Here is a 1,153,433-nt window from a genome sequence, read left to right on the forward strand (position 1 = left end):
GATCAAACGTGAAAAAAACACACGGTTTTATGGACCTATAATTTTGAGAGGTTACAAGAGGACTAAAATAGGAATAGGAATCAAAATCTTATTGCTCTCAGAAAGGGCCTTACTGAGAAAATACCTGGAATATTGTGTACTGTTTTATTTCCATAAAAGGATATCCTTGCCATATGAGTGCATCAAAGATTCGTCAGAATGGTTCTTGGGGTGCAGTATGATTGAATAAACACCCTGTAAGCTGCTGTTTAGATTGGTGAGCAACAAATCAGAGTACAGTACAGGCTTAAGCTACTCATTGAGGTTGGGAAAGCTGTTATGAGAGATCCAGCAACATACTAAATTCCTAGAAGTGCTCTATCACATAGATGTGGGGATAATGTTTCCCCTAGCTAAGGAATCTAAAAATAGGGGTCACTTTCTCGGATAACGAGATAGGTTATTGAGGATAACCGAGACAAAATTTCTTCATTCTGATGGTGATGAATCTATGCAAACCTCTATCTTAGAGAGCTGTGAAGGATTCAGTTAATAGATTTCGCAAGATTAAGATAATTGAAGGACATGGGGATAGTGCGGGGAATTAAATCTCATCTTCTGCAATAAGCCACAATGCATTGGTCTGAGGTAGAACGGCAGCCTTTGAATGGCGCAGACCGGACCCGGCACCGGGACGAACTGCCCCTCTACGCTTCTATCGGAGGCATCCGTTTCGATTTTCATTCACCTGTCGCCGCCGCCGCCGCCGCCGCTCCGGGGTGTCGGCCCGGCTCGCGCGCGCGCCCCTCACCCGCGTGTCGGGAGACCCCGGCACCCGGAGCCTACCCTCCCCCCCCCCCTCACGAACGTCTCCCCATACACGTGTCCGTTCAGTTGGGCTCGCGCGCTGTCAGCGGCAGCACTTCCGGGTGAAGCGCTTCACCGATCTGTGGCACTGCTGACTGGAAAGTGGCAGCGAGAGCGGCGAGCGGTAAGTCGGCGGTCGCCGATGTCCTTGATCGGCTGCAGATCGCCGTTTCCCGTCGTGAGGCGACGGAGTGGCTTTCTCCGGGGGGGGGGGGTTGAGCGGAGTGGTGGGGGGGGGGGGGGTCCCGCCAGTTGAGCAGGACCGAGGCAGTAGCCGCCGCCCCTCAGGACCCTCAGCCCCTTCAGTCACTTGGTGATCGGGGAATCCTGTCCCAGGCATTGGCAGTTCGGGATTCCGATGGCCACTGGTAGTGTTCAGCGCTGAATAAATCACATGAACGGCCTCACTGTTGCAAGGATTCCTTGATTTGATTTGGCTTGTTCGCTTGCAGCTCCTGCAATAAATGTTGGCAATGTATGATTCTACAATACAATTATGCGCGATATAGCGAATCGGCTCAGTTGGCCAGTTTTCTTTCTCCACGCCGGTCAGTTTTGATTGATCGACACTCTAGGCAATTTAGCTGTGTATTGTGGATTACTAGGAATCGCGTTCACGTTGCTTACGTGTCGCGGAAAATTTTTGCTGACTGCCTATTTTAATCCTTTGGAGCTCCGTTCAACTATTATAGTGATGCACAGGCTTCAGTATTTCTGATGGAATGGTTTCCTGAGTTGCACCAAAGCAGCTTGCATCTGAGATGAAAATGAAGCTCTGGAATTGATCTATCAATGAGGGCATGTTACATAAAAATAAAATCAACTCAGTAAGCTGGCTTTGCAATAATTGGTTTAATTTTTGTTGATTTCAGTTCCAGCACGCATCTCTGGTTGGTATAGACATTTACATTCTAAATGATGTTTTCTGTTGGTAACTAAATGTAAAAGATTATTTTTGATCCCTGTAGTTTCATATGCTGTAGTGTAAACTGCTGACTGTTCATATTTGTTTCATTTACAGCCCATATCATTAAATATTAACTATCAACTCGTTATCTTAGGTTAAAGCTTGCAGTGTTTCACAAATATTTCCATATTTAATTGTCCGTTCACAATGTAAAAATCTTTTACTAGGAAACATGCTATAGGCAAAATAACAAGGCTGATAAATCTCCAAAGGCTGTTAACTCTCCAAGACCTGACTGATGGCTCACACCTTTGGGACAAATGGCTGCAATGATAGTGGATGCAGCAGTTATAATCTGTCAGAATTCTTTATGCAGTATTCAGTAGAGATGTTAGAAGATTAGAAAAATTATAAATGTAACTTCACTGTCAAGAAAATCAGGGCAGACGCTGACAATGCCTGAAGTGATATTGGGAAAGACAGAAAGGTGATGTTGAGGTCAAGGTTAGATTACCTTTGAATGGATTGAAAGGTGGAATAAGCACATTTGGTCAGTTTGGCATACTCCTGCTTGTGTCCTTGGACTATTTTTGATTAATTCAAAATTATTTTGTAAGTTGGAAAGAAATGTTTGTCGGTGTAAAGTGAAAATTTAATGTTTAAAGTCTGAATGAGGTAGATTTGCGTTAAGAGAAATTATCTAGTATATATCTAGTTCTAGTATAACATTTTTTCCAGAGGTTGGGCCGCGTATCTCTTCCATCCATACATAAGAGTTTTTTCATAAACAATGCAAGTTCCTGTCTATTCCTCCTTCCCCACTGATCTCCCTCTTGGCACATATCCAAGGGAAAGCAGAACAAGTGCTACACTTGCCCCTACGCCTCCTCCCTCACTGTCTTTCAGGGCCCTAAACAGTCCTTCCAGGTGAGGCAACACATCACTTGTGAGGCTTTTGGGGTCATAAACTGTACTGCGTCCGGTGCTCCCAGTGTAGCTTCTTGTATTTCAGTGAGACCTGACGTAGATTGGAAGACCACTTCCCCAAGCACCTACGCTCTGTCCGCCAGAAATAGCAGTATCTCCCGGTGGCCACCCATTTTAATTCTGCCCATTCCAATATGTCTATCCCTGGTCTCCTCCACTGTCATGAAAAGGCCGCATTTGAGTTGGTGGAACAACACCTTGTATTCCATGTGGGTAGCCTACAACCTGATGGCATGAACATCGATTTCTCAAACTTCCAGTAGTGCCCCCACCCCCTTCTCCTTCGCTATTTTCCATCCCCTTTTCCCTCTCTCACCTTATCTCCTTGCCTACCCATGCGTAATGCTGCCTTGCCTGCTGAGTTCCTCCAGCATTTTTTCAAGGAATTTGCCTGGAAAATGGATGAAGGCAAGGCAGTGGCTGTTGTCAGTATGGACTTTAGTAAGGCATTTGACAAGGTGCTGCATGGGAGGCTGGTTAAGAAGGTTCAGTCTCTCAGCATTCAGGATGAGGTAGTAAATTGGTTTAGACATCGGCTTTGTGGGAGAAGCCAGAGAGTGGTAGTAGAGTGTTGCTTCTCTGACTGGAGGCCTGTGACTAGTGGTGTGCCGCAAGGATTGATGTTGGATCCTTTTTTGTTTGACATCTATATCAATGATTTAGATGATAATGTGGTAAACTGGAACAGCAAATTTGCCAATGACACCAAGATTGGGGATGTAGCGGACAGTCATAAAGGCTATAATGGCTTGCAGAGAGATCTGGATCACCTGGAAAAATGGGCTGAAAAATGACAGAATTTAATGCAGACAAATGCGAGGTTTTACACGTTGGTAGGACCAACCAGGGTAGGTCTTACACTGAATGGTAGGACACTGAGGAGTGTGGTAGAACAATGGGATCTGGGAATACAGGTGCATAATTCATTGAAAGATGGGATGTTATATTGATGTTGGTGAGGCCTAATTTGCAGAATTATGTGTAGTTTTGGTCACCTACCTATAGGAAAGATATAAACAAGGTTGAAAGAGTGCAGAGAAAATTTACAAGGATGTTGCCAGGTTTGGAGGATCTGGTTATAGGGGAAGATTGACTAGGTAGGACTTTGCTCCAAGGTGGTCAATTTGGTGCATGACTTGAGCCATAATTCCTGGAGCTAGTTAATCTTTTCACCATTCTTGAAGCTTTTGCATTCCATCTGTAGCACAGCTCCTAGGGTTGGACACTCTAGGAACTGCACTATTGGAAGAATGTGGATGGACAAGAATCAGTGGATGTAGTGTATTTGAACTTTCAGAAAGCTTTCAGTAAGGTTCCAGATAGTTTTAAAAACTGTGTAAACTTAAAGCGCATGGAATTGGGGGAACATACTACTGTGGTTAGCATGTTGGTTAGCAGTCAGGAAACAGTGTAACGGGAAATGAAATCTATTCTAAGTGACAGAAAATGACTCATTGGCTACTGTAGGGTTTCATACTTGGACCTCTGTTACTTAAATCATGTATTAATCTTCAAGGTAAGTGAAATAAATGTAATAGTGTGGATATCTGTGGATGACAAAGCTGGGATGGATTTTGTGCTAAGAAGTTCCAGTTTAAACAGGTCAAGTGAGTGGTGAAATACTGGGAAGATAATTTGTTATGTGCATAATTGTGAAGACATCCACTTTGGCAAAAAAAAACAGGAGGGAAGATTATATGCATGGCTAAGGACTAGGAATGAGGGAGTTGCAATGAAACATGGATGTTCTCGTAACCCAGGTGGTTAGCAAATGTCCATTGGCCTTCATAGTGAGAGATTTGCATTCAGGAGGAGGTTGCCTTAATACAGTCATATATTGGTTTTTGGTGAGTATTGTGTGTAGATTTGGCATCCTTACCCGAGAAAGGATGTTCCTACTATGGAAAGAATGAAGCAAAAGTTCACTGGGCTGACTTCTGGGGTGTCAGAACTAATACAGTATATGAAATGAGATTGAAATTGCTTAGTTTCTGTTTACTAGAGTTTAGTAAAATGAAAGATTACCTTGTTGAAACACACAAATTCCTGATGGAGTGAACAAACTTGGTGCAGGAAGAATGTTCACAATCAGGAGTAAGTCCAGAATGGAGGGCAAAAGTAAACGAAATAGGATAAGCTGTTTAGGATAGGAATGATCAAGATGGCACTGGTGAAGTATGGTGATGAATTGTGGGCTACTTACAAAACTTCTAAATCTACCTCGCACTGCACTCTGTGGCCTGTAATTTCCCTTTAAGCAACAAACTTTTGAACCATCATAACGAACTAGAGATTTGACAATCTTCAGGTGAATTTGTCAGATTTAATGCTCAAGCATACAGATGGAGTACCTTTAAGTGAACCAAAGCTACGTTGTCATGGCCAGAAGAGAGGGAGGAGGGGAGGACTCCAAGTGAGGTCGAAATACTAAGGAATGAAAAAGTTGCTGGAGAATAAGACTGAGAACTTACGGTCAAGATTGTTTTATCGGAGGAAAATGAGAGATTGCTCTCTATTTCACTGAGACATGCCTCACTCTGGACATGCTGGATATGTCTGAAAGACCCAAAGGCTTCTCAACAGGATGGACTGGACTGCTGACTAAGAGTAAGAAGAAGGAGGGGGTCTGTGATTCATGATAAGCTCTTCATGGTGCTTGGACATAGTGATTTTGTTGCACTCTTGTTTCACCAATCTTGAACATATGATGATCAAGTGCCAACTGTTGTACTTAACAAAAGAGTTCTCTATGATCCTGACCACAGTTTACATACTGCCAAAAGCCAATGTTAATCAGGCACTGAAGATATTGAATGCTGCCATTACCAAACAAGAAACATCCCACCCCAACACATTTCAAATCATAGTTGGGAATTCAGTCAGGTTTGTTTGATGAAATCTTTGTCCAATTATCATCAGCATATAATCAGCAGCACACATTCAACCACTGCTATACTATGATTAAGAATGCCTACCATTCCATGGCTAGACTGCATTTTGGGAAATCTAATCTTTTGGCTATCCTCCTCTTGCCTGCATGCAGGCAGAGGCTGATGAGCAAGGATCCAGAGATGAGGATGACAAAGAGGTAGTTGCTACAGGATTGCTTCAACTTGGCAGACTGGGCTGTATTCGAGAACTAATCAGGATCTGAATGAACACACCACAGTTGTCACAGACTTTATAAAAACAATCATAGACAAGTGTGTCCCCATCCAGAAGCCCTGGATGAACTTTGAGATCCACAGTCTGCTGAAAGCCGATCTGAAAGCAGGTCTGGTGACCATTTCACATACAAAGTAGCAATTCCGGACTAAACTTGAATCACTGAAGGATACTCGGCTGCTGTAGCGGGGTTTTAATGCTATTATCTCTGACAAAGTGAAACCAAGTAACAGGTGACAACAAGGCTTCACTCACAGATGAACTCGATGCCTTCTTTGCTCATTTTGACCATCAAAACATGGAGGAATTTTCGCAAACTCACATCCCCTTATAACCCTGTGATTTCATTCTCTGAGGCCGATACGAAAGCACCCTTCAGGAATGTGAACCCATGGAAAGCATCGGGCCCAAGGGTACCTGGCCGTGTATTAAAGACCTGTACTGATCAATTGGCTGGAGTGTTCACCGATATCCTTAACCTCTCACTTTGGCACGCTGAGGTCCCACCTGCTTCAATCAGTCTTCAATTATACTCATGCCTAAGAGGATCATAGTAGCCTGTCTCAATGACTATCATCCAGTAGCAATTACTCCACTGTGATGAAGTGCTTTGAGAGGCTGGTGATGAAACATATCAACTCTTGCCTGAAAAGCAACTTGCATCTACTCTGATTTGCCTTCCATCACAACAGGTCCACAGCAGATGCCATTTCATTGGCTCTTCGCTCAACCCTGAAACTTCTGGATAGCAAAGGTACATACACCAGGATGCTCTTTATCAACTACAACTTGGCATTCAATACTATCATCCCCTCAAAACAAATCAATAAGCTTCTAGACCATGGCCTCGATGAGTCTTTGTGCAATTGGATCCTCAATTTTGTCACTTACAGACGGAGGTCAGTTTGGATTTGCAACAGCATCTCTTCCACAATCTCCATCAATACAGGTGCAACACAAGGCTTTGTGCTTAGCCCCCCCCCCGCTCTAGTCACTTTTCACTAATGATTGTGTGGCTAAGCACAGCTCCAATGCCATATTCAAGTTTGCTGATGACACCACTGTGGTGACAGCAAAAGTGTTAATGAATCAACATATTGGGGGGGGAGGGGGAGGATTGAAAATCTGATGGAGTGTGCTGCAACAACAGCCTTACTCAATGTCAACTAAGGCCAAGGAACTGATTGACTCCATGAGCCAGTCATCATCGGAGGATCAGAGGTGGAGGGAGTTAGAATCTTAAAATTCCTTGGTGTTGTCATTTCAGAGCATCTATCCTGGGCCCAGCACGTAAATGCCATTACAAACAAAGCACAGCAATGTCTCTACTTCCTTAGAAGTTTGCTAAGATTCAGCATGACATCTAAAATTTTGACATATGTCTATAGATGTGTGATGGAGAGTGTATTGACTGGTTGCATCATGGCCTAGTATGGAAACACCAATGCCCTTGAGCGGAAAATCCTACAAACAGTAATGGAAACAGCCCACTCCATCACAAATAAATCCCTCCACAGGTTTGAGTGCTGTCGCAGGGAAGCAGCAGCTTTCATCAAGGACCACCACTGCCCAGGCCAAACTCTTTGTGCTGCTGCCATTAGGAAGAATGTACAGGATTCCCAGGACTCACCACCAGGTTCAGGAACAGCCATCAAGCTCTTGAACTATAGGGATAACTTCACTATAGGGAAACTATTCCCACTGAACTGGACTCGTCTTCAATGACTCTTCATCTCATGTTCTCTATTTATTGCTTATTTATTTGTTGTTATTATTGTATTTGCACAGGTTGTTGTCTTTTGCACTTTGGTTGTTTGTTCATCCTGTTAGGTGTAGTCTTGCATTGATTTACTGTGAATGCCGGCAAGAAAATGAATCTCAGGGTTGTATACGGTGACATATATGTACTTTGATAATCAATTTACTTTGAACTTTTGGAGAATTTCCTCACCCAAAAATGGTAAACTCTGTATCACAGAAGGCTGAGTCCAAATCATTAAGTATATTTATAATTTCAAAGTATAAATTTGGATATGTTACCTTTCACTGCCTTGAGATTCAATTTCTTGCAGGCATTTACAAGAACTAAATACAATAAAATTTATGGGAAACTACATATAAACAGACAAAGACCCTTCTTTTGCACATGGGTTGTTTGACAAACTTTGCAAGTACAAACAGAAATATTGAGAACATGAGCTGTAAAGAAGCCTTGTAAGTGAGACTGTGGGTTGTGGAATCATTTCTCACTGGTGATGTTGCAGTTACCCATTCCTGTTCAGAAACTGATTGTTGTAGGATAATAACTTTTCCTAAACCTGGTGATGTGGGACTCAAGGCTTCTTTATCTCCTGTCCAATGAAAGTAGAAAAAAGTGAGCATGGGCTGGATGGTAGGAGTTTTTGATAATGGATGCTGCTTTTTTGTGGCCCCATATAAATGTATACTCAGTGGTGGAGATGGTTTTGCTTGTGATGGACTGGGCTGTATCTACCACTTTTCTGTAATCTTTTCCATTCCTAAGCATTGGTGTTTCCATACCAGGCTGTGATGCAACCAATTGGGATACTCTCCACTGCACATCTATGGAAGCTTGTCAAAGTTTTGGTGACATGCCGAATCTACACAAAGTTCTAAGAAAGTAGAGGCACTGTTGAGTCTTCTTTGTGATGATACTTGCCTGCTGGTCCCAAGACATGTTATGTTGACAACAAGGAATTTAAAGCTACTGACTCTCCCCACCTCTGTTCCTCTAATGAGTACTGGCTCACTATTGCTGGCTTCTTTCTCCTGTGGTTGATAATGAGCTCTTTGGTTTTGCTGATGTTGAGTGAGAGGATCTTCTTGTAGCATTCAGCCTGAATTTTAGTCTCCCTCCTGTAAGCCGATTAAATATACTGATTAGATTTAGATATGACTGGCTGTCCATTGTATTTGACAATGACAGTTAGATTTGCTCAGTTCTTCAGACGATGTGAACTATATGAAGAAAACTTTGTGGGAGAGTGTTTAAAGTGGAAGCCGTTAACACAGGGGTGGTTCCACTCTCAACCTCAGAAGTCTGGGTCCAGTGGTATAAGTAGTTATCACAACTGGAGTCTTCCTTGGTTGCAGTAGATGACCATGACTACTGCTATGCCTTGTCATGCCCTTCGCTATCCACGAAGCATTGTAGAATCACCTTCCTGGCTGTTGGATCTTACTGTTGATCTCATCTGCCCAGTCAACCAGATCTGACTACACATGCTTGGACAGGCATGTCCATATCTCAGCGCGGTAAGAGGCCCAAAAGTTACCCTCTCCTGGTTTAGGCTGCCTGTTGAAGCAGTGTACTGCAATGTGGCTGCTGTCCCTTGCAAATAGCTAGATGGGAACCGAGTGTTCAGAGGAGACCAAAGGTGAGTGAGCTGGCCCAAAATGGACATGACCAACCCCTTCACCAGAGGTGCTCCCCTCCCTGAACACCGCAGAATAAGAAATAATTCTGACTAAAGAGATTAAGAGATATTGAATAAAAGCAGGAATGAGATAATCATCTGTAATTGTATTAATGGTGGAATAGGCTTGAAGGTTCAAGTGGCCTACTAATCCCAAATCAGATTAATTAGCACTAATTTAGGTGAGGTGAAATTTGCTGTTTTGCAGCTGCAGTACAGTGTAAAGATAAAAATTACTACAAATTACAAAATAAATGAAGTGAGAAAGAAGGAATAATGTTCATAGGTTTATAACCTGTTCTGAAACCTAAAATATTCAGTTTGTTTTCTGTAATCTGTCCTTTGCAATGCACGGAGTTGATTAAACTAACCTGCAGGTTTGGTATTGTATTCCCTTCGTAAGATCTCTGAAGTCAGTGCTTTCTTCCCTTATCCACAGAGGCTATTTGTCAAAACCCCAGTGAATACCCATAAAAGAAGTTAGGGACTTAAAGTTTTGTATGTGTTCAGACTTCATGTGGAGCTGTCAGTATTTTTTTAAATTGAGGTGTATACTGTGGTTATGATAAAATCAGAATTTTCCTAATGTCTGCCTAGATTTTAAACTCCAACATTGGGATATTTAAAAGATAATCACTTCACATTGGTTTGAATATTGATTTGTTAATCTGAAGCCACAAATTGATGCTGGGGAAAAAAATAAAACTGTTTACTTTGATTTAATTTTACACTACCATAAACCAAACATTGGTATATAGAACTCATGGCACTCCAACAGACCAATCTGCCCAAATAGTATAAAGCAATACTTGCACACGATATGACTACTTATACCAAACAAAGTGTGCATACAATGTAGAAGTAGACCATTGACTCTTTCAGTTTGCTGTGCTGTTCAGCAACATTGTGGTTGATTACCTCCAACTTCATTTCTTGCAGTATCCATGGACCCATTGTTTCCCTAAATATCCAGAAATATTATAATATCTGTTCTGGATAAATTTGACTGTATCTCCAGTGTTCAGGGTAGAGAATTTCAAAGATACGTTGCTCTCTGAATTAAGACTTTTTTTTCTCCTAAACAATATTTATTCTGAAACTACAACCCCTGGAAGATTTTTAAGTTTTAGTGAATTCAATGTCATGATGATGAGGAGTTCCATCCATCTCTTTCAATTATCTCTTATCCTACTAATGAAATGTGTTAGTGCTATCTGGTTCAATCATTCATTTCATGCATCAGCAAGTTACATTTGCTTCCTGCTCTCATAGCAAACTGTCAGCCAGATTGCAGCCTTTCAATTCACAATCATGAGCATAATTTTATCTTCCAATATCCATTAAATATTCACTGTATCTTTAAACTTAATCTTTTCCAATCAAGTTTCCACATATAATACTACACTGAAAATATCCTGATCAAACCTAAAAATGAGGTACATTACACTATCGTTTGACAAGTTTGACTACACATTCCACCACTGCTCCTCTTTTATTATTTGGATATATTGAGCTCAATTATGCATTTCCAATTTGCATATCTATATGGCCAAAGAATCCAAGGCATCAACTTCTTTCTCAAATCTAAATCTTCCAAATCAATGTACTGTATGAATATCTTCTGTTTGTGCTATTGTGTTTTAGTGATATCATCTGAAAGCAAGTTATGAATTTCCACAAATGTGCTTATGTCATCCAGCTTTGCCTGACTGATACCTCCATTGTCTCTGTTATCAGCCAGCTTGTCCGATATATAGTCCTGACTGGGGTGCACTTTCTTACTGCTAAGCAAATCCCACTTTTTAGCCATTAATTCCATCCCATTTCATTGACACTGCCAAGACTTAACTTCACCATTTGCATTCTATCTCACCATAAGCTGAGCAGCAGCTAACCCCATATTTCCTTTATCATAACAAAGCGTACTTTGACTTGTCTTAATCTTATTCTGCTGAAGTACTCATTCATATTAACAGTACTACTTCGGCTGCTGCTGTCCTGTATAATATTCCTCCTCCTGATCTTCCTAAAATTATTAGTTCACTTCATCCCAACAGATTCTATATATTGTGCATCATCACACCCCATTAGTTGCCAAGGGGCTGGTATCTGAAAGTTACCCATTTGAGTATGATCTTGTCAATTATGCAATGTTGTACGTAATGGAAGTTTCAGGATAAATTTTGTAGGTATGATCTGATTCATTTTTTAAAAAAAGATAAATCCAATATGTCTACTCTCAATTATCAATAAAGTCTACAAACTGCCCACAGTTGTTTGCTTGGGCTACTTGACAGCATTTCTTAAACCTAAAGCCTCAACTACCTAGAGGGAAAAGGAAGCAGTAGCATACAAGTGCTGTGACTGGCAAGGTCCACACGAAGTCATGCTCAACAATTTAAAAAATATTCTGCTAGTCCTTCATGGTCATTGGGTTTAAATCTTGAAACTCACTATCAAACATGACTGTAGGAGTATCTCTCCTAGAAGGACTGTAGGAGTGTCTTTCCCAGTTGGACTGTAGTAGTTCAAGAAGGTGGCTCACCACCACTTTTTCAAGGGTACCTAAATATGGTCACTAAATGTTGGCCATGCCAATGAGGTTTTGCATGAATTAGATTTAATAGCAATGATGATCAGCATGCCATTAATGAGAATTTTAGAGAGGTAATGTCTGGAGGGAATAGACAAAAAGATTTTGGTGCTAATGTTGCAGATGAGGATGCAGCATTTTTGTACCATTTCATCCCAAAATGCATTGAAATAGAAAATTCACATGAAATCTTCCTTCATATTTTATTCAAAGGCCTTGCGACATGTGTAAGTAATTTATTGGCTGTTGTGCTAACATTATATGTTACCTTTTCCAGCATTTTGTTCAGTGCCAGTTTATCTTGCACCAGCATGTTTTTTGTTTGGCTAGATCCCAAAAAAATGAATATGTTAAGTTAGCTCAATATGAGATAAATGAGTCATGTTTAGTAGAATTGAACTTTTGGAGAGAACAAAGCAATCTCTTTGAAATTCCACTGAATATCCAACAAATCTTTCTTTAACTTCAACTTCCCACTCCCCAGAATTTTGTTCAAGGTGATGAGTTCACTCATCAAATATATCCATCTCCTTCTGGAACGTTAACACTGAAACCTTAAACAGAAGAGATTCTGCAGATGTTGGAAATCCAGAGTAATACATACAAAATGCTGGACGAGCTCAGCTAGTTAGGCAGTTAGGCAGAAAGGAATAAACAGTCAATATTTTGGGTCAAGCTCCTTTAAGAGACTGGAAAAGATTGAAGAAGAGGCCTGAATAACTTGGCAGGGAGGAGGAGTGCAAGCAAGTAGGTGATGGGAGAAGCCAGGAGGGTGGGGAGGATTAATGAAGTGAGAAGCTGATAGATGGAAAAGATAAAGGGGTAAGGATGAAGGTATTTGCTAGGAGAGGTGTGTGGACCATGGGAGTAAGAGGAGGAGAAAGGCACTAGGGGAAGGTGACAGGCAGGTGAGGAGAAGAGGCTAGAAGGGAACCAGAGTGAAAAATGGAAGAAGAAGGGGGAAGGGAGAGGAGAAAAAAGAACTGGAAGTTAGAGAAATCGATATTCAGGTTGGAGGCTTGTCAAACAGAATATGAGGTGTTGCTCTTCCAATCGAGAGTGGCCTCATTGTACCAGTAGAAGAGGCCATGGACCGACATGTTGAAATAAGAATGGGGACTGCAGTTAAAATGATTGGCCACTGGAAAATACTGTTTGGTGCAGATGGAGTGAAGGTGTTTGACAAAATGTGCTCGTCTGAAACCTTAGTTCCCTATGAATGTTTCTCCATCTATTTGCCAGCATGTTGAACATCACTGATATAAGCAATATTGACTTACCTGTTTTGTGTGGCATTTGTGTTCCAATTCATCCTAAATACAACTTTTATTCAAAAAGCTAGCTATAAGGTGTCAGCAAAATTTTCAACTGCTCTGAAACCTTATTATCTCTCCTTTTCAGCACTTGGTTTCACACTTAATTATCTTCCATCTGGTTGATTTTCATGGTCTTCTTTTGGAAAACCCATCTCATCATTCATTATTGCAGTTTTACCAGCTTTAACACCAGATTATGCCTAGCTTGGAGGAAGGCTATGGAACACCTTTCTGAATATAGAAGACCTCTTTAAAGCAAGTTTTTATGGTTTTAGGCAAGGACAACCTTTCTTTCATTTTTGTCATAGCACTTACAGTATATTTGGATTTCTGTGAAGCAGTATCAAGAAAATTTTCTATTTATGCCTGCTGCATCATTTTATAAATGTATTTAGAACACTTGTGTTGCAGAGTACTAAAAGCTATGATGTAGAATTTCCATGATAGTTACTTGGTTTTGTTTTTGCCCTCATTCTGTAATTCCACTATGGAATTTTTTAAATCTTGTTATTCTTTCAACAGAGGAACTGTTCAGATTTGTGTTTTTCATTATTTCTATTAGCAATAGAAAAGCTTCTGTTGGCAGACCTTAACATAAATTGTGAAGAAGCATGAAACCCAGAGTTATGATGATGGAAGTGAGCAGAAATCAGGGAGGAAAGTAAAATGGCAAAGTTAATTATACTATTCCACATGTAGTTATTTACGGTTTCTAAGTAATGAGCGTCAATGTAAATCTTGTTAGTTTATTTAGCATTCAGATGCTTAATGATGGAGGTTTATGTGAGTATTTTTGCTTTGAGTGACCTTTGATCCAGATGGCAGCAGATGCAACAATAAACTAGGATTTAGTATTCATGGCATTCTGCCCAGAATTTCAAAGATGATCTGCAATTTATAGCTTAGCTGTGTGTCTTCAATAAGTCATGAAGCTGCAAAGTATTTTTAATTTTGTGCAAATGTAGTAAGTGACTCTGAATCCTGACTGCCAATCTAACAAAAAACTATGTTGTTCTTAGCTAAATGTTGACATATTGGTATATAGAGCTTTGTATGATGAAGATATTTGCCCTAAGATAACCTTTAGCTTTTTAATATATCAAACTATATCAATATAAAAAAAATCTCTGGAAAGACTTCACTTCTGATAATTATGGCATTCATCTTCAAAGGGTTCAAAGTAAATTTATTATCAGTATGTCACCATATACAACCATAGGATTCTATTTCTTGTAAGCATCCACAATAATTCCAAGAAACACAGCAGAATTAATGAAAGACTGCACCCAACCTGACCAACAAGCAACCAATGTGCAGAATATTCCAGTTAATTTGGCCATCGGTTAATCAGGGCAGCTGCTTATTTGGATTAACTCTTGAACAAAAATTAAATCAAGAAAAGAGCTAGGATTCCCTTTGTTTATTTGGGACAATTATGAACGCATTGAATTGGGACAGGAAACTGCTGCCAAACATTTTCTAACTATCAGCAGTCATGTACACATCATGTGGCCGTTAGATTCTACACCAGTGGTTGCCAATCCGTCGATCGTGATCAATTAGTCAATCTTTGAGACTTACCCAGTAGATCCCAAAAAAAAAGAAAAATAAATACACAAATACTGTTAAGAGATTGTTTCCGGGTTGCGGGATTTTAGTTCCGTTTTTTCTGCCCAGTGCGTATGTGTGTAGCTACCTTGCCACGCGCTGGTCCCCAACCACCGGGCCGCAAGGAAACAATACGAGTCAGCTGCACCTTCCCTCATTCCCTGTCACGCCCGCTGTTGAACTTGAATGCACACGAGGTCATTACCCAAGCGCATCAGGGATCACTGTTTGGCCTCGGGTAACCGGCTGCTTTGTGCGGCCAGCGAGAAGTGCCATTGCTACCGGCCTGGAGCGTGGACAGATGGGCGCTGCCTCTAAACCTGTTTAGCACACCAAATGTTCATGGGGAACCCAGTGCTAAAATATTCACAGACGACCTAATTCGGGCTCAGGGTTTTGTAAGTAGCAGAGCAGCTACCTCGCTGCTATCTACTGAAACAAACTTTTGTCAGCCGATAGATCCTACAAAAGGGGCAGACGCGCCCTGTTGTACTCCTCACTCAGTCGGTCGGTCACTCTCTCCGGACTGCAACCACCGCAGCCGCGATACGGGAACAGACGCACCTGGCCAAGGCGGCGGGCAGGTGGGCGGGACGCTGGAGCTCAGACCCGGGGGCTGTCTAATGAGGCAATGAATCTCTCAAAACTGCTTCGGCACCTTGAGTCCAAGCACCCTGCACTTAAAGACAAACCCCACTGAGTTTTTTCCAGCGGAAAAAATGTGAGCAGCATGGGGTGGTAAAGTAAATTGCAGAATAGACTAGACATAAGGAACCTGCTTCGAGTATCGCTAAATTCTGGTCGTGACTAACACCCCCCCCCCCCCACCCCTGTCAGCTGGTCCGCAAGAATGTTGTCAATATTAAACCAATCCACGGTGCTAAAAAAGGATGGTGACCCCTGGTGTTCATACATTATTTCTACTTCTAGGTTGCGGGGTCTTTCTTCCGGTCTTTTCTGCCCCAGTGCGCATGCATGTAACTAATTGATTTGGAATCAATCTTGCCTTTCACTAAGGCCGAGGTAGGGGATCTTGGGCTTCAAAAGGTTGGTGACCACTATTCTACACCATGCTTAGAGTAAACACGAGGAAATCTACAGTTGCTGGAAATTCAAACAACAGCCCACAAAATGGTGGTGGAACACAGCAGACCAGGCAGAATCTATATGGAGAACCGCTGTCGATCTTTCGGGCCGAGACCCTTCGTCAGGACTTAGAGTAAACAGTTTTTAAATAGTGTCAGTTGTGCGTGTTTGTGTTCAAAAAGCAGTGATTTTAGTCACTGATAGTTGATGAGAAATTATCAATAAGACAATTTGGGACTGTTTTGCTCACTGCAGTTTCAAGCATTCTGACTTGGAAGCTCAGCTCTCACCTGTGGCTCCAAGCAGCTGTTCGCATCGGTCAATGGCCACACCCCAGTACACTGCTTCAACAAGCAGGCTAAATCAGGTGAGGATAGCCAGTAGGTCTCAAATCCGATTGAGGTAGGGGCAGGCCTGTCCTAGCATGCGAAGTCAGCTCTGGCAGACTGGGTGAGTGAGATCCAATGGCCAGCAGGCGATTCTGTAATAGTATGTGGAGAGCCAAGGACATGACGAGGCACAGAAGTCATTGTCATCAACTGCAAACAGGGAGAACACTATTATGACGTCTACTTGACCCACTGGACCCAAACTTCTGATGTCGACAGACTGCCCCAGTGCAACAGCTTATCCACTTTTAAAACTCTCCTATGCAGGTTTCCTGTCATCATCAGATATGACGGATAGCCACCAGTAGTATTGGTAATATTCTAATTTGTTTTGTATTTAATTTAAATACTTAATTTGTTACTCAATTAAACAGTAGCTTGTATTTTTATACTATTTTAACTATTTCCATGAAACTTCGGCTATTTGGGACAGAGATATATGATAAAGTATATCAGATATACTTTCCAAGGTGGTGCTGGAAAGATGGCAATGTTTTGCCTGGAGCTCACAAAGCTATTAGATACATTTCTTCAGAACTGCAATTGAATTGACTTTATTACTTACATCCTTCATATACATGAGGAGTAAAAATCTTTGTTACATCTCCATCTAAATGTGCAATTTATAGTAATTTATAATAAATAGTATGTACAACAGGACAGTCAATATAACATAGAAATACAATTGTATCAGCATGAATTAAACAGTCTGATGGCCTGGTGGAAGAAGCTGATCCGGAGCCTGTTCGTCTTTTATGCTGAAGTACAGTTCCCAGATGTTAACAACTGGAAAAGTTTGTGGTTGGGGTGACTTGGGTCCCCAGTGATCCTTCGGGCTATTTTTACACACCTGTCTTTGTAAATGTCCTGAATAGTAGGAAGTTCACATCTCCAGATGTGCTGGGCTGTCCACAACACTCTCTGCAGAGTCCTGTGATTGAGAGAAGTACAGTTCCCATACCAGGCTATGATGCAGCCAGTCAGTATACTCTCAAAGGTGCCCCTGAAGAAAGTTCTTTGGATTTGGTGGTCCATACCAAACTTCTTCAATCGTCTGAGGTGAAAGAGCTGCTGTTATGCTACAAACCTCAGCCTGTAAATTCACTTAGAGAAATGTCTACAACTTATGGACTCATTTTTGAGGACTCTTGATCTCATGTTCTCGATATTTATTGCTTATTTATTGTTATTATTTCCTTCAATTTGCACAACTGATTGAATTTTGCTCACTAGTTGAATGCCCTAATTAGTGCAGTCTTTCATTTATTCTATTATGGATTTATTGAGTATGACCGCAAGAAAATTAATTTCAGGGTTGTATATGGTGACCATATACAGTATGTATTTTGTTAATAAATTTGGTTTGAACTTTGAACATTGAGCAGCGCTGGAGGTCAGGACTGAACCTGGGTCACCAGACCTGTGAGGCAGAAGTTTAGCTGGTTGTGCCCCAGTGCTGCCCTTCCTAATGAGATTATTGGGATTTTGGGAAATCTGATGTTGCTATAGGTAATGTGATATTATCTTTAAATCTAAAATGTGTTCATATATTATAATTTGGTTTACATTACAATTATTTTATTATAAACATTTTTAGAATCTAATCTCTTATGAAACTTAACTTTTTATGGGGATATTCTTAAGGTAATGCATGTATTTTAAAATAATCTGGTGGCTACTGAAAAAGAGAATTATCACTGATTAAATTTGTGTAGGTTTATTGAAGATAGTAACATATTTAATACATTAGACTCTGACTAAGCAGCTAGAAAGAATAAATCAAAGAATTGACATCCACAGTAACATAGCTCCAAATCTGGTTCAACGTTTATTGTGCATCGGATGTGTTGCTGTATCACTTCTCACGAAAGATAATCTTTTTGAAAGAAAATGGGAATAACCTCATATTTCATGGTAATCAAAATCTACAGGCTTAAGCCAGAATCAAAACATTGATTGACTTTTTTATTTGTTAATCGAACAAATATTTCAGTTTTACTGATCGGTGTTTGTGAATCGCTTTAAAATAATCTGCTATGTGAAAATAGTCTTGCATTCTGCTTTGCTTCTTTCTATTCTGTTTAAAGAATAGATTTTATGCACTCGTGATATTAGTAAATAAGACAAATTCTTTTATACAATACTTTGAAAGGGTGTTCAGCCACCAATCCTTTGTTCACAAAAATAAGCATTATAACCAGGGATTTTGATCAATTTAACTGAAAATTTTTACTTGTGATTCTCATACCCCCTTTTTTCACAGAGGAGCACAAAAAATTAGGGAAAATTGTAAAGCATGAAAAACTAAAAATTCAAAAACTGAAATGTCAGCTATTCAGAATTATTCATCCCCCTTTGCTAAGTAGCATAGTTGAAGCACCTCTCACAGCTATTACAACCAGAAGTCTTTTTGGATAAATCTCTATTAGCTTTGCACAACATGATGGAACAAGATTTGCCCTTTCCTCCTTGCAAAATTGCTCAAGCTGTGCCAGGTTAGTTGGGGAGCAGTGGTGGACAGCAGTCTTGATGTATTTCCATGTAATGTGTTCTATCAGGTTAAGGTCAGGACACTGATTGGGCCACTCAAGGACATCAATTTTCTTCATTTGTGAGAGATGGTTCAACTAAGCACTGAGCAAAAGAAAATTAATACTTCTGAACTGCTAACATTATAGTTTTTGAATTTTTAGTTTTTTTTTGTTTTACAATTTACCCTTTTTTGTGCTCCTTTTTGAAAAAAGCACATTAAGTGGCAAATAAAAATTCTCAGTTAAATTGATCAATACCCTGTTTCTAATACTCCATTATGTGAACTACGGGTTGGAGATTGAATACTTTTTCAAGGCATTGTAAATCCTTCTGAAATACTGAAACTGTTTTCAGGCAAGACGATAAAAGAAAAGTATAGTTATAGTCATGAGGTTAGTTAATGATTGTCATTGTCACCCTCAAGTTGCTTGTTATTCCAGAAGAACTGATTATATTAAAATAAAATTGCAAAATAACAGTTTTGTATATTATATTTTAAATATTTCTGAAGTGCACTTTACTGTCTTTTTATTTGGCCTGTTGTATCTTTAGTTCTGCATATAAGGATTGACATTTTCTCTGCCTGTCTTTTATTCTAGAACTTGAGCAAGCAAAGTAGATTGACCCTAAACTTGTGCTAGGGCACTGCTTCTGAAAATGCGCACCATTTACTTGTTTGACATAATGTAAAAGATACCATGATATTACTATGAAGAAGTACGCAAGGTTCTGACATTTTTTTCCCTCAACCGATGCCACTAAAAGCATATTGATATTTGGTTAATGCAAAAAAACTACAGACAATGGAAATAAAAACAAAAAACAGGTCAGGCAGCATATGTAGAAGTGAAAGGACCAAGTGGTTCAAAAACAAGGAAATGTTGCAATGAAACAGAAAAGGAAGTGATTGATATGTTCCTTCAGATTACACATTCTGACTTTATTGTAGCTGATTGCATGAAAACATTTTTGTGAGGCACTTGGGTTTCTTTCAACTTATTTCCAGCGGTTAGTTATTGGAAGCATAAAAATGCTTGTTTTTGGTCAGCTGTGCAAAGTATAACCAGGTTGAGATGTACAGTGGGATCCAGTTAATTGGACTATTGATTAATCAGGGCAGCTACTTAATTGAGTCAGAAGACTGTTGCCAAACAGTTTCTAACTAGCATCAGTCGCGTGTATTTGTGTGGCTGTTGACAGTACACTATGCTTAGAGTGAACAGTTTTTAAAATAGCATCAGTTGCATGTGCTTGTGTTCAAAAAGCAGTGGTTCTTGTCACTGTTAGTTAGCACGAAATAAACAGTAGGAGGATTCAGGCCTGTTTTGCTCACTGTGGTTTCAAGCATGTAGGCTTGGAGATGCCAGAAACAGCCAGGAGTAAAAGTGAAACAATTCCACATCTTCAACAGTTTAGGAACTATAAAGAATTTGAAGGTATCAACAATCATCTTGAATGCTACAATAAAAATGAAGACTTGGAGGATGCAATCATCGAAACCATTGTATGAAGGCAGTCCGTTACCTGCACTACATGTTTGTGCTGATTGTGTTTGTTTACAATCAATCAAAAGAACACGGTAGCGTACTCTGGATGAGATCCTCTGATGGCTATTAGGAACAGTTTCATAGTACTGTAGTAAAATTGGTAATGATATTATTTCATTTAAATACATAATTTTTTACTCAGTTAAGCTAGTTAATTAATTACTCGGTAAACTACCTAATCAACTCATTGGTTTGTCTTTTTTATAGCTTTTCAACTTTCCATGAAACATTGTTTAATTGGGGCAGCTGCTTAATTGTGTCCCAATTAGCCCAAACCCACTGTATATTAATATGAGGTTTTTTTGGAAAGAAAAACTAAATTCTTTTTTTTTAGAAAAATTTCTCTTTCCTTTTTTTATTTCTGACATGAAAAGTATACATTTTTATATTTTTGATCCTTGTCAGGTCAGTAAATTTTTGTTGCTCATGTTGTCCACATGGTTCTACGTGGAGTTCAATGTTCTAGATCGCTTACATACTTTGATTCCAAATCCTGCACAGAAATTATGAAAAGATTTGCAGTTAGTCACATTGCACTGCATCTTATTGTTTGCAGTTGTCAAAAAACAAGCTGTATGGTATTTGCTAATTAAAAGGGGAACAAGAATACTTTAGTACGTTTCTTCTTCAAAAGTAAAAAGAAAACATTGTTGATGCTCAAGAGGCTCTGATCATCTCAGTGCTTGTTTACACATTGACTTTAAAATTAGAAACAAATAGGGAAGGTGTATATGTTAAATTTTCAGCAAGTGGAATATGGATGTTCCTTAGATTTTCCCTCGAAGTAATCTACAAATATCTTCGAAACAAAACATCTTTTGAACTTGTTTCACAAGAAATCATCTTTTTTTGTATTTTTTTCTATCTATACTTTGGGTAAATTCCATTATAATTGTCTAGCTGCTTTTCTTCCTTCAATGGGAACAGCAGTAGTGCTTATATCCCTGGGCTACACACAACAGATGCTGGTCTATCCATGTCGTGGTTTTTTCGTTTCTCACAAACGACCAGGAGACGCAGAAGGTTCTTCAAGAAGTTTTAAGCTTTAATTTGCAAACTAAAGCTGAGACAATCACTGAGCTAGTCACTGATTGCCTGCCGATCATTTAACATAGCATTTTTATAGCAATCTTCTTAGTTGCATTAACATGTCCAATCACTCTATAGCTGCATATCATCTATACATTAATTAATCAATCGCTCTTGACTAGCTCTCGATTTGCCACCATTATTTCTTTCCAGTTCACATCTTGGGCCTCATTCCTGGCCACGGTTGTTTCTCAGTCAGCCTCCCTTAGCCTCCCTCAACATTCCATTGCCTGTTCGTATCATCCTGTCTGCCACCGTTATCTCTTCATAAGCCATTCTATTGTATAATATGTGGAGTACATTTCAGCTAAGCACATTTCTGCTAATGATACACAGGTGTTCTTAAATGCTAAGTGTATTTCTGCTAATAATACACAGATACTCTTAAATGCCATAGTATATACCTAAGAATACAATGTATCTAGTAAAGGAATAAATGCATAGTAAATACTCAGTAGTCGTGGTTATATAGTGAATGCTGCTAATGCATAATATATTTTCCAATATCCACTGAGTTCTTTTAACAGGTGTATGGAAAACATGTAGACCTGGAAAGCAAGGACATGTTGACTAGTGATGAGCTACAGGGATTGGTGCTGGATCCATTGTTGTTTCACGTCTTTGTCAATTATCTTGATGATATTATGGTAAAATTATTTAGCAGTTTGCAGATGACACCAAGCTTGGAAGTGGAGAAAAGTTTGGATAAGTGCATGGATGGGAGAGGTAGGGAGGGCTGTAGTCCAGGTGCCGGTCAATGGGACTACTCAGATTTATAGTTTGCCACTAACTACATGTGCTGAAGGGCCTCCTTCTGTGTTGCAGTACTCAATGACTATGATGGACACAAGAATAACAGTGGGTGACAATTTTTTTTCGAAATTGTTGCTTCCTCAGGATTTTTTTTTGTCTATGATAGCTTGAAGCTGAACACATATAATTTCAGACTACTTGTATCCCATAGGAACTTGGACAAATTAACTTCTATTGAATATGATGCACTTAATTGCATAACGGTGCGGATGCTTTGCAATAGTTCAAATAAGTTAAAAATATTTTGTTGATTTTCTTTTGTACTCGGTGCTGAGGCTTCACACTTAAGAGTATGACAATAATCAGCCAGCACAGATGGATTGCAATTGCCTTAATACAGTTTCTCCATGACCACAATGTCCTAGTGAAACCTTTCACCATACTCTTCACTGACAGCCCCAAGATTTGTAAGGAAGAAGTCTAAAAGGAAATGCAGAAATTGAGTCTATAGTGACATGTTGCTCTTCATGGTTTTGTGTGCTTAAAGCAGGTTGTCAACAAATTGCATAGTTTGGTGCTCTAATTGCCAAAAAATTTTCAACAACATCCTTGAATGTTTTCTATGAGATTTTTCTCTGGTCTTATAAGTTCTTTGAATTGCCTGTCATTGATGACCTGTTTGATTAGTGGCCCAACAAATTGACTTGAATTATGAATTAAAATAACAAATATAAACGATTTATTTTTAATGATGCGTGATAGGGAAATTTCATGGTGATAATTTTTTCTCCAGTCCTGCTGAAGGGTCTCGGCCTGAAATGTTGACTGTACTTTTTTTTCATATTTGCTGCCTGGCCTACTGAGTTCCTTTAGAATTTTGTGTGTGTTGCAGAAAGCAAAGTCTTTGTTGTCCAGTGTAATAAGCAGTATGTAGTTTCTGTCCAAAATGTTCAAAGATTAATTCTTACTTTTGAACCTCACTGAGGAACAATGTTTTTTGTATATGAACTTCCATGAAAAAGTTTCATAAGAATATCCTCTGTGAGCTCTGTCCCGTTTTCCAACCACGTACATGAAACAGGGCAAGGACTGTATTGCCAGTGATCATGTCCATGAGGTTTTGCATGTTGGATTCCTAGGCTGGAGCTCTTTTGCTATCCGTGTTGCATAAGGGAGAATACTCACTTGACAGAGTTTACCCTATGCTGCAGGGCTATTAGATTTGTGCACATTGTTTTTCAGGTGCCAACTCTTAAGATAACTCTAATAGTCTCTCAGCAGCCAGTTGGTGTGTGATTGTCAACTGCAAATTGTGCATTCTAGTGCCTAATGCCTTAGCACCAATTGTTGAGTCCTTATTCAATCGATCTGAAGTTGTCTTGCAGTTGGTTTGATATAACAATAATAATGTAGTTCTCATGCAGTAAAATACATTGCACGCTTTACAAGAGATGGCTGTTTTAATTGACGTACTCACTTTGTGTGTGCAACATGTGTATAGATGGCCAAGCATCAAGTATGTGCCTTTGTCTCTCTCGAAAGGAAATTTCACAATTATTGACTTATTACTGCAATCTACAAATTTAACTGAGCTGTATTTCTTCCAGGTGTGGTGCAGTTCATGTTAAATATTTCTTCTCGAATTCACTAAGACCAGTTCATCGTCACCATTTCCTTTCAAGATCAGCCAGTTCAGGGTATGGAATTCTCAACTTACAACTTAGGAACTCCGGATTTCCTGTTCTTAATTCTGTTTGGGGATACTTTCCTTTTTTGAAGATTAAGAAACAAAATCAGTTATAGAGGGAGATCAAAACAAATTTTCTCATCAACTTCTACCCACATGAAAATGTGCATAATATCTCAAAAAATATTTTGTGTGTTTCAGTTGCTTTGTAACTCAATGCAGTGCTCCACAGCGCAATTCTGTTGCTGACTCTTTTGGACACATAATCTGAAAAGTGCATTAAAATATTTCTGGAGAAATATATATAGTTCAAAGTACAAAATTGAAAAGGGCACTGTTATCAAAGTAAGCAAAAGTAAATATGATTGAAATGCTATGGCCAGTAGTATGCCACATGAATCTGTGCTGGAACTCATTCTGTTATAGACAGGTATGTGTAGGAAGTATGATCAATAACAAATAAACTCTTCTCAGACATCCAATCGGGTATAGGTATCGATTATAACCAACGTTTTGTTGACAGACTCCACCATCTTCATCAGGGATGATGCCCGGGCATGTCTACTCTGGTGGTAGTCCATCCATCCTGATTGGTTAGACCTCATCCAATCAATTTTTCACTCTCCCACCTTGTTTACAATCGAATTCCAGCTCTTACTTGAAATGAGACTTTCATCTTTGTTAAAATTATTTTCCTCTAGTTTAATTTCAAGGCAATCCCAAAAACCATCAAAGTCACAATCCTATGCGCATTGCGAATGTAATGTTCAGCTACTGCTGACTTCTACGGTAACCCAAACAAATATAGCTCCTGAGCTCCGTGGTGTGGATTTCTACCGCATGTCCATCTAGCCAATATATACTGCTCTGCATTCACGGAGAATCCTGTAAACACCAGCTGACCTCAGTCCCAGGTCATTTTTGATCTGCATAAGCTGTGATTTGAGCTTCAGTTCATTAATAATATTCTGATAAGGAGTTGACCCAAAAGGCTTCCACATGAACTTGGATCATGTAAGAACTAAAGTAACATGGCTTAGTAAGATAAATTACAAGGATAACAGCGTTAAAGCTGACTATTTTGGGAGAGGGCACAAGGATGCAACCTGGGACAATAAAGCGAAGAACAACATTTACAATATGTTAGCAAAGCCCAGTTTTAAAAAATGTACAGTCTTTTATCATAATTTCAGAACAAACTAAAAGGAAGTGGGATTTTGTATATGAATGAACATGGGGGCTGTAGTGTTATGGGGGAGTTCATAGTAAGGAAAGGAATACTTAAGTGCATGTAAAAGAGGGGAAGATGAGGAAGAATACAAAGATTAGGAAAGGATTCAAAAGCTTCAGATGCCAAAGACAAACAAATAAAATACTGATTTATTCTACGTATATACATATATTATGGAAGGAAAATCAATATTTGAATATGCTCAAATTTGGATGTTCATGATAAAAATTCCAGGCAGCAAACACTTAAAATAACCTGTTTTTTCAGTATTTATCAGGATAGGGATTAAGAGAGCACATTTGAAGAGAAACTTACAAATTGTATAACCATATTTAAAGGAATAAATATTAAATAAATTAATTAATAAATAAATTGGATAAATTCTATACTGTCTGCATCGCAAGGAATAAAACCATGATGGCCCCATCTCAGGTGTAAGTGACTGAGTTTATTTCGATAGAGAGGAACTATTGTGAGGGAGAGGGACAGCTGTACGTTAATTTAATTTAATTGTTTTTGAGTCTTCTAGTGTTCTAATTATTCTAATTTTTCAGTTATCTAATTTTTAATTTCAAATGTTTGAATATCAGCGACCTAGGTAAAATAAAAATATTTGATAATTTTGACAGATGTTAAACCTTAGAACATTCTGAACCAGCTGTCAATGCACTTCTCACACAGGAAATTCGTGATCATGGATTAGCTGGACTAAAGTGGTTTTCACCTAGTTGTATAATTGCAAGATTAAATTCTAATGTGATGAGCATTATTTCTAAAAGAAACTGCCATTTCATATATTCGTAGTTGAATTGAAATATGGTTGGTTTGAAGAAAAAAAATTATCCAGCTAGTAACTTTGTTGCTTCCTTTGTAAAGGTTGTAAGATGACTGAAAAACTGTCATTGAATATCAATATTAAAGAGCCACGATGGGACCAGAGTACTTTTATTGGGAGAGCAAAGCACTTCTTCACAGTTACTGACCCCAGGAACATTCTTCTATCAAATACCCATTTGGAGAAAGCTAGAAAGATAATACATGATTATAGGTATTGTACAGCGGAGTTTTGGTATGGCATTCTGCTTTTTCTCATTATTCCTACAATCTCACCTTGTGTATTTAAAAATTAAACAATGTTGGAGCAGTTTGTTATAAGCCGAATGCTTTTTAATAGAACATTTAATGTAGCTGGTATTCTCAATATCATGGAAACAAACATATTAGGGAGCAAGCTATCTCTGAACACAGCAAATTTTATGAAATAAGTACAATTAATATTAATGAACATTTGGGTAATACTGAGAACACGAGTTGTAGGGTCCTTGAAATTGAGTCCATAGGTTGTAACATCCAACATATTTTGTAGGCTTTTCTATTCTTGGGCATTGGTCCGTGATGCAACCAGTCAGGATACTTCTACTATGCATCTATAGAAGTTTTTCAAAATTTTACAGTAGATGACATGCCAAATCTACACTAAATCCTAAGAAAATAAAGGTACTGCTATGCCTTCTTTATAATGCTGGTATCAGAGAAGATCCTTTGATATGATAACACCAAGGAAATTAAAGTTATTGATGCCCTCCAATCCCCTAATGAGGACACATGATTATTCTTCCTCCTGTAGTCAATCACCAGTTCTTCAGATTTTTTGGCATTGAGTGTAAGTATTTTGTTCTGGCACCTTTCAACAAGATTTTCAATCACCCTCCTATATGCTGATTCATCACCACCATTGATTTTGGCCAATAACAATGGTGTCATCAGAAAATGTAACTGGGGCATTGGAGCTGTACTTGGCCTCACTGCCATAAGTATAAAGTGAATAGAGTTGGGGGCTAAGCATACAGCCTTGTGGTACACCTCTGCTGATGGTGATTGTGGGGGAGATGTTGCCAATCCAAACCTGGCTGGGGTCTGCAAGTAGGGAAATAGAGAATCCAATTGCATAAGGATGTACATTGAGGTGCTACATTTTGGTAGGACTAATCAAAATATGACATACATGGTAAATGGTAGGGCATTGAGGAATGCAGTAGAACAGAGTGATGTAGGAATAATGGTGCATAGTTCCCTGAAGGTGGAAACTCCTGTGGATAGGGTGGTGAAGAAAGCTTTTGGTATGTTGGCCTTTATAAATCAGAGTATTGAGTATAGGAGTTGGGATGTAATGTTAAAATGGTACAAGGCATTGGTAAGGCCAAATTTGGAGTATTGTGTACAGTTCTGGTCACCAAATTATAGGAAAGATGTCAACAAAATAGAGAAAGTATAGGAAGATTTACTAGAATGTTACCTGGGTTTCAGCACCTAAGTTACAGGGTAAGATTGAACAAGTTAGGTCTTTATTCTTTGGAGAGTAGAAGGTTGAGGGGGAACTTGATAGAGATATTTAAAATTATGAGGGGGATAGATAAAGTTGACGTGGATAGGCTTTTTCCATTGAGAGTAGGGGAGATTCAAACAAGAGGACATGAGTTGAGACGGGGCAAAAGTTTAAGGGTAACATGAGGGGGAATTTCTTTACTCAGAGAGTGGTAGCTGTGTGGAATGAGCTTCCAGTAGAAGTGGTAGAGGCAGGTTCGGTATTGTCATTTAAAGCAAAATTGGATAGGTATATGGACAGGAAAGGAATGGAGGGTTATGGGCTGAGTGCGGGTCAGTGGGATTAGGTGAGAGTAAGCGTTCGGCACGAACTAGAAGGGCCGAGATGGTCTGTTTCCGTGCTGTAATTGTTATATGGTTATAAGGAGGTATTGAGGCCAAGATTTTGGAGCTTAATAATTAGTTTAGAGGGTGTGATAATGTTAAATGCTGAGCTGGAGTCAATGAAGTGCAATAGTTTGAAAAAAGACTACATGCTATTTTCAGGGTACTAGAAAATGTCAATAGTTAATTTTTTTTAAATTCTTCTAATCTCTAGTCACTACTCTTTAAAAAAAAATTAGAACCATGGAAACAGAAAAGAGTTATCTGCTTCATTTGGCATCTAAATCTTGTTCAGCTATATTCTTCTAATTTTTTTTGAGAGTTTACTTTGGATGATTTTAAGCAGATTTTATTCATTAAATATATTGTGTTAGACAAGGTATCTTAACTCCTGGGCTTACAGAAGATGACCTTTGGAAAGCAAAGTATATCTACGATTCTGCATTTCATCCAGATACGGGAGAAAAGATGATTCTTATCGGTAGAATGTCAGCTCAAGTACCAATGAACATGACAATTACCGGATGCATGATGACTTTCTATCAGTGAGTAAAAGACTTCACATTTAAGAACTTACATGTTTTTCACAACTGCTGAAAGCCATTTACTGCCATCAGCTTGCACGTGGGAAAGATGTATTTCCCTGTCCTCTTGCTATTTAATCCTCTTTTCTGGGAAGACGTGATAACATGACAGACTCAGGAATCAGTTTTTTTTTCACAATTACAAGAAAATCTGCAGATACTGGAAGTCCAAGCAGCACACACAAAATGCTGGAGGAACTCAGCAGGCCAGGCAGCATCTATGGAAAAGAGTATAGTCAACATTTCAGGCTGAGACCCTTCATCAGGACTGGAGAAAAAAAAGATGAGTCAGAGTATGAAACTGGGGGAAGGGGAGGAAGACCATAAGGTGATAGGTGAAATAGGGGGAGGGGGGTTGTGGGGGAGGAGTGAAGCAAAGAGCTGGGTAGCTGATTGGTGAAAGAGATGCAGGGCTGGAGAAGGGGGAATCTGATAGTAGAGGACGGAAGTCCATGGAAGAACGAAAAGGAGGCAGTGCACCAAAGGGAGGTAATAGGGCAGTAAGGACATAAGGTGAGAGAGTGAAAGGGAATGGGAAATGCTGAAGGTGTGGGTGTTATTATCAGAAGTTTGATAAATTGCCATTCATGCCATCAGGTTGGAGGCCACCCAGATGAAATGCAAGATAATGCTCCTCCTCCAGCCTGAGTGTGGCCTCATCACCACAGTAGAAGAGGCCATGGACTAACGTCTCGGAATGGGAAGTGGAATTTAAATAAGTGACCACTGGAGATCCCACTTTTTCTGGTGGACGGAGCATAGATGCCCTCATCCTTTTTTCCCAGTCCTAACAAAGGGTCTCTGCCCGAAAAGTCAACTTCTCTTTTCCATAGATGCTGCCTGGCCTGCTGAGTTCATCCAGCATTTTGTGTGTGTTGCCTAAAACATGCCAATTTGGAGAAATATTAACTGCGGCAGAAAAACAAGTCCATAACCAACTGATTAAACAAACAAGTTAATGCTTCTGTAGTAATGTACTTTTGGACTGTTTACATTTGAGTTTTTAAAAAGAAACGGGCATTAAAATTTCTTGGAAATTTTAAATACTGTATTTTTTTTCTAAAATGTCATGGAGAGTGGCATCTTTGGGTATTTTTTTTATATAGTTATGAAATTCCCATAACATTTTTCATATTAGTCTGCTGAAAATAGTTTGTGGCTTATATTGTATAGTATCTTACCAAAAAAGGTAATTTTGCTCTGAAGGTTCTCCTCTTTTTTATACTGTTTGAATACTTTTCTGCTTTGTGTTGGCTTTTTCATTCTCCCTGCTCTGTTTCTGTTGAGTGGAGGTCAGACAGGATTGCTGAGCTGAGTGACGGTAGCAAGTATCATTAAGGATTTGACTATCAAAAACTTGAGATGCTGTAAATGCTCACCAGGTGAGTATCGCTAACACTGGGGCAGCATGGTAGCATAGCAGTCAGCATAAAGCTATTACAGCACCAGAGGCCTGGGTTCATTTCCCACCGCTGCCTGTAAGGAGTTCACACGTTCACCCCATGACTGCACTTGTTTCCTCCGCCTGCTGCAGTTTCATCCCACATTCCAAAGACATACAAGTTAGTAAGTTAATTGGACTCATGGGTGTAATTGGGTGGTGCAGGCTCATTCGGCTGAAAGGGCCTGTTACTGGCTGTAACTCTAATTAAATAAATAACATATGTAAAGATCTGGTTGCATTTGTTGGAAGAGAAGATATTTTATGTCAAATACCATTTTAGTGAACCTGTTCTGACTTGGTGTCATCCATTTCACATCTATGAAACTGACATTCCTTTTATCACTTGTCAACCTTGCCTTAAATATTTCAGGTAATATGGTCCAGCTGAATAGGATAAAGGCAGGGTGACATCTTTGGTGAGGTTAAAGAGAACACCTGAAACCATAGTTGTATGCTGTTAGACAGGGCAGTAAAGGACACTACCAGATAAGGAATTGGTTGGTGTTCCTTGAAGAATCACAGTGTAACTTAGTGTTCATATTTAGGAATATGAGGGAGGAATTATGTAAGATCTAAATTACAGCTTGTGTGGCAAGTAAAGGCCAGCATTGGCTGGTTAACTTTACAGTCTTTTGCTGCATTTTTCTTTCAGTGAATTTCAGTTTCTATGTTGCAGTAAGCACTGAAAGGTGACTTGACTAATGCTCACAATTTACTGTGTAAAATGAATTCATAGGTGTGACAGATAGTATGACCTCCAGGTGCCATGGATATCGCATGAAGAGGAAACATCTTACCGTATGGATAGAATAATATTATTAAAAACATAATATTATTCCTGTCTTGGCAGAATATTTTACACTTATATATGTGGAAATATCCTAAGACAAGTTATATCGCAAGCTTCAGATACCTGAGCAGAATTTCAGGATGTGTTACTGATTAATGATTGAACAGGTAAAGAGACTGAAACAGGATTATGAATGTCACCATGTAGGGATTCTGTGATAATGGTTAATTCAAAAATATGGTAAATGGACTGAAGACAAGGGTCAGAGAAGAATGCAAGTTAGCTGGGTTTTTATAGACTAAAGCGAAACAAAACCGAGGATGAACATGCATGAGAACTTTAAGCTCAACACACTGGGAGAAGTGGGATATGCGGAAACCGGTGAAGATAGTCACCAGGACCAGATTATTCATAAGAAAGCAAGTAGCTTGAATGACAAGGGAGGTGAAGTGTAAGTGGAACTGAGATAAGATCATGAATGAGGCATTATAATTTGTGTAATTTTTCCTTTTACATTCTAAATTAGTGACATGCACAGATGTCCTTTGTCCATGTTGTCCTTTTAATATTTTCATCTGACCTGATAAATAAAACACTTAATGTCTGCATATACAGTGCCCTGTAAAAGTATTCAGCCCCCAGTCCTTTGCTCACATAAATGAATATTACAACCAAGGATTGTGATCAATTTAATTAAGAATTTTTATTTGTGAATCATATCCTTTTTTCCACAGTGGAGCACAGAAAAACAGTGAAAATTGTAAAGCACTAAAAACCAAAAATTCAAAAACTTAGATGTCATTAGTTCAAAAGTATTCATCTCCCTTTGGTCAGTATTTAGTTGAACATCCTCTCACAGCTATTATGGCCAGTAGTCGTTTTTAGGTAAGTCTCTATTAGGTCTGCACAACGTGATGGAGTATGATTTGCCTATTCCTCCTGGCAAAATTGCCAGATTAGTTGGGGAGCAGTGGTGGGCAGCAATCTTGAGGTCTTGCCAGGGATGTTCAATTGGGTTAAGGTCAGGATTCTGACTGGGCACCATATGGCTGCTCTGGTAGTGTGCTTTGGGTATTTGACCTGCCAAAAGATGAAGTTCCTCCCCAGTTTAATCTTTCTGGCAGAGGCTAGCAGATTTTTATCCAGGATGTTTCAGTATTTAACAGCATTCATTTCCCATCAATCCTGGCCTAATTTCCAGTCTCTGCTGCTGAAAAGCATCCCCATAGCGTGATGCTCCCTCCACTATACTTTACAGTATGGAAGGTGTTACCTGGCTGATGTACTGAGGCCAAAAAGTTTCACTTTAGGTAAAGGAAGACCTTCTTCCACACAGTATCTTTCAAGTGACACTTTCCAAAGTCTTTATATGCAAGGATATGCTTTTTTGCCAGGACTTCTTCCTTGCCACTCTTCCATAAATATCCTTAGAGATTGTGGAGTCATAAGCTTATTCTCCAGTTGCTGCAACCTCAGAGTGACTGTGGTGTCACAGTGGCCTCTCTTTCAAATGCCATTCTTCAGCAACTAAGTTTAGAAGGGCAGTCTGACCTAGGTAGTCTGGCTGTGGTTTTATATTTTTTCCACTTTTTCACAATGGACTACACTGAGCTCTGAGGTATGTTCAGTGCCTTTGAGATGGTCTTGTTCTCTTATCCAGATTTGTGCTTCTCTAATATCATTTCCCTGACTTGTCTTGAATATTCTTTTGTCTTCATATTGGTTTGGTCTGTTGAAAATTCACCATACTGTTGGATCTTAAAGAGAGAGGGGGATATTATTCATTGGGGGATAAAATTAGGGTTTTCTCCAATTTTCTACATCAAATTGGGTGAGTTAGTAAGGTAATACATATATTGCACCTAAGGAAAGTTAGCATTGTAATTACAAAGCGGATGAATATACTTTCAGCCCCACAATTTTGGTTTTCAATTTTTAGTAAACTGTTGTCAGGTTTTGGAATTTTTCTACTGATTTAACATGATGTACAATGTTTTGTAGAATAGCTCAAAAAAATCCTACTTCAATATAGAAAATGAGGCAGTAAAATGTGAAAGGGCTAGCCGATGGTGTAGTGGCACCAGTGTAGACTTTGAAGTGAATAATCTAGAGTTTGAATCTAATTGGGCAGCAGCAGTGCCTGCATGGAAGAAAGGCCTGCAATCTATTTTCGTATCTTACCATGAAAACCCTGTGGACAACTGCGCTATCCTTCGGGTCACCATGAGTCATAGATGACTCGATGGCATTCAACAATTACAAAATGTGAAGATAGCTGTGGGGGGCTGAATACTTTTTCAAGGCACTGTAATCAGAGAATTCTTTTCGATTTGGTAATTAGTTTATCTTGTTTTTGAAAATAGTATGACAGTATTACGTTAAAATATGTTTTGGGCTTTAACACGCACAAATAGGATGTTATAGAATAAGTAAGTAGTACTATCAAAGCATGTAGATTTAAAGATCCTCAAATTTGTTAAACCCTTGGATTTTATAAAATACTTCGTAAACTTGTGATTTAAAAAATGTAATAATTCGTATATACTTGTTACCCTATCAACTATGAAATATGTCTGCTAAACTAATTTACATCACAGAGTGCTGGAAACAGTCAAACATTTGTGGAGAGAGGAAAGTAGGATTAATATGTCAGGTTTATGACAAATCTTCAGAATCCAAGGAAAGAAAAGCCATCACGGGAGCTATACTATCTACATGGGACAGGTAGGAAATGGAATTGGGACCAGGAGAAGCAATTGAGGATAAATAGGCAACCATTTTAAAAGCATGAAGAGGATATCAGAAGGAAGAGACTGGTACACAAAATATTACTGTTGACTATGATCAGATGGATTGTTAAGAAAAAGAGTACTTTTTTTTCGCTTGACTTGCCACAATGAGAGGAAAGCTTATAGATTTTGATAGTGATGTTTTCAAGTTTTAAATTGAAGGTTGGACTCTTAACTGGAGGGTTTCGGGTTCTCATTTTAAAAAAGGGGCATTTGCTTTGAAGGGAGATAGTAATGTCATTGACTTTATACTTGTAATACAATCTTTCCAATTCTCTATAATATTGGGCTGTTAGTGTAAAATAAGAACATTATAAATGTTTTGCAAGATTCCTTTTTTAAGAAGTAATAAAATGACCAAAATCTTTTAGTTGGTCAAACATAGGCTTCTTGAAATACTGAAATATTTCAAAACAAGTAGACTGTACCAAATTACTACAAACAAATTACAGACATGCTAAAATAGACTCCAGACCTTATATAAGTATATAGAATATGAGGAGTGGCTGGTTGGTACATAAAGTACCCTACAGATCTGGGAAGCTTTATGTACAATTTGCTGTCTCCATCAGTATATTTTCAGCTTTGCTGATTTTTGTTGTATCTAAACTAGAGTTGCACTATCTGATAGTCTCCTGTTTTCTATATATGTTCCCATCTTTCACTCCAACTCCTTTTTTGAAGTTCTGATTATAAAACTCATTTTCTCAGAGTATTCTATTGTGATTTTTTCAGGCTTGAAGACATCCTGTCTCTGATTTAAGTCTTCTTCATTCCTGCTGCCTCCCAGAACCAAAGCCTTTGGCTATTCACATTGTATATCAAGCTTGCATCAATACTTAAACTTATTATAAATAGCTTAGAAAATATTGTAATCCTGCTAAAATTGGTATCGAAAGATCTGCACTTGATAAGCTTCTAAACTGTGGCAGTTACATTTACTGAATACAGTAATAAAAAGTTTTCACCTAATTTGACTTCAGGACTACTCCAGCAGTGGTATTCTGGCAGTGGATTAATCAATCCTTTAATGCTATAGTGAACTATACGAACAGAAGTGGAGATGCGCCAATAACTATAAAGTAAGTGATAACTGCACTCAGATTTTCTTCAGTTTCAGTATTTACCAATATCCCAAGTTATTGCTTTGACTGATTAAAATTTTAAAAAAAGAAAAATGAGGTTCATACATATTTATAGGTAATTTCTTAAGTAAAAACATATTAATTTATTACTGATGTTACAAACTGTATTTTGTCACAGCTAATGCTGCTTAAGTTTTATTATTTTCAAAATCTTTAAATTTGGTTGTTATTTTAATTTTTCTTTCAATTACAGCCAGCTTGGTGCAGCCTATGTTTCTGCTACAACAGGTGCAGTAGCAACAGCTCTTGGCCTTAATTCACTAACTAAGGTATCACGAACTTGAATTCATGCATGTTTTATTCATTATTGAATAGCGAAATGGTAGTGAACACTTTTTGTTGATTTTTTTTTGTGAAGATACGATAAAGTGCTACCCGAGGGGGTGGTGCTGGGCAGAGAATCCCTCAAAACTCCCGTTTTCTTTTACCATCCATACTCTCACTTTTCTATGTTGCCCGCCACTCTCTATGTCCTTCTCATCTCTCCAGCTCAGCAAATGACTGGACATTTAATAATCTGGGCATTATTACCATCATCCTTAAGGGGAGTTGAAATAAATGAATAAAAGTTTTTACACTAATATTCAAAATTATAATACATTTTAAAGGGATAAATCACCCACTCAGAATATAAAAGCACTGGCTGCTGATAATATCTAATACGATCCTAGGTTCACTTGGTGGTCTTCTCTTCTTAAGCAGATCCTCTGGATTGAGGATGACTTGCTTCTGATCCAGTTCTGTGCATTCTGAAGTGGCTGATAAGGCCATTGTGGGTGCTACGGACTGTGCCACAGGTGGGGTAGGAGGTCTTGATGGTGCCGGAGGTTGATAGGTAGTTTGGGGTGTTACGCATTGTTTTGTTGTTCACATTCAGCTTCTGTATGTGGTCAGTGACTGAACCTCAAGTCCTTCATGAATTCATATTTTTTGAATTTGAGCAGTGATGGACCAGGGATTTCCAGATGTCAGTGGGACTGTTTCATTTTTCCAAGGAGCCTATGAGAACATAATTGAAACATTGACTCACTCTACCCACATCATGTGCTGTGATAAAGTTCGGAATACTATGTCTATTTTGGGAGTCTGTCATTAGGTACACAATCAATGATCATTGGACTGACTTTACATAATCAAGTTCTGGAATTATTTTCCTGTAAAGGTGACTGTGGCACTGATTCCCTTAAAGGTTTTCGAGACTAAAGATAACGTCATTGCAGGGCTACAGATTTTCTCTCAGGTGGGGTTGGAAGCACTTGCACATTGGGTTTTTAGCAGGTAATGTGCTCTTTCCTCCATTTATAATGGATTTTTGCTCCTATCACAGGAATTTGAAGCCCTATTATCCTTATACACCACCATTCTCCAATATCTCCAATAATTAAATTGTCCATCTTAACCCTCCAGAAAGTGTGGAACACTTTCTGTATCTTAAAAGCTGTTTCTCAGAAAAGGCAAACAGAGATGAAATTCATTATCATCTCCAATGTGCCAACAGAACCTAGGGCAACTGAGGAAAAAGATGTATGAAGATCAAGATTTCAAGCAGAGTGCAAATTTCATAGTCTGCAAAACAGCAGCGATCCCTATGTTTCTGTGCCTTGGAGTCCTTGCGCGAATAGCACAAATGCACACTAGAGATGTATCAATGATATTTCTGCAAAATCTTCTGAATCCACTGGCACAAGATCGGTGTCATCTCCCAAGCTAAAGTCCCAACTATTGATCCCAAATAAACATACAGTCATTTTTATGCAGTGTCATATGGATTAGATATCTGATACAGACACACAATTCCAAGATTGAAGATGTTCTCAAAGTCTCCTTGGAAACATGCAATATTCCCTTGGACTTTTGGGAATCATTAATTCATCACATTCAAAGTGGAGAAGGTGAGAATCAGCATCACATTGAAAATTTCAAATGCGAAGATCAGGAGCACACAGAAGTTCAGTATATAAAGGAATGCAGCATTTCCCAAATTATCTACCTACCTGTTGCACGAGTACTAAATTCTGTGAGTCACAGTGAATCCAACAGTCACCTCAAAACACACAGAATTCAAGTGTTGTTAATAAAGGACTACCTAAGTGTTCTAACAATAAATTAGAAGAATTTTGTGAGAACAGTGTTGATGGTGTTCCTCTAGTGCTCTGAGATCCCTGCTTTCTAGAAACTGAAGGAATGGTAAGGTCCACTGTAGATGGAGCTTTGTGCCAGGTTTGTGGTCTTGATCTGTGCTGGTACACTGAAGACAATGGTGAATTAGTTTATAACTGTCTGCCTTTGTCAGAGGTGACTCCACAGGTATGGGAAGTGGTCCAGGTTTTCCAATATCGTGTCATTAACTTGATGACTGAAGTTGGGGTGATCTTGAGTCTGAACTGGAAATTATGTTAATTCAACAATTTCCCCTTCGCCTTGCAGAATAGTTTTGCTTTAGTGGGAAGCTCGTATGATGTATGATGGACAATGTGCTCATTGTAAAGATGTAAGTTTCTCCTTGATAGATAGCACAGGCATGGGAAAATTAACTGATTTAAAGTTCTGAAATCTTGTTGCAAAGGTTTGTAAATGGTCCTGTGCAGCTTATATGCAGGTCCTTATACAGCTATTAGAGAAAGCTGCTTTGTATTTCCCAATTTGCAATGACTTGAGTGCAAAAGACAGTGTTAAAACATTGAAACAATCTTCAGACTGAAGTGCTAAATGGGTCTATTTCAGCCTCCACCTGGCACAGAATTCAGACTTTATGGGGTGATTGAAATAGACTAAAGATTTTGAAAAACAGCTGAAAATATCCATTTGTAATGAAGACATACACTACAGTTCGTTTACCACTAGAAATGCAACCAAAATGTTGGAAGGTGTCCAACAATTGAAAAATAACTTGGATGTGTTCTATCCACAAAAGAAATACAAATGTTATATATCCAATTCATTCTCTCGCTTCCATCCCCATCAGCTAATTTCAAGAAGTAAAGAGGCTTTCTTTGATATTAGTAAACATTCACTTGTGGTACCTAGGAGCCTCAGACAGTGAAGTGAAGTTATTAGAACTGGCAGAGCTACGTCATCTTTGATGGGTGTTGTAGAAAGCTCAAGGAGCAATTGGTAGTTATGATAGATACCTCATTTTATTCACAGGTTGTCATCACCTGAGGGTGATGTCCAGTGCTAAATGAACCAGCTGCTTCATCGTTGATCTTCCCTTCATGTCAGAAATAGGGCTGTTCACTAATGATTGCATTCACACATTCACAACATTAAACTGTTCCTACCTGCATGCTACAAAATCTAGACACTGGCGAGAATTGTAAATGACATATAAATGCCAGCCACCGTATCAATTACAAAGGAATCTAGCTGCTCCCATTATTTTCAAAGGCATTGCTGTCACCGAATTTTGTCATGAAAATCTTGCTTGTCACTGAGTGGAAAACTTAACTAGTCACATAAATGTTATGGTTATGGTTAAAGGATGGTTGTGGGATGATTACCAACTCCCAAAAGCCTTTTCAGGCGAAATTCAAAAGCATTGTGGAACTATCTCCACTTCTAAAGAAGGGCACTCCAATATCATTCCGACTTTGAATTAATCTAATAAAAACAGTCCACTGTATTGGTTCCTAATTTGTCTACTCTAAATATTAAAAACAACAGTTGCTTTCACTTGCTCCCCCACCAGAATTCAGTGGCTGCAATAGTGCACTTCTTTACATCTCACAAATCCATGACATTTGCTACCTTGATAGAAAGAACCAAAAAGTGCAATGGATTCTACCTTTGTCAAATTAACTTCCAAGATGCACACTAGCCTGATTTGTGGAATATTAAGATTGCAGTCTATCAGATTTTGAAAATTCAGAAACTGTGCACCACTGCTTTATGGGTGGTCAATAAATATTGGCCTTTACTCTGGAAAGATTATGCTTGTCATGTTATATTTGCATTCTAACTACCTGAGCATCAATGCAAAAAACAATATTAGTGTCAGATCTATTCTGTTCCTTTAGTTCTTAGAATTGTTTAACTCTTAATGTGAGCATTTCAGATCTGGGTTAATTAGAACTAATGACATAATAGAAGGTTGTTGTGGCTTTGCAGTTTCAGATATTTAATTACTAAAATCTGACGATAGTTTGCATGATAGAATATTTAGTGCTACTGCACAGCAAGGCTTAATGTAGTTCAGCCTTTCATCACTACCGTAAGAAAATAAAGATTTTCAGGGCTTCGATTTCTTTAGTAATTAATCTTTTAATGAGTGGTTTAAAAAAACTGAGGAAAATTATTCAGAAGTTGAAGATTTAGTTATTTAGTAACAATTATTTATATGGGGTACTTTCGTAACATTTACTTAGATGTAATTATTAAAGATTTGGAATTAAACCTCTATAGATTTTCTTGTGAAAGAAATAATTAAAATCCTTTTATTCTATGCAGCGTGTGACACCTCTAATAGGACGCTTTGTTCCATTTGCTGCAGTAGCTGCTGCCAACTGTATAAACATTCCTTTGATGAGACAGAGGTAAGGTTTTCTGTAGTTGTAAGCACAGATTTAAAAGTGAAATGATCCCGGTGGTGGCACCGCATAATGCATCATTATAGTTGTTGGATCTGGTGATGTTATGATCCTGAGGTTCTTTGGAAGTCAAGAATTAGACATAATTCTGGTGGTTACAGCCATTTTATTAGGTGTTATAAAAACAAACAAAGACAGGTAACAATAAGTTGTGTTCATTTCACAATTTAAAAATTAGCTCAGACTAAATGGATGAAGGACATACCATTGATAAGAGGTAACCCATGAAATAATCATGTCCAGTGGCATGACACAAGCTGCAGAGAAGCTTCTAGAAAAATATCAAATCAACTATATTACCGTAAATTCCAGTGTATAAGCCGAGAATTTGACCCTAAATTTTGGTCCTAAAATTAGGGGGTTGGCTTATACAGAGGGTGCCAACTTTGGAAAAATGAATACACAGAAGACAGGTCATATTTATTGGCTCTTTTTGAGTCAAATTCGTTCCACTGTCAACTCATGAATTCTTGGAATGATTTGTTTAAAATCACATCTAGTGGCTGGAGCATGAACATCAAACCACTGGGGATGACTGCAAAGTCCGTATTTTCAACTTTCAGTGCTGCTTTTGGCTCACCTGACAAGTGCGCTTTGAACATGTCCCAGACAAGTAGCGACTTTTCTTTCCTGAAACCTTCAGGACGTCGACGCCACACCTCTTTAACCCACTTCAAGCAACCCGCTTCGTCCATCCAGCAGTGTTCTTCAATGTAAACAACAACACCCTGCAGGAATTTTCTGAGCAATCTTTGTTTTTTGTCTCAACACAAGATCATGTCTATTCATAAATTGAGTGCACCATCTTCACATAGCTTTGAAATTTTCGCTGACCTCACAGTGTTTCTCGTCCCATTTCAACACTTGAACTCAAATCATTTCTCTGGTAACAATGTATCCAGACGATCATTGGTGATTCACTTTTTCTTCCAGTTCTGGCCACTGGTATGTTTTCCTGTGATTTGCACATTTTGTCTTTGACATTTCCCTCAGCGTGCCCTCTGCCTTTCTCCACTCTCTCACTTTTTTCTCGTTTACACTAAACTTCTTAGCAGCTGCAGAATTATTCGTTCCTTTAGCAAAATCAACAACCTTCAGCTTGAAGCCAGCATCATTATGCATTCGTTTTAATCTTTTGAACATGGTGGTCGCAAACTCAATACTGAGTACACGTACTGATCCTGCTACCCCGTGTTATGTTTTAATGAGATTACGATGGTTTCACGGCAGTTACATTTCAGAGGATTCTTTTCCTTTGGAAACCTAATCCAAAATTTATCTCCCTGATTTATTTATTAAGAATTGGCTTATAATGCTGTACAACGTGTAGGCCTAATTTTTTAGCAGGTATTGGTTCACAGAATTTCCAGGTTCCAGATCCAGCAAAGCTGAGTACCGGCATGTGAGATCTTGTGATCTTTTCTGGTTAAATCAAAAACCTCTACAAAAGGGGTCGGCTTATACAAAGGTAACATGAGAAGTCACTTTTTTAGCCTTTAAAATGGGGGGTTTTCTTATACTCCAGGTCGGCTTATACACTGGAGTTTACGGTATTACTGAAACTTCACTGAATAATTCCATATAAATAGTTAATTATATAGAAGTTTAAACAAGCATAGAGAAAGCTAACCTTAAAGAAGAATAACAATTTAGACTCTAATCCAACATGGTATTCAGTCCCAGCTTTGTTGCAGTGGTAGACATTTAACACAGGTGTTGCATTTCAATGAGATGTGGAGATATTCCTCTAGCCAATGGATGGTGAATTTATGGAATCTATTACCACAGGCAGCTGTGGAGACCAGGTTGTTGGGTGTATTTAAGTCAGAGCTTGATAGGTTCTTGATTGGACATGGCATAAAAGGGTACAGGGAGAAGGCTGGGGAGTGGGACTGAGGAGGGGCAAGAAGGATCACCCATGATTGAATCGTGGAGCAGACTCGATGGGCTAAATGGCCAAATTCTGCTCCTATGTCTTAACGGTCTTATGGTCTAAGTTATCATGGACAGTTCCTCGACTTTTATAAGGAAATAGCAGAATAATGGGAGCTGAACAATTAACTCACCTTTTCATAATTTCGTGAATAGAGAAACAATGAAAAATAAAAGTTGAAGAAAATGACAGACATCTTTGATACTGTAAAAGAATGCAAATGTTACCAAAGATTAGCTTTTGTAAATAATAATCTATCATAGGCCTGTTCACTGGGAAGGAGGGATATCCATGGAGGATCTTTTGTAATTAATGTTTGCCCTTTTAAGCCTCCCAATGTTGGCCGTGCAAAGGAAGGGCAAAGTTTCAAACCTGTATTTTCCCTTTGTAAAATAAATACTTGCATCCTGTTTATTGCGTAGCTTTATTTACCTTACAACTGGGAGAAAATATATTTTTCAGATGAATGTGATTTAAGGTACTGAAAGCAAAATCCATATTGGTTGATTTACCAAAATTCATCTTGGCCACATACAGATTATGGGGTTTATTTTAAGCAATGATCTAAGTATAGTGTTGAGCAGTAAATTTTTGAAATCTAAATCATTAAAATTAAATATTTTTGAAAAGTTATGGAAGTTTATATAGGTTTTATTGCTGAAAATTAAGCTATTTACAGTAAATAAAGATACGGGTAATACATTGCCTTGATAAAGTATTCAGCCCCCACCCCCCAACCCTTTGTTCACATAAATGACTATTACAACCAGGAATATTGATCAATTTAACTGAGAATTTTTATTTGTGAATCCCATGCTCCATTTTTCACAGTAGAGCCAAAAAAACAGGGAAAGTTGTAAAGCATGAAAAGCTAAAAGTTCAAAAACACAAATATCAGCAGTTCAAAGGTATTCACCCCCTTTGTTCCATTCTTAGTTGAGTCACATCTCACAACTATTACAGCCATTAGTGTTTTTGGATATTTCTCTAATAGGTTTGCATTATGGGGTGGAGCATAATTGCTTAAGCTGTGCCAGGTTAGTTGGGGAGTGGCAGTGTTCAGCAATCTTGAGGTCTTGCCAGAGGTGTTCAATTGGGTTAAAGTCAAGGACATCAATTTTCTTCATGTGAAGCCACTCTATATTTGCTCTAACACTTTAGTCTCATCTGGTTACAAGACCTTTTTCCATATCTTTGCAGTATCTTCTAAGTGATGCTTTGCAAAGTCTTTACGGGCAAGGATATATGCATGTGTTGTTTTTTTAGCCAGGGCTTCTTCCTTGCCACACTTCCATAAATACTCTTTTTGTCAAAGCCTTAGAGATGGTGAAGCCAGGAACTTTATCTCCAGTTGCAGCCACTGATTTCTGTAGCTCATTCAGAGTGACTTCTGGCATCGCAGTAGCCTCTCTTACAAGGGCCATTGTTCTCTAAGTTTAGAGGGACAGCTTGACCAAGGCAGTGTGACTATGGTTTCATATTTTTTACACTTTTTCATGACGGACTACACTGGGCTCTGTGCCTTTAAGATGGTTTCATACCCTTCCCCAGATTTATGCTTCGCTATTATCATTCCCCTTGTCTTGAATACTTTTTTGTCTTAATTTTACTTTGGTCTGTTGAAAATCTACCATACTGTTGGACCTTACAGGGAGAGGGTATATTTATTCTTATGAATTCATTGAAAACAAATTGGGTGAGTTGGTAAGGTGATAGAAAGTATTGTACCTGAGGAAAGTTAGTGTAGTAATTAAAAAGGGGATTTATTTTTTAGTAAGTTGTTGACAGGCTTTGGAATTTTTCTTTTGATTTCACATGATGCTCAATATTCTTTTATATTAGCTCAAAAATTCTACTTCAATGTAACTTAAGTTTAGAAAATGAGAGTAAAATGTGAAAATAGTTGGGTGCTAAATACCTTTTCCAAGGCACTGTAGCTTGAGAGCAGAGAAAAAGCACTTGAGTAAGCTTTCTTTATATTTGCATTATAGGTTCTTTAAAGATAAATGATAAACTTGCTACTATGGTTCAAAACAAAACAAAACTCTCTTTTTGAAATAAATGCTGTTTTAAAGTTTGAAATACAAAGTCCAAACATTCTGTATTGCCGTAATCTGTTTTTATTCCATAGAGAATTAAAACATGGAATACCAATAACAGATGAGAATGGCAACCGACTGGGAGAATCAACAAAAGCTGCTCAACAAGCTATCGTACAAGTAATCATCTCTAGGATTCTTATGGCTGCTCCTGGCATGGGTCAGTGGTACTAAAAGCAAATAATTTTAACAATCTGACTTACTGAGTTCTGGTCTACACATTTTTGTTTTTTTTTATTATTATTAGTTATTTGCACACTGTGTTGTGGCCAAGAGGATACGTATTTATATTTAGTGTTATGGTTTGTTATTTGAAACATGCCTCACTTGCATTGTGAATAGACGTCATGGTAACTTAACCCACTGGTAAACGTGGATTAAGTGATGATTTGGAAGTTAGTGGTATAATTCTTTTCCAATAGTAGCAACATTTTAAGTTAATTTTTCAGTCTTGTTTGTTTTTTCTGGATTTCATATTTTCAAATGTTGCTCACCATTATATTTAGTTGTCATTGATAGATTTAATATTTCCTAACGGCTTAACAGTACTATAATGAGCTGCAACTCAAGAGGTCAAGCTTTGTGTGTCTTTCAAACTCCAGTATATTCTGTTGTTATAGCTTAGTGGTTCTGTTTGATAAACCAGTTTTAAAAATCTAATCTTGCATAAGAGTAAAATCTCTCAGTAGGGTCTATCCTCCATTATAACAACAAAGAATAACTTTTAAAATGGCAAAACTTAATAAGGTACATCATGGAAGCATTATCAAACAAAGTTAACATCATGTACTTCTGGGTGATTTCCCAGAGATGCCTATAAATAAAAAATAAATAATGGTTTATCAGCAATCAAAATAAAACATATAAACTAACAAAGTGATTGGTCAAGCGTTAGCAGAAACCATTGAGTCAATCATATCTGAGCCTCCAGCTGAACAAGGAATTAGGAAGGAAAGTTAATGAAATTCTAAATCTAAGCTTTTGAGAATTTATAAAGAAAATGCAGTGCTAGTTATCTATCTTCCCATTGTATGCCTTGTGTTTCTTTCCAGATCTTAACCCTTTTCTGGAAAGTTTATTTTCCAATTGTACCACTGGATTTGCATAAAAATGAAGGACACAATTTAAGCATGAATTAGTTTCTGTTAAAGTAAAAGTACAATTACTGATTCAAAGTAAATATTATTATGCAAGTACATGCTGTTTATATCACGATATACTACTCTGACGTTCATTTTCTTTTGGACATTTGCAACAAATACAAAGAAACACGTTAGAGTCAATGAAAACCTACACGCAAAGATGATCAAACAACCCATCAGCAAAATACAACAAATTGTGCAAATACAAAAGAGGAAAAACAAAATAATTAAGATAATTGAGAACATGAGATGTACAGTCTTTGAAAGTGAGTCCATAGATTGTGGAATCAGTTCCATGTTGGGATGCATGAAACTAACCCACTCTTGTTCAGGAGCCTGATAGTTGAGGGGTAATAGCTGCTCATGAAATTGGTGGTGTAGGACCTAAGCCTCCTATACTTCCTTCTTGATAGCAGCAGCGAAAAGGTATCATGGCCTGACTGGTGAGAGTTGTTAATAATAAATGCAGTTTTCCTGTGATAGCTCTCTTTGTAGATGTATTTAATGGTGGGGAGTGCTTTACTTGTGATGGACTGGGCCGTAACCCCTAATTTTTATAGGCTTTTTCATTCAAATGCATTGATGTTCCATACCAAGCCATGATGCATGCAGTCAGATACTGTCCACTGTGCATCTATAAAATTTTGTCAAAAGTTTTAGATGTCATGCCAAATCTTCACAATCTTCTAAGGAAGTAGAGGCACTGCTATGCTTTTTAAAATAATGGCACTTGGGAGCTGTGACCAATTTAGTACATTTAGTGTAGCGATTAGCACAACGCTATTACAACTCAGGACATCGTGAAGTTCAATTCCGGTGCCATTCCATAAGGAGTCTCTGCATGTCCATCCTGTGAAATGTGTGAGTTTTCCCAAGTGCTCCAGTTTCCTCCCACAGTCCAAAGATATACTGAGAATGTTAATTATTTACTTCCTGTTATACCCCTATTGTCTAGAGCAGCAATGAAGGTCCTCCATCTCTAGCGGTGTTTCTTCATCATGTCAGAGGCATCCTCGTGATTTTCACTGCTGTAAATCATGCAAGTCCCAGGTGGAGACTCAAGAATACCATTGCACTCAGATGTAGAAGGTTTCTTCATGGCTGTTTCTGTAACAGCTTATTTTACCAGTCAGGATTGTTAGCCCTGAGCTGAACCCCCAAATTTGGAGGACCGGTGGACCACTCTTAGTCTGTCCTCTACCATTGGCATGGTGATCATATCAAAAGCCAAACAATAGGGCCCTGATTCCAGCCAACATTACTCTCCTGGTCATTGAGGCACGCAAGCTTCCAAACCACAACAAGGTTGTGGTCCTCGTGGAGGGGGTAGGTTAATTAGTCATTGTAAATTGCCCTGTGGTTAGATCAGGTTTGTTGGGATTGCTGAGGCAGCATGGCTTGAAAGGCCTACTTTGTACTGTATTGCTAAATAAAAATAATTAAAATAAAAGTTTGTAAATGTTCTGGATGACATCCTGAATCTTCACAGACTTATAAGAAATTAGAAGCACTATCATGCTTTCTTTGTAAAGTGCTGGACTCAGAACAGATCCTTTGAAATTATAATACCAAGGAATTTAAAGTTACTGACCCTCTCCACCTCTGATCTCCTGATGAGTACTGGCTCATGGTCTGTAGTCAATACTCAGCTCTTTAGTTTTGCTGACGTTGAGTGAGAGGTTGATTCATCTTGATTCAGAATGTTGCCTCACGTGTACAGATTTACAAAGATAATTGGGAGAATGAAGAAACAAGTGGCCTAAATCTATACAGTTTTTAGATTTGCATTTGCTCATTGTTAGTGGTAATTTATCTACCCTTGGCAGTCTGCATATACAGTATCAACAAAATACCTATCCTAACATAGTTTTGTGAGGTATTGTGATTCTGCCCATCCTAATGGTCGGATTATGTGGGTTTAAATGCTTCCAGCTGGAAAACAAATGATATCCTGACCATACTATTACATTTCGTAAATACTTAACAGTTGCAAAATTCTACAAAATCTAATTATTTTATATTTAGCATGCCAAACAACTTGCTGCAAATGCCTCATACCATTTATATGCGACTATTTTGTTAATCTTAAATCCAAAATAAGATTGAATCATATTGTTGCTAAAACTTAATGTTTGTTCTGTCTTAAACTGTGAACAATGTAGTGTATGGACTTTTCTTAATTATTTTTAGCTATCCCTCCATTTATAATGAATACATTGGAAAGGAAAGCCTTTTTAAAGGTATGTTTCTTTGAAATTGTCTTTACTATTGCTTAACACTTTACAATGTTTATTGATATTCAGTTTGCTACTACTTTGAAAAAACAATCATTATGCAATACACGACTAGCTTTTTATTCTTGAGATGCATGAAGTGAATTGAAATCTTTAAAAAAGGTTTCATGTTATCCATCGTGTGTACAATGTAGATGAAACAATTTTGAAAATAAATTTAAAATTATTAGAACCTGGTCTATGAGCCTAGTTAAACCTAGAGTGTGTGAATACCCAAATTCCAAATGAAAATGAGAAAGAAAGGATGTTTTACTAGCATGATGATATGCAATACAGTGGATTAAATTAATGTAATTGTAATTCTTGTTTTGCTTGACTCTAACTTGGTGGTCTTCCATCTGAAGGGAGAGATAAAAGTCCACATTTTATTGATACAGAAGATCAGGCTAAAAATATACGCTGAAGGAAAATCAAATCTGTGCACGTTGACATAGTTATACAGTCAGCTGGCAATGCACCATCTTAGACCATAAGATATAGGAGCAGAAGTAGGCCATTTGGCCCATTGAGTCTGTTCCGCCATTCAATCATGGGCTGATACAATTCTTCCAGTCATCCTAACTCCCCTGCCTTCTCTCCATACCCATTGATGCCCCGGCTAATCAATAACCTGTCTATCTCTGTCTTAAATGCACCCAATGACTTGGCCTCCACAACTGCCCATGCCAACAAATTCCACAGATTTACTACCCTCTGACTAAAGTAATTTCTCCACATTTCAGTTCTAAATGGACGTCCTTCAATGCTGAAACTGTGCCCTCTTGTCCTTTAATCTCCTACCATGGGAAATAACTTTGCCATATCTAATCTGATCAGGTCTTTTAACATTCAGAATGTTTCTCTGAGATTCCCCCCTCATTCTCCTGAACTCAAGGGAATACAGCCCAAGAGCTGCCAGGCGTTCCTCATACGGTAACCCTTTCATTCCTGAAATCATTCTTGTGAATCTTCTCTGAACCCTCTCCAATGTCAGTATATCCTTTCTAAAATAAGGAACCCAAAACTGCATGCAAGACTCCGTGTGGTCTCACAACTGCCTTATAGAGCCTCAACATCACATTCCTGCTCTTATATTCTGTACCTCTAGAAATAAATGCCAACGTTGCATTTGCCTTCTTCACCACTGACTCAACCTGGAGGTTAGCCTTTAGTGTATCTTGTACAAGGATTCCCAAGTCCCTTTGCATCTCTGCATTTTGAATTCTCTCCCTATCTAAATAATAGTCTGCTTGTTTATTTCTTCCACCAAAGTGCATGACCATACACTTTCCAACATTGTATTTAATTTGCCACTTCTTTGTCCATTCCCCTAAACTATCTAAGTCTCTCTGCAGGCTTCCTGTTTCCTGAACACTACCCACTCCTCCACCTATCTTTGTATCATGGGCAAATTTAGCCACGAGTCCATTAATAGCATAGTCCAAATCATTGACATACATCATAAAAACCAGCAGTCCCAACACTGTTCCGTGTGGAACTCCACTGGTAACCGGCAGCCAGCCAGAATAGGATCCTTTTATTCCCACTCTCTGTTTTCTTCTGACCAGCCAATGCTCCACCCATGCTAGTAACTTCCCTGTAATTCCATGGGATCTTATCATACTAAGCAGCCTCATATGTGGCACCTTGTCAAAGGCCTTCTGAAAATCCAAGTACACCACGTCTACTGCATCTCCTTTGTCTACCCTACTTGTAGTTTCCTCAAAGAATTACAGTAGGTTTGTCAGGTTTTCTTTTCAGGATCTATGCTGGCCATGTGCCTCCAGGTACTCCATGATCTTATCCCTATCAATCGATTCCAACAACTTCACAACCACTGATGTCAGGCTGACAGGTCTATAGTTTCCTTTCTGCTGCCTCCCACTCTTCTTAAATAGCAGAGTAACATTTGCAATTTTCTAGTCATCCAGTACAATGTCAAAATCTTATCGATTCATGAAAGATCATCATTAATCCCTCCTCAATCTCTCCAGCTACTTGCTTCAGCACCCAGGGGTGCATACCAACAGGCCCAGGAGATTTGTCCACCTTCAGACCATTAAGCTTCTTGAGCACCTTCTCAGTTGTAATTTCCACTGCACTAGCTTCACTTCACTGACACTCTTGAATGTCCGGTATACTGCAGATGTCTTCCACTCTGAGAATTGATGCAATATATGCATTCAGTTCCTCTGCCATCTCTGCATCTCTCATTACAATATCTCCAGCGTCATTTTCTGTTGGTCCTATATCTACACTTGACTCTCTTTTACCCTTTATGTACTTGAAAAAGCTTTTAGTATCTTCTTAGATATTGGTCACCAACTTCCTTTCATAATTTATCTTTTCCTTCCTAATGACCTTCTTAGTTTTGTTCTGCAAGTTTTTAAAAGCTTCCCAGTCCTCTGTCTTCCCACTAGCTCTGGCTTTCTTGCATGCCCTCTTTTGTTTTTACTTTGGCTCTAACTTCACTTGTCAGCCACGGTAGTGTCCTTCTTCCCTTTAGAAAATTTCTTCTTATTTGGAATATATCTGTCTTGCACTTCCCTCATTTTTCACAGTAACTCCGGCCATTGCTGCTCTGCTGTCGCTCCTGCAAATGTCCCTTTCCAGTCAACCTCGGCCAGTTCCCCTCTCATGCCATTGCAATTTCCTTTGTTCCACTGAAATAGCGATGCATTGGATTTTATTTTTTCCCTCTCAGATTTCAGTGTAAACTTGATAATTTTGTGATCACTGTTCCCTAAGTGTTCCTTAACCTTAAGCTTTCTTATCACCTTCAGATCATTGCACAACACCCAATCCAGCACAGCCAATCCCCTGGTGGGCTCAACAACAAGCTGTTCTAAAAAGCCATCCCTTAGACATTCCACAAATACTCTTTTTCTAGAGGTCCAGTACTGACCTGGCTTTCCCAATCCACTTTCATGTTAAAATCCCCAACGATTATCATGACATTGCCTTTTTGACACACCTTTTCTATCTCCTGCTGTAATTTGTAATCCACATCCCAGCTGCTGTTTGGAGGCCTGTATACAACTGCCATTAGGGTTCTTTTACCCTTGCTATTTCTTACCTCAACCCATAGAAACTCTACACCTTCCACTATGTCATCTCTTTTCAATGATTTAATATTATTTCTTATACACAGAGCCACACCACCCCCTCTACCTACTAACCTATCTTTCAGAAACACTGTTTATCCTTGGATGCTTAGCTCCCAATGGCAGCCATCCTTTAGCCAAGTTTCAGAGATGGCCACAACGTCATATTTGCCAATCTGTAGCTGAATTTCAACATTGTCCATTCTATTTCTTAAGCTGTGTGCATTCAAATATAACATTTTCAGTCCAGTATTTGTTGCTTTCTGTTTTAACTGCACCATGCCTCTATTGCCCTGTAACTCATGCCTCTGGCTGTGATTAAGCCTCATCTTCTGCCTGTTCTTTCTATAATCTCTGTTGCACACGATCTTTGATTTATTGGCAACACGAGTGAATCTGCAGATGCTGGAAATAAATAAAAACACAAAATGCTGGCAGAACTCAGCAGGCCAGACAGCATCTATGGGAGGAAGGGGTGACGACGTTTTGGGCTGAAACCCTTCATCAGAAGGTTTCCTGATGAAGGGTTTCGGCCCGAAACGTTGTCACTACCTCCTCCCATAGATGCTGTCTGGCCTGCTGAGTTCTGCCAGCATTTTGTGTTTTTATTTCTTTGATTTATTTCTGTTTTTCCCTTCCTGAACCCTATCACTCCAGTTCCCATCTCCCTGCCAAATTAGTTTAAAACTCTCCCTAACAGATCTATTATACCTGCTAGGATATTGGACCCCTTTGGGTTGTACCTCCCCCAGAAGAGGCCTCAATGATCCAGGGATCTGAAATCCTGCCCCCCACATCAGTCTCTCAATCACGCATTAATATGGCTGATCATGCTATTCTTGCGCTCATTAGCATATGGCACAGGCAACAATCCTGAGATTGCTATCCTGGAGGTCCTGCTTTTCAGCTTCCTACCTAACTCCCTGAATTTTCTCTTGAGGACCTCCTCCCTTTTTCTCCCTGTGTCTGCACCCGATCCGAGACATCCCAAACCCTGGCACCTGGGAGGCAGCACACCATGTGGGTATCTCTGTCAGGCTGATGGAACCTCCTGTCTGTTCCCCCTCGCTATGGAATCCCCTATGATTACCGCATTCCTCATCTTCCTCTTTCACTTCTGCACCACGGAACCAGGCTTAGTGCCAGAGACCCAATCAGGTCATTCCCCTGAACTGCATCCAAAAAGAGATCATTACTGAAGGGGGTGGCCACAGGGTGCTCTCTACTATCTGAGCTCTTCCCTTCGCTTCCCTGACCGTTAGCTTTCGCTGAAGCCTGAATGAGTCAAAGCCTCTTGCCACTGGCCTACTCCTGACAATGGCCACTCCTTTTATCCCTTCTGTACTTTTATTTAGTTTGTCGAGTTCAGTTGCTGCTGCTGATAGGCCCCGCACAATGGCCTAACACCCGCGAAGCTCTCGTTTTCTTTGGAGAAAGCATATCAAGAAGCAAAATAATCACTCCGTAATGCAGAGAGCATGTTTCATGGTAATTGAGAAATGTGGCTACATCTCAATGACACAAAACTAGCTTGTTAGAAAATGGATGATTTTTCAATTTAAAAATATAATTATTTGAAGCAATTAATTTTTCTGTTGTTTTTACCTTCTAAAATTATTTTCTAGCCATTAGAATATTTATTGTCAAAGCCCAAATGATTATGCTTCACTTAGCCTGTATATGAGAAAGCCAAGGAAAGCACGATTCTTTTGATTTTCCATTTTTTAAATTTTGTAAAAATCTTTTCCAAGTATTGAAGTGCACAAGAAACAGATTTTATTAGTCTGCCCATTTGTGTAAATATTTACGCACATACTGAGAATGAAATCAGGACCTATAATCATACGAAAGAAACAGCAGTTTGCTCGGTGTAGAGGAAGAAAAAGATAGATTAAGCATTTCAGAAAACCTTTCCCTTTGGCTGCAGTGGTATATTTACAATATTGTTTTAACTGACCAGTTAATTCAAAGGTTATCTTAAAAGTAATAATTTTATGCTTTCTGATTCTACAGTATGTCAACAATCCAAAAGTTAGCAACCTTGTTCTTCTATTATTGTTAATTAAATGGATTTGCAGACCGAATATTTATAAAATTTTTGTTTCTTTCATTTTTGTAGCGATTCCCCTGGATGAGTGCACCAATTCAAGTGGGTTTGGTAGGAATCTGGTGAGTAGAAGAATCTTAAAATCTCCCTCTTTTATATACCTAACCATGTTAGTTCTAAATTGAAGGTAGATAAAGACCAACCTTTCCAATTAGTAGTTTTTAATAGAACATTTCCATTTTACATGGCTCATCAACAATCTAAATGAAAATAAATTTTGAACAATAAGTTTTGTATTAAGTTCAAGTAAATTTCATTATTGAAGTACCTGTATGTCACCATATACAACCCAGAGATTTATTTTCCTGCAGGCATACTAAACAAATCTATAGAATAGTCAATTTCTATAGAATATAGCAATTTTGAAGTGAGTCTTCCAATTTGCTCCATTGCCCAGTCTTGCTGGGATTTCTCGGCGTAATGCTTTTGAATCACTTCCTGGATTCTATGTCTAGAATCCTGTTAGTTTTAAGGAGAATTATAGGATAACAATTTTGCTTTAGTTTGTTGTTGTTGTTAATATTTTTAAAATAACCTAAAATTCATTTCATATTTTAATAGTTCTTGTGTTTCTAGATCAAAGATGAAAAGACTATTGAGAGCAATAACAAATTTTACAACCAACAACACCCCATCCATCAGCTTTCCCAACAGTCATATTCCTGTTAGGAGGGTATGATGGCAGGTGTTGTGATGGAAATGAGAAAGGTTCTTTGGGTCTCAAGGCAAGAGCTCTGGACACACAGTTTTAATGATAAGGAGTTTATTTACAAGGGGAGAAAAGGCTTGGGAACAACACAAGCGGCTACAGTATTCGTACAAACGTGCTTAAAATAGAGGAGCGTGGGAAGAGTTGGGTCTGCAGTACAATACACAGGAAAATGGTGTGGGGACGGAGTACAGGTACACATACAAGCAGGGGAAAAGTAACTACAATACTTGCCCCCCCCCCCCTTGGCTATGGGCAAGCACGGCTCTTTGCTAAGGGGACAACAATAAATGCTCCCACAACCCTGTTCAATGCATACCTTACCCGGAGTGAAGCAGGGTGGTCCCTCGAGGATGGCAAAAGAGAGCGAGCCAAGCACATGCTAAGGAGGTGCTCTGTGAACTGTACGGGGCTATTAGCAAACTGCAGAATACACATCCTGATGGTCTGTTTATTGTTGCCGGTGATCTTAACCACGTGAACCTTAAGTCATTGCTCCCCAAATTCCATCAGTATGTGGACTTTGCAACGAGGAGGGAGAACGTGTTGGACCTGGTTTACACAAACATCCCCAATGCATACCGGGCAGAGCCTCGCCCCCACCTCAGATACTCAGACCACATCTCTGTTATGCTAAACCCAGCATACAGACTGCTTGGCAGGCGCTCCAGACCAGTTCAGAAGCAGGTGAAAACCTGGCCAGCAGGAGCCATCTCTGCTCTTCAAGACTGCTTTGAGCACACAGACTGGCACATATTCACGGAGGCTGCAACCAATGGCAACTGTACCAACTTAGAGGAGTACACAGCATCAGTGACCAGCTACATCAGCAAGTGCATTGATGATGTTACTCTGTCCAAGACCATCACTATACGCGCTAACCAGAAGCCATGGATGACCGCAGAGGTGTGTGCGCTGCTGAGGTCCCATGACTCCGCCTTCAGAGCAGGCGACAAGGCAGCACTAACAACAACAAGGGCCAAACCATCCCCAGCCATCAGAGGGGCAAAGCGTGCACATGCCCAGCTAATCCACAGCCACTTCCAGGACAGCGGCGACACGCAGCACATGTGGAAGGGCATCCAGGACATCACCAATTACAGGACAACATCACCTGACTGTGCAGGTGATGCCTCCCTCTCAAATGCGCTGAATAACCTCTATGCCCGGTTTGAGGCAGAAAATGACGTGGCAGCGAGGAAGTCCACCCCTCTTACAAATGACCAGGTGCTGTATCTCACCATGGCCGACGTGAGAAGAACCCTGTGCAGGTCAACCTACGGAAGGCTGCTGGACCAGACAACATCCCTGGTAGAGTGCTCAGAGGATGTGCAGACCAGCTAGCAGATGTTCTCACTGACATCTTCAACATCTCCCTGAGCAGTGCCACCGTTCCAACGTGCTTCAAGGCTGCCACCATCGTCCCCATGCCAAAGGAGTCTTCAGTGTCCTGCCTAAATGACTACCGTCCCATTACACTTACATCCATCATCATGAAGTGTTTCGAGAGGCTCGACATGAGGCACACCAAGGCCCTGCTGCCACCCCTCACTGGACCCCCTGCAGTTTGCGTACCGTCCCAACCGTTCAACAGGTAACGCCACTGCCACCACCCTCCACCAGGCCCTAACCCACCTGGACAAAAAGACACATACATTCAGATGCTGTTCATAGACTTCAGTTCAGCATTCAACATAATCATCCCTCAGAAACTGATTGGAAAGCTGAGCTTATTGGGCCTGAACACCTCTCTCTGCAACTGGATCCTAGACTTCCTAACTGGGAGACCTCAGTCAGTCCGGATCAGGAGCAGCATCTCCAACACCATCACACTGAACATGGGGGCTCCCCAGGGCTGCATGTTCAGTCCACTGCTGTTCACTCTGCTGACCCATGACTGTGCAGCAACACTCAGCTCGAACCATATCAACAAGTTCACCGATGAAACGACCGTGGTGGGTCTCATCAGCAGGAATGACAAGTCAGCTTACAGAGAGGAGGTGCAGCGGTTAACAGACTGGTGCAGAGCCAACATCCTGTCTCTTAATGTGAACAAAACAAAAGAGATGATTGTTGACTTCAGGAAGGCACAGAGCGACCACTCCCCGCTGAACATCAATGGCTCCTCGGTAGAGATCGTAAAAGCACCAAATTTCTTGGGTATTCACCTGATGGAGAATCTCACCTGGTCCCTCAACACCAGCTCCATAGCAAAGAAAGCCCAGCAGTGTCTCTACTTTCTGCGAAGGCTGAGGAAAGTCCATCTCCCACCCCCCATCCTCATCACATTCTACAGGGGTTGTATTGAGAGCATCCTGAGCAGCTGCATCACTGCCTGGTTCGGAAATTGCACCATCTTGGATCGCAAGACCCTGCAGCGGATAGTGAGGTCAGCTGAGAAGATCATCAGGGTCTCTCTTCCCACCATCATGGACATCTACACTACACGCTGCATAGGCAAAGGAAACAGCATTATGAAGGACCCCATGCACCCCTCATACAATCGCTTCTCCCTCCTGCCGTCTGGGAAAAGGCTCCAAAGCATTCGGGCTCTCACAGTCAAACTATGTAACAGATTCTTCCCCCAAGCTATCAGACTCCTCAATACCCGAAGCCTGGACTGACACCTTGCCCTATTGTCCTGTTTATTATTTATTGTAATGCCTGCACTGTTTTTGTGCACTTTATGTTGTCCTGTGCAGGTCTGTAGTCTAGTTTAGCTTTCTCTGTGTTGTTTTTTTTACGTAGTTCAGTCTAGTTTTTGTACTGTGTCATGTAACACCATGGTCCTGAAAAATGTTGTCTCATTTTTACTGTGTACTGTACCAGCAGTTATGGTCGAAATGACAATAAAAGTGACTTGACTTGACATGTAGCACCCTTTATAGGTCAGGGGCCAACGGCTTGGTGCTAGACAGGTTTATCCAATTAAGATGGCCGATGGTTAAGTATGCATTGATTAGCTGGGTGGGGGGGGCATGAAATTTTGACTGGCAGGTGGTGTGACCTCCGACCAGGTGAGGGCAGTGCTGTCAGGGGACAGGCACAGCTCTCTGGTTACAGCAGGGTTTTCTTAGTGCATCTCCTGAAGTCCATCTGCCTCTAGACCAGGGTTCTCAAACTTTTTTTAAGCCATGGACCCTAACCATTAACCAAGCAGTCCATGGACCCCAGGTTGAGAACCCCTGCTCTAGACCATACTACTGGACTCTAGAATGCAGTGGGTCATGAAGTTATGCCCTGCAACAGGGGTTTGATTCTTGCGCTGTCTGTAAGATATAAGTTCTCCCCTTGACTCCCTGGGTCTCCTCCAGGTGCTCTAATATCCTCTCCCGTTCCAAAGACATACAAGTTAGAGATATTGAGTTATGAGCATGCTGTGTTGTGCCAGAAGCATGGTGACACTTGCAGGTTGCCCCCAGTACAATCCTCTGATGCAAAATGGTGCATTTCATTTTGTTTCAATGTTACGATGTACATAAGACCATAAGATATAGGCGCCGAATTAGGTCATTTGGCCCGTTGAGTGTGTTCTGCCATTTCACCATAGCTGATACAATTTTTCCCTTTGCTCCAACCTCCTGCCTTCTCCCCATCTCTCTTCATGCCCTGTCCAATCAAGAATCTATCAACCTCTGCCTTAAATATACATAAAGAGTTGGCCTCCACAGCTGCCTGTGGTAATGAATTCCGCAGATCCACCACCCTCTGTCCAGAGAAATTCCTCCTCATCTCCATTCTAAAAGGATGCCCCTCTATTCTGAGGCTGTGTCCTCTGGTTTTAGACTCTCTCACCATAGGAAACATCCTCTCCACATCCACTCTATCAAGGCTTTTCACCATTCAATACATTTCAAAAAGGTCACCTTTTTTTTTCTGAGTTTCAATGAATACAGGCCCAGAGCCATCAAACATACTGTGCAGAGGGACTTGTGAGTACTTGTGCATGAATCGCAAAAGGTTGGTTTACAGGTGCAGCAGGTGATCAAGAAGGCAAATGGAATGTTGGCCTTCATTGCTAGAGGGATTAAATTTAGGAGCAGGGAGGATAAGAAACAACTGTACAGGGTACTGGTGAGACTACATCTAGAGTACTGCTTACAGCTCTGGTCCCCTTACTTGAGGAAGGATATACTGGCTTTGGAGTTGTTGCAGAGGAGGTTCGCCAGGCTGATCCAAAGCTGAGGGGGTTAGACTATGAGGAGAGGTTGAGGTGCTTGAGACTGTACTCACTGGAATTCAGAAGAATGAGAGAAGATCTTATAGAAACATATAGAATTATGAAAAGGATAGATAAGATAGAGGCAGGATAGTTGTTTTCACTGATAGGTGAGACTATAACTTAGGGGACGTAGCCAGAAGATGCGAGGGTGTAAATTTAGGACAGATGAGAAACTGCTTTTCCCAAAGAATCTTGAAGCTGTGGAATTCTCTGCCTAGTGAAGCAGTGGATGCTACATCAGTAAATATATTTAAGACAAGCTTGGATCGATTTTTGCATAGTAGTGGAATTAAGGGTTGCGGGGGAGGCAAGTAGGTGGAGATGAATCCATGGTCCAATCAGCCATGATCTTATTGAATGGCCAAGCAGACTCGATGGGTCAGCTGGCCTACTCCTGCTCCTATTTCTTATGTTCTTGTTTTAAATCTCTGAACAACCATCACCAACATATCACCTGTGGAGCTAGAGGAGCCAACACACTTGACTACTGTTATACCACCATCAAAAACGTTTACTGTGCCATCCCACACCTATACTTCAGAAAGTCCAATCAACTGGCTGTACTTCTACTCCCAGTGTATAGGCAGAGATTAAAGATTGCAGCATCAGTGGTGAAGACCATGAAGGTACGATCAAGGGAGGCAGAGGAACGCTTACAGGACTGCTTTGAGTCAGTGGACTGGACGATATTCAGAGATTCGTCTTTGAGTCAGAATGAATACGCTACAGTTGTCATTGACTTTATCAAGACCTGTGGCATGAGTGTGTGCCTTCGAGAACATACCGGTCATACTCAAACCAAAAGCCGTAGATGAACTAGGAGATTTGCAATCTGCTGAGGGCTAGATATATGGTATTCAGGATATATATGATCCAGAACTATACAAAAAGTGCAGGTACAACGTATGGAAGGCTATTTTAAGGACAATAAGGATTTCATTTGAGGTTAGAGATGAAATCGGATGCACATCAGCTGTGGCAGACTTTGCAGGCCATTTCTTCCTACAAGTCGATACTTACATCATGAATGGCTGTGGTGCTTCACTCCCAGACTCAACTTTTATTCTAGCTTTGAAAGGGAGAGTAAAACTACACCTGTGCGAATCACTGCAGCACTTGATATAACCCTGTGATCTCGTGTCTTGAAGGCCGACATCCGAATATCATTCAAGAGGATGAATCGTCACAAGGCGTCAGGCCCTGATAGTTTCCTGTTAATGCTCTGAAAATCTGTGCCAACCAACTGGCAAGAATGTTCAGGTCATCTTCAATCTCTCAATGCTGCAATTGGAGTTTCCCACCTACTTAAGAAGCACAAAAATTGTACTTGCCCAAGAAGAGCAGGGTGAGCTGTTTCAACAACAATCACCCAATGACACTCCCATCTACTGTGATGAAATGCTTTGGAGGTTGCTTATGGTGAGGACCTAGACCTGCTACAATTTGCCTATCACCACATTAGGTCTACAGCAGAAACAATCTCACTGGCTCTCCTATCAGCCTTGGATCACTTGGAGAGTAATACCTGTGTCATGCTGCTGTTTGTTGACTCCAGTTCAACACAATCATAATCTCCATTCTAATCAACAAGTTCCAAAACCTGCACCTCTGTACCTCCCTCTGCAAATGGATCATTAACTTCCTCACGGAGGGACCACTGTCTGTACGAATCAAAAATAACATCTTCTCCTGACTGACATTTAACACTGGTGCACCCCGAGGATGCTCCATTGCTCCAGTCACACTACACCCATGACTGTGGTGCTAGGCACAGCTCAAACGCCATCTGTAAATTTGCCAACAACACAACGATTGTTGGTAGAACTTTAGATGGTCATGTGGAGGTGTACAAGAGTGAGATAGATCAGATGGTTGAGTGGTGTCGCAGCACTAACCTTGCACTCAATGTCATGTAAAGGGAACATGCACCAGTCCTCATCATGGAATCAGAAGTGGAAAGGGTGAGCAGTTTCAAGTTCCTGGATGTCAACATCTCTGAGGATCGGCCCAGCGTATTGATGCAATTACAAAGAAGGCACTATAGCAGCTAAATTCCATTAGGAGTTTGAGGAGAATTGGTATGTCACGAGACATTCACAAATTTTTACTGAAGTACTGTGGAGAGCATTCTAATGGGTTGCATCACTATGGCATGGAGGGGCCACTGCACAGGATCAGAAAAGTCTTCAGCTCCATCATGGGCAGTAAACTTACCAGCTTCCAGGACACTTTCAAAAGGCAGTCCTTCATAAATGTGGCATCAGTCATGAAGGACCCATATCACCCAGTACATGCCCTTTTCTCATTGATACCATCAAGGACGAGTTACAGAGCCTGAAGGCACAGACTCAATGTTTCAAGAACAGCTTCTTCCCCTCCATCATCAGATCTCTGAATGGACAGTGAACCCATGAACAGTACCTCAGTATTTTTTTCTTCTCTTTTGTACTAATTTTATTTACTTTATTATATATATTTACTGTAATTTTTAGTTTTTATTGTTATGTACTGCTGCCACAAGACAACAAATTTCATAACATATGCCAGTGATACTAAACTCTATTGTGGTCCTTGAGGTAAATTGAGAGATCAAGGCTTGATCTTCAGTGTATGAGGTCCTTTCAAGAGTTTTATAATAATGGTGGTATGTGTTCTCAAGCTTTTATATCTACCCAATGGAAACTGAATAATCTTACTATTTCTCTAAATAACTTGAGGACACACATTCTATAAAGTGTACTTTTATGTCCTGCAGATGGACAAGCTCACAATTTCAGTGATTGCTTAACCATTTTCAACTTGAATGGGATGGGAAAAGAGAATTATATAATTGTCTTTGACATCCCTAGCAAAGACAAGCTTGGAAGTTTTTCTCCCTCTTAGCCAGTATCCAATCACTGAACTGTATATTAGATTAAACGAACTTTCACTGGATGTTTTTATTTGCTAAATACATTGAGTTGCTTAACCTATATAAGTGCTATTTCATGACTCTTAGCAGGCACCTAGTTTCTTGACTGTGATGTTGGACATAATGTTATTGTACAGATTTCCCCAACAGCTCCACTCCACCAGCATGTTTATGTTCTTTATAATTATTTTTCCCTTCCATCAATCCCACTTACTGACGATCTGAATGATATCCTTCATTAATAGTATTTTTATGCTGCTCTTTCTGGCAGTGCTGTCTCCTTTTGTATTTGATTTCTGTCTTCAAAATATCAAAGACTCTGCAATATTTCTTCTTTAGGATTGGTTAGCTCAATCTCCTTGACTGTATTTTGTGCTACTAACATGTCCATCGTTATGTAAGTGCTTCCAGTAAATTGCCTATACTATTACCATTTTACAATTTTCCCTCATAATTTGGTCTTTTTTCATTAATGCATAATAACAAATAAAGAGTCATTACTTTGACATTGTACCTTGCCTAGTATTGCCCAGATCATTGAACAAGTTGGCAAGGCTTTTTTCGATGCTGTAGCTATACTGTTCAATATCCTTGACTTGTTAAGTTTATTGATTTCACCTTGTCTAAAACTTTTCCTGCATCTACCAATGCAGCAATTGCTACTTACAAATTCCCACCCTTTCATCATGTTACTAGACCCACCTTTTTAATTTGAAACCCTATACGTATTGATTACCTCCTGATTTAAACAGAGCTCTTCCTAATGGAGTACTTCCCCCATTAACTAGTACTTATGCTGGTAGTCCAAAAATCAAAGCCTTATTTCCAATACCCCACCCTTTGAGCAATGCATTTGACAGTCTCCTCAATTTCAAAGTGCAAGTACAAAGTAAATTTATTATCAAAGTACATGCATATATGTCATCATGTACACCCAAAATTTGTTTTCCTGCGGGCATACTCAGTAAATCCAAGAAACAATAGACAGAAAACAATAGACCACAGAAAAATAGGACAGACAAACAATCAATGTGCAAGAGACAAAAAACTATGCAAATACAGAAGAAAATAAATAACTGAATAGATAAGTAAGCAATAATTATCGAGAACATGAGATGAAGAGCCCTTGAAGTTGAGTCCATATGTTACGGAAACAGCTCAGTGATGAGGTGAGTGAAGTTATCTGCTCTGGTTTAGGAGCCCAAAGGTTGGGGGTAATAACTGTTCCTGAACCTGGTGGTGTGGGACCTGAGGCTCCTGTACCACCTTCCTGATGGCAGCAGTGAGAAGAGAGCATGGCCTGGGTGGTGGGGGGTTCTTGATGATGGATGCTGCTTTCCTGCGACAGCGCTGTGTGTAGAGGTGCTCAGTAGTGGAGAGGGCTTCACCCGTGATGGTTTGGCCCTCTGCTAGTTTCTACAAAGCTCCAGTGATTATCTTTTAGATTGTTCCTTCATCTGCTCCATTGCTGTCGTATCCTCTCTTACGTTGCCATTTGATGAACTTCCCAGCTGGACCAGTGTCCCATAAAATGGCAAAACAATTCTGAATTTAGCATTAAAGTAGTAGTGATAAGTATGCCTGTGTAAAATCTTGCCCTGATAGTTAGAACATTTTCTGAAAAATTTAAACAATATGTTCAAAAATACAATTGTAATCAAAAAACTTAACCAATTTTCTTAAATAGAATTAGTGTTAAGCTAATTGTGCATGAAATATATGTAGAAAATTTTTAGGTTTTTTTATCCACTTTAATTTTTGTTTATCTTTCTTATTACAGCTTAGTATTTGCTACACCTCTTTGTTGTGCATTGTTCCCACAGAAAAGGTAAGAAACCAGTTCATGTGTATCATGCTTGGTAAGATTTTGCATCTTAAGAATTTTTATAGATACTTTATATGAATGTAAGGAGTTAAAATTTAAATCATACAGCTTTTTAACCCATCATGTTCATGTTGATAATAGTGTTCAGTTACACTAACCCTACAATTTACTCTCCCTATATTCCCATCAACACTACACTGGTAGAACTTCAATAATCCAGCATGCTCAGGACTTTGGTGCCAGACTAGTAGATTTTCTATGTTATTAAATGTGATTTGATTAATTCCTCAACATATTTTTGAACATCATTATAACAAATTTCACAATGGAACCAATAAGTTTAAAGGAAGCATGGAAATGTAACATTGGTAATTGGACAGAGAATGCAGGAATTCAGGTCCCAGTAAATTAGATGCCAAACCATCAGAATTTGTAAACAGCTGGATAGGGAATTATTGAAGTTTTACTGCACTCACCTATACATTGGGTGCAATTTACATTGGCCAATTAATTTACCAATCTGCAAGTCTCAGTAATGTACAGCAGAAGCAATAAAAATCGTGGTCAGATTGCTGGAGCAGTGAGGCAGAGATGCTCTACCAGCTGCATGACTGGGTCACTTTCTCCTTGGGTTCTGCTCCATTTTGTTTTAACTTCTGGCTTTCTGGTGAAGGTATCAAAAGTTTTGGTGGAGCTCTGTTTTGCTTTTCAGAATTATTAATACCTAACAAGCTGATTAAAATATACCAGAGAAGTTATGATCAATGGACTGATAAAATGGTGTGCAGTATTTGGGGCTAGGAAAATGTCATTTAAGCATAGGGGAGTTATGACCATAGCAACTTGTATTTAGTAAACATAGCATGCACACTGGAGTTCCAGATATGTAGAATTGCACTGGCTGTAAATGGCAGTTCCAAAGGGATCCACCAGCATTTAGCTGCTGCCAGGTAGGTGATTTCTAGACTTGCACTTATTAAGTCAGGGAAAAGCTGACAAGTACGTGTATTGTTCATCTGGAATCAAACCACAGAGCCCATTTGTGCTGCGATTTCCTGGCACCATACTCGGAAATCCTTCTCCACAACCTAGACCAGGCAGAGCTAACATAGGATATAAATCACTATTCATTTTAATGGGAATTCCAGATCTGGAGGTTGAAGAAATAATTAAAACGTATGTCTTTTGATCTGTTATTACTGACTTATATGTCGCTGATTATCATGCATTTAAAAATTATTACAACAAAGTGATAGGATGGAGAAGTTCCATTCCCAGCCTTGTCAAAGGTAGCAGTTGATTCTCAGAACAGGGCCTCGGCTATAAGCTGATTGAGCACTTGCCACCCAGTGGCAGGGTATCAGCTCATACGACTCTCCATATCCAAACCTGGCAAGTACAGTAGGCAGGGTCTTTGAGTAGCAAATCCAAACAATGAGGTGTGTCCAGATTGGTTAGGCCCATTATTGTAGTAATGTCATTAGATTAGTGGTCCAGAGATCCACTATGGAAACAGAGAAAATGAATTCAATATATCAAGCCATTAGTAGGCTGGTACCAGAGCAATTAAAACCTGACACAGGTACAGTCTACACATAACTTTTGACATGTATTTTACAGCTAATTCTCATTTAATTTTATTAAATTGGCTCGTTTGTCTTTTGTACTTTCTCTACTTTCTTTAATTCTGAATGACTGTTCCCCCATTTTCTTTTCGAACCCTAATGTTTACCATGTCAGGGGATGAAATAGTGCATTCTCCGTATATCATTTCAATGCAAAGAAATGCTCCCTACATTCATTATAAACTGACTGGTTTTATGATCCTACATTACAAATTAGCTACACTTCAAAAACAATTTAATAACTAATAACTGATCATGAGGAATCTGTCTCTGTCTCTGGAGACAAACTGGTGACCAATATGCTTGAGAAACCTACTGAATCCCATGGCTATCTTGACTGTACCTCTTCTCATCCTATCTCCTATGTAAAAAAAAATCGTATTCCCTTTCAAAAGCAAACATGAGGAAAGCTGCAGATGCTGGAAATTCAAGCAACACACACAAAATGCTGGTGGAACACAGCAGGCCAGACAGCATCTTATAAGGAAAAGCACTGTCGACATTTCGGGCCGAGAATTTGGTGTTCCACCAGCATTTTGTGTGTGTTGCTTGTATCCCCTTTTCTCAGTTCCTTTGTCTCTGCTGTATCTGCTCCCAGGATGAGGCTTTCCTTTCCAGGACATGTCCTCTTTCTTCAAAAAGTGGGGTTTCGGGTTTCCCTCCCTCCCACCTTTGTTGCTGCTGTCACCTGCATCTCCTCCATTTTCTACACATCTGTGCTCACCCCATATTCCTCCCACCTTTACATAGAGTTCCTCTTGTCCTTATAAACTATCCCATGAGCCTCCAGATCCAACACATCATATTGAACAACTTTCTCCTTGTCCAAAGGGACCCTACCATTAAACACATCTATTCATCCCTCCCCACCAATCTCCTTCCCAACACTTATCCCTGTAAGTAGCCAAAGTTCTGCACCTGCCCATTCACCTCCTCCCTCAGCTCCATTCAAAATTCCAAACAGTCCTTCCAGGTGAGGCAAAACGTCACCTGTGAATCTGCTGGTGTCATCTACTATATCTGGTGCTCCCAAAGTGGCTTCTGTTTTGGTGAGACCCATCATAAATGGGGGAGGACTGCTTTGTAGAGCACCTCTGCTCCATCCACCAAAAGCAGAACATCCCGGTGGCCCAGCATTTTAATTCCTATTCTCATTTTCATTCTGACATGTTGGTCCATGGCCTCTTCTTGTGCCATAATGAAGCCACCCTCAAGGAGAAGGAGCAACACCTTAGATTCCATCTGGGTAGCCTCCAACCAGATGGCATGAATATTGATTCCTCACCTGCCTGTCACCTCCTTCCCTTTCTCCTATACTTCACTCCCCTCTCCTAGCAGATTCTTTCATCTCCAGTCCTTTGTTTCCTACCCACCTCGCTTCACCTATCACCTTCTAGCTATCCTCGTGTTCCTCCCCCCCACCTTTTTATTATGCCATTTTCCTCTTTTTCAGTCCTGAAAAAGAGTCTCAGCCTGAAACGTCAGCTGTTAATTCACTTCCATTGATGCTGCCTAACTTGCTGAATTCCACCAGCATTTTGTCTATGTTGCATCAGGTTTAATATCACTGACATATGTCGTGAAATTTGTTGTTTTCTGGTAGTAATACATTGCAATACATAATAAAAGAACAAAAACTTACAATAAGTATATATAAAAAATAAATAGTGCAAAAAGAGGGAAAAAAGAAAAAAAATACTGACGGAGTATTCATAGATTCATTGTCATTCAAAAATCTGATATCGGCAGGGAAAGAGCTATTCCAGAAATGTTGAGTGTGTGTGTTCAGGCTCCTCCTCCATGGAAGCAATGAGTCAAAAAAACAGCAGCCTGGCATAGTTATTACTATAATCCAGGTGATCCAGAGCCAAGTTTATATCCAATGAGATTGCTTCCGCTATAGGTGAAAGGCAAATTACAGCAGGTCCAGATCTTTGCTTAGGCAGCAGTTAATTCTAGCCATGACCAACCTCTCAAAGCACATCAGCACAGCAGATGTGAATCCCACTGGGTGATCGTCGTTGAGGTCATTCACCCTGCTCTTCTTGGGCACTGGTATAATTGTTGTGTTTTTGAAGGAGGTGGGAAATACCAGCTGCAACGGTGAGAGATTGAAGATGTATTTGAAGACTTCTGCAAGTTGGTTGGCACAGGTTATCAGAGCCCTACCAGGTACACCATCAGGGCCTCATGCCTTGTGAGTGTTCACCCTCTTGAAAGATGTTCTGACATCAGCCTCCAAGACAGAGATCACAGTCACCAGGTGCATCAGGGATTCACACAGGTGTAGTTTTGTGTTCCATTGGGGTCAGTGTTGGGACCACTTCTTTTCATGTTAAATTTTAATGATTTGGATGACAGAATTGGTGACTCTGTGATCAAATTTGCAGACAATACAAAGATAGGTGGAGGGTCAGGTGATGTTGAGGAAGCAGGGAGTCTGCATAATGACTTAGACATATTAGAAGAAATTTCAAAGAAGTCTATGGTCTTGTACTTTGGTAAAAGGAATAAAGGCCTACACTTTTCTAAATGGGAAGAAAATTCAAATATTGGAGGTACAAAGGGAGTAGGGACTCATGCAGAATTCTCTAAAGGTTAACTTGCAGACTGAATCAGTAGTAAGGAAGGCAAATGCAATGTTAGCATTCATTTCAAGAGGACTATCAAAACAAGAATGTGATGCTGAGGCTTTGTCAGGCATTGGTCAGATTGCACTGGGGTTATTGTGGGCCCCTTATCTAAGAAAAGATATGCTGGCATTGGAGAGGGTCCAGAGAAGGTTTATAAGATTGATTCTGGGAATCAAAGGCTTAACAAATGAGCATTTGATGTCTCTGGGCCTGTACTTACTGGAGTTTGGAAGAATGAGAGGGGATCTCATTGAAACCGTTTGAATATTGAAAGGCGTATATAGAGTAGGTGTGGAGAGAAATTTCCTATCGTGGGAAAGTCTAGGACCTGAAGACACAGCCTCAGAATAGAGAAACGTTCATTTAAAAAGGCATGAGAAATTTCTTTGGCCAGGGGATGGTGAATCTGTGGAATTCATTTCCACAGACAACTGTGGAGGCCAAGTCATTGGGTATATTTAGGGTGGAAGGTGATAGGTTCTTGAATATTTAGTTATCAAGATTTACAGGGAGAAGGCAGGAGAGTGGGTTCAAGGGAAAATAATATATCAGCCATGATGGGCCAATTGGCCTAATTATACTTCTTTGTCTTATGGTCTTATTGGTATTCAAAGTTTACATAAAAGACATTGAGCTCATCTGGGAATGAAGCTTAAAAATGCAATATATTTCTACATAAACTGAATCCTTTTTTTTCTGAGGTCTATCCTTGAGGGCACAATCATTCTTTATACATTCTGTAGATTTTCTTTATTATTTTATGTCCCTCAATCATATTACCCTTAAACATTTTTCTAATTAAGATTCATCTGCATCATGTAATTCTGTTCCTTTATCCTTTGTCATACTTGGCAATTTTTTACAGTGGACCACCTCTGAGTTAACTGTTACTTTTAATCAAGAGGTAAAGGGACTCACTATTAATCTGATACTTTAACCTTCTTTTGATCTCTGCCTTTGTCAATTACCCGGAATTATTCAGATAAAGCTGTCAATTCATCCAGAGAATTGGCTTGCCTAGGGCATGATCTGAGATTTTAACCAGACCAAAATGTACTTTAATACAGATTACAATCTCAACTTCATTTAATTTAATTTGTTTTGGTGTCACTTATTTGTCAAATATATTTAATGCTTCACTTAATTTACTTTAGCCATGGTTGCCTTAACTTGCATGTCATGGCTCTATAACGCCAGCCAGTAGCGTTGTTGCATCCACACTGGACTTCGGGGTGAATGGTCCTGGGGGTTTGAATCTGGCTGGCTCCTTGCACAGTTTACATCTGTGCTGGGTTGACCATCAAGCTAGCAACTTGGCCTTGTAAAAAGCAGACAAATGCTAAAGAGACAGCAAGGTTGCCACCAGATGTGCCACATGGCGCGGAGAGAAACAACCACGAGGCTCTGTAAAAGTACTTCTTAAAAGAAAATTCTCCTTTATTTCCAGTTTTAAAATTCTGGATGTTGTTTTCCATATTTGAACGTACTGACCATGATTTCACAATATCAGTATTTCAGATGTATTATAAAACTAAATATTCACAAATAATCTACTCCAAAGTTCAGATTCTGGCAAAACAGTTTGTACGCTTTAGGTCAGGATTGAGAGCCTATATTTGACTACATAGTAAAGGAGATCAAAAGATAACTCCTCCAGAGGCTGTAATCATATATGATATAAAGATGGTTGTGTGAACAGACTCAGCGGAGACGCTCATGGAGTGAGTACTGTTTTGGATTCGCTCGATAACCTTTACTTTTTTTAACCTTTGATCACCCTTATTCAGCTTATTTTTACCTATACCGAAAGTTTCTTTATTCATTTTTTTTTTGGATTTACTGCCAAGTGTTTGTTGTGAACTTTTGAAGATATGCAAACAGAAATGTCTCTCAGGTCTAAGGGACGGGTTCCTGGACGTAATCCGAACGGTAACGGAAAAAAGCAGGCTCCGACACAACAAACTCAATTAACTTTTGAATTGTTTATGGAGGTTTTGGATAAAAAATTTGCTGAACTACAACAATTTTTTAAAGAAGATATAAAGGCTTTTCAAGAGTACATGGTTAAGACGGATTTAGTAATTAAACAGCAACAAGCTCTTATTGCGTCTCTGCAAGAAGATGCTCGGAAGCGAGATTTGACTATTGGAAAACTGCATCAGGATTTAATTTCGACCATTAAGCTGATGGAAGCCCTTAAAGCCAAGAGTGACGATTTTGAGAATCGGTCCAGAAGACAGAACCTACGTATACTTGGTCTTCCAGACGGCATAGAAAAAGATGACCCTTCGAAATATTTTGCTCAACTTTTAAAAGAAGCGTTTCTGACGATTTTCCCGAATAACCCTCCTTTATTGGATCGGGCACATAGAATTCGGCATCGATCACCAAGTGCTACAGACAAACCTTCGGTGGTAATTGTCCGGTTCCATTATGTACATGACAAAGAACAACTTATAAGAGCTTCTCGTCGAGCAGGAATGATTAAATTCAAAGATTTTTGCTTCCACCTGATCGAAGATTTTAGTCCAGACCTTTTAAAAAGAAGGCTTCTTTTTAAACCATTGATGGCTGAATGTTATGAGAAAAATCTGAAACCTGCGCTTCTATGCCCTGCGAAGCTTCGAATATCTCCGTCGAATGCTCCACGACAGGTTTTCATTTCAACTTCAGAAGCGAGAAAATATTTGGAGGAGAACTTCCCTACTGCTACAGACACCAGTCTCTAATAAATGAACGATTCTGATCGTGTAAGATGGTTCTCGATCTCTTAAACCAGAATTAAAATTTGGTTATTGGTGTAGGTTCATCCTACACTTTATACTTAAGTTAAAGTGTGTTTGCATCATATTAATTGTTTTGCCTTATACACTTTAATCATTTAACTACATATTTGTCTATTAACTTTGTTCCTTCGAAGGTATATTTTTAATTCTTTGAAGGTGAATTTTTCCTTGATTAAGATGGTGGTTTTTTGGAAAAGATTTTTGGTTTTGCTTAAGATGGCGTTATGTTTATATTTTTCGCGTTTCTTTCGTACAATGCATCGCTTATCTTAGCTTAAATATTTTTTGTTTTGTCTGGGCCAGAGCCCAATTTATAAGTTTTTTTTTAGTGATTATATTTTTATTCTTTTTACAACTAACTATACTTAGAAATATGGTTTTTATTAGAGCGATTTTAATTTTTAAAGTTGGGGTGATTCTTTTATATATATCCTTTTTATATGGAGTGTTCTTCAGCTGACATGGGGGTAGGATTAGTCTTACTTTTTCTCTTTTTAAGTCATATTTTGGCTTTTTCTCTTTTTCTCGGGGGGTGGGGGGATGGTCTGTTTTCTAATTCTATTTTTTTTTGTACCAGTTTGTGTTAGTTTTTTTATTTGGGCGGTTTTTGAACTTCAAATATGTCTGTGTTGTCATCACTTCCGGGTCTTCTCACTACTTTTGTTCCTCTTCCGGGTGCATGAGTTTATAAGTTGGTTAACCCTTTTTATACCAAAGGGTTGATTATAGAATTATGGCTCAGACCATTAATTTTGTGTCTTGGAATACTAATGGTTTAAATCATCCAATTAAACGAAAGAAGATTTTCAAAGTATTCCAAAGACTTAATGCTCATATCATTTTTGTACAAGAAACTCATGTGAGGAAGGAGGACAAATTTCGTTTTTTTATATTTTGGCGGGGTCAACAGTATCACGCAAATTCGAATGCTAAAGTAAAAGGAGTTTCAATTTTTATTGACTCCTCTATTTCATTTGTTCAACATGATATTTTTTCGGATCAGAATGGCAGATTTTTGTTAATTACGGGTTTACTTTGTAATAAAAAGGTTGCTTTGGTTAATGTTTATGCTCCAAATGTGGATTGTCCTGACTTTTTTAAGTCTTTATTTACTTCTTTACCCAATCTAAACAAATATAAGTTAATAATGGGTGGTGACTTTAATTGTTGTTTAAATCCTCTGATGGATAAATATTTATCTATTCAGACTTTACCTAATAAGTCGGCCACTTGTATTAACTCTTTTTTGACTGACAATGGAGTTTTTGATATTTGGAGATTCCGGCATCTTAATGACAAAGAGTTTTCTTTTTTCTCACATGTTTATCACTCTTATTCAAGAATTGATTATTTTTTTGTAGACTCTTGTTTTATTCCATTGGTAATCGGTTGTAAATATGATATTATAGCTATCTCTGATCATGCTCCGTTATTACTTTCTATGAAATTTACGGATACAGTTTCTAATGCTAGACAATGGCGATTTGACTCTACCTTGTTGCAAGACTCTGAGTTTATAAAATTTATGGAGGAGCAGATCGACTTTTTCTTCTCAACTAATTCTACAGATGATATTTCCTGCGGAACACTTTGGGACACTTTTAAAGCTTATATACATGGACAGATTATTTCTTATTCTGTTGGTTTGAGGAAATGTATCAAGATGGAAACTCTTTTATTGGTTGATAAAATTAAAGAGATTGATAAGAAATATTCGATTGCTCCTAGTAAGGAGCTTTACAAACAAAGGGTTGAACTTCAAATGGAACATAGTTTATTACTTACATCCTCGATTGAAAATCAATTAATGAAAACTAAATCTGATTTTTATATACATAGTGATAAATCTGGTAAACTGTTAGCTAGTCAATTGAAGAATGCTTTGGTTAAACGTCAAATCACTAAGATTGGTCAGCAGAATGGGAATCTGACAGTTAATCATGATGAGATAAATAAGGCATTTCAAGATTTCTATACCTCCCTGTATCAATCTGAATTTCCTCAAGATTATAATACCATGTCTGATTTTCTTAGAAAATTAAATTTTCCAAGGTTATCATCTGATGATCTTTTGATATTGGATACTCCTATTACGGATGTAGAAATTAAAGGGGCTATTTTCTCAATGAATTCTGGGAAAGCACCGGGTCCAGATGGTTATACAGTTGAATTTTTAAAATTTTTTTCCGCTACTCTTTCCCCTTGGTTAGGTAAGGTTTTTGAGGAAGCCATTAGATTAGGGAATTTGCCACAATCTTTTTATAGAACTTCCATTTCTTTAATATTGAAGAAAGATAAAGACCCTACTGACTGTGCTTCTTATAGACCTATATCTTTGTTGAATGTAGACTCCAAGATTTTTTCCAAGTTACTGGCATCTAGATTGGAGAAGGTATTACCCAAAATTATTTCAGATGATCAAACTGGCTTTATTAAAAATCGTTATTCTTTTTTTAACATTAGGAGATTGTTGAATATTGTTTATACTCCCTCACATGATACTTCAGAATGCGTGATTTCATTAGATGCGGAGAAAGCATTTGACAGAGTTGAATGGCCTTACTTATTTAATGTGTTGGAGAAGTTTAATTTTAGTCCGATATTTATATCATGGATTAAATTGATTTATCATACTCCAGTAGCCTCAGTGTTTACCAATAATCAAAGATCTCCCTTTTTTCGCCTGTTTCGGGGCACTAGACAGGGATGTCCTCTTAGTCCATTACTATTTAACATTGCCTTAGAACCTTTGGCAATTGCCATCAGACAATCACAGGATATTTTGGGTATTAATCGTGGGACAGATATTCATAAGTTATTTTTGTATGCAGATGATTTATTACTATTCATTTCTAACCCGGAGAAATCCATTCCAGCAGTTTTATCATTATTGGCTCAATTTAGTGAGTTTTCTGGGTATAGGTTAAATCTTAATAAAAGTGAATTGTTTCCATTGAATAAACGGGTCCCAATTTATGGAAATTTACCTTTTAAATTAGTTAATGACTTTTTTACTTATTTAGGGATCAAAATCACAAAAAACCATAAAGATTTATTTAGATTTAATTTTTTACCCTTAATTGATCAGATTAAAGGTTTGTTTACTAGGTGGTCACCTCTGTCTTTATCCCTAATAGGTAGGATTAATGCTATTAAGATGGTTATTTTACCTAAGTTTTTATATATTTTTCAAGCGATACCAATTTTTTATCCCGAAATCTTTTTTTACTAATGTTGACTCTAAAATTTCTTCATATATATGGCAGAATAAAAATCCCAGGTTAGGTAAAACATATTTACAGAAGACAAAAAAGGAAGGCGGGTTAGCATTACCTAATTTCAGATTTTACTATTGGGCAGTTAATATTAGATATTTGTTATGTTGGTTGAAAGATGGGGGTGGATCTTTTGGCCCTTGTTGGGTGAGTCTAGAAACTAAATCGGTATCAGCTTATGCTCTGGGGTCTATTTTAGGGACCTCTCCCTTTTGCTCTTTCTAAATTGCCGAAACAAATTGACAGCCCGATAGTTAAACATACTTTGCGTATATGGTTTCAATTTCGGAGATTTTTTGGGTTGACTCAATTCGTTTTAAATAGTCCTATTGTATCTAATTTTTTTTTCACCCTTCCATTATAGATCAAGCTTATTCGGCTTGGAAAACTAAGGGATTACTAAGATTTTCTGATTTATTTTTAGATAATTGTTTCATGTCTTTTGAGCAATTATCCAACAAATATAACTTGCCGAGATTTCATTTTTTTAGATATTTACAGACTAGACATTTTTTAAGTTCTGTACTCTCTACGTTTCCAAATTTTGTGCCTTCAGATACTTTGGAGAGTTTATTTGAATTAGACCCTTTTCAAAAAGGGCTTATTTCAAAACTTTATAATATAATTATGAAGATACGTTCAGAGCCTCTTTATAAGACTAAAAAGGATTGGGAAAGAGAGCTTAGTTTTAGTATTTCTAGTGAGAATTGGGATAGAATTCTTCAATTAGTTAATACATCAACGTTATGTGCCAAACATTCACTAATACAATTTAAGGTCGTACATAGGGCCCATATGTCCAAGGATAAATTAGCTCGTTTTTACTCTCATATAAGTCCTATTTGTGATAGATGTCATTCTGAAATTGCTTCTTTAACTCATATGTTTTGGTCGTGTTCATTTTTGGAGAAATATTGGAAAGTTATTTTTGATATTATTTCTGCGGTTTTGAATATCGATTTACAACCTCATCCTATTACCGCAATTTTTGGTTTACCAATGTTAGACTCACTGCATTTATCTTCTTCAGCTCATCGAATGATTGCATTTCTAACTCTGATGGCTAGAAGATCTATATTGTTGAATTGGAAAGAAATTGATCCTCCCACTGTATTTAATTGGTTCTCTCAAACTATGTTATGTTTAAATTTAGAAAAAATTAGAAGTGGTACTTTTGAGACTTCTATTAAATTTGAAAAGTTATGGAGACCATTTATTCAACATTTTCATATGATGTAATATGACCCTGTGCCAAGTTCATTTGATTTCCCAGCTTTTAGCTTATGTATTTTGAGAGGACCGGAAGTGACGGCATTGATGAATACTTATTTTTGTGAGATATTATAAACAGCCCCCCTTTTTTTTTCCTTCTCTTTTTTTTGTTTCTTTTTTTATTACTTATTAGTTATAGTTATTAGATTAGCTAGTTTTGCATTATAATTTTTTTTTGTTTTCTTTATGGTTTTCTTTATATTATACATTATGAAATATTTAGATTTACTATGTCCATACATATATCTTATGGCTTAGGTCTTGGTAAACTCATATATATTGTAACTATTATGTATGTTTTTTTTTCATATGTAATGGAATGTGTATGTTGTTAATTTCTTTATCAATATATCATTTGTATTCTGTCCATATTATTAATACTAATAAAAAGATTTAGAAAAAAAAAGATGGTTGTGGCAATTAAAACCATCATGGCTCCAATACATCACTGCAGAAGTTCCTGAGGATTGGGTATATATAAGGCAGAGGTTGATAGGTCCTTGATTATTCAGATACGAAAGTTTACAGGGAGAAGGCAGGAGAATGGGGTTGAGGGGGATAGTAAGTCAGCCATGGTGGGCTGAATAGCCTAATTCTGCTCCTGTGTCTTAGGGACTTACATCTGCAATTACATATCTAACAACATTTTTTTTCACCGGTGGCCTGATCAAACAGTGAACTATTTATTGCTTCTAACATTGAGCTCTATATACAAATCTTTTGATAATAAAACAGATCAAGTCAGCTATCTTCAATTCTGGACAAATGTCAGGACTGAAATGCAAGGTAATAAGCATCTTGAACAGGGGAAAGCCCAGCCTTGTCTCCCACTGTAATAACCTTAAATATCAACATGGGTGAGTCTGTGAGTTCCCTAATACCTGTAAGTAGCTCATATATTTATATGCCATCTGTGCAGAAAGGAATGCATTCTCAATAGTTAGAATATAACAGCATCAACACGGTAGTGAAGACAATGAAAATGTATTCTGAAGAGAGCAAATGTCGAAAAATCATGGCCAAAGTTCTGGAGAAATCAGAAAATAATAATTCTATAATTAAATCTTTAGTCATGGGAGCCAGCATTAAACGACAATATAATGGGTCAACAGAGCTTCATGTAAAATAGGATGCAAGCAGCAAAGTTTTGGATATCTTCAAGTAAATGGAGACTAGAACTTGAGAAACAGGCCAGAAGTACATTGAAATAATTGGTTCTAGAAGTAACAAAGGTACGGATAAGGGTTTCAGTACAACAGCTGAAGTAAGTGTGAAACAGGGCAGGCAGTAAATCTAGAAAAGGCATTGGTTTTGTGATTGCAAGCTCATTCCAAGATCAAATTCAACACAAAGGCTGCAAACTACCTTTACAGCTTCTGTTACCATGGAGAGGCATGGTCAGCTGCTACAAATGTAAGTTTGTGATGAAGGCCAAAGAAAATGAATTTGATTTTGTCAGTGTTTGGGTAAAGAAATTTCTGCTCACTCAGTGCTGGATTTTGGAAAACAGTCTGAAAGTTGGCGATAACAATTTAAGTGGTAGTTGTAGTAGTCATGAAGTCGTATGGGTATCACAAAAGTGGAAACCACCACCCTGTTTTTAAATGAGATTGCTGAAGGCTGGTAAATACAGACAGAGGAAAGAACCAGCAATGGGTTCTTTTCACAACTGACACAGTAGCATGGGAGTGAAGGGTATTCAGTACTTGAGGTGATTTGGGTACTATGGCTGGATAGATACGAAAGAATTGGATATGTTGTTCCAATTAGCTGAATGATGGAGGAAAGGGTGTAACACAGGATGATGCTGAATGAAAATTTATATACCTGGCTGTTCATTGACATTTAGACATTCTATGGAAATTATAAACTGTAACTGTCTAAGGATGTCTTTAATTTCTTGCAGCTCTATGTCTGTGAGTCGTCTTGAACATGATATTCAAGAAAAAGTTAAAGAGGCCAGCCCTGGACTGGAATGTGTTTACTTCAACAAAGGATTGTAAAAGCACAAAATGATGAAAGAAAAACAGCAAGCAATCCAGTTTGTAGTGAGTTCAATGTGACAGAACTTAAAACTATGTTTTTGTCTTAACCCATTTGTACTTTTACATAGTTTTTTTCCAGAAACCTTATTTAATAATCTAAAAATACTAATCTAAACTAATAATGGTTGATAGTAGTTTCAGATAAAACTATTTCAAAAAGGCAACAGTTTGTGCTGCCTACATTTATGTTGTCTGTTTCTAAAATAACTTATACCAGTGTAAGCCCCTCAATCAACTGACACAACACAAAACATTACTACATTGCCCATTTACTACAACAATGTTCATCCTGTTAGTGTTTGTACTGTGTTTGTGGTTATACCAAGTGTTAACATTTACTAATTAGATTAGAACAGAAAATAGATCTTGTAACTATGTCAAAATGTTATGCAAATATAATTGTATTAGAAATTAGCATAAACATTTCACTTCAAATTTATGTTTCAGGGCTGTATGTGAAAAGATCAGAAGGTAATTTTCCAAAAGCTAAATTGTGTACTGTCTGAGCTTCTGCCACTTGAATAAATTTTAAACTCCAGATTGAGTATAAAGGACTAAATACTTGAAATAATATGGAACTTGATATCTCTGTTCGAAAGATGATCATGGCTTTAATGATAATTTCATTGGCACGTGCAATAAGCCTGCAATGTTGCAGTACAAGCACATTCTTTAAAATACTTTACGTTCCTAAATATTTAATGCCTTCAGGATTTTTAAGATTACGTCGTGATTATAGTACAATTTTAATACAAAAAGTATATTGTCTTTGCAATCTTTCAATCAATGAAAGTATTATTTAGATGAAACTGGAAAATAAAATGAAGAAAAGAAAAGATAATACAGTGTTTGTGTGAAATTATTTGTCAAAACACACAAGTCAAATACTAATAGTGTTGTCACCTATTTTACACAGAGATGTTGTCAATGAAGAAAACTTAGATATAAAAATGAAATGACTGCAGTTGTCCATGTCAAAACGTGTTTTGGCCTGATAATGCTAATGAAGTAGAAGTGATTGTTGCTTTACATTATCCTCCTTGATTGTGCTTCAGCTATTCATTTGTTCATGCACTAAAACACAGCAGTTTTTCTTTTGGAACAACCCTTTTTCATGAATGCCACTGATTTAACTATTATCTTTCTATAGAATCTTTTATGATCTCTAAATGAAGATGGTAATGAACTGTGCAGAGCAACTGATTTTTCACTGGCTGGTGTGAAGCCAAGTACAATAGGGGTGAAATTCATTCAGTAATGGGAATTGCAGCTTCTTATTAAAAACACAATAATCTGTACTACCTCAAATATTGCAGCTTCTATCTTGTCCCACAAAGTCATCCATATTCATCATATTTATTTTGGTTTCCAGTTCCCAAAGCCACAAATATGAGTCATTTTTGTGTTTTAATCATCTTATAGTCTTCCTCCATCTGACCTCTACATTACAGTCTCTTCACCTTCAGTTTCTGAATTCATCATTCAGATAGTTTGTGCATTCATCCATGTCCCTATTCCCAAATAATGTGCAACAATTTTTTCTTGTCACAAATGGCTCCAGGTCTAATTTTAACTATTGGAACATGTTCCTTTTTTTATATACATTTACATTTCATGCTAAGACTTATTAACATGTAAATATGGTTTAAAATGATTTGTAATTTTGCTACTCAAATGCTTGAGCAACTACATATCAGCTCAAACTATATTTGCATCTGGGGCATTATTAGCTATCCCATAATAGTTAAAAGCATACTGTAGATTTAAAAAGTAAAGAATAGGATGAGGGTTGTTGGGCAAAGGATTAGATATGAAATCAATCTACAATTCAAATTCTGTCCACAACTGAGTCTGTACAGCCATTGATCAAATTTGGAATAGATATGTGCCTACAGCACAACTGTCCTACTGCTCCAAAAAGATTCCAACCAAGTTAAATGGCTGATAATAGAAACTTAATATCTCAGTTTGGGGAAGAGAAGTAATAGTATCTTGTGTAGTAGCAACATGCTTAATACCAACATTGGTTGCCTGGCCAAAAAAATCTCTGTTCATCTTGATAAGCCATAAAGATGTAAATTATTTAAGTTTGCTTATAAAACTTGGCCATATTTGCTGCCAATTTTATCCTGCGCTTGTAAGGTGTAATCTATACTTGATGAGCAACAATTTATTTAAAAACAATCCGAAAAGACCAAGAGGAAGAAAAGATCACATCCAATTTATGTACAAAGGCCTTTTGGAATTTGAAATCTATTGACTTTTATTTACAAGCTTGTATAATGCCACTTATACTTTCATTTCAAAATGTGGTGGTTTCCCTAATGTGACCTAGGCTCATTCTTTATTACAATCTTTCCACTTACAATGGCATTGATTTCTTCTTGTAGTTATCCTGTAACCACTTCCATTAGACGTGTATCTTTTTTGTTGATGTACATACATGTACTTAGCAATGGCGACACTCTGTAGATGTCATCTATTCATGTACAAAATATGCAATATTCTTAAATTCATAGATACTGATATCAACTTAGCTATTGTAATGTTGAATCAGGTTCACGGGTCTGGCAAGTGAGACAGGAGATGCACTGACTTTGATCAGATATATTAATCATTTATTTACCAATAGTAGAAACTTGACCAAATATTCATGTTCTCCAATTTACAGACATTACAAAGATGTCTACACAAAAAAACATACATTCGACAAACATACTTAGCTAAAAGTGTGCACAGAGCATACTTTCCCAATGGTCTCGCCTTAAACAAAGGAAAAAAAGAGAAAATCCCTTCTATGTGCAATTTTATACACCCAGGATATTTGAAACTGGACACCTGGCATCTATCCAATGGAAAAAGCAAATGCAACTACCCAATCACAACGGAAGCAGCTTTTGATTGTCAGAATAAGGCACACCCCATGGGACAATCCACCCCTCAAAAGTTGTAAACATGTTGATCCAACCCTTAGACTAATATGACTCTCACAAACTCACAGCTAAGCTATACAGTCGGCCCTCCTTATCCGCGAGTTCCGTATGCACAAATTCAACCAACCGCAAATCGAGAAAACCCAGAAGTGCTCTTCCAGCACTTGTTGCTCGAGCATGTACAGACTTCTTTTTCTTGTCATATTTCCCTAAACAATGCAGTATAACAACTATTCTACATAGCATTTACATTGTATTAGGTATTATAAGTAATCTAGAGATGATTTAAAGTATATGGGAGGATGTGCGTGGGTTATCGTGGATCGGGATCGAAAAAAATTAGAGGTTCTCTTACTAAGTAAGTTGGAACAGGTACATCCAGTATTAATTAGTGTCAGTCAAATGTTTGTCTTAGTATGTACTATATATTTTACCTTTCTATGCATATAAAATGCTTAAGAACGTATGTTTCAGTGCCAGGCTTGGGAACAGAAGTTCCTGAGTTCGATCCAGTGACAGACCACTCCAGAGTGCGCTCTCCATCCGTGCCGGGTTGATGTCAAGGATCAAAAACCCCAAACCACAAAACCCAATAATTAAACCACTGCATTGCTCAGTAATAATTGTAGCTTTCTTCGGGGCAGGACCTTTCTCACTTTATCCTTTAAAATTGTTCCAATCGTTGACGGATGTAGCCTAACACTTTTCCAATGACCGAAGGTGTTTCACCTCTTTCCAATCACTTTATTATTTCCACTTCATTTTCAATCGTTATGGTGATTATTTTCGTGTACAGAAGCACTACAGATTCAGAGCTCCACTGCCAGGTCCTAATGTCCACCACACTGAGACAGGTTGAATAAGGGACTTGAGCATCCGCATTTTTTGATATCCACGAGGGGTCCGGGAACCAATCTCTTGCGGATAAGGAGGGCCAACTGTACATAAACCCAAGAGTAAAATACCCAGTACTGTAAACCCAATAGTTACCTCCCAGTATACTATAGTAGTCCACCAGTCTCCCTATGCCGCAAAAGAGAGTGTAATAGCCAATGAGCTGGTCTCCCATTTAACTTTATATCCTGACTCTGAGATTGAATCAACCTGGTGAGTGAAGTTCACCAACCCATCAGGAATGTAGGTGCAGCATTCTTTACCAACAACAGTACAAGTGCCACCTTCCCTTGTGAGCAGGTAATCCAAGGCATCAGTTCTTGGGATAGTCTGGCCACACCATACTGAGAAAAGCTATCATTTAAAACATCCTTCCTCTGCAATAGCCCTCTTACCAACCAGTGCGGGCAAGGTGCTCATCCAGGGCACTGGGGTGGCATACATTTAGCACCACATATCAACTACACGACAGTTCGTAGGCCTTGGAACTGCATATCTAGTAAGTGCCATTCAGCTTGCAACAAGTGCCCAGCTTCAGAACACCGACATAGACACAGTGGTCCCATGAATACTGCTCCTGCTCAAACTTACCATCCACCTCTCACCTTGTACCACCTACACCAACACTCTGTCAGGTGGGGAAATCATTTTAAGAGTCAGGACAAACTTTTTTATTAAACAAAATATACTTTATTCAAAAATAAAATTATATACAATAACCATTCAAAGACTTTCAATTCTTTACAGTTGGTACCATTACTGTCTTTACATTTTCAAAGTTCAAAAGTTTTGCCACCCTTGTGGCACTTTGTTCTTTCATATTTACATTCAGGGGGTATACCCCCAACCCCACTACCCCTCAACTCCCACGGGAGAAGAACCCTAGACTGTGGTCCTTCCCCACCGGGCCCTTGCGGTGGCTGCACCGAGTTTGAGTGCGTCCCTCAGCACGTACTGCTGCAGCCGAGAATGTGCCAGTCGGCAGCATTCCCCCACGGACATCTCCGTGTGCTGGTAGACCATCAAGTTTCGGGCTGGCCAAAGAGCGTCTTTGACCGAGTTGAGGATCTGCCAGCAGCACCGGATGTTGGTCTTGGTGTGCATCCCCGGGAACAGCCCATAGATCAGAGAGTCCTCTGTTACGGAGCTGCTGGGGATGAAACTCGACACCGCCCCTTCCATCCTCCTCCACACCTTCTCCGCGAACCCACAGTGTGCAAAGAAGTGGGTCACCGACTCGTCCTCACTGCAGTCCTCCCATGGGCAGAGGTGATGTGGGGACGACGTTCCAGGCGTATGGGAGGGCCCCTCTCACCGCCAGCCAGGCGAGGTCTTGGTGCCTGTTGGTGAGGTCTGGTGATGAGGCATTTTGCCAAATGAACTGAGCTGTCTGCTCAGGGAACCACCCCACTGTGTCCATCACCTCCTTCTCCTGCAGTGCCTGCAGGACCATATCAGCCCTTAAAGTACTCACTCCACCAGGGCTATTAAGGCTCAAGTCCTTTAAGACTGTTACCATGCTCTGGGTTGAGGTTGGCTGGAATAGACTACCCCTTCCCAGCTCCCCCAAAACAATGCCAAAACCTAAGAGGCCAGAATTTCCCCCAACAGTCTTTCTTTGTCGTCAAAGGGATTGATATCAGTGGCATCCTTTCTGTGACATAGTAAGGAGTATTCATACAAATTCAGCAATCGGACTCGTTTGTCTTGTGTGCAAATTCAAATGCTGCCCACAGGAATGTATAACAGGAAATTAACATCCACCACTGTCATTCTGTAATGCAGGGAGATACAAATGCACTCGCTCCTGATTAGTCACTGGATACTTAGAATTGCCCCCCAAATGCTCAATTCCCTCTGAAATGTGGGCATCTTATATCCAGAATAAAGTTGGTCAAATTTCATATGGCCACTAAGAAAAATTAGTCATCCCTAAAACTAATTACAAAAACCATGGGGAAACAAGTAACAAAGTAACAGACTATGACACAACGAGCACGTAACAGATTAGAACACAACACACAGATCACAAAGCGCGGGCTGTATTCCTCCTCTTTAAAACTTCCTATGGAACTGCAACAGTCAGTTAATTTCTGTTAACTGATGAGGAAAAAGCAACTGAGTGGGAGCCAACACGTTCACAGAATCTCTCAAAGGCAACGTCGTCAGAAACACTATAGGCAAACTGACACGTGTGGCCACCCCTCACAATTTTCCGTATTCAAATCATTCACACTCTATTTACAGGCAAGAGAGGTGCAGATGGAATGACCCCTCCCTACAACAATGACACTGCTGGCATATGTTAGCCGATATCCTTTGCAGGGAACCCTGAATGGAATGTGAGGAAACTGGCAGAGGGCAAAAGAAACCCTTACCAGCAGAGGACTTGAAGAATGACCATTCCCCTCAACAGCCTCCCTTTTTTGCTCCTCCTGGCAGTATTTCCACATTGCATAGAGGATGGGGATACGAACCACATTTACTTGCTCCCCTGGAACCCCAGCTTTCAACAATGCTAAAAACATCTTTAAAAGACACGAGGGATCCCTCACTCCCTGTCTGCTTATCTAACGTTTGTACTTGGTTACACACAGTCTATTCTACATACTCTAAACCTTGTAATAATTGAATCGCTGTACTTATAGGATGACCAACAGCTGGTGCCATTAAAGACAGCACTGCCCCTTTTATTGGGAAAACTGCCCCTGTAACCACTTGTCCCACCATTCCAGAAGTTAATTCAACATTCTCTGGTGGGCTACCTCTATTGAGGTATATTTCATGTGTTACGTACTTGTGACACATGACAGTGGTACCCTTGTCACGTGACTGGGGTTGAAGCTATACTGGACTTGAGGTAATGGTCTTGTGATGGTGGAGTGACATCATTTTCCCGCCAGTAGAGATCATGCGACAGGTTTTTTTTCAGGTTATAAAAGGAAGACCCCACCCTGTGAGGAGGGGCAGTTCGTGGCTGGATTTGCCAAGTTGACTTCATGCCACTGCGTGATTTAAGTGATGACGCAGTTTAGTTGAAGGATGAAGTTTTTATCTAATGCCTAAAGTTTAAAAGGTCATTGCCAGCAGGTTCTTTACGATTCTGCTAGTTCGAGAAATCAGTGGAGAGTGAAGATCGAAGTTCGGGAGTTAAAGATCGAGGAGAATCACTTTCTACGGTGAAACGGGTTTCGACCTTTGTTTAATCCTTATTTGGAAGGATTTCGTTGACTATTCTCTTGTTAATCCCTGGGATTACCAGAAAGGATTGAGGATAGTGAGGAAGGAAAGGTCAGTGCCTTTAAGCCGTTTCGTTTTGTAAATTCTTCATGGGAAGTTCGACACCGGGGATCGAAGCCAAGCGACGTGAAAGAGAATTTAAATCGTCTTATAAAGACTCTCCTTTTAAATGGACTGTGAGCATATTGAACTTTTGGCAATACCACTTTAAAGAACTGTTTTTGCAATATCGCTTTAAGAACTGTTTGAGCTGCCGCACCGCAGTTGATTTCCGGTTACGTTAGTGTTTGTTTACTTTTGGGGGGTTTGTTTTCTGTGTTTAATAAACCTGTTGTTTGTTATATAAAACCCTTGCCGAACTCATATATTTATTGTTGCCTGAATACGTAACACATGTGGAGAGCATTCTGACAGGATGTGTCACAGCTGGTTTGGAGGGGCTACTGCACATGACCGAAAGAAGCTGCAGAAGGTTGTAAATCTAGTCAGCTCCATCTTGGGCACTAGCCTACAAAGTACCCAGGACATCTTTAGGGAGCGGTGTCTCAGAAAGGCAGCATCCATTATTAAGGACCTCCAACTCCCAGAGCATGCCCTTTTCTCACTCTTGCCATCAGGTAGGAGATACAGGAACCTGAAGGCACACACTCAGCGATTCAGAAACAGCTTCTTCCCCTCTGCCATCCGATTTCTAAATGGCCTTTGAAGCTTTGGACACTACCTCATTTTTTTAATATACAGTATTTCTGTTTTTGCACATTTTAATAATCTATTCAGTATGTGTAATTTACTTGTTTATTTATTATTATGTTTTATTTTTTTTTCTGTCTCTGCTAGATTATGTATTGCATTGAACTGCTGCTGTTAAGTTGACAAATTTCACGTCACATGCCGCTGATGATAAACCTGATTCTGATTCTGATTTTAAGAGCCCACTGGCGTAGAACTTTAGAACCCTTCTCTACTGTGCTTCATTCCATTTGGGGTCTAAAATTCCATTCAGCGAGAGTGGGATGCCTCAGTTTAACTGCTGTCATACCCAAATTCATAGTGATGCATTGTGCTCAGGGGAAGCAAGGCATTATTGATCATGTATTGGGACAATAAGCTCCCTAAGGCACCCATCTCTCTAATAAATAAGCTCACTGTAGTACCCCCCCCCCATCCCATAACCATGTGGCCAAGGGCTCCCCAGCCTTTTGTCTGTACCTACTCCTAAACTCGCTAATTCCTTAGAGGAGAATTCTCTAAGATCTGTTGTGTCCCATTACAGCATCCCCCACACATTCCTGAACATCTTCCCCTCTCTCCTGCCCGAGAAGAAGAAACTAGCCTGATGCCCCCCACCCCCCATGGCGGGTGTGGGAACTAGTAATTACTGGCCTGGCCCATACTGTTTTGGATACACAAGGGAGAGAAAGCAATCATTTTGAAGATTAAACCGAGGAGTCCACTCTACTCTCTCTCCCTCATTTCAATCATCCAACCAGATTGATCCCGCACCCCAATGGGATCATTGCCCTGTCTCAACATGACTCAAACCTTAACGGGATTAGGTTCCCAATTAGACTTTCAAGCTGCCTTTAAATTCTGTACTTTCATTAGCCGACAGGCTATCTATATATTCGTATCTTCAAGCTTCGTGGCCCTGCTCTGAGCTACCAATCGTGATTCGCTTAGAATCACCATCGTTTAATACTGATGTCTTACAATTGCTGCAAAAAGCCAGAAAGCAAAGCATCCCCTAGCTATCTTTTCTTTTGGGAAACCCCAGTGATTTAAGTATAGAAGCAATGTAATGTCCCATTTCAACTCCAGTGAAATCTAACTGGCCAGACCAATCTACTGGCATTCCATAACCCATCAGTAATTTAGTGAAACTTCCAAAGCCTGCGCTATTATCTCTCCAACCTGGGGTTCTGCATCTCTCATACTGAGGGTCCTCGCTTTTAAATAACCTCTCAAAGAAATTCATTTCTCCTCAAGCAGCCACACTACAGCTCGCAGCACCAAACGTAATGTTGAATCAGGTTCGCGGGTCTGGGAAGTGAGACAGGAAATGCAATGACTTTGAATAGATATATTAATCATTTATTTACAAACAATAAAAATTCAACCAAACATTCATGTTCCCCAGCTTACAGATACTACAAAACTAACTATTAAACAAACATATGTACCTTCAACAAACATACTTAGTTAAAAGTGCGCGCAGAGAGCATACTTTTCCAATGGTCTGGATTAAACAAAGGAAGATGAGAGAAAGTCCCTTCCACTTGCAATTGTCTATACCCATGATACTGGACACCAGGCATCTATCCAATGGGAAAAGCAGCTGCAGCTGCTAAACTAACCAATCACAACGGAAGCAACTTTTGACAATCAGAATAAGGCACACCCCCACAGGACAGCTATCTTAACACAACCTGAACCAGGTTCACTTCATTAGATTTTAAGTGAGAATATGAAACAATGATGTTAAAGTATTATTTATATTTATTTATATACTATGTGTGTTCAGGATTATAATTCTGGTAACCATTAAGATACTCTGCATCCAACTTTTCTGATTAGAAGAAGCATAATTAGTTCTATATTTCAACCTGTTATGAAGAACTGATGCAAAATTGAAACATAGCTAATTATTCACTATTGCGGTCAGATTTTTCGGATCAATAATATATATTAGACTCAGGTTTAGTATCACTGGCATATGTTGTGAAACTTGCTGTTTTGTGGTAACAGTACATTGCAATACATAATAAAAAGCTAAATTACAACAAAACATATATAAAAATGTAAATTAAATAAGTAGTGCAAAGAGAGAGGAAAAGATACTGAGGTAGTGTTCATGGGTTCACTGTCCATCCAGAACTCTGATGGTGAAGGGCAAGAAGCTGTTCCTGAAACTTTTGAGTGTGTGTCTTCAGGCTCCTGTAGCAGCTCCTTGATGGTAGCATTGAAAAGAGGGCAATCTCCTGGGTAATGGGGTCCTTAATGATGGCTGCTGCCTTTTGAGGCATTGACTTTTGAAGCTGTCCTGGATGCTGGAGAGGCTAGTGCCCATGATGGTGCCGGCTGAGTTTACGAATTTCTGAAGCTTTTTGCGGTCCTGTGCAGTGACCCCTCCTTTCTACGTGGTGATACAATCAGTTACAATGCTCTCATGCTCTCCATGGTACAGCTGTAGAAATCTGTGAATGCCTTTGGTGACATACCAATTCTCCTTAAACTCCTGATGAAATATGGCTGATGTCATGCTTTGTAATTACATCAGTAGGTTGGGCCCAGGGTAGACCCTCAGAAACACTGGTACTCAGGAATTTGAAATTGCTCACCCTTTCCACTTCTGACCCCTCAATGAGGACTGGTGTGTGGTCTAACTGACTTTGAGTGCAAGTTTGTTGCTGCAAAACCACTCAACCAGCTGATCTGTCTTGCTCCTGTACACATCCTCATCACCATCTGAAATTTTGCTAACAATAGTTGTGTCAGCGGCAAATTTATAGATGATGTTTGAGCTGTACCTGGCTGTTGAGAGAGCAGTGAACTAAGCATGCATCCTTGAGGTATGCCAGTATTGACTGTCAGCAAGGAGGAAGTATTATTTCCGATCTGCACAGACTGCGGTTTCCCAGTGAGGAAGTTGCAGAGGGAGGTACAGAGGCCCAGGTTTTGGAGCTTGTTGATTAGAACTGAGGATATGATTGTAATGAACACTAAATTGTAGTCAATAAACCACAGCCTGACATAGTTATTGTTAATGTCCAGGTGATCCAAGGCCAAGTGAGATTACATCTGCTGTAGACTTATTGTGGTGATAGGGAAACTGCAACAGGTTCATGTCCTTGCTTAGGCAGGAGTTGATTCCAGCTGTGACCAATGTCTCAAATTGCTTTATCAAAGTAAAAGTGAGTGCCACTGGCAATAGTTATTGAGGCAGCTGACACTGATCTCCTTGGAGACTCATAATGATTGTCACCCCTTTGAAACATTTGGGAACCTCTAGCTGCAGCAATGAGAAATTGAAGATGTCCCTGAGCACTCTGGTCAATTGGTTGGCACAGGTTTTTAGAGCCCCACTAGGTACACCGTCAGCCTGATGCCTTGTGAAGATTCACCTTCTTGAAAGATGTGATAAACCTGACATCCACGAGAGATCACAGTGACCAGATGCTGCAGGAATTCACACAGATGTAGCTTTATTCGCTCTTTCAAAGCATGCATTAAAGTTGTTGAGCTTATCTGGACATGAAGCATAATATCATGCAAACCCTGCCAGAGCTGATGTGCATCTGGTTCCTGTATCAATCATGAATTGAATAAGCTTTTTTCTTTGTATACCGGCCATGATAAAAGGTTTTCTCCAACAGCCCAGCTCCACAGAAAATTACTACTTGGATTTAGAAGTCAGAAATGCACCAATTCGGTAGGCAGGGTGAAATACGCGTTATACTAATGAACAGCAAAAGACTGGTGCTTTTCCCAGGAAATACAATTTTTTATTGTACTGTTTCAGTTGATGTTTGGGTCTTTATTTGCATCACGATTGCTCAGACAGAATCGCAGTTTACTTAGTGGCACACTGCACATACTGACTGGTATTAACAAGCAGCATCTTGGTATCCTTGCACAAGCATTGCTCAGATTTATGCATAATAAATTGAACAAGTTGTAGAGGAATATGCCCTGTTTGTGAAATCAATGAAATTGTAAGATGTCACAGTAGACATCACTACTCAATTGGCCTAATTGAAGAAAGGTGAATACTTTTAGGATCACATACTTATTGTAGTTTTGAAGATAATTTACTTTTAATTAATGTTGCCTGTAAAACTTTTTTATAGTTTATGTTCAATTTGTTTTTCTTTTGAATGCTGCTTATACGATGTTGTAATGTCTGTGGTGCTGTTGCAAGTTCATTGTTCCTATGCATACATATAGTGCTTTGAAAAAGTATTCACCCCCCAACCCTTTGCTCACATAAATACTACAACCAGGAATTTTGATCAATTTAACGGAGAATTTTTATTTATGAATCATTTGCTCTGTTTTTTCACAGTGGAGCCCCCAAAAATAGGGAAAGTTATAAAGCATGAAAAACTAAACATTCAAAAACTGAAATTTAAGCAGTTCAATAGTATTCATCTCCCTTTCCTCAGTACATTAACATAAATTATAGGCAAGTTTTACAGGCAACATTAATTAAAAGCAAATAATCTTCAGACTACAATAAGCATGTCCTTCTAAAAGTATTCATTTTTCTTCAGTTTGGCCAACTGAACGGTGATGTTTACTGTGGCATCATATAATTTCATAGATTTCACAAACAGGGAGTGTCCTCCTTTGATTTGTTCAATCTATTGTGCATAAAACCTGAACAATGCTCATTCAGGGATACCGAGTATTTAGCTGAGCCAATAGTCATTTTGGAGAAGTCTATATTAACTTTGCACAATGTCATTGAGCAAGATTTGCCTATTCCCCCCTTGTAAAATTGCTCAAGCTGTGCCATGTTATTTGAGGAACGGTGGTGGACAGCAATCTTGAGATCTTGCCAGAGATGATCAATCGGGTTAAGTTGAGGACTCTGACTGGGCTGCTTAAGGACATCAACTTATCTTCATTTGAAGCCACTCTATGGTTGCTCTGGCAGTGTGCTTTGGGTCATTTTGTCCTGCTGAAAGTCGAACTTGCTCCACACTTTAAACTTTCTGGCAAATAGCATGAATCTACCTCCACCACTTTACAGTAGGGATGGTGTTACCTGGCAGATGCACAGTATTAAATTTATACCACATGTACTGCTTAGTATTAAGGCCAAAATTTTCCACTTTAATCTCATCTGACCACAAGACCTCCTTCCACATCTTTACAGTATCTCCTAAGTGACACTTTACGAAGTTTTTATGGGCAAGGATATGCTTTTTTATCAGCAGTGGCATAAATCTATTACAATGCTTCAGTTAGGTAACACCATTCCTACTGTAAAGTGTGGTGGAGTTATCATCATGCTGTGGGGATGTTTTTCATCAGAAGGGACTGGAAATCTGATCAGTATTGAAGGAAAGATGATTGCTGCTAAATACAGAGAGATCCTGGAGAAAAACCTGTTAGCCTCTGCCAGGAAGCTTTAACTGGGGAGGAAATTCATCCTTCAGCAAGATAATGACCAATAGTACACTTGTTGGAGCAACTATGGAGTGGCTTCAAATGAAGAAAATTGATGTCCTTGAGTGGGCCAGTTAGAGTCCTGACCTTAACCTGATAGAACATCTCTGGTAAGTCCTCAGGATTGCTGTCCCTGCTGCTCCCAAACTAACCTGGCACAGGCTGTCCTGGCACAAGGAGGAATGGGTGAATCATTTTCCATCATATTGTGCAAAGTTAATAGAAACTTATCCAAAAATACTACTGGCTGTAATAGCTGTAAAAGGTGATTCAACTAAGTACTGAGCAAAGGGAAATGAATACTTTTGAAATGCTGACATATCATTTTTTGAATTTTTAGTTCTTCATGCTTTATAATTTTCTGGGGGTTTTTTTGTTGAGCTCTACTGTGAAAAAAGGAGCATGTGATTCATAAATAAATTGATCAAAATCCCTGGTTGTTATACTAATTTATGTGAACAAAGGGTTGGGAGCTGAATATTTTTTCAAGGCACTGTATACTTGTGTAGATGACAGACTTGAGTTGACTTAATCATGAACTATCTTTCACTATCTGAATGTGATTTCAAACACAGATATAGCCTAGCTTTATAACGTTTCACTCCCTTGCTTCTCAAAACACTATCTACTTGTGCATTATACAACAAATCTGCTTGTATTGCCCTTTGAAGAAGAATTCCAAAGGCTTGTGACTCTATGAGAGGAAAAAAAACCTCACCTCACCCCCATCTTAATTGGTAATTCAAGTTTCTCCTATGATCCATCTCCATCTATCCTGTCAATACCTCCTCAGGATCTTGAATATTTCAATGAAGTTACTTCACCGTTGCCACCACAAAGCAATATATCAAGTAAATCTGTGATAATAAATATGATTCTGATCCTTCTAAATTCCTTTCAGATAATAAGCTGAAATTAATGCTTTGAAGTAAGAAATTGTCCACAATGAAAATTCCCACTACTAGATTTTCCCAGTCCCAAATCTTCACTGTAACAATTATCAATCAGAAATGAATGAACAGCAAATATCTCCTTCCAACCTAATGCTCATTCTAGTTAGCCCCTCTTCACCCTCCTCTATCTATTACTTCAGGGCAGTGCACAACACTAAACATTTTAAGCCACTTTTTATAATGCTGCTTACATTGTAAATGAATACTGCTATTTATGCACATTTTATTCCATATTGATACTTTAACCTCTAAGTTTATTTTTATTAATTCCTCTTTCTTTTTAATTGTTGAATATTGTTGCTGTTTGTTGCATTTTGCGCCAAAAACCTCATCAAATCCGGTAAGGGTTAAATAGGTGGTTTGCTGGGTGGAAGGGCCTTTGCCACACTGAATTTCTAAATAAAATAAATAAATAATAGATTCCCCATACACGTAAACATATATGGTGAATAAAGTTGATCCTTGATCCTAAGAGATAGCTCAGCCTGAAATATTTGAACTTAATTTCAAAATTTTTGCTATTTCTGAAGCATGCACCAGGTGGAGCACTGTGTAGATATAATGGAATAGAGATGGAGAGCAAATTGTGTTTTTAAAAAAGAAGAAAGGCAATAATAGTAAATTACTGTAAAGTCAAAATTTATATTGGGAGTCCTTGTGAACTGCAACTAAATTGCTAACTGCATTGGGTATTGCAAAAATTTTCTTACTGAGATAGATCATTGATAGATTTAATTTTCGAGCAGCACATTCCATTAATCCCACCTACATTGCTATGAAAATATTGAGTTGAATCTGAATTGGAATCTTGTGGGATGTAATTTACCACTTGCTTGTTGTTATGCACCGTGAATCACTGGATCTACAAGCAGTATATCTTTCACCAATACAATATTTTTAATACAATAGGATTTAAGAAAGCAAATGGAACAATCGAGAAACTATTGTCAATTGGATTGGGTGCATTGGAGTCAAAAATGGTGCCGTTTAAAGTTGGAAGGAGATTGGATTGGATGAAGGCAAAACAAGAGACACATCATTCATCAAATTCCCGCCAGAAGCAAAGTGATCACACAGGTAAAGTTGTTGAACTGGACCAAAGAGTTTGATTTTATTAATGATTATAAAACCATTAATAATAGCAGCAATATGTATTTATATGGCATCCTTAACATATAAGAGTGTGATCAAACAAAGTTTGACCATGAATTCCATGGTGTTATTAAGACTGATAATCGAAGTTTAGCTAATTAGCTTTGATCCTGACTTCTGGTGTTGTCACTGTGGAATCTGTGCACTCATCCTGTGAAAATCTGGATTTTCAAGAGATACTCTGGTGCACTCCCATACCACAAAGATGCTAGTTGGTAGGTTAATTGGTTACTGTGAGTTCCTGTTAGTGGATATTGGGTAATATCAAGGTGGAGTTGACGAACATGTGAGAAAGAATAGATTACAAGGAAATGTGGGAGAATGGGATTAATGTGAGAGCCATAATTGACTCTGTGGGCTGAATAGTTTCATGGCAAGAAAGAGAGAATCCTTGATTAAGTCCAGAACAGATGAAAGTCCATTACCCAAAAACTCACCAGGTTGTACATGTACACTGATGACTCCTTGGTCAATTCCACAACATCTCAAGTTGCTTTCCATTGTTACAATGTTCTCCAGCTAAATACAATTAAATGCTGGGGTTTAATTCATTTTTGTTCAGGGGAAAGTTATCCTAGATAATGATAAAAGGTATATTATTGAGCAGATCACCGGTTTACTTCTTGGTTTGTGCTGACATTGATTATGTTAATAGTAGGATGTAATTTCCAACCCCTGTTTAAATTCAGTTATGATAAATGGATCGGCATTCTTATTTCTGATCACGTATAGTTGGGCATACATGAACACTGGGCTCTCACCGTTAGTGATTAGTGATTCTCATTGAATCCTGAATATTGAAAGGCCTAGACAGAATGGACATGGAGAGCATGTTTCCAATAGTGGCAGTGTCTAGAACCATTGGGGACAGTCTCAGACTAGAAGGACATTTGGAACCACAGAACATTACAGCACAGAAACAGGCCTTTTGACCCTTCTTGGCTGTACCGAACCATTTTTCTGCCTAGTCCCACTGACCTGCACCCGGACCATATCCCTCCATACACCTCTCATCCATGTACCTGTCCAAGTTTTTCATAAATGTTAAATGTGAACCCGCATCTACCACTTCATCTAGCAGCTCATTCCACATTCCCACCACTCTCTGTGTGAAGAAGCACCCCCCCCCCCATGTTCCCTTTAAACCTCTCCCTTCACCCTTAACCCATGTCCTCTGGTTTTTTTCTCCCCTAGCCTCAGTGGAAAAAGCCTGCTTGCATTCACTCTATCTATACCCATCGTAATTTTATATACCTCTATCAAATCACCCCTCATTCTTCTATGCTCCAGGGAATAAAGTCCTAACCTATTCAACCTCTCTCTGTAACTCAGTTTCCCAAGTCCCAACAACATCCTTGTAAACCTTCTCTGCACTCTTTCAACCTTATTATTATTCTTCCTGTAACTTGGTGACCAAAACTGCACACAATACTCCAAATTTGGCCTCACCAATGCCTTATTCAACCTCACCATAACATTACAACTCTTATACTCAATACTTTGATTTATAAAGGCCAAAGTACCAAAAGCTCTCTTCACAACCCTCTCTACCTGTGATGCCACTTTTAGGGAATTTTGTATCTGTATCCCCAGATCCCTCTGTTCTACTGCACTCCTCAGTGTCCTACCATTTACCTTGCATGTTCTACCTTGGTTTGTCCTTCCAAAGTGCAATACCTCACACCTGTCTGTATTAAAGTCCATCTGCTATTTTTCAGCCCATTTTTTCAGCTGGTCCAAATCCCCATGTAAGCTTTGAAAACCTTCCTCACTGTCCACTACACCTCCAATCTTTGTATCATCAGCAAATTTGCTGATCCAATTTACCACATTATCATCCAGATCATTAATATAGATAACAAATAACAATGGACCCAGCACTGATCCCTGAGGCACACCACTAGTCACAGGCCTCCACTCAGAGAAGCAATCCTCCACTACCACTCTCTGGCTTCTCCCATTGAGCCAATGTCTAATGCAATTTACTACCTCACCACGTATACCTAGCGACTGAATCTTCCTAACTAACCTCCCATGCAGGACCTTGTCAAAGGCCTTACTGAAGTCCATGTAGACAACATCTACTGCCTTCCCTTCATCCACTTTCCTGGTAACCTCCTCAAAAAACTCTAATAGGTTTGTTAAACATGATTTACCACGCACAAATCCACATTGACTCTCTCTAGTAAGTCCCTGTCTATCCAAATACTTATAGATCCTATCTCTTAGGACTCCTTCCAATAATATACCTACCACTGATGACAAATTTATTGGTCTATAATTTCCCGGATTGCTTTTAGAGCCTTTTTTAAACAACAGAACAACATGAGCTATATTCCAATCCTCCGGCACCTCACCCATAGATACCGACATTTTAAATATCTTTGCTAGGGCCCCTGCAATTTCAACACTAGTCTCCTTCCAGGTCCGAGGGAATACCCTGTCAGATCCTGGGGATTTATCTAATCTGATTTGCCTCAAGAAAGCAAGCCCCTCCTTCTCTTCAATCTGTATAGGTTCCATGACCTCACTACTTGTTTGCCTTATTTCCATTGACTCCATGCCAGTTTCCTCAGTAAATACAGATGCAAAAAACCCATTTAAGATCTCCCCCATTTCTTTTGGTTCCATACATACCTGACCACTCTGATCTTCAATAGGACCAATTTTATCCCTTCCTATCCTTTTGCTCTTAATATACCTGTAGAAGCTCTTTGAATTATCATTCACCTTGACTGCCAAAGCAACCTCATGTCTTATCTTAGCTCTCCTGATTTCTTTCTTAAGTATTCTTTTGCACTTTTTATACTCCTCAAGCACCTTATTTGCTCTCTGTTTCTCTCTTCTTCTTTATCAGACTTCCAATATCCCTTGAAAACCAAGGTTCCTTATTCTTATTCACTTTGTAACTAGTAACGCTGTCACTGAATCAGTCTACACCCCGAGTAACGCTGTCACTGAATCAGTCTACACCCCGAGTAACCCTGTCACTGAATCAGTCTACACCCCGAGTAACCCTGTCACTGAATCAGAACACAGCCCTAGTAACAGTGTCACTGAATCAGAACACTCCCCTAGTAACCGTGTCACTGAATCAGAACACAGCCCTAGTAACCGTGTCACAGATTCAGAACACACAAACAGTGCACTCTCAAAATTTCTGCTTTGGAGGCTTCCCACTAACCAATCACATCCTTGCCAGAGAACAACCTGTCCCAATCCACGCTTTTTAGATCCTTTCACATTTCTTCAAATTTGGCCTTTTTCCAGTTTAGAACCTCAACCCAAGTACCAGATCTATCTTTATCCATGATCAAGTTGAAACTAATGGCGTTATGATCACTGGAACCAAAGTGTTCCCCTACACATACTTCCGTCACCTGTCCTAATTCGTTTCCTAATAGGAGATCTAATATTGCATCCTCACTAGTTGGTACCTCTATATATTGATTTAGAAAACTTTCCTGAACGTTTTTAACAAACTCTAACCCATCTAGACCTTTAACAGTATGGGAGTCCCAATCAATGTGTGGAAAATTAAAATCCCCTACTATCACAACTTTATGTTTCCTGCAGTTGTCTGTTATCTCTCTGCAGATTTGCTCCTCCAATTCTCACTGACTGTTGGGTGGTCTATAATATAACCCATTAATGTGGTCATACCTTGCCTGTTTCTCAGCTCCACTCATATGGCCTCGTCGACAAGCCCTCTAATCTGTCCTGCCTAAGCACTGCTGTAACATTTTCCCTAACTAGCAATGCCACACCCCCCCCCCCCCCCCACCATTCCTCTGCCTCTATCAAGTCTGAAACATCGGAACCCTGGAACATTAAGCTGCCATTCCTGCCCCTCCTGTAGCCAAGTTTCACTAATGGCTATAATGTCGTAATTCCATGTGTCAATCCACGCCCTCAGCTCGTCAGCCTTCCCCACAATACTCCTTGCATTGAAATAGACATACCTCAGAAGATTATTACCACCACACACAACCCTTTTATTTGTGACTCTCATGAACTTTTAACAATTTATTTTCACTCCCGCTCCACTATCTGCTCTGGCACACTGGTTCCCATCCCCCTGCAAATCTAGTTTAAACCCTCCCCAATAGCACTAACAAACCTCCCTGCAAGGATATTGGTCCCCCTGTAGTTCAGGTGTAACCAGTCTCTCTTGTACAGCTCCCACCTACCCCAGAAGAGGTCCCAATGATACTGAAATCTGAAACCCTGCCCCCTACACCAGTTCCTCAGCCACATGTTCATCCTCCAGAGCATCCTATTCTTACCCTCACTGGCACGTGACATAGGTGGCAATCCTGAGATCACCACCCTCGAGGTCCTGCTCTTTAACTTCCTACCAAGCTCCCTATACTCACTCTTCAGGACCCCCTCACTCTTTCTTCCTACGTCAGTGGTACCGATGTGTTCCATGACATCTGGCTGTTCACCCTCCCACTTCAGAATGCTCTGCACGCGATCAGAGACATCCCCGACCCTGGCACACGGGAGGCAACAAACCATCCGGGAGTCTCTGTCATGACCACAGAACAAAAATTTCTTAATTTTTTAAGCCAGAAGGTGGTAAACCTTTGGTATCATTAGAATTTATTGCCACAAGTCATTGGTTATATTTAAAGCAGAGGTTGAAAGGTTCTTGAATCAATTATCTTTAAAACATTTGAACAGTACTTACAATGGCAGCATTTTTTAAAACTTATGTGAATGGAACCAGGATCACTAAGAAACATTAGCTACTGAGTGGTGAGAATGTGGAACTCTTTCCTGTAGAGTAATAGAAGCAAATATGGAGTGAGATATATTGAAATGCAAATCACTGTGATATATACCATCCATGTACTTCTCACATATTGTCCGTATAGAATTATGTAAGCAAGCAAGAATACTTAATCAAACAATATATTTAAAATATTACTGAAATATTATATACACTGCTCTCCTCCTTTCTGAGAAATAAACTCCAACTCAGTAACTCAATATACAATATACTCCATCGCAATTCAAATATATATATAGTATACTACAAAGTACAAAGTAAATTTTATTATGGAAGTACACATACGTCACTGTATACAACCCTGAAAATCTGAAAATTCATTTCACAAACAATAGAACGTCCGCAGATGCTGGGAATCCAAGCAACACACACAAAATGCTGGAGGAACTCAGCAGGCCAGGCAACATCTATGGAACAAAAGTACAATCTCCGTCGGATCTCACTGATATACAAGAGGCCACACCTAGAGCACCGTCAGTGGTGGAGGCCAAGTCCACGGGTGTGCTTAAGGTGGAAGTTGATAGTTTCCTGATCGGTCAGGGCATCAAAGGATATACGGCAAGAAGGCAAGTGTATGGGGTTGAGTGGGATCCCGGATCATCATGAGTGGAGCACACTCGATGGGCTGAATAGCCTAATTCTGCTCCTCTGTCTGATGGTCTAATTACAAAGAAGATGTGATAGCAGCTATACAGTACTTTATTCGGAGGTTGAGGAGATTTGATGTCACTACTCTAGCAAATTTCTACAGATGTACTGTGTAGAGCATTTTAACTAGTTGCATCACCGTCTGGTTGGAGGGGCCCCTGCACAAGATGGGAAAAAGCTCAGCCAGCTCTGTCAGAGGCACTCCCCAGCACTGAGGACGGTTTCAAAAGGTGATGCCTCAAAAAGGCAGCATCCATCATGAAGGACCCTCATCACCCAGAACATGCCCTCTTCTCATTGCTAACATCCAGGAGGATTTATAGGAGTGTAAAGACACACATTCAGGAACTGCTTCTTTGCCTCCACAATTAGATTGTAATTTATAGTATTTATGTATTGCACTGCACTACTGTGACAAAACTACTAGTTTTACGAGGATACGCCAGTGATACTAGAACTGATTCCGAATGGCTTGATTGTGGTTGTAATGATGAAGCGGGATTAGTAATTACCGTTAAAATGTTTGGAAAGTACAACAAATTATCCTAATGTGTCAACCTGAAATATTAGCGTTGTTTCCCTGCCCTATTGAATATGTCCAGAACCTATATAAGATTTCCAGCAACTGCGGGTTTTTAACCAATTACCCTAAATTGAGGTATTAACTTTATGTACCCAAGAGTAAATATTGGGTATTATACAATTACACCTTAAGTTCTATTATTTTAAGTGGAATTTTTTTGTCGTTTCCCAGGAAGTTGAAATGAATAATCTACAGTAACTTGTTTTTTTCCTCGAAACCCTAACCCTTCTAAAATAGTTATGATTTATTGCATTCGATGTAAAATCAAATCATCAAACGTGTTCGTTCCTTCGTAGCATGCATATTGTACACTACTGTGAGAAACCAGTGCACCGACCATCTGGAATTTTGCATTGTGATATATCCCGTGTAAAAGGCTTGGGGTCCCTTTGTCCCGGTGTCCGGGGGAATTCGCCCCGCAACTCTCCCGCAGGCGGACTGCCGCCCCTCACGTGCCTCGCCCGCTGGAATGTTCACGGGGTGGGTGGGTCGTCCGGCAGTCTCACCGCGCCGTTCTGTTGGCTGACGAGTCCAGTGCATTGTGACGTGTAGTGCCAGACGACTCTCCCCCCGCCGTGCTGCACGATTCACGGATCCGCGCGTTCGGGACGGACACGAGCCGGAGGAGGCAGCGAGGCCGACAGAGGGAGGGAGCCGCCGCCGCCGCACTGCTGGTGAATGACGGGGGCGGGGGGAGCCAGGCCCGGCCCGGCGGCGCTCAGCGCCCGCCTGTCAGCCCTCAGGCCTTTGATCGGGGAGGGGGAGGGGGAGGGGTGAGGAGCGGCGCAGCGGACAGCCGGTGGTTCGATGCGCCCTGCTGGGGGGGGAGGCGTCGGGAGGTAAGGGTCTCGGTTGGCGGCCGGCCGACTGGTGGAGGTGTGGTTGTCCTCCCCCCCCCACCGTGTCCCGGGCCGTGTCGGGATTAAAACTGCCTGGGATTTGCGTGGCGGTGGGCTGGGGTCGCCGGGCTGGGCGCTAGGGGTCAGTGTGTGGCGTCGCATCCTGTCCGCACGTCTTTCTCAGTCGGTCCCCGCCACATGGGGGTGGGGATGAGGGGGGAGTGGGAGAGGAGGGCGGTGGAATACGCGGCCTTCCAGGCAGCGTTCCCCTCCCCGATAAATAAAAAGTTTGTCAGCCGCCGGCGCCCCTCTCCAGTCTATTGTGTAACCGCACCCCGCCAAGGATAACGTGCGTCCTTTTAATGATCCTGTTTAAAAAGCCGACACGAAAATAATCGTTACAGTAATCTGGGTTCTGTGGTTCTATTGAAGACATCAAGGAGGAGATCGTCCCCACTTGCTACTGCGGTTTTAGATACTGAATTTCAACCATTGATTCTACTTTTCTCCCCACCCGCCCCCAATTGGTTAAACTAAAATTCTTGATGTCACTTGTTTGAGATTGTTTCATTTAATTCTTCAGATTGGGTTGGTCCTTCACTGTTTTTCTACCATTTGCTGTAAGTGTGAAATCAGTAGCATAATTGCATAGAGTTGATGAATGATTTGTCCTCCCATGCCTATAACAGGTGATTGATCTTTGATTTGTGGGGGAAAAATTAATTTTCTGTTTACAAGCAGGAAAATCTCTTGGAGATGCAGAATAAGAAAACATCACATCGTTTATTCAATTGAATGTAGCCAGTATATTTTTTCTGGAGTATCCAAATTTGACATATATCAGTCCTGATGAAGGGTCTCGGCCCGAAACGTCGACAGTGCTTCTCCCTATAGATGCTGCCTTGGTGTTCCACCAGCATTTTGTGTGCTTTGTTTGAATTTCCAGTATCTGCAGATTTCCTCATGTTTGACATATATCAAATCCTTTTTAAAAAAAAGTACAAAATGGATCAGCAACAGTCCACATGCTGTCCCATTTCCTCAACAATTTTCAGTTCCCTGGCCTTGACTGTCTGATTTTCACCATGAATGTCCAGTGCCCGCACACTTTTATCCCCCATCAAGAAGGCTTTAAAGCTTCCCACTTCTTTCTCAACAATGCTTCTGTTTCATTGGCTACATAGAACAGTCCATGTTTCAAGCTTTCCCTTATAATGCTCCCCATCTCTTCCTGTGCTACATTGACACTGGTGCTGCTTTGTGCTCCCATGCTGAGCTCGTCAATTTCAACTCATTATTTATTACATTCTGCTTGTTTTTGATTGTCAATCCCTAACCTATTAACAACTGATTCCAAATATTTGACTTGCTTTGAAAGCATTTGACGTAGAGGCAGAATTGGGCCATACAGCACATTGAGACTACGCCATCCTGTTATAGTTGATTTATTATTCTCCTCAACCCTATTCTCTTACCTTCTCCCTGTAACCTTTGATACCTTTATAAATCAGGAACCCATCAACTTCTGCTTTAAATATATCTAATGACTTGGCTTCCACAGCTGTCTGTGGCATTGAATTCCATAAATTCACCTCCCTCTGTCTAAAGAAATTCCTCCTGATCTTTTCTAAAGTGATGTTCTTGGATGCTGAGGCTGTACTGTGTAGTCTTTTGACTCCCCCCACCATAGGAAACATCCTTTCCACATCCATTCTTTTATGATATGGACCAATACCATTAAGCAAGGGATCTGTGCATCCCAGGTTTGGCACCTCTCTAGGCCTTTCAATATTTGATATTTTTCACTAAGATCCCCCCTTCATTCTTCTAAACACCAGCGAGTACAAGCTAGAACCATTAACTACTCCTCAAGAATTAATCCTTCATTCCTGAGATCTTTCTTGTGAACTTCTCTGAGAAATGGGGCCCAAAACTGCTCACTGTGTTTCAAAAATGGACAAACCAAAGCCTTACAAAGTCACAGGAATACAAAATCCTTTTGCTATGAGAGCAAAAACTGTCCAAAGTTGGAAATCTGAAATAAATCAAAACTGCTGGAAATACTCAGCAGGGCAAGCAGCATTTATGGAGAAGGCTATTCCAGGTCGATCATCTTCCATCACTTGAGTATCAACTGCTCAATTATACTGCCTTCCTGGTATTTAGTTCTGTTAACTTTGACAGATAACCTCGACAGCTATTTCGTGCTGGGAACTTGAGACAAATTTCTTTTGGGCTATTATTTTATTACAAGGAAAAAACTTAGTATTTTCCAATATTCTGTTTGCTATTGTAAAGATCTGCTCCATAAAAGCAGGCAAGATTATATTCAGGGATCATGTGATCACTTTCAATTCTGGCTCTCCAATCAAAGTTTAATAAGTCAATGGGGCCTGAGCATCTGCATTACTATTTTATCAATTTTGGTGTGTGCACTTGGAAATTCGCTATATAAAACCAGAGCCTTCTCTATCAGAATGCCCCCCATTTCATTTGATACCGCTTACTCTATTTTGGGCATTAAGCGAAAGGGTTCAATATTTTAGCCCAGTGGAAAATATGGCTTTGTACATTTTGCAGTTTTAAAATTTGTAACTATTTAGGAATGTAGTTAGAAGGTTCAAATAATTATAAATTTTACTACAAAAGGTACAAGACTAACTAAACTCCTTGTATATGCTTTTGTATTCTTTCTTTCTAGGGAGAAGACTTAATTCTGTGTAGTTTCACGTTTCTGCCAAAATACACGTGGTATTAGAGTGTGCTGGAGTTCTGGTAAGTGAGGCTCTACTGGCAATAAGTTTTAATGTGGTGGCACTGACTTTAGCAGATCATTAATAATGGCCTGTAATTATTTTTACTATTTTAATTATGCCACATTTGAATTGAATGCAATTGATTTGAAACTGGACCCAATCACCCCTTGCTTTACACATGTAAATAACATTTTAAATGTCTTTGTATATTCTGAAGCACTTGTGCTCATTTCCTACTGAAGTACTACCAAATGGAAAATTGGATAGAGCATGTCTTGTCATGGTTCATCTTAACTTAGATGTCATTTTCCTGTGTTATTTTGTAAGAGATGAAGTCAACAATGTTCCGATTAATTACTTGCCATTGAAAACTTGTGATTTATCATCTTCGTTTTTTTTTTCAAATAAGAATAATTTTCTGCTGAAAGTTATGAATCATGTGATTTAATGAATTGCTGCTGGGCCATCATTTTTATATTTCATAAATTTCATGCCAGTCATTTAATGTATTAAAAGTCTCACTGCTACTGTGCTGCTGATCACAGATGGAAGTAGCTGTGAACTAATAACTTAGATCCTGCTCAATGTCTCCTCTCGGTACCCTTTACTTTTTCCCTCATCTGTAGGATAGCCAATCTTAAGTAGTAATGACTTGTTTCTAGTTAGTTAACTCAGAAATGAATAGGCAGCTCGAAATTATATGCATATTAGATATTACTTTAAATTTTGGCGATTTCAAAAAATGATCATCTTAGCTATTCAGTGAATGTCAGCCACCACACGCAAAAGAACAGGGCTGTTCTAGATGTGGTATAAAGCTAAAATACAGACACGCTGTGTATGTCTCCAGTAGTTTACAGACATTTGGTCTGATTGACTTCAGGGCAGAGCAATATTTTCAGTACCTGAAGTTGACCTCCGTGCAATAAACAGGCACAGATGTTGGGGACATACTGACATACACTGGAGCTAGCCATTAATAATGGCATGTATCTTGAGAGGAATAGGAGTATGGTATAAATCCTGAATGTTTTTCCTTTTGAGTTATTTAGCTTTCTGCTTTGTGTATGTTGCATTTCCACACTTTCTTGGTGTGCTTTCAGTTAAGGAAATGGTGGAGACACTAGATGTTGAATAATTTAATTGGTTTATTCCTCATGCAGTATGTAATGATTTGTTTACATAAACCCTTAGAAATTCATTTGGTTCAGATCCCACCTGTTAAATTGTTATTTGTTAAATTGTGTGATCAAAATTTGAGCTAATGATGATAATGTACAGTTTTCACCTTGTTTGTATTAAACATATGAAATATGGAGGAAATGTAATGGGCTCTAATTGCATGAGTAAACTTCTAATATTGCTAACAGATCCCTGATAAATGGTGCATTAGAATAAATTATATAATTCAATGTAATACCAATTTTAATCATACTTTAAAGGTGATGCTTTTTTAATCTAAACTATAATTAAGTGTGAAAGATGCTTATTCTAATAGCTGCACTATTCAGTACTCCATTTACTAGCAGTTTAAAATAAACTCCAAACTTTAAATGATTATCGGGGTGATATTGTGATGTTAGTGAGACCTGTTGTTGTATTGAATTTTTGCAAACTTATGCTGCTGTTAGCTTGTTTTTTTTAGCTCTGCCTTTGTAAAAGTGTCTTCATTTCTCCTCTACACAGTTAATCAGTTTTTATCTTTTTCTTTTGATGTTTTTGAGCATTTTTGGTCATGGAGTATTTTGCCTTACGTTGGGTATCTTCTCAAATGCTAAATGTACTCATTCCAGAGATTCTGTTCTTTCATGTTAGCCCTACCTTGTAGTTCTAGCATGTAGACAAATATTCTCTTTCGTATGTATACTCCTTTGCACCACTTTCTTAGTCTAAGCCCACCATCATTCTGATTTGATCAAAATAAATACTGACTGTTAAAAATTTTACATTTTAGTCATATTTGGTAGCAGAATGCAGCCAAGCTAAGTGGGCAGTTTATGCCTATGCATGACAAAGTGTTAAATATCTTTGTTCAGTTTGAAAATTCACTTTGTAGGATAGCATGTGCTGTGGAAAGAACAAAGTACAACAAGAACCAGTTAGTGTCACTTGCTTTAAAAGAAACTCTGGTAATACAGTCACTCTCACACTCATGGGGAGCAAAATAACAGTGCAGCCGAATCCAACCCATAAAACAACCTAAATGATTTACTGGTTTTGATTGTTGTGAGAGGGGAAAAATCTTGTCCACATTGGCCTGACAGGCTGGTTGTTTTCTCTGTCTGAGGAAAGCGAGGCTTGGTTTAAGCTGTGTGTTGAAAATACACTATCTCTGATATTACGGCTCTTTTATCAGTACAACATTGAAGCATCAATCTAAGTTACCTGTTTTGGTTTTGGAAAAGGGTTTGAACTCCACCTAATTTTGCCACCTTAAAAGATTAAACCTTCCTTGTAATCATTATTTTATTATCAAAATACTAATATTATTTTTTGAGAACAATAAAAGGATTAGTCCACATTATTCTTGCCTGCAGTTAGTTACCATTTTGCATAATTCTATTATGTTTTATGCCTAAAGTTTCATTTATGTTTCTTATCTAGTAGTGAATCCCATGAGTGTAGTTTTCAGTATATTTCATATACTTCATTGCAGTTCAGTTCTCAACTTGTCTTTCTGCTGTGTTGTTTGACTTTGTTCTGGCGTCCTTCAATTGGTAAGGAGGTTACTTTTGCAATCAGACTAGAATACTGAAGTATAAGACCAACTTTAATTGTGGAATAATAATGTAATGCATAAATATGAGAGTTTTTGCAGATAATGGAAATCCAGGGAAATGTTGGAGGAAATCAGCAGGTCAGGCAGCATCTGTGGAAATGAATAAACAGTTGACAGCGTAATGCTCCTTTCATGAAATAGCATTTCACTAATCTTGCAGTTAGCCAATTCATTAATTGGCAGTTCACTAAATGCATTAACGAAGTTATAAAATGGCCAGTGTAAAATTCTGATGAGGGAGCAACTTTTTCAAGTTTATTATAATCTGACTACATGTATACAACAGATCAAAGGGTAGAGGCCGGACTAAGAGTGGTCCACCGGTCCTCCAGGTTTGGGGGTTCAGTTCGGGGCTAACGGCCCTGACTGATCCAAAAAAAAATCTTAATGGAAATAGCAACAAAGAATCCTATATCTGCAAACAGAGATAGAGGACTATCATTGCTGCCCTAAATGCCAGTGGCGTTGCAGGCATTGATTGTCATTTGTACAACCAAACGAAACATTGTTCCTCCAGATTCACGGTGCACCCACATACATATATCACACACAGCACATAAATGTTACTATAAATAAATTAATAAAATATAATTCAAAATGCATGTGAAGTGTGCAGTACGGGTAAACACTAAACAACTCACTGTCCTAGTAACAAGACCTCAGTGAGGAAGAAGCTGTTAATCAGTCTGACAGTCCAAGTCCTGATGCTTCTGTACTTCCTTTCTGATAGTAATGGGTGAAAAAGATTGTGAGTTGGGTGGTAGGGGTCCTCTCTAATGCTTCTGGCCCTTCATATACAATGCTTCTGGTAAATGTCATAAATGGTGGGGGGGGGGGGGAGGGAGGAGAGTAGATCCCGACGATCTTAGTGATTATTTTGGTTTCTAATTTTTTTTACTTTCATCTTTGTGGTCCTGCAGTTCAGTGACTTGCAGCTTCCATATCACACAATGATGCAGCCAGACAAGACATTCTCACTCCTTTGGCAAGATGTTAGAATGAGGGCAGGGAACCTTGCACTGCCATCATCTTCCCTATCTTTCTTTGTTTTCTATTTTCTTGATGGCCACAGTATTCTGAAAGCAAGTACGTTTAATTATGGCATTGAATTCTGCCTCACTCTTCACCTGATCCCTACTGCTGTACTTATTAATTGTCCTTTTTCTTTAATTACTTTATTTTCATTAATAGCAAGTACTTGTATATTGGATTTGTTAAATACTTAATTTCTTAGGTATTCAAACCAAAATAATCGCCACATGGTAAAATTGATGACGTGCACTCTTTTAAAGTTTTTTTTTCCTTTTGCTTAATAAATCTTTTTGAACTCTTGCATAAATGGATTTTCAAAGTTACAATTCTAGTTTTTTCCTGAGGCAGTCCAGTTTTGAGTGACTTTTCCAGCTCTTGAGTACAATTGTGAGAGTAAGTGAAAGGTTTCAGCCAATTTGAATTGGTTTACACATTCCTATCTGTGTTTCTTCTATATATGGGTTCTTCTCCATTTAACACCACCTCTTTCCAGTAATAACATTAGCTGTTTTCCAAGAACTTCTCAGATTCCATTTAAAGTTTGTGTACAGTGTCACCAAAACATAATTTTCACAGCACAGAGATGACAACTTATTGAGCATTGCTTTAATGTAAGCAACAAGATTGTGTTACAGATGAAAATTTTAAATGTGAGTTATGATATGCTGTCTAAAATATGTAATCCACGATACTGTGCGGTTAAGCGTTTTAGTGTATAGGCTGGGTGTGATAAGTTGCAGCTGCCATTTAAAGATCTTGCTTTTAACAAAGATTTGTCGTCTTTATTTGCAGAGGAATGTTATTTATATACATAAATAAAAATTTAAATTATTAATCTGCTAATGGTAAATGGTGATCTGTTGTGTCATATAATTTCTGTCACTTTATAACTCTGATTGTATATAGCACTCCCAAATTCACCTAAGTATTTGAGATATTCTTCCTCTTTCAACCTTCAAGCCAAAAACTGCCCAAAACTTAATGTTTGTAAATGTGATGCTGTCAGATCGGCTATCCTCGCTGTTTCCTGTCCATTTTTGCCCATGCCCTTCCCTTAGCTCATTCATTCAAATGTGCATCTTTCTTAGGTTTACATTCTCCCATTTTCTTTGTGCCTTCTCATGTCAGCTTTTTCTCCCTTGATCTTGTTTGTTCCTAACTTTTTCCTGTACTTTATGCTTGCAAATACTTTTTCAAGCAGCTTCACCACATTGCCTCTTTTTTTAAATCTCCCCATATGTTCCTGCTGCTTCTCTGAATTGTGTCTAAATAGTTTTACAAATGACACAGTTCTTTGCTACAATAATCCTCTGTAGTCTGTCTGAATCCCTGGAAGTTGCTGGCCACATCATTCTTTCTCAGTGAGTTTTGTCTATAATATAACTGTCGGATTACCCTTTTGTTCCCCTTTTGTCTCATTTATTGCCTCAAGATCCCGACAAGCTATTTCTTGCTCTTTCATCTACAATTCTTCATTTTCACATTTTGGATGTATTTGGAGACTGGAGGAAAAGTGAAGGGAAGTCAGCATTAATGTATATGATCAAGTCACTGAACTCCACTTTTCCTCTGCTAAATATATTTTTAAACTGCTAAACTGCTGTAATATTGTTTTATTTTTCTGTTTAACACTGAAACTATTGTCTGTAGCCCTTGACACCTACTCCAATATCTCTTCCAAGTAATTGTCTCAGGTGAACGAAACTGTTACACACATGTCATTTGTTTAATCTCTGCTGAATTCCAAACTTCCACAGACCAAACTTTTAGTAAAGTTGAAAGTGTAGACAAATAGCTTATAAGCAACAGAACAAGGAAAGATGTGATTACATATTCAAAAATAACTCAGCAATCAAATGCAGACATACAATGATTAATAAATGGAGTTGATACTGTTAGAGAAATGGCAGCAGTGGGGGTGGTAGATCATATGCAAGACCCAGCACATTTGTGACTGTTTCAAGCAGTTTGTTTATTTGAGGGGAGCATGAATACCTAACAAAGCAGAATAGGCTTGGGTGTTGGTGAAAGACAAAGACAAGTCAGTGTAATATTACACACATAACTTGGTGTAGTTGCAAAATTCAGTATTACTTTGAATTCCTCATGCATCAAAGTCAACTGGTCTGTTTTTAATGGACCAAGAGTTGGTTGCTACTGTGTTTCTTATTTTATCCTTGCGTTTATATGCAACATTTAGTGAAAATTCTTACATCCATATAAAAATGATACTAATAAGAAAAGACCAGCAACTCCTTTGTTATTGTCTGAAGAAATGATTCTGGTGTGACTAAGGTTCTAATCCAGGCATGGGCAAACTACAGCCCGCGGGCCATATGCGGCCCGTTAAGCTTTTTAATCCGGCCCGCAGAACTTGATGAAATTATATTAATAAACCTTGTTAACGTTTTTTCCCCGCATTTCTGGCGTCTTCCCAATAGATGACGCACTCTATATACATTGGCCTTTATTGAGGTGCAGCGTATTACTCCACATTTGCGCTTTACTTTGTGACCTTGTGGCGACCCATTTCCTGGCACATCTGAACCGGCTCACAATTAGCCAGCGTTCCGGCTAAGGGAGATAGCCTGCGGGGATTTGCGAGCACAGAGCTCCGCATATTGGCACGCTCTCACTGTTCTGTCATTGTGCGGGTCGTTGTTGAGTTTTGGCACAGGGGACAATTGAATAAGAAGGAGCAGGACAAGTAGACCTGCATCTCCTACCGTTTTTGAAATAAAGACAGTCAGGAGGAGAGTGATGATGATAATATCTTGAAGGATAACAGAATTTTCAGTGCTTTAAAATAATAACTGTTACTATTAAAAAAAGCTGTATTTTATTCATTTAATTTTCAGTGTTTTAAAAGACATTTCAATAAATAGCTAAATACCATGGAACTTCAAAGACAGATATTTTGTTGTAATGCATTTGTTCATTTTCAATTGAAATCAAAGCACATGTTTTCTACATATCCCATGATATTTTATTTTCTCATGAGGTGTATCACCAAAACACTCCGTCCATCTGCTCCTGGTCCGGCCCCCCTGTCAAATTTTAGAACCCTTTGTGGCCCTCAAATCAACAAGTTTGCCCACCCCTGTTCTAAACACTAGCTTAGAACATCAGTTAACATATCTTTTTGATTCATTTGATTTAAAAATGTACTTAATTGTTATACCCTTGTTTGTCTCTCCATTTTAAACTATTTCTGAATATTTCTGTCAATATAAAGCAGAAAAAATGTGAAATTAAACAATCAGTTTATTTATGTGAAGTAATGGAAAATAATGTACACACATGCTACAATTTTCAGACTCAAAATACATTAGGAATGCAACTTAAAATCTGTGTTAGGGGAGTAGGGAAGACTGTTGAAACTGAGATCCACTATAAAAAGAAATTTTGTAAAAGTAGTTTAAACAAGCTAGTTTTTTTTAAAGAAATAATGGCCTTAAATTTGTGTTAAACAATACTAGCAGGTGAAGACTTTATGCATCTGAAGTTCCTCTCCTATTTTAATACCTGTTTAAACTCTTCTACCATTTAGTCAAAGCTCTCAGTGCACAACTCACCTTTAAATTGGATGAGGATTTCTTTCAATCAAATTATTCCAGAATTTGTATAATTGCTTAGCTTTGTGTATACGGGTCAGAACCTGAGCTGGCCCTTCATTCCACCATGTTTGGGCTAACCATGATGCCAATCAAAACTAATCCCATCTGCCTGCACGTGGTGCTTATCTCTCTGTTCCTTGACTGTTCATGTGTACGTCTAAATGTCTCTTGATCATTACTATTGTCTCTGCTTCTGTGTCTCACCTGGCAATATCTTCCAAGCACCTACCTCTTTGTGCTTTTTTAAAAAAAAAGCTTCCCTGCAAGTAATTAACTTTCCCCTCATCTTAAACCTATGCTCTTTCATATATGATATTTCTGCACTTGTAAAAAGACTCTGGGTATCTATCCTACCTATGCCTCTCAATCTCCTATGCCTACCTATGTCCTGACGAAGGGTCTCGGCTGGAAACATCGACAGTGCTTCTCCTTATAGTTGCTGCCTGGCCTACTGTGTTCCACCAGCATTTTGTGTGTGGTGTTGTTTGAATTCCCAGCATATGCAGATTTCCTCGTGTATGCCTCTCAATGTTTATATGCTGCTACTAGATCAACCCCTCAGCCACTGAAGAAGAAACAATCTAAATTTAAACGGCTGCTCCTTCTAGTAATACTTTCTGATCCAGGCCATATCCAGTTCTGCACCCTTTAAAACCACCACATGCTCCCTGCAGTGTGGCAACTAGAACTGTACACAATGCTCCAAATGTGGCCTAATCAAAGTTTTATGCAGCTGCAGCATGAATTCCCAACTTTTATACCTAGTATCTCAAATGAAATCAAATATGCCATAGCCTTCTTTACTACCCTACCCACTCTTGCTATGAACTGGAGTTCCAAAGCTGCATTGTAAATCAATGCTGCTCCAAAGGATCCTGCCATGTACTTGATATTTTCCTCTTGCATTTGACTTTCCCGGTAAGGCATCAGCAATGCTTGTTTTGTAAATGTATTTTCAAAGCATGTGGAAATGCTGGGTTATGGACTGTATTTTTTGTTGGACTGCAGATCATGGGTTCTTTGGGGGCTTTGCTGTTGCTTACTTGAGTGGTGGGCACTGATGCTTCCTGCTAGAATAAGTGGGTAGAGGGAGAGGAGACGGGTTGATGCTTGTGCATGGGAAGGGGTGGGGGGCTTTGAAATTCTAATGTTTTTCTGTCATCCATTCTTTGGAGGTTTTCTTTTTTTGTGGATGCTTGCAAAGAGTAAGAATTTCAGGTGTATATGATATACCATTGAAGTGTACATCAGCATATCCAACACAAGAGATTCATTTTCTTGTAGGCATACTCAAATCTATAGCTTAATAACTATAACAGAATTGATGAAAATACACGCCAATTTGGGTGTTCAACTAGAATGCAAAAGGCAACAAACTGTAAGTACTAAAAGAAAGAAAGAATAATAATAGGAAAGCAATAAATATTGAGAAAATGAGATGAAGACTCTTTGAAAGTGAGTCCATAATTTGTGGGGAACCTTTCGATGATGGAGCAAGTAAAGTTGAGTGGTTATCCCCTTTGGTTGAAGAGCATGATGGTAATATCTTAAGTTCAAACTGCCATTTTTTCCAATCAAGTTTCCATTCTATGTCTCTGCTGTACCCTTAGACAGCATTCCTCACTGCCCACAACTCTTACTTATTTTGGTTTGATCTGCAAGTTTACTAATTAGATCACTGACATTTTCACCAAACCATTAACAAAAAATTTCTGACAACAGAGGAACCAGCACTGATCAGCATAGAATGCGACTGGAGACAGAGCTGCAATCAGAAAAAGAACCGTCTAGCACTGTCCCTTTACTATAACAAAAAGCTCAGCAAAGAAATTGAAGAAAATATGCTTGAATTCAAAAAGATTGTGGGATTTTTTGAGACTTCATTGCTAACTTTTAGGAGTATTTCAGATTGTTACTTAATCGAGTGAGGCTAACTTCCAGTTTGAGACTCCTAAAACAGTCAAGAATTAATAACTGTTCTCAAGAAAATAAGGCATTCTACAAAGGTTTATCCATTCTTAATCATGAATGGAATGCAATTAAGAATTTATTAAAATATGGAGTACATGTTTAAGAAATTGTTCGAAATGAATATTGAGCTTGCAAGTTTTAATACTGTTAACTAATTAGGCCCCAAGGTATTGTTCGCCACAACTATTTTCATGTGGATTTTATTTGCAAGTGTGACAATCACAGTCCATATTCTGGCGACAAATGAGCTTTTTCTATAGGCATCCATATACCAATTTTGTCTGTAATGTCATTTAGTATGGTAACAATGTTATGCCATTTATTTAAAAATTCAAGGAAGAACTATTACTAATATTGGAATTGGTTTATTATTGTCATATGTGCTAAAGTACAGTGAAAAGCTTGTCTTGTATACAGATCAGATCATTACAGTACATTCAGATCAAGCAAGGTAAAATAATAGAAACACAGAAACCCTACAGCACAGTACAGGCCCTTCGGCCCATAAAGCTGAGCCAAACATGTCCTCTCCTTAGAAATTACCAAGGGTTACCCATAGCCCTCTTTTTCTGAGCTCCATGTACCCTATTAAAAAAACCCTATCGTATCCACCTCCACCACTGTTGCCGGTAGCCCATTCCATGCACTGGCCACTCTCTGTGTTTTTTTAAAACTTACCCCTGACCTCTCCTCTATACCTTCTTCCAAGCACCTTAAAACTGTGCCCTCTGGTACTAGCCATTTCAGCCCTGGGAAAACACCTCTGGCTATCCACGTGATCAATGCCTCTCATCTTATACATCTATCAAGTCACCTCTCATCCTCCATCGCTGTAAGGAAAAAAGGCTGAGTTCATTCAACCTATCCCCTTAAGGTGTGCTCCCCAATCCAGGCAACATCCTTGTAAATCTCCTCTGCACCCTTTCCACATCCTTCCTGTAGTGAGGCGACCAGAACTGAGCACAGAAGTGGGGTCTGACCAGGGTCCTCTGTACCTGCAACATTACCTCTTGGCTCCTAAACACAATCCCACTAAACACAGAGTCAACCTGTGCAGCACCTTTGAGTGCCCTATGGACTCGGACCCCAAGATCCCTCTGATCCTCCACACTGCCAAGAGTCTTATCATTAATACTATATTCTGCCAACATATTTGACCTACCAAAATGAACCACCTCACACTTATCTGGGTTGAACTCCATCTGCCACTTCTCAGCCCAGTTTTGCATCCTATCTGATGTCCCACTGTAACCTCTGACAGCCCTCCACACTATCCACAACGCCCCCAACCTTTGTGTCATCAGCAAACTTACTAACCCATCCATCCACTTCCTCATCCAGATCATTTATAAAAATCACAAACAGTAGGGATCCCAGAACAGATCCCTGAGGCACACTACTGGTGACCGACCTCCATGCAGAATATGACCTGTCTACAACCACTCTGCGTTGTGGGCAAGCCAGTCCTGGATCCACAAAGCAATGTCCCCTTGGTTCCCATGCCTCCTTACTTTCTTAATAAGCCTTGCATGGGGTACCTTGTCAAATGCCTTGCTGACATCCATATACACTACATCTATTGCTATTCCTTCATCAATGTGTTTAGTCACATTCTCAAAAAACTCAGTCATGCTCATAAGGCATGAACTGCCTTTGACAAAGCCATGCTGACTACTCCTAATCGTATTATGCCTCTCCAAATGTTCGGAAATTCTGTGTCTCAGGATCTTCTCCATCAACTTAACAACCACTGAAGTAAGACTCAGTGGTCTATAATTTCCTGGGCTATCTCTTCCCCTTCTTGAATAAGGGAACAACATCCGCAACCCCTCCAATCCTTGGGAACCTCTCCCATCCCGAGTGATGATGCAAAGATTATAGCCAGAGGCTCAGCAATCTCCTCCCTCGCCTCCCAGAGTAGCCTGGGGTACATCTCATCCAGTCCTGTTGACTTATTCAACTTGATGCTTTTGGAAAGCTCCAGCACACCCTCTTTCTTAGTATCTGCATGCTGAAGCTTTTCAGTCCACTGTAAGTCATCAAGATCCTTTTCCGTATTGAATACTGAAGCAAAGTGTTCATTAAGTACCTCTGCTATCTCCTCCGGTTCCATACACACATTTCCACTGTCACACTTGATCGGTCCTATTCCCTCAAGTCTTATCCTCCTGCTCTTCACATACTTCTTGGGGTTTTCCTTAATCCTGTCTGCCAGGGCCTTCTCATGGCCGCTTCTGGCTCTCCTAATTTCTTTCTTAAGCTCCTTCCTGCTAGCCTTATAATCTTCTAGATCTCTAACATTACCTAGTTTTTTGAACCTTTTGTAAGCTTTTCTCTTTACTAGATTTACAACAGGCTTTGTACACCATGGTTCCTGTATCCTACCATCTTTTCCCTGTCTCATTGGAACGTACCTATGCAGAACTCCACACAAATATCCCCTGAACATTTGCCACATTTCTTCCTTAAATTTCCCTGAGAACATCTGTTCCCAATTTATGCTTCCAAGTTCCTGCCTGATAGCCTCATATTTCCCCTTACTCCAATTAAACACTTTCCTAACTTGTCTGTTTCTATCCCTCTTCAATGCTATGGTAAAGGAGATAGAATTGTGATCACTATCTCCAAAATGCTCTCCCACTGAGATCTGAACCTAACCAGGTTCATTTCCCAATACCAGATCAAGTACAGCCTCTCCTTTCATAGGCTTATCTACATATTGTGTCAAGAAACCTCTCTGAACACACCTAACAATCTAAACCCCTTGCTCTAGGGACATGCCAGTCGATATTTGGAAAGATCTCCCATCATGACAACTTTGTTACTCCTTTCCAGAATCTGTCTCCCTATCTGTTCCTCGATGTCTCTATTACTATTGGGTGGTCTGTTATTAAAAAAAAACTCCCAGTAGAGTTATCAACCCCTTCCTGTTTCTAACTTCCACCCACAGAGATGCCCTCCATGATTTCCTACTTTTCTGCAACTATGACACTATCTCTGATCAGCAGTGCCACGCCCCCACCTTATTTGCCTCCCTCCCTGTCCTTTCTGAAACATCTAAAGCCTGGCACTTGAAGTAACCATTCCTGCTCCTGAGCCATTCATGTAATGGCCACAACATCATAGCTCCAAGTACTGATCCACGCTCTAAGCTCATCCACTTTATTCATAATACTCCTTACATTAAAATAGACACATGTCAAATCATTGGTCTGAGTGTGTCCCTTCTCTATCAGCTGCCTATCCTCCCTCTCGCATAGTCATCAAGCTTTCTCTATTTGTGAGCCAACCACCTCTTCCTCCATCTCTTCAGTTTGGTTCCCACCCCCCAGCAATCCTAGTTTACACTCTCCCCAATAGCCTTGGCAAACCTTCCCACCAGGACATTGGTCCCCCGGTATTCAAGTGCAACCTGTCCTTTTTGTACAGATCATTCCTGCCCCAAAAGAGGTCCCAATGATCTAGAAATCTGAATCCCTGCCCCCTGCTCCAATCCCTCATATAATGTAGAATTTATCCTCCAATAACGTAGAATAAAGCATAACAGCTGCAGAGAAAGTGCAGTCCATGGGAAACTAGTTTTCCCATTCCATCAAAACAAACTTGTATATACATTGAATTTTTCAGTTTAATAATTTTATGGGAGCTTGTTCGTATATAGGGGTTTCTTTAAGTCGGTCATTCATAACTCAAGTGCAGCCTGTGTATATCACAAGGGAAATTTAGTAAGCCATGCATTCAGATTTTATAATAGTATGTGTTGCCTTTGCACATAATGCAAACACCCGTCTTTATTCTGAACATGCCCTGAAATGAAATTTGCATTGATCAGCTGCCATTTCATGGGCAATATTCATTATCATTTGATTAAGTGCCAAATTTTTCTGTCTATTTCCTACTTGCATACAGTGCTCAGTTCCAAGTCCTGAGCTAGCATTAAGAATATTAAATGATTAGTACTGTACTTTAAGTTCTCTGCTTTCCCATGTAGATAGCACTGAGAAGACACCACCTCACTCTATATTCTAAATAAAGTAGCCACTTTAAAGGTATTTCTTGTTTTTGTTCATGTGAATTTAATGTAGAAAGTGTCCAAAAAGAGTAACTTGAAGATGGACAACATTGAGCCGGAAGGTTTTGGGGGGAATCAGTTAGAAATGAAGTTAGGTAGCTAGTGACTATTGTCAGTAGCAGAACAACGTTTGGTGGGAATACACAAAATTGGAAGACTGATCGTTACAGGACAAGATGTAAGACTCTTGGAATTTGCAGAAGTAATCATGGCAGTATTTAAGATACCTAATGAGCAATTTGAATTAAAAACAGGAGAGAAAATAATGCTTTGAGGAAAGAGTTCTAAGACCAAGTATAATATTAGTGAGGACGTTGAATGGAAGTATCAAATGTCTGGATGAAGTCTTCAAAATTTTACAAGTAAAATTGTAATTCTGTTGTTGCATCTTGTGATATAGTTGTACTTTGTGTTTTATTAGTGTGGATGCTTAAGTGATAATTGAGTAGCCTAGAGTTAAGTAGGAATATCTACAAGCAAGAAATGGATTTTTTTTTTAAGGTTGGGGAGGGGAGGGAGCAAAACAGGTGAGACTGGGGCTTGGGAATAGTGGTTGGAATACTGGAGCATGGTCTGGAGCTGCAAAAAAGAACAAGAAATTGGTGCATGGATGGTCTCAGCCTTTGAAATTCATCTGAACTGATCATTTAAGAAGTCACAATGGAGAAGGTGGGAAATGAAATTGAACAAATTTAATTGTGACAAAAGCAATTGAAGATTATCTTAACCCTCTGGATCCTCCTGAAGTGGTGCAGACTAGGGAAATTAATAGGTGGGCTAAAGTATTGCTTTGAAAGGGGATTGATGGAAAAAATGTAGTTGGGGCAGGATGAGGGAGAAGTTTCAGATATTAGATTGGCAGAGATGGCACCAATCAAGTTAGATATTTGGAACTACAAATGGCTCAACCTGCTTCTAGATGTAAGCAGATTCAAGGAATCAAACTGAATGGCAGAATAACAAATAGAACAAGTGTGTGGATTTGTAAACCAGAGAATTAGCTAAAGCAATAAGAGCCAACAAAAGTATCATGCATTGAATTACACACATTGTGAATATGTTGTGAAACTTACTACTTCACTACATTATTTTTCCCCTCAAAATGAACTGGTGTTTAATTTTCAGCTCACAGTCCATATTATATGAGCAGGAATGGGGTGCTGTGTCTCAATATATGTTCACCAGCTATAGACTGGTGAAGCCTCGTGATTCATTTGTCGGTTACCATAAGCTGGAAGAACACCATTGACTTGTGACAAATACAGAGATGTATAATTTTGAGTTTGACATAAGCACAGAAGTTATTTTTACCTAGACTGAGGTTGCTCATTTGATATTTAATCACTGTATGTCTATGCTAACTGCAGTTTGATTTTTTTGAAAAGCCTCTAGTAGATCATATTAAGTTGAAACAGTTTCAAATTTAACCATAATAAATGGATTTTTTTATTAGTAATAATAACTACTTGGGCAATGTAATAAAAAATTCAGTGCCTTCTCAGTGTATTGTTAACTTTATTTTTAGTTCCAGATCAAATTAATCCATTTTCTTCTAACAGTTGTCATAACTCATTGAGTTGTTTTTAAAGTAATGTTTGATATATTGATAACAAAAATAGGTAATGTATTGACTGATTCACTCTCAGTGAAATGAATAGCATGATTGTATTTCTTTTGAATTAGTTTCTTTTAACTTTTCATATACCAAAACTATAACTTACAAAGATGCACATTTAATCTATTAATTCCTCAGTTGAATTAACCAAGTTAAATTATGTAGACCAGTTGTTAAAAGTAGTGTTGTTGTCCTTGATATTTTAATTGACTCAATGGTTCAGTTACATGTAAAAAGATGAGAAAATAAGACTACTGTACTCTTGAAAAATGTACACAAAAGTCCAGAAGTCCAGTATTTTATATAATATAACAAATGGCTTTCTTTGCTATCCCAGTGAATTGATGCAGAGTTTTTATTTCATGTAAAGGTTATGTGGCATTTAGTAAGAGATGCAATATGAAGAGCTGTTTGAGAATGGTATTTTTTTGCTTTCATTTAACTTCAAACATATTTACATTCTTCAAAAAAGCTCCATTCCACCTCTTTCATTTCCTAAATATTAGCTTAAGAAATGGAAGTGTAAGCTTGCCTACTTTGGAGAAGTGCTACAGTATACACTTGCAGATTTATATTTTAAATTCATATCATTAGCATCTTATTGCTCCACTTGTTAGATCTCCTGTTTTTACTAAGACTTCATTCTTTGTCATAGGCTGCTTGAGATTTGAGTGATTTCTGTGTTTTCCACTGTTTTGCAACACAGTACACTGCTTGCTAGAGAATTAATGGCTGAACCTCTACACTTCACATATTTATATCAAACATTTTAATGACTGTAGCTTCACATCATCAGAGCTTGTATTAGATTGAACTCAGCAAATCAGATCTACAATAACTAATTCTGAAGCAAACCAGGTACTGAACTGTGCAGAAAGGACAGCTCTGATGAATCCATTGTCTGCTTCTAGAAACCAAATGTATTCAGAGCAAAACATTCCTAATCAAAAATGTACACCCAAATACCCCAGATGATATACCAGTGGAGCAATTAATGCTGTGTCCCTCTTGGTTCCAGGGACTTGAATTCAGTCCTGACTTTTGAGTGCGTTTTGTCTGGAACAGCTGTTTTTCAGATGATCGTATTGGTTTCTCTGGGTGCTCCAATTTCCTGGAACACACAAAGATTAATTAGCTGTTTTAAATTGCCTCTAGTGTAGGCAAACCCAAAGTGATTGGAGGTGGGGAGGGGGCATGGTTAAGGGGCATGAGAATGAAAAGTTGCAGAATGACATGAAATTGCTCTGCTGGAAGCTTTTGCAGACAGTGGGCTGAATGATAGCTTCATTAAAGATATAAGAAAAGACCAAATTAATGGATATATTCATTCCCTCCCATTTGCAAATTCTAGATAAATATTTTTAAGACCTTGGACCTTTTCAGCTCCTAGATCTGAGGTTATTGTAGTAATGAGGATTTTCATTATCTTTCTTAATAAAATTTTGAGATTGTATCTGTTTGAAATGTCCCCATCCTCTTCTATGTTTGGGCCTTGCCCTTCTGTTTTAAGTGACTCAAACTTGATCTTTTGCTGAATCTGATCTGTTATGAATATCATAAAACAATTAAAGGAAATAGTTAATTTATTCAGTAATATGTCCACATATGTCAGGTTTACCACATTGACTTCTAGTGAGATTATGAAAATAAAATTGTTACTGCAGGGGGCTGGAAACAAAAACACTGGGTTTCTGAGTAGAAGGATATAGGGGAAAGTAGAGCTTGGATCAAGTAAAGTTGAAGTGAAGAGCAGGCAAGTCAAGTCGTGATAGCGTAGCAGTTAACACGACACTGTTTTAGCTCAATGCGTTCTGGAGTTTGGAGTTGAACTCTGGCACCAGCGCCATCTGTAGGGAGCTTGTATGTTCTCCCTGTAGCTGCGTTAGTTTCCTCTGGGTGCTCTGGATTCCTTCCACAGTCCAAAGACACACCAGTTCGTTTAATTGGCCATTGTAAATTATTGTGTGATTAGGCTAGTGGGTGGGTTGCTAGGTGATGCAACTCGAGGGTTAGAGGGTCCTGTCTTGCACAGTATCTCTAAATAAAATAAATAAAGTTTAATGAACAAGGTGGGACTGATTGAAGTATGATCATTTCAATGGGAGTATTACAGATAAGGCACTTAGAAGCTTTTGTTCATTCATGCAACTACAGTGTTGTAAACATTACAAATACTTTATTGAGGAAAAGGGCATAAGTAGCTTTACGTTCCAGGATTCGGGTGTTTCAGATATTGGGGGGGGGGGGGGGGGAGGAGATGGGTGAATTGCAGTATTGATCAGGGAGAATGTCTCAGCAGCAATTGGAGAGGGCATCCTGCAGTGCTCATTTAGTGAGGCAGTATGTTGACCTCAGGAATAAAAAAAAGATGCCATCATCATGATGGAATTATACTATTGATTCTTAATGGCCAGCAGGAGACAGAAGGAGTTGTCAGCAGATTATGGAAGGACAGAATAGTTGTAGTTGGTGCCTTCAATTTCCACAACATTGAATAGGACTCTTTACGACACAGGTTTTGAATTGGGCATAGTTTGTTGGGTGCATTGGGAGGATTTCTTGACAAAAGAACCACGTACAACATTTAGGAATCTGAAATCAGACGAAGCCTGTGAGGGAAAAGAAAGAAAGAAAGAACCAGGAGAGAGATTGAAAATATGACTGAATGGTGCCATAGCAACCTCTTATTCAATGTCTGTAAAAACCAAGGAGCAGATTATTGACTTCAGGAAGAGGTAATCAGACGTCCATGAGCCTTTCCTCATCAGTGGTGGAGAGGGTCAACAACTACAGACTCCTTATCAGTTCAGCACATAAGTACAATGAAAAAGAAAGCATGGCAGTGCCTCTACTTTCCTGGGAGTTTGTGAAGATTTAGCATGACATTTAAAATTTTGATGAACTTCTATAGATGTGTGGTGGAGAGTATATTGATTGGTTGCATCACAGCCTGGTCTGGAAACACCAATACCTTTGACTGGAAAATCCTACAAAAAGTAGTGCATGTCAAGTAAAGCTCTTCCCCCACTATTGAATACATCTACACAGTGTTGTTGCAGGGAAGCATCGGGGTCCTCCACCACCCAGGTCATGCTCTTTTCTCACTGAAGCCATCAGGAAGAAGGTACAGGAGCCTCAGGACTCACCGCCACCAGGTTCAGGAACAGTCATCAACCATCAGGCCCTTAAGCTGAAAGGGATAATTTCACTGAACTTCCCTTGCCCCATCGCTGAAATGTTCCCACTACCTATGGACTCACTTTCAAGGACTCTTCATTTCATGTTCTCAATATTTATTGCTTATTTACTTATTACTATTTCTTTTTGTATTTGTACAGTTTGTTGCCTTTTGCACAATGATTGAACTCCCAGTTGGTGTGGTCTTTCATTGATTCTATTATGGTTATAATTATGTAGTGGATTTGAGTACACCCACAAGAAAATGAATCTCAGGATAGTATATAGTAATATACATGTTGTGGCGACCCACTTTCTGCGCAGGCGAACTGGCTCACAAATAGCCAGCACGCGGGGGGAATCTTTGGTAATGCACCTCTGACGCCATTTCCGCCCGGAGAGGGCAGGCACTAAGGATTAAAATGCCAGTGCTGCAAAGTTTGAATAAACTAGTCTCCAAACGACTTACCGACAGACTGCGTGTCGTTATTTCAGCGCTGTGTGTAGCACATCACTACATTGGTGACCCTGACAGTCCAAACGGGATTTGGACCAAAGATGACCGACTCTTCATCTGTTCACGCAGTTTCACTAAAACTGCCGACTTTCTGGATGCTGTGACCACGTGTGTGGTTTAGCCAAGCAGAAGCCCAGTTCCAGATTCGGCAGATATCTTCTGATTCCACGTGTTACTATCATGTGTTGAGCGCCCTTGACCAGGAGACGGCCGCCCAGGTTGCGGATTTCATACAGTCGCCCCCGGAAGAAGGCAAATATGAAGCATTCAAAGCACTGCTCATTGGGATCTTTGGCCTGTCATGGCGTGAGCGGGGTGCCCGCCTGCTTCAACTGGACGGTTTGGTAGACAGACTGCCGTCAACATTGATGAACGAGATGCTGTCCCTAGCTGACGGACACAAGCCCTGCCTCATGTTCGAGCAAGCGTTCCTAGAGCGACTGCCCGAGGACATACATCTGCTGCTGGCCGACGCAGATTTCAGCGACCCCCGGAAGGTGGCGGCCCGGGCAGACGTGCTGTGGAAAGCCAAGAGGGAGAGTGTGGCATCCGTCAGTCAGATTACCAGGCCGCACGCCCAACAGCGGACCAGACCAGGCCCAACAGGGGGGCGCACGCAACACAGAGGCAGGAGTGAGGAGGCCAGTGAACAGTGGTGTTTCTACTACCAGCGGTGGGGCACAAAAGCCAGCTGTTGTCACCCGCCCTGCAAGGGCCAGGGCCAGCTGCTGCTAAGATGACTATGGCAGCTGGCCACCAGGACAGCCTCTTGTACGTCTAGGACAAACAGTCGGGACGCCACTTCTTGGTCAACACCGGAGCGGAGATCAGCATCTTGCCCCCGACGGGGTATGACACCCGCAACAGAAGGCTAGGACCCACCCTGAGGGCTGCAGACGGCAGCACAATACGGACCTACGGCACCCGCACAATGCAGCTGCAGTTTGGCGCCAGCCGGTTCATGTGGGACTTCACACTGGCTGCGGTGGCCCAACCACTCCTGAGGGCAGACTTCTTGCGAGCTCACAGCCTGCTGGTCGACTTGCAAAGGAAAAGACTGGTACATGCCGAGACTTTCCAGACGTTCTCCCTGGGTGAAGCCAAGTTGCCGGCCCCAAACCTGGACTCCATCACGTTGTTGGACAACGAATTCACCAGAATCCTGGTGGACTTTCCATTAATTCTGGCATAGCAGTTCACGGCAGCCGTGCCCAGACACGGGGTACAGCACCACATTCCGACCCAAGGACCCACCCCTCCATGCCCACACATGAAGGCTCCCCCCGGAAAAGATCTGCCTTGCGAAGGAGAAGTTCAAGAGGATGGAGGAATTGGGGATCATACGGAGGTCCGACAGCCCATGGGCCTCTCCGCTGCACATGGTGCCCAAAGCAGCCGGGGGTTGGAGACCATGTGACGACTACCGCAGACTGAACGAGGCTACCACTCCAGACCGCTACCCTGTGCCGCACATACTGGACTTTGCAGCAAACCTGCATGGGGCAAGAATCTTTTCCAAAGTAGACCTCGTCCGGGGATACCATCAAATCCCGGTGCACCCTGAAGACATCCCCAAAACAGCACTCATCTCCCCGTTCTGCCTGTTCGAGTTCCTCCAAATGCCTTCAGCCTGAAGAATGCCGCACAGACGTTCCAGCAGCTAATGGACGCGGTGAGACATGACCTGGACTTTGCGTTCATCTATTTGGACGATGTCCTTATAGGCAGTAGTTGTCGTCAGGAGCATCTGTCCCACCTCCGCCAGCTCTACTCCTGCCTGAGTGATTTCGGCCTCACGATCAACCCGGCCAAATGCCAGTTCGGTCTCGATACCATCAACTTCCTGGGCCACAGGATTACCAAAGACAGGTCAACACCTTTGCCCGCCAAGGTAGACGCGATCCGCTACTTTGCCCAGCCCAACACGGACAAAGGCCTGCAGGAGTTCATTGGTATGGTGAACTTCTACCACCGTTTCCTCCCCTCAGCAGCCCGTATCATGCGCCCTTTGTACACCTTGATGTTGGGTAAAGGCAAGGACATTACTTGGGACGAGGAGGCCGCAGCCACTTTCGTTAAAGCCAAGGAAGCCTTGGCAGATGCCGCGATGCTGGTGCATCCCAGACGGACATTCCGACCACCCTCACGGTGGATGCATCCGACACAGCAGTCGGTGGGGTGCTGGAGCAGCTCATCGAGAGGCGCTGGCGTTCTTCAGCAAGCACCTACAACCACCCGAACTCAAGTACAGTCCTTTCAACCGGGAACTGTTGGCATTGTATCTGGCAATCCGGCATTTCAGGTACTTCTTAGAAGGCAGGCCATTCACTGCATTCACGGACCACAAACTGTTGACCTTCGCTTTCAGGAAGGTGTCTGATCCCTGGTCGGCTCGCCAGCAGAGACATCTGTCCTACATCTCCGAGTACAAGACGGACATCCAGCATGTCTCGGGAAAGGTCAACGTCGTGGCAGACGCACTCTCCAGACCAGCTGTCCAGGCCCTGTCCCTGGGGGTGGACTTTGCAGAACTGGTGAAGGCGCAGCAGGCAGACGACGAGATGCCCAGCTACAGGACCACAGTCTTGGGTTTGCAGCTGCAGAACTTTCTCGTAGGCCCAGGTGAGAGGACCTTCCTGTGCGACGTGGCTACCGGCCAACCTCGCCCCATTGTCCCAGCAGCCTGGAGGTGGCGAGTTTTCGACTCCATACATGGTTTGGCGCATCCATCTATCAGGACAACCGTCTGGCTGGTCTCCAGCAAGTTTGCGTGGCATGGACTTCGCAAGCAGGTCAGTGAATGGGCCAGAGCGTGCGCGCAGTGCCAAACAGCCAAGGTGCAGCAGCACACGAAAGCCCCGCCGCAGCAGTTCGAACCCACCCCCCGGAGGTTCGACCACATTCATGTGGATATCATGGGCCCCCTGCCAGTGTCCCGAGGGGTGCGGTACCTCCTAACTATGGTAGACCAGTTCACGAGGTGGCCAGAGACGGTTCCACTCACCGACACATCTGCCAATTCCTGCACCCGAGCACTGATTGCAACCTGGGTAGCAATTTTCCGGGTACTGGCCCACATTATCTCCGACAGAGGTGCCCAGTTCACCTCCAGCCAGTGGGCGGCTGTGACCAGCCTGTTGGTAATGCAGCTACACCACACAACTGCCTACCACCCACAGTCGAACGGACTGGTGGAACGCTTCCACCGTCACTTGAAGTCGGCTCTCATGGCCCGCCTGAGAGGACCTAACTGGGTGGACGAGCTTCCCTGGGTCCTGCTTGGAATTCACACAGCGCCCAAAGAGGATCTGCACGCCTCGTTGGCCGAGCTAGTGTACGGCGCACCCCTGGCCATCCCAGGAGAGTTCATACCAGCCCCAAGGGTGGAAGAGGAAGAACCTGTAGCAGTCCTGGACAGGCGATGCGAAAGACTTGGCACCCTGGCCCCCATATCGACTTCACAGCATGGACGGACCCTGACCCATGTACCCAAAGACCTGCAGAACTGTAAGTTTGTGTTTGTACGAAGGGGCGAACACCAGGCACCGCTAGGGTACGAGGGGCCATTCAAGGTGATCAACAACAACAGGTCCATGTACTTTCTGGACATTGGGGGGAGGGAGGAGGTTTTCACAGTGGACTGACTCAAACCATCCCATGTGGACTTGGCGCAGCCGGTCGAGGTTCAGGCACCGCAGCGCAGAGGCAGACCTCCCAAACAGAGGCCATCCAGACTGTGGACATTGGGGGGTGTATTGGTGGTTCTGGGGGGGGGGGGGGGTTATGTGGCAACCCACTTTCTGCGCAGGCGAACCGGCTCACAAATAGCCAGCACGCGGGGGGAGACTTTGGTAATGCACCTCTAACATCATTTCTGCCCGGAGAGGGCGGGCGCTAGGGATTAAAATGCCAGCGCCACGAAGTTTGAATAAACTAGTCTCGAAACGACTTACTGACTGCGTGTTGTTATTTCAGCACTGTGCATAGCACATCGCTACAAATTTACTTTGAATTTTAAAAGAACTTACCAGAGAGTCGGGAAAGATCAGGAGGGGCCAATGAAGTGTCCTTACCAAGTAGGATGCAAAGACTTTTAGTATATATTTTATAAGCAAGAATGTAATTCAAGAGAGACAGAAATGCTGAAGGACAAAGGAAGGAATTTATGTTTGGAGTCAGGGGAATTGGGTGAGTTATTAAATGAGTACTTCGCATCTGTAATTACTGGGAGAAGGGCATGAATATAGTGAGATTGTTGGGGAAAGATTGTTCATATTTTAGGCCATATTGATGTCAAGAAGGAGATTGTTTTGGAGCACATTAAAAACATCAGGTTAGATAAGTCTCAAAGGCCTAATTAGATTCATCCCAGGTTATTGAGAGATGAGATTTACTTGGGCCCTAAGGCATAACTTTTTATCATATTTAGTCAGAGGACTGGAGAACAGCCAAAGATGTTCCTCTTTAAGTCAAGCAATGGAAACAAAGCAGAAAATTATAGGCCGGTGAGCCTCTATCAGTGTTGGAAAAATTATTTTAAAAGTAAATAGATAGAATCTATTTTCATCTAGAAAAGCATGGCTTTCTACATTTTTTTTAAGGAAGTGACAAAGATGATTGAGGGTAGGACAAATCTGTAAGTCAGTTTAGAATTTTAAAGAAATAGATCTGGTAGTTCCATTATTGTAGCAGAGTATCCATGTATGTGGTAAATACTATGGTTTATGTAAACACATTTCATATTAGTATATGACAACCAGTATTGCCAGTCAGTTGAAGCATCGGTATAGATAAATTGGGTTAATTTCCTGGTTAGCGGTTTTTTTGTGGCATTTTCTGAAATAAGACACCCGTATCCTAATTTTTTTTGGAAAAGGGGTATTGATGAAATTCCGGGTAATTTAAACTTCAAACCTGTGAGAATGATCTGACATAGAAGAACTATAAAATGGAGTTAAAAATATCCAAAAACACGACATAATTAGAACTGACGTTGTGAAGGAAAGTGGGCTTATTTATTGGACTTGGCTGTGTTAGACCTGAGCAGTTAATACTTTTTGTAAATAGAAATTCATTAAGCAAGAAAGTTGCATTCCTGATTGAGATATTTGCTTTTTAAATTTCTTTACAGAATTTTATTCCTTGCTATCAAATATAGCCAATTATACATATTGTGCTGTCTTTACGACAGTTATTTAGTTTATAATATTTTCGCTTAGTAATTCATTCAATAGTATTTTCTAGTTAGAATTAGAAGTGTTTAAAGTGTATTCATTGCATGTAAAATATATCGGCATGCGATGACGTCACATCCGGTTTCGCCGCGTCTTGTGGGAAAACACCGGTTTGAAATTAGCGCGAGGGTGGGGGCTTTCCACGAGGCTCACCTGAGCACAAGCAGTTTTGCAGGCATGAGAAATCACAGTGAGAGCAACGCTGTAAGTTAATAGATAATCGATATATTGAACTAAGATGTTAATGCTGATCCTGTTAGAGGTAACGACGGTAGATAATGTTTATGCTTTCGTTAGTTAAAGAGTCGCGGATAGTTTGCATGGAAGTGTATTTAAAGTAGTCAATGGAGCAGGTAAACTCTCCCTGTATACTGCACCTTAGTGTAATGTAGTTATAGTCACCTTTGCAAGTATTTACACTTGAAATGTGATATTAAGGAAGGAACAAATACTGTATCAATCTTGTATTGTTTTATCAACAGTTTTCACCATATGTTAATGTGAAGAGTGAACAGTAAATGGTTAATCTTACTGCGATCTGGTTCTTATTAACTGTGGTTTATCCGGACGTTAAATTCGGCGTTTCGTTACACCCGAAGGAGAACGTTACACATATTGATCTTAGTCTATCCTTAGTGGTGATACCTTTGTACATCTGGTGAAATTTTAACGTATTTTAAAATACAATGCTTTTTTATATAAATCAATACTGTATTTGCCAAAAAAAATTTTGCTTCCAGCAAAAGCAGAATTCTTGAATGCGCCTGCATTCAAATTTTGTGTTTGTTCTTGTTCTGTATATTAGGGCTAGAGATCTTCAATTGTCCTGATTTGTAAATGCTAAGGAGTAAATTCACATACAGTATGTCATGCTCTCAGTGAGGAGACACGTTTAAATTAGGGTAAATCAAAGAAAGAGCTCCAGCATATAATAGCATCAAATCATCAAACTTCAATCGTTACACTGGTGAATTTATCTGTAATTTATGCTGACTATGACTACTTTTATCCTCAAGAATTATGCTGCAGCAACTATTTCATGTCGAGTCGATATAAAAACAAAATTTCTTTTTTACATTGGTATTGAAAATTAATTGTAATTTTATCAATTTTTGTAAATAGAATTCCATTAACCAAGAAGGTTGCATTCTTGATTGAGATATTTTTGCCCAGTTTTGTGTTGTTCTAGAGATGTAAAATCCTTTTTTATTGGATGTTCATCTATTCCTGTTTTCATCCACTTGTAACTCATTTCCTTCATACTTGGAATTTCTTTCGTTCATTATGTGTTGTGTCATATGATGTGAGTGTTCATGGTCTTTCCATGACCATGATTGTTCTTGGCAATTTTTTTTTATAGAAGTGGTTTGCCATTGCCATCTTCTGGGCAGTGTTTTTACAAAATTGGTGACCCCGGCCATTATTAATACTCTTAGGAGATTGTTTGGCGTCAGTGGCCACATAACCAGGATATGATATAAACCCACTGCTCATATGATCATCCACCTCCTGCTCCTGTAGTTTCATGTGACACAGATGGGGGGCGGGGGTTAAGCAGGTTCTACACATTGCTGGCTAGCGGAGGGAAGGAGCGCCTTACACTTCCTTTGGTAGAGAAGTATCTCCATTTCACTATCTCCTTTGCAGTATTCCATTCTTAAAAACTTCATTGATAAAATGTGTGATGTCAGATTGAAAGACCCATATTAAGACAGCAGTAAGACACTTTCAAGGTAAAATAAGCTGCGGATGCTGGAATCTAAAACAAACACAGAAAGCTGGAAGAACTCATTGGTCATTCAGCATCTGAGAAGGCATAAAGTGTATCAATATTTTAAATTGAGACTCTGCATAGAAACATAGAAAATAGGTGCAGAAGTAGGACATTCGGCCCTTCGAGCCTGCACTGCCATTCAGTATGATCATGGCTGACCATCCAACTCAGAACCCTGTACCTGCTTTCTCTCCATACCCCCGATCCCTTTAGCCACAAGGGCCATATCTAACTCCCTCTTAAATATAGCCAATGAACTGGCCTCAACTGTTTCCTGTGGCAGAGAATTCCACAGATTCACCACTGTGTGTGAAGAAGTTTCTCCTCATCTCGGTCCTAAAAGGCTTCCCCTTTATCCTTAAACTGTGACCCCTCATTCTGGACTTCCCCAACATTGGAAACAATCTTCCTGCATCTAGCCTGTCCAATCCCTTTAGAATTTTATACGTTTCAATAAGATTCCCCCCTCAATCTTCTAAATTCCAGCAAGTATAAGCCCAGTCGATCCAGTCTTTCTTCATATGAAAGTCCTGCCATCCCAAGAATCAATCTGGTGAACATTCTTTGTACTCCCTCTATGGTAAGAATGTCTTTCCTCAGATTAGAGGACCAAAACTGCACACAGTACTCCAAATCTGGTCTCACCAAGGCCTTGTGCAACTGCAGTAGAACCTCGCTGCTCTTAAACTCGAATCCTCTTGCTATGAATGCCAACATACCATTCGCCTGTTTCACTGCCTGCTGTACCTGCATGCCCACTTTCAATGACGGGTGTACAATGGCACCCAGGTCTCGTTGCACCTCCCCTTTTCTTAATCAGCCATGATTTGGATAATAATCTGTTTTCCTGTTCTGGCCACCAAAGTGAATAACCTCATATTTATCCACATTAAATTGCATCTGCCATGAACTTGCCTACTCATCTAACCTATGCAAGTCACCCTACATCCTCTTAGCATCCTCCTCACAGCTAACACTGCTGCCCAGCTTCGTGTCATCAGCAAACTTGGAGATGATGCATTTAATTCCCTCGTCTAAATCATTAATATATATTTCATCATGTCTGAGAAGGAACAGGAATGATTGCTAGGATTTAGCTGTGACCAGCAGTTGGATTAAAGGCTGGTAGGTGATTTGCGTGGGGGGGTTGGCGGAGGAGGATGTGATGGTTAGATAGAAGCAGGTGCGGTTGAGAGGATAGGACGACTGAACAATAGGGGAAGGAAACTAGCTAGATATGAGTGTTAGTCACTGCAAGTGTACGTGCACACATACAGATACCCACCCCTGCCCATTAACTCCTCCCCATATTCATCCCTTCACTCTCACTATCTAGTTCCATGTGCCCATCTCAACAACTTATGCCTTTTGCCTCCTTGGGTGTTAGTTGACCTGAGTTTATCTGTTTTGTTTTTGTTCTGTGTCTTTGTTCTAAAGTAGCTTATTTACTAATTTCAATATTCATTGATGTAAAAATAACTTTCGGTTATAATTTTCAGGAACGATATATTTCTAAGATATTCATTTTAATCAGATATTTTTAAGAGATTTCATGCCATTCATGTTGCCTATAATGATGTGTTTAACTTAGCAGAAAACTCTAGGACTGAGTTAATTATATTTCACCAGAAAGTTTTAGTTATGAACTTTGACACTTATCTCCTGCTGCAGATTCAAAAGGTAATGCACAAAATCCTATCTAGAAAAAACAAAACCTACATCAGCTAAGGACAAGATAGACGGGTAAGTAGCCTGGTAGGCATAAGAAAGAGTGAGAATTAGGGCTATACCTTAATCAGGTGGAGTAACATGTAAAGGTGGTGAAAAACAACATTTGAGGCCAAGGTTTTCATTGGAAGCCTTGATGGGTTTTAGGATCATCAGCTGCATCAGGTTTTAATGAATGAGCCTAAAGTGGTACTGGAGGTGAAGTTGGGGGAGGAGCAATTAAAGCCTAAGTAGGGACTTAACCTGACACAAGTCTGAGACTTCTGTTGCAAAAGATGGCTGTTCCAAGGATAGCTTATTCTAAGGTTTTATGAAAATGTTTCACCCTATCATATGTATCAGTAGCTCAGAAATTGTGTTACGATGTAAGAAGGACTCATGCCCATTTGAACTTCTGATGAAGTGATGCAATATGTCCTTGAAATAGTCTTTATTGCATATCTGAAAAAATATCAATTCTCAGGCTACGTCCACACTAGACCAGATAAATCCGTAACCGAAGCTTTTTCTCTTTGTTTTGACCCTCCGTCCACACTGAAACGGCGTTTTCCTCCCCTGAATGTGGAGTTTTTCAGAAACGCTCTCCAGTGTGAATAAATCTGAAAACGCCTAATATCCGGCATAGTGTGTACGGGGTAACTGGCTATTTTTAAAACCGCTGTCATGATGTGCCACAACAAATGTTGGCGGCAGCGTGGCATTTCATTGTTATCTTGAGGGCAACCTCCAACACTACAACAATATCTGACAATAGATGTGTAACAACCTAATGTAACATTGTATGGAAATACAAGATAACAGTGATGCAGACATGTTTTATGCTTTTAACAAGGTGCTTTATTAATGTATTCCTTGTGCAAACATTCAATAGATGCAATTGTCACTTTTGCCCAGTAACTCGTTTTATTGAACGTTAAATACAGCAGAATAATACAGAAAGACATGGCAAAAGTAAAGGCAAACAAATGAGGTAACAGCAAGTTTCACTTTTGCCCAGTAACAAGCCTTATTGCATTTAGTTGTAGCTGTCGTCCCTTTCATCAGTGAAGACACTATGGCTGTAGGAAATGTTTCTGGACAAATGTGCACCAAGTCTTCCGTTTCCTCTTCACTTGTTTTCTGTGTGTCCTGCGCATGCCCAGTAGGAGGAGATTCGCCCAAATATCCGTTTCAATGTGGACAGAGGTATTTTTAAAAACGCCTACTGTGGGCACCTGTTGGTTTTTAAGCAAAACCCGAGTTTTCAAAATTATCCGGTCTAGTGTGGACGTAGCCTCAGTTTTGCAATACTGAAGAAGTGCTTAGCTTAGCAATGAGTTAAGGTTTATCTATCTAGGAATGTTCAATTAATACATTTCAGTTTCTTCACGCAACAAAACTGAACAATTGTTTTCATTTTACTGGACTAGGAAGAATCTGACTGTGATTGCAGAGCAGGGAATAGTTTGGAGTAAGGGATTGTGGTTCAGTGATTTTTGCTGTTTCATTCTCTCCACCACAGGTGTTCAAGCAAGCCTCACTCCCTGCTGCTGTGCCATCTTCATCTTTAGCACATACTCAATAGCCTGTCCACCTGTTTTAGCTTAGTTGAGTCAAGTGCATTTGCTGCAAGTTCTTTAACCTTCCTCAAAGTAGGCACAAATATGGTTCCCTGTGAGATTTTCATTTTATGGCCGTGAGGTTCCAAAATATTAAAAATAGTCCATGGGAAATTTAGCCAATCATTAAGATTTGGCATGTATATAGTGCTAAGAGACATGTTTTTAGTAAGTTAATTTGTGAAGTTTGTAAAAGCTGGTTTACTGTAAAATTGAAGTAAATTATAGACATAATGGATCTGAACTCTATCAGAATCATAATTGCTGTGACTACAACTTGTTATATGGGCACTTTGTGTTTAAAAATGTACCGTATCTCGTCATTCCTTCAAGCCAATATTCAGTAAAATTCTGCAAAAATTACTTAATATTTGCTCATTTCTTCCAATTTTTTAAAAGTGTTACTCTCTAAATCACATGCCACCAGGTTTGTAGTTTAGTCATCATTTTCAACACACTTTACATCATCATTTTTTGTTTATTTTAAGCACACACAAACAAGTGGAAAGCTATTTTTTATTGCATCACACCATCTTCAGTGTGAGAAAGTGCTTTAAATTATTCCTTTAATATATTGATCTTTACCAAGGCATGTCAGATAATTGTTGTTTCTGCATTCATCCTTTCCTGGCCAGGTTACAAACATTTTTCATGTTGCTACATTACTTGGTATATATGTGAATCTTAACATGACTTGCATAGCTAAATCCAGAGAGCTGGCATTATGCTTTTCCTTTTAGAAGGCCCGGCCAATATTTTCCTTTCAATACGTATAGAATTTAATGGCTGACATAACGTGTGTATATATTTCATTTTCATCTTCTAAAATAGTTCATCAAGCCAATTTATTTAAGGGGCAATTAGTCACAAGCAAAAATTGTTCATCCCTAAAAACAAAGTGAACTTAAAGTGATTGAATCTGAAATGTGTTTGGTCCTTGTCTGCATTTGTCTTTTCAAAACAGGAAAACTAGTCAATGGTCTTTTTTTGTGTGTAGTGGCTGAATTGTGACCATTAGTAAACATTTTCATCTTGTGATCATTTCACAGCTATACCAGGTCACAATCTTACCTGGAATTCATGGATACATTTTGGTTCTGATTATCAGCATGAAAACAAGCTGATTTATTTCAATTTAGTGACACAGTGATGCAGATAGCAGAGCTGCCGCCTCACAACACTACTGACCTGAGCTCAATTCTATGGAGACGAATGGACACTCAGTGTTCCATAGATGTTGACTGACTGGCTAAGTGCCTCCAGCTTTTTATGCATTGCTCCAAATTCCAAAATTTGTTAAATTATTTGTTTAATATTGACAATATTCTTGCAGACCGGCATATGGGGTGGGGGGGGGGGGGGCGGGAGGTTGGTTTGATGGAAATCTTGGGAAAATAAATTTAGATAAATGCAACTCAGTATTTCATGGTTAGCACATACAGTGAAGGCCAAAGGACCTATTTCTGTGCTGTATGACTCTAGTTTTTGGATCTAATTACAGTACTTGCACATTCTAACCAGTGATAAGCAGAATATGATTAAACTGGCGTTAAGTAGAATCAGACAGATAAATGGTTTTTGTTTTCCACTTGATCAGTATCTATTAAGCCATACAAAAAGGTGTTCTAACTTTTGGAAATGAAACTTAACATCTGTTATATCTTTATTTTTAGGTTAGAAATAAAGCAATTCCACAACTTGCTGAGAAAATTTCTGCTTGATCACAAGGAAGAACGACACAGGGAAAATCTGAGGTGCTTTTTTCTGCAAGTCAAGGTGTAGATCATACACCAGAATAGAACAACAAATCAAGTTTCACAAGAAACAGTCTTTTTATTTTTCCAGTGCAATTAATCTTGGTTATTTTTCAAGGAAAAAATGATGCATGGTATCCTGGGTTTTGAGAAAACAAAATCAATGCAAGATAGTTCTCTTCAACCACCTGCTCGTTCAAGTTCTGTTTCTTCTGACTCCAGTGAAGCTGAAAACTACTTGTATGAAAATCCTGAGGAAATTAAAACTTCCAAAGTTCCACAAAGCCAATGCAAGAGATGGGTGACAGATAGAAAACAAACACATAAGGAAAGTCATGTTAGATCAAACCTGTGCTCTGTTGATAAACCCTCATTAAGAAAGAATGCAAGTAAAGTCACTGGGTTGAACAAACAACGACATAATAAAAGATGGAAAAAGTCTTCAAAAGTTGGAGGTAGAAAAAATACAGATTTGAACATAGCACCTGAGCCAAAGTTTAAGGATCATGGCCAGGAGTTCAAAGAAGAACCACAGTGGTATACAGAGCCACTGTCAGACAATGTAACCTGTAATAATTTAAGAAGTAAATTAGAAACTGCTTACAAGAGTAGTTCATTTGATGCTGAGCTATTAGAAAAGTTGCCAGCATCCATTCGGGATCTGTGTATTGATGACGGTTGTCCTCAAGATCATCTCTGGACAGGTGCATTTGTTGATGGTCACTTTGTCGATATACCAACTTTACTTGATAAAACAGAGCTCAGTGAGATTTTAGATTGTTCTAAATCAAACTCTGATTCTTTAGTTAATCTTGAAAAGTCAGTGGATCTCTTCTGTGAAGAAGATGCTAATCAATCCGTGGTGGATTCTTGTGGCTTTGATTTCAAACAAGAAAATGAAATCCTTAACATTGGAAGGAAAAATGAAGATCAAATGCAGTCTCAAGGGGAACATAATGTAATATTAGATGGATTACCTTTGAATATCTGGGAGGATGGCTCAACAGTGGGTGGACTAGAAAGGAGTTCTCCATTGGCAATATCCAGTACAAACCAGCTTGGTTCTGATCATGTAAAATTGTGGTTATCGTCCACTACCAGTTCATCTTTAATTAATAAGACAGGAATTGAACCATTTTGCAAAGACACTATTCTTTTGTCAGACAAGGACGATGGTTGGCCTGATCGCTCAGATGCCAGTGAAACAGAACCATATTTTTCAGTTATAACAGATCAGAATGATGCTTTATTTTCTTGTGAAAGTAATCAGCGAAGTGAGAATCCTTCATCACTAGAGTCTCAAACTTCAGTGTTAAATGCCACCAAAGATAAGGATTCAATTCAAAAGGAATCTACTTTTTCAAATATATTCAAAGAAGACTGTGGCTCTTGGTCAGTTTTGTGTAAATCTAATAATAAAATGTCCCCTTTCACTTTAAGAAATATTGATTCAGTAACATTTCCCATTGAGTTAAATGTAAACATGACAACTGGCATCCCAACTGCTTGTTCAGAGGATGACCTACTTAGTTTGCTACCTGGCAGTGAGTATCTACAGTTAGATGACAGCTTTTTAATTGAACTTCCAGTCATGACTTCAAAAGAAAAAATGGACGTCACAAAATATAATAATCAAGCAGACAAGATTGAAACAGGAAAGTGGAATCCAATTTTTGGAATTTGTCATGAGAGCCTTTCTGAAAAGAAGGACAATTTAAATGCCAGAATAATTGAAGAGATATGGAAAGCTACACCAGAGGAAGATAAAGCAGCACTTTCCCAAGATGAGATAAATACTGACAAATGCCATATTTGCACCTTAGGAAAAGAGACACCTATGAAACATGTGAATATTACAAAATTTAAATGCCCTCTCCAAACATCAGAAAGTAATTTTTGGGAGGATGAACTAGGAAACACCCAAATTTTGGATTCTACAAAAGTTGACATCACGATGCACTGTTGTGAGTGGAAAACTAGTTCTGATCAAACTGATACTTTAGTTACAGAGAACATTCAACATTTAACGAGTAACACAAAACAAAGTGAATTTTCATCTTCTGAAAATGCCTTTCTGAAACCTACAATAACTCCTAGTACTTTGCAGCCCAGTAGCTTTACTGCAGATTTAAAGTCCGTGATAAATTGTGATTTTCAACAAAATGGTAATGAAGAATCTATAGAACAAAACATAATTAATGACATTTCTATAGTCTTACCTGAAGACCTGTGGGGAAATTTAAATGATTATCTAAATGACTTCACAGAGCCAAGTGAGAATTCCTTCCTCCCCTTTGAGCTCAGTTGTACTGTTCCACAAATGCTTAGTCTGACCAGTACATTAGAAATTGACAATGGGAAGATGAACCAACAACCCAGCACTATATCCCAAGTCAGTTCAGATTTAATAATACCCAACAGTGAAAAATTACAAAGTCCAGTACATCAAGACCATATCAGCATAGCTACACAGACCCTTTATCCCACCTCAGAACAATTATTTACGAAAGAAGTGGTTCTTACACGATTGCAGGACAATCCTGTTCAAAACTCAGAATGCAATGTTTCCCAACATCAGTGTGGTTCTGAAGTAATGTCTCATTCTATTTCTGTGTTAAGTAAACAGAAATCTAAATGTAGCAGAATTTCTAAACAAGACATGCAGAGTCATCAAATGGAGTGTGAAGTGAAATTCAGTAAAGAGGCTGATGAAGATAAAAGCAGTTTAATACCAGTGGATACTGATGGAGATAAACTGAAAAATTTCCAGGGAAGGTTACAGGAAAGGCATCCAGAACATGGTGATTCTAAGATGCCTCAGCAAATAGCAAATCTTAATGTTTGTGCTTCCAACTCAACAATGAAAGTAGAAGATGATCTGCAGCATTTAGAAAATAACAAAGATGAGCATGAAATGTGTCAGGAAAGTTCTTTTTTGAGCAGTCATTTAGAGGTATGTAAATTTAGTTTTTCAAAAAATTATTCATTACCTATTTGATGCTTACAATATTATTTTGATCTTAAGTTGTCTGAATCTAAATTCATTTCTTGTTATTAATTAAAATTATCGATAATATACTGTTTCCATAATGTTTGAGTAAGTACAGAAAAATTGAAAGACCATAATAAAATTCTTCATTTTAAGTTCAGCTGTGCAAAGTAAGGTAGATGAGTACCAGGAAATGCATTGCAATGCTTGAAATGTCATGTGGACACCATATACAAGCAAGATAGACGATATGTGAAGCATTCTCTCATTTTGATTCTGTTTTCGTTAAATACAATGCATTTTTTTAAGAAGTTGACACTAAGATAAATTGTAAATGTAGGTTGGCAGTTTGTAAGGTTTAGAGGCAGCTCAAAATATTCCATCTGGGTTGCCTCCAACCTGATGGCATGAACATCAATTCCTCAAACTTCCAGTATTTGCCCCCCCCTCACCATTCCTGTGTCTCCTCCCCCCCCCCCCCCCACACACACACATTATCTCCTTACCTACACATTACCTCCCTCTGGTTCTCCTCCCCCTTCCTTTTCTTCCATGGTCTTGTGTCCTCTCCTATCAGATTCCCCCTTCTCCAGTCCTTTATCTCATTCGCCAATCAACTTCCCAGCTCCTCATTTCACTGCTCCCTCTCACCCAGTTTCACCTATCACCTACCACCTTGTACTTCTTCCTCCCCTTACCCCGCTTTCTTAATCTGACTTCTCTTTCTTTCCAGTCCTGATGAAAGGTCTCGGCCCAAAACATCAACTGTTTGCTCTTTTCCATAGATGCTGCCTGGCCTGCTGAGTTCCTCCAACATTTTGTGTGTGTGTGTGTGTTCCGTTTTTCAGAATTTGATTACAACCTGACTAATAGAGAGTTGACGCACCAGTGTATTAGCAGCTTCCATGTGCTGCTATACCATACAATCACGTGTTCAATTTCCAAATACCACTATCCAGCGTCATTTACCACTTGTATTTGTTGAAGCATCTGCTATTAGTGTCTGTAGAACTGTTAGCAGAGTTCAAGGATCTTGATTTTCTTTGACTCCCAATTACATTGACAGGCAGTATAGTTCTGAATTATGTGAGCAAGATGTAGTTCAGATGCATTCGGTTGAATAAAGTCTTAACTGTGCTGTAAGTATGTATGCTTATAAATGTATTGTGTATTAATTAGATTTTCCAAATTAAGTTGTACAAAAAAATGTTCATCTAGGTTTCTTCACCTGAATCAGAAAAACACAAGGAATATCTCAGAGAAAACTGTTGCCCACTTCTTGAAGACCACCTTTCTACAAAAAATACAGGTTAGTGGTAACTTGGCAGGTTAGTCTATTCATTTTTGAATATAACACATTTGATGATTAAATGCACAAGATTTCTGGTACATCAATAATTACCAACTCATTATAACTGATTATAATTGAAATTAAATTGAAACTTGGGAATGCAAAAAAAAATGCCAGGTGAAGAATGTTGATAGACTACAGATAAACAGATCAGAGAAAGTCTAGATTTTCAACAGCTAGTGTTTAATGTAAAATTATACAAATTATAGACCCACAATAGAAAATAACTGGCACCATTTTAAAAAGCCTGCAAGAACCAGAGATTTTGTAGTATATGACTTTAACATTGAACATTATAGCATAGTTACAGGCCCTTTTGGTCCACAATGTTGTGTAATCTTTTAATCTAAGATCATTCTAACCCTTTCCTCTCACATAGCCTTCCAATTTTCTATCATCCATCTTAAATATCCCTAATGTATCTGATTCTATCAGCACTACTGGCAGTGTGTTCCACACACCCACCACTCTGTATTTTAAAAAAAAATTACTTGCCTTTGACATGCCCCCTATAATTTCCTTAAAATCATACCCTTCGCACATTAGCTGGGAAAAATGTGTCTGGCGTTCCACTCGATCTGTGCCTCTTAGCACCTTGTACACCTCTGTGAAGTCAACTTTCATCCTCCTTTGCTCTAAAGAGCAAAGCCCTAGCTCACTTACATGACATGCTCACCATTTGAATTGCCTCTGCACCCACTCTAAAGCTTCTTTGTGAAAGGTTAAGTTGCAAAACTTTATTTCTAAAGATCATATATCACTTAGGGCCCCATCTACAAAGCAGTTACTAAACTTTTACAAAACATGCTGTAAATGAAATATTACCCATATTTGTGATTTAAGGCCTTAGTTAAAAGATGCTACTGATTTAGTAGAGCAGTATCAAGGTTAAATGATTTCAGTTAGGTGTAGAGTGTGGTAGTAATTTTCTTAGAAAAGTTCTTGGAGCAGAGGTTGATTCGGTGAATATGTTTGAGATATGATGTGATGAGAGCTTCCTGTGGCAGGACATTGACAGTAACTAGGAGTAGTAAGGTTTTTTAAAAAGTATTTGACTACCTACAGAGATAATGATCTGAATTTTTTTTTGTTTGTTCACTGACACAGCCAAGACTGGCCAGTGGCTGCTTCCTGTACTGTATGAATCTGTGAGAATAAGCTGTTTCATGCAGAATATCAGCACTGTTTTTATTTTAATTTTTACAAACCAATTATAGTTGATCATTGTCAGTTAAACCCATCAGGAACATAGAACAGTATAGTAGAAACACTTCAGCCCATGATGTTATGCTATCCTTTTAACTTACTCTAGGGTTAATCTATGCCAAAGATATCACCAATCATAACGCTTTCCTCCACATAGCCCTCCATTTCATCCATGTGCCTATCTAAGGGTCTCTTAAATCTCCCTAATATATCTGTCCAAACCATCACACCCCAGCAATGTGCTACATGCACTACCAGTCTGTGTAAAATAAAAACTATTTCTGATATCCACCCCCCCCAATAATTTATTTCAGTCACCTTAAAATTATGTCCTCTTGTATTAGCCCTATTGTTCAGAATCAGCTTTTGTATTGTTGACCTATGTCACGTAAATTGTTGTTTTGCAGCAACAGTGCAATGCTTAAAAAAGAATTGCAGTGTGGCGACCCACTTTCTGCGCAGGCGAACCGGCTCACAAGTAGCCAGTGCGCGGGGAGAGACTTTGGTAATGCACCTCTGATGTCATTTCCGCCCGTAGAGGGCGGGCGCTAGGGATTAAATGCCAGTGCCGTGAAGTTTGAATAAACTAGTCTCGAAACGACTTACCGACTGCGTGTCGTTATTTCAGTGCTGTGTGTAGCACATCGCTACAACAGGTTACAATAAGAAATATACACACAATGGTCATTTTATTAGGTACCTTATGTACCTAATAAAATGGCCACCATTGTTGTCACACATGGTTATTTGAAATTCTGTCAGCTTCCTGTCAGCTTGAACCAGTCTGGCCATTCTCCTCTGACGACTGTCATTAACAAGGTCTTGTCACCCGCATAACTGCTGCTCACTGGATTTTCTTTTTTTTTTTGTTTTTTATACTATTCTCTGTAAACTCAAGACTTGTGCATGAAAATCCCTGAACATCCACAGTTTCTGAGATATTCATGCCTGGCACAAACAATTATTCCACAGTCAAAGTGACTTGTATCACATTTTTTCCCATTCTGATGTTTTCTGTGAACAATAACTGACCGTAACTGACTCTCGACCACGTATGCATGATTTTGTGCATTGACATGCTGCCACATGATAGACTAGGCATTTGCATTAATGAACTGGTGTACCTAATACAGTAGCCACTGAGTGCATTTTTAAAAAAAATTAAATGAGTGTGGAAGAGAGCAAAAATAGTGAGGTAGTGTTCATGAGTTGGTTCATTGTCCATTCACAAATTTGATGGCAGAGGGGAAGAAACTGTCCTAAATCATTTAGTGTGTGTCCTTAGGTACATGTTCATCCTCTCTGATGGCAGTAATAAAAGAGTATGTCCTGTGTGATGGGGTCCTCAATGATGGATACCATCTTTTGAAGATATTTTCTATGCTGGAGAGGCTAGTGCCTATGAAGTAACTGGTTGAGTTTAAAACCCTCTGCGGCTTTTTCCAATCCTGTCCAGTGGCCGCTCCATACCAGATGGTGATGCAACTAGTTAGAATGTTCTCTACAGTAAATCTAGAAATTTGTTTAAAAATCTTTGGTGACATACCAAATCTCCTCAAATTTCTAATGAAGTATAGCTGCTGCTCCACCTTTTTGTATTAATATGATAGAAGAATTTGTTAACTTGACTGGGTAAATGGGATTAGCTTAGTTGGGAATCTTAATCACTCTAGACCATTTGGGCAGAAGGATGTGTTTCTGTGCAGTACGACTACATAGTTCACAAAAATCCATTCATAGGGACATTTTAAATAAGATACTTAAGCCCAAGAAATCTAACCATACTATCAAGATTCAGAGTATCCATTGACATAACATGGTACCATTCAATGCTACTGGCTCATAGGAAGCTAACAACACAACAACTCTGTCATCTTACTGTGCCTCTTTGCCCTTTGAAAGTGTTAGCTAAAGTTTCCCACACTCATGTTTCTCCTCCATAAGTCTACAAATTCCTCCCTGACCAGTCACGTTTTGAAAGTTCTTGTTGGGATCAGATTCTATCACCTTTTTAGTCCATTCCAGAACTTAACAATCCTCTGTTTAAAATTAAAACTGCCTGTGCTTTGTCAATTATTATAAATCTGTGATCACTTGTACAGGAAAAAAATATTCATTCTAAGAAAACCTCATAATTTTGAAAACCTCCATCTAATCTTTCTTTAAGAATCTCTGCTCTGAGAATAGCATCAGTCTCTCATTCCTCCTGTATCCTCGCCTAGACCATGACAACCTTTCTGAGGCATAACTGATTTCTTCAGCAAATTACTAATCAGACATTTGTTAAAATTTATCACAACTTTGTTTTTGTATTTAGTGCCCAAAGTATCCCAAATTCTTAGCTTCCTTACTAAATTGTTCTGCCATTATTAAAACTATAAACATGATTGCTTTTGTGTCTAACCAATCTTAATTGAGTTCTGCAAGGAGATTACCAGGAAAGTTGATGAAGGAAGGTCAATGGATGTAGTCTACACAGATTTTAGCAAGACCTTTGACAACGTCCCACGTAGGATGTTGGTCAAGAAGGTTCATTAAATTGAAATTCAAGATGACATAGTAAATTGGATTCAAAATTGGATTTGTGGGAGAAGCCAGAGAGTGATGGTAGATGGTTGCATCTCTTGACTTCAGGCCTGTCTCTAGTGGTGTACCGCAGGGATCAGCACTGGGTCTGTTGTTGTCATCTAGTGTATCAACATTCTGGATGATAATATGGTAAACTAGATCAGCAAATTTGTAGATGATGTCAAGATTGGAGGCATAGTGGAAAATGAGGAAGTCTATCAAAGTTTGCAGTGGGATCTGGGCCACCTGGAAAAATAGGCAGAGAAAAGGAAGATGAAATTCAATGCAGACAAATGTGAGGTGTTGGCACTTTGGTGGGGGGGGGGGGGGGACAGGTACGTCTTACATGGTGAATGGTAGGACACTAAGGAGTGCAGCAGAACAGGGATCTGGAAATACAGATCCATAAAACCTTGAAAGTGGGTCACAGGTAGATAGGATTGTAAAGAGAGCTTTTGGGACTTTGGCCCTCATAAATAAAAGTATTGAGTGCAGGAGTTGAGATACTATGTTGAAGTTGTATAAGACATTGGTGAAGTTACTTTGGAGTTTTTGATGCAGTTCTAGTCCCTTAACTACAGAAGAGATATCAGTAAGATTGAAAGAGTACAGAGAAAATTTAGAAGATTGTTGCCAGGACTTGAGTTAAAGGGAAAGGTTTGCAAAGGTTATGAATTTATTTCACTGGAGCATAGAAGAATGATTGGAGATTTGAGAGATAGATAAAATAATAAGGGGTATTGATCAGTTAAATCCAAGCAAGCTTTTCCACTGAAGTTGGGTGAGAGAAGAACTAGAGGTAATCAGTAAGAGTGAAAGGTTAAATGTTTAAGGGAAACATGACGGGGGACTTCACGACTCAGAGTGGTGAGAGTAAAATGAGCTACCAGTGGAACTGGTGGATCCAGGTTAAGAGAAGTTTGGATAAGAACATGGTTGGGAGGGCTATAGTCCAGATGCAGGTCCATGGGACATGGCAGAATATTAATTTGGCACAGACTAGATGGGCCGGATCTGTTTCTGTGCTGTAATGTTCTATGACTCTGCTTCCTTTATATCAGTTTCCTTTACCACACTGAACAAATTAGCTTGCTTTACCTTCCCCCAAGTAGCTCATATTTATGTGCATTAATTCCAGATGCTTGCTCAGTTCGCCATTTTGTGTCATCCTGAAGTCTGCCCCTATCCTGTTCACTATTTACTACATTGCTAATACTGCTTCATTCACAGGCAAACGGTAATATTATTTATCTGAAGTACATAAATAATAAGAGCAGTGGTCATAATGTAAATCTGTAGGGACCTGCTACACAATAGTCAAGTTTCAATTTCCAAATAAATTTATTCTGATGTACATTTCTTGGAATTTACTGGTGCTGAAAAAATATTATCCCAGCATCAGAATTTCCACTCAGTATTAATGCCAGATTCAATGCAAATCATATACAGGTTGCTCCTAACTTTTCCAAGAAAATGAACTGCTCTAGTAACGGGACTACCCTTCTTGAGATACTCAGCTCAGGTTTCAGTTGGATGGAGTGGCAGTAGTGAAAGGTAATAGATGTATAGAGTTCTCTAGCCCAGAAACATCCCCTTCACCCTAACGTCCTTGTTGACCAAGTGGTCCATCTATGCTCGTCCCACCTTGCCTGCATTTGGTCCATTTAATCTAAACCTTTCTTGTCAAAATGTCTGAAACATTATAATTGGATCTGTCTCTACCATCTCCTGCAGCAACGGTCAATAAAAACACTACTCTCTGAAAAATTTGCCCTTGAGATTTCCTTTAAGTACTTCCCTTCTCATCTTAAATCTATGCCTTTTAGTTTTTAGGCTTCCCCCGCCCTGGAAAGAAGACTTCCTTTCTACCCACCTTTGCCCATTTTAATTTTATAAACCTCTATAAGGTCACCCCTTAGCCTCCTTCGCTCCAGGGAAACTGTCCAAGCCTATCCTGTTTTCTTATAACTCAAGCCCCCCCCCCCCCCCCGAGACCATATTCTTGTGAATCTTATTATAGCACCCTCTCAAGTTTAATCACATCTTTTCTATAGTGCGGTGACCAAAATTACACGCACTACTCAAAGTGTATATGATATTCTGATTACTGTACTTCATGCTTCAGCTGCTGAATGCAAGCATACCATACACCTTCAGCATCTGCAGATGCTGGAAATCAAAGTAAAACACAGAAAATGTTGGAGGAGCTCTATTCCTGATGAAGGGTCTTGGCCCAAAACATAAAATTAGTCTCTTCCATTGATGCTGTCTGCTGATTTCCTCTAGCATTTTGAGTGTAATACTGTACATCTTTTTTGCTACTCTGTCCACTTGACAGGAAACTATTGACTAGTATGTACCCCAATTTATCATTGTTCAATAACATTCGCCAGAGCTCTGCCATTCACTTCATATCTTGGTCTAGTTTCTCTCCCAAAAATACATTCCTTGTCCAAGTTAAATTCCATCTGCCATTCCTTTGCTCACCTCTCCAGTTTATCTACACCTTGTAACCTAGACAGATTTCATCACTGTCCTTCATAAGCTAATTTTGTAAACATTAAATCATTGCCACCTGTATTCTCTTCCAAGTTATTAATGTATACAGGCAGTCCCTGGGTTATGTACGAGTTCCGTTCCCGAGTCCTTCTTTAAGTCGGATTTGTACGTAAGTTGGAACAACTTACATCCGGTATTATTTAGCGTCAGTTAGTCAAATGTTCGTCTTGGTATACAGTATATATTTTACCTTTCTATGCATATAAAACGCTTAAGAAACATATGTATTCCGATAATTAAACCACTGCGTTGCTTAGTAATAATTGTAGCTTTCATCAGGGCAGGGCCTTTCAGATACTCCATTATTCTCACTTTATCCGTTATCCTTTAAAATTGTTCCGATCGTTGACTGACTATAGCCTAACGATTTTCCAATGACCAATGGTGTTTCACCTCTTTCCAAACACTTTATTATTTCCACTTTATTTTCAATCGCAATTGCTTCCTGTCAGTGGAACAGAAACATTGCAGGCAGCGGGTCCCCAGCTCCACTGGCTCCGGAAGTCCGCTGGGTCCTAAGGACCACCGCACTGAGACAGGCTAAATGGGACAAGTGGGGGCTGTGCTGGGTTTGGATATTTGAACCTCCACAATATTCCACGTGGGAATTTAAACTGGAGGTGACCTGTTTTTACAAGGTCGAGTTGCGAGCTCGACATCAACCCGGCACAGATGGTACAGGAGTCACTGAGTCACTGGATTGACATCAACCCAGCACGGGTGCGGTCTCTCCCTGGACCGAACTTGGGAACCTACGTTCTCCAGATCTCACTGCGCCACCAGCCGACCGGAACGGTGGTGGTGGGGGGGTGGGGGGGCGGTCAGGTTGAATCTTACTAAGAAACTTTTAAGCCAAATACAAAGTTAACCACTCAACACAGTGGCGACGGCAATGACTTAAAATGGCGGACGGTGTTCTCCTTCCTTGGTTCGTAAGTACGAGTTGTCCGTAAGTCGGGTGTTTGTAACTCAGGGTCTACCTGTATAACAAAAAATAACGGTCTCAGCACTGACCACTGTGCTGCACTATTGGTTACAGGTTTCCTATCTGAAAAGCTACCCTCCATAGCCAGCTTCTGACTCCTACCATGAATCCATTTACTGTCTTGCCCTGGATCCCATTTATTTGTAAAATTCTGACATTGAGTGCAAGCTTGTTGCTACGACACCACTCAACTAGTACATCTCACTCCTGTCGGGTCTTCCGTCTCAATCTGAAATTCATCATCAGCATGGTTTTATCATCAACAAATTCATAGGTGGCATTTGAGCTATGCCTTGTCACACAGTTCATCCACTGCTTTATCAGGACATGGCCTTGGCCCAAATTTCCCCACTGTGGAAAGCTGGCACATTGCTTTAACACCAGAGGCAGGAACGTCCTCCCACTCTCCGTCCATGTCCTGCACTTCGTGACAATGCATTGACATCAGTGTTCTGACTCTGTGGCTGAAACCATAAGCAGACAGCACCAACACAATGATCCGTGGCATCCAACTTTGCCATTATCATTATATACAGTAGGTCAGTTCATTGTTGTATCTTCTCTCACCCAACTGAAACATTTTGCTCCACTCAGGCTGACAGAGCATCCTTGATTTGTGAAACAGTATATTGCTGTGGGACCATATTCCTGTTAAGTGTTTGATGATAAACACACATTTGTACATTCCCATCATTCTTCTTCACCACCACTATCTTTTCATCACCATCTTGACTCCGTGATATTTCCAACTTCCTTCTGTTTCAACAGATGCTGCTGAACATCTTCAACCTCCACTGGTGCTAACCATCTAGACTTCTCTTTGAAAGGAGTATCCTCCATCACTCTAATAGTGTTCACCAGAAAAATAATATATCCTACACCAGTATAAAAATTACAAAGAAATATATTTACCAAATTTAAAGTTACAGGGGGAAAAAAAGAAAAATGAAAGGGCCCATTCCCGCTAATCCTGTTCAAAGGCACATAAATGTTGGAGCCTATTTCTGGAGTAGTCGGGTGTATTGTTTTACTTGTGTGCTGCCCCATGGTCTGTGTGAAGGCACCTGCCACAGTCCAAATTTCCCTTAAAGACCATCTCGAACAAACTGGCTCTCTGAGGAGTATTGGCCTTCCCTCCTTGGACCTATTCATCTGCACAAAGTAATTCTTACAACAGGGACTCTCCTTTGAACGGCATTCTGCAGCATCTTGTGCCCTGCTCTGCAGCTCCCACCGCAAAAAAAAACACACCTGAAGCCAGACTGCTGTCCTTCAGAAAACTGTGCCTTCCCAGCACTCCCCCCGATGTTCCACCGGGCAGAGTTATAGCACATACCAAGACTGACACCACATTCCTAAGTTGTACAGCATGGCTTTCTTATCTTTAGCTGAAGTAGAAGTACCTCGCAGCAAAGCAATAGAAATCTTACCCAGGACAGTACAAAAGAATGTTTTACTAACTCAGTAGGCCAGTGCTGGAGGTGATAGGAAAAAGCTCTCTTGTGGGGAGAAGGAGTACATCATATAAAGATGCCAGTTGCATTGCTAGTTTTAACTACAGATACATATGTATTCATTGAAAGGGGTACCAGAGCCTTAGTTTAAATATCTTCACACCTGGTGAGTTATTTCTGAAGTATAGTCATATTTGCAGTATAAACAAACACTCAGTGGCCACTTTATTTCGTACCTGCTGTGCCTAATAAAGTGGCTCCTGAGTGTGTGTAGTCTTCTGCTGCTGTAACCCATTCATTTTGAGGTTCAACTTGTGTGTTTAGAGATGCTCATCTGCACACCAGTATTGTAAAGTGTGTTGCCTTCCTGTCAGCTTGAACCCGTCTGGCCATTCTCCTCTGACTTCTCATTAATAACTTTTCACTGGATCTCTTTTTGTTTTATGCACCTTTCTCTGTAAACTCTAGAGACTGCTTGTGTGAAAATTCTAGGAGAACAGTGGGTTTTGAGATACTCAAATCATGCTGTCTGGCACCAACAATCATTCCACAGTCAAAATCAAATTTCTTCCCCCAATCTGATGTTTGGCCTGAACAATAACTGAACCTCTTGCCTATGTCAGCATGCTTTTAAGCATTGAGTTGCTGCCACATGATTGGCTGGTTGGATCTTTGCATTAACAAGCAGGTATACCTAATAAAAATGACCACTGAGTGTACACAGCGGGTGATTTTTAATGCATCATCTTCCACAAAAAGCAAATGAGATGAGTAACCATTTGTATTGTCTACGTATGAAATACTGGCCAGGTTCTTGGGAAACAACTATCTTCAGCTACTGTAGAAAAATTTATTTCACATCTTGCATTATGAGGTCAGATAAATGAATGACTAAAATTGCACCTTCCAATTCAGAATGTACTGTTATCAACTAAGTCATTGTTTTTCAGTCCATGGTTAACCCTAGTAGCATTTGAAGTCATTGCAGATCAATTGATTCTACATAAGACATGTCTGACTCAGATTTAGGCTTATTTATTGAATTGTGTAATCTCAGCTGAGAAATGCATGAGTTGCTGCTACTAACCATATAACAATTACAGCACGGAAACAAGCAATCTCAGCCTTTCTAGTCCGTGCCAAACACTTACTCTCACTTAGTCCCACCGACCTGCACTCAGCCCATAACCCTCCATTCCTTTCATGTCCGTATACCTATCCAATTTTACTTTAAATGATAATATTGAACCTGCCTCTACCACTTCTACTAGAAGCTCATTCCACACAGCTACCACTCTCTGAGTAAAGAAGTTCCCCCTCGTGTTACCCCTAAACTTTTGCCTCCTAACTCTCACTCATGTCCTCTTGTTTGAATCTCCCCTACTCTCAATGGAAAAAGTCTATCCACGTCAACTCTATCGATCCCTCTTGTAATTTTAATTACCTCTATCAAGTCCCTCCTCAACCTTCTACGCTCCAAAGAATAAAGACCTAACTTGTTCAACCTTTCTCTGTAATTTAGGTGCTGAAACCCAGGTAACATTCTAGTAAACCTTCTCTGTACTCTATTTTATTGACATCTTTCCTATAATTCAGTGACCAGATCTGTACACAATACTCCAAATTTGGCCTCACCAATGCCTTGTACAATTTTTACATTACATCCCAACTTCTATACTCAATGCTCTGATTTATAAAGGCTGGCATACCATAAGCATTCTTGACCACCCTATCCACATGAGATTCCACCTTCAGGGAATTATGCACCATTATTCCTAGATCACTCTGTTCTACTGCATTCTTCAATGCCCTACCATTTACCATGTATGTCCTATTTTGATTAGTCCTACCAAAATGTAGCACCTCACACTTTTCAGCATTAAACTCCATCTGCCATCTTTCAGCCCACTCTTCTAACTGGCCTAAATCTCTCTGCAAGCTTTGAAAACCTACTTCATTATCCACAGCGCCACCTATCTTAGTATCATCTACATACTTATTAATCCAATTTACCACCCCATTATCCAGATCATTAATGTATATGACAAACAACATTGGACCCAGTACAGATCCCTGAGGCACACCACTAGTCACCAACCTCCAACCTGACATATAGCTATCCACTACTCTCTGGCATCTCCCATCCAGCCACTGTTGAATCCATTTTACTACTTCAATATTAATACCTAACGATTGAACCTTCCTAACTAACCTTCTGTGTGGAACCTTGTCAAAGGCCTTACTGAAGTCCATGTAGACAACATCCACTGCTTTACCCTTGCAAAATTTCCTAGTAACCTCTTTAAAAAAAATTCAGTAAGATTTGTCAAACATGACCTTCCATGCATAAATCCATGTTGACTGTTTCTAATCAGACCCTGTATATCCAGATAATCATATATACCATCTCTAAGAATACTTTCCATTAATTTACCCACCACTCTTGTCAAACTTACAGGCCTATAATTGCTAGGTTTATTCTTAGAACCCTTTTTAAACAATGGAACCACATGAGCAATATGCCAATCCTCCAGCACCATCCCTGTTTCTAATGACATTTGGAATATATCTGTCAGGAACCAGAGATTTATCTACTTTTATATTCCTTAAAAGTGCCAGTACTTCCTCTTCAATTATCATAGTTTCCATAACTTCCCTACTTGTTTCCCTTACACAATTCAATATCCTTCTCCTTAGTGAATATCGAAGAAAAGAAATTGTTCAAAATCTTCCCCTATCTCTTTTGGCTCCACACATAGCTGTCCACTCTGATTCTCTAAGGGACCAATTTTATCCCTCACTATCCTTTTGCTATTAATATAACTGTAGAAACCCATTGGATTTATTTTCTTCTTACTTGCCAAAGCAACCTTCTATCTTTTAGCTTTTCTAATTTCTTTAGGATTCTTTTTACATTCTTTATATTCCTTGAGCATATCATTTATTCCATGCTGCCTATATTTATTGTAGATATCTCTCTTTTTCCGAACCAAGTTTCCAATATCCCTTTGGCTCTCTCAAACTTTTAACTTTTCCTTTCAACCTAACAGGAACATAAAGATTCTGTACCCTCAAAATTTCACCTTTAAATGACCTCCATTTCTCTATTACATCCTTTCCATAAAACAAGTTGTCCCAATCCACTCCTTCTAAATCCTTTCGCATCTCCTCAAAGTTAGCCTTTCTCCAATCAAAAATCTCAACCCTGGGTCCAGACCTATCGCTCTTCATAATTATATTGAAACTAATGACATTGTGGTCAGTGGACCCAAATTGAAGGAAAAAGCTGCAAGGCTGCTAGCTTCAGACCCCTTTAAGGAAAAATGTCCTGCTGTATTTCGGAGTTAAATAGAGTGCTTCAGTTCTCAATTTATTGGTATTCAGTGTGTAGTTCACACAAGAAACTTTTATTTTTGCTGCATAAGTCTTGGGTAGATAATGACCTTTGCAACTTTAGCAAAGATTAATATCTGCAAGAAGGAGAAAGTTTACCAGAGGAGAAAGAAGTACATTACGCTCACTGATGTTTTCTTTCAATTCAGATTGCTGCAGAAATTCCAGTATTACTGCAGCTTCAATCGACGTTGAGTCCTCGCTACATGAAGAACACAAAGAAATGGTAAGACCAAAGATTTTTGAAAGCTTTCTGCTTTCAGTGATTCTATGCTTAAGAAATAAACCTCACCGTGGGCCATCATTTGTTGAAGCAGTAGAATTATTAAGATATAGCATTCAATGACAAACACCCCTCAAAAATGTAATTTCTTGCATAATCCTCTAAAGAGAGATGAACAGATGCATGTGCAATGTGTAAATTGCACAGTTTTTAAACAGAAGTAGTCCTCTCAGTGGCATAGTTTCTTAGAAATTGTCGTAGTCCTCTTTGGCTTTAATTTTCGTATGTCTAGAATTTGTAATACCAATACTCCACATTGAATATCTAGAATGTATTCAATGCCTGCTTCTCATTTGAGAGGAAACTGAAATTCTGTCATTGCATTTGTTCTGTGGAGTACAAAGAAATAGCCTCTCACTTGTTTGCTGAGCATTAACTTCAGCTAAGAATTGTAACATGTTTAATGTGCGTGGATTTGCTCAAAACCTGAAGTGCTGTTTAGTGAAACAAGCCCATTGCTTCAACTTAGTTGGGCACAGACTTAATGGACTGAATGCTACATTGCACAAGTATATGATCCAAGGCTTGCCTTCTAAAACTGATACTTTGGCACATTTTAAAACATTAATTGAGAAATTGTACATATCTCCTTTTGGAAGTACAATTGAAACATTTACAGTTTTGTATTTTCTTCCAGCTTACAAGATGTAATGAAACAGATGTTAACCCAGAGGATCCAAAAACAGATCAGAAGTTCTTCAGAAGTGTGAAAGACTGTAAAACATAGGGCTACATTAGAAGAACTCTGGATAGTTATATTATAATTTGGTTTATCTTTTTCCCCAGCAGAAAGAACAGCTTCCATTAAAGGGGCTGCCTATTGAGGTCAAAGAAACACCTTGTATTGTTCAGGGTTTCTGTGGTTTCGTACTGAATCTGTAAATGATGCAGTTCTAAATAGTGTGATATCTATCACTGAATGGGAAAAAAATAGGACAGTTCACTTTGCTGCATGCAGTACTTGTGATTGTTTGGTCCGTCCAGAGTGGTTTTTTCTATTCAAAAAGCTTTCTCACAACTAAAGTAAAATACATACTACAACTTAAAAATTCGATGTCAACTTAAGGAGATGAGGTTCTGGCAAAATATGATTTTATTTATTAGTGCCAGCAAAGGACTTAAAAGTTTAAATTGCTGGTACAGTTAGTTGCGTATATTTATGAGAAGTAAATTGGGCTTCTTGGTAAGGATATTTGTAATAAATTTGCAGTCCAAGAATTACATTAATTATCAGATATATTTTAACTTAACAGTTGCACCACAAGATGCTTTAAATATACTTAAAAGAAACATGCAGAATGCCTCTCAATTCTCAGTGCATTACAGGTGTTTTCATTTATACAAGACATCCTGTAGTTATTCTAGCTTGTTGAAATTGTGATTTATAAATATTTCACACTTGCGCAAAAACCTACATGCTGCAGCATCATGTATTTTGTTCATTTTATACTTCTAAAAGTACTAAAGAGTGAATTAATAAAAAGCTATTTTAATCCTTTAGTCATTTGCTGGTTCTAAAATGTAAATCTTAAAAGATTTACTTTGTATTAGTATTTTTAGATGTGTTCTGTCATTTTGTCATTTTCATCTAGGTTATATTTGAGTAATATATTTTTATACTGTGTTCAGTAGCTGAGTGGTACATGGATAAATATACTTGATAATGTAGTGACACATACAGTATGTTAACTTTTATTGTAGCTGTGCTTAATTAAGCCATGAACCTAAACTAAATTGAACTTGGAAACTTCACATTATCCTACCTTTGTAATCCATTGGCATTAAATGTATGAGAAGAATTGGCAATTGCGTAAGTGCAGTACTTGATACCCATGCCTATTAGACATTATTTGGCAAAGTTGCCACATTGTGAGTTTCCAATAAAGTTTGTAGCAAAATGTTAAACTGCTTAAATTATTTGGCATGTGTTATACAATATCTTCCTACTTAGGTTAAATATTCAGGTTATAATTTTGCTAACCTGATAGTATGTGATTGAAACAAGTGCCCATACTTGTATTCCTTAATATCCTTTAATGGTGCTTATTTGTCTTCCATCAGGGAAGAAAATATAGGCTTATAGCTTCATGCCTAAGGACCCTTATCATCCACATATAAGCTAGTAATTCTGTATGGTTCAAATTGTAAAAAGTTTCTTTTTTCATTGAACCATATTCAGTGACAATTTCTTAGTGCCTTTTTATTTTTTTAAATTTTTCGTAAATACTTTATACAAATAAATGCATGTTATTGCTGTTGTGGGAAACTATGTGGGTGTGGGGGAGGGACTTGGCTTCCCCTGACTCATGCTGGTGATTCACATTTTATATATTTCATCAAGTCCTGACAAACTTCTGTCACTTCATTCATTCAGAGCTTCAGCTGTCTTGATGATGTCATTGGACTTTTTAACATAGAGGACTTTGCAGCTGAATCCATTGGTGGCCTAACTGGCACACACATGCACTTTCCAGTCTCAGTGGCAAGATGACCTATTTTCCCTCTTCTCACCTTCTAGGTCTGCTGAGGTGCAGAGTCCAATTGGAGCACTTGTACTGCCACCTCACAGAGGTCAGGGTCAGATAGTTCAGCACAACGCCAAGTTTGAACAGAGAGCCTGTCTGGTTAGGGTAAATTTCTATTTAATATTATCACTTTTAATGTAATATTGCCAGCTGTTATTTATTTACACAACGGGGCTGTGCTAAGATTAAGTGGTAGTGAAGTTTTCAAATACTTTTAATGATTAAAAAGTAGTTAACAATGTACTTTATAAAATTATGTGGTGGAAGTTGATTTGCATTTCTATTTATATTAGGTTTCATCACTGACCAATTTTATGATTACATTGATTAAAGACATCAGGATGCAGATTTTCTTTAAAAATCTGAGTGAAATCTTAAGACCTTGGAAGGAAAATCAAGAAATCTGCATTTACTAATTCTGCTTAAGTGTGATATTGGCAGAACTGTAACTAAAGGTTGTAGATAGATGCTGGTAAATAATGGCAGAATGTTTTTGAACGCAGAGCTGATCCTAGCTCAGGAAAGCAGTGTAAGTATATAGAAACAATTCTACAGAAAGCAAGTTACTTATACAGAAAATTCCTTAACTTCTAGCTGCTTTTCAATGCTCTGACTAAAGAACTATTTGCCAAGTTATTTTCTGAATTTTTAGTTTTGTAATTTAGTGCCACAGAAGATTGTCCATTAAATGCATCATCCATTAAAGTGATGGTTATACACATACAAATGCCTGTGTTTGATTTTATATCTTCTTAGGATGTGCTGATTGTATTCTGTGGAATTTTTATTAAATGCATTTTTACTTGGATTTCATTGTCAAACATTTTGCATAACAAAATAAAATCAGTGTTAACTAATGTTTGGTAAGCCTTGTTTTTAATAGCAACCAGTTTCATTACAGTTGATGTTCGTAAGTATTTATAACATAATAATTATTAGCTCAATCCTGGTCCTTCCACTTTCTGCTGGCAATTCTAAAACAACCAAAATCTGGGTGCATAATTTATAATTACTTTATTCAGGGTTGAAATTGATAAAAGATTTTTTTCATTTGAGTAAAGCTAATCATCCAGCACCCTAGTGCCTGCAGGAATCAACAATTAATACCCCAGCACTTGTTTTTTGTTAAATATCACAATGGTATATTTTTTTCAGTGAACCCTGTGAGTTTCAGCTTGTATGTTCCAATTACCAAAACAGGCTGAAAGGTACAAGCACATCCTGTATACTTTCTAAATAGACCAATCATGTCATGTGACAGCACACTCACAGCTTGCTTTTCTCCCTTTCAAGTAACATTTTGATTACAATTCTAATTGTTTTTGGAGAGATGTTCACAGAAGTTTCCAGCATTTACTAAATCTGACTTTTAAACCTATTTGGCTCCTTTTTTTAATTTTGGGATACATCACTAAAAAATTTTGTTGGACAGGTTGAAGCATTCAGTCACTAAAAATAAAAGCAGCCAGATATTCATATGAGTTGATTCAAATTCATCAATGTTGAACTTATTCTTTAGGAGTTAGTGGAAGAGCACCCCTACTGTTACCTTCCTGCGTGCACATAAAACTATTTCATACCATCAGAACCTCTGATATGCCCTACCCATCCAGAATCTGATGTTCATGGTTTAAGCATAATCCTCATACCTTTTGATGCAATGATGAACCCCAGTTGGCTGATACATTAAAGTGCTGAGTTCCTACATTAGGATAAGCCAATTTTATGTGTGACCCTCAGGTTCGGCCAGCTGTGTTAATCTAGGTGGAGACAGCCTCCAGCCTGACCAAACTTGAGAAATCTTGTTTGGGTGGATGCTGCGAGTTGTGTTCCCTGGTTACAAATCAGTACCATGAAATAACAAACAGTACACAATATGCAATTAAACGATGGAGCTTTATAATTCTTAATTTGACTATATGGTTAGTAAAGAAAAAGGACCCATTTTTATGAAAGTCTAATGCGCACGTTGGAGCTCACTGTTTTCCTGTCTGTTTGTTCTCCATTGATTTCCCCTGGTTGTTGACAACTCCCAACTCCATTCCAAGTTCGCTCAGTGCTGCAGTCACAGCCTCCCCATTCTGCCATCCTCTTCCAAACAAAAGCCCACAAAATCCCTCCTCTTGGGCACATAAGAAGGAAAAGCACCTCCCGTCATTGGCCCGCACACATTTCAAAGCCATGAGTAATCAGTTCAAAGATCAGTCTAAAATACTAAGATATGGTAACTGCAAGTAGATTCTAAAGAAGTCAATAGTTTGTTTGAGTAGATAAGTTCTAGTGCATTACTCCAAGTGCCCTGCAAAAATTTGAACCTAAAGCTAAATGATAGAAAATTCAAGATTCAGAGTGTGTTTATTTTCAAAGAATGTATAAATTATACACCCTTGAGATTTGTTTGCTTAACAGGCAGTTGCAAAGCAAGGAACTCAAAAGAATGCAATTTTTAGAAAATTAAAAAATATTTTTTTTTAAAAAATAAGACCAACCTCCAGTGCCCACAGAGAAAGAGAAAAAACCATCTAAACAAGCCATGCAAACAACAGCAGCAATCAACAACAACATTCCAAACCAACATGAGTCCATAGATCCAAATCCCCGGAGCAGATCAAAGTGGTATCTAGTTCATCATATTAGCAGGGCAAGTTGCTACAAAGTTTGGGTAACTGATTATTTCTCCTGTTTTACCATTACTTTAAATGATTCTATGGAGGGCTTATTTTACGTGTTTGCAAAGCATGTTGGAGAGAAAGATTTTTAGATTTCCAGCCATAAATTTTAATTTGCTTTTTAGTTCCAGGAACAGTATCAAGTTTGTTTAAAACTACACTGCTGTTGGCATTATGATTTAAACCAAATCATAACATAACTAATTTCAGAAATCATATCAAAGAATACAAGTTTTATATGCTCCTCTCGCAACTTCAAATTTTTTAACTTCTCAAATTACTGGAAAAATTGGTTTGGTTTTAAAAGTAGCATCAATAGCCAGTTGTAGAAAACTCACATTAACTATTCCTACAGGGAAAAAGAAACAGCTTTAGAATATGAAGTCAAATATTCCAATCATGTCAAAAATGGCATCCAGTTAATCAGAGACTAATAGAAAATGGCAAGGATCATTCTTCTAATAAAATGTTAAAATAAATAAGAGCTCAAAGAGAAAGTATACTGATAAATACAAGATCTCATGAGTGAAAAGCTAACTTTGAAAGGTAGCCTCCTACCTGCTGGCATGAACATCCAACTCACAGACCTCTGTTGATACCCCTGCACCCCCTTACCCCATCCCTATCTATAATTTTAGCCTGGTTCTCTTTCTCTCGCTTTTTCCCCCTGGCCCATTTCCTCTCAGCCTATCACTTTCCAGCTCTCTACTTCATCCCTCCCCCCATTTCTTATCCCCCCTCGACCATCCCATGTTACATCACTCCTGATGAAGGGTTTCGGCCCGAAACGTCACTACCTCCTCCCATAGATGCTGTCTGGCTTGCTGAGTTCTGCCAGCATTTTGTGTTTTAATTTATTTCCAGCATCTACAGATTCATTTGTGTTGCCTTCGAAAGGTATTGATGTTTTGTAATCCTTTTGCCCTGGGGATTATAGGAAATGATTACCTTTTATTTAAACCTTTAGCCAGTTTCAGGAAGTGTGACTTGAAAATATTAAAACTTGTAATTGGATTAATTATGTCCACATACAATAAAAACAAAAAAAAGTGCTAGAAATGTTCTGTGGGTTTGGCAGCATCTGCAGAGGAAAAAAACAGAAATGATGTTTCAGGTCAGACTTTTCATCAGGAATGGAAAAAGTTAAACAAGTTTACAGATCAGAGAAGGTAGCTGGCAGAGTGGGTGGGGAACACAAGTATTCCACAATAGTATTCTACATTCTATTGCTGTAGGAGCAAAAAGACTAGGTTGTTGGCCCAAAGTGTAACGTTTCATGGAAATCCACCTCTTCACATCCATGTAGTTTTTACTTGTTAAGAGATACTTTGTACAGACTGTTCAAATTACATCCATTTATAGTTTATAAATGTAACAACACTGTACAGAAAGCATGAACTGATGCAAATCTCTTTAAACACAACTCCTCCAGCTACATTGCAATACACTGTAGAGACAAGCTAAAATCAAATTCAACATTGCTCTATTTTGTATGGTGGAACTTTAATGTTGAGAAACAGCAAATGCACTTTAGGAAACTTATACCTTCCTTTAAATTGTCTTACTTCTGAAAATCTGGATACTTGTGACATTTATTTTATTTAGCGATACAGTGTGGAACAGGACTGTGGTCTAACAAGCTGCGCTGCCCAGCAATTCACTGATTTAACACTAGTCTATTCCCAGGACAATTTACATTGACCGATTAACCTACTAATCAGTACATCTTTGGACTGCGGGATGAAACTGGAATACCAGGAGGAAAACCAAGTGGTTCACAGGAAGAGCATACAAACTCCTTACAGACAGTGCTGGAACTGAACTCTGAACTCCAGAACAGCCTGAGCTGTAATGGCATTGCACTCGGCACTACACTGCCTTTGTAATTGATCAAACTTTTAAAATGTTGTTTATTATGCAGGTGTAAGGAATATATTCTGTGTCACTTAATGATATTTGAAAAGATTGCCTGGCTTATTCCAACTCTTGCATTAAATATTTCATGTTTTGGAACCTTTAAATGAATATAGAGCAACACTAAATACAAATATACTTAAAGTTATTAAGCATGTGAAGAAAATGGAAGAATATGAACATTGTGTAGGCAGAAGAGATTAATTTAGTTAATTACCCCTCAGTCTTGTTGACATTGAGTGAGAAGTTGTTGTGGCACCACTCAGCCAGATTTTCAAACTCCCTCCTACATGCTGATTCATCGCCACCTTTAATTTGGTCGATGACGGTGTTATTAGCAAACTTAAATATGGCATTGGAGCTGTTTTTAGCCACACATTAGTCAGTCATTGACAGTGTGTTATCAGTCTCACAGCTATCTGTGTAACTTACAGATATAAATCTTTTTTTTACTGAATTTTTAAATGCATGTTAGCAGCTCACTTTACAAAATCTGTCCCTTTATCCCCATAGCTAAGTTATTGACAGCAGAGTGAACAGAACTGATTCCAGAATGCACCTCTAGAGAAGCACTGCCTACTTTCATCTGAAAGCCATCTTTTACACTATTACTACTTTCCATCATATTTATTATCAAAACAACAGAGGAGGCAGCCATTCATCCCATCTGGTCCATGTCAGTTCCCAGCAGAGTAATCTTCATAACCCTTATAAACCCACAGGTTATTCTACTAAAATTTTTTTTTGCCATTGATTTATACTGCGGACAAATATTACAGGAACTATTTAATCTAGGTGAAAGCTAAAGCACTGGAGGAATCATGTGAACTAATCGTGCAACAGTGCCTGTACCTCCTCAGGAATCTGCGGAGTTTTGACATGTCATCAAAAACCTTGGCAAATCTCTCTAGATGTGTGCTAGCAGGTGTGCTGACTGGCTGTATTACAGCCTGGTATGGGAACAGCAATGCTCTTAAGTGGAAAATCCTACAAAATGTTGTGGATTCAGCCCAGTACATCATGAGTAAAACCCTTCCAACCATTGAGCACATCTACATGAAATGTTGCTGTAGAAAAGCAGCATCCATCATCAAAGCATCACCCAGGCCATGCTCTTCTCTCACTGCTGCCATCAGGGAGAAGGAATAGGTGCCCCAGCATTCACACCACCAGGTTCAAGAACAGTTATTACCCCTCAGCCATCAGGCTCTTGAACAAAAGGGGATAACTTCACTCATTTAAGAACTCTTGCCTGTTATTTCTTGCTCATTATTTATTGCTATTTATTTATTATTTGCATTTGCACAGTTTGTTTACAGTTTACAGTTACTGTTCTATAGATTTGTTAAGTGAATGCAGAAAAAGCATTTCAGGGTTGTATATGGTGAATGTTATGTACTCTAATAATAAATTTTACTTCGAACTTTGAACTTTGAATTAGCAAAAAGAAATTGCAAAGTCCACATGCACAACAGCCAAAGTCAGGATTGAATGTGCATCCCTAGTGCTCTGATAAAACAGCATCACTGTCACCACTCATAGAAATTCTCAATCCTTTTCTCATTGGCTACCTGTGGCTACCTGTGTTTCATGTGTAACCTTCAAAGGAAGATGGGCAAAGAAAACTGATCTCAATGGAAAACAAAATCCCTAAGCATAGATCCCTTGGAAATGTATTCTAAAACACTAATTCTAATGAAATTAGAACTAGAGGAGGACTGCAGTAGTGATAAGGGATTCCATACTTAGAGGAGTAGACACAAGATGGTATGTTGCCTCCCAAGAGCCAGGGTCAGTCAACCTTGGATCAGGTTCACAACATTCTAAGGGGGGATGGTAAGCAGCCAGAAACTCTTGGTACATACTGGCAGCAAGGTAGGAAAAGTGAGGAGGCTCTGAAGATAGAATTTAGGAGTTAGCTAGAAAGCTGAGATTGCTGCCTCTCCCACACACTTGAGGGTAGGAATAGGATCATTTGGCAGATGAATATATCACTATGGAACCCGTACAGGAGCAGGGCTTCAGATTTCTGGTCTTTTGGGATCTCTTCTAGAGAAGGTAGGACCTGTACAAACGAGATTGGTTTTACCTGAACCTGAGGGGGACCAATATCCCTGCAGACAGGTTTGCTAGAGCTGTTGAGGAGGGTTTAAAATAATTTGGCAGAGGGGTGGGAACCTGAATGACAGGGATATGGATAGGGTTGTTGGTTTACAAGCACAGGCAGAGTACATTGAGATTGTTAGGAAGGGCAGGCAGACAATAGGGCAAAACTGCACAGAGGGATGAGTTGCACTGTAAAAGGGGGGGGCAAAATTGATAAGAGTGTTGGATACAGAACTGAAGGTTTTATATTTGAACACATGCAGTATACAGAATAAAGTAGATAATCTTGTAGCACAATTAGAGGTTGGCAGGTATGATGTGCTAGGCATCACTGAGTCATGGCTAAAAGAAGATTATAGTTTGGAGCTTAACATCTAAGGATACATATTGTATTGAAGGGACGGACAGATAGACGGTGGTGTGGCTCTGTTGGTAAAAAATGAAATCAAATAGTTAAAGAGAGGTGACATAAAATTGGAAGCTGCAGAAACCTTGTGAGTAGAGTTAAGAAATTGCAAGGGTAAAAAGGCCCTGATGGGAGTTGTATACAGGCCTCCAAACAGTAGCCAGGATGTGGGCTACAAATTATAACAGGAGATAGAAATGGCTTGTAGAAAGAACAATGTTATGATAATCATGGGGAATTTCAATATACAGTTAGCTTGGGAAAATCAGGTTAGTGCTGGATTCCAAGAGAGAGAATTTGTAGAATGACCACAACATGGCTTATTGGAGGGGATCAGCTATTCTGGATTGGGCGTTGGGTAATAAACTGGATTTGATTAGGGAGCTTAAGGCAAAGAAACCCTTTGGAGGCAGTGAGCTTATGATACAATTCACCCTGCAATATGTGAGAGAAAATTCTAACATACAGTTGTATGATTGCTTAATATGGTTCCTTAAGCTTGTTACAGCCGGGAGCAGTAATGGGGGATAAACTTCCACTACCTATTAAAATGCTCCCAATGATATGCAATTCAAATAGCATCTGGCAGGGTTTGGCTTATGCATAGTGGTTAGTCCAATGTCCAAAAAGCTCAATTTTGGTTTCATCGGATCATAGAACCTTCTTCCAGTTGACTTCAGAGACTCCCACATGCCTTCTGGCAAACTCTAGCCAAGATTTCATATGAGCTTTTTCAACAGTGGCTTTCTCTATGCCATTCTCCCATAAAACTCTGTCTGGTGAAGCATCCAGACAGCAGTTGTTGTATGTGCAATCTCTCCCATCTCAGCCACTGTAGCTTGTAATTCCTCCAGAGTTGTCATAGGTCTCTTATTGGCCTCCCTCACTAGTCCTCTTCTTGCAGTCACTCAATTTTTGGGGATGGTCTGCTGTAGGCAGGTTTACAACTGTGCAATATTCTTTCCATTTCTTGATGACTGACTTAACTGTACTCAGAGGGATATTCAGTGACTTGGAAATTTACTTGTATTCATCTCCTAACTTGTGCTTTTCAATAACTTTTTTGCAGCTTTGCTTGAAAGTGTTCTTTTGTCTTCATTGTGTAGCTTTTACCAGGATACTTACTCACCAGATACTGGTGTATTTTTACTGCAATCATATGAAATACCTAGGACTCTCCACTTGGAGATGTGGAGGTGATCTCCATTTAAATAATTTTGTGACTTCTAAAACCAATTGGCTACTCCAGTGATGATTTGTTGTGTTAAAGTAAAGGGGGTGAATACTTAATGGAATCAATTAATTTTTGTTTTATATTTGTAATTAATTTAGATCACTTTGTAGAGATCAGTTTTGAGTTTGACGCAAAAGAGTCTTTTTCTGATGATCAGTGTCAAAAAAAAACCAAATTAAATCCACTGTGATTCAATGTTTCAAAACCTCCAAGGGGGATGAATACTTTTTATAGGCACTGTATATAAAAGAGGTTAATAAGAGAACTCAAAGCCAACATAAAAGCTAAAGTAAGGGCAAATAATAGAGCAGAAGTTAATGGGAAAGTAGAGGATGGGGAAGCTTCTAAAAACCAGCAGAAGGCAATTAAAAAGTAATAAAGGTAAAAATAGAATAAAGTAAGCTATCCAACAATATTGAAGATGATACTAAAAGTTTCTTCAGATATATAAAGTGTAAAAGAAAGGCAAAAGTAGAAAAGGCAAAAGTTGGACCACTGGAAAACAATACTGGAGAGGTAGAAATGGTGGAAAAACTGAATAAGTATTTTGCATCAGTCTTCACAGTGGAAGTCATTAGCAGCATGGTGGAAGTTCCAGGTGTCAGGGGTCATAACTAGAGAGAAGACTCTGGGGGAAACTGAAAGATAGTGTTGAGGAAGCGTGGAGGCTGCAGAAGGCCTTAGACAGATTAGGAGAATGGACAAAGACATGTCAGATGGAATACTGTGTTGGGAAGTGTATGGCCTTGCACTTTCATATCAGAAATGACAGGGTTGAATATTTTCTAAATGAAGACAAAACATCTTAAAAAACTGAGATGCAAAGGGACTTGAGAGTCCTTTTACTGCATTCCTTAAAGGTTAATTTGCATGTTGAGTTCGTGATGAGGAAGGCAAGTGCAATGATAGCATTTCAAGAGGACTAGAATATAAAAACAAGGATGTTGAGACTTTATAAAGCACTATTGAAGCCTCACTTGGAGGATTGTGAGCAGTTTTGGGCCCTTTATCTCAAAAAGGGATGTGCTGAAATTGGAGAGGGTTCGAAGGAAGTTCTTGCAGATGATTCCAGGATTGAATGGCTTGTCCTATCAAGATGGTTTGATCGTCCTGGGCCTCTATTCACTGGAATTCAGGTGTGACCTAATTGAAGCTTTTCAAATGCTGAAAGACCTTGATAGAGCAAAAGTGGAAAGCATGTTTCCTGTGGTGAGAGAGTCTAACACCAGAGAACAGAACCTCAGAACAAAGGGGCGTCCATTTAGAACAGAAATGAGGAGAAATTTCTTTTGCCAGAGAGTATTAATTCTGTGGAAGTCTTTGCCACAGCTGCAGAGTCCCAGTCTTTATGTATAGTTAAAGCTGAGGATGATTGGTCAGGGCATGATGGGAAAAGGGGGAGTAGGCAGGAGACTGGGGCTCAGAGGAAAATTGGATCAGCCATGATGAAATGGCAGAGCAGAATTAATGGACCAAATGGCTTAATTCTGCTCCTATGTCTTATGGCCTTATGTAAGAAAGGGTGTGTTAACACTGGTAATGGTTCAGCACAAGGTCATGAGAATGATTCCAAGAATGAAAGGCCTATTGTATGAGTAGCTATTGAGAGCTCTGGGCCTTTACTCGCTAGAACTTAGAAGGATGAGGGAGAATCTCATTGAAACATCAAACGTTGAAAGGTCTTGATAGAGTGGATGGGGAAAGGATGTTTCCTGTGGTGGGGTAAAGTAGGACCAGAGAGCACAGCTTCAGAATAGAGGGATGCCCATTTAGGATGGAGATGCCGAGAAAAGCTGTGGAATTCATTGGCACGGGCAGCTGTGGAGGCCAGGTCATTGGGTGTTTTTAAGCTTTTAAAGTTGCTCAGTTCAATGTTGTGTATGCTTAGCAGACAACTGAACAGCTGAAAAGAATCTTGAAGGACACTCATTTTTTTATATTTTTTACAATGCTACGTTTGCACTTTATAGATCAAACACCACACGCTCACAGAGTTTAGTTCTCATCTACACTCTGGTTGATCTTCCATTGACCCTGTCATAGTTACTATTCATACCCGCAGAAAAATGAACCTAAGGGTTATATATAGTGACATATACCTAATAAAGTGGCCACTGAGTGCTGTAGGCTCTCAGCTTCAAGGTTTGGCATTTCATGTATTCAGAGATGCTCTACTGTACACCACTGTTGTAACGCACAGTTATGTATGTTACTGTCTTCTTCCGGTCAGCTTAAATAAGTCTGGCCATTGTCCTCTCTCATTAACAAGGCATTTTCTCTGACAGTACTTCCATTCTCTAGATTTTTTTTTGCTTTTTGTACCTTCCTCTTTAAACTCTGGAGAGAGTTGTGTGTGAAAATCCCAGCAGTTCAGCAGTTTCTGAGATACTCAAATCATCCCATCTGGCACCAACAATCATTCAGATCTTAACACACATACGTGTGCAAAACGTGTTTAGTTATTGTTAATAGTGTTGGGAATTTCACTGGATTTGCATCCAGCGGAATTGTTAAGATAAAGAAAAAATCGTACAAGTACAAGGGAATGTGCCTTTTTACACACTACCAAAAAAAGTTAAGTTACTAACTCTTTCAGGTCTTACATAATTTATGTGAATGGTTATTGTCCCTTCTATGGTGTGTTATACATTGAGGAACAAATTATTACAGAACAATATGGGTCTGAAGATCACCAAAACTGAAAGCACAGGTGGATTTTAGTTTATTCTTCAATTGGTTTCGGCATTCCTGCATTGTCTGTATACTTTGACCATGGCTTTTGCCTTTATTATCCCATGAGGCAGTACATTCTACACATCTATCATCTATTGAATGAATGTTTTTTCAGCACATCCCTATCTTTGAATTTTTCTGTATATTCACTTAAATCTTAAGGCCTCAATTACTGACCTCTCTGCTAAGGGAAATTGGCTCATTTGGTTTATCTTGTCCTGTAATTTTTGTTGGCCTCAGTTAACTTCCCTCAGGTTGTGAAGAGAAAGCTATCCCAGTCAAGTAAGTCCATCCTCAGAATTGTCGATCTCCAGCCACAGCAGCAGCCTCATAAATCTCCTCTACACCATCACCGACAGCAGGAACCAGATAGATGCATTGATGGAGCATAGCAGAATTTTAAAGCGGGGGCATTCCAGATATTTTGGCCAACAGTTATTGTGCGTTAGTCTCATTGTTGTTATCACCCTTCTCCACATCAGAGGATAGGCTGGGGTGCAGGTCCAGGCAGGTGCTAGCCAAGTGGTACCTGCTCTGCACTGAACACTTACGTCTACAGTGGGTCGGAAAATTTCCTCATCCTTGGTTGGCAACATCAGCGCACTGAAACCACACCAGGTAAAAACGTTCTCTTTAATTCATTCCGATTTTGGTGCTCATTGTCTTCTTTTTGTCCCTTCATTTCCAGCAATCCCAATAAAATGACTGACTGTAGAACACGGACTATGTTTTATTTGATTTGATTTAGTCCAGTTAAATGCATTAATTGTTCGTGTGCATGTGCATTTATATGTTTTAACCTTTAAGTAATAATTTATATATTTTTAAAGTTTCAATGTATTAATTACACAAATATATTACGGTAACAACTTTGAACCCAGAAATAGTACCTCACAGGTTGCCTAAGCCAGCCTACATATTCAGTTCTCCACTTGTTCTCAGGAAACCTTCGCTGGAATCTCTCATCTTAAGTCCTTCTTCAATAACGTACAGATGAACCACTCAAGCCAGAAACAGAAACCATCCTATGCTGAGAGAAAAACAGTGGCATTTGGAGCTGTTGAGGCCAAGCCTGGCTAACTCAACATTTCAGAATCAGGTTTAATATCAACAGCATATGACATGAAATTTGTTGTAATGCAGCAGTGGTACATTGCAATACATAATAATTAAAATTGTGAATTACATTAAATATATGTATGTGCACGTGCGTTGGTTGTCCGTCGTTACCGATGATGATGGAGCCTGTGTAGGAGGAGCTTTATAGAGGAAAAAGCCATTGCACTAGGGCAATTACACTTTTTCGACCTCAAAAGTCTTGGTCCAATAGGATGAAAAATCATCAGAACTAGAGACATCCAGGCTACAGTGAATAGCCATGATGTCTTCAGTGCTTTGTCATGCCCTTCGCTCTCCACAAAGTGTTGCATCTCCACCTTCTTGGCTGTTGAATATTGCAATTGATCTTATCCACCCAGTTTGCTTTGCATGCTAGAGTAGGCATATCCCTATCCCTCTGGGGTTGGAGGCTCCCAGCTACCCTCACCTCGTTTAGCCCACCTGTCGAAGCGGTGTACCAGGATCAGGCCTCTGTTGCATGTAAATAGTTATTCCAAGGCACAGGTGAGAGCAAGGTGGCAGGTAGGGACTAAAGGTGGACCTGGGCAGAGCCCGACAAGCCTGACATCAGAGGTGCTACCCCTCCCTGGACACCACATACAATATATATGTAGAAATGTGTTAATGTCTTTTGTGACAAACTGGATCTCAAGCAGCTAAATATAGCCATTGTTGTGCCTTCTTTGTAACTCTGTGTGTGTGTGTGTGTGTGTGTGTGTGTGTGCGTGCGCGCGCGTCCGTCCTTATCTTACCCATTCTGAAGCTCAGGCACTTCACCTGACTCTGCTCTTTCATATATTTAATAAAATAACAGACAAGTGGTAGTTTGCAAAAGAAATCAAGCTAATGTACAGCTAAACCAGATGTAAGATGTTTAACTCATCAGTCCAAACTGCACTCAGGATCATTTCTCTGATGTGCAAAAACTATAGTGGGATTCAATAAATTATTAGACATAAAAAAGACTTGCACAAATTTCATCTCGGAATTGCTCTGCTGCTAAACTCTACTTAACAAACAAACTCTTGTAGAAGTTATATAAAACAATTGCTTAAGTGATTACGTGCAGACTAAGACAAAACTTAATCTCCCAGAAATATGGTCATTACAATAAAACAGACACAGCTGGCGATACAATCTAAGCCACTTAACATGAAGAGATTCATCTACATATTCCCTGCTGGGTTAAAGGTTGTGGACAAGATTCTGGAATGCATATTTTAGAAATATTTTTAAGTTATAGTCATACACTCCTGGTAATATTCTTAGAAGGACTTTGTCATGCTGATCAAACTGTAATAATGTGCTTACAGAGTTCAACTGGAGTGAGTAAGTGTGATTCCCCGCTACTAATGTTCTTTCTTTGAAATTCACTTCCTTGACCTTACTGCAGAATGCTGATATTGGGGAGCAACAGGGAGTATGACCTGTAGTTATCAAGTTTGCCTGTTTATGTTAGCTTGCCCTGGTGTCTGGTATTGCTTCCTGCAGCAACACCTACCTTCTCTTTAATTCACCCCATTCTTGGTGCTCATTGCCTTCTTTTTGTTCTTTCATTTTACCAAAAAAAAAGGACCCAATGGTCCACACTGCAAAGAGCATGGTCTAGAATTTTATTCACTAATGCAATGAAAAATAATCTGTGGCTGAAAATGGGTTTATCCCATAGCAGACGACATTTGCATCCATTTCCAGTCATCAAGAGATTCCACCAGACTTTCCAATGGCAATTTTAACAGCACTAGAAACAGGTTTCAGTGGGAAATTCGCCCCACTAACGTCAGCATGATTTACAACCATGCAATTCTTGTTTACTCATAGCACAATCAACTTTTACTGAAGACATTGATATGAAAACTCAGTTCTTTAAATAAGCAATACTCTAAACATTCTGTTAGCCAGGCTGCTTCATATACTCTGCCTTGCTGCTTAAAAATAAACACAGCCTCTGTTGGGCCTTGAATTAGGTTCTTGGTCTCAAACGTTTACTGAAATAGGTGTCTGTCTACACTTCAATGTCCTCACATTAGGTAGTGTGGGAGTGGAAGATCGTTTTGGGGGATACAAACAAGGAATCGCAGGTTGATATGACAGGTTGATAAGACTTTCTTCTTATCCATCCAGCTCAAACTGAGATATAGACTCAGATGAGCAATGCATTCACATGCCATACTTCACCAGGAGCATCTTCAGCATGACCTGCTGGAAGACAGGCTTGCAAAAACCAGGCTGCTCTAACAAGCCAGGATCATTGTCGCTTTGTTTTCTAGTCTCTAGATCATTATAGGCCACTGCTGCTGCTCGCTCTGACTTCTCACTGATTGCTGCACAAGGCTGGACTTAGAAAGCCCCTCAAGCTCTCAAGCCAAAGATACAAGGATAGAAGAGTTAAGCTTCTTTTCCTTTAACTTCAAGGGTGAGGCATGTAGGAGTCTGGGTACTGCTGGCAAGTCAGGTTTCCTCCATAGGACTGTCGCCTTAATCAGCCTTTCTTCTGCATTGGACATTCAGGACCTCCCCCCTCCCACTGCAGGTATGGGATCCTGTCAGTAAATCTTTAAGGCTGCCGCAATCTTTAATTAATTTTAAACTTCTATCATGGGGACCAAGTGTGAGCAAAAGCTACATCATAATCACTGACCTGTCTGAAAAAGACATCACCACAGACAGGTATTGGCCATCACAGATCCAGTGCTACACGTTGACAACTACATTGGTGCTGTTTCATGCACCCATGCTGAACTCGTCAATTTCATCAACTTTGCCACCAACTTCAACCCTGCCCTTAAATTCACTTGATCCACTTCTGACACTTCTCTCTCCTTTCTCAATCTCTGTCTCCATTTCTGGAGACAAACTGTCTACAGATACCTTTTATAAGCATATTAATTCCCACAGCTATCTTGACTGTACCTCTTCCCATCCTCCTTCACAATGCTATTCCTTTTTCTCAGTTCCATTGTCTCCACCACATTGTTCCCAGGATGAGGCTTTCCTTTCTGGGACACCAGAGATGTCCTCCTCCATCAAAGAATGAGGTTTCCCTTCCTCCACTATTGATGCTGTCCTGGCCCACCTTTCCTCCATTTCCCAGACATCTATGCTCACACCATCTTCCTGTCACCTTAACAGGGACAGAGATCCTCTTGTCCGCATCTACCCCCATGAGCTTCCACATCCAACTCATCAATCACTCCAACTCCTGTCATCTTCAACAGGGTACTACCACCAAACATGTTTATCTGCCCCACCCAAGTCTCTGCTTTCTGTAGGGATTATTCCTTCTATGATTCCCTTGTCTATTCATCACTCCCCACTGATCTCCTTCATGGCACATAACCCTGCAAGTGACAGAAATACTACATCTGACATTCACCTCCCCTTTACCTCCATTCAGGGCCCCAACAATCTTTCCAGGTGAAGCAACACTTCACCTACAGATCAGTTATGGTTGTCTGTTGTATCTGGTGCTCCAGATGCAGCCGCCTCTACGTTGGTGAGACCCAATGTAAATTGGGGGACCACTTTGTTGAGCATCTCTGCTCCATCTGCCAAAAGAGGAATTTCCCAGTGGCCAAACATTTTAATTCCAGTTCCCATTCCCATTCTGACATATCAATCCATGGCCCCCTCTTTTGCCACAATGTGGCCACTCCTCATGTTCCATCTAGGCTCCATCCAACTTGATGGCATGAACATCAATTTCTTCTTCTGGTTATTTTCTTTCCTTCTCCTTTCCTCTTCTTCTATTCCCCACTCTGGCCTTGTAACTCTTCTCCTCACCTACCTAGCATTTCCTCCTTCTTCCCTTTCACTTAATGTCCATGCTGCTCTCCTATCAGATTCCTTCTTATCCAGCCCTTTACCTTTTCCAACCTCTGGCTTCACCTTTCACCTTCTAGCTAGTCCTCCTTCCCCTCCCCTACCTTTTTATTCTGGTCCTGAAGAAGGGTCTTGGCCTGAAATGTCAACTGTTTATTCATTTCCATAGAAGCTGCCTGACCTGGTGAGTTCCTCCAGCATTTTGTGTGCGTTGCTCAGGATAGAGCGACTGTTATCTTTAATGCTGAAAGGACCAAAAAAATTCTCCCAATAGACATTGGCGTTCCTTAGAAACTGAGGAATCCAACAAATAAATATCAGGTAATCAAAGCTGAGGTTACGATAGGGATGCTGGAAAGCTGAGGATGTGATATTTAACCAGGTTTAAATGTCTAGACTGCTTGTGTGAATGCCAACTAAAAAGACATAACTAGCTTTAGCTGTGGTATTCCCACCAGTAAAACACCTGCTGATACAGCCTGTAATTTCAAGTTAAGAAATGGTTCAATTGAGAGGCTGGATAGTCCTTACAGTACCATATAGGAGCATAGAGGCATTCCTATACAGAGGGTCTGAGATTTTTTCCCCCCATTATCTTTCGAAGCTTAAAATAGGCAGAAATAGTGTTGAGAAAAGTTGGAACATTTGTTAACAACCAGACTATGAAAGCGCTATTTAATTGTAAACGAGCAGGAAATCCAGTTGTTCATCGCATGCCAGAATTGTCTATAAAATTAGCAGCTTGGCCTTTGCAAAGACCTCTGAGAAATCAATTCAATGGCTGAAAAACTAGGCAGAAAAAATTACTAAAGGACCTAAGAGAAAATAAAGAACTGCAGGAAAATGAAAGGAGATTAGTGCAAGTCCATTAAATAGGAGGAGAAAATTGAAAACCTAGCAGGGAAAAGTATATTTGTGAAACATCATGCAGAATGGTTAATGAAGGAAATGAGCCTTATAAATAGAAGCATCTAATTATGGACCTTTACACAATGATTCAAGATTCAAGTTTATTTATCAAGTGTACATCGAATATATAGTAAAACACATTGTTGTTCACCTAAGGATATGTTGGGGCAGCCTGCTGGTTTTGCTACATATTCCAGTGTCAACATTGTAATTGTCCCTGCCTTTACCACCTTTTCTGGCAACTTGTTACATTTACCCACCATCTCGGTGTGTAAACTAGCCCTTCAAATCTTTCCACTCACATCTTAAACCTATGTCCTTTAGCATTACCATAAGAAAAATAGTACCACTATTTACCCTGTGGTCCTCGTGATCTTCCATTCATCAATAACAGCCCAACCTATCCAGTCAACACACACAAATTGCTGGAAGAACTCAGCAGGCCAGGCAGCATCTGTGGAAAAGATGTTTGGGGCTGAGACACCTTGGCAAGACTTATCCAGTTTCTCCTAGGACTGGAGTCCTCCAATCCAGAGAGGATCCTTCCTGTAGTATGACAACCAGATCTGCACACAATTCTCCATGTGCTGGCAGCCCAAATTTTTGTACAGCTACAATGCTCCATGTAGTCTAACCAACCATTCTCAATGAAAACATTATATTCATTTTAAGGCTGTAGGTAGCACGGGCAAAAATCAGCATCGTGGCTGACCAAAACTGAGATACAAGCTGTAAATGGAAAATATAAAAATCTTTATATACACAGCAGCACAGCAGACCCAAGAGAATGTCACTCTCCTGACACAATCAAATGATTGATCAAACCACATTGTTCTATTATGTTGAATATTTATTTACTTAGATAGATACAGCACGAAATAAGCCCTTCCAGTCTTTGAGCCGCAACATCGAGCAAACCCTGATTTAAGCATAGCCAACAGATAGGACAACTTCCATAGATAAATTAAGCTACTAACTGGACTGTGAGAGGACCTGAGGAAACCCACACATTCTACAGGGAAGACCGTATAAACTCCTCACTGATGGAGGGGCCAGGGGCCCTGGCAGAAATATTTAAAATGTCAATATCCACGGGTCAGGTGCCAGAGAATTGGAGGATAGCTCATGTAGTTCTGTTGTTTAAAAAAGGCTCAAAAAGTAAGCCAGGAAATTATAGACCAGTAAGTTTGACATTGGTAGGAGGTAAATTATTGGAAGGATTACTAAGAGATAGGATCTACAAGTATTTGGATAGTCAGGGACTTATTAGAAAAAGCATGGCTTTGTGCGTGATAGGTCATGTTTAACCAATCTATTAGAGTTTTTCGAGGAAATTACCAGGAAAGTGGATGAAGGGAAGGCAGTGGATGTTGTATACATGGACTTCAGTAAGGCCTTTGACAAGGTCCCACATGGGAGGTTAGTTAGGAAGATTCAGTTACTAGGTATACATGGAGAGGTAGTAAATTGGATTAGACATTGGCTCAATGGGAGAAGTCAGAGAGTGGTAGTGGAGGATTGCTACTCTGAGTGGAGGCCTGTGACAAGTGATGTGCCACAGGGATCAGTGCTGGATCCATTGTTATTTGTCATCTATATCAATGATCTAGATGATAATGTGGCAAATTGGATCAGCAAATTTGCTGATGATTCAAAGATTGGAGATGTAGTGGACAGTGAGGAAGGTTTTCAAAGCTTGCAGAGGGATTTGGACCAGCTGGAGGAATGGGCTGACAAATGGCAGATGGAGTTTAATGCAGACAAGTGTGAGGTACTGCACTTCGGAAAGTCAAACCAAGGTAGAACATACAAGGTAAATGGTAGGACACTGAGGAGTGCAGTAGAACAGGGGGATCTGGGAGTACAGATACATAATTCCCTAAAAGTGGCATCACAGGTTGTAATGAGAGCTTTTGGTACATTGGCCTTTATAAATCAAAGTATTGAGTATAAGAGTTGGAATGTAATGGTGAGGTTGTATAAGACATTGGTGAGACCGAATTTGGAGTATTGTGTGCAGTCACCTAATTACAGGAAGGATATTAATAAGGTTGAAAGAGTGCAGAGAAGGTTTACAAGGATGTTGCCAGGACTTGAGAAACTGAGTTACAGAGAAAGGTTGAATAGGTTAGGACTTTATTCCCAGGAGCGTAGGAGAATGAGGGGTGATTTGATAGTGTATAAAATTATGATGGGTATAGATAGAATGAATGCAAGCAGTCTTTTTCTTCTGAGGCTAGGGGAGAAAAAAAGCGGAGGTCATGGGTTAAGGGTGAAGGGGAAAAGTTTAAAGGGAACATTGGGGGGGGGCTTCTTCACGCCGAGAGTGGTGGGAATGTGGAACGAGCTGCCAAATGAAGTGGTGAATGTGGGCTCACTTTTGACATTTAAGGAAATCTTGGACAAGTATGTGGATGAGAGGGGTTTGGAGGGATATGGCCCAGGTACAGGTCAGTGGGACTAGGCAGAAAAATGGTTCAGCACAGACAAAGAGGGCCAAAATGCCTGGTTCTGTGCTGTAATGTTCTATGGTTGTATGATGTTCGAATTGAACTCTGAACTCCGACCGCGCATCTCGCCGCAGCAGTGATTCTGTTCACCTTACTGGAGAATGGTTGCAGTGTGGTTGCACGAGGGACTTCAGCAGCAAGGCTAGAGTGCAGAGGTCAGGGCAGTTCTCTTTTTAAGCAAAGCAAACTGAGTGGAAAGTTGGCCGAGGTGTACACAGAGAAGGTGATTTACCCTATTAGTAAATGGTTTGAGAATAGGAGACAATTTCAAAATGATGGCAATATGAACAGCAGAAGTTGGTAGGAGCGGGGAAATGGGGGCAAAATCTTTCCAAGTATGAATAGGTCATGATCTGAAATCACTTCTAGCAGTGGGGGTCAGCACCGACCAGGGCTTTCAAAAGAGATCAGCATTAATGAGGGCAAGAGTAACTGGCACAAAGGAGAGCACAATAGGAATGGTACTGCTGATGACCTTTTGTAATGTAAGTTTTGGAATGATCAGTGATCACACTGAAAAATAATATTTTGAGTGAATATTGATACAATGAGGGTTTTCCTACTGTTTGGTGTATCTGGAACTTGGGTCAGACTTTTGTGATAAATATTCACCATTTCTTACTGAAATATTGGAGTAAATTCTTCTCTCAGAAAGTTGTGAAAGCTGGGAACTCGTTATTGCAGAGAATTGTGGATTCTGAGTCATTAGACCAGAAGAGCATAAAGCATTGGAGCAAAATTAGGTCATCAAGTCTGCTCGGCCATTTGATCACAGCTAATCCATTTCCCCTTCAGCCCCATTATCTCCATAACATTTCACGCCCTGACTTATCAAGAATCTATCAACTTCTGCCTTAAATACACTCAATGACCTGGCCTCCACAGCTGCCTATGGCATAAATTCCACAGATTTACCACTCTCTGGCTAAAGCAATTCCTCATCTCAATTCCATATGGACATTACTCTATTCTGAGGTTGTGCCCTCTGGTCCTGGACTCCCTCAGTACAGGAAATATTTTCTCCGTCTCCAACATTCTTTCAACATTCAATAGGTTTAAATGCGATCCTCCCTCAATCTTCCTAGCAAGTACAGTCCAAAAGCCATCAAACACTTCTCAGAAGGCAAGTCTTTCAATCCCAAAATTATTCGTGTGAGCCTCCTTTGAACCCTCTCCAATGTCAGCACATCCTTTCTTAGATAAGGGGCCCAAAACTGCTCACTACACTCCAAGTGCAGCCTCACCAGTGCCTTATAAAGCCTCAACATTACATCCTTGCTTTTATATTCTAGTCCTCTCGGAATGAATGCTAACATGCATTTGTCTTTCTCGCCACTGACTCAACCTGCAACTTGACCTTTCAGGAATCTTGCATGAGGACTCCCAAGTATCTTTACACCTCAGATTTTTGAATTTTCTCCCTGTTTAGAAAATTCAGGTATGTTCATGGCCATGCTTACGCACCTGGTCAATGAATATCAGAGGCACTGTAATAAATGTAATCCCTACTTTTCTTTTAGTACCTGCATGGTGCTGCAAGATTTTTAAAGTACATTGAACAAATGAAAAGCTGATTAGGTATTTATTCCTATCTTTATTGCTGAAATATATGCAGATGGATAGGTGAATGGCAGCTGGGCAAATAATCTAAGTGACCCAAACCTAGGGTAACAACTCCCATGTCTAATTTCAAGTTACACCCAGAAATCGAAAGTAACTAGATATTGAAGGCACAAGCTCTTTTGCTTGTGCCACAATAAAGCCATTTTGTCATGAAGCATTTGCTGAATTCGATTAAAAGATATGGTTATTGAAACAGAAAAGTAATCAGGAGAACCCCCAATGTAATTCTATTCTTGTTGAGCTGAAACAATAAATCATATACAAATGAATACTATTTTTTTCTTCTTCATTTCTAAAGGCTTGGCAAGTGACATTATTGACATTCATTTTAATATGTTTAAACATTGGTGAGTTTTTCCCTAGTTAAGATAATTTTGATGGACCATAAGTATTTCTGTACTAAAGAGGGTACAAAAGCTATAAACTAGGTGTCCATTTCTAATCTGCTGTCCTTCCAGGGAATCAACATTGGCATTCTCATCCACAAATCTAGCTCAGTATTAAAAATAGTCAAAATGCCTTTTGCAACATGGAAGGTAAACCGACTAATGGGAAATCATTAACACGAGGAAATCTGCAGACGCTGGAAATTCAAGCAACACTCACAAAATGCTGGTGGAACACAGCAGGCCAAGGAGCATCTATAGGGAGAAGCACTGTCGATGTTTCGGGCCGAGACCCTTCTTCAGATCAGTTATGAGCAGGTGCCAGAACCCCAGTGGGTGGCTTTACTCTTGCTTCTGGTTGTTCTCCAGCTCTCGCAAAGGTGATGGGTCAATTGCAGGCTTGAGTACGCTTGCTGTTACTGATTAGGAAGATTGCTTCTGTGAAGGGACTTCAATACCCAGTCATGTCTCCAGCAGCATCGGTCCCTTCCAAGAGCTTTTGGGCAGCAGCTCAGGATGTGCTCCAAGGTTCCTCTTCCAGAACACAACAGAGAGTCTGGGGCATCAACCTTCCCCTGACTATGGATGGGTTGGGCAAAATGTCATACACTGCCTGGACAAGGAACTTAATTTGGGATGGCTCTGTTTGCCAGAGATCGGACGACGGTCTTCTCCCACCTGATCCAGGCTCCCTGCAGCTTGACGCCCACTGCTTCGGTGGATCTCACTTCATCCACGGCACCAGGAACAACACTGGATATTCTGTCTGGGTAGCCTCCAACCTGATGGCATGAACATTGATTTCTCTAACCTCCGTTAATGCCCCTCCTCCCCTTCTTACCCCATTCCTTATTTATCCATCTATCTATTTATTTATTTATTTATTTATTTTCTCTTCCCCTCTCTCTCTCTCCCCCCCCCCTTTTTTCTCTCTCTGCCCCTCTCACAATCACTCCTTGCCTGTTCTCCATCTCCCTCTGGTGCTCCCCCCCTCCCCCTTTCTTTCTCCCTAGGCTTCCCGTCCCATGATCCTTTCCCTTCTCCAGCTCTGTATCCCTTTCGCCAATCACCTTTCCAGCTCTTAGCTTCACCCCACCCCCTCCGGTCTTCTCCTATCATTTTGCATTTCCCCCTTCCCTCTCCAAACCTCTTACTATCTCTTCTTTCAGTTATTAGGGGTCTGGGCCCGAAACGTCGACTGTACTTCTTCCTATAGATGCTGCCTGGCCTGCTGTGTTCCACCAGCATTTTGTGTGTGTTGCTTGAATTTTCAGCATCTGCAGATTTCCTTGTATATGCGGCTGCTCTCACTTCCTCCTGGATGAGTTTATGCTTCTTCCTCCCCATCCCTGTGTCATACCTGAGGACTGGGTAACTTCCCCGGCTAGCTCTTCCACAGGTCACCACTCCCACTAGGACATTGCTGGACAGCCGAGATTCAGTCTATTGCATGGCTTCTTATGCTCTATGCTTTCTCCTGTTCTTCGCAATGACCCCTGCCAGGGCCACCTACCTGCACAGCACTCTTTCAATAGCTGCTACACTTCATTCTGCATTGCTATTGTTTTACCTCACTCGAGCTCAATGCAATGTGTAATGGTTAGACATGAAAAACTTGTATGCAAGACAAGTTTTTCCACTGTATCTTAATACACAATAATAATAATCCAAGTACCTTAAAAATGTTGTTAATATATCTGCCTCAACCATTTATTCTGGCAACTCATTCCATATACTGACCATCCTCCGGTTTAAAAATTTGCTTCTCAGGTCCCTATTAAACCTCTCCCCTCTCATTCTTGATACCTCAACCCTGAGGAAAGACTGTATACTTTCACCCTATCTCTGCCCTCAATTTTATACTGTTATGAATGTACCACAGCTCTGAGGGGCCGAAGGGTGCAGGGTAGCCCCCTCCTTTGTGAGAATCGCAAGATCACTATTGATTTGGGTCCGGAGACCCAGGAAATGATAGAGAGACGTGCGGAATGTCTTGACCCCATCCCCCAGCGATATAAAGCTACGGGAAATGGCCATTGTCTCTTGAAGACGAACTTGTGTATTACAATATTGTGCTACGTGGAAGCCCTCAGGCAAAGTGGGCTGGTTGAGGAAGGGATTGCCTCACCCCCAACCTGATTGACATCTGAGACCCTGTGAGTCAGGATAAAAGAGGGTCTGTGGGAACAGCCCCTTCAGACGTACCAGAAGAAACGCTAGCAATCCCATAATAGCAGAAGCCGATGGGAGGAGGTCACGTGCGTTCGGTTCCATTTGCCCCGGAACCGGTGGCTTTTACCACGGAAGAACGGCTTTTAGCTAACAAAGGGGAAACCAACTCCCAACAACCCTTGACATCATAAAAGGACTGGGGCAAGTTTTAACCCGTCTTTCTCTCAAACCAAAACGCTGCAGCTTGAACGAACTAACAGTGACTTTTATATTTCCATTGGACAATACATTATCCCCTAGACAACAATAGGGCTATTTCTTATTGATTATTATTATACCCACGCTTTTAGATTTAGTATTGATGACGTATATTATCTGTATGGTTGCATTGATCTTATTTTTGTGTATCTTTATCAATAAATACTGTTAAAAATAGTACCATCAGACTTCAACGGACCTCTCTATCTTTGCTGGTAAGTGACCCAGTTACGGGGTTCGTAACAATACACCTCTATTAGTTCACCTGTCATCCCGTATGATCCATTGAAAGAGGTCATATAACCTGCTCAACCTTTCTCTATAACACAGGTCTGAGTTCCAGCAACCTTGCTGTAAGTCTCCTCTGTACTCTTTCCAGCAGAATGGAATCCTACAAGGCGGCCAAAACTGAACTTAATTTTCCTTGAAAATGTCTTGCACAATTGCAACACAAGATCTCAAATTCGATGCTCAGTGCCCTGATTGAAGAAGGCCAGTGTGCTAAAAATCTTCACCACCCTGGCTTCCTGCCACACTTTCTTCAACGATCCATGTCCAGAATCCCTCTGCCCTATAACATTCTCCGGGACACTATTGTTCCCTATCCAAGTTCTACCACGACTTGCCTTCCCAAAATGCACTTACCCAGAAGTCCGTTTGCCATTCCTCAGCCCACTTGCCCTGTTGATCAAGATACCTCTGTAAATCCAGATTAACATCATCACTGTAAACAACACCTGCTATTTTAGTGTCATATGTAAACATACCAAAATGTCATGGTATACGCTGGAAAAAATTGAATCCAACTCTGGAAGAAAGACAGACCCCCATGTACAGGCGGCAAACAGAGTTTGAGAATATTAGAGGCACGATCAAGCGACACTGCAAGGAGATACATTCTCAAAACTAGGACCCCGCAAAATTGGTTGAACAGTGGCTTGGATATTGGTCAGCTGGAGTCAAGGATGCCATTTATTCCAAAGGCCACAATGCAAGTTCACTTTCTGTGCTTCACTGGTCTATGCTCAAGGCTTTTTCCAAGGTCGACTAGGTTCACTAGGTCTCCCATGGGTTATCATCTTCCCAAGTTTATTCAATATTTCCAAGATTTATTCTATTTTCCTATGTTTTTGAGGATTGTTCTATGTTCCTGAGGTTTTTTTCTATATTTTTGAGGTTTATTCAATGTCTTGAGTTTACCAGTTTGTAATTTATCTTTTTTATTGGTTCATCAAACATTTCCATAAGATGTATTTCAGACATTGTACATATATATCATATAATCATATATATCACAAATCTCCACATAGTATTTATCTGATGTATAGACTTATAGAAAAGAGTGGAAAGAAAAAACAAGCAAAAGGAAATAATTATGTACAAGTAGGGAGTGATCTTTCTTTGCAACATATTCATTGATTTGTGAGAATAAAATCAGGCCTATGAGGCACTATGTAGTTAAACCAACTTTCCCAGTATGAATTAAATTGTTCCAATTTATGATTAACAGATGTTGTTATCTTCTCCATTTTGTAAACGTCCACTGTAATTTCCATCCATGTATTTAAAGTTGGGCTCTCCTGTGATAACCATTTCCTAGTAAGAGTCTTTTTACCAGCCACCAACAGAATATTCATTAAATATTTATCTCTTTTCAATCATTCTTGAGGTATATATCCAAAATATATGGTCTCACTCTCTAAGGGTACTTCACATTTAAAGATGTCCTGTAGGGCATTGTGTATCCCCTTCCAATAGTCTTTGATAACAGGGCAGTCCCAAAAAATATGATAATGATTTGCATTTTGATTTTCACAATTTCCCCAGCAAACAGGGAGGTTACTATCATAATTGGATTTCTGAGAGGGTGTAATAAAATATCTTATTAAGTTTTTCGTCCAAACTCCCTCCATTTCTGTGAACTGGTACACTTCCATTGATACCTCCATATTATTGTCCATTCTTCCTCAGATATAATTATCCCTCCTTCCTTCTCCCATTTTGTTTTAAAGTATGAAGTCGAATCTGTTTTAAGATTTGACAACCCCTTATATATGCTTGAAATGATTCTACTACCGTTATCTGAATTATATGCTTTTCTAAATAGCTCTATCAAGCATGTACTTGCCTTGGTTACATTTTTAAGCGTCTTATTAACATATTGTCGCATCTGTAAATACCAATAAAAATCTGGCTTTTCTAATAAGTGTTTCTCTTTAAGCATTTCAAAACTGAACAGTGTTCCTTCTGTCATTATGTTGCAAAGAACTGTTATTACTTCAGCTGTCCAGTCCTTAAATCCAGCATCCAATTTTCTTTGGTGTAAAATCCAGGTCATATGCACACCATTTAAGAATTGCAATATCTTCCTCCAAATTATATTCTTTTATCGTAGTTTTCCATATTTTAAGAGTCAATTTCACCCATGGGTTATCAATAGTATTTATGTACCTTTGCAGGTTGTTATCAGCCAAAATTGCTTGTATGGGAATGGGAAGTACCCACTCCTCAATGTTTCTCCATTGAACATCATATGATGGGTTGCACTAACATATCACAGCTCTCAACTGTGCTGCAAAATAATAATCTCTAAGAGAAGTTAGGCCCTATCCCCCCTTTTCCTTTGCTAATTGCAAAGTTTTGAGATGAACTCTAGGCCTTTTACCCTGCCAAATATACCTTGATAGCATCTTGTTCCATTCATTGAATTGATTTTGATTAATCTCTATTGGTAGGGTCTGAAAGAGATATAACAGTCTGGGCAGTATATTCATTTTACTAGACTCAATCCTTGAACTGAGACTGAAAAAGGGAATCAGGTTCCATCCTGCCACATCTTCCTTAATTTTTTTATATAAAGGCTGATAATTACATTCTGATAATTTTTCCAAATCTTTTGGCATAATGATGCCCAAATATTTGAAAGACTCTGTGTGCCATGCCTAGGGATATCTACTTTCAATTTTTCTTGGTGGGCTATAGTAATATGAAAGTAATTGGGTTTTATCTATGTTGATCTTGTATCCTAATAATTGACCATATTGTTCAAAGGATTGCATCAATTTAGGTAAAGAGTATGTTGGTTGCCCTAGACAGATCAAAATGTCATCCGCATAACAAGCCAATTTATGCTCTGTCCCTTTAATAGTAATTCCCCTGATATCTTCATTTTGTCTGATGGATTGAGCTAATGGTTCCAGATCTAGTGCGAAGAGTAGTGGTGACCATGCACAACCCTGTCTCGTGCCCCTTTCTAGGGTAAGACTATTTGATAAATATCCATTGATTTTAATGCCAGCAGTAGGGTTGTCATATAGTGTCTGTATAGTTTTAATAATTGTGTTTTAGAAACCAAATCTATGTAAAACTCTGTAAAGAAAATTCCAATTAACTGAATCAAATGCCTTTACAGCGTCCACACTTATCACTATGCTTCGATTTTATTTTTTTGTATATGATCCATAATCTGAAGTGTCCTTCGTATATTGTCTTGTGTTTGGTGTTGTCGTATAAAACCTGTCTAATCGTTACCTATCAGAATGGGTAGAAACTCCTCTAATCGTTTGGCCATGATGGAGGTAAATAATCTATAATCTGCATTAAGAACAGATATTGGTCCAAATAACCTGCATTCCATTTTATCCTTCCCTTCTTTTGGTATAGCTGAGATTATTGATTCCTTCCAACTGGATGGCATTTATGCCTTTTTTAGAGCCCAGTTCAGTGTGGGGAGTAAAACAGGAATTAACTCATTTTTAAATTCTTTGTACCACTCTGCCTTATACCAATCTGATCCTGGTGACTTGCTTAATTTAAGCCGACAAAATGCAGCTTTTAATTCAACTTCAGTTATGTCAGCAGTCATTGTTCTATTTTGTTCTTCGTTTAAAGTGGGTAACTCTAGAGAATTCAAGAAGGTGTCAGTTTGGGTTATGCTTCCCCCTGGAACTTTGGAATATAGAGTTTTGTAAAACACTTCAAAAGCTTCTTGAATTTCACTTAGCTTATTTTTTATCATTTTCATTCTTGGATCCCTAATTCTATGAATTGTATTTTCTGCTATTTTTTTTCAGTTTCCACGCCAGTATTTTCATAGACTTTGATCCATTTTCATAATGTCTCTGTTTCAGAAACATTAATTTTTTCCTGATTCCTTGCATAGCCAAACTATTAATTTCATTCCTAATTTTTTTTAATTGCCCCTAATGTATCCTGTGCCAAATTCAATTTGTGTTTTTTCTCTAGTTCCTTCAGCCTATTTTGTAATTCCTCTAATGTTTTATTCCTTATTTTTTTTCTTACGTGAACATATCGCTATAATTTTCCCTCTTAGGACAGCCTTCAGAGTACCCCATAATATGGGAGGTGAAACCTCTCCATTATCATTAAATTCTAAGCAGAGACCAATTTCTTTTTAATTTGTTCCTTAAAGTACGGATCATTGAGTAGACTTGAATTTAGTTTCCAAACAGTATTCTTTGGTTGTAGGTCAAAAACAACAGATAAATATATAGCAAACATGAGGAAATCTGCAGATGTTTTAAATTCAAACAACAACACACACAAAATGCTGGTGAAACACAGCAGGCCAGGCAGCATCTATAAGGAGAAGCACTGTCGATGTTTCAGGCCGAGACCCTTCGTCAGATAAATATATAGGTGCATGGTCACTTACATCTATTGTCCCAATTCCACAGGTGTTTATTTTGTCTTTTCCAAATGTTATGAAATAGTCTATTCTTGTATATACAGAATGAGGAACAGAATAATGAGTGTAATCCCTTCTGTCAGGGAAAAGGTCCCTCCATATATCGATTAAACAAACATCCTCAAAAAGTGTATTAACTTTCTTATGTAAGGATTTTGTTTCATAGGTTTTTCTATTGGAAGAGTCTAAGTTTGGTTGTAATTGTAAAATTAAGTCTCCCCCACATATCAGGAGACCTTCTGTTTCTGCTATCATAATATCAGTAATTTTCCGAAAGAAACTAATATCACTTCTCAGGGGTGCGTATATATTCAATAGAGTAACTGAATTTCCATCTATATTCCCCCTTACCAGAATATATCTGCCCTCTTTATCTCCCATTTTGAATACTTTTTCAAAATTTAGCTTACTTGAGATAAGAATAGCAACTCCTCTCCTATGTCCTGATTTATATGAGGAGAAAAACAAATTAGTGAAGCCCATTCTCTTTAGTTTTCTATGCTCATTATCACTTAAATGAGTTCCCTGTAAATATACTACATGGGCTTGTTCTTTTTTCATTTTGGATAAAATTCTATAATGTTTCATTAGATTTAATAGCCCATTGGCGTTAAAAGAAATGAATTTTACTTTGTCACTAGCCATCTGTATTTATCTGTCAATGTATCATTGAAATTAGCAGAATAAAACTTAATTGATCTACTCCCTGAACAAATAAGAACCAAGAAACGCAAATAGTAATAAAAATGGCAACGAATGTGTGATTCCAAGGCTAAGGTCTCTGGTAGAAGACCCTGTGTTGAGCTAGAGGAAATGTCTAGCTGTGGGGGATAACCCCTCCTACTTGTGAGTTGAGGGCCCCCATTGCAGTATTCATAAAAGTCAGTGAACAAATCCATTACACAGAAGATTTCCGTGTACTCCTCCTCTATATATACATACACACACACACAAACACACATATATATATATTCTAAATTTGGTGGGGAAAAAGGAGTAAGTGAGTGAATAAAGAATAACAACTAAGTAATATAAATTCCACATTATAAGAAGTATTTCTCGAGATAGGTATATCACCGTCTACTTTTGCTTCCGTGTAGCTTCTCAACATTTTTAAAGTTAGCCAAACGTTATGGCTCTTCTGAAGGGGGTGAGGACTGTCTTTGAAAAACACTTCCTGATATACTTCTCTCGGCCTCCTCCCGTCTCCTGCCTTCTCAATTCTTGCACTATTTCCCAAGCGGAGCGGGATAATTCCTCTGCCAGGCTTTCCCTCGGTTTGATCACGCTGACGGGCAACCCTCTGGCCTTCATGTCTGTAGTCACCTCTTCCACTGTCTGATACAGTTGGATCCCATCTTGATAAAACACTCAAAGTTTAGCAGGGTACGGAGTTTGAAAACTAATCCTTTCTTGCTTTAGTATTCGCTTTACCTCAGAGTATTCTTTACGTTTCTGCAGGACTGTGGGGGGGGGGGGGGGGGGGGAGGTAATCTTGGACGAAATATATTAATTTATCGTCTTACCCAAGGCCCTTCGTAGAATCTCCGCCTTCGCACTGTATCAAAGGAATTTAATTATTATTGAGCGTGGCTTATCTGCTCTATCTCGGGTAGGCTTTGGGATGAGCGCACGACGTGCTCTCTCAGTTTCCAGCTCCATAGTTGAGGGAAGCTCCAGCGTGTCCTGCAGCAACTTTCTGACAAACTCCATCATAGACAAGCCCTCCGCTCCTTTGGGAATGTTGTAGATTCTGATATTTTTCCACCATGATCTTCCCTCCAGGTCAAGCAGTTTACCTTCTTGTTGATTTAATATTTTTATCGTCTTACTCAGTATCCGTTCCATGTTTTGCACGCAATCTTCCACCTTCTAAATTCGAGTCTCTGCCACCGCTATTTTTTGATTGATGTTGGTGAGCTCTGACTTAATATCATGTAGATGCTGTTTTATATCTTTTTGGAACTCCCTTATCACTGTCAAAATTTTGATCCCATTCGCCGCTTCACCTGAGCAAGGCCCAGTGTCCGCCTCGCTAACACACGGTCGGGTAGGAGAGCCACTCGCTGCACTCCTCTCAGCCACAGGCTCCGCAGTATCACTTTTTTTATTTCCATTCCTTTTCCCCATTCTTGCCCGTCTTATCAGTTGAAGTGCTTTCAAAAAATACTATATTTGATGGGTTAACGGGGCTAAATATGCATTTTTCTGGAGGAGCTAGTGACTTAAGCTGCCATTCTCGACGATGACATCACCAGAACCTGGCTACCAGCCCTGTGTTGAGATCTGCAGGTCCGCCTTGAGTTTACCAGCCCTGTCTCAAGTTCCCCGGGGTAGAGACTACTCCAATGAGCTCTCTAGGCCTGGGTGGGGAGCTGGAGAGCCAGAGCCTTGGGCTTCACAGTTTCTGCTGTAATGAGCTCTCAAGTTCTGGGCATGGAGCCAGAGACTGTTGGGCTCCAAAGTTTGTTTGACTTTCCCAAGCTTTGTTCAATGTTCACAAGTTTTATTTGACGTTCCTGTGTTTTATTTAATGTTCAAGAGTTTAATTCTATGTTCCTGAGTTTTATTCTATCTACTATGTTTCCTAGGTTTATTCAACACCTTGAATTTACCAGACCTATCTTAAGATGACTATGTCTGTCTCCAGTTGACCAGCCCTGTCTCGAGATCACCAGTAGTTCCTGGATCTGGTGCCCAGATCTCCCTGGGCTGTCAGGTGTCAGCCTTAGGCAGGGAGCTAATGTATAAACTCTCTGGGCCTGGGCAGGAAGCCAGAGAACCTTGGGCTCAGAGGTGTCTAAAGCATCTTAACTGGTTAATTGTTGTTTAACCTATATCATTGTTTACCCTTGTTAGGTTTATTTTGATAGGCTCAGGGATTCTGGTCACATGTACTGTTTTAATGTACATTCCTTTGCACTTCTAGTGGGGTCCTAGTTTTGAGAATGTTTCATCTCACAGTGTTGATGTTCTGCTGGATTTTGTACAATAAAATTTGATAAGACTTATCAAAATATTCTCTCAACCATTTTTCTCTGCTCCATCATACTTCACAGCCTTTTCGCTGGACGTACGTCAGTCCATCACATTGCCATGCCTATCTTAGACCTTCCTGCAAGTTGCAGTGGCTTCAGGCCACTCATAGCATTTGGGGAGGGGAGGAAGACACGGTAACAGAGTTGCAACAAGTATTGATGCCGCCTCAGCTCCAGCAACCCCGGTTTGAGCTTGACCACCTCTATTGTCAGTGGAGTTTGCACATTCTCCCTGTAGGCCAGAGCCCTGATGCTCCGAGGCCCTCCCACATCGCAAGGACACACGGGTGCTGCAAATCACCCCTAGTGCATGTGCACAGAGGGAGAATCAGAGTAGAGTTGAATTGCACATGAAGATTAGGTGATTGGAAAATAAGTGGGGGTATGGAATTAATCTGAGAGATGGTATAGACCCTGTGGTACTAACAGTCTATGCTGTGGAAAATTATGAGACCATATCAGGGCATTGAATAGTGTGTGATAGAGGCTGCAGACTCCACTCCTTTCTGCTTCCTTCCTCCTCCGCATAGCTGGCTCAGAGAGCAGCTCTTTAAGGTCTGACAGCTCAGTACAGGCAGGACTTTCATAATTATCCTCTGCCACTCCCATCATGAATAGGTTAGAAGATAATGATTCATTAACAGTGAAACAACATCAGTACAAACAGAAGAAATTCTGCAAATGCTGGCAGTCCAAAGCGACACACACAAAATGCTGCAGGAACTCAGCAGTCCGGCAGCTTCTATGGAAAGCAGCAAGCAGTTGACGTTTTGAGTTGAAACCCTTCTTCAGTATAATTTCACTCACCTTTGAAAGGAATTTTGCAAATAGACAATGAAAAGCAATTGAAACATTATCTGGCACTGGCATTCAAATTCAAAGACTTATCAGTGTACATAAACAGGTCCAACACAGCATCTCACATATTGTTGTAGATCAATACAGTGTAACAACTAATATTTATGGTGCAAAAATCTTTAATGATCTAGTTCCTGCTATTGGATATAAAGAATTTTCTACCCGAACAGATTTAAATTCACTTACACCTTAAGTTAAAAAATCAGATGCAATTAAGTAGCACTCTCTGCAGGGTAAAAGCATGAAAAGGGGAGAAGTATTTGCACTTTACCTACAACAACCTTCATGAGCTTAGGACATCACAAAACATTTTATAACCACTGAAGCAGTTGGGAGTTTTCTTTCATTTGACCACTTTTCACAATGTAAGGATCTGCTTTGTGATGAGTATTGAGAAATAAATATAAACCAGTACAAGAAGAAGAGGTCCTTTGTTCTTCAAAATTGAGTCACAAATTTTTTTATCTGAAAGACAACATCTTCAGTGGCTTTGCACACCTTCGGTGTTGACTGGAGATGTGGTCATTGCACTGAATTGGTGCTTAAACTTCAAAACATGACAAGGCCATGGACTCTGCCATCTTAGGCCCAACTAACATTTAAACTGTGAAAAATGATTACTACCTTAGTTGCAAACTATGCTTCTACCACATTCCACTAATACTTGCTGTAACTTTATACAGCGATACTACAGATAGATTAAATCTTAGTTTAGAGGTGTGCCCCTAGGACTCTAGAATGCCAAACAATACAATTATTATTTTAGTTAAAACATATACACAATTCAGTGAGCCACAAAACTAAGTATTTTTCAGGTCTTATGAAAAGATGATTTGTACATTTCAAGATGGTCTAAGAAAAATGCCTGATGGTGAAGAAATTTGATTGCACAGAGGCAGTCAAGCCAGTTGTTCATTACCATTGCTTATGCAGTCGCTTTTCGTTTGTCTTCTCCTGCTTAAAACAAAAGCATTGGGCCCTGGCTTTCCCATTTGTGAAGCACTAAATCCAATCCAAGACACAACTTTAGGAAAATTTTTTAATACAAATCACAATTTAAGTTCATTCATATATTAGCAATTATTAACAGGGTTTAATTCTGTATTTGTTACCATTAGATTTGAGAAATTGAGTATGTTGCATTCAAAGATCAAATTCAGTTTCAAGTACAATAAGAAATTCAGTTTTAAATTGTCTGTGCCCTTGCTCACAGTTCAGTTTTGATTTTATGTACCAAATCTTTCTGATCAATCATATCCAGATGTTGGTTCCACCGATTGTATGCTAACAAGGCTATGTTTTTGGCACCAATGGCACTCATTTCCATGGCACTTGCTGCCCACTCGATACCATTCAAATAGTACAGGTTGTCATGAAGAATTATGGGAGGGATCCCTTTACCAGAGTTGTATTCAGGATATGCCAGCCAATCAGTGACCTGCACAGAGTAGTACGAGCGGAAGATAGTCTTCAGTTGTTCTTTAGTAAGTGGCTTGGCAGAGAAGACTTTCCACACCGCTGCTTCCTGTGGTTGTTTTCTTCGGTAATTAGCAGTGATATTCACTGGGCAAATACTCCCTGTGCTAAGTACAAATAGTTTTGGACTTTCTACTGTTAGAATTACTGCATAAGGGAACAGTTTGGGGTCTGGGAATCCAAAATATGAGGAATTAAGATAACCATGAACTATAGAAACAATTAGATGCTTATATTGACCTGGAAATGGTGTGATAGGTGGTGTAAACGCATTGAATGTGATGCTTGTAGTTTCATGATGTAAAGGAGTTGCAATGACTACAATATCATAGAAGTCATAACCACCTTCATTTTCATTTTCATATTTCACTTGGTAAAGAGCTTTATTACCTATAAAAAGAAAATATTACAATTACTTACAGAAATAGATTGAAAATTGCTTAAAATATCATGAATTAGTCCTATAAAAGAACAAATCTGTCTTCACTCTTCAGGCATGAAATGGACTACTGGTTCAGTTCAACAATACAAAGACTGTAGAATCCAACTCAGCAACTTTGCTTGCTGTTTCCACTATCCAATTATCAGGCGCTTCATAACGGCAAATTAAAAAGCAGATCAACAATGGTGGGAGTAGGACAGTGTTAGAATGGGGTTGAGGCTTTGGTGAGGAGAGGACAAGGCTGTAGGTAGATTTCAGGTAACTTTTGTACTTATTGCACAGTTATAGCAGTGGAAGTGCCAGGTAGGGTAGTAGAATGCTCCTCTTGTGTGATGTGGGAAGGGAGGGAGACTGTCAGCATTCCTGACAACTACACCTGAAAGAAGTGCATCCAGCTGCAGCTTTTAGCAGACCATGTTAAGGAACTGGAGCTGGAGCTGGTGAACTCAGGATAATTTGAGAGGCCGTGGGGTTGAGTGAAAGGCGATGCAGGGAGGTTGTTACACCTAAGCTGCAGGACAGAGGTAAATGGGTGACCAAAAGGGGAAAAGGGATAGGTAGTGAGTGTAAATCCTTGAGGACTGGCAGGTGGCTAATGTTCCACTATTCGAGAAAGGAAACAGGGTTGATCCTGGAAACTACAGACTGGCAAGTCTCACATCAGTGGTAGGGAAATTGCTGGAGAGAATTCTTAGGGTAGGGTTTACAAGCATTTGAAAATCCATAGCCTAGTTAGAGAGAGCCAGCATGGCTTTGTGTAGGACAAATTCTGTCTTAGTAACTTGATAAGCTTTGATAACGGTGGAGCTGTTGATGTTGTCTACATGGATTTCAGTAAAGCTTTTGACAAGGTAACTTAATCCAGTAGATTAAGATACACAGGATCCATGGTGAATTGGTCATTTGGATTCAGAACTGGCTTGCCTGTAGAAGGCAGAGGGTCATAGTTGAAGGGTCCTATTCTAGCTGGATGTATGTGCTATATATTGTGCAGCATGAGGGATTAGTTTAGATGACTGTTTGATTACTAATTCATTCAGTTCGGCACAACATTGTGGCCCAAAGGACCTGTCACAGCTGTACAGTTCTATGTTCTATGTTACATGTGTTCTGTTGGAAAGTATCTTTAGTGGATTTGTCCATTACTTCAAATTTTAACTTGATTTTACAACTGTCAAAATCTACCCAACAGTAGCAGTTGTATCTTAGTAACTTGATTGAGATTTTTGATGAGGTGATGAGGGTGATTTATGAAGGTAGAATTGTGGATGGTGTCTATAGTAGCATAGAATGTGTGCTCAGGAAGTTAACTCTTCATAAGGCATTGAAAGGATTATTGGAGAATGGATAGAAAGTCTGAAAAAACTAAACAGGATTGGGAGATTTTTTTTTAAAAAAGAATATCAATATGTACTCTTGTCCATCCCAAGGATCAATGAGGGAACTATTGCCCTCTCTGTCTCTGTCTGGCTGAACGTCAGGAGGGGGGAAAGGAGAGAAAAAAAATGGGCTGAAAAGTGGCAGGCAGAATTTAATGCAAACAAGAGCGAAATGTTGCACTTTGGTAGGTCCAACCAGGGTAGGTCTTACTGAGCGAATGGTGGGACACAGTGCATTAGAACAAAGGGATCTGGGAATACTGGTCCATAATTCATTGAAAGTTGGGGCATGGGTAGATAGGGTTGTAAAGAAAGCTTTTGGCATATTGGCTTTCATAAATGAAAGTACCGAGTACAGGAGATGGGATGTTACATTGAAGTTGTAAAGAATGCTGGTAAGGTCTAATTTGGAGTATTATTTCAGCTTTGGTCACCTACCTACAGGAAGAATGTAAATAAGGTTGAAAGAGTACAGAGAAAATCTACAAGGCTGTTGCTGGGACTGGAGGACCTGAGTTATAAGGAAAGATTGAAATAGCTTAGGTCTCAATTCCTTGTAACATAGGAAGATTGAGGGAAGATTTGTTAGATGTATACAAAATTATGAGGGGAATAGATAGGGTAAATGCTTGTAGGCTTTTTCCCACTGAGGTTGGGTGGGACTACAACTGGAGGTTATGGGTTAAGGGTGAAAGGTGAAAAGTTTAAGGGGAACATTAGGAGAAACTTCTTCACACAAAGGGTCACGAGGGCATTGAATGAGCTGCCAGGGTATGTGGTGCGTGCGAGCTTGATGTCAATGTTTAAGATCAGTTTGGAAGGTAGGGTATGGAGATGCAAGTCGATGGGACAAGGCAGTTTAAATGGTTTGGCACGGACTAGATGGGCAGAAGGCCTGTTTCAGTGCTGTAGTTTTCTGACTCCATGGCCATCAAAATTGGGCTTTCTTCAATTTAGAATCTCAATTCAAGGACCAGACTTTTCCTTTTTTATAATTATCTTGAAACTAATGGCATCATGATCACTGGATGCAAAAAGTTCCCCTACACAAACTTCGGTCACCTGCCTGTCTCATTCCCTAATAGGAAATCTAGTTTTGCACTCTCTAGTTGGAACACTGATGTTCTGATTAAGGAAACTTCCTTGAACAGATTTGACAAAACTCTATCCCATCCAACTCTTCTACAGTATGGGAGCCCCAGTCAAAACATGGAAAGTTAAAATCACCTTATGTTAAACATAGCCTTATGTTTCTTGCAAAAGTCTGCGATCTCGCTAAAATTTGCTCGTCCAAATCCTGCTGATATTGTGTGTCCTATAATATAATCTGATTAACAGGGTAGGGTTTAATCTACCCTGTTATTTTGTTTGATAAAGCTTCCCAATCCGCTAACTTCACTCTGATTTTTGCTCTATTATATGCGCTCTCTTTGGCTTTTATGTTGGCTTTGATTCTCTTGTTAGCTACAATTGTATCATCTTGCCTTTAGGGTACTTTCTACCCCGGAAGAGAGCCCAATACTTCAAAAATCTGAAGTCCTCTCTCTTGTATCAACTCCTTAGCCACATATTAAACTGTATGATCTTCCTATTTCTGGCCTCACTAGCATGTGGTACAGGTAGCAATCCTGAGATCACAACCCTAGGGGTCCTGTCCTTCAACTTTGCACCTAACTTCCTGAACTCGTTCTGCAGGACCTCGTCACCCATTCTACCCATGTCATTGGTAACTATTTGACCACAATCTCTGGCTGCTCACCCTCCCAATTAATACTGCTGTAGACTCAATCTGAAATGCCCTTGACCCTGGCACTTGGATGGCAACAAACCATACAGGAATCTCGTTCTTGTCCAAAGTACTTTCTTTCCGTTTCCCTAACCAATGAATCCCCTCTCACTATAGCTCGCCTCTTCTTACCCCCTTCCCTTTGAACCACAGTGTCAGAGACCTGCTCACTGCGGCTGATCCCTGGTACGTCTTGTAAGGTATCCAAAGCAGTATACAGTCGACCCTCCGTATCTGCAGGGATTTGGTTCCAGGACCCCCTGTGGATAGCAAATTTCGTGGATGCTCGAGTCACTTATATAAAATGGCATTGTATTTGCATATAACCTACACACATCCTCCCGTATACTTTAAATCACCTCTAGATTATACCTAATATAATATAAATACTATGTAAATACTTGTTATACTGTATTGTTTAGGGAATAATGACAAGAAAAAAAAAGTCTGTACACACTCAAACAATGAGTGCTGAAGAGTAAACTTCATTTTATTTTTCTGATCCCAATCCGCGGTTGGTTGAATCCGTGGATGCAGAACCAGCGGATACAGAGGGCCAACTGTACTTATTATTGAGGGGAACGGCTATAGGGGTACTCTGCACTAGCAGCCTATTCCCTTTACGTCTCTTAACAGTCACCCAGGTACCTGCCTCCTGCAACTTAGGGGTGGCTACCTCCTGTAGCTCCCATCTATCACCTCCTCATTCTCCCATATAATCCAAAGGTCATCAAACTGCATTTCCAATACCTTAACATAGTCTCTAAAGCTGCAGGTTGGCCCACTTCACACAGATGTAGTTATCAGGGAGACTGATGTTCTTCCAAACTTCCCACATCTCACACAAGGAACATACCACTGACTCTGGACCCATTCTCAGCACACTACCCATGCACTAACAGAGAAGAGATTTAGTAGAAAGGAAGGGAGCCATGGCAGTGTAGTAGTTAGCACGATTCTATTACAGCTTGGAATGGCGGAGTTCAGAGTTCAATTCGGACTATAGTGAGTTTGTATGTCCTCCCCGTGACTACATGGGTCTCCTCCACATGCTCCAGTTTCCCCCCAGTTCAAGGACGTATTGGTTGGTCAGTTACAGACAGACATACTTTATTGATCCCGAGGGAAAATGGGTTTCATTACAGTTGCACCAACCAAGAATAGAGTAGAAATATAGCAAATAAAAACCAGAAATAAATAATAAGTAAATTATGCCAAGTAGAAATAAGTCCAGGACCAGCCTATTGGCTCAGGGTATCTGACACTCCGAGGGAGGAGTTGTAAAGTTTGATGGCCATAGGCAGGAATGAATTCCTATGACGCTCAGTGTTGCATCTCGGTGGAATGAGTTTGGTCATTGTAAATTACCCCATAATTAGGCTAGGGATAAATCGAGGGTTGCTGAGCAGTGTGTCTTGAAGAGTTGGAAGAGCCTATTCCACACTGTATCTTATAAACTCCCTTAGAGCCTCCATCTGTGCTTGCTGAAGCCTGTTGAGCCAAAGCCATAACAATGCCCACTCACACAATGACACACTGCTTACACCTCCTTTCTTTTCATTGCCTCAAACAATAGGTCACTCCCAATGAGACATGCAGTTTACAAAAGGCTCCTGTCCTGCAAGATGTCACTCACTTGCTACTTCAAAACAATCAAAATTACTCCCAATAATCTTAATTGGTATCAGTAGAAAACTAAACTATGTTGGAATTAATTCACTTCTATTACAGCTGCATATCTGCAAAACTGACAAATTACTTGATTAGCTAGTAATGACTACCTGTTTTTCAGTGACTGCACAATTTCCGTAAAATATTAATAATTTTACATTGATTTTGCCCATCTGATCAATTTACAAGATGTTACTAAGTACTCTAAGCATTTGCTTATGGTGCTTTGAACATATCCCAGCTTGATGACTAAAGACATATACATAAAATAAAAACCTAGCCTTAGCATGAACAGGCCTCAAACCTACTTTGCCATTTAATACAATCATTACTTATATTCTACCTTGACATCATTTTCCTGCCCAAATCTCATACCCCTCAATTCTTTTAGTATCTAAATGTCTGTTGATCTCTGGATCGAATGCACTCTGCATTAGATCCTCAATAGTACTCCAAGGAGAATTTCAAAGATTCTCTAGATGCATTTCCATCTTGAAAACCCAGTTTCTTACTTTGAGACTGTGCCCCCAGCTTCCAAACAACCAGAAAGGGAATTTATCACCCTGCTCTACTATGTAAAGTTACATAAAACTTTTGTGCATTTCCATGACATGTCCTCTCATTCTTCTAAATGAAGACAGGCTATCCGTGTCTTCTCATATGATAAATATGCCCTGTAGGAATCAATCTGGTGGAACTTTGAGGCGCTTTCTCTACTACATACTCCAGACTTTATTCTGTAGTCTCACCATGGCCCTCTATTGCACAGAGATGGGTTGACTCTTTAAGAAAGTCCAACATACCTTTTTCTTTCCGTATGCTCATATTTGTCGTTATTGATTCTAGAAAAAAGCTGCCAACACCACCAACATCTTTCAAAGTCTCATCATTGAAAATAAACCTTTTACATTTTTCTACCAGTAGATGGCTTCAAATTTTCAAATTATTTTCAATTTCTTCACGTTTTTTAACTAGTCCATATCCCCCTGCTGTACCTCTGTATTCCCCTTGCACTTCATAGTACGACCTGTTTTTGCCACATCAAACTCATCCTCTCATCTAAATCACTGATGGAGCTTAAAAACAGTACTAACTCCATTCCAATAGTAACAACCATCCATATATTTGGACTGTTTTTTGTCTGTTAATCAATTCTCACTATTGTATTAGCCCAAACACACTGTACTAATTTTATTATTGCACTGAAGACCACGGAATGTGGATGCAAAAGTTAACATGTTGATAAAGGAGGAATATGGCATGAAGTCAGGGAGTAATGATGCCACTTTATAAACTTCTGGTTAGGCCAATCTGGAGGATTACATTTAAATCTGGTTGCTTCATTATACAAAGGATGTAGGGGCTTTGGAGAAAGTGGTGAAGCTTTATCTGGTTTATGCCTAGATTACAAGGCATTTACTATGAGGAGAGGCTGAACAAAGCAGAGTTGTTTTCTTTGGTGCGGTGGAGGCAGCGAGGAGCCCTGACAGATGTTTATAAGATCATGAAAGACTCAGATAGAGTAGACAGTAGGCATCTTTGCCCAGAATCAAACTGCTCATCACTAGTGGACACAATTAAGGTTAGATGGGAAATTCAAAGGTGAAGTTTGGGGAAAGATCTGCTTTTAAACACAGAGATTGGTAACTGGAATACAGAGTTGGCAGTAGGAGTGAGTGCAAGAGAGGTGCCTAAGACGCTCTTAGATAGGCACAAGAGCCTGCAAAGAACAGAGGAAGGGAGAAGGGACTAGGTTAGATAGCCACTTAATTACTAGTTCAATTAATCCAGCACAACACCTTGGCCCAAGGGGCTTGTTCCTGTGCTATGTTCTATATCTCTACAAGATGACAACTAAGGCTGTAGATGCAGGTCTTCAAAGTACTATTTTATAGACTTGTGGGGAAATAAAACTAGAAAGAGACAAAAAGAACTTTAAACAGTCATGAACTAAAACGAAGTTTTGATTTCACTTCCATTGTCTCGACAAGATACTCAGGAAAAATAATCACTCTTCTTTAAACATTTACTTAACTAATCAATTCTGCTCATAAAATGCTGCATGCAGAAAAAATTCTTATGCATTACTTGAAATGCCTTTCTTTCCTCTACACTTGATTATCTGCCTTCAGGGAAACCAATCTACTGTTTTAAGGGTGTGTGGAAAATGAGATACAGCCCACATCTTAGAGTCATTAATAACACTTTAACTTTAGTTAGTAAAATGCAACCTAGAGATTTTCTACTGTTGCTTGTATCCTGGAGCTGACAGAATTTCAAAAATAATTGGGATGGCTGTTAAGAGTCACAAGATCAAAGCATCTTGTACTCCAAATATTATCTACAAGAAATGTTTCCACAGAGAAGCAAGGGGTGTGTGTGTTTAAAATGCAAGACCAATAGCTGGTATTTATGCAGCTCCTTCTGCATAATAATCCACTTCCGGAGCTCTTTTCTAAATGCTTGATCAAAGAGCAAAGTAGTGTCATAAGTAAAAGACAGAGCAGGAAGTTGTGAGGATGAGGGCAGAATTCCAGTGTTTAGCCAATAAGACAGTGAAATTCACACGAGGAAAAATCTCTTATCAGGAAGGTTGCAGACAGAGATTATACAAAATTTTAATTGCTCAACTGGGGGCCAAAGTTTTAAATAATATAGATAGGTAGAGGGACTATCAGTTATAGGATAACAACTGTTAGTAAAAGAACTCTTTCAAAAACAGTTTCAAAAAAGCTTCTAAAAAGCTTTGATATAAAGTCATGAGTGTTTCTGTGACGGACGTTTTTCAAAGGTTCAGAAACTGACACCTAAAATCTGGAAGTGCACCATCATGGAATAAGCATCCAATCTATTTGATAAAATTTTGTCATTTGTACCAGTAGATATTCCTTGCCAGGGTGTATTAACAGACTAGAGTGGCTTTAATTTCTTATCCTCAGAAGAGCAGAACAGATTGATCACCTAGGGGCATTGTTATATTATGTAACTCCACAGGTTTACTCAACGCACTAACACCTAAATGCCAACTGTTCCAAAGCTTCCTCCTTCCTGCATCTCATTTGGTACAGTTGACAGATGGGCAGTCTCAATAACTTGCAGAGTAATTTTTGTTTTGTAAAGGTCAGCAAAAATTTACCAAAATTATCCTTGTACCGGAAAGAGCAGATGCATTGAAAACAGTCTGGTACAAGACTTGGCAGGTGAAAATACTCTTGCTATTATTTTGACACACACTTGGCTCTCTCTGGTGAACCAGGAGTTTGATCCAAGATGCTTCAAGTAGGATCTTGTTTCCACAAAATCCTACCATTCAGCAGTAATCTGGATAAATAAGATTGTTCTGAATGGACCTATACTGGAATACAGCTTTAAAATTTATGAGCATGGAAATTAATTTACATCAACTTATCACACTGGAAAATATTCCTGGGCAGGAAAGAGCAATGCAGCATAACCCATAACCCTGGGTCTCCACTTATAAAAGCCTAAAAGCTTCATATACATATCAGGCCATCTATGCAGCAACTACATTATTACAAAGATTTTTAAATTAATTGATTTAATATAAATAATCCTAACAAAGTTATCTTTGCAATAACTTCACATCTACATGAACACTTCGTCATTGCCTCCATTTATATAACTGTTTGGAAGTAGAAAAAAATGATATTTTTCAACCGATAATGTGGTTAATGTACTGATGCAAACTCCAGTCTGGGCTGTAGATATTAACCCCTCCATTTTGATTTAAAGTCTTTCGAATAATGTGTGTATTTGGGGAACTTTGATATTATCTCATTCTTCCTCAGACCCACATAAGTGCAGAAGAACATTTGAAAGCTGGAACAAGAATGGGCCCCTTGAGCCCCAAAGTCTGTCCCCTGTCCCACCACTGAACGAGATGGTAGACCAGTCCCACCATTGTTGGCACATGACCAAGTGGTTAAGACTTTGGACTAGTGATCTGACAGTCGTTAGTTCGAGCCTCAGCCAAGGCAGCGTGTGTGTTCTTGAGCAAGGCACTTCACCACACACTGCTCCTGCACGTTTATAGCCCAGTGGCAGCGGTTGGTGCAGTATGGACAAGACAAGACTGAACGTAATGGTAGATCTGTCCCACCGCTGAACGAGATGGTAGACCGGTCCCACCTCTGAACGACGTGGTAGATCAATCCCAGAGCTCCTCTCTCCATGCACCAGTGGCTTGCAGCTATCAGTTTCACAACCTTTCAAACAAGTTATCTACTTTCGCTTTGAGTACCCTCAATGTTCCAGCCAGATCAATAGCCCTGGATAGAGTAATCCAGAGATTAATCATCCTGCTCTTTCTTTCAATCATGGCTGATTTATTTTCCCTCTCAACCTCACTCTCCTGCTGTGGTGAACTATGTGCCTGTCTGGACACGTCCCCTGCTGACTGCTCCTGTGGCTCCTCCCACAGGCCCCTGTATAAAGGCGATCTGAGGCCTGACGCTCGGCCTCAGTCTCCAGGACATAGTATGATAGACACTCACTCCTGGTTCCTTCTTCCAGTCAATAAAAGCCGATATCTCGCCTTACGTCTCAGTGTGAGTTATTGATGGTGCATTACCTGCCTTCTCCCTGCAGCCATTGATGCCCTCACAAATCAAGAACCTATCAACACCCACTTTAGATATACCCAATCACATAGCCACCACAGCTACCTGTGGCAAGATCTTCCAGTTTCACCACTATTGGGCTCTAAATCTCCCATAATTAGAAACATCATCTCCATGTCCAACTTATCTTGGCCTTTCAGTGTTTGGTAGGTTTTAATGAGATCTCCCTCATTCTTCTAAACTCAGTTGTGTATAGTCCCAGAGCCATTAAATGCTCCTCATAAGTTAACATTCCACTCCTGAGATCATCAAATTTCCTCTGGACCCTGTCCAATGCCAGCATATCCTTGCTCAGATATAGACCCCAAAATTGTTCACAATACTCCAAATAATGCCAGTATCTGACAATATCTGCCTTACACCCTAATCCTCTGAAAATGAAAGCTAGCATTGCATTTGCTTTCCTTACCACTGACTAAACCTGCAGTAAAACTTTTGGACTTCCCGGTCCCTTTGAACCTCCAACTTCAGATTTGTACCTCATTTAGAAAATAGTCTAAGCCTTTACTCCTTCTGCCAAAGTGCACTGTATTCCATTTGCCACCTTTTTTTGCCCATTCTCCTAATCTGTCCATGTCCTTCTACAGAATTCCTGCTGCCTGCCACTCTACCTATCTTTCTATCATCCACAAATGTGGCCACAAAGCCATTAATTCTGTCATCAAATTTATTAACTAAAACGTGAAAAACAGTGGGTGCAACACCAACCCTTGTGGAACACCACTGGTTACGTGCAGCCAACCAGAAAAGGCCCCATTTTTTTTTCCTACTCGGCCTTCTACCAGTCAACCAATCTTCTGTTCATGCTAGTATCTTTCATGTAATATCACAGCCTTTTATCTTGTTTAGCAGCCTCACGTGTGGTTCCTTGTCAAAGCCTTGTGAAAATCCAAGATCCACAGACTCTCCTTTGTCCATTTTGCCTGTCATTTCCTCAAATAATTCCAACAGATTTGTCAAGCAATATTTCCCCTTAAGGCAACCATGCTCTTAAACCACAGACTTCTGCCTATTTTATCCTGTGCCTCCAAGTACTCCAAAGCCTCGTCCATAATAATGGATTCTAACACCTTACCAACCACTGAAGTCAGGCTAACTGACCTATAACTTACTGTCTTTTGCGTCCCTCCCTGCTTAAGGAGTGGAGTGACATTTACAATTTTCCCATCCTCCAGAACCATTCCAGAATTTAGTGACTCTTAAAAAGATCATGACTAAGGCCTCTACAATCTCTTCAGCTCTCTCTTTCAGAACCCTGGGGTGTAGCCCATCTGGTCCAGGTGTCACATCTATCTTTAGACCTTTCAATTTCTAAAGCAACTTGCACTCACTTCTGCCCCCTAACACAAATTTCTGACATATTGCTGTTGTCTTTCACAGTGAAGACTAACGCAAAGTATTTATTCAGTTTATCTACCATTTCTTTGTTCCCCATTACTATCGCTCTACCATCATTTTCCAGTGATCTGATGTGTACTCTTGCCTCCCTTTTACTCTTTATATATCTGGCAAAAAATGTTTGGTATCCCCCTTCACATTATTGGCTAGCTTACTTTCATATTTCATTTTTTCCCTCCTTATCCCTTTCTTAGTTGCCTTTGGTTGGTTTTTAAGTTTCCCAATCCTCTAACTTCAACTAATGATTGCTATAATATATGCCCCCTCTTTTGCTTTTATGCCGTCTTTGACTTCTCTTGTAAGCAGTAGTTGCCTCATCGTCCCTTTAGAATACTGCTTCATCTTTGAGATGAACCAATCTTGCATGTTCTGAATTACTCCCAGAAATTCCAGCCATTGCTGCTCTACTGTCACCCTTGCTAATCTCCTTCCAATCAACCAGCTCCTCTCTCATGCTTCTGTAGTTTCCTTTTCTCCAATGTAACACTGATACATACAATATTCCCTTTTTTCTCTTAAATTGCATGGTGAATTCTGTTATATTATGATTATTGCTGCTTAAGAGTTCCTTTACAGCTCCCTAATCAAATCTGGTACATTACACAACAGCCAATCCAGAATTGCCTTTTCCCCTAGTGGACTCAACCACAAGCTGCTCCAAAAAGCGATTTGGAACAAATTATCAACAATTCAATTTGTCAGCCTAGGCTTAGGAGTTTCACATTCATTCCCACTAAAGGAAGCAGGACATTTGTAGCAGATGCTAGGCAGCTTGGACAAAGCTTTGTAGGCATCATCATCACATAACTGTGTTAGAAATACAGAGAAAAACCAAAGCAAACTATCTTAAATTCTACTCCAATTGGCTCTTTGCTAATATTAGACAGGTTACTGGATAATTTTTTCACACAATCGCTAAGCAAACTGAATTTCTGCAAAGCATTAATGGACTTTCTTTGTTACCTGATTGCTGCAGAGAGATGGAAGTTACCGTGGTGTGGAGGACACGAGCTTTTGCCGAATCGAGCATCTGTGAGCAAACCAGTTTGTTCCCTCCTTCCACAGCCCAGAGGCCAGACTGTACGCCTGCCAACGCTACTGCTCCTGCACACAGAGTCAAAAAGTAATTTGTGAGGATATTTCACTGTCTGCTCCTTAGAAATGACAAAATAGTTGCTCCAGATGCTTAATAGAAGGCTCTTATGACATAAAAACTGAAAGTTTTTCTGCTAAAGCAAAATGCCAACTTTACAAGAATTTCAGTTTCCAAAATACCTGCAGAGTAACCCACTATCTGATGGATGGCAATGTTACTTTGTTTAGCCTACCCTGAAGAAGGTGACTCAAGCTAATCAACTAATACCCAAGGGTCTGCTATTCGGCTTCATATGGAGATGGAGTCAATCAAACCTTCAAACTCAGACAAGGAACATAATTGTCCTCTTCCAGCTACACACACTAGCCTCAAAGTAGCAAATGTATATTTGGTAAATGTGCCTAATACAAAAAAGATTAGCATGAAGATAGATTGACAAGAGGACATATCTGCTTATTTTACATGCAGCCTGCTTATGAAAGTGGGTCAAGGTAAAGCAAATGGAATACAAGGTGAGACCATGTGAAATGATCTATTCTAGCAGGAGAAATGAACAGATAGCACATAATCTGAATGATGAGAGTTTGCAGAACTCTGAGATTAGTGGGATTTGGATGGCATACTGCATAAGGACTACTGCACGTATTGTAAATAATTGGGAAAACTAACAGAGCTGGTCATTGCAGGAGGAATTGAATATCAAACAGGAAGCATATGCTTCAATTATATTGGACATAGATGAGACCACACCTGGAATATTTGTGCAGCACTGGTCTTTAAGTAAGTGCGTTAATGTATTTGAAGCTGTTCCGAGGTTTATCTAGAATGGGTTTGTATCTCCTAGAGTTTACAAGAATGAGAAGGCAATTGATTGAGACAATGGATTGACGGATCTTCATAGGACAAGTGTGGAGAGGATTTTTCTGCTTGGGGGAGAATCTAGAAATAAAGTTCATTGATTAAGAATAAACGTCCACCAAGTTAATTCAGAGTGTCAAAAGTCTCTGGAATTCCTGTCCTCAAATGTGGTAGAAGTAGAGTCTTTCGATATTTTTAAGGGAGGCGAAGATAGATTCTTGATGAATAGGAAATGAAAAGTTACTGCAGGTAAACAGGAATGCAGAATTACAGCTACAATCAGATCATCAGTGGTATTATTAAATGGCAGAGAAGGCTTACTCATGTTCCTAATTTGTATGTTAAGGAGTGTTCGTTTGCTTGCTTTATCTCTCTCAGACACTTAACTCTAAAGGTTAAGTTCAAACAATTTTACTCACATTTACCTCCCCAAGCAAAAAGGATTGAAAATTTGACACTTACTTGGTAACAAATTGCAAAACTATGCAGTGCTATTAATGAATTAAATACAATAATGTTTCTTCAAAGTAAGATAATTTGAACCCAAAACTCCGCTTGGTAAAGTGACTTGCTCCAGACAATGCTATGTGAACATACAAACCAGTTTTATTTCCTCTGGTGCCATTGGAGAATACTATGGGACAAGGTGACAAATTAAACCAGAAAAGGTTGAAACAAATTGTGGGATATTCTGGATTAAAAACAAAACACTTAGAAAATATCACGGCAGCCTGCCAATAAAATTCAGAAAACTAACTGTAACGGATGAGATGGAAAGAAAAATAGAGGACTATGTGAGATGGAAGGGCTAGATTGACCTTGGAGTAGGTTAAAAGGTCGATACAACACCATGGTCGAAGGGCATATGGTCTGTTGCTCTGTGTTCTATGTAATAACATTGGCTGGTGAATTGCTTTGTCACTAACGTCATGTGATCAGCCGGATATTCTTTCCTGAAAATAAAGTGGAGTCCACATCTTACGCAGCATAAAGAATCTTTTCTGGGTATATTTAATTTTCTATTAAACACAAGCTTAAACGTTTACACAGCTTCAGAGAATTGCACTTTCCATATATTTAGAGATTCATGGGTTAACTTCTTATTAATAGAGACTTAAATGAAAGGATTATATCAAGGTCTCATGGCAAAGTCAGGGTTGAAAATTGTATTCCATTGCTTAAGTCAGCTGCTTTAACCAGTGGAGATTAGCTCTGAAGAACAAGGCAGAACATATCAAATATATAGCACTGCTGAAATTTAGTAATTTCCTGTCCACAAAAGTAATAATGATAAATGCACAAACATGTCTGTAGAAAGGACATTTTAGAATCTAGAAATTTAAGTGTTAGTAGAAAGCACATTAAGTTCAAAGTGCTTTGAAGCTTTGGAGATCCGTCTGCATCCAGATGGATTTTGGGGCGGGTCTTCTATCAGAATTTTTAAGTGTGAGGGAGCTTGTATTATAGCATATTTTGGATTCGGGGAGCCTGACGGTTGTAGGATGGGATGATGACAAGTTTCTATAGTACAACTTGTAATTATATAGTCCTTTAAATGTCATGTGCTGTATATCAAATTTGAAACGGGGTTGGTGCTGGAGGATTGGTGTATTGCTCATGTGGTTCCATTCCAAAATATTAAACGTCAAATTTGTAAGGAGATAGCAGATATTTGTAGTAATACAATTTTCCACACATAGACTGGGAAGCCCATTCTGTAAAAGGGCTGGATGGTTTGGAGTTTGTAAAATGTGTGCAGGATAGTTTTTTGCAGCAATACGTAGAGGTACCAACTAGAGAAGGGGCAGTGTTAGGGAATGAGATAGGTCAGGTGACAGAGGTATGTGTTTAAAAAGTGATTAAAATTCCATTGTTTAAAAAAGGTTCTAAGAGTAAACCTAGCAATTATAGGCTTGTAAGTTTGACGTCAGTGGTGGGTAAATTAATGGAAAGTATTCTTAGAGATGGTATATATAATTATCTGGATATACAGGGTCTGATTAGGAACAGTCATCATGGATTTGTGCGTGGAAGGTCATGTTTGACAAATCTTATTGAATTTTTTGAAGAGGATACTAGGAAAGTTGATGAGGGTAAAGCAGTGGATGTTGTCTATATGGACTTCAGTAAGGCCTTTGACAACGTTCCACACGGAAGGTTAGTTAGGAAGGTTCAATCGTTAGGTATTAATATTGAAGTAGTAAAATGGATTCAACAGTGGCTGGATGGGAGATGTCAGAGAATAGTGGTGGATAACAATTTGTCAAGTTGGAGGCCGGTGACTAGTGGTGTGCCTCAGGGATTGGTACTGGGTCCAATGTTGTTTGTCAGATACATTAATGATCTGGATACTGGGGTGGTAAATTGGATTAGTAAGTATGCAGTGATACTAAGATAGGTGGTGTTGTGGATAATGAAGTAGGTTTTCAAAGCTTGCAGAGAGATTTAGGCCAGTTAGAAGAGTGGGCTGAAAGATGGCAGATGGAGTTTAATGCTGATAAGTGTGAGGTGCTACATTTTGGTAGGACTAATCAAAATAGGACATACATGGTAAATGGTAGGGCATTGAGGAATGCAGTAGAACAGAGTGATCTAGGAATAATGGTGCATAGTTCCCTGAAGGTGGAATCTCATGTGGATAGGTTGGTGAAAAATGCTTATGGTATTCTGGCCTTTATAAATTAGAGCATTGAGTATAGAAGTTGGGATGTAATGTTAAAGTTGTACAAGGCATTGGTGAGGCCAAATTTGGAGTATTGTGTACAGTTCTGGTCACCGAATTACAGGAAAGGTGTCAACAAAATAGAGAGAGTACAGAGAAGATTTACTAGAATGTTACCCGGGTTTCAGCACCTAAGTTACAGAGAAAGGTTGAACAAGTTAGGTCTTTATTCTTTGGAGCGTAGAAGGTTGAGGGGGAAATTGACAGAAGTATTTAAAATTATGAGGGTGATAGATAGAGTTGACGTGGATAGGCTTTTTCCATTGTGAGTAGGGGCGATTCAAACAAGAGGGGGCAGAAGTTTAGGGGTAACACTTGGGGGAACTTCTTTACTCAGAGAGTGGTAGCTGTATGGAACGAGCTTCCAGTTGTAGAGGCAGGTTCGATACTGTCATTTAAGGTAAAATTGGACAGGTAAATGTACAGGAAAGGAATGGAGGGTTATGGGCTGAGTGCAAGTCAGTGGGACTAGGTGAGTGGAAACATTCAGCACAGACTAGAAGGGCTGAGATTGCCTCTTTCCATGCTGTATTTGTTACATGGTTATATGTTACATGATTATATTTTGCTTCACAGCTGCACAAGTGAAGCAGAAGTTGCAACAAAAGCCAAAAAGGACAGCTGGTCAAACACTTAGTCAAAAAAGCAAGAGGTTTAGAGTAAAAGGAAAAGAAGGAAATTTTCAGGTTTGATACCTGGAGAGCAACAAGCATGGTCACCAAAGGTAAAATGAAGAGTGTTGTTAAAGATGTCAGGTCTGAAAAAAAGCAAAGTTCTGGAGAGAAGAGAAGCTGCAATATTCCCCTCAATGGAGGGTTGTGTGGGCCTCTCTCTCTCTCTCCCCGTCTTGTTTTACGGCGGTTGGCACCCAGCTTAATGGTGCATTACCGCCACCTTCTGCTCCAGAGTATGCGATGAACTCACATTCTAAATCAAATCACCCAATCGCACACACACACATACCCTAACCTACACTTTATCCTCCCCATCCTAGTACCCTATTTCTGTTTATCCATCATATCCTATAAAAAACCCCTGTACCCCTTAAGAAAGCTAAAAACACCCTGACCTGTGCTCTCTCACCCATGCCCAGCAACCCTTTTAATGTGAATTCCTGCACCCCCAATTCCCTTAGATTAATTCTCATCATCTCTCTCTGTATCCCATACTTCCTGCAACTCAGAACTACATGCTCTACTGACTCCTCTTCCTGACATTCCTCACACAATCCTGTCTGGTGTTTCCCTATCAATTTCAATGTTTGGTTTAGTGCACAGTGCCCCAGTCTTAACCTAGTCCACACAATTTCCTCTCTTCTGTATCTACTTCCTACCCTAGTACCTGCAACACTTTTTTGTATTTGATATAAATGCCTCGCTTTCCCCTCCCCATCCCATCTTTCTTGCCACATTTGGTTAATTTTTTCCCAGATTACACACTTAACCTCTGCTTTACTGATACTAATGTGCAATTCTATATTTTCTTTCTTTATTGCCCTCGTTGCCAACTCATCCACCCTTTCATTGCCCTTCACCCCTACATGAGCTGGAACCCATAGAAATTTAACCTGACCTCCCTGATTTACAACTCTTGTGACTGACTGAAGGACTTCATGAAGTACATCTTGCCGGCTGTTTGAGTGAGAAGACCTTAAACTTGCTCGAACTGAAGATGAATCTGAGCATATCAACGCTTTGACTAGTTAAGTTTTCTCCACCCAACGCAACGAAACCAACACTGCCATCATCTCCACTGTGTACATCTCTAACTTATCAGATGTTCTTCTGCTGCTTGCAATTGCTTTTGCTGGTATAGCCACCCCAAACCCTGTCACTCCTGTCTCAGGTTCCTTAGCACCATCTGTATAGACCTGAGCATAATCACTATACTTTTCCATCACATGACAGTTAAATGCACTTACCAAATCAGTTTTACACTTTCCTTTCCTTTTTACCTCTAACAAATGCCAGTCTACGTCAGGCCATACCAGCTTCCATGGAGCTACAACCGGATAAACTACTGAAGGACTTATCCTTAGATCAAACACTCCACATGATCTAGAAATATCATTCTCTACCCGACTAAAGTTTTCCCTCTGAAACCTCCCATTTTCCCAGGACTCCTGCAACACTCCTTTAGCAGGGTGAGAATCATTGTGTCCCTGCAAATTAACCCAGTAGTTTGCCATCAATTGCATCCTTCTTAATTCCAAAGGCATTATTCCCATTTCTGCCTGTAGGGCTGATACTGGTGATGTTTTAAAAGCCCCACTGCACACTCTCAAAACCTGAGCCTGAATCACATCCAGTTTCCTTATTAGAGACCTGGCTGCTGATCCATATGCTACACTTCCATAGTCCAACACAGATCTTACTAAAGCCACATACATTCTCTTTAATGCTGAACACCTTGCTCCCCATTCCCTACCAGTCAAACATCTCATCACATTTATTACTTTTTTACATTTCTCCTCAACTTTCCTGATATGGTCTGCCCATGTTAATCGTGAATCAAATATAACTCCCAGAAATTTAAATGATCCAGCCCTTCCTAATTCCATCCCATACATCCTTAACTTCTTCCTTACCTCAATTCTCTTCCTAGTGAAAAATACAGTTTGAGTTTTTTTCCACTGAAAATCTACATCCCCAATCATAACCTCACTCTACCACTTCATCAATTGCTCCTTGTAGTTTCCTGATTATATGCTCCGTGGTCCTGCCTCTTTTCCACAAGGCCCCATCATCCGCAAACAGTGACCTACCTATATCCACTGGTACCTTTCTGAAGACATCATTGATCATAATGATGAAAAGTAACGGGCTAATCACACTACCCTGAATTGTGCCAGTTCCCACTATGTACTGTTTTGATCATTCTGATCCAATCCGAACTTGAATTTTTCTAACAAACAAAAAATCTTTAATCCAATTAAAAACTCTCCCCCAACCCCCATCTTATGCAGTTTAATTAATAATCCTTCCTTCCACATCATACCATAGGCTTTTTCAATGTCAAAAAACACTGCAACTACTGATTCTTTATTTGCCTGGGCCTTTCTTATTTCAGTCTCTAACCTTATCACTGAGTCCATGGAATTCCTTCCCTTCCTCAAACCACTCTGATAACTTGCCAGCATTCCTCTCTTCTCAAGATCATACGATAACCTTTCTGTTATCATCCTTTCCATTACCTTACATATATTTGATGTTAGTGCTATTGGCCTGTAACTAGTGGGTTTTGACAGATCCTTGCCAGGTTTCCTTATTGGAATTATTACTGCTTCTTTCCATGCACTTGGTAATCTTCCCTCTTCCCACACTCTGTTATAAAAATGCAGTAATTTCAAGAGCACTCCTTCTCCTAGATTTTTTTAGCATCACATAGCATATTAGATCTTTCCCTGGGGAGGTTGGTCTCAATCTCTTTATTGCTCTCACCATTTCTGCCGCAAAAAATGGATCATCAATTATATTATCTGTTTCTTTCCTCCTGTTTATCACACCTTGGTATCGACTCATTGTTCTTTCCCTTCTCCTCCCTTCTTCAGACAAATTTTCTGAACTATGTATCTTTACAAATGACTTGGCCATGATCTCAGCCTTATCCCTGCTGGAGACTGCTGTTTCTTCCTCAGATATCATTACTGGATATTCCCAATCCCTTCTATCTCTCCCCATCCTCTTAATCATTCCCCATACCTCTCCGACAGGCGTTGTTCTTCCTATTTTGTTGCAAAAACTCCTCCAACTTGCCCTTTTAGCTTGACGTATAGTTCTTCTCACCGCTGCCTGTGCCTTCTTATATTGAATCAAATGCTGCATATTATGGGTTATTTTAACTAGCCTGAATGCTCTATTTCTGTTTTTTTAATCTGACAACATTCCTCTGCCCACCATGGCACTATTTTTCAATTCATCCTATTTTTACTCCTGGGTATAGATTCTTCTGCTGCCATAATAATTGCTGAAGTCACCTGACTGTTTAATTCATCTATATCTCCAGAAATGTCAATCTTTGTCAATGCTTCTTCATTTAACTTCTGGAACTTACCCCAATCTGTTTTTCCAAACACCCACTTTGGGACTCCCCTACCTGGTCTTATTTCAACTCTTTCACCCACTGAACATAAAACTGGGTAGTGATCACTGCCTACTGTTGAAGCAGTCCAAACTCCCCAGTTACTGATGCCAGCCAAGATATTAGACACTAACGTAATATCTAATACCGACTCAGTTCCTGTTGTTATGTTTATCCTTGTTCCTCTACCATCATTCATACAAACCAAATCCCTTTCTTCCATCAAATCTTCAATTATTGTTCCATTTGAATCTGTACTCGGATCCCCCCATATTGTGCTGTGAGCATTGAAATCTGCACACCACACTACTTTATGTCTATTTTGTCCTTGTATCCTTAGTAGGCTGTCCAAATCCAACCTTTTACATGGTTTGTAGTAGTTAATTATAATCACTCCCTCCCCTCTCTCCCATATTTCCACCACGATGTATTCCTGATCGTCTCCTTTTTCCATTACTCTATACGGTATACCTTGCTTGATTAACATAGCACAACCTCCTCCTCCCCCTAGATTTCTATCTTTCTTTATCATTGTATACCCATGTACCACAAAGTCTAAAGCTGGTTTCAACCAAGTTTCCTGAATATACACTACATCCGGTTTTACAACCATTTCCTTAATAAAGTCCTTAAATTCCTGGCCATTGGCCAGTAAACTCCTTGCATTCCATTGCAAAAGAATCACTATAATGAGTACTAACCAACCTAAGACACTTCCTGGCTTGACTGATTAGTGAGGTTCTCCCTCACTTCTTCCCATGTCAGTCCTACTAACCCTAAATGGTTTACTGCTGCTTTGACCACCAGCTGAATTTTGTCACTTTTTGACTTTACCTCTGCCGTAATATTAATGATTCCTGCAATGAATGTTACTAGAGCTTTTTTTCCCACATAAATCCTGTCATTTACTCTTCACTGCATCTCTTGCATCCCTATTGCTCTCTGGTCATTAGGAGCATTATTCTGTTCTCTTGACATTCTTACAGCTTCTGCATATGATCTTTCTTTCCACTCTTACTTCTTGAATTTTATTCTCCCGTCTCATAACCTTACACCCACTATACGCCACATTATGAGCTCCTCCACAATTACAGCATTTTGGTTGTACTCCTGTTCCGCACTTTCCATATTCATGATCACCCCCACATCTAGCACATCTCCTCTGCCTTTTACAGTTTTTAGCTATGTGTCCAAACCTTTGACAATTATAGCACTTCAATGGCTTTGGCACATACACCCTTACTGGGTAACTCATGAAACCCAGGAACACTTTCCTTGGCATTCTTTCTTCTTCAAATTCAATCAATACTATTTCACTTTCCTTTTTCATTCCCTCCTTTGTTGTTTGCAGTCTTAGAACATTAATTACTTTCTCCCCTTTGATATTCCTCTTCAACTCCTCCATGTTGATACTCATTGGTACACCCGTGATCACTCCTTTACAACCACCATTTCATGCTCCCACCCTCTCTGTATATTCCACCTTGCATTTTCCTATCTCTTTTAGCTTAAGTGCTTTCACAAGTTGTTCCTCATTCCCACATCTTACCAATAGATTGCCATCATTAAGGACTTTTGCAAATACTATTTCCCCTATCTTATTTGCCAGAGTTGTTGTTAGCACAAACGGGTTAATTTTCTTCATGTGTCCTTACGCCTTCTCACTAAACCTAATTATGACAACACCTCCTCTCTGAACTTGTTCAGCTTCCTCACTTTCAGAACTCTCTCCACTGTCATTTCTTATTCTTTTATTCCCTTTGTCTCGGTTTTCATTCATCCATCCCCTCACTATCTCCTTATTCCCTTTATTTCTCCCTTCACAATAATCCATTTCTCCCCAGCTGCCTACCTCTGATCCCAAATCCCTATCCCATTCCTTCTCCACTCTCTTTCCCTCAGCCCCTCCTCTCGCCTTGTTTGCCATTACCAGACCCAGGCAACCCCCTCCCAGCAATTCCCGCTCCTTCCCCACTCTCTTTCCCTCAACAAGTTCCAAACCACATTCACACATGCACCACCCTCGTAGATGTTCTCCCATCCACACATCTCCGCCGAAACAGCCATAGTTCCTCATCGTTGTGTGGGCCTGTGGTTCTACTGATTTAATAAATGGGCTGCATTTAGTACAGGCTTGAGAGCAGGCCTTGTTTGAATCTGCTCTAATTAGTTGCATGCAAAACCTCCACATTAAGTACCCAGATCCAAAGCTATTCATTACAATGATATTCAGGTGACTATTGAACTGACTTCAATTAATGGAGCAAACGAACTGGAGCTGTTGTCGCCATATGCTCCAAATTATTTTAGTTTTTACAATATTCACTGTGGCCACCCCGCCCTCTGATTGAAACATAAAATCTGCAGTTCAACTACAGGAAAAAGATACAAATCATTATTAAATTGAACCTAAAGTGAATCTCATTAGATAGTTTGGTTTGCCCAGGTTCATCCACACATTAAAAAGATGCATAACAAAAAGTAGTTGCATCTCAGTCTGGTATAGCAACTGATCTTTACTGGACAGATGGAATCTGCAGCGTGGAATCTCCAGTCCAGTTCTCCCTTCCATCAGCTGTTTCTTTGTGGTGTGTTGCAACAGGAATCCTGGCTTATGACATCATCAAGGGTGCCTTTTTTTTAAAGTTTATTTAGAAGCTGTGGAATTGGACTGCAGGGAGTAACTTCCAGAGTTAGCCTTTCAATATATTGAAGTCACTTCTATAAAACATCAACACCCTGCTAAGTCTCATGCTAATTCTAATTATCACAGGAAATGTTAATTATCACCAAGATACAAGCAATCAGTGTTAGGAACTCTGTTCAGTTTGCTCAGCCAGGTTTGAAGTTAGCACTTCTTAAAATGCAGCCTTGTTTTTCTTCACTGTGGTCCATTGGAAAGGTTTAGCAAACTTTAGCAAGTAACACTATAGTTTACAACATTGGATATCCAGCCTGGAATACTGAATCCAGGTTGGAATTGCAGAATTACAAGAGAAATTCAAAATTAAAAGTAGGAACAGACAGCCGCACAATTCTTCAAGCCTCTTCCACTATTCATGAAGATTATGGGTTGAACCTGCTCCATAAACAATATTATTAATAATAGTCATAAAAGCAGGACTTCAGTGATCTGTAACATAAACAGGCTGGTCTTGATTGCTTGCTTTCTTTGAGCTCCTTTTCTTCTCCTGTTGGTAACAGATGTAGGATTGCATTGATTCTAGAGCTGGGAAAATACTTGGCCTTGAAGTTCCTCTGTACCTTGGAAGGCCACTTTGTGCAAGGCCACTCCAGCAGACAGATCTTCTCAAAGCCCAAGGTGTTATAGAGTAATACTGCATGGAAATGGACACTCAGCCCATCTGGTTCATGCTGACTGAGGTTCCCATGGAAGCTAGTCTCATTTCCCTGCATTCGGCCCATGCCTCTCAAAAACTTCCTATGCACGTAGCTGCTGAAGTAACTTATTCATGTTGTTATTGTACCTTCCTCAACTACCTACTCTGGTACCTCATTCCATATTCTGCGCGCTCTCTGCGTGAAAAAGTTGCTCTTTAGGTCCTAGTAAATTCTCTAACCTCTCAACTTAGAACTACACTCTCGAGTACTTTATTCCTCAATTTAGGGAAAAAGAATGTGTGAAACTTGGCAGTTACTATGCAGAAATAATAAGGTTGATTAATAATCCAATAAAGAAACACCCAGCTGTCAACTTCTATGGTTTAGCTGCTAAGTATATTTCTGTGAAGAAGGAAACTTAAAGAGGAACTTGATTCCAGGAATAACATTTCTGTGTAGCACAGAACAAGATCATTTGCTGATACAGAATACAGCAAAGCAATAAACTTTACTGGTTCTTGCCTTATACTGTAGATGTACCCACTATAAGTCAGGAAAGCTGTGCAGTGGGTTATGTCCAAAGTCCAATCCGTTGCTGGGTTAAAATTTTGCAGATTCTCAAAATGAGAGCAAAAGAATTATTAAAAAAAAGTGCATATAGGTATTGGCACCCATTAAATTCTTAAGATCAAAACCTGTAATATACTGAACTCAGATCTTGGCCCAACTGTGAACCCAGGTATAATCTGATTAATTATACACTTAATCCAACAAGAGTTTAACCACATTACCATCACCAAATCCCCTATTAACATTCAAGCAAATCACAGCGGACCAGTTCTCTAATTACAAGAGCAGATCAGATGCTAGGTACTTTGCATCAAAGATTCATCTCTTCACTTGCTGCTATTGATACTACGTAGGCCAGGAGTGTGCTGGAATACTGCTCATATTTCAAATGCTGCTCAGCCTACACTTATGAAGCTCAACACCATCAAGGATAGAGAAGCCTGGCTAATTGGCTCCATCTTCATTCCCTCCACCACCTGCGCGCCCTGGCCGTAGAGCATACGGCAGTCCAGCATTGCCACTGGCTGCAGTTGACCCAGATCCCTGCTGGATTCTAATCCATCAGCTTCTCAGACAATGCATTACAAATCTGATCATTCACTGTAAAAGAGATATTCCTCGTGTTGCTTGTTTTTTCCCTCTCCGATATCTACCTGCTAGCTACTCATCCTCCCATGAATCAGAATCAGAATCTCTTTTCTATTAACTGTTCAATAAAGCAGAAATTTGTAAATACACTTTCTTTATAATTTTTTGCAGTGTGCAATCTGTTATTTCTGGCTGACTGACAATTCTGAATGGGTATCACTTACACAGCGTTCGCTCAAATTGAGATTTCTTTAATCAGAATATCACGATGTACCTGTTTGGTTGAACCCCAAATCATACCGACCCTAGACGTATATTCTTTATGAAAGGTGGCATTCTCACCTCTGCGTCCTGTGGCTGCTAACAGAGTTGGCAAATGAGCCAAGTTTATATGGAAGGTGATGGGTGGTGCCAGGTAAGTGGGAAAGGTCAAGGGTTGGAGAAGAAAGAATCTGACAGGAGGGGAGAGTGGACAGTAGGGGGAAAGGAAGGAGGAAGAGACCCAGGGGGAAGTAATAGGTCAGAGTGGGGAATGGAGGAGGGGAGGGGAATTTTCCAGAATGGGGAAAAACTGAATTATTGGCTGTGGAATTTGGATGGCAAAAAGGAAGGTGAGATTTTGTTTAAAACTTTGTTGCCCTAGTAAGGTACATGGGAGCTTAATCATTCATTTGTGAATACAAATCACCCTTTAAGCTTAATTGAAAGCCCACAGTAAATCACATCTGTCTTTGAAAGGACAGCAGAGGTAAACCATTAAACCATTTCTTCTGCTCTTCCTGCCAATTGACAGATATATATTGCTAGCCAAAGGCTAGCTAGACAGAAGATCACCCGAGACAGGCCCTCTCAGTTCTATATTTGTTTTTGTGCAGGTGGCAGTACAAAAAGTTTGGACAGTTTCCCTTTCAGACCCTGTGAAGGGACAGGCGTGATAGGAGTTCAGAAACAGAAATTGAGCAGTGTTGCTCTGCTAGGCAAAAAGAAATTAATCAGAGAAGAAACTGCTCTTTAAACGATTCTGCTGAAAGAATAAAAAGTAAAAAAAATCAGTTCAAAGGACATCGCAACCAATTGCTTAACAGTGTTTTTTAAGCCCTCATTACTTTCCCTACAGAAATGTGGGCCTTCAAAGGGACATGTGCACTGCACAAACACCATTGTTACAACCGGAAAACAGGGACAAAGGTAAGAGACGAGAAAAACCAGCTTCACTGATAGAGGACTTGAGGCTTTTATTAGAGGAGATCACCATAGGAGCACACTTCTCTGTCCAAGTTAATAACTATACAATCCTAAAGAAAGATTGGAGATTTCTGCCGGGAGAGGAAAAGTCTATACTTTAGGAAAGACTGCAATAATCACGTGCCCTAGTGTATGCTTCCGTGAGGTAGCAGAAAAATAGATGAAGTGTTCTCCTGTTCTGACTGCAGCTTGGGTCCATTCATCTGCACACAGACTGCAGCAGTCTGTGGGATGTGCAGTGACCTTGTGTTGAAGCAGTTGAGAATGGGGAAGATGCTAAATGACAAGTGCTGGTCTATACTTAAGGTCACAGATCTTGGAAGGTGTGGTCAGAGAAGTTTAAGATGACCACGGTTCAGGTGGACCCTTTACGGATAAGGCAAGCCCTTCTCTGCTTCCTGCCGCGTACATCCCACGATATCGGAGGCCCTGCCTATCTCCATGCCATTCAGCAAAAGAGAGATGGGTGACGGCAATGATCATTGTTTGTATTTTTTTCTGAAATATTGTTAAATATACAAAGGAAGTTCAACTGTAAAGGAAAGCAGCAAGACTGCAGAGTACCATGGAGCAGCCTGACAAATGTTTTCTTGAGCATTGATGCTTTAAAGAGCTTTGTTTCAGGACAAACAGCATCAGCGAAAGCTAGTGGGCTTGTAAACAAACAAAAATTGATGACATCCGGACCTGTCAGTTTGGGGGGAAAAGACAAAAGGCACGCTCAAAGAGTCTAAAATCTACCATGGACATCATTATGGTAAAGTTAATACTTAAACATCAAAAATCAAACTTCTCAATGGAACCAACAAGCCTGGAAATGGGCAGAATTCTGCTCAACTCCTCGTCAAACCATTTTCAGCCACACAACATACTGTATTTGTTCAATGCTGTGAGAACAAATGCCTAGACGTATGTGTTATAAAACACAAAAGGTACAAGACTTATTTCAAAGTTCAAAATACAAAGTAAATTTATTATTATCATGATGTACTGTACTAACCTGCAATTCATTTTTTGTGCGCATTCATTGTATAACAAAAGAAATACAATGGAATCAATGAAAAACTACAAAGACTGACAACCAATATGCAAAAGAAGATAAACTATGCAAATGAAATGAAACACAAATAAATAATAAAGAATATTGAGAACATGAGTTGTAGAGCCTTTGAAAGTGAGTCCAACCTGTGGAATCAGTTCAGTATTGCGGTGAGTGAAGTTTTCCATCCTAGTTTGGGAACCTGATGGTCGTAGGGTAGTAACTGTTCCTGAACCTGGTGTTGTGGGACCTAAGGCTAGTATACCTCCTTCCCAATGTCAACAGCAAGAAGAAAGCATGGCCTGGATGGTGGATGTCCTTGATGATAGACACTGATTTCTTGTGCAGCACAAATTGTAGATGTGCTCAATGTTTGGGTGGACTTTTCCTGTGATGAACTGGGCTGTGTCCACTACTTTCTGTCTATTTTTCCATTCTTGGGCATTGGTGTTCCCATACCAGGCCATGATGCAACCAGTCAGAATACTTTCCTCTGTACATCTATGGAAGTTTGTCAAATTTTACCCAAAATAAATCTCTAATTTATTAATAAGCATCAGTGGTGCAGTCTGTAGAGCTTCTAGAATCTACCCCTGAGTATTGTAAACAGCCAACTCTGCTCTTGCTGGATGGCTGCAGATAGGAGGCATATATGCGCCAAAATGGGCGGCAGGGTAACGCAATCAGAAGAAATTCAGGTTTATTCCAGAGTCCAGTGCTGTCTACATGGGGCTGCTTGTCCTCCACATGCTCCAGTTTCTCCCCACATCCTAAAGGCAGGTGGGTAACTCAGTTGGTGAAGATGGATTATAGAACCTCCAGGACTTTGATGTGAATATGGGGAGAATACAAATGGAATTCATGTTTAATTTGCGCAAATACTAGGTGGCTGATCATCAGCTTAAGTTCAGTGGGCCACGTCACCCATTTTTTGTGTTGCATCTCTCTCTTATTCTTAAAAGTCTAACTATTAATAGAACGCAGGTCTCCATTATTAAGAAATCTTAATTACAATAGATATTGGTTTACCATGTACCCAGATTAAGACTACTAAATGAGTAATGTTTAAATTTCTGCTGCACTGTTTCAGCTATCTACAATAGGAATAATTTTGTTAGTATAATGTTTACACTTGGGACTATAATATTCAGTTGCAATATTTTCCTGCACCTTTATTAAATGAACAATATTCTAAATACTATAAATTATCCTAACACCAGTATTGAATGTATTGTACAGTTTTTAATACCTGTTAAACAATGGTGTGTTGATTAATCAGATACAAAGGGATACATACCAACAAATGCCGGAATGGATGCCGATTGGCCATAGTTGACTCTGGTAACCGCAGTGACTATTTCATCAATGAAGCGCTGTGTGATTCCCAGCTCCTGCAGGGTCTCTGTCACAGAGCGCTGTGTCAGATTAATGTAACGTTCTCCACCCAGTGATTGTAACATCTCCTCCACTGTACTGAACGCATAGCCATGAGCCTGATACTTGTAAATCCTGTGCCAACAATTATATCATGGAATTAAACGACTTCTTTTTCATCCAGTAACTTCAGACTTAACTGATTGTCACCTTACTTTTAACAGATCTTATTCTTTTTAAGACATTATTAAAGGTTGTTCAGAAACAGGAAGTCTAGAATTACTCAGCAGGTCAGGCCTCATCTGTGTGAAAAGAATTTCCCTTGAACAATTGTAGATTTTTTTTTTGTCCAGCAAGTTTGCCCCAGAAAGAACCTATCCTGCATTACTACATGATTGCAACTGCAAAGTCAACTACCAACGGCACAGAAAGAAAACTCAACAGACAAGTGACAATTTTGAAACGGAAGGTGTTACTGATTGTAGTGGCAATTGTATTTCTGACAAAGGGTCACAAACCCAGAACATGGGCTGTTTGATGCAGGCAGATGCTGCCCAATTTCCTGGACCTTTTGTTATTCAAGAGACAAGCATATGACTGCAGATGCAGTAACTTGGAACCAATAAAAAGAATCAAACTGCTGGAGAAACTCAGCAAGTCATGCAACATTGGTGGAAGCAAATGGATGGTTGATGTTTCAGGTCAAGGCCCTGCATCAGGTCCTGTACCTTTTGCAGATGCTATCTGCCCCATCACGTTCCTCCAGCCGTTTGTTTTTCCTTTTGTTATTCCATCTGCTCTGTTCTATCACAGGCCCATGTTTTGTTCTTCTGCCCTCTGCCATTTTACAAATTCCATACTTGCTCAAAATCTAACGTCCCAGTTCAGAATTGAAACATTAACTTTCTCTTGCCACATTTGCTGCCTGTCTTATTTTTCCAGCAACTAAATCCCTGCCATATTTATTTATTTATTTAGATACAACATAGAACAGGTTCTACCAGTCTTTTGAGCCACACCACCCAGCAGTCCCCCAATTTTACCCCAGCCTAACCACAGGCAATTTACAATGACCAATTAACCTATCAACTGGTATATCTTTGGACTTGTAGGAGGAAACTCACACAGTCACAGTGAGAACATACAAACTCCTTACAGGTTGCTAGTACTGTAAAGTGTTATGCTAACCACTATGCCAGCCCATTTCACTGCTATCTGTTACATAGTCTATACCCTCATAGGCTATGTGGTCATACATTACACCTGCCTTAACACAATAAAAAGTACTTTGGTATATCCAAGCATCATGGAAAACAAAATATTGATGCAAGTTTTCTCTTCCAGTGAATTTGTAAGAACAGGTGGGGTGAAAATTGCTCCAAAGTGGAGATGTGTGCATTTTATGAACTGTACTCCAAAGCCACAGTTGGTAACACAGTAATCACACAATGTCCATACCTCATAAACTTTTCCAATATTTCTTCTACCCACATCTGCAAGCGTAGCAAACCAAAGCCATACCGCCACCACAACTTAAACAGGTCCTGGAGATACCAGTCAGTTTCTTCAAACACAAAGTGCTCCCCATTGAAGATTGCCACTTTCTCAGGAACACTTTTTCTGTGCTTTAGTCCTTTGATGGAGAGAGAAAGAAAAAGATTAACAAACAACAAACTATGTTGAAAGATGTCAGTTAGGTCAAAACTGATAACTCATGTGAGGCTCTCTTGACCTAGCACTCAAGAACATTCAATGACAAAAATGACATGTAAGCAGCAAGCAAGCAAAGATCCCATGTCCAACACCTGCTTGTGCGTTCTGTGCTGGGATGATAGTAGAGGGCTTGGCATTATGGAATTATGGATTGGAATTGGGGAGGAAGTTACATTGACCTGGCTCTGTAATTATTGAAGGGCTCTAGGTTTTACTCAACAGTTAAAGTTCCCAGCATAGGGCGTGGAGAAGGGCCAAAAACTGATAGAAGAAAAGGCAGGTTTTAAATCGAACAATTGTTGCCGATAAGCTTATTTTGGTTAGAGTTTTTAAAAAAAAAAAATCACAGAGTACTGCCTTTATCATCAAAATGTATCAGTAAGGAAACATGTATACCTCACAGAATATCGAATGAAACTTATTTTTCAGTGGTTAATTCAATGTGGTGGGTGGTTTAACAATTTTAAAGATGGTTATACGTGGAACAGCTCAAACAAAACTACAGTAATCATCATTTTATAAAATAAGTCACAGTTGCAATCCAGCTTACTCATTAAAGCCTCCAATACCACTGTAGAGAAAGTGTCGAGAAAAAATGCGCTTCAATCAAAATTTAATTGTTTCTTTGCGTGGTGTTTGCCAATTTAAAGAAACACTACTTTCCAAATGCAAATTGCTAATCTGGCACGCTGTTCTTTAAAAAATTTATTAACAGTATTTCAGTAACAGTACTTTTATGCCATTGCAAACTTTTATTGATGCTTTTGAAAGTGATAGGTAGAAAAGGTGAGTGTTATTTAGCTACATCATACATCAGCAATAAACCACATGTCTGATTTTGACACATATTAGAATAAGGCATAAGGCCAACAATTAGTCCATTCGGCCCTTTGAGTCTGCTCCACCATTTGATTTTGGCTGATTTATTTTTCTTCTTATCCCCATTCTCCTGCCGTCTCCTCCGCTTTAAATATACCCAATTACTTAGCCTCGACAGCCGTCTGGGACAATGAAATTGCTATCGGTCTGATGCCATTTCACATAAGCTTATTTTTTGCTTAAAAGCTCATTAGTGATCCAACTGGTTTTGTTTTACAAAATTATGGCAGTTTTCTAGGCACCATTATGTACATTTACTTTTTAGTTAAATTGGTGAGTTTAGCTTCCCCATCAGCCTCAATGCATCATCAGACCACGCTTGTTTGTTAACAAGCCAAATGGCATATCTACCAAAGACAAACCTACCAATGCAGTATCTTCCCCATTCTAGGTCACTTTCCAAGACATCTGGCATGCTGTGCCTGCCTAAGTTTCCTCTTACAAAGCCAGAGATTCCTAGCAGAATGATGCAGAACTTCAGCTTGACTGAATCAGTGTGATAATAATCCTTCTGCAGCTAACTACTGAGCTGAAGGGGCCCTGCACCAGTGAGCTATACGAAAGAATCTGGCCACCTCAGCTCAGCCAAGTCAAGCCCAGCAGAAACTAACTTTGCACTGGGTATCAAAAGAAAATACAAATACTCTCTCTCAGGTTGGATCACATCAAACCAGGTGTCTATTAATCCTTGGACGATCAGTATCAGAACTACCAGGCATGATAGGATTGGATGTCTGCAGGCAGACAGGAGAAGGCAAGGAGCACAGGAAGAAGTTCTTGTTTATTGAAGGAAGTTTTCAATATAGAGATTGACTAAGCATCCCAAGCCAGTTGGATCAGACATTAGAGAAATTACAAGTTCTTAGTCTTAAAATGCTTTTGCTCTCAAGTAATGTCCGGGTGATGGAGGCAGATGCTCCAGAGCTTGGATAGCTTGCATGTTCAGACATAGGATTCTGGTAGTGAGGGCTAGCCAACAATAAAGAATGGAGGTCTCATCTTACATGAGAGCAAGTCATCATTTTAACAGGGTAAGCAACGTCCCTTTAGTGCAGGAGCTGGCCAATCTGCTCTGAGTCAAGGTGCATGCACTGTGTGGTCCATTCCACTTTGATGTTTCCATTAGTAGGAGAGTCTTTGATCTGAGGGCACTGTCTCAGAATAAAGGAATGTCCCCTTCGGAACTGAAATGAGGAGAAAATTCTTCAGCCAGAAGGTGGTGAATCTGTGGCATTTGTTACTATGAACAGCTATAGAGGCCAAGCCAACTCAATATACAAGCAGTGATTGATAAATTTGTTGCCTAAGGTAGAAGGAGTCAATTTTAGAAAACCTAGCATATTTATTTTCCAACATAGTCTAGTCCCCAGCATTGTGTGTGTTGCTTGAATTTCCAGCATCTGCAGATTTCTTCGTGTTTTCCCCTCCTTACACACTTAGTGCAGCAGTCGTGGAGCATAAAGATCTTGGACCTCCAGAAAGTGTCCACAGATGGGTGATTGATAGGTTCGTGGCCTAAGGTAGAAGGAGATGAGTTATACAGCTCTCATTACATGCACATGCAGGTCAGCTTCTTGAGTGATTATGCAGAAGGTTTGAAGTTAATAACTCATCTCTTTCTTAGGCCACAAACTTATCAATCACCCCGATGAGTTATTAACTACAAACTTTCTGCATAATCACTCAGAGAGTTGAACTGCACGTGCATGTAATGAGAGCTGTATAACTCATCTCCTTCTACCTTAGGCCACAAAGTTCAAGACCCATATGCTCCATGACCGCTAGACTAAGTGTGTAAATGTAGGAGGGGACTATGTTGAAAAATAAATGTGCTAGGTTTTCTAAAATTGAATCCTTCTACCTTAGGCCATGAACTTATCAATCACCCCTTGTTTTTAAAGCAAAGATTGATGGGTTTTTGATTGGTCTGGGGAGAAGGATGAAGTTGATGGGAAAATATCAGCTGAAATTGAATGAGTCGAATGGCCTAATTCTGCATCCATGTCTCATGGTCTCAGATGTCTCTAAAAACACACCTGGTGGCCTAAGTTAGTAAACATGTCATAATCACAAAGGCCTGCAGTTCCATTTCCCCAAGACTGTTATACTTGATTATTCTGGTAAAATTCTATCTCATGATGTATTACGTCCAATACTTCAATAAGTCATTTTGTAACAGCTTGATTTGTGGTAATACTTAATGCACTAAAATCGTTCACCGTGAACCAAACAAAACCTGGAGCAAAAGGAAACAAGTGGTAGAAACTAATTCCAATACCTACTCAATTCACAATGACTTGTCAAAACATCACTTCCAATACTTTTGCCTATCTCCTCAACTAACAATTGGCTTTCATCGTAGCAGACAGTATCTGTTCCATCTTACGCAGACCTGCCCTCACCCGTTCCCTCCCACAGTAAAACAGGCTTCTAGTATCAATGGTTCATTCTCCACTCTACTTACAGTAATGCCAACACCAAATACATCATCCCAAATTTTTACAGCATTACAAAAAGGAAATGGCCCTGCAGATGATCCATTGTTCCCTAAAGCATCCATGACACAGCACCTTTCAAAGTGCTTGACAATATTTGGATCCACAACTTCAGATTATATTACGACAACCTAGTAAAAAGAATTAGCTGATAGCAGGAGCTGATAATGGCAGTTTCTAGTTCCTATAGATACATGCAGCCTTGTACTAATAATAAGTTATATTTTCAGGTCAATGTTGTCACCCTCCTCATTGCACCCACATTGTTTTACATGAGATCATGCTTTTCAAACTTGCTGACTGCTTTGTCACCAAATTTCTGAGGAATCAGGTTACTAATGAGATCTACAAATCAGCTTAGCCGGCAATGACTATTCCCTGCACACCAAATCTGTTAATTCATCTTGAACAATTATATCAAGGACATTGTTTGAGTGAAACCCAAACAATGTTTCGAAATCTTTAAGCCAAAAGGCTCAACAGACTTCAGCGTTACGGTGCCTTTCAAAAGGTAGTAACTGAGTATTGAAAGAAATTATGTAAGTTTTTTTTGAGGTGACAGCTAGACATTAAGTAACAGCATCCGGGTGCTCAAACCCATCCTTGACTGAAGGACTTAACTTTTACTGTAACTAAAATTACCACTTGTTCAAATTTACATCGACACCTAGGTAGGCTCTAATTGGGATCTGGCACAGACAAATCGGAATTAATTACTGTTATATGTATCAAAACACAGTTCAAAGGTTTACTTCCATGCTGTACATATTGTTACGATTCATTAAGATCAGAGGACACAATCTCGGAATAGAGGAGCGTTCCTTTACAGAGATGAGCAGGAAGAGGAATTTCTTTAGCCACAGAGTGATGAATCTGTGGAATTCTTTACCACAGGCAGCTGTGGAGGCCAGGTCTTTCTGTATATTCAAGGCAGAGGTTGATAGATCCTTGACTGGTCAGGTGATGAAGGGATATGGGGCGAAGACAGGAGATTGGGGCTGAGAGGAAAGTTGGATAAGCCGTGATGAAATGGTAGAGCACCACCAGACTTGATGGGCCAAATGGCCTAATTCTACTCCTGTATCTTATGGTCTTATTAAAGTAGGACAAGATAAGACAGTATCAACACAGAATATAGAGTACAAGCTACAGAGAAAGTTTAGTGCAGGTAAACAATAAGGTGCAAGATCATAACGAGGTAGGTTGTAAGGTCAAGAGCCTAACATCCTACTAAAGAACTATTCAATGTTCTTGTAACAGAGGGATAGAGCTGTCCTGCAGCATGGTGGTATATGCTTTCAGGCTTTGGTATCTTCTACCTAATGGAAGAGGGGAGAAGAGAGAGTGGGTGGGGTCATTGATAATGCTGGTTGCTTTACAGAGGAATGAAAAATATAAACAAAGTCCATGGAGGGAAGGGAGGCTGGTCTCCATGACATACTGAGCTGTGTTCACAACTCTCTGCAGTTCTTGTGGTCATATGCATATCAAGCCATACGCATCCAGATAGGATTCTCTCTATGGTCTGTCGATAAAAATTGTTAAGCATTGGTAGGGACATGCCAAATTTATTTAGCCTACCGAGGAATCAGAGATTTTTTGGCCATGATGTCAATGTGGCTGGACCAGGATTGGCTATTGGTGATGTTCACTCCTGAAAACTTGAAATTCTTAACCCACTCGACCTCAAACCATGATTATATCGACTGGCAGGACAGGTAAGAAAGTCAGGTGGCCTACTCCAGCTCCAATTATTCTGTTCTTGTCAAACAATCACCATCTACCAGAGGAATAAATACTGGAGATGCAAAATTCTTTCAACATCACACAGCACTGAAGCACCAGGTATAGACCTGTCACAATCAAACATGTTCAGATCATGAATGCAGAGGAATTTGAATGCATTTTACTGAGTGAGGATGAAGTAAAGGGATGTTACATTGAAACTAGATTTGGGACAGTTGTTCTATTTAAGGAATCTGAAACATTAGCTGATTCCATCTGCATTCATCCTCCACAAACATTTCCTCTGTGTGTGTGTATTTTTACTTCAAAACTGGTGAACCAGTTGTATCTTGCTTCTGTACTACACATAATAGAGTTGTTTCATAGGATTAAAACTTTTTCTTGGACAATTTTGTTAAAGATATCATACAGCAAGCAGCTCAGGATTCAACTCTACTTCACTGAAATCAATGGAACCTAATTTCAGGAACAGGATGCAAAGTACAATTGCCATGCCATTTTATATTTTGTCAGCCAATCAGGGAATAATTTCCACCTCAAAATACATGCTTTTACACAGCAGCAAGCTCTGGGTAAATAACAATATGGTCCTCATTACAAAAAGCACATATCTCAATTCTGAAATCCAACCGATTTTAACATAAGAGTTTCCTTGAGATTGTATCCTTATATATAAAAAATAAGTATGATCAGAGGTGCTTGGATTAATAATGAGCTATAATCTATAATGCTACAAATAAAACAGACAGAACTGTAATGGGCTGTCTAAATTTAGTGAGATTTTGAAATACTGTACACAATGAGATGTGTAGATTGAGTGAAGATTCAATCCCGTGAAAAATATATTCTTATATAGACAAATATGGAGTTAATTAATTTGATTTTAAAAATTAATACAACAGTATCATCCATCCGGTGAAAAGTGGTCCCAAGAATCTGGTGTTTCTCTGCACTGAATTACTTAAATGCCAATGACAATTGCAAGAAGTTATAAAGGCTGACAGAATGAGTGCATTTATATCTGGAAGACTGCAATAGGAGAAAACAAGGCATATTATACATATTCAAACACTGGAGAGGCCATAAGGGAGTCATCATACATCAGAAAGGTATGCTGGTCGAGGGCTGCAGCTGAGATCCAGATTAATAATAATTGATCTCAAGGTGGTTAAATTTTGACAGAAGATTATGGAAGATCATATTTCTGTAACTTATAATGTTGTGGTGGGGGGGGGGGGGAACTTGATCATCCAACTATAACATAAAGTGCGTGGACAGAGTCAAGATTTCAAGCAGTGAGAGAATGCGAGAGTACCACAGATAAAAGACCACAACAAAGCAAGGTCCAAGCGTGGTTATTATTTATGTGATAAGAGTTGTGCAAACACTACTCTCTAAGCTGTAAAATGACACAGAACATACAGATAAAGGTTGTCTGGGAACCGCCATCCTGTGAAATCAACTTGAAATCTAACAAAGGTTAATTTATACTAAAGCTAGGGTCAGAGTCTCTTTGTTCAACATTTCAGTTGATAGAGGTAACAAGAGTCAACAAGAGAGACTATTTCTGTTATTCAGACAATCCAGGAAAAAGTCCAAAAATTACAACCAGACTCTACAGGAGTGAAATTATCACATTTCTGCAAATAAGGCAATTTGCATACTCTTCTGCAAAAGGCAATACATGCTAAATGACTTCCTAATTTGTTACAAAGGGTGGAGAGGGTTAGGCCTCAGAACAGCAGAAGCTCATGAATTGGCTGGAAGTCTTGCGGGGCTAAGTGGTTCTCTGAATATGTGCACTGAGTGGCCACATTATTAGGTACACCTGCTTCTTATTGCGAATATCTAGTCAGCCAATCATGTGACAGCAACTCAAGACATAAAAGCATATCATCAAGAGGTCCAGTTGTTGTTCAGACTAAACATCAGAATGGAGAAGAAACGTGAGCTAAGTGACTGGCTGTGGTGCCAGATGGGGTGGTTTGAATATCTCAGATCGCCACGATTTTCACACACAACAGTCTAGAACAGGGGTTCACAACCTGGAGTCTGCAGAGCTCTTGCTTAATCTTTTTGATCCATGGCATTAAAAAAAAAAGGCTGAGAATCCCTGCTCTAGAGTTTACAGAAAATGGCGTGAAAAACAGAAAATATCCTGTTGGCAGTAGATCTGCGAAGGAAAATGACTTGCTAAGTAGAGAGGTCAGAGAATGTTCAGGCTGGTTCAAGCTAACAGGAAGATGACAGTAACTCAAATAACTATGTATTACAGCGGCGGAGTGCAGAAGAGCATCTCTGAACACACAACACATCAACCTTTGTAAAGTGGATGGGCTCCAGTAGCAGAAGACCATGAACTAACACTTAGTGGCCACTTTATTAGGTACAAGAGGTTCATAATAAATGAGTGTATACGCCTTTGCAGCAACCATCTCTCGCTACCTCCCAATTTTGTAACACACATTAGGGTTCTACTTGACATTCTTTCACAGCAGTGGCATAATATGTGAATATGCAATCGCATCTTCAGTATTAAAATGCAAAGACAAAAGGGCAAACAGCAGGCAAGTTCAAATTGGCAGAAACAACTGGACAGAAAAGGAAGTAAAAAGAAACAATGACCGGTTTTTCCTTGGGTCAGAGAGATTAGCTGTGACATGGATTAGCAAACGCGTTGCACAAGAATGGTCGTCTGGTAAACTATACTAATACATTTCGTGTAATACCTCCACTTGTAAACAACATCTTTAGTATTTACTATTGCAAAAGTCAAAGATTCCATTCCTGTGCTAACACCACTTGTTTTCGAGATGGTGTCAAAAAAGCTGAGGTAGTCCAATTCTCACGAGTAGGAACACATCAAAGAAAATGTGTGCTGTGTATATTGTAAAACAGCAACTTGTCTGTATTGTAACATCTAGTTAATGGAGCTAGTTAAGTCCTTGCCCTTTTGCCAACTAAGCTTGTGTCAACATCTAGTATAGTGCATTTAATATTTCAGCAATATTTGATTACTATTGTAAATATATTGTTTGATTATGCATTCTTTGTTTATATAATTATGCATTATATCTAAGAAGTATGTGAATGGCTTGTGCCATTACATCAGCATTTCAATTATGAGTGCCTCATTTAAAAAAAACAAAGCTATGTAGACAAATACCCTGGCTCCTGGTGTTTTTTTTCAATTAGTTTCTGAAGTCACAAAATATAAAGTGATAATGAGGAAGTTTTAAAATGAACCCAAGATGACGACCCAGCTGTTGAAGTGCAGCACATTTTTCTTAGGAAGGGGGGAGAGATGTTCAAGTTGAAGAAAAAGGTAGAAAACAGACAAAGTTAACAAGCAACAAGTATAGCCTCTGGTTCATAAACAACAGATACTGGGTGACAATAATAATAAATAAAAAGCAGAAATGGTTGGCTATATTGAATAGATAGATGCATTTGATTGCACAAGGGATAACTGGATGATGGATGCTGAATGAATTGAGTGGCATTTTGAAGCAAATGAAATAGCCGATGAAAAGCTAATGCCAGTGTTTCTCAGCGCACTAGGTGAAAAAGAATAGTTTGCTTAAAAGTCTAACTGCTCCAGCCAAACCATTCAAAATGAGTTTTGTTTATATCATGAATGTAATACAGGAACATTTGGAACCAAAACCATTGATGGTTGCAAAACACTTTAGGTTTCATAAGCGGAGGCGGTTTCCATTTCAGCTTACATGGTTGAATTGAAGAGATTGTCTGAGCATTGTCAAAGGGCTTTATCACTATAATACACTTATTTTTGAAGTAGTATCGACACTAGCACTCTGGCAGAAAATTATGGACCAGGTGCTGCAAAGCTGCCCAAGAACTCAGTGTTACCTGGATGAGCTTAATTATGCACAAAGAGATCATTTAGTTTGTGGAATGTTACAAGAAAGCATTCACAAATGGCAACGCAGCACACTCCACAAGCAATAACTCACTAGCTACGTTGTTCCTGGGTTGTGCCTTGTCTTCATGCTTGGATCTCCTCAAATCCAATCTGTGAAGAAGTATGCAGCACAAACGGCTGAGACAAATGGAGGGCTCTTCAAAGAAGGAGGTTTGATGTTTCTCTGCTGAATAAGCAGTCCTGGTGAGGAACTACAGAGATAATCAAAACGGGTACTTGGAAAAATTAAGGACAGAACTGGACCACACTCCGACACAGTGGAGATTGCATCTGATGTCATCTGGAGATGACACATTGATCAGTTGAGAAGTGCTAAGCCAATTGTTAGAGAAGAAAAGTATCTACAGCTGTTAGAACCACTTCCTGCAGTCCCAGACTCAATTACAACCACTATGAGACCCCTTTTTTTATACATAAAAAGCACTATATATGTAAATATATTGTTTGATTAAGCATTCATTGTTTTTGATAATAATCCAGTATGAGTAATATGCAAGAACTACATGAATAGCATACGTTGTTATGCCATGATGTGGTATGCAAGTGCCTCACTTTAAAAAAAAGAGGAAAGTGAACTAGACAAATATTCTGGCTCCTTTTTCTTTCGACTAGTTTCTGGAGTCACAAATGATAACACTGAGCTTGATGCTTACTCAGAAAAACTTATTATTCAGAATTCTAGATTTAAGCTATCCTCAGTGTTTTGTAGAAAATATATAAGAAAGACGATACACTGAAAACTTTGAAAGAAGAAAGAAAGTACGTAGTTGTTCTGCCTCTGAAGGTGCTGTTCATTTTGTACAAACATCATTTCCTGTTCTTAAGCTGTCCTTCACATCATTTCCTGCACAGGTTAATTGGATTTTGACTTGGAGCAAACATGGTAAAAATACATCCATCTCCATCCACTCTTTAGTTGCCCTTGAAAAAGCAACATCTGTGAGTCTTAAATTTTCTTAATGTTGGTAAACAGTAAGTAGATGTTCTTTGAACCAAGTATGTTTATTGTTCATTGCTATTAAGGTAACATTGAATCACAAGTTCACTCTAGGCACGGCATAGCTATATAGACTGTTGCACATGTCTATTATCTTGTTTAATGCTGATCGTGGTGATCAACAATATTAATATATTCAGGTGCATGATGATTCTGTATTGAATCTAATACATGCTTTATTTAACTTTCTGCACTTTCACAAAGTTTTCTCATTAAAAGCCCTGAAAGAGCTTTCAGCTCAGGTGAATTTTGAGAAGGTGTTTCAACTTCCTGCCTAGCTTTGTACACAATACACTCCAAGGGCAGTAGAGTGAAAAGATCATTTGTCATCATAGGCATCGCTGAAGATTGGAGACACACCTGAATGCTGTACACTACAATGACAGCTTCTGACCCCAGCAACATCGACCACTGAGTCCTAAAGTTCAAGTTAGAATGTGGTACACTGATTGCACTGAAGCAAAACCTCGTTTAGTGTAGCTACAGCACGGTCCCGCGCCAGAGCTGAAGCCGCAAGAATGACAGCAGAGTATGCTATGCGTGAAGCTGAAATGGTACTTGAAAAAGCTGATGTAAACATGGAGAAAACTCGTGCAGAGGCTACACTGAGTGCGCTCAAGGAGGAGTGCGAAGTTGATGCTACCTTGGTAGAGGTAAAGGTATATGAAGCAACAGCTGACTTGGACAGTGGTGGTTGGCTCTCTAGGAAATTAACCGAAGAACCAACCATAGATACAAGTTCTCTTATATGACATAGTTGCTCAACAGAGGATGAAATCAAAGCAGCAAAGATACAAACCAGCTTCCTGTTATGCCTCACACCAAATTTTTCCCCAGTCCTTCCCCTGAACTTGCACCCTCTGCTTCGGACTTAAACCCAAAGAAAGATGAACCCTCATTTAAAGTACAAATTGAAAAGTATCCAAAGTCACCCAACATGAAAACACGTTGGTATTCAGCACACCAGGGCTGAACAGTGCACCAAGTGCATCAAGCTCTCACCTTCCAACAGAAGCTACCACAGAACCAGCACAGCCCTCACTCGCTGCACCAGGCTGTGGTGATAAACCACCACTGGACAATAGCTTAAGTGGGCTGAGTCTAGTCAGAGAAGCCCTGAAGTAGAGTCAGTCTAAATGTAGACAAAACTGGCATCTGGAAGTGGTGGAGAATCTGGCGAGGGTAGCACAGAGTACTGGGGAACATGGATGGACACACAGTGCAGTAAGCACCAGAAGTCTTCAGGAAACTGAGCGAAGAACCTATTGACACTTCAGAATAATGAGACCCAGACACAGCTGTAAATTTAGGGTTGGTACCTTGGGTGACTGATTCCAGTACACCCACAGCAGGGTGACAGCTGAACATAATCAGATCTAGCTACTTCCCTCTACATTCAGAATCAGATTTAACAACATGGCATATGTTGTGAAATTTGTAGATGTACTTTGAAGGAAGTATTATGTTTATCATTCATCGCTATTAATTGTACCACAAGTTCACTCTAGCCCATGGCATATGGATTATAATGTTGCACGTCTGTATTAATTTGTTTAACACTGATCTACATCTGCAGCATGCTGCCGCCCACACTGGACCCCTACAATTCGCCTACCGACACAACCGATTGACAGCTCTACACACCGTCCTTACACATCTGGAGAAGAAGCATGCTTATGTGAGACTGCTGTTCTTGGACTACGGTTCAGCATTCAACACCATAATTCCCTCCAGGCTCTACAAGAAGCTCAGAGACCTTGGCCTTCACCCTGCCTTGTGTAGCTGGATCCTGGACTTCCTGTCAGATCACCCGAAGGTGGTAAGAGTGGGCTCCCTCACCTATGACCCTCTGACCCTCAACACAGGTGCCCCTCAGGGCTGTGTCCTAAGTCCCCTCCTTTACTCTCTGTATACCCATGACTGTGTCACCACCCACAGCTCTAATCTGCTAATTAAATTTGCTGACGACACTACACTGATTGGCCTAATCTCAAATAATAATGAGGCAGCCTACAGAGAAGAAGTCATCTCTCTGACACAGTGGTGTCAAGAAAACAACCTCTCCCTCAATGTCACAAAAACAAAGGGGCTGGTTGTGGACTACAGGAGGAATGGAGACAGGCTAACTCCTACAGACAGCAACGGATCTGGGGTTGAGAGGGTGAAGAGCTTTAAGTCCCTCTGAGGAACATCACCGAGGATCTTCCATGGTTTGTACACACTGGCTGTGTTGTGAAAATGGCACAACAGCGCTTCTTTCACCTCAATACCATTGAAGAAGTTTGGTATGGCACCCCAAATTCTAAGAAATTTCTATAGGGGCACAATTGAGAACATTGAGTGGCTGCATCACTGCCTGGTATGAGAACTGTACTTCCCTCAACAGCAGGACTCTGCAGAGGAGCCCAGCGCATCTGCAGATGTGAGTTTCCCACTATTCAGGATACTTACAAAAACAGCTGTGTAAAAAGGGCCTAGATGATCATTGGAGACTGGAGTCACCCCAACCACTAACTGTTCTAGCTGCTACCATCTGGAAAACTGTACTGCAGCATAAAAGCCAGGACCAACAGGCTCCGGGCAGCTTCTTCCACCAGGCCATTAGACTGCTTAATTCATGCTGACACAACTGTATTTCTATGTTACACTGACTATCCTGTTGTAGATGATATTATAAATTACTATAATTGCACATTTAGATGGAAACGTAACATGAAGATTTTTACTCATGTATATGAAGAATGTAAATAATAAAGTAAAATTCAATTCATGAGAATAATCAATAATATTAGTATATTGATGCACGTGATGACTCTGTATTCAAGTCGTCACTTTTATTGTCATTTCGACCATAACTGCTGGTACAGTACACAGTAAAAATGAGACAACATTTTTCAAGACCATGGTGTTACATGACAGCACAAAAACTAGACTGAACTATGTTAAAAAAAACAGAGAAAGCTAAACTAGACTACAGACCTACACAGGACTACATAAAGTGCACAAAAAACAGTGCAGGCATTACAATAAATAATAAACGGGACAATAGGGCAAGGTGTCAGTCCAGGCTTCGGGTATTGAGGAGTCTGATAGCTTGGGGGAAGGAACTGTTACATAGTCTGGTTGTGAGAGCCCGAATGCTTCGGAGCCTTTTCCCAGACGGCAGGAGGGAGAAGAGATTGTATGAGGGATGCATGGGGTCCTTCATAATGCTGTTTCCTTTGCAGATGCAGCGTGTAGTGTAAATGTCCGTGATGGTGGGAAGAGAGATCGCAATGATCTTCTCAGCTGACCTCACTATCCGCTGCAAGGTCTTGCGATCCGAGATGGTGCAATTTCCAAACTAGGCAGTGATGCAGCTGCTCAAGATGCTCGCAATACAACCCCTGTAGAATGTGATGAGGATGGGGGGTGGGAGATGGACTTTCCTCAGCCTTCACAGAAAGTAGATACGCTGCTGGGCTTTCCTTGCTATGGAGCTGGTGTTGAGGGACCAGGTGAGATTCTCCATCAGGTGAACACCAAGAAATCTGTTGCTCTTTATGATCTCTACCGAGGAGCCGTCGATGTTCAGCAGGGAGCGGTCGCTCCGTGCCCTCCTGAAGTCAACAACCATCTCTTTTGTTTTGTTCACATTCAGAGACAAGTTGTTGACTCTGCACCTGTCCGTTAGCCGCTGCACCTCCTCTCTGTAAGCTGACTCGTTGTTCTTGCTGATGAGACCCACCACGGTCGTGTCATCGGTGAACTTGATGATATGGTTTGAGCTGTGTGTTGCAGCACAGTCGTGGGTCAGCAGAGTGAACAGCAGTGGATGGAGCACACAGCCCTGGGGAGCCCCCGTGCTCAGTGTGATGGTGTTGGAGATGCTGCTCCCGATCCAGACTGACTGAGGTCTCCCAGTCAGGAAGTCTAGGATCCAGTTGCAGAGGGAGGTGTTCAGGCCCAGTAGGCTCAACTTTCCAATCAGTTTCTGAGGGATGATTGTGCTGAATGCTGAACTGAAGCATTCACGTAATGAAATACATATTGAATCCAATATGTGTTTTAACTTTATGCAGTTTCACAACGTTTTCTCATTAAAAACTCCAAAGAAAGCTTACAGCTGGGGTGATTTTTTTAAGGCGGTGTTTAATTCCCTGCCTAGCTTTATACACAACACACTACAAGGAAAGTAAAATAATCTTACCTAACTGTTTAACAAATTCTTGCATATGGAGATTGAGTGGGTGAAGGACAGAGCCACCAATTTCATAATGTTGACCATTTACAGTAATGGTAGCCAGCCGACCTCCAATAGCACCTTTTTCATAGACATCAATTCCAACATCGTGACCAAACTTCTGCCTAAGGAAATAAGCAGATGAAGATCCTCCAACTCCTGCTCCTATTATAGCTGTGGAAGACAGGAAAAGACATTCGTAATTCTGGTATACATATTTTGGCTACATTGATGCTACTATAACAATACTCACATATAAAGAAAGTTTCAAAATAACTTATTAAATGTAACAAAAGATTAAACTGACGAAGGGTCTCAGCCCGAAATGTCGACAGTGCTTCTCCTATAGATGCTGCCTGGCCTGCTGTGTTCTACCAGCATTTTGTGTGTGTTGTTGGTTGAAAAGATTAAACTGATAGTTAGCAAATGCCAGGATAAAGATTCCCACTTTGATAACAAAGTGTCTGGAAGTATCTAGTTTAATTGTGCTCTGGAAATAAAAGGAAATACATTCCTGAAATGTGATCAATACCACTTACTTCAAAATTATATCTCTGAAGTCCACTTACTAAATTACTTTTCAATCTATAAAGTCGACTTCAGCAAGAATTCAAGGAAAGCTTTTAATTAAAAAGTGATCATACTACTACAGTGAAATACAAAGGTTTTGAAATAATTCCTCACTTTATTACTGTTAATTACCTTTCCTCCCACTTCAAGTGCTGATTAGTTGCTAGTTGTGGTCCTGTTACCAGGCAGAATTCAGTACTTTGCTCAGTTTCCCTTGACAATATTAATCTTGACAATATACTTACCCACAATCATCCTCATTCCAGTACCCATAGCCTTGTCCATGTCTGTGACTACTAGATGACCAGAGTTAAGAATTCTCATAGACCTCTCAAATGCTGACCAGTCTGAGGCCAACCAAACAACCAACTTTTGACAACCAAGGTTTCATCATCAACATAATCTCAGGTAGTCATGAAAATTAGGCACCCCAATACTTTCCTTCTCTCTTCTACTGGAAGTAGAAACTTGGGTGTTAGAAGGTTGTCTGAGGGCCTAGTTCTGGTATTGTCATCTCATTGACTTTAAACAGAGAGTATCGAATGAGTTTCACAACCCAACTTGATGCTGATCTCACCCATTATGTGTATACAACATGCGCCTTCTACAGAAAGAGGCTTGCCATCAGCAAGAAATTATATTTTCACTGACTCTACCTTTCTATACACATGTTTACTATACACCGTCAGGATAGAACTATAGAGCCTCTCAAAAGCAGAAGTGGAGGAGTATGACTCATGATCAATTCTTCTTGGTACACAAATATATCAGTGCTGTCCCAATTCTGCTCACTAGACCTGGAATATCTAGCAGTTAAATGCTGTCCCTTTTATCTACCATGGGAGTTCTCCAGGGTCACTTCAGTAGCCGTATACATTCCACCTCAGGCCAATGTCAATCAGGCTTTAAATGATCTGAGCAATGGGATTAATGTACACGATACAATGCATCCTAACGCTTTAACCAGACCGGTTTGAAAAAAAATCACTAAGCAATTGCCATCAACAGATCACTTGAGAGGATCAATTACCATCAACAGAGGAAACAAAACACCAGACCATTGCTACACCACCATCAAGAATGCCTACGATGCTGTTCCACGCCCTCACTTCGGGAAGTCTGATCACCTCGCTGTACTTCTACTCTCAAGTATAGGAAGAGACTGAAGACCACAGCATCAGTAGTGAGGACCAAGAAGGTATGGATGAGGTAAGCACAGGAGCACCTACAGGACTGCTTTGAATCGGTGGACTGGACTGCATTCAGGGATTCATATTCGAACCTGGATGAGTATGCTGCAGTTGTTACTGACTTCATTAAAACCTGCGTGGTTGAGTGTGTGCCTACAAAGACTTATTGCATATTCCCAAACCAAAAGCCATAGATGAACCAGGAGGTATGTCGTCTGTTGAAGGCTAGATCTGTGACATTCAAGTCTGGCGACCCAGGCCTGTACCAGAGGCCTGTGGAGGGCTATTTCAAGGGCGAAGAAACAACTTCAAACGAGGTTGGAGGCAACATCAGATGCATGACAACTCTGCAGGGTTTGCCAGACATTACTTCCTACAAAGTGAAACCAAACATCATGAACTGCAGTGATACTTCACTACCAAATGAAGTCAACGCCTTCAATGGCTGCTTTGAAAGGGAAAATATAACTACAGCTGTGAAGATGTTTGGCTGTCTTTAGAGAGAGTAAACCCTCGCAAGGTGGAAGGTCCTGATGGAGTACATGGTAAGGCTCTGAAAACCTGTGCCAACCAACTGGCGGGAATATTCAACTACCAAATTTGAACACATTTCTAGTCCTACTAAGGACTTTAGTACCACAAATCAGAGCTGGCTTTTGATTCCAACACAGTAATGGATCAAAGAAAGAACCCATTTGACTGATCTAGCTAATGAAGATCAGAATCAAAACCCAAATTCCATTTGCAGCTTAGTTTGAGTGCGCATCCAGGTAAAGATTTTTTTAAGTGTTATGAAGGCTATGACTTTCAAACCAACACCATTTCATCTCACCTCCAAAAAAAACTTAGATCAACATAAATTTATGAAAGAACAAAAGTAAAAAATCTGAGCTCAATAGAAATCAATCAGCAACTATACAATTCCAACACTATCTCAATCACACCACACCCATTTAATCATGTGATTCTTTTGGTCTCCATGAGTATTCCCTTCAGTCTTTCTTTTCTGAAGTATCATGACTTATGTGTAGGAGTTTCTACACAACTTCAATTATTGCTTAATATAGAAAGTATGATGCTTCATAATAATTTATAAAGCTGAGTCAGAACAAATTTGGAGAATTGTAAGCAGTTTTGGGCTCCTAATCTAAGAAAAGATGTGCCGGCATTGGAGAACATGCAGAGGCAGAGGAGGGTCATGAGAATTTTCCCAGGAATGAAAAGGTTAACATATGAGAAGTGGTTGATGGCACTGGGCTGGAGTTTATACTGAATGCTGAAAGGTTTAGAGTGGATGTGGAACAGGTACTTCCAGTAGCACGATAGTGTAGGAACAGAGGGCGCATCCTCAGAATACAATGACTTCCCTTTAGAACAGAGGTGAGGGGGAATTTCTTTAGCCACAGTGTGCAGAATCTGTCAAATTCATTGCCACAGATGGCTGTGGAGGCCAAATCATTGGGTATATTTAAAACTGTGGTTGATATGTTCTTGATTAGTAAAGGTACCAAAGGTTGTGGAGTATAGGGTGGAGAGTGAAAATAAATCTGTCATGTTCAAATGTAGAGCAGACTCAATGGGCCGAAAGGCCTAATTCAGCTCCTATATCTTGGGGTCTTATGATGCTTGTTGATGATACAATTAGCTGACTAAAATAGGAAGCAAAGAAATTCCAGAGGCATCACAGAATCAGAGTTGTTATCCCTATCTTATATGATGGGAAATGTGTTGCTTTGCAGCATCAGTACAGTGCAAGCAGTGATAGGCAAATTACAGTGACTCCAGGTACGTGTACAGGCAGGGGTTAACTCTAGCCATTATCACTCTCTTGAAGCACTTTATCACAGTAGATGTAAGTGCTACCAGTCACCCTGCTCATCTTGGTTACCAGTATAACTGCTGTCCTCCTGAAGCAAGTGGAGACCTGAGACTGCAGCAGCGAATGGCTGATTGATGTCTTTGTGTATTTCACCGCTCGATCAGCACAGGTTTTCAGAACCTGGCCAGGTACACCTTCGGGGTCTGACGCCTTGCCTGGGCTCATCCTCTCAAATAATGTTCTGACAATTGCCTCCAAGACGGATGCCGAGGGGATTTGCACAAGGGTAGCGTTACTCTTAGTGGTGAACTATGTGCCTGTCTGGACATGCCCCCTGCTGACTGCTCCTGTGGCTCCTCCCACAGGCCCCTGTATAAAGGAGACCTGCGGCCTGAAGATCGGCCTCAGTCTCCAGGACCTTGTATGATAGACACTCACTCCTGGTTCCTTCTTCCAGTCAATAAAAGCCGATATCTCACCTTACGTCTCAGTGTGAGTTATTGATGGTGCATCACTCTTCCTTTCAAACGTGCATGAAAGGCATGGAGCTAATCAGGGAGGGAAAGCACCACCGCAGTTATGCTGTTACTTTCATCTGCCTGCCACAGTTGTCGCGCCCAGATTGTGTCTCTAATTTTTGCTCTCACGTTGGCCCACCGTAGGTCGTTACTTGGACTATAAGTACCATCGGATTCCCGGGGTCATTAATTCAAATTGTACTAACGAAACAGCTTCAAAGCAATACTCATTTTCAACCACAAGCGCCAAATTTTCCAACCCATATAACCCCAAAACGGTAATGTATCGGTACCCAGTTCCTAGTGCACCGTTTTTGCAAATTGGTAAGAAGCAGGTCTCATTTTAATAGAATATAAACAGAGGACATATTTATCAAAATATTATTGTTAGCGCTACAGAATGTAAATATGACATGGATTTTCAACATTGCGAATGAAATGATATTCCATGCACTGGTTTCTACAATAAATAAAATCATGTTACGGGCACTCATCTTACCTATTTTTTTCGGAACCACTTCATCCTGATGACATAAGATGATTCCAGAGATGAGTAAGATTACAATTAGCCAAGTACTAATCGCCATGTTGTACGGAGCCAAGGTCCAATAGCACAATACAAGGCGGCTCAAAAGAAAGAGATGAATGAAAGATAATGTTGGAATTGTTTAGTTCCCAGAAGAAAGAAGGAAGCCTCTAAAACTGAAAGGCAGAGTCTGGGGAAGTTCATATCAATGATGCGTGAGCAGCCGGTTCAGAGAGATTTTCGCAAAACCCGGAGTGACATCTGACGTCCATTTTATAGCTGAGGGCACCTTGCCCTTTGTTCGCGTTTTTAAAGGAGGAAATAATGAAAAGGAAAAAAAAAATTAATTCGCAATTTTTTGTAATATCTTTATATTTCAACTGTGTTCTCAAGCGCTCAGTTCAGTTTCTGAAGAGATCTCAAAGCCTGCTTCCGCAGAACCCGCAACATTGACAAAGACGCAGGCGTCGCTTCACTGCTGCAAAGCTGAGGACTTCCGCCTTGCTACGTGAAATGGTCCAAGCCCAGAAAGCTTATAAATTCTCCAATCGTTAGGCGAGAAACAAACAGCAAGTGTTAATGGATTACAATCTTCAAAAGCGACTGTTCACATGTTTATATTCTTAAAGATGGCATCGACTAATGGAGACACAGATGCTGCCTAACCCGCTGTGTTCCTCTTTCTGTGTTTTGTTCGAGACACGCGTTATTCTTCGCACGGCCATCTCTTCAATCCTTTCGCTGCACAATAAAACGCTGTAATAAAGCTACTTGTGTCGTGGTTACTTGAAATGACCAGGAGACGCAGACAATTCTTCGAGAAGTTTAAACCTTTATTTGCAAACAAAGGCTGAGGCAATCAATGATCTTGTCACCGAAAGCCCGCCGAGCTCCGGTGTACAGCATTCTTTGTAGTAATTTCTTATCTCAGTTACATTTCGGTTTCATCAGCATACCCAATCAATTTATAATTGCATATCATCTATATATTAACTAATCAATCGCTCTTGCCTAGCTCTCGGTGCGTCACCATTATTTTTCACCCGTTCGCATTGGGACCTTATCCGTGGCCAAGATTATGTTTTCCAGACAACCTCCCTCACAGTACATTCCTGCTCGCAGCATCCTGTCCGCCACCGTTATCTCGTACTAAACAAAGGCTGTGTGTAATACGTGGGATACATCTCAGCTAATAGTGCTGCTAAACAAACAGGTGTTGTGTAAGCGCCATAATATGCAGCTAAGAGAGTACAAAGTATCTAGTGAAAACAACACATAACAAAATGTGTCTAGTAAAATAATACATATTAATATTCAGTACCTAGAAGTGATTACATAGTATAGTAAATAGCTAATACATAGTGATTATATTTCAGGTATATATAGTGGTTATGTCAGATATATTTCTCAATATTTGCAAGAGCTTAATCGCAAGTGATTTAAAAAAAGAAAAAACGAAGATTCACTTTGTTCTGTCCTTGCAATTTCCGGTAAACACTGAACCATGTGCATGCTGTAGGTCTCACCGCTTTTCAGGTAGTATTATATCTTGTATGAAATTAACTTGTGTTTCCTACCTGCATATTAGAGAGATGGATGACAATTCACCTCTTGTAAAATTTACCAGTTCAAATTCAGTTTTCCCCCGGGGATGGGGTTTTTAAATGATTTATTGCAGTTGAAGGCCCGGGACAGCTCTGGGGTTTAATTTTTCAGTGGTTTAAAAAAAAATCACAACCCTTTGGCAAACGCATCTTTAGTTATTGAGAAAATTTGATTTTGTCTTTGGAAAAATACGAACTATTTAATTGGTTGAGATTTTAATTATAGTTCCCCAGCCGATCAGGTCTTCTCAGAAGTACTAAATAAATATTCATTTATATTTTCTAACCATTGATTTAGTTTGAGGGAATATCTAACAATAATATCCAAGGCACTTCACAGGATCAATAACAATATAAAATGATCCTATGAGATATGAAGAGACATTAGGACATCAATAAATTTATAAGGAATATCAGACTAAAGCACATTATAAATATTGGACAATGTCAGATCATAGAAGGATTAAGAATAAGAATGGGAATTTTAAAACCTAGGTGTTGCTTACCTGGGAGTTAGCACAGACTGGTGGACAAGTGGGAACTGGATACAAGTCAGGAAATATTCAGATAACTTCAAGTTTACAGAGATCGTGGAAATAATGGAATCAACCAGGAGCCATTTAAATCACCAAAAATGGAAGCAATGAAAGCACAGAAGATGAACAGATGTGCAGAATTGAGTGGAGAGGCTCAACGTCAGAGATCAAAGGTCAAAAAGTTAAAAAAAATCAAATATAAGACAAACCTTGTAAATGTCAAAATTATACATTTTTTATGAAAGATGATGGAATCAATGGTGAGGGAAATGAGTTATAGATGGAAGTACCACTGATACTTAAATAGAGGAAAATTTTGTTCACCTAATCCAGAATTTAGACTTGATGGGATGGATGAGAAGGTAGGTGATGTGGCAAATCAGGGCTTGAAGTACTTTCAACTGAATTGCCAAGGAAAATCATATGGATGATAAATACAGTACAAGAAAATCAATGGTAGATCACTAGGGAGCATCTGAGGTGTTATGGGCACAGGCATGACCTTGAGAAGTGAAACTGAAACTGTGCTTTGACTTTCCAGCCACAGTGTGACTATCCATGGAACCAGTGTGAGCAGAGGGCATCCCTTCCTCTACATACACAGGGCCTACCTTGTGCTATAGCATCATTACTTTGAAGACCCCGATACCATCCCAAATGCTCTTTCTCCATTTGAGCAACTCTTCAAGAAGGCTTAAAACATGTCATTGAATGTGTTGGTCTGTCCACATAGTAATCAGTTTCCATTTTAGATTTTGAAATAGAATATTTGTTGCAGTAGGTGGGATTGGGTGAATGACATAGCTTGCCAGCGCCCTTAAGTCATGGTCTGGTCCATGTTCCGGTTCACGGTCCAGTCTCTGGACTCCAGACTCCGGGTCTTCTGCTGTCCCTTGTTTCATTTGGGCTTAATCATAGGCACCTGATTCTTGTCTTGGAGCCGGGAATATAAGTGGCCCTGGGTTTGTGTATAGGTGCTGGTTTGTCTTGTCAGTATCCTGTCCTTGCCTCTGTGGGGTAAGTCAGGATGTTTTTGCTGTTACCCTGAGGTTGGACTGTTCCCTCCCCTCCCCTCCCCTTCTTTCTGCAATGCTTGCCTGCAAACCATGCCTGAAGCCTTGCCTGTATTGCTGTCAAGTTCAGCTGCTGGGGTGAGACTGGAGCCTTGCCATGCCAACAGAAGGAGCTATCTATCATTGAGCTTGGAACTGTCTCCTTGTGTCCATGTGTTTAGTGTCTATGTATGAGTCCTGGCCCTATGCCCTGTCCCCAAGGAGGGGTCCTGGCTCTGTGTTCAATGTTCCTGTGCTTGAGTCCAAGGCTCAGTAGGCAAGCCATTTGCCACTACTCAAATGGACTGTTGTTGTTTTGTTGTCTTGTATCCAGCTCAGTAGGTAGGCTATTTGCTACTACTCAAATGGACTGTTGTTTGTTGTTCTGTGTCCAAGTCCAGTCTGTGTCCAAGGCTCTGAGGAGGTTCCAGTCTGTGTTCAAGTCCAAGTTGTAGCCCAGGCCCTGAGTTCTGGTCTTGTCCAGGACCAGTGTCTGTGTCCAGCTATGCCTCTCCCTGCTTCTGCTTTGCTCTCCCTTGACCAAGACCTAGTCTGAGCTTCATGTCCTTGTCCAGCCCTGGAGTCCTGTGTCCTGCCCCCACATCCAGTCCTTGCCTGGATCTGGAGTCTGAGCCTAAGACAAGACCCAGGTTCGAGGTCCCTGTCCAGTCTCTGGCTTGGAGTCCTTGTTCAGGTACCTAGTTCCTTATCTAGGTCCCTCTTTCCTAGCCTAGTCCTAGCCCAGGTCCTGTATCCTAGTCTTGTCCAGTGTTATTTCTCCCCCACTTCACTTGCTTTCTGACACACCAGGTCCCACTTTCCCTAATAATTCAGTGTCTCTGTCTTGCATTTGGGTCTGTTCCCATTGCCCACCTTGTGACACCTTAGTGGATGAAGGGGGTAATACAGGTCAATAATTTTAACAATTAAAGTATTTTGAGTGGAGTTGTTACTTTTTTTTTGTATTAGTCGTTGCCAACTACACGTTTGGTTTGAACTTAAGAATTGATGTGCAAGTTTCACCAATTCGGTCATTAACTGGAAAGAATTTTCATTGACAACTTATGACAGGAGTATGAACAAGAGGAAGTATAATATCAAGATCTTATTATCTGCATATTTCAGACAACTGCTTTTCCAATTTTGCTCAAAATCTTTGTTACTATCATGGCAAATCAGAAGTGTTTCTAAATTATAAAATGATTTTTATTTTTTGCAAATTGTTCCTATTCAGCTGTGGAATACAAATGCAAAAGGTCGACATGCAGAGGTTTCATCAATTTTATTTTCTTATGCTTTTTGAAGTTTGATACATTAATGTAGCAGCTGAAAGACAGGAAATACAGTATTTACTAGTAATAAAGTACAAACGTTTGTACATTTTAGTATTTTCCCAGTATTCCAATACTTTTGCACATTTTTTTTATAAAAACAAAAAAGTACCAGTAAATAAAACACCAGGCGGGGCAGATACTCAGCAAGTCAGGAAAGAAAACAGTAAATGCTTTGGGTCAATGGCCTTTCATCAGAATTGGAAAAGTGGGAGAAGTCACAGAATGGAGAGAAAAAAGTGTCAGTAATAGGGTGAAGAACAGGTTTGTCTATTTGATGCAATGCTTTTGATGATGATTTGTTAATAACTGAGTGAAAGAAAGTGAGAAAGAACACAAATGGAATTGTATGATTCAGAACACGAGTTACTGTAAGTTTGAAACGAGAGAATGTTGGAAACACCCAAAGGTTCAGCAGCATAGAAGTTCCGTTCCTCTCTACTAAAGGATTTAAGCAGTTTCTTTTGTCCTATTCACCCTCAATAGTTTCTCTTTACCATCTGTTCTTTATTAAGGTCTCTTTGCTTAACATCTCATAAACATCACTGCCCTCAACTCATTCCATGTAGATTCCAACTAAAATTCACCTTTCTCCACTTGGATCCACCCAGCATCACAAGTATGTTCAAACTATCCAGAGTTTCTACAAAACTACTGAAGCCTGGGATCATGGAAGGATTTGAAATCATAGTCATATAAAACTAGAGCACACAGACAGGCCCTTCAGCCTATCTAGACTATGCTGAACCATTTAAGCTGCCTGGTCTCATTGATCTGCATCTGGACCATAGCCTTCCAAATCCCTCCCATCTTTATACTTATCCAAACTTCTCTTCCAACGTTAAAATCGAAATTGCATCCACTACTTGTGTTGGCAGCTCATTCCCCACTCTCACCACCCTCTGAGTGAGGAGGTTCCTCCTCGTGTTCCCCTTAAACATTTCACTTTAAACCATGACCTTCAATTGTAGTCTCACCCAACGGTGGAAAAAGCCTGCTTACATTTACCCTATCTATACCCTTCATATTTGTATATACCCCTATCAAATCTCCCCTCAATCCTCTACGTTGTAAAGAATGAAGCCCTAACCTATTCAATTTTATAACTTTGGTCTTCCAGTCCCAGTGACATCCTTGTAACTTTTCTCTATACTCTTTTAACCTTTTTTACATCTTTCTTGTAGGTAGGTGACCAAATCTATACACAAGACTCCAAACTGGGCCTCACCAGTGTCTTATACAACTTCAACATAACATCCCATCTCCTGTACTCAATACTTTGATCTATGAAGGCCAATGTACCAAAAGTTTTCTTTACAAAACTATCTACCAGTGGAATTTTCAATGAATTATAGACCTGATTCCCAGAACCCTTTGTTGTAACACACTCCTCAGTGCTTTACTGCTCTCTATATGAGACTTACCCTGGCTTGTCCTCCCAAAGTGCAACATCTCACATTTGTGTGCATTAAATTCAATCTGCAAATTTTCAGCCCATTTTTCCAGCTGGTTCAGATCCCACTGCAAACTTTGATAGTCTTCCTTGCTGTACACTGTGCCCCCAATCCTGGTGTCATCCACAAATTTGCTGAACCAATTACATGCCTGATCATCCAGATCATTGATATTGATGACAAATAACAATGGACCCTGCACTGATCTCTGCGGCATTCCACTAGTCAGAAGCCGGCAGTCAGAGAGGCAACTGTCTACTACCACTCTCGGGCTTCATTCACAAAGCCAGTGTCTAATTCAGTTTACTACCTTATTTTGAATGCCAAGTGACTGGATCTTCCTAGCCAAACTTCCTGCGGGACCTTGTCAAACACCTTGCAGACAACATCAATTTTCCTGTTAACTTCTTCAAAAAACTCTAAGATTGGTTGGACATGACCTACCATGCACAAAGATGTGTTGACTATTCAGAATCAGTCCTGGTCTATCTAAGTATTCAAGATCTAGTCCCTTAGAATATCTTCCAATAACTTTCTGACTATTGATGTCAGGCTCACTGACATATCAATTCCTGATTTATTCTTAGAGCTTTTCTATTACAGCGAAACAACATTGGCTGTCCTCCAATCCTCTGGTAACTCACCTGTCACTAAGGATGATTTAAATATCCCCACTTGCACCCCTGCAGTTTCCCCACTTGCTACCACAGGATCTGAGGGAACACCTTGTGAAGCCCTGGGTTTGTCTCAAGACAGCAAACACCTCCTCCCCTGTAATCTATACAGGGTCCATGACCTCACTGCTGCTTTGCCTCACTTCTATAGTCTCTGTGTTCATCTCCTGAGTAAATGGAGGAGGCCTGTCAAGAGTACAAAAAATGTAAGGTGTCATTTAAAAAGGAAATTACAAATAAAGAGATATTGCAATATATCACCAGCAGACAGGATTGACTCACTGTGTAAAGAAATGCTTCTTGATATTAGTCTGAAATCTCCTTTTAACTAGTCTCCACCTAAGGCCCCAAGTTTGCATTGACGGATTAATTTTGAAGTAGCAGCTTGCATTAATTATACTCTTAACGATTTTGAACGCTTATATCACGTCTCCTCTCATTCTATGTTTACTTAGGTGGAAATGACTTAATTCTTTCATTCTTTCTTCATAGCTTTTTTTGATCCCTGCAGACCTGAAATGAGTCTAGTCATGCTCCTTTGGACTCTCTCCAGTCCCTTCACATCACTCTAAACATATGGAGACCAAAATTGTACACTGCACTCAAGGTGTGGCCTCACAAGCACATTATACAGTCTAAGGAGAACATCTCTAAGCTTGAACTCCACTCAGCTTATTAGATGCCCCAACTTTCTATTAGTCTTCCTAATCACCTCCATGCATTGTCCAGATGTTGATAGTGAAGAACCTACCAGTACACCCAAATCCTTCTCATACAATGCACTTTCTAACTTAAGACTCCCCTATTGTATATTTATGTCTAATATTTCTACTTCCTATATGTAATATTTTACATTTACTTACATTAATTTCACCTGCCATTTATCTGTTCACATCTGGATTTTGTTTAGAACTATTGACACTGCAGCCTGAATGCTATCAGTTTGTGTCATTGGCAAACTTTAGTTTATTTGTTATGTGCTTATCCAAATTATTAATGTAAATTAAAAACAGCTGCAGCCTCAAAACTGATTCCTACGGAACCCCATTTTTAACATCTTCAAGGGATGAAAATAATCCTATATACCATAATGTGTTGTTTTCTGTTTTTTGAGTCAATTCTTCACCCTACCTGAATCCCTACATCCTGTAATTTGATAATTAACCTCTTGTGGGGTACCTTGTCAAGTCTTTTGAAAGTCCAAATAAATGATGTCATTTGATCTCATAAATTGTTATCATAAATTTCAGTTGCCTCTTCATAGAACTCCAGCACATTAGTAAAACATGATTTCCCTTTCTGAACCCATGCTGGCTTTCGACTAACATGCCTGTACGTATCAGCTGTTTTTCCAGCTCAATCTTTATTTATATTTCCGTTATTTTACCTATGATACATGTTAAGCTTACTGGTCTGTAGTAACCAGGTCAGTGACCCTTATGTACCAGGCCAATGTTAGCTCATTTTCAGTCCTTACAAATTTCACCAGTCTTTACTGACTTTTGGAAAATACATGTTAGGGGATATGTATATATAATCACAGACCTCTTTAAGTACCCTTGGATATATGTTGTCTGGCCCTGGAGATTTATTAACTTTCAGCCTTTTCAGCTGAAGTAGGACCTCACTTTCTAAGATCTCTACTTCACTTAAAACAAGCTTATTTTTCTCAATACTTAACAGCCTGTTGCTAACATCTTTGCAGGTGAATATTATAAGAAACTATGAGCTAAGAGTATCCGCTATATCCTTCTCTGCATAATTTATCGCCCCACTATTACTCCTAATACACTTAACTTCCTCCTTTATTTTTCTTTTTATTAATTTTATTGAAAAACTCTCTCAGGGCCAATCTTAGCATTACCAGCAATCTCCTTTCCAATCTGCCTTTTGGTAATTCTGGGGCTGATGCTCTCGGACAGTGCGCACTGTTTATCCTGCGCTTCCTTCCCACCATCACCTACCTGTCTCTTTCTTTCTGGTCCGGAATCTCAACCCATGGCTCTCTTAGGGTGCAAGCTGTCTCCGTAAAGGACATCTCGAGCACATCTGCCAATTCTCTGCAACATTGCAGGTCAGCTACCTCCTCGTTAAGTTCAGCAACCTTGTTCCCGAGGTGTTGAATTAGCTGACGTTTCTTGCGTAGGAACTCTCCAGGGGAGCAAATTTCTGTGAATCCAAACATAATGCAAGACTGACATTGCAAAGGCTGCATTATTAAACTTTTAGGAGGGAGGAGCTATTTAAGATTATGTGATAGTAATTATTTAAATTCTTAATAGTAAACTACTATTCTTACTTTGCTCCCAGTGTACCATATAGCACCTAATGCCTAATGTGTGCTTGGAATTTCTAGATTTGCATCCCCTGATCGATTCGCATTCACCGCTGGTAAACTATACCTTGTTAGGCCTACAACAACTTCACCACTATTCTAATTATCAGCTTGCTTTTTCACCAAAAACACACTAAGCGTCTCTATTACCAGGTGAAAGAAACTGGCCTGGTTAGTCTGGGGAAAAAATTCCTTTGCGGCCCCTGTAAGGTGATCAAACACAAGTTACGTAAGGCAGCCGTGTGCAAATTTCAAAAACAGCAGAAGCATGCTGTAGGCCAAACCAACCAAACCTTTCTCACTCTCACATGCTCACATAATGTGTCAATCACGGACTTTTCTGTGGACTTAAGGATAGGTAGATGCCCAGGACATCTCTCTGGATTTATCCCTCTTTTAGAGAAAGACAGCAAGGGAAAGCTTGGTAACTATAGACATATGAGCCTAATATCAATGGTAAGAAAGGTACTGGGAACATTTTCTGACAGTGCAATTAAAAGACCACTTGGAAATACAGGGTCTAACTGGATACAACCAACATAACTTTGTCAAAGGCACATTTTGTCTGATCAGTCTGACTTTTTTGAGAGAATAACAAGGTGTACTGTTGAGGGCTGTGGGGTATGGGGTCCTCGCAAGGCCTCAAATAGGAGACTGGTGCAAAATGTTAAGCGCAGGAGATCCTGATCAAGCTGGAAATATTGGATCCAAAATTGGCTTGGGAGGATGATAGAGGGTTGTTCATCCGTTTGGATAGCGACGACCAGTGGTGATACAAAAAGACTGGTGCTAGGAGCCTGGCTGTTTGGAACATATGTGAATGATTTGTATATGGATATGAGGCATAGTTAGTAAGTTCAGAGATGACACAAAGATTTTCCCCACCAAAATGAGAATACATATATGTGTATGTGTGTATGTATGTGTGTATATATATATATATATATATATATATATGTGTGTGTGTGTGTATATATGTATGCATATATATATATATTTGTGTGTGCATATATTTATGTATAAATAGGAGTACACAGGGAAATCTTTTCTGTGTAATGGATTTGTTCACTGACTTTTTTTTATTAGTTTTTCAAAACATTTTACAAATTAAAAACCCCAAATCCCAATGAGGAACATTAAAACAGTGCAAAATTAAGCATACAATAACAATATGTTACAAAAGAAGAGAAGTTAGCAAAAAAAAAGCACCTAAATTAAAGACAAGTAGGCTTAGTGTCCTCCCCAAGCCCCACAACACAAGAAAAAACAACAGCAACTCTAGACCAACAACAACACAATATAGAGAGTATAAGTCAGGACAGCCAAACTCCCAGACAGTGAATACACTCAGCAACAGAGGATAATAATGCCTTCTACCAGAAAAAAAGGAGCTGAAAGCAAGGGACCGAAGAAAAAAAAAAACCCTAGTCAAGAGGAAGGTTATGAAAGTACTCGATAAAAGGACCCCAGACCTTATGGAACTTTAGATCTGAATTGAGAACTGAATAATGAATTTTTTCAAGGTCTAAACAGGCCATGATGTCGTTAAGCCATTGAGCATGAGTGGGCGGGGCAACATCTCTCCATCTGAGGAGGATCAAGCGTCTAGCCAGGAGAGAGGCAAAGGATAATATTCGGCATTTGGTCGGACCCAGACATAAATCTGTCTCGCCCCAAAAACCGAACAGAGCAATTAAGGGGTTTGGTTCTAGGTGCTGATTCAGAATACACGATAACGTAGTGAAGACATCTTTCCAGAATTTCTCCAAGCTTGGACAGAACCAGTTCACTGACTTTTATGAATACTGCAATGGGGGCCCTCAACTCACAAGAGGAGGGGTTATCCCCCACAGCTAGAGATTTCCACTAGCTCAACGCAGGGTCATCTTCTAGAGACCTCAGCCTTGGAATCACACGTTCGTTGCCATTTTTATTACTATTTGCGTTTCTTGGTTCTTATTTGTTCAGGGAGTAGATTGATTAAGTTTTATTCTAATTTCAATGATACATTGACAGATAAATACAGATGGCTAAGGACAAGGTAAAATTCATTTCTTTTAATCAAATGTAAGAGAAATTTATCCAAAATGAAAAAAAGAACAAGCCCATGTAGTATATTTACAGGAAACTCATTTAAGTGATAAAGCATAAAAAACTAAAGAGAATGGGCTTCACTAATCTGTTTTTCTCCTCATATAAATCAGGACATAGGAGAGGAGTTGCTATTCTTATCTCAAGTAAGCTAAATTTTGAAAAAGTATTCGAAATGGGAGATAAAGAAGGCAGATATATTCTGGTAAGGGGGAATATAGATGGAAATTCAGTTACTCTATTGAATATATATGCACCCCCGGGAAGTGATATTGGTTTCTTTCAGAAAATTACTGATATTATGGTAATGAAAACAGAAGGTCTCCTAATACATGGGGGAGACTTAAATTTACAATTACAACCAAACTTGGACTCTTCCAATAGAAAAACCTATGAAACAAAATCTTTACATAAGAAAGTTAATACACTTTTTGAGGATGTTGGTTTAATTGATATATGGAGGGACCTTTTCCCTGACAGAAGGGATTACACTATTATTCTGCTCCACATTCCATACATACAAGAATAGAATAATACATAACATTTGGAAAAGACAAAGACAAAATAAACACTTGTGGAATTGGGACAATAGATGTATGTGACCATGCACCTATATATTTATCTGATGAACCGGTCTTGGCCTGAAACATCGACAGTGCTTCTCCTTGTAGATGCTGCCTGGCCTGCTGTGTTCCACCAGCATTTTGTGTGTGTTGTTGTTTGAATTGAAAGCATCTGCAGATTTCCTCGTGTTTGCTATATATTTATCTGTTGATTTTGACCTACAACTAAAGAATACTATTTGGAAACTAAATTCAAGTCTACTCAATGATCCATAATTTAAGGAACAAATTAAAAAACAAATTGGTCTCTGCTTAGAATTTAATGATAATGGAGAGGTTTTACCTCCCATTTTATGGGATACTCTGAAGGCTGTCCTAAGAGGGAAAATTATAGCGATATGTTCATATAAGAAAAAAGATAAGGAATAAAACGTTAGAGGAATTACAAAATAGGCTGAAGGAGCTAGAGAAAAAACACAAATTGAATTTGGCACAGGATACACTGGGGCAATTAAAAAAATTAGGAATGAAATTAATAGTTTGGCTACGCAAGAAATCAGGAAAAATTTAATTTTTCTGAAACAGACATTATGAAAGTGGATCAAAATCTATGAAAATACTGGCATGGAAACTGAACAAAAAGATAGCAGAAAATACTATTCATAGAATTAGGGACCCAAGAACGAAAATAATAAAAAATAAGCTAAGTGAAATTCAAGAAGCTTTTGAAGTGTTTTACAAAATGCTATATTCCAAAGTTCCAGGGGGAAGCATAACCCAAACTGAAAGCTTCTTGAATTCTCTAAAGTTACCCACTTTAATCGAAGAACAAAATAGAATGATGACTGCTGACATAACTGAAGTTGAATTTAAAGCTGCAATTAGTAGGCTTAAATTAAGCAAGTCACCAGGATCAGATGGGTATATGGCAGAGTGGTACAAAGAATTTAAAAATGAGTTAATTCCTGTTTTACTCCCCACACTGAACTGGGCTCTAAAAAAGGTACAAATGCCACCCAGCTGGAAGGAAGCAATAATCTCAGCTATACCGAAAGAAGGGAAGGATAAAATGGAATGCGGGTCATTTAGACCAATATTCGTTCTTAATATAGATTTTAGGTTATTTACCTCCATGGCCAAACGATTAGAGGAGTTTCCACCCATACTGATACATAATGATCAGGCAGGGTTTATACGACAACACCAGACTCAAGACAATATATGAAAGACACTTCACATTATGGATCATATACAAAAAAATAAAATCGAAGCAATAGTGATAAGCGTGGAAGCTGAAAAAGCATTTGATTCGGTTAATTAGAATTTTCTTTCCAGAATTTTACATAGATTCGGTTTCCATGACACAATTATTAAAACTATACAGACACTATATGACAATCCTACTGCTAGGATTAAAATCAATGGATATTTATAAAATAGTCTTACCCTAGAAAGGGGCACGAGACAGGGTTGTGCATGGTCACCACTACTCTTCGCACTAGATCTGGAACCATTGGCTCAATACATCAGACAAAATGAAGATATCGGGGAATTACTATTAAAGGGACAGTGCATAAATTGGCTTGTTATGCGGATGACATTTTGATCTGTCTACTAGGGCAACCAACATACTCTTTACCTAAATTGATGCAATCCTTTGAACAATATGGTCAATTATCAGGATACAAGATCAACATAGATAAAACCCAATTACTTTCATATTACTATAGCCCACCATGAGAAATTGAAAGTCGATGCCCTTGGGCATGGCACACAGAGTTTTTCAAATATTTGGGCATCATTATGCCAAAAGATTTGGCAAAATTATCAGAATGTAATTATCAGCCTTTATATAAAAAAAATTAAGGAAGATGTGGCAAGATGTAGCCTGATTCCTTTTTTCAGTCTCAGTTCAAGGATTGAGTCTAGTAAAATGAATATACTGCCCAGACTGTTATATCTCTTTCAGACCCTACCAATAGAGATTAATCAAAATCAATTCAATGAATGGAACAAGATGTTATCAAGGTATACTTGGCAGGGTAAAAGGCCTCGAGTTCATCTCAAAACTTTGCAATTAGCAAAGGAAAAGGGGGGATGGGGCCTACCTTCTCTTAGAGATTATTATTTTGCAGCACAGTTGAGAGCTGCGATATGTTGGTGCAACCCATCATATGACACTCAATGGAAAAACATTGAGGAGTGGGTACTTCCCATCCCCATACAAGCAATTTTGGCTGATAACAACCTGCAAAGGTACATAAATACTATTGATAACCCATGGGTGAAATTGACCCTTAAAATATGGAAAACTACTATAAAGGAATATAATCTAGAGGGAGATATTGCAATTCTTAAATGGTGTGCATATGACTCAGATTTTACACCAAATAAATTGGATGCTAGATTTAAGGACTGGACAGCTAAAGGAATAACAGTTCTTTGCAACATAATGAAAGAAGGAACACTGTTCAGTTTTGAAATACTTATAGAGTAACACTTATTAGAAAAACAAGATTTTTATTGGTATTTACAGATGCAACAATATGTTAATAAGATGCTTAAAAATGTAACCAAGGCAAATACGTGCTCGATAGAGCTCTTTAGAAAAGCATATAATTCAGATAATGGTAGTAGAATCATTTCAAGCATGTATAAGGGGTTGTTAAATCTTATAACAGATTCGACTTCATATATTAAAACAAAATGGGAGAAGGAAGGAGGGATAATTATATCTGAGGAAGAATGGACAACAATATGGAGATATCAATGGAAGTGTACCAATTCACAGAAATGGAAGGAGTTTGGATGGAAAAACTTGATGATATTTTATTATACCCTCTCAGAAATCCCATTATGATAGTGACCTCCCTGTTTGCTGGAGAAATTGTGGAAATCAAAATGCAAATCATTATCATATTTTTTGGGACTGCCCTATTATCAAAAACTATTGGAGGGGGCTACACAATGCCCTACAAGACATCTTTAAATGTGAAATACCCTTGGAGAGTAAGACCATATATTTTGTATTTATATCTCAAAATGGTTGAAAAGAGATAAATATTTAATGACTATTCTGTTGGTGGTTGGTGACTAGGAAATGGTTATCACAGGAGAGCCCAACTTGGATGGAAATTACAATGGACATTTACAAAATGGAGACAATAACAGCATCTGTTAATCATAAGCTGGAACAACTTGATACATACTGGGAAAAATGGTTTAACTACATAATGCCTCATAGGCCTGATTTTATTCTCACAAATCAATGAATGTTTTAAAAAAAAGATCACTCCCTACTTGTACATAGTTCTTTCCTTTTGCTTGTTTTTTTTTCTTTCCACTCTTTTCTATAAGTGTATACCCTAGATAAATACTTTGTGGACATTCTGTGATATATATGTACAATGTCTGAAATACATCTTATGGAAATGTTTGTTTGATGAACTTCAATTAAAAAAAAATTACAAAAAAAAAAAGAAAATTTCGCTGAGTGGTATCGTAACAACAGCCTCTAACCCTCTGTCAGCAAGAACAAGGAACTGATTGTAGACTTCAGGAGAGGGAAACCAGAGGTCCATGAACCAGTCCTCATCAGAGGTGGAGAGAGTTAGCAATTTTAAATTCCTGGGTGTTACTATTTCAGACGATCTGTCCTGGACCCAGTGCGTAAATGCAATTGTATAGAAAGCACGGCAGTGCCTCTACTTCCTTCAGAGTCTGCAGAGATTTGGTATGAGATCTAAAATTTTGACAAATTTCTATAGATGTGTAGTGGAGAGAGTACTGACTGGCTGCACCACAGCCTTATATGGGAACACCAATGCCTTTGAGTGGAAAATCCTACAAAAGGTATTGGCTTCGGCCCAGTACCTCTTGGGTAAAGCCCTCCCAAACCTTGAGCACATCGAGATGAAACACTGTCGTAGGAAAGCAGCATCTATCATCAGAGATCCCCACCACACAAGCCATTTTCTTTTCTTTCTGCTGCCATCAAGTAGAAGGTACAAGAGCCTCAGAACTCGCACCACAAGGTTCAATAACAGTTACTGCCCCTCAACCATCAGGCTCTTGAACAAAAAGGGATATAACTGCTCTTGCCCATCCATTGAGATGTTCCCATGTCCTCAATGATCTCATTTTAAGAACTCTATACCTCATGTTCTCATTATTTATTGCTATTTGTATTTGCATTTGCAGTTTGTTTTCTGTGCTCTGATAGATCTTTCACTGATCCTGCTCTATAGATGAGCTGTGTGTGGCCACAGGACAATGAATCTCAGGGTTGTATGGGGTAACATATGTAGTCTGATATTAAAATTTACTTTGAACTTTGTATACACATGTATGGCCTGGGACCTCCCCCTTGACCTTACCGCCATCCGTGACTGTAACAGGAGTTAAGAGCCAGATGGCTAAACTCCATATGGCATCACATTCAGGACTTCAAGAATTCTCGAGCCTCACCACCACAACAAGGTGACAATCCTCTGAGATTTTGGGAATAATGGAGCGATAATTTGGGAATAAACTGAGAGGTAAGGTGCTAAGGACCATTAAGGAACAGAGATCCAAAGATTCTTGAGGACGGTAGTGCATGTAGATAATATATGAAGGCACATAGGGAGGTTATGTTCAAATTTTATTAAACATTAGACAGACCTCAGCTGGAGTACTTAATGCAGTTCTCTTCATTATAGTACAGGAAATATGCTGGAGAGGATGCAGAGATTCATCAAGATATTGCCTGGGATCACACACAAAATGCTGGAAGAACTCAGCAAGTCAGGGAGCATCAATGGAAATGAATAAACAGTCGACCTTTAAGGCCGAGACCCTTCTTCAGGATTGGAAAGGAAGGAGGAAGTTGCCAGAATAAAAAGGTGAGGGGAGGAGGAGGAGAATAGCTCGAAGGTGATCGGAGAAGCCAGGTGGGTAGGAAAGATAAAGGACAAGCAAGGAAAGAATCGGATTGGAGAAGAATTTGGACCATCAGCAAAAGGGAAGGAGGAAGGGAGTCTGGGGAAGTGATAGGCAGGTGAGAAGAGGTCAGAGTGGGGAATGGAAGAGGGGAGGAGGAGGAAATAGATATTTATGTCATCAGGTTGGAGGCCACTCAGGTGTTGCTCCCCCTCCTCATCTTGGCACAAGAGGGGGCCATGGACTGACATGTAGGAATAGGAACGGGAATTGGAGTTAAAATGTTTTCAAACCAAGTAGTTCCGCTTTTCATGGATGGGGTGGAGGTGCCGGATGAAACAGTCCCTAATTTATGACAGGTCTCACCAATGCAGAGAAGGCCACATCAGGAGCACTGGACACAATAAACCCCAGCAGTTTTGCAGGTGAAACGTTGTCTGATCTGGGAGGCTGCTTGGCGCTTTGAATGGAGGTGAATGGCCAAGTGTAGCACCTTGGCCTCTTGAAGGATAAGTGCCAGGAGGGAGATTAGTGGGGAGGGTCAAATCGACAAGGAGATTGTGGAGGGAACGATCCCTGCGGAAAGCTAAAGATACCTTTGGTGGTAGGATTCCTTTGGAGATGGCAGAATTTGTGGAGGATGATGTGTTGGATGCGGGGTGGTAGGCAAGGACAGAGAGGTTTAAGACGAGGTGGCAGGAAGATTGAATGAGGAAGATTCAGGAAATGGAGGAGATATGGGTGAGGGCAGTGTCAAATGTAGAGGAGGGAAACACCATTCCTTTAAGGAGGACTGATGACTTGGAATGGAAAGCTCTGTGGGAAGAGGTATAGTCACAATTCCCAAGATGGTGGCACGACGCAGTTCGCAGCGGCCACTCCGGAGCAGGTATCTGTTATTTGTTAAGCGAGGTGCCGTGTGCAATCCTAATCTGATGAAAAACGGACGTGGGAGCACGGAGAAACAACTGGAAATCTGTGAGGTCTGGGCCTCTGCTGAGAAGACCAGGCCTCCAGTCCTTGGGGTCGCAGTGGCGGGGGCATTGTAGTGCGCTTGGCAGAGAATGGTGCTTGGAGAAGCTGTGCCAGAGGGGGTGGTCGGAGGCTCAGAGGTTCGCTGGACTCGGAGTCCGCTGCGGTCGGGGCGCTTTCACTGTGTGCTGCGTCTGCGAGGCTGAGTCCGGCGGTGCTGTGTAAGTCCATAGCAGGGGTATTCCCTTCTGTCGCCTGCGTGGGATGACGAGTCTATCGGGACCCTGAGGATTTGAGGAAACTGTGTGGTTTCTTTTGAACTTATAGTCTTTTAACATCTTTGGACTATTTTTACTGTGTCCATAGTCTTTTTTTTAATCAATTATGCTATTGTTTGCACTGTTGTAACTATATGTTGTATCTATGTGGTTTTGTGCAGGTCTTGTAGCTTTAGTTTTTGGTTTGTTGGGTGCTAGAGTTGGTCTCCTGACTTGGTGTGTCTGGGTAGTCTTGTTTTGTCTGGTTTGGAGCTCCTTTCCAGGGAACGCGCTAAGATGGTAGCACAATATTAATACGCAGCAGCCTCTCCGGACTCTGGTTTGGGGATTGCCAAGCGTTATGTGGATTTTCTGGTGTAGTCTGTTTTGTCATGTGTGTAACAGCCTGGGTCGCCTCAGGCTCGCTCAGCTCGTTCTCGTCTAGAGGGAGCAGCCTTCGGCCCCGCCAAACTGGGTAATCAGCTGGTGTGGATGCTGTGTAATGTCCCCGCCTCGCCCAAAAACAGACAGTACACCATAAACGATTAAATGAGTACAATTTATAAAGGTTACTATAACTAAGTGAATAATAACAATACAGTATATATGAAGAGAAAAAATAAAGAAAAGGCGCCAAACTTATCAAAGTCCAAACCACTTCGTGCACAACTGTTGGAGCTCAATTACTGAAGTCTTCTGGCCACCATTCGATCCCCTCCAAATTCCTCGACTCGCAGCTCAGGACCCTCCGCACAACCAAGCACATCTAGCTTCATCCCCCCTCCTCGGAGTACCTCCTGGCCTCGGACCCCCGCTTGGCCTCCGTTCCTCGCCCAGCTTACAGCATTGCGTCCTCTCTCTCAACCCCCTCGCGCTGATCTGCCCAAAAGCCCGTCAACAAAAGCTTACAGACTCAGAAGAAAGAACATTAATCCCCATTTGGTTTTCAAAGGAATACAATTCTCGTTATCAGTAAATTTTAACCCAAACAAGCTTCCAGCACTCTCTCGCAACAAGGAAGCATTCCTGCTAGTTAACAAAACAAAGAAGCCCTTTTAATTACATACACAGTAACAAAGAAAAAAGAAGAAACCCCCTTTACTTGTGCTTTTGTGATATCATTCTGGAGGAACGTTATCTCATTTTTTAACTGCATTGCATTTGTGGTTTCTAAATGACAATAAACTGAAACTGAACTGAACTGATTTGGTAGGTTTATAAAAGATGTTGGTCAACAGTTTGTGGGTTGACAGAGTGATTGAGAAACGGGAGGGAGATGTCAGAAATGGACCAAGTAAACTTAAGGGAAGGATGGAAGTCAAGAGGCAAAGTTGATGACATCGATTAGCTCAGCATAGGCACATGAAGCAGCACCAATGCAGTTGCAGAAGAAGAGTTGTTGACCATTACCGAGGAAGGCTGGGAACATGGACTGTTATACGTAGGCAATGTAAGTGCCTGCAATGGAGCATTTCACATGGAAGACTGGGCCGGCAGAGGTTATGAGAGGACATGACCATGTTACAATATAAAATTAATAGGTGCTTAGATAGTGTTGCGTGCAGGAAACTTCTTTCAACACACACAAAATGCTGGTGGGACGCAGCAGGCCAGGCAGCATCTATAAGGAGAAGAACTGTCGACATTTCGGGCCCAGACCCTTCGTCAAGACTAACTGAAAGGAAAGATAGTAAGAGCTTTGAAAGTAGGAGGGGAGGGAAAAATGTGAAATAATAGAAGACTGGAGGGGGTGGGGTGAAGCTAAGAGCCAGAAAGGTGATTGGCAAAAGGGATACAGAGGTAGAGAAGGTAAGGATCATGGGACGCGAGGACTAGGGTGAAAGAAAGGGGGAGGGGAGCACCAGAGGGAGATGGAGAACAGGCAGAGTGATGGGCAGAGAGAGAAAGAAAAAAAAACTAAATATATCAGGGATGGGGTAAGAAGGGGAGGAGGGGCATTAACGGAAGTTAGAGAAGTCGATGTTCATGCCATCAGGGTGGAGGCTACCCAGCCGGTATATAAGGTGTTGTTCCTTCAACCAGATTGTGGCTTCATCTTGACAGTAGAGGAGGCCATGGATAGACATATCAGAATGGGAATGGGACGTGGAATTAAAATGTGCGGCCACTGGGAGATCCTGCTTTCTCTGGCGAACAGAGCGTAGGTGTTCAGCAAAATGGTCTCCCAGTCTCCCTTCATGAATAGAACTGGAGGATACAGATTTAAGTAGAGGTTAAGGTTTATTGGGGGGGGGGGGGTTAATGTCTCTTCACTCACAGGGTGGTAAGTACTTGGAATGCTCTGCTCGTCAGAGTGGTGGAAACAGAGTTGCTGACAGCATTGAAGAGTGTTCAGACAAGCACTTAAAATCACCCAGGCACAGAAAGTTATGGGCCAAGTAGTTTGGACCATACTTTTCTGTGCCTGCATGATGGAATTAATATGGATAGAAGCCCACAATGTGGGTGTGGTGGGACAAATGCTGACTCTTTCTGTTTTGTATGTATAACCATAAATCGAAAAATGGTAGGGCTTTTGCATATTCGTTCCAGTAATATCAGAGCAAGCAGGTTTCAATTCATAAAATTTGTACACAAACAACCCATAAATCCACAAATTGGAATCATGCAGATATTTGGTCATTTCATCCACCCGAATATTTCTTCTCAACTCACAGCTGGCTCACCATACTTGTCAGGGGGTAAAGCATCTTTGTTTTTACCAGCACGTTTGTAATGCATCTTAAGTAACGTACAACTCCCACATCCAGAAATACTTGCTGTAAAGGTGAGGCGGTGGAACTCAGTGTTGTAATGGTTAATACACTTGCTTTATATCACCAGGGATCTTTATTGGGGTTTGATTCCTGACGCTGTGGGGAAGGAACTTGTATGGTCTTCCCTTGACCACGTGGGTTTCCTCTAGGTTCTCCAGGTTCCTCCCACATTCCAAAGAAAGAGGGTTAGGGTTTTTAAGATATGGGCATGTTATGTTGGTGCTGAAAATGTGACATTTGTGGGCTGTCCCCTGCAAGATTCGATTTGATGCAAATAACATTTCACTATATATTTTGATGTACATGTGACAAATAAAGCTCATCCTTGAAGTTACTAAGCATCCTGTATGACAGGTTTAGAAGTAGGTTTTGCTTTGATTTGTTGAGCAAGAGGATTCATCCGCATGATCCACTGTAGCTCCTAAATGCATCAGGGTTCGAAATTAAAGTTTCCTTCCAAACTTTCAATAGTTTCTGGTAGAGATATCCATTATGAGAACATTTGGAAGGCACTTGCAGCATTCTTAAAGAAAATGCACCAGAAACCAGTCCTGATGGAAGGGTCTCGGCCCAAAATGTTGACTGTTTTTTTCCACGGATGCTGCCCGACCTGCTGAGTTCCCCCAGCGTGTTGCAACAAAAACTTGGAAGTTTTTCAGTGTAAATAAAAACTTCAGAAAAAGGAGTATTTCAAATTAAAAGGAAATGCCCTTTAGAATTCAGGACAAAAGTGTATCGTTAATTGAAAAGTTTAGTTATATCTCAAATACTTTGCCCTGCAGAATAGATTTACCCTAAATAGTTGGGGAGAAACAAAGATTATTCATCACTATAAAGAAAATAAAACTCTGGAGTAAAACTTATGTTCCAAGCATTAATTCACCACCCAAGCCTAGTCAAATATGTTGTTTAGATTAAACCATTGTTTTAAATTAAGAATAGGAGCAGAATTAGGCCACTCATCCCATCAAGTCTGCATGGCCATTCAATAACAGCTGAGTTCAATTCCCATAGCTGTCTGTAAGGAGCTTGCATGTTCTCCCTGTGAATGTGTGGGTTTCTTCACACTTTCCAGAGATGTATAGGTTAGTAGTTAGTCATATGAGAGCGACGCATGCTCGTTAGGCCAGAAGAGCCTGTTACCAAGCTGTATCTCTAAATAAATAAAATACAAGTAGCCAAAGGTAAATTCACATGTCAACAAAATAGAGAGTACAGAGATTTACTAGAATTTACCTGGGTTTCAGCACCTAAGTTACAGAGAAAGATTAGACAAGTTAGGTCTTTATTCTTTGGAGCATAGAAGGTTGAGGGGGGACTTGATAGTTATTTAAAATTCTGATAGTTGATGTGGATAGGCGTCTTCCATTGAGAGTAGGGGAGATTCAAATAAGAGGACATGAGATGAGAGTTAGGGGGGAAAAGTTTCGGGGTAACACGAGGGGAGCTTCTTTACTCATAAAGTGGTAGTTGTGTGGAACGAGCTTCCAGTACAAGTGGTAGAGGCAGGTTTGATATTGTTATTTAAAGTAAAACTGGATAGGTATATGGACAGGAAAGGAATGGAGGGTTATGGGCTGAATGCAGGTCATTGGGACTAAGTGAGAGTAAGCATTCGGCATGGACTACCGAGATGGCCTGTTTCCGTGCTGTAATTGTTATATGGTTATATGCTTTCTTCCTTTTCATACTTGAAAGATATACCCAATGATGGCACAACTTTTAAAATCCAGAAAGCAAGACAAAGTAAGTTCACTTAAGGTTTTTCCAAAACTCTTTTTTTAATTACAAAAAAATGTTTACTGGTCAACAATGTTTGTTTAAGTTTTAAGCTGTTTTCAATTTGCATAAGATAAAACCCACATATTGGCTCAATATAAACTTCTGGCACACAATAAGTTTCAGTCCACATAACAGTGACAAAATAATCCAAATATTATATAAATATATTACAATTTCCATTGGCATACCTACGCTACTCGATTACAAAAAATAAAATCTTGCATGTCATGGTATGTTAAATATATTTACAGTTTAACATTACTGTAATAAATAAATAACATACTATTCTGTCCACAAATCAGGCAGAAAAGAAGGTAACTTTACAAATAAGAGCAATGTAGGCCCACGCAAAAGTGAATGTCAAAATTCAAGTGAAATTCTCAAGAACTACCCAAGCCCACACTTCCAAAATAAGTGATGGGATGTGATACAAAGGGCTGGTTTAACCAACCTTTGAACAAACTTACACAAATAGCACAGGAAGTGGACTACATTTAACAGCAGTCTTATTAAACTCTCCAAAGAAAAATAAGCAAAATCTTGTGGCTCTCTCCTTCATAGATATTTAGATTCTACATATTTCCTCTGGTAGTTCCCTCCAGTGGCATTTTAATACTAAATTGCAATTCCACAAGAACTTCATAAATTTAACGTGTAATCCATGTTAAAAATTTGCCCTGTACCCTTTCTACTTTTACTTCATACATTTCCTTGATCTCACTGGGATGCAGTTCAACATATTCCTTCTTTTACAGTACTCAATTATCCACTAATGCTTCAATGCAACCAAATGGAATTGTTAGTTTTCCCCACAACGGCATCATCAGTTTTGTTACTAGGCACTAATAAGTGAGGAAAGAATTAAGAACAACATAGGCAAATTTTACCAACTGCACAATGACTTCAACTAAGTTAACGCAATCCACAAATCTGCAGGGCTTGACTGCTAACTTATCTCTCCAGGAAGCATCCTTCTCCATCCCCATCAACCACTTACCACATCAGAATAGACACAGTTGACAGATTTTTGGCAATGACAGGGAGAGAGCTTCCATTTCAGGAAGGCCTTTATATTTAAGTGTATTTGGAAATCATTTTGATTTGACTTCCTTTCATGCATGAAACTGAACTAGCCACTTTCATGTAAAGCACTTACTATCCTGTAAATTGTCTGCTGCTCTCCTTGCAACAAAGTCAAAACTTAACCATTTTAAAGCTTAAATTACTATATAGCTATCCATAATAAGTACAGGATGTCAAAAAAACAACGCTTTTCATAAATTACGATTCTTACAATCAGACGACATTGTGACCATCGTGCATTTGTCAAGATCTACTTTTCCCTTTTCTTAAATGTGGTTGAGTCTCAATAGCCAGTCCAACCTGTGCAGTCCTCAGGATTCTGCCATGAAGCTTATAACCTTCTTGCACGATCTTTACCACGGTACCGGGTAAAGCTTCCACAGATGGAACACGCGTAACAATGTCATGTTCTGCTGAGTTGTACTTGCAGCCAAGGGAGCTCATTTTCTCCATCCCGTGCTTGGCAAATATTTTGCATAGTTTCTCATTTATCAAGCATATTCCTTCATAGAGGTTCTTAACTGTTGGATTAGAACTTTCAAGCTCCATCTCAGTTACATTCTGTGTGGTCTTTTCTAGTAAATCAGCAACTGCCAGGATATCTTTGCAAAAACTATGGATACCTAGTGAGGCAAAAGTAAGCTTTTGTTAAAACATATTTGAACTGTCAAGTCTTCTAATTTGGCACTTGCTTCTTCTTAAGAGCTGAGAGCTAAATCGACTCAAGCTAAGGTTTCTTAAAGGTCTTTGGAGCCTGTCACAGTAGCTTGAAAAGACCAATTTCCAACACATTCAAAAGCTTATTACTAACTTTAATAAAAATGTGCTCTGGGCATAAGACAACCTCATTCATCTTCCTCCCAAATGTACGGGTTTATGGTGAGGACTGGGAAATGTAATTGTTTTATTGGTCTTATTTATCCCTTACTCAAATTCCTAATCATTTTCATTTTGCTGCATACATCAAGGGCACTTACAAGAGAATCCAGAAATCAAGATTAAAGCTCAACCACAGACTGTACTGGCATGGCTGGCAGAAAGCAGATAAGAGTTAAGCTAATCCCTGAGATATATGGTTGAATCTGATGCTGCTTTTATTAAAGCAGCTATCAACAGCATGGTAAATCATGCTCAACATTATCAAACTAGGCTCCAATGTAATTAAACAAATTTAATTCCCCCAGTTGCAATAGTAGGCTTTACACAAGTCCTATGAACACTAGTCCCAAAAAATTAAACTGTAGCCGAAGAGTTCTTCTGCTTGAAATGTTATACTATCCATTGCAGTATCTTCCAAATTTTGCTTTCAGCTCATTTTTTGTACAAGGTTACAAATACGTAATGAAAATTTTCCATTAGAGGTACATGCTTCTCTAGCCATTACTTTCATGAAATCCTCTTGTACAACTTCCCTAATTTACACTGGAAATTCGTCTTACCATACATCCTGGCATCTTCTACGCATTTTCGAACTCTTCTATTAGTGTCTTCAGCATGGGTTAAAACCCTTCTGTAGTTATCCTATAAAATCAAACACGAGATAAAGCAAACACTTAAAATATAATCTTTGGAGAAAAAAACCTGATACGGCAAATTTGGTGCAATTAAAATTACTTTACCCAGGGGGGATTGTATCAAGCCCATTATGTCCTACAGCTTACAAAACTAATAACTGAACATATTGTAAAATACTTTCAATAATATGCCAATTTTTCACAAAACTTTTGTATTGAAAATCTATGCAGTTCAATAATTTTTCCAAATATTCAATATGCAGCTGATGAAATCTGCAATTAAAGTTATAAGGCAGATAACATGCTTAACTTCATAGGTTGTAGTGTTAGGATGCTACATTGATACTTTACAAAACACAAATTAGACTGCACTTGGGAGTATTGTGTATAGTTCCAGTTGTTACATAACAGGAAAGATTGTCGTGGAGAGAGTGCAGGAGATTCACCAGTACATTGCCTGGACTGGAGGACTAATTCTAGGAAGATACTGCATATGCTGGGGTTGTTCTCCCTAGAATGAAGGAGGCCAAAGGGTGACCTGATAGAAGCATGTAAGGTTATGAAACATAGCTAGTCAAATTTAGAAAATATAAAAACTATACCCTACTGTTTTTGACACTCTTACCACTGGAAAAATATTCCAATGAATGTTGAGGTGGGAAATTTAAATAGTATCTTGGGGGTTGGGCTTTTGACAACTACAGAGTAGTTGATATCTGGAACACAGAGGAGGTAGCAGAGATAGATACAATTACAGTGTATGCAGCAGTTAGACAGAGATAAGGCATAGAAGGGCACTATCCTAATGTTGACAAATGGGATTAGTGTAATTGAGCAAAATGGTCAGCAAGGAGATGGTGTGCTGATGAGCCTGTTTCTGTGCCAGAGATCTCCATGATCCTGAAACAAAGGCTTTACCCTTGGCTTTTATAGCATGAAAGGAAACCAGCACGAACACATCAGCAATTTCTTCAGATGTTAGTCCTACTGCATCCATCAAAGCAGAGTTGATTAATGCTGACAACCTAACAGTGATATCAAATGGCCACTTGGAACACATGCTGAGGTAAATTAAAGCCAATAATTATGTTTGTGTTACCACTTCACATGTTTATGCTGCAATGTAACTTACTTAAAGGAACTTAAGTCATTCATTGCCAACTGCTAACTTAAAAAATTGCAACCAATTCCCAGTTTGCCACCATTTATCCGCATGAAGTTGGCTTGTTTTGTTTAAAATCAAGAGCTTGTTCTCAACAAACTCCTGACAACACACCTTCAACTTCAAGAATCAGAGGCCCTGCAATTCGGTTTCACAACAAATCGCTCATCCACCTTGATGCTGCAATTCACCTGCAGAGAGCATTCGGATGGTCCGGTGCAGAATCCAAACTTCTCATGTTCCACACAGGCCTGAAATTTGGCTTCAGGAATACAATTCAATTATTAGAATGCAAGGTTACAGTCCAGCACACTTTAAATATCACTTTCAAGTAACATTTGCTCACACCAGTGTTAAAACTTTTCTCTATTTGGGAGCTATTTGCAAACTGACTACATATAAAAAAATAATTAAAATGAAAAACTAATTTGGTCAATGCCTTTGAACATGCCTCAAATTACATGTGATAATTTGATGTCAACATGGTAAATTAAAATTTACACTGAAAAAACAAGCTTGGCTCTAATGGCCATCCTTAATAGTAATTGCAGTTCTTGGGGCATTTCCTACTGGCCAGTTACTTATGATCATTGAATTGTTAAACTTCCAGAATTTCAGAATTATTCAGAATTTTATAAGCCAATGACAAAAGAGAATGAAGATGATTCCATAAGCCTGCAATAAAATCAGAAATGCTGAAAGGTACTCAGCTCAGGTAAGATTCTGCAAAGAGAGAAGCAGTCTTAGGTTAATAACCCTTTTTCAGAAGTGAAAAAAAGACTTGGTTAATATTTTCCAGTTCTGTTGAAAGGCAACTGACTCTCTTCCTCCTTGCACAGAAGCCTCCTGACCTGCCAAGTATTTTCAGCAGCTCTTAGGAATTTTTTTTTTAAATTTCAGATTTCCTACATTTGCAGTACAAATATAATTTTAAGTACAAATATGTAGGTGACTGATCACCCAAAAGCAGTTAGATATTTAATGGAGTTTAGATCTTATGACAAATATAGGTCCTTACAAGTTGCTAGCAAAGTTGCAAAGGAAAACATTAGTAGCATCAAAAATGCATGTAGTATATTTGTCTAGTTTTCCAATACTTCATTGTTCAGCCATGCATCCCACCATGTTGAACAGCATATACACTATTCCCAAAATGTAATCCTATTCTTCTTGGATCTGTTTCAAGGAAAAAAAACTGCTACAAATAACAGGCTCTTGGATTATCTGCAGTGATGAAGGCTTTGTGGCTGTGGACGCACTTTCGTGAACTTCAATGATGAATGTTATTTGCTTACTTTTTTTTTCAGGTGTTTTTTTTTGCACCTTGTGTGTTTGACAGCCTTCGTTTTTTGAAATAGGTTCTACCAGGTTCTTTGTTTAGTGGCTGCCTGTGCGGAGATGAATCTCAAGGTTGTATATAGTACACATACTTTGATAATAAATGTACTTTGAACTTTGCTCTGCAAAGCTTTCCAAGCACATTCCAAAAATTGTTTGAGCAGTGCATCAACTCTAGTAACCAAGCAGATGTTATGAACTCCTGTACCATTCAATTTTGTAGCCTCTCACAATAACTACCGGACAACTGCAAAATGATCTGGAGTGGAATTAGATAACTTTAGAAATTAAGCCATAAAAATGGGGTAGATTGCAGCTTCTTTTCAGAACACCTAAGATTGTTTTTAATGTTTATTCCCGATTAAAGCTATACTTTTTTATAGCTTCCCAGTTCTTAATAATTCATCAGTCAAAGACAGAGACTAGTTCTGTGAGAAAAACGGCTATGTTAATGGCAATCAAATAAATCAAGATAATGCATGGAGAGTAGGACCTTAATACAACTTGTCACACTCAGACAAGCAAAAAATAAGTCTATTGGATTTGACTGGATGCACCTAGTTGTCAACGCCAAAGTTCCAGAGATTTCAATGGGATTCCCTCCAATCAGAAAGTAGCAAAGGACAGTGAGAGCGAACAGAACTAAAAACCAGTTAGCCTGATATCAAAACTGGGGGAAAAGCTGGAATCTATTGTTATGGGAAAGGAAAAAGAGCACTCAGAATGGGCAAAGTCCACAATGATTTATGGAACAGATATCATACTTGCAGATTTCCTGAGGTTTGAACATGAAAAATAGTGACAACCTTGCTAGGCTGGTGTACTTGGATTTTCAGGAAAAATGTTTACTCAAAATCAGAGCACGTGGAATCCTAGTGGTTAGCACGATGCTATTATAGCTCGGAGTGTTCCAGAGTTCAGAATTCAAATTCCAGTGTCGGCCGTTCTACAATGAATCTCTGTACGGCTTTACCTGTGGAATTTCCGAAAATGTACTGTGTAGAGTCATTACTCATTGTAAATAGTCCTGTGATTATGTTAGGGCTTGGGGTTGCAGGGAAGTGTGGATTGAAAGGCCAGAAGAGCCTACTCCACTTTAAATATAAATATTGGCAGGAAAGGAGAATTGGTGAATGTAAATAAAAGTTAGGAATTTGCTGGGATGGGAGGCTTTCACCACTGGGATACCAGGGATCCTTGCTGATCATGGTCTATAAACCCAATGCTTTTAATTCATTACCTCTGATCCCTTCAACTATATCATGAAACTGGGAGGCAGTGTGCATTATTAGATGGTATGGAGAGACTTCATTTTTATGAATATATATATATTTTTTTTTCATTTTTATTCCTTTCATTTTTTGCCAGAAGATACCATCTGACAGTGCTTAAACGTGATGTTAATTGAGAACACATTCTAATGTTGGCATTCGTGAATCTTGTCCGAAATGGGTACAAACAGTGAAAGCTTACTTAAACACGCTGTCCTCCCATATCAGACACAAGAAACTTTAATCTATTCCATACATACACACACATACCGTTTGTATATACATACATACTGCGCACACACACACACACAAATATTGAGCTATGAGTATTATGAAAGGAAAGTTAGCACCCAAAACTTACATGTGTGATTCAACTTTTAACAGTTCCTAAGCAAATAGCTGCTCCCATTTAAAAAGTTCCTATCAAGTCCTTCAATACCACCAGGTGAGCAACTTCTAAGCAGTAGTAAAAAGTGTGCACGCATGGGTGACAAACATGGTAGCAAATAGAGTCTTGGCTGCAGATTCTATTTTTGTCGCATTCACTGCCAAAAGGAGACTTGCCTGCAGGGTTCGATATTCTCGATCCAACTCATTCATTTTAAGTTGCAGCACTTGCATTTTTTGAGTGGCACAGGGACAAGAATTCATCTTATCTTGCACCGTATTTTCAGTAGGGCTCTTAGTAGGCTTTGTGGTTTTCAATGAACCTTGGTTTTCTTCAGTTTTGTGTTGGGTGGGAGTAGCACAGAGGGTCAAAAAACTCCTAGAATGTAAACATAATACATGACTTAAAAATAATTTCCATTTATATCACACGGCTTTGTATCATGCCAACTTATTCACATGTATTTTTGTATTCCAGCAATTCTAGTAGTTACAATCCTATCAACAATGATCCTATTAAAATGACAGGGTAAAATTCAGGGGCCTACTCCTTTTATATTGCATATTCATAAAGGGTAGGTTATTTTGTAAAAAGACTAGCAAAAATAACCAAGGTTCATCCTTGCCCTCATGTAGTTGGGAGAGAGACACATTATTGTTGAAACCATATTCATTGCTTCAAAGTAGAAACCAGGATATTCATTTTAAATGAATCTTGCTGAAAACAGCCTGAATTCCAAATTCTTCAAAAACACCAGAGTATCATTTACCTACTTCAGTATCATACATGCCTGATAACACTATGTGGGCAAAGTCTAAAGAAAGTCTAGAATTCAACAGTCCTCACAGGAAGCCTCAAAAGCGTAAGGTAATTACAAATATGTCAGGGTATTCTCTCCGACACACTGTGTACTAAAACCCAAGTTTGATAACTCCAGGCCTACTCCAGCTTTGGATCTGAGGACTGAATTTTGGTTCAGAACGCTGTTGTTTAATTTAATTGTTTGCATGATTATTATTATTTTTAATTTTCCTTGTGCATTGAGGGTTGGTCTTTTATTTTTATTCTCTTTTTCATTAATTCTGTTCCTTCGGGTGCCTTGCTTTGTGGCTACCTGTGAGCAAACAATTCTCAAGGTTGTATGTATAGTTTATATATTATTTGCTAATAAATGGATCTTGAAATCTAGAAAAGTCAGTAATCATTACCCAGTTGCAAATCTTAACCCTGATGTGCATAAAACATGTCTGCTTTGGTGAAATTCTACACCCAATTCCTTCAAGGGATTTTTAAAACTGCTAAGATTTCAGCTGTGAACAGAGCAATCATGGGACACCTGCCATTCTATGAATCAGAGACAATAATCTTATTCCCCATATGCTTGACATCAGATAAATGTACTTAACATCAATATCACAGTGGTGATCATAGCTCATTTCATAGACAGCTAAGCATGAAATTTTTTTTATCAGATTGAACAGCCACAGTCCATTCGGGATAGCAGGGGCACCTCAAAGTCTTCTCCCAACTGCCAGTGTTGATAGCTTCTTGTTCGCATTTTCCTACCTTAGACATGAAGAGTGGTTCAACCTCCGTTCAGTTTTGAGAACAATTAGAATGCTTACAGTTCCAAACAAACCCACATCTAGCAGTGCTACGGGAGTTGTTTCGTTTACTATTTTCGAGGGAGGCATTAATTATGGGAAAGGAGAGTTATTTTACACCAGGCGAAGCCAGTTTAATGGTGATAAACTGGAAATCAGTAAAAAAAAAGCTCTACTGATTAGAAGTTACGACCCTCTATATTTTTCCAAACACGGCCGCAGATCTATTGGAAAATCAGCAAACGTCAAGCTGCCTACGCGAAAAACTTCCGTCTAAAGCGCAACTTGTTTAATTTATGAACCGCCTCCCAGTCAGTTTATTCACTAGACTACTTCTCTAAGAATACTTTATTTATAATCCGCACGAAATTACAGCTAAATTAAACTATGATCCAGTGAAATCAGACATCGATTACGCATTGAAATCCTGGTATGGATTTCAGGAGACTGGATTTCTACTGCATTTACACTTACTTTCTTTGCTCCTTTAAAGCAAACCCAAGCGCCTACGTGAGGAGCAGCACGATGCAAAACCATGCAACTTGTGAAATGTCGAACCGGGAGGAGTCAGGCGTCGAGTCGCCACGACTCCGAGGTTAGCCAGGGTGTGAATGGCCGACGGCCAAACCTTCGACCGCATGCACCATCAACGCCATCAGCGTTCGCACACCGGACAGCCGACGGGGGATCGGGAGGGGAGGACGGTCGGGAGATAGGGAGGGGAGGACGGTCGGGAGATCGGGAGGGGAGGACGGTCGGGAGATCGGGAGGGGAGGACGATCGGGAGGGGAGGACGGTCGGGAGATCGGGAGGGGGGAACTGTCGGGAGATCGGGAGGGGGGGAACTGTCGGGAGATCGGGGGGGGGGAACTGTCGGGAGATCGGGAGGGGGGGAACTGTCGGGAGATCGGAGGGGGAACTGTCGGGAGATCGGGAGGGGGGGAACTGTCGGGAGATCGGGGGGGGGAACTGTCGGGAGATCGGGGGGGAACTGTCGGGAGATCGGGGAGTGGGGAACTGTCGGGAGATCGGGGGGGAACTGTCGGGAGATCGGGGGGGAACTGTCGGGAGATCGGGGGGGGGAACTGTCAGGAGATCGGGGGGGGGAACTGTCGGGAGATCGGGAGGGGGGGAACTGTCGGGAGATCGGGAGGGGGGGAACTGTCGGGAGATCGGGGGTTGTGATGTTGGGAGGAGGCGGCAGTTCTTCTCATACCCCGTCACTCACCTCCCACTCGCCCGCTGACTCAAGTTCGCCACTGTACAGCCCATCCGCAGCGCCCTCAAGTACATGGTGACCATTTCGTATCGGAGCTCGGCCGACTCTCCCCGGGTTTAAGAGGCCGCCCCGCCCCCGCGCGGGTGCCGTTGTGACGTCACTGGGAGGGCGGGCCGTCACGTGACATCGCCCTGGTGATTGACGTGTCGGGCGGCAAGAGTGAAGCGGGTCGGAGTGTGCAAATACATCTGCTCGAGGAGAGCAATCCATGTTTTGGCTCGTTTATCCCTCCCCTCTGCCATTCAGTTTCGGAACGGTCCGGTGAACCTTCCATCAGTACCTCGTTACTTTTTCATACACTACACCATTTATTTTATACTTTATAGCAATTTTGGGCACTGGGCAACTACTGCAAAACAACAAATTTCACTTCACAAAACCACTGATAATAAATCTCATTCTGTTTCTGACATTTGCTCAGGCGCGTCGTCTTTTTCTTGTCTGATCGTCAAGGCTTGCTTTAGCCCTGTGTCATTTGATGAATCCACGCCTCTGATTTACGTATTCCCTTTTTGCTTCATTAACTCTCTCTTTGACCTTACATAAATTATGTTAAACACTTAATTATTTCCATTTCAACCTGAATTTTTAAGACTCCACTCAGTCCCATGACCATGCAGCTCCCTGTTCAGAGTTCAGGAGTCCTTCCAGGGGTGCAAATACTGTCTGGTTGAGATGACAATTCCTGCTTTGCATGATACTGTCTGTTTTCTTTTTTTTTTGCCACGTGATACTACCTCTGCTTTTTCTATTTAGTTCACAAACGTGACTCTAGCTGATTGTTGTCTTTATCTCCTGCTGAATACACAGAGATTTGGGAGTCCTTTCCTTTGGCTTGTGCTATTTCAGAAATTATAGCACAGGAAAAGGCTTTTCAAATCAGGACTTTGTGCCAAGGGAAGCCCTGATGAAGGGTCTTGGCCCAAAACATTGACTGTGCTTCTTCCTATAGATGCTGCCTGGCCTGCTGTGTTCCACCAGCATTTTGTGTGTGTCACCTACAATAGACCAATATCTCGTACAATTTCAACATAACATTCTATCTCCTATATGCAACACTTTGATTTATGAAGGCCAATGTGTCAAAATCTTTATGACCCTATCTACTGGTGATGCTACTTTCAAGGAGTTATGGATCTGTATTCCCGGATCCCTCTGTTCTACTGCACTCCCTAATATCCTACTACTCATTGTGTAAGTCCTTCGCTAGTTGGTTCATGCACTGTCATGATCCAGACTGTGAAATCCACATTCTGGTTCACGGTCCATGTTCCTTATTCCATGTTTTCCGTGTTTCCCCAGTTTCTGTTGAGGCAGCTGATTCTCATTTGGGCTGGCCTCAAGGAGGGGTCATGTCCTCCCTCGAGCCAGACTCAGTGTTCTGGGTTCCTGTACTCCTTCGACCCAGGCTCGGTGTTCTGGGTTCCTGTCCTCCCTCGACCCAGGCTCAGTGTTCTGGGTTCCTGAACTCCCTCGACCCAGGCTCGGTGTTCTGAGTTCCTGTCCTCCCTCGACCCAGACTCGGTGTTCTGGGTTCCTGTCCTCCCTCGACCCAGGCTCGGTGTTCTGGGTTCCTGTCCTCCCTCGACCCAGGCTCGGTGTTCTGAGTTCCTGTCCTCCCTCGACCCAGACTCGGTGTTCTGGGTTCCTGTCCTCCCTCGACCCAGGCTCAGCGTTCTGGGTTACTGTCCCCCATCGACCCAGGCTCAGTGTTCTGGGTTCCTGTCCCCCATCGACCCAGACTCGGTGTTCTGGGTTCCTGTCCTCCCTCGACCCAGGCTCGGTGTTCTGGGTTCCTGTCCTCCCTCGACCCAGGCTCAGCGTTCTGAGTTCCTGTCCTCCCTCGACCCAGGCTCGGTGTTCTGAGTTCCTGTCCTCCCTCGACCCAGGCTCAGCGTTCTGGGTTCCTGTCCTCCCTCGACCCAGGCTCAGTGTTCTGGGTTCCTGTCCTCCCTCGACCCAGGCTCGGTGTTCTGGGTTCCTGTCCTCCCTCGACCCAGGCTCGGTGTTCTGGGTTCCTGTCCTCCCTCGACCCAGGCTCGGTGTTCTGGGTTCCTGTCCTCCCTCGACCCAGGCTCGGTGTTCTGGGTTCCTGTCCTCCCTCGACCCAGGCTCGGTGTTCTGGGTTCCTGTCCTCCCTCGACCCAGGCTCGGTGTTCTGGGTTCCTGTCCTCCCTCGACCCAGGCTCAGTGTTCTGGGTTCCTGTCCTCCCTCGACCCAGGCTCAGTGTTCTGGGTTCCTATCCTCCCTCGTCCAAGTTAAGGCTTCGGGGTCTCGTCCAGTCCTAGTCACGTCCAAGGTCCTTGTCCTGTCCAAGCCACAGCTTTGTGTTCTCGTCTTGTCATGTGCCTCGCCCAGCCCAGGAGTTCCTTGCCCAGCCTGGTGCTGGGGTTCCCTTGTCCTGTGCTGTGATTCCCTTGTTCTGTCCATGTGTCTCACGTCCAGACCTGTTGCCTCTCCTTGCCCTGTAGCCACGTCTCGCCCAGCCTGGTGCTGGGGTTCCCTCGTCCTGTGCTGGGGTTCCCTTGTTCTGTCCATGAGTCTCACATCCAGACCTGTAACCTCGTCATGTCCTCACCTAGTTCTGGGGTCCGAGCCCGAGTCAAGACCCAGGTTCTGGGTCCTTGTCCAGTCTCGGGCTCGGAATCCAAGCCCAGGCTCCCAGTTCCCAGTTCCATATCCTGATTCCGCTATCCTCCTCAAGTCCTAGCCCGGGCCCGGAATCCTTGTCTCATCCAGGGCCTGTGTTACTTTCTGCGACCTTTCTTCCCCACTTTGCTTGCTTCCTGCTCACGCCTGGTCCTGTTCCTGGTAGTTCAGTGTCTGCTCCCAATGCCCACCGTATGACACCCACAGTTCAACACCTCACACGTGTCTGCACTAAATTCTATCTGACATTTTTCCAGCTGGCCCACATCCTGCTGCATGGTTAACTGCCTATTCAGTTAACCACGTTATCATCCAGATTGTTTATATAGATGACAAACAGCAAAGGACCCAGCACCAAGTCACAGGCTTTCAGTCAGAGAAGCAACCATCTACTGTACTACCACTCTCTGGCTTCTCGCACAGAGCCAATGTCTAATCCAATATACCAGATCATCCTGAAGGGCAAGCAACTGAATCTTCTCGACCAACCTCCCAAGCAGGTGCTTTTCAAATGCCAACACCTTGCTAAACTCAATGTAGACAACATCCATTGCCTTGCCTTCATCCACTTTCCTGATAACTACCTCGAAAAACTCTATAACATTGGTTAGATGACCTACCATGCACGAAGCCATGCTGAATCAGTCCCTGTCTATCCAAATGCTTACATATTGGGTCCCTTGGAATACCTTCCAATGACTTTCTCATAACTGATGTCACATTCACTGGTCTATAATCTTCTGGTTTACGTTTAGGGACTTCCGCTGAACAACATTGGCTATCTTCCAGTCCTCTGGTACCTTTCCTGTTGCTTAAGGATGTTTTAAGTAGTTTTGCAAGGGCCCCATAAATTTCTGCACTTCTCGGGTCCAAGGCAACACCTTGATTTGCCTCAGGGTATCAAACACCTCCTCCTCAGTAATCTGTTTCGGGTCCTTGAAGTTGGTGCTATTTTGCATCACTTCTGTAGACTTTGTGTCTGTCTCCTGATTAAATACAAATGCGAAAAAAAAATATTAAGATCTCTCCCATAGATTTTGGTTCCACACATGGATTACCATTCTGGTGTTCCAGAGGATCGATTTTGTCCCTTGCAATCCTTTTGCTCTTAACATATCTGTGGAATCCCGTAGAATTCTCATTCACCTTGTCTGCTAGGGCAACTTCATGCCTTCTTTTAGCCCTCCTGATCTCTTTCTTAAGTGTTCTCTTGCATTTCTTATCTCCATAAGCACCTCATTTACTCCTACCTTCCTGTACCTTTTATGCACCTCCTTTTTTTGTCTGAACCAGGGCTTCAATATCTTGAAAGCCAAGGTTCCCTACACTTGTTATCTTTAATTTTTATTCTGACAGGCACATACAAGCTTACAAGTGTAACATTTCCCCTCTCTTGTCACGCGAAGGCCTCCCACTTGCCAAGTACTCCTTTGCCAGAAAAAGGCCTGAACCAATCCTCATTTGCCAGATCATTTCTAATACCATCAAAATTGGCCTTTCTCCCATTTAGAATGTCAACCTGGAGATCAGACCTATCTTTCTGCATGTTTACTTTGAAACTAATGACATTGTGGTCACTGGATGCACAGTGTTCCCCTGCACATACTTCTGTCACCTGCCTTGTCTCATTCCCTAAGGCAGATCACATATCGCACACTATCTCGTTGGGACTTAAGGAAACTTTCCTGGACACATTTGACAAACTCTGCCCCATATGTTCTTTTTACAGAATGGGAGTTCCAGTCAATATATAGTAAATTAAAATCACCCACTATAACAATATGTTTCTTAAAACAGTCTGTGATTGCTCTACAAATTTGTTCCTTTAAATCCCTTGGACTGTTGAGTGATCTGTAATATAGCCCGTTAATGTGGTCTTATTTCTCAGTTCCACCATTAACACCTCACCAGATGAGTTTTCCAGTGTGTCATGACAGAGCATGGGTGTGATACTTCCCGACTTGTCATGCCACCCCTCTTCCTTTCATCCCTCCCACTGTCACATCCAAAACACCAGAACCCCAGAATACTGAGCTGCCATTTCTGCTCCTCCTGCTACTAAGACACAATATCATTATTCCAGATATTGATCCATGCCCTGAGCTCATTCGTCTTACCGATGATACTTCTTGCATTAAAATATATGAAGCTCAGGACGCTAGTAGCAACACCCTCATCCTTTTGATTCCTGACTTTATCTGAGGTCTTACCAACATCTGTCTTCATAACTTCTCCACTATTTGTTCTGGCAATTGAATGTAATAGTCCTCATCGGGCCTAAAGAAAAGTTTTATAAACCTGCAACATAACTTCCTGACGGTCACAAAACTGCTCAGGGTTTTTTTTATCCCTCATAAGTGACTGAGTTGGCAGTGGAAGACTTAACTTCATAAATAGCTTGATTAAGTAACTTTACTTAACTCTCAACTAAAAGAATAAAGAAATTAGTAACTCAAGTAAATTTAACTCTACTACAGAGCTAATTCAGCCTCTAAATACAGCAGCAAATCTAATCCAATTCAACTAACAAGCAAAACTCAGACTTCTTTAGCAAACACGAGGAAATCTGCAGATGCTGGAAATTCAAACAACAACAGACACAAAATGCTGGTGGAACACAGCAGGCCAGGCAGCATCTATAGGGAGAAGCACTGACGAAGGGTCTTGGCCCGAAACGTCGACTTCTTTATTTGATTCCCCATTAATAAATGAGCCTCAAGGTTGCATTGTAATATTTATCAACAATTAACAATTCTATAGTCTTAACCACTCAGTCATTAGTCACCGGGGATCCCATCACTGATGCGTCAAGACATATCACATGGAGAAGCTCCAAAAATCCCATGAACCACCATGAAACAATCTTGATTTTAATCTCTTGTGGCGACCCACTTTCTGTGCAGGCGAACCAGCTCGCAAATAGCCAGCGTGCAGGGAGGGACTTTGGTAATGCACCTCTGATGTAATTTCCACCCAGAAAGGGCGGGCGCGAGGGATTAAATGCCAGCACCGCAAAGTTTGAATAAACTAGTCTCAAAACGACTTACCAACTGAGTGTCGTTATTTCAGCGCTGTGTGTAGCACATCGCTACGCTCTCCCTTTTCCAGTGTAGAATACTCTCCTGCTTCAAAACATCTGTTGTTTCGTTACCTAAAAAGACCAAGGTAACATGTCTGAATGACTGGTATCTTGTCACACTCACCTCAATAATAAGCAAATGCTTTGAGGTGCTGGTCAATGACTACATCTGCAGCATGATACCATCCACACTGGACCCCCTACAATTCGCCTACGGACACAACTGATTGACAGATGACACAATAGCCTCTGCTCTATACACCGTCCTTACACATCTGGAGAAGAATGATGCTTATGTGAGACTGCTGTTCTTGGACTACAGTTCAGCATTCAACACCATAATTCCCTCCAGGCTCAACAGGAAGCTCAGAGACCTCGGTCTTCACCCTGCCTTGTGCAGCTGGATCCTGGACTTCCCGTCAGATCACCCGCAGGTGGTAAGAGAGGGCTCCCTCACCTCTGCCCCTCTGCCCCTCAACACAGGTGCCCCTCAGGGCTGTATACTAAGCCCCCCCTTTACTCTCTGTATACCCATGACAGAGTCGCCACCCACAGCTTCGATCTGCTAATTAAATTTGCTGACAACACTACACTGATTGGCCTAATCTCAAATAATAATGAGGCAGCCTACAGAGAAGAAATCATCACCCTGACACAGTGGTGTCAAGAAAACAACCTCTCCCTAAACGACGCAAAAACAAAGGAGGAATGGAGACAGGCTAACCCCTATTGACATCAATGGATCTGGGATTGAGAGAGTGAACAGCTTTAAGTTTGTCGGCATGAACATTGTTGAGGATCTCACGTGGTCTGTACATACCGGCTGTGTGGTGAGAAAGTACAACAGCTCCCCTTTCACCTCAGATGGTTGAATAAGTTTGGTATGGGCCCCCAAATGCTAAGAACTTTTTACAGGGGCACAACTGAGAGCATCCTTACTGGCTGCATCACTGCCTGGTATGGGAACTGTACTTCCCTCAATCGCAGGACTCCACAGAGTGTAGTGCGGACAGCCCAGTGCATCTGTAGATGTGAACTTCCCACTATTCAGTACATTTACAAAGACAGGTGTGTAAAAAGGGCCTGAAGGATCACTGGGGAACCAAGTCACCCCAACCACAAACTGTTCCAGCTGCTACCATCCAAGAAACGGTACCACAACATATAAGCCAAAACCAGCAAGCTCCAGAACAGCTTCTTCCACCAGGCCATCAGACTGCTTAACTCATGCTGACACAACTGTATTTCTATGTTATCTCGACTACCCTGTTGTACATAATATTTATTATAAATTGTACATTGCACATTCAGGCAGAGACATAATGTAAATATTTTAACTCCTCATGTATATGAAGGATGTAAGTAATAAAGTCAATTCAATTCAATAATATTATACTGTTCGGGGTCTCCCTTGTCTCCCTTATAAGAGACTTACAACTCCATATAAGACAAGACTTCTGATAAGCAATTTACTGGAAACTACCATGATTTCCATAAATAGCTCCAGACAGGCCTACCTGCATAACCAGGGTCTAAAAGAAAATGAGTCAGCTGTCTGTCAACATATTTGTCTATTTTATTGCTGTTGCAACAGGGAAATCACTAATCCTGTTTCATTTTACCACACAGATTTTTGATAATAAATTCCTGAACCAATAAAAGCAAATTTTAACCAGAAACCAGACCATAAGAAATAGGAGCAGAATTAGGCCATTTGGTCCATCAAGTCTGCTCTGCTATATGATCATGGCTGATTTATTTTCTCTCTCAAACGCATTCTCTTGCCTTCTCCCTGTAAGTTTTGACACCCTTACAAATCAAGAACCTTTAGTCCTTCCACTAAAGTTACCAATTTTTAGTTATAAAAACAGTCGAGGTAAAAAACACATAGATACTAGGATCAGGAGTAGGCCATTAGGTCATTTGTGTTTTCTCCCATTCAATATGAACCATAGAACATTACAGCACAGAAAAGCCCTCCCTGCCTGTGCCGAACCATTTTTCTGCCTAGTCCCACTGACCTGCACCTGGCCCATATCCCTCCAAACCCCTCTCATCCATATATCTGTCCAAGTTTTTCTTAAATATTAAAAGTGAGCCCGCATTTACCACTTCACTTGGCAGCTCATTCCATACTTCCACCACTCTCTGTGTGAAGAAGCGCCCCCTAATGTTCCCTTTAAATGTTTACCCCTTCACCCTTAACCCATGTCCTCTGGTTTTTTTCTCTCCCAGCCTCAGTGGAAAAAGCCTGTTTCCATTCATTCTATTTATCCCCATCATAACTTTATATACCTCTATCAAGTCTCCCATCATTCTACTACGCTCCAGAGAATAAAGTCCTAACCTACTCAACCTTTCTCGGTAACTCAGTTTTTCAGGTCCCGGCAACATCCTGGTAAACCTTCTCTGCACTTTTTCAACCTTATTAATATCCTTCCTGTAATTCAGTGACCAAAACTGCACACAATACTCCAAGCTTGGCCTCACCAATGCCTTATACAACCTCACCATAACATTCCAACTCTTATACTCAATACTTTGATTTATAAATGCCAATGTACCAAAAGCTCTCTTTACTACCCTATCTACCAGTGACGCCACATTTAGGGAATTTTGTATCTGTATTCCTAGATCCCTCTGTTCTACTGCACTCCTCAGTGCCCTACCATTTACCTTGTATGTTCTACCTTGGTGTTTCCTTCCAAAGTGCAATACCTCACACTTGTCTGCATTAAACTCCATCTGCCATTTTTCAGCCCATTTTTCTGACTGACTATTCAAATTTCATTCCATTATCTCTACATTCTCCCCATGGGCCCTCATCTCTTTAGGTATTGGAATTGTATCTAATCTCTATTAGAATATATTTAATTATTTTACCTCAAGTGCTAGAGAACTCCAAAAGTTCAGCACTCATCTCAGTTCTAAGTAATCAAGGATCCCTGCCACTGCATCAATCTCTCTTCTCCCTTCTCCCGCCAGGCAAGAGATATAAAAGTCCGAGAGCACAACTCACCAGACTCACGAACAGCTTCTATTCCACTGTTAAACTAACTATTAAACGGACCACATTTATTAATAGATGAACTCTTGATCTCTCTATCTACCTTGTTGTGGCCCTTGTACTCTATCTGTTTACTTGTATTGGAACACTATATTCTGATTTCTGTTTTCTTTTTAACACCTCAACATAATCATCTATGGCATGATCTGTCTCCATGGCAGGTAAAACAAAAGCCTTGCATCATATTTTAGCATACGTGACAATAATAAAGCAATATCAAATGGACTACTTCATGTCATTGGGTTGTGATTCCAGATTCTAGACTTCTCCTGTATTAGGAACATTTGCTGCTACCTGACCTGGCGACTTCCTTCAGTATTTTGTGTCTGTTGCTCCATATTTCCAGTATCTGCTGTCTGTCTCGTGTTTCCAGTTTGTCATACATGACAAACCTGTCTGAGGCAACTTACGGAAATCATGTGGTAGTATGTCCATGCTGATACTGACCAACCCTTATTACCTTTTTCCAGATGATCAGCAACCACATTTTCTATTGTAATATTTTTCTCAAATCAATACCAGGCTTTAAGTTATAACAGAAGTTGAGGTAAAGAAGCATAGAAATTACAATCTGTATTTCTCTCTTTACTCTCTCCCTTCTTTTTTTACATAATAGTGACACACCAGTCCATAGGAAATGATCCAGAATCTAAAGAATATTGGAGAATGTGTACACCCTAGGCGATGGCCAGCTGCACTCACCACTCTCATCCATGCCGAATCCCCCAGGAGATCGCAAAAAAACCAGATCACTTAGTCGGCTCAAAAATATATCCTTAAAAGGGAAATTACAGGCGGCACAGGATCACAGTACAGAAGAAGCATATTTCAAAGAAGAATAGTAGTTTTGTGAGCTGTCTGCCGGATATCGCCATTGGTTGCCATTAGTCCATTAGTATTTATGTATTTATGTGTATTTTATTCTTTATCGGTACTTTTCTAACTTTACTTTTATATCATTCTATATTCTTTATAATTGCTGAATGTTGTTGCACGTCACAGTAACACACCACAGCAAGTTCCTAAAACATGTAAGTATATATGGCAAATAAAATTGATCCCTGATCCTTAGGAAAGTGAAAGTACTTCCTGGTGCCTTCAACGTGATTGCATCTACCTGGTGGGCCCAGGACAGGTCACCTGATACGTTAATGCCCAGGACTTTAAAGCTGCTGTCTCTCTCCAATGTTAATCCTCCACTGTAGGCTAGTGCATGGTTGCCCTCCTTCCCCATCCTGAAGTCAACAATGAGGTCTTTAGTTTTGCTCATGCTGAGCAAGAGGTTGCTGTTGCAGAACCACTCAGGTGTTCTATCAAATCCTGTTAAAGTGACTCATCTAACAACAGTGGTGTTATCAGTGAATTTGAATATGGCATTGGAGATGTGTTTAGCCATACAGAGATTAGAACAGGATGTAATAATCTCTATTGCAGCCAGTGACCTTTTCTGCACCAGTGCTGATGATCAGTGAGGAGGAGATGTTGTTACCAAACTTCACTGGCTGATATCAACCGATGAGGAAGTCAAGTATTCAGTGCAGGGAGGAGTTCAGAAGACCAGGTCTTGAAGCTTGATGATGAGTTTGGATAGAATGGTTGTGTTGAATGCTGAGCGGGAGCCGTTGAAATTATGTTCCAGTTGTACAGAGTGAATAGCAAGAGAAATTGTCAGGGTGGTAGGCAAAATGATATGGGCCATTTCTGAGGCAGGAATTGATTTGTGCCATGGACAACCTCTCAATGGTTGATGTAAGTGCCATCAGACGTTAGTCATTAAGGCAGATCTCCACATTCTTCTTGAGCACCGGTGCACTAGATGCCTTTATGATGCAGGAGGGAACTTCACACTGTGGAAGTGAATGGTTGAATATATCCATAACCATTCTAGTTGAATGGTCTGCACAGATCTTCAGTATTCAGCCAGGTATGCTATCTGGACCAGACACCATTCATGGATTCTCCCTCTTAAGGATACTCAGGCACTAGTCTCAGAGACTGAGGTTACAGCATTATCCAGAGATGTAGGGGCTCATATTCACGAGGAGATGTGCAGATGCTGGAAATTCAAGCAACACACACAAAATGCTGGTGGAACGCCTCCTTCATCCCTCCCCCTCCTGTCTTCTCCTATCATTTTGGATTTCCCCTTTCCCCACCTACTTTCAAATCTCTTCCTATCTTTTCTTTCAGTCAGTCCTGACAAAGGGACTTGGCCCAAAACGCCGACTGTACTTCTTCTTATAGATGCTGCCTGGCCTGCTGCGTTCCACCAGCATTTTGAGTGTGGGGTTCATATTGGTGTGTCATGATTTTCCATATTAAAGCATGCATAAAATGCATTGAGCTCAGCTGGGAGAGATTGGTCATTGCCACTTATGCTACCCGGTCTTGGCTTGTTGGAAGTTACATTGTACAAGTCCTGCCACAGCTGTCAAGTGTCCATCTGTGATTCCAGTTTAGTCAGAAGTTGCCCATTTGCTCATAATGGCCTTTTGGACTTCTTGTGACTTTGGTACATCTGAACATGATGGTTATTAGCAAGTAAACCCCAACCCCAAGGGTTTCTAAGCTAGTGAGAAATCATTTGCTTTGGATAATATAGAATGAAATGAGAAGAAATTCTCTGTGAGAGAAGTGTTTTTTTTTCCATTTGCTACTGCTGTTTTACAATTTTTGTGAAAAGCATACTTGATCTTCACTGTACTCATTTGTATTATTTTCATTGGATCTACTAAGAATTGTGTTCAAATTTCATCCATCTGTCCACTGTAATTTTCATGGAATATCTGAGCAAATACCAGGAAATTGCCTTAAATGGTATTTATATCATGATTCCAAGTTTCCATTGTTCAGAAGTTATCAGAGATAATCGAGAGAAGACTTTATTATGTTTCTAAGAATTATGCTAAACATGTCCATTCACCTCCTCCCTTGCCTCCATTCAGGGCTCCAAACAGTCCTTCTAGGTGAGTCAACACTTCACCTATGAATCTGTTGGGATCACCTACTGTATCCAGTGCTCCCAATGCGGCCTCTTCTGCAATGGTGAGACCCAACATAGATTGGGGTACTAATTTGTCAAGCATCTTCGCTTCATCTACAGCAAGCAGGATTTCCAGATGGCCAACCATTTTAATTCTAATCTCCATTCCCATTCCGACACTACTGCTATGATGATGCCATTCTTGGTGGAGGAGCAACATCTCATATTCTATCTGTGTAGCCTCCAACCTGATGGCATGAACATTGATTTCTCTAACTACGGTAATTATTCCCCTCCCCCTCCCCTCTTCTTCCAAATCCCCTCTCTGTCTCCCCTCTTACTCTTCTCCTCACCTGCTTATCATCTTCCCCGGTGTCCCTCCTCCTTTTCTTCCTCCCCATGATTCACTTCTCTCCTATCAGATGACTTCTTCTTTGGCCTTCACCTATTGCCATTTAGCTCGTACTCTTTGCCCTACCCCCACTTTATTATTCTGGCTTCTTCTCTAATCTTGCTGTAGGATCTTGGTCTGAAACATCTTTATTTAATTAATTTTCATAGATACTGCCTGACCCGATTACTTCCTCCAGAATTTTGTATGTGTGTCCCTATCGGCAGTGTGGTGAACTACATATACCTGTCTGGACACGCCCCCCCGCTGACTGCTCCTGTGGCTCCTCCCACAGACCCCGGTATAAAGGCGATTGGAGGCACTGCTCCCCCCTCAGTCTCCAGGATGTTGTGTGATGGTCTCTTGCTGCTGATAGTGCTCTCTCTCTTCCAGCTAATAAAAGCCTATCTCGCCTCACGTCTCCGAGAGTTATTGATGGTGCATCAAGCAGCATACAAAGGGGTGTACTTATTCGCAAGTTAAAAGATTATCAGGAAACTTGCACTTGCTGGCTACTCCTTTTACTTTTCCTCAGTCACCCATCTATCTGAAGCCGGTACCTTGGGTGTAACCATATCAGTAAAAGTCTCATCTGTGATGTTCTAGGCCTCCCAGGATGGTCGTTAGTACATCCAAATCCACCTCTATTTCGTTGTCAGGAGTGGTTTCTGATTGCACTTCCCGCACACATGCAGTCATCAGGGAGAGTGTGAGTCTCCCTGACTTACCATGTTTTGGGTGAGGAATATTCCACTGAATTGTGCTGTTTCAAAGTGCTTCACCATTATGGGACCATGAGATCATCTGTCTGTTTAACTGTGGTAGACTTTTCTATCTGGTACACTGTGGCCTACTTTCTGCACAACTTTCAGGCATGGCCCTGACTGCCATCCTGTCTACTCAGAACCAAGTACTAAGGCTGAATAGCAAACGAAAACCTTATGTCCCTTCACTGCCTCAACTTCCTAATCTCAAACAGTTTCTGATCTATAAAGGTGTGTCACTTAACTTTATATTGACCTTCCTACCACTCCATTCTGCTCTGCCACCATTATCACATCACTATCTGTTGCAAACAATGAATATATTTGCCTTTTATTTGCATCTGTTATTCAAAATCAGCCTGTACTGGACTGCCGTGATCTATTTTCCTCTCTAAGGACTTACTCTGCTGGTTCACCACTTGAGCTAGTTATCTGTGCAGGGTAATTAAGGAAAGAAATCGAGAAGAATAATAAAATACACACAAATATTTTGTTTCCTAGAGGTGACAGATATAGAAAATCTCAACACCAATAATTGATATAGTTTCTTTGTTACAGTAAAATATCCTAAGGTACTTCATGTAATTGATGGATGGGGTGACAGATTAATGAAGATTCAGCAGCAAATGACCAGAGGCAGGGGTTAAGAGATCACTGTTACACTAATGGAAATAGGTGGTCTATTGATGGCATGGCTATATGACTGTAATATCACATTGTGTCAAATTTGACAGCAAAGTTAAACATTTTGTTCAGCCTCAGACAGATGCGAGAAGTAATTGACGTCTAATAACTTGTGAAGAGGCTGAAGGAAATTTCCATGGTCTTTTCAATATTTTGTTTAAGGAAATTTCTGTTTCCTTAAAAATATTATAAGAAAAATCTTCTTCTAAGGCAGTCGCTCTGAATAAAGGGTACAGTTCAGCATTCAACATCACAGTTCCATCCAGGCTCAACAAGAAGCTCAGAGACCTTGGCCTTCACCCTGGCTTGTGCCGCTGGATCCTGGACTTTCTGTCAGATCACTGGCAGGTGATGAGTGTGGGCTCCCTCACCTCTGCCCCTCTGACCCTCAACACTGGTGCCCTTCAAGGCTGTGTACTTAGCCCCCTCCTTAACTCCCATGACTGCGTCGCCTCCCACAGCTTTAATCTGCTAATTAAATTTGCCGACAACACTACATTGATTGGCCAAACCTCAAACAATAACAAAGTGGCCTACAGGGAAGATGTCATCTCTCTGAAACAGTGGTGTCAAGAAAACGACCTGTCCCTCAATATCACAAAGACAAAGGAGCTGGTTGTGGACTACAGGAGGAACGGAGACGGTCTAACTCCCATAGACGTCGACGGATCTGGGGGTGAAGAGCTTTAAGCTCCTTGGCATCCACATCACTGAGGATCTCACGTGGTCTGTACTTACTGGCTGAGTGGTGAAAAAAGCACAACAGCGCCTCTTTCACCTCAGATGGTTGAGTAAGTTTAGTATGGGCCCCCAGATCCTAAGAACTTTCTACAGGGGCACAATTGAGAGCACCCTAACTGGCTGCATCGCTGGCTGGTATGGGAACTGTACCTCACATAATCACAAAACTCTGCGGAGAGTGGTGCAGACAGCCCAGTGCATCTGTAGTTGTGAACTTACCGCAATTTAGGACATTTACAAAGACAGGTATGTAAAAAGGGCCCGTAGGATCATTGGAGACCGGAGTCACCCCAACCATTATCTATTGCAGCTGCTACCATCTGGGAAACAGTACTGCAACATAAAAGCCAGGACCAACAGGCTCCGGGACAGCTTATTCCACCAGGCCATCAGACAGATTAACACATGCTGATTTGAGTGTATTCTATGTTAGTGACTGTTCTATTTATTATAAATTACTATGATTGCACATTGCACATTTAGACGGAGACGTAACATAAATATTTTTACTCCTCATGTATGTGAAGGATGTAAGAAATAAAGTCAATTCAATTCAATAACCTGCTTCTCCTTCAGTTTTATGGAGTTTAGATCTTTAATGAGGCCTATGTGAAAATCACAAACTCTTCCAGAAGTGGATCAAGAGGTTCCTGATTGTCAGAAACACACTGAGTCTCAGCAATTTGCAGAACGGTAAACTTTATTTTTCGAGTCTGCAGAGTCGGACCCAACCAGCTCCTGCTAGATTGAGTGCCGAATTACACTTTGCACAGTTTTTTATACCCTACTTGTTTACGACTTTGTGAGTTGCAGACATTCTTCCTTAATCTCATTACAAAATTACAAAATTACAAATGTGATTACCCTTTGGCCCACTTATCAGCCTCAGCGCATTAACACCGTTATTGTTCAACCGTTAAGCATGTCTTCCCGTTACCCGTATCGCTTCTTTAATCAGCAAGCTATTGTTTCATCCTCATTTTGCAAATTGGTTTATACGTTGCCCTGCAAGTTGCTTTGCAGGCTCTTTCTGTGTCAGCACATTCTAAATGGACTCCTTAAGTACCGTCTTTAATTTAATCATTTCTCTCACTGATATTGTGTCTGCTTTGGGAGTCTGGTATCAGGCATGCAAACCAAATAGCCCAGAGCAGCTGACTTTGGTTAACTGGGGAAAAGATCTGTGAATATCAAGTCATTTGCCATGAGCACAAGTACGATGAGTCGGTATGAAGACTTCACTGCGACCGGCTACAGAGAGTAGTAGACTCAGCCAGTTCCACAACCCCTCGCCGTCAATAACATCTATCATATGCAATGTCTCAAGAAGGTGACATCCTTCAGCAGCGAATCCCATCATCTTGGCTATGCTCCTCTTCTTGGTACTATCATTAGGCAGGAAATCAGGAGCCTGAAGAGCCACTCCTCAAAGTTTAACAGCAGCTTTTTCTATATTGCATCAGGTCCTTGAACTGACTTAAAAAACCCTAACGTTACCCTGGACTATATTTCTTTCTCTCTCTCTCCACTTGCATTATTGTCAATAGTTTTATTTTGTCGTATAATTTATTACGCATTTATTTTTTCATTTCCTTATTGAGATACAGTGTGGATGTGGAATAGGCCCTTCCGGCCCTTTGGGCTGCAAGACCCAGAAACCCCTGACTTAACCCTATCCTAATCACGGAAGGCAGATGGGGCTCATCAGCCATAGTTGGCAGCTCATCTAGCTCATTATGAAGCTCTAATCTCAAAACTCTGCTGTCTTGTGGCTCTCCCACTCATGGGGAAGGCTTTGGGATTAAGCCCTGAGGGAAAAATCCAGAGCTGGAGCCCCTACATTAAGTTTAACCCTGACTGGCAACTTCTGCGACACTGCTGGCACCAACCTGTATCAATCAGTCCCTGCCATTGCTTTGGGTTCATCAAATGCATGGAGAGGGGGAGCTTGCTACAGGGGCAACAGCTTACTCTCCTTACTGTACTGAATGATAGAAACACTGAAGCCCTGAAGCCCCCCCTCCCCTTCCCTTTGCACGAGCAGCAGCAAAAGCATTGACCCCCCCCAACATGTGCCTGAAGAAGCAGTAACTGCCCCACCTGTCCCACCATGCAAGCAAGAGCAGAAGTCCCTCAGAGAAACCTTGATCCAGAGACCATTAAATCTACAGTCCACAAACCAGCACTGTGAGGGCAAGAGAGGTCGCTCCTGCAACTTCGAGAGTGGAGACCAGGAACTTGCAGTTCCAATGTTCTAATCTTCTACATTGCTTCTCCAAGCTCCCCTCCATCCACCGCCCCCCCCCCCCGTCTCGAGGACCGACAGACTCTCACTCTCCATCAGAAGAGAGCGAGGGATCGATCAAGTGGAGGGGCCTTCCTCTGACAGCAGCTGGCCATTCACAAACACATCACCTGTTGTCTCTGTGTTCCGGTCTCAGTGATTAAGTCTGCCATGATGCTTCAGTCAGCGAAATCAGTGAGGAACCAGGACATCCATAGGGCCATTCCCTGACTTCTGATCTCCCAGTCCCAATGGCACGCGTCTTCCAAGCCATTCCTGGAGATAGCGAAGAACTGGGCCACACAATTGGATCAAAAACCCACTGCCTGTGAAGAACCATAGGTTGAACTGAAAATTATGGCCTCCAACAGAACCACAAGCACCCTTGAAAGACATAAGAAAAGAAAAATAAGCTGTTTCGTGGAAGAACTGGAAGGAATTGCCTTGGTCTACAAAATCCACTGGTGCTATATTTCCTTTTATTTAGGGACTACCAGATACTACCAAAACTGTCCCCACAAAGTCCTCCAGATTCACTGGAAGGAGAAGTAAGGCAATGTTAGTGTTCGTTCATGATCAGAAACTACAATAAACCTGATCCACGGAGGAGGCACAATTGGCACTGATCTTAAATTTGCGAAGACATCACAAGGAGGAGCAGGTAGAAAAAATGAAGAGGGCCACGGTTATGTACCTTGGGGGACTGCAACTGTAGTTATACAGGAGTGGGAACAGAAACTAGTCTTGTTTGACTCTTTGACACTGTGAGAGAAGGGAATCAGAAAAAAGATATTTTTATTTGGCTGGGCAATGAATGAAACGATGGAAGTGGATAAGCCTGGTTAACTCCACAGATTAATCAAAGGGCAATGAATTCACAAATCTTAGTGCACAATGTTAAAGTTATGAAAAGATTTACAGAACAAAATAGGCAGGAAAAGAACTGGAGGTACTGTATTTGTATTTTAGACTTTCAGTTTCTGAAGTTGAAGCTCATCTTCCGGGACAAAACTCATTTTAAGATCATGGATGTATAAGCATGTTGATAGCTTAAACCATAATACTTCTATGAACTTTCCCTCTAGGCTTAAATTCATTAGAATGATTTGTAAAATAAATAATGCTGACAAAATACAATTTGGAAAGAGATTTCCTAAGGTGACTTTGACTCCTGAATGCCTGTGATAACTCTGGATCCTTGTCACATTTGAAGTTGATCTGACATTTCAAAACTGGATCTGTGTGAGCTGACTTCACAGGCATTGTGGACATGTCAGGAATTTGCTTCAGTAAGTAGGAATTTCCATTGTCATTAGTACATTCCACTCTAACAATGCCTGGTTTTATTTGCAGAGCCATTATAGACAAACATTTGTCCATTTACTTCCTTTCAATCAAAATCTTTAACCCTAAGGCACAAACCTGGGGATGTTATGGGTGCTCTATTAACAACAGTTTAAGATCTTATAGTGTGGTAACATGATTTCACTTCCCCCTAATAAAATTACTTATCTCTGCATTCATCGTGATAAATCCATTGGAAGTTTTAAAGGCAAACTGAAGGAAATTAATCTTTGGTCTCCAGCACCAACATAAAAGACATGCATAGGCAACATTGAATAGTGGGAACTCACATTTAGAGAAAAAGAAAGAAAAGATTGCTAATTTCACAGACTGCACCCAATTTGAGCAAACACTCACTTTTGAAGATAGGATGAAACCATCTGAGGTGAAAGGGGAGCTGTTGTACTTTCTCACCACACAGACGGAATGTACAGACCACGTAAGATCCTCAGCGATGTTTATGCCAACAAACTTAAAACTGTTCACTCTCTCAATCCCAGATCCATTGATGTCAATAGGGGTTAGCCTGTCTCCATTCCTCCTTTGTTTTTGCGACGCTTAGGGAGAGGTTGTTTTCTTGACACCACTGTGTCAGGGTGATGATTTCTTCTCTGTAGGTTGCCTCATTATTATTTGAGATTAGGCCAATCAGTGTAGTGTTGTCAGCAAATTTAATTAGCAGATCGGAGCGGTGGGTGGCAACTCAGTCATGGGCATACAGAGAGTAAAGGAAGGGGCTTAGTACACAAACATGAGGGGCACCTGTGTTGAGGGTCGGGGGGGGCAGAGGTGAGGGAGCCCACTCTTAACACCTGCTGGTGATCTGACAAGTCCAGGATCCAGCTGCACAAGACAGGGTGAAGGCTGAAGTCTCTGAGCTTCTTGTCGAGCCTGGAGGGAATTATGGTGTTGAATGCTGAACTGCAGTCCAAGAACAGCATTCCCACGTAAGCATCCCTCTTTTCCAGATGTGTAAGGATAGTGTATAGAGCAGAGGCTATTGTGTCATCTGTTGATTGGTTGTGTCAGTAGGCGAATTGTAGAGGGTCCAGTGTGGGTGGTATCATGCTGCAGATGTAGTCCTTGACCAGCACTTCAAAGCATTTGCTTGTTATTGAGGTGAGTGTGACAAGATACCAGTCATTCAGACATGTTACCTTGGTCTTTTTAGGTATTGAAACAACAGATGTTTTGAAGCAGGAGAGTATTCTACACTGGAAAAGGGAGAGTGTAGCGACGTGCTACACACAGCGCTGAAATAACAACACGCAGTCAGTAAGTAGTTTCGAGACTAGTTTATTCAAACTTTGCGGCACTGGCATTTAATCCCTAGCGCCCGCCCTCCCCGGGTGGAAATGACGTCAGAGGTGCATTACCGAAGTCTTCCCCCGCAAGCTGGCTATTTGTGAGCCAGTTCGCCTGCGCAGAAAGTGGGTCGCCACATAACCCCCCCCCCACAGAACTGGCGATACAACCCCCAATGTCCACAGTCTGGATCAGCCTCTGGGAGGTCTGCCTCTGCGCTGTGGTGCCTGAACCTCGACCGGCTGCGCCAAGTCCACATGGGCTGGTTTGAGTCGGTCCACTGGGTGAAAACCTCCTCTCTCCCCCAATGTCCAGAACATACATGATCACATTGAATGGCCCCTCGTACGGCCACTGTAGTGGTGCCCGGTGTCTGCCCCTTCGTACAAACACAAACTTACAGTTCTGCAGGTCTTTGGGTACATGGGTCGGGGTCCGTCTGTGCTGTGAAGTTAGTATGGGGGCCAGGTTGCCGAGCCTTTCGCGTAGTCTGTCCAGGACTGCAGCGGGTTCTTACCCTTGCCCCCTTGGGGCTGGTATGAACTCTCCTAGGTCGGTCAGTGGTGCGCCGTACACCAACTTGGCCGACGAGGCGTGCAGATCCTCTTTGGGCGCTGTGCGAATTCCAAGCAGGACCCAGGGAAGCTCGTCCACCCAGTTAGGTCCTCTCAGGTGGGCCATGAGAGCCGACTTCAAGTGACGGTGGAAGCGTTCCACTAGTCCGTTCGACTGTGGGTGGTAGGCAGTAGTGTGGTGTAGCTGTGTTCCCAACAGGCTGGAGGTGAACTGGACGCCTCTGTCGGAGGTAATGTGGGCCGGTACCCCGAAGCGTGCTACCCAGGTTGCGATCAGTGCTCGGGCGCAGGAATCGGCAGATGTGTCGGTGAGCGGGACCGCCTCTGGCCACCTTGTGAACCGGTCTACCATAGTTAAGAGGTACCGCGCTCCTCAGGACATTGGTAGGGGGCCCACGATATCCACGTGAATGTGGTGGAACCTCCGGTGGGTGGGTTCGAACTGCTGCGGCGGGGCTTTAGTGTGCCGCTGCACCTTGGCTGTTCGGCACTGCGCGCATGTTCTGGCACATTCACTGGCCTGCTTGCGAAGTCCGTGCCAAGCAAACTTGCTGGAGACCAGCTGGACAGATGTCCTAATAGATGGGTGTGCCAAACCGTGTATGGAGTCGAAAACTCGCTGCCTCCAGGCTGCCGAGACGATGGAGCGAGGTTGGTCAGCAGCCACGTCGCACAGGAGGGTCCTCTCACCTGGGCCTACGAGAAAGTCCTGCAGCTGCAAACTCGAGACTGCAGTCCTGTATAACCATATAACCATATAACAATCACAGCACAGAAACAGGCCATCTCGGCCCTCCTAGTCCGTGCCGAACTCTTAATCTCACCTAGTCCCACCTACTCGCACTCAGCCCATAACCCTCCACTCCTTTCCTGTCCATATACCTATCCAATTTTACCTTAAATGACACAACTGAACTGGCCTCTACTACTTCTACAGGAAGCTCATTCCACACAGCTATCACTCTCTGAGTAAAGAAATACCCCCTCGTGTTTCCCTTAAACTTCTGCCCCCTAACTCTCAAATCATGTCCTCTCGTTTGAATCTCCCCTGCTCTCAATGGAAACAGCCTATTCACGTCAACTCTATCTATCCCTCTCAAAATTTTAAATACCTCGATCAAATCCCCCTCAACCTTCTACGCTCCAATGAATAGAGACCTAACTTGTTCAACCTTTCTCTGTAACTTAAGTGCTGAAACCCAGGTAACATCCTAGTAAATCGTCTCTGCACCCTCTCTAATTTATTGATATCTTTCCTATAATTCGGTGACCAAATTAGCTGGGCATCTCATCATCTGCCTGCTGCGCCTCCGCCAGTGCTGCATAGTCCACCCCCAGGGACAGGGCCTGGACAGCTGGTCTGGAGAGTGTGTCTGCCACGACGTTGTCCTTTCCCGAGACATGCTGGATGTTCGTCGTGTACTCGGAGATGTAGGACAGATGTCACTGCTGGCGAGCCGATCAGGGATCGGACACCTTTGTGAACACGAAGGTCAACGGTTTGTGGTCCGTGAATGCAGTGAATGGCCTGCCTTCTAAGAAGTACCTGAAATGCCGGATTGCCAGATACAGTGCCAACAGCTCCCGGTTGAAAGCACTGTGCTTGAGTTCAGGTGGTAGTAGGTGCTTGCTGAAGAACGCTAGGGGTTGCCAGCGCCCCACGATGAGCTGCTCCAGCACCCCACCGACTGCTGTGTCGGATGAGTCCACCATGAGGGCGGTCAGAATGTCCGTTCTGGGGTGCACCAGCATCGTAGCATCTGCTGAGGCTTCCTTGGCTTTAACAAAAGCGGCCGCGGCCTCCTCATCCCAAGTAATGTCCTTGCCTTTACCCGACATCAGGGTGTACAAATGGCGCATGATACGGGCTGCTGCAGGGAGGATATGATGGTAGAAGTTCACCACACCAATGAACTCCTGCAAGCCTTTGACCGTGTTGGGCCGGGCAAAGTGGCGGATCGCGTCTACCTTGGCGGGCAGAGGTGTTGCCCCGTCTTTGGTAATCCTGTGGCCCAGGAAGTCAATGGTATAGAGACCAAACTGGCATTTAGCCGGGTTGATCGTGACGCCGAAGTCACTCAGGCGGGAGTAGAGCTAGCGGAGGTGGGACAGATGCTCCTGATGACAACTGCTGGCTACAAGGATGTCGTCCAAATAGATGAACGCAAATTTCAGGTCGCGTCCCACTGCATCCATTAGCCGCTGGAACGTCTGTGTGGCATTCTTCAGGCCAAACGGCATTCGGAGGAACTCGAACAGGCCGAATGGGGTGATGAGTGCTGTTTTGGGGATGTCTTCAGGGTGCACCGGGATTTGATGGTATCCCTGGACGAGGTCTACTTTGGAAAAGATTCTTGCCCCGTGCAGGTTTGCTGCAAAGTCCTGTATGTGCGGCACGGGGTAGTGGTCTGGAGTGGTAGCCTCGTTCAGTCTGCGGTAGTTGCCACATGGTCTCCAACCCCGGCTGCTTTGGGCACCGTGTGCAAGGGGGAGGCCCATGGGCTGTCGGACCGCCATACGATCCCCAATTTCTCCATCCTCTTGAACTCCTCCTTCGCCAGGCGGAGCTTTTCCCAGGGGAGCCTTCATGTGTGGGCGTGGAGGGGTGGTCCCTTGGTTGGGATGTGGTGCTGAACCCCGTGTCTGGGCATGGCTGCCGTGAACTGCGGTGCCAGAATCGATGGAAAGTCTGCCAGGATTCTGGTGAATTCGTTGTCTGACAGTGGGATGGAGTCCAGGTGTGGGGCCGGTAACTTGGCTTCACCAAGGGAGAATGTCTGGAAAGTCTCGGCATGTACCAGTCTTTTCCCTTGCAAGTCGACCAGCAGGTTGTGAGCTTGCAAGAGGTCCGCCCCCAGGAGTGGTTGGGCCACCGCGGCCAGTGTGAAGTCCCAAGTGAACTGGCTGGTGCCGAACTACAGCTGCACTGTGCGGGTGCCGTAGGTCCGTATCGTGCTGCCGTTTGCGGCCCTCAGGGTGGGTGCTGGCTTCCTGTTGAGGGTGTCATACCCCATCGGGGGCAAGGTGCTGATCTCCGCTCCGGTGTTGAACAAGAAGCAGTGTCCCGACTGTTTGTCCCAGACGTACAAAAGACTGTTCTGGTGGCCATCCGCCATAGTCATTAGCGGCAGCTGGCCCTGGCCCTTGCAGGGCGGGCGACAACGGCGGGCTTCTGTACCCCACCGCTGGTGGTAGAAACACCACTGTTCACTGGCCTCCTCACTCCTGCCTCTGTGTTGTGTGCGCCCCCTTGCCGGGCCTGGTCTGGTCTGCTGTTGGGCACATGGCCTGGTAATCTGACTGATGGATGCCACACTCTCCCTCTTGGCTTTCCACAGCACATCTGCCCGGGCCGCCACCTTCCGGGGGTCGCTGAAATCTGCGTTGGCCTGCAGCAGTTGTATGTCCTCGGGCAGTCGCTCTAGGAACGCTTGCTCGAACATGAGGCAGGGCTTGTGTCCGTCAGCCAGGACCAGCATCTCGTTCATCAATGCTGACGGCAGCCTGTCTCCCAAACCGTCCAGGTGAAGCAGGTGGGCACCCCGCTCACGCTGTGAGAAGCCAAAGGTCCCAATGAGCAGTGCTTTGAATGCTTTATATTTGCCTTCTTCCGGGGGCGATTGTATGAAATCCGCAACCTGGGTGGCCGTCTCCTGGTCAAGGGCACTCACCACGTGGTAGTAACGCGTGGAATCAGAAGATATCAGCCCAATCTGGAACTAGGCTTCTGCTTGGCTAAACCACACGCGTGGTCGCAGCATCCAGAAAGCTGGCAGTTTTAGCGAAACTGTGTGAACAGATGAAGAGTCGGTCATCTTTGGTCCAAATCCCGTTTGGACCGTCGGGGTCACCAATGTAGCGATGTACTACATACAGAGCTAGAGACAACATGCAGTCGGAAAGTCATTTCAAGACTAGTTTATTCAAACGTCGCGGCGCTGGCATTTAATCCCTAGTGCCCGCCCTCTCCGGGCGGAAATGACATCAGAGGTGCATTACCAAAGTCTCTCCCCGTGCGCTGGCTATTTGTCAGCCGGTTCGCCTGCGCAGAAAGTGGGTCGCCACAATCCTATGTTTGCTGAAATCTCTGATAAGACAACAGGAAGGACAAACTATCTACCAACAGCTTTTATAGGCCTACTGATTCCCACAGCTATCTTATCTAGATTTCTTTCCGCCCTGTCTCCAGTAAAAATGCTATTCCCTTTTCTTAGTTCCTTTGTCTCTGCCACATCTGTTCCCAGGATTAGAGTTTCCTTTCCAGGACGTCAGAGATGTCTTCTTCAAAGAATGGGACTTCCCATCCTCCACCATTGATGCTGCCCTCACCCGCATCTCCTCCATTTCCTGACAAATAAATAACTAAACGAGAAAACCACAAAAATATGAAAATTTCACATACAATTCACTTCTAACCTACACAATCCACCTTTGTCAATATTTACAACAGCAAAGTGGCAGGCCAGCAGCTGAGTCGTAGTGTATAACAATTCCTCCTTTAGAATGAAAATTTCTCTCCAGTTTTCTACTACACCGGTAGACTTTGTCTACTCTCATACATCAATTGGCAGTTCATAAGGGGAAGTTGAGGAAGGTAACTCAGGAGGGAGAGGCTGACATCACAGCCCAATTTGAGTGAGTCCATTCAATGCTTGGAAAATGCATCATGCCCCTTGTCATCCTACTGTCCTCCCCTCTGTGCAATACAGCACTCACCAATTATCAGCCCACTATCCTCCCCTCTCCACAATACACCATTCACCAATTATCGGTGTACTGCCCCCCCCCAACACCTCCGTGCATTACAACAATCACCAATTATGAGCCTATTGATCTCCCCTTCGTGCAATACAGCACTCACCAATTATCAGCCAACTATCCTCCCCTCTCCACAATACAACATTTACCAATTACCAGCATACTGTCCCCCCCACCTCAATGCAATACAGCAATCACAAATTATGAGCCTACGGTTCTCCCCTCTGTGCAATACAACATTCGCCAGTTATCAGCCTATCATTCTCCCCTCTGTGCAATACGGCACTCACCAATGATCAATGGCCTCCCCTATCTCACGTCAAAGGCTGAGAATGGACTCAAGCAAATAAACACGGTCCTTCTGCACACCGCCATACTGGGCTGAGAGACCTCTAATGAGATTGCTAACGGAGCAGCTCAGTCCCTGCCCATCACTGCCAGCGTTAGCATTGCCCATTGTGTGAACTTCAAAAAACGATTTTTTAGAAGTCACAGCCTCTTGCAGATTTTCTGGAACCCCGACGGAGAAGCTCTGGCCTAATGCATCCAGTGCTCACAGTGCAGCCTCCTCTGTACTGGTGAAACCTGACATAAAGTGGGGGACTTCTGCTCCATCTGCTAAAAGCTGAATTTCTTGGTGACCAACCAATTTAGTTCTGATTCCCGTTCCTGTTCCGACATGTCAGTTCATGGCTTCCCCTTGCTATGATGTGGCCACTCTCAGGGTGGAGGAGCAACATCTCATATTCTGTCTAATTCGTCTCCAACCTGATGGCACGAACATTGATTTCTCCTTCTGGTATTTTTTTTTCTTTTTTTCTTTTCCCCGCCACTCCCTTGTCTTCTAGTCCCCACTGTGGCCTCTTACCTCTTCTCCTCACCTGCCCATCACCTCCCCCTGGTGTCCCCTTCAGTTTTCTCCAATCAGATTAGTTTTTTTTCCAGCCGTTTACCTTTCCCACCCACCTGGCTTCACCTGTCATCTTATAGCTTGACCTCCTATGTTTCCCCCCCCCCACTTTTTTATTCTGGGGTATTCCTCCTTTTTTTCCAGTCTGGATGAAGGGTCTCAGCCTGAAATGTTGACTGTTTGATCACGTCCATAGATGCTGCCTGATCTGCTGAGGTCCTTAACCACTTTATATGTGTTGCTCTGGATTTCCAGCATCTGCAGAATCTCTTGTGTTCATGACTTCACTTGATTGTTGCCCACAATGGTTTTTCCACTTCTTTTAGTTACATATAATTTGTTACAGAACAAAACCTGGTTTCACAATAAAAAGGAAAACATAACTTCATTGATTCCTCTTGGAACGCTGCCTTGCAGAGCAGTGAGGGTAAAATCTGCTTGAAAACAAAGACTAGGTGAGACATTCTGATACATCCGTATAAGGTAGACAAAGAACTCCGAATGAATTTTCATCAAAGTGATAAGGGGAAGGGAAAGCAGTAAAGAAATTCAACATCAATTCAATTGGAATTTTTGTATGGAATTCAGTAAGACGACACTTCTCTTTGGTGGAGAGGACAGCCCAGAACGGAGGAAGTTAAATTACTCAGTTTAGACTGGGCCATAGTGACTTAAACGTCAGATTGTTTAGAGTTGGTAAACATAACGTCAGCTGAATGTAGACAGTGCCACCTTCCAGAGACAGTCTCACATATGTCATTGGAATGTAGGGCAAGTGAGTGGGAGGGAAAGCAGATCCTGGAAAACAATATTGTTACTTTTGATAGTTTGGTGGGGTATGGGCAAGAAACTTGTAAGGACCATAGCAAGCATTTAAATTCATGAAATTTGTTGGATTGTTTAATACAACTTAAGTTAATAGTTGGGTGTTTATATAATTAATTGTTTCATCATTGTTATAAACATTTAATAACATTTTTTCTCAGTGCATGCTGGTAAAACCTGAGGAGTGCGCATAGCCAAGCATGTTCATTTCTCAATTGCTAGCAACTTTCAGACTATCCAGATGGTTATTAAGGACCATCCTATCTGTAATAACAGATCGTCTGTAATGTAATTTGTGGAATTCTGACTCTAAAACTGGATCACCTGTGTATTTATAGTAAAGTATGATTTCTTTTATGAGCCTGTATTTTACAGCTAGATGTTGCTGAATGATGTTTTCCACTTGAGTTTATCTGTGTAGGTAATCAGATAAAGTTAAACTGCTACAGGATCCCGTTGATTGTTAGATTGTTTCTGGTTTCTCTTGCCATTTTCTACATTTGCCATCTTGAATTTGTCGGTCCTTTAATATTTAGTTTTGATATTTTATTTTGTGCTAATCACTTGGCCCTGTGTTGCCACAAGAAACCCCTCTGCTTCTGGGAAGTTGTCTCCAACTCTGAGCCAGGCATTCGATGCTTACTTGTCAATATCTGGTCTGCTCATATTGTGGGGATGTCTTCCATGTAGGGTCATGCTCTTCCATTGGTTAACTTTCTCTTCGATAGTGATTGAGAGAAATGATTAAATTAAAGACGGTACTTAAGGAGTCCATTTAGAATGTGCTGACACAGAAAGAACGTGCAAAGCAACTTGCAGGGCAACGTATAAACCAATTTACAAAATCAGGATGAAACAATAGCTTGCTGATTAAAGAAGCGATACGGGTAACGGGAAGACATGCTTAACGGTTGAACAATAACGGTGTTAATGCGCTGAGGCTGATAAGTGGGCCAAAGGGTAATCACATTTGTAATTTTGTAATGAGATTAAGGAAGAATGTCTGCACCTCACATGGGTGCAACTCACAAAGTCGTAAACAAGTAGGGTATAAAAAACTGTGCAAAGTGTAATTCGGCACTCAATCTAGCAGGAGCTGGTTGGGTCCGACTCTGCAGACTCGAAAAATAAAGTTTACCGTTCTGCAAATTGCTGAGACTCAGTGTGTTTCTGACAATGTGGGGGCTCGTCCGGGATCCACACTCCGGCCACGGTGGACACAAGGAAGGACATCGGAGACGGTGCACCCCGCCGAGTTTGGCGGTCCCTGACTCCTTGCTCGTCGCTCCGGCGCGGCTTGAGCGAGTGATATCCGGACAGCGCAGAGCGGTAAACGGGGAGAAGGGGACAGTACCTGGTACTGGAAGTCCCCAGGACGCACCGGGTAAGTGCCTACTATTATAGTAGAAGGGTGCGGGAATAAGTAAGGACGGAGAAGACCGGGATCGCTACCCAGGGGTCCTCCTGATAAAAGTCCTTGGGACGCACCGGGTAAAGTGCCTACTGTTGCAGTAGAAGGCTGCGGGATTAAGTAAGAGCGGAATAAGATGGGAGGGGGTGGCTCTAAAAAGAAAGAGGAAACGGAAAGACCGGGACCATACCCGGGGGTTCCTCCTGATAGCCCCCTCGGTAGAATGTTTGAGAATTGGGGATGTGGAAGACTAAAAGGGAAACAAAAGAAAAAAATGATACAGTACTGTTTAATTTGGTCGAAACAGCCGATAGAAAAACCTGCGGTCTGGTGGCCGCGGCTTGGGTCTGAGGAGGATTGGGTACGACAAGCCTTAAACATTTACGTTAACTCAAAACCAAATGTAAAACCGGAAGAAATTGCTTATGCTTTTTGTTGGGCTCCCTGGCCAGGAGTAACAACAAAGAGTTTTAAATTGGGCATTAAAGGGGAGCGGAAGTGGGACCCACTCGATCATTTACCCCCTCCCTATGTCCAGCCTTCTGCGCCCCTTGCGGGAGCATTGGGAGGACGTGAAGAAAGTGAAAAAACAGAAGAAATAGACCCGGAGAGGGAAGAGAGGGATGTTAGGGAAAAAGCAAAGGCAAGGATCGAAACAAGGAGTGTGACAGGAGCAGATAAGAAAAAGAAGGACGAATCAAAAAGGGAAGAGGTATCGATGTATCCCCTTCGAGAGTGAGAGAAATGATTAAATTAAAGACGGTACTTAAGGATTCCATTTAGAATGTGCTGACACAGAAAGAACGTGCAAAGCAACTTGTAGGGCAACATATAAACCAATTTGCAAAATCAGGATGAAACAATAGCTTGCTGATTAAAGAAGCGATACGGGTAACGGGAAGACATGCTTAATGGTTGAACAATAACGGTGTTAATGCGCTGAGGCTGATAAGTGGGCCAAAGGGTAATCACATTTGTAATTTTGTAATGAGATTAAGGAAGAATGTCTGCACCTCACATGGGTGCAACTCACAAAGTCGTAAACAAGTAGGGTATAAAAAACTGTGCAAAGTGTAATTCGGCACTCAATCTAGCAGGAGCTGGTTGGGTCCGACTCTGCAGACTCGAAAAATAAAGTTTACCGTTCTGCAAATTGCTGAGACTCAGTGTGTTTCTGACAGAGAGGTTCCAATGGGAGGAGAACGGGGAGGAACAGGATTTGTAAACGTCCCTCTGACAAGTACCGAAGTACGAGGATTTAAGAAAGATATGAAAACTTTATTAGAAGATCCAATGGGACTGGCAGAACAGTTGGATCAATTCTTAGGACCTAATGTTTACACTTGGGAAGAAATGCATGCGATTATGGGAACGCTATTTTCTGCACAAGAGAGGCAAATGATACGACAAGCTGCAATATCAATTTGGGGAAGGGAACAGCCGAATGAGTTCAGTGTGATAGATCTAAAAGATGCCTTTTGGAGTTGCCCGTTGGAGGAAGGTAGCCGAGATATGTTCGCATTTGAATGGGAAAATCCCTTCACTGGGCGGAAGAAGCAACTCCGGTGGACCATCTTGCCCCAAGGGCTCACGGAGTCCCCAAACCTATTCGAACAGGTACTGGAGCAAGTATTGGCTGGATTCCATTGTACCAAAAAGAACCAACCATTACAGTATGTCGATGACCTACTACTATCGGGACCAGCAGAGGAGGTAGTGCGAGACGATACTATAAGACTCCTGAATTACCTAGGAGAAAAAGGATTGCGGGTGTCCAAGAAGAAACTGCAATTTGTCGAGAAGGAAATAACATATCTCGGACACAGAGTCAGTAAAGGGCACCGCCAAATAACCCCAGAAAGAATAGCGGGAATAACTAAAATACCGCTTCCCAGGACAAAGAAGGAAATAAGACAATTTCTGGGCTTAGTGGGCTATTGCCGGATTTGGATAGAGAATTATACCTCCCTGGTGAAGTTTATGTACGACAAATTGGCAAAGGAAGACCGGGGAATAATCAGCTGGACCGAAGAAGAAGAACAGAAGTTCAGGAAAATAAAAGGGCAACTAATTCGGGCCCCGGTATTAACACTGCCAGCACTGGAAAAGCCCTTTCAGCTGTATGCAACAAACAATGAAGGAACTGCGTTAGGAGTACTAACCCAAGAAAAAGGAGGAAAGCGGCAACCTGTGGCCTTTTTATCAAAAATGTTAGACCCGGTATCCCGGGGATGGCCGACGTGCATACAAGCCGTAGCGGCAGCAGCCGTACTAGTAGAAGAAGCACGGAAATTAACCTTTGGGGGAAGAATGACGGTGTATACCCCGCACTCCGTTAGCACCCTCTTAGCCCAAAAAGCTCAGCGGTGGTTGACGGACTCTCGCATACTGAAATACGAAACCATTCTGATGGTCGGGGATGATTTAAGCTTTGAAAAGAACAATAGTTGTAACCCGGCACAGTTCTTATACGGGGAATCAACAGGGGAGGAAACCGAGCATAACTGCGTGGAGCTAACAGACCTTCAGACAAAAAGTAGGGAAGATCTACAAGAAGTTCCCCTAATTGAAGGCGAGGAACTATATATTGACGGCTCCTCCAGATGCATCAATGGGGTACGACACAGTGGATATGCTATTATAAACGGGAGGACTAGGGAGACGGTGGAGTCCGGCCGGCTCCCGGGTAATTGGTCAGCCCAGTCTTGTGAACTATATGCCTTGCAGAGGGGACTGCAACTGTTAAGAAACAAAATAGGCACTATATACACCAATTCTAAGTATGCCTATGGAGTGGTACACACCTTCGGAAAGATTTGGAAAGAACGGGGGTTGATAACAGCCAGGGGAAGGGAATTAGCTCACGAACAAATGATAAGCATGACTCTGGAAGCCCTAACATTACCTCAAGAAATTGCAGTGGTTCACGTTCCAGGACATCAACGAGGAACAGCCCCGGAAGCAATAGGAAACCGACTCGCAGATGAAGAAGCCAAACGGGCAGCAATGGAAAAAACGGTCCGACTTCTAACCCTGATACCAATAAGGGAAGGGCTTAACAAACTACCAGTCTTCACCCAAGTAGAAATAGACGCTATGAGCCAGCTGGGAACCCGATAAACATCAGAAGGCGAGTGGAAGACCCCCGACGGACGGCAAGTACTGAATAAGGAAGTAACTCATCATATACTGCAACAACTACACCAACAAAGCCATTGGGGAGTGCAAGCTATGTGCGACACTATCCTAAGGGACTATGTTTGTAAAGGGATATTCACACTAGCTCAACAGGAGGTGTGGGGCTGTTACACCTGCCAAAAGGTAAACAAGAAAATGATGCGTGCCACCCATAAGGGGGGACAAACACTAGCCGTCCGACCGTTCCATCAGATCCAAATAGACTTTACGGAACTACCACAAGTTCAGAGATGGAAGTACCTGTTAGTAATTGTGGATCACTTCACTCGGTGGGTGGAAGCATTCCCAACCACTAAAGCGGACGCCCCTACAGTGGCACGGATCCTATTAGAAAATATAGTCCCGAGATATGGAATAATGGGGTCTATTGATTCAGATAGGGGAACACACTTTGCCTCAAAAACACACCAGCTAATCTGTGACGCCTTAGGAATCCAGTGGAAGCTGCATACCCCCTGGCACCCTCAGAGCTCAGGAAGAGTTGAGAGGATGAACAGTACCTTGAAGACGCAATTGACAAAACTAATGATGGAAACCAAACTACCCTGGACCAAGTGTCTACCCCTGGCCCTACTAAGAATCCGCACGGCTCCTCGAAAAGATATAGGAGTATCCCCTTATGAAATGTTGTTTGGCCTTCCATATTGGAACAAGGTGGAGGGCTATCCTTCCCTGCAAGGGGGAGATGTCTTTGTAAGGGACTATTTACAGGCACTGTCTCGTTCTTTTGCAGAATTGCGCAGGAAGGGGTTACTCGCACAAACCCCACCTCTGGACTTCGCACTCCACCGAACTCAGCCCGGTGACTGGGTCCTGATTAAGACTTGGAAGCCAGAGAAGTTACAGCCGCAGTGGGAAGGCCCATTCCAGGTGCTACTGACCACCGAAGCCGCAGTAAGGACAAAAGAAAAAGGGTGGACCCACGCCACGAGAATCAAGGGACCCGTAAAGCCCGAAGAAGGTGCAGAATGGACTTGCGTCCAGGGAGAAGACCCGATGGTGCTAAAGCTCAAAAGACGGACAGAATGAACTTTGGGACTGTAATGTATATACTGCTATTGTTGAGAAGCGCTGAAGGGGGATGTGATAAGTGCAGGACGACGGTAAGGGTGGGCATGACGGTTTTTCCAGGGTCCTTTGTATCACACTCGCATGTAAACAAGAAATGTTATGACTACAACAAAAAGGAGGAATATGTGGAAAGTTTAATCTAACCAACTGCTGCTTAAAGATAGATGACAACGGAAAGGTGGTTCAAAAAATATCAGATAAAATAAGGAAACTGGCCCACGTGCCGGTACAGACCTGGAAGCCGCTGGGGTATTGGGACTGGCTGGACGGATGGTTGAAAGGAGGCTGGTGGCGAACCGCTTTAGGGGTTATAGGAGGGGGATTGATGGTCCTCCTTCTGCTACCATGTCTGATCCCCTGCTTGCGGGAGCTAGTAGCTCGGGTGGCAAGACAAGTCATGCAACCAGGGGCCCCAGCTGATCCTGTTCAGGTACTCCTACAAAGGGAAATAGAGCTAGAGGAAGAAGCCTATGTAAACCCGTGGCAAAAGCCCAACTGATAGCACATTCTAAAAAGAAAAAGGGTGGATTGAGAGAAATGATTAAATTAAAGACGGTACTTAAGGAGTCCATTTAGAATGTGCTGACACAGAAAGAACGTGCAAAGCAACTTGCAGGGCAACGTATAAACCAATTTGCAAAATCAGGATGAAACAATAGCTTGCTGATTAAAGAAGCGATACAGGTAACGGGAAGACATGCTTAACGGTTGAACAATAACTGTGTTAATGCGCTGAGGCTGATAAGTGGGCCAAAGGGTAATCACATTTGTAATTTTGTAATGAGATTAAGGAAGAATGTCTGCACCTCACATGGGTGCAACTCACAAAGTCGTAAACAAGTAGGGTATAAAAAACTGTGCAAAGTGTAATTCGGCACTCAATCTAGCAGGAGCTGGTTGGGTCCGACTCTGCAGACTCGAAAAATAAAGTTTACCATTCTGCAAATTGCTGAGACTCAGTGTGTTTCTGACAGTGATAATGCCTTTCTGGGTCTTGCTGTTATTTAAATTTAGTGGTGTACATTTCTTATCAGAATTGCATATGCTCACATGGAGTGCTGAATCGTGTTTTCATTGATGAAAGTATATCCTGAGAAGCTTTACCTGACAGTTGGGTAGATTTTTAAATATGTTATTCCACTTCCCCCTTTCTGCCCTAGTTAAGTACGTTCAAGTGTACATAATGTTTTCTGAAAACTACCACTTCAGTTCTTATTTTTCTTCATAAATTTTCCAGATTGGTTTCAGACCAAGATATCATACCAAAAGGATATGTTAATATAGATATAGCAAAAATATTTATTGCCTTTGTTATATTTTTTCTGTCAAGCTCTGGCAGATTTTCTTAAACTTTGAAGTAAATTCTATCAAAAGTGTTTCCTTTATTGCATGATGATCTATTTTCCTTGCTTGTTGATACCCCAGAAGCTGAAATGTTTCATGGTCATCCATCGGTTGTATTGTATCCTGCTGTTCTGTTTTGTATTCTGCTAGCTCTATTGCACCTTTCTTTGTGTTTAATGTTCTGTATTTATCCAATCCAAAGTTCATGTTTATATCTTTTGAAAATAGTTCTACAATTTGAATTAATTGCTTTAGCTTTACTGATGAAGGAGCAGATAATTTCAAATCATCCATGTATAAAAGGTATGTTAAAGTATAATTCATTTCTTTGGTTCTGATTGATACCCAATTTTCATCCAAGTCTGTAAATTAGAGAGCAGGATTAAAGCTAGACAGAACCATAGTGGACCTACAGAGTTGCCTTGGAAAATGCCTGGGTTTATGACAATGTTTCATTAGAAGTTGCAGGAATTTCACAAGTATTGAATGTAGTTTATATATATTAAGAACTTCTTTTAACCATGAGTGTGGGACAGAGCCAAATGTCTTATGATAGTCAATATAGCAACATGAAAGATTTCCGCTTTTCTGCCTAGCTTGATTTAGAATTACAGAATCTATTATCAGTTGTTCTTTACATTCTTTCATATCCTTACGGCATCCTTACTTCTCTTCTGTAAATATATTGTTATCTCCGTGAGTGGTGATTAGTTGTGAGATAAATACTGTACAATTTTATATATTGTTTGTAAACAAGTAAAAGGTCGATATTTTGATGGATCTTTTGTGATTTCCCCTTCAGGTAAAAGATACAGTTCACATTCTGTTTTTAAAAAATCAGGCACTTTTTCAGGACATTTTAAGAAAACTTTTGAAATGCATTATAAGGAAAATAAATTTTTATACCAACAATTATGAATAGTATCACTACCAGTACTTTTTCCAGTTGTGAGTATTTCTTGTAACCTCTTTCAGTATATGCATTGTAACTTCAGGAATTTGCATTTCGTGTGTGTGTGCGTGTGTGCGTGCGTGCGTGCGTGTGTGTGTGTGTGTGTGTGTTCTTTTTCCTCCCTAGTCCAGCTTGGATAATAAAATAACTGTTCCCTGGTGAGCAGATGGATGTTAAAGAGCTGTGAAGGAACTGTGTGAGGAAAGTTACGTAGCGTTCCTCCTATTCATCTTTCATACAATATAGAAGAATGCAAGCTATAGTTGGAGAAGTAGTGGGAAGAGTAAAGAAGATGTATTGGGAAATGTGATAGCATTGTGAAAAAAGATCCAGATAGGTATCTTTCAGGGTATGATACAGAGAATGGGGGAAGTTAGAAAATTTGAGGCGTTACTGCTTTTGTGTGCTGGGAGAAGGTTGCAGTTGCTAACTATGAAAAAGCAGACTTATTTGCACAAGCAATGTCTGTGTATATAATTTGACCAACTTTAGTAAAAAAGAGAGGACTTAAAGAGAAACCGTTTTGGCAAACAATCCTCGGATTGTCAAGAAAATAGTATGTTCCAGTTCCTGCTTGGATGTTGAATTTCCATTGTCTGAACTTAAAAGGGCTGTTGATGGTGCTAGTCAGACATCACCTGGAGAACGTGATATTTGTTATATTATGTTTACATGGTTATCATATATGAAACTTGTGTTGGTTTTGAAATTCTTTAGTACAATATGAATTGAAAGACAACTTCCTGCTTCCTGGTTGTTATCCCTATATCAAAATCTGATAAGGATCAATCAGGTCCTTCCAGTTATAGACCTATTTCGCTAACTACATGTATATGTAAGATAATGGAACACATAGTTATAGCAAAGCTTTCTTATTTTGTAGAACATAGTGGAAAATTAACTGTATACCAATCATGATTTCATAAAGGAGAATGACCATGGATTAAGTGTTAAATTTGGAATCTAATATTTGTAAGGTCCAAGTTAATAAAGAATCAGTGGTAACAGTTTACTTTGATTAGAGAAAGCTAATGGAATATTAAGGACACAAGGATTGCTGCTTAAACTGGAAAAGATTGGGAATATGTGACAGAATGTTAAATTGGATTATGAGATAGAGAATGGGACACCATGGGGGACTGTGTAGCCTACTTCTTTTTAATATCATGATTAATGGTATTTTCTTAAATGTCAGCTCAGAAATTTCCGTATCATTATATGCAAATTTGGTGTAGTGTGGAGGAGGGGCAGGAATATTAATTATATAGTTAGGAAAATGTAGGCAGCTATTAATGAATTAGAGGAATGGGAACATTCATGGGGGTTTAAATTTTCTATCGCAAAGAGTCAAGTTTATTTGTTTTTTTCTAAAATGAACATTACACCCACAATTGATCTCAAGTTATGTGTTAAATCTCTTAAACAAGAGTCGGTGTTAAACTTTCTAGGTATGTGGATGGGCACAAAAGTAACCTGGAAAGTGCATGTGAATAAAATTCTACAAAAGTGAAAAAAAACCTGTTATGTGTTCAGGTGCTTAGGTAGCAATGATTGGGGTGCAAGTAGGAGATCATTTAGACAAATGTATAATGCTTTAATCAGAACTGTCTCTGATTATGGATGTGATGCTTGTGGCTCAGCTTCACCAGTGGTCTCAAATCCCCTAAATAAAGTTCAAGCTCAAGCATTGAGATTATGTTCTGGTGCTGTTAAATCATCCCCAGTTTCAGGCTTACTTGTAGAAATGGGTGAAATACCTTTACCTTGATGCAGGCTACAGTTATCACTGGTTTATTGGGTTAACAAAAAGTTGGTCATCCAATATTGGTAACATTAGTAGAGTGTTGGGAGCACCGTATTTGTAAGGTCATCAGTTTTGAGTGGATGGGTAATGAATGGGCACAAAATCTTGGGTTGTTTAATATCCCTGTGTACCCCTTTCTGTCACTTCTCCATGCCTTTTCCCTGTGGTTGACTTTGATCTTCAGGAAAAGATCATGATGAGGAGTGATTGTTTATCAGCGGCCCAGGAGGTTCAGCGATATATGCAAGGCAAATATAATGGATTCTGTCTATCTGCACAGATGGTACAAAAGATCCAGTGACTGGTTGTACAGGTGGTTCTGTTTATGTTGCAAAGTTTCAGGTGACTATTGAGAAAAGATTATCAGACAAAGTATCAGTATTCACATCTGAGATGGTTGCTATCATTTTAGCCTTGGATTGGGTCAAAGAAGTTCATCGTTATTATGTTCTTTTGTGCTCTGATTCACTATTGATCTCGACATCGATAAAAAAAACAGGGACTTTAAACTGTAGGCCAGATATTCTTCTCAAAATTGGACAACATCTGATGAGGCTGCAGGCTCTACACCTGTCTGTACATTTCATATGGGTTCCTATGAAAGCCATTATTAAAAAGTCCATTCAATCTCTCTGACAACAATGTTGGGATAAGAAAAAGAAAGAATGGCATTCATATAAAATTCCAAGGATGGTGGGAACCGAACTGGCACAAGAGAAGAAGCTATACTTACACATTTATGTACTGGACATACTAAGTAGAATAATTCCCTGGCAGCATCGATGGAAAAGAGTAAATAATCGATGTTTTGGACTGAGACCCTTCACCAGGGCTAGAAAAAAAAGATGAGAAGTTAGAGCAAGAAGTTGGGGGAAGGGAGAACAAGGTGGTAGGTGATAGGTGAAACTGGGAGAGGGGGAGGGGTGGGGTAAAGAGCTGGGAAGATGATAGGTGAAAGAGATAAACAGCTAGAGAAGGAGGAATCTGACAAGAGAGGGTAAAAGACTATGGAAGAAAGGGAGGGGAAAGGATGGTGAGGTAAGAAGATAAGGTGAGAGAGGGAAACAGGAATGGGGGGAATTGATGAAGGGGGCAATTACTAGAAGTCAAGAAATTGATGTTCCTGCAATCAGGTTGGAGGGTGCCCAGATGGAATATAAGGTATTGCTCCTCCAACCTGAGTGTGGCTTTATCACAGCAGTAGAGGAGGCCGTGGACTGACATGTTGGAATGGGAATAGAATTGAAGTGTGTAGCCACTGGGAGATCCTGCTTTTTCCAACAGATGGAGTGTAGGTACTTGGCGAAGCAGTCTCCCAATCTATGTCAGGTCTCACTGATATACATGAAGTCACACTGGGAGGACTGGATGACCCCAGTAGACTCACAAGTGAAGTGTGGCCTCACCTGGAAGGATTGTTTGGGGCCCTGAGTGATTGTGAGAGAGGAGGTGTAGGGGCAGTTATGGCACCTGTCAACCTTGCAAGGATAAGTACCAGGAGGAAGATCAGTGGGGAGGGATGAATGGACAAAGAGTTAACCCCTTAGGAAAGTGGAAATTGGAAAGTGAGAGGGAGGGAAATATATGTTTAGTGGTGGGATCCCGTTGGAGATGGTGGAAGTTATGGAGACATGTGCTGGATGTGGAGGCAAGTGGTGTGGTAGGTGAGGACAAGAGAATCCCTATCCCTTGTGGTGTGGTGGGAGGATGGGGTGAGCCCAGCAACCTTGCGTGAAATGGAAGAGATGTGGGTGAGGGTGTTGATGGTGGAGGAAGGAAAGCCCCTTTTTTGAAGAAGAAGGATGATGTCTCATTATTTCTGGAATGAAAAGCCTCATCATTCTTCAAAGAAAGGGACTTTCTTTCCTCTACCATCATTGTGAACTGTATTCTTCTGAGTCCCACTTCATCCTCCAAAGTCAAAGTACGTATATGTCACCATATATTACTTTGAGATTGACTTTCTTGCTGGCATTTATAGGAAAATAAAGAAATGCGGTAGAATAGAACCATAGAACATTACAGCACAAAATCAGGCCCCTCTTGGCTGTGCCAAACCATTTTTCTGCCTAGTCCCACTGACCCGCATCTGGACCATATCCCTCCATACACCTCTCATCTATGTACTTGTCCAAGATTTTCTTAAATGTTAAAAGCGAGCCCACATTTACCGCTTCATCTGGCAGCTCATTCCACACTCCCACCACTCTCTGTGTGAAGAAGCCCCCCCTAAAGTTCCCTTTAAATTTTTCCCCCTTCACCCTTAACCCATGACCTCTGGTTTTTTTTCCTCCCCTAGCCTCAGTGGAAAAAGCCTGCTTGCATTCACTCTATCTACACCCATCATAATTTTATATACCTCTATCAAATCTCCCCTCATTCTTCTACGCTCCAGGGAATAAAGTCCTAACCTATTCAACCTTTCTCTGTAACTCAGTTTTTCAAGTCCTGGCAACATCCTTGTAAACCTTCTCTACACTCCTTCAATTTTATTAATATCCTTCCTGTAATTCGGTGACCAAAACTGCACACAGTACTCCAAATTCGGCTTCACCAATGCCTTTTACAACCTCACCATAACATTCCAACTCTTATACTCAATACTTTGATTTATAAAGGCCAATGTACCAAAAGCTCTCTTTACGACCCTATCTACCTGTGACGCCACATTTAGGGAATTTTGTATCTGTATTCCCAGATCCCTCTGTTCTACTGCACTCCTCAGTGTGTATGTATGTTCTAACTTTTTTTTTCCTTCCGAAGTGCAATACCTCACACTTGTCTGTATTAAACTCCATCTGCCATTTGTCAGCCTATTTTTCCAGCTGGTCCAAATCCCTCTGCAAGCTTTGAAAACCTTCCTCACTGTCCACTACACCTCCAATCTTTGTATCATCAGCAGATTTGCTGATCCAAATTTTTGAAATGTTTGAAAACTATGCATAAATAATGACTGACAAAAAATATATATGCAAAAGAAGACAGTCTTTGCACAAAAATTACAAAGAACATGAATTGTGGAGTTCCTGAAAGTGACTCTATAGTTGTGGAGTTAGTTCAGTGTTGAGGTGAGTGAAGTTCTTCACTTTCGTTCACGAGCTTGATGGCTGTGGGGTAATAACTGTCCTGAGCGAGATCCAAGTCTCCGGCACCTCTGGCCTGATGGTAGTGGCCAGTCGAGAGCAGAGGATGGTGGGTGTCCTTTGACAAATGCTGCTTTCTTGCAGCAGTGCTCCTTGTAAATGTACTTAATATTGGGAAAGGATTTATATGTGATGGATGAGGCTGTACCCATCACTTCCATTCCTGGGCATTGGTGTTTCATTACTAGGCCTTGATGTAACCAGTTAGGATACTCTCCACTGTGCTTCCAGAGAAGTTTGTCAAAGTTCTAGATAACATGCCAAATGTATGCAAACATCTTAGAATCTGAACCAGAATCAGGTTTGATATGATAGTCATGAATTTTGTTAACTTTGTGGCAGCAGTACAATGAAATACATGATAAATATAGGGGAGAAAAAATGAATTACAGAGGTGGTTGCAGGAGGACCAGGAATAGTTATAGGATTGCCTTGAGTGGGTGGACTGGGCCATGCTCAAGAACTCAGCTGAGGACCTGAATGACAACACCAGGGTCGTTTCAGACTTTATTAAAACAGCTGTAGATGTGTGTTTTCCAACAAAATCATTCCCCAATCAGAAACCCTGGATAAAGAATTAAATCTGGAATCTGCTGAGAGCCAGATCAGGGGCATTCAAGTCTGGAGATCAAGAATGCTACAAGAGGTGCAGGTATGATCTCTGGAAAGCCATCTCTCGGGCGAAGTGGAGATTCCAGACTACTTTGGAATCAATGAGGGATGTTCGACAGCTGTGGTAGAGTTTGAATGCCGTAAGCTCCTACAAAGTAAAAGGGACAACAGAGCTTGCTTCCAATTGAGCCTCACTCAATGCCTTCTATGCTCACTTTGACCACCTAGAAGAGGGTGGATCCATTGCGCACCCCAATGTCTCCTGATAATCCTTTGGTCTCAGTATCTGAAGATGACATGTTGGCTGCATTCAAGAGAGTGAATCCAAGGGAAGCATCCAGTCCAGACGGAGTACCTGGCTGCGTACTGAAGACCTGTGCTGGTGTATTCACGGATATCTTCAACCTCTCGCTCAGGCAGGGTTTGGTACTCACTTGCTTCAAGTAGGCTTCCATTGGTGCTCAAGAAGAACGTGGTAACCTGTCTCAATGACTATCGCCCAGTGTCACATCCACAACGATGAAGTGCTTTGAGAGGCTGGTGTTGAAGCACATCAGATCCTGTCTGAGTGGTGACTTGGACCCACTCCAGTTTGCCTACTGAAGCAACAGGTCTACAGCCGACGTTATCTCGTTGGCTGTTCACATCAACCCTGGACCACCTGGACAGTAAAGACAGTAAAGGTGTACACACCAGGATGGTCTTTATCGATTACAGCTCAGCTGTTAACACCATCATCCCCTCAAAACTATTCAGCTAATTCCAAGTCCAGGGCCTCAGTACCCCCTTGTACAAAGGGATCCTGGATTCCCTTACTTGTGGGCCCCAGTCAGTCCAGATTGGCAAAAACATCTCCCCCACAATCTCCATCAGCACAAGAGGATTGCAGAATGTGTACTTAGCCTCCAGCTCTACTCGCTTTACACCTATAACTGTGTGGCTAAATACAGCTCCAGCACCATATACAAGTTTGTTGATCACTGTTAAGGACTGTATCATAGGTGGTGATGACCCAGCAGACGGGAGGGAGATTGAAAATTTGGCTGAGTGGTGTAGTAACAACCTCTCACTCAATGACAATGAGACCAGAAAACTGATTGTAGGTATCAGGAACAGGAAACTAGAGGTCCATGAACCAGTAATCATCGAAGGATCTGAGGTGGAGAGGGTGTTAAATTCCTGGGTGTTACTATTTCAAAGGGCCTCTCCTGGACCCATCATATAAATAGAGTTGTGAAGTAAAAAACAACAGCACTTGGTAGCGATATGGCATGCCATCAAAATCCTTGGCAAACTTCTGTAGATGTGTGATGGAAAGTGTGCTGCATTATGGCCTGATATGAGAACACCTTTGAGTGGAAAATACTACGAAAGTTAGTGGATTTGGCCAAGTATATCACAGGTAAAACCCTCCCAAGCACTGAGCACATCTACAAGAAATGATGCTGTAGGAAAGCAGCATCCATCATCAAAGATCCTCACCACCCAGGCCATGCTCTTTTCTCGCTGCTGCCATCAGGTAGAAGGTACAGGTGTCTCTGAACTCGCATCACCGGGTTCAAAAATAGTTGTTACCTCTCAATTATCAGGCGCTTGAACAAACTGGAAGAAACTACACTCTTTTATCTTGTTATTTGACACTTGTTATTTATCTATACTGTATTTGCATTTACACAGTTTGTTGTCCATTGATCCTGTTTACAGTTATGGTTCTATAGATTTGCTAAAAAGAATCTCGGGTTGTACATAGTGGCATGCATGTACTCTGGTAATACATTTTACTTCGAACTTTGAACAATCTGAAGCAAAAACTGTGTCCTCAAATCTACTCTTTGGTTTTGCTAATGTGATAAGGTTGAAATCTGTTCAATTTAGTTATAATTGTTTAAGTAATTTTTTTAAAAAAATGTTAGAATAATGCATTTAATGTGAATGTCATTCCACGTTGAGAAAAAAGGGATTTTACTTATAAAACATGCAAATGAGTTCCATTGAAACTTCTGAGAATCTGTGGGCAAGGTACTCTCTTATAGTATTGAGCACTAAACCTGTCGTTGACTTGGATTCAATCTCCAGCTCATGCCTGGGAAGGGGCAGAGCACACTTGTCATGCATTGCATTGGTAAGGTCAGCTAATGTAGTTTGACGCTTGTCAAGTATGGTGATGATGTCATTAGTCTGGGACAAAACAACATGTGATGTGAGGGAGCACGGAAATGAGAATGAAAAATAAAGATGTACTCAGAGCATAAAATGTTGTCATGATATATGCATTATCTAATTAAGATTAAGATAGGCTGCAAGCACTGTACACAACGTTGTACTCATTCACCATAAAATGACGGATGCATGAGCATTACAGCTTTTATGTTTCATTTGTCTCCCCTTTTCAGGGGTACCACAGAATTTTGGAAGCACTGCTAGGATGGGTGTACAAGTGGACCATCTCCTTACCAGATTGAGTTAATCCGAGCCAAACCCAGTATTTTCATAATCGCCTGGAGCAGCAGCAGAGTGATTGAGGTAGGTGAGGCTGAAGGCTGAGGGAGCAGTGGGGGCCCTTGAGGCACAGTGAGTGCCAGAGACTGCAGAATCCAGTTAGCAGCAGGTAATCTTACAGTCACCACAATAACTGGCACCACTGCCAGGGGGAGAAGAAAATGGATGTACTTAGGAACCTCCAAGAAGAAATTAGTGATAAAGCGTGTGAATTACCTAAAGACAAGCTGGTAGAACTCAGTAGCTTCGTTCAGCTCCCAGGAAAGGACATAGCTAAGAAAACACGGCTATCACTCGTATCCCTGATAAGTGACCATCTGGGAAGAGAGGAGCTGGGAAGCCCGGAGGACAGTGGCATGCCTGAATGTCTGCAGGTTAGAGACAAATTAAATGAGTTAGTGGTTGCTGCAGCTTCTGTGGCAGATGAAACAGAGGAAGACAACAAGGAAATTACAGTAACCCACAGTTCAAAAGGTTAGCTCCTAACACTGTTATATCCGCAGCCCCCTCCTTTATGAGAATCGCAAGAGCACTAGTTGAGGCGGGGAACCAGTAAAGATGGACGTGGGTGAATTTATAGAAAACCCGACTCTGGAGGCGCTGGAGGTGGCCTCCAAATCGGACTTGATAAAATTGGCGAAGGAGTTAAACCTCGCAGGGGTGAGGTTGTCCATGAAAAAGCGGGAGGTGCGAAGGGCAATAACTCAGTATTATATTGGGAAGAATGTGTTTACAGCTGAGGTATTGGAAAATACCCCTGAAAAGGTACCAGCTAGTAGGGCAGCTCAGTTAGAGTTGGAGAAATTAAGGTGGGAACATGAAATTAAGTTAAAACAGCTGGAAATAGAGAAGGAAAGGGCCAAGAAATTAAATCCAAATTTATCGGATCAGTGTTTCCGATGTAACCAGGAAACTGGTACTTTTTTACATTCGACATGGTCTTGCTCTAAAATTCAACCTTTTTGGACAAATTTAAGACTTTTACTGGAACAAATTACAGGAACACAATTTCCTCATAATCCAATATTACTTTTACTAGGTGATATTGAAGGGATAAAACTGAAACTCAAACTAAATAAGTATCAGAAAGAATTTATAAAAATTGCACTGGCAGTAGCCAAAAAAGCTATTGCAGTTACTTGGAAATCAGATACACATTTAAGTATAGACTCTTGGAAGAAAGAAATCTATGGCTGTATTCCATTAGAAAAAATTACTTATAATTTAAGAGATAAATATGAAACATTTCTGAAAATTTGGAGCCCTTATTTACAAAAGATAGGATTAAATATATAGATGCTCTGAAGATGAAACAATTGGTTATTAGGGGAAATAAATAAATATACATATTAAAGTTATTACGAATTCCATGGAGCATGTGGAGATCTTCCAACAACCAGGCATTCTTTCTTTCTTTCTTTCTTTTTTTCTATAGGGCAGTCAAGGGGAAGGGGTTAAGGGGAGGGGGTAAGGGTTATATATATTGTTTTTTCATACTTCACTTTGTAACCGCTTAAAAATGCAATAAAAAAAGTTAAAAAAAAGAAATTTTAAACCAGTCAGATCGCTTACAGAGCGAGGCGGGAGATAGTGGGGGGGGGGCACTCTATTGTTATGCCAGGATGGGGTGTGAAGAGGCCGAATGCAAAATGCTACTTGAACAGAAGAGTTCAAATTAAAAACAATTAGCCAGAAGGGTCCTGACGAAAGGGCTAGCCACCTGGGTAAAATTAAGGAATTGGGTGGAAATGGTCTACGTTTGGGATAAGGTGTTGATAAAATAACCCCTATGAAAGAGGTGGGCGGGAGTTACAGGATTGCGCCAAAGCCTGTGAATAATAAAGACAGCCCCCTTGCAAACCTGCCGGTTAAGTAAAATGACCGAAACGATTAGTATCTGAAACGATTAGTATTCGCATAAACTTTTGTAGATGCACATAAGCGAAGATCACAACTCCTTAGTTTTGTTCCTGAAAAAAAATAGGTGGTTATTAAGTTGAAGTCTGATGCTACGAGACTTTAGTAAGGTACAAGGTGTTACAATATTAAAGGAAATGCCACTGTAATCGTTAACTGTTTGGATGTTGAATTAAATGTATACCTGTATTGCTCTGTAGTGAAAAGAAAAGCTTGTTAGATTCTAAAATCCTGTAAGACTCTGTACGACTCCATTTTTAACCGCTGGTAAAAAAACGACTTTAAGAGGGGAGGTGTTATCCCGCAGCCCCCTCCTTTGTGAGAATCGCAAGAGCTCTAGTTGAGGGGGGGGTCAGTAGACCCAGGAAATGGGGAGAGAGTCGTGCTGGATGCCTCGTTCCCCAGTGATGCAAAATAACGCGACATTGACCATTGTCTCCTGGAGACCACGTTTGTGGATTAGGGCCTATGCTACGTGCAAGCCCTCGGGCAAAGTGGGCTGGTTGACAGAGAGATTGCATCATCCCAACCTGATTGACATCTGAGACCCTGTGAGGAAGTATAAAAGAGGGTCTGGGGGGAACAACCCCTTCAGACGCACCAGAAGAAACGCTAACGATCCTGTAGTAGCGGGAAGCCATTGGAAGGAAGCCACGTGTGTTCGGTTCCCCTTTTGCTTGGGAGCCGGTGGCCGGTACCACAGAACCGATGTTCTTGAACTAACAATGGGGAACCAACTTTCCCGATTCAACGGATTTGCTTCATAAAAGACCCGGGCAAGTTTCTTTTCTCACAAATCTCTCTCTCTCCAACAAGTGAAAACCCAGCGGTCCCCAAAGGCTGAAGCCTGCAGGAACTGAGTGACTTTTATATTTCCATCGGACAATATATTATCCCCTAGACAAATGATCGAGCTGTTTCTTATTGATGGTTATTATTAGACCCGTGCTGTTAGATTGAGTAGTGACGACGTATATCATCTGAATGTTTGTATTAATCTTATTTTTGTGCCTCTTTATAAATAAAGACTTTAAAAAATAGTACCAACAGACTTCAACGGACCTCTCTAACTTTGCTGGTAAGTGATCCAGTTACGGGATTTCGTAACAGTTGGGGTTCTCGTCTCGGGATTTGACACCAAATTGGAGGGCCAGTGAATCGGGCTTGTAAGTCCAAACTTGGATCTTGTTACGCGGGTAGCCAGACGGGAAACCAGCAAAGATGGACGTGGGTGAATTTATAGAAAACCTGACTCTGGAGGCGCTGGAGGTGGCCTCCAAATCGGACTTGATAAAATTGGCGAAGGAGTTAAACCTCGCAGGGGTGAGGTGGTCCATGAAAAAGCGGGAGGTGCGAAGGGCAATAACTCTGTATTATATTGGGAAGAATGTGTTTACAGCTGAGGTATTGGAAAATACCCCTGAAAAGGTACCAGCTAGTAGGGCGGCTCAGTTAGAGTTGGAGAAATTAAGGTGGGAACATGAAATTAAGTTAAAACAGCTGGAAATAGAGAAGGAAAGGGCCGAGAGAGAGTGGGCCGGGAAAGAAAGAGAGCATGAACTTCAGCTAAAAGAGCCGGAAGCAGCTGAGAAGGAGAAGGAAAGAGCTGAGAAGGAGAAGGAAAGGGCCGAGAAAGAGGAGAGGGCCAAGAAGGAGAAGAGGGCCGAGAAGGAGAAGGAGGCAGAGAGACAGAGGAAACATGACTTGGAGATGGAGAAGTTAAGGCAAGAGCCACGAAGTCAGGGGTCGGACCGAGAGGAGCAGTTTGATGTCAGTCGGGCGTTGAGGTTAGTACCCCCGTTCGAGGAGATGGATGTTGATAGTTATTTCTTGCTTTTTGAAAAGGTGGCAGTGAATCAGAAGTGGCCCAGAGAGCAGTGGGTGGCGTTGTTACAAAGTGTGTTAAGAGGGAAGGCCCAGCGGGCATATGCGACGTTGTCCACGGAGGGGGAAGGGGAAGAGAAATATGACCAAGTAAAGGCGGCCATTCTCCGGGGTTACGAGCGAGTAGCTGAAGCATATAGACAAAAGTTCAGAAATTTACGAAAAGGGTGGAATCAGATGTACACCGAGAAGGGTGTACTCTTGGACCGTTGGTGCACCGCAGAAAAAGTGGACAAGGATTATGGGCGTCTCAGGGAGTTACTTTTGATTGAGGAATTTAAAGGTTGTGTTTCGGAGGACATCCGGATGTATTTGAATGAGAAGCCGAATAAGTCCATTTCAGAATTTGCTAGGTTCGCGGATGAATATGCCCTAACCCACAAGACAAAGTTTTCCTCAAATAAAAGTTCCCAGAGAGACCGTGGGAACGATCGAGAAAGTCCGACGAGTGAGGCAGAGGTCCCGTCGGGAGCTAGCGGTAAGGTTGAGGGGGAAAGGCAAGACGGCCAGAGGTTTCCGGGCTTGACCTGTTTTAATTGTGGAAAGGGAGGGCATATTGCACCTCGATGCTTTGCTCCGAGGAAAGAGATAGGAAAAGGGAAAGCCGCAGTCCCTATTGGGTGTGCCGTGGTAATCAGTAAATCAATGAGAGAGCCCCGGGTAGACAGAGTACGAGAAGGGTCTGAGACTTGTCTGACACACGGAACTGTGTCTTTGAGGAAGGGGGAACCACCAATTCCCGTACGAATCTGGAGAGACACGGGGGCTGAGCTGTCGTTGATCAGCAGTCAGGTACTAGAATTTGGTTGAAAAAACGGGTATGGTAGCGGTAGAGGGAATCAGGAAGAGAATAGAAATGGTGCCTTTACATGAGGTCATAATGGATTGTGAGCTGGTGTCTGGACCCGTTGAAATAGGGGTGTCATCAGAGTTCCCGAGAACTGACGCGGACGTCCTTCTCGGTAACAACTTAGCAGGTGGTAAGGTTTGGGCAGCCACGATGCCGACCTGCCGACCGGTGAGTGCTGGTGGCCCCGCCCCTAGAGTCTCAGATCTATCCCGCATGCGCGGTCACTCGCAGCCTGTCGAGAAAGGCAGCTGAGAACGAGAGCAGTTTAAATCTGGCCGGTTTTGATTTGGCCGAGATGTTTCTACCGACCCTGTACCACGAGGGTTTAGAGGGTGGTAAAACGAAGAGTAGAAAAGTGAAAGAGGGTAAGGGAGGCGGAGGTAGATCTTCCCTTAGCGAGGAGAAAGGTCCTAGAGGCAGAAAATAACAATGAGGAACCGATAGAGCGGTTAAGAGGTCCAGAGTTGGACATGGATGATCTGTCTGGTTTGGCAGAACTGTTTGAAGAAGTTGAAACTTCTAAAGGTGTTCCCAATAATGAAATGAGGGCAGCCCTAGATGAAAAGGGTGCCCTTACCTCGAAGAAGTCTGTTGGGTTGGCAGATGAGGTTGTTTCAGCCCGCGGGGTTGAGTTTACTCAAGAAGGGAGTCACCCAGAGAGTACCTGGGAGAAACGGGAGAACTTAGAATTTGAAAAGGGTACGGGCATTGAAAGCCTGGAAGAGGCCAATGTCCCGTTTGAGTGTGTCCAAGATAGGGATGCACGTGGTACTGAACCTAGTAACTGAGCTCAGAAGAAGTCTGAGGTACTTGATTCGGTGGAACAAGGCCGTCCTTCTGGGTCAGGTAGACTTGGTTCAGTGGAAAAAGGGTTAACCTTGGTAACCATGGGAAGTGAGAGTTCCCAGGTGTTTGTGCTCGAAGGTGTGTTCAAAGTTAATGCAGAATTTAAGAATGGGGAGATGAGAATTATTATTGAAGGAAACGGAAAGTCTAGTTCCCAAGTCGAATGAAGAAATTTTAAACCTGGCAGATCGCTTACAGAGTGAGGCGGGAGATAGCGGGGGGGGGGGGGGGGGCACTCTATTGTTATGCCAGGATGGGGTGTGAAGAGGCCGAATTCAAAATGCTACTTGAACAGAAGAGTTCGAATTAAAAACAATTAGCCAGAAGGGTCCTGACGAAAGGGCTAGCCACCTGGGTAAGATTAAGGAATTGGGTTGGAAATGGTCTACGTTTGGGATAAGGTGTTGATAAAATAACCCCTATGAAAGAGGTGGGCGGGAGTTTACCACGCCAAATTACTCAACCGGGGAACTCACTGGAAAAGAGGCAACGGTTAATGGGGATGCCATTTTAAACAGCAAAGCAGGTTGTATGGGATTGCGCCAAAGCCTGTGAATAATAAAGACAGCCCCCTTGCAAACCTGTCGGTTAAGTAAAATGACCGAAACGATTAGTATCCGAAACGATTAGTATTCGCGTAAACTTTTGTAGATGCACATAAGCGAAGATCACAACTCCTTAGTTTTGTTCCTGAAAAAGAATAGGTGGTTATTAAGTTGAAGTCTGATGCTACGAGACTTTAGTAAGGTACAAGGTGTTACAATATTAAAGGAAATGCCACTGTAATCGTTAACCATTTGGATGTTGAATTAAATGTATACCTGTATTGCTCTGTAGTGAAAAGAAAAGCTTGTTAGATTCTAAAATCCTGTAAGACTCTGTACGACTCCATTTTTAACCGCTGGTAAAAAACGCCTTTAAGAGGGGAGGTGTTATCCCGCAGCCCCCTCCTTTGTGAGAATCGCAAGAGCTCTAGTTGAGGGGGGGTCAGTAGACCCAGGAAATGGGAGAGAGAGACGTGCCGGATGCCTCGTTCCCCGGTGATGCAAAATAACGCGACATTGACCATTGTCTCCTGGAGACCACGTTTGTGGATTGGGGACTATGCTACGTGCAAGCCCTCGGGCAAAGTGGGCTGGTTGAGAGAGAGATTGCATCATCCCAACCTGATTGACATCTGAGACCCCGTGAGGAAGTATAAAAGAGGGTCTGGGGGAACAACCCCTTCAGACGCACCAGAAGAAACGCTTACGATCCCGTAGTAGCGGAAAGCCATTGGAAGGAAGCCACGTGTGTTCGGTTCCCCCTTTGCTTGGGAGCCGGTGGCCGGTACCACAGAACCGATGTTCTTGAACTAACAACGGGGAACCAACTTCCCCAATTCAACGGATTTGCTTCATAAAAGACCCGGGCAAGTTTCTTTTCTCACAAATCTCTCTCTCTCCAACAAGTGAAAACCCAGCGGTCCCCAAAGGCTGAAGCCTGCCGGAATTGAGTGACTTTTATATTTTCATCGGACAATATATTATCCCCTAGACAAACGATGGAGCTGTTTCTTGTTGATGGTTGTTATTAGACCCGCGCTGTTAGATTGAGTAGTGACGACGTATATAATCTGAATGTTTGTATTAATCTTATTTTTGTGCCTCTTTATAAATAAAGACTTTAAAAAATAGTAGCATATAGTAGCATCAGACTACAATGGACCTCTCTATCTTTGCTGGTAAGTGATCCAGTTACGGGATTTCATAACAACACTATAATCTCTAGTGATCCACAGCATGGCACAAAGACTTTAACATAGCTGGTCAGGTTGGTGGGCCCGGTCAGAAAGACAAGTTGTCATTTTCCAGTTTTGTTTGCCAGATAGAAAGCGTCTAAATAGAGGCTGTCCAGAGGAGGAGATAATTGTTGCAGTGATAATTGTTGCGACTATGCCTGGGCACCAATTGTGCAGTTATCTTGAGGGTAAAGCAGACCTGAACTTACCGTCCCTTAGACAGATCCTTCGCTACATTACCCGGAAAAGGAGCAACCGAACTGTGAGCTGCTGACAGCAGAAGCCCAGTGCAGTACAGAGATACCACAACGTTTCTTATTACGTGTTCTGAACCTGAAGCAGAAAGTACTGTTTGCCTGGCAGGAAGAGGAGCCTGGTCTGAAATATGATGCAGGCTTAGTGCAGAGCATGTTTTTACATACTCTACTCACCAGTTTACAAAGTAATTGGATTCAAAAGACCCTCAGCCATACTTTTTAGATCCCAAAACCTCAAATGAGAAACTATCAGAGAAGCTGAATGTTGCAGGTGCAAATGCAGGGAGAAAATAAACAGAAGGCAGCTGGGTTGGCCCACACTCCCACTCTAACTCTGCTCAGTTAGAGGGACAGATGGAAAGGACTCATACACACCTAATGTCACAGTTGAAAACACTTATTGCACAGGTCTAGGAGCAATTTCAACAGCCCTTACATGTGCGTCAACAATGCTTTTCAGTTTCAAGTAAAAAACAGGAGGTGGGAGCAGCTCCTTCTCAGCCACAGAGTTACCACAACCACCAGAGTGGGGAAGGAAGGATCCTGCGCAGTCTATGGGGCAAAACGTTGTGAGGTCTGGACTCCAGGGAGGGCCAAGCATCGAACAAAAGCAGTGGTGGAAAAATCAAAAGCCAGCTAATTGAACCGACTCTGCCTCAGTCATACCCAGCCCCACAACAACAAAATACTCCCCCATGTCAGCAGTAGCAACAGTATCATATGCATTGACGTCTGAAGCTCAGCAGCCACACCAAGCAGTTGCACAGAATGATGCACTTTTACCACGGCAGCACGGAGTTGTACAACAGTATCCTGTCCCAGTATGTCTGTATCCTGGCCTGCGTCGGCGGCTTCATTCACCTCAAATTGGAAAGTGTTTCTACTGTCAGCAGAGAGTGAGTGTGAGAAACTTTGCACCCACTGTTACAACTATGGTAGCAGCAAACACTACTTAGTGGGATGTAAAGCACGAGGAATCAGACAGCCATCCACCAGTGTTTTAATTGCACGGTGCCAAGTCAATCAACATTCACTGGTGGGCAGACAGTGCCTTGTAGAATGCGACTTACAGGGACGTCGATCTGAAGCAGCTTCACAGATGTGCACCAGAGAACTCGGTACTTGCCTCGTTGAGAGATGTTTTGGAGGCAGTGGAGGCATCTGAGGCGTTACAGCTGGGAGCAGCTAATGGCGCAAGCATACCATATGTAATCGCTTTCAAATTAGCTTTGCCTGATGCAAAAGGATCGATCATACCGGTTCTGGTTCTGAAAGGCAGACCCCGACCCCATTCCATCACTGGACTCAACGTGATTGAACAGATTGTAAAGGAGAGTGATGAAAGAAGACTGAAAGAGAAGGCAGGGGAAACTTAGTATGAAACAGTAAGAGTTGTGCTCCCTAGCCTTAAGAGAAGCAGAATCAAGGCATTTATCAAATTGATTAGCATTGAGAATCCCTGTGAGTATCCAGTAAAGACAACAAAGGAGAGAGTTAACGTACCAGAACTTACAATAACACAAGTTCAATGCTATGTATAGTCTCCATTTGTGAGTGAAGACAAGATAATGCTCTTTGAACCAGAAGTTAACCCACAATCAGAAGGCCTTGAACAGTGTGAAACACTTGCAACATTCCAGAGGGCTGCTTGTCCATACATTGTTATTGATGTGCACGGTGGAACAGACCACACCGTTCTGCTTGATGAGAAGATAGCGCATGGGACATTGCAATCAGTTAAGTCTGTGTTCCCTGTCACTGTGGAAGAAAGTGCCATATTCGACCTAGCTGCTCAACAAGATAAAGAGGTTAACGGTGAACTTGACTCTGATTTATGGGATTCCCCCAGTCGATGTGAGCCACATAAATACATAACAGCAGCAGATCGTGAAGCAGATACTATGAGAAGAATGGCACTCCTTTTCAAAATCAGACGATAACATTGGATGTGTCGAAGGTTTCCAGCTGAGCATCTCTCTCAAAGATGAGCCAGTTGCCCACTCTTATATTTCAGTTCCAAACCCCATCTACAATGAAATGAAGGATTACTTGCATGACCCAATTGCCCATGGGTGGATTGAGAAATCTAATTTACCTTCTGCCTCACCATTCATTTGAATCAGAAAGAACCTTCTGATTTATGTGGGAAGAGGTATACTCGAGGCAGTTCTCTCCCCTTTCTCAATCTTTCGATCTCCATCTCTGGAGCCAGACTGTCCACCGACATCTTCTATAAACCCACGGACTCTCATAATTACCTCGACTATACCCCTTCCCACCCTGCCACATGCAAAAATGCTATTCCCTATTCCCAGTTCCTCTGTCTCCGCTGCATCTGCTCCCAGGATGAGGCTTTCCATTCCAGGATATCTCAGAAGTCCTCTTTATTTAAGAGTCATGGTTTCCCCTCTGCCGTCACCAATGATGCCCTCACCCGCATCTCCTCCATTTCCCACACTTCGGCCCTCACCCCATCCTCCTGTCACAACAGGGACTGTGTTCCCCTTGTCCTCTTCTACCACCCCACCAGCCTTCGGATCCAGCACATTATCCTCCACACTTTCAACAGGACCCCACTACTAAGCACATCTTTCCCTCTCTACCCCTCTCTGCTTTTCGCAGGGATCATTCCCTCCGCGACTGCCTGGTCCACACGTCCCTCCCCACAGATCTCCCACCTGGCACCTGTCCCTCCAAGCGTAAGTGCTACACCTGTCCCTACACCTCCTCTCTTACCACCATTCAGGGCCCCAAACACTCCTTCCAGGTGAGGCAATACTTCACTTGTGAGTCTGTTGGGGTCATCTATGCATCCAGTGCTCCTGGTGCGGCCTCCTCTACATCGGTGAGACCCGACGCAAGTTAGGGACCGCTTCATCAAGCACCTCCACTCCGTCTGCCACAACAGACAGGATCTCCCGGTTGCCACCCACTTCAACACTCCTTCATATTCCCATTTGGATATGTCCATACGTGGCCTCCTCTACTGCCATGATGAGGCCAAACTCAGGTTGGAGGAGCAACTCCTCATATACCGTCTGGGTAGTCTCCAGCCCCTTGGTATGAACATTAAATTCTCCAACTTCCAGTAATTCCCTCCCTATCCCAGTTTCACTCTGCCTCCTCCTCCAGCTGCCTGTCACCTCCCTCATGGTTCCACCTCCTTCTACTACCCATAGAAGGGTCTCGGCCCGAAACATTGACAGCTCATTTCCACGGATGCTGCCTGACCCGCTGAGTTCCTCCAGCGTCTGGTGCGTTTTGCTTTGACCCCAGCATCTGCAGAGTGTTTATGGTCTTCTATGTGTCTTTAAGACCCCCTTCACAAAGTTATTGTTTCCTATCAATCACCTTTATAAGATGGGTGACTGCGGCCATTATCAATACTCTTCAGAAATTGTTTGTCTGGTTTTAGTGGTCACATAACCAGGACTTTTCATATTCACCAGCTGCTCGTAGGACCATCCACCACCTGCTCCCATGGCTTCATGTGACCCCCATGGAGGGGGGTGGAATTGAGGGAGAGACTAAGCAGGTGATACACCTTGCCCAAGGGTGACCTGCGGGCTAGTGGACAGAAGGAGCACCTTACACCTCCTTTGGTAGGGACATCACTGTACCCGGCCGCTCACATCTTCCTATCAGTGGCTCATAAAACTCAGTGGAGCTCAGAGTTTCCACCATCTGCAGAATCAGACTTCCTCTCCGCTGCAAAGTCTCTTTGACGTTTGCCTACCCTGAAGACGTTTAAGTCTTATCTCTGACGGGTGTTCAGTGAATCGCTCTCTCTCTCACTGGTCCTCCTCTGTATTCCCCCTTGTACTCTGACTCTGCCATCTTGTGCTCACCCAGACGCTCTGCCACAGTCACATGCCAGACTCCTTGGGGAATATCCATCTAGTGGAACGTGTCCCACTCTTAATAACTTCTCCTTCGGCTCCTTCCACTTCCTTCAGACAAAAGGTGTGGTCGCGGGCACTCGCACGGGTCCCAGCTATGCCTGCCTTTTTGTCGACTATGTGGGACAGTCTATGTTCCAAGCCTTCACTGGTGGCAGTCCCCACTTTTCCAACGCTACATTGACGACTACATTGCTGTTGCTTCCTGCACCCATGCGGAGCTTGTCGACCTCATCAACTTTGCCTCCAACTCCCACCCTGCCCTCAAATTTACCTGGTCCATTTCTGGCATCTCCCTCCCTTTTATCAATCTCATTTTCTCTATCTCTGGAGACAGTTTATCTACTGATGTCTATTATAAATAAACCAACTCATTCTCATAGATACCTGACTATACCTTTTCCCACCCTGTTACTTGTAAAAGCGCCAGCCCCTTCTCTCAATTGCTCTGTCTTCATTGCATCTGTTCTCAAGATGAGGCTTTTCATTCTAGAATGAAGGATAGGTCTTCCTTTTTTAAAAAAAGGAACATCCCTTCGTCCCTGCCCTCAACAGTATCTCCTCCATTTCACACACATCCGCTCTTACCCCATCCTCCCATCACTCTACCAGGGATAGGGTTCCTCTTGTCCTTACCTACCATCCCAACAGCCTCCGTATCACCTCATAATTCTCTGGAATGTCCACTATCTCCAACGTGATCCCACCACAAAGCACATCTTTCTCTCCCACCACTTTCTGCTTTCCACAGGGATCACCTCCTTTGCGACTCCCTTGTCAATTTGTGCCTCTGCGCTGATCACCCTGCTGGCACTTATCCTTGCAAGCAGAACAAGTGCTACACCTGCCCATACACCTCCTCACTCACTACCATTAAGGATCCCAAACAGTCCTTCCATGTAGGGTGACACTTCACCTGTGAGTCTGTTGGGCTCATATATTGTGTCTGGGGCTCCTGGTGTGGCCTCCTGTACATCGGTGAGACCCGACGTAGATTGGGAGACCACTTCACCGAGCACCAATGTCAGAAGAAGGATCTCCCAGTGACTCCCAGTTAATTCCACGTCCCACTCCCATTCTGATATGTCAATCCATGGCCCCCTCTACTGTCAAGATGAGGCCACCCTCAGGCTGGAGGAACAACACCTTATATTTCACAAACATAAAATACACTGCAGATGCTGGGGTCAAAGCAACGCGTACAACACGAAGGGTCTCGGCCCGAAACATTGACTGCTCGTTTCCACGGATGCTGCCCGACCTGCTGAGTTCCTCCAGCGTGTTGTGCGTGTTGCTTCAACACCTTATATTTCACCTGGGGAGCTTCCAACCTGATAGCATGAACATTGACTTTTCAGACTCCTGGTAATGCTTGCCCCCTTGACCATTCCCCATTCTCTTTTCCTTCTCTCACCCCATCTCCTTGCCTGCTTATCACCTCCCTCTGGTGCTGCTCCCCCCACTTCTTTTTACCATGGCCTTCTGCCCTCTCCAATAAGACTCCCAGACTCCCTCTTCTTCAGCCCTGTATCTTTCACCAATTAACTTCCCAGCTCTTTACTTCACCCCCTCCCGGTTTCACCCCTCTCTTTGTGTTTCTACTCCTCATCTTTTTTCTCCCCAGTCCTGCCGAATGGTCTCGGCCCGAAATGTCGACTGTACATTTTGCCATAGATGCTTCCGGGCCTACTGAATTCCTCCAGAATCCAGAATTTTGAGTGTGTTCCTTGAACTTCCAGCGCCTGCAGATTTTCTCCTGTTTCTGATCTGCAGAATCTCTTCTGTTTATGACCAGCTGCGTTCGTCCCGCATTTTGTTACCGTGGAGAAATATTTTCTCGCAGAGCAGTTGCTTTGTAAGTAACTTTTATCTCTATTCTATGACAGCCTGCCTTTCCAAAGATTTGGCCTCTGTGGTCATTATTAATTAATCGGCGCGGTTAGTACTTCTCCTTCACAGCTGTGCTTTGTGGTCAATTTAAAACAAACAGAACGCTTTTAATGATAATGCTGATCGAAGTGAGATAAGTGTACAAGGGTGTGTAAAGAGGCGATAACGACGGAGGAACAGAAACTGATTATTGGATTACCAACCATTTGCGTTTCGACTCTCGCCTTGCGCAGAATTGATCAGCCACTGGGAGAAGAGAAGGAATTTCACACATCGAGGAGTTAATTTGAAGGCATGTTTGTCAGCTAATCAGAGACAATAGCATTGATTACATGCCTCGATCAAGTAGGTTATATTTTATTCAAAGGGGAAACGATGATCGTTTTAATTATAGAGAACACACACAAAACACAGAAGGAACTCAGCAGGTCAGGCAGCATCTATTGAAAAGAATAGAGTCGACGTTTCGGCTGAGATCCTTCATCAGGCCGTTTTAATTATGATCTAAATTAATTGTCATGGCTAGAACACATTCTTTTGTGTATTAACATGACCTCAAATTACAAGGAAACAAATCTGTAATGAATGATGTAAAATTCAAAGCCATTGAAAACCAAAACAGAAAACACTGGAAAACACCACCCAAACTTTTTATATTCTTAGTCTCTTTCTTACTCACATGTGCCCCGTGCCCCCCCCCGCCCCCCTCCTGAATATTATTCGTAGACACTTAATTTTTTTTCACTGACTTTCTGCTTGCAGCTATGGGGTGCTAAATGAAATGAAATCTTTTCAGTTCTTCCAGTCAAAATCTAGTGAGAGGCTTGTAACCTCTTGCTTGATTGGTGCTGGAGACCATCAAGTCTCCATGATGAACTGACAGAGAAGATGTGATGGGCCAAATGGCCCAATTTGCTTCTAAATCTTGTGGTTTAAGTGACACCAGGGTGAACTCTTGATCAGCCATCTTGGTGTGAGAAGAGCAATCTAAACCGGAATGTGGAGAAGACAAAGGAAATCATTGTGAACGTCAGGAAGGTGCAGACGAACCCCTCCCCCCCTGCAAATACATAGAATCATAGCACAATACAGGCTCTTCAGCCCACAAAGCTGTGTCGAACATGTCTCTATCTTAGAACTACCTAGGCTTACCCATAGCTCTCTATTTTTCTAAGCTCCATGTATCCATCCAGGAGTCTCTTAAAAGACCCTATTGTTTCCATCTCCACCACCATCACCAGCAGCCCATTCAACACACTCACCACTCTCTGTGTGAAAAACTTACCCCTGACATCTCCTCTGTACCTACTTCCGAGCACCTTAAAACTGTGCCTTGTGCTAGCCATTTCAGCCCTGGGAAAAGCCTCTGATGATCCACACCATCTATGCCTCTCATTACCTTCTACACCTATATCAGGTCACCCCTCATCCTTCGTTGCTCCAAGGAGAAAAGGCCGAGTCTCATAAGGCATGCTCCCCAATCCAGGCAACATCCTTGTAAATCTCCTCTGCACCCTTTCTATACTTTCCACATACTTCCTGTAGTGAGGTGACCAGGACTGAGCACAGTACTCCAAGTGGGGTCCGACCAGGGTCCTAATAGCTGCAACATTACCTCTCGGTTCTTAAACTCATAGCTCCTCCATAGAGAGAGTTAAGTGCACCAAGTTCCTGGGAGTTCACATCACAGATTACCTCACTTGGTCACTTAATATCATCTCTTTGAACAAGAAGATTGAGTCAAGCAAGGCCCCCACCATCTTAACTGTGTGACACTCGCAAGCTGTCCCCAGCAAGTCCCTGCTGATTTGACTTGACACAAACAAAGCAATTCACTGTATGTTTTGATGTACACATCTCTAAGAACTAGAAACTGTTCTTCAACATGGAGGTCTGCTGGAATATCTCATACCCATATTTCCATTGATTCAAAGCACCAAGTGAAACACGGAGAACTGAATGTAAGCAGTTTTGATACAAGCTGTAATATTAACATCCTGCCTGAATAATTTACAGACTGTAAAAGCAAGTAAGTAATCATAGCCATAGAGGTTGACAGCAAGGAAATGGGCCCCTTGACCCACAGAGTCCTTCATGATGATTGATTAACCACCTAGGTTTGTAGCAAATTACACAAAGTAACTGATCTCCCAATGCCAGTTTTTTTCTCCACGCAAGAATAAAAGCAGAAATTCCTAGAAATACTCTGAGTTAGTTAGTGTCTATAGAGAGCGAAACTGAGTTAAGGGTTTTTCAATTACAGCATGGAAACAGGCCATCTCTGCCCTTCTAGTCCGTGCCGAACACTTACTCTCACCTAGTCCCACCAACCTGCACTCAGCCCATAACCCTCCATTCCTTTCCTGTCCATATACATGGAACATAGAACCTATCCAATTTTTTTTAAATGGCTATATCGAACCTGCCTCTACCACTTCTACCAGAAGCTCATTCCACACAGCTACCACTCTCTGAGTAAAGAAGTTCCCCTTCATGTTACCCCTAAACTTTTGCCCCTTAACTCTCAACTCATGTCCTCTTGTTTGAATCTTCCCTACTCTCAATGGAAAAAGCTTATCCATGTCAACTCTATCTATCCCACTCATAATTTTAAATACCTCTATCAAGTCCCCCCTCAACCTTCTACGCTCCAAAGAGTAAAGACTTGTTCAACGCTTCTCTGTAACTTAGGTGTTGAAACCCAGGTAACATTCTAGTAAATCTTCTCTGTACTCTCTCTCTATTTTGTTGACATCTTTCCTATAATTCGGTGACCAGAACTGTACACAATACTCCAAATTTGGCCTCACCAATGCCTTGTACAATTTTAACATTACATCCCAAATCTTTTACTCAATGCTCTGAATTATAAAGGCCAGCATACAAAAAGCTTTCTTCACCATCCTATCCACATGAGATTCCACCTTCAGGGAACTATGCACCATTATTCCTAGATCACTCTGTTCTACTGCATTCCTCAATGCCCTACCATTTACCATGTATGTCCTATTTTGATTATTCCTACCAAAATGTAGCACCTCACACTTATCAGCATTAAACTCCATCTGCCATCTTTCAGCCCACTCTTCTAACTGGCCTAAATCTCTCTGCAAGCTTTGAAAACCTACTTCATTATCCACAATGCCACCTATCTTAGTATCATCTGCATACTTACTAATCCAATTTACAACCCCATCATCCAGATCATTAATGTATTTGACAAACAACATTGGACCCAGTACAGATCCCTGAGGCACACCACTAGTCACCGGCCTCCAACCTGACAAACAGTTATCCACCACTATTCTCTGGCATCTCCCATCTAGCCACTGTTGAATCCATTTTACTACTTCAATATTGATACCTAACGATTGAACCTTCCTAACTAATGTAAAGGGGGTTTCTTCTTTTTTCTTTGTTACCGTGTATGTAATCAAAATGGCTTCTTTGTCTTGTTAAAAGCAGGAATACTTCTTTGTTGCAAGAGAGTGCTGGAAGCTTGTTTGGGTTAAAATTTACTGATAATGAGAATTGTATTCCTTTGTGAACCAATTGGGATTAATGTTGTTCTTTCTTCTGAGACTGTAAGCTATTGTTGGCGGGCTTTTGGGGAGATCGGCGCGAGGGGGTGAGAGAGAGAGGACGCGATGCTGTAAACTGGGCGAGGAATGGACGGGGGGGGGGGGGGTCCGAGGCCAGGAGGTACTCCGAGGAGAGGAGATGAAGCTAGATGTGCTTGGTTGACCACTTCGGATGGTCCTGAGTTGCGAGTCGAGGAGTTCGGAGGGGATTGAATGGTGGCCAGAAGACTTCAGTAATTGAGCTCCACCGGTTGTGCATGAAGTGGTTTGGACTTTGATAAGTTTGGCACCTTTTCTTTATTTTTTTCTTCATATATACTGTATCGTTATTAATCACTTAGTTATAGTAACCTTTATAAATTGTACTCATTTAATCGCATGTGGTGTACTGTCTGTTTTTGGGCGAGGCGGGGACATCACACAGCATCCACACCAGCTGATTACCCAGTTTGGCGGGGCCGAAGGCTGCTCCCCCTAGATGAGAACGAGCTGAGCGAGCCTGAATTGACCCAGGGGGTTACACTAACCTTCCATGTGGAACCTTGTCAAAGGCTTTATATAGTCAACATCCACTGCTTTACCCTCATCAACTTTCCTAGTAACCTCTTCAAAAAATTCAATAAGATTTGTCAAACATGACCTTCCACGCACAAATCCATGTTGACTGTTTCTAATCAGACCCTGTCTATCCAGATAATTATATATACCATCTCTAAGAATACTTTCCATTAATTTACCCACCACTGACGTCAAACTTACAGGCCGATAGTTGCTAGGTTTACTCATAGAACCCTTTTTAAACAATGGAACCTCATGAGCAATACACCAATCCTCCGGCACCATCCCTGTTTCTAATGACATTTGAAATATTTCTGTCAGAGCCCCTGCTATTTCTACACTAACATCCCTCAAGGTCCTAGGGAATATCCTGTCAGGACCTGGAGACTTATCCGCTTTTATATTCTTTAAAAGCGCCAGTACTTCCTCTTCTTTAATCATCATAGTTTCCATAACTACTTTACTTGTTTCCCTTACCTTACATATTTTAATATCCTTCTCCTTAGTGAATACCAAAGAAAAGAAATTGTCAAAATCTCCCCCCATCTCTTTTGGCTCCACACATAGCTGTCCACTCTGATTATCTAAGGGACCAGTTTTAGCCCTCACTTTCCTTTTGCTATTAATATAACTGTGGAAACCCTTTGGATTTATCTTCACCTTACTTGCCAAAGCAAACTCATATCTTCTTTTAGCTTTTCTACTTTCTTTCTTAAGATTCTTTTTACATTCTTTATATTCCTCGAGCACCTCATTTACTCCATGCTGCCTATATTTATTGTAGATCTCTCTCTTTTTCCATACCAAGTTTCCAATATCCCTTGAAAACCATGGCTCTCTCAAACTTTTAACCTTTCAATCTAACAAGAACATAAAGATTCTGTACCCTCAAAATTTCACCTTTAAATGACCTCCATTTCTCTATTACATCCTTCCCATAAAACAAATTGCCCCAATCCACTCTTTCTAAATCCTTTCACATCTCCTCAAAGTTAGCCTTTCTCCAATCAAAAATCTCAACCCTGGGTCCAGACCTATCCTTCTCCATAATTATATTGAAACTAATGGATCACTGGACTGGAAGTACTCCCCAACACATACCTCCGTCACCTGACCTATCTCATTCCCTAACAGGAGATCCAACACTGTCCCTTCTCTAGTTGGTACCTCTATGTATTGCCGCAAAAAACTATCCGGCACCCATTTTACAAACTCCAAACCATCCATCCCTTTTACAGTATGGGCTTCCCAGTCTATGTGTGGAAAATTAAAATCTCCCACAATCACAACCTTGTGCTTACTACAAGTATCTGCTATCTCTTTACAGATTTGCTCCTCTAATTCTCCTTCCCCATTAGGTGGTCTATAATATACCCCTATAAGTGTTACTACACCTTTCCCATTCCTCAGTTCCACCCAAATAGTCTCCCTAGATGAGACCTCTAATCTATCCTGCCAAAGCACCACTGTAATGTTTTCTCTGACAAGCAATGCAACTCCTCCCCCTCTTGACCCTCCGATTTTATCACACCTGAAGCAACGAAATCCAGGAATATTTAGTTGCCAATCACACCCCTCCTGCAACCATGTTTCACTAATACCTACAACATCATATTTCTAGGTATCAGTCTATGCTCTAAGCTCACCCACCTTTCTTAAAATGCTCCTAGCATTAAAATAAATGCATTTAAGAAATTCTCCACCTCCCACTCTCTGTTTATCCCTAATGGTGCAAACAACTTTACTACCTTCTTTTTATTCCTTCTCCCCCCTACATCGCTGGTCTGAGTGCTCACCTTCTCTATCACCTGCCTCTCCTCCCTCACACACTGTCTACAAGCTTTCTCTATTTGTGAACAAACCTCCTCTCTACTAGTCTCTTCAATTTGATTCCCACTCCCCAATTGTTCTAGTTTAAAGTCTCTTCAGTAGCCTTCTCCACGCAGGATATTGGTCCCCCTAGGATTGAAGTGCAACACGTCCTTTTTTTACAGGTTATACCTGCCCCAAAAGAGGTCCCAATGATTCAGAAACTTGAATCCCTGCCCCCTGCTCCAATCCCTCCACCTCATTCCATTCCTACGCTCATTGTCGTGTGGCGTGTAGTAATCCCGAGATTACTATCTTTGCGGCCCTTCTTCTCAACATCCCTATATTCTCCTTTCAGGACCTCTTCCCTTTTCCTTCCAATGTCATTGGTACTGTTATATACCATGACCTCTGGCTCCTCACCCTCCCACTGCAGGACACGATCAGAAACATCCCGGATCCTGGCACGAGGGAGGCAAACTACCATCCGGGTCTCCTGACTGCATCCACAGAATCGCCTATATGACCCCCTAACTATCGAGTCCCCTGTGACTACTGCCTTCCTGTTCCTTTCCCTACACTTCTGAGCTACAGGGCCAGACTCTGTGCCGGAGGCACGGCCACTGTTGCTTCCCCCAGGTAGGATGTGTCCCCCCCCCCCCCCAACTGTACTCAAACAGGAGTATTTATTGTCAAGGGGTACAGCCACTGGGGTACTCTCTAGTAACTGACTCTTCCCCTTCCCTCACCTAACATGACCCACTTGTCTGCCTTCCATGGCCCTGGTGTGACCACCTGCCTGTAACTCCTCTCTATCAACTCCACACTCCCCCTGACTAGATGAAGGTCATTGAGCCGCAGCTCCAGCTCCCTAACATGGTCCCTTAGGAGCTGCAGCTCGGCGCACCTGGCGCAGATATGGACGTCTGGGAGGCTAGGAGACTCAAGGACCTCCCACATCCGATACCGAGAACAACAAGCTGCCCTCACACTCATAATTTCCCCTTTCCACAAATAACAGGAAAAACTGAAACCTAAACATACCTTGCCTCGCCCGCTTCCGCCTAAGCCCATTGAGCCAAAGCCCTTAAGCCTTCACTCTGCTCCCGGCTCACTCCGCTGCCCGCTGTATAAGGCTGTGTTCCTTTTAAATATTCCGCACTTCACTGCCCGACGATTTAAAAAATTTTCTTTATTCATAAAAAAAAGAATAGACAATACAATCAGGGTAAAGTTGTACATTCATTGTATCAAAACAAAAGATGTTTTATGAAGCACCAGCATCACTTGTGTTTTCTCTTTGTACTGTACATCTATGAAGTGTTTGAGGGAGTGTAACATAGGATCCAGAACATCAATGTTTAGGGTTGGCAGGGCCCCGGACGGTGGTTCTGATATTCTGCACTGAGCTTCAGTGTGTCTGTCTGCATGTACCCCAACAGCCTGGCGCATGCCAGTTGCTGGCATTCACTGGTGGACTTCTGATCACGCTGGAAGACCAATGGGTTTCAGGCGGCCCAAAGTGCATCTTTCACCAACTTGATCTCTCAGCAGTACTTGTTGTCTCCATATCAGTATCAGGTTTATTATCACATATGTCTGAAATTTGTTATTTGTAGCCGTAGTACAGTACAATACATAAAAATATTATAGTTAACAATAAATGAGTAATGCAAGAGAGGAATAGCAAAGTAGTGTTTGTGGACCATTCGCAAATCTGATGGCAGAGTGGAAGAAGCTGTTCCAAAAATGTTGAGTGTCTTTTTCAGGGTCATGTACCCCCTCCTTGATGGTAGTAATGAGAAGAGGGCATGTCCTGGTTGTTAAGGCTCCTTAATGATGGATGTCACTTTCTTGAGGAACTGCCTTTTGAAGACAACCTTGATGATGGAGCTGGCTAAGTCTAAAACACTCTGCAGTCTCTTTCAATCCTGGACACTGGTGCCTCCATACCAAGCATATCGCAGCCAGGCAGAACGCTCTCTAGAAACTTCATAGAAATTTGCTAGAGTAATTGGTGACATACCAAATCTCCTCAAACTGTGAATAAAGTATAACCTCCAGTGTGCTTTTTTCAACGTGTTGGGTCGAGGATATATGTCCCTGGAAATAGCCTGTAGAGCAGAGTCTATTAGGGACTGCTGCTGGGATATATCTTGACAAAGGCAGTTATATAAACACAAAGTACACTGCAGATGCCGTGGTCAAAGCAACATGCACAACACGCTGGAGGAACTCAGCAGGTCAGGCAGCATCCGTGGAAACGAACAGTCAATGTTTCGGGCCGAGACCCTTCCTGGGACTGAAGAAGGAGGGGGCAGGAGCCCTATAAAAAAGGTGGGGGGAGGGGGAATGTGCCAGGTGAAAAACCAGAGGAAAGATCAAGGGGTGGGGGAGGGGAAACAGGGAGGGGATAGGCAGGAAAGGTGAAGAAGGAATGTAAGGGGAAAGCACTGTGTAGTAGAAGAAGGCAGAAAAGAGAGGTGATAGGCAGCTGGAAAAGGAGGCAGAGTGACACTGAGATGGGGGGAGGGAGAGGAAGCAAATTACTGGAAGTTGGAGGATTCAATGTTCATGCCAAGCGGCTGGACACTACCCAGACGGTATATGAGGTGTTGCTTTTCCAACCTGAGTTTGGCCTCATCATGGCAGTAGAGGAGGCCATGTATGGACATATCCGAATGGGAATGTGAAGCAGAGTCGAAGTGGGTGGCAACTGGCAGATCCTGTCTGTTGTGTGGTGGACGGAGTGGAGGTGCTCGACGAAGCGGTCTCCCAATCTGCGTCGGGTCTCACCGATGTAGAGGAGGCCACACCAGGAGCACTGGATGCATAGATGACCCCAACAGACTCACAAGTGAAGTGTTGCCTCACCTGGAAGGGCTGTTTGGGGCCCTGAATGGTGGTAAGAGAGCAGGTGTAGGGACAGGTGTAGCACTTATGCTTGCAAGCGTAAGTGCCAAGTGGGAGATCTGTGGGGGGGCAGTTATATGCTTTTCCAGATGGAATTGGCAAAGTCCACAGAGAGGTGGATGATTGTTTCAGCGACTGCAAGGGGAGTGTGCATATTCCAGCCCTGCAGGGAGAATCACTCTTACTGCCAATGAGGCATTCTGAAAATGATTTTGATAACCTGCTCAGGAAGCCATTTAATAGGATGCATCTTGCTGTTCCCTAGTATGCTGACAAGTCCAAAAGCAAGGGCTCAGAAATATTTTTCTGAAGTAACTCTTTTGTGAAGCACGGGCAGTGCGGCAAAGTTCCACAGAGTGGGAAATCATCTGACAAGAAATCCAGGCCTTTCCTGCTTAACAGCAGGAGTATAGAAATTCATACACGTGGTGACATTTAGTGTTCTATGCATGCACAGGTGACCATCTGCATGAGGGCAATGTTGGAGGAACGGGGTTAGGCCACACTTGGAGCACTGTGTCCAGTTCTGGTCGTCTCACTATAGGAAGGATGTGGAAGCATTGGAAAGGGTACAGAGGAGATTTACCAGGATGCTGCCTGGTTTACAGAGTATGGATTATGATCAGAGATTAAGGGAGCTAGGGCTTTACTCTCTGGAGAGAAGGAGGATAAGAGGAGACATGATAGAGGTATACAAGATATTAAGAGGAATAGATAGAGTGGACAGCCGGCACCTCTTCCCCAGGGCACCACTGCTCAATACAAGAGGACATGGCTTTAAGGTAAGGGTGGGAAGTTCAAAGGGGATATTAGAGGAAGGTTGTTTTACTCAGAGAGTGGTTGGTGCGTGGAATGCACTGCCTGAGTCAGTGGTGGAGGCAGATGCACTAGTGAAATTTAAGAGACTACTAGACAGGTATATGGAGGAATTTAAGGTGGGGGGGTTATATGGAAGGCAGGAATTAAGGGTCAACACAACATTGTGGGCTGAAGGGCCTGTACTGTGCTGTACTGTTCTATGTTCTATATGGGCCATACCTGTGCCACAAACAGCAACATTGAGTACCTAGAACCCGATGACCAGGTTCTTGCCACCCCCATCCAAAGGAAGCCTCACTTCCACATTCTCAGCTTTTGTTGGATCTTGCTGACTGATCCCAGCCAATTGTTGCCACTCATTCCAGTTCCCCTGAACCAGATTCCCAGCCCCTTCGGGTAGTCAGACTCGAGGGTGAAGGAAAGGGAGTATTGCTTGGGAAGAGTTGCCAAAGGACACGGCCTCATTCTTTCTGGAGTTGACTCTGGCTGCCGAGGCCATCTTCAGCTGTTTGCGGGGTGAATCAATGAGTATACTGATTATGCATCTGAGCAGAAGACAGTGATGTACACCTGAACCACGTATAGCAACAGAGAGCTAGTGAGAGAAGGGTCATTAGACCACTCACTAATCCTAGACTGGGGGATTAAGAGAATCTCTTTATAGCAATTGTGGCTCCCTTCACTCATCATCTTAAACTTATAACTTTGTCCTGGACTTTCTTAACTTTTAATTTTTTGTGCATTAATTTTCCCTGTCATTGTTCTGCCGATTTCCAATTCGTAGAGTTTCCTTATAATCGCTAAGTGTCCGGTGCTACTACCTTGCCTGTTTTCAATTGTCAGCTCGTTAAATTTAATTGCATTTTCCTCACCAGCACTTATCCCTGCATGCGGCCAAAGTGCTACACCTGCCCATTCACACCCTCCCTCACCTCCATTCAGGGCCCAAAATAGTCCTTCCAGGTGAGGCAACACTTCACCTGCGAAATCTGCTGGGGTGCTCTGTTGTGTCCAGTGTTCCCGATATGGCCTCCTCTACATTGGTGAGACTCGTAGGCTGGGGACAACTTTGTTGAGCACCTCTGCTCAATCTACCGAAATTGGAACTTCCTGGTGGCCAATCATTTTAATTCCCATTCCCATTCCAATATGTCAGTCCATAGCCTCCTCTTGTGCCATGATGAGAGACCTGCAGGGTGGAGGAACCATACCTTATATTCTGTCTGGGTTGCATCCAATGTGATGGTATGAATATTACTTTCTCCTTCCGTTAACTTCTTCCCCACTGCCCTTCCCTTCTGCTCCTATTCCACACTCTGGCCACTTACCTCTTCTCACCTGCCTATTACCTCCCACTGGTACCCCTCCTTCTTCCCTTTCTCCTATGGTGCATTCTCCTCTCCCATTAGATTCCTTCCCCTCCAACCCTTTATCTTTTCTACCCACTGATTACCTTCTAGCTAGCCTTCTTCCCCGCCTCCACCTTCTTATTCTGGCGGCTGCCCCTTCCTTTCCAGTTCTGAAGAAGGGTCTTGGCCTGAAACATTGATGGTTTCTTGCCATAGATGCTGCCTGATCTGCTGAGTTCCTCCTCCAGCATTTTGTGTGTGTTGCTTTGGATTTTCAGCATCTGCAGAATTTCTTGTTTTCATTAATTAGTAAACGTTGCTGTTGGACTTTACCTTACTACATCTTCATTTATAGCTTGCAAATGAATTTAGTTTTCTCCAGTTTTTTTAAACACTGCCAAATGTGGATGACTGATTTCAGACAGAATTGATAGCATCCAGGCTCCCCCTGGTGGCTGTTCTGCAGAATTCCTGAGGGATGTCATGCACAGGCTGCAACTGTACAAGGACAACTGCACATTCCCTGAGGATTCAAAAACTAGCTGGAAAATCCCTTCAAGCATTGCTGGTATGTTAGCAGTCAATTCCATAGGTTGAATGTCTTTCAGGATATAACACCAACTCCTTTGAAGTTTCCTTTCATGCAGCAGTCCTACATAAAAGTTTGTCCAAGTCATACATTGTTTGGTTTAAATTAGCGAAGAGCACGGAGTTGCGCTGCATGCTTCATGCTGACAACTAGACAAATCTCCAAAGCAAGAACGCCTTTGCTCTTGTCAGCCAACATCAATATTAACTTTTTAATCTAGTGGTTCAATTTGAACCCAAGTACAGGAACAAAAAACAATAACATTTTGCAGATGCACAAAGTAAATGATCCACACCCTATCTAAGCAAGAACATTTATCCTTTTCCTTTATTCAACATCCAGCAGCGCAATTCTGCTGAGAGGCAGTATTCTTGAAGATTCAGTCCTTTGAAAATGTGTCCACTGTATACGTTCCAACACACTTTATCCCACAAAGCATATAGGTTCCATCCTTTCACTGGCAAGTGTGAGCTTTCTAAATTATGTAAGTCAATACTTGTTGTCTAAGTGGCTGTCATGATGACAACTTAATTCACCCTGCTGATAGTTAACTCAAGGTGGGTGACCAAGCTGCAATTGTCTGATAAGATAGATAGAGTGAAGGAGAAGAGGAAGAGAATAGTGGGAGAATACTTCTTCATTATTAAGGGCATCAAAAGATACAAGGAGAAGGCAGGAGAATGAGGTTGAGAGGGATAATAAATCAGCCATGATGGAATGATGGAGCAGATTTAATGGGCCAAAATGGCCTAATTCTATTCCTATGCTCTTATGGTCTTATGATTTTGCAGAGATTCTGTTTGTGTTTACCCTGAGATACCTGCTACAGGTAGTCCACTTCTCCGATACATTAGAAGAGGGTGGGAATCATTATGGTCAAATAGTCTTTGAGCTTTGTGCTGGGTTTGAAGTCTTGATCTATGAACAGTTTCCTGAGTTACTCAAAGATTTGTACTGAAGATGATGGTATATTTCACGGTCTTCATTCTGAGGTTGCTCCTCTGGGAATGAGCAGAGAATAGTGGCTTTTAGGAGAGGGAAAGGGAAAAGCCAGTGCAGAGCACCCCTGTGGCGGTTCATTAATAAGTATAACACTTTGGATATTGTGGGGAAGGGGAGGGGGCTACCAGGCTACAGCGACCAGGTCTCTGGCACTGAGTATGGCTCTGTGGCCCGGAAGGGAAGGGGGTGTGAGGAGAGAAGAGGAATGCAGTAGTAACTGGGGATTCCATAATTAGAGGAGCAGAAAGTAGATTTGGTGGACGTGAAAGAGAGACCTGGATGGTATGTTGCTTCCCAAGTGCCTGGGTCAGTGATGTTTTGGATCATGTCCACAGCATTCTAAAGGGGGAGGGTGAACAACTGCAAGTCATGGTGTAAATTGGCAACAATGACATAGGAAAAGGGAGGAGGTTCTGAAGGGAGAATATAGGGAATTAGTCAGAAAGCTGAATGCCAGGAACTGCAGGATAATAATCTCTGGATTGCTGTCTGTGCCACACACCAGTGATGGTAAGAATAGGATGATTTGGCAGATGATTGCGTTGCTGAGGAATTTGTACAGGGGGCAGATTTCTGGATCAGTGGGATCTCTTCAGGGGAAGGTATGACCTTAGAGAAAGGACTGGTTACACCTGAGCTAGAGTGGGACCAATATGCTGAAGGACAGGTTTGCTAGAGCTGTTGCTATCATGGTCCGGTCTGTGAAATCTGCATTTATAGTTCACGGTCCGGCCTATTCCAGGTTTTCTGGTTTTCCCCAGTTTCTGTTGAGGCAGCTGATCCTTGTTTGGGTTGGCCTCATAAATAGCTTCAGGATTCAGCCTCTGGCTGCTGGATTGTTTCTGTCCAAACCCTTTGTCTGTATCCCTTCCCTTCACCTTCCAGAGCCTTGCCTCACCTCGCCTGGCCTGGCCTGGCCTGAAGCCTTGCCTTCACTGCTGTCACGTTCAACCACCGGAGCTAGATAAGGAACTGTCTTTTGTTGTTTTGAACTGTCTCTGTGTCCGTGCCTTTGCTAGGTAGGTCCGGCTGACTGCTGCTACCTTGTATTGGGAACCGACTCGTCGTATTCTGCATTCTGTGTAATGAGTCCCGGCCCTACATCCTGTTTCCAAGGAGGGGTCCTGGCTCTGTGTTCCATGTTCCTGTCTCTTCCTTGACCGAGTCAAAGCTTTGGGGTCTCGTCCAGTCTTAGCCACGTCCAAGAACCTTGTCCTGTCCAAGCCACGGCTTTGTGTTCTTGTCTTGTTCATGTGCCTCGTCCAGCCGAGGAGTACCTTGCCCAGCCCGATGCTGGGGTTCCCTTGTCATGTCCAGGAGTCTCATGTCCAGTCCTGTTTCCTCTCCTCGTCCTGTAGCCACGTTTTGTCCTCGCCTGGTTCTGAAGGCCGAGCCTGAGTCAAGACCCAGGTTCTGGGTCCTTGTCCAGTCTCTGGCTCGGAGTCCAAGCCCAGGCTCCTAGTTCCCAGTTCCATGTCCTGGTTCCCTATCCTAGTCAGGTCCTAGCCCAGGCCCGGTATCGTTGTCTCGTCCAGAGCCTGTGTTATGTCCTGTGTCCTTTCTTCCCCACTTTCCTTGCTTCCTTCTCATGCCTAGTCCTGTTCCTGGTAGTTCAGTGTCTGTGTCTTACATTTGCGTCCGCTCCCAATGCCCCCCTTATGACAGTTGTAGAGGTTTAAAACTAATTTGGCAGGGGGGGATGGGAACTGGAGTGATGGGTCAGTGAAGTACAGGTAGATGCAGAATGAAGTGAGACTGTGAGGATGGACAGGCAGATGACAGAGAACAATTCAGTAAGTGGGTGACTCCAAGCATGCCCAGTAACTCATGTATGAGCCAACTCTCAAAAATTCCTTGGGAGGCCTGAATGATCAAAGCACTTCTCCCATAACACTTTGGCAGCTATGGATGCTTTCTGATCCTTTGTGGGGAAGGCTTGAGCATATCTGATGTAGTGATCTATGATTAACAAGACATTTACAATGTTACGGGAATCAGGCTCAATGGAGAGGAAATCCATACACAGTAAATTAAGTAGTCCCGCACTCTGTAAATGAGATAATGGAGCATCTCTTGTCGGCATTGCCTTTCTCTGAATACTTTGGATGCATGACTTAGAGTACTCTTCAACCTTAGGCTTCACTTGGGGCCAATAAGAACCAGTTTTGTCAAACCACAAATGACCTGAGTCATCATAAAGTAGCTTTAGTACGATACTCCAGTACTTCCCAGGCAAACCCAACTGGGAAAGCCGAGGTCTGACTGGAGGAGACGTGACCCTGTATAAAACTTTGTTCCTCAAATCCTTTCCCTCCTCAGTGGGGGTATGGCAGGGTGTTTTGTCTTCTCAACTTGGGCCACATTTCCTTTCAGAACAGGTGACCAAATGGCATCTACGCCAGAGTCATCTCGCTAGGCTGCTGCCAATTCTGCAGGACTCCAGGCAGGAAACTACTTTACATCCAGAGTGGTCAAGTTGCAATATACTTGTGGAATGGCACAACTAGAAGCTCCCAAATGATCTACAGCCTTGCCTCTGATTTCCCCACTGTGGAAAACTGGCACATTGCCTTCACTTCAGAGGCAGGAACACCCTCCCATTCTCCGTCCATTTCTGGCACCTCATGTGAACGTCGGGACATTGCATCAACTAACCTTCTGACTGCCCGGCTGATATTTATGCCTGAAATCATATGCAGACAATGTTGTCAACCAGCGTGACATGTGGCATCCAACTTCGCTGGGGTCAGGATATAAGTCAGTGGATAGTTGTCAGTCCTCAGCCTGAACTTGGCACCATACAGATGATCACCTAACTTATCCACCACGGTCCATTTCAATGCCAGAAACTGAAATTTGTGCATAGGGTAGTTTCACTCGGATGGTGACAGACTGTGGCGGGAAAAAGCAACAGGTCTCACTAAACCTTCAGGAATAAGATTTTGCACTTTAGTGTCTCACTTGACACATTGATTGAAACGTGTTTTCTCTGAGACTCCAGGCCATCCCCTAACTGGGTCCGCCCAAAGTTTTCTGACTTCCTTTTCTGTTTAAGCGACTGCTGGGTTACTTTCGGAAGGTTTCCCTGTCCTTCATACTCCCACTTGAAATGTCCACCTTCTCCACAGTTGTAACAGAAACTACCAGACGCTTCTTTCATCAAAAGACCCCTTTCAGCAGCATCCCTCTGCTTAGTACATCCTACCGGTGGATCCTGCTTCCTATTGGACTTGTCACACTTGGTGGCAGCGCTAACCTACATCAACCGAGAAACCTTGGTGAGCAGAGTTTTCACACCATCTGGCAAAACCCCTGCTGGTGTGGCACCAGGGGTCGCTTTAGCATCAGAGGCTACGACTGGTGACTTTGATCTGCAGGCAGAGACCTCCCTCTCCTCCATCATATTTTCCTCCTCTCTTACTCCTCTGATCAGCTCAACAAACAAGGGAGGGAGATGCATCTCGTGAGCCATTCGAATGCTTAAAGCAATCACATCACGTGACAGCGAGCCCTTCACAACTTGCCCCATCCTTAATCGATTTCTCTCAGCCAGCTGAGTGGCCTCTTTAGGGCACAACCAATGCAGCTGTCTGTCTAGCCTGCAAATGTAGGCAGGAAGTTTCTCCCCTTTCTCCTGGAATGTGTGCCTGAACCTCATCAGAAGCTCCGCTGGGCTGTCCGTCGTGCCAAAAACGTTTTCTAACGCGTGCATGTAGTCCATGGTCGTGACCGGTGGGTTTTTTGCCTTTAAAGACCTCACCACCTCAGCAGCCTGACCTTCCAGATTCTCTACCAGTCGCTGTTTGTTCAGTTTATCTGAGCACTGCCATTCACCCAGTAACTGAGATATCTGCTCTGCCCAAGTCTTACATTCCTCCTCCCCATCAAGAGTGGCCATGACCCAAGGGTACACTGTCAGCCTACGGTAACTTTAGCTCTCCGCAGGTACACTTTGGCATTTATCAAACAGTGATATCATAGCTGAAACCAGTTCAGAATTGAAATCAGCTGCTGAAGGACCCATCCAACCTGTGATTCACAAAGGGGACAGTTGAGTGTCCTAAGGGGGCTTTCAAGATTCTCGGTGGGGGGGTCGGTGGGTAAGCAGAACCCTAATTTGAGGTACGAGATGTGACTGGCTGTTAGTAGAGCAGGCACTTCTAAAAAGAAAGTTGAGACATTGGAACACAGGAAGAACCGTAACTCTGCAAGCAGTGTGCACTCGTCACAAGGTGTCTGAAACGGCAATCTCATCCAGCCTTACCAACCAAACAGACATGATTGGGGATACATAAATTAGCACCAGGGTGCCAATAATTCCCCTTGACTTGCAGCACAGAATGAGTTCACACAATTTAACAGCTGGTAAGTCAAGTATACTCTCTCAACATTCTCTACAGATCCACAGAAAACAGGTTGCACAACGATACAGCGCTGGCTGGAATCAAATGGTGAAGTAGAGCCAGTCAGTGAACCTGCCAACTCCGAGGATTCCTCTTGAGGTGTTCAAAGTGACCTTGGCTTCAAATGTGTGGTCAGGATTTTGTCTTATTCCTTTCATCGACACCCCATGTATCTTATTTGTAGTACTGTATTGTCTAATGAAGCTACGAAGCCTTCAAGATTGCAGAAACACTTCTGCAAAAGCACCCTGAAAAGGCTACCCTTAGTATTACTCAGTTCTAGAAGATGAAAGAAGCATTTGAAAAGCGTTGCACACTAGAGTTATTTGCCAAGAAAGCTTAAAATGACATTGATAGTGGTCTCATTGCTTCTTATAGAATTTCCAAAATGAAAGCAAAGTGTGGAAAACCTTATACAATTGGTGAAAGGTAAATAATGCCTACCATATCAGAAGTGCTCACCACAGTTCTCAAAATGGATACCAGTATTTTAAAATCAATTCCTCTGAATAATAACTCTGTAGCTGGTCATATTGATGAAATGAGTGAAGACATTGAGTATCAACTATGCACAGAGCTACAAAAAACAGAATTTGGGATACAACTGATGTGTCAACTGTGCAAGAAAACGAGCAATTGCTAATGGCATATGTATGGTTTGGCAAAAATAGAAAAGTTTATGAAGAGTTTCTCTTTTGTAAAGAGTTAAAAACAAGTATCAGCAGAGGATCAACCTACGATGAGCACAAAATGTGCATTGAGGATTAAAGATTTATGATTGGTTACATGATTTCTTGTGCAGCAGATGGAGCACTACATATGGAGTCCTGATGAAAGGTCTCAGCCCAAAATGTCGACTGTACTCTCTTCCATAGATACTAACTGGCCTGCTGAGCTCCCCTAGCATTTTGTGTGTGTTGCTTGGGTTTCCAGCATCTGCAGATTTTCTCTTGTTTGTGACTGGAGCACCACATATTACAGGGTTGCCATGCTGGTTTAGTGGCATTTATGAAAAAGAAATTCAAAGTCTGTTTACAATCCATTGTGTAATTCATCATCAACATCTTGCAGCCAAAACTTAGCCAGAAACTTTTTTCAAACATTGTTCTTGTAATATCTGCCATCAAAAAGTTAAAGCTGTTCCATTACATAGCAGAATATTTTACCAGTTATGCCTGCTAATGCCCAAACAACAAGGGCAAGTTTTTCTTTTGTTTAAACAACTTTACTTTCAACATCTCCTTTCACTACCTGAGGGCTGCCACCTTTAGATCCCATAAACCTTCCATCCCTCCTGCACGCACACAACAGGGAGAGTGTGCATGTGTACTAAATATACGTATATTGTCTAAATGAACAGAAATCAATAATGCCAAGATAACGAAGAGTTTGAACATTTGGTTCTTCACACTGAAGTGCATAGGATGGCGAAAGGCAGATGGTTAAAACATTTCTTTGATCTTTTTGACACCGTGGTTGAATTTTTGCTCAAAGTTGACAAGGGCTTGGAAACAAGATTGAACTTCAACATGGAGATGTGACATACTTAGCCAATCTGTATGACAAAATTAACATTCTAAATATGAAACAGTAGGGTGAGAATTTAAATTTAATCCCAGCAAAAATTAAAGTCCCCACTTTTGTCAGACAATTGGAAGTATATAAGCAAAATATTGGGAGAAGAATGTTCTCACAGTCTCCCTGCATGGAAAGTATGGCACTCTCTTTCACAGGTGGTGATTTGCTAGAGTACTGCTGCAACCTACAGTCTCTAAAGAAGGATTTTCAGAATCAATTCAAGGATTCAAACAATCTGGAAATTCTGGAATGAGTAATTAACCCATTTCTTTGCAAGATGGAAGAAATTATTGAATGATGAAGAAGCAAAAATGCTTTTCAAAAATGTCAACTTTTCTGGTATATGGCTGCATTGTAATACAAAGTTTCTTGATCTTTGGAGAAGAGCCAAAATATTCTTCTTTGCATTTCCATCCTCTGACCTTGTTGAAAGAAGCTTCAGTGCAGTGAACCACAAAATCACAAAAAACAGAAACTGCTTGGACATTGTTACACATGGGGACTTGAGGCTTTTGCTGTCACAACTTGAACCAGATATTTCAACTCTTGCTAAAAACCAGCAAGTTCACACATCACATTGATATTGAAGATGCTGTACAGCTCACAGGTATCGTGTAAGCTGGGTTTAAAGACAAATACAAATTTAAAGCTCAATCACTTTTCTCATGTTAGTATATGGTAGACATGTTTTACACTATGGGGGTACTATAGTGCCTAAGGGGGAGTGTTGGCAAGTATGAAAGTACTTTAGAGGGCATTGGGCTAAAGAAGGTTTTGATACACTATATTAGACCTTTCACATCAGATGACTCCTTTCCCTCACTTTGCAGCAACAAGAATAACTTGTCTTTAAAGTCTTCATCCTCAGCTACATTTCCCTCTTCTCCAAAAACATGGACTGCTCATGGCTCTGCATCTCCAGGTGCCCCTATCTTATTGGGCAGTGTGACTTCAGTTACTTCAATAGTAGCCTGGACTAGAACGGCAACCTTACCTGCCGATAGGTCAAAATGCCTTTTAGTGAGCGTAACTTTCCCCGATACTTTTATAGAACTCAGCACTCTGAGTAGCAGTTCGTCTGGAATTCTAATATCCACTCTGCTCAGAACTTGTGGATTTCACCAACTGCTTTGAATTTCACCAAACCTTAGTCCCCACAACATCCATAATAAAGCACCTTTATTATGGCACACCTCACTTTTCCCAAAAACTAGTTTAAGCACTGCATAAACACACAATAAACTGCTTAATCAATCCTTAAGTATCATTCACACAATGTCCAAAATCCCGGATGAAGACCTCAGAAAGGCCACCCACTCACCAGGGCCTGTGCACCAACTTGACTGGGTAGATAACTCTGCTGACAGTCACATGACTCCGTGGAGAGAAGGCCACCTTTATAAGTAATACGCGTCTAGGGTTGGTATGATTTGTGGTTCAACCAAACAGGAACATCGCGGTGTTCCAATTAAAAGAACCTTGATTTGAGTGAATGCTTTACAAATACTGCCCATACACAGTTACTGGGAGCCCAGAAGTGATGATCGTACACTAGCATAAAATTGTAAGGAAAGTATATTTACCAATTTTCAACTTTATCAAACAGATAACAGAGAAAGAAAAAAGAAAGATAAAAGGTCCCATTACATTACAGTTAAGCCAGTCTAAGTTTGCACATAAGCATTGGAGCTCATTCTGGTATTAGCTGGGTGTATCAATTTACTATGCTACTGAATTCTCATCACCAACCGCAGGAAGAACTTCCCTTTTTGGACTCCTCCACCTTGTGAAGCACTCCTTGGAAGAGGGTCTCCCCTTCAGATGAGATCCTCCAGGCATCTTCCCTGCACCTCCCACCAAAATACCCCAAACCAGACTACCACCCTTCAGAAAACTCCTCCCCTCAGCTCTCGAGAACCTTCTCTCACATCCTACAATCCTGATTGGCTGACACAGCATTTCTAAGTTGGACAACATGGCTCCTTATCGTTAGCCGAAGTCATAACACTTTTTCCAGCAAACTGCTTTTACAGAAAAAAAGCATAACCGCTTTTACAGAAAACTGCTAAAATAAAATACCTCAAGGCATAGCAGTAGAAATCTTAACCAGGGCATTACACAATGTCGCATTTGTTTTGAGAAGACTGAAATAGAAAAGCAGGGATGTAATGATTAGGCATTGGTCAATCCACACATGGAGTAATGTGAGCAGTTTTGGGCCCATATCTAAGAAATGTTGTGCTGATGTTGGAGAGGGTCCAAAGGAAGTTCATGAGAATGAAAGAGTTAATATATGATGAGTATTTGATGAAGCTAGGCTTGTAGTCCCTGGAGTTTAGGAGAATGGGGGTGGAGGGGGGGGGAGGAGTCTCATTGAATCCGATTGAATATTGAAAGTTCTGAATAGAGTGGATGTGGAGAGGATGTTTCCTATAGTAGGAGAGTATAGGAACAGAGGATAGAGCCTTAGGGTTGAAAGACATCCATTTATAACAGAGATGAGGAGAAATTTCTTTAGATTGAGGGTGGTGAATATGTGGAATTCATTGCCACAGGTGGCTGTGGAGGTCAAGACATTGAGTATAGTTAGTGGGGTGGTTGGTAGTTACTTGATTAATCAGGACATCAATGTTTACAGGGAGATAGCAGGAGAGAGGTGATGCATCAGCCATGATGGAGTGGCAGAGAAGATTTGATGGGCTGTATGATCTAGTTCTGACCCTATGTCTTACAGTCAAATAAAAAGGGATTTGTGTTAATGAGTACTTAATGGTTGGTACAAACTCAGTGTGCTGAAGAGCAAGCTTCCATAAAACAGTGGATATTGTACAAGTCAAAAGACAGTCTACTACTTGTTGGTATTTTCAATGGAATATTGGTTTTGCTCAACTATATTGCGAATTTGAAGCTGACAAGAATGACACTCTAGGGGGAAAGCATGGTCTTCCCACTTCAGATTTACGGGAATAGGGTCTGCAGCTGGCTGAAGCTCTGACAAACTCCGTAACAGGGAACTTTAATCACCCTTCCCTGACCTGGCTTTGAACCCAAGAAAAGGGCTGTGATTAGATCACTGTCTTTATAAAGCCCAGCCCAGATCTTTAAACACTGACCCAATTTTTTTGTGCTTAAGCAACAAAACAGATGTCTTGCATCAATAAAAAAAAAGCTTGCAAAGCACCAAAATGTTTTTTTTTTGTTTAAGCAATAACATATTTTATTCTGACTTAGTAAGGATTCTGAGAGTGTGCAGTTTTGATACTAGAGTACACTCAGCACATGGGCAGATTGGTGGGGCAGGATCAAGGATGACAAACTTAATCTCTTAGCCCCAGGACATTTCTAAGACAAAAGTCTCATGTTAAGGATGCAGTGAATGAGAACAAATGGTGAAATGCAAACAGTTTGCCAAGTCATTTTCAGGGGGATGAAAAACATTTACAAGCATATATAATATTGGGCATTATTACATGTAGAATGGTTCATCAATTCTGAGTGATGATCTTTACATGGATGGTAGTTACTCGCAGAGTGTTTGATGGCCAAGCTCAATTCTCTACCGCACTTTTGCAATGATTTCTGAAAGGGGGAAAATGGATTTTTGTTAGCAATACATTGCTGAGTCTGCCATCCCAGCCCGTTGAGCCACGTCACACCAGCAACCACTGACAACCCCAATTAACCATAACAGGAAAATTTACAATGACCACTTAACCTACTCAGCACATCGTCGGACTGTGGGAGGAAACCAGAGCACCCGGGATAAACACACGCATTCCACAGGGAGGACGTACAGAGACTCCTTACAGAATGGCACCTGGAGTGAAGTTTGAACTCTGGTATGCCCGTGCTGCCTCTTTCTCCTCTTCTGCCCAGGTTACTCAGATCAGATTGTGGACAAGCTACCACTATCCCAGGTAATAAAAAATGACTTAGAAAATGCTAGAAACACTCAGCAAGAGTGAAAAAACCAACTGTTAATGTCTCAGATTGGAGACCCTTCATCTTTGTTTCCCTTTCCACAGATGATGGGTGCTTCCAGCCATTTGTGTTTGTTTCAGAAATACAGAATTGCTTTTGCTTTTCATGAGGTAAATTGATTTGGATAAGAGACAGAATTTTGCAGATTGCAGATTAACCACTCTCAACCGAAAGAATTTTGGGAGCTAGTTTTATGCTTCTGAATTTTCTTTGACATGCAGCATTTGTAAATGAATTTCACTGTTAAAGGCCCATCCAGAGAAATGTTTTGGCACCCGATGAAGATAAAGAAATTGATCAGCTAAAAGGAATAAACTTGTGTGTGTTCACAAGTGTCAAAATAGTCATAATTTACATGATGTAAATGAACAGTTTAATTAGCACGAGTTATGGATTGTGATCTTTGATAGATTATAAATTAGATGTCAATAATGCAGAAATAATGCAAGGATAATGTTTTCCTTTTGGTCTCTGCATTAGCATTATTTTGATTTCACGTTGCTTGTGCTTGCCCCTCTGATTCAGAAATTAAGCGCTTATTTAAAGCGGAGGAATCACCTGCTGCAAGTCAACTGCTTGCATTGTAATGAGCTGGAAATTCAAAAAGGTGATCTAATGGAATTGTGATATTTCACACCTGGCCTCCAGTTCAGGCTCAGCTGAAATAAGGTGCAAACCTTCAATCAAATTGTAGGTGTGTGCACACATGCATGCTCTCCTGAATGATTTTATTTCAGCCTTGTTAGCTCAGAAGCAAAATATACTTCTTGCCGTGTGAAGCTAAGTAATATAGTACAAGTTACAAATTGAAGCTAGGCAGCATGCAAATTCCTGTCTGATCTTACAGATTTTCATTGTTCTGCTTACCCTTCACATCCCCTTAAACTGTCGTGAAGCGGCATAGGAAGTCATTCCGGAGCTTACTCATTGGCATTTTAAGAGAATGATGCCAGCGGCCCACAAGAGGCATTTTACAAAAGACAAGATTTTTTTCCTCATTATTGCTTGTGGAATGGAGACATAAGGACCCCATTGTTCAAACTAGTGAAAGGGAGATTTGTCAGCATGTTGCCTGGGATGCAGCATTTCAGTTATGAGGAGAGACTAGATTGGCTATTTCTCTTCCCTTGGAACTGAGGGTATTTGATGAAGGTATACAAAATTATGAGATGCATAGTTAGGGCAGATAGTAGGAGACTTTTCCCAGTGGTAGCGTTCGGTGTCTATGAACACGATGCAGAGGATTTGAAGATTTTTTTCCCCCCACACATAGGGTGGGTGCAATCTGGAACTTGTTGCCTGAGGAAATCTTGGAGCCAGGAATGTTTGCAATATTTGATCAGCATTTGGGCAAGGATGTTAATTGCCAAGTAGGAAATGCACCACATGCTGTGAAAAGGAATTGGTATAGGTTGGTATTACATGTTTGATATGGATGTAGTGGATCAAGGGTTTTATTTGTATATTGTAACTTTACAACTGAAGGGCCATAGCACCTTTTGCCTCCCATTTACATAAGATATAAAATCTAGATGGTCAGTATAAAAATGGAATTCAAATATAGACTTGAGGCACTTGAGCAAAGGTATGAATAATTTTGATTACTATTTAATCCTTTGCCACTTTTGAGGCAATACACTTCATACTGTAACTGATTAATTTCTTCCACTTTTATAAAGCAGTCACTGACCTGGTGATTAGCTCACACCTAGTATAACAATCATATTGCTGCTATGTTTTGACCGTCATAATGTAGCATTGAGCTTGAGGTCTCTGTGAAACTTTTGGATATAGCATTAACTACATAGTTCTATCACATAGCTACCTAACACCAATATTGTTTTATTGAGAATCCCAATATCAACATACTAATGAATGCTTTTACTTGAATCGTAGTTTTAGTTTAGTTAACCAAGCTACTTGTTGTTCTATATTGACTATATGTAAATTAGTTGAGTGAATGTGTTTATTTTAATTGGAGTGGACAACCAAGAAGTTATGGTCATCCAGTGCATCTATGGAAGTCCCCAGTTGTGATGACTATTCCTACCACTGGGCCCAGACTTCCGAGAGTGGTACTGCCCCAGTTCAACAGCTTTTCCACTTAAACTCTCCCACAGATTTCTCTGTGCAGCTCACATCATCTAAATCAGGTCCTGTGGCAATGAAGCCAGGTGGAGGTTAACCACTGGCTTTCATAGATGCAATCTTGCACGTAGGTGGCCTGTGGAGCTCGCTTGATCTAATCAGAGCCTGGAGCAACAGAGGAGTTTAGCGCATCCCAGGTAACTGCACAGCTCGCTCTCAGATGAGGAAGGGGACTTGAAAAGGTGTCCGAAACCTTGCTTGTTCCAGAACAACTGGTCAGCCAAGCTGCAGCTGGCAGTTTACCCCACACAACAGAAGAACTGCACAAATCGGACAACCAATCACGGTAACCTATTCTACAGCTGCAGTGGAGAATTGTTCTTCAAGCCCTGAATTGCTTCCTACTGACAATGATGTGGTAACTCTTAATATCCTGTTTTAGAATAATTCCTAGTGCAAAATGTTGCAGTTCTTTTTAAAGCTTCACCTTTATTTCCCACATTTATTTTTGGAGAGCTGCTTGGGTATTAGAGACATATTTAACAGATGCTTAGTCTATTAAATTAGAGCAAATATAATTTCTGTGCAACTAAATCTTTACCCATTTATCCCATTTTCCCTTTTTAGTACAGTTTGAGCATGCCTTATCTGAAATTCTAAAATACGAAAACCTCTGAAATCTGAAAAGTTTTTGAGTGTTGACATGATGTCACAAACAGACAAGGTGCTGGGAAGGTTCTCAGGCGATGTGCACCACAGGCAGTTCTGAGAAGTGACCTCACATCCGTAATGATCAGGAGTGAGTGAAAAATCGAAAAACACTGCATAAAGCAGAACTGAAATCTCACTCGTGTGTTGAAAGAGTGGATTCATCAGCGCCGGAGAGAACATATGCCACAAAGGTGTGCTGATTATGAAACAAGCAAACTGAAAATTCAAGGCAATTGTGATTATTCAGCAGGCGGGTGGCAGGAATTTAAGAAAAGGCACAGTAGTAAGATTTGTGGTGATAAAGCATCTGCTGATAACAAAGCAGCAGAAAAATTCATTGATGAGTTTGTCAGGATCATCGCTGATGAAAATCTAACGTGCTGAATGGCCGCATCAGCACATATGCGTGATGACCAAGTGTAAGACAAAGACTGCTTACCGGTAACATATAAGTTCAGAGTCAGGAATGATGGTGATGCCAAACAGGCACAGACTGTACACCTGGGTGGTCGAGGTAGTGATAGCTTACCTTTCTGATGGCTCAATGCGCACATTATTTTTTCATGCACACAATTATTAAAAATGTGTACGGCATAAGCTGTATATGCAATGTAAATGGATTTCATGTTTAGAATTAGGTTCCATCCCCAAGGTATCTCATTCCATAGATGTAAATATTCCAAAGTTTGAGAAAAATATCTGAAATACTTCTGGTCCCAAGCATCTTGGATGAGGGGTTCTCAACCTGTAGTAATCTAGACCATCCAGTTTATTTTAATATTATCTGCCTCACTTGTCCTTTGTGGGAAACCTTTCCAAGCATCATTAACACACCCCTATGTACACGTGGCTGATCTAGCTCTGTCAAATTAGCAAGATGGGGATGGATCCATTTTGGGTACTAGCCTACAAAATACCCAGGACATCTTCAAGGAGTGGTGTCTCAGAAAGGCAGTGTCCATTATTAAGGACCTCCAGCACCCAGGGCATGCCCTTTTCTCACTGTTACCATCAGGTAGGAGGCACAGAAGCCTGAAGGCACACATGCAGCGTTTCAGGAACAGCTTCTTCCCCTCTGCTGTCCAATTCTTAAATGGACATTGAACCCGTGAACACTACCATACTTTTTAAATATATATTTTTTCTGTTTTTGCACGATTTTTAATCCATTCAATATATATACATACTGTAATTTATTTATTTGTTCATTTTCTTCTTCTTCTATATTATGTATTGCATTGAACTGTTGCTGCTAAGTTAACAAATTTCATGACACATACCGGCGATAATAAACCTGATTCTGATTCACTCACAACTTACACTCAACAATGATGATCCTTGATACAAAACTTTTAAAAAAAATTTTATGGTTTGGATAGGGAATGTGTATAATTAACAGTTGGACATAGATCATGTTATGAGAAATGAGAAATATTCATTAACCCTTAAATACATGTGGAATCTATCCCTTAAAGTGCTTACAAGTTAAACAGTATTTTGTTGCAAGTTAAAAATTACTGTCAATCAAATTATACATGATTTGATTGTCCTTGGTTGCACAGAAAACAAAAAATCCTGCAGCATTGCTCTTTTATTCTGTAAATGTACACTGTAAAGCAATAATAAGACCAGGTACTGAATAAAAAAGATCAAACACTCAAAGCTCCAGGCTTATTGAGAGTATCATTTGGAGTTGAGAGTTAGAAGGAGAAATACAGTAATTTTTTGAAACAGTCACAGTGAAAATGCAGATGGATTCCACCTGTTAGCTGTTTATGGATTTCTTTTTATAAATATTCAACTCACTCATCAACACTGAAATAAACAAGGTTTAGTTTGTTCAAAAACACTTTGTGGAGAGGGGAGGAAGTCATTATTCATGAATTTACAATTCCCAGGAATTATGCATTCTGACGTATTTGAAGGCTGTAATGTAGTCTTGAGTACAGTGGCATCTCAACAGCATTCAATAAGATTAAAGCTAAAGAGTTTGGCAGTGAATATGAACAGCTAGATCTTGTTCAAAATTCATTCTCAGTTTGACATTTTTAAATTTGTAAATTATCATCATTCTAAGTTCAAAGTGACTCCTGGCATTTATTGAACTGTGGATTTAAGGAAAATCTTTTTCATCCAGTTTAGTCCAAAGTGCAAACTTTAGTCGAACAGTTTTGGAAAGTATTCAAAGCAATGTAGCACTATGACTATTACACAGAGTAACAGGATCTAGTCTCTGTTTAACTTTGGTTAGCTTTAACCATTTCCATCCCATGACTACCCTAACACCAATATTATTTAAATGGTGAATTCCAATATCAAGGTATTGTCAAAATGTTTTTGATTGAATTTTGATCTTTGTTTTATGGGACTACCGTTAAGATGGTGACAGAAATAGAAGGTGTTATTGTCTTTATTAAATGCACTTGTTATGATTGCAAGACCCTGCTGGACATTAAGAACTTAGAAGTACTGCAGATCTACCCCATCACTGAGCTGCTTGTTGGCGGAGATACTAGAAGAGCTGGACCTGGTATGGATCATGCTGTGGCTGTGTCAGAGACATTAGTATGCGAAGGCGGTGTGCAGTCTTACAGCCAGTGATTGTCTTAGTTGCTTTTCTTGCGATTGCAAGAACCTGTTCGACATTGGTAATGTGGAATGTTGCAAGTCCAATTCACTGTTTTATTAGTGAACGCTTGGGGTGGTCAGCGGGGGTGATGCATGGCGTCGGTCATAGTGGTGAGTAGGCCTCAATCTGTGGTGTCACCTGTTTGCAGCCACCCGGGAGAGTGGCATTGGTGTTGGTACACTCCACCAGAGGCGGTGCTGCCCTCTGGTGTTCATTTGGCAGAAGACAAGATATATTGTGTTTGACTGCAGACTTCTGCAACATTCATGGACTTGGGGACCTGCACTATATTTTTTTGTGTGTGACTGTATTTTACAGCTGTTTTATTTGTGCTATATGTGCCTTGTGCTGTGAATGACTGTTGATATTGTGATTTGCACCTTGGTCTCAGGGCAACACCGTTTCATTTGGCTCTATTCATGTACGATTGAATGACAATTAAACTTCAACTTGCTTTAGTGACCTATGTAACTTGTTGTTCTATATTGATATAATTTAGTTATATAGACGATTTTAAGTGAATTTTACTCTATTTTCATCAGAATACAGCAAGTGCAGAGGTGGTGGGATATCAATATATTGAAAGTAAGCAGTAAATGTAGAATAGGATGCATATTCAGATGCCTGGAATGAAAATGGCACTTCCTTTTTCCATAGAGCTGCATACTGACCATCACCCCCACCCCTTTAGTTAGCAGCAGAGCAGACTCGATGGACTGAATGGCCTAATTCTGCTCCTCTATCTTATGGTCCCCCAAAGTATCATGGATTGCAAAGAATTGGCCTTGCTGTGGGAATGGACATGGTGAAATATTATGAAAAGATAGTCGTGCAAGGCTGTGTTTTAATAATGGCAAGTGGCTTTTATTTCAGCCCAAGATTTGTTAAAGTAAATTGATTTTGACCAGCAATTGAGAAATGCTGCTTCGGAGAATGGGAAAGGAAATGAAGTCACAGCTTATATAATCAGTGTTTCTGCAATCCAGTTTAAAGATGAATTACACAGTGTTGTTGCTGGAAGATAAGGTCAGTTTGTCTTTTTACAGGCATGAGAAGCTAAAAGAATTCATGCTGGTGATGCACAAGATTAATTTTAAATATAGCAACCAGGAAGTTAAGGCAAACTATTATTACCCATCTGATTGCATATACTTTCTTTATCTGTCCATTTGATTTGCAACTTCTGTTTGAACAGGAGGACACACCAATTTCCCATCTCTGAAAACTGACATGCTCTGATGAAATCCTGAATCTGTTACATGTTTTCCAATTTAATAAATAACTTCATGTTCCGTCTTCACTGGATTATTTCATGTTCCTGTCTTTTTCTCCCATTCCTAAAGGTAAAAACAGAAAAGAAGTCTGACGTTAGAGTTTGTTTCCAATCTACATGATAAAGAAACAGATTCATTCTTTAATCTGACTTTACAACCCAGTGATTTATACAGTGTTAATCTGAATCGCCCTCCAGGGTTCCACTTTGATTTAATTATGATACCAATTTGGGAATGATCTTATCCCTCTTTAATCTTGCATGCTATATATTACCAAGTCACATATACATGCACAACAGGAATCATTACAAATGAATTCAAGCAAATGGGGAGTGATGCAGCAGGCGAAGAGTATAACAGTCATTGTTCCCTTTAATTTTTAGTAGTCAGTGTGCGCAAAAATCTAATGTGCAAATTTTTTTTTCCTGTGACAAAAGTATGTGTGCATTGAATGCACACAAGGCACAGTTTATGTAGGTTTACAAAATATTTGACATAAAACTGCACAGAATAACAACAAAATAACATACATATTTAAGTCGCTCAATTATTTTTTCTCTCTCCTGTCTTTGGCATTTACTCATTCTTTGTAAACTCTATCTAGACTTCCATCCAATTGATAGCTTTTGATTCTCATTAACATATCCAAGTGACATTCACCAAAACGGTTTCTCAGCTTGTTTTTGAGTTGATTCATTAGGCTAAAACCTTGCTCACAGTCCAAACTAGATGCAAGAAAGGTTCCCCCAATGCCCATCAACTGTGCAAGGTCACAAAACCGTTCAGTTTGAAGTACAAATGCCACTATTTGAGCAAAGTTTGAAATCAGTTTGGATTTCATTTTTTCTTGCATGGAAAATTTGAAATCGTTAAACTGTCTAACAATTACAGTATTTTCAGCTAGACAATCATGATATTTTGTGGAATGAGCTTCCAGTAGAAGTGGCAGAGGCAGGTTCAATATTGTCATTTAAAAAAAATTGGATAGGTATATGGACAGGAAGGGAATGGAGGGTTATGGGCTGAGTGCGGGTCGGTGGGACTAGGTGAGAGTAAGCGCTCGGCACAGACTAGAAGGGCCGAGATGGCTTGTTTCCGTGCTGTAATTGTTATATGGTTTAGACATAAGGCATTACTTATTCATCGCCAAATGTGAAGCTTACGATATGAACACCGTCTGCCAAAGATGGCTGCCGCCGTGGTGCAGCTGTACAAACCGGAACAGGAAAGGTGAGGTGATTTAAATTAGTGATGTGCATTGTGGTATTTGAAAAACTAACTGACTAGTTAACAAACATTTAGCTAAAAGATTATTTTCAAAAGTATAATTATCAATTACTGCATTATTTTAGGTAGTAAACCTTTTGTGCACACATTAATTTCCTTTGTGTGCTTAACAGTGCTCAAAAGAGTTAGGGGAATGTAATGAAGTTCATTATTTCTGTTTTCTGTGGGGAATGGAAATCTTTACAAGACTTTGATTATTCACAGCCAGAAGTTTAACTCTCAGATGAGCATTAATATCAACTCCTGGAAATGAAGGAAGCATATTCACCTGGAGCAGTCATTTCCAATACAGAAAAATGTATAACAGAATTAAATTCATGTTACATTTATGAAGCAGAACTCACTTTCACATGATGATGTATTTTATATATGGCTCTTTCCATTAAACTTCAAGCAATGGTAAAGCAACAAATTAACTCAAAACTTGGGTAGAAAACAAGGAATCACATTAACATACTTCAAGTGTCAATTCACTATCAATTAGGATCAAGCAAAGTTGATACCTTCGCTTTCTGTAAAACACACACTTTACTGGAGGGTATTGTGCTGGGAGTTCTCCTCTTTTCCGAAGCACAGTTTACTGGAACGAAATGATGCTTTGTGTAACTGTTCTCAGTCTATGAAAAATACAGGACATTATTTTGTTAAGTGAACAACTCATCACCACAATCTCAAAGCAGAGCTCTATAACCTATGTTCTATATACTGTCACAAACAAGAGAAAATCTGCAGATGCTGGAAATCCATGCAACACACACAAAATGCTGGAGGAACTCAGCAGGCCAGGCAGCATCTATGGAAAAGAGTACAGTTGATGTTTTGGGCCGAGACCTTTCATTAGACAAAGAGATGACGAGTCAGAGTAAGAATGTGGGGGAAGAGGCAGAAGAAATACAAAGTGATAGGTGTAACCAGGAGGGGGAGGGATGAAGTAAAGAGCTGGGAAGTTGATTGGTGAAAGAGATACAATGCTGGAGAAGATGGAATCTGGTAGAAGAGGACAGAAGGCCTTAGAAGAAAGAAAAGGGGGAAAGAGCGCCAGTGGGAGGTGATGGGCAGGTAAGGAAATAAGGTGAGAGAGGGAATACTGTAACACTCAATGTGGCTAAAATGTTGCATCGCTTCACTGGAGTAATAGAATTTGACAATGGAGATTTGGGGAAGATTGTTCAAGAAAAAAAGGAATAGAGGACTTTAGTGAAGGAATGTCAGAAGTTGGGGCCATTCATTCAACATCAGTTTGTTCATTGCAATAAATGATAAAAATGTAAAACACAACTATCGGAGATGACCAGTAAATTTCTACCCTGCTTTTTTGCAGGATTGAATTAAATACTTATTTGATTTGACTCAAAACTCAAGGTGTGTTTACTACACTGAAAAAATATCTCATTGCAAATGTTTTTTCATCATCATCTACCAGGGAGAGGGAGATTTAGAAGGGCCACCACTGAAATACTCTGTACAGTTTTGGTTTCCACACCAAAAGGAGGACTTGATGGCAATGTAGAGAGTGCAGGGGAAATTCACCAGGATGTTGGCTGGGTTGGAGAGTTTCATTATGAGAGATTATGGAGGCTGTGTTTGTCCTTTCTGCGGATGGGGTGTGGAAACACAACCTGATTTAAGGTATGCAAAATGATGAGGGGTAAAGACAGGATAGATAGTAAGAAAAAGATTAGGGTAAATGGCAAGAACTTTAGGAGGATGTGAAGAAGGTTTTTGTCACCATAATTGTGCTTGGATTCTTGAACTCACTGCTTGAATGTGTATGGAAACAAGTACTCTCACAGCATTTTCGTACCTAGTGGGGCTCCAGAATTACTAAGGTGTAGAAGGCTGGTAAATGGAATTTGTTTAGATGGCATGAAGATGGTGGGCCGAAGGGCCTGTTCCTATGCTGAATAATTCTCACTCTGTGACTTGACAGTACCAGGCGTTTGTAGAATAAAGATTTGTAATTTTTTTCTTGTTTTCACCTGGAAGAGCTGACTTTCATTTCAGTATATTGTTGAGAGTTCTCTTGGCCTTCATATGAGGCCAGGTGTGAAACAAGGTAATGCATCCGTGATCTTAAAATAAAAACTTCCAGTGACATTGAGGCCAGGTGTGAAACAAGGTAATGCGCCTGTGATCTTAAAATAAAAACTTTTTGACATTGCAGCTAAATGAGAAATAGAGCTCATGTGAAATTCAGACAAGGACAATCCAAATCACTGACTGGACTTCTTTTCTGCTTTAGTCTAACTAACTTCAATATCCCATCTTGGCTCCAGTTAGGATCGTGCACATGAGTGCAATAGATGTCAAGTGTTGGACCCAATTTTGTCCAGGGGCTCATTTTGTAGACTGTATTTTAGCAATCATGCTATTGGAGAATATCTATTATAGATATAGCTTTTTGTGTTTCCTAGAATAGAATATAGAATACAGTACTGTGCAAAAGTCTCAGGCACGTATATGTAGCTAGGCTGCCTATGACCTTTGCATAATACTGTAGAAGTTCTATGTATTGCATTATACTGCTGCCACAAAACAAAAACAAATTTCAAGACGTATGTGGGTGATGATAAACCTGAGTCTGATACGAGTCTCTATTGTGGACTGAGATAGGGAAGGGACAAGGAGAGGGGAGTCATGGTTGAGAAAAGGGGAAGGGAAAGGGAAGGGAGCAAGGTGCACCAGAGAGACATTCTGTCAGGACCAATTGCTTGGAATCAAATGACCCCTTTGCTTGGTGTCTCAAGGTAGGGTGCGTCTGCAATCATGCCAACCCCACTGTCCTGGCACTCCTTCTCTGCCAGCTGTCCCATACCCCCTCCCATGGCGCTCCACCCTCACCATTCCCAACATCTTTTGCTCCCGCCAGATTTACAAACTCACTCTCTGCTGTGCGTTTACAAATACAGTACTGTGTGAAAGCCTTAGGCACCATAAATGACTTTTGCACAGTACTGTACTCCAAGATCAGCCTAACTCTTCTCTCCTACATGGCCCATGAATGAAAGGAAAATGGAAGGCTATCTAAGCATCTCTTAAATGTCCCCAATGTATCTGCCTCTACCATCACTCTTAGCAGAGCATTCTATGCCCCTACCACTCTGTGTACAAGACCTACCTCTGACATGCCTTTCCTCCAAACATGCCCCCTTTAGTAGCCATTTCTGTCCTGGGTAAAGGTCTCTGGCACTTTATTTCTGCCAGTAACTTCAGCTCAATCCTGTACTGTACAGTATATGTAGAATTTGTACGTTCTTCCTGTGATCATGTGCATTTCCCCAGGGTTTTCTAGGCTTCTCCCACTTCCCAAAGATATATAAGTTTGTAGTTAATTACCCCAAGTGTGTGGGTAGGTGGTAGAATCTGGAGAGGGTTACTGGAAAATATGGGATTAGTGTAAGACTGCAGCAAATGGTTGGCCACAGAGCCTGCTTCTGTGCAATACAATTTTAATGAAATATGGACACATTTAGCAAAGGCTTGCTTTTGCCTTTACAGTAGAAAATGTATAAGGTATCAAATAAAAACAATTTAATAAGAGGGGGACTCTTTGAGTATTCAAGGGCTTAAAATAAGTTATCAATTTAGTAAAGATGAAGTACAAGAGAAATTTATGTACATTCCACTTTAAAAAGGTGGTATTATTGAAACTCAAGTGGGCTCAGATACAAGTGTCTCTTCCTGGAATTTGTGGAATGTTTCTGATCAATACAGCCGGTATCAAAGGAGATAGCCATCGAATAATATTTGGTCCTTGGCTCATCTCATCCGTGCTGACCATAATATTGACTAAGCTAGTCCGAAACGCCTTGCAACCCTTATCCAAATGTCTCTGGTGTTAATGGATGGTGTTTTAATTGGCCTCCATGCAGAGAAGAAGTGGAGAACCCTCAGAACATCCTTATGAGGAATGAAAGTGTATAGAGATTGCACAACCTTTGTAAAAATGGGACATGGGAAAAGACTAAAGAATGGGTGCAGAATATAGATCCGGTCTGTTGTCCTTTACTGCCGAATGATTGTAGCTCAATGGTGAGAAACCAGAGCATTCATTTGAAAGGAATTTTAGCAAAAAAAAACACTCCCTAAATTTCCAGATATCCATAAAGTATCAGAGGATCATTTATAGTACCCCTTTAGTACTAAAACCCATTAAAACTACACGTCCAAAGTCTGAGAAAACTCTTCGGAAGAAGGTTGTGAATCAATGGAATTCTTTAGCCAAGAGGGCTGTGCTTATATATTCAGGAATGAAATGGATATAGTTTTGATCTAAGGGAATGGTGACAGGCACGAATTTTTGTAACGAATGGACATCATATCATTTGGCTGGATTCAATGCTAATATATCAAGCCTATCTCTTTAAGCAAAAATAAAACTTAAGTTCTAATGTTCCTGGAAGCTTCCAGTTGTACAGAAAAGGAACACAAAGTGCACTGCAGATGCTGTGGTCAAATCAAGACGTACAAAAAAGCTGGACGAACTCAGCAGGTCGGGCAGCATCTGTTGAAATGAGCAGTCAACATTTCGGGTCGAGACCCTTCGTCAGGACTAAAGAAGGAGGGGACAGGGGCCCTATAAAGAAGGTGGGGTAGGGTGGAAGGTGCCAGGTGAAAAACCAATCAGAGGAAAGATTAAGGGGTGGGGGAGGGGAAGCAAGAGGGGGGATAGGCAGGAGAGGTGAAGAAGGAATCTAAGGAGAAAGCACTATGGGTAGTAGAAGAAGTCAGAGTCATGAGAGGTGATAGGCAGATAGAAGAGGAGACAGAGTGAAGGTGGGATGGGGGAAGGGAGAGGGAGCGAATTACCGGAAGTTGGGGAATTCGATGTTCATGCCAAGGGGCTGGAGACTACCCAGACGGTAGATGAGGTGTTGTTCCTCCAACCGAAGTTTGGCCTCATCATGGCAGTAGAGGAGGCCATGTATGGACATATCCAAATGGGAATGTGAAGGACAGTTGAAGTGGGTGGCAACTGGGAGATCCTGTCTGTTGTGGCAGACGGTGGAGGTGCTCAACGAAGCAGTCCCCCAATCTGTGTCGGGTCTCGCCGATGTAGAGGAGGCCGCACCGGGAGCACCGAATGCAATAGATTACCCCAACAGACTCACAAGTGAAGTGTTGCCTCACCTGGAAGGTGTGTTTGGGGCCCTGAATGGTGGTAAGAGAGGAGGTGTAGGGACAGGTGTAGCACTTACGCTTGCAGGGATAAGTGCTAGGTAGGAGATCTGTGGGGAGGGACGTGTGGACAAGGGAGTCGCGGAGCGAACGATCCCTGTGAAAAGCAGAGAGGGGTAAAGAGGGAAGTCTGGGTGGTCTCCAGCCCCTTGGTATGAACATCGAATTCTCCAACTTCTCGTAATTCCCTCCTTCTCCCTTCACCCACCCCACCTTCACTCTGTCTCCTCTTCTAGTTGTCTATCACCTCTCATGACTGCCTTCTTTTACTACCCATAGAGCTTTCCCCTTAGATTCCTTCTTCACCTCTTCTGCCTATCCCCTCCCTGCTTCCCCTCCCCCACCCCTTGATCTTTCCTCTGATTGGTTTTTCACCTGGCACCTTCCACCCTCCCCCCTCCTTCTTTAGTCCTGACAAAGGGTCTGGTCGAAATGTTGACTGCTCATTTCAACAGATGCTGCCCGACCTGCTGAGTTCATCCAGCTTGTTTGTACGTCTTGCACAGAAAAGGACTTGCTTTAAATAATAAATTATAGTATGTTTTAACAGAGTAATTTTTAATGTATTGCATTGTACTGCCACAAAACAACAGATTTCATGACATACAGTATGTCATTGATAATAAACCTGATTCTGATTACATTTCTTGTAAATGCTTCAAAACACTTCATATGACGAATTACAAAGAAAAGTTTAATGACAGTGGTTATACAAACAATTTGGAGGAACTATATGTTTACATACCAAAGGAATAAATGGTTGCCTGAATCATCTGTTTCAGCGCTGAGTGAAAGCCATTGCCCAGAAGACTTTTATAGTTTATGTTGATGCACAATAAAAAATATGATGCATGCTCATGTAGAAAGTAATTGGAGCAGTGAAATAAACAAGATGCACAGGTTTTAGCTGCGCTTTGTACTTCAAAATGGTTAATCAAATTCACGATACTACACACTACTAGAGTAACTGAACACACAATCTTCACTTAAACCAAGAATTCCTACTGTGTTATCAATAGTGTAAAGGAAATTTAGATGCCCATCTTAAGAGGCATCTGGGATATTAGACAAACTGATCCTCTGAAAGACCCATTTCCAAAAATGCAACGCTGCAATGGTGTTTGAACCCAAGTGTGGCATGGACATTGGACTGGGTCCTAACTTTACAACCTTCTGATCGAAAAGGGAACACTCTAAACCAAAATGGAAATGTTATACTCAGAAAATATTAAATTTGGCTGTGGTAATTTTCAGAACTTATCTCCTTATATGTAATTGTAAGAAATGTAATTGTTTCTCAGGTACCTGTGGAGCACTTGGCTCAGCTTTGGAGTCAACAGATAAATGAATTTCTGCTCCCCTTGCAATTGTTTTCTTCAGATTCTCCTTTACTTGTGTTAAGTGGAGCTCCAAGTTCACTCTCTCAGTCTCTTTCAGTTTGCATTTTTCTTCCAGTATTCGTATTTTCTCCTCCAGGACAGTTTGAGATTTTTTCCCTATGGAAAGATTACATACATTAATACATGTATTTTCTAGTTGATACTTAACATTTTTTAATAAAGGATTTTCAAACACTTGGGCCCAGAAATCCAACAGCACCTGAAAATACACACTGAGGCAATGCTATAGGGTGGATATATATCAGTTTGATATTAAGTGATTTCTGAAGTGCTCAAGATTCAAAAGATTGCCTGTTTTAGTACCGGTAAACTTTGATATGGATGTACATTGTGCGTAGGACCAAATCCTTGCGTTTGCAATCTCCTCTCAAATGGAAACTCTGAAGAATTGGTGCTTAATGTACTGGGGCTTCTTCTGCGGCTGCCTTCCCTTGGGCTAGGTGAGCAGAGAGGCAGTGGTTGGCTAGGTATTTGCACTGTTTATGTGTGAGAAAGAATAAGCTGTAAGGGTGCTGAGAAATAAGGAGAGGGAACTAGGACTATTGGAATTACTCCCCAGCTGAATGTCTCATTATTAGAAAAATGTATGAGGCAAGTTTCACCACATATACATTGATTATTGGAGGTGGATATGTGGGCTATGTATGACATGGTTTGGGCCTTTAAAATCCTAGGATAAAAGAAAATTAAAAACACTGTTCTGTTGGTCTCGTTGCTGCTGGAAGCCTTGATAGCAGCCCAGCTAGGTTTGGGTCCTTGCAGTGCAAATTCTTAGTCCTTCGAGTAAGGTGCTTGTAGTGTCACACACACACAATGCTGGAGGAACTTAGTAGGTCAGAGAGTATGGAGGGAAAGGATCAGTCATCGTTTTGGGCCAGAAGCTTCACTAGGACTGGAATGGAAGGGACGGAAACCAGGAAGAAAATGTAGAGGGAAAGGAGGAGTACAATCTGGCAGGAAATAAAAACTGAGTCTAAGTTGGGGGGGGAAGGACAAAGGGGAATGCTAGAAGGTGATAGGTGGAAGAAGTAATGGGCTGAAGAAGAAGGTGTTTTTGGAAGATAAAAATATCCAGAGAATGGTACCAACTATCTCAAAACTTCAATCATAATTGAATTACTGTGCATGTGCCAAGTGCACACGGTACCCAGTTATGCTTCATAAATGTTCTACAAAAGCTGAAATGCTCTAAATTGGGCTGATTGCATTTGACACAAAACATTAACATTAGGCTTGGTTGCAACAGTTGAAAATGGGTGTGCCTGGGCTTCAATATTTTCAGTCCAAAGTTAATGCCTTGCTTTTTAAAAAAAAATCTTCCTGCTGGTATTCTTTCCTTTTCCATCAAAATCCAAAATGGAATCATGTGATAATGTCACCAGACACTGTACGTCACCATCTTGCCTCAACATCTCTCTGTTTCAGAAGTTATGTCAGGGCAACCAGGAAGACAATTGAGAGTTATCTCAATACAGGTGTCCCCCTCCCCTTTACAAAGGTAGAGCGTTCCTATGAAAACTTGCTTAAGCTGAAATGGCGTAAAGCGAAGAACCATTAACTTATATGGAAAAATTTTTCATAAAAGTGAAAATCCTCTTTGTAATGTGGAAAACAGGTGACTAATGTAGGTCTTCTGTAAAAGTGAAGTGGCGTAAAGCGGGGGACACCTGTACCTATAAAATTGTTGGCTAGTTATTAGTAAATCTGTCTATGATTTTGTTACCATCAATACATACTTGTAAATACACACCAGATGTTCAAATTTTCCCCCACAGATAACAGTATAGTACATTTTACTTACCTGCAATTTAATGCCAGGTTACATGGGCAAGATTTTGTTCTTGCCATCACTCCATATGATACCTAATGTAACATATTCAGGTAACATATTATGCTACCTTGATTTACCAGCAAACAATTTGCACAGTATTGTATCTCTTATTGCTAAAATGAATGTCTTGCCCATGACCACACTTCTTTGGCTTGCATTCCCTCCAGCTTTTTAAACGAGTTAATAGATTTCTGTTCACAACTAGCAATGAAAGGGCTAGCAGATGGCATGATCCTAACTTCTGCCAAGGACACTTTTCAGATTGCCAGGAAATTTGCAACATTAGTATGGCTATTTTCAATTTCAAACAAAATATACAATGGAAGCTTCTTCATAACGATTGTGGGGAAGAGCTTGGTGAAATGGATTGAAATTCACTTGTTGCTTCATTTTGTGACACTGTATACTGGTGCTACAATGGAGAGGAACCCTGGGGGTTCTCAGCCTTTCTCTACTATATATTAACTCTATCGGATGACTTATACCTTGATTTTGTTGAAAATTTCACTGAGTACGCAAACTTATGTTTTAGAAGATTGGTACATTTTGTTTTGTTAAGCAAGGAAGGCTCAGAGGGGTCGTTATAGAGATGTAACAGGTTTAGATAGGGTACGTAGTCAGTATCTATTCCCCATGGTAGGTATGTCTAAAGCTAGAGGACATAGGTTCAATGTGAGAAGGAGGAGGCTTAAAGGGGAACTGAGGGGTAAGTTATTTCACAGAAAGCATAGTTGTACCTGGAATGAGCAGGGACAGGCAGGGGTAGTGACAACAGTTAAAAGGCACCAGGGTAGGTACTCAAACGAGCAAGGGACAGAGGAATGTGGAACGCAGGCGATAAGTACAAATAGGCACAGATGCAGTGGGCTGACGGGCCTGGTTCTAAGCTGTACAACTCTGTCAACGTATGATTCTAGTTTCTTTTGCATACCTTTCTTTGTTTTTTCCAGTGATGTACATGATGATACTGCTACATCTTCATTAGCTGAAATACACAAAAGACTATTATGTGCTTAAAAGAAATTGGCACGGGGATCAAGCAGCATTGCATGGGACTGTATTGGAATAGGAAAACAATGTAAAATAACTTCCATCCAGCCTACAAGGACAATCCTGAGTTTACAGTAACTATCACTTGGGTTGAATAACAACACATACATTAACACCAAGATCTTCTATTACATTGAATTTACAACCATTCATAGGCCATTCACCCCAACCTGCCAACACCAGCATATGTTTCATTTGCGTTCTCACATTGTTCCTTATCTGAATCTACCCTTTTCTTTCATGTGTGCCTGCCTGTCCTCTGCTTAAATGAACTAACCACTACCTGGGGTATTGAGTTCCACATTCTCACCCCACTACCCCACCCTTCTTCAGTAAAGAAATTTCCTCTGAATTTCTTCTTGGTAACTCTTGTACTGACGGCTTCTAGTTATGCTTTTTCCCTGTACGTGAAAAAAATTCTCTCTGTAATTGGCTTGTCAACGCGTTCATAATTTTACATATTCTTTCAGCTAACTTGCAAAAAGGTCTTGAGAAGCCTGTTCACCTTTTCGTGATCTAGCTTTCTGCCACTAGGTGGCAATAGAAGCTTTAGGAAAAAGCAATTGAAACTGAACCGTTCGTCCAAACATTACACCTTTTTTTTTATCCTTTGCGCACTACATTGCAAAAAAGAGTGAGCTGATATTGGGGATCCGAATAGGAAAGTGAACTCCTTGATCAAAGAATATGACAAATCTTGCAATTAGAGTGTGTGAGTTCAGTGTCTAAAGAGGTACAGATTTTTAAATTTCTAAAATCTCCAAAATTAAAACCTCAGTGACTGTATTTCCATTGGTATTTGCAGTGACAATATTTCTATTTACTAATCCAGGGACACAGACATTGATTGTGGTGGTGTAGGAGATGGGTTATCCCAGATCAGTTAACTTAAAACAAGTCAGAGGTTGAACATGACTCCTTATCTCTCTCCCATCCTCCATCTCCTTCTCAACAGGGCAATTCCTTAACAAGTTATTGGAGAGCTTATCATATTTTTTACTTTCTTGTTGTATCAGGCCGCTTCCTTCCTGGAACAAAGCCAAAACTACGGAAACTAATTGTATACAAACCTACTCCTCATCTCTACGTTTTGAAAGATAATTGTCTTCTACGATATGCATTAAATAAATATGATACACTATGTTGTGACTGTGTACAAAGTCACCACAGAGACACTGAAGCTGGAGGATATAGAAGTCTTTATTCAGCAAAACAAGCAGACATCATACTGGAGACACTTTAGGAAGAGGAGGCTCCCTGATGCAATATTACCTGACATTATTATATGCTAAAGGTCAATGATAATGGCAGGACAATTCTAGAGTCACAATGCTTCCACTGAATTACATATAATTTTCAGACTCCTAAATCTTCACACCAATACTCCAGACAGCCAAAATGAATGTTAATCACTGATGTCTCTGAGCTGCATTCATGCGTATGCAGACATCTCAGGTCAATGAGTGTTCCTTGGTTTGCAATCAATCCTAGTTTGCAACTTCAAGAACACTATTGTTCTGGGCTGCATTTTAAACTCAACCTACAGTCCACATTCAGATCTGAAGACAGGTTGTTATTGAAATTAATAATTACTGTATACCATAACTCCAGAATATACCCTAAAACACTAGTCTATGTGTTTTAACTCCAGCTTGTAGAATTAAGTTTGACTGAAGCTTATTTCTACCTAAATCTTTGGCTCAGTGCAGCAGAATAAGAATATAGATTTTTTTTAAAAGAAAGAATAATCCTATGCGTAATGTTTACTACTTTCACTGTTAGCTACCCAGGCTGTTACAATGATGCAGCTAGTAGTACTGCTATCTCACAACTCCAGCTATCCAGGTTTGGTCCTTTCTGTGTGGAGTTAGCAATTGTTCCTTGTGACAGTGTGGGCTTCCTCCAGGTGTATTGATTTCCTCTCATCTCTTTAAAAAGTAACTATTGGTTGCTGGTCAATTACTTACTCTGAATTACTTCTAGCGATGACATGTGAGAAAAGGATCAAAGTGTAGTTGGTGGCCATGTGAGTGAGCATAGGCTACTGAGATACAAGAAGGGGAAATAGGTTTGTTCATAGACTCAATGAGCCAAATGGCCATCTTCTCTGTTGTAATACTAAAAAATATAATTTACTCAGTGAATGATACCAGTACTTATCTAACACTGAATAAGCAAGCATTTGAGAAAGTATATTTTAAGCTGTACCTAAGCATTCTTTCAGAGCCCTGCGGTGTTCCTTCTTCTCTTTTCGGAGCTGCATCAGTTCTTTACGAATTGAATCCTTCTGACTCTCGAGTGATTCCTGTTCAGACAACCATCTCTTTGCATCCTCTTCAGCTCGAGTCTTCCCATATTTAGACTGATTTGCATCTGAGAAAGAAGAATGGATTAAGGCTACAGGTGGGTGGACCATCTGACCACAAGTTTTAGTTAAAGGATTTTGATCGCAAAGTGCGTTGCGATTTTGATTTGCCAAGGACGGTACTTATGCTTAGATTCTGATCCCTAGTATGACTTGTATTCGGTTTAGTTAATGTAATGACATCTTACCATATTGGATAGCTGGAGGTGAGGGGAGAGGAGATGCACATCAGCAAGAGAAGAATTTAGAAAAATATTACAGAAAAAGAAATCTCCTTCAAAACTGTGAAAAAATATCCTACATTCACTATTCTCCACAAAGATACATTCATTTAATAGCAGTTAATAATAGGGGAACAATCAGATAGATCTGCAATTTTAGTTAGTCAGATGTCAAAGATAGCTATCTTGCATTCTAACAAAACATTGAATGAGCAAATTCAATACGTTCAATGAACTATTAACAAAGTAGGAAGTAATAGGTAAGACATATACATTGAACATCTGCTGACATTATATATTAATCAGGTGAACTCAATTTGTTTCTTTAAACATTAAACAAATGACCTAAATAATAGCTTTGCCTTTAGTATTACTTAGAGATTCAAATACCTTTCGGAGGATATTTTTCACTTCGATGCAGTGCTGTATTAAACAGGTTTATGAAGTTAATTTATCCCAAAGTCAAGTTGCAAACTGTGCAACCACTATATGTAAATGAAATATTCTTTCCTAAATTAATAATAATGCCATTCACTCACAAGTTGGAATTAAAACAATTTAGGATCTCGTGTTATTTGAGACAAACATTTATGTGCATTGCTAGATTTTTGGGAAAGCAAAGATGCTTATTAACAAACTTAAAATATTACTTATTTTGTACCTGAAATGCCAGTTGGCTTCATAATAAAAAAAACCTTTACTACTATAATTGTTATAGAAAGCAACAAATTAACAGCTCCCTTCTGAAGTAATTATAATATCTCAAATGACACACCACAGCTTACAGAGGCTGTACATATAACATTAATTGAGCCATTTATCTACTCAAGTTTTGCTGTTAAATGGTTATTAACAGCTCATGAAAATGAAATTCCTTTCCGTACACTGGCATTGGCCCTTTGTGTCCATTTTGATATTCTCACTGGCTAAGCAGAATACAAGTCCCAGAGATTTTGAGGAGATTTATTCCCCCATTCTATTGTTAGGCTTGAATTTCTGAGTGTGGTGGGTTTTTCCCTCGAAAGAAAGCAAGCTTGCCAGCTGTATGACTAGGACTACCGAGATACAGATGTTAACACAAGCCTGGTGTGAGCCTGTCTTTAATCTCAGCACCTTGTCACCATGTGATGATGGCTGTGTGGCCACAGGAAATGAACGTGACTGTGTACAGCTCTGGGCTCAAATGTTTCAGTCCTGTACTAAATGCCAATATTTTCTCAGTGACAGTTGTGTTTGAGTGACAAAAGCAAAGACCCAGCTTTCATGTTTTTACAAATGGTTTTACTTGTATTGAAACATTTTCTCTTATTTTCACAAGCTTGCTTTGGGTATCTAGTAGCTCAGTTGATTCAGATGTGAGTTTAGATCACCACAGTACCCTCCAATACATCCAAGGCATATACAAGAGATGCTATTTACCTTTAGAGGAGAGAGAAAGCAGGAGATTTGCACAGAGTTTACCTCAGACATCCGCACTAGTTGGCAGTAAAAATAAGGATCTAGACAAGAACCAATTAACATAGCTTTTCCAAAGCCTTGGTGCATGCAGAACAGAATGAAATAGAATGAATGAATTAATCCCTCTATGGCTCGATTCTCCAAGCATTCAACCCAATGGAAATTAATTCAAGTCTAGCTAAATAATTAGACACATAAATCTAGAAGTGACACAAAATGATATTGAGCCACTTCAAATTTCATCCCAGTAAACTAAAATATTTTTAACTAACACTATTCTCTTGTAATAAATGGTATCTTCTGGTCCCTTAGGAATAGTCTTGATAATCAGTAGAGAGTCACAATAACAGCCTTATCTCTTCCTGTATATTATCAGGTTTAAGGCATTGTCCTGAAATCTCGCCACACCCAGCTGGCAAAGTGATGCTTCACCGGAGCTCTGCAAATATGGAAGTTCCTTTAGTTGGAAGCCAAGCTTCACTCCTCTTGAATTTTAAACAACCATCACTGCCTTTGCTGTTTACAATATTACTACAGGGTGTACTGTTTCTGCTTGACAAGAACTTAATTTTCTTTATTATTTTCAACTCCACTAATGTAGACCCATTTATATATTAAATCTCCATTAAAAAAAGATAGAGCAAACTGAAATTTCTTTTGCTTTCACTGTAGCTAATACCCTCATACAACAGAACATGCATCTTTGGCAGAAAAAAAATTAAATTAAAAACTTAACATTGTCTTAACTTCCTTCATGTCAGTTTTGGTAATAGAGACTCATCCTGCTGAAACTTCCATTTACTTCACATTCTGGAGCTATCAATGGCAGGGGAATCTTTTCTTTAAGAACAACTCAGGTAATGAACCAATGAATTAACTCAGTACATTTAAAACAGTAAGTACAGTCAGTTGGTATAGAGTTATTTTTATACATTTCCAATGTTTAACAAGATTGCAAAGGAATAAATGAGAACAAAACTGTGTGCTTACTTGAACCCTGACGTTTAACTTTGTTTTGAGAATTTGTTTCAGTTGAGGCATCATTTGATGTGAAAGCTTGACGAGTTACTTGAGAGGTGAAAGGCTGCTTCTGTTCTTCAATCTGAATAACACAAGACACAATTGTGAAGCAACAATCCCCTTCAAGCTGCAGAGCTGACACTTGTTAACTACTGAGGCATAGGTCTCGTCAAGATCCATGAAGCACCAGAATGGAAAGCCACCGAAATGCTTGATTGGCGCAGCCTGACCTCTGCTGAGATCTGAATGGAGTTCCTACTTCTTGCTGTGTTCACCACAGGTGCTCCAATTTCCTCCCACATCCTAAAGATAAACTGGCTAGTAGGTAAATTGCCAATTGCATAGGTTAGGTAAGGATTGATGAATAAGCAAAAGAACATGGGCTACAGGGAAGTAAGTGAGGGAACAGAACTGATAGAAATTTTGAGAGCCAGCACAGGCTGGATGGCCTCCTACTATGTCATAAGAAATGTAGAAAGATAATTGGAGAAAAATTGTTTTTGCTACATGGTCCTAATGCTGGTCTGGGCCCTTCGTACTTTGGTTGTCTCAGACATCTACTGAAAGAAGAGGCAAAACTGAGGGAAAGAAGCCATTTTTTGGGGCGGCGGGGCAGGAAGGATCTACTCTTCTCTTTTCACCTTGATGTTAATGTAATCAAAACAAGTTTGTCACAGTAGGTGAGGCAGCATGTCTGGAAAGAAAAGCAGTTAATATTTCATGTAGAAGACTCTATGTCACAACCAATCAATGCTCTTTCCCTTCTCACAGTTTTTGCCCACTCTGTTGAGCATTTCCAGCATTTGTTATTTTTTGTTTCGGATTTTCAGTATCTGCAAGGGTTTGATTTTGAAAGGCAATTTGCCATCTGGCTCCTTTCATAACTGTATCAGCATCTGTAACACCCGGGATAAAAAAAACAGGAGCTGGTGTTGGTACAGTATCCAATTGCTATTTATCAGTTTCAAGACCACGTAGAGAAATGAGAGATTGGGGTTTAATTAAATACCTAAATATCTGAAGGAAAATGCAAGTGCAATATGTTCTGATACCCTGTGGGATCTTGCCATGCACAATTGGCTGCCATATTTCCTTCAATTCCAATAGCTGTCACACTTCCAAAAGTGTTGCTTTGGTTAGATATAATAAGATGCAATATAAAGAGTCTTTAGTTATTTATTTTGGGAACTGTCTGAGTAGGGAAACCAAGTAAATACCCATTTGTTATACATTACATTTTTTCCAAAATACTTTCCATCTGTTTTGAATACTTATTAAATAGGTTTGCACACACCAGTAATAATCAAAAGCTAAAGGAATGCAAAAAACAGGATGTTTTGTTCTATTCAGATAAAAAAGAAACTCACTATGGTGTACAAGTACAGAGGGGTAGGCCTAACAAGGTTTCCTCTTTATAGGTTATCACCCTATTGACAAGAAACTTTCGTCGACCAAGTATTATGCATTTATGAATCTATTGTGTATTACTGTGCCTACTGGGCCTTTTCAGCATTACAGCTTCAGGAACTCGCTGAATAAATGTATGGTGGGGGAGAGAACCATCGATCCCATGAGAGTCCAGCAATCACATCCTTGCTAGTGTACCACAATTAAGCAAAACAAAGGCAAAGCAGGTTTATGAAACAGATTTGGTGAGGAAAGGCACTGGAGGCAGCTGTTTTCTTTGTCAAAAGGCTCAATTCCCACTGTATTATTGCCCCTCCCCCACCCCACCCTTCCCTCAGCCTGGGAAGTACTCTCTGGATACAAAAGTGGGAAAAGCATTTGTTCCTGTGAAAGTTTATGGGAGAAGCTTCTCAGATTAGAGGTGGGCCTGTGGTAGTCATAAATTCTATGAGGCTCATAGGAAGCCGGAGGCCTGCAAAGGTTAAATAGTCTGGCTTTTATGTCACACCTGTCAATACCTTCCATGCTCGTGCTTAAAATTTGTTGGAAAAACACAAGTTTTAAAGACTGCTGTAAATTTGATGTGGAAACAGATAAGTAGTGAGAACTATCAATGGCATATCTGAAATAGAATCGAAGAGTGGACAGAAACAGAAAAGGCTGCAGAAAGCAGTGGATACAGATGGTTCCATTACAGACTGAGGCCTCCTCTGAGTACATTTACATGTTGCCACAAGAAAGCAGCATCCATCATCAAAGACCCTCAGTATCCAGGCCATGCCCTCTGCTCACTACTACTAGGAGATCAAAGTTCCAAGTAAATTTATTATCAAAGTACATATATATCACTAGATACGACACCTTGAGATTCACTGCGTCAAGCTCAGAAGCCTTCAGTCTCACATCACCATGTTCAAAAATGGTTAGTATCCTATAATCAGCAGGCTCCTGAACTGCACTACTCTGAACTGATTCTACAATCTACAGATTAACTTTCAAGGACTCTTTATGACTCATGTTCTCAGTATTATTTTTATTTGCAGTCTACTTTTGCCCGTAAGTGTTTATCAGTCTGCCTGTTTTTGGTAAAATTCTATCGTTTCTTTTTTCTCTTGTAAATGCCTGTAAGAAGACGAATCTCAAAGTAACAAATACATACTTCAATAAAAACTTTGGTTTGAACTTTGAATGGTTGAGAACGCAAGATCATCCGAAAAGAGTGGTAATTTCTTGTGTGGTCAATATAACAACTGTTTAATTTCTATTTTTTAAATGATAACCACTTCTCTTCAGAACTTTGAGTTAAATTTTAATCACCCACCTCATCCCCAGCCAATGACATTGGCATGTGGGAGCAGATATAAAAAAATTATCTGCTCTCTGGGCATGAATTTTTTAACCTCACTGTTCCACAATATTCTACTTCAATTTTTGAAGCTGGCTCACACCCTGATGTGAATGTCGTTGGCAACCCATTGCAAATTTCAGAAAAGCATTTGAATGCACAGTATAACAGATCGGTTAATTCAGAAAGGGAACAATGATGAGGTTGAATGATATAACGTAAAGGTGGAACAGGAAAATCTAGAACCTAAAGAAAAAAATGCCCGGCTTTCCTTTCTTCTGAGAGGAATGTGTTAAAACAAAATAGTTGGCCAAGGTGTTCCCTCCGTCATCCTTCATGAGCTTGCACTGGCCACAGCAGTATGGAAAACAATGTTCTGTGAGTTCTTAATTACCATTGTGTTGAGATGTAGTTGAGATCGAGTTTGTCAGTGGCTACTGGAGGAAACATCTGTGAAAGTTTTCAGTAGCAGACCACTTTCTCACTCACCAGGAAACTAATGTGAAGTAAAGGGAAATTGCAGTTACCATAAGGGTGTGGGGATGACCGAGGTTTGCCTTCATATTTCTTAAAAGGTTTTGTAAGCTATAATTTTACATTCATTGAGGCTTTGGATTTTAAGTCACATTAGTGTAAAAGGGGTGTAAGAGGTCTCCAGGGAGAGATAAGCACCTCTGGTGAAAGGGCTTGTCATGTGCATTCCAGGCTAGCTCACTCACTTTTAGTCTCCACTGGACACTAAGATCTCAGCTGTGGCTCCAAATAGCTACTTCCATGTGACGGTGGCTTTGACAGGTGGGCTAAACCAGGTGAGGGTAGCTGGCGGCTTCATTTCCCAGTGAGACAGAGACATGCATGTCCTAGCATACAACGTCAGCTGGGCTGGGTGGATGAGATCTACAGTGAGGTCCACTGGCCAGAAAGGTGGTTCTGCAGTGCTCAGTGGACAGCGAAGGGCATGACAAGGCACAGAACGTATCATGGTCATCCACAGTAAACAAGTAAGGCCTCAGTTTGTGACACTTTTTTGTACCACTGAAAGCAGACTTCTGAGGTCAAGAGACTCAAGCGTCCCCAATGAACGGCTTTTCCACTTTAAAAATTCTGTCATCATCAGACATGATGGATAACCACCGCATTATGTAAAAATCGCAGTTTGACTTTTAGTAGTCCAATAGAGCACGTGCCCAAGAATCCCTGGGATGGCAATGAGATGTTAGAAAGAAACTGAAGTGAATTCAATTGCGATATAAGAGCACATGAAACAGGAGTCACAGCAAGCCATTCTACTTCATGAGCCTGCCCGGCCATTTAATAAGATCATATTACTTCAACTCCCATTCCATTGAGCCATGATGACCTTTCATTCTCTTGCTTATTAAGGATCTGTCTACCTCTGCCTTAATCATTTTACAGATTACACTTCCATTGTCCTTTGAGAAAGAGTCCTGGACACTCATGACCCTCTAAGGAAATACTTCGTCTCATCTCCATCTTAAAAAAGACGACCCTTATTTTTATATATAGATTCATTGATCGAGTTGCTCAGGTAAGTGGAAACCTTATTTGCTTATTTGTCCTTTTTTTGCTGCAGGAACTAGAAAGCAGCTTTTTTTTAAAAAAGCAGTTATGAGAAATTGTCTCAATTGTAAATTTAGCACTCATATTTTTTGGAGCCTTCAACCAAATTACTTAAATTGCATAGAAAACATTGAGGTCTCAGTACTGATCTCAATTATTACATCTTACTAAGTGGATAAAGACCTACTTATTGCCTGTTAGTCACCCCATCTTCGATCCATGCTAAAATTGGTTAAGTGTATATTTTTCCTTTCATAAAACAATGTTGACATTGCTTGTAACATTAATTTTTCTAGTCCCTTATTATAACACCTTTTATTGTGGCTTCCCAGAGGGATGACTTAAATAATTGACTTAAATAAACGATATCTCCACAGGTCCTTTTCTGGGGTGAAGTTTTAATGTGTTAGAAAAAGTACCAGATAAAGGACGAAATCTTGTTTAAAGTACATGTTGATGGTATAAAACCCATATAATTAAAATTGGGTTTAATCAAAATCACCACAAAAAAATTAAAATTAGCTTGCTGTACTGTGGTGTACACAAACTTTTCTTCTCCCGCGCCTACATCTCAGTGAGTTCCGCCCCCACCATGCTGCTCTGCTCTTCTTCAGCTGCCTCCGCTTCTTGGCTTACTTATTCAGCAAGGACTCTTCACCCAGCAAGGACTCTTCACCCCACACCAATGACCTCTCCTCCCTTCTTCAACCCTCCTCTTCTTCCTGGACACCCTGCCCTGGTCTTCTGCCTGCTCTGAATCTTTTCATTGTTAACTGCTGATGGACCCATCAACTGTCTCGGCTTCACCACTCCTCTCTCCAATCCCAATCTCACTCCTTCTGAACACACTGCTCTCCACTCTCTCTGAACTAATCCTAACCTCACCATCAAACCCACCGATAAGGGGGATATAGTAGTCTGGAGGCCAATTATTGTAAAAATGCAACCCCCTTCTCTCAATTCCTCCATCTCCACTGCACCTGGTCTTGCGAAGAGGCATTTCATTCTAGAACTAAGAAGACATCCTCCTTCTTCAAAGAAAGGGGCTTCCCTTCCTCCAACATCAACACTGCCCTCAACCAAATCTCTTCCATTTTGAGCATGTCTGCCCTCACCTCATCCTCCCGCCACTCCACTTGCCCTCACCTACCACCCTACCAGCCTCTGTATCCAACGCATAATTCTCTGTAACTTCCATCATCTCCAGCGGGATCCCACCACCAATTTCCTCCCCCTCACTTTCTGGTTTCTGCAGGGATCACTCCCTACGCAACTCTCTTGTCCGTTCATCCCTCTCCCCTTATCTCCCTCCTGGCACTTATCCTTGCAAGCAGAACAAGTCCTATACCTGCCCCTACATCTCCCCCTTCACTACCATTCAGAGCCCCAAACTGTCCTTCCAGGTGAGGCAACACTTCACCTGTGAGTCTGTGGGGGGTCATCTACTGTATCCAGTGCTCCTGGTGTGGCCTCCTGTATATCGGTGAGACAGCTTTGCTGAGCACCTACACTCTGTCTGCCAGAAAAGGAGGTATCTCCCAGTGGACACCTATTTTAATTCCACTTCCCATTCCTATTTTGACATACCATCCAACCTGATGACACGAACATCAATTTCTCAAACTTCTGGTAATGCCTCCCCTCCCCTTCACCATTCCACATTCCCATTTCCCTCTCTCTCCTCATCTCCTTACTTGCCGATCACCTCCCTCTGGTGCCTCTCCCTTTTCTCTTTCTTCCATGGCCTTCTGTCCTCTCCTATCTGACTCCCCCTGTTCCAGCCCTGTATCTCTTTCAGCCATCAACTTCCCAGCTCTTTAGTTCATCCCGCTCCCCTCCCGATTTCACCTTTCACCTTGTGGTTCTTCCTCCCCTGCCCCCACTTCCTTAATCTGACTCCTCATCTTTCTTTTCCAGTCTTGATGAAAGGTTTCAGGCTGGAACATCAACTGTACTCTTTTCCATAGATGCCGCCCGGCGTGCTGAATTCCTCCAGCATTTTGTGTGTGCTGCTTGGATTTCCAGCATCTCTACATAAATATTTTATTGGGAAATTCATTCATTAGCGATTCTCTAACATGACACCAATATTCACTTAAGTGGAGATAGAATAACTTCATAAAATAGAATAATACATAAAGAATTTCAGTACGTATATTGTATACATTTCTCTGACTTTAAATGTACCTATTGAAACATACTGAGTTCAATGTAATTGCTTTGATCCCAGAGATTTAAAGGCTGGTTGTAATTGAATGTTGTGTCACTTGCATCCACAAAGAAAGTCTTTAAAAGGATTACTTAAAAAAAATCAACGTTGCAAGTAACCGAGCTTATAATCAGCCAATGATAAAGTATTCCATAGAAGGACACCTTTTAGTCTGAATGTAATAGAAGATAATACAGTGCAAAATCAAGGCAATACATGGGAAAAACTTACTCCATAATGAAGTTTACCTACCCCGTTGGAGTCAACTGACAGAATTGGGCTCCCTACATTCATTAATGGGAACAGCATCACTTAGATTTTTAGCAGCTTCCACTAAAAACATTAAAACTGTCACACCTGCAGCTCCAATATTCTGTGTCAATTTAATCAAAGCCATTCTTAATTCAGTAACTTCCTGTTTCTTATATAGGTCGGCCATCTGGTACAATGCTCTTTTGATGTGGAAATTTAAATGGAAAATTAAACATCCTGTTCTGAACCAGAACAGGACCTTACGTTAGGCTCAATTACAATTTTTCAAATCTTTCTATGCTTACATAGAAATGAGCTATTTGGAAATTAGCTTATATAGAAATCAGCTATTTATCCTGGTGACAGCTTTACATTAATGTAGCTCTATTGTTTTACTTTTTAATGTAAATACCCCACAGATATCACAATCTCTTATGGAAAGCTGATGAACCTCAATGCACTATGAGTTAGTTATTATTTTATAACCAATCTGTGATTTTACAAACTTTAGCATAAACAAGTGCCCTACTGCAACAAAGCCTGGGGCACTGTTTTATTTTTGCTACAAGTTAAGAAGGTGAATGTGTCACAAGGCTGGTCAGACACGCTTGATGTTGTGACTTCCTTTGAGTCGAGTTGGCACACAGTTCTTGGCATTCTGGAAGGAACAGAACTGCAGTACCTTAAAGGGCAGGACAGAATAGACAGAGGATGTCAATGGGTGGCAAACAAAGAGCTTAAATGAAAACTGCTGAGATTATGCACGTCAGCCGGTTAGATTCTGGGTTACTGTGAATAAGAAGTCGAAATCTTAGGACAGCAACAGAAAAACAAGACTTGGAATGCAGGATGGATGCAAGTATATTTGAGTTGAAGATTAAAATCTTCTTTTGAAAAGAGAAAACAAACATATACATCAAGAAGGCAGGTGCTTAAAGCAAAAACTTGGAAATTCTTCAAGTAAGCGGTTATATGAGATACAACCAGGTAATTTTTCTGGTGAGTAACTAAGCAACAGTTCTTCATCTCACTGATAACTGCCTTCATATTTCAAGCTCAAGCATGTTCTAATCAGTTATTAAGATCGAGCTGGGTGCCCCCTACAAGCATCTACAAGCCATGAGAGCAAGCAAAGCAAAAAAACAGAGGGCTGTAAATCATTCATGAAAACATGTGCTGAAGTGGCACTGCACAATGGCTTTCCTTGGCACAGATGATACAAGCCCTCATGCAAATGAATAAAGTGATACACAGCTTACCCATTTTCTTTTATAAGCTTTCATCAGTCCACACTTTCTATTTTACTTATATACTTTCACAGGTCAAATGCACAACAGCAAACAAACTTGTCCAAATTAGATATGATGGCTGGACCTCAAAGCAAACTGCATCTGTTGTTATAAAACTGCTCAGCTTGGGTGAACTGTTTGGAAGCTTGGCTTGGCAGTAATAGTGGAAATATTGAACAATTTATTACAACTCCGATGACCCCAACTAATGCCTGCACAGTGACAGATGTAACTGCCGTGTGGCCAGCCTGTTTCAACAAATGCATGTTATGCACATACATAGATCCACGTGAAAGATTCAATAATTTGTCAACAAGCCCTGAAACGTTTTATACATACTCAGCAGAAGTTTTTCCATACAATTTTATCCTGTGGCATGCTCTGAGATTATAGTAAATACAAAGCAGAAACTATTTTAAAAATAGGGTACATTAAGTACAACAATAGACGTGACTATGGCAGAGAGACAGAAGTGAAATAATAACTAGATTTTCAAAAATAGCCAGTACTGACTCTCTTCTGAGCAAATAAAAAGAAACTTTAAGAGCTGAAAACATTGATTATTTTTCATATCATTTAAAACTCACATTTTTGAACGTATGGAATCCAACATTTTTAGCCATATTTTTAGTACAAAACCAGTTTGCCTCAGCATTGTCTTGTTAGATTCAGATCAATGTGGGCTATAGGCAGCAACTTTGCATCTTGTGGAGGTGCGGGAGGTCTCTTGTTGCATTTTCTGGACCTGTGCATTAACTATGCACATATATACTGCACCTGTACTTCAGAAGATGGAATCTGATTTATCCTACTACCATGTTGTACACAGTTAGCTCCAAACACAAAAATCAGAATATTGGTAATTTTAAACATATCTGCTGAAGATAATCCTCTGCATCATATGTTTGATTTCTATTTGAGTGCATCTCTGGAGTACTGCTTACCACTAAATAGCTCACCTGTACTTTTTCATATGGAACGTCATCGTATGTTCTGGAATCACACAGATAAAGTGCTGAGTTATTTGAGGAAGTAGCCCACCTGTGTAATGAAGTAAAACAGATCCATTTAATAAACATGATCATATTCCACTCTGAGAAATAAAAGCATGCCAGTACACTTTGTTACCTAGAGGCTAAGGAAGGAAGTTCTTTTTGCTTCTAATTGCTACCTCGAATTGTTTTAGTTTATAAGTGGCAATTTCTTTATTTGCAGTCACAGTCCAAATCCACAAATTATAGTCCATACATGTGGGCCTTTATGAACTGAGTACACCACAGTAGCATAGCACGATGTTATTACAGCTTGGGGAGTCAGAGTTTGGAATTCAATTCTGGCACCATCTGGAACAAGTTTTTAAGCTCTTCCTCTGACTGTGTAGGTTTCCTCCGGGTGCTCTGGTTTCCTCCATAGTCCAAAGATGTATCGGTCAGTAGATAAACTGGTCAATTGTCCTGTGATTAGGTTAGACTTAAATAGGTGGGTTGCAGGGCCATGCAGCATGTTGGGCTGGAAGAGTGTGTTCCATGCAGTACCTCTATCTGATATGATTTTGATACAGTCTTGAACATAATACTGGTGTGAGTTGAGACTTGCTTTATACTTATGACTGTGGGTCCTAGTACAGCTCTAATACCATTTTTAAGTTTGCTGATGACCCCACTGCTGTTGGCTGAACTGAAGGTGGTGACTGATCAGTGTACTGGAGGGAGATTAAAAATCTGGCTGAATGGTGCCAAAACAACCGGCTCTCATTCAATGCCACCAAAACCAAACAGTTAATTATTGGGAACTGGAGGAGGAGACCAGAGGTCCATGAGCCAGTCCTCATCAGGGGGTCAGAGGTGGAGAGCGTTAGTCATTTTCAATTCCTCGGGGTTACTAACTCAAAGGATCTGTCCTGGATCCATTATAAATGCCATTATGAATGATGCATGGCAGTGCCTCGACTTTCTAAGTTTGCAAAGATTTGGCATGTCATCTAAAACTTTGACAAATTTCTATAGATGCAGAGCGGAAAATATACTGACTGGTTGCGTCATGGCCTGGCATGGAAACACCACTACCCTTGAACAGAAAAGGTTGTGCAGATGGTGCAGTCCATCACAGGCAAAGCCCTCCCCACCACCGAGCACTTCTACAAGGAACACTGTCATGGGAACTGTGTCAAGGACCCCCACCATCCAAGCCATCTTCTCTTCTTGCTGCTGCTATCAGGAAGGAGGTACAGGAGCCTCGGGACTCACACCTCCAGATTCAGGAACAGTTATTACCCCTCAACCATCAGGCTTCTCAGCCAGACTGGACAACTTCACTCACGCCAAATCTGAACCGATTCCACAACCTGTGGATTGACTTCCAGGGACTCCTGTTCTCAATATTATTTATATACTATTATTATTTTGTTTTTCTATTTGTAATTGCACAATTTGTTGTCTTTTGCACACTTGCTGTTTGTGTTTAGTTTTTCTACTGTGTTTCTTTCCATTTACTGTGAATGCCTGCAAGGGTAGGATATTGTGACATATATGTACTTTGATAATAAGTTTACTTCGAACTTTGCTGCCTTCAATAAAGGATGCTCTGTTGATTGCTGTACCTCTTATTGAAAGAGCAACGTGAAACAGCCGAACTGACATGATATACATGCAGAACCTTCAGGAGGCTGTTGGGAAGGAGAGGTATTAAACGGCACTACCCCAGCATTGCCATTAGTGCAATACTATTACAGCTTGGGGTGTTCCAGAGTTTGGGGTTAAATCCGGAGCCGTTCTGAAGGTAGGTTAAATGGTCATTGTAAATTGTCCCGTGACTAGGTTAGGGTTTATCTGAAATCTGAGAAAATCTACCGATGCTGGAAAACCAAGCAACACACATAAAATTAGATGCTCCCTGGCCTACTGAGTTCCTTCAGCATTTTGTGCATGTTGCTCAGGGGTAATCTGGTTTGTTGGCGGTTTACAGGGGCGGCATGGCTTTAAGGGCTGGAAGCGCCGACTCCATGCTGTATTGCTGAATTAAAAAGAATTCAATAAAAGCAGCTCATAAAGTTGGCTAAATTCCTTCAGAGCTTTTCTATTTTAATACTGGCTTCCATTTTTAGATGGAGTAAAGCGCGATTTGTCCTTCTAATATAACATAAAACTGCCAACAACAACAACAAAAGAACAGTTTTCTGTTTTCATTTTGTACATTATGGATAGCGTTCTCACCAGAAGGAATGTCTGACTGCATCCACAATGTTGGCTATTGTTTCTACATCCACATAGTCATAATGCAGAGCCTCTGGTTTTGTGGTGGAGCCTGTCTCAGCAAGCAAGAGTCCCAGCCACCTACCCATCTCTTCAGAAGAGCTAGTCTGTGTACGACATAAAAAATGAAAAACAACACTCCATAAGTTCATATGGCAAAATGAATCCTACAGTATCATTTGGAAACTTTATTCATAGTTATCAACTGAAATACCAGTGCCTGAGGTACATTATTTCATATTGATTTTAACTTTAACTTCCCACTAGAAATTATTTTGTCCCATTGTGCTCCTTTATTGCTAGAAGCACATTATTTTTACAAACTCCTCTCAGACACTGATTGAACTCATAATATGTGGTGAACTACATATACCTGTCTGGACACGCCCCCCCACCCCCCGCTGACTGCTCCTGTGGCTCCTCCCACAGACCCCTGTACAAAGGCGATTGGAGGCACTGCTCCCCCCTCAGTCTCCAGGATGTTGTGTGGTGTTCTCTTGCGGCTAATAAAAGCCTATCGTTCACCTCCGATTTCCGAGAGTTATTGATGGTGTATCATAATGTGAAATTATTTAAAATCACAAAATATTAAGGATTTAAATATTATTTAAAACTTAATTTTATATTTTACTACAGATTATTCTTGAAAATACACTTGAAAATCACATTTGGATTATATAATCATCAACATTAAAATTAATATTATTTTGTTTTATTTTGACAATTTTATGTTTTTTTTGTTTTTGGAAGAGTGTTAACTTTTTTAAAATGAGATATTTTACCTGTAATGTTATTGTTTATGAGTGAACACTGACAGTAAACATCAGAAGCTATTCAAGCACAAATGAGCCCTTACTGTCCAATAACAGGCTCTTTCTTGTACATCGGTCCTCTACTAAAAGTCTGCATTTTCTCATTTTCCTATTGTTTGTTCGGTACTTTGGAAAAGAGAGCAAGTATTGAAAGTTGACCTTAGAGGTCTTCAAAGTTATGAAGAGGTTCAATTAGAAAAGGTTATGAACTTGATTGACACCTTTAAGATCACACAAAGGAATTGTTGTGAGATGTGGCAATGATTGTCCTGGACAAACAGTGGTAATATTCATAATACCCGAGGCCCAAGTGTTGGAGTGGGCTGGATGATTGGGGATCTGGGGGAAGGAGTGAGTGTTTACATTTCAGATAAAATGCCCTACTTCTTCTAGACGTGTGGCTTCCCTTCTGCCGTAGTGGAGCCCTCACATATATTTCCCCCATTTCTACTTGTCGGCTCTGACCCTCCACCTCCCCTGAGGAAAAGAGTCGAGCAAAAGCAATTTGGAGGTGAAGATCATAGGGATTGTTTAAGATGAAGTCAATGGAAACCTGTGAAGCCCAAGCTCAGAAGGCAGATCTGCTGGGCCGAATGGCCTGATTTTTGTGCAGTAATGTGTCATGTTGTTTTAATTCTAAACAGCCTGAGTCATTCTTCACTTCCTCTTTACACTTATAGCAAAGGTAGCAATTAGGATCAGGACTTCCATTGTAATTAGGAAATGTTAAAATCAATTGTAGCATTACTTGCAAAATTCTGGTTGAATTCAGCTAATGTAAAAACATGTAATCAAATTTGAATTTGTTCATTCCTGAACAAAGACCTCATCAGTTCCTCTCCATGAATACTTATCCACATGACAGAGCTTGTCTTTGCCCTCAGTGACTTCAGTTTTGATTCCTCCCACTTCCTACTCATCAAAGGGCCAACCCGGGCCCCAGCTAGACTCGATGTTTTGACAGTCACGTGGAATAGCTCTCTTGCAAACCTACTGAAAGTACTTGCCTGTACCCCAGCTTTCTCTTCTAAATCAACAACTGCATCAGCGCTGCCCCCTGCAGAAATCTTCCGTTTTATCACCTTTGCCACCCATTTTCAAAATCACCTGCACAATCTCTGACATTTCTCTTCCTTTTCTGAATTTCTGTGTGTCCATTTCAGGAGACAGGTTTGTTGCTGATGTCTTAAATAAACCAACTGAATCCCACAAGTACTTCAAATATACCTCCTCCCACCCTGACTTCTATAAGGATCACATGCAAATTTCTTTTTCTCTGCTGCATCTGTCCTCATGAACATGTCCTACCTCTTCTGCAAGTGTGGCTTCCCCTCTGTCTTCGTGGAGCCCTGCTCTGACCCTCCTCCCCTCTGAGGAAGAGAGTCAAACAGCAGCAATTTACTGAGCACTTCCACCCTGCCTCAACAGCCATGCGAAGCTTCCAATGGCATGTCACTTTCTCCTTCCCCATCCCACACGCACCTGTCTGTCCTCAGCCTTCTGCGTGTCTACTAAGCATCCAAACAAAAGCATCTCTTTTTCCCAACTGGGTTGCTTATAACTCAATGCTATGAATATAGAACTATCCAATTTCAGCTAATCCATTCGACCAGACGCAATCACCCGTCTACCCAGTTTTCATCTTCCTTTGATTCATTCCTCTCTTCCCCTTCCACCTCTTGATTCCATCTGCCCATCAGACCTCCACATCTGGTTTCACTTATCACTGCCAGTCTCTAATGCGAGCCCAGGGTACTGGTATACACTGGCAATCTTTTCTCTTCCTATCAGTCCTGATGCAGGGTCTCAACTGGAACCTTGACTTCTTCCTACTTCCTGTGCAGATGCAATGTGACCTGTTGAGTTCTTCCAGCATTCTGTTTCTGTTCTATACTCCAGTATTCATAATCTCCTTTGACTTCTAATCAAATCTAAAATCTTCCTGGTCCATGCAGTTCCTCTGAATGCTATATTCACTTAATAAAAAATATTGTATTAACTCACTGAGCCTATCACAGAACAATTCTCCTAAATTCAGAAGAGCTGAAATAGATGATAATAAACATGAGAGGTAGAATGTTCACTTTAGCTAATCGTATTTTTAAAGCTTATTTTTTTTCAAAACTTAACTAGCAAATGGCTGCTTCAGAATTAAATAACGAATTGCAATTCATAATAAACTGCACCTCTAGAACACAAACGTCTTGTCCATTTCGAAGGATCCGGAAAGCAAAAGGATGCTTTGGCCCAAATCCGGGAACCACTTCACAATCCTGCAGCACAATAGAATTTACATGCGTCCGTAGTTCTGTCCTGTCCTTGTGGAAGTAGAGCGTGTTAGCTTTCAGCCGACACCAGCGCTCTCTCCAATAGTTATTAACCATCACATTGAGGTAACCTAGAAAAGGGTTAAGAGCAAATGGCATAAACTGGACTGTTGTAAACATTTTCCATATAATAAGTTTGAGCACAATGGTCAGATTATGGAGAGGGAGGGGGAAAACGTTCACGTCAGAAGACCAAGCATTGACTTGGGCTGTGCGCAACCCAGCTGCACATTAAATTTCATAAACATAATTTCACTGGCCACTGTTCTCAGTATCAGCAAAATTTCAAGATCTGAGATTCACCAAAACACACTTTTGAACCACGAATCTACCAACTTATTCTCAGAACATTTCAATGTTTTCTCTTTTTTACAACAAAAGTGAACAAAATAATCTGACAGTTTTTTTCCTATGTTATTATTAATTAATAGATTCCTGGCAAAATATATACTGTAAACAGGTCCTGTATTCACCGAGTCCTTGCCAACCGGGCATGAGAATCTGCAGAGAAACACACACTGTTGTTGCCTTATAGCCGTCATGAACAAATGATATTCCTTCATGTATTCTTCTTTGAGAGAAAATGCTCATCCCACACTTCCCATAGTGGTAGAGATGAAAAACCACAAAAAAACCCGTTGATGCTTGAAATCCATAATAAATCTAATCAGCAGGTCAGGCTGCATCCAGGGGAAGAGAAACAGTTATCATTTTGGGTCAAAGACCTTCTCATCAGATCACCAACCTGAAAAGTCAACACTGTTTATCTTTGCACAGATGTGTCCTAACCTGCGGGACGTAGCTGAATTTGGATAACTGCAGTCAAAGCCTAGTTTGCATCACTCTGTGAAGCCTCAACACAAGTTGCTGGCCTCTCAGTCAGAAGGTCCTATGTTCACGTTACACTCTGGAAACATAATTTCTAAACCATGCTCACAGTTCTGTATGGAATTGCCATAATTCTACATTACTGGGGCTGCTGCTTTTGAGTAACATATTAAAACAAGGCCCTGCTTGCTCTCTCAGATGGACATGCAAGATTCCACAATTCCAATGGATATTCCCAAAAGGGCAGCTTTAGGAAATCAATGCTTATAAAAACAGTGCCTCAGCAAAAATTCTTAATTCACATATGGTAAATTATAGTGTGAAGCTTTCCTAGTTTTACTGTGAGTAAAAAAAAAGGTTTTGTTGGTGACCTTTTGATCCAATTTCTGTCAGCTATTTAAGAAGGTGTACCACACATCTTAATGATAACATCATGCATCAAAAAAATGACTAAAGTGACACCAGTAATAAGGTGAATTTTGACAAACCCAAACAATTTCCAGATGACTGGAACTCCATGAGAAATGGGTGCAAAGACTCCAATACCTGAGCAAAATATATAGCATTTGTAATTTATAAATAAAAAGGGAACAAAAAGTTTTTTAAAATTCATAGGCTTTCATTTCATATTTGATAAAATTGTTTCTGATTATAGTGTCTGTAGCTAGTTTCTGTTGGGATGGGGTGGGGCTTATCAAGTTCCTACAGAATGGATGTCTCTCATCTATCCAAAGCCCTGGCCAGAATTTAAAGATGCATGGGCTTGTGGGTGTGAGAGAAAAAGCCCCAAAGTGAATCATTAGATAACAAATAAATGAGTAAGATCACACTTGGTAATGGTAACCTAAGGGAAATACTGACGGGGAGGTCATACCCAATGGAACTGACCTCATGGTAAACTAAAAGAGAACAAAACGTGTGTGGTGGCTAGAAAAGGAAATAAATAAATTTTAAAAATCCACACCAATGTTTATTTTGGCAATATCTGAGGTGCTATTACATCTGACAACAATTAATTCTGCTCCCCTGTACCAAACCTACCACTGTAACTCAGTTGAAAGGTAAGTCTACACATTGCTAAAGTTTATAAAGGGTTATTTGTTTGTGGGTTTCATAACACTTGTGACAGTTTAACTTATGAACCCCCAAAGTCCAGTTACCTGCACTCCTTCTGTGTTAAATTACTCCTGCCACTCAATAAACCTCTATACAACATGACTATAAAGTTATCTGTTTTAATTACTCACACACCCATTTAATTTTTATGTTCATTGTAAAAGCAAAGGAGAAACACACAATCTAACCAGATGGTGCAGATGTCCTTGATAAGTGTCTGGCTGATGGAGATACATGAAACAGACCAGACATGTGGCAGGCAGACACACATTCTAACCTTTGCTGGAATTTAGAATTGGAACTGTACTGGCCTGTGATTGAGTGTGTGTTGATATGCAACTGGGGTGTGATTCTTTCCCTGATGGGTGGTGTTGGATTTAACAGCAAGTGTATCAGTGGAATTACCTCCATTGCCAGAAAATAAAGTGTTCCTTTTGGGAGTGGTAGGAAATTAATGCAAATCTGCAAATATTTCTTGATCACAGGTTGGTATTTCTGCATAATGCAGATAATTTATGTTTCTCTCTAAGTTTCTCTCTAATACTCTCTAAGTATTATTTCTCTAAACTATTCTTGAGAGTTAAGAGTTATAGACAGATACAGCGGGGGGTCAGGACCTTTGGTCTGCTATCTCCTTGCCGATTATCAAGCTGTTACTTATACTAATCCTGTATTAACCCCACTTCATAGAATGTCTCCCACATTCTCCTCAACTCCTCCCAAACCCCACACAATTAACCTACCAAGCCGCACACTTTGGGAGGAAAGTGGAGCACCTGAGAGAAATCCAGGGAGACTGTGTTAACTCCACACACACATCAACTGAAGTCAGGAATGAGCCCAGAGCTCTGGCACTGAGAGGTACTAGCTCCACTACCCGTGCCCCAGTTCTCCCCACAATCGTGTCTTCTCGCTTCTCACCGCATCTTCTGTTAGTTATTCCTACGTTGTGAAGAGTTCCCATGAAATCTTTTCTGTGGGGAGAATACCCTACATAAGCTTATTATCTATGGCATCTTCTTAGCTAAATTCACACAGCACGCCATTGCATAGTGAAAATTACTATTTTAGTTTTTGATACCAAGTAGGATTTGGTTAATTCAAAAACATACTTGGTATCAAATACTAAAATATAAAATTTTACTCGATTTTAGGTCACAATAAATTATATGCATGCAAGATGGCTAAAGTAGAAATGAGATCAAAACAGGTCATTGATAGCAAATAGTTAATGAATTAATTGTTTGGTTAATCAATCTGCAATGAATATACATATGTTTTGATTAGAACACTGCACATTCTTCCGAACTCAGCCTTGCCTTTTCAAAGCTTTCCTAAATCTGACAATTACACCTGCCATGATAGTCATCATTGTGTATACCATGATGGGTGAAAGGCCTGCTTCTATTCTGTGTGACTCCATTGCAAGTGAGTAGTTCATCTGTACAGGAACACTCAGCAGTGACTGGAAGCTCTTTTTCCTGCATGATCTGCAAGCCCCCTTACCTTCCCCCAAAACAACTATCTCCAGGGCCTCAACTCTGAATTGTTTAGTAGCACATGTACCACTGAATTGCAAGGTTCTGGGTTCAATACCCCCTCCAGTGACATGAGGGCAAAAATTAGTTTGAAACTCCAGGTCAGAACTGTGTCTGTACAGTTTTGATTAAACTGAGGCAGGCTGGGGAGCTAACCCCATTGGCTATAGGAGGAAGAAGCCAGGGGTCCATGAGCCCATCCTTATTAAGGGGATGGAGGTTGAGGGGGTCAGTAGCTTTAAATTCCTTGGCATGAACACATCAGAGAATCTATCCTGGGACGAGCACATAAGTATCATCACAAGAAAGGCATGCTAGCCCTTCTACTTTCTTAGAAGTTTGCGTAGATTTGGCATGTCACCAAATCTTTGACAGAGTTCAATAGATGCACAGTTGGGAGTATTCTGTCTGGTTGTATCAAAGCCAAATATGGAAACACCAAAGTCTAGGGATGGAAAAGGCAAGAGAAAGTGGTGAACAAAGCCCAGTCCATCAGAACAAAACCCTATCCGCTTTTAAATTCATTTACATGCAGTGCTGCCACAAGAAAGCAACATCCATCATTAAAGACCCTCAGCATTCTGGCTGCGCCCTCTGCTCACTACTACCAACGGGTAAGAGGCGCAGAAGCCATAGGTCCCACACTACAAGATTCAGGAACAGTTGTCCCCCTGAAACTATCAGGTTTGAACTGGTGTGGATAATTTCTCTGAACTGATTCTGTGACCTAGTGCAGGAGTTCCCAATCTTTTTTTTATGCCATGGACGAATACCGTTAAGCCAGGGGTGGGCAACCCTGACCTACAGAGTCACTTAGAAGGACTTCTTACAACTGAGAACTCATGTTCAAGAGAAGAAAAGCTGTGCTAATAAAAATAATACTGAGAACTCATGTTATTATTTTTTATTAGCACAGCTTCTCTTGCACATCGGTTGTCAGTCTTTGTCTGATTACGTAAAGCTTTACTTCTTTTCTATTATGTACATTTCTTTTGCGCCTGTAAATGCCCGCAAGACAATGAATCTCAAGGTCATATATTGTACCATACACACATTTTGATGATGAATTTACATTGAATTTTGAACACCGACCCTGGTTTTGTAGCCAATAATTCTACCTCAATTAACAGATCTACAGTAAAAGAAACATTACTTGGTCAATGTCATGCTGTGAAAGTTGCGGTATGTAAATTCCCTCCTACACTTCAATCATTAGAATAGTGCATCACTTTAAAGAAATTACATGTTTGGGATAACGTGAAGGGCCTTCGGTATTTATTGCAAGATAGCACTTCTCTTAAGCGCAAGGAAATCTGCAGATGTTGGAAATCCAAAGCAACACCTGCAGAATGCTGGAGCAACTCAGCAGGTCAGCTGGCATCTCAGGAAACGAATAGACGGTTGACGTTTCAGCCCAAGATGTTTCTCAGCTCTAAGGAAGGAGGAAAGATGCCAGAATGAAAAGGTGGGGGGAGGGGGGAGGAGACAAGGGAGGCTAGCTGGGAAGTGACTTCCCTTCCCTGCCATTTTCATAGTGAATGAGAAGTGTTATTAATCCTGAGACAAGTCAGTTGACTCTGATTGTCTCAGCTGATGGTCAAGTTCTGAGGTGCAAAAATCCACAAAGTGCCTTGTATTTGGAATATGCATCTTCAGAAACTGTCTTCTTTAAAAACATAACATTTTGTATCAACATCAGTATCCTGTGACTTGTACAACTAGTGTGTTCATTTTGGATTTAAACACAATGCTTAAAGAGTCCCAAAAAAACAAAATTTTTAAGTAAAGAAACCCATGAAGAGCTCCATTAAGTACATAATTCCATTTAGTTTAGTATTAGCCATGAACTGGACTCAATACCCAAAATAATATCCTACCCAACAACCCAACAAGTTGTTGTTTATAAAACTATAAGTAGTAAAATATAACATTACAAACAATAGCTGCAAAAAACGTTATTACAAATCCTAGATGAGATAATGGAAGTCATATAACAGCGTGGAACATTGTCACAAGGCATTATCTTCAATACTGAAAATACTAAAATTGAAGAAACAAATTGGTCAAGACTATGTCTTGACAGTATGTGAAATACAACAAACGTCCAGTTAAGATTAGTGCAATATAATTTTTTACATCAATTATATATAACACCACAAAAAATAAATAAATTAAACCCAAATTTATCTGATCAATGCTTCCAATGTAATCAAGAAATTGGTACTTTTTTATATTCTACTTGGTCTTGCTTTAAAATTCAACCTTTTTGGACAAATTTAAGAGTTTTACTGGAACAAATTATTGGAACACAACTTCCACATAACCCAATATTATTTTTACTAGGCGATATTGAAGGGATAAAACCAAAACCCAAATTGAATAAATATCAGAAAGAATTCATAAAAATTGCATTGGCAGTAGCCAAAAAGGCTATTGCAGTTACTTGGAAATTGGATACATACTTAAGTATAGATCGTTGGAAGAACGAAATCTTTAGCTGTATTCCACTTGAAAAAATTACTTATAATTTAAGAGATAAATATGAAACATTTCTGAATATTTGGCACCCTTATTTACAAAAGATAGGACTAAATATATAGGTGCTCCGAAGATAAAATTACTGGTTATTTGGGGAAGAAATAAATATATATACTAAAGCTATTACGAACTCCATGGAGCATGTGGGGATCTTCCGATATCCAGGCACTCTTCCTTTCTTTCTTTCTTTTTTTCTTTCTTTCAATAGGGATATGTTAGGGGGGAGGGGTTAAGGGGGGGAAGGGTTGATAATTTTTTTTCTTTCCTTCTGTAATCATTTGAAAATTCAATAAAATTTTTTTTAAAAAAAGTAACTACCTATCTCTGCTGAATGTTTTTGTAGAGATCGACTACTCGCTAGGAATGGAATCAGGCCTTTTAGCCCACCAACCAGCAAGTACCCCTTAAGCGAACTTCACTTCTATACTAAACCACACATTCCAATCAACTCCTCCCAGAGTCTCCTACCACACTTACACAGTAGGGACCACTTACTGTGGCCAATTAACCAACTGACCAGCATGACTTTGGGAAGGAAGGGGTACTGAAACACCTGAAGGAAACCCATGTTGTCATATGGACCACATGCAAACATCACACAGAGAGCAACTAGTGGGCAGGACTGAACAATATCTTGCCTAGAGAAGGGCTTGGAGAACAGATGTTTGCAATCAGACTTTAAACAGAAAATTCAAAGATACCGTATATTTAAATTATCAGAAGCTAAATAGCACAAAGGAAGTTTTTGCACCAAGCTTTTTGTGCTGGAAGGAAAGGTATATGCACAATAGAAACTGACTTTTTTTTTTGCCTTATGTAGGTGGAGAGACCGTTTCTACATTTTCTTGTGATCCTATTGGTTGTTTTTTCTTGTTTAATGTCTCTTTCCGCCAGAAATTTAATGGTTGCTGGAATGAGTTAGAAATACCCAGTGGTGATACTTCAGGAGTATTTTTGGGAACTCCACGGATTCGACTCAGCTTTTCCAGCAATTCACGATTAGTGGCCCTCATGTGAGCTCAGGGTGCCTAAAAGCATCCAGGCATCTCTCAACCTCTGATATCTGTGCTGGTCGCAAACATCCCAAGGTGTATCCAAGCATCGTGAGTAGTCTGAGCTGCTCATTCATATGATCACTGGTGAACGATGAATGGAAAATGTAGAAACCGCTATTCCCCTTTATCAAGGTGAGAAGTGAAGATTGATTACAGCAAACGAGATTTGTTTGCAACTATTAATTTGTATGGTCATTGGCTGTTTGGCTACACACAGCTCCAACATCATCTATAAATTCATGTTGGACACCATCACTATTGGTCGTATGGCAGGCGGTGATGTGTCAGTGTACAGGAGAAAGATAGAACATCTGTTTGAGTGCTGCAGTAAACAACAGCCTCATACTCAATGTCAACAAGACTAAGGGGCTACTCATTAACTTCAGAAAGGAGAATTTGGGAGCCTACATGACAGTTCTCGTTGGCGGAGCAGAGGTGGAGAGAGCAAGCACCTTCTAATTCATGGGTGTTAACACTGACTTATCATAAACTCTAGACACAGAACATATGGTAGTTGCAATCATGAAGAAGGCATGTGGGCACCTCTTCTTTCTTAGAGGCTTAGGAGTATTTGACATATCACCAAATACTCTAACAAATGTCTATAGATGACTGTCTAAAAGTATCCTGTCTGGATATATCATGGCCTGAGTTCCAATTCAGAAGTATGCAAGAGGCTGCAGAGGATAGTGGACACAGTCCAGTCCATCCCAGACATAACCCTTTTCTCCAAAACAGACACTACCTTAAAAATGTGGCAAGGATCCTCACCATCTGGGTCACGCCACCTTCTTGCTCCTGCCGCAGGCAGGTGGTACAGAAGCTTGAAGAGCAACACTATCACGTTCAAGAACAAGTACTTCCCCACAAATATCAGGTTCTTGAACTGACCTGTACAACCTTAATCCTATTTCAGCAATGGAATAACACAGGCCTCCTTTTGCACTACTATTGACTTGTCTCTGATTGTATTTTTATTTTTTTACACTACAGTCTTGTTTTTTTCTCTCTTTTCACTGTCTTGTACAGTTTATATATAACTTATGCTCTGTCTATACTTCTATGCCAAAGATGCTGCTGAAAGGAAGTTTTACATTGTACACCTCATTGTGCTTGTGCACATGAATATAAACTCAACTGACTGACTTACTGCACAACAATAAATCCTATCTGATCTCACCACACTGAACATCCCTTGAATGGAAACTCCTACAAAGGGTAAAGCCTAGTCTGTCATGGATAAAGCCCTACCCAGCACTGAGCACATCTGCATGTCACAGGAAAGCAGCATCCATCATCAGAGGCCCCACCACCCAGGTCATGCTCTCTTCCCACTGCTACCTCAGGATTCACACCACCAGGTACATCCATATCTATAAATATCCATATCCATCATCCATAAATTTGTTATATTGCTACTTTTAATACTGGTTTTATGGCTGTCATGCATCCGAGTTGTGCTTTTGCACTGCTGGACATTGCTTGTACTGGCTGGTTACATGATTTTACTTATTGTTTATTTATCTTATTTGGTGTTTTATAGCATTGAGTACGAGAGTTACAAACTCATTTTCGCTGTATTGGTGCATGACAAATTGTACTATGCAATGACAATAAAGATATTTAATTTCATGAATAGTTGTTACCCCTCAAACATCAGGCTTCTGAACCAAAGGGGATAATTTCACTTGCCCATCATTGAAATGTTCCCATAACTCATGGACTCATTTTCAATGACTCTTCATCTCATGTTCTCTGTATTTATTGCTTATTTATTATTACTATTTCTTTCTTTTTGTAATTGCAGTTTGTTGCCTTTTGCACCCTCTCCCTCCCCTCCCCCCCACCCCGGTTAAACACCCAAGTTGGTGTGGTCTTCCATTGATTCTTGATTCTGTCACGATTATTTTTCAGTAATGGATTTATTGAGTATGCCCACAAGAAAATGAATCTCTGGGTTGAATATGGTGACAGATATGTACTTTGAAATGTCTTTTTTTTGGCTTATCTACTTTAAGATGAAGAACCAAAAACATTTCAGGGAAGCAAAAGCTGAAAATAAGAATACAAAAGAAGGCATGCAGTAAAGAAGGAAATCTAGATCACATGGGTATCCTATTTGTTTTTGTTCCCAAGGCTATAATATTACAACATCAGATATTTGCTAGCAAATGTACTCTTCTGAACTTCAGACTGAGTTTGAAACACTTTGACCATCTACGGTCATGCAACATTGGGATTTTACTTTGGCTGATTATTATAAACACAAGGATGTAAACATATGGGTGTGGTTTAAATCAAAGGGAGTGACACAGGTCACATCTGGTGCATTTCATTCAAGTTTGGTAATGAAAAGACTGGCAAATTGTAGGATTATTGGTGGAAATCAGGAGGAGAACCAATCAGTAGATTTATGAACTGATAGCTCTGAGTTATACTAAGATTGTTCAGTCTGTGTCTTGAATCTCTGGAGGAGTAAACAAGAAGAGACAGATAGAGATCTTCACAATTTTCTTGGATATCAAAACTTTTATCAGGAAAGCTTTTCTGCCAAACACATGACTTAAGGATGTAAGTTGCACATTTAGTTCAATGATAACACAAACACAAAGGCAAAATTTCATTGTAAGTTATAGAAGTGTGGAAAAAAACTTGCAAGAAAACCATGATCGGTGCTAAACATCCATGCTTTAAGCATGGGTGGCACGGTAGCATAGAAGTTAGCTCAACGCTTGAAGGCAGTCAGTGCAATGTTTTACAGCAGCCAGCTGTAAGTTTGGGTTTTGATTCCTGTCGTTGTCTGCAAAGAGTTTGTATGTTTTGTTCATTTTCCCCATGACCACGTGGGTCTCCTCCTGGTGCTCTGGTTTCCTCCCACATTCCAAAGACATATGCTTAACGTTAGTGAGTAGTAGCCACACCATATTGGTGCCAGAAGTGCAGTTGTCCAGTACAATCTTTGCTGATTTGATTTGACACAAATCAATGCATTTCACTGTATGTTTTGATGTACATATGACAAATAAAGCTGATCTTTATCTTTATACATGATTAAATTGCTCCCAATAATGTGGCTTGGTTCCAGTACCATGAAAGAAAATTGATGGGAAGTTTGAAAGGGTGGATTAAAGGAAACAATATTTCTTACTTGATCATATCTTCAGTGCATGACCATATCAGCAAATTCTAAAGACACCAACATTAGAAATGCATTCATGTAAGGAAAACAAAAAGCTTTATAGAAAATCTCTATTGCTCTAGTATAGGGACAAAAAGTTTCCAGTGGGAGCTCACACATTTTCTTCAAAGGACATTGTAGGGTCTGGAAAAGGTTCCCAAAGGTTGACTTCTAATTTCTGGAAAATCTATGTACTAACATTGAAATACCAATATCCAGGATGGTCTTATCTCTCACAGACAAAAAAATCTAGCTTCCTTAGATCTCTTCACAATGGAATGACACTCATCAGTAAGGAGTCAAATTATTATAATTTCTTGTAGTCAAGCCTGCAATTCCTCGCGTGTTGATTTCCCCAGGGTTACTAATGCCAAAGCTATGCCTAAGTAATTTGAGATTCCGGGCAAGGTAATGATGTTGCGTGAGTTGTGTAGACTCACTGTTTTCATGGGCCAAGTGGATACGGGTCAATGACATTGGGCAGGAGCTGTCACATTAAGGTGCCAGGAGGAGTACTGATTTATACACGTACTGGACCACTTCCGACAGATATCTAGTTCTCCTTCTTACGAAGTACTGACTGGCTTCAGTGACCATGACAGTGTATTTCAGACTTCTGTACCTGTACAGCGCAATGCAGAAGTACAGAATAGACAGGTGGTCAGACCAAGGCACACTAAACCTTTTGCTTCCTCTGTTTTCCTGCTAGGCAATCTCTTAGGATCAAGGATGACTTGATAGTTTGTGAGGTAGACTACTCCTTAGGCTATTTACACTGAACTTTAGTCTGTTCCGACCCAGTTCCTCAGAGCCAGTTCCTGCTCTCATCTATGCTGAGATGACATAGTCTATTGCAGAGTCCTCAAAGTACAGGAGAGATGATTCACACACAGACTGAAATGCAAAAAGCATACGTAGATTTCACACACGGGAACATAGATACACAATCTCACCCACACATTTCCTCCCTCACACCTAATTTACTCACTCTGTACATCTATACCTTCCCCCCAAATGCCTCCCTCATTCCTCCTCTCGCTTGGCACCCCTTATTCACTCACCTACTTCCTTCTTCTTTGACATCTCTATATTTTCCATTACGAATTCCACAGACCCACTTTCTATAGGTCCAACACTCATCTTGTTAACTCTCTTCCTTCTTTAACATCTTTAAAATTTCCAGCTTGATTTGTCTTCTACTCAGCCTTTTCATTCATTTGTTGCTCATTCTGCGCTGCCAGTTTTCTTCGGCAATGATATGCTTTTTCATTATGTTTGATACAACCTTTAACCACCAAAGGTGGGTCCACCTTTGAATTACCCTTTCCCAATATAAAGCACTGTATGAATAACCTGTGGCCCAGTCTTAAGTTAAGGGGCAGTTCCTCACTGCACTTAATTAAGGATCTGGATGCACTTTATACCTGGCCCCTCAGTTTCATACCAGCCTTACTCATCTATCTAACTTTGGCCCTGTTCATTGAATCTGGATAGAAAAAGTAAGCCAACTTCTTTATTTTCCCCAATATAAATAAAAATATTCATTTTTGTGAAGATAGATGTTTTCTAAAGAAAAGAGAAAATCAGCAGATGCTGTAAATCCAAGCAACAAACACAAAACGCTGGAGAAAGTCAGCAGGCCAGGCAGCATCTGTGGCAAAGAGTACAGTCGACATTCCAGGCCGAGACCCTTTGGCAGCACATTGCCAAATCCTGCTGAAGAGTCTCTGCCTGAAACGTTGACTGTACTCTCTTCCATAGATGCTGCCTGGCCTGCTGAGTTCTTCCAGTATTTTGCGTGTGTTTTTTAAAAGAGGCAGAAGTTAAATTTCAATTATGGATTTGCAGTGGAAACATTCTCAGAATGAGGGGTACATTGTGCGAAAATCAGCCTATCATGTCAATCACAAATAATAAAGCATCAGGAATGTTTGGTGAAGTAGTGACAAGCCGATGAGTACTAACCACAGCATGGGATGTCCTCCTCAGTTGAAGAAGTCTGCTCTTCTGAAACCTGTTTCTTCTTCGCCAAACTCATGATGCGGGTAATCTTCCTCCCTGCAGCCTTGCTGACTGTGCCTTTTAGTTCAGCCAAGCCACTTCTCTTCCCTTTCCCTATTTGATCATAAACAATAAAAGACATTAAACTGTCTTGATATGCCTGCAGGATGCAGAGGGAACGTGACATGATTCCTCGTGGAATGCCGGGGAGGATCATTTGCATGTCAGGGAGTGACTGTTGAATAGCTCGATACCAGCCCACCCTTCAGAATATGACAGACATTTAAAGAACATCATGAAAACATCCCATAAGTCTGTGGCAGAGTCTGGATTGTGTCAAGCAGATGTTATTCCTTTTAAAGTAAAAAAAACATTCTATCTGGTTTACATATTAGTATTTTTCACATTAATAATGAAGAGTTTTGCAGATTTCAACAGAACATTTATAATATATCAAGCACAATTAGGGAGGGGACAACAGTGTAAAGAAGATTAATGAACATGATGGATAATATTTAAAACAAATAAGGAAGACATCTACAGACACAAATTGGATTGGCCCCTACAGTGGTTGCTGGGGTTGATTAATGCGTGCTGCTTCAGTGTATTAGTTCAGTGGTTGCCATGTTGCTTGTTAATTGTAAGTTTCATAAGATAAAAGAAGGCCAAAGAAATAATGTTGCCCTTCAAAATGTTTATGCCAAAGTCTTGAATTCAGCTCCACTTTCCTAGATTGGCCGTATTTGTCATGTGTACATCCAGACCTAGTGTGAGCTGCGTTGCTTGTGTCAATGACCAACAATGATGTACTGGGGGCAGCCTGCAAGTGTCACTACACTTCTGGCATCAATATAGCACAGTCACAACTTACTAATCCTAACCCATATGCCTTTGTCATGTGAGAGGAAACCAGAGCGACCGGCTGAAACCCACGTTTTCATGGGGGGAGTGCACAAACTCCTTACAGACAGCAATGGAAATTGAACCCCAAATTTCCAGTTGCTGGTGTTACAAAGCATTAAGCTAACCACTATGCTACCATGCTGCCCTTTTGGCAGACAGTTTGCAGTCGAGGTTGATCTTGGAAACACTGAAGAGTGGTGCAACAGGAAAGAAATTGGACTGCACTGGAAGTCTTGGTGGAGGAGAAGGCAGGTCCTGGGAGCTGGGAGCTATTCACATTTTACACAAAGCAGAGCGAGCAGATAGACCAGGAAGTTAATGGCAGGAGTTGCGTCTAAGGACTGGCATGCGATATTCCAAGAATTTTGATCATGATACGCAAGGGCATGCCTCTTCAAAGATGACACAGATCCACCCACACCCTGTCATTCACCTATCATTAAGCTTGTTTCTGTTGGAGGCTTTAGCACCTTTAAATGTCTCAGTGGTGTAGCATAATGATCGTGGCAGAGGTGCAAAGGAGATTTCAAGATGATTCAGGATTCTAGAAATTTCTTTTCAAAGTCTTTTCCTGCAGTCATTTTGCTCCTGCTGGGGGCATGGGCTCTGCCTTTATGAATGAGCATACAGCAGTAGATAGTGTGAGAGCTTCACCGGAGGACACAGGGAGAGTTGGCATCGATTTGTGAAGCACAAATTGTGTCTGACTAATTTAGGAATTTTTAATAGCTCTAGTAATAAGATTGATGATGAGTGCAGTGTTGCTAATGTAATCCATATGGATTTTAACAAGGCATTTGAATTAAAATCTTCTTAGTTGTAGAAAGGAAAGAGTAATGGTTGACAGATATTTCAAGGTCTAGTGCACTGGGCATTGCAAAGTTCTGCAGGGTTTAGGACCAGGCCTCTTGCTTTTTGTAGACTAATGATCTGGACATAAATGTGTGGATCATGGTTAAGGAGTTGTTGATAATAACAAAATTAATAGTGTGATTGACAGGGAGGATCCAAGTTCTAGGCTACAGTAAATTATAACTGGTTAAATGGACTCAAAAGCAGCAAAGAGACCTAGAGGAAAGCAGAAAACACAGAACCACTCCGATTGTGTGGTAACCATGGAAAGTGAAACAGAATATTTGGTCAAAGGTCAACAGAATCTGTTTCACTTTCCATAGCTGCTGTCTGACCCACTAAGTCCTTTTAGCAGTTTCCAGTTTTGGCTCAGAATTTCATTGTCTGCATTTTGATTTTCAGTTTGGAGAAGTTTGAGGTAATGTATTTGGAAAGAAAGATCAAAGCATTGTGAATACACAATAAATGGTAGAATAATAAGTATAATGGACCAGGGCACCGTGGATTGCATGACAATGATCCCTGAAGTAGCATACCAGGCTGTTGTTAAGAAAGCACAGGAGAATATTGCCTTTGATAGTAGAGGCATACAACATGACAGTAGGAGGATCATTTTAAGATTGTATAAACATGGGTTAAACCACAGCTTGAGTACCATGAACAGCTCTGGCCACCACACTACAAAAAGGTGGAGGCTTCTAGGGATTTTGCTGGGGTTGGACAGTTATAGTTATGAAGAGTGACAGTGTAGGCTTGAGTTACTCTTGTTGCTGTTTGGCACAATTTTTCTTTAGCACGCACACGCACGCATGTGTGTGGGGATGTGTGGGTGTGTGTGTCTCAATGTGTGTGTGTGAGTGTGTGTGTGCGTGTGTGGGTGCGAGCGTGTGTGTGCACGTGTGTGGGTGTGTGCGCGCGTGTGTGCGTGCAGGGGTATGTGTGCGGGTGTGTGCGTGCGGGTGTGTGTGTGTGAGTGTGTGTGTGAGTGGGGGGTGAGTATGTGGGGGTGTGTACGGGTGTGTGTGGGGGGTGAGTGTGTGTGGGCGTGTGCGCGGGTGTGTGGGTGCATGTGAGTGTGAGGGTGTGTGTGTGTGTGTGTGTGTGTAGGGGGGTTGAGGGGGTTCTTGATCATGTTGCCATTCTTTCTTCATGCTGTTTGGTGTAATTTGTTAGTTTTTTGATGTTTTCCTTGAACAACTTCCATCATTTTCTTTGCTTTGTGGCTGTCTGGAGAAGATGAATCTCAGAGTTATATACTGCATATATACTTTGATAATCAATTAACCTCTGAACCCTTTTTCTCCCCCATGCCATTGACCAGAAGGCACTTCCACTGAGAGTTGAATATTACATACTAGTCCAGGAGGTGACTGACTTTGCGTTCAAAAAGATCCCTGGGTTCAGCTATAAAACCTGGAGTGCTACGTGTATAAACTTCCACTCACTGATCCTTCAGGAAGCCTTCAACCTTGGCAAGACCTGCTCCTTTAAGTTGACAGCAACCATCATGTCCTGTATGCCATGTGAACTAAAAGCAATGCTATGAGGCAGAGATCAGCTATTGACACCTGCAGCAATCCAGACACTAATGCCTCAGTGGCTCAGTGGTTATGTGGCTGGACACCTGTGTGAAGATGGAGACCACTTTCTGAAACAATACCAAGGAGAACTTTGGATGTGTTGATACCCAGACAAATGGAGGTAGAGCATTGTATCTGGGATTTTCCAGCTCCAGATCATGCTGCCGTCTCAAAAGAATCAGCAATAAAGCTCTCCCTGTAAACAGCACCGAGAAGCAGCATTTACTTAAACTTGCTGCATTACATTTAAATGGAATTGCCTGTCCTTTGAAAATGATACCCACTGAAAATGAGTTGTAAACCAATGAATAATTTCATTGTAGGGGCAGAGATCAAAGTTCAAAGTACCTTTATTATCAAAGTATGTATACAATACTCAACCGAGATTCGTCTTCCAGCAGGCAGCCACAAAACAAAGAAACATCATAGAGTCTGTTTAAAGAAAAACCCACATAACCAGACCATCAAACACGTGGCCGAAAGAACAATTCGCACAAGCAACAAAAAGATAGAAGATAACACACAGAAAATTAAACATCAAATTGCAGCATTTTCAAACGTGAAGTCACGGGGACAAGCTGTTGATGCCAGTGAAGCTGGTCCAGCAGCTGATGGCCATGGTCACTGCCACTGAGTTAGTCAGTTCAGCGCAGTGTTGATGATGGCTGTAGGCCACAGCCACAGGTTCAGTTCTGCGCCTCAATCAGATCGCGCAAACAGTAAAGTGCGTTCAGCACTGAGGAAGTTAAACATCAAATTGCAGCCTAAAGTGAGTCTACAGAGCTGCTGAGGTGATAGAAGCTTGCAGCATGGGACCGAAGACTCCTGAACCTTCTGCCGACAGCAGTGAGAGGGAGACTGGTCGAACGCAGACAGACTGCGCTGAACACTCATTCACTTTCTGCTTTCGTCCTCGTCAATTTTAATCTTGCTTAACGTTTTAATTGGCAGGGAGTAATGGAGCCAACCATGGGTTCATCTTCCACCATTGGGGACTGATGCAGTGTTTGGCCATAGCTGCACTCCACATGCCGAATCCCCCAGGCAAGCACAGAAGAGCCAGATCATTCAGTTGGCCCAAAAATACATTCAAAACAGAATAATTACAGGCTTCAATCAATCACAGTTCAGAAGAAAGTATAGTTAAAAGGAGAGTATCCAGTAGTTTTGTAAGCTGTCTGCAAGATATCGCCGTTGGTCACTGGCATCATTTCCTGCATGTGGGCATTATGGATCTCCAATTTAACTTTGTCATCAATAATTGGTCCTTGAATGTGGTTTGACATTCGTCTAACATGCTGCGTGGGAGACACAATTTGTGCTGACTACTAAAGGACCCAATCCTATTTCACGATCAATTGTATTTCTAAAATCAATCACAGTGATTAAAGAACTTGCTCTATGTGACTGAATTTCTGAGCAAACACAGACATTTTTTCAACATGGCTCATCAGTAACGCATGCCTTATGTCAGCATGTCATCTGGATTCACTGTAATTAATACTCGAATGTCAAGCTGCAAACATGTAACAGAGAAACCTGATGATAGCATTGATTTGTAATGCTTTCATCTGCAGATTTTAATGGTATGCAGCCTTTTGTTTTTATGAAGGCTGCCCCTGAGGTGGTCTTCTTTTGAAACTGGCATTGGTCTGATAATATATAATATCCAATTATATGAAATAATGGACATCAGATTTGGATCTAATCAGCAAATAAAACTAGTACAAGGAAGCCATAAAACCATAAAACATAATATAGGAGCAAAATTAGACAATCTGGCCCATTGGGTCTGCTCCAGCATTTGATCATGCCTGATTTATTTTATCTCTCAACCCCATTCTCCTGTCTTCTCCCCTTAACCTCTGACACCCTCATTAATGAAGAAACTATCAACTTCCACTTTAAATATACCCAAAGAAGCTTTAACTTCTTGAAATCCTAATTTTACTTTGCTTCCCTGCACATTTTATTTTACTGCTAAAGAAGAGGCTTGTTTTAGAAAGGCTGCCCTGAGGTATGAATAAAACAGATGACTTGAAAATGGTAGAATGGAGAACTTGCTGGTGTCTATCCAGGAATATCCAGAAAGGTGGGACAAGCAATTATTAGCTTAGCAAGTAGTGAGCACTTGCTAAGACTGGCACTGTGTAAATTTTGTACAGCACTATCCTCATTGTCTGTATTCATTCCAACATAAAAAAAATAGGAATGGGGAAAATCTTGGGACAAATAAGGAAAAAAACTAGAAGCAATTGAAGTGATATTTGACACTTGTGTTTGGATACACTTCATTAGCATTGACACCAGAATGAAATGGAGAATATTGTTCCCTTCAGAGATTGCTTAAAAAAGATCTAACAGAGCTGGTATGTAAGATGATTGTTTACATATCAATATAGAGGCTTACCATGCTCTCTACTCTCTCGGCCATTAACTGGAGATCCACTGTCTCCCGTTACTATGCTTTCGGCATCTGAAGCCTGTTTTTCATTTGATAATCTCTGTCAAAAGACATGGAAATGAAGATTAATCTTTTTTTCCCAAAGTAACAGAAAGCTTTGCACTTATTTTCACAAACATATGCCACAGCGATTTTAATTTGAGTGGAGTACCAGCGGAAATATAAATTACTACAATGGGGCTAAAAATTCCTGTGGTTTTCTAAGCTTACTTCAAGAAAGCAGTGAAATACATGTCTTAAGCTTTTAGGTTTGCTTGCGTTTTCACAAAAACAAGCATCTTCTAGAGTCCTGACGAAGGGTCTCGGCCCGAAATGTTGACAGCGCTTCTCCCTATAGAAGCTGCCTGGCCTGCTGTGTTCCACCAGCATTTTGTGTGTGTTGATCTTCTACAGTCAACAGGTTAGATTTATAGCTCAGCTTTTCATATGATGCTGAACTTTCAGAATACTTGAGCTCTCAGTGTATAGCCTAAAAATCAAAATAATTGCTGATGCTAGACATCCAAAATAAAAGCAGAAAATAGTGGAAATACTCAGCAAATGAGACTGAACCTACAGGAACAGAAAAGGGTTAACACTTTAGGTTGAAAACTTCATCAGAACTGAGAAGGACACAAAAGCAACTTGTTAAACTGTTGGGAGGGTGGGTGGGGGTAGTCTTTGAAAGGGTAAAACAGGAGTGGCCATGGAGATACTGTAAGCTGTAATCAGGGTTATATGGTTAATGAGTGAATTGCAGCAGTTAGAGAGTGAGATAATAGATGTAAGAATGAAGGAGTTATGAAGTGCAGAGTAGGGAGTCATATCTACATGATTCTGTTAGGTATGTTCTCCACTCCCAAAGGATAAAAGGAAAGAGAAAGCAAACAAGCTGAGCTGTTATCACAGATGGATGGCTGATTCAGGCGGAGAACCACCGGCTCTCTGAAGCTGTAGAATTCAAAACTGAGTCCATAAGGCTATAACGTGCCCAGACACAAGATGACGTGCCATTCCAAAAGCTTTCACTGGGTCTCACTGTGACAGTTGACGAGCCACAGAGTAATATCTCAGAGTGGAAATGGGATGGAGAATTAAAAGAGTCAGGCAATGGAAAACTTAGAGTTGTCTCGCACATTGAGTAAAGATGCTCTTTAAAATGATTACCAAGATGTATTTGATTTCTCCAATTGTGTGGTCACCCCTACTGGACTTTAGTCCCTTGGATAAGCCTCAGCTTCTGTTGAAACTCTAACAGTTGGTGAAACTGTGACCATAATAATCAAAGATGTGCTGTACGTTGACCATATAATGTCTCTCTAACAGAGCACTACACTCTAAAACAGAATATGCAGGCTGTCTATTCATCAGCCATGTCTGGAAAACATCATTTTTCACTACATATAACTGGTTACTCTCCTCAGCTTTTCCTACAGTCTTGCTATTCTATGAATGCTTTTATTGTTTTATTGACATATGCATTTTTTTCAAAGAAATTAATTAATTTTCCCAGTTCAGCATGCGTACTAGAATCCCACAAAGAACCTGAGCAAGTGTACTCTTTTGATTCTGCTGATGTTACCTTTCAATCAGCTATAAAATAAAATGGGAGGGATGCAGTCAGAAAGGTTCTACCGGGGGGGGGGGGGGTGGGATTGATAAGTTTGTGGCTTAAGGTAGAAGGAGTCAATTTTAGAAAACCTAGCACATTTATTTTTCAACATAGTCCCCTCCTACATTTACACACAAGTCCAGCAGTTGTGGAGCATACGGATCTTGGACTTCTAGAAAGTGGCCACAGACGGATGACTGATACTTTTGTGGCCTAAAGTAGATGGAGATGAGTTATACAGCTCTCGTTACATGCACATGCAGGTCAACTCTTCGAGTGATTGTGCAGAAAGTTTGGAGTTAATAACTCATCGGGGTGGTTGATAAGTTCGTGGTCCAAGGTAGAAGGAGATGAATTATTAACCCAAACTGTCTGCATAATCACTCAAAGAGTTGACCTACATGCGCATGTAACGAGAGCTGTATAACTCATCTCCTTCTACCTTAGGCCACAAACTTATCAATCACCCCTCGTATCTCCCTCCTGTATCCTTTATTCCAAAAAAAAATCCACAGCTACAACTTGATCTGAACAAAATCGGTTAATAACCAAAATTCAATCAGCCGATGCACTTCCTATATTGTACCTTATCAACAATGGAGCAAAGGTGTGTGAAATGTAAACCTCCTTTGTTATTTCATGAGGTGAATCATGCTGCATTGCGCTGCCATGTTCACAATATTGCTTTTCTTTATCCTTCAAGTGTCAACCAGCCTTTCCATCCCGAAGCTAAGCCTATCTTTGTTGAGAATCTCTGGGAACAAGGAGTAGCAATACCTGTTGGACCATTCTCTGGGCAAGGCTGAAAGAAATTTCCTTAATGCAAAGCTGCTGCCAAATCCGGAACTTCTTGGACTGTACGATGAGCTGTTCTGCATTTACCCATTGAGCCCTATGTGTGCATTTTGAATTTTTAGAAGTAAGTTTCCCAAATGTAAACTTATTTAAATTTACCTGCATACATTTATTTATCCTGATATTTGTAATTTCACCATTATATTTAAAATAAATCTATTATTTTAAATATAAACAGAAACTATTGGAAACACGCACCTTGTTGGGCAGCATCAGATTCAAAGTTTTGAATTAAAGATCACTCAGTTAATGTGGAAAAGCTGAAAAAAGTGTGTTTTAAATTGCAGAGAGGTGAAAAAAGCTGAGGGAATGTCTGTGATAGGGTGCAGACCAAAGTTGTCAAGATAACAATTATGTTAAGCATGATATCCATTACTGCAAGCTTAAATATATCTTATAGTTTACCTTTTCCAGTTCTAATTTTGGTAGAAGAGGAGACGTTGATCCTTCTATTCCAGTGACGTGGCTGCACACCTCCTTAATTATCTAAATACGAAAATACAACATATCAGAGATTTGGCATATTATTTTAAGTAACATTCTGTTTTATATCTCACCTATTTAAGTCTAATAGAAATTTCCTTTTAACTACAGCTGAGAGAGTTGGAGCTCCCATCGACAGGAACAACAAATGGAAAAAACAGGAAAAATATTAACTTCTTTTTCGGTTTAAATTAGGACCCCATATGAACTGACAACACTAACGTATAATATGGAGATAAATGTATTAGGGCAATCAGCAGAACAGTTGAGGTAAGAATACAAACACTGAGAGAGATAATAGTATTAAACGTCAGGATATGGAACAGCAAAGATATATCATTTTATTATGTTGAACAATGAACTGTTGGGCTACATCATCACACTACACAAAGTTTAGACTTGAGCAGGTTTGAGTTGTTTGTGCATAAATTAAATCACTTTGTTAAGATGGGCTTTCACTTTTTTCTTTGGTGACCTAGGGCCTCTCTGTGGTCAGAACTGCTGAGGTTATGTCTGGATCTGTCGTTCTGCTTCATGCATTTGTCAAAAGATTTAACACAGAAATCCATGTGTGAAACAACTGAAGAATAACTGTAGAAGGATTTCACATCGCACAGTCCTGCTGAGGGAACACACCATCTGAAATGCTCATGAGTGGGGGCCGTGGGGTAAGTTTTTCCTAACTAAAACAACCTATTACCCTGATTCACTCGAAGCTGTGAATAATCAGTGGAAAACCAAAGTGGAAATTTCAAACAAATCTGATATCAAACAAAAATAATCAGAAGTATGATCCGTACCAATAAAAACAAGATTCACTCCAGGGAGGTTGTCAATTTTCTTTCTCAGTTTCTTTCAGCTAAGGTTCAGACTGCCAGAAATCAAATCTCCAAGACAAAGGCTTTTAATTTGGATGATTCATGAAAATACCACCAGATTTAGTTAGAATGTAAATGTGAACCCTTAACGTATGTGCAAATCTAATAGTTACTCTTTTGAGTAATTTTTTTCAGTGCTCTCTATTAAGTTTGCTTTGACATTATATCATCAAAGAACAGCCTTCAATGAACTTTTTAAATTAAAATTTTAACTGACATTTAGAATTCCAGTAAAAGTAATATATATTTTGTACTCAACATTAAATAACATAGCGATAGGCTCACAAAGTCATTCCTTTGTTAACATCAGCAAAGCTGTTGTAACTTGATTTGGAAGTCCTGGAATTGAATGGCACAACCAAGTCTTGTGTTATGTCATACTACAATCTGGAAGCTTGACAGCACATTTAAAGACTAACATTCCAGTGTGTATCTGAAGAAATGCTGTGTTCTCAGAGGCATAGGCACCTTCAGATGAAATGTAAAGCCGAGGTCCTGATTGGTATTTAAGTGGTATAGATGTACTGGTACCATTTTGAAAATGGGAAGGGAAATTATCCAGAGAGTTCATCCAAATACTTGTTCAACAACCATCATTTTAAAATTAGATTGTTTAGTCATTATCACATTACAGTATTGTTTTTAAGAGTGAACTGTGTGAAAAGGACTGTCACATACACTGAATCAGAACAGTGTCGTTAACCTCCATGGTTGTCAAGTGCTTTGGAAAGTCTTCAAGGAAAGAGAATTTTATTTATTTTTTATTTAGTGTTACAGCCTGGAAGAGGCCCTGAATTGCACCACCCAGCAATCTATCTACTTAACACTAGCCTAATTACAGGACAATTTACAATAATGAATTAACTTACTAAGCAGTACATCTTTGGACTGTGGTAGGAAATCAGAGCACACAGAGGAAAGCACATACAGTCATGGGGGGAACATACAAACTGCTTACAGACAGCACTGGCAATGAACTCCAATATAATAGCGTATATAGATATATAATATATATAATAGAGATCTAATAGTGTCAGCTAACCACGACACTACTCGGGGCTCTATGTGAAACCCAATGGTTTATCTTGATCCATTTGTCTTATTTAATATCACATTTAGTTCTTTGATCTATTATTAAACATTCCAATTAGGCATTTTAAACACACATTCTATTAATAATATTTTAACATTGTAATATAAAAGATTGAAACCTCATGGTCAATTTCACGAATATCTCAGGACGGTGTGCAATACTAAGTTAAGGTGAGGGTAGATTCCTATTTTTTTTCTGCAAACTTTTTAAGTCATGACAAGTGAACCCAGACCTGTATGGTGCTCCTCCTGTGCAATGTGGAAGTTGGGGAGTCTGCCAGAGTTCCCGATGGCTGCACGTGTAGGAAGGATATACAGCTGCAGCTCCTGACAGACTACATGATGACCTTGCACTGCACATGAATTCACTTTGGAGCATCCGTGATTGGAAGGAAAGAGCTAAATGTGATTCCCCTTTGGTATATGCTAAAATAAAAAGGAAGTCTGTAAGACAAAATGTTGTTTGCTTGGAGTGAAATTGTTTTGAGAAAGTACAAGAGAACCAGTTTACTGCAATGCTTTGAGAAAGTCAAGGAGGTTAAAGTTTGCATCTGTAATAGTGAAACATGGCAAAAAATGTGTTTGACTGGGATGGAAGTTATCCCTTCGATAAGTGGGGAAGGGTGCAGTTGGTACCATGAAGGGATGGAAAAGTACCAGTGTAAGGAGCTTTGAAGGGTATAAAAAGGGCATTTACGTCTGGTCCTGGCTGGTGCTAGTGCTAAGAATTGAAGAGGATAGGGCAAGTTCGTTGAGTCAGAGTTAGAGAGAGAAAGAAAACAAGCTGTGTGTGAGATGGTTGGATTTGTTGCACTCCTCTGACATTGCAGAGGTCAGCTTGTTTAGTGCATGATAAGTACTGTATTACTTTGATTTGTGTATTGCATTTGCGCTAGTTCTAATAAACTGTTTTCTTGTGGTTTTGAATACATCAGTTCAGTGTCTCCCTTGGTTGCAAATGCATATGCAAATACCCTGAGCTGAATGAGAACAGAACACAGAACGAATATTAAAATAACTTTCATTAAACAATCGGCGTAGTCAGCAGGATTAACATAACAGGCGGTATGTTTTGTGAGCAACAGGACATAGTTGAAGATGAGACTGGGACTAAAGTTCTGGGGTGAACAGACAACACCTCTAGCTTTGTAGCAGTGGCTAACGTATTGCCTGTGTGTTGCCCACACGAATGTTGGAGGGGGCCAGTGGGCTGGGCTTTGCTGGAAGAGGATAGGTTTGAGGGGTTTCCATCAGAATGGTGGACAGGATTAGATGAGGAGATATTGAATCAGCGGCATGGAAACAGGACTGATGATGCGAGACCTCAGAGTTCTGACATCAATGGAGAGGATGGGAAGCACTTTCAAGGAGTGTCGACTAGAAGGTTGGACACGGGTACTGAACATTCGGTTATAAGGGGAAACCCTGACTCGCATCAGGGGCCTCTGGTGTGAGTGGAGGGCTCAGGAGGAAATATAATAACAGCACAGGAAAGACAGTCCGATTGGGAATTGGGGTGGGACAGCTGATGGAAGCCTGGGTACTGATAGCAGCGTTACCTGAAAATATTATTGGAATGAATGTGCTGCAGGGTCAGACGGTGCAGACCAAATAGGGGAAGTTCACATTTGGCATTTTAGTAGCAACTATTGTAGTGGAATCAGCGAGGTGGTTTGTATGAAGCAGTACCAAATACTGGGAGGACAACTGGAGGTCTCAGACACCGTAGCAGAGTTATTAAAATAAGGTGCGACCAGACATGCAACCTTCTGAGTATAACTGTCCTGTCTGGCCAGTGAGGAAATTGGATGTCAGTTTATTGTCACCAGTTAAATAAGTACACCCCTCTGTTAACTGCTGCTGTCCTGGTGGAAAGAAGGTCACAGGGAGACAAGAAATGGTATGCTGGAATAGATCAGGCCAACGCATTCTTCCCCATTCCCCTGCCACAAGAGTCACAGGACCAATTTGTCTTCACATGGGAAGGCAGTCAGTGTACTTTTACCAGATTGCCTCAGGGATATGTGTACAGCCCTAACGTGTCAAGGAATGATGGCGCAAGACCTTGATGCATGTACTCTCTTGCCTGATATCCACTATGTCAATGACGGCATGCTAAAAAGATCCACCAAGGAGGGGGATCTGAAGCTCTGGACATGAGGGATGGGAGGCGACTCCACAGAAAATATGGAGGCTGGGCCAGTCAGTAGAGTTTCTGGGTATCCAGTGAGTCGCAGGAGATCAAGTAATCCAGGACAAAGTACAGAATAAGATAACTGAGAGGGCCACACCTTCCAATAAGCAAGAGACCCGAAGGTTTGCGGGGCTATCGGGCAGCAGCCAACTGTCCTGTTACAACTCTTATACAAAGTAACAAGGAAGAATGTGACTTCTGAGTGGGTTCCAGAGAAACAGCAGGCGTTTGAGCTGCTAAGGAAGCAGAGACTCCTGCCCTGTCTCTGGCTCCTTGTTTACCTGGAATGTCCTTTCAGCCACCTGTATCCTCACATCAGATCACTGCTGTGTGGAGTTCATGGCAAAGACAGATCGGCTTTCTGGTTTCCTGTGCTCTACCTGACGCAGCTGAATGATACAGGACCTTTGAAAGACAAATACTAGCCAGCTACTGGGTGTGAGTGGAGATGGAAGTCATCATGAGACCCGACCTCCCTATTATGACGTGGGTGCTCTCGGAGAGCTCCTCAAACAGGGCGGGGAGGGTGTAGCGAGCTTCTTCTGTGAGGTGGAGGGGGCACATTGAAGTATGGGAAAATAAACGTTTGGAGAGAGTCAGCAAGTTACGCGAAAGTGTAGCCAACATGTCTGTGGATTGAAACCGTACCAAGACTGCCAACCCCCACACCAGTTCCTCCTCTCCTGTTAAATGGGGCATATTATATAAGGACAGTTGTCTGAAGCAGATAAACGCCATGCCTGGTTTATGTATAGCTCCATTCGCGGGAAAGCTGGTGTCCAATGGGTGGACAGCAGGTGCAATGAGCCCAGTCACAGAAATGGTTTTGCTGCAGTAGGGAGAGGGCTGTTCCAGCCCGCCAGCTGAACTGGTAGTAGTCACCTGACCATTGTAGCTTGAAATGAGGCAGCTGCACGTATACACATTGCGAATGGAATGGCTGTGTGGCTACAACGAAGCTGGCCGGTATAGTAAAGCCCTTGTGGGGACAGACACTCTGGGAAAAGATCTGGGAGGCCGCCCACCAAATGAAAAATCACTACGTTTCATGTAGATTCTCACCAGAAAGACGCCCCTCTATCCCCTACCTTAAATAATAAAATGGATCAGTTCGTTTGGGTATGGCAGATCAACAGTCCTGAATTCCACGCGCTGGGACAGTGGCCATTTAACATGGCTAATTATGATTTGAGTATGATCGAGTTGATCAACAATGAGGTACATGACTACCTGTATATATGACTAAAGAAGTTATTACTGCATGTGATATTTGTCAGCAAGTTAAAAGACGAGCACTCCCTGGGAAGCTGACTACCATATTAAAAAGGGGGCTGGTTCAGCCGAGGTCTGGCAGATTGATTGCACTGGACCCTCGCCATAGCAGCATAAATTTAAATATTTGCTTACCATGGTTTGTTAAAGGCAATTCTTTATATAAAAGTTGACCAGGATCATTTACCGAAGGGATTGCAGAAGCTAATTAGTTATTATGGGGACACTCAAGAACTACAACAGGATAATAAGTCTCATTTCTCAAGACAAGCTGTGAAAGACTAAGCTGCCAATAAAGGCATTCATCGGGTTTATCAGATACCTCATTACCCCAAGCACCTGGGCTGATTGAAAGAATTAATGACATTTAAAACAACAGATTTGTTTATTGACACTAACTCACACCTTACAGGGGTAGCAGATTATCCCCAGCCCTGTATAATCTGAACAACCCCAAGGACAGCCAATTGCTAAAATGATCAAGTATACCCCAGAACCAGAGAAGGAAACAGACTCTGAGAAAGGGCCCCCATGGTAGGAGATAAAGTATATGTGCACATTTCAAATTCTTCATTTTGCAAGGAGGAGATTGTAGCAAACGGAGACAGTAATACTTACTAGATATCAGTACAAGGGAAAAACTATCTGGTGTGTTTAAACAAGGAGAAATTGACCAAAGAAGAATGATTTAAATCTTTGTAAGACTGGTAATAACATATACTCTGTTTTCTCCCAGATGAAATAACAGCCCTGGAATTAATCGTGTCAATAGCATGGACCCTCTCCTGAGTAGAGGTCACTGTCTGGACATGCGAGAAAAACATACAAAGAACAGGTATAGAAGAAGATGCCTTTTGTTACAACACACACACACACTCATGACATTTAACCATGATTAATTGCAATTGGGCTTACATTATTCAAATTAAAGTGTGGTACCAGGGAACAAATAATGGATGTGAAGTAATCATATTAGTTTGTGTTTATAGTGCAGTTTATTTGAGCTTAATGCTTAGATAGGATTTGTATTATAATTCCATAGTTTAACTATGCTATAATAATTCTGGTTAATTTGTATTTATCGTAATTTTTGTATAGTACACCAATGAGCAATCAAGGAGTGGATTGTAAGGAAAAAGTTAAATGTGATTCCTCCTTGGTATATGTTAAAATAAAATGGAAGTCTTCAAGACAAAATGGTGTTTGCTTGGGGTGGGATTGTTTTGAGAAAGTACAAGAGAACTAGTTGACAGCAATTTTTTGAGAAAGTCAAGGAAGTACAAGTCTGTAGCCATAATAGTGGAAAAAGGTGAAAAGCATGTTTGTCTGGGCTGGAGGTCATAAGAGATGGGGGGGGGGGGGGGTTGCAGCTGATACCACAAAGGGGTGGAAAAATACTAGTGTAGGAGGTTTGAATGGTATAAAAAGGGGCACTTTCTTTTTGCAAATGGGAGAGTTTTGTCACAGCTGTTGCTAGTGCTAAGAAGATAGGTGGAAGTACATTGAACCAGAGTCAGAGAGAACACAGGCACATGCAAGGTTGTCAGATCTGTAGCCCCCCTCTACCATTACAGAAGTCGGCTTGTTTAGCGGAGATTTCTGTACTACTATTACTGTAGATATTTGCTTTCCTTTCTGTACTACATTCGTGCTGGTTTGAATAAAGTGTTTTCTTGTGGCTTTGAATACATTTGTTCAGATTGATAACATCTCCATGATCTCCATCAGCACAGATGCACCACAAGGCTGTGTGTTTAGCCCCCTGCTCTACTCGTTTTATGCCTGTGTGGCCAAGCATAGCTCTAATGTCATATTCAAGTTTGCTAACAACACCACTATCATAAGTTGAATCAAAAGTGCTGATGAATCAGCATATAGGAGGGAAATAGAAAATCTACCTGAGTGGTAACACAACAACCTCTCACTCAATGTCAGCAAGAACAAGGAGCTGACCGTTGATGTCAGAGGAGGAAACCAGAGGTCCTCATCGGAGGATCAAAGGTGGAGAGGGTCAGCAACTTTAAATTTCTCTGTGTTATTTCTGGAGACCTATCCTGGGCCCAGCATGTAAGTACAGTTACAAGTAAAGCATAGCAGTGCCTCTACTTCATTCAGAGTTTGCAAAGATTTGACATGACATTTAAAACTTTGATAAACTTCTATAGATGAGCAGTGGAGAGTGTATTGACAGGCTGCATCACAGCTTGGTATGGAAACACTGATGCCCTAAATGGAAAATCCTACAAAAAGTCGTGGATATGACCCAGTTCATCAAAGGTAAAGCCCTCCCCACTACTGAGCATATTTTCTTGAAGCGTTATCACCGGAAAGCAGCATCCATCATCAGGGACCACCACCACCCAGGACATGCTCTCCTCTCAATGCTGCCACCAGGGAGAAGGTACAGGAACTTCAGGAGTCACACCACTAGGTTAAGGAACAATTACTACTCCTCAGTCATCAGGCTTCTGAACTACAGGGGATAACCTCACTTAACTTCACTTGCCTCATCATCAATGCTCCCACAAAGTGTGGACTCATCTGCTTCACTGCAGTGGGGCCTGGGTCCTAGTTTGAGGCACGGCCTGCTGTTTGGACAATCTAAACACTGGCCCAGATAGACTGTAAAGGCAGGGTTTTGGGACCAGAGGCAAGATTCAGGCCGATATTGCTCACTCTCCTGTGATATTCACTCCTCTCTCCATGATGCTGAGGCTGTAAGACTGCCCGGGCTGCTGTGTTGCATGCCTATGAGTTCTGCCCCGTTAACATGATGAAGTGAGTCTCAGGCTTGGGCCTACTCCAGGGATTGCTCGCTTCTACTGTTTGCACAATTTGTGTTTTTTTCCCCTCTTTTGCTGTGCATTGGGTGTTGGTCTTTATTTATTAGTTTCTTTCTAGTTTCTCGCTTTGTAGTTGTCTGTAAGCAGACAAATCTCAAGGCTGTATAATTTATACATTCTTTGGTAATAAATGTACTTTCAATCTTGAATCTTTGAAATAAGGATTATGGGGAAAAGGCAGGTAGATGGAACTGAGTCCACAATGGATCAGCCATGATCTTATTGAATGGCAGAACAGGTTCAATGGACGAGATGCCTACTCCTGGTTGTATTTCTTATGTTCTTATATTTAAATATAGTTGCCTTTTGTTCTAGTATTTTCTGTTTTATTCAGGGGCTTGGGCTGGGAGCAACAGAGAATAATGAGTATATTCCTTTATGGACATTATGGTTGCTGATTAAAATGGATCCACACTTAACCTGTTAATTAATCTTTCTTTTTTTTAAATAGGCAATAATCAACGTAATTTATACCAATTTTGCTAAAATCGCTGACTGCAGAATATTAAGTGAATGCACAAAGCATGTGGCTTAGATGTGGCAACAGTAACTTAAGCTTGATAAAGTGATATGAATTTTATTTCTTCATGTGACATTTGGTGGTGTATTTATTGTACTCATTTTCATTTTGTCATGGATCATCTAACTAGATGCGCACATAGAACTTTTGAAATTAGCTGAAACATCAGCAATGTGAAAAGTCACTGTTCCCCATTGAGGATTATTCTAATCTTAGGTCATTAGAAAGTGGAAGAGGTAGGGAAATGGATGCTTCAATCACTATCTTTTGGGCAAGGAATTGTTTCATTTATTCATTTCCAAACAAAATATATGCAGCTCTTAAACACCGAACATTAGCATTTGGAAGAAAACTGGAACATGAAGAGTCATTGTCATAGAGTATGACAGCACAGAAATAGACCCTTTGGCCCATCTAGTCCATGCCAACCAGATCTTCTGCCTAGTGCCATCGACCCACACCTGGAACACATCCCTCCATATCCATCACATCTATGTACTCTTAAAAGTTGAAATCTAACCCACACCCAGACTTCCAATGGTAGATCATTCCACACTTGCATCACCCTGTTAAGTAAGAATTTCACCCTCAGGTTTCCCTTGATATTTCACCCTTAACCTATGATCTCCAGTACCAGTTTTACCCAAACTTAGCGGAAAAAAGCCTTCTTGTATTTACCCTACTTGCACGTGTCATAATTTTGCATACCTCTATAAAAACTCCCCACATTCTCTTCAATGCTCCAGGAAAAAAAAATCTTTCTCAATGTTTCCTTAAAACTCAGTTTCTCAATTCCCAGCAACATCCTTGTAAATCTTCCCTGTACTCTTTCAATCTTATTGATATCTTTCTTGTAGGCAACCTGAACTGCACACACTACTCCAAATTTGGCCTCATCGATGTCTTACACTACTTCAACGTCCCAAGACTTGAGTAGAAATCCCTCCTAGTCATGATCACCAGTAATGTAATAGTGGATTTGACATGATTTAGCCAATCAGAAGCAACCTCTGATGATTCAAAATCTATCGACCACATGAAGGCATATTGAAGAGTCAAAGATTTGGAAGTCCTAATTTGTATACATACTATAAATTGCTGCTAGTACCTTTAACCATTCCTCTGCTTGTTCCTTGCTTTGTACTGCTATTACAAGAGCTTCAGTTCCTGGCTGGGAGAATCTTAGTTCATGTTTTTTGCGTCGACCATCTTTAGGCACATAAATAACATTGCATGTGTTCAGTGGCAGCTCCATGTGAGGCTGATGGTCCTTGGAGCTTTTGTAACACTGAGAAAAGGGAAATGTACATTAGTTTCTTCTTTGAAGGAAACCCTTCAGCACAAAAACAACACATTTTCCTCAACATATGCACCAAATTAACCATTAATGAATAATATGACTTAATGGTGTGCTTTTTGATTATTTAATACAGCAGTGATTGCCAAGTATGCTAAACATATTCATGCATCCCATCGGTTTTCCCAAGATGATGTCTGGAAAAAGCTGTAGGAAGTTTCCCATTAACAGACTTTCATTGAAAGAATTTCTTGCAGAATATTACCTTCAGACACTAAGTTATATCCTCTGAACCGAAGATGTAACAATACTACTTATTTCAAACAGATATAATGCCCTGTGTGACTGTCAATATGATTTTAACATTATTCAAAATATTTAGAAACCTTGTAAGAAATGCTAAGAGATAGAATAATACTACTTTATTGATGCGTTCAAACAAGGAAGAGGTTTATTTGCTGACTTTATGATTTAATCGGAGTATATTTACATTCACAGAAGTGTGTAACCTATTTTATTAAAATAATCTTTACTCATGATAAAACTATACACAATAATAAACCATGCAAAGTCTTTTTATTTGCAGATAATGGGTAAGTAGTGTTAACTTACATTTTTAAAACTGATTTTTAAAACACTCGAAACTAATCAACAAGCTTCAAAACCTGGGTCTCTGTACTGCCCTCAGCAAAGGAATCTTGACTTCCTTATCAGGAGGCCACAGTCAGTATGGGTTAGTGATAACATCTTCTCTTCACTGACAATCAACACAGGCGTACCTCAAGCCCACTGCTCTAATCTCCCTACCTTCATGCCTGTGTTGCTAGGCACAGCTTAAATGCCACCTATACTTCTGCCAGCATAAACATGCTGTTTCTGGCAGAATGTCAGTGGCAATGAGGAGGCATATAGGAGCAAAATAGATTCACTGGTCGAGTGGTGTTGCAACAGTGACCTTACACTCAAGGTCATCAAGACCAAGAATTGATTGTAGGCCTCAGGAAGGGGAAGTCAGAACACCCACCAATCCTCATTGAGGAGTCAGTGGTGGAAAAAGTGAGCAGTTTCAAATTCCTAGGTGACAACACCTCAGAGAATCTATCCAGGGCCCACCATACTGATGCACATCAGTGCTAATGCACCGTTAGGAGTTTGAGGAGATTTAGTATGTTATCAAAGGCTTTAGCAAGTTTCTACAGACGTGCTGTGGACAGCATTCGAACTGGTTGCATCACTGTCTGATATGGAGGTGCATTGCACAGCATCATGAGGTGCCTCAGAGGGTTGTACACTCAGCTAGCTCCATCATGGGCTCAAACATCCCCACCATCAAGAGCATCTTACAAAGGCAGTGCCTCAAGGTGGTGGTGTCCATTGTGAAGAAACCTCACCATCCAGGACATGCCCTCCTCTCATTACTCTGATCAGCGAGGATGTGCAGGAGCCTGAAAAGCCTGAACTCAATTTTTTAGAAACAGCTTCTTCCCCTCTGCCGACAGAATTCTGAATGGTCCATGAATCCGTAGACACAGCCTCGCTATTCCTCTTCTACATTATTTGTGTATTTTTATTGTAATATGGTCCGTTGTGATGCCTGCATGGTACTGCTGTGACAAAACAATGCATTTCACAAATTGTATCCGTGACAATAATTCAAATTGCACTTTTGCCACTCAAGTCGATTTTCGATTTTTTTTATACAGAGATCGGGACTAAATACTAAATGCATTTTACTGTCATAATGGAATACACACGAGTGAAAATTGTAAACAAAATTCAAAGATTTTAAGTTTGATAGGTTAAATTGATTTACAGATTGATTCTTGTTATGTTCACCTTCAACCTAGAACAAAGTATACTTCTTTGCCTTGACATGAATGGGCCTGACCACATATTCTCATTAGCTTCCACTGCCTAACTTGTCAGATTGACAGTCATTTGATTAGTTATTCTACTTTCATGTTAAACACAATTTTGCTTTGAAGCTTTGCAAAATGCTGCCCCATACACCAATTTTTAAAAATTTCTTTTTCTTCCCTATTCCTGTATTTAGTGAAGTCGTAGTAGAATGGTTTTGGAGGAACAAATGGAGTTGACCTGTATGCATTAAAGGTTTGTTAACTAGGGATATCTAAAATATACTTCTGTGCCGTACTACTAAACATATTACAGTAGTTGTAGCTATTGTTGCAGTCCAAAATTAAATCTGCTAACTATTGTCACCTATACTAAAAATATATGTTAACTAAAGCAATGTTCAGAAGCCACAAGTTTTGTGTTCTTTCAATAGCAGAATCAGAATCAGGTTTGATATCACCATCTTCTATGATGTGAAATTTGTTGATTTGTGAAGCCATCAAATTACTATAAATTCCAAAATAAATAACTAGTGCAAAAAGAAGGAATAATGAGGTAGTGTTCATGGACCGTTCAAAAATCTGATGGCAGAAGGGAAGAAATTGTTTTTGAATGGTGTGTGGGTCTTCAGATCTCCTCAGTTATGGTAGTTGACACCCAGAACCTAGGCTGCTCATTCTTTCTACTGCTGATACCCTCAGTAAGGACTGGTGCATCCTCTTCTGACTTCTCCTTCCTGAAGTTCACAATCAACTTCTTGGTATTGTTGAGTGTCAGTTTGCCGCGGCAACACCACTCAGTCTCACTCCTGTATGCCTCCTCATTGCTGTCTGAGATTTTACCAACAACAGTGGTGTCTTCTGCAGATTTATAGATCGTACTTAGCCACACAGTCATGAGTGTAGAGAGAGAGTAGACAAATGGTTTCCTTTTCAAAATAAAAATATTGCTTTGACATGTCTAGCTGAAGTTGGATTTAGGCAATCTTGTTATAATGATCTGAGTTTTATCTAAATCTTAAAGGCCTATATTGGCATATAACTTGGGGTTGTATTCAATGCTGTCAGTGCATTATACCGAGCCCATTTCCTTCTGAGCATAACCATGTAGTTCTCCTGTGGCACTGTTGAGAGATCCAATAGTGAGCTGATTCATTACTACATCTGCATCCTAATTGACTGCTCCATCATCACCTCCAATAAAAATCATATGTTCAGGAAGTGCATGTTTTTACAGTTATGTGATCTTTGAAACTTGATCAAAACCTAATTAATAAAGTAAAAATGATGTATTTTCAGAACACAGGGTTTAAAAATGCACACAGGTTATTTACCTACAGTAATACTCCTGATGTTAGCAACCTTCCTCTTTAAGTAATATAGACTGCACCTTGAACTACATTTCAAAGATTTTTCTCTGAAAAATAAAGGCATTTGGCTGCTTTAACCTCAAAGGAACATTTGATAATGACTCAGTAGTCAAGTGGTTAAAATACAAAAGTGCTTCCATGGTAAGGTGTCCCATTAAAAGTTTGACGTCATCTTACCAGTAGTCGGTTTTCCTTAATGACACAGAGCTGCTTGGCCCACTGCCCAAAGCGTTTCTTTCTCAACAGGAAGGCACAGATGCTGCAGTCTTTCACCAAGTCCATGGAAGCTTCCTCTGATGGCCATTGGTGGGTCAGCTGCTGGCCTTTTCCGTCTTCCTCTTCATCATCATAAGATTCATACGAGCTGCTCATTACATCCGAGTCATTGTCTAGGTGAAGTAATTGGGGCATTTGTTACAACCTAATAGGAGCTCAATAACACTGGGATGAAGAACTTCATGTTCTGCATTTTTATTAACCACATTCTTATCAAATAAAACTGAAAATTATAGAAATATCCAGCAGGTCAGGTACCACTCACAGAGAGAGAAAAACAGTTAAAGTTTCTGATTGATGACTTTTCTTTAGTACCAGAAAAAGTTAGTTTTAAAATCAGTTTGAAGTGATGCGGAAAGGCACTGGAGAAGAGAGAACTAAAGAGAAAATCTTTGATCAACCGGAGACCCGGAAAGAATGAATAAGTGGCGGATAACTTATTGAAAACCAGAAGGGAAATAGAATTGGAGATGTCAAGATGAAAGAAACCAATAGGGATTTAGTCACGAACATTGCTACTTTTCTGTTCTTCTTTATTCTTCTTACATATTTGGGACTCTTATTCTTTTAATCCATTTTATCTAACCATTGATGCACTCCACTATGGATTACCGTAGTACGTTCTATACCATAGTACATTCGAGAGTCTTTTTATCCTATTACTGTCAAATGAACACAATTCTTCATTCCATCTGTACAGGAAATGTTTACACTAATTATATTTAGTTAATTTCTTAGTTTTATTTATTTTTCTTGCTTAGATGAATGAATAATGTTATAAACAATATCAAAGTTCAAAGCAATTTTATTATCAAAGTACAAAGATGTCACCATATATAACCCTGAGGTTCATTTTTTTGCGGGCATACACAGTAAATCCAAGAAACACAATAAAATAAATGAAAAACCACACCCAACGGGACAGACAAACAACCAGTGTGAAAAAGACAACAAATTGTACACATACAAAAGAGAAAAAATATGATAATAAATAAATATGCAAAAAATGTTGAGAACATGAGATGCAGGATCCTTGAAAGTGAGTCCATAGGTTGTGGGAACATTTCAGTGTGAAGTTTGGTACTGGTAAAAGTGACTTTGAATTGTCAAGACAACAAATGAATAGAAATATACAGTACAACTGGGAATGTAATTTGCAGATATTATCAAGCTTGACTGCTAAGGCAAATAGTCTTTCAAAAGTTGTACATGATTAATGTCCTCTGAGGAATTATACTGGGAATGGCATAGATAGAATCATGTCCAAGAGTGAGAAAATGAACAAGAGTATGAATCAAGTTCTTGTTATGAGCCCACTGACTGCAGCACCAGTTATCCTGCACAGAATAGGGTAGAATAAGGCCGGAAAAACAAAAACCCTGTCCACAGGGTCCCCATTCACAGCATTAATCCATCTTTTACTTCAAACACCTTGATGCCTATTCTCAGCAATTTTAATCTTTTGGAAAATTGTAGTTATTTATAATTTTTTAGTTTGATAAATATTATTACCAATCATCATGCTCCACCACCACCTCACCAGTAAGTGTACAGATGTAAAGACCAGCTAAGCTGCATCTACAGCAATGCATCCAAGTACCAAGTACTTGCATTTAAATTCTAGCATCCCATTACAGGAAGAATGTGGAGGCTATAGAAAGCGTGCAGAAATGTTTACCAGAATGCTGCCTGGATTAGAGGGCATGTGCAATATGTAGAATTTGGACAAACTATCATTGTTTCCTCCTGAGTGACAGAAGCTAAGCGGAGACCTGACTAAAGTTTATAAGATTTTGAGAGGTATATTTAGAGAAGACAGCCAGTGTCTTTGTCCCCAGGATCAAAATGTCAATTAGTAGGGGTCAGAGAATATGGTGGGTGCCTGGAATATACTACCAGGAGCGGTGTTGCTAACAGAATCAACAGAGGAGTTTCCAACATGAATATGCATAGAATGGAGCATATAGACCATGTGCAGATAGAAGGGATTAGACCTCATTAGCCTAGTTAGTTTGAATGAACATTGTGAGCTATTAGGCCTGCTCCACTGCTGTATTGTTTAACCATTTCATTGGCTCTTCTCTGAAATACCTGGTCAAAGAAGATGCATATATCAAGATGCTCTTCACTGATTACAGCTCAGCATTCAGTACTATCATTCCCTCGAAGCTCATTACTACAGACCGAGACTTGGGCCTCAGTGCCTCACTATGCAACTGGATCCTAGATTTCCTCACAGGAAAACCCTATTTAGCGTGGATTGGCAACAAGATCTCCACACTTACCATCAGCAACAAGCTCACCACACCCATTTCCACTTCCCTCCTTCCTACTGCGTTCTTTTGACAGTAGCCAGATTTTAGGAAGGGCCAAAGCTTTGTAAAGTTAATGACTGCTCATCAACAATGGCACGGAGACAAAAAATATATCAGTTATTTCTGTTCAACTACTGAAAGCTCTGAATTTCAAAACCAGCTCATTGTAGTCACAGGTTGGATCATCTTACAGAATAGACTTCCCTGAAGACAGATTTTCAAAGGCATCAGCTGCAAGCACTAATTTTGTGACTCTCTACTGTATGTGGAATCTCAGTTTACGCTCTCTCTCCATTATAAGAATGGGAATATTTGGTTCGAATAAACGTGCAGCTAATCTACGTCACTGGCATTTTTTGGACTAAACACTTCCTTTTCACTAACACCTATCTCCTCCACTGGTCAGAATTCTGAAGTGGCAACATAATGCTCAGCTAAGATGAGGTTTGACCTGTTGGCTGAGATAAATTATTCATGGCTGAAGCTGAATGAAGTGAAAAATTCCTTCTAATACATCAGGAATGAGTCACAGAGTGTAAACAGGTCAATTCCAGGTTGCAACCATGTTCTGTTCTGGGTGAGCTGTTTGTAATCTGGACAGTACTCAGGTCTGCAGCTGTGGACCGAGTTCCCAGGGAGTAGTGGCCAACATATCCATCTTGTCAGTCTTCCAAACTTATATTCGCACGTAATGGACGTGCACCAGTCAGGTGCTTGAAACCGGGGGAAGATCTCTGCCCTGACACACAGCATTACTTATGCCAGGGCTACACCATGCAAATGAACAATATAAGAGGAGCAAACACTGAAAAGACTCAGTCAATCAAGCAGCGTTTGTGAAAAGAGAAGGAACAGTCCCTGATTTGAACTGTTGACTGGTTTCCCTTTCCACAGACGCTGCTTCACTGGCTGTGCACTTCCAGCATTTCTTTTCTTTGTTTCAGATTCCTGCTTCTACAAATTTACTTGTTTTCAGTTGAAGAGGAATGATTATCTAATTACATGAATGCTTGTGTTCTCCCATAATCCTGGTGATTGGGTAATTACTGTCAGCATCTTCATAATATCCATCCTCAATAGAATTTGGTGGACTGGAACTGTCTAGAAAAGAAGGAAAATACAGTAAACTGGAAAAAAAAACTTCCACTTTTTAAAAAACTTAAAATATTTTACAACCAGATTAAACAACAGAAAAGGAAAGTTATAAAGTGCCTCTTGCAACCCAAGATCTCCCACGTTTTGCAGACAATGAGGTGATTCTGAACTGCAGACTTCCTTGGAATACGTGCATAGCTATTTTCCACAAACTACAATATTATAAACTCCTACACCAAATTTATTTGGTTTTAAATTTGCCTGCAATCTTTATTTCAGAATACCAGATCAAGTAATTCATGAAATGCACTGGATTTTTCCAATTTCCTCAACATCAGTCCCCAAAAGAGCACTTCAAAATTACCTTCATCGTTACTCATTGTCTCTCAACCGCCTCCTCAGATCAAGTTGACTTTTTGCCAGAGTGTATACATAGGAGTCACATATGAATATGTTGAAAACAGTCAGACTGCATTAGCTTGCTTGGTTTTGATAAGCTATTCTATACCACGAGGGATGAGAGGAAATCACAGTACAGCAAATTAATCTCCTGAACTGGTATCTAGATCCATATTCTTATAATTACCAAACCACTGGCTAATAATCAAGAGCAGGAATGATTCTCTTGCCTGAGTGAAAACCAGTTGTTTTTTCCTTCAGTTGAGATAAGCTAAGTACCACATACTGGGAATTAAATTTTCATCTTGTTGTGGCTCAGTGACAATGTACAAGCGATTTTAACCATGAAGACAATTCCTCTGTTCATACTTCTATCCAATTTATACCTTAATGAACATTATGTCATAAAAGGAAGTGGCTTTTTTTTTTAGCTGCAATTAATAATTCTAATTTATGGAGCTGTCATGCAGTAAACGTCCATTTTGATTTGGCTAACTGACAATTGCCTGACTTGAATATAGCTTTTAACCAGTATGAGACATTGCGAAAACAAGGAATTACTGGCTTGAGGTTGTATTGCAGAATCCTAGCTAGCAAACAATGAAACAAATTACTTGCTCTTGCCTTAAACTGAGGATCATTTTTTGTGAAAGATACTTCTCAACTACTTGCTACAGTGCTTCTTAATGCCTATTTATCCCATTCCAGGGTGGAGATATATCTCTACCAAAGGAGGTGTAAGGCACTCCTTTCCTCTGCTAGCCTGCAGGTGACCTTTGGGCAAGGTGTAGCATCTGCTTAGCCCCCCCCGATCAGGGTCAGGTGAAGCCATGGGAGCAGGTGGTGGATGTTCGTATGAGCAGCTGGTTCACATCACGAGTCCTGGTTATGTGACCACTGACGCCAGACACACCATCTCTGAAGAGTACTGATGATGGCTGTGGTCACCAGTCTTGCTGCCCAGAAGAAGGCAAAGGCGAACTACTTCTGTCGAAAAATTTGCCAAGAACAATCATGGTCATGGAAAGACCACGATCACTTACGTCATATGAGATGGCACATAACAAATGAATGAATGATCCCATCCTGCAAACAAATTTAAGTTGAAAGTTCCCTTTTCCAGCTTGGCATATTTTGCCAACTGAAACATAACAGAGTACAAATGCTAAAAGCAGCATGAATAGCTTTACCATAGTAACCTGCTATTAAACTCTCATCTCAGATCTCATTTGGGTTCTGCACATCATCCCTCCAAGCTTTACTGTTATTAGCATATTATTTGTGAAATGCTGCAAATACTTGCGATTACATTGATTACACAAACACAATATAAACAGTATTTTTAAGGCAGACAATAATACTAGAAAGACAGAATTTGCAGATGGCGAGATTTTTTACACCAACGAAGCAAAATGATTCTCTTGCCAATAAGAACAGCATTGTAAAATCAATGCGTGTATGTGGCTGCTATCTTATTCTCTCTCCATGAGTAACATGAATTAAATTCTTCATTCTGTCCTGAATTTATTCATTTAAAATCACAGTACAGTGCTTCTTTTGTGATAGCTGAAGACCTATTCCATTAAAATAGCTATAGTATTCTGAACTGAAAAGGCTGTCGCAATAAGAAATTATTTAATCCATGACTCACTCGATCATTTTATATTTATATAAACTCTATGTGCTTTCTTAGATGCTAAACTAGAAAACTTGAAAATCCGGTATCTCAGCTGAAGGTCACATAAAGCATCCGAATTCAATATCTCTGAATTTCAGCTTGAGTTACTGCATCTAACCAATATTGACAAGAAAGAACATACAAAGCCCCAAAGAGCAAGGGAAGGCTTCCTTCACACGGTTAACTGTTTTCCCCAAACGCTACAATGCCAATATTTCACTTCCTAAATATTTTATTTAGTAATAGCTAACATAATAGAAAACAGGGCAAAATAGACTGCATCATTTAATACTGTTATAGCTCTTGCATTTTAATCCAGCATATTTAAAAATATTTAGTGGATTAATAGGTCTAAAAACCCTCAAAAATCACATTAAAGCTTTTTTGAAAATAACTTTTCCGCAGGCTATTTCAACAAGTTGTTCCAATGTGTTTATTTAGTTCTTGTTGTGTTTCGGGTGAGGGAAGGGGGATGCTCTTGTTGCATTTTTGTTATTTTTCTGTGCAGGGTGGTACTTGGGGGTAGATGTTCTTGACGTGCTTCATGCGGGTGCAGTTGGGGGAAGTGTTGATGATCGTGTTGCTGTTCTTTTTTTGTGCGGGAGGAAGGAGGCAGGTTTGCTGTTTCTCTCTGAACTGACTTTCATGGTTTTTCTTTGTTTCGTCGCTACCTGAAGAAGAAGAATCTCCGAGCTGCGTAGATACTTTGATAGTAAATGAACATTTGAACCTTTGATTTAGTGTTCAGTGGCAAGTGAGAGAGTGACATCTTGCAGGGTGGGAGCCATTTGTAAAGTGCAAGTTTCGTTGGGAGTGAGTTTTAGTTGAGCCAATAAAAAGAAAGAAGTTGTAAGCGGAGCAACTGTTGTTGGAGTGGGCCAGTGTTAGAGTGGTCCGGCTTTGGCTCAAAAGGCTTGGGCAAGCACAGGCAGAGGTTCTAATTAAGTTTCTACTAAGTTTTTTTTTTCTGTAAGTACATAGCTAGTGTGTTGAGAATGGGTCCAGAGTTAGTGGTATGTATCTTGTGTGAGAAGTGAAATCTTTGGGAGACCACCTCCTGACAACTACATCTGCAGCAAGTGCACCAAAATGTAGCTTCTTAAAGACCGTGCTAGGGAACTGGAGCTGCAGCTTGATGACCTTCAACTCAAATGGGAACATGAGGTGGTAAATAGGAACTACAGGGAGGTACCTGGGTAACTGTTGGGAGAAGGAAAGAGAATAGGCAGCCACTGCAGAGTACCCCTGTAGACGCTTCCTTCAACAATAAGTATATCACTTCGGATACTGTTGAGGGGAAATGAACTTCTAGGGAAAAGCCATAACAAGAAGGCCTCTGGCACTGAGTCTGCCTCTGTGGCTCAGAAGGGAAGATGGGAGAAGAGGCGAGTGGTAGTAATAGGGGATTCATTGGTAGGGGAAGAGAAAGGAAGCTCTGTGGACAAGAACTAGACTCCTGGATGGTTTGTTGCCTCCCAGGTGTAAGCGTCAGGGACATCTTAGATTGAGTCCACAGCATCCTTATCCGGAAGGGTGGGCGGTCAGAAGTCGTGGTCCACGTTGGTACCAATGATACAAGTAGGAAGAGTGACAAGGTCCTTCCAAGTGAGTTTGAGGAGTCAGGTGCTAACTTAACAGACAAGACATCCAGTGCTGTGATCTCAGGATTGCTATCCATGCCACGTGCTGGTGTGGCCAGAAGAAGGAAGATCATACAGTTTAATATGTATTCAAGAGTTCAAGTACATTTATTATCAAAGAATGTATAAATTATATACCTTGAGATTTGTTTGCTTACAGGTAGCCACAAAGCAAGAAAGCCAAAGAAACTCAATTAAAATAGACCATAAAAGAGGAAAAAAAACGCCCACATCAAACAATAGAAATAAATAACAGCATTCTGAACCAGATTGAGTCTTCAGACCCGCTCTCCGAGGCAGCCGTAGTAGGCCCAAGCCTACTCATATTAGTCTTCTCAGTTCATCATACTAGTGGGACAGAAATGGCATGAAATTCGCAGAGGCAACAGCTGCTGAGAGGAATGAACATCGTGGGAGAGTTAATCATGGGGAACACCATGTGACTAAGAAGTTGGAGCAGAATGGAGGACTTCAGAAGGGCTCTCTTTCAGGGTGGGTGGGACCTGTACAGAAGCAATAGCTTGCACCGGAACGGGAAGAGGAATAATATCCCAGCGGGAAAGTTTGCTGGTGCTGCATGGGGGAAGGGTTTGAAAATAGTGTGGCAAACGTATGGGAACCAGAGCACCAGAATGGATAGTGGAGTGGTTGTGGACTAAGATGCTGTTAAGACTACATACAAAATCAGGAATCAAAAGGTTGAGCACGGTGGAACTAATGTACTGAGCTGTGTGTATATTTCAATGCAAGGAGTGCTATAGGAAAGGCAGAACAGCTTAAAGCATAGTGGGCACATGGAATTATGACATTGTAGCCATTAGTGAAACTTGGTTGATGGAGGGTCAGGGCTGAAAATGACCGACAGAATTTAATGCAGACAAGTGTGAGGTGTTGTACTTTGGGAGAACCAATCAGGGTACATTTTACATAGTGAGTGGTAAGGTACTGAAGTCTGTGGAGGAACAGAGAGATTAAGATGTATAAGATGTTGGTGAGGCCTAATTTGGAGAATTCCGTGTAGTTTTGGTTTCTACCAAAGGAGGTGTAAGGTGCTCCTTCCCTCTGCTAGCCTGCAGGTCACCCTTGGGCAAGGTGTAGCATTTGTTTATTTCCCCAATCAGGACCGTGTGAAGCCACGGTAGCAGGTATGAGCAGTTGGTGCATATCACAAGTTCTGGCTATGCAACCACTGACACCTCTGAAGAGTAGTATTACTGACTGAGGTCACCTGTCTTGTAAAGACACTGCCCAGAAGGCAGCATTGGGAAGCCACTTCTGCAGAAATATCTGGCAAGAACAATCATGGTCTTGGAAAGATCATGAGTGTCTATATCATATGGCATGGCACACAATGGAGGAATGAACCTACATATGTATATAATATGGATACAATATATGAACCTAAATATGTATATAAGATTGAAAGAGTGCAGACAAAAATGACAAGTTTGGTGCTAGGACTTGAGGACCTGTGTTATAGGGAAAGGTTGAATAGGTTAGGACTTTATTCCTTAGAACATAGAAGACTGAGGGGTAATTTGATAAGGTCATACAAAATTATGAAGGGTATAGATAGGGTAAAGGCAAGAATGCTTTTTCCACTGAGGTTGGGTGAGACTACAACTAGAGGTCAGGGGGTTAAGAGTGAAAGGTGAAATGTTTAAGAGAAGCTTCTTCACCCATAGGATGGTGAGAGTGTGAAATGAGCTGCTGGTGCAAGTGGTGGATGTGCAGTCAATTTCAACATTTAAGAGAAATTCAGATAGGTGCATAGATGAAAGAGGTATGAAGAGCTATAGTCCAGTGCATGTCGATAGGACTAGGCAGATTGATGGTTTAGCACAGACTATATGGGCTGAAAGGCCTGCTTCTGTGCTGTAGTGTTCTATAACTCTATTTGCCACTATTCTAATGGCTGTTTTGAACACTGAATCACTGAATCACTGGTTAGTGGTTTACCATCTGTGCAGAGAGATTCTGTTAAAGTTTAGAAACTGACAACACAGTGAAGCCAGATTTCAATTTTCCAATACTAGAAATGGACAAATACTAGAAGGACAAATCAAGACTGCCTGATCATATAACGGAGTCATATAATTAACTCACATTTCCTCTTCAGAGAATACTAGAGCTGCCGGTTCCTTGGGCAGTGCAGCGCTTAACCATGTGTCAAACTGCACAAAGGGTAAATGGATCCACCAAAATACAGGGGTTTAAAGGAATTTCAACCACATCTTCTCTTTGTTGGTAATACCCCAATTTCAAACACTGCATTGTTTATTCTGTTATACTTGAGCACATTCGGGGGTAGTAAGTGTAGTTACCAGGGCTGTTTTCTCTGGACCACTGGAGACAGAGGGGACACCTGATAGAAATTGATAAGATTATGAAAGGCATCGATAGGGTTTCACTGTCACTTGATTCTTCAGGAAGGAAGAAAGGCAAAAGACAGGAAGTTATAGATTGGATCAGTCTAACTTCAGTGGTTGTAAGATTTTTGAGTCTGTTATTACGAATGAGGATTCGGATATGGTTTTGTTAAGGAGAACTTTGCCTGACAAATCTGTTGGAATTATTTGATGAAGTGACGAGTAGGACAGATAAATGAGAGTCACTGGATGTTGCTTACTTGGATTTTCAGAAGACCTTTGACAAATGTCACATATAAGACAGCTAAACAAGATGAGGGGCAATGTTATTCCAGGAAAGGTACAAACATGAATAAAAGTCTGGCTGACGGGTAAAAGCAAAGAATGGGAATAAAGGGGGCCTTTTCTGGTTGGCTGTCTGTTCCTTACATGCTGGTGTTGGGTCCACTACTTTAGATGTGCACTTTACATTAGATGTGCAGGGTTCTCAGATTATTAACTGTAATGTTAACAGTTAACTGCATATATAAAATGGGGTCTCTGTAGCGTTATAATGAAATGGCTTCTTTGTACGTAACTGATGAGGTAATGCTCTGTTTAGTTGAAGTGTTTGGGTTATAATTATTGATAACGGAGGAATTAACCAATGGAAGTGATGTTGCTCTATCTGTATGTGTGGGAACCTGGAGTTGGTGCGAGGGCTTTTCGGGAGGAAAACCGAAGAGGAAGGACATGCTGGACGCGCTCCGGTCGACCACCGAGGTTGGATCCAGGCGGCGGGTCGAGGAGGTTGGAGAAGATCGAATAGTGAACAGAAGGCTTTGATAATTGAGCTCCAATGGTTGTGCACGAACTGATTGAACTCTGATCAGTTTTAGCACCTTTTTCTTTCTTTTTATATTGTATCGCTATTAATTACCTAGTTCCAGTAAGAATTATAAAGAGTAATCTGTAAAACGTACATTGTGTGTTGTCTGATATTGTATGTGCAAGTTTGTACCAGTGTACATTACACAGATCGCAATCGGGAGACACGGTTTGGCGGGTGGACGGATTTTCCCCGAGACAAACCCGAGCCGATAGCCCTAAGCATTACATATGTTAATGAACTGGGTGATGGAATTGGTGGCTTTGCAGTCAAGTTTGCAGATAGGTGGAGGAACAGGTGGTGTTGAGGAAGCAGGAAGTCTGCAGACGGACTTGGACAGGTTGGGAGAACGGGCAAAAAAGTGGAATAGAATGTAAGGTGCAGGCTGTCTATGAAGGCTCTCATCCAGGTCATTTTACATCAAGCAGTAGTCAATGAAGGCAACTGGACTTGGTGTGTTGTCTGGAAGACATTTCGCCACTCATCTGAGAGCTTCTTCAGTTCTAATCCATGGTGGGCAGTTTTCCGGCTCATCAATTCTGAGTTGTTTGAAAGTATAGCAATCAAAGGAGGGTCATTAAGAGCCATAGAGGTAATAAGAGCAAACACGAGGAAATCTGCAGATGCTGGAAATTCAAGCAACACACACAAAATGCTGGTGGAACACGGCAGACCAGGCAGCAGACTAATAAGATGCTCATTAGTCTTATCTTTGCAAGAATGGAAGTGGAGATGCGGGGTAGTGATGTTAGGACTGCATTGTAAGAAGCTGATAGGTGGTGTCGTACCCCACTTCCTCTGTGCCCGGATGGGTTTTCCAATTTGACAAAGATGGCTGCTTTGAAGGAGGGGTTAAGAGGGGAAAGACCAATTAATACTGATTAATTTAAATGCAAATTAACTCTTCCAGTGTTTTGATTACGTTTGAATCATTCTCCCAAGTTGCACTATGTCAGAAAAGAAGCTGGTCAAGGATTCTTAACGTGAAACATTAGCCCTGTTCCTTTCATTTCAGCTGCTGCCTAACCAACTGACTACTTTCAGCATTTTTATTTCAGATTTCTAGCAACTGCAGATCTTTGCTTTTGGATCATAAATATTGATACCAGTATGGATAAGAATTCATAGAACATTGGGCCACTCTGGGGAATATGCTTATCTCAAACCTGCATACATTTGTGACCTCCCTAACAAGAGAAATAAAGTACGCTCCCTTGTCCAAGTGACACCTACAACTGAAAAGAAATCATAGGAACAGGCCAACAGTTTTATCAATAGCTTACAATTTGAATCCCAGTCTCTCTGCTTCAAAAAGATTGTTTAGTTAGCTCTTCGTATAAAAATATTTAGATGGGTCCTCCTCAAGGTACTTACTGCGAGAAGTAATGTACTCTGGAGCTTTCCCTGGACTTAAAGGCACAGCTTCTTCATAATAATCCTCAGGTGGAGGAGTTGTGGGGAGAGGGGGTGGTATATCAGATACTCCCTGAATATGAGAGAAACTTGCATTAGCCATCAGAATCTCATTAATCAAATTTCAATACAGCAAAGGTCCACAAATACGAATGTGATAACATCCAAGGAACTTGTTAAGATGAAACAAAAACAGAAAATGTTGGAAGCACTCAACAGATAGGGTAGCACTTATGGAAGGAGAAACAGAGGTAAATTCTTCACAACAGGGTCAAAGTTTCCAACAACCATTCTGAGTGTTTGCAATTGTTTTTGTTTTAGATTTTCAGCAACTGCAGTCTTCTAAAAAATTCTCAGTTTGTTAAAAATGATATTAATTGAATGGCAAGACACCAGGGAATACAAACAAGGAACAATTTGTATTCAGTTGAGTGACCAGTGTCGTCTCAGTGTAACATCTCAAGCTAAAGTCCATTGATCACTGGTAAAATTTTGGTCAATGTCAGCCACCAAATAAAATAGATGATAAGCTGCCAAAAAATAGATTAAATCCTGAAATTCAATACAACGCAAAAGATTTTCAACTTATTACATCATTCTGTGGTCAAGTATTCATATTGCTTTTCAGTTCTACACGTCTTTTTGAGTTCTCAGCTGCTCAAGGGTGTGTTTGGAAGTTGCCATGTTTACAGGACTCAATTGCAGGAAAATGAGCCAACTGAGGGCGTCAAATCACACTGCAAGTTCTTCAGCACTCAACCAGATGGTGCCTCATTCTTTGATTAGTTCTGCTGCTTAAAAAAAACCCTCATCAGCAGTAACTTTACACTCTTTAATAAATAAAAACATTGCTCATTAATTAAAAAGATCTGGATCAGTTAACATACCTTCATTTATCGTAGCTGGCCAAGAAAAATTAGCTGATGTGAGCTAACATAAATAAAATATCATCTTCTGCACAGAAGAGTACAGCACCTCACAGACTGCTCAGTCTTCTGTCTACTCAGGCACTTTTTTTTCCATCTGTGAAAGCATCCTTGGTTACCACATTCAGTCACCTCAGAACCCATAAACTAGATTGAAAGCAAACCAACCCCAATAGTAAGTGACTATTCAAGAAGGGTTTCTACAGAAGAAATCAAATATCCAAATACACAAGACTCACTGATTTGGAATGTGGCGTTTCAGGTAGTGGCAATTCAATACAGCCTCCATCCTTACAATCCTCCTGCATGTCCTTAAGGCCACGTAATTCACAATCTGCAACAACATGAATGAGATTTATACTTTAGTAGTTACAATTATACAATGGATAGGAAGCATTTTTATTTACATTCAAGGTTATTTGAATAAACTTGATATAGCATGTGCTAAAGAAGTACTGGAATGGGAGTCAATTGCTGAAAAATGGCTTGGGTGATAATTCCCTAGTATTGACACTGCTGAAAATTTGTAATAGATTTGACATCCTACACTTTTTTTTTACATTCTTTGTTCCCTTTGGAACACTTATTCACAGATGGTGAAAAGCATTCTTTTCTGTAGTACTTTATGACTTCCTTGCCTACATTTTCTTCTCTGTATGTGGTCCCATGTGCAGCATCTATAGGACGTTGAATTATGTCCCACAGATGAAGCACTTACAGTTTGTCTGAATGGTACACCAGAGGGAAATTTGAACTGTTTGTTTTTTTTTGAAATGGCAGCATTCATCACAGTGATTTTGATACCAATATCTGGAAAATTGTGCTTTGCACAGTTTGAGCAGTGGAGTCCTTGAAGCAGGAGAGTAGTTAAAAGGCTGGAATCATTTTGCAGTACTGCCATTTGATGCTTTACTGGGAATTTAAAGTGCGTTTCTGGATCAATAAAATGATATTATCTGAATGATCATCTAGGATAATGTGAAAAAATCGCATCAAGAGTTAGACCCTGGCATAAGCAACAATTGGTGTAGAAACATAGTACCAAAGAATAAAGTTGAATTTACTACAATTATATAATATCTTAGCAAGACCATGCATGCTAATTTATTACCAATGCCAACGCTACAGGTATGGTCTTGCTAAGGCCCTACAGTAAGCACAAGATCATGAAATGGTCCTTTGTCTCATGATTGGTTTACGATTGTCACATGTACTGAGATACAGTGAAAATCTTTGTTTTGTATGCCAACCATACAGGTAATTTTAAAAAATAAGGAAGGGAAGCTGCTTCTCATGATAAGTTGAGTTGTCCAAAACTCCGCAATTTCCTGTGGTCTTGGACCAAGCAGTTACCATACCAAGTTATAATGCATCTGAATGGGATGCATCCATAAAAATTGGTTAAGTTCAATATGGATGTGGTGAATTTCCTTAGCTTTTTGAGGAAATCGAGACACTAGTGTGCTTTCGTGGCCATAGCATCTACATGCTTGGACCAGGACATGCAATCAGTGATGTTTACACCGAAGAATTTGCAGTGTAAAATTTCAGCATCCTTGCCTAAAAAGTTATTCAAGGAGTGCAACAAAGATTTACTAGAATAGTTCCTTGGATGGTAGATCTATATGCGAGAAATTGAGTAGATTTATTCTCTGTTCCTTACAGTTCAGTGGAATGATCAGTGATCTCTCTGGAACACAGTTCTCAGAGGGTTTGAGGGGTAGACCTGAAGAATACTTTCTGTGGCTGTGCAGGCTAGAACTAGGCTCACCTAGTTAACCGAGCTGACCTAGAACTAGGTTAAAATATAGGATAGGTCATTTAGGAGAGAAAAGTTCACAAGTTTCTTCATGCCCCTTGGAGTGCAAAATTCCAAAGATTCACCACCCTTTGACTGAAAGATTAGTTACTGCATTTAAAACGGAGATAGATATAATTCTGGATATTGGAAGAATCAATGGATATGGTGGACGTGGAAAGATAATGACCTTGAACTAGAAGATCAGCCACAATCTTACTGAATAACGGAGGAGCACTGAGGGCCAAAATGCTTTACGCCTGTTCACATTTCTTATTTTCTTTTAACCACATACCTTTCTACCATTGGTTGTGTTACTGTTGTTATGAGTCTTAATACCTCTGTTGGCCATTCACTAAAATTTATTTTGGGCTCAGTTATGTTGAGTCTGACCTACTGGCCGGAGTTGTCATAGAATCATGAAGCCACACAAAACAGAAACAGGTCCTTCAGCTCAAATGGTCGATGTTGGCCAAGATTCCCAACTAACCTGGCCCCATTTGCCTGCATTTTGCCCACATTCCTCTAAAACTTTCCAATCCATACATGTTGAAGAAACTTTTAAAAGCTGTATCTGTCTTACCCACTTCCTCTGCCAGCTCATTCCATCTACTGACCACTCTCTGGGTTAAAAAAAAAATTCCCAAGCGTTATGACCTCTCGTTCTCTTGAAACTAGCTGTCACCAGTGCTTCACTGTTGTCACCAGTAATCTCTGCTGTAGTTTCAAGAAGCTCGCAGGTTCTGCACACTCTTTTCTTGGCCAGTGAGGTTGCAGCAGGTCTGGTGCAGAGGCCCCTTCCCCCTATGACAGATTTTGACAGAAGGCAAAACTGGGAGCAAAGCTTTTCTATCTGTCAAAGCCAATGAATGATTTTAGCAGCCTCAAGTACTCCTGACATTCACAGACAATTTGTAGGTAAAAATATTAAAATCTAAGTTAATGATTAAAAGACCAGATCAACTTTGAACATTTAAACAATTAAAACAGTTAAACTGACTCATTAGCTTCCCTACATCTCCCAATCTCCTGGCCTAAAAATCCGCAATAAAATCAAGCATCTTGGCTTCTATGCCAGGTCAGATTAGCACTAGGAGATTCTGCAGCAAACTGGGAAATCTTAGCTGGGCTGGTCTCAGCTATTGGATTCCACGTGGAATCCAGTGGGATGTGTCACTTGATTAAATATTGGACTTCTGAGTTTGACAGCACACATGCAGAAGAGCTTAAGTCACTGCAGCTGAAAGTTGTATGGCCAATTAAGAACTACTGGTTTCCAATGCCAAAATTCTCTCCATTTTATTCATCAAATTATTCAAGAGGTGATCTGTCCGAACATATACATATACACATGCACAGGTTTGAGACATTTCCCTCAATAGTATAAAAATTTCCTGAGTGCCTGATCTTTCCCAGGAAGGAAGCAAAAACCATTCACCACATCTAAATTCAGGTGCTGGAGAAATTTCAGCCAATGTATGCTCAAGAACAAGTCACTAAATGGTAACATTTCAGCATGAAGCGATTAAAAGTTTTATTTGCAAACACTTCACTGTGAATAACATCTGCTTTCAGCAGCTCTACATATATACCTTCCAACACAATATGGGTAATGCTGTGAATGATATAGAGATGTCTCATTAATGTTATAAATTAACGAATAGCAATATTTTAAATTACAACATGCAAATCCCCATCATGTGAATCCCAGAAGCCAGATGTTGTGAATGTGGCTGAGTCAATGGTGCTGGTATCAGTACCAGTACAAATTAGTTTCTTTGAAGCTTGGGATATGTACCTTCACCATTCACCTCTGTTTTTTATGTGAAGTTCTGCAACTGCGAGGAAGCCCAGAACAAAGAACAGACATCAGAGGCAAGAATACACAAAGCACGTAATCCTGAAACTGATCTCTGCTGTGGCAATTTGAACTTCTTTAAACCAAACAGTATTGGAAAGAAAATTCTGACAGCTAGATTTAAACCAATTGTGAGCAACTGAAATGTTTTCTTAGTTAATATACAGTAGTTCTGGCTTAAAGATTGAGGAGAATTCTGTCATGGATAATCTTGCACAAACACTTTTTTATTTATCTTATCAAATATCAAGTTTATATGAAAGCTTTTCTGATCAGTGAGGTTTTTGCTGCTGGCTTAATTAAAGAATTTTGGCAGTAGTTTCAAAATGAGCTGATCTATCTGACATTCTGCTAGACTCCAGCAATAACACATTTCTTTGGTCTACTTCTTTGGGCTCTTTCATATTAAAAAAACATGACATATGTGAGTGATGATAAACCTGATTCTGATATGGGTCTCCATTGTAGACTGAGAGTGGGAAGGGGGCAGGGAGAGGGGATCATGATTGAGAAAAGAGGAAAGGAAATGGGAGGAAGCAGAAAGCACGAGAGAGACTCTCTGTAACGATCAATTAACCAATTGTTTGGAATCAAATGACCTTGCCTGGTGTTTCAGTGCTAAGAATATCTGCACACTCCCCCACCCCACCCTGCTCCTGGCACTCCTTCTCTGCCACCTGTCCGCACACCCCTCTCACGGTGCTCCACCCTCACAATTTCCAACATCCTTTGCTCCAGTAAGATTTACAAACTTGCTCTCCGCTCCATGTTGACAAATGCAGTTCTGTGCAGAAGTCTTCTGCATTCTAGCTATATATAAGACTTTTGCACAGAACTATATATTAACGCAGTGCAAAATCAGGGCGGAGCTACAATGGCGCTTAACAGCGACTCCTTGGAGCTCATCTGCAGAAACAGACCAATTTCTTGTTTGGAAGTCTCTCTTTGTCCGTTTCAGGGTGGTTGCGATTCTGTCGAAGACCCTGACCTGGAGTTACACTCAGACTTCAGTTCTTTGCAGTGGGGGGACCTGTTTCTGGCAGCTCACAACCGACTACCTGTCAAAATCCCAAGGAGGTGGACTAGAAGACAAGCACGCCTTTGCGGTTCCGAGACTTCACGGCTCTGTGGAGGACCTGACTTTATCCCGTTACTGCTGACTGAAGTGTCATGGTAGAAAACGGAGTATTAGAAACAGCAGATCAGCTGCCAGGGCACTCTACTTGGCGAATCTTGTGCTCTCTCTCGTTGGCCGAGGAGAGTCTGGTTGTTGCTGATTCTCGACTCGGAAGACTCGGTGGGGGGGGGGGGGGGGGAGGGGGAACCATGCGACAGACTTTATCATTGCCAATCAGTGAGCTGTTTTGATATGTCTCATCTCTTGTTGCGACACCTCTCTGTCCCTTTATTGGTATGTTGAACTGTTGTGTGAATGATTAGTTTTTTTGTTGTACTGCAGACCATGGCCTTTCTTAGAGGTTTTGTTATTTAGGGTGGAGGGTGCTGATGCTTCTTGATGAAATAAGTAGGGGAGGGGAGGAATTGTTTCCTTGCTGCTGTTTACATGTGGGAAGGGGGAGTAGGGAGAATTTGGGGTTCTTAAGTTTTTACTGTCACTCATTCTTTGGGGGTTCACTTCTGTTTTTGTTCATGTCTGTGAAGAACAAGAATTTCAGGATGAATATTGTATACATTTCACTGATATTAAATGGAACTATTGAAAAAGAGACAAAAAATATGAGATAGTGTTCACAGGTTCATTGTCCATTCAGATACCAGAGGGGAAGAAGCTGTGTCTGAAGCATTGAGTGCTTCTTTCGGCTCCTGTACCTCCACCTTGATGGTAGCAATGAGAAGAGGGCATGTCCTGTGTGACAAGGGTCCTTAACGATGGATGCTGCCTTCCTGAGGCATTGCCTTTTAAAGGTGTACTAGCTGCTGGGGAAACTAGTGCCCATTATGGAGCTGGCTGAGTTTACAACTTTCTGCAGCTTTTTCTGATCCTGTGCAGTGGCCTCTCCATACCAGACGGCGATACAACTGGTTAGAATGCTCTCCACTGTACATCTGTAGAAATTTACGAGCATCTTTGGTGACATACCACATCTCCACAAATTAGTTATGAAATATAGATGTTGTCGTGCCTTCTTTGTAGTTGCATCAATATGTTAGGCCCAGGATGGATCTTCAGACAATGACACCCAAGATCTTGGAAACTGCTTACCATTTCCACTTCTGATCCCTTAATAAGAACTGGTGTATGTTCCCTTCACTACTCCCTAATGAAGTCCACAATCAATTCCTTGGTCTTATTGACATTGAGTGCGAAGTTGTTGCTGTGACACACTGAACCAACTGATCTATCTTGCTCTTGTACATTTCCTTGTCACGACCTGAAATTCTGTCCACAGTAGTTGTGTCGTTAGACAGAGTCGAGCAGTGAGCTAAGCACATATCCTTGAGGCGTGCCAGTGTTGACTGGCAGCGAGGAGGACATGTTATTTGAAATCCACACTGACCCTGGTCTCCCAGTGAGGAAGACAAGGATCCAGTTGCAGAGGGAGGTACAGAGACTCAAGTTTTGTAGTTTGTTGATTAGACTGGGGACAGGATTGTGTTTAATGCTGAGCTGTAATCAATAAACAGCAGCCTGACGTAGGCTTTGCTATTGTCCAGATGATCCAAGGCCGAACGGAGAGCCAGTGAAATCCCATCCACTGTAGACCTACTGTGACGATAGGCAAATTGCAGTGGATAGGTAGGAATTGATTCTAGCCATGACCAACCTCTGAAAGCACTTCATTTAATTTCCACAGTTGGTGCAATAAGTGTAACACTTCAGTCGATATCATTAGAAAGCTCAAAGTGATTAACAAAGTCAATGCAAAGGGCCAGAAAGAGCACAGGTATCTTGAAAATTTCACCTGCAGCCTGCAAGCACTAAGCTTGTGATGGGTATTCGCTTTCTATGGCCCAAGAGGCTTATTGATCAACTCAGCTTTCTAGCACAGCTGCATGGCCTTTCCAAAGGGTCAAAGTTGTTGGTGATAAAGTTAAACTTTTAACAAATAGTCTATGCTCAGCTTTTTGTTGTAAACAAGGACCAGTCCACAGTTTTTAAAGTAAATTGCAAGTAGCAATCAATAGACAATAGACAGTAGGTGCAGGAGTAGGCCATTTGGCCCTGCTAGCCAGCATCGCCATTCACTGTAATCATGGCTGATCATACACAATCAGTACCCCGTTCCTGCCCTCTCCCCATATCCCTTGACCCCGCTATCTATAAGAGCTCTATCTAACTCTCTCTTGAATGCATCCAGAGACTTGGCCTCCACTGCCTTCTGGGGCAGAGCATTCCACATATCCACCACTCTCTGGGTGAAAAAGTTTTTCCGCATCTCTGTTCTAAATGGCCTACCCCTTATTCTTAAACTGTGGCCTCTAGTTCTGGACTCACCCATCAGCGGGAACATGCTTCCTGCCTCCAGCATGACCAATCCCTTAATAATCTTATATGTTTCAATCAGATCCCCTCTCATCCTTCTAAATTCCAGTGTATACAAGCCCAGTCGCTCCCATCTTTCAACATATGACAGTCCCGTCATTCCGGGAATTAACCTTTTGAACCCATGCTGCACTCTCTCAATAGCAAGAATGTTTGAACTTGAGATACAGGTTTACAAAGTAAAGTGACCAGGAGACTTGTCTCCATCAGCCAATTGTAAGACAATGGGGTTAAATCACTTAACACAAATAAACACGGTTACAAGTTTGGATGTTAGTGTACTCCGGTGGACAGAACTCACAGCTAATTGTGGAGGTTTGGGCTCTCTGTTGCCAGAAGTTTTTAAGACAATCTGAGTGAGTTACTTGTTCCAGCAAAGGTACATGGAAAATATCAAATGTAGATGATGTCGTTGAAAAGAAAATAGTATAAATACCATCACGCTTTTGGGGTTGTTAGGAATAACAAGAGGGATGGAGGAGGGGAGAAGAGTTACTGGAAGTTGGAGAAATCAACGTTTCCTGATAGTGGCCTCATTGCGGCTGAAGAGGAGACCATAGACTGACATGTTGGAATGGGAATGCGATTGACATTTCAATTCAACCATTTCAATTCCAATTCCCATTCTCTTTGCAACTTGTCAGTCCACAGCCTCCTCTTTGGCCACAGCAAGGCCACTCTCAGTTTGGAGGAGCAACACTTAATATTCAATCTAGATAGCCTTCAACCTGCTGGCACGAACTTCGATTTCTCCAACTTTTAGTAATTTTTCCCCCTTTCCCTTCCTCCTTCTCCATTTCCCCACACTGATCCCCCCCTTACCTCTTTCCTCACTTGCCTTTCACCTCTCTCGGATGTCCCTCCTCCTTTCCTTTATCTCATTGTCCACTCTCCTCTCCTATCATATTCTTTTTCTCCAGCCTTTTACTTTCCCTCTATCACCTCTCAGCTTCCTACTTCATCCCAGTCCCTCTCTCACCCACCTAGATTCACCTGTCACTTTCTAGCTTGTACTCCTTCCCCTCCCCCCTCTTTCTTTGTCTGGCATTTTCTCCCTTTCCTGCCCTGATGAAGGGTCTTGGCCGGAAACGTTGACTGTTCCTTTGTTTCCACAGATGCTGTCTGACCTGCTAATTTCCTCCAGCAATTTGTGTGTGTTGCTTTGAATTTACAGCATCTGCAGAATCTCTTGTGTTTAGTATCTCCTCATCGGTAGGGAGGTGTGACCAACCATTCAAGCACTGGGTGTTGGCAACTTCACCACAGAGCCTAGACAGGGAAGTAAGCTAATTCTTGAATAATAGGTGGATACTGTACTCTGTAACCTCCCTGTAGTGAAGGTACTCACAGATATTTATATTGGATAGGGCTTAAAATTTTCTTTTCAATTTAGGGCTTTATTGACAGGGTGCCAATACTGTCACAAGCTACTGAGGGATGAGGCAAAGGAGGAATCTGAAAGTTAGGAGAATCTTAAAATAAATCTGTTGGTAAATGAGAAGCCAGTGCAGGTGTGCGAGCGCTAGGGTGATGTGTGAACAGAATTTTGTTTGAAATTGGACAAGGGCCACAGAGTTTTGGATAATTATATTTAGAATAGATTAGAGGTCAGCCAAGAATGTGTTGGACAAGTTTAGCCAGAGGTTACAAAGGAATGGAAAATGGCAAAAAAGTAGAGGTGAAAGGCAGGAGTCACATTGGGGACTATAATGGAAGTAGAAGCAGATAGTCCAGTCGAGTGTGAATTTGAAAATTACTTTCAAAGCCAAGCATGACAGAAAGGTTGCAACAGACTGCTTCAGCTTTAGAAAATGCTCGGGATAGGATGGAAACACTGGCTTCGGCCTTCCCAATGTTTAGTCGGTGGACATCGGTGTCCGTCGATTCTGGATGTTGATTATGCCTTGTGATCAGGTCAGGGAAAATGAAAGGGGCAAGTGAGATGACATGAGATAGAGATGAACATGCTTACTATACACCTGAAATCTTGCATGCTTCAGTTGATGTTACCGAGTAGCAGGAGGAGGGATAAGAGTGACCCTACCTGGATAATGGAGCAGGGCTGAGAAGAGCAATCTTTGCTGCTGGTTCTCTGACTTCAAGTGGATACACAAGAACAGAACTAGACAGGTACAGTCCTGCCCAACAAGGCAATAGTGGAAAGGCACTGTAGGACCAAAACTATGTCAAAAACTGCACCCATGTTAAGAAGCATGCTGATTGAAGTTTACTGCAATCACTGCCATTTGTCATTAACGTTGCTATGTGCTGGTTATCACAGACAAGAGGAAGTGTGCAGATGCTGGAAATCCAAGAAACACACACAAAGTGCTGGAGGAACTCAGCAGGCCAGGCAGCATCATTAGAAAAGCGTAAACCATCAATGTTTCGGGCTAAGAACCTTCATCAGGCCAGTGTCTTGCTAAGTGCTGGTTATGAAATGGTGGTGTAATAGTTAAGTTAATGGATTTGCAATTAAAGTTGTGGTCCTTTGATTCAGAGACACTCTGGCAGTTGGGGAACTTAAATTCAAGTAGAGGGAAATTTAAAAATAGAATCTTAGTAATGGCAACCAAAAATATGTTGGATTACCATAAAGAACTATTTAGTCCCTTCAAAGAAGGGAACCAACCATACTTATTCCCCAACTGCTTTACATATACTGTTGAATCTATCAAAAAGGTTGATTCTTAATGCTCCTGAAGTTGGGTCAATTAAGGGTGGACAATATTGCATAGATTGTTAGCAAGAAGTACATTTTTTGAGGATGTAACTAAACACATTGATGAAGGAAGAGCAGTAGATGTAGTGTATATGGATTTCAGCAAGGCATTTGACAAGGTACCTCATGCAAGGCTTGTTGAGAAAGTAAGGAGGCATGGGATCCAAGGGGACATTGCTTTGTGGATCCAGAACTGGCTTGCCCAAAGAAGGCAAAGAGTGGTTGTAGATAGGTCATATTCTGCATGGAGGTCGGTCACCAGTGGTGAGCCTCAGGGATCTGTTCTGGGACCCCTACTCGTCGTGATTTTTATAAATGACCTGGATGAGGAAGTGGAGACATGGGTTAGTAAGTTTGCAGATGACACAAAGATTGGAGGTGGTGTGGATAGTGTGGAGGGTTGTCAGAGGTTACAGAGGGACATTGATTGGATGCAAAACTGGGTTGAGAAGTGGCAGATGGAGTTCAACCCAGATAAGTGTGAAGTGGTTCATTCTGGTAGGTCAAATATGATGGCAGAATATAGTATTAATGCTACGACATGGCAGTGTGGAGGATCAGAGGGATCGTGGGGTCCGAGTTCATAGGACGCTCAAAGCATCTGCGCAGGTTGACTCTGTGGTTAAGAAGCCATATGGTGTATTAGCCTTCATTAATCATGTAATTGAATTTAGGAGCAGAGAGGTAATATTGCAGCTATATAGGACCCTGGTCAGACCCCACTTGGAGTACTGTGCTCAGTTCTGGTTGCCTCACTACAGGAAAGATGTGGAAACCATAGAAAGGGTACAGAGAGAATTTTCAAGGATGTTGCCTGGATTGGGAAGCATCCCTTATGAAAACAGTGAACTCAGCCTTTTCTCCTTGGAGCAACGGAGGATGAGAGGTGACAAGATAGGGCAGTATAAGATGATGAGAGGCATTGATCAGGTGGATAGTCAGAGGCTTTTTCCCAGGGCTGAAATGGTTGCCACAAGAGGACACAGATCTAAGATACTGAGGAGTAGGTACAGAGGAGATGTCAGTTTTTTTATGCAGAGTGGTGAGTGTGTTGGATGGGCTGCCAGCAACGGTGGTGGAGGCGGATACGATAGGGTCTTTTAAGAGACTTTTGGATAGGTACATGGAACTTGGAAAAATAGAGGGCTATGGGTAAGCCTAGTAATTTCTAAGTAATTTCCTAGTACATGTTCGGTACAACTTTGTGGGCCGAAGGGCCTTTATTGTGCTGTAGGTTTTCTGTTTCTATTCCAACAGTGAATAAATAACACAGGACTGTTATAGAGATAGAAGCTTGATCAAATGAAGTTCTGGGAATGGTGGGAGGCAAAGGACATATTCAGAAACTTTGGAGAATAGAGACAGGGCAGTAGGCAGCAAAGATAAGGAGTGAAATGCTTTTTCTTCCCCCCAGTGAAAGCTTCTACAAAAGTAAATTTAAAGTGTCCAGACAATATAGGTGGAGAGAGGCTATTAAAAAAAGAAAGTTAACAGGAGGAGAAGAAAAAGAATTTGAGTAGTCAGTTCAATAGAAAGAAGATAGCTATCTTGGTAAGAGATAGGAATGAAGTTCTTTTTGGTACACTAAAGCATTTTGGCACCCTCGGCACATCAGAAACTGCAAAATATATTGGAGAAAAGTGCATTCATCATTCACAAGGAAATATCAAATGCAAATCGAACGATCTGTTGATAAACCCCTTAGATGGATGCACTCATACAGAGCCACCATAAACTGCTCCTGCCCAGCATAGTGAAACCAGCCCACCTCAAACAAGACCCCCGCGTGACTCATCATGGACACTGTTGCAGACTAAAGAGGAAAGGGAATAACCTTCCAACAGCCACAAAAATGATGCCTTGATGGAGGACAAGGATTTATAATTCACTTGAAAGACTGTGAAATAGGAAAGACAGAAGAGCGTGGAACTTTGCCCCGTTGTGATTTTCTGACATTTTCAAGCAAAAACTTGATTTATTTCAGATGATGAGTGATGCTATTTATTAAAAATGATCAGCTTATTGCAGTAGAGCACATGATGGTGATGTGGTCTGACTGATGCAATAGCTACCAAGTAATTCTGGCAATGGTTGTTAACGATCTTCACTCCGCAGTTGATTCCTCTTGGAATTCTTTTCATCTGCTTGTTTCTCCACTACAAAATTTATCACGAAAAGCTCTGAGGAGGATCTCTTATGAGAGGATGAGGAGAGGAAGTAACAATCTCTGTCACAGGAGACCAACTTGAAGTTCTAAAGAAATAGCAATAAAACATTAAAGAAACTGAAATACATCATTGGCCGTATGATGCCTGCTTCCTTCGGGATTGAAATTTCAGCAATACATAAGAAAGTACTGCCAAGCGATTCTGTTTGCACATGGTAGTGTTACTATATTGATCATACTTAACTGTGCAAGCTGAGGAAAACATAGCATTGGTTCTTGCCATCTGTTCTTACCCATTGCGTACCTTAAATGGTCAGCAAGTACTGCCATTTCAAAGGAATATCACTTGGAGTTCCCAGAGAGCTTTTCTGGATAAATGAGGTATCTCACCAACATAACCTACTGCATCAAATTTCTACCTCAGTATGTATTAGCTTGCAGCCCACTTTTTATGTGCTATGTCCTTTTGTCTTTTCCCATAACAGAGTGACTAATGGCACCTGTTGCAGCCCCCTGTCCTTCCTTAACCAACTTTATATTTTGCAAACCACTAATAAGGGAATAGTTGTCCCATGCCGAGATGATGATGACATACCACAATTGTATTTACAAGCCATCACAGCTAAATTAGTTCAGAATTGATGGCTTCTGGCTCATCCTGCATCACCATTGATAGAACTATTTCAAATGTGGTTCTTCACAGATTACAACCATCACCACTAAAGTGAGTTCTTTATTAATGAATTGAGATAAGGATGGTGGTAAACATTTTAATCTACAGATTACAATCTGTTGAAGAGTTTTAATAACATCATCACAACATTGTAATTCACATCCAGTCCATTTTCCCTTTTCTCCCCCCCATGAACTACAATCTGTTTTGAATTTTGTTTTGTATGAATTTCATTCTCTCATTAATCTGCGGTATCTTCAATTTTAAGGTTCATTCTATTATGTCTGTAATTATCAACTGATTTCTTTTTAAATTGAAGACGAGTTGTACTGAGCAAAACACAAAATGCTGGAAGAACTCAGCAAGTCAGGCAACAACTATGGAGGGGAATAAGCAGTTGATTGTTCGTGCTGAGACCCTTTATCAAGACTCTTCAATAAGGTCTCAGCCCAAAATGCCAACTAGTTATTCCCCTCTGCATGAGGGGATGCATGCTGCATGTCCTGCTGAGTATCTCTGACATTTTATGAGTTGCTCTGGATTTCCAGTATTTGCAGGGACTCTTCTGTTAAACAGCTGTACTGAGATAGTTCTTATTGTTATTGCCTCTAGTTATATTGGATTTGTCTTCTGACATTGTAGTTAATGAAAGAAATTTGTTCATTTATGGACTCTTCATTCCCTGTAGTCCACATTTGTTGAAGTATTCTTAATGGGACACGAATGGAAAATATAAATGTCCAGTTTGAAATAACTGCAAACATGCACAATGTTAACTAATTGGAAAAACATTAATGATACTCAAAGGGCTCTTTATAATCTCCAGGGCTGCAATGCAGTGCAAACAAACCATAGAAATAAAACATTTTGTTTTCTACAATGAAGTCAATGGCTACTCAACAACAAAAAAGCTATTTTTCCATTAAATAAATATCCGACAAAAAGATTGAAGTCTTAGACTGGGACAAGAAGTTTAGAAATTGGAGCTATTTAAGTTAGATTGAGAACTACATGACTAATATCCTAAAATGGACAGGCAGTGGTGGATGGGGATAGAGACAAGAGTGGCAGGGAGCAGGGTGCTTTGAGTGAATGCCATCAGAGGGATTTTTTCCATCAATTCTTTTTTCAAGCTGTTCTTTGCTTCAATGATCAGAAGATGATTGATTAGAAGAGTTGATTTTTGGTATTATGCTATGTTATATTATGTTTCATTGTGTTACTTAAAGAAACAACTGCATTGTTGTCAGTCAGAAGACTATAGTCCCACTCAAAAGCATATCTTTCTTTGATCAATCTATAGCATTCAGACTCCTCTATTTGCTGATTTCTCCTTACACTAACTGTACTGTAATTTGTTATATTTTATCTCAATCAAAATGAAATAGGAACTGGTCAAAATGCCAGGAATTTTCTTCTATTATATTTGAATACCACTTATATTGGATTAAAAAAAGATTTGCTTTTAGTTACCTTTACCAAAGCATCAACAAATGCATTAATAAGTTTAAAGTTCGACATGTCTGTATGTAGATGATGGAGGGAGCATTGCAGCTTTCTAAGAAATGTATGCCTCTGTCAGTAACTCGATTAAAGCTAAAGTATAATTTGCAGTGGACAATCAGGCTTTCAATATTGAAATAACTAAATCATTTCTATTCTTTTTTAAAAACAATATATTTATAGAAGCATTACATTCCCATTCTCTATTATTAATTCTGCATTTGTAATTGGGGCAAGTTTTATAAATCATCACACAATACGAGGGGTGATTGATAAGTTTGTGGCCTAAGGTAGAAGGATATGAGTTATTAACTTCAGACTTTCTGCACAATCACTTAAAGAGTTGACCTGTATGTGCATGTAACAAGAGCAGTATTACTCATCTCCTTCTATCTTAGGCCACAAGCTTATCAATCACCCCTACTGTGGACTACCTGGAGGTCCAAGATGCTCTCGTTACATGCACGTGCAGGTCAACTCTGAGTGATAATGCAGAAAGTTTCAAGTTAATAAATTCATCTCCTTCTACCTTAGGCCATGAACTTATCAATCACCCCTGCTGTGGACCACTTCTACAAAGAAGGGATCCGTATGCTCCACGACCATCGGGGCTAAGTGTGTTCATGTAGGAGGGGACTATGTTGAAAAATAAATGTGCTAGGTTTTCTAAAATCGACTCCTACCTTAGCCCACAAACTTATCAATCATCCCTCGTAATTACAGCTTCTTACCCATAGTAGTACTATAGGAATATATTCTTTAAAAACATAACTGTATGCAGATTTTACCATCAGCTTCACAAGAATAGCAACTAAAAAAAAAATGCCAGGTGACCTCTGCAAGTCAAGCAGCATCTGTGGAGGTAAAAGGTGTAAACTGAATTTTTGCGTCAAAACCCTGCATCAGGATCGATAGGAAACCAAAGGGCTTGTTTGTATAAAGTGGTACAAGGGGCATAGTGGTTGGACGGATGAGATAAAGGCTGATGGGTGTTGGGTAAAATAAGAGAGGAAGTGATAGGCAGATGGAACCAGGTGGAGGAGTGGGTTTGGTAAAGATTTTGGTTAGGTTATAGGTAGAATCTGATGGGGAGGGGATAATAGGCAGGTGGAACTAGGTGGGGAGGGGATGAGAAAGGTAAACAATGCGAGAAGAAAACTAGATGGACAAGTCAAATATGTGTGGGGAGACAATCCCAGAGCTCTGAGTTGGAGCAACAATTTGCTGGAGGAACTCAGCAGGTCAAGGTGCAGATCGAATTCCTCCAGCAAGTTGTTTGCTGCACCAGGTTTGAGCAGTTATGGTCAGTTGTCTGTCTAGACGTGTGGGTTACTGGAAACTGGAAAATTCTACATTTATACCTTTGGGTTAAAAGCTAATCAAATGAAATGAGATGTTGTTCTTCCAATTTGCTTTTGCTCTAATAAAGCAGTAGGCAGAGGACAGGTAAGTATGAGAGCGGAAGGAGAGTTAAACTGCACAAAATCAGGAGCTTGAGATGGCTGTTGCGGCCAGACCACAGGTAAACCTCTACCTCACTTGGAAGACCAAGTTTTGAGTTATTCCAAGTGAGGCAGAGGTTCACCCGCACCCCTTCCAATTTGGTCTGCCATTCAATGCTTATTGTGTGGTCTCCATTACATTTGTGAAATAAAGCGTAAACTAAGTAACTATTCTGCAAAACACTTCAACTCTGTCCATAGTGGCTTCCAATTACATATTATTTTAACTCTCCTTCCCTCTCCCACACCAACTTGTCTATCCTTGGCCTTCTGTAGCCTTACAATGAGGACAAATGTAAAATGGAAGAAAAAAAAATCTCATTTTCTGCTTTGGTAGTTTATAATCCAATGTATGAATAATGAATATTCCAATTTCAGGGAACCCACACATCAGTGTTCTCTTGTCTGCCCAGCTTTCTTCTCCTTTTTGTTTATTCCCTTCCCCCATTTGGTTCCATCTGCCCATCATCTCCTCCCCACCTGTTTCCACCTATCGGCAACCAATCTCCCTCTACCCCATCTGCCGCCCCCACCCTCCCCAACCTTAAACTGCCAAAATCTTTCCACTCAACCCTGATGCAGGTTCTTGACCCAAACATCAACATACACCTTTTATCTCACAGATGCTGCTTTACCTGCTGAACTCTCACAATGTTCTGATTTTTGTTTATAAGCTGTTAACATTTAGAATAACACTTAACTATATAACTTCATGTCATATTCCACAGAGGTAGCAATTACTCATGCCAGGATATGCAGGATTTTTTTTGACAACTTACGGACTGCTACATTACTGTACATTTGCAGACACAAGACATTTTATATTTTATTTTATAATTGTAGTGCATACTGGCAGTTTTGCTTCTATTAAAACTACAAACCTGGGCCCCCATGGTTCTTAAATGCTAGAACTAGCCTTGAACTTGCATTTGTTTATTATTAAAGCAAAACTGCTATATTACATACCAAACTCCTCAAATAGGGATTCCACAAAACTTGTGCCATTCCGACAGTCTGAGGTATTCATGTACATGTAGCTTTTCTCTGAAAATGAGGAAAGAGATACAGCAAAATCTAATTATAACAGATGAAAACTAACATTTAGAAACTTCGTACTCCAATTCTCACTTCCTTCCACTGATTAACTATTACCAATATTGATTTGAACAACTGACATGACATCAGTTTCCAATTTGAAACCATATTGCTTAAGGAATTACCACTCTATAGCTTATTTGCTGGTAAATCAGACTCCAACATTTTGCTGCTTAGCTTGTGCAGTCAGGTAGAAATTTCTCACTGAAGCATCTGCCGCATAAATTGATCCAATATTCCTCATGACAGTAATTAAAATCTGTGAATCTCCTGGATGGAAAAGAATTGGAGTGTTCAAAGATGTAAACTGTAATTAAAAAATGTGATCCAAATTTCCACCGTCTCTTAATCTTTACTCCGTTGACCTCAACCTACTTGTGACTTTCTCTGGTGTATGGAATAGCTGCTCCTTAATAAGCAGTACCTCTTCAATATTTTCCTTTCTGATTTTGATCAAACAGATCAAACAGATTCTGCAAAATCTAGCTCCAAGCCAGGGGCATCAACACCAGGCTCAGGTTTTCGAATAAGACCATAAGCCATAGGGGCAGAATTAGGCCATTCAGCCCATCGAGTCTACTCCACCATTCCATCACAGCTGATTTAATTTCCTTCTCGAATCCATTTTCCTGCCTTCTCCCTGTATCCTTTGATGCCTTTAATAATCAAGAACCTATCAACCTCTACATTAAGAATATTGTTTCGTCTTATGTAATCATGAACAATATTACCTCTGATCCTTATAACTTTAGAAACCTAAAGCTTTAAAATCTCTGGCTAGTGAGAATTTGTAAGTCAGAAATTGTTGCAATTTCAGATCTAATATTTTCCTTTTGGTATTGGTAGCAATATGCTATAGGTCTAAAGTACATTACTTAACTTATCATCCAAATTGCCGGTAAAGTGACAGAATTTACTGCAATGCACACAGATCGAACTATTCTTTACAAACTGCATCCCAGATTAACAAACTAAAATCAAGGACTGTACCACTGGCTTCACTGCTTAAGTGGCAGTAGTATAGAATATTTATGTCCCTATTGTTGGGCATAATTAAATTCCATGTGCCAATGTGTTTATTGCAAGTCAGCAGAGTGATAAAACATACCCTAAAACATTTCTGACACTAAGTGGTGACGAATTAAATGCAGCACACTTTCAAATTTCACAATAACCCTAAAGGAGCACCCATGTGGTCAAGTCACAGCTGGGCTGTGGAACTTCAAAGCCAGTAAACCACTTGGCTCTGTGTTCCTGGAAATTGCTGGACAGCAAAATTCTGCTCTAATCACTTTGAAGATGTGAAGCAACTGTTTGCTCATTTTGCATACCTACATGATGAAAGGAAAATTGCTGATTACTATGCTTTATCATCTGGGAACAGGCACAGCTAGAAACCTTATCATTACTTACCATCAGGCCATCTTGATGGATAACAAAATTTGTTAACTAACTGACAATGCAGGCTTGGCAACAAATAGTTAAGCAAAATTATAGATCTTCATAGCTAACTTCTGAGAGAAACACTTTAAGTTGTGAGAACATCACTGTGAGTCTTGTAGCACTGTTTACTTTAGGTCCAAGCAATTTAAAATGGATACGTCCTTGCGTGAAATAGGATAACAAATATTTTCAGGTAGTTCCATGTAATTCCAGAAATTAAACTAGGCGCTTCCCAACTTGCATCATCTTGGCATGTTGTGATGTCTACATGTAATATAGTACAGCGTAGCAGGGGAACAGTCTCTTCGGTCTATGATGTTGTGGCAAACTAGTTCAGCTTATGACATCAAACTTGTGGGCCTTATATTGTAAACACCATCAGCACCCAGGAGAATCGGAAGTGCCAAACAGTTATTGCAATGTGTTTTTCATTTGCAAGTGAACAAAGTGAAATGTTGGCATTTGGAACAAGGGCTGAGGGCTATGTCCTCAGTGAAGGGAGAGAGTGGTAGTTACAGATCCATCTGAGACTAGGAAGTGTCATTCATGCTTCTGGGTCTAAGCTAATGAGGTTCTTCCATAGGAGGGTCGTGATGGCTTAGGACTGGAAGGCAAGAGAATGGAGCTCGGGACAGTTGTGGGGTGATACTGATGCACAATGCGGTTCAGTCAAATGGAAGGCCCAGAGTCTCATTTTAAATACATGGTTATTACGTGAGTAAGTAATCATAGCTGTTCCCTGGGGAAGGCAATCCAGTTTCCCTTGCAATGCTTCAAAAGAAATATTGTGTGGGGAATGAGGCTCCTTGATAGTGAATTGTTGTCCTGTGAACTTTCTAAGTTTATTCATAGTAGATACAGACAGACAGACATACTTTATTGATCCCGAGGGATCAGCGGAGGAATGTGGACATGTGTAGGCAAAAGGGATTAGTTTAATATGGTGTCATTAGCTGAATCAGTTTGCCACAACATCATAGGCCGAAAAGCCTGTTCCCCTGCTATACTGTACGATATTACATGTAGATATCACATCGTGCCAGGATGGCTCAAGCTGGGAACTGCTTGGTTTAATTTCTTATGTTACATGGAACTAATTGAAAATATTTATTACCCTATTTCACACTGGAATATATCCATTTTAAATTGTTCAGTCCTAAAATAAACAGTGCTACAAGACTGCATTTTTAGAGTAGTACAGATTTTGATATTTTGGGCTTAATAAAGTGAGGAATGCTCCAACTAAAGGGAGTGAATCAGGTTTGATTCCTGGGGCTGGTGGGTGCTAGAACTACAGGACTGCAGTTGCTGCTGAACCAGAACCAGCTGTGCCTTCAGTCTGAAACTCCCAAGGGCACGTTAGTGCCATGGTATCATATATTTCTGCAAGCTCTTATGTCTGAATGAACTTGACAATTTAGATCAAGAGTCTTATGCCACAAAAATATCATAACTCAAGAACCTGGGAGTTTCACCTTGGAAGCAACCTCCCACAAGGCATACTTCCAATTAACTAGTTGTGGACTGGTATGGATGGCATCTGCGGCGTGTTGTAGACAGTGCCCCATTCACACATTATGGGTGGACATTATGTGGTAGGCGAGACAATCAGCTCCTGAACTGGTAAATACGCATGAGGACTAAACTCATTGGTTCATAGATAAAGAAAGAGAGGAGAAATACGACTCTGTTCTGGTTAGTGGATTGAGTGCAACGGCACCTCATTCCCATCACTAACCTGAGGTGGGCTGAAGCCGTTGCAGCATGCTGCTCACTGTCATAGTCTTCTCTCTGGTGGTGGCACTCAGATACTCGTGGTCCAGTAATTTTAGCAAGAGATTCAGTTCCGGAATCAGCTGCTCCACCACTAGAGAAAGAAAAGCAAGTTGTACAATTAGCCCATTACAGAAGTTTGAGTGTAAACAGTAGGACCTGCTACAACTGAAACTACACCGACAAGCATTTACAATTTTCTCAGATGCGGACAAGTGTCTCGAAGCACTTTATCGAAATGATTATAATCTTGGTGTACGAAAAAGAGATGCGGGACCTCGAACAGAGAACTGCCAAAGGCAATAATGTTAAAAGCAGTGCAGGAGTTATGTTGGTGTCGTGCCTGAAGGAGCAGCTGAAATAATAAAGAGAAATGAGGTGACGAAGAGATAACAATTCACACAGGGTTAGAAGAAATCAACAGAAGAACTCTTAACTTAATTCATTACTGCACATTTAATAAGGGAATAGTTACTTCAACATTGTGCTGATAAGCTTGTACACTGCCCTTAATTCATAACCTCTCATTCCTCTTACTACCTATGACAGATTTGTAACTATTGCAAATGAACAGAGTGTACTGCGGTAAATAATCTCCCAATTTCAGGAGTAGAAACTCAGCACTGAACTCATTCTGAAGAATTAAATATAGAACATAGAACAGTACAGCACATTACAGGCCCTTCAGCCCATAATCTTGTGCTGACCCTCAAACCCTGCTTCCCATATAATCCCCCACCTTAAATTCCTCCATATAGTTGTCTAGTAGTCTCTTAAACTTCACTAGTGTATCTGCCTCCACCACTGACTCAGGCAGTGCATTCCACGCACCAACCACTCCCTGAGTGAAAAACCTTCCTCTAATATCCCCCATGAACTTCCTTTCCCTTACCTTAAAGCCATGTCCTGCTGTACTGAGCAGTGGTGCCCTGGGGAAGAGGCGCTGGCTGTCTACTCTGTCTATTCCTCTTAATATCTTGTACACCTCTATCATATTCAAAGAGTAGCTCCCTTAATCACTGATCATAATCCATACTTTCTAAACCAGGCAGCATCCTGGTAAATCTCCTCTGTACCCTTTCTAATGCTTCCACATCCTTCCTATAGTGAGGCGACCAGAATTGGACACAGTACTCCAAGTGTGGCCTAACTAGAGTTTTATAGAGCTGCATCATTACATTGTGTCCTTTAAACTCTATCCCTCAATTTATGAAAGCTAACACCCCATAAATATATACAATAATTTGACAGTTTCTTTGTATTCAGAGCACAAGCTCCACACTAAGTGAATTGCAAAGCTCAAAGTACATTATCAAAGTATGTAAATATCATAAAACTTTGAAATTTGTCTCCTTCCATGAAACAAGAATTCCAAAAGAATCCATCAAAAGAAAACAAGAGCTACCCAATGCGCAGAGAGAGATGAAAAATACTTGAAAATAATAAAAGCAAGCAACAGCATTCAGAACGAAAGTGAGTCCATAGATATGAGGGAAGGAGCAGCCGGAGCAGGCCCACAGCCTCAGCCTTAGTGCGGCAAAGAGTGGAGCAAATGTCGTGAAGATGCAAGCAGAACCAGTCTGACCTTCGTCTCCAGTCCCCACACCCTGCCTTTGCAATCCATCCGGCAGAGTTTAAGCCCAATGATCATATAAGCCATGGCCTTATCCATCAATAGAGCAGGTTTGAGGTGAGGCCCACAGTTTATCCTCTTCCTTATGTTCTTGTGTTCTTATTCCCCTGAATAGGGAAGCAAAATACCACTTCTGGTTCTAGTGTGAATACTTCCAAAATACTATTAATGTCCAATTTAAACTTTTCTAACATTGGTACCAAAACTGACTTCACTACAATAAACCAGGTAATGCTTTGCTGTTTGGTATTTTAATCCAATGTTTACTTAACATTTTTTTTTGTTTGCCAGCTTGAAATTATCCATTGCATCTTCTTGCTTGTTATATTTAAGTAAATCTAAAATTAGCTGCTTACCAATTAAATCAAGATTTTACCACAGCCAATGATGAAATATTTCTATGACATTTTCCTTGCTGTGTTTTGTATTCACACAACTTTCAGCCTCCACAAGCAGTGTCTCTTCCGCTCCCCCTCCTCCTCTCCCTCTTGGGCTGACCATACCTCATGGCCAGAGCAGACGCCAAAGCAAACTTAAGATAAATAAGTCAAACTATCAGCAGGGGATATTTTCTTTGTCAATAAATAACACTGTTTCCACAGAAAGCACTCACATACTTTCTAACCACAACTTCCTGTGAACTGGAACAGCACAAGGCCCACTGAATTACACAAAACCAAGTTAAAAAAACTCATTAGTACAATATTCACTCAACATTATCATTAATTTTATAAAGCATTTAAAATATAAGCTCCCCTACTAAATTGTTATGGCCTACTGGCATCAGAAAACCAAATAAAAGGAATATGGACAAAAATAGGTGTACTGTAAGTGATTCCACGTTCCTAGAACTGTTGGTTTCTGGTAAATGACTTGGATAGTAAAACAAAAACATGTAAGCTGTAATACAGTGAAGAAATATGACATATTCATGCTGTAGTTCAGAGATTACATTGAACTCCAAACCACCCGAAAATCTCGACTTTAGAATTTCTATTGGCGATCCAGCTGACTGAAAAATGAAAAAAACACTCTTTTCAAACTGTCCTCATACTATTATTGATTCGAGAGATCCAGCCTGTTAGGGCATATTCTGGAGTTATGGTATGTAGTAAATAGAAATTTTAACAGCAGTAAGTCTTCTGATTTGAATGTGGATTATAGATGGAATGTAAACCGCAGCTCTAAACAATGGACTTCCTGCATGCAGGTTGGGGTCAATTGCAAACAAAAAACACTCCACTTAGACCTCATGCATATGCATGAATGCAGCCTAGAATCAGTGGGGATTAACATTCATTTTGGGTGTCTGGAGTGTGGGTGCAAAGAAGGAGGCGTCTGAAAACTATGTATAATTCAAAGGAAGCATTGTAGGTACATTGTAACTGTAGAATTGTCCCTCTGTTACCTTTGATCTTTAGCATTTTAAAAAAATCATGTAATATTGGGTCGACCAGGCTTTTTCTTCCTTACCTCAAACATGATGCCTGCTGCTCGTTTTTGCTAAATAAACACTTCAGTGTCTCTTTGTGCACATCGCAACACAGCTCTTAACATGAGCAGTTTTACTATTTTGTCCAAATATGTCACCAAGGTATATGTGGCTTAGTGAAACAGATGATTTTTTGGTCATGTATTCCAGTGTAGGATATCAAAAATTAAGCTCCATTTCCTTTTATTGCAACTTGGGCTTCAAGGATACTTTGACTTAATCACCAATACTTCTACATAATTAATACAAAATTAATTCACTCTGTCAAAGGATGGAAAAGTTTCTGAAAGGCTTTGTAGATTAAAACGATCAAGAAAATAGAACAGCTCTCCTTCTTTATGCTCTCCTAAACCTAGATAAATGAGAGGTCATTAAAATATGCAAAATTCTTACAAAGCTTGCGAGGGAGAAGCAGAGATATTGTTCCTCCTGGCCGAGGCTCATACAGCCAAGGGCCATGGTTTCAAAATAACAGGTTAACTATTAAGTGATGAAATGAGAAGATATTTCGTAACCAAGTGGGTCAATGAACCTTTGCATTTCAGCACGTAACATTTGCTAAGTATGCCCAAGGTGAATGTTAAGAAAAACTGATAAATTTTGGACGTTAAGGAAAACAATGGATGTGGAAAGCAGTTCTAGGCGAAATATCTGGACAGTGAAGGAGGCCCAAAGGGAAAAATGGACCTATTCCAACTTCTATTCTTCAAATGTTTGCAAGACTTTGCATTATTACAAGGTTGCTTCGAGATTTGGTGCTTTCTGCTTTACATTAGTTTTTGAGTCTATGCACATATAAAGCTTTTTGTTGACAACTGCTGCAAGTACTTAACACATTCTTAGCTGCTGCCAACCAAGGTTGTGACACAGTCACATGTCAAAGCATGCTTCTGTTTGTATTGGTGTTTAGAAACAGACTATTAACCATAAGCTCTAACTATAAACTGGGCACTTTCTGGTACTTTATAATACTTGAGTACAAACTAAACTCATGGGTTTAAAGCAGCAAAAGTCAGTCCAAAGCAGAGTGTAGGATGATTCATGGGGGCAGGTTAATAGGTTACTTGTTACACTGGAATTCAAACCTGTTGAAGGATTTAGGTCACAGTGGATTTAAGTGAACAAGCTCCCTTCTTTATCTTAGCTGTCAAGACTTAGCAGAGATTTTCAGTAATCAGTGCTGACATTTAAAAGATAGGCTGCCTGAACTCAAGGCAACACAGGTGGCTCTGCCACAAATGGTTTTCTTCTTGTGAACTAAACACCAAATGTTTGGTTTGTAGTTTAAGGCTCTGCATTTAATTTTGCATTGTGTTAGTTAATGTTTCTTTATTCAGGGACACTATGGAAAATACATTAGTTAACAAAGTTCTATTGCCTAACAGTTCAATTCCATACAGCTGTTTTTGTTTTGGGGTGACTCATCTGAAATTCAATTTTATTTCTAGAAAAAAGACAACTCTTACCACTTATGGTTTTTGCAATGCTATGGAAATTTAACCAGGCATTGTTGGTTAAGTTACTCTTGTAGCCTTGACATGAATTCTGTTTTTGGGGCAGATGGGATGAAGTTTATCCCCATGTAAAGCTGCTTAATGGAGCTTCATAGGAGAACTTATCCAAGCTACAAACCTTGTTGGACTTACTGTGGAGACCTGGTCTTCAAATGTAGCACTGGATAAGGCTCTCTATCAAACAGGTCCTTTACATAGCCACCATTCTTCCAGCTCTCCCTTCAAACCCAATTAACATCATGACCTTATCTCCACTGCTTTAATAATCTTCTGAAGCCCAGGCTCAAAAACCTTGACCAATGCACACCACAGACCCTAATCACCACCCATCTCACCACTCTGATCCATCTCTTTCCCTTTCTGTCCATCCATGACATCACTACCATGCATCGCTTACAATCACTCTCAATCCCTGACCTCCTCATCGAAACTCCCTCCTCAGCCCGATTGTTTGTTTGTGTCAGCTTAGATACCACCGTTCCCTCCGCTCCTGATGCTCATCCATTTTACAGATCTCTGATTGGAGCCATGGCCACCACTATCCCAGTCTATAAACTGAGATCCACCCTGAGTTGAGTGATGAATAATGTTAACATAAGTAATTTGTGCTATACCAGTTTTCCCTTTTGAATGTGCAAACATATGGAGATCAGGCCTACTTTTGTTCTTTTCCCTTTTCCTCTGCCATTAAATGGGAATCTCATACCCAGAACACTCATCCCTCATTCCCGTCTTCCTTTTGTCGATCAAAGTGAAAGATGGACCTCAGCTTTTACTAGACTGTGTAGTTCCAGGAGATATGTTGCCATCCCCACCCCCTTAATTACAACAGGATAATCTCATACAAACATCTAGCATGGAGGTACTGTTTGATGTCAGTCCCTCTGGGAATTATCTCAGTCTGTAACCATCCCTCAGAACTTGATGAGTGCAAAGAACAGAAAACAAATGGTCTGTGCAGAAAATCCCTGTTCTCGCAAAGTCAAGGGGCATGCAAGAGAGAATGCAAAGGATCAGAAGAAAGCCACTATTAGAAGTAAGGAACATGAAGTTGAGTAACACCAACTTGTTAATTTTAGCTGGTTCCAAAAAGACATAAAGTGTTTTAGACTCAGGTCTTACAGAGGTAGTTTACAAGCCTGTACAGGCTGTCCCCAGATAATGAATGGGTTTTGTGTTTGCAGATATCCATAATTTCCATAAAACTCCATAAATTTAAAAATATACAAATCCTCAACATAGCAACTATACTTACATAATGTTTTAAGGAATGGTATCAAAAGCACACGAGACTGATAAGAAAGAACAATTGCTAAAAGTGAAGATAGAAAACCAGTTCTGTCATTTGTATGAACAAATGCATATGCTAGACTTCTGAATTTAATATTATGAAAGTTTATTCATGTGTAGGGGTGTCCATAGTTGGGTATTCATAACCAGGGAATGGCTTGTGGTAATAACTGAGGTAGAAATGAAGATGAAATTATTCTTCCACTAGACTTCTGATTTAACTTGTGGTTGCACCCAGTTAAATATTGAGAGTGTATTGACACATTCAGATGTTTATTACTAAACTTACTTCTGAGGTCTTCTAAGAAAAATGCAGTTTCATAGATTTATTCTCCCGAAGTTTCACATTTGCCTCAAATAAAATTTCCATTTTACACATTCACATGGACTGACATTGCCCTGCTTGTGTGTTCCATTTGCTAAAAGCTTAAGACTGGTATTAATTTGTGAAGGGAAGTTTCAAATTATATTGATATTTAGAAATTACTGATTGATGGGGGACAAATTTGCTTTAAAACAGGACAAAGGTTCTGTTCTTCAAAGATAGTGACACTATAATTTTGTATCCATATAAGTTTAATGTGAAGTGATTTTGGGATATCTATACAAATGGAAGTCTTTCGTTTCTTACTTATGGAAAAGCAATCACCTTCCGAATTGGTTGGGGATTACTTTCTTTTATGCTGTTAGGATAGGATGTAGGAGTTGAAACAGACACACTCCTGCAGATGCCAGCTGTGCTGAGAATTACTGTGACTTTCATCAAAGCAGACATGAACATGAAATAGGACAAAATTATTGGACTCAAAGAAAACCCTGAACATGATGTTCTAATTTTGTAGTTTTAAAGCTTCAATACATTTAGCCACCTAATTCCTATCAGTAGTCGTATGCAGCTGGGCAAGATGTTCAATTTTTAATTCAAGGTGAACTAACGTCATAAAAATCCACCAAAAGTAACAAAAACAAAACAGGATAGACATCAGTGAGTATAAACAAATAAAACTGCTTCAAAATTACAATGAAATCCAAGATTTCTTTGCTGTCTGTAATGTGATAGGGTCCTAGCTAGTGCAGCTGCAAGGAGCTCACACATGAGGCTCTCCAAATGGGAGGCAAGGCATTCTAATAGGAAACAAGCAGGAGAACTGGCCAACAGCTGTACCTGATGCGGCAAGTTGTCTCTGTGTATCTATGTAGCTTATATGCAAAATTCTGCAGTCCTTTGAGCCACATTTGATGTATGTCTCAACTGTGTGTTGCCAGCCGCAAAAATAAAGCAGGGAATTCCCACCCCACAGAATATAAATCAGGAATCAAGATGAAACTGAACTTTGGAGCAAGGTGGAATAATTCCCTTTATAGAGGTAGTTTCAATCCTTTTCATTCTGGTGTTAGATAATTGACTTCAGATTCAAGCCACATTCAAGGTAACTACAATACTGAATTAAAATGTATTCATTTCAGCCTGTCTTAACTTTCAATGACTGCTGCATCTATCGTCAGTATATTCATAACAGTGCATGAGCTGCTTAAAGTACTGAATTCCAAGCCTTCATGACCTGGAGACTTACTCTTTAAGTATAGTGCATTGTAGGATAACCATCGATTTACTGTTTTATAAGCATATTATTTGGGTAAGCAACATCTTAATGTTATTTAAACTTTGCCTTATCTATTTATACAAAATGTGATGTAAGGCAAATCTGACAAACTCTCAATTCAAATAAAATACTTATTCTACATTAATTCTGCTTTTTAAAAACAGTTATCAACTTTATTTCCACTATAGAAAGAGAAAATAAAACCAAAAACTGAAAAAATCTCCTTGTAGTTAAAATGAATAACCAAAAATATCAGAACTTACGATTTTCAGCAGCTTTGTAAGGATCAGACAACATATTTAATTCCAAATCTGGCAAGCAGTTTCAGTAAATGTTTTATATCCAATTGTTAAATTATCCTCTGCAGCTTGAGTCCAGCTATTGCAGTCAGGACTCTCACTCAGTTGAATGAATTCTGCTGTCGTGTTTGAGCACCCCTCCTTGATCCCTCCCTCGGGCATGTGTCCTGCCTCGTTTTCCACCTGCAACTTGCTGCTTTGGTTTCATTGGTTCAGCTCTCCTCTCTTTAAAGATTGTTACCACAAGCGCAGTTCACCAGCAGGGTTACTCTCCTTTACTGGCACCAGTGTGTCTCATTGCTGTCAATATGTAACCTCTAGCTTCCTACTATCTAATGATATTGAAGCATATACAACTCCTAAAGGATGAATTTCTTAAGTATTTGAAAATTAAATTCCATGTTATTTTTTTAATCAAGATACTGAATTCTGAACATTACCTAGTATAACACCAGCTACCTTGTTTGATACGGAACAGTAAACAATCCCTGCTTTATATACAATAATAGGAACTGCACTTTGGTGCTGATATTAATACAATAATAGTCATCAGAACTGATTAAACGTTTTGCTGAATGTTCTCCCCCCCCCCACCCACCAAGTTTCAGTTTTTCCTTTTCTCTCTTGAACATTCAGACGGGATTTATTTTTTTAAAATCAGACAAAATGAGCCAGACCTTCTTAGTGCCCTGGGCTATGTAACAACTTGTATTGTTGCTCTAATTTAGATCATCTGGTTTAGCACTGACTAGAAACGTGATATTCTCTGACATTAAAAAAATACAAATTATGATTAAAAAAGGCATGTAGTTTCTTGAAAAAGTTTCAATGACTGCTCTCTTCCAAAATATATTCCTTCTCCTCCCCTTTTCTGACCTCCCTCTCTCCCAACCATGTGTAGACTTGCCCTCCACAACCACTTTTAAAAACACCCCATCCTATTCCCAGCAGGATATCTGGCCTCGGTAATCACCTATCCCAGTACCATAGGAACTGGGAGGGGAAATCGGTCTAAACACACACACACACTCTTAAAAGTTCAAGGAATCCAACATTTCTCACCCCTCCACCTCACAGTGGAGCACCAACCCTGAAATTTGGCGGTCACGAACTCCCATCTCTGACTTTACAATTCCCACCCAACCGGTTGAATATTTTCAAGCACATTTCTGCTCTGTGCTAACCGGCTAATCCAAGTTGCTGCAACAGCTGAGATATTACCCTCCACAGTCCTGGACACAGGAGGGGAAAGCAACATTCCAGGGTTTCCAGTCCTTACTGCTAGCCAGTGACCCTTACTGGAAAAGATGTGTATGGACTTTGGGTGAAAACAAATCAGGCTATGATTAAAAAGCCCATTGGTACAGTATCACGCACACGTGAAATGCTCCCTTGGGTGAACACTTAAGAAATATTGGCAGGAGCAAAAGGCAGTACTACAGAATGAAGGCCAGAAATTAAAAGCCTTCTACATCAGTTCACAATTTACTTATTAAATAGTGATTCAACAGAAAATTGAGCTCTTTCAGCATCTTTTTTTAGATGCTTTAACCACTTATCATTAACTGATCAGCACTGAATCACTGATTTCTTAAAAATTAAAACACTTTGATACTTAATCCTCTTCATCCTTTTACTCCAAATGCACCTGACCCATTTGTTGCTTGTTTTGCAACTTAAGAGTTTTATTATTTAAGTAACACTGTAGATTCAAAGATTCAAGATTTAAAGCACATTTATTATCAAAGAATAAATTATACACCTTAAGATTTGTCTGCTAACAGGCAGCTACAAAGGAAGAAATCCGAATAATCCAATTTTAACAATAGAAAGTCCAAAAAAGCACTGTGCAGAATAAGAGAGAGAGAAAAAAAGCACAAATCATGCGAACAATGGAAGCAAACCAAGTCAACAGCATTGAACACAGCTTAAATATGTTGCCCCTGGACCAGCCTCGTCTCCTCCTGCCTCCTGTTTGTAGTGATGATTCACCACACTTTGCTTCAGAAAAGATAATATAAGTAATGTTTTTAGTTGAACCTCTTGCCTTTTGATCTACCAGTAAGCTGTCGCATGCTTTCAGTTGCATGATCTTAAACAGGCAGGTTTTTTTATACTTGGTATTATGATGTACTTGGTATTCCAAAAACCAACTTCCCCTCCAATGACTAACCTACACTCGCATTGTCTTGAGAAAGTAGCTAACATAACCAAGGCCTTTCACAGCTGGTTATTCTCTCTTATCCCTTTCATCAGCTAGAGAACAGACTCAAGGACAATTTCTACCTGGCTGTTATAAGACTCTTGGATGGACCTTTTCTATGATAAGAATAAACTCCCGATCTCTCAATCCATCCCATCATGGCCCTTGCACATATTTTGTCTACCTTCACTGAATTTTCTGTTTAAAATTAACAATAACATTATATTCTGCATTTTTCTCTTTCATACTACAGGTTGAGTATCATTTATTCAAAATGCTTGGGTTTGGAACTCAGTCGGATTTCAGATTTATTTGTATTTTAGAATATTTCCCTCCATATAATCAGATACCTTGGGGACGGGACTGCAGTCTAAACACAAAATCCATTTACATTACATATACAGTTTATGTACAGCTGGTGTGAAGCTCTCAGAGTGAACAGTCCACAGTGACGTGAGGGAGCTGGGTCCTCTACAGACTGTTGGAGTTGAATGACCACCCCCGACCATGTCTATTACTAGGTTCCTGCACGGCGATTGGCTTCGTATCCACCATCAATTTCAAACAACAGCCAGATCCACAGCAACTACAAAGGGGGGGGGGGTAGTTTTATATAATACTTTTAATAATTTTGTACGTGAAACAATTACCTTCAATTTTCAGTTTAACCTGATAGATCTTTGCTTGTTTTATGATCAGCATACTGTTATGTGGCATAAGTTCACTCCATCGCTGACGAATCCACTCTTTCAAAGCACATCCAGGGTCCTCATTTGTCGCTTTATGCAGCGTTTCTCTATTTTTCGTTAACTTCTGTTCATTCCATACGTGAGGTCACTTCCCAGAACTGTCCGGGGTGCAGAGTGACGTGCACATCGCTTGGGAACCTTCCTAGCGCCCTGTGGAATTTTCCGTTTGTGATGTCATGCCGGTGCTCAAAATTTTTTTTGAATTTTAGAGGTTTTCAGATCCTGGACTAGTGGATAAGGGGTGCTGAGCCTGTAGTCTGATGTACTTCTCTATGGAATGAACCATTTGGAAGGCATGCAAAGAAAAGCTTTCCACTGCATCTTGGTACATATGACAACAATAAACCATTCAAATCATGTAGTTAAGGAGTAACAGCAGTGAAGAAGAATTCCTAGACTTTCAGTAATGCTACCTGTGAATTGTCTCTTGCGCCTCTCCAAGTGGGGGTACAAGCTTGTTTCAATTTTCCTTCGTCCTCTGTATTAGAATCAAAATCAGAATCGGGTCTGATATCACTGGCACATGTGTGAAATTTGCTGTTCTGTGGCATCTGTACAATGCGATACTTAATAATTTAAAGAAGAATAAATTATAATAAATATCTATTTATAACATTAATGTTAGACAAATAAATAAAGAGAAACACAAAATGTGGTAACATGAGGAATATTATCAACTGAACATTAATCATATCATTCAAACAAAGAACAGTACAGCCCATTCGGCCCAAAATGTTGTGCCGACAAAGGCCACCCAGGTAACCTCCAGAGAATAATCAAAGCTTAAAGTATCTTAAATTTTAGTCTGTATTCCAAAGAGTCTCAATCAATATACTAATATTCTCTGAGAGCAAAATGTCCGAGTTGAATTAGTGCTGAATATAATTTTAAACCGATCCTGATGAAAAAAGAAGCAATTATTAGAATGCAGGGTGAATTTTTTCTTGAAAATTATAAATTGCCAAAGATGTTGGTGTTTTAGTGTTAAAACTAGGTGGATCCAGAAACAGCATGGAAAAAAAATTACATCTTCTGCTGACCGTGCCTGAGCTTGTCACCTCCAGACTTCCGCTAGTTTTTAGTTCCCAAGGACCCACCCCGCACATACTGCCACCCTTATTTGGTCTTGCTTTTTTTCTGGACCATTCTTCAAATTCCAAGGTCTTTTAGAACTTAAGAGACAAAGGAAAGATAATTGTGCACAGATTCAGTGTTGTAAATTGGATCTGCAGTGAGTGATTAGGTGGGTGGCCTTCCCAACCTGTTGTATTGTTTTCCTGTTCCTACATGGTATCCCATTTCTAACCTGTGCTGTATACTAAACATCAGTTTCCCATGACTCATGTTATGTTGAAACTCATGGCAGGAAATTCTTTTCACAGACGCACTGCAGTTTCTAAGCTGATACCCATTTCTTATCCAAGCGGTGCTGAATTTTCCAAGACCTTCAGAAGTACTGATGAAGAGACTTCTGCTGCCTTGGTGACCACCTAGCTATAAAACACCAACTTAAATGACATTATTACCCATTTCTATTTGCGATCTACAGGGAACAGTCAATTGGAGATCATCTTAGATTTCTGTGATGCCGCAACTATAATATTTCAGAACAATATTGTAAATAATTCCTGCTCTTTCTTTGCCCACATGCAATCCTTCTCTTGAACCGTTCTTAACCGTTGATTATTTCCAGATGTTGATACTGATGAATGAGATTTTGAGAGTAATAATTGTATATTTTAATTTACGAGCCACAGATATTGTTCCTAAATTGTCTACTGTGCTTCAAATTGGGAAATCAACCTTTACAACAATCTGTTTATTTAATTCATCCAAAGAAATTACAATTACACCCACTGAAGATCTTGGACTGGCTTCAGGAGAGTTTAGAAGTTTGAGTTCTGCTTGGAAGAATTGCACCCTTAATATAATCGTAAATCCACCTTGAAGATAAATACTTCATACACAAGGGCAGTTTACTCCCCTGCTGGGAAGATAATAGAACATGTGCTAACTATTAAGCAACCTCTAATAGTACACCAGGAGTGAGAACTTCTTCAACAGACTCAATGTCCTTTAATTGTTTTATTGAATTAATCACCGAGTAACTTTTGATGTGGCCACAGTATTCTGAAAATTCTACCATTCAAAATTATTTGAATTTTAAACAGAAAACATAACATATTTTATTGTGCATATCCCTTTAGGTTGAATTTCATATCCTTAAGGTTTTGATACAGAGTAACCTACGTCAGACTGGTCTCAAGGCTCTCAATACAATTGCGCAACACTTCCCTTCTACTAATCCTTATTGATTCCACCTGCAGCCTAATTGCACAGTACAAAGTATCCAACACAGCTTGCTGTGGTAATTGTTCCGCCTAAACCACAAGAAGTTGCAGAGTTGTGAACACAGCCCACTACATCACATATATTGGCCTCCTCTCCACTGGCTCCATCTACATTTCCCACAGCCTCAGGAAAACAGCCAACTTATTAAGGGCCCCTCCCTCCCCGGTCATTCTCTCTTTTCCCCCTGCCATCAGCAGAGATACAAAAGCTTGAAATCATTTACTGCCAGGCTGAAAGACAGCTTCTATCCCACTGTTATCAGACTCTTGAATACGCTAAAGATAAAGTCTTGATTTCACAGTCTACATCACTATGTCTACCTCCACTGCCCTTTGTCTGCAACTACAGCATTATATTCTGCAACACACACAAAACGCTAGAGGAACTCAGCAGGCCAGGCAGCATCTATGGGAAAGAATAAACAATTGACATTTTGGTCCAAGACCCTTCATTAGGACAGCGAAGGGTCTTGGCCTGAAACATGGACTGTTTATTTCTTGACTTGTGTTTCTTAGATTTCTAGCATCTGCAGATTTTCTCTTGTTTGTGCTTATATTCTGCGTCTTAAATTTTTCACTACCTTGATGCACTTATGTATGGAATGATCTGCTTACCACCAACAGTATCTCTATGACATGACTAAACTAATACCAATTGGCTGTCTTCTAATTACTGTTATGCAACTGACATCAACTGTACTCAAATTCTTCGATGAATTATTTACGCATAATACCTATGAAGCAAAAACTAAAAGTCTGGCCCTTTATTGCCTACCAATAATAGAATGAAAATAATTCCTGACGATTTGAAGGAATAATTGCCTAGAAATTGGATTGTACCCATTTTCAGTACATTCAAACTCATATGAAATTGGTCAACAGCAAATCTACAATGGTGTTAAGATGTTTCCATACAAAAGTACATGTTAAAAAGCACATGGATCTCATCAATGTACCCACATTCAATTGAAGACAGGCGTTGGTACTTTGCTAGACTGCAAACAGAGCAGGGCAGAATCCCATTAAGTCCCATACTCATAGCAGCAAATTACAGGTGAGAGGGAGGATGCAAAGGAGAGGGAAAATACTTTCAGATTTCAAAAGGGACATTGATGCACTCATAAGGGTGCTGTACACCAAGGCAGCAACCCTGTGTTCCACTCTTAGACAGGAGTAGGGCTGAGGAAGCAGTGATGGAGGTGCCATAGAAAGAGGTGGTGGTTCAACTTGAACCTTCCAGGAAGGTGAATACAAGAAATTTCATGACAAGGTAAGCTACATACCACCAACAGCTAATTACTCTCTCCCATAAATGTGTGCGTGCACGTATGTGTACACACACACACATCCAATTCACGCTTACTTCCTCTCAACACTACAGCCAGATGTCAAGCCCCCAAAGGGCAGAATAATGTAAAGGATAATCAATTAAAAAAAATCTTCTCTATTTAAGCTATGACACCAAGAAATAGGAGGGAGGGTATGTACATGACAGAACTTAATTTCTTCTTGCTGAATTTTACTTGGATAGCAATGCACTTGCTTACATTGAAAAGAAAAATAAGATTTTCTGAGCTGGCAAAGTGGAAAATTGTAATTTAAAACTTGTCCAAATTCAGATATGCAATTTCATAACTGGAAATTGACCATGATTTAAACCTTGTTGTAAATGCATCAAGATTTCTGTTGATGACTTGCAGAATTTGGATCAAAAGCGCTCTCAGCAGCTGTGAATTCAGAAGAATTTTATACCAAGAGGTGTACAAGCTGTCTGGCATCACCATTGTTCTTCAAATCCTGACAGCACCCAATGCCATGTTTAGGATGATAGTGGAGGTGTAATTTTTTTTAAACAAAGAGATTTTATCAGGCTAAATAATGAGATTGGAAACTGTAGAGAATTCTGTGTTTTAGCTGCATTGGGACTTCAGCTAGTATTTTGGAGCATCATCTTACTTCAGTAGTCCATTAACCACCATGAAAGATGCACAAAAAATCCATGCTAATTTTGTCATGTGCTAACCACAACCTGAATAATACATTTTAATATTTTTGGTTGCATGTTTTCATTTTAAAGAAAAGGGTTTTTACAAAAGTGGAATGTGGGTTGATAGTGCTATGGTTTTCTGATAGTTCTCCAATTTACAACCTAATTGGGTCTATTATATCAACTCAATGCATTCTAGATCATGTCAAAAAACAGCCATCTCTTTTCTGCTCTTCACCACCATTTCAAGAATCAAGGTTTTGTTTTTGACTACTTGATCTTCAATACAAAGTCTTTCCCATTTATATTATCTCCAAACATGGGGTAAGTTTTCACATATCCAGCTGAGCATTAAGACCGACATTTATGGTGAACTTTTGTTCACCTTTGCTCGTTGGACTTCCTTTCCAACATTCAGGTTTGACATAAAACATTATTTCCTTCACCTAAATAATTGAAGACCCAAATCTTTATCCAACATTGGACTCCTGCTAGGACTTCATTCCTTTTCCTGGAAAATATATGTTCTATACTTTATATCTCAATGTCTTCTAATTTTGGACAACTTTCCTGAATAAAGTAGCTCCATCCTATTTACTATAACAAATTAGCTTCCTCTCAATGGACACTGTTGACACATTTTGCTACTCAGGTTAAGCAGACAGCATAATCAAAGACCCCACCCACCCTGGACATTCTCTCTTCTCCCCCTTCCCATTGGGCAGAAGATACAAAAGCCTGAAAGCTCATACTACCAGGCTCAAGGGCAGTTTCTATCCTATCATTATAAAACTATTGATCAGACCTCTTGTATGATAAGATGTAGTCTTGACATCAGAATCCACCTTATCATGGTCCTATATCTTATTGTCAGCCTTTTCGGTTTCTTCTCTGTAGTCTGCATTCAGTTATTGCTTTTATCTGACACCACCTCAATATATTGATATCATGAAATGATTTGTATGGCTGGCATGCAAAACAAAGTTTTTCACTGTGCATCAGTACTTGTGACAACAGGAAACCAATTTACCAAATTTGACAATGAAAAGGCCCCTAATTGTGTTATGCTCCTCAATTAAGATTCCCCTCAGCCTCTTCAGATGCACAGGAAATAAGTATCAGCTGCTTTCTTTGGCCAAACATTTTCTTATAATATCTTGGCATTCAGTGTAGTTCTGAGTTGATATTTCAACCTCAGAACAACTTGAAGATTTTTATTTAATTGTTTTACTTTATTTAGAGATACAGTATGGAACAGGCCCTTCTGACCCAATGCTCCACAACGTCCAGCCACCCATCTATTTAACCCTAGGCTAATCACAGGACAATTTACAATGACCAGCCTCCTAACTGGTACATCTTTAGACTAAGGGAGGAAACCAGAGCACCTGGAGGAAATACACGTGCACCTAGGAAGAACGTACACACTTCCTTACAGAGTTAGCTGGAATTCAAGTTTGAACTCTGACACCTTGAGCTTTAAATGCGTCATGCTAACCTCCATGTTACTGTATACACGCTACACTATGCTACACAAACACCATCATCTCACTGTTTCAAAGGGCAGTAAACCTGATGATAAACACCAAGCACAAGCCTGCAAACGCTGCTTCAAAATGACAGCTGAACAGATCATGAGGAGGTGGTGAAAGGAGACACGGTTTAAGTAAGCAGAAGAAATTTACCGAAGAAGTAGACAGGCAAATACAATTATTTCTGACCATGTAAGCTTAGCCACTCAATAACTTCATAGATTAGTTATGCTGCACCCTGTAATGTTCATCAATAATGGTTGGATTTATCATTGATGAATGCCAGGAAAATTGCACTGGAGTCTTAAGACATTCACTGGGGTCCCAGTACATTACAGTACTCAGTATATAGAAAAGTACAGCTCTTCAGCCCACAATATTATGCCAAGCTTATTAAACTAGTAATCAAATACCCATTAAACTAATCCCTTCTGTCTGTACAATGTCCATATCCATCCATTCTCCACACATTCAGTTCCTATCAAAGACCCCCTTAAACACTCTATTGTATTTGTTGTAATGAGACTGCTGCCTATTTTGAGCAGAAGTGCTGATGTAAACCAAGTCTAGACCTAGTCTAAACCCATGTGGAGGACCTTGAGTAGGCAAAGGATGGGAATCAATGGAAGGCTTAACTTTCAACTTATACATGCTGAAAAACAACCTGTCAAATCTTGTTGCTAGGATAGAGTCAAGGAAAATTAGCAGAGTTCCTGACAATTCTTATAATTAAATGAACTGACATCTCCCAGTTCCTACAGTGTTTCCTTTAATAGGTGTGGCCCAAACAACAAACCTCATCTGCTCTTCGCCTGTACAGACATGTTACGGTCTTCCCAATGCTATTAAGTAATACTGTGGCATAAAGATTCTAAAATAAATAACCTTTGTTTCCAGGTTCTCAGTGATTGCCTTTTATTCTGTTGACAGATAACCAGACACTGCCTAAAGCAATGAAGGAGAAATGGTGACCAGTTTAGGGTAAAAAGGAATGTTTATACAAATATATCAATCGCAGCACCATTACTTGGATCTGAGAATGAATCCCCAACCAGGTCATGCTCTCTTCTCGCTGCTGCCATCAGGAAGAATGTACAAGAGACTCAAGATTTACACCAACAGGTTCCATACCTCCTCAACCATCAGGCCCTTGAACCTCAGGGGTGTGTGCTTAGCCCACTGCTCTACTCTCTATATACACATGACTGTGAGACTAGGCATAGCTCAAATACCATCTATAAATTTGCTGATGATACAACCATTGTTGGTAGAATCTCAGGTGGTGATGAGAGGGCGTACAGGAGCGAGATATGCCAACTAGTGGAGTGAAGCTACAGCAACAACCTGGCACTCAACATCAGTAAGACGAAAGAGCTGATAGTGGACTTCAGGAAGGGGAAGATGAAGAAACACAGAGCAATCCTCATAGAGGGATCAGAAGTGGAGAGAGTGAGCAATTTCAAGTTCCTGGGTGTCAGGATCTCTGATACCAACATATTGTTGTAGTTATAAAGACAAAACAGCGGCTATACATCATTATGAGTTTGAAGAGATTTGGCATGTCAACAAATACACACAAAAACATCTATGGATATACCGTTGAGAGCATTCTGATAGGCTGCACCACTATCTGGTATGGAGAGGCTACTGCACAGGACCAAGAGAACCTGCAGGGGGTTGTAAATCCAGTCAGCTCCATCTTGGGTACGAGCCTACAAAGTACCCATGACATCTACAGGAAGCAATGTCTCATAAAGGCAGCGTCCATTATTAAGGACCTCCAGCACCCAGGGCATAGCCCTTTCTCACTGTTACTATCAGGTAGGAGGTAGAGAAGCCCAGAAACTCAGCGATTCAGGAACAGTTTCTTCCCCTCCACCATCCAATTCCTAAATGGACATTGAACCCTTGGATACTACCTCACTTTTTTAATATACAGTATTTGGTTTTTGCACATTGTTAATCTATTCAATATACATATACTCGGATCGATTTATTATTTATTTATTTTTCTCTTCTATATTTTGTATTGCATTGAACTGCTGCTGCTAAGTTAACAAATTTCACGTCACATGCCAATGATAATAAACCTGTTTCTGGTTCTGAACTTCACTTGCCCCATCACTGAATTGTTCCCACAATCTATTGACTCACTTTCAAGGACTCTTCAGCTCATGTTCTCAATATTTATTGCTTGCTTGCTTGCTTATTTGTTTGTTTGTTTATTTATTTATTTATCTATCATTATTTTTCTTTTTGTTTTTGTACAGTTTGTTGACCACCCAATTTCGTATGGTCTTTCATTGATTCTATTATGGTTATTATTTTAATATGGATTTATTGAGTATGCCCACAAGAACCAAAATTAATCTCAGGGTTGTATATGGTGACATATATGTACTTTGATAATAAAGTTATCTTGTACTTTGAACTTTGAATCAATGCCTTTGTAGAAGTGTCTCGTTGAATACTCATGTCCTGAAATTGGAAATAAAGAGTATGTAACCTGGAAAGTACTAAAACCCTGTCCAAAAATAGTTTGCAATTTTCATACATGAAAAGTTATTTTAATTAATAAACACAAGAGATTCTGCAGACACAGGAATTCCAGAGTAACACATTAAAAAATGCTGGAGAAACTTAGCAGGTCAAGCAGCATCTGTGGAAATGAATAAACAGTCAATGTTTTAGGCCAAGACCCTTCATTAAGACTGGAAAATAAGAGGGGAAGAGGATGGTGTACAAGCTAGAAGGTGATAGATGAAGCCTGGGGGGTGGGGGGTGGCTGAATTAAGAAGTAGGAATCTGATAGGAGAGGAGAATGGACTATGGGAGAAAGGTGAGGAGGAAGGGCACCAGATGAAAAGAAGAGGTAATGAGGGGGGCCAGAATGGAGAATTGAAGAGGGAGGGGGAAATATTCCTGCAAATTGGGAAATCAATATTCATGCTGTCAGGTTGGAGCTACCCATTTTAATTTCACTCACCATTCCCATTCTGACATGTCGGTCCATGGTCTCCTCTATTGCCATGGTGAGACCACACTCAGGTTGGGGGAGCAACACCTCATATTCCATCTGGATGGTCTCTAATCTGGTGCATTGAGTATTGATTTCTCTAGTTTCCAGTAATTTCTCTCCCCTTCTCACTTGTTCTACTCCCTATCCTGTCTCCCCTCTTACACCTTCCCTTCTCCTCACCTATATATCACTCACCTGTGTTGATGATTGAGGAGGTGATGCTGTTACTAATCCTCACTGACTGAATGTCACGTATCCATTTGCAGAAGGAGGTGTAAAGGACTGGGTAATGTAGCTTGGTGAGCTTGGATAGGGTGATTGTGCTGAATGCTGAGCTATAGTCAATGAGTTCCTTTTTTCACAATGGTCCAGAGCAGAGTAAGAAGCCATCTGCTGTTGACCTATTGTGGTAGTAGGTAAATTGATGTGAATCCAAGTAACTTCTAAGGCAGGAGTTGATTTGCACCATAACCAACCCCTTAAAGCACTTCATTACAGCTGATGTAAGTGCTACTAGATGTTACTCATTGAGGCAGATCACGACCCTTGGACATTGGTACAATAGATGCCAATAGAATTCCTATAGTTCTGGAGTCTTTGCCTTTATAAGGGGAAAAAATGGGTTTAGCAACTTGGCTCAGGATTGAAAGGAGGCAATCAGGGCTGTAAATGCCTTATTCAGGGACGGGACCCTTGTGGCTCAAAGTAAATTTATTATTAAAGTACATATACCTCCCCATATGCTATCCTAAGATTCATTTTCTTGCAAGCATGCACAGTAGATACAAAGAAACACAATGGAATAAATGAAAAAAATGCACACCAAGACAGACAGAGACATTGTGGACATTTTGCCAATGACAGATTAGTTCATAGAGGAATCCATTACTATATTCAGATAGGTACAAGTGGAGTCTACAAAATGCAGTCTCAGTAGCCAGCCAAATGGGTGAGAAGTGACAGAAGAGGAGGAGGAAGATGCATGCCAGATGAAGGCAGCCAAGAAGTACAATAACGCATTATGATCACCCTCTTAGGCACCAGCAAGGAGAATGTTAGTGTGCTATCTTTACTACAAACTAATAGAAACAAAAGACAGCTTGAATTCTTTAATTGAAATACCATCCTTTATTTCAACTTAGTGCATACATGGATTTAGGACTATTAAAGAACACATCTTGAGTTCTACATTTCTCCATTGTTGAATGAGCCACTAAAAAATCTTGGTCTCGGCTCATAGGTAATGTCACTTCCGCAAGGAATTAAGCAACTCTTGGTGCCAAATGCTGTGGTCTATGAATTATTAGTACTATTAGGTAAGAGTAAAGTGGGGAAAAGTATTTTATTAGAGAAGCTTCAAAAGTGTTCATTAGGATGTTTTGTGCTTCATACACACACTTTATTCACACAGACCCAACTTAAAGTATGGTCAACAGTTTTGGGCCCCTTATCTCAGAAAGGATGTATTGTAATTGGAGAGTGTCCAGAAGAGGTTCACAAGGATGATTCTGGAAATGAGGAGCATTTGGCAGCTTTGGGCCTGTACTCACTGGAATTTAGAAGAATTTAGAAGGGATCTCATTGAAACCTACCAAATGTTTACAGGACTAAATAAGGTGAATGTGGAGAAGATGTTCCCTCTGGTGGGGGTATCCAGAATTAGAGGGCACAGCCTCAAAATTGAGGAGCAGCCTTTTAGAACAGAAGTAAGGAGGATTTTGTTTTCCAAAGAGTGTTGAATCTGTGGGATGTTCTGTCACAGACTGTAGTGGAGGCCAAGTCCGTGGGTATATTTAAGGCAGAAGTTGATAGATTCCTGATTGGTCGGGGCATCAAGGGATATGGGGAGAGGGAAGGTTCATTGGGTTGAGTGGGATCTGGGTTTAGCCATGATGAAATGGTGGAGCAGATTTGATGGGCTGAATTGTCTAATTCTGCTCCTATGTACTATGGTCTAAAAATCCGTGTATTACTGCTCTATAAAATGCCTTGGATGTTTTTCTTGCAATCACAAGACCCTGTTGGACATTGGTAACATAGAATACTACAAGTCCAGTTCACTGGTTTATTATTGAAACTGATGTTGGAGGAGTAGCAAGGCCTCAGTTGTAGCAAGGAACAGATCTCACACTGCAGTGTCACCGGTTGCAGCCGCCAGGAGGGGAGACACCAGAGGCGGCATGGCACAGCGTCCAAGTTGAATTGGGGACTGGCCCTCCTGTTGGTGCTGCCCTCCAGTGTTCGCTCCGTGGAAGACAAGGTGGATTGTGTGCGTGTTCTCAGCTGCGGACTGCTGAAGGCTTATTCTTGCCCACAGTGCGACTTGGGCTGTATTATACTTTTTGTATGACTGTATGTACATTGCTATCTTATATGTGCCATGTGCTATATATGTCTGTTGGTTATACACGGCACCTTGGCCCCGGAATAACAGTGTTTTGTTTGGTTGTGTTCATGTATGGTTAAATGATAATTAAACTTGAACTTTTACTCCATAAAATGGGAAATTCTTGGTCAAACCCTAATCCTTAGACTTAATAAAAGATTGAGAGCTTTAAATTCTGGGGAACTTATTTTGAGATATTCCCACATATAGTAATTTAGTTTTGAAATAAGAAGGTTAATTGTCACCATTACCAAATAATCAAGTTCCACGTCTTGCATTAAAGATTTATTTCCTTTCACATACACCACGTGATCAAAGTGAAATGCACATTCCTGACCAAATTCACAGCCGAATAGAGAAAATTAAATAATTTTAATGCAACGATAGAAAGGTTTACTTGTGTTTATTATTTCAATTTCTGTGGTCCATTAAAATCAAAATGCAAACAGTGCTTCAGAAGTTAAATAAAAATAAAATAATATGGTCTGTGACATTCTCTGTTCTGTCAATGGATAGGATTTGTCGACAGTTTTTGACACTGCATTGCTAGTCAGGATACGGCTCACAGATGTGGCCTTTCCTGTAAACCTTGGGTGTTGTTATATCTGCATTGCCTTCTGTTTCCTTTCATGCTCTATTCACATCCATTTGGCAGCAGAGCATCTAAATCGCCAGTTTGAAAGGAACTGCATCCCAAGGTCTTGGCCTTAATCCGAGGCTTCATAACTCATTCATAGCAAACCTTTATATTAAACTTTTCTACAGTCAACAAGGGTAACTCTAAGGATACAGAGACTTTTCTAAGTTATTAAATCTGATTAAGATTGAAATCACTAAGGTTTTTAATTTTAATCACTCTTCAAATATAGGCACGCTCAAAAATTCATCAAGCTATTCGACTAAAAAGTTCTCAGGTACAAGTGTCCGAATATATTGACAATTCTAACTCAAGCAACAAGTGAGCAATGACATGGGGCGTGGAGATTTTCATTAATTATTGATCAAGTGTCTTTTAGTGCAGAGCTGAAATTGGGTATCCAGTCTGTGGAGTGGGCTGGGGCATGAAAACTGGAGTTGGTGGAATTGAAATATAGCAGGATTTGGCTAGGAAGAAACAGACACAATCTCCACAGGAGCCCATTTGGCCTATTCTTCTTTCACTGGTGCTTTGAAAGGGCCTTCTGATACATCTTCCTCATTTGCCACATCGCTGAAGAAATTTCCTTCCACATTTAAGAATCCACTGAAACAAAATAATTCACAATAGCAGAATGAGAAAAGGAACAACAGAGACAGACAGAGTGAGTGAGTGAGTGAGAAGGAATGGGTGAAAATGCAAGAGGAAGAGAGAGATTATGTTTCTTCCCACAGAAAATTCTCTGAGCAGGAGTAAGGCATTGCATTGGGGATTGGGTGCTAGATTTGGAAGAATGGGAATTTGAATTGTTCACTGACACTCAGTTGCAATATAATGCCAGATAAGTCTGAGGAAAATTTATTCAGTAAGATTGCATTTTCAATTGAGCTACAGAGTTCTGTGCTCTTCTAGTTTCAGCATCCATCAGATAGCTCCTGGGCCACAATTAACCAGTTCCAAAATTCATGCTACTTGCTTGGTCATCTTTGGAAGGAAAGACTACAGGAGCCAAATTCAGGACATAAGTCAGAGCTACGGGAGCTACATGATTTAAAATACATCAAGGGTCGCCTGTCACATGGGCTCCTCAAGACCTTTTTTCAAAGTGGGATAAGCTTGAGTAATTTCAAAGTGTAAACCAGAGTGAGAACCAATATTTCAGCTGTTTAATGGACTCGTGTTATACAATTAACATAAACAATATTCTGCACTTGGATATTTTACTTACAACATTTCCAAGAATTATTAGCAACTTTTTTCATAGCACTGTTCCATTCATGGAATAAACATTGTCAAAGGTTATGGAGAGTTACACTTACAATTATGAGTTTCTTTTTCTTTCACCATATGCCCCTTTCTCCACTTGCACTTACAGCACAAGTTTACACTTGCAGTACATAACATGCACTTTGCAAGAGTTGAGGAGTTTAGAATTCGATTTGATTTTTAATTTGTAAAGCGCTTTAATAGCACCAACACAGCCAATGCTGCACCTACTAGTGGAAATCAACCCTAATATTCTACAATGCTGATTATGTTAGTTTAATTTTTCGCAGTTCAGTTGAAGCAATTATGTTAGATTACTTTTATTCTTGTTAATTTCCATAGTTAATTATTCACTGCCTTTCCACAAATAAATGTGAATAAATGGCAGAACTGACAAAAGGCTGATTTAACCTGGGAACGCTATTCAGGACCTTTGTGTTTAGTGAAGGCAGTGAATTGTTTTGTGCGTGAGATGGATTATTATTGACCACAGGCTTTGCTTGCTCATTTGAAACAGACTGGTTTAATATTTGGAATACATCCACACAGTGCAATGAACTCACCTTTGTAAACAAAGAAATCCTAATTAGCCATGCTTTTTCAAAAGTCATGATAACAGAATAAATTACAGTTTATCTTTTGAAGTCAAATTGCTCTCTGTTAGCACTGAAATGAGAAAGATAATGTAAAATTATTTTAAGCTAACATCGGGAGAATTGTTACACAGAACTTTACAATTCCAAATCTATTTGTATCAGTAATAGCAGAACTATACTTTTTTAAATCCCTTTACAGCAGTAGTGGTAACAATTCACGTAACATAGGAAGAAAGACTTCCTTTGGAAAAATGATTCAAGCCAACTAGATGTCTCTGTGGGAACCCATATAATATTCCAGGGGTAGCTGTATTGAATTGTATTTAGCACTGTGCTGTAAGTATATACAATTAATAGAAAATATGGTTATCTATATTCTGCATCAGTCTGATCAACTTACCCCTTTGCACCTAAACTGAAGTCAAAGGATAATGACATTTAAGAAACAGGGGGCCCCTGTTTTGAACTTATATTTTCCCTAAAAGTGGATTTTATACCCCTTGGCTTCTGGAATGAAATTTTAATAAAATCAATCTACCCTTTCAATGGTGCCCAACGAAATGGGTATTTCATTGATCCTTTTCCTTCTCTAGGTCTGTATCACTTTTGCCAATCACCTTTCTGGCTCTCAGCTTCACTCCACTCCCTCCGGTCTTCTCCTATCATTTCGCATTTTCCTGTCCCCTCCTACTTTCAAATGTCTTACTATCTTTCCTCTGAGTTAGTCCTGACGAAGGGTCCCGGCCCAAAACATCGACAGCACTTCTCCCTATAGATGCTGCCTGGCCTGCAGATTTTCTCTTGTTTGTGATTGGACTGTAATACCATATAACCATATAACAACCACAGCACAGAAACAGGCCATCTCGGCCTTCCTAGTCCGTGCCGAACTCTTAATCTCACCTAGTCCCACCTACCCGTACTCAGCCCATAACCCTCCACTCCTTTCCTGTCCATATACCTATCCAATTTTACCTTAAATGACACAACTGAACTGGCCTCTACTACTTCTACAGGAAGCTCATTCCACACAGCTATCACTCTCTGAGTAAAGAAATACCCCCTCATGTTTCCCTTAAACTTCTGCCCCCTAACTCTCAAATCATGTCCTCTCGTATGAATCTCCCTACTCTCAATGGAAACAGCCTGTTCACGTCAACTCTATCTATCCCTCTCAAAATTTTAAATACCTCGATCAAATCCCCCCTCATCCTTCTATGCTCCAATGAATAGAGACCTAACTTGTTCAACCTTTCTCTGTAACTTAAGTGCTGAAACCCAGGAAACATCCTAGTAAATCGTCTCTGCACTCTCTCTAATTTATTGATATCTTTCCTATAATTCGGTTACCAGAACTGTACACAATATTCCAAATTTGGCCTTACCAATGCCTTGTACAATTTTAACATTACATCCCAACTTCTGTACTCAGTGCTTTGATTTATAAAGGCCAGCATTCCAAAAGCCTTCTTCACCACCCTATCTACATGAGACTCCACCTTCAGGGAACTATGCACAGTTATTCCTAGATCTCTCTGTTCCTCTGCATTCCTCAATGCCCTACCATTTACCCTGTATGTTCTATTTGGATTATTCCTGCCAAAATGTAGAACCTCACACTTCTCAGCATTAAACTCCATCTGCCAACGTTCAGCCCATTCTTCTAACTGGCATAAATCTCCCTGCAAGCTTTGAAAACCCACCTCATTATCCACAACACCTCCTTCCTTAGTATCATCCGCATACTTACTAATCCAATTTACCACCCCATCATCCAGATCATTTATGTATATTACAAACAACATTGGGCCCAAAACAGATCCCTGAGGCACCCCGCTAGTCACCGGCCTCCATCCCGATAAACAATTATCCACCAGTACTCTCTGGCATCTCCCATCTAGCCACTGTTGAATCCATTTTATTACTCCAGCAATAATACCTAACGACTGAACCTTCTTAATCAACCTTCCATGTGGAACTTTGTCAAAGGCTTTGCTGAAGTCCATATAGACTACATCCACTGCCTTACCCTCGTCAACATTCCTCGTAACTTCTTCAAAAAATTCAATAAGGTTTGTCAAACATGACCTTCCACGCACAAATCCATGCTGGCTACTCCTAATCAGATCCTGTCTATCCAGATAATTATTAATACCATCTCTAAGAATACTTTCCATTATTTTACCCACCATTGATGTCAAACTGACAGGTCTATAATTGCTAGGCTTACTTCTAGAACCCTTTTTAAACAATGGAACCACATGAGCAATACGCCAATCCTCTGGCACAATCCCCATTTCTAATGACATCTTAAAGATCTCCGTCAGAGCTCCTGCTATTTCTACACAAACTTCCCTCAAGGTCCTGGGGAATATCCTGTCAGGACCCGGAGATTTATCCACTTTTAAATTTCTTAAAAGCGCCAGTACTTCCACCTCTTTAATTGTCATAGGTTCCCACACCTTACACAATTCAATATCCTTCTCCTTAGTGAATACCGAAGAGAAGAAATCGTTCAAAATCTCTCCCATCTCCCTCGGCTCCACACATAGCTGACCACTCTGATTCTCTAAGGGGCCAATTTTATCCCTCACTATCCTCTTGCTTTCAATATAACTGTAGAAACCTTTCGGATTTACTTTCACCTTATTTGCCAAACCAACCTCGTATCTTTTTTTAGCTTTTCTAATCTCTTTCTTAAGATTCCTTTTACATTCTTTATATTCCTCGAGCAATTCCTTTACTCCATGCTGCCTATATCTATTGTAGACATCCCTCTTTTTCCGAACCAAATTTCTAATATCCCTTGAAAACCATGGTGCTTTCAAATCTTTAACCTTTCCTTTCAACCTAACAGGAACATAAAGATTCTGTACCCTCATAATTTCACCCTTAAATGACCTCCATTTCTCTATTACATCCTTCCCATAAAACAACTTGACCCAATCCACTCTCTCTAAATCCCTTCGCATCTCCTCAAAGTTAGCCTTTCTCCAATCAAAAATCTCAACTCTAGGTCCTGTCCTGTCCTTCTCCATAATTATATTGAAGCTAATGCTATTGTGATCACTGGACTCGAAGTGCTCCCCAACACATACATCTGTCAGCTGACCTATCGCATTCCCTAACAGGAGATCCAACACTGCCCCATCTCTAGTCGGTACTTCTATGTATTGTTGCAAAAAACTATCCTGCACACATTTCACAAACTCTAAACCATCCAGCCCTTTTACAGAATGAGCTTCCCAGTCTACGTGTGGAAAATTAAAATCTCCCACAATCACCACCTTGTGTTTACTACAAATATCTGCTATCTCCTTACACATTTGCTCTTCCAACTCACACTCCCCATTAGTTGGCCTATAATATACACCTTTCCCATTCCTCAATTCCACACAAATAGCCTCCCTAGAGGAGCTCTCTAATCTATCCTTCCAAAGCACCGCCATAAGATTTTCTCGGACAAGCAATGCAACACCTCCTCCTCTGGCCCCTCCTACTCTATCACACCTGAAGCAACTAAATCCAGGAATATCTAGTTGCCAATCACACCCTTCCTGCAACCGTGTTTCACTAATAGCTACAACATCATAATTCCAGGTATCAATCCACGCTTTAAGCTCATCCACCTTTCTTACAATGCTCCTAGCATTAAAATAGATACACTTAAGATACTCTCCACCTCCTCCTCCTCTCTTTTCATCCCTAAGAATGCATTCAAATTTATTATCCTTTTCTTTCTTCTCCCCTACATCTTCGGGCTGAGCGCATCCCTTCTCCATCACCTGCCTTTCCTTCCTCACACACTGTCTATTTACTTGCTCTACTGGTGAACTAACCTCCTCTCCCATAGTTTCCTCAAATTGATTCCCGCCCCCCCCCATCTTACTCGTTTAAAGTCTGCCCTGTAGCCCTAGCAAACCTCCCTGCTAGGATATTGGTCCCCCCAGGACTCAAGTGTAATCCATCCTTCTTGAACAGGTCATGCCTGCCCCAGAAGAGGTCGGATGTCAGATTTTTTTTGCCTCCACATGTAAAGTACAGAAGTGACTTTGCTGTCCTGAAGTGGAGCACTAAATTACTGGATTAACAATTGTGCAGAACAAATTTCTAACTTCTGTCCTGAGTACAGCTTTGTTTTGCTCAACCAATTCCTAAAGTGTAACCTCAACATACAACCATATATAGAAGCACAATAAACCTCTTCTAGTTTGAAAGCATCACTTTCTGCAATATCCTTCCTGTGCCAAAATTAAAAAAATCACAAATTGCATCAATATCAAAGTGTTTTGCTTGCTTGCGGAAACAACTGGAAGTGCAAAGCTATTTTTGAAATGTACTGTTTTTCCTATTTGTACTTGATGGAGGAAAACACAACTATTTCCACTTTCTTTTTTATTCCACATACACATTCTGGGAATCAAAACTTTTCTTGACAAGCACATGGCTCAATCTGCAATAGTGATGCGCAATGAAAAGTTTCCATTCTGAAGGCAATATCATGTCTTTGAATATTTGCTGGAAGTTCATGATGACTGAAAACCATCAGACCGATGATCAGATATACAGTAAGTATATAATTGATGCAAAACTTCATGAGCTGTACTGGTTGGAAATGCAAAGATACTAATCTACATTTTTCAATTGATTCAGGATTACTATAAACACTACTGCTCCACAAGGTTGCTTTCTCAGGTCCCTACTTCACACCCTGTATACTCACGACCACGTGGCTACATTTTGCTCTACCTCCATCTACAAGTTTGGAGATGATAGCACCATAGTGGGTCATATTCCAAAAACCGATGAGTCAGATTACAGAAAACAATTCCAACTTCAATTTTAAGAACAATGCTAGTTAAGCTCATTCATTATGAATTAAGATTTTAATACCATAGTATTTAGTAACGATTTGGTTCAGTTATTTTCAAAAGAACAAAATTTCCAATATCAAAACAAGAAATGTAGAGATTGCTTAGAAATGCAAAACCTAAGTTCATGCAGATGCCAGATGAGGCCTGACTTCCCTAATGTTAATCTCTCATGGTTAAGCCATTTGGTGGTTTAGTTACTTCTCATCTCTTAACCTGGAGAGAAGGTATTCCACTAGCTCTGTCTTTGTGCAACCCCTTTTTCTGTAATATCACCACTAATATCAAGCAGTAGTGGATCAAGGCAACTGAACTCTGTGTTGTCTAGCAGACATTTTGTCACCTATCTAATAGGCTTCAGCAGTTCTGATCTATAGTGGGCAATTTTTCAGCTTATAAACTCTTGAGTTGTTTAAAGCAATTACCTGACAGTCATTAGGAGTTGTAGAGGTAATGAGAGGGTCTTATCTTTGCATGAATGGAGATGTGAACTGTTGTGGAGATGCTGGATGGAGATGTTAGGACTGCTTTGTAAGTAGCTGAAAGGTGGTTTTGTACCCCATCCCATCTGTTCAAGGATGGGTTTTCCAGTTTGACAAAGGTGGCTTCTTTAACCCCTCTTGACCTAGATGATTGAGAACCTGCAAAGACATCACCAATGATAGCCATATTTTCAACTATCCACATCCCCTATGATTCGGAAATTACTGAGTGAACAGCAACACTAGTTTTATGGCCAAATCAAGTGGGTTTCATATTCCCACAGGAATGGAAGGATTAAATAATCAGAATACCTCTTACATATTCCCTACAAGTTATCAAAGCGAATAAGTAAGAGTCCATTAAATGTTACATATCTGCTTGTTTGTTCACTGATCATTTGGAGCAATGCTGGAGCACTAGAATGCGGCTACATGAGGTCGGATGGAATGAAGTTTGCAAACTGCGCATGGAGTGATAAAAAGATGTACCTGTAGTAATGCTTAAAAAAAGAGGACTATCTCATAGAATCACCATCTAACTGTACACAGCAGGTGTCTGTAGAACTCTTCCTTATTGCTTAAAGAATGGAAAAGATCCAACCCAGGAACACCCTGCATTTGTAATTAATTAGACACTGGATTTCCTAGGCATTCTCATTAAGTCATACTGCTGTTCTTGCCAGTGCAGCTGAGAGTTTCTTCAGAGGTGCTAGTTGTGAAACACTTTAGGGCAGTCCATCTTGGCTGGACCGTGATCTGTAAAGCATTGTCAAGGGACTACTTTTGCAAGGCTAGCATTTTAAAAGGTGCATCCCAGTGCAGCCAACTTCATGCATACAGACAGCCCTTCTCATTATGTAGTACGACACCTTGCATACTAGTATCAGTGACATCTTTTATGTGGCTGGTTCTTTTTCTATCCCAAATCACCTGGTCAATCTTGATAAAACCTAGTTAAGCTCCTATGAATCATTTGGGCAATATAATTTGGGATTCATTCCACAACAATTATTCTTTTCTCACATAAATATTCCACTCCTGTAATTTATTAAAATGGTGTAGCATCACAGAGGTCTCGCCATATAAGGCAATAGCACTTAATCTGTCATGGCTTATGATTAAAAATAGGAGAACCATGGAGTGAAACTATAAATCACCCAATGAAACAGTAGTTCAATGTTTATACATTCAATTTCTTTTTGAATCCCGCAAATGGCAAACAACTGAATTCTTTTTGAGGGTGCTGTTGACTTTGTTTTGCTAGTAATATTGCAAAACATGCAGTATCACATCTGTGAAAAGCTTTAATGCAAAAGCAGCTTACATAGGGGCACTCTACAGGGGTTGTGCTTAACACAAAGACCACAAGTATAGTTTGTGTCTTTCAAATAAGGTAAAATCCTCCAGCCGCAGAAGTAACTTATTTGATTTAAAAATACATTTTAATTTTAAATTACCTGATTTTAAAAACAATATAATTACACAATAAACCCATCTCTCACCAAACTCACATTGCTCACCCTAACACTGAATTAACTCAATGGGTCAACTTACTCTCCCCCACCCACCCAAATTCTAGGCATTCTATTTTTCATGACTCTCTGAACCAAAGTCCATCTCTGAATCTTCCCAATTTCTGCTGTGTGTACCATATTATCAGAGCACACAAACAAAAAAGTCTTCTGTTCATGACACTTCACGTGAATCTCTCAGCAACAGGACATCAAACCAAATGTCCAACACTTCTGCACAATCTGACCAAGTAACACAACTTTGTAGGCACAGGTCAATTTTAGAACCAGTTTTGTACTTTATTTGAATAAAGTTTGAAAAATTATGAAATTTGATCGCTTCAGTGCCCATAGAGTCAAGATTCAAAGTCACACATTTCAAACAGAGCAGGAGGAACTAATGAGTTCCAGGTATTAGGAATTCATTCCCAAAGTTAATGAGTGAGACAGAAGTCATGACAGATCAGAGAAATGATGGAATACAGGAACAATAAACGTGCTTAGACCTATTTGTTCATGAGGAGGAGTATCCTTATGGACAGGTTTGATTGAATAACCCACATCCATTATACCAACTTCGCATTTCTCTGCATTTTTGATCTAAATTACCTATAATGTTTGTATCATTACTGAAGAACAAAGTAAAGTTTGTATCTCCAGATTTTCAAATAAGTAAAATTGTAAGTCTGGTTGTTTTATTGCAGTGATGAAAAATCCCATCTCAAATGTATGAGTAACCAGTCAGAACAAGCACCTAACTCCAATCTTCTCCATGTTAGGAACCTGTGAAGAATCTTGAATTTAATTTCTTAGAGCAATACAAACATAAACATATTACTCTTAAATCTATGCTCAGAATATTATGTCCAGCACCATTTTTCAGCAATAAAGCTGGAATTTTTTTCACATCATGAAATAAAAAAAAACAGAAATTGGTAGAAACACTTCACAGCTTACCCAGCATCTGCGGAAAGAGCAACAATGAAATGTTTCAGATTTAAAGTCATATAAATTCAACATACTCCCACTACAACCTTTCTATCTGCAGCCTCCTGCATTGTTAAAAAAGAGCTTGAGGAACAGCACTTCTTCCTTCTAGGCAGTACAGACTTCTGAACTCATTATCGAATTGTCCAACTTTTTGTAGCTCACTCTTTCTATAATCAGAACTCACCATTTTTGTTTATTTTTCATTCTCTGTTCATATAAAATAGCCTGCTGGGTTGTCAGACAACCTCACTATTAACAACACATTATGTAGAGAAACAGCTTGACATGCTTGTGACTGCACCCATTTAGACATTTCCAACAGTGCAATTCCCTTTGTGCCAGTGTTGTGCAAAATCAGGTTCGCGGGTTCAATGACTGGGGACAGAAGACATTCACAACCAGTAAGTAATTACAAGATAAGACCAAAACAACCGTTCAAGTTACACTCAGTTACAAATACTTATCCAAAGCATGCCCCTGTGCCCCCTCTTACTGCAGCACACTTGCACTGTTTACTGTTACCATGAGACTGGTTGCAAATCCCCATCTGTGGTGACCCAGAAAGCAAAAAGAGGGCACACACTTCCAGTGCACTAGAATTATACTCTACCGGCACCACGACATCATCAGCTAAACAAAAGCTACAGGGAGTGGCTACAATGATCCTTAAACAGGCCAATCCCCAGCTAGCACGGGAGAGTGGCTTTTGATGAACAGGCAAGATGGACACTTATTGTAACAGTCATTTATCTCTCTCCAATTTTCTTCCCACTGAAAACTGATTTTTTTCCCCTTTCCCTATTCAGACAAAGGGTTCTAGACCTGAAATTTAACTGATTTGCTCTCTACAGATGCTGCTTGACCTGCTGAGCATTTCTGGAATTTTTTGATTTTATTTCAGATTTCCAGCATCTGCAGAGTTTTGCCATTCTTACATTGAAGTGTTTGATGACGCAGATAATTGGGTTTGAAATTCCAACTGAAAGTTGGCATGAATGTTATATTACTTATAAGCATGGTTGAATAATCAAGAGTTATTGATAAATGAACATGATGATATTAGAAAATGCCAATGCCATTATTATATACTGCATACTTGGTCTGTTGGTTTTTGCTAATGCCCATCATCAAGTCTCTTTGGAATATACACATTCTAGATGCTGGCCAAGAAAATAAAATCCACACCTAGCATAAATTGTGATGAGTGATATTAATTTTGAGCCTGTGATAGTAATATTTGATCTGGATTTTCAGTAATTTAGAAATAAATTTGATTTCAATTAATTGATGATAGAATTAAATCAATGATACCTCTTTGATCTCTTTTTATAAGCATCCTAAATGGAATATTTAAACCACTGAACTTTAAACTTCCCATTATTATGGGATAGTGGTGAAATACAGATATTTTCTAATACCATTCAATAAGAGCAGAAAATATAACAGAACTTGGCTTCTGAGGACGTGCTCTAGCTTGCTTGATATACATTTGAAGAAAAAAGCTATCATTTATATAAACCAAGGATTCCGACAAAACAAAAGCAAGGAAATGAAAACCAACACAATTCAATTCAAAATGAAGCAAGTTTCAGGTACACTTCCCTTGCTCAATCCCAGCCATTATAAACCTTTATAAGTTTATCTATATAAACTTTTTCACTAGATCTTAATCTGAAGTTTTCAAACAGTTAGATTGAAATGAAATGTGGTAACTTCCTTCCACTTTTTACAATGGCAGTAATCTATAAAAGTTTTAAAATAAGTAACAATATTGGTTGCCCATTCTCTTCCAGCCTGCAGATTTAAGAGCCTATGTGGACTACTTAATAGTGATACACAAACCACTGTAGAATGAATGGTTTCAAAATAGTTTGCAATAAGATCATGTGACAATTGTACAGTGAAATGCTTAATTACTATGCATAATTACAACTGGTGTTGATGAATCAGCTGTCAGGAGGGAGATTGAAAATTTGGCTGAGTGGTGTCATAACTTCTCACTCAATGTCAGCAGAGCCACGGAACTGATTGTAGATTTTAGCAGAGGGAAAGCAGAGATCCATGTGCCAGTCCTCAATGGATGTTCAGAGGTGCAAGGATTAGCTATTTTAAATTCCTGGGCGTTACCATTTCAGAGGATGTGCTCCGGACCCAGCACGCGAAGAAAGCATCGCTGCACCTCTACCTCCTTAGGTGTCTGCAGAGAATCGGCATGATATCTAAAACATTGACAAGCTTCTATAGACGCGTAGAGGATAGTGTGTTGACTGGCTGCATCATGGTCTGAAATGGAAACACCAGTGAACTGAAACCCCTTCAAAAGGTAGTGGATTCAGCCCAGTACATCATGGGTAAAGCTCTTTCAGCCATTGAGCACACTTCCATGAAATGCTGTCATAGGAAAGAAACATCTATCATCAGAGATCCCCACCACACAGGCCTTGCTCTTTTCTTGCTGCTTCCAGGTAGTGAATGTATCAGAGTCTCAGGACTCACACCACCAGGTTCAAGTACAGTTACTATCCCACAGCAAACACACACTTGAACAAAGGAGATTGCTACACTCCCTTGAACATCCACTGAGATATTCCCACAACCAATTATCTCAGTTAAAGGGCTTTTTATCTTGTTATCTAATGTCTTTGTTATTTATTACTATTTACTTACATTTGCATTTGCACTGCTTGTTATCGTCTGCACTCTGGTTGATCTTTCTTTGATCCTGTTATAGTTACTATTCTATAGATTGGCTGAGTATGCCTGCTGGAAATTGAAGCTCAGGCTTGTATACGGTGACATAAATGTATTTTGATAATAAAATTAGCTTTGAACTTACATTGTGCCGGCTGGTGGCGTAGTGGCATCAGTGCTGGACTTCAGAGCGAAGGCTCCTGAGTTCGAATCCAGCTGACTCCCTTCCATGCTTTCCATCTGGGCTGGTTTGAGCATTGAGTTAGCAACTCGGCCTCGTAAAAACAAGAAAGCCAGAAAGCCTACTGAAAAAATGTCATCACGATGGTGGTTCCTAAGTTAGGGCTTTCTTCTTCTTCTGTCATTGCCTGATTCAACATTGTTTATAAAATTTTCATTGTTCCTGCTGTGAATATGGTTATATGTGATAGTAATGATTTGAATCAAGCATTCTTCAATGTAGCATGAGATTCTAAAGGAACGCAAGAACATATATAAATGTTGCTGGCTTGTTTCTACTCCATATTGGGGCTAGTTTCAGTGTGGAACTGGAACTGGAACTGAACAGAATCTCCTGTGCTTAAATAATAATTTTAAAAGAAGTGACACACAAGGAAAAAAAACCCTCTGCTATTCAGTAAAATCAGCTCCCAGGAACCACTGTCCAACAGTCTCAACAACACCTTTAGAGGAATAAATTCTTCTTAGGCAACCAGGTGGGTACAGTTATCAATTACAACTGACATTTCAATGACAAACTCTACTGTCTTCATCAGGGATGGAGAGGGAAGATAGCCAGAAAAAGTTGGTGCGATCAAGGAATGCTCAGTAATTGAACCAGGTGAGGTGGGGGATGATAGGCATATGGGAAGAAGTGAGAGAACTCAGATGCAGAGTAATAGATAGAAACAGATAAGGGAAAGAAAAATTACCAGATGATGCCAGATGAAATTGAGGACAAGTAGAGATAGAGACTGGCAGGTGGTAAGTGGAACCAGATAAGGGAAAGTGATGGAGCCAGAAGTGATGAAGGGTAGGTTAAGCAATCCTGGTGCTTAGATGTGATGGGGCAAATGGAAGTAGAAAAGGTGAACAAAAGGAGAGAGGACCTAGTGGACCAGTAGAAGTGAGAAAGGAACACAGGAGGTGGGCTAACTGAAATTAGGAAGTTCAATATGGACTGTAAACCAGTGGTCCTCAACCACCGGGTCATGGCCCAGTGGTTGGGAACCACTGCTATAGACTATCCAACTCAAATATGACATGTTGTTCTTCTAGATTACATTTGGACTCACTGGCCAGTGGAGAAGGCCAAGGATAGACAGGTCAGTGTGCCAGTGGGAAGGGGAGTTGAAGTGACTAGCAACTGGAAGTTCAAGATGACCGTTGATGACATAACCAATAGCCTGCAAACGCAAACTTCAAACGCAAGTCTTTAACTAACCTCTGATCTATTTGATGACACAACAGAGACAGAATAATGCCACTTATATAGATTTTCAATTGACTTTATTAAGGTAGCACACATTAAACAGATGACAGATGTGGCATGGAACATATAATTGAATGGTTAAGCACATCATTTTAAATCAGAAAGCAGGGCATAGCATGTAAAATTGAGATATTGAAAGAAAAAGTTATGACAAAACTGGATAAAATTGAACTGAAGAGGTAATAAATGATGAAAATAATAAATTATAGGAGGCATTAATAAGTGGCAGGTCACAAGCCCGGAGTGTATCGCTGTGGCAGGGCCTGGGTCTTGATGCAGGGAATGGTCTGGTGTTAGGATGATTTAAACGCCAGCCCAGACAGACTGAGAAGGGAGGGTGTCGGGACAGGAGGCGAGGATTGGGACAATTCCATTCACTCTTCTGCGATGTTTACTCCTCTCTTCATGACATTGGTGCTGTGAGGCGGAGTTAAGATGGTGCTAAACAGTGACCCCTTTGCTTGCATCTTTGGAAACAGCTCTATTTCCACCTTTAATATCTTTATTTTCCCCTTTCAGGGTTTTTTTGAAGACCCTGACCTGGAGTTACACACTGACTTCAGTTCTTTGAGGGAATGGGACCCATTCTCGGGCTTTCAGGGCCAGCCAGGGGGTAGGCCTGAGTGGCAGCCTAGTGTTTGGAAGCCTAAGATCTCAGGGCTCTGGAGACGGGCTGATTGAGGGTCAGTGTCATGGCAGGAGACTCGTGTGTCATCAGGGAGGCCGGAAAATCTTTCGCTGTGGGCCCGAAGACCCAAGGTCTTCGCGATCTTCAGACACAGAGCTTGAAAAAAAGTGACAAAACAAACTTTTTAACATCCTAAACCAGCGGGCTGTTGTTATGTCTCCCGCTCACTGTGAAAATAGGGGACACCTCCCTCTCCCTTGTTAGGGACGGACAGAACCTCTGGGTTGCTGAAAGCTGGATGAATTGTGATGGTCTTTGGGGTAACTTTGGTCTGTGTCTTTGCTATCGCTTAGCTCACGCTTGTGCTCGGTAGTGGGTGTGCTTTTTATTTTTGCCAGTGAGGGAGCTGGTGGAGGGGATCTTTGGGGTTCTCACATTTAACTGTCGTTCATTCTTTGGGGCACTTCTCTGTTTTCATGGATGTTTTGCGAAGAAAAAGCATTTCAGGATATATATTGTATACATTTCTCTGACATTAAATCAAACCTTTGAACATCGTGGTGATTTGCCCCACTGTGTGATGAACTGAGAGTGAGGCTGTGGGCCTACTCTGCCTGCTCTGGGCTTTGGGTCTATGGAATGCTATTGTTTGCTTTTATTGCTTGCATGATTTGTGTTTTTTTTCTCTTTTTCTGCACATGGAGTGTTGGTCTTTTTTTTGAAGTGGGTTCTTACAGGCTTCTTGCTCTGTGGCTGCCTGTAAGCAGACAAATCTCAAAGCTGTATAATTTATATATTCTTTGATATTAAGTGCACTTTGAATGTCGGTTAGGCATTCAATTTTAATTAATTTGAAACATGCACACTATAGAACATAGAACAGTAGAGCACACTTCTGGCTCTTTTATTCATGACGTTGCACTAATCTTTTAACCCATTCTAAGATCAACCTAAGCTCTCCCTCCCACAAAACCTTCTTGTATTAGCCATTTTCACCTTGGGGAAAATATTTCTGGCTGTCCACTTTCTTACCATCTTATACACTTCTATCAAGACACATCTCATCCTCCTTTGCTCCAAAGAGAAAAGCCTTAGCTCAATCTTTCCTCATAAGACATGCTTATAAATGACCTGGATGAGGAGGTGGAGGGATGGGTTAGTAAGTTTGCTGATGACACAAAGGTTGGAGGTGTTGTAGATAGTGTGGAGGGCTGTCAGAGGTTACAGCGGGATATTGATAGGATTAATGATAGTGTTAAAGGTAAGACACTTGGCAGTGTGGAGGATCAGATGGATCGTGGGGTCCGAGTCCATAGGACACTCAAAGCAGCTGCACAGGTTGACTCTGTGGTTAAGAAGGCGTACGGTGTATTGGCCTTCATCAATCGTGGAAATGAATTTAGGAGCCGAGAGGTAATGTTGTATCTATATAGGACCCTGGTCAGACCCCATTTGGAGTACTGTGCTCAGTTATGGTCGCCTCATTACAGGAAGAATGTGGAAGTCACAGAAAAGGATGTAGAAGAGATTTACAAGGATGTTGCCTGGATCGGGGAGCATGCCTTATGAGAATAGGTTGAGTGAATTCGGCCTTTTCTCCTTGGAGTGATTGAGGATGAGAGGTGACCTGATAGAGGTGTACAAGATGATGAGAGGCATTGATTGTGTGGATAGTCAGAGGCTTTTTCCCAGGGCCGAAATGGTTGCCGCACGAGGACACAGGTTTAAGGTGCTGGGGAGTAGACACAGAGATGTCAGGGGTTAAGTTTTTTACTCAGAGAGTGGTGAGTGCGTGGAATGGGCTGCTGGCAACTGTGGTAGAGGCTGATACGATAGGGTCTTTTAGATTTTTAGATAGGTACATGGAGCTTAGTAAAATAGAGGGCTCTAGGTAAGCCTAGTAATTTCTAAGGTAGGGACATGTTTGGCACAACTTTGTGGGCCGAAAGCCTGTATTGTGTTGCAGTTTTTCTATGTTCTATGTTCTCTCTAATCCAGGCAGCATCCTGGTAAACCTCTGCACCCTCTCTAAAGCTTTTACATCCTTTCTAAAATGAAGGGACCAAGAATGAACACAATATTCCTAGAGTATTCTAACCAGAATTTTATAGAGCTTCAACATTCCCTCACAGCTCTTGAACTCAGTCATTTGACTCATGAAGGCCAACATACAGCATGTCCTCTTAACTAAAGTTGCATGAAAACTTTGAGAGACCTATAAATGTGGACCCACTGCTCCTGAAAACTGCTAATATTTCTGCCACTAACCTTGCACTTTGCCTTCACGTTCTACTTTCCAAAGTTCTACTTCACACTTTTCTGGACTGATCTCCATCTGCCACTTCTCAATAATTAGGCTCGCTGTAAGATAAACTTTTGTAAACAGAAAACATATGATTTTTTTCGGCTTGGCATCACAAATTCCCTGAGTTTCCTTTCAAGACTTATGTCTAATGCATAGGGATATCCACTGAGACACTGAGACCCAATAGTGTACAATGTATGCCTGAAAGCCACTTCCATTTGTATTTGTGTATGGAAGACCCTTAACATACTTGCTTTACCTAAAAATAAAGGGGGCCATTCTGAGTAGACCTCAACCCTAGAGTCCATTATAAGCAAGCACTTTGTGACCTTGACCCCATCTGTCCATTGTATGTCCATTTTTATCTCCCAACTCAATCAACCCAACTGCTGATGTTCTGATCATAGATTCCCCATTACTTACTTGCCCCACGTGTCTGCATCTTCCACAATCATCTGAACCCACCTGTTTCTTCTGTATTCTCAGCACTGGTGCAGTGGATGGAGGTAAGGTTTGGAAATGGCTAAGTTTGCAAGGCCTATTACTTTGAATTTAACAACATAGGCTTGGTCATTATGATGATAGAGAGAAAAAAAACATTAGTTTGCCTGCTGCACAGCACCCGTTTAAAGTAGCCTTCCAGGTGCCACAGAATGTCAAGACCCAAGAATCAGGAGCAGTGCAGTGATGCAGTTAGAAACCCCGGTTCAATCTTGACCTTGGTTGCTGGCTGTGTGGAATTTGCCCATTCTCTCTGTGTCTATATGGGTTTCCCCTGTGTGCTCCAGATTTCTGCCATAGCCCAAAGACATGTAAGTTGATAGACTAATTGGTCACTATAAGTAGACCCTCCTGTATGTTGATTGGTAGAAGTTGGGCAAGATGATGAAAATGTGGGGAGAATAAAAACTGGGATTACTACAGGATCAATATGACTGGCTGGTTGATGGTTGGTGCAGACTCAATGGGCTGTAGGGTTTGTTTCTCCCTATGTTTGTAAACCAGGGGTTCCCGACCTGGGGTCCACTGACCCCTTGATTAATGATAAGGCTCTATGGAATTAAGGTGTCTCTAACCCAAGTATGCCAAGGAGCAAAAGGATCTTGCAGCATCAAAATACAAGATACTAAAATTACCTCATAATTTAAAAAAAAACAGAACTCAGTTCTTCTGGGCATTAATGAAAAGAAGAGAAGTTAAGTCAATTTTTATTGAATGATTTTTAGACAATATATGGAATTATGCTTATAATTTGTACTGTGTAATAAAAGGCATACACATAAATCAGAGAAGGTGCAAAAATATATTTATAAGAATGGCTCTAGAAAGGTGAGATTGTATCAATCAGTGTCTCTCTTCACTTGAAAGAAAAGGATTAACATATTAAAACTCAGAATTCTAAGCCACAATAGCCCTAATCCACATGATGGCTACATCTCCTTTAAGCACTATTCATCATCTGTCTGTCAAGGTCTCTTACCCTGTGTGATCACTCCCTAGCCCCTTCTACCATTTTGAATCATCTCTGGTTTCTCTGTACACCATTTATCACACAGTGACCATTAGTAGCGTAGCTAGCACGTGCGCACGCACACACACACGCACACGCACACACACCTGTAGATGGAAGAACATTGCTTTTGTGACATAATCCTTCACCAACAAGTGCATCTGCTGTGCTATATGTTGGCAACTTTAAAACTTGCAATGCTTCCACATGCTTCTGTTACAATGCAGCACTATACATGGAAACAAGCAACACACACAAAATGCTGGTGGAACCCTGACGAACGGTCTTGGCCAGAAACGTCGATTGTTTACTCTTTTCCATAGACGTTGCCTCTCCTGCTGTGTTCCTCCAGTGTTTTGTGTGTGTGGCTCTGGATTTCCAGCAACTGCACATTTTCACATGGAAACAAGACAATGGTGTGAAACTTTTAAGGCTCTTGCTGCTTTAATACCAGAAAAAATGGTTAAAATTATATGCTTGTGCATTTTCAATGTACTATCCAATTCAGAAATGACTTCCTCATGTTTCTAGATGCTGAATCCGAATGCTGCTTTCAGAGTCTGCAGTATGACATTGTTCTTCTGATAAAAGTGGCAGGAAAGTCCCATTTATCACAAAGACCTGCTCCTTCCATATCTGATCATCACCCTTTGCGCTTTGTTTCCAATAAACACTGAGTATTAAATAGTTCAAATGAATCAAAGTAAATTTTAATCTCCAAGAAATACGATTTTAGTCAATATCAAAACTGCAGGGTACGATTATCCATGAAGTCATTTCATCTATGTAATTACCATTAATAATTTTAAACCGACTGTTAGTTTTGACATTCATTATTTTAAGTGGAACTGAAAACAATACATTATTGTTTTGTCTGGTTGAAGAATAATGAACAATGCAATATTTCATATTACTGCTGCTAACTTGGTCATTAAAGCTAAAATGAATCTAGTAATGTGTCTGTTTGCCTCGACAAAACAAATGCAAGATTCTGCAAATTCTGTGCACTGCCACTTCCCTTGATTCTTGATACTGCCAATCATATGTTTTGCAGCCAAACCAATAATCCTTAATGGAACCACTCTATGCTGCTTCAAAATGCTAAGTAGCAAATAGTTTTCAAAATATTTAAGTAGTATCAATTGAATTGAATTAAATATATTAATCATCTACAATACATCTACGTTCTACATAGCTTTTCCTATAGCAGCTATATTTCATTAGGAATTTGCGGAGATTAGGTTTCTCAACCGAAACACTCGAAAACTTCTATAGATGTACCGTGGAGAGCATTCTGACAGGCTGCAACACTGTCTGCTATGGAGGTGGGGGTGGGGGGAACTACTGCACAGGACAGAAAGAAGCTACAGAAAGTTGTAAAGTTAGTCAGCTCCACCTCGGCTACTGGCTTCCATAGCATCCAGGATATCTTCAATGAGCAGTGCCTCAGAAAGACGGTGTGCATTATTAAGGACCTCCATCACTCAGGAAATGCCCTCTTCTCACTGTTACCATCAGGTAGGAGATACAGAAGCCTGAAGGCACACACTCAGGAATTCAGGAACAGCTTCTTTGTCTCTGCCAACCAATTCCTAAATAGACATTGAACCCATGAATGCTTTTGTTGTTCAGTCGTTAAATTGAGTCTAGCTCTTCGTGACCTTCGTGACCATAGGGTCCATGGGGTTTTCATGGCAAGATACGGAAGCAGATTGCCAGGCCTTTTTTCCACGCAGACACTGCTGCTGCCCAGGCTGGGTTTGAACTCAGGACCATCTGCCTTGAAGTCCAGTGCTGATGCCACTACACCACCAGCCAGCCCCCAAGAACACTACTTCACTTTTTTAATATTATTTGTTTTTGCACTATTTTTAATTTAACTATTTAACATACATGTATATACTTACTGTAATTGGTTTACTTACTTTTTTCTGTATTATGTGTTGCATTGTACTGCTGCTGCTAAGTTAACAGACTTCACAACCTATGCTGGTGATATTTAACCTGCTTCTGACTCTGATTCTCAATTGAAATGAATGGACCCAACATACCGACACTGGGTTTGAATTGGTGCACATTCAGGTATAGAAAAAATGTAGAATCTGGCTACCTGGTGGTGGCAAACTGCAACAAATCTGTGCTCTTCCATAGGTCTCCATGAAGACCTAAAGAAGGTATAGACTACTTCCTCAATGGGGGTCAAATTCAGAAATCATAGGTGCAAAGGGATTTAGGAATCTGAGTGCAGGATTCCCTAAAGGTTAACTTTCAGGTTCAGTCAGTAGTAAGAAAAGCAAATGCAATGTCAGCATTCCATTTAAGAATATCAAAATATAAAAGCAAAGATGTAATACTGAGGCTTTATAAGACATTGGTTCGACTGCACTTGGCATACGGTGAGCAACTTCGGGACTCGCAACTAAGAAGGGATGTGCTGGCATTGGAGAGGGTCCAGAGGAGGCTCACAAGAATGATTCCGGAAATGAAAAACTTAATGTATCAGGAACATCTGATGGCTCTGTGACTGTACTCGCTGTAGTTTATACGAATGAGGTGGTGGGGGAATCTCACTGAGCCTATCGAATACTGAAAATCCTAGAAACAGTGGATGTGGAGAGGATGTTTCCTATGGTGAGGTAGTCTAGGACCAGAGGACACAGACTCAGAAAAGAAGAATGTCACTTTAAAACAGAGATAGGGAGGAATTTCTTTAGCCAGAAGAGTGGTGTATCTGTGGGATTCATTGTCACAGAAAGTCGTGGAGGCCAAGTCAAAGGAGAAGAGAATGGGGCTAATAAATCAGCCATAATGGAATGGTGGAGCAAACTCAATGATCCAAATGTTATAATTCTGCCTCAAAGTCTTATGGTCCTACGGACATTGGTTTAGATATTTGAGGCTCCTTAAGTAATTGCACAACAAACTTAAATTCTGTGCATGCATCCTGCTTCATTGTGGCAAACCTATGGCATTGCTTCTGTGGTAGTATTTTGCACGTGTCATCGATTGCCCTTTTCCATCACTGTGTTGACCAGTGGGCTTAGTGCTATGTGCAAGAGGACCAAATCTAATGTCTGAAATTTCACTAAGAACCTGATCAATATACATCCAGAGTGAAAGTTCTGTTCCACTTTCTTAGCACATCACGCATATGATTAAAGCAAGACTTTTAAGTAAGACTGAACAGTTTTTGCTTAAACAATGGGATGTCAGGTGGGTTTTTAATTGGAAGGTGGTGATAATTACCACGAAGAGTAGGGTTGAATGTAGGATCTGAGGCCACATATACCCGTCACAGTACATTGGGGAAAGGGAAACACACAGAGGTGGATCTGAGGCCACATATACCTGTCACAGTACATTGGGGAAAGGGAAACACACAGAGGTGGACCTGAGGCCACATATACCCGTCACAGTACACTGGGGAAAGGGAAACACACAGAGGTGGACCTGAGGCCACATATACCCGTCACAGTACATTGGGGAAAGGGAAACACACAGAGGTGGATGGCGCTTGTACTACTTATAAGAATGCTGATGTTTAATACACTAAAAACACAAATTCTGCTAATTCAAAGAGTTTTATTTTATATGAGGCACAAATTAAATTCTGCTGTTCATTTTCAAAGGACCTAATGAATTAAATATTCATCAGCTGCAAGATTGCATCCTTGTAGTTTAACTAGGAACATCCCACTTATTGATAACAAGGCAATTGTTAAGGGTGTTTTAAGTTAATTGATGTGATTGACAGCAGGATTGTTAACATTCACAGATTCCCAAGAGCAAACTCCTATTTGGAAAAATGTAATTAAAAAGCAATAATTCAAGCTGGAGTAACTTGAACATGGAGGACGCAACAGCAAGCATAGGTGGGCTGAGCAAACTGCAGCTGTGCAGTCCCACCCACCCGAAAGTTCTTTCTCTCTCCCAGTGAGCAGATGAACATGATCCTCACACACATGATCACCACCCACACTAGCTCCACTGGGCAGGTTAGAGCTGTAATAAAATATCAGTCAAAAGTATCTCCATTCATTTTGCTTTCATATTTGGGAAGGTTCTGTTATTCCACCCCCTCCACCAAATCTCCTAGAATTTACAGTGCCAAGAAAAAGTATTCAGCTCCCAAAATTATTTTTACATTTTACTGTCTCATTTAAAAATATTGTAGGATGTTTTGAGCTAATCTACAAAACATTGAATATTGTGCATCATGTCAAGTCAAAAGAAAATTTCCAAAACCTGTCGACAGTCTATTAAAAATTAAAAACCAAAATTGTGAGGCTGGAAAAGTATTCATTCCCTTTGTAATTACTACATTAACTTTTCTCAGGTGCAATACTGTGTATTACCTTACCCACTGCCCAATTTGTTGATGTAGAAAGTTGGAGGATCACCTATTTTCAATGAATTCATAAGATTCATTGATCTCTCTCACAAGACCATTCATAAGACCCCTCTCTCTGTAAGGTTCAACACTATAGTAGATTTTCAACAGACCAAACCAAAATGAAGACCAAAGAGCATTTAAGACAAGTCAGGGAAACGATAATAGAGAAGCACAAATCGAGGGAAGGATTACAAGACCATCTCAAAGACACTAAACATACCTTGGAGCTCAGTGCAGTCCATTGTGAAAAAGTGGAAAAAATATGAAACCACAGCCACCTGCCTCGGTCAAGCTGCCCCTCTAGACTTAATGACCAAAGAATAGCACTTATAAGAAAGGTTACTGTGACACCAACATTTACTCTGAGTGACCTGCAGAAGTCAGTGGCTGTAACTGGAGGTGAAGTTCATGGCTCCACAATCTAAGGACTTACACAAAAAGGGTATTTATGGAAGAGTGGCTAGGAAGAAGCACTACTAAAAAAAAAGCATATTCTTGCCCATAACAGCTTGCAAAGTGCCACTTAGAAGATGTGGAAGGAAGTCTTGTGGTTGGATGAGAGTAAAGTGGAACATTTCAGCCTCAGCACTAGGCAGTACGTGGAGAGTGATTCTAATACTGCGCATCAGCCAGGTAACACCATCCCTACTGTAAGATATGGTGGAGGTAGCATCATGCTATGGGGACGCTTTTCAACAGCAGGGTCTGGAAATTTGGTCAGGATTGATGGGAAGCTGAATGCTGCTAAATACAGAGAGATCCTGAATAAAAACCTGCTATCTTCTGCCAGAAAGTTTAAACTGAATAGGAGGTTCATCCTTCAGCAGGACAATAACCCAAAACACACCACCAAAGCAAGCATGGAGTGGCTTCAAATGAAGAAATTTGATGTCCTTGAGTGGCCCAGTCAGAGTCCTGACCTTAACCTAACTGAATATCTCTGGCAAGATCTCAGGATTGCTGTCCACTGCCACTCTCCAACTAATCTGGTACAGTTTGAGCAATTTTGCAAGGAAAAATGGGCAAATCTTGCTCCATCATGTTGTGCAAAGCTAATGGAGACTTATCCAAAAAAGACTACTGGCTGTGATAGCTGCGAGAGGTGGTTCAGCTAAGTACTGAGCAAATGGAGATGAATACATTTGAACTACTAACATTTCAGTTTTTGAAATTTTAGTTTTTCATGCTTTACAATTTTCCTTGTTTATGGGCTCTACTGTGAAAACCGGAGTGTGCAATTCACAAATAAAAATTCTCAGTTAAATTGATCAAAATCCCTGGTTGTAATTCTCATTTATGTGAACAAAGGGTTGGGGACCGAATACTTTTATAAAGGCACTGTATAGCTTATATGTTTGATGACCTAACTCTTAAGCATCAATATAAGGATTTTTTTCCCCCAAAGCTAATTCTACAACACCAATCTTCCAGTGCCCCCACAAAAGTCTACGACTTCCTTTGATCCTGGTATAATTAAAGACCACTTCTAGAATTACAGAATATTAAGATATTCTCTTCAGTCAGGTTGACTCATTTAACGGAAACGTGATGATACAGCGATTCAGTAATTTGTGACATTTGAGCTAGCTGTCAGATAATAGTACTACTAACTCACAGCACCAGTGGCCTAGTTTTGATTGTGACCACCCCCCCACCCCCAGTGTTGCCTACATATTGTTTAGACTTTTTCCTGGGTGGGTGTCCTCTGGATGCTCCAGTTTCCTCACACATCTCAGGACAAACAGACTGGTAGCTTAAGTAGTTACCATAAATTGCCATTCTTCCTAGAGGACCACAACCTTGGGGGCTTACATGCCTCAATGATCCGGGGAGCTATGTTGGCTAGAGTCAGGACTTTTTGCTTTGGCTCTTACCCATGCTAAAAAGGTCAAAGGGTAGAGGTAGTGGTCAACCAGTCCTCCACCAGGGTTCAGTTAAAGGCTAAAAAACTGTGACTGGTCAAACAAAACTGTTATGGAAACAGCAATGAAGAATCCCTCTACATCTGTGTGCGATGGTATTCCTGAGTCTCCATCTGGGACGTGCATGGCTGAAGTATTGAAAACTGAGAGGAAACTGCTAGCACGATGAAGGAAGCCCTGAACACCAGCAAGACCAAAGACAGGCTAAGACTGATAGAGATGGAGGACCTTCATTGCTGTCCTAAATGCCAGTGGTGTAACGGGCAGGAAGTAAATACAAGTTGCCCCTGGTATGGTAGAATCTCAGCTGGAGGTGGGGAATTGATGGGAACGAGGTGAGAATAAAATTGGAGTAGGCTGGTATTGGGGCAGATGGGTGTTTGTTGGTCAGCCTTTTAGTGTGCTTTTTTTTTCAATGTTACCTGAATAGCACAACTGCCAAGGAGTACAACAAAGAAGAGAAAATCTTCAGATGCTGCAAATCCAAACAATGCACACAAAATGCTAGAGGAACTCAGCAGGCCAGGCAGCGTCTATAGAAAAGAGCACAGTTGATGTTTTGTGCCGAGACCCTTCTTCAGGACAGATGAAGGATCCTGATGAAGGGTCTCAGTCTGAAACTGTGACTGTTTACTTTTCTTCATTGTTGCTGCATGGCCTGTTTTCCTTCATCATTTTGTGTGTATTGTCACGCAGTGGCATTTATTTCTGTTTCATCATAGAGACGGAGAGAAGGGACAGAAAACCCATGTGAAAAAGCTGAAAGCTGGCTCGTAACCACAACATAATAAATGTCTCATGGCATTATTGTTTTCAATACATGGAAGCATTGATCTGTCTTAAGATGATTATAAATTAGAACTATGAATAATGAAAATATAATGAAAAACTCTTTAGGAATATTTTATAACATTGGCAGATTGCACCAATGTCTTAGGCAGCAGTTTCATTAATGAGCTACTTTCTTTCACTCTAATATGTCTTTAAATTAGTCCAAGCCCATTCAAACAACTGAAATATAGAATGCATTTCTTCTATAAAATATACCCAGGACACAAGAAGAAAAACAAGAATTCACGTGATCAATACGGCAGACGAAAGGATGAAATCATGCAGATGAACACCACAAAGGCATTGGAAGAACTGATTCTTTTTTTTTGCAAATACTCACAGCTTTGATTTTGACAATTAATTGTGTAATTAACCCAGATCATCTTCAAAAAAATCCGATTCAGTACATTCTATGCGTTGGTTGAATTTTGTAAAGCCATTTGGGGAAATACAATTCTGGGTCATTGACTCATTGATGTGATTAAACCATTCATTCTCAGAATCAACATAAATCAGTTATCAAACACCTAAACATTTCTCAGAGAGTTAAGATTCACATATATTTGTTTAGTCAGCAACAGGTCCCCAGTTTGGGCAGAGCAGCACTTAGTGCAATGCTTTACAGTGTGTCAGCTATAAGATTGGGCTTTGTTGCCACTGTTCCATGTCTATGTGGATAGCCTCCAGGAGCTCCAGCTACCCCACATTCCCAAGATGTACGGGCTAGGGTTAACGAGTTGTGGGCATGCTGTATTAGTGCCAGAACCATGGCAACATTTGCAGGCTGCCTAGCACAATCCTCACTCAGTTAATTGGACACAAACTTCGCACTTCACTGTATGCTTTGATGTACACATGATAAATAAAGCTAATCTTTTATTCTGTTGAGTACTTTACTACAGCTCTATTAGGTGGTTAGCTCTTTATAATATATCAAGGTTGTGAAGTCTTGCTATGTAAGTGCAAATTCATTTCCCTCTAAGTGGTTTTGGTTCTCAGGGCTTTCAATGCCAGATGATAAGATACTATATACTGAAATCTATTGAAATACAAAAACACTAGGGTCTGGGTGGGAGAGAGGGTGTGATTTGTTGATCTTCCTGTCATAGGAAATATCCAGCAATTCAACACAATAAAGACATGAATAATGAGAGAAGGAAAATCATTTCAGCCAGAACTTTTTCAAAATATATATTTATCCTGGAGCTTTGTGCAATGCTCTTTGAATTTTAACCAATATGAGAATTTTGGAAGTCACAGTGTTCTGTGAACTTGCATTCAATCAATTGGATTAACAGGCTCAGTTCTCACTGTGGTACATGACAAATAGGGTCCAGACGATCAGAAGCCCAAAGTTTCTGCAAAGTCCTTCAGTACTATAGACACAATTATTCAACTTTCTGTTAAAACCACTCTTTCTCTAAGCTGGTGCTCAGCTCATATATCTGCAAAGACCCAGTTCCAACCTGACTGGTGTGCATGTGTCTTGTCCAACAGAAATGCAGTGAAGATACTTGTGTCCTCTGGCGGAATCAGCGGTCAAAAAACTTCAAAGTTTGTGAGAGAGTATCGTTGACATTCAAAGGCATTCAAAAAATATTTAAAGCAACACACACAAAATGCTGGTGGAACGCAGCAGGCCAGGCGGCATCTATAGGGAGAAGCACTGTCGATGTTTTGGGCCAAGACCCTTCATCAGCGCTAACTGAAAGGAAAGGTAGTAAGAGATTTGAAAGTAGGAGGGGGAGGGGAAAATGCGAAATGACAGGAGAAGACTGGAGGGGGTGGGGTGAAGCCTGAGAGCCGGAAAGGTGATTGGCAAAAGGGATACAGAGCTGGAGAAGGGAAAAGATCATGGGACGGGAGGCCGGCGGAGAAAGAAAGGGGGAGTGGAGCATCAGAGGGAGATGGAGAACAGGCAGAGTAATGGGCAGAAAGAGAGAAAAAAAGAGGAGGGGGAAAAAGCTAAATATATCAGGGATGGGGTAATAAGGGGAGGAGGGGCATTAACAGAAGTTAGAGAAGTCAATGTTCATGCCATCAGGTTGGTGGCTACCCAGCCGATATATAAGGTGTTGTTCCTTCAACCTGAGTGTGGCTTCATCTTGACAGTACAGGAGGCCATGGATAGACATATCAGAATGGGAATGGGACATGGAATTAAAATGTGTGGCCACTGGGAGATCCTGCTTTTTCTGGCGGACCGAGCGTTGGTGTTCAGCGAAATGGTCTCCCCGTCTGTGTTGGGTCTCACCAATATATAAAAGGCCACACCGGGAGCACCAGACGCAGTATACCACACCAGCCAACTCACAGGTGAAGTGTCGCCTCACCTGGAAGGTCTGTCTGGGGCCCTGAGTGGTGGTGAGGGAGGAAGTGTAAGGGCAGGTGTAGCACTTGTTCCGCTTACAATAAGTGCCAGGAGGGAGATCGGTGGGAAGGGATGGGGGGGGCGGGGGGAACAAGTGGACAAGGGAGTCGCGTAGGGAGCAATCCCTGCGGAAAGCAGAAAGAGGGGGGAGGGAAAGATGTGCTTGGTAGTGGGATCCCGTTGGAGGTGGCAGAAGATACAGAGAATTATACGTTGAATCTGGAGGCTGGTAGGGTGGTAGGTGAGGACAAGGAGAACCCTATCCCGAGTGGGTGGATGGGGTGAGGGCAGATGTGCAGGAAATGGGAGAGATGCGTTTGAGAGCAGAGTTGATGGTGGAAGAAGGGAAGCCCCTTTGTTTAAAAAAGGAAGACATATCCTTCGTCCTGGAATGAAAAGCCTCATCCTGAGAGGAGATGCGGCGGAGACGGAAGAATTGTGAGAAGGGGATGGCTATTTTGCAAGAGACAGGGTGATAAGAGGAATAGTCCAGGTAGCTGTGAGAGTCTGTAAGCTTATAGTAGATATCAGTAGATAAGCTGTCTCCAGAAGTGGAGACAGAAAGATCAAGAAACGGGAGGGAGGTGTCAGAAATGGACCAGGAAGGCACTTAAAACTTACTGAAACGTTTAAAATTTGAAAACATTAAACACTAAGAAAGCATTCAGAACGATTAAGTTGATTTGAGTTGACTGACCTGTGCAATAAGATTGTGACTGATATAATTGTGATCTTAACTCTGTTTTCCCATCTACCTCAGTAACCTTTCACCCCTTTACTTGCTAATATAGTACTGTATACTCATATTGAACAGTGGAGTTTTAAAGGGGCTTGTGCCCAGCTCCTCTTCATTTATATATTCCTACGAGTTAATTTAAATGCAGCACATCACCACTGTGGACATCAACTCCATCTGGCAAAGTTCCACACAGCTTCTATTTGATCTACCAGTATTTCCATTTAATAAACTATTAACAGGCCTTATGAATAATTGTAAAGCAATGGAAAACAATGATAATTTTAAACTGACTACGTAAACAGAGGAAAACAGGAACTCAAACAAGTTTAAACTGCCCATTTATCTGAAACATTTCTCCCTGCAACCTGTCACAGGTTCAATAGGCTGTTCTTCCAGGTTAACAGCTGTGAAGCTACAGAGTGTCTGTGTTACCCCAAGCTCAGTAGTAATCAGCTATGTAGTAGCTCAGGGCATCCATGTTTGTGTCTGGTCGGGTAGAAGCCCTAAACTTGTTCATGGTCACGGTGTTAAATGTCAGCAGTTCCATGCATAACCAGTAGCCTTTCTGTATCAATTTTATGCCAACAGTTACCATATATAACCATATAACAATCACAGCACGGAAACAGGCCATCTCGGCCCTCCTAGTCCGTGCCGAACTCTTAATCTCACCTAGTCCCACCTACCCGCACTCAGCCCATAACCCTCCACTCCTTTCCTGTCCATATACCTATCCAATTTTACCTTAAATGACACAACTGAACTGGCCTCTACTACTTCTACAGGAAGCTCATTCCACACAGCTATCACTCTCTGAGTAAAGAAATACCCCCTCGTGTTTCCCTTAAACTTCTGTCCCCTAACTCTCAAATCATGTCCTCTCGTTTGAATCTCCCCTACTCTCAATGCTTTCGCCTATTCACGTCAATCCTATTAAATCCTATTTAATAGTTATCCTATCAAATAGGAGAATAGTATTCTTAATGAACACAGTTACTGTTTAACATTATGCTTCAATGAGTTTTCTCAATCAAAAGATTGTAGAATCAAACTCAGCATTTGGAATGTTAATGGACTGGAATCTCAAGACTGACAGAAAAAGTATCAGCATTCCAAATCTCAAACACTAAGTTTTGACCGGGTTAGAAACTCTATTTGTGTGGACTTTTGATAAGGATCTGATTGACTATGATGCATTTTATAGAACATTGTAATTGAACAGACTGTGCACCTTTGCCCACACTCACACTTCTAGAACAAGCATATTAATAAGCAGCAGAGGGGTTCAGTACTTGGGGTTGTATCTTGTAGTCGTCAATAAAGTTACTGTATTGAAAATTAAGAAACTGGTGACTAAGGAATTCTGAAGCAATAGAAAGCAATGGAACTTCTAAATATGTTGGTTTTGCCAGTATTTTCTGTTTTTAAGATTTTTGTTGTACATTAGTGGGATGTGGAGAATTTTGGAACAAAATATCAAGATAATATTACAGGAAGGAACACCATAAATGCTTTCTGTGGGGAAAATTTTAAAGAATAGAAGTCATAATTACTTTTTGGAAAACTCAGTTTAAAAATAAATTACAGACATGAATTATTTTTGTATCACCAGAGTGAAACCTGCTGAGATTCTGGCAATACTGTAGCTGACTTCTGAACCAGGTGCAGGCTGGGACTGGTTTGGGCAACACATGGTATAATTCCAAGCAGGTATTGGCCTGCACTCACCCACAAATAACCCCGATGCACACATACTGTTCCTTGGTAGCCGAAGTGTCTGATTACAACAATAACATGAAATTGGATGTTTTAATGAGCTTAGGCTACATTAGAGAAGCCCCAAGTCAGAAAAACGCACCCTATTTTATTTGAACCATCCAACTATGAAATAGTATCATCGTGCCATGACCAGAGGATTAGTGTTATTACTAAGGAAACTGAGATTTACCTGCTCAGTCATTTAGTTGCTTTGATGTAGATTTGCCTTTCCAGCCAAGAGAATCACAATTTTGATGTAGGCTTGGTTTCCATTTCAAGGTCATGAGGTTTACAGCCAAATCTAATTGTATTGCTAAGTCTTCTCCGCTTCACCAGAGCTGCTTGCAGACAAATGTTGCTTTTAGCCACAAACTGAAATTTACCCCAAATTCAGGAATTAGTTTTTCTTCACTCGCATTTTATTAAAAGATCAAGAAAATATTTTCTGACCTTCTATACATCCACAAGGAATCAATTCTATCACTTTTTATTATACTATTTCACTAAGCAAAATTTATTGGTGATTATTCTTATTTATTTATTGAGGTACAGTCCAGAATAGGCCCTTCTGGCACTTTGTGCCATGCCACCCGGTCATCCCCTCATTTAACCCTGACCTAATCACAGGGCAATTTACAATGACCAATTAACCTACCAACTGGTATGTTTTTGGACTGGGGGAGGAAACTGGAGCACCCAGAGGAAACCCATGTGTCACAGGAGAACGTACAAACTCCTTACAGGCAGCAGTGGGAGCTGAACCTGTACTGTAAAGCATTGTTCTAACCACTATGCTCTGGAAAAACTATCTAATTCATATTTAACAGCATCGATACTGACATCCTATTATTATTTTTTATGGCATCTGCATGGGGTTTATAATATTAATGGAATTAAAATAAGTTAATATGCTTGCCTTTAAAAAAAACTGTACTTTCACCAGCGCAGGTCTAAGCCTACTCAAGATTTACAGACATACAGATATATGAATATACGGCTGCTGCCAAGTAACCTAGAAGTCACTCGTAGAAGACTGCCCCAGAAAGTCGATCTTGCTTTTAGGAGCTAAGACTGTATGTGGGATAATTGTATTTAATACAAAGTGAGTTAATATTGCTAAATTTAAAAGCACTTCCATATAGCAATTCAGATTATCCTTTAATCCCAACATAAATAAATTCTGCCAGCTTGCAAAGACTAGGTAAAAGATACTTTTTTCATATTTCTAGGAATAAGAAAAGACTGGAGTAAGATTGATAGCAACTAAAATTTAAGTCAGAGAGAATATTTTGCAAATCTCCAAGACTTCTGAAATTTCTAACTCTAGTCTCTTATGCATCCTGAGTTTTCATTCTTCATACTTAGCTGAAGAATTGCTGGAGTTCCCGAATAAAACTCTTAAACCCTCTTCTTTCCACCTTAAATGCTCTCTTTTCATTAATCTTTTAGCATACTACTAGTATCTTCTAATGTGGCTCAGAGTCAATTTTTGTTTGATAACACTCAAGTAATTCGGCTTGTAACTGCATTACAATGAGAAAGATGTTCCATACTGTAGATGAAAGTGCTTGCTGTTGTCTTGATGAATGAAAAGTTCCCATGCAGCGTGGATTGCAATATTTAGCTGTCTGTTGCTGCTGAAGCACATTCAAAAACACTTGTTGTGGCTATAGATTAACTAGGAGAATGTAGTGTTTGCACAGAGTCAATGTTACATCCTACCATGATGTTTCTTCTGCTTAAGTATAATGAAGTAGTTGTCACTGTGGCCTCAGTTACAGCTTTTCAGTACTAAAAGTAGCATGGTGATTACTAAATTGGCAATTTTATTCTCTTTGTAGCTCATCAAGGAGATGTTTCATGGGCTTCATGAATGGAGCATTTTACTCTTTATAAATCAGGCTCTTGGTATTGCAAATTTAGTAGCTGGTACTCACTCCCTCTACATTCCTTTAGACCAACAATATTAACGGCCAGACAGAATAGAGTAAGGATGTGAAATCATTCATTAGCAATCAACTGACCAGACTGTACAAGGTTTCTTTGATTTTGTTCAAGTTTGGGGAGTAACGAATAAAAAAAAACAAAGATCTCCTTAGTCTTCCAAGAAATACTTTCCACAAATATATAGTTCAGTGTTCCAAAATGACCATTTTAGCACAATGACATCATCAGTAAACCATTTCAAAGAACAAAGATAACAGATCACTGCACATTCCAACTGTAAACTCCAAGTTACTCTTCACTTAATTAGACTGCTGGTTGAAAGACAATGGTGAACTTGTGTTTGCAGACTGCACACTGACAAGCTGCAACTGTACACACAGTATTGGCTTTCTTGTCTGAACTCAGTGTTGTGTGACGCGATTTCACTGCCAAAAAGCCCAGACACAATTGTAGCTGCTACTGAGTGGTAACATTGCTTGTTTTTAATTTCCATTGTCCTCTACAGAAACAGGTGTAACAATACAGACAGCATTTCAAGCAAAAACATTCTCTTCTTATGAAGGTGAACTTGCCTTTTACAGCTTCACCATTTAACTAGCCTGATAAAAGTTTGGCTAGAGATGGATTTAAACCTGGTGAACCACAAGCACAATTATGCACTGTGACAGTGATCAGTTTCATTTTAATATTGTTGGCAGCCTTTCCATATGCATCATGTGTCAAAAGACTAGGATACAGGGTTGTGGAAGCAGGCAGCTGCTTCAGGTGGAAGAAAGGAAGCAGTATCAATGCTTCTTCAAGGGACCTCCCAGATATCACACCTTCACTTTCTGTGCAAAGCCAAATCACGTTAAATTTAGTGATGATATCACCTACTCCAAAAACCTGAATTTCCCCATTTACTGAGCAGCATTTGAAAGCACGGGGAACTAAGCAAAGTACATTAACTAACAAAAATTATAGACAAGGCTGAAGAATTGCAATAGGCAAGAAAAAATGGAATGACAAATTATTTCTGAATGCATCACTGACTGCTCCTTTTGAATTTTCTGCTTCTCTCTGCAGTAAATAATCTTGATTTTTCAAATGCACTCTAAATAAATGCATAACTGTCTTAAATATATTTACAATCTACTTATTCTGTTCAGGCCCTCCTCAAGTGAGATTCACTTCACAAGTCTGCACAAAACTAAATCACCTTTAGTCTGCCTGTAGTTCACATGTATAAAAGGGAAAAAGGAACTTAAGTAAAGCTATTATTTTGCACACTTTTCATACATCGAATTTTGTTGTATTTACCACTTGTTTTGAAGTAACTTAAGATACTTCAAACTTAAAGTTCACATTTAAAATTTAAATTTGCAGTTTGAAATGATCTCCGCAAATTAAGGATAGTAACCGTCAGGGATTACAGATTGGCGCAGGTTTCTCATTGCTAAATTGTTATGATACGAGTTCATATTGTCCAAACCTGTACCAAGTTCCATAAAGTTTTCTTCTAACCATGAACTATGACACAAGGACTGGCAAAATGTCTTCACTAGTCATCTAGTTATCATGTGTCACTAAAACTGTAAAGTACACATTGGGAGGGATGACGCTAGGAAAGGCTATATCATGTTGAATGTGAATTTTATACATTCATAAACTGTGGAGGAGCTAGTCGTTGGAAGAGATCAAAGTAGAGCACTTTCACTCCTGAGCTCCAAGTTTGAATCCCGAACTGGCTGACTTGAAAATGTTACTTTACCTTGAAGATTGCCCACAGTTACAAATAAAATGAATTTGGACAATCACACCCCAACTCCCAGAAGATAAGGCCAAAGTACAGAAAATTATGTAATTCAGTACTAACTTGGGATTCTTGCCCAAGGAGTCATGATTAGGAAGTGAAAGTATCACATTCCTTCAGTGGCTGATGATGAAGTACAGCACCAAGGAGTACTGCGAATTTTCATCATCCCTCCCCAATGTCCAATCAATATTATTAAAATATGAAAAATCTTTTCTTTTCTGCATTATCATTCCACACAGATGGCAAAATAGAGAAGAAAATCAATTAAGCATGAATTTATAAGTCCAAAGAGGGAAGTCAAGGCTAAAGTACAGAGGAATAATTTGGGTAAAATGAGGCAAATTTTGTCTGAAGAGGTCACAGAGGTTATGATGACTTATCAGGGAAAAGCAATAAAATCCAATTTGCAAAATACCAATATAATAGCTGGAACTCTGTAAAGGACACCTAACAACCTCCTTGTTCAGACTTTAATAAAATCACCTAATGCAAGGTGGGACAAATATGCAAAGAAAAAGAATTTGAGTAGCATTTCACCGTGAATAATTTAAAATAACAGCATTTGAGTTATTCAAAAGCTATAAAATAAGGGAAGTACATCATTAATGCCTCTTAGAAATGCTACAGATTAATAAACTAACCAAAACTGTGTAATACAAAGAATTATGTAAATAACTCAATGAACTTTAAGTTCCAGCCAATAATGGTTATTTAATTCATATTTTTGTTCAAAAGACTGAGAACTCAACTTTACCAAAATCTCAGATACTTTTACAAAGATAATTCTTATTCTTCTTAGAACAATAGGCATCAATATAATTGCAGAGCTACTCTAAATAAGGATGCAAGTGTTATATTTAGTATTCCCATAATCTTTAGTAAGAGTTCTCATTCTAATGAATGGATAGCTAGAACAATAAAATAGGAACAAGGTGCTTAACCAAAAGTTTGGTTTTGATTCTAATTATGGGAATATTCCTTTATGAACATTTGATTCACCTACCGTTCCAATTACTTGAATAGACTCAAGATCTCATTTGGAATCTTTTTTTGCTTTGAAGCCTACTGGTTGTATATCTGCTTATTTATAAAATAAGTAATGCTGGTCATGAACCTTCTTCAGTTACCTAGCAACAGGTTTGAGGAGCTTGAGATGAAGACCACAAATAAAAACAAATTGGGATAGAAAGTTTGGTTTGAGATAACTTGGAAGCTTTGACTATAATGTTGACCACATCATTCAGCTATTTGACTGTAAAATATAGGAAATCACTTCACTGATCCCTAAATAAAGTATAATTATAATTTCATATTCTCAGATACTATCGAATATTTTAAAACTAGATTTTTTTTCATTTGGTAGGCAGTAAAATGCAAATATCTTGGTTAGTAGTCATAAATATCTTTTGTTGTGAAGTATTTGTGCATAAGTAAATAGATTAATCTTGGCCACTATGTTATTGAACATAAATCTTTCCAAGATGATTTTCCAGAAATCCCATTGAACTGATTAGAATTACAGACTTCAGAAAACAGATCTTCATCATTCAAGTATGTCGTCATGAAGTGAACTTTGCACATTTCTTATTTAATATCTTTAGATATTTTTGTAAATTTAGCTCCCTTTTGGGAGTTCATTTACAAAAGTATTACAATTTGGTTAACAGTGTTACTTTGCTACCAGCTTTCCAGTGAACTGAGTGGTCGAGAGAGTGCTGCGCTCAAGGAAGGCTAGTAGTTCTGACGTTCAAATCTGCGTTTGAATATTCCTCAAATTCAGATACTTTCAAATACACATTTCCTTCAAAAGCATTCATTATGTAAGACAGAAAATAGTAGAACCTTTCTGATCCATCAGGGCAAAAGAATAGTTTCAGAGAAACAACTCCATAAAAATTCCCAGAAAAAATCTTGTAAAACTTGATTTTAAATAAACACATCATTAGAACTCCTCCAGTAACTTTTGTTATGGTAAGATGGAATCTGGAACATGTCTGCAAGAATTGTCAGCTAATTTGGTCTCTCCTATTAAAGGAACTTGCTTAAATAAACTCTGCCACAATGCAGGTATCACCATCTGTTTAAAGCATCTCTGCTGCATTGTTGTACTTGGAGATATTAAAATTAACCACTTTTCCACGTCAAACCAATTAATAAGGTCCTATTGGCTTGTAATAAGGTCCTATTGAAGATAATCCATTGAACTGATTATGATTTCTGCCTTTAATCTGTGAAACAACACATCTATTACCATTGATAGGATGTTGATTTGCACAAAATGAATTCCTGATCACCCTACATAACTTCAAAAAGATCCCTGGCAATAAGGAACATTGGCATATTCTGAAAATATGCCATAGTACCTAAATGCATATTGGTTTTGCCCTCGCTCTTTCAAGAAGGCAAATATAGTCATTGGTAGTATTTTATCAGGATATGGGTAAATTGTCACCACAATCCCACTCCGGACATAAAATTACTTCTAGAGTTTATTGTCCTATCGGTTTTGCAAGTGATCCCAGCATCCTACTGGATTCATCATCATTGCCCTGGCTATAAAGTTGAGGTGGGTCATCACTGTCTGTGAAAACAGTCAGAAATAAATAATCCATGAAAGCCTTGGCGCAGCTGCCCATTCTTCCAGCTGGAGTTTGTTTAATTAGGATGCGTGCTGAACAGCTGAACCACTTCAGTTTGCAAAATCTCCTCAAGTTGTATTGCATGTCATGTATAGAAATTAGTGGTTATGTGGACAGCAAGGAGAATTGGCAAAGGTACAGCAGGATATAGATCATTTGGAAATTTAAGCTGCGAAATTGCAGTGGAGTTTGACATGGATGAACAGGAGATGTTGCATGTTGGAAGATCAAATGCAAGAGGAAAGTATATAGTGAATGGCAGAAACCTTGGGAGCATTGATTTAGAAACACAGAAAATTTACAGCACATTACAGTCCCTTCAGCCCACAATGTTGTGCCGACCATGTAACCTACTCTAGAAACTGACTAGAATTTCTTTACCGCATAGCTCTCTATTTTTCTAAGCTCTATGTACCTATCTAAGAGTCTTTTAAAAGACCCTATTGCATCTGCCTCTACCAGCATCGCCGGCAGTGCATTCCACATACCTACCACCCTCTGTGTGAAAAACTTAGCTCTGACATTCCCCTTGTACCTATTTCTAAGCACCTTAAAACTATGCCCCCTCGTGTTAGCCATTTCAGCCCTGGAAAAGAGCCTCTGGTTATTCACACGATCAATGCCTCTCTTCATCTTATACACCTCTATCAGGTCACCTCTCATCCTCCGTCACTCCAAGGAGAAAAGGCCAAGTTCATTCAACCTATTCTCATAAGGTATGCTCTTCAATCCAAGCAAAATCCTTGTAAATCTATTCTGCATTTTCACCATGTGATCTACACCACTTCCTGTAATGAGATGACCAGAAGTGAGTGCAGTACTCCAAGTGCAGTCTAACTAAGGCTTTATACAGCTGTAACATTACCTCACGGCTCTTGAACTCATTCCCACGGTTGATGAATGCAAACACACCATATGCCTTCTTAACAACACTGTCAACCTGTGCAGCAGCTTTGAGTATCCCATGGACATGGACCCCAAGATTTGGCAACCCTCTGACAACCCTCCAGACGATCCACAACACCCCCAACCTTTGTGCAATTAGCAAATTTATTAATCCATCCTTCAACTTCTTCATCCAAGTTATTTATAAAAATCACAAAGAGAAGGGATCCCAGAACAGATCCCTGTGGGATACCACTGGTCATTGACCTCCATGCAGAATACGAACCAGCCACAACCACCCTTTGCCTTCTGTGGTCAAGCCAATTCTGGATCACAAAGCAAGGTCTCCTTGGATCCCATGCCTCATTACTTTCTGAATGAGCCCTGCATGGGGAACCTTACCAAATGCCTTACTGAAATCCATATACACCAAACCCGTTGCTCTACCTTCATCAGTGTGTTTTGTTACATCTTCAAAAAATTCAATCAGGTTTCTAAGGTATGACTTACCGTTGACAAAGCCATGCTGACTATCCCTAATCAGATTATGCCTCTCCAAATGCTCATAAATCCTGCCTCTCAGAATCTCCTCCCAACAACTTGCCCAGAGAAATCTTGGATGTGGATCAGACACTGAAGACAGAATCTGGTATGCCTACCTAGTTGGTCAATGCATTGAATATAAAAATCAGGAAGTCACATTGCAGCTGTTTAGTTCAGCTATGATTAGGAGTATCGAGTCCAGTTCTGGTCGCCACATTATAGGAAGCATGTGCAGGCTTTGGAGAGAATGCTGAAGAAGACAATCAGGATATTACCTGAATTGCAAAGTGTTGGCTATATAGTTGAGGTTGAACAAACTTGGATTGTGTTCGCTGAACCACTGGATGTTTATGGACATCCTGATTACTTCCTGATAGAACTATACAAAGTTATTGGGAGAAATAAATATTGTAGCCAGTCAGAGTCTTTTTTTCCCCTCAGGTGGAACAGTCACCTCCCAGAGGCATAGAATCATAGAAAAGTACAGCACAGAAACAGGCCTTCAACCCATCCAGTCTATGACAAGCCATTTAAACTGCCTTTACTCACACTGACTTGCACCAAGACCATAGACCTATCATCCATGTACCTATGCAAATTTCTCTTAAATGTTGAAATCTAGCTTACATGCACCACTTGCACTAGCAGCTCATTCCATGCTATCAGGGCTCATAATTTTGTATACCTCCCCTCAATCTTCTACGTTACAAGGAATAAAATCCAAATCTATTCAACCTTTCCCTATAACTCAGGTCCTTCAGACTCGGCAACATCCTTGCAAATTTTCTCGGTTCTCTTTCAACCTTATTTACATCTTTCCTGTAGGTAGGTGGCCAAAACTGCACACAGTACTCCAAATTAGGGCACACCAACGTCTCATACAACTTCAACATAATATCCCATCTCCTGAACTCAAAGAGTACCATAGGTTTAAGGTGAGAGGAGAAAATTTAAAGATGATTTGTGATGCAAGTCTTTTTTTCTTACACAAAGAGTGGTAGGTACCTGGAAAGCACTGCCAAGGGAGATGATTGAAATAGATCTGATAGTAATGTTTATGAAGCAGTGAGACAGACATTTGGACAGGCAGAGAATAGACGGATACAGACAATGTGTGGCAGATTAGTTAGACTGATCAGTTTACTCATGGTAGGATGAAGAACCTGTTCCTACATTGAATTGTTCTATATTCTATGAACTGTATAACACATTTATTGCCTCAATTATTAATGCGTCTTAATATATTCCGCATTGACTGTGGTGCATCCTCCATAACAGATAACTGAGAGTTATGTGAGGTTAGATCTGAAACAGGATTCACAGGCTGATTCATTTAAATAGTAGGAAGAAAGGCAAATATAAGTTATGTTTTAAGGAGGAGTGGACAGAGCTAAAGATGGCACCAGCTCACCAGTGGAACAGTTCTGATGGACTACAGACCCTGGTCTCTCTTTGGGGCTTTGCTGTTCCTGGCAGGAATGGTGAAGTTTTATGCTAGGATAATTGGGGGATGGGGGGGGAAGGAGAAAACATTGCTGCTGCTTGTGCATGGGAGGGGCAGGGAGCTTTGGAGTTCTTATGTTCCTCCTCTCATTCACTTCCGTTTCGAGGATGTCTGCGGAGAGTAAGAATTTCAGTTTGTGCATTGTATTACATTCTCTGATATTAAATGGAACCATTGATTTTCAATGGAAATTTAAGTAACTGTAACTTAGTTTATTTTTACTTTTCTTTCTTGTAGCTGTACAAGCAGCAATCATGTGAATGAGCTTGTCAATCCTGTACCAAGCCCAATCTACTACAACAGATTCACCAGTGTAAATTCTAGAGCATTCCAGCAACAACTTCTTCCATGGTTTGACTCCAGCAGTGGAATCCAGCTGTGAATCTGCATTCACAAAGGAGACCAGACGTATCTAATATTTGCCCAACTGGATGCCAGTAGCTCAATGTGAAACTGCTGGCTAATCCCAACAAAATCTGGACCTGGACTTCAGACAAAAAACGCAAAACGAAGTAAAAAGAGAAAATGCTGGAAGCAGTTAAGGCTTTTAATCGGAATGTTAACTTTGTTCCTTTTTCCAGACATGCTACCTGTCCTGCTGAGTGTTGACAGCATTTTCCACTTTTATTTCAGAATTTCAGCAGTTTCAGTATGTTTTGTATGAAAATCAATATGTCACTCTGCAGCAGGCTATAAAGATTACTCAAGTCTGCATTAATGTCACAAGTGTAATAGCTGAGCAGGTTATTTTGTTTTGGGAGAGTGCAAAGGGCAGAAAATTAAATCACATAAGGATGAAAAGTGATTAAGATAAAAATGTGTTTAAATAATTATATAGCAATTTCAACTTAAATCATGTTGGTATATTAAATCCAGCAGAATCTGATAATTTTCACAGGAAGGTGTACTCATCTCATCGAATACTAATGTATGGAGCAGAATGGATTTTTAAAATTCTCAGCCATGTTGAGTCAACTGATTTGGTGACAAGTGAATTTGCAGGTAGGTGTTGGGTGGGCTGTATAATTAAACCAATAAAAGATTTATCTTTAGTAATCACGGATTTAAAAATGTTGATTAATAGTTGATTAATAATTGGTTCCTTAAGGTGGTTATAACCGGGGTTGGTAATGGGGACAAGCTCCCACTGCCTATTAAATGCCCAATGACGTGCGCCTCAAACAGCCTCTGACGACCAAGTCCAGCTCCTGGCCTTCACGTGCAGCTTAGCTACTAAGCCTGGTGGAACCACTTCTACTGACAGGAGAAGGGGCAAAGGTGGGTTACTAGCACCTTAAAAACAGTCACTTCGGGTAGATGGGGCTCATCAGCAACAGTTGGCAGCTCAACTCGAATGAAAACTCTGATCTCAAATTTCCTTGTGTCTATACCCTCTCATGGGAAAGGCCTCAGGAGTAAACCCAGAAAAAATCCAGAGCTGGAGTCCCTAAGGCAGTGCTACATTGCGTTCAATGTTGACTGACAACTCCTGTGATACTGCTGGTACCAAACTGTATCGGTCTCTGCTGTTCCTTGGGTTCATCAGATGCGTGGAGAGGGGGAACTTACTACCTGGGCAACAACTTGCTCTCCATATCGTACTGTCTGGGCTTAGACCATAAGATGTAGGAGCAGAATTAGGCCATTTGGCCCATCAAGTCTGCTCTCTGCCATTCAATCACAGATGATCCTTTTTTTTCTCCTCCTCAACTCCAGTTCCCGGCCTTCTCCCCGTAACCTTTGATGGCATGTCCAATCAAGACCCTATCATTCTTTGCTTTAAATACACCCAACGATCTGGCCTCCACAGCATGTGGCAACAAATTCCACAAATTCACCACCCTTTGGCTAAAGAAATTTCTCTGCATCCCTGTTTTGAAAGGGCGTCCCTCTATCCTAAATCTGTGAGCTCTTGTCCCCGACTCTCCCACTAAGGGAAACATCCTTTACACATGTACTGTGTCTAGGCCTTTCAACGTTTGAAAGGTTTCAATAAGATCCCCCCTCATCATTCTGAATTCCAGCGAGTACAGATCCAGAGCCATCAAACATTCCTTGTATGATAGCCCTTTCATTCTTGAAATCATCCTAGTGAACCTCCTCTGGACACTCTCCAATGCCAGCACATCTTTTCTAAGATGAGGGGCCCAAAACTGTACACAATTCTCACTGAGGCCTCACCTGTGCCTTATAAAGCCTCATCATCAGATCCTTGCTCCTGTATTCTAGAGCCTTGAAATGAATGCTAACATGGCATTTGTTTTCCTCACCACCGACTCAACCTGCAAGTTAGCCTTCAGGGTGTACTGCACAAGGACTCCCAAGTCCCGTTGCATCTCAGATTTTTGGATTTTCTCCCAGTTTAGAAAATTGTCCACACATTTATTTCCACTACCAAAGTGTATGACCATGTATTTTCCAACATTGTATTTCATTTGCCACTCTCTTGCCCATTCTCCGAATCTGTCTAAGTCCTTCTGCATCCTACCTGTTTCCTCAACACTAGCTGCCCCTCCACTAGTCTTTGTATCATCTGCAAACTTGGCAGCAAAGCCATCTATATTCCATCATCTAAATCATTTATATACAGCATAAAATGACCCCTGTGGAACAGCACTAGTCACTGACAGCCAACCAGAAAAGTATCTTTTTATTCCTGCTCGCTGTCAATCAGCCAATGAGCTAACCATGTTAGTAACATTCCTGTAATACGACGGGCTCTTGTCTTGGTAAGCAGCCTCATGTGTGGCACCTCGTCAAAGGCCTTCTGAAAGTCAAAATATACAACATCCACTGTATCCCCTTTATCTATCCTACCTGTAATCTCCTCAAAGAATTCCAACAGGTTCATCAGGCAGTATTTTCCCTGAAGGAAACCATGCTGACTTTGCACTATCTTGTCCTGTGTCAACAAGTACTCCATTACCTCATCCTTAAAAGTTGACTCCAACATCTTCCCAATCACTGAGGTCAGGCTAACTGGTCTATAATTTCCTTTTTGCTGCCTTCCTCATTTTTTAAAGAGTGGAGTGACACCTGCAATTTTCCAGACCTCAGGCACCATGCCGGAGTCCAATCATTTTTGAAAGATCATTTCTAATGCCACCACAATCTCTAACACTACCTTTTTCAGAATCCTAGAGTGCAATCATCTGGTTTGGGTGACTTATGTACCTTTAGTTCCTTTAGATTTTTGAGCACCTTCTCCCTTCTAATAGTAACTGCATTCACTTCTCTTCCTTCACATTCTATAACATCAGACATACTGTAAGTGTCTTTCACAGTGAAGAATGATGCAAAATACTCACTTAATTCATCAGCCTTGTCCCCCGTTATTATTTCTCCTGCCTCATTTTCCAGCAGTCCTATGACCACTCTCATTTCTGTTTTATTTTTAACATACTTGAAAAAAACTTCTACTATTCACTTTGATATTATTTGCTAGCTTGCTTTCATATTACATCTTTTCCCTTCTGATGATTCTTTTAGTTGCTCTCTGTAGGTTTTTATCTTCCTCTATCTTCCCACTAATTCTTGCTTTGTTGTATGCCCATTCTTTTGCTTTTTCAATAGCTTTGACTTCTTGTCAGCCTTGGTTTTAGTATTTTACCATTTGAGTATTTCTTCATTTTTGGAATACACATGTGCTGCACCTTCCTCATTTTCCCAGAAACACAAGACATTGCTGCTCTGCTGACATCCCTGCCAGCAGCTCCTTCCAATTTACTTTGGCCAACTCCTCTCTCATACCGCTGTAATTTCCCCTACTCCACTGACATACTGCTACATCATACTTTACTTCCTCCCCATCAAATTTCAAGTTGAGCTCAATCATACTGTGATCAATGATTTCTAAGGGTTTTTTTTTTAACCTGAAGCTCTCTAATCAGTCCCTGTTCATTACATAACACCCAATCTAGTATAGCTGATCCCCTAGTGTCTCAGTAACAAACTGCTGTGAAAAACCATCTCTTAGGCATCCAACTCTCTGCAGATCCATTACGAGCCTGATTTTCCCAATTGACCTGCATGTTAAAATCTCCCATGACTACCATAGCATTGCCCTTTTGACTCACCTTTTCTATTTCCTGTTGTAATCTGTGGTCCACATCCCAGCTACTGTTGGGAGGCCTGTATATAACTGCCTTCAACGTCCTTTTATCCTTGCAGTTTCTTAACTCAACCCACAAGGAGTCAACATCTTCCGATCCTAGGTCACATCTTTTACTGATTTGTTGACATTCTTTACCAGTAGAGCCACGCCTCCCCTCTGCTGACCTTCCTATCTCTCCAATGTAACGTGTAACCTTGGACATTCAGCTTCCAACTACAACCATCCTTCAACCACGATTCAGTGATGGCCACAATATCATACCTGGCAATCTATAAAAGTGCAACAAGATTATCCACCTTATTTCTTATACTATGCACATTTAGACACAACACCTTGAGTGCCATATTGGCAATCCTTCCTGATTCAGCAACCCTAATGTTTTGATACTCAGCCTGCTGGCTGCAACAAAGTCCCATCACCTGTCTGCCCTGCCCGACAGTCTGACCGCATGCTGTTTTTATTTTATTAGCATTTGTCCTATCCCGAGTCCCTTTAATCCGGTTCCCACACCCTTACAAAATTAGTTTAAAGCCTCCCCAGAAGCACTCACAAACCTGCCTGAGAGAATATTTATTCCCATTGGGTTCATGTGCAACCCATCACTTTTGATCAGGTCATACCTCCCCCAGAAGAGATCCCAATAATCCAAGAACCCGATCCCTGCCCCCTGCACCAGCTTCTTAGCCATAAATTTATCCGCCAAATCATCCTGTTTCTACCCTCACTGGCAATCCAGAAATTACCACCCGTGAGGTCCTGCTTCTCAGCTTTCTACCTAGCCCTCTAAATTCTCTTTTCAGGACCTCTTTGCTTCTCCTTCCTATGTCATTAGCACCAATATGTACCAAGACATCAGGCTGCTCCCCCTCCCTCTCCAAAATGTTGTGGGCCGAATCGGAGACATCGCTGATCCTGGCACCTGGGAGGCAACTACCAAATTGTCCTAAAATCCAACTAGTCATCACTATCTTTCAAGAGATGAATCTGCTATTCCAACCCTATCAAGCCAACCATATCTGGTTACGGATTTAGGACATCCGGGTATCCTGTTCACATCCACAGAATCTCCTGTCTGTTCCCCTATCACTACCACTCCCTTCTTCTCTCTCTTTCCCTTCTGCACCACGGACCCATACTCAGTGCCTGTAATCCGGTTGCCGTGGTATTCTCCCAGGAGGTCATTCTCCAGAGAAGTATCCAAAGCGGGATACTTGTTTTTTGAGGGGAATGGCCACAGGGGTGCTCTGCTCTAACTGCCTATATCCATTTCTCCTGATCGTCACCCAGCTACTCGCTTCCTGCAACTTCAGATCTAGACAGCTAGGACACAAAAATCCATGGCTAGCTCTGACTGAAGGAGGCCTCAAAGCCTCAGACAGAGATGAATAGTACCCAATAATCCATAAATCATCTTCAATTAGCAGCCTCAGACCAAATGAAAACCAGTAATCTTACAAATGGCAGAATGTGAAAAGCAGCTACATATAGTATTCATCAACTTGGCATAAAACTTGTGATTCATTAAGCATTGCAGTGATGGACCCTCTATTAATATGATTTCATATTTAGCTTATCCTCATTTTGTAATTTCTGTGTAGAGTTTAAAAAGGGGGAAAATGTAGAAGCAGGGAATGCCATCACATAGGAAAAGGTCATGTAACCCACAAAGTTTGGAGGAGTTGTTCTTTATAATGACATGTACTTTGGAAAAAAATTCAGAATATAGGAATATGATCAAGCTGGGATTATAAGAGTACCATCACAAGATGACGCTGAGATAGCGTAAGAGACTTTCTGGGGAATAAATAAATTATTAGCAGAGTTGTAGTCATAAGTCATTACTATAACAGTTTGTTATTTTATCTGCATTGATGGACAGTAGAATTGCTTCTGGAATCATCTTTCAGTGCATCATTTCCTGTAAAACAGAAAGGAAAGGACAAGGAAGAGAATTACACAACAGAATTTTTAATGCCAGCAAGGGAGAGAAATGATTCCTTACAAATGAGTCAGAAACAAAAGAAAAGAGGATGGTTAGGGTATACAGTCCTACTCCTAATGCATGGCTGATCTGATCTTTGACCTCAACTCCACTTCCTGTCTGCTCCTCATAACCCTGGATTTCCCTAAAATACAAAAAGATTATCATTAACGGGTCATCTGCAACTTTTAAAATAGGCAGTGCCAAACAGTCAAAATCTCTATGAAAAATATTCTAACCTCAAACTTGTGATTAACTCCTAATCTGAAGACAATATCCTCTTGCTCTAAAGTCCATCACTAGAAGAAACTCCCCTAGAGTATCACAACCCTGAGATGTTATCAATTTCAACAGGAAATTATCATTGATGGAAATTCCTGCACTTAATGGCCATTACTAATTACCTTTGAATGGAGGAAGTAGCATAAATCCGTAACCAGATATGGTTGGCCTGATAGGGTTAGAATAGCAGATTCATCTCTTGAAAGATAGTGATGACTAGTTGGATTTTAGGACAATCTGGTAGTTTTGTCATTAATAAGATTAGACTATTAATAAGATTAGACATAATTCTAAATTTAAATATTCAGATGTAAACTCCACCCCAGTTGCTATGATGGCATTTGAAATGATGTCTCTGAATCAATAGTCACGTGCTTTTGCTGCCAGTCTAGTAACTTAAACTGGATAGCCTCTCAAATTTCTCAACTCCTAAAAGTGTAGGCCTAATCCTCACACTTTGCTCTGGAGGCGAACTCCTCATCTTAGCAAGCAATCTAGAAATAAAATCTTCACTGCACGATCTTCAAATATACCTCCCCTGAATTTAAACAAACAAAATGCTATGCAGATAAATGTCACATGCAGTTACAGTGAGACTCCTTACTCTTCTACTCAATTTTTCAAGTAATAAAACACAACATGTCATTTTCAATGGATTTTTTGCACCTGTATTTGCTCAGAGACAGACACAGAGTCTATAGAAGTGAGGCAAAGCAGCAGTGAGGTCACGGACCGTGTACATATTACAGGAAGAATTGTTTGCTGTCTTGAGGCAAATTAGGATGGACCAAACCCAAGGCCTGACAAGGTTTTCCCGTGGACCTCGTCGGAGGCTAGTGTATAAATTGCAGGATGCTAGCAGAGATATTTGAAATGTCCTTAATCATTGGTGAGGTGCCAGAGGATTAGAGAATACCTAATGTTGTTCTGCTACTTACGAAAGGCTCTAAGAATAAGCCAGGAAGCCGGTGAGCCTGATATCAGTAGTGTGTAAATTATTGGAAGGTATTTTAAGGGGCCAGGTATACAAGTATTTGGATAGACAGGGACTGATTAGGTATAGTAAATATGGCTTTGTCCAGGATAGATCGTGTCTAATCATTCTTATAGAGAGTTTTTTTTTTGAGGAAGTTACTAGGAAAGTTGATGAAAGTTGATCCACTGACATGGATTTTAGCAAGGCCTTTGACAAGCTCCCGCATGGGAGGCTGGCCAAGAAGTTTCGGTTGCTTGATATCAAGATGAAGTAGTAAACTGGATTAGACATTGGCTTTGTGGGAGAAGTCAGAGAGCAGCAGCAGATGGTTGTCTCTCTGACTGGAAGCCTGCAACTAGTGGCATGCTTCAGGGATCAGAGCTGGGTCCTTTGTTATCATCTACATCAACAATCTGGATGACATTGTGGTAAACTGCATCAGCAAATCTGTGGATGACGCAAAGTTTGCAGGTGTAGTAGACAGCGAGGAATGGTATCAAAGCCTGCAGCAGGATCTGGACCAAATGGTAAAATGGACTGAAAAATGACGGATGGAATTCAATGCAGACAAGTATGAGGTGTTGCATTTGGGAAGACAAACCAAGGTAGGACTTACATGGTGAAAAGTAGGGCACTGAGGAGTGTGGTAGACCAAAGGGATCTGGGAATACAATTCTTTGACAGTGGCATCACAGGTAGATAAGGTCATAAAGAGAACTTTTGGCAAATTGGAATTCATAAATCAGAAGTATTGAGTACAGGAGTTAAGTACAGGTGTTATATTGAGGTTGTATGAAACGCTGGTGAGGCCAGTTTGGAGTACTGCATTGTGTGCAGTACTGGTCACCTACCCACAGGAAGACATCAATAAAATTGAAAGAGTGCAGAGAAAATTTACAAGGACACTGCTAGGAATTGAAGACCTGAGCTATAGGGAAAGATTAGAATAGGTTTATTCCCTACAGCACAGGAGAATGAAGGGAGACTTTTTTCTAGAGGTATACAAAATTATGAAGGTATAGATAGGAAAAGAGTGATCATGCAATTTCCACTAGGGTTGAGTGAGATAAGAACTGGAAGTCATGGCTTAAGGGTAAAAGGTTTGAAGTAAATTTATTATCAAAGTACATATACGTCACCATATACAACCCAGAGATTAATTTTTTTTGCGGGCATACACAGCAAGTCCAAGAAACACAATAGAATCAATGAAAGACCACACCAACAGGATGGGCAAATAACCAATGTGCAAAAGAACACTGAAAAATGCAAAAGATAATAAATAAATAAGCAATAAATAACAAGAATAGGAAATTAAGAGTCCTTGAAAGTGAGTCCATAGGTTGTGAGAATAGTTCAGTGATGGGATGAGTAAAGTTAAGAGAAGTTATCCCCACTGAGTCAAGAGCCTATTGGTTGAAGGTTAATAACCGTTCGTGAACCTGGTGCTGTGGGTCTCAAGGCTCTTGCTCCTGATGGCAGCAACGAGAAGAGAGCATAGCCTGGAAGATGGTGGTCCTTGATAACGGAAGGTGAAAAATTTAAGGGAAACATGGCAGGAACATCTCCACTCAGATGGTGATGCGAGTGCGGAATGAGCTCCCAGCCGAAGTGGAACATGTGGGATCGATTGCAACACTTAAGAGAAAACTGGATAGGTACATCGTTGGGCAGGGTATGCAGGGCTAAGGTCCAGGTACAGGTTGATGGACCTAGGCAGATTAATATTTCAGCATGGAATAGAAGGGCTGAAGGACCTGTTTCTTCGTGGTAGTGTTCTATGACTCTTTTCCATTCATCTTTCTGAATATTTGCATCATAACATTTCATATTTTTTGTGCAAATGCATCTAGAATTTCTCTAAATGCCAGTGTTTAAATATTATTTTAAGGCAATTTTATAGGAATCCTATATTCTATTCAAAGTGGATAATCACACATCTTCAAGAGGTAACTACAACTATTGAACGACAACTTTCTAGTGTAACTTATGTTACACATATTCACCATTTCTTCCTTCTCGACACCACGTTGTTCTTACTGTGAAATATTCTGCCAAGAATAATTAGGACTATGCTTGTTGGAATTAATTGTCTGCTCATCCTATGACTCAAATTCATGAATGCAGAGTGAGTAAATTTTCCACATTAAGCATACTTTGACCTTCGCATCAAGAATAAATTGCTTAATGAAATCCCTTAAACCTGTTCATAATCTGTCGAATTATAAAGTCATTGCTGCATAATACTGGAGCAAAATTGGAGTGAGTTTTCAGCGTTCAGTTGTTTTTCATTCTTTATCTCACCAATATTGCAAGGTATTTGTTGTATCTCCCAACTCAAGACCTAATTTAACCAGAAGAGTTATTGTCTGAAAATTGATTTTGGTTTTATCATGGTTTTTCCAGAATGCTTAAAATCTAGAGATGCACAGCATCCAAGTATAAATTAAGTCTCCTTAGCAAGCAGGTAGCATGAACTTCATGAGTATTTCATCTTCTAAAATCAAAGTAGAGATTGACAGATATTACATTAAGATAGCCCAGGCACTTGGTTTCTCCTTTGTCTCACACACTAAGTCTTTGATGGATGAGATGGTGTAATGAAGACATGATTACCTTGCTTAGTGATACATTCTTTATCGTGCTGAAGTAAACGTGACTGCTGTTTCTAGCCTGCAGGACAGGAAGCACTTATTTAGCAGCAGAACATTCCCAAAGCCTGTCCTTCACCCAGATTTTGAGAAGGGAAATTTGCGCAAATAGGCTTTGTGAGGAAGGAACTAAGATGATGTCAATCAAAGAAAGTGGATGCTTTAGTAAAGGATCCTGGGGAAGCTGCAATGCTTTGGATCTCAGCAGAGGAAGCAATTTAGGATTGTGGTCACACCCACATCCAATGAGTCTTGTACCAATATTAAAGAATGCTTTATGTCCTTGAGCACAGAATGCTTGAAAGGCTATTATCCCAAGGAATATCACAGATAAAGCAAGAGGATGAATTTCAGGACTACAGATCTGATAAATGCTTAAACACGAATTCTTTATGAATGTATTACTTAATAAGCCTCTATTTTACCACTAGGATTCAGAAAATGTGAACGTTCTATCGAAAAACACCTGGTTTTTCCACAAACATGAGACAGACTGTAGGCTGTGGCATAACATATCCTGTGCTACAACATAGGAATTCAGGATGGCCAATACAGGAAAGCCACCAGATGTAGGAAGAAAGACGTTTCCCTGTAAAGAAGTCAAAATGTAGGTCAACTCAAACTGCTGCTTCAAACCTTCATCAGTAATTGCATAGGAACATTATTTGCTGCCGTGTTACCTGAATGAGGTAATGTAATCCATATAGACCAACGACTGCAAAGCACACCAGCCAGGAACGACACAGGGTGCATAGCCTCCCAGGCCTAGTCTGCCTTTCAGTTACAATATGGCTGATTTGAACCTCATCTCCATTTTCCCAATTTTCTGCCATTACCCTGCTTAATACCTTTCCCTGATTAAAGTTAGCCTCGATTTCCCTTAATATTCTCACAGCTTCTGCTTTTTGAATAAGAAAATCAAAAAAAATTTATCTCTGCTTATGCAGAACTCCTTTTTTGATTCCATTCTTTAATGACTTTCTACTTGAAGATGATGAGCTATTGTTCCAGATTACCTGCCGAGTGGATATAGGTACTCCACATCCAGCCAAAAGAGTGATTTTATTGCTAGTCATTTTAGTCAGATCACCTCTTCATTCTGCTTTATTTAGGGGAAATGAACCTAAACAATGGGACTCTCTGTGTTGCCTTCCACCTAATATACCTTTTCCCCAAGGGCCGGTACCCAGCACTGAACATGGAATTCAATTACATTCTGAATAAGGTTCAGGATAACTGTAGGATTACTTTTTCATTTTGTATACCAACATTGAGATAACAGGACAACCCTCTAATTGTGTAGCAAGCAATCAAAAATAGCTTTTTGATGCTTATTAAACAAGTTCCTTTGCTCTCAACAATTTGTGTAGTAGGATTTCAAAAAAAAAACCCCTTCAGTCTAGCCTCTCACTATTTAGAAAGAACTCCAGTTTTGACTGGAAGAGTGACTCGCACCTGCCTGTCGAACTCAACCTTCTACAGATTTCCCTCCCCACACACACATTTAATCTGCTTATGTTCCTTTGTAACTTCATAATTCCATCCACCTATCATAGTCCCTCCTAATTCCACGTCACCTACAAACATAACCACAATAAATGTAAATAAACCATAGGGTCTGACACTTAACATTTTAAGTTAGCCAGGATAAGGGCAGAGGGCTATATGTAAGCCTAGCAATTTCTAGGGTAAGGACATGTTTGGTACAACCTTATGGGCTGAAGGGCCTGTATTGTGCTGTAGGTTTTCTATGTTTCTATGTATTGGTGCATTTGTGAGCTCACAATGCACAAAGTAAAGCAAAAATTTATCATTCTATGCACCTTTGAAGAATCCAACCTGCTTCTTGTGGAAATGTTGTTGTGTATCAAAACAACCACAAAATTCCACCCGTAATAAAATCCAGCTCAATCAAACCTTTTAACTTCACACCTGCTTCATTCACTTTAGCTTCTCTTATTCTAAATAGTTTCTTTTAGGTCCTTTGACAACTGATGAGAACTTTGTTGAACTACTGTAATTTATTCCACATTTACTCAAGAATTATATTAATGTTTTAACATCAATTGAGCCAATAAGTCATTCATGTCTTACTAACTTGGAGTTTCTTGAGGAGGTGGTGTAGGCGCTGGATAAAGGTAGATCAGTGGATATTGCCTCTATGTATTTTAGTAGGTCCTTCAAGATAGGCTTATTAAAACATTATGAATCATTGGACCATCTTGACCATCTTAAGAATTGGTTTGCCCATAGAAGACAGAGTATTGGTCAATGCTCTTACTCTGGTTGGAGATCTGTGACTTTGCAAAAAAATAGCTTTGTGCATTAATAGGTTTGCAGATGACACAGACTGGTGGCATGGTGGCTAGTGTAGAAGGTTGCTAATGGATACAATGAGATTTAGATCAATTGCAGATATGGGTGGAGAAGCAGCAGATGGAGATTCATCTGGACAAGTGTGAGATGTTGCACTTTGGGAAATCTAATGCAAAGGGAAATTGCAGAGTCAACGGCAATTTCCTTAAAAGCAATGATGTCCCGAGGGACCTTGTGGTCCTGGTCCATAACTCCCTGAAAGTGTCGTAGAGTGGTAAAGGTGGTGTATGGCATGGTTGCCTTTATTGGTAAAGGCACTGAGTTCAAGCTTCAGAAAATTATGCTGCAACTGCAGAAATTCTGGTTTAGCCATATCTGGAATATTACATTTATTTCTGGTTGCCTCATTGCAGGAGGTAGAGACCTTGGAAAGGCTGCAGAAGAGGTTCACCAGATACTGCCTGGATTAGAGGGCATGTGCTGTAAAGAGAGGTTGGGCAAACTGAGTTGCTTTCTCTAAAATGAAAGAGGCTGAGAGGAGACTGATAGAAGTTCATAAGATTATGTAAGGCCTATAAAGAGTAGATATCTAGTATGTTTTACCCCAGGGTAAAAATATTTAATAAGGGAGGGCATGCATTTGAGAGGGGAAATTTCAAAGGAGATATCTGGACAACTTTCTATAAAGTTGAGAGTGGTGGGTGCCTGGAATACATTGGCAGGGGCGGTGGTGATGGCAAATGTATTCGAGGCACTCAAGGGGCTCTTAGATAGGCAGAGAATGGAGGGATATGGACAATGTACAGGCAGTGGGGATTAGTGTAATTAGGCATCATTAGCTTAATTGGTTTGGCATTACATTATGGGTCAAAAGGCGAGGTTCTCTGCTGTACTATACTATGTTTTATGTTCTATATTCTAGAGATTTACAGCACAGAAACAGATGCTTTTGTCCAGCATGTTCATGACAATCTTTGTGCCCATCCACACTTACTTCATTTACTCATATCAGATCATCGCCTTGCCTATTTAAGTGCCTGTTTCATAAATGTATCGACTCCACTACTTCCTTTACAATGCATTCCAGATATCAACTCTGTGTAAAAATACTTGTCCCTCAAATTCCCTTTAAAACTCTTTCCTCTCAACTTAAATCTATCTTCTCTTCTTCTTGATATCGCTGCCCTGGGTAAAATATTTGTACTGTCTATGCATCTGATCATTTTACATACCTCTATTAGGTTACCACTCAGCTTCATTCGCTTCAATATTTTCTCCACTACAAGAGAAAACAGCCATAAGATAGGAAAGTGAGGAAATCGGAAATCAGAAGTGAAGAAAATGAAGAAGTGAAGAAATCGGCTCTCTGTAAGTTAGCTTCCCTGAATTCTTCGTTTGAATCCAAAATAATTTTAGGATTTTAGGTTGTTACCCTGTTACACACAAAGCAGCTTTGTACTTCTGAGTCAAAATGCTTCTTATTTGTTCTTCCCATTTATTTTCTGCAAATGCTACTCACTGTTTTGATTCACCGATAAATCTAAACTAAAGCAAGTCTGTATTATCTAACATCAAGATCAGATGCTTTGCAATTCCTTCCTTTCTTACACTGATTAATAATTTTGCTATATAGAGATTTCTTTTTTGCATGCAATCCAAATGCTTAAGTTAGAAATGAGAGTCCCAGAATAGAAGCACTCATTCCTGTCTGCTGCTGTCTCTGTCACTTCCTGCCTAGCATGGTGTGATACAAGTCCGTACTGGATGTAATTTGTCCCATCAACTCATGTATACAAATTGACATATAAAACCTATCAACCTGTGCTTCTTGGGCTATTTTTGCTTCAAAATTGTTATGAGGCAGTATGGCACCCCTGTAAAACAATGATGCAGGAAATACTCAGCCAGTTAGGCAGCTGAAGCAGATTAACTTTCAGGTTAATTCATGTGTGAGATTATTGAATGAGTTGATTTTAGGAAGCTGTAATCCAGTTAATCATAACACAGGTAGTTGATCCTTGGAAGTTACGAATCAGAGAATCAGATTTATTGTTACTGACTCGTCATGAAATTTGTTGTTTTGCGCCTGCACTACAATGTAATACAAAAATAAACTATGATGTAATAAAATATTAAATAAGTAATGCAAGAAAGAATAATATTGAGGTAGTGTTCACATGTCCATTGGCCATTCAGGCTCCTGCACCTCCTCTCTGATGGTAGCAATGAGAAGAGGGCATTTCCTGGGTAGTGGGTGTCCCTAACGATGAATAATTGATGCTGCCTGTTAGAGCCTTTTGAAGATGGCCTTAGCGTTGGGGAGGCTATTTTAAAATTTATCTTTCTTGTATTCCAAGGATAAGGATGTCACAGTAAGATACAGTAAGTGTGTGTGTATATATATATAGGAAAGGGAGAAGGGAGGGAGCAGGAAGCACCAGAGAGACATTCTGTAATGATCGATAAATCAATTGTTTGGAATTAAATGACCTTTCCTGGTGTCTCAGGGCTGGGTGTGTCTGCACCCACACCACCTCTCTGCTCTGACACCCTTTCTCTGCCATCTGTCCCACACCCCTCTCACAGCACTCCACTATTGCCATTCCCAACATCCATTACTCCCACCAGATTTACGCACTCGCCCTCCACTCCAATTTGACAAATACAGTATAGTGCAAAGTCTTAGGTATATATACTACCATGCCTAAGACACTGTAAAAGCGAGAGAGAGGAGTGAGACAGAAGTTGGTAAGTGGAAACCAATGAAGGACAGAAGACAGGCAAACAAAACTAGCTGGGGGAAGTACGGTAAAGGTGAACCATGGGAGAGGTACGAGGTGGGAGAAAAATGAAGTGGGAGGGGAAAGGGGTGAGAAGAGTAGGGATGGAAAAGGTAAACAAAGGGAAAGAGAACCTCAGTGGACAGGTGGGATGGGAATCAGTGATCGCACCATTGGGTTGCAGGCTCCCCAAGCAGAATGTGAAGCTCCATTCTTTAATTTGTATTTGGCCTCAGAGTAGAGAAGGATAAGAACAGACAGAGAGTGGGAAGGGAAGCATCCAGAAGCTCAAGATGTCTGATGTTTTTGCAGAGAAGCTGCAAGCTGTCTTCAGTTGCCTAGTCTACACTATGTAGGTCTTGCCAACATAGAGGAGGCGTGTCACAAGCACCAACAGAACAGACAGGTTGGATTGGCCAGTTGCTCAATGGCCCAACTGGCCTCAACATGTAAAACCAGATACTTTCCCAAACACTCTTTGCATATAAAGTACCGCATAAAAGTCGTAGGCACATATAAAAATATTCTGTAAGGTGAAATAAAATAAACATAAAGTTTTTAATTATCAAAAAAATTGTAAAGTTTTGTAAAAATTTACAATTGTAAATTGTACATTACAATTGTAAATTTTTTTGTAAAAAATAGTTTTGTAAAAATTGTGAAAATTGTAAAATTGTAAAAATTGTAAATTTACAATTTAAAATTGTAAAATTGTAAAGTGACAGTAAAAAAAAAAGATATCAAATCAATGTTTGGTGTGACCATCCATCCTTTGTCTTTATAACTGCATCAATTAGGTATACTGTCATGGAGTTTTATAAGAAAATTTGCTGGAAGGTTGTTCCAAGCATCTTAGAGAACTTACCACAGTTCTTCTGTAGACTCTCGCTTGATTTGGTCTCTCCAGGTAATCCCAGATAGCCTCGAAAATGTTGAGATCAGGGATCTGTGGAGTCCACACCATCTGTTACAGAACTCCTTGTTCTTCCTTTCACTGAAGATAGTTCTTTATGACCTTGGCCAAGTGCTTGGGGTCATTGTCCTGCTGTAGAATGAAGTTAGGACTGATCAGACCCCTTCCCAATGGCATTGATCACCAACTCCATTTTCAGAAATGCAACCCCAAACCTACAGGGAACCTACACCATGCGTCACTGTTGGCTGCAGCTACTTAATAATGTAGCACTCTCCAGCTCTTCTACGGACAAACTGACTCCTTCTTGAGCCAAAAGTTTCAAATTTTGACTCATCAGTCCTGAGCACTTGCTGCCATTGCTCAGCAGTCCAGTCCTTGTATTTCTGGGCGTACTCGGCTTTGAATCTACTTCAGAGGAATAACTTTTTGGCAGCAGCTTGTCCACGAAGACCACTTCTGACTAGATTTTCCAGACCATTTAGAGGTGTACTTGTTTTCCAGTGAGTTCAGAGTTGATAGAAGTGCTGGACTTCTTCCGATTTAGTAGGGTCATCGGTTTGATGCATCTCTTGTCTCATTTTCCCTGGGCAACCACTGCATTTCTGGTCCCCAACATTGTCCGTTTTTGTGCTTCTTCAGAAAAGCTTAAACAGCACATCTTGAAACTCCTTTCTGCCATGAAATATCTGCTTGTTAGAGACCTTGCTGTTGCAGGATGACCACCCTTGTTGCTTATTGCTATGCTTGCTCTTGCCATGGCGTACAAATTGGTGATTTGGAGGTCAAACTGCCACATCTGCCGCACATTCACCCTTTAGTTTAGTTGTCCTACATCAAGTTTGATTCCTTCTATACCCATTTGTGTTTCAGTTAATCAATTAAGTTTATTCATCTCGTTATGTCTTTGATCATGAACATTCTGTTTGTTACTTTAGTTTAATCATGCACTGGGCACATGTACATATACTGTAATCAAGTATGTATAATGTAATCAAGTTTTTATTTAAAAAGTGGTCTATAATTTAATCCGTTACTTTATTTAACAAAATATTACAAATTCTCTATAACATTTAATTCTTTGAAAAAATAATACTTGGAAATCTAAAGTTTGCTCTTTTCTTCTGACATATGAATGTAGAAGACAAAAAAGCATAAAACAAAATTTATATAAAAAATCTATGGTGCCTAGGACTTTTGCACAAGATACCAATATTAATTACCCCAATGGTTGTATAGATCTGCACATGAAACATCTGATTTGAGCTTGGAATGTTGGACAGCCGGACCTGTTATGCCACATGGAAAGGAAGCTGAGGATATACCTGGCAGCTACGTAGCTAAATCTGATGGGTGTGGGATGCTCAGCAATACCTAATGATTCCTCTGAACCACCTGCAGTTTATCCTTATGGTGTTTTGGAAGCAAATAGAAAAACAAGGAGAAACCTATTGAGGTTGCAAGGCCTGTATATTCTTGTAAGAAATAACATTGTACTGGGGCTCTTCCTTCAGTCACCAATCTCCCCATTATAAAGAAATATCAATGCAGCACCTAGGCCAGGCTATAATCAGTGATTTCATAAATAATCATTAGATAAAGAGTGAAGATCCTCACTGATGACTCACACTGTTCGATTTTATTCAAAACTCCTCAGATAATAAAGCTGTAGGCTGTAGGCCAAGGCAGTTCAACTTCGGCAACTTTCACACATGGGCTGATATGCAGCAAGTGATATTTAATCCTTACAAGGGCCTGAAAATGATCTATCTCCTTTTCAAAGAACATCAAACCACCTTCTCAAAATATTGCCAACAAAAAGTCCCCTTTCATCTACATCTCAGGGGTTGCTATGACTGGCAATAACAGGTGAAGTCAAGTAACCGCTATGGTTGGAAGAACAGATTATCTTGAGGTGAGTAATTCATCCATTGACTCTATGGAGCCATTTTACTATCCACAACCAGCACAGGTCAACATCATGATAGAATACTTTAGACTTTCTTGAGTCGCTGTAGCTCCAGTAATATCAATAAATTTGACAGTATCCATGAAAAAACCACTATGATTGACACCTAATTTGCCACAATAAATGTTATTTCTATCAGATACAGTACACCATCAATGCATAAGGCACTACTCAATCCCAAGACATCTACTACCAGAGTCAAAGGGAGCACCTGCAAGTTGTTCTCTAGCTCAAATGTTATCTTGACTTGGAAACATTGAAATTCTTTCATTAACCAGAACGACTTATCTTTACTATAAAGTCTACAATGGATCAAGAAGGATTGCCTCTACCCACCATTCGATGGGCAATGAACACTTGCATCCTGCTAATTAACAAACAATACGTATGGCAAAGATGAAGGGTTTGAACCCTTCCTGATGAAGGGTTTCGGCCTGAAACGTCGTCACTACCTCCTCCCATAGATGCTGTCTGGCCTGCTGAATTCTGCCAGCATTTTGTGTTTTTATTTATTTCCAGCATCTGCAGATCCACTCGTGTTGTATGGCAAAGAAGCTAGTTTTGGCAATGAAAAGGTTTTGCACTTGATGGAAGTCATGATTTTAAAAAGTTGAGAATGCTGGTAGTTCTCAGCACAGAGAAGGAAACACTTTATGTCAATGACTTTTGATCAGAACAGATGAAAGATCTATGATTTCACAATTGACACTGTTTCCTGCATCACACATGTTGTTGAACAATTGAATACTTCTACTTTTTTCTAGGAATTGTTGATCATTATTTGGAGCATCCTTCATACAGCGCTGTTTTTTTGGTTCAAGAATAATCAATCCATTCACTTCCATACCAACTTAGAACACCCATGAAATAATTCCTGAATTTTGGTTGCTATTGTTATATATTCAGGATTTTTGAGATTTTATGTGAAGCAGTCTAGTGAATATTTGTTACTTACTGCACACCATTCTGGAAAAACGTAATTACAATGATTACTGGATTCTGTCCCAAATTATTGTTCTTTGTTTATAAAGTTGGTTGAAAATACACTTTTACAAAAATAAATCTCAGATTTGAATGAAAAAAGATGCTTTTATTCATGCACGACAGGAAAATAAACTAAACATTACCAAAAAAATACAAACAAGAGAAAGTATGCAGATGCTGGAGATCTAAGCAACACAAACAAAATGCTCGAGGAACTCGGCAGACCAGGCAACATCTATAAATACAGTTCACATTTCAGCCCAAGACACTTCAGCAGGACTGGAGAAAAAAAGATGAGGAGTAGAGCTAAAAGATGGGGGGAGTGGGGGAAAAGGAGGGAGGAACACAAAATGATAGGTGAAAATGGGAGGGGGAGGTGCGAAGTAAAGAGCTGGGAAGTTGATTAGTGAAAGAGAGTCAGGCCTGGAGAAGGGGGAATCTAATAACAGAGGACAGAAGATCATGAAAGAAAGAATAAGTGGGGAGGAGCACCAGAGGGAGTTGTTGGGTAGCAAGGAAATAAGGTGAGAGACTGAAAATGGAATGGTGAAGTGGGGGGCATTACTGGAAGTTTAAGAAATTGATGTTCATGCCATCAGGTTGGAGGCGACCCAGATGGAATATAAGGTGTTGTTCCTTCAAACTGAGCGTGGCCTCATCACGACAACGAGGAGCCACGGACTGACATATTGGAATGGGAATGGGAAGTGGAATTAAAATGGGTGGCCACTGGGAGATCTTGCTTCTGGAGGATGAAGTGTAGATGCTCAGTGAAGTGGTCTCCCAATCTACGGTGGGTCTCATCAATATATAGCAGGCCACACCAGGAGCACTGGACATAGTATATGACGCCAACAGAGTCACAAGTAATACACCTGCCCCTACACCTCCTCCCTCACTACCATTAAGGGCCCCAAACAGACCTTCCAGGTGAGGCGACACTTCACCTGTGAGTCCATTAGGGTTATCTACTGTATGCGAAGCTCCCGGTATGGCCTCCTGTATATCGGTGAGACCCGATGTAGGTTGGGAGACTGTTTCACTGGGTACCTACGCTCTGTCCGCCAGAAGCAAGATCTCCCAATGGCCACCCATTTTAATTCCACTTCCCATTTCCATTCGAACATGTCAGTCCATGGCCTCCTCTACTAAATTCAAAGTATAAAGTTAATTTATTATCAAAGTACATATATGTCACCATATACAACCCTGAGATTCATTTTCTTGCAGGCATACTCAATACATCCACAATAGGAAAATAACCATAACAGAATCAATGAAGGACCACACGAACTTGGTCTTTCAACTAATGTGCAAAAGATAACAAGAAGTGCAAATAGAAAAATAAAGAAAGAATAATAATAAATAAAAAACCAACAAATATTGAGAACATAAGATGAAGAGTTCTTTAAATTGAGTCCATAGGATGTGGGAACATTTCAAAGAAGGCCAGTTGAAGTTGAGTGAAGTTATCGCCCTTTACAATCTCTTAGGAGAGATTAAAAATAAAATACATTTTACTTGGGGGACGTGGTGTATTGGAAAATCTGCTCAATTCCTCTACATTGCAGCATGGAAATATCTCTAACTGGAGCTTCCAGCGGTATTTTTTGTAGGAGATGCAATCTGCCTCAGCCAGAAGCACATCCAGGCCTTGCTTGAAGGTACTCAGTTGAATATGGATCAACCTCATACGAAGTCCACCATTCTCTGGGAACAGAATCAGCTCTAGATCAAACCTAAACATGGCACAATACTACTTCAAATGATGATCCACGAATCGGCTCTGCCAGCCTATTCAATCTGTGCACATTATCTTCACTTTCTCATCCCACATCCCTCAACCCCTTGGCTATATGGGAATATACCTTCTATGTCAGAGATGACCATGTTCACCAGTAACTTCACATTTGTTTTTAGTTGATTACAAGAGCTATAAATGTGTGCATCCCTGAGGCCTCATCTCTCACATGTAACGACTAAAATGTTTTGTGTTGGAAATTAGGCTGGTGACCCTCCTTGTCACACATTATGCAAGCAGCTCAGAAAAGAACATCACATTCCAAGTGAGGCCCAATTCATGTTTTGTATATTCTATTTTTGATTATAAAATGTTCAGTGGATACACCCCGATTCATTCTATGTGCTGGTTCACAGCAATGCTGATGTACTGTTCTGAAACACTTTGATACTTTACCCTGAAAGACATACATTGCTCAGGGTTTGTATAGACAAATACAGCACTTTTCAGATTAAGTATTATTTGCTAGTCATTGCTGCACATATTATCCTGACCTTGGGTACTGTTTGCATTGAATGTGCCCATTCTCCGTGTGACTATGTGAGTTTCAGAATGCTTTGGATTTCTCCCACAAAGCAAAGATGTATTGGTTGGGAGGGTAATTGTCCATTGTAAACTGCCCCTCGTGTGTAGATGAATGATAGAATTGGGGGGGGGGGTGGTTATTAGAATAAAAATCAGTGTAGGATTAGTGTAAATGGGTGCTTCACAGTAAGCATGGACTTTGTGGGCTGTATGACGATGACTAAATTATATATGCTATTGACTTTCTTAATAGACATTTACCACACTTAAAACAGATGTAGCTCTTATGTTAAAGCATATTAAATATAAATAGTTAGAATCTCTGAATCAATTTCCATGATCTCCTGCAGTAAGCATGGCAGGTCTATGGAATCCGTGGAGAACAGAAATGAACAGCTGTTTGTGTTGCTGCTGCAGATTTCCTGCCAAAGTAACAAGAGAAATCAACAATTTCACTCTCCCACTACACCCACCTCATCTCACTTACACTCATCATATTCAAGTTCTAAGTAAATTTATTATCAAAGTACATATGCCACCATAAGCAACCCTGAGATTCATTTTCTTGCAGGCGTACTCAAAAATTCCATAGTATAATAACCATAACAGAATCAATGAAAGATCACATCAACTTGGGTGTTCAACCAGTATGCAAAAGACAACAAACTGTGCAAATACAAGAAAGGAGTAATAATAATGTAATAAATATCAAGAACATGAGATGAAGAGTCCTTGAAAGTGAGTTCATAGGTTGTGGGATATTTCAATGATGAGGCAAGTGAAGATGAGTGAAGTTATCCCCTTTGGTTCAAAAGCCTTGATATTTAAAATGATTCAGGTCTAAGGAAAGGCAGTTGCAGACCACAGGTTGCCAGCTGCAAGACACACACACACCTAATAGTCTGAACCTCAATTACTCATCAAGGCCAATATAAATTAGGAATCTGAGACTGCCAAAGAGAACTATAGCAAGCCAAGGACGCTGCTTGCTGCTCAAAGGTTTCTGGCAAAGCTGACAAATAAACTCATTACCCAGGCTAGCACTAACCTGAGTCAGGAATATAGAGAACAAAATATATAGAGAGGTGAAAATGTCCACATACTCCCCTACATTACTGATTCATGCTCTGTGATGTTTTACAATAAAATACAGCATATACATAATTACATCATAGATTCACTGACAATGAGAAATATTGAATGATTAACCAAATGTAACGAGGATGAATTTCAATGCAATAATTCTTACTAAGTAAACAGTTGCATCCTTCTTCAAGAAAGCTTCCAGTTAGCACCTTTTGTTGTCTTGTTGCCTCTATCATATGATTCAGGTTAAAAATTTCAAACATATTTTCATCATAACCACCCTGCACAAGGAATAACCATACTGATATTGTTTGACAATGGTCAAGAACTTGCCTTTCAGTTGCAGTTCAATTTTATATAAAATACTGCTCTAAATTATACTATATATTATACCATATACCATTCTATTATCATTTTATAGCATATTAGAGATTAGTATTTTGCTTTTCCCTGTACCAACAACAGAGCTGACTGTTAGGTGAATAGAAGTGACTGCAACATTCAAGGTGGGGGTCAATTCCAGTACAGTGATGAATAACACTTGGCAAAACTTTCAGCATTCTCTGCAATTTGTTAATTGTTGTTTTCTCTCATCTGAAGGCTCTGTAGAACCTATTTCTTCCAGATGTCTTTTCCTGCCCAACTTAACATAACTTAGTGTTATTTTCATCTTTACTCACATACATTTCCTTAAAAAATGCTTCACCACATGAACCTACTTTCAACACTTTCCCCACATTCACTGACATGCATTTGGCTCCTGGCACCTTAGGGAACAGTGCTGGGTGAAGTGACAAGTCACCGGAGCAGCAAAAGAGAAAACCAAATTTACGTAAACCAAATCGTAAGCAGCTGTGAAATACAGAGACAAAAATAATGTGAAATTAATAACACCAAATGCATCAATTGTAATGGTAACACAAAACCTCCAGTGTTGTAAAGACCTATATGGTCCAGTAATATACTTCATGAGAAGAAGTCGCCAGTTTACTTAGATATACAGTTTGTACATAGCAGAATAGGCCCTTCAAGCTGCAGCACCCAGCAAACCCTGACAGCCCCGGTTTCAAGGTTCAAAGTAAAGTTTATTATCAAAGTACATATGTCACCATGTACAACCCTGAGACTCATTTTCCTGCAGGCATAGTCAGCAAATCAATAGAATCATAACTATATACAGCATCAATGAAAGACAATAAACTGTGTAAATGGAAATATAAATAAATAGTAATAAAGAAACTTGAGACAATGAGATAAAGGATCCTTAAAGTGAGAATCATTGGTTGTGGAAATATTTCAGTAATAGGGAAAGTGAAGTTATCCTCTTTTATTCAAGAGCCTAATGGGTGAGTGTGGTTGAACTTGGTGGTGTGAGTCCTGCAGCTCTTGTACCTTCTATCTGATGGTAGCAGTGAGAAGGAAGCACATCCTGTGTGGTGGGATCTCTGATGATGCTTTCCTTCGACAGCGTTTCATGTGGATGTGCTCAGTGGTTGGGAGGGCTTTACCCATGATGTACCAGGCCGAATCCACTACATTTTGTAGGATTTTCCACTCAAAGGCATTGGCGTTTCCATACCAGATGTGATGCAGCCAGTCAATACACCCTCCACGACACATCTATAGAGGTTCGTCATTGTTTTATATGTCATGCCGATTCTCTGCAGACTTCTAAGGAGGTAGAGGTTCTGCTGTGCTTTCTTCACAATTGCACTCACGTGGTGGGTCCAGGAAAGGTCTGCAGGACAGGCACCTGTGCTGATGGAGGTAGTGGAGGCGATGTTGCTAATCGAAACTGACTGGGGTCTACAAGCAAGGAAATCTAGGATCCAATTGCACAAGGAGGTTTTGAGGCCAAGGTCTTTGGTGTTTGTTGATTAGGTTTGAGGGGATGATGGTATGGAAAGCTGAGCTGTAGCCAGTAAAGAACATCCCAATGTATGCAACTTTGCTGTCCTGGTGTTCCAGGAATGAGTCAAGAGCTAATGAGATGCCATCTGCTGTGGACCTGTTGCTCTGGTAGGCAAATTGGAGCAGACCTAAGTCGCCTCTCAGACATAAGTAGATATGTTTCATTACCAACCTCTCAAAACACTTCATCGCCGTCGATGAATCCTAATCTAATTGCAGGACAATTTACAATGACTTATTAACCTACCCGTCAGGTCTTTAGCCTGTGAGAGGAAACCGGAGAACCCGGAGAAAACCCACGCATTCCACGGAGAGACAGTACAAAGACTCCTTACAGAGGACACCAGGAATAACTCCGAGGCTCCGAACTGTAATAGAGTCACGCTGCTCGCTACGCTACCCCGGCAGTGACCTCAAGCCTCCCACTGTAATGATCCAAATATTGGGCCATAAGCAATTCGGGATGGGTAACAAATGCCTTCTTAACAATGAACTAGGAGCACCAGTTTAAAGTAGTGATTCCGCACTGTATCCCTAAATAAGTAAATAAATTAAAACTCTCACGAGGATTGTTAGTGAAATTCTGCTCCGTCTGAACGTCACGACAGAACAAAATTAAACCCCCCCCCCCCAAACACTTAACTATTCTAGTTTATTTCATTCATGCCTGCTGCCAACATGTCACTAAACATGAACATCTGGGTGGGTGAGCAACCCTCTGCAGCTGCCGCACCTGGGTGTTGGTCAGCAGATCAACTCCGGGCGCTGAGGATGATCTCATCAGCAGCAGTGATATCCCACTCGTACTTGCAACCAGGGTTCAAGTATTTGTCACTGTAATGAGATCTCGATGTGTCAGTTCAACAGATCAACCCCAATGTCACTATCGCTGTTTTCACTGGCCAAGTGAAGAAGAGAGGGTTTTGCTTCGTCAGAGAGTCAAAATCGAGGCATGTAGGGGACGACGGGGAGATGCTTATCTACTAGCCAAATAAAATATAAAGATTGCCACAGTAGTCAGTTCCAGCACCAGACAAGCATTTTTTGGACCTCTGATTGCATTTCTTTTGTTAATCCTTCTGTTCGGCTTCACAGGGATTGGGAAAAGGAAACAAATAACGTACTTTCCGAGAGGGCCAAAGGAGAGCAGTTTTGAAAACAGACTTTATATCATTTGCCTAGAGTGAACTTTGAGGCATTGAGAGAGAACTCGAGAGGAAGGTGGTATATAAATCTCTGCTTTCGGATGGACCCCAGGTGTTACACAGCAACGGCACCTGGAATCAAATCGATTTCCACGGCGAGCTTCCGTAGATGCAGTGTAACAGGAATGGGAATTGAAATTTAAGAGAAAACAACCATCCGGTCCGCTTTAAGGTAAATTGCACGCAAAATGTCTAGGTGCACACATTATAGTATCTGGAGAATTTAACAACAGGGTGCCCTCCATTTCACGAAGTCGGCTGATTTCAAGACCAGTCAACTATAGCATCGTGATTACTTAAAAACTGCTACACATGTGCGCTTTGAATTAAATGTTCAGTCTGGCTCCATCTGCTTCAAAACACAAGAGTACTTGAAAGTTAAACTTACCACTGTTTTTCTCCATGGTCAGTTAAGGGTCACAAATGAAAGAACATGAAGACGGCAGTCACCAGGACATGGCCAAGAGCAACGCCGCCTCTGTCCTATCGGGGACACCCGCCCGCTCGGACTCCAGGACAGTGAGCATCCCGCTAGTTTCTTTGGTCTCCCAAGTGCCACGGTTAGACAGAAACACCCGCCCAGGGTCCTAGCGCCCTCTACCAATCAAATAGATACGAGGACAGCTACTACTCAAGATTAAGATTTGAAATATTCGGGTTTTATTTTGTATTCTGTTGGGAGGTATGTCCCACTCCCAGTTACTTGTATTTAGTTAATTCTGGATTTTCTGTTAAAATAGGAAAGTGTATCAAAGTGCATGTTTTCTATTTCAATGCAACTACATTGGTAATTACTATATCCCTATTTAAATACATTTGCAGCTTGTATTGAGTGTTGGCCTACCCACTGCTTCACGCATTGTCTTTGTTCAGGACGCCCGATCCGGAGAGGAGAATGCAGATAAAGCAATTAAAAGTGGGAGCTTGTAAAGGGATATGAGCACACTCCAGCGGCCGTCAGAGAACTGCATAAACATTGGGTGATGTAGTCTGTGTGCAAACGTTTTGATGAGTTAGTTCACCCTCTCATTAGGGATCAGTACACAGACTGCTGATATTTCAGTGGTTTTCCATTTTTCCACACACTGGGTGTAGACAGTCACCTCCCCAGATGACCACAGCCCAGTGCTTCCTTGCTCACTCCCTTATCCTTTCTGAAGCAGGCTGCTTGATTCCCACCAGGAGCCGCAATGAAGAAGTTTGATTGAAGCAGATTTTTCTCCCTGAAGAATTGGATGTGTCATATAATTATTGCAAATTACTGCTATAAATTAAAAAAAACCTTTCTCGCATTTTGTTTGTCTTATCCATAAATCAAATATTATAAGATTAATCCTGAAATTTAGGTAGAATTTCAGGAATGATAATAAATGAAGCCTGTTTGTTCAAAGTTATTTACCACTGTTCACATTTTTACTAATCCTGAATTGACCATCCACGACAGCACAGTATGACCCCTTCGGCCCACAGTGCTGCTCCAATCTTTTAACCTACTCTAAGATCAATCTAACCCATCTCTCCATTTTTCAAGCATCAATGTGCCTATTTAAAAGTTTCTTAAATGCCTGTAATGTATCCGCCTCTACCACTATCCCTGGCAAGGCATTCCACATGCTCACCACTATCTGTGTAAAGAACTTACCTCTGACCCCCCCCCCCCCCAGATTTTCCTCCAATTACCTTAAAATTAAACCCTCCGGTATTAGTTATTTTCATGCTGGGAATAAGTCTGTGACTATCCACTCAAACTATACCGCTTGTCATCTTGAACACTTCTATCAAGTCACCTCTCATCCTACTTCACTCCAAAGAGAGAAGCCTTAGCTTGCTCAATCTATACTTAAAAGACATGGTCTCTAATCTGGGCAGCATCACTTATCCGGTGATGCTGCCTGGATTAGATAAATAAGATTCACTTATCTATAATTCCCAGGGTTGTCCTTACACTCTTTCTTGAACAAAGGAATAACACTTTCCATCCTCCAATCATCTGATGGCCAGAAGGGATGCAGATATCTGCAACAGAGGCACAGATAAGTCTTTGCTCTTACTTTACTTCCTTGTAGTAACCTAGGGTATATTCCATCTGGTGCTGGGACCTTATCTATTCTAATCATTTTTTTTTTACAAATTTCTGCACTTCTTCTCTCTTAATATTGGCATTTTCTAGCATATCAGTCTGTTTTACACTGTCTTCATGAATGTTAAGGAACCTCTCTCTGAATAATGAAGCAAGGTATCCATTAAAGTCCTCCCTAACCTCCCTCAACTTCGAGCACATTTCCTCTACTATCCTTGGTCCGTCCTATTCTCACGCTAGTCATCCTCCTGTTCTTCATATACACGTAGAATGCTTTATCCCTTTCTAGCTCTCCAAAGTCCATTCTTCAGCTCCTTACCTGGTGACCTTGTAACTCTCTAGAGTCCTGTCTGACCCTTGCTTGCTAGCTCTGAAGTAAGCTTCCTTCTTGCTCTTGTCAAGATGCTCTACATTTCTTGTCAGCCATTATTCCTTCACCCTATCATGCTCTCCCTCCCTCAATAGAACAAACATATCCAGAACCTTGTGCAGTTGCACCCTAAACAACTTCCACATTTCCATTGTGCATTTCCCCGATACGCATGTTCCCAATCTATTTATTTATTTATTTGTTTGTTTGTTTGTCTGTTTGTTTATTTATTTATTTATTTATTTATTTATTTATTTATTTATTTATTTATTTATTTATTTATTTATTTATTTATCTATTTATTTATTTATTTATTTATTTATCTATTTATTTATCTATTTATTTATCTATTTATTTATCTATCTATTTATTTATTTATTTATTTATTTATTTATTTATTTATTTATTTATTTATTTATTTATTTATTTATTTATTGATTGATTGATTGATTGATTGATTGATTGATTGAGATACGGCACAGAGTAGGTCTTTCTGGCCCTCTTGAGCCTCCCTGCCCAGGATTCCCCTGATTTAATCCTTGTTCTCTGACAGGACATTTACACCGAACAATTACCCAACCAACCGGCACCCTTTGGACTGTGGGAAGAAATTGGAGCACCTGCAGGAAACACGCGTGATCACGGGGAGAATGTACAAACTCATTACTGGCAGCAGTGGGAATTGAACCTGAGCTGCTGGTACTGTAAAGCATTGCACTAATTGCCATGCTTCCGTGCTCCCAGGTTCCTGCCTAACAGCATTATAATTCCCCCTATTCCAATTAAATATTTTCCCATAATGCCAGCTTTTGCACTAAGAGGGTGCCAATAATTATTTGGAAAGCTAACATCAACCATGTTGACAACAACCCTGGTAATCTGTTGCTCAGTGTCCCTGTTACTATTTGGGAGGCCTCTATACAATAGCCCCAGTATTGTATCGCTCCCTTGCAGTTCTACCCACATTGACTCAGTAGAGAATTCCACCATGCCCTCATCCCTCTCTATAGCTGTGATACTACCCCTAATTAGCAGTGGTGCTACCCCACTCCTTTTACTTCCCTCCCTGTCCCTTTCAAAACATCTAAACCCCAGAAAATGCAGTAGCCATTCCTGCCCTTATGACAGCCAACTCTCCGTAATGGTCATCATGTTGTAGTTCCCTGTACTGACCCATGATCTAAACTCATCTCCCTTGTTCCTAATACTTCTTGCATTAAAATAGATACATTTCCACCTGTTCTATTGACTCAGTTTTTCCTATCAACTGCTTTTCCTTCCTCACAGTCTCACTACACACTATATCTACTCGTATACAACTGCCTTATCCTCTGCCCTATCAGTCCGGTTCCCACCTCCTTGCCAAGCTATTTTAAACCCTCTTCAACAGCTCTAGAAAACCTGTCCACAAGGATATTGGTCGTCTTTGAATTAAGGTGTAAACCATCCTTTTTGTATAAGTCATACCTTCCCTCAAAGCAATTTCAATGAGCTATAAATATGATACCCTGCCTCCTGCACCAATTCTTTAGCCACATATTTATCAACCAAATCATCTTATTCTTACCCTCAATGATACATGGCATAGGCAGCAATCAGAGATTACTATACTTTCTCTGTATTCTCTCTTCAGGACCCCATTCCTTTTCTTATCTACAGTATGTCAATGGTACCAATACGTAACACAGTTTCTAAACTTATACTCAATGGCCACAATGTCAGCTCGTGATCTGCTGCTGTACTCCATGTACTTCAGGGTTCAATGTGTTGTGCATTCAAAGATGTTGTTCTGCACGACATTGTTGAAACACATGGTTATTTGAGTTACTGTTCCCTTCCTGTCAGCTTGACCCAGTCTGGTCGTTCTCCTCTGACCTCTTTCAATAATGAGTCATTTTCGCTCAGAGAGCTACTCACCAGATGTGTTTTGTTTTTCACACCATTTTCTGCAAAGTCTGGAGACTGTTCTGTGTGAAAATCCCAGGAGAACAGCAGATTCTGAGATACTCAAACTGCCCTGTCTGGCACTAACAGTCATTCCTAGTCAAAGTGACATAGGTCATATTTCTTCTCCCATCCTGATATTTACTCTGAACAAATGAACCTCTTGACCATGGCTGCATGCTTCTATGTATTGAGTTGCCACCACTTGATTGGCTGATTAGATATCTGCATTAACAAGCAGGTGCACAAGTGTATCTAATAAAGTGGCTGCTGAGTGTAGAGCTTACTAAGTTGGTGTCATAACAACAACCTTTCCCTCAATGTCAGCAAAACAGAAGAGCTGGTTTCTGGAAATGGGGGTGGTGCAGATGCTCTTGTCTACACCAACAGTGCTGATGGTGAGAGTTTCACATAGCTGGGAGTGCCAATACCCCGTCCTGGTCCAATCTATTAGACACCAGGAAAGATCACTGATGCCTCTATTTCCTCAGGGGGCAAAGTAAATTTGGCATGCTTCCATCAATTTTACCAGCTTTTATGGACAAACCCATAGAAAGCAGCACAGAAAAGATCCTCCTCTCCAACTTCTTGTTGGAGCCAACATAATCAAGGATCAGAATCAGAATCAGGTTTATTATCACCGGCATGGGTCATGAAATTTGTTAACTTAGCAGCAGCAGTTCAATGCAATGCATAATAATACAGAAAGAAAAAAAAAGTAAATCAATTACAGTACAGTAAGTATATATGTATATTAAATAGATTAAACATAGTGTGAAACAGAAATAATATATATTAAGGAGTGAGTCTGTTCACTTCAATTGAGAATCAGAATCAGGTTTAATATCACCAGCATAGGTCATGAAATTTGTTAACTTAATGGCAGCAGTACTATGCAATACATGATAATATAGAAAAAAATAAATAAGTAACTCAATTACAGGAAGTATTTAGATGTATATTAAATAATTAAATTAAAAGTAGTGGAAAAACATAAATAATATTTAACAAAAGTGAGGTAGTGTTCATGGGTTCAATATCCATTTTGGAATCAGATGGCAGAGGGGAAGAAGCGTTCCTGGATTGCTGAATATGTGCCTTCAGTCTTCTGTCCCTCCTTCCTGACATTAACAATGAGGAGAGGGCATGTCCAGGGTAATGGGGGTCCTTAATAATGGATGCCGCCTTTCTGAGGCACCGCTTCTTGAAGATTTCTTAGATACTATGGAGGCTAGTACCCAAGATTGAGCTGACTAATTCTACAACTTTCTGTAGCCTCTTTCTATCCTGTGCAGTAGCTCCCCCCCACCCCCCACCTCCACCCCAGACAGTGTTGCAGCCTGTCAGAAGGCTCTCCACAGTACATTTATAGAAGTTTTTGATTATTGCAGGTGACAAACCAAATCTTCTTGAACTCCTAATGAAATCTAGCTGCTGTCTTGCCTGCTTCATAGCTGTATCGATTTGTTGGGACCAGGTTAGATCCTCAGTGATCTTGACACCCACCAGGAACTTGGAACTGCTCACTCTTTCCACTTCTGATCGCTCTATGAGGATTGGTTCATGTTCCCTGATCTTACCCTTCCTGAAGTCCACAATCATCTCTTTCATCTTACTGACACTGAGTGCAAGGTTGGCGCCATGACACCACTCAATTAGCTGGTATATCTCCCTCCTGTACACCCTCTCGTCTCCATCTGAGATTCTGCCCACAATGGTCGTATCATCAGCAAATTTATAGGTGGCATTTCAGCTATGCATAGCCGCATAGTCATGGGTAGAAAGAAAGTAAAGCAGTAACCCCTTGAGGTGTACCAGTGTTGATCATCAGTGAGGAGGAGATATTATCATCAATCCAAGCAGATTATGGTGTTCAGGCTAGGAAGCTGAGGATCCAATTGCAGATGGGGTTACAGAGGCCCAGGTTCTATAGCTTATCAATCAGGACAGTGGGGCTGATGGTGTTAAATGTTGAGCTTTAGTCAATGGACAGCATCCTGACATAGGTATTTGTATTGTCCAGGTGATCTAAGCAGTGAGAAGAGCCATTGAGGTTGTGTCTGCCATAAGCCTATTGTGGCGATAGGCAAACTACAGTAGGTCCACGTCTTTGCTGTGGCAGGAGTTCATTCTAGCCATGACCAACCTCTCAAAACATTTCAATCACCACTGATGTGAGTGCTACTGGGCGATAGTCATTAAGGCAGCTCACTCTACTCTTCTTAGGCACTGGTATAATTGTTGCCTTTTTGAAGCAGGTGGGATCTTCCAGCTGTAGCAGTGAGAGGTTGAAAATGTCCTTGAATACTCTCGCCAGCTGTTTGGCACAAGTTTTCAGAGCCTTACCAGATACTCCATCAGGGAAGGGTTCACCCTCCTTAAAGACAGCCTGACAACAGCTTCCAAGACATAGATCACAGGGTTCCAGACATTCTCTCTTCTCCCCTCTCCCATTTCCCATCAGGATTAATACAGTATCTACCCTGTTGTTATATGACTATTAAATGTTTCCCTAGAATGATAAGAAGGACCTTTGACCTCACTGAAATGTTTCCATGACCTATGGACTCACTTTCAAGACTCTATCTCATGTTCTCAATATTTATTGCCTAGTTATTTATTATATTATTTCTTTCTTTTTGTATTTGCACAGTTTGTTGTCTTTTGCACACTGGTTGAATGCCCAAGTTGGTGTGGTCTTTCATTGATTCTATTATGGTTATTATTCTATTATAGATGTATTGAGTATGCCTGGAAGAAAATGAACCTCAGAGTTGTATATGGTGACATATATATACTTCGATAATAAATTTAGTTTGAACTTTTGAACTTTGAATGTGCATTATCCTTTCATTTCCTATTTAAGAGCTTCTTGACTGCCTCTGTCATCTTTACCTACATCATCATCACAGTCCACTTCAAACAAAACTTGCCCCACACACCTCCTTTGAACTTAACCATTCTTACCTTAAATGCGTGCCCACTGGTATTAGACATTTCAACACAGGGAAAAATGTACATACCAGCTACCTACTCTGTCTATGCCTTTCATAATCTTATAAATGGCTATCAGATCTCCCCTTAGCCTCTGTCGCTTTAAAGAAAACAATCCAGCTTTGTGCAACCTCTCTTTAACAAACATATCTTCTAATCTAGGCAGCATCCTGGTAAACCTCCTCTGCACCCTCTCCGAAGCCTTGACATCCTTCCTAAAATTGGCAAACAAAATGAATGCAATCCCCCAGAATGGTATAACAAACAAAACTTGCCGACTCTTGAACTCAGTTTTGAGTAATAAAAGTAAGCCTTCTTTACCATCCTATCAACCTGTGTAGCCATTTTCAGGAAGCCATGAACGGGACAAATATCCTTCCTGCCATTCACAAAGATCTTACTATCCCTTTAGATACAATCTCCCAAAGTTTAACCCGTCACATTTTACTCCATCATTCACCCTGATGGGTTAAACTCCATCAGCTATTTCTCCACCCAGATCCACAACAGATCAATATCCTGCTGTATTCATTGCCAGTCTTCTGTACTGTTTACAACACCACCTTGCTTCATGTTTTCTCCAACCCTACTAACCCACTCATCTTTCATCCAGGTCATTTATATATATATCAAGCAGCAAATGTCTTATGTCAGATTCCTGTAGAACACCACTAGTCACAGACCTCCACCTAGAATAAAAACAAATACTACCCTAACTTCTCTGAGCAAGCCAGTTCTGAATCCAGTGGCCAGTTCACTAATTCACCATATATCCCATACATCTTAATCTTTTGGTTGAGTCTCCCATGAGAGACCTTGTCAACCATTTTATTAAAATCCATACAGTCAGCATCCACAGGTCTACCTTCATTAATCAGCTTCATCACCTTCCCGAAAAGCTCAATCAAGTTAGTATGACATAATTTGCCCTCCATAGAGCCATTCTGACTATCCTCAATTAATATTTGGGTTTCTAATTGATCTTTACTCCTCCTTAGGAATCCTCTTCAGTAATTTCTCCATTACCGACATGAGACTCATCAGTCTATAGTTACCAGATTACCCTTTACCCCATGCAGGGCTTATTGAGAAAGTAAGAAGGCATGGGATTCAAGGGGACATTGCTTTGTGGATTCAGAACTGGCATGCCCACAAGGCAAAGAGTGGTTGTAGATGGGTCACATTCTGTATGGAGGTCAGTCACCAGTGGTGTGTCTCAGGGATCTGTTCTGGGATTCCTGCTCTTAGTAATTTTCTATAAATGACCTGGATGAGGAAGTGGAGGGATGGGATGGTAAATTTGCTGATGACACAAAGGTTGGGCATGTTGTGGATAGTGTGGAGGGCTGTCAGAGGTTACAGTGGGACATTGATAAGGAAGCAAAACTGGACTGAGCAGTGGCAGATGGAGTCCATCCCAGATAAGTGAGAGGTGATTCAATTTGGTATGTCAAATATGATGGCAGAATATAGTATTAATGGTAAGACTCTTGGCAATGTGGAGGATTAGAGGGATCTTCGGGTCCGAGTCCATAGGACACTCAAAGCTGCTGTGCGGCTTGACTCTGTGGTTAAGAAAGCATACGGTCTATTGGCGTTCATAAATCATGGGATTGATTTTAGGAGCCGAGAGGTAATGTTGCAGCTACTATATAGGACCCTGGTCAGACTCCACTTGGAGTATTGTGCTCAGTTCTGGTCATTTTGCTATAGGAAGGACGTGGAACCCGTAGAAAGGGTGATGAGGAGATTTACGAGGATGTTGCCTGTTTTGGAGAGTATGCCTTTTTTGGAAAAAAGAGAGAGTGAGAGATACCGCTTCTACCTCTTCCAACGATTCTGAGTGAGGCACAGAGAGATCTGTATTTACTGGCAATTATCTTTATTGTTCAAACTAACAAGTATGTGAATTCACACACTAAATACCTTGTGCGCACACCTGCTAAGTATCCCTGACTCTCCTGGATAGTCAAAGAATAGCAAAGGTATTACCCAGGCGGAGGACTTTACGCTGGCCAGGTGTTCCTTGTTCCTCGTGGCCCCGATTCACTCTCCATGTGCTTCATGCAGGGTTCTTCTCGCTTGTATCTGTGATGGTTATTCTTTGAAGTGAATTCCACCAGCACACACAAAGCATCCACTTTTATATCCATTTCTTATCAATTCAAATGTTGCATTCCCATGTCATTGGCCACAGGTCATGTGTCTGGCCTTTAACACCTGGTCATTGGCTCTGGTTCAAAGCAGCATCCATCTATTGTCCTCTCCCCACCAAAGGACAGTTGCTGACTCATGGCTCTTTGTTCTCAGTCAGCAATGAGCTTGAATCACCTCAGGCATTCACAATCCTGCATGTTACAGCCAACCAAAGAACACCTCATAAATAACTCCTTATTTGGAAATGACCTCCAGTCCAGCAGATTACCTGAAGAGTCTTTGTGCCTTCTTTAAAACACTAATTAAGTCCAGCATGTCAAGTTCACAAAATGGAGAATAGAGTGTCTTCATAAAATGGCAGCCTCCATCCCCAAGCACACGGCAAGAACAAAGACTGCTTCCACTGTCCTTGATTCATTTGAATTCACTGATTTGAAGAATGTCATTCTTTCTGGCCAACACCTTATGAGAATAGGTTGAGTGAACTCAGCCTTGGAGCGATGGAGGATGAGAGGTGACCTGATAGAGGTGTATAAGATGATGAGAGGCATTGATCATGTGGATAGTCAGAGCTTTTTCCCAGGGCTGGAATGGCTAGCATGAGAAGGCACAGTTTCAAGGTGCTTGGAAGTAGGTACAGAGGAGATGTCAGGGGTAAGTTTTCTACACAGAGAGTGCTGAGTGCGTAGAATGGGTTGCCGGCAATTGTGGTGGAGGCTGATACGATATGGTCTTTTAAGAGACTCCTGGACAGTTGCATGGAGCTCAGAAAAATAGAGGGCCATGGGTAACCCTGGGTAATTTCTTAGGTAAGGACATGTTCGGCACAGCTTTGTGGGCTGAAGGGCCTGTATTGTGCTGTAGTTTTTCTATGTTTCTATTTTCCTTTTTGAATAGTAGAACACCATTAGCTACTCGCCGGTCCTCCTGAACCTTGCCTGTGGCTGGAGAGGACACAAAGATATTGGCCATGGTCACAGCAACCTCATCTCTGATCTCTCCCAATAACTTGTGTATATGTTATCAGGCCCTGGGGACTTATCCATCTTGTATTTTTTAAGAGACCAAACAATAACTCCTTGTTTACTTAGGGATACAGTATGGAACAGGCCTTTCCAACTCATTGAGCCATGCTGCCCAGCAACCCACTGATGTAACTCGCCCCTAATCACAGGACAATTTACAATGACCAATTAACCTACTAACTTGTACGTATTTGGACTGTGGGAGGAAACCACAGCACCCAGAAGAAACCCACGTGGACACGGGAAGAACATACAAACTTTCTTACAGAGGACGCTGGAAATGAACTCCGATGGCCCGAGCTGTAATTGTGTCATGCTAGCCACTATGCTATTGTGGTGCCCCAAGTTAATTATTCTTTATCAAAATTCCAGAGCAAGTTAGTATGCTCCACACTGATCTTGCCATCCTCTTTGTCCTTTTCCTTGCTTAATATTGGTGGAATGTACTCATTTAGGACCTCACCACATCTTCTGCCTCCAAGCACATGATCCCCCACCTTTATCCTTTAGTGGTCCTACCCACTCTATCATTATCCTCCTGTTCTTGATGTACAGAATACCTTGAGGTTCTCTTTAATCCTATTTGCCAAAAACATTTCATGACTTTCTGGCTTTCCTAATTCGCCTTCTTTTGTTCATTTTTGGGTTTCTTATAATCCTCAAGGGCTCTATTTGATTTTTGCTTCCTAAATCTTACGTATGTTTCCTTTACCTTCTTGACTGAACTCACCTCCTTTCTTCTACATCCCATGCTTTTACATCCTTCTCTGTTTTTGCTAAATTATCAAAACCCTGGAACAGTAAGCATCCATTATTGCCCTCCCTCAACCAAGTGTCTGTTATGGCCACGTGTACTAATCCATGCTCTAAGGTCATCACGCTTACATATAATATCCCTAGCATTAAAATCCACACACTGCAACCCATCCATCCCATTGTGTTAGTTACCATTCTCCTGCCTGTTCCTACTGGTCATGACATCTACCTTCCTCTCAATCCTTCCATGTTCTGACCTGGTGCTCTGGTTTCCATTTGCTGCCAGACTACATCTCCTGAGCAGCACCAATGAACCTCCTAGCCAGGATGTTCGTTCTCCTCCTGTTAAGGTAAAACCAGTCCCATTTGTACATACAGGTCACTCCTCCCCCAGAAGAGGTTCCACTGATATAAGTACTTGAAACATTGCCCCCTGCACTAGTCCCTCAGCCATCTACTTGTTCCTTCCTTCTATTCCTGCCCTGACTAGCAAGTGGCACAATGAGTAATCAAGAGATTGCTAACTTTGGAGTTCTGCTTTTCCTGACTCCCTATACTCCCAGTGCAGGACCTCTTCCCCCTTTCCACCTATGTCATTTATTCCAATATGCACCATGGCCTCTGGTTGCTCACACACCTCCTTGAGAATGTTTTGCAGTTGTTCTTATACATCTTTCTGGAGTCTTTTCATAGCCACAGAATTGGCTATGTCTTCCTAAGTACAGAGCATTCCATCACTATTGCTCTGCCTGACTTTATCCTTCCCTCAGAGCTCATCACATGCCAGTGACTTGCTGCAGCCTCTATGCCCTGATACCCAGTAGAATCCAAAGGGATATACTTGTTCCTGAGGAGAACGGCAAACCCTGCAGTGACTGCCTACTCCGCTCATGTCTCCTCGTGCTCACCTTAGGCTTAGTCCTTAAGACATAGAAGCAGAATTAGCCATCGAGTCTGCTCTGCCATTTCATCATGGCTGATCCTGGATCCCCACTCAACCCCATGCTCCCGTCTTTCGCCATATCATTTGGTGCCCTGACCGATCAGGAAACAATCAACTTCCACCTTAAATATGCCCATGGACTTGGCCTCACTGTAGTCTGTAGCAGAGCATTCCACAGATTCACTACTCTCTGGCTAAAAAAATTCCTCCTTACCTCTGTTCTAAAAGGTTGCCTATCAATTCTGAGGCTGTGCCCTCTAGTTCTGGATCCACTCTGCATCCACCCTATCCAGTCCTTGTACCTTGGGTGAACAACGAAATAAAACTGTACCCATGACTTCTCATTGAAGCCTTTTTTTAGAGTTGTTCTCACTCCCCAAGCATAGACAACTTACTCAGCCTCTTGAGTTAGATTTCTTTCTTTCTTCCTTTCTTCCTACCTTCCTTCCCTCCATTCCTCATTCCTCCTATCTTCCTTCCCTCCATTCCTCATTCCTCCTTCCTTCCCTCATTCCTTTCATCTCTCTTTCCTTCCTACCCTCTCTCCCCACCCCCTTCCCTCCTTCAGTACCTCCGTCCTTCCTTCCAAGTGGTATGTCACAAAAGACTCCAGCAAATTCCTACAGATGCATTGTGAAGAGCATTCTAAACGATTGCATCACAATCTTGTATGGAGGCACAAATACACAGCATCAGAAAATACTGCAGAGAGTTGTAAAGTCAGTCAACTCCACCATGGCACTACTTCCCCTCCATTGATACATCTTCAAATGGCGATGCCTCTAAAAGGCAGCATCCATCATAAGGACCCTCATAACCCAGAAAATGCCCTCTTCTCACTATTACCATCAGGGAAGAGGTACAGAAGTCTGAAGACACACGCTCAACATTTTAGGACAGTGTCTTCCCCTCCACCATCAGATTTCTGAACAGCTCATAAATCCATGACTACCTCATTCTGAAAGTGAGGAGCCAGAAGTCTTGGCACATATTGGTACCAAAGAGTAAGCAGTTGTTTGGGGCCAAGACACTTAATCAGGACTGGTGGCTGAATCATGGTTTAAGAGGGGTCCTGATAAAGCATCTGGACTCAAAATGTTGATTGTTTATTCTTTTCCACAGGTTGCCTGGCCTGCTGAGTTCCTCCAAAATTTTATGTAGGTTGTGTAGGAATAGGATGATTTGCTAGATAAAAGTGTGGCAGAGGAACTGGTGTAGGAGGCAGGGGTTCAGATTTCTGGATCATTGGGATATCTTCTGGGGTATGTACGACCCGTATAAAAGGGACAGATTACACCAGAGCCCAAGGGGGACCAATATCCTTGTGGGCAAATTTGCTATGGCTGTTTGGGAGGGTTTAAATTAACTTGGCAGGGGTATGGGAACGGGAATAATAGGGCTGAGGATGGGGTAGTTGGTTGACAAAAAGAGGCAGTGTGTATTGAGACTACAGGCAAGGAGAGGCTGATGATAGGGCAACATTTCAGTCAATGTGATGAGCTGCAATGCAAAAATGGGACAAAATCAAAAAGGGTGATGAATACAGGACTGAAAGTTCTATATTTGAATGTATGCAGTACCCAGAATAACTTGTATACAGAAGAACTTGTAGCACAATAATGCAGGGGTGTCAAACTCATTTTAGGTCATGGGCCGGATTGGGCAAAATGCAGCTTCATGCGGGCCGGATCAGTCGGGCGCGTGCGAACGCAGCTTTCATTGCCTCTGTTTTATCAGCCTGTTCTCATGTGTCTCAGTCTCTGCTATAACTACAAAGTGTTTCACTTTACAAATTCCATTTCTTATGAAGAAGACTGCTGAACAAGCATTACTTTTATGATTGGTATTAACTTACAATCATAGGCTTCATATCGCCGGGCCATTAATAATGAAAATAATAGATCTATCTAAAATGATCTCGCGGGCCGGATATAATTGTACACCGGGCCGGATATGGCCCGCGGGCCTTGAGTTTGACACCTATGCAATAATGGATTGGCATGAATGATGTTATGACCATCACTGAACTGTGGCTGAAAGAAGATTATAGCTGGGAACTTAACATCCAAGGATATGCATTGTATTGAAGGGACAGGCAGGTAGGCAGAGGGGGTGGGTGGCTCTGTTGGTAAAAAATTAAACTGAATCATTAGAAACAGGTGATACAGGATTGGAAAGTATAGAATGAGTATGTGGATTGAGCTAAGAAACTGCAAATGTGAAAAGACCCCGAGTAGAATTGTGTGCAGACCTCTGAACAGTAGCAAAGATGATTACAGCAGGAGATAGAAAATGCATCTCAAAAGGGAAAAGCTAAAATAATTATGGGGGATTTTAATATGTAGATAGATTGTGAAAACTAGGTTGGTACTGGATCCCAAGGGGGGAGTTTGTAGAATGCCTGTGAGATGGTTTTTCAGAGCAGCTTGTCGTTGACCCCACTAGAGGATCAGCAATTCTAGACTGGGTCTTGTCCAATGAACTGGAATTGTTTAGAGAGCTTAAGGTAAAGGAACCCTTAGAAGGCAGTGATCATAATATGATAGAATTCACCCTGCATTTGGAGAAGGAGAAGCTAAAATCAGATGTATCAGTATTACAGTAGAATCAAGGGAATTATAGAGGCGTGGGAGAGGTGCTGGCCAAAATTGATCAGAAGGGAACACTAGCAGGGATGACGGTGGAGCAGCAATGGCTGGAGGCTCTGGGAGACATTTGGAAGGTGCAGGAAAGATACACCCCAAAGAAGTAGTATTCTAAAGGCAGAATGATGCATCTGTGGCTGAAAGAGAAGTCAAAGTCAACATAAAAACTAGAGAGGGCATATAACAGAGCAAAAATTAGTGAGAAGTTAGAAGATTCAGCAGCTTTTGAAAAACCAACAGAAGGCAACTAAAAAAAGTTCTAAAGGAGGAAAAGATGGAATATGAAGGTAACACGAGTGAATCAGCAGATGCTGGAAATAAATAAAAAACACAAAATGCCGACAAAACTTTGTGTTTTTTATTTGAATATGAAGGTAAGCTAGCCAATAATATTAATGAGAATACCAACAATCTCTTTAGATATATAAAGTGTAAAAGACAGGACAAGGTGCCAAATATGAGGTGGCTTACCAAGTTAAGAGCCCATGGGATTACAGGAAAGTTACTAACATGGTTGGAGCATTGGCTGATTGGCAGCGAGTGGGAATAAAAGGATCCTTTTCTGGTTGGCTGCCAGTGACTAGTGGTGTTCTGCAGGGGTTGGTGTATATAAATGATGATGGAATAGATGGCTTTGCTGCCAAGCTTGCAGATGATACGAAGATTGGTGGAGGGGCAGGTAGTGTTGAGGAAACAGGTAGAATGAAGGACAGACAGATTAAGAGAATGTGCAAGAAAGTGGTAAATGAAATACAATGTTGGAAAATCCATGGTCATACACTTTGGTAGTGGAAATAAATGTTCATATTATTTTCTAAATGGGAACAAAATCCAGGAATCTGAGATGCAGAGGGACTTGGGAGTCCTTGTGCAGAACACCCTGAAGTTTAACTTTCAGATTCAGTCAGTGATGAGGAAGGCAAATGCCTTGTCAACATTCATTTCAAGAGGTCTAGAATACAAAAGCAAGGATGTGATACTGAGGCTTTATAAGGCACTGGTGAGGCCTCACCTTGAGTATTGTGAACAGTTTTGGGTTTTAGAAAAGATGTGTTGGCTTTGGAGAGGGTCCAGGGAGGTTCACAAGGAAGATTCCAGGGCTATCATACGAGGAATGTTTGATGGCTCTGGGTCAGTATTTACTGGAATTCAGAAGAATGAGCGGGATCTCATTGAAACCTTTTGAATGTTGAAAGGTCTAGACAGAGTACACGTGGAAAGGATGTTTCCCATTGTGGGAGAGTCTAGGAGAAGAGGGCACAGCCTCAGAATTGAGGGGCGCTCTTTCAAAACAGAGATGTGGAGATATTTCTTTAGCCAAAGGGTGGTGAATTTGCCGCATGCAGCTGTGGAGGCCAGGTCGTTGGGTGCACTTAAGTCAAAGATTGATAAGTTCTTGATTGGACACGGCATCAAAGGTTATGGGAAGAAGACCGAGAACTGGGGTTGAGGAGGAGAAATAAAGGATCAGCCATGGTTGAATGGCGGAGCAGACTCGATGGGCCAGATGGCCTAATTCTGCTCCTATGCCTTATGGTCTTATGGACAAGGAAAAGGCAAATGTACTGAATAAAAATGTTTGCATCACTCTTCACTGTGGAACACAGTAGCAGTATGACTGAAATTCAGTGTCAGCGGGCATTACTGGAAGAAGGTGCTTGGGAAACTGAAAGGTCTGAAGGTAGATAAGTCACCTGGACCTGATGGTCTACACCCCAGGGTTCTGACAGAGATAGCTGAAAAGATTGTGGAGGCATTAGTAATGATCTTTAAAGAATCATGGTTCCGGAAGAATGGAAAATTGCATATCTTTCCTGACAAATCTGTAGGACTTCTTTGAAAAAATAACAAGCAGGATAAACAAAGATAGACAATTGGTGGGGATTGTGTACTTTGATTTTCAGAAGGCCTTTGACAAGGTGCCACACATGAAGCTGCTTAACAAGAGCCCATGGTATTAGAGGAAAGATACTAGCATGGATAGAGCATTGGCTGGTTGGCAGAAGGCAAAAAAAGAGAATAAAGGGATCCTTTTCTGTTTGACTGATGGCGATTAATGATGTTCCACAGTGTGGGGACCACTTCAATTACATTATATGTCAATGATTTGGATGAAGGAATCGATGGCCTTGTGGCCAGGTTTGCAGATGATACAAGGATAGGTGGAGAGGCAGGTAGTTCTGAGGAAGTAGAGAGGCTACAACAGAACTTAGGTAAATTAGGACAGGCAAGGAACTGGCAGATGGAATAGATGTGTTGGGAAGCATATGATCATACACTTTGGTAGAGGAAATGAAAGTGTTAACTATTTTCTAAATGGAAAGAAATACAAAAACTGAAGCAGAAAGGGACTTGGAAGTCCTCATGCAGGATTCCCTAAAGGCTAATTTGCAAGATGAGTCAGTGGTGATGAGCGCAAATGCAGTGTTAGTATTCATTTCAAGAGGACTAGAATATCATAGCAAGGATGTAATGTTGAGGCTTTATAAGGCATCGGCGAGGTCTCACTTGGAGTATTGTGAGCATTTTGAACCCCTTCTCTAAGAAAGGATGTGCTGATATTGGAGAGTGTTCAAAGGAGAATCACAAAAATGATTCCAGGATTGAAAGGCTTATCATATGAAGAATATTTGATGCTTCTAGGCCTGTACTCACTGGAATTCAGAAGATTGGCAGTTTAGGGTGATATATCATTGAAACCTATTGAATGTTGAAAGGCCTCAATAGAGTGGATGTGGAGAAGATGTTTCCTATCGTTGGGAAGTCTAAGATCAGAGTCAGCCTCAGAAAAGAGGGATGACCATTTAGATGAGAAATTTCTTTAGCCAGAGGGTAGTGAAGCTGTGGAATTCATTGCCTCAGGTGGCTGTGGAGGCCAAGCCATTGGGTATATATAAGGCAGAGGTTGATAGATTCTTGATTAGTCAGGACATGAAAGGATACAGGGGGAAAGCAGAAGGAAATAGATCAGCCATAATGAAATTCTCCTTTGCAACTTCCCCTGGTTTGCCACCTCTTTCCCTTTATTCAATACAGTGACATGGAAAAGTTTGGGCACCCCGGTCAAATTTCTGTTACTGTGAATAGCTAAGCGAGTAAAAGATTACCTGATTTCCAAAAGGCATAAAATTAAAGATGACACATTTCTTTAATATTTTAAGCATGATTTTTTTAATTTCCGTCTTTTACAGTTTCAAAATAACAAAAAAGGAAAAGGGCCTGAAGCAAAAGTTTGGGCACCCTGCACAGTCAGTACTTAGTAACACCCCCTATGGCAAGTATCACAGCTTGTAAATGCCTTCTGTAGCCAGCTAAGAGTGTTTCAGTTCTTGTTTGGGGGATTTTTGCCCATTCTTCCTTGCAAAAGGCTTCTGGTTCTGTGAGAATCTTGGGCTGTCTTTCATGCACTGCTCTTTTGAGGTCTATCCACAGATTTTCAATGATGTTTAGGGTGGGGGACTGTGAGGGCCATGGCAAAACCTTCAGCTTGCATCTCCTGAGGTAGTCCATTGTGGATTTTGAGGTATGTTTAGGATCATTATCCTGTTGTAGAAGACGTCCTCTTTTCATCTCCAGCTTTTTTACAGATGGTGTGATGTTTGCTTCCAGAATTTGCTGGTATTTAATTGAATTCATTCTTCCCTCTACCAGCGAAATATTCCCCGTGCCACTGGCTGCAATACAAGCCTAAAGCATGATCGATCCACCCCTGTGCTTAACCGTTGGAGAGGTGTTCTTTTCATGAAATTCTGCACCCTTTTTTCTCCAAACATACTTTTGCTCTTTTATTTTAACTTCATCAGTCCACAGGACTTGTTTCCAAAATGCATCAGGCTTGTTTAGATGCTCCTTTGCAAACTTCTGATGCTGAATTTTGTGGTGAGGACACAGGAAAGGTTTTCTTCTGATGACTCTTCCATGAAGGTCATATTTGTGCAGGTGACGCTGCACAGTAGATCAGTGCACCACCACTCCAAAGTCTGCTATAGCCTTCTCAAGGTCTTTTGCAGTCAAACAGGGGTTTGCCTTACCAGCAATCCTACGAGCAGTTCTCTGGGAAAGTTTTCTTGGTCTTCCAGACCTCAACTTGAGCTCCACTGTTCCTGTTAACTGCCATTTCTTAATTACATTATGAACTGAGGAAACAGCTATCTGAAAATGCTTTGCTATCTTCTTATATCCTTCTCCTACTTTGTGGGTATTATTTATTTTAATCTTCAGAGTGCTATGTAGCTGCTGATTGTTGGGACAAGGTTTGAGGAGTCAGGGTATTTATAAATCTTTGAAATTTGCATCACCTGGCCTTTCCTAATGATGACTGTGAACAATCCATAGCCCTAACAAGCTAATTAAGGTTTGAGACCTTGGTAAAAGTTATCTGAGAGCTCAAATCTCTTGGGGTGCCCAAACTTTTGCATGGTGCTCCCTTCCTTTTTTTCTCCACTCTAAAATTGTACAAAACAAAAATAATACACTAATCTTGCTTAAAATGCTGAAAAGAATGTTTCATCTTTAACTTTATGACTTTTGGAGATCAGTACATCATCTACTCATTTAACTATTCACAGTAACATAAATTTTGACCGAGGTGCCCAAACTTTTGCATGCCACTGTAAATAAATCACAGATTAAACCAAAGCAAAAACAACAAAAATAGAGTTCATTTAAATAATTTCATTTTTTAAACATGCTGCACTATTCAGATGATTGATTGTGTTGTATGCATATTGCATTCTAAAACAAAACAATTTCATGATCAGTTTAGTAATGAAAACAATTCAAGTAAAGAGAAAAGGTTTTCATTCAACACTGCTTAGCAACGTGTTAAACCTCCCCTTCTTACCCCATCCCTGACAATATTTAGTTGTTTGTTTTTTTCTCTCTCTCTGCCCATCACTCTGTCTGTTCTCCATCTCCCTCTGGTGCTCCCCTCCCCCTTTCTTTCTCCCTAGGCCTCCCGTCCCATGATCCTTTCCCCTTTCCAGCTCTGTATTGCTTCTGCCAATCACCTTTCCAGCTCTTAGCTTCATCCCACCCCCTCCAGTCTTCTCCTATCATTTTGCATTTCCCCCTCCCCCACTACTTTCAAATCTCTTGGTATCTTTCCTTTCAGTTAGTCCTGATGAAGTGTCTCGGCCCGAAACGTCGACAGCGCTTCTCCTTATAGATGCTGCCTGGCCTGCTGTGTTCCACCAGCATTTTGTGTGTGTTGTTTGCATTTCCAGCATCTGCAGATTTCCTCGTGTTTGCTGTTAAACCTAGTCTTAGTTTTCCATAATCGTTTCAGGGCTGATGAGGAAGACTCTGAAGGAAGATGTTTCTACAACTCAAAAAGATAATCAGTCATTTCCAAGTTCATGTACCCTTCCTCAACTTTCAAAAAAAAAGCTCCATTATATTTCGTGTCACAGTCTGGCTCGACTTCCAGCAGGTGGAATGTTTCAATGGTCCCTGGAAGTCTAGGAAACTGCCCAGATATCCTTCTTCAGCGTTGGTGTTCTCCCTCTTTAACAGAACAAAAGTTGAGTATAATAAAAAGCAGAGCAAATTCATGCCCCAAATCTGCCTTTGATCTGGGCTGGAATCCTGACCTCCCAATCTCTGTGAAGTAGTTAACAGCTAAGATCTTACACAACGTTACTGAAGTGAAATAAACACAGATCGGTTTAAGTTAATTTTCCATCATTTATTTATCAAACAAAATGCAACAATTATCAATGAACAAACAAATATGGGACTCTATATCAGCTGAGAAAAAAAGGTTAATAATCATTAGAGTAAACGGAATCATTTACAGGTGTGTTTATCTGTGACATTATCAAAACTCCCATTTAGGACAACAGCTACTTCAGTAATATATTTAGTTGACAGTTTTCTGTTCTGTGGAGTTTTGACATTCAGCAATTCTATTTGTACATTAACAAAAAAGTTCAAAGATAAAACATAGAGAATTGATATGAAAAATCTCATCTAAGTCAGAGAAGGAAATCAAACAAAAATAAATGATAAGAGATAGATAGCAAATAATCTTAGTTTATTTAAAAATCCAAGTTTAGAACATACTGTGTATCAGGGCCACTGTAATTTTACTCCCCAAAATTCTTTATGATTAGTGGATTATATCACAAAAGTTGCAAAATATGGAAATATGAGCCCACACCTGATAGACATTTGCAGAACATCCATAGATACATATAACTTTCTTAACATTATATGATTGTAAAACACTACTAACAGATTGTGTGAATAAATGCTTGTATACTTGGGTAGGTGATTTTCCTTTCTTTAACAGGATACTTATATTTGTTTAAAAGAGCCTTGCTTGCTTTTTCAGTTCGTTTCTTTTCCATAATGCAAGTCGATCAAACTCTGCGAGTGTCATTCCAAACACCCGGTAGAAATCTTCTGGAGACAAGTGACGCTGCAAATAAAACAAAGACCTGTCAATCTGTTGACACTTGTAGTGCCACCTACTCATTGTTGTTAATGGTTAACATAGCTGTTCTGCACTAACTGAATAAATTGTGTACTCAACATATTAGGAAGTAGATATTTAACCTAATTCTAATCATCTACATTTGTAATAAGTCATCAGTTCTTTTCTGCTCTGAACTGCGTAGAACTGATATTGCGGGAGCTCTTTCTCTCTGTTATTAGCCAATGAAATGTGAGAATATGGAGGCTACCAGCTCGCCACAAAATAATAAATTACAAAGCACTTTATAGACCAGAATCTTTAACTGATCTGTTCCAGAGAAGTGATTTAGAAAAGCAGACAAAATGATGCATCTACCCAGTCTGAACATCATGAGGATGATCAGAATGCGAATGGAAATGTGGACATGACTTAGGAAGCTTCGTAAAAGCATTAAATGTTATTCTGAAGCATGTTACGAAGATGTTCCATTGAATGTGATACACAGAAGGAACTTCCATGAAACATACTGTTTAAGAAACTGATGCACCATCAATAACTCTCGGAGACGTGAGGCGAGATAGGCTTTTATTAGCTGGAAGAGAGCACTATCAGCAGCAAGAGACCACCACACAACATCCTGGAGACTGAGGGGGGAGCAGTGCCTCCAATCGCCTTTGTACAGGGGTCTGTGGGAGGAGCCACAGGAGCAGTCAGCAGAGGGGCGTGTCCAGACAGGTATATGTAGTTCAACACATTCACCCCCCCCCCTTTGTTTTAAAAGAGAGTCCCCATGGGGCAAAGTTTCTTACAAGTATATTTACAGGTTAAGTCTATTGGGCGGTCGAATCTGTCGCTGCGATCTACGTAGCACCGGTGATGGTGGTTGTGCTGGCTCCGGCCTGACTTGAGGTGACAGCCCATTTGGCGTCTGTGATCCCTCATGCGTGTGCGAGGCGCCCGGTATGGGAGTGTCGTGAGGAGTCTGTGAAGGGCTTGGTGTGTGCGGTGTCTTGTGGGTATACACCTTGGTGGGTAAGGGGTTCATAGTCACTGTGGAGTGTTTGGGTTAGTGATCTGCTGCTCCTGTGGGCACCAGGTCGCGGATGGAGACCATGTCCTCCCGCCCATCAGGTAAGACCACATAGGCATACTGGGGGTTCGCATAAAGTAGGTGAACTCTCTCGACTATCGGGGAGTATTTATTGCTCCTCGCACGTTTCCGGAGCAGTACTGGCCCTGGGAACGTTAGCCAAACCAGTAGGGTGGTCCCAGTGGCTGACTTCCTGGGAAAAGAAAAGAGGCGCTCATGAAGGGGCGGCATTGGTGGACGTACATAACAGGGAGCGGATAGAGTGGAGTGCCTCAGGGAGGACCTCCTGCCATCGAGAGACCGGCAATCCCTTTGACTTAAGGGCTAAGAGTGTGGCCTTCCACACAGTGGCATTCTCCCTCTTCACCTGTCCATTTCCCCGGGGATTATAGCTCGTTCCCCCCGTGGTCCTACTAGTAGCAATGCCCCTAGCCAGCAGGTACTGGTGCAGCTCGTCACTCATAAAGGAGGACCCTCTATCACTGTGGATATAGCAGGGATATCCGAACAGAGTGAAGACCTGGCGCAGGGCTTTTATGACGGATGTGGTAGTGGTATCGGGGCAGGGGATGGCAAAGGGGAACCGCGAGTACTCGTCGATTATGTTGAGAAAGTAGACATTGCGGTCAGTGGAGGGAAGGGGGCCCTTAAAGTCGACACTCAGTCGCTCAAAGGGGCAGGTGGCCTTGATAAGTTGTGCTTTTTCAGGGTGGTAGAAGTGCGGTTTGCACTCAGCGCAGACTTGGTAGTCCTTGGTCATCGTCCTGATGTCCTCAAGGGACTAAGGCAGGTTCCGGGCTTACACGAAATGGTAAAATTGGGTGACCCCCGGGTGGCAAAGATCTGCATGGAGCTGGTTGAGCTGTGTGCTGGCACATGCTCCCCGGGATAGGGCATCAGGGGGCTCATTGAGCCTTCCAGGTCGGTACAGGATGTCATAGTTGTAGGTGGAGAGTTCCATTCTCCACCGCAAAATTTTATCATATTTGATTTTGCCCCGCTGTTGGTTGCTAAACATGAACGCAACTGAGCGCTGTTCGGTCAGCAGGGTGAACCTTTTGCCGGCGAGATAGTGCCTCCAGTGCCTAATAGCTTCCACTATGACCTGGGCTTCTTTCTCCACCGCGGAGTGCCGAATTTCAGGGCCCTGAAGGGTACGAGAGAAGAATGCTACCGGTCTTCCCGCCTGGTTGAGGGTAGCAGCCAGCGCGAAGTCGGAGGCGTCACTCTCTACTTGGAAGGGAATAGTCTCATCCACCACATGCTAAGAGGCTAACATGCTAACATGCATCGTTGCTTTGGCAATGTCCCCTTTAATGCGGCTGAAGGCCACGCGGGCCTCGGCTGAGAGGGGAAATGCGGTGGACTTGACCAGGGGGCGAGCCTTGTCTGTGTAGTGAGGGACCCATTGGGCATAATAGGAAAAGAAGCCCAGGCACCGTTTGAGGGCTCTGAGGGTGGTGGGAAAGGGGAGTTCCAACAGGGGGCGCATACGGTCGGGGTCAGAGCCAATGACCCCGTTCTCCACGACATACCCAAGAATAGCAAGTTGGGTGGTTCCAAACACACACTTGTCCCTGTTATAGGTAAGGTTAAGAGCTTTGGCCGCTTGGAAAAATCGTTGGAGGTTAGTGTCGTGATCCTGCCAGTCGTGACTGCAGATGGTGATGTTATCCAGATATGGGAACGTGACCTTCAGTTGGCACTGGTCCACCATCCGGTCCATTTCCCTCTGGAAGACAGAGACACCATTCGTGACACTGAAGGGGACGCGCAGGAAGTGATAGAGCCTGCTGCCCGCCTCGAAGGCGGTGTAGGGGCGGTCCTCTGGGCAGATGGGGAGCTGGTGATAAGCGGATTTCAGGTCTATGGTTGAGTACACCTTGTACTGAGCTATCTGATTGACCATATCCGCAATGCCGGGTAGGGGGTACACGTCAAGCTGCGTGAACCTATTGATGGTCTATGACCATCCTATTTTTCTGCCCTGTCCGAACAACGATCACCTGGGCCCTCCAAGGACTTGTGCTTGGCTCAATGATCTCCTCCCTGAGCAGCCAGGGCACCTCCAACTTAATGAAGGCCCTGTCCCCCGCGCTGTACCTCCTGCTTTTAGTTGCCACAGGTTTACAGTCGGGGGTCAGGTTGGCGAACAACAGTGGGGGAGGGATCTTGAGGGTGGAGAGGCTGCAAGTGGTGTCAGTAGCGCGGCTGTTGGCATGGTGCTGGGTGGGATGTGCGGGTCGGTGTGTGTGTGTGGTCAGTAGCGGGATATATGACGAAGCCCCACAAAACTGAGGATTTCTGACAGTGATTGGTGGGAGGGGCCTGTCATACTCCATTGTCACACTTTTCAGGTGGCTCTGGAAGTCGAGCCCCAATAGCACAGGGGCACACAGTTGAGGCATGACCAGTAATGCAAAGTCCCGATATTCTGTGCCCTGCACCACCAATGTCACTACACAACCCCGCCGGATGTCTGTGGAATGCAATCCAGTAGCCATGGTGACCCTCTGGCTTACCGGCTGTGTCACGAGTCTGCAGCGTTGCACCGTGTCCGGGTGAAGAAAGCTCTCAGGGCTGCCTGTGTCAAACAGGCAGCTAGTCCTGTGCCCCTCCACCAGGATGTCCATCATTGACCTTGCAAGCTAGTGTGGAGAGCTTTGGTCGAGGGTTACGGAGGCCAGAGTTGAATCGCCGTCTGGGTGCCCGGTAAGCACCTGTGGGTCGGAGGCGGGGCGAGGTGGCGCCAACAAAGATGGCGACCCCCATGCCTTGCACGCGGCGCTGCTCGACCCCGCTCGTAGTTTAGACATACAGGCCTTGGCGAAGTGGCCCTTCTTTCCGCAGCTGGAGCAGGTAGCTTCTCGGGACGGGCAGCATTTTTGGGGATGCTTTTCGAGTCCACAGAAGTAACACTGCGTGGACTTGCGACTGGCAGGAGCTGTGGTTGATTGCGGGGACTTCACGGGCTCGCAACTGGCAGCAACCATGGTCGATTCGCCGGTGGGTGGCGGGGTCTGCAGCGTCGATGGTACCGACGGGAGATCATGCGGCTGGACAGCGTCAGCGTTGTGCAGAGCAGCCTCCAGCGTGTTGGCCAGCTCGATCGCCAACTGTAAGGTAAGATCGGCGTTTTCTAGCAGCCGCTGGCGCACATACACTGACCTGATCTCCATAACGAAGGCATCTCGTACCAGGAGCTCTTCATGCTGTTCCGCCGTCAGTCCCCTGCAGTTGCAGGCCCGCACGAGTGTCTGTAGGGCCCAGACAAACTCAGTGCTCGACTCTCTGGCCTGCTGCCGCCGCGTCGCTAAGCGATGTCTTGCGTAGACGGTGTTCACCAGCCGCAGGTACTGTCTTTTGAGGGTGTCCAGTGCCCCTTGGTAGATCACTTGTGGATAAGGGAGTAGACCCGCGGACTGACCCTGGAGAGGAGAACTCTGTGCATGATAGCAGGCTCAGTCACGCGAATCTCTTCTAGGTACGATTGGAAGCATGCAAGCCAGAGTTCAAAGGCAATGGCTGCCTCGGGAGATTGAGGATCAAAGTCCAATCTGTCTGGTCGTAAAATGCTCTCCATGTTTTAAAATTGCAGCTAATAAAATTGATGCACCATCAATAACTCTTGGAGATGGGAGGTGAACGATAGGCTTTTATTAGCTGCAAGAGACCACCACACAACATCCTGGAGACTGAGGGAGGAGCAGTGCCTCCAACTGCCTTTATACAGGGGTCTGTGGGAGGAGCCACAGGAGCAGTCAGCGGGGGGGGGGGGGCATGTCCAGACAGGTATATGTAGTTCACCACAGAAATACAAATAGGAGACATTAAAGACATTACTGTGCATTACTTTATCCCAGTACAGCTACTAAAAACTGGGAGAATCAATTCAAATGCTACCATTGAAAGTGAGGTATTGTGGAACTAGCTTGAGGGAGTTTGGTACATGTTCATTCTGTACAAATAAGTAATACATGGGATTTTTAATGGAAGTATTAAACAACAATATAAATTAGTTTATGAGTAGAATTCTGCCATAAAAACATTTTGGTTCCATGCTTAACTTGAAGGTTACAATTCAAGCAGCTTTCCTTATTTCACTTTTACATATTGATGTAAAATAGTTTTAGCCCATACGGCTTTCTGTTTGTTGTGGTATGGCTGTGCACCTGGTTACATAGAACTATACAGAAACAGTGGCTTACTGAAGTAACACAGCCTTAATTGGTCCACATCACATACCTCTAACCTTGTCCTGTCGACATCTTTTGGCAACTTATTCCGGCCTCTGGTGGTTACCATCAACAGATGAAATGGATAAATCTGGAAAGTAAACAACTATATCAGTGGTATTCAATCATTTTAAGTCTACTTGTCTTGGAATTTCAACAGGAACTACATAAATTAAATTTATGTAGACAACGGTGGGAAGTGGTCTTTGAAAGCGCTTAAGACCCGTTTGTATAAATGGAGACAATGTCAGCAATTCCTTTATGTTTCCAGCACAGAAGTCCTAAAGCGAACAATGTAATTCTTCATTGCAATAGTGTGCTACAAGGAATAATAATAACATTAATAACTTACTAATCGAGCACTTTTCATGCAATGTAGTTCAAAGTACTTTACGATAGGATAGAGTGCAAAAGTCAAAATAAAATTAAATAATAAATGATAAAAGTAAACATGAAAATAAAAGTCAAAAAGATGTTAGTTAAAATGAAGGTTAAGTGAATAGGTTTTGAGCTGGTGTTTTAAGAGTCTGCATCCTTTATAGTTTTAGGTATTGAATTCTATAGCTCAGGAGTACAGTTAAAAAAAACCTGATCTGCCAATTATCTTTTGAGGAAGATAGTTTAAATTTAAGAGACCAGTGGAAGAAGACCTGAGAGCACGAGCAGGATTACAAAACAAAACTGATTCTGTGATATACTCTCTTAAGTGTGAAGTGTCAATATTTTAGCAGAAGAAACATTTGCCGAGAAAACATTTGGTTGGGGATAAAAAAAATGATACAGGAATTAAACCTAGGTACTAAGATCCAGTTCAGTAAACATCAGGGGAATTAGGGGCCAAATGATTATCTTCTAAGTGAACATTCAATTATTTTAGGCAGTAAGCATCAAAAATGTCCTTAAAACTTAAACACTTTGCTTTAATTTAGGTAGCTTGCAGTGCATCAACCTTGAATAATATAATTCCATCACAATTTCAAATATAAAATTAAGGTTTGTTTTTATAAATCAAAGTGATGAATTTGATTTGGATGTAGTTTCATGAAGAATAATACATAATCAGCACTAATTCTCTACCAGCAATGCAAGTCTCTATAATGACCAGTTTCATTATTCCAAGTATTAACAAGATAATGGACTATTAATGACCATAAAACTATCGATGTTCACCATTATTACGCTGCAAAACTGAAAGCAACTCTGGGATTTCTGTGCATGTGTATTATGGTGTAGAAAGCCTGAAGATTATTTCAGTAATTCACTGCACCCTTGCATGTCATCTTGTTTACAACATTCTCCCATGCAATCAAGAAAAAAACAAGACATGATTTTTAGGTATTTATTGAAACAAATTTCATACTTTGTTTTTCTCTGTTTGAGTAACCGAAGCATAATTGTTGCCAACCAAACTATCTGGTTCTAAAAGTACAGAATTCCCCTCGTGAACGTTTCAAAATGTAAGTGCACTTAGTTCTTTTATATGTTTATTTATGATATTTCTGACTCGGATCACATGTGCAGGGTAACATTTTTTATTCATCACTCTGAATATAATTTGAAGCATTAATTAAAATGTGTGCTCTGCTCATTGGTATACGCTCAGTGGAATATTTTAACGTGGTTCATTACTCAGTCAACTCAAAGATATTTCAGATACTGGAGTTCAGACATCCTTTAGACACTACATAGTATCAATATACAGATGTATAAAGACAATATATGAGAAACACTATCATTGAAAACTTCTCTTAAGTGATCTTAGGAAATTGTCTAATATTATCATACAAGCTAACTTATTTTCCTTGGAACAATATAAATGCATATCTACAGATAATATAGAAGACATAGGTAAATGGTCACGTGCTCCTTATAGGTACTGTGCTGGAATCAAGCAGCTACTGAGCAAACCATTTCTTTGTCTCACTCATTGTTGCTGCACTCCAAGGCCACAGGGTCAAAGCTGCAGTTCTCACCTTGTACTCTGCAAAAGAAAGAGGAGAAATTTTATTTGATGTAGTACCATAAATGAAACAACATCAGCATTATTGGAAATAACCAGGGCCTCTTCTACTTCCTTTGTTTTAAATTCATGATCACTGCTGCACACAGATCCTCCCCAGCTCATGATCACCCAAACCTATGAACAAGTGCTTGGAAGGCCAGTGGTATAGATTGGCTGGCTGCTGCAGGCATCTTTTGCTGTGTGGGAACCCAATTTACAGTCACATTTCCAACTTGCAAACTGTTCAGGTTACGGATAGAAACACAGAACACCCACAGTACAATACAGGCCCTTTGGCTCACATGTATTTTGGCCAAACATGTAATTCCGAAATTCCTAAGAACAGAACCCTGTTGTAATCAGTGGACAAACAGTCCAGCTTTGTACATTGAAGGAGGTAAATAAGAGTGGGATACAAATGCTTAAAAAGTAGTAATATTACATATTATATAATCATTAAAGGTTATGCAGTCTTTGATGTTTTGCAGTTCCAAAACAGTGCAGTTTCCCATTCTCAAAAATTTCAAAGCAACATAGTAAAATTTTTCTTGAACTGCTTTTGAGAGTGGAGATGTTCTCAGTTGCCATTTTGACTTTTGATTATGTTAGCAGCAAAGTGAGGGGAAAATTGCTATTCAATTGATAATGGTGTTTCTGCCTATTACATTGACAGTACTTTTAACAGATTGAAAGAGATTGTACAGTACAACACGAGTCTGTGACTGAAGCATTTTATTTTGAGTGCAGCCACTGAAATTACCTTACCTCTCATCCCCCAGTTAACAGAGCTGTCATTGTCATACTGGAAAATATCAGCACTCTGGGGCTAAATGAAGTGAAAATAAAAATACCTGTCAGTTATTTGCAATCTCAGATACAGTTCTTCTTAGAATCATAATTATGTTCATGCCAGCTAAGAATAGATCTCAGATCAATGCTACTTCTCAACACTTGCTCTGCAGCAGGTTTGTGGCTTTTCAAGCCACAAATGGAATATTCTTTGAATTCTTAGGCATTGGATAGTTTCCCCTTATAATTGTATAGTGCAAAATACTTGACGTTCCTTCCACTAAACTTCCAACAGTTAACAAGTCTATGTTCCCCAGTTCCTCACCTCTCTACTGAAGAATGTAGGTCCTTACTTTGGTCAGAACTTTATAAACCTATCATTTAAATCTCCCCTTACTCTCCGTTTCAAAGAAAGCAACCTTGGCCTGGACATCTCTCCTCAAACTCACAATTCTCCTCTCATTGATGCTAGCACATTCTCCCTGTAGTGCAGCCACTGGGCAGGACGCAGTACTCTACCTGCAGCCTAACTAAATGTTCTGTGCAGTTGCGGCCAGGGCCCCGGTGAGTAGATGGGGATCTTGGGAGCAGAGCCCTGGTGAGCAGACAGGGAGCACAGGAGCCACTGTTGTGTACAAACTCTCATTAATGAAATTCTGCTTCATTGTTTCCCACTGTTTTCTCCTACAGAGCCATTTAAAAAAAAATCCAGCTTTCCACATTTACTTGGTTCCCACAGATCTTTACATTCTGGATCAATCTGCCATGTGGGGCTTCACCATATTTCTTTTTAGGCAGGGATTCAAGTTTCTGGATCATTGGGACCTCTTCTGGGGCAGGAGTGACCTGTTCAAGAAGGACGGGTTACACTTGAAACGTGGGGGAACCAATAACCTAGCGGGGAGGTTTGCTAGGGCTACAGGGCAGACTTTAAACTAGTAAGATGGGGGGGCGGGAGACTATTTGATGAGACTATGGGAGAGGAGGTTAGTTCACCAGTGGAGCAAGTAAATAGACAGTGTGTGAGGGAGGAAAGGCAGGTGATGGAGAAGGGATGCGCTCAGCCCGAAGAAAGAAAAGGATAATAAATTTGAATGCATTGTTAGGGATGGAAAGAGAGGAGGAGATGGAGAGTATCTTAAATGTATCTATTTTAATGCTAGGAGCATTGTAAGAAAGGTGGATGAGCTTAAAGCATGGATTGATACCTGGAATTATGATGTTGTAGCTATTAGTGAAACATGGTTGCAGGAAGGGTGTGATTGGCAACTAAATATTCCTGGATTTAGTTGCTTCAGGTGTGATAGAGTAGGAGGGGCCAGAGGAGGAGGTGTTGCATTGCTTGTCCGAGAAAATCTTATGGCGGTGCTTTGGAAGGATAGATTAGAGAGCTCCTCTAGGGAGGCCATTTGGGTGGAATTGAAGAATGGGAAAGGTGCAGTAACACTGATAGGAGTGTATTATAGGCTGCCTAATGGGGCGCGTGAGTTGGAAGAGCAAATGTGTAAAGAGATAGCAGATATTTGTGAGGTGGTGATTGTGGGAGATTTTAATTTTCCACACGTAGACTGGGAAGCTCATTCTGTAAAAGGGCTGGATGGTTTAGAGTTTGTGAAATGTGTGCAGGATAGTTTTTTGCAACAATACATAGAAGTACCGACTAGAGATGGGGCAGTGTTGGATCTCCTGTTAGGGAATGCGATAGGTCAGCTGACAGATGTATGTGTTGGGGAGCACTTCGGGTCCAGTGATCACAATAGCATTAGCTTCAATATAATTATGGAGAAGGACCGGACTGGACCTAGAGTTGAGATTTTTGATTGGAGGAAGGCTAACTTTGAGGGGATGCGAAGGGATTTAGAGAGAGTGGATTGGGTCAAGTTGTTTTATGGGAAGGATGTAATAGAGAAATGGAGGTCATTTAAGGGTGAAATTATGAGGGTACAGAATCTTTATGTTCCTGTTAGGGTGAAAGGAAAGGTTAAAGGTTTGAGAGCACCATGGTTTTCAAGGGATATTAGAAATCTGGTTCAGAAAAAGAGGGATGTCTACAATAGATATAGGCAGCATGGAGTAAAGGAATTGCTCGAGGAATATAAAGAATGTAAAAGGAATCTTAAGAAAGAGATTAGAAAAGCTAAAAGAAGATACGAGGTTGGTTTGGCAAATAAGGTGAAAGTAAATCCGAAAGGTTTCTACAGTTATATTAAAAGCAAGAGGATAGTGAGGGATAAAATTGGCCCCTTAGAGAATCAGAGTGGTCAGCTATGTGTGGAACCGAAGGAGATGGGAGAGATTTTGAATGATTTCTTCTCTTCGGTATTCACTAAGGAGAAGGATATTGAATTGTCTAAGGTGTGGGAAACAAGTAAGGAAGTTATGGAACCTATGACAATTAAAGAGGTGGAGGTACTGGTGCTTTTAAGAAATTTAAAAGTGGATAAATCTCTGGGTCCTGACAGGATATTCCCCAGGACCTTGAGGGAAGTTTGTGTAGAAATAGCAGGAGCTCTGACGGAGATCTTTAATATGTCATTAGAAACGGGGATTGTGCCGGAGGATTGGCATATTGCTCATGTGGTTCCATTGTTTAAAAAGGGTTCTAGAAGGAAGCCTAGCAATTATAGACCTGTCAGTTTGACATGAGTGGTGGGTAAATTAATGGAAAGTATTCTTAGAGATAGTATTTATAATTATCTGGATAGACGGGATCTGATTAGAAGTAGCCAGCATGGATTTGTGCGTGGAAGGTCATGTTTGACAAACCTTATTGAATTTTTTGAAGAAGTTACGAGGAATGTTGACGAGGGTAAGGCAGTGGATGTAGTCTATACGGACTTCAGCAAAGCCTTTGACAAAGTTCCACATGGAAGGTTAGTTAAGAAGGTTCAGTCGTTAGGTATTAATGCTGGAGTAATAAAATGGATTCAACAGTGGCTAGATGGGAGATGCCAGAGAGTAGTGGTGGATAATTGTTTATCGGGATGGAGGCCGGTGACTAGCGGGGTGCCTCAGGGATCTGTTTTGGGCCCAATGTTGTTTGTAATATACATAAATGATCTGGAAGATGGGGTGGTAAATTGGATTAGTAAGTATGCCGATGATACTAAGGTAGGAGGTGTTGTGGATAATGAGGTGGATTTTCAAAACTTGTAGGGAGATTTATGCCGGTTAGAAGAATGGGCTGAACGTTGGCAGATGGAGTTTAATGCTGAGAAGTGTGAGGTTCTACATTTTGGCAGGAATAATCCAAATAGAACATACAGAGTAAATGGTAGGGCATTGAGGAATGCAGAGGAACAGAGAGATCTAGGAATAACTGTGCATAGTTCCCTGAAAGTGGAGTCTCATGAAGAGGGCTTTTGGAACGCTGGCCTTTATAAATCAAAGCATTGAGTACAGAAGTTGGGATGTAATGCTAAAGTTGTACAAGGCATTGGTAAGGCCAAATTTGGAATATTGTGTGCAGTTCTGGTCACCGAATTATAGGAAAGATATCAATAAATTAGAGAGAGTGCAGAGACGATTTACTAGGATGTTACCTGGGTTTCAGCATTTAAGTTACAGAGAAAGGTTGAACAAGTTAGGTCTCTATTCATTGGAGCGTAGAAGGTTGAGGGGGGATTTGATCGAGGTATTTAAAATTTTGAGAGGGATAGATAGAGTTGACGTGAACAGGCTGTTTCCATTGAGAGTAGGGGAGATTCAAACGAGAGGACATGTTTTGAGAGTTAGGGGGCAGAAGTTTAAGGGAAACACGAGGGGGTATTTCTTTACTGAGAGTGTGATAGCTGTGTGGAATGAGCTTCCTGTAGAAGTAGTAGAGGCCAGTTCAGTTGTGTCATTTAAGGTAAAATTGGATAGGTATATGGACAGGAAAGGAGTGGAGGGTTATGGGCTGAGTGCGGGTAGGTGGGACTAGGTGAGATTAAGGGTTCGGCACGGACTAGGAGGGCCAAGATGGCCTGTTTCCGTGCTGTGATTGTTATATGGTTATATGGTTAATCTGTGTATACCAGTATACCAGTACTCTGCTAGTCAACACTATCTGTTATCTCCTTGACAATTTGTATTCTTAGTCAGATAATCTAAGCTTAGAAATGCATGCAGACTGTCCTTGATTAACCTATAGTTCTTGAACTACTTTCTTATGTGATTGCTCAGAACTTTTTCCAACAATTTTCCCACTACCGATGTTCGATTAAGTAGCTTGTAACTTGTTCCATCCTTACTCCCCTTTTAAGCACCAGTACCACATCAGCAAGTTTACAAGGAATAGGCCACCAGGTCCCTTCAATATGATCATGGCATATCTTTGCTAACTGCATCTCCACATCTGTGCCAGTTTGCAATAATCATCTAATCTTTTATCTTTTAAATATTTGTCTATTTTCACCTTAAATATATCTAATGATCCGGACCCCACACCACTGGGGTCAGAGGATTCCTGAGGTTCATTAACTTCTGAGAGATGCCATTTCTGTATACTTCGGTTTTAAATAAGTACCCTCGTATTTTGAAGCCATTGACCATTGTTTGTGAATATCCCATTGGTTAAAGCATCTCAACATCTGCCATATCAAGCTCCCTTAAAATCTTATATGCTTGAATAAGGTCACCACTCATTCTTTTAAACCTCAAGGAATACAGACCAAAATAATCTAGCCCTATTGCTGGACAAGTGACTCACCCAGAAATTTGTCTAGTAAATTTAGCCTGCTTGTTGGCCTTCATGGGTCAAGAGCCACGAGGTAATGTTGTAGCCATATAAAACTCTGGTTAAACCTGGAATATTGTGTTCAGGTCTGGTCGCCTCACTATAGGAAGGATGTAGAAGCTTTACAGTGATTTACCAGGATGCTGCCTGGATTAGTGAGCATGTTTTATAAGGAGAGATTGAGCTAGAGCTTTTCTCTTTGTAGCAAAGGAGAATGAAAGGTGACTTGATACAGGTTTTTTCTCTAAAATATACTTTATTCAAAAATAAAATTATATACAATAACCATTCAAAGACTTTCAATTCTTTACAGTTGGTACCATTACTGCCTCTACATTTTCAAAGTTCAAACGTTTTGCTACCCACGTGGCACTCTGTTCTTTCATATTTACATTCAGGGTGTATACCCCCAACCCCCTTACCCCTCAACTTCCACGGGAGAAGAACCCTAGACTGTGGTCCTTCCCCACCGGGCCCTTGTGGTGGCTGCACTGAGTTTGAGTGCGTCCCTCAGCACGTACTGCTGCAGCCAAGAATGAGCCAGTTGGCAGCATTCTCCCACGGACATCCGTGTGCTGGTAGACCATCAAGTTTCGGGCCAACCACAGAGCGTCTTTGACCGAGTTGAGGATCTGCCAGCAGCACCAGATGTTGGTCTCCGTGACAATCCCCAGTTACAGCCCGTAGATCAGAGAGTCCTCTGTTACGCAGCTGCTGGGGATGAACCTTGACACTGCCCATTCCATCCTCCTCCACACCTTCTCCGCGAACCCACAGTGTGCAAAGAGGTGGGTCACCGACTCCTCCTCACTGCAGTCCTCCCGTGGGCAGAGGGGTGTGGAGACGACATTCCGGGCGTACAGGAGGGATCGGTCTGGGAGGTCCCCTCTCACCGCCAGCCAGGCGAGGTCTTGGTGCCTGTTGGTGAGGTCTGGCGATGAGGCATTTTGCCAAATGAACTGGACTGTCTGCTCAGGGAACCACCCCAAAGTGTCCATCACATTCTTCTCCTGCAGTGCCTGCAGGACCTTATGTGCTGACCACTGCCTGATGAACTTCTCTACGAAGGACACGTATGGCAGCAACGACCAGCTGACAGGGGTGTTGTGCGGGAAAGGGGCCAGACCCATCCTTCGTAGCCAGGGCGACAGGTAGAACCTGGGAACGTAGTGGTACTTGGTGCCCACATACCTGGGATCCACATGCAACCTGATGCAGCCACACATGAGGCTGGCCCTCGATAGAGACTTATAAAGTTATAAGAGGCCTAGGTACAGTGGACACCCAGCACCATTCTTCCCCCATCTGAAATGACTAATATGAAAGGGTATCACTTTAAGGTGATTGAGAGGGAAGTATCGAGGAATGTCAAAAGTAGATATTTTTTAACACAGAGAGTGCTAAGCGTGTGGGATGTACTGCTAGGGCTTGTGGTAGAGGTGTATATATTAGGGAGATTAAGAGACTCTTGGATATGCAAATTGGTGAAAGGAAAATGGTGGAAAGCTTTAGGCTGATCCTGGAGTATATTAAAAGGCCTGTACTCTGTTGCACTATTCTATGTTCCACGCTCTCAACCTCTTTTGGACTGCTTCCAATATCTCCACATCCCTTTTACTTTGCTGAGGGGACTAGAACTGTGCACTGTCTTCCAAGTGTGGCCTTACCAATGCCTTGTACAACTGTAACAATACCTCCTTGTACTTAAGTCCCCAATTCTCCACAACAAAGATCCACATTCCATGCATGAGGAAACCTAAATCCCTCTGAATTTCATTCATTGCAGCCTCTCTCCATGTAGATAATTATCCTTCTTTTGATTCCTCTCACTGAAGCCCATGACCACATATTTCCCCACATTAAACTTCATACGCAAAGTTTTTACCCTGTCACTCAATCCATCTGTACTCTATTGCAGGTTCGCAGTGACCTCATCACCACATGCCCTTTCGCTTGTATTATCATCATACATTGAAACCCTACATTTTGTTCCTTCCTCCCAGTCACTACTGCAATTGATCCCTGGAATAATCCATTAGGTTGTTAGATTTTACTTGTCAACTTCCACCTCATGATTCACTGTCACCACTCTTTCATTTCCTCTTGATTTATTAAATGTCCTATGCTTGGAGCTCTCCACTTCCCATTTAGACCAAAGCTCTGTGTACAGCCTAGTTACAGGATTTGTCATGACACATATCCCATCATGAATTAGGTGGAGTACATCCTAACTCAACAGCCCTCTTCTTATCTGGTATTGTTGCCAGTACTCCATGGATTGGAGCCCATTTCCCTCACACCATGCTTTGAACTCTCTAATCCAATTAAATTTCACCAATTTGCATGTGACTCAGGTAATAATCTGAAGATTATCCACTCGTGTTTCTGCTTTTCATTTTTGCCTGACCTCCTTATAATCTGTCAGCAGTAACGCCTTCCTAGTCCCTCTATGTCATTAGTGTCTATGTGGCCATGACAACAGATCCTTTCCCTCCCACTCTTTTCCTTCATGTGATATCATTAACCCAAGCACTAGGCAGGCAATACTACCTTTTGAATTTTTTGCTTTTGTCGCAGGGAACAGGGTTAGTTCCCTTAACTATGACCTTTCACTTCTTCAGACCCACATGCCTGACCAAAGAAAACTGTAAAGCAGTCAGAGCTCGTGCTATATTTCCCTTGTTCTTTTAGTGTGTTGAAATGTATCTTATCTTGGCCTCATGAATTATCCACAGGGCATTATCTTCAAGGAAAATTACACTGGACCCATAGCAAATTTTCCTTCCCCATTCAGTTGATATAAATGTACAACTATAAATTTAGATATAACTTAAGGTTTCCCATGTTAAGCTACTGTTGTAATGCTTGAACTATGTAAACTGATGAAGATCTGGTCATCTGCCTTTGAAATCTTAATATGAACCAAATATTAGAGTCAGGAGGTTACATGTCAAAAGAACATCTTCAAGAGGGAGGGAGATAGGGAGCAGGCATTTATTCATAGGATATTCTGCAGATGGTTGAAATCCAGAGTAAGACATATAAAAAGCTGCAGGAACTCAGCAGGTTAGGGAGGATCTATAGAAGGGAATAAACAGTTGACATTTCGGGCCAACACCCTTCTTCATCAGAGCCTGATCCTGATGATTTTCTCTGTGAACACCCTCACCTTCTAGTTTACTTCTTTTACAAGGGAGTAAATTTAGAATAAATTGATTGAAATCTTACCCTGTGCATTCCATTTCTCATGTAGGCAGGAAGAGAAGCAGACTTGGAAATCAGTGGATCTGTGATACACAATATAACACTTCTATCAGCTAACTACATGTATTACAAAAGTAAAACCAAACTGTCTTGGTGAACCAATGACAAGGGGCTGGCGGCAATGAATGGAAAATACATTTTTCTCAATGTCTGAATTCCAGCCCAACGGTGCCTTCAACAAGTACATTTCTATCAAACAAGCTTCCCTGCATAGAAGTTTAAGCATCGCAGTTCTGCTTAGAACCACAAGATGGCGATTACAGTTAAAGAATAGAACACTTCTGCGGGGACAGGGAGGATGAATGGATGAGAAACTTCATTAGACTTGGTTAAGAGAAAATATCTTAGCTTACTCTAACAACCTACATATGCAATTTAATACGATACACTAGAATCTTATACAGATGATGAAAGTAATAATATAACTTCTTAAAAGATGGAAAAGACTTTGCTGTGTGAGCAGATTTATTACTGCTCCTAGGAAACTCTTGTAAGTGTTCTTTATATAGGTTATAATCGCCCAGCAGAGCTTTCCCTCCCCAACCCCATCATCGTTTATTGTACCATCCCTTCCCTGTGTTAAACAGATGCAGTCATATCTGGGCGGGGCACGCTGTGAAGAACAGCAGATGTAAGCAGAAACTGTAACATGTGCAATACCAGCTGGGGAGAAAGGATCTAGATAGCAAATAAAGGGAGGCATCCAGACCAGAAATATGTTCTGCACGGGATAAGGAATGCAACAGCCTTGCCAATTTATTTCACAATGTCAGAATTACATTCTAATTTACAGTTAATGTAAAATGCTGTTTAAGTAAGTAATCTCGGAGTTATATTGTTTTTTTTGACACCGAACTTCTTTAATGAGAGATTACAAAAACATAACTGCGATTTTAAAAACGCTACAAAATGGATATACTGTCATTAAGAAACTTCAGTAAATAAGCTACATAAGGGCCAATGGCATGGCAGATCTCAGCTTTTAGATTTTGGAAAGTAAACTGTTATTAGAAATATGTTATTTGTGTGATGCTGTACACAGTACAGAACTATACAATGGAATGAAATGTACTTTTAAACCAAGCAAAATGTATTGCAGAACGATGTGAAGAAATACAAGGCACAACTATGTAAGACTGCGGTTAGATACACTGCTCTGGACAGTGCCTCATGCAACAAGGGAAACATTCCATTAACCAATCGTCCGTGTTGTACAACAACAATAAAAATTAGCTACTCAATGATTCCAGCCTGATGCAGCCTTCCCAGCACTGATATAATGAAGCATCTCAGATGTTGAGGGATTTTAAAACTAGCAGAATGAGTTGGTTGCATAAGGCAGTGATTGGAGAATGAAGGTTGATTAAAGTGTGACTGCAACGGAGTTGCCTTAATCTAACCTGTCCTTGGAGATGTTAAAATTGGTGTTTAACAGTAAATGGATTTAAACTCACCGCTGTCACCCATGTGCATTCCTCGTGGAGCTGTAATCAGAGGTTAAATGCAAATTAGAAGAAGGCAATGGAGTTGGTGCTCTTGGGATCTCACTCTTACCTACATTGGCCCAAGTACTTTACCGATGAGCTCCTCTCACCTAACTCTGTCAATCACAGAAAATAGACTCTTTAATCACAGTCTGTGATGGTGCAATTGATTGCAATTGAAATTGCTGAAATATACAGCCAGTGGAAAGTAGTTGCCAACAATTTCCTGATGGTGGTTACAATCAGCAGTTATTTTTTTCTAACAGAAATATGGAAGCAGCAATGTATGTTTGAAAAACCAAAGGTGATGACATTGCAACAGTAATTAATCTAATTTGAGTGAATTTGAAAGTAAAGTTCTTTCCTTCAACTAAATAATGGCAGGGAAAAACAGTAATATAAAATGAATATAAATGCACATAGCAGGTTATTCTGGCCCAATGACTTCCCTGTCTCAATGTCATCATTGGGGTTCCTGTTTTTACTTCTCTCATAACCAGTTCTTCAACAATGTTCCTCAGGGTGAGGAAAACTCCCCTCATCTTTTCTCTAATCCTTTACCTCTACCTCCATAAATCAAACACAGAGACACAAGACCTGACTTCCCGTGGCACAAATTTTCTGTAATTGCTTTAGTACAGTTCCACATTTAAAGTTCATGCAGCTTCCCATATAACTGACTCCAATTCATTTGTGATTGCGATGAGGAGAAATTTCTCCATTCAGATGATGGTGAGTCTCTGGAATTCTCTATCGCAGAGGAAAGTGGAAACTCAGTCATCAAGCAGATTCAAAACTAAGGTCGATAGACTTCTCAATATTATAGGAATTAGAGACATAGAGCCAAGGAGCACCACAGCATAGGAAAAGGCCCTTTAGCCCACCTAGTTCATGCCAAACCATTAAATTGTCTCATCTCATCAAGCTGCATTCAGACCATAGCCCTCCATACCCCTCCCATCCATGTACCTATCCAAATTTCTCTTAAACGTTGAAATTGTCTCCACATCCACCACCTGTGCTGGCAGCTCGTTCCACACTCTTATCACCCTCTGCTCCCCGTCATGTCCCCCTTGAACATTTTGCCTTTCACCCTTAACCCATGACCTCTAGTTGTAGTCTTAGCCATTGTTAGTGGAAAAAGCCTGCTTGCATATACTTATTTATACCCCTCATAATTTTGTATACCTCTATCATATCTCCCCCCACTATTTTATGTTCTAGAGAATAAAGTCCTAACTTATTCATCTATTGCCTCTAACTAAGGTCCTCAAGTCCCGGAAACATCCTTGTAAATTTTCTATGTACTTTTCAATCTTATTTACATCTTACCTGTAGGTACATGACCAAAACTGCACACGATACTCCAAATTAGGCCTCACCAACATCTTATATAAATAACATCCCAACTTCTGTGCTCAATACATTCATATATGAAGTGTCATAAGCTTACGACCCTATCTAGCTATGGCACAATTTTCAAGGAATTATGGATCTGTATTCCCCAGTTCCCTACCACTCACTGTGCAAGATCTACCCTAGTTGGTCCTCCTAAAATGCAACACCTCACACTTGTCTGCATTGAATTCCATCTGCCATTTTTAGCCCATTTTACCAGCTAGTCCAGATCCCACTGCAAACTTTGACAGTCTTCCTCACTGTCCACTACACCCCCAACTTTGATGTCATCTGCAAGTTAGCTGATCCACTTTACCACATTATCATCCTGGTCTTTGATATACCGTAGATGACAAACAACAATGGATGCAGCACTGATCCCTGTGGAACATTACTATTCACATGCCTCCAGTCAAGGAGGAAACCATCTACAACCACTTTCTAGCTTCTTCCACAAAGCCAATGTCTAATCCAATTTACCAACCCATCTTGAATGCCAATTGACTGAATCTTCTTGTCTGACCTCCCATGCGGGACCTTGTCGAAGGCCTTGCTGAAGTCTATGGAGGCAACCACTGGCTTGCCTTCATCAACTTTCCTGGTAACTTCTTTGAAAACTCTTTAAGTTGACGCATATGACAATATGGTAGGATAATTGTGTTGAGGAAGAAGATCAGCTGTAATGAAATGGCACAGCAGACTTGAGGTGCTGAATTGCCATCTCCTGATCCAATTTCTTATGTTTTTTTGGGCCTACTTATGTCTCCACCTCCTTCAATGAATTATTCCTCTCACAGCTTGGTATAACCTGAATTTGGAAATACCACATGCCAAAATGCCACACTTCCGGTCCAAACTTCATGGTCACCACTGTGACTGTGATCAAAGTTACTGGACAGATACCTAAGCTGGTGATATAGAAATCTTTATTCATCATAACAAGCAGGCATCATTCTGATGACACTCTTGTTAGAGGGTCACAAACTCAAAGTACATCACATTTTTATATCCTTAAGATCAATAGGTGATTTAATACAGTCTCAATCGTTATAACCATATAACCATACAATGACACCATGTACTTTCAATACTTTGGACTGACAATGCTTCATTTGAATTGCATATCTACAGTGGCAGGCACCTTTGAATGTTCAAATACATCAGCTGGAGCACTTCCCTGAATTCACACAATGGTGCAAATTCCTTAAACCCATAGTTAGTACAGGGCAATTAACACAAACCATGACTTGGTCACTGGGGTGTGGGGTGCTCTCCCTCTGATCACAATGTGTTGCTAGGGCCCTCAAAGTGTTAACTTGGTTACAATGGTCCTTCACACTCCCACAAAAGTTGACTCCAGTAGTTTCTTCCTCTCCACTTACAGTTCAGGTCATCTCATTTTTTTTCCTCTCTGTTGCTCTCTTTTCCCCCGGATCTGTATTCTCACTTCCTGTCTGCATCCTACTTTCCCTTTTTAGCTTGTCTTTACTTTAATTGCTGTTACCTCTGCAGACAGCAGTTCTGCTTTTAATACTTGAATGGTTTTAACCTTTGGGACCTCCTGATGGGATTCACACACATTGCCCCTGCCTGGGGCTGTTGTCTCCCTATGGCTCTGTGGATCATACCTGTTTGGTGTCTCAAACTTGTTCATGTTATTCTTCTCTTTCCTGAGTCTATGATAGCATCTGCCTTACTTAGTGTGTTTATCCCTAAGACAGTGCCCTCATTGTTTGGTCACCTCTAAAAGCCCCCAACAGCCTGAGACTTACTACTCTCTGCCCTCTCCTGCACTGATACTGTAAGTCACCTCCTCAGTCGTGGACGAGGGTAGATGTGTTATCAATACTGACGACTGTATCCACTAACATTTCACATCGCTGCCCCCTAAATAAAATGGGTGACTACCACTGGCAATAGAGGCCGCCAGGCTTTTGTCTGACCTGGATGCTGAGCTCATGAACTGTATAATCAGGTTGGTGGTCAAACTGGACAGAGAGGATGCCTCTGAGGATTCTGCCTACTTTGGTGAGTGTTTCTCAAACCTTACTCCCTTTTTAGGACACTGCCTGTAAACGTGGCCTGAAAGGCCACAGTAGTAATAAATCATATCCTTTCTGCATCTACTCAGACAACTCCATGCTAGGTGCCTTGGTTGCTGGCACACAAAGCAAGTCCTCTGTGTCTTCGCAGCAAGTAGATCTACTACAGCCACTTTATGACCTCTTCCCCCTCCTTTGGTCCATCTCCCTGGCCCATGATACTACTGCAGGGTAAGTCGATCCCACTGCTACCCCCAAATCTAAAACTTCCCTGTGGGCTGAGCTCTGGCCTTCCTTCAGCATTTTCAGGAGAACTGGATTATCCCTCCTGGATTGACCAACCCAGAGCATTCCTCATAAGCTTGATACTGACACTCCATATAATCCATGGCAGAATCATCAGCTCTCCAAAACTGACATCATCATTCTCTAATTTCTCTCACCTCCTCCTACTTGCTGCCTCACTTCCTCCTTAGAGAAGCGATATCTCTCTTTGTTACTGGCATTCCTGGTAGATGCCCATGTGCCACCCTGTACTTCCTGAGTGATACCAACCCACATATTCCTCTGCCATTTCCCTTTCACCAACACACATATATCTTCTGGGTGCATCTGGTGAATCTGAATCGTTTCCCTGAGCTTGCGCCAAAATTCTGAACTGCCACCAAGGACTTTAAGTGAAGGCAGCTCGGACAAAGTGATCTGCTTCTCCCTGGGGGTGAAGGGCTGGTGAATGGTAGCAATCAGGGTCGTCAGGATCCTCAATCTGTCGTTGTCTGATCACAATGGTTGCCATCCCAACAGATATGTATATTCGGCTGTAACCTCTCTCATAGAAACATAGAAAATAGATGCAGGAGTAGGCCCTTCGGCCCTTTGAGCCTGCACCACCATTCAGTACGATCATGGCTGATCATCCAACTCAGAACCTTGTACCTGCTTTCTCTCCATACCCCCGAACCCTTTAGCCACAAGGGCCATATCTAACTTCCTCTTAAATATAGCCAATGAACCGGCCTCTACTGTTTCCTGTGGCAGAGAATTCCACAGATTCACCACTCTCTGTGTGAAGAAGTTTTTCCTCATCTCGGTCCTAAAAGGCTTCCCCTTTATCCTTAAACTGTGACCCCTCGTTCTGGACTTCCCCAACATCGGAAACAATCTTCCTGCATCTAGCCTGTCCAATCCCTTTAGAATTTTATACATTTCAATAAGATCTCCCCTCAATCTTCTAAACTCCAGTAAGTATAAGCCTAGTCGGTCCAGTCTTTCTTCATATGAAAGTCCTGCCATCCCAGGAATCAATCTGGTGAACCTTCTCTGTACTCCCTCTGTGGCAAGAATGTCTTTCCTCAGATTAGGGGACAAAAACTGCACACAATACAGTAGGTGCGGTCTCACCAAGGCTGAACCCTGGCACCTGGGAAGCAACTCACCACGTGGGTATCTCTATCAGGCTGACAGAACTGTCTGTTCTCCTAACTTCTGCACTGCAGTACACAGTTATAGAAGATTACTATACTCAGCCACATGCACTGCAGTTGCCTTTCAGTTCGCAATAAATAAGTGTATATCATGATTTCCTGCTAGATGCACAAATCAGAGTGCCAAAATGGAACAATGTGCTTTGATTGTGAAAGGAATACAGAAAAATATGTCTTTTAAAAAAAGTCTCTGTTTTTACATTTAGTTTTCTTCTGCCACAGCTGTCCTCCTCCTTTACATCTTCACAAAATCTATTCCAAGCATACAAGCCTTTGCAGAAATGACTGTCAAATATCAGGAAATGTATGAGATAAGATTAAGGCAGCAGAGCAGTTCATTACTGTCATTCTGTTGTGAAAGTAACTTTGTTTCTGCTCAGCTGTTCTCTTTGACAATACAAAAGATCTACATCTGGGATTGCGAGGGAACTTTATATAAAACTTGAGATCCTGCACATAAGAGAATATGGCATGTTTACTCCACAATTCACTGTCTCTTAATCAAAAACAACCAATCTACAGTGTAAAATGTAGCTATTATAAATTAATTGGAAAATTGTCTACCCACTACAATTACTTAAATTATTAATTTTGTGGAACTGTTTTCTCTCTCTCTCTCTCTCTTTCAATATCTCAATATTTTAATATTCCAATGGTTCGTTACGAATCTGCTTCCAAATTTTTGCCATGAATAAAGTTCTGGATTTTACTTCACTCTGTTCAAAAACAAAAATGCAATATAACTGGAGACTGGTGAGTTGTCTTACATTGTTTGTGAATATTATTGATTTAGTTTTGAGAAGTTCTTAAGTTTAAAACTATGTGTGAGTCATTCATGGCCTCTTCTACTGCCAATACTCAGTTTTGGGGTGTGGCCCCTCATGTTCCATCTCGGCAGCCTCCAACTTGATGGCACGAATGTTAATTTCTCTGGATTCTGGTAATTTCTCCACCTCCCCCCTCTCTTTCTGCATTCCATATTCTGGTTCCCATCTCACCCTTTCTCTTCTTCTCACCTCCCTCTGGTGACCCTCCTCCTTCCCTTTTTTCCCGTGGTCCACTAGCCCATCCTATCAGGTTTCCTTTCCTTCAGCCCCTACATTTCCCACCTATCAGCTCCCTGCTTCTTCATTCCCCCTCCCTCACCTACCCACCTTACTGCTCGGCTGGCTTGACCTATCACCTGCTAGCTTGTACGCTTTCCCCTCCCCCTGCCTTCTATTTCTGGCTTAAACCCCCTTCTTTTCCAGTTTTGATGACATGCCTGGAACATCAACTACTTATTTCCCCCCATCCCCCCTCCATCATAGATGTTTCCTGACCTGCTGAGTTCCTCCAGCATTTTGTATGTTGCTCTGGATTTCCAGCATCTGCAGAATCTCTTGTACTTATTCAAACATAATATCACTGCTGTCTAATTTTGTGAATAAGATATGGAGAGTCAAAATTGTTCATGGCAGTCAATCTTCAAACATCTGAGCTGTCAGGTTTATAATTCCTTGTAATTAATTAAAGAACCATCATCAAATGTATATTATCTGTGTATATTTGTCAAAGGAACCAATCAGCAAGTCTCCACAAAATACTTGTGACCTTAATTTGCATTTCCAAAATAAAAATCCTATTCAGCAGTAACTCTTGCCATAGATTGGAAGGGTCATTCTTTACATCTGTGTTGTTTATTTCAAGGCTGGTACAATAAAGGAACAGGATTTAACTGATTTCCAATCAACTACAAGTCAAATGACACAGTGATGTCATTTTATTTTGTTTTTATAAGCTAAAGACGCAGAGCTGCCCATAATATAATGTGGCATGTTCACCCCAGAATTCACTGTCCCTTATTCAAAAAGAACAACTGAGCTACAGTGCAAAATAAAGCTGCTAAAAATTAATTAGTGATGGTGAATCCACTGTAATTTATTCCAGGTCAAGATGGCACCAATGTGCAACGCTCCCTTGATCCACTCCATTCCAGGTGCCATCTTGACCTGGAATAAATCTTCCATAACTGGAATATATCTTCCAGGTAGCCCAGGAAAATGTCTATTTTACTTCTTTTACATCTGTTTTTATCACCATAACTGTTTTTTTTAAAACTTCCAGAGCCTGCTATTTACACTTTGGAGATCGATTGAGTGATCCAGCGCTTTGCTGTCTCCGAGAAGTGATTCTGGGAAGTGAGCACGTACTCGGATGGCCGTGATGCGGGGAAACTTAAAGATGGGACACAGGCCGATGTTCAACTCCATTTCACTGGTTGAATGTCCATTAATCATTGAGGAAGGCTGAGTCATAGAGGTGAATGTGGAAGGCGAGTGAGAGTTCAGTGCCGACTGCCTGCCATCTGATTGCTGCCAGAGAAGGGGTCAGTGTGGCTTGTTGTGGCAGGCAGGTAGACCTGTCTGCATTCGTGTAGCATCCCTTTCTTTTGCTGAAGTTGGAGGATGATACCCTATTTCTGCGTTTATGGACGGTGGACATTTTCAGACTTCTGGCTTTTATATTCTGTGTTTTTCATCCATTTATCTTCCGTTTTGTTGTGTGAGGGGAAGGGGTTTGGGGGTTGATGTCTTTGATGCATTCTGTTAATTTTTTGTGTGGGGGAGGGGGTTTGGGGATTGATGATCAGAATGTTGTTCTTTTTTTGTGTGTGTGCGGGTAGGTGGGTTTGATATCTTACTCTGAATAACTTTCATGATCTATCTCTGTTTCCTGGCCATCTGGAGAAGATAAATCTCAGAGTTGTATATGGATACATACTTTATTAAATGAACCTTTGAATTTATTTACATCAATAGTAATTAAAGCTAATAAACTATATAAGTAAAGATTTTGACTCCCTTATGTTGTGAGATGGATGTAAGAAATACAAAAAAAAATCTAATTCTCATAGTCAAAGAATGGGTCTGGAAGTTTTCCAGCTCCTTTGCTCAATTGGTCACTGTGCTCACTTGTCGAGTATTGTTAAGTGTTTCTCAACATCTTTCAAAATGTATTGTGCATCATAGACCTCACTTGCACTCTGCAAATTTTGTCTCATTTTTACTCTGCACTGTACCAGCAGTTATGGTCAAAATGACAATAAAAGTTGACTTGACTTGACTTTACAAAGTCAGAGTGAAAATCACAGTGCATTTCTCACCTGCTCATTTTATTTGTATTTTAATAGTAGTCCCTTAAAATCTGGATATTTATTGAACAAATGATGAATTAGCTACTTTTCTAACATGTACATTTACACAAGTACACCAAAAGCTTGGGCCTTTATTCTGGATAAAGATTGCAAGTTTATAAGAAATGAAAGTTCATTAACTATGATTGAGTTAGGGAGCTGGCAGAGCTTGCAAAAAAGAGGGTTTTGCTGTTACTTACATCCATTAAGTGGAGAATCAATGCCTACATTCTGTAGGTATTCCCTACTTGTTGTAGAACTTCGTGTTGTCCAGGGGTCATTGTCATAACTCCCTGATCTAGCCTTCATTTCCTCCTTCAGAATTAATCGATTAATGCCACTCTGTATCTAAAATAAGGGAAGCAAGAAAATCAAACTGCACCTTTGGCAAAACAATAATTCAGTTTTTTAAAACTATCCCAGAGGCATAACTACACAGGTCTTGGTAATACACTGGTGAACAATGGTGGACTTTATCACCAATTTATATGCCTTGAATAAATTGACAATGTAGACATCATTAATATCAATTATTTAAAAATGCAACTTGTTGTATTATGTTAGAAGCAGCCACAAGATGTTATCACCCACATGAAAGCATATAAATAGCATATGCATTGAAAATACCAATTTATAATCAGATTCATGGTCCAAAAGCACTTGACTCGTTTTACCAAAGCCTCATGAAAAGTATTAACTATGTCTTATTGAAATGAAAGTGAATTTTTGCAGGCTGTTGACTTTTAAATCATCCAATGGCAAGAGCACAATGACTTTCAGCAGCCATTATTTCTAATAGCCAGCACTGCTGCATATCCTGTTGGCCTACAACCTCTGCCTGATAAGGAGATACTGTCAGGTTCCAGGACTAATTGGACAATCCTCTCTAAATAATTTGTGTTCAAAAATAATGTACTGTCAATACAGAGAAATGCTTGTGTTAACAACTAGCAGATGGCCATGAGATATCATCAAAAACATTAATGCCTGTTGGCGTGCACGGCTTTAAAGTAGGCCAATGTGCTATAATAAAAAGTCACTGCTATCCTGCAAGTAAGTTGCCACATAATTTATTTCATTTGGAGATACAGCACAATAGCAGGCCCTTCTGGCCTGTTGAGCCTCTGCCGCCAAATTACAACTAACCTACTAACCTGTATGTTGTTGGAATGTGGGAGGAAATCGGAGCATCTGGAGGAAATACACAAGGTCACGGGAGAGCATACGAACTCTTTACAAACAGTGGTGTAATTGAACCCAGGCCACAAACACTGTAAAAGTGTAACGCTTTACAACCATGCCACTCCAATATATATATAAACACTATACAAATAAACACAAATTCGCCAGATAGCATACTGATTTACTGTGCATTGCTGTCTGAAGAACTTTAATTGGACTGAAATCCTAAGGGCTCTATGTTTCCCACACAATGAGACTTTATAAAACACTGGTGAGGCCTCATTTGGAGTATTTTTGAGCAGTTTTGGGTCCTTTTATCTAAGTAAGGATTGATGACTTTGGAGAGGGTTCAAAGGAGGATCATGAAAATTATTCCGGGATTGAAAGGCTTGTAATATGAGGAGTGTTTAATGGCTCTGAACCTCTACTCACTAGAATTCAGAAGAAAGAGGGGTGACCTATCGAATGTTGAAGTGGCTCGATAGAGTGGATATGAAGAGGATCTGGAGAGGACGTTTCCTATGGTGAGGGTATCTGAGACCAGAGGACATAGCCTCAGAATAGAGAAATGTCCATTTAGAACAGAGACCAGGAGGAATTTCTTTAGCTAGAGTGTGGGAATTCATTTCCACAGGGGGCTGTGGAGGCCAAGTCATTGGGTATACTTAAGGCAGAGGTTGATAGCTTCTTGATTGGTCAGGGCATGAGGCGATACAGGAAGAAGGCAGGAGATTGGGACTGAGAGGGAAAATGAATCAACCATGATAAAATGGTGGAGCAGACTCATTGGACCAAATGGCCTAATTCTACTTCTATATTTTATGGTCTTATGTTATTGTAAACATTCTGCATATTATAGTAGAAATTTGCTCCATTTACTCCAATCTCATTTGCCTGCATTAGCTCCATATTCTTCAATACCTTGCTTATTTAAGTACCTCTTAGCTACAATGATTGTATCTAATTCCATCATCTCCTCTGGCAGTGAGCTCCAGATATCAACCACATGTTGTGTAAAATGCTTTCCACTCAAGATCCCTTTTAAAAATGCTTCTTCACTCTTAAGCCTTTGCTCTCTTGTTTCGATACCCCTAACATGAGAAAAGCTCAACCCTAATGCCTCTTATAACTTGATATACTTCTATCAAGTAACCCTTAAAGCTTGCTTTGCTCCAGGGAAAATAGGCACTGCTTATCCACTTTTTCTTGATAGCTACAGCCCTCGGATCCAGGCAATACCCTAGAGAATTGATCTGCACCACCTCCAACATAGCTATCTCCTTCCTATATTACTTATCTAGCGACTGTGACTGGTTGTGAGGGTGATGTCAAAATGGATTGAAAGTTCAGAAGTGATCAAATACTTCAAAGTCCTGGAGATGCTGAATTGATCCTGATTGCTGATGTTGGATGTATGGACTTTGCACCTTCTCCTTGTGTCATTGTGTATTTCACCAGATGCTCTGGTTTCCCCATGTCCCAAAGACACAGTGGCTGGTACGTTAATTGGCTAATCATACTGTAGATGGGTGGTAGCAGATTTGTGGGAGAAATGTATCAGTATGTGACTGAAAATGGGTTACATGGAATCAGTTGGGGAAATGGGATTGTTCTCACAGGTAGCATTGAGCGGATGGGATTTTAGAGACACTGTGGTGACAGATGTATCCAACAATTAATTCACAAGAGAGGCGAAATTTAAAATGGCACCTGTAGGCCACCGGATCACACTGCAAGCCATGCAAGAAAAGAGCAATAAAAATACTGATTTTGAACATACTCCTGGAGGGAGCTACCTAATTCCTAATGAACTTATGAAGCATAATTATCTTAGTAGAAGACTACAATGCAATTATCAGAAGTGACCGGTCCTTGAAATGACCACATTGCTGCTACTGCTGCAGAACTAAGAAAAGACCAAATAATGCCGTAGCTAACCAAAACTGAAGCTGTAACTGGGCACTGAAAGCGACATGAGCTTTCTGAAATTTGTACTTTTCTGTAGTGAAGGTAAATGCCTACCAGTTCTCACAATGATAATGTCAGAAATCCTAACTGACTTGCATCATTCCAAGAATTTCACTTAATATATTGGCTGTGAGTCCTGTTGAATGCTGGATGATGCTGAGGTACGTCCCAGGATGCACTGGGACACATTATCAGTGATGTAACCTGGGATGATGGGGTGTATTTGGTCTTTCAACATCAGACACCCTCACCCAGCCAGGGTTGATCAGGTCCTGGTTTGTGTCCCAGCAGCACTGGTCCATGGGTCACACCGCTTGACCCATAGCAACCTGGAGTTTCGCTCAGCAGCTTCTGTGACAGTCCAGGTGGCTCTTTTCTTGCAGCCCATAATGCCATGAAGAGTAGGTTCTGCACAGTGAGCAGCCAGAAAGACCTCTACATCCCACCTCTATTAGCTCACAATGTGTCCACCACCCCATCTCTCGCTCTGCCTCTACCAGCTCCTGGTATTTGCCTTTCTTAAGCTCAAATGCCTCCTCAATCCAGTCTTCTCAAGGAACTGTCAGTTCTACCATGACCATCTGCTTCGAGGTTTCTGATAGGCTTCATTGATGATGATGCGAGGAGATCAGGGAAGTTTAATTGCTTGTCAAGATCAACTTTGAAATAAGCATGCATATATATGTTCTGTTTATTTACAATATAGATTTCTTTGCTTTTCCTTCATCGATATGACTGCAGTGAATGTGCCAAATATCTGCCTACTCATGTTATTGAAAAAACTGTTATTGTTTATGAATATATAAAGTATCTGGAGATGTTGACTTTTGTGGAACTACACCACAGGTGCAAAGCATAATCTCAGAATAGCATAGAAGAAAAATATTGGTGTGTACGAACATGAACGATGTCATTAATGTATATTTAGATAAAATACATATATTTAAATATACATATCTAAACATTATCAAATGTCATCTTAGAATTGACACATGCTGATTTTCAATTTATTAATGGTTTTACTGAATTATCTGAATATATAATGTAAAAAATGCTTGGGATTAATTCAGAAGATGTTCAGATCAATTGGACCTGCAACAGCCTTCTAATTCTTGCATCTTCTTGGTGTTTACATAAGGATTTCTGTTCGAAATGCATTGTCTAATCAATAACTGGGATTACCTACTGTAGTAAATTTTGAATCATTTGAGATAAAGTTCATACCCTCTGAATGCCCTGGTCCCAAATATTTTGGCCATCGTCTTCAGCACCAGAAGAAGATCTTCGACTCCATCTTGAGGCTAAAATACATGACCGATCTATCAGAAACAATCTTCAGTTATCAGTAGGTGAACCAAAGCAGAATATTTTCAGTTACCAGGCTGACCATATAGTCCTCCCAATTCTGGCATTAAAAAAAATGCAAAAATTGTCCGATTTCTCTTAAGCTGTTGCCATAAGAACAGCACTGGGTGGTGACTGAATCCATTATTCTTAATCAATAAACTAGTTAATTCTTTTTTTTTTGCAAATCCATTCAGAATTCCTTATTAATATTTTTACTAACACTCTCTTGTAGCTCCATTCATTTTGCTGTGAGGAAAAGAAAACAAACTCTATGGATCTTTTAGTACAATTATTGGAGCCAGGCTCGATGTCATAAGACTTTATGCTTAAACTCAGATGATATTGCTTTGCTTAGTTTAAAATAATCTTAGTCTTACTTCTGACAATGACATAAATTACTTGAAAGAGTACTTACCTTTGTGCATAGAAGCTATAAAAAGCTTATTGTTTTCAAATGATACTTGAATTACCTTTGGCTTAAATATACTCTAGTAAACTAAGCATTAAAATACTTCATTTAAAATTCATTCTGCAACATATTATAATTAATTATGACTATGTCATTTTGCTCTGGTGTAAATGTTTTGTTACGAATGATTGAAAGATAAACAATGGAAGGCAGCTGGCTTTCAAATGAGCAGTATATATTTGACAAAAGTGTAGCATATTTTATTATTAAAATGAATTTATTATTAGAACATAATGGTATGATTGATTTAAATTGAGATAAAACACTCTAAAAATATAACACTTCACAATTTGAATTAAAGATTAATATTAAGGATATAGTAGTAAAATTTACAGCAAAAGTTTTGATTTTAAGCCTGTGTAGGTATTCTAAGGTGCCTGCATTCACCTAATTTGATAATTAGATCTTTGTAATCTTAAACACAATATCATTTTGAACATACATAGCAATAGTTTGAATTACAGACAAGAATGGCATCTATATGTAACTGCTACAGATACATTGGTTTATATTATATTTTCTTTTTAGTTTCCAATACTATATAATGTAACACTAATATAAGGAAGTCAACTCTATGATATTTTCCTGGAAGGTCCGGTCAGTGTTCTTTTCTAGGCACCAGCAATATTTAGCAAATAACTTTGATTGATTTAACTCAGATTTTGATTTAACTAAGCAAGGAAAATCTGAATACTGTTGTAGTTAACAAGGCACAAAATGTACATTGTATATTGATTTCACCGCAGCACATTCTGATTAACAGAGAAATGAAGCTATTACCAAAGTCTGTTTACTCTTGTATTGAGTTCACTCTTCCACTCAATTTTAGCTTCTTAATTACTTAATTAATTTTAATGTTTAGAAGTTTATTTTGCTTCAATTAATTTCCTTCCTAATGAAGTAGCAAATGTGAAACAGGAAAATAACATCATACCATTCTTTAAAAAAATAACCTAGGCAAAAAGTGGGTAACTAGAGGCTAGCTAACTTAACATTGATAGTTGGGATAATGCTTGATACTATCACTAAGGAAAAAATAGTGAGAAATCTGGATAGAAGAGGTTCATCGGCTAGGCACAGCATGGACTCATGAAGGGCAAGTTCTGTCCGGCAAACTTTGAGGATATAATAAGCACATTGGTAGAGGGGAACAGGTGGATGTTGTACACTTGGATTTCTAGAAAGCATTCAATAAGGTGCCACATAAAAGACTTTTCCATAAGATAAGAATGCATGGAGTTGGGGGTAAGTATTAGTATGGACGGTTAACTGGTTAATCAATAGAAGGCAGAGAATTGGGATAAATGGGTGTTTTTCTGGTTGGCCTAATTCTACTCCTATATCTTTTGGTCTTATGGGTCAGGACACAAATGTTCACGATATACTATACATTTTATAATCTGGAAGAGGATACTGAGTATAATGTATCTAAGTTTGCTGGTGACACTAAACTGGGTGGCAAAGCAAATAGTGCAGAGGATGTGGAGAGCCTGCAGAGAGATACAGTCAGGTTAAGTGGGTGGGACTAGTCTGGCAGATAGAGTACAATGCTTGTAGCTGGGAGATCATTCACTTTGGAAGGAGAAGTAGAAAATCAGATTATTATTTAAATGGTGAAAGAGGGACTTGGGAGTGCTTGGACATGAATCATAAAAGGTTGCTTTGCAGATGCAACAAATGATCAAGAGCACAAATTGAATGTTGGGCTTTATTGTTTGAGGGAGAGGGATTGAATCTAACAGCAAGGAAGTTATGCTACAGTCGTACAGGGTATTGCTCAGGCCTTACATGAGGATAGATATACTGACTTCGGGGGTGTTGCAGAGGAGGTTCGCCAGGCTGATTCTGGAGATGAGGAAGTTAGCCAATGGAGAGAGGTTGAAACATCTAAGGCTATAATCGCTGGAATTCAGAAGAATGAGAGGTGAATCTATAACAGCTGCTTCCACTAATAAGTTGGACTAGAACTAACCGACATAACCTCCAGATTTAGGGGAATATATTTAGGGCTGAGATAAGGAGAAACTGCTTTTCCTAGAGAGTAGTGAATCTATGGGATTCTCGGCTCAGGGAATCACTAGAGTCTACCTCATTTAAGACACAGTTACACAGATTTTTGCATAATAGGGGAAGTAACAGTTATGGGAAAAGTCAGGTAGGTGGACCTGAGTCCATGACCAGATCAGCCATGATCCAGTTGAATGGTGGAGCAGGCTCAAAGGGGCAGATGCCCTACACCTGTTCATATTTCATATGTATTTATTAAATCATATTTCTATTTTTATACTTTGATTAGACTGCAAACATAATGAGAAATACTTTTTTATTTTCATGTGGTGAGTAGGAATTTTAGCTTCCAAGTTTAAGTTGAAGATTATTGTCATTTGACTACACACATATACAACCAAATGAACCAACACTCCTCCAGACCACTCTCCAACAACAGATATGGATATTGATTACATGTTTCCACTAATATAATATATGCATTACTTATTAAATAAAATGCTCATTAACATCTATCTATTTGGATGCTTACCTTTAGGCGAAGTTGGGTATTGCCAATACTCTGGCTCTGCCTGCTGGAATATATCAGGAGAGTATGCTGCAGGATATCTTGCAGACTGTACAATATCCTCGCTGGTTTTGCTTTTTGTTGCTATGTACACATATTCTGAGAAATAAATGCACCATGGTTAGAGTGTGATATACATAATTTGTTTCAATATCTTTTCCTCCTGTTGTTCACCAATGGGGGGAATAGATTTCTTCTGTTCTATTGATCTTTCTCTGAGGGCTAATTCACTGATCCAATTCTCACTTCATATTAACACAGAAACTGAAAAGCAACCAGGTGCAGCCCCCAGATGATCTCCACTTTCCTACTGTTGCAAGATAAGCTGCGGAGAAAGCTGATTATCAGTTGACTCAGCAAATTTACATCAAACCTATAACCTTCTTAGTGTTATGGCAGGCAATAGTTTTCCCTACAAGTTCATCTGTGGAGATAAAAATGAAATTTCTTTGTCTCTTGTTGAATGTAAGAATAATAAAAATATTATTTCCAGCAAATGACATAAGTGCCAATACAATGAAGCAGAGTTAAATTATATACAATGCCTTCCATTGTCCATCCTGCACAAATTGCTTCAGCAAAACTATGTAGACTGTATTCAAAGAAGAAATTTAAAAAAACAATAATAATATCACAGTGCAGGCAAATTATATGCCTGAACATGTTTTATTCAAAGCTACTCAGAACATACATGTCTTTATAATATATTCATCAAGCAATGGTGGCCATCAACATTCTTTCTGGCCCTACCAATAGCTAAGCATATTAATTTACTAAAATAAATTAGAAGTGCAGTAAATTCCACTTGCATTAAACTGGCTGGGTGAATGTTAGCACAGATTAAATAAATGGTATCAGCTAAATATACTATCACTGTGTTCTATAGTATTTACTGTAACTGGAACTGAATTTCAATGTCATGTTACTTTATTGACCTATCTAGGCATTGGATGAACAACATCAGATAGAAATGGGCAGCCGCTCCAATTGGTAGTATGACATTATTAGCACCCTGCGTAGATTTGCGTTGATGATGGCAGTGGAAGCCACGTATTAAAGCTTGCCAAAAGGTCAAAGATAGGAAAAAAATGTAAGGTCTGTAAGTAGAAATGTCAAATGACTAAGAAATAACAGGACCAAATTTGCTGGCTGGTTTTCACACATCTGGCAATGCTGCTGGCTTTCACACATCTCTTGGTAATCACCCCAGCAGGAATGTGCAGAATCTACTGGGAAGGTTCTTCATGGGGAGGCCTCCATGTGTCAAAAGGACCCTTTTTATCATAATGGGGAATCATGTGGGCAGGTCCTAATCGCAAACCAGCTCCTGGAATGTCAAATCTGAAAATCTGTTTTTTTTAAATACTCAATATATTTCTGAAACTTCCAAATGTGCTTCTACATGCTGTGGACATTCAGAAGCAATCAGAAAGGTTAATACATATGGGTCCTTGATGATTGGCAAGAATATAGTGGCTTTTTTCTGTATTATATGAGTCTATGAGTCTCCATTTTGAGGGGAAATTGTCATTCCTTCCTAGAAACTTATAACATCTCTTCATGATATGTTTTGTACAAAGTTTAACAAAATAAATCAAATCAGAAAGATCATGTTTATTTAACTTATGTAAAGTAGGAAATGCTGCAATTCAAATCACAAATTGAACAAGTGACAAGAGTTGGATGTCAGCAGGATAGCTAATTGATGTCACTCTCTGGTGCTGAGTGTCTGTGAGCTCAGTGTCATAGAGGCTGCTGGAGGAAAAAGGGAAGAACACATAAACAGAAGAGAGTGTTTTGTGAGGATGTGAGAGTGTTGATGACCATATTGCTCCTCTTCTTCCTCAAAATACTAGTACTTACCCTTCCAAGCCGGGTCTTTTCACAAACAGGTAGCTACAATGTTGTTAGGGCCCTTTGCAAATAATAAGACTCGAACTTGTAAATGAGTCTTTTGTCTGCTTTGAACAGGTACTTTACCTGGCCAGCAGAAGGCTTTGGAGAAACTTAGAGTAAAGTAGGGATGAAACTGTGAAAGTCTACCTTAACATTGCCCTGTGCACAGAAAGTTAAAATCTCCTCCAAAAGCTTGGTGCTGATATTTTAATAAATCTAGTTTAAAAATACATCAATCATCATCAATGCATTCATATCTCTTGTTGAACTTTGATGCATATAGGATCACTACACAGATGACTGCATATAAACCTCAAATTCAAGAAAATGGATACAGCAAGCTATCGCTTGTATTGGAAGGGTTTTCTCTCTCAAATATGATGGTGACTAATACAGCTTAATTATGATCATGCTGATGAAACCTGCATTACTTAGCTTGGAAAATAAATTTATTAATTATCCATTTCTACACACACCTCTTCTGAGTGTTTGGGCATTTACTGAGTATTTTTTTAAGCCTTACAAATATGGTTTGTTTAACGCAAATGTCACAATACAGGAGGCAGGTACTGCGAACTCCAGGTGTAATTTCATTAAAAGGTCCTTTAATTTACATAATTGATTTAGTAATTGCATGATTGCCAAAATTCTGACTTCACTTTTAAATTTTACGAAGATATCATTCTGACTTTTCCTTATCAGTATGACCTGTTCTTCTGAGAACATTAACACCAGCGAATCTACTTACACACAATATACAATGGGGTCAACATGGACTATCATATTACAGCTGTGAGGAAACACTCATTAGTATGCCATCTTCTGTCTCTGCCTGATAGGAAATGTCACTGGAGCCAGGAATGAAACCCGCTGAATAACATTGCAATGTCAAACGCTAAGTGTTTACCAGAGCATTGATCAGAGTACCTCCCTAACCCAACTGGCTCAGGTTTCTAACATGAATATTGAGAACGTAATCACTAGGCAAACCAAGCTGCTTATCTATGTCCTATTAATAACATTTATCCGAATTTGTAACACTGGACAAATTTCCCAGTGGATTGGGATATTACAGAGAAATAGGATAAGCACACAGGCAAAATGTGAACTGCAAATACTGTGAAAGGATTGCAACAGAAATGACACACAGAGCAAATGAACAGTATGATGCAGCTTCCAGAAGGGAAGTTTCCACCATTAGGAGTTCATTTTGTTCTGCTTACGTTAAAGGTCAGCTAACGCAAATCCCAATAAAAGTGGCCAAATAAATCCTTGTGCAAGCAGGTATAGAACATCTGACAGGAAAAGAAGTCGCTACCAATGATCTGAGATCAGGATTTTCCTGATAAGAAGATAATGATAAAAAGATTATCTTTATTTGTCACATATACATCAAAACATTCAATGAAGTGTGTTGTTTGCACAGTCCGAGGACGTGCTATGGGCATCTCACAAGTGTTGTCATGTGTCTGGTGCCAACATATCGTCCCTACAACTTACTAACCTTTGTGAACCATTAAAACTTTCGAATGTGGGAGGAAACTGGAGCATCAGAGAACACCTATGCAGTCGCAGAGAGAACATATAAACTCCTTACAGGCAGCAGCAAGAATTGAACCTGATCACTGGCACCTTAGAAGCTTCTGGCTAGCTGCAATGCTACCGTGCCACTAAACACTTATAATATCTCACTGAAGACCAGTTCCAGTTCAGGTGTCTTTGCAACATCAGCAAACTGTTTCGTATGCCATCACATACAAATACTAGAGAGGGAAAAAAACCCACTCTTCATTGTCTGAAAGAGGGACTGAATGAGAATGTGATGGCAGGAGGTTATAGGAGCATTCCTCATAAGGCAGGATGCCTCTCAAATGTGGCAATGGTATTTCTATCATCGTCATTCTCATATCAGTAACCATCAATATTAAAAAAAAGACAAGAAAGCCAAAACAAAGCAAGAAATGTTCAGAGCATTTCAGTGATTGCTCTCATAAAACTACCCTTTATTCCTCCAGGCAGTAAAGGACAACCAACCTGGAATGTTAGTAGCTATTCTGTTACATTCATGATTTGTAACCTTGGTCTACACTGGGTGATTTTGAACTTATTTCTCAAAGCACATAAATGAACATTGTGTAACTATGTAAACATCTGCTATAACAGATAATCCTCACTTGCCTTTCAACTAAATTTAAACACAGTAAGTTTCTCCTTTCTGAACAAATTATATTCTACTTTGCTTTGGTGCAGAGCCCCTGAGTATATGAAGCTTTTCTACCAGCATTCAGTGTTATTGATTAATAGCATTTATGTGAACTGTACTTTTAAGGTTATTTATTACTGCTGTACTAAAGGTTAATTTAAATTGTATGTTAAAGAAGTAAATACTGCTCTACAACTTTGCCCCATGACATGCAAATCATGGGCTCCAATGGTTTCAAAATACTTGGTAAGAAATGCCCACATACTCCAGCTAGATGTACACTATCCAGCAGATTAATATGTTTATTGTCCTTCACTTCTGTATATAAGGTGTTGAATACTGGATTAATGTGCCCCTGCTAAAATTATTTTGGCTTGAGGCGGTTTTTGCTGGTGTGCCCAGAGATTCAAGTACATTACTCTCTAGACACATGCTTTCTAAATTTAGTCGAACGCGTATCAACTGAATGAGCCTGTCCAAGTATATATCAACAGTAAATTCTCTGTATTTTTGCAATCTGAGCTGGCTCCTTTTCCTGCCTGAAAAGATAGCCTTTAAATTAAAAGTGCATCTTGAATTTAGCATACTTTAATATCTCTGCTTGAACAAGCACAACTGACATTATAACTGACATACCAGGCAAAGGCAAGCTCAACTTAAGCGGCTTTTTCTGATTTTTAATTAGTTTTCTTCTGATCAACTGTATGCACTAACTTCAAGCTAACACCACATAATGCTCAATGAAATTTTATGAAAAGACTATAAGGAATAGAAATATTTCTTGAATAATTGGATGTTCTATATTAATGTAATATTGCAGTGATTACCTTAGAAATGTTTAATGTATTATATGAGAAAGACCTTTAGAGCTTGTCAATAAGTGTATTTCCCTTATTGAACAAGTTCAGGTTTTCAAGCCCAAGTTCTCATTGACCGATCATCCAGTGAATGTTGCTATAACGTGTGACAATTTGGCTGAGTCATGGGAGGTATTATTAGAGGGCTGGAATAATACAATGAATACTAAGAGATGCTTCTCTTTGGGTCAAAATAATTATAACTTCCAAATGCCAACTGCTATTCTTGCATCTTTTGTGACAGTTATTAAGATTATGAGACCTGTATACCTTATTGGTGATAATAGTCACCTTTTGTTATTTGGTAGTTTTATTGTGCAGTGCAAGCTTTTTATGTGCTGCTGAGTCAATCACTGACATTTCTTAATGCACCCGAAGCATAATGGAAAATTAAATTGTAAACATCTACTTGGCTGATGCAGCAGCATACAAGTCTGCTGATATTGGCGCAATCCGTATGCAAAGCACATTGTCATTGGACTTTGAATGTGTGGCAGGATGGAGTTCTGCCACAGAAGAAAGAAGGCCTGGCTGAAGGTGTCCATCTTGCCTGCTTTGTTGCTATGATTTCCACAATTGAACGCTGACTCCTTCAAAGCTCCCACCATGCCAAGAGGTCATGTAAGTTAACTTTTGGCTTCTGATGAGATCCCTGAGCACATGTGCAGTTATTGAGCACAACAGTAGTAAAGGCCTAGCAATTCTATCCTTGACATGGATATCCTTGTACACCATGTTCAAACAATCATCCACCGGTAAAAGTGCATATGCATATGTGCTTATTAGTTATTAACCATCGTAATTTTTGTAGATGCATTGTATTTCTTTCTATAGTACAGGACTAATTATCCAATTATTCACATGAAACTGATAGCCAATAACACGGCACATTTTAAGCTAAGAATTCATCTTCCTACCAGTTATTCTAGCAAGTAACACTATTTTACATAGAATACATGCTAGGAATATCCATTGTTCCAGTAATAAAAGATGTACAACAATCACCTTTATTTGACGAATATAAACAAGGATGCAGAAATATAGAACGGAGTTCATCATGGCATGAACCTTGTATTTGCAAGTAATTAAAGATACAAACGCTCTTAGAAGTAATTAGACTTGGATTAATTACAAGTCTAGATAGATTATAATACTGGTGAGACATTTGTTTTAGATATGAGTTAGTTGCTTCAATGTTTCATTCTCAATACAGTAAATCTTCTTAGCATCTTTGCAAACATAATTGCATTCCTCTTAATGATACAAAATGGAAGACATATTGTTGATTTTGAATCTCTTCGTTCTCTGAGAGACATGCATTGAAATTCACAGATTGAATAAATATATTAAAGTAACCAAGATTACTTACAGCATATTGATGAGCCAAGGCCCAGTTAGCAGGCAGGAAAAGAAACAAGCATCAGAGTGAGAAATGTAAGCAGAAGGATATGGAAGAAAAATATATACTGAAGAGAAAATATCTCTATTTTAGCATGGTGTGGAGGGTAACAAAGTGCAAATTCATGTCAATTTTATTTATAGTTCAATACTGAACTGTAGGTTTTAAATTGTCTGTTGCAGAAAAGTACAAACAATGCTTTTTCCATCACAATCACTGTAATATATATGTACAGCAGCTACAGTGATGTACATATGTTCAAAGAATTATTGCTTATTTCACCTGGGGGAGAAAATCAATTTACATGTTTCTAATATTTATTTACTGTAAATAATAACGATCAGTCTCCTTCATTATTAAGCATGAAGAAAATGTTTGATAATGGAAGACTGCTATTGTGCATAATGAACCTGTGAATTAAACTGGTGTCCAAACAATGGAATGATACAGGGTTTCTTTTTTTGATTCAAATTCAGTGAAATGATACTCATATAGGAGAAATTGCCTTCTCAAATACGTAACATTTGTTTATTTATCTTATAGGCTGCAAACCAAATTGAATTGGTGATTGCTGCAAAAAAAAAAAATAACCAGGAACCAGAATACTCATTCAAAATAAAAGACGATCTATGTGTTGGTAGTCAGTTTGAAAAATTTCTAGGAAGCAAACAAAAACAACAATTTCCTCTGGTGCAAGTAAGTCTTAGTAAAGTATATTTATCATAAGGATGCTTACTGTTTTCTTTGAAATGGTCTGAAAGAATTGTGTGGAATAGTGATGCAGGATAGTTTATGCAAGGTTTTTTCTCAAAATGTAGAAGAAAGGTATTTACTAAATGTGCAAACTGAAAATTTAAGTACAGAGAAGCTCTCTGCATTAGAGTCGCTTGATAAGACACAAAGAATTATTCTTAAAAGTATTTAGCTCATAAGCTTTAGTTAAACCGTATTTTACTGAACAAGCTCTACATTTAAGAATACTGTAAACATTCAAAGACTTATGTGTAAGAATCATGCAGATAGTACCATGTCGCTTATAGATAGGGGGCTTCCGGTAGATATTAGAACTTTCTCCACTAGCTGAAGAAAAAGAGAAGAAAGCAAGGATAGCAATTGTTAATACAGCAAAATGCAATGTACTGACATAGTGTGTCATATAGAATAGTTCTTCATTCTGAAATAGCATTAATTAAGAAGGTCTTACTTCAGTTAGCTGTTGAATTGCAATAATATGCAGTAACTTACATAAGATTTCACTTTAGTCTTGTAATTTATTTTAATTAGATTGTTAATTCAACGCTGAATCCAACCCTTGTGTCAACTTGATACTTGCTGAATTGTAGTAATATCCAAAACTTCAGATACCTTTAACTAAGTCTATATTGTGGATTAATTCATTTTACTTGCTATGTTTTTGAGACTTTTTTTTCCAAGTTCAAGTTTATTGTCATCTGACTGTAATATATACAACCATATGAAACAAGGTTTCCCTGGGCCTTGGTGCACCTACAATACATAGATCATATATTTCTTCATGTAATATGCCATGAAAGTGGCCTCATAAATAAATGAAGCAAATCCAATGACTGTTAACAGCATGAGGACATGATCCTGAAGCATAGCATTGCATTGCAGTAATGGTGCTTGCCTCTACAATTACACACCATGCCAGTTCCATTGAAAAGAAAATCACCAGAAAGCCAACAGACAAATAAATGATGCAATGTGTTGGCACATTCATGGCATAAACAAATGCTGCATTTTAGTTTCATAAAGCAACTGTCACTATTTAGAACCTACAGTATATGAAGTAAATTTATGCCTGATCATTAATATGTCATATTCCATTGGTTGTGTATCACACATTAGTAGGTAAAAATGGAGAGTTACTAACAAGTTATTGTGAGGCTGTGGCCCAAAAGTAGAACTGACCCTTCCTTAAACACTAACAATCTACATAGATTTTCCAAACTTATTGTTGGTGTTGGTTTTTACTCTAGAAAACAAATAAGTAAGTCATGCAACTACCTCAATCATTTCCACCTATTCAGCAATATACCACTGGATTGTGTTCCAGCTTCCCATCCGCTGGGACTTGCTGTGCAAAGCTAATTTATTTTGTGTTCTGGAAGCACAGTAAAATGCCAATGGGATGCACTTTTTGTTGCCTTTTGAAATGTTCTGACATAATGAATGAGACATACAGAAACAGAAAAGGTATCTTAGGACACAGGACATGTAAAAATATCATGAATGTCACTGTACATGTAGAAAGCAGTCACTTATTTTAATCTTTAAGAATACAGAGTTACCTCTAAATGTTCAGTACAAACCTTGTTCAGTCATGTGAAAATAGCTGCTTTAGTTCTTTAAAAGTTATAAATTTGACAATGTATTTATTTCTATATAGCATTATAGACCTGGAACAGGTAAGAAATGGGCAATCATGGGGGCCTTGTGTACAACATAGCTATGAATGACGAAAGAATTAAAAAACAGTTTTGTTCTAATTAGGAGTTCTGTGCGAAAATTTAGGTGCCGCATGTACAGAACTGGAATACTCATATGAAGTCTTTACCCATGAATTTACTAAACATAATCATCCCCATTTCCAAGTTCAATGCACTATCATCTGCAAGAATTCTGATGAATGAATAACTCCACCTATTTGTCCTTTGAGAAATATTGCACGGCTGTTCTATAACTTCGTGTTCCCCAACTCCTTTTGACTGAGATTGGGAATTTCTAAGGATAGAAATATTTAAAAAATCATTTTATGGAATTCTGGCAATATTTGGATGGTCTTCCCCCATGTGCCCTTGAGAAAGTAGAAGAATTTGCCTTCCTAAACTGTGGTTGACAACTCTCTTGAATAATAGTTAGCTCCACAGTGCTTGCGGGTAGGGAATTACATGTTTTTGGCCCAGCATTGATAAAGAAGTTGAGGAGTGGGTGTGACTTGGAGAGGAACTTGATGCTAATGGAATTTCCTTATGCCTCTGCTCTTGCATACATCACAGGTATACCATTTGTGTTTTCTGCCAAAATATTATTCTCTAATAAGTCGCCACACATCTCTGTGTAATTCTGCATTTGTCAGCAGTCTTGTGCACATGGGATCTCTCCCCAAATAATTTACTAAGGTGAACATGTAAGCATCTATTTATTGGCAATGTTTAATAATTGATTTGAAACTTTATAACTGAGAATCAAAATGGTTAAGATGCTTCCCATTGAGCTTGAACCTGCATGTCTCTCTGCAACAGCTATTGATTTTTGCTGTGTGCAATTTTACATTTGAAAACTATCACCTTAATGTAAAATAGAAATTCTGTTATTTGGTCTAATGCATTCAAGCCATGCTGGTGAATGCGTAAGCTCCTACCTGGTATATGGAAATGTATAGGAGTCTGGACAGGACTTGGCTTGATGTCTAGCTGGCTATAATAAGGTGAACTCCGGCCGCTTTCAGTGCCTCCAAAGAATTGCAAAGAAAGCAGCAGAAACATGAATAAATAAATAAAGGCAAAGGCTGTGAAGCAAACAAGAATGAGTAATCTGTTCACAGTACCATGCTTTTCCAACAAGGAGCTTCACTGTCGTGGAAGATCCATTGATTTCTTTTTGCAATTTGTAAAGTGCTCTGTTTGTACTGTTAAACCTTCATGCAAAGAATGACAGGCACATCATCTATTTAGATTTATCAATTTTCTTTTAATTTTGAGCTTTAATTTGATGTCAATATATCATGAAATTAATCAAAAGTTTTCAAATCTTGAGTGCTAATTCCAGAATCACTCAGCAGAATAACAATCAGATTTTCCCTCTAATTCCCCACTGCTCCAGAACGGGATTCTCCCCTTCCAATCAACTCCACTCTGCCCTACTGTGGGAGTTTCGTGTAAATATATACCACTTGTGACCTCCTTGCCAGAAAATATGGTAAATTAAACTCTTGGCGAGATTGCTTGCATCTTGCCACATGAAGTGCCAATTGAAGGTTCTCACTTACATAAGTTCTTGACCACATAATCAACATTTACAAAGAAACAAAGTATTTTGCAACTTCTTCTTTCAATTTTAATGAAGTGGAATTTTCTGACAAACAGAAACTAAAATAATCTAACCTGCATTGCAACATTTGCCAATGAACATTTCACATACGAATTAAAGTTTCTTTAGAATGGTAACAAAATTATATTTTTTCAACAAATAAGGCCACCATTTCCATTATTTTCTGATTATATTATTATATTTCATTGGTATGAAATAGATTCTTTACACTTAGATATTTACTCAGAGTAAAGCAACTTTAATTAAAATATTTTTCATATTTTGTAGAATTATTCATAAGTAACATTACTTTCTATTGAAGATTTTTGGGGTGAGTCAAATCTTGTAAATCAAGGATTTTTGAGTTAGCGTATTACACTCTGCCTCTGAAATTCACTAATATGGCTGATCCTATACTATAACATAGATACCTTTCTGACCAGGGATGAATTTCTAGGCATCAATATTTTACTCATTTATTTACTTTTAGAATGAATACAATATTTAACTAATTCAATAATTTTTCATTATTTTCAAATTCTACATCTTGCCATTAACTCCTTTGGACAATATTTAATTTTCCACAATTATCTTCTAAACCAAAATTTGTTCAAATGCTATTAAGAGTTAAAAATATTTTAAAAGGTGTGTTTTTACTGTAGCTTTTTATTCCTCTGGAAAACAAGACACCACATCTATCCTGCTCACTAATTCAAAGGCAAAAACTGGCCTTAATATCACGCACATATTTTCAAACCTCTGATGTGCATTTAAGATGTCATACTGACAGCTAACAAGAATTTGTACTAATTGAAAGGAAAAGTGATATCTACAAATTCAATTAATCAGGAAAATTAAATCAAAAAAGATGTGTCCGGAAGAGAACTACTTTTGTTACGTACTCGTGACACATGACAGTGGAGCCCTTGTCATGTGACTGGGGTTGAAGCTGTACTGGACTTGAGGTGATGGTCTTGTGATGGTGGAATGACGTCATTTTCCCGCCAGTAGAGATCATGTGATGGGTTTTTTTTACAGGTTATAAAAGGTAGACCCCACCCTGTGAGGAGGGGCAGTTCGTGGCTGGATTTGCCAGGTTGACTTCATGCCACTGCGTGTTTTAAGAGATGACGCAGTTTAGTTGAAGGATGAAGTTTTTATTTAATGCCTAAAGTTTAAAAGGTTATTGCCAGCAGGTTCTTTATGATCCTGTTAGTTCGAAATTAGTGGAGAGTGAAGATTCGAAGTTGGAAGTTAAAGATCGAGGAGAATCGCTTTCTACGGTGAAACGGGGGCGACCTTTGTTTGATCCTTATTTGGAAGGATTTCATTGACTATCTTCGTGTTAATCCCTAGGTTTAACTAGAAAGGATTGAAGGTAGTGGAGAAGGAAAGGTCAGTGCCTTTAAGCCGTTCTGTTTCGTGAATTCTTCGTGGGAAGTTCGATGTCGGGGATCGAAGCAAGCGACGTGAAAGAGAACCTAAATCGTCCTATAAAGTCTCTCCTTTTAAATGGACTGTGAGCATATCGAACTTTTGGCAATACCACTTTAAAGAACTGTTTTGGAATATCACTTTACGAACTGTTTGGGCTGCCGCTCAGCAGCTGTTTCCGGTTACGGTAGTGTTTGTTTACTTTTGGGGGGTTTGTTTTCTGTGTTTAATAAACGTGTTGTTTGTTATAAGAAACCCTTGCTGATCTCATATATTTATTGTTGCCTGAATACGTAACACTTTAAAGATATTCTATCTTTTTTCTCATTGATATTATTCCCATGCAAAAGCAGTAATAATTTACCTAAACCCCTATATAAGATCAAATTGCTGGGATAGCACCAGGAATCTTCCAGATACAGATGGATTATTCATGAAATAAAATCACTGCTCTAACACGAGAAACAAAACTTCCATTTTAACTTAATTTCATTTTTTTCTCTCTAATTCATGTTCATTGTGAAAGTCTTTGGGGTTTAGTTTGCAACCATGGCCAAAGTTGGAGTCCAGAACAGTTAGGAACATGAAAGAGTTTGCAAGTGGAATCAGGGTCCAGAGTGCTTGTGTATTTCTTGCTTCCTTTAAAGATCAGATACACTGGAAAATTTATTTTATCTCTATGTAATATGTAAATAAAAAGGTGTAACAATAATCCATTAATATGCTGTTCCAGCTCTACTGATGACAATTTATCAAATTTACCATGTAACTGCATTAATTGATTGATTAATTTATTAGAACACAACATCATTCTTTGGCTTCCTTTAACCAAAGCTTCTTATATGTAAAAAAACTTGGGCTTGAAGTTTCACACTGATGTGCAACATCAAACAAAATTCTATTGCGTATGAAAGTATTCATATCATGTTAATGATACACTGCATTCATATCTAGTTGCTCCCTCGGTGATAACAAAAAAGATGAGGAATGTCCTCTCAGTACTGATTGCTGATTATTTTGAAAGTCTTTCATCGTGAAAGGCATTGCACTAATTGCCTTTTAGTATTTTACTAAAGTCAACATTCTTCACTATATTGTGTTAGTAAGCTTATTGATAGAAACATTTAGCAATTTGGACTGAGACTGTTCAACCTTGCTCTATTCTTTTTTGAGCAAAGGCTTATCATGGCACAGTTACCATTATTCCTGCTGGGAATCACACTACCCTAGATTATAATGAGCAGTATAGTACTGAGAGGACATTCCTCATCTCTTTTGTTATCACTGAGGGAGCGACTAGATATGAATGCAGTGTATCATTAACATGATATGAATACTTTCATATGCAATAGAATTTTGTTTGATGTTGCACATCAGTGTGTAACTTCAGCGCCCAAGTTTTTTTTTACATATAAGAAGCTTTGGTTAAAGAAAGCCAAAGAATGATGTTGTGTTCTAATAAATTAATCAATCAATTAATGCAGTTACATGATAAATTTGATAAATTGTCATCAGTAGTGCTGGAACAGCATACTAATGGATTATTGTTACACCTTTTTATTTACATATTACATAGAGATATAATAAATTTTCCAGTGTATCTGATGTTTAAAGGGAGCAAGAAATACACAAGCACTCTGGACCCTGATTCCATTTGCAAACTCTTTCATGTTCCTAACTGTTGCTGTTCTGGACTCCAATTTTGGCCATGGTTGCAAACTAAAACCCAAAATCTGACCCCTTGGCTCAGACTCTGAGCTAGTGAGTGAGCCAGGTGCAAGAATATCAGGATTACTGAACAACTGGATGCTGGATTAAAACACTTGTGGATTTCAGTAAATCGGTGACATCCTAAAGGTGCATGATATTCCAAGTAGTTTTATGTAACTCAGTCAAATTTATTCTGCTGTTCTTTTAAGGTGAATTAATAGATGGAAAACTATATTTTAATAAGCAATTAATTTGAAATGATTAGAGAATGCTATAGCTTATTGCAAAAATATTAACACCAGTAAGAACTTGAAAATAAATCTTTTATGAATCATGCAAAAAGAAAAGTGAATCTGTGATTATAAAAAAAGAAACAGATCAGAAGATAAATGTAACAGCAGCAACAAAACTCTCAATGTGAATGTAGAAATGAGGTCTTCTCTTTGTCACTTCGGAACCCAATGCATTGATTGCTGATTATTTTGTAAATTATAAATACAAGGAATGAAGAATTGGTGGGAAAATAAATAAATTGGAAGACGCTGGACAATACATAATTTCAAAATATTGCTCTATGATTAATAATAAATGTACAGTATCTTGTCATGGTCATTAGTTAAAACTTTAGGTAAGATAGGGCTAATGTTTATACTGGACTAGAACGACATCTTCATAGATTACTATGAATTATGAATCAAATCTGGAATACAGGAAGGTGAACAATAACTACTGCCGAACCCCACTCTAACATTTTAAATTGCTCCTTTTAACCACAGACAATGCTCTAATTTTGTAGAACAGAATATCATAGATCACACTATTGAATTTTCCTTTTGAGAGTTTCAGAGAGGTTTACCTGACTGAGTAGTAAGTACATACATAGAATGAACATAAAAAGGCAAAATATAGCTAACGTTTTAACATCACCTGTTTAATCAGCTGAGAACAAATTCTGTAATAAATATTATTGTAATCAAATAGAACTTCAGATTATCTCAATACCTAGAAGGTTGAATCATGAAAGAAAACTGAGTCATGATGTGCTTGTACATGTGCGTCCGACAGTGTTTCACTTTTGAATCAAGGAGGAGAATTTGTACAAATAGTTAACCTGGAGCTGGCATTTTAAACTGTGTGTAATAGTGACTAAATTGGAGAAGTGTTAAAAGAGGATTAAGGAATTACTGCACTTCAATAATCTACATCTTTACAAGAGATTTTATTTATTATAATAAAGTTCAAGGGGGATATTAGAGGAAGGTTTTTTACTGAGAGAGTGGTTGGTGCATGGAATGCATTGCCTGAGTCAGTGGTGGAGGCAGACACACTAGTGAAGTTTAAGAGACTACTAGACAGGTATATGGAGGAATTTAAGGTGAGGGGTTATATGGGAGGCAGGGTTTGAGGGTCAGCACAACATTGTGGGCTGAAGGGCCTGTAATGTGCTGTACTATTCTATAAGCCTTGATTTCTCAGCATATAAATCACTAAAATCAGCAAAGCAGACTAAGAATGCCATAGAAATGCAAGGCAATTACCAGTGGTCTTTGCTAGGGTCAAGCAAATAGAGAAGGGGTTGCCCTTGGTGAGATCATAATAGACAGCTATATATTACAGAGGAAAATAAACAAACAATGGGGATAATGCCAAAAAGATTCACAGAGATGACACCACCTGTAAGCAAATGCTTAAACCAGAAGGGAATGAAGCACCTTCTGTAACGACAGAGGGTAATGTGTTAAAGATTTTCAAGAAAGAGCTTGATATACATTGAAAAAATATTTTTCCTGTTCTAGAATCCAAAACCATGTAATAAATAGTAATTAATAATTCCAAAATTGAATTCAGACATTTCTCTGTTCAATCATTTGACATGCTTTCACACTTAATAGTCGAAGCAAATGCTTGAGCTCCAACTAAGGGAACCTAGATGAAGGAGAAAGGAATGACATAAAATGCTCTCTGGGTAAGTGGGGATAAAGGAGGCTTATATGGAACAATAGCCCAGATTGGCAGAATAGCTTGCTTCCCTATTAACATAGGGAATCTACATGAATTATTTATTTGTAATAGAGGTATAAGCTTCAACTTCCTTGTAGAGAGTGAAGCACCAGGTGGAGGGATACCTGTATCGATGGGGAACATACACACATTTCTTCAGTTCACAATTTAGGGACTATCTGCTGATCATATGTTTTAATTTACAATGCATCTACATTCCAGAACTATGTGTAGTATTCCAGCTGAATGTTGAGATGCAGTGGAAAAACGCATGTAATAGAACCAAAATAATCAGAGACACTTGAAAGTGGCTCCCACAAGGCATTCATAAAGGAACCAATTTTTCATGGGGGCCTGAAATATATTGGATTTAGCAATGTAGAGTCAGATCAAGGATAGAAGGCTCTGAGATTTTGTTTTCAGTAATTATATTTATAGGGGAAAAATAAAATAGCAAATGGAATAATTCTTCAGTCTGACATTGACTTCCTTTCAGAGATCATTGCAAGAGTTCATCTTCTTCTGTCCACCTTGAGCCATCCTGTTCATTCACTGGTTCCAAGAAGGCTAAGCTTTTTAACCCTTTCTCTCTCCAATAAAGCAGTGAAAGTCTGGGTCAGCTGAAAACTCCAGTGATACGATTTCTTTCCCTTAAATAATTGTACTCGAGATCATAATCCCTAATACCATTATCTAACAAAATACCAGTTCTCTAATATCACTTTTAGATAATGGCAAATGGCAGGGTAAAGAAATGTGAATCTCATGAAAAATCCTGAGAAATCAATGGCTCACATTACACATTTGTAGGTTCCTCATCAAAACTGCCAACAATAGTGGAATGATGAATTTTCAAACAAGGCACTGAGAAGTATCTTTCTCCATCTCATACCTACCAATTCCAGTCCATGGGAAAGAAAGCAAAATTGAATTTCTGTTTGATTCTTCAGTTCCAAACTGAGAGAATTGCAGTGCTAATGCTGTAAAACTAAACTACTCCAGCATAATTTCAGGGTCATTCTAGTGAATAGTTCATAAATTACAGCCATTCACAAAATCAATACATTAAGTCCTTGATCACATGTCAACAACCATTAAATAACTTTACATTTTCCTGGTGATTACTTTCCTTGGAGAAAATAACTGTTGCCTCAAATGTACTTTCGGTAATTCATTCGAATATATCTATGTCTGTTTCAGTGAATATGTTTTACCATATTCAGCCATGATATCATATGCAGAGAACCATAAAAAAATTACATTTGACTGAAAGCCATTGTGAGTGAATGTTTAGCCTGACAAAGCATGAAACAACATGGGTGATTTCTAGTTGAGGCAACATCAAAGTTATGTTCCTCCTGCAGTTTCTTATTGAAACTGGCATGATGACATACATATTCAATGATGGTATCATCAAAAATGCTTGACTTCTTACATTCACTTTCTTGTCTACGGGCAAGAAAGTTGAATGCTTAAATGCTTTAAGAAACAAAATTACAATAAAGTTACAATATAAAACCTTTAATGTTTTCTTGAACAGCCACTTTTTTTTCTATTTGAGCATTTTGCATGGGTGGTTTATTTATCTTCAAATACCTTGTGAAACCACAGTCCAATGTCCTATATTTGATATGATCAATTTGCTTATTAGTCCATCTATAATGCTTAATCATTGAAACGTTAACTCATAATTGACTTCCTTTATTCTGCACTTCTGAGCACTTCTTTTTCCTAGGGTCAACATTGCATGAACCTCATATAACTCATGACATGGTTATTGAACCTAAGATATTCTGGATAGACAAGTGACATTGCAGTCCACTTCAAATGACAGATAATACAAAAACTGTTTCATGTGTTGTATTTATTTTTCTTTAATAACAGGATATTTCTTCAGATTGTTACAAGTAAAAATGAATTCACCAAATCAATCTACTAGTTCAAGCTCAATCATTACCTGGTCTGTGATATTGTAGAGGTGATCGAGGCATTGTGGGAGACATTCCCTGTCGACTGTATGTCGGTGAGTCAATGTATCCAGGACTAGAAGATCTTCTCTGTCTTAAATCAATCCCATCATATATGTCCTATCACAAGTCAACAGGAACATCTTTAGTATGATATGTAATTTGATTGTTTGGTTAGCAATTCATTACGTATGCTGTTTCTAATACAATTATTAAGGAAATGGTTGCTAGATTCCTGAAGAGAGGTTGAAAAAAAAAGTATTCATAAGAAAATTTGACTCATAGTTCCACTTAATTAAGATGCATTAAACAGGTCATGTGACATCAGTTTTGTTGCATGACTTTACCTTGAGCAGGTCCTTTATTCCCCAAAATTTATTGAGGTGTATATGAGAAAAGTTCAAAACATAATCTTTGCATTGGAATTATTGTAGAATTCAATGAGCTGAATAAACAGATGTATAAAACACTAATCTTCGTATATTTGATTTGCAAAACTATAATATAAATTGTAGTTTTGAAACTCAACACTTTGCAATGGAGTCAGACACATTTCTAATGTCAAAAGCAATATAGCTTGCAGGAGAAATTATTTTGCAGCTCAGCCTTTTTGTAACAGATAAGCCAATGCCAATTCAACACGAGTGAATCTGCAGATGCTAGAAATAAATAAAAACACAAAATGCTGGCAGAACTCAGCAGGCCAGACAGCATCTAGGGAAGGAGGTAGTGACGATGTTTCGGGCCGAAACCCTTTATCAGGGTTGAAGTAACATGGGATGGTCAAGGGGGGATAAGAAGTGGAGGGAGGGATAAAGTAGAGAGCTGGGAAGTGATAGACTGGAGGGAAATGGGCTAGGGGGAAGGTGGAGAATTATGGGAAATAAAAGAGAAAGAAAGGTAGGGCTGGGGGGAGAGATTATAGTGAGAGGGGGAAAGAGAGAGAAAGAGAACCAGACTGAAATAATAGACAGGGATTGGGGTAAGGGTGGGGGGCAGGGGTATCAATGGAGGTCAGTGAGTTGGCTGTTCATGCCGGCAGGAAGGAGGCTACCTAGGCAGGAGATAAGGTATTGTTCCATCGACCTGCGTTTTGCCGAACACCGGCGCTCAGTCCTCCAGCAGTGGCGGGATCTCCCTGTGGCCACACACTTCAATTCCACAGACCACTCCCACTCCGACATGTCTGTCCATGGTCTCCTTCACCGTCAAGATGAGGCCACACGCAGATCGATGGAGCAATACCTTATCTCCCGCCTAGGTAGCCTCCTACCTGCTGGCATGAACATTCAACTCACAGACCTCCATTGATACCCCTGCCCCCCCTTACCCCATCCCTATCTATAATTTTAGTCTGGTTCTCTTTCTCTCTCCTTTTCCCCCCTCACTATAATCTCCCCCTAGCCCTACCTTTCTTTCTCTTTTATTTCCCATAATTCTCCACCTTCCCCCTAGCCCATTTCCCTCCAGCCTATCACTTCCCAGCTGTCTACTTTATCCCTCCCCCCACTTCTTATCCCTCCTCGACCATCCCATGTTACTTCACTCCTGATGAAGGGTTTCAGCCCGAAACGTAGTCACTACCCCCTCCCATAGATGCTGTCTGGCCTGCTGAGTTCTGCCAGCATTTTGTGTTTTTAACCAATGCAAATTATTTGTTGCAATAAAGATTTCCTAGCTACAGCAGATGCACTGTTAATCTAAAAATGCACTAGAATATTGCTTTTGAGTCCCGTGATCTGTGTTCAACTGCAACCTTCAAAGAGCAGAAATACATGTATTTTAAAGTGACAACTGGTTCCATCTGCGATTCATATCTTCGTTTTATCTGGCTGGCACCAAAGAGTCACCTAGCAGAGTTGGGAAGCATTTTACAGGAAGAGGAAAACAATTGAAGATAAAATTAACTCGCATGAAGGTCCAAGCAGACAGTATTTGCAGTTGAGGATTTGGTGGAAATGCCCTACCTGCTCACTCAGCAAAGGAATATTGTGAGGTCAAAGAAAAAAAGTATTACATATGGTAAATAAAAATCACAAGAGGTACATTAATTGTACATAATGCCATCAGTCTGATATGCTACCAATCTAATTAGTGTATCCATCCATACTTTATGAAAATGCATATTGTTTTCTGTTAGATTAGAGACAAATACAATATTCCAAACAGTGAATATCCTAGATATTATACTGCAGCATAACCTCTTATTATCAGGAAATTATGTTTATACTCTATAAACATGGGCTAGGCCACAATTGCATTCAGTTCTGTAAAGACTGTGGATAAGGGCAAAAAATATTTAATAGAATAATTCCAAAGATGAAGGAGTGCATCTAATTTTATTTCTAACATGAGAGCAATTATGTTCCAAAACTTGGTGAGGTAAAAGGTAATGGAAAAAGAGTCAGAGCTTTCTAAAGGAAATGTATACAGATCAGAAATAGAATAATGTGTAGGCTCCAAAGGGAGAACGGCAAAATGGGACTGACAGGATTGAGCTAACAAGAGCCTGCACAGACTTGATGGTTGTAGCCTTCTATGCTTTAATGATTCCATGATTCTTTATAATAAAATTAATATAGCATTTCAAATAGATGTTGTCCTGAAAGTTGCATCTTTGCTTTGTAGTAAATTAAAATGTATTCCTATATTGTAATTTACAATATATCATTGTAATTTATAACTTAATTATTAATTTCATAATTCAAATTGTAAAATATACTTGTGAGGTGCAGGAAGACAGGCAGCAGGGTGACTAAATGAATACAAGACTGGAAAAAGTAGAAGCTATTTGTGAGTTTCTCAATCAATTTTGTTTATCGACAAAAACATTTAATTTTTTAAGAGAGGCTCTTCAAAAAGCAGACTATTACTGCTTCCATCTGCTTTTCAAAATGTGCCATAATGTTTTATCCTGCTGGTCAAAATTGTCTTTACTAAAAGGCACAACAGGATCCCTCCAGAGCTGTCATTTAGCTGGAGATATTACAGTTGAGGATCTAGTGAACATTTTTAGGGCACCACAGTAGCCTAGCAGCTAGTTCAGCACTACTGCAGCTCACAGCGTCAGAGTTTGGAGTTCAATTCTGACGCCATCTGTAAGGTGTTTACACATTCTCCTTGTGACGGTGTAGGTTTCTTCTGCACTACAAAGATGTACCAGTTAGTAGGTCATTATAAATTGTCCCGTGACTATGCTAGGGTTAAATAGGTGGGTTGCTGGGCAGATCGCCTTGTTGTGTCGGAGGGGCCTGTTTCTTGCTGAATCTCTAAACAAATAAATAACAATCTTTAATGAGATTCCATTTTGGAGTCTGGAACATTTCAACTGATTAGTTTTCAACTGATCAATTTCCTCCATTGAAATCCAGTATTTTGGTTTTTATTCCTTGCAATTTAAATGAATGAGGGTTGACATAAAATCCAAAGGAGGCTTCAGGGGACAGAGGTTGAGTGTTTTCTTAAGTTGGAGATTCCTGAACAAAGGGACACAGCTACAAAAGAAGGGACTAGTCGTTTAGAACTGTCATGTGCAGAAATACCTTCTCTCAGAGTCGTAAATCTCTGGAATTCTCTGCCGCCAAGGGTGGTGGAGACCAGGTTATTAGATCATTAGATAATTTTAATGTGGAAATATTTGAAAAAAAAAATTGAGGAATTGAGAGCTAAGGGGAAATAACACAGAAAAGGAATTAAAAGCATTGTAGATTAGCCATGATCATGCTGAATGGCAGGGTAATCCTGAGAGCCACTGTGACTTTCTCCTGCTCCTACCTTTTTGTGTTAAGTGCATCCAATAACCTTGCTTGGAGTAAAGCAATACACCATTATTGAGGCAGCTGGGGAAACTGACAGATCTTTAAAAATCAGAATTACAATGCGTGTAGCACTGAAGCAGCTTTTACTGAAGGTTGGGCCGTTCCACACCAAGCAAGTTTCTCTACAATAACTGCAAGATCCACATTACATATTAAACTAGGCATCTGCCTCTTTGATTGGATTTTTATTTTATACATTTCACTTTGCTGGATGTCCATGTTTGAGACATGCAGACACCAAATGATGGTAGATCCTGTCTTTAGGCTGTTAATGTGCTGCAGACAGTAGAAGACAGTTTTATAGTTTCAGATGGGTAGTCGGAAGCAATGATTATCCCTTGCTAATCAATATTCTTTGTGGACTTTGCCTCAGATGAATTTGATGAGAAGACCAGATTGGCTTGCATAGCAGTGGTTTAGTGGAGAAATACCTACAATGCTTTCCTATTAAGCTGATCTGCCTCCAACCTCCACAATTGTGTATTAAAACACAGACATCAGAGATGAGCTGGAGATGTGATACCAGCACTTCAATTGTTTTGCTGTAGTGCTGAATTCAGCTTCAAGTCCAGGGTGAAGTACAAACTATCTGAGACCAGAGGACAGGTGCACTTTTGGGTAAGGGAACCTAAAATTGTGAGGGCACGAAACACAAATTTAAGCTGAAAGGGGTATTATATTTATTTATTCAGATACAGTGCAGAATAAGCCCGTCAAGCCATGTTGCCCAGCAATCCCCCGATTTAATCTGAGCCTAATCACAGGACAATTTACAGTGACCAATTAACCTACCAACCGGTATGTCTTTGGACTGTGGGAGGAAACTGGAGCACCCAGAGGAAACCGACTCAGTCATGGGGAGAACGTCCAAACTCCTTACAGGTAGTGGCTGGACTTGAACCTGGGTTGCCACTACACTACAGTGCCACCCAATAAATGGGACCCAATGGGAAACCTTTTAACACAAAGGGCGATGGATAAATGGAGTAAGATTCCATAGGAAGTTGTAGAGGTAGGTCCATATACAATGGTTGAAAGACATTTAGATAGGTACATGTTGAGGAAAGATTTAGAGAGATATGGAACAAATACAGGCAAATAGGACTAGCTTAGATAAGTGTCTTGGGTGGCATGGATGAGTTGGGCTGAAAAGCCTGTTTCTGTATTGTCAGTGATGCTGAACATCTGTATCACAGCTTCATTTACCTGACCTTAACTTAAAGATAAATGCAGTTAGGTTTTTTGTTTTGCTATATCTTTATGCAATTAAATATTATCATGCTTTTTCCAATTGATCTATTTCTGCTGCATATTCCTTTTTAATTTTAGATGTATAACTTATAATCTGACCCCTTAAATATGCTTTCATCGCTTCCCATAATACAATTTTATTCTCAACTGAATGTAGATTTGTATCCAAAAACAATTGAATTTGTTTTTTCATAAAATCACAAAAATCTTGATGTTTTAATAGAGTTGAATTAAATCTCCATCTATAAATTGATTCCTCCTTATCCAACATTATCATTGTCATTATCAAGGGGGAATGATCTGACAATATTCTTGCTTTATATTCCACACTTTTCACTCTATCTTGAATATTTTTTGATAATAAAAAAAATCAATCCTTGAGTAAGTTTTATGTCTGTTTGAATAAAATGAGTAATCTCTTTCTCTTGGATTAATTTTTCTCCATATATCAATCAGATTTAAATCTTTCATTAATGATAAAGTTAGTTTTGTTACTTTTGATTTTATAGCACCTTTAGTTAATCTATTATTTTTTTATTATTTTTATTAGGAGACATTGAAGGGACAATACTGAAACTTAAATTGAACAAGTATCAGAAAAAAATTATAAAATCGCATTGGCAGTAGCCAAAAAAGTTATCGCAGTTAGTTGGAAATCTGATTTATATTTAACTATGGATTGTTGGAATAATGAAATACATAGTTGTATTCCACTTGAAATAATTACGTATAATTTAAGAAATGAATATGATATATTTTTGAAAATTTGGCTCCCATACTTACAAAAGATAGGATTAAATACATAGGTCCTTTGAAGATAAAATTATAGTAATTGGGGAAAGTAAAAAATAAATATCAAAATCATTTTGAACTCCATGGAGCATGTGGGGATCCTCCGATATCCAGGCAATCTTTCTCTTCTTTCTTTTTTTTTCTTTAGATAAGGGTTAAGAGGGGGAGGGTTAATATTATCTTTCTTATTATTTTACTATTACATTTATTCTTTGTAATTTCTAAAATTTAATAAATAAATAAATAAAATGTTATCGTGCTTTAAAATTATAATATTAATTTTATTCCTTTTTAGTTTTAAATAATATTATTTGAATCTAACGGACTTGCTTTTAGAGTGTTTTTAGTATCATAGACACTTCAAACTCTTAGAAAACTCTGCAGAGCGATGAGCCCTCAAAGTTGTGTGGGGTCTTAGAATATGCCATCTAAGACCTAATCGTACTTGTGGCATGTTCTAATAGGAGGCATCTTTCCGGGAACTTGAGCAGCATCTGTGGTATTGCCAGCATTTCAAGTAGTGGCCCTGCATTACGATCTGACCCTTTGCATCGAACAGATGCTGTCCAACTTGCTGAGTTCCTCCAGTGATTTGCTTTTCATCGCTACCTTTCCCAGCATTTGTAGCCTCTCATCTCTCCAGGTTTCCAGGATGACTGGGCAAATACAGGGCTGCATAAAATTCACTGGGAATCGGAAGGGAAAGAGGAAGCATGGCACTATGCTGGGCAAAATCATGGATGATCTGGCCCAGTAATACTGATCTCTCTTATCTGTCTGTACACATGCCTCTAAATACATTGCACCTTTATAACAAACAAGAAGATTGGAATTACCTGTGAGTATGGTGACAGCATTCCAAGAGACTATAGCAGAGGAATAATAAAAGATGGCACTTAGGGTATGAACAAACCAAATGTTATAGACATTACCTTAAAGGCAAATTTCACAGCAGCGTGCTAAGTGATGGATTACTAAATGATTTTGCTCCCTGGTACTATAGTTATTTGCTGTGGAATACATAATTTGCTTTACATAATTTCCTCACTCATCATGAGATCAGAGGCATCTACTACAAATGAGCTGAAACATACTTTTATTTGCTTTGGATGAGTAGATTGTTATGGTAGCAGAAGTCATACAAGAGGTTAGTGAAAAATAAATAACGTTGTCTTGGAGAAATCAGCAATGATGAGTAAATGAATGCAGACTAAAAATGATGTAGAAGCCACAATTACTATTCATTTAAGATACAATTACTGAAGTGCATTTTAGGTCTTTGACTTATTATGACTGAAGGTACTGACTAATATACTGACTAAAATTCTCCTTTTTGCTGCTGACAATATTTTAACGAAAAAATACATATAGTATATTTAAAAGTTATATGTTTATTTCTCCACCTTTCTGCTATAGCTCTCCTGGAAGTGTAACCCAGTTCTCTGTGAAGTTCTATGAATGTTTGAATGATTACTACAAGTGTTTAATGCAATTAAAAAAAAAGTTCCACATAACTTCATACAGTGTCCAATCATCAGATGAATTCTCAAAACTATATTACATTTGGATGTTAGATATTCTTAAGGAAATAAGATTAGTTAAATAGCTGTTGATCAATGCTTTTGACAAGTTTGACAAAATATTAAAAAGGTAGATTTTAAAAAAGTCCCTTCAAATTCAACCTGCTGTGACATTCAATTATCTTTATACATTTAGTGAATGATGTTGGTTATATGAAATTAAGATTTATTTTTTTCAAATGACAAGCTATTGCACAGATTTCCATAAAGGCATCACCTTTTTAACTGATGTGCTTCAGAATGCCATGAGCATGCAGAGAAGGAATCAGTCATTCCTAGTTTCCCATCCCATCAAGGTAAATGGGAACACAATGTGAGCAAGTCATACACTTAGCCTGTGTAATGTTTAAATGAAAAAGTCTTTAAATGGTGTGGAGAAATGACCATTCCATGCGAAGCAAATTGGTAAGTTGCACAGTACCTCCCCAAAACCATATCTTTCAAGTCTGTCTTCTGATGCAGATTTCTGATATTGTTCATAGGAAACCAGATCGGGACGTTGAACGTCATAGATAGTTTTAACTTTGGGAAGAGCGGCCAGATCCCTATAGTCAAGTATTTCATTATCCACCTTTGCCTAAGATAAGGATAGAGGAAAGAGGACAAAAGAAGGAATCAAAAGAAGCTGTTAGATACAAAGAAACAGACATTTCAAAGGAAACAGTTCAAATTGATTCTTGATGTTACAGGTATTAGTTCCTGAAACATACACAATGAAGATATTAAATGCTGTTTATGCACAGATAGGAGTGTGAGATTTTAATGACAGAGAGAATCAAGAAACTTGTTAGGGTGGCCATAACTGGCGCAAGTTAAAAAGACACTAGGAAGCCTTATTAAGCATAGGAAAGGGGCATTTGTAGGTTGATGTTCTTGTGTCTTGTGCAGTGGGGGTGGTGGGTGAGGTTTTGGGGGTTTGTTGATTGTAATGCTGTTCTTTTTTTGTGTGTGGGGGGATGTGGGTTTGCTGGTTCTTTCTGAACCGATTTACATTTTTTTGTTTTGTGGCTATCTGGAGAAGAAGAATCAGAGTTGTTAACTTTGATAATCTATGAACCTTTGAACACTTTGAACGTTCTGAACTAGAACACTGAGTGGTATGTCCTTCTGGAGAAAAGTTCCCTGCATCTTGTGATATCTTTTTTATATTTAATGGTAAGTGGAATAATAATTTCACAATTATAAATTAGTGGAATTTTAGAATGTGATCTTAGAAACAATTAAATCCCACAAAATAAAACTCTATTTGCTATTCGGACATAATATTTCAACAGAATTGGTTACAGATATTATAAAGGATAATCAGACTATTGAGAGAGCAGTTTCTCTCAGAAGCTTCTTTCAATGTCTGTGTTGTGGAGCGACCTCCACAAATTTTACTTTCAGACTTATAAGATCATAAACTTACAGATCAGTGCTGTGGCCATAAGGCTGAGAATTGGTCACAGCAGCACAGCAATGGATAACTTGAGGCAATATAGTGTTCTAGAGAGACCACATAGACTGATTCTTGCATTTATTTTGTTCACCATTGACAAATTTCCAGAATGGCTACTAAAAAGATTGGTTAGGCTTTTAAATGAAGACAAATGGAACCCAAGTACTTGTTTTAGCTGCTTGTTGTTGATACTTCAGAAAACATCGGAAGCAGCATTGAGGCTGTGCATCTCTCAGGCCCAGGGCATGGCCCTGCAAAACTGACCCTTCTGCCTCTGGCAGAACACACAGTACAACTTCATTGCCTAGATTTCTGACTGCTGCTTCAGGAAATGTGGTTGATAACATCAGAATGTTACTGGACAATTTAATCCTCTTCATGCGCAAAGGATGACTTTGTTAATAGTTACACTTGCAGATGTTGACAGATCTCCACTGGGCTGTTTACAGTAAATCAGGATGCGGGACATCAATGAACATTGCATAAGTTCATGTTCCAAGCCTCACTATTGTTTTTCAAGTGTTCTTTGAACTCCTGAGAAAGATGTATTTCGAACTTCACAGGCTTCAGGAGAGCCTTTTAGATCATCCGTTGGGTTTACCTTGACTGCAGCCTGTCCTACAAAATGAATCTTACAGCTCAAATATTTCAGGTTTAATCCTGACCACGGATGTCAGGTATGAGGAGTTAACTTTCTCCAAAGTGCTTCAGTCTCTGCTCATGTAAAGGCAATTGACTATTGTAAACTATCCCTATGTGAGTGATTACAGGGAACTAGAAGAAGGGATGAAATTGATGAAAATGCTCAGAGAGCTAACATGGAATCCACATGCCAACCAGGCTCCTCCTATGGTCTGAGAAATGATGAAAAATATGAAATAATTTGTACAAGGGTTTGGGGGTAGCAGATTGCCTTTTAAGTACGTTGAGATAAAACACGTCTTTCAATCGTCTACAAGTAGAGACTGGCAGATCCCTTTTATTTAACAACTCTTATCAGTTCATTTTTCAAATTAGACAATTTTTAAAACAAAAGAAATTCTGCAGATGCTGGATAAAGAGCTGAAGGAACCCAGCAGATCAGGAGAATGGACAAATAGGAGGAGGGGACTGTAGCAGAGGTGGCAGATAGGTGAGAAGCGGGAAGAGGCCATAGTAGGGAATAGAAAAAGTGGGGAGGGAGTGAATTTTTTTTCCTGGAAGGAGAAATCCATATTTGCGCCATCAGGTTGGAAGTTACACAGACAAAATATAAGGTGCTGCTCCTTCACTCTGAGAGTGCCCTCATTGTGGCATAAGAGGAGGCCATGGACTGACATGCTAGAACAGGAACGGGAATCAGAATTAAAATGTTTGGCCGCCAGGAAATTCCACTTTTTGCTGGATGGAGTGGGGGTGCTCAACTAAGTTCCCCCAACTTACGAAGGGTCTCACCAATGTCGAGGAGACTGCATCGGAAGTACTGAATACAATCGGTAATCCCAGCAGATTCGCAGGTGAAGTGGTGCCTCACATGGAAGGACTGTTTGGGGCCCCGAATGGAAGTGAATGCAGCACCTTGGCTGCTTGCAGTGTTAAGTGCTGGCAGGGACGAAAGAACAAGGGAATTCCCTTATTTATTTTTAAAACTTGATTTTGCCACAAGGGAGTTTTCAGTAGTGCACAATATACTTACACAGATAACACGATTAGGAGATCCTGAAATGCTGGATCCCGGAGGAGAGATTGAGGCTTCTGAAGCACGCCTGTGCTGTAAAGAAGTGTGATAAAATTCATTTTGACATGTTTTCCGGCAACCAAAACCGTTGTATACACAGACAAGCTTACAGTGGTTACAGGCCAGTACAATTTCTTTTCATGGAACTTTTATTATTTGAGCCTTCCAAAGACAATGCTGTGCTGGGGAATTTATTAACTTTTTGAAAACTGATACATGTTATTTGAGCAGTCCCCGTTCTGCCCCCAGTTGCTCCTACACAAAGCCTTTCTGGCCTACACTGAAACCTCTCTGACCTTTTCCAGAGCTTTCCAGCCTAGCTAGTGAGCCGGCTCTACCGAGGGTAAGTACAGCTGTCCTCTATATAGCTTGAAATCTATAACACAGCAAAATGCAAATTCACTCCAATCTACCATTCACTTCAAGTCACCAATAAAGTCACAGCAAACCATTAATGCAAACTATGATTCTCTAACCTGCAGCCTAACTATGTTGTATTTGGTGGGGAAAAGGGCAGAAATTTGGGGAGGGGGTTGCTGCTGTACTCACTGGAATTGCCATTACACTTGTAGAATACATTTTCTTAGACATTAGGAATTCTCTATATTTGCATTTCATGTGACTCTAGATGGTACAGACCATCTGCATGGTCTAGACATACAACTTTCCTGTAGCTTTGGTGAAGATTTTGGGAAAGGAAATGGCTGCGGCTGCCTGATTCATTACAATAAAAGTTTTGGTGTTACAGAATTATTACCAGTTTCTTTCTCACAATTTTTCAGTTCTGCACAGGTGGCTAAGACAGTAATGCCCCAGATGCTTGTTAATTGTAAGGTAATCCAACTGAACATAAAGATACATATCAGACAGACTCTCCAATGTACATTCATCATTGTAATGCCTACAGTGATTGTTTAGGACTTTGATGTTTAAACAAAAGGATTAAAAAAAAGAGAACTATAATGCAGAATTATTAAAATTGATGCAATATTAGGAAGTCTGAATATGACACAAAAATTGGTGATGTTGTGGACTGCAAGGTTATTTTTTCTGAGCCTACTGCAGGACATACTGTAAATCAGATGGGATGTTGGGCTGAGTGTTGGCAAATGGAATTTAATCCTAACAAATGCATGGTAATGCACTTTGGGAAGTCAAAAAGGACATATACGGTAAAAGGTAGGGCACCAGGGAATGTAGATGAACAGAGCGAGGATCTTGGGGTTCAAGTCCATAGGATCCTGAAAGTGGAATACAGATAGATCTGAGGCAAAGAAATCCCTGGGCATACTTGCCTTTATTGGTTGGAGTATGGAATGTAAAAGCTGGGATGTTAATGTTGCATCTTTACAAAACACTGTTTAGTTGGAGTACTGTGTACATTTCTTGTTGCTACACTATAGATGAATATAGCTTCACTGGAAAGAATGCAATGGACATTCACAAGGATTCTACCTGAGTTATAGGACGTTGGTTTTGGGGACAGATTGGATAGGTTGGGTTTGTTTATCTTGGAATGAAGGACACAGTGATGATCTAGTAAAAGTATATAAAATTACAAAAAACGGAGAGTGTAGGTAGAATTTCTTTTTTCCCCATTGTAGAGGTATCAAAAGCAAGAGGGCAAAAGCTTGGTGGAGAAGGAAGGAGTATTAAAGGGGATTTTTTGGGGGAAGTTCTTTTACACAGAGAGTAGTTGATACCTGGAACTCACCTGCCTGTGAAGGTGCTGGAGTTGGATATAATTATTGCCATTAAGAGACGTTTTAAAGTGCATATAAGAAAACAAACTAAATTGGATAAGTAGAATTAGTGTAGTTGGGCTAAGAGATCAGCATAGAGGTGGTAGGCAGAAGGGCCCGTTTCTGTGTTGTACAACTCTGTAACTCGAAAACATGTTTGGAAAACAAATTTTGGAAAAGCATCGAAGGTTAATTTGCAAAACACAGAACAATATAACTGGTGGGAAGTCTGGAAACCATGCAAGTAATGTTCTAGGTATCAAAGACTTGTTGATTTCAAATGTGTTGGCATAAGGATGTTTTATTCCTTCAAATAACTGGCACTTACCAGTGTTTTGAATGGAATGCAATATGGGCTTCCTTGACATATCTGCCTGTTGTGCCTACAGAAAACTAAAATGCTTATCAGTTCAGAAAGCGACGTGAGATGCCTTTGCTTTTAATTGGTGGGACAAAGAAAAAGAAAATGTTATCAGTAAATTATATTTTAAATATAGCTGTCTTTGATTATATCAGGACCCAAATTACTTAAACTGAATTAATATTTCACACAGAAAGCATAGGTTTAACTAGAAAATGTTTCCACCTTACAGATGTAACTTTAGAAATTAGCTGGTCATTTCTGAAGTAGTACTTATGATGCTTAGGTAGCCGGTGTGCTATACTTACCCGTAGCTTCTTTTCCATTCTAGCAGACTGCTTACAAAGGGGATGCCATACTTCACAGCCTGAAATAGACAGGGAAACAAATCAAGCCTAATATGTACAAAATTTATACAATTTTGTCACTTTATGATCAGGCAGTAAACCAAAATGAATGGTGCCTTTCCCATCAATTGAATACTCTACAGATTGATTTTGTAGGTTCCAGTTTGGCCTCAACAAGAAGAATTTAGACAGAATTCATGTCAATATAGCCTCTTGTGAGCACGTGGGAAATCCCTGAACTTTTGGGAATGGCACACAATCTGCACTTGGCACTGTGGAACAACTATCTGAATATATGCATATGGGATGGAGGTTATAATGTACTCTCTAATAGAATGCTATGGGATTTATTTTCAAAATTATTAAAGTTTTTGCTGCTATAATGTTGATACAACAAAGTCACAAGCTCCTTATTACTTCTAAGAATTTGTAAGTCTTGCAGTACAACTTCATAAAACTTTGCAAAATAATTCACTTAGTGTTTGTTTTTGTAGTATGAAATGTCTTCGAAGTTCCAAATGATCACATGTGCAAGAAACGTGTGTAATCCCTGGGCATGCTTTAACAGAGCTTGTGCCCCGCAGCCAATATATGAAACTACATTCTCTGGGAAAGTGGTTGATACAAGTCTGAACAGGTTATAGAAACTGTTAAACCAAAGAAGAAAGATTCATAAGTAAAATGGAAAATATTTGAATCAATGCACAATGGATACTTGCTATTTCCAGTTAAAATTTACACCATAATGTATACTCTTCTTGCTAATGATGATTTCTTAAAAAAATTCTACCTGGTTGAGGCAAATTATGAACAAGTGTTATTACAGCTTCAACAATCTTATCTTCTTCATTCAAAGTCTCTGGTAGTAAATTGCCATGTCAACAGCTTGCATTAATCAGGCATTTTAAACATAGTGTAGCAATGGTCAAAGACCAAGCCTTGCAAAGAAATGTAATAATAAGTGGCCAAACACTTTGGCAAATGGGTAGATTCCAAAGTACATCTTGAAAGAAAAAGAAAAAAGAATGGTAAAGAGGGAAAATAGGAAGGAATTTCAACAATAAAGATCAGGCAGTTGACAACAAATTTACAAAATAAATTATGAATTAAAGAAGAAATGTCAGAAGAGCGTAAGACTGGAGGAGGCAGTTACAAAGTTAGAGAGGACGAGCTGAATCATAGAGGGATCTTGAAAGGACGAACGATGAGAATTTTCAAATGGACATACTGCTATACCAGGAGCTGAGGTGGGTCTGTTTGAAGGATAAGACTTGGTGTGAATTAGGACCTATATGTTAAAGTGTTGATGAGAAACTGCAAAACCAAGGAAGACATATTCATAAATAAGATGGAAATTATGTTAACAAATGCAAGATTTATGTAAAATAAAGGATGTGAGGTTGAAGTGGAAGCAATAAGTGTAAAGATATTTTAAAAAACTGGCTTGGAAATTGATGACATGATGTAGAAGCAGAGACAGATGGTACTACAGAGCTGTAAACACGTTGCTTACTGATTGAGCAGTAATGTTGTCAACTAGAAGATTAAGGATGTAAATGGATTGGCACAACCATAGGTACTAAAGACAATGACTTTTGGCTTTTCAACAACTTGCATGCCTTCTTTTGCACTTCTATGGAATGTCCAGCAATTTGTCAAGTTCAAAGGGACACTGAAAAGATTGATATAAAATACTTCACTGACCCATGCGGGAGAAGCAATCTTACCAAATTAGTTTTCTTTGACTTGGATACTAACTGTGAAAGGGACCAAGTTCTGAGGCAAATTTCCCATTAAGTTGTCAGGATAAGAAGAACAAATGACCTGAAAGTTCATCAAGCAGATCAGAAGAAAAGCAAACCAGTGAATAATATAGGGAAGTGCTTAATTGACCAGTAGATCCTTTCAGTCAGATGCAAATTTGATTTAACTAGTCCATTTAATATGGTCAGTTGTGAGCAAGTACCCTCGTTCCATGACTTCATCCATACCTGCTGAGATGATGTGAAAGTTTGTGTCATTAATCTATATTTATGCATTCAAACTTCTGGGCATGCTAAACTTTTGTAAACTTTCAAGAAAACTTTCTGTTGCTCTTATCCTCATATGTTACACTTCAGCAGTGACCATGAAGAAGGAAAATTTTGAGACACAGAACTCATTTAAATACTCAACAATAAGGCTCCCAAATTTTCACCAACTTTGAAAGGACATTAGTGAGCTCCGAACAGGATCCAAATGGGCCATAAGTAATATTGCTGGATATGTGACAACCAAGACATTGCCCTGCTTAGTGAATGCCGTGACCCAGATCAAACAATGGATCACAATACCTGAACCTGCACTTACTGAAAATTTGATAGATATCATCAAGATACACTTTCTCCAATGAACCCATATAATAGCTTACTTAGTTTTACAGTTGTTCCTCTGGTTGTATACCAGAGGATTAAAGCAGCACCAAATATGAATAGAAATGGTTTATTCAGAAAGCAAAATGTTTTTTTTCAACACTTGCATTTGAATTCTACATAATGAACTATACTATATTATTGAATATGTTTTGAAACCAAAACAAAGCCCATAAACTTTAAGAACACCATATAAATAGAATTATGTGATACCACAGGTCAGATCATTGAAGTTTTTCAGCACCTTCAAGTGACAGATTTTAAAATGTTCCAGTGAGGCAGCATTTTCATTTGTAAGGTAAGGAAACAGTGAATGAACAGTAATCATTCTCATGGAACTTAAGAGGTCCATACAATTCCCTAAAGAGGAGGAATGGCCCCACGCAGCTTTACAGTCAAATTTCTCTCTAACCCTCCCCAATGCACAGAAGGATTCCAGAAGGATTTCAAAATACATTTAATGCACTTAACATTGATTATCTTTGACTGGTTACTTCTATTTAGGAGCAAATTCAGCTTTTCAACAGAACCAGAACATTCTGTCTCTCTCACTTGGTACTGACACAATGTAATTAAACCTTTTTTCTTTAAAGGACAGGTCACCATTCTCTCCATTTATCTGAATAGTGAAGAAAATAACCACCCTCTGCTAGTTCAGTGTTCAATTACTTACATCTTCTCTTGATCTCGATTTTAAGTATACTTTGTATAAGAATTTTTACAATTCAAATGGATGTGTGATGAAAATGCAACTGGTGATCAGTTTCTGGAATTCCATTCACATGAAGTATTCTAATAAGGGCCTTGTCATTAAATTTTCCTCAGTTGACAGTAAATCTGCCTTATTAATACTGGATAGCAAAAATATTGCTCTTCTGTTCCACTTGAACTGAAATATGAGTGGTAATTAAATGATCTGCTGTTAGGCAAACACTATATGCTTCACTGCCACCGCAAAACAACAAATTTCACAACACCTGTCAGAGATAATAAACTTGATTCTGAATCTACCACAAGGAATTATTATCTGGAAGCATTTAAAAGAAATCCAAAGAAAGCTTGCACAATATTAATTGGGGTAACCAAAAATTATTTGTAAAAACTTAAATGGGTGGGAGCTTGCCCATGAAATGAATGAGTATCTAACTTTTCTATTGGACTTATTTATTGATTGCAATTACAATGTTCAGAGCTGGAAGGCAGAAGGGAGTGCAGGGCCTGTCTCATTTTCCCCTGAAGCCAGCAGACTCTCTGGGCCTGCTGAACCTTTATCAGATTCCTAAAGCCCAGTTCCAGTCCGAACTGGATATTTTTCATCTTACACCGAACAGCAGAAATGAGTCGACTTTATGTTTATGGCTGAGGAGGAGGTACTGTCATTCTGTGCTAACTTAAAAACAAAAATCAGTCAGGGCCTTCAGATGTTGGACTTTAGAGCAACATAATCTGCTGGAAGAACTCAACAGGTTGAGCAGCATCAGCAGAGGAAATTGCTGACGTTTTGGGCTGGAACCCTGGATCGGGACCAACAGTGGACAGCAGAGATGGCCAGAGGGAGAAGGGAAGTGAAATGAAAGAACTCCGAGGTGATTGGTGCAATTAAGAGGGCTGTAAGATGAAAGGCATCTACCATGTAGGGGAGGTGAGTGGGGTTGAAGGTGGAGGATAGATGAGAAATGGAAAAAAAAGAGAAATGGAAAAAAATACAATCGATGGAGCAAGGTGAGTGGAGTGGAGTGTGAAGATAGGAGACAGCTGCTGGAGGGGAATAAGCAGAAACAACAGTGGTAAATTCTGAAAAGTAAAAAGAAATAGGAGCAGGAGTAGGCCATCTAGCCTATCGAGTCAGCTCCACATTCAATAAGATCATGGCTGATCTGTCATGGACTCAGCTTCACGTACCTGCATTTTCCTCATAATCCTTAAATTCCCTGCTATTTAATATGGTAACCTCTACTGCTTCCTTGGGCAAATATTTCACAGATTCACAACTCTCTGTGAAAAGCTGTATATTCTCATCTGATCCTAAATCTAACCCTCAAATCTTCAAAATTCAAAGTCAATTTATTATCAAAGTACATATATGTCACCATATATAACCCTGAGGTTCATTTTCTTGCAGGCATACTTGATAAGTCCATAATAGAATCAATGAAAAACTGCATCGACTTGGGCGTTCAGCCAGTGTGCAAAAGACAACAAATTATACAAATATAAAAAGAAACAAACAATATTAATAATAAATAAACAAGCAATAAAAATTGAGAACCCAAGACAAAGAGTCCTTGAAAGTGAGTTTACATTGTGGGAACATTTCAATGATGGGGCAAGTAAAGTTTAGTGAAGTTATACCTTTCGGTTAGAGCTTTTTGGCTGAGGGGTAATGTTACGTACCAGCAGCAACAGATATGAAAATTGAGTTGGGTTTTTATAAATAAACAACAAAATTTATTAACGTCTACTCAAAAACATAGAAAAGTAAACTAAAAGTGACTAACTTAAACAAAAGTTTACAGGGTTATGCATCTATAGTTATCCAACAGTCGAACTTGGAGACAATTCTTAACAGATCTTACTCAAGCACAGTCTTAACATGCTAGTTTAATATGTTCATATGATTCATAAAGTAAGTGAGGGGAAAGACTTCTCGAATCCTCAATGAAGAGATTCTTGAAGAAAAGACGAAACTATTGACCCAGATCCCATCCGCGAAATGCCTTTTCCGAAGAGATCCCAAAGAGTAGCATTTCTCAAAGTAACTGACCTTTTGCCAGAGGTGGTCACCACACACCCGAAACCATGCAGGGGTTAACCAGAAGTGTGTGCTACAATCCCTGTAAGGACCATACCAAATGTCAATCACGTTTGAGGCACACAGAACGCCATTGATTTCTACCCAATTATTTGGTTTGTACAAAGCTGGAAATTCTTCACTCTCTCTCCTTCTACAATTGAGTAACCACCGACTGTGACTCCCCAACAAAACAACTACGCAACAAGCTACAATCTCCCCTTTTATACCAGCTGGAACATGCCATCATGTGACATCACATCACCCCTCTATCACGAGACAATTACATCATGCTCACAAGGAGCTCATGGGACAGGTAACAGTATCAACTGTTACTGAACTTGGTGGTGTGATTCCTGAGGTTTCTGTACTTTCTTTCTGATGGCAGCAGTGAGAAGAGAGCACATGTGTGGTGGAGATCCCTGCTTTCCTGTGACAATGCATCATGTGGATGTGCTCAATGGTGAGAACGGACTGGGCCATATCCACTACTTTTTGAAGGATTTTCCATCCAAGGCCATTGGTACTATCATACCAGACTGTGATACAGCCAGTCAATATACTCTACACATCTATAGAAGTTCGTTAAAGTTTTAGATGCCATGCCGAATCTTTGCTAACTCCTAAGAAAGTAGAGGCTTTCCTCATAATTGTAATTATACGCTGGGCCCAGGACAGATCCCCCAAACTAACAACACAGAGAATAATCAATGTTGCTGAGCCTCTCCACCTCTGATACTCCAATGAGGACTGGATCATGGACTTCTGGCTTCCTTCTGAGGTTAATAATCAGCTCCTTAGTCTTGCTGACATTGAGTAACAGGTTGTTGCTCACCTAGCCAGATTTTCCATCTCCCTCCTATATGATGATTGGTCACCATCTTTCATTCAGCCTACAACAGTGGTATAATCAGCAAACGTGAATATGGCATTGGAGCTGAGCTTAGCCACACAGTCATACGTGTAAAATGAGTAAAGCAGGGGGCTAACCACACAGCCTTGTGGTGAATTGTACTGATAGAGATGGTGGAGGAGATGTTGCCAATCCAAACTGGCTGAAGCCTGCAAGAGAGCAAATTGAGGATCCAATTGTACAAGGAGGTATTGGGGCCAAAGTCTTGAAGCTTATTGATAAATTCTGAGGGGATGATGGTATTGAATGCTGAGCTGTAGTTGATAGAGAGCATCCTGATGTAAACAGCTTTACTATCCAGATGTTCTAGGGTTGAGTGAACACCAATGAGATGGCATTTGCTGTGGACCTTTTGCTCCAGTAGGCAAATTGGAGCAGATCCAGGTAATCTTTTCAGGCAGGAATTGATTAGTTTCATCACCCACCTCTCAAACCACTTCAAGTGGTAAGTGGATGATAGTCACTGAGGTAGGTCACCACACTCTTCTTAGATACCGGTAAAAAGAAGGCTGCTTGAAGCAGGCAGGTGCCTCAGCCTGCTAAAGTGAAAGGTTAAAAATCTCAGCAAACACTCCAACCAGTTGATCAGCACAGGTCTTTAGTACTTGGGCAGATTTCTCTTCTGGGCCAGATGCTTTTCGTGAGTTCACCCTCCTGAAGGCTGCTCAGACATTGGCGTCAGAGACTGAAATCACAGGATTATTGGGGGCTGCGAGAGTTCGTGATGGCTTCTCTATGTTTTGATGGTCAAAGTGAACATAGATGGCATTGAACCTATCGGGAAGCGAAGCCCTGTTGTCACTTTTATAACTTTTATAAGAGGGGATTTTATAAGATTGAACTTTTATAAGAGGGGATAGTATTCAAGCCCTGCCCAAATGTCGAGCATCTTTCATTGATTCAATTTTAGTCCGGAGTTGCCACTTCACTCATGAGATGGTTGTCTAAGGACCTCTTGTAACTTTCTTTGTCACCAGATTTGAAAGCCTCTGATTTGACCCTCACCAGAGTGCAGATCTCATGGTTCATCCTGGCCTTCTGGCTGGGGAAGACTGAATGATTTTGTGGGGATACACTCATCTACAACTATTTTAATAAAGTCCATGACAACCATTGTGTATTCATTCAGATCCACAGATGAGAGGATAGATATATAAAACTTAGTCTCACCAGTGGGAACAACTGTCTTATCTATCCCTTTCATATTTTCATATGCTTCTATAAGATCTTCTCTCATCTTTCTGAATTCTAGTGAATATAGTCCCAGGCAATTCAATTTCTCCTCATTGGTCTACCATCTCATCTCCAGAATCAGCCCAGTGGACTTACTCTGCACCACCTCTGAAGCCAGTAAGTTTTTGCTCAAGTAAGGAGACCAGAAGTGCACAGTGTATTTCAGATGTGGCTTCACCACTTCTCTGTACAATTGCTGTATAACCTCCCTGTTCTTAAATTCAATCTCTTTACTAATAAAGGCCAACATTCCATTTGCCTTCTATTTGTTCCTGCAAAGCAAGCTTTTGAATTCATGCACAAGCACTCCAAAATGCCTCTCTACAACAACAGGTTGCAATCTTTCACAGTATAAATAATTACATGATCTTCTATTTTATATTCCGAAGTCGATGACCTTACATTTTCCAACATTGTACTCTATCTGCCAGACCTTTGCCTACTCACTTAATCTATCTATATGTCTCTGCAGACTCTCCACATCCTCTGTACAATTTACTTTTCCAGTCATTTTAGTGTCATCAGCAAACTTAGATACACTACACACTACACTCAGTCTCATCTTCCCGATCAGTAATGCATATTGTTGAGGAACCAACACCATCCCTGTGTCACCCTGCTCACTAATGAATGCCAGTCAGAGAAACACTTCCATTCTTTTTATTTGTTCACTCCTTCTCTATCAATGCTAATATCTTATCTTCAAATCCATGCATCTTTATCTTATGAATAAGGTATTTTATGCGGCATCTTATCAGATGCTTTCTGTTACAAGTGTACAAAATCCATCCATTCCACTCTATCCAGTGTGCTCATTATATCCTCAAAGAAGTTCATCAAATTGGACCTGCCCTTCATGAATCCATGTGGTGTCTTCCCAATTGAACTATTTCTATCCAGATATTTCACTAATTCTTACTCAAAGATAGCTTTTTCCTGACTACAGACATTAATTTAACTGGCCTATAGCTACCTGCCTTTTGCCTCCATTCCTTTTTAAACCATAGTGACTGCCTTCAAACTGCTGGCATCAGAGTCCAGAGTCCAGAGAATTTTGATAAATTATCACAAAAGCATCTACTATAACTTCTGCCATTTATTTCAGTATCTTGGGAGGCATCCCATCAAGACCAGGGGGACTGTCTACCTTTAGACCCACTCATTTGCTTATCAGTACCTGTTTCATGATAAGGATTGCACTGAGGTTCTCACTTCCCCTCGCATCCATAACATCTCTCTTTGGCATGTTGGATGTGTCCTCCACCATGAAGACTGGCACAAAATAGTTGTTCAAGGCCTTTGGTCATGTCCACATTACCCAACACTAAATCTCCCATCTTATCTTCCATATTAGCCAGTTTTTCCACTTCAAATAATTTATCTTTAAAAGTTCAAAGGTTCGTTTCATTACCTAATAAGTATGCAACTCTGAAATTCTCCAATTCTCCGGGTAGCCATAAAACCAAGAAAGAAAAGTAGCATGATTATCAACCCCCAAACCCCACCTCCCCACAAAAAAAGGAACAGGCATATATAACTTTATATGCATGAGCTTTTAGCTTGATGCCTTCTTTTGTTTCCTAAGTTATCCAGGACTGAATATCCTACTCTTACCGACCTTGCTTTTAACTGGAATATACTGTACTTTTGTTGACTTGAAAGTCTTGCAATGTTCTTCAACTGTCCCATTATACAGCCCCTGTTTCCAATCTACTCTAACCAGCTCCTTCCACATCACAATGTAGTCATTCTTGTTTAGGTATAATAAGGTATAATACATTGACTTTAGGTTGAACTATTGCACCCTCCATTTTTATGAGAAAATCAGTCCTACTGTGATCATACTTTCAAAGAGGATCCCCAAATAACAGATAATTAATTTTACCTGTCTCATTGCACAGGACCAGAAGTAAAATAGTATTTTCCCTTGCAGGTTCATTAACAAGAAAACTATCATGGATGCATTCTATTAAGACTACCCCAACCAACTAGATTCGCCCAATCTATGTGCATTAAAGAGCGAATAATAATTACTGTTTCATTCTTACATATATCAGATATTTCTTGGTTTATTGCCCGTGCCACAGTAATGTTATTATTCGGTGGCTGAAAGACAACTCCACTAGTGATTTTCTCCCTTTCCTAGTCCTAATTTCTACCCAGGTAGACTCAACATTCTGCCCCTTAGTCTTTTATATCATCTCCTACTATTCACCTTATTATCCTTAATTATCCTTATTATCCTTAATTAACAGCACTACCCTGCCTCCCTTACCTTTGCCTATCCTTTCGTATTACCTGATACCCTTGGATATTTAATTCCTAATAAGTAAAGCAGATGAGAATGGGAACCGTTAGCGGAAATTGCAGGGATGAAATCAGTTGGAAACAGATGGAAGGTGGGGGTGGGATGGATATCTGTGTGGGAGGATGGCAGATGGAGGAGGGGGAGGGAGGACAAAAGTGGGTGATGGAGAGAGCATACACAAAATGCTGGAGGACCTCAGCAAATCAGGCAGCATCCATAGAGAGAAATGAACAGTCCACATTTTGGGCTGAGACCCTTCATCAGGGTTTTCTAATTTTAATTAAAATTTTAATTTTAATTAAAATTAGAAAACTCAATATTCATGCCGTGGAGTTGTAGACTACCCAGTTGGTAGACAAGGTGTTGCTCCTCCAGTTTGTATTCAGCTTCACCCTGGTGGTAGATGTACAGGTCAGTGTGGGAATGGGAAGGGAATTGAAATGGTCAGCAGCGGGGGAGCTTGGGCTAGTTATTGTGGATTCACCTTTGTGTTTTGTGAAATGTCACCGAGTTTGCATATGGTCTTTCTGGTGTGGAGCAACAAGTACAGTAAACAAGGTTGGAGGATGTGTATATGAACTTTTGCCTCACCTGGAAGGTCTGCTCCAGTCTCTGGATGGTAGTGAGGGAGGAGGTGTAAGGACAAATGTTATATCTACTGCGAAGGCAGGGGAAATGCTAAGGATAAAGGAGAGATTGGTGTGGAGGGATGAGCCAGGGATTAATGGAGGAAATGGTTCCTGTAGATAGCAGAAAGTAGAGGAGATGAGAAGATGTGACTAGTGATGGGATCGTGTTGCAGTTGGCGGAATTAAAAAAAAAATATTCATTTACGAGATGTGGGTGTCACCAGTAAACCAGCATTTATTGTCCATCCCTAGTTGTCCTTGAGAAGGTGGTGATGAACTGCCTTCTTGAACCACTGCAGTCCCTGAGGTGTAGGTACACCCTCAGTGCTATTAAGGAGGGATTTCCATGATTTTGACCCGGTGACAACGAAAGGAACAGCGATATGTTGCCAAGTCAGGATGGTGAGTGACTTGGAGGGGGGATTTCCAAGTGGTGATGTTCCCAGGTATCTGCTGTTCTTGTCCTTCTAGATAGTAGTGGTCGTGGATCTGGAAGGTGCTGCCACAGGAACTTTGGTGTGTTGTTGCAGTGCATCTTGTAGATAGTACACACTGCTGCAACTGGTCATCGATGGTGGGGGATTGGATGCTTGTGGAAAGGGTACCAATCAAGTGGGCTGCCTTGTACTGGATGGTGTCAAGCTTCTTGAGTCTTGATGGAGCTGCACTCATCCAGGAGAGTGGTGAGTATTCCATTACACTCCTGACCTGAGCCTTGTAGATGGTGGACAGGCTTTGGGGAGCCAGGAAGTGAGTTATATGTTGCAGAATTCCTAGCCTTTGACTTGCTCTGGTAGCCATGGTGTTTATATGGCTATACCAGTTCAATGTTAGCCCCCAGGAAGTTGCTAATACTGGATTCAGTGATGGTGATGCCAGCGAATGTCAAGGGACAATGGTCAGAGCCTCTCTTGTTGGAGATGGTCATTGCCTGGCACTTGCATGACTTGAATGTCAGCCCAGCCTGGATATTGTCCAGGTCCTGCTGCATTTGGGTGTGAGCTGCTTCTCTATCTGAGGAGTCACAAATGGTGCAGAACATTATGCAGTCATCTGCGAACATCCCCCCCCACTTCTGACCTTGTGACAGAAGGAAGGTCATTGATGAGGCAGCTGAAGATGGTTGGTCCTACAACACTTCCCTGAGTAACCACTGCAGTGATGTCCTGAGGATGAGATGATTGATCTCCAACCACCACAACCATCTTCCTTTGTGTCAGGTAACCTGTTGGATGGAGGGGATCATTGGGTGAAACTTAAGGACCAGGGGAGCTCTATCTCTGTTCTGACTAGAGGACGTGGGTTGAGAGCAGAAGTATGAGAAACAGAAGAGATGTGAGATAGGACATAAAAGAAACCACACTTCCTGAAAAGACTGAAATCAGCAGCTTGATAAAATGGAATATTATGTAGCATCTCTTATGGCCAATGTGCTTCACAGACAGTCAAGGTTATCTTAAGTATAATTATCATGGGAATGTAAGTAGCACGGCAGCCGACGGTGCACTGCAAATTCCGAGAGTAAATAATGTGTTTATGATCACAGAAGATTTACTAAATATTGACCAGAGCATGTGATTTTATCTCAAACTCTACTTCAACACATATTCACTGCAAGGGGAAATATTACATTTCGATTGACATATTGTGGTAAACTACATATACCTTTCTGGACATCCCCCTCCCCCTCCACTGACTGCTCCTGTGGCTCCTCCCACAGACCCCTGTATAAAGGTAATTGGAGGCACTGCTCCTCCCTCAGTCTCCAGGATGCTGTGTGGTGGTCTCTTGCTACTAATCGTGGTCTCTTGCAGCTAATAAAATTGATGCACCATCAATAACTCATAGACGGGAAGCAAACAATAGGGTGTTGGCATGGTGCTGGGTGGGATGTACGGGTCGGTGTGTGTGTGTGGTCAGTAGTGGGATATATGACGAAGCCCCACAAAACTGAGGATTTCTGACAGTGATTGGTGGGAGGGGCCTATCATATACCCCGCTACTGACCACACACACACACCGACCCGCACATCCCACCCAGCACCATGCCAACACCCTATCGTTTGCCTCCCGTCTCCGAGAGTTATTGATGGTGCATCACATATACTGTTCATATGCTTTTAAATTCTATGTTATAATTTTATACTTTCATGTCACCAAATGTAAAGGGGCATATATTGTAGAGATGAATAAAAATAAAATTAGTATGGGTGGCAATAGAATTTAAGGTATATTGATTATCACTCAATCAGCAATTATTATGGATTCCATAGCAACTCTAATAGTACTAACATATTAAATCACGAATGACAAATTCTGCAGTAAAGAATATGGTGGTCACTTATCGGAGGGCTTAAGAGCTCAGAAAATTGCTACGGAATTTGTTTCGGCATGGTTCATACTTATGTCAGGGCTTAGAAAACACCCGGTCAGAAAGTGTAGCTTGAGATACGCATAACAAGCTGGACTAAATATGTATTTGAAAGTGATGGAAAAATTTGCTAGCTTCAGTTTTGGAAAGATAAGAGTATATTAAACACCAAGAGTTAAAAGTGATATATAAAGCGCAGTCTTCCTCTGCAAGTATCACCCAGAAGGCCCTTGAAGGTGCAGCACTGACACAAACCCCAAGAGGTGGAGGAAAGTCTTGCCATATTCTTGCCTGTATAATAACTCCCTAGGTTAGAAATATGCACAGAGAAAGAGACACAGCAAAAACTACCTTGAATATTTCATGCGATAAGATGCCATTAAGGGACGCTAAGGGTTGACTATTAAAATGATTTATCATCTGTGCTGCTCCGTAAGTAATTACTACTGTTTCCTACCAATGCCAAAACAAATCAAATACCTCAGTTAAAAATCACTCATGAGAAATTGTACAATGTTAAATGTAGTGGGTACTTATTAGAGGAGTGTCAGGAGTCCAGAGAAAATCTGAATGGGTTGCAAGAGGATTTGGTTTAGGAACAGCTCTGCATGGATATGGAAAAGCTAAATATCTGGAGAATGGAACAAAATTTTTGAACACTTGGCCAGATCACATAATTAATTAACATTGGACATGGCAATCAGACAACCACAATGCAGCACTATGTTGATCCTGAAATCTGTCTTGGAAGGTGGAACCTTGTTTGAGAAGTGGCTGGAAGAGAATAGAGAAAATAAGAATGTTTATGAGAAACTGTGATGCAGGTACAGGTCAGCGAGGCTTTCTCTTTTCTTCCAAATGATAAAAAGGGAACAGTTGTGAAGCGGCCATTTGGGAAGGGTGCATTTTTTAATCCTGTAGTTAATAATTGTTTATTTCTTTTAATAATCTGTAATATTTTATAAAAAAAATCATTCATGGAATGTGGATTTTGCTGGCTAGCCCAGCCTTGAACTGAATGCCTTGCTAGGTTACTCAGAGGACAGCTAAGAGCTAAAATTACTGTCAGCAGAATCCAGTCCGTTGTGATCAGCAGCAGAATATTACACACTCATCATGTTTAACACCAGCCAAGTTCAGATAATCATTTGGAAAGCTTACATTTTGTGTGACCTTCATAGCAAATTTCCTAAAGTTGTTTCTTCTACTGTAGATATATATATATATTTATGCCACTCTAACAGACGTTTTTCCTAAAATATGATAGGAAATACAAAAGTAAGTTCTTTACCAAGGGAATGTTGTGAATTTGTAGGGAGTTTTTGAGGCAAATAGTGTGAATCATCTTCAAAGGGAAGCCTCATAACCATGCGAGGAAGAAAAGAACTGGAAGAATTGAATAAGGAAGGATAAACCAGGCCTGAGAAGACCATAAACAACTTGGTTAGGATGAATGGCCTGGTTTTGTGGTCTCTATTTCATACAAGTCTCACATACCTGTTAGATACATTTCTTCTCCCTCTGTGAACATCTGGTGGCATCTGACACACCTCGCACAAGTTGGGTGGTAATGTTTGCCTCCTGCCTAAAAGAAAAGCACACTTTTACAACCAAGCTTGCTGCCTAACTTTAAGAAAACTAGATCAAGTCCCTATTGCAGATGTAGGGAGCACCATATCTGATTTCCTTCCATGCACTCCACTTGGATGATGTTTTATGCAGCAATAACTTAGGAAATATCTCCCTTTCTATGTCATTTTATTTCAAATTAATCAATCAAATGCTTTTACAAAACTGAATTATTACAGTTTTTCTTAAAATTCTGTAGTGGCATGTACGTTTGTATAATCCACACCTCAAAGACCCAAGCACTTTTAATAGTGCGGCATTCCGTCTCATTGTGAGCATCACCATAATGCCACAGGCAGAACTGTCTTGCTTCTAGTTAATTCACATTGTCAGCGATAGAAATAGAGACAGGATGCAACCGGCAGGTAATATAGCCCTTCCTATTCCTCAAAATATGCCTAAGCACTTTGATTGCCAGAAAAAGCAACCATAGTCTGGAAAGGAACTGCTCATCTGGTTTGATCTTTAAAAAATTAAAGTGGATATGATCTTGGAAAAGATTAAAAAAAGAGGTTAATTGATAGCCTAACACATACTCTTGGAATTTGCATTTGTTTTGCGTAAAGGGGTAAATCCGGAGTTGCTATCAGTAACCCAATATATCTCAAGCAGCTGCACTGATTTCTTCCATCTCAGCATTATCTCTTAAACTAATACAAATATAACGCTTTTACAACTTAGTTTCAACGTCATATGCCGTTAAAAACTTTTAGTTCCATGAGATCTAAGTGAGTTCTTAGTGAATTCTTGGCCATAATTATTGCTTCATTAGCCAACTGGTTCTAAAATCTAAGTTTATGAAAGTATTTTGCAATTTCTTTACAGTAATATTTCAAAACATGAGGAATTTTAATATCTGAAAACATTAGAGAAGTTGACTTCAAGTTTTGCTTTCCTACAATGGATGTTACAATCTATCTGTATTTAATGCTTATGAAGTTAATTAACAATGCTTTTTTGGATTCTGCCATGAAGACTCTTTCATTTCTTTGACAGTTCAATGTCACAGGTGTTGGGGATCAGAACCTAATGACTGACAGCACTGCGGACTGAAGATGAGAACATTTTCACAAATGGTGTACAGGCATTGATGAATCACAGGCAATTACTTCTGAAGCTTATCATTTAGAATGATTTAAATCAGCTCACATGTTAACATATACATTTAAATTTTCTCAATGCAGAACCGGATTTTATTAAATAAATAGCTCACTAATTTGTAAAGTTTATGTGCAATGGCATTCAATGAATTGAGTCAGTTGTCACGTTTTGCCACAATATTAAAGGCAGATAATGATCTATTAACTATCAAACCAGAAAGTCTGTCATTGTGTTTAATAATATTGCAATTAGATTCCACTCCAATAAATTTTCACCATTCTCTTATCATATTACCATTACAAATTTGGGTTTGCAGTACATTATTCTCTCAGTTCAGTATCATCAGTGTACTCATTGCCACTCTACTATGTAGCGTACATCAAATTACAGATCTTATAAATTAATTTGGATTAAAGATTATTTCTTGACACAATGAGGAAGGTTTAAAGTTTATTGCAATAACTACATTAAGCTTTAGCACTGTAGCAATAATTTGCTATAATTCTTCCAGAGGTTATGCATATTCAATAAACTGTTAGCAGCAGCACGTCACTCAGAAAGACTTATAGTTGCCCACACATTAATGCCCAGACTTTTAATTTAACACCACAATGATTGGATAATATTACATGACCTAATGAATCACTGACCAATCTGTAAATTTTATGAGAGGTGGCACTCGATGAATTTAGGCAGTTGTCATATGTTTTGTTACATTATTAAAGGCAGATAATGATCTATTAAACGTTCATCAGGGAAGGCTATTATCTTCCAAAGATATTGTTATTGCTATTCTACACCCATAACTCATCACCATAGTTGTCATCAACAGGTTAATTTATTCATTCATAAAATCAATCATATATCAAATATCTATGCCTACACGAAGCCCACACACACTTGAATTACATTTCAGATCTGAGGAGAGCTTTGACAATACTCAGCCTCTTCAGAAGGCAAGCAGAATCCTTGATAGCTTTGGCAGTTATCTCTATTTATTTGATTCACATTTTACAGATGTAATCATTAACCGTTCAATCAAATAAGAGGTCAAGGGGCTCCTCAATCAATGGAACTACTCTCTAAGGCAAATGACAGTATTTCTGAACAACAATCAATTCATCTCAAAGTAATTCAATTTTATCAGCAAAATCTCTTATAATAGAGTACATCCAAAGTGAAGTCACACAATGTCACTCAGGCAAGTCCCAGGACACCAGCACTTAGGACCCACTGAGCTGCTGGTTGTAATTTGTCCAAGTATGGCACCAAGGCCCTAGATTATAATTACAAACAACATGGCTCTTCATTAGGACAAACATTTCTGATGAACTGGTTGGAAAAAATGTGAATCAATATATAAATTAATACTATCTTAAATCTGATAAGGAAAACTAACAAAAATTAATTCCTTGAGAGATCAATAGCTCCTAAAATTGATATTTTCTTATTCAGGGCAACACCTCATTCCCTAAACCTTCCTCATGATTGTGGCTTATTAGATTTTTTTTATCTTTTAAATAACTTCAACAGATAAACAGATTTATTTTGAATTTTTATTGATTAGAATTTGAGGCATAAAACAGACAATTTATCACTAACTATATAAAATCTTAAAATCTTCATATCATCACCCCTAAAATATATTAGAAGCAAGTACATAAATCAAGCCTGCTCAAATTAATTGGGCTCATCTGGGTGTTAAATGCAGTTATAAGAAAATAAAATAGATTAATATTAAATAATTCAGCTATTTCGTTGCATTTAATTCAATTCTAAACAAGTGAAAATCAGTGATTCCCTTTTCTAAATGTGGATGTTTGTGATTTTATAAAATCTGCTGTAATAATTAACTTGGAAGAATTAGAATTCAAATTTATAATGTAAAATGCTAACATTCAGGAAGTACCAAGCTTAAGCACTGCCAACTTATATACTTGTCGTGTTAAATTTTTAATTCATTGTTAGCAATTTAAAATACATGCACAAGGTGATTTGTGATGCAGACAAAATTGTCACTGACAAATAGAATAATGAAGTCTTGATATGTGCATTCTACTTATCAAATTTAGGTATAAAATGCACCATGAAATTTATTATGTTTTATTGTCTTAATAATACTCTTTTATTTGAAGTATTAGGATAACCTTTTTTGCGTATCTTTTTTTATTACATAAGCTAGCTTGAAAAATCTTTTCGAAAGAGAGAGCTCTTGATGGTGAAATGTGAATGTGTTTTATACCTTCATCAGTAGTCATCAGAAATCAAGTGAAATTACCTCATATGTAGTTAATTTCAATCTTTTAAAAATATGCACTGAACTATAGAATACCTAGCATGAATGTCCAGGGACGTGTTCATCCCTTGATATTGGACATGGATGTGAAATACCATTATACTCTGCTTCTGAATGAATTTCTAGGTGAAAAACCTTTATTTAATTAGTCCTAGTTGGATCCAAAAGCCAAATATTTAAGTCATGGTGATATTTTTATACTTACCAGCAAATCCATCTTGCACATAATGGCTACAGGTTCTAACTCTGAAATTCTCTTCTTTTTCTGGACCTGTCACTATCTCAGGGGCCAGGCTAGTCACAAATCTATCCATCTCTTACCTTGACTGTATTTCCTCCTACTCTGTCTCCTGTAAGGGATTAATTCTATTTTTCCATTCCGCCACCTCTGATAATGGAACTTTCCAAACAAGTGCTACTGGGATGTCTTCCTTCTTCATAGCTTGTGCCTACATCCCTTTGCCTACATCAAGATTCAGCAACCAGACACATCTCACTCTTCCCAACCCTTTCAGTATTTAGAGGGGGCTGCTCCCTTTGTGACTACCTGCTCTGCTTTTTATTTCCACCACCATTTCTTTTCTTACAGCTCTGATTACATCCATCCAACTGCAGTGTTGTAACACTTGTCCTATTATCTCTTCCTTTCTAAATACCAAGGGCTCAAGAAGTGCTTCAAGCTGAGGAAGAGATTCACTTGCAGTTATGCTCACCATTGTGTTTATTCAGTATTCACAAATATGATCTCCTGTACAGAGAAAGAAAAATGTTTTTTTTTTTGCAGAGAACCTATGTTCAACCTGCAGGATAGACAGAGCTCCCTGTTAGCTGCCACTTTAATTCTCCGCCCCTCTTTCACTCTGAACTCCCTGTCTCTGACCTCCTGCACTGTTAGAATGAGGCCCAAATTTACTTGAGGAAGAGTAGCTTACCCTCCTTCAGGGCATATTGCAGCCTTCCAGGGTCAGTCTCAGGCTCTGCAGCTTTAGGTAATATCAGCATCATGGAACCTAGAGCATTGCAGCACAGTACAGGTGCTTTGGCTCATGATGTTGTGTCAACCTTTTAACCAACTCTAACATCAAAATAATCCTTCCCTCTTACATTGCCCTCCAGTTTTCTATTAACCATGTGCCTATCTAAGATTTTCTGAAATGATCCTAATCTATCTGCCTTTACCAGTGTATTTCACGCACCCAACACTCTGTGTAAAAAATTCACATCCCCTGTACTTTCTTTCAATCATGTTAAAATTACGCGCCCTCTTATTAGCCATTTCCACTCTGGGAAAAGGTCTCTGGCGATTCACTTGATCTTTGCCTCTTATCATCCTGTACACCTCCATCAAATCACCTCTCATCCCTTTTCGCTTAAAAGAGAAAAGCCCCAACTGGATATTTTTTCTGTGTTTGACATTGGTTCAGTTTTTCTCTCTCCAAAGGCAGAACCTGAACTTTTGGGCATGTCCCACATATTTGGACTGTGTAACTTCTGTTTTTATTCTTACTCTCTAACTAGCTTCATTTATGGCCATGGTTCATTTTCTCTTTCTCCTACAACTCCCTTTAATCCACTGACTGGATGATGTCTACAATTTATGTGTAATTTCTCTCTTTCCCAGTTCTTCTACCTGAAAATGTAACTTTATTTCTCTTTCTACAAATGCTCCCTGACCTGCTCAGTGTTTCCAGAATTTTCTATATTTCTTGAAGCTTTTATACATGTGCAGTTTTTTAAATTTATGATTATCAATTTTACAACATTTAGAAACTCCTCAGTGTTCTTAACTGACTTGCAGCTAAAGTCACATTGCAGCACTTTACGTGTGCATTTTTTCTTAGTTGTCATATTGGAATTGTGCTATTTGGTTTCATGAGAGTCTCGGCTATTTCCTTGTAATTGCAGTTTATGAGCTTTTCAAAAGCATTCATTCTTCAAAGTGCGCAGTTTTAATTTCACAGACTTCATGAATCGTAATGTTTTCCCAAATCTGAGTCATTACTCAGTACATTAAGATTTGCCAGTGTTGACAGTCTAGTTTTTCTTTTATATACTAGAAAAAATAATTAGGTTTCAAATGAACATAAATACAAAATACAGTGTCAATTAGTAAAACTAGGGCAAATAAAAACCTTTTTAATTGCCAGTATTAATTTTATTGAGTATTGGCCTGCTATTTTACTTGTCTTTGCACATTGAGTATCATGGAGTTCCATTATCTTGATGACAATGGTCCATTGAGAACCACGACCTGGGTGCAGTACATCATCTATGCAATCTGGTCTTCGGCTCACTGTATTGTTGACGTACTAAATGCTTTGAAGCATGCCCATCAAAGCTGCCATATCTAATCTGGCCCCATTCATTTGAATAGGCTACCAAACTCCATTAAGGAGGCATGCTTATTTTTAAACTTTTATTCAATTATCAACATTTTATTGAATTTAAGTCAAGTGAATTATTTTGTGATTTCAATTTTTTAAAAACTTCAACTGTTTTCAACATTCCTAAATTTGTGAACAGTGCAAAGGCTTCCTAAAACAGAGGCTGTCAGAAGGCCACCAGTGGACAGAATCTCAATATGAGGCTCACTCATTGCTGACAGAATATTTCACCTCGGGGGAAAAGCAGGAGAGGTGTGGCTTTAAGCTCTCCAGAAGCCCACTCACTGCTCTGGTCCCTAGAGTTCATCTGGTCTGAACATCACTTCTTACACATAAGCTGTTTTTTATTTCATGTCCTACTCAGGTTAGCTTGGATTACATTTGAAGCACATGGTGGACATACATCCATCTCCATCCTCTCTTTACTTGCCCTTGAAACAGCAATATTTGTAAGTCTTACATTTTTGTTAATATTGGTAAAAATGTAGTAGATATATTTTGAAGGAAGTATTATGTTTATTGTTTATCATTAATTTATCGTTGTAACACAAGTTACTCTTGTTTACAAGGTATAGTTAAGTAGTGTTGCCTGTGTGTATAACCCTGATTAACACTTATGAAAATAATTGACAGTATTAGTATATTCAGATGCTTGCCAATTCTGTATTGAATTTAGTATGTATTTTACTTAACCTTCTACAGTTTCACAAACAATATCTCATTAAAACTCTGAAGACAGCTTCTATTTTGGCTGTTTTTGAGAAGGTGCTTAACTCACTGCATATCTTTGTACATAGGCACTATGAAGGCAGTAGAATGAAACGATAAGTCATCTTCTAAGATACATAGCCTGTGTCTGATCGGCGTAGACCATAATGTCAGCTCCTAATCCAGCACAAAGCTCAGGCTGCCTCAGCAGATGCAAAGACGTATGAAGCAGAAGATGACTTACGCATGGTGAGTTATATAACCAGAATCAGTCATGCTTTGCCATCACAACCACCAATTCAGCTTACTAAAAAATATGTCTGAACTCATCTTGGATAGAAAGAAGACAGTGCGCTGATTGCATGAGAAGAAGCTGTCCACACCACACAGCCAACTTGTCTTTCACATGGTCCAGGTATTGGCGGTTAAGGTCTACAGCAGCAAATACCCGCAACACCTCATCTACAGTAAATCATCACAGCAAAGACCTCAGTCAAGAGTTACTATAGATGCCAAATCCATCTGCACAGACATGGATAGTCTGAACTTTCATCCATCCCAGAACTCACATTTGGCAAACCAGTCTCTGTAGTGTTCTCATTCAGGAGCTGCAGGACCATTAGGTTTGGCTTGGTATCTCGTTTATCGAGACTTAGTCACAGCAGGGACTAAAAGCGTTTGCCAACCAGTCTGCCAGTTATCTGTCCTGGAAGTCCAGCTTTCACAATGCCTTAGAAGGACTAATTCTCAAACCTAGCAAAGAGCTAAACCTTCTCTGTAAGTGGCTTAATGGGGAGTCACTGCAAGAAAGGTTAGAGCAGTTCAGATTAATAATCCAGCTACTGGTTTACAATGCTCTGGCAGAGGCTGGACAAATACTATGGCTCTCCAGAGGCAATCAAAGAATCTCCTCAGAAGAGTAGGTAATATTTTGGAATTCTCACACAAAGAATCATGCAAGTTACTGGAGCTTGCAGATCTGTTGTCGGAATTGCAAGGCACAAAAAAAACAGGGTTTCCTCCAGCCTCTTGGACACAACAAAAGGAATAAACTCTACAGTGCAGGAACTACTGAAGGAACAGTGAATAACTGAAGGATTCAAGTATAAAATGAAACATCTGCCAATTCCACTCTTTGTGGAATTTATCTGCTGTCACAGAGAGATATGAAATGACTCTAGTTCTCTTCTCTCAACTTCCGGCAACACCTCATCCAAAGAGCTGTCTCCAGCAAGAGCAAGGTAAACCAAAACCCTTAACAAAACTGAAGCAGAAAACTCAGTAAAGAACCTCAACAGAAAATGCCCTGTTCACAAGAAACCTCACCCTTTAAGAAAATGCAGAAGATTCAGAGAAAAAGAACACCCGCAGACCAGAAACACTTTCTAAAAGAACACACAATATGTTTCAAATGTTGTGCTTCAAAAGCACCCCAAGCAAAATCCTTACTCCTGAAGCTACACATGGTTATTCACAACCTAAGGACATAGCTGACAAGACATCCTTTACCTTTATGACCCACCTGGCTTCAGCTATCACCTTCTAGCTTGTAGTCCAGCATCTGAAAAACCTCCTGTGTCTATCATGCATCACTGAGTGTAGCAGTGACTAGTGCAAAGCAGCAGTTTATTCAGGGCCTGCACCTTGGGCTACTGCAGAGAATGGTGAGGAGCCAGCTGAGCATCCATCAGATATAGCTACTTCCTCATGCACAGAAGTATGTGGGAAAGACTGCTAAGGCAAATCCTGCACTAAAATACGTCCAGTCAACATCTACCCACAAGGATATCTCAGCAAAAAATAAAGGCATATGTGATTTGCGATGATCAGAGCAACGTGTATTTGGCACAATCAGCAATCTTTAACATATTCAGTATTCAAAATTCTGGTTCCCCATACACTCTAAAGACATGTTCTAGGACAGTGTTAATTGCCAGATGAAGAGCCAATGTATTTATCGTGGAGTCAACAGGAGCGGAGGTCTGATTAACCTTGTCAACCCTCATTGAATGCGACCATATTCCCAACAACAGGGATTAAATCCCAACTTCTGAAGTTGCACACAGTCATTTACATGTTAAGGACATAGCTCCCAAGATTCTCCAACTTGACTCTTCTGTTGTTTGGCAGAGACACCATCTGTGCACAAAAGATACGTAAACAGCACGATGGTTGGCTCAGTGGACCTTAGGCCCAATAACTGGACCTGGGTTAGGTCACAGTGAGTGAAGTTTGTTTTGTTGGTGCTCATCTGTCAGCTCATTTAAGACTAATTAATGTCCTGGAGAATAGGCACCCAAGCCATTTCAGACCCTGTGAGAGTAGTATCTATATGAAAGAGAAGACTGTCGGTAAACAAACCAAGCCCCCATCATACATAACTGCTCAAATAGATTTAAGCAAGCTTGTCTTTTGTCATTCAGAAAGCGACTATAAGCTGGCACCTTCCATCGAAGATGAGGTCTTCCTTCAAAACATGAACAAAAAGTTTAGCTAGGACGTGTCGAACAGTTGGGTAGCTCCCTTTCCTTTTCACTTGGCACGGCAACTCCTATCAAATTATAGAGAACAGAGCCTCACTGACTCATGACCCTTGGTCACACATTGAGAAGGAAACAAGATATGAAAAATTATTATGCAGAGTTCATGGAGAAACTTTTCAGGAACAATCTCAGTGCCTCCACCAGATTCTAACAAAGAAAACTGGTATTTGCCCAAATGAGCTGTTTACTACCCCCTGTAGCCTTCACAATTATGAATTGACTTTAATGCAAATGTGGAGTTCAAAGGCATATCTCTGAACAATATGCTCTCGCGGGTTCCAGACCTCAACCACAGTCTGCTTGGGTCCTCATGCGCTTAGGAACTAAATCCATTGTATTGATCAAACAAATGTTCCACAGTTTCCCATTCAGAGACGATCTTCAAGACTACCTCATATTCTTGTGGATTTGAGACCGACTGGATAACGAGATTCTGGAGTACCACATGAGAATTCGTGTATTTGGTAACTGCCCCTCACTAGCAGTAGTAATCTATGGCTTTAAGAGGACAGCTATTGAGGGAGAGAATGAATTTGGGACTGAAGCACAGAAGTGCATAAGAAAGGCGTTTGTATGTTGATGATGGCCTGAATTCATTGTCCAGTGCAGAGCGAGCAGTCAGAATGCTCAAAGCAGTGCAAGACATGTTGATGCAGTCTAATCTCAGAGTGTATAAGACTGCATCCAACAGTTCTGAGGTCATGCAACATTTCTCAGCTGAAGATCTGACCAAAGGTCTACAGAATCTTGATCTTGGGCAGGACCTTCCTCTTATGCAATGCAGCCTGGGCCTTGGGTGGGACCTCATTACCAACACCCTCACTTTCCAGTTCATTGATATAGAAAGATCCTTTATGTGTTGTGGCATGCTATCAACAATTAACAGCCTATTTGATCCTCTTCAATTTGTTGCTCCAGTCAGTATCTAGAGATCTTTCACGTTAACGGAGTTGACCTCTGGCATTTGTGGATGGGATGTTCCACTCCCTAATGAGAAACATAAGCAACGACAGCAATGGTATTCTTCCCATCAGGGTTTTAAAGATTTGTGGATTCCAAAAACCTACATAACAACTTTGCTATCTACAACTTAAAACAAAAGGTTCTGCATCTTCCATGATGCGTCGACTACAGCAATTACTGCTGAAGTCACAGATGCTGCTGGGTACTGTGAAGTTGGATTCAAGAGAAAGCTTGCTCCCAAACCAGATCTCATCATAACAAGCCTTGAACTTGGTGCTGCCACTCTCGCAGTCGAAATGGCAGTGAAGGTGACTGAGGAGCTGGACAGAGAGGTAGATGATAACAAGTTTTTCACTGAAAACAAAATCGTTCTTGATTGTTCATTGTATATAATGAAACAAGGAGATTCTATGTTTACGTGCGTAACAGGATCCAATGTATAAAGCACCCAGCACAGAAGAGCCAATGGAACCATGTTCCTACTTACTGATGGCAACCTGGCGGATCATGCTGCAAGAGGGCTCCAAGCTAATTGGTCCACCTTCTCCACATGGCTAACTGGCAGGATCCCCACCAAGAAACATTATCCACATTGGTATTTTTGAAGTGAGGATGGCTAAAGACAATGCCATAAGACTGTTTTGAAGTCCATTCTCTGAGACTATCTTTCTTTTGCCAAAGACTTAATGAAATTAGCATTTGGGTTTTAGTTTTAGAAGTTAAGTTTAACATTCTATGGATGCCATGCAGGGAGTGTTCTGGCCTCTAGAGGTGCAGTTGTATGCAAATCATTTTATATGAACATCGCCTTCTGTACGAAAGCTGTTTTTTAATATCATTTCCTGTGCGGGGTAATTTGGATTAAATTTGAAGCACATGGTGGAAAGACAATCATTTCCATCCCCTCTTTATTTGCCCTTGAAACAGCAATATCTGTGAGTCTTAAGGTTTTGTTAATATTGGTAAACATTTAGTAGATATATTTTTAAGGAAGTATTATGGTTGTTGTTTTTCATTAAGTGGTCATTGTACCACAAGTTTACTCATTCACTCAACAGAGTTATGGGGTGTTACATTTGTGTATTACCTTAGATAACACTGTGAGAATAGCTGACAGTATTAGAATATCCAGTCACATGATGAATCTGTATTAAATTTAATAAGCATTTTTTCTTAACTTTCTGCAGTTTCACAAGTAAAATCTCATTTAAAAATCCTGAAGAAAGCTTCTATCTTGGTTGAATTTTGAGAAGGTTTTTAACTCGCTGCCTAGCTTTGTACATACACACGGCGAGGGCAGTCGACCCAGAGTTACAAAAGGTGAGTGCACAGCAGGGATGAGTGTGCATGGTGACTATGAAAAGAGGGCTGGGTCCATTGTAATCAACCCCATTGATTTCAATATGGAGGGGCGAGTATAACAGCTGTTTGAATTTCCAACTTGTGTTTAGCACTAGCAATTGAGTATCTTTCAAATCCTTTATTATTGTGATACAATCACTATAATGGTATAAAAGAGATGATAAATGGGCAGGATATTCAAACTACTGAATTGGAAGGGTTTAAGCACATGAATCACAACTGCTAAATATCACAAATAGATTAATATTCTCCATATATTTGCATCTGACAATACTGGAGCAAAATTATAGACACCAGCAAAATGCAAGTAATAATTCTTTCTAAGCTCCTCCATATTTATATAGAACTGCATACTTTGCTTCTACTGAAGAACTCTACAATAAATATACACATCCCTAAAATGTTGCTTGTTTTTCATTATTCAAACATTTTCTTGTATTTTATAATGAAATACTGAATATGAAGGGCTTGTTGTTTAAGTCAAAAATTAGTAATCCATTGAGAAAATCACATAGAAAATCACAGTTAAGATTGTTAGGTTATGATCAAGAAATGAAGTCACCACTCTCCAGCCCTCCCCCAACCTTTCCCCCAAACTCCTGACACATTTTAGTGTTTTCTCCATGTTGACACTGCCAGAACAATCACAATAGCTTTGTGGTCCGCTTTTTCTAATGTCTCCTGCTAGATTATTAAAGAAATAGGAGCAGGGGAAGCGTATTTGATCTTTCAAATTGCTCCATCTTTCATCAAAATTATAGCCGATTTACCCCAGTCAATTTTTCTGCACAATCACCGTAATCTTTGATTTCCTTAACACCCAAAAACCTTTTTTTCTCTGTTTCGAGTGAACTCAACGACTGAGTTTCCACAGGCCTCCGGGATACAGGATTCCAAGGAGTCACTATTCTACAAAAGGCACATTCGATTCTCCTCTGAAGTTTAATCTGGATAAGTATGAGGTGTTGCACGTTGGGAGGTCAAATGCAGAAGAAGAGTATACAGTAAATGGCAGGACCCTTATGAGCACTGATGTACAAAGGAATCTTGGGATACAAATCCACAGCTTTCTGAAAGTGGCCACACCTGTAGATATGGTGGTAAAGGCAGGATTGGATATACTTGCCTTTATTGATTGGGGCATTGAGTGAAAGAGTTGGTAAACTATGTTGCAGCAGCACAAAACTTTGGTTAGGCATGCTTTGTACAGTACTGGTTGTTGAATTTCAAGAATATTAGTAAGGCTTTGGTGAGGCTGTAAAAGAAGTTCACCAGAATATTGCCTGGATTTGAGAGTATTAGGTATAAGGAGGGAATAGATAAAGGTGGATTATTTTCCATGGATCATCAGAGGCTGAGGGCAGACCTAACAAGCTTGTAAAAATATGTGAGGGAAGATAGCATAGAGAGTTTAGAGTCCTTTTCTCCAGGATGGAAAGACCAAACACTACTGGGTATAGATGTATGATGAGAGGGAAAATTTACAGGAGATTTTTGTGGGTGAGATATTTTTAAAGAAAAGAAGTAGAATGCCTGGAACCCACTACCAGGGGAGGTGGTAGAAGCATATACGACATCAGTGTTTAAAAGGGATTCAGGCAGGCATATGAACATGCATTCAATGGATTGATAAAGACAGAGAAGATTAGTTTAAATTGGAATGGAGTTCAGGACAGAACTGGTGGGTCGACAGGCCTGTTCCTGTGCTGCAATATTCAATATTCCTAATTACAATCCTACTGCTTATTCTTAAGCTGTGAGCCTTGGTCAAGCACACTTTAGCCTTGGGAAGAAATACTGGAAATAAATGCAAATGAACTATTTGTGTTTGTAAGAAATCAAATATGTTGAATGATATAAAATGCTTGAATTAATTTTGAAATAATTATCTTTTACTTAAACAGTCAAAACAATATATATGCCTATTCTTCACTGAACCATATACTTGACAAACTCTTCAACATAAGCAAAATCTTTTGGCAGATAAAAGAAATGTTTTTCAGTTGCAATTTTACCTTTCTTAGCCAAGGTTAAGTAAGTATTAAACTGTTGCTAATAGTTAGAATGTAAACACAAGGGGATAATGCTGAGGCTTTATAAGACACTAGTCATGCCACACTTGGAATATTGTCAATATTTGTGGGCCCCTTATTTCAGAAAAGATATGCTGTCATTGGAGACAGTCCGGAGGAGGTTCACGAGGACAATTCTGGGAATGGAGGAGTTAACATATTAGGAACATTTGCAGCTTTGGGTCTGTACTCACTGGAATTTAAAACAGTGAGTGAGGAACTGATGGAAACCTAGCAAATGTTGAAAGAAGTAGATAAGGTGAATGTGGAGAGGCTGTTTCCTCTGGTGAGCATATCCAGAACTAGAAGCACAGCCTCAAAATTGAGGGGTGACGTTTTAGAAGAGAAGTAAGGAGGAATTTTTTTTTTAGCCAAAGAGTAGTGAAACTGTGGAATGCTCTGCCACAGACTGCAGTGCAGCCAAGTCCATGAGTATATTCAAAGTAGAAGTTGATAGATTTCTGATTGGTTGTGGCATCAAATGATATGGTGAGAGGACAGATGTATTGGGTTGAATGAGATCATCCAATAAACCATGAAATAAACTATATGGTATTATTATGGCTTGTACGTCATGAGCAAAGGAGCAACTCTAAAAGTTAATGAAGAAGCTTCAATTGTTAACTAAATGTAATTTTCCCTATGTTAAAGTGGTGAAAAAATTACAAGACCAATAATTGCATCAATTTAATTTTAAAATATTTTTCAGTTTATAAACTCAGATAGCACATCTAATTTGATATGAAGTGTGAAGTAATAATGACTTCTTGATCATGTGCTGAAATGAAGAGAAACCATAAACTTCACTACAGGCAACTGCCTGGAATCATTTGTTGTGCACTCCTCTAAAGACTAAACAGCACACAGTTACTTGTACATAGTCAATGAGAACTGAATATTTAAAAAAAACCCAGAGCTAATTACAGCCTAGAAAGGTCAATTCAAATCACAATCAAGAACTCGCAGAGGCATAAAGCCAGTGGCAACAATTATCACCTACTTGTGTGAGTCAGTTGTAAATTGTTAAGAAATGATGCTCCTCTCAGAAGGGCAGTCAGTTTTCTTAGCAGCCTTAAACTTCCTGAGTCAAAACCTAATTGTTCATAGGTTAAAGGTGTGTCTACATTGAGGCACACATTGAGTATGTAAACAACATATAGATTGATTTAAAAGGGATAGAATGGATTTTAAAAAGTATGATGCCATTCGAAAACATTTAACAGCATTTCAGAAACTTTATTTTTGGATATGGATTAAGCAATAGGATTAACAAAATGTAATATAAGTTTGAACCAGGTGGAATATTCTGGAGAAGCAGCTGAAACATGTATAGACATTTGAAGAGTAAGTAACACATGATAGCTGCTAATCTCGATGTGGCAATGGTGTAAATAGCTGTGAGGAGGCCTTCCATTTGTGTCATCTCATACGAGCAACCCCATCCTGCTCTGGCTGTGCTTACCTGAAGGGAGGGCATCAGGGGGTTCAGTTTCCTGCTGCAGCTGATGTGTGACGTCGCCTAATGTACTAGCCCTGTGATGCAATTTCAGTGTGCTTGCAATATATAATACAGACTTGCTCCTAGCTCTCTTCAGAGCCCCTCAAAACAGGGAAAGCCAATTAACAAGTGACATCTGGTAAGTGTCGTTCAGGCCTTAGTGGATGATGATAACATTGCTTACCTCTAACACAGTACCATGTTGTTTAGGGGGCTTCCATATAATCAGCCAGCATAAATAACAATGCCTTTCTACAATTTTTACTGAGTGATGAAGATTTGTTTTGCACTTATTAGCAAAATGAGTGGTGACCACCTCTATTCACTTGGGCAATTTTTTATCACTTAAGTAACCTGACCCTGCTGGCATCTCCTCAATAATCTTCTTCCTTTACTTTATATCACCTGGATTAAAGAGCTTTCCATTTGGAAATCTGTAAGAGTCTGTCATGATGGCTGGCAGCAAAAAAAAAAGTTGAAAATAACAGTTCAGAAGATTATGAAAATCTAAATGCTTAAATCTCTCTGTCTTTTTTCTCTTTACTTTCAACATTGTTAGTGCAGTGCATACCTACTTGTACATCTACTTTAAAGAGTGAAAATCAGAAGGATTGGTCACTATTTGATCACAAGAATATGATGCAATACATTGTCTAAGTAACATGAGTTCCCACCGTCTGCCTGTGTATAATGCAATTATGAACAAAAACTGTATATATGTCTCAGTACAAGACTATTCACTGACATCTTCTACAAACCCACTGACTCCCATAACTATCTTGACTATATTTCTTCCCACCCTGCCCAATGCAAAAATGCCAATCCCTATTCCCAGTTCCTCGGTCTCCGCCACATCTGCTCCCAGGATGAGGCTTTCCATTCCAGGACTTCTCAAACGTCCTCTTTCTTTCAGGATTGTGGTTTCCCTTCTGGCGTCATCAAAGATGCCCTTACCCGCATCTCCTCCACTTCCCGCACTTCAGCCCTTAACCCATCCTCCCGTCACCACAACAGGGACAGGGTTCCCCTTGTCCTCACCTACCACCCCACCAGCCTCTGGATCCAGCATATTATCCTCCACAACCTCCGCCACCTAAAACAGGATCCCACCACCAAGCACATCTTTCCCTCTCTGCCCCCTCAGCTTTTCGCAGGGATCGTTCCCTCCGCGACTACCTGGTCCACACGTCCCTCCCCACAGAACTCCCACCTGGCACTTAACCCTGCAAGCGCAAATGCTACACCTGTCCCCACACCTCCCCCCTTACCACCATTCCGGGCCCCGGATTGTCCTTCCAGGTGAGGCAACACTTCACCTGCGAGTCTGCTGGAGTTGTCTATTGCATCCGGTGCTCTCGGTGCGTCCTCCTGTACATCGGCGAGACCCGACGCAGATTGGGGGACCGTTTCACCAAGCACCTACGCTGCGTCCGTCACAATAGACAGGACCTCCCGGTTGCCACCCACTTCAACTTCAACTCTCATTCCCATCTAGATATGTCCATACATGGCCTCCTTTACTGCCATGATGAGGCTAAACTCAGGATGGAGGAGAAACACCTCATCTACCGTCTGGGTAGCCTCCAGCCTGGTGGTATGAACATTGAATTCTCCAATTTCTAGTAATACCCTCCCCCACCCCTCCCCCTTCCCCTTCCCCTTCCCCTATCCCAGGTCCCTCTGCCTCTCTCCCCTTTCAACTTTCTGCTTCTTTATCTCTACAGTTCTTTCATGCTTATCCCCTCCTTTATCTTTCCTCTGATTGGTTTTCCACCTGGCGCCTCTAGGCCCTAGCCCCTCCCCTATCTCTATTACTGGGCTTCGGCGCTCTCTTCCCTCCCCATTCCTGATGAAGGGTCTTGGCTCGAAACGTTGGCTACTCTTTTCTCACGGATGCTGCCTGACCTGCTGAGTTCTTCCAGTGTTGTGTATGTATTCTATATGTCTCAGTATTCACATCAATTGACATGGTAAAATTTAAGGCCTAAAACACAGGAACATTGTCCTTAGTAATTCTAATCAAGCTGGCATCATCCTTTTAATGCCATTAAATTAATGACAACATTTCCATATTCAATCAATGAGCTTGTATTAAATCCTATTCCATGGTAAAGATCAGCAGCAGTTGAACATGCAGACTGTAAAGAACCTCTTCTGTCACTCTGTATGCAACTGGGAATTTTAATATAATTAGCTTGTTGGATTGTGGAAATCATTAATTATTTTATATGCAACATGTTCATGATCAGTATCAGGAAATAAAACATTTATGGTGTCCAGGTGAAAGCACATTGTCATATTGAGTTTTCCATTTGGAAATCTATCTTTTAAGATAGTTTTGCAATATTTCAGATATTGCAAAACCATCTTAAAAAATAACAGGCAGAGGAAACATATTTGCAGCCTTTACCTAATTAAAAAAAAACTAATTATAGGGAATTTATTTTCCACCTTTTTAGATCATAGCTTTTTTTTTTGTTTGGGCTTTCACTAGAAGAGAAAAATGATATGGTTTTAACTGACTTATGAAGGACCTTATTCAGATCCTATCTATGCCAATTCACAGGTCACAAGCAGGACTAATGAAAACCATTTGCTTGTTTTTGGTTTCCTTTTCTGTTAATAAAATACAGCTCTGTGATTTAGTTGCACCATTTGGAAGACCGAATCTTTTACTCCTGTTCTGCTGAATCAGCACTGGAAGATTCCTTACATTAATACTGACTGTCTCCAACTCAGAAGATACATTTGTCTTCTATTTGAAACTGGCAAGCAATAATTTAAGCACTTGTGTATACAAGCAGATTCAAATATTGTCTGATTCTTGACTACTGCAACAGATTTTGCTATAAATGGCAAGCAACTAATAATTACTCAATATATTTTGAAGAGTTGAATTAGTAGGCAATGAAAAATGTTGCTGGTAGATTTCAGGCAGAAATTAATTATTTGAAGGTTATTTATTAGAAGTAGTATTAATTTGGTTTCCACTCTTAACTTTTGCCCTATTTTTATTTGTTTACTGAATGCCAATATTGACTGTAAGGCAGCATTTATTTTTCATTTGCAAATGAAATTGAGAATGTGATGAGGAGGTCCTTTCTTGTATTGCTGCATTTTATGTCTGGAAGGTACGCAAGTGTTATTTGTCAGAGAGTTCCATGATTTTGACTGTAATGATGAAATGATGGCAATATACACTCAGTTGTCTCCTATACCTAATCAAGTGGCCACCAGATGTATGTTCGTGCCCTTTGCTCATCCACGTCAAGGTTCAATATTGTTGTGCCTTTTCTGCACACTGCTGTTGTAACGTGCAGTTATTTGAGTTTCTATTGCCATCCTGTCAGCTGGAAACAATCTAGCCATTCTCCTCTGACCTCTCTCTTTAACAAGGCATTGTTGCCCGCAGAACTGCTGCTCACTGGATGTCTTTTTTTGTTTTTCGCATTTTGCTCTGTAAATTCTAGAGATTGTTGAGTATGCAAATCCCAGGAGATACAACATTCCTGAGATACTCAAACCACCCCATCTGGCACCAACAATCATTTCACCATTAAAGGTATTTAGATGACATTTCTTTCACATTTTGATGTTTAGTCTGAACAACAACTCAACCTTTTAGCTATGTCTGCATGTTTTGTGTATTGAGTTGCTGCCACAAGATTGGTTGATTAGGTATTTGCATTAACGGGCAGATGTACCTAATAAAGTGGCCATGGAGTGTATTTGAAATATAATGCCAATACGCTACTTTAAGGTGATGGCATTCTTGTTTACCTGTTTGTCCTCCTATGTGCTAGTGATTACAAATGTGAGAGGCACTGTGAAGGAAATTTCCCTAAAATTTGAGTTTGTGTAGAAAAATAACCTCCCTGATAAAGTGAGAATATTTATATGAAGCAAAATTATTATCAGGAGATTGAAGGACATCACAACATATAAAATATGTGGATGAATAGCTCATTAGGTTCTGTGAACTCACTCTACCATTTGATATCACAGCTCAGATCTTCCACCTCCTGCCTTATCACAATAATCCTTGACTCCTCAAATTCAGAAATCTACCATTTCGGTTTTGAACACAATCACTGACAGAACCATCAAACTTTTCTGGGGTACACAATTCCAAAGATTTTTGACTTTTGAGTAAATAAATTTCTCATTTCAATTATAAATAGCCCCACTTCTTACTTTGATGCCTCCAGAATCCCTCACCAGGGGAAACAACCAATAGCAGGCAATCTGTTATTTTCCAAATTACATTATCATAAAGTCCAGATGAACCCCTCTGATTAATTCTAAATATCTTGTAAAATATTGCTGAAGTAACAGTTGTATCTGGAAGACCAGAATTTCACTCTGAACTCACCATAATTTTCATAATCACATAACCACACCATTTCAACAACATTTTGATACAAACTATTCTACGAGACTATAGAAGTGCAAACATTTAGAAAGGATTCAGAAGGGATAATGAAATGTAATATTTCAAAGTAAATCTGCAATAATGAATGTAATTCATGACACCACACATGTTGTTATTCCCTAGCAACAGTGTTGCTACAGAATACCAACTGTGAAAATGCATTTAAATCACTGATGCAGACATGTGGAAAAATTGAACAATTCCTGTAGCAATTTCAAGAGGCATTTAAGTCCAATTTTATTCCATTAAACTGTTCTATATATCTCATGTAGCAGTAGCCAATTCACATTGTACCCCTTCCAAGAGCTGAGCTCCAAATTGCAGAAAACAATGCTTCCTGATGGTTTCTCTAAAAGTTTTAATTAAACTGACCCAAAATATTTGCTGGAGGCACTACCAAGTAGGTAGCACTCTATTCTGCTAAATCTATGTCACTGGTTGCCCTAACATAGAAAATACAGCATTGAGTCCTGGTAAGATATTTAATTTTGAGTAGATTACAATTCCACCTGGTCCTTGGCCAACCTCTGTGTATGCTGCTTCCAGGGTTAGTCCCATCCCAGGACAAGAACATGAATGGGAATTATAGCCAGTCTTCACTTTCTCTTCCCTGAGAAGAGTAGCATCACTACTGTTACCTAAGAAATGACCAGCTAACTGGACAGCACTGAAGAAGAAATCCGTCATTATCTACAGAGTGCATTTATCAAACATACAACTGCAGGAGCTAGTAGACAGATGGAATATAAAAGCTGTATCATATTTCGCTAGTCTCCCTGCCATATTAATCTTAATACAGCTTTTCTTCAGTACACTACTGGAAAAGGAATTAGAGTTGACGGAATTATTTTATTGTAATGTTATGAATCCTGAATTTTTCTTTAAAAAGATCATACATACTTTGACTTTCTTACATTAGTAATGTTATCTCAGGAATGCCCAAATGCTCCTAAACCAATAAGATTGGGGGAGATTTCAATGCTGTTTAATTAACTTCTTTGCAAACCCAGCTCCATAAAATATACATGAATATCAATACAACACCATTGAAAAATCCTACACTGTATTCATGTGATGGAAATGAGAAATCAGGACTTGCATTAGTTTATCTCATTAAGCATAGGGAGATTTATATATTTCACTGCATGACACTGACTGTTCAAGAATGATAAAATGCATTTTAGTAGGGTATTTGCTGGAAAAACTTTCATTCACCTGATAGTATTTGGAAATTTTGTTTATATTGTTTTTGTTAATTGCCCTGAAATCACATTTGGAGGAAGATTTTTCTGTTCTTCTCACAAGAAGTACGTTGCGTCACTGTATTTAATACCTAACCTGAAATGTCTTTCAAGTGAATGGCTTGCTTTATTATTTCAAGCAGTAATGAGTCAACCACATTGCAGTAAGTTTACTTTCACATAGTAGTCAGATTTAGGAATAATGTATTTTATTGTCACCATTAAAGATACTAGTTTTGTGCCAGAATTTATTTCAGGAACAATTTAAAATGCTCAGATTTTATGGTGAAATTGAAATCATAGCACCATAAATCTAGGTCTCTGGAATGCTTATCCACAATGTAATCAATATATCAATGTACAATATGTTTCCATGTTTCGATGTACATGTGACAAGTAAAGCTAACCGCTTTATCTTTATCTTTGACTCCCATATTACGGCCATTCTAGTTAAGGAAATTCACCCTTAGAGAATTCACCCAAAATCAGACATATAGAATAAAGTTCACTCTTAGAAAATTTATGTAAGGAAAAAATAAGGATAAAATGGGAACAAATTCATTTTAACTGTTTTAATTTTTTTTGCAACTTGCACTGTAATAGAGTTTTTGTAGTGCGGTAATAATTTTGCTGAGTTTTCCATGTTTTTTTAACTCCCAGATGTTTGAAAGAGGGCCAGCAATTTAAGTGAAAGTTGAAAACGTAAACAGAAGGATGTAAAGTGATAAACAGAGGCACAAAACACGGTAGATAATGGCATCTGAGAAGTAAGGGAGGTTGCAAGCTAAACTCATGGTTAGTGAATTCCTTATGTGACTTCATCAGCTTCCAGCCTTCAGTTTAATTTTTGCTCCTGATTAATGCCTCGACATTTACCTATGTCTCCAAATGCAGCTGTTGGCCACTTAAGAGATTTGCTTTGGAAATTGTCAAGACAGAACTGAAGAACTTATTAATGTTGCCAGCTAGGTCATCTGCTACCATGATTATGAAACAACTATTTAACCTTTCCAAATATCCTTGATTATGAATAATTTCTTCCTTTGCTATTTGGACAAATGTGAGCTATCAGAATTCACCTGATAAACATATGCTATTTATGGACAATAGTTTGTTGACTGTCAGGAGAGGTAAAACAGAACTGGCCAGCTATTAATCATCTCTTTCATATGAATGTTTTTTTTGAGATCGGTAAGCTTAAAAGAATTGTAGTAGAGGTTTATGACAATACAAATTGCATGTAAGATATTTTAGGCCAATGGGGAGTATGACTGATGTCTAACAGAAACTCAGATGATATGTGCACATGCTCTCTGGCCAAGCAGGCAGCCTCACAGCAAACAAACAGCTGTATTAATCCTGATTATCTAACAAGGATCCTTGACGCAATAATGAATCAGATAACCTTTTATTATCCTGTGATCTTCCGGTCAGGTGTAAGAATGCTTCTGCTCCATTCATCAGAATGGAAATTGAAAAGGGAGACAGTATTTTATATCAGCATTAGGGAGACTTTGCATTTGCAATATGAAAACACTTACTGATTGTTTACAAGTCACTCAAGGTCAAAGCCATTACTCAGTAGGGAATCACACTGGAATAATCAGAAATTACAGCTGTCAGCTTCCATATCAGCCTTGTAAATATCAAACTTCGAAGTTCACAGTAAATTTATTATTAAAGTACATCTACCTGTATGTTATTAAATACAACCCTGAGATTCATTTTCTTGTAGGTATACTCAATAAAGCTAAAGAATAATAACCACAACAGAATCAATGAAAGATGACCCAACTTGGACATCCAACCACGGTGCAGAAGACATCAAACTCAGCAAATACATAATGAAAGAAAGAATAATAATAAGTAAATACATAATAAATACCGAGAACTTGAGATGAAGAGTCCATGAAAGTGAGTCGGCACAATAAATGAGATGGCCAAGGCAAAAGATCAAACAGATTCTGAATTTTTGTAAATTTTATTTTGTGAACACATGTAAGGAGACGACACCAAATCTTTGGGTACTTTTATTAATTTAGTATGAATGGGAGCACTGCAATTATTATAGGTCAAACCAGAAGTTTCAATCTGACATTGTACCTTATAAACCAACCCAAGCTTCAATGATAAAGACATTATTTAGCACTGAGACCACATTACTTTCTCCTTTATCAGTCCACAATATAGTGGGCATTGGTAAGATTCATGATGAAAAAACATTAGGGTGTATATGATGGAATAAATTTTTTGAAAGGATTGTATAACTAAATTAGCTCATAAGCTGGTCTTCAGAGATGAGATTGATCAGATTGGTCTCCTTTAAGTTGGGCTGAAGCAAGTCGCACGCATATTGACAGAAGTGATGAGTAGTATTCAGGGACCAAACATTAGCAATAATATTTAGTGGGTAGTGATGTCAAAATGTGCATGAATGCCATTGAGCAGATCTAGGTGTCCCTGTGCATAAGCACGTCAGGCATGGAAGACTTGGAATCAGCTTGATATGCTGCAGGAACGATCAAGAGAGTACCTAATTGCATTTAGTGAGAAGCAACTATTGTCTGAAATAAATAAATTTCTACTTCAAGCCCTTTCCTGTTTCTATAACAGGATCTAAAGCACAAACTTCCCAAACCATTAGTGCGTCAAGTTACTCTCTCCATTGACAACAAAGTCTTTGAGCACCATGATAGTACATGTGGGATGTGGCATTCTGATTTCCTTCAATATCTCTCCAAATTTTTGAAAACCTGCTCTAAAAACATAATTCATTCAAACCATGGTTACTCACATGGGTCCCAACTATGCCTGCCTTTCTGTCAGCTACGTGGAACAGTCCATGTTCCAAGCCTACACCGGTATCACTCCCCAACTCTTCCTACGCTACATTGACAACTGCATTAGTGCTGCTTCCTGCACCTATACTGAGCTCATTGACATAATCAACTTTGCCTCCAACTTCTGCCCTACCCTCCAATTTACTTAGTCCATTTCTGACACCTCCCTCCCGTTTCTTGATCTCTCTATTTCTATCTCCAGAGACAGTCTACCTATTGATATCTTTTATAAACCCACTGATTCTCACAGCCACCTGGAATACAGCTCTTCCCATCATGTCATTTGTAAAAATGCCATCACCTTCTCTCAATTCCCCCGTCTCCACTGTAGTTGCTCTCTGGATGAGGCTTTTCATTCCAGATGAAGGAGATGTCCTCCTTTTTCAAAGCAAGGGGGAAAAGGGCTTTCCTCCACCATCAATGCTGCCCCACCTGCATCTCTTCCATTTTGCACATGTCTGCACTCATCCCATCCTCCCTCCGCCACACCACGGACAGGGTATGTCTTGTCCTCCCCTACCACCATAGTAGCCTCTGCGTGCAGTACATACCTCTCTGTCACTTCTGCCATCTCCAACAGCAACCCACCACCAAGCATGTCTTTCCCTGCCCCCCCACCACTTTCTGCTTTCCTCAGGAATCATTCACTACGTGACTCCCTTGTCCACTCGTACCTCCCCATTCATCTCCTTCCTGGTACTTACCCTTGCAAGTGGAACAAGCGCCACACCTGCCTTAACACCTGCTCCCTTATGACCATCCAGGGCCCCAAACAGTCCTTCCAGGTGAGACGATACTTCACCTGTGAGTCTGTTGGGGGTCATCTACTGTACCCAGTGCTCCCCATGGGGTCTCCTGTATGTACCAGATAAACCCATAGCTGAAGCTTTTTCTCTTTATTTTGACCCTCTGTCCACACTGAAACGGCGTCTTCCTCCCCCAAAAACAGATCCTTTCTAAAACACTCTCCAGAGTGTATAAATCTGAAAATGCCGATTGAGCAGTTTAGTGTGTATTGGGTAACCGAAGCCTTTTAAAAACGCTGTCATGACGTGCTGGAACAGGTGGTAGCGGCAGCGCAGCATTTCATTGTTTCCTTGAACGGAACCTCCAACACCACAACAACAATGGCGGACGGCTTCAGGAGTCTGTCCCTAAGCAGAATGTTACTGCAGCTTTGCAGTATGACAGAGAATTTCAACCCCCCACACAACCTAACAATTTCAGAACAGACAGCAAAGAGATTGAAGGCAGAAGAGCTAGAAATGTACTCACCAAATACTTTGACCCATAACTTAAAGTATACTCACTTTGCCCTGTTTTTTGTCCTTGCTTTTATGAAGGTGGTTTACCTATTTATGCAAGTACTTCTCTGACAATAGATGTGTAACAGCCTAATGTAACATTGTATGGAAATACAAGATAACACTGATGCAGACATGTTTTATACATTTAACAAGGTGCTTTATTAATGTATTGCTTGTGCAGACATTCAATAGATGTAATTGTCACTACTTCCAAAATGTCATTTTTAAGTAGTAGCTTATGTTTGGCATAGACATGAAAATGTTAAGGCCAAAAAAGGAAAATTGTAAATTTCACTTTTACTCAGGTAAAAATAAAATAACTTTTGCCCCGTAACTCGTTTTATTGCACATGTTCAATACAGCAAAATAATACAGAAAGTCATGGCAGAAGTAAAGGCGAATGAGGTAACAACAAATTTCACTTTTGCCCAGTAACAAGCCTTATTGCATTTAGCTGTAGTTGTTGTCCCTTTCATCGGTGAAGAGACTATGGCTGTAGGAAATCTTTCCAGGGTGACCTCTCTGTGGGAGTGGGGAAGATGTTAGTGGGGCCACCTTGTGTCTGTGTGCCTGTATGTTTAGGTATTGTAGTAGCTGTGAGGCTGGTATTCTGGCAATGAAAAGTACTAGGGGGGAGCCATCATATTCCTCATCATTGTAAATCCCTCTGCAACAGAGTTAGTCAGTTTTTCAATGTTCGTCATCAGCCAGGTCATACTGTCTGTGAACTCCCTGTCAGTTGCCTCCATATGCTCCAGTGTTTGTTTTTTTCAGTTTTAAGTCCTTGTGCATGAGAGCCAACAGCTGTCCATCGTTTAAGCTTTTCTAGTCTGTAACTAGACAAACATGCACCATCTTTCACGGCGAGATTTGACACCAAACATGTTGCTTGTTTTCTGAGCATGCCCAGTAGGAGGAGATTTGCCCAAATACCTGTTTTAATGTGGATGGAGGTATTTTCAAAAACACCTGGTGTGTATGCCTATCATTTTTATGTGAAACCGATGTTTTCAAAATTATCCCGTCTACTGTGGACGTGGGAGACCGCTTCGTTGAGCAGCCAGATAAAGCAGAATCTCCCGGTAGCCACTCATTTCAAGTCTAGTTCTCATTCTCATTCCAACATGCAGTTCATGGCTTCCTCTATCGCCACAATGAGGCCACACTCAGGTTGGAGGAGCAACACCTTATATTCTGTCTGGGAAGCCTCCAACATGATGGCATGAACATCTGGTAAATGCCCCCTCTCTCCTTCGCCATTCCCCTTCCCCTTTTCCCTCTCTCACCTCCCATTGGTACTCCTCCTCCTTCCCTTTCTTCCATGATCTTCTGCCTACTCCTATCAGATTCCCCCTCCTCCAGCCCTTCATCTCTTTCACCAATCAATTTCCCAGCTCTTTACTTCATCCCCTCACCTATCACCTACTATCTTGTACTTCCTCTTCCCCTCCCTCCATCTTTTTACCCTGACTTCCTATCTTTTTTCCCAGTCCTAATGAAGGGTCTTGGCTCAAAACATTGACTATTTAAATCACTTCCATAGATGCTGACTTGCCTGCTGAGCTCCCCCAGCATTTTGAATGTATTGCTTTCAATTTCCAACATCAGCCGATTTTCTCGTATTTGCTAAACATAATGTTGGTGTTGCTACTGCAGCTCATCCTACCACTTCTTTTCACTCTTCACTGAGACTAGTGGCAATTCTTTTCAGCTGTAGATATGGGCAGAGAAATGGCAGATGGAGTTTAATCTGGGCAAGTGTGAGGACTCACATTTTGGGAGATCAAATGTAAAGGGACAGTGTATAGGTCAGGGGTCGGCAACCCGAGGTTCCGTGGTAAACGTTCAGTGGTAAACGTTGCCGACCCCTGGTATAGGTAAAGCAGGATGCTTTGCAGCATTGATGTACACAAGTATCTTGGGTCCAAGTCCATCACTCTCTGAATGTGGCCATTGATAGGGGTAGTAAGGGGTAGTAAAGAAATGACTTACATGCCTTTGTTAGTTGAGATGTTGAGTTTAGGGTCAGGAAGTTATGTTGTAAAACTCTGGTTAGGCTGCATGTGGAGTATTGCAATTAAATTCCAATCACCCCTTTGTAGGAAGGATGAGGTGGCTTTGGAGGGGTTGCGGTAAATGTTTACCAGGATGCTTCCTGGATTAGAGGGAAAATCCAATATGGAGGGGTTCAAAAAAATAAGGGTGATTTCTCTGGAATGGCAGAGGCTGACAAAAGAGCTGGTAGATGTTCCCAAAGTTATATCAGGCATAGATAGACAGTCGATATCTTTTTCTTAAGGTTAAAATATCTCATGCTGTAGGGCATGTATTTAAAGTGAAGAGGGAAAAATTCAAAGGAGATATGCAGGGCAAGTTTTTTTTACAAAGTGTGGCGGGTGCGTGGAATGCAGTGCCCAGGGTAATAGTGGAGACAGAGATGGTAGAAATTTAAGGTGCTCTTCAATAGGCAAATGAATATACGGAGAATGGTGGATATGGACCATGTGCTTTATTAGTTTGGTGCAACACTGTGGGCTGAACAGTCTGCATGATGCTGCACTGTTCTTTTACTCCATCAAAGTGTCAATCTAATTCTGATGGCTGGTACATATACATTTTCCTTAACTTGCTATTGGGATGCTGCTGGCAATGCCACCATTTATTATCCATCACTAATTGCTTCTGAACTCAACCAAGTGTCAACCACATTGGTGGATCTGGAATAAATCTGGAATTGTTGGAAACATTCAGCAAGCCAAGGCTGCATCACAGAAAGAGGGACTGAGTTAACATTTCAGGCAGTTTTTAAGTTCTGAGCAGTCAAATGTCAAATGCATTATTTTTGATTTGGTTTTATTTCAGATTTTCAGCACCTGCCATTTATTTTATTTTCATTTTGTGGCTTGAGAATCACATGGAGGCCAACCCGAATATAGGCTGCAGACTTCTTTCATTAGTGAACCAGGTGGGTTATGTTTTGTCCCTCTTTCTCCACTATAGCATACATCAATCTCAGCAAAAAGATTCTTCTTGATGATTTAACATCATGTGCTCTCTGCAGTAAAATTTATAATGGACAGACATTGCAATGAAACTCAACCTGAAAGTTTGAAGTCCTTTCAGAATCCCGTTCAATTCTCTGTTGACTTTATGGAACTGGAACTTGTGCACATGCATGACTGGCATGTCACCAAACACCAGTCATTCCGTTCAAGATGTGCCTGCCCACGATGTACAGCACACATGCAGAAAGGAGAATCGGGGCCAGTTGAGTACAAAATTTTTGCAACCCTGATGTTTGTGTGTGAAGGTCAATATGTAGACTGTGCTCTGCAAACACCACCTGTTTATTCAGAATACTAGATTGATATATGTAAAGTATCTTGGAGTTGTATACCACAAAAACAGGCTTTTTCATTACCAATATCCACAAGAACATTCTATTACTTATCTATACTTAATTGTATTTGTTAGCATTTGGTCCAATAGACTTCCATGCTTGGCAATTCATCCAGAATTTACTTAAATATGACAATACCTGTCTCCATCCCTTACTCAGGCAATGCTTTCCATCTTCTGGGTAAAATGAATCTCCAGATCTCCTACACACTAAACCTTTGTCCTCTTGTTTCTGACTCTTCTACTATGAGGAAAATTCTCTATTACTTTTGCTTAGCCCCGAAAAGTACTGTATACTTTAATTAGGAAGAACAAACTCAGCCTCTCCAGTCTACTCTCATAATGTTCCATCCCAACCAACATCTCCTCAGCACCCTCTCCCAACATAACAACTGTACAGCGTACAGTACCCCACTGGTAGCCTAACCACTGTTTTCTAAAACTGTATGGCTGGCTCCAGGTTGGAAGTTATTTCAGTTCTTTTTTGATTCTTTCCTTCTGTTCAATTCAATAGGTTATTTCCGCAATAAGTAACAAACAAAGAGCAAATCTTATATTGCTTACCTGCAACTGAAAGCTGGCCTGATCTAAAGCCTTTGGCACGCCCACGTAGTTATACTTAGAAAGGAGATGTTTAGGAGGGAAATGCAGGAGTCGCAGGTAACACCACCATTTTACTTGGGCTATTAATTTTAATGAAGAAAATGGCATTTTTAAATCACTGTGTTACCAACCTAAGTAAGAAAATGGAGAAGCTTTCTTCTGACTGAATCTGCTAATGAAGCTGTCAATTGATTTCATTATTCCAGCATCATGACCAGATCTTATCTCCCATGATACTTACAATACTGCCAAAACAGAGCAACCACAAGAAATACCAGCAAATTATTTCTGGACTCCATTCAATATACAGGTACAAGATCCACTGCAAAGTAAATTTTGATTAAAAAGTACATTTGAATATATATTGTAATCTCAAGCCATCAATCAAAATCTGCTCTCACAGTGTAAAGAGCTTCATGTCTGGAAGTGAATCTGGACTTTGTTACACTTGATTTCTCGCACATACTTCACTGTGTACAGTAATAAAAACAATAGATATGATGCCCAAATAAAACATGTCTCTTGGATCCAGTTAAAACTTATTTTCTCTTATGCTCCTTGTGGGTAAAGTTTGAATAGAAATAATCTTTCAGAAGCTAACTCTATTAAAATCTAATTGCACAAAACCTACATTTAACTGCACAACTGTTTGATATTTCAACTTTATATTATTGGTAGCACAACACCATTGTGTATGTAAGTTACCATAGAAAAATGAATTTCTGTCAAAATGTTTCAGGCAGTGATCCAGTTGTTATGCTAAACAGTTGTCAAACTAGTCCTTAAGATAAGGAAAATCAAGCTCGCACCTTCAGTTTGCATTCCTCTCCACCTTAAAGATATAGCATATTACAAAGTAGTAAAGAATCAATTTGACTTCACTTTCCGAAAACAGCTTAATTTGTTTCAGGCAATAATAAAAATATTCCCATAGATATTTTCTTGGCACAGGTCTTCAATGAAATTGTTTAATTTCTTTACGTTTCCATGATTTTTTCACAAGTAAAATTGCTGCAAGACTTAGGAAGGTTATGGTAGAGTTTTATGCAACAATAATTAGGCTGCAATTGGAATGCAATTGGAAGCCTAACTCAGTCAGTGCAGAGGAGATTCATCAAGATGTTGCCTGGGATGGAGTACTTAATTCCTGAAAGGATACTAGAGAGGCTGGATCTATTTTCCTCGGAGCGGGATATGTTGCATGTTACAAAATTAACCTCAAAGAAAATCCCTTCTACTAACTATCTGTAGCAAAATCAAAAATAGATTTTTTCCTGTGGGCATTTTTGATTGTCGCTTAGTGTTCTTTCCCGTATTTGTGTCTAAAGGTTTGCACTAAGTAATTGCAGTATCTCCCAATCTACAAAAAAAGATCGTGAAAAACTTTGTGCTATATTTCTGAAGAAGTTCATTTAGAAAATGAGTACAACTACAACCAAGAACATTATAGGTGAGTGGTTTAAGATAAAGATTTTACCAGCCATTATTTCACATAGAATGTATAAAATGAATAGATGAATACAATTCCTGTTTTAAAGTATCTTATATTTTGCTTTTACATGATAGATACATTTAATACACATGTCCTTACTACTATTACATTAAAAGCTAAAGTGTGCTTTGGTTGTTCAAGTTATGGAAAGTTTGTATGTAATATGCTGAAAGTTGAGTTAGTGAGGTACAGTATACATATCTTACTGTCACTATCCTTGAAGTGCTTAACGTTGTAAACCAGTTTGTTCACTTGTGGATTTATTGGCCAAACTGAAATGATCTGATTGATGTTGTTACATCAGAACAATATAGTAATTTGCATCTGCTCTGTATGGGCCTTTTGGCGTTTGGGCGGTTTTGATGGGATCCCGTATCATTCTTCTGGGTTCTAGCAGACCCAGAGCTGTCTGGCATTACTTGTACGATGGCCGGAATCATTTCCGGAATCAGTCTTGTGAACCTCCTCTGAACCCTCCCCAATACCAGTACATCTTTTCTTAGATAAGAATCTCAGAACTGTTCACAATACTCAAGAAGGTGAGGCATCACCAGTGCCTTATAAAGCCTCAGCATCACATCCCTGCTCTTATATTCTAGACCTCTTGAAATGAACGCTAACGTTGCATTTGCCTTCCTCACCACCGATTCTGCCTGCAAGTTAACACTTAGGGTGTTCTGCAGAAGAACTCCCAAGTCCCTTTGCATCTCAGATTTTTGGATTTTTTTGCCCATTTAGAAAATAGTCTGCTCATTTATTTCTACAACCAAAGTGCACGACCGTAAATTTTCCAACATTGTATTTCATTTGCTACTCTCTTGCCCATTCTCCCAATCTGTCTAATTCCTGTGCAGCCCACCTGCTTCCTCAACACTACCTGTCCCTCCACCAATCTTTGTATCATCCACATACTTGGCAACAAAGCCATCTATTCCATCAACTGAATCATTGATATACAGCATAAAAAGAAGTCGTCTCAACACGGACCCCTGTGGAACATCACTACTTACTGGCAGCCAACCAGAAAAGGATCCTTTTATTCCCACTAATGGCCCCCTAACAATCAACCAATGCTCTAACCATGCCAGTAACCTTCCTGTAATACCATGGGCTGTTAACTTGGGAAGCAGCCTCATGTGTGGCACCTTGTCAAAGATTTATTGAAAGTCCTAATATACAACATCCACTGCATCCCCTTTATCCATCCTATGTGTAATCTCTTCAAAGAATTCCAACAGGTTCATCAGGTGAGATTTGCTCTTCAGGAAACCATGCTGACTTTGTCTTATCTTGTCCTGTGTCACCAAGTACTCCATAACCTCATCCTTACCAATTGACTCCAACATCTTTCCAACCACTGAGGTCAGACTAATTGGTCAATAATTTCCTTTCTACTGCTTTTCTCCTTTCTTAAAGAGTGGAGTGACATTTGCAATTTTCCAGTCCTCTGGCTTTTTCACTCCTTTTCACTCCTAATGATTCTTTTAGGAGTCTTCGTAAGTTTTTAAAAGCTACTCAATCCTTTGTCTTCCCACTAATTTTTGCTTTGTTGTTTGCCCTCTTTTTCACTTTTACACTTGCACTGACTTCCCTTGTCAGCCACGATTGTACTATTTTACCATCTGAGTATTTACTGTATGTCAGTGGTAAGTTCTTTACACAGAGAGGAGTGTGTGTGTGGAACACACTGCCAGGGGTGCTGGTAGAGGCAGGAGTAAATTCATTAAGTGCAATTAAGATGCTCTCAGATAGGCACATGGTTCCTTAAAGTTGCCATAGCCCAGGGTGGGAGCTGTGGATAGTAGTGGGGATCAGGTCCCACTACCCATTAAATGCTTCCAACTGTGTGTCTCAAATAGTCTCTGACAACCAAGTTCAGCTCCTGCCTTCACATGTCACTCCAGGCAAATGGTGTTCTTCATCCATATGGCAGCTTATCTCAGCAAAGGAAGACTCAGATCTGAAACCTTTGGCTGTTGTCATTCATGGAGAAGACTCTAGGAGTAAACCCCAAGGAAAAATCTGAAAATGGTGTCCCTAAGGCAGTCCTTGGTTGAGTTCAATGCTGACTGGTAACTCCTGAAACACCACTGGTGCTAAACTGCATTGGTCTCTGTTGTTCATTTGGATTCATCAGCTGTGTGGAGAGGGGGAGCTGGCTCCATGGGCAACAGCTTGCTCTTCATATCGTACTGCCCTGGTTTGTATATTGGTTCACATTCTGAATTCAACAGCTTGGATGCAACATCCATGTCCGACCCTGACTAGCCGAAGCCAAGAAGATAGGCGTAAGGATGATAAAAATGAAGAGCTATATAGGAGGGAAGGGTTAATCTTAGAGTGGGTTATAAGATCGATACAACGTTGTGGGCATAAGGGCCTTTAAGTGCTGTAATGTTCAGAATCAGATTCAAGTATATTAAATCTCACAAAATATCATGAACTGTTTTATAGCAGCAGCTTAGTGCAATACATAAATATACTTGTACTCTAAATTATAAGAAAATAAGTAGTGCAAACAGAGAGTAAAAAATTGTTCATTTTCTATTCAGAAATCTGATGTTGGAAGGGAAGAAACTGTTACCAAAACATTTAGTGTGTGACTTCAGGCTCCTGTACCTCCTTTCTGATGGCAGCTGTGAGAAGAGAGCAGGCCTGGGTGTTTCATGCTCTGTGTTCTAATTCAGTGAAGAGCCGTGGCTCTGAGAGAAGGAAGGGATGGAATCCTGCTCATCTACAAGTTTTGAATTAATTGGTTTGTCAAAATCTTTCTGGGGTGGTAAGGCCATTTACGTCACCAAGTGAGGATGGTGCAAAGAAGCATTAGTGCCGATGTAACAGAGCAGCGAAGGGTTCTCTTTGTCTGAAAAGTGGGCACAGAGTGGCAGTGCAAGACCCTGGGTAGTGAGCCAGCATACCATAACCTTGTGGGATCTCTGTGCAAGCTGACAATGAACTTGTCCAGCATGTAGGTGGAAGACTGCATTTTAAGTAGTTTGGTGGCAGCAACAGGAAATGCATTGATTTGAAACTGCAGGAGATCGTATTGACCAGTATATCAATATGTACACCAATACGGCTGCTGACTGCTCGAGATTTAGCAAAGTGCCTTCAGCAAGAAACATGCTGAATATGAAGGCTCGGAAAAGCCTGTGTCAGATGGCACTTGCAGTTTCTCATTAGGAATTATGAGAATCTGCCAATCTTTGTGACTGGCTGTGCAGATTGATCGATCCTGTTAGGGAAAGATCTAGCTCAAAGAATTACAGGTAGACTAGAGGAATTTAGTCAGTGTGAGTACTTTGTTAATGCAACTGGATAAGGCTCCAGAGCTGTAAGCATAGATACTTGAAAACCTGTTTACTGGTGTTTGGAGAAAACAAAATGCACAAACACTGAAAAATGGAGGGCTATGTTGGAGGGAAGGGTTAGATTCATGTTAAATTATATTAAAAGGTTGGCAGTTCATTATGGGCCAATGGGCCTGCACTGTGCTATAGTGTTCTATGTTCTCCAATTACGGAAATGAACCCTGGAGACCTGAATAGAAATCTAACAGCAACATAATTTTCATCTTGTCCATTAAAAAGCTGTCTATTCTTGTTATAGAAAACTTACCTCCAGTACTCTTCCACTGATATATCTATCACAACTCTCACACTTGATGCCAAAACGAGAATGGTAATCTGTTTCACAATAAGGAACACCATCCCTTAGAAAGAGAAAGAAAATCAATAGTGAGCCATTTAAACTGAGCTAATGATCATACATTTTTCAGCCCTTATAATTTTCATCAAAAGTACGAGGTACTGAAGCTCCATTTCAAATTATTAGAATTTATAGAATTATTAAGTGATTTCATGACCCTATATATTTGGTTCTACAGTTAGAAAATCAGCATTAAAAATTGAAATGTGTTACCATTTTCAAAATTGTGACAGATTAAGCAGTTCCTGCGCTCCTGTTGCAATAAGAAAATAGACCTGTTCACAAGTAAATTTGCTGCACGATTTAGAGAGGTTATGGTTGAGTTTATAAAACATTAGTAAGGCTACAAATGGAATACAGAGTGTAGTTCAGATCTTCATCTTTGCACACAATTGTACTGGAGAGGATGCAGAGGAGATTCACCAAAGGACTGAGATGCCTGGGACAATGTTTCATTTATGACAGGACACTAGAGAGGCCGGATTTATTTTCCTTGGAGTGGAGGAGACTAAACCTTGTTACGTTTCACAAAATTAATCTCAGAGAAAATTTGTTCTGGTTATTATCTGTAGCAAAATTGAAAACAGTTTTTTTTTCTGTAGCCATTATTGATTTCACTTATTGTTGCTTGCACTGCTCTTTCCTGTTTTGTAACTTTAACTTTACCAATAATGCATGAAGTAAAATGGCTGGCTGGTGAATAATAAAACATTCCTAAAATCCAACATTTGCTTTCCTTCATGTCAAGAAGTCGTGAGGGCTTCTGCTTGTTTTTTTTTTATGCTAGTAAGATTCAGGGTTGGACTTCAAATGTCAGAAACTTTCTGCATCTTTGCAGAGGGCTTTTAGGTGAATCAGAGCTGGGCAGAGGGAAAAAGCAACTCAATAAAGTATTACATATATCCCCATCTCCCTAATATTTTTCAAGTTTGATTTTATTACTGAGTAACCATGTTTGAGTAGATATTTATTAAAGACTTAAATGAGGGAACATGCCATGTTCTCTGTCGTTTTTACTGTTGGGTTGTTCTGTAAGGTGTAAGGAGAACTCTCTAGTATCCAATAGGGAAGTTGCATCTAATAGAGATAACCTTACATTTCTGACAAATTATTGATAGTTGAAGATTCTTCTTAAAAAATTTTAAGATTAAAAAATAAATTCTTGCAAGCTCCCAGTTTTATCGGGGTAAAAATCACCAAATCAGTAAATTATGACTAAAGCCTTTCCTACTGAGACAGGAACACCTATTATGGACCCACAACAAGTTAGTACTCCCGAACTAGCAGCACCATTTGTAGCTTACTGACATAGTGACAGAATATAAACATGGGCAATTATCTGACATGCTAGAGCCCCTTGTGAAGAATGTGTACTATTGGGGAAGTAAAAGTCCACAATATAGACAAGAGATAGTAAGTGCAATCAAAGAGATTACAGGAGACACAAGAAACTGAAAATGCTGGAATCTGGAACAAAGAACACCCTGCTGGATAAATGTAGCAGCCCAGACAGCATCTGTGAAAGGATGATAGGCAGATGAAGAATGGACAGTGGAAATAGCAACAGAGACTGGGAGGTGATAGGTGGCTGCAAATGATGGAATCTGAGAGAAAAACAAGATGGAACATGGAACCGGTAAAGGGAGGAGAACAGATAGGAATGGGGAGCTGGGGTTGGGAGGGAATGTGGGTGGTGAAGAGACACAGTAGCAAAGGAATTTTGTTGGTCAAACATATTGGAGTTTTTTTTTGTGGGAATGAGGTATATAAGGAGATACCAGAGGGTGTATTGGATTTCCAGAATCCAATTTGGATTTGAATGGATTTGAATCATATTTGGATTTCCAGAAACTAGGTAATTAGGTAGCAGGTAATTAGGTAATTAGGTAGCAGGCGCAAGATTGTTATACATAATTAAACCTCATGACATTAGGAAAAGTAAATTAAGTTGACTAAAATTAAGGATCATTAACATGAAGAATATTCATGTAAATGGATCATATTCAAGATGGCAGTCTGATGAAATGCCAGATTGGTCATCTAATTACAACCCTTTTTATAGTGTAGGTAAGAGACTGAATGTAAAGGATGCAAGTTTGCTTCCATTCAAAATCAAGGTGGGTAAATGAGACGTGGGAGAGCATTTTCTGTCATTGTGCTGAATTCTCCTCCCAACTCAATCTCTGTGCAGATCACTCTCATGGAGTCTACAACTCTTGTTCTCAGAATTATTTTTTTTATTATTATTTGCACCATTTGCCTTCTTTTGCACAGTAATTGCTTGTCAGTCTTTATTTATGCATAGCTTATCAGCCAGTACACCTCCACCACCATCCTCCTCCTTCTGGTTGATGCACCATCAATAACTCACACTGAGACGTAGGCGAGATATCGGCTTTTATTGACTGGAAGAAGGAACCAGGAGTGAGTGTCTATCATACAAGGTCCTGGAGACTGAGGCCGATCTTCAGGCCGCAGGTCTCCTTTATACAGGGGCCTGTGGGAGGAGCCACAGGAGCAGTCAGCAGGGGCGTGTCCCGACAGGCACATAGTTCACCACACTGGTATAGCTGGTCCTCACACTTAACAATTTCTCCTTCATGTCCTCCCACTTTCTCAATGCTCAAGGGGTAATCATGGGCACCCGCATGGGCCCCATCTATGCCTGCCTTTTGCTAGCTACACAGAACTGTCCATGTTCTAAGCCTTCCTTGGTAATGCCCCCAACTCTTCCTGTGCTCATTAATGACTTGTAGGGCTTCTTCATGCACACCAGCTGAGCTCGTCAATTTCATCAACTTTGCCTCCAACTTCCAGCATGTTGTTGGTCCATTTCTGACAATTCTCTCCTCTTTTCCAATCTCTCTGTCTTCATCTCCGGAGACACACTGCCTACTGATATTTTTTATAAACCTACCTATTCCCACCGATATCTTGACTATACCTCTTCCCACCCTGTCTCCTGTAAAAATGTTGTTCCCTTTTCTTAATTTGTTTGTCTCTGCCGCATTTGTTCCCTTTCAAGACATCAGGGATGTCCTCCTTCTTCAAAGATTGGGGTTTCCCTTCCTCCATCATAAATGCTGCTCTCACCTGTATCTTCTCCATTTTCCAGACCTCTGGGCTCACCCCATCTTCCTGTCGCCTTAACAGGGATAAGATTCCTCTTGAACTCATCTGCCACATTATGAGCCTCCACACCCAACACATCAGCCTCTGCAACTTCTACCATCTTCAATGGAATCCTACAATTAAACACATCTTTATCTACATCCCCAGTCTCTGCTTTCTGCAGGAATTGCTCCCACCCTGACTCTCTTGTCTATTCATTCCTCCCCAGTAATCTTTCACGCGGCACCTGCCATTCATATCCTTCCTTAACTCTATTTTAGGGCCCCAAAGAGTCCTTCCAGGTGAGGCAATACTTCACCTGTGAATCTGATGGGGTTGTTTATTGTTTCCAGTAATCCCATAGGGTCTCCTCTACTTTGGTGAGACCCATTGTGAATTGGAGGAACACTTTGTCCAACACCTCTGCTCCATCCACCAAAAGCGGAATTTCCCAGTGGCTAACCATTTTATTTCCTTTTGCCATTCTTGTTCTTGGCCTCCTCTTTCGTCATGATGAAGCCACTCTTAGCGTGAAGCAGCAATAGCTCACATTTCATCTAGGTAGTTTCTAACCTGATGACATGAACATCAATTTCTCATTCCTGCAATTTTTTCACTCCTCCCTTCCCTCTTTTACTGTTCCCCACTCTCACCTCTTACCTCTTCTCCCACCTGCCTATCATCAACTCCCAATACCCCTTTCTCTCATGGTTCACTCTCCTTTCTGACCAGATTCCCTCTTCTCCAGCCCTTTTACCTTTCCCAATCACTTGGCTTCACCTATCACCTTCCAGCTAGTCTTCCCTCCTCTCCCCTCCACCACTTTTTTATTCTGGCATCTTCCCCCTTCCTTTTCAGTGCTGAAGAAGGGTCTTGGCCCAAAACATCGACAGTGTATTCATTTCCATAGATGCTGCCTGACCTGCTGAGTTTCTCCAGCATTTTGTGTGTGTTGCTATGGATTATCATAAATTCTATTGTATTTCTTTATTTTCCTGTAATTGCCTGCAAGCAAAAATAACCTCCAGGTAGTAAAAGGTGACATATACATACCTTGACAAAACATTTACTTTGACGTTTTGAAGATTGCTGTCAAACAGGACTACATTATCACCTCAATACTCCACTCAATTTTTATCACTGCAGTGCTACACCCTACCTCCTCCCCTCAGCTCTGTTGGAGTGAAGCTAATCGGAATGTCAATAGGAAAAGCTGTTCAACTCTGGAACCACGGTCACCCCAACTACAGTTAGTGAACTGCCGTATATAGCAGAATGAACTTTACACTTAACATCTGCAAAACAAAGGTTTCAACTTACTTGCTCCATGGAGCTGTTGATGGTTCCATATACAAGTTGCATTAGTTCATGTTGGTGGTAAGTGCACTGTGTCAAGCTAAGAAATCAAGTTTTAGGACTTATGATGGGGAGAAATTTAATCGTTCAGCAGCCTGTGAAATTTAGAAATTGTTAACCCCACGAGGCTGTATCAGTAGCTGGTCATAATGCACACGGATTTTGAAAGATCTTGAGTACCGTGAGGCAGGAAGGTAAGGTAGGAAAGTGGGGCTGATGTAGAACTTTGGCTATATTCTTACTGAGTATTGTGGCAGGTTTAAGGATCTGTAACTACCATCACTGCTCCTAAGAGTGCAGGTGTGCTCAGAAGATCTCACAACAAAGTTTACTTTTTATGAGCCACCATCACTGAAGCAGAATCATTGGCTGTGTATCATCTCCCTCTTTGTAGGACCTCATGTGTATACTGGCTGTTGAATTTCCCTTATCACCAATGTAAGAAGCATTTAGATGTGATCTCACAGTTTGGGATATTACTTATCACTTCATCAGAGAATTCTACCTAATATAATGAAGTGAATAAAAAGGACAGCTAATTTCTAAATAATGCTAAGACTGGTACAGAAAGCACTAAGGAATAGCAGAACACGAGGAAATCTGCAGCTGCTGGAAATTGAAGCAACACACACAAAATGCTGGTGGGACGTGGCAGGCCAGGTAGCATCTGTCGGAAGAAGCACTGTTGATGTTTCGGGCCGAGACCCTTCATCAGGACTAACTGAAAGGAAAGATAGTGAGATATTTGAAAGTGGGGGGGGGGGGAAGGGGGAAGGGGGAAATGTGAAATGATAGGAGAAGACCGGAGGGGGTGGGGTGAAGCTAAGAGCTGGAAAGGTGATTGGCAAAAGGGATACAGAGCTGGAGAAGGGAAAGGATCATGGAACCGGAGGCCTAGGGAGAAAGAAAGGGGGGGGGGGAGCACCAGAGGGAGATGGAGACCAGGCAGAGTGATGGGCAGAGAGAGAAAAAAAGGGGAGGGGGAAAAATAAATAAATCATGGATGGCCTAAGGGGAGGAGGTGCATTAACAGAAGTTTGAGAAGTCAATGTTCATGCCATCAGGTTGGAGGCTACCCAGCCGATATATAAGATGTTGTTCCTCCAACCTGAGTGTGGCTTCATCTTGACAGTAGAGGAGGCCATGGATAGACATATCAGAATGGGAATGGGATGTGGAACTAAATTGTGTGGCCACTGGGAGATCCTGCTTTCTCTGGTGGACAGAGAAACTTCCGTTAATGCCCCTCATCCCCTTCTTAGCCCATCCCTGACTTAATTTTTTTCCCCTCCCCTTTTTTTCTCTCTCTGCCCATCACTCTGCCTGTTCTCCATCTCACTCTGGTGCTCCCCTCCCCCTTTCTTTCTCTCTAGGCCTCTGGTCCCATGATCCTTTCCCTTCTCCAGCTCTGTATCCCTTTCGCCAATCACCTTTCCAGCTCTCAGCTTCACCCCACCCCCTCTGGTCTTTTCCTATCATTTCGCATTTCCCCCTCCCCCTCTTACTTTCAAATCTCTTAGTATCTTTCCTTTCAGTTAGTCCTGACGAAGGGTCTCGGCCCGAAACGTCGACAGTCCTTCTTCCTATAGATGCTGCAAGGAATGGCAGAACATAGTTCCATATTCTCAGTCTCCCATATACAGTATCCATCACTTTGAAATAGTACTGTCAACGTTTTCCACAAGGAGAGTGCAAATTCTGAGATGTTTGGATGTTTTAGTCCTAAGAATAGGTGAGTTAATTTTTAAAAAACTCAACCCCCAAACTTTTATGTACATATCATCAATATTCCTTTGATTTTGGACTATGGTTTCTATGCTGAGATTACAGAGCAAATTGAAAAACAGTCTTTTGTATATACTTGCACATGGACGAGATATTGCAGGAAAGTGACTTTTTATGAACTGATTGTGAGTCAGAAAATTCAAGTGGGGAGGAAGAAATCCAAAGAAATACTGCCTTTCTCCTAATAATCTAACGGTAAATTGAAGTTTGGCCATTAAGTAAATTAATTATAGAGTAGAAATCAGCTCATCTGATTTAGATGGATGCATTTAGTTAGATAGAGAGTATGGATTACTCTTTCCAACATATACCCTGAAGAATCATACATACTTGCTGATATATTCTCCTGTCAAGACAACGCCACAGGACTGACATTTGAAGCAGCTCACATGCCACTGCTTCTCTAGGGCCAGCAGAGACTGTCCGTGTCTGATCTCATCCCCACAGCCAGCACACTCTGGAAAAAAAACAGTAGGAAGTTGCTTATTGTAAAATTCTATGACAATACAGTATATCAAAGTGCAATGATTTTAATTAAAGATGTAACTTTCCATCAAATATTGTGCTTCACAAATAATCCTGAGCCATGACAAGTAAGTTACTATGAGCATCTTTTTTTCTTGCTTTACGATGTTGCTTGATGGTGTTACATACCCCGTAACTGGGTGTCTAACCAGCAGAGAAAGAAGAATTCGTTGGAGTCTGGTGGTACTATACTAAAGGTGTTTATTAGTAAAAATAAGCAAAACCATATCAATAATGCAAATATACATATAAAACAAGTTAGCAGTAATAAACCTAAAAGTGTAGGAATAATAATAATCAATAATAAACAAGCTCTATTGATGTCTAGGGGTAAATAAATTGTCATAGAAAAGTATAAAGTTCAGTTCAGTTCATGAGTGCTGATGTAGATATAGTTGTTGTATTGCAATCGTTGGAGGGAGAGAGAGAGCGAGCGAGATGTAACAGCTACAGTCAGACAAACCTTCCTTTGCTTTCGTAATCCGTCGTATCGGTGTGGTCATTCAGTTATGACCTCTCCGTCCTTCTGCTAGACCGTTCTCCTGTGGTGGACTCGTCACTCTGGCATGAGTGGACACACACACACACACACAAGTCCCCACTGGCCTTGCGTTAACACTGATAGCCTTAATGACCGACCTCCTGGTTCAGTCACCGAAGCCCCCACCTTTCTTGTGGGTTCCAACACTCAATCAGTGTCCACTGGCGTGTCTGGAGGGTGTCTCTCCAGACCTCTCTCTTATCCCTACTCATGGGGACTCAGCTATCCATTACTCCTGAATGACTGTGTCCATCAAATAAGGCCACTTCTTCAGTCCACTGAGGAATGTTTATGAGCAAACTATTGTCCTTGCAGCGATACAGTAAACAATTCAAAAAGGAGTCACAATACGGTTAATCAGCAATTTCCCCCTCTCTCTTATCTGTCGCCGATGTTCTTACTTGTTTTACCATCTCTCTTTCTCATGGTCAGCATAGTAACAGTAACAGTTCGTGTTTCTCAGGAGGGGAATAGTTAACTCTGTACCCCATTGTCCATCAGGTCTATTTATCACTTGTAACAATGGCATTTCCCTTAAAAGCTGATTAAACTAATTTCTGAACTTTTCTAATTCAATATTTTTCTTGGGAATTCTGTTATCAGGCACATGTTGCAGACCTCAGGTACATTTTAATCCACTCACCATTGACAACATCTATTTTCTAGCTTAGACTGAGAAATTGTGGATGATTTGATAATGGTAATGAAGCGGGAGCACAACTTTACATTTCAACAGACTCCCTTTGAATATATAGCATGCAGAGTCAGACACTTCTTCACTTCACTGAACGATTCTATCACAGCATCTTTTGCTTTCATTCGCTCACTGAGATAAGCTGATTATTTAAACTAATGAAGTGTATTTTACATAAATAACTTAAAAAAGAATCTGCTACTTTTATTTACTATATATCTACCACTAAACAGGTTGGCAGCTTCTTACCAGAGTGAGGTGATGGGCATCAACAGAGAATTGTTGGTGAAATGACAGTTTTAAAAAACATACCAATGAAAATTATATATGCAATTATCTATTACAACTCTCCTTTAAAATGATATAGACTTCGTGTCCATATCTTGACAGTAAGTGTTTGAAAGTTAACATAGGTAGTTAATAACAGAAAAGATTGTATGTGAGTGAATGAATGAATGAATAAATTATCTTTATTGTCATTATACATGACAATAGACAATAGACAGTAGGTTCAGGAGTAGGCCATTCGGCCCTTCTAGCCAGCACCGCCATTCACTGTGATCATGGCTGATCATACACAATCAGTACGCCGTTCCTGCCCTCTCCCCATATCCCTTGACCCCACTATCTATAAGAGCTCTATTTAATTCTCTCTTGAAAGCATCCAGAGACTTAGCCTCCACTGCCTCCTGGGGCAGAGCATTCCACATATCCACCACTCTCTGGGTGAAAAAGTTTTTCCGCATCTCTATTCTAAATGGCCTACCTCTTATTCTTAAACTGTGGCCTCTAGTTCTGGACTCACCCATCCGCAGGAACATGCTTCCTGCCTCCAGCGTGTCCAATCCCTTAATAATCTTATATGTTTCAATCAGATCCCCTCTCATTTTTCTACATAGATACAATGAAACTCTGTTTGGCTTCCTCTCAGGCAATTAAATAAAGCAGTAGATAAAAACAAGACAGTAATAGAAAAACAGTATTAAATAGATAAGTAGCAGAAAATAAGTTACAGCAGCACCAGAATATCACAGTAATGCACAAAGTGCCACTAGTGCAAGTATTTGAGTCCTTGTGTGTTCTCACAGTTTCAGTCATTGTTCTGTGGGAGTGGTGTGATGGAGGCCACAGCTCTGGGGTAGAAGCTGTTCCTCAGTCTACTTGTTCTGGTTTTTAGTGTCCTAAACCTTTTGATGGACAGAAGCGGGTCAAACAGGGAGTGGCCTGGGGGTGTGTGGTGTCTCTGGTTATGCTGATTGCTTTCCTCCTGAGTCTGCTGGAATAGATGGTGTCCAGTCCTGGGAGCTCCATCCTGACAACTCGCTGGGCTGCCTTCACCACATGATGCAGGTCTTCAGTGAGTGAGAGAGAGAGAGAGAGAGAGAGAGAGAGAGAGAGAGAGAGAGAGAGAGAGAGAGAGAGGAGACAGAGAGTGAGTGAGAGAGAGAGGAGAGAGAGAGGGAGGAGGGAGGGAGAGAGCAAGAGAGAGGGAGTTGCAAATAACGTACAACAAAAATTATGTTTCCTCATTGTCTTGATGAGAAGCCACTGCACTTGTTCACAGTATGGTGCAATCATTCTTTTACATTATGACAAACGTTAACTTATTTCAAGTATTAGTCCTTGAACATTTACCTGACTTATACCCCAGCAGGTAAACCTATGTTTATCTATGTTCAGTGCATATCTTGAAAGACCCATAACCCACAAAGGCTGTCACATCTATCTCTATTAAAATAACCACTAAATTATGAAACTACGTGTCCAATAATAGATGCGCAACTGTGAGTGTGTGATCATGCCTGCACATATGTAGGCCTTTTTGCCATGCTGTGCTCCTCCCATTGATTGCTTACACATTGACCACATCAGGACCAATCCCAAAATAAACTTGCAGAATCCACTAGGATGGGTCACTGGGAAGAACAGCAAGCCCCTGAATTTTCTCCAAGCTGCTGCCACGAGTTCACTCCTAGACAGGTGGAAGCAATTGATTTTTTTACACAAAAAAAGGGAGAAGATCTCCTCTTAATCTCTGACATAAAATACTGGAGTGGATTCGGAGGAGCTCCCTGGAATTTTTTGGTTCTTATTGTAGACTGCTGGCAACAACACTAACACAGCCTGAAATTGAGCAGCTTAAACTAAAAATGACTTTGGCAATCCAGGGTGTTTACAGATAATTTTTAAAGATATGGATTTGCTAATGAACTCACACAATCCACTGGAATGTTTATGGATGGGGCGGCAAGGGAGCCTAGTGGTTAGCTCAATGCTTTACAGTACCAGTGACCCAGGTTCAATAGCCCCTGTTGTATGTAAGGAGTTTGTACGTTCTCCCTGTGACTGCGTGGGTTTCGTCTGGGTGTTCCGGCTTCCACCCACAGTTCAAAGATGTACCAGATGGTAGGTTAATTGGTCCTTGTAAATTGTTCCATGATTAGGCTAGGGTTAAATCAGGGGTTACTGGGCAGTATGACTTGAAGGATCAGAAGGGTCTACACTGTGCTATATCCTAATAATAAAAAATAAAATAAAAAGTTTCTGGGATAGAGAGGGTGGAGTGAATTTAAACCTCACGGTCTTGTTGTGCTTAATGATTTTCACAATACTGTTGTCATTTCACTCAATTTGTTTGATCTAGGCTATTCATATTAATTATTAAACTCAAACCTTACACTGTAGGCATAATGCTACTAGGTGGATGGGAAATGCCAGTACTGACCAGGATGTCAATTCATTTTTGATTGTTGTGTGACCATATTAAATTACATCTGGAATACAAGAACTGCGCCCTAAAGTTTAACTTTAATGGACCATGTGCTACACTGAGCTCCCCTCACAATTGTTGAGGAATTTAAATTTAAATATAAAATATGAGAAAATGCTACTATTACCAATGGTAACTAAGAAACTTCTGATTGGTTATAAAAATCTTTTTGGTTTTTGCAGTAAGCAAATCCATCATCCTTATCTGATTTAGTCTTCCTGCCTCCATGACATGGTTGACTTTAGCTAGTGTTATTGCAGAGTCAGCAATGACTGTCCACGTTTGACTTCATCTCCAAGGTTCATTGTGAACTATCATATCATGCACCTTGGAGGTGTTGAATATCCATCAACCGATAGCGTTAGATCATGGATCAGGCAAGGCCTTACTGAATGGTAGAAGCTTCAAAGGGCCAAATGGCCTATTCCTACTTACATGTAATTGAGGGATAAACAAAGGCACAGCACCAACACAGATCACTGAGTCACAATACTTCTGCTGAAGCAGAGGTTTCCGTATTGGGACAGCTCTAAGATTAGGTATGATGGAGTTATTTAGAGGCTTTCATTTTATCACAAAAACAGTTCTCTTCTAATTAGGAAAATTAAGGGTAAGTTCAGGAAACTGCAGTAGATACAATTCACAGCATCATCTCGATCAAGAATGGTGATGTGGTTGACCTGTTCTTTGCCAATCCTGAATGCATACCTAAATCCTGCTGCATTAACATTGTGTTCTGCATATTGCGATTTACTTAATCTTGCATTAAAGAGCATTGAAGCTATCTAGCAAGCTATTACATTGACAAGGAAGGCCTGGGGACTGAAATGGAAATACAGTATAATCATAAATTAAATGCCAAATGTAATAAGGTTGATAAAACATCCCCAATACAATAATAAACTTCGTTCATTTCTCTCCCTTCCCGCTATACGTTAATCCACGGTTACTTTCCAAATAAAGCAGCTGTCCTGCAAGGTGATCCGCTGATGACCTGGGCCAAGCTGGTGGAGAGCTGCTATTGCTCGTGTGGGACCCCTTGAGGAACTTGAAGCTGGTGGAGAGCTGCTATTGCTCGTGTGGGACCCCTTGAGGAACTTGAAGCTGGTGATTTCTGGCTATTTGAGCCGAGGAAGGGCTGACTGTGTGTTTATCAATGCCAAACTGGATTCCACTGTATATTGGCTTAGATGGTGGCAAGGAAGATGATTTGATGTTACCACTGATATGGCAGCAAATATATCCTCTTCTTACACACAGATTTGAAACTCAATCTGTCTTAAGGAACTGCAAACTTTAATTAACATGAGGATACCCATTTTAGGTCAGGTGTGAGAGGTTTCTGAGTCATTGCTGACAATCAATCTTTTTTTATGTGATTTTGTGCACATTACCATATTGTAATGAAGTTAGGGTGTCCAGTTTATCCAAGACTCTTATTCAGCCATTAGAGTTTACTTTCCAGTGTAAATAAATAGATTTTCCAGTGACCCAAAATGAATCGAGAGAGGAGGTTTCACCCAGGTCAGGACGAGAGATTTAAAAGGAGTGTTCACAGGCTTTTGGCTTTTTCCAGCAGTACAGTCAAATCATGATTCATTAGCAAGGGAAAATAAAAATAAGGTAGGGAAAAGAAGAATGGCCATTGTTGGAGTGCACCAGTGTTAGAATGGGGAGGTTTTAGCTCAACAGACTCAGGATAGAACAGGCTTGGGCAAAATAAGTTTCTTCTGCATTCTTCATCAGTGAGAATACTCCAGGGCCTGTGTTGTATTCCTTGTGTGAGACGTGGTTAGCCGACTGGATAACCACATTTCCAGCCGGTGCACCAAGCTGCAGCTCATTGACCTTCGGCTCATACGGGAAACTGAGGAGGAGAGAGAGAGAGATAGGAGCTACAGTGAAGAAGTCACCCTTAAGTTGCAGTTGTCAGTTGTGGGACAGGAAACGGGGAGCCAATGCAGAGTATCCCTGGGGTCGTTCCCCTCAGTAATAAGTTTATCACTACGGGTGAACAGCCTACTGGGGGGAGCTACGGCAAGCAAGTCGCTTGCACTGTGGCTCAGGAGGGGGGGAGAAATCGACTGTAGTTGTAATAAGGTTAGAAGAGTATATACGAGATTCAGTGGACATGATGTTTCGGATCAGGTCCCTGGCATTTTGAAGGGGGAGGGTGAGCAGTCAGAAGTCTTGACAAATATTGGCCCTAATGACATAGGTAGGAAAAGGGTGGAGGTCCTGAAGAGAAAACTTAGGTAGCTACGTAGAAAGATGAAAAGTAGGAGCTCCGGGGTAGTAATCTTTGGATTGCTGTCTGTGCCTTGCGGCAGTGAGTGTAAGAATAGGATGATTTGGAAGATCAAAGTATGGCTGAAGAACTATTGCAGGGCAGGACTTCAAATTTCTGGATCATTGGGATCTTTTCTGGGAAAGATTACACCTGAACCCAATTGGGCCCAATATCCTTGCAGGCAGGCTTGCTTGTGCTGTCGGGGAGGGTTTAAACTAAATTGGCAAGGAGATGGGAACCAGAGTGATAGGGCTGAGAATGGGGCAGGGGTATACAACTAGTTGCAGTGTGCAGTGAGACTATGAGGAAGGACAGGTAGATGATGGGGCAAAATTGGAATTAGTGTGATGGTTTGTAGTGTAGTATGGGGACAATACAGAATTAGAAGTGTTATATTTGAATGCACACTGTATATGAGAAAAGGTAGACAATCTTGTAGTGCAGTTAGACATTAGTGGGTATCATGTTGTGGGCATCACGGAGTCATGGCTGAAAGAAGATGGGAGCTTAATATCCAAGGATACACACTGCATCCATCGAAGTGACAGGCAGGTAGAAAGATGTGGCGGGGTGGCTCTGTTGGTAAAAAATGAAATCAAATCCTTAGAAAGAGGTGACATAGGATCAGAAGATGTAGAATCCTTGTGGGCAGAGATAAGAAACTGCAAGGGTTAAAAGACCCTGATGGTAGTTATATAGAGGCCTCTGAACAATAGCTTGAATGTGGTCTACAAATTACAACTGGGATATAGAAAAGGCATGTCATGATATTCACGGGGTTTTCAATATGCAAGTAGATAGGAAAAGTCAGGTTGGTGCCAGATCCCAAGAGAGAGAATTTGTAGTATACCTCCAAGACTTTTTGGAGCAGCTTGCGATTGAGCCCACTATGGATTGGATGCTGCACAATGAACTGGGTTTGATTAGGGAGCTTAAGGTAAAAGAACCCTTAGGAGACATTAATCATAATATGATAGACCACCTTGCAATATGAGAAGGCCAAGCTAAAGTCAGATGAATCATTATTACAGTGGAGTAAATGGAATTATGGAGCTATGAGAGAGGAGCTGGCCAGAGTTAACTGGAAATGGGCACTAGCATGGTTGGTGACAGAGCAGCGATGGCTGGAGTTTCAGGTAGCAATTTGGAAGGCGTGGATAGACACATCCCAAAGAAGAAGAAGTATTCAAAAGGCAAGATGATGCATCTGTGGTTGACAATGGAAGTCAAAACCAACATAGCATCAAAAGAGAGGGCATACAATGGAGCAAAAATTCATGGGAAGTTATAAGATTGGGAAACATTTAAAAAGCAACAAAATGCAAATAAAAGGCAAGAAGGAGGGAAAAGGCAAAATATGATAGTAAGCTAGCCAATAATACTATAGAGGATAACTAAAGTATTTTCAGTTATACAAAGGGTAAAAGAGAGGTGAGAGAGAATAGTGGACTGCTGGAAAATGATGCTGCAGAGATAGTAATGAGGACATGGAAATGGTGGACGAACTAACTTAGTATTTTGCACCCATCTTCCATTTGTAAGACACTAGCAGTGTGGCAGTTGTTTGAATGTATCAAAGAGCAGAAGTTCAATGCAATTGCTATTACAAGGGAGAAGGTGCTTAGGAAACTGATAGGTTTGAAGGTGGATAAGTCACCTGGATCAGATGGACTACACCACAGGGTTCTGAAAGAGGTGGGTGGGTAGATTGTAGGGGCATTGGTAATGATTCTTCCAGAGTCCCTGGATTCTGGAAGGGTTCCAAAGAAATGGAAAGTGACAAATATCACTCCACTCTTCAAGAAGAAAGTGAGGAAGAGAAAGGAAATTATAGGCCAGTTAGCCTGACCTCAGTGTTTGGGAAGATTTTGAAGTTAATTGTTAAGGATGATGTTTTGGGGTACTTGGAGGCACATAGTAAAATAGGCCAGACATCATGGCTTCCTTAATGGGAAATTTTGTCTGACAAATCTATTGGAATTCCTTGAGGAAATAAGAAGCAGGGCAGACAATGGAGAATTGGTGGATATTGTGCACTTGTTTTTTCAGAAGGCCTTTAACAAGGTGTTGCATATGAGTCTATGTAGTTGAATCTCTTTAATCAACTCTAAACCAATGCTACTATGGAGAGACAGATTTAGAAAATTGGTAACTGTTGCTGTTGTTACAGTCTAACAGTTTTGTGATTGACTAAGGAAACTGGTGTCTATGCCTAGTATATAAGAGGATCGATTGATAAGTTCATGGCCTAAGGTAGAAGGAGTCAATTTTAAAAGATCTAGCGCATTTATTTTTCAAAATAGTCCCCTCCTACATTTACACACAGTCCAGCAGTCGTGGAGCATACGGACCTTGGACCTCCAGAAAGTGTCCACAGGTGGGTGATTGATAAGTTCTAAGGTAGAAGGTAAAAGGAGATGAGTTATACAGCTTTCGTTACATGTACACACAGGTCAACTCTTTGAGTGATTATGCAGAAAGTTTGAAGTTATTAACTCATCTCCTTCTACCTTAGGCCATGAACATATCAATCACCCCTGTTGAGTTAACTTCAAACTTTCTGCATAATCACTCAAAGAGTTGAACTGCATGTGCATGTAACGAGAGTTGTATAACTCATCTCCGTCTACCCCAAGCCATGAACTTATCAATCACCCCTGCCGTGGACACTTTCTGGAAGTCCAAGATCTGTAAGCTCCACGACTGCTGGACTAAGTGTGTGAATGTAGGAGGGGACTATATTGAAAAGTAAATGTGCTAGGTTTACTAAAATTGACTCCTTCTACTTTAGGCCATGAACTTATCAATCACCCCTCATAATCTGCTTTCATTTGTCATGTTTGTAGCAAGGAATTGGATAGAACCCATAGATTGTTTAAGCAAATGAATGTAGGGGATATCTAGTAAACTTCAAATTGATGTTCTTAATCTTTGGTTGTCCATTGGAATCCGATGACAACGTCCACTCCTTTAACGGTGAGATCTTTGATGACTATACAGTCCTATCCTGGACCCACAAGCTCTATTGCAGATGGGACATGTATATGTGGTAGTGGTGGTAGTGATGGCAACCATGGCTGCATTTCTCCTGGCTCTCTTCTGCTGTCTTCTGGTTGTTCTTTCCATCTCCAGAATATGAATCCCATCCCTACACAGCTGTCGCCAAGTGTTATGGGCAGCAGCAACATTCTCCAGGTCCTTAGGTCTGATCTTGCACTTCCTTAAAGCATTCTTCATCTGATCCTTATAGTGCTTCTTCGGCCCTCCAGTTTAGCGTCGACCATAATGTAGCTGGCTGTATAACACTCTGTGGGGTAGCTGACATGGGGGCATCCTTATCATGTGCCCCAGCCACTGCAACTGACACTGGGTGATCATGGCCTCAATACTTCTGCAGTTGATCTTTACAAGTATTTCAGTGTGAGGCACCCGCTCACACCAAGTAATTCCCAGGATACACCCGCTTATGCCAAGTAATTCCCAGGATGGTGTTCTTAATGATGCAGTAGACAAGGAATCCCAAAGCTATATGATGCTGAGGTGGGCTCCCATTTCCACTTACTATCTTACTGCCTGGGTATGCAGCTCAAAAGAATGTCCAAACTACAACGTTCAGATGGAACTTCACTTGGAACTTCGCTCCTCCACAGTTTGCCTGCTCCTCCTCATCAGTGTTGGATGCCATCAAGCAAGGGTTGAGCCTTCAGGACAGCCTAGCTGTGGAGTATAAACCTTGGCTTTAAAAGCTTTAGCCCATGGATATAATTCAGCTTGGAGAACTGAAGATAACAATGTGGTTCCCAGTACATACTTGGTGTGATATTGTTTGTGGGTAGACCCCTCCTTGCAATGACAACCGAATTGTGAGTTTCCTTCATCTTCATCTCTCAAACCCAAGACTGCCACTCAGGAGATAACTGGAGCAAAAAATATGCAGCTCATTCAGCATTTTTTTTATGACTTGGACTCTTGTCTATTGTATTCTGGCAGTCACTTATCATCTACATAACATGCTAAGTAAAAAGAAATGGTGAAATAACTATTTAATCACCGTAGCTGCAGTGTATACAGTCCTATGGAAATCTGCTCCATCTCAAATCCTTAATCTGAGTAAAGTAATCCAATTTCAGATGGGTACTGTAGAAACAGGTGTTGTATGCAAATTGATATCATCCATGTGTTCAGCATGTGTGAAAAATCTGGGTAATCATGTGGAATTCTGTGGGTTCTGCAGATCAAATGTGTTTACCATATTTACATGTTTTACAGCTGAAACATCAAAATTCATTCATGTGACATGCAAACACTGTCCCTTCCATATGGAACATTTTCTTGCCATTAACACTAACAGTTTTCTCTCTGTAAAAATCGGTGACTTGGACCAATTCGTCCCTCTAAATGTTACTTGTGTGTTTTCTAAAAATATCTCTATAGGAAAGCTGTAGTGCCACATCTACCGTAAGAACATTATAAAGTGTGCTTGTAAAATCAGGAAGATTTACATAAACACAAAAACCTCTGCAGATGCTGGAAATCCAGAGCCACACACACAAAATGCTGGAAGAACTCAGCAGGTCAGACAGCACTTATGGAAAGAAATAAACAGTTGACATCTTGGGCCGAGACCCTCCTTCAGATCTGGAAAGAAAGGGGTAAGAGACAAGAATAGGAATGTGGGGAAGGGGAAGGAGCACAAGCTAGAAGATGATAGGTGAATTCAACATGTACAAAAGCTGGATGAACACAGCAGGTCAGGCAGCATCTGTTAAAATGAGCAGTCAACAGATGCTGCCCGACCTGCTGAAATTCATCCAGCTTATGTACGTGTTGACTTGACCACAGCATCTGCAGCGTACTTTGTGTTAGATGATAGGTGAAGTTAGGTGGATTGGGGAGTGAGGATGAAGTAAGAAGCTGGGATGTGATAGGTGGAAAAGGAAAAGGGCCAGAAAGGAAGGAATCTGATATGTGAGAAGAGTGGATCAAGGGCGAAAGGAAAGGAGGGCCACTAGGGGGGAGATGATAGGTAGATGAGGTGCAAAGAAGATGTAAGCAGGGAGCCAGAATGGTCAATGATAGAAGAGGGAAAGGAAGGAGGAAAGATTACCAGATATTAGGGAAGTCGATGTTCATGCAATCAGGTTGGAGGGTACTAGACAGAATATAAGGTGTTGTTCCTCCAACCTCAGAGTGTCCTCATTATAGCAGTAGAAGAGGCCATGGACTGACATGCCAGAATGGGAATGGGGATTGAAATTAAAATGGTTGACCATAGGAAAATCTTGCCTGTTGTGGATAGAGCAAAGGTGCTCAACAAAGCGGTCCTCCAGTCTATGTTGGGTCTCACCAACGTAGAGGAGGCTGTTTCAGGAGCACTGGATACAGTAGACGATGCCAAAGATTTGCAGATTAAGTTTGCCTCACCTGGAAGGGCTGTTTGAGTCCCTGAATGGAGATGAGGGAGGAGGTGAATAGGTAAGTGTAGCACTTCTTCTGCTTGCAAGGAAGAAAGTTAGTGGGGAGGAATGAGAATGAATGGGGAAGAGAAATCACCAAAAGAGTGATCCCTGAGAAAGCAGAGAGTGGGAGGAGGGAGGTAAAAATGTGTTTGGTGGTAGGATCCCGTTGCAGATGACAGAAGTTGTAGAGAATGAGGTCTTGTGTGCAGAGGCTTGTGATACATTAGGACAGGAGAAACTCTATTCCTGTTAAGATGGCGGGAAGCTTGGTTGAGGGAAGATGTCCGGGAAATGGAGGAGAAGTGGGTTAGGATAGTGTTAATGGTCACGGAAAGGAAGCCCTGTACTTTGCTGATGGCACTAGAGGGCAACTTCTCCCAGCCCATCAGTGAAACAGTTAAATTCTTCCTCTGTAATGTCTCACGTTTCCTTTTCAGGGTGGCCGTCAGGGGTCTGTGACCTACAGCAGCATGCAAACTGCAGTTCTGCACGGCAGTGAGCTCCCATTCCTGGAGCTCGCCGATCGGCTGCATTTTATGATATATCCACATATGGTGTGAGGTTGTGCGCCTTCGGGGTTGGGGCCTTGCGGGGCTCTGTGGACATGTATTCTTGCCAGTGACATGAACTGAAGCGCTGCATGGTGCCAGTACATTGGGACAGCGCGAGAGCTTTCAGGGACCCCTGTACTCGGGTGATCGCTCTTTCCGTCTTTCGACAGTCAGTGACTGTTTGCTGCCGATTCTCAAGTCAGGGAACTTGAAATAATAAGCAATGCTTCAGACTGTGACTGTAACATAGAAACAGCGACTGTTTGTCTCCCCGTTCACTGTGGAAGGAGTGATGACTGTCTCTCCCTTGTTAGTGAAAGAGGGAGCCAACAGTTATTTTTTGATGGACTATAGACCATGGTCTCTCTCTGGGGGTTTGCTGTTGCTGGCATGGTGGGTGGTGGGAATACTGATGCCTTCTGCTAGAACAGTAGGGGGCTGGGGAGGGGGAAGGGTTGATGCTGCTTGTGTGTGGGAGTGGGGCAGGGGTCTTTGGCATTCTTAAGTTATTTCTGTCATTATTTCTTTGGGTTTTATTCTTTCTGTTTCAAGGCTGTCTGTGGAGAATAAGAATTTCAGGTTGTATATTGTATACATACTCTGATACAAAATGGGACCACTGAAGAAAGAGGACACCTCTGATGTCCTGGAAATAAAAGACTCATCCTGGGAACAGATGCAGCAGAGATGAAGGATCTGAGAACAAGGAATGGCATTTTAACTGGTGACAGGGTGGGAAGAAGTGTAGTCAAGATAGCTGTGAGGATCTCCAGGTTTATACAAGATAGCAGCATACAGTTTGTCTCCAGAGACAGAGACAGAGAAATCAATAAAGAGGAGAGAGGAGTCAGAAATGGATGAGGTGAATTTAAGGGTAGGGTGGAAGTTGGAGGCAAAGTTAATGAAATTGCTGAGATCAGCATGGGTGAATGAAGCAGAACTAATGGAGTTCTCAATGTAATGCAGAAAGAGTTGGGGATCATTATCAGTGATAATCTACATTATCGTTGATGAAATTATTACTTTAAATTACCATTGTCTTATGTTATAGTATAATATTATATGATATTATTGTAAAGAATAATAAAAGAAGAGTTAGATCAGGCTCAACATATTTGTTTCGGTAGTCCAAGATGGACATTCATTGAATCATTAGAATGAACAATGCAGAACAGAATGAGATCATTTGGGCTGATGCTAGCTTTATGGTAGAGCCATCTAATTGGTTCCAGTTCCCTGCTTGTTCCCCTTTCCCTGTAAATGTTTTCTTTTCAACACGTAATCCAAATAGACTTTTCAAAGTTATCTTTGAATTTGTGTTTGCCCCTCTTCAAGCAGTGCATTTCAACTTGCTGCAAAGTAAAATGTTTCCTTATGTTGCCTTTGATTGTTTTGCTGCTAATTACTCTGAATTTGTTTCCTCTGGTTACCAATTCTTCGTCCACTGGAAACAGCTTTTCCTTCTTTACTGTAACAAAGCCATTTCAGATTTTGAACACATGCACTGAATATTCCTTTAATCTTTTCTGCTTGAGGAAGAACGGCCACAATAACACAGGAAAACAAGAGAACAGGAGCCGAAATTGTCTACCAGGGCCCTCAGCCTTCCCCTCCATTCAATATAATCATGGCTGATTTACCTTGTTTACAATGGTTGATCAGCTAATAAATTCTATCATGTGTGTTACACTCTAGAATCTTACTAAAAAAAAACAATGATCATCTGGGACCAGCAATGCAACTGTTAGTTCACTTCCAGATACTTATTTGTAGTTCTCCACAGTCATGACTTTGAAGCTGTCAGTGCGATTATGTACGTAATATGCAACATTCCTTCTGGTGTCGTGTCCCTTTCACAGAACGACTCTTCACATAGCAAGCTGCTGGGCAGTGTGTACCTCATCAAGCCTTTACTGGAGACAGCGTTAATTCATTAAAGGAGGAAAACAAGATGTCCCCTTCCCTTCAAGTATTTTCGTTAATAACCTCTCAACAATGTAGCTGATGTCCTCAGACACTGAAATCATCAGGTAATTGACCACAATCACCTATCTGAATGACACCTTGACCTAACGCACAGAAATCACCATCTCACCCCCAAATCCCTGAGCCCAATCTTATCCCCAACTCCCCAATCCTCTTCCCTTCTGAGTATCATCCTCTGTCCCTTGCAAATTCTATCCCTTCTGCTTTTCTCTACCCTCTTCAGACTTTCATCTCTACAATCCCAATCTACTGAATTCCCATGACCTTTTCAATGTCTGATCCTCTCTCTGATCCCAACCCATTTCTCACTGACTTTCTCACCAATCTGTCAAGGAGTGTGTTCCATGCACCCAACACTTTCTGTGTGAAAACTTACTTTTGACACCTTTCCTGTAGCTACTTCCAAGTACCTTAAAACTATGTCCCATTGTGTTATCTATTTCGGTCCTGGGAAAATGCCTCTGGTTATCCACACAATCAATGCCTCTCATCATCTTATACACCTTTATCAGGTCACTTCTCATCCTCCGTCACCCCAAGGGGAAAAGGCCAAGTTCACTCAACCTATTTTCTTAACGCATGCTCTCCAATCCAGGCAACATCCTTGTAAATCTCCTCTGCACTCTCTCTATAGTATCCACATTCTTCCTGTAGTGAGGTGACCAGAACTGAACACAGTACACTCCAAGTGGGGTCTAATGAAGGTCTTATATAGCTTTAAGTCAGGCTCATGGCTCATGGCTCTTCAACTCAATCACACGGCTGATGAAGGCCAACACAACATACACCTTCTTAACAACACTGTCAACCTGCACAGCAGCTTTAAGAGTCCCAAGGACATGGGCCCCAAGATCTCACTGATCTTCCATACTGCCAAGAGTCATACCATTAATATTATATCCTGTCTTCAAATTTGACCTACCGAAATGAACCACTTCACACTTAGCTGGATTGAACTCCCTCTGCCACTTTGCAACCGAGTTTTGCATCCTACTGATGCCCCACTGTTATGCCTGACAACCCTCCACATTATCCACAACACCCCTAACTTTGTGTCATCAGTAAACTTACTAACCCACCCTCGACTTCCTCATCCAGCTCATTTATAAACATCATGCATATCAGGGGTCCCAGAACAGATACCTGGTCACTGTCCTCCATGCAGAATACAAACCATCTAAACCACCCTTTGCTTTCTGAGGGCAAGCCAATTCTGGATCCACAAAGCAAGGTCTTCTCAGATCCCATGCCTCCTTACTTTCTCAATGAGCCTTACATGAGGAACCTTATTAGATGCCTCACTGAATTCCACATACACTACATCCACTGCTCTACCTTCATCAATGTTTTTGTTACATTCTTAAAGAATTCAGGCAGGTTTGTAAGGCACAACCTGCCCTTGACAAAGAAATGCTGACTATCCCTAATCAAATTATGTCTCTCCAAATGCTCATAAATCCTGTCTCTCAGGATCTTCTCCAACAACTTGCCCACCACTAAAATAAGACTCATTAGTCTATAATTGCCTGGGTTTTCTCTGCTCCCTTTCTTGAAGAAGGAGACAACACACGCAACCTTTCGATCCTCTGATATGCTTCCCATCCTTATTGATGATGCAAAGATCATTGTCAGAGGCTCAGCAATCTCTTCCCTTGCTTCCCACAGTAGCCTGAGGTATATCTTATCTGTCCTGGCAACTTATCTAACTTAATACCTCAATAACCTTAATACTTAAAAATTTGCTCCTCTGTATCTCACTGACTATTGGGTGGTCTATAATATAATCCCATTAATGTGGCCATCCCCTTCTAATTCCTCTGTTTCACTCAGTAGATGAGCCCTCCAGTCTGTCCTGTCCAAGCATCACCATGATATTTTCCATGACAAGTAAAACCATCCATCGTCCTTTAATACCTCCTCCTTAATCATGCCCTAAGCAACAGAACTCTGGAACATTGAGCTGCCAGCCCTGTCCTTCCTGCAACTAAATCTCACTTTCAGCTACAGTATCATAATTCCATGCTGATCCAAGCTTATCTGTCTGATCTACAACACTCCTTGTATTGAAATAGAGGCAGCTCAAAACTCATAGTTTGTATGTCTGCTTAACATCTGCCTTCCCCAAAACCAAGCCATTACCTGACCTGGCACTGGGGCTCCTGCCCCCTGCAACTAGCTTAAACACCTCACCAACTACCACCCAAGTGTAGCACTCGCGAACGGCCCTGCAAGGATATTGGTCCCCATGCAAGTTCAGCTGCAAACTGTCCCACTTGTACAGGTCTCATCTTCCCTAGAAGTGAGCCCAATAGTTTGCAAATCTGAAGCCCGAGCTCCTGCACCATCTCCTTAGCCATGTGTCAGATTGCATTAGCTTCCTATTTCTAGCCTCACTCGCACATGGCACTGGTAACATTCCTGAGGTAAGCACCCTGGAAGCCCTGTCCTTTAACTTAACAGATATTTGCCTGAACTCACTTTGCAGGACCTCATCACCCTTCCTGCCTATATCGTTAGTACTGATTTGGACATAACACCTGGGTGCTCATCCTACCCCCTAGGAATGCTCTGGACTCAATCCAAGATGCCCCTAACCCTGACACGTGGGAGACAATATACCATCTGCGAATCTTGTTTCTGTTCACAAAACCTCCTGCCTATTTTCCTAATTAAGAATCCCCTAATGTTACAGCTCTCCTCTTCTTCTCTCTTCCCTTCTGAACTCCAGAGTCAGACTGGTCACTGACCAGAGAACTGGTCACTGCTGATTCCCCCAGTAGGTAATCCCCCCAACAGTATCCAAAGTGGTATACTTGTTACTTAAGGAAAGTCAAGTCAAGTCACTTTTTATTGTCATTTCGATCATAACTGCTGGTACAGTACACAGTAAAAACAAGACAACGTTTTTCAGGACCATGGTGCTACATGAACAATACAAAAACTACACTGAACTACGTAAACCAACACAAAAACTACACTAGACTACAGACCTACCCAGGACTGTATAAAGTACACAGAACAGTGCAGGCATTACAATAAATAATAAACAGGACAATAGGCACAGCAGAGAGCAGTAGGTTGGTAGTCCGATGGCTTGGGGGACAACCTGTTACATAAATAATCAGCTGAATGGTGGCGTCCCGGATTCCATCCGTTTCTGTACTCCTGCCGAGTATTTCGTTGCCACAGATGTAGTCCAATTTAATGTCCACTGGAGAGCAGAATGCACAGGAGAGCCGGCTGGCCAGGGCTTGCTTTTTTCCTGGCACGGACTCCTGCTCGCTCGCCTCGCTTCTAAATTAAAGTAGCACCAGATTCGAAAGGCCACTGCTGTTGTGTGCTGCGCCGCCTACAGGAAAATGGCACGGGTGTAATCTGCACTATTTACCTATTTCCTTTCCCCTCTTCTTACAGTCATATTGCTACCTGCTTCCTGCAACTTCCATGTGGCTACCTCCCTGTAGCTTTGAACTATCATCTCCTCATGCTCCTGAATGATCTGACGGTGATCCGATTCCAGTTCCAGTTCCCTCATGTGGTCTGTAAGAAGCTGCAGCTGGATGCACTTCTTCCCAGTGTAGTCGTTAGGGCGACTGGAAACCTCCCTGTCTTCCGTATTCCACAGAAAAGTCACTTCACTGGCTGTCGTTCCAATGCTCTAACTATGCAATAAGAAAGAACAAGAAACTTGATAGCAACCTCACCCTAGCCTCTGTCTCTGCTTGCTAATGTCTCAGTTGCCCACCCCAACAACAGCTGCTCCACTTAAACCTAACTTATTTTTACTGGCCCTTCCCTTATAATCCAAACAATCTTAAGTGCCGCAGAAAGTCACAACAGTGCCCACCTACATTTTAAAACTGGGATATACACTGCACAATTGAGACATCAACAGCAAGATTCTGCTTAAATTTATTCTGACATAGTTGATTTTTTGTATCTTTCTTTGAATAAATTACAGCTTGAATCAACTAATTATAGTTCTGCTTGAAAACAAAGCATTTAGAAAATATGAATTGAAATTGCAAATGACTACATAAAATGGGTATGTTTTGCAATAAAGCGAGGATAAACACTACCCTCTTTAGTTTTGTTTGAAGTGAGCCATTTGGTGTTGTTTTTAAGCAATAAATGGAAAGAACTGCTTCATGGTAGTATGCCAACTTTTTATTATTACCATAAACCCAAAGGCAGGAATTGTATTTCTAAATGTAGTGGAATTTTGTATTCACACATATATCAAAAGTATTAAATAATATTAATGACTACTATCTTTTTCAATAACTTTAAATGGCCAACATGAATTATTGATTGTACCCAGAAAGCATTTTTTCATAACATATTCCAACTCAGAATATTCAAATAAATCCTTTAGCTGTCGATGTAGTCAATTGGAACATTGGCTTTCCAATCAGTGCAACAGGTCAAGATACTGACAGACTCTCTCCTACATGGAAGTTAAATAATTAATTAAAGGAGATGGTGCTACTTTCACTGAACCAAACATTCGACAGATACTAAAGTTTAATACAATCAGTATCTCAAGTAAGCCTCAAGTTATCTTCCTCTCTTTATTTCAGGCTAGGGGATGACTAACACATTGGAAAATAGAAAAGGTACATTGATACAATAGGAGACGATTTTCCAAAACTTGTAGATAATCTCTGAACTTGTAATCGTTCTTTCTGGCATGGGAGTTTTTAAACAGTTGCATAACTGTATAAATGGATAACAAATGCCCCAGTATTAAAGCACATGTCTTGCAATGTTTTCTTTCTTGTTGCCAGGACATAAACAGTTCAGTCTTTGATCACTTAAAAGATCAAAATGAAAAATACATCTAATATACAGGAATCTCAATGAAGAGAAAGTGTGATTGTTCTCTCACAAAACTTGATTGAGGAAACAATGGCAACAGCTGTATCTTGGCCTGGCCAAAGCACACCCTAGCAGTGCATGATCTTCGCATGACCAAGAACATAACTGGGCTTTCCTTGGTTTCAGTTGTTAGGGAATGCAGGAAAATCCTCTCGCCAAAATCAGCGTTGAAAGTTTCATTTGAAAACAGCGTCAGCATTTTTTCCCTGTACACAGGAACTTTAAAAGTAAACTAAGAATAAGTTATTATAATTTATTGCAATGTTGCTCTTGGGAAATGAAAACTTTGTATAACCTTGCCTGAATTTCCATTCCAGTTCACGTATTGTTAGGACCATAACAATGTCTTTCCTTCACAAATTATACCATGTTTTCTTGTTTTAAGCAAGATAATTATATAAATGCACTTTAAACAAGTAAACTAGTGAATCTACATACTTTAATAGTTTCAATGTTATTCAAACTACTAATTGGATTTATTTTAAAAATAAAAACAGCTAGAAGCTATCTTGGGCATGCAACAAAATGTTGCCTAGTTTTCTATCTCTTTGCTGATCATCATGATTGTAAACATAAGTGATTTAAAAAGTGCTGCAATTGAGAAGGAAGAAGGGATTTGGTCATTTATGAGATTTTCCAGAAAAATAATAACCAGAGCTACCGGCTACTGAACCCAGTGCACATATGGGATTCAAAATTTGCTGGGCAACCAAATTTTGAAAAAAAAATGGTGTGTGTGTGTGTGTGTATGCAATGTGCTGGGATTGGGGCACTTCTAATCTTCTACCAAGGTAGTTCTTTCAACTACTATGGGGTGGCAGGATGCTGCTTCATTTGCTGAGTATTTTCAGCAGTTTTTGCTTTAATTTTTACTTTTTGCTAATGGGGCTCCACTCCATCGGTGTTACTGTGACAGGTAAGGGTCCCTGCAGAACAAAACAAATGTCCCCACATAAATGTAACTGGTACTGTTTGAGAGCTGATGCTTTCCCCATTGTGTTATTACATTGTGCTCATCACAATAAACATGAGCAGAATACGAGTGGGAAATATCAGAAAGACTGATATATAGATTCTACATGAATTTTGGAAAGTACCCAACAGTCGGGAACACATTCCTGTAAGTGATTACAACACAGAGACAGACAATCTATGGAGAAGCACTGTATTCATAGTTAGTTCTTATAAACTGCTTTCATTTTAAAATATTCATATTTTCATGCTTGTTTCTTTAACCCCATTTTAAAATCAATTTACAGTCCAAGGCAGACTCAGTAAGCATATTGCTCCAAATGCTTTCTTGAACCAACGGTTCTGTGTAACAGGAGAGATTTCTAGATGCAGAAAGGGAAAATGTTTAGTGAGATCGTAAAAAAACTAAGATTACAAATGAAACTAATTAAGCCAAAATGAGAAAATAAACTTACGACTTGGTCCATGAATCTTTATTGGCTCAGAGGCTGTAACCAATGTATGAGAACACTGCTGACAGACACAGTCCTTCCCACTGAAAGTAACACGGTCTCCAACAGGGAATGGCTTCCTACAACAATGACATTAAACACTAGTGAATGGAAGTCCATCCTTGCTGGAATGCCACTGTTTTAAAGCACATACTCACAAAAGTATTCCATCCCAAAATGATTTGAAGGTACTTACTCTCTTGCCATAAATATATTGTGCTATTTAACAAAATATTTAAAAAATTACTTTGCCATGTGCATTTTTCATTGAGTATATGAGTAATTAACATTTTAAGTATCCTGTTCACAGATCACTGAAAACTACAGCAGTATTCACTCTGATGAAATCAGGTTGTTGGTCTCTTTTGCAGAATTTGACAGTAAAGTGGAATAATGATAAGCATACCATACAATGTGTGTATTATCAATTGGCTGCCCAGCCATAAATCTGTATCTGTAAATCAACCTTTTATTTAAGAACACATTCATATCGCATCTACATCATCACAACAGAATCCACATCAGATTGTTTTAATGTCTCCCAGTCATGTCCATTTCCCATTTTTATCTGCCAGAGGAATCACTCTCTGAATATATTAGCTTTTATTATTCAGTCCAAAGAGCATTTAGATTGGAGTAAAGTACAATATGTTCATCAACTTTACTTTTCCCATTCCTGCATTATCACTCAGGGTAAATGCAGGCTCAGCACTGCTGTAGGAGTACCTACACCAGAAGGCTGCATTGATTTCAAAAGGCAGTTCACCACCATTATCTCATGAGCAAATAAGTGACAGGCAACAAACAGTGCCAGTTACATTCATGTGGGAAGCACCACCCAAAAGCAGAGTGTAAAAAAATCTTGTTTAGTATTAAGTTTTCTTTTAAAGCATTGAAAAGGAATTATCTATCACAATCAAACAGTCAGACTGGGCTTAGAATATGTTTATCTCATCCATTCATTTACTCAATCTATTCCTTAAATTCAATTTAAGCAATTCCTTAAGAGCTCCTTATTTTACAAACCTGTCAGTGCTATGATTTCACAAATGAATTGCTCTTTATTTGATTTTTAATATTTTCTTTCCTAACAGTTTTGAGCTCTGTCATCTGCAAGCTAAAAATTCTTTCCTGCAGCACATAACTGTTACTTACCATTTAATAGTTTAGAACAAAAAAAGAGGTGTTAACTGTGTCTCTCTGCATATGTTGTCTGGTGCTCTATACTGTCATGCATTTTCACTGAATGTTTGTCTTGATATGATCCCCTGCAAAATTAAATGTTTTACATGCAAAGCAATTTCCAGATTTATTTTTCTTGAATGTCATTTTCCTTCCAATCTGTCTTAACTGCTTGCTGTTTGGCAGTGATGTTAATTAATGCGCAGCAATTGGTATTTGAGTGCAATAAGCATTTCCTGCACAATGTACACTTTAAATGATGGGGTAGGCATGAAACTGAGGGCAATGTAAAGGATATATCCCTTCCTGGACTGCTGTTGGATAGTGATGAATAAGATCTCCTGAACTCATCCATCCCTCAGATAATACCTTGTTGGTCAGATATAATGATCTCTGATAGCACAAAGTCCCATTAGCTAATGGGACCTGTGGCACCTATGCCCATTATCAATCCACAATCTCATTGGGAATATGGCCTAAAGTATCAAATGGTCATGGAACAACAGCAGATTATGCAAAATAATCTTGCCTTTCCCAATTTAGCAGTAATGTCACAGTTTCGGAGAAGCCTAGGATTCAGGAAACTTACACGTCAGTTCACTGTACACATTGTGCATGAGAAGAACACATGTTTATGACCCTGGAATTGCAACGGGAATTGGTTTAGTACTGTTAAATGTATTAAGTTACCGTGAAATGTTTGTCTTGATTTGATCCCCTGCAAAATTAAATGTTTTACATGCAAAGCAATTTCCAGATTTATTTTTCTTGAATGTCATTTTCCTTCCAATCTGTCTTAAGGTTTGCCTTGGTGATCATGTGCAGCCAAGTTTGTAAAAGGACTAATACCAAGAGAAGAATTGGGCACACGAAGATGCTCATGACTGTAGATACTTACAGATGAATCTCAAAATCTCAATTACATTTACATGAGTGATTAGCAAAAGCTCCATCAAAAGATTTAAAAAGAAGTCAACTTGTGTCCTCAGGAACAAATATTGCGTCAGTAGGTGGTTTCCCTTCTACTTTTGTTGCCTCTCATAAATCATTGATAGTATGGGATAGGAGATGGGCACTAACTTGTTGCTTCAAGTGATTCTGGATATTCTTAAGCTGTGATCTGAACAAGATGAATTCAAGTTTGGGGCTAGAAATGCAATCAATGCAGTCTGCAATTGAAATTTTATTTAAATATGATCATCAGGTGAAATTAAGCACCAAATGAAAAGCTGCATTTATGGTTTTTCTAGCTGAGTCTTTTTAATTTATGATTAGTTGTGTATGCTGAAACATGTTAGTAGATGGGTCAAACTCTACCTTTTAAATTCCTTTCATGTTTTGGATTTACATTCCTTATTTGAACAGCCTTTTAAAATATTTCTCATGCCTACTAGAAAGCTGTAAAAACTAGACTTATTAAATTATGATGAAATCCAGCAGCATACCACAGTAAATCATCATCTGGAATTATAAGAATACTGCCTTTTTCAGTGATATTAACTTCTCTATAAACATTTTAATGAGACAAACAACTCAGAGCCATGAATAAGAAACCCATAAGGAGCTTTTCGGGAGAGGCTGATCTAAATCCTAAACTGGGGGGGGGGGGGGGTGGGCAGCCTAATCTAAATTGGATCTAATCCAGATCTTGTTTACTAAATAAATATGACTACACCAAATTCTTTACAGCTTGTAACTTGCAAATATATTGTGTTTAATTCTAAATGTTTAAGATATGCTCAATTTAATATAATTTTGTGACATCATCTGTCTAGATTACTTCCAAGTACGTATATCACAAAGTATTATACATGCCCCCCCACCCCGTTGGCTCATGTTGATACTGAGGTAACATGCAGAATATAGAGAGTAAAGTGAGGAAACATAGAGGGCTCCAGAAGGTGTGTGTGATTATTCTTCTTTGATTATGCACACACATATTGTGCTGTATTGTCACATTGACATTGTAATGGCTTTCTCTTTCAAAGGAGAAAAAATAGTGAAATGCGTTCAACGCTTAAACGTATGCCAAATTATCCGATTATCCATAAGTTCTCTTCAAACTTTATAACTGTTCAGCTGATCTGCGAGGCAGAAGATATGTTGAATTGTATTCTGTAACTGGACTCATTCAATATCTCACGATGCCTTCTTATTATCAACTCTTCTTCAACACTCACATCAAAAGTATTTTCAAATTCAAAACCTCCCTGACTACTCTGTTGGGCCTTTGTGCTGAGATCAATTGGTGTAAGTGAACCCTTGTGAATGTCCCTCCTGTTCTTGAGACAATTTTTGAAATTACTCATTCTACAAACTCTGATATCTCATTTCTCAACTCTAGCCAGTTGGGTAGTCTCAGCACTTCAATCTGACCTTCCCCATTTGAAATGTTATCAAGTTTTGCTTCACCTGTTCCTTTCACTTTCCCTCCAGATTCAGCTGAAGCAGAATCCGACACACCATGAATCTTCCACGGTTCATCACTTTTGTAGGAATGTGTCATGGAGTGCAGCTCAGAAGAAAATCTGCAAGTTTATGATTCACAGTGAGATCTTATTTGTATTGCATGACTTTTTCTTTGCAGGGCCTCATTCACTGTACGTACTGATTTCCCAGTTTCTATGTTTGAGGCTGGATAATAAAGCAATTACTGACTCCGTTTCATTTCACAGAACCTTTAAAATATAATAACAAAGGTTGAGGACAAATTTCAAAGATGATCTCAACATGAGATATCGTAGCATACCCTCTGTGGTGCCATCAGTGGTAGGCATGACTCCATAGTCATTATGTTTATTATGAAGGGCTCTCCAGTAGTACCAGGAAGTTATCTTCACTCCTCTTATAGTAGTCTGTGTGGACATGCTGGAATGGCTTAATGAGCCACTCCCACATCTGGCTCTCAATGGCTGCTTCTGCAGATATAGCAAATAGTTGACATTTTGGAAATCTCTTCCAGATTATCATTCATGGCAGGCCAACAGACACTTTTGCTAGTTAATATTGTGATATTATCAATATTGATGTCTTAATTTGTAACATTCACCTTGCATTTGAGATTGCTCCTTTTTCAACTGCTGTTGCCAATGCATTAATGCTTCACTTTCTGTTTCTAAGTATTGTAGAAGTCTCTCCTTTATGGCCTTCATTGCGGCTTTAACATTATGAAACTTAGTGGCCTACATTTTTCTAGCCTGCAGTCCTGGGTACAACTTTACATCTTGTTGCTTATTTTGCAGTGGGAACATTTCCCTGATTAAAATGACATGTATATATATATTGCAGAGCATCAACACTCACATCGTGCACTCATCAGAATTCCTTGGTGATTTTGGAAAGCATCCTGTTGATGTTGCATATTCACATATCAATTGTTAGATTTTTTGTATTTAATAATATAGATTGAATTTCCTTGTCTGTTAAACTCATCCACATTACTTGATTTGGGAAGGTTTCAAATAAATACCTTTGCGATATTCTCTTCAATACAACTACAAAATCTCCATTGTTCTCATCTCTATTGGCGTCAGATTCTAACTTTTTATCTTTTCCTGATCTCCAAAGGTGCTGGATTAAAGTGATTCTGCAATCTTTCTATCACCTCATCAAGTGAAATATTTATCTTACAAGATGCTAGGATGATTTGGAAAAGTGGCATGGCTATCCTGCCATCTCCAGGATAAAGCTGTTTCCTTGCACTCTGTTGTGACTTCATTTCGAGTAAAGACCCTTAAATTCAGCAACATTGCTTGGCCTGAAGAACAGCTTTGTTGAACAAAAGAGCTTACTTCAGTAACAAATTACCCAAGTTCCCAATGTAGTCAAATTGGGTCTCAGCTGCCATCTTCTTTCATTCTCACTTCAATGATTCCAAGTCTTATATCTTACAACCTCTGCACCTGCAGCAGAACCAGAGCCCTATCTCTTCAAAACATGCAGGTGAAGTGCATTATAATTAATTGTGTGGCATTGACTTACCTTAACAGCTCAAGCTTGTGCTTGAGGTTATTCAGGAATTCAATTATTTCAAAACCTTACAGCTTCAATTCTCTTCCATTGAGCTCTTATCACAAGTACCATGCGGAGAGGGCAAAGTGGGAAACTTGGACAGATTTAGCAGATATATCTGGTTCATTCAAAGATTTTCCTAGATTGCACACAATGTAAATATAATCTATGTATTATTATAAATCAGTTACTGCCTATAATTAACACTGAGATTGCTATATATTCACTTATTGTTGTTCTTTTCTGGGAGACATTATTGTTTAAACACTTAACTCACGCAGGTTGTGTCAAGCTATACTTTGTTAGGAGTTGGAAGATATTTGGTATGTCACCAAGTAATCTTGCATATTTCTATAGATGCACAAAAAGTACACTGCAGATGCTGTGGTCAAATCAACACATACAAACACACTGGAGAAACCCAGTAGGTCGGGCAGCATCTGTGGAAACGAGCAGTCAACGTTTCGGACCGACCTGCTGAGTTCCTCCAGTGTGTTTGTATCTATAGATGCACAGTTGAGAGCATTCTGACTGATGTGGAGGCTCCAATGCACAGGATTGCAAAAGGCTTCAGAAGGTAATAGACTTTCCAGCTCCACTATGGTCAGCGCCATCCCAACATCACAGACATCCTCAAGAGGCGGTATCTCAAGAAGGCAACATCAATCATTAAGAACCCTCATTATCTAGGACATGCCCTCTTCTTGCTACTATCATAGGGGAGAGGTACAGAAACCTGAAGACCTACACCCGAGAATTCAAGAATAGCTTCTTTCCCTCTGACCTCACGTATCTGAATGCTCCATGACCAGCACCATAATACGTTTTTTTGCATTAGTTATTTAGAAACTTATATTAATTTTATGTCTTTGCACTGTACTGCTGATCTAAAATAGTGATAAAACAAGTTTCTAATTCTGATTCTATCATCAACCTTATAGCAAAGTACACCACTGTGCAAATGACATGGTCCTTGGAGCTATAACTAAATTTATCCAAAATTCTGAGCAAATAATTAAAACGTTTGCAAGTTCTAGAAGGCATGTCTTTATATTTAATTCTGTATATTTATAAGACCATAATATATCAAAGCAGAATTAGACCATTCAGCCCACCAAGTCTGTTCAGCTATTCCATCATGGCTGATTTATTATCTCTCTCAGTTCCATTCTTCAGCTTTCTTCCCATGACCTTTGCACTCTTACTAACTAAGGAACCTATCAACTCCCACTTTAAAGATACCCAATGACTTGGTCTGCACAGCAGTCTGTAGCAATGAAATCCACAGATTCAATGAACTTTGGTTAAAAAAAAATTACCCCTCATCTCTGTTCTAAAGAGACGTCCTTCTATTCTGAGGCTGTCCCCTCTGGTCCTAGACTTGTCCACCACAGGGACCATCCTCTGCACAACCCTTCTATCTAGGTCTTTCAATATTCAATAGATTTCATTGAGATTACTCTCATTCTTCCAAACTCCAGTGAATACAGGCTCAGAGCCATCAAACTCCTATGTTAACTCTTTCATTCCCCGGATCATTCTTGTGAACATCCTCAGGACCCTCTCCAATGCCAGCACATCCTTTCTTAGATAACAGGCCCAAATCTGCTCACAATACTCCAAATACATCTGGCTAATGCAGCATAAAACCTCTGCGTTACATCCTTGCCTTTATGCTCAAGTACTCTTGAAATGAAATGCTAACATTGCATTCGCCTTCCGTACCACCGGCTCAATTTGCAAGTTAACCTTGAGGGTATCCTGTACAAGGTCTCCCAAGTCCCTTTGCACCTCTGAATTCAGAATTTTCTCCCCATTAAGAAAATAGTCTGTGCCTTTATTCTTTATACTAAAGTAATTGACTATAGACTACCCGGCACTGTATTCCATCTTCCACTTCTTTGCCTGTTCCCTTTATCTGTCTACATCATTCTGCAGACTCTGCTTTCTTAACACTCCCTACTCCTCCACATATCTTTGTACTGTCCCCAAACTTGGCCACAAAGCCATCGATTCTATCTTCCAAATCATTGACATATAAAGTGAAAAGCAGCAAGCAGTCCCAACGCCAACCACTGTGGAACACCACTAGTAAACTGGTGGCCAACCAGAAAAGTTCTCCTTTATTCCCAGTCTTTGCCTCTTGCCAGGCAGCCAATCTTTTATCCATGCTTGTATTTCTCCTGTACGACACAAGCTCTTATCTTGTTTAGCAGGCATAGGTGTGATAGTTGTCAAAGGCCTTCTGATAATCCAAGTAAACAACATCCACCAACTCTTTTTTGTCTGTCCTGCTTGTTACATCCTCAAAGAATTCCAACAGATTTTCAGTTAAGATTTTCCCTTAAGGAAACCATGCTGACTTTGGTTTATTTTACCATGTGCCTCCAAACACCTCAAAAACCTCATCCTTAAGAATCGACTTCAACATCTTCCCAACCACAGAGGTCAGGCTAACTTATTGAGTAGCAAATCTAGAGGGGCAACAAAGTTGAAGTCAAAGGTCAGGTAGAGATCAAAAAATCCAGAGAAATCTAAAAACCAGAATCAGAAAACAGGCAGAGTCGATACTCAGAAAGACAGAGTTTAGATATGAATGCTGGAAAGGTTCAGGAAAAACTCACTGGCACAATCTGGCAAAAAAAAACAGGTGAAAACACAGGACTAAAATACACTGAGAAATAAACAGAGAAGCACAATGAAACACTGGCGGCAGGTAATAATAGGAAACCGGTGAGAGGCAGAGTACTCGGTGATACAGGGGCCGGAGTAGAGCAGGGGCGGGAAGAGGAGCATATGGGGGCATGAAAACAAGCAAGAGCACATGGCAATACAAAAACACAGACTGACAACTAAGGGAAACACACAAAAAAACAGAGTTCAGCAGGAGGTACTGACACTAGCTCCATTCTTGAACTGTAGAGTGCAATTTGCAATTTCCTAGTCCTCCAGCCCATTTCAGAATCTTGTGATTTTTGAAAGATCTCTTCTGATGTCTCCATATCCTCCTCAGCTAACTCTTTCAGAACCCTGATGCCTCACAAAGACAGGCCCTTCAGTCCATCTAGTCTGTGCCAAACCATTAATCTCCCTAGTCCCATCGACCTCCTCCAGGACAATAGCCCTCCATATACATCCCACTCATGTAGAGTGCCTATCCCAATTTCTCTTAAGTGTTGAAATCAATCCCACATCCACCATATCTGCTGGCAGCTCATTCCACACAATTGCCACCCACTGAGTGAAGAAGTTCTTCCTCGTGTTCCCCTTAAACATTTCAGCTTGCACCCTTAACCCATAATTTCTCCTACTCTCACTGGAAAAAGCCTGTTTGCAATTAGCTTATCTATAACCCTCATAATTTTAATACCTGTATCAAATCTCCACTCAATCTTTTACGTTCTAGGGAATGAAATCCTAACCTATTCACCCTTTCCCATTAACTTCAGTCCTAAAATCTCTCTGTACTCTTTCGATCTTGTTTACATCTTTCCTATAGGTAGGTGACCAAAACTGCACACACTACTCTAAATTAGGCCTCACCAATGTGTTATACAATTTCAATATAACATCTGAACTCCTCTGCTCAATACATTGATTTATGAAGGCCAACGTGCCAAAGTTCTCTTTACAGCCTATCTACTTGTGAATTCCAATCTACATGTGAAGCTATTTTCAATGAATTATGGATTTGTATTTCCAAATCCCTCTATTCTACATCACTCCTCAGTGCCCTATGCTCACTATTTTAGAGTTACCCTGATTGGTCCTCCCAAAGTTCAACACTTCACACTTGCCTGCACTAAATTCCATCTTGCAAACACGAGGAAATCTGCAGAATCTGGATATTCAAGCAACACACACAAAATGCTGGTGGAACGCAGCAGGTCAGGCAGCATCTATAGGAAGAAGCACTGCTGACATTTCGGGTTGAGACCCTTCGTCAGGACAGGACGAAGGGTCTCAGCCTGAAACGTCGACAGTGCTTCTTCCTATAGATGCTGCCTGTCCTGCTGTGTTCCACCAGCATTTTGTCTAAATTCCATCTGCTATTTTACCAGCTGGTCCAGATCCAGTCTTTCTCACTGTTCACTGCACACCAACCTTGGTGTCATCTGCAAATTTGCTGATCCAGCTTACCACATTATTATCCAGATCATTGACATAGATGACATCAACAATGGACTTCACACCGATCCTTGCAGCACATCACTAGTCACAGGCCTCCAGCCTGAGAAGCAACAATCTACTGTCTGGCATCTCTGTGAAGCCACTGACTAATCTAATTTACCACCTCATCTTGGATACCAAGCGAATGAACCTTCTTGACCAGTCTCTCAAGTGGGACCTTCTCAAAGGCATACTAAAGTCCATGTAGATAACCTCCACAGCCTTGCCTTCATCAACCTTCCTGGTAACTTCCTTGAAAAACTCTATAAGATTGTTTAGACTCGACCTACCTCGCACTAAACCATGTTGACTATCCTTAATCAGTCCAGGTCGAGACAAATACTTATATATGCAATCCTTTAGAATACCTTCCAATAACTTTCCCACTACTGATATCAGTCTCATCGGCCTTTAATTTCCTGGCTCATTACTAGAACCTTTCTTAAGCAACAGAACAATGCTAGCTATCCTCCCATCCTCTTGCACCTCACATGTGGTTAATAATGTTTTAAATATCTCTGCTAGGGCCCCTACAATTTCTGCACCAGCCCACAGGGTCAGAGGGAACACCTTGTCAAGCCATGGTGATTTACCTACCCTAATTTGCCTCAAGACAGCAGACACTTCCTCCCCTGTAATCTATACACGGTCCGTGACTTCACTGCTGATTTGCCTCACTTCTATAGACTCTGTGTCTGCCTCCTGAGTAAATACAAATGAAAAAATCCATTTAAGATCTCCCCATCTCTCTTGGCTCCTTGCATGGATTACCACTCTGATCTTTCTGAGAAGCAGTTTTGTCACTTGCTACACTTTAGCTTTTATTACATCCGGAGAAGCACTTAGGATTCTCCTTCACCTTGTCTGTTAGAGCGATCTCATGTTTTCTTTTAGCCTTCATGATTTATTTCTGAAGTGTTCTCTTGCAGTTCTTATACTCCTCAAGTATTCTCATTGTTCCTACCTGCCCATACCTGCTATGCACCTCCTTCTATTTCTTAGCCAGAGCCTAAATACCTCTTGCAAACCAAGGTTCCCTAGACATGTTATCCTTTTCTTTTATTCTAACAGGAACATACATACTGTACTCTCAAAATTTCACTTTTAAAGGCCTCCCACTTTACAAGTACACCTTTGCCAAAAACAACCTATCCCAATCTACACTTGCCAGCTCTTTTCTGATATTATCAAAATTGGCCTTTCTCCAATATAGAATCAGACATATCCTTTTCCATAATTACTTTTAAACTAATGGCACACTGATCACTATATGCAAAGTATTGCCTTACACAAATTTCTGTCACCTGCCCTGTCTCATACCCTAATAAGAGATCTAGTATTGCACTCTCTCCATTTGGGACTTCTATGTACTGATTAACAGTTGATGAATTCTTTCCCATCCAGCCCTTTTACAGTATGGGATTCCCAGTCCATATATGGAAAGTTAAAATCACCTACTATCAAAACCTTATGTTGCTTGCAACACTTTGTAATCTCTCTATAAATTTGCTCCTCTAAATCTGTTGGGTGGTCTATAATATAATCCCCATAGGGTGGCCATATCTTTCTCATAACTCAGTTCTACCTATGGAGTCTCAGTAGATGGGCTTTCCAGTCTGTCCTTTCAGAGCACTGCCATGCCATTTTCCCTGCCTAGTAATGCCACCCCTTCCACTTGATCAGATCTAAAAGAACAGATCCCTGGAACATTGAGTTGCCAGACTTGCCCCTCCTGCAACCAAGTCTCACTAATGGCTACAATGTCATCAATACATGTGCTGATCTATACTCTAAGCTCATCCACCTCCCCTGCAATACTACCGGCTTTGAAATATGTGCAGCTGAGAACATTGGCCCCACCATGCTCAACCTTTGATTTCTGACTTTGTACGTAGGCTTAACAACATCTGCCTCCATAACCTCGCCACTATCTGTTCTGGCACTCTGGTTCCCATCCTGCTGCAACTCTAGATTAACCTCCTCCTTCCTGCAGCATTAGTAAAATCTTAGTACCCCTCAGTTCAGGTGCAAACTGTCCTTCTGTACACATCCTACCTTTTCAAAAATCTGAAGCTCTCTCCTTAGATCTGCACCATCTCCTTAGTCACATGTTAAACTGTATGATCATCCTATTTCTGGCCTCACTAGCACATGGCTCAGGTAGCAATCTTGAGATCACAACCATGGAGGTCATGTCCTTTAACTTAGCACCTTACGCTCTGAATTCACTTTTCAGGTCACCCCTCCTACACGTGACACATGACTACAACGTGGACTGTGACATCTGGCTGCTCATCCTCCCACTTAAGAATGCTGTGGCCTCGATCCAAGATGTTACTAATCCTCTGACATTTCGGATCGATGTCCAGGACATCAGGAGGTAACATACCATCTACATTGGATGCAATCTCAATAGATCTTCACTTGGCCTTAGTTCACCTGGACAATGCAGACACTTATCTCAGGATGCTGTTTATTGACTATAGCTCAGCGTTTAACACCATTATTTCTACAGACCTAATCAAAAGGCTACAGAACTTGGGCCTCTGTATCACCCTCTGCAATTGGACCCTCAACTTCCTAACCTAAAGACTACAATCTGTGCAGATTTTAGTAACATCTCCACCTTGGTGACAATCATTTAACACTGTTGTACCTCAGAGATGTGTGCTTAGTCCACTGCTTTACTCTCTCTACACCCAAGACTGTGTGGCTGGGCATAGCTCAAATGCCATTTATAAATTTGCTGATGATACAAGCACTGTTGGCAGAATCTCAGATGCAGACCAGAGGGTGTCCAGGAGTGAGACATACCAGCTAGATGAGTGGTGTCTCAGCAACAACCTTGCACTCAGCATCATTAAGACCAACAAGCTGACCGTGGACTTCAGAAAGGATAATGCAAAGAAATACGAACCAGTCCTCATAAAGGGATCAGAAGTGGAGACAGTGAGCAATTCAAAGTTCCTGGGTCTCAATATTTCAGAGAATCTGATCTGATCCCAACATTTCGATGCCGCAATAAAGAAGGCAAGACAGCAACTATATTTCATTAGGAATTTCAGAAGCATTGGTTTGTCACCTAAGACACTCAAAAACTTCTTCAGATGTATCACAGAGAGCATTCTGAGAGGCTGCATCACTGTCTAGTATGGGGGTGGGGTGGGGAGTGTGCTACTGCACAGGATTGTAAGAAGCTACTGAAGGTTGTAAAATTAATCAGCTCCATCATGGGTACTAGCCTCCATAGTATCCAAGATATTTTCAAGGAGCGATGCCTCAGAAAGGTGGTGACCATTCTTAGGGACCTTCAACACCCAGGCCATGTCTTCTTCTCATTGCTACTGTCAGGAAGGAACTACTGAAGCCTAGAGGCTCACACATCAATTCAGGAACAGCTTCTTTCCCTTTGCCACCCAATTTCTAATCGGACATTTAATCCATGAACACTACCTCACTTATTTTTCTGTTTTTGTGCTGTTTTAAATTTAACTATTTAATGTGCACACATATACTTATTGCAATTGATTTATTTATTTATGTTTCTATATTTATTGCATTGTCCTGGTGCTGCTAATTTGACAAATTTCAGGACATATGCTGGTGATATTAAACCCAATTCTGATTCTGAATTCCCTGCTCGTTTCTTTTAAACTCTCTCCTTCTACGCAATCCAACGTTTCCTTGGGAATTAGGGAGTGCAAGTCTGTGGCATCCATCTGTTCCAGGTGACTTATCTGCCTTCAGACCTTTCAGCTTCCCAACCACCTTCTCATTAGTGATAGGAACTATACTCACTTCTGTCCCCAGACACTCTTGAATTTCTGGCATTCTGTTGGTGTTTTCCATGGTGAAGACTGATGCAAAATATTTATATAGTTCAAACGCAAGAAAATCTGCAGACACTAGAAATCTAAGCACCACACATAAACTGCTGGAGGAACACAGCAGACAAGGCAGCATCTATGGGAAAGAGTAAACAGTTGCCATTTCGGGCATTTACTCTTAAATACTGAATGTTTAATCTTTCCATCGATGCTGCCTGGCCTGCTGAGTTCCTCCAGCATTTTGTGTGTGTTGCTTGTATTTATTAAGTTCATCTGCCATTTCCTTCTCCCCCATTACTACCTCTCCAGCATAATTTTCGAGCTTTTTATATATCTGAATAAATTTTTGGTATTCTCTTTTTTTTATTAGTTAGCTTATCTACATATTTTATCATTTCTCTCCTCAAGGCTTTTTTTTAGTTTCCTTCTGTTGCATTTTAAAGGCTTCCCAACCCTCTAGCTTCTCATTAACTTTTGCTATACTCTATGCCTTCTCTTTTGCTTTATGATGTCTTTGATTTCCCTTGTCTGCCCTGGTTGTCTCAACCTCCCTTTAGAATACATCTTCTTCTTTGTTTTGTACAGTATCTTTTCTGCACTTTCTAAATTGCTCCCAGAAACTCCAGCCATTAGTGTTCTGCTGTCATCCCTGCCAATGCCCCCTTCCAATCAACTTTGGTCAGCTCCTCTCTCATGCCACTGTAGTTGTCTTTAATTATGTCTATTCCACGGCATGAAGTAAATGACCCTACCCATCAGATAGGAAACTAGCATTATATTTAACATTAAACAATCCATCATTTCACTGACATCAGTAAGATTTTGCACACACTTTTATTCTCAGTACATCAAGTAGTCTGGATTTTGTTTGCTGGTGACAGTGGCTACGGAGTTAGCTCAGAATTGAAAAGCATGACTGATGTCAAAAAGCTATTTGAGGAATAATTGTCATCCACATGTGTTATCTATAATAACTGGCACAAATTTCATGCTTGGAATAATATTGCCTCACTCAATGTTATGTGACCAATGCTCTGACTGAGCAAAATCTGTTCCAGAGCGAACAGGTGCAGCTGCTCTTACTGGTTCTTGTGTCTGACACAGGCAGACAGCTGCACAGGAGCCAGGAACCCAATCAAGACTACACCAAATTTCTGAAGAATATTGTGCCAGATACTTTTCTGTGCAGTAATCCAATAAATACTTTGACTCCACCACCAGATTACACTGCTTCTCTTTAAAAGTAATTGTAGAAAAGGCACAATTTCTGCACTAAATAACCTAATTTCATAAGTCTATGCCATAAAGTTTAGTTTAATCACAAATTCCTGACTTACATTACAAACGCTTTTGCAATAAGCCAGTGAATATGTATTCTCCTAAATCATGATGGAATAAGTATGAATTGTGTAATCCTTGCAGAAAGAATGACAGATAATCATGATCTAAAACTTCTACAAGGAGAATGAGGGGCTATTGTAAACATATTCCTGACAACTATAATATATTTTGGGACTTTCTGAGTGCAGAAGGTTCAGATAGGGCAGAATTTGTTAGGTGCATTTAGGAGAGCTTCTTAATTCAATATGCAGATAGTCCAACAAGAGCAGGGACTGTATTGGACATGATGCTGGGTAATGAGCCTGGCCAGGTGACCGACCTTTCAGTGGGTGAGCAGTAAAAGAACAGTAGCCACAACTCCTTAAGTTTTAAGATAGCTATAGATAACTATGGACCCTGCTGGAGAATATTACATTGGAGTAGGGCAAATTATGAGAGCATTAGGTAGTAACTATGGGGAGTTTTTTTTTTGGAACAGCTGCTTTTGGGAAAGTCCACATCCAACCTGTGGAGTTGGTTTAAAGTTCAACTGCACAGAGTACAGGACAGGTGTGTTCCAGTCAGAAAGAAGGACAAGGATAGCATGGTAAGAGAACCTTGGATGTTGAGAGAGATGAACAATTTAGTCAAGGAGTGAAAGAGAAAGTATGTAAAGCTTAGGAAGCTGGATTCAAACAGAGCCCTTGAGGATTATAAAGAAGCTAGAAAAGAACTCAGGAAGGGAATAAGGAAAGCCAGGAAGGACCATGAAAAGTTCTTGATAAGTTGGGTTAAAGAGAATCCTTGGACATACATTAAGAGCAAGATGATAACCTAAGGAGAGGATAAAGGGGCGGGGAGAGAGCTTTTGCTTGGATGCAGAGGATGGGTCAGGTCCTTAGTCAGCAGTTTACATCATTATTTAGCAAGGAAAAGGACATGATGGATAGCGAGATCAGTGCTGAACATATTAGTATGCTCGGGCATTTCAAGGTAAAGGAGGAGGTTATGTTGGGTCTTCTAAACAGCATTAAAGTTGATAAGTCTCTAAGTTCATATGGGATATACCCCAGGATATTGAAACAAGCAAGAGAAGAAACTGCTGGGGCCTTAATCAATGTCTTTATGTTTTCTTTAGCCACAGCTGAGTTCCAGAGAAATGGCAAGTAACTAATATTGTTCCATTATTCAAGAAAAGAACAAGGGTTAATCCTGGAAAATATAGAACGCTGAGTTTCACGTCAGAGGTAGTGAAGTTACAAGAGAGAATTATTAGGGATAGGATTTATGAGCATTTGGAGGACCATGGCCCAATTAGGGACAACCAACTTACCTTTGTGTAGGGCAGGTCATGTCTTACTAACTTTTGGCGAGGTGTCGAGGGTGATACATGAAGGTGGAGATATGGATGTTGTTTATATGGAATGGCGTTTGACAAGATCCCTCATGGAAGGTCATCCAGAAAATTAAAATGTGTGGGATCCATGATGAATTGGCCATTTGGATTCAGAACTGGCTTTCTTGTAGAAGACATAGTGCAGTACTCAAAGGGTCTTATTTTAGCTGGAGGCCTGTGATTAGTGTGTTCCAAAGGGATCTGTACTGGGACCTCTGTGTATTGTGATGTATATAAATTACCTGGGTGAAAATGCAAATGTGTGAGTTAGTAGGTTTGAAAAGATTGGTGGTGTTGTGTATACTGTAGAAGACTGGTAAAGAATAGAGCAGGATATAGATCAGATACAGATATGGGCAGAGAAATGGCAGATGGAGTTTAACCCAGACATATGTGAAGTCTTGTACCTTGGTAGGTCAAAAGAGACAGTACACTGTTAAGGGTAAGATCCTTAACAGTGTTGATGTACAGAGTGATCTTGGAGTCCAGGTTCATAGCTACGTGAATGTGGCTACACGGGTTGATAAGGTGGTTAAGAACATAAACAGCATGCTTGCCTTTATTGGCCGAGGCACTGAATTCAAAAGTCAGGATATTATCTTGCAGCTTTATAAAGCATAGTTAGGCCATATTTAGAGTACTGCATACAGTTTAAAGGGCAGTTCCCCATTATAAGAAGGATTTTAGAGAGGATATAGAGGAGGTTTACCTGGATGCTGCATGGCTTAGAGAGCATGTACTATAAAGAGAAGTTGGACATATGTGGGCTGTTTTCTCTGGAGCAGCAGAGGCTGAGACAAGATCTGATAGATGGTTATAAGATTATGAGAGGCATTGATAGAAGTGACAACCAGTATCTTTTTCCCAGAGTTGAAATGTATAATACCAGAGGGTAAGATGGGATAATTTAAAAGGAGATGTAAGGGGCAATTTTTTTTACACAGAGTGGTGGGTGCCTGGAATGTGAAGAAAACACAATAGTGCCTGTATTTCCTTTGGCATCTGTAGAGATTTGGTATGACATCTAAAACTTTGACAGACTCCTATGAATGTGTATTGGAGAGTACATTGATCGGCTGCATCTTGGCCTGGTCTGGAAATGCCAATGCCTTTGAACAGAAAATACAACAAAAGGTAGTGGATTTGGCCTAGTATATCATGAGTAAAGCCCTCCCAACCGTTGAGCACATCTACATGAAGCACTGTCGTAGGAAAGCAGCATCCATCATCAGAGATCCTCACCACTAAGGCCATGTAATTTTCTCACTGCTGCTCTCATATAGAAGGTACAAGGTCCTCAGGACTCGCTCCACCAGGTTCAAGAACAGTTACTACCCACAACCATCAGGCTCTTGAACATAGGGAATAACTACACACTGCCCATCCATTGAGATGTTCCTACAACCAATGATCTCACTTTAAGGATTCTTTATCTTGGTATTTCATGTTCCCTTTATTGATTGCTATTTATTTATATTTGCATTTGCAGAGTTTGTTGTCTTCTGTACTCTAGTTGAACTTTCATTGATCCTGTTATAGTTACTATTTTAAGCAACACACACAAAATGTTGGTGGAATGCAGCAGGCCAGGCAGCATCTATAGGAAGAAGCACTGTCGACATTTCGGGCCGAGACCCTTCGTTAGGATAGGCAGGGTCTTGGCCCGAAATGTTGACAGTGCTTCTTCCTATAGATGCTGCCTGGCCTGCTGCGTTCCACCAGCATTTTGTGTGTGTTGCTTGAATTTCCAGCATCTGCAGATTTCCTCACAGTTACAGTTTTGTAGGTTTGCTGAGTATGCCCACAGGAAAAAGAACCTCCAGGGTTATATATACTTTGCTAATAAAACTTACTTTGAACTTTAATGGGAGTTGTGGTAAAGGCAGATTTATTATAGACATTGACATTTAGATCGCCTCAGGAATGTGAAGAAAATGTTAGTATATGGACATTGTGTAGGCAAAGGGTATTAGTTCAGTTGTCCATTTGATTACTAATTTAACTGGATCAGTACCACACTGTGGATCAAAGGGCCTGTTCTTGTACAGTTCAATGTTCAATATTTGACATTCTAACTCAAACCTTACAGCTTTTGTGCTAAAGTTAGAAATGCATCCACAGCAAAATGATAAGAGTAAGCAACAGCTGGGAAAGGAGATTTATTTAGAAGGAAATGTCTGGAAGTAACTGAACTTGTAAAATACTGTAACATTTTAATTGTCTATGGAATAATTTAGTGAAACAGTTCTCCACTCCAGGTGTGGATATAGGGCACATAATTCATGACATGACAGTTCTAAATGGTCACATCTCCAATGCATTTTTTGAATCAATGGACCTCATCTGTATCCACAGAGCACAAAGCAACTTATAGATATGAGAAAAAATCTTTTCGAGGATGAAGTAGCGATGATGCTGCTTGACAAGGTGTTAAGAAACAGGTGTAGAACCAGCAATGTGTTGTGCAGGGATATGATTATTTTTAGAACAGGCAACTTCAGCAACTGTTCTTTTGCCACCTTGTAAATAGCAGTATCCAGCTATTTGGGTAGTATGACAGAACGAGTAATTCACACTTTAGGTGTGGTAGGAATCTGCCTGAATTGAATGATCAACTAATTCACATACATAACTAGAAACCCAGCACTTAAATAAGGACCCTTGAGAAATTGATGTCTGTAAGTGTTTGAACTGCTCATATTTAATTATACTTAGAAAAATACGGTAAAAGCATTCATAAATTTCAAACAAGCATTTTTTTTCATGTGCTTCCCATCAGCATTGTGGAAAATCTTTGGCTATCATTTCTAGCTGCTCTTGCCAAGTTTGGAAAAGTATTCCATAGCAAATAGCTGCAGGAGAGCTGTCTTTTAGTAGCAGCTGGTCTTTGTCACTTCGGAGGCAGCAGTGGTACTGGATTAAATGGAAATAAAATATAAGAGGAGGACTGTAATGGAGACAAGCCGTTACCTGCTGCAAGACAAAATGAAGAAAAAGAAACTAGGGTGCACACAAGGCCACTCAGGGTCATACAGCTGTCATCAGCCAACATCAATCAGTTTGGTTCTACAATGGCCATCAGAGGATGTCCTATCTGTAGAGGAGAACAGCACCCAACTTTCCCTATAAAACTGAGCACTGCTATCCTCTATTGATATGACATGAGCCTTTTCCACTGAGCTATGGATACCGTCATCAGGCCATTTCATTACATTCTCACAACCTATGTTACCTAAATATTCACAGAGGCATAAATATTATTTAAAATTGGTTGCAAATGCTAAAATTATTTCACAACTCGAACCCTCAAATCACAATTTTCTAATTTGGCTGATGCTATATTACCTGCAGGCTGTGCAGACGAAACACTTTGGATGGAATGTCCTTCCCAGAGCTGAGATCACCTCTCCCCCAATGAACTCCTTACAACTGTCGCAGCGTGTGCCATAGAGCCGCTGATAATCTAGCGTGCAAATATACTCCCCATTCTTGTAGAAGAAGTTTGCTTGGGCCAAGTCAGAGCCGCACACTGTAAAACAGACCAAATTATACCAGGGTGATATAAAACGACACAAAGTGGATAATAATAGATTTTAATGAGAAAGAAATAATGGTCAACTAGCAAATAGATTAGGCAGTACGTGAAAATTAGTAACCACTCCATGATCAAGGTCAGGAGAAGCCTTCACTCAATGACAATCTGACCAACAAAATGATTGAAAGGCTGTCTTGTAATAAAGATTATGGCCAGAAGTTTGTACTTGATTGCATAGATTCTATTGGTGCAACTTGGTTAAAATAGTATTACCAACACAATTTCCGTTTGGTACAAAACAAATTTCTGCAGTCCGCTGCTCTGGATTCCAAAAGCCAGGCCACAATAGCAAAGCAAGGATGCCTATATTTATCAATATCAAAATGCTCTAATTTGCATGCTTTCTGAAAGGTTTAACAGTTGAATAGCTTTGTTTTCATGAAAAGGTTCTAAAATTACATTTTAAGATCTTTAAACATTTTTATTTCACATAAATAAGTTGATTGCAGCATTCTTGACACAATGGTTTTACATATAATTCTTATGAGAAATTTTCAGTAATTTAGTATTTAGAGGCAGTGGATACATACAGTATTTAAAAGTGCTTATTTTTGTGACAAGGGTTTTGATAATCTTGCTGTTTCCATCAGGAAGAAGATACAGGAGCCTCAGGTCTCATACCACCAGGTTCAGGAATGGTTATTACCCCTCAAACATCAGGCTCTTGAACCGAAGTAGATAACTTCACACAGCTTCACCTGCCCACCATTGAAATGTTCCCATAAACTATGGACTCATTCAAGGACTTTTCATCTTATGTTCTCAATATGTATAGCTTGCTTGTTTGTTTTTTTATTATTATTATTATTATTATTTCTTTCTTTTTGTACCTTCACAGTTTGATGTCTTTTGCACACTGGTTGAGTACCCAAGCAGTTCTTCATTAATTCTTTTATGGTTAATATTCTATTATGGATTTATTGAATATGCCTGCTAAAATAGATCACAGGGTTGTATATGGTGATATATGTAATTTGATAATAATTTACTTTGAACCTTGAATAAAATAATTCCCTTGGCTTATGAAATACTGTTTACTCTTGGATGACAAAATTTGTGCACCCCGCTTTGTTCCCTTGCCCATGACTTTGCTGAGCCTGTAAACCAATGAGTTTAGGTTAGTTCCATACATGGTGGCACAAAAGAGTCCAAAGTCAAATCAGCAGGTGTTTGATGTTCTGATTTGCAGCTCTTGACATCCATCACTAGCCTTTCACCCATTTGGTGCAGTAACTGCAGCACCATGCAGAATGATAGAAAAGTAAAAGATTAAAAATTAGGCACTAGAAGTCTGCACAAATAACAGTTAATTATTTTGTAGACTGGTTATGATGAGATATATAAATGCATTTTTCACTGTTCAGTACCAGGCCTGTGAAGGACTCTTTTATACAGTAATTATATGCTCAGCAAATACATTTTATGGTGATTTTCATTTCCCATCATGTTGACGGTGCAGAATTGGGGAAGAGTAATACTACAGTTTTTGGGATCAACAGGGTGGATGTAGTGAGGATGTTTTCCCAGGACGAGGAATCCAAAACTATGAGTTATAGTCTCAGAATAAGGACTGAAATAAGAGGCATCCTGGTTGGCTTTAATTCTATTCCAGACAGAAATGGATATGTTTCTGGAAGTTAGAGGAACAATGTGTATGGGGATAATGCAGGAAAACTGAGGATGAAGATCAGTCATGGTCTTAATAAATGGGGAGTAAATTTGAAATACCAGATAGGTTATGCTTACTCTGATTATTGGCATATTTCTTATGCCAATACATTAATAAAGCAAATTAAGTTAAAAAATATATCAGGAAGTTTCACAGTTGTAATTCAGTCCCAAACAGATGAAACAAAGGGGCAGTGTGTGGTGGATGCAGCAGGTGAACGTGGGTGGTATTTCTAAGCTGTGAAGAAATGTTGCACCATATAACTTTATGGGTGATGTCCTACAGTGAGGTACTTTTTGGCACAGGGGAAAATGTCATAAAATCCATTAAATCAATACTGTAGCCCTATCATAATCTAAAAGAGAAATATTTTTAAATAATGCCTTTACACCAGGGGTGTAACCTAACCTGGGGTCCGTGCACTTGGATGGGAAAAAACTTGTACCTTTATTTTCACTAATCTTTAACGGAAATTTAGTATTTTTCCTTCAGTTATGAACGTAGGCAACAAAACACGGTAGTATTATTAGCATCTGTGACTTTGTCACCAATAGAAATCACAGATAGTTTCACATCATATTACAGCTGTTACAAATATCTCAAAATATCTTTTACGGCATGCTCATCACTACTTTGAAATTACGGTAGTTATTAGACCCGCCACAAGATCGAACATTCCTGACTGCAGATGATCCCGTTAATTAGCTGGCCTACCTATTGGGCAGCCCTCCACGTGGTAGTCATTCAGCCAGCAAGCAGTGATGTGGAGTATTGCACATCTGTGACCCAGACATCTACGTTGTTGTCCATTATTCCCTATCTACAATTGCTTGTTGATCAATGTCTGGAAAGTAGCGAGTTGTATTTTTGTTCATTATTGTTGTTTGCAAAGTTGGACAGTTCAAGTAAGAATTCCTAACTCTCTGTAAGGCCATGTGGCCTTTTGTAATGTCACGTAACTCCATGTGCAACAAAAACTGAATTCCAGGAAGAATACGATGCCTGAGCTACTGCTATAAACATTGCGTCTATCCAAATATCTAAAAGCCATTAAAGGTGTTAAAACTTCAGATAAATTGTTATAACTGTCTTATTTTACTTACTTGGCATACAAATTTCTTGAGTATCTTACCTTTCACTTAATTAATGTACATATTACTTAGCTGATTTTTCAAACAAATTACTTAAAAGTTAATACTGAGTTTCAACACTTGTAATCATTAAAACAGAAAATCCAAATTGTTTGGATGTTCAACATGACATGCATGTTACTTTGTCAAAGATCACCCCACAGTTCAATGTTATTATTCAAGCTAAGCAACACAGCCTTCACACTGATATGTCTTTAAAAAGTAAAATTTAGTTTAACTTGCCTATACATTAAATGTATAATCTTGTTATTTAATGCATTAATAAAGAAGCACGTATTACTATATCACAAATTTTAATTTTGTTAATATTTTGATAAAAATTTCAGTTTAACTGGTATCTTTTGTAATCCTATGTATTCTATTTTACATTGTTAATTACGTTATTCTGAGAAGGGGTCCATAGGCTTCACAGGACTGTCAAAAGTGTCCATGGCATAAAAAAGGTTCAGAACCCCTCCCTGTCTTACACTAATAGGAATCATTATTTTTAAGCATGAAAGGTCAAGTATTTAAAAATTTATCTTTTCTAAGTCCAATACAATGCAAAGTCTTTAGTTAAAAAGACTGGAAGATAGGTAACAGAGAAGTTCATTCTTGCCTTCAAAATCGTATGAGCTTGCCTTCAGTTGCAAGTCAGAAGTTCATGCCCCATTTCTGAAGACCGCGAATGATGCTTTGGTGTAACAATGCTGCCTCATCTCACACAATATGATAAACTGAAATCCAATACACTCTCTTAGAGTGTTGAGTCTGAGAGACGGCACCCAGAGCATTATCTGTAGTTTTGGTCTTGTACCTAAAGGATATACTTGCCACAGAGAAAGTATCTTAAGATTTCAGACAATAACAGAGGGGTTGTATCTGTTGTTCCATCCAGTAAATGACAAAAGAGTTGGAACATTCAGTCAAGAGGAAGGAGGAAGTATAATTAAGGTTCAGGAAGCAAAAATCTTGAGCGATATAAGGTAGCCAGGAACATTAAGATGACTAGAAGGGTACATGAGAAAGCCTTGCTGAACAGGATTAAAGCCAACCCCAAGGCATTTTATGTGTACTGAAGAACAGGAGAATCTCTATATCAGGGATAAAGGAGGAGGTGTGCCTGCAGCTGGAGGACATAGGAGGGGCCCTTAATGAATATTTTACTTCAGTATTCCCCATTGAGAGGGACATTGATGAATCTGCAGTCAATATAGAAGAGATTAATGTGTTGGAACTTGTCAAAGTTAAAAAAGAGGATGGACTAAAGCTTTTGAAAAAAAAACATTAGGATAGATAAGTCCTCAGGACCAGAATGGAAGCGATTGCTGAAACAGTTGCAATGATCTTTAAGTAATCATTGGCCACAAGAGCAGTATCAGAAGACTGGAGGATGCCAAATGGTTTGATCAAGAAAGGAAGTAAAGTAATACAGGGAATTATAGACCAGTGAGCCTTTCATCAGTGGTGGTTAAAATATTAATGAGGATTCTTACAGAGACAGGATTTATGAACATTGGGAGAAGCATCATCTGAGTAGGGATAGACAGCATGGTTTTGTAAGGGGCAGGTCATGCTTCACAAGCTTGATTGGTCTTTATTTATTTATAAATGGCTTAGAAGAATAAGTAGAAGGGTGGGTTTGTAGATGACACAAAGGCTGATGATATTGTGGACAGTGTAGGTTTGCCATGGTTACAATGGGACATTGACAGGATGCAAAGCTGGGTTGAGGAGTAGCAGATAAAATTCCATCTGGAGAACTGTGAAGTTAAGTTTGTAAGGTCAAACTTTTAGGCAGAGTACAAAGTTAATGGCAGGATTCTTAGCAGTGTGGAGGAACAGAGGGATTTTCGCATCCACATCCATAGATTTCTCAAATTAACAGCACAATTTGATAGGGTGGTTAAATGTCCATGGTGTATTTGCCTCCATTAGTTGGGGATTGAGTTCAAGAGCCACAAGGTAATGTTGCAGTTCTATGAAACTCCAGTTAGACCACATTTGTGTACAGCTCTAGTTGCCTCGTTATAGATAGGATGCAGAAGCTTTAGAGAGGTGCAGAGGAGATTTACCAGGATGTTGTCTGGAAAGAGCATGTCTTATGAGGAAAGTTTGAGCAAGCTGTGGCTTTTCTCGTTGGAAAGGAGGAGGATGAGCGGAGACTTGACAGACGTATATAAGATGATAAGAGGTATATTTAGAATGGACAGCCAGTGTCTTTTCCCCAGGGCAGAAATAGCTAATATGAGAGGGCAAGCTTTTAATGTGGTTGGAGTAAAGTATAGAGGGGATGTCAGAGATAGTTTTTTCTTAACAGAGAGTGGTGGGTTCATGGAATTGCCAGGAATGGTGATAAAGGCAGATACATTAGGGATATTTAAGAGATACTTAGAAAGATACATGGATGAAAGAAAAACAGAGGGCTATGTGGGAGGGAAGGGTTAGCTTGATCTTGGAGGAGGCTAAAAGACTGGCACAACATGTTGGGCCAATGAGCCTGCACTGTGCTGTACTGTTTTATGGTTATACTCTAATTATGCTTGAATCAGTATAATTTAAAACACAAATTTTGTACATTGAGGTATTGCTGGCTAAGGGAGGTTGCTGCACAGTGACTATCCTTTAAAAGTAACTTGTCAAATGTAGAGTGCTTTCCGATGACCTGAAGTTGTGAAGCAGCCAACTCATTTTGTTCTTTTCGTCCCTCTTCCCTTAGTTCTTTCTTTCCTTCTTTTGTTCTTTATTTCCCTTATTCTCTGCAGCTATAGCTTAAAGTTACAAATATAATGCACAGAGTGTTATGTGAGCAGAAACTCAATGTTTTATGAATTAAATCCAAAACAATTATTCAAAAAGATAAAGCAAAACAATCACTTAATTATACATACAAAAGACTACCTAAATCTTCACTGGTTTTGTAACACTTCCAGACCTTGGGAAGTCAACAGTTAACATCATTGTTCAACTTTACAATCAACTAAATATTTCACCTTGAAACTCCTGCAATGAGAATAGTGTGTACACATTGAAAATTAACAGTAAAAGGGCAAGAAGAGTTTACTTCGCTGTGATGAATGTATTTACCTCTAGTGGAAGCATGCCTCAGTCTCTCAACTATATTTAATATCTACTCATTTATTAATTGAAGAGTAATTGCACATGTTATTATATGGTACACTAGGATCTGTAAAGTAAAATTATGAACCTGAGACCATCTAAAAGAGACTGTAATCTCTCTCACTTAAACTGTCAATTCAGATAGATGAAGTGAAGACTTTGCTGGTGTCTTATATTAAAAAAGGTGATAGCTTCACTCATCAGCTTTCAAATATAACTCAGTGAAAATGAATTTCTTGAAGCAATCAAGGTGCTTTGTGGATATCAAAAGCAAGAAAGTCCTCAAAGGCAGGAAATAAAGAGTTCTGTATGACTCAGGATTTAGGAGCTGAAGGCACAATGCAGTTGCTGGAACGGCATTATTAAATAATAACTTTTTGCTTTGCCAATATTTTTCATTAAGCCATCTAAAGGGATTTATTTCTATTAAATGTCATGATGCCATCAATGCAAGCGCTGTGAATGGCAGTTGTGCTTATTTTTCATTCTGTCTTCTCTGAAAATAATTTCTTACTGCAAGATTCTATGTTCAATAGCTGCATCCATTGTAAATACTGATTTTTAAAAAATCCTGCTTGAATTAGACTTCCATTCAGTATTCAAATCTCACAGTTATTATAGACTGCGGCTTGAATGCAGATCTGTCCTTGTATTGCAGGGATAGAAGTACTATCATGAGGATTAAATGTTAAATGACAGTTATGCCCTGTTAAATAATATTAAAAGGGTGACACTATTGCAGATATGATGTCTCATGTAACATCCAATAGAAGACACCTCTAGCAACAGGAGGCAGTTCAGTACAACAGTGAAATGCCAAACAACACTGCATTTTGTATTTTGGAATGAATATTGAACACACAGAATATGAGCTGTTTAAAATGTTTAAAATTTGGTCCAGAATGTGAGGTTTGATGCCAAAAATGCACTTTCCTGTATCTTACACTCATTAGCATTCCATTACCGAAGTGTCTTCTAATGTATTAGATACAGAAAGGAAAACTCCCACAATACTTCATCCTAAATGTATCACAGCCATGGTTACTCTTAAAATTTGAATACTATTTTTCTATGAAGATCTCATTCTTAATGAATATCTCATTCAGGTTATTTGGAGGTTAGAACAACTCAAAGTGCTCTCAAAAGATTCCATTTTTATCAAATTGGAATAGACTGAGCCAAAATTCATCCATTTCTGCTTCTCATCATTAATTCAACTGTTCCCTGTAGATAATGTCCTTTGAATAATCGTTGAATTGGGTAACATGGAAACAGTCTAGTCAGTACATCCCATACATGCTGACCAGTGGGCACCCTTCTGCGTTAACCCCATTGTCTGCACTTGATCTGTAGCCCTCTATACAAAGCAACCCTGTTGTCAGTGACCCAGCATCAGCCACTCTCTCAGGCAGTTCATTCTAGGTACTTATCACTCTCTGGTTGAAGGAGGTTGCCCTTATATCTCCTCTGAATCCCTTCCTCCTTCCTGTCTACTTATGCCCTCTGGTTTTATTTACGTCTGAAATGGGGAGAAAATACCTGCAGTCTATCCGATGGTGACAAAGAGGTGTTCAGGAGTGAGGTAGATCAGGAGCGGTGTCACAACAACAACCTCACACACAATATTGGCAAGCCTAAGGAAATGATTGCAGACTTCAGTAAGGGGAATTGGAGAACATACACCAGACTTCATCAGGAGGTCAGTAGTTGTAAGTAAGCAGCTTCACGTTCCTGGCCCTTAACAAATCAGAAAATCTATTCTAGGCCCAACTCATTGATGTAATCACAAAGAAGGCACATGAGCACCTGAACTTTGTTAGGAATTAAGATTTGGTACGTTACCAAAGGCTCTAGAAAATTTATACTGACATCTATTGGAGAGCATTTTGACTGTCTGCACCTCTGACTTGTGTCAAGGCTCCAATGCACAGGATCAAAAGAGGGTGCAGAGGTTTGTAGATTCAGGCAGCTAGATTATGGGCACAATCCTCCCCACTACTGAAGACATATTCAAAATTTGGTGCCTCAATAAGGTGACATCCATGACTAGGGACTCCCACCATCCAGACACCCCTCTTCTCATCAACCAATCTGAAAGGAGTTACAGGAGCTGAAGACTCACACTCGACGATTCAGGAACAGTTTCTTGCCCCCCCTCCCCCTTACATCAAAAGATCCATGAACGCAATAGCAGTAGTTTGGTATTCCTTTTATCGTTTTTGTAATTCAGAGTATCTCCTATCTTTGCACTGAATTGCTGCTGCAAAACAACAAATTTCACTCCATGTAAGTCAGTGATAACGAATCTGATTTTGAATTTTATATACCTGTCATGTGCCTTCTTGATCTTCTCTGCTTCATGGACAGCCAACCTGGAAACTGCAGTTTGTCCTCCCAACCAATATTCTGGTAAATCTCCTTTGAACTATCTTCAGCTCCATCACATCTGTCCTATGTCACAGTGACCAGAATGGCACTCTTGTTGAGGTCTAACCAAGGTATCATCAAGTTAGAACATAACCTCCCTATTTCTGTTATCAATGTCTCAACTAATGAAGGCCAGTATCCCATACACTTTCCTAACCACATTGTCTGCTTGCATAGCCACCTTCAAAGATTGATGGACTTATACTCCCGAGATCTGTCTGTTCTTTAATACTCCCTAATTCCCCGTCATTTTCAGTGTGTATCTCAACCTCATTAATGCTCCCAAAATAGATCACCTCACATTTGTCTGAATTAAACTCCATCTGTCATCTGTCAACCCAGTTCAACAACACTGATTATTTTTCTGCAACCTAAGACTACCTTCTACACTAGCAACTACTCCACCAGCCTTCTTGTCATCTGTTAACTTAATAATTGTTTCTAATATCTGTAACAATGTCATTGACCTTTATTAAAAATGGTCACTGTCCCAGCTCTGATCCTTGTGGGATGCCGCTGGTCACTGGCATCCAATGAAAAAAAAACTATTCTTTATCATCACTCTCCTTCTACTGCAATTGCCAGTTTTGGATCCAGTTCACCAACTTATCTCAGATCCCATAGGTCCTAACCTTCTGAACCCGTCTCCCATGTGAAAACGTGTCACAAACTTTATTAAAGTCCATATAATCAGATTCAGAATCAGGTTATTATCACTGACATATGCTGTGAAATGTGTTGTTTTGCAGTGGCAGTACAGTGTAATACATTATATATATATAAAATTAATTACAATAAGAAATACATATATATAAACATTTAAATTAGAAGTGCAAAAAGAAAGCAAATAGAGTGAGAACATTTACTGCCCCACCCTCACTGAGTTCCTTGGAGTGGTAGAATTTACTCTTGACAATGACATGTTGATTGTTTCTAAATAATCCCCACCTTTCTAAGTGTTCATTCATCCTCTCCCTCATAAGTTTTCTTTTCCCCTTGTCTCTTCCCTGATGCCAGTATCTGGTTTGAAAATCTATAGCTTTCTGACTCTTCCCTGTTACCTTTCCTGGAAAGAGGGACCTCGTTTGCTGTCCTCCTGCACTTCTGTGTCCTGCAAAGATTTCAAAACCTCAGCCAGAGCCCCGGCAACCTCTTCCTTTGCTTTCCAGAGCAATCTGAGACAAACCCCATCTGTTTCTAGGCCTGCCAAAGCATCAGGTATACATAATTCTCTTGTCGACTCATCCCTCTCTACTGAGCTCCCTCCAGACAAGTGGGACAAATGCTACACCTGTCCCTCACCACCATTACAGGCCCCAACCAGTCCTTCCAGGTGTGTCGGACCTCCCCCTACAAGTTTGTCAGGATCATCTACCATGACCAGTGCTCTTGGTATGGTCTCATCTACATTGGTGAAATCCAATGTAGGTTGGGAGAAATGCTTCATCAAACACCTTCACTCCATCTGTCACAAAAGAATCGTTTTTCTCCGTAGGCACACATTTCATTTTGACTTGTTTGGCCTCCCCTATTGCTACAATGAAGCCACACTCAGATTGGAGGAGCAAGCCTTCATATTCCATCTGCGTAGCCTACAACTGGATGGCATGAACATCAATTTCAATAACATCCTACTTCCGCTTCTCTCTTTTCACATTCTCCCTTCTGGTTCCCCTCTCAGCCCTTCTCCTCCCCTGCTCATCACCTCCCTTTCGTGTCCTTCCATGGTCCCTTTCTTCTACGGTCCATTGTCCTCTCCTATCAGATTCCCTTTTCTTTAGACCTTTACATCTTTCACAAAACACCTCCCAGCTTCTTACTTCAACCAGCCTCCTCCACTCTCACCTGTTTCATCTCTTTCCCCTCCTCCTTATTCTGCCGTCTTCCAGCTTCCTTCCCAATCTGATGAAAGGCCCTGGTCTGAAATGTCAAATGTTTATTCCTCTCCATGGATGCTGCCTGATGTGTTGAGTACCTCTAGCATTTTGCTCGTGTTGCTCAAAATTTCCAGCATTTGCAGAATCCTTTGTGTTTATAATCAGGTACCTTCTCTTTACTTAGTGGAGGCCTGCAATAGATTTTCACCTATACCTTTACTGAATTATCCAACTACAATGTCTGTTTCCTTTGGGAATACAAGCTGCTTCTGTATAATCCCTATGTCAACGAGAAAAATGACATTCTGCAATCAGGACTGACTTCAGTTTTGCTGTACATATGGATCTGATCTTTGTTGGGGCAGTGGTTCTCAACCTTTTTCTGCTCACAGCATGCTTATGATTTCCATTTACCTCTGTAACCCCCACTGTCCACAGTCTCCATTTGTTGCTAAAGTATTTTTTTGTCGATTGTACTAATTATTCCAACATAAGTCAATATTTATGTTTTAATAGGTTCTGGATATTATTATATGTTAAATATAATGTTACAGGTTTATCTGAAAATAACACAATTTCAAAGCTCTGAATAAGATACTTTATTTATAACTTAAATAATATTCTTCCAACCAGCAACGAAAAAGTGCCTAACATGTTTACTTTGAGTATTTAGTGAGATTCTTATGACTGTTGCAAACTAGTAAGCTTTTGAATATCTGGTTTCAATTTGGATAGAGGTAACTGAAGACCTCTTTTCACAACATCAAAATGTATACAAGCTTTTGACGGCAGGTGCATGACGCACCATCAATAACTCACTCTAAGACGTAAAGGCGAGATATCGGCTTTTATTGACTAGAAGAAGGAACAAGCAGTGGTTGACCACCATACTACATCCTGGAGACAGAGAGGCCGGGCTCAGACCTCAATCGCCTTTATACAGGGGTCTGTGGGAGGAGCCACAGGAGCAGTCAGCAGGGGGCGTGCCCAGACAGGTATATGTAGTTCAGCACATTCACCCCCACTGTTTTAAAAAGAGTCCCCATGTGGCGAAGTTTCTTACAGATTAAGTCTATCAGGTGGTCGAATCTGTTGCTGCGACCTACGTAGCACCGGCTGTGATTGCACAGGTGCCGGTGGTGCTTGCACTGGAGACGGTGGTTGTGCTGGTTCTGGCCTAACAGAAGGTGGCAGCCCACTAGGCATCAGTGATCCTTCACGCGTGTGCGAGGTGCCTGGTATATCTGAGTGACGTGAGGGGTCTGTGTAGGGCTTGGTCTGCGTGGTGTCACCACGGGTACAGGGTTCATAGTTACTGGGGAGTGTTCGGGGTAGTGGTCTGCTGCTCCTGCGGGTGCCAGGTCGCGGACGGAGACCGTGTCCTCCCGCCCATCAGGTAAGACCACGTAGGCATACTGGGGGTTCGCATGTAGAAGGTGAACCCTCTCGACCAGCAGGGAGAATTTATTACTCCTCACATGTTTCCAGAGCAGCACTGGCCCTGGGGGACGTCAGCCAAGCCGGTAGGGTGGTCCCAGTGGCAGACTTCCTGGGAAAAGAGAATAGGCGCTCGTGAGGGGTGGCATTGGTGGACGTACATAACAGGGAGCGGATAGAGTGGAGTGCCTTGGGGAGGACCTCCTGCCATCGAGAGACCGGCAACCCTTTTGACTTAAGGGCTAAAAGTGTGGCCTTCCACACTGTGGCATTCTCCCTCTCCACCTGTCCACTTCCCCGGGGATTATAACTCGTGGTCCGACTAGTAGCAATGCCCCTAGCAAGCAGGTACTGGCGAAGCTCGTCACTCATAAAGGAGGACCCTCTATCACTGTGGATATAGCAGGGATATCCGAACAGAGTGAAGAGCTGGCACGGCTTTTATGACGAACGTGGTAGTGGTGTCAGGGCAGGGGATGGCAAAAGGGAACCGTGAGTACTCGTCGATAATGTTGAGAAAATAGACATTGTGGTCGGTGGAGGGAAGGGGGCCCTTAAAGTCAGCACTCAGTTGCTCAAAAGGGCGGGTGGCCTTAACAAGTTGTGCCATTTCAGGACAGTAGAAGTGCAGTTTGCACTCAGCGCAGATTTGGCAGTCCCTGGTCATTGTCCTGATGTCCTCCAGGGAGTACGGCAGGTTCCAGGCTTTCACGAAATGGTAAAATCGGGTGACCCCCGGATGGCAAAGATGTGCATGAAGGGCGTATAGCTGGTCGAGCTGTGCGCTAGCACACATTCCCCGGGATAGGGCATCAGGGGACTCATTGGGTCTGCCAGGCCAGTACAGGATGTCAAAGTTGTAGGTGGAGAGTTCTATTCTCCACCGCAAAATTTTATCATTTTTGATTTTGCCCCGCTGTTGGTTGCTGAACATAAATGCAACTGGGCGCTGGTCGGTCAGCAAGGTGAATCTTTTGCCGGCGAGATAGTGCCTCCAGTGCCTAACAGCCTCCACTATGGCCTGGGCTTCTTTTTCCACCGCGGAGTGCCAAATTTCAGGGCCTTGAAGGGTACGAGAAAAGAATGCTACTGGCCTGCCTTCCTGATTGAGGGTAGCAGCAAGCACAAAATCGGAGGCATTACTCTCTACTTGGAAGGTCTCGTCCACCGCATGCATCGTTGCTTTGGCAATGTCCCCTTTAATGCAGCTGAAGGCCGTGCAGGCCTCGGCAGAGAGGGGAAAAGTGGTAGACCTGACCAGGGGGCGGGCCCTGTCTGCGTAATGGGGGACCCATTGGGCATAATAGGAGAAAAAACCCAGGCACAGTCTGAGGGCTTTGAGAGTGATGGGAAGAGGGAGTTCTAACAGGGGCGCATACGGTCGGGATCAGGGCCAATGACCCCGTTTTCCATGACATACCCAAGGATAGCAAGTTGGGTGGTTCCGAACACACACTTGTCCCTGTTATAAGTAAGGTTCAGGGCTTCGGCCACTTGGAAAAATCGTTGGAGGTTGACGTTGTGATCTGGCCAATTGCGACCACAGATGGTGGTGTTATCCAGATAGGGAAATGTGGCCTTCAGTCGGTACTGGTCCACCATCCAGTCCATTTCCCTCTGGAAGACCGAGACCCCATTTGTGACACCGAAGGGGACGCACAGCAAGTGATAGAGCCTGCCGCCCACCTCAAAGGCTGAGTAGGGGCCGTCCTCCGGGCAGATGGGAAGCTGGTGGTAAGCGGATTTCAGATCTATGGTCGAGTACAGCTTGTACTGAGCTATCTGGTTGACCATATCCACGATGTGGGGTAGGGGGTATGTGTCAAGCTGCGTGAACCTACTGGTGGTTTGATTATAATCCAGGACCATCCTATTTTTCTGCCCAGTCCGAACAACAACCACCTGGGACCGCTAAGGGCTTGTGCTTGGCTCAATGATCCCCTCCCTGAGCAGCCGCTGCACCTCTGACTGAATGAAGGCCCTGTCCCCCGCGCTGTACCTCCTCCTTTAGTTGCCACTGGTTTACAGTCGGGGGTCAGGTTGGTGAACAGTGGTGGGGGAGGCATCTTGAGGGTGGAGAGGCTGCAAGTGGTATCGGTAGCGCAGCTGTCGGCATGGTGCTGGGCGGGACGTGTGGTTCGGTGTGTTTGTGTGTGTGTGTGTGTGTGGTCAGTAGCGGGGTATATGGCGAAGTCCCACAAAACTGAGGATTCCTGACAGTGAGTGGTAGGAGGGGCCCGTCATATGCCATAGTCACACTTTCGAGATGGCTCTGGAAGTCCAGCCCCAATAGCACAGGTGCACACAATTGAGGCATGACCAGTAGCGCAAAGTTCTGATATTCTGTGCCCTGCATCACCAATGTCGCTACACAACCCACCCGGATGTCTGTGGAATACGACCCAGAAGCCAAGGTGACCCTCTGGCTTACCAGCCGTGTCACGAGTCCGCAGTGTTGCACTGTCCGGGTCAATAAAACTCTCAGTGCTGTCCGTGTCAAACAGGCTGCTAGTCCTGTGCCCCTCCACCAGGATGTCCATCATTGACCTTGCAAGCTGGTGTGGTGCGCTTTGGTAGAGGGTTACAGTGGCCAGAGTTGAACTGCCGTCTTGGTGCCCGGTAAACAGTGGTGGGTCGGGGGCAGGGCATGTTGACACCAACAAAGATGGCTGCCCTCATCCAGGCAGGCAAGATGGCGGCCCCCATGCCTCGCACGAGGTGGGCAGGCAAGATGGCGGCCCCCATGTCACACATGGGTAGGGGGCAGGGCATGTTGACGCCGACAAAGATGGCCGCCCACATCCGGGCATGCAAGATGGCGGCCCCCATGTCTCACACGCTGCGCTGCTCGACCCCGCTCGTGGTTTAGACTTACAGACCTTGGTGAAATGGCCCTTCTTCCCGCAGCTGGAGCAGGTCGCTTCTCGGGCCGGGCAGTGTTTTCGGGGGTGCTTTTCGAGTCTGCAGAAGTAACACAGCTCGGGCTTTCACCTGGCCGTAGCCGTGGTCGGGTTCGGGGAGTCTGTGGAATCACGACTGGCAACAGCATTAGCGAATTCGCTCGCAGGAACCGGCGGCGGCGGGGTCTGAGGTGTCCACGGAACCAGCTGGGAATCACGCGGCTGGACAGCATTACCGTTGTACAGAGCAGCCTCCAGCGTGTCAGCTGTATCGATCGCCGAGTGTAAGGTAATATCGGCATTTTCCAGCAGCCGCTGGCGCACATACACTGACCTAATTCCTGTAACAAAGGCGTCTCGTACTAGCAGCTCCACATGCTGTTCCGCTGTGAGCGTTTTGCAGTCACAAGTCCTGACGAGTGTCTGTAGGGCTCGGAGAAACTGGGCGCTCGTCTTTGCAGGCCGCTGTTGTTGCGTAGCTAAGCGATGTCTTGCGTAGACGGTGTTCACCGGCCGCAGGTACTGTCTTTTGAGGGCGTCCAGTGCCCCGTAGGTCAGCAGGTCCCTGATAAATGAATAAACTTTTGGGGTGACCCTCGAGAGGAGAATTCTGTGCATAACAGCGGGGTCAGTTGCACGAACCTCCTCCAAGTATGATTGGAAGCATGCAAGCCAGAGTTCAAAGGCAAGAGCTGCTTCAGGGTCTTGGGGGTCCAAATCCAATCTTTCCGGACGTAAAACGGTTTCCATGTTTTAAAACTTCCAGTCAATAAAATTGATGCACCATCAATAACTCACTCTGAGATGTAAAGGCGAGATATCGGCTTTTATTGACTGGAAGAAGGAACAAGCACTGGTTGACCACCATACTACATCCTGGAGACAGAGAGGCCGGGCTCAGACCTCAATCGCCTTTAGACCAGGGTCTGTGGGAGGAGCCACAGGAGCAGTCAGCAGGGGGCGTGTCCAGACAGGTATATGTAGTTCACCATTGTGCACAGCTTGACTAAAGCCACATTCATTTAGATAAGAGGCAGAAAATCCAATTAAAAACAACTTTGCTTTCCCCCAGAGCTGAGGAGATTTATTTGAATATCACTAGTTATCCACAAATTTTCCTCACTGTGTTTGAATTTTGCTTGCGCTGTTATATCACTCTGCAGCTCCGTAAAACATTCTTGCAATGTGGTGTAAACATCATTCACATTTACGCCAAATGGATCCATCACCCAATCTGGAGTATGCAACTCCCGCAGGACTCTGAACTAACATGCCACATCAGTCTGCAGTTGTTTCAAATGATCAAACAAAGCAATCAGATCATCATCTTGCAATTCTATTTGAAGAGTGGCCAATCAAAGGGTTGGCATAAACTTGCCATGTACAGTATTGATGCTGATAAGTCTGAATCTTCCAAGGAAAGCTTTAATAGTCTCTTTGCATGTTATGAGAATGCAGGTTTTTTTTCTTTGTAAACTGTTAGTTTAATAAATTTGTTTTTTTTTCTAAATATATCTGGCAGGTAAAATATATCAGTTGTTTTGCTGCCTTATTTGCATCATCTAGCATATTTTCCCATTCATTTCATTCAGGGTTCCAAATAAATAATATGTATTCATTTCTGTTTTATTTATATATTTTAGCAACTTTCATTGAAACATTAAACTTATCATGATCCATTCAGAAAATCCTATGGCTCACATTAAGAACTTCTGTGTCGGGATAAAATATTCACTGTTCAGGCAACTGGTTGGCAACCATCAATTGTGTAATAGTAGAAAAGGAATCCAACGTAGGCAAAAATGTCTGATGAAATCCAATGTTGAAACTGAATATTGGTTGCATTGTTGGTCTTAATTCTATAGGAGCTTCAAATATTAATACATAAAATATTGTCGATTGCTTGTCATAGTCTTCTATAGATTAAATTGTCATGAACTTACATGTGCTAGTCCAAGTTACTGGGGTAGTCCATGAATGAGAATATTTATATTTGACAAGTTCATTCAGAGAAGTGACAATGCATGCTATTTATAATTATGTACTGTCGTCAGGCCTCGTGCATGAATTACAATCAAAACCCAATCTGCTTTTAAATTATGCCCTTCTAGTCTTTGGAAAGCCTTGAAGCTAACAATTGATTCCAAGATATAAGGAACTTTTGGTTCTACAAACGTTAATATCATTGCACTGGAATTGTATCCTCTTCTGTCTACAGGTTGTCAGAGTTTGTAAATTTGTATAAATTACGTTAAACTGGAGCAGCACAGTCAATACTTAATAATTTTCTCTGTGATTAATTGTGTGCAAACATGATTTTCATGACAAGAGAAACTAAGATTAAGATAAAAAGTATCGGCAAAGCCAGTGGAACCACATTCCCTGCCTCTGGGCATTTTGAAAACAAACTAGGAATGTAATTCTCTCAACAAGCGTGGTAATGTTCCCTCTCTGTAATCTACTGCTGTAGATTTGCAACCAGTGTTTAGTTAACAAGATTGTTTCTTGTTGCTTAAACAATCTGAAGTTATTTCATAAAACTCTGAGAAATGGCATTCTCTGAGCTGTCTACAACAGAAATTAGACTTTGGGGATCTTGACAAAAATGCAAGGTTGTTGGTTTGTAGTGGACACAGGGGAAACCAGCTGGTTTAGAACACGTATCTATAAATGAGCCCAAGGACTTTAATCCATTAATGATCGATCACTATGCCCAATTAGAAAGGTTCTTCCCTATTTTTTTTTAGCTCATTTTAAAAGTGATATATCACGATACTGTATATTTGAGTGGCCACAATGTTAGCTCAGGGTGCTTTCAGTTGAGTTTGTCACCGCTGTATATGTAGCTCCCCCCATGAATACCCATGCCAAGGATGCACTGGGAGAACTGTACAGTATCATCGGCTCTCTACAAAACAAGCATCCAGATGGCCTCTTCATAATTGCAGGAGACTTAAATCACATTATTTATTCTGTTTATTTTTGTTCTTATTTACTGTGTTCCTTAATGTCATTGTATTTTGTACGCTGCATCAGCCAGAGTAAAAACTATTTTGGTCTCCTTTACACTTGTGTACTGCGGAAATGACAATAAGCAAGTTTGAGTCTTAAATTTCCCCTTATTCGCTCTTGAGTTATCTCGATTTTATCTAAGACAGACTTTGGGGACTATATTCTATGAGCATTAAAAAAGCTCTGTGTTTTCAGAAAAGTCAGTAACCTGGGCCGTTATTTACAGTGGGTAGCACACCAATTAGGTACTGCCTGTTCACATCAATTATTTCAATGTGCAATCAGCATGAAGCATGCCTTTGACTGGGGGAATTAATCACCACAGGCCTAATGTCATGAATGGCTAGTTCTTGCACGTCCTGTTGAAGTTTCCGAAGTATTAACAAAAAGGCAAAGAAATTAGATAATCCCCTAACCTAATAACCTTACATTTTCCAAGGGTGATGCTAGACAGCACAACAACAGGCAGCTGAAGTGTTCAGCTTGAAGCTTGCTCACGTAACACTAAACATATGAAATTCAATTTTTATCTTGGTGGGAGCACAATTATGCGGCTTCAAGCTTGACTCAGCCGCAAGAGTTACCATGCTTACAAATGGCAGGCAGAACAAGCCACACCACCCAGCAACCCACCTGTTTGTCCCTAGCCAAAGCACAGGACAATTTACAAAGACTAACTAGCCTATCATCAGTATGTCTTTGGAATGTGGGAGGAAACCCATGTGCTTGTGGTGAACTACATATGCCTGTCTGGACTTGCCCCCTGCTGACTGCTCCTTTGGCTCCTCCCACAGACCCCTATATAAAGGTGATTGAGGCCGGAGCCCGACCTCTCAGTCTCCAGGATGTAGTATGGTGGTCACTCACTGCTTGTTCCTTCTTCCAGTCAATAAAAGCCGATATCTCGCCTTTACATCTCAGAGTGAGTTATTGATGGTGCATCAGTGCTCACGTACAAACGGCATCGGAATTGAATTCCAAACTCCGCTGCCCTAAGCTGTAATAGCGTCTGTCATGCTAACTGCTGCACTAATGTTGCCCTAATGTTGATGGCATGCCATACAAAAATAGATTAATGTGTCTTTGTACGGGCTGAAGAATTACTATGTTATAGTTCAGTTCCAGATGCAGCCTGATGGTATCAAATAGGCTAAGCTACACTGAAATCTAGCTGCCTTGTCCTCTGGTAAACTACACTCCCTGCCTAGTAGTTCTCCTTTTGCTTTAAACATATATTTTGTTCATATGTAAGTAATTCAACCAGGACATGTCTATATAATCACTAATACCACCCAACTAATTGTAACCCAGGTTAATTAAACCCCAAATTGTAATGTTAGAAAGCTCTACCTGCAGAAAGATGAAAGCAAATTTTTACAGGTTTAAAAAATAATTTAGAAGAAAAATGCTATGTGAGGGAGAGGCCGGCTGGACACAAGACAGACAAGGAGAGAAACACAGCAATGTTTAGAAGCTGAAGACATGAATGGTTAGAGTGGAATTAGTACTGCGTATCTTTACCCTACTAACTTGAAATCCTCAGGGTGAAACCTCAATAGAGATAAAAGATTTATTGAAGCTACATCTATAATGTGCAGGAGCAATAAAGAGACAATATCAGCAGAGACTAATATCCAAAATCCCTACCATGTAGTTGGGAATTAGTTCTGCAAAATAATACCAAGGGGTTTGGTCAAGTTTTGGTACAAGTTTGTGGACTGACTTTCTGTGGATGATAAACTACTTCATTCCAATCAACCAAGAACAAGATGGAGAGCCACCCAAGAAGAAGACCCAGCACAGGAACAAAATGTGTAATGATGCAAAGGATTTAATACGGTTGGGTGCATAAGTTTATCTTCATTTGATTTTCTGCAAGAACTGATTATTTTTTCAATGACGTTAATAAGTTACTGAATGAGATTTACTTTATTTAAGAGTTGTGATGTCTGAGAATTGTCATGAAAGGAGTCAAACTGTGTATATATATAATTTTTGAATTTGAATTTAAACTTGTAGATATACTGCCTGGAACTGAAACTGAACTTAACTATAATACGAGTATAGGAATTATATTTGGATTTCTAACTGACTAGGGATAAGTAAAAAGGAAAGCTTAGTCTGTAAACTTTTAAATAGGGAATAACACTAGATCTAATCAGTTAGAAAAGTTGGAATAACAAAGATTATTCTAAGGAATATCACTGATTCTACTAAACAGGAATTTAGCTTTTGTTGATATCTAAGATTTGGAACCTAAAGAGAATGTTGGAATTTTAAATTTTTCTTGCTCATGTAAATATTTTGTACATATTGATTTTTTCTTATAAAGAAAACCTTATTTCCAGAAGTTTCTATTCACTGCCTCCTTCCAATACCTGGAACCTTCTGAAGGCCTACTAGCACCTAGTGTAATTTGATTCTCTCAGAAGAGTATGGCGACTACTCACACATGTGGTGCTACACAGGTGTTACTTAATACTTTCTCATATAATAGAACAACATGACTTACATTTCAATGCAAGCTCTAGCACATTAGTGCCCAGTGGCCTCAGGACAGTAGATTGTGGCCCTTCTCCACAGAGCCTTTGCCTTGGCTGCTTCGAGCTTTTGTGTCCCTCGCCATGTACTGCTTTGCTCTGGAACATACCAGTCGGCAGCATTTGTTTGCAGTCATCTACTTAAACTGGAAGACCAACAAGTTTCAAACAAATCAAAGTGCATCCTTCCCTGGACTGACGATCTTCCAGCAGGAGATGATGTTTATCTAATCTGCTTCCTAAGGAGCAGCCAACCAAACACTGAGTTCTGCGTTATGCAACTTTACACATAAGCACTTTCTGAACATTTGCCATAATGCACTTCAGAAATAAAACGCCTCTCTGGTGGATTTGCCTTTCATTCCAAGGACATTCCATAACTAACTAAGCTGAGGATAGTCACTTTCATTGAACATTTTGGGACATTTATTTCAACAATTAATAATGTTTTATTCAATTTTTGAATCTATCATTTTGCATTAAAGATTTTAAATTAGTTAGCTGTTTCCACATGTCTTTGATGACCTGAGACGTTTAGAGACAGTAGAAAAGTCCTCTGACAACGTCAGAAGACCATCAGGCTGGTCAGGCTGCTGCCACCTATAGACCTTTCATCACTCATCAATGGCTCTTCCTCAGGCTGTGATGGAGAGAAGACACTGAAAGTGACAAGGTCATAAAAAGCCAAGTGTGGCTGTGGGTCCAATATGATCCAGCCCATTGTCATAGTAAATAATGTAGTTAGAATTACACACAAGCAAGAACTAACAGCATAGCAAACATGCAGCAGGAATACTTTGTGAGATCTCAATAAGTAGTGAACAATATTTTTGTAGGTAGTAGGGAAATGGGAGCAGAGAGCAATCTAAGAACTGCTCCCATTTTACCTGCGATATGTTTAGGGTAAAATGACCAAAATCAGGTGAACATAAAACCAGCTTCTGGCTATGCAGCTCACACCAGACAATGGGGAAGACGACTGGTCTTGAACCACAAAATGTGATCGGTTTGCTGCTGTTGGTTTTACACTTCTCAAGATGTGGGATCTGCATTTTGTAGTAGGCTTTGCTTGCATTCAATAATATAATGCAAGTGACAGATGAAGTTTTATATATAGTTTTACATCTGTACCGACTTTTATTTGAATTGACTTTAATTAATTTGGCCTTGTACTATTTTCTTAATGTGAAGCAGATTTTGGCTCTGCATTGTGGTTAAACGTGCTCTGTGAATAAGCCTGCAATGCTTGAAATGATTCAGAGGGATGTCAGGCTTCAATTAATAATTATCCATAATATATTTAGATTCCTGAGAGTGAATTGAAGCAAAGATTGTATCAATGATCTTTTAAATATATGCTGATGAAGTCACTCCACTACTTGCAATTCCAGATAATTATTTGTGGCAAAGTGAATATTCATCCCGTGACTTGCTATTAAAACATAATTCTAGCGTAAATTCTAGAATTAAAATTCTAGCGTAATTATGAATTAAATAACTGCAGATGCCAGAAATCTGACATAGAAAATCCTGCAAAATTGTCAAACAGTTCAAGCTGCATCTGTCAAAAGAGAAACAGAATTAATCCGTTGAAGACTTGAAACCCCCTTTTCACAGGTGGCTTAATCGTTAGGTAGAGTACTTGCAGCATTTTGAGTTTTTATGATTTTATTTCTGGCTTTGCACTAATAAGATGATAGGTACAGGATTATCAGCACAAGGAATTATTATCTACAAGGTGCTATTTGTTCAAATAGATGCTATTTCTTGCTATTGATCCTTTTAGTGCATTTGTGGTTCCTATAACCTATACTTTTATTTAATTATATTCTTTCTGAACTGACAACCAATGATGCTGGTAATGTACAAACCTATAGTTACACGCTGACACATCAGTTCTGATCTGAGATCTGAGAATTAAGAGAGCAGTTGATAAAGGTCACAATACAAAGTACTTACATCTGGACTGGAAAGAAAGGTGGAGATACCTATTATAAAAAGGTGGAAGGAAGGGATGGAACAAGAGATGGTGGCAGATAAGGGTGAGAATGATGTCAGAAAGTGGGAGGTAATAGGTGGAAGTGACAAAGGGCTGAGGATGATGGAATATGATGTAACAGGGCGGTAGACCATAAAAAGGGAGAGAATTGTGGAAGGTCTGTGTGGTTGATGGGCAGATGGAGAGACAGGAGGAGAAGTTAGAAGAGGGGCAGAAGGTAGAGGAGGGGAAGGACATAGGGTGATGCTGACCAAGTAATTCAGGAGGAGAGAGAAAAAAAGAAAAGGAAAATAGAGAAAAAGTGGCTCCAGTTGACAGTAGTTGGTGTAATTGCCAAGCGGAATCCTTTGCTTATACCAAGCCTTAACATTGTGACACAGTGAGACCAACGAATAACAAATGAAAATTATGGATTATTTTTGTTCCTTTGATTATTATGATGAATGAGTTGTGACTTCGTGGTAGTTGTTGATGACAAACAGCCTGGCTGTGGAGAAGTATTCGTACATGGCGGTCCCATCGAATCCCAAGCCTCAGTATCAAACGGAGCATTTATCACTTGCATATTAAACAACATATTTTCAAATATAGAAAACACCAAAGCCAAATATATTTTGATATATATTTTTTCTGCTTTCTGTTGTTTAAAATTTAATATGCAAGTGATAAATGCTTGGAGACATTTATCACAGAGACACCCAGCAACCCGACTTTGGAGAGAAAGGAGAGCTGGGTATTATAAACTGTTAAGATATTGTAAATAACGGAAGCTATGCACTGACAGGATATATGTTTTTGATTGTATGTACACAGACAAAATATTTTCCTAGGCATATTTCTAGGAGGCTTTTTTTGATGTTATTTCTTGTAATCTGGTTACTCTTCATCAGCTTTTGCTTTATCCTCACTCCTCCCATCAATCCTCTTTGTTGAGGTCTGTCTTCAATTGAAAAGGTTAGTGACTTAACTATTGGATGACAGGCAAATAAACTGTGTGCATACTTAAGGTTCAACAAGCAATATGCCAGGACATTACATCTTACAATATCATATCAGCAGATTACTGTGTGTGTCAGGAGCCATCATGTCATTGCGAAGGATGATTTGACAGAGATCCATCTTCTCCTAAAGGTGGGAGTAAATATAGTGTCCCAATGTTGTCTAATTTCCAAGACGTCATAGCTTGGACCTATGCAGGATGAATGCGTTAAAAACCAGCTCGCCTGGGAAAATTTTCAAACAAATACCTATTTGAACTACCTTGATAATGGAAGCATGATTCATTTTTATAGATTAAACTCTGGAATCCAAAGGAAGGAGGTCAGTTGGACAGAGTACTGAATCAGGGGCAAAAAGTAATGGTAATAATCAAAGACTGCTTTGTTGATGGAAGGTGGTTTGTAGGGAAGTGCTACAAGATTCTGAACCATTTTTTATTGCATTTAATTGTGCATATATATCATTGTTAGGTTTAAACGGAATCAGAATCAGGTTTATTGTTAGTAACATTGGTTATGAAGTTCATTGTTTTGTAGCAGAAGTACATTACAGGCATAACCTAATTACTATAAGGTATTATTAATCAATCAACAAATAAAGAAATAATGTGAAAGTGGTGTAGTGAGATAGTGTTTATGGGTTTACGGATTGTTAAATTTTGTAACTCCGAAACATAAAAATTAATTGAAAGGTAGAAGGTAACTTGTCTATCTTTATTTTTACTTTAAGCAAGGCATGCGCATATCATCTGTTCATGTCATGATGTATGCAATTCACATAGTTAATATATATAAGCATAATTAATTATTTAAACAACAACTGATGTTTCATTAATTTATTTACAATATTACTAAAATATGATTGATATATTAAATACACAACACTCCTCCCTGATCACCAAAAACTTGAACTCAATAAAGAAAGCATCTCATTATATATACATACACACGTATACACTACAACATACGTATATAGATACTTGCATTACATGACGAATAAACTCTTCTTGGACTTCCAGCCAGGTACGGGTATCGATTTTAACCAATATTGCAATGACAAACTCTGCCATTTTCATCAGGAATGATAGAAATATAGAGCATAGGAACATAGACAACCTACAGCCCAATACAGGCCCTTCAACCCAGAATGCTGTGCCGAACGTGTACTTACTTTGGGAATTACCTAGGATTACCCATATTCCTCTATTTTTCTGAGTTCTATGTACCTGCCCAGGAGTCTCTTAAGAGACCGTATTGTATTAGCCTCCACCACTGTCACTGGCAGCCCATTCTAAGCACTCACCATTCTCTGTGTAAAAAATTTTACCCCTGACATCTCCTCTGTACCTACTTCCAAGCACCTTAAAACTGTTCCCTCTCATGTTAGCTACTTTAGCCCTGGGAAAAAGCCTCTGACTATCCACGCGATCAATATCTCTCATCATCTTAATCACCTATGATGATGCCTGGGCATGTCTAACCTGATAGTATTTATATCTTCGTTGTCCATCTCTCCTGAGTGGTTAGTCCTCATTCAATCAGGTTTCCTCTGTCCCACCTTGTTTACAATCAGATTTCCAGTTCTTAATTAAAGCGAGGCCTTTGCCTTTGTTAAAATTATTTTCCTCTAGTTTGATTTCAATGGCTTCCTTTATCGGATGGTCCCAAAAGCCATTGGCACAGCATAGTAATTTTGTGCCATTGAAGTCAATCTTATGGCTATTGTGAATACCTGCTACCACCGATTTCTTAACCACAAAACTACTGTGCGGATGTTTATTGTCAGTAAGGAGAAGGTTTTATTTCTGATCATTACAGAAGGTGGACTCCTGGTTAATAAGTCAAGCATGTGTTTGCAGATAGAAGGGTTGAGCCCAGAGCTCTTGTCAGTAAACAGCAGCCTGATGTAGGTACCAATATTGCCCAGCTGATACAAGGCCGACTGCAAAGCCAATGAGATTGCGTCTGCAATAGATCTATTGTGGCGATAGGCAAATTAGAAACATAGAAAACTTGCAGCACAATACAGGCCCTTTGGCCCACAAAGCTGTGCCCAACATGCCCTTACTTTAAAACTACCTAGACCCTCTATTTTTCTAAGCTCCATGTATCCATCTAGGAGTCTCTCAGAAAGATCCTATCTTTTCTGCCTCCACCATCACCACCGGCAGCCCATTCCACACACTCACCACTCCCTGACTCCCTGTATAAAAAAACTTAGCCCTGACCTCTCCTCTATACCTACTTCCAACCACCTTAAAACTATGCTTCCCACCCCCCCCCCCCCCCCCCCCGTGCTAGCCATTTCAGCCCTGGGAAAAAGCCTCTGACTATCCACATGATCAATGCCTCTCATCATCTTGTACGCCTCTATCAGGTCACCTCTCATCCTTTGTCACCCCAAGGAGAAAAGGCTGAGTTCACTCAACCTATTCTCATAAGATATGCTCCCCAATCCAGTCAACATCTTTGTAAATCTCCTCTGCAGCCTTTCTATGGTTTCCATGTCCTTCCTGTAGTGAAGTGACCAGAATTGAACACAGTACTCCAAGTGGGGTCAGACCAGGGTCCTATAAAGCAGTAACATTACCTCTTAGCTCTTAAACTCAATCCCATGATTGCTGAAGGCCAATGCACCGCATTCTTAACCACACAGTCAACCTGTGCAGCAGCTTTGAGTGTCCTATGGACACGGACCTCAAGATCTGAATAGAAGCTGGTCCATGTCCGTGTCTTTGCCTAGGCAGGAACTGATTCTAGCCATGGCCAACCTCTCAAAGCTCTTCATCACAGTAGATGTAGCAATTGTTGTTGAAGCAGCTCATTTTGCTCTTCTTGGGCACTGCTATGATTGTTGACCTTTTGAAACAGGTGGGAAACTCAAATTACAACAGTGAGAGATTGAAGATACCCTTGAACACTCACACTAGCTGATTGGCACAGGTTTTCACAGTCCTACCAGGTAGACCATCAGGGCCTGACACCTTGCGAGGGTTCACCCTCTAGAAGGTTGTTCTGATGTTGATAGAGGTCACAGAGTCACCAGATGCTACAGCAATTCGCTCAGTTGTAGTTTTATTCTCCCTTTCGAAGTGTGTATAGAAGGTGCTGAGCTCATCTGGATGTGAAGCGTTATAGCCATTCATGAGCCACACAAAATGCTGGTGGAACTCAGCAGTCTAAGCAGAATCTATATGAAGAAGTACAGTTGACATTTTGGGCCGAGACGTCAACTGTACTTCTTCCTATAGATGCTGCCTGGCCTGCTGTGTTCCACCAGCAGTTTGTGTGTGTTGCTTGAGTTTCCAGCATCTGCAGATTTCCTTGTGTTTGTGTAGCCATTCACGATGTTCGGATTGGCATTGTCAGAAGTGATGGCCTGTAAACCTTGCCAGAGCTGATGTGTATCTGTTTCCATTTTTTAAAATCTAAATTGGAATTGTTTTATTGCCCTTAAAATAGCCTTCTGTGGGTCATACCTGGACTTCTTGTATAGATCTGGATCACTGGTCTTGAATGTCACAGATGTAGCCCTCAGCAGGCTATGAATCTCCTGGTTCATCCACGGCTTTTGGTTTGGTATGCTCTCAAAGGCATACACTCATGCACACAGGTCATAATGAAGTCGGTGACAACACCGGCATATTCATTCAGGCTCATAGATAAATCGCTGACTATTTTTGGGTCCACCGATTCAAAGCAGTTCTATTAGCACTTCTCCACTTCCCTTGATCTTCACGTTCTTGGTACTCACCACTGGTTCTGCTGACTTTAGTCTCTGTCTTTACATTGAGAGTAATAGTACCGCTAGGAGATCGGATCAGAGAGAAAACAGCAAATTCTTCAAAACTTATACAAGTACGGTTCACTTCCTATTTGTCATTTGTTGCACAGAATGAATTAGAGCACAGACTATTGTTTGCAGAATTAATGAAAAGCAACACACTTACCTTTTTAATTGTTTTTACAGCTGCATCAAATTGACTGTACTATGCCTTCAGCAACCATGGATCACAGGAGCTTGACTGCTTTGAACTGTATGGTTTATTTGTTTATAAATGGTTATATTTCAATTTAATGATCCAAAAACTATGTCCTTATAGCATGGATGTCACATGCTGGCTTTAGGGCTAGTTCAATGAAGTACAGATTATTTTCTCAATAGTTCAATACTTCAGTGCAAATTCTGAGCTGGTAAATGGAGAGTAGCTGAGAAATAAAAGGCAACACGAGTGAATCTGCAGATGCTGGAAATAAATAAAAAAACACGAAACGCTGGCAGAACTCAGCAGGCCAGACAGCATCTATGGGAGGAGGTAATAACGTTGTTTTTTTAGTAGCTGAAAAATACATCGGTGCTCACAATGGCACAATAAACTGTTGAGCAGCAATCAATGAACACTTTGCTTTGGGCTCACCAAGAAAAAAATCAGTAGTGCCCAAAGTCCAAGGCATCTGGGTACCAATATCCTTCCTTTCCACAGCTGAAAATGAGAAACATAAATTCCTGCCCAGCAGCCATGTTTAGGAGATGCTACAAACTGGAACAAAGTAAAAGAAACTGCTTAAGGAACTCTGGTGAAATGATGGTGAACAGGACTTAAAATTAGTAGAAAGTGAGAAGTACCCTTCTAGGCCAGTTGATGTTTCTAAAGAACAGAGTTCAGATGAAAGCAAATTGCTGTAAAACCTGAAACTGTTCAGGGTTGTGGGTATCCGGTAGGTGTGAAACTGGCTGAGATGGCTGATATTAGGTAGGCGGAAAATATAACTGTGTTGCCAGATAGAATAAATGATTGATGTACAATGTTAAAGCAGAAATGTGAAGGATTGCATTAAAATGTGTTGCATACAGCAATTTTATGAATCTTCAACTTTTGACAGACAGCATACCCGTTGAGAAATCCATATCATATTCTAAGCTACGAGAAAGCATTTAGACTTTGTGTTTAAAAAAAAACGTTTTCAATCACTCTTTGCACTTTTGCTTATTATAAACTGGACATCCAACAATTAGCTCCATAGACAATGACATTTTGTTCTGTATTTTAAATTCTGTTTTGCGTGCTCAGACATACAAAAGATATGCAGAGTGATGTGATCTTTCAGTTGCTTTTTCTATTAATGCAGAATCATGATGACATTTTACAGGTCAGAATAAATGGCAAAAGTTTAGAGAGAAATACAAGTGAACGGTGACAGTGTATAATACCATAAGCCTGAATGGTAATCCATCAACGTTTCATCTCTCTAGATCAATTTACTTGGCTTTGTATTTTTTTGTATGAATTATCGCAACAAAAATGGACTCCAAATTCCTAAATGACAAAGCAGTCACTCTTTAAAAGGTTGTAAAATGCTTTGAGATACACCAAGACAATAAATATTTCATATAAATACACCGTGTTTTTCTTCCTGTAACATGTATGTATAGTTTAAAGAGCTGAAGATACCTGACTCCATATTTTTACCTGAACACTTGGGGGGCTGGTGGAGAATAGTTGTGGGAGGTGGGTGAATCTCAGAGACACAGTGCCCACAAATTTGAAATGATCAATAGCAATTGGTAGAACTTGTGACAGTTAAAGATGAGTGAGTGAAATTGTCATAGAGGAGATGACATGGTAAATCTAGTATGGCCGAAAAATTCAAAGTCATTAGGTCATTACAGCAATTCAGTACTGAAGGAACTTAGAGTTGCCACTTGACTATTGGTTATATTGGCACAAATCAGCCAGATAGTTTAGCTATTATAAATAATTGCTTGAGCTATGTGGTTCGAATCTTCACCCCTAATTTTAGACACACCTTCAAAGCTGAAGTAATACTTATTAACAATGTTACCATATAATAACTTGAGATTCTTTTTCTTGTATGAACTTACAGAAGAAATAAAGAAATACAATAGAAGTTACAAAAAAAACTATACATAAATGAAGACTGACAAACAGCCAACAGCAAAGGAAGACAAATAGTGCAAATAAAAAATAATACAGAGAACGTGAGTTATAGACTCCTTGAAGTTGAGTCTAGGTTGTAAAGTTACGATAAGTGAAGTTATCCTTGCTGACTCAGGAGCTTGATGGTTGTCTAAATGTTCTTGATCCCGGTAGTGTGGAACCTAAGACTTCGGTACCTTCTGCCTGATGATGGTAGTGAGCAGAGAGCATGGCCTGGATGGTGGAGATACTTGATAATGAATGCTGCTTTCTTGTGTCAGTGCTCCATGCAAAGGCGCTCACTGATGGGAAGGACTGGAGAACCACTTTCTAGAGAATGTTCCAATCATGGGCATTGGGGTTTCCCTACCAGGCCATAATACATCAGTTAGGATACTCTCTAATGTATATTTACAGAAGTTTGACAAAGTTTTGATCTGGCTTCTTTCTCCTATCATCGATAATCAGCTCTGTGGTTTTGTTTACATTGAGTGAGAGGTTGTTGTTGTGGCACCATTGAAGCAGGTTTCAATCTCCCTCCCATATGCTGATTTGTCACCACCATTGATTCATCCAACAGCAACAGTCATTAGCAAACTTAAATACAGCACTGGAGCTGTACTTAGCCACACAATCATAGGTATAAAGTGAGTAAAGCAGAGGGCTAAGCACACAGCTTTGTGGTGCGATTGTGCTGATGCTGATAATGGAGGCAAAGTTGTTGCCAATCCATACTGACAGTGGTCTGCAAGTGAGGAAATTGAGGATCCAGTTGCTCATGGAGATATGGAGGCCAAGGTCTTGGAGCTCAGTAATGAATTTCAAGATGATGATATTGAATATTGTGCTATGTGCATCCTGACAAATATATCTTCATTGTCTGGATTTTCTAGAGCTGTGTGAAGGGCCAATCAATGAGCATCTGCTGTTGACCTGTTGTGATGGAAGGCAAGTTGGAGCAGATCTAAGACACTTCTCAGGCAGGAGTTGCTATGCTTCATGACAAATCTCTTAAAGCACTTCATCACAGTAGATGTAAATGTTACTGGACAACAGGTACTGAGACAGGGTACCACATTCTTCTTGGGCACTAGTATGATTGAAGTCTGCTTGATCCAGAATGGCTATCTCAGAGTGCTGAAGCTCTGTTTCCAAACTGGGCTACTTATTCAGAAGTGAAGCTCACGTATTCACTCTATTTTGCCTTGCTTGCCTGAGATTGCTGAGAGAATTAAGGACCACTGTTCTTCAGATCAGGCCTTTGATCTTGTTTACCAGGGGTCTTGAGAGGTGATACTGTCAAACGTCCAACTCTGGGTGTATTGCAAGCAAATGCAAATTGTACTAAAACTGTGCCTGTTTTGAGGCAAATATGTTGTATGGTTTGGTTACAGGATGGAAATAGGCCACTCAGCCAATCACATTGGAGTGTGTACAAGAACAACTAGACTTTCCTCACAGGATTGAAAATTCTTCTCTTGCAAAAGCTTATCCAGCTTTCTTTTGAATCTTCCTCCCTCATTGTATCAGCAACACATTCAAAATCTTAATCACTCACTGCATGGAATAAAGAAGCTCTTTACACTTGTGTTTTTGATGTTGGCAGATGCAACATCAGATGTACTGTATTTGTGCAAAATGAGCAGACACACCACCCAGATTTGGAGTATATTGACGAGGTGGACCTTGACTAATGGAGCTAAAAAGCAGATACATCACAAAGTAATTATTATTCTGAGTGCCCATATAATTTTGAGAACAATCAAACTGACAACAACATCCAACAACATGAAATAATTAACTAATTTGACTGGACAGCTGTTGTAATTTCCTTGGTAATACTGTTCTTTCATGTCCAGCCTAAATTTTAAAGCACCATTGAAGGAAAATCATTAGCAACAATGCTCAATGGTGGTTAATTGATTCCACCTGTGTGAGTGGCCAACCTGTGGCAGGGTTTGCCCTGAGCATACAGCTTTTTAAGATCACAGAAACTCAATTTGAACTGAACATGAATTGGACTTAAAATTTCATGATCATTTGCATTGATTCTATCAGTGGCATGTGGAATATCACAAAACAAACAGAGCCTAATCAAAATGAAGCTCCAGGCCATGAGTAAGCTCTTCGTTTGATCAATGGAATTTGCCTGCACCACAGAGACAAAAAAATAAACTCTAAGTTGAACCAGTGCCTGGAAGTGCAGCAGGTCTTTCTTTTCCTTCCACCTAAGCTAATGTTTGATTGAACTGAATTTTTGAAATAATTGAGTAAACAGAGCAGTAGATAACTACTTACCCAGCACTATGCTCACGTGTCTCCACGATTTATTATTTTTTGTAATTTATAGAGTTATATGTTTTTGCATTGGTGCAAAATCAACAAATTTCACATCATATGTCCGTGGCAGTAAATTTGGCTTTGATTCTGATTCTGACTCTGAAGGTGCAATTCTGTTGCCACCTTTCAAATTCACGGTTGTGTTTTGAAGTGCATCCATGTAATCCTATTAAAATCCTTGTTAATTGATTTGTCCTAAGATCATTCAGAGCTGGAGACCTACGAGTTCTGACCCAAGCATCCATAACTGAATAGAACATTGCGAGGTATTGGTATGCATCATAATATGAGATGGCAATAAAGATCAGCAGCTTGGTCCGAGACAAGTAACAAAGGAGTTGTTTGTGGTGTTACGAAGAAGCAGAGGCAGTAGTTACATTCTCTCTCAGGTTACACTCTTGTTTTTGTTGAAGTAAAACCAGTACTGGCAGAAAGCCCCTTGCTATTTGTGCCAATAGCTTCTACTCAGAAATGAAGGGATGGGCAGCAATTTGTAAAATTACATGCCAATCACTGTTCTTGAAACCTTAAGGGGTTCCTTTAGACTCTGCTTATCTTATTTTTCTCGGTTCAGACCATTCTTGGTTAGATCCAGAACATTCATTTTCATTCCACGTTGTGCATCCTTTCCTGCAGTCCATCAATGTATGATCTAATTATCTGTTCTTCGTGCCTAACTAGATGAGCAGCCACTTCAGTTACCGTGCAGTGTGTAGGAATCGCGAGACAATGATACTGGAGCCTAACACCATTGCAATTTGATGTCCTTATCTCTCTGATCCATTAAGCAAGCGATCTGATGGATGGCAATGCGTCCCCATTGAATTATCAATGATCGATCAATTTATCATAAGACCATAAGACAACAATGAGATATAGGAGCAGAATTAGGACATTCATCCCGCTGAGTCTGCTCTGTCATTCCATCATGGCTTGTTTATTTACTCTCTCATTTTCCTTATAATCTTTGATGCCCTTACTAATAAAGAATCTGTCAGCTGTCCTCTGTAAATATACAAAATGACTTGGCCTTTACAGCCATCTAGCAATGAGTACCACATATTCACCAACTTCTGGCTAAAGCAATTCCTTCTTATCTCCTTCTATTCTGAGGCTTGCCCTCTGGTCCTAGACGCTCCCACCATTGGAAACATTCTCTCCACGTGCGCTCTATCTAGGCCTTTCAATGTTCAGCAGGTTTCAATGAGATCCTCCTGCTCTTTCTTCTAAACTTCAGTGAATATAGGTCCAGAGCCAACAAGTACTTCCTGTACATTAACCCTTTCATTTCTGGGATCAATTGGTCTTTAGGAATTTCCCAATTGTCTAGCTTCCAACTTTTTCTGTATTGTATGCTGCCTTTGACATCCCTTGTCAGCCAAAGTTGCCTCATTCTGCATTTAGGATGCTGTTTCTTCTTTGGGGTGAACCAGTCTTGTGCTTTTATCACTTATGAAAGTACCAGAGTACTGCCACCAATTACAGTTTGAAATGACTGTTCAATTAACATGTCTCTGTGATCATATAATTTTTAGTTAACTTATTCTGAGCTATTCTTGAGAAATTAAGACACAAAATAACAACATAAATCACATCTAAAGGAGCTCACTACTGTACCAAGTGTACTACTGGGGGAAAAAAACTACTCTTTCACACAGAAGCCTGGGAAGAGATAATACCACCGATTTTTAAATGTTTTTTTTACAAATTTGAGCAAATGATTGAAATTAAACATCTCCAGCTTAAGATGAACTGTGTAGCTCTCTCAAACGTTGTTCACACCACAAAAACAGCAGAAGACATCTCATTCAAACTTGGAGGCTTTTGCTAGAATGACACAGAGGTGTTGAAATCCTAATTTAATGCTGGGTTGAAGATTATACACCCACTTCTATTGCCAGTGACTCATGCTCCATTGTTGGCGTAGGACTTGACATGCTTTTTATAACTGCCTCCTGCACTAGTGCTTCAGAACAGACAACAAGTTTCATGCCAGTAGCTTCGTAGTAATTAGTAACTTTATGGGACTATATATTAGGTGCAGTTTCTCCGTGTTTCATTTTCATTGTGAAATCATTGAAACATTTGCACCTCCTGTAGCTACGTGCTGGAACGTTACATTACCTTGAAATCAAAAGAATAAGCAGTGCAGGTCAACTTTCAGACCGCCCAGCCCAAAGCAAGAACCAACCTACCCCAGTGGCAGGCCGGCCATGTGCAACAGCAGCAGCTTTCTAACTGCTCTTCACTAAAGAGTTAATCAAATGCATGAGCTTGCTTCATAATCTAATCCATCATCGCTTGAAGCTTACAGCATTGTTATTGTCCACCAGCACTGTACTTTCTTTGTAACTGTAACACTATATTTTGCTTTTGTTACTGGTTTTCCTTTCGCACAACCTTCATGTAATTTTGATTGAAATCATCTATCAAGATGGCATGCAACACCAACCTTTTCACTGTATCTCGATACTTGTGACAATAATAAGCCATTTACCAAAATGTCAACAGGCTAACTAGTCAAATATAAAAGCACGAGAAACAGGAGAAGACATAAACTATTCAGCCCATTGTGCCTGCTCCACTATTTAATAAGACCTAGATCCTTTGCATCACCACTATTTTCTCATTCTAAAGCACTGAATTAATCCCATAAATCATGATTATTGTGAAGAATATTATTAAGCTTAGACCCTCAGAAAATAATTAAGTTATTCAATTCTTCTTCAGGTAGTTGTTAGAGGAGTCACGTTTCCATTCTATAAAGTGAGCTCACAACACTGCAGCATAAAGAATTTATGTAAAGTTCCATTACTTCTAACATCACAACAGCCCTCTGCCTATGAATCAACTTTGAAATTAAGCTGATTATTATATAAATAATGAGGAGGTCATTACCTCTGACAAGAAGTGATCAGGCGTTCATTGGTAACTGAATTCACAGTACTGGTTGGATGGGTTTGAAATGGGAGGGATTTATATTCTTGACATATACTTGACTTTTTCACAGCATTACTATGAGATACCTTTGGTCACCTCAGTAGCCAGAAGATTGGAATAAGATTACACTTTTAGCTGTGCAACAGTGGAGAGACTGGACTGACACAAAGAGGAAAGGACATGGAATAAGTCCAGAGTAGCAGCCAAACTCCAGTTTACTGTCCGTGATACACTGTGCTGCTCTTTTCAAGTCCAATTGATTTATTTTCTTCCCTATTAGTGCTTAGGTTGTGGATGCTGCTGGTGTGACCAACATTACCTATTCATCCCCAGATGTTCTGCTGAACTGTTTTAGAGATAATCAAGTGTCAAGCGCTTTGGTGCTTGGATGCAGATCATATAGTCTAGCTTAAGTAGGAATGGCAGATTTCTTTTCTTGTAGAGCTTCTGGAGAAGGCCACAGGACTGCTCCTGGGATCAAAATCATGCTGGTAGGAATGGCTGAGTTCCAGTAAGTTGGAAAATGGAATTCATTTCTAAAAAATAAAATTCCATCTAGTAGATTGTATCAAATCATCTGAGCAAATTTGGACTGTACAATATCATGAAATCATGGTGAATCTATTTCATTAGCAAATTTAATTTTTTCAAAAGCAAAAAGTTATTACATAAATTCTAATTACTTTCTAATATTATCTTGTTTGACCTATTATTACAAATAGGCTAAAGTTTTCAGAACAAAACTGCATTCACTGAGTGTCTTTTAATCAGCTCTGATTAATGGATTTCCGTTTTTGTTTTGGTTAATCTTTATCCATGTAGATTTAGCATTTAATAATGCCATGTGACAACTAATGCTTTCTCTCCAGATGTGTTGCTAGTTAATTTTCTGAAAATTCTTTCAATTCCCTTTATGGGAAACCCTTCAGGGGTGGCACAGCAGTTAAGTTGCCAATTAAGTAATTCAGGGGCTTGTCAAAATGAATCTGAAATGAGAGTTCAAACCCTATTTATGAAGCTATGAAACTAGAATTTAAATTATAATCTGGAATTTAAAAAAAAAACTATAGAGTATGAATTTTGAAGGTAGTAGTTAAAAACTATCTGGTTCACTGCCACCCTTTAGAGGATGAAATTAGCTTTTCCTCTCTGTAGCCGATATGAGATTCCAGATTTGCAGCAATCTTTACCATCTTGAAATAGTCTAGAAAACCACACAGTTGTTCACTGTTCAAAGTAAATTTATTACCAAACTATAAATATATATAATCAAAGAAAAACCCCATCCAATGACTGTGCAAATAGAAAATTAAAAAATAATAATAACAACAATAATAAATAAACAAATAAAATTAATAAATTAATAAATAATAAATATTGAGAACATGAGATGAAGAGTCCTTGAAAGTGAGTCCTAAGTTGTGAGAACAGTTCAGGGCTGGGAAAGTAAAGCTGAGTGAAGTTATCCCCTCTGGTTCAAGATGATTGAGGGGTAATAAATGTTCCTGAACCTGGTGTTGTGGATCCTGAGGTTCCAGTACCTTCTCTTGATGGCAGCAACGAGAAGCGATCATGGGCTGGGTGATGGGGGTCTTTGATAATAGATGCTGTTTTCTTACAACAGTGTTCCATGCTGATGTGCTCAATGGTGGGGAGGACTTTACCTGTGATGGACTGAGTCATATCAACTACTTTTTGTATTTTTTTCCATTCAAGGGCATTGGTGTTTCCATACCAGGCCATGATGCAACCAATCAAGATACTTCCCACCTCACATCAAAAGAAGTTTGTCAAAGTTTTAGATGTCATGCCAAATCTTTATGAACTTCAAAGGAAGTAGAGGCAATGCCATGCTTTCTTTGTAATTGTGATCACGTGCTGGGTCCAGGACGGATCCTCTGAAATGATAACGCCGAGTAATTTAAAGTTGCTGATACACCAGTACGAACTGGCTCACGGTCCTCCAGTTCCCTCCTCCTGAGGTCAGCAATCAGCTTCTTGGTCTTAATAATAATAAATTGATCCTGAGTGGGAAATTCTTGCTGACACTGAGCAGTTGTTGTGGCACCACTCAGTCAAATTTTCAATCTCCCTCTTATATGCTGATTCGTTACCACCTATGGTTCGGTCAACAAGTGTTGTCATTAGCAAACTTAAATATGGGATTGGAGCTGCCCTTAGCCTCACAGTCGTAAGTATAAAGTGAGGTCAGCAGATGACTAAGCACACTGCCTGTGGTGCAGTTGTGCTGATGCAGATTGTGGAAGGGATGTTGTCAATCCGAACTGACTGGGGTCTGCAAGTGAAGAAATCAGGGATCCAATTGCACAAGGAGGCCTAAGTCTTGAAGCTTAATGATTAATTCTGAGGGAATGATGGTACTGAATGTAGGCTGCAGTCGATAAAGAGCATCCTGGTGCACGAGTCTTTGCTGTCCAGATGTTCCAGGGTTGAGTGAAGAACCAATGAATGGTTATCTGCTGTGGACCTATTGTGACATTAGGCAAATTGCAGGAGATCCAATTCGCTTCTCAGGCAGGAATTGACATCACCAAACTTTCAAAGCACCTCATCAGAGTGAATGCAAGTACTACTGGACGACAGTCATTGGGCCAAGTTACCACATTCTTCTTAGGCACTGGTATAATTGAAGCCTACTTGAAGCAGGCAGGTGCCTCAGATTGCTGAAGCGTGAGGCTAAAGGTATCAGTGAACAGTCCAGCCAGTTGATTAGAGCAAGTCTTTTGTACTTAACCAGGTATTCCACCTGGGTTGGATGCTTTCCATGGGTTCACTCTTCTGAAGGATGCTCTCATGTTGGCCCCAGAGACAGAGATCACAAGGTCGTTGGGGACTATGGGAGGTTGTGAAAGTTTCTCCATGTTTTGGTGGTCACAATGAACGGAGAATGCATTGAGCTCATCTGGCCACCTATGTTGTTTAGTTTCGGTTTGCAAAAGGTAATAGCATTCAAGCTCTGCCACAGCATCCTTTGTTGATTCAAGTTTGGTCCAGAATTGCCACTTTGCACATGAGATTGCTTTGCCAAGATCGTAACTGGAACTCTTGTGTCTAACTTAGTCACCAGACCTGAACGCCACCGATCTGGTCCTCAGCAGACTGTGGATCTCATGGTTCATCCAGGGCTTCTGGCTAAGGAAGTCTCTGAATGATTTTGCGCAGACACACTCGCCTACAACTGCTATTATAAAGTCCTGGACAACCGTCGTGTAATCCTTCAGATCTTCTGATGAGTCCTTGAACATGGACTAGAAGCAATCCCATAGCTTCTGCCTCCCTTGACCACCTCTTTATTGTCCTTATCTCTGGAACCTTGCACTTCAGCCTCCTCCTGTATGCAAGGTTGGAGAAGGATAACGAAGTGATCAGATTTCCAGAAATGTGGTCTAGGCATGGAAAGGAAGGCATTCCTTATTGAAGTATAGCAGTGGTCGACTGTGTTGGGACCCCTGCAGGTTCTATGCTGAGAGATTTCTTCAAACAAGCCTGATTAAGGCCCAAAAGTATGATTTGAAATGAGTCAGAATAGGCTGTTTCTTGCTTGGTGATGGCAGCATTCAGTATCTCGAGTGCCTGGTTAACATCGGCTTTCATTGGTATGTAAACTGCAGTTAGGATCATGGAGCAGACCCTCCTGTAAGTAGAACGATCGGCACTTAACCGTTCAATGTTCCAGGTCAGGGGAACAAATGTGCAACAAAACTGCCAAGTCCAAGCACCACAAAGTGTTTATCATGAAACACCAACCCCCACCTTCTGCCTTCTCCATACTGGCAGTTCAGTCCTCCAGGTCTTACCGACATATCTAGCATATTCCGCGTGAGCCACGAAACACAGAACTCTGTAATTCCTCATTTCCCTTTGATACAGCAATCTTGCTCTTAGGTCCTTAATCTTGACCTCCAGTGACAGTAAATTTGCTAACAAGATATATAAGCTGGGTGGAACTTGGGAGTATGATGGCGCCTAAGCGAATCCTATGCTTGCATCTTTGGAAACAGCTCTATTTCTATCCTTGATATCTTTTTCCTTTTTAAGATTCTTTTGAAGACCCTGACCTGGAGTTACATGCTGACTTTAGTTCTTTACGGAAATGGGCTCACAACTGGCCGCTTTTTGATATCCCAAGGATGTGGCCTAGAAGACTAGCGCATCTTCAGGGTGCCGGATTTCTATGGCTCTGGTGGCGGATGGATTCAAGGCTGGTGCAACCGCCTGATACGCCGTGAGAGACGGAAGATTGTAAGCAGCAAGCTGGCTGCTGGCTACGTGTCCAGAGACCCGAGTTTTTTGGACACAAAGCTCAGAAAAAGCGATGCAGCAGACTTTTAACAACATAAATCAGCGAGTTGCTTTGTTAAGTCTCCCCTCTCGCTGTGAAATGGGGACACCTCTTTTTCCCTTATTAGGGAGGGAGAGAGATCCTGTGGTATGTCAAATACTGTGTGAACGGGTAGTCGTTGGGGTACTGCAAGTCTTTGTCTTTACTAATGCTTTGCTGCACGCTTGAGTGCTCGGTGGTGGGCGCCGATGCTTTTTTGCTGGTGGGGGGAGGGGGCATTGCTTTGCTTCTACTTATGCATGGGAGGGGGAGCTGGGGGGGCTTTGGGGTTCTAACATTTAACTGTCATGCATTCTTTGGGACATTCCTCTGTTTTCATGGAGGTTTATGAGAAGAAGAATTTCAGGATGCATATTGTGTACATTTCTCTGACATTAAATGTACCTATTGAAACCTATTGAGATGCTGGGTAGAAAAACAAAACTTCTATTGCTTGGCATTTCAGCCTGGCTTGAAGTCCTCTCCTCTCCTCCTTCTCTTCTGGCATAGTGATGCACCTTCATCTGCTTACAGATGCCGTACCTGCATGCTCGAGAGTTAAGCCCGCTGAGTCCTTCAGAAGATCATGAAATTATTAGTTATCTGAGACAGTTCAAAAGTACACTGTTGAAAGAGAAACTACAGGCTGTTGATTGCAGTGAGAATAATTCAGAAGAGGTATATTAATAAATTTTGTAAGCAGCTTGCAAAAAGCTGCCTTGGCTCACTGGCACCATCTTGATAGCTAGTTGTATTGTACTGGACAGGTGAAAACAGGAAAAAGATAAAACCATTTGCATTATTTGATAGTGAACCAGACACTGAATTGCAACACAGCAAACTTGATCCCAACCCCATCAGTCTTGCAAAATCGTCCCTATAAAACTTCAAAGATTGATATGTGGATGAGGGCTGCTCTTCCACAGACTAGAGAAGTGACAACCTTACATAGAAGTACTCACAGAGTCATTGCGAGAGACTCCTTTCTCAAAATCCCATCTCAACTGCATGAGAAACCCACAATAATTAAAAATACAGTGATATTTGGGCATGAGGAAGTAGCTCTGTGATTCCTTAAAAGTGATTTTAAACCCTAGAGGTTTCATGGCATCAGATCGAAAATGGGCAACAAAACTTCTTCCTGATGACCACCTACACCATTCTATGAATCAGCGCTTCGCCACAGTGAACAATGCTTAAAGGAGCATATGGGATGCTCAATGTCTACCAACATGGAAAAAATTAGAATTATTCTAAAATTAGAATTATTCTAGTACTTGACCCAAAACATGGACTCATAATTCCTTTCCATCAATGCCTGCCTGCCTGCCTGACCTGCTGAGTTCCTCCAGCATTTTGTGTGTGTTCCAACGTATGCAGAATCTCTTCTGGTTAAACATGAATTAATTTAGAACCTAAATAACCCTTAGAAATTACCACTGTTTATCTTTTCAATTCAGTTTAGCATTATAATTCATAAAGAGCCTTCGTGCGATATTTGCACTGAATAGTCAGAGGCAGTGTTTCTCAAATTTTAGATCAGCCCAGCTGAGTTTCAATGCTGGTACAGCAGCAGAGCTTTGGGTCAGCATCTGACCTCCAGTACCCTTTAGACTGCAGCGCTGTGGCATTTTTGTGTGCAGAAAGTAGGATTACACTGATGCATTTAATGTTGCTGTTCAAAGGTGGTAATTCCTTTTAACTGTATTTCTAATATCTTTCCTGTTCATAACACCCCTTTTCATGTGACTTATCAACCCTATTGCTAACAATCACTCTCCCTCATTCTTTCCTTCACTCCTTCCTTTTTCTGGCCTCCAGATTTTTTCAGATTTCCTCCAGTCCATGGACAGTATTTATCATGCATCCCAGAATTTCCAAGAAATGAGCTTCATGTCATTCAGGGCAAAACTGCGATTTAGATCTGTCTGGCAGAGCCGTTGATAGGGACGAGGCTCAGTGGAGGCTAAAAATAAGCTGCCAGAGGAGTTCAGTGGGAAGGCATCATCTATGGAGGGAATGGGAATGTTGACTCTTTAGGTCAAGACTGGGAATTGGTGGGGATGAGAGTTATGTGGAGAACAATGCCTAAACAGTCATTTTTGCCAGGTCTAACAGAGTTAGAAAACAATTCATTCTGAAGTACGAACTCAGAGATAATGTTGAAAAAGAGACCAATGCTCCCAACCCCATAAAAATAAAAAAAGACAAACTGAGGCTAATCAGCAGATCTGTAGAACATGTTTTCAGTTCCAACATGACATCCAGTATCTGATGAGTATTTTAGGATTACCCAGATGAAAATGCTTGAGTATTAATCACAGTTAACCATTTTCAGCTTCACAGAAGGACTGGTTTCTGCATTGTTTCTAATTAACTCATTGCTACCAGTATTACATCCAATGTTAGTCCACCTTCCTCCCACTTCACTGCCCTCCTAATAAACAATGCCCCCACCCCACCCATTTTTTGTCGAGCACATTTGCTCTTGTAATGTCTATTAGGAACCAGGTTAATTCCACATTAAAGAAAGCATGTATGTATACAAAATAAATATTCCTCAAGCAGATTTTTCCATATTACTTTCTTCACTTCAGTCCTCTCTTTCAAGAGAGTTAGTATCCCAACAACATCTGGAAATGAAGTTTGGGAGAAAGCCATCCTTCCTTATTCTCAATAAGGAAATCTCCAATATTTTTGTGGTTTGTGGCACTTGGATTCAGCTGCCATTGGTAATTATACTGCTTCAGCAAACATTCACCCTGCTATAAAAATGGCCATGCATCATTAACTGATTTTGATGTGCAGCACATTTTTTGCTATTTAATTCCCTTGCACAGAAAATCAAAAGTCAATGCAGACTTTTCTCACCAAAGATATTTGACTGCCTGGACAAGATTTAAATAGAACACTGAGACATGTAAAACACTGATGGATGTCCGTAAGGATTATGCAAATAATGGAAAAGATTCACTCTTGGCTTTATGAAAAGAAACTCAAAAAATTAGTCTCTACTAACACTTCAGGTTTCATATACCGTATTTCAATACTATTATCTAAGCTATTCATTTCAGATCCATTTCAATTACTTATATATCACATGTACCTTACTAAATATTTATAAGGCAAATATTTGCAGAAAAGTTTTTTTCTGAATCATGTCTTCGGCTGATCAGGAGTAATAGGTATATTAAGGTAACACACAAAATGGTGGAGGAACTCGGCAGGTCAGGCAGCATCAATGAAAAGGAATAAATATTTAGCATTTCTGGCTGAGACAAAACTGTTGATGAAGATCCTGATGAAGGCTCTTGGCCCATAGTTCCTCTCTGTCTGACCTCTGGATTTCCAGCATCTACAGAATCTCTTATGTTTAGGAACCCCGAATTATACAGTGAATGGTATATCAATGTTTTACAGCATGTCATAATCAGAGGTATGAAATCTTGTTTTGTTTTCCGGTACTAAATGGGTGTAAGGTTATCAGCCGTCAGTTGTACTCATCTCCATGCATTCAGTTCACTTTAACATGAATATAAGGAATAGAAGCACAAATGACCATCAATCTCTTCAAGCTTACTTTGCCATTAAGATCAACATTTTCCTGCCTGTTCTCAGTATCATTTAATAATTTTTAGTGTTGAAAAATCTGTTAGACTCAGCTTTAGATATATTCACAAATTGAGAATCCATGGGCACCTGGGACAGAGAATTTTACACTTATGTCCTCTGTGTAAAGAAGGTCCTCCTCATCTTTGCCCTAAATCTTTGACCCTTTTCCCTGAGATACTTGATACTAGGTTCTAGATTCACCAGCTAGAGAATATATCCATCTGCGAATCTCTCTCGGAAATTTGTACGCCTCAATGAATTCACCTCTCATTCTTCTAAACTCCAGTGGACGTAGACCTGTCTTACTTTCTCTCTCCTTGTAGGATCACTTTCTTTACCCAGAAATCAACCAATGAACCCACATTGCGCCAACAATAATACAAGTTTACCATTCTTCTGGAACAGAAGACAAAAGTTCAGCCAATGCTGAAAATCAGTTCTCACCAAAGCCATCCTTATTTCCAGCACTAAAAACCATTTGCCTCATTATTGCTTATTCTATCGCCAAGCTCTGAAATTGTTTTAGATATTTAGTTATATTTGCTGCATTTTGATCTGTATTGATATTGAGATTACTTTGCAATAAAAGATGAATATAATTTAGACTGAAGCCAGGGATGCTCAGATTCATGTTGAAAGCTACTCTTTAAAAAAAAACACAACTAGATGATCAAACTGTGCAACGCATTGGCCGGGCTGCTGGTGGAAGTGTGTCCATTCCTGAAGAGGGATAATACTATTCACTGAAAGGAAAAAAAAACACAAGGTAGGTCAATCATGACAATAATGAATTGATTTAGCTTTGCAGGGCACTGTCTCAACTGGTTAACAAAAGATTGAAGGAAGTTATAAACAGAATTGCTACAAACATGAATGGATTTGAGGAGATACACAGTGAAAGGCCACTCCTACTTTAATGAATTATTAAATAGATGGCATTAACTAAATTGAGTCTTATATTTTGTAATGAACTGCTCTTCAGTGTTCAATTGTCCCCCAATATTGAAATGCCTTTAATTTAGTTTTAATAATTCAATTTTGATTCTTAATTAACAATTATTTAAGATACTTAAGACAATTGAAAAGGATGAGCAGCTGAATGGGATTAGATTACACTGTTTACATGATCCAGAGACCATAAGACCATAAACTTTAGGAGCATAATAAGGCCATTTGGCCCATTGAGTCTTTACCACTGTTCAAACATGGCTGATTATTTTCTCTCTCAACCTCATTCTGCTGCCTTTGCCCTGCAACCTTTGACATCATCACTAATCAAGATCCTGGGAGCCTCCACTTTAAATATACCAAATGACTTGCCTCCACAACTGTCTGTAGCAATGAATACCACAGATTTACCACCCTCTCGCTAAAGAAATTCCTCCTCATCTCTATTCTAAAGGGACTTCTTTCTACTTTGAGGCTGTGGCGTATGGTCCTAGACTTTCTCACTATTGAAAAATTCTCTCCACGTCCATGCTTTCGAGACCTTTCAATATTTGGTAGGTTTCAATGAGTTTTGCTCTTATTTTTCTAAACTCCTGTGGGTACAGGTCCTGAGCCACTGAATGCTCCTCACACATTTTACACTCCTGGAATCACTCTTGTAAACCTCCTCTGGACCCTCTCCAATGCTCACAAAATTCCATATGTGGTCTGACCATTGTCTTATAAAGCCTCAGGATTCCATCACTGTCCTTATTGCACAGATTTTGTTGATTCTGCAGTTTTTACTTTCTCTAATTCTGTTCTCATTCACAGCTGTATCAGTTTATCATAATTAAAAAGTCAATGTAAGGAGAAGTAATCAAGTAAGCTGATAAGGTCTTATACAAATAGTATAAAAAGAATAGTTATTGACCTTATGAGAAGATAACTTAAAATTTAGTCCCCAAGCTCAGACTCCACCAGCAATCAGATTGTTATAGTGTCTTCTGTAAATATTTTAACACTATAGTCAAATAAGACAAGATTGGGCCATCGACCAATGGCCATGTCCTGCAAACAGATCCTGAAACTGCTACTTCTTCCTTTAAATATGCCTCTACTACAATCAACTGCATGTGATTGGATCCTGTGTTTTATGTTTTGATGATGTATTTTTGAGCTGACTGAGCAATCTAGAGCTTTGGCTGTCTCCAGCAGAGTTCAGCGAGGTTGAGGTCAGAGTACGCAGCCCAAAGGTGGAGCATGAACCCATGTTTGGCTCCATTACTCCTCACCGATTAAAGCATCAAGCAAGATTGAAGCCGACGAGGCCAAGAGTAGAAGGCAAGCAGGAGTTCAGCACCATCTGCCTGCACTTGGTTGGTCTCCCTCTCCCACTTGCTCGCTGCCACCAATGGAAGCTGCAGGGGTCTTCCTCATGTTGCAAGGTTTGACAGGAGTGGCTTGTGGCTGTGGGCTTGTTTTTGGAGAACTCTGTGGCTCATGTTACACGATTACTCTTTTTTTGCTACCTTGCGTGATTTGCTCATGGTGGTTCAGCACACCTGGGGCACTCCTATCTCTTATGGCACAGGGCACAGTGACTCTGCAGCCTGCAGTCAACTAATGACGGGTGCTAAACTGATCGGAACTGAATTGAACTGAACACTCTCAGACCATTTCAATGACTCTGCAGTTTGACGTTTTAATATTCTCTGTCTTATTTGTTCACTTTTTGCCGATTACATGACTTGTTCTTCTTTCTGCATGTTCGCTGTTTGATGTTTTCGTTGAATGGGTTTCATGGTGATTCTTTCTTTTGTGGCTGCCTGCAGGAGGACTAACCTCAGTGTTGTATACTTTGATAACAGATGTACTTTGAATCTTTGAACCTCTGAACTACTTTATTTATAAAACAAAATAATCACTGGGAAGTTTTTTTGAGCTATGTTGTCTGCTGATCAAAATTTAGTACTGCATAAATGAAATCTTCAGTTGTGTATCTAAGTCAGAAAAAGAACTTGCATGTGGAATGTAGCCAATTATGGTCCAAACATTTTTAATGAGTTCATGGTGCAGGCAGAATCTAATAATGGTTTACTGGACTCAATCAAATGTGCAGTGTATCTCAGCAATGAAGTATGTGGAATAAAAATCACTATTGTGTTTACTCCAGACATATTTCTAGTCTCATTTCCAGACCTTGCAATTTATCTTTGCCAAAATTATAGAATCACTGAATGAAGCCACTTGGTCCTTTGGATCCAAATGTGTAAGACTGTCCAATTAATCATATTCTGTCATCATTTTACCCTTTCAAATTCCTTTCTTTCAGAACCATACCCCATCCACTTTCAAATATTGCAACTGAACCTCCCTCCATTATCTATGGCCCTGCATTCCAGTCCTTAACTGTTTACTGTGTGTGCTTGCTCGTGAGTGTGCTTGCTCGTGAGTGTGCATGTATATTGATAACATGAAAAAGATCCTTATGACTTTGTTGAAAATTCTGCCCTGTACACTCACATCCAAGTTATTAGAATAAGCTTTGGGAAGCTCCTCTGTACATATCCCTCCATATTTAGAAGTACGCTTCCCCTGCCACTCAGTTACCTGTTACTGAGCTGCTGTCCTTACTACCACAGCTCGTTTTCTTCATTGGCCTTCAATCTTGATGACAGGACTTTTAGGAACACCTGATCAAACACTGCCTGCATATCCATGTACACCCACATCAGTCATATTTTCCCCAATAGCTCTCTCCATTCATTTAGACAGAAAGGCCCACCAAGCTAGTTTGGTATGATTTGCCTTTAAGAAATCCATGCAGGCTTTCTCTAATCTATCCATATTATCTCTAATTCTACACCTGAATATTATTTCTATGTCTGCCCTTGTTACAGAGGCTGGAGTCATCTGCTGTTATTGGGATGATCAGGATACTCTTTCTGTGATTAAGAATTTTTTAATTTCTCAGACACCATCCAAAATGCACGTATGCTTGAAAGATTATATCCAGGAATTTGGCCAATTCCTTGTTGCCTCAGTGCTGTGAAGACTGAAATGAATTTTATTAACCAGCTGTGAAGTTCAAGCCAGACAAAATCCCAACAATGATTTCATAAAATAGCAATATGAAATATACCTTGTTCTCAGTTCTTGTATAGGTTAAAAGTTCACAATTGCATGGAATTAGTATTTTGTATTGCAGCAGGACATACAGTAAAACACTACATGGAGAAATCTGACTTGTTTGTGTGGGCAAAATCGGCAATATCAACACTGAGATTAAAGGCACCCTGACAAATTTCTTTAGATGTATGTTGGAAAGCTTTCTGACTGATTGCATCACAGCCCGGGGCAGAGGACTGCAAGAGGCTGTCAAGGGCTATAGAATCAGCCAGCTCCGCAATGGACACAACTCTCCCCATTGAGGATATTTTTATTTATTTAGCGATGCAGCGTGGAACAGGCCTTTCCGGCCCGACGAGCTGCATCACGCAGCAACTCACCTATTTAGCCCTGGCCTAATCTCAGGACAATTTACAATGAGCAATTAATCTACAAACTGGTACATCTTTGAACTGTTGGAGGAAACTGGAGCACCCAGAGGAAACCCACGTGCTCATAGGAAGAACATACAAACTCCTTAGAGATGGTACCAGAATTGAACTCCCAACTCCGGAACACCTAAGCTGTAATAGTGTTGCACTAACCGCGGTTCTGCCACATCTTCAAGAGACCTCAAGAAGGTATCATCCATCACTTTGAGCCCTTACCATGCAGGGCGTACTCTCTGCTTGTTACTGGCAGTGGAAAGGAGGCTGCATAACCACATTCAATAATTCAGAAGCATTTAATTCCTCTTCACACTAAATGGTTCCTTTTCAGTTATTGTCAGATGATGGATTTGCTGATCTTTTTGTAGCAAGACAGGATTTTATCACTGCCAATTTTTCATTTAACAGTGCTATATTTGGTAATGACAAAGTCTGAGACTGTTGCTCTATCCCCATACCAATCCTCTCCTCTAAACATGATAGATTCTTGCCATTTGAAGACAATTTAAGAATCATACTGCTTTCCTTTTGTAAACCACCTCAAAAATGCCAAATTTGGTCATCACAGAATAGAACTGTGAGCAATGCTATGGCAACAATGTTTCTGGTGTGATTAGACAATGACAATATATGATTTATTAGCTACCCTCTTTACTCATCATCAGTGACAGAGTATTACAATCAATGTTTTTAATTTCAGCTGGAAACTATCTGCACTTTAAGGTTTTTTTTGTCTTTGCTCTCAATGGAGAAACAGTTTGCAGTATTTTCATCCTATTCTCTCAATAACCATAATGCACATTAAATACACATTTTTGGCAATATTATTTTGTCTGCTCTCAAGATACCATTTTTCCCCAAAAAAAGATTAGACCTGTTTAACAGTACACCCAAACTTCCTTAATAGATGCTACTATTTTGTTATTATTGTAAAGAAACACAACAATTAACCTCTGGAGAAAGTCTGTTTCTTCATAATAACTTCTTCCAGCTCTATAACACTCAAATGTATCTGCCTCTTCTGATTTTGGATATTCCCAATCTTAAATCATTCCCATGAATGGTAACCAACTCTTCCTAACCTCTTGATTACCAAAACTCAATACCCCTTTCCAGCTTTAAGAAAACATTAAAGCTAACTGGTTCATCAAGCTCAAACAAAACATGCAATGCTGAAATCACTCATCAGGTCAAGGAGCATTCTTGGGGAGGATCAGCATCAGATGAATAATTTTGACTTGAGATGTCTTTCTTCCCATTGATGCTGCTGAGTGTGACCAGCAACTTTTGTTCTGCTTCGGAGTGCCAGCATCTAGAACTTTTTGCCCTAATTAGAATGTTATGTTATCTATTCCTGTCTTGATTTAATTTATCTATATAAGGTCACCCTCTATCTCCAATGCTCCAGGGAAAAGAATTCCAGCCTATTCAGCCTCTTCCTATAACCCAACCCATCTAGATAACATCATTATTCACCTCTTTTGTGCCTTTCCAGCAAAGTGACATCCATTCTATCAATGGATGACCAGAAATGCACACAATACATCAAGATATGGTCTCACTAATCGATTGTATGTTGTAGCACCGGGTCTCTGGCACAGAGTCTGGTGCTGTGGCTCAAAATCTGTAATGGTTCCAGAATGTCATCCCACTCTTCAGGAAGGGAGAGGGGCAGAATAACAACATTACAGGCCAGTTAGTCTGACTTCAGTGGAATGGAAAGATGTTGGAGTTGATTGTTAATTATGTGGTTTTAGAGTGCTTGGAAGCACATGACAAAATAGGCCATAGTTAGCATGATTTCCGTGAGGGAGAATATTGCCTGACAAACCTGTTGTGATTCTTTGAAGAAATAACAAGCAGAATAGACAAAGGAAACTTGATGGATGTTGTGTTCTTGGATTTTCAGAAGGCCTTTGACAAGGTACCACATTTGAGGCTGCTTAACAAGTTCAGAGCCCATGGTATTACAGGAAATATACTAGCATGGAAAAGGCAGTAGCTGATGGGCAGGAGGCAGAGTGGGATTAAAAGGAGCTTTTTCTGGTTGGCTGCTGGTGACTAGTGGTGTTCTACGAGGGTCTGTGTTGGGACAGCTTCTTTTTACGTTATATGTCAATAATGTGGATGACAGAATTGATGGCTTTGTTCCAAAATTTGCTGATGATACAAAGGTAGGTGGAGCAGCAGGTAGTTTTGAGGAAACAGAGAGGCTACAGATGGACTTAGATTAGGAGATGAGGCAAAGAAATGGCAAATGGAATACAGTGTCAAGAAGTGTATGGTCATGCACTTTGGTCAAAGAAATAAAAGGGCAGACTATTTTCTACATGGAGAGAAAAATCAAAATATGAGGTGCAAAGGGACTTGAGAGTCATTGTGCAGGATTCCCTAAATGTTAATTTGCAGATTGAGTGGGTAGTGAGGACAGCAAATATGATTTTAGCATTCATTTCAAGAGGACTATAATATAAAATCAAGGATGTAATGTTGAGGCTTTATAAAGCACTGGTGAGGCCTCACTTGGAGTATTGTGAGAAATTTTGGGCCCTTTATCTAGGAAAAGATGTGCAAAAACTGACTCAGGATACAGACTCAGAATAGAAGGGCGTCCTTTTAAAATGGAGATGAGGAAGAATTTCTTTAGCCAGAGGGTGGTGAATCTGTGGAATTCTTTCAACATGCACCTCTAGAGGCCAAGTCTTCAAGTATACTTCAGGCAGAGGTTAATAGATTCTTGATTGGTCAGGGCATGAAGGGATATGAGGAGAAGACAGGAGACTGAGGCCGAGAAGGAAAATGGATCAGCCATGATGAAATGTTGGAGCAGACTTGATGGGCCCAATGGCCTAATTCTGCTCCTATATCTTATGGCCTTATAAGGAGAAGAGGATGGCAGTAGTGATAGGGGATTGCATAATTAGGGGAGAAGACACGAGATTCCATGGGCATGAAAAGGATAACCGGATGGTACGTTGCCTCTCAGGTGCCAGGGCTAGGGACGTCTCAGATTGTGTCCAGGGTATTATAAAGGGGAAGAAAAAGCTGAGATAAGTCACGGTACATAATGGCATGAATGACAGAGGCAGGGAAATGGAAGAGATCCTGAAAGGAGACTTTAGGGAGTTAGGTAGAAGGCTGAGAAGCAGGACCTCCAGAATAGTAATCTCTCAGATTTTGCCTGTGCTATGCACCAGTGAGAGTAAGAATAGGTTGATTTGGCAGATGAATGCATGGCTGAAGAACTGGTGCAGGGGCAGGGTACAGATTTCTGGATCATTGGGATCTGTTCTGGGGAAGGTATGACTTGTACAAAAGGGATGGGTTACACCTGAACCCAAGGGGGACCAATAACTTTATGGGCAGGTTTGCTGGAGCTGTTGGAGAGGGCTTAAACTAAACTGGTGGGGGATTGGAACCAGAGTGATATTGCTGAGGTTTGGGCAGTTGGTATACAATTAGATGCAAAGTGCAGTTCGACTGTCAGGGAGGATTTTCCTGACAGATGAGGGGACAAAATTATAGTCAATGAGTGAGTTGCTATGTAACTTGGGGGAAAATTTGAAATGGATGATGAATACATGACAGAAGGTGTTATATTTGAATGCATGCAGTTTACAGAATAAAGTAAGTGATCTTGTAGTGGAGTTAGAGTTTGGCAGGTATGATATTGTAGGCATCACTGAGTTGTGGCTGAAAGAAGATCAATAGCAGGGAGCTTAACATCGAAGGATAAACCTTCTATTGAAAGGATAGGCAGACGGGCAGAGGGGGGGGGGGTGGCTCTGTTGGTAAAAAAATAAAATCAAATGCTGCCTGGTTTAGAGAGTATGGATCATGATCAGAGATTAAGGGAGCTAGGGCTTTACTCTGTGGAGAGAAGGAGGATAAGAGGAGACATGATAGAGGTGTACAAGATATGAAGAGGAATAGACAGAGTGGACAGCCAGCACCTCTTCCCCAGGGCACCACTGCTCAGTACAAGAGGACATGGCTTTAAGGTAAGGGGAGGGAAGTTCAAGGGGGATATTAGAGGAAGGTTTTGCACTCAGAGAGTGGTTGGTGTGTGGAATGCACTGCCTGAGTCAGTGGTGGAGGCAGGTACACTAGTGAAGTTTAAGAGACTACTAGACAGGTATTTGGAGGAATTTAAGGTAGGGGCTTATATGGGAGGCAGGGTTTGAGGGTCGGCACAACATTGTGGGCCGAAGGGCCTGTATTGTGCTGTACTGTTCTATGTTCTATGTTTTAAATGTTTAGAAAGTGGTGACATAGGATTGCAAGATATAGGATCCTTGTGGTAGAGTTCAGAAACTGCAAGGGTACAAAGATCCTGATGGGAGTTACATACAGGCCTCTGAACAGTAGCCAGGATGTGGGCTACAAATTACACTAGGAGATTGAGAATGCATGTCAAAATGTTACAGTAGTACAATAGTCATGGGCGATTTCAATATGCTGGTAGATTGGGAAAATTTGGTTGGTGCTGGATCCCAAGAGATAAAATTTGTAGAATACCCATGTGATTTAGTATCGGGTATCAGACATCCCAAAAAACTTTGAATAAATGAACAAATAGCCTAACTTTTAAAATGGTTGTCATGAAGGGATAAACATCAACGAGCACTTAGAGTGATCTTCCATTCACAGTCTTAAAAATGATTGTTCTGTTTATGCATTTATGCAAATCCTTAGTTTTACCATCTTATGTGGGAAAATGTGGTATTCCAATAGAAATACAATTCTTAAGAGGGAATTGAAATATTGAGCCACTGATACATTGTTTATCATGAATGATTTTAAGCAACAAAGAACTGAAGGGTAATTTGCAAAGACTTTACAAAAATGAAACTTTAACAAATGAAGTTTTTTGCTCAATATTCTGAATTGCATCATTTAATTCTTGAGAAGTTTAGAAAAGGAATATCAATTGAACAATATTTGTTTCCATAATTACAGCAGTATTAAGATATTTCAATCTGTTAAATGTGAACATTTTTTCCTTCAGGACTTGGTTTATCTGGCCATGCAGCTTTGGGGTACATAGTAAAGCCACAGTAACGATGCCCCTGGCAGAAGACAGGAATTGGTGGAGCTATTGATGATGCCAATCTGTATTTGAACATTCCTTTGGTATTGTTTCAACTCAGATATTGTGGCCATGGGTCTTGTTAATGTGGAACTGATGGTTACAGTAATGCAGAATACTGATGAGGATAACAATTCTACAAGTGAAAATACAGCAATATGTAAGGCAAATGAACATTCAAATTCTATTACTCCAAGTTCCATTTGACTTACAGCCAGAATGAAGACTAGATAAATGACTGGAGACGAAGTCTGTTTATTCAGTAGGGTCAATTGGAGATGGTTCCTGACAATTGAGGAACTTGAAGTAAGAAAAGCAAGGAAAAGGGGGGGTTACAAATAAGAGGGAGAGGTAAGGCAGAAGAGAGACTGGGGGTGGTTGGGTTAATGGGATCAGCTGAGAAGAAGGTTTCATCTCAGAACAGATTTAGTTTGATGTTACCAAAAAGCATTCCTGCTTTCGTGGCCACACCAAGAGAACCACCTTTTGGATTCGTGCTCCCTACAGTTCTCATCTGGGAACTATTCAAGTCATATTGCTAACGAATGCTGAAGCACAGACCTCAGGTAGATCCATCTTTGATTTTTTTTTTAAGATCAAATAATGGTTTGAATATCAGCGTTCATTCACTATACAGTAAATCAGTATTTGCCAATGGCACAATTAAGTATGGAATTCAGAAAGTTTCTGCTTGACGTATCCTCATCTCAACAGGCTTAATTTAGTATTTCCAACTGGCAGGTATGATTAAAAACACATGAAAGATGGGATGTTACAATATTTATCCACTAGTGCACTAGTAAACATGCCAGAAAAGAATTATGCTTGCCAACATAAGCCAAACAATCTCACTGACATTAAGATTTTATCTTGGCAACTGTGGAATCTCATTAATACAGATACTAATTATTGTTGTTATATATTTAAAAATAAAACTACAATGTTTTAAATGACATGTTGTCTCATTTAATTTGATTTAATCCCTTCCTTACTTCCTTGCCTTTGTGTTTATCTCAGTACATTTCCAAGTTTGAACTTAATCTGCTTAGAAATCTCCTGCAAGGACATATCAGTCTTCTTGCCTGATGAAAATACAGCCCAGAAATTTATTGGCACCGGGGAGATTCATTAAAGAAGCTAGTACATGGCCTTTAAGATTTTCTGTATGTACTGCATCAGCTAAATCTGGGATTGAGTCTATGAGACTGCAGTGAAGAAGAATGGGAGGCAGCAGAAAGGAAACTATAGGCCTGTTAGCCTGACATCAGTGGTTGGGAAGTTGTTGGAACTGATTGTTAGGGATGAGATTACAGAATACCTGGAGGCACATGACAAGATAGGTCAAAGCAAACATGGTTTCCTGAAAGAAAAATCCTGCCTGACAAATCTACTACAATTCATATTGAGGGTATGTTGGTGTTGAAAGCTGAGCTGTATTCATTAGGATGTTCCTGATGAAGGGTCTCGGCCCGAAACATTGGCTACTCTTTTCTCATGGATGCTGCCTGACCTGCTGAGTTCTTCCAGCGATGTGTACGTATTCTTCATTAAACAGTAGCCTGTTGTAGGTATTGCTACTGTCCAGGTGATCCAAGGTTGAGTGGACAACCAGTGAGATTGCAGCTGCTGTAGACATATTGTGGTGATAGGCAAATTGCAGCAGGTCCAGGACCTTTCATAAGCCGGGGTTGATTCTGGCCATGACTAACATCTGGAAGCATTTCATCACAGCAGATGTGAGTGCAACAGGGCATGAGTTATTGAGGCAGCTCACCCTGCTCTTCTTGGATACTTGTATGATGGCCACCTTTTTGAAGCAGGTGGGCATCTCCAGCTGTAGCAGTGAGAGATTGAAGATGCCTTTAAACACTCCTACAGGATTGCAGTACCCTATCAGGTCTGTCATCAAGGCCTGATGCCTTTTGAGGGTTCACCCTGACCGAAGATGTTCCAATGTCACCCTCTGAGACAGAGGTTACAGGATTATCAGGTGCTGGAGGGATCCATACACTTGTACTTTCATTATCCCTTTTAAATCATGCATAAAAGATGTTTAGTTCATCTGGGAGTGAAGCACACAGCCATGCATGATGTTAGGTTTCACTTTGTAGTAAGTAATGGCATGTAAACACTGCCAGAACTGACATATATCCAATTCTGTCTCTAACTTTGCCCCTAAAATTGTTTTTCTTAGGTTGTGCATGGACTACTTGTACAGTTCTGGATCACTGGTCTTGAATGCCACAGATCAATCCCTCAACAGACTACAAATCTCCTGATTCATCCTTGGCTTTTGGTTTGGATATGTCGGGTATGTTCTCGAAGGCACACACTCATCCACACGGGTCCTGATGAAGTCAGCAACAAAGCTGGTGTATTCAATCAGTTCTGAAGATGATTCCCTGAATATTGTCCAGTACACCAACTCAAAGCAGTCTTGCAAATGCTCCTCAGCCTACCTTGACCATACCTTCTTGGTCCTCACCGATGGTGCCATGTTCTTTAGTCTCTGCCTAAAAGCCGGGAGTAGAAGTACAGCCAAGTAATCAAACTCTGCATAGTATGGGCATAGAATGGCACCATAAACATTATTAATGGTGGTATAACAGTGGTCAAGTGTGTTGGCCCCTTTAGTTTCACAGGTAATATGTTGGTGGTAATTGTTCAGACTTCTTCAAGCTGGCGTGGTTGAAATCTCCCCCAATGGCAGGGAAGGTGTCAAAATCCACTGCTTCATGACTGCTGACCGTGGTGTTCAGCTACTCCAGTGCTTACCTGACGTTGGCCAGGGGTGGAATGGTACATGTCTATCTGGACAATGGCAGAAAACTCACATGGCAGATAAAATGGATGTTACCTGAGTACTAGATAGTCCAGTTGGATAATCAGGACTAAGACAAAACTATCACGTACGTGTACATGAGTTAATCATGAAGCATACTCAGCTTCCTCTATCTTTAAAAGATTCAACTGACCTGACTTTGAGGAAAATGTTGAAGCCACTGAGCTGCAGCGCTGCATCTGAAATGGCATGGGTCAGCCACGTTGCTGCAAAGCAATGTACAAAGCAGTCTCTAATGTCCCTTTGGTACTGCAAGCTTGAGCTGAGGTCTTCAGTTTTATTTTCCAGACACTGTACAGTACATTCACCAGCAAGATAGTTGTGAGTGGGGGGTCTCAGGCTTCTGCACTTCAATTGCACCTGTAGCCTAGCGCATGTTCCCTACTTCCATTGTGAGAAAGGGAAACCACACTTCTGACCTGAGTCTGCCGTCCAGGATCCATCGATTTTGGAGATCAATAGATTTTTTTTTAAAGATGATGTTACATATTGCAGCACCCTGTTCTGTGGTTCTGGATTTCAGCTTAGTAGTTCTAAATGGGAATATTTGTTGATTCCCATCGAAGTAACACATGACAAGTCACCACCTAGCAGCGCCATCAAAGTACCTGAGTGAGATCTCGCGACAGGTGTTATGACTTGTTGAGGCTTTAATGCTATGAAAACACAGCTGTTTTGAGAGCAGCAAACCCAGATGCAGTGTAACGTAGTGTATCACTCAAACATAAGGAATTGCACAAGCTAAATTCCCAAACAGTGGAGTATTCAAGGTGGAATATTCTTAATCTGAGTATCATTGCAATCAGGTAGGAAACAATTAAATTTCATACGTATAGTTGTATCTATTGCTTATCTTGTTAACATGGGTCCCTGTAGAAAGCACTACACTGAAATGCATCTTTAATTATTAGGGAAATGTAGTAGGCTTCTGCTGGTGTGGTGCATGTAGACTGCCATTCTTTTGCTGCAGTGAGTTATCTGGCTGCTAGGCTCTGACCCCAAACTGAGTGCAGATAACACACAAATAAGCACGTTCAATGCTAGGGGGCAGGGCAAGCATTCCTTTGCTAATGATTTATAGCAATGCCTCTAGCAATTCAATCCTTGAAACTGCCCTGCCAGTTGTTATAAACACACCTCTCTACACTAGAATACGTCTAGTCCTGCTAATTTTATGTGAGAGAAATGTAACCAAAGTTCTTAAATGTGTACCCAAATGAAGGGTGTGACATGGTCTACACTGGAAACGTACTTCATACTAACCTCATTTGCAAAGCAAAACAAGAATAGAATCAAAATAACATTTTGATTTACAGGTAATCTCAAATAAAACAAACTTTAAAAGATTTATTTCTGTGATGTGCAAGGATTTCAAAGTTGTTGAAGTACTAGCTACCAGCAATCGGCAATTTAATTATCATTACTCATACAGGGGTAGCTTCATGTCCTTGAGTAAGATCAGTTTGTCGAAGCTGAGGAGTTTATCAGAGCATTATCTCCTACTCTCCCAAATTTATTTCCTCGCAACACACACAAAATGCTGGAGGAACTCAGCAGGCCAGGCAGCATCTATGGCAAAGAGTAAACAGTCGGTGTTTCAGGTGAGACCCTTCATTTCTACTTCCTCTTCCTTTTCTGGATGCATTTTACTTTGATAGTTCCCCACAGTCTAGCACCATTGTCAAAGGATTTGGGGTTGCAAGTCTGTGAAGGGCAGTGAAATGAAAAGTGCTTTCAGAATGAGCAATTTGCTGACACAAACCTTTTATTCAGCAAGTAAAGGGAGGTATACACCTCGAAATTATGCAAGGATAATGACATAAAATATTTGTTGGGTTTGTCTGAAATTAATCCTAAGCTATGCTCTCAATGGTATTAACATGTTTAACTTAAGTGGATGAACACATCCAATAAAATCGCAGAGAGAGCAATCTCATTTGAGCCTGTTAAGCATTCAAAAACTAAACCCACAGTGTAATTTAAAAGTAATTTTCTACAGTAGCTACTCGCATATAACACTTAATTTGGACAAAATATATTGTCCAAATATATTTGGATAAAATAAATCTATATACTTGGACAAAATTAATTTGGAGTTATAGTGGGCTTGCTTTTGTTTTGGTGTTATTGGCTCCTATTGTGTGAATTTTGTTCAGCCAAGATAGCAAATAGAAAAGCTGGCCAGAACCACAAAGGCCAGCTGTGAAAATTGGTTCAATGCATTTTCCAAAGTGGGCAGCATGATCAACTGGCAATCTGTACTGGGACACTCCCTCAGGCTTGCACATCAAGCCGGTGCCAAAAAACTGAAACAAATCCACAGTTGTTCAGTGAGTGTGGCTAAGGGGACAAGGCAAAGTCTGGACCCATAGGAACAAGAGAAGTAAAAGCACAAGAAGTCCATTCAGCCCTTTTTGCCTACAGGCAGACAGACATACTTTATTGATCCCGAGGGAAATTGGGTTTCGTTACAGTCGCACCAACCAAGAATAGTGTAGAAATATAGCAATAGAAAACCATAAATAATTAAATAATAATGTTAATCATACCAAGTGGAAATAAGTCCAGGACCAGCCTATTGGCTCAGGGTGTCTGATACTCCGAGGGAGGAGTTGTAAAGTTTGACGGCCACAGGCAGGAATGACTTCCTATGATGCTCAGTGTTACATCTCGGTGGAATGAGTCTCTGGCTGAATTTACTCCTGTGCCTAACCAGTACATTATGGAGTGGATGGGAGACATTGTCCAAGATGGCATGCAACTTGGACAGCATCCTCTTTTCAAACACCACCATCAGAAAGTCCAGTTCCACCCCCACAACATCACTGGCCTTACGAATGAGTTTGTTGATTCTGCTGGTGTCTGCTACCCTCAGCCTGCTGCCCCAGCACATAACAGCAAACATGATGGCATTGGCCACCACAGCCTCGTAGAACATCTTCAGCATCGTACGGCAGATGTTAAAGGACCTCAGTCTCCTCAGGAAATAGAGATGGCTCTGACCCTTCTTGTAGGCAGCCTCAGTGTTCTTTGACCAGTCCAATTTATTGTCAATTCGTATCCCCAGGTATATGTAATCCTCCACCATGTCCACACTGACCCCTTGGATGGAAACAGGGGTCACTGGTGCCTTAGCCCTCCTCAGGTCCACCACCAGCTCCTTAGACTTTTTCACGTTAAGCTGCAGATGATTCTGCTTGCACCATGTGACAAAGTTTCCCACCGTAGCCCTGTACTCAGCCTCATCTCCCTTGCTGGTGCATCCAACTATGGCAGAGTCATCAGAAAACTTCTGAAGATGGCAAGACTCTGTGCAGTAGTTGAAGTCCGAGGTGTAGATTGTGAAGAGAAAGGGAGACAGGACAGTCCCCTGTGGAGCCCCAGTGCTGCTGACCACTCTGTCTGACACACAGTGCTGCAAGCGCACGTACTGTGGTCTGCTAGTCAGGTAATCAATAATCCATGACACCAGGGATGAATCCACCTGCATCACTGTCAGCTTCTCACCCAGCAGAGCAGGGCGGATGGTGTTTTCCTACTCCTGTATTTATTAAGAACACGGCTTTAATCTCAGAGCCACCTCTCCGAATTAACCCCATACCTTTTATTCCCTTAATATCTAAAATTCTAAAAAATATACTTGTAACTGTCTCCAGAGCTCTCTTGGGTAGAGGAACCATGACATTCTCTTTCCCATGGATAAAGAAATATATTTTAGCTCATCCTTTATTCTGAGACAATGCTCCTGTTGGTAAACAGCTTCCCATATCCACCCCCCACCAACCTGACTAAGCTTCATTTCTGTGTCAGCCCTGACAAGACCTGTATGGATACTTTGTGTTAATTAAATCATCCCTCATTCTCATGAACTTTCAAAGAGCACCAGCTCAATCTGGTTTACCTCATATGATAAACCTGGCACTTCAGACATAAAAGTTGCTCTGACTCCAACACAAGTATCTTCTTCCTTAGATAATATGACCAGACCTGAGCACAATATTCAAAGCGTGGTGTCACCAGGACCCAAAATAATTATAGAAAATATCTTTACAGTTGCATCATTTTTTCTTTCTATAAAAGCCATCATGCCATTTATCTTTCTAACTGCTTGCTGTACTCTATGTCAGTCAGTGTTTCCCTTTCATGAATTAATGAGGAGACATTATTTCTATTTTATAATTCCATGTTGACCCTTCTCACTACTATTCTAAGTGAACCACTATAACTTCCTTATTAGTTGATCCCAGAAATTTCTTTTCTATCAATATCAGGATAATTTACCTCTCATTCCTTGTTTCTGTTCTCTCATTTTTTTAAAATAAATAATGAGGTTATATTTGCTTCTTGCCAATGTGGCATCTATGGTGTTTTGAAATATGATGGCACATGCACAAAATCAAAAGCCATCTCTTTCAGGGCCTAAAGTTTATTATCTTTTTGTCCCTTTATTTTCCCCAGTACTACTTTTATGAATGCTAATTTCATTTGTTTCAGACAGACAGACATACTTCACTGATCCCGAGGAAAATTGGGTTTCGTTACAGTCGCTCCAAACAAGGATACAGTATAAATATAGCAATATAAAACCATAAATAATTAAATAATAATAAGTAAATTATTCCAAGTGGAAATAAGTCCAGGATCAGCCTATTGGCTCAGGGTGTCTGTCACTCCGAGGGAGGAGTTGTAAAGTTTGATGGCCACAGGTAGGAATGACTTCCTGTGACGCTCAGTGTTACATCTCGGTGAAATGAGTCTCTGGCTGAACGTACTCCTGTGCCTAACCAGTACATTATGGAGTGGATGGGAGACATTGTCCAAGATGGCATGCAACTTGGACAGCATCCTCTTTTCAGACACCACCATCAGAGAGTCCAGTTCCACCCCCACAACATCACTGGCCTTACGAATGAGTTTGTTGATTCTGCTGGTGTCTGCTACTCTCAGCCTGCTGCCCCAGCACACAACAGCAAACATGATAGCACTGGCCACCACAGCCTCGTAGAACATCCTCAGCATTGTCCGGCAGATGTTCAAGGACTTCAGTCTCCTTAGGAAGTAGAGACAGCACTGACCCTTCTTGTAAACAGCCTCAGTATTCTTTGACCAGTCCAGTTTATTGTCAATTCGTATCCCCAGGTATTTGTAATCCTCCACCATGTCCACTCTGACCCCTTGGATGGAAACAAGGGTCACCGGTGCCTCTGCCCTCCTCAGGTCCACCACCAGCTCCTTAGTCTTTTTCACATTAAGTTGCAGATGATTCTGCTCACACCATGTGACAAAGTTTCCCATCCTCATCTCCCTTGCTGATGCATCCAACAATGGCAGAGTCATCAGAAAACTTCTGAAGGTGGCAAGACTCTGTGCAGTAGTTGCACAGAGTCCTCCCTTTTGGAGGTTTTATTCACTCTTTCTGAATTTGTTCACGTCTTTAGACAAAAACAATTTGTCTGCATATTCACATTTTCCATTCCTTTGTTCCCTATGTATGGAAGCTTATTCAGTCTACTTATATGATTGTCACATTTTTTCCTTGTATTGTACATACCCCCTCCGTATTACCATCTTTATCCTTCATTGCTCAATTCTGAATTTTTCACAAATCTCATTCTTAATAATTTTTTGATAACATTATATGCCTTTTCCTTCGATCTAACATATCTTTTTAAATAAATTTTTCTCATTGGGTTTCTGGGCTTAAAGGAAAATGTGGTTGTTGTTAACAGTATATTAATTCTTTAGCTTTTAGCCATGCTAATGTATTATTATACCTTCTGATGAAGTTTCCCAGTCTATTGCCAACAAACACCTCACACCTCTCTGAACTATCATAGTGTCATTCAGTGCGGAAAAAGGCCCTTCAATCCCGCCAAGCCCATGCTGACCAAGTAAATACTTATACAAATCACATTCGTCAGCAATCAGTCCACAGTCCTCTATGCATTTTTGATTCAAGCAATTATCTGGATTCGATGCTTTGTTTATGATTTAACTGAATAACCTGTAACCTTAATATAAACATTGATCATATGATTCATGCATGTAATGGGGACTTCGTAAAGTCCCCATTACCTGTTTTTATTTGACAATAATAGATCTAAAATAGCCCTTTCCTTAGATGGTTCATCAACATACCAATCATGAACATACTATGTCTCGTCTCTGAATTCATTCTCCATATTATTACTGCTAAATTGGTCCACTGGGAATCTTTAGATGGTTAATTTATGGAGGAAAGAAAATGTTTCTCTCTTTATCTAGCCACCAGTGGATTGCCACAATTGAAGTGACTGAATTGAGGCAGCAAATGCACTTCAATGTATGATGCTATGTTTCCCATAACAAAAATTAATGGTAGGTTCTTTTGAAACATTGTTCTGTATATGGTGGAATGACCTTCAAAAAATAGTTTATATGGGTCCGGACAACTTTAATTTCAGCCTTGTAAAGCCCTATATTTGTGGTTATTGCATATAATTGGATAAAAGCTATGCCTTTTACAAAATAGTCATGGGATTTCATGGCAGGTTGGTGTCTAAGTTATCTGTGTCTTGAGTTAATTTACAGTAAATCTGCAGAATTTTCTTTGGAATAATGAATAGGAGTATATTGAAAGAATCCCAAGTTTGTAATCAATCAGATCAAGATATAGAATGTTTCAATCAAAAGGGAACTCCTCAAAAATATTAAGTGCCTGGAACAAAAACAGGTTTGTTTTTAAAAATAACAAAATTGCCTTGCTTTGTGGATTCCTCAAAAGCATAAGGAGCACTTACATTGGCAGGTGAAACATTTGACGTGGAAATGGTTATTGTGTACCCGCACCACCTCTCCTTTGCACACACCGCCACATCTATAGCAGCGGATAGTTCCAGGCTCACCTCCACGGCTGTACGAATTCTGCTGATAGGGTACTGCTGAAACAAAAGAAAAACAGATCTGGTTAGGAACAGTCTCTGTACAGTATCTTCACTAGTTCAAATGTTGCAAATGCAACAGTTTCATATCTCTCACACCAATGGCAACGGGCCTTGATAATTATGTATTTTGTCCTTTTGACTTGTGTTGTAAGTAAGTTAAATTTAACCAGTTGTTGGTAAGGAAAGCAAACCCCAGTTGCTTTACCCTTGTAGGGGGAAGGATAAAAAACAGTCATAAGCTATTACAATGCAATTATGTGCACTTGTCGCATCATTGTCTGCAGAGCCAAGAGACCAAGCCCCATTTTCTGACCTTAAATGGGGAGAATGCCAATGTCAAAGGAACTCCAGTATCAGCACTGGGGTTGAAATTACTTACTATTAGAATTTGCAGTCATTTTTTCCTAAACTATTTATATTTAAGTCTATGATCGCCTGGGAAAAGTATAACTGAATCTATTGCATTTAAAACAAGCAAATAGAATGGATTTCAAAACACATGAAGCTGAACAATCCTTTGAAGAGTTTACTAGATTCATTGTATCTAGTTCTCATTGTAACACCTGCTAACAAACTGCCACGAAGATCAAAAGCTTTAAGATTGTTTGATTTATCACTGTTTCTTATGATATTCCTGATATGCAAATATTATAAAATGCATTTAACATAAACAAATAATCTGAAGATGCTTGGAAATTGCCAACTAGTGAGTCTCATGGAGAAAATGTTGACTGTTTATTCCCATCCATCGATGCTGAGTTCCTCCAGCATTTTGTCTACCACATGTCTTTGCATTTGTTGGGAGAGTATCATGAAACCTTAAATTACTGTCCTCCTGCAACTAAAGTTCAAAATTCAAAGTAAACTTATAATCAAAGTACATATATGTCACCAAATGCTACCCTGAGATTCAATTTCTTGCGGGCATTCACAATAAATACAAAGACGCACAATAGAATCAATGAAAGCTACTTGCAAAGAAAGATGGGCAAACAACCATTGTAAAAAGAACAATAAATTGTGCAAATACAAAAAAAAATCATAACAACAGGTAAGTAATGAATAATACTGAGAATGTGAGCTTCAGAGTCCATGAAAGCAAATCTAATGGTTGTGTAAGCAGCTCAGTGCTGGGGTGAGTGAAGTTACTCTAATTCCGTTTTGTTCCACTCTGATTCAGGAGCCTGATGGTTGCAGGGTAATCAATGTTCCTGAATCTGGTGGTGTGGGTCCTGAGGCTCCTGTACCTTCTTCCCGGTGGCAGCAATGAGAAGAGTACACGGCCTGGATGGTGAGAGTCCTTGATGATCCCTGCTTCTTTCATGAAACAACAATCCTTGTAGATGTACTCAGTGGGGAGGGCTTCACCTGTGGTGGACAAGACTGTTTCCACTACCTTTTGATGGTCTTTCTGTTTAAAGGCATTGGTGTTGCCATGATGCAGCTAGTCAGTACTCTAAAAGCAGAGATGCTAGAGGGTGGAATTTGTGGAATTTATTACCACAGGCAGCTGTGGAAGCCAGCTCATTGGATTTATTTAAGGCAGAGCTTGATAGGTTCTTGATTGGACATGGCAAAAAAGGTTATCGGCAGAAGGCCAGGCAATGGGGCTGAGAAGGGAAAAAAGGATCCGTGATGATTACAGTAAATAGCAGAGCAGACTTGATGGGTCAAATGGCCTAATTCTACTCCTATGCCTTATGGTCTTATTCTCTACACCACGTATCTATATAAGTTTGTCAAAGTTTTAGATGGTATGCCAAATCTGCTCAAGCTCTAAGAAAGTAAATGCACTGCCATGGATTCTTCATAATGGCACTTACGTACTGGATCCAGTAGAGGTCCTTTGAAGTGACAGAGCTGAGAAACTTAAAGCTACTGACCTTCATCCTCTCCGACTCCCTGATGAAGACTGGCTCATGGACTACATGAGGAGTTTTCTCCTCCAGTAGTCAATAATCAGCTCTTTGATTTTGCTAACATTGAGAGAAAGTTGTTGTTGTGGCAGTCAGCATTTGACACTATCATTCCCACAATCCTGATTGATAAGTTACTGAACCTGGGCCTCTGTACCTCCCTTTGCAGTTGAATCCTCGACTTCCTAACTGGAAGACCATAATCTATGCGGATTGGTGATAATATCTCCTCCTCACTGATGACCAACACTGGCGCACCTCAGAGGCTTAGCCCGCTGCTCTATTCTCTCGATACTCATGACTGTGTAACAAGGCATAGCTCAAATATGGTCTATAAATTTGCTGATGATACAACCATTGTTGGTAGAATCTCAGATGGAGATGAGAGGGCCTACAGGAGCATGATTCAGCAACTAATGGAGTGGTGTCGCAGCAACAACCTTGCACTCAACGTAGTAAAACGAAAGAACTGATTGTGGACTTCAGGAAGGGTAAGACGAAGGAATACATACCGATTCTCATAGAGATCAGGTGGAGAGAATGAGCTGTTTCAAGTTCCTGGGTGTCAAGATCTCTGAGTAGCTAACCTGATCCTAACATATCGATGCAGCTATAAAAAAGGCAAGAGAGTGACTATATTTCATTAGGAGTTTGAAGAAATTTGGTATGTCAACAAATATGCTCAAAAATTTTCTTCTATATTATGTATTGCATTGAACTGCTGCTGCTAAGGAACAAATTCCACAACACATGCCGTTGATAATAAACCTGAGTCTGATTTTGATTCTGTCCACCCAGCCAGATTTTCAATCTCCCTCCTATGGGCTGATACGTCACCACCTTTGGTTCAGCCAGTGACAGTGGTGTCATCAGCAAACTTAAATATGGTTATGGAGCTGTACTTAGCTTCACAGTCATGAGTATTGAGTGCGTAGAGCAGGGAGATATGCACACAGCCTTTGGTGCACCTGTGGTGAGAAGATGTTGTTGCCAACCCAAACTGACTGGGATCTGCAAGTGAGGAATTTGAGGCTCTAGTTGCACAACAAGGCACTGACACCTAGGTCTTGGAGCTTATTGATTAATTTTGAGGGGATGATGATGTTGAGTGCTAAACTGTAGTCAATGAAGAGCATCTGCTGTATGTATCCTAACTGTCCAGATGTTCCAGAGTTGACTGAAGAGCCAATGAAATGGCATCTGCTAGGGACCTGTTGCGACGGAAGGCAAATTGCAGCAGATCCTAGTCACTTCTCAGTCAGGAGTTGATACGTTTCATCACCAGCCTCTCAAAGCACTTAATCACTGTGCTCTTCATGTAAGTGCTACTACACAATAGTCATTGAGGGTGGTTATCAAGTTCTTCTTGGGCAGTGGCATGCTTGAAACCTGCTTGAAACAGGTGAATACATCAGACTGCCCAAGTGAGATATTAAAGATGTCAGCAAACACTCCAGTCAGTCGATTAACACAGGTGTTTGTACTTAGCCGGGTACACCATTGGTGCCAGATGCTTTTCGTGGATTCACTCTTGGCCCTCCTGAATGATATTCTCACATTGGCCTCAGAGAGTGAAATTACAGGATCGTCAGATGCTGTTGTAGTTTCTCCACGTTCTGTTGATCAAAGTGAGTAGAAAAGGCATTGAGCACATCTGGCAATGAAATCTTGTTGTCATAAATGTCTCTTGGTTTTACTTTGTAGGATGTGACAGCATTCAAGCCCTGCCATAGCGGTCGAGCATCCTTCTGTGATTCCAGTTTGGTCCTGAATCTTCAATTATTCTCTTAATTCAGTGCTGCCAACAATGCAAGGTTATCTGTAAGTGTTTATAGAGATTGAAGACCAATCCCTTTGATGCTGCTTCAATTAATCGAGGGATACATTAACAGATGTAATTCTGTTGATTAGTTACAGATACATTGATAATATGAAAAAGACGATCAATTGGGTGAACATCTGGAATCATTATGCAAAATGATGAATCCTCTGGGGACACGTTTAACCTGAAAGTGCAATGTCATAATGGAGAGGTGGAAAGGGGTCATGTAAAAAGATCTTAATATCCTTTTTGATATGACAATAAGGTCCTGATGTTTGCGGGCTTATCTAGGCATGTCCTGGCATGAAACATCCACTTCCCTTCAGAAAGCCTATCCTGGCAAAGAAGCTGATCAGAACCAGAAGAGATCAGAAAGGTAATTTTAACTAAGTGTTCCTTTTCAGACCATGTCATAAAAGGTATCCTTAGAACATGCTGTAAGTTCACCACCCCCTACCAATTACTGTTCTCCACAAATAGCCCCAGTAGCAATCCAATTGCTTCAGTAAGGGGCCTCTCAGGACAACTTTCAGCTAACTTCCTGCCTACTGAGATTTAAGAATCAGAATCAGAATCAGAATCAGAATCAGGTTTAACATCACTGGCATATGTCGTGAAATACATTAACTTTAAGGCAGCAGGACAATACATGATAAATACTGAGAAAAAAACTGAATTACACTATGTATATACTGTATATGTATATTAAAAAGTTAAATTAAATAAGTAGTGTAAAAACAGAAATAAAAAATCAGTGCAGTAATGTTTATGGGTACAATGTCCATTTAGGAATCAGGTGGCAGAGGGGAAGAAGCTGTTCCTGAAGCTTTCAGGGTATACCTCAGGCATCTGTATCTCACTCCTGATGGTAACAATGAGAAGAGGGGATGTCTTGGGGTAGTGGGGATCCTTAATGATGGACACCACTTTTCTGTGGCACTGCTCCTTAAAGATGTCCTGGATACTAAGGAGAATAGTGCCCGTGATGGTGCTGACTATGTTTACAACTCTTTGCAGCTTACTTCGATACTGTGCAGTAGCACCGCACCCCCATACCAGATTGTGATGCAACTAGTCAGAATACTCTCCATGGTACATCTGTAGAAGCTTGAGTGATTTAGGTGACAGTCCAAACTTCCTCAAACTCCTAATGGAATAAAGCTACTGTTTTGTCTTCTTTATAGCTGCACTGATATGTTAGGACCAGGTTAGGTTCTCAGAGCCATTGACATCAGTAACTTGAAATTGCTCACTCTCTCCACTCCTGATCCCTTTATGAAGATTGGTTTGTGTTCCCTCTTCCTACCCTTTCTGAACTCCATAATTAGTTCTGTTAGTCTTACTGATGTTGAGTGCAAGGTTTGCTGCAACACCACTCAACCAGCTGGTATATCTTGCTCCTGTACGCTCTTTTGTCTCCATCTGAGATTCTGCCAACAATGATTGTATCATCAGCGAATATACAGATGGCGTTTAAGCTGTGCCTAGCCACACATTCATGGGTGTAGAGAGAGTAGACCACTGCGCTAAGCACACGGTCCTGAGGTGCACCAGTGTTGATTGTCAGTGAAGTGGAGATGTTATTACCAATTTGTACAGACTCTGGTCTTCCAGTTAGGAAGTCAAGGATTCAATTGTTGAGGAAGGTACAGAGGCCCAGATTCTGTAGTGTTTCAATCAGAACTATAGGAATGATGGCATTAAACACAACACAATAGTCAATAAACAGTATCCAGACATAGGTATTTGTATTGTCCAGGTGATCCAATGTCGCATGGAGAGCCAGTGAAATCGTATCTGCTATAGATGCATTGTGGCAACAGGCAAATTGCAGTGGGTCCATGTCCTTGTTGAGGCAGGAGTGGATTCTAGCCATGACCAACTTCTCAAAGCATTTCTTCACCATAGATGTGACTGCTACTAGATGATCATCGTTAAGGCAGCTCACTTTCCTCTTTTCTTTTCCAATCTTTTTATTATTATTATTAATATCAACATAATAAGATTAATACATAGATAATGGGATTACAAACATACAAATTTAAACTGAACATGAAAGGATACATAAGCAATAGTTACAATATAAATGAGTCTTCCCAAATCATGGACGATACAAGTAACATATAAACAAAGCAAAACTAGGTATATCATAACATATATTAAAAAAAAACAGAAAAGAGAAAAAGAAAAACAAATTATGCTGGAAAAACTAATCTAGCAACCTAATGACTAATAAGGAAAAAAAAAGAAAAAAATGATGAAAAAAAGGGCTGTTTATAATATTTAACAAAAATACAAAATCATCAGTGTCGTCAACTCCGATCCTCTCAACATATGTAAAATCAAAACTGGAAAAACAAATAGGTCACATTACATCATATGAAAATATTGAATAAATGGTCTCCATATCTTTTCAAATTTAATTCAAGGGTCAAATGCAACACTTCTAATTTTTTCTAAATTTAGACATAACATAGTTTGAGAAAACCAATGAAATACGGTAGGAGGATTAGTTTCTTTCCAATTCAACAAAATAGTTCTTCTAGCCATTAATGTAAGAAATGCAATCATTCGACAAGCAGAAGAGGATAAATAAACTGTGTCCATCATCGATAAACCAACAATTGCAGTAATAGAATGAGGTTGTAAATCAATGTTCAATACCGTGGAAATAATATCAAAAATGTCTTTCCAATATTTTTTCAAAAGCGGCCAAGACCAAAACATATGAGTTAAAGATGCTATCTCAGAATGACATCTGTCACAAATAGGATTTATATAGGAATAAAAATGAGCCAATTTATCCTTGGACATATGAGCCCTAGGCACGACTTTAAACTGTTTTAATGAATGTTTAGCACACATAGATGATAAATTGACTAATTGAAGAATTTTATCCCAATTCTCAATAGGGATAGTAAGGTTAAGTTCTCTTTCCCAATCATTTTTAATCTTATAGAAGGGCTCTGAACGTATCTTCATAATTATATTGTAGAGCTTTGATATTACCCCTTTCTGAGAAGGATTTAGTTCTAGCAAATTCTCCAAAATACCTAAAGACTCAAGATTTGGAAAGGTAGGAAGTACAGTATTTAAGAAATTCCTAATCTGTAAATATCTAAAAAGATGAAATCTAAGCAAATTATATTTATTAGATAATTGTTCAAAAGACATAAAACAATTATCCAAAAATAAATCAGAAAATCATAGTAATCCTTTAGTCTTCCAAGCTGAATAAGCTTGGCCTATAATAGAAGGATAAAAAAAGAAATTGGGTACAATAGGAATATTTAAAACAAACTGAGTCAATCCAAAAAATTTCTGAAATTGAAACCATATATGTAAAGTATGTTTAACTATCGGATTGTCAATTCATTTCTGCAATTTAGAAAGAGCAAAGGGAAGAGAAGACCCTAAAATAGAACCCAATGAAAATCCTTGTACAGATTTAATTTCCAGGTTCACCCAATGAGGGCTAAAAGATATATCCCAATCCTTTAACCAACATATCAAATATCGGATATTAACTGCCCAATAATAAAATCTAATATCAGGCAATGCCAATCCACCTTCCTTCCTTGCCTTTTGTAAATATTTTTTACTTAATCTAGGATTTTTATTCTGCCATATATATGAGGAAATTTTTGAATCAACATTAGCAAAAAAAGATTTCGGAATAAAAATTGGTACCGCTTGAAATATATATAAAAACTTGGGTAAAATAATCACCTTAATAGCATTAATCCGACCTATCAGAGATAAAGATAATGGTGACCATTTAGTGAACGAACATTTAATCTGATCGATTAAGGGTAAAAAATCAACCTTAAATAAATCCTTATAATTTTTTGTGATTTTAATCCCTAAGTATATAAAAGAGTCATTAACTAATTTAAAAGGTAAATTTAAAAGGTAAATTGGAACCTGTCTATTTAAAGGAAACAATTCACTCTTATTAAGATTTAATTTATACCCAGAGAAATTACTAAATTGAGCCAACAATGATAAAACTGCAGGAATGGATTTCTCAGGATCAGAAATAAATAATAATAAATCATCTGCATATAATGATAACTTATGTATATCCATCCCCCAAGTACTGCCAAAAATGTTTGGTGATTCTCTAATAGCAATTGCCAAGGGTTCTAAAGCAATATCAAATAATAAAGGACTAAGAGGACAGCCTTGTCTAGTACCCCGAAATAAATGAAAAAAGGGAGATCTTTGATTGTTACTAAAAACTGAAGCTACTGGAGTATGATATATCAGTTTAATCCAGGAAATGAATGTCCGTCTAAAACTCTCAAGCACAGTAAGTAAGTATGGCCATTCAAATCTATCAAATGCTTTCTCCGCACCTAATGAAATGACACATTCTGAGGTGTTATGTGAAGGAGTATAAACACTATTCAATAATCTCCTAACATTGAAAAAAGAATAGCGATGTTTAATAAAACCAGTTTGATCTTCCAAGATAATTTGAGGTAATACCTTCTCCAGCCTGGATGCCAGTAACTTGGAAAAGATCTTGGAATCTACATTCAATAAGGATATTGGTCTATAGGATGCACAGTCAGTAGGGTCTTTATCTTTCTTCAATATTAAAGAAATGGAAGCTCTATAAAAAGATTGTGGCAAATTCCCCAATCTAATTGCTTCTTCAAAAACCCTGCATAACCAAGGAGAAAGAGCAGAGGAAAAACATTTAAAAAATTCTACTGTATACCCATCTGGACCTGGTGCTTTCCCAGAATTCATAGAGGAAATAACTCCTTTAATTACTGCATCCGTAATAGGAGTTTCTAATATTGAAAGATCATCTGATGATAATTTTGGAAAATTCAATTTCCCAAGAAAATCATACATGATATTATAATCATGAGGGAATTCAGAATGATACAGGGAAGTATAAAAATCTTGAAAAGATTTGTTTATCTCATCATGGTTAACTGTCAGATCACCATTCTGCTAACAAATCTTAATAATTTTGCATTTAACCAAAGCATTCTTCAATTGATTAGCTAACATTTTACCCGATTTATTACCATGTATATAAAAATCAGATCTGGCTTTCATTAATTGATTTTCAATCGAAGATGTAAGTAATAAACTATGTTCCATTTGAAGTTCAACCCTTTGTTTGTAAAGCTCCTTACTAGGAGCAGTCAAATACTTCTTGTCAATCTCTTTAATTTTATCAACCGATAAGAGAGTTTTCTTTTTAACGCGTTTTCTCAAACCAACGGAATAGGAGATAATCTGTCCACGTATATATGCTTTAAAAGTGTCCCAAAGTGTTCCGCAAGAAATATCTTCCGTGGAATTAGTTGAAAAGAAGAAATTGATCTGTTCCTTCATAAATTTAATGAAATCCGGATCTTGCAGTAAGGTAGAATCAAATCGCCATTGTCTAGCACTAGAAGCTGTATCCATAAATTTAATAGAAAGTTTTAATGGAGCATGGTCAGAGATGGCTATAATATCATAATTACAACCAATTATCGATGGAATAAAACAAGAGTCAATAAAAAATAATCAATTCTCGAGTAAGAATGATAAATATGTGAGAAAAATGAAAACTCTTTGTCCTTAGAATGCCGAAATCTCCAAATATCAAAAATTCCATTATCAGTCAAAAAAGAATTAATGTAAGTGGCCAACTTATTAGGTAAAGTCTGAGTAGATATAGATCTGTCCAACAAAGGATTTAAACAACAATTAAAGTCACCACCCATTATTAACCTATATTCATTTAGATTTGGTAGAGAAGTAAATAAGGACTTAAACAAATTGGGATAATCCACATTTGGAGCATAAACATTAACCATAGCAACCTTTTGGTTAAAAAGTAACCCAGTAATTAACAAAAATCTATCATTTGGATCCGAAATAATATCGTGTTGGACAAATGCAATAGAGGAGTCAATAAAAATTGAAACTCCCTTTACTTTAGCATTCAAATTCGAATGGTACTGTTGACCCCTCCAAAACCTAAAAAAAATGATGATTGCCCTCTTTCCTCACATGAGTTTCTTGTACAAAAATAATATGTGCACTCAGTCTTTGGAATACTTTGAAAATCTTTTTTTCGTTTAATCGGGTGGTTTAAGCCATTGGTATTCCAAGAGACAAAATTAATGGTCTGAGCCATATTTCTGAAATCAACCCTTTGTTATATAAAGGGTTAACCAAATTATGAACTCATGCACCCGGAAGAGGAATAAAAATAAGGGGCGGACCCAGAAGTGACGACATCGTGGACATTTTAGTAGTTTAAAATCAACCCAAATGAAAAAACTAAAAAAACTGATAAAAAGAACAATAGATTTAGAAAAAAAAACCCACCCCCCACCCAAGAAGAGAAAGCCCCTCCCAAGCCAGGAGAAGGCTGGGAAGAAAGAGGAATGAAACTAAATCTACCCCCATATCAGCAGAAGGCAACTCCATATATAAAGGAAAAAAAAGATCCACTCAAACTCCAAAAAAAATTAATGATCACTATACTAAAACAAACTTCTTAATATAATTGCTAGTAAAAAAAACAAAAAGAATATAATCACTAGTAACTTATAAATTGGGTTAAAACCCAAACAAACCAAAAAAATTTAAACTGTGATAAGAAATGCATTATAGGAAGAAGATGAGAGAAAAAAAATGGCGAAATCAAAAAAAAAAGCAAAAAATATTCTAGAGAAGAAACCGCTATCTTAGTAAAAAAAAAATTCACCCTCGAAGGATTAATAATAATGACCAAAGATAAAGTACAGTGGTTAAAGTAAGTAAAATAAAAAAGATTAGTACGTCGAAAAAAAACTTTAATTAGAATATAAAATATAGAGTAAACCTACACCAATAGCCAGGAACAAAATCTGGTTTTGAAAACAAAAACTGTTTTGTAACGATCAAAATCACTCATTTATTAGAAACGAGAGTCAAACAGTAGAATAATGCTCATCCAGAACGCTTCGAGCTTCAGATGTGGAGAGAGAAACACGCCGTGGTGCATTGGGAGGCGAGATTCTGAGCTTCGCAGGGTATAAGAGCGCAGGTTTTAGATTTTTCTCATAACATTCAGACATCAGAGGTTTAAAAAGAAGCCTTGCCTTCATTACTTCTGGGCTAAAATCCTCCACTAATCGAAAATCGAATTCTTGGAATTTGACCATCCCTAAACACCGAGCCACACGAATAATTTGCTCTTTGACATGCACATAGTGAAATCAGACAATTACAACCGGTGGTTTAAATGAAGAACTTGGTGATCAGCGCATAATTCTATGGGCGCGATCAAGTAACGGAGGACTGTCTGGGAATACAGAAGGGAACGCATCCTTTAAAAGTTGAGCAAAGTACTTCGAGGGGTCCCCTTGTTCGATACCTTCCGGGAGACCAAGTATGCGTAAGTTCTGTTTTCTGGACCGATTTTCAAAGTCGACACTCTTGGCTTTAAGTGTTTCCACCTGTTTAATCGTTGAAGATAATTTCTGCTCCAGTTTTTGATTATTAAGTCTCGCTTCCGAGCATCCTCTTGCAAAGTTGCGATTAGAGCTTGCTGCTGGTTAACTACTGAATCAGTCTTATCCATATAATCCTGAAAAGCCTTTATATCTTGTTTGAAAATTTGTCGTTGTTCTTCAAATTTTTCATTTAAAAGCTCCAATAACATTTCATAAGTCATTTCAGTGCGCTTAGGGTCGGTCTTTTTTTTCCTTCCGTTCCTGTTAGAATCTTCCCCAGGGTCTAGCCCTTTAGGTCTCAGAGCCATTTCTGTACTCATTTCTTCAAAATTCACAGTACATTCTTAAAGATAAGTCCAAAAATGTAGCAAGAATCTTTTGGTGTAGGTAAAAGTAAATTAAATAAGGGTGATCATAGGTTAAAAAAAGTAAAGGTTATGGAGCGAATCTGAAACAGTGCTCACTCCATGAGCGTCTCCTGCTGACCCCACTTTGCTCTTCTTGGGCACTGGTATAATTGTTGCCCTTTTGAAGCAGGTGGGAACTTCCAACTGTAGAAGTGAGAAATTGAAAATGTATTTGAATATCCTGCTAGTTGGTTGGCACAAGTTTTCAGAGCCTTGCCAGGCACTCCATCGGGACCTTCCGCCTTGCGAGGGTTCACCTGACATTGGCCTCCAAGTCAGAGATCACAGGGTCATCGGATGCTGCAGGGATCCTCACAGCTGTGGTCTTATTCTTCCTTTCAAAGTGAGCATAAAAGGCGATGAGCTCGTCTGGTAGTGAAGCATCACTTTCATTCACGATGTTGGGTTTCGCATTGTAGGAAGTAATGGCCTACGAGCCCTGCCAGAGTTGTCATGCAACCGATGTTGCCTCCAACCTCACTTGGAATTGTCTCTTCAGGCTTGAAGTAATGCTCCACCGGTCAAACCTGATTTTCTTATACAGACCTGGGCGGCCAGACTTAAATGCCACTGATCTAGCTCTCAGCAGACTATGAATTTCCATGTTCATCCACAGCATTTGATTTGGGATTGTACAGTAAATTTTCATCCACACAGGTTTTAATGAATTTGGTGACAACTGTGGCATACTCATTCAGACTCGAAGATGAATCACTGAATACAGTCAAGTGTACCAATTCAAAGCAGTCTTGTGAGTGCTCCTATGCTTCCCTTATCCATACCTTCATAAGAGCCATGAATTGAAGTATTCTTTTTGTTGCAGAGGGTAGATTATGTATAAAGATCAAACATTACTCACAGCTAAATTATGAGATGTATTATACCTTCGTAAAAGAAAACAAGGGCAGTTAGCTTTATTGACACCTGTATATTTTGGAGCTCCTGTTGTTAATCAGCTAAATAGTTTTACATTTGCAACATTTATGTGGGATTACCCAAGCTGTTTCATCATTTATCTTAATCATGAAATGTTGCAGAAAAATTCTCAATTATGCATCTCATGTCGCTTCCTATTCATTTCTAGCTGTATCCCAATGTCATATTACCAATATTTTACAATAATTGTTAATGACCCAGAACTGATTGGTGCAGCACAGCAGAGAAATCGTCAGCATAATGCTATTACAGCACCAGTGACCCAGGGCAAAGTCCCACCTCTGCCTATAAAGAGTTTGCATGTTCTCCCCATGACCGTGTGGGGTTCCTCTGAGTGCTCCAGTTTCCTCCGTTAGTCGGGTAGGTTAATTGATCATATGGGTGTCACTGGGTGGCCAAGCACACTGGATCTGTTACCATGTTGCATCTCTAAAAAAAAGCCAATATTCTGATCTGATATTAACTTTAACTGAATTACAGAAGTTGATTGAACTACACAAGTTTGGGACTGTGCACGTCAATGAATTGCTGTAACACTGTGATGTGATCCAAGAGCCACTCAAACTGCAGAGCACAATATTCTCATACAGAATGACCAGAGGTGAGAGGATTTCCAAAGTTGCCAAGGAACCCGGCTCACACCAGGATTAACAGCTGCAATTCCAATATGGAGATGATGAATTTGTAGCCCCTGATCCATTTGTTGGGAAGATGAGTGAAGATATGCTGAGGAGGAGAGCATGGTTAAGAGAAATAATTCTCTGTGGAATCTAAGGCAGCGATCACAGTATTGACTGTATTCTGACCATGGACTCATCATCGTTGGCACAATTAGCTTGATCCCATTCATCTGAATGAAGTCACAGCCTTCACTTAAAAGATAAGCAATACTCAAGGAGATGGAGAGACTTAACAGGTCAGTTAATACTAGAGTAACAGTCGATTTTCATTTTGAGGCCATTCATCTAGACTAGAGAGCAAGAGGGGAAAAAGCCAGTATGAAAAAGTGGGACAGAAAGGGAGAGACGTGGGGAGGGGAACCAGTGGGAATTATGTGCTGGTTATGAGCAGATGGAGAGGGTGATAGGGCCCAGTTGCATCAGCAGGAACAAAGTAGCTCAGGTGGGCGACCTTGGTTGACACAGAGTCGTGGGGCTGAACACTGGTTCACTTTCTGCTCATGGGGTTTGATGCCTTAATTTGTCTCTTACAAATCTCCTTCCTACCAGCTAATTCATCACCACCTTTGATTCGGCCTGGTGTCATCATCAAACTTAAATAGAACATTGGAGCTGTACTTTGTCACACAATCATAGGTATAAAATGAGTAAAGCAGGAGGCTAAGGAGACTGCCTTGTGGTGCACCTGTCTGTGATGATCAGAAGCAGTTTGGGAAAAATATAAAAGTAAAAAGACCAAAAATGATTTTTTTTCAAATGATAATTTTATTTTGAGGCGCTTGAAATTGTACACATTTTTCAAACTATAATCTCTTGAGATTTCTGTTGCTAGGAAATGGTTACACAATACAGTTTAATGTTCCTATTTGTATCACTGGGTACTTTAATGGGATCATAAGTGTTATATTGCTGTGATGATCATCAAATAGAGACCGTAGTTATTAAACTACCAGAATTTTAACCATGTTTTTGAGCTTGGAACGCCCCAAGCTGTAATAGCATCGTGCAAACTGCTATGCTACCATGCCGCCCCATAGCATGTTGTAGAGAAACTAATTTTAAAATGGATAAGAGGACAAAGGAAATAAATTAGATTCCAAACATATTCATGATTACTGTTGAAAAATCTAAAAGGGATGTCAGAAGTGTTTCAGAAATAACAAGAAGGCAATCAACGTAACTATTTCCTTTGAACCATTTGGTTGTTGAGCTATCCTGCACAACTATCCTTCATTGCTACCTCAGACTTGAAACAAGAGCAAAATAAGGGAAAACCTAACGTAAAGACAGACAACACTGGATTTCCTTGGCAAGCAGATTTTATAAACTTACATCAAAACCATGATTAAATGTATACTGGAGAGGTGGCTATGGGTGGATGTTTAAGATATTCTTTATATCTACCAGGACAACTAGTTTACAAATATAAAAATCAAATATTAGCAGTCAGCTGCATTGACCAGACTTGGGAGCATTCTGCTCAGATCTGGTCATCTCATTGTAGGAAGGATGTAAAAGCTTTAGAAAGAATGCAGAGGAGATTTACCAGAATGCTGCCTGGATTAGAGAGCACACCTTATGAGGGAGAGTTGAGTGACCCAGAGCTTTTCTCTTTGAAGAGAAGGATGATGAGAAGCGACTTGATAAAGGTGTACAAGATGATAAGAGGTATTAATAGAGTGGACAGGCAGCATGATTTTCCCAGGGTAGAAATCGCTAATATGGGATGGCAAGATTTTAAGGTAAGTGGAGGGATGTATAAGGAGAATGTCAGTGGTAGGATTTCTTTTTACACAGAGAACGGTTGGTGCATGGAATGCACTGTCAGGATGGGTGTAGAGGCAGATACATTAGGAACATTTAAGAAACTCTTAGATAGACACATGGATGAAAAAAATGATGGGCTATGCAGGAGGGAAATGTTAGATTGATCCCAGAGTAGTTTGAAAGATCAGCACAACATCCTGGACCAAAAGGCCTACACTGTGTTGTCCTGTTGTATGTTCACTTGCCCCAATACTAAACTGTTCCCACAACTTAAGGAGTCACTTTCAAAGGATTCTACATCTCATGCTCTTGATGTTTATTATTTATTTACTATTATTTCTTTCTTTTTATATTTGCACAGTGTATCATCTTTTGCATACTGGTAGTGTGCCCCATTAGTCTGCTCTTTCATTGACTCCATTATGGTCATTAGACATTAAGTATGCCCACAAGAAAATGAATCTCAGGGTTATAGATGGTGACATATATGTATTTTGATAATAAATTTACTTTGAACTTTTGAGCTTTGAATATTCTATTACTCTCCCTCTTCTTTATTTTCACAGCAAACTGCAGCTCATCGTGTTTGAGAGCAAGTGTGAATTCTAGGAAGGTTCTCAGTAATTGCAGTCCTACAATGTCCTAATGTAGTTAGAAATCAGTATGTTAAACCATCAACTTTACTTTTCCTCTTGTACACACAACAGTCACTAATTAATGCAGTACAACATTCCTCAGTGTACTAATCAGGCCATTGACTTAACAATAAATTATTCACGACTGCCATTACAAATTTCTCTGCAGTACCAACAGGATAATGTCTTGTGCAGTCAGAATTATTGTGGTGTTTTCAAATTTTAAATTCTACTACTTTCTATCTTGTAGCAAGAGTAATGAATATTCTGTTTACACTGAATGTGAGAAAATATCTCCTTTGGGAAAACTTACTTCACACGGTAATTGTAAACCTTCACTGTAGTTCGTAAATGAACAGGCATTGCACAAGTACACAGCCATACGTTCAAATACGGGGCGCCATACGGGGCAGCATGGTAGTGTAGCAGTTAGCGCCACGCTTTCCAGCATCAGCTGTAGGATCAGTGTTAGATTCCTGCCACTGCCCGGAAGGAGCTTGTACATTCTCCCCGTCACTGTGTTCCACCTGGGAGTTCCAGTTTCCGTCCACGTTCCAAAGACGTACATTTAGGGTTAGAGAGTTGTGGGTAAGCTCTGGTGGTGCTGGAAGTGCAGTGACTCTTGTGGGCTGCCCCTCATTGATTTGATTTGATGCAAATGACGTTCTTCACTGTATGTTTCAATGTACATGTGAGAAATAAAGTTAATCATCAAAAACAAAGTCAAATATTCTGCTATATGTTGTATTACCGGTGAATATCTGACATGATGCAAACATACATTTGAAGTGTGTATTATTTTGAAATGACTTTCCTCTATGAGTACAAGGATCTTGTAGGTTCTGCAATATTATTCAAATGGTAGTAACGTCTATTGATAGACCCTACTGAAGGACCCCTGAGTATCAAAATACTGACTGGGAATATTTGTAATCCTAAAAATGATCATGGAATTTCTCAGGATTGACCGCCACGGTGTTGAGTGGGAACAGATTTATCAGGTAACTGAAAAAGTGGAAGCAGAAAGTAATCAGATGAAACAATTTATAGTGAGGCAAAATAGCTCAGAGTGGTAGTTTAGAAAGAAGCCATTTTGGAATGAATAATTATAGTTCATTCTACCACATCCAGCTGTGAGCAGTAAGGAATAATAATTTGTGTTGCTGGTATGGTTGTATGGAAAAATAATCCCGTCTATAAAAATCAGTTGAGAAACTCATCAGTTGAGGTCCTGATGAAGGGTCTCGGCCCGAAATGTCGACTGTTCTCTTTTCCGTAGATGCTGCCTGGCCTGATGAGCTCTTTCAGCATTTTGTGTGTGTTGCAGTTGAGAAATAAAGTTGCCAGAATTAGGCTTGTTTCAGTACAAAAAATAATAGTTTGATTGGAGCTGTCCAAAATTCATTGTGCATCTCAGAAAGTAACAAATATATAATGTGGGTCCATTAACGTTAAAGTACATGTTAAAGAACCACTGTCCATAAATTAATGTTAATCACCATTTACTCATCTATTAAAGTGTATGGAACAACCACATTTTGCACTTAAAAAAACTTTCATCACTTTGCAAAACCCAAAGTGCTCTAAGAGCATGAAATACATTAAGAATATAGTATATCAACACTGAAAAGAGAATAAAAAATGCATTTATATATTATCTTTCATTTACACTGAATAACCTGAAACTTCACAGTAATTACATATTTCTTGCAGATGCAAGTAATAGAGCTCCCAACCTGCACACAGCAATCTCATAACAGCAATGCTATAAGGGTGAGACAATCTGATTTGGTACTTTTTTCTTGAAGGATAAATATTTGTACTATACTTTTTTTTCTTCCCCCTCCTTCTCTAATTGTAACCCAAATAATCCAAAGCCAAATAGGTGAACTGTGTAAAAACTAAAATTATTTTACTGTTTATCAGTGCTAAATATATTTTGCCTGAAGTAGAAGTATTTTATTCAAATACATTACTTCTTCTGATGATGGACTCATTCAAGCATGCTCAATTTTTCATTGCCAGCAATCAGTCACAAATATAACTTCCAAGTGGTAAATGTCTGATTTTTACCTTGACTTGCTAAAATTATGGATCAGTGCATATTTGTCTTGTGTAGACTCTGGTCAGAACTGGAAAATAGATATTTAAAACCTGAAAATCTGGAAATGCAAATGCAGGAAAACTGAATAAAAAACTGAAAAATGCTCGGAACATTCATCACGTCAGATAACTGTGGAAAGAGTGCTAGAGTTGATATTTTCAGTTCAAGGTCCTTTTTCAGACCTGGAAAGGAGATCAAATAAGTTCCAGTTCAAAGATTTTTCAATCTGAAATGTTAACTCTGATTCACTTTCCACAGGTATTGTCTGATTTTTGAATGTTTTCATTATCTGCAGTTTTATTTTTTCTACTATTTCATTTCATGGTAAAAAAGCTGAATGAATTTCCACATTACACTTCAATGAGGTGTTTTATCCCAAGTCTAAGCAGTGCATGTGACATTGAATTTTTGCATTATTTTCTGTCTCAATACACAGAATTGCAGAAAAAATAATAGGATGGAAGGAGGCCACTTGGCCTGTCAAGTCTGTGTGGATCTATAGTAAGGCAATCCAGCTAAGAACATTCTTCCATCCTTTCCCAATTTCCTGTAAATTCTTTCATGTCAGCCATTTATTAAGTTCTTTTTTGATACCACTTGTATCTGCTCTCCCTGGAGTGCATTCCAGACCTTAATCACTTGTATGTTTTTCCTCGCATCATTTTTGTTTCTTTTGTAAATTATCTTCATTCTCTGTCCCCAGTTCTTAGCACCTCTGCCAATGAAAACAGCTTCTCCCTCTCTACTCTGTATGTACCTTTCAAGATTTTTGATGACAGATTTCCTCACAATCACTTCTGTTACAAGGAAAACAACATGAGCTTCTCCAGTCTACTAAATCAACCACATTTCCCTATTGACTCTCTTCAATGCTTCATTAGCAAAATTTCCAGCAAGTTTGTTAGACATAGTCTGCCAAATCCATGCTGCTTTCTCCAATCAAACCTCATTTGTCCAAGTGACTGGAAGTTTCATCCCTGATCATTATTTCCATATTTTTGTTCAGCAGTGAGGTAAACTGAAGGGTCTGTATTCTGCGGATTGATCACTTTTTTAAAGTAAGTGCATGACATTTCCAATATTCCATTCCTCAGGTTCCTTAGTCTGCAAGTGTCTGAAATTGTCGTAGCTTCACCGATTTCCTCACTTCATTTCAGATTCCTAAGATACATCCAATGACGCAGGTAATTTATCCATTTTAATTGCAGCTGAACTTTCCAGTGCCACCACTGTACTGATTTTTTAAAAAAAATTCCAGTAGCATCATCATCCTTGGTGAAGACTGTTTCACTCATTTAATACCTCAGCAATAAGCAAATTTCCTTTTTTGTCCTCTTATATCTCTGTTTCTGTTCAAATGTCTATAGAATTTTTTAGATTCCTCTGTATATTTGTTGCCAGATTTCTCTCACGCTGTCGTTTTGCCTCGTTCATTTCCTTTTGGAATTTCCTTCTGAATTTTCTTGTAAACAGTCTGGTTTTCTTTTGTGTCAACAATTTGTCATACGTTCTTGTCTATTTTATTTTACTCTTCCACTTTTTGGTAATCTATAGCATAAATCTTTAATTTCTCCACTCCTTCTCACTTTTCCCTCATGGATACGTAGCTAGACGACAGCTGACGCTGTTCCACTTTAGAGGCCTTACATTGTTTGGTTACAATTTTGCCTTCCCTCATATGGTTACTATTTAAGCAGGCTTTGAAGTTGGCACATCACCATCAATGTTTCATTTCTGACTTTGTGATAGACTATATCTTTTTCCAGTGCTTTTGTTAGTCTTATGATTGCTGCTCCTCACATGCTCCCCACCTGAAACTTGTTCTATTTGGCCAGGGACAGGATCTTTGATTATGTTTGGTTGCTTTCCCAAGGTAATGGGAAACGTAAACACCCAAAGGAGGAGAGGTAATTAACAGTCATTAATTACCCTGATAACCAGTATGTAGTTTGTGCTTTTTTCAAGAAGCAGTAGCATTTGAGGGAAGCCCAAATGGTTATAGGTAAAACGTCAGCAGAGATCGGAATATAATCTGAGTAACTGGAGCTATGAAATTGCAGCACTATCTACAATCTTAATGTGCCACCTACTCTGCCTCTTGCTTAACAGTAAATAGACAGATGTTGCCCTTATAGATAGATAGATAGACATTGCCAGAATCTTAGATGGAGATGAGATGGCATACAGGAGTGAGATATACCAGTGAGAATGGTGTTGCAGCAACAATCTTGTACTCAATGTCAGCAAGATCAAAGAGCTATTGTGGTACTCAGAGAGGGAACATGAACCACTCCTCACACAGGGATCAGAAGTGAGCAATTTCAAGTTCCTGGGCATCAGTATCTCTGAGGGTCTTACCTGGTCTCAACATAATGATCCAGCTATAAAGAAGGCAAGACAACGTCTATAGTTCCTTAGGAGTTTGAGAAGATTTGGTCACCTAAAACACTCAAAAGCTTTTACAGATATGCTGTAGAGAGCATTCCAACAAGCGGCATCACTGTCTGGTATGGGGGGAGGGGTGCATGGTGGAGGGTTACTGCACAGGATCGAAAGAAGTTATAGAAAGTTGTAAAATTAATCAAATCCATCTTGGGTACTAGCCTCTGTAGTATCCAAGATATCTTCAAGGAGCAGTGCCTCAGAAAGGCAGCATCCATTATTAAAGACACCCTTCTCCCAGGACATGCCCTCTTCTCATTGTTACCATCAGGTAGGAGGTACAGAAGCCTGAAGGCACACATTCAATGTTTCAGGAACAGCTTCTTCCCCTCTGCCATCCAATTCCTAAATGGACATTGAACCCATGAACACTACCTTACTTTTTTTTATAATTTCTGTTTTTGCACTATTTTTAATTTAACTATTTAATATACAGCACATTTATATACTTGCTGTAAATTGATATTTTTCTATACTTACTATGTAATAAATTGTATGCTGCTGCTAAGTTAACAAGTTTTGTGACATATGCCAGTGATATTAAATCTGATTCTGATTCCCTTATTCATTCCAGGAGATCCTCTCTCACCAGCACTGCAAGCTTCTCCAGACAATACTGAGCGTCTTTATCTCTGCATTTCCTTATCTCTCACGAACACCCTGTAACCTGCAATGATTATATCCTTTTCTTGCCTTTTTTCAAGCCATATTTCTTTTATTGGCATAACTTCTGAATTCTATGTGATTCGTTGCTTTTGCACTTTTTGTTCTGCTGCTATCTATGTCTCACTATCCTCTTCGCACCTTTCGCCTTCGTTTCAATGTTACCTTCCCGTGTCTATCCCCTTGACAAATTAGGTTAAACCACCCCCTCATAGCACTAAGAGAGGTTTCTGTGGGACAACAGTCCCTGTTCTGCTGAAGTCCAGCCGTTTCAAATTACCTCATTATTTACGGAGTTGAATTTTCATGGCGTCTTGAACCATACTGAGTTCCTTTAAGATATAACCTGTTCATATTAGGGCAATTATCTGGTGAAGGTATGGTAAGCATCAGTGACTGTACCATGGCGTAATCAGCTAAGTCAATATTGTATTCCTAGACACTGTTTTATAGATTTTCTAATTTTAACTAGTTAGTAAGATTCACTCTTATTTTGTGTGCTAATTAAGAACTCAACAGCTTTCAACGGTTTCACCAAAAGAAGTATAATAATTACTACCTTGGAGGAAAACTAACACTGAATGTGATTAGCTTTCACAGTTGAATAGGATGGGGAGATCTTGCCTGGGGTTTGCCACTGTCACTAATGATATGAGGGGCTTTATTCCCTATCATGTTTAGTGTGCTTCTCGAGCACTACTGGGTATATTTCAAGGAAGATTAAATGTTTAATTTGAATGCTTCGATATTAATTAATTAATAACATTTATAGCTTGTTTTACACATTGGAAAACTAGAAGCTGCAGTGACTGCTTTTGTAAATTCTCCATCCTATTGTGAATAATGTGTGGTCTTAACAAAAGTAGAGAAAGACACGCTGAAAGAGATCCAAAAGAAAAGAATTATGTTAAACATTAACATTTACAATTTTACTTGGCAGTCAACAAACTCAAAGCACTGATAACAGATTTCCAAAACTTCCTGGGCCCATCAAGATGATGGTGGCTAAGAATCATACAAGGGAATTATGATCCATTACATCTGTTGCATATGCAGTCTGCTCCACCACTGGCCTCTGTGCTGGAATTCTCCTGCATTATCTTTTCCTGATGTGAAAAAGTTTCTTAATTTGGAGATTGGAAACCAAAAGCTTAATTCCTAATTTTGTACTCACCCTGTATTATCTTCCTGTATTATGCTATGAATAATGAGTTCTCCAGCTGTTTAGACCATTGTCAACTTTGTATTGATCAAAAATAAATTGGATGATAATATCACTCAATGGCAGCGAGACCAAGGGGCCAACGAGTATTGACTACAGTGGAAGAAACTGGAGGCCCATGAACCAGTCCTCATCGCGGGATTAGAGGTAGAAAGGGTCAGCAACTTTAAATTCCTTGGTGTTTTCATCACAGATGATCTGTCCTGAGCCCAGCATGTAAGTGTCATTACAAAAATTATAGCACTGCCTCTCTTAAAAGTTTGTCTAGATTTTGGCATGTTATCTAAAACACTGACAAACGTCTATAGAAGCAATGGAGAGTATATTGACTGGTCGTATCATGGCCTGGTATGGAAACACCAATGCCCTCGAATGGAAAAGGAACCATGAAGCAGTGGATAGACCGCAGTCCATTACAAATAAAGCCTTCTCCACCACTGAGCGCATCTACAGGGAGTGCTGTTCCAAAAAAGCAACATCCATCATTTGGGACCCTACCACCCAGACCACATTCTCTTTTCACTGCTGCTATCAAGAGCCTCAGGACTAATACCACCAGGTTCAGGAACAGTTATTACCCCTCAACCAGCAGGCTCTTTAACCAGAGGGGATAATTTCACTCAACTCAACACTGAGCTGAACACAAATCACAGACTAAATTTCAAGGACTCTTCATGTCATGTTCTCAATATTTATTGTTTGTTTGTTTATTTTTTTATTATTTTTTTCTTTTTGTGTTTACAGTTTGTTGTCTTTTGCACATTATTATAATTAGTTATACATCTTGTATAGTCTTTCCTTGAGTTTATTGTGCTTCTTCGTATTTACTGTAAATTGCTGCAAGAAAATGAATCTCAAAACCCTATACAATTTTTAATTGACTCATCACAAAATAATGTACTTCTTGATAGCAAATCTGTTCATTAAATACAAGTTGTTTTGCTGGAAGGTAGAACAATTCTTGAATGTTTATCTATATCCACACTTGCATAGTCTCAGAAGAAGACTTCTCACTTTTGAATCAGAAGGTTCTGGGTTCAAATTCCACTGCAGAAACCAGAGCACATAATTACAATCCAGCAGATTAAATGAGGCTCTGCCTATCCTTTCATGAGGACTAGAAAAGATTTTTTGATGCTGTTTTGAGAAAAGGATGCTAAAAATCTCCAGTATCCTAGCGAACAGTTGCCAATGTTGAATCACTGATTTAAGAGATAATCTGGTCAATTATTTTAATGCTGTTTGAGGACTGGTCTTCGTACATTCACTGCTTGCATATAACCATATAACAATTACAGCACGGAAACAGGCCATCTCGGCCCTTCTAGTCCATGCTGAACGCTTACTCTCACCTAGTCCCACTGACCTACACTCAGCCCATAACCCTCCATTCCTTTCCTGTACGTATACCTATCCAATTTTTTTTTTAATGACAAAATCAAACCTGCCTCTACAACTTTTACTGGAAGCTCATTCCGCACAGCTAACACTCTCCGAGTAAAGAAGTTCCTCCTCGTGTTATCCCTAAACTTTTGCCCCCTAACTCTCACTCATGTCCTCTTGTTTGAAACTCCCCTACTCTCAATGGAAAAAGCCTATCCACGTCAACTCTATCTATCCCCCTCATAATTTTAAATATCTCTATCAAGTCCCCCCTCAACCTTCTACGCTCCAAAGAATAAAGACCTAACTTGTTCAACCTTTCTCTGTAACTTAGGTGCTGAAACCCAGGTAACATTCTAGTAAATCTTCTCTGTACTCTCTCTATTTTGTTGACACCTTTCCGATAATTCGGTGACCAGATCTGTACACAATACTCCAAATTTGGCCTCACCAATGCCTTGTACAATTTTAACATTACATCCCAATTCTTACTCAATACTCTGATTTATAAAGGCCAGCATACCAAAAGCTTTCTTCACCACCCTATCCACATGAGATTCCACCTTCAGGGAACTATGCACCAGTATTCCTAGATCACTCTGTTCTACTGCATTCCTCAATGCCCAACCATTTACCATGTATGTCCTATTTTGATTATTCCTACCAAAATGTAGCACCTCACACTTATCAGCATTAAACTCTATCTGCCATCTTTCAGCCCACTCTTCTAACTGGTCTAAATCTCTCTGCAAGTTTTGAAAACCTACTTCATTATCCACAACACCACCTATCTTAGTATCATCTGCATACTTACTAATCGAATTTGCCACCCCATCATCCAGATCATTAATGTATATGACAAACAACTTTGGACCTAGTACCAATCCCTGAGGCACACCACTAGTCACCGGCCTCCAACTTGACAAACAGTTATCCACCACTACTCTCTAGCATCTCCTATCCAGCCGCTGTTGAATCAATTTTACTACTTCAATATTAATACCTAATGATTGAACCTTCCAAACTAACCTTCCATGTGGAACCTTGTCAAAGGCCTTACTGAAGTCCATATAGACAACATTTACTGCTTTACCCTCGTCAACTCTCCTAATAACCTCTTCAAAAAATTCAATAAGATTTGTCAAACATGACCTTCCATGCACAAATCCATGTTGACTGTTCCTAATCAGACCTTGTCTATCCAGATAATTATATATACCATCTCTAAGAATACTTTCCATTAATTTACCCACCACTGACATCAAACTTACAGGCTGATAATTGCTAGGTTTACTCTTAGAACCCTTTTTAAACAATGGAACCACATGAGCAATACACCAATCCTCCCCATTTCTAATGACATTTGAAATATTTCTGTCAGAGCCCCTGCCATTTCTACACTAACTTCCCTCAAGGTCCTAGGGAATATCCTGTCTGGACCCAGAGACTTATCCACTTTTATATTCTTTAAAAGCGCCAGTACTTCCTCTTCTTTAATCATTATCTTCAGAATGTAACTGATGTAGCAGGCCACTTGATGCCCCCTCCCCATTCTGCCTACTCTCCCATTTAATCTCATGGCTAATCTTTTACCTCATCTATACTCCAACCATATCCCCTTATTTCCCCAACTCAAGTTTAAGTTTACTGTCATTCAACCATACACATGTATATCACTAAACAAAACAGTGTTCTTCCAACCAAGGTGCGCACATTACAGATAGTTCACATATAAATTAATATTGCCACTAGTAAATCAGCAAATAATAAGGTGAATTTACAACACAAGTTAAAAAGTAAACAGTATAACACTTCTGGTGCTTCATGTGTGAGTAGTGACAAGGAGTTCAGAAGTCTTAGACATGGGAAGCAGTTTTACATCCTAATACTACAGTACTTCCTGCTTGATGGTAGGAGGTCACAGAAATTGTTGGACACGTGAGAGAGCTCAGTGACCATGTTAAGGGCGCTGCGAACACAGCACTGCTGATAAATAGCTCTGATAGGTGGAAGAGGCACCCAAAAGATCCTCCCAGCAGTCCTTGCAATCCTTGTAGGGATTTTCAGTCAAATGCCTTGCAATTCACGTACCAGATGTTGATGCAACTGGTCAGAATACTCTCGGTGTGCTCCTGTAAAAGTTGGTTAGAATGGGTTGTGGAGCTGTAGGTAGGGAGGGGAGAGAAGCCTCACTCGCCTGAATCTCCTCAGTAAGTTGAGACGCTGATGTGTTTTTTTGACCAGAGGTGGTCAAGAAAGTCCAGAAATCTATAACCTTAATTCTTGAATATGCATAATAACTGCAGGCCCAGTGCTCTTTGGAATAAGGAGTCTCGGAATTAACAACTTACTCTCTTTAAATAAAACTCTGTATAACATTGTTAAATGACTAAACCTATCTCTCGAAACCAATCCTCTTCGTTTGAGATTCTCTAACATGAGGAAAAATCTTTTCCAATAAATTAATTACTTAATTGGCACTCTGATGCATTTCGAAAATTTAAAAAACTCCCACAAATATCTAAGTTCTTTATTTGGTTGAAATGCCACAGGGAAGCAAACCAACTGAAAGAAATATTTTTAACCATCACTTTTAGCTCAGAATAATAGATTAATTCTGTGAAACTCATTATTATATCTGTAATTAGAAACGTATGCATATAATGAAAGGCTTCGGTGGCACAAGTAAATCTCTTAACTGGCACCATAATCAGTGGAGGTACTGAGTTTACAATAAGATAAAATTACACTTTTAACCTTATAATTGCAGAATAAATGCACAAAGAAAAGAGAGGCCTGGAATCAAGTGTATATTTGTACATTTTTCTATCCGAGTCTGAGAAAATAAAAATTTCATTGTCTCCAAGAAAATGCATCTCTTGGTAGTATATGGACTTTGATAATCAATTGACTTTGACTTTGAAAGCAAGTGAGAATGTCAGAGGTAAGTTTTTTTTCACACAGAGAGTGGTGGGTGCATGGAATGCCTTGCCAGTGGTGGTGGTGGCAAAGACAGATAAGTTTGGAACATTTAAGAAACTCTTAGACAGCCACGTGGATGATAAAAAAATGGAGGGCTATGTAGGAGGGAAAGGTTAGATTGATATTAAAGTAGATTAAAACTTTGACACAATATTGCTCTGCACTGTGCCATACTTTCCTATGTTCTATGTTCTATCTCCTGTGTCTTTAGCCTTGTCCAAATGTCTCATTTTAAAAACAATTTCTTATGGGTGCCTGCAAGAAAGTGAATCTCAAGGTTGTATATAATATACATATTTAGATAAGTTTACTTTGAACTTTGAATATGTTAGATGAATTCTCAAAATATTCCCTAATTTATTTGCACAGGACTCAAACAATTAAAGTATTAACCCTGATATGGAGAGCATATTAAACTCAATTTAATCATAGCACTGAGAGTGAACGTCACTGTTTTAAAATTTAAACACCAAAGTGATGGATAATACTATTATCAAATGGCACCTATTCAACAATAACTAGTTCACCAACTAAGAGTCTAGCTTCCACCTGGACAACTGGGCCCTGGTTCCCATAAAGGAACTGCTCAAAATGGCTGTAATCCAGAGGTTACAGACCTTGAATAAGTCAGGAAAGAGCTAAAATATCAGAGACCTAATTATCTTGAATTCTTTAAATAAAATCTGTCCCATGCATGGTTGGCAGTGGCTATCTCCAACAAAAGGAAGCCTACCCACTTGGAGTATTACAAAATACAATATCCATTGACCAGACACTTAACTGGAGTAGATGCAATATTCTCTGGTTGCAAGAGCTGGTCACAATGATCAATACTGTGCATGAAGAAGGCTTCTGCGTAATTATCTGGGCATGAATCTTGAACCAGTGTTGCTACTCTCACTCTCGCATGTAGTCTAAGCATCAGATACGGATTCTGAATTATGTTATAGAGTGATGTCGCCAGCTTAGCTTTTATTTGGGAATAAAACAATGGCAGCCATCCTGAGATTGTGAATGGCACTATTTAACAACGCCAGTCTGGTTCTGTTCAAAAACCTGAACCTGAAGCTTCAAGTTCTTTGTTAGAACGGGCAAATCATGACCTGCTGTAGTAACTCCAAGAAATTATCATCTTTTAAGCAATTAAGATCCTGACTTGTGTGGACCCTTTTAGTTTTGGACAGTAGAGAGATAAATGTTACTGGACACTATTATATCATTGGAATCCAATTGCCCATCTCTAAACTCAGAAGATAAAAGTGACTTGTTATTTACAACTTAATTTATTTGAAAGTTTTTGTTAGATTATATCCATTACTTAAAGCAAATGTAATGTTTGTATAAAGATAACTAACATCAGATACATTTTGATACTGTTAAATAATTTCTAAAAGGAGAGAAAGATCAGCCTTCAGCAATAGTAGCAGTGAGACAGTAAATATTGACTCTTATTGTGACATCTGTAGAATCTCAGTATGTTTGGCTGCTAAGAAGGAAAGATATTATAAAGACATGATTTTACTTAATTAACCCACATAGCAGGCAACACTCATTCATGCGAACATGATGTCAGCAAGGAGTGAAAAACGATTTTGTGATAAATGACCACTTCAAATGTTTTTTTTTTAACTTGGCAGTTCTAATTCAAGCCTTTCCTCATCACAGAGTCTTCAAGAACCTCACAGAATCCGGGGGAGGATGACAACTGTTTAGAGGAGGTCGACAGGCTCCTTCAGGGCACAAGCACACCACTTGTGCAGCCACTGCACCAGTTTAGTTACTCATATCTTCATGAGTCTGGGAAGGCAGATGATTGCTCGGGGTATTAGTGTTACCAACTTGGCAGATTTTCCTGACTACTGGATGTTACGAGTAGTTCTTTAATTCACTTTCCTTAGATATTACACAGTATAAGAATCCATTATCCAGTGAATTACCTTAGTGGAAAGGGAGTAAGGCAAACCATTGGGAATTTCAGATAGCAGATTTTCAGAATTTTACTGTAAAACTCAGAAACAGCAGATGGTAGAGACAGGTACACAGCTCACTGTTATTGTCAGCAGATGTGGGATGCTAAAACTCTGCTCAGCTGGATGTTGGATGTCTGTGACTATCTTTGAATAGGACCTTTTTACAACAAGCGGTAGAGTATGTGATGGCATTTTCAGGTGACTCTGCCACACTATTCACATCCTCAGGAAAATTGGAGAAACACACCTGCAACATGAGTGACATGACCTTGCAGTTGACTGTAATGATGTTATTGACCATGCAAAGAGTTGACCTTTCTCTGTCAATTAAGCCAGGGCTCTTAAAAAGGGTTTGCACACTATTTTACTATTGTTTATTGCCTTAATAACATGTTGGAAAGTGTTCTCTAGTTGATTATTACAAAGAAAGAGTATATTGGCCATGAAGGAGATGGCTGTAAGAGTTAACATGAAAAAGAGGATCAAGAGCAAGATTCTGATTTGGACCCTCCTGTGTTGCATCATGGAGTCAAGCCAAAAGCTGGAAAGATTTGTAGTTGCAGTGGGAATGCACACAGATGTGTTACATAGTACAAGGATGGTAAATTAATATTTCTGACCAACAGAAATAATTTTTGTTTCTACTTCTTTACAATTTAGTCAATTTTTGATTACTGCCTGGTGGGTGGTCTTTCAAATGATGAATCGCCAGGCAGAATTTGACACTGTGCACTTGGCTCTGTGAAAGGAAAGCTTGTCTTTTTCAGCACTGCTCTGTGTCAGAGGAAAGGGAGTGATGATGAATTCTGCAGGCAGATGTTAGAAATTAATCTGGCAATAGAGGGGCCTCCTGATTAGGAATGTGCACTGCTGGTTGTACTCTAACCTATACTGCCTCCTCTTTCTTGCAATTGTTTGAACGTACTTGCACCTTGTTCCTCATGCGGTTCATCAGAACATAACAAGATATGAATTAGGCGCAGGAGGTGGAAACTCAGCCACTCAAGCCTGTTCTGCCATTCAACAAGATCATGGCTGATCTGAATTACCTTTTTACCTTCTTGCTGATAAAGAAACTGTCTGTCTTACCAGCCTCACCCTCGTACCAGTCTTCAAATAACAACATTCCAAAGGCTCACAACTTGTGAGGGAAAAAAATCTCATTTCTGTTTTAAGCGAGCCACCCCTTATTTTTAGACAATGACCTCCCCCTACTGCAGATTCACCTGCAGAAGACCACGCCCTCTCCACTTCCACCCTCAACTCCAGCAAATAGTTATCCAGCTTGTCCAGTCTTTCCACACAATAAAGACATCCAATTCTGGTATGAAATGAAAATCAAAAAAATTACTGCAGGTGATGGAAATCCAAATCAAAAACATAAAATACTGGAAATAGTCTGCAGGCCAGAGAACAGCTAGGAAGAGTGAGCTAGTCAGTGCTCCAAAGATAAGAAGAGAATACTATATTGAAGAATGCCATGTGTGTTCCCACCAGAAACAGCTGAATGTTGCACAGCAAAACCACTCCAGGTACTGTGGCTGAAGCACACAGGTATGTAAAAACCTGAAATATATTTTCCACACTGCAAAGACTTATGCCGGAGGTTCACCACAGGGGCATTAGGGGAAATAGAAGTCATCAGGTGGCGTTCAAGATTCTTGTGGGGGGACAGTAAGTGGCACCCCAACTTGAGGCAAGAGACCTGATCGGCCGTGTTAACTTGCTGCCATTGTCAATGGTTTGTGTTACTTTTTCATCATAACTTAGCCCTGTTAATGATGGATAAATATTGTACAGACGGTGTGATCTTTATGAGTCAGAAGGCGGAGAAACCTTGAACTCTAATCCTACTAAGAAACAGAAACTACAGAAAGTGTGTCAATAGAATGTTATGCACCTGGATCAGATCAATGATGCCCCATGTGTCTTATCTGTAATACTGTACTGCCTATTGAAGTCATGAAACCATCAAGTTTGCAGGAACATTTCGGTAAAAGACAGCCTGAAAAGGCTATTATGGTATTACTCAATTCCAGAAGATGAAAGAAAAGCATTGCACACTCGAGTCATTTACCAAGAAATCTAAAAATGACCTTGATAGTGGTCTCTTTGCTTCTTACAACATTTCCAAAATGATAGCAAAGTTTGGAAAATCTCATACAATTGATGAAAGATTGATAATGCCTGCTGCATCAGAAGTGCTCGCTACTGTTCACAAAATGGATTCCAGTATTCTAAAATTAATTCCCCCGAGTAATAAAAAAAACCCACAAACAAGAGAAAATCTGCAGATGCTGGAAATCTGAGCAACACACACAAAATGCTGGAGCAACTCAGCAGGCCAGGCCATCAAAGGGAAGATTTAAACTTCTTCAGGGTAGGCATCCCTGGAAGAGACTTCACAGAGTAGTAATCAAACCACAAACAAGAGAAAATCTGCAGATGCTGGAAATCTGAGCAACACACACACACAATGCTGGAGGTACTCAGCAGGCCATTTAGCCCTGCCAAAGGGTTTCGGCCTGAGACGTCAACTGTACATTTTTCATAGATGCTGCCCGGCCAGCAGAGTTCCTCCAGCATTTTATGTGTGTTCATCTGAGTAACAGCACATCATATTGATGAAATAAGTGAAGTATCAACTATCCACAGAGCAACAAAAAACAGAATTTGGCATACAACTGGATGAGTCAAATGTGCTAGACCTCAAGGCATTGCTAATGACATACATGCAATGTATCAAAAGTGGAAAAAGTTTATGAAGAGATTCTATTTTGTAAAAAATTAAAAACAAGTATCAAATAATTATGATGCTCAAAATGTATGTTGAGGATAAAAGTATTCAAATTAGGAACATGATTTTTTGTGCAACAGATGGAGCACCATGTATGAAAGGTCACCATGCTGGTTTAGCAGTATTTATGGAAAGGATCTTCCAAATCTGTTTGCAATCCATTGTGTAATTCATCTTCAACATCTCACAGCAAAAAAAACCTCAGCAAGTCACTTTTTACAAGCATGACTCTTGTAATATCTGCTAGCTCATCCATTAACTAGCCGAATATTTTGCCAATTATGCCAAAGTAACGATGAAGAGTTTGAACGCTTACTTCTTCACACTGAAGTACATTGGCTGTCAAAAGGCTACTGCTTAAAATGTTTCTTTGATCTTTTTGACACTGTGGTTGAATTTTTGCTCAAAGTCGACAAGAGTTCGGAAACAAGATTGAACTTCTGCATGGAGATGTGACTTACCTAGCCAACCTGTATGGCAAAATTAACATTCTAGATATGAAACTGCAAGGACAGAATTTCAACTTAATCCAGGCAAAATGTACTGTGTCCACTTTTATCAGAAAATTGGAAATACATTAGCAAAACTTTGGGAGAAGAATGTTCTCACAATTTCCCTGTATGGAGAGTATGGCAATTTCATTCACAGATGGTGATTTGCAGGACTACTGTTTACACGTGCAGACACTGAAGAAGGATTTTCAGAATTGATTCAAGAATTTTAATGATCCGGAAGTTCGGGACTGGGTAATTAACCCATTTCTCTGCAAGGTGGAAGAACAGGAAGAGAGCTTGCAAAAAACAACTATCAAAATTCAGAATGATGGAGCAAAATCGCTTTTCGAAAATGTCAGCCTTTTTCTTATGTGCCTACACTGTCATACAAAGTTTCCTGGTCTTTGGAGAAGAGCCAAACTGCTCTTCTATTCTCCTACCTTGTTGAAAGAGGCTTTGGTGCAGTTAACCACATACTTACAAAATACAGAAACTGCTTGGACATTGTTACACGTGGAAACTTAAGGCTTTTGCTGTCACAACTTGAATCAGACATTTCAACTCTTGCTAAAGACCAGCAAGCTCAAGGATCACATTGATATTGAAGCTAATGTACAGTGCTCAGGTACTGTGTAAGCTAGGTTTAAGACAAATAACAATTTAAAGCAAAATAAGTTTTCTCATGTTTTCATGTGGTAGACATGTTTTTACACTATGGGGACATTGTGAAGTATATTGTGCCTAAGAGGGGCATTGGCAAGTTTGAAGGTGCTTTAAGGGGGCATTCAGCTAAAAAAGTTTGGGAAACACTGACTTAGTCAATGACATATTGGCGTGTAGATATTCATACCCATTTGGTAATGCACTCCTTGGTACTTGGTGATATCAATGGCTATGCAGCATGTATAGTCTGATTGGGGTGGACACTAGTTGCCCCATAGATTTTGATACACCTCTTCAGCATTTCATTGGTTCGCTACAGCAGATGTTTTCAGCCATGTATTAAGTGTGAATTCCTCATCTAGGAACAGTAAAATAAACAATGTTTCAAGGACTCCTCAATGAAATCAGTGAGGAGGTAGGTGGAATCTCAAACAAAAAAAAAAACAAACCACTGGAGGAACTCATTGGGTCAAGGCAATGTCTGCAGAGTGAGGAGGACCTCTACCTTGGAGAAAAGGAATTTTTCACGTGCATGAAGATACGATTAGGTCTGTGCCAAGCTGCACACTAAACCTTGCAAGTGATGAACACGGTTTGCCACTCATGTGAAGTCAGCATCATCTTGCAAAGGAGGGAGGCAGCTGGAGCTGCAAACCAAAGCAGAAAGGAGCTACAGGAAAAAGATAACATTGTAAACCTGTCTTGAAAATAAGCTAGATCTATCTGTCTTTAGAAGGTAATTATAAAAAACTGTAACTGCGTCTGACAGAAATCTGGAAGAGTTCATTGGTTAATGGTGATGACAATGGCGCACTACTTAGCAAACTTTGGGTTCCAGCAGACTTCAAATGTTTGCCAATATCAAGCAGCAGATACTGAGGCTCTTGAGGAACTAGGGTTGTGGCACTGTGAAGACGCTTGTTCTCAGAACGTGGAGGGTACTGCCTCCAGAGAACTGTCCCTCTTACTGATCAGCTCTGTCCTCTAAATACCAGCCAGTATCTTTTCCTGTGTGTCCAGCTCCCCCACACAGTTCCACACAGCTGCAACTGGAACCTGTGCTCCTGCAGCTGCAGGTCCTGCTGTTGTTCCTCGCGATCTGCTTCCTTGAGGCCCGAAGTGACACCGCAATGTGCCACCCACATTGATCCAATAAATCAGAGCTCCAAAGTAGAGATCAGACTCCAGCTCTCCAAAGTTTACAAAATAACTCCTCAGCAGAAACACTGTGAACAAAGGCTTGCACCAAAGGAAAAAGGAAAACAGATGTGAGGTTACACCATGTTTTGGCAATATTCCCTGTTGATTCTTTAGCCTCTTCAACTCCTGGCTCTGTTTTCACTTTCACTGCAAATTCCAAGCACAGGAGAGCTATAACCCCACATCACTGTTAAACTGGAATGTCACCACAATTAATGAGTTAGTGTATTGAATTTGACAAATTTTTCTCAATGGGGTTGTTTGGTACAGACCAGTGTCTTGAAGTTAAATACAGAAGATGGCAATTGGAGGTACTGACCCACACACTGTTAATTTCCTTACATTTAACCCTCCATGCACTGAGGTGTGTGCTCTCGGAAACGAAAAATTGCCTCCTTCAGGTTTGACCTTATGTTATATTATGAATATAGGATCCAAGTCAATTTTACACTACGTGTAACTTCACTTGGGGGTATATTAAAACATCAGCCAACCCAATGTACACCAGCTTCTCCTTTACCCCTTCCAAAATCATAAATATGAACTGCGTCAATAGCTTTGTCACCCTTGATCATGTCTGGTTAACAACTTGTGGTTGAGAATGAAAGAAAAGAAGTTCATAGCAAAACTTTGTATTAACAATTTATCTTATTTTTAGAAGACTTTATATGGTCCAGTTTGGAAAAGAACCCAGTTCATATCAGTGTTCCATGTGCAACAGAATAGAACAACAGTGGACAAATAACAAAACTTCTTAAGTTTGTTCTTTGGTCCTAGACCCTTACATCATGTTGTGGCTACTGTAAATTGTTGTGATGTTATAGAGACACCATGAAGCAGCCTGCTGTAATAGTCTAATAAAATGGTGTCCTACTTGTGCCAGATTAGTCAAGAACTATTGATTTAAGGAGACCAAACACAAGGACTGACTGTAAACTCTGGGTGTGGTTACAATAATTCTTAACCTCACAGGAGGTGTGCACATGGGAATAATTATTACAGCTGTGACCTCTGATAGTTGAATGACACTTTAGTCCTGGAATACGACCATAAAATCAAAGGCTTCCACTTAGTTTGAAGTATCATAGGAGGGAAAAATCAATAATACTGTCGTGTGACCCCTACTGTTTGCAACTCAATAGTGAGAGGTTTCAGGTCCTGAAATTTGATTCTGCAAAAGGGCACCTTCAAGATCAACAGAGTGAACTACGTCATGATTCTATGTCTGGATTTTAGAACAGTTATCTAGTTTAGCTTGTGTCGGTATTCCAGCTTTGAACAGTCTTTTGACTTTTCCTCACTTTAATTTACAAAGCAATAGCTGGGTAACGTTGTTTTATAGATCCTTCTACTACTTCTAAAAAGAAAACAAATCTAGTGAAATTCACTGAGTTTCAATTAATTCTCTACACCTGTCTCTTAATCATGTAAAAATGGCAATTGGACTTTTAATCTTAGGGTAAGATCTATCAAGCTGAAAGCCATTTACTTCTATCTGTCCAGGATGCCTGTGTGACATGTACATAACTTGCTTTGAATATGCAAGTAAATTTGTTGGAGTAATATTTGTCATGCACAAATTTCATTGGTCTGGAGTAGCCCAACAACAGGTTCCTAAATTCACAGCTGGAGGCTATAGACAAGCATCTGTTAGCAGTCAGTTTGCACTTGTCAATGTTATGCTGATGAAGTTCAAGGCCTAATTTCCAAATTAGGTGCTGTAATTGGATGGCCTATTTAACATCAGTTTTCAAACCCTGCAAATATTGTCATTCAGTAAAGTTAACCTACAATAGTTCTACACGTGCTTTGCCAGATGTCTGTGCAGGTATAAACTGGATTAAACCATTTTGCTACCTCATTATTCCTTTATTTGCACTTTATTTGTTCTTGTACTTATATTTATGTTGTTGCACTGTACTGCTGCCTCAAACAATGAAATGTCATCTACGTTCAGTAGCCACTATGTTAGGTCCATACATACACCTGCTTGTTAATGTAGACATCTAATCAGCCAATCATGGGTCAGCAAATGAATGCATAAAGGCAGGCAGACATAATTAAGAGGTTCAGTTGTTCAGACCAAACATGAGAATGAGGAAGAAATGTGATCTAAGTGACTTTTACTGTGGAATGATTGTTTGTGTCAGATGGGGTGGTTTGAGAACCTCTGAAACAGCTAATCTCCTGAGATTTTCCATATACTGGAGTCTCTAGGGTTTATAGGGAATGGTGCACAAAATAAACAAAAAGCATCCAGTGAGCAGCAGTGCTGTGGATGAAAACACCTTGAGAGATCAGATGAGAATGTCCAGACAGGTTCAAGCTGACAGGAAGGTGAGAGGAAACAAATAGCCACGCGTTACAGCAGGTGTGTGCAAAAGAGCATCTCAGAATGCACGACACGTCAAGCCTTGAAGTGGTTGGGCAACAGCAGCAGAAAACTGCATTACAGGAGGTAAATAATAAACCTGATTTTTATTGCAGTAGAAGCAAGAAAGAATGAAGTGAATTTTGCTAGGGAAAATCGTGTGGAGAAATGAAAACATGGTAAGCAACTGATCTCTCAATCTCATTCTCACTGTGCTTGGTCAAATGCTCATTTGGACTATTCATGAACCCTGAAGGTCAATCAGAACGGCAAGCTAGTTTTTGTTAGATTTTCCAGTAACTCAAGGGGAAGTATTGATTGATAAATCAAGTAACTTCTACCGTAAGCAAGATAAAACATGACCACAATGGATCTGAAATTAAACTAACACAGAAAAGAACAGGCAGAATCCACTGTCACCAAGCCTCCCCACTATCCTCAAGAGGTGGTGCTTCAAGAAAGTAGCATCCACCACTGAGGACCCTCACCATCCAGGACACACCCTCTTCTAGTACTACTATTAAGGAGGGGGTACAGGGGCCTGGAGACCCATACTCAATGATTTAGAAACAACTTCTTCCCTCTGCCATTAGATTTCTGACAGAATTATTTATATCAGCTTGTTAAAAACATTTCTTTTGATGTTCTGTAAAACTGATGACTGCTACAACCCCTTATTTTTTAAATATTAAATTTTCACATTTACTGATGTCATATGGCAAGAGAAAGCATGTTCCCAGAGTATAACCCATTCCTGGGCTTTGAACCACTGAATAATGCAAAAGAACTTGTGAAAAGTTCTGCTCAAAGCAGCTTCTGAACATTCTTTCTGCATCTCCAATTGCCCAGGAGTCTCTCTCTGGAAACACACTGTCCAGTGGTATTTGCTGAAGTAGGAAATCTACCTCGACTACTTCTTTCACTGATTTTTATCAATCATCCAGAAGAAAAAAAGATTCTTGCCATTTAGTGCTCTGTTTTATCTATTCATGCTTTTGATCCTACTGGTCTTGTGTCCAACATCTGAAGATTATTTGAATAATTACACAAAATGTTTTCTTTGAAAATAAACTGGCCCAACTTCAGTCAATGCTTTCAATTTATCCAGTACAGACTGCAAAGCTTATATTGAGCAAACAAGAGAAAATCTGCAGATGCTGGAAATCCAAACAGCACACACAAAATGCTGGAGGAACCCAGCAAGCCAGGCAGCATCTATGGAAAAGAGTAAACAGTCGACATTTCTGGCCGAGACCCTTCAGCAGGACTCAGGGTTTGTTCCCACATTACAGAAATGCCTGCAGCCCCACAGCCATCAGCAAATCCCTCCTGGGGGTCTCCCAAATGCTTGATCATATATGCAGATGGTACATATTGTATGTGAGGTGCTCATAAGCTAGGGCTAACATGTACCTTTTATATCTAGGAGTCTCATTTCTCCATTTTCTTGTGGGTTGAAATGGTAAAAGACCATAGGGCACAGGAAGAGCAGAAATAGGGCATTAAGACCACTGGGTCTGCTCCATCATGGCTGATTTATTATCCCTCTCAACCCCATCCTCCTGCCTTCTCTCTGTAACCTATGATGCCCCTGATTAATTAAGAACCTATCAACCTTTGCCTTAAATACACCCAACGACTTGGCCTGCACAGCCATCTGTGACAATGAATTCCACAGATTCACCACCATCTGGCTAAAGAAACTTTTCCTCATCTCTGATCTAAATGGATGTCCCTCTATACTGAGGCTGTGTCCTCTGGTCTGAGACTCACCCACCATAGGAAAACTCCTCTCCATGTCCACTCTGTCTCAGCCTTTCAATATTGAATTGGTTTCAATGAGATCTCCCCTCATTCATCTAAACAGCAGCGAGAACAGGCCCAGATCATCAAACCCTCCTCCTTATGACTCTTGTTTGGACCCTCTCTACTGCCAGCACATCATTTCTCTGATAAAGAGCCCAAAACTGCTCACAATACTTCAAGAGCGGTCTGACCAATGCCTTATCAAGTTTCAGCATTACATCCTTGCTTTTGTATTCTAGTTCTCTCAAAGTGAATGCAAACATCACATTTGCCTTCCTTACCACCGACTAAACCTTTGCAAGTTAACTTTAAGGAAATCCTTCACGAGGACTCCAGGTCCCTTTGCACCTCTGATTTTTGAATTTTCTTCCCGTTTAGAAGATTATCCATGCCTTTATTCCTCCCCGCAAAGTGAATGACCATGCACCTCGCTACACTATATTCCATCTGCAGAAATAGCAGAACTAACATAAAAGTCTCTTGCTTAGTTTTCAATGCATTCGTAAATACTATATAATTCACTTGGAAAATTATGTCTTCTGTAGTCACTGCATTTGGATGAAAATCTAGTTGATGAATATCTGTAACAATAAAGTAAACTTCAAATGTTACAAGCAATGGAAAATAAGACATAGGAGGAGAGAAAGGGCATTTGACCATTCTGGCCTGATCCTCTGTTCATGGTGGCATGGTAATGAAGTGGTTAATGCAATGCATTGCAGTGCCAGTGGTGACCAATCTGGATTCTCTTCCTGCTGCTGCTTGTAAAGTGCTTGCATGTTCTCTCGATGACCCAGTCTGGCAGACCTAGTCCTGATGATTTTGTACCTTCTTCCTGAAAGTAGTGGGTCAAAGAGATTGTGGAATGGGTGGTAGGGATCCTTAATCATGCCTTAGGCCCTTTGTTGCAATGCTCCTGGTAAATGTCACAAATAGGGGGGAGGGAGATCTCGGTGATCCACTTTGCAGTTTTTACTTTTCTCTGTAGGGTCTCGTAGCTTCCTTACCACACAATAATGCAGATGGACAGAATACTCTCGATGGTGCTCCTGTGGAAAGTTGTTAGAATAGGGGTGAACAGCCTTGTGCACATCAATCTTATTAGACGTTGTAGATGCAGCTGTATCTTCTTGACTAGTGAAGAACTAGTGTCAACTAGTGTCGTCCAGATGAGATCATGAGTTGTGTGCGCACTAAGGAACCTTGTACTCTTCACTTTCTCCAAGGCAAAACCATTGATGTTCAATAACGAATGGTTGACCTGTGCCTTCCTGAAGCCCATAAACATCTCTTTTGTCTTGAATATGTTGAAGACAAGCCTCTCTACCTCTTCTTTGTATGCCGACTTATCGTTGTTGCTGAAGGCAGTGTTGTATCATCAGCAAAATTGATGATGGGTTTTCTGCTGGAGTCATGAATCAGCAGCGTGAACAGCAGTGAGCTGAGATTGCAGCTTTGGGAGTGCACCACTGTTCAGTGTGATGGAGCTTGAGATGTTGGTGCCAACTTCAATCGACTGGAGTTTTTCCGTCAAGAGGTCCAAGATCCATTTACAAAAAGGGAGTCTCAATGAAGACAGTTTACCCGCCAGTCTCCAAGGGATGACGGTGGTAAATGTTGAGCCGAAGTTGATGAACAATATCCTGGCATATGAAGCATGGATTTCTAGGTAGGGTAAGACAGAATGGAGGGCTGAGATTATGGCATATTTAGTGGACCAGTCTGAGCGGCAGGTGAACTGTAGCTCGAAGTTAAGATTTTATATGATCCATTAGCAGCTGCTCAAAGCAGTTCATGTTTGTTGAAGTCAGTGTCACTGGGCAGTAATCCTTTAGGCCCATTACTGTCACTGTCTTACCACTGGAATGTTGGTGGCTGCTTTGAAGCCTGCAAGGACGGTGGATTATTTCAAAGAGACATTAATGATGTTGGGGAAGACCTCTATTAGTGGGACCACACAGGTCCCTCAGCTAGTGAACAGGTATATTGTCTGGCTCCGCAGCTTGGTGTAGGTTTACCCTGGCTAGGATCTGCCTCACCTTGGCTGTAAGCCAGGCAGAGAGAGGGGCTTTCTTCGATGTCATATAATAATATGCATTATTATATCAGTGCATTTTCCAATGTAGCCAGTCACGAATACCACATATTCATGAATATTGACGTGATGATCATAGGTAGAAACCCGGTTGAATATACTCCAGTCTGTACTGAGGTGGCACCTGATCTCCCTGTGAACTAATTTGACTCATTTAACCAGTGGTCTCTATGTAGGGATTAGCTAAATGGTCTGAGTATCCAAGGTGAGGGCACAAGGCTGCCTTTTAGAGTCCATGAACATTGCAATAAAACAGGTCTAATATATTCTCTCCTCATTTCGTGAGTTTGACATGCTGGCAGAACTTTGGCAGGACTATTTTTAAATTGGCATGATTGAAGTTCCATAATAGTAAATACATATATATCTGTGTATATGTATTTACTTAAAGACACACACACACACACATATATAGATAGATATGGAGAGAGAGAGAGAGAGATGTTCAAAATTGAATCCTACAGTGTTGTCTCGTCAAGATCCTATATAGTTGTATTTTGACTCGATTCTTAAATGCTTATCTTCATGAAATAATACTATCAGCCCTCCTATTCGTTTGCTGCACCTGTACATTAAGTTTCAGTTGCTTGTGTACACATACAGATCCCTACGAACATTAACTTTTCTCACACTCACTATTTAAAAGTACTGTATTTCTATTTCTTTCACACTGAAGTGGATAAGCTCACATTTTGCCACATAGTATCCATCTGCCACATTGTTGCCTAGTTACTCAGCTTGTCTCTTTGCAACTGAATTGCTATTCATATTCCCATTTACTTTTCCATAATCAGCAAACTTAGAAATATTACAATTGACCTTCTCAGCTAAATCAATGACAGAGATTTCTAATTCATTCCTAATTTCATATACAGTATTGTATATGAGATTCCTAATTTCATATACAGTATTGAAATCTTGCTCATCAACCTCTTGCAAGGCACTTTAGTCAAAGCCCTCTAAATGTACCACCTTCACCATTTCTAAATGTACCACCTTCACCATTTCTCCTTTATCCACTTACCTTGATAAATCCTCAAATAATTCCAATATACTGCTTAAACATAGTACTTGTATTTTCCTTTTATCAAACCAACAGAAGCTCTTGGGATTTTTGCTGGTGAACTCTCACATTTTATTTCCCTTTCCTTTATCCTTTACTTTATCCTTTGCTCACCTTTTTATGAACTCTAAAACATGCCAATCCTAAAATTTATAAGTTTTGCTGGCAACTTTATAAGCCTTTTTTCTTTGGTTTAATAGGGTCTTTAATTTCTCTAGTTACACCACTCCTCTTGCATTCTTTTGTCTTAAAGACATATATATTTGTTGCACCTGTATGTCAACAACCAAAAACAATCTGCACATTTTTAGCAGGCTATCCAAGCTAAAGGTATGAAGGCAAATACGCAGCAATGTAACTGCTCAACAATACTGTGGAAGCTTCACATCATCCAAGGTAAAGAAACCTACTGGAATGTTACCCGATTCCCATTCATTCACTCTTGCTGCAGGGTGTACAATCTGCTGCCTGTAGTAACTCACAATGGCTAAGACCTTTAGCAGCTACCAGGATAAAGGCTAAAGGAGTAATTATACCTCTAGGTCAGTCACCATTCTGATTTTGCATTCTTCTTGGTATTCCTTTATCATCACCATAGGAATACAATCACAAGAAGACAGCTCCATTAATATCTTCTGGAAGACAATTAAGAAAGGGCAATACATTGGTATAGATATGATAGTAAACGTATTCGGTATTCTTAAAATGCGAACCCAAACTGAGAATGACAAAAAGAATGAGCCTTTTTGAGACCACTTTATATTCCTGGTGGCAGCTGTATTCTATAACCGCGACTCCTTCAAACCATTATAGTTCAACAGATGAATGAACACATCATTATTTAGGAAAACACTGGTCATGGGTACACTTTTGTGCTTCTGTTTAACTAATAACTGTGAAAACATAAAACAGTCCCTTCCTTCACTAGAAGGAAATACATTGGAGCAAGAGAGAATAAAATGACATTTTGCATATTTTTATCAAATGTAGCTCCTCTTGTCATTAACAGCCACAGTTGTAGGATCTATCAAGCTAAGTTAAAACAATGCAATCATTTTTAACTAATAATGTGACTTCTTTATGCAACCCAAAATAACTAGAATTAATATCACACTTTTGACATATAAAAACATTTTGCAGCTCTTCATAGGGAGAATAACTAGACATTGACACCGAGTAGAAAGAGACATATTAGAGCATGAAATATGGCAACATTCAAGTAACTTTTCTGGTAAGTTAGTGTTATGTTTTGTAACTCCAAAACGGTAAACTAATTGCAAAAAAAAAGACGGGAGCCCAACAGAATCATTAGAGCAATTTTTGGGTTAGCACATCTACATTTAAAAAACAACTTCGGCCACCAGTGTTTGGGTCTGAGTATCAATTGGGGGTTTAATTTGAAGTGTAGCTCTGAATAGTGGATTCTTAAAAGCCACAAATCTCAGACCAGACAATGCTGATTAAAATTTATTTAGATGTCTGTGGGTGCATATCAGAAGGTGTGAAATTTATGAAAGCATGAAAGCAAAGAAAGCATTGTTGACACATTGTGAATCTGGAATTGTCCTTTCATGTATTGCACATAAAATATTAAACCCTATGTTGGGCCAGCCAGACCTTTTGACCGAATGCATCTCCATATGATGCCTGTTGTACCTTGTGCTGTTGAATAGGAAGCTGCTTCGTACCTACCAATATCTTTTTCTGGTGACTTAATTCACAGAACAACAAGAACAGGTCCTAGTTTTGTTTTCACTTTAAGCAAGGTGCGTACATATGACATGGTAGCATCGTGATGTATGCAGTTTACTTATTTTTACATAAAATCCATATTGAATTATTTAAATGAACAATAATGCTTAAAAATATGTTTATAATATTACTCAAATGCTACTGAAAAATTAAATACACAATACTCCTACCAATTTAGCTACAAGTTCCAAATCAACTAGATACACAGTACACTATATAATGCAACCATTATGCAGATGTCTACAGCATAATAAATTTCAAATTGTTCCATTCTGGCCTAAAGATTTAATTACTTTGGAGGATTTCTTACACTTGTGGGATAACACCTTTTCTGACAAAGGAAGTCAGTTTGCTTGGGAGGTGACACTTGTGGCTGTGAAAACAATCTTAGGTTCTGAGGCTACCTCTGTGGTGGGTGTAGGAGTTAACTCTGAGACTGCAGGAAGTGATTCTGACAGTTCTGCGAGCTACTTAGATCCTTGATTCTCTCCCAGTCCTGGCTTCTTTCTCTTTCTTTATCCCATTCTTTTTCATTTTCATGTTCCTTCTCTATTTCATGCCTTTCTCTTCCTCACTTACTTTCTTTCTTTCTATCTCTTCTCTCCTTCTCAACTTAGTCTTTCTTTTTCTCACCTTCCTTCTAGTTTCTTGTGAATATCTCTGAATTTGCTAATTTCTCAATCAATTACATCCGTTTAACTTCTCCAATTTGCATAGACATGTCATCCTTCTCTTTCTTTTCCTTTTTCTTCTTTCTAGGATGTGCATCTTGATTTTGGGAAGGTGCATTTAGTTCACTGGAGTATTAATCCTTCTACTACTCCCTTTACAATCTGATCTCTCCTCTTGGTTTCCTCATCCACAACATTATCTGACAAATCTCCATTGACTTATTTCCTTTTGGCCTTCCATTCATCCAGCTGGGCTTTAGTCTGTGCATCTACTTTTACAGGCTGCTTTTTGTCACCCACTTGAAGTTCATTCAATAACCTTAATACAGGCAGAGTAGATACAGGTTCTTTGTATTCACAGAAGCCAAATATTTGCAACTTTCCTGAAGCTGCTTGACCTCACTTCTAGTTTAAAACCAAGCCACATATCACAAGTAACTACCTGATTAACATATCAGAAGCTTTCTCAGATACGTCGCCTACAGAAACTGTTGAGGCTTTCATCACTTTCACGGATCCTCTGAGCAGCATGATCCTTCTTTGGTTCAATATGCTTTCCAACCAGAAACACAGAGGTTGACACCAACATCTGTTTGCCCTCTGTCGGACAACACTTCATGGTGTGCAGCATGGAGACAGTTGTGACCTCATCCAGTACCTTTCTTAATTCGCTTTCAGTTGACTCCAACACAGGGCATGTGGCATGCACTTGCAGGTTGATCTCCAATCAAATTGCAGTTGCCTCAGCTACTCACTTCCCCACAATGCTGGCCCTCCTGTTTCTACCACACACAAGCCCAATGTGACTCGCTGATTGTTGCATTTCACTGTTACTAATGTCATTCCCACAGGAATTATCTTTTCTCCAGTATAAGTTCTTAGTTGGATAACTGCAGGCTTCAGTTTAGTTTCTTCAAAATGCTATTCAAACTCATTTTGTTAAGTGAACGAAACAGCCGAATCCGTGCCCAATTCCATTTTAACTAATTTGCTGTTCACTTCTGGTATAAGCCCTATTGCTTGTCTACTGTTCATATTCACATTGTAAATCTCAAGGCTACCCAGTCCTGCATCACATTATTAAATTTTTCATCAACAGCATGCAGATTAGTGCTCTTTTTGTAACTGAAACTTGACTTTTTATCTTAATCTCTTCCCTGTGCAATACACTTATTTTTGTCTACCTGACAAGCTCTTTGTATGTGTCATACTTTGTTGCATTTTCTACAAGTTTTGCCTTTAAAATTGCATTGGTCTGATGTATGTTAGCATTTTCCACAATGGTGGTGCAATTTGTTCAGCCAGGCCAGTTTCAGTTTAGACACTTCAATTTTGTTCACGCTCACTTTCATTCCTGACTGCAACTCAACTATGTCTCTGCCTACTGTTTCCATTGATACAGCTATTTCAACTGCTCTTATAAATGTAAGTAGTGCTTCAGGTAGGAGCCATTTTTGAATACGCTCTCGGAAGATTCCACAACCTAAATGATCCTTCAGTGTATCATTAAGCCCATTACTGAACTGACAATGCTCAGCCAACTTCTTCAATTCAGCCACTTATGGACGCCGTTTCCTTTTGATTCCACTAAAGCATTCTGCAATATACAATGGTTTTGGTTCTAAATGATATGAACAAACCTCATTTCGGCTGCATGCATTGGAGCAGTCAAACTTCTAAGCAAACTTTATGCCTTTAAATCCAGTCCACTTAGCAAAATTGGTACTTGTTTCTTGTTGGCTATTTCATTTGCTTCAAAACACAGCAGAATTTGTTCTGTATACATATTCCAGTTATCTCAAGTAATCAAACATATCTATGTAGCCAGCCATTTCTGTTGCTATTTATGATTATTATCACCTGGTACTCACTGTTTATGAACTGGTGAATATGTTCATTTCCTAACTTTTTAAACTTGATGCCTCTGTCCTCTTGCACAGAAAGCATGCTGCAGTGCTTTTTCTAAAACTCAAATATCTCACTGCGCTTCAACGGGTAGATAGTTGTCTCAGGTTTGTTTAAAGCTTCCTTGTTTCCACTGTTAAGTTTCATAACTCTAACATATTAAACTAGCCACTGATCTGGAAGAAGATGGTACTAGGAAACAAGGCTACCAAAGGAGACAACCTCAATATGGTTCACAAACAATTCCTTTCACTACTTTTACAGCTTCTTTTTATTTCAGATATGGTTTTGCTACGGTTAGACCACATTCTGGCGGTGTGTTTTCAAGATGATCAGGTGATCGAGTGCCTTGCTGTTTCCGAGAGTGTTTCCTGAGGCTGTGAACAAAATGTGCTACATGGAGGCCAGGAAGCCAGGAGGTGGGGTCATGAGCATATGATCAACTTCGTCTCTCACCGATCTCACTAATCACTGAGGAAGACTGGAGCAAGTGTTCAGTGCCATCTATCAGCCTTCGCAATCTCACACTCTCACTGCTCCCAAGGGAAAATCTTTATGTTCAAGTGATCTCTCTCTCCCTCGATCCTGTCAGTGGATGGTGCCAGAGTAAGGTTTGATCGACACAGGTTTGTCCATTTGGACCCTAATTCAGTTTTTATGATGTATTCTAGTTCTGGTCTCTGTTTCTTTGTTACTACTTTTGGGTCATTTTGAATAGGGACAGCTTACAGATAATGGACACTGAGCTGAACTGAACTGAAATATGCTGTTAGATTTTGTGTTTTATATTCTGTGCTTTCAGTTTTTTTTGCTGCTATCTGCAAGTTTTTTTGTGCATGGGGTTTCATGTTTGACATTTGAATGGGATAGTTCCATGGTTCTTCTTTGTTTCCTGACTGTCTGTGGAAAGACGAATTTCGGGGTTGTATACTGCATACATGCTTTGGTCATGAATGTACTTTTAATCTTTGAATCTTTGTAATTGCAAGAAAAGACAGAAGCCCAAGAGAACGGGTCTTAGTTTCGTTTTTACTTCAAGCAAGCCGTGTACGAATGATGTGGTAGCATCATGACATACACAATTCACTTATTTTTACATATAACCAGAAATGAATTATTTAAATGAACAAGAATGCTTAATCAAACAATATATTTACAATATTACTCAACCTACTGAAATATCAAATACACAACAGTAATGTACTTTGTGACTAACTTTAGAAAAGGTGGTAAATACAGAAGGCTGAATTGGAGGGATTCAAAGTTCAAAGTAAATTTATACATATGTTTCTGACACTATATACTACCTCGAGATTTATTTTCCTACTGTCATTCATAGTAGAAGAGAAAAATATCAATGAAAATACAATGAAATCAATGAAAAACTATTAGGTTTGTAACTGTTTCAGAGATAACGAGAGGTGACACTCTGGCTTGGGGAAGATAAGTTTTAAACTTAGGCATTAATATACACACATCAGAAGTTAAGCCAGCAAGGGGCAATGGATGAATGATAGTGCAAAGTAGTCAGCAGTGGTTGGGAGAGTCTGGGCAGGAGAACCCTGGAATAATTAAATCTGGAGATGATATTAATGTAGCTGAGAATTTGGCACACAAAATAATTATGCCAAATGTTGTCTCTGATAGCTGCTACAAGCTATAGTTGGAGTAATTCCTTCTGCAAGCAGTTGTTTTAGGTTATGTCAATACAGAATATGTAAATATAAAGTGAGGTGGTATTTACAAACTTTCAATAATGTCTCATGCTTTATTATTAGCATTACAGATCTTTTACCTTCAGTGCAGTTTTAATATTTGAACCTGCAATAACATGACGAATTATGGCTCTTTGCTTAATGATATGTTCTATGCTACTGTGTCTCATTGCTGGCTATCTGCCAATCCCAATCAAAGTTGAATCTCAAATGTTGGTAAGGAAGGTCAACTCATTGGCACTGCTTTGTTATTTACAATAAATTAACAATGTGACAGATGAAAATCTTGCAGTTTGTTTTGCATAATGCACAATGAACAGATAGGAGGGAAATGTGAAGGATTCTGTTCACATGAGTTGCTGAAATAGGCTTGTGAATGCTTTGGCACTTTGTCAATACTCCTTTTATGTCAGGTGTACCAGGGTTTTCAGGGCATACCACAGATGAAAATTAGCGTGATTTTTCTATCAATTTTGCACAAAATGGGTATAGATCAGATGAATTAGGTTGTGAAAATGGGAGATGGTCAAGCTAGAGCTAGCGAACAATGCTACCTTGGGTGACATCTTCTAGATAGCCCATGAAACAGTTTATTTCACTTCTGCATCTTCTTTTTATTTTAAATATATTCCTGGTACCGTTAGAGTCTGAGGTCTACAGTTTGAAGATTGATTGAGTGATCTGGTACTTTGCTGTCTCTGAAAAGATTCCAGATGATGAGTGGCCATGAAGCCTGGAAGCTTAGCAATGGGGTGCAACCTATGATCAACTCCATTTCTCACTGATCTTGCTGATTAAAGCATTGAGGAAGATTGAGACATTGAGGTGAGTGAGTGAGTGCCAGCCTCTCACTCACTGCGGCCGGAGTACAGAGGTTACATGTGACACTCTCTCACTTGCTGCTCACGGGGGAAGGCCCCTGCATCTGGGTGGTCTTTCTCTCTCTCTCTGTCCCCCACAACACTGTTGGAGGATGAAGTCAAAGCTCTGGGTCTGCGATTTATGGATTGGACCATGGTTCTCTTGACCCCTTTCAGTTTTGTATCTTATATTCTTTGTTTTCACCTGCTCTTTCTTGTAGTCGTTTGTGGGATTTTGTTTTTTATTTGTATGGAGGGGGGTGGTTTGGCGTTTGATATTCTTCTTGTCATTTGTACAATTTGTTTGTTTCTGTGTGTGGGGGGTTTGATGTTCTAATTGCCGTTTGCGTGATTTGTTTTTGCATGAGGCGGGGTTGAGGCTTGATATTCTTATTGCTGCCTGCACAAATTGTTTTTTGAGCATTGGAAGGCTGAGGCTTGGTATTCTTATTGCTGTCTGCATGATTTGTTTTTTTTGTGCATGGGTGAGGTTGATGATCTTGTTGGCATTCTTCTTTGTACAGCTTCCAGGGTTTTCTTTGTTTCATAGCTATCTGGAGAAGACAAATCTTAGAGTTGTATGTTGCATCATACTTTGATAATAAATGTTCCTTTTACCTTGAACCTTCTTATTTCTTTAACAGCACCCAAATCCCATGGAATTGAAGCAGATTATTTCCTAAACAGGGGTACACTTTATTGGCTTCTTAACTGCTATGGTAGAACAAACAAGCTTCATAAAAGATCTTCCTAAAAAATGCTGGGTGCTGGGCAGCAAGTACAATCTATAAGTTCAATCTTCATCAAACCCACTAACACCGATTACAAGTCTTCAACACCACTAAAGGTTTTAGCCTGATTTTCTATTCCATCGAACTGTAGAAACAGTACACAAAGTCTTGCTGCACCTCAAAAGTACCTTCCCCAGAGTACTTCAGATATTAAAGTTGAGCAGGATCGAATGAGATATTGGATAGTTACAGCAAATATTAAGACAGACATTTTAAAGAAAAGAGCAAATAGGGAAACAATTCCGCAGGTTACGGTTGTGGTATGTGATGGGACAGGATGAAGATTATCAGAAATACAAGATAACTGAAAACTAGTATGGTAGTTTCTTAACCTCAGCGTTATATTCCCTCTCCTCCCCGAGTGAATATTTGTAATTGTAGTTTACTGGCTAATTTAAGTCGAAATACTTCCCTGTTCCTTTGTTGGAATGGATGGTCAGTAAACATGCACTGTCCAAATGTTAGTATTAAGACAGCTTTTGCAACATTGCTCTTAGTTATCTAGTCTTAGCAACTTAAATAAACACACAGATTCAGCTGCATCAGTATACCATTTAGCATAAGACATAACACAATGCGTCTTTCAGTCAAACATTGGAAAAATATCTTTTAGATCAAGCAAAATCCATAGCAAGAGCTGTCAAATATCTCAGAATTAAGTAAACTCAAAACATTGATTTTTCCAATAAAATCTTGCTCATAGTCTTCCTTATAAAAGGGACAGAACAGAAAACATTTGTTGAAACAGCAAATTTCATGACATATGCCAGTGATAAAGGATCTAGTCCTTTCCTGGCATATATGACAAATAAACTTTTCTCGGTCTTCAAGGCGAGTACAGGTATCAATTATAACTGATGTTTCGATGACAAATTCTGCCATCTTCTTCAGGAATGATGCCTGGGCACGTCTAGTCCGGTGGTATTTATACCCCTGTGTTCCGTCCCTCCTAATTGGTTAGTCCTCATCTAATCAGGCTTCACCTCTCCCACCTTGTTTACAATCAAATTCCAGTTCTTACTTCGAGCAAGATCTTTGTCTTTGTTAAAATTCTTTTTGCTGATTTTACCAGTGGACAAGGGGAATGTAGCAGTCCTGAGGTTCTCTGAGGAATACCACAGAAAGTCTAACAGATTCTGGACAGTCCTTCCTACAGAGTCCTACAGCGGGATTGCATGGATTCGATTATCAGGATGATTTCTGTTTTACTGAAGAAATCTGGACTGCCAGCAAATATATGCAAGACACTTCTGCCTCCCTCCAGTGGCAGTACCACCAAGACTTTATGGGCTTCCTAAGACAGACAAGGCGGGAGGCCTCCTGAGGCCTATCGTTAGTGGGACAAATTCTCTGGCTTACTATCTCACAAAGCACTCAACGATCATGCTCTCTCTCCTTCTTGGGGGCTATGAGTATCATACCATGAATTCAACCAACTTCATTAAAATGACATCCAACATCCAGCTTGACTCTGGAGGCAATAATGCTCAGTTTCAGTGCATGTCCCTGTTCATTAGAGTTCATATTGAGGACAGTTTGGTCTTCCTGTGGTCAAAATTTGATAAGGGTACCATTGAACTTTTTGAACACACCCTTACACCAACACACTTCCTCAATAAGGGGAACTACTATGAACAAACGGACAGAGTGGCCATGGGATCGGCCTTGTCACTTGCTATTGCTAATTTCTACATGGAGGACTTTGCGGAGAAGGCTCTGAGTTCAGCGTCCTTAAGCCCCAAATACTTCTTCAGATATGTTTGTAGTGTGGTCTCATAGATTCCAGGCACTCCAACAGTTCCACGACCATCTGAATAGTATACATCAAAACTCTCCATTTATGATGGAGATGGAGAAGACTAGTTGTCTCCTATTCCTAGACATTCTAATACAATGGAAACTGGATGATAGCCTCTGACATGGCATCTATCGGAAACCCACTCGCACGGACTTATACCTCAAAAATAATAGCTCCCATCACGCCTCCCAATGTACAGCGATTCTTTCTACTCTGATTAACCAGACCCTGAGATTCTCCCAGAAGAAATAAGATGATTACACACAACATTCCTACAGAATGGCTGAAAGGATGAAGGAAGTTAATCGGGCCCTTAAGAGGGCTGACAGAAAAACCAGGAAACCTAACAATGAGGAGGAACCCATCGCTACCGCTTGTCTTCCCTATATTTTCATGGTTTCTGGAAGTATCACCAGGATTCTGAAGAAATACTGGATTAGTAGCATCTACAATCCCATAAGGAATCTCAAGTCACAGCTCATGTGGGTCAAAGATGTCCTGGGATTCAGGTTGGCTGGCGCTTACAAGATTCCCTGTGAATGCAGAAGAGCGTATATTGGCAAGATGGATCACATAGTGGAAACCCACATCAAGGAGCACAGGAGGTGTATCCGTTTGGGTTACCCAGAGAAATCGGCGATGGCAGGACATTGCACTTGTAATGGCCATAGGATTGACTTCGACAGCACAAAGCTAATGTGCCGTGCCAGTGGCTTTTGGGATTGCTTAGTGAAGGAAGCCATTGAAATAAAACTAGAGGAAAAGATTTTAACAAAGACGAAGGTCTTGCTATAAGTAGGAACTGCAATTTGATTGTAAACAAGGTGGGAGAGTGGAAACCTGATTGGATGAGGACTAACCAATCAGGAGAGACAGAATAAGGGTGTACAAATACCACTGGCCTAGACATGCACAGGCATCATCCCTGATGAAGATGACAGAGTTTCTCATCGAAACAGTGGTTATAATCAATACCTGTACCGGGCCTGAAACCCGAGAAGAGTTTTGGATCCTTGACTTCAATAGCCTCAACAGCATAATAATTTTGAAAGCTGAGTACAACAGGTATCCATTATTAAGTTCTACGATTAAGGACTTAAGATGAATTCTCACAACCTGAACACAAGACAGGAGCAGACACGTATTAAACTGAAATCATGTAGACATAAGAACAACATAAGAGCATTAGAAATAGGAGAGGAGTAAGCCATCTGTTCTGTCGAGCCTGCTCCACCTCCACTGCTTCATTGGGCAGAGAATTCCACAGATTCACCACTCTCTGGGAAACGCATCCTAAATCTACTCCCCCAAATCTGCCCCCTAGTTCTAGTCTCTCCTAACAGTGGAAACAACTTTCCTGCCTCTATCTTATCTATCCCTTTCATAATTGCATATATTTCTATAAGATCTCCTCTCATTCTTCTGAATTCCAGCAAGTACAGTCCCAGGAGACACAATCTCTCCTCATAGTCTAACCTCCTTATCTCTGGAATCAAACTGGTGAACCTCCGCTGCACTGCCTCCAAAGCCAGCATATCCTTCCTGGGTGAACTCAAGTCGTACAAAACTGAAAAAAGCCTAAATAAAGGGCTATAGTATGAAATATGCTTGGTTAACTAATAACATTCAGACAAGGAAGTATGCCTTCTTCACTGATCTAGTCTATGTCTGACTCCAACTCACCAATTTAGCTGAATAAATGAAGGAGCAATGTATACTCATATTCAAAGTTTGAAGTAACCTTATTGTCAACATGCATATGTATCATCATATCAGAGAGTTATTTTCATGCAAACATTCACAATAGGACAAAGAAATACAATAGAATCAATGAAAATCTGCATACAGATAAAGACTGACAACCAATGTGCAAAAAGAAGATAAAATGTGCAAATTTAAAAATAAATAATTAAATAATACTGTGAACGTGAGTTGTCAAATCCTTGAATGAGAGTCTGCAGGTTGTGGAATCAGTTTTGTATTCAAATGAATTAAGTTATCCATGAAGTGATATAATCAAACTGATACAGATTCTTTGCATATATTATAAAATTTGATCCTACTGTAAATCTGAATAATCAAAATATATAGTTTTAGTTTTGAATCTATTTATCTGTTTTAAAAAGTATTCAATGATATATCGTGTCAAATCTCCAACAGCACAGACAAAATGCTGGTGGAACGCAGCAGGCCAGGCAGCATCTATAGGGAAAAGCAATGTCGACGTGTCAGGACGAAGGGTCTCGGCCCGAAATGTCAACATTGCTTCTCCCTATTGATGCATTCCACCAGCATTTTGTGAGTGTTGCTTGAATTTCCAGCATCTGCAGATTTCCTCATGTTTGAAATCTACAACAGCTCAGGATAGGTTTTCAAAGTTTCAACTTTATATGAAGACATGAATAAAAGAAAGTAGTATGCAACATAAACTATGATGAAATTAAAATAAGTTAAATTTTCCTGGATGGCACTGGCTAGCTGATTAGATCTGCTGTTATTATTGTGTTTCTTACACCAGAGATACAATACTGGCAAATTCAGTTGAAAATGGACATCTCAGTAGGAATCATGATCAATTTCGTTGGTCAGACCTCATTTAATTCTACTGGGGAAGTTGCCAGCACTAAATGCATTGCTTATAAAGCAGCTTGCAGTTTGGGACAGCAGATGATTATTATGGGCTTGCTGCAGCAACTTAATGAGAATTGCTTGAATCACTTTACACAGCAGCAGATTTCCACAACAAAGGGAAGCTTGTAAAGATCAAAATAACCAACAGGTTGAAGAAAATATGAATTACAGAGCTGTTTCTAATTTTTATACACTGCTCCTTAGAATTAATTTGAAATAGTGCTGTAACTGGTAGACGCCCAGTCTGTACCATGTACGGTATGTGTGAGGAAAATATGCCTGTTTTGAGAAACTTCATATTGGCTTCCCATGCCAATCCTGGCTCACTTAATCAATGTTACCAAAGAAACAAAATTGACCTAGTTCTAGCACTATATCAGTGTATCTCCACTCACCCCCGTAGCAACTTCCATCTCTGAACTGCCTAACTTATGGGCTAAATATAATGTAACAAGATGAAGATTAGCACTATGACATTGGAGCATGAAATCACTTGGTCTTGCTTCAGCTAACATCACAACCATTCTCAGTTGCTTATTAATTCTGCATTCCAGATGACATGAACCAAAATCTATGTGAAAATACATTTTGTTTCAATATCATATCTAAGTAAGATAAAAATTGATATCAGAACTTCTGTCAGGATGTGATTCTATTTTTTTCTTTTTCCTTTCAAGAAGTATAATCTAAACAAATTTTGGGATTAAATAATACATATGACTGCAATTTTCCTACAATAACAACCCATGCAAAGACTTACTCTTGAACATACTTTATTTTTAATGTTATACAAGATGTTCCAATTGAATCACTATTTAATGCTGTGAAAATTTGAATTAACTATCAAAGCCTGGACACACTCCATGTTCATTTTGCTTCTTGTGGAGTTAACAGCATTAAAGAAAGAGATCACAGATATTCTTGAAGTATAAATGTCTTCAGTATTCAAAATGCAAGTCATGCTATGTATGCAAATTAGAATTTTCATGCTGTCAGTCCACATCCATAAACATAATTCATCACTATTATTTCTGTGGGGTCAATTGCTACAAAATAGTATGGACTTACTGTAAAAACGGCTGGATCTAAGTGTAGATTCTGTAATTTCCTTTTATTATTATTTAAATGCAAGCACATTTAAGGGAGTTTGCAAGCCACTATAATAATTAAGATAGCTGTCCGTTCAATATTTAGTTATTTTGGACATTAATTTCAGTCCTTTTCATAAAATATATTGAATTAGAGTACACAATAGCTGATAAAATTAAACAAAGTCATGGGTATTCTAATCAATAATATGTTACATTTGCTACTTAACATTTCTTCTCTTTTTGTAAATGAAGATGGACTAAAACTAGCAGGACAAAAATGAAAGAACTCAAAAGAATGTGATTAATGCATGCAAACAATAACAAAAGTTACAGAGAAATTATTTGGGAATAAGTTATTGTAAATTGAATAGACATTTATCTGAGAACCTCTCTGGATTGGAGAAAGCTATCAGTTAAGCATCAGTTTTGGTAAGTCAATATAAATAATTATTAGGGACTATACAACTGAGCACTTGAGCAATCATGAACTTATTCATGAGAATGATTATAAATTTGTTAAAGGTAGTATCATGGTCCCAAATGAACAGCAGAAGGCATCCAAGTTTTGGCTCTCCAATTTCCCAGAATTTGGTTAGCTGCCCCATCCCTTTAAGACTCAGATTACCAATTCTTGCCTGTCGCATTCCTTCATAGAAAGTCTAAACTTAAAGGCATCATGCTGAGCACTCAGTGCTTAATTGTAGGAGTTTCATTTTGTCTGTTGGTTTGCTTTTGCATTTTGTTTATTTTGAGTCTGAGTTAATTCTTGACCTCACTCTGCACTTGGGTTCACTTGTTACAGCATGATTGAGCCATCATGAACCCTGCAGAGTATAAATGTCTGTGAACTGCTCTGGCCTGCCTGTGAGCAATTGTAGGCAGCCATGACATTTTTCAGGAGACCCATTTCACACTCCATAAACTCTCTGTTTCTGGTAGGCAGGGTCTGAGTTTGGCTGGAGTGGATGTCAGTTCTGAGCAAGTCCAAGTTGGAGACGCTTGTCAATATGTGTGTGGGATTTCTGTACCTACTGACTCCCTGTTGGTATGGTGGTAACCCCCAAGTCTGCCGAGGATTCCTGGTACAATACTCCTTGGTCTTTGAGTTACAGTATCTAAGTATCCATTGGAATGCAATAAGGCAATCTATCATTTCAGACCTTTCTGGGCCGCCACACTCTGGGAAAAGGATCTGCCTGTCTGCGCCAGTGCATAACTCTTTTTCAGAGACTTTGAGGAGGGTGTTCTATCACCTGCTGGAGGACATAGGTGAGTGACACAGCTCCTCCATCAGGTGAATCATTCAGTGGCCAATTATTCCATGGGATTTTGTAGCTTGGCTGCACAGAGGGGATGGAATATGGAAGCACAAACAGTGCTGTTCCAGAAGGGACTGAGTGACGAGCTAAAGAATGCCCTTGTGCCCAAGATCAGGTGGAGGGTCTAGAGTCTTATAGACCTGGCAATTCAACTTGATAACTGATTAATGGAAAAGCGAAGATATAGTTGCAGGGGATTATTCTGAAGAGACTCTCCCCCTGACTATACTTCATCCTCTTCTATTCCCTGTGCTGGGATTTCTCCTCAACTGCCGCTGATCCCATTTTCTGATGAGCCTTTGTAAGCAGGTTCTCCCGAGCCGAAGGACAGAAGGAGGAAGAGGTGCTGTCGTTACTATGGAGGCTAGACATTATCAGACCTCTTGACCAAGCTGCAGGGAAACTCCTGGGACCATCCAGTGTGAGGGCCAGTTTCACTCCCAGTTGAGTTCCTTCCGGAGTGGTGCTTCCTGTGCTGCTTTCATGGGGAGAACATAAACATTCCCTGGATGCCCTTTTTGACTCTGCTGCAGCAGGTACATTTTTTGACCTTGGACTGGCCAGAAATTTGACGATCCCCTTTTTGCAACTCAACTCGTGACAATGGATCTGGATGGGAGACCTTTGGTGCTGGGGCAAATCAACATCACCACTTAAGCTCAAGACTGGCCAGCATGAGGAATCAATCCAGCTCCATCTCATTTGTTCTCCAGAAATACTACTCATTCTGGGTCGTCCCACAACCCAAGAGTCAACAGGACTCTGGCATTGTTCTGGCCGAGTCAAACCAGTGCAAAAGGGGGCCTAAGACTCCTTCCAAGACAACCTCTGACTCGCCTTCTGAATTACCTGTTGAATTGTCCACTCTAACCCAATTGCATCTGATTTGTCTAGAGGTTCTCTAGAACACTTAGAGCTGCAGGAGGTCTTCACCAAGAAAAAGGCCACCACTCTACCACCTCATTGGGATATGGCTGCACCATCGATATGCTACCAAGTACTTGTCCTCTTCGAGGATTGCTCTACTCTCTATCAGCCCTTACACAATATTTATCAAATAGGACCTCTATAGTGCCTACAACCTAATCTGCATTTGTGAGGGAGACAAATGGAAAATGGCATTTAACAGATCTAGGAGCAACTGTGAATACTGGGTCATGCCTTACGGGTGGACGAATACTCCAGTGGTACTTCAAGCCTTCATCAATGATGTGCTCCGGGAGGTCAATACCACTTCATCTTTCCTTACCTAGACAATGCAATCATTTTCTCACAGTCCACTAAAGGGCACATTCAGCATGTCTGGCAGGTTCTACAATGGTTTCTCAAGAATCCATCAAGCTTGAAGATTGAATTCTATGTATCCAGTCTCCTTTCTTGTGTTTGTTCTATCTCAAGGCAACCTACAAAGGGACCCTGGTAAGACACAGTCCTTGCAGGATTGGCTTCAACTTACATCCATGAAACAACTCCAGTGGGTTCCGGTTTTTGCCAACTTTTACAAGTAATTCATTCACAACTGCAGTTCAGTGGCGGTGCTGCTCACCAACCTCACCACAAAATCTACTGGGCTGTTCTGCTGGATCCAGGAGGCTGAGGCAGCTATTGTGGGGCTAAAACTAAGGTTTGGGTCAGCACCTATCCTAATTCCACAGGATCTGGTCTTGCCTTTCATGGTGGAGGTCGATGCATCAGATATGGAATTGGGGCCATCTTGTCCCAATGACCTGCTTGGTCCACAAAATGCATCCCTCTGCTTTCTACTCAAGGCATCTTTCCCCCACAGAGGCAAACTATGGCAGTTAAACTGGCAATGGAAGAGTGCAGGTACTGCTTGAAGGGGTCCAAACATTTGTCTGTGGTATAGACAGATCACAAAAACCCAGCTTGCATCCAGGATGCAAAAAGGCTAAATTCCAAGCTGGCACATTGGTCCCTATTCTTTAGCAGGTTAAAATTCCTTATTACTTACCTCCCAGGGTCAAAAAATCACAAGCCAGATGCCCTCTCCCAACAGTTCGATACACCTAAGAAGGAAGAGAACTCTTCAACTGTAATTCCCAGTTCTAGATGGTGGTACCTTGCTACTGGAACATAGACTTGATAGTGCACTGAGCCCAAGACGAATATCGGGCAGATCCAGGTAATGGTCCTGCTGGTGTTATCTTTGATCCTGAACCTGTTCGTTTGGAGGTGCCCAACTGGGAACATACTGCAAACCTGGCTCAGCATCCCAGAGGTGGCTCACACCTTGGAGTTTGTCAAAAGAGGTCAAACAAAAGATGACCAGGCAGGACTAAAGATGTCTGAGAACCTGTCTTAGTGTGTGATGTCTGCCTACAAAATAAAGAACACTGAACATATCATCAAGGCCTGCTTCAACCTCTCCCCGTTCCTATTTGCTCTTGATCCCACAGTTCTCTGGACTTTGTCACTGGTTGCTCTGCTTCTTGGAAATAATATAGTAATTATGGTGGTTGTAGACCAAATCTCCAAGGCCTGCCTCTTTGTACCCCTTCCCAAACTGCCATCAGCTTCAGAGGCCACTAAGCTCATTACAGCACCTCTGCAGAATTCACTGTTTTCCCCCAGGTCACTGTCTGCAATCATGGCCCCCAGTTGGCCTCTAGATTTTGGAAGACTTTTGTAAGCTCACTGGGGCCTCTGCAAGTCTGTTGCCCAGATTCCATCCATGAACCAATGGGCAAATGGAGAAGGTCAACTAGGACCTAGAGAGAACACTCAGATGTATAGCTTTGCAGAACCCTACCACCTGAGTGACAACCTGACCTGGGCAGAGTTTGTACAAAATACATTTCAGCATTCATCTATCCGGATTCCCTTTTGAATGCCAATTTGTGTTCCATACTCTGCTGTTCCTGGATAAAGAAGTGGATGTGAGGGTTCTTTTAGCAGACAAGCTGGTCCAGAGATGTTGCCAGAAATGGGTTAAAATGAGAGTGACGTTGTTGGCCACTTCACGGCAACAACAAAGCCAAGCCAACTACCGGAGAAGATGAGAACTTGCACTTCATCCCAGTCAACAGGTCCAGCTCTCAACCAGACAACTAAATACAGGTTTTCTCCCTATGCAGGTAAATACAGAAAATTGGCCACTTATTACATGAATTTGAAGGGATATAGACCAAAAGAAAGTGGACATTGTGGACCCCACCTTGATAGAGGACTTTCACCAGCACCAGTCTGATCACCCTGCGTCGTTCGAAGCTGGCTGTAGGAAGGCTGGGGTGTTCTGCCATGGTCCCAACTGCACAGTGGCAGGCATCCAAGTTTTGGTGTTCCAGTTCCCTGGAGTTCAGTTTACTACTGCTGTCCCTTTAAGACTCAGACTGCCACAATCCTTCATGGAAAGTGGGTACTTAAAGGCCTGGTGCTGAGCACTCAGTGCTCAATTGTTGGCGTTCCATTTCTTGTACCACTGTTTGTGATTTTACCTTTGGACTTAGTTTGTGTCATCTTGTTTATCTTGAGTCTGAGTTAATTCTAGACTTCTAGAATTCTGCACTTGGGTTGATCACCATCCATAGCTCTCTAGCCTGGCCAATCTAGTTTTATTTTCTTTGACATCATTAAGACTGCATACAAGAAATTACCATTGGCATTGGAAGTAAATTTGTAATGTGGGCTATGACAGATATATAATCTGAGGCCCACATTTGGGGTGAAATATCTCTGGACTACAAATGACAAGAGAGATGGAATGCTCCCTGGTGAGCTAAATTATGGTGGAGGACGATGATTCACCCTTCCAAATATTTACAGTACTGTATATTGGATGTCGTGCTTCCCCAAAAACTTGAGGTCAGACAGGACAGAGATCCTAAAAGATGATGGGATGAGTGACTTACCAGTCAACAATGCATGACTAGAAAATGACAGTGTTCTCAGAAGATTACTGAGGAGCAGCAGCAGCATTTCATTGAGAAACTGGGACCAAGCATCCATCAAGGGTGGATGGTAGTATAGCAGTTAGCTTGATGTTATTACACCTCAGCGTGTTTTGGAGTTCAGAGTTTGTACATTTTCCCCATTGACTGTATGTGTTTCCTCCAGGTGCACTGGTTTTCTCTAATAGTCTAAACACATATCGGTTAGTAGGGTAATTGGTCTTTGTAAACTCCTGTGATTAGGCTGTATTAAATGGCTGGGTTTCTGAACCACGTCACTCACTGGGCTGGAAAGGCCGGTTCTGCACTGTATCTCTAAATAAATGAATCTTAAGCATCATCAGAGGAAAGAGCACAGGAGCAAAAAGAGAGCACAACAAGTGATTTTCTCACTATAATCACATGGGTAAGAACTCTGGGTGACAGTAGAGGGCAAATAACAGAATGGTACGAAGACAGAAACAAAAAGAAAAATTATTATTTAGATATAGCACAATAACAGGTCCTTCCAGCCCAAACAGTCCACGTGGCAAAGTATACCCATGTGAACAATTAACCTGCTATCCCGTACATCTTTGGAGTATGGGAGGAAATCACAGCATGCCAAGGAAACCCACGCAGTCACGAGGAGAACATACAAACTCCTTGCAGATAGCAGAGAGGATTGAACCCTGGTTGCTGGCATTATCCTGCCACACCCAAAGTCCAAGGAGGTGTAGATGAGACTGACATGAAAGGCTTTGAAAAGAAAATTTTGTGCTTTTGTGCCAAGCTGGAAACCTGATCTGAAGTATTCAAACAATCTGAAAGATGCAGATATACACTTCACAGAATGTGACACACCTGTAAAGCACAGCAGTTGGGTTGGTAGAGCCAGGCACCGTCACAAGATTTAAAGTTTCAGGACAAACAGTTGAATTATTCAGATGCAGGTCAAGTGTTGAAAAAACAGGCTCTGTGTTAAAGAGTATTTGATGGTTAGAATAAACACAGTGGGCTGATAGGCCTACTTTGGTTCTGTTAATCCTTATGATATTCACTGAGGAAAGAAGGGTGAAGATGGATTGATGCTTTGCTTGTACAGTCCAGCCAATTATGTCAGATTATTTTGAGGAAGCGGAGCTAGCAGGTAGATTTGATGGTGGGCCGAGGGTAGGAGAGTTTAATCCAAATTGGGGACCACTAAAGGAGGATAGTCAGCAGTTTGGTAGGATATGTGTAACACTGGTCTTATCACGAGTGACTAGTCACCGCACTCTGAGAAAATTAAATTGCATTAGGTGCTAGTAGGCCATCAGAAGGTTCCAGGTAGTGGAAAGAGGCAATCAATAGAAACCACACACTTCTGGAAATAAGTTTTGTTTATACAGAAAAAACAATATATACAAAATATTTACATGAGCAAGAACAATTCAAAATTCAAACATTCAGTTTAGGTTCCAAATCTTAGATATCAACAAAAGCCAGATTCCTGTTTAATTAGAATCAGTGATATTCCTTAGAATGACCTTTGTTACTCCAATTTCTCTAATTAATTAGATCTAGTGTTATTCCGTATTTAAAAGTTTACAGACTATATTTCCCTTTTTACTTATCCCTAGTTAGTTACAAAACCAAATGTTATTCATATACTCAAGTATTATAATTAACTTCAGTTTCAGTTCCAGGCAGTATATCTACAAGTTTAAATTCAAATTCAAAAATTATATATATACACACCGTTTAACACCTTTCATGACAATTCTCCAACATCACAACTCTTAAAGTAAATCTCATTCAGTAACATATCCAAGTCCTTGCAAACATAATCAGTTCTTGCAGAAAATCAAATTCTGATTCTTATACATCCAACAGTATTAAATCCTCTGTGTCATTACACAGAGGATCCTCTGTGTCTTATCGTATTTCTTGGTCCGTTGGAATGAAATAGTTTATCATCTACCGAAAGTCAAATCACAAACTTGTACAAAACTTGACCAAATGCCTTGTTATGATTTTTGCAGAACTAATTCCTGACTGCAAAGTAGGGATTTTGGAAACTGGTCTCTGCCAATATTGCCTCATTATAGCTGCTGTGTGTTATAGCCATAACTTCTGTAAATCTTTTATTGCTATTGCCTCTCCTTCAGCAGTTTAACCTGAGGGTTTCAAGTTAGTAGGGTAAAGATACTCACTACTGATTCCACTCTTAACAGTTCATGTCTTCAGCTTCTAATTGTTGCTGTGCTTAGAAACATAGAAAGCCTACAGCACAATACAGGCCCTTTGGCCCAAAGAACTGTGTCAAACATGTCCTTACTTTAGAAATTACCTGGGTTACCTATAGCCCTCTATTTTTCTCAGCTCCCTTACCTATTCAGGAGACTTTTAAAAGACCCTATCATATCTGCCTCCACCACCATCGCCAGCAGCCCATTCCAAGCACTCACCACTCTCTGCGTAAAAAAAAACTTACCCCTGCCATCTCCTCTGTACCTACTTCCAAGCACCTGAAAACTGTGCCCTCTCATGCTAGTCATTTCAGCCCTGGGCAAAAGCCTCTGACTATCCACAGAATCAATGCCTCTCATCATTTTATACATCTCTATCAGGTCACCTCTCATCCTCTGTCACTCCAAGGAGAAAAAGCCAAGTTCACTCAACCTGTTCTCGTAAGGCATACTCCCCAATCCAGGCAACATCCTTGTAAATTTCCTCTGCACCCTTTCTATAGTTTCCACATCCTTCCTGTAGTGAGGTGACTAGGACTGAGCACAGGACTTCAAGTCAGGTCTGACCAGGGTCCTATATAGCTGCAACATTACCTCTCAGCTCTTAAATTCAATCTCACGGTTAATGAGGGCCAATGTACCGTATGCCTTCTTAACCAGAGTCAACCTGCATAGCAGCTTTGAGGGTCCTATGGACTCGGACCCCAAGATCCCTCTGATCCTCCACAGTGCCAAGAGTCTTACCATTAATACTATATCCTGCCATCATATTTGACCTACCAAAATTAACCACATCACACTTAACTGGGTTGAACTCCATCTGACACCTCTCAGCTCAGTTTTGCATTCTATCAATGTCCCGTTTTAACCTCTGATAGTCTTCCACACTATCCAGAGCACCTCCAACCTTTGCGTCATCAGCAAATTTACTAACCCATCCCTCCACTTCCTCATCCAGGTCATTTATAAAAATCACAAAGAGCAGGGGTCCCAGAACAGATCCCTGAGGCACATCGCTGGTCACCAACCTCCATGCAGAATATGACCTGTCTACAACCACACTTTGCCTTCTGTGGACAAGCCAATTCTGGATCTACAAAGCAATGTCCCCTTGGATCCCGTGCCTCCTTACTTTCTCAATAAGCCTTGCATGGGGGTACCTTATCAAATGCCTTGCTGAAATCCATATACACTACATCTACTGCTCTACCTTCATCAATGTGTTTAGTTGCATCCTCAAAAAATTCAATCAGGATTGTAAGGCATGACCTGCCTTTGACAAAGCCATGCTGACTATTCCTAATCATATTATTCCTCTCCAAATGTTCATAAATCCAGCCTCTCAGGATCTTTTCCATCAACTTACCAACCACTGAAGTAAGACTCACTGGTCTGTAATTTCCTGGGCTATCTCTACTCCCTTTCTTGAATAAAGGAACAATATCTGCAACCTTCCAATCCTCCAAAACCTCTCCTATCCCTATTAATGATGCAAAGATCATCACCAGAGGCTCAGCAATCTCCTCCCTAGCCTCCCACAGTAGCCTGGGGTACATCTCCTCCAGTCCCGGTGACTTATCCAACTTGATGCTTTCCAAAAGCTCCAGCACATCCTCTTTCTTAATATCTATATGCTCGAGCTTTTCAGTCCAGTGTAAGTCATCCCTACAATTGCCAAGATCCTTTTCCGTAGTTTCTCTCCTTGTCCATCCTGTGTCCAGCATGCCTCTCCCTCACATAGCGTTTTTTCCCGAAATTCTTTTTTCAAAATCAGTAAACCTCGTTTTCATCCCTTCACGGGTAGAACATCCTAACCTTGCAACTTTGTGTTTAATTAACCTGGGTTACATATGGCTGAGAACATAAGAATTGGAATTCATGGATTAAATGAGCTCAGCTAAAATAAGATCCAAATTCATTGTTCTGATTTGATGGACAGTGGCTGGGGTGCAGGGAGGGATATAGTGCCTCTTAAAGCCTTGACCTTGATGTTAGTACAAGAATTTGGAAAGTTACCCCTCTCCCACCAAAGTGCTAACAATTCTGGGTCAATTGATAGTTTTAAAATCAGACTTTTACTTTGATACCAAAGGATATGGATCAATGGCATATAAATAGAGATAAGTTATCTATCAATGTGTTTAAAATAAATTATAAAAAGACAATTCCATGAACTTTCAAGCTGCACAAGTAAGGCATTTAGAATTCACTTGCTTTACATGCAAGAATACTTAGTTTTACCATGCCTATTGCTAAATAATTGTGGATAAAAATAGAGTTAAAGGTACCCTATAATTTTGGATTCAAGATGCACAATAGCCATGCCATATTGAAACTGGGTAACTGGTTAAACCTGTCTTGTGCATAGTTGCATGCCACCCACTAAGGCTTGCTCAGTAGCACAAATTCACCATGCCTGATCCTCTAATGATCAATCAGTACCCTTGTAAAATATTTAATTACAGTTGCATTCTACTTCTAACTAATGTAAGGTTAACTTAACATTGCAGGCACATAACTGAGCTGTCAAATATGGGGATTGCAGACTAGCAAACATAAAATCAAACTGTGGTAAGTAAACCATATAATTATAGCAGTTGATTGCTTTCTGACTTCATGCTTGTGATAAAATTATTACTAGTGATGGTGGAAAAATAGGACTAACATCAGAAAACACATCGGGGGGGGTGATACCAGCCATACACTGCCTTATGTCATAAGCAAGTTTCTTGGCCAGTGTTCTTGGCTTATTAATTGTCTGCCCATTTTTGGGCATGCAATGGAAGCTTACCAATCAGAGCAAATTATTGAGATCCTCTCAAGAGCTGCTAGTTACCTCACTTCGTGTTCCTTTCCATCAAGACAGCACTTGCCCAGAGATGGGTTCACTTCTGCTGGGCAAAGGAACAGCACAATGGTGATGAAATGATGAAGATGCCTCATTTGTTTTTATTTATAGGCATATTGTTTCCAAGGCTGAAACATCATATGGTCTAAACACAGACAAATAGGATTAACTCACATGGTCAATATGGTCAGCATGGGCAAGATGGGCTGATGGCCCTGTTCCATTCTGATGACTCAATGTTTTGAAAATTTAATCATTGACATCATCTTGAAATACTTCCAGAATTTATTGTTCTCTCTTAATGAACAAGTTTAATACCTCTTTTAGAATCTAGTGATGGATGGAGCAGGTGGGAGGGAAAAAAATCAGGGGCAGTTAAATTCCATTCAGTGCTGTCTCCCCATTCACATCAGTTTGTCTGTTTCAGTGATTAATGAACACTTATCCTCATGGGACTTGATGCCTGCAGAATGGCACTCTAATAAAGCCTTTTGTTAAAAAGTATGAAAGATAAAAAGTTACCAATTTTTCATTTAAAAAATCTCTGAATATCACCAAGAAACAAATATGTTCACTATGTGAAAACTTGATGAGGCATGATTAAAACATAGCTAGAGATTACTCCATTAGACAGGAAAATAGAAAGTGATTAGATCAACAGGTAATTATTACCCATTGTTTTTTGGCTGACATCTCATTGATAACAAAGTGAGAACTTTAAACAGTTAGGGTTGACTGCAATAAATAATGAGATTTTAACATTTCCCATGAACAAAGTGGATATATCAGGATTTAATTGGAGAGGAAAAGAAGTGAAAACTGTCACAGATTTGATCAGTACTGCTCTGCATATGTGGAACTGGAATTAGGTCAGGTGGTGGATTAGAATTAGTGTCCAAGAGCCTCCTTGTACTGATTAGTAAATTGCAGCTGAGTGAACCCCTGTGCTCTTTTGCATGGAATTAGTTCATACTGCATACAACAAATTCAACAATTTGACAAGTATATGAAAATACCAAAATGGGTCATTTGGAAAGTTGTATAGATGTGTTGCACTTTGGCATGACCAAGTAGGGTAGGTCTTACGCAGTGAATGCGAGGGCACTGAGGAGTGTGGTAGAACAAAATGATCTGGGAATACAGGACCACAATTCATTGAAAGTGGTGTCACAGGTAGATAAGGTTATAAAGAAAGCTTTTGGTACATTGTCTTTTATAAATCAAACTATTGAGTACAGGAGGTGGGATGTTACGTTGAAGTCGTACAAGACTTTGGTGAGGCCTAATTTGGAGTATTGTGTGCAGTTTTGGTCACCTACTTGCACGAAAGTTGTAAATAAGGTTGAAAGAGTACAGAGTAAATTTACAAGGATGTTGCCAGGTCTGGAGGACCTGAGTTTTAAGTAAAGTTTGAAAAGGTCAGGACGTTATCCCTTAGAATGTAAAAGATTAAGAGGAGATTTGATAGAGGTATACAAAATTATGAGTGGTATAGATAGGGTAAATGTAAGCAGGCTTTTTCCACAGAGGTTGAATGGAACTACAACCAGGGTTCATGATAAAGGGTGAAAGGAAAAAGTTTATGGGAAACATGAGGGGAAACTTCTTCACTCAGAGGGTCATGAGAGTGTGGAACAAGCTGCCAGCACAAATGGTGCATGTGAGCTCGATGTCAAACTTTAAGAGAGGTTTGGATAGGTACATGGATAATAGGGGTATGGACGCCTGTGGTTCCAGTGCAGGTCGATGGGAATAGGCAACTTAAAGGGTTTGGCATGGACTAGATGGGCCAAAAGGCCTGCTTTTTTGCTATATGACTCTAAATCAAAACAATTTTCAGGCCGAATGTACAAATTTTGGAACTTGCATATTCCCGACTTCATGAAGATTTCACCTAATTAATAACCATTTCTGTCATCACAAGTACATTCTCTATAAAGAAAATAGAAAAAAATGAAGGGTAGGGTGTGGAAATGAATGTAATTTATACTCAACTTTTCTTTACTATCCAAGGGAGCCTAATTCATTTGAAGCAACAAATTTTTAGAACAATTGGGCTGACAAATAACCAAACGAGAGTTTAGTAAAATGAAAACAGCCCTTTCTTAATAAAAAATATGGTACAGAATAATTGGCTTGACAAAGAATTCTTCTTCTTGGTATTCTAACAGGGTTAGGACAGATTGTTTCCATTCCATCTGTGAAGCAGCTGATGAGGCCCAAACTCATTTCCTGTTATTAATGGATACTCAAATATTAAGTGCTTGCATTTCTTAGAAGCCATTGTAAACTTCTGATCCCACTAAATAGCTGAAATTAATGGACTTGCTCAGGAAAAATTGAATACACCATTAGTAACTAGAAGTCATTTCATTTTAAGTAGGATACAGACAATAATGCCCCATTAAGGTCACAAGTACTACCTTCTTTACGTAAGTACGATTATTATTCATAATTTGCTTAGAATGATAACAGTGAGAACTCTGCACTCAGGGTTTGGCAAAGGATAAAAATCATCAGCCAAGTTTCCATGTCTGATGACCCTCGCTAAGCAGTGTAAGAGTGGTAGCATGCAAGGATGCCGTTATTTTGAACATCAATTACTTCACTGTCATTAGCAGGATGGTGGTTACAGATGAATGGAAACTATCATATAAAACAAGTAGAAGAGTTTTTATGAGCTGTTAGTTCAAAGTCAAATTGAGTTTATTGTCATATGCACAAGTCCATGTTATGGACAGATGCAATGAAAAACTTGCTTGCAGCAGCACCACAGGAACATTGCAGCATTTGTAAGAAAAATGTAAATTAAACATAAATTATACACAATTTTTACAAGAGAAAAAAAATCACAATTTGAACAAAGTCTAATTCTGCTCCTATGTCATGTGGTTTTAAAAAATAACATAGTCCATATTAATATAAATTGATCAGAGTTGTCATAGTATTGTAAACTGTAGTGACTTGGGTTTTGCTGTTGGTTCTAGAGTTTGAAGGGAAATAGATGTTCTTGAATCTGATGATGTAGGACTTCAATGCTCTATAACACCATTGTTCTTGTTTCCGTTGAGAATGGATTCAAGGTAGAGCGCCAAGTTCTTATTTCAGTAGCCAGTGATCAGCCTTCTCTAATCATTCGAATAATGTAAGCTAAACTTGGCTCCTTCCATAATCATTAGATGCTTTATAGTTTGTATGAATTTTATGTGTAAAATAACTTAGTATTGCTGCTTCCAATGCTTAGATGTAAAGCCAACCAATCCTTTACCTTGTAATTTTATAAAACAACTTTTATTATGTAGTAGATTGGTTGGAACATTAAAATGCAAACTGAGGTCATGTCTTTGCTAGCAAATGCACATTGTAATTATGTGTAATCCAATTTATATAATCTTAATTACGTAAGTAACTCAGTGCAGAACAAATTACAATGCAGAAGGTAATCATTTATTTTTAGATTGATCAGAGCTAAAGATATTCTGTAGTATTTCTGTATCAGTTTTACTTTATAACTTCTTTATGCAGATTCTCCGCTGTAAATAATTACTTTTGATTTAATTATCTTTAAGGTATTGTTAATTTTGTAAAACAATGACATACTTTACAACATTGTTGCTTTAGACAACTTAAAAAAAATATATATTTACCAGTTGTCCTTCTGAAGATAACAGAGCAAATTTTGCCTTCCTATGTTTGGTTCAGGTTCCTGGAGCAGAAATGATTTGAGTAAACTCATCTTGGCTCCAACCAGCTTTTGCATCGCAGCCAATGGTTTCACTGGCTTCTCCTGCTCTTCATACTGCTTTAGGATCATCCTCAAGTGCAAAGATAAACCCAACTACTTTTCTACAGTACAAACCATCTTTCCTTTCATAACAAACAAGCGAAGCTCCTGGTCTTCATTGTCCACAAGATTCAGACCTTTTAATGACCTGTGTCCAGTACTTCCCTTCCAGGCAACTGGGATAAATTAAAATGTTTCCCCTTGGCCTGGCTCCAAGTTTAGACCTTCCCATTCATTGCGTCTTTCTCCTACTTTTCAGAGAACTCTTAGATCTCTAAACAAACTTTTAATCCAAAAGCAATATCATTACCATCAACAAAGCCTGTCCTTTTATCCCCTTTTTTCAATGTTTATTGTAAAACAATGACTTACTTCAATATACTGCATTCACTGTTAACAACACAATCTCCTCTACTGTGGGGAGGCCAAATACGTACATTTTGAATGATCACACTACACAATTCCATCTGCAGGCACAAGCTCAATTTTCTGTTCAACATATTACTATAATGTTAATTATCCATTATATTCTCACTCCCACTTCTGTGTCCTCTGCCTCCTTTACTTGTGAAGCTCAATATGAGCTCAAGAAACACCAGCTTGTCTTTTGACTGAGCACATTACGACTTTCTGGTATGCATGATTCCTGTATAAGATCAATCTCAGTATAACAATGCCAAAGTCAAAGTTTATTCAATATACGTATACTGTTATTTTTTTTCTCTTCTATATTATGTATTGCATTAAACTGCAGCTACTGTCAACAAATTTCGCGTCACATGCTCATGATAATAAGCTTGATTCTGATAGTTTATTGTCACATGACCAAGAGCATGTATGCACAGGTGCAAGGGGAAACTTAATTGCAGCACCATCACAGGTACATAATATCATGTAAGCAGCATTCACAAGAAAAAAAAACATGAAATATACACAATTTTTACAAGGAAGAACACAATTGGAAAAAATAGTGCCAAGTGATCAAAGTATTCATGGTGTTTCTCCACTACCAGGTTCAGGAACAGTCATCACCCCTTAACTCTCAGGCACTTGAACCAAAGGGGACAACTTCACTTGCCCCATCATTGAAATGTTCCCACGACCTATGGATTCACTTTCAAGGTCTCTTCATCTCATGATCTCAATATTTATTGCTTATTTATTATTGTTTCTTTTTGTATTTGAACAGTTTGGTGTTTTCTACACCCTGGTTGAACACCCTGAGTCTTTCATTGATTCTTCTATGGTCATTATTTCTATAGATTTACTGAATATGTCTGCAAGAAAATGGATCTCAGGGTTGTATACAGTGACATATATGTACTTTGATAATAAATTTACTTTGAACTTTTCAACTTTGTTTCTATGCTGAGGTACTGATTAGAGTTGTGAAGGCTGGTTAAAGAAGTGAACAGTTGAGGAAAGTAACTGTTCTTCAACATGTGTGGACTTCAGGCTTCTGTACCTCCTGCCAAAAGGAATGGTCTAAGTTTCAGAAGGAAAAAGGCTGAGGCAAGGGTGGCATCAGGCAATGCTATGGAAGCCAATCTCAGATATCTTAGTGATGATGCTGATAGGGCGAATGAATCGCACCTCAGGATTACAATTAATACCAACATTGTGAATGGCCTCATTACACTTCAAATAAGTTATGCTTAGGACTTCAAACAATGGTTTGAAAAAAACTTGGCTCCTCCAGTGTTGGGGCAGTAAAAAGTTCTCTCACAACTTTGTTGTTTTGGGTTCAAAGTTCATTGGGAATTGAGTTTGTCACATTATGCACAAGTGCATGTATGCACAGGAACACCACAGGGATACTGCATCATATAAGCAGTATTCACAAGTATTCAGTCTAACCTGTGTGAAGTCTACACTTCCCCTCATGACCACAGTGCTTTCATTTTGCCACACAGCAAAAGTGTGTCGATTAGTTGATTAACTGGCTACTGCAACTTGCCCCTAATGTTGCAGTAGTAGTAACAGAAACCAAGAAGAGCTGATATGAATATCTAAAAAGAAATGTACTTTATGGTAGGCATGAAATTAGTGGCAGAAAGGCCTGTCTTCACATTCTAGGAATGACTCAGTGACGATAAGGGTCAAAACAGGCTCTATTGGGTACAACTAGGGATAACATTGTTTCTGTGGAATTTGTACTTTCTGATGTTACAATGAACCAGCATACAGATAAGCAAAGGGAAAAGCCCGAATGTTGATTCTTTAGATAAGGTACATGTCATGGAAGAGAAGCTAATGTTGTTGATTTTTTTTTGTCTGAGACAGTAGATTGCAATTGAAACAGGTCAATGCACTGGCCACTGACAAGTGGGAGAGGGGGCAAGGCACAGGGACAGATTGCATGCTCAACCCAGTCACAGGCTTCTTCTAAATTGAAAAGGATGAAGATGAATTGATCACCCCTATCACAACCATATATGATATAAGCAGCATTGACAGAAAGTTTTGGGACAGAAATCTAACTGGAAAAATTCTAATGAATTTCAACATAAGTCAGGTAGAAGGATAAGTTGCTGCAACATATTTGAGAATTTTGGAGAGGAAAGTAAGGTTAGAACTGATGATGGAGACTTAAGAGCCAAAGTTTGGAATTTTAGTGATAAAAAGAGTGCAGATGCCGGAATTTGAAACTACAAATGGCACCTCAACTCAAAATATCTATTTATGCCTTTTGCCTCCATAGATGCTATTTGACCCTTCAGTTTTTCAAATATTCTGTTTTGTGTTTTAGATTTCTGGGAGAGAATGGCAGGTTTGAAGAAGAGTATGTGTTCATAAACTGCAAAGAGAATAGAACAGTACGTGGTCTCAAACACACTGAGGCGAGAACTGACTTACCAGACATCTGTAGACTCACTAATTCATTCAACAAACATCATGGGGAAATCTATTTTTCAGTCTTGAAACTTCAGCCAAGAATGGTTAACAATTTTGGTAAAGTGGTCAGTGGCCTTTTTCAGGATTATGATCAAAATCAGTATGCTTTTTGCCAAAAAAAACATAGCAGGTCCTGTAATCATTCATGACTTTAAGTAACAAGGTAATTTCACTTTGTTTATCAATTCACAGAGGGAGTTTGAATTACCTAAATCCTTAAGTCGATCCTGAATCTTTTAATATAATTTCAGTTTTTCTGACCTTTGTTATTGAATTGCTGTAATTACTTTGATTCAAGCAACGTTCTTTAAATACCATCTGTTTCAATGATAACAATGATAGCTTTGAGGTGCAAGTTATATCATTCTTATGCCTAGACACTTTAAGTTGGGGAATAATCTTTCAGGTACCCCTGTTCTTATATCATGATACAACATTTTTGTCTTTGGTCTCATTTTTATTTATCTTTTTTAGAGTTACTCCCTGCAGTAAATCAGTTAATCCCTATTGCTGATTTTTACTGCTGTAACTACAATGTTTCTGATGGAAACCATATACTTTATTATTTGTGAGAGAAGAGGAAGCGAAAACCCACTGCTCAGCTGTATTCTGAACATAGCATTGATTTTGACATTCAATATTTATTTTGTGAAGCCTACCTGCACTCATAATCCCTCAAGTAACAATTCCCAACAATCAATTAAAAACTTGGAAATACCTGTATAATAACAAAATGGTCTTTCTAATGACTGACCTAGAAAGCTTTACATGTGCTAAATGTCAGGGAAATTATTTGATATTCATCAGTTCCAAAAGCGAACTGCAAGGATCTAATAAAACTGAATTTTTTGCATCAAATAATTGTTACATAAGAAGTAGGGCTGCTGCCTCATGGGCTAGGTGATTCTGGTTCAGTGCTGACCTCAGGCTCAGCAAGCGTGGAGACTGCATATTCTTCCTGTGATCATGTGTGTTTCCTTCAGGTGCTCAGGTATACTTTTACTTCCCACATCCTGAAAACGCTTTTATCAGACACTGTGTAAAAAAAAAATGCCCCTAGTGTGCAAATTGACTGGTAGAATCTGGGGAGAGCTGATAGAAATATGAGGGATATGAAATAAGTTTGGATAAGATTAGTGTAAATGTGTGCTTGATAGTTGGTGTGGACTCACTAGCTAAAGGTCAATTTACTCTGCTGCGTCTCACTTTGACTGGATATATACTGTGTGCTTGAAATTGAATCATTGTGTCTTAACAATGTGCTCATCTTAAAAATCAGATAAAAAATAAAGATTATTTATTTATGGAAAGGGATAATTCTAACTGAACACCATAGGAATGACGAACTGAATGATATTGTTCACTATTGTATCATTTTATGATGTCATGGTTTGCAATGCTCCACCACATACACACACACACACACACACACACACACACACACACACACACACACACACACACACACACACACACACAAACACTTTTCTTTTTTTTCAAAATTTGGTTGCCCTGCAAATTTTGAATCCCATATGTGCACTGGGTTCAGTAGCCGGTAGCTCTGATGATTATTTTTCTGGAAAATCTCATAAATGACCAAATTCATTGAACTGCAGTGTAATTTGATCTCAGAGCCTGTGTTATAAGCCCAAGATTATAATCATTTCAGGATCCTTACAAATGCTTCATGCTTTACTTCTATCAGCGTTATATTTTCTGCACTGATAGTTTTGATGCAGATGGAATTCCCATGGTTACAGTACACATGAATGAAAAATATTTCACCATCAATCTCTCCCACAGAGCTCATAAGCACAGATATCTATGTATGTGTTAAATTTTCATATTTGGAGAAATATATTGTACCTTGACAAAACTATAAATGTATAACATAAAACACAGTATAGCAGATGATACGATAGTGTAGCATTTTAATATAGTGCAATATCATATCATCAGTTCTGCTATGCTTGATGCTTGCACTGCTGAGGAATATGAATAAATGGATAACTTTATATATGTTACATAAATTGTTACAGTACAAGAGGAAATTATTAAATCCACTGTCACTCAGTTGCATTGCTGATAAAGTTGTCCATTCATTCTTATTCCCACATTGCTTAACATGGCAATATATTGCATTAGTTTTTGTTTAGAGCTCAAACTCTTGCTTCCCATAAACTTTCCATCAGCTTTAACACAACATGCTGCTATCCATAAAACATTCAAGAAGCCAGACTTTTGCAACAAAGCATCTTGAACCTAAAGAATTTGGCAAAGCAATTGTGCATCTCCTTAACATTCGCAAGAATGACAAATTCTTCATTAGCAATGTATAGTTGGAATAGTAAATTCCATGCCAAACCAGTTACAGAAAATTAAATAATGAAAGATGAACATTGAAGAAGACTAAGAAAAATAAACAAAATATTTCTCAAACTCTCTAGCAAAATATTAGAAAGCTGAAGGAGTAAGAATCCACTCATTATCAGAGATAGCTAGGCAGCAGTTAATCTTAGTCATGCTATAAAGTGTGTAGTTGGACTACAGTAAACAAACATTAACATTTTAGATTCATCTTGTTTATCTGGGATAAGTACAAGAATACTTGACCATTCTAAATGCTTGATTGTAAATTGTTGGTGAAATATTGTTCCCTAACCATCCAGAGTGCAGATGATTTCAGAAGCTATACTATGGACTTCTGTTATTGACAGCATATGGATCAAAGGAAGTTGTTACTCAATTTGCACACGATACCCAGCATTGTTAACTTCTACTATTTAGAAAAACAATTCCAGCCCATTCAGTTTTCTGTATCAATCATGAGGTCTGAAGACTCTACATAAAAATAACTCAAAAGAGAGAAATTGAAGATAACTTTTCCTTATCTTCCAGTACTGAACACAATTCCCACACTATTCAGTCCCAGGCAACAAAATTACCTTAATATTTCATATTCATCTACAATGGTCTAAAAACCACATCAAGATGCATGAAAGAGTCAACAACAAAATGTGTGGAGAAAGATCATCGTTGGGCCCCAGTATTACAGACAGGTTGCTTATATCATCTCCGGAAAGTTATATGTATGGTGCAGAACTGGCAGCAATAAACAGCCACATTCAAAGTATTAGTGATAGTGAAAGACTGAAATCTTTTCATATACCCAGGCTTCAAGTATGTCCATTTACAACAGACATGCACTTAAGACTCCAATGTTTGAATTGTTTTACAAGTGGGATAACTGTTTCCATGTCTAATTGTGTTCCATTAAAAAGTCAATTATTTTCACACTTGTTTTCAAATCTGTCTACTGTCTCTCCCCCTCACTTTCTCTGTAATTTTCTAACCCTGTAACCCAATGTGGATTCTGAATACTTCTACATTAGGCTTGTTGAAGATACTCACGTTCTTTTGTCCCGTCAGTTAGCAGTCAAGCCTTCATCTGTCAAACATCTGGGCTCTGGAGTTACCTCCCTTAACCTTCCTAACTTCCTTTACCTTGAGTCCTACTTTTACATTAGCTGTTAGACATCTGTATGAACTCTAAGTGGCCCAGTGACAATTTTTGTCAGTTAATATTGATGTCTAACAGATTAAATCTTTACATTTTTCACTGCAAAATAGATTCATTGTTACTCACCAGCATTGAAAATATACTGTACTCAAGTGTCAGTGGCTCCACATAATGGATGTAAATGAACAGGAGTTACTGCAACTGCCTGCTAATCTTTGCACTTTTGCAACAAGGGACCAAAGAGGTTGATCTTTAAAAAAAATCCTGCCTGATCTGTCTTGATGAAGTTTCACAGCACTAAATGACTGTAAAATGTTAAGAGATCACCCTCTCTTGTTAACGAATCATTGCTACTTAAGCCAGGAAGGCAGGTCTTGTGAAACAAGTAGGTCAGATTACCTCAGCAGTGTTTGTTTTTAAATTATAACCTGTACTGTGTGTTTTACTGTCCAGTTTAACATGTTTTACTCTCTTTTTAAAGAATCACGAGACAGAATTGTTTCAAGGTTAAACAACACACCACAAACATTCAAGAATAAAATCAATTCCATTTATAATGCCATTAAAGGTCATGTTTACAACCAATTCTATCATTACCAATCCCATTTGGTGACAAATTTGCAACTATCAGTTCAATTCATGATCACTTGAAGTTAGGTATTTACACACTAAGTTGTTAGTGGAATTACTTATGAAAAGGTTAAAAGAAACCCGCTTCATTTTATGACTTTTCATTTTGTTCTAAACAGAATGGCTCCTAAGGGAACGCCAAATACAATACTTAATGAAAAATGGACGAGCAGTCAGCCAGAAGTAAAGGGATCACTCAATCTCATGTAAAATCAGAAGTTTCACTGCCATCACCAATTTGACTGGAAACACAAGTTGAGCTAATTATCCACCCAACGACTGGAATGAAAAATGCTGAATCTGCTGCTGCAAGTTATTATCAAATTTCATTTCACTTAAGCAAAAAAGTTACAAGAGCAAGGATTGAGCAAAGCGGAAAGTCGAAGTACACATCCATTTACATCTATGCTTTATTTGATCCCAATTCTGTACTAATTTCAAGGTCTTTGTTTACAAGGTTTTCCCAGAAATTCACTGAAGTCAATGGAGTGTAATTCTGATCATAGTGCAACATGCTTTCCGCAATCATGAATGCATTGAGCATGACTAGGAGGGTTGGAATTTCAATGTACATACGCTAGCCGTTCTTGATAAAGCCAAACAGGAAATGACCCTATTTTCTCCGTTCATGATTCCACAGAGCAAACACAAGCTGCAGGAGCAACACTGCAGGTCATGTAGCATCTACGGAAAGAAATGAACACTCTACATTTTGAGCTGAGACTCTTCAACAGGATTGGAAAAAAAAATAGAAGTCAGATTAAGAAGATGGGGGAGGAGAGGAAGAAGTACAAGGTGGTCAGTGATAGGTGAAACTGGGAGATGAGGAGGGGAGTGAAGTAAAGAGCTGGGAAGTTGATTGGTGAAAGAGGTAAAGGGTGGAGGAGGGGGAAATCTGTTGGATAAGGTCGAAGACCATGGAAGAAAGGGAATGAGGATGAGCACCAGAGGGTGTTGATGGGCAGGTAAGAAAAAAGTTGAGAGAAATAAGCAGGAATAGGAAATAGTGAAGGGGGAGGGGCAATTACTGAAAGTTTGAGAGATCAATGTTCATGTCATCAGGTTGGAGGTTAACTAGATGGAATATAAGGTGTTGCTTCTCCAACCTGTGTGTGGCCTCATCACAGCAGTAGAGGAAGCCATTGACTGGCATGTCAGAATGGGAATGGGAAAATAAATGAAATGGATGGCTACAATGAGATCCTGCTTTTTCTGGTGGACAAAACCATCTCCCAATCTACATCAGGTCTCACAGAAGCTGAGGAATTTATTTGGAACTTAGTTCTTCAAATGAAATACTTACATACAGTAAGAGTCAAGGAATGTGTTCATTCCACTATATAGTTCCTTACCCTACATTTATAAATACCCATTTATATCCAGAAATCATGGGAAAACAGCTATAAACTTGAAGTTACCTGAGAAAGATATTGCTTTGAATCCATATCTGAATAAAGGAAATGTAGAGATCACTATACCATGAAGCAGATTTGTTTTATTTATTAGTTCATGACAAATGGCCATCATAATATTTGTTAGCAATGAGAAGCTGGCACTGAGCTCCTGTTTTAAACAACTGCATGATATTTAGCAAATTTAAGATAAAACATAATCAGCCATAAGAAAGCTCAAGATAAAACTGGATATTTGATTTAGTGTGCATTCTGGGTACTGCTACAGTTTGCTGTTTATAGAACACAGCAACTGAAATACAATCAGGATTCCAGTGCAGGTACCCTGTGCTGGAAATTATACTGGCTGTGACGTGATTCTGATAATTTTGTCTTGGCAAGCATACATACTTTTGTAATTTCGTACATTTGTGCAACTTTATAGAAGATAAATCATATTTTTGTTTTCATTCAAACATATTTCTTGCATTTATAGTGGCAAATTATAAACTGTTAAACATGGGTTCCAAGTTCTACCTGCGATTAGCATGATTTAAAACGACAGAGTGACTTCAGACTATGTTCAACCATTTATTACTTTCAAATGATGTGCTAGTCATTTTCATAATGAAATAGACATCCTTTGATAACAAACAAAATCAGTTATGCCCTCCAAAAACAAAGCAATCTGAAGAGTTTACCCAACAGCAGAATCTCTTCATATGGACTCGATGATGAGGATAGTTTTGTGTGCAGTGCGCACACTACATCTTGAACCAACACCAAAGACTACATGAGACTCAACAGTAAGTGGTCTGGGATGTATCTCATTTCATTAGTGTACTTTGACTTTGTTTGCATAGGTATGGTTGATTCCACAGGGATTGCAATGATAGTGTAGAAGCTACCCCAATGTTTCTATCTGTACCATGTTACTTTATAATTATACATTATGCTGAAATTGTACTTTATTTCTCTGCAATATTTTCGCTGTTTTGCTTTAACTAAATGTGGAACTAGGCATTAGCATTGCCAGACAATGAGGAGTTTGAGAGCGTGGCAGGAAACTAAGAAGAAATCCTAAGAAATTTACACCTGGTGTAATTGCATCTTCTCTCAAATTCTATGAGTAGTAGTCATCACCACTCAGTAACTGAATAAAAAATAAGTCAAAATAAAACAAAGCTCTTTCTTTTCTGTTTACTTCACTTCAATTAATCAGTATTCTTTGTAAACAGTGCTTAAAATGGTATAGTTTAATAAATGGTTAAGTGAAAAAAGTGCTTAACAGTGATTAAGATGCGAAAATTATAGATCTATACAGAAAGAAATTTCTCTCAACTTTTCACTTCTTAGCTTCAAGTGTAATTTCAAATGAATGTAGCTTCCTTATGGTTCAACAAATAAAGAAGTTTTTCTATATTCATAGAAATCCTCTGAAGTTTTAAACACATCTACAAAATTGATTTCTAGCTTCTTTGTTTCAATTATTTCCCCATTCCTCAAGAGTATATTTTCTCATCCCAGTGTCAACCATGTGAATCTACTCCCTTCTCTCTTAAAGGCTCTGATATACATTCCACAATGGAGCGCCTGTCCCTGTTTCTGAATATTGGATACCCTTTTAAATGATCAAATCCACAAGGATAGGTTTTCATTTCGATTTCTGTTTTGGATATAATGTGTGCTACTAGTAAAATAATGAAATACTGGAGTGAAACTAAATACAACAGTGCCTTCCAAAACTTGTGCTGTCTATAGATATGTCTATAGATTTGTATTGCAATATGCAACCAGATGCCAATTCAGCTGTGAAAATATTTGCTTTGGTTGTCTTTCCTTAACGAACTATAACAATCACAGCACGGAAACAGGCCATCTCGGCCCTCCTAGTCCGTGCCGAACTCTTAATCTCATCTAGTCCCACCTACCTGCACTCAGCCCATAACCTTCCACTCCTTTCCTGTCCATATACCTATCCAATTTTACCTTAAATGACACAACTGAACTGGCCTCTACTACTTCTACAGGAAACTCATTCTACACAGCTATCACTCTCTGAGTAAAGAAATACCCCCTCGTGTTTCCCTTAAACTTCTGCCCCCTAACTCTCAAATCATGTCCTCTCGTTTGAATCTCCCCTGCTCACAATGGAAACAGCCTGTTCACGTCAACTCTATCTATCCCTCTCAAAATTTTAAATACCTCAATCAAATCCCCCCTCAACCTTCTATGCTCCAATGAATAGAGACCTAACTTGTTCAACCTTTCTCTGTAACTTAAGTGCTGAAACCTAGGTAACATCCTAGTAAATCGTCTCTGCACTCTCTCTAATTTATTGATATCTTTCCTATAATTCGGTGACCAGAACTGTACACAATATTCCAAATTTGGCCTTACCAATGCCTTGTACAATTTTAACATTACATCCCAACTTCTGTACTCAATGCTCTGATTTATAAAGGCCAGCATTCCAAAAGCCTTCTTCACCACCCTATCTACATGAGACTCCACCCTTAAGGGAACTATGCACTGTTATTCCTAGATCTCTCTGTTCCACTGCATTCCTCAATGCCCTACCATTTACCCTGTATGTTCTATTTGGATTATTCCTGCCAAAATGTAGAACCTCACACTTCTCAGCATTAAACTCCATTCGCCAACATTCAGCCCATTCTTCTAACCGGAATAAATCTCCCTGCAAGCTTTGAAAACCCACCTCATTATCCACAACACCTCCTACCTTAGTATCATCGGCATACTTACTAATCCAATTTACCACCCCATCATCCAGATCATTTATGTATATTACAAACAACATTGGGCCCAAAACAGATCCCTGAGGCACCCTGCTAGTCACCGGCCTCCATCCCGATAAACAATTATCCACCACTACTCTTTGGCATCTCCCATCTAGCCACTGTTGAATCCATTTTATTACTCCAGCATTAATACCTAACGACTGAACCTTCTTAACCAACCTTCCATGTGGAACTTTGTCAAAGGGCTTGCTGAAGTCCATATAGACTACATCCACTGCCTTACCCTCGTCAACATTCCTCGTAACTTCTTCAAAAAATTCAAAAAGGTTTGTCAAACATGACCTTCCACGCACAAATCCATGCTGGCTACTCCTAATCAGATCCTGTCTATCCAGATAATTATAAATACTATCTCTAAGAATACTTTCCATTAATTTACCCACCACTGATGTCAAACTGACAGGTCTATAATTGCTAGGCTTACTTCTAGAACCCTTTTAAAACAATGGAACCACATGAGCAATACGCCAATTCTCTGGCACAATCCCCATTTCTAATGACACCTGAAAGATCTCGTTCAGAGCTCCTGCTATCTCTACACAAACTTCTCTCAAGGTCCTGTCAGGATCCAGAGATTAAATTTCTTAAAAGCGCCAGTACTTCCACCTCTTTAATTGTCATAGGTTCCATAACTTCCTTACTTGTTTCACACACCTTACACAATTTAATATCCTTCTCCTTAGTGAGTACCAAAGAGAAGAAATCATTCAAAATCTCTCCCATCTCCCTCTGCTCCACACATAGCTGACCACCCTGATTCTCTAAGGGACCAATTTTATCCCTCACTATCCTCTTACTTTTTGAACTAGTTTGAGTAGTGTTTAGTAAATACATCAAGTACTCTGAAAGAAATAAAAAACACATGGCACGACTCTTTGGTGTTATCATGGAAGGGACAGAAAACGCCTTCTGCGTCACACTATGTCTCAAATGGAAACATCTGATATTCAAAAGACTGTTTTCTCTTAGTACTTTTGGTTGTGTATGTGGCAACTGTATTGAGCCATATAGGTGCAGCTGTCAATGGTTGGCATACTTTAAATGCATTTGCTGCCAAAAGTATTTTTTATTCACCACTGTGACCCACTAAATGCCACATCATGACAGCTTATGGGTAACTTAAAATAAATTTCCTGCTGTTCTATATCCACACCCAACAATCTTTGTTAAACTTTGACTAAACCAATTACAATACATTTACTATATGTTATTGACAGTGAGAGAAGTATGGATGATGGATTAAGAAGGTAGGGTGAATATGAACCATATTGTGTGGGGTGGAAAGAAGAAGCAGAGAAAGATTTCAGAGAGATGAAGAGAAGTAAAATGTTGCACTCAATTCAAATATAAATTGTGAAATCCTGGGAACATGAATGAGATCATGATCTGATATGTATTGACCTCCTGTTGGAAGTTCTTGGAAGCTCTACAGAGAAGGGTTGTTCAGGTTGTTTAACTTCAAATCCATGCCACAGGTGGAGCAAGAGGTGTTCGGGTGACAAGGACTGGGTGCAGGTGTAATATAGTTTCGGAGGAGGTGTGCTCTGTTGACCACATAATGTGAGATTTAGTTGCAAACCCAACAATTTAACTTCAGGCACAAGAGATTCTGAAGTTGTTGGAGCTGGACTTCAGATTCTCAATGCCATTCAGAATGCTCCTTTTTCACTTTGAACACTATAGTCTGGAATTCTGATGAACTTATAGGGATATTATATATTTTCATAGAGAATTTAAGAATATCCATGAGTAATTTTCTCTTAAAACCTGATTTGTCCTTTCTATAATTTAGCTTAGAGTGTCTGTTGAAGGCTTCTGCAGTTGGGGTGGGAATGATGTTACCTTTCCCTCTAGCCACTGGAGTTGGCTGAGTGTGGTTATGACATCTGTGTTGATAATATTGCCTGGGACAGGATGCTGACATTGACCACTTATCCTTCTTGAAAGATTTTGCAGAGACACTACTGATGTCATCTCTCCAGTTCTTTGCATGGCCTGCTGTAGACAGCCCATATCTCAGTGCACAGGAGTACAGACATTACATTAACCAGTAGATTATGAGCATTGTGCCTGTCTGATGTCTTACAATCTTCTCAAATAGCCAAGGATTTTTTGGTGCACTGAAAGAGTCAGTGAATTTAATCAAAAAGTTCTGTCATCTTTGAGACATGGCTTCCATGATAATGGGAGGCTGTCCATGATTTCTATCATCTTGTTGGGGAGGGTGAACTGTAGGGTTGTGTACCATAAACTGCTGTATATTATTACTATTCTTTTGTATTAGTCACCTGGAAGACCTGTTCACTCATATTCTTTAGTGCACAAATGCGTGATGATTTGGAGCTTGGTCTTGGGTGTACATGTACTTACTCTGTGCATATTGCATATTAATGACTAATGCTGATGGGAATATGATTCTGATTTGGAGGTGATAAAGGTTGATACTTTTCCTCTGGACCTGTATAGCTGCTCAGCTCCAGAAGGGGACTTGTTGGAGGCTGGTAATCAGTGCATCAAGGAAGATATGGAAATGTTGGAGCCATTATTCAGCCTTGCTTGACACTGCTCTACACTAGGATTCTGCTCTGAACCCGCAGGTTAGGATCTGAGCTTGTATGCGATCATGAAGCAACATATGAGAGGGAGATGATTTTTTTTGCAGGCTGCAAAGTTTAAAAAAGCTGCTCCATAGTCCCACTCAAAAACATAGTTGAAGATCTTGTGCAAAGTTAGAAGAAGCCATTGGTTGTTGGAGCTCCCTACATTTCCCACGGAATTAATGCTCTGTGAGGATCATGTCCCTGTGACTCTAGATCACTGACATTCATACTGCGGTTCAGGGAGAAGTTCTTAAGCTACTGAGAGGAGATCGTTGAGGAGGACTCTCACATGAATAACTCTCCCTGTCAGGGAGACCACCCTGTCTTTGCTGAAATCAGATTTCTCTCTAGTATCTGAAAATGGGTACCATCATGGCTTCCCTAATATCTACTGACATATCCACACCACAATTATAGGGGAGTTGCAGTGTATCATATTGTCATGGGTGGGGTCAAGCAGACTCATTGTGTTTTCTCATTCAGAGATGATATATGTTAGCTATGCAGCAATTAAGTCTCATAATTATATTTGACGAAACAGAGTGTTGATGATGATAAAGCCACATTCCAGCCATTTTGGCAGGAAGAGTTGGCTCCCTCTACTTGATTCTTTCTAATCACATTTCTTGAAACAAGAACTTTTCCCTTGAAGTCACATTTTGTTGGAACTGAATCAAATCAGATTCCTCAACTTCCTTCAGCAGCCTCCATTTAAATACTGAATACCCTTTAAGGGGATGATGGCCTCTCATACTGTATGCAACGAATAATCTGCCCTCACTCATCCCTATTTTAAACCAGGGAAGATTTCAAGACATTAACGCTGTCCAGCGCAGAGCAGAACTGCAGGGGCACTAGTAACAAGGTGGTCACACCTTGATCAGAGGAAAATGAGCATTAACCAGCTATTGTCGAATGTTATTTAATAGCATAAAAATTAGTTTTAACGTAGGTAACTAACTATTGCAATTTCAAATGCGCAGCGACTATTTCCAATCTTGACAGAAGCATAAATATTGAATATACCTCAGTGGGAATTTTAATAATATTTCGTCAGCAATCGTGGGTTATTTCTATGGTGTTGCCTCCTGAAGGTAAACAGTTGAAAGAAAACGCACTTTAGCTGCGAATATTTTGAAAGGGAGGCAAATGAAAATGTGGAAATGGTTCTCACTGGCACGCAAACAGAAAAAAAAGCATTTCAACCTGTACCCTGGCATGTCTGTACAATCTCGATGAGTCCCGTCTGTTCAATGGTATGTCGACTCCCAGCAACACATTTATTCAAGCACAGTGCCGTAAGACAATAAGAATACAACAAAACGCGACATTAAATTTCTGAACATGCAAGCAAATACTCCAAAGGAAGAATGCAGCTGAGATGAGTGCTTTTAAAATCTATTTCGAGATCACAATGTATTCTTTGTTGAAGTCTGCAGGTCATCAGATGAGGGATAGATATTGCACCTGACGGGAGAATGGCCGTGGAACAGGGCAGAAAGGCACACTTACCGCTGGTGTTCATAACGCAAACCTCCTTCACCCTCCTCCGCACGGAGATCACCAGTCACCTTACAAGTGTCAGGTCCCTGGTGCTGACAGTCTCGGTGCTAGACGATGGATAATAGTTCCCTCTGTGATTGTATCATTTGTTTAAGGTGATAATCGTTCGATTTCTCCCAGCTCCAATTTCTGGCAGTCAAGAGCCAATGGGATCTTTCTCTGTACAGTAGGGTGATGGACAAGGTCAAAGACTTGAAATAACCACACTGGGCTGGGCGTTCCCTCGTTGCCGATGATTTTCCCGACTCTAATCACAACACCGACACGCAGCTCCTCGCCAGCACTGATTTGGAGACAACCTCCGGTTAATCCACCCACACACACTCATTAAGGATGTGCTCAAGACACAATCCCACAAGTGACCGTCTGCTGCTGGCCCTTGCTCGCAGCTACGCTGACCCGGCCGTTTCGCAGATGCACCGCGGCAGAATGGAGCTCCCCATCACATGCGAGCGGTCCGCTGGGCACGGAGTCATTGCTGGCATCGCCGTTGCCAAATCGTTGGGGCGGGGGGGGGGGGGGGGAAAGCTTTTGAGTGAAGCTGAGGAAAAATGTCAGCACCAGGGGGGAGGCGGCGAGCGGTGAAATACTGCCACCTGCTGGCCCGCAGCCGTAACACAACAGCGCGCTCTCTGTTGGAGCTCATTCTGAAACTCTTCCCGGCAGAGGTGAGCTTGTTCTGGTTCCACCCACCGGTCGGGACGAAATGGTTAATCCACACGCCGGTGACAGATTTAAGTCACGGGCAGTCACTAACCAGCGGCAAAGCAGTAATGAAATCACGACAAATTAGATTCCTGAACCCACAGATATTCAAGTGGGCAAAGCTCTTTCCAACTGTGGTAGGACATTCACATAACGACTTACATGCCAACGAGCAGGAGTTGGCCATCCACCACTTGACTCTGCTCCACCACACATCCACATCCTGGCCGATCTTCCACCTCATTGCCCTCCTCTTTCACCATCTCTTCCGATTTCCGTAATATGGAGAGGCCACTGCACGGGATTGAAAGAAAAAAAGTTGCTGAGGGTTGCAAGCTCAGCCAGCTCCATTGCGGGCACTGACTAGTCTCCCCACCGTACAGAACATCTTCAAAGGGTGATGCCTCAAAAAGGCAGCATCTACTATTAAGGTGTGATATTAATAGGTTTGCTGATTGCAAAGTTCTCAACTCAAACGAAAATCTTAAGCACTAACTGAGGTAGATAGTTATGGGTAGCCTCAGTAAATGGAGGTTTTACTATAGCTACCTACTTTTCAAAGGTTGTCACTTCCCTTTTAACCCTCCATGGTGAGTTTAGCTGCCAATACCCAGTATTTGAGTGATGGGTCCCCCTTCTCTAGCAAGGAGGAGGTACCTCCAGCGAGCAAAGTAGCTTAAACACAGTTCATTTATTTTTAGTGGCATACATTTAAATTTAGGTAAAATTCTTAAAAAGCATCTAAAGCTCACAGAGGTTTTCCATCTTATAAAAGATTTCCAAACTACAAGCAATTTCTAAAACACAGATGATTTCTAAACCACAGATACATTCCTATATGCTAAAATGACGTACCAATGAGTTGCAAGGGAACAAGTCATTCATCACAGAAATCAAAGGTAAAGAGATGGATTCTAGTTCACCCCAACTTTGTCATTCTTGCTTTTCTTTGTCTATTCCTAATAAACCCAACTGCTCCTTATATCTGTACTGTTTATTGCCACTATGGTGACTTCACACATATGTATTTTTTCAGATACTTTTTTTACACCGAGTTTCTAGAGTTTCCAAACACTGAAGATTAATGCTGTGAAGCTGACTCTCTGAGTACATAAACTCTCCAATTATTGATCAAATCAATTGCTTGATGTGCTAGGTGATGGTATCAAACTGAACTGCAAGCTTCCTTAAACTAAATCATTTAGCTGCTGTTGCCTGGTTTGATTCAGGCCAATTACTATAACTCCATTGTCTTACGCTACTTCTCTTGGGCAGCCCCATGCTGTGTGCCAGCAGTGGGTACTCTATAGAAAGTGCTGTTTGTTTGCAAAGCTGTCATTTTAACTTCAGACATTATTACTTTCCATTTACATTAAGAACTGTAGGCTGGTTCATATTTATGACAATAAGCTGTATAAAGAATGTCGGGTGGAAGTTTAACTTACTCAAAAACAACTTTCTCATCTCTCTAACACCTGCTGTGTTAGACAACTGAGCTTGAAAGCAAAGGCCACCCAAAGCTGAACAGTGAATATTCATCACAAAAGAGCCCCACCACCCGGGACATACCCTCATTACTACCATCAGAGAGAAGACACATGGTCAACAGTTTAGGGACTGCTTCTTCTGCAGTACCATCAGATTTCTGAATGGATGAACCTCAGTAATGAACCTCATTATCCTTGCTCTCTTTTTGCACTACTTGTTTAATTTATGTATTTATATTTTTTACATCATAATTTATAGTATATTTTATGTACTACGCTGTACTGCTGTCGCAAAACAACAAATTTAATGACATGTGTCAGTGGTAATAAACCTGATTCTGATCTGAAATTTAAATATCCTCAACAGCAAGGGTAGAGAATTCAAAGATTCGCATTTCTCTGGAGAAATGTCTCAACTTTGTTCCAAACAGCCTTCTCCTTGTGACCAAACCAGAAGCACTAATTCTTGACCCCTCAACCTGGAGGAGAACTCCCCCTGCATCCAGTTTGTTTATTCCTGTCAGAATCTTGCAAGCTTTGATGTGATGTGGCAAGCGCTACGGTAGCAACTTTGCAGAGTGCCTGTGTGTGTTCACTGATGCTTGTTCAATGAAAAACTGAAATACATCTTGCATTCATATAATAAAGGCACATGCGGGACGGCAAGGCTGGAACCTGGAGCAAAAGCAAACAGCCTGAGGGACTCAGCAGGACAGGCAGCATCTATGGAGTCAAAAAGAAAAGCAGACTGTCCACTTGCCTCCAAGGATGCTGCTTGACCGGTTGAGTTTCTCCAGCGGTTTGTTTTTTCCGATCCTCACATTTATATAAGATCTGCAGCCTAATGAAGTGCTTCACGTAACAGTGTTGTACCAGTACCTAAGCAAGGAAGAGGTGAAGAATAGGGAACCACTGACCAGCCAGCCTGATGTCAGTAGTGGGGAAAGTTTTGCAATCTAGTAGGAGGAAAGCATAAAAACATAATGCAATAACAGGGTTGCGAACAGTAGACTTGGATATAAGAAAGTGAAATGATATTTGACATTTTGCGTTAGAGGTTTTTGAGATTTTCATTGACAGGACAGATAAGAACATACCTGTCGATGTGGCTTATTTGGCGCTGATGTGGTCTTCACCAAGGTGCTTCACAAGAGCTCATTAAACAAAATTAGATCACTCGCTGGAGACACGTCTTGATGCAGGATTATGACCCAAAGCTTCAAAAACTCCCTTCCCCCAACAGATGCTACTCCATCCACTGGGATCTTCCAGCAGATTGTTTGATACTCCAGAACACTCAGCGCAGGGGCTAATATATCGGTTTAGATTGGAGGTTATTTAACAAATTGAAAGTAAAGTTAAAACAAATGGATCGTTTTCATGTTGGGAGGCTGATGTGAGGATCAGTGCCATGGCTCAGCTGGTTTACAATCTATGTCAGTGATGTGTGGGCGGGAGCCAAGTGTGAAATATCTAGCTAGTGATAGGTGGTAATGTGGGCTGTCAGACTTCAGGAGGACACAGGCTGCTTCCAATGTGGATGAAGAAATGACAGATGCAGTGTAATATGGAAAAACGTGGAGTCATCCAGATTGATGTAGAAAATAAGAATACCTGCTATGCTCTTTAATGGAAAGACATTGAACAGTGTTTGTGTGCAGAAGGACCTTGGAAGCCTTATACGTGAAACACTGGAAGTAAAGATACAGCTACATTAAGCAATTAGGAAGACAAATAGTTTATTGTGAGAATCTTTAAATATATATGTAAAAAATTTCCTGTTCCATTATATAGTACTGTATCTTGTTAGACACACATCTGCAATATCGTCTACAGGTGTGTTCTCCCTATCTAAACAAGAGTAGTCAGTGATAGTGGGACTGCAATGAAAGTTCATTAGATTGATACTTGAGGTGGAAATTTTATTGCATGAGAAGAGATTAAGTAGACTTGGCCTGTAGTCTTAGGCTGAGAAGAAATGTGCAACATTTTTACGGAGCTTGAAAGGGGGCCATGTTTACCCTGGCTTCAGATTTAATGGTCATGGTCTCATATTAAGAATAAGGCATTTGGCATAAAAATAAGAAGAAATTGTTTCAATGACAACGTAGTGAATTTTGGAATTCTCAATTCAAAGGTGCTAAGGAAATGCGGTCACTGAGAGCATCCAATAAGGAAATCAATGGACTTATAGATATTCAGGAAATTGGGGGATTTGGAGGATGGTAGTAGAAATTAGAGCTGATTTAAAAGACAGCCTCTGTGTGACATAGCAGGCTGGAAGAATGGTCTGTTCTTGTCTTCATTTCTAAATGTTCTTAATGTATGTTTAATAGGTGTAATATCAAATAGTGACATCCAACCTCAGAGCCGGATGTCATTATTTGATATCACAGATATTCACTACACCAGGACTAATTTGTAGTGTTGGAATGACAAGGAGAGCACAAAAGGTTAAACTCAAGGGTTTAGTCAGCTTGTGAGATAGGAGCAAAAGAAATGGGAGCCGCCGTAATTGCACATTATTCAGTATCACAGCTGAACTTTGGCTTGGGCGTCCCACTCTGCTCTTCATGGCCTTTGATCGCATCTCATTCTTCAACATGAAGGCTCAGCAGCTGGAGCTCTCGAGATTGCAGAGAGGAAGGTGGAGTGATTTTGAGGTGGTTCTTCCTTGATGCCTTTAAAGCAAAAGGATAGTCTATGCAAGGAATTGCATAGTTGGGAACTTAACTGCTGTAAACAATGATGGTGGTGGCAGACCAAAGTAAAATCTGTGAGCAAAAACAATGTCCAAGTTAATATGTTGCTTTTCATTTAATGAAGGTATAAAGGTGTGAATGAAGGTATTTCCAGAACAAAGTACAGACTTGGAAAAGGATTTTTTTTACCTCTTTTCCTTGATTCAGACTGCTGACTATTAATACTGTATGCAAACCTGCAGCAAAATAGCATGATATATTAATGAATTTTTTTATCCTCTTCATTTAAAAATGTGAATCTACTCTGAACATACCAAATAATTTTTGCAATAAGCAAAAACTTGAATGCTATCTATTCCATTAAAAGCTGTGAAATGTCCTAAATGTAATGGAATTTATCTCAGGGAAAAAAAAAACGTGCCACAGCATTGAACTTACTACAGTGGTTTCAAATTTATGTGAGCATTATTAGAAAATGAATGTATTATATTTTAAAGATAAAATATTTGATCTTTCTTGTGGGTTTACATCTGCTTCTTTTCCTCTCCTCCTTCATCATCCAATCCTCAGGTCAAATGCCTTGCAATCTCTTTCTGTGGCAGATGGTCAATATATAGTATTTGTAATATTCTTTCTAAGCACCATAAGAAGTATTATTATGATAGGGCCACTGTACAAATACATATTCTTGTTATGAAAGTAACATGCAACAATATTGCAACAAAAGCCTGCTAATATCATAATTACTGGCCCATGTTTCTCCCACTGCTCTGGTAAATTAAACACAATTGCTTCATATTCAATGGATGGAATACCGTAAATTGCACAAACTCTTAAGTTATTTACTTCAGCAGTAGGCTTGCTGTTTCCTGGCCTCAGTACTGACCTTCCTGCCTTCTGGCCACGTTGGAAAATTCCCTGTTTCCCACAACCCTGACACCCGAGAGGAAAATTATAGCTTCCTTAGCAATGTTCAAAGAGCATTTTCCTTCAGAAATTAGTTTAACATAAGGATAAGCTTTCATTTAAATCAAGACAACAGAAAATAATACTTTAGACAGAAAATCTTGAATAACTTGGAAGCTGATGAATGTTGAAAGTGTGAATTGTGACTGTCTTTCTCATTTTGAATACAGTTGAATCCAATTCACAAAATTACCAATTTTATAAATTCCACTAATTTTAATCATTCCTTTAAGTCTGGTGGGTGCTTTTAGGTGCTCATTACTGGCTAGTTATTCCAAATACAAAATATATTTGTCATACTTTTGGTGATTTCTCCTAAAGCATTAATTCTGTATCTATATGACCACGTGGAATCTAGCCAACAAAATGAAAATGGTCCTGTTGATAACAAATCAGACAAATCTATTCCAGCTAATTACTATCCAATCAGTCTATCACAATCACCAGCGCAGCAATGTTGTCAATCATGCCATCAAGTGCCACTTACCAATAAGTCACTTACTGGTTCCCAATAATGACCCAAAGAACTGAAATTCTGATGTGACTGCCCTTAGCGTAGTAGCAGCACTTGACTGAACAAGGAGCCCTCATCAAGCAGAAGCCCAATTGTGTATGATGGTGCCACAGTTGTTAGATTACAAGATAAGTAATTCAGAAATGTGGACTAGCAATCTGGAAATTGAAGAGCAAATCTCACCACAGCAGCAATGGAATTTTAATTTAACTAATAATCTGGAACATAATAACCATGGAAACTGCTGGGTTGTCATTGAAGCCTACCTGGTTCACTAATATTCTTTAGGTGAAGAAATCTTTATCCTTACTGACTCTGGTCTATATGCAGCTTGAGACCTATCTCAAAAGTTAGTTATTAAATGCCAATTTGAAGTGACCTAGTAAACATCTTAGTTGTACCTGTGATGCTACGTTAAAACAGAGAAGGAATAAAGCAGAACAGAACACCGAGCATCAATCTAAACATTGGACACAGAAAGCAAAGTCAGTCCTAGTCCAGAGAACAATAAAAAGTGTCCCACAACATCGGGGAATTGGAAACACAAGAAACTGCATATTCTGGAATCTGGAGAAATACCTTCCTACCCTCCACATCCTTCTCCTTTGTAAATACTGACACATGGTACTCATTAGGACCTCACCCATATCCTCTGCACCCAACCAAATGTTCTCCAGTTTATCTTTGAGTGGTTCCACCTTCTCCCTAATTATCCCCGTACTCTGGATGGATGCTGGTGCTGGATTCCAAGAGGGGGGACTTTTTAGTGCCTACTAGGTGGCTTTTCAGAGCAGCTCATGGCTGAACCCCCTAGGGGATCAACTATTCAGGATTGGGTGATGCGTGTATTGAACTGGAATTGATTGGAGATACATTCTTGCCAATAATATTAAAGAGGATACCAAATGTATCTTCAGACACATAAAGTGTAACAGGGAGGCCAGAGTGGATAACAGACCACTGGAAAACAGTGCTGGAGAGGTTGTAATGGGGGACAGGGAAATGGTGGACGAACTGAATAAGTATTTTGCATCAGTCTTCACTGTGGAAGATAGGAGGAGGATGGTGGAGGTTCCAGGCATCAGGGGTCATAAAGTGTGTGAAGTTACCATTACCAGGGAGACGATTCTTGGGAAACTGAGAGGGGTCTGAAGGTAGGTAAGTCACCTTGATGGTGTACACCCCAGGGTTCTGAAAGAGGTGGGTGGAGAGATTGTACCGGCATTAGTAGTGATCTCTCAAGAATCCATAGATTCTGGAAGGCTGGTGAAACACTCTGGTTCTGTCGGCTGACAATCTCTGGCTCCACCAAACATGTGAGATGAAGGGCGAGCCCACCCCAAAACCCCTGTTTGTGAATGCTGCGTGATTCGATACCCCGTTACAATTATGTACCACAAAATAACAGACAGGACACTGCATACAATTAGACAATTTAGCTTTTTAATTCTTTTTAACATGCACAAATTGGAGCTCACCATTTTCCCCTTCGCCGATCCTGCTTCACCGGATCAGGGTCCCACTCTGATTGAGTCCTATGACCTCTTCTCTCCGGTGTCTTCTCCTTTCATCTTCCACCGAACAAAAGACCCAGCTCACTCCAGTGTCAAGCACGCAACACGCAAACACAGTCCCTTCATTGGACAGCTCACATTCCAAAGCACCCATTATCTCTAAGCATAGCCCAAACACTGCTTCTACAGAAAGACCATTACGTTAGCAGTGAAACCTTTCCCAGGGCGTTACACTGGAAAATTGCTCCACTTTTCAGAAGGGAGAGAGGCAGAAGAAAGGAAATTATGGGCCTGAAGTTGTTGGAGTCAGTTATTAAGGATGTGGCTTTGGGGTACTTCAAGGCACATGATAAAATAAGCCGTAGTCAGCATAGTTTCCTCATTGTAAATTTGTCATTGCCTGACAAATCTGTTGGAACTCTTTGAAGAAATAACAAGTGGGATAGGCAAGAGAGAATCAGTTAATATTGTGTACTTGGATTTTTAGAAGGTGCCATACATGAGGCTATGAGCCCATGATATTAAAGGAAAGATCCTAGCATGGATATAGCAGTGGCTGATTGGCATGCAGCAAAGAGCGGGAATAAAGAGAGCCTTTTCTGGTTGGCTGACAGTGACTAATTGTATTCCACAGGGTTCTGTGTTGGGATTGACTTATTTTACATTATATGTCCATGATTTGAATGATGTGATTGATGGCTTTGTAGCAAAGTTAATGACAATATGAAGATGGCTGGAGGGGCAGGTAGTTTTGAGGAAGTAGTGAGGCTACAGAAGGACTGATTATAAGAATAGGCAAAGAAATGGCCAATGGAATATAGTGTTGGGAAGTGTATGGTCATGCATTTTGGTAGAAGATATGAAAGGGTTACAATTTTCTAAATGGAAAGAAAATACAAAAAACAGTTGCTGGGGACTTGGGAGTGCTTGTGCAGGATTCCCTGAAGGTTAAGTGGCAGGTTGAGTCTGTGGTGAGGAAGGCACAAGTGAAGTTAGCATTCATTTCAAGAGGACTAGAATATAAAAGCAAGGATGTAATATTGAGACTTTATAAATCACCAATGAGGCCTCGCATGGAGTATTGTGAGAAGATTTTGGCCCTTATCTTAGAAAGGATGTGCTAAAACTGGAGAGGGTTCAAAGGAGGTTCACAAAAATAATTCCAGGATTGAACAGCTCACCATATGAAATGTTTGATGGCTCTGGGCCTGTATTCACTAGAATTCAGAAGAATGAGGGGTGACCTCATTGAAACCTATCAAGTGGTGAAAGGCCCTGATAGAGTGGACATGGAGAGGATGTTTTCTCTTGTGGGAAAATCTAAGAATAGAGGACACAGCCTCAGAACAGAGGGGCATCCTCTTAGAATGGAGATGAGGAGGAATTTCTTTAGCCAGAGAGTGATAAATCTGTAGAATTCTTTGCCACAGGCAGCTGTGGTGGCCAAGTCTTAATGTATATTTATGGCATTTAAGTCTTTACGTTTATTTGTGCTTAGTCAGGGCATGAAAGGACATGGGTGGAAGGCAGGATATTGGGCTGAGAGGAGAAATATATCAGCCATAATAAAACTGTGAAGCAGACGCAATTGTCCAAATGGCCTAATTCTGTGCCTAACTATTGTGGTCTTATGGGTATAGAATGCCTTGGGATTCCCCTTAATTGCCAAAAACTTTTCAGAGCCTCATATAGATTTTCTAATTCCCTTTTTGATTTCTTTTTGGCTTCTTTATAATCCTCAAGGGATCTGTTTGATTCTAGCTTCCTAAGCTTTACCTACTTTTCCTTTTTCATCTTGACTAAATTCATTGCCTCTCTCGACATCCAATGATCCCTTGTTCTTCCTTCAGACTGGAACATATCTGTCCTGGACTCTGTGCAATTTGTCTTTAAACACCCTCCACATATCAGATATGGATTTGCCCAAAAACAGCTGTACTCAGTAAAGTTTCCATAGTTCCTGCCTAATGCTCACATAATTTGCCCTTCACCAATTTAATACTGCCTTGCAAGTTTTGGCACTTATCCCTTTCTATAGCTATCTTAAAACTTAAGGATCCGTAGTTCCCTAACTGCTCATCACTGAAAGTTCAGTCACCTAGCCAAGCTCATTACCCAACACCAGGTCCAGTACAACCCCTTCTCTTGTTGGACTATCTACATATTGAATTAAGGAATCTTCTTGGATGCACCTAACAAATTATAGTCCATCTAAACCTCCTGCACTAAGAAGGTCCCAGTTTATTAGAGAAGCTGATGTGCCCCATGACAACAACCAAATAGATTTTCAACTTTAATTTGCTCTCAAAGTGGCTAGTTGGGGATTTGTAGTACAATCGCATCAGAGGCATTGAACCCTTCACACTTTTGAGTTCTACCCATATAGAATTAGTAGACGAGCCCTTCATTATGTCCTCTATAAATGAAGCTGTGATATAGTCCCTAATTAGTCATGCAATTCTTCCTGCACCTCTTTTAGCTCCCACTTTATCTCTTCTAAAACATTGAAGCCCTGGAACATTAACCTGTCCCTCTCTGAACCATGTCTCTGTAATGGCCTGGTCATAGTTCCATGCACTGATTCATAGTCTAATTTCATCACCTTTATCCACAATACTGCTAGCATTAAAATGCACACACTTCAAACACTCCATCCCATACTTTGCTCTTGCCTAAATTTACTGGCTATGACACCTATCTTCCTCTCCAACCCTCCACTTTATAACTTGGTGCTTTGGTTCCCATCCCCCTGCTAAACTATTTTAAATCTTCCTGAGCTCTTGCAGACTTCCTGAGCCAGGTACTGGTTCCTATCCAGCTCAGGTGAAATAGCCCCTCTTTACGGGTCACCCCGTCCCAGAAAGGGTTCCAACGCTCCAATAACCTGAAACACTACACCTGCACAAGTTCAAAGTCAAGTTCGAATTTAGCCACCAGTTTCTCAGCCACTCACTCATCCGTACAGTCGTCCCGTTACTGCCCCAACGAGCACGTGGCACTGGGAGTAATTCAGAGATTACTACCTCAGAGTTCCTCCTCTTCAAGTTCTTTCCTAACTCCCGTACTCACTGTGCTGGATTACTTCCCCCTTTCTACCTATGTCATCTGCACCACGATCTTTTAACTATGGAGTGTCTTACCACTATCTTTACTCTTCCCTGCTGAGCCTCAGACTCTGCCACTGTGCCACTGCTGTGTCCTAGTAGATCACCACCCCCACATCACCCCCGCCCCCACCACCAGCAGTATCCAAAGTGCATTTGTTGCAGAGGCAATGGCCACAAGGAAACCCTGCCTGACTGCTTACTCCCATTACTTCCTCTCATGGTCACCCATCTATCTGAAGAGACCACCTCAGTGCAAGCTTCATTTATGAGGTGTTTGGCCTCCCGGATGTGTCTGATTACATTCAGCTCCAGCTCCAATTCCTTAGCCCGATTAGTGAGGAACTGAAGTAGGGTGCACTTCCCACAAATTTAGTCATCAGGGAGACTGTTAGTTATCCTGAAATTCCACACCTTACAGGAGGAAAATTCCACCATCCTGACTACCATCCTGCTTTCCCTGAATTAAGCAATAAGAATTTGCAGGAAAAAAAGCTTACCTTCACCTGCCAGAAACTGTAGAAGAAGCTTGACCCAAACACAGAGCAGCGGAGATGATTTAGTTGGTAGAGATCAACTTTACTAATAAACTGCAAAATAACAAGCCATGAGGGGTCACAAAACAAGGAGAAGTTATAATTACCTCAACAAGGCAACAAGGTAACAGAAGGCTAGCTGGTTTGTATGAGTGAACAAGGGCTGCGGTTGAGACCTGGGTTTAAACAGGCTGCAGGTGATGAGTTGGAAATGAGTGCAGATGGCTACTGTTAGCTGGGTGGAGTCCGGAAAGCGCCTGCCTGTGCAGGCCTGGCAGGACCTCCCCACTTCTATGGGTGGCACCAGATGGCCCAGAATGACCCAGATGCTGTCTGGTGGAACTCCTCAATGAGTGATGGATCCAAGATGAAACTAGATGGCACCCAAGACCACTCCTCCAGGCTGTACCCTTCCCAGTCGACCAGATACTGTACACCCTGTCCATGATACGGGATTCCAGCAACTGGCGCACTGTGTATGCAGGACAACCTTCCATCATCCTAGGTTCTGGAGATGCAGACTCAGGTGGGTTGAGTGGTCCACGGATAATAGACTTGAGGCAGATCACGTAGAAGGCAGATGTATTCTTGAGGGACAGGAGCCGTTGGAGACAGAAACTGACTAGACTAATGTGATGGGTGAACAAAGGGAAAGTGAACCTGGGCAAAAGCTTGCAAGAATCGATACACAGGGAGGAATTGAGTTGCAAGGGAAGATCTCGGGTGTACAGCCAGACAAGGTCTCTAGGCCTGACTAGTCTGGCTGACTGACAACAGCATTAGCCTAGCAGCAGTAGGTGCAAGTAGGAGCTGGGATAGCCTCTGTGCCCCCTTCCAAGCATTCCAGAGGTGGTAAACCAGGGCCCTGGCAAATGGGACCTCCAACGGTGGCTTCTCCATGAAGAATAGCAGGAGCTGGAAGCCGTGAAGCACTTGAAAGGGTGACATGCCTGGGGCAGAGGAGGTGAGTAAATTGTGGGGCATCTTGGCCAAAAGCAGATACTTCTACCATGTGGAAGGGTTAGAGATAGTGAAGCATTGTAGAAACTCCTCCACTTGCTGATTGGCTCTCTCTGATTGACCATCGGTTTGCGGATGCTAACCAGAGTACAAACTCACCGAGGTGTGGAGAAAGGAGCAGAAGGCTGGTCAGAAGTGGGAGGCAGATTGTGGGCCCTGGGGGAAGCCCCGGACGTGAACTCCATGTTGGAAGACAAGGTCGGCTATCTCTGGTGCCGATGGAGGTTTGAGGAGAGCAATGAAGTGGGCTGCTCTGGAGAACCAGTCCACCCCAGTCTGATCACTGAGGCTGAGGGTGGAAAATCTGTGATAAAATGCATGGCGATGTGGAACTATGGGCATTGAGGCACTGGCAGGGGCCACAGGAACCTAGAGAGCTGCTGTATGGCGGAACTGGGCTTGGACATTGAGGGCAAGCGGTGACATACCGAAGTTTATCTGCAATCATGTCGGGCCACTAGAGCCGGCCTCACAGAAAATCCAGTCTTCTGTGAGGCTGGATGGCTGGAGAGGGCTGAGGTGGGCCCACTGGAGTGCCTCAGAGAGCACGGCTGCGGCATGCCAGAAGTGTAGGCTGGAGCAGGCTTGTGCTGTGGGGCCTGACAGATCTAGATCTGTCCCAGACTATCAGAGTGATGGAACAATGGATTGATCTCTGATTCAGCTGGGTCAAAATGTTGTGACAGGGCACCTGCCTTCATGTTCTTGGAGCTGGGTCAGTAGAAGATGGTGAAGTTGAATTCCTGGAACAAGAGGGCGTAGCATACCTGACATGAGTTGAGTTGGCAGGTCCGTTGAAATAATAAGAGGTTCTAGTCGTCAGTTCATCAGGAAAGGCTTGGTATTCCCCATCAGCCAATGGCACTGTTCCCCCAAGCCCATTAGATAGTGAGTAGTTCCCTGTCTGCTATTCCATAACGGTCCTGTGTAGAGTTAAACTTGCTTGAGAAGAAGGTACAAGGGTGTGTCTTCTTGCCTCGTCCTTGCTGAGAGAGTATTGCCCCGGTGTTCTCGTCAGATGTGTTTACCTCTGCCAGAGGATTGGATGGTGGAGAATGAGAGCCTCTCTTAAGCTCCTGAAAGTGTGGACTGTGGCAGCAAACCAGGTTATCCATGAGCTAAGTGACTTGGTGAAGGAGATGAGGGGTGGCGACTTGGCTGTGGGGTCTAATGAACCAGCGGTAGAAGTTGGAGAAGCCCAGGAAGCACTGTTTGAGGGAGCATGACCTAGGCTACTTGGTGACAGCACACATTTTTTCTGGGTATATCTTGATGCCTTGGGGTGAAGGGGCATAGCCTTGGAAGGATCCAACTGGGGTGTGGAACTGGAGTTTCTCTAACTTACAATACAGATGTTTTTTGAAGATATTCTGAAGGACTGATCTTGGGGGTCCTAGGAAAGTTCGAGATGTTGCCAGGGTAGGGGTCCATGGCATAAACAAGTTTGTGAACCTCTGAGACAGAGAGATTGAGAAAGAGGAGAGAAGTGTCAGAAATAGACCAAGTGAATATAAGGGGAAGGAGGCAAATTTGATCAGCTCATCATGGGTGCATTTTGATTCCTTTCCCCATTCCCATTCCCATTCCAACCTATTGGTCCATGCCTCCTCTTGTGGCACGATGGAGCCACTCAAGGTGGAGGAGCAACACATTAGATTCCATCTGACAGCCTCCAGCCGGGTGCCCTGACATCCATTTCTCCTTCTGATGCTTTGTTTTTTCATTTTTTTTTCTTTTGCTCCCCTGCTTCCCACTTCTTTAATTCACTACTTTGGCGTCTTACCTCTTCTCTTCCCCCCTGCCTATTACCTCCCCCTGCTGCCCCTGCTATATTTCTACACTATTTTTGGTTGGTGCGACTGTAATGAAACCCAGTTTCCCTCGGGATCAATAAAGTATGTCTGTCTGTCAAACTATATGCCATAGCCTTTAAAATTGCAGTGTTTACATTGCAATTTTACATTTCTAGGCTCAAAATTATTAATGTAAAACAGTTAGAGTAAATCTAATGAATGACTTTACTTATCATATGTATTTCCTAATCTTCAAAGAATGTTACTGCTAAAAAGCCTACAATAGTACTGCCCTTATCAACAGAAATAACTAAAAGGGTCTTTTTACACTAATTTTGCAAACATTTGAAATACAATTCACAGTCTGCGCTTATTTTCATAGAACAAAACTAACTTATGTGGACTCCGCACAATTTCTTTACTCGTAGTCCATCCTGGGCTGAAGTACTGTTTCCATAAACCACTTATTTTCAAATGTCAAAGGGGCAGTGTAATTTATTGGCCTTGCTTAGATCCTTATTTCTTCAGATTCAATAGAACTTTCAAGGGTTAAAGTCAAAGGCTGAGAAGATTTAACAGAAAAGCAATTTCATTTCTTAACAAGTTCAAATCCTTCAGCAGTGATTTTCTAAAAGGTATTTTCCTCTGGCTCCCCTATGTCATCACTTTCTTCTTCTTGAACTTTAGGTTTATTAGGATTCAAAGCATTTTCAATGATTTCAGCAATATTTAATGCTTCTCTAACGGAATCTTCCTTGTCGATTTCAAACCTCTTGTCCAGTTCAATTTTTGGAAGTTTTTTTTTACTGTGCTTTCAGCATCTGACAAACACTAATCCCGTGGTTTCATCACACAGGCACCATCTGCTTCCCCTTATACACATAAGCTTCTTCATCAGATGACCCTTCTTCAAACGCGACAGGAGTCCATAATTTTCATCAATATCTTCATTGTGTATCAATCTCCACATGCAGGGCAGACTAAATGTTGTATCGCTAATGGAATATTTTGTCTGAAAATCTAAAAATTTCCCTTTTTAGTTTACACCAGTATAACATTTTTATAAACTGAATCATGCCCTGATCCATAGTTCAAATTAAATTTATCATATTGGCAGGAAGAAAAATAATAAATTATTTTCATTCACAAGTTCTTCTGCAAGAAGATGAATGGGAGGGTTATCCATCAGGACATGACTTTATGATCTTGAGGCAATACTTTACTTTTATGCTGGGCACAAAATACGATGCAACCACCAACATGAATGTTCTTGCATTCATTATTTTTGAGATTTGTAAGTAGTGTGGGAGGGGGAGGGAGTGGAATGTGGAATAATTTAAAAACATATTGTGCCATGTTCAAATATGCATTTTTGAAAAAATTCTGGAATTGATAAATATTCTTAGAAATCGGTTACTTTAGAACTTGGTGCATAAGTACCAAATAAACAGCTTATTTGATATATTGCATTTATTTCCTAGATGCTTGAAATTGGTAAAATCACTTCATTTTTGTACCTGATTATTGTGTAAATCCAATTTAAAATACTTTAAGATTATACTGTACATAACTTAACATTTGAATAGATGTTGACAAAACTCTTGCAAATTAAATTACTTGAGCAGCAAACAATCTACTGGAGAAACTCAGGACGTTGATGATCTTCTGTGGAAAGAAATTGCCAATTCTTAGGGTAAAAACCCTGCATCAGGACATGTGACTCCAAGTTAAATTTGTTGGTTTACTGAGAGTAATGAAAAACAGGTAATGCGTAACCAAAACAAAATTCTATTAACAACTGCAGCGCTAAGAGAGTGAGTGAGAGTCGGATGAACTGAATAATTCTTTATTCAGGTAGCGGCAGCGCTGTCTGCAAATTGAGCTCTTCCTCTGATTTAGAATCTTGTACATTGTGAAACAACTGTTATTTCTTTATGACATATGATTGTGAGGCTATTGTTATTTAATCTAATTTACAATCTTCTAACATCTTATGCATTGGGAAGGACTATAATCAGGCCTTTCCAATGTCCATGTTAGAGTCTATCTTAGTTTAGAAAGTTATGTCCAACAACTATTAAATTGTACCTTTATCTTTAAAAGATTTCAGTAATCAGATAACTTCCTTAGATTCTCTGCTCTCCTTTGAGGTTGTTGCTTCTTCTGACGTTTGAGAAGTTTTCAGATAAATTGGAAAATTGTATCACAAAAATGGTAGCATTTTTAACTAAATCTCATATTTTTGAATGTAATTCTGAATTAATGTTCTGATATGCTAATAAAAGTGCCATGGAAACTCAAAACAAATTTGGTACTTGCTTATTTTCAATAGCCTTTGACTGGTAATGAAACATTTGAAATGGTTTGTCCCTTTATATTTCCATGGAAACTGATAGGTACAGGGCATCAGGGAGCTTGACTGTGTTTAGATTGACACTAGCAAATAAAGGGAGGGCAGCATAGTGAATGTGTCATTGTGGTATAATGAGGTTTAGAGAATGTCAATTTGGAATCATCTGATTATCACTTGCAATTTTGGCAGAGAATTGAAGGAATCTTTCTTGAAATAGAGTAAGTAAGTTCTTTATTGTGTAACTTTGAGTGATAGATCTTTGTTTTATAAGAATTTTGACTTCAGATTACTGTTGGTTTAAATTTCTTTCCACAATGTACCAAGATTCAGAGCACAATGCAATTGTGGCGCCATCTGCAGGAGTTAATATGCATTGCTCAGATAAAAAAATATAAAAATGCTGAATGTTTTATGTTAGTTATTTCATTTAAGTGATTCATATGTTCTGAAAGTTATACAAATCTTCTAAACCTTTTTCCCTTCTATTGATTGTTCCCTAAATACTTCAAAATCTCCAGCCATATTTGTGGGAGAGCTTGTTCTTATATCTTTTACTCCTGGTGCTGCTATAAATGTGTTACACCAATAAGCCATCCATATGTAGGCAATTTATAACAATTCTGACTAATGCCGATATATCAGTGATATGGTGATATCACCAGGGCAAAAATCTTAATATTTAATTGTGTTGTACTACATCATTATGTCAGAACTGAAATACAGGGCACTGCAGCTTCAATAAGACTATTAGCTTTCCTAAACTTTTTTTTAAAACTTTTTTTATTGCATTTTTAAATGGTTACAAAGTATGAAAAAACAATGTATATAACCCATACCCCCTCCCCTTAACCCCCCCCCCCCTAACTGCCCTATAGAAAAAAAAGAAAGAAAGAAAGAATGCATGGTTGTTGGAAGATCTCCACATGCTCCATGGAATTCGTAATAACTTTAATATGTATATTTATTTCTTTCCCCTAATAACCAATTGTTTCATCTTCAGAGCATCTATATATTTAATCCTGTCTTTTGTAAATAAGGGCTCCAAATTTTCAAAAATGTTTCATATTTATCTCTTAAATTATAAGTAATTTTCCTAAACTTGAAGATATTTTAGTAACATGCAGAACTTCCTTACCACCTTTCGTAATGGACTGAACTCACTTAGTATCTGTCTTTGCATTGAAATAGTTACGAGGCATGAAAGACCCAAGCAGCAGGAATTAGTAATCAATGTACAGCATCAAAATACATTTCACTAAATTATCTGATCAGTAAACTTTACATAATTAATAGCAGCCAGGTAGTGTTTACAGATGGGAGATTTACCCTGTTGGACATGGGATTTATGTGTAGAGCATAGTGCTAAGAATCCTCTGTAAAATATCTCAGTAGAGCTGCAGTCACACTTGGCAGCCAGAATGATATGCTGCAGCATTAGAAGGAGCAATTGTTATGAGTTGTGCATGGACTTACAGCTGTTTTATAGGTTTGGGCAAGTGTATACAAATGAAATGCTAAAGGCAGCAATACATAACCCGGCAATAAACCTTGTTGAAACACGGTAATAAGGACATCAATCCCACTGCATTTCTCGTGCTGCATTACCAATGTTGCAGTCCCGAATGGCTTAGAAGCTAACTGGCCGCAGAGTGTGTGGAAATGATCACAGATCAAATAATTGTAAAAATAATTACACATTTTGTTCCTTCATCTGAGTTCACTGAAACATATATACTGTGACAAGGATCAGAATATATTTCTCCGGTTTGAGATTAGTGAATTAGTAGACCATAAATAACTTTGATCTTTCATGCGGTTCTTCTAAGAGGACCACAACCTTGCCATGGTTTGAAGGCTTGCATGCCTCAATGACCCAGAGCACTATGTTGGCTGGACTCAGGGCATTATATTTTGGTTCTTGTTAGCGTCATCCACCCTATTTGTAGAACATCTAAGGGATCGCTTTTTAGAAAAGCTTGTTGTTCAGCCCACTAGGGGATCGGCTGTGCTGGATTGGGTGTTGAGCAATGAGCTGGAGGTGATAAGAGAGTTTAAGGTTAAGGAACCCTTAGGGAACAGTGATCACAATATGATCAAGTTCACTTTGAAATTTGAGAAGGAGAAACTAAATTCCAATGTGTCAGTATTTCAGTGGAATAAAGGAAATTACAATGGCATGAAAGGGGAACTCTCCAAAGTTGATTGGAAAGGGGTACTAGCAGGAAGAACAGCAGAGCAGCAATGGCTGAAGTTCCTGTGAAAAGTGAGGGAAGTGTTAGACAGATATATTCCAAATAAGAAGAAATTTTCAAATGGAAGAAGGACACTACTGTGGCTGTCAAGTGAAGTCAGAGCCAAAGTAAAAGCAAAAGAGAGGGCATGCAAGGAAGCCAAAAGATGGGGAAGCTTATAAAAAGTTGCAGAAAGAAACTAAGAAGGTCATTAGGAAGGAGAAGATGAATTATGAAAGGAAGCTGGCAACTAATAACAAAGAAGATACTAAAAGCTTTTTTAAGTATATAAAGGGTAAAAGAGAATTGAGGGTAGATATAGGACCAACACAAAATGACACTGGAGATATTGTAATGAGAGTTACAGAGATGGCAGAGGAACTGAATGCATATTTTGCATCAGTCTTCTTAGTGAAAGACGTCTGTAGTATACCGGACATTCAGAAGTGTCAAGGAAGTGAAGTTTGTGCAGTGAAAATTATGACTGAGACGGTGCCCAGGAAACTTAATGGTCTGAGGGTGGATAAATCTCCTGGACTTGATGGAATGCAGCCTCGGGTTCTGAAGGAAGTAGCTTGAGAGATTGTGGAGGCATTAATGATAATCTTTCAACAATCGATAGATTTTGGCATTGTGCGAGATGACTGGAAAATTGCAAATGTTACTCTGCTATTTAGGAAAGGTGGGAGACAGCAGAAATGAAACTATAGACCTGTAAGCCTGACATGTAGTTGGGAAATTGTTGGAATCAATTGTTAGGGATGAGATTATGGAGTACTTGGAGGCACATGAAAAGATAGGTCAAAGTCAACAGGATTTCCTGCAAGGAAAATCCTGCCTGACTAACCTACTGCAGTTTCTTGAGGAACTTACAAGCAAGGTAGACAAAGGAGATGCAGTAGATGTGGTGTACTTGGATTTTCAGAAGGCCTTTGACAAGGTGCTGCACATGAGGCTGTTTAGCAAGGTAAGAGCCCATGAAATTACAGGAAAGCTGCTAGCATGGGTAGAGCATTGGCTGATTGGCAGAAAGCAGAGAGTGGGAATAGAGGGATCCTATTCTGGCTAGCTGCCATTTACCAGGGGAGTTCCACAGGGATCAGTGTTGGGACCGCTGCTTTTTTCAATGTAATTCAATGGTTTGGACTAAGGGGTTAATGGATTTGTGGCTAAGTTTGCAGATGATACAAAGAATAGGTGGAGGAGCGGGTAGTGTTGAGGAAACAGAGAGACCTAGATAGTTTAGGGGAATGGGCAAAGAAGTGGCAAATGAAATACAATGTTGGAAAGTGTATGGTCATGCACTTTGGTGGAAGAAATAAATGGGGAGATTATAATTTAGATAAGGAGAGAAAACAAAATGTAGAGATGCAAAGGGACTTGGGAGTTCTTGTGTAGGATACCCTAAACGTCAACATCCAGGTTGAGTTGGTGGTGAAGAAGGTGAATGCAATACTGGCATTCATTTCTAGAGGTATAGAATATAAGGGTAGGGATGTGATATTGAGGCTCTATAAAGCACTCGTGAGACCATTCTTGGAGTATTGTGTGCAGTTTTGGCCTCGTTATTAGAAAGTATATGCTGAAATGGTCCAGAGAAGATTCACAAGAATGTTTCCAGGAATGAAAGGGTTACCATATGAGGAACATCTGCAGCTCTGGGACTGTATTCTCTGGAGTTCAGGAGAATGAGGGGAGATCACAGAGGAACATTTTGAATGTTAAAAGGGCTGAACAGATTAGATATGGCAAAGTTATATCCCATGGTAGGGGAGTCTAGGACAAGAGGGCATGACTTCAGGATTGAGGGATATCCATTTCGAACAGAGATGTGGCAATATTACTTTAGTCAGAGGGTGGTAAATCTATGGAATTTGTTGTCACAAGTGGCCGCGGAGGCCAAGTCATTGGGTGCATTTAAGGTAGAGAGAGAGATAGGTTATTGATTAGCCAGGGTAGCAAAGGGTATGGGGAGAAGGTAGGGGAGTGGCAATGACTGGAAGAATTGGATCAGCCCATGATTGAAAGGTGGAGTAGACTCAATGCCCTAAATGCCAGTGGTGAAACAGGCTGCAAGTTTCATGAGGGTATCTTTCATGGATTAGAACTTTTTTGAGCTGCGAACTATAATTAGATTTTGGAGTCAAAAACTTTAGTGCAAAATCACTATTGTGTGTGGGAATAGATGCAGTAAGGATTATACCATCCTGAAAGGAATGATCATTGCTCGGTGATTTAGGGACATGGAGTGCAATGTGTTTAAAACACTGAAGCCGTTCAGTGTACGGTCTAGAAATGAAGACTGATTAGTTTCCTTTTCAAAAGTACACATAGACAAAAGAGCAATTGAAATCAGCAAAGATGGAGCAAGTGAACTCTTCTTGTGAAATCATGCCCTTTTGAAAAATGGATATGGTACTTCCTCATACTATAAACAGTGGCATGCCTGGCTTTTTCCCGACACCTGGTCTGCACCTCATGTATATTTCTGTCTTTATCATCATTGGTTGAAGTTCAAAGTTAGAAGCTACAGTCTCCAGTAAACAGTCATGTAACAAGCAAACCATTGTGTTATCTACTTGCTTTTTTATTACCTGCTATAGGAAATGTGAGATCAAGATCAAGTTAAAGTTCAAGTTTATTTTCACCTGACTGTACATATTACAACTAAACAAAACAACATTCCACCAGACATCCACAAAACATATATCACACACAGCACATAGAACAAAATACTATTAGAAATAAATTAATAAAACATAATTCAAAATGCACAGGCAAGCAGTACTGTAAACATGTGAATGAGTCTATGGCGAGGAAGTTACCCCTAAGGTGCAGGATACAGGTAGCAGGGTGACAGACAAGTGAGGAAAAGTGAGAAAAAGTACAGACTCCCCATGTGGACATTTCCCTCCACAGCAAGTACAATTTGGATACTTTTGGGGGCAGTAGAGGACAAGCTACCAGGGGAAAGCTGCAGCAACCAGGTCTCTGACACTGAGTCTGTCTCAAAGGCTCAGAGGAAAGGGGAGGGTGGTGAAAGAAGAAGATTGCAGTGGTGAAAGGGGATTCCATAGTTAGAAGAGCAGAGAGGAGATTCTGTAGATGTGAAAGATACTCTCGGGTGGTAAGTTGCCTCCCAGGCGCTAGGGATGGCTTGGACCAGGTCCCGAGGCAAAGGATGAACAGCCAGACACGCGGTACATATTGGTACCAATTGACATAGGTAGGAAAAGGGATGAGGTCCTGAAGAGAGAATGTAGAGAGCTCAGCAGAAATCTGAAAAGCAGGACCTCAAGGATAGGAAGCTCTGGATTGCTGCCTCTGCCATATATCAATGAGGGTATCAAAAGGGTGAACTGAAATTGAATTGACTTTAATACTTACATCTTTAATATTCATGAGGAGTAAAAACCTTTATGTTCTGTCTCTGTCTAAATATGCAATGTTCAATTTATAGTAATTTATAATAAATATTATGCATAACAGGACAGTCAATATAACATAGGAATACAGTTGTGTCAGCACGAATTAAGCAGTCTGATGGCCTGGTGGAAGAAGCTGTCCCGGAGCCTGTTGGTCCTGGCTTTTATGCTACATTACCGCTTCCTGGATGTCAGCAACTGGAACAGTTTGTGGTTAGTGTGACTCAGGTCCCCAGTGATCCTATGGGCTCTTTTTCCACACTTCTCTTTGTAAATGTCCTGAATAGTGGTGGGAAGTTCACGTCTATAGTGGGCTGTCTGCACCACTCTCTTCAGAGTCCTGCGATTGAGGGAATTATAATTCCCATACCAGGCAGTGATGCAGCACCAGTCAGGATGCTCTCAATTGTGCCCCTTTAGAAAGTTCTTATGATTTGGGAGGAGCCCATACCAAACTTCTTCAACCGTCTGAGGTGAAAGAGGCACTGTTGTGCCTGTTTCACCACACAGCTGGTATGTACAGACCATGTGAGATCCTCGGTGATGTTTATGCTGAGGAACTTAAAACTGTTCACCCTCTCAACCCCAGATCCATTGATGTCAATAGGGGTTACCCTGTCTCCATTCCTCCTGTAGATCACAACCAGCTCCTTTGTTTTTTTTATTACAAAATCCTTTATTACAAATTTCGGTGCTATACAATATATACAAAACAGTGGCAAACACAATTACTGAACTACAAATAGACAATAGACATTACACCAGAATGTTGCCATCCCTATCTACGATGGCATTTACACCCCGCAGAGCCCAACGGTCTCGAAACTCCTCCAAGGCCGTTGTGGACTGCGCGTGTTCCTTTTCAATAGTTACCCGGGCACGAACATACCCCCTAAACATTGCCAGGCAGTCTGCCCGGGGAGATCCTCCCGCCACCCGTTTCCAAGACCCACGGATGGCGGATTTCGCCAGCCCCAGGAGCAAGTTGACTAGGACACTTTGTTTTTGCGACATTGAGGGAGAGTTTGTTTTCTTGACACCACTGTGTCAGGTGATGACTTCTCTGTAGGCTGCCTCATTATTATTTGAGATTAGGCCAATCTGCGTAGTGTTGTCAGCAAATTAAATTAGCAGATTGAAGCTGTAGGTGGCGACGCCGTCATGGGAATACAGAGAGTAAAGGAGGGAGCTGATGAATACATGGCATAGGGCAGGTGGTGCAAGAGGCAGGGTTTTAGATTTCTGGATCATTAGGATCTCTTCTGGGGATGGTATGGCCTATACAAAAAGGACCTGAATTTGAGAGCAATCAGCATCCTTGTGGGCAAATTTACCAGATCTGTTCAGGAGGGCTTAAATTAGTTTGGCAGTGGGATGGGAACCAGAGTAGTAGGTCAGAGGATGGGGCAGTTGGTGTAGAGGGACTGTAGATGCAGCACGTGGTGAGTCTGTGAGGAAGGATAGGCAGGTGGTAGGGCAAAGTTGTAGTCAGTGGGATGGGTTGAGGTGTACCTATTTTAATGCAAGAAGTATCCAGACCAGGGGGGTTGAACTGAGAGAATGGGTTTGTTCATGGGACTATGATGTTATAGCTAATAACGGAGGCTTGGCTGTCACAAGAGCAGGAATAGATGCTGGATGTTTCAGGGTTTATGTGTTTCAAAAGAAACAGGGAAGGAGGTTAAAGAGGTGGGAAAGTGACTTTGCTATTCAGGGATAGTATCTCAACTGCAGAAAGGGAGGATGATGTGGAGGGATTGTCTACTGTGTCAGTGTAGGTGGAAGTCACATTTTTCTCCCATTAAAACCAATAGAGAAATAGAATTTGTTGTTTCTCATTGCCTAAAATAAATTCATGTGGAACTTAAACACTTAATTTATGCATTAATGAAAATATTCTAAAGGCCTTTCACAGAGAATGGACCAAAAGCAATGAGATCATTACATTTCATTATTATATATATTATTTCATTATTATACATTTCATTACTAAGGAAACTGGCATGGAGTCAATGGAAATAAGGCAAACAAGTAGTGAGGTCATGGAACCTATACATTGAAGAGGAGGAGGAGTTTGCTATCTTGAGGCAAATCAGAGTAGATAAATCCCCAGGACCTGACAGGGTATTCCCTTGGACCTTGAAGGAGACTAGTGTTGAAATTGCAGGAGCCTTGGCAGATATATTTAAAATGTCGGTATCTACGGGTGAGGTGCTGGAGGATTGGAGGATAGCTCAAGTTGTTCTGTTGTTTAAAAAAGGCTCTAAAAGTAATCCAGGAAATTATAGGCCACTAAGTTTGACGTAGGTAGTAGGTAAATTATTGGAAGGAGTACTAAGAAACAGGATCTACAAGTATTTAGATAGACAGGGACTTGTTAGGGAGAGCTTTGTGCATGGTAGGTCATGTTTAACAAATTGTAAAGAGGGTTTCTTCTTTTTTGTTAACTAGCAGGAATGCTAATTTACTGATAACGAGAATGGTATTCCTTTGTAAACCAAATGGGGATTAATGCTCTTTCTTCTGAGTCTGTAAGCTTTTGTTGACGGGCTTTTGGGCAGATCGGCGCGAGGGGGTCGAGAGAGAGGACGCAATGCTCTAAGCTGGGCGAGGATCGGACCCCAAAGGGAGGTCCGAGGCCGGGAGATTCTCCGAGGGGGGGGGATGAAGCTAGATGTGCTTGGTTGACCACTCGGAGGGTCCTGAGCTGTTTGGAGAGTCGAGGAGTTCGGAGGGTCCTGAGCTGCGAGTCGAGGAGTTCGGAGGGGATCGAATGGTGGCCAGAAGACTTCAGAAATTGAGCTCCAACGGTTGTGCACGAAGTGGTTTGGACTTTGATAAGTTTGGCGCCTTTTCTTTAATTTTCTCTTCATATATACTGTATCATTATTAATCACTTAGTTATAGTAACCTTTATAAATTGTACTCATTTAATCGCATATGGTGTACTGTCTGTTTTTGGGCGAGGCGGGGACATCACACAGCATCCACACCAGCTGATTACCCAGTGTGGTGGGGCCGAAGGCTGCTCCCCCTAGACGAGAACGAGCTGAGCGAGCCTGAGGCGACCCAGGGGGTTACATTGTGGGGTGCTCGTCCGGGGTTGATTTCTGTGGAAGCTGTGTGATCACCCTCTTTAAATTGTGTCTGCGGCGAAGAGCTGGTGTGGATGCTGTGTGATGTCCCCGCCTCGCCCAAAAACAGACAGTACACCATATGCGATTAAATGAGTACAATTTATAAAGGTTACTATAACTAAGTGATTAATAACAATACAGTATATATGAAGAGAAAATTAAAGAAAAGGCGCCAAACTTATCAAAGTCCAAACCACTTCGTGCACAACCGTTGGAGCTCAATTTCTGAAGTCTTCTGGCCACCATTCGATCCCCTCCGAACTCCTCGACTCGCAGCTCAGGACCCTCCGAACTCCTCGACTCTCCAAACAGCTCAGGACCCTCCGAGTGGTCAACCAAGCACATCTAGCTTCATCCCCCCCCCCCTCGGAGAATCTCCCGGCCTCAGACCCCCCCTTTGGGGTCCGATCCTCGCCCAGCTTAGAGCATTGCGTCCTCTCTCTCAACCCCCTCGCGCCGATCTGCCCAAAAGCCCGTCAACAAAAGCTTACAGACTCAGAAGAAAGAACATTAATCCCCATTTGGTTTACAAAGGAATACCATTCTCGTTATCAGTAAATTAGCATTCCTGCTAGTTAACAAAAAAGAAGAAACCCTCTTTACAAAATCTATTAGAGTTTTTTGAGGAGGTTACCAGGAAAGTGGATGAAGGGAAGGCAGTGGATGTTGTCTACCATGGACTTCAGTAAGGCCTTTGACAAGGTCCCACATGGGAGGTTAGTTAGGAAGTTTCAGTCGCTAGGTATACATGGTGAGGTAGGTAAATTGGATTAGACATTGGCTCAATGGGAGAAGTCAGAGAGTGGTAGTGAAAGATCGCTTCTCTGAGTGGAGGCCTGTGACTAGTGATGTGCCACAGGGATCAGTGCTGGGTCCGTTGTTATTTATCATCTATATCAATCATCTGGATGATAATGTGGTAAATTGAATCAGCAAATTTGCTGATGACACAAAGATTGGAGGTGTAGTGGACAGTGAGGAAGGTTTTCAAAGCTTGCAGAGGGATTTGGACCAGCTGGAAAAATGGGCTGAAAAATGGCAGATGGAGTTTAATACAGACAAGTGTGAGGTATTTCACTTTGGAAGGCAAAAACAAGGTAGAACCTACAAGGTAAATGGTAGGACACTGAGGAGTGCAGTAGAACAGGGGGATCTGGGAATACAGATACAATATTCCCTAAAAGTGGTGTCACAGGTAGATAGGGTCGTAAAGAGAGCTTTTGGTACATTGGCCTTTATAAATCAAAGTATTGAGTATAAGAGTTGGAATGTTATGGTGAGGTTGTATAAGGCTTTGGTGAGGCCAGATTTGGAGTATTGTGTGCAGTTTTGGTCACCGAGTTACAGGAAGGTTATTAATAAGGTTGAAAAAGTGCAGAGAAGGTTTACAAGGATGTTGTGGGGACTTGGGAAACTGAGTTACAGAGAAAGGTTGAATAGGTTAGGACTTTATTCCCTGGAGCGTAGGAGAATGAGGGGAGATTTGATAGAGGTGTATAAAATTATGATGGGTATAGATAGAGTGAATGCAAGCAGGCTTTTTCCACTGAGGCTAGGGGAGAAAAAAAACCAGAGGACATGAGTTAAGGGTGAAGGGGGGAAAGTTTAAAGGGAACATTAGAGGAGGCTTCTTCACACAGAGAGTGGTGGGAGTGTGGAATGAGCTGCCAGATGAAGTGGTAAATGTGAGCTCACTTTTAACATTTAAGAAAAACTTGGATAGGTACATGGATGAGATGTATATGGTGGGATATGGTCCCGGTGCAGGGAAAAATGGTTCAGCACAGCCAAGAAGGGCCAAAAGGCCTGTTTCTGTGCTGTAATGTTCTACGGTTGTGGACATTTATGAAAAGTTGCATCAATACACCAAGATTTAAGGAGATTTTTTTTTGAAATGAAGTGAGGAGCAGCAAGATGGTAACACTGGGGTGAGCACTGGGGAATGTCAAATAGCCGAGGACAAGTTCAGTATGGTTGGCATGAGTGGAGTGAGCAGTCAGGTGGAGATCACTCTCTGATTGATGGTTGGAGCTCAGCTCAGCTCAGGATCAGGCAGAATGTTACTGTGTATGGGAGCGAGGTGAAAGGCCTTGTGTCAGCCCAAAATAACCATTCTCCAGTTGTGCCCTCAGTTGCGTTGTATTAGAACCAACATGTACTGGTGAACAAAAGGCTGATGTACCATAAAGCTTTAATGCCTATTTCACCTGATAGAGTTAAACTTTTTGGGATGAAACAAGATTAGAAGTTGGTATTGGATGAATTGAAGACAGTTTTGTGGAACAGAACCTGAGGAAAGGTGAGATGAAGGGCTTAACTAGGAAATACTTTGGACTGTCCTCTGTAACTCAGCTGTAGCATTGGGGGATACAGTATTTAATACTCCATAAAAATATTAAGCAATTTAATGTTACAAATTCACATTAACTCATACTATTCCAAGCTTGCTTCCACCATTAACCTGACCTCACAGAAAACTTTACTCCTTGACTGTCATCGAGTCTTTTCTTAAAGCGAGCCTAGAATTTAATGTTTAAGAAAATTACTGCAGGTCCCGGAAACCCAAAATAAACACAGAAAATTCAGGAAACCCTTAGCAGGTCAGGCAGCATCTGTGGAAATAGAAATAGATGATGCTTCATCTATCCTGACGAAGGGTCTCGGCCCGAAACGTCGACAGTGCTTCTCCTTATAGATGCTGCCTGGCCTGCTGTGTTCCACCAGCATTTTGTGTGTGTGTTGCTTCATCAGTGTTTGATATTTCTTCCCAGGAATGACTCATTCATTTTAAAATGTTACCCATGTCTACAAATTGAGCTTGGCCCATTTCAAGTTCCAAATTTCTCCAGCTCTGTTACATGTTGAGAGTCCCGCTTTCCTCCAAGTCTGATATTTTCTCCATATTTAGTTTCACTCACTGTTCAATTTTTAACTAGCTGGATGAAACATTCTGCATGTTCCTCCTAAATTTAACCCCCTTGTACCACCTGCTCATCTTCCTTATAGAACTCCTTAAAACTTTCTTCTTCACCCAAGTATTTTTCACTGCCCTAGCACCTTCAGTTTTGTTTAATACCATCTCAATGATCTGCACTGAGGCATTTCACTTCATTAATATTTCTTTATTGCTGCACTGTTTAAGACAATCATACTACTGCTTGATGTTGGCAGATTTCCTCTTCTTTAACTCTGTCCTCTTATATTCCTAACATGGCAGAAAATGCTGAGTTGCCAGAATAATGACTTTCATGATATGCAGCAGAGATTGAGACTTGTTAACATCCTTTTAATTTTAGATTTCCCCTTTGAAAAGAACTTAAAATTTAAATTCTTAAGTATCACTTGCATCTATTAAGAAATTAGGACAACAGTTTTTTTAGAATAGAACAATAATGTATAGTTAGCTATAAAATATGACAATGTACAGAACTAACCAATTCATTAATTGAAATTGGAGGAAATTCATTAGTTATTTTGCTTATCAATAAAACATTAAACTTTAAGACTTATTATTAACACCTTCAGCAATATAATAGTGTAACAAGGTCTAATCAAAATTAAATGTCTGATTTTAAATTAATTGTAGATTTGATCATTTTGTTAAACTCTAATGGAATACCAGTATTGTGGAATAGAGAACAAGATCCTGAGGAAGTGTGAGAAGAGTAGGGTTAGAGGGAGGGAGGGGAGTGCTGGGATTGTGGGGGGAGGGCGGTGTCTGAGAGGGAAGTAGTATGGTTGAGAGAAGCAACGTAGGGCTTTTGGGAGGGGAAACTGGTAGGGCTAATCGAGGACAGGTTTGGAGGCACAGCTGAAGTGATAATGAGGTGATTTTGGAGAAAGAATGAACTCATGCGGCAGGGATTTGTGAGTACCAGGACTGGGAGAGGGAAGGGAGCTTTGTGGATGAAAGGGAGACAGAGCAACTGGCTGGATGGAGAACAGTAATAAAACTGAGCTATGGCTGTCACTTAGTGGCACCATCAGGACTCTTGTGCTTATGAGAATTTGAAGCTTTGCTGCATCTTACCTTTCTAACTTCCTAACTGCACCTCTTTTTCTTAATCACTCTTGTTCTTTATCAATACATTTCTGTCCCTTGCCTTCTCCTTTCCAGTTGCTCTCTACCAACACTAAATAATGACCCATTGCTTGCATTGGAACTCAATTCAGACAATCATATTTCCTGTTATTTGTCCATTATCTAGCTACACAAGACTAACTGTAATAAATCTGTGGAAGTACATTTTTAACATTTTTATAATTATTAATGATGTTTACATTATCAATGTCTTCTGGAAAGTGAAGAATTTTGCTGCATGTATGGAATCTGATTTTGTCAGTCAGTAAATTGTTAAAAATGCCAAAGGATATATCACATTCTTTTCCTTCCTCCCTAAATCCACTTTATTTCCATCCTATCATCTGTTTCTTTATACATAATGTAGAACTCACCTACTCCATCTTACCCTTTGTTTCAATCCTTCTGCTGTTCATTCACAATCCTTGAATCACTTAAGAATTGTATCACTTAATCACTTGATTAAGGATTATAACTTTCACCTTGTGGTATTCAGTGCCTTAGTGCAAAATGTTTAACTTGCACTTGAACTTATATGACAAAATAATTTATGTCAAGATGTGCAGGGACAAATCTTTTAGGGCACAAAGCAAAGTGACCTGCAAAATTTGGTCAAATCCGTCCAGAGCTTTTTTGTTTGGCTTACAGTAAGTCAGATGTTGGACTTAAAGCATACAGCTGACCTTCATTTGCTAACCCTATTTCTAAATGCATGTTGAGACTCATAGTTAAGTCTTCAGGAAATCACAAACACATGATATTCAGCAGATACTGGAAATCCAGAGTAGCAAACACAAAGTGCTGGAGTAGCTAAGTGGGTCAAGCAGTATCTATATGGAGGAATAAACAGTTGTTTTTCCAGTTTAAAATCCTTCATTGGGACTGGACAAGAAGAAGGAAGAAACTAGAATATGAAGGCAGGGAGTAGGGGCATATCTATGGAAAATAGCGCCTATGGCAAGCACTGAAATTGCGCCCCTGTCCAAACATCTGACATCCATCTTTTAGATAACTTTACCACAATATCAGCTCAAAAATACGTCAAGTTCGTTAATCTTTCAATTTACAAATTATGGCACGACATGAAAATTATAACTGCACCTTCCTTGCTTTCATTGATGCAAATTGGTCTATGATGTGAACAAAGTCAGGTTTTTCAGTTTCTTCTCTTTCTACACTCAGCAGAGCAAGATCACAGAGTCTGCCTTGACCCATGGAGGCTCTCAAATACGAAAGTATTAGTTTTAACTTGCTGAATGATCTCTCACAGCTGGCGATGGAAACTGCAATGGTTAGCATTATCTGAATAGCAATGTGAAGATTGGGGAAGACGCTCTCATCTCCATACTGATCAATAAATTCAAGAAGCTCTTCAGGTCTTGATATTTTCACATTGACCCACTATGATAGCAGCATTCTGCAATCCAAAATTCCTTCATATAGCTGCTGTCCATCAAAATCAGAGCTGTACAATTCATCCAAGTTTTCTTCTTCTTTATGTCGTTACTGTTGGCGCCATAACAAAGTCCCTCAACATCGAGAGGGAACTCAAACCTGGCGTCAGTGTTATTCAAACGAGTGAACCTTTCATCCATTTCTCTGTGAAGATGGTTGAGTGTTCCCTTCATGACTCTTTCCATTTCCTCCTTAGCTGTTAACCAAGCGTCTCTTGAGTTCTCATCAGCCATTCGTTTCTTTCATCCCTGACGTCTTTCAACTTCAACATTCCATTCTTGACAGAGACCGATTCCTTCTCCGAGTGACTCACTAACCAACACTTCTCTTTCATCATAAAAATGATCTCGGAGGGCTTTCCAATCCAGGGTAGCATCGTGGAAGTTTATGCTAGGATCCTGCAGCCTCATTTAAATATGGTCAATGTGAATGAGTACTTTGTTCTAAAATCCTAGCAAAATCAGAAAATCGTAACTCAAGATGCGGTTGTACAGCTGCCTTGTGTCACTTCTTGTTTCGCTGGTCTTTGTCTATCATGTTGTGGAGAACTTGAAGCATCTCCTCAAGGTGCTTGTTGAGGGGCTTCCCTGCTTCTGTCCTTGCACTCCACCTGGTTTTGGACTCCGACTTAACCACAGGCATGGCATTTTTGAGTTTTTCCCAGTGCTGTGTTGAACGAGAGAAAAACACATAGACAGCTTCGATGGTTCAAAAAAATGTGACCATCATTGTATCCTGCTTAGCTGCATGTACACCCACCAAGTTGAGTGAGTGATTGTCACAATTCACAAACACTGCCAGGTTGTTTTTCTCACTTATTCTTTGATGAACACCACTTCTGTGTCCAGCCATCACAGCAGCGTTGTCATAGCACTGTGACCGACAATCTTGTAGCTCCATTTCATCCTTCTCTAGCTGTTTCAAGATGTCTTCAACCAAGCCCTTAGCATCCTTCTGGCTTATCTGGATAAAACTTAGAAAGGACTCTCTAACATGGACTGTTTTCCTCTCAAAATCAACTTCCACATACCTCACTACTTTTGACATCTGCCCACGGTGTGCCTCATCAGGAGTTGAGTCAAACATGACACCATAGTACTTGGCTTTACGAATGCTTCTCAGTAAACTCTAGCGAACGGTGGATGCCATCATGTGGATGAATTTGTTCTGGACACCTGGTGAAAGATAAGACGTGGATCCAGGATACTCTCCAAATGAATGAGGTGTTCTTTTAAAGATGGCCAGTAGTTTCAGTAAGCCAAGGAAATTTCCCACATTGGAGTCATCGTCTAGCTGAAGTGACTCCCTGTGTCCTTGCAAAACCAAGTTCTGAGTTGCAAGGAATTTTATGCAGTGAAGGATTTTTGTCAAGATATCATGCCATTTCTGCTTTTCCTTCTCAATCTGTGACTGAAATACTGCATCAATAACTCCTCTATTTCCAGCTAGATTTCTTTCCATTTCTTTCCACTGTGTGAAGTATTCCTGATGATTCTTGGCATTTTCATGAACACAAATCCTTTCAGGTGCTTTCCACTGGTTGAATCCACTTTCCTGCTCCAATGAAGATTGATGGTCTGATGGGAATAGAGAAGACAACAGATACAAAATGCGGACTTTTTAGAAGGGGACTAGACCAGCCATGAGCGAGTCACTTCCTCACCACGACCATTTCCCAATTTCCTCTTGAACCAAGTTTTGTTCAGTGAGCGGTTATTTGTTGGTAGGAAAGGCCCCTCACTGTTCTGGAAATACTTCGAACCCAGCTTTATTATTTCTGTTCTCAACACGTCAGGCAGAATTGCTTTTCCAGTATCCTTGTCGAACTTCAGAAATCCAATGTCATGCTGTTCAATCACTTCTGGTATGACAGTTCGAGGGCCTTTGAGACAATCCAGTTCACTAGGTTCAGTGTTGTCAGGTTCAATCTCATCAATAAACTCAACATCACCACCACCACCATCGTCTTCCACTCCTGTCATGTCCACGTTCTCTGTGGCAGCCTCACTCTTAATCTCGTCATGCTCAGATTTATTTGACTTGACTTCCTCCTCGGCTTGTGACGCATTTGTACTTGATCCACCTTCGGATTCTAACAAACTTGTAGCAGGTGCAGGCGACTCCATGGACCGTGTAGAACTACTTGTTCCAGGCTTTTCAAAGAAGGGCATGAAGAACCTGCTCAACTTCTTGGCTTCCACCGCCTCCAACTTTCGTCTGTTTCATCCTTCAGCTCCACTTTCCTTCTTCTTCAAGAAGAAATGTTTCATGGTCTTCTTACACAGTGATCTGAAATAAGGCCATCCTAGTGCTTCTCACCCATGATAATCAAAGACAGATCATACATCTGAAGAAAATTCTTTCTTCACTATCCAAGGATGTCTTGTCTGACTTTAACAGAAACTGCTCAGTGGCACCCAGGGCATGTGCCATACCTGCTATACCGTAGATAAGCCACTAGCAGAGGGAGGGGAAGGAGTATGACTGGGAAGTGATAGGTGAAAACTGGTGAGAGGGACAGTAACACCTCCCAGGGGGTGTGGGAATGAAGCGAGAAGCTGCTAGGTGGGAAGGTGAAGGGTTGAAGCAAAAAGATTCTCTTATGAGTGTGGACTATAGGAGAAGGGGCACCAAAAGGAGATGATGAGTAGGTGAGGAGAAGGAGTTAGAGGGGAGCCAGGATGAAGAATAGAAAAAGTGAAAAGTGGGAAGGGGAGAAATGACCAGAAGTTAGGAAATCATGAATTGTAGACACCAATCATGACATGCTCCATTGCAGAACAGGAGATGCTGAGATGACTTTAGTTGAAATGAAAGTAGGATCTTTGCTAGAAGTGTCAGGGGCCATGAACTGTGTGAAGTTATCTTTACTAGAGAGAAGTTTTGTGGGAAACTGAAAGGTCTGAAGGTAGATATGTCACCTGGACCAGATGGTTCTGAAAGAGGTGGCTGAAGAGATCATGGAGGCACTAGTAATGATTTTTCAAGATCTCCTAGATTCTGGAATAGTTTCAGAAGACAGAAAAGTTGTAAATGTCACTTCACTCTTCAAGAAAGGAGAGAGGCAGAAAAAAGGAAACTATAAGCTAGTGACCTCAGTGGTTGGGAAGATGTTGAGTCGATTATTAAGGGTGAGGTGTCAGGGTCCTTGGAGGCACATGGTAAAATAGGCTGTAGTCAGCATGGTTTCTTTGAGGGAAAATCTTGCCCGACAAATCTGTTGGAATCCTTTCAAGAAATAACAAGAAAGATAGACAAAGGAGAATCAGTTGATGCTGTGTACTTGGATTTTCATAAAGTCTTCGACATGGTGCCACACATGAGGCTGCTAATAAGCTATGAGCCATGGTGTTACAGGAAAGATTCTAGCATGGATAAAGCAATAGCTAATTGGCAAGAGACAAAGTGGAAATAAAGGGAATCTTTTCTGGTTGGCTGTCAGTGACTAGTAGTGTTCCACAGGGGTCTGTGTTGGGACCGATACCTTTTATGTTATAAGTCAATAATTTTGATGATGGAATTGAAGGCTTTTGGCAAAGCTTGCGGATGATATCAAGATAAATAGAGGGGCATGTAGTTTTGAGGAAGTAGAGAGGCTGCAGATGCTTTAGGGAGGTTAGGAGAATGGGCAAAGAGGTGGCAGATGGAATACAGTGTCATAAAGAGTATGGTCATGCACTTCCGTAGAAGAAATTAAAGTGTCGACTATTTTATAAATGGAGAAAAAATACAAAAAAAACTGAGGTGCAAAGGACTTGGGAGCCCTTGTGCAGGATTCCCTAAAAGTTAAATTGCAGGTTGAGTCTATGGAGGAAGGCAAATGCAATGTTAGCATTCATTTCAAAAGGACTAGAATATAAAAACAAGGATGTAATGTTGAGACATGTAATGTTGTATTCACTAAAATTCAGAAGAGTGAAGTGTGACCTAATTGGAACCTATTGAATGGTGAAAGACTGTGATAGAGTTGATGTGGAGGGGATGTTTCCTATTGTGGAGAGTCTAAGACTAGAGGACAGAGCCTCCTTTTAGAAAAGAGACAAAGTGGAATTTTTTTAGCCAGAGAGAGGTAAATCTGTGGAATTCTTTGCCACACGCAACTGTGGAGGCCAAGTCTTTAAGTATATTTAAGGCAGAGGTTGACAAATTCTTGATTGGTCAGGGCATGAAGGGATACAGGGGGAAGTCAGGAGGCTGGAGCTGAGAGGAAAATTGGATCAGCCATGATGAAATGACAGAGCAGACTCAATGGGCCAAATGGCTTAATTCTGCTCCTATATCTTATGGTCTTATAGTCTGGGAGGAAGAATAAAATGGAAAAATACTATGAATAGGTTGGAAGGAAGCAGTAGCAAAAATGCAGCTTGTGTAATTGCCCTTGAAAGAAGTCAACAGAAACAGTTTCTGATTTCTATGGTATATATTAGTTAAAAACTTCATTGGAGGCACAGAGCCAGCCTTTAAATGTGTAATACCATTACCTTCTTCTATTACTATGGAGCAAAAACCAAGGAAAATAGTGGGGTACCATTCAGGGATGGCACATAGTAAGTTGTCTAGCTGGTTGGTTTGCTGGAAGGAAATATTCCTGATGAAGGGTCTCGGCCTGAAACGTTGGCTACTCTTTTCTCACTGATGCTGCCTGACCTGCTGAGTTCTTCCAGTGTCGTGTACATATTCCAGGAAATATTCTTATTGTTTATCATTGCACTGTACTTCAATTCTCAGAAGTGCTGTTGGTTTTGATTATCAGATAATTACTGTAATGAACTGTCAAGTTCTTGCCATCTTCCAGATTAACACTATTCAACATTTCAAAATTTTTGAATACCTTAAAATGGCAAGCATTGACAGACTCTGTGACTCACGATTGATACCCACGATCAATTTGGTGGCAGTATCACTCCAATTATATTTGTTTTCCAATTATATCAAAGTTATAAGTTTAAAGTATATTTATTATCAAATTATGTATACTTTATACAAACTTGAAATTCACCTCCTTACAGGCAGCCATGAAACAAAGGACCCCAACAGAACCCATTAAAAACAGAAGAGGACTGTCAAACACCCAATATGCAGAGAGAAAAGAAGTTCAATTGTGCAGACAATGTAGCAAGCAGACAGCATTCAGATCTGAAGTTCACAACACCAGGCATCACTGTGGCTGACTCAGAAGTCCACAGAAGCCTGTGGAGCAGTGAGCCGAACCAGTAGGTCTCTCGCTTCTGACCCTGAAGCCCTGACCATTTCAATCTGGCCCGGCACTTAAATCGTCCAAATCTCAGGTTGTTCCTCGCCTTCGGGCTCAGGCTCCTTTGCCTCAATGAAGCCAGTACCCGGCCTTTCTAATTTGGCTCAGCTCTTAAATCTTGATCTTTCCTCAGCTTGGCTCAGCTCCTAAGTCAAACAAACTTTAGATCTAACCTCGCCTCAGCTCCTCCACGTTGAATTACATGACCACTTCAATTCAGTTGCGCTCTTAAATCTATCAAATCTCGAACCTTTCCATGCCCTGCCTCCAGCGCATTGAATTGCCTCCAAGCCTGCTCGAGCAACTCCAGCCCCGACACATTACAACTGTCCGCCACCAACAAGACTCAAGTCACACTGCAAAAATGCCAGATTGTACATGTGACTCTGCTCAACTCTGCCAAGGAAACAAGGAGCCACAGGTACTGCTTCCTCAATCGTTTACCTGAAAAAGCACGAATGACAAAGTATTTAGTTGCTTTTTTTTGTTTTATTGGCCATCAGCAAGTTTTCATTCAAATCAGTAAGTAGCGCCATCTTTGGATGTTGCTCAGCTGTTATGGGTCCTGAAAACAGAATGACTGGTTATGCAAGAGGCATGCTAACTATTATCATTGTAGGGTCAAGACTAGTATAGATATACTGTAGACGGATTGGAAAATAAAGGGTTGCAACAATGCTTGGAGTATTGGTTTGTGTAATTCTTTCATGATGATTGAAAATGAATTGGAGGTACTGAATCCTATAATTAAATAGAATAATGCATAATTTACAAAGGACAGGCTTTTCTTCCTGACTGATTTACGTAACTCCAAGCCTTGTCCTGCCCTACGTCATAGTATTTTTTAATTTCCTTCTTCCTCTTGGAGACATTCAACTTTACCTTGAACATTCCTACGAAAGTCAATCTTTCTTCTTATGAAAGATTGTGACATGTTCTGCACATAACAGCAACATTATGCAATAGGGCATATGATGACTGGTGGCTATATTTCATGGTTTCCTTAAAGGTTAACATTCTTGGCAGGCTGTAAACACTTTGGTGGTAAAATGTTGCTGTTGACTGAGAAGGAGATTAAGGCCTGGAATTTCCTGTGTTCATCCATTGTGGAATCCAGTTCCGACATTTATAATTAATAAATTATAATTTATAATATATAAAAAACCTGTCTTTTGCAAATTTAGATTTAATTTTTGCTGATACCAGAATTATATGTCAGCTATGGTCAAATTTCCTGCATATCTCATTAAATGAGGATAAATCAGCACTAACAATTGGAGCCCAAGTTTAGCATTGAACTTGGCATATACAGTATATTCCCCTCTAGAGAATGAATATTAAGTTTTCAAATCTTGTAATCATTCATTTCCAGGAGAGATTAAATTAAAAATTTGATGCATAATGCAAGAAAAGTGACATTTCTTGCTGTACCTGAAAATCCAGTTGTAATTTGAAGAGCATTTAAGTGAGCATGGTTGATGGAATTTACAAACGAGTCTTTATAAATTGGGATTAGGGGCAGTTTTAGTTCTGTTGGAGGAATTGATAGATCTCGGTAAAATATTTTGAAGATTTGGGCTTTTGAACCTATATCAATTGTGCAAGATATGGAGACTAAGCTTAATGTGGATTGGGAGCAGGTGGAGAATAATACCTCTGTTGTAGTGCTGCACATTCTTTTTTATATACCATACAGAGATTGTAACTGCGATTTCCAATGTTTTCTGCTTATCATTTATTATACTAGGTACTGTGAGGAAATTTCATAAGTTCATAGAAAATCTTTTAACACAATGGGAGTCCTAATCCATTGTGTCTGTACCACTTGAGAAAGTGCTACCTCACCTGATCTCACCTTACAGCACTGGTTTCAGATCCACATGTGCACAATATGGGACTCTCTAAAAATATGACGAGGGCTTCTGCCTCTGCCACCCTATCTGCAGTGAGACCCCTAAAACTTCCTGTTCTCAAAAACTTTACCAATCTCTACAAACCACATGGCTGATTTTGTACTACCTGGAAACTTTTTAATCATTCTCCTCATGCTGTGGGGTTTCACAGCTCCACTGGTCCAGTCCTGACCTCTGGAGTTGTCTGTGTGGGGGTTGCATCCTCTCTTCCTGATCGCACAAGTTTCTATTGGATGCTCCAGCTTCGAACAGCATTCCAGAAGTATGTGATTTGCTAAGTTAATTAGTCACTGAATTGACCCTGATGAGTGGTGGAATCAGGACGGAGCTGATGGGAAAATAGGATTATTGTGGGATTCATGGAAATATGTGGTTGATGGTTGTCATGGACTTGATGGGCTGAAGGGCTTGTTTCCATGCTGTGTCTCTCTATGACTGTACGGCTATATTTTTGATATAAATTGTATAAACAATGGACTGAGCACCGTGCCCTGTAGTGTTTCACCATTCAAAGCTTTCCAGTCAGGAAAACACTCAATAACCATGACCCTCTCTTCCTGTACTAAGTTTAATCTGGATCCACTTTTGAAGATCCAATATTTAAATGAAGTAGAAACCTACTCAGAAGTGAAAGCCTTGACCTCAAAGCAGAAAAGCGAGCATATAGAAATGGAATTAAAAGTGGTCTGGAACCTTTAAAAAGTTTAAATTTCCAACAGAGTTCCATTACAAATGATATTAGACAACTTCTCTTGCAGGGGAATCATCTATCCATTAATGATTGCAGGTACTTTCTAACATCTCCTTAACTTAAAAATTTCCAAACAGAAACACCTTATATAATTTGTTAAAGCTAATGAAAACAGCACTTGTACATGAAAAAATCAACAATTTTTAAGGTCAGAAGTTTCAAGACAAGCATATGATGAGCCAGGAAGCCACAGAGAAAATCCAAACACCTGAACTGAAAATAAGGATTTCCCACAAGAATTGAATCCCACAAGAGTTATTAACTTGAAACTTTCTGCATAATCACTCAAAGAGTTGACCTGCATGTGTATGTAATGAGAGCTGTATAACTCATCTCCTTCTACCTTAGGACACAAACTTATCAATTACCCATCTGTGGACATTTTCTGGAGGTCCAAGATCTGTATGCTCCACGACCGTTGGACTAAGTGTGTTCATGTAGGAGGGGACTATGTTGAAAAATAAATGTGCTAGGTTTTCTAAAATTGACTCCTTCTACCTTAGGCCACAAACTTATCAATCATCCCTCGTACCTATGGAAGGTGTTTTGAGTTTCTGCCCTACCAAAAGCTTAAGTATGACTATCGCACTTCTCGATGTAAATGTTGAAATGATAAACATTGAACATGATGTATGTGTCCTGCTTGAACCGAAAAAATACAGATGTATGCCTTTGCAGTGATTTGCTTTAACTGTGAAATTATCACGGTGCATCTGCTAAAACTGTATAAACATTTGCACTTACAGTTTTGCTCATTGTTACGAATCCCATAACTGGAGAACATACCACCAAAGATAGAGAGGTCCGTTGAAGTCTGATGTCACTATTTTCAAATGTTTTTATTGATAAAGGGACACAAAAGTAGGGTTAATACAAACATTCAGATAGTGCACATCGTCAACACTCAATCTAAAGCGCGGGTATAGTAATAATCATCATTAAGAAGTGAGCTCTGCTGGTGTCTAGGGGTTAATAGATTGTCTGTTGGAAATATAAAAGTCACTCAAAGTCTGCAGGCCTCAGCCCTTTGAAAATCGCTGGGTTTTCCGTGGGGCGACCGAGAGAGAGATTGGGGGAGAAAAGAAAGAACTTGCCGAGTCTCGATGAATCTTCCGTGAAATCGGGGGAGCATTGGTTTCCTCTCCCCGATGTTAGTTAAAAGCGGTTTTCTGTGATTCCAGCCACAAATTCCAATCCCGGAATCTAACGCATGTGGCTTCCTTCAGAATGGCTTCCCACTGCTGCGGGATCACTCTCTCGTGTCTTCTGGGTGCGTCTGAGGGGGCTGTCCCCCTGAGACTCTCCTTTATACTTCCTCACGGGGTCGCAGGTGTCAATCAGGTTGGGATGATGCAATCTCTCAACCAGCCCACCTTGCCCAAGGGCTTTTCACGTGGTCTCCATGAGACAATAGTCGCTGTTGTCTTTATTCTGTATCCCTGGTGGGACCTGCAATTTGGCACGTCTCTCTCTCTCTCTCCGACTGGGTCTACTGACCCCCCCCCCCCCCTTTCGACGGGTGCTCTTGCGATTTTCACAAAGGAGGGGGCTGGGATCATAACACCTCCCCTCTTAAAAAACGTTTTTACCAGCGGTTAAAACGGAGTGGTCCACAGTCTTACAGGAGTTTTGAATCTAACACAATACACAAGTTTTTCTTTTCACAAAATACTACCGTTATGCATTCAAGTCAGTATCTAAATAGTTAACGATTACAGTGTCCCTTTCTTTCGTATCTTAACATTGCGAACTGTACATCAGACTTCAATTCAATAACCACCTATTTATTTTTTTTCCTAAGCAACAAAACTAAGGAGGTGTGACCTTAGCTTAGGCGCATTTACAAAAGTTTACGCGAATACTAATCGTTTCAGTCGTTTAACTTAACCGGCAGGTCTCCAAAGGGCTGTCTTTATTATTCACAGGCTTTGGCACAAACCTGTTCAACCTGCCTGGCTGTCTAACAATGGCATCTCCATTAACCGTCGCCTCTTTTCCAGCGAGCCCCCCCGTGGGGAACTTGAGTAGTTTTGCGTGGTGAACTCCCACCAGCCTCGTTCATTGGGGTTATTTTTGCAACACCATGCCCCAAACTTAGACCCTTTTTACCCAATTCTTCGATTTTACCCAGGTGGCTGGCCCTTTTATCAGTCCCCTTCAGGCTTTTGGTGTTTGATTCGAACTCTTCGCTCAAGTAGCCTGTCGAAGGCGGCCTCTTCACACCCCATCCTGGCATAACAATAGAGTGGGGGGCCCCGCTATTCCCTGGCTCACTCTGTGAGCGATCTGCCAGGTTTAAGATTTCTTCCTTCGATTTGGAAACTACAGACTTTTCGTTTCCTTCACTAACAATCCTCAACCCCCCATTCTTAAATTTGGCGTTAACTTTGAACCCACCTTCAAGTACAAATACCGGGGAACTCACACTTTCCCCGGTTACCAAGGTTAACCTTTTTCCCACTGAACCAAGTCCATCTGACCCACAAGGACGGCCGCCCCGTTCCACTGAATCAGATACCTCAGACTTCTTCTGAGCTCCGTTACCAGGTTCAGCACCTCATGCATCCCCATCTCAGACACACTCAAACGGGACATTGGCCTCTCCCAGGCTTTCAACACCCGTACCTTTTTCAAATTCTAACTTCCCCCGATCCTCCCAGTTACTCTCTGGGCAGCTCCCACCCGGGGAAGGCGTAACCCTGCAAGCTGAAACAACCTCCTTGGCCTTTTCAGCAGACTCCTTCGAGGCAAGGGTATCCGTTCCATCTAGGACTGCCCTCACCTCATTATCGGGAACACCTTTAGAACTCTCAAGTTCTTCAAACAATTCTGCCAAACCAGACAGATCATCCATGTCCAACTCTGGACCTTTTAACAGCTTTATCTGTTTCTCATCTTTATTTCCTACCTTTAGGACCTTTCTCTTCGCTAAAGGCAGACCTATCTCCTCTCCCTTACCCCCTTTCACTTTACTACTCTTCGTCTTACCACCCTCTAAACCCGCATGGCACAGGGTCAGCAAAGACGTCTCGGCCAAATCAAAACTGGCCAGATTTGAACTGCTCTCATTCACAGCTCTCTCTCTCGACATGCTGCGAGTGACCGCGCTGGCGAGATGGTCCTTGGGCGCTAGGGCCGGGGCCACCACACTCTCCGGTCGCCAGGTCGGCAGCATTGCTGACCAAACCTTACCCCCTGCTAAGTTGTTTCCCAGCAGGATGTCCACGTCAGCTCTCGGGAACTCTGAGGGCACCCCTATTTCAACTGATCCATACACCAGCTCACACTCCAGAATGACCTTATATAAGGGTACCATTTCTATCCGTTTATTTATTCCTTCCACCTTTACCATGCCCATTTCCCGACCAAATTCTAGTACCTTATGGCTAACCAGGGATAATTCAGCGCCCGTATCCCTCCAGATTCGTACGGAAACTGGTGTGTCTCCCTCCGTCACAGACACGGTTCCGTGTGACAGACAACTCCCAGAGCCTTCTCGTACTCTGTCTACCCTCAGCTCTCTGGTCGATTTACTGATTACCACGGCACACCTGATAGGGACTGCGGCTTTCCCTCTTCCTATCTCCTTCCTCGGAGCAAAGCATTGAGATGCAATGTGCCCCTCCTTTCCACAATTAAAACAAGTCAAACCCGGAACCCTCTGGCCGTCTTGCCTTTCCCCCTCAACCTTACCGCTAGCTCCCGGTGGGACCTCTGCCTCACTCATCGGACTTTCTAGATCGTTCCCACGGTCTCTCTGGGGACCTTTATTCGAGGGTCCTTGTCTTGTGGGTTAGGGCATATTCGTCCGCCAACCCGGCAAATTCTGAAATGGACTTATCCGGCTTCTCATTCAAATACACCCAGATCTCCTCCGGAACACAACTTTTAAATTCCTCAATCAAAAATAACTCCCTGAGACGCCCATAATCCTCGCCCACTCTTTCCGCGGTGCACCAACGGTCCAAGAGCACCCCCTTCTCATGGGCTAGCTCGGTATATGTTTGATTTCACCCTTTCCTTAAATTTCTAAACTTTTGTCTATAGGCCTCAGGTACCAATTCGTAAGTCCGGAGAATGACCTTTTTTTACCTCATCATAATTCTCCACTTCTTCCTCCTCCAGGGACAAGGCCGCATATGCTCGTTGGGCCTTCCCCTTTAACACACTTTGTAACAACGCCACCCACTGCTCTTTTGGCCATTTCTGATTTACTGCCACCTTTTCAAAAAGCAAGAAATAACTATCGACATCTGCCTCCTCGAACGGGGGCACTAATCTCAACTCCTTACTAACATTAAACCGCTCTGCTTGGTCTAACCCTTGATCTCTTCTCTCGTTTCTCATCTTCTCAATTTCCCGGTCATGTTGCCTCTGTTTCTCTTCTGCTTCTAGCTTCTTTAGGTGAATTTCATGCTGCCTTTCCCTCTCTCTCTCTCAGCCACTTCCAGCTCTTTTAACTTAATTTCACGTTCCAACTTCAATTTCTCCACCTCTAACTGAACCTTCCCACTTGATGGTACCTCTTCAGGGATATCTCCCAATACCTCAGCTTCAAACACCTTCTTCCCAATGTAATACTGAGTTATGGCCCTTCGTACCTCCCGCTTTTTCATGGACGACCTCACTTCTGTGAGGTTCAACCCCTTCGCTAAATTTAACAAGTCTGAATTTGTGGCCGTCGGGTTTTCCATAAATTCACCCACGTCCATCTTTGCTGGTTTCCTGTCTGGCTGCCCGTGTAACCAGATTCAAGTTTTTGATTTACAAGCCCGATTCACTGGCCTCCCAATTTGGTGTCAAATCCCGAGACGAGAACCCCAACTGTTACGAATCCCGTAACTGGAGAACTTACCAGCAAAGATAGAGAGGTCCGTTGAAGTCTGATGTCACCATTTTCAAATGTTTTTATTGATAAAGGGACACAAAAGTAGGGTTAATACAAACATTCAGATAGTGCACATCGTCAACACTCAATCTAAAGCACGGGTATAGTAATAATCATCATTAAGAAGTGAGCTCTGCTGGTGTCTAGGGGTTAATAGATTGTCCGTTGGAAATATAAAAGTCACTCAAAGTCTGCAGGCCTCAGCCCTTTGAAAATCGCTGGGTTTTCCGTGGGGCGACCGAGAGAGAGAGATTGGAGGGGGGGGGAAGAGAAAGAACTTGCCGAGTCTCGATGAATCTTCCGTGAAATCGGGGGAGCGTTGGTTCCCTCTCCCCGATGTTAGTTAAAAGCGGTTTTCTGTGATTCCAGCCACAAATTCCAATCCCGGAATCTAACGCACGTGGCTTCCTTCAGAATGGCTTCCCGCTGCTGCGGGATCACTCTCTCGTGTCTTCTTGGTGCATCTGAGGGGGCTGTCCCCCTGAGACTCTCCTTTATACTTCCTCACGGGGTCGCAGGTGTCAATCAGGTTGTGATGATGCAATCTCTCTCTCAACCAGCCCACCTTGCCCAAGGGCTTTTCACGTGGTCTCCATGAGACAATAGTCGCTGTCGTCTTATTCTGTATCCCGGGTGGGACCTGCAATTTGGCACGTCTCTCTCTCTCTCTCCGACTGGGTCTACTGACCACCCCCCCCTTTCGACGGGTGCTCTTGCGATTCTCACAAAGGAGGGGGCTGGGATCATAACTTCATAATGTGACAAGCTCTGAACACACTCTGTGCCAGGTGTGAAAGAAAACTTGTGTGTTCTGAAGGTAGGAGTCTAAAATGACAGTACCAACTTTCAGTATCCATTTCAGCCAGCTGTTCATTTGACATCCATCAAAAAATGAAGACAGTTCTTCTCTACTCATTACCTGTGCAAACTATTTAGAATTTCTGGCCCTACAAAAGGTTAAATATGAATGTAAAACATGCAGATGCTAGCAATGATCTGGAAATAATTGAAAGCTAGCGTTTGCTTTAGTAATAGATATTGAGGCTTTCAAACGTTTCAATAGGTACAATTTAACGTCAAAGAAATGTATACAATATACATCCTAACATTCTGCTTCTTCACAAGCATTCACGAAAACAGAGTGCCCAAAGAATGAATGACAGTTAAATGTTAGAACCTCAAGCCCCCTCCAGCTCCCCTCTCCCATGCATAAACAACAGCAAAGCAATGACCCCCATGAACCCCACCTCCCCCACTAGCAAAGAAGCATCTGCACCCCCTCTGAACACTCAAGCATGCAGCAAAGCATCAATAAAGACACAGACTTGCAGTACCCCAAAGACTACTCATCCCCCCGGTATTCAACGTACCACAGGCCCTCTCTCTCTCTAATAAGGAAAAAAGAGGTGTGATTGTTACCATAGGGTATATCTAATACCAACTTCTGAATTTGGTTGACTTTATTACTTACATCCTTCATATACTTGAGGAGTAAAAATCTTTACATTACGTCTCTGTCTAAATGTGCAATGTGCGATTTACAGTAATTTGCAATAAATAGTATGTACAACATCGGTAAATATAACACAGAAATACAATTGTAGCAGCATGAATTAATCAGTCTGATGGCCTGGTGGAAAAAGCTGTCCCGGAGTCTGTTGGTCCTGGATTTTATGCTGTGGTACCAGTTCCCAGATGGTAGAAACTGGAACAATTTGTGATTGGTTTGACTCGGGTCCCCAATGATCCTTCAGGCCCTTTTTACACACCTGTCTTTGTAAATGTCCTGACTAGTGGGAAGTTCTCATCTACAGATGTGCTGGCCGTCTGCACCACTCTCTGCAGAGTCCTGCGATTGAGGGAAGTACAGTTCCCATACCAGGCAGTGATGCAGTCAGTCAGGACGCTCTCAGTTGTGCCCCTGTAGAAAGTTCTTAGGATTTGGGGGCCCATACCAAACTTCTTCAACCGTCTGAGGTAAAAAAAGGTGCTGTTGTGGCTTTTTGACCACATAGCTGGTGTGTGCAGACCACGTGAGATCCTCGGTGATGTTTATGCCGAGGAACTTAAAACTGTTCACCCTCTCAACCCCAAATCCATTGACGTCAATAGGGGTTAACGTCTCCATTCCTTCTGTAGTCAACAACCAGCTCCTTTGATTTTGCGACATTGAGGAAGAGGTTGTTTTCTTGACACCACTGTGTCAGGGTGATGACTTCTTCTCTGTAGGCTGCCTCATTATTATTTGAGATTAGACCAATCAATGGAGTATTGTCAGCAAATTTAATGATAGGTTGGAGCTGTGGGTGACAACACAGTCATGTGTATACAGAGATAAAGGAGAGGCTTAGTACACAGCCCTGAGGGGCACCTGCATTGTTACTATAGGCTATATCTAATACCAATTTCTGACAACCACATAACTGGGAAATGTATGTTATTGTCAGAGAAATTTTGGTTCTCATGTCAGTACGCTATTAAAGTAGTTGCTTATAGATTTAATTTTGAAATGATTGGAATATTGTGAACTTACCAAGAATTCTCCGTGATGGAAGTAAGGGTTACTGCATTCATAAGTGAATTTTCAACAATGTGATAATTGACAATTACCATTGAACGCATTCCCTGACAGTTCCTCATTGAACAAAAATATTTTGCAATATGGTGGCACTGTCATAGTATACATGGTGGAGATTTAAAAAGAAAAGCAAAATTAACTCTTCAGGGCTATGGTCCCCGGCAGGTTGATAGGAATAAGCAGTTTAAATAGTTTGGAATGGACTAGATGGGCTGAAAGACCTATTTCTGTGCTGTACCTTTTTATGACTATGACTGTAGCTGTTTTTTTTCTGACACCCTTTAATCTGCATTTTCTTATTCTTTAACTGTCTCTACTTATTTATATTTCCTTCTATTTTTCACATTATTTCATTCTATTGTTCTCAAGAGAATTCTTCATTATGATCCGATGAAGAGGCTTTCTGTTATCTGGCCTGTCTTTAGCAGAGGGCACCACGCTGAGAGAGGTGTCAGATTTATTGAAATTCAAACTGGCAAATCCGCAAAATATTTCTGTAAGTTGTCAGTTCCGTGAATGGTGAATGTTGTTCTTTTACTATTGAGAGCACAATGTAAGTCATTGTAATTCTAACAATTGTTTCTTTACTAGCTTATGTTGTCAAAGATCTTCCCTTTTAATATTTGTGCTGTTTTAAATTCCGTAGGTGAGTGAGCCAGTATCAATGTTCTTGGGTTCAGGTCATTAGCAAAATGAATGTAATGGTGAATAAGATGTCTTCACAGGATTTCTTTTGTAGCCTGGCATCAACCATTTGAAAGGGCAGTGAAATTTTTGCTGAATAATTTTTTGTTAAAAAGATAATTTATGGGTTGAAATATGTGAAAATGAACCTCCAAAAAAGACAATATTATAGCCATGAACCTCATTACTTCGGGGTTTGATTGTTAGAGATTTTTTAAATAACTAGCAATTAATTAGCTATTATTATCAATTCTGTATTATTTGTACCCATCTTCAGAAGGGCTGAGTAGTTGATAAATTTTCCTGAATTCACTACCATTACAGATTCCAAATACTCTACATATCATCAATAAGTGGAAGTCTGCACTATCAACCAAACCAAAATCACGAGGGATCTTACAGAGGGAGTCATTAATGATGCCTTATCATAGCAGCTAGTTGCAATAACATGTTCAGTGAGTTACATTCAAACTATCTAGCTCTGTTGTAGCTGTAACATCTATGAGTCGATTCCTGTTTGTTTATTTGTCTATTTATTTATTTATGATGACAAAATATTCAGTTCCTTTCACAACTTCTCAAAATTAAGCATTCTATGTCTACACATAATAAATCATACTTACAACATCCAGGCCTGTGATGATAAAAATAGAGGAGATGGTAGGTGGGATGGGCAGATTTACCTTTGACTTATAATTAAACAAAATAATTTATGTAGAAATTATTACTTCACAAGCAATGCTATCCTGAATACTATCCAGAATAATGTTATTCATTTGATCAGTACCAATAGCTTTAAATAACTACATCATGAACTATTTTCGTATTGGATAAAATATTCTCTACAGTGTATAGAATGGAATGTAGTAGCTTTCCATAGCAACACCTTCCAAATCTACAGCTTCTATCATCTCCGGACAATGGACAGCATAGACGGTTGTTTATGACTCCATCTAGAGTAGCTGACTGATATAATGTGGGGATCACTTTACCCCATTTTGAACATTAGTCATTGTTCCTGTGTGCAGGACATTATATTTGTTTAATGGATAGTCTACCATTCCTGCTCAATCTGGGACAGTATAACAAGGAGTATTTCAAAGGATGATCAAAGAGCAGCAGGTTTACATGTGACAAACAATCCTGACTTGGGCATTTATTGCTGTTCCTTAAATGTCACAAATCAAATTGTTTGAACTTTCAACTGGACAGCACTGTGAAGGTACCCTCATACTGACTGGCCACCATTTCAAGATGATGCCTTCCACCATTTACTCAGGGACCATTACCAATTTCCTTTGTTGCAATTTCCTATGGAACTGGAGGAGGACCTGCTGGTGCATCATAATAAGAGGGAATGAGACATTTTTGATATAGCTAAAGGTGTGCATGTGGGTTTGCACAGTTGGTGGGGGTACAATGGGGACTGAATTGTGCTGAAATTTCAATTCACGTCTCTAAACGAAGATCAGTCCAAGTCTCACATGCTTCAGCTATTTAAGTAGTACAGCATTTGATTCTCTTCTAAATGCACATCTGCTAAATTATTCTCATTGCTCTTCTTTCTGCTGTGAGGTCAGAATAAAATAGTAGAATGACTGAAGTCATTTAGATGCATTGGGATTATGCCTGTTCATTTAAAGAACTTTCTCTTTTTCTTTCCATTTCCCTGCTGTTACCCAAGTCTATTTCTCTTTTTCAAATGCTTATCCAGCTCCCTTGAGAACTATTATGGATTCTGCATTTATCATTGGTACTGACAAAGTATTCATGTGCAGTGAAGAGAAATCCTTCCAATACCTTTCCTGATCCTTATTATTCCAATATGTATGTTATTCCCTTCATCCATTTGAATTTCTGTGGAAACACTTTATTTCCAAAATTGCTTTTACTTCTTACTTTATAAAGTTTACTTTCATCACTTTAATATTAAAGATTCTCATCTGTTATTTCAACTGATCACAAAGAAAATGTTTAATTGAGAATAAGGTCAGCACGGTGATGTAACCAGAGTTTAATTCCCACTGTGATTTGTACGTTCTTCCCACGACCATGTGAGTTTCCTCAGGGTGCTTTGGTTTACTCTCACGTTCCAAAAGAAGCACTGGTAGTGATTTGTGGGTATGCCGTGTTGGCACTGGAAACATGGCGATACTTACTGACAGCCCCAGTATACCCACAGACTGCGCAGGTCATTAACGTGAATGATACCTTTATGTTTCAATATTTGTGAAAAATAAAGCTAGTATTTATCTTTTTTTCCAAATTTTTGGATGGAAGGGCTTGCATTTAATGCCCATCATGAGCATCTAATAGGCATCTGTCTTCAGCCATTGTAGCGTAAGGTGCTCCTGCTGTTAAGTAAAGTGGTGAATTTTGAGATAAACATGTCTTTCGGTTCAGGTGGTGCTGTTCAGTAGGTAGTGCTGCTGCCTCACAGTTTTATAGTACTGAGTTCAATCCAATATTTCATGTGTGAAGTTTGCATGTCCTCCATGTGATTACATAGATTTTCCAGCAGTGCTCCAATTTCCTCTCACAAAGGTGCGCTGCTTGGTAGGTTAAATGGCCAGTGTCAATTACCCCTGATCCATGTGGATGTCAGGAGAATCTGCTGATGAACCTGGAAGAGGCAATGTTACCAGTAAATAAGTGAAAGAATGGGATGTCATAAGAAAATATAAAAAGGCATGAGATGAATCAGAGTTTAGTTCAGTAGAGTGAATCGATTTATATTTACATTTATAAGTTTTGGTTTAGTGGCAGCATTTTTATCTGTCAGCCAAAGGGTCAAAGTTCAAAATGCATTTATTATCATAGTATGTATACTGTATGCAACCTTGAGATTTGCACAATAGAACCCTTTAAAAAAAAACCCACACAACAAAGACAATCAACCACCCAATGTGTGAAAAGAAAAAATCATGCATTTAATAAAAAGTGAACAAATAACACAGAGAACGTTAACACAAATGGAGTCCATAACCACAGAGCCAGTTCAGTGTTGAGCTGAGTGTCAACAGTTGCAGAGTCAGTTCACTGCTGAAGTGAGCTGAACACCAGTTTGTCCTTTGCCTTCATCCTTGAAGACGTGATCAAATCACACAAATAGTAAAAAAATGGGTTGTTCCCCTTCAGAATTTGAAAATACCTCACTGACTCCAAAATACTTTAGAAGTCAAGATGTGCAAGATCCTCAGAGATTTAATGTTCTTTCTTCTTTAAAATCTGCCCTATCAATTAAATATTCCCATGCAAAATGTTTTAAAATCTACTTTGTTCAGACAAATTGTACTTACGCATCTGTGAAAGAAATAACCCAAAACTCTCGGCCAGCTTTGTGAAATGTGTGTTCTGCTGAACAAACTCATTTCTCTGTCAGCACCTTTAATAAACAACTGCAGTGCAGCTGACTCACTGTGATTAGTTCATAAAGCTAAATAACTTTTTTCATATTTTGACCAAATAGAGATTAAAATGAGAAAAATGTTAAGGAAGGAAAGATCATGTGTAAGTATAATCACTATAAATTGATTAATTATTGTCATTTACACTGAACGGGTGCCATCCATATCACTCACTTTGCAACATCAATATATTGAAGTAGTACCAAGGAATGACAAAAACAGAATGCAATAGTGTTGCATTTACAGAGAAAATGCAATGCAGGCAGAAAACAATGTGCATGACAATGCCAAGGTAGATTGCGAGTTCAAGTGTGCATCTCATCTTACAAGAGGCCTGTCAAGTAGTCTTGTACCAACATGATAGAAGCAATCCATGAAACTGATGGTATGTGCCTTCAGGCTTTTGTATCTTCTGCTCAATGGGGGGTAGGGGTAGGAGAAAAGAGAATGTCTGTGGGTGGGAGAGGATCTGTCCTGGGACCAGCATTTGTCATGCAACATAAAACTTTGACAAACCTCTACAGATGCATCATGGAGAGTATCCAGACAGGTTGCATCAATGCTTAATATGAAAACAATAACGCTGAAGAACAGAAAAGCCTACAAAAAGTGGTGTACAAAGGCTGTTATAAATCTAGTCAGGAAGAAAAGAAAAACTTACAAAAGGTTCAGAGAGCTAGCTATTGTTAGAGATCTAGAAGATTATAAGGCTAACAGGAATGAGTTTAAGAAGGAAATTAGAAGAGCCAGAAGGGACCATGAGAAGGCCTTGGTGGGCAGGATTAAGGAAAACCCCAAGGCATTCTACAAGTATATGAAGAGCAAGAGGGTAAGGCATGAAAGAATAGGACCGAACGAGTGTGACAGTGGGGAAGTGTGTATGGAACTGGAGGAAATAGCAGGGGTACTGAATGAATACTTTACTTCAGTATTCACTATGGAAAAGGATCTTGGCGATTGTAGTGATAACTTGCAGTGGTTTGAAAAGCTTGAGCATGTAAATATTAAGAAAGAGGATGTGCTGGAGCTTTTGGAAAACATCAATTTGGATAAGTCACTGGGACCGGATGAGATGTAACCCAGGCTACTGTGGGAGGTGAGAGAGGAGATTGCTGAGCCTCTGGCGATGATCTTTGCATCATCAATGGGGTCGGGAGAGGTACTGGTGGATTGGAGGGTTGTGGATGTTGTTCCATTATTCAAGAAAGGGAGTAGAGATAGCCCAGGAAATTATAACCAGTGAGTCTTACTTCAGTGGTTGGTAAGTTGATGAGGAAGGTCCTGAGAAGCAGAATTTATGAACATTTGGAGAGGTATAATATGATTAACAATAGTCCGCATGTTTTTTTGAGGATGTGACTAAACACATTGATGAAGGAAGAGCAATAGATGTAGTGTATATGGATTTCAGCAAGGCATTTGATAAGGCACCCCATCAAAGGCTTAATGAGAAAGTAAGGAGGCATGGGATCCAAGGGGACATTGCTCTGTGGATCTAGAACTGGCTTGCCCACAGAAGGCAAAGAACGGTTGTAGATAGGTCATATTCTGCATGGAGGTCGGTCACCAGTGGAGTGCCTCAGGGATCTGTTCTGGGACCCTTACTCTCCATGATTTTTATAAATGACCTGGGTGAAGAAGTGGAGGGATAGGTTACTAAGTTTGCTGATGTCACAAAGGTTGGAGGTGTTGTGGATAGTGTGGAGGGCTATCAGAGGCTACTTGGGACATGATAGGATGCAAAACTGGGCTGAGAAGTGGCAGATGGAGTTCAACCCAGGTAAGTGTGAAGTAGTTCATTTTGGTAGGTCAAATATGATGGTAGAATATAGCAGTAATGGCAAGACTCTTGGCAGCATGGAGGATCAGAGGGATTTTGGAGTTTGAGTCCATAAGATGCTCAAGGCAGCTGCACAGGTTGACTCTGTGGTTAAGAAGGCTTACAGTGTATTGGCCTTCATCAATCATGGAATTGAATTTAGGAGCTGAGATGTAATGTTGCATCTGTATAGGACCATGGTCAGACCCCACTTGGAGTACTGTGCTCAATTCTGGTCGCCTCACTACAGGAAGGATGTGGAAACCATAGAAAGGGTGCACAGGAGATTTACAAGGATGTTGCCTGGATTGGGGAGCATGCCTTACAAGAATAGATTGAATGAACTTGGCCTTTTCTCCATGGAGCTACGGAGAATGAGAGGTGACTTGATAGAGGTGTATAAGATGTTGAGAGGCATTGATCGTGTAGATTGTCAGAGGCTTTTTATCCAGGACTGAAATGGTTGCCACAAGAGGATGCAGGAGTAGGTACAGAGGAGTGGTAAGTTTTTTACGCAGAGAGTGGTGAGTGCGTGGAATGGGCTGCTAGCAACGCTGGTGGAGGCGGATACGATAGGGTCTTTTAAGAGACTTTTGGATAGGTACATGGAGCTTAGAAAAATAGAGGGCTATGGGTAAGCCTAGTAATTTCTAAGGTAGGGACATGTTCGGCACAACTTTGTGGGCCGAAGGGCCTGTATTGTGGTGTAGGTTATCTATGTTTCTATATTTCTATGAATGTCTACATCCTGCATGTTCCAAATTGCTCCCAAAAACTCCAGCCATTGCTGTTCTGCTGTCATCCCTGCTAGTGTTTCTTTCCAATCGATTTTGGCCATTTCCTCTCCTATTCCTCTGCAGTTCCCTTTACTCCACTATAATAAGGAGATTTTCAACTTTGGCTTCTCTTTCTCAAGTTGCAGGGTGAATTCTATCTTATTATGATCACTGGCCCTTCTTTAATCAATTCCGGTTCATTGTGCGACACCCAATCCAGAATAGCCGATCCCCTAGCGGGCTCAACTACAGGCTTCTCTAAAAAGCCATCTTTTAGGTGTTCTAGAAACATTGTAACATTGCCCATTTGACAAGTGTTTTCAATCTCCTGTTGTAATTTGTAGACCACAACGTTAGTACTTGTTTGGGGTCTGTATGCATCTTTCATCAGGGTCATTTTACCCTCGCAGTTTCTTAGCTCTGCCCACAACGATTCTACTGCTTCTGATCCAATGTCACCTCTTTCTAATGATTTGATTTCATTTTTTACAAAGAAAGCCACATCACCCCCTCAGCCTACCTGCCTGTCCTTTCGATATTAAGTGTATCCTTGTACATTAAGCACCCAGCTATAATCTTCTTTCAGCCATGATTTAGTGATGCCCACAATGTCACGCATACCACTCAGTAACTGTGCTACAAGTTTATCTACATTATCCCTTACACTGCGTGCATTCAAATATACGGTAACACCTTCAGCCTTGTATTCCCCTTTTCTACTGCAATTTTGCCCTATCATCAGCCTCTCCTTGCTAGTACTCTCACTACACTCTGCCTCTATTTATAAACCAGCTACTCTTGTTTTAGACTCCCCTAGTCCAGGGAACTAACTATAATTGTTCCACTTATCTCTGTCCCATATTCACAAAGATACAATTTCACCTACTTTGATTTCAAAGAGGAGTAAGGGACATTTCAGGATTAAGATTTAAGACTCGCTTTATTTGACACAAGTACATCAAAATGTAGAGTAAAATGTGTAATTTGTATCAAATAAAATTGGTGAGCATTGTGCTGGGCAGACCGTAACTGTTGGCCTGCTTCCAGTGCCAACATAGCATGTTCACAACTCGTTTACCCTCACTGTAAGTCTTTGGAATCGGAGCTTATCGGAGCAGCCGGCCACATGGAGTTAGTACAGACTCCTTACAGGCACTGGCACGAATTGAACGTCAGTCACTGATCATTGGCACTGTTAAGTGATGTGCTAACTGCTATGCTACTGTGGTACAGGGAATTTGCCAGCTTAACTTCTCACAAGTGCAGCAGCCATTAACCATATTCATAGTTTATAAGGGCTTCTTTTGATAACTAGGATTTTTTGATCACCCGAAAAATTTTCCACTCAGTCAATATGCAGAGTACTGTGGATCATGAGAAAGATATCTTCATGGTGAATGGCATTACTTCAGGAAGCACACATAAATTCCTCACCTTCGAAATCCATGCTACCAAATATTTTCAGCAACCTGAACTCACTGGATGAATAAATATTGTTGGGTAAGTACTTCCCTCAACTCTGCTGGCTTCTCATTTATGCCCACTTACCTGCTACAGCAGCTCAGCATTATTATAAACAAGAAAGTCTGCAGATGCCATAGCAACACACACAAAATACTGGAGGAACTCAGCAGGTCAAGCTGCATCTTTGGAAATGAATAAACAGTTGATGTTTCAGGCCAAAGCCCTTCTGGACTTCTGGACCCTTCAGGGCTGATCTGCTAAAAAAGTCCTAAATACTAGAACTGTTATGGAAACTGCCACTAGTTCTTTAATAAATGTGACTCAGTTGCATCATATCAGTGTGCCCATGTAGATGTAGAGACTTCATCACCGTATTCTGCATCTTGTACAAGTTCACTAGCTAGGGCACAGTTCAGACCCAGAACCTGAGGACGTGAGCCTCAGCCTGAGCAGCAGCTGGAGGTTTCTGAGACACTCCGGTAGACAAGAGAGATATTGTTTCATAGGGTTAGAAGGGAGTCCAACACAGAACCACTATTTTAAAAAGGAGCATGCCAAATTATAGATTCCAATGGCATCTGACTATCTCTTCCCACATTCTAGTTTTAACATCAGCATTGTTCGCCAATAATCAGCCCATGAATAAGAGACTACAAGATGTTTAAAATTCCCCTAAACTGTTCTCTGCTCATCCCCACTGTACTAAATATAACACATAAACTTGCTTAAATGTCTCTATTTCCTATTGAGGTTCCCTAGCAAAAACAATTGTGATTTTGTAGATAATACACCTTCCTTGGATAAGTTCCACCCTGCAGATCAAAACATAGGTCAAAATGTTGGATTATTTTCTTCTGTTGCTTAATAGTGCTGAGTGGAAACTTTCACTCTCTACCTCCACCAACTATCTGTTACAACGCTGCTTGCCTCTCAACTGCTTTTACTGCTCATGGATTAATTTTGCAGATGTCTTTGTGAAAATCATTCCTCTATATTGTCTTTTTTTGTCCTCTACAGTTCGTCTTAATCCCAGGAAACATGAATTTTAAAACATTTTTTAGATATTATATTCTACATTGGACAATCTTGAAATAGTCCCACTTGTTTGTTGTTTTAGTACTATTGAGATAACCAGGCCTAGAATATCTAGTATGAGTAAAACTCAAATGTTAGGCATGAAAAAGCCTCTATTCTCTTTAGCATTTTGTCAATGCCTGTGTTTAAACTTGTTTCGCAATCTGCAAATCATAAAACAGATATAATTTGGCATAAACAATCATACAATGTAAGATACAGAAATCAGCTTTAATTTAAACAATACTGCATCAGACTAAAGCCATAGAATAAAACTAGAGCAGCCTCTAGATTGAAAATAGCACATCATAGAAAACTATTAATCGTGTTACATTTCAGGCTTTCAGTGAGATTTAAAAAATTAAGCTTTTTGTGTTCAAAAGCACTAAAAGGCATGTTCAGCAAAAATTAATTGTAGGTGTTGTTTTAGTTTTCTCAGAAACTATGATGAACATTTCTCAAAGAATATTTTGCCAAGAATTGTACTCTAAAGTTCCTGTCAATTCTGCTGATCGTGCCAGACTTGACACTGTAGATATGTAGATGAGTTGAGTGAAATATTGGAAAAAAAAACCTCTTTTCTCGATGAGAGCAGTACTGCGAGCATTCAGAATATTAAGGTGAATATTAGGAAGATTAGGAAATGAAAGCTAATATGTAAATTCATAAAACATTCCTTCATTTTGCACTATTAATATTTCATATCATTTATTCACTTAGATCTAAAGCACATTTGAAAACCTGAAAACAGAGTATGTTTCAATTTTTAAAGTCACTGAGACTTGGGACATGGAATGTACAAAAGGTAGGTACAAAGTATTACTCAATATGGAGGATTTTTAAAACAAGACCTTAAAAATAAAAAACAATTAAACACTGTGTGAAAATCTGGTCTAAGCAAATGCAGTTTTTGGAAATTTATATACAATTTGAAGACAATGTCATATTTTTGGGCAGAGAGATGAGTTCCACTGGATAGGCCAATAATTTGAATTGATAGTGAAACAAAAATTGCTTGCTGTTTTCTTTGAAGGAAGCTCCCTACAAACATCCATTGATCTCTGTGGTGAGAACCCAATGCGTTTTGACACAAACTGCTTTTTCCGCAGGAGCAGCAATAACCTGCTCCAGCTTCACTGCTGAGATGTGGGAATTCTTTCAACATTTCCTGATGGAATGTGGTACAGGTTCAATGACAAATAAATCTGGGATGACTGGACACTGTGGTGAATGTGATCAAAATCACTGGAGAGAGACTGACCTGGTTATACAGTACAGGAGTCTTTATTCATCACAACAAGCAAGCATTCATCTGGAGACACTTGCAGTCGAGTCTCACATATTAAAAAGTACATCACATTAAAAAGTACCACCCTACCCCTCCCCCTGGTAACCTCTTCCTTCCCTTTCCCCATGGCCCACTCCGCTTTCTTATCAGATTCCTCGCTCTCCAGTCCTTTAACTTTCCTACCTATCTGGCTTCACCTACCACCTTTTAGCTATCCCCTTCCCCTTTCTCCCCCACTCTTTTTATTCTGTCATCTTCCCCCTTCCTTTCCAGTAAAGAAGAAAGGTCTTGGCTTGAAATGTCAACTATTTCCACAGATGCTACTTGACCTGCTGAGATCCTTCTGCACTTTGTGCATGTTACATGATATACATCAGCTCTGATTGTGGTCGGAAGCACCCATGGAGAAAGCCTGGCTGCAGAGCAGGGTTGCAAGTGTGTTTAAGGAAACAGGGTTTTAAACTCCCAACACCGACGATCTTGCCGGCAAACGTGCAGTCTCTGGTGAATAAAATCAATGATCTCAGAGCCAAGGTGCTGAATCAGAGGGACATTAGGACCACGTGTGTCCTTTGTTTCACGGAATCCTGGTTAACCCCTTCCATACTGGATGCAGCGATTCAGATCGACGGGTTTACTATACACCGTTAGGATAGATCTATAGAGTCTCTCAAAAGCAGAGGTGGAGGAGTATGCCTCATGATCAACTCCTCTTGGTACACAAGTATATCAGTGCTGTCCCATTTCTACTCACCAGACCTGGAATATCTAGCAGTAAATTGCCTTCCTTTTCACCCTACCATGGGAATTCTCCAGGGCCATTTTGGTAGCAGTAAACATTCCACCTCAGGCCAATGTCAATCAGGCTTCAGATGATTTGAGCAATGGGATCAACATGCACGAAACAACGCACCCTAATGCCTTCACCGTTGTTTTGGGAGATTTTAACCAGGCCAGTCTGAAAAAAATCACTAAGCAATTGCCATCAGCAGAGGAAACAAAACACCGGACCATTGTTACACCACCATCAAGAATGCCTACGATGCTATTCCATGCCCTCACTTCGGGAAGTCTGATCACCTGGCTGTACTTCTACTCTCAAGTATAGGCAGAGACTGAAGACCGCAGCATCAGTAGTGAGGACCAAGAAGGTTTGGACAAGGGAAGCACAGGAGCACCTACAGGACTGCTTTGAATCGGTGGACTGGACTGCATTCAGGGATTCATATTCGAACCTGGATGAGTATGCTGCAGTTGTTACTGACTCCATTAAAACCTGTGTGGATGAGTGTGTGCCTACAAAGACTGACTGTACATTCCCAAACCAAAAGCCGTGGATGAACAAGGAGGTACATCATCTGCTGTAGGTTAGATCTGTGGCATTCAAGTCTGGCAACCCAGGCCTGTACCAGAAAACCAGGTACAATTTGTGGAGGGCTATTTCAAGGGCGAAGAGACAATTTCAAATGAGGTTGGAGGTGACATAGGATGTACAACAACACTGGTAGGGTTTGCAAGACATTACTTCATACAAATTGAAACCCAATAGCATGAGTGGCAGCAATGCTTCACTACCAGATGAACTCAATGCCTTCTATGCCTGCTTTGAAAGGGAGAACACAACTACAGCTGTGAAGATCTCTGCTGCAACTGATGACCCTGTGATCTCTGTCTCAGAGGCTGATGTTAGGCTGCCTCTAAAGAGAGTGAACTCTCACAAGGTGGAAGGTCCCGATGGAGTACCTAGTAAGGCTCTGAAAACCTGTGCCAACCAATTGGTGGGAGTATTCAAGGACACTTTCAACCTCTCACTGCTACAGGTGGAAGTTCTGACTTGCTTCAAAAAGGAAACAATTATTCCAGTGCCTAAGAAGAATAACGTGAGATGCTTTAATGACTATCGCCGGTTGCATTTACATCGGCAGTGATGAAATGATTTCAGAGGTTGGTCATGACTAGACTGAACTCCTGCCTCAGCAAGGGCCTGGACCCATTGCAATTTGCCTATCACCACAATAGGTCAATGGCAGATGCTATCTCAATGGCTCTCTTTGCAACTTTAGACCATCTGGACAACACAATGTCAGGATGCTGTTCATCAACTATAGCTCAGCATTTAATACCATCATTCCCACAATCCTGATTGAGAACTTGCAGAAGCTGGACCTCTGTACCTCCCTTTGTAATTGGATCCTTGACTTCCTTACTGGAAGACCACAATCTCTGCGGATTGGTGATAACATATCCACCTCGCTGACAATCAACACTGGTGCACCTTAGGAGTCTGTGCTTAGCCCACTGCCCTACTCTCTATATACCCATGACTGTGTGGCTAGGGATAGCTCAAATACCATCTACAAATTTGCTGACGATACAACCATTGTTGGTAGAATCTCAGATGGTGATGAGAGGGTGTACAGGAGTGAGATATGCTGACTAATGGAGTGTGTCACAGCCACAATCTGGCACTCAACAGCAGTAAAATGGAAGAGCTAATTGTGGACTTCCGGAAGTGTAAGGCAGAGGAATACATACCAATCCTCATAGAGGGATCAGAAGTGAAGAGAGTGAGCAGCTTCAAGTTCCTGGGTGTCAAGATCTCTGAGGATCTAACCTGGTCTCAACATATCGATACGATTATAAAGAAGGCAAGACAGCAGCTATACTTGATTAAGAGTTTGAAGGGATTTGGTATGTCAACAAATACATTAAAAAACTTCTATAGATGTACCGTGGAGAGCATTCTGACAGGCTGCATCACTGTCTGGTATGGGGGGAGGGGTGCTACTGCACAGGATCGAATGAAGCTGCAGAGAATTGTAAGTTTAGTCAGCTCCATCTTGGGTACTAGCCTACAAAGTACCCAGGACATCTTCAAGGAGTGGTGTCTCAGAAAGGCAGTGTCCATTATTAAGGACCTCCAGCACCGGAGCATGCCCTTTTCTCACTGTTACCATCAGGTCGGCGGTACAGAAGCCCAAAGGCACACACTCAGTAATTCAGGATCAGCTCCTTCCCCTCTGCCATCCAATTCCTAAATGGACATTGAACCCTTGGACAATACCTCACTTTTTTTTAAATATATATTTTTTTCCGTTTTTTGCATGGCTTTAATCTGTTCAATATATGTATACTGTATAAAACATACTGAATAAGATTTACTTATTTATTTATTATTTTTTTCTTGTATTTTATGTATTGCATTGAACTGCTGCTGCTAAGTTAACAGACTTCATGTCACATGCTGGTGATAATAAACCTGATTCTGATTTGATACTCTTCAGATCAAAGGTAACAGTAATCAATATAACACAATTTCAATAGCTACAATGACAATGCTTACTTCAATATTTTTGGTAGAGAATGCTTCCTTTGAATTACGTATCTACAGTGGGAAATACCTCTGAATATTCGAACACCAACACCTGGACAAACTAATTGACACAGATAAAAACTTCTACAGACAGAGAGCCAGGCACCCAAGATTAGTGTCTGTATACGCTGACTACCTGAATACACAATAGATCAGCTATTGATTGCAACTATAGCTGTGACCCATGTTTGATATGCTCAGTGACAACATCAGCCTGGTCTGCCAGTTTGAGCTCAACTGCTTAAATAACTTAGCCATGTTGCCAGGTTTGATGCAAGCCAATTCACATAACCCCATTGTCTTAATGTTTGGCTGATGCATATGCAAATATCCCATGGTCACCATTTTGAAACTCATAACTCATAGTCTATGGGACAGCCTGTAATTTTAACTTCAATTTACTGCTTGGAAGTTACATTAACAATTGGAGGCTTTTTCTTGCTTGAATTACTATCTGCTATATTCACATAGTACCAGAAAAGTCCCTCTTGGCCCCTGGACAGTAATTTGTCCCAGGAATGTCAAACTTTAAGGAGGATTTAATTATGTAAGGCAGCATAAATGCTCTTCACTTCAGATCCCTTCCCCAATTGCTAACCTATCAAATCCTTTTGTGCATCTATCTCTACGCTATCATCTCTAACAGGCTACCTACAGGACCAAGCAGAAATGACAATAAAGCATTCCAAAAATTTGATCACATCCCCTTCTTGATATCCTCTCAATGTCAACCAGATTTTAAAATGCATCTTTGTCAATCCTGTGCTCGCTGCCTACCTCCCTTCTGGCCCATTGCACATTAATCATTTCCCCCTTCAATCCCTGATAACAAAAAGCTATCAGCACTGACTATCAGCAGTTACCCTGTGAGCAGGGGCACCAACACGGTATCTGTATCGAGGTTTGTACGCAGCAGTTCACATTCCATGCCATGATAGTGGATTGTCAGAATAATCTGACAACAAATATCTCAGTCCCTTTAATCAAACAGCAGGAGGGTTTGGAATGGCTACAAGGGCCCTACTCCAGTGGCATCCCTCCCGGACTGTCCCTTCGGTTGTTGGCCAGCCAAAGAAAGGGCTCAACTCATTTGTGCTCACTCCCATTCTGGCTGAGGAGGTTGCTACTGTATAGTTAATATTTTAATCCTGTACATATATTAGTTGATTAAGCATTCTTGTTCTTTTAAATAATTAATTATCAGTTAAATGTAAAAATATGTTAATCGTGTATGTCATCGCATTATCATGTGATCTGTGTGTTTCTTGCTTAAAATAAACTCAAACTAGACCCATATTCCTGGACTCTCATGTCCTCAGTTAAATTAATGTTTTGGAGTTACATAATATTGGCCATGAGGTATTTTAAAAATGAATCTGACATGGCTACCGACTTATTAAAGTGGCCGTGAGACATTCAAAATTAAATAAAATGCAGCAAGAGCAATGTTGAAATAGAGCAGTAAGTGCTATTTGGAAGGGAAGACGTGATCCAGTTTAAAAGAAAAAAACATAAACAGAGGAATTTAGGGTTCGTAAAGAGTGAGTACCAGGTGATAATAATCATTTTAAAAATCAGAAATGGCTAGCTATATCACAAAGCTTGACAAGTTTGATTACACAATGGTAATTGGCTTATGTATACCAAACTATTGGAGCAGCATTTTGAAGCAAATGAAATAACCAATGAGAAGTGTTCTGTAATCAACAATGCATCAGATCCAAGTGTTCCTGAACCACTTTTACAATAGTAGCGATGCTCATTTCTGATGGTTTGGTTGGAGCAATCAGACTTTGAAGCAAACTGTATGCCTTCAAACGTAATGCACTCAGCAAGATTGGCACCCATTTCTCATTACCGTGAATAATGAGGGGTAGATCAATCCCACAGCTATCCTCAAATATAAAGCTTCCTGGTGGGCTGTTCAGGGCTTCCTTCAGCATTTTCAGGAATACTGGAGCATCCTTCCCAGTGTTGTCCAACCCAAAATACTCCTCATATACTTGATATTTACGTTCTGCATAATCCACAGTGGACTCATCAGCTCTCTGAACTACTGACATTATCATTCCCAGTTACTTTCACCTCCCTGCAGTCACTGCCTCACTTCCCCCTCAAAGAGCAATATCTCTCTTTCCTGCTAACATTCCCACTAGTTGCCCCTGTGCCATCTCACACTCCCTATGCCTTACTATCCCGCATATTCCTTGGAATACATGTATACAGTATCTCTTGGGTGCATCTGGTGAATCTCAATCATTTCTTTGAGTTTGCACCCGAATTCTGAATTGCCATAAGTGACTTCTAGTGAGCGCAGCTCTGACAAAATGCTTTGCTTGTCTCTAGGGTGAAGGGCTTATGGATGGTAGTAATTAGTGTCAAGGGCTGGTTGGGGTCATCAGGATTCTTGACCTACCATCCCAACAGATATGCCTGGTTACCCAAAAGTTTCAAACTTATTCTTAAAGCATACAGTCTCCTGAACAAGCTTACACACACCCCTCTGGCATCCTGAATGGTCAGTAACCACCTTTTGCAACTGGTGGTTCTGTTTCACCAAACAACCCAAAACTGATACAGCCCAAAAGTGGTTCCTTACACAAACATATATGCATGCGTATAGTCACACTTATACATCTACCAATTCAGCTCCCTGCAGTGTCCTTTGATATGTTTTGATCCTGTGGGCATTGGCCTGAACAGATCTAAGCATGGGATACTACTCTTAAATACACCCACCGCTCACCCCCCACCACTTAGACTACGGAGGTCACTGGCCACACATTGGGTACAAACATATCCCAGATGAGCCCTCAAGTGTTGCGACTATGATCAAAGTCACTGGAGAGACACTGAAGTTAATGATTTAGAAGTCTTTTGTCATTGAAACAAGCAGGCGTTCTTCTGGAGAGCCTCTTGGTAGAGATTCACAAATCCAAAAGTAAACCACATTTTTAAACCCTTAAGATCAAAGGTAAGAGCAGGTGATTCAATACAAACCCAATAGTTATAATGGCATCGTTTACTTCATTATTTTGGGTTGACAATGTTTCCTTCGAACTATATACCTACAGTGACATGTGGGCTCTGAATGTTCAAGCACCTTTGTCACAAAGTAAATCACACAAGTCCTGTAAATGCTTCTGGGGGCATAAATCCATGACACCCAATATTAATGTTGTCAAGGCTATCTCCGAGTATACAAATACCTTGAGTACACAAAAAAAATTATTGATTCCCTGTACCTGTGAGCATGTTTGATATGCTAAGTGACAACATCCGTCTGATAGCTTGAACTTAATTCACAATGGTGAAAATAACTCAGCCCATATTGCATGTTCTGGTACAAGCCAATGACTGGACACCAAGATTTGCTGATAAATATAAACTCATACCCTCTCTCACTATCCCCCTCACACACTCCCTAATACTCACTCACACAAAAACACAGAGTCTAATGCATATTGCGTTCCTCAGGCTCCACCCTCAAGAACCTTACCCACTGTCCCAGCATCTCTTGTTTCAGATCATCCATCCACAGAGTCCCTGTCTCTTGTCAATTCCCATTTAATTCCAGCCTATTTCCAATTCTTTCCCACTCCCCTCAATTCCCAGTGCAAGACAACCCCACACTGCCTCTGCCTAACCCCCATGGCTAATTGTCCTTCTACCTCAGGCTGTCCCACTGGTCCCAAATCCTGGAGCCCAGCTCTGAATTCCAGTTTCTCTCAGAAAATCTTGAAAAAACATGGCAGCTTCCCAAAGCTGGCATAAATCACATTCTCCTGCAGCTCTGTGGGCTGCCTGTTTGGACCCTGTGTAAGTTTTCCAACTGCAAAAGGCAGGCTCATTCTATGGGAGTAGTAGCCTCTCATTCAGCCAATATCTTCACTCATCAAATGCAAATACCTTAAATTAACTGACCTGAACTCTGTATTTTGTTCTGCCCTAACCCAGGCAACTTTCTCTCCTGTGTATGTGTATAGCCAAGGGATCTCATTCTCCCTTGCTGATCAAAATACATAGACTATGCCCAAACTCATGGAGAAATTATCTCCAGTGTTTTCTAAACACAGAGGGCCCTTTTCCTCTGCTCTGCCCCTTTTATCCATGTGCCCCTTTTCCCTGTTCTGTCCCTTTTACCCGTGTGTCCCTTTTCCCTGTTCTGTCCCTTTCACCCCTGTGTCCCTTTTCCCTGTTCTGTCCCTTTTACCCATGTGTCCCTTTTCCCTGCTCTGCCACTTTTACCCATGTGTCCCTTTTCCCTGCTCTGCCCCTTTTACCTGTGTGTCCCTTTTCCCTGCTCTGCCCCTTATACCCGTGTGTCCCTTTCCCTGTTCTGCCCCTTTTATCCGTGTGTCCCTTTTCCCTGCTCTGCCCCTTTTACCCGTGTGTCCCTTTCCCTGTTCTGCCCCTTTTACCCATGTGTTCCTTTTCCCTGTTCTGCCCCTTTTATCCGTGTGTCCCTTTTCCCTGTTCTGCCCCTTTTACCCATGTGTTCCTTTTCCCTGTTCTGCCCCTTTTATCCGTGTGTCCTGTTCTGCCCCCTTTATCCGTGTCCCCTTTCCCTGTTCTGCCCCTTTTACCCGTGTGTCCCTTTCCCTGTTCTGCCCCTTTTACCCATGTGTTCCTTTTCCCTGTTCTGCCCCTTTTATCCGTGTGTCCTGTTCTGCCCCTTTTATCCTTGTGTCCCTTTTCCTTGTTCTGCCCCTTTTACCCATGTGTTCCTTTTCCCTGTTCTGCCCCTTTTATCCATGTGTCCCCTTTCCCTGTTCTGCCCCTTTTACCCGTGTGTCCCTTTTCCCTGTTCTGTCCCTTTAAGCTCTGTCTCAAAGCCCACATGGCCTTTGTTATTGAAGCTCCAGTTCAACAAGTTTCTATCATTCTATCACTTGATAAGGTTCCACACATGAGGCTGCTTAACTAGATAAAAACCTATGGTGTTACATGGAAATATACTGGCCAGGAGACAATGAGTGGGACCAGAGGGCCTTTTCTGGTTGGCTGCCAGTGACTAGTGATGTTCCTCAAGGCTCAGTATTGGGATTGTTACTTTTCACATTGTTTCTCAATGAACTGGATAACCGACTCGATGGCTTTGTGGCAATGTTTGCAGATGATACAAGGGGTAGGCAGTGCTGAGGAAACAATGTGATTGCAGCAGGACTTAGACAAATTGGAAGAATGGGCAAAAAAATGGCAGATGGAATACAGTGTTGGGAAATGTATGATAATGCATTTTGATAAAAGGAACAATGGTGCAAATTATTATCTAAATAGGGAAAAGTATCAAACTTCAGAGGTGCAGAGAGACTTAGGAGTCCTATTGCAAGACTCCCAGAAGATTAATTTACAGGTTGAGCCTGTTGGTAAAGAAGGCAAATGCAATGTTGGCTTTTATTTCATGGGGAATGGAATATAAAAGCATGGAGACAATGCTGAAGCTTTATTAGACACTAGTCAAGCCACACTTGGAATATTGTCAACAGTTTTGGGCCACATCCCTCAGAAAGTATGTATTGTCATTGAATAGAGTCCAGAGGAGGTTTATGAGGATGATTCTGGGAATGAAGGGGTTAACATATGAGGAGCATTAGGCCGCCTTGTGCCTGTACTCACTGGAATTTAGCAGAATGGGTAGGGATCTCATTGAAACCTACTGAATGTTTAAAGGACTGGATAGGCTGGATGTGGAGCAGCTGCTTCCTGTGGTGGGGGTATCCAGAACTAGAGGGCAGAGCCTCAAAATTGGGGGGCGACCTTTTAGAACAGAGATAAGGAGTATTTTTTTTTTATCCAGACAGTAGTAAAACTGGAATGCTCTGCCTCAGACTGCAGTGGAGGCCATCTGTGGGTATGCTTAAAGTGGAAGTTGATAGTTTCCTGAAGGGATATGGTGAGAAGGCAGGTGTTTAGGGTTGCGTGGGATCTGGGATTAGTCATGATGGAATGGGGGAACAGACCCGATGGGCTGAATGGCCTAATTTGCTCCTATGTCTTGTGGTCGAAGATACAGTACAGGGTTTGACATTCAGCAGAGAGTTGAGAAAGAACTTCTTTAGTCAGAGAATAGTGAATTGTCATAATATCCTATGTACCAGTGCTAATGGGGTTCAGTTACCGACGATATTCAAGAGGAGGCATTAGGAACAGGTGATCAAGAGATACTGAGATAGTAGGAAAGGAGCGCTGAGATAAAAGATCAGCCATGTTGTCACTGAATTGCAGGGCAAAAATAAGAGGGTAAAATGCCATTTGCTGCTTTTATGTTACGTGCCGTCAGGTAAAACTTTCTCCAGGACGGAAACGCAGAAAGCGAAACTTAACATTCTTAAACATTTTGAATGTTAGACAGCGCGGCAAATAAAGACTACATTGTTACAATTTTGCTGAAATATCATAAGATTTTCATTCATTTTATTGCTAATTTTAAAATCCTCCATATTTTAATATCTTTATCTGAGGGAATTTCAAAAATGATGACAGTTATCGCTCAGGACACGATTGAAAACGCAAGCAACAAATTGAGGGATTTTGTCGATATTTTAGCGCATGGGGTGGGTTTTAACTGAAGTCCATCGAACGATTTTCTCTCGATACCACTGGCGGCCAACGGCTGACAGTGGCTTCGTTCATCCATCTGCAAGCCTGCATGTGGAGGAATTTGGTGTCATTGCCATCAGAGAATCTGGGCCACTGCCAGTGACCGGGGAATGCTGCATTTGCCAAAAATAAAACATGCGCTCTGTTGTCCATGGAATTAAATTTCAGAGGTAGTTCTACTACTTGAGGCGACGTTGCTCGAAGGGCTAGTGATGAAATATGGGGCAACTGAGGTTAAAATTGCACTATACCCCCACCCAAATTCAACCTTCTTTACGGTTAAATTATGCCAATTGGCACAATATAAAGGAAGCTGAGTGTAATATTAAAAGCTTATTAAAGGAAGGAAGACACTCCTTCTCACAAAAAATTGTGTCTTGTAAGATCTGTTTAACTATTGCGCTATCCAACAGTTAACGCCGCGACGGCACTAATCAGGGCAGTCCTAAAGCGAGGTGAGATGACACGACTGCAGAGATGGTGTAATGACTGCTCCTGATGTAACGAGGAAGAAAATCAAGTTGATTCATTCTTTTTTAAGATAAATTATGAAACCTCACAGGGAGAGCGTATCTGCACTTGTCTTCCGGTTTGCCGGGGCATTTCAAGTCGCCGCCCTTCCCAGAATGATCTGGGCAAAATTACGAAGGTCGTTTAAAGTTCCACTGTTCTGAATCTCTGAGAATGCGGATCTGAAACAACAGGAAGTTTGCTTCGATCACTGGACGCCAGGTTCCTCGTTTACCTGTCACCTGGAACGATTCCAGCATCGCCACACGCTCGGAGGATCTGCGGCTTCCTTCCAACCCTGCTCCGAGTTGAATGACTCTGGCTGCCGCAGCGTTTCCCCAGTTGTTCTGCGAAGGTCAGCGGCGATCGGCTGCGGTGAGTACAACATTCGTCACCCCCTCGAAACGAGGCTGTCAGGAATCCACTCGAGGTGTACCATCGTTTTATTTTGCAACCAACTAACTTCAGGTTGTTTCGCTGTTACTGCATTGACAGACCACTGCAATGTATTAATTCTGTAAATCTTTCGAACAGGGTCTGCTTTTGGATCGGTTGAAAGCTCCACTGATGTTGAGACCAAACTCCAACAGGTTAGTTCTGATTTTATTGCGATATTTTATTCTGATGGACTTTTTTCCACATTAATTTATTCTTGAAATATCACTATCCCCCTGTAAGTGCAGGCTATTTGATGTCTGGTCCCATTAACCAATTCACAGGTCTAAGGTGGATGGTAGGGGGAAGGGAATCATTTCTCCCCCAGCCCAATCTTGCTTTCACCAAGCTGTACACATTTACAGGATAGCCAACAGGGAAGCTGGCTCTTTCCGCAGTTCCTTCACGGGGAGGTGATGTATATTACAAAGAGTCTTTGTTTCTACTGATTTAGTAATAGTTCATTCAGCTAGAATGCAAGGAAATTGGAGATGGGGTAAGCTATCAGACCCCACCATTCAATATGACCATGGCTGATCTAAGCTGGCCTTAAATTTCTTCTGTGCCTGGTCCCCACAACCTTAAATTCCTCAATTATTTGTTTATTGTCACTTGGAATATAAGATTTCTACCATCCTTAATATTCACAACTCTTTTGAGAGAAGAAATTTCTCCATAAATCTTAATGCCCTCTTATTTTGACATTATGCCCATGTTTATGACCCTCTCACCTGTAAAGACATCTTAACATCTACCCTGTCAAGCCTTCCCTTAGGATATTTTATGTTTGGATAAGTTCATTTCCTATTCTTCTAAACTTTAACAAATGCAGATCCAAACTGTCTGCCTTCTATTATTGGCCAATTCTCTCATCCTAGGAGGTAGTATGGTGAATCTCCTTTCGACTTCCTCCAATACTATATCATTCTGCTTTAAGTAAGGAGATCACACTGTGCACATTATTCCACACATGGCTTCACCAACACACTGTGCAACTTTATTATTCTTTGTTCTGACCTCTTTGCAATGTATGTTTGAATGTCTGTTGGACCTACCTGCTAACGTTTGTGATTCATGAACTAGAACACATAAATCCCTCTCTGGTTCACTCACTTGCAGTCTCTTTGCATTTAGATAAATAGAATTTCATTGAGGTAACTGTTTTGCTTGACCGTGGTGAAGATTGGTGATAATTAAATAGCTCCTTCACAGTGTGGGGCCAATAGGCTGTCTGACCTCATCCTTTGAATTAATGCCTTGGCCTATTATCTCACATGTAGTGCTACCCACACAAACTTCTAAGTCTTGTACAGAAAGAAGTAACAGTGATAACTTACGGATTAAATTGTGGTTTTAGAATTTGTACCAGAAATGTCAGGTATTTGTACCAGAAATGTCAAAAATTTGAATTGCATTTGTGCTAATAATAAGCACAGCTTTCTGAGCATAACCCAGGCACGGCTCTGCACACTGTCCTCTTCTCCTTTGGAAGATACCTGTTTTCTCCTCTGCAACTCCCAATTGGGGCTAATTAGGGCCAGAATTGTTGGCAATCTTTCTGATCCCATTATCATTCTCCAAATTTGGTCCAATCCTTGAAGGAGATCCTGAATCAATCCTCAATCACTGTGGTTTCTTTCCCCCCTCTGGCAGCTCCATAATCAGATCTCTTCTGATGATCCCACCTTCCACAGAAATTATTCTTTTCTCTCTATCCATTGTTTCTTTCTATAATATTTGACAGGACATTTGGGTGTAAAAGTAGGAAGAATCTGTAGGTCCAGGGAATCAAAGACGAAAACAACCTGTTAGAAGTACTCTGCAGCTGAAGTCACATCTATGGGAAGCAAATCAAGTCAACCTTCAAGGCTGAAAGCCCATTAAACTAACTAGCTCCTTCATCTGCTCCATTTCTACATTCACTCCCCTTCTACCCAGCTTTAGAAACACCTACTTTATGTGCTCACTTTCTACCGTCCTGCCTCCAGATCTCACCATTCTCTGTTGTGCGTGAAAATTCCAGCAAATCAGCGGGTTCTAAGATACTCAAACCACACTGTCTGCCACCAACTTTCCTTCCACATTCAAAATCACTTAGATTACATTTATTCCCCATTTTGATGTTTGATCTAGACCAATAACGGAACCTCTTGACCATGTCTACATGCTTTTATGCACTGACTTGCTGCTATGTTGTTGTCAGATTAGATACCTGCATTAATGAGCAGGGGTATAGGTGTACCTAAATCAAGTTGCCACTGCGTATACTTCATGTTCTCTCCTACTAGACTGGAAATATAAATTTAGATTGGATGACTTCTTTTTCGAATATGTTGTTTAAATCCCCAAGGACTCCATCTGCAAAATCTTAAAAACATTGCTTTTGCTCTTATTTTTCCCCAAGATGGTCAGCAGCATTAACAACGCTTCTCTCTCAACAGTGTTACCTGACTGGCTTTGTATTCTGAGCATTTTCTATTGTGGTTCAAGAAAAAACATAATATTTGACACCAAGCAATGTGTTTTTCTTTATTAACCCAGCCACCAATTCTGGTTAATTTTTGCATGAAATTAGTTACGTTAGAGAGCTATTTCACTGCATCAGAGATTCTTCATGGAATCCTACACTGCCCATTCTATAAGAATAGGGAAGGGACATTTGACTACATTGTTGTAGATTTTCTTAACATCTTTGCTGCATTCATTTATGAAGTCTGTATGCTACAATCCATTTGTCCAGGTTTATCAAAGGTTAGAACAGTACTATGGTTAAAACTAAATTAACTGACCATCAAACTTCTTGCTGGCTGTGGCATCTTGTGAACAAGTTGTTGCTCCATTTCCTTACGTAATGACAATTACCGCATTTCAAGAAGGAAAAGTCATTCATTGACTGAAATGTCCTTTGAGATATTCTTGGAATGTGAAAGTCACTTCATGAATTCAGGGTCTTATTTCTAGGACGATAAATGCTGTATATTAATGCTATATGCTCACATTCTTTGTTTACAGTGCACAGTGTAGAAGAGCCTGAATTAACATTGCATTCTTCATCTCTTGATTTGTAGCATATTAACGCTACCCTCCTCATGCCATTTTGCCAATTTTCTTCTTATCTGAGGGGCAGGTAGAATTTATTTTTAAACTGGTAAAGCATTATTCTTTGCTGCATGGGATAATGGTATATTTATTATTTTTTATTTAGAGATACAACATGGTAACAGCTCCTTCTTGCCCAACATCACCCAATTACACCCATGTGACCAATTAACCTTATCTTTATAGTGCAGTGTTCATTTAAATTTTAGTTCTGTGATGCTTTGAAACTGGAAAGCCTTGACATATGACTATGAAATAATATCACATAAATCAATTTTAGTTTGTTTCTCCTTTTGTCTGATGCCCTAGTGTTTTAGATCCTTCAGAATGAACATGAATCTTCGCATGTTTACTTCCACTTGTTAAATTTTGCTTTGGGGATTTTTTTCCAACTCACTGTAGACTTTCTTTTTACGTATTGATTGTATATTTGTATAATCCAAATTAATCTAGGTTTCTGCTTCAATAAAGATTATTGCTTCTAAAGATTGTTACTTGTGCTAAAGTGGACCTTGCCAATAAAATACATAATATGGTTTCTTTTATGTACTAGTTAAATATTAATTTATATAATCAAGCTGAGTAAAAGGAAATTTTCAATGACTTTAAGTGTCCTTGAGGAAAATTGGTTTGCCCTCGCTGTCAAAAAAGAATACAGTTGCTCCATTTCTTGAAATTATCATTGGAAATTTTCACAATGTTGAATAATTTCAGGCACTATATTACAAAGCTTGAAAGACCAACTGCAGGTTTTTCTTTCCATGTTCTCGTATGCTGCACAAACAGAAATAAAGTACATTCTGAACATTGTATTACTATACAGGCACTTTTGAAAACCAAATCACCCTGTGCATGATATAAGGTGTATCAGCCAGAATATTTGCAGTGAGTAATGAGTGGACATCTCCATTTCATTCTACTGAGTGAGCCATTTTAAATCTCTCAGATCTTTCACTGATTTTAGATTTTTTTTTGGTTGGGCTGGAGGGAGTCAATGGCTTTGATTAAAACAGAATACAAAAATAGCCGACAGGAACAGATGTGATTAACCTCAAGTGGAAAGGTTCGATTTGACTTGGTTCTCCACCCTTTCTTCAAATAGACGAGAAATGGAATATTGATGTGCATGGAGTTTTGGCTTGACCTGTTTTTCATCATGACCATTTTTTCAAGCTGAGTGTGCCAGGGAGAGGAAAATAGAAAAACAGCAAGTTAGGATAGAACTGCAATTTCACTTGTGCCAGCTGCAAATGTTATTTGGTAGTGTACGAGCAGAAGGAGAACCTTTGACTATGCTGAATAAACATACTGTATGAACACAGGCTTTCTTGTGTGTAGTCAAATAGTTCAATGTCTACAAGCATTTAAAGAAAAATATACTGCTAGTTCATAGTTTTATTTGGTTATTGATGTTATTTCTGGAAAAATACAAAACCTCAATCTGCAAAAACAGTACATACTGTATTTTGCAATAAGGTAGAAATAAGCAGGGCTCGGCATAACTTGAATAATGGTGTGTCATCAGGGAAATATTCTGTATATCACATTATTAAAGAAGACTTTTCTAAATAAGCTTTCAAGGAAATATTATTTTTCCACAAATTTCATACTTTAGAATAATATACTAGTCTTCTGATATGAATGGTTCCTGCTCTGTTTCTATACCCTCCAACTAAGACATCTTCAGAAATGAACACTAACTTAGTTTCTTCACAACTTGAATTGGCATAGACCTGTGTACATTCTTCTGTTTGTTTCACATATCCTGTAGAAATTATGCTCAAGAAACTTTTCCACCTTGTATCTGCAACCCATCAGGTTGCTGGCCAAATATTTAACAATTTGTACATAAAATAGCTGTAAGGAAATAAATTTTAAATGCAGGTAGCTATATGCCCCTGACTTAGAAAAATGACTGAACCTGCTATTTGGATTTACCTACTTGGACCTGTTGCAAATAGAAAAAAAACAAAGCACCCTTCTTATTGTCTCTAACTTCATCTGTTTCATTTTGCAGAAATGAAATTCATGATTGATTAACACAGTGACATCTGGTAAAAATTAATGAAAAAAGGTGATTTTGATGTAAAATTAGAACAAAGATGACTTTATGCATATTGTACACAATTTCAGCCCAGTGAATACTACAACAGAAGATTTGAAGACAGACACACAAGGTTAAATAATATTGGAAAAGCTGACTCTGTTTTAAATATATCAAGAATCCAGCTGCTGGCTCCTGGCACAGGGACAAAACTTTAAAACTGAGATTTACCAAGCTTACAGATGATTTGTGATCAAATCCTTTTAAAATCTTTATGGTAAAACAGCCTGAGAAACAAAGTACAGGGCGAAAGCAAATTGTATATTTTCTACTGTCAATGGCCGCTATTTACAAATGCCGCTAATGCAGAAAATAGATGGCCAGGCGCTTCATGGACACAAATCTGCTGGTATTGCAAACAAGAAACAGTGCAGTTTAGATGTGAATTCAGCTGAAGAGGAAAAGAGAACAAAGGGCTTCAACAATAGTTTGGAACCACTACCAGGAACTGCAAGATACACAGATCCGCTGAGAGACGGAATGCTGAACTGTAACACACAATTCAGTTGCACCAGAGTAGAGGAGGAGACTGGATCTGAATTTTTTAGCAGCAGACTTGCTGGGATTGAGGAAAGCAGCACCAACACAACTACTGCAGTCAGTACAGGTAAGTGACCAAATCTAATTCCATGAAATCTTTCAAATAATAGAGAAATAATATTGCCTTGAAGAAAAAGACAGTGGTTAAGTAAAATTCCTTTGCATTTTGTTAATAAGTTTTGAATCAACATGAGTGCCCATGTGCTGAGATCCAATGATTTTAACAGATATGCGACAGGATTGTATTTCTCGTAAACGCTTATTATGTACAGAGATTAAGCACTAAACATAATGAAAGGAGAAAAATACTGCATTTGTATAATGATTGTAATAGTCATACTAATGATAACTAAACAGTGTTTACTTCAGTTACTATTATGTTAGGGATATTTTGAAATTTTAATATATTTAGCAATGCATTTCCTTTACTTTCTCATTCCATTGCAGTGTTTTACAAATAAGCTATTTTTGATTCTTAGTTTGAAAAGTAAAGAATTATTTTTAAGTGTGTTGCTGTGTATTAAGATAATTTTAATTTTAGAATTGAATATCTGAATTATATAAACTTGTTGAAAATAACTCATTAATAATACCCCTGTCTATAGCAGACTGTGTAGTACAGCAAACTTGGAAACTTGTGTTTTAAATGGAAAACATTTCTCAGAGAATGTAGGTTGGATCCGTGCTGAATATGTCACAAACCTTGGCAGAATGAAAGAAGGAGCATGGTAGGGAGCTCTGTATTTTCACCATATATGAGATTGCAGGACCCTAAGCTCATCCAAAAGCCAAGGAATTTAATGTTAGAGGGCAGAAGTGCATGCACAATTACAGGTCCACTTTTCATAAGATTATTAAAACTACCTTTTCCCTTACCAGCTTCCCTGCTCCCTACTCACATATGCCCCTACAACATGAAGTTTGGTTAAAAATACAATTTTGATGGGATATTCTTTAATATTATTTATTTGTTGGTCTCATTTTGCAACCGCTATCAAATGTTGGGCAACTTCAACTAGAGAAGCAAAGGGATACATTCAATCCTCTGGGCGTGTTTTTTTTAATGTTTGTTTTTGTGGACTTCAATGGTCATTGAGAATGACTTACATCGATTAGAAGATGGGAAACAACTGAGCTTTTGTTTAATTATTGATTAGCAAAGGCAGAAAATATAGGTTAATAAAAGCTAACCATCCTTATTGTGTTTGTTAACTCTTTGCCCTCTAAAAATTATTTTTTTTTACTGTTGATGTTTTTCTAAAACTGCTAAGACTTTAAAATTACTTCTGGAGTAAGGATCTTTCTGATTCTTATGGGCTTTTCACTTCAGAAGATAGATAAATGAGGAAAGCTTTTAATTTGTCTCCCATCGATTTGGCAGAGGGCACTGTTGTGGCATGCTTGATGTCCCAATGCTTTCTACAACTTCCTTTATTTGTTCTACAGGATCCTTCAAGAGTGAGTTTTCTTGTCCCACTGTGTGTTAACAATAGACAATAGACAATAGGTGCGGAAGTAGACCATTTGGCCCTTCGAGCCTGCACCGCCATTCTGAGATCATGGCTGATCATCTACTATCAATACCCGGTTCCTGCCTTGTCCCCATATCCCTTGATTCCTCTATCCATAAGATACCTATCTAGCTCCTTCTTGAAAGCATCCAGAGAATTGGCCTCCACTGCCTTCTGAGGCAGTGTATGCCAGACCCCCACAACTCTCTGGGAGAAGAAGTTTTTCCTTAACTCTGTCCTAAATGACCTACCCCTTATTCTCAAACCATGCCCTCTGGTACTGGACTCTCCCAGCATCTAGAACATATTTCCTGCCTCTATCTTGTCCAATCCCTTAATAGTCTTATATGTTGCAATCAGATCCCCTCTCAATCTCCTTAATTCCACCATGTACAAGCCCAGTCTCTCTAACTTCTCCGCGTAAGACAGTCTGGACATCCCAGGAATTAACCTTGTGAATCTACGCTGCACTTCCTCTACAGCCAGGATGTCCTTCCTTAACCCTGGAGACCAAAACTGTACACAATACTCCAGGCGTGGTCTCACCAGGGCCCTGTACAAATGCAAAAGGATTTCCTTGCTCTTGTACCTCAATTCCCTTTGTAATAAAGGCCAACATTCCATTAGCCTTCTTCACTGCCTGCTGCACTTGCTCATTCACCTTCAGTGACTGATGAACAAGGACTTCTGGATCTCTTTGTATTTCTCCCTTACCTAACTCTACACCGTTCAGATAATAATCTGCCTTCCTGTTCTTACTCCCAAAGTGGATAACCTCACACTTATTCACATTAAACATCATCTGCCAAGTATCTGCCCACTCACTCAGCCTATCCAAGTCACCCTGAATTCTCCTAACATCCTCATCACGTCACACTGCCACCCAGCTTAGTATCATCAGCAAACTTGCTGATGTTATTCTCAATGCCTTAATCTAAATCGTTGATGTAAATCGTAAATAGCTGTGGTCCCTATACTGAGACCTGTGGCACCCCATTAGTCACCACCTGCCATTCCGAGAAACACCCATTCACCATTACACTTTGCTTTCTATCTGCCAACCAGTTTTCTATCCATGTCAATATCTTCCCCCCCAATGCCATGAGCTCTGATTTTACCCACCAATCTCCTATGTGGGACCTTATCAAATGCCTTCTGAAAATTGAGGTACACTACATACACTGGATCTCCCTTGTCTAACTTCCTGGTTACATCCTCAAAAAACTCCAACAGATTAGTCAAGCATGATTAGCTCTTGGTAAATCCATGCTGGCTTGGCCCAATCCTATCACTGCTATCTAGATATGCCACTAATTCATCTTTAATAATGGACTCTAGCATCTTCCCTAACTGATGTTAGGCTGACAGGATGATAGTTCTCTGTTTTCTCCCTCCCTCCTTTCTTAAAAAGTGGGATAACATTAGCCATTCTCCAATCCTCAGGAACTGATCCTGAATCTAAGGAACATTGGAAAATGATTACCAATGCATCCTCAATTTCCAGGGCCACCTCCTTTAGTACCCTAGGATGCAGACCATCTGGACCTGGGGATTTGTCAGCCTTCAGTCCCATGTTAAGAAATTCCCGTAACTGGATCACTTACCAGCAAAGATAGAGAGGTCCGTTGAAGTCTGATGGTACTAATTTTAAAAGTCTTTATTTATAAAGGGGCACAAAAATAAGATTAATACAGACATTCAGATAAAATAAGTCATCAATACTCAATCTAAGAACACGGGTATAATAATAATCATCAATTAAGCAATAGCTCTATCGTTTGTCTAGGGGATATTGTATTGTCCGATGGAAAGATAAAAGTCACTGTCCTTTCAAGCCGCAGCTCTGTGGGTTTAAGAGAGAGACGGTTTGAAACTTGCCCGGGTCTTTATGAGGCCAATCCATTGAGTTGGGGGAGTTGGTTCCCCGTTGTTAGTTCCAAGTCGTTTTCCGTGGTACCAGCCACCAGCCCCCAGGCAAGGGAACCGAACGCACGTGGCTTCCTTCAAATGGCTACCCGCTATTACGGGATCGCTAGCGTTTCTTCTGGTGCATCTGAGGGGCTGTCCCTACAGCCCTCCCCTTTTATCTTAACTCGCCGGGTGGTAGATGTCAATCAGGTTGGGGTGATGCAATCTCTCTCTCAACCAGCCCACTTTGCCCGAGGGCTTGCACGTAGCATAGCCCCCAATCCACAAACATTGTCACCAGGCGACAATGGCCAGGTCTCTCTCTCTCTCATTTCCTGGGTCATCTGACCCAACCCAATAATGCTCTTGCGATTCTCACAAAGGAGGGGGCTGTGGTACATTCATAACACCCATCACCGTTTCCTTCCTAATGTCAATCTGTTTCATTTCCTCTGTTACGCTATGTCCTTGGCCCATCCATACATCTGGGAGATTGCTTGTGTCTTCCCTAGTGAAGACAGATCTAAAGTACTTATTAAATTCTGCCATTTCTCTGTTTCCCATAACAATTTCACCCAATTCATTCTTCAAGGGCCCAACATTGTTCTTAACTATCTTCTTTCTCTTCACATACCTAAAAAAGCTTTTGCTATCCTCCATTATATTCCTGGCTAGCTTGCGTTCATACCTCATTTTTTCTCCTCGTATTGCCTTTTTAGTTAAATTCTGTTGTTTATTAAAAATTTCCCATTCATCTGTCCTCCCACTCACCCTAGCTCTGTCATACTTCCTTTTTTATAATGCTATGCAATCTCTGACGTCCTTTGTCAACCACTGTGGCCCCTTTCCCCCCTTTGAATCCTTCCTTCCCCGGGGGATGAACTGATTTTGCACCTTGTACATTATTCCCAAGAATACCTGCCATTGCTGCTCCACTGTCTTTTCTGCTAGGATATCTGTCCAGTTAACTTTGGCCAGCTCCTCCCTGATGGCTCCATAGTCTGCTTTGTTCAACTGCAACACTGACACTTCTGATCTGTCCTTATCCTTCTCAAATTGCAGATAAAAATTTATCATATTATGGTCACTACATCCTAATGGCTCCTTCAAGATCGCTTATCAAATCCTGTTCATTACACAACACTAAATCCAGAATAGCCTTGTCCCTGGTTGGTTCTCGTACAAGCTGATCCAGGAATGCATCCCGTAGGCACTCTACAAACTCCCTATCCTGGGGTCCAGCACCAACCTGATTCTCCCAGTTCACCTGCATGTTGAAATCCCCCATAACTACTGCGACATTACCTTTGCTACATGCCAATGTTAACTCCCTATTCAACTTGCACCCAATATCCATGCTACTGATTGGTGGCCTGTAGACAGCACCCATTAGGGTCTTTTTGCTCTTACTGTTCCTCAGTTCTATCCACACAGAATCTACTTCTCCTGATCCTCTGTCCCCCCTTGCAAAGGACTGAATCTCATTCCTCACCAACAGGGCCACCCCACCCTCTCTGCCCATATTTCTGTCCCTACAATAGCACATATACCCTTGTACATTAATTTCCCAGGTCTGATCTCCGTTATCCCAACAACATCATAGTTACCCATTCGCACCTGAGCTTCAAGCTCATTCACCTTATTTCTGACACTTCCTGCATTCAGATATAGAATTTTAGCCCATTTCTCCTCTCTCTGTTTAAATCGCTGCCTATTGTGCTTAACCCAGCTCCCTGAACTCCCATTGGGCTATATGCCCCTTGAATTTTATTGTCCTTCCGAAATTTACTTATTCTTTCTGCACATTTAACTCCATGTTCCGTCAGATCATCCTCTGTACATGTGTCCTCCTTATCACTTGTTCCGCCTCACCTTTCTCTACTACACACTTAATATTCCAAAACTGTGTAGTCCCCACCTGTCCTTTATTCTTCATCTCGCTATCCTCTCTCACATTCTGGATCCATGCACCCAGCAAATTTAGTTTTAACCCCCCCAAGCAGCACTAGCAAACTTTCCTGCAAGAATTTAGTACCGCTCCGGTTCAGGTGTAAACCGTCCCGTCGGAACAGATCCCACCTTCCCCGGAACAAAGCCCAATTATCTAAAAACCTGAAGCCCTCCCTCCTGCACCATCCTCTCAGCCACATATTAATCTGTATAATCCTTCTGTTCCTTGCCTCACTCGCACATAGCACAGGTAGCAATCCTGAGATTGTTACCCTGGAGGTCCTGCCCTTCAGCTTCGTACCTAACTCCCTGAACTCACTACGTAGGACCCCTTCACTCATCCTCCCCACGTCGTTGGTCCCTACATGGACCACAACATCTGGGTTCTTGCTCTCCCTCTCGAGAATAACCTGCAGCCAATCTGAGATGTCCTGGACCCTGGCACCAAGGAGGCAACATACCATCCGAGACTCCCGATCTTCCCCACAAAATCTCCTATCTGCCCCCTGACTATCGAATTCCCTATCACTACTGCTCTCTTCTCTTCCCTCCTCCCCTTCCTAGTCGAGGGTCCAACCTCAGTGCCAGAGACAGGACCATTGCAACTTGTTCCTGGTAACAAATGTGGTTATGTCCTGAAAGAGAAGTTCCAACCTATGGCTACTCAGTGAGTTATCATTCTGCCTGATGCCTTCCATTTGAGACTTTTTAAGACTCCTCAGATTAAGTGTTGAGCACTGTTTGGTGTCATGGTCACCCAGAGGCCTAGACTAAGGCTACATCCAGACTAGCCCGGATAAATCCGTAACCAAAGCTTTTTTTCTTCATTTTGACCCTCTGTCTACGCTGAAATGGCATTTTCCTCCCCTGAAAACGGAGCTTTTCTAAAACGCTCTCCAGAGTGTGTAAATTTGAAAACACCAATTGAGCAGTTTAGTGTGTTCAGGGTAACTAAAAAAACGCTGTCATGACGTGCCGGAACAGGTGGTAGCGGCAGCGCAGCATTTCATTGTTTCCTTGAACGGAACCTCCAACACCACAACAACAATGGCGGACGGCTTCAGGAGTCTGTCCTTGAGCAGCTTTGCAGTGTGACAGAGAATTTCAACCCCCCACACAACCTAACAATTTCAGAACAGATGGGAACGAGACTGAAGCCAGAAGAGTTAGAAATGTACTCACCAAATACTTTGACCCATAACTTACTCTTTCAATATTTTTATTTCTGCATAAAGGAATCCAAAGTACAAGAAGATATATATTGTAAGTCAAAAGAAAAAAATAAATTAGTACCAAATACATTGTATTAAATATACAGTTACAATCACAATTAATTTTGTTATACAGAAAAATACTCTAAACCCACTACCAAGTCAGAGCTGTTAGGAAAAGCAAGAAGAAACGGAAAAAAAACACTTATCATATAATAAAATATATTATTCACCACCATCTGTACTTTTACAACAAATCAAAGGTTTTGAAAATAACTCAACAGTGGTCCTCACAATGTATAAAAGTCTTGGCTAGATTCAAAAACTGAACATCGGATCTTCTCTAAATTTAAGCACGGCATAACGTCTAACCGTAACCATTCAGCATGAGTAGGCGGACCCATAACTTACTGAATAAATAAGTATACTCACTTTGCTCTGTTTTCTGTCCTTGCTTGTATGAAGATGGTTTACCTTTTATGCAAGTACTTCTCTGACAATAGATGTGTTACAGCCTAGTGTAACATTGTATGGAAATACAACATAACACTGATGCAGACATGTTTTATACATTTAACAAGGTGCTTTATTAATGTATTGCTTGTGCAAACATTCAATAGATGTAATTGTCACTACTTCCAAAATGTCATTTTTAAGTAGTAGCTTATGTTTTGCATAGACGTGAAAATGTTAAGGCCAAAAAAGGAATATTGTAAGTTTCACTTTTACTGAGGTAAAAATAAGATCACTTTTGCCCAGTAACTCATTTTAATGCATGTTAAATACAGCAGAATAATACAGAAAGACATGGCAAAAGTAAAGGCAAACAAGTGAGGTAACAGCAAGTTTCACTTTTGCCCAGTAACAAGCCTTATTGCATTTAGTTGTAGCTGTCATCCCTTTCATTGTTGAAGAGACTATGGCTGTAGGAAATGTTTCCAGGGTGATCCCTCTGTGGGAGTGGGGAAGATGTTAGTGGGGCCACCTGGGGTCTGTGCCTGTATGTTTAGGTATTGTAGTAGCTGTGAGGCTGGTACTGTGGCAGTGAAAAGTACTAGGGGGGAGCCATCATATTCCTCATCATTGTAAATCCCTCTGCAACAGAGTTAGTCAGTTTTTCAATGTTCGTCATCAGCCAGGTCATACTGTCTGTGAACTCCCTATCAGTTGCCTCCATAAGCTCCAGTGTTGTTTTTTTCAGTTTTACGACCTCCGGCACGAGAGCCAACAGCTGTCCATCGTTTGGCAATTTCTTTTTAAGTTTTTCTAGTCTGTAACTGGACAAATGCGCGCCAAGTCTTTCACAGCAAGATTTAACACCAAACATGTCGCTTGTTTTCTGTAGATATGTCCTGTGCATGCCCAGTGGGAGGAGATTCCCTCAAATACCTGTTTTAATGTGGACAGAGATATTTTCAAAAACACCTGGTGTGGACGCATATCGTTTTTACGTGAAACTGGCGTTTTCAAAATTATCTGGTCTAGTGTGGATGTAGCCTAACAATCCAAAGACCAGCGTTCAAATCCTCTTATGGGAGCTGTGGAATTTCAATTTACTTCATGGTTTGGAGTCTTTCTCATCATTAGTAATGACCAGTGGGATTTAGGGCAATCTATGTAGTCACCAATCATAGTTAAAGGGGGTGAAGGGAGGAAATTTGTTCTGTATGACGCCAAAGAACCTGGTTGACTATGAAATGAATTAGCTACTCATTTCAAAAACAAGCAGGAATAGACAATAATTGATGACTTTGTCAGTGACATATAACTTCCACCCCCAACAAAAATACATTTAACGCAAGATAAAATTCAATGGTCATGAAACTTATTTCCATTTTGTGAAAGGATAACTCTACTGGGTGTTAGACAAGTTAGGAAAGTATTTAATTGGAGTAAGGGGAAATATGAAGCAGGAATTTTGGAAGCATAAATTGGGAATAGATGTTCTCAGGGAAACGTACAGCAGAAATGTGGCAAATGTTCAGGGGATATTTGCGTGGCATTTTGCATACGGATATTCCAATGAGATAGAGAAAAAATAGTGGGGTACAGGAACCGTGGTTTACAAAGGCTGTTGAAAATCAAGTCAAGAAGAACTGAAGAGCTTACGAAAGGTTCAAAAAACTAGGTAATGATAGAGATCTATAAGATTATAAGGCTAGCAGGAGGGAGCTTAAGAATGAAATTAGGAGAGCCAGAAGGGGCCATGAGAAGACCTTGGTGAGCTGGATTAAAGAAAACCCCAAGGCATTCTACAAGTATGTGAAGAGCAAGAGGATAAGACATGACAGAATAGGACCAATCAAGTGTGACAGTGGAAAAGTGTGTATGGAACAGGAGGAGATAGCTGAGGTACTTAATGAATAATTCAATATGGAAAAGAATCTTGGTGATTGTAGGGATGATTACAGTGGATTGAAAAGCTTGAGCATATCGACATTAAGAAAGAGATTGTGCTGGAGCTTTTGGAAAGCATCAAGTTGGATAAGTCTCTGGGAGTGGACGAGATGTACCCCAGACTACTGTGGGAGGTGAGGCAGGAGATTGCTGAGCCTTTGACAATGATCTTTGCATCATGAATGGGGATGGGGGAGATTCCAGAGGATTGGAAGGTTGCAGATGTTGTTCCCTTATTCAAGAAAGGGAGTAGAGATAGCTCAAGAAATTATAGACCAACAAGTCTTACTTCTATAGTTAATAAGTTGATGGAAAAGATCCTGAGAGGCAAGATTTATGAACATTTAGAGAAGCATAATATGATTAGAAATAGTCAGGATGGCTTTGTCAAAGGCAGGTCATGCCTTACGAGCCTGATAAAATTTTTTGAGCATGTGACTAAACACATTGATGAATGTAGAGCAGTAGATGTAGTGTATATGGATTTTAGCAAGTCATTTGATAAGATACCCAATGCAAGACTTATTGAGAAAGTGAGGAGGCATGGGATCCAAGGGGACCTTGCTTTGTGGATCCCGAATTGGTTTGCCCACAGAAGGCAAATGGTTGTAGACGAGTCATATTCTGCATGGAGCTCGGTGACCAGTGGTGTGCCTCAGGGATCTATTCTGCGACCCCTTCTCTCCGTGATTTTTATAAATGACCTGGATGAGGAAGTGGAGGGATGGGTCAGCAAATTTGCTGATGACACAAAAATTGAGGGTGTTGTGGATAGTGTGGAGGGCTGTCAGATGTTCGAGCGGGACATTGATCGGAAGTGGCAGATGCAGTTTAACCCAGGTAAGTGTGAGCTGGTTCATTTTGGTAGGTCAAATATGATGGCAGAATATAATATTAATGGTAAGACTCTTGGCAGTGTGGTGGATCAGAAGGATCTTGGGGTCCAAGTCCATAGGACGCTCAAAGCTGCTGTGCAGGTTGACTCTGTGGTTAAGAAGGCATATGGTGTATTGGCCTTCATCAACCACAGGATTGAGTTTAGGAGCCAAGAGGTAATGTTACAGCTATATAGGACCCTGGTCAAACCCCACTTGGAGTACTGTGCTCAGTTCTGGTCATTTCACTACAGCAAGTATGTGGAAACCATCAAAAGGGTGTAGAGGATGTTGCCTGGATTGGGGAGCATGCTGTATGAGAATAGGTTGAGTGAACTTGGCCTTTTCTCTGTGGAGTGATGAAGAATGAGAACTGACTTGATAGAGATGTATAAGATGATAAGAGGCATTGATCATGTGGATAGTCAAATGCTTTTTTTTCCAGGGCTGAAATGGCTAGCATGAGAGGGCACAGTTTTAAGATTCTTGAAAGTAGCTACAGAGGTGATGTCTGAGGTAAATTTTTCACATAGATTGGTGAGTGTGTGGAATGTGCTGCCAGTGATGGTGGTGGAGGCAGATGCGATAGGGTCTTTTAAGAGACTCTTGGACAGGTACATGGAGCTTAGAAAAAATGAAGGCTATGGGTAACCCCAGGTAATTTCTAAAGTAAGTACATGTTTGGCACAGCTTCGTGCAGTAGTTTTTCTATGTTTCTATGATATGTCATTTGGATAACCACTGAAAAAAAATCACCCACAAAATATGGAGAGGAAAAATAAAATGATAAATACTTATTTAAGAATTTGATCTGACATGTCATTGAAATGCTTTTAAAGTGTTGTGTAACATTATCGTTTTGTGCCACTGAGGACAGCCAGACAGGGTCAGGGCCACACCAGCTGCCAAGGTTTTTTCGAGGCTGCAGCTGCTAGTTTCTAGAGCTGTACAAGGACTCATCCAACAGCCAAGAGACTGTGCCTGGAAGTGTGGCTGTGGAAAGAGTGAATTCTGCTTACCAGTCATTGGAATACTTGCTCCAACATCTGAAGGGATCAAGCTCCCCACTTTTCTGCATGTTGTCCCTTTTGATATTACCTCAAAATTATTTCCCCCAGAATTTGTTGCATCCCTCCATACCAAAATAATATTTTCCTGTTTGCAGCCCTTGGTTCTACCAGCACTAATAACACTCTTTCAGGTGAAAAGGTATTTGTGTCGTCTCCATTACGTACCAACTTTTTTGATAGCACATGTATTAGTGCTTCCGGGAAGAGCCTGGAAGATACCAATAATTCCTTCCAGGAATTCCTATTGATACGAGATGGGGAGGGTACAAGGTCAGGATGGTAGGTAGAAACAGGGAAATATTTATTGTGATTTCTAAGATGAGGGTTGGGAATATCATAAATACATTTGGAAATAATGTTTTTATATATGTGCTTGCTAGTGGCCTGCTCCACTCCTGAAAGGGGCTATTTGAATGAAAGTTGATCATTTCTCGAGTGGACAATGATCCAGATCACATATGTGTGTCAGGGTCTGGTCCGGTCTGGAATCGGCGTTCCGGGTCTCGATCCGGTCCAAGTGCTCTGGACTCCGGGTCCTGCAGTTGTCCCTCCCGTCACCCGTGAACTAGTTAGGACCCTCCTGGCTCAAGGAGGCACACCTGTACACATTGAGCTGCAGGTGTTTATAGGGGGCCTTGGGATTGGGACCAGGCGGGTGGTTGTTTTGTTCTGTATCCTGTTCTGCCCTGGTTGCTGGACTGTTCTGTATATGCTCTATCTGGTTAGTCTTGTTCCCCTGCTTCTCTGCTGTGTGAAGGTCCCGTGGTTCCGCTTTATTCTCCTTGCTTGCACTGCCACACTGTTGGTTGCCTTTCCCAATTTACCGGTGTATCACGGTAGTCCTGCTGTTCACCCTGGACCCAGCCTACTACCCGTTGCTTCCGTCGGACAGATCTGGCCGGACTGCTGCTGCCCGGTGGGGGTTCTGCCCCCTCCTACCCGTTGCTTCCGTCAGGCAGGTCCAGCCGGACTGCCACTGCCTGGCGGGGGTTCTGCCCCTTCTTACCCGTTGCCCCCGTTGGGCAGGTCTGGCCGGACTGCCGCTGCCCGGCAGGGGTTCTGCCCCTTCCACCTATTGCTCCCTAAGGGTTGTACCCCGCACCTGTCCAGGTGTCTGCGACTGGCCCAGGCCTCTGTGTTTTCCGCCTGGGAGGCGGCCCTGCCTGTGATCCGTGCGGCCCGCCCTAGGGTCTCCTACCCTTTCCTCCCCTCGTGTCCCATGGGTTGTGCCCACACCTGCCCAGGTGTCCACGTCTGGCCCAGGCCTCTGTGTTTTCTGCCTGGGAGGTGGCCCTGCCTGGGATCCATGCGGCCTGTCCTAGGGACTCCTACCCTTGCCTCCCTTCAATTCCCATGGACTGTGCCCTGCACCTGCCCAGGTGTCCACGTCTGGCCCAGGCTTCTGTGTTCCCACCTGGGAGGCGCCCCTGCCCGGGATCCCTGCGGCCTGCCATAAGCAATCTACCTGTCTGCCTGCCTGCCTGCCTGCCCCGAACTGTGGGACCTGCCTGTCTGCCTGCCCCGAACTGTGGGATCTGCCTGCCCGCTCTGCCTGCCCGAACTCCGGGAGCCCGCTCCGCTCTGCCTGCCCGGACTCCGGGAGCCTGCTCCACTCTGCCTGCCTGAACTCCGGGAGCCCGCTCCGCTCTGCCTGCCTGAACTCCGGGACCCCCCTCCGCTCTGCCTGCCTGAACTCCGGGAGCCTGCTCCACTCTGCCTGCCTGAACTCCGGGACCCCCCTCCGCTCTGCCTGCCTGACACTCTATCTACCTGAACCCCAGCTCTACCGTTGAATGCCATGGCATCCCCATCCTGTCCTCCCCCTAGTACTTCAGTGTCTGCCTCCTGCGTTTGGGTCCATCCGGCCCCTCCTGACATTGTGCCACTGTGGAAACTGGAATCTGTACTTCCTTAGCTGAATCTGGTTTGAAGGAATGACACCGTTCTACGTCCCAGTACATAGACCAGCATAAATCCTTTTACTTCTAAGTTATTTTCCAAGAAGTTAGCCACGTCATACTGCAGTGTGTCTATTGTTGGGCAATCCAGAACATCCAGATTCCCGTTGCTTCTATGTGAGCAGTCAAACAACACTCACTACCACTTAAGTTTTGCTGCAGTAGCCTCCAGCCTGAAACCATCTTTGGCACATTGACAAACCTTCCTTCCACCAAGGCAAATAATTTCTAGGCTAGTGTGGTATTAATACTTTTAAAGAGATTCTGCTATATGTCGTGAAATATGTTGTTTTTTAGCATCAATACAGTGCAAGTTACTGAGGCAGTGTGCATGGGTTTATTGTCCATTCAGAAAAGTGATGGCGTCTGTTTTCAAGCATGGTACAGTCACCGTTAGTGGACCAATATTGCTGTGGATAGAAGAGTCAGGAGACTGCAGATACTGGGATTTGGAGCAAGAAAACAGACTGTTGGAGTAACTCAGTGGGTCAAGCAGCATCCATGGAGGCAAAGGACTTGTTGATGTTTCAGGCTGTGATCCTGCTGCAGGACTGAGAGAGTAGAGGGCAGATGGTCAATGAGAGAGAGGGGTGAGGCAGGGGCTTGCAGGCGACTGGTGGACCCATCTGAGGTGGGAGATGGGATTGTTGGCAATTGGGAGGCAGCTAAGGAGAGAGCATAAAAGGGAGCAGATGGAGCCAGACGAGGAAGGAAGTAGAGACAGGTTGGAAGGAGATAAATGGAAACACCAAGAGTCTGCAGATGCTGGAATCTGAGTAATGAAGATAAATGGAAGCAGCTAACAGAGGGATGATGGGCAACTGAAACAATATAAAGTAGAACAGGAGATCCAATAAGTATGGTGTATGGGTGCCAGATAGAATGAACCAGTTGGAGGAGGGGAATGAAAATGGGTGAAATAGGGTGATGGGTCTGGGCAGATGGAAAAAAGAACATGTGACCTGAAAATGGGTCAAGATGATACTGGTGATAAACAGCAACATTTTGTGTACAGCTTCACAAAACTTCTAAATCCAGTAACCAATATACATCTTCTAAGCTACCATCGCACAATCTGTAGCCTGTACTTTCCCTTAAAGTAACATACTTTTGAACTGTCTAAATGAACAAGCAATTTCATGATATTCTGAAGGACCAGTGGAGTTGCTTCTCTGAAATACAGGTGAAGGTACATCGCCATGGCCAGAGGAGAGGGGAAGCGGAGGTCCCCAAGCCAGACTGAAGTGTCAGAGTGTAAAAAGTTCCTCTACCTGGTATCTTGCTAGCAAATGTACAGTCACAGGGGAACAAGATTGAGGACCCAAGGGCAAGATTGCTGTATTGGAGGGAGAGGAAAGATTTCTGCATTGTTTCACAGAGGCAAGACCCACTCAAGATATGCTGAATATGGTAGACCAGCCTGAGGGATTCTGGATCTATCAGATAGATTGGTCTGCACAACATTTGGGGACTGCACGAGCTGGGGGAATGTGTTTCATGATATATTCTTCATGGTGCTTGGACATAGGGGTCATGTTGTACTCTTGTTCCCCTGTTGTGGAACATCTAATGATTAAGTGTGGTCCATTCTGCTTACCAAAAGAGTTCTCCTCCATGATCCTCAGGGACTTCAATCATGTTTGCTCAATTATCAACAACATATCACCTGCAGCACCAGGGGCCCAATACACTTAACCACTATTATAGTACAATGAGGAAAGCCTACCGTTCCATCCCTAGACTGCATTTTGGAAAATCTGATCAGCTGACTATCCTCCTACGTGCATACAGTCAGAGGCTAAGGAGGAAAGCTTCACAGATAAGGATAACAAAGAGGTGATTGATGGTTGATTGCAAGTGACTACAGGATTTCTTCTAGTCAGTGGGCTGGATTGGCTCAGCAGAGGCACCACAGTTACACCACAGTTATCAGGGACTTTATAAAGACAGTCAAAGGCAGGTGTATCCCCATAAAATCTGAGTATTCCCTAACATAAGTCCTTGATTAGCCAAGATATTCACAATCTGTTGAGGGACAGATCGGTGGCGTTCAGGCCTGTGACCAATAAGTGGTCCAGGTACGACCTCCAGAAAGCCATGTACATGCAAAGTGAATTCCAGACCAATCCTGAATAATAAAGGATACTTGACAGTTGTGGCAGGGCTTGAATGCTGTTACCTCCTGCAAAGAGAAACAAGCAACATGCAATATGAGGCGACAATGTTTCGCCCTCAGATGAACTCAATAACTTTTAAACTGGCCATTGACCATCAAAATATGGAGGCACCTTCACGAACCCCTACAGCCCTGATGAGCCTCTGATTTCAGTCTGTGAAGCCAACATGACAGCATCCTTCAGGAGGATGGAACCATGAAAAGCATTTGGCCCAAATGGAGTACCTGGCTGAGTAGTGAAGATGTGCTATTCAACTGGCTAGTGTGTTCATTGATATTTTTAATCTCTTGTGGGGCAGTCTGAGGTATCAATCTGCTTCAAGCAAGCTTCAATTATACAGTGGTCATGAAGGACTTGGTAACCTGGCTCAATGGCTATTGTCTAGTAGCACTTACATCTCCTGTAGTGAAGTACTTTGAAAGGCTGGTGATGAAGTATATCAACTGCTGCCCGAGTAGTGACTTGGATCTGTTCTAATTTGCCTACTGTCGCAACAGGTCAGCATCAGATGCCATTTCATTGGCTCTTCACTCAGCTCTGCAGAATCTGGACAGTGAAGATGCATACATCAGGATGCTCTTCATTGACTACAGCACTGCATTCAATACTATCATCCTCTCAAAGCTAATGAATGAACACCAATACCTAGGCCCCCTTGTGCAACTGCATCCTCTCCTTCCTCACTGGTAGTCCCCTATCAGTTCAGATTGGCAACAACATCTCCTCCACAACCATCATTAGCACAGGTGCATCACAAGGCTGTGTGCTTAGTCTCCTGCTCTACTCACTTTATCCTTATGACAGTGAGGGTAGGTATAGCTCCAATGTCATATTTAAGTTTGCTGACAACATCACAGTTGTGGGCCATATCAAAGGGGGTGATGAATCAACTTGAAGGAGGAAGCTTGAGAATCTGGTTGAATGGTGCCACACCACCAACCTCTGATTCAATGTCAGCAACACCAAAGAGCTGACTATTAATTACAGATGGAGGAAACCAGAGGTCCATGAGTCAGTCCCCGTCAGGGGATCAGAGGTGGAGAGAGTCAGCAAATTTATATTCTTCAGTGTTATCATTTCAGAGCATCTCTCCTGGATCCAGGAGAAAGCCTTTGCTTTTTTAGAAGTTTGTGCAGATTCGGCATGTTGTGGCGACCCACTTTCTACGCAGGCGAACCAGCTCACAGCATGGCACGCGCGTTGGCAGAGAGGCCACCCCCAAAATGGCGCTGGGCCTTCTGCTTCACCAGCAAGGGGAGAAAGCCCGCATGTGGGAAGAGGCTTTTGTAATGCACCTCTGATGTCATTTTCGCCCAGAGAGGACGGGAACGAAACTGCGTAAAAGCCAGTGCCGCAAAGCTTGAATAAACTAGCCTCGAGTGCAACTTACAGACTGTGTGTCGTTATTTCTAGCTCTGTGTGTAGCACATTGCTACAATGTCATCTAAAACCTTTGACAACCTCTATAGATGCATGGTGGAGAATACCCCGACTGTTTGCATCAGGGCCTGGTATGGAAACAGCACTGCCCTCAAACAGAAAAAAACCCCCACAAAGTAGTAGATGTGGCCCAGTCCATCCCAGCTAAAGCTCTCCTCACCATTGAGCATATTTACTATGGAGCACTGTCGCAGGAAAGCAGCATCCATCGTAGAGGACCACAACCACCGAGGCCATCTGGTCTTCTCACTGCTGCTATCAGGAAGACGATACAGAAGCCTCAGGCCCACACCACCAAGTTCAGAAACAGTTATTACTCCTCAACTATCAGGCACATAAGCCAGAGAGAATAGCTTCAATTGCCCTTACACAGAATTGATTCTGCAACCTATGGAGTCACACTTAAGGACTCTACAACTTGAGTTCTCAATATTTATTGCTTATTTTTAAAATTTTTCTTTTGTATTTGCACAGTTTGTTGTCTTTTACACAGCTGTATGCCCATCTCTGTCATGTGCATTTTTTCATTGATTCTGTTTTTGTTCTTTCTATTTACTCTGAATGCCTGTATGAAAACTAATCTCAGGTAGTATATGGTGATGTATATGTACTTCAATAATAAACTTATTTTGAGTGTGGAAAATTCAGTAGTTTATACAGTTAGTTGAATACTATCCAGCTGGAATACATGGTGATATTCTTTTAGTTTGTCTTTGGCCTTGCTCTGATAGCGGAGTTCAAAGATGGATACGTTGATAAGGAAGGTAAATTGAAATGGAATGCAACTGGGTGGTTGGAATAGCCATTTATCGTGAATAAGAATAGACCAACACGTAGATAAGGCAAGTTACAAAACAAGCGTAAGTATGTTCGGATATTAAATAATAAATATAAGATAACAAACAGATAATTTATTTATTCTACAGATAAGCCTTAAATAAATTATCTGGACTTTGGTTATGATCTTGGAGAAAAAACAGCATTGTAAGCAGTACAGATAGAGCAATAAATCATTCGATTATTCTATGGGTAAAAGTGCAGCTTTTGGATTTTGATATAGATAGATGTGAGGTTCATCAGTGTGCTTTCTCTATTGATGACAAGTTAGGAACATTGGAAGTCGAAGGTGGAGGTCATATATGTTATCAAAACAGCAGTGGAAGCTGTGAGCAGTTTCAAATTCCAGGGAGGGCACATCTTGCACAATCTGACATGGTCCCAGAATACAGCTCCACAGTTAAGAAATCTTACCAACACCTTTACCTTCAGAAGGTGCTGAAGAGCACCTGTGTGTACCAATACTCATAATCTTCTGCAAATACACAGTGGAGAGTGTCCTAATATACTGCATCACTGCGTGGTACAGAAACGGCACTGCAGCTGACTAAAGGGCTCTGCAACATTCAACATCAAGGACATGCAGTATATATGGAAAGATGCTGGGAAAAGGCCGGAAATATTATGAAGGATCCCACCCACACAGCTTATGAACTGTTTGTCCCGCTCCCTTCAGAGAAGAGGCAGCAGAGCATCCATGCCACGCCCATAGACTCAAAATAGTTACTTCCCCCAAGTTATCTGACTGATTAACACCTCCACTATTAATCCATCACATCACCCCCTACCACCACTACATACACATCACCTAGTGTTACTTTATATACCTCCAATCAGTCTATGAACATAACAGTTACTTGTACATTGGGTTTTTATAGGATTTTTATAATTATATATATTTTGTGTTTTTATTGTGTTACTTATACTTATCTATTTTTATGTGCATCGGATGAGAAATTACAATCAATTTGTTCTCCTTTACATTTCTGTACTGAAGAATAACAATAAACAATTTTGAATCTTGAATCTTGAAAATATTATAGATCAGAATTAGGTTTAATATCACTGGCGTGTGTCATCAAACTTCTGGTCTTTGTGGCAGCAGTACAATGTAATACACAATAATAGAGAAAAAATGTGAATTACAGTAAGTATGCAATTGTGTGTCTGTGTGTGGTTGTGTGTACATGTGTGCATGTATATGTAGTAATTAAATAAGTAGTTCAACAATAGAAATAAAAAAGTGATCAGGTAGTGTTCATGGGTTCAATGTCCATTCATAAATTGCCTGGCAGAGGGGAAGAAGCTGTTCCTGAATCGCTGAGTGTGTGGCTTCAGGCTTCTGTGTCTCCTTACTGATGGATACAGAAACTAATCTGAAAGTCAAAAAAAAAAGAAAACCTTTCCATCTGGAATACACAGGTTGCAGTTAATGCAAAGCCCTGGTTAGACCTCACAATACCACGTTCAGTTCTGTTTATCAAACAGTTAAGAAGGATATATTGACCTTGGAGCAAAAGTAGCATAGATTATTTAGAATGATAATTGCACAGCAGGAGTCAAGTTACAATAGAAACATTACATATATTTGTGTCCTTTGAAGTTTGTTGTATTGAATTGACTGAGGTTTGAAAGAAACTAAAGGCAATTTAGAGTCATAGGGAATTACTGTATTTCCATTGTTTAAGAGCGGTGAGTGCATGGAATGGGCTGCTGGCGATGATGGTGGAGGCAGAAATGATAGGGTCTTATAAGATACTCTTAGGTACATGGAGCTTAGAAAAATAGAGCGCTATTGTGGTGAACTATGTGCCTGTCGGGACACGCCCCTGCTGACTGCTCCTGTGGCTCCTCCCACAGGCCCCTGTATAAAGGAGACCTGCGGCCTGAAGATCGGCCTCAGTCTCCAGGACCTTGTATGATAGACACTCACTCCTGGTTCCTTCTTCCAGTCAATAAAAGCCGATATCTCGCCTACGTCTCAGTGTGAGTTATTGATGGTGCATCAGCTATGCAGTAGGGAAATTCTAGGCGGCTCCTACAATAGGTTACATGGTTGGCGAAACATTGTGGCCTGAAGGGCCAGAAATATGCAGCAGACTTCTATGTTTCTAAGACCTTCTTCCACATCTTTACAGTATCTTCTCAGTGATGTTTTACAAAGTCTTTACGAGCAAGGATATGCTTTTCTTTAGCCAGGGTTTCTTCCTTGCCACTCTTCTATAAGTACACTTTTTGTTCAAGGCCTTCAAGATTGGGGAGCTATGAATTTCATTTCCAACTGTCTTCTGCAGCTCACTGAGAGTAACTGTTTGCTTCACAGTATTCTCTCTTATAATTGCCATTCTTCTCCAGCAACCAAGTTTAGTGAGGCAGCCTGACCTTGGCAGTGTGGTTGTGATTTGATATTTTTTCCACTTTTTCTCAATGGACTGCATTGAGCTCCAAGATATGTTCTGTGCTTTTGAGATGGTCTTGTACTCTTCCCCAGATATGTGCTTCTCTATTATAATTTTCCTGATTTGCCTTGAATGCTCTTTTGTCTTCATTTTAGTTTGGACTTTGAAAATCCACCATACCGTTAGAACTTACAAAGAGAAGGGTTGTGTATTCCTATGAATTCATTGAAAGCAGGTGATCCTCCAACTTTCTACATCAACAAATAGAATGAGTTGGTAAGGTAATATGTATATATTGCAGCTGAGGAAAGTTAGCTAGTACTTACAAAGGGGATAAATACTTTTGCAGCCTCTCAATCTTGTTTTTCAGTTTTTAGGAGGTTATAGGCTTCAGAATTTTTCTTTTGGTTTGACATGATGTACAATGGTTTTTAGGTTAGCTCAAAAATTCTCCTTCAATATACCTTTAAATTTAGAAATGAGGCAGTAAAATGTAAAAATAGTTGTGGGGTCTGGATACATTTTCACGGCACCGTAGACTAAAATTAGAAGCAATCTTTTCTGAAACTGGGAAGCACTTCCATAAGCAAAGCTCGGCGAAAACTTGGAACACTGGTTCACAAACAGCAATTAATGCCAGGGCAATTGTTAGTGTCTAGTCTGAGATGACTTCTGCTAATTAAAGGCATTACAATATATGGCACTACAATTATTAATCAATAATTTTCTATTCACGTATGACTTTATCTTGTGGCATGAGTTTGAGAAGATGAAAGACCTGCTACTTCTCACTGTCTCTTAAGATAGGGAAATATGTCTCCCTACTAACCTCTTATTATAAGGAATGTAGGTTACTTTCACACAGTTCCTTCATAAAGAACGAGACTTGTCTTATTCCTTGATGGGAAATCCTCCCACTTCTCTATCTCTGATTTTTTTTCCTGCCCTAATATCTCTTTTCCCCTCTTTTGAACATTTTTTTTTAATGAGTGTGGATGAAACTGTGATTAATGATCGGTTTAATTACCAGAAACTGGTCATTCAATTTGGGAGAAATCTGCGGCTCATCACTGATCTGGTCAACTCGTGTCTGTTCCAAAAATGCTGGCTAGTACTGGGAAATGTCAAACATAAGTTATGTACTTTATGGAGTCCAAATTGAATCAGAGGAATCTAAGCTCTATACTGATAACCTGTCTTGCATTTCCTGTTTGTGTCCATTACCCAACCAAATAGTACATATCCATTTTAAAATCCATGTCATTAAGCAGGCTTTCCACTTAATTGGTTCAGATCAATATGAATCTTGTTAGTGTATTCAATACAATCACATTGCATAGTCCATGTAGGTCCATAGACGCTTCTTTTCCCATGATGAAGCTACTTTCCGGATGGAAGGACTATACTTCATATTCCATCTAGGCAGCTTCTAATCTGACAGAATGAATACCGATTTCTCACTCTGATAATGTTCTCTCCCCCCCAGCCCCCCGTTCCCACTTTTTCTATTCCCCACTCTGTCCTCTTGCCTCTTCTCCTCACCTACCAATCACCTTCCCCTGGTTCTCCTCTTCTTCCCTTTATCCCCATGGTCTATTCTCCTCTCCTATCAGATTCCTTCTTCTCCAGCCCTTTGCCTTTCCCACCCACCTGGCTTCACCTATCACCTTCTAGCTAGTCCTCCTTACACTCCCCCCAACCTTTTATTGTCCCTTTCCTATCCGAAGAAGGGTCACGGACTGAAACATTGACTGTTAGTCACTTCCATCGATGCTGCCTGGTCTGCTGAGTTCCTCCAGCATTTTGTGTACATTGCTATTGGTACAGGTTCCTTTGAGCTTATTTCCCCCAATTTAAAGTAATGGATGTCTTGAGCTGGAACTATGGACTGTCATTAATATTCAACCATTTTTTTAAACTTTGCGTCATCTTTTTGCCTTAGTTGCCTTAAATGAAAGACTTTCGATTCTCTCCCCACCCAATTCCCAATAGAAATGAATCTATAACTCAGAATTAAAATAAAACGCTAAATTTCCCAAAGACCACATTGCAGAATAGAATTTTGCCTGAACTGCTGTGTTTCTCCAACATTTTGTGTCTGTTGCTCTGGATTTCTGACAGCTGCAGTGTCTCTTGTGTTTGTAACTTGTACCAACATCTCAGTTTGCTAAATGCAGATTGTACAAACAATCACAGCAACTTTAATGATGTTAATACAAAAAAAAAGTCAGCTTGGATAAGTAGATTACAACTTCACTTCCCTGCTTCCATGTTAATTAAAGTTGTTAATGATTCCCTGAATTCATGTGTTACTCCCTCTCTTTCCAGACCTGCATTATCAATAGTTTCCTTAAATCAAACAATCCTTAACAGGTCTTTTGCAGATTATCAGCATATTTTTAAAATCATCAGACTTTTCTTTTCTGAAGTCCTTGAGCATTCTGGTGTATCCCAGATGTGTGGCCAACAGTTTTGAAAACGTACAATTGGGTTTCCATCTGAAATGGTAAGAAAACAGCTCTAACCAGAGTCATAAGTAACACCCTGTAACTGTGTTTGAGAAATCTTTAGTGTTTTTGAGATTGCTTGTAGTTTGGTAATCTTCTATAGGACAGAAAATCTCTGTGTTTTAAGAATTTTGTCAGGATTTAAATGTGTATCACTAAAAAATAAATGAACTGTGTTTGAATGACTTTGTTAGCTGGAAGTATCTCCTCATTGGTGGGAAGTAAGGAAACTACTGCTCAGATAATGGCAGCTGAACTTACCATGACGGATAAACAGGAAAGTACATTAGTCTTTGAAGAGTAAGTAGGTGGCTACAATATAGTGAGTGGTACCCGCAGCTATCTACATCAGGTAGGGCTTAAGATCTTCTTTTGAGTTTAGAATTTCATGTTTTGCAAACTCAATACCATCACAATACAGAGAAACAATATCCTGGTCTCTGGTCCAACGCATTGCTTCTCTCTAATTTTTGCCAGTCTTTGCATTGTCAAATGGTCTGTTCAATAGCTAATACTAAATAAGATTAAATTCCTGCTAACTTAATATTGTATGGCGTTCCCATCACAAAATCTGTTAGCAGACCAGCATATGCGTCCCTCTTCTTGGCACCTACACTAAGATATTCATCACCTTGGTTCTGAGGTGAACCACTAACCATTAATATATGCCTTTCCTTAGACCCTTTAATTAGCCTCTGTAATGTTTGTTGACCTCTCCTGCCACTGATCATCTGTTATTGAAGCCTTGGTTCTGTATCCAATATTAGGCTCACTTCTCATTATTTCCCTTCATAAACTTGATTTCATCCAAAACGGTATTGCCCATGTTCCAGCCTGCATCAGTCCTTTACTCCCATGAATATTCTGTTCACTGACTCAGTGGCTCCCTGGAGCAAGAAACCCTTTTTCATAACATGAGAATTCTTAGCTCTGGAACACTTACTCAACCTTCCACCTTATTACCAATTTTCCATCCTGAAAAGGGTGCATGGTAAAAGTTCCTCTTGATGGTTGAACAGTGGGTCTACAACCATTTTGGATATGTGCCAGCAGTTACAAGAAATACCTTAATGTCCTGGGGATTAAAGGAAAGTGAGGTATTTGGGGCATAAGACCATAAGAAATGGGAGCAGAAGTAGGCCATTTGGCCCATTGAGTCTGCTCCGCCATTCAATCATGGGCTTATCCAATTCTCCCAGTCATCCCCACTGCCCTGCTTTCTCCCCATATCATTTGATGCCCTGGCTAATCAAGAACCTATCTACTTCTGCCTTAAATACACTCAATGACTTGGCCTCCACAGCCACTCGTGGCAACAAATTCCATAGATTTACCACCTTCTGACTAAAGTAATTTCTCCGCATTTCAGTTCTAAATGGATGTTCTTCAATCCTGAAGTCGTGCCCTCTTGTCCTACTTCCCGTACCATGGGAAATAACTTTGCCATAATTAATCTGTTCAGGCCTTTTAACGTTTGGAATGTCTCTATGAGACCTCTTCCCCCCCCCCCCCCACATTCTCCTGAACTCCAGGAAATACAGCCCAAGAGCTGCCAGACTTTCCTCGTATTGTAACCTTTTCATTCCTGGAATCATTCTCGTGAATCTTCTCTGAACTCTCCCCAATGTCAATATATCCTTTCTAAAATGAGGCCAAAACTGCACACAATAATCTTAAGTGTATTCTCACAAATGCCTTATAGAGCGTTAGCATCACATCCCTGCTCTTATATTCTATACCTTTAGAAATGGATGCCAACATTGCATTTGCCTTCTTCACCACCAACTCAGCCTGGAGGTTAACCTTTACAGTATCCTGCACAAGGGCTCTCAAATCTCTTTGCATCTTTGCATTTTGAATTCTATCCCCATCTAAATAATAGTCTCCCTGTTTATTTCTACCACCAAAGTGTATAACCATACACTTTCCAACATTGTATTTCGTTTGCCACTTCTTGCCCATTCCCCTAAACTATCTAAGTCCCTCTGTTTCTTCAACACTACCCGCTGCTCCACCTCTCTTTGTATCATCAGCAAATTTACCCTGAAGTCCATTAATCCCGTAGTCCAAATCATTGACATACATCATAAAAAGCAGCAGTCCTAACACTGACCCCTGTGGAACTCCACTGGTAACTGGCAACCAGCCAGAATATGATACCTTTATTCCCACTCTCTGTTTTTTGCCAAACAGCCAATGCTCCACCCATGCAAATAACTCCCCTATAATTCCATGGTATCTTATTTTGCTAAGCAGCCTCATGTGCAACACTTTGTCAAAGCCCTTCTGAAAATCCAAGTACAGCACATACTGCATCTCCTTTGTCTACCTTGCTTGTAATTTCTTCAAAAAATTGCAATAGGGTTGTCAGGCAGGATTTTCCGTTCAGGAAACCATGCTGGCTTTGGCCTATCTTGACATGTGCCTGCAGGTGCTCCATAACTCATCCATAACAATCGATTCCAACAACTTCCCAACCACTGATGTCAGGCTAACAGGTCTATAGTTTCCTTTCTGCTGCTTCCCACCCTTCTTGAGTAGCGGAGTAACATTTGCAATTTTCCAGTCACCTGGTACAATGCCAGAATCTATCGATTCTTGAAAGATCATTGTTAATGCCTCTGCAATCTCTCCAGCTCTTTCCTTCAGAACCTGAGGGTGCATTCCTTCATGTCCAGGAAATTTATCCACCCTCAGACCATTAAGGTTCCTGAGCACCTTCTCGAGGTAATTTTCACTGCACATACTTCACTTTCCTAACACTATTGAATGCCCAGTATATTGCAGAAGTCTTCCACTGTGAAGACTGATGCAAAATACTCATTCAGTTCCTCTACCATCTCTGCACCTCTCATTACAATATCTCCAGTGTAATTTTCTATTGGTCTTATATCTACCCTCAACTCTCTTTTACACTTTACATACTTAAAAAAGCTTTTAGTATCTTCTTTGATATTGGTCACCATCTTCCTCTCAAAATTGATCTTTTTCTTCCTAATGACTTTATTAGTTTCCTTCTGCAAGTTTTTATAAGGTTCCCCATCCTTTGGCTTCCTTGTATGCCCTCTCTTTTGCTTTTACCTTGGCTCTGACTTCACTTGTCAGCAATGGTAGTGTCCTTCTTCCATTTGAAAATTTCTTCTCGTTTGAAATATATCTGACTTGCACTTCTCTAATTTTTTGCAGAAACTCCAGCCATTGCTGCTCTGCTGTCCTTCCTGCTAGTGTCCCTTTTTAGTCAACCTTTGCTAGTTCCTCCCACATGCCACTGTAATTTTCTTTATTCCACTGAATTACCGACACATTGAAATTTAGTTTCTCCTTCTCAAATTTCAAAGTGAATTTGATCATATTGTGATCACTGTTCCCTAAGGGTTCCTTAACCTTAAGCTCCCATCACCTCCAGATCATGGCACATCACCCAATCCAGCACAGCTGATCCTTTAGTGGGCTCAACAACAAAAAGCCATCCATTAGACATTCTACAAATTCTCTCTCTTGAGGTCCAGTACTGGCCTAGTTTTCTCAATGAACTTTCATGTTAAAATCCCCAACGATTACCATGAGATTGCCCTTCTGACATGCCTTTTCTATCTCCTGCTGTAATTTGTAATCCACATCCTGACTGCTGTTTGGAGGCCTGTATACAACTGCCATTCGGGTCCTTTTACCCTTGCCATTTCTTAACTCAACCCATGGAGACTCTACACCTTCCAATCCTATGTCATCCCTTTCTAATGATTTAATATTATTTCTTATACACAGGACCACACAACCCCCTCTGCCTACTAACCTATCTTTCTGATACACCGTATGTCCTTGGAGGTTCAGCTCCCAATGGCAGCCATCCTTTAGCCAATTTTCAGAGATGACCACATCATACTTACCAATCTTTAGCTAAGTTTCAAGATCGTCCATTTTATTTCTAATGCTGCGTGCAGTCAAATATAACACTTTCAGTCCAGTATTTGTTGCTTTCTGTTTTAACCTCACCACACCTCTGTGCCCTGTAACTCATCCCACTGGCTGTGATTATGCCTCATCTCCTGCCTGTCCTTTCTGTCATGTCTGTTGCACGCTATCTTTGATTTCTGTTTTCCCTTTCATCAGCTCTATCACTCTGGTTCTCATACCCCTGCCAAATTAGTGTAAACCCTCCTGAACAGCTCTATTAAATCTTCCTGCAAAAATGTTGGACCCCTTTGGGTTCAGGTATAACTTATCCTTTTTTGTACAGGTTGTACCTCCCCCAGAAGAGGCCTCAATGATCCAGGAACCTGAAGCCCTACCCCCTAAGTCTGTCAGCCATGCATTGATATGCCTGATCACGATATTCTTGTGCTCGTTAGCACATAACACAGCCAGCAATCCTGAGATTACTACCATGACATTGTATGTGTGTTCAAAGAAGGCATCCAAGAAAGGGTCGTTTTAGACATCAGTGGCCTTACAGCCATTGGGGTGGGTGGTCAGATATAGGGGATGCATAGAAGCAATTGGTAGGATGTATATTACAGATCTGTTTGAGAGTCTGAGCAATTTGGCTGGCCAAAGACGGGAGATAGGTGAGAAGCTGGGAGAGTTGGAGAATCTGGTAGCTGTAATAATCAAGAATTTGTGAGTTTGGAATCATGAATTGATGATTAGTGACTCAAGAGATTCTGCCGATGCTGCAAATCTATAGATACGGCCCCATTTCCTGAGTCTCTCCAGCATTTTGTCTGTGCAGCTCTGAATTTCCAGCATCGGCAGCAGCCCTTTAATTTATTGTCTGCAGGGATTGATCTTTCATGACCCCCTTGCCTATTCATTCCTCCCTACTGAACCCCCTCCAACACTCAACCCTGCAACCACGCAACACTTCCCTCACCACCATTCAAGTCCCTCAACAGTCTTTTCAGGTAAGGCAGTCCTCCACTTTGTGAGTCTTTTAGTGTCTGTTTTCTCATCCAGTGCTCCCAGTGCCACCATCTCTACATCTGTTAGAACTGATACAGATTGGGGGATTGTTTCATTGAGCAACTATGCTCCATCCATTGTAACAGATTGGATCTTCCAGTGACCATCCATTTTAATTCAGCTTCCCATTTCCACACCAGCAAATCTGTCCATGGTCTCCTCTGTTGCCAAGCTGAAGCCAGACACAGATTAGAGGAACAGTGCCTTATATTTCACCTTTGTTGTCCCCAACCTGACTGAATGAACATCGATTTTTCCAACTTCCGGTAATGATTCCCTCCTGTTCCCCCTGTGATTGCCTGAATCCCATTGGATTCAATACTTTTCCACTCTCCCCTCCCAGTCCTCTACTCTGACCTCCCCTGTTCTCCTTTCCTTTAGTCTTCTCCTATCAGATTCCATCTTTTTCAGCACTCTGTCACTTCCACCTCACACCTCCCAGCTACTTTAATCATTCCCACTTCCCCCTCCTCAACTGCCTATCCTACTCCTCTCAACTGGATCCACCTGTCACCCCACAGCTCTCACTCTACTCACCACCTCTCCCTTCACCTCCATCCTTTTATACTGGTTATTTCCCCTTTTAATTTGCAATCCCAGAGAAGGCTCTCAACCCAAAACCCTGACAACTTATTCCAATCCATAGATACTGCCTGACCTGCTGAGTTCCTCCAGCATTTTGTGTGCGTTAGTGATCAGCGAGTAAGGGAATGGGGTCTGGTTTACTTAAGTATTTGGGCACCTTAGCTTGGGCTGATCAGAAGATGTGGGCACAGAAATGATACGTGCATTGTTTTCATGGGAGATAGAGAAGCACCTGGAGAGAAATAAGTAGTGGGCCTTCCCTTGGTAGAGATCATAGTCTAAAATATAAGTGTCCCAGGAGTTGATGATGATGATGATGATGATGATGATGATGATGGTCACTCTGAGAACAATGTTAAAACCTAATTAACATCTCCTCCCCAATGTTTTTAAAAGGAACCGTAGTGCTAATTGAACTATTTGATGCATATCTACTGTGCGGAAATTGCTCAGAATGCAAAAATGACTCATCTCCCTGAATAGTGTCAACCTCCTTTGGGATATATTCCTTTTTAAAGTGAGCTGTAAATTCAAAGTTGGTGCTTATTCTATCTGTGATGTGCATTGGAACTTCTGAGGTTGTGGAAAGCACAATATAGGTACTTTATTTATATATAAATGACAATTTGCAGAAATGTGCAATAGGCAAGTCAAATATCTATCAGTTGAGTGAATAAAAGAGCAATTGATTGTGTACGATATGAAATGTGGATGGGAAGATGTAAATGACTCTGCAGACTATGACTTGCATTTTGTTAATTTGATAATGTGAGCCCATAGGACCCATTTCCTATGGTCGTTTCTCAATAAAGTTTGTAAAATGGTCAGTCATATCCATTTTCTCATCTGAATTTAGTACGGTATGGAAACATTATCTTGGTCTATGTTAACCTGATTAGAGACTGAGGAAAAGTTTTGGACTGGGAATAGCTATTGAAACTGCTTAAAATGAAAAGCAATGAATAAAACATGACAGTGAAATTAGATCATTTGGTGCATCAAGTCTGCTCTGCGATTCTATCATAGCTGACTTACTTTCCCTCTCAACCCCATTTCCTGCCTTCTCCCCATAATCTTTGATGTCCTTACTAATCAAGAACCTATCAACTTCCCCTTTAAGTACACCTAATGACTTAACTGTTGTGGATTCATCACTGTCTGGCTAAAGATATTCCTCCTTATCTCTGTTCTAAATGGATATCCCTGTATTCTGAGGCTGTGCCTTATGGTCCTAGATTCTCTCACTACTGGAAACATACTCTCCAGGCCCACTCTAAGTCTTTCAACATTCAGTAGGCTTCAAAGAGCTCTCCTCTCATTCTTCTAATCTCCAGCAAGTGCAAAAGCATAACGCCCTGACTCCAGTCAACACAGCTCTTCAGGTCATTGAGTCACACAGTCTCCAAACTGTGATAAGGTTATGGTCCTCTTCAAGGTTTTATATTCTAATCCACTGGAAATGAGTACTAACATTGTATTTGCCTTCCCTATTACCAGCTCAATCTTCAAGTTATCCTTTAGGAAATCCTGCACTAACACTACCAAGTCCTTGTACCAATTTCTGATTTTGCTCCCTGTTTAGAAAAGTCTACCTTTATTTCTTCTTCCAAAGTGTATGACAATATGCTTCCTTCCCTATACTATATTCTATCTTCCATTTCTTTGCCCATTCTCCTAAACTATGTCCTACTACAGGCTCCTTGCTTCCTCAATGCTACCCACTTCTCCAGCTACCTTGGTATCATCTGAAATCTTGGCCAGAAAGCTATTAATCCATCAGTCCTGTCATTCAGATTATTAACATACAATGTGAAAAGTAGTGGACCCAACACCAACCTAATCAAGATCTCCCTTTTATTTTATCCTCAGTTTTCCAAACTGTTAAACCCACCCATCCCCACCTACTATTTAGTTTAATAGACCTAGTTGTGCAATCTACCCAGAACCTGGGCACAATGTGGCTCAGGTGGAGCCTGTCCCATTAAGATGCTCCATCCTTCCCCAGTACTGCCGATGTCCCACAAATTCAAACCCACTTCTCCCACACCATATATTAATTCTCTGATCTTATTAACCCTGTGCCTATTTACATGTGGCTCAGGAAACAATCCAGATATTAATTTTTTGGCTCTGCATTTTGATTTAGTCCGTAGCTGCTCGAGATCCCTCAACAGGACCTCTCTCCTTGTTCTTCCTACATGGTACCTACATGGACCAAAACAGCTGGATTTTTCCCCTCTCAATCCTAATTCCCCTGCTGGTCATATGAGATATCTTGAACCTGGGCATGAAGCAGACAACACAGTGTTCAGGAGTCTCAATACTTGTGACAGAGAATTGTCTAATCTAACTATGCTACCCCCAATTACAACTACATTTCTCTTTCTTTCATTCTTTTTCATTCCTAAGAATAGATTCCTAAGCCATTATTTGGTTGCTCATCCTTCCTATGGTCCCCACTTCCTTACACACAGGGAGCAAGATTCTCAAACCTGTTGGACAAATTCAGGGGCTGAGATTCCTTTCATACTGCCTCTTAGATCCTTACCTCCCTACGTCCCTCACACACAATCACACCATTGCCATTGACTGCAGACTGAATTTGAAGTAGTTAATCTAATGGGTGAGGCTGTCTCCTGCAACAGTGTCCAGTTAAGTCTTCCCCCTTCCTGTCGCATCAGTGTTTGAAGCTTGGATTATAGACCATTAAATCTGAACCTGAGTCCTTTGAGCAACCAATGCCTGCTGCAGATGTGGTCACCAGGAACCACAATGTGGTCCACCAGCTCCCACATCATTCAGCTACAACACATCACCTGATCTTCAATTCTACTTAATTTAATTAGTTGTAATTTAGTGTCATTTTACAGTATTTAACTGAAAAAAAAACTAGATTTGGTTTAGATCAAAATGATAATTGATGGGTGTGGACTAAGTGCTACATATTGGGAAGAAAGGAGAAACTGACATTATGAGCTCTTGATGATTAGATTATTAACAAGAAGTAAAGCCCAGGTGTGTAAATTTGCAAACATCAAGCCCATGATCTGGCATATTCCAAACTGCCAGAAGTTTTATTATACAATAGAAATCACAAAGCCAAGAAGGGCCAAAAGGCCTGTTTCTGTGCTGTAATGTTCTATCTGTACTAAACACAGCAAATTCATGCCCATTTTATCTGGAGGGTAAAGCTGGAGAAGGATGGGGTTGAGTGAAGTTGTTTTTATTTGTACCTGGTGTCCAACTTATTGGTATTATAATTCCCAGACCTTTAATGTTGATGAACAAAGTTGGTGTGTGTATGACTTCAGGAATAAAACATGAGTTTTGCAGTCTTTACAGAGTGCCTTCTGTTGGTGCTGCGTTCCTGGTGAGACTCAGTGTGTTCACCTGAGACTGACGCAGCAATAATGTCCAATGTACATGGTGTAACAGTTGATGATGCTGCTGTATGCTTTGTGACCAATGCATCGCGACCATGGAAGTGCATAATTTTTTTCACTATTTTGCTCTGTACATCTTAGGAGATGCAAATACATCCAATGATCAACTTTACCCATCAATTGTATTGCACAGAAGTAGCACACAACACATGGTTTACTTTCTAGGAAAGTGAGTCTGATATCCTTCCAGAATTGGTTTATTGTTGTTACCTGTAATGGGATACAATGCAAAGTTTGTTTTGCATACTGTTCGTACAGTTCAGACCATTACACAGCACAAAACATTGTAGAATGCAGCATAACATCTCCAGAGAAAACACAGTTCATGTAAACAGAAGGTGCAAACTCATAAAGCAGTAAATTGCGAAGTCAAGAGTCCATCTTATCACACTTGGCAACCATCTAATAGTCTTATAATAGCAGGTTAGAAGGTATCCTTCAGCCTTCGTGGTATGTGCTTTTTAATTTTTGGTATCATCTGCCCAGTGGCAGAGGGAGAAGAGAGATTGTCCAGGGTGTTTATGCTAGCTGTTTTACAAATGCAGCAATAAGTATAGACCAGGAGTTCCCAACCTTTTTTTTATGCCATGGACCAATTCCATTCCAGGTTGGGAATCTCTAGAATAAACAGTTCAGAGTGAGGAGACTGGTGTATTTGATATGTTTATTTGTGTTCGCAATTCTCTGCAGTTTCTTGCTGTTGTGCAGAACAGTTGTCATAGTAGCCCATTGTGCATCTAAAAAGAATGGTTTCTGTGGTTCTTGGATAAAAATCAGTAAGGGTTCCACATGGAAGGTTAGTTAAGAAGGTTCAGTCGTTAGGTATTAATGCTGGAGTAATAAAATGGATTCAACAGTGGCTAGATGGGAGATGCCAGAGAGTAGTGGTGGATAATTGTTTATCGGGATGGAGGCCGGTGACTAGCGGGGTGCCTCAGGGATCTGTTTTGGGCCCAATGTTGTTTGTAATATACATAAATGATCTGGATGATGGGGTGGTAAATTGGATTAGTAAGTATGCCGATGATACTAAGGTAGGAGGTGTTGCGGATAATGAGGTGGATTTTCAAAGCTTGCAGGGAGATTTATGCCGGTTAGAAGAATGGGCTGAACGTTGGCAGATGGAGTTTAATGCTGAGAAGTGTGAGGTTCTACATTTTGGCAGGAATAATCCAAATAGAACATACAGAGTAAATGGTAGGGCATTGAGGAATGCAGAGGAACAGAGAGATCTAGGAATAACTGTGCATAGTTCCCTGAAAGTGGAGTCTCATGTAGATAGGGTGGTGAAGAGGGCTTTTGGAACGCTGGCCTTTATAAATCAAAGCATTGAGTACAGAAGTTGGGATGTAATGCTAAAGTTGTACAAGGCATTGGTAAGGCCAAATTTGGAATATTGTGTGCAGTTCTGGTAACCGAATTATAGGTAAGATATCAATAAATTAGAGAGAGTGCAGAGACGATTTACTAGGATGTTACCTGGGTTTCAGCAATTAAGTTACAGAGAAAGGTTGAACAAGTTAGGTCTCTATTCATTGGAGCGTAGAAGGTTGAGGGGGGATTTGATCGAGGTATTTAAAATTTTGAGAGGGATACATAGAGTTGACGTGAACAGGCTGTTTCCATTGAGAGCAGGGGAGATTCAAACTAGAGGACATGATTTGAGAGTTAGGGGGCAGAAGTTTAAGGGAAACACGAGGGGGTATTTTTTTACTCAAAGAGTGATAGCTGTGTGGAATGAGCTTCCTGTAGAAGTAGTAGAGGCCAGTTCAGTTGTGTCATTTAAGGTAAAATTGGATAGGAATATGGACAGGAAAGGAGTGGAGGGTTATGGGCTGAGTGCAGGTAGGTGGGACTAGGTGAGATTAAGAGTTCGGCACGGACTAGGAGGGCCGAGATGGCCTGTTTCTGTGCTGTGATTGTTATATGGTTATATGGTTATGGTTAATGGGACATGCAAAATTTCTTCAGTGTCCTGAGAAAGTGGATGTATTGGTGAGCTTTCCTGGCTATGGCATCTACATAGTTGGACCAGAACAGAATATTTGTGATGTTCACTCCTAAGAAATTTGAAGCTCTCCACCCCTTCGACCTCAACAGCATGATAGAGACAGGAACAAGTGCAACACCTCCTTTCTGACTGGCTATTTTTATGTTGACTTTGAGAGGAAAGTTGTTGTCTTAACACCATGTTAGTAAGCACTCTATTTCCTTCCTGACCTTCCACTCATCAGTATTCGAGATACAAAGTGTTATGGTGGTATCATCTGAAAATTTGAAGATGGAACTAGAGCAGGATCTGGCCATGCTGTTGTGAGTTTACAGGAAGTTGAGTGGGGGGGCTGAGGACACACCTTGTGGAGCACTAGAATATAAGAATAATCATGGCAGAGGTGTTGTTGCCTGTCCTTACTGACTGTAGTCCATTGATGCTTTAATTTAATGATGATCTTTTTCAAGGACCCAATAGGATTTATGAAATGTGGGTGGAGATCCTGAGTGTGAAAGGTCCAGTGACAGTGTTGCAATCTTGAATCTGAAGCCTGCAGAAACTGTGCTGAATCATTGTGAAAAGTCCCTATTGTACAATCAAGGACTCGACTCTGAAAACATGATAGGTGGAAGCAGTAGGGAAAAAAAATTAATCACATACAGTCAGTTGAAGACCTGTGTACTAAAGTTGGGTAGCAAGTAAAAGGAATCCTGAATTAATTCCCTGAAAGCAACAATCATTTTGTGATTACACAAGCAGAGGGAATTCAATAAACAGTGGATAATCAATTGCCATTTGGCAGTGCTTGTGAGAAGGTGATCATCTTCAGCCATACACATCACTGAAGCAAAATGCCAGGCCGTCATGTTGCAAACAGTTGGGACACAAAGCAACCGATTCAAATTAATGATCAACATGGTCGTGAGTATGGTTGTAAGGAATGTAAGATACATTGAGAATGAGCTGGTGGAAAGAAGCCAAGTGATATTACCTGGCTTTAAAATCATTTTATTTTAATATGATTGTGGTTTTGTTTAATATTTTTATCTATGATGTAAATTGGTGTGCTTTGCATATTCAGAAGCAAGAGAAAGGTGTGTGGTTAGAGTACTGTGGAATAAACTTTGTGACGTATGATTACAATAGATGGTAAATTTTGGGGGCAGTTGCTGACTAAATTGTGCCCTCCATCAGCAGTTGTCATTGAGTCCAGTCACTTGGATGAAATCACTTTGCCTGCATCACAGAAAACAAATGAACTGTGTGTCTTGGGATGACAATTCTTTCAGGCAGGATCTGAAGAACTTTACTGAATCAAAGTTGCAGTTTTAATTAGAAAGACTTGAGAGCTGCATCAGTTTTCTGATTCACTCGTACATGTGTTCTGAGAGTAAATGCATAATGAGAGGTCTGTACTCTTCTCGTAATCTCAGTCTGTTTGCTAGCGATAAGAAATGAAATGCAGTCAGTGCACTAAATTTGAAAGGTGAAAAGATAATTGACTTTCCATATTTCCCTTGAATAAGTGAGAAGTGCAAAGTATATTTAAAGCAACATCATACACAATGAACTTGAAAATGTTATTAATTCATTTAAATTGGCTGTTTCATAACGAGTGATCATGAAAATTTTTAGCATTTACACTGCATTTTATTGGTTACTTCAGGAATATGGTCATTATATGCATTATCCCCTCTGTTTATTGCAATGAGTTGATACATAATAACCATAATTTATTTCCACATGCTGCTGCAGCTTCATTCACCTGCATAGAATTTTGCTGAGAATCTAGTTTTGGAGAAAGCGTAACAATGTTCACTAAAGAGATGTCATCATGTTTTGAATCATCAGCAATTTCCATGAGTCACAGGTTCATTAGTCTCTAACCATACTACCATTATCATCCTTTTGTGTTGTCTCTTCTGTATCCTCTTTCAGGACCTTGATAATATCTTCTTCTCCCAGAAAAGGCACCACTTTTTCTATCTATGGTGAAGATCTCTTAAATTTCCATCTTGCCACCGTGTCCACCATTTGGCTTCTCTAAAGCCGTACCTTGAGAAACAAGTTTTCTTCTCACGATGAATACCCTTCAGATTCCTCAAGCCAGGAGTGTTTCAAACTAGTTGTCCACAAGGTTTCTTTTGTACTGGTTTATCTTAAAGGGCAGGTCATACAGAATCCCTGTCTCCTGCTCGTCATCTGCTGTTGCCTCTAATTGCATCTTGATGTGGGCCAACAGGCAGTGTGTACCTGCCATGGGTGTAAGCTAACCGTATCAGAGTTGGTCAAAGCTATAAATGTTGGGCTTGCATGTTGTGTGATGAAGATAGTTGGGGATGGGGGGGGGGCACGCGGGGTGAGTGGAGATAAAGTGCACTGAGGCATGAGGGACCTGGTGGGATATACCTCTGTTCTCTGACCTGATTAATTGTGCAGTGTCATCTGAATGCACCTGGCTACCCTGTGGTTCACTATGGAGTTTATTGTGGTGGCCTTCTGCATTGCCTTTGAGTTTATATGGAGAGGAGTTTGGGGTCCCATTAATGGATTATAACTCTTCTATTGTTCACAGCATTGGGAATTGTTAGAACCTGCCTTCTATAATGCAGTGCTATTCTTCTACGCCTTAGTGCTAACTGTGCGCAATACTCCTGTAAATTATCAAGCACTAAAGCCAGCTGGCATTAGAGACAACAGATGCCAATTATTTTCACTTCTCAAAACCAATTTTCCAAGCTTATAGCATTTAGCACCCTAAATTTTAAACGTTGAAGAAAATGCAAAATAGTATATTAATGTTTGATCAGTTTTTTTCTCTTGACCTCAGTGTATTGAGAGAAGTCTATCTCATTTATGGTTTAGTATGGATAAGATAATAAGATTTGGCAACCATATTAGCTCTTGCTGAGATCAATGGTGTAAGTGTGTAGCTATAATTTCTATTGGCAAAAAGTTGTAGTTTGTGTAGTTCTCACAAAGTACAACCCACAGTAGCCTAGTGGTTAGCATGATGTTATTACAGCTCAGGGTGTCGAAGTTCAGAGTTCAATTCTGGCATCCTCTGTAAGGAGTTTGTATGTCCTCCTGTGGGTGCATGGGTTTTCACTGGGTGTAACGGTTCCCTCCCACTGTCCAAAGATGTAGGTTAGAATTGTCCCATGATGAAGTTAGGGTTAAGTCAGGGGTTGCTGGGCATCTTGGTTCAAAGAGCTGGAAGGGCTTATTGCAAGCTGAATCTCTAAGTAAGTAAAATTAAAAAGTTGCCATTTACTTGAAGAACTCTGAAAGGAGTCAGTTAAATAGTATTGTTTTAAAAGCTGCATTGTTTTATCAGGGAGTGGTATTGTTATATAAAATTTTGATAAGCCTGTGAAATGGGGAGCATTGTTCAAGTACCTGCAATTCACAAGGTTAAAATAATAAAGAATGGCAGTGAAATGAAAGTAACTTGCACTGAGCAATCAATCCAATGACTTAAGGATACCAGGAAGCTTAGCAGTAAACTATGCAATGTTAAGGTGTGCCAGCAGGACCAGGTGTAATTAGACAGTAAAAATAAATTTATGCACAAGATGAGATAAAGTTTTTTTCAACAATAATTAACTAGCTTGCTTAAGTTATATCCTGATCCACATTGGGGTATGTTTCTGATTACTTCTATAAACTTACTTGTCTGAACTATTTGCAGTTTGACCGATAGGTGGTTATTGTTTTGATAATTTCAACCTTTGGCTCTGCAAATTTCTTGGTTTGGACCTTGTTTAGAGTTGTACAAGTTGAGATCTGTTCAGAATGAATTATCTGAAAATTCTGAATCAATCAGTCTTATGAAAAAATGTTTAGATTGTTGAAGGGGAGAAATCTCTTTATCATGATGGCATTGCATAAAAATTACATACCAGTAACTATTCCCAACCAGCTTAAGGATTTTCATTAACCAAGGAAAGGCCTTTGAAAATATTTTATGTTCAAAGTTCATAGTACATTTGTTATCCAAGTATGTATACTATACACAGCCTCGAGGTTCATCACCTTACAAGCAGTGACAAAACAAAGAAACCCAGTAGAACCCATTAAAAAACTGTCAACCACTCAATGTGCAAAAAAAAAGAACAAGTTGTGCAAACAATAAAAACTAAGCGAATAGCATTCAGGACTACAGTTCATAGAAGTGAGTTCATAGCCACAAAGCCATTCATCACTGCAGCTGGTCCAAGAGCCTGTTAGTTGCAGGCCATAGCTTCTGTTCAGCACAGAGATGAGAAAACCTTGCCAAGCAGTGTGTTGAACACCAGATCATCCCTTGCCAATAGCCCTGAAACCCAGAGCCTTTCAATCTGGCCTAGCACTTAAATTGGCCAAAACTGAGCTTGTTTCTCACTCTTGGAAGATTTCCTACCTGCTTTTTATCAAAGGATATATTGTTAAATAGAGATTGCAGAAGTCTGCCCAAGTTACAATCCTTTCCTATTGTTAGTTACCCTAAAAAGGTAGAAGAGTCAATTTCGACTAGAAGTATTATCTTCCTTATCAGGAAGATGTTTCAGCAATGGAAACAGGAAAAGAATTCCAAGATATAAAGGCATGAGAATATGTGCCCAACTTGGGAGAATGGAAAATCTGGAGTGCAATTGTGAGTACTGGCACCATATTATTTGAGAACATGTCTACTATTTTTGCATTTAAAGCCTTTTAGTTCTCATGTATCCATGATGCTGAAAGTTTGCTCATTCTACTAAAATAAGAGCACAGCTGCAGTATGTACAATACAGAAATTTGACTTGAGAAACCTATTAAGGCTTCCTTTAAAAAGCATCTCCAATACTTGTCAGCATGTATGCTGGGGAATTGTTGCAATTTTGCACACTTCTGCAAGAATCCAATTTTGGATGAGATCCTTGGAAGAATACTCTTTAACCAACAGCAATCTTAAACATTGCATTAGAACATTAATGCATTCTAAACATTCAAAATATTAAAACATTCAAATATATCCTGCCAATTCTGGAACTTTATCTTTGCTCAGTATAGCCACCTTCTTTCTTAGCTCCTATCTTTTTCCTATTTACTGTATATTTTTCTTGAAAACATTTTAGCCAGGAATGTTTCATTCATCATCTAGCACCAAAACAGGTCCGTGGAAGATGTTACCTCCCTGGCCCTCTCCCTACAGGAAAGATACCCTTGTTAGACTATTGTTTATTGTCTGCAGCTGTTCCTTCACTACTAGAATCAAAAGCACGTTCAATGCAATCTCCTAGACCTGGGACATGACACCTCTCTTTGCAAATGGATCTTTGACTTCCTGACCAACAGACCACAGTTCAGCAAAAGTGAGCTCCAAAACTTCTGCTATGACTATCCTCAACACTTGTGCTCCCTTCTTTACTCCCTATATGCTGATGACCACATGGCCAGATTCTGCTCTAACTCCAATTTACGTGTGTGCATTGTTGGCACGTTTCCAGCTCCATCACACCAGAGTGGGCTGAATCTCAAATAATGATGAGTTCAATAGTTCCATTTAACATCAGAGATCATATACAATATGCAACCTGAAATTCTTGCTCATCACAGACATCCAGGAAAACAAAAGAGTACCCCTAAAATGAGTGAGAGTAAAAACATTAGAACTCCGCACTCCCCTTCTCCCCTCCTCCCACACATAGGCAGTAGCAAAGCATCAACCATCCCCTGCTTATTTCAGCAAAAAGCATCAGCGCCTTACACCCACCAAGCAAGCAATAGCAAAGTCCCCAAGAGAGACTGTGATCTGCAGTACAACAAAAAACTAACCATGCTCTCGACAATTCGACATACCATAGTCTCTCACTCTCTCCCTAATGAAGGAGCAGGGAGGTGTCACTCAGCGAGAGGGAGATAAAAACAAAACAACTCACTGATTATGGAGTTAAGGTCTGCTGCTTTTCTTCCCCTTGAGTTCTCCAACTCGAGAATCAGCAGCGAACTTTACGCCACCAATGAGAGAGAGAGAATGATTCATTGAGTACCCAGACAGATGATCCACTGTTCCTGATAGTCCGTTTTCTCTCATGACACTTCAGTCAGTGACACCGCATCAGCCGGGGATTGACTCATTCATAGGGCCACAAAGCCCGAACGCACAATAATCTTCTTGGCTGGGTCCTTGCAATATCAAAAAATGGCCAGTTGTTGGGCCCCGGGAGTGTGAGCCATCACTGTAGAGAACCATAGCTTGAGTGCAGCTGCAGGTCATGGACACTGACAGAACTCCATCCACCTTGCAATGGAAAATAAGAGACATTAAAGGTAGAAATTAAGCTGTTACCACAAATGAGCTTGAAGTAGCTGCTCTCTAGTGCTATCATAGCTCTGCCCTCAGAGTATAATAAAGAATTGGACAGCACGTGGAATGGTGTCATACCAACAATGTTTCCTTTAGTCCCAGCAACACAAAAAAGCTGGTCATTGATTACAGAAAGAGAATATTACACGTGCTCCTGTTAACTTCATGGTGCTGAGGCTGAGAGGGTTGAAAGCTTCAATTTCTTAGTGGTGAACATCACCAATAATCTGCCTTGGTCCAATTATGTAGATGCCATGGCTAAGGAAGTGCACTTGATCTCTACTTCCTCAGGGGGCCAAACAAAATTGGTATCTCCCTTTTGACCTCCCTCACCAATATTTATTGATGCACCATAGGAAACATCCTATCTGGATCTATCATGGCAACTACTCTACCTGGGACTGAAAGGAACTGCAGAAAGTTATGGATAGCTCAGCACGTCACAGAAACCAATCCCCCCATCCATGGACTCTATCTATACTTCTCACTGCCTTGGTAAAGCAGCCGACATAATAAAAAAAAGCACCCTCCCTAGACATTTTCTCCTCTCCTCTTTCCCCTCCAGCAGAAGATAAAGGACTGAAAGCACGCACGAGCAGTCTCAAGGACAGCTTCTATCCCACTGTTATGTCTATTGAACAGCTCCCTACTATGATAAGATGGCCTCGACCTCTCAATCTACCTTGTTGTGGCCTTGCACCTTTATAGCCACCCCGGATTTCTGTTTTTATTTTGTAATTGTGATACTTTCTCCTCCATTCTGTTACTGCTTTCTCTTGCCCTTCTTCAATGCACTGAAGTGATGAACTAGACTGGAAGGCATGCAAATCAGTTTTTCACTGTATCTCAGTGATGTGACAATAAGCCGATTTCATTTAATATTCTCATCCATTTTTAACCCAGATCTCATTTAAAAGCTGTAATACTGTACTGTATGCCCATGAGACACCCTGTCTACCTGGCATGTCAATGGGGCAGTGGCCTCACATGGTACGCTTGCATTTAAATACCACTCTAGGTTTCAGTCATGTTTTCCACTCCATTCCTTCTTGATTTTTTTTTCCTACAAGTAGTCTTTGGCTTTCTAGGTACTTTGTCATATGTTGCCTGCAGCTACATTAATCCAAAATGTCCCAAACTATTCATTAACATAACCCCTGCCACACCCATTGATGAAGTACATCCTGTCCATTTGGATACAACCTGCTCTGTATGTTGAACTTTCTGTCTACAATATGCATGTACTGCAATTAAACAATGTACAATCACAAGAATGGCTTTGATAATGGATCCAGTATATATTCCAGGTCAGGATAAGCACTTGCAGCTGCTTTCTTTTTCCCTAACGCAAGTGTTTTGAAATATTTGAAGGAGTTTTAATTGTGCTGCATTTTATCTGCAAATATCTACCATAAATCACTGAGAAACTTGAATTCATGAAATGGGAAAATGTCTAACAAAACTATTTACTTTTTCTTAAACTTAACTGGGTTTCTGAAATGTATTCACTTATCCTGCCTGTAAGACCTATGTCTCAGACGTTGCCCTCTAGAATAATAAACAATTTCTAACAACTGGTGCATAGGCTAGGGAAATCTATGGAGCTAATCATCTACCAGACAAGCACAGGCTTTGTTCATTCCTGCCCCACAGATGAAGTTAAGTCTTAAAGGAAAATGCACTCTTGAGTAATTAATGTTAGGCTTATAACTGAAAATTGGCAATAGAGAACAATATGTGGATTTGTATCTTGACAGCTGTGTTTTATAATGGTTGAGAGAAAATTGATAAGAAATACCTATTTAATGTATAAAAAACTGAGCTTGAATTCCGCCTTCAAGCTTTCTAGTAGCCATCATTAGGATGGGAATGGCAATGAGACGGTGAATCCTGATCCTGTGTTTAAAAATAATAATTATATTTAGCTGAAATTGTTAAGTTGCTATTATATGGAATCATGGCTGCAAAGCTTAGACACTCAATTTACATTCTGTTAACTCCGTGACCATTTTCTTCAATGGAATTTCAAAGTTGGCTTCTGCAATAAATATTTTTCGATTGTCACAATTTATTTCCTTACAGAGAAAGAATCCCCTTTTTTATCTCTTAACTCTTCTGGCTATTGGTCCGATCTACAGAACCAGTCTGTTGAAACAGACGGAGAATCTACACATGGAGATAAAATGGCAGTAGGTAAGAGCAGACAAGAATTGTCCATACCAATAACTTTAAATGATTGCTGGATGCAGTCCCAAGCTTTGGAACTTCATAATAAATGTAAATTTAATGAAGAACATTGTTTTTAATCAGCTTAACCCTGTTGATACAAGGATTTTCACTATCTGGGAAAATTAGGATTCCAAACATGTTATCATTGAAAAAAAATTAATGGACCTTATGTTGGTGAAACCATAACATGAAGTGCAAAGGGAGAAATTTGTTGTTGGTTGCAATATCACAATTAATGCAACCAAGTATTGGGAATAGAGTACAAAGCCATACTATGTGAGCTTTCTGCACATGACTAAAGAACAATTCCTAGTCAGATGTGTGTCTCTCAATTGTTCATGGAAATTTGTGATCTAATTCCTTCACTGCAAACTCCTGTAAGTTATTTTGTTTGGCACTTAGTGTTCAGTTAAGGAGTTGACCAAAATGAAAAAGCGTTTTGAGATAGAGCTGTTGCAGATTGACTGAATATAAATATTAGTAGCCAAATTGAGAGTTTCTGTTTGGTACGATTCATGCCTGGCCCTGCCTGAAAGGGTTTTTGAAAAGGGACACTTCACTTGGCTTTCTAATAAATACCAATGTTCTGCTCAAATATGACAAATGGATGGTGTAAAGTCAAGAGGATAAAGTGGAAAAAAATCATCCCACTGATTTAGCTGGTACAGTAAACGTAAACAGTCCCATGCACAGAAAATATTCCCAGGCACTATTCTGAGCATACTAACTTGCTTTTATGGATTTTGTTTGCATTTTTCAACCCTTTACATATTGAGAACATCAGAGTAAACAAAACAAGTAAAATCAAGACAATATGAGACTGGTGAAAAATCAGATCAAGGCCTTTTTACGCTGCTGATGTACTACTCAGAAGATCATGAAAGGCATCTTCCTCAAGGCTGCACTTTGTTCAGTCTGCAATGTTCATGTGGAAGGAAAAGCTAATGAAAAATGCAATATTCACAAATAACAATACCTTCTCGGTTCATGTAGGAGCTGTAAATATTCATGGTTCATGTAATAAGTGAGAAAGTAATGTATTCAACATTTTTTTTAGGTAAGTGGGAGCATCGATCTGAATTGCAATCACCTGACCAGGACACAAGTTGTGAAGAGCATTTGCTGGGACCTGCTGTGAGACTGGAATTTCCTAAAGGTACCACAAATTATATGCTGAGCACCTTTAGGTAACAGGGTTTAATATGTTTTACGGACTGAAAAAGAATCTGTGTTTGTTATCATATACACAGCAGCAATGAAAAACTTATTTGCGGCAGCATCAAAAGCACTCAGCAGTCACAAGAAGACATACATTAAATATAGATTATGCACAATCCTTACAAGATAGCAGACAATTAGAACAAAAAAAAATCAGTCCATTTTAGAACAAAGTAGTTGTACTGTTGCTAAACTGTGGTGATTATGGTTGTGCTGGTTGGTTCAAGAGCTGAAAGGATCATAAAGGTTGAAGCAATAGTATAAATGTATGGAATAAAATCCTATCCAGCAGGCACAGAAGAGGCAATTCAGTGTAGGTAAGGGCAGAGAAAGACCCTCCTGATTACACAGAAGCTAGTCTTTCAGTGACAGGAATTAAACAGAGGAAAACAAAAATCATGTTGCTGCCTGTTATAAAAGAGACCTTGAGGAAATTTTAAAAGCTGTGAGGCGACACCATTCTATTTTATCCTTAATTGTGTTCAAACTCAGTAAGGAACTCTATGCAACACACACAAAATGCTGGTGGAACGCAGCAGGCCAGGCAGAATCTATAGGAGAAGCACTGTCGACATTTCGGGCCGAGATGTCGGCAGTGCTTCTCCCTATAGATGCTGCCTGGCCTGCTGCGTTCCACCAGCATTTTGTGTGTGTTGCATAGTTTCCAGCATCTGCAGATTTGCTCATGTGTGCTTTTTAAAGAAACTACACAGATTGGAAGCCAAAGACTCCATAACAGTGCTTTGATGTTCATGGCTGACTCCTGATTATGCCTTTCAGACATGAACAAAAAGGAGTGAGGGGTCAGTAGCTGAACTTCATCAATAAATATTCATATATTGTGGATAACTTTCGTTGGACTGTATTTGTGTTTATCTATTTATTGAGATACATCTTGGAATAGGCCCTTCTCCCCCTTTGAACCATGCTGCCCAGCAATCCCCTGATTTAATCCTAGCCTAATCACAGGACATTTTACAATGACCAATTATCCTACCAACCCATACATCTTTGGATTGAGGAAAGAAAGCAGAGCACCCAGAGGAAACCAACATAGTCACGGGGAGAACATACAAACTCTTTACGGGCAGTGGGAGTTGAACTCAGGTCACTGGTACAGTAAAGCGTTGTACTAACCACAGTGCTACCATGCCGTACTTTCATATTACACTGTCCCTTTCACATTGTCGATAGTCAGGTCTTGAAAAGGGAGGAATCCGACTGAATTTTTAGAGGCCAAATTATCACTTGCTCCCACTACAATAACTGATCACCTTCCTCTGCTGGGCATCCACCTGACACTGAAACAGTTGGTTTACAACTTTCATCCTTGACACGAGATGGTTTTCTGTTTATGTATCTGTATCAAGTATTTTTCTTCAGCAACATCTTGTGACCTTTCTCTCACTCAGATCATCTGCACTCAATCCAGAAATTTGCATCTGCTTCTGTCGTCTCGTGCATCCCATGAGCATCCTCTCAGGGTCTATTATCATGGAGTTGACATCATTCACAGTTCAATTGCCCATATCTGAACTGACCCCAAGTCCTGTTCATCTGTGCTCTCTGACTTATGTTAGGAATGCTTTGGTTTTAGAATTAAATTTCTTTCTTTTAGATCCCTCCCAAAGTCCTGCCACTCTTCAGCATTGATCTTGTCCCGAAATATTCTGCATTCTTCCAACTTCAAGTTAGATCATCACTCTAATCCTTTAAATCCTGAGATTCTGTCACCACTGCCTATGCCTTTCTTTTTTGAGGTGTCCCTCAAAATGTGTCTTTCTAAATAATGAATTGTTGCACTGCTTTTATAGCTAATTATGGAAGATATGAAGTAGTTAAAGGCATAATGCGGATCGAGAACTTTGATCTGAAATGTTAAACAGGCTTTTTTTTACACTGAATGTTTCCAATGTTTTGTGATGTCAAATTTTATTTGTTGACAATGCTAATGCTACTATGCAAATAGATTTTGTTGCTACTTATGGCAGTAATAGAATCTAAAGCGATAAAAGCATGTTCTGGTCTTTTTTCATTGTGCAAGTGCACAAGAGAATGTTATGAGTACTTTTGAAGTAATTATTACTGTCAGTTTAACTGCTCTGAATTGTTGGCATAAAATTAGAAATGTAGCGGACAAGACCTGATGATTCCATAGGCTATGACTTATATTCTGAGGACAGTTCTTGATTATCAAGCTTAACTCCCATAGCAACATTTTTGTTGAGATTTGGAGTGCAGTTGGTGCTATTGATTCTCACTGTTGTGTTTGCATTGTGCACGAATGATTGATCAGCAGCCACTAATCTATTTCCACCTCTGCTCTCTCTGTTTTTTGCCTTTTGAGGTACGTTTAGTGTGGCATCTATAATTATTATATCCTTGGTCGAAGTCTTTGGCTGAACTGTTGACTGAAAACATCCTAAAACATACTTTGAATTGAAGATACCCTAACGTGTTAGTTAACTACAGTCTATTGCTCTGGTAGGGAGCAAGTATGGATGTGTAGAACTGATTGGTTTATTTCTGTTTTGCAACTGATTTATGGTCTCACAGAATATAACACCTCCCACCCAAATGCTGCATTTCCTGCTATTTCCCTTGAGTTTAGACTAACTCGTTCAATTATGAAAACATAATGTGGCCAACCATGTAATTAAGCCAAATGCACTATTAATTAGTGGATGGCACTTCAATCATCACTAAGTGTTTTCTCAAAACTTGCAAACTAATTTCCTACATTCCTTCAATTGCTTCTTGCATCACTACTTAGTGTGGCAAAGTTTCATTCTTAACAGCACTGGGTTTGCGGCTGGCTGACTGACTTATTAACATTCCCTGGCTGGCAAAATGGTCTACACAGGCCTACTTGCTTGCAATGTAGCCACCTTCAAAATAATAGAATCAGGATATACGGTAAGGTGACAACAAGGTTTTGCTGAAAGCTTCTGGCAGAACTTTGACAACTGGCTGAACCACATTTCCTGATAGTTAAATTTTTAAAAAACTATTCAAAAAGTAGTAGAAATGTTAACATAAATATTAGACAATAAAATGTATAATAAGGCCATAAGACAGAGCAGAATTAGGCCATTCAGCCCATCGAGTCTGCTCTGCCATTCCATCATGATTGATCCTGGTTCCCACACAACCCCATACACATTCTCGTCATATCCTTTGATGCCGTGACTAATCAGGAATGATCAACTTCTGCCATAAATGCACACACAGACTTGGCCTCCACCACAGTCTGTGGTAGAGCATTCCACAGACTAATTTCCTCCTTCCCACTGTGCTAAAGGGTCGCCCCTCAATTTTGAGGCTGTGCCCTCTGGATCTGGATACCCCCACCATAGGAACCATCCTCTCCACATCCACCCTATTTAATCCTTTCAAAATTTGGTAGGTTTCAATGAGATCCTCTTGCATTCTTCTAAATATCAGTGAGTACAGGCCCAAAGATCCCAAATAACTCATATGTTAACACTTTCATTTCCAGAATCATCCTTGTGAACCTCCTCTGGACTCTCTCCAATGACAACACATCCATTCTGAGATATGGAGCCCAAAACTGTTGGTAATACTTCAAGTGCGACCTGACTAGTGCCTTATAAAGCCTCAGCATTATCTCCTTGCTTTTAAATTCTATTCCCCTTGAAATAAATGCCAACATTGCATTTATCTTCTTTACCAAGACTCAACCTGTAAATTAATCTTCTGGGGTCTTGCACAAGGACTCCTAAGTTCTTCTGCACATCTGATGTTTGAAACTTCTCCCCATTTAGATAAAAGTCCACACTTTTGTTCCTTTTACCAAAATGTATTATCATGCATTTCCCAACACTGTATTCAATCTGTCACCTTTTTGCCCATTCTTCCAATTTGACTAAGTCCTGCTGCAATCACATTAGTTCCTCAGCACTACCTACCCCTCCACCATAAAGCCATTATCAAAATTATATAGTGCTTTATCACCATAAAGCATTATCAAAATCAGTGACAAACAATTTGAAAAGCAGCAGTCCTAAGATTGACCACTGAAGAACACCACTAGTTACTGGTAGCCACCAGAAAAGGACCCATTTATTCCCATTCGCTTTCTCCTGCCTGTCACCCATTCCGCTATCCATGCCAGTATCTTTCCTGTCTTGCCATGGGATTTTATCTTGGTAAGCAGGCTCATGTGTGGCACCTTCTCAAACGCCTTCCGAAAATCCAAGTAAATGACATCCACTGCCTCTCCTTTGTCCACCCTGCTTGTTACTTCCTCAAAGAACTCTAACAGATTTGTCAGGCAAGATTTCCCTTTACAGAAACGATGCTGACTTTGACTTATTTTATCATTAGACTTTAAATACCTCGAAACCTCATGGTTAATAATAGACTCCAGCACTTTGCCAACCACTGAGGTTGGGCTAACTGGCCTATAATTTCCTCTCTTTTGCCTTCCTCCCTTCTTAAAGAGTGGAGTAATATTTGCTATTTTCCAGTCCTCCATGACCATGCTAGAATCATGTGATTTTTGAAAGATCATAAGCAATGCATCCGTTATATAAGATGATCAGAGGCAATGATCGTGTGGATAGTCGGAGGCTTATTCCCATGACTGACATGAGAGGACACACTTTTAAGGTGCTTGGAAGTAGGTACAGAGGAGATGTCAGCTGTAAGTTTTTTACGCAGAGAGTAGTGAGTGTGTGGAATGGGCTGACGGCAAGGGTGGAGGAGGCAGATGCAATAGAGTCTTTTAAGAGACTCCTGGATAGGTACATGGAGCTTAGGAAAATAGAGGGTGGATTTCCGGTGATGTCATCGTTGAGAATGGCAGCTTAAGTCACTAGCTCCTCCAGAAAAATGCGTATTAAGCCCCATTAACCCATCAAATATAGTATTTTTCAAAAAATATTTGAACTGAAAAGAGGGGCAATAATGGGGAAAAAGAATGGAAATAAAAAGAGCAACACTGCAGAGCCTGCGGCTGAGAGGCGTGCAGGGAGCGGCTCTCCTACCCGACCACGTGCTAGCGAGGTGGATGCTGGGCCTTGTTCAGTCGAAGTGGCGAATATCTTCGAAATCCTGAAAGAAATAATGAAGGTCCAGAAAGGTACAAAGCAGCAGCTCCGTGATATTAAGGCAGCGCTCGCCAGTGTTAATCAAAAAGTAGTGGTGGCAGAGACTCACATTGAGAAGGTGGAAGATCACGATCAAAACATGGAATGGATACTCAGCAAGACAATAAAAATCATACATCACCAAGAAGGTAAACTGCTTGATCTGGAGGGAAGATCACGGCGGAAAAATATCAGAATCTACAACGTTCCCGAAGGAGCGGGGGGCCCGTCTATGACGGAGTTTGTCGGAAAGTTACTGCGGGACATGCTGGAGCTTCCCCCACCTATGAAGCTGGAAGTCGAAAGAGCGCGCCGCGCGCTTTTTCCAAAACCTACCGGGAATAGAAAGCCACGATCAATTATAATTAAATTCCTTCGGTACAGCAAAAAGGCAGAGATTCTACAAAGGGCCTGGGGTAAGAAGAGAGTGTTTTTAGAGGATAAATTAATATATTTAGACCAAGATTACCCCCCCCCCAATGGTCCTCCAGAAACATAAAGAATACTCCAAAGTAAAGCGAGTACTAAAGCAAAATAAGATTAAATTTCAAACTCCGTACCCTGCTAAACTTAAAGTCTTTTATGACAACGGGATGCAGTTGTACCAGACAGTGGAAGAGGCGACTACAGACATGAAGGCCAGAGGGTTGTCCGTCAGCATGACCAAAACGAAAGAAAGCCTGGCTGAGGAATTGTCTCGCTTGGCTTGGGAAATAGTGCGAGAATCGAGAAGGCAGGAGGTGGGAGGAAGCCGAGAGAAACATATCAGGAAGAGACCGGGAGTTTCCCAAAGACAATCCTCACCCCTTTGAGAAGAGCCATAAGGTTTGGCTAACTTTAAAAATGCTGAGAAGCTAAACAGAAGCAAAAGTACACAGTGATATACCTATCTCGAGAAATACTTATTATAATGTGGATTTTATATTACTTAGTTGTTATTCTTTATTCGCTCACTTACTCCTTTTCCCCCACCAAAATGAGAATATATATATGTGTGCATATGTAATATATATGTATATATGTGTGTGTGTGTATAGGAGTAAAAGGAGAAAAGGAGTATAGGAGAAAACTTTTCTGTGTAATAGACTTGTTCACTGACTTTTATGAATACTGCAATGGGGGCCCTCAACTCACAAGTAGGAGGGATTATCCCCCACAGCTAGACATTTCCTCTAGCTCAATGCAGGGTCATCTACTAGAGACCTCAGCCTTGGAATCACACATTCGTTGCCATTTGTGTTATTATTTGCGTTTCTTGGTTCTTATTTGTTCAGGGAGTAGATCAATTAAGTTTTATTCTAATTTCAATGATACATTGACAGATAAATACAGATGGCTAAGGACAAGGTAAAATTCTTTTTTTTATGTCAATGGGCTATTAAATCCAATCAAACATAATAGAATTTTATCCAAAATGAAAAAAGAACAAGCCCATGTAGTATATTTACAGGAAACTCATTTAAGTGATAATGAGCATAAAAAACTAAAGAGAATGGGCTTCACTAATTTGTTTTTCTCCTCATATAAATCAGGACATAGGAGAGGAGTTGCTATTCTTATCTCAAGTAGACTAAATTTTGAAAAAGCATTCGAAATGGGAGATAAAGAGGGCAGATATATTTTGGTAAGGGGGAATTTAGATGGAAATTCAGTTACTCTATTGAATACATACGCACCCACCGGAAGTGATATTGGTTTCTTTCAGAAAATTACTGATATTATGGTAATGGAAACAGAAGGTCTCCTGATATGTGGAGGAGACTTAAATTTACAATTACAACCAAACTTAGACTCTTCCAATAGAAAAACCTATGAAACAAAATCTTTACCTCAGAAAGTTAATACACTTTTTGAGGATGTTTAATTGATATATGGAGGGACCTTTTCCCTGACAGAAGGGATTACACTCATTATTCTGCTCCCCATTCTGTATATACAAGAATAGACTATTTCATAACCTTTTGAAAAGAAAAAACTAAATAAGCACCTGTGGAATTGGGACAATAGATGTAAGTGACCACGTACCTATATATTTATCTGTTAATTTTGACCTACAACCAAAGAATACTGTTGCACCACAAAATGGAACTAAAACTAGGACTAAGGGACATAGCCTCAAGATTCAGTGGAGTAGATTTAGGGTAGATTCTTGGATAACTTACCAGAGAGTTGTGAATCTGTGTAATTTTCTGCTCAAGGAAGCAGCTGAGGCTAGCTTGTCAAATACGGTTGGACATTTTTGCATAGTAAGGGACTTAAGAGATATGGGAAAAAGTTAGGTAGACGGACTTGAGTCCACGATCAGATCAGTCATGATCTTATTGAATGGCAGAGGACTGATGAGCCAAATGGTCTACTCCTACTCCTATGTTCTTGTGTGTTGGAGAAAGCTGTATAATGTTGGTCTGATTTGTGTGTTTATTTTTTCCAGATGTGACATTATCATACAGTGTTATCAGACAGAAATCTGGACTTGTTGATCATGAGCTTCAAGAGGCAACAAGAAGGAGGCTGTGTATTTTAGAAAGTGAAACCAAAGATGTCCGGGTGCTTTTTAATGTAAGACATCTATTGTATGGGGAAATATAGTTGAATACCTGCGCAGATAAGTATATGATACAAATATGTTAAAATTTGTCAATGGTATTCTCTAGGAAAGTTGCAAGATTGGGGGGGGGGAATGTCACACCATCACAGGAAAGGATAGTTGTCATTTTTTGGCAGGGGAACAGATTATAGTTTATATACATATCTTGACTATATATTGTGCATGGTACAGAGGAGCACTTTTTTAACTGCAGTCTGAAAATAGGAAAATAAAGAGTATGTGCATCCTTACTCTGTGATCATAGAAATTAAATTCCTTTAATATCCCAAAATTCTTTTGGTGACTCACTGTTATGCAAACAGATATAGTTGCAAACAACACAACTTTATCCTTACTAACATCCCATTTCCAACTTCCCCTCCTATTTCAAGATTCCGGAACTTCCTTAAATTACAACAATATGTAAGTCTACCGTCCTTATGTTGGTAAGGAAAGCTCAGTTAAATAAAAAAATGGTATTAACAATGATGTACCACAGTTCTAGTTAGTGCAAAATCAGGTCTACACTCTTCCTTTAACCTGTAACTCTTCCAGCAGCATAAAACATTTAACACCTGATTTCTCAAATCATCTGATCCAGTCTCTTAAATATCCTTCCACCATTAATTCCACCATTGGAAGCAGTGCTTTGAGCATTCTAACACTAACATCCTAAAACTAATATCCAAACATTACCTAACACTTTGAGATTTGCTTTCTGAAATATTTTCCTTTCTCTTAAAGACAAGAGATTCTGTAGATGCTGGAAAACCAGAGGAACACACGCAAAATGCTGGAGAAACTCAGCGGGTCAGGCAGTATCTCTGAAAATGAATAAACAGTGAATGTTTTGGGCCAAGGCCCTTCATTAGGACTGGAAAGGGTGGAGGAGGAGGAAGGGGAAGGAATGCAAGCTATGTGAAAGGTGAAGCCAGGTGGGTGGGGGAGGGGGGATGAAGAACAGAGCTGGGAGGTGATAGGTAGAAAAGGTAAAGGGCTGGAGAAGAGGGAAACTGATCATAGAGGGGAGTGAAGCATGGGAGATGGGGAAGGAGGAGGTAGACAGTTGAGGAGAAGAGAAGAAGTAAGAGGGGGTCAGAGTGGGGAATTGAAGAAGAGGGAAGGGGGAGGTTGAAAAATTGCTGGACGTTGGAGAAACTGGTGTTCATTCCATCAGGTTGGAAACTCCCAAGACAGAATATGACCTGTTGCTTCTCCAAACTCTGAATAGCTTCAACGTGGCAGTAGAGGAGACCATGGACTGACATGATGGAAAGGGATTGGGGACTGGAATTAATATGGTGGTCAACAGGAAAATCTTGCTTTTTCTGGATTTTGTGTGTTTCCTTATTCTACTCAGTTTGCTCTCAAAACATCTTTTAAATATTTTGGCAGCTACCTGCCTTCTTCTCATTTGCATTAGAATTCGATTTTTTTTGTCACATTTTGCAAAATTCTTTCAAATATTTTTCTACATTAAAGGGATGAAATGTGCAGTACTGTGTAAATGTCTTAGGGAGTCTAAGACTTTTCCACAGTACTGTAGTAATTTTATGTATTGCACTTTGCTGCAAGAAAACAAATTTCATGACATATGTGAGTGAGTGATGATCAATATGATTCTCATATGGGTCTCTATTGAGGACTGCAAGTGGGAAAGGTGCAGGGAGAGGGGAATCATGGTTGAGAACCTTGGAAGAGAGAGGGGAGGGAGTGGGAAGCAGCTGAGATATATTCTGTAATGATCAGTAAACAAATTGTTTGGAATCAAGTAGCCTTACCTGGTGTCTCAGGGCTGGCTGTGTCTGCACCTGTGCCACTCCCTCAACCCCGCCCTGGCTCTCTTTCTCTGCCACCTGTCCCCCACCCTTGCAATTCCCAAAATCCTTTGCTCCTGCCAGATTCATTCTCTCTCCCCTTACAGACAAATACAGTACTGTGCAAATGTCTTAGGCTAAGAATGTGCCAAAGACTTTTGCACATTATAGTAAATAATTGCCAGCTGTCAGAACAATCATGTGACTATTATGCTTCGAAATACATAAAACATGGTTATTAAAACATAGTTGCTGAAAGGTGAAAGGCGCCATTTTGCTCTCACCAGAAGGATGTGCAGGAATTTACACTGGAAGGCTGTTAGGGAGTTATATTCTGGAAGACATGTCTCAGTGATCTTGTATTGGAAGCCTGTGCCCAACTTACCCCTGTTCCCCTGATATGCAGTGTATAGAGTACGTATGAAGCAGTATATATAGGCGTGTAAAATTTTTATTTGGAATTTCATTTGGAATATGCTTAAGAACTGACCAGGACTTCAATGAGATTGGGAGGAACATATTGCATTATTAATTTCTGCATACAATTAACAATCATCAAAATTTAAAGCACAGTTACTATCAAAATATGTAAATAGTATTCAACCTTGAGATTCATCTTCTTGCAGGCAACAACAAAACAAAGAAACATAATAGAACTTGATTAAAGAAAAAAACCCACAAAACAAGGCCAGTTAAACATCCAGTGATGTGTGTGTGGCGGGGGGGGGGGGGGGTGGGGGGGAGAATAAGAACAAATTGTGTATACAATAAAAAAGTAAACAAATAACATTAACCCCAGAGCTCCTAGCCATGGAGTTGCTGAGATGAGCTGGTCCAGGAGCCCAGAGTCAGATCAGCACTGAAGCGCCTTGAACGAATCATGCAAATAGTAAAAGAAGTAAAAAAAAATGATGCTTTGTTGCAGAAATACTATTTATTTAATCCAGCTCTTGGGAAGCAAAGTGGATTTGCAGAGTTTGTGTTCTGCAAATCCCTCCTGATTTATAAAATACATTCTGCTAATGCTTTTAATTTTGCAGGAATTGTCATCAAGACTGATTTCAGTTCATGCTGAGAAGGACCTCTTTGTTCTCACCTTTAAGACTGTTGAGGAAATCTGGAAATTTACAACTTATCTTTCTCTCGGTATGATTGTTTATTATTTTTGAGAAATAATACGTTTAACAGCATTACTTGTCAATGGTGTTCTGTAGAATCCAAAGGGAAGAAAATTGGTGCACTGGCGGGACAGCAGAGAGGGAGAAGCAAACAATACTTTGCACATGATGCCATTGTCTTCTATTAAATCTGTGCCAGTTAGCTGCTAATGAAAAAAATGTTAACTGCTGAATGTTAAAATTGCCACCTAATGCAGTTTTGCAAGGATAGATGATGTAGACGAATTAATAGTCTTCAGATGCATTCACACATTAGGCCTTTGCCAGGAATGTGGCTACTACTCTGACATGTTTTGTGTAAATATTGCAAAATTTGTTCTCTCGGAGGTATGCAAACAGCGTGTTAACTTGTGACAGCAGTAATATCAAATGAGCATTTCTGTAGTTCAGTCCTTTGTCTGATAGCTACGATTAGTAAAAGAAAATATATGTAAGTTGCGTCCAACCTTTCGTGTATTTTACAGAGGAAAAATGTTTATCCAGTGCAGGAAAAACCTTACTTTTGAACTGATATTAAAATGCACAAATAGGTTTTTGGTTTGTAAAATCATCTTTACCCCAGTGTCGATTTGCTGCATTACTGCACATGGAGAGAGCTGTTTTCTGGCTGCTGTTAATGGGGACTTTCATGTGCTGCTTGTGTTTTATTTTAGCAGGTGGTTACTGTTTCCCTTGAGATCTTGATGCAGACAGAGAAAATCATTTCTCTGCAATTTGTAATTTGAGAGGTATCAAATATACATTTTGGAAACTAAATCTACATTTGTATTATTCTTTGTTTAGCAAACACTAGTCTGTTTATGCAACTTACGACTGTTATCAAAACCAACACTGCCTTACACTATTGTAATTAAAAAATATTGGCATTGTGTTGGGTTTTCTGTTGGGCTCATTGCCTGAATAGCAATCGAGGAAGGCAATTCAGAAACTGTAGAGAGCAGTAAGAGATGAGGTTAGGATTTCATATATATTGATGAATGAGACATTAAAGATTAAAGAAATTGATTGTTTTCTGTAGTGATACCACTCTTCCTGTAGTGCTTCCAACAATTCATTTTCTTATTATTTCAGTCCTCCAGCATCTGTAATACTTCATTTTTTTGATACTTAGGCTAGCATATAGGACAATGGATTCTATTATTCAAAGAGGCTGGAACATTTTCCATTGGGATGCCAAAGACCAGCCGAAATATTCTAGGATATGATGTAACTATTTAGCAAAGGGGTTGTGGTGCTAATGGAGGGATTTTTCCACTTCCAAGACTGTCAGATCTTGTAAAATACTCATGCTGTTTAGAATTGGACAGAAAATCTTTGTCAGCAGGTTAGCCAATGAATAGACCTTTTTTAATATTTGAAGTGTTGGATATTTTTGAACCGATTTGGTGTCCCACACTGGCTGTCTGACTTGCTGAATATTTCCAGCACCATGATGGGAATTTTGTTGAGTGAGGTCAGTCACTTGCATTTGCCATGAAATCGTATTTTTGTCCAGCGTTTGCATCATATGCATCCTGCTGATCAAGCCTGTGCTTGGACTACATGGCCTTGATAATCATTTTTAAAAATAGCACAATTGGCTTGATGTACAGGACAATATGTCTATTAAATTGTAGGCAGTTTGAACTTCCTTGTGTACAAATATTTAGGGAGGTCAAAATGGGATCTATTTTCATGTTTATTATCCAGAAATCCTCACAGAAAATGTGCATATGTTGTGGAATGGATATTACAGTGGTGTAGTCCAAGGAGGAATGTTTTTAATGTCACAAAGAAAAAGTAGCTACTTAATTTATCTGGTGCCTCCAGGAGAAGAAAGACCTTGACTGACAACACAAGTTTTGTTTTTGTCCTATTGATAGATTGCCAGACTCATTAGAAAATTGTTCAACATTTAATCGCATCATTATTAAAATTCAACTGTTCCTCTAGGGTTTGTTGGTCGCTGTTTGGAGAACTTGTTGTTGGACCAACGTTTCTGGTTGAATGTGTCGCTGGTGGAAGATGTGAGGATTCAGGTTGAAGTGAATGAAGCACATTTTTCATTGATGTATCTGGATCTTCTGTTACAGGAAGGTAAGATAATGAAAGGTGGATGTGTGAAACCAGGGACTGGCATTCAATTTAAAAAAAAAGAAAACCAACAGGGTTAAATAAATACAATTACATTTTGCTTTTCTTATCTATAAATCCACATTTCAAAATCTGGTTCCTTTGCCTGTTTACCAGAAAATTAAGATTTTCTGCTTAATCCCAACAGAAAACAGGAAATTGTATGTGGAAGCCAAAAAACAGGTTCTTGTAAATGTAAAGACTTTGCTTCCTGATGTAACAATTCTGTAATTCCAAGGCTGAAGTGAACCAATTGGCATGATTTTAGCTACTACCCTCTGTATGTAAAGGAAAATCTGAAACAGCGCTATGATGTTATATAGCTTTGCACAAAGTACATTTGGCTTTGGAAGTAGTTTACTGGCCAGAGGAATGTTGCCAAAAGCATATTGTTAATGATTTGCACTTAAAAAGTGCAGTTTATGTAGTAAATTATCTGTGGCCATTTCATAGGTATATTAATAGCCAGAATTTGAATCTGAGCCACACAGACTATTAAGGCAGCTATCAATCACCTAGGTCAGTGAGGTCACTTAACAATGGCCTAAAGAAAGAAAGTGCAGAGAACTAAGAGAGGATATCAGAGTACGGTGTCTTGACACTGAAAGCATAGCTGCCAGTATAGAAATTTAGAGAAGTTTCCTGATGATTACAAATTCCATCAGTGGAGTGGTGCTGTTAAATTTCCCTCTGCGTGGTCCCCGGCAAGCCAGATTTGAGAATTTTCCTCCATGCACTTTATGATTTTGTCACATAAAACAGATCCTTCTCAAGTTATGGCAATTTCTGCTTCTGTAAGCTCTTCATAACCTGAACAGTTCACAAATTGGAAATTCCCAGGCAGCAGAAGATTTCTGCAGTACCACAGCAGCCTGTGAATTCATCCTGACACTTTCCCACGGGCTGTACAAATGTTGTGCATTCTTAAACTGGGAAAGACTTTGATAAGGATTTATTGTCTGTGGAGATTAACGGCATTTCATCTGGTGCTGGCAATCTGGATATCATAAATAAAGAATGATACACAAGCAAAAGTAGGTGTGCAGCTATGACTGAAAGTTTCACTGCCAGAAAATTCATGTAACTCTACAACATTGATTCAAGATTTAAGGTTCCAGTTTTACTTCTGATTCAGTCTACCAGCGGAAACCTTCTAATGTCATTGGCACTGATTTGAATTTTTAGGCTTATCACAAAAGCCCATAAAATTGATAGTTTGCCAATGTCCTGTATTAAAGTTAGAAAATTCTAATAGAATAGACATTCTACTCTTTGGTCAAAGGCTTTACTGAATCAAAGGCTACTGTCTGTGTATAGTCTGCATATTGCAATTTGGGGCAACATTCTGAAAACTACAAGGGCAGTTTACCCTTGAAACTCTGGACTGAATTTTATTATTTCATCAACATTTGTAAAAAGAAAAACAAATTGAAATCGTGTGCATATAAGTTTGTTTTTACCCAAGGAAGTTAATTGATCACACAACAAAGCTAATTGTTTGCGAAGGGAATTCTACACTCAGTGGCCAGTTTATTACGTACTCCAGTACACCTTATTAACGCAAATATCTAAACAGCCAATCGTATGGCAACAACTCAATGCACCAAATCATGTAGACGTGGTCAAGAGGTTCAGTGCTTGTTCAGACTGAACGTCAGAATGGGGAAGACATGTGTTCTGATTGACTTTGAAAGTGGAATGATTGTTATTGCCAAATGGGTTGGTTTGAGTTTCTCAGAAACTGCTGATTTCCTGGAATTTTCACATTCAACAGTCTCTATGATTTAGAGAAAATGGTGTGAAAAATAGAAAAAAAGCATCCAGTGAGCTGCAGTCCAGTGGGTGAAAATGTTTTGTTAATGAGAGAGGTCGAGGAGAATGGCCGGACTCATTCAAACTGGCAGGAAAGTGACAGGAACTCAAATAAACATGTTAGTGATGTGTGTAAAAGAACTTAGAACCTTAAAGCGGATGGGCTGCTGTGGCAGAAGCCCTCAAATGTACACTCAGTGACCACTTTATTAGCTACCTCCTGGTACCTAATAAAGTGGCCCCTGTGTGTATTACTTGTATAGTAATAAGGCAGGATGCACTAAAGTGACTTTTGAAGAAGTAGTCGATGTTGTATTTTCACTGGTATCTTCTTTTTGCTGTTAAGTCAGTGTAAGTTGCTGAGGATTACCAGGCTTGACTGAAACTCCAGCAGTAGGGAATGGTGTGGCCATTCCATAGATTTGTGCCATGTAATCTGCTTGGGTGGAGGAATTCACTGTCTCCATGCAAACTGGCATCAGAATACTATGTCACTACTTTCCATGAACTTTATAGGACTTTACAGGGGTTGGGTTATTTCACATCCAACAGGGTTTGCTGCTAAAGGTTGCTAGAACAAAGTCAATTGTGTTAAAGACTGTTTTACAGAAATGTTGATACCTTTTGATGAAAGTGAAGATATAATTAGCGCCCTGCAGTGTTACTAAGTGTTACGAGAGCTATTTTGCTCTTATCTATAAAGAATGAATTAGGTGATGGACTGCTTGGTGAAACTTTGCGTAGAGTAGTAATTAATCCCTAAATTCATGTGCTAAACTGCAGTTTTATTATGTGTGAATTGTATTCTACTTAATGGAGCTGAATTTTAGAACGTGGCAGATAGAATTTAAATTTAAGACGCAGGAATTCCAGCAGCAAAATAAGAGTGAGAGGGGCTGGTTCCATTAAATAATAACTTCTAACCTCATTCTTTATGAATTGGGAGGTGGACCATTATTCCCAGCCCCTCCAACCCCACCAAAGAACTTTAGCTTCTATTGTGAATTCCCTCTTACTGCCTCAATCAACACATTTTTTGCATGTAAGCAGCAGTCTTTCACAAACTCCTTTCCTATCGGATTATTATTCTCTTCCTTCCCCAGTGGGACCCAGTCTTTCTCATCTCCTTTCTGATTGGTACTTGCTTCCAAGAAGGTACTGTATTCTGCATTGGTCACGTGTCTGAGGAAGAAAACCTTCCTCACTTTACTTTTATCAGTTTATTTGGAGAAACATTAGTCAGCCTCATCAAATCTTTACTTGTCTGACTGCAGGATAATAAGGAACAAATCTCAAGTGTGATAGCAAAGTGGCCAATCAGAAGATATGGGAGAGCCATATAACGTAACGGCTGCGCCTTGACATTACTCCTTTATTGGGTGTTTCTGTCTGTTGACCAAATCGACATGCTGGTGTGCTGGCAAGTGTCCAGCAGACTGTGATCTTTAATAATGTGTTCTGGGAATTGGGTATGTGGCATCCTAAAAGTAATGCTTAATGGAGGAAAGAAATTGACATAATCAAAGAGAGTGAGGAGATGAGGCAGGATGAGATGGGGATTCACAGGAAGTGAATAGTTATCTAGAGACCAGTGATTTTTGGGATGAGCTCTATTTTCCATCCCGTGAGGAATGATTTAAGACAGACAACCTTTGGAGCCAGTAGGCATACCTTCATTTTACTGCTGCGTTTTCTGGCTCCTGGGATAACCAGCTTGTAACATAACAAATTTGAAGTTTACTTATTTTCCTGCTTTGATGATGAGTTGATTGCATGGCAAAAATATCCATTACCTTAAAAAAAGCTGAGTGTACTTTTGCAAAAGGTAGATGACAGTTGTGAGGGTTAATATTAACTCACAGAAAATATTACAGCACAGAAGCAGGCCCTTTGTCCCATCTAATCTGTGCCAACCCATTAATCTACCTATTCCTATCGACCTGCACCCGGACAAAAGCTCACATTCATGTCCCTATCTAAATTTCTCTTAAAAGCATCAAGCTTGTTTCACACTCTTACCACCCTCTGAGTGAAGAAGTTTCCTCTCATGTTCCCCTTAAACATTTCACCTTTCACCCTTAACCCTTGACCTCTAGTTGACCTCACCCAGCCTCAGTGGAAAAAGTCTACTTGCATTTACCCTATCTGTGCCCCTCATAATTCTATATATCTCTATCAAATCTTCCCTCAATCTTTCATGTTCCAATCAATAAAGCCCTGACCTATTCAACCTTTCCCTTAACTCAAGCCCTCAAGTCCCAGTAATATTATAAACTTTCTATGCACCGTTTTAATCTTGTTTACATCCTTCCTGTAGACAGAAACTAAAACTGCACACAATACTCTAAGTTAGTCCTCACCAACTTATAAAACAATTTCAACATATCATCACAACCCCTATTCTCAATACATTGATTTAGGAAGGCCAATGTGCCAAAAGCATTCTTTACGACCCTTTCTAACTGTGATGCCACTTTCAAGGAATTATGAATCTGTTTTCCCAAATCCTCCTTGCCCTACCACAATCCTCAGTTCCTGAGCACTCACCATGTGGACCTACCCTGTGCTCCTTCAAAAGTGCGACACCTCACAATTGTCTGCATTGAGTTCTGTTTGCCGTGTTTCGGACTATTTTTCCAGCTGGACCAGATCTCACCCCGGCTCTGGAACACTAAGCTGCCGGTTCTGTTCCTCCTGAAACTAAGATACTCTAATGGCCACAATGTCATAGTTCCACATGTTGATTCATGCCATAAGCTCATCCATCACTACAGTGTTCCTTGCATTGAAATATATGTAGCTAAGAACATTAATACTACTATGCTCAACTTTAGATTGCCGAATTTGTTGTTCAGCCTTCATACATCTTTCTCCACAACCACTCTCCTATCTGTACTGCTGCCCTGGTTCCCATCCCCTGTAACTCAGCAACTTAGTTGATGTGAATGACATGCATTTTAAAATGCTTTGAATACTGGCTTTTGACAGCTTTATCGTCTATGAGAGCATGCGAGGTTGCCAATTCTCCAGTGGTCCTCTTATTGATGAAAGTTGATGTAAAATTATAGTTTGGCTTCGTTTATAGTTTAGCTTCTCCAGGCTAGTGGTCATTGTAAATGATATTGCCTGCCAGAATGTCTGATTAGAGAATGTAACCTCATTTCTAGTAAAATTATTCTTTATTTTCGTAACTTGCTTGGATACATAGCACAATGCTCTAGTTCTGCATTAATTTAAGTTGCTAATAGTGATGCTAAAATTCTAAACTCAATAGTTCTTGTTCTTCAATCAGCACAGGAGAGTAAGAGATCTTGGTGTGGTTGATCTTGTATATTTTTCTGTTCTATGCGGGTCTCACATTTTTAATTTGATAATTTGCATTAATTTCTGGGTCAATAATATTCTGCACATTGTATCATGTTGTTTATTTCAGCACTAAATCTTTTGGAATGTTTAAGTTCAGAAGCGGAAGTGTTGAGTGGTGGAGATGGGATGTTATGTTGAAGTTGTACAAGGCATTGATGAGGCCTAGTGTGGAGTATTGTGTGCTATTTGGTTACCTAACTACAAGAAAGATGTAAATAAGTTTGGAAGAGTACAGAGAAAAGTTACACAGATGCTGCTGGGACTGGAGGACCTGAGTTGTAAAGAAATATTGAATAGGTTAGGACTTTATTCCTTAGAACGTAGAAGATCAAGAGGAGATTTGATAGAGGTATACAAAGCTACGAGGGGTATAGATAAGGTGAATGCAAGCATGCTTGTTCCTCTGCAATTGGGTGGGACTACAACTAGAGGGCATGGGTTTATGGTGAAAACTGTAGAGTTTAAGGGGAGCATGAGTGGAAATAATCTTCACTCAAAGGGCCGTGAGAGTGTGGAATGAGCTGCCAGCTCAATTTCAACATTTAAAAGAAGTTTAGGTAGGTTCATGGATAGTAGGGGTAGGAATAACAATGGTCCAGGTGCGGATCGATGGGACTAAGCAGCTCAAATGATTCAGCATGGACTAGTTGGATTGAAGGGCCTGTTTCTATGCTGTACTTTTCAATGACTCTGTGATTCTATGTGAAGGCAAACATGCTTGCTCACCAATGAAATGATTGACTATTTCTAGCTTATTTTGCATTATTGTGAAGATTCAGCCAGATGGTTCCTAGCATGTCACACATCAAAGTTCAAAGTAAATTTATTATTAAAGTACAGAACTGTTGCAATATACAGCCCTGAGATTCATTTTCTTATGGGCGTACTCAATAAATCATAATAGAATAATAACCATAATAGAATCAATGAAAGGCAGCACTAACTTGGACATTCAACCAGTGTGCAAATGACAACAAATTGTAAAAATACAAAAAGAAAGAATTAATACTAATATATAAATAAGAAATAAATATCAAGAACACATAAGCTGAAGGGTCCTTGAAAGTGAGTGGATAGGTTGTGGGAACATTTCAGTAATAGGGGTAGAGAAATTGAATTTGATTCAAGAGTCTGATTGTTGAAAGGTAATAACTATTCTTGAATATGATGGTGTGAGTCCTAAGGCTCCTGTACTTTCTTCCTGATGGCAGCAGTGAGCAGAAAGGATTTGCTGGATGAAGAGTGTCCCTGATGATGGTTGCTGCTTTCCAGCAATGATAATTCGTGTGGAGGTGTGCAGTGGTGGGGAATGCTTTACCCATGATGAACTGGGCCATATCTAGTACTTTTGGAGTATTTTCCATTCAATTGCTTTGGTGTTTCCATACCAGGTTGTGATGCAGCCAGACAATATACTACCCACCACACATTTATAGAAGTTTGTCAAAGTTTTTAGATATCATGCCAAATCATAGAAACATAGAACATAGAAAACCTACAGCACAATACAGGCCTTTCAGCCCACAAAGTTGTGCCGAATATGTCCCTACCTTAGAAATTACCTAAGCTTACCCACAGCCCTCTATTTTTCTAAGCTCCATGTACCTATCCAGGAGTCTCTTAAAAGATCCTATCGTTTCTGCCTCCACCATCATTGCCAGCAGCCCATTCCACGCACTCACCACTCTCTGTGTAAAAAAACTTACCCTGACATCTCTTCTATACCTACTTCCAAGCACCTTAAAACTATGCCCTCTCGTGCTAGCTGTTTCAGTCCTGGGAAAAAGCCTCTGACTATCCACATGATCAATGCCTCTCATCATCTTGTACACCTCTGGCAGGTCACCTCTCATCCTTCGTCACCCCAAGGAGAAAAGGCGGAGTTCACTCAACCTATTCTCATAGGGCATGTGCCCCAATCCATCCTTGTAAATCTCCTCTGCACCCTTTCTATGGTTTCCACGTCCTATCTATAGTGAGGCGACCAAAATTGAGCACAGTACTCCAAGTGGGGTCAGACCAGGGTCCTATATAGCTGCAACATTTCGTCTTAGCTCTTAAACTCAATCCCATGATTGATGAAGGCCAATGCATTGTATGACTTCGTAACCACAGAGTCAACCTGCGCAGCAGACTTCGCAAACTTCTGAGAAAGTAGAGGTGCCGTTATGCTTTCTTCATGATTGCTCTAATGGGCTGGGCCCATGATAGGTCTTCTGAAATACAAACGTTTGTAATAATACTAAGGAATTTAAAGTTGCAGACCATCTCCAGCTCTGATCCTCTGATGAGGACTGGCTCATGGACCTTTGGTTTCCTTCTCCTGAAGTTAATAATCACCTTGGGTAAGAGGTAGTTGTTGTACCACTCAGTCAAATTTTCAGTCTCCCTCCTATATGTTGATTTGTCAGCACCTATGATTTGGCCAACAAGAGTGTTTTCATCAGCAAACTAAAATACGACACTGGAGCTGCACTTAGCCACACAATCATAAGTGTAAAGCAAATAGAGCAGGGGACTAAGCACACAGCCTTGAGATGCACCTGTGCTGATGGAGATCTTGGAGGAGATGTTGTTATCAGCCCAAACTGATTGGGGTCCAAAAGTGAGGAATCAAGGGTCCAATTGCATCAGTAAGTGGTGAGGCTAATTTTTGAAGTTTAGTGACTGATTTTGAATGAATGTTGGTATTGAATGCTGAACTATAGTTGATGAAAAGCATCCTGATATATGCATCTTTGCTGTCCAGATGTTCCAGGATTGAGTGAAGAGCCATTGTGATGGTGTCTGTTGTGGGCCGTTACTCTGGTAGGCAAATCGGAGTGGATCCAAGTCACTTCTCAGACAGTAGTTGATATGTTTCATCACCAACCTCTCAAAACACTTTATCACTGAATGTAAATGCTACTGGATGACGGTCATTGAGGCAGGTTACCACTTTCTTCTTAGGCATTGGTGTCATTGATGCCTGCTTGAAGCAGATGGGTACATCAGACTACTGAAGTGAGAGGTTAATGATCACTCCAGCCAATTGATCAGCACAGGTCTTTAGTACTTCGCCAGGCTGGGCTGGATGCTTTTTGTAGGTTCTCCATCCAGAATGATGCTCTCATGTCAGCCTCGGAGACTGAAATCACAGGATCATCGGGGGGGTGGGAGTTCATGATGGTTTCGCCGTGTTTTGATAGTGAAAGTGAGCATAGAAGGCATTGAGCTCACCTGGAAGCTAAGCTCTTTGTTGCTTGATTTAACTTTATAAGAGGTGACGGTATTCAAACTCTGGCAGTGCTATCGACTATCCTTCATTGATTCAAGTTTAGTCTGGAATTGCCACTTTCCCCTTGAGATGGCTTTCTAAAGGTCGTACCTGGACCTCTTGGATCTTTCTTTGTCACCAGAATTGAATGCCTCTGATCTGGCTCTCATTCAGGGCTTCTGTTCGTGGAAGATTCTAAATAATTTTGTGGAGACACACTCATCTACAACTGTTTTAATAAAGTCCGTGTCAACTATGATGTATTCATTCCTATCCACAGATGAGTCCTTGAACATAATTCAGTCTACCAACTTGAAGCAATCCCTCAGCCACTCCTCTGCCTCCTGTGTTGCCTCATTCTCTGAAGCTTTGCTCTTTAGCCTCTGCCTGTATGCAGGTAGGAGTAAGACAGCCAAGTGACCTGATTTACCGAAATGCGGTCCGGGCCTGGAATGGTAGCCATATCTTAGAATAACAGTGGTCTTGAGTTTTGAGATAGCTGGTGCTGTTGGTAATTGGGAATTGTTCTCTTCAAACAAGCCTAGTTGAAGCCCCTGACTATGATTTTAAATGTGTTGGAATGGACTGCTTCTTGTTTGGAGATGGCATCATGCAGTATCTTAAGCACTTGATTATAGTTGGCCGCTGGTAGTATTTAAACTGTGACCTGGATGAAGAACTGGAGAGATGGGTTAGTAAATTTGCTGATGATACAAAGGTTGGGGGTGTTGTGGATAGTGTGGAGGGCTGTCAGAGGTTACAGCAGGACATTGATAGGATGCAAATCTGGGCTGAGAAGTGGCAGATGGAGTTCAACCCAGATAAGTGTGAGGTGGTTCATTTTGGTAGGTCAAATATAATGGCAGAATATAGTATTAATGATAAGATTCTTGGCAGTGTGGAGGATCAAAAGGATCTTGGGATCTGAGTCCATAGGACGCTCAAAGCTGCGGTGCAGGTTGACTCTGTGGTTAAGAAGGCATATGGTGTCTTGGCCTTCATCAATCATGGGATTGAGTTTAAGTTCCGAGAGGTAATTCTACAGCGATATAGGACCCTGGTCAGACCCCACTTGGAGTACTGTGCTCAGTTCTGGTTGCCTCACTACAGGAAGGATGTGGAAACCATAGAAACGGTGCAGAGGAGATTTACAAGGATGTTGCCTGGATTAGGGAGCATGCCTTACAAGAATAGGTTGAGTGAACTCGGCCTTTTCTCATTGGGGTGACGAAGGATGAGAGGTGACCTGATAGAGGTGTACAAGATGATGAGAGGCATTGATCGTGTGGATAGTCAGAGGCTTTTTCCCAGGGCTGAAATGGCTACCATGAGAGGGCATGGTTTTAAAGTGCTTGGAAGTAGGTACAGAGGAGATGCCAGGGGTAAGTTTTTTACGCAAAGAATGGTGAGTGCGTGGAATAGGCTGCCGGCGATGATGATGGAGGTGGATACGATAGGGTCTTTTAAGAAACTCTTGGGTAGGTACCTGAAGCTTAGAAAAATAGAGGGCTATGGGTAACCTTTGGTAATTTCTAAGGTAAGCTTTGTGAGCCAAAGGGCCTGTATTGTGCTGTAGGTTTTTCTATGTTTCGATGTTTCTAATATTTTGGAGGAGAACTCCCGAGGTAAATAGATCAGATGTCATTTGACTATTAAGTGTTCAGCGTCAGGGGAACATGAGTTTGACAAAACTGTCATCTCAGACAGCACCACTGAGACTATCATGAAACACATGCCTTCACCTTTTGCCTTTTCTGAATCAGCAGTTTGGTTAATTCTGTTGATCAAGAAGCCTTCTTATCTGACTGCTGAATTTGGTGTGCTGGAAGAAAGCCACATCTCACTCAGACACAGAATACAATGATCTCTTATTTCCCTTTGATACAGCAGATATGCACTCAGGTCCTCAGTTGCATTCTCACGTGACTGCACATTTGCTAACAAGACGCTGAGTAGCGGAGGCTTCACCCCTTTCCAATTCAGCCTGGTCTGGAGCTCTGCCCCGACCTCCCAACCTCGCTTCTGGTCACATGGTGATGAACCTTCACCAACTAACGGTTGCTGTATCTGCTTGATCTGTCTAGGCCTTCAGAAGATTGTGAAATCTATAGGTCATTAGTTGATTTTAAAGTACCTTACCTAAAGGGACAAATGTATGTTTTAATAAGATTTTAATGGCAGACCAAGATCAAATACTGTATGTTGCTTTTTTTTTGGAATTTTGCCAGAAGTGCTGGGTCAAGAAATTGCAGAAATAACTTTGGGTTCTTACAGGAAAACTGCATCTTTACAGCACAGTTCCAGACTTGTACTTAGTGTCCACTTTATGAGGAACACCTGTACACCTGCTCATTTAATCAGCCAATTATCTGGCAGCATCTCAATAAATAAAATCATGCAGAAATAGTTCAGTTGTTGTTGATCCTAAACATCAGAAAGTGGAAGAAATGTGATCTAATTTACTGTGAATGTTGAAAGATCGTGGGTGCCAGTCAGACTGTTTGCAGTAACCTGGGAAAATCTGCAGGTTCTGGAAATCCAAAGGAACACACACAAAATGCTGGAGGAACTCAGCAGGTCAGGCAGCATATATCGAAAAGAGTAAACATGGCATGAACATCAATTTCTTTAACCCACACCTCTCCTTCACCATTCCCCATTCCTGATTCCCTCTCTCACCTTGTCTGATCATTACCTCCCTCTGGAGCTCTTCTTCCTTCCCTTTCCTCCATGGCCTTCTGTCTTCTCCAATCAGATTCCTCCTTTATCTCTTTCATGTTCATGTGCATAAGCTGCCCTTAATCATTGTAGTAGAAATCAGTTTGAGAGGTGCCCTGAGTGTAGCTAATGTGAGTAACTGCAATACACTTTGTATATAAGACCATAAGATATAGGAACTGAATTAGGCCATTTGGCCTGCTCTGATATTTCATCATAGTGGATCCATTTTCCCTCTTAGCCACAGTCTCCTGCCTTCTCCCCATATCCAGTTATGCCAGACTAATCAAGAATCTATCAACTTTTGCCTTAAATATACATAAAGACTTGGCCTCTGCAGCTGCCTGTGGCAAAGAATTCCACAGATTCACCACTCTTTAGCTAAAGAAATTTCTCCTCATCACTGTTCTAAAAGGATGCCCCCCACTATTCTGAGGCTGTGTTCTCTGGTCTTAGACTCGCCCACTATAGGAAACATCCTCTCCACATCCATTCTATCAAGGCCTTTCTCTGTTTGATAGGTTTCAATGATGTCACCCTCATTCTTCTGCATTCCAGAGAATACAGGCCCAGAGCCATCAAACACTCTTCATATGACAAGCCAATCAATCCTGGATCATTTTCGTGAACCTCCTTTGAACCCTTTCCAGTTTCAGCACGTCCTTTCTAAGACATGAGGCAAAAAACAGCTCACAATACCCGAAGGGAGCCCTCACCAGAGCTTTATAAAGTTTCAACATTACATCTCTGTGCTTCTATATTCTTGTCCTCTTAAAAAGAATGGTAACATTGCATTTGCCTTCCTCACCAGAGACTCAACCTGCAAATTAACCTTTAGGGCACAAGGACTCCCAAGTCCCTTTGCACTTCAATTTTTGTATTTTCTCTCCATTTACAGTATAGTCAATCCTTTTATTTATTCTACTAAAGTGCATGGCCATACACTTTCCGATGCAGTGTTCCATCTGCCATTTCTTTGCCCATTCTCCTCGCCTGTCTAAGTCCCATAGCCTCTCTACTTCCTCAAAAATACTTGCCCTTCCACTGATCTTCATACCATCTGAAAACTTTGTAGCAAAGACATCCATTCCATCATCCAAATTATTGACAGATTATGTAAAATGAATCGGTCCCAACACAGACCCTTGTGGAATACCACTAGTCGCTGGCAGCCAGACAGAAAAGGCTCCCTTTATTCACACTCATTGCCTCCTGCAAATCAGCTGCTGCTCTATCCATGCTAGAATCTTCCCTGTAAAACCATGGGTTCAAAGCTTGTTAAGCAGCCTCATATGTGGCACCTTTTCAATGACCTTCTGAAAATCCAAGTACACAACAACAATAGATTCTCCTTTGTCTATCCTGCTTGTCATTTCTTCAAATAATTCCAACAGATTTGTCAGGCAAGATTTTCCCTTGAGGAAACCATGCTGACTACAGCCTATTTCATCATGTTTTTCCAAGTACCCTGATACTTCAACCTTGATAATCAACGCCAGTATCTTCCCTACCAGTGAGGTCATACGAACTGGACTTTAGTTTCCTTTCTTCTGCCTCTTTCCCTTCTCGAAGAGTGAAGTGATATTTGCAATTTTCCAGTCATCCAGAATCATTCCAGAATCTAGTGACTCTTGAAAGATCAATACTAATGCCTCCACAATCTCTTCAGCCACCTCTTTCAGAACCCTGGGGCATCTACCATCAGTGCAGGTGACCTATCTACCTTCAGAACTTTCAGTTTCCCAAGAACCATTTTTCTAGCTATGGTATGTTTCCACACACTTTATGACCCCGACACCTAGAACTTCTAACAGGTGTACATCCACTGTTCACCAGTGATGAAATAAGACCATAAGATATAGGAGCAGAAGTAGGCCATTTGGCCCACTGAGTCTGCACTGCCATTCAATCATGTGATGGTCTAATTCTTCCAGTCATCCCCACTTCCCTGCTTTCTCCCCATACCCTTTGATGCCCTGACTAGTCAAGAACCTTTCTATCTCTGCCTTAAATGAAGCAAATGATTTGGCCTCCACAGCTGCTCTGACAACAAATTCCGTGGATTTACCACACTTTGACTAAAGTCATTTCTTGGCATCTCTGCTTTAAATGGATGTCCTTCAATCCTGATATCATGCCTTCTTGTCCTAGACTCCCCTACCATGGGAAATAACTTTGCCATATCTAATCTGTTCAGGCCTTTAAACATTTGGGATGTTTCTATGAGATCCCCCTTCATTCTCCTAAGCTCCAGGGAATACAGCCCAAGAGCTGCCGGAAATTCTTCATATGGTAACCCTTTCATTCCTGGAATGAATGAAAATTTTGGATGGTAGAGGGCTTGCAGGTTGTTGAGCCTCTTCAAAGTAGTTAAGCTGTTTTATCTTATTTTCAATAATTATATTGGCTGCACTCTTTTCATTCCCAGGAACTTTTACATATCTCGTCCTCGGTATTATTTTTATTTCCATAGTTTGTCTTCTTTTGAACATTGGTGTTTGTTAGTCTTTGTTTGTGTGTGTGTGTGTGTGTGTGTGTGTGTGTATGTATGTGTATATACATATATATATATTCTTTTTCATAAAATTCTGTTGTATTTCTTCTTTTTCCTGTAATTTTGTCAAGTTAATGATTCTCAGGATAATATATACATGTAGTTTGATAATAAATTATCTTTGAACTTTGAACCATATATTTCTGAAGTTATCAAGTTAACAGTGTGGTTATGGGAGGGAAAAGTCAGGTCCTTTGCTGGGACTGAACCAGGGTTTCACCGTTTCTAAAGCAGTTTTTCTAGGTATTCCTGATTGCTTGCTTGAATGTGGAGATTTGATATTTAATCTGATAAGTATTAGTTAGATAGATTGAGCTTAATGTGGGTTAAAATATTGACACAACATTATGGGCCAAGGAGCCTGTACTGTGCTGTAATGTTCTATATTCTAAACCATAATGTGAGACTGGCTGCTTCCTTGTATGGACTTGCCTGACTTTATCTCATTAGTACATTCTGTTCCTTGTTGATGAAATTGGCATTTTGCAAATGCCAGAAAGTATAGTCCAATCTTAACAAACAATACTTTGTGCAAAACAAACAATGGCATTGCCTCACCTCCTACAGATACATTGCCCAAAAGGCTCAGAGTCAAAGTGGAAATAACTAATTTTTGCTGGCGGTAGGCCAGCCCAAGTATTAATTGCCAAATCGTCCTCCTCTTGATAAAAAAAACAGTTAGGTTGAAGAAGTTCTGACACTTGAACAAAGTTACATGCTGAAGTTGAGTATCACAATTGATACATAGCCCTCCCAAAACCAGCTGTTACCTTAATCAATTGTCGAATAGTCAGAAAACAGATCCATCACTGTCAAATTCATTGCCATCCTACAAAGTACAGGTAAGTACTAAGTAGTGCTTGCAAGTGAAACCCATGGCTAATTTCAGCCAGCTCTCTAACATTGTCCCCAGTTGGAATATTCTTATTGATTGTATTGCATGTTTAGAATATAGTAGCTGCTAAATGTTCTGCTTTGTACTTAAAATCTGATTCCATTAACACTGATGGAACTAAACTTCAGGAGCAGAATACAGTGTGATGCTACTGCTATTCTACAGGAGTGCCTGAGAGACTGGATGCACTGTCAACTCTGTTTGATCAAGGATGGACACAGAAAAAAATATGAATTTAAGTAATTAGCAGTTAGGTCACACTATGCAAAAGTTGGAAATTATTAGTGATTTCAGGACTAGCTACCTTTTGGAGTTTGGGGTTTTGTTTCTTTTGATAATATTACTTTGCTTTATATTTATTTAAATAATTTTTACTGTCACAAACAATATATAACAAAAAGTTAAACATAAGAGACTGCAAGGAGATATAGGATGGCAGAATATGCTCACAAATGGCAGATAAAATTCATACTTAGAAGTGTGAAATTATGCATGTTTGCAGAAAACCAAGAAAAGGCGATACATGTTAATTGTCACAATTCTAAATGGTGTGCGGGAACGTGTACCTATATTTTATTTTAAAGTAACATTATTAGTTGGGAGAATGACTCAAAAAGCATTTGGGATTCTCGGCATCATTACTACAGACACAAAGTACAAAAACAATGAAATTGCAATGAACTTTTAATAAAACTTTGGTTAAATCACAAATGGAATATTGCATCCAGTTTCTGGGAAGATAGTTATGTCTAAGAGATTGCAAAAAGCAAGATACTAATATTTCCAGGAAATAAGGATTTCTTCTATAGGGTTAGACTGATGAAGCTAAGTTTGTTCCCTTGAAGCTAAATTCTGAGGAGAAATGATGCAGGTTATACAACATCATGAGTCGTTTAAGCAGAGCAGGTTAAGTGGAGCAAGCAAAGAGGAACAGCTCCCCTTAGTGGATTGATGAGACCGAAGTTGATGGGCAAAAGACTCAAAGGTAATGAAATGGGAAACTTTTCATACATTATATGTGAATGTGAATTGAATCTTTCTGCCTGTGGGATGGGTGAATTAATTGGGGCTTTCAAAAAGAAATTGCTAAGTAAATGAGGGAGAATAATTTGTAGTGCTATGGAGAAAGAGCTAGATTAGGATTGAATAGACTGACTTGTAAGGGAGTGGCATATTCTCAGTATGTTGATTGGCAGCCTCCTTTACCACAACAATTCTCTGACTTCGTTAAAAGACATTCCAATACTATTATCTATTTCTGCATCAAGGTCACTTTTTCACCAGAGCCTTATCCAACATTCCAAAGAGTGAAGAGCAAGATCTGCACATTTGCAAGGAGGATCTCATCAAGGTTAAAGATATCGGGGATGACTCAAACTGGGAAGCAACTGCACTCTCAACCAATGAAAAGGGCCTCGTTCCGGTTTCTGCTCCGCAGGCTCTTCTCTACCCATTCTACCAGTATGGCAAAATTACTCTCACTCTTATTATATTTTCATGCAAAGCTAATTTTTTAATGTTATGAAATTGGTCTACAGAAGTTAGTACTTTGACAAGATTGAACATAAAGACCCAGAGACTACTAATCTATGGATCCCTCCTCCTCTAATATAGGATTATTCTCCTTAAGTGGAGAAAGTCCCATGTAAATCATACTCAAAGTCATTATTTACATATGAGTTAAAATATAATTGTGTTACACTAAGGCACTGATGAAAGGCTTTCAGTTTGTTTGGTTGAAGGTGGCTTCCAAGAGCGCAGTCCTATTCCTTATTTCTTTATTTCCCTGTATCTCTGCAGCTTAATTTCTTGCTCTACTGTCACATGAACTCCCCTTGTATTCTTTTTCTACATATCTACACAATAGAAAAATTTACAGTTGCCTATTAACCTGCCAATACATCTTTGGGATATGGGAGGAAAACCCACACAGTCATATGGAGAATACGCAAGCTCCACACAGACAACACACAAGGATGAAACCTATATTCCTTAGGCTTTGGAATCCCTGAACTTATTGAGTTGAAAAATATATTATTACTTAAATATTTTGCATCATATTTTCTTTTTTTGACAAATATAATAGTTGTGCTAAGGTTTGATTAAAATTATAATGTATCTATTTGGCAAAACTATAAAATCAGCTTCAATGTTAAGACCAAACTATATATATTTTTTGAAAGGCTCAGAACAGTTATTTCTTGGAAAAGCTTCTGCTGTTTTATTGTTGTATTTGTTTACGTCATGGATATTTGAGACCCATGAGTTGCTGATTAGTTATAGTGCACTTGAATTTGATCCCAGGTGGTTCCTGAAGACAAGAGCAGAAAACTTTGGTGGCTATGAGAAATGTAAACACCAGTTCCCCCATTCAATTGGTAAGCAATTTTTTAATTAACCTTGTGATAGATTTTCCATTTGTTAATGGGCAAGGTTGCGGAGAACTTGAGAGGAAAGTTTATTTTGCAGATACTTGATACTTGGAGCTCTGCCAGAGATGGTGCAGAAGTTGGATAACATCACTATCTTTAGGAGATATTTAGGCAAGCTTTAGAATAGGCAGGATATAGAACAATTTAGTTTTCATGCAGCTAAATGAGATCAGTATAGATCAACAACAATTCAGCAAAGGATACAGTAAGCTGAAGCATTCTTTTCTGTTCCGATGAATAATTTTGTATTTGTTAAATTATCTTTCTCTACTTTGATATATAGGGATGGAAGGATGAGGTAGTGGATTTTATATAGCAAAAGAAACTTTATTCAAAATTTTTAAAAAATTTGAATAATATGAATGCTTTTTCATTCTTACATTCATAGACAATGTGTTAAGAATCATCCTATTATATTTCTTAAAACCAAGGCATGAAACTAGCTATTTAGGACTGGTTTTGTTGGCATCTTGCCTTAACATTGCTGCCATAATCTTAAATTTCAGGTGGCAAAGACACACCCTGAAGCTGGGTGAGGGTATTTCGATTCTGATGATGTCATTGACATGCTATGGCTTTGAGCAGGCCAAGGCTAATTAGTTCTGATGATGTCATTCTGATGATTCTGACATCATCAATTCTGATGATGTCATTGACGTGCTATGGCTTTGAGCAGGCCAAGGCTAATTAGTTCCCTGCTATGTGTGACAGCTGGATCCCAGAAACCTGTTTCATTACAAAATTTCAAATTTCCTTACTGGCCAGGTGAATCAGGTACACTCTTTAAGGCCTCTCTAGCTAAGTTAAGGCCTTCCTTGTAGAAGTGCATGCCTGACATTAATATTGATCCAATCTATTCAAACTTACTTAGGGTAGGGCCTCTCAGTAGGTCTAGGCAGACAGACATGCTATTACCATCAGGCACATCTTTAATGATATCCAAGTTAAGCAAGTTAAATGGAAAATTTCCTGAAGAGTCTGGTCATTTTACCATCTGGGCCCACTATTTATACTCCTGCCTGTGATTATACTTTAATGGCAGTTTTGGAGGAGGAAACCGGACACTGGAACCTAAGTAAGATGCTACATAGGGTTAACCACAAGAGATTCTGGAGAAGCTGCAAATCCACAGCAGCATATACAAAATGCTGGAAGAACTCAGCAGATTAGACAGCATCTATGGAGCGGAATCAACTGTCAACGTTTCAGGCTGATACACTTCATCATGCCTTCTCCCCTTTCCTTTCCAGTCCCAATGAAGGGTCTTGGCCTAAAACATCCACTGTTTATTCCTCTCCATTGAGACTGGAGATCCTCCTACATTTTCTATGTGCTGCCACATAGGGGTTTTGGTGTGCCAGCAGTGTGCCAGATGTTGTAGTGTATGAAGGAAGAGAAGTGGGTGTAGTTACGGTTACAAGGGAGACGGTATTCAAAAAACTCAAAGACCTAGAAGTACGTAAGTCATCCAGACCCGATGAACTGCACCCTAGAGTTCTGAAAGATATAGCATTGGAGATTGTCGCAGCATTAGAAATGATCTTTCAAAAAATCATTGGACTCTGGCATGGTGCCAGAGGATTGGAAAATTGCAAATGTCATTCCACTCTTTAAGAAAGGAGGTAGGCTGCAGAAAGGGAATTATAGACCAGTTAGCCTGACCTCAGTGGTTGGGGAGATGTTAGAGTCAATTGTTAAGGACAAGGTGATAGAGTACTTGGTGACACAGGGCAATATAGGACAAAGCCAGCATGGTTTCCTTAAGGGAAAATCCTGCCTGACAAATTGTTGGAATTCTTTGAGGAGATTACAAGTAGGATAGATAAGGGGGATGTAGTGGATGTTGTATATTTGGACTTTCAGAAGGCCTTTGACAAGGTGCCACACGTGAGGCTACTTGCCAAGTTAAGAGCCCATGGTATTACAGGAAAGTTACTAATATAGTTAGAGCATTGGCTGATTGGAAGAAAGCAGAGAGTGGGAATAAAAGGACCCTTGGCTGGTTGGCTGCCAGTGACAAGTGGTGTTCCGCAGTGGTTGGTTTTGGGACCAATTCTCTTTATGATGTATATAAATGATTTAGATGATGGAATAGATGGCTTTGTTGCCAAGTTTGCAGATGATACAAAGATTGGTGGAGGGGCAGGTGATGTTGAGGAAACAGATAGGATGCAGAAGGACTTACACAGATTAGGGGAATGGGCAAGGAAGTGGCAAATGAAATACAATGTTGGAAAATGCATGGTCATGTACTTTGGTAGTAGAAATAAATGTGCAGTCTATTTTCTAAATGGAGAGAAAATCCAAAGATCTAAGATGCAGACAGACTTGGCAGTCCTTGTGAAGAACACCCTAAAGGTTAACTTGCAGGATGAGTTGGTGCCTCACATCCTGCCTGACAAATGCCATGCACTTATTTCAAGAGGTCTAGAATACAAGAGCAGGGATGTGATGCTGAGGTTTTATAAGGCACTGGTGAGGCCTCACCTTGAGTATTGTGAACAGTTTTGGGCTCCTCATCTTAGAAGAGATGTGCTGGCATTGAAGGGTCCAGAGGAGGTTCACAAGGATGATTCCAGGAATGAAAGAGAATTATATGAAGAATATTTGATGGCTCTGGGTCTGCACTTGCTGGAATTTAGAAGGATGGGGGGGGGACTCATTGAAATCTTTCGAGTGTTTAAAGGTCTAGAAAAAGTAGATGTGGAAGGAATGTTTCCCATGGTGGGAGAGTCTAGGACAAGAGGGCACAGCCTCAGGATAGAGAAGCATCTATTCAAAACAGAGATGCAGAGAAATTTCTTTATCCAGAAGGTGGTGAATGTGTGGAATTTGTTGCCACGGGCGGCTATGGAGGCCAAGTCATTGGGTGTATTTAAGGCAGAGATTGATAGGCTCTTGATTGGACATGGTATCAAAGGTTATGGTGAGAAGGCTGGGAAATGGGGTTGAGGAGGAGAAAAAAAGGATCAACCATGAATGATTGGCGGAGCAGACTCGATGGGCCAAATGACCTAATTCTGCTCCTATGTTGTATGGTCTTATGGTAATTTAGGATGCCAATATTTCAATAAGTTGCTTTTGGTAGGTTATTTATCATGTTCTGATACATTCCAAGGTTTTGCCTGGATCTGCAGCTGAAGATACAGGGCAAGTGCTGGATAAATCACATGTGATGTCATCCACTATTTAGTTACTTAGAAGAATAATTACCAAAACTGTGCATGTAACTTTCTTTTCTTTAGTATAGTATAGACAAGAATTTGCTGAAATACAAGGGCAACATTTTTTGCATGTTCATTGTGTCAGTATTCATGTAACCCAGAAAGACAGTTCAAGTGAATTAGAGAACTTCCATTGTTTCTCATACAGCTACTACTTACAAGTAACCTTTGCCTTTTAGGTACTGGCACCTGCATTGCAACTGTGGATTACAAAGCATGTGAGGTGGATGAACTGTGTTTCAGTGAAGGAGAGAAGATTCAGATAATTGGCTTCCTTCTTTCTAACCTGAAGTGGTTTTTAGGGAAGTCTTTCTCTACTGGAGATACTGGGTTTGTACCAGTAAAACACATGCGGCCTGAACAATTCAAACCACTGTGAGTAAAATGCTTCTGATTCAGATGAGTATGAGTGTCAATCCGAATGATGGGTCTCAGCCCAAAATGTTGACTGTTTATTCATTTTCATAGTTGCTGCCTGACCTGCTGAGTTCTGCCAGCAATGTGTGTGTGTTCCTCTGGATTTTTTGCATTTGCAGGATCTTTTGTGTTTTTGAATGTGAGATACGTCAGACATTAATACATATTTCAGAATGTTCAGAGGGCTTTTTAACATTATGGTTAGAAGTCAATTTCCATTATAATTTTCATGAAAATTTTGTGAAGGTAAAACTATGAGGAAGACACTTATATAAATGGAAATAATTATTTATTTTAAACAGTATATATTAATTCAATGTATTGGAACAGCAGACAGAAATTCAGTAGCAACGTGCCTGTGATTTTCCAATGCACACAGTGTATTGGAGAAGGTGGATTTTCCCCCCCTTTGGCTTTCTATCCTGGAAAATGCACAACTCCCTATTTCAGATATCAAACACAGGAGATACAGTTTTTTAATTCTCCTCATAGCTGTTGAGTAACTCACTGACAACAATTTACATTCAGTTGCCCCAAGTGCAGATTTGGCAGCTCCCTTGTAATGGATCAAATTCAGACTCCAGTGTTAAGCTTTCAAATCTTCACAGACAAATTATTAAGATCATTACAAACAATTCTAACACTGAAAAGCCAGATAGTTTGATTCAGTGCTTGTCAGTCTTGCACGCTTGAGCCTGACATATTGGTTTCCTCTTGGGAGCTCCTCACATCCTTCCTCCCATGGTACTGTGAGCTCCACCAGGATGATTTCCTTGACTTTGGTGGACCACAGTATAATGTCTGGTGGAAGTGTGTTTGCACCACCTCTGTGAACTGCAGCTTCCTGCCCACATCGACCCTAATTTCCCATGATTTGGCAGTTTACAGCAGATTGGATTTAAGCCTCTTTGCTATGACTGGTGTGGGCCTCTCCTTGATAAAAATTACTGCCCTGTTTGCCTTTCTGCCAGCTGGTTTCTGATTACACCTCTCCCACTCCGGCGTGCCAGCAAGGGACAGCAGGAACATGTCGTGGCGCCACCTATACTGTCCTTGTGTTAAAGCTGTTTTGCATCCTGATGGTATGTGTGCCAGTGAACCCTGCTGACTGTGAAGTGGTGTAGTTAGGGTCCTTTCTCAGCCCCCATGCATGCAGCTGTAATGGTGTCATAAACCAACTGCAGGAGGAAAGAAATGCAGAAGGGCTCTAGTCTCCAAATCTCTTTGCTGGTGACCTTGTGCTTGGGAAGATCCCATTTCATCTAGGCGCCAACTCCACAGTCTTTGTTACCTTCCTTCCGTCCTCACAGTTCCATACCTCTGCCTGGATCATGTCACACCTATCCTTTGAGCTTGCACGTCCCCATTGTAGGAAGTGTGCTGAGCCATGCCCTTGCCATTTCAGACATGGGTTGCCAATGCTGTCTCTCAATTGCAGGGAGCTTACTGCCTGGTCTTTGGCCGAGTTGGCCGCCCACTTTTGGACCAATCTTATTGTACCTCCTGCTTGGTATATTAGCTTGTTCATGGGAGCCCCTCAGTGTCAACACAACTGTATACATTGCCAGCTTGAACACCTCCAACTACTGATGACGATGGAGTTGTAGCTGGCCTGATCTTGTGTTGTGCCCCACTGAAGAAAAACTTGGGTAGATCCCCATCCACCTCAGCAGGTGCTTGTTGACTCACCTCTCAATGCCTTCGACAGTGGTCATGGGAAACTCGCACAGCATGAAAAGCCAGACCAGGTCTCTAAGTTATTAAATTAAAGTAAAATTGCAAATGCTGAAAACTGAAATAAATATAGAAAATGCTAGAAACAGTCAGTAGACCAAACAACATCCGTGGAAAGTAAAACTGTTTTAAGAATGTTTGCAATTTTCTACTTTAGAGAGAAGTGGATAGTCAATTGCTGAGTATATTCAAGGCTGACACTAATAGATCTGCTGGAATCAGGGAAATCTTGGTATCACTGTGAGAAAGTGTAATTGACAGAGAAGGATTGAGGGGACATCCTTGACTTTCTGGCTAGTAGAGTTGAACTCCTGATCTTTTGTGTAGTATCACCAGGCTTGAAGCCAGTAATTTGCACCAACACCACTTTAACCTCACTAACCCTAAATGGTGTTTGGTATAAATTACTGGCTCCAAGCTGGCGCAGTATCAACCAGCTATCAGGTATGCATGGTAAGAGGTTGATGTGGAATGGCAGTGTGATCATGCCTGCAGGTAAATGTCATTGATGTCATACCTGCACAATTAATCTTTGACTTACTGGTGTGCTCTTCCTTAATATGATTGAGTGAAAGGTCCTAGTCAAAATGCCGGCAGGACATAAACTTTGTAAACTAATCATTTCAATTTTAACTCTATCATTCATTTCCCCCAGGGGAAAATTAAATTATCTGTTTGAATTGCAAAGTAATGGCATGTAAGGTATTTTAGTGCAATGCTAGGTATCATGGCAAGATTATGAAGATGTTCATCTTTAGCAACTCTGATGCTGCATTCCATTTCCCAGAATTACATTTTTCAAGTTAAGATGTGTGTCATGATTTTACAACTGGCAATAGTTGGATTATAAATACCAGGTTTTTCCTCCTTTTTACTTTATTGGAAAGTGCTAAAGGTGTTTGGTGCTAAAGCTTGAAGTATTCTGATGGCCTACCAGTGTTGTTAATATCTAACTTCTGATTCACAGAGAAGCCCACCTTTTATTCTTAAGTGAAGAAGAAAAATCTTCTTTGAACACGTTTAGAAAACCTGATGAACGACATTGCATCAATCTTTTGAATAAGCTCTCCCAGAGTGATATCAACACTGTTTATCGTTTAGGTGTGTTTTCTTCCAACCTTATATTTTTGTGCTTAACATTCAGTCATTAACTCAATCAATCACTTTCTCTCTGTTCCAAATGTGCGATTTATTTTGTGTCTGGGCACTCTTGGTTTTTAATCCTGTGTGGTGCACAGGGGATTAAAAGGCAATATGTTTTAAGAATGGAGCATCTTAAAGAGCAGATGTTAGAAATGACCTGAAGATTTGACCCTTCAAAAGTGAGGTAAATGGTGTTCCTCATTGCAGTCACATTGATTAATGTGCTTGGGCTTTTTGTGTGGGAAGTTATCCCCACAAAACTGAAGTGTTTGAGAGTGAGTCTTGGGATTTGATGTCCTGGTTACCTGGGTAAAATGAAAGCAGGAAGCAAATGAGGAGGACTCAGTTCCTGTTTCAGGCTTTCGATTTCAATGTGTGTTTCTTTAGTGTTAAAAATCAGTCCAGTAATTGTAAATAGGCTGCATGATGATTGGGTTCATAGCCATAACTCTCCTCCAAGTCAAAATACTGTGTTCAAAGTTGGACTTCAAAGTATTATATACAAAATCAAAGTTGTCAGTCGACTACAGTACAGAAGCTACCATTGGCAGTCTAGCTAGATCCAGTGTAAACAGAAAATAGAATAATAAGTCCAACTGTAATCTTACATCAGAACCAGTAGAAATTAGAGAATGTCTCGTTACACTGAATTTGGCTAGCCTGCTAATGGCATCTCGTGTACTATATTCTACTTAACCTATCAATGTATATGATCAACAATGTGCATTTAGCTCTCAGGATCTCTATAGAATTGAAGAAATGTTATGCACAAACAAGAATGTAAATCTATACCCCATGATTAGAGATTACTGCTCAGTGCGGAGTTAGCTGGCAGTGCTTGTACTGTAAGGATGAACCCCTGGTTGGATTCCAAAAGGACAGCACGGGCTTTCACAGATTTCTCAGCTCTCTAACTGCAGGCCTGTGCCACATTAAAACAGTCCCATTGTAAAGGGGAAGGAGCCAAATTTATTGGCGTGTTAAAATGCATTTATTATTTTTATATACTCCATTGTGCTTTTAAATGTCAAGGACCAACACAAGCATTCAAGTTCAGTGATATTTTGACAGCTGCTGAAGCCTTACCAGTTGTCAAAACCATCCTGAGTCTGGCTGGCTTCAGTGCAGGATAAGACCCTAATGCTATATCATAACACCGTGCTGACATTGGCCTCCCAGGAGAACACTCCTCAGGAGGTTGCTGCAATAGATGTAGTACAGTGAGCTGGAGGTCCTGGGCAACAGGAGAGTTGTCACAAGGTCAAATGCTGAGCCTGGTGAGTACAAGAATTAGTAAATTCCCTGATTTAACCAGGTTATATGTTGTTGCCTGTGTTATCACTTGATTAATATATACAGCATATGTGAATAATTTCCAGATTTAGAATGTTAACAAGAATGAAACTGAAGGGGTTCTTGTAGACTCATCTTTCTTCAATCAATGGACATGTTACAATTATTAAAATTTGAATAACAAATTAAGCTAACTTACAAATTGTTGGGAATTATCTGCCATCAGCAGAAATGTACCTCATTTCTCTAGTGAATATCACAAATTAAGGTTAATATCACTGTGACTATGTGCTGTGTGTACTTAGTGCAACCACCAAGAGCCCTTTCTTTTCTTGCATGCTTTGATGAAATTGTGAATATTTCTGAATTACTAATTCTTCATTTTTTTTCACATTTTCTTAGGGGAATTATTTCCTTCCACGTTTGATCAACGTCACCTATCTAACCCAGTGGGACATCTTCACGACAATGTTCCAGATAAGAGCCCTTCTTACCATAAGGAATTAGAACAAGTCGTTCCAGATATGGATCAACCCAAGCATCCAAGATTTTATATAGATCTTAATCTTGAAGATATGAGTGATCCTGAAGTGTTTGATCCAATGCTGAAATTTCTAAACCAAGAGGAATACATTCCACGTTTCAAGCATTTCTATGACTTGAATTTTTCCTTCATAGGCTCCATCTTGTATGGGGTAACTGAAGAGAAGGAAGTTTTACAGTATTTAGAAAAGGCAAGGGAGATGGCCAAAATGTACAACAAACATTGGGCATACTGCAGAATCTGTTTCCTGTTGGGAAGACTTTGTGCTAAACGACTCAGATTCTCGCAGGCCAGAGTGTATTTTGAAGAAGCAATGACTCTGGTTCAAGGGACCTTTTCTGACTTGTATCTGTTGACTGCTTTATATGTGAACTTGGCGTCTGTGTATTTGAAGCTAAAAATGAAAGAAAAATCTCACACTCTTGTGGAAAAGGCTGCAACGCTTCTCATGTGCATTCCATCTCATGTTTACTGTTCAGAGAATGAGTTAGAGATACTTTACATTCTCCTTAAAAGAGCAATGATTACCAATGATTATTACCTGGAGGCACGTACCTGTTTTCTAATAGCAAAGCTTCTTCTGGAAAGCAGAAAGTCTGAAGAAGCATTAGCATTTGCTGAACATTTACAGTTCCTTTCAAACAGTTTCAGTTCACGAGGTAACATTGTCTCAATAGATGTGCATTTGATTTTAAGTTGCATATACAACAAAAAATGCTTATCACAGCTTGCCCTAGCAGCTTTAAGATTTGCTCAGTCTGGCTCAAGTTCCACATTGTTTGGTTCTTTGCAGAAAGCTGATTTTCTTATTGAAACAATTGTAAACTCTAGTACTCAAGGAATTTGTACTGGAGAAATCCCTCCACAGGCTGCACTTTATCTTCAAGAAGCTCTGGATGTTGCATCAAGCAATAGCAATGTAAACAGCCTAAGGGATTTGAACTTTGCATTGGCAAATTTATACCAGCAACATAAGTTATATAAAAAGGCAATTAATTACATGACAAAATCTGCAGAAGTAGCAAGCTGCATCAATGATGGAGGAACTTTCAAAGCTCGTCTTTCCCTTGCTTGGCTATATATTCTAAATAATCAGTCAACTATGGCATCAGAAATATTGAATTCCCTTTTAGAATCATCACTTAAGATGCATGACCCTATACAACAGGGAGTTGTTTATAACATGCTGGCACTTTCTCTACGAAAGCACACCAGGCTAAAAGAAGCTGTGGAACACTGCCATAGTGCAATAATAACTGCTGAAGAAAGTGGCATAAAATGTAACCAAGCCATTGCTCATGCTAACTTTGGATCTCTAATTCTGCATTGTAAATTTCTTGCATTGCCCGGATGCTATCTCAGGAAATCTTTAAATCTGTATTTTCAAACGCAAGACTGCTGCTTGGAAGTGGGTTATGTGCAAGTTCTGCTGAGCCTGGGACAATACTACATAGAGAGAGGCTTGAGAAATGAAGGGAGACTGCATTGTGAGCTAGCACTTCTCACTGCCATGAAAACCAATAATGTTCATTGTAAGTTTATCTTTTTTGAACTTTGTGCTGTGTTTTGGAATTGTGCATCTGGAATTTGCTCTTATAATGTTGAGAATTGAGTTTATTTTAAAGAAGATTTACGGTGTGCAGTAATCTGTTTCAAGCTGCTACTTTCACATGCTTTGAGTGAAGATTAAAGCAGAAGGTGGTTAAGTAGGATTTCGAATATTCTATTGTACTTTCAGGTATGAATAGCTATGAGACCCAGACAGGAACATGGGCTTGAGAGACAGGATCATCCACAATCTTGTATGAATGGTTGAAAAACAAACAGAATATCAGAATTAGGTTTATTATCACTGACATGTTGTCAGGTTTGTTGTTTTGTGGCAAGACTTAAAAATTACTACAAGTTACAATAAATTGTTAGTCCAAAAGAACTGTTGTTCATGGATTCATGGCCACTAAGTCTCATACAATCTCTATTTCTTAACATTTTGGTCTTTCTCAAGCATATGAGGATTGACCTGGATAACACAAAACATAGGGAGATGTTACCACCCAGGACTGGGCAACATAGATCTATATTGGTAGCAAACTATCTACAGGCTCTGGACCATTCAAAGCACATTGCAGTCAGATACATAATGTGAAAGAGAAAGAAGATCACATAAGTAATTAAAGAAAAATACGAGCAGTTTAAGGTTACCTTGGATAGCTAGGTGTTGGAAAATAGATAGACTTGAAGCAGAGGACTAATGAAAGAAAACAAGTTATAATGGATAACAATTAGAATACCAGAAACTGAGGGGAAAAAGTTGATAATTGAAAGAAGTACAGGAATTTATTCCGGAACAAGCTCAGGAAGCTGCTATCCAGCATGTCCTAGAAATAACATAGTTAGAATGTGCCTTAATCTGTTTTGATGCAAGTGATATTTTTGTTTATCGAACTACTTTGAAACACAACTCTTTAATGGTTTAATAAAGGACTCTTAATAATGCAGAAAAAGTGTTGCTGAGTTATATAAAGCTTCAAGCTTATACAAGTTATTTTCCTTCATCTCTACCATGTTATGTTCTAACTTTCTTCAAATATTTCCTTAGAGCAAGACCTGTTATTACTGTTTAAGCTACCTTCCTTGTTCTCACATGAATGCATTTTTTATTTAGACCAAATCCAGGCTATTGAACAACTCTGCAGCTTCTATGAAAAGATTTTACATGATAAATTGCAATGTATTGTATATTATGAACACTGGTTGCTGCTCGCTCGTAAATTAAAAGACAAGGAACAGGAGATGAAAACATTGACCATTCTAAGTCATCTTTGCTTTTTGTTCAACACAGAAAGGTAAGTCAAATGACTTAGAAGTCAATTATATCAATATCAAATAGACCAAGAACTCACGTGATCACAATTTACCAATCCAAAGGCAATCTCCATTATTATGCTGCTTGTCATCTTTTCATTGTATATGATCATATTTAACTTGTTGGAAATAAATTGTAAAATAGTTTTAATAACAAAAAGAATATGTTGATAAAACTTGTCATCTGTGAAGAAACAGATCTAACTTTTCAGATAATAAGCTTGTATTTTTAAAGATTCTATTAATTTGGAATTAATTTAGGCTATTTCATTATCTGTAATTAAAGAAAATTAAGATCTGTTGGCAGATAAAGGTTGTTGAAGTCCTGTCTTCTGCTCAATACAGCACAGGCCAGCGATCACCTATATTGCTTGTTTGTAATTCTCAGGGAGTTCACAGTTACAACACTACCTGCTGCAGTTTTGACACCTTCTGGCTTGGAGATCTGCCTGCTGAGTCTGTGCCAGCTTGTACCTGCCTCAAGTACAACAGCCGCACTGAAATGAATTACAGTATACGACTGCAAGAGAAACTTTACCTTAAACTGAGTGTGAGATATCTATTTCTTAAAAAAGGCCCAGCAGGTTCTAATAGATTCTAAATAATAGTGATTATGAAAGAGATTAATAAACATGAAATAACTGGCAGCTTTTACACTGCCTGAGCAGAAAGTTAAATTCTCACTTAGTCATTCTGAAAGAGCAACTGGTGCTAAGGTTGAGTATGGCTCACATTGGCCAATGCAGGAAGGAACAGCATGATCCAAGGCAACAGAAAATTTGCCTTTCGTAGATCTGGTTTATCTTGCATCTTGCCTTCAATGATAACTGAAATATTGCAAGTAAAATAATTTCAAACATTAGCTCCTACAGATCATCTCTAAGCTACACCAAGCAGAACCTGAAGAATTTTATTGATCTCGGAATGCAAAGCAAGGAGGCTGAAGCCTGGCTGATGGCTGGTAAAACCTACTACATGATGGAACAAGATGAACTTGTTGAACTATACTTACAGGTAATAGTTGCTTTCAGTTAACAATGTTAGTACACAGATCAATGTGTCCACACTAAGATCAAAAAACTGTAGTACGCTCCTCCAGGCAAGACCCACACACATTGTGATGTCCCAGCTTTGCTGAAATCTGACACTGAAGTTGCCACCTGAGTCTCCGTTAACTCTTCAAGGATTTGATGTGCAGTTTGGTATGCTGCCAGGGAGTTGTATGTGTTAGGTTATTTTTGACTTAGCACCCACAAACATAATCTGACATAGCTTTTGCAAGCCTATTGAAGCTACAATTTCTCAAAAACTGGCTGAAGCATGCAGTTTATAGGATTCCAAAATTCCTATGTTTAAAATTTAAGCCAGGAGAGACCGGTGCTTCAAAATCCTTCGTCTGCAATGGAGCTGATTACATTACTAGGTGAAAAGAATAGAAAATATTCCAATGCATATATATCCCATTAATGCCAGACAAAGGTGAAAATTGAATCCATTAAATCTGAAGATTTCTCCTCTTAAAGATGTACTAATGCACTTGCTGTTAGTGACTTAGGTCTTCAGTTAGGCTTTTACTTGTCTAATGTTATGAGCCAGCTGAAAGAAATACATCTTCATTAATTGATTTATTCTTGTGGCTCTGACCAATTTCAAATTCATAACCTGTAGTATTTTATCAATTTGTATTTTTGATGATTCTTATGAATCAATAAGGCTGCTGTACAGACGGCTCAGAGAATAAAGAATACGCACTTTACCATGAAAATAAATGAAGAGGCTGGAGATGTGTTTTACAATGGACCCAGAGAGAGAGAGAAAGCAGTGAAATTTTATAGGGTAAGTGCATGAAAATATTTGAATATTATAACAACAAATATGGCTCCCCATTGCTGAGCTACTGCTGCATATGGAGAGATGGGGGACAGGTCAGTGGGAGGTTCTCATTAGCATGGGACAGGCAAAATAAGCACCACTTCTTGCTCCGTGCCATTGTAAACAATAGCTTTGTTTTAAGGGGCAGAAGAATGGATTATCCAAACCCTTTGACCTATCCTTGATAATTACCCAGCAAACCAGTGAGCAGGGGATGATCTGAATCACTTAATTTTAGCATTAGTTCCTTCGAGTGTCTATGGCATTTTCTTGCTTTGGGCTCCACCAGATTTTCTTTCATGGAGTACTTACCTGTTACATATTTAGAGCCAAAGAGCACTACAGCATAGAAACAGGCCCTTCAGCTCCTTTATTCTGTGCTAATTTATATTTCAGGTATAAAATATTGCTATTCAAATAAGCTATTTTACCTTGCTACTTATAACAGATGATTGTGCCTGGACGTAACTTGACGTCCCCAACAATGATTTGAAATATGTTGGGATGGACTGTTTCTTATTTGGAAATGGCATCATGTAGCATCTCAGGTGCTAGATAATAGTTGGCCTCTGGTGGTATGTAAACTGTGGATGATGGAGCAGAACTCCCTAGGTAAAAAGGTTTAAAAAAGGAAATTCTGCTATTAAATGATGGTCAAAACATCCATGATGGCGAAACTTCTGAACATGTACACAATTCTTTACAACTGGAGATATTTGTATCATCCACGTCAGTTTTGGGTCTCTTTGTTTAAAATATCTGAGAAAATATGTTTTGCTACAAAAAAAGATTTGCTCAGTAAGTTTGTACAGGTATACCTTTAACCTCGCTTGACTTGAATTTCTGAATTATTCCATAGGATGGGGCAGTACCCCTGGCCAGAATGACAAATGATTTTGACGTGGAGCTCAGACTCTTCAACAAACTAGCTGAACTTAGTATATCACTGAACAATCTAGAACGAGCCCTAGAATACGCGATTGCAGCTGTAAGACTCAGTATAAACACTGGTGAGTCATTTCTCATTTGTTAAGAATATGCTAAAGAAAAAGTTAATTTCCTTCTTTTATGCCTCATTTATATTTAAGTAATTAATCAAAATTGCTACTTTTGTGTTTCATAAATTGAATCTAACTATCATTAGGCACATAGCCTGATGTAATACCATAATACTTCTTCCTTGATTTGTTGGTCTACTAAAACTTTGAAATGAATAGTAGAGTCAAAGGTACTTCATATATGTTGGGGTATCCATTATTATGAAGTACGCAGACTGGCAGCACCCATCAACCAGACTGTGTAGGTGTTGTATAAGCAATAACCTGGAATTAATCTAAATTGTTGCCAATGACTGCCTTTGTTATGGACGGATGTAAATTGTACATCGGTATCAGCAGTGATAGTGGTCGATCCCATTGTTGTATTATATGGACACCACAGTACAGTACTGGTAATTGGTTCATCAAGGAAAATTTCAGCTGCTCATGAAGATTTTCAGTTATTGAATGTTGGACTTTTTTGGAATTTATACTATGTCATCCGCACTACAGCAGTTAATAATGTTCTGTTTCTGGCTAAGAAGCTGTGCGAATCACATTTTGGGTACAAGAATAATTCATGCTCCTAAGTGCTTGGTTGAGACAAAATATGCAGGATCTGGAAGTTAACGCATTTCATTCTGGGAAAATAAAATTGATTTTCAGTTGTTTAATTCTGGGGACAGTTGTTTTTTTTAAAGAAAGAAGGAGCTTAAGTACTCAAATTCCTGGGCAGCATAATTTCAGAAAACAATTTTCCTCTTTGGAGTTTCAAGGCCACCCTCCCTTTCTGAAGGGGTTGTGTTCTAATCCTTGTTATTTTGGGCAGGGAGAGACAGAATCTTGATATGTAGATGATTATCAAAACTGACATGGATAAGAGGTACATTGGCAGACATACACTTGAGCCAAAAATAATTCTAAAACTTAGCATGATTGGAATCCTATTTCCAAAGTCTTTCAAATCTGGCTGCAGGACTTATAGTTCATAATACTTTAACTTGCATTGTTAGATGCTTTTAGGTTTGTATTAAGATTACTAGCATGTGTAGATATATGCTGCCAAGTACAATCTGGAATAGTTAATATAAAAGTGGGTGCCTCAATAGGGTAGCAAATAGTGTGAGGTTATTACAACTTGGGGCCTCAGAGTTCAGAGTTCGATCCTGGTGTCCTCTATAAGGAGTCTCTGTATGTCCTCCCTGTGGAATATGAGGGTTTTCTCTGGGTCCTTTGGTTTCCTCCCACATTCCAAAGATGAATCAAGTAGTTAATTTGTTATTGTAAATTGTCCTCCCATTAGGTTAGGGTTAAATTAGGATTGTAAGAGGTTGCTGGGGGTGTGGCTCGAACAGCCTATTCTGTGCAGCATCTCTAAATAAATAAATATAATAAATATATAAAAATATGCCAAGATAAGAAATGCAGCTAAAGCTCTGATAATCGTAAATGTATGCAGAATTAGAATTAAAGCTGTCTTGATTTTATTCATTGGGACATTTACAGTGTTAATTTCCGAAATGACCTATCTTGAGTGGCTGGCTGCATACAAAAGGAAAACAGATGAGACTTACTTTCATTTCAACAAACAAAAGGAATTGGCAGTAAAAGCACTTCCACTGAAAACAATAGGAAAAGACCCAACATTTGAGGCAAAACAATATTAAGGGGAGAAAGTAATTGCATTCTAATAAATGGTTCCAGTGAAGGAAACTACAAAGACGCATTGAGCCAAATTTCTTTCTTCTGCACAGAGTTTTATTTTCTTTAAACTGATTGTACAACGTTATAAATTTAAATTAAGCAATAGCTATTTTTCTTGTCTTGACTACTTCAAAGACATTTTTCATGTGATCATTAGGAGACCAGCTGAAGGAACGTGTTGCTTTTTATCGATTAGCCACAGTGTACTATTTGTATCAGCAGTATGAGATGGCTGAAAACTACTACCTAAAGGCACTGTCACTGAGTTCTCATCTATTGCAATCTCCAAAGGAAGCAAAGTTTTATCTGAAAACTTATTTCAGACTGGGTGATATTACACTCCACAAACTCAAGGTGAGAAAGCACTACTCTATTTTTCAAGCTATTTAATGGGTTTGATATTCTCATATTAAGAACTTAGAGATAGTGTGGGTGAATGGGTTGAGTACATTTGGGTGCAATAGCCAGCATGGAGGTGATGGGCTGAAAGGACTTTTCCTCTGTTCTGTGACTGAGACTCTTATAATGGGGTTCATGGTTGAATCAAAATAAAAGTCAACAAGTTTTTCACTGTTCTTAAGGAGTATTTATAGCTATGGTAGAAGATGTGATAAACTCCCATAGCTCACCTTTTCATTTTCTTTGTTGGTTATGAAACATAACTTTGTTATACTAGGGATTTTAACTTTCCACATATGGACTGGGAATCCCATTCTGTAAAAGGACTAGATGGGATCAAGTTTGTCAAATGTATTCAGGAAAGTTTCCTTCATCAATACTTAAAAGTCCCAACAAGAGAGTGTGCAATACTGGATCTGCTATTAGGGAATGAGATAGGGTGGGTGACAGAAGTTTATGTAGGAGAACTCTTTGCACCCAGTAACCACAATGTCATTAATTTCAAAGTAAATATGCAAAAAGATAGGTCTGTTGAAATTCCAAATTGAAGAAAGGCCAATTTTGATGGTATCAGAAATGATATGGCAGGTGTGGATAGGGACAGGCTCCTTTCTGGCAAGGCTGTATTTGGTGTGCGGGAGGCTTTCAAAACACCATTTGGCAAGTACGAAGCTTGTATGTGCCTGTTGGAATAAAAGGTAAAGATAATAAGTGTAGAGAACCTTGGTTTTCAGGAGATATTGAGACCCTGGTTAAGAGAAAAGTTGCATAGTGGGTATAGGCAAGCAGGAACAAATGAGGTACTTATGAAGTACAAGAAATGCAAGAGAACACTTTACGAAAGAAAACAGGAAGCTAAAAAGAAGGGCATGAAGTTGCTCAAACAGCCAAGGTGAAGGAGAATTCTATGGGATTCTGCAGATATGTTAAGAGCAAAAGGATTGCAAGGGACAGAAATGGTCTTCTGTAAGACCAGAATGGTAATCCATGTGTGGAGTTGAAACAAACAAATGGGGGAGATCTTAAATGAATTCTTTGTATCTGTATTCACTCAAGAGATGGGCACAGGAATCTATAGAAGTGAGGCAAAGTCACATCAGCTTCATGGACCCTGTACAGGTTACAGAGGAGGAGGTGTTTGCTACTTTGAAGCAAATTGGGGTGGGGGGGCAGCGGGGAATAAATCCCAGGACCTGACAATTTGTTCCCTCAGACCCCATGGGATACGTGCAGAAATTGGTTGGGAGCTAGCAGAGACATTTATATCATCCTTAGTGACAGGGGAGGTTCCAGAGGATTGGAAGTTATCCAGCATTGTTAAACTGTTTAAAAAGGCTCTGAACATAAATCAAGAAATTACAGTCCAGTGAGTCTGATCTCAGTTTTGGGAAAGTTGCTAGAAGGTAATCTACAGGACTAGGTACATAAGCTTTTGGATAGACATGGACTGTTTAAGGATAGTCAGCATGTCATCGTGTAGGTCACGGCTAACCGATCTTATAGAGTTTTTTGAGGAAGTTACCTGGAAAGTGAATGAAGGCAATGACAGTGGATGTTATCTACATGGATTTTTGCAAGGCATTTAACAGGTTCCACATGGGAGGCTGGTCAAGAATGTTCAGTCGTTCTGCATTCAAGAAGAGATAGTAAATTGAATTAGACAGTGTTTTTGTGGGAGAAACCAGAGAGTGGTAGTAGAGGGTTGCCTCTCTGACTGGAGGCCTGTGTCTAGTGGTGTGCTGCTGGGATCAGTGCTGGGTCCATTGTTGTTTGTCATCTATATCAATGATCTAGATGATAATGTAGTTGTTTGGATCAACAAATTTGCGGATGACACCAAGATTGGGGGTGAAGTGGACAGAGAGAAAGGCTATCATGGCTTACATCATCTAGAAAAAGGGCTGCAAAATGGCAGATGGAATTTTAGTGTAGACATGTGTGAGTTTTTGTACCTCAGTAGGACTACCCAGAGTAGGTTTTACACAGCGAATGATACAGTGCACTGAGGAATGTGGTAGAACAAAGATTTGGGAATATGGGTCTGTATTTCATTGCAATTGGTGTCACAGGTAGATAGGTTTGTAAAGAAAACTTCTGGCACATTGGCCTTCATAAATCGATGTATTGAGTACAGGAGATGGGATGTAATGTTGAAGTTGTATAAGACATTGGTGAGGCCTACTTTTGAGTATTGTGTGCAGATGTGGTCACTTACCTACAGGAAGGATGTAAACAAAGTTGAAAGAGTACAGAGAAAATTTACAAGGATGTTGCCAGGTCTGAAGTACTTGAGTTATAAGGAAATATTGAATAGGTTAGGACTGTTTTCTTTAGAATGTAGAAGATTGAGAGATTTGATAGAGGCATACAACATTGAGGCGCATGGGTAGAGTAAATGCAAGCAGGCTTTCCCCACTGAGGTTGGGTAGGAGAGGTCATGGTTTAAGGGTGAAAGGTGAAAAGTGTAAGGGGAACATGAGGGGAAACTTCTTCATGCAGGGTTTTGAGAGTGCGGATTGAGCTGTCAGCACAAGTGGTACATGCAAGCTTGATTTCAATGTTTAAGAGGAGTTTGGATAGGTACATGGATAGTAGAGGTATGGCAGGCTATGGACACGATGAAGTTTGATGGAAGTAGGCAGATTAAATGGCTTTGGCTTGGACTAGATGGGCTGAAGGGCCTGTTTGTGCTGTGTTCTCTGAGTAGCATGGTTTGATGATACATAGAGCTGCACCACATGGAAAGAGAAACTTTGTCCCAATTTATCCATGTTGATCAAAGTGGTGGCATTTGGCCAATATCCCTCTAAACCCTTTCTATTCATAAACCTGACCAAAATGGCTTTTTTAATGTTGTAATTATACTTGCTCCCATCACCTCTTCTGTCAGATCATTCCCAAAAGCTCACAAAACTTTATGGAAAATTTACCCCTTAGGTCTGCATTAATTTTTTCTCCTTTCATCTTAAACTTATACTTTCAGGTTTTAGTCTCCCCCAACCCTACGGAAAAATTTGATCTTCTTCCTTATCTTTGGTTTTTATAATTTCATAAGTCCTTATAAGGTCACTCCCAAGCCACCTCCACTTCAAGGAAAACAAATGCAGGTGATCCTCATAACTCATGGTCTCCAATCTTGGCAACATTCTCGTAAGTCTTCCCTACACCCTCTCTTGCCTAATTTGACCCTTGCTATAGTATGGTGACCAGAATGGCCCACAATATTCCAGGTGCAGTCTCCTCAACCACTTGTATAGAGGTAACACAAAATCCCTACTCTTGTACCAGGAGCCCCATCCAATGAAATCAAGCGTGCTATACTCCATCTTCATCAGCCTGTCTCTCAGCGTTGCGACTTTCCCGGAACTATGTACTTTCCCTAGGTACCTCTGATCTACAACACTCCTCAAGGCACCATCACTTACAGTGCTAATCCTGGCTTAACTTCCCAACATCCAGCTCTTTCCACACTGCCATTCATTTGCCCACTTTCCCAGTGGATCTAGATCCTGTTGCAATCTTAGACCAAACTTCTTCGCTGACAACCAAACCATGAAGTTTTGCAGGCAGAATATTGGTTCTTCTTCAAATCAGATTTAACCAGTCCACTTTATATGAGCTATCTCTGTGCCAGAAGGGTACACAGTGGTCCAAAAATCTGTATCTTACCATTCTCCTCCACCTTCTCACCCATGTATTCATCTAACCTATCCTACCTTTATTTACACCTGTCACTGGGAGAAATCCTGAGATTACCACCCTTTAGATCCTGCTTTTTAACCTTCTGCCTTATTCCCTACACCTATATTCGCAAATAGAGACTTCATTCCTATTTCCTCTTATATTGCTTGTACCAACTTAGAGAACCACCTCTAGTTTCCCATCCTCCTCCTTGAGAACATTTAAAACAGTTTGGAGATACTCTTTCCTCCCATATGCCAGGAGGCAACAGACCAGCCTGGAGTCTTGCTTGTGGCCATAGGATCTCCTATCTCCTTTTTGTCTTTCTAATCACTATCCCTATCACTATAGTTCTTTTTGACTCACCCTTCCTATGTTGTGTAGAGCCAGTTATTGTATCACAGACCTGTCTGCTGCTTCTCCCCTCTGAAAGGTCACCCTCCAAAGCAATATACTTGTTACGGAAGGAAATGCTGAACCTTGGTTCACCGGCTTCACTAAACTTACCGGGTATGAAGCTCTCAGCATCATGGATTGACCAACTGCAGCAAAACTAGCTTCCCACAGGTATAATCACCAGGGATTCTGGATGTTCCCCAATTCTCCCATTTCCAATAGGTGGAGCATCCAACTGCCCCTCAGAAAATGAAAATGCCATGAATGCGTGTGCTTTATTATAATTGTTACCTCATTCATAATCAGAAAGTATAGCCGCTATTACAACAAAAATGTGTATAAAGGCAGAATTCCTCTGTTACATCAAATTCTTAAAGGAAAGGAAATTAATGCAACATGAATTTGTAAAATGAAATGAAAGTACAAAGCTGGAGAAGAGTTCAGGTTGATAGTAATAGAAAGAGTGATTATATGCAAGTTACTGTGCATATCTTTATAATGAAATCTTTATAGAAACGACAAAGGTTGACAAAGTCAGTATAATTGATACATAGGAATTTCCAAATTTAATTTTTGATGAAGTGCGACACAGTAAGCCTATTTCAAAGAGTCAACCAAAATGAAGAGGCTTTTAATAATTGCAAGGATGACAAAGTTGACTAAAAGGGCACCATCAGCTATTGAAGTATGGAGTGAGGAGCTAGTGAAAAATTGACCACTTTACATTCCTCATACCACTTAACTCACCTCAGTAAGTTGAATGGCATTTGGACATTACTGGTGAGCAAAATAAACTTGGAAAACAGTGATCGATCAAATTTACTGAAGTTGAACAAACATTAAAAGATACTAATAAGTACCAGTCTGACATGCTAAAATAGTGATCACTCTGATGTATATTTATTCTTTGAAGTAGTAATGGTAATTTGCAGAGTGTTTAATGTTTGCTTTATTTACTGCTCCATTCTAAAATCCATTTTATTTTTTTAGGATCCACATGATGCTGCTGGATATTTCCAAATGGCTTTTGCTGCAGCTATCGAACTAGGACGCAATGAAGATTTGTTTAATATTTGCACTAAGCTTGCCAACATTTACAAGAACTACATTGTAAATGAAGATCTCTGTTCTCAATTTGTTGAGAAAGCAAAGGCCCTCAGCAATAAGCTACACAAAACCAAACAGAGCTCGTCATCAAACTAATGTGAAATTATTTAAAATGTAACCCAAACTCTCATGACATGTACTCTATCACCTAAGCATTTGAAAGTACCTTCCTAATGTAACATACTCAGGTACATTTACCTTTCTTACGTGCCCAAGAATGGAAGCAAAGGCTGAACAAAGTGAAGTTACAACGTCAAAATGAATGATTGAGGAGATGAAATAGGTCAGTATTTGGTAACCAGAGATGCTATCTGGATTCTAAGAGCTTGTGGATTAAGGGGAGGGTGGATTGACAGTCACAATAGTGAAGATTTCAGTTTTGAGTTTCTGGAGAATATTGGTTTTCATTTGGTTACCATGCTGAATAAAATAGAAAACTGTCAGCAACCAAACTTGTATTGCCAAAGTTTGCAACAATTATAAAATTGAGTATAAAATTGTTTTTGAATATTTAGGCTATTAGACAACTGAGAGAGAACAGCATAATCTGTTGTATTTAAAGCTGGAACAATTTTAATTATGTTGTTGAGCCTGTTATCATGTGTTTTATATGTATATAAGTTGCAATGAATGTTATGGGTTCTTAGTGTAAATGTACAATTAAAAAATTCCAAATGAAGTAAAAATGGTGAATAGTTCTACAAGGAAAGCTACTGGTAATACAGTATTTTTATAATGCATGTGGAATTTAACAGCTTCTTTAAATAAAAAATACTTTGTGTAACATTCTATTAAATCACAAACTGTAAAAATTTGCTATTCTTAAAGCACGTGCAGCAGAATTGAGCTAACAGCCCCCGTGCCTCATTCCTGGAAAGGTGCTCTATTTTATTTGCTTTTTACTTTATGCTTTTCTGTCCAGAAATAAATCTTAAATGATTGCTTTCAGATTTTTTTTTATATAAATTGAACTGTAGTAAATTCTCTTTATCTACATTTTGTGGTATGTACTGAACATTCAAAGTATTCCCTAAAAGAGGTGATTAGCTTTAAGTGTCTCACTTTTTATATACTATTTAAAACATAAGTTGATTTAGCAAAATAATGATCTTATTCAGAATGCACTGCAATAAAGTATTAGTTTGTATTAATAATGACCAGGTATAATTATGGAGCCTGAAACTCCCTTGAACTAAAAACATAAGCATTAATTACTTGGTTAACAATTATGCTCTCAAAACTTAGAATGATTTGAATATGATTACATATCAGTAAATCATATTCTTTTGTTTCCTGTCGATTCTGTGAACATCCAGTGGTCAAAGGCGTCCACTATATTGGGCATTACGCTCCATTATAAATAGCAGGACAGCTGTAAGCAAAGGTGTCAGATGTCAAAAATGCAGTTTTTCCACGATAAACTTTGACAGTCAATAAAATAGATTTTGATGTGCTAACATTTTAACAGACATCTTGATATGCTACTCATCTTTCTCAGCAACCAGCCCTTGTACCATTAAAAATGCACGTAGGTACTTGTCAGTGTCATGTTATCTTTACAAATTTGAGTATATATGATGGAAGTACAACTGGCAGGGATGAAAATGATAAAAGTGATTTATGTAGTATTTTATATTGTTTGAGTAGGATTGGAGAGATGATTTGAATGTATCATAGTCCAATAGCAATGTGAAGGTATTTTTATATTAAAAGATTTTATGTAACAAATTAAGAAGTTCTGTTCATATTTTTGTAATATAAAATAGGCTAAACATTGGAGTATTTTAATTGAAAGCACTTAACCTAGTGGAATACAATGTTAGTTTATTTCTGTAATGCTCGATACAGTTTAAAATATTTAGTGTAAGTTAATAAAATGAATAATATTCTAAGAATTTGTGGACTTCATTTTGTCCAGAATTTTCAAGAAATGCTTAATTTACTTATGCAGAGGCAACCATTTCAGAACAACACGAATGAGCCACTCTGGCAACTCAGCAGGACAGATAACTGGGCTGAGTTGTGGTGTGACAGAAGCAAAGAAAAGGTGTGCATGCCCAAAATTTTGTTCACTATCTGAATAACTTAAATTCACACATCTGTCCTTTGCTATTAAGTTAGAATTTCTCTCCAATGTCAAAGTCTGCAGTGCAACTTAACACACAGTTAACAGCATTGGGTTTTTGAGGATGACCGTAAAGCTATGCAAATTTATCCAGTAAAGCTGGTATTTTATCTTGCCTGTGTTGTAACTTAGTAGTCAAATAATGTGTAAGGTAGCCATCTATTCTGGATGTATACATCCTATTAAGTCTATCCTGAGGATTTTACGAATGATTCCTGATTCTTATCAAGGGATTCCATGCTTATTTACCTAGTATAGGTTTTGTTCTTAAGTTCTACATTGTAAATTATGTTTTGGCTATTGATTCTTTAGAACTATGACTGGAGCAAAGATTGAATTGTTATGTATCAGCAATGCTATGTGCCAGACTACTCCAATTGACCTACTGCTCTATGCACTATTCTTGTGGTTGCACCTGGCTTCTGTGTGTCTGTTGTAGCAATCTGTCACCAGGACTGGAGGCCGCAAAGTGAATGTGGTCATGAGGGCCAACTAAGGCTCCAGGCTTCTCCCAAAGGCTTTTGAACTATTTTAAAGTCTCAGATAATTGAAACACAAAATATTCAAATGGATTTAAATTTGAAAAAAAACCCCTTAAAATAGCATAAATTCCTACAGATTAATTAAATAATAAAGAAAATAAAATAGAACAATCATCTATATGCAATTGTATTTCAACCAAGGTCAGCGACTCCATTCAAATAAACTTACTTAAATAACTGGTCTAGTGGTAATGCAGTAAGTCTGACTAGTTACCATGCAACCTCCAGCCTATTTCATTGCATTGGCATTTTACTTAGGAGGTCAAAGATTTTGATCTAATTACATTCAAGGATTAATGATTTATCAGGAACACTACATAATATGTAATTTGTAGGTTTGTCTGTTTCTCCTTGAAGAGGACCACTACCTTGTTATGGGCTGGAGGTTTACATACCTCAATAACCCAGTGAGTTAAATTGGCTCTTGGTAGGGTCACCCTTGCCGAACAGGTCAAAGGGTAGAAGCCAGACTAAGAGTGGTCTACCGGTCCTCAAGGTTCGAAGCTTCAGCTAAAGGCTAACAAACCAGACTGGTAAAACAAAATTGTTCCAGAAACAGCAGTGAAGAAGCCTTCTACATCTGAGTGTGATGGTATTCCCGAGTCTCCACTCAGGGCATGCGTGACTGACAGTGGTGAAAACCAAGAGGAAGCTACTGACACGATGAAGGAAGCCCTCCACCAGAGATGGAAGACATTCATTGCTGCCCTAAATGCCGGTGGCGTAACAGGCATCACGTTGTCTGCTTCTGCACTCTTGTTGTCTTTGACCTTTCATGTATGCGTCATTGCCCTGGCATGTGCTATGGTCACTCTTAATTCTCCTCAGATATAAATCTTCCTGTTTACAGTTGACTTGATGTGGAATGAGATCTGCAACCAAATGATCCTGGCAGAGTTTAGCCTGAGCACATAGTCTGTTATTGGTATGTGTCCCTTTATAGCTGTATCAAAAATCTCTCCCCTTACTTATAATTATGTACATCCTGTACCTAATAAAGTGGCCACTTGAGTGCATGTTCAAAAATCATATATTTGAATTATTGTCACATTTTGGTTGGTTTGAACCAGTCTGGTCATACTCCTCTGACCTCTCTCATTAACAATGAGCTTTCATCCACAGAATTGCTGCCCACTGGGTGTAATTTTGGGGTTTTTTGGTACCATTCTCTCACAACTCTAGAGACTGTCATGCATGAAAATCCCAGCAGATCAGAATTTTCTGAGATACTCATACCACATTGTCTGGCACCAACAATCATTCCATGGCCAAAGTCACTTAGATAAAATGTCTTCCTCATTCTGGTACTTGGTCTGAACAGCAACTGAGCCTCTTGACCAGGTCTTCACGCTTTTATGCATTGAGTTACAGCCATGTGTTATAAATAATTGAGCCGCAAGCATTAATCCCAGTGATGCACAACTAGTTACAAGATAATGAGAGGCATTGATCGTGTGGATAGTCAGAGGCTTTTCCCCAGGGCTGAAATGGCTAGCACGAGAGGGCACAGTTTTAAGGTGCTTGGAAGCAGGTACAGAGGAGATGTCAGGGCTAAGTTTTTTATGCAGAGAGTGGTGAGTGTGTGGAATGAGCTGCCAGTGGCAGTGGTGGAGACAGAAATGATAGGGTCTTTTAAGAGATTCCTGGATAGCTACATGGAGCTTAGAAAAATAGAGGGCTATGGGTAAAGCCTAGATAGTTCTAAGGTAGGGACATGTTCGGCACAGCTTTGTGGGCTGCAGGGCCTGTATTATGCTGTAGGTTTTCTATGTTTCTAAGTTACTGCATGCAATCTGTAAAAGGAGCCCATTGCTCTTACATTTTATTTCCACAATCTCTACCCACATATTGCTCCCATTGCCAAATGCTTCCGTTTTACACAATAATTTTTATATGGGATTTTATCAAAGGTATTCCTTGCTATTTGTACTATATATTGTACTTGTTACTTTCTCAATGCACTACAGTAGATTTGTCAAACACAATTTCCCTTCCTGAAATCCTTGATGGTGTTGTTTAATCCACATGACATTTTCTGAGGGCCTTGTTACCTCAGCTTTTGTAATTTCCTTAATCTCATTAATGAGATTAGTCTAACTGAAGTAGTTTCCTGATCATCTCTCCTTTAACTAGTGGTGCTACATTTGGCACCCTCTGAACTGTGAGACTTCTTCCATAATCAATAAACTTCTAGAAAACTATAATCAATGCATTCACTATTAATAGCCTATCTCTGTTAGTATTCTGCATTGTAAATCATCAGATAGTGGAACCTATCAGCTATCAGTGCTATTGTTTTCACTGACACTTCTAAATTAATACTTTAACTACTTCTAACCTTTACTTTCCTAGCATTTCTGCACAGATGTTTGTCCTTAAGGAAGAAAAAAGCAAAATAATCATTTAATTGTTCTGTTATTCCCATCTTTGCTATGATCAATTCCTCTTATTTCTGACTTAATTGTAGATATGGGTGAAGAAATAGCAGACAGACTTTAACCTGACCAAGTGTTGCAGCTTGGTGAGCCAAATGTAAAGTGAAATTACACTGTTACGGACAAGATCTTGGGTTCCAGGTTCACTTCTCCTTGAAAGTGGCTGCAACAGGTTGAGAGGGTGGTTAAGAAGGCATATGGCATGCTTGCCTTTGTTAGTTGAGACATTGTGTTCAAAGTCAGGAAATTATATTGCAGCTTTATAAAACCCTATGTAGTGTGCATCTGAAAAATTGCATACTGTCCTGGTTGCCTGATTATAGGGATGCTAAGGCTTTGGAGAGGATGCTTAGTAGGTTTATCACAATGCTGCCTGGATTAGAGGGAGTGTGTTTTATCGAGAGGATGAACAAACCTGGGTTGTTTTCTGTGGAGCAGTAGGGCCTAAGTGGAGATCTAATAGAGGTTTATGTGATTATGAAAGGCATAGATAGAGTAGACTGTATCTTTTTTCCCCGGGCTTGAAATGTTTAATACCAGAGAGCGGGCATTTAAATTGAGAGGGGGTAATTTTAAAGGAAATGTGAGAGGCATGTTTTTTACACAGTGGCAGGTTCCTGGAATGCACTGACTGGGGTGGGGTGGTAGTAGAGACAATGGTGGTTTGAGACTTTTATGTGATGTTTAGATAGGTACACACATGTGAGGAAAATGGACATGTGTAGGCATAAAGGTTTTGTTCAGTTGGCCATTTGATTACTAATTTTTATTTGGTTCCGCACAACTTAGTGGGGTGAAGGGCCTGTTCATGTGCTGTACTGCCCTACTGTTATGTTCTTTATATGCTTTTGTACATATTTTAAATGATTTTTCAGTTTAAAGTTATGTTCCTTTCATGTTCAATTGACTTTTTTTCTCCCTTCATGAATTTCTTTATCCTTTACTGAAATGTGCAAAGATATCTTGGCTCAAGGTGCAGTCAGCACTAGAGCATATTTTCAGCATCAAAACTGATGTAGTCCCACAGATTTGCTTGCATCTTAAGGTGATAGTAGTTGCTTTTTCCCTCCCAAGTTCCCTCGGGATCAATAAAGTATGTCTGTCTGTTTTTGTTTTGGCATGTGAAGTTAATCAAAGTGGCTAAAGGGAAATGAAAGAATAGGCTGAGATCAATTATCCCCTGGGAACTTCTGGTTAAAAAGAAGTTCATCTTCTTCATCTTTACTTTTTGGGCTCATGTGCTTGGGTCCATTTTCACTGAGGATGGGAGTGTTTCTGAAACATGTTTCTTTCTATTGGTAGCTTCACTGAGCATCTCCATTTGAGAGTGAGGACAGCGGGAGTGCATATCTCTGACATTATCTGTCGAATCAGAATCAGAATCAGGTTTAATATCACCGGCATGTGAATTGAAAATTGTTAACCTTATGTCAGCAGGACAATTAAATACATCATAAATGTAGATAAAATTAAATTACATTAAACATATATATGCCTATTAAATAGTTTAAATAAGTAGTGCAACAAAACATGGAAATAAAAAGTAGTGAGGTAGTGTTCATAGGTTCAATGTCCATTTAGAAATTGGATGGCAGAAGGGAAGAAGCTGTTGCTGAATTGCTGAGTGTGTGCCTTCAGGCTTCTGTATCTCCATCCTGATGGTAATGAGAAGAGAGCATGTCCTGGGTGATGGGGGTCCTTAATCATGGATGCTGCCTTCCTAAGGCATCGCTCCTTGAAGATATCTTGGATACTATGGAGGGTCGTACCCATGATGGAACTGACTGATTTTATAAGTTTCTGCAACTTACTTCGATCATGTGCAGCAAACTACCCCCACCCCCACCTCCAAAACCAGATGATGATACAGCCAGTTAGGATGCTGTCTGCAGTACGTTTAGAGAAGTTTTCAAGAGTTTTAGTTGACAAACCAAATTTTCCTCCAACTCCAAATGAAATATGGCCACTGTCTTGCCTTTTTTATAGCTTCATCAATATGTTGTGTGCTGCATCAATATTGAGTGTAGGATTGTATTGTCCCATCTCATGTCTTTTCACTCTTGCACATGCATGTGGATCTATCTTGTAAAATCAACAGTTTCCTACCTCATTTTTAGGGATATCTGGTTCTGTCACAGACATGCACTTTATTTCGCTCACTCAGCTGGGCAGATCCTCTGGCTCAGTGATAATGGTGGTGTGATAAACATTGCAGCTTATGCTAGAATAAAATTCTTCTGCTGATGATTGTTATAGCATCACGTGCGTACTAGTTTTCATCTGCTAAATCGATTGTAAAACCATTAGGAACTACATAGTTGTAATGTTACGGAACAGGATGAATTTCAGATTCAGTGTTAGAATAAGACTCCACTCTGGAAGGACACTAATAGGTTTTACCATCATATTGGTAGTCTCACCACCCAGTTCCTTGGGGCCCAAATCAACTCATCCAATTATGATGCTGCTAAGCTATGCCTGGGATTTGAAATATTGTTCAACATGGAGGAGTACTACTAATGCATTAGCTGAGAGGGGCAGGTGTTAATTGATATATTTATCAAGTACACTTCACAAAAAAACAATTTTCTGTGTGGGCTTGAAATACTTCACTTACCTCAGTTGCTAGAAGTATAGCTCAGCCATCTGAGAGTAGTGTGATTCATTTTAAACATAAAGATAATTAATAGCAGATTACAAACAACAATATAACAGATGTCAAAGAGCATCTGACCAACTTCCTAATGTATGCCTAGTACATAATTGTTTTCATCTCGGTGACTGTCTACTCTGAATTACCCTCTGTTAAACGAGAAATTGAGCACATTGGTGGGTCAGGAGTTGTATATAAGCAGAACCAAGTATGGATGCAGATTTTCACTTTGAATGGGCATTTATGAACCAGAGGGGATGTCCAAATATCAGGAAAAGGACTATAACTCTTCCCATCCTGTTACTTTTAAATGCCATCCCCTTCTCTCAATTCTTTTCTTTTTGTAATTTATTTTTTTATTGAAGTTCATCAAACAAACGTTTCCATAAGATGTATTTCAGACATTGTACATATACATCATATAATCATATATATCACAAATCTCCACAAAGTATTTATCTGAGGTATACACTTATAGAAAAGACTGGAAAGAAAAGAACAAGTAAAAGGAAAGAACTATGTACAAGTAGGGAGTGATCTTTTTTTTTTACAACAGATTCGTTGATTTGTGAGAATAAAATCAGGCCTATGAGGCATTATGTAGTTAAACCATTTTTCCCAGTATGAATCAAATTGTTCCAGCTTATGGTTAACAGATGCTGTTATCTTCTCCATTTTGTAAATGTCCATTGTAATTTCCATCCATATATTTAAAGTTGGGCTCTCCTGTGATTACTATTTCCTAATAAGAGTTTTTTTTACCAGCCACCAACAGTATATTCATTAAATATTTATCTTTATTTAACCATTTTGAGGTATATATCCAAAATATATGGTCTTACTCTCTAAGGGTATTTCACATTTAAAGATGTCTTGTCGGGCATTGTGTATCCCCCTCCAATAGTTTTTGATAACAGGGCAGTCCCAAAAAAGATGATAATGATTTGCATTTTGATTTCCACAATTTCTTCAGCAACCAGGGAGGTTACTATCATAATGGGATTTCTGAGAGGGTGTAATAAAATATCTTATCAGTTTTTCCTTCCAAACTCCCTGCATTTCTGTGAATTGGTACACTTCCATTGATATCTCCATATTATTGTCCATTCTTCCTCAGATATAATTATCCCTCCTTCCTTTTCCCATTTTGTTTTAATGTATGAAGTCGAATGTGTTTTAAGATTTGACAACCCCTTATACATGCTTGAAATGATTCTAATACCATTATCTGAATTATATGCTTTTCTAAAGAGCTCTATGAAGCATGTACTTGCCTTGGTTACATTTTTAAGCATCTTATTAACATATTGTCGCATCTGTAAATACGGATAAAAATCTTGTTTTTCTAATAAGTGTTTCTCTTTAAGCATTTCAAAACTGAACAGTGTTCCTTCTTTCATTATGTTGCAAAGAACTGTTATTCCTTTAGCTGTCCAGTCCTTAAATCTAGCATCCAATTTATTTGGTGTAAAATCAGAGTCATGTGCACACCATTTAAGAATTACAATATCTCCCTCTAGATTATATTCTTTTATAGTAGTTTTCCATATTTTAAGAGTCAATTTCACCCATGGATTATCAATAGAATTCATGTACCTTTGCAGGTCGTTATTAGCCAAAATTGCTTGTATGGGGATGGGAAGTACCTGCTCCTCAATGTTTTTCCATTGAGCGTCATATGATGGGTTGCACCAACATATCACAGCTCTCAATTGTGATGCAAAATAATAATCTTTAAGAGAAGGCAAGTCCCATCCCCCCTTTCCTTTGCTAATTGCAAAGTTTTGAGATGAACTCTAGGTCTTTTACCCTGCCAAATATACCTTGATAGCATCTTGTTCCATTCATTGAATTGATTTTGATTAATCTCTATTGGTAGGGTCTGAAAAAGATATATCAGTCTGGGCAGTATATTCATTTTACTAGACTCAATCCTTGAACTGAAACTGAGAAAAGGAATTCAGGCTGCATCCTGCCACATCTTCCTTAATTTTTTTATATAAAGGCTGATAATTACATTTTGATAATTTTGCCAAATCTTTTGGAATAATGATGCCCAAATATTTTAAAGACTCTGTGTGCCATGCCCAGGGTATCAACTTTCAATTTCTCTTGGTGGACTGTAGTAATATGAAAGTAATTGGGTTTTATCTATGTTGATCTTGTATCCTGATAATTGACTGTATTGTTCAAAGGATTGCATCAAATTAGGTAAAGAGTATGTTGGTTGCCCTAGATAGATCAAAATGTCATCCGCATAACAAGCCAATTTATGCTCTGTCCCTTTAATAGTAATTCCCCTGATATCTTCATTTTGTTTGATGTATTGAGCTAATGGTTCCAGATATAATGCGAAGAATAGTGGTGACCATGCACAACCCTGTCTCGTGCCCCTTTCTAGGGTAAGACTATTTGGTAAATAGCCATTGATTTTAATCCTAGCAGTAGGATTGTCATATAGTGTCTGTATAGTTTTAATAATTGTGTCTTGGAAACCAAATCTATGTAAAACTCTGTAAAGTAAATTCCAATTAACTGAATCAAATGCTTTTTCAGCATCTACGCTTATCACTATTGCTTCAATTTTATATTTTTTTTGTATATGATCCATAATGTGAAGTGTCCTTCGTATATTGTCTTGAGTCTGGCGTTGTCATATAAAACCTGTCTGATCATTACGTATCAGTATGGGTAGAAACTCCTCTAATCGTTTGGCCATGATGGAGGTAAATAACCAATAATCTACATTAAGAATGGATATTGGTCTAAATGACCCGCATTCCATTTTATCCTTGCCTTCTTTTGGTATAGCTGAGATTATTGCTTTCTTCCAACTGGGTAGCTTTTGTCCCTTTTTTAGAGCCCAGTTCAGTGTGGGGAGTAAAACAGGAATTAACTCATTTTTAAATTCTTTGTACCACTCTACCATATACCCATCTGATCCTGGTGACTTGCTTAATTTAAATCTACTAATTGCAGCTTTTAATTCAACTTCAGTTATGTCAGCAGTCATCCTTCTATTTTGTTCTTCGATTAAAGTGGGTAACTTTAGAGAATTCAAGAAAATATCAATTTGGGTTATACTTACCCCTGGAACTATGGAATATAGCATTTTGTAAAACACTTCAAAAGCTTCTTGAATTTCACTTAGCTTACTTTTTACTATTTTCGTTCTTGGGTCCCTAATTCTATGAATTGTATTTTCTTCTATCTTCTTTTTCAGTTTTCACGCCAGTATTTTCATAGACTTTGATCTACTTTCAATATGTCTCTGTTTCAGAAACATTAAGTTTTTCCTGATTTCTTGCGTAGCCAAATTATTTATTTCATTCCTAATTCTTTTAATTTCCCTTAATGTATCCTGTGCCAGATTCAATTTGTGTTTTTTCTCTAGTTCCTTCAGTCTATTTTGTAATTCCTCTAATGTTTTATTCCTTATTTTTTCTTATATGAAGATATCTGTATAATTTTCCCTGTTCAGCCAGCCTTCAGAGTATCCCATAAAATGGGAGATGAAACCTCTCTATTATCATTAAATTCTAAGTAGAGACCAATTTCTTTTTTAATTTGTTCCTTAAAGTACAGATCATTGAGTGGACTTGAATTTAGTTTCCAAATAGTATTCTTTGGTTGTAGGTCAAAATCAACAGATAAATATATAGGTGCATGGCCACTTACATCTATTGTCCCAATTCCACAGGTGTTTATTTTGTCTTTTTCTTTTCCAAATGTTATGAAATAGTCTATTCTTGTACATACAGAATGTGGAGCAGAATAATGAGTGTAATCCCTTCTGTCAGGGAAAAGATCCCTCCATATATCAATTAAACCAACATCCTCAAAAAGTGTATTAACTTACTTATGTAAAGATTTTGTTTCATAGGTTTTTCTATTGGAAGAGTCTAAGTTTGGTTGTAATTGTAAATTTAAGTCTCCCCCATATATCAGGAGACCTGTTTCTGTTACCATAATATCAGTAATTTTCTGAAAGAAACCAATATCACTTCCCGTGGGTGCATATATATTCAATAGAGTAACTGAATTGCCATCTATATTCCCCCTTACCAGAATATATCTGCCTTCTTTATCTCCCATTTCAAATATGTTTTCAAAATTTAGCTTACTTGAGATAAGAATTGCAACTGCTCTCCTATGTCCTGATTTATATGAGGAGAAAAACAAATTAGTGAAGCCCATTTTCTTTAGTTTTTTATGTTCGCTATCACTTAAATGAGTTTCCTGTAAATATACTACATGGGCTTGTTCTTTTTTCATTTTGGATAAAATTCTCTTATGTTTGATTGGATTTAATAGCCCATTTACATTAAAAGAAATGAATTTTACCTTGTCCTTAGCCATCTGTATTTATCTGTCAATGTATCATTGAAATTAGAACAAAACTTAATCAATCTACTCCCTGAACAAATAAGAACCAAGAAACTCAAATAATAACAAAAATGGCAACGAACGTGTGATTCCAAGGCTGAGGTCTCTAGTAGATGACCCTGCGTTGAGCTAGAGGAAATATCTAGCTGTGGGGGATAACCCCTCCTATATGCGAGTTGAGGGCCCCCATTGCAGTATTCATAAAAGTCAGTGAACAAATCCATTAAACAGAAAAGATTTCCGTGTACTTCTCCTATATATACATACATATATACTTACACACACAAATATATATACATGAATACACATATACACATATATACATATACATACATACACACACACACACACACACACACATACACACACACACATTACACACATATACATATATGCACACATATACATATATATATATTCACATTTTTGTGGGGAAAAAGGAGTAAGTGAGCGAATAAAGAATAACAACTAAGTAATATAAAATCCACATTATAATAAGTATTTCTCGAGATAGGTATATCACTGTGTACTTTTGCTTCTGTTTAGCTTCTCAGCATTTTTAAAGTTAGCCAAACCTTATGGCTCTTCTCAAAGGGGTGAGGATTGTCTTTGGGAAACTCCCGGTCTCTTCCTGATATGTTTCTCTCGGCTTCCTCCCATCTCCTGCCTTCTCGATTCTCACACTATTTCCCAAGCCAAGCGAGACAATTCCTCAGCCAGGCTTTCTTTTGTTTTGGTCATGCTGACGGACAATCCTCTGGCCTTCATGTCTGTAGTCGCCTCTTCCACTGTCTGGTACAACTGCATTCGGTTGTCATAAAAGACTTGAAGTTTAGCAGGGTACGGAGTTTGAAATTTAATCTTATTTTGCTTTAGTACTCGCTTTACTTCGGAGTATTCTTTACGTTTCTGGAGGACCATGGGGTGGGGGTAATCTTGGTCTAAATATATTAATTTATCCTCTAAAAACACTCTCTTCTTACCCCAGGCCCTTTGTAGAATCTCCACCTTGGTGCTGTACCGAAGGAATTTAATTATAATTGATCGTGGCTTTCTATTCCCGGTAGGTTTTGGAACGAGCGCGCGGTGCGCTCTTTCGACTTCCAGCTTCATAGCTGGGGGAAGCTCCAGCGCGTCCCGCAGTAACTTTCCAACAAACTCTGTCATAGACGGGCCCCCCGCTCCTTCGGGAATGTTGTAGATTCTGATATTTTTCCGCCGTGATCTTTCCTCCAGATCAAGCAGTTTACCTTCTTGGTGATGTATGATTTTTATTGTCTTGCTGAGTATCCGTTCCACGTTTTGAACGTGATCTTCCACCTTCTCAATGTGAGTCTCTGCCACCACTGCTTTTTGATTAACGCTGGCGAGCGCTGCCTTAATATCACGGAGCTGCTGCTTTATATCTTTCTGGACCCCCATTATTTCTTTCAGGATTTCGAAGATATTCGCCACTTCGACTGAACAAGGCCCGGCAGCCGCCTCACTCGCACACGGTCGGGTCGGAGAGCCGCTCGCTGCACTCCTCCCGGACGCAGGCTCCGCAGTGTCGCTTTTTTTATTTCCATTCCTTTTCCCCATTCTTGCCCCTCTTTTCAGTTCAAATATATTTTGAAAAATACTATATTTGATGGGTTAATGGGGCGTAATATACGATTTTCAGGAGGAGCTAGTGATTTAAGCTGCCATTCTCGAGGATGACGTCACCGGAAACCCCCTTCTCTCAATTCTTTCATCTCCGCCATATCTGCTCTCAGGATGAGGCTTTTCATTCCAGAGTGAAGGAGGTGTTCCCCCTTTTCAAAGAAAAGGACTTCCCTTCCTCCAGAATCAATGCTGCCCTGAGCTGCATCTCTTCCATTTCACTCACATCTGCTCTCACCCCGTCCTTTCGCTACCCTATCAGGGATAAGAGTCCTCTTGTCCTCACCTACCACTCCACCAGCCTCAGCGTCCAGCACATGATTTTCCGGAACTTCCACCATCTCCAACAGGATCCGACCACCAAGCACATCTTCCCCCCCCCCCTCCTTTCTGCTTTCAGAAGTGATTGCTTCCTATGCGATTCCCTTGTCCAGTCATCCCTCCCCACAGGTCTTCCTCCTGGCATTTATCCTTGCAAGCAGAACAAGTGCTACACCTCCCCCTACACCTCCTCCCTCACGACCATTCGGGGCTCCAAACAGTCCTTCCAGGTGAGGCAACACTTCACCCTTGAGTCTGTTGGGGTCATTACTGTATCTGGTGCTCCCAGTATGGCCTCCTATATAGTGGTGAGTCACAATGTAGATTGGGAGACCACCCTGCCAAGCGCCTACGCTCCGTCCACCAGAAGGAGAGGGATCTCCCAGTGGCCACCCTTTTAAATTCTTCTTCCTATTCCAATATGTCAACCCAAGGCCTCCTCTACTGTCATAATGAGGCCACACTCTGGTTGGAGAAACAACACCTTATATTCCATCTGGGTAGCCTCCAACATGAAGGCATGAACATCGATATCTCAAACTTCTGGTAATACCCCCTCCCTTTTTCCCTCTCTCACCTTATCTCCTTGTCTGCCCATCACCTTCATCTGGTGCTCCTCCCCCTTCTCTTTCTTCCATGGTCTTCTGTCCTCTCCTATTAGATGCTCACTTCTCCAGCCCTGTATCTCTTTCACCAATCAATTTCCCAGCTCTTTACTTCAGCCCTCCCACCCCTGTGTTCACCTATCACCTTGTGTTTCGCTCTTTCCACCTCTCAGTTTTAAATCTACTTTTCATCTTTTTTTCTCCAGTCCTGCTGAGGGGTCTTGGCCCAAAACTTCAAATGTACTCTTTTCCATAGATGCTGCCTGGCCTGCTGAGTTCCTCCAGCATTTTGTGTGTGTTGCTCAGATTTTCAGCATCTATAGATTTTCTCTTGTTTGTGAAAAGAACAGATGATGCCTTCAAAAGAAAGATTTTCTTTTTAAAAATGTCCTTTATTATGTATTTTATTTATTCATTTAAATAAAATGAAACATTTTGAAGTGGCATAAATTCAGTATCCTTCTTAATTATTACTTGAATTTAAAAAAAATATTTAAATCCATTTAAATTGTTTTAAGTATGCTTCTATGTTGGACATTTAAAAATAGTGAATGATACCATTGGCAGCATCACCTGTCAAAGGCAGTCAGGGGCACACAGGGTATGCGCTTTAAGTTCTGCCACCTGAGGTCTAGTCATAACTTGCAGCTGTCTTGTTCTTGTTCAGTAACTTTGTGAAGTTAAGGACATGGGAGTAACAAAAGGGCACAAATGTGGGCAGTGTTAAACCAAGCCAATCTTGTCTTTTTAGCATAATTCATTGTGTTTCAGCAAATTGGGAAGGGCAATTTTACATTGTCAGTACTGCATGTTTAGTATTAGAAAGGAATTATATTTTTAAAATTTTGAATCGTAAACACAATATATAAATAATATTGCACAAAATTTATCCCTTTCCTTCAAAGCAAGGAGATAATGCTGAGGCTTTATAAGACACTAGTCTGGCCAAACTTGGAGTACTGTTAACAGTTTTGGGCCCCATATCTCAGAAAGGATGTATTATCATTGGAGAGAGTTCAGAGGAGTTCACAAGGATGACTCTGGGAATGAAGGGGTTAAAATATGGGGAAGGTTTTGCAGCTTTGGGCCTGTACTCACTGGAATTTAGAAGAATGTGGTGGGGGGGATCTCGTTGAAATATCCTGAATGTTGAAAGAACTAGATAGGGTGGAGAGCATGTTCCCTATGGTAGAGCTATCCAGAACTAAAGGACACAGCTTCAAAATTTAGGGGCAACCTTTCAGAGGTAAGGTAAGGAGAAAATTTTTTTAGCCAGAGAGTGATGAATCTGTGGAATGCTCTGCCAATGACTGCAGTGGAGGCCAAGTCCGTGGGTTTATTTAAGGTGGAAGTTGATAGTTTCCTAATTGGTCAGGGCATCGAAGTATATGATAAGAAGGCAAGTGTATGGGGTTGAGTGGGATCTAGGACCAGCCATGATGGAATGGCAGAGCAGACTTGAAAGGTTGATTACTTTATGATCCTATGATCTTGCTTTTATTAAAATATAAGGAATGCACCATGTTTTAGACCATGACTATAAGACATTGCAACAGAATTAGGCCCTTCAGCCAATTGAGTCTGTCCATCATTTGATCATAGCTGATTCATTTCCCTCTCAATCCATTCTCCTGCCTTCTCCTCATAACCTTTCATGGCTTGACTTATCAAAAATCTGTTAATCTTCACTTTACCTACATCCTGAAACAGTGGGGGGGGGGGGGTGTGAGCACCTTCCTTAGTTTCTATCTTCTCAGTTTCTGCAATGAGCCAGAGTTCATCGAGCTGCTGCTCCAGTTCCTTATCATGTTTGCTGAGGAGCTGCAGCTCGGTGCACCTGGTGCAGGTGTGGGCATCCGGGAGGCTGGAGGTCTCCCAGAATTCCCACATCTCACACAAAGAACACAACACAGTTCCTGGAGCCATCCTTACTGCACTAACTATGTACTAACAGAGGAAGGATGAAGGCCAGATACTCGCCGAAACCTGTATTCACCACAGCCTGACGAGCCAAAGCCTCCCCATCCAGCACTGGACCACTGGCATAATGGCCACTCCGCTTGCCTCTGCCTTATTTTTATTTGCATTTGCTAATGTATCGTGATTTGATTGAGCCACGAGAGAACACTGAAAGTCTGCAAGCATTCATTTAAAAAATCTCACTCACGGTCCTATGAGTGGCCTTATCTCTCATTCCTAATTCAACTGAGCTGCCTGGAAATGCCAAGAGCCCACAAAAGCTCCTTATTAAACTCTTACTTACAGACCTGTGAATAGTCATCCCTCTCATTTGCGATTCGAGTGGGCTGCTGGAAAAACACAGAAAACTTGCAAATGTTCCTTTCTCTGCTCTTCAAAATGCTGCCAATAATTATGTGTCAGATTCACTTCAATTTTGCAAGGTTATTAGGAAAGTTGTTCATTGTCTAAACATCAGTAGTGGAATCAATAACCTTTGTACATGCAAAATGTAATTATGCCTTCTCTGAATTTTATTCCCTTTGCCTCTGCCACATGCCAATATAAAAAATTCTCCAAGAACTTTAAAAATTCTGGTGCAGAAATTGAATGGAACCTAAAATGGCATGTTAATGGGCAGTGTTCAATGGGGCAATGATGGTTTTGGTCAAAGAGCCATCACTCAAAATTCATGCAATCAGAGCAGATTCAATGAAGCCATGTCAGAGCCAGTGAAGTTCTGATGAAGGAAATAGGTAGACCTTATAGTGGCACACATACTTCAAAAACAATTGCCAAAATTGAAGATAGACATGCACCAAAAGTGATAAACATCTTTGAATTCTTTATTTTATTTCTTTTTATTGGCCTCTAATGTTACCGAGCTTGAGTGATATAATGTGATTTTTCAAGAAACTTAATTCCTGATTCTCACAGATGAAATTTACAGGACTGCAGCTGAGAAATTTCCGATCTCAACATGCGCAAAAGTTTGATGAGTTGTTGCATTATTTATGAATAATTAAAAAAAAAACAAGTTCATGAACCGCACAGCCCATAAACACTGAATTTTTCCTTTAAGTATTCTTGGAGTCCCTGCCTCCAAGCTTGAGGCATAAATACTGTATTTCGTAAATTTATTTCCTCTTTATGGATTTCATATTCAGCCACTATGAAGCATCTCCTTAGCACCAATGTGCTCATTCCCACCACCAAGTTTCACCTGGTCTCTCGCAGTTCTACACCCCAACTTAGCCCAGTGAGGTTTTGCTTCCTTTATTTTTCACCCTCAATTAATCTGTTTTTCCACCTGATCATCAACTATTCACAACAGATTATTATGTCCTTGCTAAAAGTGATCTATATGCCCCCTCTCCCATCCATTGCCTCCTCCACACTCAAAAATATATAATGAAGTATTTGTAGCCCGAGAATTCAATCTCTTTTCTTTGCTTTGCTGAATAGTTTTGAACACCTTTTAGCCACTAGATGGTGATGAAATAACACCATTGCTTTGCATAACCTAATACTACTGAGTTCAGTGTGAAAATGGGAGTGAATCTGGATTCAGCAGAGCCTTTTTTAAGGTACTCAAATTATATCTTCAAAGGTTTAAAAGAGCATACACACTTTTACACTAAATACTCATGTAAACAAAGCTATCAACTCATTACACCAATCAGTGGGTAGAGCTGATTTTACTGCAGTGTTCTCACCTTGGAACTCAAAACTCCAGGTAAAATCTTCTCATAAACAACTGAGAATACACAATAGTATAAACCTTTTATGTGTTATATAGGATAATTGGTTACCAGTTGATAACTATTTCTAAAAAATACTTCAACCATTACTGCTGCTGTAAAACAACAACTTTCATGATATACAAGTATGCCATTGATATTAAACCTATTTATGATTCTAATTATATCTCCCTTGTTTCAGTCCCTACCACCTACATCCATGACACTTCACATGCTCTTAATCTCCTCAGAAACTTTCTAATCCCTGGCCTTGATTGCCTCATTTTCACTATGGATATCCAGTTGCTATGCACTTCTATTTTCTATCAAGAAGGTCTTAAAGTTCTCTGTTTCTTTCACAACAACAGACTTGACCAGTTTACCTCCACTACCACCCTCTCTGTCTGGCGGAAATAATCTTCACCCTCAACAATTTCTGGTTCCGCTCCTCCCACTTTCTCCAAACTCAAGGGGTAGCTATGGACACCTGCACAGGTCCCAGCTATGACTGCCTTTTCATTAGCTACATGGAACAGTCCATGTCCAAGCCTTTCCTGGTAATGAACACCAACTCTTTCTGTATTACATTGATGCCTACATTGGTGCTTCTTCAATAGGTACATTTAAAGTTAGAGGAATGTGTACAATATACATCTTGAATTTTTTTATTTTGCAAACTACCACGAAAACAGAGGAGTGTCCCAAAGAATAAATGCCAGTTAAATGTTAGAACCCCAAAGCCCCTCCCATGCATAAGCAGGTGCAAAGCAACGACCCCCCTCCCCCACCAGCAGAAAAGCATCGGCACCCCCCACCGAGCACTCAAGCGTGCAGCAAAGACACAATAAAGACACAGACCTGCAGTACTCCAAAGACTATTCGTTCACCGGGTATTCGATATACCACAGGCCCTCTCTAATAAGGGAAAAAGAGGTGTCCCCATTTCACAAGGAGATGGGAGACATAACAAAACAACTTGCTGGTTTATGGTGTTAAAAGTCTGTTGTGATGCTTTTTCCGATTTCTGTGCCCAAAGAACTCGGATCCCTGGGCACAAAGCCAGCAACCAGTTTGCTGCTTTCGATTTTCTGTGTATTCCCACGCCACATCAGGCGGCAGCACCTGCCTCAAATCAGCCAGTCTCTAGGGTCAGGGAAATCCAGCATCCTGAATGCGCACTAATCTTCCAGGCCACGTCCTTGGTATCTCAAAAAGCAGCTGGTCGTGAGGCCCTGTGTGCGGGTCCCATTTCAGCAAAGAACTGAAGTCAGCATGTAACTCCAGGTCAGTGTCTTCAAAAGTACCTTGAAAAGGGAAAAAAAAGACATCAAAGATAGAAATAATGTTGAGCTTGCCAATTTCATCAAATTTGCCTCCATCTTCCACCCCAGCCCTTAAATTCACTTTGTCCATTTTTGATACCTCTCTCTCCTTTCTTGATCTGTCTCCACCTCTGGAGACAAACTGTCTACCAATATCCTTTATAATCCTACCAATACTCACAGCCATCTCAACTATCCAGTAACTCTTCCCACCCTGCCTCCTGTAAAAGTGCTATTCCATTTTCTCAGCCCTTTGTCTCTGTCAAATCTGCTCCCCGGATGAAGCCTTCCTTTTCAGGATGTCAGAGACGCCCTTCTTCAAAGAACCGTGTTTCCTTTCCTCCACCGTTGGAGGTGCCCTCACCCACATCTCCTCCACTTCCAGGACATCTGTGCTCACTCAATCTTCCTACCACCTTAACAGAGATAAAGATCCTTTTTTCCTCACCTACCACCCCCTGAGCCTCCACATCCAACACAACATTTCCACAACATCTGCCATCTTCTATGGGATCCTACCATCAAACACATCTTCCCCCCCCCCCCACCCTTTCCACTGGGATCATTCCCAGCATGATTCCCTTGTCCATTCATCCCTCCCCAGTATTCACTCTCCTGGTATGTATCCCTGCAAGTGACAGAAATATTACACCTACCCATTCATCTCCTCCCTTACCCCCATTCAGGCTCACAATCAGAAGTTCCAGGTGGGGCAACACTTTACCTGTGAGTTAGCTATGGTCATCTTTTCTTATCTGGTGTTCCTGATCCAGTCTTTTCTACCTTGACGAGATCTGATGTAAACTGGGGGACTTCTTTGTTGAGTACCTCCACCCTATCTGCAAAGCAATGGAATTTCCCGTTGGCCAACCATTTTAATTCCTATCCAATTCTCGTCTGCCATGATCAGGCCACACTCTATTTGGAAAAACAACACCTCATATTCTATTTATGTACCCTCCAACCTGATGACTTTAACAATTTCTCCTTTCAGTATTCTTTTTCCTGCCCTTGCCCCCTTCTTCTGTTCCCCACCCTAGCCTCTTACCTCTTCTCCTCATGTGCATATCACCTCCCACTGGTGCCCCTCCTCTTTCTCTTTTCTCCCAGAGTCCAATCTATATTCCTATCAGATTCCTTCTCCTGCCCTTTGCCTTTTCCACCAATCACGTCCCAGCCACTTGCTTCATCCACCCTCCCCTACCCACCTGTACGACCACCACCCGACTGTGCCAGCCTCCAAGGATTAGATGCTTGAACTCTTCGGAATATGGAAAGCTGGTACCTTTAAAGCTTCAGAGCTGCCCCACTGATTGACAGCCCTGTTTTGGCATTAGAATTGTACTTAACTGCATTATTCTGTCACAGTTTAAAGGGAAAAATAGTAAATATTCATAATTCTAAAAAAAAAGAATTTTAATTTTTAAAGAGCATCTGAGCTCTTTGCTCAAATGTCAGCTCTATACTGGAATCTCATGTAGCAATCAGCTTAGAACCCTGCCTCAGTCTCGTATCTTGTATCAATTCTAGTCTTGGATACTCCAGCACTTGAGTCCTAATCATCCTCGCCCAGGTCTCTTCTTACAGTATAATTAAGCCTAATATGGACCCAGTAGGGTATCAGAATCTCCAGACCTCTGTGGCCAGCCACAGCGAGAGAAGTTCTAGACAGAGCCTGGAGATACATGATCTCCAGCTCGCTGTGTTCCAACTATCGCAAAGGGGAAGCCAGAGTCACTTGGGTGAGGCTGTCGGCTGTTCTGCGAAGCCGGTTCATCTTCCAACCCTGAAGAGATTTGGCCATGACCCAAGTTCTTGCCAAGGCCTCCTCAAACAATGTTTCCTGGTGCTCAAGCTCCAGCCAGCCTGGTTCCCTAGAGATCATGGTAAGAAGGCCTTCATGATCTGGCTCCTGACCTGGAGAGCCCTGCCTGGGCCGCTGTATATTGGGATATTGGGAGTGAAGGTGAGAGATTTGCCTGGATTTGGAAGAATTCATGGCAACCGTGAGGAGGGTGTTCCATCATCCCGCCTGAGCAAACAGGGCCTCGGACCACTTGATGAAGGTCCACTGAGGCAGTTGGTTAGCAGCTGTCTACACTATTGAGTTTTAGACTTTGGTCCAAGAGGGTGCTGGAATGGGGAGGCCTTGCCCACTCTATACTACCAGAGACTACAAACTAAACTAAAGGAAGCCGCAAGAGAGGACTTGGAGACTCTGATCGACCAGTCCATCCACCTTGATAATTGCCTTCAAGGGCAGACAAACCAGCTCCAGCCAATGGAACATTGAAAGTCCTGACCCTATCTAGTCAGGGGTGTGCTGGATTTAGAGAGAGAGGATCTCCAGTTCAGGAGCAAGCCAAGGAGATGCTCAAGCAGTCTGGAACTCTCGCTGCTAAGTCTAAGGGATCCTGCCACCAGGTACCGACAAAGGGAAAGCTCCTAAACATAGTCCCATGGAGCCTAGTCCCAGGAGCACAAAGACCAGATGTAGCACCTTGTTGCTATTGTCTGAGGATCTGGACTGTAATGGGCCTCTGCTTCTTTTCTTTTTTTCTTTTTCAATCTTTTTATTGAATTTCATATATAAAGAGAAACATAACATAATATAAATAGGTTATAAGTGCACTAGATTTGAAGTTAAATTTATAATAGGATAACAATATCTTATTGAATATCAGCCAAAAAAAACTTATGATAAACAATCAAACCTATTTTGATTGAACATGAAAAAGAATAAAAATAGTCATCAAAAGAAAAAAATATATATAAAAATGCACGAAAAAATGTATATTAAAAAAAATAAACCTAAACTAACATGGGCAAAAATACCAGTTTATATGAGTATGATAGTGTCAAAAACTCTGGAACTCCATACCAGAACAAGAATAAAAAGAGAAAAGGTCTGGAAGAGGCCAAATTAATTCATATGAAGGTGTCAAGTGAACGGTCCCCAAGTTTCTTCAAATTTAATTGATGAATCGAAAATAGTACTTCTAATTTTTTCTAAACTCAGACAAGAGATAGTTTGAGAAAACCACTGAAATGTGGTAGGAGGGTTTACTTCTTTCCATTTTTGTAATATAGACCTTCTGGCCATTAATGTTACAAAGGCGATCATTCGTCTAATTGAAGGGGAAAGTCGACTACCATCCTCATTTGGTATACCAAAAATTGCAGTAATAAAATGAGGTTGTAAATCAATATTCCAAATTGAGGAAATGGTAGCAAATATGTCCTTCCAATGGTTATGTAAAGTGAGACATGACCAAAACATATGGGTCAATGAAGCCACATCTGAATGACATATGTCATATTGAGGGTTAATATGAGAATAGAATCGAGCAAGCTTATCTTTAGACATATGAGCTCTATGTATGACCTTAAATTGTATTAAAGCATGTTTAGCACATATAGAAGAAGAATTAACCATTTGTAAGATTTTTTCCCATTTTTCTGTTGATATATTATATTGAAGTTCTTTTTCCCACTCTTGTTTAATTCTACCTGATATTTCTGGTTGTATCTTCATAATCCTATTATAAATAAGAGCCACTAATCCTTTCTGACAAGGATTCAGGGTAAAAATCATGTCTGAAAAGTCTATCAAAGTTGAATTGGGAAAGGATGGTAAAACTTTATATAAAAAATTTCTAATTTGTAAATATCTAAAAAAATTAGATTTAGGTAAATTAAATTTGTTGGAAAGTTGGTCAAAAGACATCAAACTACCTTCAAAAAAGAGATCACGAAAACATATTATACCTTTCCTTTTCCATATGCTAAAAGCTTGATCTGTTAAAGAAGGTTTAAAAAAGAAGTTAAGTAAGATAGGGCTATCAAGAACAAAGCTTTTCAGAGTAAAAAACTTACTAAACTGAAACCAAATTCGTATTGTGTGTTTGACAATAGGATTGGATATCTGTTTATTGAGTTTAACTAAATCAACCAGAAGAGAAGAACCAAGAATGGAGAATAAAGAATATCCTTGTGCAACATTACATTCTAAATTTACCCACTGTGGGCACAATGGCGAATCCAAATCTAGTTTCCAATATATTAAGTTTCGAATATTATTCGCCCAATAATAAAATCTAAAGTTAGGTAAAGCTAAACCACCATCTTTTTTAGATTTCTGTAACTGTCTTTTACTTAACCTGGGATTTTTATTTTGCCACACAAATGAGGAAATTTTTGAATCAATGTTATCGAAGAAAGATTTAGGAATAAAAGTTGGTAAGGCTTGAAATAAATATAAAAATTTCGGTAAAATCATCATTTTAATAGCATTAATCCGACCAACTAATGATAAGGATAAAGGAGACCATCTAGTTGTAAGTTGTTGAATTTGATGAAGCATGGGTAAAAAATTCAATCTGAATAAATCTTTATACTTCTTAGTAATTTTTATACCTAAATAAATAAAGTTATCAGTAACAACTTTAAATGGTGTCCTGTCATTCAATAAAGTTTGCTCATTTAAAGGAAATATTTCACTCTTATCCAAATTTAATTTATAACCAGAAAAACTACCAAATTGAACCAACAAAGATAGGATAGCGGGAATAGACCTATCAGGATCAGAAATATATAACAACAAGTCATCAGCATAAAGTGATAACTTGTATAACTTTTCATTACGAGTAATACCAAAAATATTAGGAGATTCACGAATAGCAATGGCTAAAGGTTCTAATGCGATATTAAATAATAAAGGACTTAAGGGACAACCTTGTCTCGTACCACGAGATAATTGAAAAAAAGAGGATCTATAATTATTCGTAAGAACAGAAGCAACAGGTTTATAATATATTAATTTAATCCATGATATAAAATTAGAACTAAAATTAAAATTTTTCAAGGCATTAAATAAGTATGTCCATTCAACTCTATCAAAAGCTTTTTCAGCATCTAATGAGATAACACATTCTGAGGTTGTGGGTGAAGAAGTATAAATTATATTAATCAATTTTCTAACATTAAAAAAGGAATACCGATTCCTAATAAAACCAGTTTGGTCTTCTGAAATAATCTGTGATAATACTTTTTCTAACCTAATAGCTAAAATTTTTGTAAGAATCTTAGAGTCTACATTTAATAGCGATATAGGGCGATAAGATGCACATAAAGTAGGATCTTTATCTTTTTTAAGAATTAGAGAGATAGTAGCTTCATAAAAAGACTGGGGTAATCTCTTCTTAGTAAATGCATCATTAAAGATTTCACATAACCAAGGGGAAAGCAAAGAAGAAAAAGTTTTAAAAAATTCTATAATATAACCATCAGGACCAGGAGCTTTCCCTGAATTCATTGATGAGATAGCCTCTCCTACTTCGGCCATAGAAATAGGAGCATCAAACACACTTCAATCTTCATCTGTCAGTTTGCGAATATTTAAATTGTTAAAAAAATTATCCATCATGGACAGATCGCCATCAAATTCTGATTGATATAAAGATTTATAAAAGTCTTGAAAAGTATTATTAATTTCTTTATGATCAGTAAGGCCTCTGTTTCAATGCAAGACTCTAGAAAACCTAAGGGGGAAATTCTAAGATCTTCCAAACAACCTTTGCTACCTAAGAAGCCTCAAGAAACATCCTCAGAGACAGGACTGGGGTAGTTGCACCACCTAAGCTAATCAAAATCTCTTCTGTCTACAAAGATTTAGTAGAGGCTTTCAGCTAGGGAAAGAATTTGACTTCCACCGCACTGATTCTGTGAGAGTGCCTGGTATTACTCGTGGCTGATCTACTGCCTGATACTTGTCTTCCATGGGGTTGACTGCACGTGCTCTCAGGCCCTCAAAAAAGAACTATGGAGGAGTACATAAACAAGACTCCTGCCATGGAACTCACTCAGCCCTTCACCTCACCAGTCGGCAAAGGCTTCTTTTTGTACAGAAGAATGGAAATCTGCAGCCTTGCATTGGCTATAGAGGGCTGAATCACATAATAGCCAAAAATCATTACCCACTTCCAATCATGAACATTGCCTTCAAGATTCTCCAAGGGGCAAGAGTATTCTCACAGCGAAACTTGCTGAAAGTATATTGACCGGTCTGCATGAAGGGGGGGGGGGGGGCAAAAAGTGATGCTGCAAGGAAAAATGGACTAGGGCAAAGTTGGTCTCTACCCCAAAGGCTGAAATAAAGGCTAATCACAAAAAAAGACAGAGACCAGCATAGAAGGCTGGTAAACAGGTCTGTCTGTCTACTCAGGATTTGCCTTTCCAGGTGGAGTCTAGGAAGTTGGCACCGAAGTTCCTTGGGCACTTCAAGACTCTCAAGGAAATAAACCTGGTGGCTTATACCTTGCAGCTCCCCAAGACCCAGAGACCCACTTACTACACTTCCAAATTAAAGCCTGTAAGCACCAGTCCATTAGCCCCACCATCACTAGCCCTGCTGCCACCCAGGTTTCTTAATAGGGAACAGGTCTTCACCATAAAAAGAATTCTGGATTCACAAATTTTTCGGGGTGTTCAGCAGGTCCTTGTGGACTGGGAAAGATTTGGATCCAAAGAATGGTGCTAGGCTCCCGAAAGGGACTTCATGGAACAGGCTCTCATCCATGACTGTCATCAGTGTTTCTCCCAGGAATTTAATATTTCAAGAACACCTGAACTGAGGTTGGGTGCTCAATCATCAGCTCTACTTTGGAATCTCACCTAGTGACTAGTTTAGAACCTTGTCTTCATTTCAGTCTCAATTCATGTCTCGATTCTAGTCTTGGATACTTCAGCACTTGGGTCCTAACCATCCTTGCCTAGGTCTCTTGTCAAACCACCTGGCATCACCTATCACTTTTTAGATTGTCATCATCTCCTCTCCATAATTTTTTTTCTGGCATCTTCCCTCTTCCTTTTCAGTCTGAAATGTCACCTGTTTATTTATTTCCATAGATGCTACCTGACTTGTTGAGTTACTTCAGCATTTTGTGTGTGTTGTTCTGGATTTCCAGAATCAGCAAAATCTCATTTGTTTATTATTTCTAAAAATTGCTGTTGTTCAGCATTGGTTCAAGTTCTGCATATCTGCATGGAGTAATATTCAACATGTTGAAAGACTTTTTAATGACTGACTGCTTCTGCAAAATGTTTTATCCCTGAGACATAAATGCATAGATAGAAAATTCCTTGTACTATGGTATAACAGGCAGAGTGAGCAAAGGGCTTTCAGAAATACTAATGATTTAATGATTTTCTAAGCATTTTCCCAATAATGAATTTCAGCCCATCTGTTCTGTAGTTACCAGTTATCACTCTTACTTGAGCACAGTTTTACTACCTTGTAATTTCCTGAAACCATTTCCGATTTTAAGGAATTTTAGAAGATTGTACTTTTGCATTTGCCTTCCCTGCATCTATTTCCTTTGGTACCCCAGATGTAGGTGCTGAAGTAAAGAACGTTTATTACCTTTTTTGAAGTCATTTCTCCTTTTTAATAATACTAATTCCATTAGGTCTCAGGTATTCCTTGCTTCCTACTTGGTTCCTACTATTTCTCTTACATTTGTTGTGTCTTTTAGTCTATGTAATATTTCAGTTGGCTTCAATTGCATGTTATGAATTTACCCCTACTACTTTCAGTGAAACATAGATTTTTCCTCTTATTATGAGTGTAGAGGGTCTTATTTTTTTATTTCTTGCTATTTTACTCTCAGATACTACACTCCCTGCACTTATTAATTTGTTTTTTTTTAATGTTCATCTTTGCTGCATCACGTGAGGGAAGAATTAGAACATGAAAAGAAAAGGATGAGATGATAGGCATTGAATTAAACTGGATAGTGAAAGCTAGTGTAAGAGAAAGTTACAGACTTAATAGTAATGGGGTTAAAATAGGCAAAATGGTTAGAACTTTACCTGATCATATAAATGATTTCTAACATGATAAGAGAATTAGTGTCACAAGTAGAGATAAATGAGCTTAATCAAATAACCATTAGAGAGACAATGTTGCGACGAAGAATTATATTGAATGTTTGAATATAAAAAATTACTGAAGGTCAGAAACAATAGTAGGAAGAGACTATAAACTCTTCAATGTCAATGTCAAAGTAAATTCATTATCAAAGTCCACACAGTATGTCACCATACAGTATATTATCTTGAGATTCATTTTCTTGCAGACATTTACAGGAAATTAAAGAAATACAATAGAACCTATGAAGAAATGTACATAAACAAAGACTGACAAACAACCAATGTTCAATAAAGTCAGGATATGCAAATGATAAAAAGTAAATAAATAATAAGTTATAGATTCCTTGAAAGTGAGTCTATAGGTTGAGAAGTCAGGTGATGTGTTGAGGCATTGAAGTGAATGAAGTTAGCTACACTGGTTGCAGGGTAATAACTGATCCTGAACCTGGAGGAGTGGCACATAAGGCCCCTATACCTTCTGCACCTTCTCCTTAATGATAGAAATGCAGATAAACTGAGAATAAATCAAGAAAAACCTCAAGAATTTTGGGAAACTTCGATCTTTGTTTAGAATGTGCAAATTAAATTGGCAGAAGTAGTCTCAAAGACAATTTGAAACAGTTTTTTGTCAGACAAAACTGAGAGAGGCCAGGTAAAATGAGATAGGATTAATTAGTGAAAGATCCATAAAATGTGACCATAGTGTGAATGAATTTCACATTCCACTTTGTAATAATAGTAATGAAATTGGATAGTTAAATAAAATGGATAAATCATATGCATTTAAACTTCAAGTTAAACAAGATACTTTATGAAAGTAGATTAGAAAATATAATAGTAGATGAGCTGAAAAATACTTCATGGACAATTGATCTATCTATTGCTAACTACAGTTGTTTGTATATGCGTTTGTAAGTAAAGAATAGCTTGAAAGAAGCAACTGACTGGAAACTGAATGGAAAAATTTTAGAAATGAGCAAGAATGAGCAAAGTCACTAAAAATTTGGCAAAGAAGGAGAAATAGCTAAAGTTAGCAGAACTTCAAAACTTCTGTAAGTATGTAAAATAGGATGAAGTAGCAAAATTAAACTGATTCTGATCCCTTAGAAGCTGAGACACAAAGGATGTACAACACAAATTAAGGAAAGTGAAGAAATTTGAAACAAACACCTTGTATACATTACTAGAGTTATGACAAACCAAAAAAAAAAGGTAACTTGGACATTAAATCCATTAGAGAAAAAGTAGTAAGGAAAAATGTTAGGTTGACAAACAGCCTGAATGTAATGTTGTGAGGTCTAGATCGGAGACAGCTGAGATTTGCAACGTATATGGATTTCAGGAATGTGATGCCCTGAAACTGAGTTGTTGAGATGGTTGAGATTAATTTCAGACAGTTTTGTGTGCATAGAGTTGGCCAAGAGAGGGCAGATACAATTTTTGAAATTGTCCAAAATTCTTTAGATATTGGAAAGGTCTGGGTACATCAGGATGTACTTCATTTACTACAGTTCAGCATTGAACACTATCATCAACTCAAAATGGATCAATAACCTCCGAGACCTAAGCCTTTCTACCACCTTCTGCAACTGGATCCTTGATTTCTTCACTTGCAAATGCTAGTCAGTTTGGATTGGGAACAACATCTCCACGGCAATCACCATCAGCACAGGTGCTCTATAAGGCAGTGTGCTTATACCTCTGCTCTATTCACTTTAATTTATGACTGTGAAGATAAGTACAGTGCCGTTGCTATATTTTAAATTTGCTGATGTCACCTCTGTTGTTGGCCCAATCAAATGTGAAGATGATTCACATATAGGAGGGAGGTAGAAAAGCAGGGCAAATAGTATCTCAAAAACTGCATCTCTTTTAACATTAGCAAAACAAAATAGCTGATTATTGACCACAGGAGGAAGAAATGGAGATCCATGAGCCAGTCTTTTATCGGGCCATCAGAGTGTGATGGATATTCACTGTCCTGGGACAGGTGGTCTCATGTTTGTTAAGCTTGCTTTTTAAATCCAAACAGCTACCACCTGTAAGATAAAATAGATGTAAATAAAGTTCTAACTATATTGCTTTCTTTAGTTTCTGGTCATAAAAGAAAGTCAGTCTTCAGTTCTTAAAATGTAAGTGGCTAGCAGTAATCAGCTTGAAGTTAAAACAGAGTTTTGCAAACAAGCTCTGTAGAAAGAAGGCATTCTGAATAAACCCTACAACTGGTTTACTACTGCTGAAGATGCAGTATAAGACAATGAGTTGCTTAATTTAGCTTGTTTCAAACAGACAAGCTAACTCTTTAAGTTGTTTCATTCAAGGAAGCTTGCTGAACCAGACAGACAATATCATTTAGCATATCAAAACTGATTTGTTTATAGTGGAAGGTTTATTCTCTCAAACATTAGCTTCACAGCATTAGTTGTGAGTTGTGAACATTAAGATGAAGTCTATTTCCCCAAAATGCTTTTAGACTATTTGTGTTAAACTCTGATAAATTTCCATTGAAGCATAGTGGAGAGTATACTGACTGGTTGGATCATAGCCTGGTATGCAAACAACAATTCCCTTGAACATAGCTGCCTACAAAAAGTAGGGGATACAGCCCAGTCTGTCACTGCAAAGCCCTCCCCACCACTCAGCAAATCTACAAGGAGTGGTGTTGCAGGAAAGCAGCATCCATCATTCAAGACTCCCATCATCCAGGCCATTTTTTCTTCTCAGTGCTGCCATTAGGAAGGAGGTACAGGATCATTAGGTCCTACACCACAAGATTCAGGATCAGCTATTACTCCTCAACCATCAGGCTTCTGAACCAGCATGGATAATTTCATTCACCCCAACAGTAAATTGATTTTTCAACCCCCATCGGCTAATTTTCAAGGACTCTACCTATCACATTCACAACATTTATGATTTATTCATTTATATTTATTATATTGGTTTTTGAATTTGAACAATATGTTGTCTTATTCACATTAGTTGTTCGTCCTTCTTTGTGTGCAGTTTTTCAGTGATTCTATCATGTTTCTTTGTATTTACTGTGAATGCTCACAAGAAAATGCCCACATGAATCTTAGGATAGGGTATGATGGCTTATATATATATATATATGTGTGTGTGTGTGTGTGTGTGTGTGTGTGTGTGTATATATATATATATATACGTGTGTGTGTATATATATATATATATATATATACGTGTGTGTGTGTGTATATATATACTTAGATAATAAATTTATTTTGAACTTTTGAACTTTGAAAAGTGGACTGGAACAAGGAGAAAGAGAAATTACAGCATTGCGGTCCAATGAACCTGATGTCTGTTATTGGGAAAATACATGAATCCATTACCTAAAAGGTGACATAGAAATCTAAGCATAATATAAGAGGATTAAATTAGTTTTATGAAAAGAAAAGCATATTTCATTTTGTGAATTAAACTAACAAGGTAGATAAAGGAGAGCCTTTGTAATATATTTGGATTCCTGAGAGGCATCCGATAATGAGCACGTAAAATAAAGGTTCACGCAATTGAAGTTAATATATTAACATAGAGAGGGGTTTGGTTAATTGTCAGAAAACAGGGAGAGGAGATGAATGGGATATTTACAGGTTGTGAATTTGTAATTAGTGGAGTGCCTCAGAGATTAGTGTAGGGTCAAGTCATTCATGATATATATTAATGACTCTGATAAAGGGATAGAGTTTTTTGCATCTAAGTATGGTAATGACACACAGATTGGTGAAATAGAGAAATAAATCTTCAAAGGGTATATTGATGTTTAGTGATTGGAGCAGAAGTGGTGAAACAAGTGATTATTCATTTGGGTATAGAATAGAAAAGCAGGTTATTTAAATGGGGTTTGACTGTTAAATTTCTATATTCATGGAGAAGTTAATGTTCTTGTGCAAGAAATACAAATTAGTTAACATTTTGGTACAACAAGTAACTATGAAGGCAAGTAGAATAATAATGTTTAACGTAAGGCAGATAGAATACTGAAATCAGTCTTTCTACAGTTGTACAGACTTGACAGATCACTGTAAGAGTACTACTCAGAGCTTTCATCTCCTGTTTTGAAGGTGGCACTTTAAAGATGCCTTTATTGATTGTCTGCTTTAAAGTAAAGTTTCAATGAGAGATGTTTGAGCAGTCTGGGTCTAGACTTTCCAGCTTAGAAACAGACAAGATAATCTCATTGCAACATGAATAATTCTGGGGAATCTTTGATGGACTAAGTGCATTGATGGACCGAATAGCCTTACTCTGCTCCTTTGTCTTATGGTCTTAAGCTTGATTGCATAACTACTATGAGGATATTTATCTTGATGGAGCAGTTAAGATATAGGAGGCATTGTTTCTGAATTGTAGAAAAGTGAATCTCTGGAATTTTCTTCTTCAGGGAGATGTGCACGTTGTGCACCATCTATATTCCCATTGAAATAGACTTTCATATTCCAGCAATATCAAACAGATTGGTCAGGAAAATGGAGTTGAGGCTAAATGTCTGATCAGAAATAATCTTATTGAATGGCAAAGCAAGTCTGAGGTAATTATATATTTGCAGCTCTTTTTGCACCAACTGTTATTTGTCCATGGAAGGTACACTTGTTATGCATTATGCAATATTTCTTTAACTGTATCATTGCTATTGATCTGGAATTTCCCATCAATTTTCATCCCCCTCACACCTCCTGTAAATTATCATTATTTATCAAGCTCAGGAGTCTAGTTTCTGACTTAAATTCGAAGGCTGAAATTCTGGTACACTTTGATCACTTTTTATTTAAGCATGCTTGACTATGGTATCAGTAATTAAGTTCTCTCATTATAAAAGTGAAGGTCTAAAACTGCTTACACCCTGGTTGAATCTATGATTCCTGAAGAAATTGTCTTGAATGCATTCTATGACTTTACACCCTACAACTTGATTGACAATTTGATTTGCTGCCTGTTTCTCATTCCTGTGGACTTTAGTAACTAAAGGATCTTTTCTCACCAAAAGCTTGATTTGTAGCAATGAATTGGAAAGTAGATTATTTTCCCTTTTAAACAACACTCCGTGCTTGCTGCAGCACAGGTCAAGAGAGGGTATTTGCCTATCCTTAACCCATATATCTAGCTGATCAACATCCCTTCTGTAATTTTTCATAACCTTTTACATTATCTACAACACCATCTAATTTAGATTCATCCACAAACTTACTAATCATGTCCCGTCAGATCTAAATCATTTACAGTTTATAAATTACAAACAGCAAAGATCCAACTGCTGGCCCCTGTGGCACACTATTAGATATAGGCCTGCAGTCTGAGAAACAACTCTAGACCATCAGTCTCTGCTTCCTACCTAAAGTCCATACAGATAACATCTGTTGCTCTATCCTCGGCTACCCTCTTGCTTACTGCCTCAAAGAAATTCAAGAGGTTTGTCAGACATGACTTCCCATGCTCAATGCCATGCTGCTACCCTAAATCGGAACCTACCTTTCCAATTGTTGACATATCCTGTCCCTCAGAACTCCCCCCAGAATTCACCTACCACCAATGGCAAACTCACTGGCCTGCAGTTTCCTGGCTTGTATTTGCCACCCTTATTAAATAATGATACCACGACAGCCTCTCACCAGTTCTTCAGAACCTCACCTGAAACAAACATTTCTGCAAGGATCTTGGCAATTTCTTCATAGTTTTCCACAAGATTTGAGAATGCACCAGTTGAAGTCCCGGGAATTTAACCACTTTAATGCACTTTAAGATCTCCAATACCTCCTCCCAAGTAATTTGTATGTGGCCCAAGACAACACCAATCATTTCTCTCATTTCCTTAGCGAATATAGTTTCTCCACAATAAAAACTGAAGCTAAATATTTATTAAAATTTCACTCATTTCCTTTGGTTCCACAAAAAGACAACTGTGCTGATCTTGGGACCTATTGCTTTCCTAGTCACCCTTTTACTCTTATTATTCCTTTATAATCACTTGGGATTTTGCCATGTCCTGCCTGCTATATCTGGCATATCCTCTTTTTGACTTCTTAACATCTCTCTTAAGATAAAAATTAATTTTATTTGTCACATGTACATCAAAACATTGAAACACATGGTGAAATACACCCTGTGCTTTAACTACAAACACTGTCCCAGGAAGTACTGGTGACAGCCCACCAATATTGCCATGCTTTCACCATAACATACTAACCCTAACCTGTGGGAGGAAACTGGAGCATCTGTAGGGAACACATGTAGTCATAGGGAAAATATCTAAGGACTGTTGCTATGCCCTTTTCCATCAAGAACATACTCCCCTTCTCTTCTACATGCACCCCTGTCAACCTTTATCATGCTGGTTCCATCAGTATCCTGGAGTTGCTAGTCCTGTTCTTCCTTCAGCCATGCTCCTGTTACATTGTAGTACTGAATAAGTTGAAAGCGGGATGGCAATTCTCAGAAACTTTCTCTTTTTCCCACTGGTTAAAGTTTTTTTCTAGCGGTATGATTATATAAGCATCAATTCCTTTCTGACTGATAGATGTTATAGAAAGAATGTTGGAAACCAAGAAAGGACCTGAAATTCTGTCACCTGTGGATAACTGAACAGTATGCATTGGAAAACATTCTTCCTAGAAATAACACGCAGGATTGCACATTGCTACATAAATGTGGCCAGATTTTTCTCAAACATCATCTATGATTGATGATACCACAGTAGTGGAACTTAATTAATGTGATAAAATAGAAACAACTACATATCAATTAAATAAAAGCATGGATGCCAGAGATGACTAACTGATGTATTCAGATTCCTGCAAGAGAGAGAAGAAAGCACATGCATAGACAACAGATCAATGCATAGTGCTGAGAGGGAAGGGTATCATTGCTCTAAAAGAAATAGAACACATTACACTTCCTCATCTTCAGGTTAATGCAACATAAAACTGTATATGTACAACACATCCAATTTCACTTTCATAAATCCATATTCCAAGTAAACATGCTTTCACAATAACAGTCTATAACTAACTACACAGTTCTGAAGACTTAGACTTTTGGGTAGCAGTCCTTTTCTTTCAGGATAGCACCTCTTGACCTGTGGAGTGCCATCAGGTTTGGTAGGTCAATAATAACATTCTTGGTTTCTGGTGTCATGTAGGTGTCAGTGATATGATCATCACTGAAAGGTAATTCCAGTGACTGTAATGTGTCCATCTTGTAGGATGCAATCGACATAGGTGTGTTCTTTGGTTGAGCATCAAGTGTCTGGTCCACATGACGTTTCCATATCTGATCTCCAATATCAACTGTATACGTCAGTGATCCAGTCCTTGTAGCTATCCTACCTGGTTTCCACTTGACTCGGTAATCATGCGCTAGGAGTTCCTGTCTAATCTTGAAACTCCTTGCTGGTTCACTTGGCAACTGGCTGAACTGTTTATTCTGTATTTCCCTGCATAGATCTGGTTTCAGGAGGTCTATGTGAGATCTCATGTTCCTGCTCATGAACAGTATTGCAAGTGTTTCATTTGTTATTGCAAACAAAGGAAGTTGTTCATCTTGTGCAGTAGAGAAGTGTCCTCCTTGTCCATCACTTTAATTGACTTCTTGAAGGCTTGGATAAACCTTTCAGCTAACCCATTCATTGCTGGGTGGTGAGGAGCTGACTTGAAAAGTCTGATGCCGTTTTTCATCATGAACATTCTTCTGACGTGTATTGTGATCCGTTGTCCCTCACAATTTGTTCTGGTAAGCTGTTTCTGGAGAAGGTAGTCCTCAGAGCGGAGACAGTCTTTGCTGATATGGTTGATTTCATTGGTATAACCTCCAGCCACTTCGAATGAGCATCCACAGCAATCAGAAACATGGAGTCCATGACTGGCCCAGCAAAGTCAATATGCACTCTTTGCCATGGTGATGACAGCCACTCTCACAGGTGTAACAGTGCCCGTGGGGGTGCATTTTGAATTTTTTTGGCATCCCAAGCAGCTTTTGGCCAAGTTTTCAATCTGTTCATCTTGCCAGGCCACCACACGTAGCCTCCGGTGAGAGTCTTCATCTTGCCTGTACTCAGGTAGTCCTTCAAGCAGATTTTTTAACACTCTGGCGCGTAGTTAAGAGGGAACCACAACACAAGATCCACACATCAGCACCCTTTGACATACCAACAGTTGGTCTTGTTTCACTGAGAACTCTGGAAACATTGAGCTTGTCATCGTTGCATGGTGATTTCATAGGCATTCCTTGTTTCCTTCTGTATTTCAGAATTTGTTACCAACAACTGGTCCACCAATGTGGTGAGGAACACTTCTGCTGGGTCACTGTATGAAGACTTTTCTTCTTCAGTTGCCAACAGTGGAAGATGCGACAAACCATCAGCGCTGCTCTGTTGTTTGGTACCCCCGAACTCTATGTCATAAGAGTGGGCTCCCAGGAATAGTGCCCAATCCTGTAACAGGTAGCTGTCATCACTGGAGTTCCCTTCTTGGGATTGAAAATGGACAGAAGGGGCTGGTGAACTGTCATTGGCAAAAAGTTTTGTTCATTGAGGTAGTGGTGAACTTCTTTATTCCCCAGACTAGACTAAGGACATCTCAGTCGATCTGTGCATAGTTGTGTTCTGTGCTTGTCAGTGATCTTGAAGCAAACATAATTGAGCATTCAGATCCATCTTTCATAATGTGTGACAAAACTGCTCCAATGCCATAAGGGGATGCATTGCAATCCACTCTGTTGGGCAGGGTTTGGTCATAATGGGAGAGCAGTGTATCATATGTTATTAGTCTTTTCGTTTCCTTGAATGCTTTTTCACATCATTCTGACCATTGCCAGTTTTGCTCCTGTCTGTAACAGTACATTCAATGGATGCAGCACCGTAGCAATGTTTGGGAGAAACCAGTCATAGTAGTTTACGAGGCCCAAGTATGACCTGAGTTGTGACACATTTTCTGGTTTGGGTGCCTGTAGCACTGGTTCCATCTTTTCTTTTGACATATGTGAGCCATTTTTGTTAATAACATGTCCAAAATATGTGAGTTTTTCATTCTTGAAAACTCACATTTTTCTCTCTTTGCGTGCAGACCACACTCACTCAGATAGATAAGCACTTTACCACAGTTCTGGAGGTGCTTTTCAGCATTTTTGCCAGTCATGATGACATCATCAAGGTAACATTGTGTTTCTGGGATATCTTGGAGCACTTGGTTCATTGTTCTTTGCCAAATTGCTGGAGCTGATGCAACAGCAAATACGAGACGATTATACTGAAACAGTCCCTTGTGAATGTTGTTTCTGAGGAACTTCCTGCTTGGCTCTTCAGTCTCCATTTGCAGATAGGCTTGTGACAAGTTAATATTTGAAAACCTCTCCCTGCCTGTCAAAGATGCAAAAATGTCTTCTATTCATGACAGGGGATACTGCACAGTACGCAGCACCCGGTTGATGCTTACTTTGAAATCCCCAGAATGGCTCCGGCTGTCCCTTTCTTGATCACTGTGACAATGTGTGTGGCCCAATCACTCCACTCAACCTTGGAGAGAATTCCAGATGCCTCCAAGCTCTGAAGTTCAGCATCCACTTTAGGACGTAGTGAGTAATGCTCTGGATGTGTTTTTTTGGAATCTTCATTTGCTGCTTCATTTAATTCAATTCTGGCCTTCATGCTTTTGACTTTACCAATCCCCTTCTCAAACATCTCCTCATTAGCATTAAGCAGCTGTGTCAGTCTCTGGGTAGTGCTACCAAATGGGCTGCTGTTGCCTGTTGATGCCACACTGAGAGCTTTATTTCAATGCCTGTCTAGTTGGATTTTTCTCTATCATTCGCGTCTGAAAACTGCTGGCCCTCCACTTTTAAATACATGAAGTTCTAACTGTTGTGCTTGCCTTTGGAGACACTTTTACACCTCTGTAAGTCTTTAGCATCTCTGAGGTCTTCTCTAAAACATTCTGTTGTAGTCAGCCTCTGGAATTATGGGAAAATCTAATCCTGTATACAGCTCCATTTTCAGGTTTACACTGGACAAATCTATTGTGATCCATATGATTTTGTGACCTGCTTCAGTTATATGATGCAATACTAGGCATAACTGTTCACTTTTGTCAGACTCTGTGTTGTCTGATTCTGTTTTACATTCAGTAACTTTATGCATTTGCTTAGTTTTGTGTTTGAGACTTTTCACTCAGTTGTGCTTTTTGCCTGCCTTGCACTCTCGCTCCATGTGACCTTGTCTGGGACACTTTCTGCAGACTTTGTCTTTGAACTGACAATCATTTGCATCATGAGAAGAATTGCCACATAGATAACATCTTTCATTTTTTGCACCATTCAGGGAATTTTTGTGCATTTCACATTCCAACCTCCTTTTCTGTAGTTCTGCTGCATACGTTGCTAAAGTCTCTAATGATATTGCAATGGTCAATGCCCGTTCTACAGTTAGGTCTCTTTCTGCCAGAAGGCTCATTTAACTACTTTATCTATGCATGCCACATACAAGCCTGCTCGTTAATACATCAGAAAGTCCACCTCTAAACTCACAATACTGGGAAAATTTGTAGCAGTCTGCAAATTATTCGGAAAGGCTTTCATCTTTTGACAAGTTCCTTTTTGTGAAATCTAAATCTCTCAGCTATTACCAGCAGTTTATGGCTCAAGTGATTTTGTAAAATTGTAATAATTTTGTCCAATGACTTGCTTGCTGGCTTTTCAGGGGTTACCAAGTTGTGAAAGAGACTATGTTCTTGGGCCCAATAAGCTAAGAAGGGCTTTCTTTTGCTCCTTCATATTGTTCACATTACAACCCTCTCGAAGTACAATTCCCATCTTTCATTAGTGCTAACAATTTTGTGAGCTTTCACGAATGAAGCCATCCCACGTTATTTTCACTATAAATTCAGTGCGTCTCTCATTGTTACTCATGTTTTCCTTTGTTAGCATCCATGATGGCTTTCTCATACTTTTTAACTCTCACTGTTCAGTGATATTTTCTGACATTCAGGTTCATATTTGTCACCAATTTGTTGTTTCTGTGAATAACTATATTTTAATTAAATAGAAGCATGTGAGCAAGTGATGGCTTTAGCAGATGTGTTCACATTGCCGTGAGACAGAGAAAGAAAACAATGTGCATGTGTAGAGAATAGATCAATACGTAGGTATAAGTGAGTGGAGAGGGTCATTGATCTAAAAGAAATAGATTTTACATTACACCTGTCCACTAGCAAAACTATACTGTACAGTAAACAACTTGAGACTTGTAAGAACATATGAAATAGGAGCAGGAGTGGGTAATCCAACCTTTCAGAATTGCTCTGCCATTCATCAAGATTATAACTGATCTATCTCTGCAAAATTTACCCACACAATTCCCATAGTTGTTGATTGCCTCCATATCCACTCATTTATTGATCTTTATTCTGACTGGCTGAGTGTCTGTACCAGTCTAAGATAGGGAATTCTGTAGGTTCACTATTCCCTGAGTAAAGAAATTTCTTCTCATATCTTTCTTTAATGGGATATACTTTCCCTGCTAACTGTGCTCCTATGGTTCTAGATTCCTCAGTCAAGGAAAAGATCCTTACTGCATTGAACCTATTAACGATTGTTTCAACGAAATCACCTCTCGTTTTCTAAACTGTAGGGAATACAGCCCAACCCACACAAAATGCTGGAGGAACTCAGCAGGTCAGGCCACGTCTATGGAAAAGAGTACAGTCAGCTTTTTGGGTCGAAACCTTTCAGCAGGACTGGAGAAAAAAAATGCTGAGTAGATTTAAAAGGTGGGAGGAGGGGAGAGAGAAACACCTGGTGATGGGTGAAACGTGGAAGGGGGGCGATGAAGTAAAGAGCTGGGAAATTGGTTGTTGAAAGAGACAGAAGGCCATGGAGGAAAGAAAAAGGTAGGAGGAGTACCAGAGGGAGGTGATAGGTGAGCATGGAGATAAGGTGAGAAAGGGAAAAGGGGATGAGAAATGGTGAAGGAGAGAGCGTGGGGTTGGGGGCATTACCAGACATTCAAGAAATCAATGTTAATGCCATCAGTTTGGAGGCTACCCACATGGAATATAAGGTGTTGTTCCTCCAACTTAGGTGTGTCCTCATCACAATGTGAATAGACTTATCGGAATGGTATTTGGGAAGTGGGATTAAAATGGGAAGCAACTGGAAGATCCTATTTTTTCTGGCTGACAGACAGTGCGTGATCGGTGAAGCAGTCTACCAATCCAGGTCAGGTCTCACCAATATACAGGAGGCCACACTGGGAGCCTCCTCATTTGATTTTCCCTCATAAATCTATGTTGACTCTGCTCAATCCTTCTTTATAGACTCCAGAATTTTTTCTATTACTGACATCAGGCAAACATATCATGAGATCCCTGTTCTCTCACCTTACATTCTTAAATAGTTGGGTCACATTTGGACGAGGAATAACTTCAGAATCCAGACTTTGTAAGTGACATCCTCTATCTGAATTTTCAGAGACAATATTAAAGCACAACTAAAATGGGATTAATACCACAGTGTGAGATATTATTTTATTTATTTAGAGATACGGCATGGAATAGGTCTGTCCGACCACCACCCAGCAACCCCTGACAACGCTGACAATGCATGAGAGTGGCAGAAGGCACTTTAGAGGGTAGTTGGAATCTATTTGAACAGGAGAGCAACAGGGTACTTCCTGAGCCGCAGGTTGAAATATTGTGGAGCGATTAGTGCAGTGTTATCCAAGAATCTTATGTTAAAAAGTGAATTCAGATTTTTCATCTAAAGCAAATTAAATAAAAATAAGAAACAGAGGGTTATTTGGTGACTGAGTCAAAATAAATTATTAAAGAATTATAATTTGTAACAATAAATTTTAACTACCTGAGATTGATTGGCAGTAATTAAAACAGAAGCATTTTAAAAAAATGGACAATCTTCAATTTCCTAGGGCAAGTTTTGCTCCAATTAAGATCCATATACAGGAATTCCATGCTGCTCAATATGTTTAATTCTTGAGACAGACAATAGGATCCTTTATTCTGAATGTAACAGTGAAGCAGCACATCACAGACGTCACAACTACACAATTTTCCAACTTAGCCACCCATTGGTAACTTATTTTTTATTCTTTCTTCTTCTCTGTGCACTTGTAATGTACTGTGAGACTGTAATTTCCTTTGGGATCTATATGCCAACATTTTTGGGCCACATATCTCAGAATGGATGTGTTGTCATTGGAGAGAGTCCAGAGGAGGTTCACGAGGATGATTCCAGGAAGGAAGGGGTTAACATATGAGGAGTGTTTGGCAGCTTTGGGCCTGTACTCACTGGAGTTTAGAAGAATGTATGGGGATCTCATTGAAACTTACCAAATGTTGAAGGGACCAGATAAGGTGGATATGGAAAGGATGTTTCTTCTGGTGGGGATATCCAGAACTCGAGTGCAGAGCCTCAAAACTGAGGGGGTGACCTTTTCAAATAGAGGTAAGGAGAATTTTTTTTTTGCCAAAGAGTGGTGAATCTGTGCAATTCTCTCTCACAGACTGTAGTGGAGGCCAAGTCCATGGGTATACTTAAGGTAGAAGTTGATTGTTTCCTGATTGGTCAGTGTATCAAGGGATATGGCGAGAGGGCAGGTTTATGGAAGTGAATGGGATCTGGGAACAGTCATGATGAAGTGGAGGAGCAGACTCGATGGGCAGAATGGCATTCTGCACCTATGTCTTATGGTCTTAAAGTCTACCTATCTATCTATTGTTAGAAATTGTGAGATTCACATACTAATAACATGAAGCAACATCAGTTTCTCTGTTACAATGACAGCACAGTACATTCCAAACCCCTATAGTCCTTTTAAAGTCAATGCAAGACGATCACATTTCTACCATATAATTTATTTCTATTTTTCATCTAGATGTGCATTGGTTACCTAGTCCTGTCACAATTGTGTCTGTTTTTATTGAAAATGGATTTGACCTTCAGGTAAGAATTGAGAATTGACAAACATCACAAATGGCACAGAACAAATTATCCATGAATTTCCATTTTCTGATTACTGCATGAATGCGAACGATTTGATGTGGATCTTCACTTAGCCAAAGATAGATCTATGTCATTTTAGGAATCTGAGCAAGTCCTCAAAATGAATTACTGGAGATAGTTGTCAGGACAGCTGCCAAGGCTGTGATAATCACCAATAAAGCAAAATGTGCTGTCAATATGCAGCATGTCTAACAGTATCTGTCAAGAGAAAAGTTGAATGAATGACCTGCTGAAAGGTCACTGACATGCAATGATAATTCCTTTCCACTTTCTGTAAATGCTGCCCAATTTTGGTGAATATTTCTAGCATTTCTGGTTTCATTTCTGACTTTCAGCGTCTGTGATAATTTATTTTTGACTTTACGATAATCAGTATTCATCTCATTTCAGTGGAGTATGTTAAGGAATGACGATGTGTAGATGGCTGTATGGAAAATTGATCAATAAGAGATAAAAACAGGGATCACAAATAACACAGGAAATTTATTTGAAGTGGATTCAGTGTAACGGTTGTGCCTTGAGGAAATTTTGCCCACATTAGATAGCAATGATACATTGAATAAAAGAAGTATTGAAGGCTGTAAACTAAACTTGGTGCACTTTTGAAGAAAAATCAAGAATGTTGGCATTGCCAGACCACCAACATGAGAAACCTCTGTTCCTATCCACCTTGGTCCCAGAAAGGTTGTAATGTAAGGCTCATAATTTGTCATACTGTTGAAAATTATAGCTGAATGTGCATCCACTTACCATAAAAGTATACAGTATTTACTTCTGATCTCCAAGTTTGCAACTATGATTATGGAAGCATGAATGCTTTTAGATTTTGAACATTTTGAAGCTCATCATTAGCATTCCTATCACCTCATTTTGATAACCTTATGAATAATTTCAGAAATAAACTTTTGACCCTTTCACTCTCCTACACAGCGGCTTTAGGCACAGTATTCATACACTATCAGAGGGAGCAGATAATGAAGTGTTCCTGGTGACAACAGTTTTGTAGCCAATCAGAGTAATGATTTTAACTTTCTTCCATATGTAACTAAATTTAATTTTAATTTGATAAAACCTTTTATTATTCATGAGTTTTGATTATTTCAGCCATTGTGTAATGAACTCCAAAAATGAAAGATCAAAATAATCCAATGTAGGGAACTTTAGAAAAATGAATTCTAATTACATTTGTCCACATTTATCATTTCACTGGGGAAATACCAGACTTTTAAAAATGAATTATAATATCTGACTGATCAAAAGTGGAAAACATAATGGAGTTTTGCAGCCTGTCTCACTAAAAAGTGGTCATGTGCAACAAGTCTTTGCACAAATTGCAATACTTGGAAAACCAGCTGACCTCTGAAATAAAGATCATCACTCAGCTCTATGTGCTTATTAATTTCCTTCACTTTTGCTCTCCAGTTATCCAAGAATAGCCATGAAAAATTTTCCTTTCTTTTCCACCCTTTTCCTTCCTTTGGTTAAACACCATCAGACAAGGACACAGAATAGGTGCATATTATAAGCAAGGGAAGATAACTTACTACTTTCACTGAAGTCAATTACTGGGTGAAGATTTTTAACAACAATCGAATTCACTGGGACCTTGAGCAGGAACAAGCCACAGGATAAAGCAGTAGTCAGTGAGAGCATGTTTAATAATTAGAATAGCCATGGGCCTGGCAAAGGCAGGGAATTAATACTCAGTTTAACTGCATTTATTTCAACACACGAAGCTTAACAGATTAGACATAGACAAACTCAGAGTGCAGATTGGGATGTTACAGCCATAACTGAAACAAGGCTGAGAGAAGGGCAGGACTAGCAGCTCAATATTTCTGGATACTTATGCTAGTTTGACAGAGATAGAGGTTAGCAAACAGTTGTGTTGCCCTTTAATAAGAGAGAATGTAACAACAGTACACAGAGGTGACATTCTTGCAGGATCTTCAGTGAGGCTATATGGGTGGAACTTTGAAACCTGAAGGGGAGGGCCACTCTAGTGGACTGTATTATAGACACCCCAATAGTTAGTGGGAATATAGTTGTACCAATAATAGTGTTGTATATACTGTAAGTTCATACTCAGGAGGGTGCAATACTGGACTTCCTTTGAGAGAATGAGGTAGGTTAAGTTACTGAAGTGGCAGTCAGGAAGCTCTTTAGTCTTAGTGACCATCATTCTAGTAATCTAGATAATAGAAAAGGATGGAAAACCAGAGGTTAGGGTTCTAAAATAGAGCAGTGATAGTTGTGAGGGAATTAGACAGGTTCTAGCAGAACTCATTTGGGTCAGCCTGTTTGAAGGGAAAAAATGGATAACAAGTGGGAGGCTTTTATGTGTGTGATATCAAGTGTCCAGGAAGGGTAAACCTGGCAAATTTAGGGAACACGAGTGAATCTGCAGATGCTGGAAATAAATAAAAACACAAAATGCTGGCAGAACTCAGCAGGCCAGACAGCATCTATGGGAGGAGGTAGTGACAACGTTTTGGGCCGAAACCCTTCATCAGGAGTCATTTAGGGAACCTTGGTTGATAAGAGATATAGAGGTTCTGGTCAAGACAAAAAAGGAAGCCTGCACTGGTATTTTGAAGTTGGAGACGAGTGAATCCTGTGATGACTATAAAAAGATTACGAACATATCTAAGGGGGAAATTAGGAGGGCAAATAATGAATATGAACTGAATCTCTCAGGAATCTCTTAGGAAGATCACAAGAGGCTATATTAAGAGTAAAGGTGTGGCTAGCGAGAGAGTAGATCAGTAGAGCTGCCAATGTCTTGAGCCTCGGGAGATGGGTCAGGTTTTCAACAAATATTTTTCCTCAGTGTTTACTGAAGACAAGTGGAGATGTTTTGGAGGATATTTTTTATTATTTTGTATCTGTGGACAAATCCCCAGGACCTGACGGAGTGCCTCTTCAGACTTTGTGGGAGGAGAAAGAAAGAATTGCAGGGGCTTTTCAGAAGATATTTTCTTCAACATTAGTGACCGGTGAAGTTTCCAAACGTTAGAAGGTGGCTAATGTTGTTCCATTGTTTAAGAAGGATAGCAGGAGCAAGCCAGGTAACTCCAGTCCATTTGTTATAACTGGAGGGAATTCTGAGGAACATTATCTACCAGCATTTGGATAGATAGAGTCTGATAAGGAGGAGTCAGCATGGCTCTGTGCATGGGAGGATGTGCATGATGAACCTGTTAGAGGTTTCTGAATGGGTAACAGAAAGGTAGATGAGGGTAGGGCAGTGAATGTTGTCTATCTGGACTTCAGCAGATAGATGTTGATGAGAACCAACATGGCAGACTGATTTGGAAGGTTAGGTCACATGGTATCCAGGGACAGCTAATCACGAGGATTTAAAATTGTCCGAGAGGTAGGAAGCAGAGGGTGGTGGTTGAAGGTTCTTTCTCTGAATGGAAACTAGTGAACAGTGGTGTGCCATATGGGTTGTTGTTTGGACCCTTGTTATCTGCTACTTATATAAATGATTTGAATGTGAATGCACAAGGTTTATTCAGAAAATTTGTGAGTGACACAAAATTAAAAAGAGTTACTGATAATGAAGAAGGTTATAAATTTCAGGGGGATCTTAATTAATTAGGGATGGGGGCTGAAGAGCGGCAAATGGATTTCCATACAGATAAGTGTATGCATCTGAGAAAGTCTAACCAGTGTAGAACTTCTACTATGAATGTTAGGGCACTAGGGGAATATAATGAAGCAGAGAGACCTAAGAGTCAAAAGCATAGTTCATTGAGAATGGAGTCACAGGGCAGACAGAGTGGTGAAAAAGGCTTGCAGCACTCTGGGCTTATCAGTCAGGGCACTGAGTATAGGAGTTGGGACATTATATTGTACTTGTAGAAGTTGATGCTGAGGATGTACTTGGAGTATTATGTGCAGTTTTGGTCACCCCGTTATAGGAAAGAATTGATTAAACTGAAAAGATTTATGAGGATGCTGTCAAGTGTAGAGGGCCTGAGTTATAGGGAGAGTTTCGCCGGGGTAGGTCTTTATTTCTTCAAGTGTAGGAGAATGAAGGACAACCTTCCAGAAATGTGTTCTTTTTTCTCTAAGGTAAGGAAGTCCACACCTAGAGAACATGGATTTAGGGTGAGAAGGATAATATTTAAAAGTGACCTGAAGGACAACAATGTCACACAGAAGGTGGAGAGTATATGGAATAAGCAGCTAGAGAAAGTGGTTGAGGCAATTATAATAGTATAATTTAAGAAGCACTTTGGTAGGTATGTGGAGAGGTCTGGGCAGAATACATGAAATCATGAAATTGGGACTAGCTGTATGGATACCATGGTGGGCATGAACTTGTTAGGCTGAAGGACCAGTACCCATGCTGTATTGCCCTATGCCTGTAAATCAAATGAAAATTAGGGGCACGTTGAAATTCTAATAACTAATTAACATTATAAAATATAGCAAAACAACTTAAGAATTTATATCTTTCCATTGAGCCTTCATCAGTTTATTGGCATATACACCATGATGTAATGAAGCTCACTGAAGCTCACAGTACTTATTAAATTTTACCATTATTGCCTTTATACTGTACGCATGGTACATAAGTACAATGGCAAGGAAGCAAGGTTTTCTATGAACAACGCCATGAGCAGACATCTAGACCTTGATCCTATTGATGAGCCAATGTAAGCAAAATTGCAGGGCACAACGCATGGCAACCAATCAGCGATGAGATCTCCTCCCTTTAACACAAATTAGTTTCTGTAATGATGACCAATCAGCTGATTGATGTGTATGTAAAGGCCAAGCATTCAGAGGGCACACTGCAAACTAACAACGCTTTGATGATTTCTTCTCGTATGGTGCAAACCATTTGCAGATGAATTGCCAAGATTGGTGAACAGCTCAACCAAGCCATAATAAAGACAGTGACAAGTGCAAAAACAACAGAATGGTGCAAATTATAGTAGAATGAGGTAGAGGGAAAAGAAATACTAAGTAACAAAAATGAAGGAGCTAGAATTAATGATTCAAGAACAGGGCAGCAGCACTAGGAAGGGGAGTTGGGAGAGATCTGCCATTTGTGTGATAGACTCCTTACTGCAAAGCTAAAGGATTAGTTGCCAAACGTTTCCATGTCCTGCATTCAGTGCCTTAGTTCTCAGTTCCTCAGCACAAGGGCAAATGCTGTGGAAGTTCATACACACCAAAAATCCAGCCATAGGTCACTTTGAGGTTCTATTTTCAGAGCTTACGTGGATGTCCAAGGTGTACCAGGCACTGAACAGCTGATAGCTGACAGTTTCCTACAGATATGTTAGCTGATTAACTGCCACAGCAATTTCAGCCGTCCCATGTCTGCACTATATTTTCTCGCTCTGTCACTTTAATCTTAGTTGAGTAAAAAAAATGTGTTCTGTGCAGAGGAATAAATTGCTTAAAGTAGAGCTTTAGAGGACATTACAGCCCCAGAGCTGTATAATTGAGGTCAGGAGCAAGAATATATCAAATGTTGACCTGCATCATGATTTTCTTGAAAGTGGTTGCACAATAAAATGTGACTGGGAAAATGACCAGAAGAATTGCTCGAGAAGTTTTGCAATATTTTCCCACTTGTTACAGTCAGAGGACAGGTGTAGTTAGTTGTTTTGCTGTTATTATTTATTATAGTACCCACCACATACAATGGGCAAATGTCCTGAAACAACAGTATGTAATGGCAAATACATACAAAATATTGTATCCACTTGTTCCAAGAGTCATGTGACATAAAGTCTTAGAATTATAACAGATTAATGCTCTAGCAGCTTCTTATAGCTCCTTGTAATTCTCTTTGTCTCATTCCCTGGATCGTTCTTGAAAGAAAACAACTATAATCTTCATCCATTTATACCACTGTGTTTCAGATTCCAAATCATAACTACTGTGTGGAAATTCTTTTCTTCAAGATTCTTTTAGCTCTTTTGCCAATTTACAATTCTTTATAATTCTTTTACAATAATGTATGTGGTTGGGGTTTGTGTTTTTCTTCATTCTTCTGCCTATGGGAACATACCTCAGCATTGATGCTGCCCTCACCTGCATCTCCTCCATTTCCCAGACATCCATGCTCAGCCTACCTTCCCATCACCTTAATAGTGATAGAGTTCCTCTTGCACTTTCCTACCAACCCATGAGCCTCCACATCCAACAAATCATTCTCCACATTTATCTCATTTTAAACATTAATTAAATCTTCCTTCAGTATTAATTGTACAAAAGAAATCAAATTGAGCTAAGCCAATCATTCTTCATAGCTAAAATCCTCCAGTCCAGTGATATCTCATCCTTCCTGCAATGCATTGCCCAAAAAAGATCACTGACCTCCAGATGTGGTCTAATATACAATTCCAATAAGGAACTTTGTGCTGATCCTTGTAGAACTCAATTGCCAACACTGTCTCATTACAAAAGTACAGTATTATAATCCAAAATGTTTTTTCTTCTGCCACTGAAATACTTATAATGGTTGAATCACTGTCCACTGCACAGCGGCCACTACACAGAATGGTAAAAACATGCAGAGGGTTGTAAACTCTGCGATCTTTATCACAGACACCTTCAAAAGATGATGCCTTAAAAAGACGGCATCCATCATTTTACCCTCACTACCCTGGATGTGCTCTCTTCTCATTACTTCTATCAGGGAGAAGGTACATGAGCCTGAAGATGCACTTTCAATGTTTTAGCAAATAGCTTCTTCCATTCCACCATGAGATTTCTGAATGGTCAATAAACCCCTGAACACCACCTATATATATATATCTTGTTGTAATTTATAGTATATTTTATATATTGGACTGTGATGCTGCTCCAAAACAATAAATTTCATGACATATGTCCCTGATAATAAACATGATTGCTATTCTTCAACTTCTACCAATGATTCCTGTTTCTTCTGCACAAAACTCAACCCATTAGTGAGATGAAATTAAAACTATTAAATCCATGCTGACTTTCTCCAAATAATCTATGCCTTCATAAGCAATATGTAAAGGCCCATATTATCTATATGTGGTTCCATGGAAGTGTGTTATCATCCCTTTGCAGAATGTTTTTCTCTCTAACACTTAAGTAACATAAAACAAATGCACATGGCATACAGTTTTAGCACTGGAGGGTTTGCAAATGATATTTATTAGAAATGCAAATGCTCTGACTCATTTAATTAATTTCCAGAAGAACAATTTATATGTCCTCTGGATATAATGTTCTAGCCTTGCAGATAATAAGCTTTAATTAACCATCCACATTTTTGCTGGGAAATTAATCCATGCAATATGCTGAACTGCATGAAGAATGGAGGAAAATAAATACAATCAATGCCTGAAGTCTAATTTGTGGTTTAATGAATCCAGTTTGAACATCTGAGGGTAAATTAATAGCTGTGTTAAGAATTATATCCGGTTAATGGTCCCTTAGCTTCTTGCTAACTGGTTCTATTAAATATGTGGCATTTTCTTCTCAGTGAGGTTCAGGTGGGCATGTTGTGAACACCCCAGAAAACAGCACAGAATGCATTAAATCTACGACTGCTCTGTGCCCAAATGTAAAATATAGTGTTAATTGAAAGCCATAAAACAATGAAAGCTGAGGTAAGACAGAATTCAGTGCTGTTTGCTGGAAATTTACAGAATGAAAATTTGCAGCTTATAATTAGAATCTAAAATGACTGACTCTGATAAAGTGTTTCCATTTTCAGGCATAGTCAAAGATTCTCCAGCAAACTGTGGACATTTGAAAAGTGTTTTCTCACCAGAAGTTTCTCTCAGATTTCAATTCTTATCAAGAAACAGAATTCTGCCATGTGGACATTTGAAATGTGTTCTTCAACTGAAGTTTCTCTCAGATTGATATTCTTATCAAGAAACAGAATTCTGCCAGGAACTCCAGGTAACAACTGAAACTGCAGACTGTTATTAAAACGTTTTATTTAAAATTAAAGATTTGACACATATATATCTGTAACTTGCTACATTTTGACAAATACGGCTGATAATAGCTTTATCACTAAATATACTTTTTTTTAAAAAAATCACTCACTCCACAGCTATTGTTAAATTGGTTTTCAAATTCGTCACCTTTGGGAATATTTTCATTAAAATAACTTCAAAAACTGTAAAATACTATTTTCTGGATGAATTGGAATACAATGTTAACTTCATTACTATATTTTACTCAAAACAAAAATTTTTCTTTTTTTTTACAATATTTTTATTCGGATGAAAAAACAAGATTTACAGAGTGCAACACATAGATACATCTCAACATAACTTGTGTACATTCATATATTGTAATAAAATTGATCAAAATCCTATAGCATATCACATAAAGGTATATCACTCTGTAATAAAAAATTTAAAGATAGGTCATACATCATAAAAGAAATTTTTTATATTAAAAAATCAACCCCTACCAACTACCAAAGAAAAAAGCTGATGGATGATAATGGATAATTAGAAAAAAAAAATTTGCTTAAGAAGAGAAGATAAAAATATACATAAAAGTCTGTGCACTGTTAAACTTTATAAATTGGAAAAGTAATTAAGGAAAGGTGCCCAGATATCATAAAAAGATTGTTCCGAATTTAAGACTGAGCAGCGGATCTTTTCTAAATTTAAATAGGACATAATATCACGTAGCCATTGAAGATGTGTAGGAGGGGTAGACTCCTTCCATTTAAGCAAAACAAAAATTCTTACGGTATTTCAACATGTAATTGGCATCCAGTTTCTCAAGGATTCAACTTTGAAGCCTTCTTGATAAACCTGATCTGAGTAGCAAGAGTGGAAAATTCCAGTGATAATTAAGTAAGATTGAAATTGTGTAAGGTTTATTGAGCGTCTCTGGCCTTCTGTTCAATTTGTAATCTCTCAAACAGTTTGTTGTGACAATATGGGGAATGTGGCAAAAATTGTGCAAGTCATTAGAAGCATGAGTGATGTATTTATTTACACATTTGACACTGGTCTAATATCTCAGAATACATTATTTAGAAGAAATATTGAAGATAATCTGTAGAAATCTTAAAACAATATCAAAGTCTTTCCTCAAACAACAGAAAATCTGCAGATGCTGGAAATCCAAGCAACACACACAAAATGCTGGAGGAACTCAGCAGGGCAAGCAGCATCCATGGAAAAGAGTACAGTCAACATTTCGGTCCGAGAACTTTCTTGTCTTATCAGTTAGTTGAACATTATTGAACATGAAACTGTCATATCATTTCTGTTCAAAGAACACTTGATGTGTTATTTTAACCACAATTTTACATTATAATTTGTTAAAAACAGCAACAGAGTGCTAAATGTTAATAATTTCTAATCAATAACTTTTGACAATGTGTGAAGCGATTGTAAAAACCTTAAGATGAGCGGACACAGGTGTGGAGCAAAGTCTGGACTTGATCATAGAAATTAACAATGAAGATTTATTGGAGAATAATCCAGGAAATAATCAAGCTAAGTGCTCACTTTCTTGGAACTTGAGCACAAAAAAAACTTGAATCCAGGTCTCAGCGATGAGCACTGGTGTGGAATAACTTTAAATAGAACACAGGAAATCTGGGCTAATTACTAATTACTTAAGAACGAGAAGCATAAGAAAACGGTATTCACGTAATGAGCGTCATGAGAAACACAGTGACAGCATAAAAGGTAGTCATTAAACAACTCAGATAGATGATGTTCAAAGGGGTAGAGATCTGCCATTACCTGGCACCATCGTTAGGCAAAAGGTTTCATGACAGCTATACTCTGTTAATTGCTAGGACATAAAATTAATTGGGAGTCAAAATTTGGCATCCAGTGCCTCATCCATTTTGTTGGTTGGCTTGAATTTGCTCAGCAAGTGACCATCCACAGCCCCTCTGATGTATAGAATACCATAGCTTTACTACCAACTACAGAAGGGAAAAAAATTTTCATGTCTGCCCTAAATGGTTGAGCCTGTTTTTTCCCCCAGATGGATTCTAAACGTTCCAATTACAGAAGCACCTTCTTTGGATCCGTCCTGTCATTCATTTTAAGGAATACCTTATAGAGAACACATCCCATTTCTCTGAACTCCTAATGTATAGGTAATCTTCCTCGGCCTTTTCTGATCGGACAAATCCTATCTGAAGAATCAGTCCAATGAATCTGTTTTGACTCTAAGGTAAATCTATCTTTTTGTAGTTATGGAAGTGGTACTGCACACAGCAGATTGTCCGTCATTAATATATTCCACTGACAATGGAGGAAGTCAATAAATGAATAATATCCGTTGAGGGAGAAAAAGTAGCAACAGCTCATGGAGTTGTGGATGCCAGGTGAAATTTGAATAATGAATCTCTGCAACTAAAAGACTTTTGATTTCCTTTTCTATTCTGACTTGTAGTATTTGTATATGGAAATATATATGTAATATTGCCAACAAACAGTTGCAATCCATAACTGAATCTCTAACTGCAGTTACAAGAGACCTCAAGCATGCTAAGCATTGACCTAACCAATAAAGTGACCAACAAATGAATGAATATTATGAAGAGAACATCATGATAAAGATATTGTATTCTGACTGTGATTAATTCATAGCGTAGGACCAAAATAGATTATGAACAATGAAACCTTAAGAAACTTATTTCAGGCATCATGGACCTTGATCACTTGTAGTATTTTGAAAGAGCAGCTCTATTTGTTACATGTACTGTACATAAAAAAGTCAGTGAAATGCATCATTTGTGTCAAATCAAATCAGCAAAGATTTTTCTGAGCAGCTTACAAGGGTGGCTACACATTCAGTGCCACCGTAGTAGTATGGCCTGATTTGTGTGATCACGAGTTTCTGTGATGGCAGAACCACATTTTAAGACATGTTTAAGGACTACAACTTTAATGTTAGTTTTTAAGCGGATTGGAGAGAGCACAAAGGAACTGTTACAAACTCTTCTCCCTCCTGCCGGCTCACTGAGGTTCTAGGATCTCTGCCAAGGGAACAATGAAGTCTTTGCTATTTGCTTCTCTGTCTGGATGTGGATCAATTGAAGAAATACATTGAGGTGAATTACGTTTCTCACGTGATCGACTGCAGCTTGCCTGGACTGTCAGTACACAATGATTTCTACTGTTGATCTCTCTGTTCATAAGCAACTTGCAGCTACTGTACTGAAAATTGTGGACATGCTGTTTAATTGGATGGTAGCTTAATTGCCCTACTGAAACTTCTATTCCAGGATGTCATTTGTTTCCTCAGTCCAAGCCTATGGGAAAGATTCCAATTATGACAAATTCTGGAACATTGTCTTCCAGCTTTGCTGTCTCCATAGAATCAGAGATGAAAACATTTGTCTTGACAAGGGAGTTTCCTTGACCTTTTTTTGATGAAAAAATATGCTGTGACTTGGCTCCAGCTGTTCATATCCCTTGTTGTATTTGGGAACAACCATAGGTGTGGAATTTTAAAGATACGTTTTACTTTGTAGTCACAGGCATTCAATATGTGTTTTGATGACTGCCTGCAGTTGGTGCCACAACAGATGAAAGAGTTGTTAACTCCAGCCCATATTTTCTTGTGTTCTTGTGTGAGGGGAGAAATAGCATTGTAATTTTAGGCAGATGTCCCTTTATCAGAACTGAGTTATTTAGAAATTAACCATTCTTTTAAACTAGAGAGAAAGAGAAGCAGTGGAGAAAGCAGCTTAATTACTACATTTTCACAATCCTGATACATGGTCACAGGTCAGTGGGGGTGTATGGGGTGTCAGGCAGGGGTAGGACCTCTGTTGGGGTGGGCACATCATGCTCGTTTGGGAGTAGCTTATCCACTATTGTTCCCCATTTGGCACTCAGCTCTCACCTGTGGCTCCAAGCAGCTGTTTGCCAACAGCAGTGGCCACACCTTTGTAAACAGCTTCGACTAGCAGATTAAACCAGGTGAGAGCAACTGGTGGGTTTTAAACCCTTGGTGAGTTTGGGCTTGCCTGTCCAAGCTAATGAAGACTGGACCCAGCAGACTACATTAGTTTGGCTAAAGGGGCAGGAAGGCAAACCCAGCAAGGCACTGTAGAACGTTTAGAGTGGGATGAGGCACTAAGGACATCATCGTCATCTATTGCATCTGACTAGATCTCCAGCCATCTTGACTCTGTCTTGCCACTGTATGCTAGTAGTCTCAGACAAGTAAGTGAAGTTGATGCTGCACAACTCTTCCTCACTTCAAACTAAATTTATGCGCAAGTCACTCATGTGAATCCTTCCCATTCGGAACTAACCGAAGTCCTGTGGCAACAGGCCAGTGATGAAGCAGCAGGTGAGGGTACATTGGCAGCCATAGTTGCACACCTGCACAGTGGCGCCTCAGGTCATATAGTTGCTATTCACTGACATGGAGCAGCAGTGACTTTTGGCAGCCGCCTAACTGACTGAGCAGGCCTCTTCAGGAATGCACTGATCACCTGCACGATATGAGGAAGGGGCTAGAAAAAGTGCTCTAAACATTGTCTGTTCCTTTTTTTCCCCTGGCCAATTTACTGCGGCTTACAGGGACCTTACCACTGTGGTTTAAATGCATCAACGAGAAAATTAAGGCCTATTCCTCTCACCCTCGGTGCATGGAATGTGCACAAATTGTTGGACAGAGTCAATAGCCATCTCATCATTTATAAACTGAACATCAACATCCAGCACAAGAGATGGCCACAAGGAAAGAAAGCCCCAAGACAGCTGATTGTCTCCAAACTAAAAAGCAGCAACATAAGGCAGTTTTTTGCTGACACTCTGGAAGCCTGCTTAAGCTGTGCACTGATGAGAAACTGTTCAACCTCAGGAAGCTGCAAGCTAAGTCTAGGGTCATGACCGACAGAATCAGAGACTTACATTTTGCTGACAACTGTGCCCTCAATGCTGGTTTAAAGGATGATATGCAGCACGGTGTCAACAAGTTTTCTGATGCAAGTACCAACTTTGGGCTTACCCCCAACACCAAGACTGAAGTACTGCATCAGCCGTTTCCAGGGAAATCATATGTTGAGCCTAACAACAAAATGAACAGTCAAAGACTCAACCCAGTAAACAGGTTCATGTACCTTGCAGCTCATTGGCTCAGAACATTATCATTGATGATGGAGTAAGTACCAGGATCACAAAGCAAATGTAGCCTTCAGCAGACTTTATACCAACATCTGTAACAGATGTAGCTGGAGGTGTGTAGGGCTATAGTACTTCCCACTTTGCTTTACACTTGCGAAATATGGACAGTGCACCAATGGCATGCCAAGAAACTGAACTATTCCCACAAAGTCTGCGTGAGAAAGCTCCCTGATAGTGAGGCACTTGTCAAAGTGAGCCTGCCCAGTGTCTACACCAATGCTGAAGTCCCATTTATGTTGGACAGGCCATGTAGGTCACATCCCAGAGCATCAGCTGCCTAAGTGATTGCTTTTTGGAAAACTATGGAAAGTGTTCTCATGGAGACTGAAGGAAACACCCTGAAAATTTCACTAAAAGCCATTGGCATCAATCCAGACTCATGAGAATATATCGTCCAGGATGGGGTTGAGTGGCACTCCATCCTCCATAAGGGTACAGTGACACATGGGACAGAAAGGACAGTGGCAGCAAAGACTGAGTTACAGTGATTCCCAAACCCAATGTGGCTGCAATGTTTTGTCCACACTGCCAAAGGACACTTTGAGCATGGATTGGCCTCTGCAGCAATCTACGTGCCCACAGACCAGTCCAGTCTCTACAAATCACAAATGACTAAAGTGGTCATTGCACAATGGATGAACAAGTGAACAAAATGGTCATCCGACTATTCCTCTCTCTACAGATACTACTTGGTACCGAACATAGAACAACGAACAGTGTGGGAATAGGAACTTCAGCCCACGATTTCTGTGCCAACCATATTGCAATCCAAATAATCCTATCTGTCTCCATATGGTCTACATCTCTCCATGCCCTGGATGTTAGTTTCAATTAGTTTCTGGAGTTACAAAACATAGAGTGGCAACAAGGAAGCTTGACAATAAACCTGAGACAACTACCTACCTGGTGAAGTGCAGCACTTTTTTCTTTAGAATGGGCAGGAAAACATTTAAGTTAAAATAGCAAACAACAAAAGAAACAGAAATGGCTGGCTATGTCAGAATAATAGATGTGTTCAATTACTCAACAGATAACTGGATGATGCATGTCGAGCAATATTTTGAAGCAAATAAAATAGCCAATGAGAAACAAGTGCCAGTGTTACTGAGTGAAATTTGTGGAAACACACAGAGTCTGCTTAGAGGTTTGACTATTCCAACCAAACAGACAGAAATGAGGTTTCATATGATGAATGTAATGTAGGAACATTTAAACCAAAGCTTCTGTTGATTGAAGAATACTTTAGGCTTCATAAGTGGGATCAAAAGGAAGGGGAATCCATTTCAGCTTGTATGGTTGAATTGAAGAAATTATCCAGAGGAAAGTAATTCAACTCAATGATTTTTAGCTTGAACATACTTTCTCTAACTGTTCAAGGAAGCTATAAGAACAAATCTGTTTTTCCATCTGTTTGGTAATATCTTACCTAATGGTGCTTGGAATTGAGTGCCCATTTTTTGGGAAATGGAAAAAATGTTGGGCATGCAAACAGTGTAACTTACTCAGTAGTATACAAGTGGGGCATTGATGTTAGCTTCGGAAAGGATGAATGCACCGGTCCTCTTAACTCATCAAGTGGATTTGAAGATATTTATGGATATAGCATAGATATTATCTCTCCTGTGGTTACAGATGTCTACTATAGGTAATGAAATCCAGTGATGTAGATTTCTACTGCTCAGTAAACTATGTCCTTTGTGCTGAACTTGAGATATAAAATTTTAATCTTTCTTTCTCTCGTGAGCCTGCTCAAGAAAGTCAACTTAATCAAGGGAAGAGCTTGGTTAACAAATCTCAAAGTAACATTTAGTACACTGTGGTTGCAGAGCACACTACCCTCTATCCTCTCACAACCTTCCTTCTGCTAGAAAAGTGTCATCGAAATAGGTCGCATCTCGAATTTCCAGTTGGCAGACGATTTTACTCCACACCGCTCTGTCCCGAGACTTGTCCACAAAATCCCTAGTCTTGTCCAACTTGGTCCAATCCTTGATGTTATCCAGCCATGTTGTTCTTTGCCTTCCTCTTCCTTTCTTTCCCTCCACCTTTCCATATAGCAAGTCCGACAAGATGATATTTCTCTGTGTAACATGTCCACAATAAGCAACTTTTAACTTTATGACCTTCTTCAGCAGTGTCCATGGTCTATCAGTTTCAGACAAAACCCTCTCATTTGAAACTTTCTTTACTCAGCTAATCTTCAACATTCATCGATAGCACCACATTTCAAAATCATTAATTCATTTCACGTCATCCTTCTTCAGGGTCCATTTTCCTGATTCATACCTCAGCACTGACCGTACATAACACTCGAGGAAGTGGTTTCTACTTTGGATACCTACTTTCCGATTGAGTAGTAGATCTTTTAGCTTCATAAACTGGGTCTTAGCCATACCTATTCTCCTTCTGATCTCAACTTCACATCCCCCGTCATCTGTCAGACAACTGTCAAGATATTCAAACTTTTGCACCTGTTCAATGTCTTGTCTATTCACTTGTAACAATACCATCATGAATGAGTCTTTAGTGTTTGTTTTGCTTACTACCATCGATTTTGTTTTCCTTGGGTTGATTTTAAGTCCGTAGTCAAGGCTTTTCTCATTCACTTTATTCAGCATAATTTGCAGTTCACTTGCGCTGTCAGCTAACAACATGATGTCGTCCGCACACATGATGTTATCCACCTTCCGGCCTCCATTTGGAATACCTGTCTCCTGATGGTCACATTCCCAAAAAATCCATTCTCTGTAGAGGTTGAACAAATCTGGTGAGCCAACATAGCCTTGCCTTATGCCTCGTTTAATACATTCCCATGGTGATAGCCCATTTTCTACCCTGAACACAGCTTTCTGTTTCCAACAAGTTCTTTATTATCTGCATATTCTCCCATCCCAGATCATACTTGTTCAGCACCTCTATTACTTTCTCATGTCTTACTTTATCAAAAACCTTTTCATAGTCAATAAAACATATGTAGATGGTCTTTTGCGCATCAATGCATCTCTCCATGATGTTTCTCATTACAAATATTCCTCCCCTTGTTCCCTTTAAGAAAACCAGACTGCATTTCTGCAATTTTGCTGTTGATTGTACCTTTCATTCTGCTGAACTCTATTTTCAACAGTAGCTTGACGCAGTGAGACATTATGCTTATCGTCCTGTGATCGTTACATTTTATCGTCCTTGACTTTTTTGGTAAGGCGATACAGAAATGTATGGGTAATTAAAATCGCTGTATGACCAGAACATTTTTAGGTGCAGAAAGTTCAAATCATGGGATTTCATTGAAGATTTGGAACCTGTTTTTTTTTCTGAAGAATGATGTGCCTTCAGCACATATAGCTAAGCAGAAGAAAACATAATTGATTCTGAAATCACGCACATTTCCAGTTCAATTAGGAAAATGCACTGTTGGTTGTAATTTTCTTTTTAATCAAATTGCATTATTCTAGGAATACCCAAGGAGATATCTAGGAAATTCATCTGAGGTTGAAGCGTTGAACATGCTGAGGAAATTGATGCTACGGGTAGGCTGGAGAATAGATAACCATTGAGAGTTAAGCTCAATCATAAAATTGGGTCCAGGAGGTGGTTCAAGGGTCTGATTGCTTTGAATTGCTCATTGTCTAAACTCATAATGCCAATACATTCACACTGAGTCATGTAATGTGTTTGATACAATGATTCTGTTTTTAATTGAAATAATGACTCACAGCAGATGAACTGATTGATGTAAAAGTATCATGCACCACCCTTCCAAACCTAGTGAGGGATTAGTGATAATCCCTTTTGATAAAAGCTCACACATTTTTACACATTTTTGATGCACACATAAAGCAATGAAGCACATCACTTTAAGCACAGAAATAGAACTTTAAAATATTGTATTTGGTCTTTATTTGGTTAAGTTAATACTAATTAAAACAAATGTGTGCTTTTTTATTGGTTAGGAACTCACATTTACTTCACTTTCATTATATAGGATTGGGACAGACTGAGAATTCTAAAGTTGTTTCTAGTGATTCTGCCTTCCTCCAGGGACTGCACTCATAGCTTTTCCCAGCTAAGGAAAAATAGCATAACTTGTTGTAAATTAATGATATTTTCAAACTAGACTGCTAGGGGTTATCTCATGGAATCCTATTAAATATTGAAAGGCCCAGACAGGGTTAATGTCAAGATGATGTTTCCAATAGTGAGAGAGTTGAAGATCATAGGGCACTGCCTCAGAATAGAGGAGTGTCCCTTTGGAATAGAGATGAGGAGGAATTTCTTCAGCAAAAGAGTGGTGAATTAATTGCCACAGATAGTTGTGGAAACAGTCATTGGATGTATTTAAAACAGAGGTTGATAGGTCCTAGATTAGTAAGAGCATCAAAGGTTGTGGGAAAAAGGCAAGAAAATGCCATTGTGAGGGGAAAAAATCAGCCATTATAGAATGACAGGGCAGACTCATTGGGCAAAATGGCTTAATTCTGCTTCTATCCCTGTTGGCTTTATGGTCTTATGGTCTAACATTTCTCAAAAAAATTATACTTTTTACATGAATTGCAAGTATTTTTTTTAAATTGGACTAAACTCTGATTAGTACTTTGCAAATCTTTTGGCCTGAATCTAATTTATACAATCATATATTTCATTTCACAAATATTACTGATACTAAATATAATGGATTTTAATATCATTATAATTTGTGTGATATTTACCTTCTATCTTGAACATATGTGTATATTCCAGTCTTTTAGAGATCTGCAAATTAATTTTTTGAAGTGCCTTTTCATTGCTCCCTGTGAGATTCTTCAAAATGATTATTTACTTAAGCACAAAAACAAAACATCAGAGATGCTCAGCAGTCAGGTAGCATCAGTGGAAATAGAAATACAGTCAATGTTTCAGAGTGAAAATTTGAGAAAGAGTCTCTGAAGTGAAATGTAAACTCTATTTCACTTTCGACAGAGGTAGCATTTTCTAGCATTTCCTGTATTTCAGATTTCCACCATCTTTTAAAAAATCTTTTTAAAGAAAAATCTTTTGCTTACCGACCAAGCAGTTGACAAGAATTTGATTGAATTAATGCTTGATAGCAAATAGGGCTGCAAACCCTTCTATCCCACAACATCCTCTGACTTCCCTCATCAGCAGGGTCGGGATTTACCTAACTTCCTTTGCATGTTCTACCTTTTGAAAAGACATTTAGAAGGTGGGTGTAAGGTGGGTAGATAAGGGGCTCGATCCTGCTCACAATACTTCAAGAGCAGTCTTTCCAATGCCTTATAGCACCTCAGCAATAACTATTTGCTTTTATATTCTAGTCCTCTTGAAATGAATGCTGACAATGCATTTGCTTTCTTTACCACTGTGTTAGCCTTTAGGGAATTCAGCACAAGGACTCAGAAGTCCCTTTACACCTCTGACTTTTCAACTTTGTCCCCATTTGGAAAATAGGCTATGCCTATATTTCTTCTACCAAAGTGCATGACCAAACACTTCCCTACCCTATATTCTTTGCCCATTCTCCTAATCTGTCCTTTTGCAGACTCCCTGCATCCTCAACACTACCTGCCCCTCTGAAGTGTATTTAATATTTCAAGTATATTGTTCAATTATCATGCTTTGTTTGTTCACATAATTCATTATGGGTTATTTGGAAGAAGTAGTAAATGTCATATGTCATTATACCACCAGGTTATAAATGAGCACTTCATATGAAGTAGACAAAAATATCATGGCTCCATTGTTTTTCTTTCATTTCATTTCTGTAGTTACAAAACATAAGTGACGATGACGACTACCTACCTGTTGAAGCACAACACATTTTTCTTCGGAAGGGGAGAGAGATGCTCAAGTTTTTAAAAAAGCGCAGCATGTTTTTCTCTTTCAAAGGGGAGGGAAATGTTCAAGTTAGAAGAAAAGCAGCAAACAGACAAAATTAAGGAGCTCATAAACAGTGAGCACTGAGGAATAATAATACTAATTTTAAAAGAGACAGAAGTGGCAGACTATCGGAAAGATAGTTACATTCAATTGCAAAGCAGATAACTGGAAATTGTATACTGAATAAATTGAGCAGTATTTTAAAGCAAGTAAAACAGCCAATGAAAAGGGAGAGCCAAAGTTACTAAGTGTAATAGGTGGAAACCTACACAGTTTGCTTAGAAATTTAATTGCTTCAACCTAACCAGCCAAAATGAGCTTTGATAATATTGGGAATGTAATGAAGGAGCATTTCAAAATGAAACCATCATTGACTGCAGAATACTTTAAACAGAATCAAAAAAGAAGAGGAGTCATTTTCAGTTTATGTGGTAAAATGTGTTCAATAATTGGCATAATGATGCACTACAAGATCATTTAGTTTGTGGAATTTTACAATAAAGCATTCAAATCAGCTCCTAACTGAAGCACAACTCACATTTAAAAGAGCAGTTGAAATTGCTGTTTCAATGGAAATGGCAGCCAGCAACAGAATTGATTTGCAGTCAGGAATGGAAGTGAGCATGACCAAAATTATAATGTCCAAACACAAACCTGGCTGAACAAATTGTTTTACAAATTATGTGAGCAGAGGCTCACATACACCAGACCAGTGCAGTGCAGGGTTAAACGTGAAACTGACAGAAAATGCAACATAGTAGGCACATACAAAGAGCATGTTGGGCAGAAAAAAAATTAAATGGACTGCACAGGGAAGAGAAAAAGATAAAATGTCAAGTTGCAGTTTCAAAAGATCTCTGATTTGAATGCTGTTTATAAAATACTTGGTGATGATGAGAGTGACACAGTACTGGGCAGCTTTCAGATTTACAATATGAAAACTAACAAGAGACAAGCAATATGGCTTACACCAGAAGTGGACAGCAAAATAGTTAAAATGGAATAGGATACTGGTTTGGCTGTTTCAGTCATTCCATAAAATGAGTTTGAACAGCATTTCAAAGATACTAAACTGAAGCCTGCAGATATCCAACTAAGAACGTATACTGGATAAAGATAACTCCTGTGGGAATGACATTCATAACAGTAAAATACAACAAGCAACGAGCTACCTTGGGCTGGTATGTGGTGAAAACAGGAGGGCCAGCATTATGGGGCCATGATTACATGAGGCAACTACCACTTGATTGTAGATCCATCCACCGTTTGCATGCCACACCCCCTGCAATAGAGTCAACTGAAAGCAAATTAAGAAAGATACTGGATGATGCCACAGTATTTGACAACTCAAATGCATCAATGGTAAAATAATGTTAAATTAAAATATCACACCCTAGTTTTACAACAGGGTCTTTATACCATCTGTGATAAAGTACTCATTGAGCTAGTTTGCATAGAGGCTGAAGGAATTCCTTCCAAGATTGAGTGGAGCCCACAGGCAATGCCAGTGATTCCAGAAGCTAAGAAGGACTGATATGTCAGGATCTGTGGTGATTTTAAGGTCACCATCAAGCCAGTACTAAAAGAAGATCAATACCCTCTGCCCAGGATAGAAGATATCTTTGCAAAACTTTCTGGGGTGAAACACTTCAGCAAATTGGGCTTAGCTGAGACCTACCTACAGATAGAGATGGAAGAATAGTCCATTATGTTTCTCAACATAAGCACTCACAAAGGGCTTTATCATTATAATATGATTATTTTTGGAGTAGCATCTGCACCTGCACTCTGGAAAATTGCTATGGACCAGGTACGGCAAAGTTGCTCAGACACTCAGTGTTACCTGGATGACACCATTGTTACTGAGGATGACAAGGAACATCTACAAAATCTCTAGACAGTGATAAAAATGATTAAAAGTTTATGGGCTCAGAGCACAATGCAACAAGTGTGAATTCTTTAGACCAAACATCACTTATTGTGGTCAAACTATTGACACACATGGATTACACAAATGTGTTAAGAAAATTCAAGTAGTGGTGGTTGTCCCAAAGCCAAAGGACATGTCATGTTAGCAGTCATGTTTGGGATTTGTCAATTACTATAACAAGTTCCTGCTAAACATAACTACCATGCATCACCCTTTGAAGTCATTACTACAGATCGGGAAGAAATGACAATGGAGAATGTGAAGTGGCTTTCCAAAAGGCAAAGTAAATGGTGATGTCAGATACTGTATCACACATTATGATCTACTTCATCCAGTGAAACCCCTTTCATTCCTTACCTTATAATATATGTGCAGTCATGTCTCATGTTATGAGTGATGGAAGTAAGTGCTGCATAGCCTTTGAACTCTTACCACTGCAGAGAGAAAATACCAATAGATTGACAGAGTGGTCTTTTCTGGTTTGGGGTGTAAAATATTTTAGTCAGTATTAGTATGGGAGAGATTTGACCCTCATTACCGATCAGAAGGGTGTTCCACAAACAGCAGCAGCACTAATGCAGCGATGGGCTCTTTTTCTCGGAGGACACAATTACACGATCAAATTCAAGAGGACAACTAATCATGGAAATTCTGGTGCATTGTCCTATTTACCCTTGGAAAAGGAAATACCTGAAAATCTTACAAAAGAGAGCACTCTTCTTGACGTATTTCCCCTAATGCAAATCAAAAGTTTTCCTATTATGGCAGAGATGATCCAAAGGGAAACCAGAAAAGACCCCACTCTGTCTCAGGTCTACATGGCCAACCAAAATGTCTGGAATGTGCAGCAGAAATTCCAGTTACCCCATTTTCACCTGCGACATGATAAATTTGTCCTTGATAATCATTGCTTTATGTGGGAATTAAGAGTTGTTGTACCATCCAAGCTGAGAGCTAAATTGTTAGAAGAGCTCTATACAGTCACCTAGGCTGTTCAAAATGAAAGCATTGGCTTAAGGTTTTGTCTAGTAGCCTGGGATAGATCAGTAGATTGATCAGCTCATCTTGCACTGTTCAGATTACCACCATATCTAGAAGATGCCAAGAGCAGCACCTCTCCATCCCTATCAGAGAATGCAGACATCTGCACCATACCATCCAGCTGCATATTGCTTGGTAGAATCATTTATCAAGACTCTAAAGAACACATTGTGAGCAAACACAAAGTACACTGCAGATGCTGGGGTCAAATCAACATGTACAAACAAGCTGGAGCTCCTGCTGAGTTCCTCCAGCTTGTTTGTACATTGTGAGCAATGTCAGCAGAGTACATTATACTGACACTAAATCAGAAGCTTGTACAGTTCCTTCTTGCATGTTGCAATGCAGCACACTCTACAACCAACATCTGATGATTTATGCTGTTCCAGGTTCGTCCCTTGTCTTCACGGTTGGATCTCCCCAAGCCCAATCTCAGAAGGAGTATGCAGGACAAACAGCTTTGACAAATTGAGGGCTCCTCAAACAAAGAGGTTCAATGTTTCATTCCTGGACAAGCAATCCTGGTGAGGGTCTACAGAACTGATCAAAAGTGGATACTTGGAAAGAAGTGCTTGAATGGCATACATCATTATGCCACCACGTCATATGTGTGTGCCTTACTAAAGAAAATTGAAATAGACAAAAATATCCATGATCCCATGTTTTTCTTTTGATTAACCTCTGAATTTTCAAAACATAACACCCACCACCTACCTCTAAATCATCCACAAACCTGACCTCTGAGCCATCAATTCCGTCATTCTGGCATGTAACCTGAATAGAAATAGTCCAATATCGACTCCATAGCACATCACTCATCATCGACAACCAACCAGAACACTCTTACCTTCATAAGCACTCTCATGTATAGCACCTTATTAAAGGCCTTCTGAAAATCCAAGTAAACAAAATTCACTGACTCCTTTGTCTATCCTGCCAGTTATGTTCTCAAAGAATTGCAACAGGTTTGGTCAGGCAAGTTTCCCCTTAATGAAACCATGCTGAATGTGGCCTTTTTTATCATGAGCTTGCAAGTGCCTGAAACCTGATTGTTAATGAGAATGAGCCTGGATTGATCAGTAAATATTTCCTACAGGTACGCACATGCTGCAATTAATGTAATTAAGTGAGTTGTTCTCTGTGGCAATACAATATGCTGAAGATTAAACCTTGTTCAGAGACTAATCGTGAAACTTGGCAATGCTCCTGGCAACTGAGGTGATTACCACCTGTATGTTAGAGACTGTGAACTCAGCCACCCTGTTTGCCCTTACAGGAATAAATGAGGTTAACTTATTTCAGCTTACAGTAAACAAGTTTCAGTCATATTTGAGGAACTTCACTTTCTTGGCATTGCATTACATTTTTGCTTCCATAGTAACCCCGCTAAGCATATGCCGTATTTTCCTACAGATAGCTATTGGATCTTGGTCACATGCATAACTACATAAACAGGACACTACTTGTGTACCTACATTGACCAGATGGTTCACCGTATCTCTCTTCTTTCCATGTTGCATATTCTGCATAACTTATTACACTCTTTGATTATTTCATTGGTTTTATCACTCTGCACTTCCAGTGACCCCAATTACACTTTGGAAAAGGATGCCCTTCCCTCTTCCAGCGAGATACCTTTCCTGTTTTGGGCTTTATCTTATATCTCTGCCGTAACTAGTGATGCTGTTATATGACCCTAAAAAACATTTGTTCAAAATAGCAACAAATCCTTTCCAATATTTTGACTGTAATGAATTAATACTTAAAATCCTGTGCCTCACTCAGTGCTAAAAGAGATGATGTAGGATAAGTCTGTGAGTTTAAGTTAGAATGCATTTCATCAAATTGCTTAAATCTATATTTTATTTGTTTTATATTTCTCAGGAAAAAGTGTGTATAAAGAATCTGTATATTTTAATGAAAAATATATTTAGTTTTTAATTGACATCTCTTTTATTTGCATCACACTGTGATGTGATTGTGCTGATCAGCACAATGCTGATTGTGCTCTAACAGTACATGTGTAGGGTGCCTATGTGTCATGAATATAAAATTGTTTTCTGATCCTGATCCATTTATTATTTCACTGCTGAATATAACCAAACATTTTACAGTTTTATTGGTGTCAAACAGAATGAAAGCACACAATTAATTTAATGTTTTGCTTCCCCCCGAAAAAAAATCATCATGATTGACTCTCCATTAAAATATACAAGGAAACAAAATGAGCTGATTACAAATACAACGTCGGATTTTACTTCAGTATTTCTGATAGGTTATTACTCCAAAAATAGAAAACGTTACAACAAATTCAAAGTAAGGACTAAAAGACATACTATTTAGAAGGTCGTTCAACAACAGAGGGAAGAATGGTTCAAATAATGCTGTTCAGATGAAAATGTTCTTAAACAGGAGTAATTTCTGCCCATTTCCAGACTCTGCACCTGATGGATAATTTGATTCCATATTCTCCAGTGAGATCCTCATTGACACTAAAAGGCATCTTCCACATAAATCTCCCAAGATTAACGTCAACAGTGATTTTCAGCCTCACTGCTCTGCAAGAAAACAAGTTCTTATTTACTTGCAGAATAATCAGTATTTACCAAGACTGCTCTCCTGAATCCTGTTTAAAGGGCTAGCACTCACACTATATCATGAGAGAGGCTGTTTCACACTACTCTGTAGTTTCATTGTTTACTCTACCAAGTGATTGGTGGGTCCTGATCACATGAATGATAACATTAATAGGGCCCCAGTTGTATACCTCTATTGACCAGATGGTTCACTAAATTTTGCTTCTATCCATGTGACATGTTCAGCATAACTTATTGCATTATCTGATTATTTCATTGGTTTTACCATTCCCAAATGAATTGTACTTTTCTTTCATCTACAATGGCTTGTCTACAATCAGAAGTGTCTTCCAGTGGGTAACAGTCTACATTTAATGCTGGTAGCAAGGAGGTAGACTACTTTATCATTATTGTCATTCACAGCTTCCTCACCTTAGCATAATTCTAGATCATTGCTACTGGCCTCTACCAAAATGTCACAGTTTACTGTTACTGCTGTATGAGAGAAATTCCCAAGTTCCACACTCAAGCAGAGAGGATTGCATTTACATTTCTTCAGCCACAGGAGTAATCAGAGCAGGCATGAGGATTTGCCTGCATTGTAGACTTCTCCAAAAGTGCAGGAATTCACTGGCTTCAATTGTTTCTCTCAGAATAACCCCTGGCAAACTTTTGCCATGTGAACTTGGCTTGTGCAAAGCAGGGAAAATGAAATTATTTCTTTCAGTGAGAAGAGAATCCTTCTGATCCTTTTGGAGTCTGTCCCCTCCTTCTTCCATCATTACTTCAATTTCTGAAACAGCAACACTCTTCAATAGTAGGAAGAATATTTTATGTAACGTGGAGAAAAATACAGAGAGAGGTACATGAGGGGAAGAGGCTTTTCGGCTCACTGAGTCCATGCTAGTCCTGAACCATCCATTAACATTAATCCTACATTCTCACTGCATCTTGTAAACCTCCACTTGTCTACACTAGAAGTAATTTACAGTGGCAAATTAATCCACCAACTCGCACATCATGGGTTTTTTGGAGGCAGCTGGAGCACCTAGAGAATATGCATGCTATGAAAGGGAGAATATGCAAACTGCACATAGACAGTAGATGAAGACACGATTGAACATATAGGCATATGATCTATTGCTGTAAAGGAGCAGCTCTACAAGCTGTGCCATATGTTGTTGTCACAGTGCAACCTTACGCTGGAAACTGTGACATCTCTCTTCTAGGAATCTCACAGATTGTGATCTTTATGGAAATGTTAAAAATAGAATTAGAATAACACAGAATGTTGTTTTTATAGCAATTAAAATCAGAGAATTTTGCAGACAGATGGCATTTCTCCTGTTGAAGATGGTTTAGAGTCTCTCCCAGACCAATACCCCAAGCACTGAGGTTCCATTTATCTTCATTTGGCAACATTAGGTTTGAGATGTCATCCATATCGCTGATAATAGATTCCTGAAGTAGACACTCCATTCCAAGTTGTGTTGTGGGAAGAGATAACCAGACAGAGAATTAAAGAGATGTTCATTGTTGCCTTGAAGGATTGAAAATTCCCCATTGGCTCCTGGGAAGCTCTAGCCTCTGACTAATCAACATGGAGAAGCAGCATTCAAGTTAATGCGCAGGACCTTTTGATAATCCTTTGGGGGTACAGAGAAATCCTGTGTGAATGGCAGAAGTAGCCCACCAGATAACAAACTCCCACCACTTCTGTCTCATCAGCCACCTCCAGTTCCCACACTGGCCTCATCAACAATCTCAGAACGCATATAATGATTAGTAGAAATAAGTCATCCCTGATTTATGGGTGCACATTATAAAAGGCATCCTATCCAGATGCATTGTGGCTTGGCATGGTAACAGCTCTGCCCAAGACCACACAAATAGCAGAGAGTTGTGGAAGCAGCTCAGAGCATTATGAAAACCATCTTCCCCACTACGGACTTTGTCCACACTTCACACAGCCTTAGAAAAGCAACCAACATAATCAAAAACCCCCACATGCCCAAGACATTCCCCCTTCTCCCCACCCCCTCCTTTGGGTAGCAACAGATAAAAACATGGAGCACCTGGCTCAAGGACAGCTTCCATTTTGCTGTTATAAGACTCTTGAATGGACCTCTTGTTCATTAAAGGTGAACTCTTGACCTCATAATCTCCCTCATCATTTCCCTTGAAACTTTGTTTTTACCTGCATTGCATTTTCGCCATAATGACATTCTGTTGTTGTTTTTCCCTTGTGCTACTACTGTACATATCTTTTCAAATGATCTGTATGGGTGGTTTGCAGAACTATATTTTTCAATGTAGCTTGATAAGTGTGACAATAATAAGCTAACTCCATTGCCAAGAAACTGCCTTAAAAGAAGTTGGTACAAATAAATTACTAGGCCGTAATCCCTAATTCGCACAAACAAATACACGAAGGGTGATTGATAAATTCGTGCCCTAAAGTAGAAGGGGTCAATTTTAGAAAACCTAGCACATTTATTTTTCAACATAGTTCCCGCCTACATTTACACACTTAGTTCAGCAGTTGTGGAGCAATCTATTTTGAAGTGAAGATGTCTCTTGGATTGCTTGTTTTTGAAGCTGAATTATTCTCTGAAGGTTTTTGGGGAGGAGCTCAAATATTTTCTTTCCCTACACCCTATTCTAGTTACTAATTCAGCTCTCTGTGGGATTCTTTAGGAGGGGTGATTGATAAGTTTGTGACCTAAGGTAGAAGGAGTCAATTTTAGAAAACCTAGCACATTTATTTTTCCACGTAGTCCCTGCCTACATTTACACACTTAGTCCAGTGGTTGTGGGGCATACAGATCTTGGACCTCCAGACAGTGTTCACATCAAAGGTGATTGATCAGTTCGTGGCCTAAGGTAGAAGGAGATGAGTTATTAACCTTAAACCTTCTGCACAATCACTCAGAGTTGACCTGCATGTGCATGCAACGAGAGCTGTATAACTAATCTCCTTCTACTTTTCGCCACAAACTTATCAATCGCACATGTAGTGGACACTTTTTGGAGGTCCAAGATCCATATGCTCCATGACCGCTGGACTAAGTGTGTAAATGTAGGCGGGAACTATGTTGAAAAATAAATGTGCTAAGTTTTCTAAAATTGACTCCTTCTACTTTAGGCCATAAACTTATCAATCACCCCTCATATTTACAAATCTGCAACAAAATTTGAGAAATTGGGTTTCCTGCAGTAACTAACTCACCTCCTCCTAATCCCCATTGTCTTTCAATCATCCATACGGTATAGGCTAGCTCAGTGATGCCACAGTCATTATTTACCACTATGAATGCAGTTCAACATCACTCAAGAAACTCAAAACACCATGCAGGACAAAGAAAAGCAGTTGGATCCTCGACTTCCTAACTGGCAACCTACAATCTGGGCAGATTAAAAATAACACCTCTACCCACTGAAAGTCAACACTGGTGCAACACACAGATGTGTACTTAGCCTACTGCTCTACTTTCTCTACAGCCATGACTCTGTGGCTATAAGTTTGCTGATGATACAGCCATTATTGGCAGAATTTCACATGGTGATGAGAGAGTGTACAGGAGCAAAATATACCAGTTAGTTTGAGTGGCATTGCAGAACAGCCTTGCACTCAATGTCAGCAAGACTGAAGAGCTGATTGTGAACTTCAGGAAGGGTAAGATGAGGGAACACAAACCAATCCTCACAGAGAGATCAGAAGTGAGGAGAGTGAGTAATTTCAAGTTCCTGGGTGTTACATTTCTAAGGACCTAACCTGGATGCAACATATTGATGCAGCTATAAAGAAGTCAAGGCAGTGCCTATATTTGGGGCCGGACAGCAGACTGCAAAGCTGGCAGATGTGGAACTTCCCTGTCGAGGTTGGAGCAAGAGGATGTCCCGCCATGTCATGCTGGAAGAGGATGGCAGCTTTAGTGATACGAGGGAGAACCAGGAACAGAGCCGTTGACACCATGGCTCAAGCAGCAGACAGAGCGTCCAGTTGGCTTTGGCTGCGAAGGGATGATAGTAGCTGTAACTCTGACCATCGGGGGTAGAAGATTGATCACCTTCTGCTGACCCACCATCCCGAGGATGTTCCGGGTTAGGATAAAATGTCTGGAGACGGATGGACCCGGCTGATGATTCGACGGTCCAGCAGCAGAAACATCACAGCTGTTTAAGATAATGCATTAGGAGTTTGAGGGGATTGGTTTGTCAACTAAAACACTTAAAAACATCTAAAAATGTACCATGGAGAGCATTCTGACTGGCTGCATCACTGTCTGGTACTGGGGGGGGGGGGGCTGAAGTGGGCTACTGTACAAGATTGAAGTAAATTGCAAAAAAATTGCAAAATTAGTCATCGTCATCATGGGTACAAGCCTCCATAGTGTCCAAGACATCTTCAAGAAGTGGTACCTTACAAATGTGGCATCCGTCATTAAGGACCCTCACTGCTCAGGACATGCCCTCTTCTAATTTTTAACATCATGAAGGAGATACAGAAGCCTGAAGGCACACACTTGGTGATTCTTCCCCTCTGCCATCTGATTTCTAAATGGACATTGAACCCATGAAGAATATGCTTTATTTTTTAAATTTCTGTTTTTTATTTGCAGCACTTATTTAAACTTGACTATTTAATAGGCATATATCCTTACTATAATACAGTTTTTTCCCTCTATGTTTATTTATCATTTATGTCATTGTACTGCTGCTGTAACGTTAACAATTTTCACAACATATGCCTGTGATACTAAACCTGATTCTAATTATTGATGATCCATACATTTCCTCCATTATCTGTACAGTGACTACACCGTACACCATCTACAAAGTGCTTTACCACTGCACTTCTTACATCCATGAATCTTAATAACATGAATGGGAGTGGCATGAGAAGAATGCCATCTGCAAGTTGCTTTCCAAGTCAGATTTGGAAATACACTACCATTACTTCATTGTCACTGAAACTCCTTACCCAATAACACTACCGTGGTGAACTACATATACCTGTCTGGACAGCCCCCCCGCCCCACTGACTGCTCCTGTGGCTCCTCCCACGGACCCCGGTATAAAGGCAATTGGAGACATAGCCCCGGCCTCAGTCTCCAGGATGTAGTGCGGTGTTCAATTGCTGCTTGTTCTTTCTTCCAGTCAATAAAAGCCTACATTAACCCACGCCTCAGAGTTATTGATGATGCATCAACAATGGAATTACCATCACCCAGAGACTGCAGCAGTTCAGGTAGACAGTTGGGAATATGCAATAAATGCTAGCTTTGTCAACCTTTCCAACAGTGCATTTATAAAAATCCCCTGATTCCTCTTGCAATTTCAAACAGCTATTTTATATATTAAGCAATGTAAGGGTTGCTAAGAGTAATGATACAATAGTGGCACATGAAAAGATATGAGGCAAACATTGTAAATATACCCTTTGAAATGATCTGAAACTGGAATATTTTCTAGGAAATCCATATCGTTTGTTACTCTGAAATTAAAATAATATAGCTTTGTAGGTATAAAAATATTGAAGTAATATTTAATTTTATAAATCCATCCAGAACAAGATGTTTGTTTTTGAATATGTGACACTAGTTCAAAGTACTTCCTTTCCCCAGGGCAAAGCATTGACCTAATTCTGAACTTTCATTTGTCCTACTTTGTAGGAAATGTCCAAATATGCCTTCCTCTTCTGAAGTTCCCAGATTGATGAAGTGGAAACATTTGACATGTGCTAAGCACTTTCACAGAAGGACATGGAGACACTGAACTAATCAAGGGTTCAGAGAAATGACCCAAAGTCAAACTAATGCAATCTATTGTGACTTGGACTCAACTCCATGAAGATCTGTGCTTCAGCACGTCTTATTTATAAAAGTCAAGAGTCACATTTATTGAAAATGTTTAATGAATCTAATGGCCTGGATTGTTGGCAGTATGTTGTATAGAAATAATGAGGTCTGTACTAAAAAGTAAAGGCATCTTAATTTTTTGGCACTGAAATGCATACAGTCATTTGAACACTAGTTCAAATATGAAACACCTCATAAAAAATGGAACAACTTGTGTTCTTGACTTTTAGCCAAATAAGCTCACTTATTTTTACTTGACAAAGAATCATCTCTTGAACATTTAAGTTCAACAAGCTATGAAAATTAAATGAATCAAAAATATGGAGTAATTTTATATATAAAATATTTATTCCAAAACCTGTGAAAAATTACACAAGTTTTCAGAGAGGCACAAATGAGATGTAAACTGGACTCCAATGAATAAAATCTGATAAGAGGTTTTACATACACCTGCCATTTCTTCTTGATTTGTTTTCCAAAGATCACCTGGCTGAAACTGCTGAGAATTTGAGCAACTGGTGATCCCTACTCACTGACATATCTAGTTATACTGCTTCATATTTCTGTTGATCCCGGTGCCGTCTCTGCCACTTCTCAAGCCAGATGTTAGTCAGTTTCAAATTCTGTGCTAAGGTAGCCCCCAGTTTTCAACAGTTTATTGATTGTTGTTGCCTTTATTTCTTACATCCTTTACATACATGAGGAGTAAAAATCTTTACGATACTTATCCATCTAAATATGTAATATGTAATCATGGTAATTAATAATAAATAGAACAGTCAATGTAACATAAAATTACACTCAAATCAGTGTGAGACCTGGTGGAAGAAGCTGTCCCGGAGCCTGTTGGTCCTGATTTTTATGTTGTGGTACCGTTTCCCGAAAGGTAGCAGCTGGAACAGTTTGCGGTTGGGGTGACTGGAGTCTCCAATGATCCTTCAGGCCCTTTTTTCACACCTGTCTTTGTTATTGATAAGAGTATGACCTTACACTTTGGTAAAAGGAATGAAAACATAGACTGTTTTATAAATGGGGAGCAAATTCAGAACTATGAAGTGTAAAAGAATTTCAGAATTCTCACGCAGGATTCTGTAAAGGTTGACTTGCAGACCAATACTCACTGGCATTTAGATGAATGGGGAGAGGTTCTAATTGAAGCTGATTGATATTGAAAGATCCAGTTAGAGTGGACATTCACAGGATGTTTCCAATCGCAGGAGAGTCTAGGACCAGAGCTCACAGTCTTAGAATAGAAAGATATCTTTTTAGAACACAGATAAGGAGGAAATTCTTTAGCCAGATGTGGTGAATCTGTGGAATTTGTTGCTACAAACAGCTGTGGAGGCCAAGTCACTGGGTATAATTAAAACAAAGGTTGATAGGTTCTGAATTACTATTACAGGGAGAAGGAATGAGAATGGGTTTGAAAAGGAAAATCAGCTGTGATTGAATGATGGAGCAGACTCAATGGGCTGAATGGCTCAATTCTGTTCCTCTGTCTTATAGCATTTACATTAGTTTATAAGGTAGTTTTCGGTAAATCATATCCATCCACACGCCAGCAAATCACTCAATGGAATCATACGTTTCCCTTCAAACACTGAGCTTGGGCTACAGCTATCCTTAACAACTCATGTTCAGATCTTCACCTTTCAACCATTCTAGGCCATTGACATTTTACTGGAATCCAACAGTGTAACAACTGAACAAATGCTTCAGTGGCTGAAAGAGTGTGCCTCCAAATTCAGACAGTAGCTAAATCTTAAAGAATAAGAAACATAAAATTTCAATTTAACAATAAAATACTTCTTTCTTTAGGATATTCCTCAGGCTACTCCACCTGATTTTAAGAAATCAGTGCACTCCAGACCTCATGTGACTAAGACTTGCAATTTTTCATTTTAGCAATCAATATTCAAACTCTTTTTGCGACATCTCCTATTGGTGTCTCTGAAAAGCGAACACAAGGTGTTGATGGACCAAATATTACTGCCAGCAGTGTGCAATTATGCTTACCACTGACCTACTTCATATGATTAAGCTAACTTTTTGCAGGCCCACCATTGTGAGTATATTTTCCAGCCCTTACAACACATTCCAAAACAAACAGAATCTAATCAGACAATTAAAATGATTTTTAAAAACTGAATAAATTATGCTAAAATGAAAACAATAAAATACTTGTAAGTTCAACAGATAATAAGTATAGAAATTGCTGAATATTACCAAAGTCCTGAGCAGCCATTCCTCTCCATAAAAGGCTGAGTCTATTATGTAAGTGTTGTGAACTTGCCACATATTCAACACTCTGATATTATACTGTATGAATGCCTTCAAATCAGAGAACTCTTGAGAAATTTTCTGCAGAGGGAGAAAAGCAGTTTCTAAACTTCTGTCTTTTTATGGAAATCCCGCAATTGATGGAACATTCATGGAGAAATGGCGTCTGACTCACAAAGAACAGCTTGAATTTCTTAGCATGCTCTGGACAGTCTCTTAATATTAAATTCATCATTGGAAATTATTGGCAGAATTTGTAAATGGGACACAATAGTTGCCTTAGTTTATAATCTAGATTTTAGTGAACACATTTAACAGCATGTTTATTCTCATTCCTATTTCTGTTTCATTTCCCCTAACAATTATAATTTTTCTTTGTTGGTTTAATGGATACAGATACATTTCAAAGGCTCTAAAGTTACAACTGTTATACTTTGTTAAGGATATTAACTCACAATATGAATAATTGTTTTTGATAATTGGTACTGTTTATGTAAGTACATACTATAAATATTCCTAAATGGAATCACATAGAACTTAGGAAAAGATTGAAGAATATGCTCAAAGTAACTAAAGCTAGAAAATAAAATGCAACGTCCACACTGATTCCTGGGAATCCCTTAACCACGAGTGTACAAAGTGGAGTAAGAGTATTTGGGATGTGATTCGGAGTTTTGAGTCTGAATCCCTACATAAGCGGAGGAAGGGAAGAAATACCCTACAAACTGTCCATTTGCACATGCAGTCAGCTCCTTCCACTTCTTTGGAAGAGTGTATGATTTTCTCACTTTGCCCTCTTCAGTTATATAAAAACGGACAAGGAAGCAAATATCACCCTGAGAGTACCTGAGAGGAAGACATCACAGGAAATTCTTCTCATCTTCGAGCTAACTAGATTAATAAGGAGCCCACAATAGATAAGAACAACTTAAAGATCAAGAGCAATAAAATTTATTTAGTAGGAAGAGAAAATGCAAGAATCACCGATGGTTGCACAATTGATATTTGTGTTAATTTAAGATTATAGCTATGTAGCATTGAAACAGTACTTCTGTATGGAAGCTGCATCTTTGGATTGCTTTATTTCCTTCAATGTGATTAAATATTGAATTTTATATTACTCTATCAGATATATACCTGGTTACATATATTGTAAATAATTCAGCGAAACAGTATTTTTATATTCTAAATACTGCAGAAGGTGGGTACATAATATTGTCCTTCATTTGAAAATTTCAAAACTAAATTCCATCATGTTGATAAAGCAACCTTACTATATGTTGTTTTCTTTTTCAGAAAAGCAATACTCCAGTTAATTGCTTCTTAATTCTGCAATGTGCATTGCATTCTTATTCACATTTCTACGTGGAAAGAGATCAGAGCTTTGTAAAAACATGTTGCATGATAGTCCTGAAAAAGGGTCTTGGCCCAAAACATCCATTTCCATAAATGCCACCTGAGCTGCTGATCTCCTCCAGCATTTTGTGCGTGTTGCCACGTTAAATGTGGTGAATGTGACATTAAATTTACATTTAAAAAAGTTGAAAGGAATAAACTGCAGCTAGTTCAAGTAATTGGGCAAAGGTGTAGTGATAGAGTATAATATGAGCCCTTGTGAAATTACTGTACACATTTTTTGGTGGAAAATAGTGATATTATGCAAATGAAGACAGAATGCATATATATGAGATTCAGAGGGATTTGGCTATTTTAACATATGATTTAACATAGAATGCAAATACAGGAAATGATTAGAAAAGCTGTTCTTATTAAGCTCTGTTGTTTTGTTTATTCACAATATATAAGGATTGCTGCAGAAAGATTCATCAAGATGCCTGAAAGCAACAATGCGGTAATTCTGAAGTTTATTATTTGTTTGATTGTTAGTCAAGACTAAAGTCAAGGTTAAGTAGCATGAGATAAGATCTGCAAGTTTGTTTTCCTGAAGGATGTCAATGGATTAAAGAAATATGTAACTGTTAAGAGCACAGAGGATATTTAATCTGTTACTCATTCCTTATAAACCAATTCTGTTGATGCCAAACCCTCTTCATTCCACATAGACTGCAGATTATCCTCTTCATCTACAGGCCCCTGAAAGATTTTGTTTCCACCACATAAATGAACCTTATGCATTTTTATGAAAATCTGTCTCCTTCATGATTATATTCATAAACCAGATTTTTATAATCTCCAAATTCCTGTATCTACATTTAGATTGGAAAGTACTTCTGTAAAGTTAGAACAAAATTTTTGACTGCCTTCCTTTGTCCTCATCCACATACCCACACCCTTTCAAATCTTGCCATGTTTGGTGTGATATCATTTTTGTAGTTGATTGTTTATATCTGAATTGAAAGATATTAAATAGACACCATAGGTAGGAACAAAAATAATCTCCAGTTTGGTGTTATGAATTACTGATCAATGACAATGATAAAGTGGTGTAAAAGTTGAAGTAAATGGAAATCTGGTTTAGGAAAACTGCTGTCTAATTGTGCATCTAAAATATAAGTACATTTGTTCTTGATTTATTCCTTAGGCTGCATGCCCGATGCAGCACTTAATCAAATACATATTCTGAGCGGGTACATTTTATAGAAGCACCCCTGTTAACCTCAAGGTGAGTCAATGTAATTCTAAAATCTTACAAAAGCAAATTGTAGTTGTCTATCATCCAATGTGATTCAGTGTCAAATTCTGTTGTATTAACTTACCTATAAAGCTCCTTAAGATGTTTTACAATGCCAAAAAAAAAAACACTCTACCATCCACTGGGCATTTGAATTCAACTTTTCAAAAGGCAACTGGAAATATTTCGAAAGCAGGCATTGCAAAATATTCTGTGGAGTTGCCAGATTTTATTAAAGTGATAACTATGTTAGAAAATTCCTTTTTGTAGTGAAACGAATTGGATTATATTTGGTTCCAGCCTCAGACCAGTCCTTCTCGGCAAGAAGCCAATGCCAACCATACTTCACTACATGGACAGCAGACGTTCATCTACACCACCCTCCTTTCAAAGCAACTGAAAACTTGCAATAAATATCAGACTCACAGATGGTATTTTTGAAATGGGTTAAATTTTATAAAGGGGAACACCACAAGATTTAAAAATGAATTACAATCTCTTTGTTAGTAACATTAGTTGTCCAGGATACAAAGGAGAATTTTTTCACCTTTATTATGGAGTTTTTAAAAGTCTTTTCAACAAGGAGAACAGACAATTATCATTTATCTTTTTGACAGAGGGTCACTGTATTCATTATGCTGACCTCTCTCAGTACTCTACTATTGTGTTCTCATGTGTGAGATTTGAAAAACAAAATCACTTCAATTGCAGCATTCACCTGAAAATGATAATTTATCATCATCATCATTATCAGGTGCCATGCCCAGTTTGAGCTTTGGCTGCCATGGCCCACACACTCCTGTTTCGGGTCAAGTGGATCAATTCATTGGTATTCATTTCCAGTTCTCTGGCTGCTGTCTCCATCATTTTCAAACCATCCTTATTAAATAGGCAGCACCAGTACTTACCACTCCAAAGGCAGAATTCTTAGAACTTACCACACAGAGTACACTATATTTGAATAAAATATCAATGCTCATTTTGCTTGTAGTGGTGATACGCAAAGATAAAACATTTCCTTTAGCAATGATCCCAACTGAATTTTTGGTATTATGATCTAAATTACCTCAACAAATAATTGTCTGAATTAATATGCTCTATATTCTCAATATTGATCAACATAGATCTGAAGCTAGCAACCCCAATCACAACTGCGTTATGAAAGTGATAATAGCTTTAATGAGGAATCTTATGTCTCTCATGATGGGAGATACGATCAAAAATGTTGCAACTCTGACTACAGGAGTGCTACCAAAGACTTTTAAGGACTGCTATTGTTGTACTACTGTGATGAACAAAGTAATTACAGGCTTACTAGTTTGACTTAAGTGGAGGGCAAAGTATTAGAATCTATTCCAAGCCAAAGGGACATGCAGATACAGATAAGTACCTCTTATCTGAAATTCCAGAATACAAAATCCTCCAAAATACAAATTTTTTTTGAGTGCAGACATAACACCACCAACAGAAAATTCCACAAGGCGCTGGAAAGGTTCCTAGGCTATACACGGGTCTCTGTGCACCACAGATAGTTCCGAGAAGTGGCATCTCATATATAATGAACAGAAGTTAATAAAGACTAGAAAAACACTGCATAAAGCAAAAGAGGTCTTGATCATGTATTGAAAGCTTGAATTCATCAGTGTCGGTGTGAACATTTGCTACTTAATAGTATTCTGATCATGAAATAAGCAAATATCTATCATGACAAACTGGAAGTTGATGGTATTTGTGACATTAATTTTTTAGAGATTTGAGATGACAATGCATTTGCTGATCATGAAGCAGCAGAGAAGTTCATTGATGAGTTTGGCAAAATTGTTGCTGATGAAAATCAAAACATGTAAGTGATGAACAGGTTGTAAGACAAAGTCTGATTACTGATAGCACGGAAATTCGGAGTTGGAAATGATGGTGATCCAAAACTATATCATTATATCAAGTTCAAGCTTAAAGACAAGAACACATTTGACCCGTAGATTGACCCGTAGAAGTTGCTGCATCCGAGTGCGCTGCCAATATTCCCAGAGAAAAACATATTCCAAAATCTAAAAAAAACTTGAAATCAGAAACACTTCTGGCCCCAGGTGTTTTGGATAAGAGGTTCTCAACCTGTATAACAATTGGCCAATAGGTTGACAATGAGGTAGAAAGATTTAGACTGCAAACAATGCAAATGATCAAATAGGCAGAAAAATAACAATTGTGAGTTTGATAAATATAAGGATATTGAGTAATGTGGCAGAACAATGCCTGCTCTGTATCCTTTCATTGTTGACTGCCGACAGGACATCAACTGTCTCAACTTCACCACTCCTTTCTCCAAATCCCACCTCTCTCTTTCTAAATGCACTGCTCTCCACTCTCTCCACACTAATCCTAACCTCAACATCAAACCCACAAATGGGGGGCAGAGGGAGTGCTGTAGTAGTCCAGTGGAATGATCTCCACCTTGCTGAGACCTGGCAACTTCTGTCAGACATCTTCTCTTACTTATGCATTGAACAGGATCCCACTAAGGAGCACCAGGCCATTGTCTCCCACAACATCTCTGACTTTATTAACTCTGGGTTTCTCCCATCCTCAGCCTCCAACCTCATAGATCCTGCATCCTGCACCTCCTGTTTCTACCTCCTATTCAAGGTCCACAAACATGCCTGTTCAGGTAGACCCATTGTTTCTGCTTGTTTCTGCCCCACTGAACATATATTTGCATATCTCAATTCAGTTTTATCTTCTCCAGTCCTACCCCTGTAACACTTCACGTTCTCTTGATTTTTTTCAATGATTTCAAGTTCCCTGACCTCGATCATCTTATTTTCACTATGAATGTCAGTCCCTATATACCTGCATCCTGCACAAGGGAGCTCTTTGTTTCTTTCTGGACACCAGCTCCCCTCCAGCACCACTCTTCTCCATTTGGGTGAACTTGTCCTCACTCTTAATAATTTCACCTTTGGCTCCTCCCACTTCATTCAAATAAAAGGTGTAGCCATGGCACTCTCATGGGTCCCAGCTATGCCTGCCTATTTGTAGGCTACGTGGAACAGTCTATGTTTCAAGCCTACACTGGTATTGCTCCCCTATTTTTCCAATGTTACTTTGACAACTGCATTGGTGTTGCTTCTTGTACTCATGCAGAGTTTGCCAACTTCAACAACTTTACCTCTAACCTCCACCTTGCCCTCATATTTACCTGGTCCATTTCCAACTCTTCTCTCCATTTTCCAATCTCTCTGCCTTGATCTCTGGAACCAGCTTATATACTGGTGACTATTAAAACCCACTGACTCTCACAGCTCCCTGGACTATAACTCTTCCCACTCTATTTTCTTGTAAAAACACCATTCCCTTCTCTTAGTTCCTCCCTCTCCAATGCATCTGCTCTCAGGATGAAACATTTCATTTGAGAACTAAGGAGATGTCCTCCTTCTTCAAAGAAAGGAGCTTCCCTTCCTCCATGATCAATGCTGTCCTCAATCAAATCTCTTCCATTTTACGCATGTTTGCCCTCACCTCATGCTCCTGCCACCCCATCAGGGATAGGTTTCCTCCAATCCTCAACTACCACCCCACCAGCCTCTGCATTCAGGACATAATTCTCTGTAACTTCTGCCAGCTCCAACTGGATCTCACCACTAAGCACATCTTTCCACCTCCTCCCCATTTCCTGCTTTCCAAAGGGATCGCTCCCTACGCAACTCCTTTTGTCAATTCGTCCCTCCCCACTGATCTCCTTCCTGGCACTTACCCTTGCAAGCGGAACAAGTGCTAGACCTGCCCCTACACCTCTTCCCTCATACCATTCGGGGCCCCAAACAGTCCTCCCAGGTGAGGCAACACTTCACCTGTGAGTCTGTTAGGGTCATCTACTGTACACCATGCTCCCAGTACAGCCTCCTGTATTTCGGTGAGATCTGACGCAGATTGAGAGATTGCTTTGCCGAGCACCGACACTTTGTCCACCAGAAAAAGCGGGATCTCCCAGTGGCTACCCATTTAAATTTTACTTTCCATTCCCTTTCTGACAAGTCAGTCCATGGCCTCCTCTACTGTCTCAATGAGGCCACACTCAGGTTGGAGGAGCAACACTTTACATTCCGTCTGGGTAGCCTCCAGCCTGATAGCATGAACATCGATTTCTCAAACTTCCGGTAATGCCCCCCACCCCTTCACCATTCCCCAATCCCAATTTCCTCTCTTGCCTTACCTGCCTATCACCTCCCTGTGGTGCTCCTCCCACATCTCTTTCTTCCAGGGCCTTCTGTTCTCTCCTACCAGATTCCCCATTCTCCAGCCCTGTAACTCTTTCACTGATCAACTTCCCAGCAATTTTCTTCACACCTCATCCACTCCTGGTTCAACCGTCACCTTGAAGCTCTTCCTCCCCTCCTCCAACTTTCTTACTCTGACTCCTCATCCTTTTTACCAGTCTTGATGAAGGGTCTCGGACCAAATTGTCGATTGTACTCTTTTCCATAGATGCTGCCTGGCCTGCTGAGTTCTTCCAGCATTTTGTGTGCGTTGCTTGGATTTCCAGCATCTGTAGACTTCCTGTTGCTTATGATTGGACCTTGCAATGTGTGCCTACAATTAAAGCTGGTAGAACAGGTCAACAGATGGGTAAAATATTTAAAGGATAATTTTATTTATTAACTGAAGCACAGGATGTAAGTGGTTAAGCTGGAGGGCAACAACAAGTAGAAGACCAAGAAGACCTTAAATCTGAGTACAACATTTGGTATGATCACCAGTCTGCAGAAAGGATGTAATTGCACAGGAGAAGTATAGAGGAGATTTGTCAGCATGGCAGAGTTCTGAAACCCAAAGTATGAAAGAATGGTAGAGGCAGAATTCCATAACACACGTTTAAACTTGAGTACAGAGTAGAACATAAAGAGGCTTTAATGTGTATTTGAGTAAGAACATGACAGATCAAAGATAATGTAGAAAGCTGTGAAATTAGCAGAAACACAGTATTTTTTAAATCGTGAAAATTTGTGAAATGATAAATTTCAGAATATCTTGGCTTCCTTGTGTACAACCCACTGAAAGCCAACATGCAGATGAAACAAGTGATTAGGATGAAAATTGGCACAGCGGTCTTTATTACATGATAATTTGAGTACAAGAATAAATAAGCTTTAATGGAATTAGTTAATGCTGAGACTGTACTTGGATTACCGAGTATAGTTGTTATCTGTTTAACTACAAAAATGATTCCAGTAATGGGAATGTTTAGAATAGGAAAGTGGCATTGAGGTAGAAAATCAACCACAATATTGAGGAATAGTTCAAAGTCTAAATAACTTACTCCTGCCCCTATCGCTTGCTCTGATTTCTTCTTGTAACACTGCAACCTACCGGGAAGGTGCGATCAGCTCCTTCTCAACTGACACAGACACGATGAACCAAATGGTTTCCTTCTGGGCTGTAAGTTTTCTAGGATCCTTTGAAGCCTGTTAGTTTAATTCAGTTGATCATATCCACTTTTGAGTAAACTCCAGATTTAATCATCAATCTCAGCCTGGTATATGTAATCTAATTAACACTCCATAGAGTATATGGTTGTAAATGCCTTATGATTCATTAATAACAATACACTGAGGTTAAATTAGCTATGCCTAATAGGTGCCTTAAATATTTCATTACATCACTGAGAGAGGAACATAGAAGGGAGAAACTTGGATGCTTTGTACCAGGTTAACAAACTGGAAAGTCTGGGGATGTCTTGCCCATTCATATATATCCTCTGTTGCATCTGGTCCTTCATATTATTTAGTAAGGCAAGTGATAAGGCTGGAACATTTATTTAGACATCTTTTAATGAACACAAGCTCACAAGAAAATAAGTTTGACAGTAGGCCACCCAGCCTCTCTAGTGTGTCCTGGCTAAAGAAGGCAAATAACACCCAATCATTTAAAGAGATTGAAACAGCAATGTCTTAAAAGTCATACCAAAGTTACATATAGATCTTAAAGATGTATGAGCACTTTGCATACACTGCACACTCTTGCTCATGGAGGACCTCATTAGTCAACCCCGTTCCTGGTCTTGGAGAGTAGCTTCCGGTTTGCTCAACTTCTCCCATCTTCAGGGAACCAGTATGCCAGAACAGATGGTGGAGTGGTTGTGGACAAAGATATTGTTAAGCCTACAACAAATTCAGGAATCAAATGGTTGAGATTGGTGGGACTAAGTTACACATATTTCAATGCAAGGAGTACTGTAGGAAAAGCGGATGAGCTTAGGACATCTGTCCATCACCTCCTCCTGGTGCCTCTCCTTCCCTTTCTTCCTATATCCAGTGTCCTCTCATATCAGAGACCTTCTTCCTCAGCCCTTTACCTCTTCCACCTAACACCTCCCAGTTTCTTACTTCATCCCCCCTCCCCCACCAACCCACCTTCCCTGTCACCCTGCTTCACCTATCATCCGCCAGCTTTAACACCTTCCCCTTCTCCTTTTTTTTCTGGCTTCTGCCCCCTTCCTTGCCAGTCCTGGCCTGAAATGTTGACTGTTACCTCTCCATACTATCTCATAGATGCTAGCAGACCTGTTGAGTCCAGCATTTTGTGTGCGTAGCTTCTGTTTTCTTGTTCTGTTTTTGTCACTCCAAGCTCAACAGTCACACTAGAGATGGGTGGTCAGACACTGCCCCTGTTATAACTGGGTATGGCTAGTCTACTCCTTTCTCAGAACTTTGGTGCTTCAATAACTATCACCATAACAACCAAACCATTTATGGGAGTTAAGTTACACAGAGTTGGGTCTTGCTCTTTCTGTAAATGTTCTCCAAAACACTGAATATTTTCCAATTGTTTCACTCTTGATATCCAACTTACCACATCTGCAATATTTCACATTTGTTTTATTTAAAATGTGTCCATTGTACATATAGCACAGTACAGGCTGTTTGGCCCAAGATACTCTGTCACCCTTTCAACCTAATCTAAGATCAATCTAACCCTTCCCTCCTACATAGCTCTCCATTTTTCTGTCATCCATGTGCCTATATAAAGAGTCTCTTAAATGTCCCAAATGTATCTGCCTCTAATATCACTTCTGGCAGTTCAATTCACTCTCTGTGTAAGAAAACTATCTCTGATATCCCCCCCCCCCCTCATCTCCAAAACCTATGGTGCGCTTTCAAGGATTCTTCATCTCATGCAGATCTCCTCGTGTTGGCGTTCTCAGTATCTATGCTTAGTTATTACTATTATCATTTTTTTTTCTCAGCTCAGGCTGGTAAAACCTGAAATACAGGCTTGGTCAATCACACTCATTTCTCAATTGCTAGAAAGTTTCTTACTATTCTTGTGGTGTTTAGTATTGTGAATTTCTGAAGATTTGGATAACTATTGCTTTGTAGGCCTAATTGCTTAATGCTATTTTCTAAAGGCTTTGGGATAATACCAGTTGTAGATATTATGATTGGGACAATGTAAGTCCTGTTTATGTTCCATAATCTTTCAATTTCCTCTTTTACTTCAGCATATTTCTGGTGTTATCACTTATTGATATTTGTATGTTGTGTGTGTTTGGAGTGGCTATATCTATTAAGTAAGTTGTTCTTGCTTGCTTATTCTGCAATATTATTTCCGGATGGTTATTATGGATTGTCCTATCTGTAATAATAGATCAGTCATAATATAGTTTATTACTATAATAATAATTATTATTATTATAGATCACCGAACAGCAGTATTTAGAGAAGCAAATTTGTAGAGAGAACACAGACTGTTGTAAGAGACTTAATCTTGTAATAGTAGGCAATGTTAACTTTCCACGTATTGACTGGAACCCCCCATACTACAAATGGGCTGGATAGCTAATGTTCTTCTGTTGTTTAATAAAGCCAGGAAATTATAGGCTGATAGAGCCTGTCATCAGTGGTGGAAAAGTTATTGGAAGGTATTCTAAGGGACTGGATATATAAGCACTTGGATAGACAGGGACAGATTATCAGCATGGCTTCGTGTATGATAAGTTCTGTCTAACCAACTTCATAGTTTTTTGAGGAAGATACCAAGGAAGTTGATGAAGACAAGGCAGTGGATGTTGTATACACGGACTTTGTCAAGGTTCTGCATAAGAGGTTGGTCAAGAAGGATCAGTCACTTGGCACTTAAGGTGAGGTAGCAAACCAGATTCAAAATAGGCTTTACAGAAGAAGCCAGAGAATGGTTGTAGATGGTTGCCTCTCTGCCTGGAGGACACAGGATCTGTTTCAATATTTGAGAGGAATTTAGATTGGAACATGGATAGGAGAAGTATGGAGGACCATGGTCTGGTCAATGTGACCAGGCAGATTAATGGTTTGGCACAGAATGGATGATCAAAGAGCTTGTTTCTCTGCAATCATGTTCTATGACTCCATGACTTCCATTGTCATTGTACCTGAAGTGGATAGAAGTTGGACTGAGGTGATTAGATGGCAATCAGGGGGGAGGAAAGTACTTCTGCTGCTTTGAGCTTACACCAAAAGCCTCTTATTGTTCATTCAACGACTCATCCCCAGACTGATAGTTTGAAGACCTTGTGATTGCCTGTTGGTGTGTTTATTTCTAGTAACCTGTTCCTAGCCCATCTGAATTATACAGTGACTGAGATTATTCTGTTCCAAACAGCTAAAGTTATAGAATTTGACAGCTTCTACAGAAGTTTTCATCCTCTCTCTGGGTGAGCATTTGTTAAACTGCAAGGCGACCAGATAATCTGCACATGTACCAATGTGTTAGAAGGTCCTCAACACTCATTCCACATACACGTCTCTGTGGGAAAGGAATTCAAATCAAGGAAACGTGATTTCCAGCCCACCAACTACAAATTTAGACTAATATTACATACAATGCCTGTAAAAAGTATTCACCTGCCTTGGAAGAAGTCATGTTTTATTATTTTACAACATTGAATCACAGTGTATTTAATTTAGTTTTTTTTTGACACTGATCAACAGAAAAAGACTCTTTTGTGTCAAAGTGAAAGCAGATCTCTACAAAATGATTACAAATATAAAATCAAAATAATTGTTTGCATAAGTATTCACCCTTCTTTAATATGACACACCAAATCATCATTGGTGCAACCAATTGATTTTAGAAGTCACATGATTAGTTAAATGGAGATCTGTTTTTGGAGATCTGTGTGCAGTCGAGGTGTTTCTAATGATTGTTGTAAATATATAGATGTATCTGTTGATGAGTCAGTACCCTGGCAAAAACTACACCACGAAGACAAAAGAACACTCCAAGCAACTCCAGAAAAAGGTTATTGAAAAGCATATCTCAGGAGATATGCTCCTGAAAATTTCCAAGTCTCTGAATATCCCTTGGAATGCAATTAAGTCAATCATCGAGAAATCGAAAGAATATGGCACAGCTGTAATCTGCCTAGAGCAGGCCATCCTCAAAAACAGAGTGACTGTGCAAGAAAGGGACCAGTGGCAGAGGCCACCAAAAGACTTTTGACAGCTCTGGAGGAGTTACAAGCTTCAGTTGCTGAGTTGGGAAAGACTGTTGCCCTGGTGCTTCACCAGTCGCAGCTTTATGGAAGAGTGGCAAAGAGAAAGCCACTCTCCCTGTTACTGTCAGGTAGGAGGCACAGGAGCCTGAAGGCACACACCCAGCATTTCAGGAACAGCTTCTTCCCCTCTGCCATCCAATACCTGAATGAACATTGAAACCTTGGACACAACCTCACTTATTTTTAATATCCAGTACTTCTGTTTTTTGCCTGTTTTTAATCTATTCAATATTTATATACTGTAATTGATTTACTTATTTATTATTATCATTTTTTTTCTCTTCTATATTATGTTTTGCATTGAACTGCTGCTGCTGAGTTAACAAATTTCACACCTGATGCCGGAGATAATGATTCTGATTCTGATTCTATTGTAAAAAACTCACATGAAATCTCAGCTAGAGCTTAGCAGAAGGCACTTGGGAGACTCTGAGGTCAGCTAGAAGAAATTTCTACGATCTGACAAAGCCAAAACAAGCCCTTTGGCCATCAAACTGTTTGGTGTAAGCCAAACACCATACATCAAAAACACAACATCACTACCATGAAGCATGCTTCATCATGCTTTCACTGAGGCAGGCCCTGGAAGGCTTGTGAAGGTGGAAGGTAAAATGAATGCAGCAAAATAGAGGGAAATCTGGGAGTAAAACCTGATGCAGTCTGCAAGAGAACTGCAACTTGGGAGAAGATTTGTTTTCCAGCAAGACAATGACCCCAAGCATAAAGCCAAAGCTATACAGGAATTGCTTAAAAGCGACAAAGTAAATGTCTTGGAGTGGTCAATTCAGAGTCCAGACCTCAATTTAATTGAGAATTTGTGGCTGGAAAGGACATGATCCCCATGCAGTCTGACAGAGCTTGAGTAGTTTGTAAGGCAGAACGGGCAAACATTACAGTGTCTAGATTGGCAAAGCTGATAGAGACCTATCCACACAGACTCAAGGCTATAATTGCTGCCAAAGGTGCATCTACTAAATATTGACTTGAAGGGGTTGAATACTTATGCAAGCAATTATTTTGTGTTTAATAATTGTAATATATTTAAACCAATTTGTAGAAATTTGTTTTCACTTTGACACAAAAGAGTCTTTTCAGTTGATCGGTGTCAAAAAAGCCAAATTAAATTCACTGTGATTCAATGTTGTAAAACAATAAAACATGAAAATTTCCAAGGGGGTTGAATACTTTTTAATAGCATGTTATAGCATTCTTTTATATTTTATAGTATACTTTTTGTAGTAGTTTTTGGTAGCCAAGAGCAGGCATGCATAATCTTTGGCATTTCCTTGTCCGTATTATTTACATTTACAATATTGCAACATTTCAGATACATTTTTTCAAACACATGACCAAGAGGATAAATATGGGGAGGGTAATGGCATTGTCTAAATGGACCTTAGCAAGTTCTTAGACAAGGGTCTGTATGGTAGAAAGTCTGGAAAGTGAGATCACAAGGGATTCAGGGAGACCTAGCTTAATTGATTAATTCCTCTGTCAATTCCTCGCTCAATTCCTCCAGCTCAGTTGCATCTGGATGTGGCTTTTCAGTCCAGAATGAAGGAGATGTCCTCCTCCTACAAAGAAAAGGGCTTTCTTTCCGCCACCATCAATGCTGCCTTCAACTGTATCTCTTCCATTTCATGCACACCTGCCCTCACCCCATCCTCCCACCACTCCACCAGGGATAGGGTTCCTTTTGTCCTCATTTACTACTCCACTGGTCTCAACGTCCAGCACGTAATTCTACATAACTTCTGCCATTTCCAACAGGATCTCACCGCCAAGCAAATCCTTCCCTCCCCCCCCCCCCCCACCCACTTTCTGCTTTTCGGGAGATTGGTCCCTATGCAATTCTCTTCCCACTGATCTCCCTCCTGGCACTTAATCTTGCAAGCAGAAAAGGGCTACACCTGCCCCTAAACCTCCTCCCTCACTACCATTCTAAAAAGTCCTTCCAGGTAGGGCAACACTCTACCTGTGAGTCTGTTGGGGTCATCTATTGTATCCGGTGCTCCTGTGTGACCTCCTGTATATCGGTGAGACCCTACATAGATTGGGAGACCGCTTCGCCAAACACCTACACTCCATTCTCCAGAAAAAGCAGGATCTCCCAGTGGCCACCTTGTTTAATTCTACTTCCCATTCCAACATGTCCATCCATGGCCTCCTCTACTGTCATGATGAGGCCACACTCAGATTGGAGGAGCAACACCTTATATTCCATCTAGGTAGCCTCCAACCTGATGGCATGAATGTCAATTTGCTGAAACAATGTTTCTGCGATAGTTTCAGGTACAAGCACATAGTTTCAGCCTCACCCATAGTGCTGAAGAAGACATTTGACATGCTAGGCTGCATCAGTTAGGATATTATGTTTAAAAGTTAGGACATTATATTGTAATTATATAAGGCAATAATGAGGCTACACCAGAGAGAATTTTGTGGAGTTTCGGCCACCTTGTTATAGGAATTACAGTATGTCATTAAACTGGAATGAGTGCTAAGCAGATTTATGAGAATGTTAACAGGACCTGAGGGCTTGAGTTGTTATTCCATGGAACATTGGAGTCTAAGGGGCTGACCTTATGGAAAGGTAGAAAATCATAAGGGACATAGATAGGAGGAAAACACACTGTCATTTTTCCAAGAAAAAAGAACTAGAGGGCATAAGTTCAAGGTTAGAGGAGAAACATTTAAAACAGATCTGAGAGACAAATTCTTTGTTCAGAGGTTGGTGCATATATAGAATGAGGTACCAGAAAATTTATTTGAGGCAGGTACAATGATGACATGTAAAAGATATGTAAGGGGCTTCTTCTTTAATGTTACTGCTAAGGTTAATAAAATGGCTTCTTTGTTATGTTAGAAGTAAAAACGATTCGTTGTTATGTTAACTGGTGAGAGAGAGCTTTTTCTCACAGCTTGTTTGGGTTATACTTACTGATAATAAGATTTGTATTCATTTGTTAACCAATTGGGATAGATGTTATTCTTTCTTGTGGGTCTGTAAGGTAGTGTTGTGCGGACTTTTGGGGAGATGGCGCGAGGGAGTTAGAGTGAGAAGATGCAATCTTGTAAGCTGGGTGACGGAACGGACCCCGAGTGGGGGTCCGAAGCCCGAGGTTTTCGGTGAGGAGAGGAGATGAGGACCAATTTGTGTAGATGTCTGGTTGACCACCGTTGTTGGTCCCTGGCGGCGGGTCGAGGAAGTCTGGGGAGATCGAATAGTGGCAAGAAGACTTCATTAACTGAGCTCCAACAGTTGTGCATGAAGTGGTTGGACTTTGATAAATTTGGCGCCTTTTACTTTTCCTTTTATATTGTATCTCTATTAAGTACATAGTTCCAGTAAGATCTATAAAGTGTAATCATTTAATCGCATATGGTGTACTGTCTGTTATTTGGCATGGTGGGGACATCACACAGCGTCTACACAAGCTGATTACCCAGTTTGGCGGGGCCGAAGGCTGCTCCCCCTGGACGGAAGTGAGCTGAGTGAGCCTGAGGCTTACCAGGGGCCTACAGATATTTGAATGGGTGTGCTGATAGGAAAGGTTTAATATGGATCAAATGAGGGCAAATGGAATTTGCTAAGATAAGCACCTTGGATGCACGGACCAGTTGGCCAAACTGATTCTATAACTCTACATTCTCAAGTTTGCATTCTATTTGTGAATTCACTTTATTAGTAACAACATGATGACTTATTTTTGTTATTCCAAATTAAGGCATAGGCTACTTTGAAAACATTTCATTCTGCTGTTCACTTATTCCCTCAGGAAAAAAAAAACTGAGGAATAATTTAACGTAATATAATCAAATACAAACCTTGCTTATTAATTGTTTGCATTAAAAGTATATTAAATTTCAATTTAGTACTTTTGCTAGACTATTTTTGGCAAGCATGTTTAGTGCGAGCTTACAAAGAAAGACTGTGCATTTATTTGATAGCTCCACCAGATACTCTATTTTGTGGGTGGAAATATCTTTGCAGATGTCTGCAAGCTATTGCCACTTATTATTAAAGACAATTCTAATGGAGGCATAACCTGCTGAGCTCCTCTAGCAGACTTATTGTTCAAAGTTCTTCTGGTATCTGGAAGTGTTCAAAGAATGACTATTTCAGGAGTGGTGCATGATAGGTAAGTTTCAGCTTGAACAAAGTTTGATCAATGGCAGTGTGTGCATTGCATGTGAAGCTGAAGTGTCATTGTAAGAACGTTTGTTTTCAATCACAATCTCCCCTTTCATACATGGTGTTGAGACTGAAATCTGCTGCTGAGTAATTGAGAGGTTCCATCTCTCACATCTGGTGAACATTCACTTTGTCTTGCCAATTATCTTCAGGTTCTTTTCCACTGAGACCAATTGTGAACTTCTGTTGGCCTTAAGACCTTAAACCCATAAGATATCCAATAGAAGCAAAATTAGGCCATTCATCAAGGCTTCTTCAACATTCAATCATGGCTGCTCCAATTTTTTTCACTCCATTGTTCTGACTTCTCTCTATAGCCCTTAACACTCTTATCGATCAATATTGATCAATCTCTGCCTTCATTGTATCCAAACATTTGACCTCCACTGTTCTCTATGGGGCTCATCTCTGAATCTCAGCCTTTAGCTAGAATTCTCTTATTCCTCAAGAAATTACAGGAGAGACAAATGAATATTGGTATGAATTGAGATGGTTGCAGAACATTTTTATTGATGACTGGGAGATATGACATTTGCAATGATGTGGTTAAAAATCACTGGGGGCTGAACTAATGATAATAAGAGGAGTTGTTAAAATAAGAGGCAAAAGCACACTTTAACATGAACTGGCTGAGGTACTGTAGTAACCTTGAGAGAACAGATCAAAGCAGTTGGAATAATGCAAACATCACAAATACAAGCAGGATATAACTACACTATTCTGCTTGATTAAGACTTTAAATTACATATGGCTCTGCATTCAGGAGCAGGAATCATACTTCTGTTGCTAGTCTTGTGGTTATTATCAGGGAATTGTCAGATGTGGGGCATCTTTTTGGTCTGCTGCTGGGTGTAGGTTGCTCAAGAGAGATGGTTTGTAAAGTGAAGCAGCCATGAGACACTCCTCTCTGCATAAACATCGTGATTGAAAACAAACATTCTTACATTGACACTTCATGTGTGTCTGTTAATTGGACTGCTGCACATCAAATAAGACACCTGCAACTTAAATTATTTTGTACCTTTCTTCCATTAAGGAGGGCTGCCAGATCAGGTTAAATTTGATCACTCAGCACAGCAGATATAGTCATAGGCACGTTTTCTAAGTCTATCAATAGCTGGGACATTAGTGTACCCAGAGTCATCCCATGCAATAATAATTCTGGTGTCTGGATTCTCTTCTCTATCCTCATAAGCTTTTGGACAATCTGTATAAATTAGTATGTCCCAACAAAGATGTTTGAACATTCCAGATGTCTTATCAATTGCAATGTGCTCCCACTGTAAATGAATCCTTTAATAGAACCAGTTGTCAGACACAAAATATTAAAGAAAACCTTATCATTGTAGTTATTGAAATAGCATTGAATCATCAACTATTGCAATTGCCCTTAAAAGTATAAAATATTGCTGTAGTTTGAATTTGAGGAACTCTACTGAGAGGGTCTCCAAAAAATGTCTGCCTTTCCTGATTAATAAAAACTTCCGGTTTCTCCAATGACTTAGTCACAATCACCAGCATTTCTCACTTTAGATCACTTTAGAAGTTTTTACTAGCAATGAGTATACATCTCTGTGGTCATTAGTACGCTCAGCACAAAATCCAGTGACAAGCCATTGAACCTATGAGTCATGCATGCCATCGATAGTCCTGCTCAACCTAATTGGTTGGCAAATCTGGAAATAATTTGTTTATACAGCAACTGTTCCAAAGCTATTCACAAATGTGCTTAAAGGGCAGCAGATTCCCTGCTTGCTATTGGCTTCAAATGCTTTGGAGCAGTAAAATCAATCCTTGGGTCTCCTCAGCTGAGTCAGTTACACCTTTCAGATTGCAAACACATGCCATCTAACTGGCTTAACATATTATGATCCCTGAATTATTCTTCTGTGCTTTGCTCTTTGGAACGGGGGCAGGGACTAATGAATGTCTGCTCTCCTTATGGAACATCTCATTTCCCAGCTATTTTCACTCAGGTGCTCGAAATTTGTATACCAAGATCTCCTGTTTTACAACGTCATTGTATATACATTGTTAATTTGTATTTGAAAGGAATTTAGCACCAACTGGACATTACAAAACGATTGCATATCAGGAGTATATCATAAGCTTTCTAGAGTTCTGTGATGGTCTGGGTTCATGAAGTATCCAAAATAGGAGAAAGTGCTTCTTTTTTTGCTTGTTTTTATCGTGGTCAGCCAATAATTTTAATCTATCCAGTAACCACAGTTATTGAAATTATTCTTTGAAATTATTCCAGTTCTGATTGTCTAGAAATTGAACCCATGTGTGCCCTTTTTATGCCCTTATTTCATGCATATTTAACTATTTCCAATGGAAGTCATGCTGACTGGGAAATGGGACAAAGTACTTCCGTGCCCAGGTTACCTCAGCATAGCTTGAATATCCCCCAGAGTTCATGCGTGTGATAATGTGTGACTCCCAACTCGGCCAATTTACAGTAAAGTAGAGCAGAGCCTGCCATTCCAGGATTGGCCTCAACAGCCAGAGTTGACGCCGCTCGACAATCCAGTAACTACTAGAGGCGCAGTACCCATGGTCGACCACGACCGCGGGAGGCCCCACACACACACACACACACACACACACACACACACACACACACACACACACACACACACACACACACAGAGCAATAATGGTCAAACCACCATATTTGCACACAAATCCAAGTAAAGCAAATGGCAATCACAATTGCTAATTGTGAATGCAAGAGATCTGTCTGAAGATCAATGTGTTGCTGCCTGAATTTGCCACCCTGAATTTTCAATGCTGGGCACATTTATTACATCATTGCTGAGTCCCACAATGCAGATCTCCAGAAGCACACCAGGTGAAAATCTGCTTGAATAATGTGTCCATGTCTCACAGAGGCGCACAGTTTTAATCTGTGAGGATGATTATTAGAAGAGAGGATGGTATGGGTGTATATACAGTATGGATGACGTGTTCCCTTATTGCCATGGTAATATTTAATGCTGCTGTACTGCAGCTGGCAAGGAGAGAGTGTTTCAGGTTTTCTCATAATGCCTAGCAGCAAAGATATGGGAGCCATGTTCCTTAAAGCAGTGACTGTCAGGATCTATGTAAGACACACTTTGGCACAACAAAGGTAAAAATAACCTTAATGATTTCTTAAAGATAACATACAAAGCAAGAAAGAAACTGAATTACTCACATTAGATTGCTTAATTGGAAACCCACACTTTATATTAGTTGCCAAGTTTTTTTTCTGCTAGTGCAAGTGTACATCTATAGGTCTTTGCTTTTGCAGGTATTGCGACCTTGCCAGCTTCCTCTCTGTAATAGGAATTGTGCAAATATTCAATGCGTATTTTTTAAATACCGCTGTATGAAATCATTTTCAGCTCAGTGGACAAGTAAAGTAGGTGGCAGATCTGATCTCAACAGTTTCCAACTTGGTTAGGTTGATAATTATGTTTCTGAAACTCTACTATTCATCAGTTGCAAAACAAAATTTTATATAGACACAAAATCAAACCAATAAATTAAATGTAACATAGATCACTCATTGAATTGATAATACTAAAAATAACAAAAACCTTTCATTTTAACAAGCATATGTCTCCAGATATCTCAAAGTCCAGAAGAATAGTTCTGAACAAAATTCATCAATACAAAAATACAAATAAATGGGAAATCTACTTGTATAGATCATAATGATTTGCTTGGAGATAGTTTCTAAGAAATGATAACATAGAAATATTTTACCAAAGCTCCTCATGGACATTTCCCCAGAATAGAGGAGGTCAAACCTAGGGGGCGTAGATTTGGGGTGAGAAGGAAAAGATCTGAAAAGGATCTGAGGGACAATTTTTTCATTCAGAGGGTGGTGAGTATATGGAACTAGTTGGCTGAGGAAGTGGTTGAGGCAAGTACAAAAGTAATATTTAAGGATAAGTAAATGAAGAAGTGAGGCTTAGAGTGATATTGGATGAATGCAGGAAGTTGGAATGGTAGGTGGACAATGGTCAGCATGGACTCATTGGGTCAAGAGGTCTGTATCTGTGCTGTCTTGCTCTATGACTCTATCATCTATGGATAACATTGTCAAAAGTTTTACTGAAGTCTATGCATACAATATCCACTGTCAATCATCTTTGCCTCCTACTCCCTAAGAATCTTCTCTAATCATTTTCATACTACTGGTATATGGTAAATTATGATAACAGATGAAACAAACAGTAACCAACACCTTTCCTCCAACCACCACAATAGCCAGAATCTCCTGGTAGCCACCCATTTTAATTATACTTCCCATTTCCACACCAACAGGTCTGTCTGCGGCTTCCACGTGGAAGGCTGATGCAGACTGGAGGAGCAACACCTCATAATCTATCTTGGTAGTCTCTGATGGCGTGATCAATAATTTCTTAAAATTCTAGTATCAATTTCCCTCTGTTTTCCCCCACTTTCTGCTTTTTCTGTGGCCTCATTTCCCATTCTCTTTTGCCTTCTACTCTCTCACACCCTACCCATCATCTTTACCTACCTCCCTCTGGTCCCATGCCTCCTTTCCTTACTCGATGGTCTACAGTTCTCTCCTGTCAGACTCTTTGATCTGCCCATTTCCTTCTACACCTATCACCTCCCAGCTTCTCACATTATTCTCATTTCCACTTCTCCCCCACCCACCTGCTTTCCCTCTCTCACCTTGATTCACCTATCACCTGCCATATCCTGCGTATCCACTTCTTTTATGCTTTTATTCTGGTTTTTCCCACCTTCATTTCCAGTCCTGATAAAGGGTCTCAGCCCAGACTGTTAGCCATTCATTTTCCTCCATGGATGCTGCCTGAACTGCTGAGTTCCTCCAGCATTTTGTGCATGTTGATCTATACTTCAAGGATATTCAACATCCTGTTCTCTATATAACCAGCAATGCATTGTTTCCTTTTATAATATGAAAGACCTGAAACAAATCCATAATGTATATCTCTCATTTACAGTACAGTCTTAGGAACATATAGCTAAGGTGCCTAACACTTTTGCACAGTACTTAGTAGTTTTATGTATTGCACTGTACTGCTGCTGCAAAAAAACCCAACAAATTTCGTGACATATGTAAGTGATGATAACCTATTCTAATAACACACACAAAATGCTGGTGGAATGCAGCAGACCAGGCAGCATCTATCAGAAGAAGCACTATCGACGTTTCGGGCTGAGACCCTTTGTCAGCACTAACTGAAAGAAAAGATAGTAAGAGATTTGAAAGTAGGAGGGGGAGGGGGAAATGCGAAATGATAGGAGAAGACAGGAGGGGGTGGGGTAGGCTAAGAGCTGGAAAGGTGACTGGCAAAAGGAGTACAGAGCTGGAGAAGAGAAAGAATTATGGGACAGGAGGCCAAGGGAGAAAGAAAGGGGGAGGGGAGCACCGGAGGGAGTTGAGAACAGGCAAAGAATGATGGGCTGAGAAAGAGAAAAAAGGAGGGGGAGAAAATAAATAAATCAGGGATGGAGTAAGAAGGGGAGGAGGGGCATTAACAGAAGTTAGAGATGTCAATGTTCATGCCATCAGGTTGGAGGCTACCCAGACGGAATATAAACCTATTCTGAATTGAGTCTCTATTGTGGATTGAGACTGGGAATGGGGCAGGGAGAGGGGAATCATGGTTGGGAAAAGGGGAAGGGAGAAGGGAAGGAGCGGGAAATACTAGAGAAACATTCTGTAATGATCAAGAAGCCAATTGCTTGGAATCAAATGACCTTGCCTGGTGTTTCAGGGCTGGGTCTGCACCTAGGCCAGCCCTGTCCTGTCACTTCTTCTCTGTCACCTATCCCACACCCCTCCCAAAGTGCTCCACACTCACCATTCCCAACATCTTTTACTCACGCCAGATTTACAAACCCACTCTTCACTCTGTGTTAACAGATACAGTACTGTGCAAAAGTGTTAGGCACTATATATATAACTCCCAAGATTTTTGCACAACTCTGTCTGTTAATCTCAGATATGTTCAATACAGGCTCTGAAATACAATTCAATATTCTCCTGATTAAACAGGTAACAAATAGGCCTGTAGCAAAAACAAGAAATGGAAAGATGTGATTTGAATATGCACTTATATTTCATAACTATCAGGGAGAGTTTTCTGTGCACCAATATTATTGTTCTCCAGAGTAATATAATTTTCTTCATTGTCATTTTGTCTGAGATTTACAATTCAAATTGTATATTTTATTTTGTTTTAACAAGATTTATTGGTGTTAAATAATTGGAATGAATATATAATTTTTTGAATGCAGAGTTTCACAGTAAAATATGGTTTGACAAATAAAGTTTCCATTTTAGATCAAGGTATTTATCTGAATGAAATAACATTGTAGTGTATTTTGAAACAGCCTCAGCACCTTCAATCTGAAGTATATCTGCCATGATTTAACTATGCAAACATTACCTGCAGTTCTCAACCATCCCATTCTTATGATGCTGGCTGGCATCTTGTGAATCAACAACAGCTGCTATTCCAGCGCCAGCTTCCTTCCTTCTCTCTACCCACCATTCTGACCACACCCTTTGCCTCTGCAACGTTCTTTCCTCCTTAATGATAGTTTTGAAACTAATTCTTTTCACTAAGTGTTCAAACAATTCCTCTAAGATGCCCTTTATTTACTCTGCCTTTATTTTTAGATTATCCTTCTGTGAGGTGAATTCTGTATATGCTTCAAAATGGTGAATTTCATTTTCTAGATGCATAAATGTACTTGTGTGTTCATACTGTACTGTTGTTTCCTAAATTTCATTTCAATAACTTACATGCAGCACGATTTTAGATACAGAGAAATGTGGTTACGTCACATGCTCAGAACATGTAATTTTGGACACTTCTGCAGCACTTTCATGGAAAAAGAATTATTACTTTTTATTCTTAGAAGGCTATTTTCAAAATGCTTGCAGGTGAAAATATGGCTTTCAGATCGTTTGTTCTTATGTATTACACAATACAATGGGGCACAGTGACTGTGGGAAGCAAATAAACAGAAAGATAGAAAAATTGCAGACACAAAAGATTCTGCAGATGCTGCAAATCTTGAACAACACATATAAAATGCTGGAGGAGCTCAGCAGGTATGGAGGGAAGTAAGTGGACGATGACTTGGGTCAAAATCCTTCATTAGGACTGGAAAGGAGGGCAAAAGCCAGAAAAAAAGGAGTTGAGTCCAGATGAGAGGAGGAAGGTAGATGGATGAAGGACAGAGGGTTGAAAAGCAATGATAAGAGAAGCCAGGAGGTGATAGCTGGAAGAGGCAAAGGGCTGAAAAAGAAGGATTCTAATAAAAGAGGACAGTAGGGTAAAGGGAAGGAAATGGGGAAACAGAGGGAAGTACTAAACAGGGTTGAGAGGGCAGTAAGGGGGAAGAGAAGCATTGAAGGAATCTCAAAATGAGAAGAAAATGGAGAATTGAGGGGAGTGATTAACAAAAGATAGAGGAATTAATATTGATGCTGTGAGGTTGAAGTCTACCCAAATGGACTATGATGTGTTGTTCCTCCAACTTGCATCTAGTCTCAACATGGCAGTGGAGGAAGCCATGAACAGACATGTAAACATCTGATTAATTCCAACTCAAAGAGCTGTATGATTGGAATTGTATGGATTTACAGCTTCAACAACTGTAAACACGTCCAATTTTCTCAAACAATAGATGTGGAAATTGCTTTCCTGTTGCAATTTTGGGTGTACCTTTTGTTTTATATTCCTGTCCTTTCAATCACAGACCTTCTTCCCCTTTATTATTTCCTGCAGAGTTTTGTTGTCCTGTATTTGTTCATAATCTGTTACAGCTTTAATGTGTTGTGTTCTAATAAAATATTATTGACCATGTTATTCTCTACAGTTGCTCTTTGACTTATGGAATACCTCCAATATTTTCCAGCATTTTTCTTCACAGAAAAATACCATTGGCTTAAGTTTAGTACAGAGTTTTCCGATATTGAGGCGCTCTTCAGATAACTGCTTCATTATTTTGGACTTTATTACACATTGCCATTATGGAGTATCGCAAACTCATCCTTTCCTTTGTTTTAGGTCAGCTCATAATTAACAATGGAGTTAGATGGAAAACAATATGCTATGATAAATCTGAGCCCCAGAAAAGAGATTAAATGAATTATCTTGTTGTGTTTTCAAAGTGATTAACATTACTTTCTGTTGGAATTTTATGCCAGAAGACCAACGCCCAAGAAATAAAATAAATCAGATACATGACGTGACTGAAATGAAATGAGGAATTTACATCACGGCTGCCTTTAATGCCTGTGCATTTATTGGGTTTCTTCCAGTTCAGAGAAGCATAAAAATTATTGCAAAGGTCCCTTTTACAAAGGAGTGATAACTGAGTTATATTGGAATGATACTGACATTGGTGATGTCTGAATGACATCTGAGTACAAAATACAGATTAGAATCATATTCACATTCAGAATCAGAACCTGCTTTATTATCACTGATATATGTTGTGAAATTTGTTGTTTTGCAGCAGCAGTACAGTGAAAAACATTAAAAACATGTAATATAAATATTGACAGGAATATTAGTATAAATATAAAAATAAATAAATAGTGCAAATAGAGAGCAAAGTAGTGAGGCAGTGTTCATGGTTTTACGGACTACTCATAAATTTAAGGATGAAGGCATAGAAGTTTTTTACTAAAATGTTGAGTGTGTATGTCTTCACGGTCCTGTTTCTCCTTTTTGATGGCAATAATGAGACGTGGGCATATCCTGGAAGGTGAGGACCCTTCATGATGGATGTCTCCTTCTTGAGGCATTGTCTTTAGAAGATATCCTCGATGGTGGGAGGCTAAGTCTGCAGTCGTTTCTGATCCTGTACATGTGAACATGCATACCAGATGACACTCTAACCAGTCAGGGTGCACTTCTTGGTACAGTTGTAGAAATTTGCTACAGCCTTTGGCAACATACCAAATGTCCTCAAACTCCTGATGAAACATAGCCACAGGTGTGCCTTCTTCATAATTCTGTCAATATTTTGGGCCCAGAATAGATCTTGTGAGATGCTGATGCACAGCAAATTGAAGCCGCTCACCATTTCCACTGCTCACCCCTCAATGAGGACAGCAGAGTGTTCTCATTCCTCCTTCCTTGGTTTTGCTGACATTGACTGTGACTCAACTCAACCAGTTGATCCTTCTTGCCCCGGTGCACATTCTCATCACCATCTGAGATTCTACCAGTAGCACTGGTGAATTTATGGATGGCATTTGAGCCGTGCCCAGCCACACAGTCGTGGGTGTAGAGAGGGAATTACAGTGGGCTGACTACATATGCTCAAGGTGGGCCTGTTGATTGTTAGTGAGGAGGAGATATAACTTTTGATCTGCCCTGATGGTAGACTCCCAAAGTGAAAGTCAAGGATCCATTTATACTGGGAGATATAGAGGTCTAGATTTTGAAACTTGTTGATTAGTACTGAGTGATGACGATGTTGAATGCTGAGCTGTAATCAGCCTGACATAGGTATTGCTCTTGTCCAGGCAGGACAAAGCTGAGTGGACAGCCAGTGAGATTGTATCCAATGCAGACCTGTTGTTGTGGTCTAAATTGCAGTGGGTCCAAGTCCCTGCTGAGCTAGGAGTTAATTCTAGCCCTAACCAAATTTGAAGAGCATTTCATCAGAGTAGATATGAGCTCTATTGGGCAATTGTCATTGAGGCAGCTCACCCTGCTCTTCTTGGCACCAGTACGATTGATGCCCTTTTGAAGCAGCTGGAAACTTCTGACTGCAGCAGTGAGAGGTTGAAGATGCCCTTGAACACTCCAGCACAGAAAATGCTGGAGTAATTGTAAAAGCAGAACAATTATCATTGAGCTGAAAGGTTAACTCTGTTTCTCAGATGCTGCCTGACCTACTGAGTATTCCCAACATTTTCTGTCTTTATTTCAGTTTTCCAGCAAATACAGTTGTTTTTTCTTTACATGGCAGATTAAATACCAAATTGGGTATTTAATATTTTAGTTATATTTGAGTACTCTTGCGTATTTGTATATATATAGTTTGATGAAGCCTTCTTGTTCATTTACATAATGAATTAGGGGTTATATGTCAAAATACATTAATTGCCCAAGTCATCACACTACATACACACCTTGCTTAAAGTAAACTTAAACTACACCCATATTCCCAGACTCCTGTGTCTCCTTTGAATCAATTTAATGTTTTGAAGTTACAAAACATAACTCTGGTGATGAGGTTTTATTAAAACAAACCCAAAATGGCTACTGACCTATTAAAGTGGAACAAGACTTCAAACCAAAAGAAAAACACTGTGATTAGCATTCAAATTTAAATGAAGCAGTCCAGCATCAAACGGAAGAATTCAGAGTTCATAAAAAGTGAGTACAGGGTGATAATAATATTAAAAATGCAGGGCAGACTTGCTACTTCGGAAAGATGAACGAATTTGATTACACAACGGGTAATTGGCTCATGTATACTGAACTATTAGAACAGTATTTCTCATTGTTGAAATAGGCAATGAGAAGCAAGTGCCTCTTTTGCTGAGTTCATTAGGTTGAAAGGCATATAGTTTGCTTCGAAGATTGACTGCTCCAAACAAACCATTAGAAATGAGCTTTGCTGCTATTGTAAAAGTGACAACAGAACACTTAAAACCAAAGAAATCAATGTAGTTGTAGTTGGAGTGAATGATTTGGAGGTGAGAAAATGGGACAGTGGAGTTCTGATGCCCGTCTAACTCACCCTGGTACGAGGGTGCATCTCTCTAAGCACCGAGCTGAATTGGAGACGTTGAAAATGGTTTCTTCATCAGTGTAATCCAGGTCTGAGGTGACTCGCTGTGGTGAAACACGGATCCTAATACGAGGTACAATCTACTGTTTGGACAATCCAAATGCCGGCCCGGATAGACTAGAAAGACAGGGTGTCAAGAGCTGCGGGAAATTGGGCTGCTCTGGGAACCGAGCCAATTTGGAGAGGTTGAGAATGGCCCTTTTGGCAGGAAAATTTAGGCCCAGAGCAATTCACTGGTGGCAGAGCTGGCTCCCAGTGTGAGGTTCAGACAACTTAAAGGCCTGCCCAGGTAGTGTGGGAGCTTCTTTCTCCACCACACTAAGGCTGTGTGGCTGCCCGCGGTTGCTGAGCCCCCGTGTCTGTAAGCTTTGTGGCAGCTTGCTCCACTAAAATGATGAACTGCATACTAATACTCCTGTCTGCTCCAGGGACTTGGATTTATGGACTTAATTTGATTCAGAATGCTGTTGTTGCTGCTCGCTTCTGTAATTTATATGATTTGTTTTGTGCTTTCTTTTTCTCTTTCTCTGTGGGCACTAGGGGAGTTTGGTCCTTTTTTTTAATTGGGTTCCTTGTTTTGCAACTGCCTGTAAGCAAACAAATTCAAGGTTGTATAATTTATACATTGGTAATAAATGCACTTTGAAACTTCAAAACTTTGAAGTTAATTAAAATGGAATTGGACACTGGTTCAGCTGTTTCAGTCATTCCACAAAATGAGTTTGAATTTACTCCTAGGGATATGATCTCAATATTTGTGAAATATAACAACAAGAAGCCATATTGAACGTATGTGGTAGAAACAGAAAGTGCTAGCATTGTGTCGGCATGTTTGGCTGAGACAACTGTAACTTGGAGATCCATGCACCGTTTGTATGCCACCATAAGACCACAAGACCAGAATTAGGCCAATCAGCCCATCGAGTCTGCTCTACCATTCTATCATGGCTGATCCTGGATCCCATTCAACCCCATACACCTGCCTTCTCACCATACCCTTTGATGCTCTGACAGATCAGGACACAATCAACTTCTGCCTTAAATATACACATGGACTTGACCTCCACTGCAGCCTGGCAGAGCATTCCACATATTTACTACTCTCTGGCTTAAAAAATTCCTCCGAAAGGGCCGATCCTCCATTTAGAAACTGTGCCCTGTAGTTTTGGATACCCCCACAATGGGAAACATTCTCTCCATATCCACCCTATCTAGTCCTTTCAACATTTTGTAGGTTTCAATTAGATCCGCCCACATTCTTCTAAATTCCAGTGAGTACAGGCCCAAAGCTGAAAATATTCCTCATATGTTAACCCCTCCATTTCCAGAATAATCCTTGTGAACCTCCTTTGGACTCTCTCCAATAACAACACATCCTTTCTGAGATATGGGGCCCAAAACTGTTGCCAATACTCCAAGTGCAGCCTGACTAGTGTCTCAGCATTATCTCCTTGCTTATTTATTCTATTCCCCTTGAAATAAATGGCAACATTGCATTTGCTTTCTTTACCACAGACTCAACCTGTAAATCAACCTTCTGTGAGTCTTGCATGACCTACCCCTCCATCTATCTTTGTATCATTCGCAAACTTTGACACAAAGCCATCAATTCCATTATCTAAGTCGGTGACAAACAATGTGAGAAGTGGCAGTCCCAAGAGTGACTTCTGAGAAACATAACTAGTCACCAGCAGCCAACCTGGGAAGGTCTCTTATATTCCCACTCACAGCCTCCTGCCCGTCAGCCATTCTGCTGGTGACAGCCAGTGTTTTTCCTGTAATGCCATGGGAGTTTATCTTGTTAAGCCACATCCCCTTCGATGAAACCAAATGAAAGCGAATTATAACAAGTACTGGCTGATGCCATAAATGTCCCCATGCCGAAGGCCATGAACCATTGCCCAACTAAAGACAAACAGAAGTTAGTGCCAGCCTCTGTGCCTCTGGTTGGCAAGCATTTTGGACCAAGAAAGAACATGCCATTCAGTGAAAGCATGGAAGTGACAAATATAGTGGTCCAACTACAACAGGTTAAGTAAGCTACATATCTGAGAAAGCTTCCAATATGCTAATTAGGCTGCTATTTGTGAAATGTCACTTGGTTTTAAGCTGGAAGGGAGTTCGATTGTGAATATGAAGAACCAGAATCTACTCTGTGCTCGCTAAGGTTATTGCATGAACTTGAAATGGGAGACAAAAAGCTGCTTGTAAAAATAAATGCAAAGACCAAAGCCCAGTGGGATGAATGGAAGAGCAAAACAAAAGGAGTCAAACAAAACTGAGGGGGAAACCAAGAGGAGAGATCAGATCATAAAGGGAGCAGTAGAAGCATTAATAAGAGATGGATCTTCCCAAGACCAAGATAAACAAACTGGAAGGAAGAAGAGGACATGGAGAGAAAGGAAAACAAAGGGATCAGAGTAGATTCAGGGACAATAAAAGAGAGGAAATGTGTCCAGAACTGTTAGAACACTTCTCAGAGACAACTCCTACAATCAACACAGAGCAGGCCTCACCACAAGTCTTACTTGCCAGGCAAAGGGATCCCCCTTGTCAGGTAAGATGTTAGTCCACAAGAGTAAGAAATTCGCCACAGCAATGAAATCTCTAGGCCTGAATGGGACAATTTAAAACTTACTATGCTTTGGATGTAAGTATTTAGTAGTTATATTATATAATATACTGTATATATAGTTGAGATGCATTCTCCTTTTGAGTTGGATTCTAAAGCTAGTCAGGAAGCTGTGTTGTGTATTTAATGTTCAGTTATATTTGAGTAATCTTGTGTGTGTATGTATATATATATAGTTTGATTAAGCATTCTTGTTTGTTTAAATAATTAGTTACAGATTAAATGTAAAAATACGTTAATTGCCTACATCATTCTGCTACAATGTGATCCGTGTGTGCCTTTAAATTAATTTGAACTACACCCTTATTGCTAGACTCTCGTATCTCCTTTGAATTAATCTGATGTTTCGAAGTTCCAAAACACAACAGCTTGGTGTACAAAACCTAATTTAGTTTAGTAGTGGAGCAGCATGGTAGCATAATGGTCAGTGTACTTTACAGCGTCGGTAATTGAGGTTCAATTTCTGCTGCAGGCTGTAAGGAGTTTGTACATTCTCCCTGTGAATGCATTGGTTTCCTCTGGGTGCTGCAGTTCCCTCACACGGGCATTAGGATTAGTAACCGTGCTATGTTGGCACCAGAATCACGATGACACTTGCGGCTGCTTCCAGCACACCCTCGGACTGCGTTGGTTGTCGACACAAATGATGCATTTCAATGTTTCAGTCTACATGTAACAAATAAAGCTAACCTAAGATGTTAGTCTCAACATTCCAACACGCTGAGTGCAGTATGGTCTGATAGAGAACAGATAAACATAAAGTTTCAGTGCTAACTTGCCAGCTTTTTTCAGCCAGCTACTGAAGTAACAAATTATTTTTAGATTTTATGGCCTATTATGCTGAGGGCATGACGCACTCTTCTCATTATCATTTGGTCAAATGTTGCAAATATGACATGTGTTAGATTCTGAATTTAATTGCACAAAATTGGGTAGTAGCAAATAGATTGTGTTCCTTCTGATAATTCTTAGCATGAGATCGTGTCAAGGTTAGCCGTGGCCCACAGGATGATTCATATAACCCACAAGACTTGCAAGGTTTTGCCATCAAAAAACTGCAGAAATTATTGGCGCATTTTCCTGTCAATTCTTTAGCCGTTTATAATGTGGCTATGATGTGCTCTTATTTCTAATGGCACGTTCCCCAAAGTCTGATAAATGTGTGTATTGATCTCAAGTTCAAACTTATAGTATTTCCCAGTAACAGTTCAACTGTGCAATTATGGTATAAAAATATGGATTAGTTTCAACCTAAGGTATTTGATCTAAATGTGGTATACAGTTCAAAAGTTCAAAGGTTCATTTTAGTATCAAAGTACGTATGCGGAATACAACTCTGAAATTTGTCTTCTCCAGCTAGCCGCAGAGTACGGAAGACCGTACAGGTAGTTGAAAGAAAGGCATCAGTGCCCCCACCACACAAGAACAGAAAAACAAGAACTCGCAAACCCCAAACACGCCCAACTCCTTCCTACATATAAGCTAACAGAGCCAGCCAAACCCCCAGCCCACCAATCTGCAACAGGAAAGAATGGGTGAGAACACAACAGAAACGTAGAACTGAAAGAGGACAAAATGAACCACAGTTAGGTTGAACTACAGTCCAATTCGTAAGTCTCAGAATTTCGATAACATCTCTGAGAGCATCGGGACCCACTGGCCCCTCAGAGGTAAGCGGCTCGAACCAGTGACCCCTCTGAGAGCGGTGACCTGGACTAGTGGCCTCTCCAAGAGCAGTGACTTAAACCCATGGCCTCTCCGAGAACCACTCGCTCTTCTCTGCATTCGCCTCAAACTTTCAATCTTCCTCGATGCTTTAATCGGCGAGAAATATGGTTGATCATGGCCTCTCGTCTCACATCTGAGCTTCTTCTCATGCTCACATTTCTCTCCTCAAGTTCTTTCAGGGACAACAAGTCCTAACTCACTCGATCGAACTACAGACTGTAAAATAGAGGGTCCAACAGATTCAAAAACAAAATTAAGGTAAAAAGAATAAATAGGTGTAGAAAAGCTGAAATGATTGATTATCTGGCAGTTGGCTGAAGGTTATTTCAAATCTGCTGTCACTTTCAACAAATATGACTTCTGAACTACCCACAGACCCACTGCACATAGTAGCCTAAGTATTTATAACACAAAGCCTAGACACCTTATCCAAAACTTTTGCTGCTAATATTAGTGATCAACACGATCTACATGTGGATTTTCGCCACAGACCACTTGCACTTTATTGCCTAAGTATTTACAACACAGAGCAGACAATTTGGTTCACCATATTTCTGACCACTTTAATAATTTACGTGAGTTTCCTTCTATATTTTGTCTTCTAATCATATCTACAGCATATAATTCTTATTTTGTTTCCCTGTCTGGTGTTTACCAATGTCTTTTCAAATGCATCTATGAACTGTAGTAGTAAATTCTACACTCTGTCATCCCCTAAGTAAAGACATGGCTGTTGAATTCCTTATTTGATATATTGGAGACTGTCTTATATTTATGGTTTTTTGTTCTGTTATCATCTGCAAATAAAAATGTCTTTCTCACACTCAAACCTTCAATATTCTTCTTTTGCGTTAACGATCTTTACCAGACAGGCTCTCTGTGTTTTCCATTCTAGAGAAAAGAACTTGCTAAATTTACTTGAAAGGGGTTCCCTCTTAATTCTTGATTGCGTCTTCTCCGGTTTGTCAAAGTAAACATATAACATCAAGCACAGACTATGTAATGGTACAGCACAAGAACAAGCTCTTTTGCCTATGATGTCTGTACCCATCAGGATGCCAAAGTAATTCCATTTGTCTACACATAATCCACATTGCTCCATTCATTGCCTGTTCATGAGCCTGCCTGGATGACTCTTAAATGATGTACTCCAAATTGATGCAAAGTTCAAAGTTCAAAATATATTTATTATCAAAGTACATATGTGTCACCATATATGACACTGAGATCTATTTTTATAGGCATGTTCAACAAAACAAACTAATTTGTTCTACCATTGTTTTTTTTTATTGACATCTGTAAATGCTTAAGCTACAAACAAAACAAGTGGGGTGCATCATTTCTATATGATTGCCTTCACCTTTTATTGACACCTCACCTTACTTCACAGATTCAGTAATGATACACTTGGCAGGAGTCCCTGTGCCCTCCTGCCAAGCAATATTGCCTCTGGGAATGGTACAATTCATGATATTGTGGAAATCTAGGTGAATGATTTTCTTCCCCGATTTACTAATAGGTATCAAATCCAGCATCAAAAATGGATACTTTTATGTTATGGGTAAATTAATACATTTAAAAATTATTTTACATTTTCCAGAGATGTGCCTTTCCTGACAAGTGAAGCTCCTCAGCAGAAAGAGCATGTTAGTTCATTAGCAACCAGAAATAGTGGTCTTCATGATATGATTTTAAAAATACCAGCATTTTTTTCTGTCGAGTATTATTTTATTTTTTAATGGAATAACTTATATAACAACTGTTTAATTTGCTTTATATTAATGCTCAAAATAGATTTTTTTTAAGCAAAGCAACACACACAAAATGATGGAGGAACTCAGCAGGCCAGGCAGCGTCTATGGAAGAAGTACAGTCCACGTTTCGGGCTGAGAACCTTCATCAGGACTAACTGAAAGAAAAGATAGTAAGAGATTTGAAAGTAGGAGGGGGAGGGGGAAATCAGAAATGATAGGAGAAGACAGGAGGGGGTGGGATGAAGCTAAGAGCTGGAAAGGTGATTGGTGAAAGTGACACAGAGCTGGAGAAGGGAAAGGATCATGGGATGGGAGGCCTCGGGAGAAAGAAAGGGGTTGGGGGGAGCACCAGAGGGAGATGGAGAACAGGAAAAGAGTGATGGGAAGAGAGAGAAAAGAAAAGGAGGGGGGGAAGGGGGAATATAAATAAATTAGGGATAGGGTAAGAAAGGGAGCAGGGGCATTAACAGAAGTTAGAGAAATTAATGTTCATGCCATCAGGTTGGAGGCTATCCAGACGGAATATGAGGTGTTGTTCCTGCAACCTGAGTGTGGCTTCATCTTGACAGTAGAGGAGGCCATGGATAGACATATCAGAATGGGAATGGGACGTGGAATTAAAATGTGTGGCCACTGGGAGATCCTGCTTTCTCTGGTGGACAGAGCATAGGTGTTCAGCGAAACAGTCTCCTAGTCTGCATTGGGTCTCAACAATATATAAAAGGCCACAACACGTGCTCATGTTAGTCCTGATGAAGAATCTCGGCCCGAAACGTCAACTGTAGATGCTGCCTATAGATGCTGCCTGGCCTGCTGCGTTCCACCAGCATTTTGTGTGTGTTGCTTGAATTTCCAGCTTCTGCAGATTTCCTCAGATCTGCAGATTTTTCTTGTTTTTTATATATCAAAGAAGTTTACTTTGGCATCTGAGGAACTAAATATACACAGCTTTTTTGTTTCAAGTTGTTGACTGGTGTAGTTTTGGAAATATTACATTTGATATGCTTGGGAGAGGATAGCTTAGTTAAAGTTTCTAACCATGGTTCCTCCTACATTTGGGAGCAAGACAATATTGATTCAAACAATTCAGAATCCCCAAAACCTCCTTGTTATATTCAATACAAAGCCCCGGTACCAAGAATAACAACTATGGATGACTGCAATTCATAATTATGTTTTTTGGCATGAGAATATGTGAAGGGAAAAATAAAACGTTTCACTGAGTAGCTACAATAACTTATATTTCATTAGTTTGCAAATAAATTATAGCAAAGTGGAATTTGAGCTCTGTAATGTGATTTTCTCTCCTGCACAGTTTTAGAATAATCTTTCTGAAAAAGGCACAGCACTATTTCAATGAGATATTTTAAAATGATATGAAATTCAAAGATTCAAATAACATTTTTTATAAAAGCATGCATACAGTTTACAACTCTGAAATTCATCTTCCCTGCAGTCTGCCGTGAAACAAAGAAAAACCATGGAACCAACCGGTCCAAAGAAAATTATGAAACCTGCTCAACCCCACGGAAAAAAATTGTGCAAATGGTAACAAAATAAAGAGCAAAATCACAGGGTATAAAACACTAATCAAGGGGCATACAGTTCAGTTCAACTCAGTCTTCATTATCTGTAGACTGCTCGGATTCTAAATCACCTAAAAGTATTAACAAACTAGAAATGGCAACTAGAACACTTTATAAACCTGAATTAGAGTCCAAATCTACAATCCATCTCGATTATACCTTGCCCCAGCACCACCTGCCAACAGCACCGATGGAGGGAGAGATCACTCGAACTCAAAGGATCTTCCCTCAGGAGTAGCAAGTGAGAGAGAGTGAGAGACTGCCACATGCAGGCACCTTCTCAGGCAGCAGCGAAAGACAGTAACACTTGCTCACCCTGCCTATCTACTTATCTACTATGAATTAGTGCTGACTGTAGTTTGAATCAGATTGGCCTAATAACATGGTGTGTACAATGTGGATATGATGCTTTCTGGGCTAATTGAAATATCGTTCCAAGATGTATACTAGTGTGGGATGCATGGCATACAATATAGGAATGATGGAAATTCTGTAATCATGGTGGGTGCATGGAATGCGTTGGTAGCAAAGATAGTAGAGGCAGATACAATATGTGGTCTTTTAAGAGACTCGTAGATAGCTACATGGAGCTTAGAAAAATAGAGGGCTATGTGGTAGGGAAATTCTAGGCACCTTCCAGAATAGGTTACATGGTCGGCACAACATTGTGGGCCGAAGGGCCTGTAACGTGCTGCAGATTTTCTATGTCATTTAACTTGCATGAGTGGGGTGGAGAAGCATTATGGAATCTTTCCTCACAAAATAAGCTGGATGAACTCCATTCCATTGTATACAATGTTTGGAAAGAATGGACTTTATAGGTGAAAGGGTCATTTTCTCGTGCTTTCTTGTATTTCAGCTCAATTTAAATCCTTTCGCATTTTGAAAGATTAAAAAAAAGAAGTCAGCAGTTGTGTATATGTACTTTTTACTCATCAACATTTTCTCAAAACTTACTGAGGTTATAGCTGTAATAGTGATATTAGAATTCACAGCAATGCAAGAAAAGTCAATGGCCCAATTCATGACAAAAATGTATCAATAATGAAACTGAGCATTTTATTATATTTTGGATCATGGGATATACTAATGCTATTTTACTCATCAGTAGAGGTCAGAGTGTCCTGTGTCTGAACAATTTGGGTTTCACACATCTTGGGAAACCTGCATGAAGTTCATAGTTTCAATGCAGTATATGTGGCTATTTTTGCATGAGCATCAAGGCCAAAAAAAGCAACAAATGAAGTAAGTTTGAGTTCAATTATAGTTCGCCAAATGGTCACAGGATCACAGGCTCTTAGTGAAAGGTCCTCAGCACCAGTGTGCTGTCAGTTAAGACTGCAATGTTGTGCATTTTCCACTTTATCAAGCTGTCAACAACATTTAATCTGCTGGGTGAAGGCATTTTATCCTGACACAGAAGATAGCTGGTATTTAAAGCTCACCAGGCTGGCAATTATTTTATGCCAGTCCCATTTTTCAGAAATGAACAGCTGAAGGGTTGGGTGGCTCCATTGGTCCTCAGACTGCTTCACAGAGCACGCTGAAATAGAAGTTTTAAGCTAGATGGAGGCTCCTTTATACGCAGTGACCTGCCTCATTACCTGATATTTTAGTGTTACACAATCAACTTGTTCAGGAACACGCACGCAGATAGAATTGGGGCAGGCTTCAGCTTCAAACTACGTTGCCCCAATTCATGCTCTTCGTTTTTAACTGCTTTGCATTTTACAAGTTTACACTGTTGGGGAAAAAGCATTCTGGGAAAAAAAATAACTAATTTTTTTTTTCTGTTCTGAGCAAAGTTTATTACAATCATGTAGTTTTTGAAAGTTCTGTAATTGAACTGGGACTGAAAGAAGAAGCCTAAATGGTGCTGAATAAACAGGATGGAGAAGGACACTGCCCAGGAGATTTTCAGGAAGCACTTCAACTTGAACTTCACAGAGGAGTAATTAGTCATGACACGTATCCTTTCTAGATAGCTATCACCAAGCTATATCATCTTCTGCGGCCATAACTGTAGCTTAAATGAGGACGTGGACTGCCTGTAACTCTCTTTGGAGGAATTATTGGATCCCCATCTTGACCTTATGAGCTAGCACAGAAACTGCAAAATCAATGTAAGTTTATTATCTTTCCTGAGGGACTGCTCTGAGAAGAATTTTCTTAGCTTTTACACCACAAAGACTTACCACACTGAGAAGATGGCATCAAAGCTGGGTCCCACGTTGCTTTCCCCATTGTATCGACTGAAGTCAGAGGTTCTCCATGAGGAACAATGTGAAACAGAGTGAGGGAGTGCTGATCCTGATTGCCTTGCACTTTGAGATCCAAGCTGCCATAGCCACCTGCTTTGGCCTTCACTCTCATTATCACACCTTTGCAAAGAGAATAAGATTCTGCTCCTTGAACCTGAAGCTTGGTAAATCTGTTTTGAATGTCCTGACAGAAACCATAGTTCATTCACTTTGATTCCATTCAGGTCATCAAATCACTTTGATCACCTGCATATTATATTACATATAATAACCTGCATATTATATTTCTGGACATGTCGTGAGATTCTTGGGCTCGGATGCGGTAAGACATAGATGTATAGAGTCATACGACAGAGAAGCAGGCCATTCAAGCTACCATGTCTATCATTGTACTTATTCTAAACTAGTCCCATTTACCGATGATAGTCACATTGAGACTATATGTGATTGTGTTGTCAGCATGTCCACTTCTAGCTTTTACAGTGAGAAATCTTATATATCAGTTGCTCCACAATAGAACTGAAACACTATTACCGGATAACAGAAATGTTCCACAAGGATTTAATCAGGTGGGCAAAAGAACTCTGTAAAGGGAAACTGTATTTAAGCATTATCAATAGCAGAGCCACACAGCATTCTTATCTCAAGATAGCATCAAACACTGCTCTGGTGAAGGTCATTTGTGAATATATTTGAAGCACCCTTCCATCCCGAGTCTCCAAATCTGAAGCTGGCACCAACAATCACTCCACGACAAAGTCACTTGGATCACTATATGCTCCCCATTCCAGTTGGTTTGAACAACTGGACTTCTTGTCCATGTTCACATGCTTTTATACACTGAGCTTCTGCCACATTAGATATTAGATATTTGCATTAATGAGCAAGTGCGCAGGTGTACCTAATAAAGTGGCCACTGAAAGATTCAGCATGATTGGTGTACGATTTCTCACTCCAAAAGCTGTAAGTAAGATGAAATAACAGTAATTCAAAACTGGCTGGTAATTTAAATGATTTAGCACTAATAACTTCTGTCAGTAAAGCAAAAGCAATCACTAATGCTGGTAATATGAGGAAGATTCTTTCCAAATTGGCCAAGAAAAATGAGAAAACAGACTTATTGCTTATGCTTCCTTAAAATTGTGTGCTAAATCAATTGAATTAAGTATGGGCAATGATAAAGTAAGTTTAGTAAATTTGATTTATGAGTTTGTTCGTTCATTTCTGCTTTGATTTCTACATGGATTTATGGAAAATTTAGTTATTGCACATAAATATGCAGCATTTCCAGTTCAAAAGAAAATATATAACTCAACAGCCACACACGGCAAATGGTACAGTCGATGTTTCAGGTCAAAACCCTTCAGCAGGACTGGAGAAAAAAAGATGAGCAGTCAGAGTTAGAAGGTGGGGCGGGAGGAGGAAGAAACACAAGGTGAAAGTTGGCAGGTGTAGCACTTGTTCTGCTTACCAGAAAGCAGATCAGTGTGATGCACCATCAATAACTCTCTCTGAGATGTAAAGGCGAGATATCAGCTTTTATTGACTGGAAGAAGGAACAAGCAGTGAGTGAACACCATACTACATCCTGGAAACTGAGAGGCCGGGCTCAGGCCTCGATCGCCTTTATACAGGGGCCTGTAGGAGGAGCCACAGGAGCAGTCAGCAGGGTGACCAGCATGGCCGGACAGGTATACGTAGTTCACCACACAGTGATGAAGGATGAATGGACAAGGGAATCGCAAAAAGCAGGAAGTGGGGTAGGGATAGGTGTGCTTGGTGGTGTGATCCCGTTGGAGCCTCACTTTACCTGTGAGTCTGTTGGATCATTCATTGTATCTGGTGCTCCTGGTGTGGCCGCTTGTATATCAGTGAGACCCGACACAGATCGGGAGACTGCTTCACCGAGCGCCTATGCTCTATCCACCTGAAAAAGCAGGATCTCCCAGTGGTGACCCATTTTAATTCCATTTCCCATTCTGACATGTCCATCCATGGCCTCCTCTACTGTTGCGATGAGGTCACACTCAGGTTGGAGGAACAACACCTCACACTCCACAGCATAGCCTCCAATCTGATGGCATGAATGTTGATTTCTCAAACCTCCGGTAATGGCCACCCCCCCCCCCCTCACCATTTCCCATCCCCCTTTCCCTCTCTCACCTTATCTCCTTGCCTGCCCATCACCTCCCTCTGGTGCCCCTCCCCCCTTTTTCTTTCTTCCGTGGTCTTCTGTCCTCTAATATTAGATTCCCCCTTCTCCAGCCCTGTATCTCTTTCATGAATCAACTTCCCAGCTCTTTTACACCCCTCCCCCATCGCAGTTTCACTTATCACCTTGTTGTTCGTCCTCTCCTCCCCCACCTTCTATGTCTGACTTCACACCATCTTTTGCTCCAGTCCTGCTGAAGGGTCTTAGCCCAAAACGTCGATTGTACTCTTTCCCATAGTTGCTGCCTGGCCTGCTGAGTTCCTCCAGCTATTCGTGTGTGTTGCTTGGATTTCCAGATCCGCAGATTTTCTCTTGCATAAAACTCAACATACCCTCTTCAGATTTTTATCCTTCAAGCCTTGCCTCCCTTCTCCTCTAATCCTATTTATGTATTCTGCCATTTCCTCTCTCTCGGAAGATACGTAAGCAAGATGTTTTTCATGTATATTCTGTATTGGATATTATATTATGATATGACGCACTGTTGTGAATAGCACTGTAAACTATAGCTCACAGATGGTTTTTGCCTCAGATACCCTTTCAGAACCTAGAACACAGAAGTTCATGCTTTACTCTAAGAGATGCCATATGAATTAAACCAAGATGGACATAAAAGACTTTCTGGCACTATTGTAATAAAGAGTATAGGAGCTATCAGTGGTGTCCTGACCAACAATGGCCTGTCAACCAACATTACTGATTGTATGCTCATTTTTATTTTGCTGTTTGAAGTGGTGCCAGATTGACTGGCATGTTTCCTGTATTATCATAGTAACTACTCTTAAAGATTATAAAGCAATGTGGGCATCGTAAGATCACGAAAGCAGCTATTAAAATGAAAGTCTTTATTCACTTTATCTGTGACTAAGGGAAACATTACACAGAAACCATTAGAAACTTGACAGACCTTGCATGATCGGGGTGCAAGTTTAATGTAGCTACTTCGTTTTTAAGCTATATTCTAGAAATAAATCCCAGGACAATGAATTCTTTTTCTAAATAAAGTCAAAGTAAATTTATTATCAAAGTAGTATATTTATTATCAAAGTATGATCACCATGTACTACCGTGGCATTCATTTTCTTGTGGGCATTCACAGCAAATAGGTAGAAACACAATAGGATCAATGAAAGACCATGCATAACAAAAACAAATGCACAGAAAACAACAAACAGTGCAAATACAAAAAAGAAAAGCAATAATAATCTGTAATAAATACTAAGTATTTAAATAATAAACATGTATAATAATAACATGTTCTTTTTTAAACGATGTTTGCTTTGTAGAGGTTTATGTATCTAACACCGGATATTGTTTACATTAGATGAGTAGTCTTCTTTATCTTCCTTCCAAGATATATCATTAGTTCAGGTGCCTTGCCTTTCAGCGTGGGCGATCATGTCTCTCCATCCATCACGGTCCCTGACCGTCCGAATTCTTTCTAACCATGATGTTAATCCATCTATCGTTTTCAATCTCTGTCGGCCTCTGCTTCTTTTTCCTTCCAGCTTTCCAGTTGTAATTAAATGTTCTAATGTCTCTCTTTGCATGATGTGTCCAAAGAATTTTGTTTGCTGTTTTCTGACTATTTTTAAGTAATGTACGTTTTTGTTTTCACTCTCTGTAGAACTGCTTTGTTGGTTATCCTGTCTGTGTGTAAATATATATATCACTAACAATGGAAAGTCCTCTTAACTTTAGTTTCTTAAAACTTCACATTCTTTCCAGAATGATGATTATTCATGTCTTCTGGTACAGTTTTCATAATTCCTGTCAAAATAATGAATATAACTTATTAGAAATTGTTCTGCAAGAATCAATGGGTAATGTAGGCCACTTCTCAGAAGTATTTTATCTGCTCAGTTATATCAGGCTTTACTTCCAAAATGTTTAACAGAGAATAAAACTGCTGCCATTATTGTCAGAGAAATTAGTCTGAAACAGTAGAAATAAGCTGTGAAGTCTGTCAGATATAGGAAAACAGTTAAATAATATATTAATTTTGTCTATTAAGCAACATCTCCGGTGCATTAATCATGTGCCTGTCTGTGCTACTGGGCAACCATGTGAATATTGGAATGGATGTAACACATAGGATTGATTTCAATAACTGTAGCTTTCTTGAAACTAAAATATGACATAAATATGCTGCTTGTAGGCCCTTTTGACTCCAAATAGCTGTTACAAAATAAACTATTTAGCATGAGCTGAATGATGTTCAGTGATGAATTACCCATCACTTCAAGTTTCAAAGTGGGAACATTTTAGATTTGTTAATACATAGAGCCATTTTTATTTTAAATGGCTTAGGGTATGTCAGATCAAACATAATAAATCAAGAAGTCTCTTTCTGATGCTTTTATCTTTAGCAGATTGCCTGAATCAAGTTGATTGAACCAATCTCCAATTGTTCATGAGATGATGGTTTCAAGCTTTGAAAAACATGCACATTCCTCCAGGGCCGTTGAGGAAATTAAAACAAAGTTGTTCATTTTTAAAGGTTAGCTTTTTATGGCTCTTCTGTCTCTTCCTGATTGCTTTTGTTGTAGGCTAAGATAAAGGTCACTAACATTCCTCACTCAAACAGCAGGAAAATAATTACAGTCTGATACTGAATGACCTGGGATGCATACACGAAGAAAAGATTAAATTAGTTATAGATAGGTAATTCTGCTGCTTGGCCAGAATCGGAGGCTCTTAGCATTTAACAGGAGCAGAGCAAAGTTTATTAATGACATACAGCAGACTAAGTCTATAATTATAGCCTCAGAGGCCTATATGTGACTCCAGATCAAATCATGTGGTTGACTCACAGACCATCTCAAATATATTGCTGAGCAATATATCCCAGTTGTACTTGTATTGTTCAAGCAGAGAAAGAATCAAAATGAATGCACACCTGGTGCAGACTTAGGTACCAAATTTAAGTATGGCAAAGTCATTCCCAGCCCTATTGGATTTGCCCATTATGGTTCAAATATAATTTTTCAGCTTTATGTGGGAAGTTAAAAGGAAGGACCTCTAGCATTGTGATCTCAGGATTGCTACCCGTGACAAGTGCTAGTGAGGCATGAACTAGGAAGATTATGCAGTTTAATACATGACTAAGGAGTTGATGTAGGAGGGAGGGCACAAGATTTTTGGATGATTGGATTCTCTTCCAGAGAAGGTGGGACCTGTACAGAAGAGTCAGTTTGCACCTGAACTGGAGGGGGACTAATATCCTACTAGGAAGGTTTGTTAATGCTGCACAGTGTGGTTTAAACTAGAGTTGTAGGGGGATGGGAACCAGACTGACAGAACAGTTAGTGGAGAGGTTGTGGAAGTAGATGTTGATATGACCTCAGACAAAGTTAGGAATCAAACAGTTGAGCATGTTGCGACTAGTGCCCTGAGCTGCATGTGTTTCAATGCAAGAAGTGTTGTAGGAAAGTCGGATAATAGTGCTGAAGGTGAGGTAGCTGACTTACAAACAGAGGCAATGTGCAGTGAGGAGAAGCTGTTGATAGGGCAAAATTGCAGTCAACAGGATGAGTTGCAAAGTAGTAGGTGGACAAAATTGAGAAGGATGAATACAGGACTGAAAGTGTTGTATTAGGTGTATACAGTATAGGAATAAGGTAGATGAACTTGCAGCACAGTTGCAGGTTGGCAGGTAGGATGTTGTGGGCATCACTGAATCGTGACTGAAAGATAATCGCTGGGAGCATAATGTCCAAGGATACACAATGTATCAAAATGATAGGTTGGAACGCAGAAGGGACTGTGTTGATAAAGATTGAAATCAAATCATTAGAAATAGGTGACAGAGCATTGGAAGGTGTTTAATCATAGTGGACAGAGCTGAGGAACTGCAAAGTTAAAAAGACCCTGATGTGAGTTGTATACAGCCACCCAAACAGTAGTAAAGATATGGTCTACAAATGACAAAAGATGGTAGAAAATGCATGTCAAAAGGGCAATGTTACAATAGACATGGGGGACTTCAATATGCAGGTTGATTGGGAAATTTAGGTTGTTGCTGGATTCCAGGATGGGGAATCTTTAGAATGCCTAAAGAATGGCTTTTCAGAGCAACTCATGTTTGAGGGGATCAGAGGGTCAGCTAATCTGGATTGAGTATTGTGCAATGAACAGGAAATGATTCGAGATTTTAAGAAGTGTAGAAATAGCAGGGGCTCTGACAGAAATATTTCAAATGTCATTAGAAACCGGGATGATGCCGGAGGATTGGTGTATTGCTCATGTGGTTCCATTGTTTAAAAAGGGTTCTGAGAGTAAACCTAGCAATTATAGGCCTGTCAGTTTGACGTCAATGGTGGGTAAATTAATGGAAAGTATTCTTAGAGACGGTATATATAATTATCTGGATAGACAGGGTCTGATTAGGAACAGTCAACATGGATTTGTGCGTGTAAGGTCATGTTTGACAAATCTTATTGATTTTTTTGAAGAGGTTACGAGGAAAGTTGATGAGGGTAAAGCAGTGGATGTTGTCTATTTGGACTTCAGTAAGGCCCTTGACAAGGTTCTGCACAGAAGGTTAGTTAGGAAGGTTCAATCGTTAGGTATTAATATTGAAGTAGTAAAATAGATTCAACAGTGGCTGGATGGGAGATGCCAGAGAGTAGTGGTGGATAACTGTTTGTCAGGTTGGAGGCCGGTGACTAGTGGTGTGCCTCAGGGATCTGTACAGGGTCCAATGTTGTTTGTCAAATACATTAATGATCTGGATGATGGGTTGGTAATTGGATTAGTAAGTATGCAGGTGATACTAAGATATGTGGCATTGTGGATAATGGAGTAGGTTTTCAAAGCTTGTAGAGAGATTTAGGCCAGTTAGAAAACTGGGCTGAACGATGGTAGATGGAGTTTAATGCTGATAAGTGTGAGGTGCTCCATTTTGGTAGGAATAATCCAAATAGGACATACATGGTAAATGGTAGGGCATTGAAGAATGCAGTAGAACAGAGTGATCTAGGAATAACGGTGCATAGTTCCCTGAAGGTGGAATCTCATGTGGATAGGGTAGTGAAGAAAGCTTTTGGTATGCTGACCTTTATAAATCAGAGCATTGAGTATAGGAGTTGGGATGTAGTGTTAAAATTGTACAAGGCACCAGTAAGGCTGAATTTGGAGTATTGTGTACAGTTCTGGTCACCAAATTATAGGAAAGATGTCAACAAAATAGAGAGAGTACAGAGAAGATTTACTAGAATGTTACCTGGGTTTCAGCACCTAAATTGCAGAGAAAGGTTGAACAAGTTAGGTCTTTATTCTTTGGAGCGTAGAAGGTTGAGTGGAGACTTGATAGAGGTATTAAAAATTATGAGAGGGATAGATAGAGTTGACATGGATAGGGTTTTTCCATTGAGATTAGGGGAGATTCAAACAAGAGGACATGAGTTGAGAGTTAGGGGGCAAATGTTTAAGGGTAACACAAGGGGGAATTTCTTTACTCAGAGAGTGGTAACTGTGTGGAATGAGCTTCTAGTAGAAGTGGTAGAGGCAGGTTCAGTATTGTCATTTAAAGTAAAATTGGATAGGTATATGAATAGGAAAGGAATGGAGGGTTATAGGCTGGGTGCGGGTCAGTGGGACTAGGTGAGAGTAAGCATTTGGCACGGACTAGAAGGGCTGAGATGACCTGTTTCCGTGCTGTAATAATTATATGGTTATATGGAAATAAGAACCCCTAGGGGCAAGAGTTCATTTATGATCGAATTCACCATGAAATTTGAGAATGACAGGCTAGTCAGATGTATCATTATTACAGTGGGCTAAAGGAATAATTTCTGTAAGTAATGCAGAAGACACAAGATATATACATCCCAGAGGAAGAAGTATTCCAAAGGAAAGGTGACACAATGGTGGCTAACAACAGTAGTCAAAGCCAATATAAAAGTTAAAGGGAGGGCATATTGTAGACCAAAAATTAATGGGAAGTTAGGGGACTGGGACACCTTTAAAAACCAACAGAAGGCAACTAAAATGCCATGAAGAAGGTAAAAATGGAATACGAAAGTAAGCTAGCCAAAAATACAGAAGTTTCTTCAGAAACATAAAGATTAAAAGAGAGGCAAGAGTGGATATTGGACCTCTAGAAAACAATCTAGAGAGGTAGTAATGGGGGAAACGGAATAGCAGATGGACTGAAAAAAAATTTGGGAAAATGAAAGGTCTGAAGGTAGATAAACCACTTGGACCAGACAATGTACACTCCAGATTTCTGAAAGAGACTGCTGAAGAGATGGTGGAGGCATTAGTAATGATCTTTCAAGAAGTGTTAGATTCTGGAATAGTTCCTGAAGACTGGAAAATTGCAAATGTTGCTCCTCACATCATTAAGGGAAAGAGGCAGAAGAAAGGAAACTATAGGCCAGTTATTCTGACCTCAGTGGTTGGGAAGATGTTGGAGTCAATTATTAAGGATGAGGTCTCAGGGTACTTGGAGGCACTGGATAAAAGAAGTCATAGTCAGCATGGTTTCCTCAAGGAAAAATCTTGCCTGACAAATCTGTTGGAATTCTTTGAAGAAATTTTGTGTATTTGATACTTCTATTAAATTTGAAAAGATATGGAGACCATTTATTCAATATTTTCATATGATGTAATATGACCCTGTTCTGAGCTTATTTGATTTTCCAGCTTTAATCTTATTTATGTTGAGAGGATCGGAGTTGATGACACTGATGATTATGTATTCTTGTGAGATATTATAAACAGACCTTTTTTTTCTTTTTCTGGTTTTTCTTTTTTTTTCTTTTTTTGCTTTTTTTTCTTCTTTATTAGCTATTAGATTAGTAGTTTAGTTATTTTTGCATAACTTTTTTTTCTTTTTTTGTATTATATATTATGAAATACCTAGATTTACCTTGTTCATACATATACTGTATGGTTCATGTTTTGGGAATACTCATTTATACTGTAATCATTGCTTAGGTATTCTTTCATGTGCAATGGGAATCTGTATGTTTGTAATCCCTTTATTAATATATCAATTGCATTTTGTTCATATTATTAATAATAATAAAAAGATTGAAAAAGAAAGAAAGAAAAGAAAGAAAGAAATAACAAAACAGGAAGATGAGGGAGTATTAGCTGATGTTGTCTACTTGGATTTTCAGAAGGCCTTTGACAAGGGGCTGTAATCACTAAAACTCAGAAGAATGAAAGGTGACCTAATTGAAACCTATTGAATGGTGAAAGGCCTTAACAGAGTAGATGCGAAGAGGAAGTTTCCTTTGGTGGGTGAGTCTAAGATCAGAGGGGACAGCCTGAGAAAAGAGGGGCATCCTTTTAGAAAGATGATGATGAGGAATTTTTTTAGCCAGAAAGTGGTGAATTTCTTGAATTCTTTGCCAAAGGCAAATTGTTATGTATATTTAGTTGTTATGTCCAAGGTGATATGGATACTTAAGACAGAGGCTGATAGATTCTTGATTTGTCAGGGTATGAAGGAATATGGGGAGAAGGCAGGAACTGGGGATGAGAAGAATATTGGGTCAACCATGATGAAGATGGAGCAGACTTGCTGGGTCAAGTGGCCTAATTCTACTCCTATATCTTATGGTCTTATATCTTTAGTTTTTATGATGTATGTGAACAAAGTCACCGGAGAGAGACTGAAGCTTGTGGATATAGAAGTAGTTTATTCAACAAATATGAGCAGAAGGCATCATATTGAGACTCCTTCAGAGGAAGAAGCCTGATTGGCCCAATATTACATGACATTTTATATTGCTGAAGGTCAAAGTATGATTCTATATTTACAATGATTCTACAATGCTTCCTTTGAATTGCATTTAACTTTCACACCTCCTTCTTTGCACCCACACCCGAGACACCCAAAATGAATATTAATCAGCATTGTTTGGTTTTTCAATTAACTGCTGTTCACAGCTCTAGGAACCTACTGCCCAGAGCTGCATTTTAAATTTAATCTACGGTCCATGTCCAGGTCTAAAGATTGGTTGCTGAAGTTAATGTTTTGCTATATACCAGAATATGTCCCAACATTAATAGAATGTATAAATGCATGTGGAATATAATTGCACATATTCATAGTATATGTGTTATCTGACAATGGGATGGCTGCTGGAAGGTGTTACCTGAATACCTGATGCTGAAGTATATTTTATTTTGACACAGTATTCCAGCAGTGAATGTTGCTACCACACAACTTCAGTGACCCAATTTCAATCCTGACCTTGGTTGTGGTCTGAAAGGAGTTTGCGTGTTCTCTTATCAACCATATGGATTTTCCCTTGGCCAGCTTAGTATCCTTCCATTTGCCAAAGATGTGCAGGCTTGTAAGGTAGATGGGTGGCAGGAAAATTGGGGATGTTAATGGAGAGGATATGTTACAGGGAAATGAGTTTAGGAATAGTTCTAATGGGAATACCCTGAGAGCTGGCACAGATTGAATTGGACAATATCCTTCACAGCAATAGGAAGAATGATGTTTCAGGTCAAGTATTCTTCATTGGGGTTTGAAAAGTAATAAAACAAGTATTGCAATGATGGGAAGGATGCAGAAAACAGAATCTGTGATACAGTGTGGAGTAAGGTCATCAGGATATCCATTGATTTAAAAAAACAATGGAAAGAGAAAGAGAAGAAATAAATTAATCAACTTGAAATGAAAATGTACAGCCTTTATTTGTAGAGAGGAGAAATGAAAAGAACTGAAATTGCTACATTTAATCTTAAAACCCAGGGGTTCCAATGTTCCTAAATAGAAGATGAAGTGCTGACTAACTCCTGGATATTATATGCAGGTTTTATACACAAGCTATTCGTGAGCCATCGCTAAAGTAGGGTTTCACAATGCTGGTGCTATAGTAGCACTGTAGCACAACCAGTAAGGATTTAAATAAAAAAACACAAAATGTTGGCAGAACTCAGCAGGCCAGACAGCATCTATGGGAGGAGGTAGTGACGATGTTTCGGGCCGAAATCCTTCATCAGGAGTGAAGTAACATGGGATGGTCAAGGAGGGATAAGAAGTGGGGGGAGGGATAAAGTAGAGAGCTGGGAAGTGATAGGCTGGAGGGAAATGGGCTAGGGGGAAGGTGAAGAATTATGGGAAACAAAAGAGAAAGAAAGGTAGAGCTGGGGGGAGAGATTTTAGTGAGGGGGGAAAAAGAGATAGAAAGAGAACCAGACTGAAATAATAGACAGGGATGGGGGTAAGAGTGGGGAGCAGGGGTATCAATGGAGGTCAGTGAGTTGGACGTTCATGCCGGCAGGTAGGAGGCTACCTAGGCGGGAGATTAAGTATTGCTCCATCGACCTGCGTGTGGCCTCATCTTGACGGTAGAGGAGGCCATGGACAGACATGTCGGAGTGGGAGTGGTCTGTGGAATTGAAGTGTGTGGCCACAGGGAGATCCCGCCACTGCTGGAGGACTGAGCGCCGGTGTTTGGCGAAACGGTCCCCAGTCTGCGGCGGGTCTCCCTAATGTATAAATGGCCACATCGGGAGCACCGGTTACAGTATATCACCCCAGTTGACTCGCAGGTGAAGTGGTGCCTCACCTGAAAGGGCTGTCTGGGGCCTGGGATGGTGGTGAGGGAAGAAGTGTGGGGGCAGGTGTAGCACTTCTTCCGTTTGCAGGGATGAGTGCCCGGAGGGAGGTCGGTGGGGAGGGATGGGGGTGGGATGAATGGACGAGGGTAGTCCCACTCCGACAGTGACTGCAAGGCTTTCCTCTCGAATCTCCAGTTTCATCCCACACGAACAACGAAGTGTGGATTGGTAGAATAATCACTGTAAATTGTCCCTAGTGCGTAGGGGAATGACGCAATTAGGGTTGGGGGAGGGTTTGTGTGAGTAGACTGTACAGTGAATGAGGATGTGGGGAAAACTAAAATTGTGCGTTATTGTAAGTGGGCAGTTGGTGAGGACTCAGTGGGCTGAATAGTCTGCTCCCATGGTAACTCTAAAATGGATAAAAGTGAATTTGATTCTGAAATGAGGTGGTTTCTGACCAGAATGAAACACAGCTGACAATAATGTTACAAACCAACCACAGAAGACACTCTGCTTTATTTGTCACACGTACATCAAAACGTGCATCGCTTGCCTCAAATCGTATCAGTACGGATTGTGATGGGGAGGCCCACAAGTAACGGCATGCTTATGACGCCAACATGGAATGCCCACAACTCACTAACCCTAAACGTATGTCTCTGGAACGTTGAAGTGAACCAAAGCACTGGGAGAAAACCTATGCAGTCACAGGGAGAACGCAAATTTTTCACAGACAGCAGCAGGATCAGTGATTGCTGATGCTGTGAGGGAATTGTGCTAACTGCCCCGGTTCTGTGCCACCCTGTTGTCAAAGAGAGTGAGAGAGATGACAGGAAGAATGTCTCATGTGTTGGGTGGAGCAGATCCAAGAATCCCACCAGGGTTGTCATCGGAGATACCTAGCACTAAGCTACATAACCTGGCCCCAGTTCAGGCAGGACCATTTAAAGAATGGTGAAACAAACCTCACAAGCTCTGTGAAGAAGTACTTCAGCATACAGCTCACAGACTGCTTGTATATGAAATTGAACATGACATCCCGGAGTGAGTCAGGCTTACCTAAGACCACAGAATGGAAGTCACATGGTTGATTCAGCATGTTGCAACTCTTTTTCTTTTGCACTTCATTTTATATTACAAGATCTAATTTCTAACCCATATACACTATTCTGAAATAATTTTAGCCACTTCTGCAGAAACTATCTTTTTGGCCTTGGATTATTCATCTCAAATGTTATAATGATTTGGTACATGATTATATAATTATGTATTAATTAGCTACTTATC

At 40.2% G+C, this 1,153,433-nt stretch overlaps 7 protein-coding genes across 21 annotated transcripts; 3 read left to right on the forward strand and 4 right to left on the reverse strand.

The window, feature by feature from the left end:
- Positions 1–843: 843 nt before the first annotated feature.
- Positions 844–76,010, forward strand: LOC132405406 (sideroflexin-1). Of its 3 annotated transcripts, XM_059990176.1 has the most exons (13): positions 844–970; positions 23,863–23,952; positions 26,050–26,221; positions 28,257–28,427; positions 34,473–34,571; positions 34,828–34,903; positions 39,081–39,166; positions 43,285–43,412; positions 46,585–46,634; positions 51,891–51,940; positions 61,501–61,548; positions 75,043–75,184; positions 75,629–76,010. In XM_059990176.1, the coding sequence occupies exons 3-12, from the start codon at positions 26,058–26,060 to the stop codon at positions 75,137–75,139; spliced, it is 969 nt and encodes a 322-aa protein (XP_059846159.1). In that variant the 5' UTR covers positions 844–970; positions 23,863–23,952; positions 26,050–26,057; the 3' UTR covers positions 75,140–75,184; positions 75,629–76,010. The 3 variants fall into 3 exon arrangements, with proteins under 3 accessions (XP_059846159.1, XP_059846157.1, XP_059846158.1); XM_059990174.1 differs by having other exon boundaries at positions 75,043–76,010; XM_059990175.1 differs by lacking the exon at positions 23,863–23,952 and having other exon boundaries at positions 876–970; positions 75,043–76,010.
- A 21,063-nt stretch (positions 76,011–97,073) lies between these two features.
- Positions 97,074–148,812, forward strand: LOC132405405 (uncharacterized protein KIAA0232-like). The gene is made up of 6 exons (XM_059990173.1): positions 97,074–97,224; positions 100,091–100,164; positions 130,933–133,966; positions 135,221–135,311; positions 147,668–147,744; positions 148,439–148,812. Exons 3-6 carry the CDS (start codon positions 131,138–131,140, stop codon positions 148,526–148,528), a joined length of 3,087 nt encoding a protein of 1,028 aa, XP_059846156.1. The 5' UTR covers positions 97,074–97,224; positions 100,091–100,164; positions 130,933–131,137; the 3' UTR covers positions 148,529–148,812.
- A 34,126-nt stretch (positions 148,813–182,938) lies between these two features.
- LOC132405407 (prenylcysteine oxidase-like) lies at positions 182,939–233,617 on the reverse strand. Its single transcript, XM_059990177.1, has 6 exons — positions 233,092–233,617; positions 228,463–228,669; positions 213,956–214,130; positions 212,421–212,632; positions 196,547–196,687; positions 182,939–184,657 (listed from the first exon to the last, which is right to left on the reverse strand). Exons 1-6 carry the CDS (start codon positions 233,177–233,179, stop codon positions 183,999–184,001), a joined length of 1,482 nt encoding a protein of 493 aa, XP_059846160.1. The 5' UTR covers positions 233,180–233,617; the 3' UTR covers positions 182,939–183,998.
- Positions 233,618–255,435: 21,818 nt separating this feature from the next.
- Positions 255,436–265,609, reverse strand: LOC132405408 (grpE protein homolog 2, mitochondrial-like). Of its 3 annotated transcripts, none has more exons than XM_059990178.1 (4): positions 265,055–265,609; positions 262,399–262,600; positions 257,989–258,070; positions 255,436–257,172 (listed from the first exon to the last, which is right to left on the reverse strand). In XM_059990178.1, the coding sequence occupies exons 1-4, from the start codon at positions 265,126–265,128 to the stop codon at positions 256,793–256,795; spliced, it is 738 nt and encodes a 245-aa protein (XP_059846161.1). In that variant the 5' UTR covers positions 265,129–265,609; the 3' UTR covers positions 255,436–256,792. The 3 variants fall into 3 exon arrangements, 1 of the variants encoding a protein (XP_059846161.1); XR_009515858.1 differs by lacking the exon at positions 265,055–265,609 and adding an exon at positions 264,301–264,669 and having other exon boundaries at positions 257,120–257,172; positions 259,340–262,600; XR_009515859.1 differs by lacking the exon at positions 265,055–265,609 and adding an exon at positions 264,301–264,667 and having other exon boundaries at positions 257,106–257,172; positions 257,989–262,600.
- An 81,772-nt stretch (positions 265,610–347,381) lies between these two features.
- Positions 347,382–536,096, reverse strand: LOC132405409 (actin filament-associated protein 1-like 1). 4 transcript variants are annotated; one of them, XM_059990180.1, is made up of 20 exons: positions 535,959–536,096; positions 447,677–447,805; positions 444,367–444,444; positions 427,912–428,006; positions 426,708–426,819; positions 418,287–418,385; positions 414,871–415,082; positions 411,279–411,458; positions 401,294–401,374; positions 398,389–398,482; positions 392,608–392,757; positions 380,249–380,460; positions 377,212–377,357; positions 374,959–375,040; positions 365,887–365,998; positions 363,061–363,225; positions 360,734–360,787; positions 357,877–358,067; positions 351,897–352,010; positions 347,382–350,169 (listed from the first exon to the last, which is right to left on the reverse strand). In XM_059990180.1, exons 1-20 carry the CDS (start codon positions 535,972–535,974, stop codon positions 350,143–350,145), a joined length of 2,349 nt encoding a protein of 782 aa, XP_059846163.1. In that variant the 5' UTR covers positions 535,975–536,096; the 3' UTR covers positions 347,382–350,142. The 4 variants fall into 4 exon arrangements, with proteins under 4 accessions (XP_059846163.1, XP_059846162.1, XP_059846164.1 ...); XM_059990179.1 differs by lacking the exon at positions 535,959–536,096 and adding an exon at positions 455,508–455,728; XM_059990181.1 differs by lacking the exon at positions 535,959–536,096 and adding an exon at positions 449,701–449,848 and having other exon boundaries at positions 347,383–350,169.
- A 20,082-nt stretch (positions 536,097–556,178) lies between these two features.
- Positions 556,179–861,518, reverse strand: ablim3 (actin binding LIM protein family, member 3). Of its 3 annotated transcripts, XM_059990185.1 has the most exons (21): positions 860,985–861,518; positions 777,313–777,453; positions 715,584–715,767; positions 696,297–696,412; positions 675,506–675,632; positions 668,834–668,927; positions 634,843–634,930; positions 620,651–620,709; positions 618,198–618,272; positions 615,506–615,661; positions 614,341–614,370; positions 607,634–607,763; positions 590,088–590,222; positions 586,957–587,033; positions 582,783–582,930; positions 574,454–574,483; positions 572,964–573,022; positions 564,995–565,055; positions 564,201–564,208; positions 562,238–562,318; positions 556,179–556,905 (listed from the first exon to the last, which is right to left on the reverse strand). In XM_059990185.1, exons 1-21 carry the CDS (start codon positions 860,995–860,997, stop codon positions 556,792–556,794), a joined length of 1,926 nt encoding a protein of 641 aa, XP_059846168.1. In that variant the 5' UTR covers positions 860,998–861,518; the 3' UTR covers positions 556,179–556,791. The 3 variants fall into 3 exon arrangements, with proteins under 3 accessions (XP_059846168.1, XP_059846166.1, XP_059846167.1); XM_059990183.1 differs by lacking the exons at positions 556,179–556,905; positions 562,238–562,318; positions 615,506–615,661 and having other exon boundaries at positions 563,254–564,208; XM_059990184.1 differs by lacking the exons at positions 556,179–556,905; positions 562,238–562,318; positions 614,341–614,370; positions 615,506–615,661 and having other exon boundaries at positions 563,256–564,208.
- Positions 861,519–927,723: 66,205 nt separating this feature from the next.
- sh3tc2 (SH3 domain and tetratricopeptide repeats 2) lies at positions 927,724–1,030,755 on the forward strand. Of its 6 annotated transcripts, none has more exons than XM_059990186.1 (19): positions 927,725–928,815; positions 928,975–929,030; positions 933,992–934,685; positions 976,252–976,362; positions 977,456–977,554; positions 985,159–985,286; positions 988,172–988,277; positions 990,242–990,385; positions 1,006,291–1,006,483; positions 1,007,327–1,007,400; positions 1,010,858–1,011,053; positions 1,013,797–1,013,930; positions 1,015,668–1,017,341; positions 1,018,475–1,018,655; positions 1,019,538–1,019,688; positions 1,020,388–1,020,510; positions 1,021,406–1,021,556; positions 1,023,445–1,023,641; positions 1,028,754–1,030,755. In XM_059990186.1, exons 3-19 carry the CDS (start codon positions 934,373–934,375, stop codon positions 1,028,964–1,028,966), a joined length of 4,188 nt encoding a protein of 1,395 aa, XP_059846169.1. In that variant the 5' UTR covers positions 927,725–928,815; positions 928,975–929,030; positions 933,992–934,372; the 3' UTR covers positions 1,028,967–1,030,755. The 6 variants fall into 6 exon arrangements, with proteins under 6 accessions (XP_059846173.1, XP_059846169.1, XP_059846171.1 ...); XM_059990188.1 differs by having other exon boundaries at positions 934,108–934,685; XM_059990187.1 differs by having other exon boundaries at positions 928,794–928,870.
- Positions 1,030,756–1,153,433: the final 122,678 nt, after the last annotated feature.

The sequence above is a fragment of the Hypanus sabinus genome, chromosome 15, assembly GCF_030144855.1.
Source record: "Hypanus sabinus isolate sHypSab1 chromosome 15, sHypSab1.hap1, whole genome shotgun sequence".
Lineage (NCBI taxonomy): Eukaryota > Metazoa > Chordata > Chondrichthyes > Myliobatiformes > Dasyatidae > Hypanus > Hypanus sabinus.

Excerpts from the sequence above, each read along its gene's own strand:
- LOC132405406 (XM_059990174.1), top strand. The coding sequence starts at position 26,058 with ATGACTGAAAAACTGTCATTGAATATCAATATTAAAGAGCCACGATGG. Across the intron at positions 51,941-61,500 it reads GTGGGTTTGGTAGGAATCTG|CTTAGTATTTGCTACACCTC; the intron begins GTGAGTAGAAGA and ends TTCTTATTACAG. Across the intron at positions 61,549-75,042 it reads GCATTGTTCCCACAGAAAAG|CTCTATGTCTGTGAGTCGTC; the intron begins GTAAGAAACCAG and ends AATTTCTTGCAG.
- LOC132405409 (XM_059990179.1), bottom strand. The coding sequence starts at position 455,541 with ATGTTGTCTGATCCTTACAAAGCTGCTGAAAATC. Across the intron at positions 444,445-447,676 it reads ACGGCTTCAGCCCACCTCAG|AGAAAAGCTACATGTACATG; the intron begins GTTAGTGATGGG and ends CCTCATTTTCAG. Across the intron at positions 375,041-377,211 it reads GCAGTCAGACATTCCTTCTG|GTGGGCTACTTCCTCAAATA; the intron begins GTGAGAACGCTA and ends TTCATTACACAG.
- sh3tc2 (XM_059990186.1), top strand. The coding sequence starts at position 934,373 with ATGCCGCTAATGCAGAAAATAGATGGCCAGGCGCTTCATGGACACAAA. Across the intron at positions 1,007,401-1,010,857 it reads CCAGTTCCCCCATTCAATTG|GTACTGGCACCTGCATTGCA; the intron begins GTAAGCAATTTT and ends TTTGCCTTTTAG. Across the intron at positions 1,019,689-1,020,387 it reads TTGTTGAACTATACTTACAG|GCTGCTGTACAGACGGCTCA; the intron begins GTAATAGTTGCT and ends TGAATCAATAAG.
- LOC132405408 (XM_059990178.1), bottom strand. The coding sequence starts at position 265,128 with ATGGTCACCATGTACTTGAGGGCGCTGCGGATGGGCTGTACAGTGGCG. Across the intron at positions 262,601-265,054 it reads AGTCAGCGGGCGAGTGGGAG|GAGTTTTTTGACCCTCTGTG; the intron begins GTGAGTGACGGG and ends TTTACATTCTAG. Across the intron at positions 258,071-262,398 it reads GAGAATATCGAACCCTGCAG|GATAACTACAGAAGGGTTTT; the intron begins GCAAGTCTCCTT and ends TTGATTTTATAG.
- LOC132405407 (XM_059990177.1), bottom strand. The coding sequence starts at position 233,179 with ATGGCGATTAGTACTTGGCTAATTGTAATCTTACTCATCTCTGGAATC. Across the intron at positions 228,670-233,091 it reads AGTGGTTCCGAAAAAAATAG|CTATAATAGGAGCAGGAGTT; the intron begins GTAAGATGAGTG and ends TGTCTTCCACAG. Across the intron at positions 214,131-228,462 it reads AGAATTTGTTAAACAGTTAG|GACTAAAGCACAGAAAAAGT; the intron begins GTAAGATTATTT and ends TCTCCATCAAAG.
- LOC132405405 (XM_059990173.1), top strand. The coding sequence starts at position 131,138 with ATGATGCATGGTATCCTGGGTTTTGAGAAAACAAAATCAATGCAAGAT. Across the intron at positions 135,312-147,667 it reads CCTTTCTACAAAAAATACAG|ATTGCTGCAGAAATTCCAGT; the intron begins GTTAGTGGTAAC and ends CTTTCAATTCAG. Across the intron at positions 147,745-148,438 it reads ATGAAGAACACAAAGAAATG|CTTACAAGATGTAATGAAAC; the intron begins GTAAGACCAAAG and ends ATTTTCTTCCAG.
- ablim3 (XM_059990185.1), bottom strand. Across the intron at positions 668,928-675,505 it reads ACAGGAGAATATATCAGCAA|GGATGGTGTTCCTTATTGTG; the intron begins GTATGTATGATT and ends TCTCTTTCTAAG. Across the intron at positions 618,273-620,650 it reads GAATGGAAAAGAAGCTACGG|CACAGGCGTGCTTCAGAAGC; the intron begins GTAAGTATAGCA and ends ACTTCTTTACAG.